The 1,017,500-nt window shown below is 42.7% G+C and overlaps 1 protein-coding gene across 2 annotated transcripts; it reads right to left on the bottom strand.

Annotated features, from left to right (window-relative positions):
• Positions 1-477,384: 477,384 nt before the first annotated feature.
• ENSA (endosulfine alpha) lies at positions 477,385-971,950 on the bottom strand. 2 transcript variants are annotated; one of them, XM_044080058.1, is made up of 3 exons: positions 971,759-971,950; positions 655,179-655,304; positions 477,385-482,608 (listed from the first exon to the last, which is right to left on the bottom strand). In XM_044080058.1, the coding sequence occupies exons 1-3, from the start codon at positions 971,813-971,815 to the stop codon at positions 482,438-482,440; spliced, it is 354 nt and encodes a 117-aa protein (XP_043935993.1). In that variant the 5' UTR covers positions 971,816-971,950; the 3' UTR covers positions 477,385-482,437. The 2 variants fall into 2 exon arrangements, with proteins under 2 accessions (XP_043935993.1, XP_043935994.1); XM_044080059.1 differs by lacking the exon at positions 971,759-971,950 and adding an exon at positions 971,178-971,278.
• Between the last annotated feature and the right edge of the window lie 45,550 nt (positions 971,951-1,017,500).

The following is a 1,017,500-nucleotide window of genomic DNA, read 5'->3' as shown; positions in this document are numbered from 1 at the left end:
CTACTACCTACACATTTTTTCCATCATATTCCATACTAGTTAGCTCATTACACTCAGTTCCCATAATCCCTTATTACTGTTCTTTAATTTATTTATTAACTTCCAAAGTTCACATAACTTTATCTGTATATTTACTTACTTCATGCCTAGTACCTTGGTTCAGCAATGTATTGACCTTAGTCTTACAATATTTCTACTTTGTTTCTTCCCATACTACATGAAAATGTACATATATGTATTGTATTGTATTTCCATCCATTCTGTACATTCCTTTATTGCATGTTATGTAATTACCTCAGAAGTATGTATACTTAAAATGTGATCTGTGTTTATCTTTGTTCTTACTATTTGTTTGCTTAAAACTTTTTTTTTTGGGGAGCTTTTCTCCTCGGGTCTCTGCTGCAAAAGGTATTCTAAGAACTCAGACAAACTAACCCAGTTAACAAATGTAAAATATATATATATATATATATATATATATATATATATATATATATATATATACATATAAATATATATAATAGGTATATACATATAAATATATAAATATATATATATATATATATATATATATATATATACATATATAAATATATATATAATATATATATATATATATATATAAATTATAAATATATATAAATATATACATATATATATATATATATATATAAATATATAGATATATCTATATATATATCTATCTATCTATCTATATATATATATATATATATATGTATATATATATATATATATATATAAAACTTTGTGTTGTTGCAGACTTAGAGAAAGCATATGACAGGGTGCCTAGAGAGGAGTCGTGGTATTGTATGATTAAGTCAGGAGTGTCAGAAAAGTATGTAAGAGTGGTACAGGATATGTACGAGGGTAGTGTGACAGCGGTGAGGTCTGCGGTGGGAGTGACAGATGCGTTTAAGCTGGATTTGGCGTTACATCAAGGATCAGCTCTGAGCCCTTTCTTATTTGCAATGGTGATGGACAGGTTGACAGACGAGATCAGACAGGAGTCCCCATGGACTACGATGTTTGCAGATGACATTGTGATCTGTAGTGAGAGTAGGGAACAGGTGGAGGAGACCCTGGAGAGATGGAGATATGCTCTAGAGAGCAGAGGAATGAAGGTCAGCAGGACTAGGACAGAATATATGTGTGTGAATGAGAGGGAGGATAGAGGAATGGTGAGGATGCAAGGAGTAGAGGTGGTGAAGGTGGATGAGTTTAAATACTTGGGATCAATAATTCAGAGTAATGGTGAGTGTGGAAGAGAGGTGAAGAGAGTACAGGCAGGATAGATTGGGTGGAGAAGAGTGTCAGGAGTGATTTGTGACAGACGAGTACCTGTAAGAGTGAAAGGGAAGGTCTACAAGAGGGTAGTGAGACCAGCTGTGTTATATGGGTTGGAGACAGTGGCATTGACAAAAAGGCAGGAGTTTGAGCTGGATGTGGCAGAATTAAAGATGTTAAGATTTGCACTGGGTTAAGTATAACTTAATAAGTTATATTATAGGGTCAGCCCAGGTTGGAAGGTTTGGAGACAAAGTCAGAGAGGTACGATTACGTTGGCATGGACATGTGCTGAGTATATTGGGAAAAAAATGCTAAGTATGAAGCTACCAGGTAACAGGAAAAGAGGAAGGCCTAAGATAAGGTTTATGGATATGGTGAGAGAGGACATGCAGGTGGTTGGTGTGACAGAGCAAGATGCAGAGGACAGGAAGAAATGGAAACAGGCGATCTGCTGTGGCAACCCCTAATGGGAACAGCCAAAAGAAGATGATGATATATAAAACTATATAAATATATAAATATAAATATATACAGATATATATATATATATATGTGTGTGTGTGTATATATAAATATATAACTATATATATATATATATAAAAAACTATATATATATATATATATATATATATATATATATATAAATATATATATATATAAATATATGTATAAATATATATATATACATATATATATATATATATATATATATATATAAAATCTATGAATCTACTTCAGTAGATCGAACATATTACAAGTTCGAACCACATATGGCCGAGACCATATGTTCAAATTGTAATAGTTTGAACAAGAATGTAAAAAAAGAAAAAAAACAACAAAAAACAAATTTATATGTCTATAGCAGGGGAGCTATGCCCCACAGCACCCCTCCACCCCCTTTACTTAAATATACCAACTCCGAGATCGCACTACATTGCAGAAAAGGGAAATCTTCCCATTCTGCACTTTATGGAGATCTCCAGTTGTCCAATCAAATATTTACAAGTTTAAACATATGGTCTTGGCCATATCTGGTTCAAACTTGTAATATGTTTGATCTACTGAAGTAGATATATATATATATATATATATATATATATATATATATATATATATATAGATAGATAGATAGATAGATATATATAGATATATATATATATATACACACACACATATATATATATATATATATATATATATATATATATATATATATATATATAAGTATACATACATATATATATATATATATATATATATATATATATATATAGATAGATAGATAGATAGATATATAGGTTCATAGGTTCATACTAGGCTATCTGCGCCCTAGGGCATTTATAAGCCTAGCCAGAGTGTGTTTGGCTTTCGCCACCCATTTTAAATGAATTTTGCTATGCCCTTTTTCAAGGTTAGTATACTGTGCCTCTGTCTAACAGTGACACAGACGTGATTCCCAAGGTAAACTTACTATCTCCCATCCACTCATCAAGATTCCTCTTGAAGAGAGTCAATGAGGGACTCTGCCTAACCTGGACTGGGATTTTATTCCAGAGTGAAGGGAGCCTCTGCGTTATGAATCTGTCCCTCCAGCATGTCCTATTTATTTCAGTGCTGAGGTTCAAGTCTCTCGAGCGCGTAGCTCAATGGGATTTGGATTTTCTGAGGTGCAGCATGTCCATTAATTTCGGGTTGGACATGGCTTTATACGTCAGGCACAGATCGCCTCTGAGCAGGTGGTATGCCACTGAGTAGAGCTGGAGTTTCTTTAACCGGGCAGCGTATGGCATCTGTTTGAGCCCTTTGATCCTACTGGTGAGGTACTTTAGGGGTCTTTCCAGTTGCTGCAGGTGTCTGGTAAGGTACATCCCAAAAGGGGTATTGTACTCAATTATGGGCCTGATGAGGGATGAGTAAAGAAGCACGATGACCTCCCCTGATCTAGATGTGAATCCCTTCATGATTAGGTGGGCTATATAAAATGTTTTTCTAACCACTTTGGCCACGTGGTTGTCAAATGAGAGATTGCTATCAACTTGGGTCCCCAGGTCCCTAATTACTTCTTCCGTACTTAATGGATTACCATCTATGTGGTAATTTGTGGGCACTTTGTTTTTGCCAAAGGGGATGACTATACACTTTTTGGCATTTAGCTTGAGGCCATGGCTCTGACACCAGTTGTCTGTTTCTATGAGGCCCTTTTGGAGGATGCTTGTGTCGGCTGGAGAGTCAATTATGGTGCCCAGTTTGCAGTCATCTGCGAACTTGGTCAGCCACAGTCCTTCCATGTTAGCCTGTACCTCCGAGAAATATATACCGAACAAGAGAGGTTCCAAGACTGAGCCTTGTGTGATGCCACTTGTAACTGGTTTGGAGTCTGACATGGCTCCAGCAATTCTAACCATGTGGGTTCTGTCCTTGAGCCAGTTTGCAACCCATCTAGTGACATAGGGGTTTATATTTAAGCTGGTGAGCTTATCTATAATGCCCGAATGGGGTATCATATCGAAGGCTTTTGCAAGGTCCAGGTAGGCTGTGTGGACCACCTTCCCCTCGTCAATGGCCTTGGTGACTGTTTCAAAGAAATCAACCAGGTTTAAGAGGCAAGCTCTGCCCTTAACAAAGCCAAACTGGGTAGGATCCAGTGTCTGCAGGTCCCCAATATCTTTATTTATGAGGTCCATGATGATCCTTTCCATAGCTTTGCAGACCAATCTAGTCAGGCTTATGGGGGCGATAGTTTCCAGGATCCGTTGAGGCACCACCTTTGTGGAGAGGGACCACTGTTGCTGTACACCACTCTTTGGGTACATATCCTGTAGTAAGGCTGAGATTGAACAGTAGTTTTATGTTTGGGTTTAGTTCTTCTTGGAGTTCATTTAGGACGCAGCCCGGGACACTGTCTGGTCCCATTGATGCTGTTTTGTTTTGCTTTGGAGGGGGTGGCTCTTACCTGAACATCTGAGATGTCAGGGGGGCAGCACTCTGCTGGGATAGATATTTGCCCTTTTGGTGGGGAAGGGGGGGAGAAGTTTGCACTGAACCTGTCAGCTAGGATGTTGGCAATGTCTGTGGGTTCGGTGTATTTTTTGTCAATTTGGACTAATTCTGAGCATATCTGGGAATTCCCACCCAGGTTCCTAACATAACTAAAGAAAGCCTTGTGATTATCCTTAGAGTCCTGTGCAATTTTTCTCTCTAAGCTGGCCTTAGGCGATTTTATGAGTGCCCATAGTTTTTTGCTAATACTGATCAGAAATGCCTTCCCTTTTTGGGATTTTGCTCTATCATGTAGTAGCTTCTTCCTTCTATTGTATAGTTTGTTTATGGCTGGGGTCCACCAGACAGGACGCCTAACTTTGGAGGATTGGGTCTTGGTTTTATCTGGGATTGCATGATCCATGCATTCCTGAAGGTGTTCATAGAATGCATTTATAAAGGATTCTGCGGTCTGGGCCGTATTTTCCACAGGCCCGGGGGCTTTGAAGGATTCCACCTCGGTTTTGAGGAGTGTGAAATCTGCTTTAGCAAAGTTTTTCACTGTGGTTTTCTGGACAGGGGCTGGGGTTGGGATGTGAATATCTAGTGAGATTAGTTTATGGTCTGATCTTACCAGTGAGGGATACACTTCTGGTCTGGAGCATAGAGTCCCCATGTTGGTGATGATCAGGTCCAGTATGTTTTCCCCTTTTGTGGGAGTGGCAACAAGTTGTTCCATAGCATTTCAGTTTATAAATTCTAGGAACCTTCAGGCTAGGGTGTTGGAGCTAGAGTAATGCTCCCAGTCTATGTTAGGGTAGTTGAAGTCGCCTAATATAATGGTGTTTGGAGAGACCTTCATATTTCCAGTGTTCTCAGGAAGGCCAAGTGGGGTTCCTGGGTTTTGGAGGGTGGTCTGTAGCAGGCTATAAACTGGAAGGCAGTTTTACCCACTATTAGTTGCACATGGATAGTCTCTGATGCTTCGTGCTGTGCCATCAACCTGGAGGTGTGGGTATCTTTGACGAATATTGATACTCCCCCTCCTTTTGTGGTTCGGTCCAAGTTTTGGGGCCAAAAACATGGTATGAGGTATAACCTGATAGTGCTGGGGTGCTCTCGGGAGCCTTGAACGAGGTTTCTGTTACTGCACAGATATCGATGTTCTCCATGCTAAGGAGAGTTTCGAGTGTGTGCATCTTGAGGTTTAGACTTCTGGCGTTGAGTAGCATTACTCTTAGTTTCTTATCCCTTGTGATACCTATGGAGGTGGGTTTGTCTTTTGAGCCTTGCCTAAAAAAGGCACTATGGGGGTGGCAAGAGCCTTTGCAAATATCTGAAAGCCCAGGGGTGACAGGTGCAAGCCGTCCCTAGCGAAGCATTGTGGCTTGTCGAGCATGTCATCTCAGGCAGACAGGCATTGGATCCCCTTAGAATGACACCAATACTTAAGCCAATTGTTGAAATTGATCATATTGTCTTCATATTGTGGCAACATTCTTGGTGAGGGTAAGATGCTACTCAAGGTCAGGGCCATACCAGCCTGGGCTACATGCTCAGAGAGCTCCTCTATGTCTCTTTTCATGTAGTCCAGGGAGGTACATTTCAGGTCATTCACACCAGCATGGACAATGACTGAGTCATATTTGTACTTGCCTTGGAGTGACCTGAGTGCTTGTGTTATGTGGCGGATCCTAGCGCCTGACAGGCAGCTCACTGTGACCTTCTCCTAGTTCAGGCTGGTGAGCGGGACGTCAGTGTGCCTGACGATAGAGTCACCTATTACAAGTGTATCAGGTGTGTTGTTTAGCCTTAAGGGCTGTGACTGTTTGGCACACTGGCTTTGTGAGCTATGTGTTGCACGTGTTTTGTTTTGGGGGTAGCGGTTGCTTGGGTGTCTGCTTTGGAGGTCGCTGCTGCTTAGGCAGATTTTTATTTAGAGCCTCCAAGTATGTTTTTGTGTGTTTATGTGTTTGGTTTGCTGCCGTGGTAGGTCTATGTGAGACTGGAATTGTAGTGAGTGTGATTTCCTTCTCCTCCTGACTGGTTACACCAGTACTGAGTTGAGAGAGCTTAGCCTCCAGTTTGGCTATATAGTTGCATCTCTCACATGTGTTGGAATTTGTTGGGAGGAGGAGAGGGTTATCTGTGTACATGAGGCAGTTGTAACATTGCCTCAAGATTCCCAGATTCACCAGCTGGACCGGAGGGGAAATTGACAACTGACCTTTGGACATGCTAGAATAGTATTGGGAATTCCTTTATAATTGAAAAAAAGGGCCAATGGGGAACAAAGTACTCAAGGGGAGTTTGTGAGGGTGTAGTGCTTTTAATTTTTTAGTGATGACTTATATAATTGCTTTAGTGAGCAAGTGCCGGGCTTTAGAGTGGGAATAGGGTGTTTATTATGAGAACTAGATCAGTTCTAAGGGAAAAAGTGAAGAGCAGACTTTGTGAAGCCGAGAATAGTTTAAACCCAATTAAGCAGCACTGCCTGATGCTGCCTATGCGCAAAATCGCGCAAAGCCACGCTAAAGTGGGTTTTATACAGGGGGACTTGAAAGAGCTAGAAATTGGCCCAAAATGGCCAATAGACTACTAGATTCTTGTGCTGGGAACACTCCTCCAGGGATAGATAGGCTGCTCCAAGCTCCCCACTCCCACTGTTGAACAAAGAAGCCTCCCTTTATCCAAGAAAGGAAATGGGCAACACAGGAACTTTCCAAAAGTCCAGAATACAGCAAAGCCTGTATTTGGACTACTCTAGGTCAGGAAAGATGGAAAACAAGGATATATATATATATATATATATATATATATATTTTTTTTTTTTTGAACAAACAGCAGGAAAGTGCAATAAATATGAAACACAGGCTAGCACACTTGAGTGTGTAGCCTCAACAGGTAAATGCAACAAACAGGGCAAACTTTAAAAGTACAGGTGCAAAAACAACTTTAAACAGTTTAAAACAGTTCAAGAAGCAGAAATACTTGCAGTTTAGCTAGATCGGACAGTCGCCCAGGCAGTAGCAGGAAAAAAAAAACTCTTTTATTAGGTTAGCAGTCGCTCTTTTAGCCTCTCTGCTCCTAGCACCACTCTGCAGGACCACGAAGAGCTTGGCTGAGCAGTAACAAGCGCACAAACCGTGCCAAAGCGGGTTTTATACAGGGGGACTTGAAAGAGCTAGAAATTGGCCCAAAATGGCCAATAGACTACCAGACTCTTGTGCTGGGAACACTCCTCCAGGGATAGATAGGCTGCTCTAAGCTCCCCACTCCCACTGGTGAACAAAGAAGCCTCCCTTTATCCAAGAAAGGAAATGGGCAACACAGGAACTTTCCAAAAGTCCAGAATACAACAAAGCCTGTATTTGGACTACTCTAGGTCAGGAAAGATGGGAAACAAGGAAAATGTATTTTTTCTTTTTTGCAACAAACAGCAGAAAAATGCAATAAATATGTAACACAGGCTAGCGCACTTGAGTGTGTACCCTCAACAGGTAAATGCAACAAACAGGACAAACTTTAAATTACAAGCGCAAAAGCGTGCTAAAGCAGGCTTTAAAGCAGGGGGTAAGAAAGAGATAGGAAATGGCCCAAAACGACCAATAAGCTACAGGTCACTGGGCTGGAACCACTCCTCAAGGGACAGAAAGGCTGCTCAGAGCTCCATATATATATATATATATATATATATATATATATATATATATATATATATATTTTTTTTTTTTTAAATATATATATATATATATATATATATATATTTATATATATATATATATATATATATATATAAAATATATCTAAATATATGTACACACACACGCTGTATATATACAGTTTGTTGTCTGGATTAGGACTACTAAGCTAATGACCTCTTTTTAGGGAAGACCTGCAGTGGTATTTATTTTGGCAAGGGGAAATTTGGACAGAGGAATAATGAAATTCTCCTACATTTTTCAATAAATGCCCTGGTATCTTTTACATCCGCCTAATCTACCACTAACTCAGGCAGATAGTATTTTAGTTTACAATCTCATCTGGACATTTTCCTAGAATTATTTGAATTTCCACATATAATATATATATATATATATATATATATATATATATATATATATATATATGTATATATATATATATATATATATATATATATATATATATATATATCTATATAAATACATATTACCTCCAATTTTTGGTTATTGCTAATATTATACTTACACATCAAAAGGCCCTTGACAAGGATTTAAATTTTTCTCGTGGTATAAATAACACGTTAGTGAGACAGATATGTTTTAGACTATAACCGTGCTCTGAAATAGGCTCCCTATCTATATGAAGTAAGGTCCATTTCTAATTCTATTTAAACATAACCTTGACCAATAAATGGGAAATCCAACCTCCCCCCCATGTCTCTGACAGAAGGAAGCAAACAGTAACTTTGCCCAAACTAACATACAACACCACATAACCTCTAGAAATTTCCTAATATAACTCCTCCTTATAAACTCATAGTATACATAGGGTACAAATCTGGGTTAGGTTACATGGCTAGGCTAGTAAAGGTGTTGGTGGACATTAGTCTAGCATATACCTATGAACCTAAGAATCATGCTTCCAAAATAAAGCAAATCGGATCTACTTTGTTTGTTCGAAAATACGTTACATCGAACAAAGTAGATGCCAACTTCAGCAAAAGTGTATTTCAACAAAAGTACACTTTTGTTGAAGCCGAGTCACTGGATTGGCTGACTAAAAAAAAAAAAAAAACAAAACACAGAAAACATGTTTTGCAGGGGGGCAAGCACCCCTGCTCCCCCCACACACCCCTACTTAAATATACCAATTCCAAGATCGTACTACAGCAAGGAAAAGGGAATATTCCCACTCTGCTCTGTATTGTGATCTCAGTACTTCGTTTTTGAAGTTTTGGTACTTCAAACAACTGGTCTCGAGCAAGTGGGTTTTGAAGTACTGAAACTTCTTACAAATGAAGTGAAACCAGCAAGACTTAATACTTGCTTACTTCTAAAAACACAAGATGCTTTACTAACTTGGTTTTAAAACACTGACACGCCACTGACCCAATTATCATAGATGCTATTTTATTGTACTCTACGGGAACAATTTTATTTAAAACATGCATTTTGATTTTCACAGTTCTGCTAGTACAATCCTCTTCATTGTAAGTAGCACAGAACATTAATTTGACTCCCTCCCCCATTGTTTAAAACAAATGAACAAACTACTTGCTGTTTTTGTTTCACAGAAGAGGGCACATTTGTAGCATTCAATGATAAGTGTTCTACTAAAGTTATTTAACTTATCAGAGTTCTCAGTAACTGATTTCTTATATAGGTTCATAGGTGTATACTAGGCTAACTACCACTGGGGCCTTTATAAGCCTAGCCATGCATCCCAAGTGTATCCCACAAGTTTTGTGCCTTGTGTGTTATTTTAAGGGGTATATGTAAGGTAGGGCATGGTTTACAGGATGTCTCTCTCCATTAGAGACATAGGTGCTACACCAGGGGTGAATTTCCGATTTCCCATCCACTGGTCCATGTTATGCTTAAATAAGGTTGGGGAAGAGCTCTACTTGACATGGATGGGAATCCTGTTCCAGAAAAGGAGAATTATTTGGGACACATGCCTGTCTTCCAACATTATGCTGTAAGCAAGGTTCAAGTCCCTAGATCTAGCAGTTCTGAAGTTATTGGTTTTGCATGTATGCAGAAGGTCCATCATAGCAGGATCCAGGAATGCCATGCATGCCAGGCATAGGTCACCTTTCAACAGTCTGTAGGATAGAGTATAGACAGGGCTTTGAGGCAATCTGCACAGGAGATGTTAACACCCTGTATTCTTTTTGTGAGGAACCACTGTAGACATTCCATTTGCTGCATGTGGTTGGTCAGATACATACTGAAGGAGGCATTGTACTCAGTGATGGGTCAGATGATGGCCAAACAGAGATGATAAATAATGACCTTTTGGGACCTAGATGCTATGTCTTTGCTTATAAGTTGAGCAAAATAAAATGATTTTCTTACTACCTTAGAGACACGGTTAAAAGACCAATTACTATCAACATACATCCCAAATCCACTGCATACTGGGTCTACTCTTAGGAGTGTGCATACCTCTCAGCCTCTTAGCACAAGAAATCTGGACAAAGGCAAAAATAATGGAGGAACAAAGGCCCAAAAATAGGGACAGATTTGAAGTATTACCCTTATAAAATTAGAAAGTTGATAGAATAATAGGTTTTGCATTAGCATCCATTTTTCTGGATGATGTGAAGTCTGAAATTCAAATGTCTGTTATTATTTAGTGAGAAAGGCATAGCTGCCCTGGGCCAATTCCACAAGCCAGTGCCCCACCCAGGTAGCCTTTCAGCACTTCTCTGTAATAACCCAATTGCAACAATCTAGTTGCAACAATCTAGTAATCAGATTATTACAGTTACATCTACCTTCCACCCCTGCTAGCTCTTCCACTGAACATGAAAAAAAAAAAAAAACAAGATAATGGATGGCCAGTCACATCCTCCTGACACTTTACATTCAGACGACTGACCCTGTCTCCCTGCCCTAGCTACACTTCTGTTTAGTGACCTGAGTTCTCAATGATTTTTATAAAACCAAAAAGTTTTATAAGGCGCAGACCAAAAATAAGTGGCAAAAATCTGAATATTCGGCAAAAAATCTGGACAGTCAAGAGGTATGTGAATCCTAGAGTGGCCGAATTCTCAAAGGGTACTATTATGCATTTCTTTTATCTTATTTATTTTACGTTTGGTTACCGGGAAAGTCCAACTGGAAATGAGTCCTTTTCAGAGGAGGCCCTGGGAGAAAAGCTGCACAAATAGCATTTACATAAACAATAATAGTTTACAATTTAGTTCACACAGTCAAGTACAAATGATGAGTAGCAGTATTTATCATATAACAAAATGTATATAATAGGATCAACAATTAGCATCATATAACAAAATGTATATAATAGGATCAACAAACAGCATCATATAACAAAATGTATACAATAGGATCAACAATTAGCATCATATAACAAAATGTATATAATAGGATCAACAATTAGCATCATATAACAAAATGTATATAATAGGATCAACAAACAGCATCATATAACAAAATGTATACAATAGGATCAACAATTAGCATCATATAACAAAATGTATATAATAGGATCAACAAACAGCATCATATAACAAAATGTATACAATAGGATCAACAATTAGCATCATATAACAAAATGTATATAATAGGAGCAACAATTAGCATCATATAACAAAATGTATACAATAGGATCAACAATTAGCATCATATAACAAAATGTATATAATAGGATCAACAAACAGCATCATATAACAAAATGTATACAATAGGATCAACAATTAGCATCATATAACAAAATGTATATAATAGGAGCAACAATTAGCATCATATAACAAAATGTATATAATAGGAGCAACAATTAGCATCATATAACAAAATGTATATAATAGGATCAACAATTAGCATCATATAACAAAATGTATATAAAAGGATCAACAATTAGCATCGTATAACAAAATGTATATAAAAGGATCAACAATTAGCATCGTATAACAAAATGTATATATGTATATAATAGGATCAACAATTAGCATCATATAACAAAATGTATATAAAAGGATCAACAATTAGCATCGTATAACAAAATGTATATATGTATATAAAAGGATCAACAATTAGCATCATATAACAAAATGTATATAATAGGATCAACAATTAGCGATCTTGCTTTCACTATAAGGTATCTTTTACATTTTAGCAGCTGCCAAACGGTAACCAAGTCTAAGACATGGGTAGATGTAATTATATAAGAAATGTGATGACAGAAGTGGGGTGAAAGTGTAATTGATTGTCACATGAAAGGAGAGAGAGTAGGAAGGCAGGGTCTTGGTATTAGGCAGTACTGTCACATTTCCAGAGCCTTGAGTTCAACAAATGTGATTTTAAGGACTTTTTAAATTCAAGTATAGAAGCTGTGGCTGTGATGGGGGGGGGGTGGGAGTTGGTTCCAATGTTTTGCTATATTGCTAGAGTAGAGGGATGATCCTGCTGTATTATTATCTTTAGTTACTTTGAGGAGAAATTTGTTAGAGTGTAGTTGTCTGGTACAAGAGTATGGGAGTATCAGGTCTCATAGTTGGGGGGGGGGGTTTCTCGGGATGATATAGAATTTTGTGTCACGGTAAGTTAATTATATAGTAGTAGATAAGCAAGTTTTAGCCAGTTGACCTTTTTGAGAGCAAGACAGTGGTGTGATCTGTAGGGACTGTTGGTAGCGAATTTGGCAATTTTGTTGCAGCAGGCTTCTAATTTGGTTACTGGTTAGGCTTGGAGAAGCATATAGTAGTGCAGAGATAAGATGTGTGCATGCAATAGTGGCCCTAGTAGTGTCTGTTAAAAACTTTATTTCTATATAGAGTACCTATTTTTTGTGGACTTTCTTTATGGTAAGGCAGATATGGATATCGAATTTCATGTTTGAGTCAATCACAACACTGAGAAGCTACGTGTGGGTAACAGGAGATATGATAGTCTTGTTATTGGATATGATGTTGAATGAAAGGTCAGGGTTGGTATGTTGCTTGGGTTGGAAGATGATAAGTTGTGTTTTGTTTTGGGTTCAGTATTAGCTGGTGGTCAGTGAGACAAGATTTGACAGAGAGAAAGGAGGCTTGAGTTTGTTGATGTAATTCCTGGAGTGAAGAGGAGGCACAGACTAATGTAGAATAGTCTGCATACTGGATGACTGAGGAGTGGAGAGTAGAGGTGTAGTGGTTATTGGTAAATATAGGAAACAATAGAGGTCTGAGGATGGAACCTTATAGAACCCCTATTGTTACTGGGAGCAGAGGAGATAGTTACCGGTGCCATTTCACTGCCTGCTGTCTGCCTGTTAGGTAACTGTGAAACCATGCTATAGTGTTTTGGCTAAGACTGAGGTCTGATAGAGCTTTTAAAAGTTTGTTAGGATTAACCATATCAAAGACCTTGGAAAGGTCCAGGAAGATGGCTGATACATATTTACCATCATTTCTGTGTCCATTAACTGAGTGAATGACGTGAGTGTAGTGGTTGTGTTATGGGAATGCCTGAAACCATGTTGAGTGTTAGTGAGCAGTTTATTTGTGTTGAGGTGTTCCATAATTTGCATGTGAATATACCTTTCTAGTATTTTAGAGAGGGGAGACATTATGGCTATGGGGCAGTGATTAGTTAGTTCTTTTGAGTTGCCCCTTTTATGAAGGGGGAATAATATGGGAGATTTTCCAGAGGTCAGGAACTAGCTTTTTGGAGATAGAGCAGTTGATGAGGATGTCTACTGGATATGCTATTATTTCAGTGGCTATTTTTAGGAATTCAGCTGGGAGTCCATCTGTGGCAAGTATAGTTCGTTTTAGCCTTTTGAGTAATTTTTTAATCAGTTTTATAGGGACGAGTTGAAAGGTAAAGCTTTTTTCATTATTAATGTGTATGTGTGTCTCATTGTGGTTGGGGAAGTTTTGAGTGTTTGCTAGTGTGAGAATGGATTCAGTAAAGAATGTGTTAAATTGGGTAGCAATTGAGGTGTCTGTAGTAGCAGGTGGAGGGGTTTGATATTCCTGGTTGAAGAACCTTATTAATAGCTCTCTAGAACTTTCTTGGATTATGTTGATATTATATTTTTATGCTGTGATAGTAGTTTATTTTGTCTGTTCTAAGCATTTTTTGGCTTTGTTTCTAAGTTCTAGGTATGTTTGTTTTGGGTTAATTGTTTTTGCTTTGTTCCAGTTAGACAAAGCTTTATCCCTTGCATGAAGCAGAGATCTGGTTTATTTGGTCATCCAGGGGGCATAGTTAGCTTTAAGTCTAATGTTTATAAGTGGAGCATGAAAATTTAGTATGTTTAAGACAATGGAAATGAAGTATATCACAGCTTCATTAAGGTGGAGCTCCTTGATGGGATTCCAATTGCAAGCTGTCAGTGCTGAGAGGAATTTTGATGGGATAAAATTCTTTTTGTTACATATTTGTTTTATAGGTGGTAGGTTTTTCTACAGAGGGATGATTTCTAATTATATAGGTAGGTAAGTGGTCACTCACTCTGTCAGGTAGGCTGCCAGACAGAGTTATCTGGGATGGTTTGTTTGGCAGTATCCAGTCTAGGATAGACTGTTTGTTGCTTTATCTATTCTAGTAGGAGTCTGGATTAGCTAACAAAATCCATGGAGGTTTATATGAGAGGTGGGTATAGATGAGTTGGATGTTATCCAGTCAATGTTGACGTCCCCTAAAATTATGGTTTCCTGAAGAAGTGTCTGAGATGCCCAATCGCGTTAGCACTCAAGGGATGATATATTATTACCAGGTGGGAAGTAGAAACCAATTAAATTGATAGTCTTTCTAGTGTTAATTTGTAGGTTAGTGAGTAAGATTTCTGTGGTATCTAGATCTAGAGTTGGCATGTCTAATGTGACATTTAGTTGGTCTTTAAATAATTTTGCGACACCGCCTCACTTTTTGTTCAAACGGTCTTTGCGTAGTAAAGTGTAACTTGGGGCAGTAATCTCAGTATTAGAGATGTTAGGTTTTAGCCATGTTTCAGTTAGAAGTACTATATCTGAAGAGTATAGGGAAAAATTAGCATGGAGGTCATGAACTTTGTTTGGGATGCTTCTAATATTAATGTTTAGTATTAATAGACCAGTACTATTTCTGGAGAAGCAGGCGGGACTGTTCGGTGTATTTGTATTGGGAAGGTTCATATAAGGATTTGTAGGTCCAGGGTTTGGGTGTATGTCTCCACAGAGTGACAGCCTAGTGGCAATATGTAGAATTAGTTTAATAATCTTGATGTGGTACTTATTGTATGGTAAGGATGTTTTTTGCGAGTGCTGGTATGGTGGGGTTTTTAGTAGAATGTGGTGGTAGATTGCTAAATGAAAGAGACCTGGGTGTATGCAATGTTTGAGTGAAGTGGAATGCTCAGCATGTGTAGCAGTTGTGTTATGGTGAGGAGCTGTTAGTAGAGTAGTGTGGTTATAGTGTTTTAAGCCATGGCTTTGGCACCGGTTATATGTCTTGTCAGTCCTTCTTGTAGGATGTAAATGTTTTAAGGGATTTACTAGGAAAAACTCTTTCTAGCATTTTTATTGTACTCTTCCTTTCAAGTTTTATTTTTTATTTATTCAGTTTGATAGCCAGGGTAGAGCACTGATCCAAATGGACATATTTCAGTCTAAGCCCAGACAAATATACATGACAGTAGATAAGCAAATTAACAAGAAGTATTAAGAATACAAATAAAATGTTGTGTGAAGACAGCAATAAATCAGTTACAGTAATAATAATAATAATAATAATATGTGTGTGTGTGTGTGTGTGTGTGTGTGTGTGTGTGTGTGTGTGTGTGTGTGTGTGTGTGTCTCTGTGTATTTGTATAAGAAATATCACATATTAGTGAAAGGAAATAATGTGGGCGGACATGGTGGTGCAGCGGTTAGCGTTGTAACCTCACAGCAAGAGGTTTTTCGGTTCGATCCTTGGCTAGGGTGCCTTCTGTGTGGAGTCTGTATGTCCTCCCTGTGGTCGGGTGGGTTTCCTCCGGGTGCTCTGGTTTCCTCCCACATTCCAAAGACATGCTGTAGGTGGATTGGACACTCTAAACTGGCCCTAGGTGTGAGTGTGTGCGTGTGTGTGCTTTCTATGGCAGATTGGGTGCCGGGCTGGCAACTCGACACCGTAAAACTCCACTGCCAAACATGAGTGGACAGGTGATCTGCTGTGGCGACCCCTAACTGGGAAAAAGCCGAAAGAAGAAGTGAAAGGAAATAATGTGAGGAAGATAAAGGTGCCTGAATGGTGACGGGGAAAGTGATGGATTAGGTCAAAGTCAAAGTTAAAGTAAACTTTATTGTCATTTAGAACTACACATGTAGCCTAAATGAAATTTCATGCATTATCTCAATTCTTGAGATTACAAAGTAAAGTGAAACAACACATAAACGTAGAGGAATAAACATAACTTACAAATACAGTACTACTCCCAATACATGCAAGAAAGGGCAGAGACATTTACCAACACTCATATATGAAAAGAATACCCTCCTCTGACTTAAACCCTATTTAAAGTAATACAAAACACACTACAGATTGAAATGTATAAGCATAGGTGTATAAGCATAGCTGGATTTGCAATGAGTGGTAAAAGTGCTATAGCCCAAACCCCTCCCCCCTGTCCTCATCTGTGCTTATAAACAATCTCACATAGTCAGAATCAGACTTTCCCACATTAGTTTCATCTACAAATTGTACTTGCCATTTTATCATCCCAGACCTCTTGTAAAATAAGTCTTCTTGGTTATAAAAGAAGTCTACCTGGAGGTGTGAAATGTAATCATTCTAACAATTAGCAGATAATTAATTGAAATATGTGTACTGTGCCTGATTACATCTCAGGACAAGAAGTACTGAAAAAGCCTAAGCCTCTCATTCTAACAACTGAGAAAGAGACAGAGAGAGAGAGAATCTCACAGAAATGTTTGTTCTTATAACTAGTGAAATATATATTTATTTATTTTATTTATTATTATTATTATTATCTTACATTTGTTAACTGGGAAAGTCCGACTGGACATGTGTCCTTTTTCAGCAAATATGCCCCTTCGAACTGACTGAGTTGGATATAGGAATGGAAGATGACAGAGGGAGAAGCAGAGAGATGGAACAGGAGAAATGAAACTGAGAAGTAGAGCAAGGAAGGAGAAGTGGTGGGTGGGGTGGGAAATAGAGAGAGAGATGTACTGGCAGGCTGAAAGTACTAGTAGGAGATTAGTCTGGGTTGTTGCAGTTACATAACCAAAGATGCTGAAGATGGGATTTTATGTCTTTTTGAAGAGGGTGAGGGTAGTTATAGTTGTGATATTGGGGGGAGACTGTTCCACTGCTTAGCAACAGAGTTGCTGTAGAGGGAAGTGCCGGCGGAGTTATTGCTTTTTGTTACCTCTAGTAGAAGCTTCTGATTTGATCATAGAATTCTAGCTTTGGTGCTTGGGTGAAGTAGGTTTGTAGAGCAGGGATTTTGTCAGGCAGTGAAGAAGTTTGTGGGTTGTTATAAGTTGGTTATAAAGAATGAGGATGGGAAGTTCCAGCCAATCAAGAGCTTTTGGAGGAGTGCAGTCATGTGTTCGAAGGGGCATATTTGTTGCAAATTTGGCAATTTTATTATAGCAGGTTTGAAGAATGACAAGGTTTGTGAATATTCAAAAGACAAGCAAAAGTTCTGCTGACACTGCTGAAGCTGCCGAGGAACAAAAAACAAAAACAAAGCAAATCTTTTATTTATTTTATGTGTTATTAAAGTTGTTGTTTTATTATTTTTTCATTGAAGTTTTTATTCAGCCATAAGCAATAGCTGTGGTGTCCTACCGAAGATTTGCTTTGTTTCAGGTTTGTGAATATTGGTGATGCATATAAGAGTGTGGAAATAGGGTGGGTACATGCAATGGTGGTTTGGGTGGTCGGTTAGGATCTGTTTGTTCCTGTATAGCACGGCAAGTTTTTTATGCACTTTATTGTGATGGTGGATATATGTATGTCAAACTTCAATTGGCTGTCTATGATAACCCCAAGTAGTTTTGTGTGAGTGACTGGTGATATGATACTGTTGTTACTGGAGGTAATGTTAAAGTTAATAGTATTGGAGGAGTGATGTGTGGGTGGGAAAATAATAAGCTGAGTCTTATTGGGGTTTAGTATTAGATGTGAATCTGAGAGCCAATGCTCAACGGTAAGAAAAGAGGATTGTGTTTGGTGGTGGAGGGTCTCAGAGTAGGGAGAGGTGCAGATGAGAGTGGAATCATCTGTGTATTGTATGATGGAGGCATGGAGTGTGGCTGTGTGTAGTTTGCTGGTAAAGATAGAAGACCATAGTGGCCCAAGCATTGAATGTTGGGGGACTCCTAGTGAGACTGGTAGAAGTGAGGAGAGTTCCTGTTGCCATCTTACTGCCTGTTGTCTGCCTGTTAGATAATTTCTGAACCAGGAAGTGTTAGATGGGTTCAGATTTAAATCTGCAAGTGTGTCAATGAGTTTGTCATAGTTTACCATATCAAAGGCCTTAGAAAGGTCTAAGAATATGGCTGAGACGTAGCTACCATTGTTTCTGTGTTTGTTGACTGTGTGTGTAAAGGACATAAGAGCTGTAGTGGTGTTGTGTGAAGGCCTGAAGCCATGTTGTGTTTTAACTAGTAGATTATGAGAGATTAGGAAAGTTAAGATTTGTGTGTGTGCACATCTTTCAAGGATTTTGGATAATGGAGAGAGTATAGTGATTGGTTGATAGCTGGTTAGTCCTTTGGAGTTACCTCCTTTGTGAAGTGGGGTAATAAAGGCAATTTTCCAGAGGTGAGGAACTAAGCTTTCAGTTATAGAGCAACTAATGAGGATTGTTATGGCATATGCAATAGCATTAGCAGCAATCTTTAGGAATTCAGCTGGTAGATTGTCTACAGAGAGGGCTGAAGGTTTAAGTTTTGTAAGCATCTTCTTAATAGTGGAGACTGGAACAGGTTGCAGTGAGAAACCCAGGTTAGTGGTATTGAGGTTGGGTGATTTGATGGTAGTAGGGGGTGTATATAATTTAGCTAGGGTTAGAATGGAGTCTGTAAAGAATTTGTTGAACTGGGTCGCTATGTTTGCTGAGTTGTATGAGTTAACAGGAGCAGGTGTGCTAGCTTTACCTGGATGGAGTAGATTGTTTTTGGCTGTCCAAAAATTTTTAGGATTGTTCTGATATCTGTTTTGAGTGCTGTGGTAGTAGTTTGTTTTATCAGTCTTGATTCGTTTCTTAGATTTATTCCTGGGCTCCAGATATTTTTGTTTGTCAGTATTGGTACCTGTCTTTTTCCACTTTGCCCAGGCTTTGTCCCTGTCATATAGTAGTGATCTAGTCTCCTTGGATAACCAGGGGGCATATTTAGATTTGATTCGAATGGTTCTGGGGGGTGCATGGTGGTCTAGTATTGAGGGGAAAGTTGAGTTAAAGTATGATACAGCATCATCCAAGTTAAGTGTTCTTAATGGGTGCCAGTAAAGTTATTGGGGTTGAAGTAATTTTTACTTCTTATTTGTTGGCAGGTGGTAGATTTTACTATATGGGTTTGACTTCTGATTAGATAGGTTGGGAGGTGGTCACCAAGAATGTCAGGGAGACAGACGGTTTTACTAATGTCATTTGACCCGTTTGACAAGATCTAATTGAGTATTGATTCCTTTTCTGTAGTTTTATTGATTCTGGTTGGGTGGTGGATAAGCTTTGATATATATATATATATATATATATATATATGTATATATACATTTTGTTACAATGCCATATCCATGCACAATGACTAGATGTAAGTGAAAAACAAAAATTATGCATTCAAAATGGTGAATTAAAGAAGTAGTATATTAATTCTGATAATGCAGTATTTATTGGTTTCTACATTTCTAGTTAGTATAACAGAATTTATGCAATTTTTAATTTGTTGGCCAGTGGTAGAGCACTAATCCATATGGACCCCTTTCAGGCCAAACTGGTGGCTAGAAACCAAACAAATTCTAAATATATTAGGCACACACTCATATACATACAAAAAAAGATGATGACATTATATTTTAACAGCTGTGTAGAAGCAAGATACAATAGCATTATCAGGGCACTTTAGTTTCTCAAATGTTATTTTATTTTGTATTGCAATTTGCTTAGCAAGTAAATGAACTGGTCTAGTCTCCCTTTTCAGTTATGACCTGAATACAAAATAACACTGGTAGCACTGAGCAATAAAAATAGCAAAAAAAAAGTAAGCATTCAGGTCAAAGTAAGCACGTAGCAGGATGTAATTTTCGTAGCATAACTACATATATAAAAAAAGACTATTAACCCTTACCTCAATGAACTTCACTCATCTAACCACCAACAACTGGGGCAACTCAAGATAAATATGGCTAGTCTTTTTAATGGCCCTAGGGCCATTAGCCTAGTAACCTCCTATGGACCACTCGCTAGTCTTATATGTAAAGCCATGGAAAGAATTATCATGGAAATGATCAATAGAGATATAGTAAACCTGCAGACACTGGACCCAACCCAGTCTGGTTTTGTCAAGGGCAGATCATGCTTACTCAACATGGTGGACTTCTTTGAGAAGGTAACCAAAGCAATGGATGAGGGAAAATGGTTCACACTGCCTACCTTGACCTGGCTAAGGCGTTTGACACAATACCCCACTTGGGCAAACCAAAAACTAATGAACTAAAAAGGGTGAAGCACAAGGCTGAATCCCAAATTGTATACCCACTTGGGCATTGTTGACAAACTGAAGAAGTTAGGTGCAAACTTGTATGTCACCCGGTGGATAATCAACTGGCTCACAGACAGGACCCAAGAAGTTAGAATTGGGGAGTCCACCTCTACAAAGAGGCCAGTCAAAAGTGGAGTCCCTCAGGGATCAGTCCTTGAACTGCTCATTTTTGGAATTTACTTCTCTGAAGTCAAGGCCAATGTCAGTGGTCTTTGGCTGACTAAGTTTGCAGATGACTGCAAATTAGGAGCTGTCATTGAATCCCACACTGACAAAAATGTTTTCCAGGAGGGCTGACACAGACAAACAACTGGCGTCAGAGCCAAGGACTAAAACTAAATGCCAAGAAATGCAAAACAGTATCCTTTGGGAAGTCATCCACCCTTGGTAACTATCATATTGATAATACACCCTTTGGAGTTGACCCAGTAGTCAGGGACTTAGGGGCACACATAGACAGTAATCTAGCCTTTGACCATCACATGTCCACAGTAGTGAGGAAATCATTCTATGTTGCACAACTTATAAACAAAGGTATGGCATCTAAGTCCAAGGAATCATTGTTCCACTATGTTCAGCATTCATCAGACCTATCATTGAGTACACTGTCCCCTTTGGTATGTACCTAATCAGGCATATCCAGCAATTGGAACATCCATAGAGGTTCCTCACTAAAAGAATACAGGGCTTAAGTAAAATGTCCTATGCAGACTGCCTCACGGGTCTATGCCTGTATTCTGTCTCCTACAGGCTTTTGAAGGGAGATATATGCCTGATATACAGGGCATTGTCAGATCCCATTCTGATGGACCGCCTGAATATCCTCAAAACAAACAGCACCAGAATTACCCATTCTAAAGAATTAAACCTTGCCTGTGATATAAATGGGACCTGCTGAAGAGACAGGTATGTATCCCAGAAATTACCCCATCTCTGGAATATGTTCCCCATCCATGTGAATCAGAGTTCCTCCCTAACCCAATTCAAGTACGACCTGAACAACTGGATGGGGAACAGGAAATTCATCCCTGGTTTGGCACTTATGTCTCTAATGGACATAGGCAACCTGTAAATGGGTCATTTCCCATGCCCCTGCATCGGTGCATGTAAATGTTTCATCTCCTAAGCCCCTGCTTACACTTATCAAGGATATCAGAACTTGTTAGAGATTTGGGATGCATGGCTAAAATTAAAAAGGCCCTTGTGGTTGTTAGCCTAGTAAATACATATGAACCTATGAACATACAGAGCAAGGGTGTAGCCAGGCATACTCCTTTTACTCTAGAGAGTACAATTTTTTTCTGAGCATGTTAGAATCACTGGGGCTTTATCAAACCACATTATGTTTATCAACCTTTAGATTAATGCCTCTAACAACAGTATAAAGCTTGATTACAGAGAGGATTGTAAATCTAAAAACAATATCTCTAATAGTTTTTGACTGAGCAGTTGAAATTGTTACACATATTAAGTTGGTGGGACAACCATTTGAATGAACTGACCATTTTTTATATGCCAGGTATGTTGGGGGGGGTAGCAATAAGCATCTGTTAGTACAAAATGGAGTTCACTGACTACACATCTGATACAGAGACATGCAAGTGAGTATATGGCAGAGATTACAACTAGCAATCATCTATCTGAACACACTGTACACCATCACTGGCATTGAGGTACCCACACAGGTTTCCACTGAGTATACCAATCAGTACAATTTGAGCTATTCCATGCAATGTGTTTCCTGGGATGTTCTACACTACAGTGAGGCAGCATACTGTGGAATTTCATCCCTGGTAGGAATACCTACAAACCAGGACTTGGAACAATTAATATTTTTATTCATCCTTTGTTAACAGAGTTCACCCCACTAGGTTAGTGGCCTACATTCAGGGGAGACCCAATATGGTATTTATACTACTAGGGGAAATTTGGCCACAGCACCAGGGAACATCTCCTCCTCTTCTCTATAGGTGCCATGATATCCTTTATTATCAACGTGGTTTAATGTCTCATCTGAAGGATGGCATACTCAGGAGTGCAGCAGACCCCTTATTTTGCACTGTAGTATCAGCAATCCAACTACCTGGTGTGGGAATAGAACCCATAGCCTTCTGCATCAAAGGTGAGTGTGCTACCTGTTGCCCCGCTGACGACAAGGGTATATATGTCTCAAAGTGCACAGTGTCCCATATGGGAAGTTAAATGTGCCTGCATTGGCCATGATGATAAAATTCCATGTAGCCAGCCACATCATGGAGGTGCAAGGGCTCCTAAATACCGTCAGTAGATGTGTGTGCCACATCTGCCCCCTGAGGTAGTCCAGCCATCTCTGTCTCTTACTATGTCTGGCAGATCGGGTATTATGTCACATCCTTCTATATCAGCAACCAACAGAGGATTATGCTTGCCATGACAGGCATCATGAAATGCCTTTATTTATGGCAAGGCTGCTCAACACTTTCTTACATGATACATATTATGGCAATCAGCTCCTGGAAGGCATGTATAGCATCAGACTTGGCCTGGATGACCTTTCTCACCATCAGTTTATTAAAGTCTATGGATCTCTGTGCTTCTGGGATAACACTGTGGAGTTCAACTTCAGCAATACGTTGATATGATATCATGGCTGGATTGGAGATATACCCACATCTAGTATAGTCCTTTCATGCTGGGCAGCCATGCTGATGGGATTCAGCAACATCAGCTATGTCCTTCTCAGATGAACCATATTCCACAGATATCCGAGTCTGCAGCACCTACTGTATGTCATAATATAATTGTCCTTAACATGTAGGGAGCATACTCTCACACTCTGGTCATTAATGTGCAATATGCCCACGCACTGTGACTGGCAAATATACAGGCAGCAGAATCTGGCATAGGTACTGTCACATCAGTGACATGCTGTGAGTCATGGACACTGGAGAATATATTTTTATCTGTGAACAAGTTCTAGCAGTAACAGCTAATGATAAAACTGCATGCAATGGTGCATCAGAAGTGGTGTTACTGTACAGTTATGTCTGTCTATTTGGGATAACTACATGCCTAGCATCTGCAGTCCCTACGTGCATAGAAAAGAAACACTGAATACAGGATACATGAAAACATTTAAAACATACCTGTGCTAAATACATCTTTGATAAACTGACAAGTACAATGATTATCCTGAGAACTGTGACCTCATCTTCCCACTCCTTCCCAACACCAAAGCTGTCATCAGTGTGGTTGTTGAGATATTAGACCCTTTCATTAATGTAAGAAAGGCATCAGTGTCTATGAGCTGCCTAGTAAGTTTCCTACCCCTTCCTATGGCATTCTGTGGTGTAGTGTGTCCCACTGGCTACTGTTATTGTTATGTGATTATACAGCAATGTCTGTGACTGTTCAAGCTAAATGTCTGCAGGTACTCAGGCATGATGTATGTGACAGATACATTAGTGACATATGTCTCCTGCATAGCTGTGTTTGATAACTTAAATTTACTCCCACGTCCTGTACCTCCCTGGGGCACATATGTTAACAGCTAGTGTCTACTTTTACATGACTTTGTGCACATCTATATGTGTGCCCTCCTTACTGTAATGTGCTTATCCTGTTTATGTCACAGCTCCATACACAACATAAACTACTGCAAAAGAAAAACACCTAGTTTGACAATCATTCTTCCATGTTCTGTTTACCAGCATACCAGTACTAGCATACCACCATTCACAGTATGTTCCTCCTGACCGAGTTGTTTTATAAATGGGTTTTTATATGACTTCTGCATAGGTCTCACCCCCCCCCCCATGGTCACCAATAATAACCCCCTCCCACAGGGTTTGGGCCTCTTTTTTCCTCCACGGGATGAGAGGTTTTTGTCTTACATGCTATATGAGTCTGCCCCCATGATTACCAATAATCAGCTTCCTCTTATGGGACTTTGGCCCATTCTTTCCCCCATAAAGATAAGAGATGATCAGTGAGGCTATCAGCTAGATAGCCACATTTTGTCCCTAGCCTCACCACCTTGTTGTGGACTGCTATACAACAGTCCCATAACATCTTTTTTTTAGCTTTGCTTAGATATTAAAAAAGTGTGTTACTGCTAACTTACGAGACCAGTTTTATGTTGTGGTAATTTTACATCTAATCTGGTTGGTCTCCTGCCCATCCACCATTGACAGAAGGGGCTACTGCTGCTGTTGTTTCTGGCTTGAATTACTAGTGGTTACATAGCAGTGCTAACTTCAATCAGCCTGTGTGGTCTTGTGGTCTCCTTTAAACATAGTGCATTTGTGAACACCTTCCATCTATTGTGCCGGACCATAATATAACAAACTTTCCCTGGACTCTACTACTAGACTTGGCTTGAAAAACAGTCCCATAACATTTGTGAAGTTCTGTGCTTAGCTTAGGTTTGAAGAATATATAGAGAGCAGTACCAGAATGCACACAAAGATAGCAAGTACTCATCTTGTAACTATCCAATGCCCCTTATTCCATGACCTAGTACAGCATAGTGCTTATGTTTACCTGGTAGTGGTACAGTCTTTCACTCAATGGCACTGGGTTTAGCACTGCTGTCATTCCCTGCTGTGCATTTCTCAGTTGCGGCTGACTATTTATTGTCCTGCACCATTGTATCCCAGCTCTGGCTGATTGTTTACTGTCCTGCTGTATTGTATCCCTGTTCTGGCTGATTGTTTACTGTCCTGCTGTATTGTATCCCTGTTATTACTGATTGTTTACTGCCCTGCTATTAGGGTTGCCACCTTTCCAAATGGCCAAAGTGGGACATTTGTGCTACAAACATCAGATTTTGCAGGGCAAAACATACCCACGGCCAGTACAAAGGACAGAACTTCAATTTTTTGCTGAATAAAAGTTTATTCTTGTAGCATTTTAGTTCCTTATTCTGTTTCTTATAACATTTAGGTGTTTCAGATACAGAATAACTGTTTTATACAACTATTACATAAAATGTAGAAAATAATTTTGTCCTAAAATCTCAGGACATTTGCCATTTTCTCACAATGTTTTGTAGGACACAACTGCCCAAATAGGGACTGTCCCTCGCAAAGTGGGACAGGTGGTAACCCTACCTGCTATATTGTATCCCTACTGTCACTGATTAACTACCCACTATTGTATCCCTGCTGTTATGGATTGTTTACTGTTCTGCTATATCGCATCACTGCTTTTACTGATTTACTGTCCTGCTATATTGTATTCCTGTTCTGGCTGATAGTTTACTGCTCTGTATATTGTATCCCTGCTTGTCACTGAATGTTTACTGCTCTGCTATATTGTATCCCTGTTGTGGCTGATTATTTACTGCCCTGCTATACTGCTCCCCTGTTGTGGCTGACTGTTTACTGCCCTGCAATATTGTATCCTGCTGTCACTGGTTGTTTACTGCCCTGCTATATTGTGCTCTCACTGTTACTGATTCTTTACTGTCCTGCTATATTATATTCCTGCTGTCACTGATTGTTTACTGTCCTGCTATATAGCATCCCTGCTGTCACTGATTGTTTACTGTCCTGCTATACTGTATCCCTACTGTCACTGATGGTTTACTGTCCTGCTATATTGTATCCCTGCTGTCACTGATTGTTGTTTACTGTCATGCTATATTGTATCCCTGCTGTCACTGATTGTTTACTATTCTGGGAATGGGCTTCTTGTAGCTCACATTGCCATTTGCACTGAAACTCAACTACAGTTTTAGGTGACATGCAGCAGCTCCACTCTCTCCACATGGCTGCTGCATCTCCCTGAATACAGTAGCTGGTTCCAAGTAAGGTAAGTGTGACAGTCATGTGAAGGGAGTTGGATGGGGGTGGGAGTGTAGGTTAGGGTTTCAGGCAATTGAGAGGGGGGATTTAGGGTTAGGGAGTGATCAGGGACTTTAGGTTTAGGGAGCAGGAGGGGAGTTTTAAGTTTTGGGAGTGAGAGGGAAGTTTATGGTTAAAGAGCAAGAGTGGAATTTTACTTTTAGGGAGCAATCAGGGACTTTACATTTAGGAAAAGGAGAGTAGAGTTTTAGGGACCAGACCTTTCACATAGACTGGTTATTAGTAGCCATACTAACACCACACCCCTATACACTGCAAAGCAATCTCGAAACCTTCCTTTGCTGAGGTGCTCCACAATTACTTCCAAAAATCTCAAGTATTTCCTAAGTATGGTGCTGTAGATGTGAGCACTACAGCTAATACTTAGCAGCATATTAACACCTGTTCTGTTTTGCAGATAGTTCATTCCACCCCCACCATCACAGGCAAGAGTCACCAGGATGGTTTGGCCAAGCCCTTCAAGCTATAAGAGCCCGTCACTCACCACGGTAATGTACTTACTGTAGGTGACTACACAGTTCATACAGTAATGCACTAATCACAAGAAGACAGATAAGGTAACAGCCAACTCTTGAGTGCTAGAATCCATCATACCAAGACACTCAAATCCCTTCATCCTAAGAATGAATATGACATGGTCATTGCTCATGGGGGTGTGAATGACTTGCAATGCACCCCCCAGATTATATGAGGAAGGACATGATGGAGCTTTTTCAATATGTCTGTAAGACTTGAATTAATATTTTATACTGCTGTGGACTCTTGTAAATAGTTATTTTTTGCTGCTTCTTTTATTTGTACTTGAATTGTAATCTTTCAAGTTTGTAAAATCAATAAAAATTAAAAAAAAAAAAAAAAAAAAAACACTGGGTCTATGAGCCCAGATAACATGCAGGACTGTTTCCTGGTCCGTATGAGATACCCCCTACTGGACCTCCTCCTTAGAGTATTGAACCACAGCCTCCCCACTGGATACGTAGCAGAAGTCTAGATAAGTGCTATAGTAATTACCCTACACAAGGGAGGCCCCACCGCTTACCTTGACAACTAACGACTTATCAGCCTGACAAACGTCATTTGCAAGGCAATGGAATGCACCAAGTGCTTCATACATAGGAACATAGGGAATGTACAGTCCCTAGACCCTACCCAATGCTACTCTGTAAAAAGTAGATCATACTTATTAGGTTCATAGGTTCATAGGTTCATACTAGGCTATCTGCCCAAGGGCATTTATAAGCCTAGCCCATAGTTATTTGGCTTTCGTCACCCCTTTAGTTTGAATAAAACTATGCCTATTATTTTGCTGTGCCTCTGTCAAGCAGTGACACTGAAGTAATCCCTGGGGTATATCTGCGATCCCCCATCCATTGGTCAAGATTCCTCTTGAACAAGGCCAGCGAGGTGCTCTGCCTCACATGTACCGGGATTTTGTTCCACAGCATAGGGAGTCTCTGGGTGATGAATCTGTCCCTCCAGCATGTTCTATTAATAACCGTGTCAAGGTTTAAGTCTCCCGCCCTTGTGGTTCTGAGGGATCTAGATTTTTTGAGGTGAAGCATATTCATCAAATCAGGGTTTGACATGGCCTTATATGTCAGGCACAGGTCACCTCTGAGCATGAGACTGAATAGAGCTGGAGTTCTTTCAGTCGGGCAGCATAAGACATATTTTTGAGACCCTTTATCCTTTTGGTGAGGAACTTTTGGGGCCTTTCCAGCTGCTGCAGGTGTCTGGTCAGATACATTCTGAATGGGGCATTGTACTCAATCATAGGTCTAATGAGTGATGAGTACAGGGGGGCGATGACCTCCCTTGATCTAGATGTGAATCCCTTCATGATCAGGTGGGCAATGTAGAAGGTTTTCCTAACTACTTTAGCAACATGAGTGTCAAACGAAAGGCTACTGTCAACCTGGGTCCCCAGATCCCTGATGACTTCTTCTGTGCTCAGTGGATTGCCACCTATATGGTAGCTAGGGGTAACCTTGTTTTTCCCGAAGGGTATGACTATGCATTTCTTGGCATTTAACTTTAGGCCATGGCTCTGGCACCAGTTATCCGTTTCTGTGAGGCCCTTCTGAAGGATATCTGTGTCAGATGTGTTTTCGACTATGGCCCAGTTAGCAGTCATCTGCAAACTTTGTCAGCCATAACCCTCCTGTGTTTGCTTGTACTTCAGAAAAGTAGATGCCGAACAAGAGTGGACCCAGGACTGAGCCCTGTGGGACACCACTTGTGACAGGCTTTGAGTCTGACATGGCTCCAGCAACTCTGACCCTGTGGGTTCTGTCACTTAGCCAGTTTGCAACCCATCTTGTGATGTATAGGTTTACATTCAAGCTGATGAGTTTTTTGATGATACCTGAGTGGGGTATTGTGTCGAAGGCCTTTGCCAGGTCAAGGTAGGCTGTATGGACTGCCTTTCCTCATCAATGGCCTTGGTGACTGTCTCGAAAAAGTCAACCAAGTTTAAAAGGCATGATCTGCCTTTGACAAAGCCAAACTGGGTTGGATCCAAAGTCTGCAAGTTCCCTATGTCTTTATTTATGAGTTCCATTATGAACCTCTCCATGGCTTTGCAGATAAGGCTTGTCAAGCTAATGGGACGGTAATTTCCAGGGTCGGTGGAGGCACCGCCCTTGTGAAGTGGGACCACAGTCGCCGGCGCCACTCCTTGGGTGCGTATCCTGAGGTGAGGCTAAGATTAAACAGCTGTCCTAACTGCGGGTTTAATTCCTCATTGAGTTCATGGAGCACACAGCCGGGGACACCATCCGGTCCCATGGATGCTGTGTTTTTTGCTTTGCAGAGAGCAGTTCTGACCTGGCCGTTGGAGATGTTTAGGGGGCTACAATCCTCTGGTATAGATATCTCTCCTTTTGGGGGAGGGGAGAAGTTTGCACTGAACCTGTCAGCCAGTATGTTGGCAATGTGTGTAGGTTCAGTAATCTTCACGTCATTTTGAACTAATTCTGAGCATATCTGGGAGTTTCCTCCTAGGTTTCTAACATAGCTAAAGAAGGCCTTATGATTGTCTTTTGAATCCTTGGCGATTTTTCTCTCAAAATTTGCCTTGGATGATTTTATGAGAGCTCTTAGTTCGTTACTTATAATGATCAAAGGTGTCTTACCTTTCAAGGATTTTGCTCTATCTTGTAGTAGCTTCCTCCTTTTGTTGTAGAGCTTGTTTATGGCTGGGGTCCACCAGACTGGACGCTTGCCTTTGGTACAAAGAGTCTTAGTTTTGTTTGGGATTGCCTGATCCATGCAGTCCTGTAGGTGCTGGTAGAAGGCATTTGTAAGTGATTCAGCGGTTTGAGTAATGTTTACCACTGGCTCAGGGGCCTTAAAGGAGACCACACTAGTTTTTAGAAGTGTGTAAATCAACTTAACCCCTTTAAAGGAGTCACAGAAGCACAACATGAGGATAGATCAGTGCACTCAGCTTACCTTGATTCAGCTAAGGCTTTTGGCACTCTACTCTACTCTGGCATATCTGACAAACTGGTTAAACACAATATAAATCCACCAATGGCTTTCCTAACTGGCTGACTGACAGACACCACATTAGTAGAGTCAGTGGCACAATATCCTTCAACAGACTTGTCAGGGGTCTGCATTAGGACCACTTTTATTTAATATCCACTTCCCTGATGTCAAATCTGACATTAAAGTTCTCTGGCTGATAATGTTCTCTGATGATTGCAAGCTTGGGAATATCATTAATTGCACCAAAGACACTCATATCCTCCAAGAGGACCTAACTTTGACAAACTTGTGATATCAGGATTATAGTCTGAATTTGAATGTCAATAAATAAGAAACACAACCCGTTTGAACTATGCCGTAAAAAAGACCAATAAAATAAAATAAAACATAAACCAGCCACCAAAATATTTATTTATCAGATTGAGCGCTTTCATCCCTGAAATAAAACTGTGACTTCTTCAGAACAAAATATCAGCGCCACACAACTTCTTTTATATGCAATGTCATTAACGCATTATATTGGATTTTTTTTTATGGGCTTGCATTATTAGTCTGGTTCTTTAGTGTGGAGCTTATAGTGTTCAAGACCTTCTGTGGCTGGTTTATGTTTTATTTTATTTTCTTGAATGTCAATAAATAGCCTTATACAGTTTGGAAAACAGGGACTGTTGTACAACTACCACATAAACACCCCTCCCTTAAAGAAGACACTGTCATTACAGACCTAAGTACCTTTGTGGGTAATGAACTCTCCTTTTACCACCATGTACTCTCTATCATTAAAAATACTTCTACCCAACTGATTACTAAGGGCATTTCCTTTTAGTGAAAAGAGGTTACCATTACCTTGTACTCACTCCTTATCAGGCCCATAATATAATATTATGTGCCCTTTGATATGTACCTGTTTAAACACCAAACTAAGTTTGAAAACCTCCAGCTATTCTTCACAAAAACAATGTCTTGGGTATGAGTTGCCTGTGTTTCCCAGAGCACGTGAAAGCTGCTCTGTCATTCTTTTCTGACTCCTACAGACTCTTATACATAGTCTATGCCTGGCCTTCAAAGCTAACAATTAGATGATCCTGCTTGATCTGCTCTATACCAGCAAACTTGGTAGTAACACAAACACAGACTCAAAGGACCTAAATATTTTATTGCAATATAAACAGGACTTGCTGGCATGACAGATACCCCTTCTAAAAATTCCCCACCATTGTTACAAACTCTCACTTTCTGTAAAGCAAAGCACTTCCCTCATTATCTTGAGATCTAACTTAGACAAGTGAATGGGAAACCATGCATTTATCAGAGGCCTGGCACACTATCCATAACACACACTTAGCTACTTGGATGCACCAATGGAACTGCAGTGGCAAGGCTTCAAAAGGACAACCGAGTCTGAGCACTTTTCTCAACATTCAGTGGGCTTGTTTCAATCCCCTGACTGATGACACCCTTATTTAAGAGTGGACCCTAATTGTTCTTAGGTCAAAGGCATACCCAACTATTTAGGGCATGCAAGTCTTTCATACACTGGATTAAGAGAGGGGATTGTCACTAATTAGCCAAACCCTACTCCTAATATTTTATGGGTGTGTGAAAATACCATAGCACTGGACTTGGGTACATGCTCACTCCACTGCACACCACATATCCTCTGCTGCAGTACATACATTGCTTGGTGGTTACATATCTTCAGTTTTATTTATTGACATTTGATTACTGGGAAAGTCAGACTGGGTAGAAGCCCATTTTTCACAGGAGGCCCGGGGAGAAAAGCTCTTTATTTGTTGCATTTTGTATTACTTTATTGCCTTTTTCTATTTTGTATGCTGTGATTTGTTTTCTTTACACTGTGTTTTACTTGTATTCTGTTTTTAACTGCATATTAAAACTTGAAAAGAGACCACAGCTCTGTCTCTTGTGAGTCAGACAGAAAAATTTCCCACCTTCTTACCCAGTTACTGTTGTGCTTTTAAACACCACTGTCTTTCTAGTTGTCTGCCCCTTATGTTAATTTGACCATATATCTAATTTCCTCTGTGCTTTAACTGGCTGGTGTGAGTAAGCACAAAATTATATTTTGTGAAATCACTCCCCTTCACCTATTTAAATGTATTGGCCATCCTACTGTATTCCATAGTACCAGAATCCACAAGTGACAACCCCTTTTCAATCTATCTTGCTGTTTTAAAAATACTGACTCTCCACTAAAACTTAACTTTTTAGACAGATAAGTTGCCTACTTTCACATCTAACTCCTCTACTCCATACTGCAGAGTTTAGGATAAACCATTTTTTCAACTTACCTTTAAGCATCTATTGCAAGACCACCAGTTATTGGAGAGCCCACATTCTGCCTCTCAGTAGTCGTCTTGGGATTAGTGCTTCTGTTTTCTCCTGGTGAGAAAAGGAGTGCAGTTACATTATTTCCTGGAGACGGCTGATCAGCAGAAAGCTTAATAGCTGCTTTATAGGTGACAGCTTGGAATCTGTGCTTATATTCTGATCCTGGTGAGAGTAGGAGCAGAGTGCATTGATTCCTGACTCATTCTGGTTGGAGAGTGAGTGTCTGTGCTTAACATACTTGATTGGTCTGGTTGCTATTTGAGGCATCTACCAGAAAAAGGCTACAAGCCTGCAGACCCATGCATCATCTGGGACAAGACTGTGGATCACCAAACAGGCTGTGGCCTGTTTCCCTTCTAGAGATTGGTGCTAACATTTTGCTGCTGGTGACAGAAGAAGCAAAGGAGTATTGTATCCCAACAGAGTGAAGCTGTGCTGAGACCAGCATTAGTAGTAGCCAAGCAGTAGCCATTCATGCAACGTTCCTCTTTTCATCATTCTTGCCAAGTTAATTCTTATTTTTCAATAAGCACTGCTTGATTTTTTTTTAACTTCAGAATATCTGCCTAAATACTTCATCCTTAAATTTTCAGGGTCTATGTGTTAGTTTCCCCTCAAGTGTTTGGCAGTGCTCTGTACAGACTCAAACACCTTGAGTGACATTTTTCTTGTAAAAGGAATATATAAGGAAACAGCTCCAGTACTTAGTAATAATGATCATCCCCCCTGGTATGTCTAAAGGTCAGTTCCCTGTGCTTTCTCCTATTAAACTGGTGAACTTGGGCATTCTGAGGCAGTGTAGCAACTGCCTCATGTACACAGATAACCCACTCCTCTCCTCTTACCTCCCAGCACTCAGACTTGTGAGAGATGCACTAATATATCTAGATTGGAAGCCATGTACTCTCAAGCCAAGACCGGAATAGCTGGTCAAGAAGAGAAGGTCAACACCTGCACCACACCACATACAACACATAGCCCTCCAGAACACCCACCATCACAGCTCTCACATAAAAACACAAACCACACACTCACCTTCACAGAGGCTCTCAATAGAATTCTGCCCAAAGAGCAGAGACTTCCAAGGCAAAAAAGCACTCAACCACCACAACACAGCACAAACCACAAGACACACAACTCACCTACACAGTGTGCCCCTCAACCTAAGCCCTAAGGCAAAACAGCTTGCCCAATACTCTAATCATAGGTGACTCGATAGTGAGGCACACTGATGTCCCACTCACTAGGTTGAATAAGGAGAAGGCAACAGTCAGCTGTCTATCAGGTGCCAGAATCCGACACATAACACGCACTCCAGTCACTCCACAACAAGTACAAGTATGACTCTGTCACTGCCCATGTGGGTGTGAATGACCTTAGATGCACGTCCCTGGACTACATGAAAAGAGACATGGAGGAGCTCTTGGATTATGTGGCCCAGGCAGGTATGACCCTAACTCTGAGCAGCATCCTACCATCGCCCATAATGAAACCACACTACAAGCAGAAAATGATTGACTTCAACAATTGGCTAAGTTTCTGGTGTCAGTCTAAGGGGATCCAGTATCTGTCTGCTTGGGATGACATGATTTGCAGACCTCGATGCTTTGCCAGAGATGGCCTGCATCTATCACCCTGGGTTTCCGGACACTGGCTAAGGCTTTTGCCACCCCTATAGTGCCTATTTTAGGCGATGTTCCAAAGACCAAATTACCACCATAACAGCTATAAATAAATGCAATCTGAGGGCAATGCAGCTCAATGCTAGATGTTTACATCTCAAGATACACTTACTGAAAGCACTCCTCAAAATGGAGAACATCAACATTTGTGCTGTATTGGATACCTGGTTTAAAGCAGCAGAAAGCACCCCTGTTATACCAGGCTATAACTCATTCCACACCTTTCTGCCCCAGAACATGGACCGATGCTCCAAATGAGGGGGTGTCTCCATATTCATAAAGGATATGCATACCTCCAGACCAGTAGCCCAGCATAATGCATCTGAGATAGTTCAGGTACAACTAACATTGGGGAAAGATGACAAGTCAAGTTGTAGCCTGCTATAGGTCACCAACCATGCCCCAAGACTCTCACTCCACATTCTTAACCACCATGGAAACTATTAGGGTCCAACCCAACACTCTCATACTAGGTGACTTCAACTACCCCTCCATCAACTAAAAAAAACTACTCATGCACCAATACAATGGCCCAACACTTCCTGGAATTCATCAATTCCAATGCCCTGGACCAGCTCATTCTTAACCCCACTACAGGAAGCAACATCCTTGACCTGGTTGTTACTAACATGGGCAACCATTGCTCTACACCAATAGTCAATTCCTCCTTGGTTAGATCCGACCACAAACCAATCACCATGGAAATCCACATCTCACCCACACACCCCCGCAAAGGTAACCACCATGAAAAACTTCTCCAAAGCTGACTTTGGCATCCTAAAAACAGAGGTGGCTAACTTAACGGCACCCATGTCAATGGAAAATAGATGCATTACTGACAAATCATACACCAGTGCACTGTACGAACACATACATAAATGCATGGACTAGCCATACCCAACAAAACTAAGACACTCTCCTCCAAAAAGAGGAAGCCAATCTGGTGGTCCCCTGCCATTAATAAACTCTACAACAGAAGGAAGAAGCTGTTGCAGAAAAAGATGAAGTGCCAAGACTGGAAAAACATCCTTATTAGCCTCAACAAAAAGTTGAGATACATCATCAAAACCTCTAAAGCCAGCTATGAAGGCAGAACTGTGGCAGACACTAAAAACAACCACAAAGCCTTCTATAGTTATATCAAGAATTTCCACGGCAATCAGTGGCTGATTCAGGAATCTGCAAAAGGGGGGTGCAGTCTGGTTAACTGACTACCGCGGTGGAAGTGGGAAGGTGGGAAACTGGGCTTGGTGAATGTGGAAAGATCACCTTAAGATGTTCTGACATTATGTGTGAAAAGATAGCAATATACATTCAGTTGCTCATGGTTTTGTTGTGGATGTGGTAGTAGAAACAGTTTTTTCCTGTGCAGCACACAGCACATATACAAACAGCACAAATTTTTTCAACACATGTCTGAGAGATTGGTTGCCCATGCTAAGTCATAGTCTCCTTCCATGGTATAGTTGGCGTATAAGCTATGACATCATCTCATTGAAGGTGATATTAACCATAGCGAGTACCATAGTAAATTTAAGTAATTTTTTCTAAGTAAAAATGATATATGTGGAAACAGTGAAGTTTACTTAAGTAACACAGCAATCAAGAAACTAGATGTTAAGAAAACATGTCAGAAAGCAAATAGACAGTTTAGTAATTGTAGTAATCTTATAGATGAAGTTAGTAAAACAGATATTTCCCTTTAAATATCTACTGACTAAATATTTTCTGGGCTTTTATTAGCAATGCTATTTTAGTTTCATCTTGGATTTGTCTCTGTGTTAAACCTAAAAACCTCAGTGTCTTCCTTCTCATCTTTTCAAGGTATTCAGGTTAACAAGTCAAATAACCATTAATCCTGCCACTACATGAATAAACAGCATATCCTATTTTTATTACAATTTCACAGGTAACTAAAATGTTTAGCAACATATATTTTAAATATACAGGATGCTTTGTTAAAATAAACTATTTTATTTATTTATTTATTTTACATTTGTTTACCGGGAAAGTCAGACTGGACACATGTCCTTTTTCAGCGGAGGCCTGGGGAGAAAAGCTCCAACTTACAAATAAAACACACAAGGAATAATAAGTAGACAGATAATACAAACAGGAATCACAATGTAACATAAATTCACCTAGAGATTCTAAGTATACATTTCTAAAAAACATTTGGGAAAGCCCTAGTATTATATTATTTACACTTTTATTATATAGTTCTGTAAGAATATAATTCTGTGAAGACATTTTACAGACACTGTTGGCAAACGAGAAAACCTACATGTAACAATCTGCTTAATTCTGAGTCAGTCATTTGGGACTTGGCTGCCTGTATTGATAACAGACTCTTCATTGACCCCCTTGTCTCTGTGGTGGTTAGAAATCCTTTAACCTTAAACAACATATCCTTTGTATTATCCCGCCATGGTCTAATGATGTTGTAGTACCCACTTTATCCCTCCCATATTAGGGCAATCATTGAATATAATGCCTGATTCAGCATGTACCTCACTAAACACATAACATGCTTAAAATGCAGCAGTTTCCTCACTAGACAGACTAAAATCGAAGTCCATATATTTTGTTTTACATAGACTCCACAGGGGTAATGCTTGGTTATGAACAGCCCAGTATCCTAGGACCTCTTTCACCTAACATATTTCATTCTCATCAGATGTGTGTGTGTATATATATATATATATATATATATATATATATATATATATATATATATATATATACACAGCATTCTTCCTCATGTCTACCCTCAAAAGCAAGCATCCTGTATATGTCTGATGTTTAACTGTGAAAAAGTGTATTCCAGTTTCTTTCTCCTGAGCAGTATACAGCCACTAGACAAGCAATAGTTAACTTTTACAAATCACTAATGAATAATTGTGAGGAAAGATAAAGAAATAAGGACCATACTCACCCCAGCTCTCACATAACCTATAATGATTTTATGTGAACACCTTTGAAAAGGGTTGATTTTGAAAGAGACAAAGCCCAGTGAAGATGCTGAAGATTGAGACCTCTACTAGGTATGTGTGAAAAAAAACTTTTATACAGCTGGTGGTGTTCTGGTTGAAGGGCCAAAGAAGCTCCAATGGCCTAGTTGTTGTGTGTTAATGGTGTTTCTACTGCTTTCCAGAAGACTTAACCCTCAATAGTGTGTACGTCTACAGATAAAATCAGTGACATAATTTTACACATTCATACGCATACTGACAATGCCCCTGGCAAGCCACATCTATCACAAGACAGATAAAAACACACACACGCACACACGCACACATGCACACACGCACACGCGCACACACACACACACACACACACACACACACACACACACACACCTCACTCTTACCTACATGGCATATTTTTGGGGAGTTTGTAGAAAATGAGAGCACCTGGCTAAAATCCACAAAAAGACAGGGTGAATATGCAAGTTCCACACTTTAGTTCCAGTGAAAAAACCTTATCAGAGAACCAAGCACTGTGAGATGGAAATAAGACATGCTGTGTCACTGTGCAAGTGATCAACTGCTTTCTCATACATCCTACCTAGGCTACCCAAAATACTCATTTATTGCTACAGTACTGCATATTTAATGGACAAATAAATGTAAATAACTACAAAAACAGAGATAGACACCAACTATCAGTGCAGCATTTTCCAGCACTGTGTACATTAAAGAAATCTGTAACTAATGAAGAGGGTGCTGCTAGCAAACAACTTTATATTTCAGTCTTTCATCTACAAATTCAGTGCTTGCTGCCCTTGAAAAATAAATTTCCTATGTTGCAAAAAAAAAAAATCGGTAAGCTGATAATATTGCAAAAGGAAATGGCTGGCAAACCGACAACAGGTTCATAGTTATTTGACATCGCAGCCAAAGGAAAACAGTCAGGACTGCAGCACCACCCTCCCAAGTACAACGCATCAGCAATCCAACTACATGCTGTGGGAGTAGAACCTACAGGTTTCTTTATCAAAAGCAAGTATGCTAACTGTTGTGCAACTAACATAGCTTCTAAATTTTAAGCACAACAGTGATGACCATTTGCTAAACAAAGTAGTTGCACATTGAAAGTAGACTTGGCAAGAGCAGCAGTAAACTTCTATACCCTTGAAACTCACAATCCCTTGAAAATGCACTGAACCAAGTAAAACAACCCTCAACATCACCAGTTCCTCCATGTGTAAAATAATTTCACTCCCTGTTACAACTTAAAACAAGTAACTAAAAATAACTAACTCTTATCACCACAGACATCAAGGCTTATGAAACAGCTGCATTGTGCAGATGGCAGAGCCAGAGCATGGTCAAATTAGCCCAAGGTAGGGTAATGGATCAGCCCCCCCCCCCAGACATTCTTTGTCCCATTACGTGTCTACTTCTCCCCAGTTACCATAAACACTGTTCAAACCTCTCCGTGTGCATACTGATGTCTGCTTTACTTCTACAATGCTTAGAGATATTTGGATTTAATTTACTTTTATTTCAAATTTTATAGCATGAACACTGATAGACATTTGCTAAACAAAGCAATACAGTCTAACAATGGAAACAGACTTGGCATTAAAACTTCTCTGCCTTTGAAACTCACATTCATTTAAATGGCATTGAAACCCACATGCAAAGAAAATGCATCTGGCCAATGGTGGATAAAGTTTATTTTTGGGCTGTTTTCAAACCATAGGCCCATTGTACACATTTGTGTGTTCTTTAATTCACCTTCCTGATTGTATTAAATTATATTCCTTGTATAATACAGCACCAAGTGATAGAACATGTTGAAAGCAATGAAACAAAATGTTTGAACCAATAATGACAAAACTGCGCAATTCAGAATATTTCAACTATAAAAGGCCACTGAAACTTCTATCATTACAATCCACTAATATCAGTCAGTATGCACAGTCTCTGCAAAAGTAATAGTCATCTGAATAATTCCACATTAAAGAAATTCTGTAAGTAATGAAGAGTAGGGTTGCCACCTTTCAGCATGGCTAAAACTGGAGTAAAGCCACACCCCTCGCGTCATCAGTAACCCCATCCATCCCACCATCCCCGCCCACATTCCACCCATTTTGTGATGTCACAATGACACCACTCGGCAAGGAACGCCCTCTTTTTCTGTTCCTGCTGCCTGCTTTCGGCTGATTTACTATGCTTTTCTGTAAAAAAAGATAGTGAATCAGCCAATTTACAAACTCTGATAGTCTGTTTCCTTTTTGAAACAGAATACCGGAGTTTGTACAGTGTTTTCCGGACTACCGGAGAATCAGATTGATTTCCGGATAGTGCGGAAAAAAAACAGAGGGGTGGCAACCCTAATGAAGAGGTTGCTGCTAGCAAGCAACTTTAAGTTCGCAGATGACTGCAAACTGGGAGCCATAATAGAATCACCTAATGATGTAGACATTCTACAGAAAGGCCTCACAGAGACAGATGCTTGGTGTCAAAGTCATGGCCTCAAGCTCAATGCCAAGGAGTACACTGTCATCCCCTTTGGGAAAAACTTGGTACCCATGAACTACCACATAGGCGGTAGCTCACTAAACACTGAAAGTGTGATAAGAGACCTCGGGACACAGGTGGACAGTACTCTTTCCTTTGATAATCACATCGACACAGTAGTCAGGAAATTCTACTACACGGCACACCTCATCAAAAAAGGGTTCTCCTCTAGAAAAAAGGAGGTCATTGTTCCTCTCTACTCATCCCTCATCAGACCCATTATAGAGTACATTATCCCATTTGGCATGCATCTCACAAGACACCTACAACAATTGGAAAGGCCACAGAAATACCTCACTAAGAGGATTACTGGCCTCAAACAGATGCCATATGCAGACCGTCTCAAAAAACTCCAGCTCTACTCCATCACATATTGCCTACTCAGAGGCAATCTCTGCCTAACATACAAAGCTATATCAAATCCAGAGCTGTTGGACATGCTACACTTAAAGAAATCCCAATCTCTCCGAACCACAGGCTCCAGGGACCTAAACCTTGTCACCGCAATAAACAGAACTTGCTGGAGGGATAGATTCCTGTCCCAGAGACTTCCCATACTCTGGAACAAACTATCCATTCATGTCAAGCAAAGCTCCTTATTGGCCCTCTTTAAGAAAAATCTTGATGATTGGATGGGAAATAGAAAATACACCCCAGGATCACTTCTGTGGCACTGCCTGACAGGGGCACAAGAAAATAATTTTCTTGGGTGGTGAAAGCCAGGGAACCTTTTTGGCTAGGCTTATACAGGCCCCAGGACCGATAGTCTAGTACCTACCAATGAACCTATGAACCTATATTTCATTGTTTCATCTACAAATTCAGTGTCTGCTGCTCTTGAAGAATAAATTGACTACATTACATTAAAAAGAGGTAAGATGGTAATATTGCAATAGGGAATGGATGGCAAACTGATAACAGGTTCATAACTAGGGATCTCATCCAAAGGAGGACATAATGAGGACTGCAGCCAGCACCCCCCCCCCCCGATGTCCCCACACAGTATCAGGAATCCATCAACATGCTTTGGGAGTAGAACCCACAGCCTTCTGCATCTACTAACAATAATTTTCAACTCTACAGCACAATAGTAATAGCATTTGCTAAACAAAACAGTTGCATATTGTAAACAAACTTAGCATGAGCAGCAGTAAACTTCTTTTCCTTTGAAGCTCACAATTAATTGAAAAATACAAATACATCTGAAACACATTTCCTTGAGAAGTGCTCCTGAAACTCAGTTCCTTGAGAAATTCACCTGCCAGCTTGGTGGTTGGGGTAAAGGATTCAGGCTTTTCTTTCCTGTAACTAAGGTACAGGGTTTGAGTGTAAAGAAATTAACCATCTGCTATCCCTAATTAGGACATTTTACACATGCGCACACACACATAACCTCTTAGCACAATACATCAGAACAAAGTCTGAACAATACGGATACATTTTAAATATTGCTGTCATAAAACTTAGAAAGTTGCTAGAATAAAATGTCTTGTGTTGCCATACATTTTCTGAAGAGTAAAGTCTGACACTCAAATGCCTGTCATTATTTAGTGAATTCAGCCCTCACTGATTTGACACAAAAAGCCAGAAAATCACAAATTTTATGAGGAGCAGGCAAAAAATATGAGGTGAAAATCTGGACCATACATCTCAAACTCTTAGCACAAAAATCTGAACAAAGCCCGACATAATGGGGGGGGGGGGGGGCAGATTTTAAAGATTGCTCTTATAAACTTACGAAGTTGCTAGAAAAACAAGATTTGTCTTAGTGTGCATTTTTCTGAAGGATATGAAGTCTGAAACTCAAATGTATGTCATTTAATGACTCCAATCTTCAGATCATCCAAGTGATTTGCCATAGAATCAGAAATTTTATGAGGAATAGACCAAAAATATGAAGCAAAAATCTGGACAGTTGAGAATACTCTGTCTCTCTGTCTCTCTCACACATTCACTCCTTACATGTCCATATGTGTAGCATACATGTCTGTAGCATACACACTAGTTGTGTTCCACTACATGTGGAGCATTCTGTCATTTCCATTCATCAGCATAGCTCTCTGTAATTGTGCTTTATTGTCCTCACCCCCCCCCCATCCCTCATGTTAGTAACTGCAAACATTGCAGTTTTCTTCTTCAGAATAAATAAGTTGACACAAAACATGTTCTTCCACAGAGTTTATAAGTGAATTTGATTAGTTTTGGAATCCCTCCAACTTTGACCCTTCTTTATCATTATTTCTGTATCTGTCCCTAATTTTGAGCAAGGAAGCAAGGATTTCAGAACTTTATTCACCAAGAAATCAGTTTTAATTACTAGCCATTACTGCAACCGCAATCATAAACTGTGAGTATTACGCTGTCACTTTAATTAACTTCTGACTTTTCTTCCTAGTATTAGTGGATAAATAAATCTTATTTTAATTTTCACCCTTTTAAGTCTTAAAATTAAACAAAGCATAATTGGCACAAGGAAACTACACAGTTCTTTACATCTAAACAAAGAAACTAGCAGACTAAATAACATGAATGTACTAAGTTTGAGACTGCTTTTTCTCAGAATGTTTCATTTTTCCGATGTATGGCAATCTCAAGAGCTGGTATTTCTAAGTTCAATGGTGTGGGGGACTTGACAAAGATAAGTTTAAGGGATAAGAGCGATATCTGCTCTTTATTTTTGATGGCTGTGGAACATTTCAGTATGAATCCAATGTATGTTTTTCATTTTTTTAAGGATGTTTGGCTCAGTTAAATACTTACATTTGAGGGAAAGGCTAGAAGAAAACTTTCAGAAGCGGCTGGAGGAATGTCCCTTGTCAGTCCATGGATGGAGCACACACATCTACTGAAGTAACTCGAGGAATGTCCTAGCTGGCATTGCTCTTAACGTCTTGGCAGAATTACTCTGGCTTCTGGAACACGATTGGACTGTGGGAATCAGCTGACAAGGAACTAATCCTCACAGTTCAATCGTATTACAGGAGACACCCTTGCAAGGCAAAAACAAAAATCTAAACTGGCAAAGGCAAGGATAAAGAGCAAAATGTATCTCCAAAAGCAGTACAGTTGAGAGATTGGTGGTAATAATGGGGCACTTTAGCGCCACTGGTAAATCTGCCATTGGTTGAAATGGAAAAATGTACACCCTTGCACGTACATTTTCCAGTTTCAACAAATAAACAGTGTGCTTCTTTTTTGTTTCATGCCATGGATGTACACTACTTTAAAAAGGGGGCGGCATGCACCCCTGCACCCAGGCCTAAATCCGCCATTGGCAATACCCAAGTTTGCTCCAAGTAACTGCACAATGGTACCTCCTATACTGAGCCAACAGATATTACCAACATACTGGCCGACAGATTCAGTGCCAACTTTATCCCTCTCTCCCCCCCTAAAGGACCAATCACAATAATGGAGGAATGCCAAGCACCCAGCATTACTGCAGCACAGGTTAAAGCTGCATTGTCCAAGACCAATAATACAGCTTCCATGGAACCCAGCAATATCCCTGGATGTGTTCTACATGAACTACAAAGTGAACTGGCACCACATCTGTGTGCCCTGCTCAATCACAGCCTCACCTCAGGCTTTGTCCCTACCGAATGGCGCACTGCTACAGTCATCCCTGTCCATAAAGGGGAAGTGACTACAGACCCTGGGAATTATCACTCCATTAGCCTGATGAAGCTGATATGTAAGGCTATGGAGCGCGTCATCATGGACCTAATTAACAAGGATATAGGGAATCTCCAAACTCTAGATCCCATGCAATTTGGTTTTGTGAAAGGTAGATCATGCCTGCTCAACCTGGTTGACTTCTTTGAGTCAGTCACCAGAACTGTGGATGAGGGCAAGGCAGTTCATACAGCCTACTTCGTTCTGACCAAGGCCTTTGATACCATTCCCCACTCAAGAATTATTGATAAACTCGCCAAACTAGGCATCAACCCCTATATCATTAGGTGGGCTGCAAACTGGCTCACAGATAGAACCCACAGTTTGAAAGTAGTGGACTCCAAGTCAGATGCTGACCAGTCACAAGTGGAGTCCCACAGGGATTGGTCCTAGGACCGCTCCTGTTTGGCATCTACTTCTCAGAAGTCCAGGCCAACATGGAGGGACTCTGGCTGACCAAGTTTGCTGATGACTGCAAGCTGGGAGCCATTATTAACTCCCCAAGTGATATAGACATCCTACAGAAAGATCTCACTGAAACCAATGGCTGGTAAACCATGGCCTTAAGCTTAATGCCAAAAAATACATTGCCATCCCCTTTGGGAAAAACTCAGTTCCCACTAATTACCACATCGATGGGAGCCCACTGAACACTGAAGGCTTTATAAGACATCTGGGGACATGGGTTGACAGCAACATCTCCTTCAACCACCACATTGCCACTGTGGTCAGAAAGTCCTTCTATGTGACACATCTCATTACCAAGGGTTTTGTATCCAAGAAGAAAAGGGTCATCATCTCTCTCTCTCTCTCTCTCTCTCTCTCTCCTCTTCCCTCATTAGGCCAATCATTGAGTATAATGCCCCATTTGGCATGTACCTCACTAGACACATGCAACAGCTGGAAAGGCCATAAAAGTACCTCACGATGAGAATCCTAGGCCTTAAACATGTCTTACATGGACATCAAACAACTCCAGCTATTCTGTCTCATATTGTCTACTAAGAGGCGATCTCTGCTTGACTTATAAAGCCATATCTGACCCAGTTCTGTTAGAAATGCTACATGTAAAGAAATCCCAATCCCTCCGCACCACATGCTCCAGAGACCTCAACCTCTTTACCACAATCAGCAGAACATGCTGGAGGGGCATGTTCATAACCCAGAGACTGCCCATGCTCTGAAACAGACATCCCATACATGTCAAGCAGAGCACCTCAGTGGCCTTCTTCAAGAGAAATCTTGATGAGTGGATGGGAAATAGAAAGTTCACCCTGGGGAATCACTCCACTGGCTCTACTTGATAGAGCCATTGGAAACTAATGCCGGGTGGTACGATGCCAGGGCACTTCTACAGGCTAGGCTTTTAAAAGCTCCATGGCCATTAGCCTAGTACATACCTATGAACCTATGAATTATTACAAAACATTTTAAGAACAATAATTTTACAATCTTCAAAAATAAAAACATCTGCAGCTTAAATAATAACAAATTAGACATAATATAAAAACATCAAGAATTGATACAAGGTACATGACAATCATTTAATATTTAGACAGTTTGTACAAAAATTAAAAGTAAGTTAGTCTAATACAAATTGGAACTGCAGTATAAAGTGAGGGAAAAACAGGCTTGAGGTATATTTAGAGAGAAAGTCAGGGAAGTGAATTTGATAACAGTAATGAAGTAAGTGAAGAAGGGAGAGTAAGAAGGTATAAGGAATAAAAAGGTACTTGTTCACATTTAGGAATATAGTTTATCCTGGTTTTGAGCAAGAAGAGAGCAAGATTTTAGCTAGAAAGTCTTTCAGAGTGGTTTTGAAAAATGGGAGGGTAGGTATACACCTGATGGATCATCAAGTCTTTTCAGCTTTTCCCGGTTAGGGGTCGCCACAGCGGAACTCTGGTTTGCTAATGATTGGCAGTAGATTGTTATGGTGCGGAGTTGCCAGCCTGATGCCCAACCTTCAGCAAAGGCATGCCCATTCATGCATGTCTTTCAGAGGCCACTCAACTGCGGGGAGGACATGCAGACTACACACAGAAGGCACTCCAGCCGAGAATCGAACACTTGAACCTCTTGCTATGAGGCAACAATGTTACCGCTGTACCACCGTGGCTTAGGTATACACCTGATGAATACAGGTAAGGAATTCCAGGCCATAGGAACTTCATACAAGTACAGACAATGCCCAGCAGATATGGTAGGTTTGTAGACTGACAGGAGTTTTTGGTCATTGGATCGCATTGACCAACTGGGAGCATAGTTGCGTAGAATGTTTATTAGTGCTAGACAGGCAGTTGGATGCTAGCTAATTTTATAGGTGGTAAGAAGCTGTGTATAGGTTAGTTGATGTGGCAGTTCTAACCAATTTAGGCTTAACAGTGCTATACAGTGGTAGATTCTGAAAGAGATATGTGCTGCAAATTTCTTGTGTAACTATTTGCTGTCATACCCAGCTTGTACTAGGGGTCAGTCACATCCTGGATTGAGCTGTCCTCCTCAGGGCTATAATCAGGGCTTTATTCCTCTGCAATATGGAGTTAACTTTTTTCATGTCGCATCATGTTATCTTAGTTGATATATTACACAAAAAGATAGTTTAGCAATAAAGCCAAGTCTTTGCCTGAGTTGAAAGTTAAGACATGGGCGGGGGGGGGGGGGGGGGGTCACTGGAATAGTAATGTTTATCTCAGTTACAAACCAAGATTTTGTGAACATATTCAGGTGACAATGAAGACAGAGTCCAATATTGTACCAAAAGACAACAATCTATCACAGGCACAAATGAAAATTTAAATATGTATTGCATACCACAAAAATAAACCACTTCTTCCCTTTGTAAATGTGGCAGCAAATCACGTATTCAAGCTTAACTATGGCAGTATTAAAAGCTGGCAACTTTAATGGCGTAAGAGCCATTCAACTACAACAGGAAATAATGCAAGTACAACTGCATAGGTAAACTGTCAGATTATGCATACAAAAGACATTCTCAGGCAATGGACAAGACTAAGCCATCTTTCAGTGCTACAAATGACTTGGACAGTGGTCAGTAAGCAGTACAATGAAAAAAAAAAAAACATTAAATGAAAACAAACTCATGGCTGTTTCAGGTGAACATGTATGGATACCTGCAAATGAATTACAATGTAGCACTTACAAAGATGGTAAGCAACTTACCAAGGAAATAAACAGAAAAAACTTAGATATGAAATTCTTAAATCACCCACAGAATACCTCTTAATTTCTTTGCTCAAGTGTTCTGGACAATAATGCAGGGAAAAGTTAACAGCACTATAAGTTTTACTTCAGTATGTTGTGTCTTTCGGCTTTTCCTGGTTAGGGGTCGCCACAGCGGAACTCCGGTCCGCTAATGATTGGTAGTTGACTTTTACATGCCGAGTTACCAGCCCTGATGCACAACCTTCAACGAAGGTACGCCCATTCATGCATGTCTTCACGCAGAAGACGCTCTAGCTAAGAATCGAACTGTACAGCATCTTACTGTGAGGTGACAATGCTACCGCAGCACCACCACCGCGGATACATGCATTTTCTAAATGACAAGTATGAAACTCTAATGTCTAGCATTATTGACTGACTGTAATCCTCAGTGATTTAAAGGAAAGTCAAAAGTTTTAAAAGAGATATGGCAAAAAATGTGAGGCAATAGCAAAGCCATTCTGCAAACTCAAGGACAGCTGAGAAGTACAGCTATAAATTAGGTAAGATAAAACTTGCATCATTATCCGGGTTCATGCGATTAGCCGTCAGGACTATCATTTGGAAGAAACACATATCCCACAGTATAAGGACAAAATGATTGACTTCAACAATTGGCTAAGCTTCTGGTGTCATTCAAATGGGATTCAGTATCTGTCTGCCCGGTATGACATGATCGACAAACCACGATGCTTTGCCAGAGATGGTCTGCACCTGTCACCCCTGGGATTCAGGTTAATGGCTAAAGATCTTGCCGCCCCTATAGTGTCTTTTTTAGGCAAGGTTCAAAGGACAAAACCACCACAGTAACAGGTACAAGCATGCAAAATCTAAAGGTAATGCAACTCAATGCTAAAAGTCTAAACCTCAAAATGCACTCTCTCGAGGCACTCTTAAAAAATGGAGAACATCGATATCTGTGCAGTAACTGAGACCTGGTTCAAGGCTCCAGACAGCACCCCTGCAATACCAGGCTACAACTCTTACCACACTTTTCGACCACCAAACCAAGACTGAAACACTAAAGGTGGAGGAGTGTCCATATTCACCAAGGATATTCAAACCTTCAGGCTAGTTGCCCAACACAATGCATCTGTAATTCTCCAGGTGCAACTAACACTAGGTAACACTACAATCCAAATTGTAGCTTGCTACAGATCCCCCACCATGCCCCAAGATTCTCACTACACCTTTCTAAACATACTGTAAAATATTAAGATACAGCCAAACACCCTAATACTGGGTGATTTCAACTACCCTACCATTAGCTGGGAAAACTACTTGGGTACCAACACCTTTTCCCAATGTTTACTGGGATTCATAAATTCCAATGCCCTGGATCAACTAATCCATTGTCCCACCAGGGGCTCCAATATCCTAGACCTGGCCATTACCAACATGGGAGATAGATGCTCCACACCAGTGGTCACCCCCTCATTGGTCAGGTCTGACCATAAACTAATCACCTTTGACATTCACATCCCACCCCCACCCCCCAGTAAGGAAACCTCTGTAAAAACAACTTCTCCAAAGCCAACTTCATGCTACTCAAGTCAGAAGTGACAAACTTCATGACACCCATGCAGACGGGAGCTGAAAGTTCGACTGCTGAATCCTACACTAAGGCACTGTACAAGCACATCCACTCGTGCATGGATCGTGCCATCCCAAATAGAACCAAGACGCTCTCCTCCAAAAAAAGGAAGCCAATCTGGTGGTCCCCTGCCATAAACAAACTATACAACAGAAGGAAAAAACTATTGCAGAAAAGAGGAAAATCCCAGGATACAAAAAACTCCCTTACCAGCATCAGTAAGAACCTGAGATCCCTCATAAAATCCTCCAAAGCAAGTTATGAAAATAAAATTGCTAAAGATTCCAAAGACAACCACAAGGCATTCTGTAGTTATGTCAAGAATATAAATGGCAGTGCTCGGATCTCCTCTGAGCTACAACAGAATGGCAATAAATATACTGATCCCAAGGATATTGCCAATACCCTGGCAGATCGATTTAGTGCCAACTTCAGCCCCCCCCCCCACCCCCCTTAAGGGAACATCTCAATACCAAAAGATTGCCACATTCCGGTAATCATGGCCACACAGGTAGAAACCACACTCTCCAAAGCTAAGAATACAGCATCCATGGGACCAGATGACATCCCGGGCTGTGTATTAGATGAACTACAAAATGAACTGGCACCTCACCTAAGTGTCATGTTTAATCATAGCCTCACCTCAGGCTTTGTGCCCACTGAGTGGCACACAGCTACAGTTATACCACTCCACAAAGAGGGATCCACCTTGGATCCCGGGATCTACTGTCCCATCAGTCTGACAAGCCTGATCTGCAAGGGCATGGAACGCATTATCATGGAACTTATAAACAAAGACATTGTCAACCTTCAAACACTGGACCCCACCCAGTTTGGGTAAGTGAAGGACCGATCTTGTCTCCTGAACCTGATTGACTTCTTCGAATCAGCCTCCAGAGCTGTGGACTAGGGTAAGGAGGTCCACACAGCCTATCTGGACATCACCAAGGCCTTTGACACCATCCCCCCACTCTGGAATCATAGAAAAACTTACTAAGCTGGGCATAAATCCCTACATCACTCGATGGGTTGCCAGCTGGCTTACTGACAGAACCCAGACTGTAAAAGTAGCCAACTCCAAATCCAGATCCAGAGAGGTGACAAGTGGAGTACCTCAGGGTTCAGTCCTGGGACCGCTCTTGTTTAGCATCTACCTCTCTGAAGTACAGGCCAACACTAAAGGACTCTGGCTAACAAAGTTCGCAGATGACTGCAAACTGGGAACCATTATTGAATCCCCAAATGATGTTGATATTCTACAAAAGGGCCTTACAGAAACAGATGCTTGGTGCCAAAGCAATGGGCTCAAGCTTAATGCCAAGAAATATATAGTTATCGTCTTTGGGAAAAACCATGTACCCATGAATTACCACATAGGTGGCAGTACACTAAACACCGAAAGTGTGATGAGAGACTTAGGGACACAGGTGGACAGTGGTCTCACCTTCGATAACCACATCACCACAACAGTCAGGAAATCTTTCTATGTGGCACACCTCATCACTAAGGGCTTTTCATCCAGAAAAAAGGAGGTCATTGTCCCACTGTACACATCCCTCATTAGACCCATTATAGAGTACAACACCCCATTTGGTATGTACCTCACAGGACATCTGCAACCGCTGGAAAGGACACAGAAATACCTCACTAAAAGAATCAAAGGCCTAAAGGGTTAGAGTTGCTGGTGCCATGTCAGACTCTAAGCCGGTCACGAGCGGTGTCCCACAGGGCTCAGTCCTGGGCCCCCTCTTGTTCGGCATTTATTTTTCTGAAGTGCAGGCAAACATAGGGGGATTGTGGCTGACAAAATTTGCAGATGACTGCAAACTGGGCACCATAATTGACACTCCATCAGACACAGACATCCTCCAGAGAGGTCTCGTAGAAATGGATAACTGGTGCCAGAGCCATGGCCTTAAGCTAAATGCCAAAAAATGTATAGTCATACCTTTTGGGAAAAACAAGGTAACCCCTAATTACCACATAGGTGGTAATCCATTAAACATGGAAGAAGTTATCAGGGACCTGGGGACCCAAGTTGACAGTAACCTCTCTTTTGACACTCACATTGCCAAAGTGGTTAGGAAGACCTTCTACATTGCCCACCTGATCATGAAGGGATTCACATCCAGATCAGGAGAGGTCATTATACCCCTGTACTCTTCATTTATCAGACCAATGATTGAGTACAACGCCCCATTCGGAATATACCTTACCCGACACCTGCAGCAGTTGGAAAGACCCCAAAAGTTCCTCACCAAAAGGATAAAGGGGCTCAAACATATGTCATACGCTGCCCGACTGAAGAAACTCCAGCTCTATTCAGTCGCATACCGTCTGCTCAGAGGTGATCTGTGCCTGACATACAAGGCCATGTCCAACCCGGAATTAATGGACATGCTCCACCTCAAAAAATCCAAATCCACCAGAGCCACGAGAGCAAGAGACTTAAACCTCAACACGGATATAAATAGGATGTGCTGGAGGGACAGATTCATCACCCAGAGACTCCCTACACTATGGAACAGAATCCCAGTCTATGTGAGGCAGAGCCCCTCACTGACTCTGTTCAAGAGAAATCTTGACGAGTGGATGGGAGATCGTAGGTTTACCCCGGGAATCATCTCTGTGTCACTGCTGGACAGAGGCACAGCAAACTAATGGGTATAGTATTCTCATCCTAAGGGGTGGTGAAAGCCACACACACTCTGGCTAGGCTTATAAATGCCCTAGGGCAGATAGCCTAGTATGAACCTATGAACCTATGAACCTAAAGCAGATGCCCTATGCTGACCATCTAAAAAAACTCCAGCTAGACTCTGTGGCATATCGTCTACTCAGAGGTGATCTCTGCTTAACATACAAGCCCATGTCAAACCATGAGCTGTTGGACATGCTCCACTTAAAAAAATCCCAATCCCTCAGAGACACATGCTCCAGGGATCTAAACCTTGTCATCACAATGAACAAAACATGCTGGAGGGATAGGTTCCTGACCCAGAGACTCCCCATACTCTGGAATAGACTGCCCATACATGTCAAGCAGAGCGCCCCCTTGGCCCTCTTCAAAAGGAACCTTGACAATTGGATGGGAGATTGGAAATTCACCTCGGGGATCACGTCAGTTGCCCTGCTAGACAGGGGTCCAGGAAAGTAAATATTGTGGGAAGAAATATCCAGGGAATTGTTATGGCTAGGCTTGTATAGGCCCTAGGGTCAATAGCCTAGTACCAACCTATGAACTTAGGAACATGCACTAACCATGTTAGTGAAAGTAATGCATTCATCAATAATTAATACGAAAAAGAAAAATAAGCTATCCACCTGCCTCTTGGCAGTGAAGTGCACTCCAATAGGGGTTAGTCTGCAGTGCTCTATTGTTAGCAGTGTCAGACATTTTGCTGTCAATATACCCCATTTGCCTAATACATATTTTCCCCTACCTGTACTGGTCTGATTTTAACATGTTGAGCATTCAGCTTGCTATTTTTATTTTATTTTATTTATTGGTATATGACTACAGACATCGGAGACAACAGTTTTTATCAAACCATAAGCATTCACTAGATATTTTCATAAACAATCTGCATACTGCCTCCCTTCAAAGTATGATCATCCAATATGCAGATGACTCCAGCATCTCCTCCTCCAATAATCTCCAAAACCTACTAAGCATAACACAAAATGCCTTTACGTCCATAGAAATCTTGTTAAATGAAGCACAACTTCTACTTAATCCTAAAATATCTAAGCTATTGCTATTCTCAACTAAACCAGTCTTGCAAGACTTCAACATATACTCACACAAGACAACACAAAAATTGAAATAATAACACATGCCAAACTATTAGGCATTACTATAGACAACAAACTTACCATTGAACAATACATGCTTAATACAATAAAAAAAATGTTAAACTTGACAGACTCTATAGACACAAACTCTACATGGATAAGCCCACCGAAAAGATAGTTGCCAATAGCCTCCTGCTCCCATCCCTCTTATATGGGGCCCCCATTTTCACCAACCTCCACCAGTCTCTTAAAAAATTCAATCATGCTACCATAAAACTGCCAAATTTGCAAGTGGCTTACCTTACAGATAACAACACTGTCGAGCCCTTAATAAATTAAACTGGCTTGAACTCCAATACTACCTTGATTGCACCCAACTAACTCTAGCTCATAAAACAATTCACAAACCAGATAGCTGCCCTGCCCTGCAGCACATCCTACAACCATATTCTCCATCCCGTAATCTGCAATCCACTAATAAACACGTTTTAACCACTATCAAACCTAACAAAAGAGCCAGTCAGAATCTTTGCACCTATGCCACCACTAGGAAATGGAATGCCCTTCCACAGATATCATCCTCCTAGACTCATTAAAAGCATTCAAACTATCTCTGAAGAAATACTTCCTCAGTAATCAGATCTGTTCCTGTGCCCAAAACAATAGGCCACTATAGGAAACTAATCTAAGGGGGTGGCGAAAGCCAACACATTCTGGCTAGGCGTATAAATGACCTTGGGCAGATAGCCTAGTACTTACCTATGAACCTATTATATATGTTTCTTTTTTCTTCCTATTCCCCCTATTTTTTTTCTCTCTCTCTCCTCTCACCAACTTCATCACTAAATAATATACTTTCTCTCTTCACCCTTCAGCCATTATGTTAGTATAATTTCCCTTTTTCCACATTTCCTTTTTACATTTTACCTTTTATTACCTTTAACGTCTAATACCTTTATGCCTTAATATCCCTTACTTTTCTTTTCCTATTTACTGTTGCACTACTACCTCCCTCTTTCTTCTCTCAAATTTTTACAATTCAACTGTTCCTATCTACACTATCAATTCAAAACTTCTTTTGAACCTACCTTGTTAAATCATATGACAATTTTAGCACCTTGTGCCTAGTATATGTATGATGTATATATATATATATATATATATATATATATATATATATATATATATATATATATATATATATATATATACAGAAACATATTACCCTTCTACTATACACAGGAGGGCAAGCCACCCATGTTGGCATAATAGTTAAGGTGTTTACCTTACAAACACAAGGTGCAGGGTTTGATTCTTACATGGGGTAACTGGCTAGGCTGAAAATGGCCCAAAAAGGGCAGTTAGCCTAGTACTAATCTATGAATCTAAACACCCCCTACACCCCCTGTGACTTAAATATAACAACTCAGAGATTGCACTTCAGTACACTAAGTGCAATCTCAGAGTTGATATAGTTAAGTAGCAGGGGGTGTTGGGGCCGCAGCCCCCCACATGGGGGTGGCTTGCCCCCCTGCTTATACTTGGAGAAGAGTAATATGGTTTGTGTTTTATTTGTTTCTGTATGTACTTGTGCTGGAATATAGTAAGTGCTGGTATCCTGTGTGTTTTCAGGATTTTGGTCTCAGGATTTTGGGCTTTCAGGATTCTGTAGCGCTCCTACATATATATATATATATATATATATATATATATATATATATATATATATATATATATATAAATGAAGTATGGATAATTGATATTGCTTTAAATGTTTGACAATTGCTAATAATTGCTTAATATTTTTCAATATGTCTAACGTACTACTGTAAGAACCTGTAATTTGTATTTCCTGTATATGTCCTATAATTATTGTAACTTGCATATGTCATATGTAAATTCTACTGTAATCTCCTCTGGAGCTTTTCTCCCCGGGTCTCCGCTGAAAACGGGCTTCTGGCCCAGCCGGACACAACCCGGTTAACAAATGAAATAAATAAATATATATATATATATATATATATATGTATGTATATACAGCAACATCATCAATTGTTTACATATGTATATGATATAAACTCTGTCAGTTTTATTAACTTGGTTAAAATTGTTTAATGCCTTAACTATGTATATCTAGCAGTAGTGGAGCTTTTCTCCTCAGGCCTCCACTGAAAATGGTTCCTAACCCTGTGGACTTTCCCGGTCAATAAATAAATAAATAAATATACTTACTTGCTTCTTGGCTGGCTCATGGCTGAAAAGCTATCAAGGGCCAGCTTATTCAAAAACATCACACCCAGTACTCACTCAATGGAGACGGCTTGCCATAGCGATGTACATATCAAAGTTGAGTGCACTCCTACATAAAAGAATCACTCTAGAGAGCTGGGAAAACAAAAGACGGGAGCTATTTGCATTAAAGTAGAGATCAGGATTTTTATTCAGAACCCACAGGCAAATCCATAATATCAAAGATGTGAAGACTGTCAGCATTAAACAACAGGTTTCATGCTGTGTGAGAAACAGACTCTTTACTTGTTATAAACTGTTCTCAAGTTAAGCCCAGACAGCTTGTCTGCAGAAGGAATCTATGCCTAAGACAACACTTAAAGGAGAAGATGGCAGCAATTATATGAAATAAAGGAATGCAAAATCATTATGCAGATAAGGCTCTTTTTTGATGATTGAATAAGTACACTAGAATAAGGTGTGACTACAGAAAAAAATGAAGGTGAGTGTCTTAAAGCAGGCAGGGGGTACCTCAGCAAGATGTTAGTCACTACACAAAGAAATGTCCAGACATTTGAGCTGCAAAGAGAATGAGAAGGCTTGGGTGTTGACTAAAATGACAAAAGAGAAGTCAATAGAAAATAAAGTATTTTGCTTTTGGCTAAACAGAATCATTGCATGAAGTGTAAAACAGCTTACCATGGAACTACCAAGATAACCTATTCTGTGAGCATGCACTGAGCACAAGGATGTAAAAGGTCAAGAAACTTACAAGAGCAGAAACAGACTGACCCAGCTACAAGGAGGCTATAGATCAATACATAGTTATAACCTAATTATGTGCAATTGTATGCAAGAATACTGATACGAATGGAATGTTTTATAACAGCACATTTGACAGCTGAGCAATAATTACTTTTTCAGCAGTTCTTTATCTTACAATGGCTATATGCAGTGATGAGAGAGCGAGAGAGAGGGAAAGTAGATGGGGGGGACTGGAGACAAAATGAGCAATCAGGTGAAGCATGGAGCCCAGGACTCTGGTGGACTGGATCTCTACTGTCCATCAATCTTACATAAGCAAAGTGAGTTTCCTTATGCCTTGAAGAACATTGATGTCAGCCCTTTAAGAGCATTGAAGCAAGATATTTGCTAGAAACCAGAAACATTTTTTTTTACAGTATTTGAATGATAATTTCATGCTTCGCTTTTATGATTTGAACAGGGCCTAAGCAGAGGTGTATATGTGTGTGTGTGTGTGTGTGTGTGTGTGTGTGTGTGTGTGTGTGTGTGTGTGTGTGTGTGTGTGTGTGTGTATTATAATCTTGCATCACTGGAAAGAATTTCAAAATATGGGGAAGCCACTAGGCACAGGAGCCAAGTCAGCATGAGAGCAGTTCAAGAAGGTCATGACACATCAGTCTTTTAGAGATCTTTGACCAAATACCAAACAGAAACAGCAGAATAAGTTATGTAGAAACAGGTGAGTTGAACTTCAACAAGGCTTTCTTACGATACCATGTAAATAGTTAGTGAACAAAGTATGTAAACTCACTGTGTGTCTGCAGGATAGAAGAACAGGACAGACAGGCTAACAGCAAATTAAGTCCACTCAGATGTGAAGGTATTTATTGGATAAACAGAGAAGCAAACATGCGAAAAAGTCAGGATATGACAATTGACTGAGAAACTAATAAGTGTTTCTGTCACTAAACTCTACATTTCTGCACAATATATACATGAAAGACATCAAAGAAGGTCATGATGGACCAGTAAGTAAACAGATGCATTTGATTAGGTTGTTTGCAGTTACTGTGTTTTATATTTTCATTACACCTGTAACAGTGATACCTAACTTCCTTGCTTCAGATGCAAGTTGCTCCTTAGGAAACAGAAAGAAAATAAATTGTGATCACATTCTACCGACACCTACATCTTCCAGAATATGTGAATGGTAATATCACTGGGCCTTACTTTGACTCACTGTATAATGTTGTAATTTGCAAAAGAGATGTGCGGGATACTTCTGTTAAGAAAAAAATGTATTTGTCTATGTTCCTGTTTTTGCTATTATTTTGTATAGCTGTATAATTGTTAGTGTCACATGGCTTGGGCAGTGGGTAACTTATTATAGCTTTCAAAGTTCTTAACCAACCTGATAATAGCCCTGCTTTAAGAAATATCAGTCCACCCAACCAGTTAACAAATCTAAATAAGTGATTAAATAAAACACTTGAGAATCAGTACTTGCCAAAGAGGACAAGCTGCAGATGTTGCAAGTAAGTTCAAAGTCACTGCCAAATCAGAAACAGTTTTATTTATTAACACATTTAACATTTGTTAAGTTGCCTGGTCTATGATTCTTTTTCTGCCATGACCCAGGCCGCAAGGGTAAATATCATATATAAATATAGCCAATCAACCAGCATGTGTTCGAAAGGAAACCATGTACCAAATGACTAGAGACAGAATCTTGCCACTAAGACACCTTGCTGTATTAGGGCTAGTACATTTCAAAAGGGGAACATTATTTTGCATACACCGACTTCAAGTCCAGCTTGATCTGCTCCTATGCAAGAGCATGCTACACCCTTTTCAGCCAACTTGGAGAAAAACTGCACTGAAGTTCCTGAGGAGATGCCTCAACTTCTAGATATTATTCTAATTTATTTATTTTATTTATTAGATATTTGTTTACCGGGATAGTCCAACTGGGACAGAGCCCTTTTTCAGCGCAGGCCCGGGGAGAAAAGCACCAATGTACAGTAGAAGAATACAAAAATAGTAGATTAAAAATTCTGCTATTTACACAATACACAACAGAAGAATGCAAAATTAGTGGAACACAAATTTTGTTAAATACACAAATAGAGTAATTATTGTTAATTGCATTTAAATAAGGAAGGCAAGTGAGAGTTTAACACAGATACAGTTAGATAGCAGCTACTAGGTAGGCTACAGTGTTGTAATGGAGTCAGAGCAGATGGAGGGTAGTTGAGTGTGATATAAGTAGGGGAAGGAGCAGTGGGATTTGGGGGGGGGGAGTTTGCAGCAGTTAGTGTAGAGAGGTGATTATGAGTTGATAGGTTTATAGATTAGCAATTGTGAGGGTCCTAGTATGACATAGGTAGCCTGTGAAGAGTTTGGAAAGGTTATGTACTTACTGACAAGCGGTAGGTAGGAGAGAGCAGTCCTTGAGGTATAAAGGTAAAGTGTGGGAGGAAGGAGGCATGTGGGGAAGAGGGGGGTTGATAGGTAGTAGGGAGGGAGGATGAGATGGATAGTAGGATGGTGAAGGGAGGGTGAGAGAGGTGTGAAGAGACCAAGATGTGTACTAGGTTCAAAGGGGGAGGTTGCAGGGGCAAGTTGTGAGGTGGGGAAGGTAGTGTTTAAGAGAGATCTTGAAAGTGTGGAGCTAATCAGAATCAGAAATTTCTGCTGAAATTTCTGAGGCACACTATTTTACATTGGAAGCGCAGTTGTGGTGAGCCTTTGCCCCCCCCCCCCCCCCAATGGAATTTTAAATCTCTCACTAGTGTAGTTTCTGCTTTTTTCTCAAGTTAAAAGCTTGTATTGTCACCATTAAACTTATAGTACAATTTATTTATTTATTTTACTTTACATTTGTTGACCGGGATAGTCCGACTGGATACATGTCCATTTTCAGCGGAGGTCTGGGAAGAAAAGCTCCAAACGAAGTAATACAGAGAAGGAAACTTATGTAGAGTGCTCTAAAGTTCATAATTAACAGTCAAATTAACACTCATAGTATAGGTTAGCTGAACTAGGATGCTTTACATCTGGACAGCTGATTACAACACAGTAGCATTGAATTGACTATTAATTACAAAAGCAATTGTTAATCTGATACAGGTGTACAAGTGTTACCAAGTATTTAATCAGGCCTGGCATTGGGACAAAGCCACTGAGTCAGGAAGTACTGCCTGAGGTCTGTCTTAAATTTAGAAAGGGTAGTGTTTGTTGTGATGTCCGGGGGTAGTGAGTTCCAAGATTTGCCTACCAAGTTGGCAAATGTGGAATTCCCGGCTAAGTTGTTAGCTATAGTGGTTTGCACTACAATTCTATTGGATGATCTAAGTGATCTTTGGTTGGTGTGAGGATTGATGATATTTCTTAAAGCAGGGCTATTATCAGGTTGGTTAAGAACTTTGAAAGCTATAATAAGTTGGTTAAACTGAATCTGTCTTGATAGCTCTAGCCAGCCTAGATTTTTTAGGTTTATACAGTGATGTGTTCTGTAGGGCAGCCCAGTGGCGAATCTAGCTATGCTGTTATAGCAAGCTGAGAGTCTATTAATAAAGTTCCATTTTGTTTAAGTTGGCAAGTACAGGAGAGGCATAGTAGAGGGTGGAGAGGAGGTGGGTTCGGGCAATTGCAGTCCTAGCAGGTGGGGTAAGGAATGATTTTATTCTATACAGTGACCCCAGTTTTTTATTAATGGTTTTTATCATTTTATTTACGTGGGCATCAAATTTAAGATTGTTGTCTACAATTACCCCAAGTAGTTTTGTGTAGACATCTGGGGCGATGATAGTGCCATTTTTAGAGGTAATGGAGAAGGATATCACCGGGGATTTATGTGTGGGAGAGAAAAATAGCAGTTTAGTTTTATTGGGGTTTAGAAGGAGACGTCGGCCTGCAAGCCAATTTTCAACCAGGTTGAAAGTTGAGTACTTGCCTGTAGCTCATCCTTGGTGGTACCAGTGCAGATCAATGTAGAGTCATCTGCATACTGAATGCAGCTGGCATTTGGGATGACAGTGTAGAGATCATTGATAAATATGGAGAATAGCAGTGGACCAAGGATAGACCCCTGGGGGACACCTAGGGTGTTAGGAAGGAGGTTAGATAGATTATTTTGCCATAGTTCTGCTTGTTGTCTACTATGTAGATAGGATTGGAACCACTGAAGGGAGTGGTGACCTAGGGATATATTAGTCAGAGTGTGGATTAACAGCTGGTGGTTAACCATATCAAACGCTTTGGAAAGATCCAAGAATAGAGCTGAGGAGAACTTGTTGTTGTTTCTGTTATGATAAATATCATTAGTGAAGGAGAGGGGGCTGTGGTAGTGCAATAATGTGGTCTAAAGCCATACAGAGATTTAGCCAGTAGATTGTTCTGGGTTAGGAAGTATAGGAGTTGTTTGTGGATGCATTTTTCCAGGATCTTAGCCAGGGTGACAAGATGGCTATGGGCCTATAGTTTGATAGTTCGGTAGAGTAGCCACCTTTATGGAGAGGTATAACACGAGATATTTTCCATATGGAGGGGACTTTGTCTTCAGCTATGGACCAATTGATTAGAATGCTGATGGGGAATGCTACACTATCTGCGGCTTTTTGTAAATATTCAGCAGGGAGAAGGTCAGCAGCTAGGGTGGTAGGTTTTAGTTTTTTGATTAGATTGCAAATGAAAGAGGTAGAGATAGGTTGGAAGCTAAAGGAGGGCTGGGAATTGGGTTGATGTCCTGAGTGCTAGTAGGGTTCAAAGGTAATTGGCTGGCTAGGGCTTGGATGGTTTCCGTAAAGAAACTATTAAAGGTGTTAGCAACATTCTGTGGCAAACTATCGGTTGACGCTGATGAAGGTGGAGTGGTGGTTTGACCTGGGTGTAGTAATTTATTTATACCTGCCCAGAATGTTTTAGGCTTCTTTCAAGTAATGAGGATTACAAGACTTCCCTCATTACTTGAGGGTTACTGACAGAAAGTACTACATTACAAAAGAGTACATTTTTCCTTAACCACATTATTTTATTTATTTATTTCCAGTTTGGTGACCAGGGAGGTCCACTGGGCTCAGGGAGCCCATTTTCAGTGGAGGCCCGGAAAGAAAAGCTCCACATTACATAGTTAAGTTACAGATACAATCAGAGTAGAGTAAAAACAGTTAAAATTACAAGTACATTTCATATTAGAGACTGGAATTCTTCTTTGGTTACATAACAATTAAATGTAAGATGGCAGTAATGGCTTCATTGGAAGGAGAGAGTAATGACTTCATTCAAAGAGAGAGGAAAGGTGGAAGTAGGCTATTTACAATATACATTATTCAAATATTGTTAGTTTAGCTTGCATTCAGAGTTAGCTAGGTGTTTAGTGTGAATAAGCATTAGTGTGACGTGAAAAAGCATCCAGCAAATTCACCCCAGCCACATGAAAGAGCCTCCCTACAAAAATGACATCAATTAATAACCTCTTAAATTTCAGAAAAGGATGAAAGAATAACTATAATAAGAATTTAAGTGGATGGGAAATAGGAAATACACCCCGGGGATCACTTCTGTGACTCTGCTCTACAGGGGCACAGGAAAATAACTTAATTGGGTGGCATAACCCAGGGAATCTTGTTGGCTAGGCTTACTTAGGCCTTTGAGCCAATAGCCTAGTACCTACCTATGAACCTACGACCCCTTCAGAGACTCAGGCTAAGCCTCTTAGCATACACAGTTGGTCGTCATTTATATATCATCATCAACCCCCTTTTTTGCCATTTTCTACATGGGGTCAGGGTACCTTAACTGTTGCCATCTCTCTTAATTCGGTGCTATACTCGTACCTTCTGCAATACTCATGCTTGACTGTCATAACTCTTCTCTCACACAACACCGGCATCCACCTCTTTGCTGGATGCCCTTGTTTCCTCTTACCTTCTTCCTGTCTGTCCCACATTTTCTTCTGCTTTTCTCCACATGTGTCTGAACTACTGTAATCTATACTCGTTGATCTTTTCTGCAATTGGAGCTACTTTGGCTTCTGCTCTTATGTCCTCATTTCTTCATCTGTCCCACAGTGTGTATCCTATCACCCATCTCAGGCACTTCATTCCCATTACCTCTAGCTTCCTTATCTGCTCTGCCTTTACTGCCCATGTTTCTGTACCATACAGTAGCACTGGTTGCACCACTGTTTTTTACACCTTACCTTTCAGATTCTTTGGCATTATTCTGTCATTCACTACACCTGACACTGTATGCCAGTTGGCTGCAGCCCCTCTGATTCTAGCTTTGAGTTCTTCATTCAGCCTTCCCTTCTACTCAACCACCCTTCCCAGACACTTGAAGCTGTTAACCTGTTCCACTGTCTTTCCTTCCATCTCACTTCTTAGCTTCTTCTGTTTTCCCCAATTTTCTGCCATTACCACTGTCTTATCTGTGCTTAGTTTCATTCTATGTGCCTTTAGTTTTGCATTCCATTCCCCTATCCTTTGCTGAAGTTCTTGCTCAGAATCTGCTTGTAATGCCACATCGTCTGCATACAATAACTTTGTTGGCCTGTCCCCTCTGGCCTGTTTGCTAATGTAATCCATTACCAGTATGAACAGCAGTGGGCTCAGAGCTGAACCTTGATGCCCACTCACTCCCACTGGGACCCCCTCTCTGAGACCGAGCAGTGTTCGTATTTGAGTCATTGAGTCCTTGGACATAGTCTGCACTAATTTTACCAATGTTTTTGGGACTTCAAACCACTGCAGGACAGCACAAATCAGCTTTCTTGGGACCTTGTCATATGCTTTCACCAAGTCTATGAATGCACAATTGGACTCTTTCCTCATCTGTAGCTTCTTTTCAACTATCTGTCTCACTGCAAACATTGGGTCAGTTGTGCTATATCCTGATTTGAATTCAAACTGCTCATCTCCCATCTTACTTTCAACTAGTTTGTATATCTGTTTATCAATCACTCTCCCCAGAACTTTGTGTATCTGTTTATCATTCACCCTCTCCAGAACTTTCATGCAATGTGACAGGAGTTTGATACCTCTGTACTGCATGTCCACAGTTGTGAATGTCCCTTTATTCTTGTAAACTGGCACAAGTATGCTTATTCTCCAGTCACCTAGGACATGCCTTTCTCTCCACACTGCTATGAGTACCCTCAGCCATTTCTCCCCTATCTTACCCACCATATTTATCATATCTGCTGTGACCTCATCTGAGTCTGCTGCTTTACCTGACTTCATTTTCCTTAGTGCTGTTCTTAATTCTTCTATGGTGGGCTGCTTTCTGTGGGGGTTTCTTCATTCAGAAGATGCTGGAAATACTCTTTCCAATTGCTTTTGATGCCCTGTGGACATCAAAAGCAGGTTGTTGCTGGCATCCCTTATGAAGGGTGAATGAATGTCTTCTTTATCTTTCTGTCTTTGCCTTGCAACCTGATATAGTTTCTTTGTGCCACCTACTGAGTCACTTTCCAAAAGCTGATAGAGTGTCTCTAATGCCCTAGTCTTTGCTATTGCAACTTCTTTCTTAGCTTCTTTGTTAGCCAACCAATATTCCTTCCTAGCCTAGTCCATATTTTCCATCTCCCACTTTTTCCTCCACTCCTTTCTTTTGATAACTTCCTGGACTTCTGCATTCCACCACCAACTTTCCTTATGTATCTTATTTCCATACATGACTCAGTCACATATCTGTTCTGTAGTCCTTACACATGCTGTTTTGAGGTGCTTCCATTCTTCTTCATCTCCACCTATTTCCCTCTCTTCTTGCGTTGCTAGAGCCCTGAGTAATTCCTTAAACTGTTATACTTTCTCTCCAGTCAACTTCCAGGTCTTTGGCTTGGTTTCTGTTGACTTTAGAGCCTTCTCTGACCACTTCTTGCAGCTGATTGTGGCAACCAGTGTTTTATGCTGTGGGCCAACTGTTTCAATGGGGATGACTTTGCAATCAGTGATTCTACCCCAGTTCCCTTTCCTTACTAGGAGGAAGTCAACCTGAGTTGCATACTGGCCCCTCTTGTATGTGATCTTGTGACTGCTTCTCTTTCAGAACCTTGTGTTGGCTACTATCAGGCCATTTGCTAGACAGAAATCTAAAATGGCTTTTCCTTCTTCATTCCTGTTGCACCACCCATGTGGACCCAGGCAGTCCTCATATCCTGTCCTAATATGTGCATTTAAAGCCCCCCATTTATTTATTTATTTAACATTTGTTTATCGGGATGGTCCAACTGGACAACAGTGTCCATTTTCAGCACAGACCCGAGGAGAAAAGCTCCAGCAAAGTACATTTTTACTAATACATGTCTAGTACAACAAAGAAAAAAGTTTACTATACAGCTTATCTGTATCTACTTACAGTCTAGCAGAGATCAGTAAAGCAATTTATATACAGATGAGATTAATCAACAAAAATATATACATGAGAGATGAGATTAACACAAAGTACAAATACAGTACAGCATGTCTTAGATTTTCTTAAACCTCTGCAGTACATTTAGTATGTCATCTGAAAAAATACAGTTTACAACTGCGAGGAAGACAAGAGGATATAGGTAAGGGAGGAGGAGGTTACAGAAGTTATAGAGTGGATAGAAGTGCAGTTAGAGGTTTTATCCGAGTGAGGAAGACAAGGGGATATACGTAAGGGAGGTGGAGGTTACAGGGGTTATAGGGTGGATAGAGGTGTAGTTAGAGGTTATATCTGAGTGAGGAAGACAAGAGGATATAGGTAAGGGAGGAGGAGGTTACAGGAGTTATAGAGTGGATAGAAGTGTAGTTAGAGGTTATATCCAAGTGAGGAAGACAAGGGGATATAGGTAAGGGAGGTGGAGGTTACAGGGGTTATAGGGTGGATAGAGGTGTAGTTAGAGGTTATATCTGAGTGAGGAAGACAAGAGGATATAGGTAAGGAAGAAGGAGGTTACAGGAGTTATAGGGTGGGTAGAGGTGTAGTTAGAGGTTATATCTGAGTGAGGAAGACAAGAGGATATAGGTAAGGGAGGTGGAGGTTACAGGGGTTATAGGGTGGATAGAGGTGTAGGTAGAGGTTATATCTGAGTGAGGAAGACAAGAGGATATAGGTAAGGGAGAAGGAGGTTACAGGAGTTATAGGGTGGGTAAAGGTGTAGTTAGAAGTTATATCTGAGTGAGGAAGACAAGGGGATATAGGTAAGGGAGGTGGAGGTTACAGGAGTTATAGGGTGGGTAGAGGTGTAGTTAGAGGTTATATCTGAGTAAGGGAAGGTTATCCAGGGTTATCCCATTGTCAACATCAATTCATGCTGTCCTGCTTTATCTAGTAGGTACTGCAGCTGTTGTCTAAATGCACTCTTCACTTCACTATTACAACCCTGCTGTGGGGCATAGACTGAGATTATGAATACTGTCCTATCATTAGGCTGGAGTCTGATCGCCATGAGTCTGTCACTAATTCTGATGACATCCCTTACTGCCTTCTGAAGCCTCTCTCACCACAGTTCCAACACCATTTCTAGCCTGTCCTCCTAATGAGCAGTAGACTCTGGATCCCAAGCCAAGTGACTTTGCTGCACTGCCCTTCCATCTTGTCTCCTGGACACATAGGATGCTCATGTCATTCATTTCCAAGCTCCATCCCATCAGTGAACCTATACTGAGTGTAGCAGTTCTTAGTTTATGTTTGGCAGGTTGATTAGTTTTACATCCAGCTTTTACTCAATAGAGCTATTCCAGGTAACCCAGGCTGGGCAACTAGACACCGGTCAACCAGTAACCTACTGACCCAGGGTTGTTGGCCTTTATGGCAGACACACACTGGCCAGCAGGGGCACATACATCCCTCCAACCATTAGCATGAATCCCTGGCATAGGCCAGGTCTTCAACTCACTTATCACCAGCAAATACCCATGCCCATTTGGCAACATTAGTCAACACGATGGAATCACCTAGAGCCATATTTTACATGCATATTTGTTCTACATAAATTGTTGCTACTAGCAAATGATGGTATGCTCTTGTGAGGTGACAACTGATTATTAACATTCATTACCAGCCATCCACTTATTGATAGGTCACTATGGCAATGAATGTGAAAGCTACGGTGAATACAGAAATACGCAAATTGTGTTTCTCTTACATACTGCTATTTGTTCTTGTTTTCACTTGGACATGATTATAATAATTTTCTAGAAGATGTTCTCCTGTTCTAGCTTCACTGTCTGTCTATATAGTATAAAAACCTTCCATTTAGTTACCTGCATCATTTACTTACATTTGTACTTTCTTAGATGTATAATTTATCACCTGTGGTTGTAACAGCCTTCTGGCCCCTGACACAGCTGCAGACGGTTAGAAACTAACCTGGTTACCCAGTTAACAAATGACAAATAAAATAAAGTAAATAAATGTATTCTGGAACTCCCCAACTGACAACTTAAGTACTGCTTCACATTTTACTTCATTCTGACTTATCTGTGGCAAACATTATTCTGTAAAGGCTGTATTTTACTTGGATCTCACATGGTACAGATCCACTTTTCTTTGTTTGTAGGGAAGCAGATGAGTCATGTCCTGCAGCAACTTTCTTCTATTTGTAAAGAAGTAACAGTTTGTGGCACAAACAACGAACACAGTATCCACCAAAACTTTTAATAAAATCTCTGACGTCTCGGCCAAAGCCTTTATGGAGAATAAAATATATACAGACACCAAGTCTTATATAGCAGAATAATTATACAATCAAACAATTAAATAATTAATTAATTAAGCAATGCCCTCCAATTGAACTCCTCATTGAGCCCATAAGGAGACATAGTCTTATACTTTAAAATGAATAAAGCTTCTTTCTGTAATAAAACAGTTTTTAAGTCCATATGACAATAAGAAGACAACTTAACTTGTTCTAAAACAGTACCTCTTAGACCCACACTACTTTTATTATGAAATTGTGCAAAATGCAGGGCTACAGGACTTTCCATATTGCCATTATTAATGTCCCTTATATGCTCTAGCAATCTCTTTTTAAATGCTCTTTTAGTTTCTCCAATGTAATAAATATTACATGGACAACAAAGAGCATAAATAACCCCTACTGAATTACAACAAAATTGATTAACAGAAGTGAAACTAATACCATTAATACAAGGAAAACTAGATGCAATATATTTGCAAGCTTTACACCTTCCACAAGGAAATGTGCCAATTTTACAGGGTTCAATGCAAATTTGTGAAAGAGGCATGCTAAATTTACTTTTGACTAAAAAATTCTTTATATTTCTACCTCTCCGATAAGAAAATTTTAAGTTGACATTCAACCATTGTTGAACATTATTAGAAGAATGCAAAAAAGACCAGAATTTTTTAACTATATCAAGAAATTGATGAGTAAAGCATCCATAAGTAGTTACAAAATACATATTTTCCTTATGTTCCATACCATTGTCATATTTGAACATTTTATTATGGGAATGATGATTATTTCCCAAATCAAAAGGCTTAACCTTTTTAACTAACTTATCAAAGCATTTACTCAATATATCTTTGTTATACCCCCTATTCATAAAAGACTCTACCAAACACCTCAACTCTTGCCGAAAAATATCAGGTCTCCCACAAAGTCTATATATACGTAACATTTCACCATAAGGTAATGCATCTATGGTGTGAGGGGGATGGCCACTAGTACCATGTAAATATAAATTTGTGCCTTCAAATTTTCTATTAACTGAAGTAACAATATTCATACCATCAGAAATATCTAGATTTACATCCAAAAATGAAACAACATGTCCTATTACCAAACCATCAAAATTTAATGTAAACCTATTATTATTAATATCATTTACAAAGTCCCTAATGTCCTTTTCATCGGCATCCACCAGAAATATCAAATCATCCACAAATCTGTGGTAAGCAATTACATGGGAATGAAAAAACTTATGCTTGTAAATTATTTCCAGTTCAAATAAACCCATGAATAAATTAGCATACATGGGGGCAAAAGATGCCCCCATGGCTGTACCTTGTAACTGATGATATAATACTTCATTAAATTCAAAAAAATTATGAGTTAAGCAAAAATAAAGCAATTCCACAATAAATTCTGTAACCGGAAAATCACCTACAAAATATCTAACAGCCTCTATACCAAATTGATGTTTTATATTAGTATAAAGGCTCAACATCAATAGTAAACCAAGTCATTTTCTTACTTATTTTTATCTTTTTCATTTTTTCTAAAAAATCAAAAACATCACAAATATAAGAAGGCAATTTGTATACAAAAGAAGACAAAAATTGATGTAAAAAAATTCCTAAATTATGTAAAAAATAAAAAGAACCCGATACTATAGGCCTCCCAGGAGGCCTAGATAGATTTTTATGTATTTTGGGTAAGCAATAAAAAAAGGCCATTTTTGAACCTTCTACCTGAAACTTTTTTTTAACATCAGTAGGACAAAAATAACCTAGTCTCACCCCTTTATTCAGCAAATCCAAATATTCCTGAATAGATTTTAAATATACATCTATAGTCACCACCCTATAGGTCCTACTATCGTTTAGATGTTCCATACACATGGATAAATAATCAGAGAAATGCATTACAACTAATTTGTTACCTTTATCGGATGGTTTAAAAATAATATCATTCTTTTTGCCAAGATTTAATAAAGCTTGCCATTCAATACGTTGTAAATTATATTTAACATTAGATTTTATACTCATAAACTTTTTATAATCTAATTCAGTAAAAAAATTAACTAAATTAATAAACTGACTTACATCACTATTCAAATTACTAGGCATAAAATTGCTATAAGAAGGTACCTTAGTAGTGTCTAATTTACAATATGCATTAGCCTCCTCCTCTGAATAACAAGAAAAGAAGCTATCACTAGAACTACTGTTATTTAAATCATCCATTAAACTAGATGTCATAGAGAAATTATTAAAAAAATATCTAAGATGCAACTTCCTACCAAAAACATACATGTCTCTCTGCAATTCATAAAGACGAGAAACCACAGTGGGAATAAATTTCAAGCCTCTATTAAGTACAGACATCTCCACACAGTTAAACTCATAACCGGACAAATTTATCACATATTCGGAAGCATTACAATGCCTAAAAACATGTGAGTTACATTTATCGTCTACCCCTTTTAAGTCCCCCTTGTCCATAACGTTGCCCACCTGGAAAGGACGACTGATCCCACGTCCTTTTCTGTCCGTGTGGGTTCTGAAAAGAAGTGGAAGCCTCTCCCCGAAATGTTGAACGGAAATTATCCTTCTGTTGGGCCGCCGGCAATACTGGAAACTCAGATTCATAGTCCTCATCTTCAAAAGATGTATACCCGCCTTCCGACGCCGAAGAAAAGTGAGAACTGTTCATCTGCTTTCCAGACTGAAACCTAACTTGTTTACGCACTTTCGTACGCTGAGCCCTTGACAAAAAAGCCCAATTGGCTTCATAATCACGTACATCACGAAGCAGTTTACCTTTTTTAAGATCTATTAGTGTAACCTCATAATCTTTAAGCTTCCTGTTGGTTTGTAATAAAAACTCATCAACTCAAAAACTCATCAAAAGTTGTTGCAGAGACAGAATTCGATAAATCAGTATACATTTTTACATTTAGCATGCCTCTTTCACAAATTTGCATTGAACCCTGTAAAATTGGCACCTTTCCTTGTGGAAGGTGTAAAGCTTGCAAATATATTGTATCTAGTTTTCCTTGTATTAATGGTATTAGTTTCACTTCTGTTAATCAATTTTGTTGTAATTCAGTAGGGGTTATTTATGCTCTTTGTTGTCCATGTAATATTTATTACATTGGAGAAACTAAAAGAGCATTTAAAAAGAGATTGCTAGAGCATATAAGGGACATTAATAATGGCAATATGGAAAGTCCTGTAGCCCTGCATTTTGCACAATTTCATAATAAAAGTAGTGTGGGTCTAAGAGGTACTGTTTTAGAACAAGTTAAGTTGTCTTCTTATTGTCATATGGACATAAAAACTGTTTTATTACAGAAAGAAGCTTTATTCATTTTAAAGTATAAGACTATGTCTCCTTATGGGCTCAATGAGGAGTTCAATTGGAGGGCATTGCTTAATTAATTAATTATTTAATTGTTTGATTGTATAATTATTCTGCTATATAAGACTTGGTGTCTGTATATATTTTATTCTCCTTGAAGGCTTTGGCCGAGACGTCAGAGATTTTATTAAAAGTTTTGGTGGATACTGTGTTCGTTGTTTGTGCTGCAAGTAACAGTTTGTGTTTGTGTGCGTGTTGGACATGCCCCAGTTAAAGGGCATTGTCTGGTTAAGTGATGTGCTCAGAGTAGAATGAAACAGTGTAGCCTCAGCTACAGAGCTTGGAGCCCTAATCCTCCATATCAACTGTCAGACCTCTATCAGCTGTTTTTTTTTTTTTTTTTTTTTGCTTCACAAAATGCATTTTGATGCAAAACCTGTTGTTCTGTTAACATTTTAAGTGATTTACAGTAATCTGCTCTTATCTGACCCTAGTTTTGCAGAACACTTCTGATGCCACCTCATATTTATGACCTGTTCTTAACCAGACAATGCATTGGGGACATTTGGAAATTTGGGCTGGGCTCCTCAATCGTTTCTTGGACAGCAAGCCTTTTAAATACCTATAAACCAGAGAAGTTATGGTGTAAAGAAAGTATATTCACAATAGTGAACAAGAGCATCATCGTATGAGCCATGTTCTTTGGGATGTGATCCTTGGCTTCCTTTTTTGAATGTTAATGGTATGGTTATTATTTAGCTGTGAATAAACTGAACAGCATGGAGTCTGTGAGTTTAATGTTAGTATTTTAACTATGAATACATATTTAATGAATTATTATTATTATCATTTTGCTATTACACAGGTGTAAAATGCACTATGTTTGGACTACAACAGTTTTTTTTTCCTTTGACTTACTGCAGATGAGTAAGAATATGAGCTGCTGAAGAACTACTTCATGTAGTGGTTTGATTCCAGCAGCCTTCATTTGTCTTTTATGTGATTCTGTCGTTACTTCAACAGACAGCACCTCTAGACTGCTCCTGAAAAAGGGACACTAGTGCCCAGTGAGCTGTCTCAGGCTGTTAGAAAATGTGTTACATATTTGTCTTTTCAATTCCTGTACCCTTCACATAAGCACTAATATGAACCCCATCACATCTCTTGTAGTTTAATGAACTGATAAATATAAGCTTCAACAAAAGAGAAACTGATTGTTTCTCGTGCTGTCTGTTTTCAGTGTGAGTGTTTTGTTTAGAAAATGGCAGGGTTTTATTCTGTAAAAATTGAAATAATTGCTTTAAATGAAATCCAAATTTCTGTGATAATTATAAAAGTAAACAAGAAAATATTGTGTACACTGACTCATTTGAACAGTGTTTATAATAATTTATAAGAGACAGACAGGTAATGGGATACTGGTATGGCTGGTATGGACATATACTGGATACATGAACTAACCATTGAAGTAGGTCAGACCTGTACTGAGTGATGTCAGAGAGGATAGCTAATCTTAATGACAGAGAAGGCATAGAAAGATAAAAAATGAGCTATAGGTGCCCTGGAGGCATATAAGCCCCCCACCCCCCAAAAATGAAGTATAGTATGTTGTATTATTTATTTATTATGTATTTACTGACGTGATTTTTGGGAAAGTCTGACTAGGAAGAAACCCATCTTCAGTGGATGCCCAAGGAGGAAAGCACCAAATTATTACAAAATATTTTAAGAACAATAATTTTCCAATCTTCAAAAACATATGCAGTTTAAATAATCGTAACAAATTAGACATAATATAAAAACATTGGTTAAGAATCGATACAGGGTATATGACAATCATTTAATATTTAGAGAAATTTTAGATAGTTTGTAGAGAAATTAAAGATAAGTTAGTGTACAAACAGGAATGCAATATGAAGTGAAGGAAAAACAGGCTAATGGTATATTTAGAGAGAAAATCAGAGAAGAGAATTAGATAGTAGTAAGGAAGTGAAGAAAGGAGAGAAAGGAGGTATAAGGAATGAAAAGGTACTTATTCACATTTAGGGATACAGTTTATCCTGGTTTTGAGCAAGAACAGAGCCAGATTTTAGCTAGGAAGTCTTTCAGAGTGGTTTTGAAAGATGGGAGGCTGGGTATAGACCTGATGGATACAGGTAAGGAGTTCTAGGCCTTATAAACCTTGTACGAGTATAGACAATGCCCAGCAGATATGCTAGGTTTATAGGCAGACAGGAAGTTTTGGTCACTGGATTACAATGACCAACTGGGAACATAGTTGTGTAGAATGTTTTTAATGCTGGACAGGCAGATAGATGCTGGATTATTTTATGGGTGGTAAGAAGTTGTGTGTTATGTTAGTTGATGAGGCAGTTCTATCCAATTTAGGCTTTTCAGTGCTATACAGGTTCTAAAGGTAGTATGACCTGCAAATTTAGCAACTTTGTTATAGCACTGTTCAAGTTTCAGTTTTTGTGAAGCCTGGAGGTTAGCAATGATGGAGCACCATAAAGAAGAGTTGGGAGCAAATAAATAGTGGAATGTGTAGTTTTAGTTGCATTGGTGAAAATGTTTTGGCTCTGTAAAGCATCCCTACTTTTTGATGAGTTTTTCTTATGCAATTTTGAATATGCAGGTTGAATGTAAGATTATCATCCACTATCACCGCTAATAATTTGCTATGACAAATGACTTTAATGGTTGTATTATCAAGAGAGATGACTTTAAAGTTATTTCTTTTCATGAGAGAAGGATTTACAGAAAAAAAGTAGTAGTTTGGTCTTTTTTGGGTTGAGCATGAGTTGTGAGTTATAAAGCCATGTTCCAGTGGCTGTTAAAGCTTCCTGAGTAATTTTTTGGAGGTGTACCATGTTGTTAGATGTGCAAATGAGAGTGGAATCATCTGTGTTTTGTATTAGGGTTGCCTGTTGTGTGGAAGTATAGAGAGTGTTGGTGAAAATGCTAAAGAGGAGGGGACCAAGTTTATAGCCTTGTGGTATACTGGTGGTGACTGGGAGGTAAGGACAGAGTGTACAGTGCCATTTTATTGACTGATACCTATTGGACAGGTAGCTTTTGAACCACAGAAGGGTGGGCTGAGAGAGACCTAGTGAGGACATTTGAAGAAGACGTTTGCTGTGACAAACTGTGTTGAAGGCTTTAGACAAGTCTAGATGACAGAGGGGCAGTGCAAGTACTATAGGAAGGATGGAAGCCATGCTGTGTAGGGGATAGGAGTTCTTCCTGCAGGAGATAGCCTAGCAATTGTTTTTGAATACATTTTTCATGTATTTTGGTAAAGGGAGATATGATTGCTATAGGTCTAAAGTTATTCAAGACTGTTGAATTTCATATATATATATATATATATATATATATATATATATATATATATATATATATATATATACATAGTAATATTTCTGATTTTAGTATGATTTGTGGATTGAACAAAAGCTACCACAACATTTATAGGTTCATAGGTTCATACTGGGCTATCTACCCTAGGGCATTTATAAGCCTAGCCAGAGTGGGTTTGGCTTTTGCCACCCATTTTAAATGAATTTTGCTATGCCCTTTTTCGAGGTTAGTATACTGTGCCTCTGTCTAACAGTGACACAGAAGTGATACCCGGGGTAAACCTACTATCTCCCATCCACTCATCAAGATTCCTCTTGAAGAGAGTCAATGAGGGACTCTGCCTAACCTGGACTGGGATTTTATTCCAGAGTGAAGGGAGCCTCTGGGTTATGAATCTGTCCCTCCAGCATGTCCTATTTATTTCAGTGCTGAGGTTCAAGTCTCTCAAGTGCGTAACTCGATGGGATTTGGATTTTCTGAGGTGCAGCATGTCCATTAATTCCGGGTTGGACATGGCTTTATACGTCAGGCACAGATCGCCTTTGAGCAGGCGGTTTGCCACTGAGTAGAGCTGGAGTTTCTTTAACCGGGCAGCATATGGCATCTGTTTGAGCCCTTTGATCCTCTTGGTGAGGTACTTTTGGGGTCTTTCCAGTTGCTGCAGGTGTCTGGTAAGGTACATCCCAAAAGGGGCATTGTACTCAATTATGGGCCTGATGAGGGATGAGTAAAGAGGCACGATGACCTCCCCTGATCTAGATGTAAATCCCTTCATGATTAGGTGGGCTATATAAAATGTTTTTCTAACCACTTTGGCCACGTGGTTGTCAAATGAGAGATTGCTATCAACTTGGGTCCCCAGGTCCCTAATTACTTCTACCGTACTTAATGGATTACCACCTATGTGGTAATTTGTGGGCACTTTGTTTTTGCCTAAGGGGATGACTATACACTTTTTGGTGTTTAGCTTGAGGCCATGGCTCTGGCACCAGTTGTCTGTTTCTATGAGGCCCTTTTGTAGGATGCTTGTGTCAGCTGGAGAGTCGATTATGGCGTCCAGTTTGCAGTCATCTAAGAATGTTGTCTTTAATTGATTAGCTTTATTCGTTTCACTAAAGAATTAATTAATTCATCAACATGCCTAGATTCTGTTGTATTGCATTTTAGTAATATATTTTTGCAATACCTTTACAGCTTCCAGCAAACTGCAAAGGGGTTCATATTTGTCAGGTCATATATATTTTGCATTATTTGGAGAAATGTTCAGAGCAGTCTTCAATATTCATTGTATTGGATTGTAAAAACATTTCTGCATTTAGTTAAAAACTGTTACTCTGGTAGTTAACACTGAGAACTAAAGCTCCACTTGTTAATGAGCTGCTTCCTGCGGTAAGTGTTCAGGGTTTGAATCTTTCCACCTTCATTTACCTAATGTTTGACATTGAGCAAGTCATTTAACCAGACAGTGCTTTGGAGTAACTGGGAATTTGTGCTAAGCTTCTTAATGATCTAATAACTATGAACCTGTTGTTGTTTGCCAGACATTACCTAATGCACAGCTGATCTAGTAAAGGAAATGTTATGACAATAGCATCAGCAAACCATGAAATGTAGAGAAATTATTCTTCAATGGCAACAGGCACTGCATTTGTAAATGAAGCACTGAAATACAAAGGTGTTTGCTAACAGCAACTTCTGCATTAATAATGCTTATACTTAATGTGGAATCATTCACTTGACTTTTACTTCTGCAGAGATTGTGCTATCTGACTTGGCATATGTTATCAGTGAATATTTCTTATGTTCTCATAAATCCTCTTCTATTAAACTGTGCTAAACATGTCCGGTTCTTAACAATTGCATGCAGTCCATCCAGAGCTAGCAATACATGTAATTTATTTCTTCATAACAATAAGGGGTGTACACAATCAAATTGGCTATTAACAGATGGTGGGGTTGGATGGCTATTTGTGTATGAAAGCACCTCTTTCTCTTATTATCTGATAATTTTCAAGCAGTTGTTAATCTGGCTTTGCAGGACTAGTGTGCAGATTAAATTGGAATACTTTGGCTTCTGTATGTTTGTGTTCAACAAATTTGAAATAGTCATTAGCACTGATTATTATTTATTCTTCACACAAACATCGGATAAGGAAGCAGTCAATTATATAGCTATACTTGCTGAGTTTGGGGGGGGGGTGTCTGTGGAAATAAATGACTGACACTGAAAGTTAAAAAGTCGTTAGTCTATCTTTGCAGAACTGGTACGTTTGTGTAAAGCAAATTGGAATACTGCGGCCATTTTTAGCACAATTAGACATGTGATGTGTACAGCCAAAGTGGTTGTAATTGGTGAGTATGGTTATTGATGGAGTACAATAACAGGAGTTTGAATGGCCTTTTATGGTTGATATGTTCTGAAATGGGTACTTTTGACATTATTGGTTCATACATTTTCTTTCATTGCTTGCTAGAAAAAAAACGTTAAAAAACTACAGATTTTAAACATTCTGATAAATGTTGCTGTATTAAACAAGAAATGTAATTAAAAACAATTAGGAAGGTGAAGTACATGTGTATTTATGCATGGTCCTATAAATGTGTGAAGAGGGGCCCATGGTTTGAAAACATTCCAAGGCCCAAGGTACACTTAATCTGCCACTGCATACCTGAGTACAAACTCAGCACTAAACTAGGAGGGGGTGTATTTGTAGTAATATAATATGAGGCCTACTCGCTGCTGGAATTGCTCTATTATCCAATCTTTTCAACCACGATCCTAACTGCTCACCTGCGGCTCTTAAAAGCATTGGGCCTGGTAATCCATAAAGTCATCTCTGTGTACAGGGTGAGTCATTAATCCCCCTGAAACTGTATGCATTGCAGCTGATCCATACTATTCCCTTGAACTAGGATTGATGGCATTTGTGCACTATCCTCGAACTGTGTCAGAACATTGGCATAATGCTGCCAATTGACAGGGTCCTGTTGAGGTATATTATGTATTTAGGTTACATAAGACCTGCTTCTGATGCACTGATATCTCAGGATGGGCACTACAGTATTCACATAAGGTGAACAAGATCAAGATCCTTCTTGCTGTGTTATGCTGCACCATATGACTATTTTATGGCAAGCCACCAAGGCTATGCCCAGACACTGGTAGCATCCAGGGAAAGAGTGATGCAACCATTTTTGATGGGTCTATATCATCTGTTAAAGGAAAAACTACATTGAACAATGATATATTGAAACACAATACCTCAGACTTGCAGTGTTACATAGAACAAAACCCTTAAAATAAAAATTCAAAATAGTATTTTTGCAAGAGGCAAGCCCCCTCTGCATCCCTCATACTCCATGTTACTTTAAATATTAACTATGAGATTGCACAACAGTGGGGAAAAGGGAAATGAGAATTCCCTTTTTCCACGGAATGCCACTCAGCAAAAAACACACACCAGATGAAAACAGACAGCGTAAGTGAATGGAGCACATTCTGCTTATTAGCCTTACAAATTCTTTAAACACAGCTGTCTCTCAGGTCCCATTTTTAAATATATTAGAATTTGCTTAGTCCCCTATTTAAGCTTTCCATATCACATTAGTCTGACCTCCTCATCAGTGCTTAGACATCTTGAGAAAGTGCATGATACCAAAAGACAACTCATTCTATAAAGGCAGAGCTGTTACTAGTACATTTTCATCTTCATCTCACGTGTTCTTTCCTTGCTTTTCTTCACATGAACATCTCACACTGCATGCTTCCAAATTACATCTCCTATTTTATCTTCTTTTATCATAGTGGGAATGTCACATTCCTTCCATTTTTAAAGTTAACCTTTTTTAAAACATTTATTAACTGGATGGATTGACAGCATCATGGACTCTTTTCAGCCATAACATGAGCCATATAGCAAACACTTAATGATTTAGGTATACATCTGTAGTGTCTTGTTTGAATTGCATACAATAATAAAAACTGCATTTAGTTATCAAAAACAGAGAAGCACATTAAGGTTAATTTACCATCATACATAGGGCATTATACACAGATGACCAGTTTGAGTCTTGACTGACATTATACACTGGTATTATATATATATTCAGAAAAGATGTTTCAAGACACATATGACGTTACACAGTGAAACTGTATACATTCAGAGAGTATGTTATATGACATACATAGGGCATTGTACATAGATAACTATTGTGACATTGCATTTATTAATTTAGTTACTATTTGTTTACTGGGTGGGTAAGCTAACTTACTGATCCTTTTCAGTCACAATCCACGTACTGAAAATGGTGCAAAAATAGTGAATGTACAAACAACGGAAAATTTATAAAATAGTAAATGTGCAAACAAAGCAGTGACTATAACTAAGAGCAAAAATAGAACATAGAGTATAGAATACAATGCACATAAATGGCAACAAACAGTAAAATGATAACATACTATATACAATTTATAGACTGCAAACGTACAGGATACTTTCCACAGGACTCCCTATCGAACTATTGGTATTAATCTTGGCAAGTGGCGACAAACCAAACACCAGGCAAAGCGCGAATCTCAAAAATCACTCTTCTTTAAACTTATTTTTTGCATGGTGGAAAGCCCCCCCCCCCCCCACATCCCCAAACTTATACAAACTATTGCCGTACCTTGAAAAAAGGGAATATTTCAAGAAATGGCCATCCCCGACTTAATATATGCAAGTCTGTTTTTTTCAGGCATTCAGTCTTCATGATTTTGGACTTGCTGTAGCGGGTCCTGACATTTCAAATACTTACCTTTGAACAGTCAATATAGTAATAGAAATTTAAGGTATCCAGTGTCAAAATGCAGTATGAAGGGTTCAGATAACGTAACCAGTATCATGAAAGCAAGTATACTTCTTTACTAGCGTATTCCTTCAATGATGCTTTGAAAGCCTCTATTATTTGCTGATTTTATTTTACTTCATTTGGCAAGTGCAGGACCTAGCCTGTAAAAGGCCTTTTCTCCTACTGAACTTATATGCCTAGTCCAGGCCAGAATAAGGATTTCATCTTGGCTGCTTCTTAGGAGTAGGTTTTTTTATTTGTGTGGTATTTTCATTTCAGTAGGGCCCTATTTGTCAGAAGCAGGCAACTGAAGCCTTTTAAAAAATCAAAATGACGAGATGAAATATAATAAACATATTCTCTTATCGAATTACTGGAGGGAAAAATTAATATTGGTTGATGACAGCAAGATTTTGGAAACATTTAATCTAACACTAAAGTCAGTATCCCTCCAAAAATTACTATTCACACAACTGATGATATTTAATAATGCCTACTATACCCGTCTTACTCTTCATAAATTTGACTCAAAGAATTCGCCTAAATGCCCACATTGTATAGATCAGACAGTTGACCTGTTGCACATGTTCTGGAGTTGCAAATGCATTTTTAAACTTTGAAATTCATTAAAACTTCATTTACAGAAAATGGGCTACCAACATTCAACACTCTTGGGAATTTATGATCCTACATATTCCCCCGGATAATTTAGATAAATCAAAAAGGATCATAATCATGAATATTTGTTTATTAATGAAACTGTACATAGCTTCAAACTGGTTGAACCCAGACCAGACATCTTGGGAAAATTTTAGAACATTAGCAATAAGACATATATTAGCGCACAAATTGTTAATCAATGACCATAAGAAAAGCATAAACAATATAAAAATATGGGAGCAAATCTTTAATATTGTGTTGGCCTAGAGGTTCCTATCCACTTTTTCCTCAGGACATATATTTATAGGACAGATTCAATCTTAGATTAAATATAGGTTGTAACAGTAATACAGACCGCTGGTTTTTTATTTGTTTTTTTGTTGTATTTCTTTTTTAATAATGTGTGTTAATATACAATAATTGTGTAACTTTTGGAAGCAGTCATGTACATATTGCATATGTAGTAGTTTGTAGTTATGTAGTTGAAAAATAATAAAAGACGGATTATTGAAAAAAAAAATCAAAATGACACATCCATTGCTTACCTAAGAGGACAAATTTACAAATTTTGCTTTTTGTAGCCTGTTGTTTCTAGGTACTGTTGGATGAGAGTAGACATAGTAATGGAAAGCCACGTTCTAATTTAGGTAGAAAACATTTCTCACAGTAGCTGCATGTATAACTGCTGAGAGGAAGTGAGAAATTCTGTAACATAATATAAGCTGCAAAAGAACTTTATTAGTGATTTTTTCTTTATTGTAAAATCTAAAGAAGGGGCAAAAGTGACCCTACAAAATGTTTTTGTTCCATGACACTGGGGAATAAAACTGTCCTTATTGGTTTTAAGTAGATGAGTTGGTAAATAAGCTAATTTCTGAGGGGACAGGACTGATTAATAATCTGTTGCTAGCTAAATATTTGCATTGCTCAGAAAATCATGTTTGAGGTTTTAACTGAAGGTTGTTATATGTTTTGCTAAAGTCAAGGAGGAGTAGATCACTGGTGCACATACCAAGAATAAGAAAGGGAAGGTCTGACATGAGTCATTGATAAAAAGTAAGAACAGCATGGGGCCTAACACTGACCCTTGAATGATACTCGGATTGAGAATTCCATTTTCTGAGAATTACTTATAGGCATAAATCTGAAAGGTTCTGCCCATCATATTAGTTTGGAACCAAAGAATTGTGCTGTTACCAAAACCAAACTTGCTGAGCTTATTGAGAAGAAGGTTATAATTAACAATCTCAAAAGCCCTAGTCACAGCTAGAAAAACACACCAGCTGTAATTAGTCCTTCATTTATATGTATGTATGTATGTGTCTAATTAGTCCTTCATGCGTGTGTGTCTATGTATGCATATGTGTGCGTGTGTGTATGTATGTATGTATGTATATATATATATATATATATATATATATATATATATATATATGCACAAATAACCGAGAAAAAAATAGAATATTAATTAAATGCAAATAACACTTCTATGACTCCAAAAAATAAAAAAATAGACAAAAAAAAACTTCCACAGTGGTGTATTAAACTTTCTTTCTTGTTGTATCGGAACTCCTTCAGAATGAATCACATTACAAGGGGCCAGATTAAAATGCAGCAGAATAGAATCATGACTATTACAAATAGTAGAGTAGTCAATCACAACAATAAACAAATAACTGATGCATAAACAGAGAGTACAGTAACTTGTGTGTCAAACTAGAGGTAAAACATGACACCTTCATTAGACATAACACTGGCTGAAGTGATGCATACCAATGAGTCGGTGTATGCAAAGGCAGAAACTGTTTGCAGAGCAGCACTCAGAATCTATAACTAAACCAGTAAATGTGCCAGAGTAGTACTAAAAACTAAAACATCCCTGGAGAAAAGACATTTTATTTATTTTTATTTTATTTTACATTTGTTGACCAGGATAGTCCAACTGGATTAATGTCCCTTTTCAGTGGAGGCCCGGGCAGAAAAGCTCCAAGGTAGACAGATAAGTAATAACAACGAAGGCATATTACCAAGGTAGACAGATAAGTAATAACAAAGAAGACATATTATAGATGTGATATTTACAAATGACATAAGCAGACATAAAATAGACAATATCACAAGTTTGAGTTACCACTGGTAACAGTCAGGGGAAAAAAATAACAGTAATTTGATTAATAGATTATATACATTCATGGTGAGAGTTAGCCAGGTTTATTACAGTCCGACGAACCAAGAAAAAGTGTAAGCACTCCAAAGAGAACTATAAATCCAGTAAAAAAGTGCTAGGGCACGCTGGTTAGCAATCAGAAAGTTTATTCCACAATAAGTTAAAATCCACTCTAGGTGCTCCGCTCGAGAAACAAAAATATACTAATGCATTATACAAACATATTAATATATGCCCTGAAACTAAATTTGAATTTTATGTGTTGGATCAAGTTAAGCCAGATATTAGGGGGGGCTTTTGGGAGGAAATCTTGGAAAGTAAGGAGTTATGGTGGCAGGTCAACCTAGATTCCAACACTAATCCAGGGATTAATGATTTTCTCACAATTTCACCTCTACTAAAAATAAGAGCTAATAAATTATAGTGTATTTCTGGATATGGACACCAGATGGCACTATCATTGTATGTAAAGTTAGTTCCCATTCATAACAAAACACTCTTAAGGATTGAATGTTAATTTTTTATTATAAATTTTTTTTTATTATTATTTATTTATATTTATATATGTAATCAATTAATATTTGAAACTTAGCATTTAATCATTTTAACAATTTGCTTCATGTCAGTTTTTAAATGTCATTTTTAATGTGTATATTTATATTTTAAAACATTAAGCACTAAAGCACTTTACAATGATAGGCATTAATATTCATGAACTATGCATATAGATTGGTGTGTTTGAATTAATAGATAAAGCTCTATGGATAATTAAGTTAATTATATTCAATACATCTAGTATTTAAATGTGTGTTAAAGGAATTAGATTGTCTGATGAAGTCCTATGGACGAAAACGCATATTTGAAGTGTGGATGTAAGAGCGTTAATATATTTCTTTGGCGTGTTACACATTTCCTTGTTGGGCTGATATTTTTGTTTCTCGAGCGGAGCACCTAGAGTGGATTTTAACTTATTGTGGAATAAACTTTCTTATTGCTAACCAGCGTGCCCTAGCACTTTTTTACAGGTTTATTACAGTGGCAAAGCCAGTTTAGTGCCAGATGTTGTTTGAGTTTAGCTTTGAATTGGGATAGGGAGGAGAGCAAAGTAATGTTAGCTGGAAGGAGGTTCCATGCTTTGCCTACAGAGTTTGCAAAGAGAGAGTCACTGGCTACATTGTTAATTTTAATTGTCTTAATTTGTAGTCTGTTTGAGGATCGGAGCAGTCTTGGATTGTTGTAGGGCAGGGGTGTCCAACCTTTTGGCTTGCTGGGGCCGCATTGAGTGAACAGAAATGGTCCTGGGGCCACATAAAAAATATATCATATAGTTAACTCTTCTGTTGCTCCGCAAGACCACAGTCGATCTCCTGGCTGTACTGTAGGTGCATTTGAACAATGAATATTTCCCTTAAAATTCTAATTCTCATTCTAATTCTCTAATCTAACAGTTAACTCTAACATCTTAGTTTATATATATATATATATATATATATATATATATATATATATATATATATATATATATGGGTCTACTTTGAAAGACCGACACGCCAGTTCGCCGACACACAAATCACCGAGACCAGATAACCAACAACACACAAAACCGACAACGCAAAACACCAAACACCATTACACCGACACACCGAACGTAAACAACACATTACACTACATAACATAGCCACTAGCCCTAACCCAAACCCTAACCCTAAGGTCCGACACTATCGCACACTCACCCTACCTGCACCCTAACCCTAACTCACTTAACCCACCCCTAACCCCAAGGTCCGACACTATCGCACACTTCACCTACCTGCACCCTAACCCTAACTCACTTAACCCACCCCTAACCCCAAGGTCCGACACTATCGCACACTTCACCTACCTGCACCCTAACCCTAACTCACTTAACCCACCCAAAAACATAAAGCCCGTCACTATCGCACACACACCCTACCCACACTCTAAACCTAACTCACTTAACCCGTCCCTACACTACAGTCCCTCACTATCACACACTTACCTTACCCGAACCCTAACTCCGACACTAACACACACTCACCTTTCCCACAGCCTAACCCAAAATCCCACAATATCGCACACTTACCTGAACGCTCCTAACTCCGTCACTGTCGCACACTTACCCAGTCCCGATCACACATTACCCTTGTCGGTCTTTCTGCTGTCGGCAAATCACCCTTTCGATAAACTTACCTGTCGGTCGTTTAGTCTTCCTTTTCCGTGTGTCGGGGAATCGACGGTTCGGTCTTTTAAAGTAGACCCATATATATATATATATATATATATATATATATTTTTTTTTTACAAAGAAACAGATATAGGTTCATAGGTTCATACTAGGCTATCTGCCCTAGGGCATTTATAAGCCTAGCCAGAGTGTGTTTGGCTTTCGCCACCCATTTTAAATTAATTTTGCTATGCCCTTTTTCGAGGTTAGTATACTGTGCCTCTGTCTAACAGTGACGCAGAAGTGATACCCGGGGTAAACCTACAATCTCCCATCCACTCATCAAGATTCCTCTTGAAGAGAGTCAATGAGGGACTCTGCCTAACCTGGACTGGGATTTTATTCCAGAGTAAAGGGAGCCTCTGGGTTATGAATCTGTCCCTCCAGCATGTCCTATTTATTTCAGTGCTGAGGTTCAAGTCTCTCGAGCACGTAGCTCGATGGGATTTGGATTTTCTGAGGTGTAGCATGTCCATTAATTCCGGGTTGGACATGGCTTTATACGTCAGGCACAAATCGCCTCTGAGCAGGTGGTATGCCACTGAGTAGAGCTGGAGTTTCTTTAACCGGGCAGCATATGGCATCTGTTTGAGCCCTTTGATCCTCTTGGTGAGGTACTTTTGGGGTCTTTCCAGTTGCTGCAGGTGTCTGGTAAGGTACATCCCAAAAGGGGCATTGTACTCAATTATGGGCCTGATGAGGGATGAGTAAAGAGGCACGATGACCTCCCCTGATCTAGATGTGAATCCCTTCATGATTAGGTGGGCTATATAAAATGTTTTTCTAACCACTTTGGCCACGTGGTTGTCAAATGAGAGATTGCTATCAACTTGGGTCCCCAGGTCCCTAATTACTTCTTCTGTACTTAATGGATTACCACCTATGTGGTAATTTGTGGGCACTTTGTTTTTGCCAAAGGGGATGACTATACACTTTTTGGCGTTTAGCTTGAGGCCATGGCTCTGGCACCAGTTGTCTGTTTCTATGAGGCCCTTTTGGAGGATGCTTGTGTCAGCTGGAGAGTCGATTATGGTGCCCAGTTTGCAGTCATCTGCGAACTTGGTCAGCCACAGTCCTCCCGTGTTGGCCTGTACCTCCGAGAAATATATACCAAACAAGAGAGGTCCCAGGACTGAGTCTTGTGGGATGCCACTTGTAACTGGTTTGGAGTCTGACATGGCTCCAGCAATTCTAACCATGTGGGTTCTGTCCTTGAGCCAGTTTGCAACCCATCTAGTGACACAGGGGTTTATATTTAAGCTGTTGAGCTTATCTATAATGCCCGAGTGGGGTATTGTATCGAAGGCTTTTGCGAGGTCCAGGTAGGCTGTGTGGACCACCTTCCCCTCGTCAATGGCCTTGGTGACTGTTTCAAAGAAATTGACCAGGTTTAAGAGGCAGGATCTGCCCTTAACAAAGCCGAACTGGGTAGGATCCAGTGTCTGTAGGTCCCCAATATCTTTATTTATGAGGTCCATGATGATCCTTTCCATAGCTTTGCAGACCAAGCTAGTCAGGCTTATGGGGCGATAGTTTCCAGGATCTGTTGAGGCACCACCTTTGTGGAGAGGGACCACTGTTGCTGTACGCCACTCTTTGGGTACATATCATGTAGTAAGGCTGAGATTGAACAGTAGTTTTATGTTTGGGTTTAGCTCTTCTTGGAGTTCATGTAGGGCAGCCGGGACACTGTCTGGTCCCATTGATGCTGTGTTTTTGCTTTGGAGAGGCGGCTCTTACCTGAGCATCTGAGATGTCAGGGGCAGCACTCTGCTGGGATAGATATTTGCCCTTTTGGTGGGGGGGGGAGTTTGCGCTGAACCTGTCAGCTAGGATGTTGGCAATGTCTGTGGGTTCGGTGTATTTGTTGTCATTTTGGACTAATTCTGAGCATATCTGGGAATTCCCACCCAGGTTCCTAACATAACTAAAGAAAGCCTTGTGATTATCCTTAGTGTCCTGTGCAATTTTTCTCTCGAAGCTGGCCTTAGACGATTTTATGAGTGCCCGTAGTTTTTTGCTAATACTGATCAGAGATACCTTCCCTTTTTGGGATTTTGCTCTATCGTGTAGTAGCTTCCTCCTTCTATTGTATAGTTTGTTTATGGCTAGGGTCCACCAGACAGGACGTCTGCCTTTGGAGGATTCGGTCTTGGTTTTATTTGGGATTGCATGATCCATGCATTCCTGAAGGTGTTCATAGAATGCGTTTATAAAGGATTCTGCAGTCTGGGCCGTATTTTCCACAGGCCCGGGGGCTTTGAAAGATTCCACCTCGGTTTTGAGGAGTGTGAAATTTGCTTTAGAGAAGTTTTTCACTGTGGTTTTCTGGGCAGGGGGTGGGTTCGGGATGTGACTATCCAGTGAGATTAGTTTATGGTCTGATCTTACCACTGAGGGATACACTTCTGGTCTGGAGCATAGAGTCCCCATGTTGGTGATGATCAGGTCCAGTATGTTTTCCCCTCTTGTGGGAGTTTTAACAAGTTGTTCCATAGCATTTCAGTTTATAAATTCTAGGAACCTTTGGGCTAGGGTGTTGGAGCTAGAGTAATGCTCCAGTCTATGTTTGGGTAGTTGAAGTCACCCAATATAATGGTGTTTGGAGAGACCTTCATATTTTCCAGTGTTCTCAGGAAGGCCGAGTGGGGTTCCTGGGTTTAGGAGGGTGGTCTGTAGCAGGCTATAAACTGGAAGGCAGTTTTACCCACTGTTAGTTGCACATGGATAGTCTCTGATGCTTCGTGCTGTGCCACCAACCTGGAGGTGTGGGTATCTTTGATGAATATTGATACTCCCCCTCCTTTTGTGGTTCGGTCCAAGTTTTGGTGCTGAAAAGCATGGTATGAGGTATAACCTGGTAGTGCTGGGGTGCTCTCGGGAGCCTTGAACCAGGTTTCTGTTACTGCACAGATATCGATGTTCTCCATGCTAAGGAGAGTTTCGAGTGCATGCATCTTGAGGTTTAGACTTCTGGCGTTGAGTAGCATTACTCTTAGTTTCTTATCCCTTGTGATACCTATGGAGGTGGGTTTGTCTTTTGAGCCTTGCCTAAAAAGGCACTATGGGGGTAGCAAGAGCCTTTGCCAATATCCGAAAGCCCAGGGGTGACAGGTGCAAGCCGTCCCTAGCGAAGCATCGTGGCTTGTCGAGCATGTCATCCCAGGCTGACAGGCATTGGATCCCCTTTTAATGACACCAATACTTAAGCCAATTGTTGAAATTGATTATCTTGTCTTCATATTGTGGCATCATTCTTGGTGAGGGTAAGATGCTACTCAAGGTCAGGGTCATACTGGCCTGGGCTACATGCTGAGAGAGCTCCTCTATGTCTCTTTTCATGTAGACCAGGGAGGTACGTCTCAGGTCATTCACACCAGCATGGACAATGACTGAGTCATATTTGTACTTGCCTTGGAGTGACCTGAGTGCTTGTGTTATGTGGCGGATCCTAGCGCCCGACAGGCAGCTCACCGTGACCTTCTCCTTGTTCAGCCTGGTGAGCGGGACGTCAGTGTGCCTGACGATTGAGTCACCTATTACAAGTTTATCAGGTGTGTTGTTTAGCCTTATGGGCTGTGATTGTTCGGCACACTGGCTTTGTGAGCTATGTGTTGCATGTGTTTTATTTTGGGGTAGCGGTTGCTTGGGTGTCTGCGTTGGAAGTCTCTGCTGCTTAAGCAGATTTTTATTTAGAGCCTCTGAGTATGTTTTTGTGTGTTTATGTGTTTGGTTTCCTGTCGTGGTAGGTCTATGTGAGACTGGAATTGTAGTGAGTGTGGTTTCCTTCTCCTCCTGACTGGTTACGCCAGTACTGAGTTTAGTGCTTAGCCTCCAGTTTGGCTATATGGTTGCATCTCTCACTTGTGTTGGAATTTGTTGGGATGAGGAGAGGGCTGTCTCTGTACATGAGGCAGTTGTAACATTGCCTCAAGATTCCCAGATTCACCAGCTGGACCGGAGAGGAGATTGGTTCATATGGATATTCACTACAGCACTAGCATTTCTCACTGGGAAAACCATTCCAGCAGTCCAACTACGTAAAATGTCAACATCAGTAGTCCTACAATACTATAATCCACAAAAATAAGCCAACAAATTAATTTGCAATAAAGTAAAGAATTCACATTACTGACTTAATAAAACAATTCTGAATAAGCTACAAGAGAGTCTCACCCAAACAAATAACTGGTGCCAGAAACAGGGCCTCAAGTTAAATGCCAAAAAATGCATCATCATCCCCTTTGAAGAGAGTGATGTCCCCACAAATTATCACATTAATAACAATGTTGTAAGCATGCAATAAGTTATATGGTACTTGGGCTCCCAGGTTGATAGAAACCTGACTTTTGACCACCACGTTGTCTCCGTTGTAAGGAAAGATTTTTACATGGCCCAATTCATTAGTAAGGGTATCTCATCCAGAGACAAAGAGGTCATAACACCCATGTATTCTTCCTTTACAAGAGCCATTATTGAGTGCAATGCCCCTTTTGACATGTGCCTCAGAAAAACACCCGGCCAAAAGAATGACTACAACCATTTCTGCCAAAAAAGGTCAAAGGACAAAGTTCACTTAGTTATCTAAACAGACTAAAAAGCTTCTTGCTTTCCTCTGTCTCTCACTGGCCCCTATAAATTTCACCTTTGACTTGCTTTCCAGGCTAAGAAAGATCCTGTCTTAAGAGACTTCCTCTACCTCCGAAATACTGGTTATACTTAAAATGCTAACTACAAAGACCACAGCCTTCACTGCAACATAAACAAGCCACTTTTTATGGACAGGTTCTTGACACAAAAACCTTCAACTTCTGTAAAAAGCTTCTCTCATTATCAAACAATGTAGTTCAGCAACATGATGGCTTGATGGATAGCCATAAATGTAGTCCTTGGGTAAGTAGCATAGCTTTCATCAAACCAGATGGAAAATCCACATATTAACCTTTCCCAGCTGGATGGCTAAGATCTAATATCGGTTACTCAAGTCTAGTTGCCCAAGAAGAGGGGCATGTTTAACTAAGAATTCCATTTGCAAAATTATGTTCAGTATACTTATTAAATCTCTCTCTTATACACACACACACACACACACACACACACACACACACACACACACACACACACACACACAAACACACACACAAAAAAGCCCCTACTTGTAAAATAGGCAACCTCAGTAATCACGTGACACCCACTCACTGAATGAAATTGTCTGGAAGTCAAAATATCTGAAAAAAAAAATCATAATAGAGATGGATTCATCCATGTAATTTCCCGCCACCAAAAGGACCATCAATAAATCAACAAACAACTGCTCGGCAAAAAGTAAATCAATAAGAAAACCATAAACTATAATGCTACATACTGGTGTAAACATATAACTTGTGTCAATCCCCAGGTTAATCCATACCAAAAGATTGTTTCAGAGCTTCAGCTATGTACAAACAGCTTTCTCCTAAAAACTTAACTCATTGATATTTGCCTTGCTGTAATTATAACTGTAAAAAAAAATGTTTTTAAGTTTATTCTGTACCGCAATGCATATTGTATGAGTACTACATCCATAATTTGCTGTCTCTCTCTCTCATGTATTATATTGTTTTGTGTTATTTTTGGAGCTTTTCTCCCCGGGCCTCTGCTGAAAATGGATCTGTGCCCAGTCGGACTTTCCCGGTAAACAAATGTAAAATAAAATAAAATAAATAAAAATAAACTTCCCTCCAATCTAAAGCCATTTGACATTCAGACATTTTAATTTGTGCAGAAGTTACTCACAGACTGACAGTTTACTGAGCTGTAATATTGACCTTCGCTTTAGAAAAAAAACAAATTCCCAGACTTTGTCAATAGCTCAAAGTGTAGTGAGGATTATTTATTTATTTTTGGAAAACATCTTTAAAACTGTTAAATTGATTACACACCCAGAAACACAGAAAAGTTATTGTGATTATGTAAACCACAGACTGCTGCAAGAAATCAAAGTCACATTAGCACTCTATGCTTATGTCCAAACAGATGAATCATACCTGTCAATTCCAAAAGAAGTAAAGTAGCTTAATAAGAAGGTTATTTGCAAGGTTGCATGGCAGTTTATATTGGAAATAAGCAGAGATATTAAAAAGGCTCTGTTTTTCATAATTATGCCGAAAAGTCTTCCGAGGTGAATACAACTTCTGATTTAGTATGGAACCATACCTCTCAACCTTACAGCAAGAAATCTGGACAAAGCGAAAAATAAAAGTGGGACACAGGCCCAAAAATAGTTATGCATCACAGACACCATTGAAACAACTGTAGCTGCAAACATTACACATCACTTATAATCTTTCTATCCCATTATTGTCAGTTAAACATTATATGGCTCATTCAGTCCTGCCTTCTTTTGCATCAAAGAAAACTATGCTTTGAAATGACAAATGCATTAAAAATAATACATAAAACACATTGCATCAACATCCTGCAACTTCCTACCTGCAAGCAACCACAGAGCTTTCACTGAAACTAGGGCTGCTTGTTTCCCCAGAATGACAGCTCTCCCTAATTATGTCTAATGGTATACAATCTACCAGTATCTGGACTACCTGAAATAAATGAAATTATGGCCTGTAAATTGAAAGTACACTTTGTTTAATTAAACTATATTTCTAAGCCCACTTACTATATATTTTCAGTAACATCCCAATATCCATTTCCAGGTCACTTTACAAGACATTGGCAGTGGTAGACTTGGCATCCTTCAGAACCCCACAGGCCCACACTAATATATTGTCCGTTAAATGTAAATATCCATCCACTGTAAATGGCAAGAAGCTATGTCTTAAAAAATCTACTTCTGGCATGCGTACCCAAGTATTAGGTTTTGAAACAAAGAAACATATTCTCCACAGTCCATAAGTCTCTTTCTTTAATAATCATCTACTGTTGCAGCACTCCCAACACATAAGCACACACATACACACTAAAATCCCCAACATTTAAAAAATGACATTGTGCCCACTTGATTTGCCAGTATTGATGATCCGCCAAAGCTAAGCTTACTGTTGTCCAATCTACCACTGCTTAGAACCCACCAATGAAAAAACAGTACTAGGTGTTTTTTTGCTTCTCTGAAAAAACAATGCAACTTTATATGCAACAGTCCCACATAGTCAGTCCACTACTGACCCATTAACCCTAGGCTGCTGTCTCATTCTTACTTCCTGGAACTGCATTACCTTGGATGACTACTTTATTTTCCTAAGCAAAAGACACAAAGTGGAAGACAAGGCAAAAATCCAGACATTCTTTGAAAATCCATACAGTTAAGAGGTATGAGTTCATGTTCAATACAACACTCTCCCTGTCAGGAAAGCCGCAATTTAATGAAAGTGTACTCTTAATGTATGATATACTTGTGAGCTAACTTGTTTGTGTTCAGTAGGTAGAATGATCATTGTTAGCCTCTTTGTGCATGCGCCTCTCTCTCTCTCTCTCTCATGCACACACATACACACACACACACACACACACACACACACACACACACACACACACACACACACACACACACACACACACTCCTACTTTCACGCACACAATTCTGCTTTCATGCATGTACTCACTCACTCCGTACTTACCTATTAACACAGGTAATTGCTGTCCCTTTCAAAGGGAACAGTGGCAAATCGATACATGAGTCCATCTTCAGCGAGAACACACACACACACACACACACACACACACACACACACACACACACACTGATTGTTCAGCGCAAAATAATGGCGTAAACACACTGACCCTTTTTTGGCTCAAAAACAAAACTAGAAGGTGCTTTGGCGCATGCGCACACCGACATTATCGTTACAGGTCATGTGAGCCAAAAACACAAAACAAAAAAAAGTGTTTTGGGGCATGTGTACATCGATGTTGCAGTTAGAGGTTGAGGGCCACATGGAAGAGCTCTGAGGGACGCATGCGGCCTGCGGGTCGCAGGTTGGACACGTCTATTGTAGGGGGTGATCATATTTTTAAGAGCTGGTGTGTTATCTGGATAATAGAGGATTTTATTAGCCATAATCAAAAGGTTATATTGGATTAGACTGGGAAGTTCTATCCAACCAAGCTGTTTGAGGTTGATGCAATGGTGTGTTCTAAAAGGTGGGCCAGTGGCAAACCTGGCAATGTGGTTGTAACAGATTGAGACTCTATTAAGTACAGTTTTATTTAGATTAGAGAGAAGGGGGATGCATATAAAAGTGTTGAAAGCAGGTGGGAGTGAGTTATGGCAACCATAGGTTCATAGGTAGGTACTAGGCTATTGGCACTAGAGCCTATACAAGCCTAGCCAAAAAGGTACCCTGGCTTTCGCCACCCAAGAAAATTATTTTCCTGTGCCCCTGTCAAGCAGAACCACAGAAGTGATCCCCGGGGTGAATTTCCTATTACCCATACAATCATCAAGACTTTTCTTGAAGAGTGCTAATGAGGAGCTCTGTTTGACATAGATAGATAGTCTGTTCCAGAGTATGGGAAGTCTCTGGGACAGGAATCTATCCCTCCAGCATGTTCTTTTTATTGTGGTGACAAGGTTTAGGTCCCTAGAGGGTGTAGCTCGGAGGGGTTGGGATTTCTTTAAGTGGAGCATGTCCAACAGCTCTGGGTTTGACATAGCTTTGTATGTTAGGCAGAGATCGCCTCTGAGTAGGCGATATGCGACGGAGTAAAGCTGGAGTTTTTTGAGACGGTCTGCGTAAGGCATCTGTTTGAAGCCAGTAATCCTCTTTGTGAGGTATTTTTGCGGCCTTTACAGTTGTTGTAGATGTCTTGTGAGGTACATACCAAAAGGGGCGTTATGCTCTATAATGGGTCTAATGAGTGATGAGTAGAGGGGAACAATGACCTCTTTTTTTCTGGATGAGAAACCTTTTGTGATGAGGTGTGCCATATAGAAGGATTTCCTGACCACTGTGGCGATGTGATTATCAAAGGAGAGACTACTGTCCACCTGTGTCGCAAGGACTCTTATCACACTTTCAGTGTTAAGTAGACTACCGCCTATATGGTACTTCATGGGTACAGAGTTTTTACCAAAGGGGATGACAATGCACTTTTTGGCATTGAGCTTGAGATCATGGCTTTGACACCAGGCATCTGTCTCAGTGAGGCCCTTTTGTAGGATGTCCACATCATTAGGAGTTTCGATTATGGCTCCTAGTTTGCAGTCATCTGCGAATTTAGTTAGCCAAAGGCCTTCTGTGTTAACCTGTACTTCAGAGAAGTAGATACCAAACAGGAGAGGACCCAGGACTGAATCCTGTGGTACTCCACTTGTCACTGGTCTGAAGTCTGATTTGGAGTCTGCTACTTTCACAGTGTGGGTTCTGTCAGTAAGCCAGTTGGCAACCCATCTTGTGATATAGGGATTTATACCTAGTTTAGTGAGTTTATCTATAATTCCAGAGTGGGGGATGGTGTTGAACGCCTTGGCGAGATCTAGATAGGCTGTGTGAATCACCTTACCCTCATCTATGGCTTTGGTGACTACTTCAAAGAAGTCTATCAGGTTTAGGAGACATGATCTGCCTTTTACAAACCCAAACTGTATGGGGTCCAGAGTTTGGAGATCTCCAATGTCTTTGTTTATGAGTTCCATGGCTCGTCAGGCTAATGGGCGGTAGTTCCTGGGGTCTGTTGTGCCCCCCCCCACTTTGTGGAGTGGGACAACTGTAGTGGTGCACCATTCAATGGGCACAAAGACTGAGGTGAGGCTATGATTGAACATGGTACTTAGGTGGGGTGCCAGTTCATTCTGTAGTTCATGCAGAAGGCAGCCTGGGATGTTGTCAGGTCCCATGGATGCTGTGTTCTTGGCTTTGGAGAGTGAGGTTTTTACCTGTGCAGCCGTGATTACAGGAACTTTGCATTCTTCCGGTATAAAGATGGGCCCTTTAGGGGGTGAGAGGGGGGTAAAGTTAGCACTGAGCCTATCTGCCAGGATGTTGGCAATATCAGTTGGCTCTGTATATTTAGAGTCATCGTGCTGTAACTCAGAGCAGATCTGAGTGTTGCCATTGAGATTCTTGACATAGCTATAGAATGCTTTGTGGTTGTCTTTAGAATCAGTGGCAGTTTTGTTTTCATAACTAGCCTTGGAGGATTTTATGAGGGATCTCAGCTTCTTACTGAGGCTGACCAGGGAGTTCCTCCAATAGTGGGATTTTACTCTTTTTTGCAGCAGTTTCTTTTTTCTGTTGTAGAGTTTGTTTATGGCAGAAGACCACCAGATTGGCTTCCTTTTTTTGGAGGATAGCATCTTGGTTCTGTTAGGGATAGCACGATCCATGCACTTGTGTAAGTGCTTATAAAGTGCATTTGTGTAGGATTCAGCAGTCGTACCTCTATTGTCCATCTGCATGGGTGTCGTGAAGTTTGCCACTTCTGTCTTAAGAAGCGTGAAGTTGGCTTTGGAGAAATGTTTTACGGTTGTTTTCCTAATGGGGGTGGGAGTGGGATGTGGATGTCCAGGGTGATTAGCTTGTGGTCGGATCTGACCAATGAGGAGCTGACCTCTGGTGTGGAACACTGGTCACCCATGTTGGTGATGACCAGGTCTAGGATATTGCTGCCCCTGGTAGGGGTGTGGGTAAGTTGATCCAAGGCATTGGAATTGATGATTTCCAGAAAACGTTGAGCAAAAGAGTTGGTACATGAGTAGTTTTCCCAGTTAATGGTAGGGTAGTTGAAATCACCCATTATTAGAGTACTGGGTTGTACCTTAATATTTTCCAGTGTATCAAGAATAGAGAAGTGGGAATCCTGGGGCATGGTGGGGGGTCTGTAGCAAGCTACAATCTGGATTGCGGTTTTTCCCAGGGTTAGTTGAACTTGGATAGCCGGAGGGGTTAGGAAGGCTTTTATTCTATACAGTGACCCTAGTTTTTTTATTGATGGCTTTGATCATTTGGTTTACATGAAGGTCAAATTTTAGGTTATTATCAATTATTACTCCTAACAGTTTTGTAGAGGAGTCAGGGGTGATTATTGTGCCATCTTTTGCATTTATGGAGAAGGTAAACGGTGTGGACCTTTGTGTTGAAGAGAATAACAGCATTTTAGTTTTTGTGGGATTTAGCAACAATCGACGTTCGGAGAGCCAGGTTTTTATAGTATTAAAGGTGGATTGGGTAACAGACCTTAATTCTGAGGGTGATGTGGCTGAGCAAATCAGGGTGGAATCATCAGCGTATTGGATACAGCTGACATTCGGAATGACTGTATATAGGTTGTTTATAAAGACGGAAAACAGTAGGGGTCCTAATATGGAGCCTTGTGGGACTCCAAGGGTGTTAAGTAATAGGTTGGAGAGCTTGTTCTGCCAGAGGACAGCCTGCTGCCTCCCACTGAGGGATGATTTAAACCACTGAATGCCACTGGTATTTGGATGGAAAGATTGCAGGGTGTGAATCAAAAGTTGGTGATCCACCATGTCAAATGTCTTTGAAGGATGCAAGAAGAGGGACGGGGATATTTGATTATTGTTACGATTATTATTAATGGTATTGGTGAATGCTAGTAGGCCTGTGGTTGTGCTGTGGTGTGGATGGAAGCCATGTTGGGTATCAGCCATGGGGTGATTCTGAATTAAGTGGTGCAGGAGTTATTTGTGCATACATTTTTCCATAATCTTAGCTAGTGGAGAAAGTATAGCTATCGGTCTGTAATTGGAGAATTCAATCAAGGAACCTCTTTTATGTAGCGGGATTACATAGGATGTTTTCCAAATGATGGGAATTTTTGCCTCTGCTGTGGTGCAGTTAATTAGTATAGATACTGGATAGGCTATGGCATCAGCTGATATTTGAAGGTACTCAGTAGGGTGTTGATCAGCTGAGAGTGTGGTAGGTTTTAATTTTTTGAGCAAGGTACGGATAAGTGATGTGGACACTGGTTGGAAGCTGAAAGAGAGTAGGTTTATAGGGGTGGTACTATCAGGGCCAGGGGAGCTGGGAGGTAGTTGGCTAGCTAGGGCTTGAATTGTCTCTCTAAATAAATGGTTAAAACTGTCTGAGACATCCTCAGGAGATTTATCAATGGTAGAGATGGGGATGGGGTAGACATTTTTCCAGGATGGAGTAGATTATTCAGACCTGCCCAAAACTTCTGAGGATTGTTCTGGTTTGCTGTCTGTAAATTACAGTAGTATTGTTTTTTGTCTTGTAGAATGGATTTTTTAGTCTCATTCCTAGCTTGCCTGTATTTAACATGATTGTAGGGGTCTTTAGTGGAGCGCCATATAGCCCAGATTTTGTTTCTGCTGGAAATTTTTGCCTAGATTCTTTAGACAGCCATGGGGCAGTTTTTGCCTTTGTTCACTTAGAATGGGCAGGTGCATGCAAGGCAAGGATATCAAGAAATCTATTGTTAAAATATGCAACTGCCTCTTCTAAGGGGAGGTGTTTTAACATAGACCAGTTACAGGAGTTAATTTCCTGTTTGAATTTGACAGGGTCAAAGTTTACTTTGTTTCTGACTTCCTGAGTAAGGATTAATGAGGAATAATGACCTTTTGCTTAACTATATAAGTAAGAAGGTGATCACTCAGATAATTGGGGAGGGTACCAGCAGTGTACAGTTGGGGGTAAAGTAACCAGTCTAGTATGCTTTCTTTATGTTTGGGATTACCTAGCCTGGTTGGGGTGGTTATGATTTGAGTAAATGCATGCAGGTTGATGTGGGTGGTAGGGGATTCTGAGGAACAGGTGGCCCAGTCTATGTTAAAGTCACCAAGTAATAGGGTGTCTTGAAGGTAATGACATGAAATCCAGTGAAGGGTATCTTCGAGTGTGGCTATATTATTACACAGGGGAATATACATACAGATAATGTTGATGCATTTACTTTTAATTTGCAATTTAGTGGCCAGGATTTCTGAGTTATTAATTTGAGGTGGTTGATTAACATCTATGGTCACATTCAATGCAGATTTGTAGAGTATAGCTACCCTACCCCCTTCCTGGAAGCACGGTCTAGCCTATGAATTTTATACCCAGGTGGTAACACTTCATTATCAGTTGTGGTAGGTTTTAACCAGGTCCCAGACAGACAGAGAATCTCAGGGGAGTAGACAGCCAGGAGTGCATGCAGTTCATGTACCTTGTTATTGATGCTTCTAATACTGAGATGACAGGCCAGGAGAGAGTTGGTAGGTCTACTAATTGTAGTTTTGTGGCTTAGGTGGCAGATAGAGGGGGGTATGTATATATATATATATATATATATATATATATATATATATATATATATATAAGACTAGGGCTATACTTAGTGATAAGTTTCAGGAGTTTGTTTAAAAGTTTGTAATATTGTTTGACTCTAGAGCTTGTGTGCCTGGGGTTTGCATGCTGAAAGAGTGAGCAAAGCTTAGAGTTGGACCCATGTTGATTAATATGGCTAAAGGTGGGCTGTTTTACATCTGGTGTGATAGTATGGCCATTTGGGTACTGATAATCAATAAGCATCTGGTTTGCATATAAGGTGATTACATAAGTAGCCAGCAGTATGTGTATTAGAGAATAGTGTAACATTATGAGAGAAGGAGTGTATTTAGAAGCAAAGATGGCAAATACAAAGAATTACAGCATACAACAGTTCCATCAGAGTTTAAGTCTTGGCCTAAATAAAGTCCAAATCTTAGTTACAAATATATGCAGAGATAAGTCTTGGCTAGGGTTGCCACCTTTCTACTGTGCCTTTTCCTGACAAACAAGCCCCGCCCCCATGCACAATCAAGCCACACCCATTCCCTTTAATAGTCACGCCCCTTTACTCTAGCACCCTTCAGCACAAGCATCCAATACAAATCATGTAGTCATTATATATTCACTGTAACATCAAACGAACTAAGCCTTGGTATAGACGGTATACCCTAGAAAACACAGATAAAGGTAAACAGTGATGACAAGCTATACAAAAAGCTACATTTAAGCCTCACCATAATTTGAAGACTGTACACCCTAGACATAGACACCCTAGGAAGAAACACAGGTCAAGGTAAACATCACAGTGATGACAGACTCGAAAAGACAGTTCTACAGTCCAAGCATCTTATACAAATCATGTAGTCATTATATATTCACTGTAACCAAGTCCAAAACCAGATGAAAGACTAAAAACATTGCAGTAAAAACAGCCTTGGTATAGAAAATGCAGATCAAGGTAAACATAACAGTGATGACAAACTAGAGAAATGATAGTTCTACAATCATAGCAAGAACCCTATATAACTCCGTCAGTATACATTCACTATCAAAGTGCACCCAAATGAAAAATAAATCAAAGTGCACCCACATGAAAAATAATAAACCAAAGTGCACCCACATGAAAAATAATAAATCAAAGTGCACCCACATGAAAAATAGTTACACTAACTGCAGTTAAAAACAGCCAAACAAACCCTTCCTATATATCTCTGCAGACAGTATCCTAGAAACTACAGATAAAGAATAAGATAGATGTGGTGATTACAAACTAGAGATTGTTCTAGTTAATAATCACCACAACATGTTGAACATCTACATACAGTTACACACACATCTTGTCACCATCAATGAATGAGATAGTGCCAGCACAGCTAGTGAATTAATATAAATTTAATATTTAAAAAATTCACTAGTAGCTGTGCTGGCAGTATTTCATTCCCCTTGTCACACTAATCTTTGAAAATCTACCTTAATTCCAAAGAATTCATCCATTAAAAAAATTCCACTTACCTCCAGAAAAAGCAGCAGCAGTGCTCCTTAAACAAGCTCTCAGCCAGAGCAGAACAGGCAGCTAACAAAGGGCCAGCAAGCAGCAGGCAGGCAGGGGAACACAACACCACCCAGTCGGCCAGTCCACAGCACTACTCCAGGTAAAGACTCCAGCAAGCAAGGCAAGCAGCAGGGCTAGGGCAATCCTTCCTCCAGGCTCCAGGCAGCAACAGCAAAAGAAACCAGCATGGCTAGGGCAATCCTTCCTCCAAGCTCCAGGCAGCAACAGCAAAAGAAACCAGCACGGCTAGGGCAATCCTTCCTCCAAGCTCCAGGCAGCAACAGCAAAAGAAACCAGCACGCCTAGGGCAATCCTTCCTCCAGGCTCCAGGCAGCAACAGCAAAAGAAACCAGCACGGCTAGGGCAATCCTTCCTCCAGGCTCCAGGCAGCAAAAGCAAAAGAAACCAGCACGGCTAGGGCAATCCTTCCTCCAGGCTCCAGGCAGCAACAGCAAAAGAAAACAGCAGGGCTAGGGCAATCCTTCCTCCAAGCACCAGGCAGCAACAGCAAAAGAAACCAGCACGGCTAGGGCAATCCTTCCTCCAGGCTCCAGGCAGCAACAGCAAAAGAAACCAGCACGGCTAGGGCAATCCTTCCTCCAAGCTCCAGGCAGCAACAGCAAAAGAAACCAGCATGGCTAGGGCAATCCTTCCTCCAGGCTCCAGGCAGCAACAGCAAAAGAAAACAGCAGGGCTAGGGCAATCCTTCCTCCAAGCTCCAGGCAGCAACAGCAAAAGAAACCAGCACGGCTAGGGCAATCCTTCCTCCAGGCTCCAGGCAGCAACAGCAAAAGAAAACAGCACGGCTAGGGCAATCCTTCCTCCAAGCTCCAGGCAGCAACAGCAAAAGAAACCAGCATGGCTAGGGCAATCCTTCCTCCAGGCTCCAGGCAGCAACAGCAAAAGAAAACAGCAGGGCTAGGGCAATCCTTCCTCCAAGCTCCAGGCAGCAACAGCAAAAGAAACCAGCACGGCTAGGGCAATCCTTCCTCCAAGCTCCAGGCAGCAACAGCAAAAGAAACCAGAATGGCTAGGGCAATCCTTCCTCCAAGCTCCAGGCAGCAACAGCAAAAGAAACCAGCACGGCTAGGGCAATCCTTCCTCCAAGCTCCAGGCAGCAACAGCAAAAGAAACCAGCACGGCTAGGGCAATCCTTCCTCCAGGCTCCAGGCAGCAACAGCAAAAGAAACCAGCACGGCTAGAGCAATCCTTCCTCCAAGCTCCAGGCAGCAACAGCAAAAGAAACCAGCATGGCTAGGGCAATCCTTCCTCCAGGCTCCAGGCAGCAACAGCAAAAGAAACCAGCACGGCTAGGGCAATCCTTCCTCCAAGCTCCAGGCAGCAACAGCAAAAGAAACCAGCATGGCTAGGGCAATCCTTCCTCCAGGCTCCAGGCAGCAACAGCAAAAGAAAACAGCAGGGCTAGGGCAATCCTTCCTCCAAGCTCCAGGCAGCAACAGCAAAAGAAACCAGCATGGCTAGGGCAATCCTTCCTCCAGGCTCCAGGCAGCAACAGCAAAAGAAACCAGCACACAAGGACACAGCCATACCAGGCAATCCACCGAAGACGTCCCGAACTAGCAAACAGCCGAACCAGCAAGAAATTTCAGACCTTAAGTACTGACCTTTTAGAGTAGAGACAGTAAAAGGTAAAGTATAGCTGGAGCACTACTTTTTATCCCCTAATTTTCACGGGCTTTGCGGGGATTTGACTCGCAAATCTAAGTGTTGATTGGCTGCTTGCTGCATGAGCCTCTTCTGCAGCAAGCAGCCAATCAACCGAGAGTCCTAGACGGCAATGTCATTTTTTTTTTTTTTGTCGTACAGATGCACTAACATCGTACGACTTATTATTATTTCCGGACTCCCAGAATGAGAACTGGAGAACCGGAGTGCCCTATTGATTTCCGGACACTCCGGAAAAAAAACGGAGGGGTGGCAACGCTAGTCTTGGCATTACAATATACAAAAATATGCTACATTATAAAGGGGAGTTTAGCTGTGGTAACAAAGTTATGCTTTACACAAAACATCAAACAGTAAAGGGCAGTAGTAATTAAACAAGGTATTTGTCAACTGAATGACAAGACATTTGAGTTTTAGACGTCATATCCTCCAGAAAACTCATGGCAACACAAAACCTTTGACTGTAGCAACTTTCCAAATTCATAAGAACACATGGCAATTCTAATGCTGTATAAGGCAAAATAATTTTCCCTAGTAGCAAAGCATTCAGAAATGCAAATGCCTTGATTGTAAACCATAATAGCTGTATGTATATGTCTCATGAAAGGCAACCAGAAATAGTATTAGAAGGTGAACAATATAAAGTTATAAATCATGTCCCAAAAAGAATGATGCCATGACCATATTATAACAATAATGGGAAAAATCCTTGTGGTGTGAAAAGTGTCCAATGAATCTCCTGGAAATAAAGATGAAAACCAGACCGCTAGGCCTCAACGAAATATTAACAAGATATAACCAAATAAAGGCAAATGCAATCAGCCTAAAATGCCCAATGCTGGTTAATAATTATCATGGTGAAACTGCTGATTACACTAATAAATATCAGCCAATAATAGGGCATACATAAGTTCTGAATATGAGAAACACAAAATGATATAGCGTCCCACAATACCTGTTAATAATCCAAAACAACACAATAAATGTCCAGTATGTAAAAGCACAAGGCAAAAGGGACCACTAAAAAGTGTAAAATATGTGAACCCAAAATAAGAGCCTGCCTCAGTAAAATACCTGCAATAGCATAGACTTAACCTAAACCATTTTAAAGCACATTTGAGGTTCAACAATTCATTAAGACCAGGAAAAAATTCCACATTTAATCTCAGTTGCCACTTCAGTTCTTGAACCTGAAGTTTGCAATCAGCATCCCCAAAGAAATCTTTAACTTGTTCCAAAATAAAAAACTTAAACAAGGAAAAGTTAGGACAAGTAGAATTGTGTTTACCAAGAGCATTCAAAAAATCTTTATTCCTAATGGCAAAATAATGCTTTTTAATTCTATCGCTCAGGTTACGATCAGTCTTTCCAACATAAAAACAGGAGCATCCTGAACATACTACAGAGTAAACCACCATATTAGAATTACAGTCAAAATAACTAGGGAAAAACACTTTTACATTACAATGGGAAACGGCATAATATTTTTCATTGAAAATGTACTGGCAACAAATGCACTTCCCACATTTATGCATACCAGCTGGTTTGGCCTCTCTTGAAGGAGGTGACAATAGAAAAGGGAGATCCTTGTTTTCAAAATAAGACTTTAGTGTCTTAGTCCTTCTGAAAGAAAAAGAAGGCTCATTACCTAAAGAAAACCTGATATTAGGGTCGCTAACCAAAATCTTCCAATTGTCTTTTAAAATACTTCTAAGGGTTCTCATATCTCTACAAATAGGTAAAGAGAAGCTTAAGGAATGTGGAGAGTGTGTAGTGCAATCTGGGAAATTAGTAACTGGAATAAAACCATATTTCAAAATAGGTCTAAACTTGATGTGTCTATCCATTCTAATACTATTTCTAACTGAATGAATAAATGAATAAGGGTAATTCTTCTGTAAGAAAAGGTAAGACAGAAAATCAGATTCCAACTCAAAATCTTCAGCCTCACTAGTTAACCTGGAGATTCTAATAAATTGTCCTTTGAGCACATTTTTCTTCATAAAAAAGGGATGAGAACTATTAAAGTCAAGATAGTTATTCCTAAAGGTGTCCTGTGTACAGTGGACTTAAAACGCTTATGTTCTTTGGAGTCATAGAAGTGTTATTTGCATATATATATATATATATATATATATATATATATATAAAGTCTATCAATATCTGTACCTATTTTGTATATGTGTATGTGTGTATACATATATAACTATATATATATATATATATATATATATATATATATATATATGGGTTTATGACATTTCACCGAAAATAGTACTGACAGTGTATATGCCCTTTTCCTCAACTGTAGTGCGATCTTGGAGTGAGAATATTAATGTAGGGGGTGTGGGGGCACAGCCTCCCACAACAGAGGGTGTGGGGAGTGTAGCCCCCACCTACTCAAGTTATAAACTACTTACCCTTTTTATAGGGGCTGGACAATATAAAACAATACTACACAATATTAAACTGTACTTTACTGCTACTTTAATATTATCACTCTGAGATCACACTACAGTTGGGGGTAAAGGGCATATACACTGTCAGTAGTATTTTCAGCGATTTGGATCCTATGTCAGAATTTTCGGTGAAATGACACTGATCCATATATATGTATAGGTATACATTCATTTGTCCAAAACACATTTCGGCGATCGTACAGTTGTGCGACTTTAAATGTCGAATCACAACACTCCAAACATACCAAGATTTAGAAAATGGTAATCTCAATAATGAGATTCAACCATTTTCGAAATCGAAAAAGTTGCATACAGCATTATGCAAGGGGCCAAGCGCCCTGCACCCCCCACACCCCCCTACTTTAATATACAAACTCTGAGATCGCACTACAGTGAGGGAAAGGATTAATTTCCCAATCCCCGCTATAGTGCGATCCGCACCCAAAATGCTGACTTCAAAGGAGCAAATGCCAATGTGCATTCGCTCATTTGAAAGTTGCTCCTTTTGTTGTTCATAATTTCGGAGATCTGGAGGTTGTACTTTTGCACATTGGCGAATCGTACAACCTCTGTATGAACAAATGAATGTATAACATATATATATATATATATATATATATATATATATATAGATATATATATATATATATATATATATATATATATATATATATATATATATATATAAAAAACACCTAAAAGGTATCAACCATCACCTAAAAGGTATCAACCATTTAAACTGTCAAAACTTTTCTGGATGGTATTATTTTACTGAGGATTTAAACTGTCAGTATATGCTACTATCAAAGTTATGTTTACCAGCAGTAGCATTTACAGGCTGACAATTTTTTTTTTTTGTAATATTGTAGGGCATTTCTCCCATAAAGAACTGGTGACAGTTTTGTGTTTTGCTGGTGCATTGCTAGAAGGTATACCAGCAGTAATTTCAGTGTTGTGGGAGATTTCTCCCAGCTTAGTGACAGTTTTGTCATCTGCAGGTATGTTGCTGGAACACATACCAGCAGTAATTTCATTGTTTGGAAGATTTCTTCCTTGCTCTGTTTGGAACAACCTTGGAGGTAGTATGTATCATCTTGTGGGTGTGGGGTCTTGCCTCCCACATTGGGGGAGCATTGAGGAGCTTGACCCCTTCAAAAATAATAGCTGGTATTTAATCTTAGTGTGTGTGTGTGTGTGTGTGTGTGTGTGTGTGTGTGTGTGTGTGTGTGTGTGTGTGTGTGTGTGTGTGTGTGTGTGTGTGTCTGTGCGTGGTAATGAGTTTGGTTGCAATAGTGTGACTGGTCAGTCAGTGTGTTGGCAGATTGGTTGTGATTGATGAGTGGATGTTCCATATGATGTATGCTCAACTAGTTTTATAATGACTCACATGTGTGAGCATGTGTGTGTTTATTTTTGGGGTGACTATGACATTTGATTGAACTCGCATTTGAATTACAAATGGTGACGCTTCTTTGACTGAATTACATTTGACAGAAAAGTGTAGACGTCTCTACACAGAATATGATGGTGTTTTTTTCTGAATATAGGAGTTATTAGGGAAGTGAGTCTAGAAGAGTATGTGGGTATTGGCAATGGCCACTGTCACATTGTATCCCCAGATCTGTGGTTAAATGAGCTTGTGCTTCAGCTCTAATTCACTGAGAGTGGTGATTTTTTTTCTTTTCTCCACAGGTGTACAGCTATGGAGTTAGAATATATAATTAAGGGGTGTGAAGGACAGGGCCCCCTGATTGATGCTGCAGTTGGGCTCCCTCTAAAAGCTTTTTGTGGTATTTATGTTGGCTAGAATGTATTCAACAAAATGGCTTTTCAGATAAAAGTACATTCAGTCAAAAGTACGTTCAGTCATTTTAACCTACTGTTTTCTTTTCTTTCAAAGTTACCTTTATTTTTTGCTTCATTTTTGTCACTGAACAGCTGACCATTAGCTGTCATTGGGGCCTTTCCTCATTCACCAAGCCTCCCTTGGACATTCTGTGACTCATGCTCAGGGACAGTGAGATGATTAAGCCTTCCAGATTTAGTATGCTATTCCCGCCAGGGCATATTTTTGTTTATGCCCTAACGTCGCCATTCCTTGTGTATGTCTGCAACATCAGTGGATGGACATTCAGTAGGGGCAAGCTAATATATCATCCTACCTGTGTGGTAACTCAGCCAAAGCCCCCTGGCTGTCCAGCTTTAGACAACAACTGTCTACATGTCCTCAGACTTCACCAAGGATCAATCACAGGGAGAATCTAAGCATGCACAGTCCTTCATGAAATTCTTGGTAAGTGTTTCTTTCTTCATACAGCAGTGTATTCCACATAGCCAGGATTACTTCAATAAAGGCTCTTTTCACTCATAACTAGGGTTCAGGGGGACTATTTTAGTACAGTAATACAATTATATATATTTGAGAGGGCCATCCTATTTATTTTCTTTATCCATAACCTCCTCTGTAGTAATTTTATTTATTTAGTTAGTTGACATTTGTTACCTGAGAATAGGTCTGACTGGCCCATTTTCAGTGGAGGCCCAGAGAGAAAAGCTCAGTGCACCAAAAGAACATCAGTTGTCTTAACAAATATATACAATGAGCACACAAAGTAACACCGGCACATACAAAAGAACAAAATTTGAGGATATTGGTTCATAAAAAAAAAATTCAATCGTTAATTGCATTTAAGTAACTACTGTCTTCCTCCCCAATAATCCTTTTTTGTTTCCTTCTGTTTTCACAGGCTTAGAAACCAGAGTGGTGCAGCTCTTACTTGTTTTCACCCTCCTTTCACTTTGTCTTCTGATAGTCCTTACTCTTACTTTGTTTATTTAGTTACTTACTGGAATTGTTCGACTGGGCTGTGCAAGATCTCTTTCTGGCACAGACCCAGGAGAAAATGCTCCATAACAAACATAAAAAAATATATAAGCACATCATTGCTGAGCTAGCATGATAATTAGGCAACTATTTCATAGTTACATACAGGTATACATACAAAGAATAAGCACGTTTCACATGATAAATGCATCTTCACAACGGGTTAAATATACTACAAAACAAATCAGACAGTAAATATCAAAAAGTAGTTTAACGCCTGAATGTTTCAAAGTAGTAGCAGTGTCACATGTTCCAAAGTAGAAGCATTTGATCATTAGAAAGGTAGGCTGGGTAGAGGCATTTGTGCAGAAGTAAACTTAAAAGTTAGGTAAACAGGGGAAGATGTAATTAGACCAATCACAAGTAATGACAAGAAGGAGACAGGAATATGTGTAGATAGGATAAATTAGCCAGTTGGGATTGAGCAATGAGATAATCTGGCATTTAAAACTAAGGTTGTTGTCTATTTCCTCAAGTAGGTTGGATATTGTACTTCATATATCTTTTTAAACAAGAAACATATTTACTGAATTATCATTTATGACACAGGCAATCATTGTTTTATATAAATGAAAACAAACCATATTGACATATTTTCAGTTGCAAACATTATTCTTCACATATAATCTTCTATACGAATCATTGTCAGTTAAGCATTACATATCTCATTCAATTTCTGCCCTCCCTTAAACCTCATTTCTCTTCCAAAACCTTATTCTGCATGTATTGCTTCAACAATTCTCATTTTTTCCTATGTGATTTGCTCACACCCTTTTCTAAAGATCCCACCTCCAGTTGTTGTATCTCTGTTACTGTATTCACTACTTCTAGTACGGTTGGTTTAGACTTTGAGTTCCATTTTCCAGTAATTGCTTTTTTGGCAGCCACTAGAATTAAACTCACCAAGGCCTTGCTATGTCTAGGCAATTCCGATTCTGTATTGCAACTCAAAAAAATCATTTTCTTAGTTACACCGATTTCCTCAGCTAGTATTTCTGAGAGAGTCGTCTGTAGGAAATGTTTAGCCTGCCAATTCATTGTATTCCGAAAAACTGTTCCCAATTACCTCTTTTCTTCCCCATCACACCGCTAACATATTGTATGTCATAAGTTGGAGATATTATTAGCCGTCAGTGCCTAGAATTGTATCCATACTTAGCACTGGCATCTCCCTGAATTTAATGCTCCACAGACAATGTCCCTTGCCTATCTCCAGAATGCTGCCTTCTGAATTCAATTAAGACAGATGACTTTTAAAATTTTCTTTGAATGACTGTTCTCCTTTTCTCCTTCTAGTCTTTGATGCAGCCTGGTTTCACATAATGTTTACCTTACCTGTCATTACTTTCATATTTCAAATAGCTGGCCTCCCTAGGACTTGTAATATATAACTACTGTACATTTTCTGAGCTTTATACTTTTTACTCTGTTTTTCATTCTTATCATCTGGCTATATTACTGTAAATACAACGTATTGCAACTATATATATATATATATATATATATATATATATATATATATATATATAAACACACTGTAAAAATGTTGAACTGTCTGTCCTATACCTTTGTACACAATCAATTCATTATTTCATTATGTATATAGATCGCTGGAGTAGCAATAGTACATATCTTTGTTTACTTTCTCTATGTAGTAATGTGGAGCTTTTCACCCCAGGCCTCCACTGAAAAAAGGCACCTTGTCCAGTTGGACTTTCCCAATAAACAAATGTAAAATAAAATCAATATATGTCCCCTTTCTTTTAGTAAAACCCTGTCTCCCACCTTCTAGTACAGTCTTCAGATGGTTAATAATTTATGGAGTTCTCTGTTATTCATTAGAATTTCTTTACATTTTAACTTGTGTTGGCTTTGTAATTGCAGTGTCACTGTGATTGCATTTAATGGTTTTATCAAGTGTTAAAATAGTTACAGCAAGCAGCAAAGTAACAGGGACACAAACAAATTGTTTACCACCCAAAAAAATCCAGTATATGCCACGAAGTGCAGATGAACAAAACCAATGGAGGTTAGGCATAAAAGAGTAGCTTTATTAAAGGTATGAGCACTTTCAAGGTATCTGATGGAGCAGTGTGTTTGATACTGCGAAAGCGCTCATACTTTTAATAAAGTTACTGTTTTATGCCTGACCTGCATTCTGTTTTGTTCATCTGCAGTTCATTAAGATAGTTATGTTTCACTTTGTTGCCTAGTGTTAGTATGTTTCTTGATCATAGATAGTTTCCTTTGTCCATACCTGATTACTCTACAGTGATTATCTCTTTTTATGTTCTATTTCACGAACTTAGACTATGATTAGATATAGATTATGTTCTATTTCACAGACTTACCATACACATCAGAGCACCTCACTGACCCTCTTCAAGCGCAACCTTGGTGAGTGGATGGGAAACCACAAATTTGTCACAGGGGGTTCCACCTGTGTCCCTCATTGACAGGGGCAACAGGTGTTGACTGAGGTTTCTTTTGGGAGATAAATTCTTGACTAAGTTTGTAAGGGCCCCAGGGCCATTAGCCTAGTAACCTCCTATGAACTGTAATGTGAAACCTACTGTATGTCTTGCCTGAATTATATATTATTAGTGATTACTATTTTATGTTTTGTCTATCTTTAGCCTAGAGCAAGGCTAAAAAAGGTCCCCTAGCTAAACAATTAAACGTGCATCAAAACAGGGGAACTGCAGGTTAGCTCTCCTCAGCTGTGACACAGGAATCTTCATGGATTTTTACTTATGCTTCAGGAAACAAGTAACTAAAATCATGAATCTCAAGCTAATAGTAAGGTTGTGGTTTCCATTGTGTGCCTGTGTGCTCAGGGCAAAAGTATTTTGGGGCTACAACTACTCTTGATCTTCCCTCTGTCCACGTGAGTTACCCAGCACGTTAACAGTCTTTTCATTTATAACTGGGCTGATGAGTCGTATCAGATGCAAGGGTAAGCATATACTATATCAGACTGGTCAGTTGTAAAAGCAGCAAGACAAGACATAAAACAGTTGGTGATTAAAAAGCTGTCAGAGGGAAGTACAAGGAAAAGAAACTCCAGCTGAAAAAGCTGAGACCCAGGAAGTCAATAAATCAAAACCAGGAAATGATTAGCTGCTAACAACCTGAGTGACATAACGTGCTTGAATTTCTGAAGGTGATGAACTCTGCCTGCACTTACACAGGATGTAAAAGCCCTTTTGTTGGCAAGCTTTCTTTGTTATTCATGCAGCTTGTTGTAAAGCCAATATATAAATCCTTCAGTAGCAGGTCAGACGAAAATGTGATTTCAGAGCAAGACCAAGAATCACTGACTATATCCTACAGAGTTGCATGTCTCATTTATTTATTGCATTTATTTATTTTACATTTGTTGACCAGGGAAGTCCAGCTGGGGACAAAGACCCCTTTTCAGCAGAAGCCCAGGGTAGAAAAGCTCCAATACATGGAGAAGAATCAAAATCTTTTAAGTTATATAATATCAAAGATGTCAGGCAGAATGCAATTAAAAAAATACAATGTCAAAAATAGATAAGACAGTAACTATACATACAGTAGTAAGGCTTCTAATACTAATTATATTATATACAGATATAGTTAAATAATTAATGCAGTAGGACAGATGTCACACTAGACTACTGAGTTATTTACATAGGGTGGCTAGCAAAGGTCATGGGCACCAGAACCATAGGGTGAGACAGATCGAGAGCCTCCCCACACACTTTCAACAGCTCTCCAATGTGCCCTGAAACTGCTGTCAGAATAGCGATTGCATGGAAACATTTGCGTTGATGTTTCTGAAATAACCACATCACATGCTCAGAGAGCTGTAAAAAGACAATCTGAGTAATAAATCATCTTCAACTTTTTTCCTGGAGAATTTTGGACAAATCCAAAAATGACAAGAGAATGAAGGATCAAAACCAGGGAAAAAAATTTAAACATTGCTAAATCAATTATTTATTTTATTTTATTTTATTTTACATTTATTGACCGGGCTAGTCTAGCTGGACATATGTCCATTTTCAGTAGAGGCCCGGGAGAAAAGCTCCACACACTTCAAATAAAGTTCACATTACAAAAGTACATATTTAAAATGCAAATACATTTTGTTGAACAGAGAAGAGAAGTAATAAGAGGTTGCAAATTTATAAAGTACATAATGAAGGTTACACATATTAGAATAGACTTAGTATAGTTAATAAGAAGTTACATATAAATGTTACTGAAGAGTACTAGTTAATAAGAAGTTACATTTAAATGTTACTAAAGAGTACTAGTTAATAAGAAGTTACAGTTACATATAAATGTTACTGAAGAGTACTAGTTAATAAGAAGTTACATTTAAATGTTACTAAAGAGTACTAGTTAATAAGAAGTTACATTTACGGTGGTGCAGTGGTTAGCATTGCTGCCTCACAGTGAGAGGTTCTCCGGTTCGATCCTCGGCTGGGGTGCCTTCTGTGCGGAGTCTGCATATCCTCCCTGTGGTCGCGTGGGTTTCCTCCAGGTGCTCCGGTTTCCTCCCACATCCCAAAGACATGCTGCAGGTGGATTGGACACTCTAAATTGGCCCTAGGTGTGCGTGTGTGTGTGCCTTCTGTGGAAGGTTGGGCGCCAGGCTGGCAACTCGACACTGTAAAACTCCACTGCCAATTAATGTGCGGACAAGGTGATCCACTGTGGCGACCCCTAACCGGGAAAAAGCCAGAAGAAGAAGAAGATTTAAGTGTTACTAAAGAGTACTAGTTAAGAGAAGAGAAGAAAGCAATAGTGTTGATGTAGGTAATAAAGGAAGATAAGGAAAATGAAATGGAGAAGCAGTTAGGTAATAAATCTGGAAGTAATATGAGTCACTTTAATGAATCCAGTACTAGCTAGGACTGTGAAGGAGAGGAAGCATAGTAGTATTTAATATGAAATAGTTTAAGAGAATAGAAGCATATTAGTTAGAAAGATGAAGTAATTTCAGAGATGAGAAGGTAGATAGATTCAGGTAATAAATTTTAATTAAAAATTAAAAACAGGTTTTGCATCAAAATGTGTTTTCTGAATAATAGAAGTATGAAATGTTTATGTCTAACACTAGTGACTGACTGTAATCCTCAGCAGACCTGTCAAGTTTTGCTTAAGAATTCTGAGCAAAGCCACAAATAACGGGGGGGGGGGATAAAGGGCCAAAATCAGGGACAGATTTTAAATATTGCTCTTATAAACTTAGAAAGCTGCTAGAATAACAGGTTTTGCATTAGCACGTTTTTGATGGATATGAAGTCTCAAACTGAAATGTCTCATTATTTAGTGAACACAATCCACAGTGGTTTGCCAGAAACCCTTAATTTTATGAGGAACAGATCAAAAATATGAAGCAATAATCTGGACATTGGGAAATTCTGGAGGGTTGGGAGGTTCAATCCTGAATGTTTTACCAGAAAATCAAACATTTTATGAGGGAACAATACAAAAATATGAGGCAAAATCAGGGATGTTCTGCAAAATGACCAGATGGGTGCCATAGGGTGACTTAACCTCCAGTTTGCAGCCATCTGCAAATTTTGTTAGGCAGAAGTCTTGGCTCCCCACTTGGAGATCTGAGAAGTAAATACTAAAAAGGAGATGCCTCAGAACTTGAGCCCTGATGGACGCCACTTGTCACTTTCATACTTATTGAGGCATCCACATTTTGCATCGTCAGTTCTCTCCTTCAGACAGTTTGCCATCCATCTTACCACACATGGATTGTTTTTTTTAAGCTATTAGCTTTTTCATAATGTCATTATGGGGAATGGTATTGTATGCCTTTGCCAGGTCAAGATATACCACATGCACTGCATGACTGTCATCTACAGCCTCTGTAGCCATTTTTAAGTTTTCCTGGTTAAATAGACAAAATCTAACCTTCACAAAGCCACACTGTTGCTGGCCAAGTCTAACAAGAGTGTTGATATCACAGTTTATGAGGTTAGTTATAATATACCACATAGTTTTGCCAATGAGGCTTGTAAGGCTGATAGGACTGTAATTATCCGGATCAGTGGCAAGGCCACCCTTATTGAGGGGCATCGCCACTGCACCACTCATCAAGGACAAAGCCAGGAGTTAAACTGAAGTTAAACAGTGTGAGAAGTCTGTCTGCAAGAGCATGTTTAACACTGTTTATAAAGCAACCAGGTATATATGTAGTAGTAAATAAAGACATAATCAAAATGATTGCTGTATACCAGAAATCTGAAAAAACTGAGCATCTTGCATATTTTTTTCTTAACCAGGTTTGTTACACTCCTTAAAACATTTTATAACACTGTCACATCTGGGTGTTAAGCTGTGTGATGTACTCAAAATGTTTTGTTTTGTGTCTTAACTGTTACACCATCATACGTTTGATTCTGCCTGCCTTGCTCTTCTGTTTACCTTCCTGCAGTTGTGGACAAAACAACACTAACAAAGATTGTGTCTTTATTAACATGAACTCCAAGAAGAGCTAAACCCAAACATAAAACTACTGTTCAATCTCAGCCTTACTACAGGATATGTACCCAAAGAGTGGCGTACAGCAACAGTGGTCCCTCTCCACAAAGGTGGTGCCTCAACGGATCCTGGAAACTATCGCCCCATAAGCCTGACTAGCTTGGTCTGCAAAGCTATGGAAAGGATCATCATGGACCTCATAAATAAAGATATTGGGGATCTACAGACACTGGATCCTACCCAGTTTGGCTTTGTTAAAAACAGTCACCAAGGCCATTGATGAGGGGAAGGTGGTCCACACAGCCTACCTGGACCTCGCAAAAGCCTTCGATACAATACCCCACTCGGGCATTATAGATAAGCTCACCAGCTTAAATATAAACCCCTACATGACTAGATGGGTTGCAAACTGGCTCAAGGACAGAACCCACATGGTTAGAATTGCTGGAGCCATGTCAGACTCCAAACCAGTTACAAGTGGCATCCCACAAGGCTCAGTCCTGGGACCTCTCTTGTTCGGTATATATTTCTCGGAGGTACAGGCAAACATGGAAGGACTGTGGCTGACCAAGTTCGCAGATGACTGCAAACTGGGTGCCATAATCGACTCTCCAACTGACACAAGCATCCTCCAAAAGGGCCTCATAGAAACAGACAACTGGTGCCAGAGCCATGGCCTCAAGCTAAATGCCAAAAAGTGTATAGTCATCCCCTTTGGCAAAAACAAAGTGCCCACAAATTACCACATAGGTGGTAATCCATTAAGTACAGAAGAAGTAATTAGGGACCTGGGGACCCAAGTTGATAGCAATCTCTCATTTGACAACCACGTGGCCAAAGTGGTTAGAAAAACATTTTATATAGCCCACCTAATCATGAAGGGATTCACATCTAGATCAGGGGAGGTCATCGTGCCTCTTTACTCATCCCTCATCAGGCCCATAATTGAGTACAATGCCCCTTTTGGGATGTACCTTACCAGACACCTGCAGCAACTGGAAAGACCCCAAAAGTACCTCAGTAAGAGGATCAAAGGGCTCAAACAGATGCCATATGCTGCCCGGTTAAAGAAACTCCAGCTCTACTCAGTGGCATACCGCCTGCTCAGAGGCGATCTGTGCCTGATGTATAAAGCCATGTCCAACCCGGAATTAATGGACATGCTACACCTCAGAAAATCCAAATCCCATCGAGCTACGCGCTCGAGAGACTTGAACCTCAGCACTGAAATAAATAGGACATGCTGGTGGGACAGATTCATAACCCAGAGGCTCCCTTCAATCTGAAATAAAATCCCAGTCCAGGTTAGGCAGAGTCCCTCATTGACTCTCTTCAAGAGGAATCTTGATGAGTGGATGGGAGATCGTAGGTTTACCCCGGGTACCACTTCTGTGTCACTGTTAGACAAAGGCACAGTATACTAACCTCGTAAAAGGGCATAGCAAAATTAATTTAAAATGGGTGGCGAAAGCCAAACACACTCTGGCTAGGCTTATAAATGCCCTGGGGCAGATAGCCTAGTATGAACCTATGAACCTATAAAGATTAGTACATTTTTTCTAAGTATAAATAGTTATATTTGAATGTTCTTTTCCAATTAGCAAAACATCATAGTTACTCTACTTGTGATAATCAGCTCAAGATCAGCTCAAGAATGAGCTTATAGGGTGTTTGCTAAGGACAGCATAGCGGAGCTTTCCTCAGACACAGCATTTTTACTTACTCCTTGTATCTCTTGCTTAATACCCAACACTACAAACTACTCAGCCTTACATACATGTTTGTTTCACATATTACTGCTATTTCACTTTTTCTGTATTAAAGCAACCATATTTTCTATTTTCTACTATTTACACAGTTGCTGTAGCAATATAATTTAAAGAGCCCCCTATTTGCTGCACACTAAAATCATAGATTAGCATATTCACACAGCATTTTGTATCACCTCACCATCTGACAGTTTTTTCTCCATACTTGCATGCCATGAAAAGTACCTTACAGATATTTTTTCTTTCATCTTGCAGATTTCACAAACCAGGTGCAGCCTGCTATGCTCAGGCTCACTCTGGTCCCCTACCCTACCCCCAATTCCTACCTACCCTCACTACTCCTAAACTTAAATCACATAACTGCACCCACTTCTTTAGACAGACCAAGCACAATCTAGCCAGTTACACTCCCGCCCAACTACTCCCATTCTACTTCCTTCATTCTCCTATTGCCTTCCCCAATTGCCATATACCACTCCACTCTCCAGTCACTGCACTGAGTAGCAGAAACTTAGCATATATCTCATATCTAAAACCGTACCGCTCTCTACTACTAATTCATTTTGTTCTTAAACGCCTCTTTATCCTATGTGTTTATCTCCTATCAGTCATCCTCTCCTTTCTAGAGTGCCCTATCTTACTCTAGATTTTAAACGCACTCCACTTAACTTTTTCCTTAATCACTTTCCTCTTATACCCCTCTCCACTCTAATCCTCTTACTCTAACTGTAAGACAATTTTCTCACTAGAATTACTTCATACCATCTTTCCCTTCATATCTCCCTCTAGTATAAACTTATTGCTTCTTTCTCATATCACCATGTTTTTCTTTTTACTATTAATTCTCACACCATTCAACTATCTCCTTTCCCCTTAAACCCTCATCAGCTACAACCACCCTATTGAACACATCTGAAAACTACACAGACATATCTCTCAGCCTCTATCAAATAAATCTACTACTCTTCAACAAAGTGACAATTCTCCCGTTAAACTCTATCCTGTATATCCCAATAAAAAACTACCCTCTTTTAGATTTGTAGATCTAAAAGAAACAAACTACCATTATTTTACTCTTCCAGATTTTCTATCATACCCCTATGCAGAGACATTTACCCCAATCCAGGATCCACTTCCATGAATTTAACTTTGCTATCTAACACCAATAACTCATGTAAATCCTTGCAAATTGTTACACTAAAATTCCAAAGCATTTGTAACAAAATTACTGACTTTCATGCCTGGATTAATCATAATCAACCACCCATCATTGCTGCTACTGAGACCTGGCTAAAACCTTATGTAAAAGACTCTGAATTCTTCCCTCCAGATTTAAATACAATAAGGTCTGATAGGTCCCACAAAAAAAGGAGGTGGTATTGCACTTCTTTTCCCTAGTACCTACAATATAATCCCTTACTCAAGTACTATTCCACAGTTCTATAATGTTGAAATCCTTACTTCTTTCCTAAAATTTAATACATCAAAAAGATTATGTATCATAGTTCTATACATACCCCCTAGCAATAACATTCCTATACTGAAATAGATTGTTGCTTGGATCTCTAGTACTATTAAAAATGAAACCACCATTCTGGGCATCAATATTAATTGGCTAAACTTCTGCTCTAAATACATATCCTCAAATATTAACTTATTTAAATTCACTCAACTTACCACCACTCCAGCAAGATTTAATAGGAGTAATAATGATGGTTCCATCCTGGACTGGATACTGGTTACTGATCCAAGAAAAATCTCTTCAGGTGGTACACTCCCAAATGCACATAGTGATCACCTCCCCAACTTTGTTCATCAAACAGCTCCCTCCTTTCAAAAGCAACATCATCATAAACAAATAAGGATTCTGATCAACTTCAAACTACAGACATTCATCAATGCACTACAAAATATGAACTGGACCATACTACAAATCCTACCACTAGATGATGCAGTAGAATACTTTAATACAGTATTTCTGGAAATAATAAACACTCACACCCCCTCGTGTAAAAAGGATCAAAACCAACCATGCCCCATGGCTCACTAAACCAACAAAATAACTAATACTAGCTACAGACAAAATTTGGAAACAATGGCTTAAAAATAAAAAACCTTCCAGACCAGTTGGGATTTAAACAGCTTTGCAGCCAGGTAAAAAGACAAGTAACCAATGACAAAAAAATGTTATCTAAAACTTCAAACCAATCATATGCAGAACCCCAGAACATTCTAGACATCCATAATATCACTCCTAAACCCAGGCACAAAAAGCAATCCATGTCCACATCCTGACAAAACACCACAACAAATAGCCAGTCTCTTTACCTCTAACTTTATCAGTACCATAGCAACCATCACTGCTAAGTTTCTCCAACCCCACTACAGCAAAAGCTTTGTGGTCTTCCCATTTGCTGCAGATACTTTGAAAGTTACATGCTAAAGTGGGTGTTGTACTCAATTATTGGCTTAACGAGTGAAGAGTACGGGGAGGTGATAACTTCACTTTTCTCAAGGTAATGCCCTTACTTATGAGGTGAGCCATACAGAACTTCCTTCTTACCACTCTGGAGACATGTTGATCAAAGGCAAGGTTTCTGTTCACCTGAGTGCCCAGATCTCTCACCACTGAGTGCATACTTGGAGTATTGCCACTGATATGGTAATTTGCAGGAACATTACTCTTGCCAAAAGGGCTGATAACACATTGAGTTTGAGGCCATGACTTTGGCACCAATCATTTGTTTGCATAAAGCCTTCTTGAATTGAAAGAGGTTGACATTGTTTGGAGATTCCATGACCACACCCAGTTTGCAAACGTCAGCCACAGTCCTTTGGTTTTAGTTTGTACTTCACAGAAATAGACTGCAAACAGTAGAGGTAATGGTTCTGCTGTTGTAGGTGGATTCCCCTATTTTGACTGCATGGGTTCTATGAGAGCACCAATTTGCAACCCACCTTACGATAAAAGGGTTGATGTCTAGCTGGGAGAGTTTGTCATGATGCCTGAGTGAGGGATAGTGTCAAATGCTTTGGCCAAGTCTAGGTAGGCTGTATGCACAGATTTCCCCTCATCTAGGGCCCTTGTGACAGTCTCAAAGAAGTCCACCAGGTTTAACAAGCATGATTTCCCATTGACAAATCCAAACTGGGTAGGATCTAGTGTTTGGAGATTACCTATATCTTTGATAAGGTTCATGATGATTCTCTCCATGGCCTTGTAGTTGTAGATAAGGTGAGTCAGGCTAATAGGTCTGTAGTTCCTGGACTCAGTAAAAGCACCACCTTTGTGTAGGGGGATAACAGTGGCTGTTTTCCATTCAGCTGGGATGAAGCAGGTGCTTAGACTGTGATCGAAAAGAGTAGCCAATGGCGATGCTAATTCTTGTTTGAGCCCATGTAGGACACAGCCTGGGATGTTATCAGGTCCCACTGATACTGTGTTTTGGTCCTAGAGAGGGTGTTTATGATCTGCTCTTTAGAGATACAAGGTAGGGGACAGATGGTAGGGATGTCATGTAGTACGTGTGGCAGGGACAGGGGAGTGAAGTTTTCACAGAACCTTTTGGCTAGCAGAGTAGCTATGTCCAACGGCTCAGTGTATGTCTTACCATTGACTACCAGTTTGGCGCTAATCTGAGCCTTACCTTTTAGGTTACAGATGTAAGTAAAGAATGCCTCATGGTTGTCCTTGGTTGAGGAAGCTAACTTGGATTCATAGTTTGCCTTGGGAGGACTTCACAAGAAGTCTCTATTTGCTTATTTAAGGTGAGGAGGGAATGTCTACAGTTTAGAGCCCCCTCCTTCTTACTCTTAGACAGCAGTTTCTTCCTTTTATTGTAAAGCAAAGTTCTTAATTAGCACTCTTAAAGAAAAATCTTGATGAGTGGAATGGAAATAGGTAATACACCCCGGGGATCACTTCTGTGTCTCTGCTCGACACTGGCACAGGAAAATAACTTTCTTAGGTGGCGTAAGCCATGGAACCTTGTTGGCTAGATTTACGTAGGCCCTTGGGCCGATAGCCTAGTACTTACCTATGAACCTATAAGCCTGTTAATGGTGGTTGTCCACCAGGCAGGTTTGCTTTTCCTTGAAGAGCTTGTTTTGGTCCTAATGGGTATGCTGAGTCAATGCAGTTATACAGTTGCTTGTAGAGGGCACTGGCGTAGAGCTCAGCATAGTTACCAGTCCCGTCTGAGGGGAGAGATGCAATGAAACTATTTATACCATCCTGTAAGAGGTTATAATCTGCAATGGAAAAGTTTTTTAGTCTAGTTGCTGCTATGGGGAGGGTCAGATGTGATAGTTAACTCAAATGAGACTGATTTGTGGTCAGATCTCACCAGGAATTAACTCACAGTGGGGGAGTTACAGTGGTCTCCCATATTTGTAAGCATCCGGTCCAGGATGTTAGCACCCCTGCTGGGGGTGTCATCTAGCTGGTCCAGGACATTGGAGTTGACAAAGTCGAAGAAGCTTTGGGCAGGTGAGTTTGAGCATGAGTAATTCATCCAATCAATGCTTGGGTAGTTAAAGTCACCCAAAACTATGGTGGTAGGATGCATCTCGATAGACTTAAGTTGATCTAAATAGGCAGAGTGGATGTCCTGATTCATGGAGGGGGTTCTGTAACAGGCAATGGCTTGAATAGGTGTCCTACCAACAGTTAATTGCACCTGAAGTTATCTCTAGAGAGTTGTACTGTTTAACCAATCTGGAGATGTATTTATTCTTTATGTATATTGATACACTGCCTCCTTTAGTTTTCTTGCCTTCAGTTTGTGGTCTGAACATGTGGAAGGAGGTATAACCCAGTATGACTGGGGTGCTCTCCACAGCCTTGAACCAGGTCTCCATGACTGCACAAATGTCTAAATCCTCCAGGGTGAGGACTGCTTCCAGTGAGTGCAGTTTCATGTTAAGACTCCTAGCATTTAGCAACATGACCTTGAAGTTGTTTTTGGTTGGTATTTTTATGTTAGGAGTTTTGTCCTTGTGATACTGCCTAAAAAAGGCATTATGGGGGTGGCAAGAGCCTTAGCCAGTAGCCAAAATCCCAGGGGTGACAGATGAAGACCATCTCTAGGAAAGCATGGAGGTCTATCAATCATGCCATCTCAGGCTGGCAGATGCTGGATCCCCTTAGACTCCCCCTCTTTACTGTTGTTCTGTAGCTAGCACCTGGAATACCAAACCATTAATAATTAGAACCAATCAGAATCATGCTTTATTCAAAACTTCTTTATGAGGATACCTCTCTTCTATCTGTAACTGTACTTGCACCAACCATCCTCGCTGACTGCCTTTACTTCATGAAGATATTCACATCTCAATGACCACTATCTACTAAATGTCTGGAGATAACCTAACTACACTTATGGCAGAAGCACTTATGTAATGTTAGCCTTTTTTCACTTATTTTTCTTATCCTATTCTGTAATTTAAGTTTTTATTTAGTTGTACCTAAATGTTAATTTCTGATTTACCTTTACTTTAACTGATTGTTAATTATTTGCCTACATGCATATAACTTTATAAACTTTTCATATTGTTGTATTCGCTTGTATGTTCATGTTTTGTGGAGCTTTTCTCCCTGGGCCCCCACTGAAAATGGGTTCTTAATGGCTCAGTGGACTATCCTGATAAACAAATGCCAGTAAATAAATAAAATAAATAAATGTGGTGAATAAAGTGCTCAGCTGCATTTTTACTGTATTAGCAAATGTTTTTAGACTTTAAAAAAAAAAACTTTACAAAATTTGTTTTCTCCGTGCTAATGACACTGAGGTTTAGGGTTAATCGTTAACCCCAGTGACATCAACTGAGGGGAAAATGTGAGAGGCACCCATAGACTTTAATAGACATATGTTGCACATGCACAAAGAGGCATCCATTAAAGTGTATTGACATTCACCTTACATGATGTCACACAGGGAAAAGCTAAATTTATTTGGTCCATAGTTTAATAAGTTTTCAAAACTTTTTACTAATAAAATGGCCCAAATAAATATGGATACACTTGTGCAAGTTGCATCATGGCATTTAACTCACCAGATACAGACATGCACCACTATATTGTGGCAGAACACTTTAAACAGGGCAGTTCCTGGCAGTACTGAATATTTTAACTCTGTCCTTTGATGAAATGAAACCCTAGGAAAAGAACTCCATGGCCCCTACTGTCCACTTGTTCCCTTGCATACCCCCCAATATGTCCCCCTCCTCCCACCCTCCGCCAACCTAGCTTTGCCACTCCATTCAAATTACTTTTTTTTGTTTTGTTTTCTCTTGCTTTATCATATTCTTTGAATTGTTCTTGCATTCTTTAAATATATCCTAACTGGCCAAGACTGCATCATAATAAATAAGTAGGAAATAATCGAAAATTGTGGCTAAAGAAAAAATAATCATCCTCTCTCTTCATTTTCTTCCTGCATCCTTTCACCACTCCCTAAATCACCAAAACTGCTCTGTAATAACTGTGGAAGAAATACGCCTCTTGAGCCTCAGAAGTCATGGGGTACATTTTATAGTTTTTTTCTCTAGTCTTTTGTTACAGCTATAACCTGGACAAAAATTATGACTAAGTAAAGAAATCCAGTCTTTTTTTTTTCTTTCACTGAAGAAATAAGTTGTGTCCAAGGCTGAATGATCACAGTTGACAAAAGTAATTCCCAATAAACTGAGACGATAAATGTTTGTAAAGATACACAAATGTATATCAGCATAGTGTTGGATTCCCTGTCAAAAGAAAAAACAGATAGTCACCTACTGTGTATCCCTCTGGTGTTACATTGGGATAAAATGAATAAGTGGCCTCAGTCATATATTTCAAGTTGCTGCTGTCATACACCATACAGCTTGCCTCTTCACCTCCACCTCCAAAGAACAGGTACTTTCTGGGTGTCCATCTGACAGCCAGTATATAATAAAATTATTTTAACTTGTTGATCTCAGATGTATATTTACAATATACCTCCACAACCCTACTCCCATAGTTAGCCACCTATATACACTTCTAATGTGTGACTGTAAGAAAAGTGAAAAAAAAAATTATCTCAGTCATATATGTCAGCCTGTTGCTAACAGGCAGTACACTGCCTCTGCACAAGCTATAGTGATCTTCTGTGCACACTTTTGAGGTTTGTGCAAAAAGTTAAAGAAATAATGACCACACTGTGATAGCCCCACACAAGCTATAATGACCTTTTTTTGCATACGTCTGATGTTTAACTGATGGAAGACTAGAAAAATAATGAAATATGACCATACTTTCCCCAGTGATAAACAAGTTATAGTGACCCGTGCACACCTCTTTGGTTTGATTATGATGAGAACTTAAATAATAATCTCAGTGTTCCTAGCTCCAGCCACACCCAACACAAACTATCACAACCTTCTGTGCACACCTCTGAGCAGGGCAAGCTGCAGAAGAGGCAAGACCAGAGCTGAAGCATGTGTCAACATCCACCTCTGCAACCTAATGTCTGGAGGATGCCATGGGCTAAATGTTCTGTGATACATTTTATGTCTTATTTAAAAAGAATAAGACTTTTAGTGTATGGATCACTGTGATTATGCTCCGAATTTGGGGAAAACATATGTTTAGTAAGCACCGTTCTCACATCTGAAGTGTTGTTAAGCTTTTATTAAGTACCTTTTAGGATTGTTAAGCTCTAGTCACACACTAGAGCATTAACAGCAATCAGCAGTCATCACAAAAGAGCAGTGGGATGCTGTTAAACACTCCATTTGCACTTTTTTGAAGCATGAGTGAAGTGTTTAACAGTCTGCATACAGTGTTTAACAGCTTCCCATCCCTCTTCTGTGGTAGTTGCTCTGTGTGTGTAAGTGTTACAGCACTATTGTACTCTTCTTCTCTAACGTTTCAGTATATGGTGACCAGATCACAAACCATGCAGGTGCATCACCAGTGTCATTTATAATTTTCTATGAAATTCTTTGGAGTCATTCCAAATGTAACCCATATTTACACCACATACATCTTGTATTACAGTTGTGTTTCTGTTACAACAGTAAACAGCTAAAAAAATGTCCTTTTACATCACTAAGTGACCCTTTTGCTTTTCACCCCCCCCCCCCCAGCCTTCATTTTGGCACCTCTGTAAAAGGTTGATTTAATTTTGAGATATAAATTAAATTAGTGGCAAAAAGAGTTAAGATGGAGGCATAAGCAGAATGTGGGATGGGTGAAGACAGAAGGCTGGATTCAATAAAACCTACACAATTCGCTAAAACTGTGTGCGCGCACTGATTTGTACTGAGTAAGTGGCTGTACATGCCGTGTACAGTAGTTCAAACCCAGTAAACATTGTGGCATACTAATTATGGCATAAAGAGCTGAAAGATATGCTGATCTACCAATCCAAAACGGAGGAGCTATTCAACAAGCTATAAAGCAATCATGTATACTCAATGCAGGTTTTAGCCTCAAATTCCAAAACATATTGTAATACAGCCAAGGAAACTACACTGAAAGAATGTTAGGGGCTGCTGCTGCTCTTCTGCATGTGTATGTGCAACAGGTCCAAGTCTATGCTGCTGCTGCTGCTAACAGACCTCAACCAAGGAGAAGGGTGTTTTAGACTCGGTTTAACTTTTCATGGTCTGCATGAGGTGGAAATAGTAGAGCTCTACAGGGAGGATTGAGACACACTACAGGAACTCTGCAATCTCTATCATCAACCGAGAGCAATGGCAAACCAAGGGGAACCAATACCTGTGGAAACTATAGTATGTGTAGCACTTAAAGTTGTAGCTACAGGAACCTTCCAGAGACCAACCGGGGGGGGGGGGGTATGCTGAGGGTGTCACAGGCATCAGCATCCAAGATCCTACATCACTTCCTGTGTGTTCTATGTGACAGCATGCCAGTTACTACATATATTTTCCCCATACTCTCAAGGACATAGCTACAACTATACAGGATTTCTACCCCATAGCATACTTCCCTAAAGTTCTGAGTGCCACAAACTGCACATACATTTAGATCAAAGCACCATCCAGGAAATGGGAAGTGTCTGCATAAACAGAAAGGGCTTCCACTCCATTAATTGCCAGGTCATATGTAACGTTAAGGGAATTGTCCTGAAAGTGTGTGCTGGCAACCCCGGCAGTTACTACAAACTTCCAGATCTGGCACAACTCTCAGCTCTACCAGAGGTTTTCCAGGGGTGATACCCCACAAGGTCATTTATTGGGTGATGCATGGTATGCGCTCGAACCATGGCTGATGACACCCATCAGAAATGCACATGCACCCACCAAAGGACACTATAATGAGGCACACACTCAAACAAGAACTATCATAGAGCATGTGTTTAGGCTGCTGAAGTCATGGTTCTGGTGACCTAGATACATTAGGGGAGCCCTGCAGTATGATCCCAGTACTTGTGCTGAAATCTTCATCTGTGCTATCCTTCACAATATTATCCTGAGAAAACAGCTTCAACAGGAACACCAAGGGGAAGAGGTACACATCTCACCAACACTGGCAAAGTCAACACAGCCACATGCAGGTGAGGACTCAGAGGGGGAAGGGGGAACAACAGCCTCTGTGGATGTAGGTAGGCATAGGCATGCACAATATGCCCTCATCCTGGTGAAGAGGTAACAGATAGCACACATGCTCACCACCTAAGGGGTACAACCTTCATCCTATGAATATACATACAGTAAAATTAATGCAAGGCAGCACTCATAACCTTTACGTACCCATGTAATGGATGTGTATTGTTTGCATCAGACAAAGTCATCCCTAAATTAAAACACTTGTAACTGCATGACTATCAAGGTAAGCGTTGAACCTGAAACAGAAAAATAAATGGTTGGGGGGGCGTGGCCAAGGATAAACACAGGGTAGCAGCAGATTACTTCAGCTCCACCAACATAACTACATTAACAGGAAATTATTACTTCAAAACTCAACTAATGGAATAATTTTCTTTTTAAAAACGTTTGGACTATCATTACTTATAATAATATTCAAAAAAGAAAGAAAATTTAACTGACTTTCCTGTCAGAAATCCTTTTGGAAAATTCTCTCTCATCACTTCTGTTCAGAATGAGTTCCAGCAAGGCTAACAGTCAGGATTCCAGCATTAAGAAAGAGCTTCAGACATTATTATCAACTATACAGCAACTAACAACTAAAATGGATAAACTGGATGTTAAAATTGACAACTTTATAGAGAAAACCACAAAACAAATGGATATGCTACACCAAGATTTACAACATCAGAAAGCCCAGATAACAGGTATAGAAGAGACACTTAATGATATGGACAACAGAATTAAGGAAGAATAAATGAACACTGAATTTTTATTGAAACAAAACACCCACCTTCAATCCAAACTAGATGACTTGGAAAACAGATCCAGACGTAACAATATAAGGATTTTTGGGCTGCCAGAAAATATAGAAGGTAACAATATTACATCTTTTTTAAACACTTGGCTTCCCAAAACTTTAGATCTGTCAGATGCATTTTCTTTTGGCATTGAAAGAGCCCATAGATCTTTATCCATTTCTAATACAAATAAAAATTATCCTAGATCAGTTATTGTAAGATTTTTATCATCTTATGACAAGGAGATGGTATTAAAATCTGCATGGGCTAAATCACCTATAAAAATTAATGAAGCAACTGTGCGCTTTGACAATGACTATTCCTCTTTGGTAATATCAAAAAGAAAGGTTTTTTTACCATTAATAAGAGAGCTTAAGAAAGCACAGTTCAAAACTCATCTTTTATTCCCTTCCAAACTGAAAATCTTTTTACCTGATGGCCCTAAAATTTTGAAGACCTGGACTCTGCTTTGGTATATATTAAAAAAAATAAAATACTAGACAAAATAGAGGATATGGAATGGGCAAGTCCTTCGTTAAAAAGAATGGCAACAGGAACATCTTGGAAGACATCAGAGAAAAAAAGAGACTAAAAAACAAATGACATGTTTTATATTTCTTTGAACTTTTTAATTACAGTTTCTGCATCTACAAGAAAACCATAAATATCTTAATGATTTGTACAAAGTTATACTAATGTGCAAGAACTGAAGCTTGTTTTATGGATAATCAAACTTACATGAGGAACAAATTACCTGATATAAATCAACTTGTTTCTCTTCTGTAACTAAGAGATCTAAGGTTAGTAATATGTTATATCTTTTTTTTCTTTCTTTATTTTAAATAATAGCACTCTATTTAAACTAAACATATATGGAAGGGGGAGGGAGGGCAGAGAGGGGGGAAAGATGAAAAGAAGGAAAAAGGGGGAAAATAAAATATTATCTCTTTAAAATTATTTATGCTGTTTAAATAAAACTGCTTTATATTATACTATATTTAAAATTGCTTAAACACATAATATCAAATAATAAGTTACGATATAACTGTAGCTGACTAGAACTAAAGCAGTTATAAGTAATGTGTCTCAGGTTTTACTTTACTAAAAGAAACAGCAAGTAAATATATATTTAGATATGGTTTTTTTTTTTGTTTTTTTGTTTTTTTTAAGAAGTAACAAGGTTCTAATAATACTGATGTGTGTCTGTAACATACTTTGAATGAGAAAATGAAATGGGACACATAAATTTAAGAAATGTTTATGTTAGATAATTTAAGGCTTGGTTTCACTGCCATAGAGACTGCAATGACTTGTGGAGTGCTTCGAGAAGGTTTTACACTGTATAAATCCTTTTACATTCAAAATGAATGTTTATCACTTACTTTTACTAAAATTCCTGCCAGAATGTTATAAGAGACAATTTTAGTTATAGGTATCCTCGTGAATAGTGTCCTCGAGCCGATTTAAAAGCTTCAACATTCAGCAAATGCACAGAGAAGCTGACAGCAGCCATTTTGAACTTTGACCCCTGATTTCACACAGACACGTCGCAAATTCAAGAAGTAAACCAGTTTCAGGAAGTAGAACTGCTGTAAATGCAGTATTGTGATGAAAAACGAACTTTATGACAACAAAATGTGAGTTTTTCTTTATAATAACTTACTTATTTAAGATGTTACTTATAAAATGTAAAAGTTATAATGATTTTTAATGTCTTAATATGCCATAGTAAACAAATGAAATAGCTTAGAATGCATAGTAGCTAAACTCATGCATATGTGACTCTGAAAGCTTATATAGTTACTGCATTTCAATGCATATAGGTGCATATAATTTAATGATATATAACATTATAATGCATTATTTTAACAAAGATAAATAAGTGTGTGCATTACTATGATTTTATTTCAGAAGAAAGTGTTATGTGATACATTCTAAGCTGCAGTGCAGATATATGAGATATAGCAGGCTTTCATCACAATGATTCATGCATAACTAGAGAACAACATTGCTTTGTAGTCTGTTTCTTTTATCTCATATACTAAGAATAATCATTTTTATTTAAATGGTAAGAACAAGTAAGAGAAGGAAGTTTGTAGTACATGTAGTTTAAAGTTTTAAAACTATTAATAGTACTGTTATGGCAGAAAATATGAATATTCTAATGCAATTAATATTTTGAGACATAATAGCCTTAGATAATAAATGTTATTAAATTCAAATGAACATAAACAAATAATAAGAACCTATCACTACAAGTTTATATTAAACAACTAAAAGGGTATTTTTTTTTCTCTCTCTTCTCTGCTCTCTCTTTCAAGATTGTTAGAATGCTTTTATGATAATATACACATTATATAGAATAGATATACATAACATTGTTAAGATGACTATAAAAGTTTTAATATGATAATACAAGGGTATTCTCAAGAATAATGTTGGTAATGTTTCTATTTCTCAAAGATGATTTATAATGAGTCATTTATTGTATAAGTTTTAAAGTAAATGTCGAAAGATTTTACTCTTCTAACATATTCTGGAAGAATCACACCAAGTTCTTGTAAGCAAGTAAAACAGCTTTATTTTACATTCATGGAGACCTGCTACATGATAGTAGTATGCCAGCAGTTTGGCTACTTGTACTTTGAGTTCTGCTTTTATAGGCCCTTCTGCACGTACACACACGTAGCACACAGAACATTCATCAGAAGTGATAGTTTGATTACTTGTTTTTACCAGCTAGTACCACAGTTATTCTTGCAACATTAACTTTCTTATCAGCAGTTTAAGATTAACTTCTGCATTCCTCAGTGATCAACACATTCCAGAACATTTCAGTTTGCACGCAGTGAACATTTTTCTGCTTAACCCTTTATATACAGAATACAAAATATGTTGAACTTCAGTATTTTTCCACATTTCCCCCCTTACAACATTTTGTATACTGTTTATTTTACACAATCCCAGATACGTTTTATACCTTCTCATAATCAGAAAAATATGCTTTTGTAGCATTGGCAGAGATAACCTTCGATATTATCATTTTGATACATGGTATGCAACAGCAGCCAAGCAGCAAAAATATGACTGCACCAACACATACAGCAATTAAAATGTTCATCAACACAGAACCCCAGTTTCCAAATAAGTTTTGGAAAAAGTCAGTCAAGGGGTTTGGACCAGGTTTAGTTAGTTCAGAAACTTGTTGAATTATTTCAAGATGGCTCTGGATCTCATGCTCGTTATCAGGAATAAACGAGCAGCACTCCTCGTGTATGAGAGCGCAAGTACCTCCCTTTGCCGCTAGGGTGAAATCGAGCGCCATACGGTTCTGCAACACTACTGTTCAAATCGCCGTTAATTCGTCTGTCACCAATTCTGGCGCTGAAAATGTCGCATTACTCAGAGTCTCTAACAGTTTTGACAGTTTTGTCAGTTCCCAGATGGATTTTACTGTCCCATACGCTGGCAAAATACCAGCCCAAGCAATTACATCATCACCTAGGTCCATATGTGAGAGTCCTTTGCTGCTGACATGCGCCAAGTCATGGTGATAAATCCATGACGCATCAATGTTACCTACGGGATTAATAGGTTTATTAAGAGAACGTGCATTTCATATTTTACCTTGAGGTAATGCATTCACATGTCTGATAGCTGGTATCAGATATCCCAAAAAAACAACTTCTTGACCAACCATATGGTAGCCATTTATATGCTTTCCTACCACAAATAAAATAACAATCATTCGTTTTGAGGGTAATATTGGTTGGAAATTCATAACTCCCATTTGGCTTTAGCCCCTTAAATAACAGGCCATATACATACAGCATTTTTTCAACAAAACTAGTATCATTTACATTGATGTCTTTTTTTATAGCTCCAAACTTGGGCTCACACTGCCCTTCTAGGGTACAATTATGAACTATTGTCAAATTACATTGACTCTGCCCCACCTTAACTTTTCCAATCTTTTGAAAACACACTGTTCCGTTTTGGCGCCCCAGAAGAGGCAGCGCCACCTTGTCTCTCAGTGGTACTTCTGTGGTTTTAAACAACAAATTATTCCAAGTATCATTTATTCCCAGAGGGGCTGTCCCTAACATTAAACCACTATGTACAGTAGGTATTGCAGTACATACCCAACAAGTTGAGACATTCATTGAGGATGCATATGCATATTTAATCGCTTGATATGTATTAAAGTTTGGATGCCAGCTGGTGTGTTTGTCTCTTTTTGAATGGCTAGCTTCATTAAAAAACAGAAATGGCCAAAAACAGAAATATTACAATCACAATAGTTATAAACAATAAAATATTGCAATAGAACCATTTTCTCTTATTCTCATTATTGTCCTTCATGGTTACTGCTGTCTGTTTGTTCCCCAGGGGGATTCAAGTTTTTATCTAACTTAAAATGTTTTACAATTTTACAATGCATTAGGTGGATCCATGAGGACCTTTCTTTAATCCGAACTGCCGTTGGAGTTGCGATCAACACCTGGTAGGGGCCCTCCCATTTGGGGGATGCCCAATTCTTTTGCTTAACGATCTTGACCCAGACCCAGTCGCCGGGTCTGATTTCCGTGATTTTGTCGTCTCTTGAACCTGAAAAATAATCATTCGTTAAACAGCTGTTAGTATTGGTCAGCATTTTCCTCATGTAATCTGTTATCTCCTCACCCCCCTCACATTCTGCAGGCAACAAGTTTTGCCACTGCGGGACGTAATAAGGTCTCCCGTACAATAACTCAAATGGGGTGACTCCTTTTGAGGTGGGAGTTGTCCGCATGGAAAGGAGGGCTAGAGGTAGACAGGTAATCCAAGACTGATGTGTCTCGGCCATGAGTTTTCTTAACTTGCCTTTTAGAATGCCGTTGTGGTATTCCACCAACCCTGCTGACTGTGGGTGGTAGGCACAATGGTGTTTCAGTTCAATTTGGAAAACTGTAGACAGTTTCTGAATGATCTGATTGACAAAATGCGTGCCGTTGTCAGAGTAGATGTGTGTAGGAAGTCCAAAGTGTGGGACGATGTGATTGACCAAAATTTTAGCCACTGTTTGAGCATCCGGATGTGTCACCGGAAAAGCCTCAACCCACTTAGTAAATGCATCTACTATCACTAACACAAACTTCTTTAGTTGTGCCGGGGTCAATTCGATGAAGTCCATACATATTGTATGAAATGGATAGGGGGGTGTTGGAAATGATGCCGGGGCAACTCTGACCCCTCCCCCGTGGTATTTAGCACATACTATGCAGGATAGACAAAAATGTTTTGCATATGCAATGAAACCCTTGGTCCAAAAGGTAAGGTGGATAATTCTAACCATAGCTGCAGGGCCCAGATGGGAAGGGCCATGCGACTAGTGCTGCATACCTAAAAAGATTAGTAGGCAAAACATATTTATTATCTGGTCCCACATAGATTCCTTTGTTCTGTCTAACACCATACCTAGTCCAGCGTTGTTTTTCCTGTACTGTGCTAAGTTCCTGCATGACTTGTAAGGTTTGTAAATCAAACTTATCTGTTGGTTGTAATTCTGTAGGTGTGGTTTCAAGTGAAAAGGTACTGGACATAGCTACCTCTTTGGCTGCTTTGTCTGCTAGGGCATTACCAAGTGATACCGGGTCCTTAGCACGGGTATGAGCAGCGCATTTACAGATGGCCAAACCCCCTGGCCGTTGGATGGCTTGTAGTAATTCAAGGATTAGTTCTTTGTGCATGATGTCTTTTCCCGAGGTTGTAACCATCCCCCTATTTTTCCATTGCTGAGCAAACACATGTACCGTAGAGAAGGCATATTGACTATCCGTATAGATAGTGACATTCCTGTCCTCCGAAAGGAGACATGCCCGTGTTACAGCAATCAGTTCCGCTGCCTGAGCGGATAAGTTCCCGGGGAGTGGTCTTGCCTCTATTATCTGAGTTGCAGTAGTAACTGCATACCCTACCTGCATGGTGCCTTTTTCTGTTTTGTGTGCCGACCCATCTACAAACAGTGTCCAGTCCGCATGTAGTAAGGGTTGATCTTTAAGATCCGGTCTTGGTAGAACTTTAGAATGTATGAGATCTAAGCATACATGCGGGATACCGTCTTCAGCAACGGGTAGCAATGTTGCTGGATTTAAGGTAGTGCATCTCTCAATTGTCATGTGCGGCTGTGATAACAGCGTAGTCATACAAGATAAATGTCTGCTAGGTGACAAAAATGTTAACTTGTCCTGCAGAAGGATGACTGCTATGGAGTGCGGGACTTTTAACGTAAGATCATGGAACAATACCAACGTGGCAGACGCTTGTACTGCCAAAGCGGCTGCAATTACTGCTTGCACACAGTGTGGTAATGCTCATGCTACTGAGTCTAATTTGCTAGAGTAAAATGCCAATGGTCTTAACTTATCTCCATACATTTGCATTAAAACAGATGTCATAAATCCCTGCTTGCAATCTACAGTCTGTATAAAGGTCTTACTGTAATCTGGAAACCCCAATGTCACTGACCCAGCTATCAGTTGCTTGATTCTAGTGAATGCCTGTACTGCCTTGTCTGTCCAGTGCAGCAAATCTTTTGCTGCCATCGGTATTGCAAAAATTAAGTCTGATAGCGGGTGCACTTCTTCGGCATAGTTGGGAATCCAACTACGACAGAAGTTCGTAATGCCTAAAAAGGACATCATTTCCTTTTTTGTAGTTGGCATGGGGGCTTGTAAAATAGCATTCTTTCTACTGTCATCTAATCGCCTGCTCTTCCCAGTGATAGTATAACCCAGGTAACGTACTTCTAATTTACAAAATTGTAACTTAGACTTATTTACCTTATGTCCTTCGTGTGCCAGAAAGTGTAGTAGTCGAATAGTCTCGGACTTACAGAGTTCTTCCGTAGTCGTGGCCAGGAGGATATCATCCACATACAGCAGTAGGTGGCACCCTTGGGCGGGTTGGAACTGAGCCAAATTGGTGGACATCTCTTGTGAGAAGATGGTCGGACTTTCGCAGTATCCCTGCGGTAACCTGGTATAGGTATAAAGCTTGCCCATAAACGTAAATGCAAACCGAAATCTACTATCTTCCTGTAAGGGAATGGAGAAAAAGGCATTACTAATATCAATTACAGAAAAGTAGTTATCCGTTGGAAGGATATCGTTCAGCAGAATAGACGGATCCGGGACCATGGGGGCCCGAGGTACCACCGCGGCATTTATTGCCTGTAAGTCTTGTACCATCCTCCATGTCCCATTCGTTTTTTTTACTGGAAATAAGGGCGTATTACACGGTGAGTCTGTGCACAGAATTAATACTCCAGCTTTCAAAAGTGCTGTGATTACCGGTAAAATGCCCTCCTCTGCCTTTCTGCTCAAGGGATACTGCCGTTTATGAGGTCTAAATTCTGACTTGGGTGTAATCTTTACCTGTGCTGCCGTTCTAATCAGTCCGATATCGTGCTGACCCTGCGACCATAATGAGTTTGGAATCATCTGCAATTGAGATTCCTCCATGGGGGTAAGGAGACATAGTCATAATGTCCCAGGGGATTGTATCGGTTCATCTTCCCAGAGGTGCACGGTCGGTCTGGCTTGTGTAACCCAGTTAAGTTTTTGAACCTGAACGCCTTTACCTGCCAACTGTTCTGGTGTCCATCCTACCCATTCAGTTATTTTCTTACCCACGAGGTACCATGACATTCCTTCACCCTCCGTGACTGAAATATGTGTGGTTAATTCATTCTTATACAGCAGCTGCATATCCCTTGTAAGGCTACATGTGACTGCAGAATTACCTAGTGTGTCCCAAAAAAGGCTATGCAATACTAGTTTGGTGACTTTAAAACTAAGAAATTTCTTTTCGTATTCTAAATCAGGTCCGCACATCTTCTGTAATACATTGTGCAATGTAATGGATCTGACACCTTCGGATTTTTTATTCCGTATTTGCTTAATGCCAAATTTGTAAGATCCATCACTACACTCTGGGGGCCTGTCTCTATCAAATCATTACTATACCAGTAATGTAGATCTCCCTGCCCCTCTAATAGCATTGCACTATTTGGTTCAATTCTCCTTGCCACCATCCCAGTGGAGGTTGGGACGGCTGCTATGCCGAACACTTGCATTAAATCTCTTCCTAGTAAATTTACTGGGCAGATTTTTGAAATTATTACTCGGAACCGTATGGTTTGGTTCGTCTCTGGGTCGGTAAACCACAGAGGTTTGGACAATGGCTCTTTGTATACGACCATTTGCTGCTTTTACAAGCACATATTCGTCTGAAGTAACATCGGATGATATGGCAGTACTTCTGACTAACGTTCGTGAAGCCCCTGAGTCACAAAGGAATTCTATGTCTCGGCCCTCAACTTGCAATGTGATCACTGGTTGGGATTCCAGTTGCATAGTTGATGCTAGTGCTGTTAGATTTACCATTTGATATTCCTCATTTTCTGCCATTTCCTGTCCCCACCCATCGTCTTCACTTGTACCTACTTCCCCATTCTCACTTTCTTCTTCTTCCTCATACCCTCCATCTACGTCTTTCTGACCGTCATATAGTCATGCGGTACCACCGGAAGCAGCCATCGGTTTCTCCGGTCCTCTGTAATCTCTGGCAAATGTCCCTTCTTACCGCACTTAAAACATTCCCCCCTCTTTTGCCTACCTTCGAAATCCTCAGAATGACTTACGGCCCCCCGTCCTCGTCCTCTTCCCCTGCCACGCCCTCTTCCGCAGTTTGCGGAACCTTGAACTAACATTAAAGTTCCATTTTCACTAACTGTAAAAGTCTGGGCTTGTTTATCTTTTTTTTCCTTCAGGTATTTCTCAGCATGTCTAGCATACTCCATAAGGGGCTGTAGACGCGCTGTCCTGTGTGTGATGATATGCTTTTGTATAAAGTTACCAATGGCTGTCTTGCAGCCCTTTAGGAATGCATTTTTCAATTGCTGTTCATAGGGCGAGTCATTTTCCTGATTTTCTGCCTTAATCAACCCACTATGAGCATCAAAACATTATGTGAGACGATGTAGATAATTATCTACGGTTTCGTCATCTGATTGAACGCATTGATTAATGCAAGTCCAATCTGCCTTGGGCTTCCAATGTTCTTCTATTTTATCTAAGAGAGTCTTTATTCTGGTTCTACACACTTCGGAGTTAAACGGCAAGGCTCCTCCTTCCCCTGGTAGCAGGGGGTCCCAATTTCCGCAAATAAGGTGCCACTCTGGTCCTAGGATTTGCCTTATTACTTGTTCAAATTCTACAGCGTTTAATCTATAACTCATTCTCATGCCCCCTACGTCTGTACGGAATTTACATATATCTACTTTCGGATGGGGAATCCCCTCTACCGCTTTTTGGATGTCATCACGGGTCCACGGTCGATAGACCAATATTGTAGGACCCTCGCCTTCTGCGCCTGCTTGAGGATCTGCCACTTCTATCAGCGGGTATTTCTCTCCTTCCTGATCTACCTTTTCCTTAATTTTCCAGTGCCCTTCTCTCCTAATACTTCCGCTGCATAAGTCAAGAGTGTTGTCGGGCTGTCTCTGTAATATAATACTTGGCGTGGGGGGGCCACCCACCGAAGCCTGGTATTGTGGTGGGTCCTGGTCGGGGGGCACCTCGATAACCTGTGCAGGGTCTGGATACTGGATGGGAGGGGCCGAGGGATTCTGGTGACTACGACTGACTGTGGAAGTTTCATTATCTTCCTTTTGAACAAAGTACACATCTCTTTCACTTGAATTATCACACCCTTTTTTCAAATTTTGTTCCCTATGTCTCTTATTTGCTTCCTCCAGCCATTTCTGTGCCTGGGGAACCCCACCTTCTTTTGATTCCTTGTCTTATTTCCTGCCTGTTTGCGCAGTACTCTTACTAGATTTTGACATTCTGACTTATTTAAACATCCACTAAACCCATGATCTTTTTTCCATTTATCTAAATATTTTACGTTCTTTGGGTGTAAATCAAACATAAACTTTTCATCTTCAGTTTTGTCGTCGCCTTTGGCGCAACTGGTTCCTGTTCCCATTTCTCTTACGAGAAACTATTCCTGTTCCTGAGATCTCTTGTATATGGAATCTATTCACATATACTCCTTATACTTGAGAAAATTAAATTTCTCCCTTGACTAGTCCCTTAAAATTTAGACAAAAATTCCAATCAGAAATAAAAAATAACGTTTTGCTTACCTTTGTGATTCCTCCACCCTGTTTCGCTGCCACCTCATGGATTGAATCTGGAAAGAGTGACTGGCCTCTAATTTCGACCTGTTTCAGTCGGAGGTCTTTCGTTCGAGGAGAGCCTGATCTCTCTCCATCTGCGCAGGTTTTCAGCCTCTCTTTGTTCGATTCACGCCATGCAGGGGCCGCTCCAATGTTGGGCGCCAGTTATGTCGAAAGATTTTACTCTTCTAACATATTCTGGAAGAATCACACCAAGTTCTTGTAAGCAAGTAAAACAGCTTTATTTTACATGCATGGAGACCTGCTACATGATAGTAGTATGCCAGCAGTCTGGCTACTTGTACTTTGAGTTCTGCTTTTATAGACCCTTCTGCACGTACACACACATAGCACACAGAACATTCATCAGAAGTGATAGTTTGATTACTTGTTTTTACCAGCTAGTACCACAGTTATTCTTGCAACATTAACTTTCTTATCAGCAGTTTAAGATTAACTTCTGCATTCCTCAGTGATCAACACATTCCAGAACATTTCAGTTTGCATGCAGTGAACATTTTTCTGCTTAACCCTTTATATACAGAATACAAAATATGTTGAACTTCAGTATTTTTCCACAGTAAACAAATATTAGACATACATAATACATGTTAGTGATATTGATTATAAGTTCTATTTTAGTTTCTTATATATTATCATAGAGATTAGTGTAAATGTTATAATAGCTTATTTCTTAACTTTCATATCTAATTATTACATTAATTACATAATTGTTCTTCTTTTATTTATTATACTGTAAAATAAGAAGCTGTTATATTAATTGTTTAAGTCCTGCTATAATAGATAATCAAAATAATGAGCTTAACCTTAGTTAATAAAAAGTTAGTATTTATTTAATTTTGGTGGCAGCTTGGGTACTGCTTCTTAGGATAGGGAGATAACTTGAGTGGTATTTGCTACTCGAAGTTGGAGTTTTCAACTCCAGGCTGGATGCAATGTTTAATCCAAACAATATTTTCATATGATTTTTGTCATGTGTACATAGTTTTGACATCCACATCACATTTTATAAATTCACTGTCACTACAAATAAAAGTTAAAATTTCACTAAATTTCATAAGATTTTCACTAATTGCAGCTATAATTAATATAATACCTAAAGGAGGAGACATAATAATACTTACTTTAGTAAATGCTATTCTGATTATATGTTTTATATGTTTATAAAAGTTAAATGGTAACTTTAAAAGGAATTTCTCTAAACATTAGTGGATTGAATAACCCGTGTAAAAGGGGAAGTTTAATGAGATATATTAATCTGCATAGAGCCAACTTAATATTCCTTCAGGAAACACATCTCCTGAAAAAAGATATAGATAAATTAGCCACTAATAAATATACAATCTTGGTTAGCTCAGAACACACACAGAAAAAAAGAGGAGTGGCTATTATATGGAACAAAAATATGCCCACACCTAAAATTATTAAGTCTTATAAAGATGACAAAGGAATGTTTTGCCTGGTTACAATACAGATTAATGGAAAAATCTATAGATTGATTAATGTATACTGGATACCAGGAATTGGCACTAATACAGTGAAATATCATCTCAATAAGATTATAGCATTTTCTAAAGGAGATATTATTTTAGCAGGAGATTTTAACTGTATCCTACATGAAAAAGATACTACTACTATAGGAAAAAGGAAAATCACATCTAGTGCAAAACATTTAAAGGATCTCATTAATCTATATCATTTGAATGACATTAATAATCAGACAGATTCTAAATCATTACCATATACCTTTTTTTCTAACAGACATAGAACTTATTCAAGAATAGATAGAGTCTTTATTTCTAACCAACTGGTAACTGACTTAACTAATTCTAAGATCATTTCATGCCCTATATCGGATCATAATTCAATTGTCTTTGAATTTATGGTAAATATTACTCATAATGTTCAGATCAAAAGAATACCTGCATGCCTAACCCAACTAAAAGATTATAAAGATTATATACTTACAGAGGTACAACATTTTTTGGACTTAAATACTACACCTGATGTCTCCATTATTTACATTTGGGATGCTCTAAAATCTTATTTATATGGACAAAGTATCAGATGGTATAATAACAAAAGGAAAACTTGGGACAGGGAATTAATAGACATACAAAACAAATTAGACTCATATATACATAATAATAAGGAAAATATTATGGACAAAAAAGTCATTGAGGAAATAAACAAATTAAATGAGAAATACAAAGAAATTTTAAATCACAAAGTCAAAATAACATTAGAGAAATACAAATTTTTGTCTTACTTAATAAGTCCCAAATATTTACATAGACTTAAAAATAAAACGAAAAGGCTTAATAAACAAAATCACATCAAAGAAATTTTCTCTTCAAGGAAAAAGAAGAATGTTTCTAGTTTACCAGAAATATTAGATGAATTTAGAAATCACTTTCATAACATTAACCATAATAACATTAATATGGAATCTAAAGACAGAATAAAGAACTTTATAATTACAAACATGAACAAAAAACTTAATAAACAACAAGCTGGATTAATAGATAGAAATATTTCACATACAGAGGTTATCACACAAATAAATAAACTTAAATTAAACAAAACACCAGGTAATGATGGTATTATTCCTGAGATTTATAAAATCCTTCCTAAGAGTACCTATTCATTAATACATAGGGTTTTTATTTCAGCTCAAAATTAATTGATAATACCCCCATCTTGGCAATACACATTTATTTCACCAATCTTAAAACCCAATAAAGATCCAACTAGTTGCACATCATACAGGCCCATTTCACTACTTAATGTTGACTACAAAATGTTCATGAATATATTTGCTGACAGACTAAAGACAATCATTCCAAGTATAATAGATATAGATCAGACAGGCTTTATTACAAATAGAAATACTTTTGATAATATAAGGAGAACTTTAACTCTGATTGATTATGCAAACAGAAAAAAGAAAGATTTGACACTCATGAGCCTTGATATTAGTTCAGCATTTGGCTCAGTAAGTTGGGACTATCTGTTTATCTTATTGAAGTGTACAAATTTTCTAATACATTTGTGAATTTAATTGAACATTTATATAAAGGAACGTTGGCATACATTAAAATTGGAACATATGTCTCACAAAAGATACCCATATTAAAAGGCACAAAACAAGGGTGTCCACTTTCACCATTGTTATTTACTTTAATAATGGAGCCTTGGGCTAATTTGATTAGGAACAGCAATGATATAGATGGATTTGGTATAGATGAAAATACAATATCTAAAATTCAACTTTTTGCAGATGATGTTTTAATTACATCAGCAGGGACAAATTCTTCTATGCAGTCATTATTTGATAAGATGACAGATTTCAAGAATATTTCAGGATTGATATTTAATGAAGAAAAAACTAAAATATTACCAATATACACAGGGAAAAACGTTCTCACTAGTGATTTTCTTAAATACATACCCAATTCAGGTCAAATAACTTATTTAGGCATAATATTAACTAAAGATATTAAATCCATTATACATCATAATTATAGTAAATGTCTTCATAATATACAAACTCATTTCAATAGCTGGAATAATATGTTTTTTACCATGGAAGAAAGACTCACAATTATTAAAATGATAATATTCCCGAAGATATTATACATAATACAATCAATAATACTCCCACCTACAAAAATAATTATTAAGAAATTAAATTCACAAATGTTAAAATACTTATGGGCACCTAATAGACCTAGGATTGCATTAAAGAAACATACTAATAGTTGGTCTCAAGGGGGTATAGCATTTCCAGACTTTGATTTATACACTATCTCTTCTATTATAAAAGTTATAACATTACTAATAGATCAGTTGTATGTTGCAAAATGGAAGGAATATTGGGAATTAATTAGCATGCACTTCACAAAAATATCATTAACACACAAAAATACTATTATAAACAATCCCATGTTATGGTTACTTAAAGAGTTTTGTACCCTATCTATTACACCAAAATATATATATAACTAGTTACCCATTGAATATTATTATTAGATATCGTAATTTTATATATACGCATCCTAAGTATAAGGAATGGAATTTTATCTTATTTCCCATAATATATACACAAGGTATTCTTTTATCATCCATCTCTGAAAGAACACTTCTAGTCGCAGAGAATAATTTAAAGTATTGGTACCAGTTGCTGTCAGACAATAAAGTAAAAAATTTAGACTTCTTAAAGCAAGAATTTGACTTGAGAGAAACATGTTGGTTAGAGATTCAGACTTTTAGACATCATCTTGCTAACAAACTTGACTTGATGTCTTTAACAGTTAAAGAATCTGTTCCAATATTGATTGACTACTTGATACTAAATTTACAACAAAGGGTTTCTGATAAAGGTAAGCTCTCACATATACATAAAATTATTAGAGATTAAACCTATTATAGTTCAGATAATTACTGGAATTATTTCAATTCCATTAATGGTGAATTACCAAAACAACAAGATAAACAATATATATTGGAATCTGCTTATAACACTACTTCTTCTATTAATTGGAGACTTTATACCTGGAAATTTTTACATAGATCTTTTTATACACCCCTAATGATGAAAAAAATTAACAAAAAAGATAACATATGTAAGAGATGTACTGTAGAAATAAATGCTGATTGGGCACATATGTTTTACGATTGTATAAAACTGAAGGAATATTGGATGTTAATCAATGATTTTTTGCAGGCTCTTTTTACAGATAATTTCATAGTCTCTAAGTCACTTATATTATTTAACACCCCTGTTCCTAAATGTGTTAAAAAAGTTAAACTTCCTTTACTATGGTCAATTCTAGCAGTGGCTAGAAAAATAATAACTAGAAACTGGATTTCAGATACTCCTCCTTCATTTAATGAATTTAAAAATGTTATGATTGAAGTATGACATATGGAACTAATGACAATAAAGTCAAGAACCATTAGGAAAACATCTTACTATAATATATGGGTTACCTTACAGAACTTGTTAAAACAGTCTTAGTTTTATTAGTAAGATGTTACAGTATAATTAATTGATTTAATCTAGAGTGGATGTCTTTGTAAGTACTTTAGTTGTTTTATTAGATGTTATAATTGTGTATATGTTAACTACTTGCATAAGATTGTCATAATATTTATTTTGTATGTTAAAATTAATAAACTTGTTTTAAAAAAAAAAGAAAAATAAATGGTTAACAGAAATGAACGGTAGATCCTTGCGTACTGTTACTTGCCAACATACCTAAGTAGAAGGTGGGTGAATTTTACAGCAATATCAATATTTGACAGGACTAACTTAGGTCAACAGATGTCTGCTCTTTATCAGTTAATAGGCCTCATGCATCAAAGATACTCCAAACACCTGTAAGAAAGCAGTACAATTTTCAAAAAAGCATCACAAACATTACTAAACACTCAGTCAGCTATGAAACCTGTGCATCAGACAAAAGACTTGTATCCCTGAATCCAAAAGGGATAATGGCACAGTTATCATTTACACAGGGTGTTGTTTGGGTGGGGGGCTTGAGGCCAAGGCTGTCACAAAAAGTAGTGAGTGCATCCGATTAAGAAAGACAGGCAGGCAGAAATTTAGATAATTATCAAATGTCTAATGAGGCAGAATGAGCTGCAAGACTCACAAATGACTCATGTACCTGTTATGTGTGTATGTCTGTATGGGCACTTGAGGTGAAATGTGTGTGTGTGTGTGTGTGTCTGCAAGAACACAGACATGCTATGTGCTAATTCTACATCCCGGCATGTCAGACAGGTATGAGCTGTGCATGGTAGAGTCAACAGGTCACTGTCATCGCCTACGACTGCAAGAACTGGCTCTGCCAGAAGTTGCACTGAAATGTCCATGCCCATGGTCAGATGTGCTGGTGCTACCCAGATGTGACTGATATATGCTGGATTAACTTACTTCACAAGTACAGCCAACCACTGATGGAGCAGTGGAAGCATTGCCACTACAGGAGCATGATTGGCAAGGCCACATTGGCTAACAGCAGATGACTTTGCTGACCTACGTCCACATGGATGCTATTCCCCTCCCAACAGATGTTCCATCACAGACACTGCCCACTCCATGTGTGATTCATCCAATCAACTGAATGAGGCACACAGCAGAGGCAGTCATGGACGTCAGCCTGTGCCACATCTACAACCTAAGCATGTCCTTGGCGTCCCTAATGAAACATGCCTGTGCCTCCAGGATGGCCCTAAATATATGTCAAGTGGCACATAATGACACACCAGGATCAGGTGGAGGATGGACACCAGGCCTCCTTAAGCACCTCTAACAATGCACCTGTGAGACCTTGTCCATACTTTGGCAATGGCCAGAGTCAACTGGCACTGAAGCCACCGTAACCACCCTACCCTGATCAAGTATCTCACCCTCCATCTGTCAAATATCTGAGGGCTCACTGGAATAGGTATGAGTAGGCCTACTGAATGCGTCTGATGGAAATGTCTGTTTGGCCACCACAATCATATGAGGCTAAAGATACTTCGACATCAAGTGGTAAGAGTCTTACACTTCCACTGTCAGGATCACCTATGATAATAAGCAACAAACGCAGGAACAAAATTAATACTACACAATATAAAAACAATTTATATTATAACAAACACTGGTCCCACTATCACAGATTTTACAGCAATATAGACGTTCATTACACCCACCTCACACATACAGATAATTGCATATATCTGACAAATGGCCATCAATAAGCCAAGAAACATTTTTTGCTTACCATGTGCAGATGACTCCACACTTTGTAGAGAGGATGGCCGTGGATGAAATGAAGCAAGGGAAGGACACAAATTAAATATCACAATGGGAATACCACAGGGCGACCGTGAATACATAATTTTCCTGTATGTCCAGTAAGATTACTTTTAACTGAAATTTGGCTGACACTTCCACCCACAGCTCATGTGTAATCAATCACTGTGTAGTATGCATCTATTAAGTTATCAATAGGTACAGTAGAAAAAAAAATCCCCCATAAAGTATTACTCACATTTATATATTTTACTATACAAGCAAATCTACATTTTGCAATCTGCAAGCTTACCTGGAAAATGCTCCTGGGACACAGTTGTCTTCCCAGACACATTAGCACCAACATCAAACACATATTGATGTACAGTTTACAATAAGCTGTCTGGATCTCTGACAGTGGACAGAAACTCATTTGGTGTCAGTGGCAGCTCGGCAGCAGCCCCCCATAGACAGCTGTTCATTGCCAACTGTAGTTGCTGTCCTCCAGGCTGATGAAATCATATCAGTGGCTTGATAATGCACCTGATCATAAGTCCTGGTGCAACTCCCAAATGTATTCACATCTTTCACTAATTGCTTCCAAATCTGCATTCTGGCAGCCATATCCACATGTCTTATCTCAAGTAGAAAGTCACCATGGTGCCTGAACACCTACACTATTACATCATTTTCTGAGTCACTGAAAGGAGGTTTACGTGGATTTGTATGCTTGGGTGCCATAATCTTATGTGACATAAAACAGAGAAGGATACAACGCATGGATATCACCTTACTAAAGTTTTGCTTACGTACACATTTGTCAGCATTAAGCACTGGAAACACAAATTTCAGTTAATAAAACTGAAGGTTATGCAGTTGTCACCCTCAACCTCACACACAAACCAAAGTTTGTTCAAACCAAGGAATACCACTTTAGTAATATATTATGTTTCCCATTGAAATATCATGATGATTACACATTTTCAAGAGAAAAGCACTTGAAACACACTTTTGTTCTGGAAACACACAAATGGTAAGTAGCTACCCCACCCCAAAACAACAAACAAATGAAGTTTTGTACAAACCAAAAAATAGCACATAATTAAATTGGTATATATGATCTTTCCACACAATTATCAGAATGTGTACACATTAAGAACAGAAAAGTCAATTTGTGGTTGCCACTCACTGTGCCCACCACTCCCCTTGAGGTGGAACTGGGCCATCTCAGAAGCATAACACCTGTATCACTGATATGTACATTACATTTCTCTGCAATAACAAAGGCGACCCATATGAAGCAGAGTTCCTCCCTAACCCAATTCAAGTACAACTTGGACAGTTGGATGGGAAAGTAGAAATTCATGCCTGGTTTGGCACCTCTCTCTCTAATGGACACAGGTAACCTGTAAATGGGTCATCTCCCAGGCCCATTCTTACACTTATCAAGTGTATTAGAACTTGTGAGAGATTTGGGATGCATGGCTAGTCTTAAAAAGGCCCTTGTGGTTGTTAGCCTAGTAAACACCCCTGAACCTATAAGATTGTAAAATATAACAATAACACTTATGATGAAAGTTAATAATTTGTCTATCCGAGAAATGTAAATGCCTGCCAAAAATGCCTATGCCAGTACTGAACTATAAGAAGTGCACAGAAATAAAAGTTATATTTTCTACTGGATATATAAATTGCTTTGTATCATGTTACAAAATGTAATGTGTAATTAAATATTGCAATCATACCTTGGCAAAATTAGAAGCCTTCTCTGCAGATAAACCACCTTCAAAGGAATAGCAATCTTCTGTTTTGTCCAAATACATTGTTACTTGTTATTTGTGTAACACATTAAGTGGCATTGAGAGGCAGTCAGTGGTACATCTTCATACTTTACTGACAGTCGTCTTCACAACTCGCATAACACCAGTATAGCTTAAAACAGAATGTATTGTGTAGTCTGACCCAGAACTCAGAAATCTTTCTTGAAAGTTCCCCAGCTACAAGGTTGCCTTTTATAGTGTAGATTCAGGCCTATAAGCACAGTAAATATGCAAATGAGAATTTCTGAATATCAAACTTTTGACTTTGTGTAGCAGATGTAAACATAGTGTAGGTTCTACAACACTGTTAGTTGCTAATGGATTGCAACTGTGAATGATTAATGGGAGACAGAGAAGGAAGACACAACAGCAATTCAGACTACCTTTCCTGCAGTGGATAGGTCACTCAGGATACACTTACAAAGTGTAAAATTAACTTTAGCAAGTTTTTAAATGGAACTAAACAGCACATAATTCTCAAAAACTCTCCTCCCTGTGCTGATAAATGTTTTTCGTCGTGTACTTGTTATCGGAAAGTTAAATGAGAATGAAACAAAATGTACTACAGAATGCTATGTCTGAGATTACAACAGATATAAGGGAAGAATGAACACAATACAAACAGAAGACTGATCTGTATTTGTGCAGAGAGAGTCATAAATGGTAGTGTGATCACTCATTGCCCTGAATATCTAAGTAACACATGTAAAACCCATTGAGAATGTGCAAGTGTACTGTATGTCCTGTTAATACTGCAGAAGAAATGGGAATTGCTTGTATGCAAATGATTTGCTTTCCTGCTGCAAAGCTGCATCTGTGGCATGGAAAGATAACATTCCCACTGTGTTTTATAGTTTCAATAGTATGATAGTTCCTATCCAGAGCTGAGTAAAAATATTTCACGTGTTAACATGTAAATATTAATATATGCGTGGCATGCGTCTTAGGGCACACACAGTGAAACACATCACTTTTTAAAATGGACAGCATAAATTACAGATGTGAATCAACTGTGTGTGCAGCACACATTGTAAAGATGTTGAGGCACACAGGACAGAAGATAGACCATAGTTTCAGTCCCATATTATTTAAGCATAAATGATATTAAAATTTTTGTACAAATAAAATGTATTTTTGTCTTTGACTGTCTTGTCTGCATGTTCCTCACCTGTGTGTAAATATGCCTTATGGCTGCAGACAAAAAAGATACATAGTAACTTTCCAAAAAAGATACACTGTTACGTTTTTGCCTTCCAAAGCACAAATATGGTAAGCGGCCCTGTATGATGGTCAGCACTCATACACAATACTTGCAGATCAACAACACTTGCAGACAAAAAGATTAATTGTGACTTGATACATTGTTACTTGTTTTGCCTTCCGGTGTGCAAACATAGTAAGCGGCATTGAGAGGCGGTCAGCAAGGTTGACAGTAATGAGTGTAAATTTATTGATAGTTATCTTCACAACTCACATAACACAAGTATAGTTGAAAAACAGAATGTATTGGTCTGACCCAGAATTCAGAAATCTTTCATGAAAGTAATACAAGTATATGCGTTTCCAGTAAACTGTCACACATTACTCCAGAGTCACACATGAGATTGCATAAACCAGGACCTTCTCAGGTCACATGGTTAACCGAATTGTAGCACCACTCACTCTTTAATGTGTCTATATAATTAATGAGCATGTCTGACAAAGTTTTCTTCTGTAGCAATGAGGAAAAAATGCCTATGTGGAAGAATATGTATTCTCTATTTTACACTGGTGTAAATCACACATTGTACAAAGTACTTCTATCAGTGTGTAAGGCCCCACAAAATATGTGTCAAGTCATACAATTTATACCCCACAATTCATGTCTCAAAAGTCATCATTTAACACATATAGCAGCAGACAAGCCATAAATTAACAACTGTCGCATTACTCTCCCTATTTCATACACTGCCTTCCTCTGTTTGGCAATGTTGCTCTCCATGCAGCATGATGCAGACATGGTTGGCATGGCTATGCAGGTTTGCACACTGACCATTAAATGCAATGTCACATATTGGTTGGAAAACTAACTGTTGTTGGATGACCTCTGCAAACATGGCAGAAGCTGGAAAGGATGGTGCTCAATTCAGGGTTCAAAGACAGGGTATAGAGGCCTTAAGAATACTCACTGCACTCCTTGTAAAGTGCCACAGCCATAGTCTTTTCTAGGGAGACTATACCGGGTCTCAATATAAATCAGAGTCTTGGAACAGTCCAGCCAAGGCTGTCTCCGGTGTGACTGGCACTCCACTCACTGGGGAGCAATGCAGGCATCATTACAATGACCTAAACAGGCGAAAGCAGGTGCAAGTCAACCAGTGGCTGGATCAGTTTGGGACTCCTGACATCCCACGGTTGTGTAAGTATACAGATAAAGATACTTTAACATAGAAAGCTGGAGAAAGGCAAGACTGTAATGCATAATGTTTCTCTCAGGAGATTTCAATGAACAGACAGGCCCATGTTGAACATTTAGAAAGACTCAGAAAAGCAACGGGTATGTATGCAACACAAATTAACATTATTTTATTAAAATTATTGCTCTTCCATACATTGCTAGCAATGCCATCCTGACCCCATGTGTAAAAAATTAGATTGGCCTATATTTGAACCCTGTGCCATCTGTGCTGTAAACAAAATTCAATGCTCTTACACCTGCTGAAACAGGGAAAGCTAAGCAGTAGGTGTTTTTTACAGTCAGTGCTGTTCAAACCGCTGACAGCCACATCTCGCCGCTTAGTGTGTTTGCAAGAATGAAGGGGAACCAATAGACATATCACTATTTTCCCATTTAAGTAGAGAACCATGTTTACTCATCTCTAAACTCCATGCAAACTGGGAAGGTATCTAAACTCCATGCAAACTGAAAAGGCAATAGCAACAGTTCTTAATGTCATAAAAGTTATGACAAAACATTCCAATATAAACTACGGTATGAACTCCATAGTATCTATCAGTTACTTCTTCCATAGCATATGCAAAACTACTTCAAGTTCAAGTTGTCATTAAACGTGAATTTGGCATGTGCAAACATTTTGCCATCATTCGTGCAAACCATCTGCTTTCTGATGTGCTATGTAAAGAGGTGTTTAGCATGTACTACTATTATTACTGCCCAGTTATTCTTCACCCCATCATAACCCATTTAAAACATAAACAAAGGGAAGGGACTTGTTAGTGACTGAACACATATGTGCTCTACACCCAGACACTTGAAAATGGATGTCAGTAATAGGTTAAATGTCACCTACACTACAAAATTACTGCATTGGTACATTCATAAAAAACAAGTGTGTTTGTATACAGCAAAGAACTTTAATAAAATAAATAAAGGTAAGCACTTTCATAGAGATGCTTGTTTTTTTTATATTTGTTTCATGTGTTATTGGAGTTCATTTGGGGTCTGGTTTTATATTGCACTGGTACATTAATGTTTTATACCGATAACAGACATTGAGATTGTCCTATACATGTCTTACTGTGGACATCTATTCATCACAATATAAATACAAGTATATCAACACTTGCATCCATGCTGATCACAAAATGTGTGTGTGTGTGTGTGTGTGTGTGTGTGTGTGTGTGTGTGTGTGTGTGTGTGTGTGTGTGTGTGTGTGCGCGCATGTGTGTGCGCGTGTGTGTGTGTGTAACTTTGTGTGCATAGTCAAGAGTACGAGTCTATATCCTGCTATCATCAATCAAGTTTTTACAGTCAAACAAGTCTACACTGCCATATTATACAGGCCTCCCCAACATCTTCTCACAAACATACACTAATGATGTCATCTGCTATAGTGTTCTGCAACAATATAAAAGTCAGACTTGTGCCATAGCACTTGCTTTAAGTGCTGTGTTCTCTAACTTATGTAACTAGTTAGGTAGGGGTTCTAATCTCAATGCAGTCAACTTGTGTGCGCACATTCAAAACAGCATGAGTCTGTATCCTGCTGTCAACAATCAAGCCTCATGGAGAACAAAAATGTTTACAGTCATACATGCCTACACAGCCACACAGCCATTTCATATGGCCTCCCAACATCTTCTCACAAACTTACACTGATGATGTCATCAGCTATAAAGTCTTCTGCAGTGTAGATTTCTGTTGTGGTGCTTGCATTAAGTACTGCGTTCTGATTATAGCCATGTAGGGATTCGAGTCTCACTGTGGTAAAGTGTTTTTTGTGTGTGTGTGTGTGTGTGTGTGTGTGTGTGTGTGTGTGTGTGTGTGTGTGTGTGTGCTTAGTTAATTCACATTCAGGACACCATTTCAGAACAGCATGTGAGACACCTCTTCTACCATCTTCTTAACACACACTGATGCTGTCATCTGCTATGAAGTGTTCTGCAACAGCATAAAAGTCAGACTTGTGTTGTGGTGCTTACATGACTTACAGATAAGTAGATAGGAGTTCTACACTCACTAGTCAACTTGTAAGTTGGGGGTTGTTTTCAGTTAGCTGTCATTACGAAGACCATTTTAAAGCAGCATGCGAGATATTCCACCTAACATCTTCTTCTCAACATACATCGATGATGTCATCCTCTATAAATTGCAGACTGACACTAAGTCAAGCTTGTGCTGATGTTAAGTACTGTGTTCTTAAGCTTCTGTAACTAGATACTTAGGGGTTCTAATCTCACAACCATTAACTTGAGTGTGTGCTCATCCAAATAATATTTTGGAGACAATTTTACACAGATGTTTTACACAGAGATGTGACTCGACATCTATGTCAGACACTCCTCCAAATATCTTCTTCTCAGCATACAATACAACTATCATCCTCTATAAACTGCATCATAGCACTGTTAAAGTCAAAGTCAGACATATGTGATGGTGTGAGCCTTACACTGTATGGAATTTAGCTTCTATACCTACTATGGTTTAATGTTCAAATTTGACCTCAGTCAACTGCTGTGTGTGTGTGTGTGTGTGTGTGTGTGTGTGTGTGTGTGTGTGTGTGTGTGTGTGTGTGTGTGTGTGTGTGTGTGTGTGTGTGTGTGTGTGTGTGTTATGGTCATCATATGATCTTTTGAATCTCTTCTCATTTGACTCCCACTTAGGAGACACTTTAATGTAGACCCATGGAGCCAACATCCCCTCTTTCCTTCTATCCACATAACATCTTTTCTGCATAAAACTAGAGGATTTATCATCTCAAAGATGCATTCATACATCATGAAGCAGAGTCCTTCCATGACCCTCTGTAATCCATCTCCAGAGCAATGGATGTGTGGTTGTTAAATCTCATGTCACATATGAACACAGGCAGAATGTAATATGATCAAACACATGCATACATACCTTTAATATCTTCCATCATATAGATATAGCAATTTTTGATTAAATGCCATCACAATGGCTAGAATTTTATTCAATGTTGGCCTTTAGCATAGTAATGTCTTATGACCCTATGAACATTGCACATGTCAATGTTGCTGTCATCTACAGGTGCTGTCTTGTGGTGTGGATGTATAGTAGCCCTACAACAGTGTATTCCAATCTATGATGAGATAATGTACTGATGGCTGCTGCTGCCATATGATTACATGTTTCTTCCATAACAGCTGTATTAATATGCCTCCTGATAACTGCTGACATGTGATGATGCTATATATTTTGTTGCCTTGCTAAGGCATGTGTTTATGCAGTGGATTATATCAACATTCTATACAATTCTTATTCAACTATCGCAAGTGACATTTGCAGTATGGCACAGGTATGCATGTGTATACTTACCATCATTAAATGCTCTGTGACATACATCAGTATAAAGTCATACTGATTACATGGGCACAAGCATCTTGTTTCATCCACAAAGATATAACTAGTTCAGATTTTCAAACTCCCTTTTCCCCTCCAAACTTATCACAAACCTTGCCCCCAACTTCTCCCAACCGTATATCCGTATATATATATATATATATATATATATATATATATATATATATATATATATATATATATATATATATATATATATATATATATATATATATATATATATATATATATATATATATATATATATATATATATATATATATATATATATATATATATATATATATATATATATATATATATATATAGAGCCTCTATGGGACCAGACTGCATCTCAGGCTGTCTTCTAAACAAACTAAAACATGAACTAATAGCACCATTAATACCCTATTCAATCGCAGTCTAACCACAGGCTTTGTTCCTGTGAAATGGAGAAAAGCAACAGTTATTTCCCTCCACAAAGGTGGCTTAGCAACAGATCCAGGGAATTATAGACCCATATGTCTGACCAGCCTCAATCTGTAAAGCTATGGAATGTATCATTACAGACCTCACAAATAAAGACATAGGGGACCTGCAAGCCCTGGATCCGACCCAATATGGCTTCGCCAAGGGCAGATCCTGCCTGTTAAACCTGGTGGTTTTCTTCAAAAATGTGACCAGGGCCATTGATGAGGGAAACCTCAATTTGGCAAAGGCTTTTGACACAATCCCACACTCCAGCATTACCGATAAACTTAGCAAACTGATTGTAAACCCCTTTGTTGTAAGATGGGTTGCCAACTGGTCCACAAACCAGTCACACACTATCAAAGAGGGTGACTCCACATCAACCAACAGACCTGTCACCAGTGGGGTACCACAAGGGTCAGTGCTGGGCCCTCTACAGTTTAGTATATATTTCTCATAAGTTCACGCCAAAACTAAGGGGCTGTGGTAAACTTCAGGAGAGACTTATGCAGACCAACAACTGGTGTCTTAGTCAAGATCTCAAACTGAATGCAAATAAATGCATTATCATTCCCTTCACTAAAACAATGTCCCTTCACACTATCAAATTAACAACAATACCCTATGTGCCTATGAAGTGGTAAGAGATCTGGGCTCACAAGTAGACTGTAACCTTAACTTTGACTACCATGTGTCTACTGTAGTAAGGACATCTTTCTACGTAGCACATTTGATTAGCAAAGGCATCACCTTTAGAGCAAAGGAGGTTATAACCCCTCTATAATTGTCACTAATCAGGCCCATAATTTAGTATGCTACCCTTTTCGGCATGTACTGTATAAAGCACCTCCAGCAATTGGAGAGACCTTACACAGAATGACTAAAGTCCCTGTCACTATACTCAGTATCATATAGACTTCTTAGGGATGACTTATAGCTGGCTTATAGAGCCATCTCCGACCCAAACCTAATGAATTTGCTGTACATCCATAAATCAAGCAGGACTAGAGCTAGCCATTCCAATGACCTAAACATGGTCTACGACTTGAATAGAATGTGTTGAAGGGACAGATTTGTCTCCCTGTGACTGCAGTGTCTTTGGAATAGGCTGCCAATTCATGTGAAGCAGAGCACCTCTATGACACTGTTCAAGAGGAACCCAGATGAGGGGACGGGGCACCATAAATTCTTACCACGGATAGTACCCAAAACCCTTCTGGACATGGGCAGTCATTACTAAATACAATCCTGGCTACTGACTAGAGTATTTATGGCATTAGATTGGGATGAAACAGCTAGCCTTGAAATGACCTCCAGGTCAATAGACTAGTAACCTCCTATGATCCTAATTGCAACCTTGGTGAATTCATTGTATGCACACCTGTGTTGCTGTTCACAAGGATTATTGAGATGGTCCCCAGCAGCACTGTGTGACTGAGTATTTGTGTCAGTAACTGTTCTGCATGAACCACATCCAACTCATTTCTAATGTGTCAATATATGGTATCACGGCCCTCACACACAGCTTTACAATGAAAAACATATAGGCATATGGTGTGCAATTGATGAAATTACGAGATATATGTAGAGATGTACAACTGTGTGAACAGTTTCAATGTGTGGTATGTGATGCATACCCACTGTTGTATTTGGAGGTGTTGTCCAAATAATTTTTAAATAATTGCAAAATTTTAATGGGAATACACAACTAAGCGCAGAGCTGTTTGTGGATGGCACCACCCCATACTCAACCGTAGGAAATAGATAATCTGCTAGCTGACAGATTTGTATCAAGCTTCACACTTCTGTCCACGCTGGACATCACACAAACATCACTCAGCTTATTTTCTCAAGAGTGCAGCTCATCTGTGGGCTCTCTAAGGCTAAAAACACAGCATCATTGAGACCTGACAACATCCCAGTTTGCCTTTTCAATAACTAAAAACCTGACCTAGCAGGCATAGTTGTATCCCTACTTAACAACAGCCTCCAGACAGGCTATGATCTGGCAGAAGGCTATACAGCAACAGTCATCCATCTGAACAAGGGGAACCATCACCTGACCCAGAGAATTATAGACCCATACGCTTGGCTCACTTTATCTGTTAGGCAATCAAAATAATCATGAACCTTATCAAATAGGACACAGGTAATCTCCCAACTGTGTACCCAACCCATTTTTTGATTTAAGGCTACATCATGTCTGTTAATCTGTTTGATTTCTTCAAGAAAGTCACAATGGCATGGAAGAGGGAAAGACTGTGCATCCCACCTAACTAGATCTAGCCAAGTAATATGACACAAATACACACTCCGGTATTACAAAGAAATGGTCTCAACTGGGCATAAACACATACATCACCCACTGGATAGCCAAATGGATCACCAACAGGGCACATACTATTGAAGTGTGTGAATTTACCTCTAGCAAGAGGCCAGTGATCAGGGCCATACGGGTTCTGTACTAGGCCCATTCCTGTTCAGTGTTTCCTTCTCAGAAGTCAAGACAAACTTAGACAACCTTTGTCTTACCAACTTTGTGGATGACTGCAAAATATGGACAACCACTGAATCCACAAACACTATTGATATCCTAATGAATGCAACAAAAATAAACTTAGAAATAAAATTCAAGGCAACTGTAGATAAATAAGATATATTAATCAAATGAATGACTTGATGACAAGCTTAAGGCTGATTGGACAATTTTTAATTAGAACACTATATTAAGGAAGTGTATTCACAATGGAAGTTACTCTGATGAAACTCACAGATTGGATGGGTGAAAGCGCTTAGTGTGTACTAGATTATAATTTTGTTTTGTGTATTGCTGTTGTTTTATTATTTCGTTAAGTGTCGTTATCAGTTATTATTAAAAGGTCACATCGTCACTACAGTTGCCTTGAATTTTATTTCTAAGTTTATTTTTGTTGCGTTCATTAGTAGTGACCTAATACAAGGCATCTGTTTTTTCCAGTGGACTACGTAAGATGGAACAACTTTTGCAACAGCAACGTCAAATTACTCAACGCCTCATTGCTTTTTTACAAGAACAAGGCTCGGGAGCTAACAACGCTAATATTTTATTGAACAGCATTGATATATCGCTTACAGAGACAGAGGAACAAATTTACATGCTGCACTCTACACCGGATGTGTCTGAGAATTGTCCGTCGGCTAGCAATGATTCGAGGGGTTCTATTGGAGGAGGAGCGTGTCAGTCAAAGAAAGGAAGTTGCAGACAAGAAGTTCAGCCTTTGAACACCACTACGAACGCTAGGGACGAGAAGAATGGCGACAGGATTACTAGTAACCGAGCGTTGGACATTAAGGACATTAAGGTTTTATTATCGGCACCGAGTTTTTTAACTGTGGTCAAAAACAACAAGGACATGGGCAATTTGAACAAGCAGTTTCAGGAGTTTGAAAAGGTACTAAAGAACTTTAAATCATTACAGATGGACAATGTTTATTTAGAAAGATCATTGGAATTAAAACAAGTACCAAAAGGTCTTCAAATTTTTAAATTACCTTTTGGTTTTGAGCATGATAGTGAGTTGTTTAAAGAGTTATTACAGTTGTATGACAGAACAGGGATGGAATTAATGAAATTAATCATTAAAAACAATAATGTTAAACTAGCTAAGCTAAATGAAAGTTTGTTAACTTTAGATAGTAGCATACGTAATGATCTATTATTTGAATTTAACAAGCACCGTTTGGACACTATTATTATGGACATGGACAGATTTGTCAATAAAGGTTTAGAGATAAAAAATAACAAAATTCATAGGGACACTAATGACTATTTTTATAACAAGGCATACTCACATTTTAAAGAATTTAAACATAATAAACACATTATTGAGAGAGATGTGGGGTTACAAGGTTCAAATAATATTGAAAATCAAAACAAAGAAGTAAATATGGGACATATTAGTCCTAGGACTAAACAGGTTTCAGGTAACACAAATCAAGATAGGGCTTTTTTAGAAGAACTGACCTTAAGGAGGTCGGAGCGTCTTCGCGATTGATACCAGGGTCACTATCAGCATCAATATTTGAACAGAGACACGACACGATACAGGACACATTCATATTATTAAACTCCAATGATTTTTTTAAAATATACTGCAGTTCAGTGTGAGAACACTAGAGTTCAAGACAGCAGTATAGAAGTTTATGAGTGTTGTGAGTTATGTACTAAATACCAAACTCAGGGCATCCATATGATTCATGAAGAAAATGTTGAGGAAGGTGTAGAATTTATTAACAACAGTGTCAATTCTTTGGATGTAATAGACAGTACAGTTGTTTTTTAAGAATTACGTTGTTCAACCATAATTAAAGGGGGATCTACAGTGTACAATTACACAGAAAAAGAATTTGGGGAAGACTATATTACACTTTTTAAAAAAGGGTTCACTTTTATTCTGAACTTTAAACTTGATGTTGGAAAAATTATGATTAGTCTGAAATTATACACCAGACTATTGAACCTAAAAATGTTTTTTTCATGTAATGTTAACAAAGTGGTTGAACCGGACCTTGGTCGTTTGAAATTGAAAAGAAGTAGTACATTTATACCTCCCCAAAATTCGGTTATATATTTGTTTGAAATGTTGTGTGATATGGAATTTAGAAGGGTTTTAAAAACACACACTAAAATGAATGACAATTTGACAACTGCGGAGAGATTTTGTTTAAAGGAGCTGGCAAATTCCAATCAATATAGAATTATGAAACCAGACAAGGGAGGGGGGGTAGTTGTGATGATGAAAAATGATTACTTGAACAAAATGTACGATATGTTGAGTGACAGTGATACATACGAAAAAGTGTCAAAATACGAGATGTGCAGAGCATATACAAAGGTGGATTGGCAACTTTACGAGTTGTTAATGGAGGGCATTATTAGTAAGGAAGAATACGATTATTTAATTGTAGAATTTCCTATTACGCCAACTGTGTTTGGTATACCCAAGATTCACAAAAATATTGCCAATCCACCTTTTAGATCTATAGTTTCTGCGAAGAGCTCTAAGTTAGAGGCTGTAGCACATTACATAGATGTAAACTGTAAAAAAAAAATTACAAAAGTTACCACACATCCTTAAAGATTCTTGGCATTGTCTAGAGGTAATTAAGGAGCATACAGCCCTCATTAACAAAGATACCATTATGGTAACCATAGACGTAATCAACTTGTTTTCTGTAATACCACATGAGTTGGGATTAGCAATGTTTCAAGCTAGTATAGTGGCTTTCAGTGACATGAATTTGGATAAATGTAAAGCCATTACTGAGATGATGGAGATTGTATTATCCAATAATTATTTTTGTATGGAAGGAGAATTTTACAGGCAAAAATCAGGTGTAGCTATGGGGGCTAGATGTGCACCAATTTTTGTCACATTGGGAGACACAAAAGGTTTTTACCTCCAAGTTCTGGTCAAACATCACCTTATATTTGAGGTTTCTTGATGACATTATAATTTTTTGGAATGGGAAAGAGGAATAAATCTCACAATTTATAGCATTTCTTGAAACAACAACCTTTTTTTAAGGTTCACACATCACATTTATAGGAACAATTGTGAGTATTTGGATATTTTATTTGAAATAAGTGAAGAAGGAATAGGATCTAACATATTTAGAAAAAAGACATATTCAAATTCCTTCCTACATTACAATAGTTGTCATCCTTATTTTCAAAAAAGGAACTTGGTGAAAGGCCAAATGGTCAGACTGTCTTGTATTATAAGTGATGACAACAATTTTAATAATGAGATTGACAAGCTTATTGGAATGTTTATGGACAGAGGTTATCCTATGCAATTGTTAATGGAATTGAGGAAAGAAATACTGGTTAAAAGAAGCCTTACATTCAAACCTATATTGAAATTTGGTTGCAATAATATTACAAAGGAAACAACTAACAATAAAAGAGAAGCGTTCATTATACCATTTAATGAAGCTTCTGATACCATAGTTAACATATTGAAAGAATTATGGGTGAATGTGTTTGGTAATAAATTGGAAGTATTAGACATTGTAGGGAATCAACCATGTGTTACATACAGTAGAGGAAGAAATTTAAAGGATTATTTTGAAAATAGTAACAATACACAATCTTATAACAATTCTAAAATGAACAAGTGTGGGTTTTGTAGAACATGTAAATGTATTAATGATGGTCCCTATGTGATGATACAGAATTATAACAGATCCATAAAATGTCCAGGGTTTGTTAACTGTAACACAAAAATAGTGGTATATTTAGCTACTTGTCTATCATGCCAAGCATTTTATGTAGGAAAAACCATTAGAAAGTTAAGAGATCGTATAATGGAACATAACAGGGATATTAAAAATAAAAAAAACGACCAATTCTTTATATATACATAGTACGAAATGCCCAGATTTTAAGAGGTTTATATTTTTTGTAATTGATAGGATTCCACACAATACAGATAAGGGTGGAGATGTGAATAACTTATTAGAAGTTAAAGAATGCCTATGGCAACTCAGGCTGAACGCTTGTAACATGCCAGGTATTAACTAACATATTTCCATCTCCAGTATTCTTAAATACAAATCTTATCTTATTTAAATGGTTATTTATTGTACATTCTGAGACGTTGATGGATTGATATTTTGATATTTTGATATATATGGTTATTGGTTTTATGTTTTTAACTATTTCACTATTTTAGAATAGAATAGAGTATTATTTATTAAATTATTTAGTTAAATTGTATAATACTTATTACTATTTTGGTGTTATATATTGTATACATTACATATTTATTATATACATATTATAGGGTAATTTTATATGTACATAATATATACATATATTTTTTAGAAGTTAGGAGGCGTTGATTTTAAATAAGATATATTAATCAAATGAATGACTTGATGACAAGCCTAAGGCTGATTGGACAATTTTTAATTAGAACACTATATTAAGGAAGTGTATTCACAATGGAAGTTACTCTGATGAAACCCACAGATTGGATGGGTGAAAGCGCTTAGTGTGTACTAGATTATAATTTTCTTTTGTGTATTGCTGTTGTTTTATTATTTTGTTAAGTGTCGTTATCAGTTATTATTAAAAGGTCACATCGTCACTACAGTTGCCTTGAATTTTATTTACTATTGATATCCTGCAGAAAGTATTAATGCATAAAAGTAATTGCTGCCAGAGCCATGGGAACACACTAAATGAACACACACACACATAATTAATCCTTTTTGGAAAGCAAATAACCAAGATAATTACAATACAGACAACAAACCCCCTACAAGTACACCTAGTGGTATGTGTTCTAGGTACTCATTTAGATAGTAATCGGAATTTTGATGACCAGGTGTCCACAGTGGGGACAAATCCCTTGTATGTGGCACAACTCATAAAAATGGCCAGGCCATCCACATCAAAAAACATTATCTCATTGCACTCGGCCTTCATCACACCAATAATTGAGTAGAATGCAACCTTTTTTATGTACCTCACCACACTTCTGCAACAACCACAGCAATCCCAGAGCTTGTGCATAATGAAGGCATATGGTGTAAACAACAAGTCATATGCAGAAATATTGAAAGCGCTATCACTGCATTATATCTCCAACAGACTAAGGGTCAATCTGTGTCTGGCTTACAGGGCACATTCCAATCTGGCCCTGACGTAAATGTTACACATTAACACAAACTGCACAAGGGACACTCATTCCAAGGATGTTAACCTAGTCTCTGATATAATAAATCATGTTGGAGAGATAGATACATCTCTCGGACACTATCCCTTCTCTGGAACATGCCTGCCATGCACGTAAACCAAAGGCATTTCCTGACCCTCTTCAAGTGTAACCTAGGTCAATGGATGGTTAATCATGATTGTACTGCTGTTGTTGTGCCCATCTACCTCATGGATAGAGGCAGTTGCTATTAGATAACATAGCATGGACACATCCCTTGTGTGAACATTGTTCACATAGCTTTTGAAAATTATGTAACAAATGATAAATATGGCTAGGCTTTTATGGGATCTTGGGACTTTAGCCTAGTATGCTCATATGTACCTATAAACTTATGAAGTTCAATTGTATCCCAGGTACAGCTATATGTAGTTGACTGTACAGCATCAGGGGCGTACCAGTACATCACATCAGTATTACCACTTAATAGTTTGCATGTCAGGACTTCATGGTAGTATAACATTTTCCATGTCAATGTCAGGGGGACAGTGATCAGGTGGCACATGTCTTCAGGTTTGACATGTGCATATTGAGTGCGCTCCATGTATTATTTGGTATGTGAACAATATCACAGTGACAGCTTCCTCACTCATTGATGCTAACCTTTGCAGTGCTGTGGTTTCTGTGCTCCTGGGCATAACTGATGCATTGTCATCACTCTCACATAGTGCTGTACCATCCATTATAATGGATCACTTCTTAATTCACACATCAATTACAGATGCTGCAGACAATATCCATTGCTATTACATGGGACAGATGCATGCAATACATAGCTGTGTACAGGGTGTATACTGATAATAGTGTGTTATCCATATGCCTGATACCTATGTCATCCAGGGATGCTTTACTCAAGTGTATCACTTTTGGCACAGTAAGCTCCCACACATCTTGTCAGCCATACATAAGTATTACTTGTGATGCATAATTACTAGGAGTTAACAGTGCAGAATTCCCTTAAAGGTGTTCTACAAGATGTATGTGTAATAAGCCTTTCTGTGATGCCTCCAGTAAATACACAGCTTAATAAAAAAATATGGTGTTGGTTACATTCATGAAAGTGTGGATTGTGGCTTGTGTGTCATGCAAACCTCTCAACAGGGCAGGATTGCCCCCAGTTTAATCTACAGGTGTAACACTGTCCCTTTTAATGCCTCCAAAAAGTTGTCATGTTTGAAGGTGTGTTGAATTCCCCTTATAGATTGCATTTTAAAATTGTCCATGATCATTGCTGCTTCTGTCTAATGTTGTCCATGAGCCTGTTGCTATGTGTCCCTGATTGTTTGAGATCTGTGCTGACATTTCAGCCATATTCAAGCAATGCATTTTGTACACCATCATATTATGCACATACCCCTATTGTATATATTGTCCTTGCTAAATATCCTCTCCAGTGATCATGCCAGGATGTTTATATCACTAATCATCTACATTGATATGTAACCTTATGTGACAGTCACATAAAATGCACTATAATGTGTGATGATTTAAATAAAACACTCGCACAGAAGATATAAACAGCAGTATGTACCATGCTATGTACATATGTGCTTAATGTTATGCTATTGACTTGCCTTTGAAGTGTACTTACATTGACATGCACTTATTTTGTGTATATTACCATGTATTGCATTGTCCTCTTCCTTCAGTCCTAACATTCATGTCTGTGACCCCTTTCGGTGTGCACACTTCCCTAGACTAGTGTTTTTATAATGCATTCTATTTACCCTTGATGATCACCACAAATCCTTTATTGCAGTATGCCAAAACATAATGTAGTGCACATTGCACTGAGTACACTTTTTTATAATGTGTTACTAGTGCATTCATTGCATTAATTTTATTCCTAGTGATCATTGTGGCTGTCCATGCAATTTCACAAAGCAAGTCTGCCCATAGGCAAATGTGTCTCTGAATGCTCTAGATGCGTTCTTGCTGCTTTACACAGTTTCCTCACCAACAACACTGCTGCTGGCCATAAACCTCACTTGTATTCGTGCAAGTGTGATGTGTGCCATGCATATGTGATTACCACTGATGCTCATTGTGCAAATGCATGAGCTCTGTGTAGGCTTCGCTCTAAGCTTAGATGGAGTTTATTGAATCCCAGGGAGAGTGACAGTTGGTAACAGAGTAAGGCAGAGCAGAGGTATAGTAGAAGAGGACAATGAAAGCCTCCATATATGTTTGCTTGTGATAATTTCAAAAAGAAGATTTAAGACAAATATATAGATGCCATTGAAACCTATCAGAAATCCAGCCCAGGAGACTTAGTGTAGCTATTCCAAGCATGAGATTACAAAAATCCTCAAAAACAAAGCCACAGTCATACATACAAATCTTCTGCACAGAACTAGTTCTCCCAATGTCCAAGACTGGACATATTTATCATTACAGAGTAAACCATCATTAGATGAATAATTATTACCTCATTGTTAAAACAGAATGATACAAATAAGCATAGCTATAAATAAGTCACTGCATGGACATTATTACATAATTAAAACAAAACAGAAAAGATAGAAATATTCATCTCTGTTATTAAACAAAAGAAACTTTAAAAGCAATCATAGGTTCATGGGTGTGTACTAGGCTAATGGCCCTGGAGCCTTTACAAGCCTAGCCCATAGGATTACCCTGTTACCGTGCTCCCCGACCTTAGTTCCCAATGCCTCTGTCGAGTAGAGCCACTGGAGTGATCCCCGGGGTGAATTTTCTATTTCCCATCCACTCATCAAGATTTCTCTTGAAGAAGGCCAGTGAGGTGCTCTGCTTGACATGTATGGGAAGTCTATTCCACAGCATGGGCAGTCTCTGAGTTATGAACCTGTCCCTCCAGCTTGTTCTGTTGATTGTGGTAATGAGGTTGAGGTCTCTGGAGCATGTATTGTGGAGGGACTGGGATTTCTTTAGCTGTAGCATTTCTAACAGAGCTGGGTCAGACATGGCTTTGTAAGTCAAGAAAAGATCGCCTCTATGTATGCGATATGAGACAGAGAATAGTTGGAGTTTTTTGAGTCTGTCCATACAGGATAAGTGTTTAAGGCCTAGGATCCTCTTTGTGAGGTACTTTTACAGCCTCTCCAGTTATTGCAGGTGTCTAGTGAGGTACATGCCAAATGGGGCATTGTACTCGATTGGCCTAATGAGGGAAGAGTAGAAGGAGACAATGACCTCTTTCTTCCAGGATGCAAAACCCTTAGTAATGAGAGGTGCCACAGAGAACTTTCTGACCACAGTGGCACTGTGGTGGTCAAAAGAGAGGTTGCTGTCAACCTGTGTTCTCAGATCTCTTATGATGTCTTCTGTGTTCAGTGGACTATCATCGATGTGGTAATTCATGGGAACCGGGTTTTCCCAAAGGGGATGACAACATTTTTTGGTATTGAGCTTAAGGCCATGGTTCTGACACCAGTCACTGGTCTCAGTGAGGCCTTTATATAGGATGTCAACATCACTTGGTGAGTTCATTATGGTTCCTAACTTGTAATTGTCTGTGAACTTTGTCAACCAGAGTCCATTTGTGTTGGCCTGGAGTTCAAAAAAGTAGATACCAAACAGGAGAGGACCAGGGACTGAACCCTGTGGGACTCCACTCCACTTGTGAGTGGTCAGCAGTCTGACTTGGAGTCAGCTAGTTTCACACTGTGGGTTCAGTGAGTCAGTTTACAACCCACCTAGTGATATAGGGATTGATGCCTAGCTTAGTGAGTTTTTCTATGATTCCTGAGTGGGGAATGGTATCAAATGCCTTGGCCAGATCAAGGTTGGCTGTATGAACCACCATGCTTTCATCCACAGGTCTGGTGACTGACTCTAATAATAGACTATTAATAGACTAAAAAATACATAGCAGTATATACAGGAGCTATATGAGTTCATAAAGAGTACTTCTGCGTAATTCTCAATAGTCATGGCTGACTGCATAATATGTTGATTCACCAAAGTCCTTTCCCCAAGGTGCACTGACCATGCAGGGTCTCTCTCTTTCTCTCTCTCTACATAGGAGGTCTGAAGGGAATACAAATTCTCTACACCAAAAAATACTCAGAATAACAATCTACCCTGCAGCTTTCATTGCAAAGTTGGTCAGTTTTATATGCGCGCGTGTGTGTGTATATATACCATCTAAAAATACACGTACACAAACACATACATACACACATTATATATATATATATATATATATATATATATATATATATATATATATATGGTAAAGTAGTGCCCTGGTGCCCGTTAAGCCCCGCCCACACCATACTCATGACACACCGCTATTTGAGCCATCCCACAGATAGGCCACTCCAGTTATTTCCTTCAATTTTATTAAATTCAATAAAATCAGTGAACACTCTCATACTGTAACAAAAGATACCTTGTAATGCAGTTAAACTGCCAGTGAATGTGGAATTTTCCTTTAATAAACCTGCTTTATCTGATGCTCCTTCAAAAGTGTATCTACAGTCATCTAGATGGTAGTTTTCTACCTTTAAACATTGCTTTGTACAACGTGCATTGTTTACCTGATGTAGAACTTGTAATTTGCTCTGGTGTAGTGTCAACTCTGTAGTCTGCATGACTTTGGCTTAGATAATGCTCATTACACAAGTATTACATACCCTGATGTTTCTTTATGCTCCTGACAGGTCAACAATCAAGTCAAGATACTTCAGTGGCAGCGACACCTTGTGATCTGGCGCTGCAACTGTATGCTGATCCTGAGGCCAAAAAGGAAAGCAGTATTACTACTATAGTGATTGCTGTCTTGAGCTTTGCATATAATGATAAATAAGTAACTTACCAACAGTCAGCTGATTTATCAGAATTGTCTTGGCAATGTTTCTTATCTGTTATGAGTTAACGACAGAAATATTTGCTATCTTGAAACTCAACAGTACATTGCTGTTATGTAAAACTGTCAGGTCCACTTGAGAAATTTGAATACATTCATTTTCAGTTGGCACAGTTCATATTAAAGAAAGACGCGGTAATACAGTCAGATGATTTTATTCCACTGCTGGCTACTAGATGTACATTTCTATGTGCAATATTTTGACAGTAAAATGTTTAACTTCCACAAACTGTCAGTAAACTTAAATGCATTACGATTTAGTTGGCACAGTTCATGTTAAAGACATTGCAATATTGCCAGATAATTAAAAAAAGATTAAAAACTGGCAATGTCCCTTATGGCATCATTATGCAACTGCACCTTCATTACATATGCTGAAATACAGATGCAAGTTTTGAACAGGGATATAGTCAACTTTGTTGTAGCCATTTTGGTAAGCCAGTTACAAGCAGTCGAGAACAGTGCCTAGCTGACACTAGTTTGTGCTTCCCTACTAACTCTGGAGTTGACATTCCATTTCTTGCATTCCTTCAGAACATTGACTAAAGTACACATACTAAAGAACTCTTATGCCTTCCACTGTAGAATCTGATTGCAGTGTACGCGAGATGTCCAGTCATGCATAATGTGCACACCCCTGTTTAATACCTCAATAGCCACCCACTAAAGCTTCACTTTTCGCACCCTGCATTGTGAAAATTGATCAATTATATCACCATATGTGATGCCTGTGCCATGGCCCAGCAATCAAGGAGCCTCAATCCTCACCACTAACACCAGAGAGGGTGTCTCATATGAGAGGAAAGGATAACAAATACACACAGTAAAGTGCAATTTCTCTTAAGAGCACACAGAGATCACAGTCAGTCCAGGGCTGGTCGCTCCCTTGCTCCCCAGGTCACCAATAAGACTCCCCACTGGCAAAGCTATAGGGTCCAGATCTCAGCCTAGCTGGGCAAGTTAAAATCTCCAGCACCCTCTGTCCAACTAGTGCTTCATGTCCCTGCCTAAGTAGCTGACACGCACACTTTGAAATAAGAGTTTATACAACCGCACAGACACTTCTGGGGAAGGCTGGCACAGGTTCTCCAGCTGTGCCCCTTTTACCCAGACTATATGGTAGTACCAGCTGCCACCACCCAGTTAATAATTATCAGCTACTCAAAGGCCATTAAAAGTGTCCAATTATTACTGTGCAATATTATTATCCAACTGGTAGTATTACTAAACAGTCTCAAGGCTTATTAGAGTGACCTGGTACAGAATCCTTATATAAATGCAATGCACTCTAGAGCTTAAGTTATCTCTACACAAACCAGCCACAGTTAAAAGGTTTTAAAATATTTAATAATAAATAATTAAAACCACAAGACAATACATTCTGCTACACAGTCAGTCAGTCAGTGCTAGTCAAGAGTTCAGAGATCACAATGAAATACTTAAAATAAATTAGTATTACAGTTCTGACATAACAGAAAAACACAAATTTAAACTTTTTAATTTCTAGCTCTCTAAAAGAAAACACAAGTCTAAGATAACTTACATAAGAAAACAGGCAGAGTGCTGTGAGTTGGATTATCCAGACAAAAGTGCTTATTGTCTTCTGATTCTCTCTGTTTAAATTGCTATTGCAGTTCTGATAAAGATTACATCATCTTTGTACACTTTCCTGTAGTTCCCAGGCTACACATTAACTATATTTACATTCTTATCTCCCTTTTGTTATCTTGTAGCTGGTCAGGAACAGAGCAATAAAAATACATTTGCATGTTTAAATCTAGCAATTTAACTCTTGGTTAAAACAATAAAAATAATTTCTTCATCTAAACTTTTCAGAACCACTGTCCACTTCAAAGTGTCACCACATGCTTTTGCCGGCCCAGTAGAGAGCACTGTTGCCACATTTGTGTAACATCATTTATTTACATTTAAGATAACAAGCCTGTAGTCTACATTTATATTTACAAATGACAGAATTATCTATAAAATTCTATCTGGCTAGGCTGGCAGCCTTCACCCTTCTCTACCAGTCTTCACACCCCCCCCCTCCCCCAGAGAACTCAAGGTTGTTTTTCAAGTGACCCTTGAGAAACACCGCTTGAGAGGGTTAGGTCTATCTGAGTGTACCTCACCCCAATCCCTATCTTGAGAGCCCATCTGTTGGCATTGCTACTCCCACTGCAGTGCTGCACTGACATATCATATGCTTGCAACCCCAGGCTCCATCTTAGCAACTTGGCATTTTACTGGTTGACTCTGTTTAACCATATTAGGGGGTTGTGATCTGTCATGACAGTGAATTTCCTTCCATAGAGATAAGGCTGAAGTTTCTACAATGCCACACTATGGCTAGACATTCCTTTTCTACAGCTGCATAGCATTCCTCCCTGGGTTGGAGACTACAACTGAGATAAGCTAATGGGTGCTCTTCCCCCTCTGAAGAAATCTGGCTAAGTACAGCCCCCACTCCATGGTCTGAAGCATCCACCTGCACAAAAAATTATTTGCTGTAATCTGAACTGGCTAACACAGGGGGTCCTCCAAAAGCTTAAGCTTCTGGGATGCCTGCTCACATGCTGGGGTCCACACTACCTTATCTGCCTGTTCTTCCTTGTCAGGTCTGTGAGGGGAGCAGCTATGACACTATAACTGGGGATGAACTTTCTGTAGTACCCTGCTGTTCCTAAAAATGCCCTCACCTGCTTTTTAGTAACAGGTGCAGGCCATGCCTGAATGGCTTCCACTTTGGCAGGTTCTGGCCTTATCTTACCACTCCTCACTCTATGTCCTAGGTAGAAGACCTCTGCCATACTCACCTGACATTTGCTTGGCTTAATGGTCAACCCTGCCCTCTGTAGTCTGCCCTGCACCTCCCTGACATACTGAAGGTGCTCTGGCCAGGAATAGCTGTAGATGGCAATATCTAGGTAAGCAAGGGCAAACCCTCCTGCTCCTGCTAGAATACAATCTACCAGCCTCTGGAAAGTCACTGGAGCATTCTCCATCCCAAAGGGCAACTTTGCGAACTCATACAAGCCAAAAGGAGGCACAAAGGCTGACTTTTCTGTAGCACTGGGAGTCAAGGGCACCTGCCAGTAACCCTTGGTAAGATCAATGGTTGTAAGATACTTAGCCCCACCCAGCTGCTCTAGAGCCTCATCTGTCCTTGGCATGGGGTAAGTATCTGACTCTGTGTAACTATTTAATTTCCTGTAGTCCACACAGAACTTGCTGCTGCCATCCTTCTTTGGCACCAGCACCACTGGGGAGGCCCAGGGACCATTGGACTCTTGGATCACCCCTAGTTCCAACATCACCTGTACCTCTTCCCTCAGAGTCTGGTTGACTCTCTCAGGCACTCTATAAGGGTCTTCTTAATAGGCCTTTGAGGTCCTGTATCCACCTGGTGCTGCACCAGGTATGTGCACCCTGGTTTCCCAGTGAACATGTCCCCAAATTCCTGCAACACTGCACAGATTTCTCAAACCTGGGTAGGAGACAGCTGCTGGGACACTGCTACTCCTTCCACCAAGGTGTCAGCCTGAGCCTCACTGAGGAGATCAGTCACCAGATCTCCCTCAGACTCCTCCTGCAATCCACTGCAAATGCTCAGCACAAGGGCCTTCCTATCATGGTAAGGTTTCATCATGTTAACATGGTATAATTTGTGCCCCTGCCAGCTGCCTAGCAGTTCCACCATGTAGTTAACATCGCTTAACTTTCTTACCGCCTTGTAGGGTCCCTCGCAAGCTGCTTGCAGCTTGTTGTGTCTGACAAGAATGAGAAAAATTACCTGCTGCCCCACAGCATATTCTCTAGCTCGAGCATTCCTGTCATGCCACACCTTTTTCTGTTGTTGGGCTTCTGCCAGGTTCTCCTGGGCCAAGCCCATGAGTTCCCTGAGCCTTGTCCTGAGGTTTAGGACATATGCCACAACAGACTCTTTGTGAGACTCGCACTCACCTTCCCACTCATTTTGAAGTAAATCTAGAGGTCCCCTCACCCTATGCCCATACAGCAACTCAAAGGGTGGAAAACTTGTGGATTCCTGGGGAACCTCTCTGTAAGCAAACAGATGGGGAAAATATTTGTCTGACTCCCAATTAAACTGATGTGCAAATGCCAGTAGTATGGACTTGATTGTAGAGTTTAACCTCTCAATAAGACCATTAGTCTGGGGATGGTAGGGGGTGGTCTTCATGTGCTTCACCCCACAGGACTTCCATAGACAAGCCAGCAGGTCTGACATGAAAATGGCACCTCTGTCAGTCAGTATTTCTCTTGGGAAACCTACCCTGCTGAAAATCTCTAACAAAGCATTTGGCACCTTTTCTGCCTCAATGGAGGACAAAGCCACTGCCTCAGGGTATCATGTAGCATAATCCACTACCACTAGGATATACTTTTTCCCTGTGGAACTTGGGGTACTCGGAGGATCCACAATATCCATAGCTACCCTCTGAAATGGCTCCTCAATTACAGGCAAAGGCATCAAAGGAGCTCTCTCCTTGTCTCCTACCTTGCCTACCTTTTGGCACTACTCACAGGTCCTGCAGTACCCTGTTACATCTCTGGAAATTCCAGGCCAGTAGAAGTTCTGTATAATACGCCTCTTTGTATGTTTTGTGCCCCTATGACCTGCAAAGAGAATACCGTGGGCTATGGCTAGAAGCTCTAGGCACTACCAACTGCTGTACTCTCTCACCTTCCAGCCCTCCCTCAGGAGTCCACTCTCTGTATAGTAACCCTTTGTCCCAGTATACAGGTTCCCCCTTTCCTTGAGAATCAGGTGCTTCCTTAGCTACCTGCCTCAGGCCTTGCAATGTAGCGTCTGAGAGCTGAGCCTGTCTCAACTCTCTCCTTGTAACCCTTTCCAGCTCCCCTTCCACAGGAAGTCTGGCATCCTCTGACAGTGGTGCCTCACTGTCAGCCTGGGTACTTCTACTCACCTCTACTTTTGCAGTCACTCTGTCCAAGGGACCATCAGTACCCACAAGCAGTTGTGGCTGTGGCTCACAATCAGTCTCACTGCTACAGAGTCTCACTGCTACAGAGTAGCTCCCTCCCTGAAGTAACCACCTCATCAGTCCTGGCTGTAAGTATGCAGTCTGTCTGGGTCTCCCCAGGCTACCAGACCCACATGCTTGTCTCCTAGCCTGACCCCGTATAACTGCATAAGCACATGGTATTGCCTCATCCAAATCCTTCCCTCTCAGGACATCTGCAGGATGGTAGTTTGGTACCCCTGTTGTCTCAAGACAACCTACTTTTGGCATTTTGTCTTTTCCACTTACTGGCTCCCTCACCTTTCGTTCCCCCACCTTGCTTCTGTGGAAATCTGTATGCCACATGGCCCCACTGGTTGCATTCAAAACATTTAACCCTAGCTCCTGGACATGTACATGGACTACTGGCTTCCCCTGCTACTGACAGATTCTGTTGTGACAGTCTGTGCTGCCCACCATGGGTTCCTTTCGACCCATGAGTAGTACTGGGAGTCCCCTTCCTGTGCAGGGCTGCCCTGCTTGCCAGGTATAGGTCTCCCTTCTTCCTTAACTCATCTGAAGTAGCACATTGTCTATCAGCTAACCAGATCCTCATGTCCTGAGGCAAAGGGCTTCTTCCCCTCACCAAAAGGTCTGCCAGCCCTTCAAAAGTGGTGACTTGACATCCACCCAGCCACCTATGGAAATAAGTGCTCAATTCAGCAACATATTCACACACTTTCATCTGCCTTGCATCTATGCTCACAAATCTTTTTCCTATACATTTCAGGTGTTAGCTTAAACAGTTCTAAAATACATTTCTTAACAGCAGTATAATCAAAACATGCATCAGACATTTTGGACAGAACAGTTACAGCTTTACCATGGAGTAAGGGGTCAGGAACCATACCCAGAGCCCTTGGTCAACTTCATACTGTTTATATACCCTCTCAAACATATGAATGAAATCAAAATTATCCCCCTCTTTAAACAGCAGAAGAAATTTACTGACCTTTTGTGTTTTTGGGGCACAGTTACTTCCTTCCCCATTACCTCCATGACTCTGGCGAAGAGTCAGCATCTCCTTCTCATGCTGACTCTGCCTCTCTTGTTCCACAGCTTGCAGATGTAACTGTTTCACATTCTCCTCAGCCTGCAAACGTCACAGTCTCTCATTTACTTCTAATTCCACATGCCTGGCCTCCAACTCAAGTCTCTTTAGCTCCAGCTGAATTTTTAAATCCACTGCAGAGAGGTTGAGCTGTCCATTCTCCAAGGGAATTATATCTCCACTGCCAGTCTGACTTCCTCCTGGTTGCTGTTTTCTGATGCAGCTGTAACCAAGGCTGCCATCAGGTCTGCCTTAGTCAGGTTTCCATGCACCAGTCCCCCAGCCTGGCACATCTCCGCCAGCTGGATCCTTGTCAGCTTTCCATACTCCTCTGCTGACATGCTGCCTGCTCACCCTGACTAAGCTAAGAAAAGAAATAAAACAATTGTGATCTGAACTTGTATTCACTGCATGGCTGTTTTAGAGTACAAAAACACCTTCAAAGCTCACTGTACACAAGCTACAGAATTCACACTACCCACACCACTACACGCCAATTAGTATTTGCCAACTAATTAATATGTGATGTGGATATCCCACCGCTGCCAAGCACAAATGTGGTGCCCATGCCCTGGCCCAGCAATCAAGGAGCCTCAATCCTCACCACTAACACCAGAGAGGGCATCTCCTATGAGAAGAAAGGATAAATACACACAGCAAAGTGCAATTTCTCTTAAGAGCATACAGAGATCACAGTCAGTCCAGGGCTGGTTGCTCCCTTGCTCTCCAGGTCCCCAATAAGACTTCCCACTGGCACAGATATAGGGTCCAGATCTCAGCCAGCTGGGCAAGCTAAAACCTCCAGCACCCTCTCTATCTAACCAGTGCTTCGTGTCCCTACCCAAGTAGCTGACACACATACACACTTTGAGATAAGTTTATACAACCACACAGACACTCCTGTGGAAGACTGGCACAGGTTCTCCAGCTGTGCCCCTTTTACCCAGACTATACAGTAGTACCACTTGCCACCACCCAGCTAATACATATCAGCTACTCAAAGGCCCTTAAAAGGGTGTCCAATTATTACTGTGCAATATTATCCAATTGGTAGTATAACCCAGGGCTAAAGCTATTGAAGTGGCTTTGTACAATTTTACCAAAGGCATGCAAGTACTCTAAAGAGCTTACATTATCTCTACAAAAAACAGCCATAGTTAAAAGTTTTTAAAATATTTAATAATAAATAATTAAAACCATAAGACAATACTTTCTACTACACAGAGCTAGTCAGGAGTTCAGAGATCACACAGAGATACTTAAAATGTATTTATTTATTTTATATTTGTTTACCGGTAAAATCCAGCTGGACCAGGTCCATTTTCAGTGGAGGCCCAGGGAGAAAAGTTCCTCAATTAAGAAGACATTTATATAATTACTTAGATACATACATTTATACAATCTGAGATATACATACAAAACAGGTAGTAGTGAAAAGTGTATTTACAAGTAGAGTTATTCTTTACTTTGTTAACTATAGTTAAACTTGCAGTGCCAGACTAAGATACAGTTTTGAGAAATATTACAAGGGTTCAGTGAAAGGGTTTAGATAGATATATTCAGAGTTTGGCTTCCAGTAGTTACCAGGTTTTGCAGGACAAAAGTTACAGTTTGAGATAGTTTTACAAAGGTAGTAAGAAAGTACAGTTTTGTACCTACCATAAATGTAGATGTCCGATAAGTATGCATCTGCAGTCCTAACATATGGGTTGTCCTGCCTCAGGCAGCCCTTCGGTCGTCCGGATTCCAAAGTCTGGGTCTGGCCTCGGCTGATGTCACACTTCACCCGACGTCATAGCTGCTGTTTATTGGGTATAAAGGCATCAGCCAACGCCATTTTCCTCAGTGTTTCTTGCCCCAGATGCCAGGTGCCCTCTAGTAAGGCTAAATTTGGATAAATGCAAATAATTCCAAACAGTAGAGAGCAAACAATATAGAAAAAAAAATATATATATATACATATATACAAACAAATACACCATAATAGATTCCCCCAGCTAACTACAAGAGGGGTAAATACCCTAGGAATACCACAGAGGGGAAGGAGGATGGGTAATCCTGACTGCAGATGCATACCTATCGGACATCTACATTTATGGTAGGTACAAAACTGTACTATGTCCTTCAAGGATGCATCTGCAGTCCTAACATATGGGTAGAATACCATAGCCAAACTGGGGGAGGAGGCACTAAGATAAAGATGGTGTAGTTAAGATCCCTTGCAAAACAGCAGTTGCAAAACCTGCTCGGGATCTAGAGTATAAGGGAAGATTGTAATGCTTGGCAAATGTATGCACGGAGCTCCAAGTAGCAGCTTCTAAGATGTCTTTGGTAGCCACTCCTCGTAGGAAAGCTGTAGTGGTGGCTGTAGCTCTTGTAGAATGAGGTCTGATATTATCAGGAGTTGTCTTTCCATGAAAAGAGTAGCAAAATCGAATGCAATTTCCTATCCATTTTGAAATTGTCTGTTTTGAAATTGCTTTTCCTTGCATTCCTGTTGCATATGCTACCAGAAGCTGGTCAGTTTTTCTGCTGGTCTTAGTTCTGTCCAGATAGTAGCGTAATTGTCTGTGCACATCCAAGGTATGTAGCAATCTTTTCCCCCTGTTCTGTGGGTTGGGGAAGAATGTAGGTAAATGAATCGCTTGGTTCAATGATACTCTGGAGGCCACTTTTGGCATAAAGGTAGGGTTAGTTCTCAAAGAGACTCTGTCCTGATGGAAGATAAGGAAGGGTTGTACTGCCATTAATGCCTGTAACTCAGATACCCTTCTTGCTGAAGTAATTGCTAGCAGGAAAGCAGTTTTCCAAGACAAGAATTGTAATTCTGCTGTTGCTGCTGGTTCAAAAGGAGGAAGTGTTAACTTTTCCAGCACAAAGTTGAGATCCCATGTGGGTAAAGGTGGTTTCCTTGGAGGCTTTACATTTTTGATTCCTCTCAAGAACTGCCTGAGAAGTGGATGAGAGAAGACAGGAGGATCCATGTTGTATTCTGCTGAAATTGCTGATGCATGAATCTTAATGGAGGAGTAAGACAGGCCATTGTGGAACAGCTCTGCTAAATATTCCAGGATGTGTGCTATGTTTGCCAATGAGACATTTTCTCCCTTTGCTGCACTCCAAATGAGGTATCTTTTCCACTTGGCTGAATAAGTCTTCCTTGTGGAGGGTCTGCGTGCCTCCAGGATAATGTCCTTAACCCTCTGAGATAAACCTGAGTTATTTTGTTTTATGCAATATTCCAAGCAGCTAGCTGCAGTGTTTTCAAGTTTGGATGTAGGATCTTGTAGTTGTCCTGTGTTAGTAGTAAGGGACATAGAGGTAGATGCCATGCGTGTGTCCGAGACATGCTTCTCAGTAGCGGGTACCAATGTTGCCTCGGCCAGTCTGGAGCTATCAGAATTACCCTTGGCTGATCCTCTCTGATCTTCAGTAGAACTTTGTACATCAAGGGAAGAGGTGGAAATGCATATGCTGTCAGGTTTTTCCAGCTGAAGGAAAGGGAGTCCACCCTCCAAGCAAGTGGGTGGTATGCTCTTGTGCAGAATTTCTTCAATTGGTGATTGTGTGGGGAGGCAAACAGGTCTATCTGTGGTAGTCCCCATTTCTTTGTTATGGCTTTGAAGATATCTGGATGCAGCATCCATTCGTGAGCATCCGTGGTAGTTCTGCTTAAGGTGTCTGCTAGAGAATTTTCTTTTCCTGGTACAAATCTGGCCTGAAGTTGAATGTTGAGGTTCAGGGCCACATTCCACAGGTCCATTGCCATCCGGCATAGAGGGTATGAATATGTACCTCCCTGTTTGTTGATGTACCACATGACTGTGGTATTGTCCGTCCTTATCAGCAGATGACCCTGTTGAAGGAGTGGTCTGAATGCCTGGATCGCATGTTTCACTGCCAGCATCTCCTTTAGATTTATGTGTAGATTCAGCTGGTCTTGGGTCCATAGGCCTTGTATACACTTGTCCACCATGTGTGCCCCCCATCCTAGGTCTGAGGCGTCCGTGGTGATGGTCTGGCTTGGTTGTGGTTTGTGGAAAGGCAAGCCTCTGTTCAACTGACAGGCCTGAGCACACCACAGGAATTCTTGCTTCAGGCATGGAATTATTGGAATCTGAACTTCTAGACTGTGCTTGTGTTGAGACCATACATTCCTTAGATACCATTGTAGCTTTCTCATATGCAGCCTGACATGCGGAACCAATATTATGCAGGATGCCATGTAACCCAGGGCTTGCAGGACTTTTCTTGCAGTAAGCTGAGTTTGTGTTGTTAATGTCATGAAGTAGACTGGTAGTTGCTTTTGTTTTTCTTCTGTGCGAAAAGCCATCTGAGTTGATGTGTCTAATTCTGCACCCAAGAATGTTATCCTTTGGGATGGTACTAGTCTTGACTTTTGCATGTTGACTGTGTTTCCCAAGGCTTGCAACAGTTGTATGACATTTTCCAAATCTTTTGTTAACTTTGCCTTGTTGTCCGCTTGTATTAGGCAGTCATCCAGGTATGGGTAAATCTGAATTCCCTGAAGTCTGCAATGAGCAATTACTGATGCCAGGCATTTCGTGAATACTCTGGGCGCAGTAGATAAGCCAAAAGGCAATGCTGAGAATTGATAATGCTCTGATCCTGCAAGAAATCTGAGGTGTCTTCTGCAATCTGGTCGTATAGGGACGTGCAGGTATGCCTCCTTGAGATCTAGAGTCACCAGCCAAGACTCCTTGCCAGCATGGGAAGAAGTTGCTGGAGGGTCAGCATTTTGAATTTTGGAACAATGAGGTATGTGTTCAGTGCGGACAAATCTAGAATAGGCCTCCATTGATTTTCTTTTCTTGGTACAAGGAAAAGCCTGGAGTAAAATCCTTGGCCTTGTTCCATCGGTGGCACCTCTTCTATAGCTCTCATCCTTAGTAAGTTGTTGATTTGTCTTAGAGCGTCTGTTTTTTGGCTTGGTGGTAGGTTTGGCATTCCTCTCTTTTTTGGTAGAGTATGGAAGTGAAACCTGTAGCCCTTGTCTATTGTTTGTAAAGTCCATTTGTCTCCTGTAATGTAATGCCAGTTGTCGGAGAATAAGGCTAGTTTTCCGCCCAAGGGTGCTTCCAGTTGTTCCCTGGTAGGCGGAACTAGAGCCAAGTCATTGTGTCTGCCCTGTAGAAGTGGTTGTAGTTGATTCTGTGGCAGTACTTCTCAGGTTGGTAGGTTGCCACTGACGTCCCCTGTAGGCACCCCTAGATTGACCCCTGCCTCTTGGGCGTCTATTTCTGCCTCTCTGCACTCTGGAGTTGTCTGGAAAGGACCAATTCTTCGAAGGCCAATTTCTGCTAAACCTCGGAGGTTGGACCTGTAAGAAATCCTTGACTGTTTGGACAGATTTTGCTTTTTCTTCCACCTTTTTTAGAACCTCCTGTGCAGGGGAGCCAAACAAACTTTGTTTCTCCATGGGAGCATCTAGGAGTTTTGACTTAACATGGTCTGGTAAGGATTGTTCTTTTAACCAGGCATGTCTTCGAATCACTGTTCCAGTTACCGCTGATCTAAAAGAAGCCTCCAGTGCATCATAGCCACATTTTAAGAAATGGTTACTGACCTGCTGAGAGTTATGTACCAAATCCTGAAGGGACTTGCGGTCTATAGGTTCAGGAGAAGATAGTTTTTTATTTAGCTGGTCTAACAAAAATTCCTGGTACTGAATCATGTGAAATTGACAGTTCAAGGCCCTGGCCGAAAGAGTAGCAGAAGTATAAACCTTTTTACCCCATCTCTCTAATGCTCTAGATTCCCTTTCAGAGGGAAGAGGGTTTCTGGCAGAGGCAGCTGCCACACCTTTAGGGCCCTGTGAAATGGTTTCAGGGTCTGCAACAGGAGCCTTATACAAATGGTAGTGTGTGTCCGGGACCCTGTAATATCTGTCTGGCTTGGCAGGGGCCGGAGGAAGAGAATCAGGAGCAGTACAGCCATCATTATATGCATCATCAACAACTGTTAGTACTGGCGGAATGGCTAAAGGCCTATGCTGTGGTAAGTGTAAAAAAGTCCTTAGCCTTTTCCTTGAATCTGAAAAATCCTGGCCCTGCCATTGGAAGTGTTCCCTCATAGCATGCAAGGTTTCCCCAAAGGAAAATTCTTCAGGAGGAGAAGCAGAAGGAATGGAGTCTTCTGCATCAGAATCCTCATAAGGAGAATATGGGCCTTGATAGACATGGAAGCAGGGGGTCTAGCAGCCCCACGTGCAGGGGTAGTTATGTCTAAAGGAATAGTGTCTGATAAATCCTGGGTGGCTGCTTCTGTAGCAGTAAATTCAGTAGCAGATTCAGCCATGCTCTGTGAGGCCTCGGCTATCGGAAGCATGCTTTCGGCCGAAGGAAGAACCGGGGGTTCGGTTTCAGCCGAAACCGAGACATTCGCGGTTGGCCTAACCGTGGTTTCAGCCGAAACCGCTGGCCGCGAATGTCGGTCCTTTTCCTTGCACTTTTTAGCTAATTGAGTAGTCGGAGTCTCCGACGGCATTTTTTATGCAAAAGCGGGACCAAAAAACTCCTCTGCAAACTCCGACCGACATCTAAGAGTCCGTCGGTTGAAGGAAGCACAGGCTAGACAAGCTGATACGTCGTGGTCTGGGCCTAAGCAAGGAAGGCAGTAAGAGTGGAAATCCTTATGAGGTATTTGTTTCCCACAAGTTAAACAATTATTTACTTTGTCTGACATCGGCTGAGGCAAGAAAGAGTCCCCAACGGGGTACTTAGCTTTTTAGAAGTCTTCGGTAGTAGAAATCTCTGGATCTGACCGACCAGCACTTGCGAACAGCTTCTGCTTTGGGCACCGCGCGGCAAGAAAGACTGAGGAAAATGGCGTCGGCTGATGCCTTTATACCCAATAAGTATATACTAAGTATATATTCACAGTGACATCAGAGTTCAAAACCACAGGAAATATTTAAAATAACACTGCAGGACAGGCTCAGATAAATAAAGAAAAACAATATCTAAACTAAGCTTCGCTATATTCCTGACTGTATCTAAGAGAGTTACTATACCCTAATAACTTCCTTAATAGAGCAAGGCAGATGATGTTGTGAATGGCCTTTCTTGTTGTCAGGCCCAAGACAGCCTACATAATGCTCTGTCTCACTAAGAGGCTTCTCAAAATAATATCTAAAATATTACTGCTGAGATAGCTTGCAGAATGACATCACTTCTTGTCATCTGACTTCTAGTTCCCATCCAAAACCCCCATTGCTGGAAGCTGGCAGGACTTGGCACCTCCCTGTAAAAATACACACACAAGGGCTTTTGCTCAGATCTTTGGCAGGTGGCGGAAGTCATAAAACAATTGTATTCCTCCACACTTCAAGACTAGTTATTAGTTTACCCCAAAGACAACACAGAAAGCTTCCTAGTACAGACTGTGTCTCTGGCTGCCTTCAAACCTGTGAGATAGCATCTTTATGGCCTAGCCTATAAAGTGATTCAATTTCAGATATTTTTCTAAAATTTACTGGACGGAGGTTAACCCTCCAGTTTCTCCTCATAAAAGATATACATTTAAACAGTTACAATAGTGCATGTACATTTCTGTTCCCTCCAGTAAGGCACACTGTGCATACATTTCAAACACAAGCAGTTTACAAATACATTTTCAACACAAACATCTGTACAAATCAGTTTGATATACCTATGATATACAGACATACAGTTCTAATCCATTTCTAACACCAGCATCTTGTATGAGTCGGTTTGATATTCACAAATGACATATAATTTACAAAATTCCAGCTAGCTGTGCTGGCAGTACCTCCTTTCATCACATCCAGCATGGAGCTACACCCACCCAGGATCCTTTATGCAAGAATCTGAGAGGTATTGAAAACCCTGAATTATAAGTAACATGTTTTCCATAAAACAGAAATAAAAACAAATACTTCAATTCTGCTTAAATATCTAAAGTTGCACTCATACTTATGTGTGGTAATTTTTTGTACTTTTTTGCCTTTTTCATGTTTTACTTATTTACTAGTGTATTTGTCTTTGTTTACAGGGAAAGTCAGACTTGGCAAAGCCCATTTTCAATGAAGGACCAGGGAGAAAAGCTCTATCATAGTACATTTAAAAAAAAAAAGCAGTTACAATTTTGCAGAGAAAAGCATAGTTACAAGACAGGTTTATACAGTAACGTATTTATATCAATATGTAGAAGTTTACACAGTTCTGGTAGCTCTAAATTCTTGCAGGAAGTACATGGATTTATACATTAGAAGGGAAATGTTGTTGCAGCAAAGGGTGTACCTAGGTAAGCATTTCAAGGCTGTACAGAGTTTAGAGAGTGTGTTAGAGGTGATAAGTTAGAAAAGATTTAGGTGACGTGAGAAAAGGGAGAGAGAAATAGTTTGTATGATTGGAAAGGGAGTAGTTTAAGATGAGGAAGAAAGATGGAGGAAATGCTGGGCTATTGAAGCTATTGAAGAGTCAGTCTGGTGCTGAGCATCAGCATGACCAGGGTTTATTCATATGTAGTTTGATCAGAGTTTTAAAGTATGGTAGTTTGTCAGTGAGTTTGATGTGCTCCGAGAGATGTAGCAGGAGTAAAGTGAGTCTTTGGCCAAGTTATTAGACTTATGGTTTAAATAAAAACTTGTTGGCCTAGCAGAGCCAAAATGTTATTTGTTTGCATTATTTTAGTTTGTTCTTGGACCTTAGTCTTGCAGCTTCATTTGCAGCCGAGGGAAGATCTGCATAATATTGCACTTCTATTTTGTAAAAGTAGCTGTTTATATCTTGAACCCTAGCTAGGGGGCCTTGGTCTTGTAGTTTCATTCACAGTTGTGACAGAAGTGTGAAATACTGCCAGATTGGAGCCCTATTTAGTTATACATTACTGCAGTTTTCCATAAAAAGAGTTAGTGGTAAAATTTTGCATGGTCTAGTGGCTTAGACAGTGGTAGAATTACAGCAGTGGGAGTATTGTATATTCTCTTCCAGGACTGGTAATTTGGTGTTTTACAGCTGTATATATATTCTAGTTTTGCTGCTAGAGTATTATATTCTACTCATCATTTGCATGCCTATCATATACCTGCTTAGAGTTGCATTCTAGTGCCTTTCTGTTTCTTTGTTCTTTGTGACTGCCTCATGCTCCAGAGACATTAAGCTAAAGTTTCTGAAATTTTAGCTTATCTGGGGTCAATGACCTCAGAATCATAAGAACAGAGCTTGAATATTGTCTGTATTTGATTGGATCACTCTCTTGCTAGACTGCTTCTTGCTTGAATTTTTCCCCCAACTTTATTTTTTTCCTGTTTAGGGTTTTAAAAGACTGTCTCTGGCTTCTGCCCCATATGATAATCTGACTTCCAAAGTCCCTTCCTATCCATCTTCAATGATATTTTCTGTTGTGTAAGCTCTTTAATACTTTTCCCACCCATTGTTTTCCATAGATCCATAATACGGAGTGCCCACTCAGCAAACCAGCATCCCTCTTGAGTGAACCTCCTTTACTACAAATTGTCTCCCACTCATTTTCCCTGAGGTCTCATCTCCTTGGCACCCTTGCCACACTCTGTGAGGGCTGTGTATTAATCCTGCCCCCATCCCTTGACAGACGAGATTTATTTTATTATTTTGCATTTCAGTTAACAGTTTTAGACTGCTACTGCTTTATTTGTTGATTTTGCAATTTAAATTACCTCTAATTACCTCAAAAACACTCTAATGTCACTTATACTTGTTTAATCACTGGATTACTGATTGTGTTTTTTTATTGCAAACTAATTGCTTCCTAGTTGTATTTTACCTATGTATATAATTCTACTTTTATTCATGTAATGAGGAACTTTTCTCCCCAGGCATCCACTGAAAACAGGCTCTGAATGGCCCAGTGGACTTTCCTGGTAAACAAACTGCAAATAAATCATTTTAAAAGCCCATAATATTTGAAACTGCCTTGTCCAGGTAGTTTGTTTAAAGTTGTTTTGTGGGACCATTACATTCTCAAGCAATCAGTTTTGTGTTTTTAAATTAAGAGGACAGGGACAGTTCAACTAGTGGCAGTAGGTAGTGGCCTGGTCTGAGTTGGGAAACATATAACACAGCTGTAAGTGTAGTTGGTTTATTGGCCAGAGGACTTCTAGGTTTGAGGTTCATATGTAATTACTAGGCTAGCTGTCCTTGTGGGTCATTTTAAGCCTAGCCAATTTCTCTTTTTGTGCTTGAATTGACCTATCCCACTTTGGTTAGAGATTGGTCATACCCATCACATGGTCAATAATTATATATTACCTGTAATGAAAATAAATGGGATCATACCATAGGTAATTTGAGAGGGCCCACACATGGGATAAAGCATTTAGGAGTTGCCTCAGCCCATTAGTAGTACAAGGGGCAATCCTGGGGTAAATTTTCTGTTCCCCGTCCATAGATCTAAGTTGCACTTCAATGTGGACAGGGATGAACTTTGTTTTATGTGGATGGGGAGTCTGTTCCAGAGAAGTAGTATCCTCTGTAAAATACACCCGGCCCCTCCAAACTGTTCTGTAGATGTTGCAGAAAAGGTTTAGATCCCCAGACAGAATATTTCTGATGCTATCTGACTTGTCAATGGAGTAAATCCATCTGTACTGGATCAGAGAATGCCTTGTATGCCAGACACGGATCACCTCTTACCAGTCTGTATGATACCTAGTATAGTGACAGGGCTCTGAGTCAGTCCATGTAGGACATGTTCTTTAGGTCTTGTACCCTTTTAGTAAGGTATCTCTGTGGGCACTCCAGATCTTGCATGTTTTGGGGCATGATATTCAATGATTGGCCTAATGTGGGCTGACAACATCCCTAGATTTAGACAATCCCTTTGTTTATAAGCCAGGCAATATAGAAGGACTTGCTTACAACAGTAGACACGTTAGTCAAAAGTGAGATCACTGTCCACATAAGTTCCTAAATCCCAAATAACTAGGACAACTCTGTACCAATGTGGCAGTTCCCTAGGGTAGATGACTTCCCAAAGGATACAATAATGCATTTTTTTGGCATTTGGTTTCAGTCCATGATTTTGGCACCAGTTATTTATTTGGGACAAGCCTTCTTGAAGGATGACTAAGTCATTTGGGATTCAATGACTGCTCCTAACTTTCAGTCATCTGCGAACTTAGTCAGTCAGATGCCTTTGGTGTTGGCTTTTACATCAGAAAAATGGATGCCAAACAGGAGAGGTCGCAGCACAGAACCCTGTGGGATTCCATTAGTGACTAATTTCTTTCTGGAGGAAACTTCCCCTATTTTGATTTCCTGCATCCTATTTGTGAGCCTGTTGGAAAACCAGTGAGTGACATAGGAGCTTATTCCCAGTTTATTTAGCTTTTCTTCTACACCTGAGTAGGGAACGGTGACACAAGCTTTGGCTAAGTCAAAGTATGCGGTGTGTGTACCATTTTGCCTTCATCCACTGCTTTGGTGACCTTTTCACAAAGGTCCACCAGGCTGAGTAAGCATGACATGCTCTTGACGAATCCAAACTGAAATGGGTCCAGTATTTGAAGGTTCCCTATGTCCTTACTGATTAGTTCCATGACAAGTCTTTCAATGGCTTGGATATGAGGCTGGTCAGACTTATAGGTTTGTGCCCAGGTCAGTAAAGGAAATGACTGTAACTGTTTTCTATTCAGTTGGCACAAAACCTGTATGGAGACTGAGATTGAGCAGTGTTGTTACAGGTGTAGCTAAATCATGCTTCATGCCATTTAAGATGCATCTAGGAATATGGTCAGGAACCATTGGTGTAGTATTTTTACCTTTTAATAACACTTTTAGGACTTGGTTGTGTATGACAGCTGGAGGTGAACCAGTTTCAAGTATATCTTGAGGAACAGACAGAGGGGAGAAAAGGGTAAACTTAGAGCTAATTTATTTGCCAGTAGGTTCGCCATATCTTCAGCCTCAGCACAGTATACATCATTCACAATCAGCTCAGTGCATTGCTGTGTTGTGCTTTAGAGATTTCAAACATAACTAAAAATGCCTTGTGATTGACATTGGCTTGGCAGCTTATTTAGCCTCAGACTTGGCTTTGGTGCATTTTATTAAGCTCCTCAGTGGTTTATTTCAGTGTCAAGGGCTTTAACATTCTGGGAATTACTCTTCTTACTTTTGGTCAAAATTCTTTTCCTTTTATTATAAAGCTTAGAAGCCACTTTCCTGTTTTAAGTGTTTGTATACATTTGGCACATTTGTGCACCGTTGACCATCGTGAAGCAGTGTTTAGTGATGCCCTGCATAGATGGACACCTGCAAGCTAAGTGTTCCCTATAAAGCTACCTTTGAAACTGTACCAGTAAGTCGGTGATTCCTGAATAACACAGAGCAGCTAGTTTGCCTATTCAGGAACACTGCCCCTTGAATTTAGTATTATGTAGCCTAGTCTAGTCTCTAGCTCCAAAAGCACCCTAAGTCAGCCTACTATTAACCTCTCATGCACCACACCCTTGTAGCTCACCCAATCAAGGATCTGACATCATGGAAATGCACTTTCTCAATTTCTCTGCAGCCAGTTTGTTGAATATAGGTATATACAGACAATGTAACCGTTGTCTAATGTTCACTAATGTCCCCACACAAAGTATGCACCCCACACATAGACTTACTTATGCTGAGGTAATTAAATACAATCATCCCAAACCCCAAAGTACATTCCACCTGCAAAATGTATCCTCAACAAATACAAAAGCACCCAACAGAAATAACACTTAACACTGTACAAACAGCCACACCCAGTGGAGCCTCAACTACCAAGCCCATAAGGTAAGCTAATACATTACCCAGGACTCCAGTCATAAGGGAGTCCATTGTACAACATACTGGTGTCCCACTCACCAGGCTGAACAAGGATAAAATAATGATCAGTTGCCTATTAGGGGCCAGGATCCACCAAGTTACGCATGTACTCAAGTCAATGCACAGCAATCACCAGTATGATTCAGTCATAGTCCATTTTAAATTATCTGAGGGCGCACCTCCCTAGACTGTATGAAGACAGTCATTATGGTGCTCTCAGACTATGGGTCATATGGTGGTATGTGCTTAGCACTGACCAGCATTCTACCTTCACCAAGGATGATGCCACAGTATGGAATCATACTTGACCCCAAATATGCAAGCACAGAGATTCATGGACTTTGTAAACACAAACACACTGGACCAGTTAGTGCATATGCCTACTAGAAGTACAAATACATTGGACCTGGTACTCTTAATTATGGGAGAATGCTAATATCCCCTCCCCCACCCAACAGACACAGCTGCCTATATGGAATTATTCACAGAAACTCTGTAAAACTATATCAGTGACTGCACAGAGGCTGCTGTGCAGACCAGAAATAAATCCAAAACTAACAAAAAACAAATCAACCTGGTGGAATTCAAAATTAAACAGGATGCACAAGAAAAGGGAAAAAAGTCATAGCTAAAATTAGGAAATGTAACACCAAAAAGATAAAAACTCCTCATTAAACTGAACAGACAACTAAGAAGACTAATTAAATCTAACAAAACAAATTTTGAAGTAAAGATAGTGCCCCAGCACAAGGACAACCATTAGGTCTTCTTTAGCTATGTCCAAAACTTCAAACGTCAGCACACAACAGCGTGTCAAAGTGTTGGTAAATGAAGCCACGTTCATAGAACCAGGAGATAAAGCAAATCTTCGGACTAACAAATTAAGATCCAACTTTACCTTCCTCTCACCCCCAGCCACCACCCCCAGGAAATACCATCTAACATAACTTCTCCAACTAACAGAAGGGAGCAGGTATTAGATACACTCTCCAAGGCCAAGCATACAGCTTTGATGGGCCCTAACAATATCTCAGGATGCCTCCTAAATAGCATGAAATATGATCTATGAGTGCCACCAGTGTCACTTTTTAACCATAGCGTCTGCACAGGCTTAATACCATGTGAAAGGAAGACTGCAGCAGTTATCCTGCTGCACAAGGGTGGACCATCAATAGATCCTGAGAACTACACACCCATTAGTCTGACTGGTTTCATATGCAAATTCCCGGAAAGAATGATCGTGGAAATGATCAGGGACATAAGAAACCTTCAGACATGACCCAACCCAGTTTGGTTTCATCAAAGGCAGGTCATGCCTACTGAATCTGGTGGACGTCTTTGAGATGATCATCAAGGCAATGGATGAGGGCAAAATAATGCATACTGCCTATCTTGACCTAGCTAAGGCATTTGATACAATACCCCACTCAGGTAGTGTAAACTAACTCAAAAAATTAAGCATAAACCCTTATAACTCACTGGATAAGGCAGGAATCAGGAAGTTGGGATTAGAAGGACCACCTCCACAAACAGATGGGTCATCACTGGTGTCCCCCATGGCTTTTTACTGGGTCTGCTCCTCTTTGGCATCTATTTTTCAGAAATCAAAGCCAATGTCAAGGGCCTCTGGCTTACCAAGTTTCAAATGATTGCAAGCTAAGAGCAATCACAGAAACCTCCCAAGATACTAACATCTTACATGAAGGTCCAACACATGCAAATGATTAGTGTCAAGCTGCAGCTTAAAACTCAATGCCATCAAATGTATAATAGTACTTCCTGGGAAGTCAGCTACCCAGGAAAACTATCTCATGAATAAAACACCTGCAAAAGTATTTATAGTAGTCAGTGATTTGGGGACTCGTATCAATGATAACCTGGCTTTTGACAAGCATGTGTCTAAGGTAGTAAGAAAATCATTCTATGTCACTCAAGTTATAAGTATGAGCATGGTCTAGGTCCAGGGTGCCACTGTACTCCACCCTCATCAGCCCCATTCTTGATTCTAATCCCCTGTCAGTATGTACCTCAACAGGCACATGCAACAAGTGGAAAGTTCATAGAGGTTCTTCAAAGCTCTGACTTGTTAATGAGCTGCTTTCTGTATCAAGGGTGCAGGGTTGCAATCTTGCCGCCTTCATGGGGAGGAGTTGTCATAAATGTTAAGATCTTTACCTCACAAATACAAGGTACAGAGTTTGATTCTGACCTCTGGTTACTGGCTTGGCTTGTAAATAGTCTGCAGACTGATAGCCTTGTATTTACCTTTGAACAAACTCTCCTTTGACCAACATGCATATACTGTCAATAGAAAAGCCTTTTACACCATCCATCTGATTACTAAAGGCATTTCCTATTTGTCTAAAGATTTTCCCTCTTCATATGTCCCTCATCACGCACATACTAGAATACAATTCGCCATTTGGCAAGAGGCTGTCCATACACCTAACCAAATCTGAAAAACAGTAGTGGCTCCTTACCAAATATCAGGTATGAGCTCCCTAACATACCCAGGGAACCTCAAAGCCCTGCCTCCTTTCTCTATCTCTTACAGACTCCTACATGGTAATACATTTCTAGTCCACAAAGCTATAAAAGACCCAGTCTTGCTGGATCTACTTGACATTTGAAAGGTCAGCAGTAACATAAATACAAAGTCAGGAGCTTAAATCTATACTGCAACATAAATGTCAGGCTTCTTTATGTAAATTAATCCCCCATGTTCCTGCTTTCTTCACATGCAACTCAGACAAATAAATAGAAAACCATAACTGTACCCCTGGCCTAGCCCCCAGTCCTTTATGGACAGGGGGAGCAAGTACGTAGGTGTGCCAGTAGTGCTGCCATGCCTAGAGTTCAAAATGGCTGACCAGGGGATTGCGTAGTAGCAACCTATGAATAAGCTAGACAGACAGATGGATGGATATTGTGTGTGTAAATATATATATGTTCGGGTGGCTGCAGTGGTTAGTGTCACCTCACAGCAAAAGGTTCTCTGGTTTGAATCACAGCTAGCATGCCTTCTTTGCAGAGTCTGCATGTCCTCCTTGCGGTCGTGTGGGTTTCCTCCCACACTCCAAAGACATGCATTAGGTGGATGGGGCACTCTAAATTAGCCTTGGGTGCGAGTGAGTGGTACGGATGAACTACCGTGGCAGGGCTAGCCAGTTGGTGGTGTAAACCTTGACTCGAGATGATTGTCACTGTTGAAGTGACACCCCGACCCCATGTGCAAAATGGGAAAGGGGTTGAGAATGGATATATATATATATATATATATATATATATATATATATATATATATATATATATATATATATATATATGCACATACACACACACACACACACACACACACACACACACACACACACACACACACACACACACACACACACACACACACACACACACACACACACACACTCACGCACATGTATCACCACTCTACCAGCATCATCACAAATGTCCCTATAGTTTACCATCATTAACGTTCAGTCTCAACTTTTGGCCCCAAACTGTGGACCAATTTCCTTTCAATAATTTAGCTCAGGTCATAATTTCTTGAGATTAGTACCAAACATCTCAAACATAATCAAGAAAGATTTATATTTATATGTCCTCACTTCCAGCAAACTCCTTTCATCTTACTACCTCACCCAGAGGGTCTATCAGTACCATTACCATCTCTTTCCTAGGAGTGCTCTGACCTTATTTTAATTCTGACTGACACTGTCAGAAATTAATAAGTCTATATGGTTCACTCTGTTAGAGATGTAAATATTATAAGTATACTTAACTATTGATGTAATCATTGGATACTTATCTGTTTTTCTGTACTTGGGAGAACTGCAGAACCTGTGTATCATAATCATTAACTGCAATTATCTGTTAATTATCTTTTTTTTTCTATAATTTAAATAAACCTGTTTTGTTTACTGATATGTTTTTTTTTTTCTGTAGTTTTCTACCAGACTATGGATGAAGTGGGCCAGTCCACTACCCAGAAACTGAAGTAAATAAATACGGAAGCAAATAAACAAATAAATAAGTTTGTCAATCAATTAATCAAATGGTGCTAAGAACTGGTTTAAATATTTCAGTTAAAACATTTAATTAAAGCAGTGCTCAACATTCATCTTTACATCAGCAGTATTCATTATATCAAGTCAGATAACATAAAACCCGTGTCACCAGAAACTGACAAACCATAGGTAAGTACTAAGCTAGTTGCCTTTATAGGCCACTTTAAACCAAGCCGATTTCACTTTAAAAGGTGAGAATAAAACTCTGTACCTTGTGTCTGTGAGGTAAACACCTTAACCATTATGACAAACCCCAACCCACTACTCAGCAGAAATGCCAAAATTCCAAACAGGTGAAAACTCAAAACAGTAAGCATTTTTTTTTTCAGGGGCAAGCCCCCTATACCCCCCAGAATTACATATACCAACACCATGGATGCACCAACATTAAGGGAGACATTTCCAAAATCAAAGGCAACATTGCCAGCACACAAATAGAAACTTTACTACCGATGATTTCACATGGTAAACACTTACTGGTATTTTGCACCTCTGCGTCTTGTAACTCAGGGAGTTGACACTTGGGGAATTTTGAATTAACAAGTCAGTTCATTTTAACAGAACAATCTAACTAAATTAAAATGAGATAAATTAATGGGTAATAATAGTACTGTGGGATGCCATTTGGAAGTCTAAAAATCATAATTACGATCTCTTGGAAGTGTAAATGGAGGGATATGTACCAATTCTCAGATAGCTATACCTTAAGAGTAGTTTTCAAACTCTGAGGTACAGTGATTATGGAATTAGTATATGAAGTAGCAGGATGGGAGCAGCATGGCACCTACATCAAGGGGGTGCATGTAGGCTTTGTTCCCTTTTAAAAACATGTTAAAGGTAACAATTAATTTTAGAATTTGTTGATTTTAATGGAACTGAGCTTTACTTTTCAAAATATCAGGACTTCATTATCTGGTCTCACACTTCCAACAGGGAGCCCCAGTAACAGCCAAAATAAAAACCAAAAGGTAATGAAATAAAAATGAGATACTGGTACTTTCCCACCTATCTGTTAAAAAAGAGGAATTTAAGGAATGGGCAGTGGAGATTATTCAGGAGCTGTTAGAGATGACAGAAATTTCTTCTGAAAATATAGTTAGGGAGTGGTATAAAATTAAGGTAGAGTTAAAATAGGGTGGAAATAAAAGAAAGGGAGCTATGGTTAAGAAGTAACAAGAATTATTTAGAGAGACTGACAAATGTTAAGGTATTGCAGAATAGGAGGAATCTAACAGAACAAGATGATGATAAACGGCAAAATGCTAGGCAGAAAATAAGGGATTACCTTAATAATATGCACAAGTTTCGAAAGATTGCTGTTAAACAACTGTTTTTTGATAATAACACTAGAGCACAAAAAACTTTTAGCACAACGACTCAGGAAACAGAAAGTAGAAAGGACTGTCTCCAAACGTAGGGAGCCTATAACAAAGAAGGTAACAAGAGATCCTGTACAGGTATTAGAAATATTTCAGAAATTCAATGAGAGTCTTTATAAAGCAGAGAAATACAAAAATCAAGAAAAGATACAATTGGAAATGTTTACAGAAGAGTTAAATATGCCAAAGTTAGAGGTAGATAAAGCTCAATTACTAATAGGATAGGAGGAGATGAGATGAAAATTGTGATGCATAACCAATCTACAGGAAAGTCTCCAGGAACAGATGGTATTCCTGTTGAAGTTTGGAAGCTGGGGGAAAAACTGAAGAAGATCTGAAAGGTTTAACAGTATTTTAAGAGTCTGAGAAGAACCACTGTCTTGTAAGAAAGCAGAGGTAGCTATAATAACTAAAGAGGGTAAGGATCCATCAGATTCAGCTTCATACAGGCCCATTTCAATCCTAAACCATGATTATAAAGTGTTTATGTCTATAATAGCTAAATGAATGTCAAAAGTAATGCCAAAACTGATAGATATGGATCAATGTGGTTTTGTGGAGGGGACGCAAACATTTGACAACATTAACAGAAAATTGATGATCCTGAGGGAAGCAGAATGTAAGAAAAAAAAACATTGGTGAGTCTTGATGCAGATAAAGCATTTGACAGAGTAAGCTGTGACTTTATAAGCAAGGCAATGGAAGCATTTGCATTTCCTGAAAAAAAATTACAAGGTTGATTAGGAGAATATATGAAGTATTGGAGGTGAAGATTAAAGTAGGGGGTTTCCTCTCTGATAATTTCTGCTTGAGCAGAGGAACCAGGCAGGGGTGTCCTCTTTCCCCTTTATTATTTGCATTATATTTAGAACCATTAGAAAAGAAAGAAATGGACTCAGAAATTCAAAGATATAATTGGTATGGTAGTCATGAAAAGCAGGCTTTATTTGCAGAGGATATTATTTTGTACCTAACAAAACCAGAAAAAAAAACATTACAATGTTGTGGAACATTTTGAGACAGTTTCAGATGTTTTCAGGATACAAAATTAATGAAGCTAAAACAAAGGCAATAGCTGTAAATTATGTACCCACACATGGACTAGTGCAGGAATACCTACACTTATGGGGACATGAAATGAAATATTTAAGAGTATGAATTAAAAAATGATTCTAGTGTAGCAGCTAAGGATATGTGGGAAGAGAATAAACAAAAGATAATACAAACACTGAGAAAATGGAAGCTTTGTCATATGAATACGGACAGTAAGATACAAGCTTTTAAAATGTTTTTATAGTCCTTTTAGTCTTATACACAGTTCAGGCATATTTTTATCAACCAGATGAGAAGTTGTGCGTAGCAATTAATAAAAAGCTGAAAAACTTTACCTGGGAGGGGAAGATGGCAAAAGTCAAGTGGGATAAGCTGATTCTTCCAGTAGAACAAGGTGGGTTGGGATTACTCAATTTAAAGGGGTATTTCAGAGCTACATAGTTAAGACTCCTATACATAGCACAAGCAGAAAACTATAATTCAAAATGGAAAGGGATGACAATGAAACACGAGGAAAGCTCAAGAAACAAGAAGAGTCTAGGATTTTGGATGCAGGCCTAAGGAGAAAACAATAATCATGCAGAATATTATATCCATGAAGTAGCAGAATGTGTTCTAAGAACTAAACCAATACAATAATGAAGAAAGGAGATTCTGACGATAGGGGTGACTGCAATTAGGGATACAGACAATAGGCAAGAGGGGGCCGGAATTTATTGGAGAAAACTGGCAAAGGAACCAATGTACTTTGAGCAAATAACTAGAAAGGGAAAGATGATAAAATGGGAAGATGCCAATAATTTATATGGATTGCAGATTAGAGTTGCCTTCCCTATAAGGGACTGATATGACACTATAGGCAAAGATAAAGAAATAGGGGGTTCCTAAATGAAAGACCAGCACTGGTAAGAGTTTTTAATAGAATCTAGAACAGAAGCTGCCATTAAAAAGGAATAATTAGTAGAGCATATAAAATATTGCATGATAACTATAAGAATCAACAGAGGAGGTTAGAAAGGATTGAGAAGCGAGACTGGATAAGCAATTCACAAAGAAACAATGGAAGGATATATGTATGTCTCCCAAATATGCAACAAAATCTAGAAGATTTAGGATTTTTGCCTGGAAATGTTTGCAAAGATATTTTTATACCCCAAGTAGACTCCAGAGAAATTTTCCTCAGGCAGAGAGTAAATGTTAGAGGTATGGCGGGGAAGAAAGAGGCAACTGGGAACATATTTTGTGGGAGTGCAGTGAGTTGGCAGACTAAGGATTCCCTGTGGAATGCACTGTTGAAGTTGTTGGTTGGGCAGATTGGTTTGATGAGGGAGATGATTTTCCTGAGCTATGATACAGAATTGGAAAAGCCTAGACATGGTAAGGCCTTGCTGTGTCTAATAATGCTGGCTGCCAAAAAAGCAATTTCTAGAAAATGGCAATCAAAATCTAAATCAACTATACTGGGAGTAGTGAATATAGTAAAAGAGATAATAAAATGGAACTGAGATCTTTAGAAAAGGGTAGGAGCAAACTACATAGGAAAAAATGGGAATTGTGGGAACAATACATACAAGGGAGGAATGAGGTCTAAAAGGTGGCATGACTTAAATGAGGTATGTAATGTTTGAATGAGAAAGATTGGGTAGATTATACGTAATGTATAATGTTTGCAACTGGGAGTGTGTCAGTATGATTTGTGATGTAAAATGCTTGAGACTACGATTGCGTTAGTGTGGTTTGTTTTCATTTATATAAATGTATGATTGCCTATGTAGTAAGTGATGGTTTAATAAAGATTTTTTTTGTTTAATAAAAAGGCAAAAATTGAATAATTGATATAATATTGCTTAGATTATATGCTATATAGCAATATCTGCAAAGTATAATGTTTATGTTACTATAGTTTTATTATTTTTATATAAATGCAAATTTGCCTAGGTCACAAGTGATAATTCAATAAAGCTGTTTGGAAAAAAAACATACTAACACAAGTAGTAATTATACAAACTTTGTGCACACCTGTATAAATACACTGATATGGCATTCCCTACCAGATCTAAACAACATGGAAAGCTTAAGAGTTAAACCATCCATGTGGTCCACATCTATAAATAAGAAACACAATAAAAGAAATACAAGATGTTTACACAAAACAGAAACAAAATCCTGAAATTAAATCAAATTTAACATTAAAATGTGTTCAAAGGAATAGAGAAAACAAATGCATCCCATTAAGTTTGACTAGAATCAGAAGCTAAAGAAAATTACAAATCTTTCTTTATTTTTGTCAGGAAACTAAGGAATAACACCCATCATTGCACAGAACATATCCAAAATGGTACTATCTCCTCAGATTCAGTAGCTATAGTTAACATACTAACAAATTCAGTGCAAATTTCTCCACCAAAACAACCATATAAAGCCCACATATTGCACAGAATCTCAACCCTTACCATCATAACCAAAGAACATTTAAAGTAGTTGCCAAAATGAAAAATACATCATCTTTAAGACCTAATAATATACCCACGTGTATGACAGTTCAAAACACACTCTAGTGGACTCACTCCCACAGCTATTCAACCTGAGCTTAGTCACTGGTCTGGTCTTAGAGGTATGGCACACAGCTGTTGTGATGCCGCTTCATAAACGTGAACCCACCACTGACCCCCAGAAACTACAAACCTATTAGCCTGATGAGTATCATCTGTACAGCCATGAAATGTATCATAACTAGCAGAATTAAATATTATGTCTAAAACCTTAAGACTTGATCCCCAGCAGTTTGGTTTTATTATGGGTAGATTCTATCTAGTGAATCTGGCCAACTTCTTTGAATGGGTAACACAAGCCATGGACAGTGGTTATCCTGTCCACACAGCATTCCTTAAGCCATGGATAGTGGTAATCCTTTCCACACAGCATTCCCCAACCTAGCTAAAGCATTTGACAACATACCACATGCTAACATAATAAAGAAACTGAATGGGTTCCAAGCTGATCCTTACACATTTATGTGGTAGAAAACTGGCTGACAGACTGAGTACATACAGGGAGGATAGCAGATGCAGCCTCAGTGAACATGAAGGTAACTACTGGTGTTCATCAAGCTCTGCTGGGACCTCTGTTACTCAGCATCTACTTCCCAGATCTCCAAATTACAAATAGAGATCTCTGGTCAACTAAGTTTGTGGAGGAGTGCAAACTTGGTGTGATCCTCAAGTCCCCCTCTGATATGCAAATGCTCCAACCTGAACTCACAAGTCAACAACTGAAGCTCAAAAATGGGTTAAAACCAAATGCTAAAACTGCAATATCATTGCATTTGGTAAACAATCACTTCATCTATCTCATAATATAGGCAACACAACATTTCAAAATTGAAGTGGTGTGAGCAACCTTGGAACATGAGTAGACAATTCCCTTACATTTGACCATCATGTTGCAACAGTAATTGGTAAATCTTTTCACCTCATGCAGCTGCTTGCAAAAGGTATTTTGCCTAGATCCAAAGAAGTTCTTAGTCATCTATATTCTACACTCATCAGACCTATTACTGACTACAATGTCCCTTTAGGGATGTATCTTTCAAAGCGATCACAAGCTTAAAAAATAAGAGGTACCAGGAGAGGTTGGAAGCACTATCCCTGAATTCAGTGCCCTATAGACTTCTTAGGGACAATCTGCGCTTTGCTGTACAGGCCATTAGGGCTCCAGAATTCTAAGAGCTCTTATATCTTCACAAATAAAACAATTCCGTAACACTAGAACTAGGGATCTAAACCTGTTCCAGCAAATAAAGAAAACACAGTGGAGAGAAATAGATTTGTCACCCAACTTTTACCCCTTCTCTGCAACAAACCTCCTCTCCAAATTAAGCAATGCAACACTCTTTCTTCCTTCAAAAAAGAGTTGGACAACTGGATAGGTATCCACAAATTACACCCTTGGCATGACTGGCCGGTTGCTCCTTGATAAAGGAGGCAGAGTCTAAGGCTAGGTACTGGCAATGCACAAATGGCCACTAGGCCCAGTTGCCTTTAAATTTTCCATCATTTCTATGATTCTAACAATTTGGAGGGTAAATGTTTTCTGGTTGCAATTATCTCAAATGCTATGATACAGAAATGACTCCTCAAATTAAAACCAGGCAAGTATATCCTCAATTTCATAGAGTCTTTGTAATAAAGACAATCTTCTCTCTCATTTATGTTTTTTGGCTTGCATACAGAGTTTTGACTGCACTTACTGCTGACCACTAGACCCTGTATCAGTCAATAAGCCCATTCGTACCCCTGAGATGGCCATCATCCAGCCATCAGGGGCATTTCAAGATTTTTTCTCTGGCCCTACCATGTATGCACTGTGCAAGGTGCTGAGGAGAGGGTCTGCAAAGGGCTAAGAGTGAGGATTGCTCATCACATCTGCAAGGAGCATTACCTACAAGCAGTGCTGACTCTACCCATGAAGGATAAGAAGTGGTGTCTATGGTCTCCATCAGTTAGATCATACTGCCTGTGTGCCTCCAAGTACATACAAACACTTGCCCTCCTCCAGGGATAGGTGATCAGGACGCAGCCCTTCTCTCCTCCCCTTGTTGCCTGGCTCCTCCCATATCAGGACCATTAATCAAGCCCTGGCCATCTTTGCAATAGTCAACGCTCCAACCCACTTCACCAGAGAACTAGGCCTTGCTTGATGAAGTTGTCCATTTTTCTGTAAATTCCTTGCTTCTACACAAATCTTTGATAACTCAACAGCAAGGAAAAGTACTACACCCAGACTTAAGATAATTCGGCTTGGAGGATAGCATTTTAGCTTCAACACTGCCTGTTTTCCCAACCTAGTATTAAGCATCCCAAAGGCAACGAGAAACCTTTTAACAAGGTAATCTTGCCTAGGGCAATGGAAAGCATTTGTCTTTTGCATCTTTAAAATTGTTCAGTTTCAAGGATCTCAAATTACTCAGCTATTGAAGTATCAAATTGTGCATATCGCTAAAAACACGTTTTATGCAACTTCTGACTGTATGCCAATTTTTATACAAGGAGCAGCAAAAATACATCTATCAATGTGTTAAGCGTCTCATGCATTTAACATTTCCTAGAAAATTAAAGCATATGGATGGCAGTTGTAGTCCTCCATTCGCATGGCATGAAGTCTGTCTGGAGGCTATATTGTAGGCTATTTAGGAGGAATCCTGGGATATTATCAAGGTCCACTGAAGATGCATTCTTGGCCCTAGAGAGGGCATCTAGGACCTGTTCCCTACTAATAATTGGAGGGGTTATGTTAGGTGGTACTTCCTCTGAGGTGACTGGAGATGTGTGTGGAGGGGGTTAAAAGTTGGAGGTGAATTTGTCATCCAGAAGATTTGGTATATCTCACAGTTCCTTGAGCATGGCTCCATTTACCAACAGTTCAGCACACTGTCTTGTTCTGCCTTTGAGGTTTCAGACATAGCTAAAGAAGGTGTCATGATCGTATGTTTGTCCTTGACTTGGGACATTATCTTTACCTCAAAATTTGGTTTATTGGATTTAATTAGTCCTCTTAGTTGTCTATTCAGTTTAATGAGAGACTTTTTATCTTTTTTGGTGTCACACTTCCTAAGTTTAGTTATGATGTTTTTTTCCCTTTGTTATTCACCCTGTCTAATTCTAGATTCCACCAGGGTAGTTTGTTTTTTTACTTACTTCTGGTAGCCACAAGCAGCCTCTATGCAATAACTGACATGGTTGTACAGAGCTTTTGTGAATAATTCTGCATAGGTTGCTGTATTGTCTAGGTTTGGAGGGGTTGAAACTTTGACAGGCTATCACTTAATAAAAGATAGTTTGTCTTGGAGTAGTTTCTAACTGCTACAGGGTTTGCTGGATTACAAAACTGATTCTTATTTCGAAGGAGACTGCTTTGTGGTCTGCTCTTACCAGAGAAGACACAACAATGGGGGGTATGCAATCTTCTCCTATATTTGTGAGTACCAGGTCCAGTATGTTTGTACCTTTAGTAGGGACTTGCACTAACTGGTCCAGGGTGTTTGTGTTTACAAAGTCTATGAATGTCTGCTCCTGCAAATTTGGGGTCATGTAGTTTAGACAGCCCAGTTTAGACAGGGATAATTTAAGTCCCCATGAATATCGTATTTGGTTGAATGGTGAGCATACCTCTCAACTATCGCTATTTTCACAGAATGTCCAGATTTTTGCCTTATATTTTTGGTCAGTTCCTTATAAAATTTGTAGTTTTCTTGATTTTTGTGGCAAAGTGTGGATGGAATTCACTAAATAATGACAGGCAGTTGAGTTTCTGACTTCATATTTTACAGAAAATGCATGGCAACATAAAACCCCTTATTCTAGCAGCTTTCTAAATTTATAAGAGCAATATTTAGAATTTGTCCTCCCCATTATTTTTGTCTCTCTCCAGATTTTTTTTGTGCTATGATGGTGAGCACTCCAGTGGGTTTCATGGAACACAGAGGGTGACCTACAGCTTGCTACCATACGATATGGGACTTTGTCTATGGTAATCTGGATATGAAGGAACTCCAGTTAACTAACCTAGAGGCATGCTTGTTGTTGATGTAGACTGAGACACCTCCACTTTTAGTCCCTGTCTGTGCAGTTGGCACTTAGTAGTTTCTGATCTAAATGCATGGAAGGCACTGTAGCCTTGCATTGCCACAGTATTCTCTGCAGCTTTAAACCATGTCTCAGTAACTGCACCGATGTCTGCATTCTCCAAACTGAGAGCCACCTTCATAGGTTCATAGGTTGGTACTAGGCTATCGGCCCTAGGGCCTATACAAGCCTAGCCATAACAATTCCCTGGCTATTTCTTCCCACACTATTTACTTCCCTGGATCCCTGTCGAGCAAGGCGACTGACGTGATCCTTGGGGTGAATTTCCTTTCTCCCATCCAATCGTCAAGGTTCCTTTTGAAGAGGGTCAAAGAGGTGCTCTGCTTGACATGTATGGGCAGTCTATTCCAGAGTCTGGGGAGTCTCTGGGTCAGGAACCTATCCCTCCAGCATGTTTTGTTTATTGTGATGACAAGGTTTAGATCCCTGGAGCATGTGGCTCTGAGGAATTGAGATTTCTTTAAGTGTAGCATGTCCAACAGCTCTGGGTTTGATATGGCCTTGTATGTTAAGCAGAGATCACCTCTGAGTAGACAATATGTGACAAAGTATAGCTGGAATGTAAGGCAGTCAGCGTAGGGCATCTGCTTTAGGCCTGTGATTCTTTTAGTGAGGTATTTCTGCGGCCTTTCCAGTTGTTGCGGATGTCTTGAGAGGTACATACCAAATGGGGCATTGTATTCTATAATGGGTCTAATGAGGGATGACTACAGTGAGACAATGATCTCCTTTTTTCTGGATGAAAAGCCCTTAGTGATGAGGTGTGCCACATAGGATTTCCTGACTGTTGTGGCAATGTGGTTATCGAAGATGAGACCACTGTCCACCTGTGTCCTTAAGTCTCTTATCACACTTTCGGTGTTTAGTGTACTGCCACCTATGTGGTAAATCACGGGTGCATGTTTTTTCCCAAAGAGGATAACTATACATTTCTTGGCATTGAGCTTGAGCCCATGGCTCTGGCACCAAGCATCTGTTTCTGTAAGGCCCTTTTGTAGAGTATCCACATCATTTGGGGATTCAATAATTGCTCCCAGTTTGCAGTTATCTGCAAACTTTGTTAGCTGGAGTCCCTTAGTGTTGGCCTGTACTTCAAGAAGTAGATGCCAAACAAGAGCGGTCCCAGGACTGAACCCTGAGGTACGCCACTTGTCTGGAGCTGGATTTGGAGTCGGCTACTTTTATAGTGTGGGGTCTGTCAGTAAGCCAGCTGGTAACCCATAGTGACGTAGGGATTAATGCCCAGCTTGGTAAGTCTATCTATGATTCCATAGTGGGGGATGGTGTCAAAGGCCTTGGCGAGGTCCAGATAGGCTGTGTGGACCACCTTACCCTCGCCCACGGCTCTAGAAACTGATTCGAAGAAGTCAGTTAGGTTCAGGAAACAAGATTGGCCCTTCACAAACCCAAACTGGGTGGGGTCCAGTGTTTGAAGGTTGCCAATTTCTGTTTACAAGTTCCATAATAATATGTTCCATGGCCTTGCAGATCAGGCTAGTCAGACTGATGGGGCGGTAGTTCCTGGGATCCAAGGTGGATCCCCCTTGTGGAGTGGGATAACTGTAGCTGTGTGCCACTCAGTGGGTACGAAGCCTGAGGTGAGGCTATGATTAAACATGACACTTAGGTGAAGTGCCAGTTCATTTTGTAGTTCATTTAATACACAGCCCGGGATGTCATCTGGTCCCATGGATGCTGTATTCTTAGCTTTGGAGAGTGCGTTTTTTACCTGTGTGGCCATTATTACCGGAATTTGGCAATCTTCCAGTATTGAGATGGGCCATTTAGGGGGTGAGAGGGGGGTGAAGTTGGCACTGAATTGATCTGCCAGGATATTGGCAATATCCTTGGGATCAGTATATTTAATGCCATTCTGTTGTAGCTCAGAGCAGATCTGAGCATTGCCATTTAGATTCTTGACATAGTTATAGAATGCCTTGCGGTTGCCTTTGGAATCTTTGGCAATTTTATTTTCATAACTAGCTTTGGAGGATTTTATGAGGGATCTCAGTTTCTTACTGAGGCTGGTAAGGGAGTTTTTTGCATCCTGGATTTTCCTCTTTTCTGCAACAGTTTCTTCCTTTTGTTGTAAAGTTTGTTTATGGCAGGGGACCACCAGATTGGTTTCTTTTTTTGGAGGACAGCATCTTGGTACTATTTGGGATGGCACGATTCATGCATGAGTGGATGTGCTCATACACTGCCTTAGTGTAGGATTCAGCAGTCGAACTTTCAGTTCCTGTTTGCATGGGTGTCATGAAGTTTGTCACTTCTGACTTGAGTAGCATGAAGCTGGCTTTGGAGATTTCTTTTATGGAGGTTTCCTTACTGGGTTCATAGGTTCATACTAGGCTATCTGCCAGAGGGCATTTATAAGCCTAGCCCATAGTTTTGTGGCTTACGCCACCCCTTTAGTTTGGAGAAACTATGCCCATTATTTTGCTGTGCCTCTGTCGAGCAGTGACACTGAGGTAACCCCTGGGGTGTATCTGCAATCTCCCATCCATTGGTCAAGATTCCTCTTGAACAAGGCCAGCGAGGTGCTCTGCCTCACATAAACCGGGATTTTGTTCCACCACATAGGGAGTCTTTGGGTGATGAATCTATCCCTCCAGCACGTCCTATTAATAACCATGTCAAGGTTTAAGTCTCCCGCCCTTGTGGCTCTGAGGGATCTAGATTTTTTGAGATGAAGCATGTTCATCAAATCTGGGTTTGACATGGCCTTGTATGTCAGGCATAGGTCACCTCTGAGCAAGCGGTAAGCAACTGAATATAACTGGAGTTCTTTCAGTCGGGCAGCATAAGACAGATTTTTGAGACCCTTTATCCTTTTGGTGAGGAACTTTTGTGGCCTCTCCAGCTGCTGCAAGTGTCGGGTCAGATACATTCCGAATGGGGCATTGTACTCGACCATTGGTCTGATGAGTGATGAGTATAGGGAGACTATGACTTCCCTTGATCTAGATTTGAATCCCTTCATGATAAGGTGGGCAATGTAGAAGGTCTTCCTAACTACGTTAGCAATATGAGTGTCGAATGAAAGGCTACTGTCAACCTGGGTTCCCAGGTCCCTAATAACTTCTTCTGTGTTCAGGGGATTGCCACCTATATGGTAGCTAGGGTAACCTTATTTTTCCCGAAGGGTATGACTATGCATTTCTTGGCATTTAACTTTAGGCCATGGCTCTGGCACCAGTTATCCATTTCTGTGAGACCCTTCTGAAGGATATCTGTGTCGGATGTGTTTTCCACTACGGCGCCCAGTTTGCAGTCATCTGCAAACTTTGTCAGCCATAACCCTCCTGTGTTTGCTTGTACTTCAGAAAAGTAGATGCCAAACAAGAGTGGGCCCAGGACTGAGCCCTGTGGGACACCACTTGTGACAGGCTTTGAGTCTGACATGGCGCCAGCAACTCTGACCCTGTGGGTTCTGTCACTCAGCCAGTTTGCAACCCATCTTGTAATGTATGGGTTTACATTTAAGTTGATGAGTTTTTCAATGATACCCGAGTGAGGTATTGTATCAAAAGCCTTCGCCAGGTCTAGGTAGGCTGTATGGACTGCCTTTCCCTCATCAATGGCATTGGTGACTGTTTCGAAAAAGTCAACCAAGTTTAGAAGGCATGATTTGCCTTTGACAAAGCCAAACTGGGTTGGATCCAAAGTCTGCAAGTTCCCTATGTCTTTATTTATGAGATCCATTATGATCCTCTCCATGGCTTTGCAGATAAGGCTTGTCAAGCTAATGGGACGGTAATTTCCAGGGTCGGTGGAGGCACCGCCTTTGTGGAGTGGGACCACAGTCGCTGTGCGCCACTCCCTGGGTACGTATCCGGAGGTGAGACTAAGATTAAACAGCTGTCCTAACTGTGGGTTTAATTCCTCGTTGAGTTCATGGAGCACACAGCCGGGGACACCATCAGGTCCCATGGATGCTGTGTTCTTTGCCTTGGAGAGAGCAGTTCCCACCTGGGCGTTAGAGATGTTTGGGGGGCTACAATCATTTGGTATAGATATCTCTCCTTTAGGGGGGGGGAGAAGTTTGCACTGAACCTTTCAGCCAGTATGTTGGCAATGTCTGTAGGATCAGAAATCTTCACATCATTTTGAACTAATTCTGAGCATATCTGGGAGTTTCCTCCTAGGTTTCTGACATAGCTAAAGAATGCCTTATGGTTGTCTTTAGAGTCCTTAGCTATTTTTTCTCAAAATTAGCTTTGGATGATTTTATGAGAGCTCTTAGCTTTTTACTTATAGTGATCAGCGGTGTCTTACCTTTTAAGGATTTTCCTCTATCTTGTAGTAGCTTTCTCCTTTTGTTGTAGAGTTTGTTTATGGCTGGGGTCCACCAGACTGGACGCTTGCCTTTGGTACAAAGAGTCTTTGTTTTGCTTGGGATTGCCTGATCCATGCAGCCTGCAGGTGCTGGTAGAAGGCATTTGTAAGTGATTCAGCGGTTTGAGTAATGTTAACCGCTGGCTCAGGGGCCTTAAAGGAGACCACACTAGTCTTTAGAAGTGTGAAGTCGGCTTTCGAGAAGTTCTTTACTGTGGTCTTTTTCATTTCGGGTGGGGGCGGGATGAGGACCTCCAGCGAGATTAGTTTGTGATCAGATCTCACCAGTGAGGGGTATACTTCCGGTGTTGAACATTGTGCTCCCATGTTCGTGATGATGAGATCAAGTATGTTTTCTCCTCTTGTGGGGATGGTGACTAGTTGTTCCATGGCATTTGAGTTTATGAATTCCAGGAACTTTTGGGCTAGAGTGTTTGGGCTTGAGTAGTGTTCCCAGTCTATATTAGGGTAGTTGAAGTCACCTAGTATGATGGTGTTCGGAGATACATTTATCCCCTCCAGTGTTTTCAGGAAGGCCATATGAGGTTCCTGAGTTTGCGAGGGTGGCCTGTAACATGCTACAAATTGCAGAGCAGTCTTGCCTATGGTTAATTGCACCTGGATGGTTTCCGAGGGTGGGTGGGATGTGGATGTTAAGGGTGATTAGCTTATGGTCAGACCTGATCAACGAGGGGGTGATCATAGGTGTGGAGTATCAATTTCCCATGTTGGTGATAACTAGGTCTAGGATATTGGAGCCCCTGGTGGGACTATGGATTAGTTGATCCAGGGCATTGGAATTTATGAATTCCAAGAACCGTTGAGCAAAGGTGTTGGTACACAAGTAGTTTTCCGAGTTAATGGCATGGTAGTTGAAATCACCCGGTATTAGGGTATTTGGTTGTATCTTAATATTTTCCAGTATGTTTAGAAAGGTGTAGTGAGAATCTTGGGGCATGATGGGGGATCTGTAGCAAGCTACAATTTGGACTGCAGTCTTACCTAGTGTTGGTTGCACCTGGAGAATTTCAGAAGCATTGTGTTGGGCAACTAGCCTGGTGGTGTGAATATCCTTGGTGACTATGGACACTCCTCCACCTTTAGTGTTTCGGTCCTGGTTTGGTGGCTGAAATGTGCAGTAAGAGTTGTAGCCTGATATTGCAATGGTGCTCTCTGGAGCCTTGAACCAGGTCTCAGTTACTGCAGATATTGGTGTTCTCCATTTTAGGAGTGCCTCGAGAGTGCATTTTGAGGTTTAGACTTCTAGCATTGAGTAGCATTACCTTCAGAATTTGCATGCTTGTACCTGTTAGGGTGGTAGTTTTGTCCTTTGAACTTTGCCTAAAAAAGGCACTATGGAGGTGGCAAGAGCCTTAGCCAGTAACCTGAATCCCAGGGGCGACAGGTGCAGACCATCTCTGGCAAAGCAACATGGTCTGTCGATCATGTCGTCCCAGGCAGAAAGATACTGGACCCCCTTTGAATGACACCAGACCTCCATTTTTAGTCCCTGTCTGTGCAGTTGGCACTTAGTAGTTTCTGATCTAAATGCATGGAAGGCACTTTAGCCTTGCATTGCCACAGTATTCTCTGCAGCTTTAAACCATGTCTCAGTAACTGCACCGATGTCTGCATTCTCCAAAGTGGGGAGAGCTTGGAGGAAATGGAGCTTCTTGTTTAGACTACTAGCATTGAGCAGTAACACCTTTAGAATTCCTAGGTAGGTTTTGCTATGTTGTAAGGTTTGTTAACTTGCATGCACACATCTGCATGTGCTTTCTATATGCATTGTTATGTGATGACACACTACATTCTTCAGTATTGTAAGCATTACTAGGCAGAGATGATTTAATTGATTTTTGATTACTGCATTAATTAACAATGTAATGGGATGATTTTGATTGGTGCAAGCTGGTTAAACCTGCCTTTATATTGATGTACTATAGAAGGAGTACTTTGTAAGTCTGAAGAAGTGTTCAGAGAAACGTGAAAGCATTTACTGGCCATTGTTCTGTGCTCTTTGTGTGAATAAAAAGGTTTTCATCAGGTCGGCTCTGTTTGTCGTGGTATGCCTCTGGAGTTTTCTTCATTAGGTTTGTCAACTTGGCATTGCCTAAAAAAGTTATTTGGGGTGGGGTATGATGGAGGAATAATGTTTTGGCCAATATTCAAAAGCCTAGAGGGGCCAGATGCAGACTACCCTTGTTGTAACCTCAGGAAGATGGATTTCAGAGTTATACAACTCTCCTAAAGAGTGTGCCACTCAACCAAAGCCCCTAAGGCAAAACAGCATGCCCAACACACTAGTCATAGGTGATCAAATAGTGAGGCACACTGATGTCCCACTCACTAGGTTGAAAAAAGGAGAAAGTAACAGTCAGCTGCCTGTCAGGTGCCAGGATCAGTCACAACGCATGCACTCAGGTCCCTCAACAACAAGTACAAATATGAATGTCATTGTACATGTGGATGTGAATGATCTGAGACATACCTCTCTAGAATACATGAAAAGAGACATGGAGGAGTTCTCGGATTATGTAGCCCAGGTGGGTATGACCCTATACCTGAGCAGCATCCTACCATCACCCAGAATGATACCACAGTACAAGCAGAAAATGATTGATTTCAACAATTGGCTAAGTTTCTGGTGTCATTCCAAGGGGATCCAGTATTTGTCTGCCTGGGATGACATGACTGACAGACCTCAATGCTTTGCCAGAGATGGCCTGCCTCTGTCACCCCTGGGCTTTCGGATACTGGCCAAGGCTCTTGCCACCCCTATAGTGTCTTTTTAGGTGGTGTTCCAAAGACCAAATTATCACTTTAACGGCTACAAACAAATGCAGTTTGAAGGTCATGCTGCTCAACGCTAGAAGTCTAAATCTCAAAATGCACTCACTCGAAGCACTCCTTAAAATGGAGAACAATTACATTTGTGCTGTAACAGAGACCTGGTTCAAGGCAGCAGAAAGCACTACCAGGCTATAACTCATTCCAGACCTTTCGGCCCCAGAACTTGAACCGAAGCTCCAAAGGTGGTGGTGTTTCCATATTCATAAAGGATGCGCACACCTCCAGACTGGTAGCCCAACATAACACATCAGAGATATTTCAGGTGCAGCTAATATTGGGTAAGACAGCGATTCAGGTCGTAGCCTACTATAGGTCCCCATCCATATCCCAAGACTCACACTTCACATTCCTAAGCCCCCTGGAGAATATCAGGGTCCAACCTAACACTCTCTTACTAGGTGACTTCAACTTCCCCTCCATTAACTGGGAAAACTACTCATGTACCATTGCACTTGCCCCAACATTTCCTGGAGTTCATTAATTCCAATGCCCTGGATCAGCTTGTTCTTACCCCCACTAGAGGTAGCAACATCCACTAGAGGTAGCAACATCCTTGACTTAGTCATTACTAACACGGGCAACCATTGCTCTACACCAATAGTCAGCTCCTCCCTGGTTAGATCTGACCACAAACTAATCACCTTGGAAATCCACATCCCACCCCCCACCCCCACCTCTGCAAAGGTAACCACCATGAAAAACTTCTCCAAGGCTAACTTTGGGCTCCTAAAAACAGAGGTGGCTAACTTCATGGCACCCATGCAAATGAAGAATAGTTGTATGACAGCTGAATCATACACCAGTGCACTGTACGAACATGTACACAAATGTATGGATCTCACCATAGCCAATAGAACCAAGATGCTTTCCTCCAAAAAAAAGGAAGCCAATCTGGTGGTCCCCTGCCATAAATAAACTCTACAACAGGAGGAGAAAACTGATGTGGAATAAGGTGAAGTCCCAAGCCTAGAAAAACTCCCTTATCAGCCTCAACAAAAAGTTGAGATCCTTCATCAAATCCTCTAAAACTAGCTACGAAAACAAAATTGCAGCAGATAGTAAAGACAACCACAAGGCCTTCTATAGTTATGTAAAGAATCTCCACGGCAATACCCAGATTTGCTCTGCACTACTGCACAATGGTACCTCCTATACAGAGGCAACAGATATTGCCAGTATACTGGCCAACAGATTCACTGCCAATTTTACCCCTCTCCCACCAAAGGACCGCTCACAATACTAATAGCTTGCCAGGTACCCATTATTACTGCTGCACAGGTTAAAACAGCAATGGTGAAGGCCAAGAATACAGCTTCTATGGGACCTGATAATATCCCTGGCTGTGTTCTACATGAACTACAGAGTGAACTGGCACCTCACCTGTGTGCCCTGTTCAGTCGCAGTCTCATCTCAGGCTTTGTCCTTACCAAATGGTGCAATGCTACAGTCATCCCTCTCTACAAAGAAGGTGCGACTACAGACCCTGGGAACTATCACCCCATTAGCCTGATGAGCCTGATATGCAAAGCTATGGAATGTATCATCATGGACCTAATAAACAAGGATACAGGGAATCTCCAAACTCTGGATCCCACACAGCTTGGTTTTGTGAAGGGTAGATCATGCCTGCTCAACTTGGCCGACTTCTTTGAGTCAGTCGCCAGAGCTGTGGATGAAGGCAAGGTGGTTCATACAGCCTACCTTGATTTGGCCAAGCCTTTTGATACCATTCCCTACTCAGGATCCACAGAAAAACTAACTAAGCTAGGCATCAACCCCTATATCACTAGGTGGGTTGTAAACTGGCTCACCGATAGAATCCACAGTGTAAAAGTAGCTGACTCCAAGTCAGACTGCTAACTAGTCACAAGTGGAGTCCCACAAGGTTCGGTCCTGGGTCCTCTCCTGTTTAGTATCTACTTCTCTGAAGTCCAGGCCAACACAAAGGGACTCTGGCTGACAAAGTTCACAGAAGATTGCAAGCTGGGAGCTATTATTAACTCCCCAAGTGATGCTGACATCCTGCAAAATGGCATCAGTGAGACCAACGACTGGTGTCAGAACCATGGCCTTAAGCTCAGTGCCAAAAAGTGTCATCATCCCCTTTGGGAAAAACCCGGTTCCCATGAATTACCACATTGATGATAGTCCACTGAACACAGAAGGTGTTAAGAGATCTGAGAACACAGGTTGACAACAACCTCTCTTTTGACCACCACACTGCCACTGTGGTCAGAAAGTCATTCTATGTGGCACATCTCATTACTAAGGATTTTGCATCCAGGAAGAAAGAGGTCAATGTCTCCCTCTACTCTTCCCTCATTAGGCCAATCACTGAGTACAATACCCCATTTGGCATGTACCTCACTAAATACCTGCAACAACTGGAGAGGCTGCAAAAGTACCTCGCAAAGTGGATCCTAGGCCTTAAACATTTGTCCTATATGGACAGACTAAAAAAACTCCCAACTATTCTCTGTCTCATATCGCCTACTTAGAGGCAATCTCTGCTTGACTTGCAAAGCCATGCCTGACCCAGCTCTGTTAGAAATGCTGCATCTAAAGAAATCCCAATCGCTCCACACCACATGCTCCAGAGACCTCAACCTCATTACCACACTCAACAGAACATGCTGGAGGGACATTTTCATAACCCAGAGACTGCCCATGCTATGGAATAGACTTCCCATACATGTCAAGCAGAGAACCTCACTGGCCCTCAAGAGAAATCTCGATGAGTGGATGGGAAATAGAAAATTCACCCCAGGGACACCTCCTCAAGTGATGCTGTGTTGAAGTATTAGCACTGCAACAGTGGGATCTCATTCATCCATTGCCACTTGGCTAACACCTGTAGATGCAGCAGAAAAAACGTCCATAAGGACAGCATCTCCATCATGACAGCTGACCCAGAGAAGGCACTGTATGGTCCAATGTGGGAGTCAGCCTGTCCACCAATTCACACATAAGGGTCATGCACTCTCATAGGTCAGCATGCAAACCCTGGATCATGCTCACTGTCTCTGCCATGGCTGTGATGGAACTAGCCTGTGTCTCCACTATGGATCTACACATACGTTGGGTATCACCTACTAATACAGCAAGTTCAGAGAGGGCAGTAACCATACCGCTAGCAAGCACCATGACTAACCCCCCTGCCCACAAGTCAGGGCCCGATGCAGACATCTTTCATTTGGAGACCTCCACACTTCCCTGATTTATAGTGTCCCCATAAACCTGGCCAGTGTCAGATGGTTGTGTTTCATGGATACCTGCATGTATAGAAAATGTGTCCATACACTGACTAGGGAATGTTGGGGCCATACTGCCTGTGTCCAACACATTCTGCATCTCCTGATTGTGCCAGCTCATCCACACCATCATTATCAGAGGCTATGGAACCTCTAACATCACAGTGCTGGTGTCCAATAAAGAGTCACCTATGAATATACCAAAGCAAAACATAACAGTGTAAGTAGGAACCATCACTCCAATGACACATGCAACTGAAAGCTTTCCGACTTTTCTGACTATAAAACTATGATAATAAATAATCCCAGCCATACCTTGGATGTAGAACTTGAATCCTTGATGTACCTGTATTCCATAAGTCAAACAGATGTAATGAATGTTACATTGTGTGTTAAGGAAGAGTTGTAGCTGTTGATACTAACACACGTGGATTTAGAGGGGGTGCTAGGGGTGTTATAGTGCCTCATCAGTGCTTATGCTAAAAAGTAATCAGCCAACAAATCATTAAAATAATTGTGAATTAGGGCTTAACATATTACAGGCTCCTCTGTATATTGCACTTACAGACATGCTCTTTTTCATTGATGACCTTTTCTACTGTGACAGCAGCCCATCTACAGGTGTGAAATGCTGCCATTAGAGCAATTAGCAGATAATCCAGCAAAGATTTTATACTTTGCATCTCAGAAGAAATTCTAATTAGTCTGAGCCTCACACTTAGAACAATAAAACAAGGCAATCTTCCAGAGACATTTTGTTTCAGCTAGTGAAATATGTAATAATTTGCTGTGACTCCCAGACAATACTATGCTTATATCCATTAAATGGACCCAAAAGTAAAATAAAAGCTATATATCAAATAAATAACATATTAATGGTGTTACTTCCGTGTCTATCTGTAATACTTATCTATATCTACATATCTTTGTAATAAGAATACATACATACCGTATGCAATATATATATATATATATATATATATATATATATATATATATATATATATATATGTATATATATATATGTGTGTGTGTGTGTGTGTGTGTGTGTATATATATATATATATATATATATATATATATATATATATATATATATATATAAATATATATAAAATATTTTATCAGTTGTTTATTGTTACTTCTTAGTTGTTGATATAAGCACTCTATTTTTTGAGTTTTCTGAAGGAATTGCATACTTATATATAAAATTATGGCTCGTTTAACAACATGTTGTGGGTTTCTGACTCATTTATCTCTCTTCCAAATTAAAGCTGCAGTAAACAGATTGACTTTATATAAAAATGATCAAACTATAATGTGTCTATCCAACTTGCATGAACTCCAGCCTCAGAACAGGATCATTCATCATGCTGGATTCTGTATTTGGACAAACCCATTGATTTACTTTTATTAAAATAATGAAGACTCTCTCATTAGCTGAAATAACGTGTTATGCTGCTGATTGTTACACTGGTTTCCAGTCAGCACAGTTATTCTGTTTGTAATTTTATTAGTTTATACAAATAGATCAAAAACAGATATTTGTGCAGCTGTAGGAGACTAAAAACAAATTTTGAATACAGAATACTAAGAAAACTGGCAGGTGGGATTCAAGTTTTGTTGAGAGCAACCTAATCTAAGATGTCAGATTCTATGAATTCCTTTAGAATTTTTTATGATTTTGGTGGAAAATGGAAAAACATTGGCTCTGCTTACAAATTCAAAAAAGACAAGGCATTGTCAGAATAGACGGCCCAAACTTATTTTGTAATAGGGTGCTTGGTAGGCAATAGGGTAAGATTATATTAATGTCTTAGTCACTAGGAGAAATCAGCATTGCAGAACGTGTGTGAAGTTGCTTCAGTACAGCTTGTTGAGTGCAAACTGGACACTGTTCTGTCAGCGGAGTTCAACTCACTGATGCTGAATCCCTTGGTCACGTTGTTTCCATAGGAAATTACTGCCAGTGTAGTTTCAGTTGGTGTGCACTGACAGTTTGCTCATTTGCACAAATTTCTTTTCTCACTGTGCTGGTGCAACTGTGGACTTCATATACAAGCTCAGGGCATCTGGTGGGGGAGGGGGCTTGTCCTACACATGGGCATGGACATTTAAGTCTTTTTTAGGTTAAATTCCTGACCAGCTGTGCTTGGCAAATTAGTTCATCACCAAGCTTTAACTTGGCAAGTTAGTGGAAGCATATAAATTCTCCCAGATAATTGTTAGGTCAGCAGGGTTGTAACACATGTACTATCAGCAGGAGAATGCACTGTTACTTATGTACTTGTTTGTTTACTGGAAGAAGGAGTTATTTTCTTAACCTTTGGCAGAGGAAGTACAGAAACTATAGTAGCTAGTATGTGTGATATACGGCTGATGTCTCTTTTGAGTAGTTAATCCATAGAAGGGAACTGCACAATTATTTTTCATAAGCAAGGTACAAAATACAATACACAGCTTTATTTTCGTACATTTTAGTGCTGCTTAGCTTAGTATGATGAGATCATTTTTTTATCAGTGTTATGCAGTAGCATAGCTAGGGTGGGCAAGATGGGCAACTACCCCTGGCACAAAGTGGTGGGGGGGCAAGATCAGTCTATCCCAATCTCTAATGCTATACAGTCTTTTGAAAGCCAGTATTGCATTTGTGGTGAAAGCTAAGTGCATTTTTTAACAAAAACTTGACTGCTGTAGCACTGTTTGTAGGCAGGGTATAAACCATAGCAAACAGTTTGCTGTGGTTCATAAGAAGAAATACAAATTACACAAAACATGAGCACCTAGTGCTCTGAGCATACAGGGTATAAACTGTAGCAACTATTTGCTACATTTGTAGCTAGCAGTTTGCTAGTTTATAACAAGAAGAAATTTATTTATATTTTTTAATAAAATGGATGAGGATCAGGGCAGGGCAAAACGGGATCTGAATGGCTACGTAGGAGTGTGTGTGGGGGGGAATATTCTACATCTACCCACCTGACTGACTGTTGTGCCAGTTAATCGCTACAATGTACAGATCGGCTTAATACAGTAAAATGCATTTTTGGGCTTTTTTTTGTCTTCACTTGAGTTTAGGCGGTGGGGCACTGGTTCATGGTACCGGCACACTAGTTAAGCCAGTTAAACTTATGGTGTTGTGTTTCAGTTAGATGTTTAATCCTTTTTTTTTTTTTAGTTCATGCACATGAACATGCCCAAGTACAATTTATTTATTTATTGACATTTGTTTACCAGGATAGTCCACTGGGCCAAGAAAAGCCCATTTTCAGTGGAGGCCCCTGGAGAAAAGCTCCACAAAGAGACATGATAGACTAAATGCACGGTAAAACATTTTACAAAGAAGCATGACAGAATTTATAATACCACAGTACAAAATAAAGAAAAATAGTACAGCAGAGAGAGAAGCTATATATTGAATGGATTCGCAACATGTTATGGCAGAGGTCCAAGGTTAATATGTTAAGAGATCTGCTGCAAATCACAGCTATAGAACTCATCACTGTCTCTCTCTAAAACAATTAAAGTGGCTGGAACTACCCCATCAGCTTCTCCTCTCTCAGCTTCAGATTAGCCACTCTATCTTATACCAACCATCCTTCTGTCCCAGCCTGACTCCGCTTGTCTCCTCATACACCCCTTCCAGGTCACTCCAAAGTTCAGACCAAGACTTGCAAAACATCTATAAACCCAAGAGCAAAATGTATCAAAACCTCTATAGCAACCACCCTACCATCTCCTGGAACAAACTCCCATTGGAAAGTTGATCACTTAATAAAACAAATATATTCAAATCAGCTGGCAAAAACCATCTAAGAAGCCACTGGATATGTCACTGTACTCACCCCCTCTTAAACTATCATCCTCTCCTATTTGTAGTATTGGTTCTCCTAACTTCTATTGCCATTTGTTTTCCTCCTCTTAAGTTGATGATTGCCTCTTATTCCATCTTAGAATACCTCTGTATGTTTTTCTCTAGCAACAAACACCTGGCTGTATCTACAGTCTTAGCTCTTTTCATCCTTGCTCATATTTTGTAAAAGTAATGTAAACTGAATCACCCTACATATTTTCTAAAATTGTACTTTTCCCAACTTAGAACTTTAATATTTCCTCCTGTTTAAATTCAACTCAAATATTGTTAAAGTCTTCGTGTTCACATACTTTTTAATGTTAAAAATTTATATGCAAGTGTTGTGGAGCTTTCCTCCCCGGGCCTCCACTGAAAGAGGGCTATCAGCTCAGCCAGACAAACCCGGTCAACAAATGTAAAATAAATAATAAAATAAATAAGAGAAAAACTAATAGTTATTTAAATCAGGAGTAGAGTAAAAGAGGATAGGAGTGGGAAGAAAAACTTTAAATCTCAGTTACATTCCTACCTTTACTCTAACAGAAAATGCAACTGCATTCTCCCCACCTAGTCCAATAATTCCCTCTCCACCTCTAAACCCCTCTCCAGCTATTATTACTAGCCTCTCTAGCTATGATCTACAGGCTACCACACATATGTACATATTGTAAATATCAAATTTGTACCACGTACCTAAGAATTTACACCTGCTCTCTAACACGAAATGTAACTGTAAATTGTTCATTAATAATATTGTGTCTGTATCTAAAGGTAACATGTACCTAAGAAATTACACCTGCTCTCTAGCATGAAACAATTGTAAATTGTACTTCTTTTCTATATTGTATCTGTATCTAAACTTTGTAACATGGAGCTTTTCTCCCCGAGCCTCCACTGAAAATGGGCTCCCTGAGCCCAGTGGACATCCCGGTCAAACTGAAAATAAATAAAGATATGGAGGACAAGAAGTGAGGATTTGTTAGAGATTAGAGTAAAACAGATAAAGTGACAGAATATGAGAAAATGGTGACAGAATGAGAAAATGGTGAAGGAGGACAGTGTAGAGAGTAGGTAAACGTAGTGCAGGGAAGGTGGGCAGTAGGGGGGATGGAGTGGGAAGAACTAGGATATGGAAAGGGGAGGCCTACTACAATTACAGATCCAGGCCAAACTGAGGTGGTTATGCAGAGCTGTTTTGAAGGAAGCAGTGCTTTGGGAGGAGTGAATGGTTTGAGCAAATTTGCAAGTCAGATTTTGAGGTTCACCATGGGATGAATCAGTCCTCTTAACTGCATGTAGCATACAGGTTTACATTGCCACACTGAAAGGTTCAGATGGCTGTGTGTTCCAAACTTGGGAGAACTAAGTACCGTCCATCTACTAAACTTACAGGATTTGATATCAATCTAAAATTAAACAAAATTAAAGGGGCTGCTACAGTTTGCAAGAAAGCAGCTTTTGCTCAGCATTTATAGATGAATGGAAATTATAACAGTACAGCAACAGGAAAAGTGTTAATGATGGCACTAGTCAGATTCTGTATTGGTGGCTTGCTATTCATAAATTGTTCAATCACTGTCAGCACTCCCATCTGTGTGAGTGCTGGGTCTGCCAGTTACAAAGTAGGACTACATAGTTGGAGGCCTGAACGGTTCTGCCTCAACACCCAGCATCACACCATGGGACTTCATGGAGATGGTACAAGGTGAACTCCTCTGTGTTCATAAGAGGTAGTTCAGTCAATGGGCCACCACCAGTTACCCCCTCTAGTTCGTGTGCTATGACTTCTGGTCAGTTGTATCTGTGGCCCTGTGACAGATTATATCATAGCTATAGTCCTCACCACCCATCAAATTTACAATGTTGGCCATTTCACTTCAGGCATGTCCATGGAACGGCTAGATGGCATCACTGACAGCTAAAGCCCATTGGCCATGGAGATGGAGGGCCTGTACTACCACCTCCTTTTCCTCATCTGTAAATTTAGGCTTGCAAGGGAATGTGGATGAGCCAGCAGATCCCACACTTCTCTTAAGGCTCTATTTTTTTAGGCATTGTTCTCTTTGCAAGGATAAGAGGGGACGTAAAAGTCTTTTCTTGCAAGGCCCTAAAAAAACTGTGAAATAATCCTATAGTATTAGGCCATATATTATGCTCAGTTTGCACCTGACAGTGACACAGATCTAACCACAATCTTTAAGTAAATGCCATACATCATATATGTACTGAGAGCAAATTTTCCACAAAATAATTACAGAAGTGCAACTAAACAAAACTTGACCATTATAATATCAGTTTTACTACGGTGTGTATATAATTACATATGTGCAGTAAAATAGTAATAATCATTACAGAGAGTATCAGCTCATAGAAGTGTTTACTGTCTACATTAACCTCCAGCCTGCTACTTGCAGTACACTAAATCTGCATTTTAAGACAGTTTGGGCCAACACATCTTAAAATTACTGACAAATGATAACACGTTCATGCATTGAGGTAGAGGAACAGTCGAAGCTAGCATCTGACAATGGAATGGATGTGTGCAAGAAGTTGAACTTACCTTCTATAAGCAGCAGATATCAGACTTGAAAAGGAAGCTGTCAACAAAAACAGCACAAAGGAATCATACAGCTTTCACAATTGTGTTCTTCTGTAGCCCAGTGGTGCTTTAGGCTTCTCATTATGTTTATAGGTTCATAGGTTGATACTAGGCTATCTGCCCTAGGGCATTTATAAGCCTAGCCAGAGTGTGTTTGGCTTTCGCCACCCTTTTAGATTAGTTGACTGTGCCTCTGTATAGTAGGTCACAGAAGACAGCTCTTTTGAGATTAGTTTACTGTGCGTTTGTCTAGTAGGGACACAGAAGAGATTCCAGGGCTAAACCTACGATCTCCCATCCACTCGTCAAGATTTCTCTTGAAGAGGGTCATTGAGGGACCCTGCCTAACATGGATTGGGATTTTGTTCCAGAGTGAGGGGAGCCTCTGGGATATGAATCTGTCCCTCCTGCATGTCCTAGTTATTTCTGTGCTGAGGTTTAAGTCCCTGGAGCATGTAGCTCTAAGGGATTTGGATTTCCTAAGGTGGAGCATGTCCATTAATTCTGGGTTGGACATGGCTTTATACGTCAGGCACAGATCGCCTCTGAGTAGGCAGTAAGCAACTGAGTAGAGCTGGAGTTTCTTTAGCCTAACTGCGTAGGGCATCTATTTGAGTCCCTTGATCCTCTTGGTGAGGTACTTTTGGGGTCTTTCCAGTTGCTGCAGGTGTCGGGTAAGGTACATCCCAAATGGGACATTGTATTCAATTATGGACCTGATGAGTGATGAGTAGAGGGGCACAATGACCTCTCTTGATCTAGATGTGAACCCTTTATTGATAAGGTGGGCTATATAGAAGGTCTTTCTAACCACTTCGGCAACATAATGGAGAGATTTCTTTCTACTTGGGTCCCCAAATCTCTAATTATTCTTCCGTACTTAATGGATTACCACCTATGTGGTAATTTGTGGGCACTTTGTTTTTCCCAAAGGGGATGACTATGCACTTTTTGGCATTTAGCTTTATGCCATGGCTCTGGCACCAGTTATCCGTCTCTGTGAGACCCTTTTGGAGGATGCTTGTGTCAGTCGGCGAGTCGATTATGGCACCCAGTTTGCAGTCATCTGCAAACTTGGTCAGCCATAGTCCTCCCATGTTAGCCTGTACCTCAGAGAAATATATACCGAACAAGAGAGGTCCCAGGACTGAGCCTTGTGGGACGCCACTTGTAACTGGTTTAGAGTCTGACATGGCACCTGCAATTCTGACCATGTGGGTTCTATCCCTGAGCCAGTTTGCAACCCATCTTGTGACATAGGGGTTGATATTTAAGCTGGTGACCTTATTTATGATGCCAGAGTGGGATATTGTGTCGAAGGCTTTTGCGAGGTATAGGTAGGCTGTGTGGACTACCTTCCCTTCATCTATGGCCTTGGTGACTGTTTCAAAGAAGTCAACCAGGTTCAAGAGGCAAGATCTGCCCTTAACAAAGCCGAATTGGATAGGATACAGTGTTTGGAGGTTCCCAATGTCTTTGTTTATGAGTTTCATGATGATACGCTCCATAGCTTTGCAGACCAGGCTACTCAGGCTTATAGGGCGATAGTTTCCGGGGTCCGTTGTGGCACCACCTTTGTGGAGTTGGACCACTGTGGTTGTACGCCATTCCTTGGGTACGTATCCTGTAAGACTGAACAGTGACTTTATGTGAGGGTTCAGTTCTTCTTGGAGATCGTGTAAGATGCAGCCCGGGACACCATCCGGTCCCATTGATGCTGTGTTTTTTACTTTGGAGAGGGCAGCTCTTACCTGTGCATCTGTGATGTCAGGGAGGCTACACTCTGTTGGGATAGACATTTGCTGTTTTGGGGGGAAAGGGGGGGGGAGAAGTTTGCACTGAACCTGTCTGCCAGGATGTTGGCAATGTCTGTGGGTTTAGTGTATTTTTTTGTCATTTTGAACTAACTCAGGGCATATCTGGGAGTTGCCACCCAGATTCCTGACATAACTAAAGAAGGCCTTGTGATTATCTTTAGCATCATGTGCAATATTTCTTTTGAAGCTGGCCTTAGATGATTTTATGAGGGATCATAGTTTCTTGCTAGTACTGATCAGAGATGCCTTCCCTTTTTGGGATTTTGCTCCATCATGTAGTAGCTTCCTCCTTCTGTTGTATAGCTTATTTATGGCTGGGGTCCACCAGACAGGTCTCCTGCCTTTGGAGGAATGAGTCTTGGTTTTATTTGGGATAGCACGATCCATGCATTCCTGTAGGTGTCCATAGAAAGCATTTGTAAAGGATTCTGCGGTTTGGGCCGTATTTTCCACTGGCCCGGGGGCTTTGAAGGATTCCACCTCGGTTTTGAGAAGTGTGAAGTTTGCTTTCGAGAATTTCTTCACCGTGGTTTCCTTGGCTGGGGGTAGAGATGGGATATGGATGTCCAGTGAGATTAATTTATGATCAGATCTTACCAATGAGGGGTATACCTCTGGTATGGAACATACAGTCCTCATGTTGGTGATGATCAGGTCCAATATGTTTTCCCCTCTTGTGGGACTGGTGACCAGTTGTTCCATAGCATTTGAGTTTATAAATTCTAGGAACTGTTGGGCGAGGGTGTTGGGGCTTGAATAGTGCTCCCAGTCTATGTTTGGGTAGTTGAAGTCACCCAATATAATGGTGTTTGGAGAGACCTTCATATTCTCCAGTGTTCTCAGGAAAGCCGAGTGGGGTTCTTGAGTTTGGGAGGGTGGTCTGTAGCAGGCTACAAACTGAAAGGCAGTTTTGCCCACTGTTAGTTGCACATGGATGGTCTCCAATGCTTCATGCAGTGCCACTAACCTGGAGGTGTGGATATCTTTGATGAATATGGATACTCCCCCTCCTTTTGTGGTTCAGTCCAAGTTTTGGGGCCAAAAAGCATGGTATGAGGTATAACCTGGTAGTGCTGGGCTGCTCTCGGCAGCCTTGAGCCAGGTTTCTGTTACTGCACAGATATCGATATTCTCCATACTAAGGAGAGCCTCGAGTGCGTGCATCTTGAGGTTTAGACTTCTGGCGTTGAGCAGCATTACCCTTATTTTCTTTTTCTTTGTGTTGTCTATGGAGGTGGGTTTGTCTTTTGAGCCTTGCCTAAAAAAGGCACTATGGGGGTGGCAAGAGCCTTAGCCAGTATTCAAAAGCCCAGGGGTGACAGGTGCAAGCCGTCCCTAGTGAAGCAACGTGGCTTGTCGAGCATGTCATCCCAGGCTGACAGACACTGGATCCCCTTTGAATGACACCAATACTTTAGCCAATTGTTAAAATTGATCATTTTGTCTTTATACTGTGGCATCATTCTTGGTGAGGGTAAGATGCTACTCAAGGTCAGGGTCATACCGGCCTGGACTACATGATCAGAGAGCTCCTCTATGTCTCTTTTCATGTAGTCCAGGGAGGTACGTCTCAGGTCATTCACACCAGCATGGACAATGATGGAGTCATATTTGTACTTGCTTTGGAGTGACCTGAGTGCTTGTGTTATGTGGCAGATCCTGGCACCTGACAGGCAGCTTACAGTGACCTTCTCCTTGTTCAGCTTGGTGAGTGGGACGTCAGTGTGTCTGACAATAGAGTCACCTATTACAAGTGTATTAGGTGTGTTGTTTAGCCTTAAGGGCTGTGACTGTGTGGCACACTGACTTTGTGAACTATGTGATACGTGGGTATTGTTGTGGGGTAGCGGTTGCTTGGATGTCTGCTTTGGAGGGCTCTGCTGCTTGGGCACATTTTTATTTAGAGCCTTCAAGTATGTTTTTGTGTGTTTATGTGTTTGGTTTTCTGTTGTGATAGGTCTATGTGAGACTGGATTTGTGGTGTGTGTGGTTACCTTCTCCTCCTGACTGACTGCGCCAGTATTGGGTTGAGAGAGCTCAGCCTCCAGTTTGGCTATATAGTTGCATCTCTCACATATATTTGAGCTTGTTGGGAGAAGGAGAAGGTGGTCTGTGTACATAAGGCAGTTGTAACATTGCCTCAAGATTCCCAGATTCACCAGCTGGACTGGAGAGTAAACCCAAAACTGACTTTTGGACATGCCAGAATAGTATAAGGAACTACTTTTTGAGTGATCAAAAAGGACAAATAGGGAGCCAAGTACTTAAAGGGAGTATAAGAGGGTGTAGTGCTTTAGTTTATTAGTGCTTACTTATAAGATTACTTATACGAGCAACTGCACAGCTTTAGAATGAAAATAGAGTGCTTACTTTGAGATTTAGAACAGTTCTAAGGGAAAAAGTGAAGAGCAGACTTTCTGGAGCCGGGAATAGTTTAAACCCGTTTAAGCTGTGCTGCCTGATGCTGCGCTATGCGCAAAATCGTGCAAAACCGCACCATGTAGTCACCTCTCTGGGCATGAATATGATAATTAGGGCTCATCTCACTATTTCTGAATCACTTAATTTGCATAATGAGCACACCTGATAAATATCTTGATTACTACATGCTGCACACCTCAGCACCATCCCATAACTAACCATCTGAAGATGGAATCACCGTGCAGCACATATTCTCAGCAGCATACACAGGGATGAAGGACTGCCATGTTTCACATCATAAAGTGCCATTGGAACCATAACAATACAGTACTTATATGTAATTAGATTGACATCCATCCCATAAATGAGCTGCCCATCATTACACAAAGGATAGGGCATGCAAGAACTGTTTTGAGAACTAATTTTCAGCCACATGTCCAGAGTTCATTTAAAGTGGGTGAGAGTAATGTTACTTTTAGAGCACAGAGGTGGTGCTAGGAGAAGACACAGATTTTTCTGGACATCCACCATAAGAATTACAGGTGGAGGCTCCTGCAGGAAGGCTATACTGAATCACAGTATAAGGCTGATACCTAGAATAGTTTGAACAAGAATGTCACCCATGCTACTGGCATACCACTTGGGGGGAACAAAGCTGTCACCACTACAGTAAAATGAGACAGCCTAACACCCTCTGCCAATGGGAGTCTGAAGTTAGGGTACAGCCACCAGCTCAGTACTGTAAGTATACCTTCTTTTATGTAAACAATCTGCTAATGCATGCCTCCATCTGATATCACATTATGCCCGGTTTATGTCTCTAGCCCCTGTAAGGATTCATTGCCAGTGCTAGAATTTTGGGGTCCACCAGCAAGTTTCACATAGGGAGCCCTACCCAACAGAATATAAAGTGTGACCATATTGCCGTCATGCCCCCTTACCTGTCAAGTTCATCTAGCACCATTTAACAATCACTGTACAGAGTTACTACAGTCAGACCATAGAACCAAGGTCCACACTGACTGGCATTTAGTACCAATGTTACATTATGACAAGCCCCTGTACCACAGCAAGGTATCCACTCACAGAGGTACATGCAAACACTGACTGGCAATGCTGTTACATTATGACAAGCCTCTGTACTGTATCAGGGTAGCCAGTCCCACAGAGGTACACAAAGACACCCACTCTGACTCCCACACACTGGACACAGACACACAAGACAAAGGCAGCACAGCAGCAAGATTGAAAAGACACAGCCACACAGACTCCCTCACATAGGTCAGAGACACACAAGACAGACAGCTACACAGACTCTCACACATATGACACAGACACCTACTCATGAAGACAGCACTACAGCAACACTGAACATTAACACCCAGACGTACAGGACAAACACCAATACAAGATAAAGACAGCAGTATAGCAAGACTGAACAGACACAGACTCCCTCACCATACCTCTCAACCTGGAAACATCAAAAATCTGGACAAGGCCCATGAAAAATAGGTACAAATCTGTATGCTGATTAACATCTACTTTGCGTACATAGTTAGATAACCCCACCTACTCCAAATGGAATTGTGGGATACCAACTTTCAAATGCAAACTGAACAGACAACCAAAATATGGCAGCAGAGTCCCCTGCAGCCATTCCAATGTCCCATTACCTGATTATTTTGCCCATTTACCATAAACACTAGTGTGTGCATGCATGCTACTTTACTAATACAGTGATTTGGATTTTATTTTTACATTTTACAGCCCAATGCACAAACACTAATAGACATCTGCTAAACAAAACAACACTGTCTCACAACCTAAATAGACTTGGCATTAAAACTTCTCTGCCCTTGAAACTCACATTCATTGAAGTAGCATTGAAACCCACACCACATTAAAAAAATGCATTTGGCCAGTGGTGGATAAAGATTACCTTTGGTCTGTTTTCAAATCACTGGCCCCTTGCACACAAAAACAAGAAACATACATGTTTTCTTTGATACAACTTCCTGACTTTATTAAATTATATTCCTTGTATAATACAGCACACAGAGCGCATTTTACATTTATTGTTTGAACATTTTTTCCAGTAAGCTGTAGGCAATGAAACAAAATGCATGAACTAATAATGACCAATTCAGAACATTTCCATTATAAAGGCCTACTTCAAGTGTGTCCACACACCCACACTATAAATAGAATGACAGTAGTGTAAGCCATAGGCACCTTGCACAGCTTCTCACACTTATTTTCAATTTCATTTTTTTTGGGGGGGGGGGTACAAAAGGCCAAAATCCAGGGACACATTTTAAACATTGCTTGTACAATTTTGGAAAGTTGCTAGAATAAAATATTGTGTTACCACCATGCATTCCACTGGCAAGTCTCAAACCCAGGACCCTGCACACTATAGTCAGAGCAACATACCACAATGCCAAATCAGCTGTTTCATGAAAGATATGAAGGCTGAAACTTAAATGGCTATCATTTAGTGAATTCAGCTCTCACTTCTCACCATAGCTCTCAACCTATTTGCACAAAAGATCTGGACAAAGCCAATAATGGGGGGGGGGGGTTACAAATCCAATCCTCACTTCTCACCATAGCTATCTCAACTCTTAGCACAAAAACCTGGACAAAGCCAATAATGGGGGAATACAGCCCCAAAATAGGGACAAATTTAAAATACTGATCTTATAAACTTAGAAAGTTGCTAGAATAAAAAGGTTTTGTGTTAACATTTATTTTCTGAAGAATATGAAGTCTGAAATTCAAATGCCTGTCATTGTTTAATGAATCCAATCCTGCACTGCAGTGATTTTCCACAAAAATCCTGAAAACCACAGATTTTATGAGGAACAGTCTCAGATGAAAAAGAGTAGCAGAGGCAAGAGACAGTTAGAGACAATCTTCTATCTAAACAGAATATAACCTTCCATGGCAAAATATAAAAGAAATAAGTTGAGTCTGTAACAGATAAATTAACAATAAACTGTCAAACATAACCCAGACTTGACTTAAGAGGCAATATTTCTCACTCCAATAGCAGTTAATGCTAATTCTTGAATACAAATAGTGCTCCTAGAGAGGGCAAACTGCCTCCTACTATGATATATGAATCATGACTGACATACCATATATAAAGAGGAATGTTATGTGTGCCAGAATACCCCATAGAATTAGTCTTTTGAACCCCACCATCACTTTACTAGAGCAAGTACAAGTACTCAAGTTTAGCAGTTTTGCATACCAGCAAAAGGCATCTTTCCAGAGATTGAAACAGCCTAAAGCTATCATACTCCCAAGGAGCCATTTCACATTATTAAAATATTTTTTTGTTTTGGCAGATGGAGCAGAGAATTAAAATCCATTTTAGTGCTAAAAGAAGGAATAAAAAGGTTACAGACTATGGCAAACGATGTATCCAGTGAAGAAGTATACAAACTATGTTATGTCAAAGTATTCCAGTGACCTGACATTAAGATACCAATCCAAAGGAAAGTACTGATACTCCTGAAATATTATTCTACATCTGTATTATTCATTAATCATTTTATTTCTTTACATACAGCCCATCTGGAAACAAAGCTCAAAACAGCATTTTGCTTATATATATATATATATATATATATATATATATATATATATATATATATATATATATTTTTTTTTTTTGTGTGTCTTTCGGCTTATCCCGGTTCAGGGTCGCCACAGCAGAACTCCGGTCCACTAATGTTTGGTAGTGGATTTGTACATGCCGAGTTACCAACCCTGACGCACAACCTTCAATGAAGGCACGCCCATTCACGCATGCCTCCACACAGAAGACGGTCTAGCTGAGAATCGAACGCAACAACGTCTTGCTGTGAGGCAATAACGCTACCGCAGCACCACTACCGCAGGTATAGATATATATATATATATATATATATATATATATAAAATATATATTTTTTATATTATAGATTCTGTTGAATATATATATATATATATATATAAAATATATATTTTTATATTATAGTTTCTGTTGAATATATATATATATATATAAAATATATTTTTATATTATAGTTTCTGTTGATTTGTGTAATAAACTTCTAACTGTACCCCAAAATACATGGACACACTTTCGCCAGGCACAAACTATTGCACCTTTGACTAGCATTTTAAGTATCCCTTACTCAAAACCATATACAATTGTCAGCATATTTCAATTTTCTTAAGCCAGCATTCTATTTCAGCTTTTTGACTTTCTACTGTAGGTTGTTTCTTTTTTACATATGCCAACAACTGCATTAAAAAGGAGACTTATCCTGTGTCAGCATTAATAATCATAATACAAATTTCAATTTTTGGTAGCAATCTACCTTCTTGCAATATTGTATATTCATTTTATGTAATTTATCTTTTCTATGTTTCTCATGTTCAAGTTTAGTGTAAACACCGCAGCTGTTCTTCTTGCAGGCCTCTACTGAAAAAGGGACTGTTAAAACCCAGTCAGACTTTGCAAATAAACAACAAATACATACTCCAAATGTTCCTAAATACAACAAGAGGTGCACATCTGACTCTGGCTATTAACCTTTGGGTAACACAAATTATCACAATACCTGTGATTTTTTAATAGACAATAATCCTCATTCACAGGTCTCTAACCAATATATTTTGTAACCACCAGCCCCTATCAGCTTACTCACCAGCCAGGGCGAGCATTCTCCAATCCTTTTGAGCCTTCATAACCTCTTACTAAATCTTTGCAGTCCGAGCCTTGTTCCTTCTGGCTGGTTTGCCCTTGTACTCCGAGCCTTCTAAATAAGTCCTTTTTTTTGCTGCCAACCAGTTTGTTTTTAGTTAAATCCTTGCGAGCCTTATGAAATATGAGCCTTCTTCTAAATAAAAATAAATCCTTGCTGTTCTTTCTGGCTGGTTCATTCCCACTCACAAAGCATTTGAACCAGCCGGAAACCTGGAAATACGTGTGCCGTGAACTTAATTCCGACAGGCTGGTAGCCCTAGTGAGCTGACGTCATCGCACACGTGATGACGTCAGCTTAAAGGGCGAAAATAAAAAAAAAAACAATGTGAAAAACATACAAAATATAGAAACAAAAATTGGAAATGAAGGGGTGCCATTCGGGAATCGTGGCACCCCATTATTTGGACCCCAAAACTTAGCAAAAACAGAGTAATTCAGGACAGTTGGGAGGTCTGTCCCTCATGCAGGATGAAGACACACAAGACCAGGACAAAACTACAGCAAGACTGAACAAAGACCCCCACAAGATGAAGGCAGCATTACCGCAGGACAGAACTGAAGCACCCAGACAGACTTCCAAAGACAGGACAATGACAGCACTATAGCAAGGCTGAAATACACAAGCTTTTGATAAACCAACCCCATCAAACAAGACAGACAGCTACTGACATGCAGAGCAGTCACACTGCAGATGCACACAAGACAGCCATGGGAGAGACATAGACAAGACTACAGACACACAAAAGAAAGCCATGGGGTTTACTGAGACTGAGCCGACAGATGACAAACTGACTGATGATTACTCTTTATAATTCACCTGGCTCTGACTGAAAATAGCACATGGTTGCAATTTATAAATGTACAGAGGCACAAGGGGACCGACACTGCCATTCACTGTAAACTTGATTATATAGTGCAGCTATGGGAGTAGGGCATTTCAGAAAAAAATCCCAAACCACTTTATAAGATGATCAGTTTGTCACATTCACTTCCACAACTACTGATATCCAAGATGCAACTCAAATAAAGTACCCTTACCCCTAGCTTGCAAACACAGATGATTTTCCCTATGATTGTACAACCTATTAAAGTCTAGAGTGATGGTTAGAATAATCACCACCAGGCAAGATAGATTGCACTCAGAAGGAATAACAAAATAAGCTAAATAAAAGGTTCAAATTATTACTGGAAGCGTATAAGACTTTTTGAACTTTTGGTGGAAGACTGTGCCCTACAAACAATTATGCTATCTTCACACTGTCAAATATTTTACTATTCATATTCACTTCTGTACACTTCAACTTCATCTACTGATCTTTACCAGATCCTTGCTTTGGCAGCAAAATCCCTACCACCACAGAGTGGAGGAGACTGAGAAACCTGCGGCTGGGCCCTCGTACATGAGGAAATAATCTGGGGCTCCCCACGGCCGTGGGTTTGGCGGATGCCTAACACCGGCTATGCAGAGATTGAAGGGAACAGAAATATGCACAGGAGCAGATTACAGTGAGTAATAGTGTGCTGGGATAAGTATACCTGCTATTGTGAACAATGTGCATCCACATAGCAACAGTTGTAGATATTAAAATAATTTTGTATAACGTTTATACAGCAGTACCACACCTACAAGTACTGGCATAGCTCAAGGGTAGTAGTATGAATGTACAATGTTAGAAGTGCACTTCTGCATCCCTCCTCCTGTACAGGTGCACAGATGAATTATGTTGATTTTATGTGCTCTGAGGTTGTTCAGATGGCTGTAGGTTCAATCCCTGATCCAACTAAAAAGTTCTGTTAAGGAAAACTATCTTGTCATTCCACTAATATTAATGCACTACTATCCATAAGTAGTTGTTTACTGAGCATTTCACAACATGCAACAAAAGTATCTATTCCATCTGTCACCTGTGAAAGACATTTATTTTGTGATCAGCATGTTTTAGTATATATATATATATATATATATATATATATATATATATATATATATATATATATATATATATATATACAGTTTTATTATTGCCAGAACACAAATTGCATCACTGGTCAAAAACACAAATCTGGTGTCTTGATAAATATCTCCTGCAATTAATATTCTGTCAGCCAACATGTGAGGATGGCTTTTGGCATAGGACCCCCGTCCTCCACCCAATATGTTATATTCAGACAACAGGTTGATGACATAACTGCTTAAGTCATATTAAAAGGTTATTATGCTTAACTGCATCAGTATCAAGATAGTTAAGAATGCAGTTTTCTCTTCCCCACCCCCTTTGTTGATAACATCTCTCTTTTATACATTTATTTGATTTCTTTTTTATTTGTTTTTCTCCATTTCTGTTACCATTATATGCAACAGTACAGCAACCTAAACCTAACCCATCAGCAAGACCTGTCACCCCCCCACACACAGGTTGTAGCAATAGTGTCACCACCACCACCAGAGGCATCCAGCACATCTGGGTCCCTGCCTGCCATAGTTGTTTCTACAAATCCTGTTCTACATACACCATCTGCGTCAGGTAGTCCAGCACCAGAGAGTGGTACAGTGGTACCATCAGTAGCAGAGCAAGTCGAAATGACACTTCTGTCACCCAATTGGAGCTGGCAAAGCTTGTGGAGGAAGTAACATACAGGAAGTTGTATGCCTACAGCATATCGTACGGAGACCATGAGGAGAGTCCCCACCCAGTGCTAACTCCACCTTCTGAGCTACGACCCAGTGGTGATGGCTCCAAGAGTGAAGAGTAATCTCCCACACACAGACTAAATTTTCAAACACTCAACCCTATTCCCCAACCCAGTATTCTCCCCCATTTTGTGTCCATGCCCACTCCTTCCTGTATGATGTACATTCCTCCCCTCACCATTGTCTTCACTCTGTTTGTCCAGTGTCTCCTTCACTAGTGTATTTGCCCCTCCTCATTGTGTGCCATCAGTCATGTCTGTCTTTCCCTTTTACCTAACATTTCCCCTCTTACCAACCTCTTAATTCCATGACTTTCTTTCCCAAAAAGGGCACTTGTTCTACAGAAAAATACTCCCACCAATACCTCTTAACTTTCCACACACTTGACTAATGTACATGTGATTGGCTTCAATTAATCATTAAAAGTGCAGTTTTCTGAAAAAACACATGATTGAAGTCATTAAATAATGACAACTACTGCAAGAATTCTCCAGGATAATTGAGATGAGTTGAGAGGTATGCTCCTATCCCACTTCCATCCTTATTTGCTTCTTGTGTTCCACCCTCCGCTTACTTCCCCTTTTCATCTCTGCGCTATACTCCCATTTCCAAACTTTCATCTGATCAAAAATAGACATGCCCACAAAGTGCTTATAAAACAAAATGATCTTTGCATGGTCACACACTGCGCAGCAGATCGTAAAGAGCAAATGCCAATACACATGTATAACCAAAGAGAGACAATACTTCCCTTCCTATGGCAAAAATGAAGTCCAAACATTGCCATGAACTACAGATATCACCATCAGTCATGCAAATGAGCAAAGTTTGAGTGTCACCATGCAAATCTAAAATAACTAATGGTAACACCTTTAGTCTAAATACTGGCTCACTGTAGACATGACATTATTTGTTCTCTGCCAATGCAGTGGGTGGGGGTTTTAGTCCTCTGAGGGTTGTATGTGTTACAATGTTTGGATTGCAGTCTGTAAATGTGTTACATTCCCCAGATACACATGCTTTATGACACCTTTTACTATGATTGATTCTGTGGCCCTTTGTTACTGCTCTTTTACAGTGAATATCACCAAGAAAACCACGGATTAAAATTCCTTTAAGCCTGTCTTTCTTTTCTTACTATCAGTCTGTAAATGTGCTACACTCCCATGGTACACATGTTTTATGACACCTCTTATTCTGACTACTTTGATCTCCCCTTACTAGGGAACTGAGGATATACTGCTCAAACTAATTTTCCAAGACTGGTGGTCAGTAACATCACATTACTTTACTGTACTGCCCCCCCATCCAAGTTTAACATTATTCTACATTCAAGTATTGTCATAACTTCTTCATTGTGTTTAGCAGCCTTGTTTGGTGGGCAACTCCATTTGCACTCTTCTGTTATTTTTCTGTGGTTTCTGTCGCTATAGTGAAACCACTACTCTCCTCCATTAGCCATCCCTGAAATTTTTCCTTTCATGGAACATTTTTCTGCAGATATAGTGCTGTATATTACATCAAAACATTGACAACTTAATTTACATGTGTGTACTCATGACAACTACCAGAGGTGCTCGTGCATATTCAATACATGCCTCAGCTCTTCGTACTTTAATATGGCAATGGGTCTGTACTGCAGCTGTGATGAGGAGCTGCTCAGCATGCAAAATGACCTGGCTGCACACCCTGTTAAAAAGCATTGAGACTCATCGCTCAGAGTGTAAATATTACAGACGTGGCCTCAATCTCAGATGCAGAGTTTCTGATTTCCCAACAATGATTATTATTGCTATTATTACTGAACATTTCAAAGAAGCTCGAGAGTCATTGTTTGGTTTTGTGAAAACTCACTGACTGTAATAAGGTACAAAAATTAATTTGGAAAAGGGTTTCTAGCAATTCAGACCAGATGGAAGAGATGACTGGAAACCCAAAATGGGCAATATGAGAGAAGAATGCATAATGTAGTTTAGAAAATGTTCATAGGTTCATAAGTTCATAGGTTCATACTAGGCTATCTGCCCTAGGGCATTTATAAGCCTAGCCAGAATGTGTTTGGCTTTCGCCACCCATTTTAAATTTATTTTGCTATGCCCTTTTTCGAGGTTAGTATACTGTGCCTCTGTCTAACAGTGACACAGAAGTGATACCCGGGGTAAACCTACGATCTCCCATCCACTCATCAAGATTCCTCTTGAAGAGAGTCAATGAGGGACTCTGCCTAACCTGGACTGGGATTTTATTCCAGAGTGAAGGGAGCCTCTAGGTTATGAATCTGTCCCTCCAGCATGTCCTATTTATTTCAGTGCTGAGGTTCAAGTCTCGAGCGTAGCTCGATGGGATTTGGATTTTCTGAGGTGCAGCATGTCCATTAATTCCGGGTTGGACATGGCTTTATACGTCAGGCACAGATCGCCTCTGAACAGGCGGTATGCCACTGAGTAGAGCTGGAGTTTCTTTAACCGGGCAGCATATGGCATCTGTTTGAGCCCTTTGATCCTCTTGGTGAGGTACTTTTGGGGTCTTTCCAGTTGCTGCAGGTGTCTGGTAAGGTACATCCCAAAAGGGGCATTGTACTCAATTATGGGCCTGATGAGGGATGAGTAAAGAGACACGATGACCCCCCCGATATAGATGTGAATCCCTTCATGATTAGGTGGGCTATATAAAATGTTTTTCTAACCACTTTGGCCACGTGGTTGTCAAATGAGAGATTGCTATCAACTTGGGTCCCCAGGTCCCTAATTACTTCTTCTGTACTTAATGGATTACCACCTATGTGGTAATTTGTGGGCACTTTGTTTTTGCCAAAGGGGATGACTATACATTTTTTGGCATTTAGCTTGAGGCCATGGCTCTGGCACCAGTTGTCTGTTTCTATGAGGCCCTTTTGGAGGATGCTTGTGTCGGCTGAAGAGTCGATTATGGCGCCCAGTTTGCAGTCATCTGCGAACTTGGTCAGCCACAGTCCTTCCGTGTTGGCCTGTACCTCCAAGAAATATATACTGAACAAGAGAGGTCCCAGGACTGAGCCTTGTGGGACACCACTTGTAACTGGTTTGGAGTCTGACATGGCTCCAGCAATTCTAACCATGTGGGATCTGTCCTTGAGCCAGTTTGCAATCCATCTAGTGACATAGGGGTTTATATTTAAGCTGGTGAGCTTATCTATAATGCCCGAGTGGGGGCTTTTGCGAGGTCCAGGTAGGCTGTGTGGACCACCTTCCCCTCGTCAATGGCCTTGGTGACTGTTTCAAAGAAATCAACCAGGTTTAAGAGGCAGGATCTGCCCTTAACAAAGCCGAACTGGGTAGGATCCAGTGTTTGTAGGTCCCCAATATCTTTATTTATGAGGTCCATGATGATCCTTTCCATAGCTTTGCAGACCAAGCTAGTCAGGCTTATGGGGCGATAGTTTCCAGGATCCGTTGAGGCACCACCTTTATGGAGAGGGACCACTGTTGCTGTACACCACTCTTTGGGCACATATCCTGTAGTAAGGCTGAGATTGAACAGTAGTTTTATGTTTGGGTTTAGCTCTTCTTGGAGTTCATGTAGGACGCAGCCTGGGACACCATCTGGTCCCAATGATGCTGTGTTTTTTGCTTTGGAGAGGGCGGCTCTTACCTGAGCATCTGAGATGTCAGGGGGGCAGCACTCTGCTGGGATAGATATTTGCCCTTTTGTGGGAGGGGGTTTGCGCTGAACCTGTCAGCTAGGATGTTGGCAATGTCTGTGGGTTCATTGTATTTTTTGTCATTTTGGACTAATTCTGAGCATATCTGGGAATTACCACCCAGGTTCCTAACATAACTAAAGAAAGCCTTGTGATTATCCTTAGTGTCCTGTGCAATTTTTCTCTCGAAGCTAGCCTTAGACAATTTTATGTGTGCCCGTAGTTTTTTGCTAATACTGATCAGTGATGCCTTCCCTTTTTAGGATTTTGCTCTATCATTTAGTAGCTTCCTCCTTCTGTTGTATAGTTTGTTTATGGCTGGGGTCCACCAGACAGGACGTCTGCCTTTGGAGGATTGGGTCTTGGTTTTATTTGGGATCGCATGATCCATGCATTCCTGAAGGTGTTCATAGAATGCGTTTATAAAGGATTCTGCGGTCTGGGCCGTATTTTCCACAGGCCCGGGCTTTGAAGGATTCCACCTCAGTTTTGAGGAGTGTGAAATTTGCTTTAGAGAAGTTTTTCACTGTGGTTTTCTGGGCAGGGGTGGGGTCGGGATGTGAATATCCAGTGAGATTAGTTTATGGTCTGATCTTACCAGTGAGGGATACACTTCTGGTCTGGAGCATAGAGTCCCCATGTTGGTGATGATCAGGTCCAGTATGTTTTCCCCTCTTGTGGGAGTGGTAACAAGTTGTTCCATAGCATTTGAGTTTATAAATTCTAGGAACCTTTGGGCTAGGGTGTTGGAGCTAGAGTAATGCTCCCAGTCTATGTTTGGGTAGTTGAAGTCACCCAATATAATGGTGTTTGGAGAGACCTTCATATTTTCCAGTGTTCTCAGGAAGGCCGAGTGGGGTTCCTGGGTTTGGGAGGGTGGTCTGTAGCAGGCTATAAACTGGAAGGCAGTTTTACCCACTGTTAGTTGCACATGGATAGTCTCTGATGCTTTGTGCTTTGCCACCAACCTGGAGGTGTGGGTATCTTTGATGAATATCGATACTCCCCCTCCTTTTGTGGTTCGGCCCAAGTTTTGGGGCCGAAAAGCATGGTATGAGGTATAACCTGGTAGTGCTGGGGTGCTCTCGGGAGCCCTGAACCAGGTTTCTGTTACTGCACAGATATCGATGTTCTCCATGCTAAGGAGAGTTTCGAGTGTGTGCGTCTTGAGGTTTAGACTTCTGGCGTTGAGTAGCATTACTCTTAGTTTCTTATCCCTTGTGATACCTATGGAGGTGGGTTTGTCTTTTGAGCCTTGCCTAAAAAAGGCACTATGGGGGTAGCAAGAGCCTTTGCCAATATCCGAAAGCCCAGGGGTGACAGGTGCAAGCCGTCCCTAGCGAAGCATCGTGGTTTGTCGAGCATATCATCCCAAGCTGACAGGCATTGGATCTCCTTTGAATGACACCAGTACTTAAGCCAATTGTTGAAATTGATCATCTTGTCTTCATATTGTGGCATCATTCTTGGTGAGGGTAAGATGCTACTCAAGGTCAGGGTCATACCGGCCTGGGCTACATGCTCAGAGAGCTCCTTTATGTCTCTTTTCATGTAGTCCAGGGAGGTACATCTCAGGTCATTCACACCAGCATGGACAATGACTGAGTTATATTTGTACTTGCCTTGGAGTGACCTGAGTGCTTGTGTTATGTGGCGGATCCTAGCGCCTGACAGGCTGCTCACCGTGACCCTCTCCTTGTTCAGCCTGGTGAGCGGGACGTCAGTGTGCCTGACGATAGAGTCACCTATTACAAGTATATCAGGTGTGTTGTTTAGTCTTAAGGGCTGTGACTGTTTGGCACACTGGCTTTGTGAGATATGTGTTGCACGTGTTTTGTTTTGGGGTAGCGGCTGCTCGGTTCCATTCTCCCCCAAACCATCAAGCCTATACAGAATGATTCATTTGTTCTACAGTTACTGACAGCTGAGGACATCAGATATAGGATTCATAGCTGTGTGTGATGAGTGGTCTTGCCAGGTTTCAAATTTCAAATGAGCTTACTTCAGAATAGCATGGTCTGCTTTGTTGTGTAGATAGCCTACTTCTGTTTTTACATGTTATGACAAAATATAACTTAATAAATCTATTGCTTTGTTTTAAAACACAGCAATAGCATACATTCTGATACTTACAGTAAAATAATCTTAAATACAAGAGGCCAGTGGGTGGTAGGAGAAATGGAGTGCTAGGTGTGGGTTAGCCAGGAGGCCCACCAAAATGGTACAAATTGGACTTCACAATTGAGAAGGCTGGTCCTGATCAGCTGCAAAAATTAAGATAGTACAATTGGTAAGTAAATTACCATAACAGTATATGTTTGAATTATCACTGCTGCAGTAGCCTTAGCTTTATGGGCTATATCTGGCATAGGATGTAACAGCAGGCCAGCTTCCAAAGCATCTCAGCATATACAATGCACCCAAACCATCAGTTAGCTTGAGCAGAGATAGGTTTGGGTACTAAGCTCTTCAGAGCTTTCATGCCAACAGAGACAGGGTGTCTGGGCTCTGAAATGACAATGTAAGGAATAACAAAAAAATAAATGTTCACACCCTGGTATAAACAAAAAACAAAGAGGTTGGAGAGAGGGAGCAGCTACTGCAGCAGTGGTGATTCAAACATCTACTGTTATGGTATGTGATATAAAAAAATGTCACCACAATAAATCATTTCAAAGCTTTTCCCACCTTTAATGTGACTTATAACCTGTGCAATTCAATTGAAAAATAAACAAATCTGTTAGGGGGAAAAATATATATATAAAAAAAACTTACAATAAGCTAGTTGCATGTGTACACCCTTAAACTAACACTTTGTTGAAGCACCTTTTGCTTTAATTACAGCATTCAGACTTCTTGGGTACACACCTGCCATCAAGTAAAGAAACTCTGATTAACCCCAAATAAAGTTCAGCTGTCTGAGTAGGAATTTCCTGACATTTACTCAGTTGCCTGTTGCAGCAAAAGCCATGGTTTGCAGAGAGCATACAAAGCAAAGAGATCTCATTGTTGAAAGGTATCACTCAAGAAAAGGGTACAAAAAAATTTCCACAGCATTAGATATATCACTGTGGTGGTGGTGCTGCAGTAGCATTGTCGCCTCACAGTTAGACATTGCCCATTCGATTCTCAGTTAGAGCGTCTTCTGTGTAGCGACATGCGTGACTGGGCGTTCCTTCGTTGAAGGTTGTGCGTTAGGCCCAGCAAGCCAGTACGTAAAACTCTACTGCCAATCATTAGCAGACCGGAGTTCCGCTGTGGCGACCCCTAACCGGGAAAAGCTGAAAAACACAAGCAAATTAGATATATCATGGAACACAGTGAAGACAGTCATCAAAAAGTGGAGAAAATATGGGACAACAGTGACATTGCAAAGAACTGGATGTCTCTCCAAAACTGATGAAAAGACAAGATGAAAACTGGTCAAGGAGGCTGCCAAGAGACCTACAGTAACACTGAAGGAGCTGCAGGAATTTCTGGCAAGTATTGGTTGTGTACTACATGTGACAACAATCTCCCATATTCTCCATATGTCTGGCCTATGGGGTAAGGAAGCAAGATGGAATCCCTTTCTTACACAGAAAAACATCCAGGCCTGGCTAAAATTTGCAAAACAATACAACAAGTCTCCCAAAAGCATGTGGGAAAATGTGTTATGGTCTGATGAGACCAAGGTTGAACATTTTGGCCACAATTCCAAAAGGTACGTTTGGTGCAAAACACTTTGCATCACCAAAAGAACACCACCCCCACAGTGAAGCATGGTGGTGGCAGTATCATGATTTGGGGTTGTTTTTCTTCAGTTGGACCTGGGGCTTTAGTCAAGGTGGAGGGAATTATTAACGATTGCAAATACCAGTCACTTTTGGCCCAAAACCTTCAGGCGTCTGCTAGAAAGCTGAAGATGAAAAGGATTTTCACCTTTCAACATGACAATGACCCCAAACATACATTCAAATCGACAAAAGAATGGCTTCACCAGAAGACAAAGTTTTGGAATTGCCCAGCTAGAGCCCAGACCTAAACCCAATAGAAAAACTGTGGGTTGACCTGAAGAGGGCTATGCACAAGAGATGCCCTCACAATCTGACAGATTTGGAGCACTTTTGCAAAGAAGAGTGGGCAAATATTGCCAAGTCAAGATGTGCCATGCTGATAGACTCCTACCCAAGAAGACTGAATGTTGTAATTAAATCAAAAGGTGCTTCAACAAAGTACTAGTTTAAGGATGTGCACACTTATGCAACCAGCTTATTGTTAGTTTTTTATTTTTTATATTTTTCCCCTGACAAATTTGTTCAATTGAATTGTACAGGTTATAGTCACATTAAAGGTGGGAAAAGTTTTGAAATGATTTATTGTGGTCTCTTTTTTTATATCACAAAAACCTGGCATTTTAACAGGGATGTGTACACTTTTTATACCCACTGTATTATACTGATCACTGTTACAGTAGCCTTAGCTATATAGGTAGATTACCCTAGCTTACTATATTTGGGAGGTGGAAGGAGAAAAGAGCCCAGGAGCACCTGGAGAATGGCACCAGCAAGGCCTGATCTAGACCTTGAGAAGGAGTCGCTTATAGTGTTTTGTAAAAGTATGTACAGAGAACCAAGCTGCAGCTTCTAGAATCCAACCTTTTGGAAAAAGCCATAGATGAAGCCAAGCCTGTGGCAGAGTGGGCCTTGACCCTGCTTGGAATAGTTTTGTTGTGGTGAGAATAACAAAAGGTAATAGCCTTAATAGTATTTTATACACTTTTATACACTTTATATAGAGATATATTTTTCAACAAGTTACATGTAGGGCTTGAAAGGTATGGTTCTTTAATATTTTAAAGGCGTAATTGATCAATTAACCTGGGAGTGGTATATAGGGAAGTGGTTTTTGCAGAAAATGTTTTTAGTTCTGATGAAGTCTGTTTAAGCAAGACGAAACCTAGGTCAACTTGTCGGAACTTGTCGGAAACTTGTCGAAATTGTTTCTGAATTTATGTGTATTCAATAAATGGCTTTCATTTGAGAAGTTCCTTTGGTTGGACTGATTTGGACTGATCGGGTTTCCGTGTTGGAGTACTGGTTACCTAGTTTGTTTGGATTATTGGTTTGGTATCATGGAATTCAGAGTGGCCAATTCAGACATCATGGAGCTTTTACTCAAAATCAATGAGCAATTGTCTGAGCATACGGAACAAATTAAAACACTGGTGGAGCAACAACAGGCATCGTCCTTAAGCTCACCTCGGAATTTGGGTAGCCTAGGTAGCCTAGGTCTGCCTTTAACACAGCCCACTCCCATGGAAAACAATAGGACAGTCAATAGCTAGGAGGCGAATGCCAATGTACAGACCGGTAAGAAAAGTGCATTAACAGCTAGTAACTTTAAAGAAAGTCATATGGATAAAATGCAATGGAAAAATATTAAATTTGACGTTCATAATGAGTCAAATAGTCATAAATCAGGTTTGAAATCTAACCTGACTTTAGCGGAGCGATTGAAAAGTTTTGAAAATAAATTACATACTATGAAAAAGCTGCAGTTTGAAAATGGATATTTGAGTAGGAATATTGAGCTGGAAATAGTACCTCGGGGGTTGCGATTATGGAGATACCGAAATGGTATATCTGGTAATGAAGGAATGATCCAGGAAGTACATAAACTTTTCGATAAAACTGGCTTAGAATTAATGAGAATAATGATAAAATATAATGATGAAGTAATAGCCCATTTGATGAGTGAATTAGAACAGGATAATGATATTATATTAAACGACTTGAATTTCGAATACTATTTAACCAATTATCAAAATACCTTAAACACTGTTGAGAATGACTGTTATGTAATATGTCAAAGAAAAACACGTAAAATTCAGAGGGATACTGAAGAATATCGCAACCAGAGGGTGTATCCTTTGTCTAAGGGAAACCGCAATTATACAGAATCAGCGAATAGTAGTAAAAATCAAAATGAAGGGGAAGTGATGTCACCACGCAGGGACGCACATCCCCAGCATGACGAATACTCTATGGAGGAAGGTCCGAGGCGATCTGAACGGTTGCGTAATCGAGAAGGGAACTTTTCGCAATGGATGAGAGAGGAAAATGAGAGACATATAGATCAAGGAGCCAGGCCCAAAAATGGGGACCTCAACGGAAACAACAAGAGGATTTTCGTCAAGACTGGAGATAGAAGCGTCAGGAGAGTGGTCCTGCTTGATGGTTCGGTCGAGAACTTTAAATGCGTGTAGTAAAGTTGAAGACCAACCATGGATTATGAATAGTGATGATTTATTGGAGCTCAAATCGGTGGAGGCTTTAACAGCTGTAATGGTTACTGAAGGGGTTGATGAGACCTTTTGTGGCGAAATGACTGACCCGCTACTAAATGTGAGTATTTATCAGACTGCAGACACCTCAATGGAGGGTAACTTTGAATTGACAGCATTTTCTGAATCAAAGCATTGTGTAGTGAATGACTGTGTGACCATTAATGTTTTTAATGTATTTAACTCTAACAGTGATACTAATTCAATACTTAAGACTGGTGAAGTTATTGACAGGCCTTCCATAAACAATGGGACTGGACTGTTAATTAACAATAATAATGCAGAAATTAATAATGTTGTAATTAATTTTGATGATGCTGATGGCAATTTAAATATTAGTGGGTTGATTGATCTTATACAAGAAGGGAATTATGTGTCAGGCCCTAGTGAGCCCATTATTGTATCTAATCGACATGGGGATTTTAAGGTTTATAATTATTCTAATAGGGAGATGAATGTTAAGCACGCTGAATTACTATCTAAAGGTTTTACTTATGTTCCTGGTAGAAAAGGTAATATTACTGACGTACTTATTGACTTAAAATTTTTGACCAGGAAAATGAATATTAAAATGTGTTTTACACAAGACAGGCAACAAAATACTGGTATATTAAAGAAGCCCAGTAAATGTAACCCTGTAACAAACAATACTGTGATGATATTTGAGAAGGCCTGTGAATTGGAGATGCGGGAATATTTTAGGGGTAATGATAATAAAAGGAAAAATGTGTATAGTAATTTGACTGATGAAAAAGTTATAGTGCTCAATGAGCTTATTACAGATAAGGACATTCACTTTATGAAGCCCGACAAAGGTAATGGAATAGTGGTTATGGATAAAAACGACTATTCAGATTATATGTTTGGGATGTTGGCTGGGGAAGCCTATGAAGAAACAACTTTAAACGAGATACATGTGGCCTATTTAAAGATAGATTTAATGTTAAAGGATATGCTTTATCAAGGACAAATAAATGAAATGGAATTTGAGTATTGGTTAACGATTTTCCTGTAGTGAGTAATATTTTCGGCATCCCCAAAATTCACAAGGGTTTGAATAATGTTTCATTCAGACCCATTGTGGATGGTAAAAGGAATAAAACTTGTTTTATTAGTACATTTTTGGATTTCCATCTCCAAGGGGGGTTAAAAATGTATGATTATATTACTAAAGATTCATGGCATTTTTTGTCCCAATTAAATGAGGTGAGAATTGTCCCTTCAACCATATTTCTTACTGTCGATGTTTGTAATTTATATTCGGTGATTCCTAACAATATTGGGCTGGAATGGTTAGAGAATCAGTTGAATAAGACAGGGTTATTTGATCAGGACCAAATAAATGTATTTGTATCCCTTATGGACATTGTTTTAAACAACAATTTTTTGTATTTTGAGGGTAGTTATTACAAGCAGACTACTGGAGTTGCAATGGGGGCAGCATGTGCCCCTATTTATGCAAATTATGTAATGTCCTTTTGGGAACAAGAATATGACTTTCAAAGTGAATACAATAAATACATACAGAAATATATGCGATTTTTGGATGATATTTTTATAATTTGGAATGGTGACATTCAGAAGTTGGATGCATTCTTGGAATACATTAATAATACCATTAATTTTTTAAAAATTTACCTTTGCTCATAGTTGTACAGAAATTAGTTATTTAGATGTTCATTTGATGGTTGATAATGATAAAAGGGGTCTTTTATCTAATATTTATAGAAAACCTACCTTTTCGAATTCCTATTTCGAGTATCAAAGCTGGCACCCTGACCACCAGAAAAGGGCTATAGTTCAAGGTCAGATGGTCAGGGCAGCCAGAATGGTCAACAATTATTTGAATTTTGAAAAGAAATTAGAGTTTAATACAGGGATGTTTATGAAAAGAGGATATCCAGAGACCCTAGTACAAGCCATCAATGTAGAGATTATATCTAAAAGGAAGGAAGGAGTTTATCAGCCCATTTTAAAATATAATATAGATAAAGGGGAATTCTTAGCTGGTCATGAAGTAAAAAAGGAAATTAAAATGGGGAAGGGTTGTACTTTATTACTACATATAATTGTGACGCAGAATCTATGGTCAAAATAATACGCAGGAATTGGGAGCTGTTAAAATTAGATACTCATGTACATAATAAATTAAAGGCCCCCCCTATAAATGTGTATAGAAAGGATAGGTCATTTAAGAATTTATTAGAGGGTAGTAAATTAACACAAAATTCTAATTCATGCAGGTCTGTTGGTAATTTTAAGTGCGGCAGATGTAATAAATGTAAATATATTTTAATTTCAGGAAATAAGATCAAGTTAGGAAATGAAATTATATATATATCAATAGGCATTATGATTGTTACAGTAGGAATGTGGTATATTTAGTTAAGTGCATACAGTGTCCTGCATTTTATATAGGAAAGACTTGCCGTACCCTAAGAGAAAGGATAGGAGAGCATATGTTGGATATTAGACATATGAAAAACACAAATGCACTGGCAAGACACATTAAATTATATCCTGGTCACGAATTCCAATTTTGTATTATTCAACAAGTTATTAAGGATGACTAAGGGTATATACTGGATGTTCATTTAGACATTAGTGAAACTAAATGGCAAATAAGGTTAGATGCCACTACTTTTCCAGGAATTAATGACCATATTAGTTTAGCCCCATTATTAAAGCTAAGGCATATACTGGGCTAAAGATTCAGCTATATACAATAGTATTTTACTTAATATAGACAGTGTATATATATTTTATTGAGAGGTTAACATTTTTATTATTTATTTATTATATTTATTTTTATATGTTTAATTAACATTCATTGCAATAGTATTTTATACACTTTTTATACTCTTTTATACACTTTATATAGAGATATATTTTTTAACAAGTTATATGTAGGGCTTGAAAGGTATGTTTCTTTAATATTTTAAAGGTGTAATTGATCAATTAACCTGGGAGTGGTATATAGGGAGGTGGTTTTTGCAGAAAATGTTTTAGTTCTGATGAAGCCTGTTTAAGCAAGACGAAACCTAGGTCAACTTGTCGGAACTTGTCGGAAACTTGTCGAAATTGTTTGTGAATTTATCTGTGTTCAATAAATGGCTTTCATTTGAGAAGTTCCTTTGGTTGGACTGATTTGGACTGATCGGGTTTCCGTGTTGGAGTAAAGTTTTGGAATTGCCCAGCTAGAGCCCAGACCTAAACCCAATAGAAAAACTGTGGGTTGACCTGAAGAGGGCTATTCACAAGAGATGCCCTCACAATCTGACAGATTTGGAGCACTTTTGCAAAGAAGAGTGGGCAAATATTGCCAAGTCAAGATGTGCCATGCTGATAGACTCCTACTCAAGAAGACTGAATGTTGTAATTAAATCAAAAGGTGCTTCAACAAAGTACTAGTTTAAGGATGTGCACACTTATGCAACCAGCTTATTGTTAGTTTTTTATTTTTTATATTTTTCCCCTGACAAATTTGTTCAATTGAATTGTACAGGTTATAGTCACATTAAAGGTGGGGAAAGTTTTGAAATTATTTATTGTGGTCTCTTTTTTATATCACAAAAACCTGGCATTTTAACAGGGATGTGTACACTTTTTATACCCACTGTATTATATTGATCACTGTTGCAGTAGCCTTAGCTATATAGGTAGATTACCCTAGCTTACTATATTTGGGAGGTGGAAGGAGAAAAGAGCCCAGGAGCACCTGGAGAATGGCACTAGCAAAGCCTGATCTAGACCTAGAGAAGGAGTCGCTTATAGTGTTTTGTAAAAGTATGTACAGGGAACCAAGCTGCAGCTTCAAGAATCCAACCTTTTGGAAAAAGCCATAGATGAAGCCAAGCCTGTGGCAGAGTGGGCCTTGACCCTGCTTGGAATAGTTTTATTGTGGTGAGAATAACAAAAGGTAATAGCCTTAGATAACCATTTGAAAATAGTCTGTTTTGGCACAGGCTGTCCCTTCTTACTTTCACAAGAAATTAACAACTGATCTGAAGATCTGAAAGATTTAGTTCTGTCAAGACAGTACCAAAGTTTGCCTGTGGATATCCAAGGTATGGAGTATCCTTTCTTCCTCATTTTTAAGTTCAGGAAAGAAAACAGGGATATGAATAGTTTGGCTTAAAGTAAACCTGGATACTACTTTAGGCATAAAAAGGATTAGTTCTCAAAGAAACACTGTCTTTGTGAAAATGGGATAAGGTTGACTCAACATAAGAGCTTGCAACTCAGATACCCTTCTTGCAGAGGTAAAAAAAACAGTCAGAAAAAGTGTTTTTCATGTTAAGAAACTCACTCAAGTCAGTCAGATTAACTGGTTCAAATGGAACAGCTGTTAGCTTCTCTAACACAAAATTAAGACTCCAAGGAGGGGGTCACAGCTTTTTCTTGGAGGCCTATTACACAAAACCCCTTTGAAAAATATTTTGATACGAGAATTGAAAAAGGAGGATTCATGGGCAGGGCATGCTGAAATGGGTCAGTAAATGAATCTTGATGGAGGAGTAAGAAAGGCCTTAGGATAGTAATAAATAATGCAAAACCAAAGAGCATCTAGCCCCAAATGGGTGCTAGTCATGTTGTTGGCACCAACTAGAAAAGCTTTTCCATTTACTAACATACAATTTGCTAGTAGCAGGCTTTCTTGCCTCCAGTAGTACCTGCTGCATGTCTTCAGTAAACAGGTGCTTAAAGGGTATTAAGTCCCTGTCACTCAGACGGTTGGATGAGGTTGATTAGGGTTAGAGTGTATCAAACAGCCCTGTTCTTGTGTGAGTAGATCTAGTCTGTGAGGACGCCTGTGGTATTTTCCCCTGCACATTTCCCAAAGAAGGAAGAAACATGGTTGCTCCAGAAAGGAATCACCACAGTGATCTTGGGAGATTCCTTCTGAATCTTCAGAATCACCCTGGATATGAATAGGAAAGTTGGAAAAGCATACATGACCACTCCTGTTCAAAGAAAAGAAAAAGCATCCATCTTCCAGACCTTATTGCAAGAAGTCCCAGATCAACATCTTACAGCTGATTGTTAAGACAGAAAGCAAATAGGTCTACTTGAGGAACGCCCTACAGATGTCTCAAACCTTGAAAGACACCCTAAATCTAGTTTCCATTCATGAGGATTTGCCCTTGTCCTGCTCAGCTTGTTTGCCACAAATTTTGATCTGAATGAATGCCTGTAGAATGAGACTGTGCTGTGAAGCTATATATCAAGCTAACATGGCTAGTCTACAAAGGAGATACAACCTGGTTCCCCTTGTTTGCTGATGTACCATATGACTAGGGTATTGTCTGTAACAAATTGAAGAGGTCCCGGGGACCAAAGATGATTCAGGGAGCTAAGTGCCTTGAACAGGGCAAGCATCTCCTTTATATTTATGTGCTTGCATCTATCCTTGGTGTCACACACACCTTGCACTTTTACCCCTCCTGAAACTGCTCCTCAAGCAAGGTCTGAGATATATGTGGTGACTGCTTTGGATAAGTGAGGGAAAAGAGGAGACACATTAAAGGATATCTGCTGTCCTCACTAAATTATTTCTCTTTTGACAACCCCTTGCACTGGGATTTGAAAAGACAAAGAATGTTGGTGCTGGGACCAAAGAAACGTCAGACACCATTGTATCGTTTTCATGTGATGTCTTGCCAGGAGTATTAAGAGAACCACAAATGTCATGAGACCCAGAATCCTGAGGTATTCTCTCACAGTGAATGAAATCTGAGTGTAAAACCATAGAAACAAATCCAGCTACAGATGCAGTTTTTCTTCCTATGGAAGAAAAGCTCTTTGAAAAGAGGTGTGTAGCTGGCACCCCTGGAACACAATCCTGTGTGGAGTAAAAAAAAAAAAAAAAAAAGACTTTTGATTGTTCTCTTGGAATCCCAACTTGTGTAAGAGATGTCTCATGCGAGTCAGAGATTACAGACACTTTGAAAAAGACTCTACAAAGCTAAGCAAGCCTAAATATGGAAAATGTGGATACCCCACAGCCTGCAATGAGCTATAAATGGAACTAGACACTCTTGGTGCAGTGCATAGTCCAAAGGGTAAGAGAGAAACAATGTGATCTGGACACCAAAAATATTAAGACACATTAGAAGTGTGATTGAATATGGATGTGATGGATAAGCACTTTTCAAATCTCGTTACTAGGAAACTTGAATGAGGAAAACAGGTATAAGGTTGTGAAGTGACATCATTTTGAATCTGGGCACTATTACAAACAGGTCTAGGAAAGAAAGATTCTGAGCTGGTCTCCAAGCACTTTCTTTCTTTAGCACTAAAAACAACATTGAATAAAAACCTTTACCCACCTCATTAGAAAGAACTGGTTCTATTATACCCTGAAACAGGATGTGATGAAGAACAGGTGTCTGGTCTGTTGGATGAGGGATTACCCCTTTACAACAAGGAATTCCCTTTCACTGCCATCTATAACCTTGATGAATGATCGCCAGAACCCATTTGTCTGAAACTATCTGTTGCCAAACAGAAAAGTGGAGATTCAGACTTTCTGAAAGGGAAATTGGGCTCTTGGGAGGCAAGGGCCCTTAGATAGTCATTCTGACTTGTTGGACTGTCCTTGGTTTTGGGATGTTCCATTATTTTTGGTACCCCCTTGCCATTTCTTCTTAAGAGTCTGTTTATCTGTACTTTGTTGAGGTTGTTTATTCTGCTTTTTGCCAAAAATTGAATGAGGGGTTACAGAATCCCTTGGAAAATTTAGGAAAAGGTGAGCTGAAAAATCTTAGAGATTCCCTGTATCAACTTACCCCCTTCATCATATTTTTTGACCACCTCTGCAGCAGATAGGCTAAAACTAAATATCTATCCAAATGAGAAGTTAAAATCTAATTTTTAACATCTAGGGGTTCTAATAACACACCCAGGCAAACCATCTCAACACAATACCAGTGGCCATAGTCCTGGAAGAAGTATCAACCAAGTCATACACACTGTATGCAATGAGTAGTGACTTGTACAATAGAAGTAACTTAATTATTTAAAGCAGATTTTCTTCAGAAGAAGAAACTACAGGCAAAACATTCCTCAATTTCACAATTAGGCTGAACAAACTAATATACAAGTGTAACGATTCAAATTTCTGAAAATCAAAGTTGTAGAAGCTTATACTTTTTCCCCATATTTATCAGAAAGAGTAGGATTATAATTAACAAAATGTTTGGCAGGAGTAGGATTAAGTAAAGCTATAGCTGCTGGCTCAGGTTTGGGAAGTGTGTATAAAAGCTTAAGACTGAGGAACTTTATGCACCTTATCTGCCTTTTTAGGGGCAGCTGGCTGACTATCAAGGAAATTACAGGCAGTAACACACATCCTCCAAAGCCAACAGAAATGAAGAAATGGGTAAAGGTACTGGGAATTCCTTGCTGAAAAGCTCATAGTATTTTCGTAAGGACTGAGAAACCTCAGTGGTCTCACACTGAGAATTCTGGAAATAATCTCTGAGAAAGAGAAATCCCCAAAGGGAGAATCAGAAACTGAGCTCTCCTGAGTCTGAATTAGAAATTTGAGGATAAAGCCCTATATCTGTTCCCTCAGTTTCCTGTCCAGATTCAGAATCTTGAATCTCTTTTTTTCTTTCAAGCAACCACATTATAAAAAGGATAGCCTGAATTAAATCTGTCTAAGGTAATTTGAGGAGGAGGAGTAGATACATTTTTTTTTTTTTTTGGAACTGGAAAAATGGGACCAACCATGTTATTAATGGCAGCAGAAGACTCCCCAGGGATGAGGACAACATTCTGACAAAAGAGGGAAGCCTTCCCTGTTACCTCTCCCTTGCCCACTGAGGGGACCCAAACAGCTACAGAATATGTGGCTATCCCTTGGTCCATTGTGGCTCTAGGTGCTACATCAGAGGGATCCGAGGTAAAAGATGAGAGGTCTGAGGTTCAACTAATGGTCACAGCAGAGTCATCCACCTGTGGCTGATGCAAATTGCTAGCCTGCTATGGTGGGCAAAGGCTGTTTGCTTACATTTTACTTTTTGTAGCTGGAAAAAGGATGGAAAGTTTGTTCCATGATCAAGCCAAAATTGTGCCTCTTAACCAGAGAAAACAAGCAGTAAAATAAGATAAAACTTAAAGTCTTTAAAAGTCACATTTTCACTTAAAACACATTAAAAGGTATTTCAAAAGACTTTGCCACAAAAGGAAAAAATAATGTTTTACAATTACTTTAACTGCAAATTCACTCCCAGGGCAGTGCCTATTGTCCCTTATGGACAGGGGCAGTCTGTAAGATACTCAATGCACAGGCACAAATCCATGCCATCCTATTGCCTCTAGGGGTCATATATTGGGTAAAATTGTTATATTGGCTAGGCTTGTAAGGGCCCTTAAGCCGTTAGCATAATTATCTTCTACGAACCTATAAACAACTTTTAAACTGATAGGAAAAAAAGAGCACTCTGTTTAAAACTACAAAACGGTCCCATGACAGTCAATTAAAAAGACAACCCCCTTGCTTCAAAATAACTTTTCTGAATAGGAAAATATTATTCAACAAACAATTAAAAATGTAAGGTTTTTCCCAAAAGGGAACTTATCTGCCCAGCAAGGGAACTGCTGTAAAGTTCTAAAGAGACTGGCAGCCAAACCTGTCTTTTTAGTTAGCCTAACTTGAGCCGACTAGCAATTTGGGTGCATGGAAGGAGTCCTGAAGCTCTGAAAGCTGTCTGGATGTTATGTCCTATGCAGGATATAACCCATATAGCTAAGACTACTGTAGCAGTAATCAATATGATGGATATTTTTAGGCCTTTGTACACATTTAAATATATCTATTAGTGTTTTCCAGAGATTTAGTGAAATGCCTCCTTAGGTTATTCTTAACAATGGAACTGCTACTACAAAACTGTTCTTGGCTTCTGCAGTGAGTTATTTCTTAATAAAAGTACTCCAAGTTACCCAAGAGTTTCAGCACTGGCAATCAGTGGATACTTTTTGAATGCAATACCATTACTGATTTGCATTCAAAAGTATTTAATGGCCTTCAGTACTTCAATAACATATTTGCAAATATATGCTGTTTTCAGGGTCCCCACAGCTGAGTGGGAGAGTTTTAAGATCAAAACATTTTACACTGCACATTGAAGACTTCAGCGGTAGCCCACTGTCTAAGAACAGTCATGATAGTGAAGCACATTTTTATCAGCAAGCTATATCACTTAGGCAAGCATTCTCAGTTACTAAGCATCATTTATAAATATGTAGAAATGGTTTATAGGATGAAAAATGTAACAGTGCTCTGTGGACATTTTAGAATCATTTAAAACCAATACTTACTGAAAATGAAAAAAAAAATACAGCTGTAAGTTACATACAGATATTGCTGAAGATTAATATTTTCTCAATTTATTTTGCTATTTATCCTTTATTGACTGAGGTAGATCACTGACCAAGATGGACCATTTCAGGTGTAGCCTGGGTAAATATAAGAAATATAATATACAAAGTCAAGTCAATAAAAACTATAAAATATTAGTAAGAAAAGAAAACATCCCAAAATACATAGAACGTATTAATAACTAACCTCAAACTATAATATCAAGAATCTTATTAGACTTGACCCATAACAGTCTACGTTTGTGAACAGAAGCTCCTATCTATTGAATCTTGTAAACTTATTTGAAAGGCTTACAGAGGTCTAGTAATGTAGTACACAGTTTTTCTTGACCTGCTCATGATGTTCAATAACATTCCCCATGCTGGTATCATCTAGAAACTAGACGCTTTAAAAATCGACCCATATGTAGTAAGGTGGACAGTACACCTGATGAAAGATATAACCCACACAGTTCAAGTTGCGAGTGCCTCCTCAGAAAAGTATTACATTTATCTGGACTGAATAAAACTTTTATTTTGCTACCCTCCAAGTCACCTTTCTGGTTCCATTTGCTACATGAGCTGTTTTTGCTAAAAGTCTTTTAAAACACAAACTCCTTGCTTTAAAATAACATTCCTGAGCAGGAAAATGACCAGCAGTGTATTTAGGATAACATAATTACATGGTTTAAAAGCTATCTTGTAGATACAACCTTTCAGATACATTATAACAATCAATTCGCTGATAAAGGAACCTTTAATACTGGTGCCTCCCAGGGCTCAGTGCTAGCACTCCTTCTCTATACACTATTCATCAATGGGTTAACCCATGACCTTCTACACTTGTCTGTCATATAATATGCTGATGACATTTTGCTCATTGAAAGCCACAAAGCCCAAAATGCACTTCAATATCAACTCCAAAAACATTTTAATGACTTGTCAAAATGGGCTACTAATAGCAAGCTAGTAATCAACCCAAAGAAAACAAATGTCATGTTGTTTGCCACACCACAGAAACTGCAACGCTCATCACCTATAATATGACAGTCTAAATAACTTTATTCCTGATGTATCTGAATACAAATACCCAAGGGTCACATTCAGTCATTCCTTTAACTTTAAACTTCCTACTGACCATATTACAAGCAAGGTGCTTAAACAACTCAAACTTTGCTATTAGATCTCACATATTATTTCACTATTTGTCTGGACAGCAATTGCTCAAAATATTCTTCACAAGGTAGAGCACTGCCTTCCATGGATAACCCACTAATTCTCATACGATACTGAAAACTGCAGAAAACAGAATCTGTACATTTGTATTACTAGCCAACTTGCATGCATAACAGTGCAACCTTCTAATGATGCTTATTTGGTTTCCCATTACCAAAAGAGCTACCTTCCTGAGCATACTACTGTTTAAAATTATGAAAATATAATGTTGCCATCCACTAAAGAGAAAAAGTACAGTTATGTACACTTACCATAAATGTAGATGTTCGAGTGTATTCACTGTTGCAGTCATTACATTAGGGTTATCTGCTTGCAGGTAGCCCTCAGTCGGCCTGATTAACAAAGTCCTGGGTCCTGCATCGGTTACTGTCCCTTCTTCCATGACATCAGGTCGTCAGGGGTATAAAACATGCAGCTGACGCCATTACATCAGTTTTTCATGCCCCAGATGTCAGTTGCCCCCTAATGGGAAGCAATTAAATATAAAAGTACAATGATATACCTCCAACATAAAAGCAAATACACCAAAAAGGCTATTAAGCATAGTAAAGGAAAGTAGAGGTATAGCCAAAAGAAGTTAGGGGGCTGGAGGGAGGGTAACCAGGACTGCAACAGTGAATACACTCGAACATCTACATTTATGGTAAGTGTACACAACTGTACTATGTTCTTCGTGTTTCACTGTTGTAGTCATTACATTTGGGTAGATTCCCAAAGCTATGGTTGGGAGGAGGAATTTAGATCACAATAGTACCAGCTATAAGGCCCTGCAAGACTGCAGTGGCAAAGCCAGCTCTGGATTTAGAGAAAATTGGCAAATGATAATGCTTGGTGAAAGTATGTACAGAACTCCAGGTTGCAGCTTCTAGGATGTCCCTGGTAGGGACACCTCTGAGAAAGGCTGTAGAGGTAGATGCAGCCCTGGTGGAGTGAGGTCTGATCCCCTGGGGGATAGGTTTTCCATGGTGCTTATAGCAGAAATTAATGCAATGGCCTATCCATTTGGAAATGGTTTGCTTTGAAATAGCCTTCCCCTCTGCCCCTGCAGCAAATACCAACAGCAGTTCAGATTTCCTTTGAGGTTTACCTGTCCAAGTAGAATATAAGTTGTCTGTGCACATCTACGGAATGCAGTATCCTTTCCCCTTTGTTCTGTGGATTGGGAAAGAAGGTTGGCAAATGAATGGACTGATTAAGAGCTACACTGGATACCACCTTGGGCATGAAGGATGGATTGGTTCTGAGGCACACCCTGTCCGCATGAAAGATGATGAAAGGCTCCACTGCCATAAGGGCCTGTAATTCAGATATCCTTCTAGCTGAAGTGATTGCTAAAAGGAAAGCTGTTTTCCAAGAAAGAAATTTTAAGTCTGCAGTAGCAGCTGGCTCGAAAGGAGGTAGAGTGAGTTTCTCCAAAACAAAGTTAAGGTCCCAGGCTGGAGTTGGAGCTCTCCTGGGTGGTCTCAAATTTTTGGACCCTCTGAGGAACTGCTTGAGCAGTGGATGAGAGAAGAGGGGAGGTTCTGTGTTATAATGAGCTGAAATGGCTGAGGCGTGGATTTTAATGGAGGAAAAAGACAGGCCCTTGTGAAACATCTCAGTTAAGTATTGTAAAATCTGAAGTAAATTGGGTGCTGCTGTGCTCATCCCTTGAGATTGGTTCCAGGCACAGAATCTTTTCCATTTTTCAGCATAAGATTTTCTAGTACTAGGCCTCCTTACCTCTAAAATGATATCCATCACAGGTTTACTGAGGGATGGTAAAGGAGAGATTATGTAATTAGCCAGGCTGCAAGGTTCAGTGTTAGAAGCTGAGGGTGCAGAATCTGGTTCTCCTGCTGAGACAACAGGGAAGGAGTCTGAGGCAGGTGCCATGGGGATAACTGTGACACACTGTGCAGGAGGGGGGTACCAGTGTTGGCATGGCCAGTCTGGAGCAATCAAAATCATCCTTGGTTTGTCCTGTTTTATTTTTATTAGTACTTTGGAGAGCAGAGGCAGAGGGGGGAAGGCATCAACTGATAGGTTTTTACAGCTGAAGGACAGAGCATCCACTTTCCAGGCTTGTTTGTGGGGAGTCCTTGTGCAACATTTGTCCAACTGGTAGTTCTGGAGGCAGGCAAACAGGTCTACATCTGGGCTCCCCCATTTGCTTGTCAACATGTTGAAAATCCTTGGTTCCAGTTTCCATTCGTGTGTGTCCCTGAGGTTTCTGCTTAGTCCGTCTGCCAGTGTATTTAATTTTCCTGGCAGGAAATGAGCTTGCAGGTGCACTTGGTAGCTCAAGGCTGTGTTCCACAATGCCATGGCTAGTCTACAGAGGGGGTAAGAATGTGTACCCCCCTGCTTGTTAATGTACCACATAACCATGGTGTTGTCCACCTTTACCATTAGTTGTCCGGGAAGAATGTGGTCCTTGAAGGCTGCCAGAGCATTCTGTACAGCTAACATTTCTTTTTGATTGATATGCAGGTGCATTTGACTTCGGTTCCATTTGTCCTGAATGCACTTCCCTGCCAGGTGAGCCCCCCCCCCCATGCATAATCTGATGAGTCTGTTGTTAGGGTTTGGGCGGCATGGGGTGGTGTGAAAGGTAGTCCCTTGTTTTGGTGACAGGCCTCTGCCCACCAAAGGAACTTAAGGTAAGATAGGAATCATTGCTTCTAGATCCTGAGAATGTTGACACCATAGGCTTTTTAGATACCACTGTAGTTGCCCCATATGCAGTCTTGCATATGGAATTAGAAGAATGCAGGAGGCCATGAACCCCAAGGCTTGCAGTATTTGTCTTTCAGATAGCAGAATTTTTGTGGCCACTTGTTTGAAGTAGGTTGTCAAATGAATTTGTTTCTCTGGCATGAGGTAAGCCATCTAGGAAGTTGTATTCAAGCTTGCTCCCAGGAATATAATTTGTTGACAGGCTACCAGGTGTGATTTCTTTTTGTTTATGGTGTACCCCAGACAAGTTAGAACCCTTTGTATAAAGGCCAGATGATTCAAAAGTATGTCCTGGCTTTCTGCCTGAATTAGACAATCGTCCAGGTATGGGTATATCTGAATATTTCTTTGCCTGCAAAATGCAATAACTGGAGCTAGGCACTTTGTGAATACCCTGGGCACAGTAGATAAGCCAAAGGGTAGTGCAGAGAACTGATAGTGCATGTAGCCTGCTTTGAAGCGTAGCTATCTTCTGCAAGATTCCCTGATTGGGATGTGCAGGTATGCTTCTTTTAAATCTAGTGTTGCCAACCAGGCATCTTTGCCTACCATAGGAAGTAATTAGTGAAGAGTCAGCATCTTGAATTTTGGAATCTCCAAAAAGGTGTTTAGACAGGTCCAGGATAGGACGTCATGAATTGTCTTTTCTGGGTACCAGGAAAAGTCTCAAATAGAAACCTTGTACTTTTCCTCTTCTGGTACCAGTTGAATAGCCCCCATGCTTAAGAGAGAAAGTACTTGTTTTTGGGCCTCTGCCCACTGATTTGGGGGGTACATTCGGCCACCTGCTTGGTGTTGGCAATGCGTGGAAGTGAAATCTGTATCCCTGGGACACTATATTTAAAACCCATTTGTCCTGGGTAATGAGTTCCCAATTCTTTGCATGAAGAGCAATCTTTCCCCCCAAAGGGGCAGTCAGTTGATAAGTGCTTGGAAATTTTAAAAGGAAGTCATTGAGACAGTTTACCATAGGGGGAGTCTTATTACTCCTAGATTTGGAAGTGGAGGCCCCCCACTGCTTAGTCCTGTGTGTCCCCTGGGACTGAAACCTGGGGTTTTTGCTGTGTCTGGGTTTGGCTTGAGAAGACCTGGAAGGGGCTGGAAAGGACCAATTCTTAGAGGGCCAGTGCCTACTAAATCTAGGAGGCTGAACTTGTAAGAAATCTTTAACAGTTTGCATAGATTTAGCTTTATCTTCCATCTTTTTAAGAACTTCCTCAGCCTTGTTGCCAAACAGGCGATCCTGATTTAAGGGAGCATCCAACAATTTAGCTTTAACATGATCAGGCAAAGACTGCTCCTTAAGCCAAGCATGCCTACTGAACACAAACCCAGTAACAGCAGCCCTGCAAGAGGCCTCTAATGAATCAAAACCACATTGCAAAGTATGTTTTCCAACTTGTTCAGCAAAATGCATTAAATCCTGTAATTCTTTATTTTCCACACAGTCAGGAATCAACATCATTTTCTGTTTAAGCAGTCCAATAACATGTTGCTGATACTTTAACATATGAAACTGGCAGTTTAAAGCCCTAATGGCCAAAGTTGCAGAAGTGTAAACCTTCTTACCCCATCTATCCAGCGCCCTTGAGTCTCTATTAGAAGGGGTAGGATTTTTGGCAGTAGAAGCCTTAATGCCCTTGCGCCCTTGTGAAATAGTCCCTGGATCTGCAATAGGATTTTTAAAAAGGAACTTGTGGGACTCAGGGACCCTGTAGTATCTGTCAGGTTTTCTGGGAGCAGGAGGCAAGGAATCAGGGGACAAACTAGATTCCGAAAAAGCATCATCAACAATGTCTAGTACAGGAGGAATAGCTAAAGGCCTATGCTGAGATAAGGGAAGAAAATCCCTAAGCCTCTTTTTTGAAACAGAAATATCCTGGCTTTCCCAGTGGAAATGCTCAGGTTTCCCCAAAAGAAAAACCCTCAGGAAGGGAAGCAAAGGGAATGGAGTCCTCTGCATCAGAATCTTCATAAGTAGATAAGAGCAAATCCAGATCATCAGAAGAATCAGAAAAAAACAGAATCCTGATCAGAAGATTCATAATCAACTTCAGTCCTAGGCCTCTTAGAAGATGGGGGTTGGCTACCCCTGATTAGAATTATTAGATCTTCAGCCATTCTTATTTGTTTTTTAGGCATAGAGGCCTGAGCATGTGGCCTGGGCATCGTTTTTTTAGGCATGGATTGAGATTTAGGCCTAAGTAAAGAAGGAGGCGTCGATTTAATATGCAAGTCCGTAGGCCTGAATACACCCTCAGAAGCCAGTGCCTGCACAGCGGCTCCGGACCCATCCAAGGTAGAGACATCTGCGGGTTCCATAGTTGAAGCTTCTCGCGGCATACCAGACTCCGAATGGGTCTCAATAGAGGCTTGGAAATCAGAATTAGTGGGTATCAGGGGCTGCAAAAGCTCCTCACTGAGTACTGGCGACCTGGCAACTGGCTTAGGAGAAGCATTGTTGGCAGTTTTGGACCTCGGCGGCCTGTCTCTGTCTTTATCTTTGCATTTTTTCAGAATCCCAGTAGTCAGATGGCTAACTGATGACATTTCTGGATAATTAAACCGAGAACCAAAATATTTAGAGGTGAAAATATACAGACGACGGATAGTGCGCTGATTAAATAAAGCACAAAACCGACAGCGAGGTACATCGTGGTCAGGGCCTAGGCAAGGAATACAGTGCAAATGAAAATCTTTATGAGGTATTTGCTTTCCACAAGTAATGCAATTATTAACTTTTACTGACATCGGTAAAGAGCAAGAAAAAGTTTCCCCAACGGGGTACTTAGCTTTAGTTGAAGACTTCGGTTCTGAAACTCGAAAACGAAAATTTAAGGAGTCGGCCGACCGGCACTTGCAACTGCTTCTGCTTCAGGCACTGCATGGCAAGAAAGACTGATGTAATGGCGTCGGCTGCATGTTTTATACCCCTGATGACCTGACGTCATGGAAGAAGGGACAGCAACCGACGCAGGACCCAAGACTTTGTTAATCAGGCCGACTGAGGGCTACCTGCAAGCAGATAACCCTAATGTAATGACTGCAGCAGTGAAACATGAAAAACATCTTACCTTTAAAGAACAAGCTAACCATCCAAGGTCCAGTCAGGAACAAAATCTTACACTTCCCTATCCATGATTCAAAACCGCCACAGGTGAGGGATCCTTTTCTAGACTCAAACAAGTCACATGGAATAAAAATCCCTGAAGTGGTCAGAAAAGCCTTTCTCTTGGTTCATCTCATAAGTAAAGGGATTTCATCCAAAAAAAGGAGGTTATTACCTCTCTGCACTTCTCCCTCCTTAGGTCAGTAATTGAGAACAATGCCTCGTTTGGTATGTACCCCTTACAACACCTGCACCAACTAGAAAGGCCACAGAAATACCTCACAAAGAGGATCCATGGCCTCCAACACCTGTCCTATGTGAACATGCTCAAATCACTCTACTCGGTATCATACAGATTGCTCAGAGATGATCTGTGTCTACAAGGCAATATTGGACCCTGCCCTACTAGAGATGCTCCATATCATAAGTTTAACTCTTCATGCATTACCCACTTGAAAGGCCTAAATCTAATATGCGACATCAACAAAACCTGCTGGACAGACAGGTTTGTCTCCCAGAGGCTGCCCCATCTCTGGAATAGTCTTCCCATACATGTCAAACAGAGTCCCTCGCTGAGCCTCTTCAAGTGCAACCTTCATAAGTGGATGGGAAAAGTACAGTTGTGTACACTTACCATAAACGTAGATGTGCAAGTGTATTCACTGTTGCAGTCATCACTTGTGGGTATTCCTGCTGTGGTAGCCCTCGGTCGGCCCGAATACCAGAGTCAATGTTTTTGTGCTCCGGCTGCCGTCGCCTGTAGTTTGACATCAGGTAGTCAGTGCTAAAAAGCAAGGAACCCAACATCACTGCATCAGTTTTTTTTGCCCTAACCCATCAGAAGCACAAAGGAAAAGAGAGAAAAGTGGTCCTGGGGGCTAAAGGCCACCTTGGGAAGCTTGTGTCCCCCTAGGGGAACATGTTAAATGGGGGATGGAGGGAGGGAAACCAAGACTGCAACAATGGATACACTCGAACATCTACATTTATGGTAAGTGTACACAACTGTACTATGTTGTTCATGTGTCACTGTTGCAGTCATCACCTGTGGGAGGATTCCCAAAGCTGAGGAAAAGGGTGGAAGGACATGTTGAGTTCTAGGTATGGGACAGGAGGTCCTGCAGAATTGCAGAGGCAAACCCTGCCCTAGACTTAGAAAAGAGGGGTAGGTGGTAATGCTTTGTAAAGGTATGGATAGTGGTCCAGGTGGCCACTTCCAAGATGTCCCTGGTAGGTACTCCTCTGAGGAAGGCAGTGGAAGTGGAGGTTGCCCTAGTGGAGTGGGTACGGATAGACTTAGGGATGGGTTTCCCATGTAGTCTATAGCAACAATGGAATCAGTGTGAAATCCATTTGGAAATGGTTTGTTTGGAGATGGGCTTCCCCTCTGCCCCTGGGGCAAAGCTTACAAGAAGCTGGTCTGTTTTTCTGAGTGGCTTAGTACAGTCCAGATAGTAGCCAAGTTATCTGTGCACATCTAGTGAGTGTAGAATTCTTTTCCCCTTGTTCTGAGGATTGGGAAAGAAGGTGGTAAGGTGTATGGCCTGGTTAAGGGTCACATCAGATACCACCTTGGGCATAAAGGAGGGGTTAGTCCTCAGGGAGACTCTGTCTTCATGGAAAATAATGAAGAGCTCAACAGCCATGGGAGCTTGAAGTTCCGAGACCCTTCTGGCTGAGGTAATAGCTAGTAGGAAGGCAGTCTTCCGAGAGAGGTATTTCAATTCTGCTGAAGCAGCTGGTTTGAAAGGAGACAAGGTTAGTTTTTCTAACACATAATTCAGGTCCCAGGGTGGCGAAGGCCTTCTGGGAAGCCTGATATTAGAAGCCCCTTTGAGGAATTGCTTAAGCAAAGAATAAGAGAAGAGGGGTGGGTCTGAATCATAATGGGCAGAGATGGCTGAGGCATGGATTTTAATAGAGGAGAAAGAGGCGCCACTATTGAGCAACTCTGCTAGGTAATCCAGGATGAGAGGGATGGAAGGCTGGGAGGTACTGCCCTCTTTTGATTGTTTCCAGGAGCAGAATCTCTTCCATTTTCCTGCATAGGATTTTCTTGTGCTGGGCCTTCTGGCCTCTATGATTATGTCCAAGGCCTGTTTGCTTAACAGAGGCTCCTTGTTAGTTTTTAGTGTATAAGCCATGCTGAGAGTTTGAGAGTCTGTAGGTCTGGGTGCAGTACCTTCCCCCTCTCCTGGGTCAAGAGGTCTGACATCAGGGGAAGCAGCTTTGAGGGCTGTAAGTTCAGACAGCATAATAAGGCGTACCAATGCTGTCTGTGCCAATCTGGAGCAATGAGGATGGCCTTTGGTCTCTCCTCTCTTATTTTTATCAGAACCTTGGGAATAAGGGGCAGAGGAGGGTATGCATACACAAAGAGGGAGCTCCAGGGAAAGGTCATGGCATCCACCTTCCATGCTAGGAGGTGATACTCCCTGGTACAGAACTTGTGCAGTTGGTGGTTGAGGTGGAAGGCAAAGAGGTCCACTTCTGGGGTCCCTCACTCCTGGGTGATTTGCAGAAAGATTTCTTTGTGGAGCTGCCATTTGTGGGGGTCCAGTAAGTTTCTGCTTAGGTGGTCCTCCAGTGTGTTGTTGTTCCCTGGTAAGTATTGGGCAATTAGGTGTAGCCCCATGGAGGTGTCTGTAAGCCAGAGACTCATGGCTAACCTGCACAGGGGGTAAGTTGGGTGTCCCCCTGCTTGTTGATGTACCACATAACTGTGGTGTTGTCTGTTTTTATAAGAAGGACCCCTGTCCTGAGATGGGGTTGGAAGGAAGTCAGAGCCTTTTGCAATGCCATCATTTCTTTCTGGTTGATGTGTAAGTGAAGTTGCTGGACATTCCAAAGGCCTTGGGTACACCTGCCTGCTAGGTGAGCACCCCAAGCAATGTCTGAGGCGTCGGTGGTGATAGTCTGGCCGGAAGGGTGGAGGATGAAGGGAAGACCCTTGTTCATGGCACAGACCTCTCCCCACCAGAGAAATTCAGCCCTTATACAAAGGAACAGAGGGAGAGTGGTCTCTAGGGACTGAGTGCTGACACCAAAGGTTCTTTAAGTACCACTGAAGGTTTTTCATGTGAAGCCTGGCGAGAGGGATGAGAAGGTTGGGAGGGTGGCCTAATGGTTAAGGTGTTTGCCTTGCAAGCATAAGGTGCAGGGTTTGAGCCTCACAAGGGATAATTGGCTAGGCTTAAAATGGCTCACAAGGGCAGTTAGCTTAGTAATATGTTTCTTTCTTTCTAATGCCATGTATCCCAGGGCTTGCAGGAACTTTCTTGCAGTGAGGTGACTTCTGGAAGCCAGCTGGGTGAAGTAGTGAGGCAGGAAGCTCTGCTTTTCTGGGGATAGGAAGGCCATTTGGGTTGCTGTGTCTAATACAGCTCCCAGGAAAACAATTTTTCTGGTGGGGATTTGCTTTGATTTTTTCTCGTTGATGGTGAGCCCTAGGGAAGTTAGGAGTGATTTGACAAAGAGAAGGCCCTGGAGCAAATTTTCTTTGCACTCTGCTTGAATGAGGCAGTCATCCAGATAAGGGTAAATCTATATATTCTCTGTCTGCGAATGCTATAGCCAGGGCCAAGCATTTGGTGAATACTCTGGGAGCAGTAGATAAGCCAAAGGGCAGTGCAGAGAACTGAAAGTGTTGATATCCTGCTCTGAAGTGCAGGAATTTTCTGCACGATTCTTTGATGGGGATGTGGAGGTAAGCATCTTTTAGGTCTAGTGTCACAAACCAGGCATTTTGTGTGATCATAGGCAGGAGCTGCTGCAAGGTTAGCATTTTGAATCTGGGGACCACCAAGGAGGTGTTCAGTTTGGAGAGATCCAGGATGGGGAGCCAAGTGCACTCTTTTCTTGGAACAAGGAATAGTCTGGAGTAAAAGCCTTTTCCTGTTTGATCTGGAGGGACAGGTTGTACTGCCCCCTGGGATATTAGAGTTTGGACCTGATTCAATGCCTCTGCCCACTGGTTTGGGGGGAGATCTGAGTACCCTTTTGGAATAGGGAGTTCACTGAAGGAGAATCTGTATCCCTGAGAAATTATTTTTAAGACCCATTGGTCCTTGGTTATAGAGACCCAATTGTCCTTGAAACGGGTGAGCCTTCTTCCTAGTTTTTGATGAGTGAAAGGAGGGCAGAGGGGGGGTGGGAGAGTCATTTTGAGTGCTTGCCATAAAAGCTTGGCTTAGAACTCCCTGCCTTAGAGATGGAAGTGGTCCATTGTTTGCTCCTTTGCTGCCCCTGGGATAGGGGTCTAGATGGCCTGTCACTGCAGGGCTTACCTTGGCCCTTCCTGCTAGGTACAGGGAAGGCCCAGTACTTAGAGGGAAAGTTCCTGCTGAATCTGGGAGGTTGAGCTTGAAAGATATATTTTACTGCTGTACAGGTATTTGGGAGAATCCGGTACTCTGTAGTACCTGTCAGGTTTAGTTGGGGCAGGTGGCAGGGCATGAGGGGCTAAGCTGGATTCATGGAAAACATCATCCACCATGTCCAAAATAGGTGGGGTGGCCAGAGTTCTGTGTTAGGGCAGGTCCAGAAACTCTGCAAGTCATTTCTTTGACTATGGGAAGTCTTGAGATTCCCATTGAAAATGTTCCCTGAGGGAATGAAGGGTTTCCCCAAAGGAGAGGTCCTCTGGAGGGGAGGCAGAAGGGATGGATTCCTCTGCATCTGAATCCTCAAACAGTTAAGGGATGTTGTTCCTCTTCAAAAGCAGAATAATCAGATTCCTCAGACCCTTGGTCTGTCAATTTCTGGAGAAGGATGCCTTTTCCTTTTAGGAGTGGGGGCCTGAGTACTTCAGATAAGGGAGATGAGATCCTCTGCCATTTTAAGCATTTGAGCTTGGGGTGGAAGAACAGTAGCAAGATGGTGGCTAGAAGCAGATTTCCTAGGAGTGGCCTGGCTTCTAGGTCTGAGAGAATCCATCAGTCTCTGAGAAGCGGTAGTCTGATGCAAAAACGTCATTTTTTTGTCTGGAATCGGTAGTGCGAAAGGCTTCAACAGAAGCCGGTACCTGCGTCGTGGCTCCAGACCCAACCGAGGCAAAGACAACCAAAGGCCTGGAAGATGAAGTGATTTCTGAGGCATACTGGACTCTGAAAGGGTCTCGCAAGAGGCCTGTGCAAAAAGTGAGTTGGGCATCGAGGCTATGAAAGCACCTCACTGAATTCCAGAGAACTGACAACTTGCTTAGCGGAAGCATCGTCGGAAGGCTTAAGCTTGTGTGGTCTGTCTATCTTTATCTCTACATTTTTTCGGAATGTCAACAGATTGTTGGTTGATGGACACCATATTGGAATTTGAGGATGGAATATGAAAAATTGTCTACAAAGAGAGCTCTACGGCAAATGGTTCTCGCATTAAAGAGGGCATAGAACTGGCAACAAGGGACGTCATGGTCTGGGCCTAAACAAGTGATGCAGTAAGAAAGTCTCAGTGTGGGATCTGCTTTCCACAGACAAGACAATTAACTTTTTCGGACATCGTCCCCAACGGGGTACTTAGTTTTAGACATTTTCAGCTGAAATTCAACTTCTGGTAGCGACTGACCGGCACTCGTGCAAACTGCTTCTGCTACGGGCTCCACGGCAAAAAAGACTAATGTAATGACATCAGCTGCCTTGCTTTATAGCACTGATGACCTGTCAGACTACAGGCGATGGCAGTCGGCGCACAAAAACTGACTCTGGTATTCGGGCCAACCGAGGGCTACCACAGTAAGGATAACCCACAGGTGATGACTGCAACAGTGAAACACGAAGAACATTCACAAATTTGCCTCAGGGGTTCCACCTGTGTCCCTCATCAACAGGGGCAAAATATGCTGACTGAGTTTTCTTTTTTGGGGATAAACTCTTGTAAGAGCCCCAGGGCCATTAGCCTAGTAACCTCCTATGATCCTACAAAATGCAAACACCAAAAACCCTAACATAACTTAAACCTAACTTAAGGAAGCCCCTACAAAAAGGAGTTACATGCAGTTGCTTTAGAGACCATAGTCAAATGTCTTGATATTACCTGTCTTTACTCATTTAACTTTTTAAGTACTAACTTAGACAATTTAATAATTTATTTATTGACATTTGTCAGAAAAGTCCGAATTTGTAAATATTCTATACATGATTTCTTTATCAGATGGAAGATTTCCAGACTTAACTGTCATTTCCACACTGGTCCATACTAATAATTTCATGAAGCTAATTGAATATAGGTCAAAGATTTTGTAATCTTACTGTACATTTGCTCCTGATATGTTTACTATGCTACAATCTTTGCTTTCATACATTCTGGCACTATTATATTTAATGTACGACAATGGAAAATTGGGCTAGAATCTGACTATATATACTGTAATAAATTGCTGTTATCACCTGGGTTGTTTCTGAAAAGGAATGGAAGACTAGCTCAACTACCCAGTTAACAAATAGCAAAATAAAATCATTAATAACAATAAGCATTCAACAGCATTGTGTATTTACAAAATGCAAAAAAAAAAAATGGGGGACTGGAAAAAAGTTAAATACAGGGTGGTGAGAGAATGGTATGGGGGTGCTTGATAGGATAAGAAACGATTTGTGAGGAGTAAGACAGCAGATTTGGAAAAGAGTTATTAAATATGCTAATTGTGTTAGTTTCCCAAGGTTAAGCTGTGTCAAAGGAGGTGGGTGGACAGTGACTTATCAGGTAACACCTTGGGATCTGAAGCATTTACATGATGCATGCTTCTTTGAATAGTTTTTTTTTTGTTTTTGTTTTTTTTTTGTTTTGTTTTTTATTACTGTCTTGTCTGAATTTATGGAAGGGACAGGTGGGTTGTAGTTCTTTTGGCAGAGAGTTCCACGTCTGAGATGCCATTATTGAAAAGACATATCCAGCAGAATGGAGTTTATTTAAAAAAATGAGTAAATTAAGGGAAGACAGCTAATTTGGTTATATGTTGTGGTTGTGCCAGGGAGATGTGAAACGTTTCATTGTTCATTAGTTTGTATGTTAGAGAAATTGGGCTACTGTTGGCCGAAGGAGGAGAAGAGAGGAAAGGCATGCCCGAAGGCAGGTAAAGGCTAGGACTGTGATAGTGAGGGTCGGAACTTTGAATGTTGGCAGTATGACTGGTATAGGGAGAGAGCTAGCTGATATGATGGACCGAAGGAAGGTTGGTATATTGTGTGTGCAAGAGACCAGATGGAAGGGGAGCAAGGCTAGGTGTATCGGAGGCGGTTTCAAATTGTTTTATTATGGTGTGGATGGGAGGAGAAATGGCGTAGGCATTATCCTGAAGGAACAGTATGCTACGATTGTTTTGGAGGTGAAAAGAGTGTTGGATAGAGTAATGTTTATGAAGCTGGAAATTGATGGTGTGCGATGGATGAGAATGAAAAATTTTGGAATGAGCTGGATGAAGTGGTGATGACTCTACCCAAGGGTGAGAGACTGGTGATTGGAGCAGATTTCAATGGGCATGTTGGTGAAGGGAACATAGGGGATGAGGAAGTGATGGGTAGGTATGGTGTTAAGCAAAGGAATGCAGAAGGTCAGATGGTAGTGGATTTTGCGAAAAGGATGGACATGGCTGTGATGAATATGTATTTTAACAAGAGGGAGGAGCATAGGGTGACATACAAGAGTGGAGTAAAATTCACACAGCTGGATTATATCTTATGAAGAAGGGCCAGTCTGAAGGAGATTGGAGACTGTAAAGTGGTGGCAGGGGAAAGTGTAGTTAGGCAGCATAGGATGGTGGTTTGTAGGATGACACTGGTGATCAAGAAGAGGAGGAGGAGTGTGAGGGCAGCACCAAGGATCAAATGGTGGTAATTGAAAAAGGGTAATTGTGAGGTGATGTTTAGGGAAGAGTTAAGACAGGCACTGGGTGGCAGTGAAGAGTTACCGAATAGCTGGGTAACTACAGCAGAGCTAGTAAGAGAGATGGCTAGAAAGGTGTTTGGTGTGACATCTGGAAAGAGGAAGGAGGACAAGGAGACTGGGTGGTGGAATGAAGAAGTACAGGAGAGTATACAGAGAAAGAGGTTGGTGAAGAAGAAGTGGGATTGTCAGAGAGATGAAGAAAGTAGAAAAGAGTATAAGGAGATGAGGTGCATGGCAAAAAGAGAGGTGGCTAAGGATAAGAGGTATGAAGAATTGTATAAAAGGTTGGACACTAAGGAGGGAGAAAAGGACCTGTACCGATTGGCTAGACAGAGGGACCAAGCTAGCAAAGATGTGCAGTAGGTAAGGTTGATAAAGAATAATGAGGGAAACGTACTCACAAGTGAGGAGAGTGTGTTGAGCAGATGAAAAGAGTACTTTGAGGGGCTGATGAATGAAGAGAATGAGAGGGAGAGAAGGTTGGATGATGTCTGGATAGTGAATCATGAAGTGCAGTGGATTAGCAAGGAGGAAGTAAGGATAGCTATGAAGAGGATGAAGAATGGAAAGACTGTTGGTCCAGATGACATACCTGTGGAAGCATGGAGGTGTTTAGGTGAAATGGCAGTGGAGTTTTTAACTAGATTGTTTAATGAAATCTTGGAAAGTGAGAGGATGCCTGAGGAATGAAGAAAAAGTGTTTTGGTACCGATTTTTAAGAATAAGGGTGATGTGCAGAGCTGTAGTAACTACAGAGGGATTAAATTGATCAGTCACAGCATGATGTTATGGGAAAGAGTAGTGGAAGCTAGGTTAAGAAGGGAGGTGATGATTAGTGATCAGCAGTATGGTTTCATGCCAGGAAAGAGCACTACAGATGCGATGTTTGCTCTGAGAGTGTTGATGGAGAAGTACAGAGAAGGTCAGAAGGAGTTGCATTGTGTCTTTGTGGATTTAGAGAAAGCATATGACAGGGTGCCTAGAGAGGAGTTGTGGTATTGTATGAGGAAGTTGGGAGTGTCAGAGAAGTATGTAAGAGTGGTACAGGATATGTACGAGGGTAGTGTGACAGCGGTGAGGTCTGCGGTGGGAGTGATGGATGCATTTAAGGTGGAGGTGGGATTACATCAAGGATCAGCTCTGAGCCCTTTCTTATTTGCAATGGTGGTGGACAGGTTGACAGATGAGATCAGACAGGAATCCCTGTGGACTATGATGTTTGCAGATGACATTGTGATCTGTAGTGAGAGTAGGGAACAGGTGGAGGAGACCCTGGAGAGGTGGAGATATGCTCTAGAGAGAAAAGGAATGAAGGTCAGCAGGACTAAGACAGCATATATGTATGTGAATGAGAGGGAGGATAGAGGAATGGTGAGGATACAGGGAGTAGAGGTGGCGAAGGTGAATGAGTTTAAGTATTTGGGATCAACAGTTCAGAGTAATGGTGAGTGTGGAAGAGAGGTGAAGAAGAGAGTACAGGCAGGATGGAGTGGGTGGAGAAGAGTGTGAGGAGTGATTTGTGACAGACGAGTACCAGTAAGAGTGAAAGGGAAGGTCTACAAGAGGGTAGTGAGACCAGCTATGTTATATGGGTTGGAGACAGTGGCACTGACAAAAAAGCAGGAGTCAGAGCTTGATGTGGCAGAGTTGAAGTTGTTAAGATTTGAAATAGGTGTGACGAGGATGGACAGGATTAGGAATAAGTATATTAGAGGGTCAGCTCAGGTTGGAAGGTTTGGAGACAAAGCCATAGAGGCAAGATTACGTTGGTTTGGACATGTGCTGTGGAGGGATGCATAGTATATTTGGAAAAAGATGCTAAGGATGAAGCTGCCAGGTAACAGGAAAAGTGGAAGGCCTAAGATAAGGTTTATGGATGTGGTGAGAGAGGACATGCAGATGGTTGGTGTGACAGAGCAAGATGCAGAGGACAGGAAGAAATGGAAACAGTTGAGCTGCTGTAGCGACTCCTAATGGGAGCAGCTGAAAGAAGAAGAAGTATGTTAGACAAGCAGCAGTGATGTGCATATTTGTTTTATAAGGAGCCATTTGGTTTTGGTTAAGACTGTGCAGTGATGCTCAGCATCAAATCTGCAAATATGGTTAGCCAACATTCGGAGGGTGGGCAGGTGTTTCCTTGAATGCCATAGTTTTGAGAGGAAGGCCTTGTTCAAGTTGCACAAGGCAGCATGACCATTTTGCCTATATCCTTTCTGTTGTCTAGTGAGAGGAAGTGCAATACTGTTTTAGCTCAAAATAGGAGGGTAGTGATTTTGAATTGCTACGTTAGCGTTGCCTCACAGTAATATGCTGTCCGGTTCGATTCTCAGCTAGAGCATCTTCTGCGTGGAGACATGCGTGAATAGGCGTACCTTCGTTGAAGGTTGTGCATCAGGGTTGGTAACTCGGCATGTAAAAATCAACTACCAATCATTAGCGGACCGGAGTTCCGCTGTGGCGACCCCTAACCGGGAAAAGCCAAAAGAAACAACAACGACGACTGTGTTGGAAGCTCAACTACTGGTCTAGCTAAACAGAGTACTTCCTATGCTGTATGTTTACACTGTTCAAGACAGTATTTAGTGGTGTCTGAGCAACATATCTTGTAGCTGTAATTAAAACAGAATATTTACATATATGTAATACTCCAGATTAAATAAATAGTGCCTGGTAAAGAATCAAAGCACCAGTGCTTAAAGTGCTCCACTGAGTGACTGATCTATCACCATAAGTACTTATGGCTGGTCTGTAAGAATAGCAGTGTCATGTGAAGAGTACAGCATAATGGTAGATATTCATGTATGCAATATCATTTTCTTTGTTTCAGTTTCCAAGTAGGAGAACTATGGCATCCATGCTAGTCCAAGCTTTTTTTTTTTTGGACTTTCACCCCCACAATGACCATCAAGCTCTGTTGAATATCCAATTAATCCATTAATTCCTTCAAGGGAATTTAAGAATTCACCATCACATTTGTTCCCTTATCTGGTGAGAATCAGATACTGAGAGTAGTGCCTTCATCCATCAGGAGGGTGGAGGATTTTTTTTTTTTATGGTCTTAGAGCCTGTCCCCTCCCCAAGTAGCTTGTATACTATGCTAAAGACAGCTGCTACCAGGAGGTGCAAATGTGTTATGGCAGATATCAAGTCTACTGGTCAGGTGACTTACCTCTAGCAGCATGTGCATATTAGTCCCTTTGTTGCTGGTGATTCATCTGCACTCCCACAGGTCTCACCAATGAGCCAAGCCGCCATCCTCTCCCCCAGTATGGATAAGCCAGCATCAGCCTCTCAACCCCATTCTCCACTCCCTCATCGGCCTGCTTCTTTCAGTGCATGTGATGCTAGTCTAACATAGGTCACCTGGGGCACCATTAGAGCTATGCTCCTCTATGCCATGGAGCTGGGGAGTCCACACTGGCCCGAGCTTTGAAGAACACCCAACTTTGTACTGCATCCAAAGCAAAAAATGGCAGGAACACCTAGGCTTCACAATATAAACATGTTTTATTAAAATAGGACAGATGAACGCTTTTGCGTTGTGTAGCCAACACTTCTTCAGATCATAAAAAACACAAGTTTACCAAAGAGTTTAAAACATTTAACCAAGTAACAACCATTAATAACCAATCACATTAAGTCCATTTTCTTCCCTTCAATACTGTTTTTTAAAGAAACATATGCATTTTTACCAGGGTATTTGTCAGCTTGTAACCTTAAGATCGATTTAAGTTCCATCATTTTAGTATAGTTGGTGACGTCACCCCCCAAAGACCCACATGAACAATCTGTAGTACTCTAGGTTCATAGGTAGGTACTAGGCTATCTGCCCAAAGGTATTTATAAGCCTAGCCAGAATGTGTTGGCTTTTGCCACCCCCTTAGATTAGTTCCCTGTGCCTCTGTCCAGCAGAGCCACTGAAGTGATCCCCGAGGTAAACTTTCTTTTTCCCATCCACTCGTCAAGATTTCTTCTGAAGAGTGTTAGCGAGGAGCTCTGCCTGATGTAGATTGAGATCTTGTTCCAAAGCATGGGAAGTCTCTGGGACAGAAATCTATCCCTCCAGCACATCCTATTTATTGTTGTGGTGAGGTTTAGATCCCTAGAGCGTGTGGCTCGCAGAGATAAGGTTTTCTTTAGGTGGAGCATGTCCATCAGTTCTGGGTTGGACATGGCCTTGTATGTCAGGCAGAGATCACCTCTGAGTAGGTGGTATGCAACCGAGTACAGCTGTAATTTCTTCAGTCGAGCTGCATAGGGCATCTGTTTGAGGTGAAGTACTTCTGTGGTCTTTCCAGCAGGTGTCTTGTAAGGTACATTCCAAATGCGGCGTTGTACTCTATGATGGATCTGATGAGTGATGAGTAGAGGGGTAGACAAAATCATGTCCTGCATTTTCTTGGATGAGTTTTGCTAAAGCATTATTGATGTTTCTGGTTCTATCATAAGAATGGCTAAAAATTCTGTCTTTCAATCTCTTATTCATCTTGCCAACATAGAATCCTTAACAGGATTTACATGTGGCCAAATATATCAATAATGTTGATGGAAGGATTAGTTTACCTTCCAGATATAATATACAGAATGCTACACTGAAAAATCCATTAGTTACCGAAGGTACACAGCCAAATAGCATGAAACACGACACATCATTATGACGCAGGGGCCAGACAGAAAGTTAGATCATCTGCGAATAAGTGTTTTCCTCCTTTACCAGTGATGGGGAGATCACCATGTTCAATCAGCAGAGGGAGCCACAAGAGGAAACACTCCAACGAATGCTTCCAAGGAACATACAAAATGAGGAGGTGAATTGCACAGTTTACAACTTATCAGACCATGTCCTGACAGGAGCTAAACTTTGTTTTGAATAAAGGACTGAGCTTCATCCCTTCTGTGCCATCTAATGTGAGTTATGTACTGTGTGATTTACAGCTATTTTGCTGAAATTTAACTTTAAAACTAATGTTCAGTGACAACAGTGATGTTATAAATAGACCGCAATTTAGCCGGCCTAGTGTATTTATTCCATCTATGCCTATGCATATACAAATGTTCACTAAAGTATGTGAAAGTGATCTATGCGAATATATGTATGGAGTCAGGGACAAGAGATTTAACCACAGCAGAAAATCAAGCTTTAAATGATTTAAAGAATAACCATGCTATAAGTATTAGACCCTCAGATAAAGGAGGATTGATTGTGGTTATGAATTGCAGTGATTACAACTTGAGCATGCTTGATATGCTGAGTGACGGAACAACTTATATACAAATAAGCATGGACAGGGTAAGATCTATAATCGATTATGTGCATAGTGCCCTATATGAGATGCTTATGGAAACTATTGGTCGTGATTTATTTGATTTTTTTGTTCATAGTTGAACCAAAGATACCAGCAATTCAGGGTCTTCCTAAGGTTCATAAATCTTTGATCAAACCACCCCTACGTCTGATAGTATCTGGTGAGGGATGAGTTACACAAACATGTTCTTTATATGTTGAAAATAAGTTGAAGGCTGTTCTAGCCTCTGTTCCTGTTGTACTCAGGGACACTGAACAGTTTTTTAACTGACCTCTTTGCATTTGTGGAAAGCTATGGAGACATCACAGGATCTTTTCTTGTCACTTTGGATGTTGTGAATTTATTTACATGCATTCCTAATTAATATGTTCTAGCTACCATCAGAGAGATGTTAACACCTAGAGAGGATTTTGATACCACCTTTGTGAGTACTGTTTGCTATTTGTTGGATTTGGTTCTAAACAATAATGTATTTATGGAGATTCCATATATGCGCAAAAATGGGAGGTAGGCACAGTCACCCCCTCTGTAAATTCATATGCGAATGCAGTTATGAATGCATGGGAAGAACAGTTTGTGCTTAGTAATCACGTGTATAGACAGCATGTAAAATGTTACCGTTGTTTTGTTGACAATGTTTTTATTGTATGGGGAGGGGGTCAAGAGGAACTGATTAGTTTTCTTGACTACATAAACCACAAAACAGAATTTTTAAATTTCGCAATGTCCAGGTCACAGAAAGAGATGGACTTTTTGGATGTACATTTAGTGATTAATCAAAGGGGTGGAGTAGAGGCATTATTCTGAAGGGGATGCTAGAAAAGTTTTCTAGCATGCACCCTAGGTTTTTGTACCCCAATATATTAAGAGGTCAATATATGAGAGTTTCTAGATTATGTACACAAGATGACTTTCATGAGAATATTGAAGCACTGACAAAGCATTTTTCCAAAAGGGGCTTTAAGAATGATATTCTGGTTAAACATAAAGGGAGGATAATTAATGACAGGAAAACTACTGCTGCACTGTATTTTTCTAGACATAATTTTAACAATAGTAGAGATAAGAGTTCTGAAATAAAGACAGTTAAGCTTAGATTTGGTTTGAAATATACAAATGATACAAGTTCCATTTGAAACATCATACGGAAAAACTGGGGGATGCTTACAAGTGACATCAAGACAGCTGAGTTGGTTGGAGCCAACCCCTCCTTTTTGTATAAGAACTGTTTAAACTTGGAGACAACAGTGTGCAGGATACCCTAACAGAGGAAAAACATCAGAAGTCTGTTAGGTTAGGCACATACAGACACCAGCACTGTAAAGCATGTACATTTATATCACAAGAACAAATGTTTAAGCATCCACAATTGAAGTGCATATTCAACCCTAGGTTCTATGCAGACTGCTGTACAGAAAATGTGATATATTTGGCCACATGTAAATTCTGTCAAGGATTCTATGTTGGCAAGACGAATAAGAGATTGAAAGACAGATTTTGTAGCTATTCTTATGATATTAGAACCAGTAACATGAATAATGCGTTAGCAAAACACATCCAAGAAAATGCAGGGCATAATTTTTTTCCTTAGAGTACTACAGATTATTCATATGGGTCTTCGAGGGGAGACCTCACTATACTGAAATGATGGAACTTAAATAGATCTTAAGGTTACAAACTGACAAATACCCTGGTATAAATGCATGTTTCTTTAAAACCAGTATTGAAGGGAAGAAAATTGACTTAATGTGGTTATTAATGGTTGTTAATTGGTTAAATGTTTTAAACTCTTTGGTAACCTTGTGTTTTTGTGATCTGAAGGTGTTGGCTACACAACACAAAAGCACTCATCTGTCCTGTTTTAATAAAACACATTTATATTGTGAAGCTGTGGTGTTCCTGGCATTTTTTGCTTTGGATTTTTGTTACTGTTTTTCAAGTGATCTTTATCAATAAACAAAACAGAGCGATCAGGTGGATACACCACACAGTAAAAGCAAAATCACACCTTGGTCTAAACTTCTTGAGATCGAAATTATTTCACCAAATGTAGTTGGCAAACTCGGTTTATTCTCCAGATAGCAGGAAATATTCATAAAAAGCTTGCTAACAAACCAATAGCAGCAGAATAGCAACAGCAAAAAGTTCCAGTAAAACAGATCCAAATGGTAAGCGCTTTCGTCCACGTAAATCATGGACTTTATCAAACTAAAGTGTCTCACCATTTAGGCTGTTTAAATAGCAGTCCCATTCATCCCTTCAATTAAAAAACACCCAATGAAATTGAATCAGTCCATTATATACATAATTAACCCCTTAAAAACCTCAGCTTTGGCCGGCTAAGAACTTGGTTATATTCAACTGGACGTAGAAGAGAATTTAAGTACCTTTATCTGCACTTTTTAAAAAAAAAATACAGTATTTAATTTGATTTAAACTGTGTTGAAGGAATATTTAACTGAAGTGGCAGTTATTCTGCTCTTCAGTAACTTGAACTGAAGCTAGTGTTGCTGAATTTTGTTATTTGCTAGTAATTACAGGTGTGGGGTAGCCACATTCTTTGATTTCCTGTCCTTGCCTATTTAAATGGTGCATTGTGAAATATTTTCTGCTTAGAAATCTCAGCTTTGGCCGGCTAAGAACTTGGTTATATTCAACTGGACGTATAAGAGAATTTAAGTACCTTTATCTGCACTTTAAAAAAAAATACAGTATTTAATTTGATTTAAACTGTGTTGAAGGAATATTTAACTGAAGTGGCAGTTATTCTGCTCTTCAGTAACTTGAACTGAAGCTAGTGTTGCTGAATTTTGTTATTTGCTAGTAATTACAGGTGTGGGGTAGCCACATTCTTTGATTTCCTGTCCTTGCCTATTTAAATTGTGCATTGTGAAATATTTTCTGCTTAAAAACCTCAGCTTTGGCCAGCTAAGAACTTGGTTATATTCAACTGGACGTATAAGAGAATTTAAGTACCTTTATCTGCACTTTTTAAAAAAAAAATACAGTATTTAATTTGATTTAAACTGTGTTGAAGGAATATTTAACTGAAGTGGCAGTTATTCTGCTCTTCAGTAACTTGAACTGAAGCTAGTGTTGCTGAATTCTGTTATTTGCTAGTAATTACAGGTGTGGGGGTAGCCACATTCTTTGATGTCCTGTCTGCCTATTTAAATGGTGCATTGTGAAATATTTTCTGCTTAAAACCCTCAGCTTTGGCCGGCTAAGAACTTGGTTATATTCAACTGGACGTATAAGAGAATTTAAGTACCTTTATCTGCACTTTTTTTTTAAAAAAATACAGTATTTAATTTGATTTAAACTGTGTTGAAGGAATATTTAACTGAAGTGGCAGTTATTCTGCTCTTCAGTAACTTGAACTGAAGCTAGTGTTGCTGAATTTTGTTATTTGCTAGTAATTACAGGTGTGGGGTAGCCACATTCTTTGATTTCCTATCCTTGCCTATTTAAACGGTGCATTGTGAAATATTTTCTGCTTAACAACCTCAGCTTTGGTCGGCTAAGAACTTGGTAATATTCAACTGGACGTATAAGAGAATTTAAGTACCTTTATCTGCACTTTTTTTAAAAAAAATACAGTATTTAATTTGATTTAAACTGTGTTGAAGGAATATTTAACTGAAGTGGCAGTTATTCTGCTCTTCAGTAACTTGAACTGAAGCTAGTGTTGGTGAATTTTGTTATTTGCTAGTAATTACAGGTGTGGGGGTAGCCACATTCTTTGATTTCCTGTCCTTGCCTATTTAAATGGTGCATTGTGAAATATTTTCTGCTTAAAAACCTCAGCTTTGGCCGGCTAAGAACTTGGTTATATTCAACTGGACGTATAAGAGAATTTAAGTACCTTTATCTGCACTTTAAAAAAAAAAAATACAGTATTTAATTTGATTTAAACTGTGTTGAAGGAATATTTAACTGAAGTGGCAGTTATTCTGCTCTTCAGTAACTTGAACTGAAGCTAGTGTTGCTGAATTTTGTTATTTGCTAGTAATTACAGGTGTGGGGTAGCCACATTCTTTGATGTCCTGTCCTTGCCTATTTAAATGGTGCATTGTGAAATATTTTCTGCTTAAAAACCTCAGCTTTGGCCGGCTAAGAACTTGATTATATTCAACTGGACGTATAAGAGAATTTAAGTACCTTTATCTGCACTTTTAAAAAAAAAAAATACAGTATTTAATTTGATTTAAACTGTGTTGAAGGAATATTTAACTGAAGTGGCAGTTATTCTGCTCTTCAGTAACTTGAACTGAAGCTAGTGTTGCTGAATTTTGTTATTTGCTAGTAATTACAGGTGTGGGGGTAGCCACATTCTTTGATTTCTTGTCCTTGCCTATTTAAATGGTGCATTGTGAAATATTTTCTGCTTAAAAACCTCAGCTTTGGCCGGCTAAGAAATTGGTTATATTCAACTGGACGTATAAGAGAATTTAAGTACCTTTATCTGCACTTTTTAAAAAAAAAAAATACAGTATTTAATTTGATTTAAACTGTGTTGAAGGAATATTTAACTGAAGTGGCAGTTATTCTGCTCTTCAGTAACTTGAACTGAAGCTAGTGTTGCTGAATTTTGTTATTTGCTAGTAATTACAGGTGTGGGGGTAGCCACATTCTTTGATTTCCTGTCCTTGCCTATTTAAATGGTGCATTGTGAAATATTTTCTGCTTAAAAACCTCAGCTTTGGCCGGCTAAGAACTTGGTTATATTCAGCTGGACGTATAAGAGAATTTAAGTACCTTTATCTGCACTTTTTTTTAAAAAAAATACAGTATTTAATTTGATTTAAACTGTGTTGAAGGAATATTTAACTGAAGTGGCAGTTATTCTGCTCTTCAGTAACTTGAACTGAAGCTAGGTTGCTGAATTTTGTTATTTGCTAGTAATTACAGGTGTGGGGTAGCCACATTCTTTGATTTCCTGTCCTTGCCTATTTAAATGGTGCATTGTGAAATATTTTCTGCTTAAAACCTCAGCTTTGGCCGGCTAAGAACTTGGTTATATTCAACTGGACGTATAAGAGAATTTAAGTACCTTTATCTGCACTTTTTTAAAAAAAAAATACAGTATTTAATTTGATTTAAACTGTGTTGAAGGAATATTTAACAGAAGTGGCAGTTATTCTGCTCTTCAGTAACTTGAACTAAAGCTAGTGTTGCTGAATTTTGTTATTTGCTAGTAATTACAGGTGTGGGGGTAGCCACATTCTTTGATTTCCTGTCCTTGCCTATTTCAATGGTGCATTGTGAAATATTTTCTGCTTAAAAACCTCAGCTTTGGCCAGCTAAGAAATTGGTTATATTCAACTGGACGTATAAGAGAATTTAAGTACCTTTATCTGTACTTTTTTAAAAAAAAAATACAGTATTTAATTTGATTTAAACTGTGTTGAAGGAATATTTAACTGAAGTGGCAGTTATTCTGCTCTTCAGTAACTTGAACTGAAGCTAGTGTTGCTGAATTTTATTTGCTAGTAGTTACAGGTGTGGGGGTAGCCACTGTCCTTGCCTATTTAAATGGTGCATTGTGAAATATTTTCTGCTTAAAAAACTCAGCTTTGGCCGGCTAAGAACTTGGTTATATTCAGCTGGACGTATAAGAGAATTTAAGTACCTTTATCTGCACTTTTGTTAAAAAAAATACAGTATTTAATTTGATTTAAACTGTGTTGAAGGAATATTTAACTGAAGTGGCAGTTATTCTGCTCTTCAGTTATTCCCACCCACCCTCCCTGTTTTTGTTTTGGTGTTAATCTTAGTGGCCTTGAAACTGCCCGCTCCTCAGCCTGCCTCTGGGCCCATCTCATTTGCTCACTCAACTGAGTGCAGTGAGATCATATTCTGATTTCAGGCACTCCTACTGTGTACAAAGAGAGCATCTGGGAAACAGACAAAAAAAATTAAGCTTATTTCCTGCCTTTCCTGTTAAGTGGTATCGACTATTTGTAGGCTTCTGAGCCCCCAAGCCCTTCTGTGTTTGAGGGAAGCCTTCTAGCTTGTTTTTTTTCTTATAACTAGCCAGTTTTCTAGTTTCAGCACTCAAATCTGTTTCTTTGATCTCAGCACTTGTTCAGATTAAAAAAAAAAAAAAAAAAAATTTTTCATCTGCTTTTACTGTACTTGTGTTTCTACCTACTTCATTTTACTTTTGCATCATCTTAATTGTATTTATTACTGCTTGGTGTAACTCATTCTAAGCCTTTTGGTTTAAACACTTGGGCTTCGGACCAGTTGTTTTGCACTGAGAGGGTTTGTGGTCTGCACTGTTGTGGCAGAACAGGTAGCTTACATCCTTCCAGGTTGGGAACTGCTGATTGAGGGCTCAGTGTCTGTTATTCTAAAAGTGTATTAATTCTGGTTTAAGCACTTGGGCTTTCAGGCCAGTTATTTTACATTAAGAGGGTTCGTGGTCTGCACTCTTGTGGGAGGAGAGGCTGGACTCTGCCCTTCTGAGCTGAGAATTTCTGGTTAAAGGCTTATAGTGCATGCATATCTGAACTGCTTCTTACTGAAGTTGGTGCGCCTTGTTTGCTGTGGCATAGACTGGATTCGGGCCTGCTGGATCTAGCTTTGTTTGTGTAACTTGAGCACTAATCCAGACATTCTCTAAAGTATTCAATTGTATTTATTACTGCTTGGTTGTAACTTGATTAAAGTGCAGCTATCATTCTAAGTCTTTTGGATTAAGCACTTTGGCTTCAGACCAGTTGTTTTACATTAGGAAGGTTTGTGGCAAGCACTGTGGTGGCAGGACAGGTAGCTTTCAACCTTCTAAGTTGGGAACTGCTGATTGAGAGCCCAGTGTCCAAGTGTATTAGTTCTGGTTTAGGCACTTGGGCTTCAGGCCAGTTATTTTACATTAAGAAGGTTCGTGGTCTGCACTCTTGTGGGAGAAGAGGCTGGACTCTGCCCCTCTGAGCTGGGAATTTCTGGTTAAAGGTTTATAGTGCCTGAATATTTGAACTGTATCTTACTGAAATTGGTACACCTTGTTTGCTCTAGCATAGACTAGATCCAGGCCTGCTGAATCTAGCTTTGTTTATATGCTTGTTGTTTGTTTGCTTGTTATTTCCCTGGAAGCTAATTCCACCTAATACGCGGCTTCTCAGCGCTTCTGTGGATCACTAGCATTGCTTACTGTACTTATTTCCTTGTTTCACTTGAAAGAAAGTTACTGTTTGTCGTTTTTGCATTTAGTTACTTGTAACACATTGCACTCAAGTTACCTGGCACTTGCTCACTAAAGCAATTATATAAGTCAGCACTAAAAATTAAAAGCACTACACCCTCACTCCCCACTGGCCCTTGTTTTCAATTATTAAGGAATTCCCAATATTATTCTAGCATGTCCAAAGGTCAGTTGTCAATCTCCTCTCCGGTCCAGCTGGTGAATCTGGGAATCTTGAGGCAATGTTATAACTGCCTCATGTACACAGATAACCCTCTCCTCCTCCCACATAACACAAATACTTGCGAGAGATGCAGCTATTTAGCCAAACTGGAGGCTGAGCTCTCTCAACTCAGGACTGGCAAGACCAGACAGGAGGAGAAGGCAACTACACACACCACAAAACCAGCCTCACATAATGCTACCACACCACTGAATCAAACACATAAACACACAAAGACATACTTGGAGGCTCTGAGTAAAAATTTACCTAAACAGCAGAGGCCTCCAAAGCAGACACCCAAACAACTGCTACCTCAAGACACCCCACAAGCAACACATAAACCACAAAAGCAGTGTGCAAAGCAGTCTCAGCCCTTAAGGCCAAATACAACACCAAACATACTTGTCATAGGTGACTCCATAGTCAGACACACTGATGTCCCACTCACTAGGCTGAACAAAGGAGAGGGTCACAGTAAGCTGCCTATCGGGTGCTAGAATCCGCCACATAACACAAGCACTCGGGTCACTCCACGGCAAGTACAAATATGACACAGTCATTGTCCATGCTGGTGTGAACGACCTGAGACGTACCTCCCTGGACTACATGAAAAGAGACATAGAGGAGCTCTCTAATTATGTAGCCCAGGCAGGTATAACCCTGACCCTGAGCAGTATCCTTCCTTCACCAAGAATAATGCCACAATATAGAGACAAGATGATCAGCTTTAACAATTGGCTTAATGTCTGGTGTCATTCAAAGGGGATCCAGTGTCTGTCTGCCTGGGATGACATGCTTGACAAGCCACGCTGCTTCGCGAGGGACGGCTTGCACCTGTCATCCCTGGGATTCCGGATATTGGCTAAGGCTCTTGCCACCCCATAGTGCCTTTTTTAGGCAAGGCTCAAATTCTAAACCTACCACCCTAGAAAACAAAAATGGGAAGAAACTGAGGGTAATGCTGCTCAATGCCAGAAGTCTAAATCTCAAAATGCACGCACTCGAGGCCCTTCTCAGTATGGAGAACATCGATGTCTGTGCTGTAACTGAAACCTGGTTCAAGGCTCCTGAGAGCACCCCAGCACTATTAGGTTTTACCTCATATCATGCGTTCTGGCCCCAAAACCCGGACCACACCACAAAAGGAGGGTGTATCCATATTCATAAAGGATACCCACACCTCCAGGTTGGTGGCAACGCATCAAGCTTGAAACCATCCAGGTGCAACTAACCATAGGCAAAACTGCTCTACAAATTGTAGCATGCTACAGGCCACCCTCTCAAACTCAGGAACCCCACACAGCCTTCCTGAAGACACTGGAGGGTATAAATGTATCTCAAACACCATCATATTGGGTGACTTCAACTACCCGAATATAGACTGGGAACATTACTCAAGCCCTAACTTTCTAGCCCAACGGTTCCTGGAGTTCATAAATTCAAATGCCATGGAACAGCTAGTCACTGTTCCCACGAGAGGAGAAAATATACTAGATCTCATTATCACAAACATGGGGACAAAATGCTCCACACGGAAGTATATCCCTCATTGGTGTGATCTGATCATAAACTAATCTCACTGGAAATCCCATCCGCCCCACCCCAAACAAAAGCCCACAGTGAAGTACTTCTCTAAAGCAAACTTCACACTACTCAAGTCTGGTGTGGTATCCTTCAAGGCCCCTGAGCCAGTGGAAACCACAACCCAAGCTGCGGAAGCCCTTACAAATGCCTTCTATGAACACCTCCAGGACTGCATGGATCAGGCAATCCCAAATAAAACCAAGACTCTTTCCACAAAGGGCAAACATCCAGTCTGGTGGACCCCAGCCATTAACAAACTTTACAATAAGAGGAGAAAGCTATTACATGATAGAAAAAAATCCATAAAAGGGAAGTCACCCCTGATCATTATTAGTAAAGAAATACGAGCACTCGTAAAATCAACTAAGTTCAATTTTGAGAGAAAAATTGCCATGGATTCAAAGGACAATCATAAGGCCTTTTTCAGCTATGTTAGGAACCTGGGTGGAAACTCCCAGATATGCTCAGAATTAGTCCAAAATGATACAAAAATCATTGAACCCACAGTCATTGCCAACATACTGGCAGACAGGTTCAGTGCAAACTTCACCCCCCTCTCCCCCCCTAAAGGAGAGATAACTATCCCAGTGGAGTGTAGCCTCCCAGACATCTCAAATGCGCAGGTGAAAGCTGCTCTCTCTAAAGCTAAAAACACAGCATCAATGGGACCGGATGGTGTCCCCGGCTGTGTGCTACACCAGCTAAATGAGGAATTAAACCCGCACATAAGGCAGCTGTTTAATCTCAGCCTTACCACAGGATACGTGCCCAAGGAGTGGCGTACAGCAACTGTGGTCCCACTCCACAAAGGCGGTGCCTCTCGGACCCTGGTAATTACCGCCCCATAAGCTTAACAAGTCTAGTCTGCAAAGCTATGGAGAGGATCATAATGGAGCTCATAAACAAAGATATAGGGGACTTGCAGACATTGGACCCGACCCAGTTTGGCCGTCAAGGGAAGATCATGCCTTTTGAACTTGGTCGACTTCTTGAAACAGTCACCAAGGCCATTGATGAGGGAAAGGCAGTCCATACAGCCTACCTTGACCTTGCAAAGGCTTTCGACACAATACCCCACTCAGGTATTTTAGAAAAACTTACCAGCTTAAATGTAAACCCATATGTCACAAGATGGGTTGCAAACTGGCTTAAGGACAGAACCCACAGGGTTAGAGTTGCTGGCGCTATGTCAGACTCCAAGCCGGTCACAAGTGGTGTCCCACAGGGCTCGGTCCTTGGCCCCCTATTGTTCGGCATCTACTTCTCAGAAGTACAGGCCAACATGGGAGGACTTTGGCTGACAAAGTTTGCAGACGATTGCAAACTGGGCGCCATAGTGGAAAGTGCATCGGACACGGATATCCTTCAGAAGGGACTCACGGAAACAGATAGCTGGTGCCAGAGCCATGGCCTGAAGTTAAATGCCAAAAATGTATAGTCATACCCTTCGGGAAAAACAAGGTAACCCCAAGCTACCATATAGGTGGCAATCCACTAAGCACAGAAGAGGTTATCAGGGACCTGGGGACCCAGATTGACAGTGGCCTTTCTTTTGACACTCACGTTGCTAAAGTGGTTAGAAAGACCTTCTACATTGCCCACCTGATCATGAAGGGATTCACATCCAGATCTAGTGAGGTCATTGTTCCCTGTACTCTTCACTTATCAGACCAATGATCGAGTACAATGCCCCATTCGGGATGTATCTCACCCGACATCTGCAGCAATTGGAGAGACCCCAAAAGTTCCTCACCAAAAGGATAAAGGGACTCTAAAATCTGTCATATGCTGCCAGATTGAAGAAACTCCAGCTCTATTCAGTCGCATACCGTCTGCTCAGAGGTGACATGTGCCTGACATACAAGGCCATGTCCAACCCGGAATTAATGGACATGCTCCACCTCAAAAAATCCAAATTCACCAAAACCACTAGAGCAAGCGACTTAAACCTTAGCACGGACATAAATAGGACATGCTGGAGGGATAGATTTATCACTCAGAGACTCCCTATGCTGTGGAATAAAATCCCAAGTCCATGTGAGGCAGAGCACCTCGCTGGCTCTGTTCAAGAGAAATCTTGACCTGTGGATGGGAGATCGTAGGTTTACCCCGGGAATCATCTCTGTGTCACTGCTGGACAGAGGCACAACAAACTAATGGGCACAGTATTTTTTCATACAAGGGGTGGCGTAAGCCACAAAAATTTGGGCTAGGCTTATAAATGCCTTAGGGCAGATAGCCTAGTATAAACCTATGAACCTATGAACCTATAATAACCCACTTTCAATTTAAAAATAACTATAAAACACAAAATCCTTGTGCATAACTGATTCAGCATGAATCAACGTATGAGTGCCAAAGAAAAGTGTTTGTTCATACCTGGCGGGTACATTGCTCCCAGTTTGAGCTGCCATCTAATCTCACCATTACAAATCCTATTACCCCAGTGCCCTCCCCTAGGATATCTCAATACAATTTCCAGGATCCCAAACTTAAAACTAGCTTGTCCTCTACAGGTCAATGTGTGTTTAAATAGGGAGTTGTTGAGGTTCTTGGTTTCAATGGCATATAGATGTTCATAAATACGCTTCCGGAACACCCTCTCTGTTTTTCCCACATAAAATCCTTTGCACCCTGAACATACGCTCAGGTAGACTAAACCCTTACTGTTACAATTACCATTCACCAGATGGACCCTAGTCTTTATCAGCAGTTGGAACTTGGTTTTTGTGTTAACTTTGTGCTGCATGCAATTACACCTGTAGCAACTGCGGTGGCTTTCTTACACTTGGACAATTATAAAGTGGCTAAGTTTTACATCCTTAAGTTTCTGTTCCACAGTTTGCAACAACTGCCTGTTGACTTTTCCAGTAAAGACTCACTACTGCTGTATTTTCTATTTGTGTAGCAGCAGTGACTCAGTTACTGGGATTTTCTTTTTCTTCCACAGTTATGTGCTCATGGAATTAAAAGTAAGGAGGTTGTGGGTAAACCCCTCACTGGGGAGTGCAGGGGGTTTGCCTTCCCCACAAAAAACAAAACAAAACACTTTTAATGTTCACCTAGCTGAAGCTTAGACTGGTACGTTTCTTCCAGTTGAAGATTCAGTGAGTTTTTTCTTAATAAAATGGAGGGGAACCACAAGGGCGGATGTTCTATAAAAGCAAGTAGCACTGATAAACAGCATGAAAAATTTCATCCAAGAACAAGGCTTGAAAAAGGCTGTTAATATACAGACCGCTGTAGTGAGTCTAGCTCACTCCTAAAATAGTTTACCAGTAGAAAGGTACAACAGTGCTTACACACCTTAGATACTCTCACAATAAATTGTCTAAAGACAATCACATCAGTCGCCCTGCTAGACAGGGGTCCAGGGAAGTAAATAGTGTGGGAAGAAATAGCCAGGGAATTGTTATGGCTAGGCCTGTATAGGCCCTAGGGCTGATAGCCTAGTACCAACCTATGAACCTATAAGATCGACTGGCATGATGAATGAGAAAATAAACAGAAGATAAGCTGTGCATTTGTATACATGCTGTGTCTAGATTGCTTCATCTCAGGATGCAAGAATAATGCAATAAGCAAGTGACAGCTGCAGCAACTTTACTGTATGGTTATCATCTCTTAACAGTGCACCTGAACTGGCTGTTATAAGGCATCACAGGAGGAGCCCTGACTGTCAATCTCCTCAAATCTCAGTGAACAATTCTCATAGAATCAGTACGCAAAGACGAAAACACTAGAAAGGGATACTAAATACTTCTAAAGATGGAAAGTAGAGGTACTGATGTCAAGAGAAATTATGCTTACCTTCTACTGCTACAGTGACTTCATCACACAGCTGGCTGCTACATCTTTCATATTCCTTGTTTAATCCCTCCCAACAAGTTTGCAGACGACTGCAAACAAGGGGCTATAATTGACTCTCCAGCTGACACAGACATCCTCCAAAAGGGTCTCACTGAGACAGATACCTGGTGTCAAAATCATGGCCTCAAGCTAAATGCCAAAAAGTGCATAGTCATCCCCTTTGGAAAAAAGAAAGCACCCACAAACTACCACATAGGCATAGTCCTTTAAATACAGAAGATGTAATAAGGGATCTTGAGACCCAAGTAGATAGTAATCTCACCTTTGATAATCACATTGCCAAAGTGGTTAGAAAATCCTTCTATGTGGCCCACCTAATCACAAAAGGGTTCGCATCCAGATCAAAAGAGGTCATTGTGCCCCTCTACTCATCACTCATCAGACCCATCATAAAGTACAATGCCCCATTTGGGATGTACTTTACAAGACACCTGCAACAGCTGGAAAGACCACAGAAGTACCTCACCAAAAGGATCACTGGCCTCAAACAGATGGCCTATGCAGCTCGACTGAAGAAACTACAGCTGTACTCAGTTGCATATCGCCTACTAAGAGGTGATCTCTGCCTGACATACAAGGCCATGTCCAACCCAGAATTTATGGACATGCTCCACCTAAAGAAAACCTTATCCCCTCGAGCCACACGCTCTAAGGATCTAAACCTCACCACAACAATAAATAGGACGTGCTGGAGGGATAGATTCCTGTTCCAGAGACTTCCTATGCTTTGGATCAAGATCCCAATCTACATTAGGCAAAGCTCCTCGCTAACACTCTTCAAAATAAACCTTGATGAGTGGATGGGAAACAGAAAGTTTACCTCTGGGATTACTTCAGTGGCTCTGCTGGACAGAGGAACAGGGAACTAATCTAAGGGAGCGGCGAAAGCCAACACATTCTGGCTAGGCTTATAAATGCCTTCGGGCAGATAGCCTAGTACCTACCTACGAACATATAAACTAAAATCTGATGTGGGTGGTGGGGATAGAAACACGTTCTAATGCACTTTCAATCACAGCAGTTTTAGAGCTCTTTCTTGCTTTGGGCTATACATTCAGCAAGTAATTTTCTGTAAAGGTGTAAACTAAAGTGCAGACTGCAGCTTCACAGATGCTCCCACTACAATGAAGGAAACTACTATAGTTGTATGTCCCATCAGACACTATCCTGATATAACTTGGTAAAGGCCTCCCATCAGTTTCACAATAAAAAGTAATACAGTTGGGTGACCATTTAAAAAGGATTTGATTCTCAATGTATTACTCAGCTTACTCAGAGCAAAGAAAACAGAGATGCCCAGTTTTCTAGAAATCTTTTGTCTGGTCAGTGAAAGTCAAAGTTTTACTTACTTATATTTACACTTTGTTGATTGGGTTAGTCCCACTAGGCCAATGGCCTCTTTTCAGGAAAGATCCAAGGTGGTATTTATTCTTGCTAAGGGAAATTTGATCAGGGTTCCTGGGAAATCTGTCTACACTTTTTTTGATAACTGCCAATACAATTTTTGTACATCCAAGGGGAATTTAGCAAGGGCCCTGTGGAACTTCCCCTATGTTTTTTTTTTTTTTTTTTTCAGTAAAGGCCATGAAATCATTTAAATATACCTGAACTACCACTAACTCAGGGAGATGGGGCCTAGATTTAACAACTCATCTAAAGGACAGTACACTCAGGAGTGCAACCCCCCCCCCCCCGCTGCACTGTTGTATCTATACTAGAAAAATAATATAACCACCTGGTGCAAGTCCAGCAAAAGTATGAGGATGAAGGACAAACAGCTATGAAGAGAACCATACTGTATGTTTGAAGAGAACATTTTGAAATCTGGAGAAGTTACAAGGCTGAGCTTTCCAAACCATATCCAAAAATACTGGCACATTAAAGTAGCTCAAGCCCAGAATCTCAGCCTGTTATTGCTGTTATACTATTTTTTACATACAATGCAAAAACAAAAAGTACTTACCATAATGATAGACCCTTTCATTCCAGTCTGTCTGATATGACATATGGGTCCTAGAGTCCCAGCTCAGATTCATTCTGTTCCAGGTTCAAGCTCTTCTTAAACACTTATCCATAATGCAACGAACGTGGCAAACAAAAAAGGCAAATAAAAACCAACAGAATCACTACAAGTCAGCAGAATATAGGCAACCAAAAATATTTATTCACGATATACATAAATTCATAAGCGCTTTCGTCTCTGAACCAGACAATGACTCCACATTATGGCATGGGGAAAGCAGGAGGGTTGTTACAGTTGATGGACTGGAATGAAAGGTTCTTCCATTATGGAAAGTACATAACTTCCATATCCTGTTCATTCAGTCCATCTGATGTATGGGTCAATATTGGAAATATAAATATATAACTTGTCGAGTACAGTCACATGAAAAAAGCAAAAAAATCAAACAATACAACTTAATGCGACCTGCGTGGCAACTGAAAATAAAACAAACGTTAAAAAATCCATTTATTCAACAACACTACACAGGTAAGCACTTTCACATTGAATTAACAAATGCTTCATCAGACAAGTAAAAACTTCAAAGAGTCTCTTAAATACAAAAGCATCATTACCCAGCTCATTAATACATATTCAGACTGACAAATAAAAACAGAGATGCAATAAATCACCTAGGATATTCACCACTTCATCAGTAAGTGCTGATAAAACACACGTCTCTTAACAATGACATCACAAAAAACTACAATGCTGTAGTTTAAACAGCAGCACTATAAAGCACACATCGTACTCTTATTCACAGAGTTCATAGAATTCATGCAAACAGGACAAAAGATAATCTAAAACTATTACAGTTTCCTCTATAAACTATATAATAATAATAATAATAATAATAATAATAATAATAATAATAACAATAATAATAATTATTATTATAATAATAATAATAAAAAATAAAAATAAAAAAGTGTATTCATATCCACAAATATTCTCTAAACCCTGATGCAAATCAGTGTAAGAGAGGGTACATTTTAAGGACTGGTTTCAGGGACATGGAGTCATTTAGACCTGGTGGTTTAAAGGATTGTAGCTCAAATATTCAACTGTGTTCTCTAGCTTCAATGATATTCTTAACATTTCCCTTTCTAACACCTAACTTAACAATCTCCAAAGCAAAAATCTTGAATGTATGGTGTGTCCCTGACTTCTGGACATGCACAGCAAGTGCATTAGTGTCTCTCACATTCCTGATCTCACCTAAAGGTTTGAGGGTCCTATTTTTGAAACACTGTTTTGTTTCACCTATATAAAAGGCAAAACATTCTTGGCAAAATGCATAGTAAATCACATTGACAGTTCTACAGTCAGTGTAAAAAGAAAGATCTATGGTATGCTTCAATATCAGGTGCTCAAAGGTATGGTCAGAATATATATAGTGGCACACTCTGCAGTTCCTAGTATGGGTCAATATCCCCAGCTACTAGAGTCTAGGATGGCCTTAGGACAGAAGACCCTTCAGAATGGAAGCCACAAAGGTAGCTCTGGCCATATGATCTAACTTGTAATGCTTGATGAAGGTATGGGTTGAAGATTAAGTGGTAGCATGACAAAATTCATCCAAGGACAAGGCTGTTTGATGTAGACATTGCTCTAGTGGAACTGGTTTGATGGATAAATATTTACCTTGTGATGTGTAGATAAAGGAAATACAATCTTACAACCATCTAGACAGAGAAATCTTAGGGACTTTCAGCCCAGTTTGTCATGTGCAAAGGACACAGACTGCTCACCTTTTCTTAAGGGTGCTGTCCTGTGATGATAGAAACAAAGTTGCCTGTGTACATCTAAAGTATGCAAGACATATTCGTTTGTTTTGATAGTTTGGAAAAAAACACAGGGAGATGTATAGGTTGTGAACAGTTAGTCTCTGAAGCCACTTTTGGAAAAAAAGGAAGGATTGGTTCTAAAGGTAAGCCTGTCCTTATGAAATATGATATATGGAGGAATACAGGATAAGGTAGGAAGTTCAGAAGTTACAGCCACTAACAGCATGGTTTTCCAGTACAACAATTTTAAATCTGTAGTTGCGGCAGGCTAATATGGAGGCCTGGGCAAAGCTTCCAGGATAAAATTTAAATCCTAAAGAGGAGATGGGTCCTTAATGGGAGGCCTCAAATGTAATGTCCCCCTTAAGGAAAGCTTTACATAATTTGTGAGATGCTAAGGAAGAATCCTAAAACCCTATATGAAATGATTGCAAATTGTACTTTGACAGTAGAGATACTGAACCCAGCCAAAAACAAAGACAAGCAAAAAACATCTGATGCTGATGCTGAAAAGGTTTGTGTTAAGAGATTCTGGTCACATGACAAATATTTTCCATTTACTACACTATACTGTATGTTTAGGCAATTTCTAAGAGTCTTGGAGGATATATATCAGAGGAAATCTTCCAGTACCATCATTGGAATTGGAGAAACCAAGCAGCTGGTTTCAGATTGGGCAAGTCTGGGTGAGAAATCAGACCCAGTATTGGATCAACTAAATTCCTGCTTTTATGTATATATTCTGTATATTTATATATATTAATGTAATCAAACCAACTAAATTCCTGTTTTTTATGTATTATTCTGTATATATTACTGTAATCACTATGTGTAACACTGTTTCTACTTCTGTACCAATTAATGTTTATTTTTTTTATCTGTATCTATGTTTTAGTCGGAGCTTTTCTCCCTGGGCCTTCACTGAAAATGGGGCCCAATTTAGGCCCAGACTAGTGGACTTTCCCAGTAAGCAAATGCAATGCATTAAAATAAATAGATCTAAGAGCCAGGAAGGCCCCTTCAGATAGTTAAAAGGGGAACCTAGATCAGTCTGGGACAGACTGGAGCAATGATGATAACTGTTGTCAAGCACTAAATAGTCTTCTGTATGAATCTGGTCATGAGCGGAGCTGGGGGAGAAACATAAAGTAACTTGGGAGGCTAATGACTAGACAGAGCATCCTTCAGGTTCTGTTCCTGATGATGAAGAATACCAAAATACTGGCTGCACCTGTCATTCTCTGGGGTCGCAAACAGATTGCAGCATGGTTTGTCCAGTGATTCAAAATCTCCTTTGCTACTGCCGGGTTCAGGGACCAATCTTAACGGAGGAGCAGATTCCTGCTTAACCTGCTTCCAAGATCAGTGAACCTTCCAGGAATGTGTGCTGTGGTCAGAAAATGATAAGAGGACATCTCCCACTGCCACACCCTCATGGCTTCTCAGCAGGGTGGGTAAGATCTTGTTTTCCCCTGCTTATTTATGTATCTTATGTTGTTTGTCTGAATATTTATCACACCTAAAGGGAGACAAATCCTCTAGTTCCTGCAACATAAGGAGGACCACCCTCATCTCTTAGACATGTAAGTGAAGACAAGCTTCTAAATTTTACCACAAACATTAGACTAATGCCCCTCCTACCCTAGGGAAGATGAGTCTGTGGTCATGGTTTCTACTGGAGACAGAACTTGGAGGGGTTTTCCTGCTGACACCAAGGATGAAAGGAGCCACCATTTTAGAGGATTCCTACATGACTGTGTTATTCTGATGGGAAGGGATAGGGAATCATGTTTGAGACCACTGAGATTTAAGTATCCACTGCAGAATCCTCATGTGGTAGTATGCAAACTGCACCATAAGGACTGATGCTGCCATTAATCTTAAGGATCTCAACATCCTCGACCTCCAGAAGAGCTAGAACTGTCAATTTCAATTATGTGATTCTGTCCTGTGGTAGAAAAATCCAAGTTGTGGTTGTGCCCAACAGGCAACCTAGAAAAACTAGATGTTAAGTGGGGTTCAGATTGGACTTTGTTGTATTCACCATTATACCAAAGGAAGTGCATAATGCAGGAGGTACTGCCTTTCCTGAAGAAATTACTCTTTGGAGGAGGCAGTCAGGAGCCAGTCATTTGTGTATGGGAATATTCTGAATCCATGCAATCGTAGATGAGCTACTGCTACCTTCATGCATTTGGTGAACACCCTGGGGGTTGGGGCGAGACCAAATGGCCGTTCTCTGAATTGAAAGTGACTGTACCCAACAGGGAGCTATAAGAACTTCCTGGATTCCTTCTCTAGCTTTATGTGAAGGTAAGCATCCTGCAGATCTATTCAGCATATTCATTCATTCTTATGAATACACGGAAGGCTAGACTGTACCATGACCATCCAAAGTCATGTCTTTCTATGCAATAGTTTAGCAGGCTTAGGTCCAGAACAGGCCTGAGGTTCTTTGACATTTCGGAAACAAAAAAAAGTACGAGCACAATCCTGACACATGCTGGTCTGTTGGGACCTGCTGTTGGACTCTTTTTGCAGCAGGCAAAGAATTGCTGACATAGCAGCTTTTGCCTGACTGTGTGGGACCTTAGGCAATGGAAAATGTGGTGGCAGGGGATAATCCAAAAATGGAATTTGATAACTTCTGGATATTGTCTCTCTTACCCATTTGTCTCATGTAATGGTGAACCACAACTGAGGATAGACCTTCCCTAACTGCCTTCAGAGTGGAACAATTTGGCAAACCTTCAGGGGTTCTAAGGTCACCTGGAATCCCTGGTTTTGCAGACCTTCTCAGCCTCTGCACCTGCATTCATTTAAGTGACTACTTCTGCCATAGCCACCTCTGTCAGAAGAGGAGTCATACTGATGGGGAGATTTCTGAAACCAGAGTAATCAAGCCCCCTTTTGGTTCCTAGTAAAGGTACTCTGAAGTGTCTTGAAATTCACTCCTACTGCAGAGATAGTCTTGTCATCCCGCTCACTCTTCTGCAACCATTCTTTTAGTCTCATACCAAAGTAGTGTCCTTGAAGGGACACTAGTAAATGATGACTTGAAGTTGTCTGTAAAGTCACACAACAGCAGCCAAGTTTGATGCCTCAAGGTGATGCCAGCTCCTGATGCCCTGTCTTACCCACCTGCTGCATTATGGAGTAGGCACATGGTCAGGTTGGTAATATTAGATATTATGGACAATGTCTGCAGTTACTTCTGCGATTCTGGAATAGCGGGATTCTTCAGAGTGGGTAAGGCTTGCTCAGTGAGATCCCTATAGAGTTTAGTCATGTGAGCAGTGTAGTTCAATGCTTGAATTGCAAAGAAGTCTCACACATATGCCCTGTTTCCCCAGTCTATCCATAGCTAGAGAGTCCTTGGGTAAATGGACAGAAGAGTCTTCAGACAACTCTTTTTCATTGGCTGCTGCAATGATATCCACAGGGGGTCTGAGAACATTGTCCAGCTTCCTGGGGAATGACTCACATATCAGGTTCCTGTCACACATATTTGATTGCTAGCTACTCCACCTTATCAGTTGATGGGACAATCCAGGATGCAGAAGGGGATTTCTGTAGGCTTCAAACAACACAGCTTTGTCCTGAAAAGGGGGTTCAGCTGGCCAAGATCCCATCTGTCTGATGAGTTCCAGGATTTCATCAATGGACAAATCCTTGGGAAGGGATTGTGGGGATCCCTCTCTTTCATCCAAATTAGTGTTTGATGTGAGTGACTTATTTGATGAGTCAATGTGCTCCCTCTTGAATGCCCTCTCCTTGGGTGGTTCAGGGGATGATGCATCTGAGTCCTCTGAGGGCCATCTCTGTAGAACTGAAGTAGGTTTGAGATTCACAGAACGAGTCTGTCCAGATGATGTCTGCTGATAGAACAAAATCAAAGAGCAATGGTTATATGGTGGACTCATGGTCGGGGGCCCTGCAGTTCCACCTTATAAGGCAAAACAATCTCCACAGCAATTAGAATGCCACTCCAACTTCAGTGGGATCAGAGGAAGTCCTTCCTTTGTTCAGATCCAGCTCCCTAAAAGAACAATGAATGACCTAGGTGGAATCCTCAGTTCAAAGCCAACCATCCAGTCCCTTGGTCTGGGACTCTGTCATCAGATCCACTTGGAACCCAGATGGTTGTATCAAATTTAAAACCCTGGCAGCCAATGAGGACTTGGTCAATGACTCCTGGGCCACAAGATCCGGGTAACCAAATGAATCCAAGGAAACTGGAGCTGAAGGATGTACCAGTGAGGGAGTATGAATCAGAGTGAAATGAATGGATCCAGTCACCTTCAGAGCCAATTTAGTCATGATGATCTCCATCTTGATTTGAGTTTTGACAAACCTCTGTAGCAGCCAATCCAAATCAAATTCAGAGGTGCTTTTAAAAGATCTAAAAGACCTGGAAGAAAGAGCCAAGGAAGGTCTGGAGACAAGCTTTTCCAATTTCTTTAGCAAGTCCTGTATGGTGATGGGAGCCATGGACTCTGGATCTGAAGGTGGAGTATATGCTGGTGTATAGGACACACTTTCCTCAAGCCTCATGATTTCTCCAAAGGTTTCTTCGACTTGGAGGGCTCTGAATTTGGAGGACGGAGTCCCTTGAGAATGAGCTTATTTCTTTCATCTGACAAAACTCTGAGCCCAAAGGCAGAATAAATATTGCAGAAGGAATTCAGATGCATCATCTGCAAATAAATCACAAATAACTTGTGAGAGTTTTGAGGGGGAATCTTATGCTCCCATTTTGTACATTTTTTAAAACTGGCTTTCTGATCCATCTTAACTGTCACAGTAAAATACACACAAACTTTATATATATATATATATATATATATATATATATATATATATATATATATATATATATATATATATATATATAATCTATGGTAGCACTAAACTTAGCAACAACAATATCAAAAAATTCAAACTCCCATATTTACATACAAGTAATATAGAAGTCCAAACAAGGCATACAACTATTATTCTTAACAGCTACACCTATATTACTACTGTACACTAATTTCACTAAGACGCGGGAAATAAGATGGTTAAAAGCTGTAAAGGAAGGGTAGAAATAAACTTCAAATGTTATTAAAATGGGAAGATCAACTGCAAAGAGGAGAGTAAAGAAATACTGACCAAGAGTACAACAGCCTTGGAAGTTAAAAAATATCAGCTACACAAAGCTAAATTTAACAAATAAAAGGCAGAGCACTTGTATGCCAGATCCACTTTTCTTCTCCAAGAGGTAGCAAATCTGGGTTAGTCAAGAAGGAGCAGTTCATTATAGTTAAGAGTTTAGGAAGCACTCGTGATTGGAGCACTAAATCATCTGTATTAGACTCAAGCTGGGGCTTGAGGACCCACATATCAGATTGGATAGACTGCACGAAAAGGATCTGAAATTTCCTTTTGGAATAACTAACTAAAAGGATCAATGGTTAAAAAGATCCTTGGCTACTAAGACAGGATTGAAACCATATATCTATATTCAGTCACTTAAAGACTCCTGTGTTGTGCTCCTATGTCTTACAATTCCCGCTATTAAAGACCTAAACATCCCTGATTTATTCTATCTTCACAAGAAGAACAATTCCACAAAGATATAAACTAAGAATTTAAATTTCCATTGACATACAAACAAAACACACTGGAAAGAAAAATACATTACCAAACATTTTTTCCATCTTTGGTACAAACTGGCCTTACATATAATACAGTAACACTCTCATATCCTTCAAGGCAACCCTTGATAACTGAATGGGCATCCGCACATTAATTCCTGGTCTGACATGTTTGACCCTTTTAAAAATGAGCACTCCATCCCAAGGGCATTTATTGCAATGGTGCACATAGTCTCGCTCACCTTACTTGGCTTGTAATTTCTATGCTCTCATGTAGTGTCAGTGTGCTCAACACATAGTATAATTCCCTTTGGTGCTGGAAAATAAGAAGGCTGCACTCCGGAGTGTGTGATCCTTCAGATGAGATGTAAGACTAAGGTCCCATCTGACTGTAGCTCAGATGCATGTAAAAATCCCATGGCACTTACCAAACAAAAAAGTAGGGGGAATTCTCTAGCACCCTGGCCAAATTTCACCTTGCAGTATAAAATATCATCTCTGGTCTCACCTAGTGGGTGTCAAAGTAGTGGGACTAACCCAGTCAACAAAGGGTAACTAAATAAATATGAGCAGTTTACAGTAAAAAAAAAAAAAAAAAAAAGCATTTATGACTTGGACTGGAGTAAGATTTTGTACGAGTAACTCAGTGATGGGATAAACAAGGATAAGTTGGGACATTTATAACGTTTCCTCTATCCATGAGGGACACGGATGTTAAACCAGGGATGAGTTACTTCTCCATTCACCCAAATCAGGTTAGAATACAGTAAGAGAGTTTGTTTTATGTGAAGTAGAAGTTTGTTAAACAGAAACTGTATTCTCTGTGATACAAACGTATTCATCTAACATGTCCTATTTATTTTACAAGAGATTGAGATCCGTTGAGCACGTGTTTACGATATCACTGGACTTACAAGTGTATAATGGCGCTGACAGAATAATGTCTATTGAAGCACTTAATTAGAGGCACAAGTCACCTCTCAGTAGCCTCTATGATACTAAGAAGGAAAAGGCTCTGAGATGGCCTGCATAGTTTTTACAACTTTGCCCTTTGATATTTTTTTTTTCATTCCATTTGTGGCAAGTGTTTGAACAGGTACTTATCGAAAGGGACATTATTCTCAATGATTAGACTAACGAGTGCTGTGTACCATACCTCTCAACCTCTTAGAGCACGAAATCTGAATAAAGCCATAAATAAAAGTGGGACAAAGGCCTAAAAGTAGGGACAATTTTTAAATATTGCTCTTACAAACTTAGAAAGTTGACAGAATAACAGGTTTTGCATTAGCATGAATTTTCTGAAGGGTATGAAGTCTGAAACTCAAATGTCTGTCATTATTTTCTAACTTTAATCTTTAATGATTTGCTACTAATTTGCCAGAAAAACCACAATTTTATGAAAATGGACCAAAAATATGAGACAAAAATTTGGACATTCTGTGAAAATCTGTACAGTTGAGAGGTATGTGTACAGTGGAAAAATTTCATCTCTGGATCTGGACGCAATATCTTTAGATATTTACTGTGGAATAAAAAAGAACTTCCTTACAACAGTGGATCCATCACAATAAAAAGGACAGTTCATTTTCAACAAAGGTTCCTAGATCCCTAACCATGAGATCAATTTTCAGAGATGTGATGTCAATGTGATAGTTACATTGTTGCAGAAGGTTATGATTATACACTTCCTAGCTTTTAGTTTTAATCCATGCTTTTGATACCATATATATTTTTTTCAAGATAGGCTCTCTTGGAGGATCTTGCTGTCCTCTGGGGAGTTTATAACATCACCATATTTGTAGTCATCTGAAAATCTGGTCAGTCAAAAATCCTTAACATTAGCTTTAATCTCCACGAAGTAAGTGACAAAGTGACCCAAGTTTTCTGTGCCATGCAATGCGCATTGTCAAGGAAACAAAAAAATGGAGTACGTGGAGTACCACGCCTTCCCAGGCTAGTTCACTAAAGCCTACAGTGTGAGAAACGATTTATGAAGGCTACAAAGACTGTTACTTGAACACTCTAAGGAACACTACAATACTAAACAGCCTTGCACCCCAGACATATCATCATGGAAATCATAAACAAAGACATTGGGAACCTCCAGATACTAGATCCTACCCAAATCAGCTTCGTTAAGGGCAGATCTTGCCTCTTGAACCTGGTCGGCTTCTTTGAAACAGTTACCAAAGCCAATTATGAAGGGAAGGTAGTCCACACAGCCTACCTGGACCTTGCAAAAGCCTTCGACACAATACCCCACTCGGGCATCATAAATAAGCTCACCAGCTTAAATATCAACCTCTATGTCACAAGATGGGTTGCAAACTGGCTCAGGGATAGAATATGGTCAGAATAGCAGGTGCCATGTCAGACTCTAAACCAGTTACAAGTGGTGTCCCACAAGGCTCAGTCCTGGGACCTCTCTAGTTCGGTATATATTTCTCCGAGGTACGGGCTAACATGAGTGGACTATGGCTGACCAAGTTCGCAGATGACTGCAAACTGGGTGCTGTAATCGACTCTCCAATTGACATAAGCATCCTCCAAAAGGGTCTCACAGAGACGAATAACTGGTGCCAGAGCTATGGCCTAAATCTAAATGCCAAAAAGTGCATAGTCATCCCCTTTGGGAAAAACAAAGTGCCCACAAATGACCACATAGGTGGTAATCCATTAAGTATGGAAGAAGTAATTATGGACTTGGGGATCGAAGTAGATAGCAATCTCTCCTTTGACAATCACGTTGCCAAAGTGGTTAGAAAGACCTTCTATATAGCCCACCTTATCATGAAAGGGTTCACATCTAGATCAAGAGAGGTCATTGTGCCCCTCTACTCATCACTTATCAGGCCCATAATTGAGCACAATGCCCCGTTTGGGATGTACCTTACCCGACACCTTCAGCAACAGGAAAGACCCTAAAAGTATCTCACCAAGAGGATCAAGGGGCTCAAACAGATGCCCTATGTAGTTTGGCTAAAGAAACTCCAGCTCTACTCAGTTGTGTACCGCCTACTCAGAGGCGATTTGTGTCTGACGTATAAAGCCATGTCCAACCCAGAATTAATGGACATGCTTCACCTCAGGAAATCCAAATCCCTTAGAGCTACATGCTCCAGGGACTTGAACCTCAGCACAGAAATAAATAGGACATGCTGGAGGGACAGATTCATATCCCAGAGGCTCCCCCTCACTCTGGAACAAAATCCCGATCCATGTTAGGCAGAGCCCCTCACTGACCTTCTTCAAGAGAAATCTTGATGAGTGGATGGGAGATCGTACGTTTACCCCTGGGATCTCTTCTGTGTCCCTGCTTGACAGAGATACAGCAAACTAACCTTAAAAGGGCTACCTTCTGTGACCTACTATACACAGGCACAGTCAACTAATCTAAAAGGGTGGTGAAAGCCAAACACACTCTAGCTGGTTCATAGGGCAGATAGCCTAGTATCAACCTATGAACCTATGAACCTATAAGGTGGAGTAAGGAATAGGCAGTGAATAGTAACAAATGTGAATAAAAGGAATCAGTATTTTTTTGTGAGGAGACTAAACTGCAGCAGTACATTCAATATGCATTTTCTATTCCAGTCTTTAATCTCAGAACTCCTCTCTAACTGCATTCACTCTAACTTTTTAAACACCTCACTTTACCTGTGATGCTCTCCTAATGTTATGACACACCTCAAAAACTGTTAAATACTTGTCACTGCAATCTTATGACTATTGTATATCCATGCCTATTACACCTTTCCTTTCTTTTCTTTTTACTGCCTATGGTTCTACATCTTACTCTATATACCCCTCTGTATGCTAATATCTGGTCTCCGAAAACTTATAACCACAAGTGTTTATGTTAACCAACAATGAACTATAGTGTATCTCGCTTATCAAACAATCTCACAACTGTTACATTATTATTGACCTACTTGTATTTTTACTTTGAGTATGCCTTCTTTTGATTGTATATACCTCTTATAGGTTCATAGGTTCATACTAGGCTATCTGCCCAAGGGCATTTATAAGCCTAGCCCATAGTTATGTGGCTTTCGCCACCCCTTTAGTTTGAATAAAAACTATGCCTATCATTTTTCTGTGCCTCTGTCAAGCAGTGACACTGAAGTAATCCCTGGGGTATATCTGCGATCTCCCATCCATTGGTCAAGATTCCTCTTGAACAAGGCCAGCGAGGTGCTCTGCCTCACCAAACCAAAGGGGTGCGCAAAACCTGGAAACTCTGAGCTAGGCTTTGTAATGCCCCCTCAGGCAGATAGTATGAACCCAACCATGTACCGGGATTTTGTTCCACAGCATAGGGAGTCTCTGGGTGATGAATCTGTCCCTCCAGCACGTTCTATTTATAACCGTGTCAAGGTTTAAGTCTCCGCCCTTGTGGTTCTGAGGGATCTAGATTTTTGAGGTGAAGCATATTCATCAAATCTGGGTTTGACATGGCCTTATATGTCAGGCACAGGTCACCTCTGAGCAAGCGGTATGAGACTGAATAAAGCTGGAGTTCTTTCAGTCGGGCAGCATAAGACATATTTTTGAGACCCTTTATCCTTTTGGTGAGGAACTTTTGGGGCCTTTCAAGCTGCATCAGGTGTCTGGTCAGATACATTCGAGCGGGCATTGTACTCAATCATAGGTCTAATGAGTGATGAGTACAGGGGACGATGACCTCCCTTGATCTAGATGTGAATCCCTTCATGATCAGGTGGGCGATATAGAAGGTTTTCCTAACTACTTTAGCAACATGAGTGTCAAGCGAAGACTACTGTCAACTTGGGTCCCCAGATCCCTGATGACTTTTCTGTGCTCAGTGGATTGTCACCTATATGGTAGCTAGGGTAACCTTGTTTTTCCCGAAGGGTATGACTATGCATTTTTGGCGTTTAACTTCAGGCCATGGCTCTGGCACCAGTTATCCGTTTCTGTGAGGCCCTTCTGGAGGATATCTGTGTCAGATGTGTTTTCGACTATGGCCCAGTTTGCAGTCATCTGCAAACTTTGTCAGCCATAACCCTCCTGTGTTTGCTTGTACTTCAGAAAAGTAGATGCCGAACAAGAGTGGACCCAGGACTGAGCCCTGTGGGACACCACTTGTGACAGGCTTTGAGTCTGACATGGCTCCAGCAACTCTGACCCTGTGGGTTCTGTCGCTTAGCCAGTTTGCAACCCATCTTGTGATGTATGGGTTAACATTCAAGCTGATGAGTTTTTCGATGATACCTGAGTGGGGTATTGTGTCGAAGGCCTTTGCCAGGTTGAGGTAGGCTGTATGGACTGCCTTTCCCTCATCAATGGCCTTGGTGACTGTCTCGAAGAAAAAGTCAACCAAGTTTAAGAGGCAGGATCTGCCTTTGACAAAGCCAAACTGGGTTGGATCCAAAGTCTGCAAGTTCCCTATGTCTTTATTTATGAGTTCCATTATGATCCTCTCCATGGCTTTGCAGATAAGGCTTGTCAAGCTAATGGGGCAGTAATTTCCAGGGTCTGTGGAGGCACCGCCCTTATGAAGTGGGACCACAGTCGCCGCGCCACTCCTTGAGTGCGTATCCTGAGGTGAGGCTAAGATTAAACAGCTGTCCTAACTGTGAGTTTAATTCCTCGTTGAGTTCATGAAGCACACAGCCGGGGACACCATCCGGTCCCATGGATGCTGTGTATTTTGCCTTAGTGAGCGCAGTTCTCACCTGGGGGTTGGCGATGTTTGGGGGCTACAATCCTCTGGAATAGATATCTCTCCTTTTGGGGGAGGGGAGAATTTTGCACTGAACCTGTCAGCCAGTATGTTAGCAATGTGTGTAGGTTCAGTAATTTTCACATCATTTTGAACTAATTCTGAGCATATCTGGGAGTTTCCTCCTAGGTTTCTAACATAGCTAAAGAAGGCCTTATGATTGTCTTTAGAGTCCTTGGCGATTTTTCTCTCAAAATTTGCCTTTGATGATTTTATGAGAGCTCTTAGTTTTTACTTATAATGATCAAAGGTGTCTTACCTTTCAAGGATTTTGCTCTATCTTGTAGTAGCTTCCTCCTTTTGTTGTAGAGCTTGTTTATGGCTGGGGTCCACCAGACTGGACGCTTGCCTTTGGTACAGAGAGTCTTAGTTTTGTTTGGGATTGCCTGATCCATGCAGTCCTGTAGGTGCTGGTAGAAGGCATTTGTAAGTGATTCAGCGGTTTGAGTAATGTTTACCACTGGCTCAGGGGCCTTAAAGGAGACCACACTAGTTTTTAGAAGTGTGAAATCGGCTTTTGAGAAGTTTTTCACTGTGGTCTTTTTGTTTCAGGTGGGGCGGGATGAGGACCTCCAGCGAGATTAGTTTATGATCTGATCTCACCAGTGAGGGGTATACTTCCGGTGTTGAACATTTTGATCCCATGTTCGTGATGATGAGATCAAGTATGTTTTCACCTCTTGTGGGGATGGTGACTAGTTGTTCCATGGCATTTGAGTTTATGAACTCCAGGAATCTTTGGGTTAGAATGTTCGGGCTTGAGTAGTGTTCCCAGTCTATATTAGGGTAGTTGAAGTCACCTAGTATGATGGTGTTTGGAGATACATTTATCCCCTCCAATGTTTTCAGGAAGGCCATGTGAGATTCCTGAGTTTGAGAGGGTGGCCTGTAACATGCTACAAATTGCAGAGCAGTCTTGCCTATGGTTAATTGCACCTGTATGGTCTCCGATGCATCGTGCGTTGCCACCAACCTTGAGGTGTGGGTGTCCTTTATGAATATGGACACCCCCCCCTCCTTTCTTGGTGTTGTCCGGATTTTGGGGCCGGAACGCATGATATGAGGTGAAACCTGTTAGTGCTGGGGTGCTCTCCGGAGCCTTGAACCAGGTTTCTGTCACAGCACAGACATCGATGTTCTCCATATTGAGAAGGGCCTCGAGTGCGTGCATCTTGAGATTGAGACTTCTGGCATTGAGCAGCATTACCCTTAGTTTTTTTCCTTTTTGGTGTTCTAGGGTGGTAGGTTTAGAATTTGAGCCTTGCCTAAAAATGGCACTATGGGGGTGGCAAGAGCCTTTGCCAATATCCGGAAGCCCAGGGGTGACAGGTGCAAGCCGTCCCTTGCGAAGCAGCGTGGCTTGTCCAGCATGTCATCCCAGGCAGACAGACATTGGATCCTATTTGAATGACACCAGAATTTAAGCCAATTATTAAAGCTGATCATCTTATCACTGTATTGTGGCATCATTCTAGGTGAAGGTAGGATACTGCTCAAGGTCAGGGTCATACCTGCCTGGGCTACATAATCAGAGAGCTCCTCGACGTCCCTTTTCATGTAGTCCAAGGAGGTACGTCTCAGGTCGTTGACACCAGCGTGGACAATGACTGAGTCGTACTTGTACCTGCTGTTGAGAGACCTGAGTGCTTGCGTTATGTGGCGGATTCTAGCGCCAGACAGGCAGCTTACTGTGACCTTCTCCTTACTCAGTCTGGTGAGCGGGACGTCAGTGTGTCTGACTATGGAATCACCAATGACAAGTGTGTCTGGCATTTTGTTTGGCCTTAAGGGCTGTGACTGTTTGACACTCTGACTGTGTGGTCTATGTGTTGCATGTGTTGGGTCGTGAGGTGGTAGTTGTTTGGGTGTCTGCTTTGGTGGCCTCTGCTGTTTTGGTAAATTTTTGATCAGAGCCTCCGAGTATGTCTTTGTGTGAGTATGTGTATGATTTGAAGTTGTGATGGTACCATGTGTGACTGGGTATGTATTGTGTGTGGTTACCTTCTCCTCCTGTCTGGTCTTGCCAGTCCTATGTTGAGAGAGCTCAGCCTCCAGTTTGGCCGTATAGTTGCATCTCTCGCATGTATTTGTGTTTTGTGGGAGAAGGAGAGGATTGTCTGTGTACATGAGGCAATTGTAACATTGCCTCAATATTCCCAGGTTCACCAGTTGAGCTGGAGAGGACACTAGCAACTGATCCCTCGACATACTAGAAGTAGTAGATAAAGAACTTTCAAAGGACTCCGGGAAGTGGGTTTTAGGCTGGTGGGGTACTATCTATAATAAGAGTGCTTTATCAAGGTGCAAGTACTGTAGGAGTAAGTGCTAGGCTTTACAGATAGAGAATAGTCTACTTGGGAATCAAGTAGAGATGAACTTTTCAGTTATAGGATATGCTGGTTAGATCAGCAGTACAGTTTAGCGTGTTTTATAGCAGGGGGCTGAAGGGAGCTAGGAATTGGCCCAAAACGACCAATGGACTACTAGTTTCTGGCTGAAACTTCACCAAATCGGACAAAAAGGCCGCTCAGTGCTTCCCACTCCCACTGGTAAGCAAAGAAACTTCCCTCCTTCCTAATAAGGCAATGGATCAGTAACAGGAACTAAAAACAAAGCCCAGGGATCAGCAACTCTGAAACTGGACTACTCTAGTTCAGTAAAGTGGGAAAACAAGAGATTTTTTTTTTTTTTTTTTTTTGTACTTGTTTTTGTTATACAATTGCATAATACTGTTTGTACTATGTTGGAACTTTTCTCCCCGGGCCTCTACTGAAAATGGAAATATATCCAATTAGACTAGCCCGGTCAACAAATGTAAAATAAAAAATAAATAAATATTACCACCTACCATACCAAATTGCGACTTTTTCAGTGTATCTGAATACTATTGCAATTCTACATTCATTCCTGCTTCAATTTTTGTATCTCACTAACTACATTCAATTGCTTTAAATGTTATATTTTACTGCAATGTTGTATTTGTAATTAGGGCTTTTCTCCCTGGACCTCTGCTGAAAAGAGGCTTTTACAATTACCCAGTCAGACTTTCCAGGTCAACAAAAACAAATAAATACATACATTAAAGATGTTGTTCAGTTTTTAAATTTGCATTGATAATTAGACCATTCACAACATTTTAAGGCATGTCTAGGCAAAAACAGTATCAGCATGCAGTGTTATCTTCTGATATAAGTTAGTTCAATACAAGTCATCAGTGCAAACAACCAAACTTGTAATGATGTAAGAATGGTATTGTATGGAAAAGCAGAGACAAACTGCTTATCTCAGAACCAGCACTAACTACATTAACTTCTTTAACAAAAAAATGTTAACTGTCCTTGGTTGCTTGACAACCAGGTTTACTTTATGTAGCAAACATAACATACATCATCTATGCATCAATGTGAACCAGTTAAAAAAAAAAATCAATCAGCACAGTTTGTGTGAAAGTCTGACTCTAACAGGTACAACATAATGTTTCAGTGTATTTGAAAACGTAATAGTAAGACGTTAAAATTAAAATGGGTCTAATAAATCGGGTACAACAATGGGACACAATTTAACACTGTAATAGTATCTCATTAAACTGAACTGCTGTATTCAGGGTTGGCGTTTGGTCAACTGATGCCCTAAGCAAACCCCTCCACACCACTTGGTGACCCCATCCTGGTATACCTACACTATCCAGATTAATGGAAAAGTGCCCCTGATAGAGCGGTTCCCTAGGCAGCCACCTAGTTGGCCTATGCCTATGGTCGGCTATGGCTGTATTTAATAAGCATGTAGAGTGTGTGCGTGTGTGTGTGTGTGTGTGTGTGTGTATGAGAGAGACAGATGCATGGCAGCACGCACCACAATATGCACAGACACAGGTGACTACTATAACAAACTGCTTGTACCAATAACTATAATAAATCTTGTAACAGCTACATGAAATACTGTTACATGAAATGCTTTGAAATACTTGGAACAAAGCCTGCCTTTGTGACTGCAGGTATCAGCTGATACATTTTGCGAGATCAGATGTTGCAGTGTTCAGTACATTTTTACTTGATTGTCAAATGTTTAGTATAAAAATGCAAACCATGTACAGATTTTTTTCACTACCACACTTTTCAGTAGTCATATCAAGAAGGGCCCACGAAAGCTGAAAAAGCCATTTTATTCTATCACTGTTAACGTCTTATGTAAAAGGTTACCATACACACATCAGCATCTTCTGTACTCCATTAATCAGTGTAATTTTTTAAAGGGTGGGGATACAGTTGATAAGACAAGGGCTCCCTCTAGAGCATTTCTGAAATTCATGCTGCTACAGCAGTGAAAACTAGCTCTTAGATTTCATCATGAAAGAGAGGCCATACAGGGCCTGATTGATCACATAGGGAAAGATTGCCAGCAACAAACTGGCTTATTAAGCTTGCTGGATACAAAAAAATAATTAATTCACTTGGCAACAGGACTGTGGGGGTCCCCACACTGGACAAAGTCAAATAACCCCTTAGAGCAAGAAATCTGGACAAAGCCACAAATAATGGGGGGGCAAAAGCCCAAAAATAGGAACACTTTTTAAGAATTGCTCTTACAAGCTTAGAAAGTTGATAAAATAACAGGTTTTGCATTAGCATGAATTTTCTGAAGGATAGTACATCTGAAAATCAAATGTCTGCCATTGTTTTCTGACTTTGCCGGTGATTTTCCAGAAAACTACAATTTTTTGAAGACCTACCAAAAATATATGAGTCAGAAATCTGGACTTTCTGTGGAAATCGGGACAGTCAAGAGCTATGAATGAACTTCAGAGTAATTTCACTTATAACTAAACTCCCCCAACCAATAAAGGCTGTTCTTGAATCCTGGGTCCACGCTTTGGTAGGTCAGCAGCCACTGAACAAATCAAACTCTGGACATGAAGGGGAGGGGGATCAACATTAATCTAAAGTCAGCCTGTTTAAAAGAAAATGCACAGAAATGAACACATCAGCCAGTATTTTTAAACCTATTTCCTCATCAGCACCAGAAGAAAAACTTCAAGAATGTTACTGGGAACAGTGGTACCCTTTTTCCTTGTTCAGCCTACATGCATAGACTGACTAGGTATTATAGATATTTTTTAATTAGACTGTCCAGTGGTGGTGCTGCGGTAGCATTGTCACCTCACAGTCAGATGCTGTCCAGCTCGATTCTCAATTAGAGCGTCTTCTGCATGGAGACATGCGTGAATGGGCGTACCTTCGTTGAAGGTTGTGCATCAGGGATGGTAACTCGGCACGTAAAAATCAACTACCAATCATTAGCGGACCAGAGTTCTGCTGTGGCGACCCCTAACCGGGAAAAGCCGAAAGACACAACAACAACAACTGTCCACTTTGGCTGGGTCCATTTACAGTGAAGTCCTGTGGAGAGAAGCTTCATACTTTAACATACAGTGTAATATTTAATACAGAGTGTAACAAAGTTCAAAATGTAACTTAATTACACCCAGTTAATTAAAACAATATAAACATGAGCTATATACAATAAATAAATAAATAAATGCATCATCCATAGCCACAAGTCCAATTTGATATTCTAACTAAAAAATGCAATAGCTGGCAGTTTTCATAGAAAATTATGGCTATGATCTGTTAACAAGCTGCTTCCTCTGCCACAGGTTTGATTCTCTTAGCCTTTATTTATCTACTGTGCGACCTTGATTAAGTCAATTAACCAGACAGTGCTATGGGGCAATTAGGAATCTAGGCTAGGTTCCTCAGTGGTCTCCTGGCCTACAAGCACATCAGATGCTTTATAATTATATAGAGTTTATAGATTGTCAAACAATATGCAGTATAGTTATTTCTAAACAAATACGTAACACTGATTAAGAAATTAAATATTCAAGAAAAAAATATTAGCAGCAGCTATCTATATATGGTGATTCAGAAATATATAAAAAACTTAAAGAACGTGACATGACATAGATAACAATAATGTATTTAGGGAGAAGGAAGAAAAGAGTTATGTACTTACCATAACTTTGAATCTGTATTATCCTATGACACTATTCATCACTCTTGGGTCATAGGATCCAACATTGGATCCGAGCCAGCAATTTATCAGACCAATCCTAGACTTCAGCTCCTCCCACTCTAATAATCCATTGCTGCCCTCTAACCCCTCAGATCAAGTTTGCCCTAGAGCTAGAAAACAACTATGGTAGACCTTAACCACCAGATAGGACATCTCTGCTTCCTCTAGGTCCCACAGAAAGGGGAAGGAGGGAGGGACAGTGATGAATAGTGACATAGGATAACATAGACTCAAAGTTATGGTAAGTATGTAACTTTTTATCTGATGTCATCCATGTCACTATTCCTCACTCTTAGGTCAGAGTCCCCAGCTACCATAAAATCCTGAATGGCCTCATGGAAGGACATGCTAAAGAACTGTGGAGCTAAAGGAAGCCCTGTTCCTGGAAACTATGTTGAGCTTGTAATGTGCAACAAAAGTGTGAGGAGTAGAATAGGTTGCCACCGCACAGATTGCATCTAAAGAATATCGGGCCAAAAATGCAGCTGACATAGCCACATATCTAGTGGAATGAGCTCTGACTGGTCCTGGCAAGGATAAACTTTTAGAAGAATAAACCATAGAAATACATTTGGAAATCCAATGAGATATAGTAATCTTAGATACTGCCTGACCACGTCTGTTAACAGAAATGGCCACAAACAGCTGGTCAGACTTGCAAAAGCTCTTTATCCTGTCTAAGTAGAATCATATCTGTCTATGTACACCAAGGGTGTGCATCAAATATTCCCCTTTATTGGAGCAGTTGGGGAAGAAAACCACCAACTGAATGGGCTGATTCAAATTTGCCTAGGTGACCACCTTGGGCATAAAGGAGGGGTTAGTTTCGGCAGCCACTCTATCTCCATGAAAAATCATGTATGGAGGCTTAATAGAGACAGCCTGCAACTCAGAAACTCATCTAGCCGACATTATGGCCTCCAAAAAGGCGGTCTTCCATGATAGGAATTTCATATTGGAAGTCGCTGCAGGCTCAAAGGGACTCTATGTAAGAGATCACAGCACAAGTGAAAGATCCCAAGGAGGAGAAGGATCTTTGATAGGCCTAAGCAGGAAAACATCTTTCAGAAAGGCCTTACAAAGGTGAGAAGTAATAATAGATTCCTCACAAGTATGGAAATTAGAAATGGCTGCTAATTGCAGCTTAATAGTGTTGAGGCTAGCTCTGTCCTAAAAGAGAGAAGACAAGAACAACAAGATGTCTGGAATGGGAGCCAAAAAGGGATCCAGAGTCCACTGCTCGGCCCATATTGAGAATCTTTTCCATTTACTACCATAGACCTTTCTAGTAGAAGCCTTATGAGAGACCAGAAGAAAGTCCTTGATGGGCAAGGCAAGCCTGGGCTGGTTTAGAATTAATGGAAGTGGACAAACCATGCGGTCAGATGCAGGGTCTGAAGGTTTGAGATAAGAAGGTAAGAGGGGTGAGAAATAAGATCTGGAAGGGGATCTAGTACCCAAGGGGGTACTTCAGATGAGACCTTAAGATGGGGAACCAAACCAGCCAAGGCCAGAAGGGGGTGATGAGGCTCAAGGTAGCCTTGAGGCATCAAGCTTTCTGAAGCACTCTGGAAATGACAGGTATAGGAGGGTAGGCATAAAGGAGGACCTAAGAACAATCATGAACTAGAACATTCCTGTGGGTTCCCTGACTGGGGGGATCAGGGCAAAATACTGGATGCACTTGTGATTGTGAGGGGAAGCAGATTGCAGCCCGGATGACCCCATAGAAGGAAAATCTCTCTCGCCACTAATGGATTCAGGGACCACTCATGAGGACTCAGAATAGCCCTGCTGAACCTGTCTGCTACCACACTGGACTCCCCAGGGATATGCACTGTAAGGAGAATGTGCCCTGATGATATCGCCCATTCCCACACTCTCATGGCATCATGATGAAGCAGATAAGAACATATGCCCCCTTGTTTGTTGATGTACCACTCGACTGCCATGTTGTCCGTGTGCACTGCAATGGTACCCAGAGGAAAGCACTGCTGAAAGGCTTGCAATGAGAGAAGAACTGCTCTCATCTCCTGTACATTTATGTGCAGTTTTGTCTCTGCAAGGGACCACGTACCTTGGATCATCCTTCCCTGGCAATGCCCCCAGCCCAGCAGGGAAGCATCCGTGCTCACAGTGGCACTTGGGGGAGGAAGAGAAAAGGGTCTGCCCGCCAGGAGATCGGGAGACTGAATCCACCAAAGATGATGCCAGCACACTGGAGTGAGGCAGAAGGAAGCTGTCATCGGATGAGACAGGGAAGACCACTGGACTGCTAGAGTCCACTGTAGAACCCTCATGTAAAACCTAGCCAGTGGCACTAGATAGATCACCACCACCATGGAGCCTAAGGCCCTGAGAATGAGCCAGACCTGATGATGAGGTAGATCTAGTAGACACTGAACACAGGATCTGATTAATTGTACTCACCTCAGGGGTAATACTGCAATCTCTGACACAGTGTCCAGCTGGTTGCCAATGAACTCCAAGTTTTGTGATGGAAACAAATTCTACTTGGGTAGATTCACAGTGATTTCTAGTTGGTCGAATAGGCAAAGAATGTACTGAGTGTCTGAGACCAGTCAATGCTTGGTGGGAGCTGTGAGGAGCCAATCGTTGAAATAAGGAAACACCTGGAATCCCTGTAGTTTCAGGCGAGCTGCTACCACTGCCATGCACTTGGTGAACACCTACGGGGCTGTGGTGAGACCAAAGTGTAGGGTCCTGAATTGATAAATATTGGCCACTATGGGAAAGAGGAGATGTCTGCTGGAGCGCCTGTCTATTTTTATGTCATAGTATGCATCCTGGAGATCCACAGAGCACATCCAGTCGTCGTTGTGCAAAAGAGGTACGATAGACTGAACAGTGACTATCCAGAACTTGGACTTCTTGATGGAAAGATTTAACTCACTTAGGTCCAGAATTATACATAGGTCCCCTGTCTTCTTTGGCATCAAAAAGAAGTGACAGTACGTTCCAGATTCTCTTTGCCCTGGGAGGACCTCTTGGATGGCTCTCTTCTGAAGAAGCTTGAGCACTTCTTGCTGAGCTAACTCCTTCTGATGGGGTATGAGAGAAAATATGAGAAGTAAAGAAGTAACTAAATGGGAGGGCAGGAAACAAGGCACAAGACTAAACTATAACACTGAAAGATGAACAGAAAGGCTGAAAGGTAAACAAATGTTACACTTATCCCCAGAAGAGACTTGAGCCAGGTGCAATCACATCTGAAGCAGTGAGCAGCAAACGAGATCTGAGGGGTTAGAGGGCAACAAGGAATTATGGAAGTGAGAGGAACTTGAGCCTTGAATCAGTCTGATAAGTTGCCAGCTCAGATCCTACAACCCAAGAGTGAGGAATAGTGACATGGATAATGTCAGATCTGATAATGATGAGTGGACAACCAGAGTTACAGGACTGGGAATGAAGCTGCAAAATGGGTTAAAAAAGAAGGGATAGAATAAGATATAAGGGAAAGAGATAAAGGCAGCTGTGAGGGTAATGAGAAGCACAGACTTAATAATAAGGAAGTATTATAGCAATAACCCACGCCTGGGTGTGGGTAATGCGGGATTTACCCATGGTTGGCGTGGTTTGGTCCCGAGGGCTCCGAGGACCAAACAAAGACAACCGTGGGTAAATCCCGCATTACCCACACCCAGAAGTGGGTTCTTGCTATTATACTATGACATTATTTAAGAAAAGAAATAATTACTTTTCTTAAATAATGGCATTGTATAATGCCTCTTTGCTGCCCTTCCGCAGCTGTCTGGTATCCGCAGTACATCAGAGCTGTGGCCAAAAGCAATGAAGAAAGCAAGATCTCAGCTGCTTTTTTACTGTTTCGCTATGTTAAATGGGTTTAACATAGCGAGACGGCTTTAAAGTAAGCAACGGAGATGTCCGTTGCTTATTTTAAAGCCGTCTTGCTATGTTAAACCCATTTAACATAGCAAAACAGTAAAAAGCAATGGAGATCTTGCTTTCTCCGTTGCTTTTTTTTTTTTAAACCTGTCTTGCTATGTTAAATGGGTTTAACATAGCGAGACAGCTTGAAAATAAGCAACGGAGATCTCTGTTGCTTATTTTAAAGCTGTCTCTCTATGTTAAACCCATTTAACATAGCGAGACAGGTTTAAAAAAAAGCAACGGAGAAAGCAAGATCTCCGTTGCTTTTTACAACTGTGTCGCTATGTTAAAGGAGTTTAACATAGCGAGACAGCTTTAAAAAAAGCAACGGAGATTTCCGTTGCTTTTTCTAAACCTGTGTCGCTATGTTAAACTCTCTTAACATAGCGAGACAGTGTTTTAAAAGAGACTTATAGTAATGGAAAAAGTCCGGGTGACCGGACCTTTTTCCATTAGTATAAGTCGATTTACAATGTGCATGCTAGCCAATCAGCGTGCACGTTTTGGAATATTAATGGGGGGGTCAGTAATTACGGTTAGAAAAAATATAACAGAAAAACAGCCTGTAAAAATTAGAAGGTTGATGGATGGAATCGGGAGAAACAGAGGATTATCAGGGTTTTTAAATGCAGAATAAAGTAAGTAGAACTGGGCGTTTACAGAAAGTTGGTTCCACAGTTTAGCAACTTTGGCGGAATATAAGGAATCTCCATAATACTTGTTGGCTTTATCTTCATCAAGACTATGTTAGAAGATCTAAGTAATCTAAGATCATGATACCAGTCAGTCAGTCAGTAAGGTTAGAAACAGATGAGCATGCAAAATAAATTAATATACATTTGTAAGCATTTAAATGTTGACTTCTGGCCAGATGACCACACAATTTGAGACATTTCAGGAAGAGAAGACAGTGTAGTGATGAGTATACCGGAATTCATTAGAAACAAATGTGGCAGTTCTTTTGAAGGTGAAATCAAGCTTTGAAAGAGTGTAAGGAGGTCAGTAAGCAAATACGAATGAAACAGGACAGGGAGAACTACTTGTAGAGTTCCATTCCTAGTTGCGATAGTCATAAAGCTGGGTGCATAACAGATCCACTTTCTGGTCAGTCTTGCAGACAGCATGTTTATATGGATATTGATTTTTTTTTTCAGAATTCTCAACTATAACACATTACAGGAGTGAACAAAATGACAGACTTGTCAAAGAAAGAAAATCCTGAACCTGAACCAGTATCTAAGCAAGTATGTCCTGGGTAAATAGCATGCAAAATATTTCTCTAGCACTTGGATATGGATAGGAATTAGCTAGCCAGCTTTCTGGATTACTGATAGCTTGAGTGAAAACAGAGAGAGCAGATGACAGGCTGGCAGGAAGAGCAGGGTAGTAGAATGAGCAACCTCCATCTATAATGGCAGCACAGTTAAGGCACAAACCTTTTAGCCTGGCAGTTAGTACGTAAGAGTAAGGCTAGCTGTCAATGAACTACTTCCTGCAGGTCAGGGGTTGATTTTCTTAGTCTCCATTTAACAATGTCAATTTGGCTCCTCGGTGGTCTCCTGCATCTCATGCCTAGTAGCTACCTATAAACTTACTGCAGGAAAGGGAAGAACCATATTTTTTACAAAGACAGGGAAAAGTAACATACCTAGAATGTATCCCTGGAGAGAATACATTAGTTAACACGGACAAGCCTGGCCGAAGAAGATTCCCAACACACTACTGGTGTCCTGTCTGACAAAGTCAGGAACTAGATAATCTGTAATTTCTATGTCCAAGTCTCAGGAATAAAGAAAAAAAATAATGATGGACAAAGGACCAAAAATGGGGACAATCTGAAATATTTTTTTAACTTAGAAAGTTAATAGAACATGTTTTCAGAAACATGGTCTAATGTGTGGTATTACTGGCTGACTGTAATCCTTACTGATTCACTACAAAAATCAAAAATGTTATGGGGGTAATGCAAAATATCAATATCAGTGGTGTTATGCAATAAATCAGACACAGTTAAGAGCAATACTGAGGAGTGCATGATAATGGGTGTAAGATGGTTTAGGATTAACAGTCCTGAGAGTTTTCAACAGGGCTAGAAATAAAGACATTGCAACCCTTCTTGCAGTATGGTTAGAACAAACCATCTCATTTGGGTTTAAAATGGGAAGTATCAGTGCCTTGGTTAGGCTTGAAGTTATTTAATGAACTTGGCAAGGCCACGGAGAGCAAATATGGAGTGAGAATATGGCCTGGTTTAGTGACCCAGTCAACATTCAAGTCCCCCCAAAGATTACTTCAGTTACAATATGTGTTGTGTGTCACTGCAAAGTAGAATTAAAAGTAACCATATGTTAGGCTAGAGACAAAACATAAAGAAGTGTTGATAGCGATATTCAAAATAAAATACTCCTGATGAGAGAGTTGCATATTATGGTGAAACACTTCCAGGATGTGTCATACAATATAGCCACAAACTCCTGTCTCTTATATGCAAGATGTCTACTTTGGGTTGGAAATATCCTGGTGTAGTAACCTCTGAGTTATGAGGCTGGCTATAGAACCAATATTCAGAAATGAGCAGAATATGAGGTCTGTAAATTAGTATCCAAGATTACAGGAGAAGAAATTTGTTAAAAATACATCCTGCATTAATTTGAAATGATTGCAGGGAATTTGGAGAAATCCATTTATCATCTGTGGAATAGGCAAGAAAACATTTGCAAAATGACTACACAGCTGGTGTGCCCAGACTGGGATGGATTTTACAAGATAACAGCAGAAAAAATAAACTGGAACTTGTGTAACAAGTGAATCCAGGTAGGGGACTCTCCTCCAGCAGGAGGTAGCGCCAGTTTTGGCTATGCAAACTACAGAATGTATGAGCTCAGCAGAGTGGCAGATAATCTGTGCAGTACTTACTGGATTAGAAAACTGGAGTTTAATGTACATAACAGCGTGAAGAGAGCAGACTTAACTAATTGACACCTACAGTGCTAATAATGTCATGTTCTAACACTGTACCAACAGCACAAATGGTTGGCTGTAGCATACCTCCTTTGCTGTACAGAATTCTAAAAGAAGGCTACACATAGTACTTCATAATTTAACTGCATTGCTGAACTGGCAGCATTCAGTACCTTGACTATGATGCTTAAATATGAAAATAATAAAATATTTACATAGGCACAGCAAAATGAAGCTACTGTCTAGACTGCTAACAAAAGTATGTGTTAAACAGGAGAGGACGTGAACATTGGACAGGAAAACAAAACATTTTTTCAATAGTTTTACCATCACATTCATTCTTTTTTTTTGTGTGTGTGTGTATACACCCACCCCCACACATAGTCTGACTAGGCTACTGGTCTCTGTTCAGAAGAGACTTGAGGTGGTGTTCATACAGTCTTGGGGAAATTTGGACAGGGCATCTCAGATAATCCTATACTTTTTCACGCCACTAGGTGGCATTAGAGGTCTGCTACCAGAGCTTAACAACACTGCAAAGGAGGACAATGGCAGCAGTGTAGATCCAGGAAATTAAGTCCAAGATGAGGAAAAAAAATTATCAGAGTAAACAATGTGATGTCTGGAGGGCTAGAAACATCAGTTTTAGTTTTTATGTTGAATGAAGACGCGCCAGGAGAATATGAAGAAATGCACTGGAGCAAAACTTTCAAAAAGTACTTCAACAATGAGGAACGGACTACAGGAACTGGGATACCAGCCAAAAAGCTGGTAGAAAACAAGGAGACCAGGAGCAATACTGAAAGTGCACATCCGGTCAGTGGAGTAGCTGGTTGTAAGTGTGACTTCGTGCAAGTAGGGCACAGAAAAAAAAACAGTTGTTTCATATAAACCTTCATATGCAGTAGTGGTGGCAATGAATCAAAAACTGAGCTAAATACAGGAAAAGATCCTCATTAGGAACAGGTGGGTGGACTACCAACCTGACTTTAGAAGGAGATTTCTGATAAAAATTAAATAACTAAAAAAGTTAAAGTTTTGTTAAGTTCTTAGAAAGATTATAAGCAGAATTTATAAGCATGTACCTCTTCATGCTTAGTGAATTTGTGCGACAAGTGGCCAAGCGCAGTGTATGTGTGATTCAGAAAACAAAGCTACACAATGTGGCCTGTGGGGGGGGGGGGGCATGGTTGGCCACATTATATGCTAATGACTGTATAATGAAGCGACGGGTATGCTAATGGTTTGTCTTGGTTTGTCTTTCGGCTTTTCCCTGTTAGGGGTCGCCACAGCAGAACTCCGGTCAGCTAATGATTGGCAGTGGATTTTTACAGTGCTGAGTTGCCAGCCCGATGCCCAACCTTCAAGGAAGGCACACTCATTCATGCACGCACCTACCTATATGTCTTTAAACATAACTCAACTGCGGGGAGAACATGCAGACTCCACACAGAAGGTGCTCCAGACGAGAATCGAATGGGAGAACCTCTTGCTGTGAGGCGACAACGCTAACCGCTGCACCATCGTGGCTGTGCCCACCACCGAGGCAAAAAAAAAAAAAAACCACGACAGAGCAATGAAAAAACATGTAAACAACTCATAGCAATGCTGCACCCTCAGTAGATTTCTGCATGATCAGATGCTCATTTTCAGGCAGTGGAAAGTGTTGAAAATCTTAAGGGTTGGTGCAACTGTTGTTAATCTGTATCTGCAAGAGGCTCTACAACAACTTTACAAGTTGCTTTACAACATAATTATACAACAGCTAAGCAGCACATACAAAGAAAAAAGTGCTGCATACAAAACACCAGACTGTGCTTAACCTTACATAGGCTGGTCACTCTGTGCTACAGACGTAGGCAACCCATCTAGCAGTGTGTACTAAGAGCAGGGCACGTTTATCATTTGCACAGGGGGAGAACAGATATAGTAGAGTGCATGTCTTTCACAGGTAAGTGTGTGAATAGGAACGCAGAAGTGCACAAAAATAAAAAAAATTGCTTGTAGGTGAAGTGCCATAAACAGTATGAGGGGTTTAATGTTGGTAAGGGCCAGGGTCACTGGAAAAGTGGTTTGTGCTGAGAACTGTGGTGGTGTGTAATGTCCATCTGCAGGGATACAGTTTTGGCAGGTGATGCAGCACTGCACCTAAATCTTACTGGACAGATCTAGGGCATGCTGGACAGAGGGTTCAGCTTCCCAAAGTATATCACCACCTACTAGAGCTGGCTCTGCCAGGAGTTGCACTGACTGTCCTACAACTGTGGCTAGATATCAGTGTGCTACCCAACATCTTCTGGAGGATGTGCTAACATGATAACAACCACAACCGTAGGATGGCCTCTCCCGGTTGTTGACACATTCTCAACTGATGTTACAGTGGACATGCTACCACTGCAGGATTGGGATCTTCTGAGTCCACAAACAAGTCAACTAACATCTGAGGATATCACCATGAGGATGGCCCCTCATCTCTGTTAGATAACCCAGAGTAGACATTGCACATTCCAATTTGGGATTCATTCTATCAACTGAATCCCACATATTGTTCATGCACACTTGCATGTCAGCATGTACAGCCTGGATGACTGATTACAACCTGTGCTGAAGCTCTGATGCACTCATCTGTGCCTCTACAATGGCTCTGTACATACATTGGGTGGCAGCTACTGGCACAGCCACCGCAGGGGAAGAGCAGCAACCATACCTCCAACAACCATTGATACCAACCCCCTCCATGTGAACCCTCCTGCACACAATTGCTAGGGGCAGATTCAAATATATCTCTATTAGGGGCCAACACACTTCCCTGGTCTACTATGTCACCATCAACCTGTCACTTCAGATGGCAGTGTGTTTCCTGGGTGTGCACAAACAGACAAGTTATGCCCATAGTCTGAGGAGGGAATGTCAGGGATCACACTCCCTGTACTTACACACACTACATCCCCGAACTCCTCCATCTCTGTACATGGTAGTTCTGTAGCTGGCCCACCACCAGTTGAACTCCGTTCCAATGACATGGCTTATACCCTGTAGGTGGCAGCATCAATCGTACAGGTTGCTTGGTGGCAGACCATGTCATAATTTCAATCCTTTCTACCCACAGCATTCACATTGGTGACAACTTCACACCAGGCTTGGTCAAGGAAGGGTCAGCTAGCAGAGGTAGAAAAAGAGTAATTTACCATGACACAAGGCCACTAGTACCACCTCATTTTCCTCCTCAGTAAACGTGAGCTTGTGGATGGATGTGGATTTCTCTGTTAGTTTCTTTAGCATGCCTCTGTTGGTATGGAAAATGCAATGGAATTAATAGCTGTGGCCTCACGTGGGTGTTACAAATCCCAAAAGACATACTATAATAGTCCAGCTACTACAAATTAGTAGGGCTTGACACCATATGTATCTACAACACAGTCTTGTGCCTGAATGTTAACAAGCAAAAAAAACTTAACAAGCACAGTAAACATTTGCCATGACCTTGGCAGAAATTTCTAAAACTGTATTCACAATACTATATAGGTTCATAGGATCACAGGTGTGTACTAGGCTAATGGCCCTGGAGCCTTTACAAGCTTACCCCATGGAAGTGCCCTAGCATCGTGCCACTCGTCATTAGTTCCCAGTGCCTCTATCAAGCAGAGCCACTGGAGTGATCCCCGGGGTGAACTTTTTATTTCCCATCCACTCATCAAGATTTCTCTTGAGGAGGGACAGTGTGTGCTCTGCTTCACACGTATGGGTCCATAGCATGGGCAGTCTCTGTGTGAGGAACCTGTCCCTCCAGCATGTTCTGTTGATTGCGGTAATGAGGTTGAGGTCTCTGGAGCATGTGGTGTGGAAGGATTGGGATTTCTTTAGCTGTAGCATTTCTAACAGAGCTGTGTCAGACATGGCTTTGTAAGTCAAGCACAGATCGCTTTTAAGTAGGCGATATGAGAGAGAGAACAGCTAGAGTCTTCTGAGTCTGTCCATGTAGGACATGTGTTTAATGCCTAGGATCCTTTTCGTGAGGTACTACTGTGGCCTCTCCAGCTGTTGCAGGTGTCTAGTGAGGTACATGCCAAATAGGGCATTATGAAAGTTGTGCATCAGGGCCAGCACTCTGCACGTAAAAATCTACTGCCAATCATTAGCGGACCGGAGCTCCGCTGTGGCGACCCCTAACCGGGAAAAGCCAAAAAACACAACATTGGGCTAATAAGGGAAGAGTAGAGAGAGATGATGGCTTCTTTCTTCCTGGATGCAAAACCCTTGGTAATGAGATGTGCCACAGAGAAGGACTTTCTGAGCACAGTGGCAATGTGGTGGTCAAAGGAGAAGTTGCTGTCAACCTGCATACCCAGATCTCTTATAACGCCTTCCATGTTCAGTGGGCTCCCATTGATCTGGTAGTTAGTGGGAATGGAGTTTTTACCAAAGGGGATGATGATGCATTTTTTTTGGCTTTAAGCTTAAAGCCATGGTTTTGACACCAGTCATTGGTCTCAGTGAGGCCTTCATGTAGGATGTCTGCATCACTTGGGGAGTTAATAATGGCTCCCAGCTTGCAGTCATCTGTGAACTTGGTCAGCCAGAGTCCCTTTGTGTTGGCCTGGACTTCTGAGAAGTAGATGCTGAACAGGAGAGAACCCAGGACCAGTCCAATTGGGACTCCACTCGTGACTGGTCAGCAGTCTGACTTGGAGTTCACTACTTTCACAATGTGTGTTCTATCTGTGAGCCAATTTGCAACCCACCTACTGATACAGGGTTGATTCCTAGTTTGGTGAGTTTATCAATAATTCCCGAGTGAGGAATGGTATCAAAGGCCTTGGCCAAATCGAGGTAGGCTGTATGCACTGCCTTACCTTAATCCACAGCCCTGGTGACTGACTCAAAGAAGTCAACCAGGTTGAGCAGGCATGATCTCCCTTTCACAAAGTCAAACTGTGTGGGGTCCAGAGTTTGGAGATTTCCTATATCTTTGTTAATCAGGTTCATGATGATGCACTCCATAGCTTTATATATCAGACTAATCAGGCTAATGGGGCGATAATTCCCAGGGTCTGTAGTTGCTCCCCTTTTAAGGAGAGGGATGACTGTAACAGTGCACCATTCGGTATGGACAAAGCCTGGGGTGAGGCTGTGACTGAATAGGGCACACAGATTTGGTGTCAGTTCGCATTGTAGTTCATGCAGAACACAGCCAGGGATATTATCGGGTCCCATGGAAGCTGCATTCTTCGCCTTGGACAATGCAGCTTTAACCTGGGCTGCAGTAATGCTGCATGCCTGGCATTCTTCTGGTATTGTGATTTGTCCTTTGGGAGGGGGTGGTAAAGTTGACACTGAATCTGCTAGCCAGTATGTTGGCAATACCTGTTGGCTCAGCATAGGAGGTACCATTGTGCAGTAACTCAAAGCAAATCTGGGTATTGCTGTGGAGGTTCTTGACTATAAAAGGCTTTGTGATTGTTTTTAGTGTCTGCTGCAATTCTGCCTTCATAGCTGACTTTAGAGGATTTGGTGAGGGATCTCAACTTTTTGTTGAGGCTAATAAGGGAGTTTTTCCAGTCTTGGGACTTCACCTTTTTCTGCAACAGTTTCTTCCTTCTGTTGTAGAGTTTATTAATGGGAGGGGACCACCAGATTGGCTTCCTTTTTTTGGAGAGCATCTTGGTTCTGTTGTGTATGGCTAGTTCCATGCATTTATGTACATGTTCATTCAGTGCATTGGTGTATGATTCAGCAGTCATGCAGCTATTTTCCATTGGCATGGGTGCCATGAAGTTAGCCACCTCTGGTTTCAGGAGTCCAAAGTCAGCTTTGGAGTAGTTTTTTTAAGGTGGCTACCTTTGCAGTGGGTGTGGGTGAGATGTGGATTTCCCTAGTGATTAGTTTATGGTCCATCTGACCAAGGAGGGATTGACTATTGGTGTAGAGCAATGGTCACCCATTTTAGTAATAACCAGGTCAAGGATGTTGCTTCCTCTAGTGGGGGTCAGAATGAGCTGGTCCAGGGCATTGGAACTGATGAATTCCAGGAAGCGTTGGGCCAGTGTATTGGTGCTTGAGTAGTTTTCCCAGTTGATGGAGGGGTAGCTGAAGTCTCCTAGTATGACAGTGTTGGGTTGGACCTTGATAGAGTCCAGGGTGCTTAGGAACGTGGAGTGAGAATCTAGGGACATGGTTGGGGACCTATAGCAGGCTATGACCTGGATCACAGTTTTACCCAATGTTAGTTGTACCCGAAGGATCTCAGATGCACTATGCTGGGCTGCTAGTCCGGAGATGTGCATATCCTTTATGAATATGGAGACACCACCGTTTTTGGAGCTTCAGTCCATGTTTTAGGGCCAAAAGGTGAGGAATGAGTTATAGCCTGATGGCGCAGGAGTGCTTTCTGCCGCTTTAAACCAGGTCTCCTTTACAGCACAAATGTCGATGTTCTCCATTTTGAGGAGTGTTTCAAGCAAGTGCATCTTGAGATTTATACTTCTAGCATTGAGCAGCATGAAACACTTTTCATGTTGATACAACCCACAGTAACTTGACAGCATTCCACTATAGCCAGTACACTTGCAATGTATCCAGACAATATTGACCAATACATGCAATGTATCCAGACAATATTGACCAATACATGTAGATACTGTGAAAAACTGAACCCCAGTTCTAGGCTTCACAGTAAACAGTACTCATAAACCTATTTACTATGTATAATTAGCTCTAAGCAGAATGTACCTTGTTGAAGGCGATAGTGTTATTATGTAGCAACAGGTCCTTGCAGTAGGACACCACTGTATTACAATAAAGGTTCATCTTCTGTAGCATGATGATGAGCTGTGGCACTAGTCATGCTTTTAACATGTAGATTATTACCCCTCTAGGTGCAATGAGAATACTAAGAAGGGTACGGTGTCATTATTGTTTCTGAATCATTCAACCTATGCAACAAGTAAAGCTGATGATCATCATGTTGTGATCTACATAGTGCTATGCACACATCTGAACACCTGCTGTAAGCTCTGTGCACTTTACTGCAAGCCTAGAAGATAGGGACTGGGGAAACTGCCATGCAAGTACAGCTCAGGCATGCCTCATTTAAGCGACGCTCCTCGATTTCAGTTTTAAAGTTTTAAACAGCCATGTTCCTTGCGTTTCTACAATGAAAGGGTCTGACATTAAAGTCTTAGCACTTTTTTTTAAACATTATCCATGATAAATTACACTGAATAATATGAATTCATCAAAAGACCATAACTGCAGCATAGCAGGTATTTTACCTTACAGTGATTCTAAATATTAAAGTTGTTGGTAAGCTGTACTAAGTGTTCCACATGTCACTCATTTGTTCAAAATTATGGGTGATGGTGTACCACAGTGTACAGGTTGAAGGCTGAGACCAATGGTCATGGTATCTTTAACCATCTGATGGTGGAAGTGCTGTTGCATTTATGCTCAGCAGCAAACACAAGGCTGGAGGATTGCCATGTTTCACAACTTTAAGTACCACTGTAACCATAATACTGTAGTAATCAGATTTCATTATTTTACAGCCCAACGAACAAAATGTAATGGGTGAGTGGAGGCTGAAACACATGAAGAGTCATTTGGATGCCAATTCCCTGCCAATTTTCAAGATATCTTTGAGAGTGAGACAACTATGGCTGGAGAAGGTGGGGGTAGTGCTCCTTTTAGAGCACAGAGGTGGTGTGAGTTGTCCAAGATTTTTCTGGACGTCCTATATAAGCAGTATAAATGGAGACTCCTGAAGGAGGGTTATACTGGGTCACAGAATAAGGCTGACACCTGAAATAGTTTGGCCAAATTTGTCACCCATTTTCTTGGCATCTCATGCATGGGGATCAGTGCTGTTACCATCACAGTAGCTTAAGTCGCTAAAAGCTGTCCTTCTTGGCTGAATGGAGGTGGATGTTATAGCAGTCATCACTTCAGTGCTTCAAGTATATTATTTTATACCTAAGCACACAACTTACCAATACATGCCACCATCATAGCATCTGTTGTGAAAGATCTGTCTGCCTGTGTGGTGAGAGGTAGCAATTAAAAAATAGTAAATTAAATTTATAGTGCAGTACAAAATCTGTCAATACTGACATTCTGTACTGGAATTAGTATGACTGTGCAAAGCTAGAAGTTTGATTCTGCATGCCACCCCACCAGTATAGCTATAGAAGTGGTTAGTCATGCTAAGTCTATGTGTACTGATTGTTTAGATGGCTGTGGGTTCAAACCCCCCCCCCATAACAGAAAATAAAAAAAAATGTTGCCATGACCCAATTTTATCTGTCAAAATAAACTAATAAAAATTATAAAATGCCTAAAATTAAAGTGTGTATGTCCTATAATAAAAATATTTGATCTTTCTTCACTGTATTTAATGATTATGAAGAAATAATTGGTACACTTTAATTAGTTTTATGTCTCTTCGCATGTCTACTTTGACCCCTTTTTTCTCCATTTCTATTATTATTATTATTTATTTTATTTATTTTACATTTGTTGACTGGGCTACTCTAACTGGATATATGTCCATTTTCAGTAGCGGCCCGGAGAGATAAGCTCCATGATAAAGTAAAAATGACATATAGCAACATCAGTTGTATATACAATGGACATTTCAGATTAACACAGAAATATTCCACGAGGACAGAAATCATAACAGTGTAAAATGCAGGAACAATACTACAGGTACAATACATAATAAAAAAGAAGGCAGTTTAATGTACAATTATAATGATAAAGACTATTCCCTCTAATAAGTATCCACAGGGGTGGAATTTCACAGTTTCATCATTATTATAAATATCAATTAAATCATTCTCATAAATAAAGATATCCATTAGAAAAAATATTTTTTGTGAACAGATTTTCTCCCTTTTCACCAATTTTGAAAAAGATTGTGTTAAATATGTGGCCTATTATTACTAGTGATGAATTTTTGAAGGATATAATACCAAAAAATGTTATTTTTTCGTACACTAGGTGTAAAAATATTAATGAATTGGGGAGAAGTAAGGGTAAAAAAGAAAAACAAACTAATGCTGGGGCTTTTGCATGTGGAAAATGTAGGGTTTGTGATAAAATCATAAATCTAGATGGCCACAAAATTAACGGGGTTAAATATCAAGCACTGGATTATTTCGATTGTAATTCTTCGGGGGTTGTTTATATTATAGGATGCAATTGTGTAAAAAAGAGATGGTACATAGAACAGACCAAACGTAGGGTAAAACAAAGAATCATGGAGCATTTGGGAGACATCAGGAATTGCAGACTTGATAGTCCTGTTGCTAGTCATTTTCATCAATTCCATGGAGGGGAATGCATTAATTTTATTTTTAGTATTTTGGCTAAACCATATGGGGGAGGTGGCACAGATATTAATTTTCAACGTAAATTATTATATTTGGAATCTAAATTTATTACTAATTATAGAACTCTATTTCCAGATGGAATGAATTTGGAAATTTAATTGTTATATATTTAAAATATTTAGTTGAATGTATTTATATATATTATTGTGCAATAGATTTAATTGTTGTATTTTAATTGAAATGTCTTTATCTATTATATAATTGATTAATTACATAATTGATATGAAGAGGGTGTGTATATATACTGGATGTACTTAGAGAATGATATTCCAATTGAAGGCGAAGGCCGAGGTACCAGAATTCCAGTAAAGTGAAGTTACATCTATTCCTGTTTGGCTGCTTATTCTTTCGTGTGTGTTTTTCATATAAGTATGGAGTCATCAGCATATTGTATGCATGTAGCTTGGGGGATGGCTAGATGAAGGACATTAATAAATATGGAGAAAAGAAGAGGTCCTAATATGGACCCTTGAGGGACACCAAGGTTAATGGGCAGGTGGGTAGATAAGAGTGTTGTGCCAAAGAACAGCTTGTTGTCTTTTATCTAAGTAGGACTGGAACCATTTTATAGAGAGTGCATCTAATGACAGGGATTTGAGGATATTTATGAAAATTTGGTGATTTACCATATTGAATGCTTTAGACAGGTCAATAAATAGTGCAGAGGAAAGCATATTAAAGTTGCGGTTTTTATTAATACAATCAGTAAAGGAAAGGAGGGCAGTGGTAGTGCTGTGGGAAGGTCTGAAACCATGTTGACAGTTAGAGAGCAAGTTATTATGGATTAGGTGGTCTAGCAATTGCCTATGGATGCATTTCTCCATGATCTTTGCCAAAGGAGAAAGAAGGGCTATGGGCCGGTAGTTGGAGAATTCAGTGGAGTTTCCACCTTTATGGAGGGGGATAATATGGGAGACTTTCCATATGCTAGGGATGTGACCTTCACTAATACTTCTATTGATCAGAATGGAAATGGGGTAGCCAATAGCCTTGGCTGATATCTGTAGATATTCAGCAGGTAGTTGGTCTGCTGAAGGAGATCATGGTTTCAGTTTTTGGATAAGGGTTAGAATATGTGTTGTTGGGACAGGTTGGAAGAGAAATGGAGGGGGTGGGGTTGCATTATAGGAAGGTAAAGTGAAGCTATTAGGTGGATAGCTGACTGGCTAGTGTTTGGATATCATCAGTGAAAAAGGTATTGAAGGCATTGGCAGTTTGCATGGGATTTTCCTGGTTTGTATTTTGTGGGTTTGGTGTAGTGGATTGACCTGGACGTAGTAATTGGTTAATGCTTGCCTAGAACTTTTGTGGGTTATTATGATTAGCCTGCTGAAATTGTAGGTAGTACTTTCTTTTATCCGACAATGTAGCTTTTTTAGTGTAATTTCTTAGCTGTCTAAAAGTTTGTTGGTCTACAGGGTTCTTAGTCATTCTCCATTTGGCCCAATATTTATTTCTGAGATGGATTTTATGTTTATTATTATTATTATTATTATATGCAGCAGCACAGAGATCTGGACTAACCGCTCCAGCACAGCCTGTCATCCCTCCACAGGTGGCAACAGCAGCAGCACCACCATGGCACCCAGCACATCTGGGTCCCAGTCAGCCACAGATGCCTCCACACCACCTGCCCTACCTACTCCACCTGCATCAGGAAGCCCTGCACCATGGGCTGGTACACCAATACCCGCTGGTAGCAGGGCAAATGGAGGTGGCAATTATGTCACCCACCAGGAAATGGCAAATCTTGTGTGGGAGATACTGGACAGGAGGTTTAATGCCTGCATTGGCCATATAGAGAACATGCTCCAATCACTCAGAGTTGCAGTACTGCCTTCAGGGCCTTAGGCAGGACCAAGCTGAAGTGCCTCCCAGGGTGAAAAGTAATCCTCCACCATGTCAAACCCAACAGGGACAGCATCTATGAACATCCACTCATATTTCCAAACATGGTGTCCCCTTCCCCTTTTGTGTCTATGCGCACCTGTCTGATAGACATTTCTCCCCTTACCACTCCCCTTACCACTGTCTTCACATCGCTGTTATTTTTTCCCTCCCTCATTGTGTTACCCAACACCTTATTGGTTGTATCTGTCTTCCCTTGTTACCAACCCTTCCCCTTATACCAACATCAAAATTCGACATCCTTCCCCAACTTTTACCTCTCAGAGAAAAAAAGGCACCTGCCCCATAAAAAATACACCCACCCATACCACAAACTTTACAGACCTTCAATTACTGCACACAATAAGTAGTAACTATACTTCATCACTAAAATGTATTTGTCCGAATAATCATTGAGAACTGCAGTCAGTAAATAAGTATAAAATTGCAATTACCAGGATAATTATGCTAAGAAATTGAGAGGCAAGCCTCTATCTCACCTCCATCCTACTCAATCCTTACTTGCTCACTTTGCATTCTACCCTCTGCTTGCTTCCCCTTTTCATATATTTTCTATGTCCCCATTTCCAAATTTTAATCTGGTAAAAAATACAGATAAACATATTACACACCTGCCCAAAAAAATGTTTATATATTTAAATCATCTTTCTGTGCTCATATGTTGCACAACAGCTGGTAGAGAGCAATGTCACTGCTCATGTACTAGCACATGGAATGCTAGCTCCTGTCCCAGGGCAATAACTTAGACAATCCTTTGAACACACTAAGATCTTGTCATTGGTCAAACAAATGAGCCTAGCAAACATCACCATGCAATAGTAAAGTATGGTAAAGTTAATAGTGCCCCTGTGATGACCTCTATGGTTCATTGTATTCAGGATGTGGTGAACCTCTTCTTAGTGCATAAGATGCAAGATTCTAATTCCTTCAGGGTACAACATTTGTATACATTAACCTTTTAACATACTACTTTCCTTTACAATGCTTTTTATTAACACCTGTCCTATAAATTCTTTGGTGGCATACCCAGCTAATGTTCTGGATCAGGAGATATGAAGGTACAGGCATGGGTTCAAAGGAGGATTGTGATTCTATGATTACATCTTGTTTACCTATGTTCATTTGTTAGTCTTCCACAGTGTTTTAACTTTCCTCTTCCATGGCTTCACTTGGTAATGTGCTTGTGTATAGAATATCAGGAAAGCTGGCAGGTGTTCAAATTCAATGAGTTCTAAATTGCAACTGTCTAAAAAATAAACCATACCTTACAGTGAGTACTTGAAATGCATATACAGAATAAGAGTAAGCATAATAAGAGTATATAACAGACCATCAGCGAGGTATACATTGTCAATACAGTAGAAGGTGAGGTGAGGTTTGTTCCTGACTGCTGTATACTGTTTAGCAATGGTCATTTTCCAGTCTTCAAGTGTTCTAACATTTTCTTTCTCACTTTTCTTACTACCTTATATGTTATTCTGTGGCATCACTTACCAATGCAGTCATCTGCATAATATTGGTTAGACAAGCAGAAGTTCAACTCCATTGAGTTCTAAGTTGCAGCAGTCCTTTAAAACAATCCATACCTTGCAGTAAGCACTTACAATGCATGTATGGAATAAGGGTAAACACACTGTCATTGGTGTGCACATTGCTAATACAGTAAGAATTTTGATTTCCAAAGTGTCAACTGTTGACTACCACTGCTCATTTTTCAGTTTTCGACTGTGCTGTACCTTTTCCTAGAAATGTGTTTTCTGATCCCTTCACTAGAACCTCTTCTGTGGCATTACTTGATAATGCTATGATCTAGAGAGATAGACTGGCAGAGATTCAAATCAATGTAGTTATACCTTGTATCATGTTTACCTCATGTTTTTATTTTCATTGTAGATTATTGGCACTTGATGACTGGACATCAGCCTGCTAAATGTAGGTGACAGCTTCCATGGCTCATTCTACTCATGTGATGCTGTGTAGATTGTCAATACATGGGCAGATGAGTTATACTCCCATTAGTAAGTTGTTTTCCATTGTTCAGTTTTCAGTCTTCAGCTCTGTTATTCCATTTCCCTGAAATTTATATATCAAGATCCTATTACGCTTGTGACACCCGTTGACTGGCCCAGAAATCAAGGAGCCTCAATCTTCATCATTAACACCAGTGAGGGGCATCCAGATAGGGAAAATATAATAAATACACACACACACAGTAAAGTACAATTCCCCTTAAGAGCACACAGAGATCACAGTCAGTCTGGGGCTGGTTTCTCCCTTTCCCTCCAGATCCCCAATAAGACTCCCCACAGGCACAGCTATAGGATTCAGATCTCAGCCTAGTGGTCAAGCTAAAAGTTCCATCACCCTCTCTGTCCAACCAGTGCTTCATGTCCCTGCCCAAGTAGCTGACACACTTTGAGATAAGAGTTATATACAACCACACAGACACTCATGGGGAAGACTGGCACAGGTTCTCCAGTTGTGCCCCTTTTACCCAGACTATATGGTAGTACCACTTGCCACCACTCACTAATATTTATCAGCTACTAAAAAGGTCCTTAATAAAGGGTGCCCAATTATAACTGTGCAATATTATTATCCAAATGGTAAGTGCAACTGAACAGTCAAAGTTTATTGGAGTGGCTTTGCCAGTATCATTAAATACATGCAGTGTACTTTTAGAGCTTAAATTATCTCTACACAAAACAGCCACATTGAAAGGTTTAAAAATATTTAATAATAAATAATAAAAACACAAGACAATACTAGTTACTACACAGTGATAGTCAAGACTTCAGAGATCACAGAGAAATACTTAAAATAATACAGTAGAAAAGTTCTGACATCAACACAGAAAAAAAGAATCTAATCTTCCTAGTTCCTAGCTATTTCTAAGAGAAAACACAGTTCTAAATAAACTTACATACAGAACACAGGCAGAGTGCTGATGAGTTGGATGTTCTCAAGACAAATGCTCAATGCCCTCATTCTTTCTGTCCTTGAATTAATAACACAGTACCACTGATTCATTTCAGATTACATCATTTCTTTCTGGTTCTCAGGCTAATAGAAACTCAGAGGTTAATAGCCCTTTTGATCTTGCAGCTGGTCAGGAAGCCAGAGAAATTGTATGTGTAAATTCTAGCCATTAACTCTGGCCTCAAAATAACAGGTAGAATGCTTCCCTCTAGACATCTCGGCCCCAAGTTTTAGATCAAAGAATTTCACTATGCTTGAGTTATCAGCTTTCTTACAGCAGAGTGCAATTTTGTTACATTTTTTTTTTCAGTTCAACAGCCAATACAGTCTTTTCACATTTAAGAGAACAAGGCCGTGGCTTACAATATTTACAAATGACAGAATTATCTACAAAATTCTATCTGGCTAGGCTGGCAGCCTTCACCTATCTTCACAAAGCTATGCACTTCTGTGATTTTACTTGTCACTGCTCTGTTCTACAGAATATCCTTGTAAAGACAGAAATTCAAACCATAAAGGTATATTTTTGTTATCCTACTATCATGTACTCCCTTACCCTGAAATGTGTTCTTCAGTTACCTTTTCTATGAATGCTTCCATGGCATGCCTTGCTAATACACTGGTCTAGAACATATCAGTGAAACAGGCATAGGTTCAATTTTATTCATGTGTATTTCTGTTTTTGTGCTACAAGTTCAATTCTCCTGAAAGCAATCGATCTTTGAGTACATTATGTAGGGCAGTTGGGGTAGAAGGTTGGCACTTTCTAATACAATTTTTTTTTTTTACCAAATATATAACTTTCATTAACTCGTCCCCCTTATATGCAACAACAATGAACAAGGGGACATTCTCGCATATTTCTGGATTATTCTGCCATTGTTGAGCTAAGAAATTGAGAGATATGGTATCCTATCCCACCTCCAACCTGCTCATTCTGTATTTGCTCACCTTGTGTTTTACTCTCTGCTTACTTCATCTTTTCATCTTAGTCTGTCCTGTACTCTCATTTCTGAACTATGTTATGGTCAACATATAGACACACCACAGACATGGCAAGAATGAGCATATAATTCAGTCATCTTTCTGGGGTTATCCTTATCCATTGCATAATAGTTGGCAGAAAGCAATGCCAATGGCCAATAGTAATCACAGAGAATTGGAATTACATGCAGTATGGAAAAAAATAAAGAAAAATCCTTAGCATGTACTAAGCTTCACAGCACATTCAGTTACAAAATAAAGTGCAACTACTGCCATTAGTCAAACTCCTTTGACGGCTCAGTGGACTTTTGCAATGACTCTGTCAATACACTGGTTACAGGTTGCAAATCCCCTGGGAGGTGTATGCCATTTTATAGCTTTTCTGTTTGCAGTCTGCACATCTGCTACAATTCCATAATATAGGTGTTAAAGACCCCTTACACTCTGACTTGTGTAGTGGCTTCATTTGATGATGCACTATTATGAAACATTCAAATGTGGAAGTTACAGACTCAATTCCTTTGTGGACTACTGTTGTTTTATGTACATTTCCCAGATTTGCATTTTATGACCCTTTGCCATCTGCTGCACTGACTCCCCTTGCCAGCAAACTGTGGAAATACTGGCATGTGGACTGAAATGTTCAACTGACTCCCCTCAGGGTAACATGCATTTTTTTTTTAATTACATTCCTGGTATAGTACAGATCCACAGGTGACACACTGTTGTGGTCAGGATTGGTGCATGTTGGAAAGTACAGCTGTGTACACTTGCCATAAATGTAGATGTTTGAGTGTATTCACTGTTGCAGTCATCACCTGTGGGTTATCCCTGCTGTTGTAGCCCTCGGCCGGCTCAAATACCAGAGTCAATGTTTTTCTGTGTCGGCTGCAGTCTCCTGTAGTCTGACGTCAGGTTGTCAGTGCTATAAAGCAAGATAGCCAGTGCCATTACATCAGTTTTTCTTGCCCTAACCCATCAGAAGCACAAGGAAATATGGTAAAGTGGTCCTGGTGGCTAAAACCCACCATGGGAAGCTTATGTCCCCCTAGAGAAAGAGGATATAAGGGGGATGGAGGGAGGGAGGGAAACCAGGACTGCAACAGTGAATACACTCGAACATCTACATTTATGGTAAGTGTACACAACTGTACTATGTTCTTTGTGTTTCACTGTTGCAGTCATCAGCTGTGGGAGGATTCCCAAAGATGAACAGAGGGGTGGAAGGATAGGTTAGAGCCCTAGGCATGGGTCAGCAAGCCCTGCAGAACTGCAGAGGCAAACCCTGCCCTAGACTTAGAGAAAAGAGGTAGGTGGTAATGCTTTGTAAAGGTATGGACAGAGGTCCAGGTGGCAGCTTCCAAGACGTCCCTGGTAGGGACTCCTCTGAGGAATGCTGTAGAAGTGGAGGCTGTCCTAGTGGAATGGGTACGAATAGACTTAGGGGGTGATTTCCCATGTAGTCTGTAGCAGAAATGTATACAGTGTGATATCTATTTGGAAATGGTTTGCTTGGAAATGGGCTTCCCCCTCTGCCCCTGGGGCAAAGCTGACTAGAAGCTGGTCTGTTTTTCTGAAGGGTTTAGTCCAGTCCAGGTAGTATATGAGTTGTCTGTGCATGTCTAGTGAGTGCAGAAGTCTTCCCCCCTTATTTTGAGAGTTGGGAAAGAAAGTGGATAGATGTATGGCCTGGTTGAGGGTCATATCAGATACCACCTTGGGCATAAAGGAGGGGTTAGTCCTCAGGGAAAACCTGTCTGCATGGAAAATGATGAAGGGCTCAACAGCCATGAGTGCCTGAAGTTCTGACACCCTTCTGGCTGAGGTGATAGACAGTAGGAAAGCAGTCTTCCAGGAGATGTATTTCAAGTCTGCTGAAGCAGCAGGTTTGAATGGAGGTAAGGTTAGTTTTTCTAAGACATAATTCAGATCCCAGGCTGGTGTGGGAGGCCTTCTGGGAGGTCTGATATTAGAAGCCTCTCTGAGGAATTGTTTAATCAAAGGATGTGAGAAGAGGGGTTGGTCTGAATCGAAATGAGCCTGAAATGGCTGAGGCATGGATTTTAATAGAAGAGAAGGAGAGACCACTATTGAGTAACTCGGCTAGGTAGTCCAAGATAAGAGGGATGGAAGGATGTGAGTTACTGGCCCCTCTGGACTGGCTCCAGGAGCAGAATCTTTTCCACTTCCCTGCATAAGATTTTCTGGTGCTGGGCCTTCTGGCCTCTCTGATAATATCTAGGACCTGTTTGCTTACCAGAGACCCCTTGTTTGCTTTTAAAGTATTAGCCATGCTGACAGATTGAGTCTGCAAGTCTGGTTGTAGTACCCCCCCCCCACCTGGGTCTAGAGGTCTAAGATCAGGGGAAGCTGCCTGGGGAGCTGTAAAGTCAGTAAGGGGTACCAATGCTGTCTGGGCCAATCTGGAGCAATGAGGATGACCTTTGGTCTCTCCTTCCTTGTTTTGATCAGTACTTTGGGAATAAGAGGCAGTGGAGGGAAAGCGTACACAAAGAGGGAGTTCCAGAGGAAGGTCCAGGCATCCACCTTCCACACTAGGTGGTGATACCCCCTGGTATAGAATTTTTTCAGCTGGTGGTTGAGATGCAAAGCAAATAGATCCACTTCTGGAGTTCCCCACTCCTGAGTTACTTGCAGAAAGATTTTTCTGTGGAGCTGCCATTCGTGGGGGTCCAGTAAGTTTCTACTTAGGTGGTCTGACAGGGTGTTGTTGACCCCTGGTAGGTATTGGGTTATTAGGTGTAGACCCATGGAGGCAGCAGTCAGCCAGAGGTTAATGGCTAGCCTGCACAGAGGGTAAGATTGGGTCCCTCCCTGTTTGTTGATATACCACATTACTGTGGTGTTGTCTGTTTTTATAAGGAGAACCCTGGGGCTGAGATGGGGTTTGAAGGATGTCAGAGCCTTTTGTACTGCCATCACTTCTTTTTGACTGATGTGTAGGGGAAGGTGTTGGGCATCTCAAAGACCTTGGGTGCACCTGCCTGCTAGGTGAGCGTGCCAAGCAATGTCTGAGGTATTGCTGGTGATTGTCTGGCCAGTAGGGCGGAGGATGAAGGGAAGACCCTTGTTCTTGGCACAGGCCCCTGCCCACCAGAGAAACTTGACCCTTATACATGGAATCAGAGGGAGAGAGGTCTCTAGAGGCTGAGAGTGTTGACACCAAAGGTTCTTTAGATACCACTGATGTTCCTCATGTGAGCACAAAAACTAGACAATACTGATAAAATAAAAAAAAAAAAACAATCCACAGATAGTGCTTACTATTTATTCTTACCAAACAGGCATCTGGTACCTTGGCATATCGCCTTCAAGGCCTTGAAGACGATATGCCGAGGTACCAGATGCCTATTTGGTACGAATAAATAGTAAACACCATCTGTGGATTGTTTTTTATTCCTCATGTGAAGCCTGGCCAGAGGAATTAGAAGGATGCAAGATGCCATGTACACCAAGGCTTGCAGGAACTTCCTTGCAGTGAGGTGACTTTTGGAAGCCAGCTGGATAAAGTAGAGAGGCAGGAAGCTCTCCTTTTCTGGGGATAGGAAGGCCGTTTGGAATGCTGTGTCCAGCAGTGCTCCCAAGAAAATGATTTTCCTGGAGGGTGCTTGCTTTGATTTCTTCTCATTGATGGTGAACCCTTGGGAAGTTTGGAGGGTTTTGACAAAGAGATGGTCCTGGAGCAGCTTTTCTTTGCACTCTGCCTGAATGAGGCAGTCGTCCAGATAAGGTAAATCGGTATATTTCTCTGTCTGCAAAATGCTATGGCTAAAGCTAAGCATTTGGTGAATACTCTGGGTGCAGTAGATAAACCAAAGGGTAGCACAGAGAACTGAAAGTGTTGTGAGCCTGCTCTGAAGCACAGGAATTTCCTGCAGGATTCTCTTATGGGGATGTGGAGGCAGGCATCTTTTAGGTGTAGGGTCACTAGCCAGGCATTTTTTGTCAGCATAGGCAGCAGCTGCTGCAAAGTTAACATTTTGAATCTGGGGACCACCAGGGAGGTGTTCAGAATGGATAGATCCAAGATGGGGTGGCAAGTGCCCTCTTTTCTGGGAACAAGGAATAGTCGGGAATAAAAGCCTTTGCCTGTTTGATCTGAGAGGACAGGTTCTACTGCCCCCTGGGATATGAGAGTTTGGACCTGTTTCAATGCCTCTGTCCATTGATTTGGAGGTAATCTTTGTATCCCTGAAAAATGATTTTTAAGACCCTTTGGTCCTCTGTTACAGAAAGCCAATTTTCTTTGCAGAGGGAGAGCATTCCTCCTAGCTTTTGGTGAGAGAAAGGAGGGCAGAGGGGTAAGAGTTTTTGCCATAGAAAGGTGGCTTAGAACTCCCTGCCTTTGGGGCGGAAGTAGTCCACTGTTTGGTTCTCTGCTGCCCCTGGGATAGGGGCCTGGGTGGTCTGTCCCTGTGGGGCTTAACTTTGCCATGTCTGCTAGATGCAGGGAAGGACCAGTGCTTAGAAGGAAAGTTCCTGCTGAACTTGGGAAGTTGAACCTGAAAGAAATATTGTACTGTTTGCGTAGATTTTGCTTTGTCTTCCATCTTTGTAAGTACCTCTTCTGCTTTTACTCCAAACAAGCGGTCCTTATCTAGGGGTGCATCAATTAGTTTAGACTTGACATAATCAGGGAGAGGTTATTCCTTCAACCATGCATGTCTCCTAATGACAGGTCCTGACACTGCTGCCCTGCTACAGGTTTCTAGGGCATCATATCCACAGTGTAAAGAGTGTTTGGCTAATTGACAAGTAGAGTGCAGTAAATCTGCTAACTCTTGAATTGGCACAGTCAGGAAAAGTTGAAATCCTTTGTTTTAATAGTTCCAAAGTGTGTTGTTGATATTTTAACATATGGAACTGACAGTGGAGTGTTCTGATAGCTAAGGTTGCAGAGGTGTATACTTTTTTACCCCATCTGTCCAGAGCTCTGGAATCCCTGTCAGAAGGAATAGGATTCTTGGCAGAACTAGTCTTAGCTCCTTTAGGTCCCTGTGTAATGACCTCTGGGCATGCAGCAGGATTTCTGTACAGGTATTTGTGAGACTCCAGTACTCTGTCATACCTGTCAGGTTTACTGGGAGCAGGTGAGAGGGCATCAGGGGCTAAGCTAGATTCAAGGAAAACATCATCCACCACTTATAAAATAGGGTGGATGGCCAGGGGTCTGTGCTGGGGCAGGTCCAGAAACTCTCTAAGTCTTTTCTTAGACTGGGGGAAATCCTGAGATTCCCATTGGAAATGTTCCCTGAGGGTGTGAAGGGTTTCCCCAAAGGAAAGGTCTTCTGGTGAGGAGGCAGAAGGGATGGATTCCTCTGCATCTGAACCCTCATAAGCAGTCAGAGGTTGTTGTTCCTCTTCAAAATCTGAATAGTCAGATTCCTCAGAATCCTGTTCTGTCATAATTTCTGGAGAAGGGTGTCTTTTCCTTTTAGAAGTTGTGGCCTGACTAGCCCTGATAAGGGAGATGAGATCCTCTGTCATTTTAAGCATTTGTGCTTGGGGTGGTGGAGCAGGAGCAAGATGGTGGCTAGAGGCAGATTTTCTATGAGTGGCCTGGCTTCTAGGCTTAAGACTATCCGACAGTCTGAGAGAAATGGTAGTCGGATGAGAAGACATAATTTTTTGTCTAGATTCGGTAGTGCCAAAGGCCTCCTTAGAAGCCAGTGCCTGCGTAGTGGCTCTTGACCCAACTGAGGCAGAGACAGCCAAAGGCTCAGAAGATGAAGATTTCTGTGGCATACCAGACTCCAAAAAGATCTTGGTAGAGGCCTACATAGATACTGAATCAGGCATCAGGGACAGTGAAAGCGCCTCACTGAATTCCAGAGAACTGACTATCTGCTTAGCGGTAGAGTCATTGGAAGACTTAGACTTGTGTAGTCTGTCTCTGTCTTTATCTATGTGTTTTTTCAGAATGTCCATGGATTGTTAGCTGACAGATGCCATTTCAGAAAGTGAAGACAGAAGATGAAAATACCTGTCTGCAATCAGAGCTCTACAATTAATTGTTCTCGCGTTAAAGAGGGCACAGAACCGGCAACAGGGAACATTGTGGTCTGGGCCTAAACAAGTGTCACAGTAAGAATGGAAGTCTCGGTGAGGGATCTGCTTTCCACAGGCGAGACAATTATTAACTTTTTCGGACATCGGTTAGTGCAAGAAAAAAGGATCCCCATCGGTGTACTTAGCTTTAGACGTTTTCAACTGAAATTCAAACTCTAGTAGTGACTGACTGGCACTCTTGCGAACTGCTTCTGCTATGGGCTCCAAAGCAAGAAAGACTGATGTAATGGCATCGGCTGCCTTGCTTTATAGCACTGATGACCTGACATCAGACTACAGCCGACTGCAGCCAACGTAGAAAAACACATTCGGGCCGGCCGAGGGCTACCACAGCAGGAATATCCCACAGGTGATGACTGCAACAGTGAAAACGAAGAACATCATTATATTACATTATTGTATCCCATCTCTCCTGCCTTTATTTCATATTCTTCAACACTGATGTGTACTATTATAGAACATTCTTCACTCTGCATTTCTGTCAATTGTTTTGTTCTGGAACTCATTTTGCACTTTTATGTTTTCCATCTCTATGAATTCATTTATTGCAGTGCAACCCCTGCTTCACTCAAATCATTTGTGCTACATTTCACTATACATTTCTCTTTGTATGCATTTAATGGGGGTTGATTACTCCAACGTTATATAAGTGTGCATACAAACTCTCATCCAGTACTAGGGGGTGCTCTTGCAACATTATTTACCTCAGCTGTATTGCAATGTGGCCACAGTGTTGTTTACTATTTGTTTACCTCAGCCATTTCAATGTGGCCACAGTGTGATTTACTACAATATATCCACAGGTCTGTGCTGCAGCCACAAGGAGAGGCTCTTCATCTTGCACACTGGCCTGACTGCATGTATATCGGATTAGCATTACTGCTTGTTGTGCCCACTCATGCACACACACTGTAAACAGGATTACCTTTCCCCTAATCACAAATGACATGTTTATGAATCCCTGGGTATGTTTTTTAATATTAAAAAAATGGAGTTAAGAAAACTGATGGGACAGAAATTAATGAAACTACATTATTATTTTTTCTCTCCAAATATTTGTTGTAAAAAAAAAAAAACAGTAGATGAAAGAAAAATGTAGACAGGTGCAAAAGGATGTATGGGAAATTATGAATATGGAAGAAAGCAAAATGCAGCACATAGCATTTGTGGTAATGATGAATGGGGAGGCAGGAAACAAGTACTGGGGTCAACCCAAGGCATGCCTTTTTTTGTGGGGCTGAATACATTCAATACAGGAATTCAACAAAAGGTGTTTGGGGTGTGACAAATATAGTTATTCAAGTAGAAACTGTAAACTTCGTTAGTTGAAATGTAAAAGTGACAGTCATTTTGTGTTTGATTGCTATTAATCATAGTTGAAAGGAAACAAGGTAAAGAGAAACAACCAGACATTACCTAGCAGGTGGAATTAGAGGTAATAAATAAAGGAGAGGAAAAGAGACAAGTAAATGATAGTGGAGTGGGGGGGGGGGGGGCTGACAGACAAACTGAAGAAACAGAAATGAGGAAAAAGGAAGAAAATGGAGTTTTAACAGGAAATGGTAAATAAATAAATTCTAGAAATGGGGGAAGACATTGCAGGGTATGAAAGACATGTAAAATCTACAGGGAGATAGTAAGGAAAAGGAAACAAGGATGACATGAAAAAAGATGCAAAAAGGAAAAGGTGAACATTAATGAGGTATCATAAGAACTGTGTAAGAAGGATGGTGCTTTCTGAATGCTGTAAAAGAACAGATGTGGATGTAATGTGTCTACTGGATATAAAATGTATGGCAGCTAATATGAGGAAATATTTTAAATGATATGGGAAAGGAAACAGTGTGGATAACAGGGAAGGATGTGTGTTCTGGAACTGCAAATTCAGTTAAATGATGACACTAACATATTGGACAAGACAGCAGTGATATCAGGTAGGCACTGGGATGTGATGCAAGAATAAAAAATGAAGTCACATTAACTGTGGTGTATGCAGATACAAATGCTGCAGAAAGAAAGAAAATGTTATTTGAAGAAATATAGTATATCTTACCTAACTTACTATTCTATTAAGAGTTTTTAACTGTAATTTAAGAATAGAAGAATGGAAAATTAAGATATTAAAACAATGAAGGAAATTCAGCATGATGGGTCAAGACTAGGGAAAAAATGAGTTTCACACAGGAGAGGAAACGTAAGGAATGAGACAGATTTTGTAGTATGTGCAGATGACATGAAAGTAGTAAGAAGGTGCATCAACTTTCTCATGGTGCTATCCCTAACCCTAATCATACCTCTGCCCCAAACCTGTATATTACATTACCAAAACCCCTTTCCCCAGCGGGCACATTACACAAGTCAAAATGACACATGCAACACAAACAAGCACAACACTAAATCTATCTCCTTATTAAACATACATACTTGCACACACACGTTATCCACTATAATGTGATCTTGTACATTTTTACAACCATTCATTCTCCTGCACACAGCTACATATCTACAGTATATAAAACAAAGTCAACCAAATGTGATTCTGCACATTTGTGACTGATGTCACTCATCTGTACACCATCACAAACTTATCTACCAAATAAGCTGTCAATCATTTCAATAACTATGTATCAAAATACTGAAAGTTCAAACTACACTCATCCAAAATAACTGACTGTTCTGTCTGCTCTTAATATTGACAGATCAAAATTCTGACAATTCATAACATCAGCACATCAAAACAAAGAACTCACAATATTAACAAAAAAAAAATCAAACCCCACAGAAATAAATCTCAAAAACTAAAACAAACAAACCCCCTCAAAACTATAGCAATACCATAGGACACACTTTGTCTGAAAAGTGATAGTGTTATGGAAAGGGATTTACTAAGGTACAGTGAAGGATTAGGGTTGGCGGCAAAGACATGGTAAGGGTTAGCATGCATTGGATTAGGTGGCGTAAGAGGGCAACCTTACTAATATGTGCTAACCTTGAACCTTACCTTAGAAAAACACTTCCTATAACATTACTACTACACAAGATAGGCTCTCCCCACCCAAACAAATAAGTACAGCACTAAAGCTATCACCTTATTTAACCATTACTCTAACCCTAACCTACCAGTACTGGGACAAAGTCCTACCTCTAACTCCAACCTATTTACCTGTGTCTGCATTCTGTAGGTATGTATTAAATGCACACAGGCAGACACACACACACATATATATTATATATATATATATATATATATATATATATATATATATATATATATATATATATTATATGGACCCCCTTCATATAAACACAACACTGAGTAAAAAACACTGACCGCTCAGAACACCGACGGGTAACTAATGGTAAGTAACCCATTGGCCAACCCAACAAGCACACTAAAACAGAAGCAAAGAAAACACACCCACATGAGGGCTTTGCCCCCACACCCCCAGTAACTAAATATACCAACTCCGAGATTGCACTACCATGGAGGTAAGGGGCAAAGGTCAACATGCTAGCCAAGCAATTACATACTGTTAGTTATCTATCGGTGTTCCGAGTGGTCGGATTTTTGTACCGTCAGTGCTCTCGGCTTGATCTTCTGAAAGTCTGGTAAGTGGCATTTTGGTTATATGAAGGGGACCCGTATATATATATATATATATATATATATATATATATATATATATATACACACACACACACACACACACACACACACACACACACATACATACATACATACATACATACATAGGGGGGCACATCCTTCTATATCCCCCTCACAAAAACAATTAAGAGTTTTAAAATTTTCTGCATACTTTTGCATTTTACATCTCCATTAAAACATGTGCGCAGTAATGATACAGTCAATGAAAAAGAAGTTATGTTTTAACATAATGTTTAGTCTGAGTTGTCCATCTTCATCTGTCATCACCTGTGGGTTCAGTTCTGAGAGCACATCCCTTACCCATAATGTTTTGGGTAGATTACCTCACGTCGAGTTTGCGGATGAGAGAAAAGAAAGAAGACATAAATATAATGAAAGAGACCATATCTGGATTAAAAGAATGTTCCAAAAGGAAACTTTTATGTAAGCCTCCATTCTTCAGGAAAATCTGGCCGGGGGGAAGGAGGGGAGGGGAGTTGATGACAGATGAAGATGGACAACTCAGAACGAAGGTTACGGTAAGACATAACTTCTTTATCTAAAGTTGTCAATCTTCATCCTGTCATCACCTGTGGGACAGTCTCTCCAGCTACTTGGAATCCTGGGTGGACTCAAGGAAGGATATTCTTGAGCACCATTGAACCAAATGATGCTCTACCCCTAGAGACCAGATCTAATTTGTAATGAGTAATAAAGGTATGGGGAGATGCCCAAGTTGCAGCTGCATGGATGTCATCCGTGGAAGTTCTTGAGTGGAAGACAGCAGAAGTAGCTACCACTCTAGTTGAATGTGCTTTTGGTGGGGTAGGTAAATAAATACCCCTTGTCCTATAAACAAATGCAGTCCAAAATCCACTTAGAGTTACTTTGTTGACAGGCTGTCCGAATCTGATATGTGAAAAGGAAAAACAGTGGATCCAATTTCCTGATGTCTTTAGTTCTGTCAAGATAGAACCTTAGTTGTCTGTAAGCACCTAACAAATGTAATGTGCAATCCCCCTTGTTAGAAAAATTTGGGAAAAACACCAGAAGATTAATGCATCGATTAAGGTTGGTTTCCGACACAACCTTAGGTAGGAAAGATGAGTTGGTCCTAAGAGAAACTCTATCCTTATGAAAATCAAAAATGGTGCCTAAATTTCTGAAATTCTTCTAGCCAAAGTAATGGCTGCTAAGAAGATAGTTTTCCAAGACAGGAACTTCAGGTTGCATCTAGAGGCTGGCTCAAAAGAGGATTGTGTCAAAGCCTGCACCATTAATGTGAGGTCCCAAGGAGAAGTAGGGTTCTTGTAAGGAGGCTTTAAGAGAAAGACACCTTTTAAAAATCCTTTACAATGTCTATGTGAGGCAACTGATGATCCATGGAAACTGTTGTGAAAATTAGAAATGGCTGCCAGTTGGACTTTAATCAAAGAAGTGTTAGAACCATCATTGAAAATAGAGGCTAGGAAGTGAAGAATTTCATGGATTGGTGTTGAAAAAGGGTCAAGGTGATGTAGGGAGGCCCAATGAATGAATTTCTTCCATTTACTCATATACAGTGTGTAAATGGTTTATGAGATGCCAAAAGTATGTGTTTAACTGGGGAAGAAAGCATATCGTGCCTGGCCACTAATGGAATTGGAGATACAAAGTTGCCAGCTCAAGAGTTGCAAATGTCTGGGTGATTGATGCCTGTCAGGTGTGACAGCAGGTCTGGAATTGGATCCAGCATCCATGGTTTTTGAACTAGGTGAGGCCACAGGAAGGGGAACCATATCTGTCGAGGCCAGAAGGGGGCAGTGAGGATGACTTTGCTCTTCAACATGGCTGCTTTCTGTAGAAATTTGGGAATTAGAGGGGTCGGAAGAAAGGCATAAAGGAGACTGGGTGGCCAATTGCAGAGAAAAGCGTCCCTTGGTAATTCCCCCTCTGAGTGATGAGGGAAAATTAGCTGCTGCATTTGTTTTTCAGAGGGGAGGCAAAAAGGTCACAGCAAGGCTGGCCCCATGCTCAAAAAATCCTTTCCAATACTGTTAAATTGAGGAACCACTCGTGAGGTAGGAGGATGCACCTGCTCAGTTTGTCTATCACATTGGACTTCCCCAGAATATGCATTGCGATCAGAAAGCAGTTTGATGAGATTGCCCACTGCCATTATCTGAGGTCTTCCCAGCTTAAGGGGTAAGATCTGGTTCCCCCTGTTTGTTGATGTACTAGTGTATTGATATTTGTCTGTCTGAATTGTAGTCATCCCTAGAGATACAGTCCTGAAATGCAAGCAATGCCAATAGCACTGCTCTCATCTCTAGAACATTTATGTGCAGATTGTCCTTTGTTGGGAACCAAGTGCGTTGGACTGTCTTTCTCTGGCAATGCACCCTCCCCCCAAGCAGGAAAGCTTCTGTGGTCACTGTGGCCTTGGGCTAAGGGGGAATGAATGGACATCCTTGTTGAACTTGGCTTGAATGAATCCACCATAGAAAATCTCTTTTGCATATGTCGGTGATTAATATCGGCATTGATGCTGAAGGACTGACCACTATACCGCAAGTAACCATTGCAATATTCTTATGTGAAACCTGGCTAGGGGAACAAGAGTTATGGTGGCTGCTATTGATCCTAATGTGTGAAGAACTAGTTGTGCCGGAACTCTGTTTCTTTGTAATAGAATATGGACTTGAGTCTGGATAGTTTCCAATCGAGATGGAGGGAGTGAGGCAATGGAGTATCTTGTGTCTAGTAACGGTCATATAAAGGTTAGATTTTGTGCGTGTTCCAGCAAGGACTTGCCAAAGTTGATTGTGATGCTTAGATGGTCGCATAACTGTAGAACATTTTGTTTTACTGTTAGCAGAAGTTGTCTGTTAGTAGCGGAAATGAGCCAGTCATCTAAGTACAGAAACACCCAGAATCCTTGCAGTCTTAAGTAAGCTACCACTGCCATGCATTTGGTGAACACCCTGGGGGCTGGGGTGAGACCAAAGGGCAGGACTCTAAATTGGTAATGACTGGCACCCAGCCGGAAGCGAAGATATCTTCTGGAATGTCTGTCCATCTTTATATGGTAGTATGCATCCTGAAGATCTACAGACTACATCCAGTCATCCTTTCTTAGAAACAGAAGAATGGACTGAACCGTGATCATCCAGAATTTGGTTTTTCAAACAGATTTGTTCAGTACACTGAGATTCAAAATTGGTCTCTAGTCTCCTGTCTTTTTTTGGCACCAAAATGAATCTTGAGTAAAATCTGGATCCTATTTGGTCTAGTTGGACTTCTTGGATGACTCTTTTTTTTTCTAGCAGCTTTTGACTTTGAATGTCTGCCTGTTCCCTCTGAAAGGGAAGAACATCGAGGAATCTCCCTAAACAGGGAGGAGGAAGGGAAAAGGCAATCACATAGCCTCTGGAAATGATTCCCTGCACCCAAGTATCAGAGGGGATTTCTTGCAAGGCTTTTAGGTGCAGGGATAAATGTCCCCAGACTGCCTCCAGAGGTGGACAATTGGGCATCCATTCAAGAGCGCTGAAAGGGTCTCCCAAAGAAGGAATCTTGGAAGCCCTGATGTAACAAGGGTGGCATCTTCCATTGTTGTTCCCCCCCTCCTCCTTCTACCTCTGTGGGAACTTTCACCAGGTGTAATCTAGGAAGACCCCTGAGATTTCCTGAACCACATTTTACCCCTTCCTCATTGGTTCCAAAAAAAGGGCCACTTGAGGAGTGGAAAAACATACTCCTATAGCAGAAAGGGTTTTTCCATCCTTCTCACACCTAGTTAAAGTGTCTCTAGCAGTTGGGCCAAAAAGGGAAAGCCATCAAAGGGCACACTGACAAATGAAGTCTTGAAGGGCTCCACAAAATTGCACAAGCACATCCAGGCATGCCTCCTTATGGAAATGCCTGAACCCGCTGCTCTTGTCTTCCCCTATTTATGAGAAATAAGCCTCATGGATGAACTGGAAATGGATATTAGGGTGGCTAATTGAGGGGCAACTGAATTTCGTACCCCTTCAGAAACAGCTCCTGAGAGAGTATATGACAGCTCTTTGATCAGATCTCTCTGCATTCTTGTAATATGTGCCAGACAGTTCAAACACCATAGTGCAAAGGTTGATGAAGCATAAATTTGCTTCCCAAAACAATCCAATGCCCACAACTCCTTGTTGCGGGAACGGATAGAGGAACTTACTTCTGCTAGTTCCTTCTTAGTGGCCACCACTATCACCATGGCATCTACAGGAACTCCCTTAGTCCAAAAGGGCTTATCTTCTGGAGCGTGTGATGATTTTATCTGGTCTCTTGGGAATCAGTTTGGTAATGTTAGGGGCCTTCCACACCCGATGAAAGATCAATTTGATGAGCTCGTCAGCGCGTGAAGATACCCAAGAAGTAGACAGGTGGATATCAAAAGCATGCAGGTACAGATTCCTCAGTCGAAGGGTTGAGGGACTTCCAACCACCTCTCTGTTTAAGTATTTCCAGGATGTTTCCAAAGAAAACATCATCAGGAAGTGATCTGGGGGACCCTTTGCCCTCACTGAAATCTGTGTCTTCTGTGATGGACTCTTCTGGAGAGTCTAGGTGCTTCTTTCTGCACAATTTCATCTGAGGGACCTCCTCAGGGGGAACATCTAGGGAGGTTTCAGAAGAAGGGGTACCCCACTGGGTAGCCTGAGGCTGAAGTACCTGCTAACTCTGTGGAGGAGTTGGCTGATGCTCCAGACCTGAGACGGCCAGAGACAGAGGCTCCAAGGAGGAAGGCACCAACCTGGTACTGGAAGTAGCCAATGCCTCCTTCATGGCCTCCAAGGCTGACCCACCAGAACAGAAAGGATGCTCCGGGGCTAAAAATGACAACCTCAGCTTTGAAGTCCCCCTGTCCTAATGAGGTCCCCATTGAAACCAAAGTTGTACTCCAGCCTGTTCACACCTGCTCACTGAGGTGCTGGGACTGTTCAAAAAAACTGGGAGCAGACGCAAATGACTCGGGACCAATTGCTAGGCTGCAGCCCCGAGAGGACTCCAGTTCTGACACAACCAAAGTGCTCAGGGAAATCGTCTGTTCTGAAGAGAAGGAAACATTCAGAACCAACGTGGTCAGTTCCAGGAAGCTTGGAACTAAAGATTCCAAGTTATCCGTGGAAGTTTGAGGAGGAGGATTAGCTGGGCAAGTGGAAGGTGTCAGTGCCTGGCCCAAAGGGGTAGGATCCAACGGAGTGTCCAACACTCCTTGAGCCCAAAAACTTTCATCACCAACCTCTCCACATCAGCTTCAGTGAGACTCCTGGAAGAATGGATGGAAACCACAGAGGGAGACTTTGGTCTATCTGAAAAGGGGGACGGTGGTCTGTCAACAAAGGGATCCAGTGAAGGAGAATACCAAGTCCTTGGCAGAGTAGTAATTGGTGGAAATGACAGTTCTGGAGCAAACAAAGAGGTTGGAACCAAGGAAGCAGCAGATGGTTACGAGGTATCCTTTGGGGTCAATGATTTAGATGTCAGCTCTGATGTCCTTTTTTTGGGGGGTCAACACAGAGGTAGATCATTTCTTCATCTCCAAGGATCTGAAGGAGGAGGAAGACAATGATGCTCAGTGACTGAAAATGTGGCAGATATAACAGTCCTCTTTCAAGTGTAAGGGACCCAGACAATATACACAGAGAATGCTGGTCAGAAAAAGGAATTTTATGACCACATTTACAGAATTTTTTTAAATCCAGTCTGAGTCTTATCTTTATCAGCCATACTTCAGAGAAGATACAATGGCAATGAACACAAACACACTGAGAAAAATGATATCAAAGAAAAAGTGACAAAAGAGATTTTTTTTAAGGGAAAAGCTACCAACAATGGTAATGGAAGACTTACCAAGCAGTAAGAAGGAAGGGTAAGGGATACCAAAAATGGTATTAAAAGAGCTGAAGGAAAGAAAGATAGATTAGAACAAGTGAAAGTACCACTGCCTAAAAAATGTCTGGAAGCTTAGAAGGCGTGATAGAAGAAAGAACAAGGTTTTGAAGAGACGGAGAGATTTTAAGGGAAAATTTTTAAACTGTTAGGCTCAAGAGCGATATGGAGAAACTACTTCTGAAGCTGAAAGTGGCAAACGAGATCTAAGGTAATCTACCCAAAGCATTATGGGTAAGGAATGTGCTCAAGTGTTTCTTGGAATCCACAAGCTGTAGCAATGGCTGAATCGACAGGATGAAGACTGATAACTTCAGATATCATGTTTCACCCATGCAAATCCATCATCATCATCAGTCTCCTTTTTCCCATTTTTTTCTACATGGGGTCAGGGTATCGTGTTAACTGTTGCCAACTCTCTCAATTCAGTTTCACATTCCTGCCTCCTTGAACACTCATGCCTGACTGATGCAGATCTTCTTTTACACAATCCATACACCTATTTGCTGGACGTCCTCACTTTCTTTTACCTTCTTCCTGTCTGTCCCATATCTTCCTCACCAGAGTGCATTCTGATTTTTTGCATGTGTCTAGACCACCGTAATCTGTTCTCTTTGATCTTTTCTGCAATAGGAGCTACTTTAGCTTCAGCTTTTATGTCCTCATTTCTTTGTCTGTCCCACACTGTGCATCCTACCACCCTTCTCAGGCACTTCATTTCCATCACCTCTAGCTTCTTCAACTGTTATGCCTTTACTGCCCAGGTTTCTGTACCATACAGTAGTACTGGTCACACCACTGTCTTGTACACCTTACTTTTCAGCTTCTTTAACATTCTTCTGTCATAGACTACACCTGACACTCTATGTCAGTTGGCAGCAGCCCCTCTGATTCTAGCTTTGACCTCTTCATTCAGACTTCTCTTCTCCTCAACCACCCCTCCCAGATGCTTGAAGCTATTTACCTGTTAAACTATCTTCCCTTCTACCTCTATTCTCAGCTTCTTCTGATTTCCCCAATTTGCTGCCATTACCACTGTCTTATCTCTGTTTAGTTTCATCCCATGTGCCTTCAATTTTGCATTCCATTCTCCTATCCTTTGCTGAAGTTCTAGCTCAGTCTGTCTGTAATGCCACATCATCTGCATTGCGCAACTTTGTTGATCTGTCCCCCTCTGACCCATTTGCTAATGTAGTCCATCACCAGTATGAACAGCAGTGGGCTCCGAGCTGAACCCTGGTGTACACCCACTCCCACTGGGAACACCCATGCGAAGCCAATACACTAAAATCCAACCAAATTGCTTCTTCCTACATGGCTTCTGCCCATGCATGCTGACCATCAAGCCTACTTTAAGTGAATTTAAGCCAATTTGTGCTCCATACGGGACTCCACCATATTCACAGATGTAAGAGCCATCCAGTAGGGCCATCATTCAGTCAGATGTGTTTGACACCACCCTGGTTATGAGGGCATTTATATTAGCCCTAACGTCACCTTCTGGGCAGGAGGATGAGCAAGCTCCATCACCATGGGGTTCATGACACACCCACCCACTCATCAGTTGCTTGCTGAGCTTAATGCCTGTTACCAAGACTTATCACCTGCATCCTAATCCCCCCTCTGAATAGACGAATATATTCTGTAGCCAGTTCTATCTCATTTCACCCAAGGACAGGCATGCCCATTGACTCTTGCCAGCTCCATCAGTCAGCAGAGCCACCAACTACCAGAGCTGCTTGTTCAACGGTCGTGACTTTATTCTTTTCCACCAACAGAGCTGGCAGAGATTTAGCTGTGCATAATTGTACTCTGACAGGGGCAGAAGAAGACCTACAGTCTGCTGAGTCTGCTTGCGTATTACAGTTAGTCACTGTACACTTGCCCCTCCCTGACCCTCTCCCTACCTTTCTCAAAATTTGTCCCACCCTCTTCACTGACCTACAATCAGTGTCTGGCACATTAACTCTGAGTACCAATGTTCTCCAGGTATGTCGGATCTTGTACAAATTTTATGGTCATATGATCTTAAAAGCCCATAACCATTTTTAATGCTGGTACCTGCACCACTATTGTATGCTTAGCCCTTTGATTCATTTATCAGACAAATCACTTTATAATTCTTTGACTAAATGTAACCTGCAATAACTGCAGTATCATTCTTAAAATCTGTACTCATCCTCCCAGACCACTAGTACACCTAGCAGCTTTGGACTTGCTGGAAAAAGGTACAAAGTTAATGCCAGCCTCCTTCCACCTCCTATTTTAACACATGGTAAAATGACTGCCTAAGTTATACTAGTTGCTCTACCTTAACAGGTTTGTAGCATTTTTTTTCATTGTGATCACTGATGCTTTTACTCATTATCCTGCAATTTTCATATTTAGTGAAAAGTTCTCATTTGAGTGACTAAACAGCTGATTGTCTTGTATTTTCTTTTTATGGTAGATGAGGTATTTCACTGAGAAGTGACAAAAGTTGTGCTGGATTTAGCAGTGTAAGTGATATACGCAAAAAAGCAGTGCATTCTCACCAGCTGGGTTCTAGGATCTAAACCCTCTTGCTTTCTAGCAGAATGTGTTTCATAGGATCAAACCTTACTCTGTTCCATAGATTTTCTACTGCACTAGCTCTATATTTTTATTTATGTATTGTAGCTTTACTGTACCTCCTTCCACTTAGGTCTGCTCTGCAAACACTTTCCATAATACTTGTTTCTGGCTTGTCCTCTCAAGTACTCCTCATCTATTTAGATAAGGAAAATATAACCCTACATGATACACGTTACATCTGGTTTTCATCAATGCTCCTCCCTCGCAAAATGAGCAGTCTAGACCCCCCTGTTTTACTCATTTTTCCTCTTATGGGTCAGTAATATTTTAAAGTGTCCTGAATAGTGCTTTAGAACCACAGATTAAGGGGTTCACTAACCCCTGGACTTCCCTCTCAGAATGAAGCAGTTTTTTTTTTTTTTTTACCCCCCACCCACACACACATCTACAGATACTTTTAGTCATTTTTCTCCAGTTGGTTAAACTGTATATTAACTAAATGGATGTTTTGGTACAAGTTGTAGTAATACAATTCCTTGTTGGACTATGGCCCTAGCTGTTTCAAATACGTACTGATATACATTTTAATACCATAGCTCTTGACTCATTTGTAGCACTCCCCACTATACAGTTTATTTTAGCCCATTTATACCTGCACTTTAAGCCACAAAACCCCTCACCTGAGCTGCACCACTCCAGGTTTCACTGTTCTACTGCCATGCCACTCCCCACTCTTGCACTTCAGGTGGTGCATTCCCCCAGTTCCATCTGTTCTTCTTAGTATTTTAGTTCAAATATTTCCATGAAATTTCCTTATTGGTTATGGTTCTCAAGCTTACTTTTTAGTGATCAGTTCTATCTTCCTGAATGGCACTCCAGAGAAGATTTTTTTTCCATGCTCATAATAGGCTACAGATCTTTGAAGTCATTTTCCTTATGTTGCTTAAATTTCATAATTACCTACTGATACCCATCTGAAACAGTCTTGAAAAATCCAATACTCAGGATGAAAGCACTCATTTTTTTATAGCTGTATCTTAATACATTATATTAATCTTTAAATACCTCTAGTGCAGTAATGTTTTTGTGGTTACATCAAGTATATACTTGAAATATATTTATGCCTAGCTACAAGGACAGTGATACACAATTTCATCTTGATGGCAGACTGAATAAGTATTTCTTAGAAGGTAGAAGCTCATCCACAGTAACTGTTATTTAAGTCACATATGTCTGCAGCATGAGGTTATGAGCTATGTTATAGGCTTGCATTTATTATTACACCAAAGTGCATCAGTATGCTCAAAAAGTCATAATTTTCTTTAACTGCAGTAGATTTGGTGACTGCATGGGGTTCATGACAGTAGTCATGTAGCACTCTAGATTAGGCAGATAACTCTCAGTCAGAAATAAATATACTACCAATATAATGAACTACTAATGGACAGAAGTAGCTCCTAAATGGTTTATCCCATGCATGGGTCTCCTCAAATGATCTATGGTATGATCCCAGTTATTCCCATTAGGGGTAACATATAATTAACTAAGGGATGAATAAGGCCAATTTATAACCAAATGGGATAGGTTATTATGAGCAAAAATGGCCCACCACGACAGCTAGCCTAGTATTTATTTATGAAACTATGAGAACACTTAACTGACAGTCTGTGAAGAAGTCGCTGCATACATATTAAAATTAGAATAATCTTTTATTTACAAACATTGATACAAATCCTGACAAGATGAAAAATAATATGAGAAACAATTTAATGCATATCATTAAAGACAGCTAGAATTGCAATTTTGCACCACCTCCCCAAAGTTTTTCACTGTAGCTCCCAACAGCATCTTCTGCAAGTCTATGCACCCAACAAAAACATTGGTAAACTCCTTTACAGCTACTCAGTGGCAAATGCTTGGAATAAATTACCACTAAGTGTTAGATCTCTAACCCTAACTCTTTCAAAACAACACTAAAGGAAACTCTATGTATATCATGGAAATGCTTATGCTATGACCCAACTTACTCCACCTCCCCTCCTATAATTACTATTGCAGCAACCTTTTCTCCCACCTCTCTCTGCCTCTGCTTCTAATAGTCTACTAACAGTCAGTAGTTCCTACAGCTTCCACAGCCATAGTCTTGGAAATTGGCTCTTGCACTGTGCGTATCTCCTGTTTATATATTTGTTACTTTCTGTTTTATAAACTTATCTATATTTTCTGAATTCTGCTTACTATTGTATGAAACCATACTATATTATGTTTTCTATTTAATGACCATTTTCAAGCATGTTGTTTTAACATACATCTCATACATATTGTAATTTTAGTTATAACTCTGTCATGTGATTACTTTTGGTACTTGTACTTTTTGGAGCTTTTCTCCTCGGGCCTCTGCCGAAAAAGGGCTACTGCCCAGTCGGACTAACCCTGTCAACAAATGTGAAATAAATAAAGTGTATCATAGGAAGTTACTAGGCCATTGGCCCTGACAAGCTTAGCCAGGAATTTAGCCCATGTTCTAACAGGTCAGCACCTGATGCCACTGTCCAGCAGGGACATAGATGGAATCCCAGGGGTGTACTTTGTGGTCCCTATCCAGTTATCCAGGTTGTGCTTAAAAAGGGTTAATGAGGTACTCTGCTTGACATGGAGAGGGAGTCTATTCTTGACATTTTTTTGCACCACTTGTGGCCATGCCTTACTCCAAGTAGTTATTCCATCCACAACCCCTTTGTTCCATTTTTGCACATGGGGTCAGGGTGTCACTTGAACTGTGAGAATCATCTAGAGCCAAGGATTACACTGCCGTGCTGTGGTAGTTCTTCCACACCACACACTCACATGCATACTCATACATATGGCCGGTTTAGAGTGTCCAATCCACTTACTACCTGTCTTTGGAATGCAAGGGAACTGGAGCACCTGGAGGAAACCCCCATGATCATAGGAAGGACATGCAGACTCTGCAGAGAAGACACCACAGCCAAGAATTAAACTGGAGAACCTCTTGCTGTGAGGCAACAACACTAGCTGTTGCACCACTGTGCCACCCTCTAATTTATTATACCCCAAACTGGGATGATGTGGGTTGCCATGCTGCATAATTTTGTATTAGTCAGTGTTGTCAGGGACTAAGACTTTGATTTATTTTTTTCCTGGCCTTTTTTCCACTTGATGTGGGAAGTTTATCATGGGTGACTGTTAATACACATTAGCAGTCAGTATCAAGATATAAAACTTTTTTTCCTCATCTCATTGCAAGAATCATTACAAAAGTCGGAGATGCAACTGCACTGCCCTTTCTAGTGTCATAGATTGTGTTGCCAGTGCAAGAAGAAAGTAAAGAGAGTTTATGGTCAGACTGGTGTTTAGAGAAAACAAAGTTACTAGAACTACAATCTGAAAGGAGAAGGTCCATCTTTGGTGACCTCTATGGCTTGCACCACTGGCATTAGGATGATTCTGCAGATACTTTTTTTTTTTGAGGCCGCTTTCACCTTCTCAATTCCCATTATGTATAAAATAACAACTTCTCCATTTCTGAGGTCAGTAGATATCAGGCAAAAAAAAAAAAAAAAAGGATGGGAATCAAGGAGGGTATTCTACTGTGACATATAATGGGGTCTCAACCTCTAACATTAACCTAGAGACAAAATCAAGATTTTTTTTTATGCACTTTCCAAGTATTTGCTCTGTACAGATACATTAAGAGACCACCTTATCTGATCCCATCTGAAAAAAATATTTTTTTATTCCAAAGTTTTTTATTGATTTTTCAGTAAATAATTTAAACAACAAATTATGATAAAACTATATATAGATTTTTACAAAGGCCTCAGGCACTGTATGAAATGTTATAGATATAAAGAAGAGTACAATATTCATTCATTCATACTTTCAAAGTGACTAATTTGATGGAGATAGATCTAAATTCAATGACTGAATAAGGGATAAAACTTTTGTCTAGGGGTTGTTGGTCCATTTTCTGGGATATATTCTTGCTTCTTTAACTTTTATTTCCATCAACGCTACTTCAACCAAAAGGGTCTTGAAATCTTGCAAGGTAGGAATGGAGGGTGACTTCAATGTTCTTGCAATACATTTTTTGGCTGCTGCTAGGATTGTCCAAAGAAGATATTTATTTTTGTTATTCAATACAATAGGTTAATTTACATTCAGAAAAATTAACAGTTTTGGTAATATAAAGGAATCAGTAAAAATGGCTTGGAGAAATTTTTCAATATCATTCCAAAATTTCTTAAGGTGTGAACAATCATAAAAGATGTGAGACCAACTGGCCTTACATTTTAAAGAGCATCTCCAACACGTCACCTGCTCTGAGGAGTTAAATTTAGCAATCTTACTAGGTGTGTAAAAACCTCTATGCAAACATTTCCAGGAGAAACCTTTCCACATTTGTAAGTTAGAGGTTAATTTAAGAGAATGTAAAATATTTGATTTATTTGTAGAAGTTAGGGAGAGTGTGCAGTCTTTAGTAACAAACTCCCAAAACCTCTGGTTATGAGTAGTCTTATAAGTAATATTAATTTTATAAACTTTTGAAATTAAATTTTTCCAGTTAAATTCACCAAGTAGTATTTCATTCATAAGAGTTATGCATTTAGGTGGAGAGTTAAAGGAAGAACTCTGTATTGTTCTGCACAAATCTTGAGTGAATGGAAGCAGACTACTGAGAACTAGCCAGTCTGATGATGGTAGATCATATTCTTTGATCAGAATTTGTGTATCTATGGTAACTAAATTCTTTGTACAGTGAAACCAGCATGTAAACTTTTTCCTTTCCCAATAACTGAGTGTATCTAGACTAATATTATCAAAAAAGTTTTTTGTAGCTTTAAAAGGGAATAAATGCTAGATCCATATTTTAATGTCAATATTGTTATTTACAAAACTTCTAAAGGACTTATAGATATGATTTAAGTAATCTAGGTTAGTAAATTTAATAGTATTATACTGCATATTAATACAAAGTACATATCAAAGTTTGTTACTTAATTTGCTTAATTGTAATTTTTTTATTAGTTTATTTTCATTTAGGATAATACTTATATGTAGCATTTTCCAAGCCGAATAATATTTGGGATCTATCCAATTTAATATTGTTTTTAGGTTAGAGGCTTTGATATAGGATTCTAAATCTGGAAAATTCATTCCTGCAAGCTCCCATGGTCTGATATGATTGGTTAGAGCTATTCTATGCTTTTTGGGGTACCATAAAAATTTTAATAGAATTTTATTTCTTTTAAAAGTTTTTTACTGGGTAATACAGAAATAGAAAGAGCTATGTAATTTATTTTTGGCAATAAGATCATTTTAATTAATTGTGATCTATCTTCAAATTTTAGATGTCATTTATTCGATTTCTCTGTGAGAGTTCTTAGTGAGTTTATAATGTTTTTATAGTTTGTGTTTAAAGTTAGGTCAATATTTTCACATAGGTCAATCCCTAGATACTTCAACGAAGAAGCCTGTTTCCCAATTATTTCATTAGTAGCTGAATTAGTATTATCATTAGAATTTTTTTTATTTAAGAGCATATGATTAGATTTGAAGCTGCTAATTTTAAGACCAGAAATATAGTAAACATTTTTGACTAGCATATCTAATTCTTGTAAGGATTCATCAGAATTTATTAAAGTAAGCAAGCTATTGTCTGCAAATAACATTATCTTGGATTCACATTGATTATTTATATTTAGGCCTATAATTTTAGGATCTGACTGAATTGCCAAAGAAAGGGGTTTGATTGCTAAAGCGAATAAAATCGGAGACATTGGGCATCCCCGTTTGGTACCTTTAGTAATTTTAATTGATTCTGATGTAAATGGGCCTAATTTTACATATTACAATTATTCTAAAAAACATTCAATTATTTTAAAGAACATTCAGTTAATGTTTGTTTCTTTAAATTTAATGACTTTTATATGACGTAATTTGGCAGGAAGTTATAAAAGGGCATGTTTGTTTTTATGAGAGTTTATTTCTGATGAAGTCCAACAACATTGTAGGACGAAAAGCATGTTTTATTTAACGTTTAAAATAAATCAGCAGTTTCTAGTAATATCAGCTTTTTGGCATTTTTGTAACGGCTAATTTTACATATGCTAAATTGTTATAATAGATATTTTTTATAAAAGTAATGAATTGAGTGGGGAATTTATATAATTCTAGAATTTTAAAAAGATAATTCCAGTTTAATGAGTCAACGGCCTTCTCAATATCGAGTGATAAGAGCCTCTTTGTCTCTATTTAGGATATCTATAGTAGTTATAATTCTTTGGATATTATCTTGGGTAGGTCTATTATAAATAAATCCTGTTTGGTCTTCTGAGATGAGATGAGTTAATGATTTCTTAAATCTGTTAACTAGTATAGACATTTATAGTTTGTAATCATTGTTAATCAAAGAAATTGGTCTATATGATTTGCATAAATGGGAGTCTTTATTTTCTTTTAATATGGGAGTAATTAGTGAGCATCTCCACAAGGGTGGAATTGTACCTTGTAAATACAATTCATTTAGGGCTTTGTGTAAGAGTGATATAGCAGAGGGTGGCAGCAGCTTATATATTTCATTAATAATACCATCTATACCCAGTGATTTATTATTTTTGCTTTCTTGAATTTTCCCATTAATTTCCTTTAGAGAGATTTGTTTCTGAATCTCATTAATCAAAGTCTCTGGTAGATTCTTAAATGCAGGGAAGTTCAAGCTATGCTCTGAGAATTCATGTTGAATGTCTTTGTTTTTGTACTGTTCTGAGAAGTGATACTTAAAGGCATCCAAGATATCATCAATATCAGAAACTTTTTTATCATTTCTCCCTTCGTGGAGTATACTCACAATATTATTTTCAATGGAATTTCTTTTCACTCTCATTGTTAAATTACGCATATATTTTTGGAGATACAGAGAAAGAATTTAATTTAAAATTTTCTAGGGCCAAGTTGGTTTTATGAGTTAAAATGCCATTATATTTTTTGTTTAAGGATTCAATTTATTTTTTCTTGTGTGGAATGGTTCTAGTAATATCTTTATTAATTGATACAATTTTTGTATATTAGATAATTCCAACTCCCATTCCTTCATTTTATTATTAAACCATGCGATAATTTTGCCATATAAATAGGTTTTCAATGAATCCCAAAGTATTACTACATTTACTTCACTGGTTAAATTTGTATCTAAGAAAAATTCTATTCTATCTCTGTATCAAGCCAAGGTTTGAATTGTTTCAATTTAGTAATATATGCTGGTATTAGTTTAGTGAAAGATAGTTTTTTAAAAGCTGTTTTAAGATTAAAAGTAAGTGCATTGTGATCAGACATAGGGCATGGGACTATTGTAAAGCATGATATTTTTGTTTTTAGATCTTGGGATATAAATACTTTATCAATTCTGGTTTGAGTCCTGTATCTAAAATCACAGTGGGAAAATTCTAATGAATTATCATTTCTAAGATAAAATCTACGCATTTTTAAGATTTTTCCCTATAGGAGTAATACGAAAAGGTCTTGTTAGTAGTTTCAGAGTCATTCAGCAAACAATTAAAGTCACCTCCTAAAATCAAACTACCCTTAGAATTATTAGTGATGAGTTCTAAGTGTTTTTTTATTGTTGTTACCCCAATTCCTGGAAGCCAATAGACATTAACCAGTGTCCAAATATTACTACTAAATTTTATTATTATAACTGATAAAAGTCCTTCCTTATCTTCATAATTATATAAAATTTGAGGAGAAATAACACTTTTCCTCCATAGTATTAGAACACCTCTGGTCTTTTTGGTGTATGAGGAGTTGGATAGTTTTAGGTATTCGTTCGGGTTCCAGCTAAAACTATAATTTATTTTGAAGTGGGTTTCTTGTAAAAATATTACTTGTGCTTTATTTAATTTCAAGTATTTTAACAGGTTGAGTCTTTTCCCTGGATTATTTAATCCATTAACGTTTAAGGAAAGAAAAATCAAATCCATCTTATTTATTCAATGTTTTAGAGTGTAATAGGTGTGATAACAAAGTAGTCATAATATTTAGGATTTGCGTACCCTTCTTGGAAAGGTTATATTTTAGCGACGAGGTGCTGATTCCCAATATAAAATAAAATTTAATATCAGACTTTGGCCTAAAAAAAGAAAAAATATTAAACCTAAACGTTTAACAATCAGTAAATCCATTAACTGACATGGAATGTAAAACATTCCTAATCGGACAGGAAAAAAAATCCAGTCAGATTAACCATTACTTCCAATTTTTGGAATAAGTTTGCCCAACGTGAGGCTCCCGAGTATGTATTTTATGAAATTCTATAGATTAATTTATATGAGCGAACAACAATATATAGTTTGATTATATATAGTACAACTAACTTTCACTAATAAGCCTTTGTTTGATTAAAAAATACATATCCTTACTTCTGTATGAATTATTACAGAAGCAAAGAATTTACAATTTGATAATGAGCAGGTGTAGGTGATATTTATCAATTAAGGTCTCAAAGAGCATCTGAATACGTACAATTTCCAATAATTTAAAGATAGGCAAACGTAACAGTGTTAACCAGGATAAATCAGTACAGTAGTATATCATTTAAAGTATATATAGTAATGGATATTACATGTAACTAATTGCTAAAGCATTTCTCTCACTATGAGATGTTATGTGATTGTCACTCCTCTATATAGTAATTTTACATATTTCCCTACTAGTTAGTAACACTATTACAATAGTATAATCATAAGCAGGACATATGGAATTGGGATGTATATTTACAAATGATAATGGCTGACAGAGGAGATATTGCTCAAGCAATTCCCATCACAAACTCAGTAAGTTTATATAACCATGGAAAGACTCCAATAATAATTAATAAATATAAATTTACTTTCTAAGAAATTATGCAAGGTTTTATATAAAGAAGCATGTCTTAATATTTCATTAACAATTGAACAGTCTTCACTATTGTAAGATAAAACTTGGTAGAGTCAACAATTTTGAACATATTTAAATGCAGAGTCATTACTCATTCAAGAAAAACTTTTTTTTGTACATGCATATTTACTTCTTTCCTCTTTATTTCCTCTTTCTATTTCTCTTTCAACCTTCTTTTAATGAAAAGAAACATTTGCTATATAATCCTTAGCATTGTAATTACATTCCTTGTGTATTGTGTTAAACATTTGAGCACTGCACAGTGAGTCCCCATTACTACATAGTTAATCTTCAGCCTTTTACTCAGGTCAGACTTGGTGACTTAGTTAATTGCAATAGTACTGCATTTGTGTATAAACTTTGTTTTCATCATAATAGTTGTTTCTTTTATATATATATGCATATGCATACACACCTGTTCATATTTCTATGTTTCCTCATATATATGAGCACATATTTATGTCTACATATCATTACGCACATATATGTTGATTTACATTCTCTGTATTAATTTTGTCAATAACCAAGAGAGCCTTTGTGTTTGAAAGAAAAGTTTGACAATGGAATTAAAGGAAAATTCTCCTTCTTAACATGTTGTCCAATTATTTGTTATTGTAGTTATCAGACAATCTCTCATATCACACCTCATGTACATCCCATTACTAAATATAAATTTTATTTCCATACAGACACGGATTGTGGTAGTAAGAATGTGGTATACCTAGCAAAATGTTTGGCCTGCCAAGCATTTTACATAGGGAAGACGAATAGAGCCCTCAAAGATCGAATAAGGGAGCATAATTACCACATTAGAATAGGGTCTGAGTTCAATGCCCTAGCAAAGCATTATAAAGCAGAAGGTACTGGTCATGTTTTTAATTTCTGCATCATACAGCAGTTACAGGAGGGATGCAGAGGAGGAGATATAATAAACAGGACCCTGGAATGTGAGAGTAGATGGATAGTGAGGTGCAGGGCAGATGAACCACCAGGGTTGAACGATAAGGTTCAAATTAAACCCTTCCTAAGAGGTAGGAGAATATATAGACCCTGATAAACTATTTTTAGGAGGCACCTTTAGTTTAGTTGTATATCCCATGTAGGTTCCGATAGGTGAATGTATTGAAATGTTTTATAGATTTTTAGTTTAAACATCTACATGTTTACATGTTTTTAGATTTTCTCACTATTTCCATGTTTTATATAAGTTTTAGAAATGTTAGTGAATGTATTTCACTGTATTAATTATATTGCATGCAGATTTTAGATGAATTGTGCATAGAGAATTGAAGTTATATGCATGCAATGAAATATTTTGAAGTGAGCACTTTAAAAACCAATTAAGCTTTCCACCAATTGTAGTCTTTGGAGGAACATTTAAAATGGAATTGAAATGTGGTTCATGTATAGTCTGAGGAAGCCGAAAGGTGAAAGCGCTTACTGTCTGGTGTTATTTTATGAAATAAAGAATAAGTTTGGATGAGCTGAATAGCGACTCTTATAAAGAGTGGATTATTCAAGTATTATTGCAACTGGGAGGTCTTGCCTTTAACAAACAGCGTTTTGTGGTGAATGACTTTTACAGATAACTTTTTATTCACGCTGTTTGTAAACTCCGTTTTCGTGCTGTGCTGTGTTGTGCTGCTCTACACCTCATATACTGATAAGTATATTAGAGTCTGTATTACAGACATTATTGTGTACATAATAAGATAGACTCATTTTCATTTAATTCATATTTCAATAAATGTTCAGAGTTCTAAAATCACATATCTAACTAGACATCCATCTACTATCCTTTTTCCCCCACTATTGTATATGAGGACAACATTCCAATAGTAGTAATCCTCTAGGGCTTTAACATTTTGAAATTAGCTTAACTTCTTTATATACCAACTGCAGGATGGAGATTAATTGTAACATCACTAAGCATGGTTAAGCAGAAATTTATTAAGATCTTGGATATTTGTGCCTCATGGGCCAGCCCCTATAACAGTTATATTGTATCTTTCCTCAATAGCTACACTGTAAGGTACAGCATAGTTGTATCAAATGAAGCAGATATCCCAAATCAAAACTGAAACAGCCTGAGTCCAAATGTGAAATGATGGTACTAGAAAATGATTTTATACGCTCCCTATGACTGTCCTTACTGTTTTACCCACTGGGAGATTTTAAACAGGAACAGTTTAGATATGTTAGAGCCAACTGTAACTAAATATTTATACTATATTCTACTAACTTGTCACCAGATTATTATGACTGCTCTTGATCACAAACTGAGGTCTTAGTACACAGCTTTTAAGATTTCTACGAGTCATCAGAACCTGTTTAAACATATATTAGTTACAGTCAGCTATGATGTATAATGTATGGGCTCATATCTGTAACTAATACTTGCCCTAAAACCCCTTAATAGGTATGAATTAATAACAAATGCCTGATTTGCTTTCCTCCTCGTGTATTCATTTGTGCACAGCAGTGATCAGGGTACCAGACATGCTTAATGTATGTACAAATTCACATGATTTCACAATATATCTGTTATATTATCTATGTGGCATCCTCAGGATGGAACAGCATCTGTTCTGATGTTATGCTCATGTTACAGTCGGGTTGTGAATGGTGGAGTTCTGTACTAAAGGAGATTATGATATAGTCAAGAGCAATACTGTACTTAGATGCAATAAGCATAAGCTGATTCAGGCCTTCTCTTAATTAGCACAGATGGATATACTTAACGAAGATTACCTTATCTGATGTTCATGGCTCATTTTTCACAGTTGTCATAACCACTTTAGTTTGTCATGTTAACTTTTTTGATTTATTGATCTAGGATTTTACTATACCATTCTAGACTATACCATTGTTGCCTCACAGTAAGAGGCTCTCTCGCTTGACTCTCGGCCAGAGCGCCCCCCCCATGCAAAGCCTGCATGTCCCCCCCTCCCGTGGTAGAGTGGCATTTGGTTATTTCCTCAATAAAGAATATGTTAGCGTAAACAGCACAGTGTGCTATAGCATTTCCTCATTCATGTTACTCAAGAGTAATAGCACTTTACCAGAGGCTATTTGAATGATGAAGATTTCTAGGAAATCCATAAACTAAACCTTTTCCCACAATAAGGTAGCCTTCCGTGCCCCACTTTCATACAATTAGTCCAATACCACTCAAGAAACAACCTAGAGAGGGACTGGCAAGTCCCAATGGAGTGAAGCATTTGCCCTCCTCCAAGCTCCATTTGTCATTAACAGCCAGAACTTACAAACAATGACAGCTGTAAGCATTCTTCCATTCAACAGAAAGATTCCTTTTTCCTTTTTATTATCTTTTCCTATCCATTATTTACAGAATACTTTAATTTATATATATATATATATATATATATATATATACAGTTGCTTGTGTGTAGACTAGAGTAATAATGTATTTAATTATTAGTGACATATTATGTAAAGCCAAATCTATTAATTTTTGATCTGTTAATTTCCCAAACACTCGAGACTTGTAATGTAGCAGTGATGTCATCGCCATCTACATAGTCCCACCCTGGTTACCACAGAGATCAGTTTCTAATTAATTTTACTTGGATCAAATTAACAACTCTAATAATTTCTAATATTTAGTTTGATGTCTTATTTGCGTTACGTTTCAAGTAACTTCAGGCTGCTGAATCAGCGAGATAGGCAAATGAGATCTCCACTACAGGTCAGCAACACTCGTACAGCTGACCACGGATTTCTAGCTTCTTAATGTTAAACAAAGCTCAGTTTACAGGCAGTACAAGAGTACTTGAGTGGAAAAAAAAGGGGGGGAGAAGCAACTTTTGAATTCAGTGCAGTGCTTGAGGTTACTTTCCTCACGAAAGAAAGAAATGACAGTTTGGAATGTTAAAACGCTAAGCTGGAAATAGAGTTGGAAAAAAATATTATATGTTGAAGTCATGTAGTGACAGAATGCTTGAAATGACTTAACAAAGGAAAAATAAACATATAACAAGAGTTCTTTGCATTGTATATATAAAATCAGATTCTGAAATTATTTCAGATTGCTAAAGTTACCCGTTTCAAAACTCTCCCTACACCACTTCCCTCTTCTTCCCGTAACAAAGTAATGGAAGGAAGGAAAGACAATTCAATAAATAAATGAACATATGTGTGCAGGATTCAACTAGCTATACACCCTAGGTATCACTAGCAGTTGTATCTAATAATAGTATAGCATTATTAATTTTAGATTGCAAGTTTTATAAAGACAGATGCAAGACAAAGTGATGATGCATACTTCTTTAGGTCTAGGTTTCCATAAACTTTTATGACTTAGTTTGATATTTGAGAGAATTAGGACATCCAGTAATTTTGGCTCCAGTTTTCAATTTCTTCTTTCTTACATCCATCCAGTTGTTTTTCTCAGATGATCTTTTAAGGGTCATAGATGGTGTCCAGTCCATACCTTCTGGGATTGTAATGATGTTATTGTTTTGGATAAAAGAAACAGTTTCTTCTATATTGTTGAAAGATCTCATCTCATCTCATTCTGGTGGTAGATTTTGATTTTGGCTGGATAGACTAATTGTGCTTTAATTTTATTTTGCTTTAAAAACCTTACCAGTAGCCAAGAGCTTTTTCTCATTTCTAGGACTCTTGTGGAATAATCATTGTCTAGCCTTATTTGGTTTCCTTTAAAAGATAAGGGACTTTTCCTCCAAGCTACTCTCAGAATAAGTTATTTATCCAAGAAGGATAGGAACTTCACAATAGATCTTGGAGAAGCATTAGGGGAAGAAGAAATAGGTTTCCCTATGGCTCTATGTGCTCTCTCAATCCCGTAGGACATACCTTTTTTAAGTCTAAGAATTCAGGCAGGAAATTAGGAAGGAAATAATATCTTCTCCTTCTGTTTTTTCAGGGAGACCAAAGATTCTAATATTTGTTCTCCTCTCTCGGTTTTCAATGTCTACTTTATTTATCAGCCAGTTATTTTGTTACAGTATGGTCTCACAGTGGGATTAATCTTCCTTAAGCCTTTTATCTACGTCATTCAGTGAAGTTTCACTGTTCAGAATTTTGGATTGCTGCTGCTGAAGGATTTCCGTCAGAACATCAGTTTGTTGTTGACAGTTCATCTTTAAAGTTTCAAGATTGTCAGTAAATCTATCCATTTTTAAAGTCAGTTCCTGGAGAGTAGTAGATATAGCCTGGATCTCCTTCCTTAATGTGGAATCAGCATGTGAAGATTTTGAGCTGCTCATCTCTGTTTAGTTCTATAATCCTTAGTTTTGACAGGAAATTTTGTAAGAAAAGGCTCCAAAGTTTAGCATCTAGTAGATTATAGATTCCCAAATAGATTGTATAACTTTAAGGAGCTGGTAGTAGAATTTTAAATAATAATTTTCCTGTTTCTTAGTAACTGATATGGAGCTCAAGAAAAAAGCTGTTACCAGTTGGCCATCTAGGCCCCCCTGAAAAAAATTCTTGACATAGTTATCAATAGAACTGCGGGAGCCACACTATCAACATTATGGCATACAGGAGTGGAGGAAGTCGAAAGAGAGACAGGGACAGCAATGTCTTGACAGGATGAAGGTTTAGTTGAGTCCAGATGGATGTCGGATACTGCTGAAAAAAAAATGCATTAAAAAAAAAAAAAAAAGGAACCAGATCAGTCTTGACTGAAAGAAACCAAGAAGAATGATGCTGGCCTTATGTAATCTAGCTTTCTGAATAAACTCATCACTACAAGAAATTAAGGAAGCATAATGAAGACAAGTAAACTATGATATCCTTTTCACCATCTCCTAAAGAAGGCTTTTCAGGAAATGAACTCGCAGCACTTGGTGCTGGTTGAAAAGACAAAAAGATCATATGCTGGAAAACTCTGACACTGAAAGGGTGTCTTGGCCACCTATTGACAGTGCAGCCACCTAGTCATAAGTAGGCAGTGACTTAGTGTGTCTGATAGTAAATATGCCTTCCCACGAATGTGCAATGCCAGTAGAAACAATTTGGACTGGATTGTCCACTGCCACATCTTCATGACATTGTGACATACTGGGCAAGATCAAAGCATCCACTGATGTACTAGACCACTGAAATGTCTGACTTTATGGATCCATAGTCATAGTCACTACTACTCAAGGCGGATTCTGAAACTCCCTTTTTGAATTAAGGGAGAGTGTAGCCACCATAAATGACGTTTCCTGCATGAGTTGGTAAGAAAAGTCTTGGACAGAGGATGAGGACTTTGAAACCACTGCAAAATTCTCATGTAAAAAAACATACCATCAATACTGAAGACGCCGTCAACTTAGAAACTGGTGCAAAAAACAAAAAACGGCACAGGATCAATGGCAGCGTACTTGTAAAAGTTTATTAAAATTAGAACAAAGTTGCGGTGAATACTGTATCCACAACAAGTTAAAACAAAAAGACCAACAAGTTCGAATGAAGCGCTTTTCATCTGTAAAATGAACAGACTTCATCAGATGGTAGCACAGCGTAAATTCAAACCATTCAAATGGTACCCTTCATTAGTTATGCAATAGTGATACTGATTTCTATTTTACTACTAGTTTAGAATTACAGTACTGACAGTGTACACCTACCAGTACCCCCTGTTTACTAGCACGATTTTTTATCTCCGTTCCTTTACCTTTATTTTTTGTTTTTGTTTCTTTTTGCTCTGCCTTAGGTTTCCCATGTGTATATAATGTAGTATTTTAGTTTAGGGTAATAAGATGTGATCTGTAATAGTTTTAACAGTTAAAATATTATGTAGGAAGTAATAACTTCTTTGTACTTTACTAGTTGTTACATTCCACTACCTTGTATTACGTGGCTGTTATGATTCTCTGAGCACATTTGCACACTGTTTTTTCAAAACAGTAGGTCAGAACTAGTTTTGAATTTAAAGTGTTAACGATAGGTTACATCCATCATGTGTCCATTGTATTACATTTAAATGGTTTGAATTTACGCTGTGCTACCATCTGATGAAGTCTGTTCATTTTACAGATGAAAAGTGCTTTATTCGAACTTGTTGGTCTTTTTGTTTTAACTTGTTGTGGATACAGTATTCACCGCAACTTTGTTCGAATTTTATTAAACTTTTACAAGTATGCTGCCGTTGATCCTGTGCCGTTTTTTGCACCAGTATCAACTTAGAAATCATGAGGATTAAGGCCACTGTTTGATGGGAGCTGCTTAATAAAGGGCTGACAGTAGACTTGAAGGTCTGAATTCTGAACTGCAGAATAGAAGTAATTGATTCAGTGACAGCCCCAGAAACCAGCTTCTGAACAGGAAACGCGTCTGACCTGGGAATGTTCAGAGAGATGTCTTAGGAACTGGCAGAGATGGAGAAATAATCTCTGGCCTGCAGTCAGGAGATATTCATCCAAGAAGGGGAAAACATTGTGTCCCTGAAGTCACACGGGAGCTGCTATGACAGCTGTTCTTTGATAATGACTAGCCCCTATTTAGGAACAAAATATTTCTTGGACCCCTTCACCATCTTTATGGGAAGGTAGACATTCTGGAGACCTACACAACACATCCATTCATTCTGTCTGAGGTAAGGTAAAACTGACTATTCTAAATGGTTACAGTGCAGAATCATTTTGACAAATGCATTCAGAAGACTGAGATCCAGAATAAACCTAAGGCCCTTGGTCTTCATTGGAACCAAAAAGAATTATGAATAAAATCCTGACCCTGTCTGATCTGAAGGGACCATTTGGATGGCTGTTTTTTGCCAGCAGAGAGGAAATCTTATTTAATGTGGATTTTGCCTGGTTGGATGGGATGTCAGATAATAGTGATGGTGGTGGGGTCCAAATATGGAAGAGAGTAGCCTCCGGATATTATCCCTCTTTGTCTAGGGAGAAGGTGAGACATTCCCCAACTGCCTTTAGAGTAGAGCAGTTGTGCAGACCTCATGGGTTCTGAGGCCTCCTGTTGAAGAATAGCCCACAATACCCCTAGTTCTACAGACCTCCATTGCCTCTGGACCTCCATCTATTAAAGGGGTCACTGCAACCATGGCCTCAATGTCCAAGAGAAAGTCAAACTAATGTCATGATTTGCAAAATCAGAGAGATCAAGGACCTTTTGGTTCCTGCTATAAGATCATTGCGATGCCTCAACCTTAACTCCTATGGCAGAAAGTGTTTCTGTCTTGCTCACTCTTTTACAACCTTTATGTGAGTGGGATGCCAAAAAGAGATAACCAAAAGTGGGCATTGGTAAAGAACACTTTGAAATTGCAAAATCACAAAGGTGTAGTCAAACATGGTATCTCACAGCTATACCTGCTCCATCTGCCCTGGCTGCTACATCTGCTGCATTATGCATCAAATGTATGAAGAGGTTAGTTATGCTCAACATGGTGGTCAAGGTAGTTTTCAATTGCTTCTCAGACTCAGCTGTAAGCTGGTTCTTTAGTGTAGATAGTGCTTGTTGTGACAAATATCCCTGGAATCTGTTCATAGGATGGTATAGTTCAAAGGACCAAAGGCAAAGGTGCCCAAAACATACACCCATTTTCTGAGCCTGTCCATCACTCTGGGCTGCTTGGAGGTGGACAGATGAGTCCTCTGACAGTTTTCTCTTCGAGGCCACTGCTGTAATGATCAAGTCCACTGCTGGTGATTTAGCCCAATATGGTCATTGTTTAAGGGGGAGGAGAATCTTATCTGGCTTGCAGGGCACTAGTTCACAGTTGTCAGGCTCCAGTCAAGACCTCTGGACAGGCACCTCTATTAATGTGTTGGCAAGAGGTACCACTCTGGATATAGACTGCTTCATTTTATAGGCCTCAACCAATACATCTTCACCCGGGGGGGGGGGTTATGGGCCAAGTTCCTCTCTTGTGCATTAACTCTAGAATTTTGCTGAAAGTGGCATCTTCTAGAAGGGACTATGGGGAATCCTTTCTATCCTCCAAGTCAGTATCAAAGGTAGGGGTCTCAGATTCAAGGTGTTCTCTTACATGTCCTCTTTCTTGATATTTCAGGGACAAGTTACCAGGATCCGGTGTTCTCTTACATGTCCTCTTTCTTGATATTTCAGGGACAAGTTACCAGGATCCATAGAGGGCCTAGACTGCTTCTGCACAGTTGGTTTGGGGCCATTGCAATGACTCTGGCCTGTGGATGCTTGATGTCAGATGAGTGGGGTTAACAAGGGATGGAATGGTGACTGGAGATGCCAGAGAATCCCTTGGCTTAGGGGAAGACATTCTTCCCAGCATGTGTAAAGCTAAGCAGAATTCTACTGGACTCAAAGAAATCCCAACAGACAGATCCATCTATCCCTTTGCAGGGAAAGTCAAAGCGAAAGGAGTGACTCCCAGACCTGAAAGGGAGGTTAGGTCCAATGCAGAAACCAGAACTGAATTCCAGCAATTGAGCCAGGGCAACAGGCATGAAAGACAGAACAGAATTCTCCAACCTGAGTCCTCAGATTACAGACTCAAACAGTTCCGCAGATGCTGGGACTGATTTGGTTCCAAAACTCTCAGTACCAAAAAGGATAGGTGTATTGGCCCTTTTGTCACAGCTTCCAGAAGGAACAATAGCTCTGAAGAGACCAGCACTGACAGGCAAACCAGTCAGGGAGCAAGGATGGACAGGATAGGGCTGGATCCAATCACCCTTGGAAGAGGGCAACGGAATGAGCCCCCTCTTGATCTGAATTCTTAAAAACATTTGCATCACATAGTCCAGATCAGCTTCTGAAATTCTCCTGACTGATCTGAAGGAATAGACTAAGAGCAGAAGACAGCCTAGGAACAGGATGCTCCAACTTACTGGTAATCATTAGAAGATGGTAGTGAATGCGGAAACGGAGGTGATGTATAAGTGGGTGTCCAAGCTCTTGATACCTCAGAACCTTAAGTGCAGAATATGGATATTACAAATGACTCATACCCTTCTTAGGATCCATATCTTTTTACTTGGAAGGGTCTTCCAAATCTTTGTTCAACTTGGTTTTGTCCAGATCCAGCAGAAGAAGACCATTATCAGCTTATTTCTCCTGTCCAACAAAGCTCTAGCTCCAAATCCAGCACAAGTTGCAGATGAGGCATACACAAACATAACACACACACAAGTCATGGTATCCTGTGGGAGCATTCTGTGCACTTATTGAAACTTGACTGTTTCTCCATAACTATGATTCATAAAAAAGTACAGTTGTGTAAGATCCTACTATAACAGTAGATGTCATTCTCTTCACTGTTGCAGTATTCATTACATTAGGGATCTTCTGTCAAGGGTGGCCCATCATCCATCCAGTTTACCCAAGCCTTTACATTGCTTTAAGGTAAATCATACATCACACATATGCTCCTTGCATAGCACAGGACATAAAGGTGACATCTGAATGTACCATCCTCAGAAATGACAGCCCCAATAGGAACGCAAGTCCAAGGAAAAGAAAAATGTAACCAGTACATCCACAAGACAAATAAACCAGGGGGAAGAGGAAGGGAGTGAATACTGGGGGGAAGAGGGAGTGAAGACTGCAACAGTGAAGGGAAGGACATCTACTGCTATGGTGAGATTTTACACAACTGTAATATGTCCTTCCATTTCACTGTTGCAGTACTCATTACATTAGGGAGAGTGCCACAGCTCAGGCAGACAGGGAGGAAGAAGGACCAGCACAGCCCTCTAAGAAGCCATGAAGAATGGCCCTAGCAAAGCCAGCTGTAGCTCTGGAGATTCCATCCAACTTATAGTGATTGGTAAATGTATACACAGAACTCCAGGTAGCTGCCTCATGAATAGAGTTCATATCCAAACCCTTGATAAAAGCACCAGAAGAAGCCACAACTCTAGTAGAATGAACCTTAACAGAATAAGGAAGGCTCACAGCATGAGACGAATAACAAAAAGGAAGATCTTTTGAGATCCAAGAAGAAAAAGTTTGCTTGGATACAGCCAATCCTAAGGACGTAGGGTGAACAGAAACAAGAGCTGATCAGCTGTCACCCACCTGGCAGAAGCAAGGACCAATGAAAGAACAGTCTTCCAAGAGCAGGGATGCAAGGAAGCTGAAAATCCCAGGCTCAAAAGGAGCCTGAGTCAATTTTTCAAAAACAGAATTAAAATCCCAGGGAGGAGGAACAGGCTTCCTGAGAGGCCTAATATGAAGGACACCTTTAAGGAATTGTTTAGCTTCAAATCTAAAAGCTAAAGGAGGAGATAAAGGCAGACAAACGGCAATAGTTAATAAGTGGGCCTTGACAGAAGAATAAGCCAACCTAGCATTGAGCAATTCACACAGATAAGAGACAAAGGAACATCCACAGAAAGTGGATCCAGTTTATGAGAAAGACAACAAACACAAAACCTTTCCCACTTGGATGAGTAGCATTTCCTAGCATTGCGTTTGCTGACTTCCTTCAGGACCCTATGCACATCTTCAGGAAAAGGTGTCTGTATAACATTCCAGTGAAGCATCCATTCATGGGATTGGTTTAAGGACCTGCTCAGTGTGTCTGCCACAATGTTTTGACCGGAGGGAATGTAAACTACCTGAAGATTCACTTGATACTGGATAGCAAGATCCCACAGTAAGAGTGCAAACCGGCAAAGAAGATTAGACCTTTTTCCCCCTTGTTTGTTTATATACATCACTGTGGTATTGTCTGTAAATACCTTGAGAGGTCCTGGGGAGAACAGAGGATGAAAAGCCTGAAGTGCCAGCAAAAGACATCTCATCTCTGACACAGATGTGCTCTTTCTGTTGAAGGGGCAATTACACACCCTGTATTTTTAGGGAGCCAAAAGTTGCTCCCCATCCCATGTGTGAAGCATTTGTGAAAGGGAAGCCTTGAATTTAGAGACAACTACTGGATCCACCAGTTAAGTTCCTTCTTGAGACAAGGTAGAACTACAAATTGTAGGGAATGCTCATATTGAAACCAAACTGACTTCAGAAATCACTGAAACTTTAGTTTGGCCAGAGAGAGCATAGGGATGGCGGATGCCATGAACCTCAGAGCTCTCCGAAACTCCCTGGTTGTAATAGAGGACAGGGAAGAGGAGTTTGAAGGAAGGAAATGAGTGTTAAGGCCTTGGGAGGAGGAATGGATGCCAACATGGGCATAGTCTGTATCCTGCACTCCAGAAAAACATGGTCTTGAGAAGGAGTCAGAAAAGACTTTTTGAAGTTTATTATGAACCCCAGGCTTTGCAGAAGAGAAAAGAAAAAATGAAGATTTGCAACAGGCTCTCTTGAGAGGATGCCTGAAACAGTTTTTCCAAGTAAGAAATACTTGGATCCTCTGAATCCTACAAAAAGCAATCACAGGAGCGAGGCATTAAGGTGAATACTCTTGGGGCAGTAGAAAGGCCACAGGGCAAAGCAGAGAACTGAAAAATGCCAGGATGCAGAGGAATATAAAAACTTCCTGAAAAAGGGATGGATCAGGTCTACATTGCAACATTGAATGCTTAAAACAGTGAACAATGTTACATCGACACATTTTCAGCGAAAGCTGAAAATGTCGAATCCAAAGAACAGCAATTTCTTTCCTAAGGAAAGAAATTGCTGTTCCAACCCCCGCAAAAAAAAAAAAAAACACATTACACACTTCCAAACACATACACACATACCCAATCCTAATTATACCCCCCCAAAACCATTTAACAACTGAATACACATATGCACATAACCCAAACATACATTTAATGGAAAAAAAAAAACAGTAAACATTTTAAACCATATGCACTTACCTTAACCCGCACCCTAACCCTAAGGTCAGTAACTGTTGCACAATCATGCTCAGGAGCTATACGGACAAGGGACCACACTACACTTCAGAATACGGCAAAACAATGAAGCGGTCAAGTGACTCCTTTCCCAGGGAAAGAATTGGCTGAACAGCCGCTTCGCTGTTTTGCCTGTTCGCTCTACATGTGTCGACAAAAACGCATTCGACATGATGCATTTTTGGTGTACTCATAGGAATCCAATGGATCAGGATATGGAAATAAGCATCCTTGAGATCCAGAGACATCATGTAAGCCTCAGGAAGCAAAAGAGGAAACAAAGTCTGAAGGGATAACATTTGAAAGGAGGATATCTTTAGAAAAGTGTTTAGATGAGAGAGGTCTAGAATTGGTCTCCAAGTGCCCTCTTTTCTGGGTACTAGAAACATCCTGGAGTAAAACCCATCCCCCTTTGGGACACAGGCACCTCTTGAATAGCACCCTGAGTCAAAAAGTCCCGAAGCACTTCTGGAAAGGAGAAGAGTTGTTCCTGAGGGGGATGAGGAATACCCATAAAGGGGGAAGGGATTTCCAAACAAGAAATACCCCTGGTGAATAATGGACAGGTCCCAGGAATCCTGAGTAATCTTTAACCAAACAAGAAGAGAGAGAGACGCACAGAGAGAAAGGTGGAGAGAAAAAGGAAAGTGGCTGGGAAGAACAGGATAGTCAGATAGCACCTGGGTTATCTGGAAAATGAGAATTCTGAGGCACAGAAGTCTGAGTAGCCTTAACAGGAGGAGCCCACATGCCACCCTTTTTACCCTTAAGATGTGGGCAAGACTGCCTGAGAACAAAGGCTGGCTTATTGGGGTAGTTTCTCTGAAATTTAGGCACATGAGAAACAAACATATGTTAAAGTTTCTGTAAAGCATTGCCCTTATCCTAAAGAGATTTAAACATAACAGCAGCAGCTTCACCAAACAAGTGTTTATTATCAAGAGGGGGATCCATCAACTTAGCTTTAATATCATCAGGCAAAGGTTAAAGCCGAAGCCAAGAATACCTCCATCACTGATCCAACAGCAGCAGCCCTAGAAGAAACATCTGCTGCATCATAACTACACTTCATGGAATGACGAGCCACCTTGGAGGAAGTCACTAATAGGGAAAGGGAAGAGGTTTTACCCTCAGAGTCTAGAAGATCAGAAATAACCTGACAGGCCTGGGATAGGAAAGCCAACACATATCTGGACATATGGATCTGATAATTAACAGCCCTAAAAGCTAAGGTAGCAGAGTTATAAACCTTTTTGCCTAACCTTGCCATATCCTTGTTATCTTTATGAGGGCAGTAACTTGGGAGAAGGAAGCAAATGAGAGGGCTTGGCAGAAGCTACAGACTACTGAGGGGTCAGCAGAAGGACACTTGTACAAACATTTACAGTCTTCATGCACCAAATTTACAGTCCTCAGGCACCCTACAGAATCTATCAGGTTTCTTGGGGGCTGGAGGCTGACAGTCTGGAGTCTTAGCAGCATTGGAAAATGCATCCAATAAGGCAGCCAAAACAAGAGGCACAGCAGAAGTTTTAGCAACTCATATCTTTTATGAACCTCAGAAACTTGAGCACAATCCCATTTACAGAACCCCATCATCCTGGAGATCATGTCCCCAAAATTAATCTTGTCAAAGGGAGTATCAGGACAGGTAGATTAGTCTTCCTCTGATCCATAGTCCAAAGAAGAGGGAATCTGAGAAAAGTAAGCAAGCGATTCCTCATCTGAATCCAGTTCCTCCACAGAGGAATCCTGTTTCACTGGATCTTTTTAGGAGAGTACAAGACCAAAGTGGGGCTGAAACAGAAACTCCTTGAAGAGGTTTCAATGCCAAAGCACTAAACAACCCCTGAGTGAACGCCTGCCATTCTCTCTGTGGATCCTTAGGAGCAGGAGTAATATGTTTAGTCTTTTGCTTTTTCTTCAATAGAATGTCCATCTTATAAAATTTGGGAGGCTTGGACCCAGGACAGCATGCAATAATGGCAGTATAGACTTATTTCTCTGACCAATATTTGTGGAATACCCCAGGCCCCTCGGAGATAATCAGCTGTGGTTCCCCCCCAACATTCAAAACGGACGTCTGCAATGCCTCCTCAGATGTGCTTAAAATCAGATCCCTACCAGCCTCCAATCTGGTTACAGCAGAGGAATCTAACGATAAAGCTGAGCGAACCTCAGGGCATTCATTCCCCTCAGGAGAGAGAGCCAGTGGAGGCTGAATAGCTGAAGACTCCAGCCTAGGCTTCTTGGCCTTATTCTTCAATGATAGCTATCCCTCAGAGTGGAAGTTCCCTTCACCTGGTATTTCACAAGAAGCTTAAGACACTGGTATTCAAGATAAAGTGCCAAAGAATAGAGTCTACTACTGAGGGTTTTTGGTAAAAAGGACTGACACATGGAACAGGACGTATGGTTGTGTGAGGCACCAAGGCAAAACAGACACTGCTCATGGTGGTCTTTATGGGGAATCTGTTACCCACACTGGCATTTACCCTTCTTGGATGACATGAAACCCCACAAGCAACAATAAAGGAAAGATAAGTAAAAAAGAAGCCCAACAGGGCACTTACCTGCAATGGCTTGGTGAACCAGCAACAGAACGAGCATTCAGATCAATGTTCAAGAGATGGCGTTTGGACTGATGGCAAAGAAGTTTTGAGGATGGTATGTCCAGATGTCACCTTTATGCCCTATGCTACTCAAAGAGCATGCATGTGACAAATGGCGTACCTTAAAGCAACCTAAAGGCTTTGGTATACTGGCTGGATGTTAGGCCGCCCTTGGCAGAGGATGCCTAATGCAACGAATACTGCAGCAGTGAAATGGAAGGACATCAATTTGTCTAAGTAACTAACTATATACTAAAAACACAGTTTCAATATTCCTAAAAGCGAATTATAAATAGCATAATAGCCATACACTAAGAAGAAACTTTCAATAACAATGACTAAACACTTCTATGAGAAGCTATCCAAACAGTATTTAAAAAAAAAAAAAAACTAAGATAAACTGCTATCCAACTACTAACACACTGAGGGAAAAGAAAATGGCAGAAACACCATTAGGCTTGGAGTAAGGAAAAGGTAGGGAACTAGAACAATTTTAACGCTGCAAATTCTGCAATAAGTCTAAAAAATTCTAATGTTTAACTATCAGAATATTTTGAAGAACAAATGTCAGTTGAAAAAAAGAACAAAAGGAGCTCTTAACTGCCAGCTATCACACTTCTATTCAAGGAGACAAATAAGATCAAAGGCAGTCAGGGACAGCAGAGCTTTATGGGATGACAAATTCTTAAAGAGATTAAAGTTTATTTTATTTTAACGAAATACAATTAAGACTGCCATATCCATTGCAGGACTGCTCATCTCCTTTCCCAGATACTGAAATCATGATCCCTAACCCTCACCATGACTCCAGATATTCAGGTGATGTACTGAAAGCATCCATTCATTCAAAGCTGTTTTCGAATCACTTAACAGTTGCACCATTCAGGCCAGGTGATTTATGATTTTTTTCTCTCACTCAGTTATTAACAATAAACTTTATTTTTAAAGTTGTCTCATTTACATGATCATAGTTTCCACGAATCTAGCCTACTCTGACATTTATTTGTACCATTCTCTTGGATTTATGAAACAATGTGCTGCTTTTCTTTTCCTAAACCCCACAGCCACTACAGTTTCTAGAACATCTGATGGGTTGTAACTCAGTATTTGTTCCCATTCACATTTAGTTTTACATCAACAATCTAAGCCCTCCCTACCATACAAAATCCTTTGCATTGCTAATTTTAACAATTTCCTTAAAGACGGTCAGTAGTGGTTAGTTTGCTGACATTCACTATCAAACCAAGTACTATATCTTTACATTTTCTTATAAAACTTACATATTTACACACTCTCCTTTACCCAAAAACATTTGGTCATAATTTATTTTTTAATACTTGGGGCTACCTTTTTAGAATGTTCTCAAAGAGATTTAGAATTTTAATGATTAGATTTGCAACTTGCTCTCAGTTTCGTACCTCAAAATTACAGGTTTCCATTCTTGTATCTATTGACAGATTCTAATTTCCTATTAAAACTGTACTGTCACAAAATTAAAATTGATAAAGTAGCCTCCTGAATTTGAAACACAGTGTATTCCAGGAAACTGGAGATTTAACACAACACTTCATTAACACTAGATTATATACTTCATAACTGCAAAGTCTTCTTACAAAATTGTAATATTAAAACAAATGTACAGATTCAAATTTATGAATTTCACTACCATAGTTTACACCTCAGCTGTATCATACCAATGTTTTTACTTTGAAATGAGTTATTAAACTTCCAACTGCTTTACCATTTTCTATTCTTGGACTCAAATCCTTACATCTCATAATCCTATAAAATGAAGTATTCCAGGTTAGCAGTCCACATTTCTTGGAAATGTAAGAAATAAGCTTTTAATTAATTTTGCTTATCAGACTGTCACATTAGGAATCCCAAACCACTGTGTGTACTCCAGTGTCATCAAATATTCCCAGATTTATCATTCTCTGTATGTAATTCACTATGTTTATACCATACATATAGCTATGGCTGGCTAATTTCTTTCTACCCATTTTACTTCATTAAGTATTGTGTATCTAAGTACAGTGTTGAACAATTAAGTTTCCACTGACTTTCTCTTATTTCAGTATGGTGTGCAGTAACACCAGAGTGACTTCCAGCTTAGTATAACCCTTTAACCTTCAATGTTCTCTTCTGCCTTAATTGCATTTGTTCTTATGCAGTTAAATGAAACTCAGCAAATGCATAACTTCAAGATTTATGCTCATTCTTTTTAAATACATCTAAGCCATAATGACCAAAGGGAGAATAGTTTACATTTACACAAATGTACACATTTTACAGTGACCTCTCACAACTGCTGGGAAAGCAAAATTACTCCCTGTTCAAAGAAAGGATTACCTCTTCCAGGGATCCCAAGCAAACTCCTCATCAACCAAACCTTCTCCCCCCCCAGCAGCTAAACTAATTAGAGAACCTTCCTCTCACTGCTTCAGAAATCAAGCACTCTGCCCAAAACTGCATGCCCATAGAATAAATTCCATTGTACAAATTACTGATGCTCTGCACTAGGTCCAGAAGTCAGGAAGTTATTCTTCTACAATTAAGACACATTTTATGCTAAACTTAGAACTCAACTAAAGGCCCTCCTTCACCTATAAGCTAAATGCCATTGTTTCTGCTTCAACCATATCAGTTAATCTGAGCCACATCACTTTCTCCCCTCCTAGTAACCCTCTTACTGCCCCTCATACAGATTCTACTAAACCAATCTATACTCCTCAAAAACAATCCTTTGCTTAATATAACATATTCCAATTACCCAAATTAACATGCTTCACTGCACTCAGCTCTCTTATCATTCCCACAACACAGGTGTAAATATTAAAGAAACCTCACTTTCTGAATTAGACTTATCTTAGTTTATTATAAATCATGTTTAAATTGTACATGCTATCAGATAATTGTATTTTTACATATGTGAATTTTTGTTATATCCTTACAACCTCTATCTAATTCTTACTTTCTTGGGATTCTGCTGTCTGAAAATAAAATTGGGAACTTGTGATCAATCCTCTTCTTTGGTAAATAAATAAAAATAAACATACATTATGGTATTGTTGAAGTGTCTCATTTAAACTAATGTTGCAATCACACTACCTTATACTAAATGCAATAAATTCTCAAATAAAAAAAGGAGTTCCTTCCATACAATATTCTGTATGTTCATACTTTAATAAGCAGCATTTTGTGAAATCTTATCATCCTTCTAATATGATATTCCTGGTGCTTACTGTATTTTCTAATTTGATAAAGCTTTCTCTATTTGTAGTCCCTTTTATTTGTCGTGCTTTTCCTGTACACAATTTCTTAATCTAATTGCTGCTCCCTACATCTACTTCCTTTTATTCTTTTGTTCATCCTCTTGTTCAGTAATTAAATTTTCCATAGTTTCATTATGCTATAATTTTATTATCATTTTTGAGTCTTTCACTGTCTTAGCAGTCTTAAATTTTAATGTTAAGTTTCATTGCTGGTAATTATCAAATGTCCTTAAATCTCATAAGAATATCCCTTGCTTTCTGTTACTTTCAACTTCATGTTCCCTCAAGTCTTAACCTGCCTTTAGTTTTGCACAATACTTCCAATTTTTAGATCCAGGAGCTTGACAATTCAGAATTCCAAAAATAAAAGTTGCAGAAGCATACACTGTTTCCCCAAATTTATCAACAGCTTTGCTATGGTTGTCTGAAGAAGTATTAGAATTAAATGGTAAGTAGCTGGATTAATTTAAACTACATCTGGGATTAGCTGGATTAACTAAAACCACACATCTAGGATGTGTATAAATACTTGAAACACTGAGGACATTTGTACATTCTGTTTTCTTAGGGGCATCTGGTTGGCTGTCAAGGAAACTATAAGCTGTGACAGACATTCTCCAATGTGGAGAGTATTAGAAGAATTCTAGTTGTAGCAATTCACAGTATTTTCTAATGAACTGAGAAATATCAGTGATCTCCATCTGAAAACACTGACACATGCTAGAAATAGTCTCAGCGAAACTGAATCCTTCATAGTGAAATTCATATACCAAACTATCCTCAGAATCTGACTCAGAAACCTGAGGAGAAAAATCTGCATCTGTCCTTTCACATTCCTCAACAGATTCCTAATCTTGAATATCTTCACAGAAAGAGAAATCCCTTTTCCTTTTACAAGAAATCACCTTAGGGATCAGTAGCCTGTGTAAGACACTGAGCCATGTCCAATAAATTACTTCCATCCAATAAAACTGACACACAAGTTAAAAACAAGATATGTTCTTATCATAATGTTCCATCTGTGTTGTCGCTCTTCATTCATTCTTGATGAATGGGACTCTGTTCAGATCCTTGGAACCAGTTCGGCCATTATACAGCTCGCGCCAACCAGAAAAGTCTTGAGCTAAGACTCTACCCAAAACGTCCCTCTCTCTATTACCTCAGATCGAGTTTGCAGCTAAGTACAGAGAAATAAAAAGATAACAGAAGCCATGTCCAAGGTGAAACCTAAAAGGTCTCAGAACAAGTGTCCAAACCTCCAGAAGTCCATAGGAGGGGGCAGGATGGTGAAACACCATGGTAAGAACATAACTTCTTTACCTGATTTGTCAATCTTCTTTTATTCTTGATGAATGGGACAGAATCCCTAGCTACTTTAGGTCTTGGGTGGCCCTATGGAAGGATATTCCTGAGGAACATAGAGATAAAAGATACTCTTTCTCTGGAGACTATATTCAATTTGTAATGCGTGATAAAGGTATGGGGAGAAGCCCATGCTGTGGCTGCACATATTTCTTCCATGGATGCCTTCGAATGGAAAACAGATGAAATGGATATAAATCTGGTGGAAAGTGCCTTAACAGGCATAGGCAACTTGTGGTTATTCTGATTATAAATGAAAGGAACACAATCCCCAAAACATTTTGATAAGGTAACTTTCGAGACAGGTTTATCCAAGGTTAAACCTGAAAAGGACACAGACAATTGATCTGATTTTCTAGACTATTTGGTTCTATCAAAACAGAAACATTAATGGTCTGTGAACATCCAGTAAATGCAACCAATATTCACCTTTATTTGAAAAATTTGGAAAGAAGACAGGCAAATCAATAGTCTGATTAATATTAGATTCTGAGACAACCTTAGGTAGAAAGGAAGGGTTGGTTCTCAATGATATCCTATCCTTATGAAAGGTCATACAAGGATGCTTCACACGTAATGCCTGCAATTGAGAAACTCTCCTGGCAGAAGTGACGACCACCAGAGAGTTTTCCACGACAGGAACTTGAATAGCTGTTGGCTCAAAGAGCTGCAGAACTAAACATTGTAGTACTAGGGTCAAATCCCATGGAGCTATACGATTCTTAAATGGTTTTAGATGTAGGGTGCTTTGAAGGAAAACTTTGCATAAATGGTGGGAAATTAAGGTATGATAGTCAAACCCATTGTGGAAATGGCTGCTCACTGGACCTTGATGGTGGAAGCTGAAGTTCCTTGATCAAAAAAGTGAAGCCAGGAATTCAAAGACCTTGTCAACAGGTGTTTGAAAGGGATCTAATTATTTGCACGTGCCCAAACTGAAAATCTCTTCCATTTGCTAAGACAGAGTTTGGTGGTGGACAGTTTATAAGAAGCCAGAAGGATTTTTTGCACTGAGAAGGGTAATCTGTCCAGCCTAGCAATTAATGGAATTGGGGATACCAAGCTGTCAGCTTGAGACCGTGAAGGCTGGGATGCACCGATCCCTGTGGGTGAGACAGCAGATCTGGAAATGGGTCCATAATCCAATGACGTTGAATCAGGCGAGGCCAAAGGAAGGGGAACCAGACTTGACAGGGCCAAAAGGGTACAATGAGGATCACCCTGCATCAGTACTGGGGCCAACAGAGAAAACGTGCATTTCTCGGGGATGCCTCCTGCAGGGGAATTAAGGCAAAATAGCTGCAGCATTTGTTGTTTAATGGGGAGGCAAAGAGGTCACAGCAAGGCTGGCCCAACAATGAAAAATGTTCATTGTTACCTTGGGATTGAGAGACCATTAGTGAAGCAGGAGAATGCATCTGCACAGTTTGTCCACTATCACATTGGAGCGGGTCTATATTATCTAATTGAAAAGTGAATTCCGTGAACTGAATCTACATTGAAAATGCAGTTCAGCTAAATAATTGTGGGATCGCGGTACAGTGAAGATCAGAAAATTTGCCCTTTCCTCACTGTAGTGAGATCTAAAAGTTGGTATATATAATTAGCCCACAAGAGCGAAATCGCTGAACTGCATTTTCAATGTGGATGTAGTTCGCAGAATTCACTTTTTGATTAGATAATATACATCCCGTTAGAGCTTCCTGGGATATGTGCTGCTATTAGAAAGTGGTTGGAAGAGATTGCCCATTGCCATATCCTGAGAGCTTCCTGGTACAGGGGATAAGATCTGGTTTCACTCTGTTTGTTGATGTATCAGACTAAGGACATGTTTGATTGCAATTCATCCCAGAAGGAAGGACAGACTGAAAGGCTTGCAATGTTAGAAGCACTGCCCTCAATTCCAGGACAATGATGTGCAGATTGGCTTCTTGCGGGGACCAAGTGCCTTGAACTGTTCTTCCCAGATAATGCCCCCCACCCAATGTGGGAGCATCGGTGGTCACTATGGCCATGGGAGGAGAGGGAGTGAAGGTGCAGCTCCATAGATTTTTCTCTGACTTCATCCACCAGGATAGATCCTGCTTGCAATGGTTTATCAAAATTAGATAATTGGGTGGCCAGTATTGACCATTGCACAGCTAAGAGACACTGAAGTAGTCTCATGTGAAACCTTGCCAGGGGCACTAAGGTTATGGTCAAGAAAAGCAGTCACTTTTGGCTTTTGATGTGAAGAATTGTACTTGTCATTTTTTGTAGTCTGTGGAGAGAGAGAAGCTACACAAGAGATTGTATTGAGGCATGCTCCTATAAATTCTAGGTCCTATGTTCGTAGTCAACTGTGACTTCTGTTTGTTAAGCATAATTACCCAAGGACTAGAAAAGATGCAATATGAAGTCTGTGGCTTGAAGCAGTAGATGCCTGGTGAGGAGCCAGTCCTCTAGGTATGGAAACACTCAGACTTTACATAGCCTCAAGTGAGCTGTTACCACTGCCATGCATTTAGTGAACACTCTGGGGGCTGCGGTGAGACTTAAAGGCAGCACTCTGAACTGAAAATGACTGGCTGCCAGCCAGAAGCAGAGAAACCTTCTGAAGCGTTTGTCCATCTTTATGTTGTAATACATGTCATGAAGGTCTATAAAGCACATCCAATCATCTTTCTCTAGAAAGGGAAGAAGAGACGAAACGTGGACCATCCAGAATTTTGTTTGCTGAATGAACTTGTTCAGAAGGCTGAGATCCAAAATTGGTCTCCAGTCCCCTGTCTTTTTTGGTACTAAAGAATCTCGAGTAAAATCCGGATCCTCTTTGGTCTGGTGGGACTTCCTGGATGACTCTTTTTCCAGCAGCTTTTGAACCTCTACTGCTGCTTGGTCCCCCTGATTGGGTGGAACATCGGGGACTCTTTTTTTGGGAGTTTGGAAAGAGAGTAAATGGAATGTGGTAACCTCTGGTGATAATTCTCTGCACCCAAGTATTTGAAGTTATCAATAGCCAGGCTTGTCTGGTGCAATGGAAATCTTCCCCTGACTGCTTCCAGAGGTAAGCAATTGGGCCTCCATTTTCAGAGTGCTGGTAGGGCTGTCTGGAGAAGGAGTCCCTGCAGCCCTGATTTCATGGGCCACCCCTGCCATGGGGAGGGTGTCTTCCATTAGAACTCCCCTCTCTGCCCAGAGGGGAGAATTCACCCACGTGTGTCTTGAAAAGGCCCTTGGGACTTCTTGAACCACATTTTCCCACTCCTCTGATTTCTAGAGTAGGATCTTTGAGGAGTAGAAAAACATGCCCATGGCAGAAACGGTCTATCTTTTTCACACCTGGCTAGGGTATCTCTGGCTTTGGGGCCAAACAAAGAAGATCCGTCAATAGGAGCATCGACAAAGAAAACTTGAAAGGTTCCGTGAAGTCACACAAATGGATCCAGACGTGGTGCCTTATGGCATCGCCTATACCTGATGCCCTAGTCATTCCCTTGGCTGCATGAGTGATGAGCCGCATTGAGGAGTTCGATATAGACTTCAGCATGGCAAGATGAGAGGCAACATTATCTCACACCTTGTCAGACATAGCATCAGCAAGGGTATATGAAACCTCCTTTATCAAATCCTTTCGGAGTCTAGTGACATGTGCCATGAAATTCAAGGACCTAAGAGGGAAGGTCGATGATGCATGGAGCCACTTCCAAACCTGTCCATTGTCCGAGATTCTCTGTTAGGAGGGTGGACGTTGGAACTCTCCTCGGCAATTTCCTTTTTGGTGGCTGCCGCCACCACCATGACATCCACTGCTAAACCATTTCCCCAGTGTGGTTGATCTTCTGGAGCTGATAAAATTTTGTCTGGCCTCCAGGGAATCAGCTCTATGGAATCAGGGATCTTCCACGACTGCTGTGCGATTAGCTTAATAAGTTTGCTAGCAAGCGAGATCACCATGGAAGTAGATGGGCGAGCACCAAAAGCCTGCAAGAACACAGACCCCTCTGAGGATGGATTTGTGGTCTTGCAATCACCCCTCTGTTTTAAGACTTCCAGAATGTCTCCAAATGAGACATCTTCAGGGGTGACCGGGGGGAGGGACCCTTCCCTTCATCACAGTCTATGTCTTCTGTGACATATTCTAGTGGAGAATGTAAATGCTTCCTCTTGCAAGTCTTCTTACAGGGTGGTTCCTCAGTGGGAATCTCTGAGGAAGATTCCAAAGAAGAGGGATCCTAAACAGGGATATCTTGCAGTTTTGGTGTCCGCTGTCCGATGTGAGAGATGGTGGCAGCTGCGGTCCAGAAGGTACAAAAATGTGACACTCCAATGTAGATAGGGCCAACTGAGTTTGCTGAGGCTAAAGCTCTCTCCATGATCTGGAAGGCAGGCCCACCAGAACAGGGATGGGAGCCTGGAACCAAGAAAGGCAACCTCTGAAATAGGGTCACACCCCACTCCGATGGACCACCCCCCCAAAACAGGAGCCGGGGAAGAATACGAAACTGTCAGAGTTCTGAGAGCCAAGAACAACCCTGAGAAAATGATAGGGACAGTACCACTGCCCTCCAAACCAACAGCCAAACTATGGCCCCGAGAGTCTATTCGGTTTTGAGGAAATCTAAGATGTCACAGCCGATCTAGGCAGTGAAGAAGGAGCTACTGTTAGTACCATAACAGCTGGAACAATCAAAGTGGTGGGCTCCAAACCTGATCAGGAGGTCAGAGGCGGAAAATCAGGAGGAGTGCTAGTGCTAGAAGAGAAGACCTTGGCTCCAGGTGGGAGGGAGGGCTGAGTGGGTGCAGGAAGACCCTTGGCTGCCAAAAGCAGATCCAATAATCTCACCACATCTACCTCGGAAAGACTTCTGGTAGATCGGATTGACATCCCCTAGGGAGACTCTGGCCAATCCAAGAAGGGACTGGAATGATGACCCAGAATGGGGTCTACAGAAGGGGAGTACCTTGTTCTGGGAAGTACTAAAGTTTCATGCTTAGGCACCGTATGCTGCGAAGCAGAATGAGAAGTCGGAACAGAGTGGAAGGTCAAACATGTTGGTGCTGACAAAACTGTCAGTGCCAAGGCTGTCAAAGTTGGTGCTGATGAAACTGCTGGGTGCCAAAGTCGTGTCGAAATTGTCGGTACCAAGAGGGCCATAATTGTTGGTGCCAAAGGTTGTTTAATAATCAGTTTAGGATTCTTACTTTTTTTGGTTCCGTGGAGACTCTTGGAACTGGAAACTTGTGCCTTTTTGCATCCGGCATCAATGGAGAGCCTGGCACCAAATGACTTCTCTTTTTATGTTCATTCTCTGACCCTTCTTCCATGACCAACAAAAAAAGTTTCTCCCTTGCTCACTGAGAGGACCCTAACAGCCACATTGGACATGGCTAATCCCCAGTCCATTGCGGCTCTATGGACAAGGCCAGAGGGAACCAAGGAAGATGTGTGGTCTGAGAAAACAGCTTTGACTACAGCAGAGTTACCCACATGTGGTTGTGGCACATTACCTGTCCACTGTGATGACAAAGGCTGTACTTTTTGTGGCTGGAATGTCTGACAAGGGAACTGGTAGTTTGTTCCATAGTTAAGCCAAAAAATGGTGCTCATTTTCCAGAGAAGCTTATCAGTTGGTAAAACAGGAAAATAGCAAAAAAAGCACCCCCTTCACAAAACATAGTAAAAAAAAGTACTTTAAAAACTTCCCCAGCCCCAAAAAGTAAAAACAGTTTCTCCGCAGAAAATGACATTTTAACAAATGTTTACCACAGAAGTAAAAAAGAGTGCCTGTGTTTTAAAAGTATATAAAAGTAATGTGACAGTCAATAAAAACATTTCTGTACCTTTACCGTAGTCCTCCCCCCCCTCCCAAAAAAAAATGTTGAGTAATGAGGAGGATTTACCTCTGAAGGCAACTTATCTGCACAGCAATGGAACAGCATTAACATACCATTGAAAGGCTGCAGATGAGTGCACTTCTTTGCAGCAGGAAAGTTTTAAAAGGCTTGGTGCCCAAACCAGTCTTTTTAAGTCAGCTCAGCTCAAAGTAATAGTTTACACACATGGACTGTGCCCTGAAGCTTTGGAAGATGTCCAGCTGTTATATCTTATACAGGATATAACCCATAAAGCTTAAGCTACTGTAGCACTGGACAGTATTAAGAACATCTGCCTTTAGGCTTATCCATCCTTCTTGAAGTCCCAAGTTCAAAGTGCTTTATATGTGCCGTTTTCTCTGTTTAAAATGAGATTTAGATAACTGTTTTGTGGACATAACATTTGCTCAGCCCAAGATTAAGGTTGGATGATGTAGGGATAGTGAATCATGAAGTGCAATGGATTAGCAAGGAGGAAGTAAGGATAGCTATGAAGAGAATGAAGAATGGAAAGGCATATGACATACCTGTGGAAGCATGGAGGTGTTTAGGCGAAATGGCAGTGGAGTTTTTAACCAGATTGTTTAATGAAATCTTGGAAAGTGAGAGGATGCCTGAGGAATGGAGAAAAAGTGTTTTGGTACCGATTTTTAAGAATAAGGGTGATGTGCAGAGCTGTAGTAACTACAGAGGGATTAAACTGATCAGTCTCAGCATGAAATTATGGGAAAGAATAGTGGAAGCAAGGTTAAGAAGGGACGTGATGACTAGTAATCAGCAGTATGGTTTCATGCCGGGAAAGAGCACTACAGATGCGATCTTTGCACTGAGAGTGTTGATGGAGAAGTACAGAGAATGTCAGAAGGAGTGGCATTGTGTGTTTGTAGACTTAGAGAAAGCATATGACAGGGTGCCTAGAGAGGAGTTGTGGTATTGTATGAGGAAGTCAGGAGTGTCAGAAAAAGTATGTAAGAGTGAGACAGGATATGTATGAGGGTAGTGTGACAGAGGTGAGGTCTGCGGTGGGAGTGATGGATGCGTTTAAGGTGGAGGTGGGTCAAGGATCAGCTCTGAGCCCTTTCTTATTTGCAATGGTGATGGACAGGTTGACAGACGAGATCAGACAGGAGACCCCGTGGACTATGATGTTTGCAGATGACATTGTGATCTGTAGTGAGAGTAGGGAACAGGTGGAGGAGACCCTGGAGAGATGGAGATATGCTCTAGAGAGAAGAGGAATGAAGGTCAGCAGGACCAAGACAGAATATATGTGTGTGAATGAGAGGGAGGATAGAGGAATGGTGAGGATGCAAGGAGTAGAGGTGACGAAGATGGATGAGTTTAAATACTTGGGGTCAATAGTTCAGAATAACAGTGAGTATGGAAGAGAGGTGAAGAAGAGAGTACAGGCAGGATGGAGTGGGTGGAGATGAGTGAGAGGAGTGATTTGTGACAGACGAGTACCTGTAAGAGTGAAAGGGAAGGTCTACAAGAGGGTAGTGAGACCAGCTATGTTATATGGGTTGGAGACAGTGCCATTAACAAAAAGGCAGGAGTTTGAGCTGGATGTGGCAGAATTAAAGATGTTAAGATTTGCAATGGGTGTGACGAGGGTGGACAGGGTTAGGAATAAGTATATTAGAGGGTCAGCCCAGGTTGGAAGGTTTGGAGACAAAGCCAGAGAGGGAAGATTACGTTGGTTTGGACATGTGCTGAGGAGGGATGCTGAGTATATTGGGAAAAAGATGCTAAGGATGAAGCTACCAGGTAACAGGAAAAGAGGAAGGCCTAAGATAAGGTTTATGGATGTGGTGTGGTGAGAGAGGACATACAGATGGTTGGTGTGACAGAGCAAGATGCAGAGGACAGGAAGAAATGGAAACAGGTGATCTGTTGTGGCGACCCCTAACGGGAACAGCCAAAAGAAGATGATGATGAATAAAGCTGTGAATTGCACCCAAATAAAAGGATACTGCAAATATTTATTTTGAAGGCAATCTGTATACAAGAACACTTCTTAGTTGATTTTTATGTAGAGGACATTAACCTTAAAGGAAACCTCTAGGAAAACAAAATGAGACAGCAGGAAGTACCCTTTCTGACAAAAAATGTACTCACAAACCAGAAAACAGACAATTAATGGTTTGAAAATGGAAAAAAAAATATCTGGGCACAAAACCAATTCTGCTCAGTGCAGCATATGCTCTTTTTTCCCCAATACAGGTGAGGATGCACACTGATGAATAAGCCATATAGTATGATTTACTACTAAATTGACTCCTCAAAGAAAGATCTGATGTAATGTTTCTGAAAGGTGGATCTTCAAGTCATGAAAGTAAATTCCATAATTAAAATCAGAGGTCTATGCTGTTAAATTCTGGTCTATAACAGGAATAAAAAAAGAATACCATGATTCTTTGGAAACAAGATACCAGCCAAAGAAATTCATAAAGTACAGTTTTGTACCTACCATAAATGTAGATGTCCAATAGGTATGCATCTGCAGTCATAACATATGGGGTTGTCCTGCCTCAGGCAGCCCTTCGGTCGGCCGGATTCCAAAGTCTGGGTCTGGCCTCGGCTGATGTCGCACCTTCCCCGACGTCAGAGCGTCTGGGGTATAAAAGCATCAGCCGACGCAATTTTCCTCAGTTTTACTTGCCCCAGATGCCAGGTGCCCTCTAGGAAGGCTAAATTTGGATAAATGCAATGGAATTCCAAATATTTGCAAAATTATATATATATATATATATATATATATATATATACATGTATATACAAACAAATACACCAGAATAGATTCCCCCAGCTAGCTAAAAGAGGGGTAAACACCCTAGGAATACCACAGAGGGGTAGGAGGGAGGGTAAACCTGACTGCAGATGCATACCTATCGGACATCTACATTTATGGTAGGTACAAAACTGTACTATGTCCTTCAAGGATGCATCTGCAGTCATAACATATGGGTAGAATACCATAGCCAATCTGGGGGAGGAGGTACTAAGAAAAGGATGGTGTAGTTAAGATCCCCTGCAGGACTGCAGTAGCAAAGCCTGCTCTGGATCTGGAGTATAAAGGTAGATTGTAATGTTTGGTAAATGTATGCACGGAGCTCCAAGTAGCAGCTTCTAAAATGTCCTTGGTAGCCACCCCTCTTAGGAAGGCTGTAGTGGTGGCCGTGGCCCTTGTGGAATGAGGCCTGATGTTTGCAGGAACTGACTTTCCATGAAAGGAGTAACAAAATCGAATGCAATTTCCTATCCATTTTGAAATTGTCTGTTTGGAAATTGCTTTTCCTTCCACCCCAGCAGCGTGTGCTACAAATAGTTGGTCAGTTTTTCTGCTACTTTTAGTTCTGTCCAAGTAGTAGCGTAGTTGTCTGTGAATATCCAGGGTGTGCAGAAGTTTTTCCCCTCTATTCTGTGGATTTGGGAAGAACGTAGGCAAGTGAATAGCTTGGTTCAAGGATACCCTAGATACCACCTTTGGCGTAAAAGTAGGATTAGTTCTTAGTGTAACTCTGTCCTGATGGAAGATAAGAAATGGCTGTACTGCCATTAATGCTTGTAACTCAGATACTCTTCTTGCTGAAGTTATTGCCAAAAGGAATGCAGTTTTCCAAGACAGAAACTGAAGATCCGCTGTTGCTGCTGGTTCAAAGGGAGGAAGTGTTAGTTTCTCCAAGACAAAGTTGAGATCCCAAGCTGGTAAAGGGGGTTTTCTTGGAGGTTTGATATTTTTGATCCCTCTCAGAAATTGCTTGAGGAGAGGGTGTGAGAAGATAGGTGGATCCACATTGTATTCTGCTGAAATTGCTGAGGCATGAATCTTAATGGAAGAATAGGAAAGGCCATTGTGGAACAGTTCTGCTAAGTATTCCAGAATATGTGTCATGCTTGCCACTGTCACATCTAAGCCTTTGATGTGTTCCAAATGAAAAATCTTTTCCATTTAGCTGAGTATGTCTTCCTTGTGGAAGGCCGCGAGCTTCCATGATAATGTCCTTCACTCTCTGTGATAAAACATTTTGTTTTGGATTTAAGGGATTTTCCAGGCAGTTAGCTGCAATGTTTTTAAGTTGGGATGCATGATCTTGAAATTGTTCTGCGTCAGAAGAAGAGGCCATAGGGGGAGAGGCCATGTTTTTGCCTGTGACATGCTCCTCAATAGTGGATACCAATGTTGCCTTGGCCAGTCTGGAGCTATCAGAATCACTCTTGGCTGTTCCTCCCTGATCTTCAGTAGAACCTTGTACATTAAAGGGAGAGGTGGGAAGGCATATACTTTTAGAGCTTTCCAGCTGAAAGAGAGTCCACCCTCCATGCTTGTGGGTGGTAGGTCCTTGAGCAGAATGTCCTCAGTTGATGGTTGAGGGGGGAGGCGAACAGATCTCCGGCGTTCCCCATGCCTTTGTTATGAGTTGGAAGATGTCTGGGTGCAGCATCCATTCATGTGCATCCATGGTAGTTCTGCTTAAGCTGTCTGCCAGTGTATTTTCCTTTCCTGGCACAAACTGGGACTGCAGTTGGATATTGAGTTTCAGGCATAGCTCCCATAGAGTCATAGCCAGCCGGCATAGAGGGTAGGAGTGTGTGCCTCCCTGCTTGTTTATGTACCACATGACCGTGGTGTTGTCCGTCCTTATTAACAGGTGGCCTTGATGGAGGAAGGGTTTGAAAGCCTCGATTGCATGCATTACTGCCAGCATTTCTTTTTGGTTTATGTGCATGTGTAGCTGTCCTTGAGACCATAGGCCTTGGATACATTTGCCCTCCATGTGTGTTCCCCATCCTCGGTCTGAAGCGTCCGTGGTGATGGTTTGTTTTGTTTTTAGTTTGTTGAAAGGCAACCCTCTGTTGGACTGGCAGGCCTGAGCCCACCACAGGAATTCCTTTTGAAGGCAAGGAATGATTGGTATCAAAGTTTCCAAACTATGACTGTGTTGAGACCATACACTCCTTAGATACCATTGTAATTTTCTCATATGCAGCCTGGCCTGTGGTATCAGAATTATGCAGGATGCCATGTAACCCAGGGCCTGCAGGATTTTCCTTGCAGTAAGCTGAGCTTGTCTTGTCAGATTCATGAAGTAATCTGGAAGTTGTTTTTGTTTTTCTTCTGAGAAAGGCCATTTGGGTGGTTGTGTCTAGATCCGCACCCAGAAAGGTTATCCTTTGGGATGGAACCAGTCTTGATTTTTGGATGTTGACTGTGTATCCCAATGCCTGTAGTAGGTGGATGGCATAGGCCAAGTCTTTTATCAAATTTACCTTGTTGTCCGCTTGTATAAGGCAGTCGTCCAGATAAGGGTAGATTTGAATCCCCTGAAGTCTGCAGTGTGCAATTACTGATGCCAGGCATTTCGTGAATACTCTGGACGCAGTAGATAAGCCAAAGGGCAATGCTGAGAATTGATAATGCTCTGATCCTGCAAGAAATCTGAGGTGTCTTCTGCAGTTTGGTCGAATAGGGACGTGCAGGTATGCCTCCTTGAGATCTAGAGTCACCAGCCAAGACTCCTTGCCCGACATGGGAAGAAGTTGCTGTAGGGTCAGCATCTTGAATTTTGGCACAATGAGGTAAGTATTCAGTGCGGACAGGTCGAGAATAGGCCTCCATTGATTTTCTTTTCTTGGTACAAGGAATAGTCTGGAGTAAAATCCTTGGCCTTGCTCTGAAAGTGGTACCTTTTCTATAGCTTTCATTTGAAGCAAGTTGTTGATCTGCTTTAAAGCCTCTGCCCTCTGATTTGGTGGTAGGTTTGGCATTCCGTTTCTTTTTGGCAAAGTGTGGAAGTGGAACCTGTATCCTTTGTCTATTATTTGCAGTGTCCATGTGTCCCTTGTAATATAATGCCAATTTTTCGAGAATAAAGCAAGCTTTCCGCCAAAGGGTGCTTCCAGTTGAGCCCTGGTGGGCGGAATCAGAGTAAAGTCATTGAGCCTGTCCTGGTGTAGTAGTTGTTGTTGCTGCTGTTGCACTACCTCTCTGGTTGGTAGGCTGCCACTGACGGCCTCTGTAAGAGCCCCTAGATTGGCCTCTGCCTCTGGGGCGTCTGTTCCTGCCTCTCTGGGCTCTGTCCGAGTCTGGAAAGGACTAATTCTTAGTAGGCCAGTTTCTGCTGAATCTCGGTGGTTGTACTTGTAGGAAATCCTTAACTGTTTGCACAGATTCTGCCTTTTCTTCACACTTTAAGACCTCCTGAGCAGAGGAGCCAAATAAATTTTGTTTCTCCATTGGAGCATCCAGGAGTTTAGCTTTAACATGGTCTGGCAAAGATTGTTCCTTCAGCCAGGCATGCCTATGAATAACTGCCCCAGTCATAGCTGACCTAAATGAAGCCTCCAGTGCATCATAACCACACTTTAAGAAATGATTACTAACCTGCTGTGAGTTGTGTACCAAATCCTGAAGGGATTTACGGTCAAGGGGCTCAGGAGAAGAAAGCTTCTTGTTCAGTTCATCTAACAAATACTCTTGGTACTGAATCATATGAAATTGACAATTTAGTGCCCTGACGGAAAGAGTTGCAGAAGTATATACCTTCTTTCCCCATCTCTCTAAAGCTCTAGACTCTCTTTCAGAAGGTAGAGGATTTTTGGCAGTGGTAGCCGCAACCCCTTTAGGGCCCAGAGTAATAGTTTCTGGGTCTGCAGAATGGGCTTTATACAGATGAAAATGAGAATACGGTACCCTGTAGTATCTATCAGGTTTGGCATGGGCCGGGGGAGAGTATCAGGGGCTGTACTGACATCATTGTACACATCATCAATTACATTCAAAACAGGAGGTATAGCTAAGGGCCTATGCTGAGGCAAATGTAAAAAGGTCCTTAATCTTTTTCTAGAATCAGAGAAATCCTGACCTTGCCATTGAAAATGCTCTCTCGTGGAGTGTAGAGTCTCACCAAAGGAAAACTCTTCAGGAGGGGAGGCCGAAGGGATAGATTCTTCTGCATCAGAATCCTCATAGGGCGAATAAGCCTCCTCCTGGTGGTCTGACAACTCAGAACCATCGGAGGACTCATCTGAAGAGTGTGGGTCAGAAGGCTCAGTCCTGGGCCTTTTGTCTGGTGGAGGGTGAGAGGCCCTGTCCGGGTGAGGTTGTGAACCTCTAATTAAAGAAATAAGGTCCTCTGCAAGGCTGAGGATCTGAGAACTAGAGGAAGGCCTCTGGGATGTAGTCTTGGGAGGCAAAGCTTTAGAACGTTTAGCAGCTTTAGCCCTAGAAAAGGCCTTAATGGACATGGAAGCAGGGGGCCTAGCTGCCCCACGTGCAGGAGTAGATATGTCCAAAGGTATGGTGTCGGACATATCCTGGGAACTGGATTCGGTAGGAAGTTCGGTAGCCGACTCAGCCGGGGCCTCCCGGGCCGCGGTGGTCGGTTGAGTGGATTCGGATGAAGGAAGTTTCAGCTGAAACAGAGACACTCGCGGTAGGCTTTACCGTGGTTTCAGCCGAAATCGCGGACCGCGAGTGTCGGCCCTTGTCCTTCCGTTTTTTCACCAAATATGATGTCGGAGTCTCTGACGGTATTTTATATGCAAAACTAGCCCCAAAAAATTCCTCTGCAAACTCCGACCGACGTCTGAGAGTTCGTCAGTTGAAGGAAGCACAGGCTGAACAGGACGATACGTCGTGGTCTGGGCCTAAGCAAGGAAGGCAGTAGGAATGGAAATCCTTATGAGGTATTTGTTTCCCACAAGTTAAACAATTATTTACTTTATCTGACATCGGCTGAGGCAAGAAAGAGTCCCCAACGGGGTACTTAGCTTTTTCGAAGTTTTTGATAGCTGAAATCACTGGGTCTGACCGACCGGCACTTGCGAACAGCTTCTGCTTCGGGCACCGCGCGGCAAGAAAGACTGAGGAAAATGGCATCGGCTGATGCTTTTATACCCCAGACGCTCTGACGTCGGGGAAGGTGCGACATCAGCCGAGGCCAGACCCAGACTTTGGAATCCAGCCGACTGAAGGGCTGCCTGAGGCAAGACAACCCCATATGTTATGACTGCAAATGCATCCTTGAAGGACATCTACACAGATCACCCTCTCCTCCTACCACCCAACATCACAACCTGAGAGAGGTGCACTTATCTAGCCAAACTGGAGGTAAAGCTCTCTCCAACCAAGACTGAACTTGACAGTCAAGAGGAGAAGGTAAACACTTGCACCACAACACACTCATCACATAGTCCCACTAAACCCACACCACAAAAATCCACACATAGAAACACAAAAACATTCACAGAGGCTCTTAACAATAATCTGCTCAAGCAACAGAGACCTTCAAAGCAGAAACGCAAGCAACCTCCACCCCCAACACAACCCAAATGACACATAGCCCACAGACTCAGTGTGCCAATAAACCATAGCCCATAAGGCAGAACAACGTACCCAACACACTAGTCATAGGTGACTACAGTCAGGCACACTGATGTCCCACTCACCAGGCTAAACAAGGAGGTTACTGTCAACTGTCTGTCGGGTGCCAGGATCCACCAGATAGCCCACGCACTCAGGTCACTCCACAAGTAAAAATATGACTCAGCCATTGTCCATGTTGGTGTGAATAACCTGAGACGTACCTCCCTGGACTACATGAAAACAGACATGGAAGTGCTCTCTGATCTTGTAGTCCAGGCAGGTATGACCCTAGCCCCAAGTAGCATCCTGCCATCGGCCAGAATGATACCACAGTACAAGGACAAAATGATTGACTTCAACAATTGGCTAAACTTCTAGTGTCATTCTAAGGGGATCCAGTATCTGTCTGCCTGGGACAACATGGTCGAAAGTCCATGATGCTTTGCCAGAGATGGGCTGCACATGTCACCCCTGGGATTCAGGATACTGGCTAAGGGTCTTGCCGCCCCTATAGTACCTTTTTTACGCAAGGTTCAAATAATAAATTCACCACTGTAACAGGAACAGGCAAGCAAAAACGGAGGGTAATGCTACTCAATGCTAGAAGTCTAAATCTCAAAATGTACTCACTTGAGGCACTCTTTACAATGCAGAACTAGAAGTTATATACTTACCATAATGTTCCATGTTTGTAGGCCATCTCGCCTATATTCTTGCTGGTTGGGGTTCGGCTCTGACTTGGCCGAATACTAAAGCTTGAGAACTTTCAGTGACTTGAGGCTAATCCCTATCCCATGATGCCCCAGGCTACATCCCCAGATCTTGTTTGCAAGCCCATAAGAAGCACCTCATCTTCTATAGGTATATAACATATATACATAAAAATATATATACGTATTTACAAATCACTATAATTCAGTCAAGGAAGAGGCTGAACGTCATCATATCTCTGCAGGCAGATTTTTGTCCACCAGTTCCTCCACGAACGGGACGGGGAAGGAGGGTGGGGCTCAAGAATATAGACGAGATGGACTACAAACATGGAATGTTATGGTAAGTACATAACTTATAGATGTTATGTAGTCCATCTCGCTGTGATTCTTGCTGGTTAGGACAGCGTCCCTAGCACCTAAACCCTAGGGTAGCTCAGGAAAAAAAAAAGACTTTTTAGTACCATGGATCCAAAGGAAGCCCTGTTCCAGGAGGCCAAGTCCACTTTGTAGTAAGTGATAAAGGTGTGAGGTTTCACCCATGAAGCAGCTGCACAAATCAAATCTAAGGGAAACCTTGCTTGAAAGGCAAATGAAGTTGAGACTGACCTAGTGGAGTGACCTTTTATCTTCCCTGGTAATTTTATGTCATTCTTTTGGTATGAAAGACTGATACAATCCGAAGCCATTTAGACAAGGTCACCTTAGAGACTGGTAATCCTGTCTTCTTATCAGAAAAGGAGACAAAAAGTTGATCTGACTTTCTAATGCCTTTCATTCTATGCAAGTAAAAATGAAACTGTGCACATCAAGCTGGTGTAGTTTATATTCTGCCTTGATGGTGTAATTGGGGAAAAAGACTGGCAATTCCATGGACTGGTTTATGTTACTTTCCGAACATACCTTTGGGAGAAAGGAGGGATTAGTTCTGAGAGATACTCTGTCCTTATGAAATACAATACAAGGTGGACGTACTGAAAGAGCCTGCAGTTCCGGAACACTTTTGGCCGATGCAATGGCAACAAGGAAGAGGGTTTTCCACGATAAATACTTCAGATCACAAGTAGAAGCAGGTTCATAGGGAGATGTAGCCAAAGAATTTAGAACCAAATTTAGATCCCAGGGTGTCATTGGTTCCTTAATCGGGGGCCTAAGTAGAAAGGTACCTTTGAGAAAGGCCTTATATAATCTGAGACACATAATGGGAACACCCATTTCACCTGTATGAAAATTGGAGATAGCAGTTAATTGTACCCCAATAGGCAGCGCCTTCTTCAAACTATAAAATTGTTGGAATATGGGGGCAAGAAGTTTGATATTTCATTTAGCTGCCCAACATGAAAATCTCTTCCATTTGTTAGAGTATAATTTCCTAGTAGAGGGTATATGACTTACTGCTGGCATGAAAGAATAACACCTGGTTAGTCATGGAATTGGAGCAGCCAAGCTGTCAACCTGAGGGTGTAGATGGATGGAACTCTCCTGAAGTGTGGGTCAGAAGGTCCGGAATTGGATCCAGAATCCAAGGTTCCTCCAAGAGGTGGGTTTGTAGAAAGGGAAACCAAACCTGACAAGGCCAGTATGGAGCAATGAGGACCATCTTGCTTCTCGACCATTTGGCTTTCTGTAACACCTTTGGAATGAGTGGAAAGGGGGAAAGGCGTAGAGTAATCCCGAGGGCCAATCATGAACTAATGCATCCCTGGGTGACTTCCCCTTTGGGAGAATTGGGACAAAGTAGTTGCTGTATTTGATATTCTTGGGAGTGGCGAAAAGGTCGCAGCAAGGCTAGCCCCATCTGTGGAAAATCATCTTCGCAATCTCTCTGTTCAGGGACCACTTATGAGGCAACAGGAGAGTCCTGCTGAGTCTGTCCACTATCACATTGGATTTCCCTGGGATGTGCGCTGCAATTAGAAAGCGTTGAAAAGCAATCGTCCATTGCCAAACTCTTAATACCTCTCGACATAAGGGGTAAGATCTGGTTCCTCCTTGTTTATATACCACACTACCGACATGTCTGAATTGCAACGCAAAAAGCACCGCTCTCATCTCTAGGATGTTGATATGCAGATGGTTCTCGTGGTCCTGCCATAAACCTTGAACTCCCCTTCCCAAATAATGACCACCCCACCCGATCTGGGAAGCGTCCGTGGTTAACATTGCCTTTGGTTGGGGAAACACAAAGGGACGACTTAGATACAAGCTGGTCTCTCTGAAGCCACCAAGTTAACTCTCTCTTGGCAAGACTCCGTGATGTAGATTGGATATGAAAGAGGGAGATCTTGCATCGACCACTGTAAGAATAAAATCCATTGTAGGAGTCTCGTGTGTAATCCGGCTAAGGGCACCAGCAGAATGGCAGCAGCCATGGTTCTCAGGGTCTGTAACACTTGTCTGGCCTGGGCTTTCTTTGTTGAAATCAAAATTTTTACCTATTGATGCAGGGAGTGGATTTGGTCTGGGGTGAGTCTTGCCATCATGTCTCGAGTTTAACTCTGCACCTAAGACGACAATATGTTGCGACGGTAACAAGGCAGATTTTTCTTGATTTACAGTGATGCCCAGCTTGTTGCAAAGAAGAAGGGTTTCATCAATGGCCTGAGATAGTAGATGCCTGGTGGAAGCAGTAAGGAGCCAGTCGTTCAGATATGGAAACGCTCAGAATCCCTGACGTCTCAGGTGAGCCGTGACCACTGCCATACATTTGGTGAACACTCTGGGGGCTGTAGTGAGGCCAAAGGGCAGGGCTCAAAATTGGTAGTGATTGGCTCCCAGCCAGAAGCGCAGATACCTTCTGTACCGCCTGTCCATTTTTATATGGTAGTACGCATCCTTGACGTCGATAGAGCACATCCAGTTGTCTTTCCCTATGAAAGGGAATATCGACTACAGGATTACCATCTGGAACTTTGTTTTCTTTACAGATTTGTTTCATCTGCTGAGATCTAGGCTGGATCTCCAGTCCCCTGTCTTTTTTGGCACTAAAGTCTAGTGAAATGGGATAAATAGTTCAGCGACCGCAAGGTGAAGGTCGCTGAAGAGAACATGTGCTTGCCATATCTATCCCTAGTCTTAAAGTCTTTATTAGGAGGATGGATAGATGAAGAGGTTTCTGACAATTCCTTCGTGACCACCATGGCATCTACGGGAACGCCTTTTGTAAAAAATTCCTTTTCTTTAGGGGCCGTAATAAATTTGTTTGGCCTCCTCGGAACAGGCTCCACAGTGTCTGGCAAAGTCCATGCTTTCCTGGAAATGACCTCTAACAACTTGTCATAAGGAGGAGTCACCCAGGAGGTGGAAGGGCAAGATCCGAAAGCCTCCAGGTATACTGAATCATCCTCTGAAGGGTTGATGGGCTGCCAATCACCCCTCTGCTTCAGGATTTCTAGGATGTCAGCAAAGGCAACATCCTCATAGGGGTATCTTGGGGACCCTTCGGATTCATCCAAGTCAGTATCTGAAGTGACTGACTCAGGGGAGTCAATGCGCTTCCTCTTGCAAAGCCTCTTCCTGGGAACATCCTCCGAGGGATACTCAGGAGAAGTCCCGGAAGAGGGGGCACCACCCTCAGTGGTCACTGGGGCTCCGGATCTCTACACTTAGGAGGGGGTGGAGAAGAGACAGACACAGGCACCTGGTGGGGAATAGGGCGTGGATCAGAGAGTGGGTGCCATCTGAGGGGACAGCATCCTCTCAGCTATGTCGAAAGCACTCCCACCCTGCTCCGGAGAAGACCTCTGCACCAAGGATGGAGATCGGCTCTGAGGGGGAAGAGGCAGTTCCAAGGCAGAGGTAGGCACTGAGCTCAACTGAGCTGAATCACCAAGAGGGAGAGTCGAATCGTAAGACATACCACACCGACTCTCACCCCCGGAGCCAACCAGAGAGCATCAGCTCCCAGATGTCTCAGCACTGGATGGAGCCAAAGACACCAGAGCTGAAGTTGGAACCTAAGAAGCTGGCAAGGGTCTCGGGGCTGACTGTTCCACTACAATCGGATCCATACCCTCTGGCTCTGAAGACTCTAGGGTAATCAGAGGAGGAATCAAAGAAAGTGGAGCAGAGACAAGCGGCTCCGATGCCTTTGGGCCCGCAGCTGAAAGCAATTTAACCAGGGCCGGTGTGCATAGCAATCTCTTCACCACCCGCTCTACATCATCATCTAAAAGACTCCTGGAGGAGCGGGTGGACAAAGAGAGAGATCTCCTAGACTCCAATATGGGACATCTCAAGTCTGGTGACACCACCGTTGGATCAAAAGCTGGGGTCTGAGGAGTAGAAACCTCAGTTGACTCCTTTGACACTAATGGTGCCGAAGAGGTTGGTGATGCAGACTTGGACCCGAGAGCCCTCGGTTCCAAAATCTTTTTGCGTGGCTCTGAATCTGGAGCTGAAGCTGGCCTCTTTCTAGATGACTTAGAGCCCTCATCCAAAGCTTGCTGAAAGGGAAGACCTTTGGCCACCAACTTAGTTTTACACTCCTGTAGAACTCTACTACTGAAACCATGACAAACAGTGCAAGGGTCTTGCAAATGTATGGCACCGAGACAGTAAACACAACCAGTGTGTGCATCTGTCAATGATATCTTTCCAGCACACTTTACACATTTTTTGAACCCAGAAGTCTTATGCTTCTTGGGTTCTATAAAGGAGTCTTTTGAACTCTCCTTTGACATTATTTAGACAAACTACTAAACTTTTAAAACTTTTTTTTTAATTTAAATAGAATCCTCTAACTGAAACGGATTCTACCAAAAAGAGTAAAGGGACAGAACCCTCTAAGTTAAATGGGTTCTGACGTGGGAGAGAAACGGCACTGAAACTTAAGGGACCAAGAGAGGCCTCTAACTAAAATGGCACTCTCTAAAAAAGGGGCGGAAGACTTAAAAGGGGTCTAATGCAGACAACACGAACAGCTAACAGTTAGGGATATATAGGAAAGAAAAACAGTACAACTAGCTAGGAAAAATACCAAATAATTGAAAAGTTATACTTATAAGCCAATGAGCCAACTGAAGAAACGTCTCAAAACTTGCGTGGCAAACAAGATCTGGAGACATAGCCTGGGGAAACATGGGATAGGGATTAACCTCGAGCCACTGAAAGCTCTTGAGCTTTAGTATTCAGCCGAGGATCGGCTTCGAACCCCAACCAGCAAGAATTATGGTGAGATGAACTACATAACATCATAGATATCTGTGCAGTGACCGAGACCTGTTTCAAGGCTCTAGAGAGCACCCCTGTATTACCAGGCTACAACTCTTACCACACTTTTCAGCCTTCTAACCTGGACCAGAACACCAAAGGCGGAGATGTGTCCATATTCATTAAGGATATCCACAACTCCAGGCTAGTTGCGCAGCATAATGCATCTGAGGTTATCAAAGTGCAACTAACTCTGGGCAAAACTGCAATCCAAATTGTAGCTTGCTACAGATCCCCCACGATTCAGACTCCTCTTTTCTTGACATACTGGAAAATATTAGGGTTCAACCAAACACCCTAAAAATGGGCAATTTCAACTACCCCAACATTAACTGGGAAAACTACTCATGTACCAACTCCTTTTGCTCAATGCTTTCTGGAATTCATAAATTCCAATGCCCTGGATCAACTTATCCACACCCTCACCAAGGGCAACAAAATCCTAGACCTAGTCATTACCAGCATAAGTGACGGGTGTTCCATACCTGAAGTCAACTCCTTGTTGGTCAGATCTGACCATGAGCTAATAGGTTCATAGGTTCATACTAGGCTATCTGCCCAAGGGCATTTATAAGCCTAGCCCATAGTTATGTGGCTTTCGCCACCCCTTTAGTTTGAATAAAACTATGCCTATTATTTTGCTGTGCCTCTGTCAAGCAGTGACACTGAAGTAATCCCTGGGGTATATCTGCGATCTCCCATCCATTGGTCAAGATTCCTCTTGAACAAGGCCAGCGAGGTGCTCTGCCTCACATGTACCGGGATTTTGTTCCACAGCATAGGGAGTCTCTGGGTGATGAATTTGTCCCTCCAGCATGTTCTATTAATAACCGTGTCAAGGTTTAAGTCTCCCGCCCTTGTGGTTCTGAGGGATCTAGATTTTTTGAGGTGAAGCATATTCATCAAATCTGGGTTTGACATGGCCTTATATGTCAGGCACAGGTCACCTCTGAGCAAGCGGTATGAGACTGAATAGAGCTGGAGTTCTTTCAGTCGGGCAGCATAAGACATATTTTTGAGACCCTTTATCCTTTTGGTGAGGAACTTTTGAGGCCTTTCCAGCTGCTGCAGGTGTCGGGTCAGATACATTCCGAATGGGGCATTGTACTCAATCATAGGTCTAATGAGTGATGAGTACAGGGGGACGATGACCTCCCTTGATCTAGATGTGAATCCCTTCATGATCAGGTGGGCAATGTAGAAGGTTTTCCTAACTACTTTAGCAACATGAGTGTCAAACAAAAGGCTACTGTCAACCTGGGTCCCCAGATCCCTGATGACTTCTTCTGTGCTCAGTGGAGGGTATGACTATGCATTTCTTGGCGTTTAACTTTAGGCCATGGCTCTGGCACCAGTTATCCGTTTCTGTGAGGCCCTTCTGAAGGATATCTGTGTCAGATGTGTTTTCGACTATGGCGCCCAGTTTGCAGTCATCTGCAAACTTTGTCAGCCATAACCCTCCTGTCACCCTAGATATCTGCATCCCACCCCCCACCCACCATTAAGGAAACCACAATAAAAAATTTCCCCAAAGCCAACTTCATGCTTCTTAAGACAGAAGTGGCGAACTTCATGACACCCATGCAGATGGACTATATAGTTACGACTGCTGAACCCTACACAAATGCACTCTATAAGCACTTACACGAGTGTATGGATCATGCTATCCTAAACAGAACCAAGACGCTATCCTCCAAAAAAGGAAGGCAACTTGGTGGTCCCCTGCCAAAAAAAATCTACAACAGAAGGAAGAAACTGTTGCAAGAGAGAGTAAAATTCCATGAGTGGAGGACAGTAAGAAACTGAGATCCCTTATAAGATCCTCCAAAGCTAGCTACAAACACAAAATCTCCTAAGGGCAACCACAAAGCATTCTATAGCTATGTCAAGAATCTCAATGGTAACACCAAGATCTGCTCGGAGTTGCAGCACAACGGCACAAAAATTACAGAACCAACTGATATTTCCAACATCCTAGAAGATAGGTTCAGTGCTAATTTGATCCCCCTTTCACCCCCCTAAAGGGCCCATATCCATACAGGAAGAATGCAGAGTCCCTGTAATCACATCTATGCAGGTAAAAGCTATGCACTCTAAAACCAAAAGCACAGCATCCATGGGACCAGACAACATCCCAGGCTGTGTTTTACATGAACTTCAGAACCAACTGGCTTCCCACTTAAGCACCATGTTCAATCATAGTCTCACGTTAGGCTTTGTGCCCACTGAATGGTGCACAGCAACAGTTATCCCACTCCACAAAGAGGGAGCCACCACTGATCCTGGGAACTATCGCCCTATTAGCCTGACGAGCCTGGTCTGCAAGGCCATGGAACTCAAAGACACTGGTAACCCTCCAAACTCTGGACCCCCACCCAGTTCTGGTTTGTGAAAGGCAGACCATGCCTTCTGAACCTAATCGACTTCTTTGAGGCAGTCACCAAAGCCGTAAACGAGGGTAAGGTGGTTTACACAGCCTATCTTGACCTTGCCAAGGCTTTCGACACCATCCCCCATTCTGGAATTATAGCTAAACTCACTAAACTAGGTATAAATCCCTACATCACAAGATGGATTGCCAACTGGCTCACTGACAGAACCCACACTGTAAAAGCTGCAGACTCCAAATCTGACTTCAAACCAGTTACAAGTGGAGTACCACAGGGTTCAGTCCTGGGACCTCTCCTGTTTGGTATCTACTTCTCTGAAGTACAAGCTAACACAGAAGGCCGCTGGCTAATGATGTTCGCAGATGACTGCAATGATAATCACATTGCCACACTAGTCAGGAAATCCTTCTATGTGGCACACCATCACAAAAGGGAAAAAAGGAAAAAAAGAGGTTATTGTTGCCCTCTACTCGGCACTTATTAGACCCATTATAGAGTACAACGCCCCTTTTGGAATGTACCTCACAGGACATTTGCAGCAGCTGGAAAGGCCACAGAAGTACCTCACAAAGAGGATTACTGGCCTCAGATACCCTACACTGACCACCTCAAAAAACTCCAGCATTACTCTGTAGCATATCGCCTACTCCGAGATCTCTGCCTAACATATAAAGCTATCTTAAACCCAGAGCTGTTGGGCATTCTACACCTAAAGAAATCTCAATCTCTCCGAACTACATGCTCTAGGGACCTAAACCTTGCCACCACAATAAATAGGACATGCTGGAGGGATTGATTCCTGTCCCAGAGACTTCCCATACTCTGGAACAAGCTACCCATTCATATCAAGCAAAGTTCATTAGCACTCTTCAAGAAAAATCTTGATGAGTGGATGGGAAATAGGAAATACACCCCGGGGATCACTTCTGTGGCTCAGCTCGACAGGGGCACAGGAAAATAACTTTCTTGGGTGGCATAAGCCAGGGAACTTTGTTGGCTGGGATTACTGAGGCCCTTGGGCCAATAGCCTAGTAACTACCTATGAACCAATCTAGCGGTGTATTTACCTTTAAGGAATATTGATACACAACCTCCTTTGGTTCTCACACCTTTAGTTTGTGGTCTGGATGTGTGGAAGGAAATGTAACCTGGTATAGGTGGGGTGCTCTCTGCAGGCTTAAACCAGGCCTCAGTGACCGCACAAATGTCAGCATCTTCCAAGGTGAGGACTGCTTCCAGTGAGTTCTGTTCCTGGGTTTAGCTGCATAACCTTGAGGTTGTTTTTAGAGTGCATTTTTTACACTGAGAATTTTTTTCTTGTGACATTGCCTAAAAAAAGGTACTATGGGGTGGCAAGAACCTTAGCCAGTAACTGAAATCTCAGAGGTGACAGATGAAGACCATCTCTGGCAAAGCATTGAGGTCTGTAGACCATATCATCCCAGACTGACAGATACTGGATCCTGTTTGAATGACAGCCACTTGTTGAAGTCAATCATTTTTTGTACTGAGGTATCATCCTAGGTGAAGGTAAAATGCTGCTTAAGGCTAGGGACATACCTGCCTAAGATACATAATCACAGAGCTCAGTCATGTCTCTCTTCATACAAGCCCAGTAAGGTACATCTCAAGTCGTTCACACCAACATGGACTATGACAAAGTCATAACAGTGCCTGTTGTTGAGATAACTGAGTGTGTGTGTGTGATATGGCAGATCTTTGCACCTGACAGACAGCTGACAGTGACTTTTCCTTATCCAACCTGGTGACAGGGACATCTGTGCCTTACAACTGAATCACGTATGACTAAGATGTTTATTTTTGTGTTATGCCTTAGGGGTTTGACTGGTGAGACACTTGTGTGAGATATATTATGTGAACTATGCAATGCAGAGAATGTATTATGTGAAACGTGACTGTCTTTGGGATGTCTCTGATGTTTAGGTAAGCTTCTGGTAAGGACCTCCACATATGTAGGTTTACATGTTGTTGATTTGGTAGGCACAGTGGGTGAGGTGTCCATGCTGACAATCTGCTTAGTATCAGATGAACTGACTGGTGAGAAAGAGAGAGCCTGGATGCTAAGTTCTTGATATAGATACATCTCTCACATAATGAATTTGTGAGGATTGGAAGAAGTGGGTTATCAGTGTACATGAGGCAAATGCTACATTGTCTCAGGATGCTCATGTCAACCAGGCTGGCTGGAGAAACTGTCAGAAATTGTCTGTCCATAATGCTAGGTAAGTTGATGTGGTCAGAAAACAGGGAGAGAACAGGAAGGACCAGGTAATGTAGAGGACAGGAGAAGTGGACAAAAACGCGAAGGACTAGTCGGTAGGATTTGTGTTCATACCTCAGGAGCTTCACTGAATGTTTATCACCTGTCAGTGAGGGACAATCGTCAGAACTCACCGATGGAGAAACAGCTAAGTACTAAGGGAAAATTTACAGGCAGAAGTGTTTGCGTCTATAACCGCCAATGGTGCTCACTGCCGATTGACCGCTTGTAATGCGCAAACACATGTAAACCAGCACAAATGCAGTGCTTGTGTAGCAAATGAGAGCAAACTGATTTAAAAAAAATTATCCAATAAAAAAGCTAAAAATTGAGCCCTGTTCTAGCAACCTTCACTCAGAGGAGTTCTAACTGCACACTCTTGCCACTAGGGTGCAGGGGAACTCTCTGCAACAAAATATGGCTTGGTTTAGTGCTCAAGTTATACAAACAGAACTAGATTCAGCAGGTCTAAATCTAGTCTGTGCTACAGCAAAGTGCAACAATTTCAGAAAAAAATTCAAATAAGCAGGCACAATAAGCCTTCAACCAGCAACTCCCAGCTCAGAAGGTCAGAGGCTACCTTCTACTCCCACAAGAGTGTAAACCACAATCCTTCTTAATGTAAAATAACTGATGTGAAGCCCAAGAGAGTAAACCTGAACTAAGATACCTTTAGAATAACTGACGCACTAAGCCATCAACCAGCAATTCCCAGCTTAGAAGGATGTAAGCTACCTTGCATGCCAAAAGACTAGAATACAAACCTTTTTAATGTAAAACAACTGGCCTTTAGCCCAAGTGCTTAAATCAAAATTAAGAAGCTTATAATAACAGTTACAACTTAATCAGGCTACTAACAAGCAGTAATAAATTAAACAGAATGCAACTGAACACTTTTTAGAACAAGCAGCAAAGGCAAAATAAATTAGTAAAGTATGAAGAAGTATAAATACAGTAAAAGCAGCTAAATAAAGTGCTCTCAGCTGTATGAACAAAATGTTGATGACAGTAGGTGTGTAACATGAGTGGTTGTTGAGATATTGTAAGTGGTTTACAGAATATTACAAACATAATAGTTACTGTGATTTATAAATTCTTTTACGACCTAGAACATAAAACATACTAATTTTATAACAGGAGTTTTGTGCTGAAGGGTTTGCCATTTACAATTCTTTAGTAAACTCCTACGTTTCCAGAGATATGAGCATTTGTTTGAAGTGCGAGGACAACTGTATTATTTCAAAAACCTTAGACTACACCTAAGTTATCGTGCAAACCTCCAGAGCCTCTACTGGACGGAATCAGTTAAGGTATGTTTACTTACAAAACTATATTATACTAATTTTAGACCACTGCTGCAGTAGCCTAAGCTACATGTGTAGAATAAAAAAGCTTAAAAAAGAAAGGGAAAAGGAAAAAGAGTCAGAGTCCATGAGCACTGAAGAAGAGTCCAAGAAAAGCCTGATCTGGACATACAGAAAGAGTCTTAATTTGCAGTGTTTGGTGAAAGTGTGCACAGGTGACCAATCTGCTGCCTCTAGTATATTTCTAGAGTCTACTTTTCCAAAAAGCCACAGAAGTAGCCAAAGGCTTATGAGGGTAGGCCTTGCTCCTGAGGGGAAATATACTGAGAGTAACAGAAGGCAAGAGCATGGCACAATTATAAACTGTTTTGACAGACTCCCTTTTTTTTTTTACCTTTACTGGAAATAAATAGTTAGAATTCCTGAAGGTTTTTGTCCTATTGATGTAGTATCTGGCTGGTCCATAAACATACAATGTGTGTAACCCCCCTCCCTTTTTTGGTTCTGAATTAAAAACCAGGGGATGTAGAGCTTGGCTTAAGCCAAACTTTAAACCACTTCAGGCATAAATAAATGATTATGTTTTTGGTTACTATATAGTGTAAAATTAGATGTGGCTGAATTACCAGAAGAGCTTATAACTCACATACTCTTCTTACAAAAGTCAGAGCAATGAGTAACACTGCTGTCTGAGATACAACTTCAAATCAGGCTGATGAGCAGGTTCAAAAGGAAAAGTGCATGTTTCTCCCATACAAAATTAAGATCTCAAGTAGAAGCCACCTGTTTCAAGGTGGGCAGAGTTGTAAAACACCTTTCAAGAATGGTTTCACTTGAGGCAGGGCAGAAAGTGAGGATCCATGGATAGATGAGCCAGGAGCTGAATCGTAACAGAACAGTAAGAAAGGCCAGAAGATAATTTATGCAAATACTGTAGAACAGATGGAGTCTCAAGACTTAAAAGGGCTTCGCATCTTACTCTGGCATTAACTAGAAAATCTCTTCCCCTTAGCCAGAAAGGATTTTCTGATAGCAGGTTTCCCATTGTCTTTAATATCTTCTGTACATCTTCTGCAGAAACTAGATGACTAAAAGGTTTTAAAATTCCATCATCCGAGCAGTAAGCCTACAGAAACAAAGCTGGGGTATATCAAACAAACTCTATCTTATGTGAATTATAAGTTCTTCCAATGAATAACTGCCCTTGGCAATTTTGAAAAAAGGAACACTGTTGCTTGGGCCAAAAAGGGTCACCCACAATTATTGTACAAGAGTCATTCTGGATTTTTACAAGAACCTTGGTTAGAGGAAAAGGTAGAAAGGCATACACACAAATTCTCGCTCATGGGAATGAAAAGGAATGTCTTCCAGGCCTTTGTACAAAGAGTCCTGGAACAGAATTTCTGTGCGTGTTGTGAGTGGAAACAAATTGATCTATTTGAGAAGCTCCCCACAGTTAGATCAATTCCAAGAAGATTAACAGGTTCAACTTCCATTTGTGAGAGTCTGTCATGGTCCTGCTCAACTTGTCTATAATGTTCTGCTTTGATTCATAGGTTCATAGGTTCATAGGTTTATACTAGGCTATCTGCCCGAGGGCATTTACAAGCCTAGCCCATCGTTTTGTGGCTTACGCCACCCCTTTAGTATGGGGAACTATACCCATTATTTTGCTGTGCCTCTGTCGAGCAGTGACACTGAGGTAATCCCTGGGGTATATCTGCGATCTCCCATCCATTGGTCAAGATTTCTCTTGAACAAGGCCAGCGAGGTGCTCTGCCTCACATGTACCGGGATTTTGTTCCACAGCATAGGAGTCTTTGGGTAATGAATCTATCCCTCCAGCACGTGTTTAACTCTCCGCCCTTGTGGCTCTGATGGATCTAGATTTTTGAGGTGAAGCATATTCATCAAATCTGGGTTTGACATGGCCTTGTATGTTAGGCAAAGGTCACCTCTGAGCAGTAGCGACTGAATAGAGCTGGAGTTCTTTCAGTCGGGCAGCATAGGACAGATTTTTGAGACCCTTTATCCTTTTGGTGAGGAACTTTTGTGGCCTCCAGCTGCTGCAGGTGTCGGGTCAGATACATCCCAAATGGGGCATTGTACTCAATCATTGGTCTGATGAGTGATGAGTAAAGGGAGACTATGACCTCCCTTGATCTAGATGAGAATCCCTTCATGATAAGGTGGGCAATGTAGAAAGTCTTCCTAACTACTTTAGCTACATGGGTGTCGAATGACAGACTACTATCAACCTGGGTCCCCAGGTCCCTGATAACTTCTTCTGTGCTCAGTGGATTGCCACCTATTTGGTAGCTAGGGGTAACCTTGTTTTTCCCAAAGGGTATGACTATGCATTTTTGGCATTTAACTTCAGGCCGTGGCTCTGGCACCAGTTATCCGTTTCTGTGAGACCCTTCTGAAGGATATCTGTGTCAGATGTGTTTTCTACTATGGCGCCAGTTTGCAGTCATCTGCAAACTTTGTCAGCCATAACCCTCCTGTGTTTGCTTGTACAAAGTAGATGCCAAACAAGAGTGGGCCCAGGACTGAGCCCTGTGGGACACCACTTGTGACAGGTTTTGAGTCTGACATGGCGCCAGCAACTCTGACCCTGTGGGTTCTGTCACTCAGCCAGTTTGCAACCCATCTTGTGATGTATGGGTTAACATTTAAGCTGATGAGTTTTTCAATGATACCCGAGTGGGGTATTGTATCGAAGGCCTTAGCCAGATCGAGGTAGGCTGTATGGACTGCCTTAATGGCTTTGGTGACTGTTTCGAAAAAGTCAACCAAGTTTAAAAGGCATGATCTGCCTTTGACAAAGCCAAACTGGGTTGGATCCAAAGTCTGCAAATTCCCTATGTCTTTATTTATGAGGTCCATTATGATCCTCTCCATGGCTTTGCAGATAAGGCTTGTCAAGCTAATGGGCCGGTAATTTCCAGGGTCGGTGGAGGCACCGCCTTTGTGAAGTGGGACCACAGTTGCAGTCAGAGGTAAGACTTTGATTAAACAGCTGTCCTAGCTGTGGGTTTAATTCCTCATTGAGTTAATGGAGCACAGCCGGGACACCATCAGGTCCCATGGATGCTGTGTTTTTGCTTTGGAGAGAGCAGTTCTCACTTGGGCTGGAGATGTTTGGGGGCTGCAATCGTTTGGTATAGATATCTCTCCTTTTGGGGGAGAAGTTTGCACTGAACCTGTCAGCCAGTATGTTGGCAATGTCTGTAGGATCAGTAATCTTCACATCATTTTGAACTAGTTCTGAGCATATCTGGGAGTTTCCTCCTAGGTGTCTAACATAGCTAAAGAAGGCCTTATGATTGTCTTTTGAGTCTTTAGCTATTTTTCTCTCGAAATTTGCTTTGGATGATTTTATGAGAGCTCTTAGTTTTTACTTATAGTGATCAAGGGTGTCTTACCTTTTAAGGATTTTGCTGTATCTTGTAGTAGCTTCCTCCTTTTATTGTAGAGTTTGTTTATGGCTGGGGTCCACCAGACTGGACGCTTGCCTTTGGTACTAAGAGTCTTTGTTTTGTTTGGGATTGCCTTATCCATGCAGTCCTGCAGGTGCTGGTAGAAGGCGGAGTACTGTTTTCCACCAGCTCGGGGCCTTAAAGGAGACCACACTAGTCTTTAGAAGTGTGAAGTCGGCTTTTGAGAAGTTCTTTACTGTGGTCTTTTTATTTCAGGTGGGGTGGGATGAGGACCTCCAGCGAGATTAGTTTGTGATCTGATCTCACCAGTGAGTGTTGAACATTGTGCTCCCATGTTCGTGATGATGAGATCAAGTATGTTATCTCCTCTTGTGGGGATGGTGACTAGTTGTTCCATGGCATTTGAGTTTATGAATTCCAGGAACTTTTGGGCTAGGGTGTTTGGGCTTGAGTAGTGTTCCCAGTCTATATTAGGGTAATTGAAGTCACCTAGTATGATGGTGTTTGGTGATACATTTATCCCTCTAGTGTTTTCAGGAAGGCCATGTGAGGTTCCTGAGTTTGTGAGGGTGGCCTGTAACATGCTACAATTTGCAGAGCAGTCTTGCCTATGGTTAATTGCACCTGGATGGTCTCCGATGCATCGTGCGTTGCCACCAGTCTTGAGGTGTGGGTGTCCTTAATGAATATGGATACCCCTCCTTTCTTGGTATTGTCCGGATTTTGGGGCCGGACGCATGATATGAGGTAAAACCTGATAGCGCTGGGGTGCTCTCAGGAGCCTTGAACCAGGTTTCTGTCACAGCACAGACATCGATGTTCTCCATACTGAGAAGGGCCTGCATTTTGAGATTGAGACTTCTGGCATTGAGCAGCATTACCCTTAGTTTTCCTTTTTGTGTTCTAGGGTGGTAGGTTTAGAATTTGAGCCTTGCCTAAAAAGGCACTATGGGGTGGCAAGAGCCTTTGCCAATATCCGAATCCCAGGGTGACAGGTGCAGCGTGGCTTGTCCAGCATGTCATCCCAGGCAGACAGATACTGGATCCCCTTTGAATGACACCAGTGTTTAAGCCAATTGTTAAAGCTGATCATCTTATCTCTGTATTGTGGCATCACTCTTGGTGAAGGTAGGATACTGCTCAAGGTCAGGGTCATACCTGCCTGGGCTACATAGTCAGAGAGCTCCTCAATGTCTCCAGGTCGTTTACACCAGCGTGGACAATGACTGAGTCATATTTGTAATTGCTGTTGAGAGACCTGAGTGCTTGGCAGCTTACTGTGACCTTCTCCTTACTCAGTCTGGTGAGCGGGACATCAGTGTGTCTGACTATGGAGTCACCAATGACTAGTGTGTCTGGCATTGTGTTTGGCCTTAAGGGCTGTGACTGTTTGACACTCTGACTGTGAGGTCTATGTGTTGCAGGTGTTGTGTTCTGAGGTGGTGGTTGTTTGGGTGTCTGCTTTGGTGGCCTCTGCTGTTTTGGTAGATTTTTGATCAGAGCCTCCGTATGTCTTTATGTGTTTATGTGTATGATTTGAGGTTGTAATGGTGCTATGTGAGACTGGGTCTATAGTGTGTGTGGTAACCTTCTCCTCCTGACTGGTCTTGCCAGTCCTGTGTTGAGAGAGCTCAGCCTCCAGTTTGGCCGTATAGTTGCATCTCTCGCATGTATTTGTGTTTTGTGGGAGGAGGAGAGGGTTGTCTGTGTACATGAGGCAATTGTAACATTGCCTCAGTATTCCAGCTGAGCAGGAGAGGACACTAGCAACTGATCCCTCGACATGCTAGAAGGATAGACAAAAACTTTAAAAAGATTCAGGGGGTTACCTTTTGGGGTACTATCTATGACAAGAGTGCCGTATCAAGGTAATAAGTACTGTAGGAGCAAGTGCTAGGTTTAACAGATAGAGAATAGTCTACTTGGAGTCAAGTGGAGATGATCTTTTAGTTATAGGATAAGCTGATTAGATCAGTAGTATAGTTCGAGGAAGGTAGTTTTAAGGGAAAATTTGAAGAGTGGACTTTAGGTAGCCGAATAGTTTAAACCTGCCTAACCGCTGCCCTAGTGTGCAACAGTGGCAGCTCCGCTTTTATACCAGGGGCTGGAAAAAGCTAGAAACTGGCCCAAACGACCAATAAACTACTAGTTACTGGCTGAAACCTCACAAAACTGGACAAAAGGCAGCTCAATGCTTCCCACTCCCACTGGTAAGCAAGGTAACTTCCTCTCCCTCAAATAAGGCAAGGAAACAGTACACAGGAACTACAACCAAAGCCCAGGAATCAGCAACTCTGAAACTGGACTAAACTAGTAAAGCAGGAAAAACAAGAGATATTTTTTTTCTTTTTTTTTCCCAGAACAGGCAGAAACAGGTACAGCAAACACTTATAAATGCTATGAATCAGCTACTACAGCTTACACAGAAGAATTTGCTACAAATACAGTCAAATAGTAACAAACAAGGATTCCAAGTGCAATATTAAGTTAAATGCAGTAAAACAGCTTCAGTGTAACAGAAAGGCAGAATACAGTCGCTAGGTATTCAGATGTGGAAAGCAACAAAAATTATACTTAGTATCAAGAAAAGTCGCTTATTCAGCTCAGAAGGGCAGAGTCCAGCCTCTCCTCCCACAAGAGTGCAGACCGCAATCCTTCCTAACGTAAAATAACTGGCCTGAAGCCCAAGTGCTTAAACCAGAACTAATACACTTTTAGAATAACAGACACTGAGCTCTCAATCAGCAGTTCCTAACCTAGAAGGATGTAAGCTGCCTGTCCTGCCACCACAGTGCAGGCCACAAACCTTCCTAATGTAAAACAACTGGTCTGAAGCCCAAGTGCTTAATCCAAAAGACTTAGAAATGATAGCTACACTTTAATCAAGTTACTACCAGCAGTAATAAATACAACTGAATACTTTAAAAATGCCTGGATTAGTGCTCAAGTTATACAAACAAAGCTAGATTCAGCAGGTCTGGATCTAGTCTATGCCAAACGAGGTGTACCAATTTCAGTAAGAAGCAGTTCAAATATGCAGGCACTATAAGCTTTAACCAGAAATTCCCAGCTCAGAAGGACAGAGTCCAGCCTCTCCTCCCACAAGAGTGCAGAACACGAACCCTCTTAATGTAAAATAACTGGCCTCAAGCCCAAGTGCTTAAACCAGAATTAATACACTTTTAGAATAACAGACACTGAGCCCTCAATCAGCAGTTCCCAACTTAGAAGGATGTAAGCTACCTGTTCTGCCACTACAGTGCAGACCACAAACCTTCCTAATGTAAAACTGGTCTGAAGCCCAGGTGCTTAAACTAAAAGGCTTACAATGAGTTACACCAAGCAGTAATAAATACAATTGAGTACTTTTAAGATGACGCAAAGAACAAAATAAGTAAGAAAAACACAAATACAGTATATATATATATTTTTTTTTTTTTTTTTTTTTGAAAGAGAGAAAGGAAAGAGAGAAAGGAGTAGCAGAAACTAAGCTGATTGGCCTTCTCAAATGCTCTCCTGTACTGGGTAGAATGAGGTAATGGACTGGGAGGAGGGTCCCAGATCAAATTTACACTAGGGCGGCAAAACTGCAAAGCCACCATATATAAAACACTATACCAACAGGGAGGAGGGTGGGAAACAAACTGCAGAAGTGTTACTCCCAGCTGAAAAGCAGCAGTGAGCCTTTAGATGAAAGTATTAAACAGCTAAAGGAGCCACTAGAAAAAAGAGTTTAACTGCAACAAGTTATCATAAACAAACAACCCAACAGATGCTTAATAAGGGTGGACAATTTCCAGTTAATACCTCACACACAGTGAAACTAGCTAGAAAAATACACAGTACACAAAGTGCTATAAACAACAAAGAAATAAAGAACAAAATAAACAAAACCAGGATACTTAATGTTATATATTGTAGCGTTTGCTGAGTGTCCTTCCGATAAGCTCACTGTAAAATGGCTGAACACTCACAACTGAGCTTCTTAGGTAACAGAAAGTTGAAACCTGAGACAGTTTTTAAGAAAGAAATCTCAAAAGAACCAATGAGGTGCTTAGTCTAAGCTGTAGTCCAGGAGACCTCAGTCAGCCAATGACCTCAAACAAGTCTCTCTCACTGAAATGCCTAATGGCTTTGGCTAAAACAAGATGTCCCTGAATTATGTACTCAGACACACAGCCTCCACAAACACTAGGCCCAAATACAAGCCTGAATATGGAAATGCTACAAATATCCACACTACTTAGAACAAACTGCAGAAGTGTTACTCCCAGCTGAAAAGCAGCAGTGAGCCTTTAAATGAAAGTTTTAAACAGCTAAAGGAGCCACTAGAAAAAAAGAGTTTAACTGCAACAAGTTATCATAAACAAACAACCCAACAGATGCTTAATAAGGGTGGACAATTTCCAGTTAATACCTCACACACAGTGAAACTAGCTAGAAAAAATACACAGTACACAAAGTGCTATAAACAACAAAGAAATAAAGAACAAAATAAACAAAAACCAGGATACTTAATGTTATATATTGTAGCTCCGAGTTTGCTGAGTGTCCTTCCTTCGATAAGCTCACTGGAATCAAAGTACCCTGTAGGGATACATTATGCGGAGGTGCTAATTTTCAGGCTGCCAAAGCCAGTCTGCAAAGGCTGTAGGATCTGAATCCCCTGTTTATGTATCACATCACTGTACTGCTGTCCAGGAGTACTAGTAGATGAATACGAGTAGAGGGCCCAGAAGAATTCAATATTTATTTGTGACTAAAATGTAAACATATTACCAATGAGTATAATACAATGTTTTTACAGATTTTACATTTCCTATTGACTAATTGACTCCCAACATTTTCTGATACGCACAAACAGAAAGAATGGGAGGCAAGAACCACAGATTGTACTGACCCTATCACCCCAAGGAGTCAGATATTTTTTCCTTCTGCTCCTGATTAACTTTTCAGTTACATTTGCTCAGTCTTCAGCAGAATTTTATACTAATTTAGTCTAGGTTCAAGTAAGGACTGAGACTCTTTTGCAGAAAAATTTAAAGGGGTTTGCCAGTGTTCATTGTTTTTCACAAATTTCAACAAATAACTGAATTTATTAATAGAGACAATGTTTATTCATAAAGAAAAAATGTTCACAAGGGTGCAGCTATAACACAGACCTTCACAGGACTCAAACAGGATAAAAACTTGTCCCAGTTCTTTTTACACTTTATTTGTACAGTATCCATATTGGGAACTTTAGGCTGTCCAATCAAGACCATTCTCTTCTAAACATAAAAATTATGAGCATAACATTTTTAATGGCAAAACTGAGCCTGTTTTTTTAATACCAGTACATCTATATCTGTTTTGATAGCGGTAGTAGTGATGTGAAGAGTATTTTTAGGATGCTCATCTGAATTTTTTTTCTGATTTTACTTTTTGTATACTTCATATGGGGAAAAAATTGTTCGCAAATGTACGTACTCCCCAAAAGAGACGTCATGAACAGGGCATGTTTGTGAAATGACTGATATTTTTCTTTAGGCGGGTACAACTTTAAAAGTTCAATAAAGACACTTGGATACATTTTTCGATAAGTTGTACATCTGATTGCAACTCTATACATTCCCTTTGCAAGTTCACAGGCAACATATTGATGTCAACTGAGAATGGAGTGGCAAATAACTGAAATATGGTTGGTGCTTTCTGAAATCTTGAAATTTATTCTCAAAGTCCTATGATAAAATAGCAATTAATGCCTCAGTTTTCATTATTTATGTGGCTTTGTTCAGACAGTGTTTAAAAGTGAATGATGTTATTGTTCTTAATCTGAGATTGAGACAATTTCAGTTTAAGTTTGAATGCCATCACTATTTGAAACAAATTATTTATTAGTTTATTTTCACCTTGGAGACATAAGTTCAGTTAAACGAGCAGTGATATCTACTTCTTTTGGCTGCTCCCGTAAGGGGTCGCCAATGTTTCCATTTCTTCCTGTCCGCTGCACCTTGCTCTGTCACACCAACAACCTGCATGTCCTCTCTCACCACATCCATAAACCTCATCTTAGGCCTTCCTCTTTTCCTGTTACCTGGCAGCTTCATCCTTAGCATCTTTTTCCCAATATACTCTGCATCCCTCCTCAGCACATGTCCAAACCAATGTAATCTTGCCTCTCTGGCTTTGTCTCCAAACCTTCCAACCTGGGCTGACCCTCTAATATACTTATTCCTAATCCTGTCCATCCTCGTCATACCCAGTGCAAATCTTAACATCTTCAACTCTTGCCACGTCAAGCCCTGACTCCTGCCTTTTTGTCAATGCCACTGTCTCCAACCCATATAACACAGCTGGTCTCACTACCCTCTTTTAGACCTTCCCTCTCACTCTTACTGGTACTCTTCTGTCACAAATCACTCCTGACACTCTTCTCCACCCACTTCATCCTGCCTGTACTCTCTTCTTCACCTCTCTTCCACACTCACCATTACTCTGAACTGTTGATCCCAAGTACTTAAACTCATACACCTTTGCCACCTCTACTCCCTGCATCCTCACCATTCCTCTATCCTCTCTCTCATTCACACATATATTCTTGTCTTAGTCCTGCTGACCTTCATTCCTCTTCTCTCTAGAGCATATTTCCACCTCTCCAGGGTCTCCTGCACCTGTTCCCTACTCTCACTACAGAACACAATGTCATCTGCAAACATCATAGTCCAAGGGGACTCCTGTCTGATCTCGTCTGTCAACCTGTCCATCACCATTGCAAATAAGAAAGGCTCAGAGCTGATCCTTGATGTAATCCCACCTCCACCTTAAACACATCTGTCACTCCCACCGCAGACCTCACCTCTGTCACACTACCCTCGTACTTATCCTGTACCACTCTTACATACTTCACTGACACTCCCGACTTCCTCATACAATACCACAACTCCTCTATAGGCACCCTGTCATATGCTTTCTCTAAATCCACAAAGACACAATGCAACTCCTTCTGACCTTCTCTGTACTTCTCCATCAACACTTTCAGAGTAAACATTGCAGTGATATCTACTAAGAATGCTAAATCAGCCATCCTGTTTGCATTTTCAGATTCTGGTACAAGTGTTCCTTTTGAGTCCACAAAACACTATTTCTCAAATGATAGAAACATTTAAGCATTTTACCACAACTTAACCACCTTACTGCGATAAAATACACAATGTCTCCATAGCTAGTTTCCAAGGTATTCAGAAACTCTTGAAATTGGCTGTGATTTAATCCTTTTGATCTTGTCAAACTGATTGTTTTAATGATGACTTTCATAACACTGTCCATTTTTAAAGTCAGTGCAGATAAATATTCCTGATGTATGATGTAGTGATACTTCATGAAATGCAAATTACCCTCCCCTCTTTTTTTGTTACTCTTTCCTTCTTTCCAACAGTAACTATACCAGACATGTTGTCGATGTCTAAGGAAAATCTTGCTAAAGTTACTTTTACAATTTTACACAAATAAACAAACTTTATTGTATATTTCAGTGGAACCAGAGGCCAGTTCTTCAGTAATATTAAATTCATTGTCAATGCCTCAAATATGGCAAGTTGAGCCATAGCTGTAGCATCAGTGCTTTCATCCAAAGATATGGAATAAAACTTGAAAATAGCACATTGAAATTCAAAACTTTTTTCAATGGATTTAGCTACATCTTCAACACGCCTAGTTGACTGGTGTGAAACTTGTTTAGAAAAATCAGATTCTTTTTTCAGAACAAATTATGTCTGCTACACTTTCTAGAATTCTTTAATAAACAGTCGGCAAACAGCTTTAATTTTTAGCAATTAAATTTGCTGCACCATAACTTGCCTTAACTAATGAATCAGTTTGATTAGTTGATTTTCAAAACAGTTGATATCCAAGTTTTTTTTTTTAAATCTAATATTTTTGTCTATAGCACATTCCTTGCAATTCATTAAATTATGAGTGCATTTGAACATAATGCCTTTTCAAATTATAGTCTTTGAAAATGGATACTATGTCTCTGCATATCAAACATAGCGCTTTATCATTAGCTGAAAAAATAATCAGTACATTTCCCTTAAAACATTCCCTTTTCATCCACTAATTCCTTTTCATTTTATCAGTTTTACTTTGAGATGATGGAAAATCCATGTTAAAAAATAGCAATTTTAAATATTTTATTCCTAGTTATATTTATATTTTTTTACTTTAAAATAACTAACAATTTAAATTACAAAAGTGAGGAAATAATAAAAAAAACTGAGGGGACAAATGCCAAAAACAGGGACAGATTTACTCTTACAAAGTCAGAAAGTTGTTAGCTAAAATAAAAGGTTTTGCATTTTCTAAGGATATTAAGATTGAAACTGAACTGTCTGTCATTATTTAGTGAATTCAATCTTTAATGATTTTCCAGAAAACCACCAATTTTATGAGGAAAAGACTAAAAATAAGAGGTGAAAATCTGGACAGTTGAAAGATATGCTTCCACATCTGAAGAATGCCCCACCTGATATGCATTTTGTTCACCATAGTTTTCTATTAACATAAAATAATATCACATTCATACATACATCAGCAAAAGTAAAATAAAATATGCATACAGCTCATTCAGTATTATGCAATAAAGCACGGTAGTAGCCACTAACCTACCCAGGGCTGCAGGAATTCAAGGGGTCATGAGACAGCTTCATCTGTAGGAAACCAAAGTTACTGATTCATCTCCGCGGGTCAGTGAGAATCCACTGGGAATCTCAAGAACAAGTTGACACCGGTATAGCAAAAGGCAGCCAAAAATTATAAATAAGCATTAAATGTCTAGGTCTGACAAACCAAAGGAAGACTTGTGGCAAACCAGAAACAGAACTGTTGAAAATGATTACATACTGGATGCTGGAAAAATATCACAGGACTGAAAAATATTGGGAATCCTAAAAATTATATGGGGGGGGGGTTGCTTTACTGAAACTACCAAATCAAATTATGGTGTTCTCTTCCAATAGATGTAATTAGTGATACAGTCATGTGGTCTGAATCACAAATGAAAAGTAGTTAATCATATGCTAACTGGTTTATGTAATGAGGAAAGACTGTGGTAAACAGCAAAACAGGAATAACCAAACCAAATTCCCAAATGAGTCAGCATGTCTTGGGTATAAAAGAATAGCAGTTCAGCAAGAGACATATGCTGCTTAGTGATCTTTATTTGATACTTGCAAAGCATGCTCCCATTGCACAATGAATGACTGGGAATAGTTTCAATGCATGGATGCAGGATAAACAGTTTTGGGAGATATAGTCCCTTGGAGACACTTTTACCTATGTTAATTTTTGGCATAAAGCTTCTTCGTGACAGTGATGTTGCTCATAAAGAAGATATACAGACTTTTTTAGATAATCATCTGCAATCATCACTACAGATTACTGGTCCGGCAGGTATTGCTACTAACTTATGTAAGCAAAGGAGAACAAATTATTTTTGGAAAGGCATAATTTTTTTCTGATTCAAAATGTATTTCTACTATGAAGTCTAAGAGGACAGCTGCCAACAAAGAAACAGAAATAACTCATGGCATGCTCACACCCTGCAAACTTTCAAATTCCACATGATTTTGCTTAAGGAAAATTAGACAAACTGCTATATTTAGGGAACTGCAAAGCAAAAAGTTGGTCAGTCCAAAACAGTTACAGTCACTACTGAGGCAATCATCCCGAACAAAGAAAAAAAAATCCAGTATTACAAACATTCACCTGGCAACTTAGCATTCCGTATTACCATGACCTAATGATTCAAATTGTGCGAGTGTGACACATACACAGTGCATGATGTCACTGCATAAATTGGTGCACGCTGTTGATTTACAATTGTGAAAAATGTTGCCACACCATCAGAGTTGGTGTACCCAGCACTTACACTATCTGTCATTGTGTGATGCTGAGTCCCAACCCTGAGACTGACAAGCTGCAAAGATGAGGCAGAAACATTTAGGGACATGCAAAGTGCTCCTGTCCATGTGGAAATAATCTTATGTAGAAAACCATAGGATCTTTTAAATCCACCTAAGCTACCACCAACGCAACTAGACACAGACTAGCTGCTAGAAACACACTTTATTAACTCAGTCTTTATACACTAATAATAATCTCCAAGTTAATTCTTCTAAAACTTAAATCTGGCATCAACCAGACACTCCACTGACATTCTATTACTTATCTTTAATCCCCAGGGTAATGCTACTAAATGTGTGAACTCTCACAAATATTTGGGGTGGGGTTTCTTGATCCCACTCAAATTCCACGTTGACATAAATAAACAAAGCTTAAAGGCAACTTAAAACTATCATGTAAGCTTGCCAGTCTTCTAATCTTGAAAATTAAAACTTCAGAATTACGGCCAAAAAAATGTTCATTCCAAAACCTGAATATATCCTATGTACATTTCCTTGATTAAATTTCAAAGTATGCACACCCTTTTTACAAAGGGGACCAAGTACAATCTGGCAGCTCATTTACCTTGCTGATGAAATATTTCATCACTGCCTCTGACAAGTATCACACAATCCCTCTTACAGAAGAAGCCACACGTGCTCTTGCTATAATGTTACTTCATAAGGAGTCCTGCTCCCATTAATTTATCAACTTTTGCCCATCACTAATCTCTAATACCACCAAGTGATCTGTCCTCTTTAGCTCATCAGTTATCAGCTTCTACCCAACTTTAATCCCCAAGAACTGACTTTCCTGGATCTCTTACATTAAATAGGCCTTATTGTATGTCCACTTCCAAAAGAGAATTTCCTAAATTAGCTTCTGAAAAATAATTCTTTACCCCTTGAGATTAGAGAGCTTCTACATCACTTTCTTCAGCCTGCCTCCCTTTAAGTAACTGATTCTTTTCAATGCTGTTTTAAAAAAACACTGGTTAATGTATTCCTCCACTTACCACTTATGAGTGATATTCTACAGTTCCTTATTTTTGCAATATTTATCTCATAACTATTTCACTTTTTTACATATAAACCTCATCTCCGTTTTTCTAGGCTTAAAAGTTATACTCGCATTGTGGGCTGAAACCACTCAACCTCAGTTTATGCAGCTATCAGTTATCTAAAAATCCTTCTTGTGAAACAATCTTGCAGGTGCACGAGCAGTGCTTGTGGTGTATGCAGCAAACGTTTTCTACCTTTTAAGGTACAGACATTTACAGATCAACACTTTTAATTATGTTATTCCACTAAACTTAAGGAAAATAAAAGGTTCAGCAAATGAGTAGCGCCCTTACAAAAATAAAACATGCAAAAAAAAAAAAAAATACAGAAACTGTAATGCTATCACAGAATAACTTTTGTGACTTCAGCAGATATATTAGGTGTAAATGACACTGACAGTTATGACAGCAGCAAACACAAATATGTACCAGAAGAGCTTTTGACTTTAGGCAATGTTGTTTGTCTTTCGGCTTTTCCTGGTTAGGGGTCGCCACAGTGGAACTCTGGTCCGCTAATGATTGGCAGTAGCTTTTCATGAACGCTGAGGTGCCAGCTCGATGTTCAACCTTCAATGAAGGCACGCCCATTTACGCATGCCTTTCGAACGCCCACCCATCCGCGGGAAGGACATGCAGACTCCACACAGAAGGCACTCCCCACACTCCAGCTGAGAATCGAATGGGAGAACCTCTTTATAAAGGTAAAATGCATTGAATATTAAAAGCGCGTACTGTCCTGCTGTTTTTTGCCAGCATTGCACTATACTGTTGCTAGTGTGGTATTATCAGATATTCTTATTGTCAATCACTTTACTGCCTGTTTTTTAAACTTGCTACATTCTGTCCTTTTAATCAGCAACTGCATACGACTGCCACATGCTAGGTCCAACTTCTCGAATGGAAAGTTGCTTAAGCTGGCAACGTTGCAACTTGGTACCTGTTTTATGGTTATGTGTTGCTAGCTGCATGAAAGGGTTCTGAGGGCCTCATGAGGCCCACAGGTTGGGCACTTCTGTTCTAGCATTTATTAGAGCCAGCACTTCTTTGATATCTTTATGTTTTAGTCTGTTCTGCTTGTTCCACAGATCTTATACTTCACCCTAATGGAAAAAGCTCTTCAAAGTATGAGGCATCTAAGGTTACAGACTAAGGATCAGGAAGGGAGACCTGTGCTGAGAGGCAAATAGGCCACCCACCAGTGTAATTCCCTTTAAGCAAATCACAAAACTGTAATCTATAATGGCAGGGAAAGCTGATGTTGGGTCCAAACTAATACGAGGAAAGTACATTTGTGTACACTTACCATAAATATAGATGTTAGAGTGTATTCACTGTGGCAGTTATCACACTTGGGTTATCTGCCTGCAGGTAGCCCTCAGTCGGCCCGAATACCAGAGTCTTGGGATTTCTGCGTCGGATGCTGTCGCCTCTTCATGATGTCAGGTCGTCAGGTGTATAAAACATGCAGCCGACACCATTATATCAGTTTTTCTTGCCCTAGATGTCTTGCTCTAGACCCCCAAATAGGAAGCAATTACATGGTGTGGAACACCTCCAGTAAAAAGTGAATAACATAGCCATAATATACGGCCAAAAAGAGGATAGGTAGAAAGCATAGAAGAATCAGGGGGATGGAAGGAGGGTAACCAGGACTGCAACAGTGAATACACTCGAACATCTACATTTACGGTAAGTGTACACAACTGTACTATGTTCTTCATGTTTCACTGGTGCAGTATTCACACTTGGGTTGATTCCCAAAGCTGAGGAAGGGTGGAAGCAGTGAAGTAATAGTAGGGCTGGCTAGCAGGCCTTATAAGGCTGCTGTGGCAAATCCAGCTCTGGATTTAGAAAAGACAGGTAAGTGGCAATGCTTGGTGAAGGTGTGTACAGAACTCCAGGTTGCAGCTTCCAGGATGTCCCTGGTAGGGACTCCCCTGACAAATGCTGTAGAGGTTGAGGTAGCCCTAGTGGATTGAGTTCTGAAAGCTTGTGGGGTAGGTTTTCCATGGTGTTTGTAGCAGAAATGGATGCAGTGTGCTGTCCATTTGGAAATGGTTTGCTTTGAAATGGCCTTGCCCTCTACCCCTGTAGCAAAGCTGACTAGCAGCTGGTCAGATTTTCTGAAAGGCTTAGTCCTGTCAAGGTAGAACCTGAGTTGTCTGTCCACGTCCAAGGAGTGCAGGATCCTTTCCCCTTTATTCTGAGGATTAGGGAAAAAGAATGGTAAATGGATGGATTGGTTGAGAGCCACACTGGATGCCACCTTGGGCATAAAGATGGGTTAGTCCTGAGGGAAACACAGTCAGCATGGAAAATAATGAAGGGTTCCACAGCCATTAGTGCCTGTAACTCAACACACTCTTCTTGCTGAAGTGATGGCTAGAAGTAAGGCTGTTTTCCAAGAGAGTAATTTTAACTGTGTTGTAGCAGCAGGCTCAAAAGGGGAAAGCGTGAGCTTCTCTAGTACAAAGTTAAGGTCCCAGGCAGGGGTGGGAGCTCACCTCGGGGGTCTTAAATTGTTAGCTTCCTCAGGAACTGTTTTACCACAGGGTGAGAAAAGAGAAGTGGCTCAGTATTATAATGAGCCGAGATGGACGAGGCATGAATTTTAATAGAAGAGAAGGATAGACCTTTGTGGAGCAGCTCTGCTAGGTAATTAGGATTTGAGGTACGGTGGGCACAGCTGTGTCCTTTCCTTGAGACTGGCTCCAAGAACAGTATCTTTTCCATTTTTCTTAATAGGATTTCCTAGTACTAGGCCTTCTGGCCTCAAGGATGACGTTGAGGGTTGCTGGTGGTGTATTCAGGGAATAAGCCAGGCTGCAAGGTTCAGGGTTTGCAGCTGAGGATGCAAAATCTGTCCCTCCTGCTGGGACAGCAGGGAGTGGGTCTGATGTAGGTGCCATGGTGGCACTGCTGCCAGACTGCGTAGGAGTAGGTACCAGGGCTGGCAGGGCCAGTGAGGTGCAATAAGGAGTGTCCTTGGTTTGTCCTGTTTGATCTTGAGTAGTACTTTTGAGAGGAGGGGGAAAGGCATAAATTGAGAGGTTTTTCCATGTAAAGCATAGGGCCATCCACTTTCCATGCTTGGCTGTGGGGATTTCTGGTGCAAAATTTGCTCAATTGATGGTTTTGGGGGGAGGCAAAGAGGTCCACCTCTGGTGTCCCCCACCTTTTGGTTAGAAGTTTGAATGAGTTTGGTTCCAGTATCCACTCGTGTGGGTCCAGTAGATTTCTGCTTAAGTCGTCTGCCGGTGAATTTTGTTTGCCTGGCAGGAATTATGCTTGCAGGTGCACTTGGTTGCTCAAGGCTGTGTTCAATAGGGCCATGGCTAACCTGCAGAGTGGGTAGGAATGAGTTCTCCCCTGCTTGTTTATGTACCACATAACGGTGGTGTTGTCTGTCTTTATCAAGAGTTGTCCTGGAAGGATAAGGTATTTGAAGGCTGTCAGAGCATTGTGTACAGCTAACATTTCTTTTTGATTGACATGTAGGTGAATTTGTCCTGGGCTCCATTTGCCTTGAATGCATTTGCCAGCCATGTGAGCCCCCCATGCATAGTCTGATGCATCTGTTGTCAGGGTTTGGGCGGCGAGGGGTTGAGTGAAAGGGAGTCCCTTGTTGTGGTTGCAAGCCTCTGCCCACCAAAGCAACTCTGCCCTTAGACAAGGAACGATAGGAATAATTGTTTCCAGGTCCTGAGAATGCTGGCACCAGAGACTTTTTAAGGACCACTTAAGTTTCCTCATATGCAGTCTTGCGTATGGAATTAATAGAATGCATGAGGCCATGAACCCTAGGGCTTGCAGTACTTTTCTTGCAGATAGCTAGATTCTGGTGGCCATTAGTTTGAAGTAGTTTGTCAAATAAACCTGCTTTTCTGCATTTTAAAAACAAATCCAAACATGCACAGTACTATAAAAAAACAAATACACCATAAAAGATCCCCCCAGCTAGCTATAAGAGGGGTAAGTACCCAAGAAGTATACCACAGAGGGGAAGGAGGGAGGGTAAACCTGACTGCAGATGCATACCTATCGGACATCTACATTTATGGTAGGTACAAAACTGTACTATGTCCTTCAAGGATGCATCTGAGTCATCACATATGGGTAGAATACAATAGCCAATCTGGGGGTGGAGGTACTAAGTAAAGGATGGTGTAGCTAAAATACCCTGCAGGACTGCCGTAGCAAAGCCTGCTCCAGATCTGGAGAATAAAGGTAAATTGTAATGCTTAGCAAATGTATGCACGGAGCTCCATGTAGCAGCTTCTAAAATGTCCTTGGTAGCCACCCCTCTTAGGAAGGCTGTGGAGGTGGCTGTGGCTCTCGTGGAATGAGGTCTAATGTTAGCTGGCACAGTTTTTCCATGAAAGGAGTAACAAAAATGAATGCAATTTCCTATCCATTTTGAAATTGTCTGTTTGGAAATTGCTTTTCCTTGTGCCCCAGCAGCATATGCTACAAACAGCTGGTCAGTCTTTCTGTAACTTTTAGTTCTGTCCAAGTAGTAGCGCAACTGTCTGTGTATGTCCAGGGTGTGCAGAAGTTTCTCCCCTTTATTTTGTGGTTGTGGGAAGAATGTAGGCAAGTGAATAGCTTGGTTCAAAGATACTCTGGATACCACCTTTGGCATAAATGTAGGATTGGTTCTCAATGAAACTCTGTCCTGATGAAAGATAAGATATGGTTGTACTGCCATTAAAGCTTGTAACTCAGATACTCTTCTTGCTGAGGTTATGGCCAGAAGGAATGCAGTTTTCCAAGACAGAAACTGTAGATCTGCAGATGCTGCTGGTTCAAAAGGAGGAAGTGTTAGTTTTTCCAACACGAAGTTAAGGTCCCAAGCAGGTAGAGGTGGTTTCCTTGGAGGATTGATGTTTTTGATTCCTCTTAGAAACTGTCTCAGGAGAGGATGAGAGAAGACATGTGGATCAACATTGTATTCTGCTGAAATTGCTGAGGCATGTATCTTAATGGAAGAGTAAGACAGGCCGTTGTGGAACAATTCTGCCAAATATTCCAGTATATGTGCCATGTTCATCACTGTCGCATCTAGGCCCTTTGTTGTGTTCCAAGTGTGAAATCTTTTCCATTTTGCTGAATATGCCTTCCTAGTGGAAGGCCGGCGAGCTTCCATAATAATATCCTTCACTCTCTGGGATAGCTTATCCTGAGGAGGAGTCATGGTATTTTCCAGGCAGTTAGCTGCAAGGTTTTCAGGTTGGAATGCAGAGTCTTGAAATTGTGCTATGTCAGTAGAAGTGGCCATAGGGGGAGGCCACGGTTTCATCTGTGACATGCTCTTTAACAGTGGGTAACAGTGCTGTCTTGGCCAGTTTGGAGCTATCAGAATCACTCTGGGCTGCTCTGTTCTGATCTTCAGTAAGATCTTGGTAATTAATGGGAGAGGTGGAAAAGCATACACTGTTAGGGCTTTCCAGCTGAAAGAGAGAGCGTCCACTTTCCATGCCTGTGGGTGGTATGTCCTTGAGCAGAATTTCTTCAGTTGATGATTCTGGGGGGAGGCGAACAGATCTATTTCCGGCCTTCCCCATGACTGTGTTATGAGTAAGATGATGTCTGGGTGCAACATCCTTTCGTGCGCATCCATGGTATTTCTGCTTAAGCTGTCTGCCAGTATGTTGTCTTTCCCTGGCACGAACTGGGACTGCAGCTGTATATTGAGTTTCAAGGAAAGTTCCCATAGATTCATTGCCAGTCTGCAAAGAGGGTAGGAATGGGTGCCTCCTTGCTTGTTTATGTACCACATAACTGTGGTGTTGTCTGTCTTTATGAGTAGGTGGCCTTGATGAAGAAAAAGTTTGAAGGCCTCGATCGCGTGCATCACTGCCAGCATTTCCTTTTGGTTTATGTGCATGCGCAGCTCTCTTTGTGCCATAGCCCTTGGATACATCTGCCCTCCATGTGTGCTCCCCAACCTTGGTCTGAAGCGTCCGTAGTGGTGGTTTGGTTGGCTCTTGGCTTGCTGAAGGGCAACCCACTGTTCGACTGGCAGGCTTGAGCCCACCACAGAAATTCCTTTTGAAGGCATGGAATGAGCGGGATCAAAGTTTCTAAACTGTGACTGTGCTGAGTCCATAAACTCCTTAGGTACCATTGTAATTTTCTCATATGCAGCCTTGCTTGTGGAATCAGAAGAATGCAAGATGCCATGTAACCCAGGGCCTGCAGGATTTTCCTTGCAGTCAACTGAGTTTGTCTTGTCAGATTATTGAAGTAATCCGGTAGTTGTTTTTGTTTTTCTTCCGTGAGAAAGGCCATTTGGGTGGTTGTGTCTAGATCCGCACCCAGAAAGGTTATTCTTTGGGATGGAACAAGTCTTGATTTGTGGATGTTGACTGTATATCCCAAGGCCTGCAGTAGGTGGATGGCATAATCCAAGTCCTTTAACAAAGTTTGCTTGCTGTCTGCTTGTATAAGGCAGTCTCCAGATATGGGTAAATTTGAATCCCCTGAAGTCTGCAGTGTGCAATTACTGATGCCAGGCATTTCGTGAATACTCTGGGTGCAGTAGATAAGCCAAAGGGCAATGCTGAGAATTGATAATGCTCTGAACCTGCAAGAAATCTGAGGTGTCTTCTGCAACTTTGTCTGATAGGGACATGCAGGTATGCCTCCTTGAGGTCTAGAGTCACCAGCCAAGACCCCTTGCCCAGCATGGGAAGGAGTTGCTGTAGAGTCAGAATTTTGAATTTTGGCACAATGAGGTAAACAATCAGTGCGGACAAGTCGAGAATAGGCCTCCATTGATTTTCTTTTCTTGGAACAAGGAATAATCTGGAGTAAAATCCTTGGCCTTGTTCTGAAAGAGGTACCTTTTCTATAGCTTTCATTTGTATTAAGTTTGAAATTTGTTTCAAAGCCTCTGCCCTCTGATTTGGTGGCAGGTCTGGCATGCCTTTTCTTTTTGGCAATGTGTGGAAATGGAACCTGTATCCTTTGTCTATTATTTGCAGTGTCCATGTGTCCCTTGTAATGCTGTGCCAGTTGTTTGAAAATAAAGAAAGCTTTCCGCCCAAAGGTGCTTCTAACTGAGCCCTGGTCGGCGGAGTCAAAACAAAGTCATTGAGTCTGTCCTGGTGTAGCAGTTGTAGTTCCTGCACTACCTCTCTGGTTGAGAGGCTGCCATTGACGGCCTCTGTAGGAGCCTCTAGCTTGCCCTCTACCTCTGGCGCGCCTATTCCTGCCTCTCTGAGATCTGTCTGAGTCCGGAAAGGACCAATTCTTAGTAGGCCAATTTCTGCTGAATCTCGGTGGTTGGACTTGCAGAAACTCTGACAGTTTGCACAGATTTTGCCTTTTCTTCAAATTTCTTTAAGACCTCTTGAGCCGTGGAACCAAATAATTTTTGCCTTTCCATAGGAGCATCCAAAAGCTTAGCTTTAACATGGTCTGGCAGAGATTGTTCCTTCAGCCAGGCATGCCTACATATGACTGCACCTGTCATAGCTGACCTACATGAAGCTTCCAATGCATCATAACCACACTGCAAAAAATGGTTACTAACCTGTTGGGAGTTATGTACCAGATCCTGAAGGGATTTGCGATCAAGGGGTTCAGAAGAAGACAGTTTCTTATGCAATTCATCTAACAAATACTCTTGGTACTGTATCATATGAAATTGACAATTTAATGCCCTCATGGAAAGAGTTGCAGAAGTATACACTTTTTTACCCCATCTCTCTAAAGCTCTGGACTCCCTTTCAGAGGGTAGAGGATTTCTGGCAGTGGCAGCTGCAACCCCTTTTGGGCCCTGGGAAATAGTTTCTGGATCAGCAGAGAGGGCCTTGTATAGGTGTAGATGTGAGTCCGGGACCCTGTAGTACCTTATCAGGCTTGGCAGGAGCCGGAGGGAGAGAGTCAGGGGTTGTACTAGCATCAGAGTACACATCAATGACATTCAAAACAGGAGGTATAGCTAAAGGCCTACGCTGAGGTAAATGTAAAAAGGTCCTTAATCTTTTTCTAGAATCAGAGAATTCCTGACCCTGCCATTGAAAATGTTCTCTCAGAGTGTAATGTCTCTCCAAAGGAAAACTCTTCAGGAGGGGAGGCCGAGGGAATAGATTCTTCAGCATCAGAATCCTCGTAGGCCGAATAAGCCTCCTCCTGGTGGTCTGACAGAGTAGAGCCATCAGAGGACTCATCTGAGGAGTGAGGGTCAGAGGGCTCAACCCTGGGCCTTTTGTCTGGAGGTGGTTGCGAGCCCCTGTCCGGATGAGGTTGAGAACCTCTAATTAAGGAGATAAGATCCTCTGCTAAGCTAAGAATCTGTGAGCCAGTAGAGGGTCTCTGAGAGGTAACCTTGGGAGGCAAAGCTTTAGAAAGTTTGGCAGCTTTAGCCCTAGAGAAAGCCTTAATGGACATGGATGCAGGAGGTCTGGCTGCACCACGTGCAGGAGTAGATTTGTCTAAAGGAATGGTGTCAGAAGGTTCCTGGACACCAGTTTCAGTAGGTAATTCGATAACCGACTCGGCCGGGGCCTCCGGGGCAGAGGTAGTCGGTTGTGCGGTTTCGGTAATCGGAAGTACCAAGGACTCTGTTTCAGCCGAGACCGAGACACTCGCGGTAGGCCTGACCGTGGTTTCAGCCAAAACCACGGCCCGCGTGTCGGTCCTTGTCCTTCCGTTTCTTAACTAAATGCGAAGTCGGAGTCTCCGATGGCATCTTGTAAGCAAAACTAGCCCCAAAGAATTCCTCTGCAAACTCCGACCGAAGTCTAAGAGTTCATCGGTTGAAGGAAGCACAGGCTGAACAGGCCGAGACGTCGTGGTCTGGGCCTAGGCAGGGGAGGCAGTAAGAGTGGAAATCCTTATGAGGTATTTGTTTCCCACAAGTTAAACAATTATTAACTTTATCTGACATCGGCTGAGGCAAGAAAGAGTCCCCAATGGGGTACTTAGCTTTTTCGAAGTCTTCGGTAGCTGAATCACAGGAGTTGGCAGACAGGCACTTGCGAACTGCTTCTGCTTCGGGCACCATGCGGCAAAAAAGACTGAGGAAAATGGCGTTGGCTGATGCTTTTATACCCCAGACGCTCTGACGTCGGGGAAAGTGCGGCATCAGCCGAGGCCAGACCCAGACTTTGGAATCTGGCCGACCGAAGGGCTGCCTGAGGCAGGACAACCCATATGTGATGACTGCAGATGCGGACATCTGTACTATGTCCTTCAAGAATGCAACTGCAGTCCTGACATATGGGTTGAATACCATAGCCAAGCTGGGGGTGGTAGAATCTAAGAAAAGGATGGTGTAGCTAAAATACCCTGCAGGACTGCCGAAGCAAAGCCTGCTCGGGATCTAGAGTATAAAGGCAGGTTGTAGTGTTTGGAAAATGTATGCACGGAGCTCCATGTAGCAGCTTCTAGAATGTCCTTTGTAGTCACCCCTCTTAGAAAGGCTGTGGAGGTGGCTATAGCTCTGGTGGAGTGTGGCCTGATATTGGCTGGCACACCTTTTCCATGGAAAGAATAACAATCTGATGCAGTGTCCAATCCATTTTGAAATTGTTTGTTTGGAAATTGCCTTTCCTTGCACTCCAGCAGCGTAAGCTACAACTAGTTGGTCAGACTTTCTGTTGGCCTTTGTTCTGTCCAAGTAGTAGCGTAATTGTATGTGTATGTCCAAAGTGTGCACCAGCTTTTCTCCTTTATTTTGAGGATTGGGAAAAAGTAGGCAGGTGAATTACTTGATTTAGAGACACCCTGGATATCACTTTTGGCATGAATGAAGAATTGGTTCTTAAAGAAACTCTGTCCTGATGAAAAATGAGGAATGGAGGTACTGCCATGAGGGCCTGTATCTCCGAGACTCTTCTTGCTGAGGTAACTGCCAACAGGAAAACTGTTTTCCAGGAGAGAAATTGCATCTCTGAAGATGCTGCTGGCTCAAAAGGAGGAAGAGTTAATTTTTCCAAGACGAAGTTGAGGTCCCATGCAGGCACTGGTGGTTTCCTGGGAGGTTTGATATTCTTTATCCCTCTTAGAAACTGTCTTAGCAAAGGATGTGAAAACACAGGTGGATCACAGTTGTATTTTGCTGAGATTGCTGAAGCGTGTATTTTTATGGAAGAATATGAAAGGCCACTATGAAGTTTATTACTGATACATCCTGACCCTTGTTGGCATTCCAAGTGATGAATCTCCTCCATTTGGCTGAATAAGTTTTTCTGGTGGAAGGTCTGCGTGTTTCCAGTAGGATCTCTTGAACTTTTTTGGAGAGAGAGATATGGGTAGAAGTCATGGAACCCTCCAAGCTGTCAGCTGCAATGTTTGCAGGTTGGGATGAACAGTCCTGTAATTGTGCTGAGTTAGAAGCAGAGGTCATTGAGGCAGGGGCCACGGCTTGGTGCGAGATATGCACCTTAGTAATGGATACCAGTGCTGCCTTGGCCAGTCTGGAGCTATCAAAATACCTTTCGGTTGCTCTGCTTTGATATTCAGTAACACCTTGGTCATTAATGGTAGAGGTGGGAATGCGTAGATTGTCAGAGAATTCCAGCTGAAGGAGAGAGCATCCATTCTCCAGGCTTGAGGATGGTGCGTCCTCGAACAGAACTTCTTCAGATGATGATTGAGATGAGAGGCAAAGAGATCTATGTCCGGCCTTCCCCACGCATGAGTTATTACCGAAAAAATGTCTGGATGCAGCATCCATTCGTGCGGGTCCAAAATGTTTCTGCTTAGACTGTCCGCCAGAACATTGTCCTTGCCTGGAACAAACTGGGATTGCAACTGTAAGTTCAGTTTCAGGGCCTTTTCCCAAAGAGTCATTGTTAGTCTTCAGAGGGGGTAAGAATGAGTGCCTCCCTGTTTATGTACCACATGACAGTGTGTTGTCTGTCTATTAGCAGATGACCTTGCTGAAGAAATTTTCCGAAGGCCTCGATTGCATGAATCACTGCCAACATCTCTTTTTGATTTATGTGCAGATGCATATCCCGGGGACCCCATTGCCCTTGCATGCATCTGCCTTCCATGTGCGCCCCCCCATCCATGATCTGAGGCATCTGTTGTAATGGTTTGACTTGCTTGAGGTTTGTTGAAAGACATGCCTTTGTTTAATTGACTTGCTTGTGCCCACCACAAAAATTCCTTTTGAAGACATGGAATGAGTGGTATAATTTCTTCTAAGTTGTGGCTGTGTTGAGACCATAAACTTTTTAGGTACCATTGTAGTTTTCTCATGTGTAGTCTTGCCAGTGGAATCAGAAGAATGCAAGATGCCATGAAACCCAGGGCCTGCAGGATTTTCCTTGCAGTCATCTGGGTGAGCTTTGCTAGGCTTTTGAAGTAATCTGGTAATTGTTCTTGCTTTTCTTCCGTGAGGAAAGCCATTTGTGAGTATGTGTCCAGTTTGACTCCTAGAAAAATTATTTGTTGGGATGGCAGTAGTCTTGACTTCTGAATGTTGACTGTGTATCCCAAAGCCTGTAGTAAGCGTATGACATAGTCCAAGTTTCTTATCAAGGCTTGTTTGCTGTCCGCTTGTATAAGTCAGTCGTCCAGGTAAGGGCAAATTTGTATCCCCTGGAGTCTGCAATGTGCAATTACTGATGCCAGGCATTTCGTGAATACTCTGGGTGCAGTAGATAAGCCAAATAGCAATGCTGAGAATTGATGATGCTCTGACCCTGCAAGAAATCTGAGGTATCTTCTGCAACTGTGTCTGATTGGGACATGCAGGTATGCCTCCTTGAGGTCCAGAGTAACCAGCCAAGACCCCTTGCCCAGCATGGGAAGAAGTTGCTGTAATGTCAGCATTTTGAATTTTGTCACAATGAGAAAGGTGTTTAGAGCGGACAAGTCCAGTATAGGTCTCCATTGCTTTTCTTTTCTTGGAACAAGGAACAGTCTTGAGTAGAATCCCTGGCCTTGTTCCCGAGGAGGAACATTTTCTATAGCTTTGATTTGTAGCAGCTTTGAAACTTGTATGAGTGCCTCTGCCCTTTGATTGTGTGGCAGGTTTGGCATGCCTTGTCTTGTTGGTAAGGTATGGAAGTGGAACCTGTAACCTTTGTCTATTATGTTCAAAATCCATCCGTCCTTTGTAAAAACGTGCTAACTTTTTGAAAATAAGGATAACTTTCCGCCTAAAGGAGCTTCTCTTTGAGCCTTGGTCGGCGGTGTCAAAGTCAAGTCATTGTGATTGTCCCTGTGGAGCAGTGGGAGTCCCTGCGCCACTTCTCTGATTAGTTGGTTGCCATTGGCGGCCCCTGTAGGAGCCTCGGTATTGCCCTCTACCTCAAGCACGCCTGCTTTTTCCCCTTTGAAACTTGTCAGTGTCTGGAAAGGACCAATTCTTCGAAGGCCAATTCCTGCTGAACCTGGAGGAAATCTTTGACTGTTTGTACTGATTTAGCCTTTTCCTCAATTGATTTCAACACACCCTGTGCATTAGCACCAAATAGCTTCTTTTTCCAGAGGTGCATCTAGAAGCTTTACTTTAACATGATCTGGCAATGACTGTTCTTTCAACCAAGCATGTCTACGTATGACGGCCCCTGTCATAGCTGCCCTACATGAAGCTTCCAATGCATCATAACCACACTGAAGAAAATGATTGCTAACCTGCTGAGTATTATGAACCAAATCCTGCAAAGCCTTTCTATCTAAAGGCTCAGGAGAGGCTAACTTTTTCTGCAAATCATCCATCAGAAAATCTTGGTACTGAAACATATGAAAAGACAGTTAAGAGCCCTCATGGCAAGGGTGGTAGAGGTATAAACTTTCTTACCCCACCTCTCCAAGGACCTAGATTCCCTGTCTGCGGGCAAAGGATTCGTGGTTGTGGAAGTGGCCACTCCTTTGGGCCCCTGAGAAATAGTTTCTAGATCAACAGAGTGGGCCTTAAAGAGATGTTTATGAGTTTCAGGAACCCTGTAATATCTGTCTGGCTTGACAGGAGCAGGAGGGAGAGAATCAGGAGAAGTACTGGAGTCTGAGTACACATCATCCAATACATCTAACACTGGGGGAATAGCTAAAGGCCTGACTCACCAGAGGCGTCATCGGAGGAAAGGGCATCTGTCTGCTCAACCCTAGGCCTTTTGTCTGAAGGCGGCTGAGAACCTCTGTCTGGATGAGCCTGAGAGCCCCTGATTAAAGAAATAAGATCTGCAGCTAAAGTCATGATCTGTTTATCCGAAGTGGGAGTCTGTGAAAAAGATTTAGGAGGGTCAGACTTAGTCTGGCTGGCAGCCTTGGCACGTGTGTAGGCCTTGATGGACATAGGCACAGGAGGCCTAGCTGTCCCACGTGCTGGAGTAACTTTGTCCACCGGTATGGTGTCAGGCAAATCTTGGGCTTCGGTTTCAGGAGGAAAAACAACCGACACAGAGGAAGCCTCCGGGATCGTAGTGTGCAGTAAAACGGTGTAGTCGACCTGGAGCGGTTGAATTACCGCCTCCGAAGAGACCGATACACTCGTGGTAGGCTTAGGCGTGGTGTCGGTGGAAGTCGCGGGCCGAGAAGGTCGGTCCTGGTCCTTCCGTTTTTTGGAAACGTGTGCTGTCGGAAGCTCCGACGGCATGATATAGGAGTAATTTTCCCCAAAAAAGTCTTCAGCAAATTCTGCCCGGCGCCTAAGTATGCGCTTATTGAAGCAAGCACAGGCCGAGACGTCGTGGTCTGGGCCAGGCAGGGAAGGCAGTAAGAATGGAAGTCCTTATGAGGTATTTGTTTACCACAAGACAATTATTAATTTTTGCAGTTTTATCTGACATCGGCTGAGGCAAGAAAAGGTTCCCCAACGGGGTACTTAGCTTTTTGATGAAAACACAGGAGCTGGCCGACCAGCACTTGCGAACTGCTTCTGCTTCGGGTACTGCGCGGCAAGAAAGACTGAAGAAGATGGCGTCGGCTGATTATTTTATACCCCAGACGCTCTGATGTCGGGGAAGAGGCGACAACAGCCGACGCCGGACCCAGACTTTGGAATCTGGCCGACCGAAGGGCTGCCTGAGGCAGGACAACCCATATGTCAGGACTGCAGTTGCATTCTTGAAGGACATACCCATGAAAGTTCATACAGTCAAGTCTGATTTTTAGAATGTCTTTGGTTCTGGAAGCATCATTTATTCTTTTTTTGAACCTCCCTGTCATTGTTTTCGGAAATTTTGTTTACCTGTGCCTTGTCTGTTTTACTTCTTAAAAAAGAAAACTGAAATAGAAGGAAAGTTTCTATTGTATTTTGGCAAGGGGTTTGAGAAGTCAATGAATTAATTTTCCCCTTTCATCAAATCTTTTAAAGACCTCAGCAGTGGAAGGGCCAAATAAAATCTCTTTACACAGGGGGAAGTAAGGATCTTATTCTCTTGTAAATTCTGGGAATGTAACCAGAAAAATCTTATTACTAGTAGCAGCTACTCTGGATAAAGCATTACGTCTTATAAGAACATTTCACAATGGGTTTGATTACCCGAGATATACAGGAAAATAAAGTCAGATGTCTTAGTCCTGATGGAAGGTCAGCAATTAACTTAGTTTATCATTTTATCAAAATAAGCCAGCAAAAACTCAATCATATGACTCGGACAGTTCACTATTCTGAAAAATTATAAGATTAAACTTTCTTCTACAAATCTCATTAAATGTTTTCCACATCTTTGTCCAAAAGAATATAGTTAGCTGCCAAAAGATGTTGGAATAAGATGGCTTTGATAGAGAAACTGCTTTAGGGTCTGATCCAGGGTTTGGAGAGAGAAATTTGTGTGTCTGTGGAACATAACTTCCAAGACATCTCAAGGGCAGGAGCCAAAATGTCAGGCAAACTGCTGACTGCCAAAAAGCATAGTCTAATGCTGGGACGAGAGGAGAAACAGCTGCAGGCTGAAGAAAATATGAAAGTTATGTACATACCATAATGATACATCTGAGTTTTCTTCTATCCTTCCTCAATGGATGAGTCTTCAGATCTGATCTCAGAACAGACTAAGGACACTTGACTTTGAAGCCCAAGCCCCTGTAAAGACCATCACAATGCCCCTTTCGGCATGTACCTCGCAAAGCAGATGGCAGCAGCTGGAGAGACCACGGAGGAATCCGGCCATAAGACGAATCCAGCAAAACATTGTTTACTACCTCTAAGACTGGAGGACTGGCAAGGGGTTTATGCTCAGGAAGTTGAGGAAATGCCCTAAACTTCTTCTTAAACTGTGGACAGTACTGTGCTTCACATTTAAAGTGTTCCTTCAGGGTATGAAGGGTCTCCCCAAAGGAAATGTCAGGAAGGGAAGTTGAAGCAAGGTTCTCATCAGAATCCGAATCACCCCACACCCACCTACTTTATTTTTCTAACTCTGAGATCGCACTACAGTGGGGAAAGGAACCATTTCCCAATCCCCATTATAGTGCAATCCGGCCCAGAATGACGAATGTGCAATGAGCGAACTTCACTATGCATTCGCTCATTGCACATTCTAACATTTTTCCGTTTGGCATTTGCAAACTTTGCAGACAGCCTTTCGGAAAATTGCTGTTCGCCCTTGTGCAATACACACATTTAAAAGTAAACCATTAAAACAAGCACATAATTGACAAGTATGTTGCATTCTAGCTTTAAACAAGTGAACACAAAATGAGTGAAAGTCTCCGTGTACTACCCGACTGCCACAATGAAGACAGCTATCAACTTTCTCTTATTAGCCAAGAAGCATATGAAAAGTTCTCCAACAGGGTACTTAGCTTTAGACATTCTCTCTGGTGCAGACCAACCGATGCACTGACTAGCACTCTGCTTCATGCTCAAACAGCAAGAAAGAACTGAAGTTATGGTGCCAACTGACTCTCTCTATACTGATGTCTTGATGCCGGTCAGGGTGTCCACTGGCTTCAGGGGGAGGAGAAATGTCTCTGGTAGTCGAGCCAGCCAATGGCTTCCACAACAGGAAATCTCATCAGTCAAGATTGCTACACTGAATCATGAAGAACATTACTTGGAATCCCTGCAATAAGAGATGAACTTCAACCACTGTCATACATTTAGTGAACATCGAAGTAAGCTGTGGTTAAGCCCAAAGGGCAGGGCTCTGAATTGAAAATAACTGTCTCCCAGCTTGAAGTGAAGAAACCTCCTGGATCATCTGTTCATCTTTATGTGGCAGTACACATCCCTGAGGTTGATCAAGCACATCCAGTCTCTCTCCCTCAAAAAGAGGAGAATGGACTGCATAGTGATCACACAAAATTTTGTTTGCAATACAAACTTGTTGAGACGGCTTAGGTCCAAATTTTCTTCAGGTCCCTGTTTTTCTTTGGTGCTAAAAAGAACTTTGGGTAAATTCCAAATCCTTTCCAGTCTGGTGGGACCTCTTGGAAGACTCAATTCTTTAAAAGCTTCCTTATTCCTGAAAAGGTTGTTTCCCTTTGCAATGGTGGAACACCAGAACATTTCTCTGTTAGGTAAAGGAGAACAAATGAAAGGAATGAGATTGCCTCTGGTTACTATCTTCTACACTCATGCATCTTTGCTATCCAGATTACTAGGTGCAGGCACAAGTGTCCCTGAACTGCCTCCAAACAGCAGCAGTCAGGTAAATGTTCAGGAATGCTGGAATGGTCTCTTGGAAAAGATTCCTTGAAAACTCTGATTATGCGGACCATATCTACCTCATGGGTGACATCCACAATTAAATTCAACCCTTTGCTGCACGGGGAATCTATTTCCATGAGTATCAGGAAAGAACCTGCGTGTTTTGTGCAACCAAAGCTTTTTACCCCCTTTCAGATTCCTAGGGAAGGTCCTTCTGCAGGAATACAGGACTTGATTCCTTTGGCAGACTCACTCCTGGTAAGAATTTCCTTGTTTTTGGACCACAAAGTGTAGATCCATCACAGGGAGTGTTAAAGGAAGTCTTGAAATGTTTCGCAAAGTCACAAAGCTGCATCCAGGTATACCTCCTGACAGTAATGTCGGTTCCAACTGCTCCAGATGTGCCTTCCATTGCACTGGAAATTAGGCGCATCAAGATGCTGGATAACAACTGGAGGGTGGCCAACTGAAAATAAACATATTTTCATTGTTCTGCAGAGACTTGAAAGGTTATTTGGTCAAACCTTTCTGAAAATGAGTACTAAGTGAAAGCAATTTAGCACCTGAATAGCAAAAGTTAAAGACATGCAGACTCACTTGCCAAACCTGATCACAGCATGAGTCCCTGTTCGGTGGATGGACAGTGAGACTTTCTACAGCTAGTTTCTTTCTGGTGGCGGTCACCACTATGGAATCTACAGCTAGGCCCTTACTCCATTGAGATCAATTCTTCAATGAAACAAGAAATTTGGTTTACAGGAAATGAACTGAGCTATGCCCTGCTCATTCCATGCCCTTTTAGAGATTAGGTCAACCCACCGCATCTGTGGGAGGAACGAAGCAAGAGAAAGATAAGCCAGCCCCAAAAGCCTCGACTAACACCGATTCCTCTTGGGAAGGTGCATTAGTGGACCACCTTTTCTTTCTGTCGTGGTACTTCCAACATTTCCCCAAATGTGCCATCCTCAAGGGGGATCTAGGGGATCTTTCCTCTTCAATGAATTCAGTATCTTTTGTGAGTGATTCCTGATGAGAATCGATGGGTTTCATATCTGTGCTTCCAGTGTACATCTTCGGTGGGATGTTCCGGAGAGGACTAAGAAGCCAAAGGAGGAACAAGGACATGCTCAAAGCTCTTGGGTGCTGGCTGTTCTGACAAAACTCGATGAACAGACTCAGGACATGGAGAAATCCTTTGGGGAAGGAATGGACCACAGCCTGAAAGGGAGGTCTATCCTCTGGATAGAGAGAACACCCTCTGAAATGCCTTAAAGGCAAAGTCAAAGATGAATCTGGGAAGCTACTCTGATGAGGCCAAGGCACATAGGAAAGGCCTGTCCTAATGAACAGTCCAGCTCAGCTCAGAGGCAGATGTTGGTGCTGAACTGTCCAATGCCACGGCCCAAAAGGGAAGGAATGGATCCAGAAGTCTCGGACCTGAACCAGTGCCCCCAAAGTGCCAACTACTCAACTCTTTGACTCAGATAGTTCCAACATGGTGGGACTTGAATGAATCAAAGGAATCATTGGTGTTGATGCGAACCACTGCTTCAGCTCTGATGAAGCCACACCCTGGATGGAGTTCTGATCTGATGGCACCAATGCCCCTGACATTAGATGTTGGATCAGTGAAGGGTAGCTATATGGTGAGGGGAAGAAACAGCCCCCCAGAGCCGACACGAGTCAGTGCCAGGAGAGCCCCAGCTAGATTTGGGTCCTGGGAAATTTCATCATCCTGTCCACGACAGCCTTGGACTCTTGCAGAATCTGGCTGAATGAAGGAATCTAAGGAGGAAGACCTGAATAACCTATGGAATCATCTTTCTTTGGCAGAATCGGAGATCTTAACCTCAAGGAAATAGGTCTCAGGGAAAATGCGACTCCACATGAGGTGGAATACTGATGCAGTAAGGACAGTCTCTGAAGCTAAGGTTGGATCAGGGGGCTTTGCAACCTCTGCAGCAAGAGCCAAGGAGGGAGAGCACTCTGAGGATTGCTTCTCTGCCACTTCTGACTTTTGCCTTTCACTTTCTTTACATTTCTCATCTCTGCTACATTCATATATTTTCAAAAACAAGCACAGCACAATTTTTATAGCTAGGAAAAATAAGGGGAAAGATTTAATAAATATATTACATTTATTTATATATACAGATGAGAAAGGAAATATAAACAGTCAAAGAACAGATGGAAGCGATATTGGATATTAAAACTTTTAAAAGGTTCTTTTTCTACAGAGAGCCCTACTAAAAATAAATAAATGTTATGTACTCACTAAAACATTCCATCTCTGTTGTCCATTTTCATTCTTCCCCAACTGATGGGTTCGGATCAGACATGAATCTGACTCTGCCACTTCTACTACAGCTTTGGATCCAAAACACTCAAGCTCCTCCCTTTACCCGTAATGCTCCACCAACCTAACATACCTCAGATCAAGTCTGCTGCCCCTAGATGTAAAGAGACCATATCTTAAAGAAGTTAATAAAGATACAAATAGGAAGCTGGAGTTTAAACAGGGAGCAAAGGTTCCCAAGAAAACCCTTGGGTCTTTCCAGAAGCAAAGGGATGGGGGGCAAGTGGGGGGAATTTGAAGAATGAAAATGGACAACACAGATGGAAGATTATGGAGAGTACATAACTTTACATGATTTTGTCCTTTTCATTCCACAATTAATGGAACACAGTCCCCAGCACTCAAATCTTGGGTGGTCCTCAAGAATATTCCAGAGTACTGCACAGCCAAAGGCAGCTCTGTTCCTCCCAAAAAGAGCGAATCCAAGGTTCAAATGGTATTCCAAATCTACTTCATTAATAAAATATAAGTGCTTTTGTTTCAGCAATCCAAAACTGCTTCAGACATTTAAAACCAAATTTAAAAGTCTATTTAAATCCCTTTAGGAATCACATGGCATCCGTTGAACACAGGATTGTGGTAAGGTACAAAACTAAAATTACTGACAAATTGGCCTTCGAAATTAACGTTTTGGACAATGTTTTCACCAGTAATCTCCAATGAAATAATTATAAAACAGAACATGCACGGGTATTTACAAGTATTAAACATAAAACTCGAACTATCAAAAATACCAAAATGAAAAAAATTGAGACAGAGTAGTACATGAGCAAGTCTATCCACTAAAATCCAGTTCACAAATGTAGGGCACCAAGAAGTTCAGATATCACAACTACTGCTACCTGACAAATGATAATAACATGCCCAACTCTTCAGACAAACATCTATCAAAACATGAATACCAATAATGTTGCTACAAGTGCTGACCCTTTAGCGGATTCTCCACTACAGGGATTGGAAAGAATCGGAGGCAGGAACCATGCAAACCACCAATGGGGGATGGAAGGAGTAAATACACTCCCACAAATGAACCAATACAATCTGCCTTTTCAAACCCAGCCTCAGAACTTCAACCAGCCACAGCACAACCAGAAGTGGAGGAGGTGGTAATGGAGGATATCATCATGTCCTCCTGTCTGACCAATGAAATCAATAATGATGGAAAATATTGGCTGGTACTGGAGGTGACTAAGATCTACAATAACTCCAGTGTAACACTGGACATCAACAGCGTGAATTTATTATTTAAAGGGTTTTCTTTCATTTCTGGCAGTAGTGCTGCTCTAACGGAAACTATTATTGATTTGAAGTTACATTTATCTCTGCTCCTTAATGAAATGCCTGATGTCCTAAGCACTTTGAGTGGCTAGCACATTCAATTCAAACTTGCATTCCCTTTTAGCACTGTATAAAAGAATTTATGAACTTGACTTAAACAATGTCCACAACAATAGAAAGGCTACGGCCCGCAATTTAATGGAGTATGAACAGGAGCTAATTAGCTTTCTTAGGGGTCAAAATGTTTGAATCATGACCTAAGACAAAGGGGGTGGATTAATATTAATGGATATTGCCAACTATAACCATAGAATTTTGACCATTCAACAGGGTCAAGCATATGCAACTACTAGTTTGAATGAGCTTAATATGGCATATCGGAAGATAAACATACAGATCAAAAATACGTTTATAGAAGATATTTACTCTTGAGGAATTCAACTACCTTAATACTCTGGTACCAAGAACTCCCACTATGTCCGGGATCCCGAAGATCCACAAAAACATCCAAGATCCACCAATGTGACAAACTGTCAATGATAGGGGTTCAATAACCAGTGCACATTTTCTTGACATCAAACTGAAACTCTTATTAAAAGCTGAAGGAAATCTATGTAAGGACTCCTTGCACTTCCTACAGAAAATCAGCCAGCTGGACTTTGACAATAATAATATACTGTTCACCACTGACATTAAGGACCTCTACACAGTGATTCCACACAACTTGGGGGTCTCGTGCCTTGTGGATTATTTGAGCAAAAAAGGTTTGGGACAACATCAAATTAACTTGTATGAAGAATTTATGGAAATGATTCTTAGGAATAATCTCATAAGGTTTAAAGGTAATTATTATGTATAGAAGGAAGGTGTGGCTATGGGGTCACCAGTGGGATCCCTTACTGCCAATATAGCAATGTTGGAATGGGAACACAGATACTGCCATGACTGCCCATACCAAGCATGTTTCAGACTTTACCAGTGATTTTTGGACAATATTTTATCATCTGGAAGGGGAAAGAATCTTAAGTCGATGGCTTTATTGATTATATCAACAGCACAACTACATCTAACGTTCACCTACAGTTAAAGTGATACTACTCTCCCCTATTTGGATGTTCTTTTGGTTAAGGACAGTAGTAACAACTGACATTTGTCCTGGATTTACTGGAAGGCAACATATTCCAAAACCTTTTTACATTTTACCAGCTCTTATCATATTTTCAGAAAAAAAGCAGTGGTGAAAGAGCTGGTTGTGCTGCCCGTATGACTACCTTGGATCAGCAATTTGTGGAAGAATGTGGAACGATGAAGTGAATGTTTCTTAACAGCGGTTACTGTGAATCATTTATTGAGGAGATGGTACAGGCCATCTTCATAAAAGGCATTTGAGGCATTTCACACCATTGCTCAATGGCATGGTGCAGACTTTTAGGGGCACTGACCATGAAGATATAACAAGGACATCATTCCCAAGTTCCCTTATTATTAGATTTAGTTTGGCTAGTGCCACCATCAAGGCTATACTCAATAAGAACTGGGTCATTTCAAGTAAGGACAGATCTCTCGGAGATAAAGTGGGGGAAGCACCTTCTATACGTATACAGAAGGAGATGCACTCTCAAAAACATTTTGTGGGTGGATACAATATAATGAGAAAGAACTTCGGCATGTTTAGATGTGGCAGGTGCATGTACTGCAAATACATATTTACGGGTGATACATTTTCGATTAAATTAAACAATTCAAGATGTCTCAAAGGGCGGATTGTGAAAGTAAGGCCACTGTTTATGTGATACTCTGCCAACAATGTGAGCACTTCTACATTGGTAAAATTGAACGGAGGCTCTGTGAATGTATATAAGAGCATTTATATGAAATAAATAAAAAATCACTAACGCATTACATAAATATATACTAGAGCAGCCTAGGCATACTCAAAGTTTACAGTGTTGGAGCAAATTAAACAAGCCAAGAAGGGGGTCCGTGGTAAACAATTCTGGAAATCACAGAAATTCATTGGCAGATTTTTTTTTGGAATACTTATTCCTGGCCTTTTTAAAACTTAACGCACTTAAAAGGTGACTTGCTATTTTGGGTTTTCATATTCAATGAATGTCAAGTATAGTAACAATTTTATTTTTGGAAATGTCTTTAATTGTGAAAAACTAACATATTCTTTATAAAGAAGTGTTCGACAATTACTTGATGGTATTTACTGATGTCAATTACAGTTTGATTTAACTGACTGAATATTTTTGCAGGGTGTGTGCACTTCGAAGGAAGTTTACCATTCATGGGATTCCTATAGGGATTTAAATATCCTTTTAAATTTGGTTTAAAGGTCTGAAGAAGTAAAGCAGATTTGAAATACCATTTGGACCTGTTCCTGGAAACCAAATCAAACTTGTAGTGAGCAGTAAAAGACTGAGCTTTAGTCCAAGTTGTAGCAGCACAAATGACACCTATGGAAGCCCTTGACCAAAAGACTGAAGAGACCGTCATAGACCTTGTGGAATGAGCTGCAAGAGGCTAAGGCAAGGAAAATTCTCTTACTACAGATAAAGGAAATACAATCAGTTAACAATCTGGGCAGTGCAACTTTGGAAGCTGGCTTGCCCAATTTGTTAGGAGAGAAAGGGACAAACAACTGGTCAGTCTTCATGAAATCCTTAGTTCTATAGAAACAAAACTGGAGTTGCCTATGGACATCTAAATGATGGAACACGTACTCTACATTATTTGACAAATCTGGAAAGAAAAAGTACAGTTGTGTACACTTACCATAAATGTAGACGTTCGAGTGTACTCACTGTTGCAGTCATTACATTTGGGTACTCTGTGCTGGCAGGTTGCCTTCAGTTGGCCTGATTAACAAAGTCTTGGGTCCTGCATTGGTTGCTGTCCCTTCTTCCATGACATCCAGTCGTCAGGGGTATAAAACATGCAGCTGACGCCATTACAGCAATTTTTCTTGCCCCATATATCAGGTGCCCCCCAAATGGGGAGCAAAATATATAAATAATTTCAAAAATATATATAACTCCAAACAAAAGCAAATACACCAAAAAGGCTTTTAAGTGAAGAAAAATAAAGGAGAGGCATAGTAAGAGAGAAAACAGGGGGCTGGAGGGAGGGTAACCAGGACTGCAACAGTGAATACACTCAAACATTTACATTTATGGTAAGTGTACACAACTGTACTATGTTCTTCATGTTTCACTGTTGCAGTCATTACATTTGGGTAGATTAGCTTTGGGAAGGATGGACTTGTACAGTATTAGGACCGGCTACAAGGCCCTGCAAACAGCAGTGGCAAAGCCAGCTCTGGATTTAGAAAAAATTGGTAAATGGTAGTGCTTGGTGAAAGTATGAACTGAACTCCAAGTAGCAGCTTCTAGAATATCCCTGGTAGGAACACCTCTGAGAAAGGCTGTAGAAGTAGATGCAGCCCTGGAGGAATGGGATCTGACCCCCTGGGGGATAGGTTTTCCATGGTGCTTATAGCAGAAATGAATACAATGGCTTATCCATTTGGAAATGGTTTGCTTTGAAATAGCCTTTCCCTCTGCCCCTGCAGCAAATGCTACCAGCAGTTGTTCAGATTTTCTTCAAGATTTAGTCCTGTCCAAGTAAAATCTAAGGTGTCTGTGTACATCCAATAAATGCAGAATCCACTCCCCTTTGTTCTGTTGAATGGGAAAGAAAGTTAGCAAATGAATGGACTGATTAAGAGCCACACGGGATACCACCTTGGGCATGAAGGATGGGTTGGTCCTGAGTGACACCCTGTCCACATGAAAGATGATAAAAGGCTCCACTGTCATAAGGGCCTGTAATTCAGAAATCCTTCTAGCAGAAGTGATTGCTAAAAGGAAGGTTGTTTTCCAGGAAATAAATTTTAAGTCTGCAGTAGTACATGGCTCGAAAGGAGGTAGAGTGAGTTTTTCCAATACAAAGTTAAGGTCCCAGGCAGGGGTTGGAGCTCTCCTGTGTGGCCTTAAGTTTTTGGCCCCTCTGAGATACTGCTTTAGCAGAGGATGAGAGAAGAGGGGGGGGGGGGGTTCTGTGTTGTAATGAGCTGAAATGGCTGAGGCATGGATTTTTATGGAAGAAAAAGATAGGCCCTTGTGAAGCATCTCAGTTAAGTATGCAAAATCTGAGGTATATTTGGTACTGCTGTGCTCATCCTTTGAGATTGATTCCAGGCACAAAATCTTTTCCATTTGTCAGCATAAGATTTTCTAGTACTAGGTCTTCTCGCCTCCAAAATGACATCCATCACAGGTTTGCTGAGGGATGCAAAGGGGGAATTTAACTGATTAGCTAAGCTGCAAGACTCAATGTTTGGAGCTGAGGGTGCAGAATTTGGTTGTTCTGCTGCGACAGTAAGGAAGGTGTCTGAGGCAGGTGCCATGGAGAAATCTGTGACAGACTGCGTAAGAGTGGGTACAAGTCCTGGCGAGGCCAGTCTGGAGCAAGCAAAATCATTTTTGGTTTGTCCTGTTTGACTTTTAGAACTTTGGAGAGCAAAGGCAGAGGGGAAAGGCATAGATTTTCCCAGCTGAAAGACGGAGCATCCACTTGCCAGGCTTTTTGTGATGAGTTCTTGTGCAAAATATGTCCAACTGGTAGTTCTGGGGTGAGGCAAAGAGATCTATGTCTGGACTCCCCATTTGCGTGTCAACATGTTGAAAATTCGTGGTTCCAGTCTCCATTCGTGTGGATCCATGAGATTTCTGCTTAGATCATCTGCCAAAATATTCAGCTTTCCTGGCTGGAATTGAGTTTGTAGTTGTACTTGATAGCTCAAGGCCATGTTCCTCAATACCATGGCTTGTCTGTAGAGAGGGTAGGAATGTGAACCCCCCCTGCTTGTTTATGTACCACATAACTGTGGTGTTGTCCGTCTTTACCATTAGTTGCCCTGGATGAAGGTAGTCCTTGAAGGCTGTCAGTGCATTCTGTACAGCTAGCATTTCTTTTTGAATAATATGAAGGTGCATTTGATTCAGGCTCCTTTTGCCCCGAATGCAATTCCCTGCCGGATGAGCCCACGAAGCATAGTCTGATGCGTCTGTGGTTAGGGTTTGGGTGGCAGGCGGTGGTGTGAATGGCAGTCCCTTGTTTTGGTGGCAGGCCTCTGCCCACCATAGGCACTCTAGTTGCAGGCAAGATATGATAGGAATCATTGTTTCCAGGCTGTGACAATGTTGACTCCATAAACTTTTTAAGTACCACTGAAGTTTCCTCATATGCAGTCTTGCATATGGAATTAGAAGAATGCAGGAGGCCATGAACCCCAAGGCTTGCAGTATTTGTCTTGCAGATAGCAGGGTTTTTGTGGCCACCTGTTTGAAGTAAGTCACCAACTGAATTTGCTTTTCTGGCGTAAGGTAAGCCATCTGGGCAGTTGTATTCAAGCTTGCACACAGGAATGTAATTTTTTGAGAGGGTGCTAGTTGTGATTTCTTTTCGTTTATGGTGTACCCTACACAAGCTAGAATCCTTTTTACAAACACCAGATGTTTTAGAAGGATGGCCTTGTTTTCTGTCTGAATTTGACAATCGTCCAGGTATGGATATATTTGAATATTTCTTTGCCTGCAAAATGCAATTACTGGAGCCAGGCACTTTGTAAAGACCCAAAGGGCAGTGCAGAGAAAGTACAGCTGTGTACACTTACCATAAATGTAGATGTTCGAATGTATTTTCTGTTGCAGTCATTACATTTGGGCAATCTGCTGGCAAGTTGCCCTCAGTCAGCCTGAATTCCAAAGTCTTGGGTCCTGCGTCGGTTGCTATCTTCTCTTCCATGACGTCAGGTCGTCAAGGGTATAAAACATGCAGCCGACACCATTTTCTTTAGTTTTTCTTGCCCCCGATGTCAGGTTCCCCCCAAAAGGTAGCATATATATATATATATATATATATGTATATACATACACACACATACATGCATCAATATAAACTTTACCTTCATCTACACGCAAATACACCACTTAGGTTGTAGAAGATAGAGAAGGAAAGATAAACTCCAGAATGACGGGGATGGCGGGAGGGTAACCTGGACTGCAACAATGAATACACTCTAACATCTACATTTATGGTAAGTGTACACAACTGTACTTTGTTCTTTGTGTTTCACTGTTGCAGTCATTACATTTGGGTAGAATCCCAAAGCTATGGTTGGGAGATTGGAGCTAAATAGCATTAGGTGTGGCTATAAGGCCCTGCAGAACTGCAGTGGCAAAGCCTGCCCTGAACTTTGAGTAGAGAGGCAAATGATAATGCTTTGTAAAGGTGTGAACAGAACTCCAAGAAGCAGCCTCTAGAATGTCTTGGTTCGTACTCCTCTGAGAAAGGCTGCTGAAGAAGCAGCAGCTCTGGTGGAATGAGACCTAATGCCCTTGGGCACAGGTTTTCCATACTGTAGGTAGCAGAAACGGATGCAGTGGCTTATCCACTTTGAAGCTGTCTGCTTTGAAATAGCCTTTCCTTCTGATCCTGCAGAATATGACACCAGTAATTGCTCAGTTTTTCTTAGAGCTTTAGTCCTGCTCAAGTAGAATCTTAACTGTGTACGTCCAAGGAATGCAGAATTCTCTCCCCCTTGTTCTGTGAGTTTGGATAAAAGGTTGGCAGATGAATTGTTTGGTTAAGACCCACACTGGAAACCACCTTAGGCATAAAAGTAGGATTTGTCCTCAGAGATACCCAGTCTGGGTAAAATATGATAAAAGGATCTACAGCCATGAGGGTCTGTAGCTCTGAAACTCTTCTTGCTGAAGTAATTGCTAGTAGCAGAGCTGTTTTCCATAAGAACTTTATATCAGCGGTAGCAGTGGGTTCAAATGGAGGCAGGGTGAGCTTTTCCAACACATAATTGAGGTCCCATGCAGGTAATGGTGCTCTTCTAGGAGGCCTTAAACATTTGGCTCCTCTAAGATACTGTTTTAGTAAAGGATGAGAAAAGATTGGTGGCTCTGTATTGTAATGAGCTGAAATGGCAGAGGCATGGATTTTAATTGATGAGAAAGATAGGCCTTTGTCAAGCATCTCAGTTAAGTATTGTAATATCTGAGGAATATTTGGTTCTGCTGTATCAGTTCCTTGTGCTTGATTCCAAGCACAGAATCTCTTCCATTTGTCAGCATAAGATTTTCTAGTACTAGGCCTTCTGGCTTCCAAAATGACATCCATCCCAGCTTTACTGAGAGGTGGTGTTTGTATAACTACATGATCAGCCATGCTGCCACGTGTCTGTAGTTGATTGTGCAGGATCCGATTGTTTTGCTGGGACAGTAGTTGAAGTCTTTGAGGTAAGGTCCAAGCTGGGTATTGAGAAAAGTTCCTTAGGATTGGGTACCAGTACTGGCGGGACCAGTCCGGGGCAATTAGTATCATCTTTGGTTTCTCTTGTCTGACTTTTAGGAGAACCTTGGGGAGAAGAGGCAGAGGAGGAAAGGTGTAAACTGAAAGGTTTTTCCAACTGAAGGATAGGGCGTCCACTTTCCATGCTTGTCTGTGATAAGTCCTTGTGCAGAACATTTTCAATTGATAATTTTGAGGAGAGGCAAACAAATCTATGTCTGAGCTCCCCTATTTCTCTGTTATCATGCTTAAGACTTGTGGATCTAGTTTCCACTCGTGAGGATCCATAAGGTTTCTGCTTAAATCGTCTGCCAGTGTATTTTATTTTCCTGCCAGGAATTGAGCTTCAAGATGTATTTGGTAAGTCAAAGCTGTGTCCCACAGTGCCATGGCTAATCTGCAAAGGGGGTATGAGTATGTGCCCTCTTGCTTGTTTATATACCACATGACTGTGGTGTTGTCTGTCTTTATCAGTAGTTGTCCTGGATGAAGTAAGTCCTTGAAGGCTGTTAGGGCATTTTGAACATCTAGCATCTCTTTCTGGTTTATATGTAGATGCATTTGTTTTGGGGTCCATATGCCCTGAATGCATCTTCCTGCCATGTGGGCTCCCCCCAGGCATAATCTGAGGCTTCTGTTGTTAAGGTTTGGCTGGCGGGGGGTGGGAGAAGGCCTGTCCCATGTTTTGGTGACATGCCTTTGCCCACCATAGAAACTCCTGCTGTAGGCAGGGAATGAGAGGAATCATTGCTTCCAGACTGTGAGAATGTTGACTCCATAAACTTTTTAGGTACCACTGAAGTTTCCCCATATGCAGTCTTGCATATGGAATCAGTAGGATGCAGGATGCCATGAAGCCCAGAGCCTGCAGAATTTGTCTTGCAGATACCATCAGTTTGAAGTAAGTAGTCAGTTGCCTTTGCTTGTCTGGCTTGAGGTAAGCCATCTGGGCAGTTGTATTCAAGCTTGCACCCAGGAATGTTATCCTTTGAGAGGGTACCAATTGTGATTTATTTTCTTTTATTGTGTACCCTAGGCATGTTAGAAGCCTTTTCACAAACGCCAGGTGTCGAAGAATGTCCTTGTTCTCTGCTTGAATGAGACAGTCATCTAAGTAAGGATATATTTGTATACTTCTTTGTCTGCAAAATGCAATTACTGGTGCCAGGCACTTTGTAAAGACCCTGGGCGCAGTAGATAAGCCAAAGGGCAGTGCAGAGAATTGGTAATGCATTAAGCCAGCCTTGAATCTGAGGTATCTTCTGCACGATTGTCTTATTGGGACATGCAGGCATGCCTCTTTTAGGTCTAGTGTCACCAGCCAAGCAATCTTGCCCAGCATGGGCAGAAGCTGCTGCAAAGTCAGCATTTTGAATTTTGGAATGTACAGGTATGTGTTCAAAATCGATAAATTCAGTATTGGCCGCCAGGCCTCGTCCTTTCTGGGTACCAAGAACAGTCGAGTAAAAACCTTGTCCTTTTTCCTGTTCTGGTACTGGCTGAATGGCCCCCATATCCACGAGGGATGTAACCTGTTTTTGTGCCTCTGCCCATTGATTTTTTGTCAGATCTGGCCAACCATTTGCCATTGGCAGAGTGTGGAAATGGAATCTGTATCCCTGTGATACTATATTTAGTGCCCACTTGTCCTGGGTTATTAACTTCCAATTTTGAGCGAAAAGTGCTAACTTCCCCCTATGGGTGCTGCCAAAAGATAAGTGCTTGGTGTAGGCAGAGGGAAGTCATTGGGATTGTTTTCTGTAGGTTTGCGCTTTATCTCCTTCAGATTTGGAGGTCGAAGCGCCTCATTGCTTTGACATGTTTGAATCTTGCGCCTGGTATCTGGAACCCTTAGGGCATCTGATTTTCCCCTTTGAGCTCTGTCTGACACAGGAAAGGACCAATTTTTTGTAGACCAGTGTCTACTGAATCTTGGTGGCTGCACTTGCAAGAAGTCTTTAACAGTTTGCATAGACGTAGCTTTGTCTTCCATTTTCTTTAAAACGTCTTCTGCCTTAATACCAAACAGAGAATCATGCTGTAAAGGCGCATCTAGCAATTTAGCTTTAACATGATCAGGCAAATTTTATTCCTTTAACCAGGCATGTCTCCTAATCACAGATCCAGTAACTGCGGCCCTGCATGAGGCTTCTAAAGAATCAAAACCACATTGCAAAGTATGCTTTCCAACTTGTTCAGCTGCATGCAATAATTCTTGCAATTCTTTATTTTCTGCACATTCTAACATCATTTTCTGTTTCAGCAATCCCATAACATGTTGTTGGTACTTTAGCATATGAAATTGACAGTTTAAGAGGGCCTAGGTTGCAGATGTATAAACCTTTTTTCCTCATCTGTCTAGTGCCCTTGAATCTCTGTCAGAGGGGGTAATATTTTTTGCTGTTGAGGCCTTAACTCCCTTTGGACCATGTGAAATAGTTTCAGGATGAGCAGCAGGGTTTCTAAATAAAAATTATGCGAGTCAGGGACCCTATAATATCTATCAGGCTTACTGGGAGCCGGAGGTAAGGAGTCAGGGGTCAAGCCTGACTCTGAAAACACATCATCCACAAGGTCTAAAACGGGGAATGGCTAAAGGCTTGTGCTGAGGGAGAAGAAAATCCCTGAGCCTCTTTTTTGATTCTGAGAAGTCTTGAATCTCCCAGTGAAAATGCTCCCTCAAAGTATGCAAGGTTTCTCCAAATGAATAATCCTCAGGAGGAGATGCAGACAGAATAGACCTATCAGCATCAGAATCCTCATAGGGAGGTATAGATAATTCCTGATAAGAAAAGGAATCAGGAGAAATAGAAACCTGATCTGAAGATTCATAATCAGTGTCTTGCCTTGGCCTCCTATCTGGAGGGGGATGGGTACCCCTGATCAAAGTAAAAAGGTCTTCAGCCATTTTGATGATCTGCTTTTTAGGCATAGAGGCGTGTGCACGTGGCTCATGCATTATTTTTTTTAGTTTTAGAAGTTGCTTTTGTCTTCGGTTTTGCAGCTGTCGTCTGTTTGATATACAAATGTTGAGGTCTGAATACTCTCTCAGAAGCCGGTGCCTGCTCAGCGGCTCCGGACCCATCCGAGGGAGATACATCCGTCGGACCAATACCTTGCGTATCTTGCGGCATGCCGGACACCACATGGGTATCGGTAGAGGCCTGCGACTCGAAGGTAGTGGGTATCAGGGGCTGCGAAAGCACCTCACTGAGTACCGGCGAACCAGCGACTGGCTTAGGAGAAGTTTCGTTGTTGGTTTTGGATCTCGACTGCCTTTATCTGTCCTTTTCTTTGCGTTTTTGATGTACTCCGGTAGTCGGATTGCTATCCGACGACATTTCTGGGTAGTTAAATCACTTTCCAAAATATTTTGATGCAAAAATATACGGACGCTTAATACTGCGTTGGTTAAATCTAGTACAAAACCGACAGCCAGGCACATTGTGATCAGGGCCTAGGCAAGAAATACAGTATAAATGAAAATCCTTATGAGGTATTTGCTTCCCACAAGTAATACAATTATTAACTTTTTCTGTCATCGGTAAAAAGCAAGAAAAAAGTTTCCCCAATGGGGTACTTAGCTTTAGTGAAGACCTCGGATCGGAAACTCAAACTTGAATATTTCAGTAGTCGGCCGACCGGCACTTGCGAAATGCTTCTGCTTCAGGCACCGTGCGGCAAGAAAAACTAAAGAAAATGGCATCGGCTGCATGTTTTATACCCCTGACGACCTGACGTCATGGAAGAGAAGACAGCAACTGACGCAGGACCCAAGACTTTAGAATTCAGGCCGACTGAGGGCAACCTGCCAGCAGATTACCCAAATGTAATGACTGCAACAGTGAAACACGAAGAACATCTGATAATGCAAATAGCCTGCTTTGAAGCGGAGGTATCTTCTGCAAGATTCCCTGATTGGAATATGCAGGTAAGCCTCTTTTAGATCTAGAGTTGCCAAACAGGCATCTTTGTCTAGCATAGGAAGTAACTGGTGAAGAGTCAGCATCTTGAATTTTGGAATGTCCAGAAAAGTATTTAGAGTAGACAAGCCCAGAATTGGATGCCATGATTTGTCTTTTCTGGGTATCAGGAAAAGTCTGAAATAGAAACCTTGTCCCTTTTCCTCTTCTGTTACTAGTTGAATAGCCCCCATGTTTAATAGGGAAAATACTTGTTTCTGAGCCTCTGCCCACTGATTTGGGGGCAGGTCTGGCCATCCGCTTGGAGTTGGCAACATGTGGAAATGAAATCTGTATCCCTGGGACACTATATTTAAACCCCGTTTGTCCTGGGTCATAAGTTGCCAGATTTTTGCATGAAGTGGCAGTTTTCCCCAGAAGAGGGCGGCTAAAAGGTAAGTGCTTGGTAATTCTAAAGGAAAGTCATTGAGACTACTTACCATAGGGATGTGTCTTGCTTCCAGATTTGGAAGAGGAGGCACCCCATTGCTTAGTTCTGAAAGTCCCTTGGGACTGAAACCTGGTGCTTTTGGAATGTCTGGGCTTGGCTTGAGTGGCTCTGGAAGGAACTGGAAAGAAAGTACAGTTTTGTACCCACCATAAATGTAGATGTTCGATAGGTATGCATCTGCAGTCATCACATATGGGTTGTCCTGCCTCAGGCAGCCCTTCGGTTGGCCAGATTCCAAAGTCTGGGTCCAGCGTTGGCTGATGTCGCCCCCTCCCTGACGTCAGAGCGCCTGGGGTACAAAAGGGTCAGCCGACGCCATCTTCCTCAGTGTTTCTTGCCCCAGATGCCAGGTGCCCTCAAACATGCACAGAAAAATATATGTATGTATATATATATATATATATCAAACAAATACACCATAATAGATAACCCCAGCTAGCTATGAGAGGGAAAAGTACCCAATAAATACCAAAGAGGGGAAGGAGGGAGGGTAAACCTGACTGCAGATGCATACCTAATCGGACATCTACATTTATGGTAGGTACAAAACTGTACTATGTCCTTCAAGGATGCATCTGCAGTCATCACATATGGGTAGAATACCATAGCCAATCTGGGGGTGGAGGATCTATGTAAAGGATGGTGTAGCTAAAATGCCCTGCAGGACTGCCGTAGCAAAGCCTGCTCTGGATCTGGAATATAAAGGTAAATTGTAATGCTTGGAAAATGTATGCACGGAGCTCCATGTAGCAGCTTCTAAAATGTCCTTGGTAGCCACCCCTCTTAAGAAGGCTGTGGCTCTGGTGGAATGAGGTCTAATGTTAGCTGGCACAGTTTTCCCATGAAAGGAATAACAAAAACGAATGCAATTCCCTATCCATTTTGAATTTGTCTGTTTGGAAATTGCTTTTCCTTGTGCACCAGCAGCATATGCTACCAACAGCTGGTCAGTTTTTCTGTAGCTTTTAGTTCTGTCCAAGTAGTAGTGCAACTGTCTGTGTATGTCCAGGGTGTGCAGAAGTTTCTCCCCTTTGTTTTGTGGATTTGGAAAGAAGGTAGGCAGGTGAATAGCTTGGTTTAATGAGACCCTGGATACCACCTTTGGCATAAATGAAGGATTGATTCTCAAGGAGACTCTGTCCTGATGAAAAATAAGAAATGGCTGTACTGCCATGAGGGCCTGCAACTCAGATACTCTTCTTGCTGAGGTTATGGCCAGAAGGAAGGCAGTCTTCCAAGACAGGAACTGTAGCTCTGCAGATGCTGCTGGTTCAAAGGGAGGCAGAGTTAGTTTTTCCAACACGAAGTTAAGGTCCCAAGTAGGCACTGGAGGTTTCCTTGGAGGATTGATGTTTTTAATTCCTCTTAGAAACTGTCTTAGGAGAGGATGAGAAAAGACAGGTGGATCAGTATTGCACTCTGCTGAAATTGCTGAAGCATGAATTTTAATGGAAGAGTAAGACAGGCCATTGTGGAGCATTTCTGCCAAGTATTCCAGGATATGTGCCATGTTCATCACTGTCGCATCTAGGCCCTTTGTGGTGCTCCAAGTGTGAAATCTTTTCCATTTTGCTGAATATGCCTTTCTTGTGGAAGACCGGCGAGCTTCCATGATGATATCCTTCACTCTCTTGGATAGCTTATCCTGAGGAGGAGTCGAGGTATTTTCCAGGCTGTTAGTTGCAAGGTTTTCAGGTTGGAATGCAGAGTTTGTAATTGTGCTGTGTCAGAAGAAGTGGCCATTGAGGAAGAGGCCATGGTTTCGTGCGTGACACACTCTTTAACAGTGGGTACCAGTGCTGTCTTGGCCAGTCCGGAGCTATCAGAATCACTTTTGGCTGCTCTGTCCTGATCTTCAGTAAGACCTTGGTCATTAATGGAAGAGGTGGAAATGCATACACTGTTAGAGTTCTCCAGCTGAAAGATAGGGCGTCCACTTTCCATGCTTGTGGGTGGTATGTCCTTGAGCAGAATTTCTTCAGCTGATGATTGTGGGGGGAGGCAAAAAGATCTACGTCTGGCCATCCCCATGATTGTGGTTATCTGTAGGAAGATGTCTGGGTGCAGCATCCATTCGTGTGCATCCATGATATTTCTGCTTAAGCTGTCCACCAGTATATTGTCTTTTCCTGGCACAAACTTGGATTGCAGCTCTATATTGAGTTTCAAGGAAAGTTCCCATAGATTCATTGCCAGTCTGCAAAGAGGGTAGGAAAGGGTGCCTCCTTGCTTGTTTATGTACCACATAACTGTGGTTTTGTCTGTCCTTATTAGCAGGTGGCCTTGATGCAGAAAGAGTTTGAAGGCCTCGATTGCATGTATCACTGCCAGCATTTCCTTTTGGTTTATGTGCATGCGTAGCTCCTTTTGTGACCATAATCCTTGAATACATCTGCCCTCCATGTGTGCTCCCCAACCGTGGTCTGAAGCGTCCGTTGTAATGATTTGGCTGGCTACTGGCTTGCTGAAGGGCAGACCCCTGTTTGACTGGCTTCCTTGAACCCACCACAGAAATTCCTTTTGGAGGCATGGAATGAGTGGGATCAAAGTTTCTAAGCTGTGACTGTGCTGAGTCCATAAACTCCTTAGGTACCATTGTAGTTTCCTCATATGCAGCCTTGCTTGTGGAATCAGAAGAATGCAAGATGCCATGTAACCCAGGGCCTGCAGGATTTTCCTTGCAGTCAGCTGAGTTTGTCTTGTCAGATTCTTGAAGTAATCCGGTAGTTGTCTTTGTTTTTCTTCTGTGAGAAAGGCCATTTGGGTGGTTGTGTCTAGATCCGCACCCAGAAAAGTTATTCTTTGGGATGGAACAAGTCTTGATTTGTGAATGTTGACTGTATATCCCAAGGCCTGTAGTAGGTGGATGGCATAATTCAAGTCCTTTACCAAAGTTTGTTGGCTGTCCGCTTGTATAAGGCAGTCGTCCAGATATGTCGTATATTTGAATCCCCTGACGTCTGCAGTGTGCAATTACTGATGCCAGGCATTTCGTGAATACTCTGGGCGCAGTAGATAAGCCAAAGGGCAATGCTGAAAATTGATAATGCTCTGAACCTGCAAGAAATCTGAGGTGTCTTCTGCAACTTTGTCTGATAGGGACATGCAGGTATGCCTCCTTGAGGTCTAGAGTCACCAGCCAAGACCCCTTGCCCAGCATGGGAAGGAGTTGCTGTAGAGTCAGCATTTTGAATTTTGGCACAATGAGATAAGTATTCAGTGCGGACAAGTCGAGAATAGGCCTCCATTGATTTTCTTTTCTTGGAACAAGGAATAGTCTGGAATAAAATCCTTGGCCTTGTTCTAAAAGAGGAACCTTTTCTATAGCTTTCATTTGCATTAAGTTGGATATTTGTTTCAAAGCCTCTGCCCTTTGATTTGGTGGCAGACCTAACATGCCTTTTCTCTTTGGCAATGTGTGGAAATGGAACCTGTATCCGTTGTCTATTATTTGGAGTGTCCATTTGTCTCTTGTAATGTTGTGCCAATTTTTTGAGAATAAAGAAAGCTTTCCGCCCAAAGGTGCTTCTAATTGAGCCCTGGTTGGCGGAATCAAAGCAAAGTCATTTTGTCCTTGTGCAGCAGTTGTAGGTCCTGAACTGCCTGTCTGGATTGGAGGTTGCCATTGACGGCCTCTGTAGGAGCCCCTAGCTTGCCCTCTACCTCTGGCACGCCTGTTCCTGCCCCTTTGAAATCTTTCTGTGTCCGGAAAGGACCAATTCTTGGAAGGCCAATTTCTGCTGAATCTAGGTGGTTGGACTTGAAAAAAATCCTTAACTGTTTGTACAGATTTTGCCTTTTCCTCAAATTTCTTTAGGACTTCTTGAGCAGTGGAACCAAATAACTTTTGCTTTTCCAGTGGAGCATCCAAAAGCTTAGCTTTAACATGGTCTGGCCGAGATTGTTCCTTCAGCCAAGCATGCCTACGTATGACAACACCCGTCATTGCTGACCTACATGAAGCTTCCAATGCATCATAACCACACTGCAAGAAATGGTTGCTAACCTGCTGGGAGTTATGTACCAGATCCTGAAGGGATTTACGGTCAAGGGGTTCAGTAGAAGACAGTTTCTTATGCATTTCTCCTAACAAATACTCTTGGTACTGTATCATATGAAATTGACAATTTAATGCCCTCATAGCAAGAGTGGCAGAAGTATACACTTTTTTACCCCATCTCTCTAATGCCCTGGACTCCTTTGCAGAGGGGAGTGGGTTCTTAGTAGTAACAGCTGCAACCCCTTTAGGGCCCTGGGAAATAGTTTCAGGATCAGCAGAGTGGGCCTTGTAAAGAAAATTCTGTGTGTCCGGGACCCTGTAATACCTATCGGGCTTAACAGGGGCCGGAGGCAGAGTGTCAGGGGTCATACTAGAGTCAGAATACACATCATCAATGACATTTAAAACAGGTGGAATAGCCAAAGGTCTATGCTGAGGTAAATGAAGGAAAGTTCTTAGTCTTTTCCTGGAATCAGAATATTCCTGGCCCTGCCATTTGAAATGCTCTCTCAGTGTGAAGGGTCTCCCCAAAGGAAAGCTCTTCAGGAGAGGAGGCTGAGGGGACAGATCCCTCTGCATCCGAATCCTCGTAGGCCGAATAAGCCTCCTCCTGGTAGTCTGAGTGATCCGAGCCATCAGAGGCCTCCTCTGAGGAAAGGGGATCAGGAGGATCCACCCTGGGCCTTTTGTCTAGAGGGGGTTGGGAGCCCCTGTCCGGATGAGGCTGAGAGCCCCTAATTAAGGAGATCAGGTCCTCTGCTAAAGTTAAAATCTGTGAACTAGAAGAAGGTCCCTGAGGAATAACTCTGGGAGGCATGGCTTTAGTGTGCTTTGCAGCTTTAGCCCTGGTGAAGGCCTTAATAGACATGGATGCAGGAGGCCTGGCTGCACCACGTGCTGGTGTAGCTTTATCTAAAGGTATGGTGTCGGTAGATTCCAATACACCAGTTTCGGAAGGTAATTCTGTAACCGACTCGGTAGGAGCCTCCGGGACCGAAGCTGTCGGTTGTATTATTTCAGGGTTCGGAAGTTCCAAGGACTCGGTATCAACCGAGACACTCACGGTAGGCCTAGCCGCGGTTTCAGCCGAAACCGCGGCCCGCGTGTGTCGGTCCTTGTCTTTCCGTTTCTTAATTAAATGTGATGTCGGGGTTTCCGATGGCATTTTGTAAGCAAAACTATCCCCAAAAAACTCTTCTGCGAACTCCGACCGACGTCTAAGAGTGCATAGGTTGAAGGAAGCACAGGCAGAGCAGGCCGAGACGTCATGGTCTGGGCCTAAGCAAGGGAGACAATAAGAGTGGAAATCCTTATGAGGTATTTGTTTCCCACAAGTTGAACAATTATTAACTTTTTCTGACATTGGCTGAGGCAAGAAAGAGTCCCCAACGGGGTACTTAGCTTTTGAAGTCTTCGGATAGCGAAATTACAGGAGCTGGCCGACCGGCACTTGCAAACTGCTTCTGCTTCGGGCACCACGCGGCAAGAAAGACTGAGGAAGATGGCGTTGGCTGACGCTTTTATACCCCAGGCGTTGTGACGTCGGGGAGAGGGCGACATCAGCCGACGCCGGACCCAGACTTTGGAATTCGGCCGACCAAAGGGCTGCCTGAGGCAGGACAACCCATATGTGATGACTGCAGATGCATCCTTGAAGGACATCTTGTGCGTCCGAAGGCCCAGCCAACTCCACGTGGGAGTCAGAGGCGGCCTGTGGTTCTACAGAAGCGGTCATCAGGGGCTGCGAAGGCACCTCGCTGAAAACCGGAGAACCAGCGACTGGCCTAAGAGAGGCTTCGTAGTCAGTTTTGGGCCGCGGATGCCTATCCTTGTCTTTGTGCTTTTTGTGTATTCCGGTCGTAGGAAGTTCCAACGGCATGGTATAATTGAATTTTCCACCAAAATAATGTCGGTCAAAATCAAACCGACGTTTAATAGTGCGCTTGTTAAACCTAGCACAAAACCGACAACCAGTGACGTCCTGGTCTGGGCCTAGGCATGGGATACAATAGGAATAGCAATCCTTATGAGGTATTTGCTTCTCACAAGAAATAGTTATTAACTTTAACTGACATCAGTCTGAGGCAAGAAAAAGTTTCCCCAACGGGGTACTTAGCTTTGTGGAAGACTTTGGTTCTGGATTTGGAATGAAAATCTCAGGAGACGGCCGACCGGCACTTGCGAACTGCTTTTGCTTCGGGCACCGCGCGGCAAGAAAGACTGAAGAAAATGGTGTCGGCTGCATCTTATATACCCCTGTTGCACTGACGTCAGGGAGGAGGCGACAGCAACCGACGCCAGACCAAGACTTTGGAACTCAGGCTGACTGGGGAACCGCCTGACGGCAGGATAACCCAAGTGTAATGACTGCAGCAGTGTAACACGAACATCCTGCTTCCCTTGTTGAGGAGAGACACAAATAGGTTGCAGTATGGCTGGCCCCATCGACGAAAACTTCTCTCTGCTACTTTGACACTGAGAGACTACTTGTGAGGAATCCGTATGGACCCTGCTTAGTTTGCCACAATCATGCTCGTTTTCCCTGGGATGTGCATTGCTATTCGAAAGCAAATGGAAGAGATCGCCCACTGCCACGCACTCACTGCTTCTCTACAAAGCGGATAAGACTTGGTTCCTCCCTGTCTGCTGATGTACAAGACCACTGGCATACTGTACATCTGAACAGCAACTGACCTGGATGGGAGGATGCTTTGAAAGGCCTGCAACACTAGGGAAACTGCTCTCACTTCCAGGATGCTGACAGTGTTTCATGGCCGCTTTGGGCGACCACACACCTTGGACTGCCCTTCCCAGGTAGTGCTTCCCACCCCAGTTGGAAGATGTCCATGGTCACCGTAGTTGTGGGCAGGGGAGAACAAATGTATGGCCTTTGGAGATTTTGTTCTTATAAATCCACCAAAGAAGGTACCTTTTGCATGCTGGTGTGATCTTGACTGGAGTGGTTAAAGGATGCTGAAGTATTTGCATGTGAAACCTGGCCACAGGAACAAAGATGACAGCAGCTGCCATGGATCCCAAGGCTTGTAAAATTCGTTGTGCTGGAAGAGAATAATTTTATATTAGTTTCCTGACCTGGGATCACAGTGTCTGGACTTGAACAGGAAGAAGACAGGTTATCTGACTGTGTCGACATGAGCATCTATGATCTCCAGACTCTGCCAAGGTGTGAGTTGTGACTTGTAACCGACTGTGATGCCTAGATGGATGCACACCTGCAGCAAGTAGTACCTTGCCTGTAGGAGTCACTTCCTGGTTGGCACAGTTAGGAACCAGTTGTCTATATATGGAAAAACTTGGAATCTCAGCAATCTTGAGAGCTGCTACCATTGCCATGCATTTAGTGAACATGCTGGGGTCTGTGGTTGAGACCAAAAGGCAGTGTTCTGAACTGGTAATAACAGACTCCCAGCTGCAAGCACATATATCTTCTGTACTGCCTGTCCATTTTACACATCCTGAAGATTTGACAGTATACATCCTTTAGATCTATCAAGGACATCCAACTGTCCTTTCGCAGCAAAGGGAAAATGGACTGAACCATGACCATCCGGAACACTGAATACTGTATGAACTGATGTAGTTTGCCGAGATCCAGAAGGGGTCTCAAATCGATGGGTCTCAAGTCCTTTGTCTTTTTTGGCACCAAGAAGAATCCTGAATAAGTCTTGGAGCTTCTCTGGTCTGGTGGGACCTTCTGGATGACTCCTTTTTCAAGCAGGTTTTATATTTCTAGTGCTGCTGCTTCCCTCTGACTGGGTGGAACATTGGAGATTATTTTCATTTGTGTAAGGGGGGTTTGGGAAAATAGTATGATATAACCTCTGAATGTAATTCTCTGCACCAAAGAGCCTGGCTGTCAACAACAAATACAAACTCATGGGTGCGGCCCCTGACTGCCTCCAGTGGGTAACAGTCTGGCCTCCATTCAGGGGCACTGATAGGGCTTGCCTGAGAAGGAATCTGGAAGCCTTGGTTCTGTGGGCCACCTCTGTCGTAGCAGCAGCATCTTCTACTTGAGTCCCCCCCCCCACCTCTGGGGGAACTATCTCCATGCGAGTCTTGAAAAGGACCCTGGAAGTTTCGAAACTACATTTTTCTACCTCCCCACTGACTCCTACAGAAAGGACTTTGTGGAGGAGTAGGAAAAAAAAGCACACCCATGGCAGACAGGGTCTTTTCCCCTTTTCACATCTGGAGAGTGTGTCCTTTATTTTGGGGCTAAATAAGGAAGATCCAAAGACTTACAGGATTCTGCAAAATCACAGAGTCTCATTCAGGCATGTCTCCTAAGAGCTGTGCCTGAACCCATTGCCCATGAGGTACCATTCGCTACATGGTATATCAGCCTCATGGACTCATTAGAAATCGACAGGAGGGTGGCCAGTTGCAGAGAGACTATTTTGGTCCTCAGCATACATGGACCCAGAAAGAGATTTGAAAATTTCTTTGGTCAACTCTCTTTGTGAGCTTATAAAATGTGTCAAGTAATTCAGCAACCAGAGTGCACAGGTTGCTGAAGCATAAATACTTTTACCAAAGCTGTCCTGGGCTTTGGATTCCCAATTAGGGGGATGGGCAGAACAGCAGTTTCACAAGCTCTTTTTTGGTGGCTGCTGCTACAACCATGGCATCAACTTGGACCCCCTTGCTGTAGTGTGCCCGGTCATTAGGAGCTAAAAGTTTATCAGACAGTTTAGGTATGGTCTACACAGTACCGGGGGGGGGGGGTGTCACCCCCAAGTAGTAGCTATGACAGACCTGAAAGCTCAAGGAACACCAATTCCTCCTGGGAGGGGGTATTGGGGAAACAACCACATTTCTGTTTTAGGAGATCAAGAGTTATCTCCAAAGCAGATATTTTCACGTGGAGATCTGGGGGACCCCTCCTCTTTAACAAATCAGTGTCCTTTGTGACAGACGCCAGAGGGGAATCTAGGTGTCTCCTTTTACACGTCCTTTTCCAAGGGGCCTCCTCAGTGGGGTGGTCTGGGGAAGTATCAGAAAATATGAGATGTCCTGAAGGACAAAATAGAGACTTGATTGGGCTGGCTGTCCCAGTGAAATCGATGAATGAGGCTCAGAGTGAGGGACGTAAAGTTGAATGATCCAAGGAGGGCAGGGATGTCCTTTCTCTAGATAACAAGAAGGCCCTCTCCACAACCTCAAAAGCAGAGCATCCAGGAGAAACTTAATTATAACCTAATAATTCCCAAACCATCACCTCCTGCAACTCCACAAGCACTCCACCCAAAGAAGGAATTGGAAAGTACAGTTTTGTACCTACCATAAATGTAGATGTCCGATAGATATGCAACTGCAGTCATAACATATGGGTTGTCCTGCCTCAGGCAGCCCTCGGTCGGCCGGATTCCAAAGTCTGGGTCCGGCGTCGGCTGGAGTCGCCTCCTCTCCGACGTCAGAACGGCTGGAGTATAAAGGCATCCGCAGACGCCATCTTCTTCAGTGTTTCTTGCCCCAGATGCCAGGTGCCCTCTAAGGAAGGCTAAATTTGGTGAATGGATAAACAATTCCAGACATGCACAACAGTAATAAACAGATACACCATAAAAGATACCCCCAGCTAATAGGAATAGGGGTAGTGGACCCAAAAAAGAAAGTTGCAGAGGGGTAGGAGGGAGGGGAAATCCGACTGCAGTTGCATATCTATCGGACATCTACATTTATGGTAGGTACAAAACTGTACTATGTCCTTCAAGAATGCAACTGCAGTCATAACATATGGGTTGAATACCATAGCCGAGCTGGGGGTGGTTGGAACTAAGAAAGGGATGGTGTAGCTAAAATGCCCTGCAGGACTGCCGAAGCAAAGCCTGCTCGGGATCTGGAGTATAAAGGCAGGTTGTAGTGCTTGGTAAATGTATGCACGGAGCTCCATGTAGCAGCCTCTAGAATGTCCTTTGTAGCCACTCCTCTTAGGAAAGCTGTGGATGTGGCTATAGCTCTGGTGGAGTGTGGCCTAATATTGGCTGGCACACCTTTTCCATGAAAGGAATAGCAGAATCTGATGCAGTGTCCAATCCATTTTGAAATTGTTTGGAGATTGCCTTTCCTTGAGCTCCAGCAGCATAGGCTACAAACAGTTGGTCAGTCTTTCTGGTGGTCTTTGTTCTGTCCAAGTAGTAGCGTAGTTGTCTGTGCATGTCCAAAGTATGCAGCAGCTTTTCCCCCTTGTTTTGAGGATTGGGGAAGAATGTAGGCAGGTGAATGGCTTGATTTAGAGACACCCTGGAAATTACTTTTGGCATGAAAGAAGGATTGGTTCTTAAGAGAGACTCTGTCCTGATGAAAAATGAGAAAGGGAGGTACTGCCATGAGTGCCTGTATCTCCGAGACTCTTCTTGCTGATGTCAAAGCCAATAGGAAAACCGTTTTCCAGGAGAGAAATTGCATTTCTGAAGATGCTGCTGGTTCAAAGGGAGGAAGAGTTAATTTTTCCAAGACGAAATTGTGATCCCATGCAGGTACTGGTGGTTTTCTGGGAGGTTTGATATTCTTTATCCCTCTTAGGAACCGTCTTGGCAAGGGATGTGAAAACACAGGTGGATCACAATTGTATTTTGCGGAGATTGCTGAAGCGTGACTCTTTATGGAAGAATATGTAAGCCCAGTATGAAACATTTCTGCCAAGTATTCCAATATCCGGGGTATGCTCAATACTGTTGCTTCCTGACCCTTGTTGGCATTCCAGATGATGAATCTCTTCCACTTGGCTGAATAAGTCTTTCTGGTGGAAGGTCTGCGTGCTTCCAGTAAAATCTCTTGTACTTCTTTGGAAAGAGAGATATCGGAAGGAGCTATGGTAACCTCCAGGCTGTCAGATGCAATGTTTGCAGGTTTTGATGAACCATCCTGTAATTGTGCTGGGTTAGAAGCAGAGGCCATAGAGGCAGAGGCCACGGTTTGGTCCGAGTTATGCTCAGCAGCAATGGGTACCAGTGTTGCCTTGGCCAGTCTGGAGCTATCAAAACGCCTGTTGGTTGTTCTGCTTTGATCTTCAGTATCACCTTGGTCAGCAGTGGTAGAGGAGGGAATGCATAAAATGTTAGGGAATTCCAGCTGAAGGAGAGAGCATCCGTTTTCCAGGCCAGAGGGTGGTGAGTTCTTGTACAAACCTTTTCCAGGAGATGGTTCAGGTGAGAAGCAAAGAGATCTATGCCCGGTCTCCCCCATGCCCTTGTTATTTGTGAGAAAATGTGAGGATGCAGCATCCATTCGTGCGGATTTAAGAAATTTCTGCTCAGCTTGTCCACCAGAACATTGTCCTTGCCTGGCACAAACTGGGATTGCAAGTGGATCTCCAGACTCAGGGACTTTTCCCAAAGAATCATTGTTAATCTGCAGAGGGGATAAGAATGAGTGCCTCCCTGCTTGTTTATATACCACATAACAGTGGTGTTGTCTGTCTTTATTAGCAAATGTCCTTGCTGGAGTGATTTTTCGAAAGTCTCGATTGCACGTATCACTGCCAACATCTCTTTTTGATTTATGTGCAGATGCCTTTCCCTTGGGGTCCATTGCCCTTGAATGCATCTGTCCTCCATGTGCGCCCCCCATCCATGATCCGAGGCGTCTGTTGTAATGATTTGACCTGCTTGAGGTTTGTTGAAGGACATACCTTTGTTTATCTGACTTGCTTGAGCCCACCACAAAAATTCTCTTTGCAGACATGGAATAAGTGGGATTACGTCCTCTAGGCTTTGGCTGTGTTGGGACCATAAGCTTTTTAAGTACCATTGCAACTTTCTCATATGAAGTCTTGCCAAAGGTATCAGAAGAATGCAAGATGCCACGAACCCCAGGGCCTGCAGGATTTTCCTTGCAGTCAGCTGGGAGAGCTTTGCTAGGCCTTTGAAGTACTCTGGTAACTGCTCTTGTTTTTCTTCTGTGAGAAAGGCCATTTGTGTTTGTGTCCAGTTTGGCTCCTAGGAAAATAATCTGTTGGGATGGCATTAGTCTTGATTTTTGAATGTTGACTGTGTATCCCAAGGCCTGTAGTAATTGAATGACATAGTCCAAGTTTGCTATCAAGGTTTGTTTGTTGTCTGCTTGTATCAGGCAGCTGTCCAGGTAGGGGTATATTTGAATCCCCTGGAGTCTGCAGTGTACCACTACTGATGCCAGGCATTTCGTGAACACTCTGGGCGCAGTAGATAAGCCAAACGGCAATGCTGAGAATTGATAATGCTCTGTCCCTGCAAGAAATCTGAGGTATCTTCTGCAACTGTGTCTGATTGGGACATGCAGGTATGCCTCCTTGAGGTCCAGAGTGACCAGCCAAGACCCCTTGCCCAGCATGGGAAGGAGTTGCTGTAACTTCAGCATTTTGAACTTTGGCACAATGAGAAAAGTATTTAGAATAGACAAGTCCAGTATAGGCCTCCATTTGTTTTCTTTTCTTGGAACAAGTAACAGCCTTGAATAAAAACCCTGGCCTTGTTCCTGAGCCGGGACCTTTTCTATTGCTTTTATTCTTAGCAGCTTTGAAACCTGAATGAGTGCCTCTGCCCTTTGATGATGTGGCAGGTTTGGCATGCCTTGTCTTATTGGTAAAGTATGGAAGTGGAATCTGTAACCTTTGTCTATTAAATCCAGAATCCAGTTGTCCTTGGTTAAGATATGCCAGTTCTTTGAGAATAAGGATAATTTTCCGCCTAAAGGTGCTTCTCTTTGAGCCTTGGTAGGCGGTATGAAAGTCAAGTCATTGTGATTGTCCTTGTGGTGCAGCTGGAGTGCCTGCGCCACTTCTTTGATTTGGTGGTTGCCATTGGCGGCCCCTGTAGGAGCCTCGGTATTGCCCTCTACCCCGAGCACACCTGTTTTTTCCCCTTTGAAACTTGTCAGTGTCTGGAAAGGACCAATTCTTCGAAGGCCAATTCCTGCTGAATCTGGGTGGCTGAACCTGGAGGAAATCTTTGACTGTCTGCACTGATTTAGCCTTTTCCTCAATGGACTTCAACACATCTTGTGCATTAGCACCAAAAAGCTTCTGTTTTTCCAAAGGTGCATCAAGTAACTTTACTTTAACATGGTCTGGCAGTGGCTGTTCTTTTAACCAAGCATGTCTACGTATAACAGCCCCTGTCATAGCTGCCCTACATGTAGCTTCCAATGCATCATAACCACACTGAAGAAAGTGATTGCTAACCTGCTGAGTGTTATGGACCTGATCCTGCAATGCCTTTCTATCAATTGGCTCAGGAGAGGCTAGCTTTTTCTGTAAATCATCCAGTAAATAATCCTGGTACTGAAACATATGAAATAGGCAGTTAAGTGACCTCATGGCAAGGGTGGTAGAGGTATAGACTTTTTTACCCCATCTCTCCAGGGACCTTGCTTCCCTATCCGCTGGCAGTGGATTCTTGGCTGAGGAAGTAGCCACTCCTTTGGGGCCCTGTGAAATAGTTTAAAGATCCACAGAGTGGGCCTTAAAGAGGTGCTTGTGAGCGTCAGGGACCCTGTAATACCTGTCTGGCTTGATAGGAGCAGGAGGGAGAGAATCAGGGTTAGCACTGGAGTCGGAGAAAACATCATCCAGGACATCCATAACTGGAGGGATAGCTAAAGGTCTGTGCTGGGGTAACTTGAGGAAAGTACGTAGCCTTTTTCTAGAATCAGAAAATTCCTGACCCTGCCACTTAAAATGTTCCCTCATAGAGTGGAGGACTTCACCGCACGAAAAATCTTCTGGAGGAGAGGCAGAGGGAATAGACTCCTCAGCATCCGAGTCCTCATAGGCCTGGAAGGATTCTTCTTGGGTATCTGAATGCTCAGAATCCCCAGAGGCTTCATCTGAAGAGAGGTTGTCAGCCTGCTCAGTTCTAGGCCTTTTCTCTGCAGGCGGCTGAGAACCTCTGTCTGGGTGAGGTTGAGACCCCCTGATAAGAGAGATAAGATCTGCAGCCAGAGACATGATCTGTTTATCAGAAGGAGGGTCCTGGGCAGAAGGTTTAGGATGGGCCTTGGCCTGACTGGCGGCCTTAGCACGTGCAAATGCCTTGATGGACATGGATACAGGAGGCCTAGCTGCCCCACGTGCAGGAGTAACCTTGTCCACGGGTATGGTGTCGGGTAGATCCAGAACTTCGGTTTCTGGAGGGAAATCAATAACCGGCACCAGTGTAGTCTCCGGGACTGAAGGACGTGTTAATGCTGTGTCGTCGGCCTGGAGTGGTTGAATTACCGCTTCCGAAGGGGCCGAAGCACTCGTGGAGGGCTTACGAGAAATATCGGTAGAGGACGCGGGCCGCGGATGTCAGTCGCGGTCCTTTCGCTTTTTGGTAGTTTGGGTTGTCGGTAGTTCCGACGGCATGATATAAGCGAAAGATTTGCCAAAAAAGTCTTCGGCAAAATCTGCCCGGCGCCTGAGAGTGCGCTTATTAAAGCAAGCACAGGCCGAGACGTCGTGGTCTGGGCCCAGGCAAGGGAGGCAGTAAGAATGGAAGTCCTTATGAGGTATTTGTTTACCACAAGACAAACAATTATTAACTTTCTGAATTTGTTCTGACATCGGCTGAGGCAAGAAAAAATGTTCCCCAACGGGGTACTTAGCTTTTAGATGACTTCGGTACTGAAAACACAGGAGCTGACCGACCGAACTGCTTCTGCTTCGGGCACCGTGCGGCAAGAAAGACTGAAGAAGATGGCGTCGGCGGATGCCTTTATACTCCAGCCGTTCTGACGTCGGAGAGGAGGCGACTCCGGCCGACGCCGGACCCAGACTTTGGAATCCGGCCGACCGAGGGCTGCCTGAGGCAGGACAACCCATATGTCATGACTGCAGTTGCATTCGTGAAGGACATCTGAGCTTTCCAGCACTGAAGCTCCGAGAGGTAGAGACACGCCCCATAGTTTTGAAGTAGAACCTAACACCCCCCCCCCGATCTGGCATGGACGCTTCAGCTCCTAGTCTTCTGGCTCCAAAATTCTCAGGGCCAGAAGACTCAGGGAAGTCAGAGGCAGACTGTCTTCAGATTCAGTGAAGACACCCCTAGGCGTCTCAGATCTGAGGGCTCCAAAACAGTGGGTTGCATTGGAGAAAAAAAGAGATCAGTGGGGTAATAATCAACGGCTGGCTCACGAATTTGGTGGGAGTCGAAGCCGGGAGTATCCCGATATGGATTTGAGCTCTTGAGAATTTTCTCAACTGATCCATGTCAGCCTCTGATAAACTTCTGGAAGCCTACAGGAGAATGTGGAGGATGGAGGTCTGAAATATCTGGAGGGGGCCTTCAAGAAAGGTGAAGAGACTGGATCCAGTAGCAGTGGAGATTTTTGGATCCAGGGTGATTTAGTTTTAGAAGCTGTCAGATCTGGCTCCAAGGAAAGGGGCAAAGAGAAAGTTCGAGCTGGTGACCTCTTGCGAGCATTTTTACCTTTTAGGAGCAGAGTCTGTCTTCCCCTTGTCCAGTTTCTTAGAGAGGTTTTGAGCCCCACCTGTGCGAGCAGAAGTAGAAGGGAGAAGGCCTTTCAACTCGAGCTTGTTTCTCCGGTCAGTGAAGGCTCTGGAATTGAACATTGGGCAAATAGTGCAATAAGCATCAAGATGAGTGGATTCGAAACAATAAATGCATTCATTTAGTGCAATCAGCATTAAGATGAGTGGATCCCAAACAATAAATGCATTCCCCTGTGGGGATCTGAATTTGGGATTTTATGCCCTCAGGTGAAGCATTTTTTTTTTTTTTTTAGTCCGGTAGCCCTGTCAGCCACACTGGAGCTAACTTCACAACGAAAGAAATTACAAGAAGGAAAGAAACTTTTTTTTTTTCCTGAAATGCAAGCAGGAAAAGAAAGGGAAAGAACTACCACTAATGAGTAAGAATTAAAAATGTACCAACAATGGTACTACAGAGAAGTACCTACAAACTTGGTAGTTAACTAGAAAAAAACCCGAGAAACTAGCAATCAAGGAAGGGAGGTAGGAACAGTGAAAATATGCTAAAAATAGTAATTTTTAAGAGACACACAATTCTAATAAACTAACTCCAAAGCTCGAGAGACAGGATCCGTGTCTGAAGCTGAATGGCAGCAAATAAGATCTGAAATATCCTACGTTGGTGGGGCATTATTGGTAAAGTGAGGTGCTGGAGAGTTTTGGATCCAAGTATTCAGATCCAAACCTATCAGTTGAGGAAAGAATGAAAAGTACATCATTACACTAGTAACTTTTAAGGTAAATTCCTATAGTGCCAACCACTAAAAACAATTCTCATCTTTAACAAGGATTTCTGATAAAAAAAACTAAAACTTTTCATTACAAAAATCTGTAAAATGGAAGATACTCCCCAAAGGAGTAGTTATCTGTTCAGCCTTGAGAAATGCTACCAGAATAGTCACCAAGTGCACACGGAACAGCACACTTCAACAGTAAGAAAGTTGAGGTGGTTTGGCACCCCAACCATGGACTTTTTAATGCTCTTCTTGAACTGCTCAGTAGTTAGGTGATGTGGAAGGTACCCTTAAGCTTTGGAAGCTGTCTGGTTGAAGTATCCAGGGGAGGATAAAACCAAAGACCTTACGGCTTGGGCTACCTGAACAGTGAACTAATGATTAACATATTTCTTTTTCTTGTAAAAAGATTCAGGTTTGAGAAATTAAGACTAGAAATTCAGTACATTTTTTGACACCAGAAAACCTTTTCAGTTGTAATGACAGAGGATTGAGAACCACCAACACACACACACACACACTACCATACAGTTGAACAAGCTGAAATTACTACCAGAATAATTTTTTCAGAAGTGTTTATTAGGATTTTAGCCTTAACAGTGTAGCACTCTTTCTCCAAACCCCCCAACAGTGGACAGTTTTACGTATACACAGCTTGACTTGAACCAGTACTGGTGATGCATCCTGTAGTACTGATACAGACCTTATGTAAGCAGTTTCAAAGTGTGTGTAAAGCTTGAGCAATCATCACACTTAAAAGATTAACTTACCCTTGAACCCTGACTGCTAAAGGTGACAACGTGTGAATGACAAGGCCTAAAAATGAAAAGCATTTACTCTACAGTACACAAAAAAAAAATGTTTATGACACTACACTCCAAACACAACTGCAAATAGCAACACATCTCATGTTATCCGTGGGAATGGAAGGTGGGTGATCTAAAAAAAACAATATATTTTGTTGGCAAATACCGTCAAATGCACAATCCTGATTTAAATTTTCAAGTTAGTACTCAAGACAACTTACAACCCTTACTTCATGGAGAATGTACCAGTATTTCAGTTGTAACACATACACAACATACCTTATCCTCCCGCATCTATCTTTGGGAGGCAACTCTACTTGTAATGCCTGACAAATGCAAAAATATATATATATATTGCAAGTGTTAGCTTCACACATCCAAAGATGAAGATCCCCTGAAATAAGCACAAGATTTGTTCTACTGAAGAGTGCTCTCGCCAGTCTTCCCAGAGCACTTCACCAAATTAGCACAATTTCTTAACCAAATGGACAAAGTTTGCTTTAAACTACTGGTTCTCCCTGCTATAAAGAAATTAAAACGAGCAATCTGGAAGCCCACCTTGGGAGTCCGTCAGTTAGGACAAGATCCAAGATCAATCTCAGGAGAGCACTTTAAGGATTTACAATGCTTGGCCCACAAGAGAAATTTAACAGAAGCTAGACAGATAAAGTTAATTAGCTTCAACTCCAATAAAACGGAAATCTACATTATTAAAATCGATAACCCCAACTTATGAGTCCCTGTACAGTGGCAGAAAGGCAAAATGTTGTGGTCTCTGTGACACATGCTGGACTGAAAAGGAGTTTGCTCCAGGACTGCATTTTTGATGGCCTCAAAGAAAATGGCATCTGGATATTCAAATCTCCTCAAATCGGCCTAAAATGAAGTGGGTTCCACTCTCCTAATAACCCCGAGTAATGAATTCACCTGTGCATTTGGGCATGTGTGAGCAAGCAAAACTGATGTGCACCAGGTGCTGGCCGACATGGCTGTTATAAGGCTCCCTACTGAAATGTCACTACTCGAGATTATAAGTGTTGACATATGGGGACAACAAAAAGGACTAGAAATGCAAGACATGCTGTAGGTGGATTGGACACTCTAAATTGGCCCTAGGCGTGAATGTGTGTGCCTTCAGTGGAAGGTTGGGCACCGGTCTGGCAACTTGACACCATAAAACTTCACTGCCAATCATGAGTGGACAGGTGATCTGCTGTGGTGACCCCTAACCGGGAAAAAGCCAAAAGAAGAAGCCCCCCCCCCCCCCAAAAAAAAAATACACCAACTTCAAGATTGCCATACCTTGAAGAAAAGGGAATATCCCAAGAAATGGCAATTTCAGACTCTGTCTAGGCAAGTCCGAACTTTTGGCCACTGTCTTCACATTACAGGACTCTGCATTCCAAAGCTCAGACTATTGAAATGGTTACCCTCTTATGTTTGGCGAAGGCAGCATATGAGAAGACAAGCCTGACTAACAAGCCACATTTTCCAAGGGTGCTGTCCTACACTTGCTACTCAATGTTACACCAGACTAACATCTGCTTACAACCTAGACCTTCAGCTGTGTGCCTAGGCTTGGAGAACCTTACAGGAGAAAATCTAGAACGCACCCCTGTCAAATGGGATTAACAGACTCTGCAGTGTCTAAAACACAGTAACTCCCACTTCAGATATAATAAGCAACATCTAGACTTCAAATATTGAAAAATGCTTACTGAGTCACCAATGGCCAGTATTCAACTAATGGAAGGAGTGCTGGGGGATAGAGCAGCCGCACCAACTCTCACATCCTGGACAGAGACAGGCAATTTGGCTTGCTGCACTTACAACGCCTGCAGGAAAGCAGCTGCAGAACAGTCTAGAATGCCTGTGTTGTAAATAGTGTGCTGTTTAGTCTACAGGTTGCCAATGAGCTAGTGTGTGCCTGCACCTCTCAAGGCACCTATAATGGAGCTCAAAGGCTGCCAAGGGGAGAGTAGGGACAGGGCAGTCCACAAAATCCACAAACAAGCCTGCTCCCCAACAACCCACTCTCACCTTTACTGAGAAATAAATGGTCCAGAGGGATCCTACTTCAACAGAAGAACAGGAGAGTGAATTAAGTGCAGGAAGGGGATCCACTAGGACAATCTTGCTGGCCAAAAAAGAAAAGGGGGGTGGGGGGATAAACTCTGACCACCTGAACAGGCGACTCGAAAAAACACTTCTTGGAATCAGGCCAGTCAACCTTGAGCACTGATCAGTTAGGGGTTGGAAAGCTCCTCCACTATGGGATACACCTTCCAGAGTTGGACAGGGTGTCACAATGACTCCTCTAAGCTCCTTATCTCCTAAACCAGACTAGTACAGACTAACGTCATCACTAGATAAGGACAAAGCTCAGCACCTGTGGGGTCCAGAAGACCATTTTAGAAATGGACTTACCTCAATGAAGGCTAGGCTGTGACCCAACTTCAGAGCTTCTGTCCTTGTCAAGATGATTCAAGTGATGCAAGGGACTACACGAGAAATACTTTCTAGGTCCCCCAGGGCAGCTATCAACAACCTTTGCCATCCCTAGCTACAATCTAGACAAAAGCTTCACCCTCTGACAACATAAAATTGAAGTTTCTTCTTTTGTACTTTTCCCAGGCCCATCTACAATGCCTCCTCTACCTTCGTCCAATAGATCTGTCTTCATTTTAAATTCCTGTGCTAGGACAGCCCTTTGGCCTATTTGTTCCTAATCGGGAACATCCATCAACCTTCGTTATCCTTCATTAACCTTCTGTCCTGGCAAAAGATGGGCAATACGAAGCAGGCTCGCTTACGTACTGGGGGTGGGATTTTGAGGTTAGACGTCTTCCCCAACATCCAGAGATTTTAATGTCAACAATACCGTGGTATATAAATTATAATACAGGCCAATAAGGCTAACAATAGAAATTTTCCTGGGGATTCAGAAAGAATCCCAGCACTGACAGTAAGAGCTACGGTAAAAGGGGCTGTTAAAACAATGTGGCAAATTTGTGATTTCAATGAAGTGTTAACTACGAGGAAAGACCTCAATACAGACTAATTTGCATGTCTCTGAATTATCCTCAAGTACTGCGAATGCAAATCGGCACTTTCCTGGAGCAGTTAACACTGACAGCTCATGTCATCTTATCGGCACAAGCCTTCCCCATTTGTTCTCATACACACACACAAAACCTATTACTTGTCTCCAAGTTGACAGAACATCCTGATGTCTCTTCCTATTGTTTTGCCCTGCCGTTAAAATACGTTTCTTAAAGTCAATACATAGTTTAATTCTTTTTAGCATATGTACAATGCACAGTATTACTAAACCTATTGTTCAATTAACTCTAAGTCTTATTAACAGTTTATACATTCTCCTTGGTGCTGTCTTAAGTTCCTCTCATCTTTGTACTAAAGCCTAGCCCCCCCCCCCCCCACACACACACACAAGTTACATGGACACATCCCTGCTGTTGCCTCTTTTACATACACTTTCCCTTGTAACTCATGGACTGTTGCAATTATTGCATCATGTCAGACATTTACGTTTCATATCTACTATGCAAAATACCCCTAACTACACTGATTAGTTAGCAAAATGGATTAATGCTGCTGCTTTCTTCATCAAGGGTGCACAGCTCAACCCACCCCCTATAAATGATTATATACACTATATATGCACATACATATATATTTTTTAAACATGCAATATTTTCAAGTATCCCTAGTGTATGCAGATGGTGTACAGGACTATTATCCTCTGTGTGAGATGAGAAGATACAGAATTTGAATGTTTTTGTGCCTTTAGGGCATGTTACATAGAGTATACCTGATGTCTAGACTTCTATCCAGTCCGTGTAGTCTTCCTTTCTTACCCTTCAAGAACCTTTAAGGCGCAATATGCAAAGTCTAGTGCCCCCGCGACCCACATCTCCCTCCTCCTGTGACTTTAAGGCAAAATATGCAGATTATCACTGGTGTCCAAAGTTCCCCCAACTCAATATTGCTATATTTGCTCAATCTGAGTGTGACAGCCCTCCCCCCACCTACCCAATTACACTCAGACATGCACACCCAAATGCACTCACACACACTTGCCCATTAATTCACAAAAAGCACACCCCGACCTATCCCCTAACTCCCCTACTGCGATTTCCCAACATAGACCCATACATATGCATTATATATACACACACATACATATATACATAGTGGTGCAGCAGTTAGCATCGTCGCCTCACAGCTAGAGGTTCTGCCATTCGATTCTCGGCTGGAGCGCCTTCTGTGTGGAGTCTGCATCTCCTCCCCGCAGTCCAGTGACATTAAAGACATACAAGTAGGTGCGAGCGTGAATGGGTGTGCGTGCCTTCTTTGAAGGTCGGGCACCGGGCTGGCAACTCGGCACTGTAAATATCCACTGCCAATCATTAACGGACCGGAGTTCCGCTGTGGCAACCCCTAACCGGGAAAAGCTGAAAGGCATTACTTTTACACATACACACACACACACAAAAACATATTATATATGTGTGTGTGTATATATATATACATATATATATATATATATATATATATATATATATATATATACATACATACACACACACACCTATACATATATATATATATATATATATATCTCATAGACACACATATGTGTGTATATATATATATATATATATATATATATATATATATATATATACATATACACACACACACCCACACACACACTACACACACACTACTTGGTCGCTAAACTTCCTGGCACTTAACCTCAACTACTGGAAAAAAGCCAGACATAAATCATACTCCTCAGCTACATTGAGATCTTACGCCACTGCTGTTGAAATACATGCAAAGTCTACTTACCCGCAGTGTCAAGTATGTGAGTAGCTGAAAGCAATCCAAACACAGTCTGCAGGAGGGAACAAATCAGAACAAATTTACATTTACTTCTCTTAAAACAGGTATAAACCACATAACAAACTAGAAAATATTTACAAGACATTTCAAAGTAGTGCAACTGTTTAATACTTATATAAACCATCTGAATTCACACTGACTTTACACTGAAATTAGTTCAAACTCTGATTACAACTCCAGTACGCTGAACATAAAACTGAGTGGCCTAAATAAACTACAAACCATCATGTTTTATATAACCAAAGACTACAATAACATCAATTAGTTACAGAAAATAGTTTGAACTTTTTTTTTGTTCTCTTCAGAGATTTTATTTTATTCAATGTTAAAGCAATCTGCATTTTATGGTGATGACAAACACCAAAATGTATGTACAATAATTCTTACATCAACACGCTATACCCACAGGGCAACAACCTGAACACAGTATGCCTAAGTATAATACCATTCCCCCAAAGACCATACGTGATTCTCCAGCTTTTATAAAATGGATATGGGGAAAACGGCTGTATTGGACTGGCTAAAGTGGCTGCTGATCCCATTAGACTATTTCAAAAAGAATCTGTGCTTAGCACAGTGCCACTATCATCACAAATGGCCCATTTTATAACAGTGACCAAATGGATTACAGTACTGAACGATCATGTCATACCCTGCGGCACTTATTAAACGCAAATACACATCAAAACAGATTTTTCCACTCTGTTTTCATATCCATTTCCTGATTCTATTTATTTTTATCAGCAGCAAAATTAAATCTTGTATCCTTAGCTGCCAATACATGGACAGCTGTACAGTAGTGTACAAATTAAACAAACAAACAAAAAAAACAGTTAAGAGATGTAGAGATGTAATAAAGCAATACATAGAAAAATCTGAGATATATTTATATTCTATATACAACTTGGCTGGGATGAACTGTTGAAGATACAAGATCACTGTGTACATTGCTAAGTTACAAGCTTCAGACAGGGTTTTGTGTACCCCCGAGTGGAGAGTTACCAAATACACGAAACACCAAATACAGAAAATCAGCATACAAGAAACTGCAAAGCAGTACATTGCAAAGCAGCATTTTATGTCAACATCCAATGTTTCTCCTAAATTAGCAGCAAGGCAGTGCAGAAATTATGAACTTTTTCTATTTACTCTAATAATGTTTTAGAGCCAGAACAACTTATTGGCAAGCACTACAATTTCAAACTTGCAACTGGTCTATCCTGAATCAACGTTTTCCAATGTCATGCTAAAGAAGGTAAACAAACTTTTCTTTCGGCCTTCTCTTCTCCACTTGGACAAGAGCACACTTAGCAACGCTTAGCATACACAATCAATCCGTCCACAACCCCTTTTCTCATTTTTGCACATTGTCACTGTTGAAGTGACACCCTGACCCAATCGTCTAGAGCCAAGGTTCACACCGCAGGGTGGGATACACAATCATTTCCAGTATTAAAAAAAAAAAAAAAAAAAAAAGCTGATTAATATTTTCCAGTTCCTTTTTATTACAGCTGCTAATGGTAAATTATTTACACATGACTGGCAGGATTCTCTAAACCATCAACAGTTACAATGTTGACAGAACTCTGAAAATGAAATCCTAGAAAACTGTCTTGATAACACATTAACTGAGAAAAGTAATACGTTACTGCCAGACTTGATGGGGGCAGAAGGGGAATCACAGTCCTGGGAATAGGATTATATTCTAAAACATAGTTACATCCCAAAGACCACATTCTTCAGTTTTATGCTTACTAAATATCTTAGAATTTAGTGCATGTGTTTTCACAACACTTGCACTATGTAGTGCTGCCTGCTTTAATCTACCTCAAAGCACAACTTTAAAGCCATTAAGATAGTGGCACAGCTTATTTTAAATGCATTATATAAATGGACTCAGGAAACTTGTTTAACAAGGGTGTGTAAATAAAATGTATATCATACTGATAATCTGGACAAACAGATCCATCCTTGACAGCCAGTAGAAAAAAAGGGCTTTCAGTCAGTTTGGATCTAAAAACTTTTGTAGGCTACTAGTTCCTCCGCATTACCCATTATATTACATCAGTTACCTTCCTCTCTGGAATTCAGGTGTGCCATGTTAAAATAAAGAACAGAATACCAGCAATCCTCCAGCTCATATATGCTATGAGAAGGGTAATGACAAAGATGGAATTGCTCATCCAGATCTATCACCATAACAGATACTTTTATATCTGGGACAAGGAGGACCATCATCACCGATCAGCCGGACAAGAGTCCCCAAACATTCTCCTGGAGGGTCAACATGGGAACTCACCTTGGACTGTGACTCCAAAGGAAGAACAACATTTAGCTTACAATGAGTATCACAAGTATTCACAGTGAAAATCATACAGCAACTGCACAAGTAATATCTAATGACATTTCTGAAAAAACAGATGGGATAGGTTGCCAATGCTCTAATTTGAAAATGTATTATCAGCACAGTGGGCAAGCTGTTTCAGATATGAACAGATTTTTTCTCCTCCTCTCCTGTTTCTTAGTTTAATTTATTTTATCAGCAGCAACATTAAGTCCTATCTCCTTTGCTGGCATTACACATACATGCTGTACAGTGGTGTACAAATTAAACAAGAAGCAAAGAGATGTATTAAAGTAATAATTAGAAAAATGAGAAATGTATATTCTATATACAACTTCGTTGGGACACCACTCATAGCAGACTTGCACAGATCTGGAAACATTGGATTCCATTTTTGTTTTGTACTGGAAATGAAAATGTACTTATATCTTTTACTACTGATTTAGTTTTCGCCACATATGCACACTTATTCAGTGGTGCAAGCATTCTCCACTGCTAGAATAGTTAAGAAAAACACAAAGGGAATTTAATTGACTGGATTAGGTTTGTTTCAGGGGTTACCTTACGCATAAAGGAGGGATCAGAGCAATATGACATTCTTACCCGTGGAAAACCAGACAGAGAAGAATGACGCCTGCAAGCCAGAAATCATTCTAGCAGAAGTCAATGACCACTTTTTACAGAAGTAATGTTGAAAAGAATGTAATTTGGGACCGTTTTCTTTTTAGATGGAAGCATAACAAGCGGCCAACAGACCTGGGAAGATAGCTAAATGGCAAAACATTGTGGGTAAAGGGAAGGAGACAAAACTTGTGGTTTCAGTCCTACTGGCTGACAGAGACGAATTTACTAATGCCAGAATGTATGTTCAATGCACACACAAAATAACACAGCACAAAATATAGCAGCAAAAATGTCAAGCCACTTCATTACTGCACACTCCAAAATGCATTTTTGCATCTATATTTTAAATTTGTTTATTCCCCTGTTTAAATGAGAACATGAACTTGTGCAGACTCTTCTCTGCTATGACCTAGCAACAAGGCAAAATCATTATAGACTGTTTAGAACAGCCAACAGCATATTTTTGGAAAGTGAAAGGAAACTGGAGTACAAGGAAAAAATTCACCCACCCAGACAGGGCGACAGACACAACTTTGTGCTCGAAACCGCAGCTCCTAGAGTCTTTTAAACAATAATGCCACAGGAAGCACAATTCAGTGTGCGCTGTGGTTGCTGGCGTTCTCACTTATGAAGCTAGGATATTAGCAATGCTATTTCAAGGGGCTATCACCATGACCTAAATAGGTCTGAGCCTCAGAGAAATCACACAGATCAAACCACAATGAAGACTCTACACTGTTCTCTCAATGCAAAAATTCTACTGGGGGATGTTAAATGATAAATCAGTTCCATCACGTTACCATTAACAAAATTAAAATGGAACACAAAACAAACAGGTACATCTTCAAACTTTACAAGGTTGGGAGACAAAATGCTTCAGTCGATAAGCATTACTGACCACCACTCACTTACACACACCACCGACACAGACTACACCTCTACAGACATCTGCCAAGCATGAACACACGTACAACAAGGCTTTTAAAGCCAGAACAAGAGATTTATTTATGTGCAGGAATAATTTGCTTTAAAGACTTAACTCTTACAGCAGGAAAACAGTGGAGCAAGAAGATGTTTATTATGCTCCTACCGAATACGTTAAGGTGTTCATTCATATTCCCTTTAACACTGTAATCTAGTCCAGTAGTAGCTATAACCATGTATATGACAGACTAAACTACATCAGATAATGGATTTGGCTGAAATCAGCATAAGCTTTCTATTTTCTAAACAAAACTCCATTACTACTTATCTGAAAATAAGAATTACCCAAATGACACAACTTAATGCTCAAATCGATGTACAACTCAGGTAGGTTGTGACAGAAAGGGAAAGTGCACTCAGGCAGTAGTTGTAGGACATACTAGATAAAGCAGGACATGAGTTGGTGTTGATAATGGGGGACCAAGACAGGACAGGGTGAGGACTGCCTGGGTCCACAGGCGTGTGGCAGCAGGGAATAAATGAGAGGCCACTCTAGACTTTTATCTGGCAAATGGCTTGATGGCAGCCAACGGATGGTTCTGCAAGAGAGAGAGTCATAAGATCACATACAAGACTAGCCAATATGCAACTCAGTTAGACTTTCTCTTAATAAGGAAAGGGCACTGGGGTAGAATCAGTGCTTGCAAAGTTATCCCCAGTGAAACAGTCGGTCAAAGCATAAACCATTGGTTACCAGAAATGGCTGCAAGAAGTGGTCAGAGAAGGCTCTACAATCAAAGAATTGCCCAAAGACCTGGAAACTGACTGCAAAGAAAGCACAACAGTTCAAGGAAATGGTGGTCAGGGGTCTAGCACCTCAGGAAGAGGAATATGTGGAGAAGAAGAATGGCAGTACCTAAAAATATCATGTATGAGGACGACAGAACAGACGGGTTGTATCAGGAATGGAAATAAAGGAAATAAACAAAGCTGGCATGGAATAAAGAAGTCCAGAAAGAAAAAAGGAGCGTAGGAAATGTGAGAGAGAGAGAACAGATGGGCCAGGCAAAGAAGGAATGCTGGCTGGCTAACAGTGTAAAAGAGTTGATGAAATAGAAGAGCGTAAAGCATGACTGGCACTATACCAGCTTCTGGAAAGTGACTCAGCAGATGGCACAAAGAAACTCTTATAAGGTTGAAAGAGAAAAAGATGAAGACGACAGTCATCAGATACCCTTTGTATGGGATGCCATCAACAACCTACTCAACAGTCCACAAGACAAAAGCAAGGAGTACTTCCAGCAGTTTCTGAATGAAGAAAAATCCACACAAGCTGCATTGCCCCAGACACACCCTAAAATAAGAGGAGAAGCAGCTCACCCTAGAAGCACAGCACAGCACTAAGGAAAATGAAGTTAGGGGAAAGCAGCAAGCTCAGATGAGGTCACTGTGGATATGATAAAGACGATGGATGAGTTAGGGAAGAAATGGCGCCTGACGGTAAGCAAGCAGTATGGAAAGAAAGGTATATCCCAGAAAACTGGAGAAAAAGCATACTATTGCCAGCGTACAAGAACAAAGGAGACATTCACAACTATGGGCAGTATATGCAGGTATAAACTTCTGACACACTGCATTAAAGTTCTGGACAGGGTAACTGATGAATGAGTACACACAGCAGAAGAAACTAAGATGGGGGACTAGAAGTTCAGATTCAGATCAGATGCACCTCAAGCAACCCAATGTTTGCAGTGAGACAGATAGTCAAGGAGAAGCTAAAGATAAGGAAAGAGTCCTACACTTGGAGAAAGCATGACACAAGGTCCAAAATAGCGGAGTTGGGCAGTCCTGCAATGGTTTAATGTCCCAGAAATAATGGCAGAATTAGTGCAGGCTACATACAAGGACCCAATGACAAGTACAAACAGAGTTCTAAGTCATAGAGGGGTTCCCAGTGAGAGTGAGTTTGCAAGAGGGTTCAGCTCTGGGTGCACTAATATTCACACTGGTGGTGGACTACATTAGCAAACAGGCTGAAGGGGACAGATCAATAAAGCTGATGAATGCAGATGATGTGGCATTACAGGTAGACTCAGTAATGTCAGCAAATGGGGACATTAGAAGAAGCTGAGAAGTGAGACAGAATGGAAACAGTGGAACAAGTTACCAGCTTCAAGTACCTGGAAGGGGTGGTTCAGGAGAAGGGAAAACTGAATAAGAAGGTTAAAGACATAACCAGAGGGGCTGCAGCTAACTGGCAAAGAGTGCCAAGGGTAGTGTTTGACAGCAGACTACTAAATTAGCTGTAAAGTAAGGTGTACAAACAGTGGTGTGACCAGTAATACTGCATGGTATAGAAACCTGGGCAATGAAAGCAGAGCATTTGAGAAAGCTACAGGTGATGGAAATGAAGTGCCTGAGCTGGGTGGTACGATGTACACTGTGGGACTGATGAAGAAAATGAGGACAACACAGCCCAAGTAGCTCTTATTGTAGACAAGGTCAAAGAGAACAGATTAAGGTGGTTTGGGCACATGTGCAGGAAAACAATGGACAATCTGGTGAAGATCTGGGACTGATGGGAAGAAGACAAGAGGAAACAAGGGCATCCAGCAAAGAGATGTGCGAGACCTGCGACACTTAGGCAAGACGGTTGAAGAGGGTAGGAGAGTGACATTGAAATCGAGAGATGGTGACAGCTGACATGATACCCCAACTCCCTGTATAAAAAAACGGTGGGGAAAAGAAGGGGTTGGTTGATGATGTATGCTACAATTCAAAAAAGGCCAGCAGCTCAAACGTGTAACTAAGTCCACAACTGATGAGGCATACTACAAATTAACAAAAAGGTTGTGCAATAGATAATGAATTAAAATACAGTTCACTTCAGCAGTTCTTGGGTTTCATTATCAGGCTCACAAAGTCTTTATTTTGGCAATTACTTTTGTGACAAGACAAAGTAACAAACTTTTTCCCAAATGTGGACACATTTGCCCTACTACCCTCCTGGTTTTAAAGGTGATGTTAACTCAACATAATCAATTTAGGTCCTGGGTTCATCTGAAGTAAACACTCCAGATACACAAACAACCAACTAGGCCAATTTATAACCTAATAAAAATTGCAGGGCTTGGGACAGTGAAGCTTACACAGTACTATTGTCACTGCAGGACACCAATACATCAAGGGTCTAAATTCAAACTACTAAGCAAAATTTGACAAGAAAATTCTATCCTTCAGGCAATGACTATAATACTTTACCAATGAACAAGTCTTTATCATTTACTAATGAAGAGCATTTCTTGTTGCAGCATATTCTTAAAAAGAAATAATAATTTAAAATAACATTTTCAAGGGCTTCGCGACTGTTATGATTCTGCACATAAAATCTTCCTTTCAGCTCCCGACAAAATTCTGAGGAAAAGCATTTGCCTTAGCTCAAGTTTTGTGATGAATGCAGATGATGTGGCATTACAGGTAGTAGCACAAACTGAAATATAACGCAGCTGTGACAAACGTTAATTAATTTGTAGTAAGAAGCTCCTAGTCTGACAGGTGCTCACATGTGAACAAGCAGATACCGACTATTTTCCTCATCACCAATCAAATCAGAATACCTGAAACTGAGGTAGGAAGACCCAAAAAAGTTTTCCATTCATGTTTTTGTTTTAATAAAATACTTCTGGACAATGTTGCTGCTTATATTAAAATGTTTTACAGTTATAATTAGTTTGGTTTTAGTATATTTGATGCCTTTTTTGTGCCTGCAGGAAAACTGAAAGCTGAAACCCGGTGACCAGTCTGCTACAAGGTTTAGCTCACATTTATAACAAAGACACTCGATTATGAAATGAAAAAAAATAAAGGCCCATTATAAATTTTGTAACAGTGGCTTCTGATACAGAACAGGAGTAATAAAACTACATCAAAATCAGGACAATTGACACCTACAACCCAAACATATAACAGAGAAGGGCTGCTGTTCAACAGGGGTAGGAAAGTGACATCAAATGGCTCACAGAATATCAAAGTTCACAAAGAGAGGGGAGGTGAAAAGTACAGTTGTGTACACTTACCATAAATGTAGATGTTAGAGTGGATTCACTGTTGCAGTCATCACATTAGGGTTATCTGCTTGCAGTAGCCCTCAGGTCGGCCTGATTAACAGTCTTGGAACCTGTGTCGGTTGCTGTCCCTTCTTCCATGACGTCAGGTCACCAGGGGTATAAAACATGCAGCAGACACCATTACATCAATTTTTCTTGCCCCAGATGTCAGGTGCCCCCCTAATGGGAAGCAATTAACTCTATAAATATACAAGGTTATACCTCCAACAAAAAAGCAAATACACCAAAAAGCTTTTGAGCATAGTAAAGGAGAGTAGAGGTATAGCCAAAAGAAGAAAGGGGGCTGGAGGGAGGGTAACCAGGACTGCAACAGTGAATACACTCGAACATCTATATTTATGGTAAGTGTACACAACTGTACTATGTTCTTCGTGTTTCACTGTTGCAGTCATCACATTTGGGTAGATTCCCACAGCTAAGGATGGGAGGAGGAATTTAGATAGCATTAGGACCAGCTATGCAAGACTGCAGTGGCAAAGCCAGCTCTGGATTTAGAGAAAAAGTACACAGTTTTGTACCTACCATAAATGTAGATGTTCGAGTGTACACCCTGCTGCAGTCATCACACTTGGGTTATCCTGTCGTCAGGCGGTCCCGCAGTCGGCCGGAATTCCAAAGTCTTGGTCCGGCATCGCTTGCTGTCGCTTCCTTCCCTGAAGTCAGTGCGCCAGGGGTATATATGATGCATCCAACACCATTTTCTTCAGTTTTTCTTGCCCCAGATGTCAGGTGCCCCCAAAAAGGTGGTCAGTAAATAGTACCAATCTAAAAAGTTAAGCACAAACAAAACATCCCTCCAGCTATAAACAAATACATCACAAAGGTAGTATCAGGTGTTAAGGTATTGTAAAGCTTTAGTTAGTTAGGTCAGAGGGGATGGAGGGAGGGTAACCTGGACTGCAGCAGGGTGTACACTCGAACATCTACATTTATGGTAGGTACAAAACTGTACTATGTTCATCGTGTTACCCTGCTGCAGTCATCACACTTGGGTAGAATCCCAAAGCTAAGGATGGGAGGTGGAGTCAAACAGGGTTAGAGGCGGCTAGAAGGCCCTGCAGAACTGCAGTGGCGAAGCCAGCTCTAGTCTTAAAGTGGTAAGTGGTAGTGTTTGGTGAAGGTGTGTACTGAACTCAGAGTTGCAGCTTCCAAAATATCCTTGGTTGGCACCCCCCTGAGGAAGGCTGTAGATGTAGCTGCTGCCCTGGTAGAGTGGGGCCTTATGGTAGAACTGGTTTTCCATGATGGGTGTAGCAAAAACAAATGCAATGTCCTATCCAATTGGAAATGGTCTGTTTTGATATAGCCTTCCCTTGTGAAGCTGCAGCATAGGATACAAAGAGCTGGTCAGATTTTCTGAAAACCTTAGTTTTATACAAGTAGTAACGTAGTTGCCTGTGAATGTCCAAGGAGTGCAGGAGTCTTTCTCCTTTGTTCTGTGGATTTGGAAAGAAGGTGGGTAAGTGGATGGTTTGATTTAGAGCCACACTGGATACCACCTTAGGCATAAAGGAGGGATTACTTCGTAGAGAAACTCTGTCTTGATGGAAAATGAGGAAAGGCTCTACTGCCATTAGTGCCTAAAGCTCTGAGACTCTTCTGGCTAAAGTTATTGCTAGCAGCAGGGCAGTCTTCCATGATATAAACTTTGGGTCAGCAGAGAAAGCTGGTTCAAAAGGAGGTAGCGTAAGTTTTTCCAGAACAAAGTTGAGGTCCCAGGTTGGTGTAGGTGCTCTCCTGGGGGGGGGGGGGGGGGGCTAATGTTTTTGGCCCCTCTGAGAAACTGCCTTAGAAGCAGATGTGAAAATAAGGGAGGATCCGTGTTGTAGTGGGCTGAAACAGCTGAGGCGTGGATTTTAATAGATGAAAAAGAAAGTCCTTTGCGCAACATCTGAGTTAAATACTGTAGAATCTGAGGTATGTGAGGCTGAAGGGTATTTTGGCCTTTAGCTTGGTTCTAGGCGCAAAACCTTTTCCATTTGTCTGAGTAGGCCTTCCTGGTGCTGGGCCTCCTAGCTTCCAGAATAACATCCACAACTGCTTGAGGAAGAGGAGCTGTCTGGTTGCTTAGGTGATTTGCCATGCAGCCAAATTTAAGGTTTTGAGCTGGCTGTGTAGAATCTGATTGTCTTGCTGTGTGAGCAAATGAGCAATTTGTGGTAAAATCCAAGGTGGGCCCTGGGCCATATTCCTTAGTAGTGGGTACCAGTGCTGGCGTGGCTAGTCTGGGGCTATGAGTATCATTCTGGGTCTCTCCTTCCTGACTTTCAGCAGCACCTTTGTGAGAAGGGGCAATGGAGGGAAGGCATATACTGTCAGGTTTTTCCAACTGAATGAGAGTGCGTCCACTTTCCAAGCTTGATGGTGAAGCGTCCTTGTACAAAATTTTGTTAGCTGATAGTTTTGGGGGCTGGCAAACAGGTCTATGTCTGGGTGGCCCCATTTTTGAGTCATCATTGCAAATACTTGTGGATCCAGTTTCCACTCGTGGGGATCCATGATGTTTCTGCTGAGGTCGTCTGCCAATGTGTTCTTTTTTCCTGGCAGGAATTGAGCTTGTAGCTGAACTTGGTAAGCCAGTGCTGTGTTCCACAAGGTCATTGCTTGCCTGCATAGAGGGTAGAAGTGTGTACCCCCTTGTTTGTTTATGTACCACATTACTGTGGTGTTGTCCGTCCTTATTGTAAGCTGTCCTGGATGCAAGAGGTTCTTGACGGCTGTCAGAGCATTCTGTACAGCTAGCATTTCTTTTTGATTGATGTGCAGATTCCTTTGATCTGCAGTCCATATGCCTTGAATGCACTGTCCTGCCATGTGTGCCCCCCAGGCATAGTCCGATGCATCTGTTGTCATAGTTTGCCTGGCTGGGGGCAAGGTGAAAGGCTGACCCTTGTTGAGGTGACATGCCTGTGACCACCATAGAAACTTTTGTTGAAGGCAGGGAATGAGAGATATCATTGTGTCCAAGCTGTGGCTGTGGCGAGACCATACACTTTTTAGGTACCACTGTAATTTCCTCATATGCAACTTTGCAAATGGTATTAGCAGTATGCAAGATGCCATGAAGCCCAAGGCCTGCAGAATTTTTCTTGCAGGGAGTTGGGTCTTTGTTGCCATTGTTTTAAAATATTGAGTCAGTTGTATTTGTTTGTCTGGCGTCAGATAAGCCATCTGGGCCGTTGTATTCAAGTTGGCACCCAGGAATGTCATATTTTGTGAGGGTACTAGTTTTGATTTCTTTTCGTTTACTGTGTACCCTAGGCAACTTAAAAGGTGTTTTACAAAAGCCAGATGTTGTAAGAGGATGCCCTTGCTTTCTGCTTGGATGAGGCGGTCGTCCAGGTATGGGTATATTTGAATTCCTCTTTGCCTGCAGTATGCAATTACTGGTGCCAGGCATTTTGTGAAAACCCTGGGCGCAGTGGATAAGCCAAAAGGCAGTGCAGAGAATTGGTAATGGGTTGAACCTGCAATGAAACTGAGGTATCTTCTGCAATTTTGTCTGACAGGGACATGCAGGTATGCCTCCTTGAGGTCCAATGTTACTGCTTTCTTGCCCAACATGGGAAGAAGCTGCTGTAGTGTTAGCATCTTGAATTTGGGTACTTGTAAGAAGGTGTTTAGAATTGAAAGGTCCAGAATTGGTCTCCAAGCATTGTCCTTTCTGGAGATTAGAAAAAGTCTTGAGTAAAATCCTTGGCCTTGCTCTCGTGTAGGTACCAGATGAATGGCTCATGTCCATGAGAGCTGTAATTTGTTTTTGTGCCTCTGCCCATTGATTTTGTGGCAGGTTTGGCATTCCTCTTTTCGTTGGCAAGGTGTGGAAATGGAATCTGTATCCTTGTGAAATAATGTCTAGGACCCATTTGTCCTTTGTGATGATGCGCCAGTTGTCTGAAAAAAGTGCTACTTTTTCTCCCAAGGGAGCTGCCAAGAGAGTTTTGCTTGGCCATATGAGGTTTAAGTCATTGTGTTTGCCTTCTAGTAGTTTGGGGCCTGTCTTCTCCTCCCTTCTGTGTTGCAGTGCCCCATTGTCGAAGTTTGTAGTGGGGTTGTGGTTGTCCTCTGCCTCTTGGGCGTCTGTATTTACCCCTCTGAGGTCTGTCAGTAGCTGGAAAGGACCAATTTTTTGTTGGCCAATTTCTGCTGAAGAGAGGGGGCTGAACCTGTAAGAAATCTTTGACCGTCTGCATAGATTTTGCCTTATCCTCCATTTTCTTTAAGACTTCTTCTGCTTTAACTCCAAATAGGACATCCTTTCTGTAAGGAAGCATCTAGTAGCTTTGCTTTAACATGATCAGGCAGAGTTTGTTCCTTTAACCAAGCATGCCTACGTATAACAGACCCCAGTAACAGCTGCTCTACAGGAAGCTTCCAAGGAATCAAATCCACATTGTAAAGTATGTTTGCCCACCTGTTCAGCTGCATGCAACAGATCCTGCATTTCCTTCAATTCAGACTGTTGAGGGCGTGTGCTCATCTTTTGTTTTATTTGAGACATTAGAAATTGCTGGTATTTTAGCATGTGAAATTGACAATTTACTGCTCTCATAGCTATAGTGGCTGAGGTGTAAACCTTTTTCCCCCACCTGTCTAATGCTCTGGAGTCCCTTTCAGAGGGTACAGGATTTTTTGCCATAGAAGCCTTAGCCCCTTTGGGACCCTGGGAGATAGTCTCTGGATCAGCAACAGGGCTTTTATAAAGGAATTTGGGGGAGTCAGGCACTCTATAATATCTGTCTGGTTTGGCTGGAGCAGGAGGCAGAGAATCTGGATTTTAAACTAGATTCTAAGTAAACATCATCCACAATGTCTAAAACTGGGGGGATAGCAAGTGGTCTGTGCTGGGGGAGTAAAAGAAACTCTCTGAGTCTTTTCTTTGAGTCAGAGTAGTCCTGACCTTCCCAGTGAAAATGTTCCCTCATAGTATTAAGAAGTTATGTACTCACCATAACGTTCCATCTGAGTAGGTAAACTTCATTTGTCAGCAACCTTTGGGAATCGGATCCAACCTCGGATCCGAGCCGGCAGTTTTCAATAGCTTTAGATCCGAGCTCCAAGCACCTCCCCCTACCCATAATCCTCTGCCAACCCTGACTAACCTCAGATCAAGTTTGCCCAACAGTAGAAGCTGCTAAAAATGATTAATCCCAAGATAAATGGGTAAAACCCATGGACCTGAGTATGAGAACATTTGCAAGTGAGGGGGCAGGAGGGAGGGACGGTTGCTGACAAATGAAGTTTACCTACTCAGATGGAACGTTATGGTGAGTACATAACTTCTTAATCTGGAGTAGTTAACTTCATTTGTGCAGCAACCTTTGGGACAGAGTCCCCAGCTACCTGAATCTTGGGCGGCCTTACGTCATGGTCAGGGCCCAGGCAAGGAATACAGTACGAATGAAAATCTTTAAGATGTATTTGCTTTCCACAAGAAATACAATTACTGACTTTTACTGACATTGGTTTAGAGCAAGAAAAAGTTTCCCCAACGGGGTACTTAGCTTTAGTTGAAAACTTTGTTTCTGAAACTCGAAAATGAAAATTTCAGGAGTCGGCCAACCGGCACTTGTGAACATCTTCTGCTTCAGGCACCGCACAGCAAGAAAGACTGATGTAATGGTGTTGGCTGCATGCTTTATACCCCTGACTACCTGACGTCACAGAAGATGAGACAGCAACCGATGCAGGACCCAAGACTTTGGTAATCAGGCCGATTGAGGGCTACTGCAGGCAGATAACCCAAATGTAATGACTGCAACAGTGAAACACAAAGAACATCTTTTCCACTTTTCAGCATACGATTTTCTAGTACTAGGCCTCCTTGCCGCCAGAATGACATCTAGCACCTGCTTACTGAGGGATGCTATTGAAGAGCTCAAGGAATTAGCCAGGCTGCAAGGTTCAGGGTTTGAAGCTGGGGGTGCAGAATCTGGCCCTCCTGCTGGGGCAGCAGGGAATGGGTCTGAGGCAGGTACCATGGTTCCAGCAGTGACATACCTGCGCAAGAGGGGGTACCCAGTGCTGGCGTGGCCAGTCTGGTGCAGTCAGTATTGTCCTTGGTTTGTCCTGTTTGATCTTTAGCAGAACTTTCGAGAGGAGAGGAGAGGCAGAGGGGGAAAGGCATAAACTCAGAGGCTTTCCCAGATGAAGGACAAAGCATCCACTTTCCAAGCTTGACTGTGGGAAGCCCTTGTGCAGAATTTGTCCAATTGGTAGTTCTGAGATGAGGCAAACAGGTCCATCTCTGGGTTCCGCCATTTGTTTCTGAAAATGTTGAATATCTTTGGTTACAGTTTCCACTCGTGTGGGTCCATGAGATTTCTGCTTAGGTCGTCTGCCAGTGAATGTAGCTTGCCTGGCAGGAATTGAGCTAGTAGGTGCACTTGGCAGCTCAAGGCTGTGTTCCACAGAGCCATGGTTAGTCTGCAGAGAGGATGCTAGTGGGTTCCCCTCTTCTTGTTTATGTACCACATAACAGTGGTGTTGTGTATCTTTACCAATAATTGTCCTGAAAGAATGTGGTCCTTGAAGGCTGTCAGGGAATTCTGTACAGCTAACATTTCTTTTTGACTGATAGGCAGGTGCATCTGACTCTGGTTCCATTTGCCCTGAATGCACTGCCCTGCCAAGTGAGCCCCCCCCCATACATAGTCTGATGCGTCTGTTGGTAGGGTATGGGCGGCAGGGGGGTAGAGTGAATGGCAGCCCCTTATTGTGGTAGCAGGCCTCTGCCCACCAAAGGAACTCTGTCTTTATACAAGGAATGATAGGAATCATTGATTCCAGGTCCTGAGAATGTTGACACCATACACTTTTTAGATACCACTGTAGTTTCCTCATATGCAATCTTGCATATGGAATTAGTAGAATGCAAGAGGCCATGAACCCTAGAGCTTGCAGGATTTTCCTTGCAGATAGCTGGGTCTTTGTGGCCAGTAGTTTGAAGTAGGCTGTCAAACTTGATTCTCTGGAGTGAGGCCATCTGGGACATTATGTTCAAGCTTGCTCCCAGGAATACAATTTGCTGGCAGGGTACTAGATGAGATTTCTTTTAGTTTACGCTGTACCCACTGAGGTGAGAAGTTTCTTTACAAATGCCAGATGATTTAGTAGCATGTCCTGGCTTTCTGCCTGAATTATACAATCGTCCAGGTATGGGTATATCTGAATATTTCTTTGCCTGCAAAATGCAATGACTGCACCTAGGCATTTTGTGAATACCCTGGGCGCAGTAGATAAGCCAAAGGGAAGTGCAGAGAACTGATAGTGCGTGTAGCCTGCTCTGAAGCGTAGGTATTTCCTGCAAGATTCCCTTACTGGAATGTGCAGTTAAGCTTCCTTTAAGTCGAAGGTTGCCAACCAGGCATCTTTGCCTAGAACAGGAAGCAACTGATGAAGTGTTAGCATTTTGAATTTTGGGATTACCGAAAAGGTGTTTAGAATAAAGAGGTCCAGGATAGGACGCCAAGAGCTGCCTTTTCTGGGTACCAGGAAAAGTCATGAGTAAAAACCTTGTTCCCTTTCTTCTGCTGTAACAAGTTGAATAGCCCTGATACTTAGAACTGAGAGAACCTGCTGTTGAGCCTCTGCCCATTGATTTGGGGGTAGGTCTGGCCAACTGTCTGGGGTTGGTAAGGTGTGGAAGTGGAATCTGTATCCTTGGGGAAACTATATTTAAAACCCACTTGTCCTGAGTAATGAGTTTCCAGTTTTTTGCATGAAGGGCGATCTTTCCCCCTAAGGGAACAGGCAGTTGAGCAGGGCCTGGAAGGTTTAAGGTTAAGTCATTGTGACAGTTTTCCATAGGGGGGTGTCTTACTACTTCCAACTTTAGAAGTGGGAGCCGCCCACTGCTTAGGCCTGTGAGTACCTTGAGACTGTAGCCTAGGTGGTTTGTTGTTTCTGGGTTTGGACTGAGAAGGCCTGGAAGAGAAAGGAAAGGACCAATTCTTAGAAGGCCAATGCCTACTGAATCTGGGAGGCTGTACTTGCAGGAAATCTTTAACAGTGTGCATAGATTTAGCTTTTTCCTCCATCTTTTTAAGGACGACTTCTGCTTTGTTGCCAAACAGGTGGTCTTGGCTTAAGGGAGAATCCAGTAATTTAGCTTTAACATGATCTGGCAAATTTTGCTCCTTAAGCCAAGCATGCCTTCGAAGAACAGACCCAGTGACACCAGCCCTCAAAGATGTTTCTAAAGAGTCAAAACCTCATTACAAAAAATGTTTACTAACTTGTTCAGCAGAATGCAATAAATCCTGTAATTCTTTATTTTCAGCACAGTCAGGAATCAACATCATTTTTTTAAGTAGTCCCATAATATGCTGCTGATACTTCAACATAAACTGGCAGTTTAAGGCTCTAATGGCCAAAGTAGCAAAAGTGTATACCTTCTTACCCCATCCGTCCAAGGCCCTGGAATCTCTATCAGACAGGGTAGGATTTTTGGCAGTAGTAGCCTTAATGTCTTTAGGTCCCTGGGAAATGGTCTCTGGGTCCACAGTAGGATTCTTGAAGAGGAAATTGTGAGAGTCAGATACTCTAATACCCGTCAGGTTTCCTGAGAGCTGGAGGTAAAGTATCTGGGGCCAGGCTAGATTTCAAGAAGGCATCATCTACAATGTCCAGGACAGGAGGGATAGCTAAAGGCCTGTGTTTAGGTAGGAGTAAGAATTCCCTAACCCTCTTTTTGGAGGCAGAGTAATTCTGGCTTTCCCAGCAGAAATGCTCCATAAGAGTGTGCAAGGTTTCACCAAAAGAAAAATCTTCTGGAGGGGAAGCAGAGGGAATGGAGTTCCTCTGCATCAGAATCCTCATAGGTAGATAAGGACAAATCCTGGTAATCAGAAGAAACAGAAATTTCAGAATCCTGATCAGAAGAATCAGAAGGAAAATCAGTTCTAGGTCTCTTAGAGGGTGAAGGCTGGCTTCCCCCAATTAAAGTAATAAGGTCTTCAGCCATTCTTATCATTTGTTTTTTATGCATATGGGCCTGATCATGCAGTTTGGATGTTGGTTTTCTAGGTGTGGGTTGAGTTTTAGGCCTTGAAGAAGATGGCGTCGGTTTGAAATGCAAGTCAGTAGGCCTGAATACACCCTCAGAAGCCGGTGCCTGCACAGCGGCTCCTGACCCATCCAAGGTAGACACATCTGCAGGTTCCATGGTTGAATACGTTCATAGATTAGTATTAGGCTAACTGCCCTTGTGAGCCATTTTAAGCCTAGCCAATTATCCCGTGAGACTCAAACCCTGTACTTTGCATTTGTAAGGCAAACACCTTAACCATTAGGCTACCTGTCCTTGTTAACCAGTCAAGTACAGCCAACTACCCCGTATGAGAATCAAACCTTGCACCTTGTGTCTTTAAGGTGAACACCTTAACCACTGCACCAACCTCCTATCCAAGAAGCATCTTGCGGCATACCAGACTCCGAATGGGTCACAGTAGAGGCTTGCGAATCTGAAGTAGCGGGTATCAGGGGCTGCGAAAGCACTGCAGTACCGACGAACTGGCGACTAGCTTAACGGAAGCGTCGTCGGCAGCTTTGGACCTATGCAGTCTGTCTCTGTCTTTATGTTTTTTTGGAATGTCGGTAGTCGGACAGCTTACCAAAGCCACTTCTGGATAATTGAACAGAGTATTGAAATAGCTTGATGCAAAAATGAACAGATGACAAATAGTTCGATGATTGAATAAGGCACAAAACCAACGGACGTCGTGGTCTGGGGCTAAGCAAGGAATGAAGTATGAATGAAAATCTTTATGAGGTATTTGCTTTCCACAGGTAATACAATTGTTAACTTTTACTGACATCGGTTTTAGAGCAAGAAAAAGGATCCCCAATGGGGTACTTAGCTTTTTGAAGACTTCGGTTCTGAAACTCGAAAATGAAAATTTCAAGAATCGGCTGACCAACACTTGCGAACTGCTTCAGGCACCGCACGGCAAGAAAGACTGATGTAATGGTGTCGGCTACATGCTTTATACCCCTGACGACCTGACATCACGGAAGAAGAGACAGCATCCGACGCAGGACCCAAGACTTTGATATTCAGGCCGGCTAAGGGCTACCTCTGCAGGCAGATAACCCAAATGTAATGATTGCAACAGTGAAACACTTAGAACATCTAATGATCTCAGAAAACCTTTGTGTAAGAGACAGCTACAAGAAGACTAAAATAACATGCCTACTTCTCAGCTACAGCAGTTCAATGATAATACTAGTGACCTGCTGACAAAAAATGTTGAAGTACTGAATCTTGTCTGGGTTAACTTGACTTCTTGATAAAAATACCATAAACTGCTCTGATGAAACAGATAATCTACATTTTCTTGCAGAGTACTCTCAGATGCAAACCTGTATTCTTTCTCATAGTACTTATAATATGCACAATGTATAAAGAGACTAAAAAGACAGAAAAATAAAACTCTCCAGCAACTATACACAGTAAGCATTTTTCTTAGGTTTCTGTACAAAATTACTACAGGACAAATTGAGACAACTATTTGAAAATATAGAAAAAAAATTGAGTAAACAAGACATAAAAATGGATCTGATGAACTAATGCAAGTTGGTGGAAAATGTACATACTTCACATTACCAACCAAAGGTTGTTACCAGCCTGTCAGTATCATTTAATTATTCTCCTTATAGGGGCACAAAGTTGTGTGCAAGTTTATCTTACTGTGATCAGTGTGCTTTTTACATGTGCGGCAGCTGAAACTGTTAAGCATCCCAAAAATACGATCATTCCCCTTCTGATCCTGTAAAAGACCTGAAAATAAGCTGTTTAAATTTCACCATAAAATAAATAAATGGACATAATGGAGCATTCACATTAAGCTGCATCATTTCTAAGGACTCCTCCAACAAAAAGGGCATACAAGCTGCTTTAATTTTTAATTAAAATCCAGCATTATAACTTGCACAAATACACAAAACACAAATGAAGCAAATGCTAAAAGGTTACTTTTTTTTTTTTTTACAAACGTTCCAAACCTGCATCGCTAGTTGACAAAGAGGGTAGGGAGTGAGTGCCCCCTTGTTTATGTACCACATGACAGTAGTACTGTCTGTTTTAACAAGCAGGACCCCAGGTTTCCACTCTTTTAAAGATACTAAGCCCTTTTGCACTGCCGTTTCTTTCCAATTTGGGTGTTGTGTCTGAACTGATTTTTTTAAAGTTTGGCCCTGAGGGATGAACCAGAAGGGGAGGTCTAGGTTCTGGGCACATGCCTGCATCCACCACTGAAACTCCTCCTTGAGGCAAGGGATCAGATGAATTTCTGTTTTCAGGGACTGCGACTGCTGACACCAGACTTTTAAGGTACCACTGGAGCTTCCTAATATGTAGCCTGGCCAGAGGGCGCATGAGGATACAAGATACCATGTAGCCTAATGCTCTGTGGAATTCTCTGGATGAGAGGCATTGTCTCTGCATAATGTTTTGTAAGTATTGAGTCAGGAAAGAGACCTTTTCTGTAAGGAGGAATGCCTTTTGAAGGGAGGAAACCTGAAGAGCCCCAGGAAAACTATCCTGATGGATGGGTCTGTGCTGGATATGCAAAGATTTATGGTGAACCCCAAGAGGTGAGAAGCCATATCCCAGAGAAGCTTTGACCAACTTGTGGCTTGAATGAGGCGGTCAGCCAGACAGGGATAAATCTGGATCCCTCTTGTTCTACAGAAGGAGATCACAGGAGCTAAACAACTTTGCGAAGTCCATGGGAGAAGTAGACAAGCCAAAGGGCATCGCAGAGAACTGAAAATGACTACGTGACTGGTGCCTGCTCTGAAACGAAGAAAACTTCTGCAAGATCCCTCTACAGGAATGTGCAAGTAAGCATCTTTTAGGTCTAAAATGACTATTAAAGCCTGAGGGGCTATCATGGGAAGACGTGTTTGAAGAGTCAACATTTTGAATTTTGGCACCAGCAGGGACTGATTGAGGGTGGTCAGGTCTAGAATAGGGCACCAAGAGCCTTCCTTTCTGGGAACCAGATGAGCCTGGAATACAACCCCTTCCTTATTTGATGTTCTGGTACTGGTTCCACTGAGCCCTGTGAACATAGTCTGTGAATCTAAGAAAGGGCCTCTGCTCTTTGATTTTGTGGAACATTCGGGAACTCGAACATCTTAATGGCTCTTTGAAAGTGAGCCTGTAACTGTGAGAACTTTCAGAACCCACTCTGAAATAGTGAGGGGACCAATTTTCTCTGAACAGGGATTGCCTTCCTCCTTATCTTTTCTGGGGGGGTGAAGGGGAAAGGAAGAGTCACTTGCTGCTCTCTGCCTGGGCCCTGCGGCCCAGAACTCCCCTGCCTGGGGGTTCCTGAGGACCGCTATTTAGACCTTTGTGCCTGAATACTGCCTTTCAGGCCTTTCCCTCCGGGGTTTCCTCTGGCCATTTTATGACTGTGTGGGAAAGGACCAGTGTTTAGTGGGAACATTCCTACTAAACACAGAAGGCTGAACTTGGAGGAAGTCCTTGACAGTTTGCATAGATTTGGCTTTATCTTCCATATTTTTATTTTTAGCACAGCCTCCATCTTTGGCCTAAAAAGGGATGTCCTTATTCAGAAGTGCCTCTAGAAGTTTGGATTTGACATGGTCTGGAAGGGTCTGTTTCCTAAGCCAAGCATTCCTTCTAATGACAGAACCAGACACAGCAGCTCGGCTAGAGGCCTCCATAGCATCACAGCCACAGTGTAATGAGTGTCTAGCCTCCTGGGGGCTGGAATGGCAAAGGTCCAACAATTCTTTGGAAATGTTCTTGTCCTCCAGGGAGAACAGCTTTTGTTTCATTTTTTTCAAAATACTTTGTTGGCATTTTATCATAGGAAACTGGTAGTTAAGGGGCCTCATGGCTAGGGTAGCAGAAATGTACACTTTTTTTTTTTTTTTAACCAAACCTATTCAAGGGTCTTGCTTTCTTTGTCAGCAGGTAAAGGTTTCTTTGAAGAGCTGCCTTGGGACTTGGGGTGACAACCTCTGGGTCAGCAGAGGGGTTTTGGAAGAGAGATTTGGGTTCAGCACCCTGTAAAACCTGTCTGGTTTTCAAGGGTCTGGGGACAGAGAATCTGGATTCAGGGAGGAGTCCATAAAAACATCCTCTACCACCTCCACTACAGGAGGAATAGCCAAAGGTTTGTGTTTTGGGAGGTCAAGGAACTCTCTAACACTCTTTTTAGACTGTGGATATTCCTGTGCCTCCTACTGGAAATGCTCCCTCATGGCATGAAGTGTTTCCCCAAAAGTTATGTCTTCAGGAGGTGAAGCTGAAGGCAGAATTTTCTTAAAAAAACAAACCTTCAAAAGAAGCAAGGAAGGGTTCCTCCTCAAAGGCAGACCCTTGATGATCAGAATCCTCATTTGAATCAAGCGGTTTAGAGAAAACTTCAGGGGTAGGATCCCTCTTTCCTTTTCTCTGGGGAAGACTCCAAAGGAGGTTGCCTAGCTCTGACCAAGGAGATAAGGTCTTCAGCTAACCTGACCAGGTCTTGCTGATAACCTACTGCATGGTAGTCGTTATGCCTAGGCATAGGGTCTGATGAAGAACCCTTTTTAGGAGTAGCTTTGGCCTAGGTACATCCTCAACCCTGATGCCAGACTGTCAGGCAAAACCGATGCAGGCCGACACTTCAAACGAATGTTGCTGGTATAAGATAGCTTGTCAGAAGCGGAGGTCTGCTGAGCGACTCCAGATCCAACCGATGAACCGAAAGCCAAGGCCTGTGCAGAAGTTGTGGGACCCGACTGCATGTCAGACTCTGAACAAGTCTTGACAGAGGCCTGGCCGCCAACTCCATCACAGAAGGGGGATGCGAAAGAGCCTCGCTTTCCTCAGCGATAATGAGCCTTGGCGACTGGCAGATGGTGAACGGTTGTCGTCAGAGGCCCTAAGTTTGGGTCTTTTTTCTTTGCCCTTCCTACACTTAGGCTGCTTATTCTCGGACAACCAGAGGACATCATCGAATGTTGCAAAGAAAATGGCAGACTAAGACACCTAGCTAAGATTTCAGCCCTACGCCCGACAGTCCTAGAATTGAAACAGGCGGAAAAACAGCAACTAGGGACGTCGTGATCTGGGCCTAGACAGGTGACACTCAACGTATGAAAGTCTCAGTATAGGATTTACATACCACAACGGAGACGATTGTTACCCTTACCTGACATGAGTTAAAGCAAGAAAACTCCCCAAAAGGGTACTTAGAAGACTTCCTCTGGTGTGGACTAACTGAGGGCACTGAAACACTGCTTCAATGGTAAGAAAAGACTGACGTCATGGGGTTGGCTGGCTCCCTTTAATACCCAAGCATACTGACATCAGTGTAGGAAGTCAGCCAGCCTTGGGAGGGAGATTTCTACTTTGGTAGTCGAGCCGGTCAAGGGCTTCCACAGCAGGAAATCCCACAAGTCAGGACTGCAACACTGAGACACGAAAAACATTAAGCTGTTCAAATTTTACTGTAACAAAAAAATGGACATAATGCAGCTTTCATTAAGTTGCATAATTTCTAAGGTCTCCCTCAGCAAAAAAAATCACACGGCCTGCTTTAATTTTTAATTAAAATTTAGCATTATAGCTTGTACAAATGCACAAAACACAAATGAAGCAAACGCTCAGAAGTTGTTTCTTAAAGAAGTCTCCAGAACAGTTAAGTGAACTGCAAGTCAAACAAAAAATGTGCAGCATACATGGAATATGAGACTGTTGCTGGACAGGGTGAAATGAGCATCTCCCACACAGTAGTGCTCTTTAATCAGGGAAATGGATTTTATAGCTATTATACAACATATGCTTTTTTGCACAAAACAGATTTTTTTTTTATCACTGAACAAAAGGCTTTATAAAGATGTTGCAAGGCTAAGTAGCAGTCAAACCACTACTCTACCAAGAAGGACAGCTTACCTTTAGTACTGTTACAAGGAGGTGCCCCTTGTCAAATTGAGACAGCAAGTTAGTGGAAGTCTGTACCAGCTTTCAACTCGCTAGTGTTGAAATCTGCTACTGTCACAAGACCACTACTTTAGCATTTAATAAACTACTTTATGACCAGAAAAAGAGAGACCTAAAGCAGTAACAGTGCCATCAGAAAAGATGTACTATAACGGTACAACTTCCTTTTGGAGAACTGCGTGCTTCACACAACAGGCAAGCATGTATTCTTCACATAACCCCTGAACAATATTACCAAATCAATAGTTACAATCAGCAAACAAAGGAAGTAAACTGGCCCTACAGCTCTCAAAATTTCAAGTCCCTCATGTTCTGTGTACTATACAAGTCCATCATGACTTGACAGCCAAGAGTCGGACTTTGTTATTCCATGTTTTGCTTTGATGGTCATCTGACACATTAAATTTGAAGTAAGTTTATGCATTCTTTACTCCATTTTATACCAGCATCAACTAAATGTCACACACGATGCACTTAGCTTTGTAGTACTTATGGTGGATACAACTTAACTCCTTCTACAGCCACCTAAAAATTACAAACCAAACAGGGCTGATAATACAGAGAACAGTAACTGCAGACCACTTTTTGCTGAACTCATACAGACTGCAATCCATTAAGAAAACAAAAACCACAAAAACTTTTGTAGTAACCCAAACAGCTACAGTTCATTTTCTTCTGGAGCCTGCACTCCTAAAGATTATGGGTTTGAAAGCTTTAAGAATCAAATATAAAAATGATAGTAAAAATGGTTTCCTGGACTACCTCCCAACCCAGTGCTCCCCTTATGGTCTCTGAGCTTTCCTGTCCAAATGTTCTGTGTTGGAAGTTGACATCAATGTTGGTCACGTCCAAAAGAGTTACCTTTTCCGTAACAGAAACAACAGAGGTCTGAATGATTTTAGTGAATTCTGTTCCATCCCAGCCCTATCATACAGTAAGTTTATCTTATGTTGCTCATCATAGGAGGTTACCCCGCCAACTTGCTAGTTACAAGCGAGGATTTCCTCTGTGGTAGGTCTTGTGGTGTTGGGATGTGATCCCCTGTTACAAGATTCTTGTCTTGTCCTGCAGCTGGTAGTTGTTTGTTCTTGATATTTGCTTTGGCCATATTGTAATCACCAGAATCAAAGTACTTTTGCTGAAAAAAGAACACAAGTATTTAGTCTGCTGCACAGTGAAATTAAGACAATGTAGTATGGTAATTCAGTACTTAAACATGGCCATTTGACAAAATGTTAAGAATGCAAATGTAAGAATTCTTAACTTCCAAAGGTAAAGAAAGATGTTAACCTGAAGTGCAAAAACAGACTTAACTGCACTGGTTCTTAAAATGAATCACATTTCTGGTTCTTAGAGAAAGCTGATTAGATTACATAAAAATAAAATATAAAATACACAAGAAAAGCACCACTATTTAATAACTTACCATAAAAGTGATGTTTGAGTAACTCACTGCTGTAGTAGCTTGTGCTGGAACTTCACCTGCAAAAGGACTAATGTCTGTACCAACTTCCAGAGCACAGCACCCTTTCCTATGTAGCTGTGGCAGACGTCCATTCTTCTTAGACTTCAGGATGTTTCCAATATAAGACTGGCATCCTTCCACATCATTTTAGAGCTTTCTTATCTAGAAAACTAAAGGGCATTTAACTTGAAAGTTAAGGAAGAAGACTCCAGGCCGTTGAGGGGAAGGGTAACATAAAAACAGCTCCTCCAAATCTACTCTGATCTGAGCAGACCTTAGGACCTTCAAGACAAGGGGAATAGTGGGTAGCACAAGGACAAGTTACCCCATCCCAGCACAGATGCCCAAAAACAGAACAAGGGAATGCCTTGGGTATGGGAGTACTGAAACAGTAATCTACTGTAATATCTATTATCATAAGCTCAGAACACAACCGCACTTTGTTATTTAGATCACTACTGGAAAATTTCTAATTAATGAGACAAAGGAAGGCTAAGCTGCAATAACCTGTTCAATGGTTTGAGCAAATCAAGCTTTTTTTCATAGAAGATGTTCAGTTTTGCAGCGTTAGGAAAAAGTAAATGACAGAGGCAGGGGTGTAAGCTAGGATTTTCAAATTTGTACTCACAGCTCTCAAACTCCCCCTCCCCAGCCAAGCTACGGCCATTCTCGTAATTCACGGTTCGCTCTTTTAGTGTCGATGAAGAGGCATTCGCTGTAATGCCTCTTCAGTAATATAATATAAATTCACTCAAACTCGGTTCCTTGAATTGAAAATTAACCTGAAATGTCAGTTCTTTGAAAAATGCAGCATGGTAGTTGGGGTAGAGAATTTATGCTTTTGTTTTCTGTAACTAAGGTACAGGTTTTGAGCTTGAGTAAATTACTAACCACCTGCTACCCCTAACTAGGATGTTTCATTCACACACACACACCCCTACCTACCTCTTAGTGCAAGAAATATGGACAAAGCCTAAAATAAACAGGGGCATATATTAAATAATGCTCTTGTGAATTTAGAAAGTTGCTAGAATAACAGGATTTGTGCTAGTATGAGAAAGTTGCTAGAATAACAGGATTTGTGCTAGTATGAATTTTTCTAAAGGACATGAAGTCTGAAACTCAAATGTCTGTCATTATTTAGCAACTTCAGCCTTCAAATGATTTTCTAGAAAAATCACAAAATTTATGAGGAACAGACAAAAAATATGGGGCAAAAATCTGGACATTCTGCAAAATTTGGACAGTTGAGAGGTATGCTACCTACCTACCTACCTACCACACACACGCACCGCACACACACACACACCTCTCAACCTCTTAGAGCAAAAAACTCATAAATAAAACTGAGGCAAAGGCCCAAAAATAAGGACATTTTTTTTTTTAAATATTGCTCTTATAAACTTAGAAAGATAATAGAATAGTAGTTGGTCTTGCATTAGTACAAATTTTCTGAAAGGTATGAAATCTGAAACTCAAATGTCTGCCATTATTTTCTAACTTCAGTCTTTAACAATTTGCCTCTAATTTGCCAGAAAAACGCAATTTTATGAAAAACGGACCAAAAATGTGATGCAAAAATATAAAATTGCCAGACAATACAGCTGGGAACCTGTCAAAGGGACACCATTTTAATATGAGCACAGTTAACTTAGAGCAGCTGACAAAATTAGAGAATCTACATGCATTTCTGAAATAAAAGTAATGTATAACTCTGATCATTACAGTTATTTATAAAAGTAAAGTAAACCCTCCACGTTTTCTTCCAAAACTGCTATTTTGCGGAGAGATTATTAGGGGGAGAGCAACATTTTGAGCCAAAATTGGGGACAGTTGAGAGGTTTGGATATTCCTAATTCTATAAAATGATTTATTTGCACATACCTCTCAACCTCTTAATGCAGGAAATATGGACAAGGACAAATATATTGGGGGAACATACAAACAGTACTAAAAATTGACCTTGTATAAACTTAAGACAGTTGCTACAATATCAGGTCTTGCTTTAGCATGCATTTTTCTGAAGATTATGACGTTTGAAACTTAACGTCGGTCATTATTTAGTGACTTCATTCCTAAATGATTTGCCAGAAAAAGTTTTATTTTGCATTTTACAGCACGAACACCAATAAATATCTGCTAAACAAAGCAATGCAGTCTCACAATGAAACTAGACTTAGCATTAAAACTTATCTGCCCTTGAAACTCACATTCATTGAAACAGCATTAAAACCCACATTCAAAGAAAATACATTTTGCCAGTGGTAGATAAAGATTAACTTTGGGCTGTTTTCAAATCATAGGCCCCTTGCACATGAAACATACACATGCTCTTTGATACACCTTCCATCATAAAAGTCTACTCAAACTTCTGCAGTCCACCAGTATCAGTAAATATGCACAATTTCTGAACTTGTAAAAGCCATCTACATAATTCCACATTAGAGAAATCTGTAACTAATGAAGAGGCTACTGCTAGCAAACAACTTTATATTTTACAGTTTCATCTACAAATAATGTGCCTGTTGCCCTTGAGGAATAAATTGCCTATGTTGCATTAAAAACAATGATACGCTAGTAATATTGCAATAGGGAATGGATGGCAAACTGATAACAGGTTCATAGTTACTGCTAGATATCTTCGCCAAAACAGACTACAGCATCCACCCCCCTTTACAACACAGTACAGTATCAGCAATGCATCTACCTACTGTGGGAGAACCCACAGCCTTCTGCATCAAAAGCAAGTACACTACCTGTTGTGCTATTAACAGTTGAAGCAGACTCTGCATAAGCAGCACTAAACTTACGTTCCCTTGCAGCTAGCTCTCAGCTCCTTGTAAAATGTTGACACTCAGCTGTATCTCTGAACTTTGCAGCACAAGAAATCTGGAAAAAGCCAACATTTATTGGGGGGGGGACAAAAAACAGGGACACATTGTAAACATTGCTTGTATAATTTTGAAAAGTTGCAAGAATAAATTCTGTGTTATCACCATGCATGTCTTGAACCCAGAACTTCTCACTTCACACCTTAGCACAAAAAACCTGGACAAACATCAAAAACAATAATGGGAGAAATACTTCAGTTCTCAACATAGCTCACAACCATTCACACCTTAGCACAAAAAACCTGGACAAACATCAAAATCTGAACAAAGTTCAGAAATGGTGGTGGTTAGGGAGACTTTAGGCTGTTCTTACCCTGAAGCAAAGGTACAGGGTTTGAGCCTGAACACCTATAGCCAGCAGGTGTATTATGTGGGGGCGTTTTCACTCTCTCACACACACACACACACACACACACACACACACACACACACACACACACACACGCACACACACACACCTACCTTTGTTTCCCTTCCGATAATCCATTTGCGATTGTTTCCCGCTGGCGAATCCATTGCTTGCCTTCCAAGTTTGTTTCCTGCTCTCAGCCAGCCAGCTGGACATGATGTAAGCTCACTTCCGACTGGCTGGTATGCTCCTTATAGGAGCCAACACCCTTTAAATATGTACATTTTTTTTCTCAAAAAAGCTACCCCCCTTCTAAAAAAGTTGTACTGAAATCAGTACAGTGCGTATGCCTCCTGACATCCCTGGACAGAGGACCATTTAACTGTTTCTTAGATAGACTGAGTAGTCACTCCCTTGAAGAAGGGCACTGTAGTAAAAAAATAGTTGTGTAAAATCATACCATAACCATAGATGCCCTTCTCTTCTACGCTGCAGTATTCTTTACATGTAGGGAAGTCCTCTGCCAAACGACCAGACGTCTGGCCAGTACACATCAGCTTTTAGCTACTGCAAGTACGTTGGACATCACGTGTATGTAATGGCAATGTCAGCTATAAAAGGACATCCACACATACAAATCCTCAGAAATGAAATGCCCCAGAAGAAACACCAGAGCGAAGGAAAAATAAAAATCCATCCAAGGAAGGAACAAGATGTAGGGTGGAAGGCAGGAGGGACAGAATACTGCAACATAGAAGAGAAGGACATCTATGGTTACGGTAAGATTTTACACAACTATTCTATGTTCTTCTATTCAATGCTGCAGTATTCTTTACATGTGGGAGAATACCAAAGCTTAGTAGGAACACTGGGTGAAGGAAGGAGCAGAGGAACTTTGAACTGAAGAGTTTTCATAGAGAATGGCTCTAGCAAAACCTGCTCTTGATCCAGAAATTATGTCCAACTTTTAATGTTTGGTGAAAATGTGCAGAAGCCCATGTAGCAGCCTCCAGAAAAGAATCAGTATCCAGACTTTAAAAGAATGCCCCTGAGGAAGCAGCAGATCTAGTGGAATGAGCCCTAAAAGGCGCAGCAAGAGACTTGGCAAGGACATCATAAAAAAACAAGATAGCCTTGAAGATCTAAGAAGAAATTGTCTGTTTAGAGACAGGCAAACCCAGAGTCCTAGGATGGAAAGAAATAGAGCTGATAGGATTTCCGACAGCTTTAGTCTTATCCAAGTAGAATCAAAGTCGTCTATGTACAACCAAGATAAGCAAGATCCTTTCACTAGAGGACTGAGGAGAAGGGAAGAATGTGGGCAACTGAATAGATTAAGAGACACCTCATTCACCACCTTAGGCATAAAAGATGGACTGGTATGCATCGAAACTCTATCCTTGTAGAAAACCAAGAAAGGTGGCGAAGCCATCAAAGCCTGAATCTTTGAAACTCTCCTGGCAGATGTCAAGGCTTACAAAAGCACCGTCTTCCACATACAAAACTTTAAAGAAGCTAAAGCTGCAGGTTCAAAAGGAGCCACAGTAAGCTTCTCTAAAACATAGTTCAATTCCCAAGGAGGTGGAACTGTTTTCCTGGGAGGTTTAAGATGTAGGATGCCTTTAAGAAAAAAATGGATCTCCAATCAGGATGCTAAAGGTAAAGGTGGAGACCGTGGCAGAAAAGCAAAAATAGCTGACAAGTGAACTTTTACTGATGAGTAAGACAAGCCACTGTTACGTAATTCACACAAGAAAGAAACAATTACTGGAATACCCACGGAAAATGGATCCAGATTTTTTGAAACACACCAGATGGAAAATCTCTTCCATTTGGATAAGTAAGATTTTCTAATATTGGGTTTCCTGGCCTTCTGCAGAACCCTAAGCAAGTCCTGTGGAAAAAAAGGTGCCTGAAAGGAATCAAAAGTTGATCACCCACAGGGTCAGTTTTAAGGTTGACAAATGTGGGTGAAGCAGAGATCCCTTGTCTTGTGTGACCAGGTCCACTCTCTGAAGTTACTTGTGATGACTGCCCTTGGCTAACTGCAGAAGAGGGAACCAATGCTGTCTTGGCCACAAGGAAGTCACCAGAAATTCTGAATGAGAGGGAAGGTGGGAATGTACAAAGAAACAGCCCCTTCCATGAAAAAGATAGGGCATCCACCTTCTAAAGCCACAGGATGTGGGAGTCTGGCACAAAACAGAGAAAGTTGTCCGTTCAGAGGGGAAGCAAACAGATCCAGAAGAGGGGTACACCACCGGTGGACCAAGTCCAGAAACACATCCCTGTGAAGCATCCATTCATGGGATTGAGTTATGGACCTTCTTCAGGTGTCTGCCACAATGTTTTGAGCAGAAGGATTGTAAATTGCAAGAAGACTCCCACCCCACATAATCTCATCACCTCTCTCCACCTCTGATATCTCTGGCACCTTAATCTCCTATTCTAATATACTGGCTTAGTAGGAACCATTCCACTTGTAAATAACTACTCAAAAATTTATAAGCTTACTTTATCTCAGAAATTGTATCTTAAATGCAATACTTTTACTTGAATATCTGTACTTAGTGCGACCATACATTAATTATAATTCCTGCCTCTGAAATAGTAACTTTTGAATGCTATGTTTTTACTAGTACTTCTGTACTTATTGTAACCAGAACTTTGATTGTGATTTTCTTTGCTTGTTTTTGGAGCTTTTCTCCCCAGGACTCCACTGAAAACGGGTTCTTCTTGGCCCAATGGACTATCCTGGTAAACCAACTGCAAATAAATATATAAATAAAATAAGACTCACCTTGTACTGAATTGCCAATTCCCATGCCATGAAAGCTAACCTACAAAGAAGGCAAGACTTCACCCCCCCCACCCCCCCAGGTTTATATATCAGAGAAAGTACAGCTGTGTACACTTACCATAAATGTAGATGCTCAAGTGTATTAAATGTTGCAGTCATTACATTTGGGTTATCCGCCTGCAGGTAGACCTCAGCTGGCTTGAATATCAAAGTCTTGGATTCTTGCATCGGATGCTGTCTCTTCATGCATGACGTCAGGTCGTCAAGGGTATAAAACATGCAGCCGATGCCATTACATCAGTTTTTCTTGCCCCAAATGTCAGGTGCCGCCCGCAATTATATGTTGGGTTACACCTCCAACAAAAAAAGTACAGTTGTGTACCTACCATAAATGTAGATGTTCGAGTGTATTCACTGTTGCAGTCATCACACTTGGGTTATCCTGCTAGCAGGCAACCCGTAGTCGGTCCGAGTTCCAAAGTCTTGGACCGGCGTCGGTTGCTGTCACCTCTTCCCTGACGTCAGTGCGCCAGGGGTTTAAAAGTTGCAACAGACGCCATTTTCTTCAGTTTTTCTTGCCCCAGATGTCAGGTGCCCCCAGATATGAAGGCTGTAAAGATAAAAATATGCCGAACAACCATGCACATATCACTGAAAACATTTTCTTCTTTTAAAAGCAAATACACCACATAGGTTGTATAGAGTTGAGAAGTACAGAATAGTCCCAGCAAAGAGGGGGATAGTGGGTGGGTAACCAGGACTGCAACAGTGAATACACTCTAACATCTACATTTATGGTAGGTACACAACTGTACTATGTTCATCGTGTTTCACTGTTGCAGTCATTACACTTGGGTAGAATCCTAAAGCTGAGGTAGGGTGGCTGGGTCTAGATTGGATTTGGCGAGGCTAACAAGCCCTGCAGAAAGTACAGTTTTGTACATACCATAAATGTAGATGTTCGAGTGCGCATACAGCTGCAGTCATCACACTTGGGTTATCTGCCACCAGGCGGGTCCTCGGTCGGCCGAATTCCAAAGTCTAGGTCCGGCGTCAGTTGTCGTCGCTTCTTCCCTGACGTCAGTGCGGCAGGGGTATAAAAGAGGCAGCCGACGCCATTTTCTTCAGTTTTTCTTGCCCCAGATGTCAGGTGCCCCCAGAAAGGAAGGCAATACATGATGTTATGCAAACATACATAAGTAGATAAATCAAAACAGCAGTTGCAAGCAAATACACCATATAGGAATACCCCAAACAGGTTGTATGTTAAAGGTGTTTGTCATAAGCTCTGTCCTAAGAGGGGATGGAGGGAGGGTAACCTGGACTGCAGCTGTATGCGCACTCGAACATCTACATTTATGGTAGGTACAAAACTGTACTATGTTCTTCGTGCATACATCTGCAGTCATCACACTTGGGTAGAATCCCAAAGCTAAGTAAGGGTGGCTGGTACTAAGCGGAGTTAGGAGTTAGGAGGGGCTAGAATGCCCTGCAGGACTGCTGTGGCAAAGCCTGATCTAGATTTTGAGTATAGTGGAAGGTGGTAGTGTTTGGTGAAAGTGTGTACTGAACTCCAAGTAGTTGCTTCCAGAATGTCCTTGGTAGGGACCCCCCTGAGGAAAGCTGCTGAGGTAGCTGTAGCCCTGGTGGAGTGTGATCTGATGTATACAGGCACTGATTTTCCATGAAATGAATAACAAAAGCGTATGCAGTGGGCTATCCATTTTGAAATAGTCTGTTTGGAAATAGCCTTTCTTTGAGCACCTGTAGCATAGGACACGAAGAGCTGCTCAGATTTCCTGAATGACTTGGTTCTGTCCAAGTAATAACGAAGTTGCCTGTGAATGTCCAAGAAGTGGAGTAGCCTCTCCCCTTTGTTCTGGGGATTTGGATAAAAGGTAGGTAAATGAATAGTCTGATTCAAAGCCACACTGGATACTACCTTTGGCATGAAGGTAGGGTTGGTTCGTAAGGAAACCCTGTCCTGATGGAAAATGATGAATGGTTGCACAGCCATGAGGGCCTGTAGTTCCGAAACCCTGCGTGCTGAGGTAATAGCTAGAAGCAAAGCTGTTTTCCACGACAAGTATTGTAACTCTGCTGAAGAGGCCGGCTCAAAAGGAGGCAGTGTCAGCTTCTCCAATACGAAGTTCAGGTCCCAAGCTGGTGGTTTTCGTGGGGGTTTTATATTTTTTGCCCCTCTGTGGAACTGCCTTAATAGAGGATGTGAGAATAAAGGAGGATCCGTATTGTATTGTGCTGAAATTGCTGAAGCGTGGATCTTGATGGAAGAGAAGGAAAGGCCACTGTTTAACATCTCGGCTAGGTACTGTAAAATCTGTGGTATATTTATTACCCAAGGATTCTGGCCCTTTGCTTGATTCCAGGAGCAAAATCGTTTCCATTTGGCGGAGTAGGTTTTTCTAGTAGAGGGTCTCCTGGCCTCCAAGATGACATCCTGTACCTCCTTGGAGAGGAGAGCCTGCTGGCAACTTAAAGTATTTTCCATGCAGCTAGTTCTGAGCTGGCTGTGAAGGATCTTGTAGTTGTGCTGTGACAACAGAAGAGGGACTTGAGGTAGGATCCATGGTGGTGAGTGTGACAGGTTCTTTAGGAGAGGATACCAGTGCTGTCGTGGCCAGTCTGGAGCAATGAGAATCATTTTTGGCCTCTCTGCTCTGGTTTTTAATAGGACTTTGGTCAGTAGAGGTAGAGGCGGGAAGGCGTAGACTGTCAATGCTGTCCAACTGAAAGATAGTGCATCCACTTTCCAGGCCTGTGGATGATAGGTCCTTGAGCAGAATTTTTTCAACTGGTAATTGCTGTGGGAGGCAAATAGATCTATGTCTGGCTGTCCCCATGCTTGAGTTATCTTCGAGAAGACTTGAGGATGCAACTTCCATTCGTGAGGGTCTGTCACATTTCTGCTTAAGTTGTCTGCCAGAGTGTTTTCCTTCCCTGGCAGGAATTGTGCCTGTAGTTGAACTTGCCATTCCAATGCTGTGTTCCACAGGGTCATAGCTTGCCTGCATAGGGGGTATGAATGCATCCCTCCCTGTTTGTTTATGTACACAGGACTGTGGTGTTGTCTGTCCTTATCAATAGCTGGCCTGGTTGCAGTAGGTCCTTGAAATTCATAAGAGCATTTTGCACAGCTAGCATCTCCTTTTGGTTGATGTGTAGGTGCATCTGTTTTTGGGACCATTTTCCCTGGATGCACTGGTCTGCCATGTGTGCTCCCCATGCGTAGTCTGAGGCGTCTGTTGTAATGACTTGCCTTGCTTGTGGTATACAGAAAGGGAGACCCGTGTTTCTTTGGCATGCTTGAGCCCACCACAAAAATTCCTTTTGAAGGTATGGAATGAGTGGTAAAATTGTTTCCAAGCTGTGTTTGTGTTGAGACCATAAGTTTTTTAGGTACCATTGTAGTTTCCTCATATGCAGCTTTGCAAATGGTATTAGTAGAATGCAAGATGCCATGAACCCCAGAGCCTGCAGGATTTTCCTTGCAGTTAGCCTGGTTAAAGTTGCCATTTTGTTGAAGTATTGAGACAGTTGCCCTTGTTTGTCTGGCGTGAGGCAAGCCATCTGGGCCGTTGTATTTAAGCTGGCACTCAGGAAAATTATCTGTTGAGAGGGTATTAGCTTTGATTTCTTTTTGTTTATTGTGTACCCCAGGCAATTTAACAGTTTTATTACAAATGCCAGATGTTGCAATAGAATGTCCTTGCTGTCCGCTTGGATCAGGCAGTCGTCCAGATATGGGTAGATTTGTATTCCTCGTTGTCTGCAGAAAGCAATTACTGATGCCAGGCATTTTGTAAACACTCTGGGCGCAGTAAATAAGCCAAAGGGCAATGCACAAAATTGATAATGGGTTGAACCTGCAAGAAATCTGAGGTATCTTCTGCAATCTTGTCTGATAGGGACATGCAGGTATGCCTCCTTGAGGTCCAACGTTACCAACCAAGACTCCTTTGCCCAGCATGGGAAGAAGCTGCTGTAATGTGAGCATCTTGAATTTTGGTACCTCTAGATATGTGTTTAGAATAGATAGGTCTAAGATGGGTCTCCAGTCCTTTCTTGGTACCAGGAATAGTCTTGAATAAAATCCTTGACCTTGTTCTTTTGCAGGTACCTCTTGAATTGCTTTCATATCCATGAGAGCAGAAATTTGTTTTTGTGCCTCTTGCCATTGATTTTGTGGCAGGTTTGGCATGCCCCTCATCTTTGGAAGGGTGAGAAAGTGGAATATGTAGCCTCCGTCTATAATATCCAGAATCCATTTGTCCTTTGTAACAATGTGCCAGTTTTTTGAAAATAAGGTCAGTTTTCCGCCCAAATGTGCTGCCATTATAGCTTTGTTTGGCAGGCAAAGGGGAAAGTCATTGTGTCTGCTTTCTAAATGACTATGTTCTGTCTTCGCCGCCTCTTGGGGCTGGTGATTGCCATTGCCTGGCTCTGTAAGATCCTTGAGGTTGTCCTCTACCCCTTGGGCGTCTGTATCTACCCCTTTGGGGTCTGTCCGTGGCTGGAAAGGACCAATTTTTTGAAGGCCAGTTTCTGCTGAAGCGTGGAGGCTGCACCTGCAAGAAATCTTTAACTGCTTGCATAGATTTAGCTTTTTCCTCCATTTTCTTTTGTACCTCCTCAGCTTTAACACCGAACAGTACATCTTTTTGTAGTGGTGCATCTAATAATTTTGCTTTGACATGATCTGGTAAGGTTTGTTCTTTGAGCGAAGCGTGTCTACGTATGACAGAACCCGTGACTGCTGCTCTGCATGAAGCCTCTAAAGCATCAAAACCACACTGTAAGGTATGCTTCCCCACTTGTTCTGCTCCATGCAACAAATCCTGCAACTCTTTCAAATCAGGTTGTTCTGTTTGTGTCATTTTGCTTTTCAGCTGAGATAGCAAGAACTGCTGGTACTTTAACATATGAAATTGACAGTTTAATGCCCTCATGGTTGAAGTGGCTGATGTATACACCTTTTTCCCCCACCTTTCCAATGCTCTGGAATCTCTCTCTGAAGGTAAAGGGTTTTTAGCAGTAGAGGCCTTAATCCCCTTGGGACCCTGAGAAATAGTTTCTGGGTCAGCAGAAGGGCTTTTATAAAGGAACTGGTGAGAATCAGGAACCCGGTAATATCTGTCTGGTTTAACAGGGGCAGGAGGTAAAGAGTCTGGATTAAGACTGGCTTCTGCATACACATCATCCAAAATATCTAAGACAGGAGGAATAGCCAGGGGCCTATGCTGGGGAAGCAGCACAAATTCCCTGAGCCTTTTCTTGGAATCTGAGTAATCTTGGCCTTCCCAGTGGAAGTGTTCTCTCAATGTATTGTAGGGTTTCCCCAAAAGAGTAGTCCTCAGGGGGGGAGACCGAGGGAATAGACTCCTCAGCATCAGAGTCTTCAAAAGGGGAATAGGCATAATCCAGGTCCTCAGAAAGGCCTGAGGTAATAGATGCCTGATCTGAGGAAGGGTAGTCTTCCTCCATCCTGGGTCTTTTGTCTGAGGGGGGTTGAGAGCCCCTGATGAGTGAAATCAAATCCTCAGCCATTTTAAGCATCTGTTTTTTGGGCATGGGACCTTGAGAGGGGGCTTGAGGACCCTGTTTTTTAATTTTCATTGGAGCTTTAGATTTAGTGTACAATTTAATAGATAAGGTGGTAGGGCCTGAAAACGCCTTCAGAAATGGCAGGCCTTGCTAAACTTTCCGTTTCTCCGCCAAGAGTGGTATCGGTATCTGCAGTGGGAATGGGGACTGAGGAACCTGCGACCTCGGGTACTGAAGTAACCGGTAATAAGGTTTCATCGGTAGTCAGGGGCTGCGTAGGCGCCTCGCTGAGAACCGGTAGTCGGCCTTAGCGTGGTCTCAGTACTCGGTGCAGGCCTCGGGTGTCTGTCCTTATCCTTGCATTTTTTGCCTACAACTGGCGTCTGCATATCCGACGACATACTATAATTAGAAGTTATGTACCTACCATAACGTTCCATGTTAGTTGTCTTCTCTCGCCTTCTTTCTTGCTGGATGGGTTCGGAGCCGATCCTCGGCTCCGACTCGGCACTTGCTAAGCTCGAGAGTCACTTTTACCAGCTCGAGGCAGCCCCATATCCCATGATGCAAGGCGGTAAACACCCAGATCTCGTTTGGTACCTAGAGGGACAACTGCCTAGCATAAAAACTTTCCACTAAGGAAAGAAGAGCAACTAGCCTAAAGGGCTGTAAGGGGAAACCAGATAACTAAAACTAGAACTAACTGGTGCCCAAAATTCTTCCAGAGACAAGGGAGATCAAGGTCTGTCCAGGCAAGGGGGACAGGAGGGAGGGTCGCAAGAAAGAAGGCGAGAGAAGACAACTAACATGGAACGTTATGGTAGGTACATAACTTCTACATGTTAAGTTGTCAATCTCGCCTTCATTCTTGCTGGATGGGACCGCGTCCCTAGCACCTCTATCCTGGGTGGCTCAATGGAACAGATTCTTGAGAACCGTGGAACCAAAACTGGCCCTACTCCTGGAGGCCAAATCCAATTTGTAATGATAAACAAAGGTATGAGGAGTGGCCCAAGTGGCTGCTGCACAAATAGTATCTAAGGGTAGCCTAGCCTGAAAAGCTGTAGAAGTGGCTAGGCCTCTAGTGGAATGTGCCTTTGGTTTTGAGCACAGTTGTTTGCCCCTAAGTTGATAAATGTCAGAAATGGTGGAAGATAGCCATCTAGATAAGGTCACTTTGGAAACAGGGTGGCCTTTCTTATTTTCAGCATAAGAAAGAAAAAGCTGATCAGACTTCCTGAATTGCTTTGTTCTGTCCAAATAATATCTGAGTTGTCGGTGAACATCTAGATAATGCAATTTTTGTTCTGATCTGTTGGAATAATTAGGAAAAAATACAGGGAGATCAATGGATTGGTTTAAATTTGTTTTTGAAGCAACCTTGGGCAAAAAGGATGGATTAGTTCTCAAGGATACTCTGTCCTTGTGGAAGACCAAATATGGGGGACGAACAGAGAGGGCATGAAGTTCTGACACTCTCCTAGCCGAGGTAATAGCGACAAGAAAGAGTGTCTTCCACGAAAGAAACTTTAGTGAACAAGAAGCTGCTGGCTCGAAAGGAGGAAGAATTAAGGATGTCAGCACTAGATTTAGGTCCCATTGTGGAGGAGGAATCCTGACAGGAGGTCTAAGGAGAAAAATTCCTTTCAGAAAAGCTTTACAAAGCTTGTGGGACATAATGTTGTGATCTGCAAATCCGACATGAAAGTTCGAGATTGCAGCCAACTGAACTTTGACCGTGGAAGATGAAGAACCCGAGTGAAAGATTTCCGCTAGAAAATCCAAAACTGCATGAACAGGGGCAGTAAAGGGATCTATGTTCCTCGATTTCGCCCAAAGGGAGAAACGTTTCCACTTGCTAGTGTAAATCCTTCTAGTAGAGGATTTAAGGGAAGCTACTATGATATCTCCTAACGGGGTTAGAGATCATAGGAAGCCTGGCTAAGGAAGGAAGTGGAGCAACCAAGCTGTGAGGTTGAGAGAAGGGATGGACTGATGCAGCTGACCCTATTGGTGTATCAGAAGATCTGGCACTGGGTCCAGATGCCACGGCTGCACCAAAAGATGAAGATGAAGGAACAGAAACCAAATTTGTCGAGGCCAATACGGGGCAATGAGAATCATTTTGGCTCTCAAAACGGTAGCTTTCTGGAGTACCTGTGGTATCAATGGAAAAGGAGGAAAGGCATAAAGAAGTCCCTGGGGCCAATCTTGGGTAACAGCGTCTCTGGGGGGATGGCCCGGAAGTGGGAAGAGAGAGAAGAAGACTGGGCATTTGCTGTTTTGGGGAGTAGCAAAAAGATCGCAACATGGGCGGCCCCACTTCTGAAAAATCTCCTCCACTATAGATTGCTTGAGAGACCACTCGTGAGGCATGAGTATAGCTCTGCTCAATTTGTCCGCTAAAATGTTGGTTTTCCCAGGGATATGCGTTGCTACCAGAAACCGATGAGAGGAGATCGCCCGTTGCCAAAGTCTGACAGCCTCTCGACACAAGGGATAGGACTTGGTTCCGCCCTGCTTGTTGATGTACCATACTACGGACATGCTGTCCCTGTGAACTGCAATCATTCCTAAGGGAAGAAAGTCGTTGAGGGCTTGCAACGTTAAAAGCACTGCTCTCATCTCTGGGACATTTATGTGCAGGTGGTATTCGAACGGTTGCCACGTCCCATGAACAATCCTGCCCTGATAATGACCCCCCCACCCGATCAGGGAGGCGTCCGTAGTGACTGTGGCTACTGGGGCCGGAAAAACAAAGGGTCTGCCCTGATGGACTTGGGGAGAAGAAATCCACCAGGATAGATGGTTTTTGCAAGTTTGTGTCACCAGGATCTGGTGACGCATGGGAAGTTGTTGGTAGGACCATTGTGTGAACAACATCCATTGAAGGAGACGCATGTAAAAATGGGCCAAAGGAAGAAGAGTAATGGCAGCTGCCATGAGGTCCAATACTTTTAGGACCAGTCTGGCTTGCATCTTTTTGCTGGCAAGAATGATCCGCACGTGGTTTTGGATATCTAGAATTCTATGGCTTGTTAGGTTTGCTGACATCCGAGCAGTGTCTAAATTTGCGCCTATAAAGGTAATAGATTGGCAGGGCAATAAGGAGGATTTTTCGTAGTTGACCGAAATTCCTAACTGAGTGCAGAGATTTAGGGTGTAATCTCTGGCTTGGAGAAGTTGATGCCTGATGGTGGCTGAGAGGAGCCAGTCGTCGAGATACGGAAACACCTGGAATCCTTGACGTCTCAGGTGAGCCGTGACCACTGCCATGCATTTGGTGAACACTCTGGGGGCTGTAGTGAGACCAAAGGGCAGGGCTCTGAATTGAAAAGGACTGGACCCCAGCCGAAAGCGGAGAAACCTTCTGGAGCGTCTGTGGATTTTTATGTGATAGTACGCATCCTGAAGGTCTATTGTGCACATCCACTTGTCTTTGTCTAAGAAGGGCAAAATCGACTGAAGTGTGACCATCCAAAATCTTGTCTTTTTCACCGACTTGTTGAGTCAGCTGAGGTCCAATATTGGTCTCCAATCTCCCGTCTTTTTGGGAACCAAAAAGAACCTTGAGTAGATTCCGGGCTCTGAATGGTCTGTTGGAACTGGCTGAATGGCCCTTTTTTGTAGAAGCTTTGATACTTCTAATTTTGCGATTTCCCTTAGACCGGGTGGAACGTCTGGAAGGGAATTTTTGTGAGGGAAGGGACTTTCCTCGAAAGGAATCTTGTAACCCTTGGATATGATCGACTGTACCCATTTGTCTTGCGAAAGGGAAAGCCAGGCTTCTGGGTACAGCGATAATCTTCCCCCGACTGCCTCCAAGGGTGGACAGTCGGGCAACACCTCAGGGATGCTGGAAGGGCTTGTCAGAGAGAGGCTCTCTGCTGCCCTGGTTCTGCGGACCCCCTCTGCCCCTAGGGCGGCGTCTATTGTTATTACCCCCTCTGCCTCTAGGGGTAAACTGACCACGTGTGTCCGGCGTGACTCCCTGAGATTTTCAGAACCACATCTTTCCCCAATTCTGTCCTTTGGGGTAAGGCCTAGAAGGGGTGGAAAAACGGACTCCTACGGCAGAAAGAGTCTTGCCGTCTTGCTCACACCTGGTCAACGTATCCTTCACCTGGGGACTAAACAATGTTGACCCATCGAAGGGAGAGTTTGTGAAGGACGCCTTAAAGGGGTCTGCAAAATTACAGAGCCGCATCCAGGACTGACGTCTGAGAGCCACTCCTGTGCCTGCAGCTCTACTCGCTCCATTTGCTGCATAAGAAATTAGCCGCATGGAGGAGTTGGTTATGGAGTTAAGGATTCCTAGCTGAGAAGCAATCTTCTCCTGAGCCCCTGCAGCTGAAGGATCCTGTACTACTTCACCTAATTCTTTAAGGATGTCCCTTTGAAGTCTGGTGAAGTGACATAAATAATTCAGCGAACGCATGGCAAAGGTCGCTGAGGAAAACATCCGCTTACCATACCTGTCCATGGTCCTAGAATCCTTGTTAGGAGGATGGACTGGTACGGAAGGATCTGCAAGTTCCTTCTTGGTGGCGGCCGCCACCACCATGGCATCAACAGGAACACCTTTTGTAAGAAATTGCTTCTCGGAAGGGGCTGTAATAAATTTCGAAGGCCTCCTGGGAACTGGTTCCACGGAATCAGGAGATGCCCACGCCTTCCGAGCTATCACCTCCATGAGGGGTCAAAAGGCAGAGACACCCAGGAGGTGGAGGGTCGAGATCCAAAAGCTTCTAGGTATACCGACTCATCCTCGGAGGGATTAATGGAGGGCCAGTTTCCCCTCTGTTTTAGGAGTTCTAGGATGTCTGAAAAGGAGACATCCTCAGAGGAGGATCTTGGGGACCCCTCCGACTCATCTAAGTTGGTATCTGAAGTTGTAGACTCAGGGGAGTCTAGGTGCTTCCTCTTACAGGTCCTCTTACGCGGAGGATCATCTGACGGATCAGGAGAATCCTCGGAAGAGGGGGTTCTTCCCAGTGGGGAAACCTGAAGCGATGGATCTCTTGGTCCGGGAGCAAGAGAGTGGGAAGAGACATCTACAGGCACCATAGAGGGAGGAGCTAAGGGGATAGACTGCTGACTGAGCCCGGGGGCCAGCACACTCCTCATCACCTCGAAGGCTCCCCTCCCAGGGAGATCCGAGAGACCCCGCTCCGAAGAAACAGGGGCTCCCGGGCCCACCGAAAAGGAAGGCTCCGAGGCAGATGTCGGAGCTGAGCTTACCAAGGCCGAAGCCCCGAGAGGAAGAGCAGGGTCGGACAAGGGTCCGATGCCACTCACCCCCTCGGAGCAGACCAGGGAAGCCCGACCACCGGATCCCTCCAAGGAAGGCCTCGAGGAGGAGATAAGAGTAGAAGCTGAAGGAGCAGAAAGGGATGGTATCTGCCCCGCAGCTGTAGCAGTGACTATTCCAATAGACTCCGGCTCCGAGCTCTGGAGGAGAGTCGAAGGAGGAATTTGAAGAGGGTGTGGACTAGTAGTCGTCTGTTGAGATGGACTATGAAGCATTTGGGCTAGTGCCTGTGATTTTAACAATCTGCTAACCACTCTCTCCAAATCATGGTCTGAGAGCCTGGAAGACCTAGATGATCGGCTCCGATGGCTCCGCTCCGAAAGAAGAGGAGAGGTCGGAGCCGAAAGTATAGGCTCCAAAGAGGGAGACCTGGACCGCTTCCTCGACGGAACCATCAGAGCCGAAGAAGCCTCGGTTCCAGACGGAGCCGACAACTTATCGGCTCCAAGCCTGGTCAAAGATGTATGAGCTCCGGCCGGAGCTGATACAGGCAAGGAAATAATGGTATCGGAGCCAGCCGGCGCCGATACCGAAGCCTTAGACACATGGTGATCGGAGCAGGTCGGAGCCGACACCAAAGTGGCAGTTAAAGTATCGTCACAGATAGCCATCGGTGCTGAAGATTTAGTCAAAATAAGATCGGCTCCAGCCGGAGCCGATCTCGACTCCAAAGGAGTCGGAGCCAGGGCCGAAGGCTTAGATGCAGAAGCCTTGGCCTTGGAGGTCTTAGAGGGCTGACCCGAAGCAGACTTGGTCAGGGAGCCCTCTGGTTTAAGTAAGCCCCTTAAGATTAGTTTATTTCTCCTTTCCTGCAGGACTCTCTGGCTGAAGGAGTGACAAATAGCACAGGAGTCCTGCAGGTGGAGAGGCCCCAGGCAATAAATACAAGAAGTGTGACCGTCTGTCAGACACATCTTCTGACAGCACTTCTTGAAGCCTGAGACCCTCGGTTCTTTGGACATGGTGAAAGTACACAAACACTCTACTCACACAGTCCCAGACTCAGAATTTTAACTTTAAGGGAGAAAACAAACTCACACACACACCCTGACAGGAAGGGATGGAGGGGAGTAAAAGGCCCGACTAAATTACACTAAGAAAACAATGAACTATGAGTCAAAGACTCTAAAACTATCTAAAAGTGACAGAATACTAATAATCTGTGAGAAAAATATGGAAAGGGGTGAGTAAATTCTGAATAACAAATTACTTACCAAGAGCTGGTAAAAGGAGGACCTCATCAGCAAAGCGGCAAATGAGATCTGGGTATTTACCGCCTTGCATCATGGGATATGGGGCTGCCTCGAGCTGGTAAAAGTGACTCTCGAGCTTAGCAAGTGCCGATCGGCTCCGAACCCATCCAGCAAGAATGAAGGCAAGATTGACAACTTAACATTTAAATGTTTTGCCAAAATAATGAAGGGCGAACTCCGCCCGGCTCTTAATAGGGCGCTTGTTAAATCTAGCACAAAAACGGCAGGCCGAGACGTTGTGTTCTGGCCCTAAACAAGGTATACAATAAGAGTGAAAATCCTTATGCGGTATTTGCTTCCCACAAGAAATGCAATTATTAACTTTGTCTGACATCGGTCTGAGGCAAGAAAAGTTTCCCCAACGGGGTACTTAGCTTTAAAGAAGACTTCGGCTGAAATACTTTCGTAAATCTCAGGAGCTGGCCGACCGGCACTTGCGAAAGTACAGTTTTGTACCTACCATAAATGTAGATGTCCGATAGGTATGCATCTGCAGTCATCACATATGGGTTGTCCTGCCTCAGGCAACCCTTCAGTCAGCCGGATTCCAAAGTCTGGGTCCGGCGTCGGCTGATGTCGCCCTTTCCCCGACGTCACAGCGCCTGGGGTATAAAAGCGTCAGCCGACGCCATCTTCCTCAGTTTTTCTTGCCCCAGATGCCAGGTGCCCTCTAGGAAGGCTAAATTTGGAAAATGCAATAAAAAATCCAAACATTTGCAAAAAAAAAAAAAAATATATATATATATATGTATATATATATATATATATATATATATATATATATATATATATATATAAACAAATACACCATAATAGATCCCCCAGCTAGCTAATAGAGAAGAAAGCACCCTAGGAATACCACAGAGGGGAAGGAGGGAGGGTAAACCTGACTGCAGATACATACCTATCAGACATCTACATTTATGGTAGGTACAAAACTGTACTATGTCCTTCAAGGATGCATCTGCAGTCATCACATATGGGTAGAATACCATAGCCAATCTGGGGGTGGAGGTACTAGGAAAAGGATGGTGTAGCTAAGATACCCTGCAGGACAGCCGAAGCAAAGCCTGCTCTGGATCTGGAATATAAAGGTAAATTGTAATGCTTGGCAAATGTATGCACGGAGCTCCATGTGGCAGCTTCTAAAATGTCTTTTGTAGCCACCCCTCTTAAGGCTGTGGAGGTGGCTGTGGCTCTCGTAGAATGAGGTCTAATGTTAGCTGGTACAGTCTTTCCATGAAATGAGTAACAAAAGCGGATGCAATTTCCTATCCATTTTGAAATTGTCTGTTTGGAAATTGCTTTTCCTTGAGTACCAGCAGCATATGCTACCAGCAGCTGGTCAGTTTTCCTGAAACTTTTTGTTCTATCCAAGTAGTAGCGCAACTGTCTGTGAATGTCCAGGGTGTGCAGCAGTTTCTCCCCTTTGTTTTGAGGATTTGGGAAGAAGGTAGGCAAGTGAATGGCTTGATTCAATGAAACCCTGGATACCACCTTTGGCATAAAAGTAGGATTAGTTCTTAATGAAACTCTGTCCTGGTGAAAAATAATAAATGGCTGAACTGCCATCAGGGCCTGCAATTCCGAAACCCTTCTTGCTGAGGTTATTGCCAGAAGAAAAGCAGTCTTCCATGAAAGGTACTGTAGATCTGCAGATGCTGCTGGTTCAAATGGAGGCAGTGTTAGTTTTTCCAACACGTAGTTAAGGTCCCAAGCAGGTAGAGGTGGTTTCCTAGGAGGTTTGATGTTTTTAATTCCTCTTAGAAACTGTCTTAGGAGAGGATGAGAAAAGACAGGTGGATCAGTATTGTACTCTGCTGAAATTGCTGAAGCATGAATCTTAATAGAAGAGTAAGACAGCCCATTGTGGAACATTTCTGCCAAATATTCCAGGATATGTGCCATGTTCATCATTGTCACATCTAGGCCCTTTGTGGTGTTCCAGATGAGAAACCTTTTCCATTTTGCTGAATATGCCTTCCTTGTGGAAGGGTGGCGAGCTTCCATAATAATATTCTTCACTCTCTGGGATAGCTTATCCTGAGGAGGAGTCAAGGTATTCTCCACGCTGTTAGTTGCAATGTTTTCAGGTTGGAATGTAGAGTTTTGCATCTGTGCTGTGTCAGTAGAAGTGGCCATAGAGGTAGGGGCCATGGTTTCGTACGGGACATGCTCCTTAGCAGTGGGTACCAGTGCTGTCTTGGCCAGTCCGGAGCCATCAGGATCACATTTGGCTGCTCTGCCCTGATCTTCAGTAACACCTTGGTCATTAATGGAATAGGAGGAAATGCATACACTGTCAGATTTCTCCAGCTGAAAGAGTCCACTTTCCACGCTTGTGGGTGGTATGTCCTTGAGCAGAATTTCTTCAGTTGATGATTGTGGGGGGGATGCAAATAGATCTATGTCCGGGCTCCCCCAGGATTGTGTTATCTGTCGGAAAATGTCTGGGTGCAGCATCCATTCATGTGCATCCATGATATTTCTGCTTAAGCTGTCCGCCAGTGTATTGTCCTTCCCTGGCACAAACTGAGCTTGTAGCTGTATATTGAGTTTCAAGGAAAGATCCCATAGGTTCATTGCCAGTCTGCAAAGAGGGTAAGAATGGGTACCTCCTTGCTTGTTTATGTACTACATAACTGTGGTGTTGTCTGTCCTTATTAGTAGATGGCCTTGATGCAGAAAAATTTTGAAGGCCTCGATTGCATGTATCACTGCTAGCATTTCTTTTTGATTTATGTGCATGCGTAGCTCCTTTCGTGACCACTGTCCTTGGATACCTCTGCCCTCCATGTGTGCTCCCCAGCCAAGGTCTGAAGTGTCTGTTGTAATGGTTTGGGAGGTTTTTGGTTTTGTGAAGGGCAACCCTCTGTTGGACTGGCTGGCCTGAGCCCACCACAGAAATTCCTTGTGAAGGCATGGAATGAGTGGGATTAACGCTTTCAAACTGTGACTGTGCTGAGTCCATAAACTCCTTAGGTACCACTGCAGCTTTCTCATATGTAGCCTTGCTTGTGGAATCAAAAGAATACAGGATGCCATGTAACCCAGGGCCTGCAGAATTTTCCTTGCAGTCAGGTGGGTTTGTCTTGTCAGATTCTTGAAGTAATCCGGTAGCTGACTGTTTTTCTTCTGTGAGATAAGCCATTTGGGTGGTTGTATCTAGATCCGCACCCAGAAAGGTTATTCTTTGGGATGGAACAAGTCTTGATTTGTGCATGTTGACTGTATATCCCAAGGCCTGTAGAAGATTGATGGCATAATTTAAGTCCTTTATCAAAGTTTGTTGGCTGTCCGCTTGTATAAGGCAGTCATCCAGATATGGGTAGATTTGAATCCCCTGGAGTCTGCAGTGTGCTATTACTGATGCCAGGCATTTCGTGTGCTGAGAATTGATAATGCTCTGACCCTGCAAGAAATCTGAGGTATCTTCTGCAACTTTGTCTGATAGGGACATGCAGGTATGCTTCCTTGAGGTCTACAGTAACCAGCCAAGACCCCTTGCCCAGCATGGAGTTGCTGTAGAGTCAGCATTTTGAATTTTGGCACAATGAGATAAGTATTCAGTGCGGACAAGTCGAGAATTGGTCTCCATTGATGCTCTTTTCTTGGAACAAGGAATAGCCTGGAGTAAAATCCTTGGCCTTGTTCTGAAATAGGAACTTTTTCTATGGCTTTCATTTGTAATAAGTTTGAGATTTGTTTCAAAGCCTCTGCCCTTTGATTTGGTGGCAGACCTGGCATGCCTTTTCTTTTTGGCAATGTGTGGAAATGGAACCTGTATCCGTTGTCTATTATTTGTAGTGTCCATTTGTCTCTTGTAATGTTGTGCCAATTTCTTGAGAATAAAGAAAGCTTTCCGCCCAAAGGTGCTTCTAATTGAGCCCTGGTTGGCGGAGTCAAAGCAACGTCATTGAGTCTGTCCTTGTGCAGCAGTTGCAGGTCCTGAACTGTCTGCCTGGATTGCAGGTTGCCATTGACGGCCTCTGTAGGAGCCCCTAGCTTGCCCTCTACCTCTGGCACGCCTGTTCCTGCCCCTTTGAAATCTTTCTGTGTCCGGAAAAGACCAATTCTTGGAGGGCCAGTTTCTGCTGAATCTAGGCGGTTGGACCTGAAGAAAATCCTTAACTGTTTGTACAGATTTTGCCTTTTCCTAAAATTTCTTTAGGACGTCTTGAGCAGTGGAACCAAATAACTTTTGCTTTTCTAGTGGAGCATCCAAAAGCTTAGCCTTAACATGTTCTGGCAGAGATTGTTCCTTCAGCCAAGCATGCCTGCGTATGACAACACCTGTCACTGCTGACCTACATGAAGCTTCCAATGCATCATAACCACACTGCAAGAAGTGGTTGCTAACCTGCCGGGAGTTATGTACCAGATCCTGAAGGGATTTACGGTCAAAGGGTTCAGAAGAAGACAATTTCTTATGCATTTCTTCTAACAAATACTCTTGAAGCTGTATCATGTGAAATTGACAATTTAATGCCCTCACAGCAAGAGTGGCAGAAGTATACACTTTTTTACCCCATCTCTCTAATGCCCTGGACTCCTTTGCAGAGGGGAGTGGGTTCTTAGTAGTAACAGCTGCAACCCCTTTAGGGCCCTGTGAAATAGTTTCAGGGTCAGCAGAGTGGGCCTTATAAAGAAAATTATGTGTGTCCGGGACTCTGTAATACCTATCGGGCTTAACAGGGGCCGGAGGCAGAGTGTTAGGAGTCATACTAGAGTCAGAGTATACATCATCAATCACATTTAAAACAGGAGGAATAGCCAAAGGTCTATGCTGAGGTAAATGAAGAAAAGTTCTTAGTCTTTTCCTGGAATCAGAATATTCCTGGCCCTGCCATTTGAAATGCTCTCTCATAGTGTGAAGGGTCTCCCCAAAGGAAAGCTCTTCAGGAGGGGAGGCCGAAGGAATAGATTCCTCTGCATCCGTATCCTCGTAGGCCGAATAAGCCTCCTCCTGGTAGTCAGAGTGCTCCGAGCCATCAGAGGCCTCCTCTGAGGAAAGGGGATCAGGAGGATCCATCCTGGGCCTTTTGTCTAGAGGGGGTTGAGAGCCCCTGTCCGGAAGAGGCTGAGAGCTCCTAATTAAGGAGATAAGATCCTCTGCTAAAGTTAGAATCTGAGAACTAGAAGAAGGTTCCTGAGGGATAACTCTGGGAGGCATGGCCTTGGAGTGTTTTGCAGCTTTAGCCCTGGTGAAGGCCTTAATAGACATGGATGCAGGAGGCCTGGCTGCACCACGTGCTGGTGTAGTTTTGTCTAAAGGTATGGTGTCGGAAGATTCCAATACACCAGTTTCGGAAGGCAATTCTGTAACCGACTCGGTAGGAGCCTCCGGGGCTGAGGCTGTCGGTTTTAATATTTCAGGGTTCGGAAGTTCAAAGGACTCGGTATCAGCCGAGACAGAGACACTCGCGGTAGGCCTAGCCGCGGTTTCAGCGAAACCGCTGCCCGCGGTGTCGGTCCTTGTCTTCCGTTTCTTAATTAAATGTGATGTTGGGGTTTCCGACGGCATTTTGTAAGCAAAACTATCCCCAAAAACTCTTCTGCGAACTCCGACCGACGTCTAAGAGTGCGTCGGTTGAAGGAAGCGCAGGCAGAACAGGCAGAGACGTCGTGGTCTGGGCCTAAGCAAGGAAGACAATAAGAGTGGAAATCCTTATGAGGTATTTGTTTCCCACAAGTTAAACAATTATTAACTTTTTCTGACATCGGCTGAGGCAAGAAAGAGTCCCCAACGGGGTGCTTAGCTTTTGAAGTCTTCGGATAGCGAATTTACAGGAGCTGGCCGACCGGCACTTGCGAACTGGTTTTGCTTCGGGCACCACGCGGCAAGAAAGACTGAGGAAGATGGCGTCGGCTGACGCTTTTATACCCCAGGCGCTGTGACGTCGGGGAAAGGGCGACATCAGCCGACGCCGGACCCAGACTTTGGAATCCGGCCGACCGACCGAAGGGCTGCTTGAGGCAGGACAACCCATATGTGATGACTGCAGATGCATCCTTGAAGGACATCTGCTTCTGCTTCGGGCACCGCGCGGCAAGAAAGACCGAAGAAAATGGAGTCGGCTGCCTCTTTTATACCCCTGTCGCACTGACGTCAGGGAAGAAGCGACAACAACCGACGCCGGACCTAGACTTTGGAATTCGGCCAACCAAGGACCCGCCTGACGGCAGATAACCCAAGTGTGATGACTGCAGCTGTATGCACGAAGAACATCTGCAGTGGCAAAGCCTGCTCTAGATTTGGAGTAGAGAGGTAGGTGGTAGTGCTTGGTAAAAGTGTGCACTGAGCTCCAGGTTGCAGCTTCTAATATGTCTTTGGTTGGTACCCCTCTGAGGAAAGCTGCTGAAGTGGCTGCTGCTCTGGTAGAATGAGGCCTAATGCCCTTAGGCACAGATTTGTCATGTTGTGCTTAATAGAAGCGGATGCAGTGTCCTATCCATTTGGAGATTGTCTACTTTGTAATAGGTTTTCCTTGTGATCCTGCAGCATATGCTACAAACAGCTGCTCAGTTTTTCTGAAAGCTTTTGTTTTGTCCAAGTAAAATCGTAGCTGATTGTGTATATCCAAAGAGTGCAGAAGTCTTCCCCCTTTATTCTGGGGATTTGGGTAGAAAGTAGGCAAATGAATAGTTTGGTTTAAGGCCACATTGGAGACCACTTTTGGCATGAATGTTGGGTTCGTCCTTAGAGAAACCCTGTCCTGGTGAAAAATGAGGAAAGGTTCCACAGCCATCAATGCCTGTATTTTCCATGACAAGAATTTTAGATCAGCTGTGCTGGCTGGTTCAAAAGGAGGCAGTGTTAGTTTTTCTAAAACAAAATTGAGGTCCCAAGTAGGTACTGGTGCTCTCCTAGGGGGTCTTATATTCTTTGCCCCTCTGAGGTACTGTCGTAGTAGAGGATGTGAAAAAATAGGAGGATCCGTATTGTAATGAGCTGAAATGGCAGAGGCATGGATTTTAATAGAAGAAAAAGATAGCCTTTGTCCAACATCTCAGTCAGGTATTGTAAAATCTGAGGCATATTAGGGACCAGTGGGTCGAGCCCTTGTGCCTGGTTCCAAGCACAGAATCTCTTTCATTTTTCCACATAAGATTTCCTATTGCTGGGTCTCCTGGCTTCCAAAATAACATCCTTAACAGCTTTAGAGAGAGGTGCAGTCTGAGTGGCTACATTACCTGCCATGCTGCCAAGTTTAAGGTTCTGAGTTGACTGTGCAGAATCTGATTGTTTTGCTGTGTCAGAAGATGAAGGATTTGAGGTAAAGGCCAAGGCGGGCCTTGGGACAAAATCTTTAGGATTGGGTACCAGTGCTGGCGTGGCCAGTCTGGTGCAATCAGGATCATTTTTGGCCTCTCTTGTCTGACTTATAGAAGCACCTTGGTGAGAAGAGGCATCGGAGGGAAGGCATAGACTGTCAGGTTTTGCCAGTTGAAAGATAGAGCATCCACTTTCCATGCTTGAGAGTGATAAGTCCTTGTGCAAAACTTCTGTAATTGGCAATTGTGAGGGGAGGCAAATAAATCTATGTCTGGGCGTCCCCATTCCCTTGTTATCATGTTGAACACTTGTGGATTTAGCTTCCATTCGTGAGGATCCATGATATTTCTGCTTAGTTAGTCTGCCAGTGTATTTTTTGTTCCTGGCAGGAATTGTGCTTGCAGATGTACTTGGTAAGTCAGTGCTGTGTACCACAAAGTCATGGCTTGTCTGCATAGGGGATAGGAATGTGTGCCCCCTTGCTTATGAACCACATAACTGTGGTACTGTCCGTCTTTATTAATAATTGTCCTAGACGTATTAGGTCCTTGAAGGCTGTCGGGGCATTCTGTACAGCTAGCATCTCTTTTTGACTGATGTGAAGATGCATTTGTTCCTTGGGCCACGTGCCCTGAATACATTTTCCTGCCATATGTGCTCCCCAGGCGTAATCCGATGCATCCGTTGTTAATGTCTGCCTGGCTGTAGGTAAGATGAAAGGCTGTCCCTTGTTGCGGTGACAGGCCTGGGACCACCATCAAAACTCCTGTTGTAGGCAGGGAATCAAGGTTATGATTGTCTCTAGGCTGTGACAATGCCGAGTCCAAACACTTTTTAGATACCACTGTAGTTTCGTCATATGCAGTTTGGCATATGGAATTAGTAGAATGCAAGATGCCATGAAACCCAGGGCCTGCAGAATTTTTCTTGCAGGAAGCTGGGTCTTTGATGCCATCATTTGGAAGTAATGAGTCAGTTGCCTTTGTTTATCTGGCGTGAGATAAGCTATATGGGTAGTTGTATTTAAGCTTGCACCCAGGAATATTATCTCTTGAGAGGACACTAGTTTTGATTTCTTTTCGTTTACTGTGTACCCTAGGCAAATTAGTAATCTTTTTACAAACTCCAGGTGCTTTAGAAGAATGTCCTTGCTCTCTGCTTGAATAAGGCCATCCAAGTAGGGATATATTTGAATTCCTTTTTGTCTGCAAAATGCAATTACTGGTGCCACGCATTTTGTGAAGACCCTGGGCGCAGTAGATAAGCCAAAGGGCAGTGCAGAGAATTGATAATGCCTTGAGTCTGCTATAAATCTGAGGCATCTTCTGCACGATTGTCTGACTGGGACGTGCAGGTATGCCTCCTTGAGATCCAAAGTAACAAGCCAAGCCTCTTTGCCCAGCATGGGAAAGAGTTGTAGTGTTAACATTTTGAATTTTGGAACATCCAGGAAAATATGTAGGATTGACAGGTCCAGTATTGGTCTCCATGCTTTGTCCTTTCTGGGTACTAGGAAAAGTCGTGAGTAAAATCCTTGGCCCTGTTCTTCTTGTGGAACATTTTGAATAGCTCCCATATCCATAAGAGCTGCAATCTGTTTTTGTGCCTCTGCCCATTGGTTTTGTGGCAGGTTTGGCATACCTTTTGGTTTTGGAAGTGGAACCTGTACCCTTGAGAAACTATATTCAACACCCATTGGTCTTGGGTGATCCTGTGCCAATTTTTTGAAAAAAGTGCTAGCTTTCCCCCTAGGGGTGCTGTCAACTGGTAAGAGCTTAGCATTTGCAGAGGGAAGTCATTGTGACTGTTTCCTATAAGGTTGTGATTTGTCTTCTCCTCCTTTGGGGGCCAAAGCACCCCATTGTTTAGGTCTGTAGGAGCTTTGGGGCTGAGATCTGCCTCTTGGGCGTCTGTATCTGCCTCTTTGTGGCCTGTCTGACACTGGAAAGGACCAATTTTTTGAAGGCCAGTTCCTGCTAAATCTAGGTGGCTGAACCTGTAAGAAATCTTTCACAGTTTGCAATGACTTTGCTTTATCCTCCATTTTCTTTAAAACCTCTTCTGCCTTAACACCAAACAAAATATCATGCTGTAGTGGAGCATCCAATAATTTCATTTTAACATGGTCAGATAAACTTTGTTCTTTCAACCAAGCATGTCTTCGAATAACTAAGCCTGTAACTGCGGCTCTACAAGAAGCCTCTAATGAATCAAAACCACACTGCAGAGTATGCTTTCCCACTTGTTCAACTGCATGCAATAAATCCTGCATTTCTTTACAGTCAGGACCTTCTATATTTGTAACTATTTTCTGCTTTAACAATGACATGAGATACTGCTGTAAGCATGTGAAACTGACAGTTTAAAGCTCTTACAGCTAAAGTAGCAGAAGTGTAAACTTTTCCCCCCATCTGTCCAGAGCTCTGGAATCCCTATCTGAGGGGACAGGATTTTTGGCAGTGGAAGCTTTAACCCCTCTGGGACCCTGAGAAATAGTTTCTGGGTCCGCAGCGGAATTTTTGTAAAGAAATTTATGAGAGTCAGGGACCCTGTAGTACCTGTCTGGCTTTACTGGTGCAGGGGGTAAAGAATCTGGAGACAGACTGGATTCAGAAAAAAACATCATCAACAATATCAAGCACAGGGGGATAGCCAAGGGCCTGTGCTGAGGCAATAGAAAGAAATCTCTGAGCCTTTTCTTGGATTCTGAGTAATCCTGGCTCTCCCAATGGAAATGTTCCCCCTCATGGTGTGCAGGGTTTCCACAAGAGTGTAATCCTCAGGCGGTGAGGCTGAAGGAATGGACTCTTCAGCATCAGAGTCCTCATAGGGAGGGAGAGACTAGCCCTGGTCAGAAGAAGAATCAGAAGAAATGGAAACCTGATCAGAGGAATCATAATCAGTGTCTTGCCTAGGCCTTTTGTCAGGAGGGGGATGGGAGCCCCTGATTAAAGTAATAAGGTCTTCGGACATTTTAAGCATCTGTTTCTTAGGCATGGATGACTGTTCTGGATAATGCTGCACTTGTTTCTTTGTCTTTAATGGTGTTTTTGACTTTGCCTTTGCTGTAGTAGCTTTAATTGTAAGCTGTGAAGGTCTGAAAACACCCTCAGAAGCCGGTGCCTGCTCAGCGGCTCTGGACCCATCTGAGGGTATATTTTCCGTAGGCCCAATACCTTGAGTTTCCACAGGCCTCGGCGTCTCCACGTGGCTGTCGGTTGCAGCCTGTGGCTCTGAGGTAGCGGGTGTCAGGGGCTACGAGAGAGCCTCACTGAGAACCGGCGACTAGCCTAGAAGAGGCTTCGTCGTCGGTTTTGGACCTCGGATGCCTGTTTTTTTCTTTGTCTTTGCGTTTTTTATACATTCCGGTCGTCGGTTTTTCCGATGGCATTATGCAATTAAGTCTTCGTCCAAAATAATGTAAAGCAAAATCAAACCAACGTTTAATAGTGCATTTATTAAATCTAGCACAAAACCGACAACTAGTGACGTCGTGGTCAGGGCCTAGGCAAGGAATGCAGTAAGTGTGAAAGTCCTTATGAGGTATTTGCTTCCCATAAGAAATACAATTATTAACTTTTACTGACATCGGTCTGGAGCAAGAAAAAGTTTCCCCAACAGGGTACTTAGCTTTATTGAAGACTTTGGTTCTGAAATTCAAGTTTGAAAATCTCAGGAGTCGGCCGACCGGCACTTGCGAACTGCTTATGCTTCGGGCACCGCGCGGCAAGAAAGACTGAAGAAAATGGCGTCAGTTGCAACTTTTATACTCCTGGCGCACTGACGTCAGGGAAGAGGCGACAGCAACCGACGCCAGACAAAGACTTTGGAACTCGGGCCAACTACGAGTCGCCTGCCAGCAGGATAACCCAAGTGTAATGACTGCAACAGTGAAACATGATGAACATCAAATACACCAAAAAGCATAAATACACCAAACAAGAAGGAAGGCAGAGCAAAGAGAAGTCAGGGGGCTGGAGGGAGGGTAACCAGGACTACAACAGTGACTACACTTGAACATCTACATTTAAGGTAAGTGTACACAAAGTACAGTTGTGTACACTTACCATAAATGTAGATGTTCGAGTGTATTCACTGTTGTAGTCATTACATTTGGGTAATCTTCTAGCAGGTTGCCCTCAGTCGGCCTGATTAACAAAGTCTTGGGTCCTGCATCGGTTGCTGTCCCTTCTTCCATGACATCAGGTCGTCAGGGGTATAAAACATGCAGTCGACGCCATTACATCAGTTTTTCTTGCCCCAGATGTCAGGTGCCACCCTAATGGGGAGCAATATATATAGATATATATATATATATATATATATATATATATATATATATATATATATATATATATAGATATATATATATATATATATATATATATATATATATATATATATACACATATGTATATCATTTAAAACACACACACACACACACACACACACAAAAATAATATACCTCCAAACAAAAGCAAACACACCAAAAAGGCTTTTAAGCATAGTAAAAGAAATGAGAGGTATAGTAAGAGAAAAACAGGTGTCTGGAGGGTGGGTAACCAGGACTGCAACAGTGAATACACTCGAACATCTACATTTATGGTAAGTGTACACAACTGTACTATGTTCTTCATGTTTCAATGTTGCAGTCATTACATTTGGGTAGAATCCCAAAGCTATGGTTGGGAGGATGGAGTTATACAGCATTAGGAGCAGCTATAAGGCCCTGCAGTACAGCAGTGGCAAAGCCAGCTCTAGATTGAGACAGGTGCCATGGAGGAAGGTGTGACACATTGCACAGGAGTGGGTACCAGTGTTGGCGAGGCCAGTCTGGAGCAATCAGAATCATTTTTGGTTTGTCCTGTCTGACTTTAAGTAGAACTTTGGAGAGCAGAGGCAGACGGGGAAAAGCATAGACTGACAGGTTTTTCCAGCTGAATGATACAGCATCCACTTTCCAAGCTTTTTTGTGATGAATTCTTGTGCAGAATTTGTCCAACTGATAGTTCTGGGATGAGGCAAAAAGATCTATGTCTGGACTCCCCCATTTGCGTGCCAACATGTTGAAAAAAAGAAGTTATGTACTCACCATAACGTTCCATCCGAGTAGTTACACTTCATTTTTCTGCAACCTGTGGTTATACGGATCTGAGCCGGCAACTTTTTTTCTAGCATCTGCTCCAAGCTCCGAGCTACTCCCCTTACCCATAATGCCCTACCATCTCCTATCTTCCCTCAGATCGAGTTTGCTGCAACTAAGAAGTACAGTTGTGTACACTTACCATAAATGTAGATGTTGAGTGTATTCACTGTTGCAGTCATTACACTTTGGTTATCCTGCTGGCAGGCTACCCTCAGTCGGCCCGAATTCCAAAGTCTAGGTCTGGCGTCGGCTGCTGTAGCCTCCTCCCTGACATCAGTGCGCCAGGGGCACAAAAGATGCAGCCGACGCCATTTTCCTCAGTCTTTCTTGCCCCCAGATGTCAGGTGCCCCCAAATGGGTAGGCTAAAAATATGCCAATAAAACATGCACGCGTCAAAATATATTATACCATCATCTACAAGCAAATACACCACATAGGTTGCATAGATTTAGAAAAGTTCAGATAAGTTCCAGCAAAGATATGGGGGATGGTGGGTGGGTAACCTGGACTGTAACAGTGAATACACTCGAACATCTACATTTATGGTAAGTGTACACAACTGTGCTATGTTCTTCGTGTTTCACTGTTGCAGTCATTACACTTGGGTTGAATCCCAAAGCTATGGTTGGGAGGCTGGAGCCAAGTAGCATTAGGAGCGGCTATGAGGCCCTGCAGAACTGCAGTGGCAAAGCCTGCCCTGGATTTAGAGTAGAGTGGTAAATTATAGTGCTTTGTAAAGGTGTGCACTGAACTCCAGGTAGCAGCCTCTAACGTGTCTTTGGTTGGTACTCCCCTGAGGAAGGCTGCTGAAGTGGCTGCTGCTCTGGTTGAATGTGGCCTAATGCCCTTAGGCACTGGCTTGCCATGTTGTGAATAGCAGAAACGAATGCAGTGGCCTATCCACTTTGAAATAGTTTGCTTTGAGATAGCCTTTCCTTGTGATCCTGCAGCATATGTCACTAGTAGTTGCTCTGTCTTCCTGAAAGCTTTGGTTTTGTTCAAATAGAAGCGTAGCTGTCTATGTATGTCCAAAGAATGCAGAATTCGCTCACCCTTATTCTGTGGGTTTGGATAAAAAGTAGGCAGATTAATAGTTTGGTTAAGGGCCACAATGGACACTACCTTAGGCATAAATGTCAGGTTTGTCCTCAGAGAAACCCTGTCTGGATAAAAAAAGGTTCCACATCCATGAGTGCCTGTAGCTCTGAGACTTGTCTTGCAGAGGTTATTGCTAGGAGCAGAGCTGTTTTCCAAGACAAAAACTTTATATCAGCTGTAGCGGCTGGCTCAAAAGGAGGCAGGGTGAGTTTTTCCAAGACTTAATTGAGGTCCCATTGCTGGTATTGGTGATCTCCTTGGAAGCCTTAAGTTTTTGGCACGTCTGAGGTACTGCCTTAATAAAAAATGAGAAAAGATTGGTGGCTCTGTATTGTAATGAGCCAAAATGGCAGAGGCATGAATTTTAATTTATGAAAAGGATAGGCCTTTGTCCAGCATCTCAGTTAAGTATTGCAAAATCTGAGGAATATTTGGTACAGCTGTGTCAATTCCTTGTGCCTGATTCCAAGCACAGAATCTCTTCCATTTTGCATCGTAAGACTTTCTGGTACTAGGCCTTCTAGCCTCCAAAATTACATCAATCACATCTTTAGTGAGAGGTGCGTTTTGTATGACTACATTATCCGCCATGCTGCCAGATTTAAAGTCTTTAGTTGGCTGTGCAGGATCTGATTGTTTTGTTGGGATAGTAGATGAGGTAATTCAGGCAAGGTCCAAGCCGGGCATTGAGACAAGTTCCTTAGGATTGGATACCAGTACTGGCGGGGCCAGTCTGGGGCAATCAGTATCATCTTTGGCTTCTCTTGCCTGACCTTTAGGAGTACCTTGGGGAGGAGAGGCAGAGGAGGAAAGGCATATACTGCTAAGTTTTTCCAGCTGAAAGATAATGCGTCCACTTTCCATGCTTGTCTGTGATAGGTCCTTGTGCAGAATCTTTTTATTTGGTAGTTGTGAGGAGAGGCAAATAGATCTATATCCGGGCATCCCCATTTCCTTGTTACCATGCTGAAGACTTGTGGATCCAATTTCCACTCATGGGGATCCATGAGGTTTCTGCTTAGTTTGTCTGCCACAGTATTTATCTTGCCTGGCAGGAACTGTGCCTGCAGATGTACTTGGTAAGTCAATGGAGCGTCCCAAAGTCATGGCTAGTCTGCAAAGGGGGTAAGAACGAGTGCCTCCCTGCTTGTTTATATACCACATGAATGTGGTGTTGTCTGTCTTTATCAGTAGTTGTCCCGGATGAAGTAGGTCCTTGAAGGCTGTCAGGGCATTCTGAACAGCTAGCATCTCTTTTTGATTGATATGTAGATGCATTTGGTTTGTGGACCATGTGCCTTGAATACATCTTCCTGCCATGTGGGCCCCCCAGGCATAATCTCATGCATCTGTTGTTAATGTCTGCCTGGCTGGGGGTAAGGTGAATGGCTGTCCCTTGTTCTGGTGACAAGCCTTCGCCCACCATCGAAACTCCTGTTGCAGGCAGGGAATGAGGGTAAAGTACAGTTTTGTACCTACCATAAATGTAGATGTTCGAAGATCCACATTGCTGCAGTCCTAACACTTGGGTAGTCCGCTGTCCCAGTCGGCCCGAATACCAAAGTATATGGCTGACGTCGGTCAAGGCGCATTAGTCTGACGTCAGGACGTCAGGGTACAAATGCGCATGACCGACGTCATATCCTCAGTCTTTTCTTGCCCCAGATGTCAGAAGACCCTAAAAAGATAAGGCCAAAACCAAAAAACACCAAACACTCCTGCACCAAATATACAATATATATACAAATTTACAAAAGTATAACCCCACCCACACAACCACCCCTAAACACAGAGGGGAAGGAGGGAGGTAATTGGACTGCAGCAATGTGGATCTTGAACATCTACATTTATGGTAGGTACAAAACTGTACTATGTTCTTCATTCCACATTGCTGCAGTCCTAACACTTGGGTAGAATCCCAAAGCAGAGGTAAGGGAGGCTGGCAAATCATAAAGAAGCAGGAGCTGTCAACATGCCCTGCAAAATAGCCGTGGCAAAACCAGCCCTAGATTTAGAGTAGAGAGGAAGGTGGTAATGCTTAGAGAAAGTATGCACTGAACTCCAAGTAGCTGCCTCCAAAATATCCTTAGTTGCCACCCCCCTTAGAAATGCTGTTGAAGTGGCAGTAGCCCTGGTGGAATGAGGCCTAATCCCAGCTGGAACTTCCTTGCCATGATGGGAATAACAAAATGCAATGCAAAACCCAATCCACTTAGAAATAGTTTGTTTTGACACAGGCTTGCCCTGAGAACTCAAAGCAAAAGAAACAAACAACTGCTGAGATTGCCTGAAATCCTTAGTCCTGCTTAAATAATAACGCAACTGCCTGTGTACATCTAAAGTGTGCAAAATCTTTTCCCCCTTATTTTGGGGATCTGCATAAAAAGTAGGCAAATGAATAGTTTGGTTTAAAGCCACACTAGAAACCACCTTAGGCATAAAGGAAGGATTAGTACGTAATGATACCCTATCCTTATGGAAAATCAAAAAAGGCTCAACCGCCATAAGGGCCTGCAATTCAGAAACCCTTCTTGCAGAAGTAATGGCCAACAAAAAGCAGTCTTCCATGACAAGTATTTCAATTCAGCAGTAGCCGAGGCTCAAAAGGTTGTAGAGTAAGTTTCTCCAACACAAAATTGAGATCCCAAGCAGGAGTAGGAGCTCTCGTGGGGGTCTTATATTCTTTGCCCCTCTAAGAAATTGCTTGAACACAGGATGAGAAAACAATGGTGGGTCACAATCATAGTGAGCTGAAATTGCTGCAGCATGAATCTTTATGGAAGAGAAAGACAAACCTTTGTCCAATAACTCAGTAAGATATTGAAGAGCCACACTCAAATTAGGCTCAGAAACCTCCAAATTCTTTGCTGCACTCCAAAATAAAAATCTCTTCCATTTTTCTGCGTACACTTTCCTTGTACTAGGTCTTCTGGCTTCCATAATCACATTCAAAACTTGTTGAGGAAGTTGAGACCTGCTATGTTTCCAAACAGAATATGCCAGGCTGTTAGATGAAGAGAATGAAGCTTGACATTGAGTAGATGACCGTCCCTCTGAGACAATAGGTGTGGAATCAAAGGTAAAGGCCATGGAGGCTTCCTTACCAGACTCCTCAGTAATGGGTACCAGTGTTGCGAGGCCAATCTGGAGCTATTAAAATCATCCTTGGCTTGTCTTGTCTGACCTTTAGGAGTACCTTTGGAAGAAGAGGCAGAGGTGGAAAGGCATACACATGAAGATTTTTCCAACTGAAAGAAAGAGCATCCACCTTCCAAGCTGTGTGATGAAACCTTTTCGCAAAACTTTGGCAGCTGGTGGTTTAGTGGAGAAGCGAACAGATCTATGTCTGGAGTTCCCCATGACACTGTCAATTTCGAAATACATGAAGATCCAGTTTCCACTCGTGGGGATCCATGATTTGCCTGCTTAACACATCTGCTAAGGAGTTCTGTGCTCCGGCAGAAACCTTGCCTGAAGAGTTAGTTGCAAGCTGAGCAGTCTCCCATAAAATCATTGCCTGCCTGCATAGAGGGTAAGAATGTGTTCCCCTTGTTTGTTGATGTACCACATGACAGTTGTGTTGTCTGTTAGAATCAACACCTGCCCTGGAAGAAGTAACTCCTTGAAAGCCATTAATGCAAACTGGACTGCTAACATCTCCTTCATGTTGATATGTAGATGCTGTAGTCTGGCAGGCCACTTGTCTTGTACCCACTTTCCATTCAGATGAGCTCCCAAGCTATGTCTGAGGCATCTGTCGTTAGAATCTGACTCGCCTCTGGCCGGGTCACAGAGAGTCCCTTGTTTAGGTGACATTCCTGAGCCCACCACAAAAATTCCTTTTGAATGCAAGGTATTATTTGAATGACAGTGTCCAAATCCTGGCAGTGCTGTGTCCATACATTTTGAGATACCATTGCAGCTTCCTCATATGCAGTTTGGCATTGGGAAGCACCAGAATACAAGATGCCATGAACCCTAAGGCTTGAAGGACTGTCCTTGCAGTCAGCCCGGACTGAAGAGATAGTTGATGGAAGTAAAGGGAAAGATTCTTTTGTTTGTCCGGGGTTAAAAGGCCATCTGGGTTGCTGTATTCAGTCTCACACCCAGAAAGCACATGTCTTGAGAGGGTACTAGACTGGACTTTATTTCGCTCACAGAATACCCCAGGCATCTTAGCACTGCTATCACATATTCCAAATGCTGTAAAGGTCTTCCTTTTCTTGAGCCAGAATCAGGCAGTCGTCCAAGTAAGGATAGATTTGTATTCCTTTTAGCCTGAAGTAAGCTATCACTGGAGCCAGAACCTTTGTGAATACTCTGGGCGCAGTAGATAAGCCAAAGGGCAATGCAGAGAACTGATAATGTGAATTTCCAGCTCGAAAACGCAGATACTTCCTGCAACTTAGTCTGATAGGTACATGAAGGTAAGCCTCCTTGAGGTCTAAAGTTACCATCCAGTGATCTTTGCCCAGCAGAGGTAAAAGCTGTTGTAACGTCAACATTTTGAACTTGGGAATGTCCAGATAAGTGTTGAGGATAGATAAATCCAAAATTGGTCTCCACGTGTTCCCCTTCTTTGGTACTAGGAACAGGCGAGAATAAAATCCTAGGCCTCTGTCTGGCACAGGAACCGGCTGAATGGCCCCTATTTGGAGTAACAGAGAAATTTGCTTGTGAGCCTCTTTTCTTTGTAGCGGAGGAATGTCTGGCATGCCTTTGAAAGGAGGCAAGGTATGGAAATAAAACCTGTAACCGTGGTGAATGATATCCAATACCCATCTGTCTTGGGTAATTAAACTCCAATTTTCTTTGAAAAGTGCCAGCCTTCCTCCCAAAGGTGCTGCCAGACGAGAAAGCACTGGCAGCTGAAAAGGCAGGTCATTGGGTCTGTTTACGAAAGGACTGACCCCTGCCCTCACCAGAAGACTGAGCAGGTGAACTCCCCGTTCTAGGCCTAAAAGAACCCTGAGCTCTGCCCCTACCACGTCTAGACCTACCCCTAGACTGGGAATCATAAGCAGGATATGTCCACCCTTAGTAGGCCAATTTCTACTAAACTTGGAGGCTGAACCTGCAAAAATCTTTAACAGTCTGCATAGACTTAGCCTTGTCCTCCATTTTCTTTAAAACTGCTTCCACAGGCGAACCAAACAACACGTCAGACTGTAATGGAGCATCCAAAATCCTTGTCTTAACATGCTCAGCTAAATTCTGATCCCTCAGCCAGGCGTGCCTCGAAGAACAGAACCAGTGGCAGCCACCCTCGAAGAGGCCTGCACAGCATCAAAACCACATTGCAAGGAATGCTTACCCACCTGTTCAGACACATGAACTAAATCCTGCAACTCTTTACACTCAATACCTTCCGCCAGAGCATCTACCTTAGACTTCAATTGTGAAAGGAGATAATTTTGATATTTTAACATGTGGAACTGGCAATTCAAAGCCCTCATGGCTAAAGTGGAAGAAGTATACACCTTCTTTCCCCATCTATCCAAAGCCCTTGCCTCTATCAGGAGGAACAGGATTTTTAACAACAGAAGCCTTAACACCTTTAGGCCCCTGAGAAACAGTTTCTGGGTCTGCCCTAGGACTCTTAAAAAGATACTTATGAGCTTCAGGCACCCTATAATACCTGTCTGGTTTAACTGGGGCAGGAGGCAAAGAATCAGGGTTCAGTGAAGCCTCTGCAAAAACATCTTCCACCACATCCAGAACAGGAGGGATAGCTAAAGGCCTATGCTGGGGTAAAAACAAAAATTCCCTAAGCCTCTTCATGGAATCAGAGAAATCTTGACCTTCCCATTTAAAATGCTCCCTCATGGAATGAAGAGTCTCTGAAAAAGAAAATCCTCAGGAGGAGAAGCCAAGGAGTAGAATCATCCACATCAGAATCAGAATAAGGAGGATACTCCTGCAAGTCTTCAGCCGAAGACTCAGAAGCCTCCGAACACTGCTCAAAACTCTCAAACTCAGGTTCCACCCTAGGCCTCTTATCAGGAGGGGGCATAGAACCTCTAATCATAGTAATCAAATCTTCTGCCATTTTAGGCATATGTTTCTTAGGCAAAGATCCTGAAGAACTAGGAGAGACCCCCACTGAAGCTAAACCTGGCCTGCCTCTCAAAGAAGCCTTGGAAACAGTAGGGGAGGGCCTAACCACCTTAGGAAGAGAGGGGAGAACAGCCACCTGAGAAGCCCCTTCAGCCTGGCCTACCTCCTGAGAGGATACATCTTGTAACAGTAAAGTCTCTCCCTGAGACTCCAAAGAAACTTCAGGCAGAACCACCGGCTCCACTCAGCATTCAACAGAGCCGACGTCTGGGACTGGCGGTTCTTCCAACCTAGGCTTTGCTGCTTTGTCCTTGCGCTTTTGACGAAGCGGGCCGGAGCATCCGACGGCATTTTATAATTACAACGCTTCCCAAAGACTAACCTGGCACAGTCTAATCTTCTCTTTATAGTGCGTTTGTTAAATCTAGCACAAGAGCGACATCCAACAACGTCGTGCTCAGGCCCTAAACAAGGTATACACAAGGTATGGTAATCCCTATGAGGTATCTGTTTCCCACAAGAAATACAGTTATTTACTTTTTCTGACATCCGGTTAAATACTGAGGCAAGAAAAAAACAAAATATTCCCCAACGGGGTACTTAGCCAACTTTGATTCGGTCTGAAACTCCGACTTCAGAAAATTTCAGAACGCCAACCTGCACTCGCAAAACTGCTTCTGCATCGGACCATGCGGCAAAAAAGACTGAGGATATGACGTCGGTCATGCGCATTTGTACCCTGACGTCCTGACGTCAGACTAATGCGCCTTGACCGACGTCAGCCATATACTTTGGTATTCGGGCCGACTGGGACAGCGGACTACCCAAGTGTTAGGACTGCAGCAATGTGGAATGAAGAACATTTATTGTTTCCAGGCTGTGGCAATGTTGAGTCCAAACACTTTTTAGGTAGCATTGAAGTTTCCTCATATGCAGTCTTGCATATGGAATTAGAATGCAGGATGCCATGAAGACCAAAGCCTACAGAATTTTTCTTGCAGATAACTGGGCCTTTGTTGCCAATAGGTTGAAATAGGTAGTCAGTTGCCTTTGTCTGGCGTGAGATAAGCCATCTGGGCAATTCTATTTATGCCTGCACCCAGGAATATTATCTCTTGAGAGGGTACTAGTTTTGATTTCTTTTCGTTGACTGTGTACCCTAGGCCTGATAGAAATCTCTTTACAAACGCCAGATGCTGTAGTAGAATGTCCTTGTTCTCTGCTTGAATGAGGCAGTCGCCCAAGTAAGGATATATTTGTATTCCTCTGTCTGCAGAATGCAATTACTGGTGCAGGGCACTTTGTGAAGACCCTGGGCACAGTAGATAAGCCAAAGGGCAGTGCAGAGAATTGGAAGCGCACTGAGCCAGCTTTGGATCGGAGGTATCTTCTGCATGTTTGTCTGACTGGGACATGCAGGTATGCCTCTTTTAGGTCTAAGGTCACAAGCCAAGCCTTCTTGCCCAGCATGGGCAGAAGTTGCTGTAGTGTCAACATTTTGAATTTTGGTATATCCAGATGTGTTTAGGATAGATAGGTCCAGTATTGGTCTCCAGGTCTTGTCCTTTCTTGGTACCAAGAACAGTCTTGAATAAAACCCTCGTCCCTGCTCTTGCTCTGGTACTTGTTGAATGGCCCTCATGTCCATGAGGGATGAGACTTGCTTTTGTGTCTCTACCCACTGATGTTTTGGCAGGTCTGGCCAACCGTTTGTCCTCGGCAGAGTATGGAAGTGAAACTTGTAGCCTTGTGACACTATGTCTAGTACCCATTTGTCCTGGGTTATTATGTGCCAATTTTGTGAAAAAATTGCTAGTTTTCTCCCTAAAGGTGCTGCCAGAAGATAAGTGCTTGGTGCAGGCAGAGGGAAGTCATTGGGACTGTTTCCTGTATGGCTGTGATTTGTCTTCTCCACTTTTGGAGGTAGAAGCACCCAATTGTTTAGACCTGTAGGAACCTTGGGGCTGGGATCTGCCTCTTGGGCGTCTGTATTTGCCCCTTTGTGGTCTGACACTGGAAAGGACCAATTCTTTGTAGGCCAGTGTCTGCTAAATCTTTGAGGCTGCACCTGTAAGAAATCTTTAACCGTTTTCATAGATTTAGCTTTGTCCTTCATTTTCTTTAACACCTCTTCTGCTTTAACCCCAAACAAGGTATCATGCTGTAATGGAGCATCTAATAATTTTGCTTTGACATGATCAGGCAGACTTTGTTCCTTTAACCAAGCATGCCTCCTAATGACAGAACCCGTAACAGCGGCCCTGCAGGAGGCCTCCAAATAATCAAAACCACATTGCAAAGTATGCTTTCCAACTTGTTCAGCTGCATGCAATAAATCCCGCATTTCTTTGTTTTCTGCACATTCAGAATTTATCAATATTTTCTGTTTAAACACTGACATAATATATTGCTGATATTTGAGCATATGGAACTGACAATTTAAAGCCCTTATAGCCAAGGTAGCAGAAGTGTAAATCTTTTTTCCCCATCTGTCCAATGCCCTAGAATCCCTGTCAGAGGGGGGTAGGTTTTTTGCACTGGAAGCCTTGACCCCTTTGGGACCCTGAGAGATAGTTTCTGGGTCAGCAGCCGGATTTTTGAAAAGGAATTTATGAGAGTCAGGAACCCTGTGGTACCTGTCTGGCTTAACAGGAGCTGGAGGTAAGGAGTCAGGGGTCAGACTGGACTCTGAAAATACATAATCTACAATGTCTAACACAGGTGGAATAGCTAGGGGCTTGTGTTGTGGTAGTAAAAGAAAGTCTCGGAGCCTTTTCTTAAATTCTGAAAAATCTTGGCTCTCCCAGTGGAAATGCTCCCTCATGGTACGCAAAGTTTTCCCAAAAGAGTAATCCTCCGGAGGAGAGGCTGAAGGAATAGATTCTTCAGCATCAGAATCCTCATAGGGAGGAAGAGAGTATTCCTGATCAGAAGAGGAATCAGATGAAATGGAAGTCTGATCTGAAGATTCATATTCTGTCTCTTGCCTAGGCCTTTTATCAGGAGGGGGATGGGAACCCCTGATCAAAGTAATTAAGTCTTCGGCCATTTTCAGCATCTATTTTTGGGCATGGGGGGCCTCTCCATGAGGCTGTTGTACTTGTTTCTTTTTCTTTAAAGGTGCTTTAGTCTTTGCCTTTGAAGCTGAAGTCATTTTAATGTATAATTGAGTAGGTCTGAAAACACCCTCAGAAGCAGATACCTGATCAGTGGCTCCGGACCCATCTGAGGGAATAGTCTCCGAAGGTCCAATACTTTGAGCTTCCAGCGGCCTAGTCGACGTGGGAGTCGGTAGCGGCCTGTGGGCCTAAAGTAGCAGGCGTCAGGGGCTGCGAAGGCGCCTCACTGAGAACCAGCGAACCGGTGACTGGCTTAGAAGAAGCCTCGTCTGTTTTGGACCTCGGATGCCTGTCCTTTTCTTTTTCTTTGCGTTTCTTGTGAATTCCGGTAGTCTGAAGGCTACCAGACGACATCGCATAATTAAATCTTTTGCCAAAATAGTGTAATGCAAAATCGTACTGACGCTTAATAGTGCGTTGGTTAAATCTAGCACAAAACTGACAACTAGCAACATCGTGGGCAGGGCCTAGGCAAGGAATACAGTAAGAATGAAAGTCCTTACGAGGTATTTGCTTCCCACAAGAAATACAATTATTAACTTTTTCTGACATCGGTCTGGAGCAAGAAAAAAGTTTCCTCAACAGAGTACTTAGCTTTTAATGAAGACTTCAGAAACTCGAAGACGAAAATCTCAGGAGTCTGCCGACAGGCACTTGCGAACTGTTTATGCTTCGGGCACCGCACGGCAAGAAAGACTGAAGAAAACGGCATCAGCTGCATCTTTTGTATCCCTGGCGCACTGACGTCAGGGAGGAGGCGACAGCAGCCGATACCGGACCTAGACTTTGGAATTTGGGCTGACTGAGGGTAGCCGCAGGATAACCCAAGTGTAACGACTGCAACAGTGAAACACGAAGAACATCATAAGCAATTCAAGCCAATAAACCAAAAGTACAGTTTTGTACCTACCATAAATGTAGATGTCCAATAGACATGCGACTGCAGTCATAACATGTGGGTTGTCCTGCCTCAGGCAGCCCTCGGTCGGCCGGATTCCAAAGTCTGGGTCCGACGTCGGCTGATGTTGCATTTCTCTCCGACATCAGAGCGGCTGGTGTACATAAGCATCAGCCGACGCCATTTTCTTCAGTGTTTCTTGCCCCAGATGCCAGGTGCCCTCCAAGGAAGGCTGTAATCAAATTGGAAGACAAAAACAGGATTCCAAACAAATAAATGAGCAATAAAACAAATACACCATAACAGATATCCCCAGCTAAGAGAAACAGGGATAGGCGTGGACCCTAGGCATAGAGGGGTTTGGAGGGAGGGAAAATCCGACTGCAGTTGCATGTCTATCGGACATCTACATTTATGGTAGGTACAAAACTGTACTATGTCCTTCAAGAATGCAACTGCAGTCATAACATGTGGGTAGAATACCATAGCTTAGCTGGGGAGGAGGAATGCTCTAGGAAAAGATGGTGTGGCAATCAAACCCTGCAGGACTGCCGAAGCAAAGCCTGCTCTGGATCTGGAGTATAGAGGGAGATTGTAGTGTTTGGAGAATGTATGCACGGAGCTCCATGTAGCAGCTTCTAGAATGTCCTTGGTAGGCACCCCTCTTAAGAATGCTGTAGAGGTGGCTGTAGCTCTGGTGGAATGTGGTCTGACATTGGCTGGAACAGTCTTTCCATGAAAGGAATAACAGAATCTGATGCAATGTCCAATCCATTTAGAAATAGTCTGTTTTGAAATTGCTTTGCCTTGGACTGCAGGGGCGTAAGCTACAAAAAGTTGTTCAGACTTCCTACTGGCTTTGGTTCTGTCCAGGTAGTATCAAAGCTGTCTGTGAATGTCCAAGGTATGCAAAAGTCTTTCCCCCTTATTCTCAGGATTGGGGAAGAAAGCAGGCAGATGAATTGCTTGATTTAAAGAAACCCTAGATACCACCTTTGGCATAAAAGTAGGGTTGGTCCTTAATGAAACCCTGTCTCTGTGAAAAATAATAAAGGGTGGTATTGCCATTAGGGCCTGTAGCTCCGAAACCCTTCTTGCTGAGGTAATTGCCAACAGGAAAGCTGTCTTCCATGAGAGAAATTGCAAGTCAACTGTAGCTGCTGGCTCAAATGGAGGTAGAGTCAGTTTTTCTAGGACAATATTGAGGTCCCAGGCTGGCACTGGGGCCTTTCTTGGTGGCTTAATGTTCTGGATTCCCCTGAGGAATTGCCTTAGTAAAGGGTGTGAAAAAACAGGAGGATCAGTGTTGTATCTAGCTGAAATAGCAGATGCGTGTATCTTTATGGAAGAATATGAGAGGCCGTTCTTTAACATATTTGCCAAATATTCCAAGATGAGTGGGCTGTTCAACAAAGATGCATCATGTCCCTTGCTGGTATTCCAATTGCTGAATCTTTTCCACTTTGCTAAGTAAACCTTTCTGGTGGATGGTCTTCGAGCCTCTGTCAGTATCCGCTGAACTTCCTTGGTGAGAGATAGGTTGTAGTTATTCATGGGATCTCCCAGGCTGTTAGTTGCAGTGTCTGAAGATTTGGATGCACTGTTTCGAAATTGTGTTGAGTCAAAAGTAGAGGCCATTGGGGAAGGGCCCACCTCCTGGTGTGACATAAGCTCCGTAAGTAGTGGGTACCAGTGTTGTCTTGGCCAGTCCGGAGCTATTATGATTCCCTTGGGTCTCTCTGCTTTGATCTTTAGTAATACTGAGGTCATCAGTGGTAGAGGTGGGAATGCATAGATTGTTAGGGAGTTCCAGTTGAATGAGAGAGCATCTATTTTCCAAGCTTTTGGATGATATGTCCTTGTGCAGAATTTTGGTAGAAGATGGTTGAGGTGAGAGGCAAATAGGTCTACTTCTGGCTTGCCCCATGTCGAAGTGAGTTGTCTGAAGGTCTTCGGATGTAACCTCCACTCGTGTGGATCTGTGAAATTCCTGCTTAGGCTGTCCGCCAACACATTGTCTTTTCCTGGAACAAACTGGGATTGTAACTGGATGTTTAGGCTCAGTGATTTCTCCCAAAGATGCATTGTCAGTCTGCAAAATGGGTAAGAGTGGGTGCCCCCTTGCTTGTTTATGTACCACATCACAGTGGTGTTGTCTGTCCGTATCAGTAAATGGCCTTGCTGGAGTTGGTGTGACGCCATTTTCTTCGATGGCATGCATTACTGCCAGCATTTCCTTTTGGTTTATATGCAGATGTGTTTCCTTTGGAGTCTATTGTCCTTGAATACACCTGCCTTCCATGTGCGCCCCCCATCCAAGGTCTGAGGCGTCTGTGGTCATGGTCTGTGTTATCTATGGTTTTTTGAATGACATACCTGTGTTTACCTGGCTCACCGAGGCCCACCATAGGAATTCCTTTTGTAGGCATGGAATGAGCGGTATGATTGTCTCCAAGTTGTTGCTGTGTTGAGACCAAATGCTTTTTAGGTACCATTGAAGCTTTCTCATGTGTAGTCTTGCTAATGGAACCAGTAGAATGCAGGATGCCATGTAACCCAGGGCCTGTAGGAATCTCCTTGCAGTCATCTGGGTGAGTTTTGCTAAATCTTTGAAGTAATGAGTTAACTTCTCTTGCTTGTCTTCTGTCAGGTAAGCCATCTGAGAGGCTGTGTCTAGTTTGGCTCCTAAGAAGATTATTTGCTGGGATGGCTGCAGTCTTGACTTTTGGAAGTTGACTGTGTATCCCAGAGCTTGAAGTAATCGTATGACATAATCCAGGTTTTTTGTCAACATCAATTTGTCATCCGCTTGTATGAGGCAGTCGTCCAGGTACGGGTAAATTTGTATTCCCTGGAGCCTGCAATGAGCAATTACTGAAGCCAGGCATTTTGTGAATACTCTGGGCACAGTAGATAAGCCAAATGGCAATGCTGAGAATTGATCATGCTCTGGCCCTGCAAGAAATCTGAGGTATCTTCTGCAGCTGTGTCTGATAGGGACATGCAGGTATGCCTCCTTGAGGTCCAGAGTCATCAGCCAAGACCCCTTGCCCAGCATGGGAAGGAGTTGCTGTAAAGTCAGCATTTCGAACTTTGGTACTATTGCGAACTGCTTCTGCTTCGGGCACCGCGCGGCAAGAAAGACTGAAGAAAATGGCGTCGGTTGATGCTTATGTACTCCAGCCGCTCCGACGTCGGAGAGAAATGCGACATCAGCCGACGTCGGACTCAGACTTTGGAATCCGGCCGACCGAGGGCTGCCTGAGGCAGGACAACCCACATGTTATGACTGCAGTTGCATTCTTGAAGGACATCCTGAAAAGACAGGACAAGGTCCGGGGGACGGTGGGAGGGAATGTTGCAGAAAATGAAGTACAACTATTCAGATGGAACGTTATGGTGAGTACATAACTTCTTTATCTGAAGTTGTTAACTTCATTTTATCTGCAACCTGTGGGACAGAGTCGCCAGCTACTCCGATCCTGGGAGGACCTTATGGAAGGATATTCCTGAGCACAGCAGAGCCAAAGAATGCTCTACCCCTTAAAATCAGATCTAATTTGTAAAGGGAAATGAAGGTATGTGAATTGGCCTAGGTCGCTACTGCACAAATATCGTCAAAAGGCAGCAGAAGTCGCCATGGGCCTGGTAGAGTGAGCCTTAACAATACCAGGAGGAGATAAACCTTTTGCTTTGTAGCATGTGAAATACAAAGAGTGATCCATCTGGCCAAAGAAACTTTAGAAATAGCTTTTCCCATAAATGCTTTGGAAAAGGAAAAGTACAGTTTTGTACCTACCATAAATGTAGATGTCCGAGAGGTATGCATCTGCAGTCCTTACAAATGGGTTGTCCTGTCCTCAGGCAGCCCTTCGGTCGGCCAGATTCCAAAGTCTGGGTCTGGCCTCGGCTGATGTCGCACTTCACCCGACGTCATAGCTGCAGTTCTTCGGGTATAAAGGCATCAGCCGACGCCATTTTCCTCAGTGTTTCTTGCCCCAGATGCCAGGTGCCCTCTAGGAAGGCTCAATTTAGATAAATGCAAATATTTCCAAACAAAAGAGAGCAAATAAAAATAAACATGTATATACATATATACAAACAAATACACCATAATAGATTCCCCCAGCTAGCTACAAGATGGGCAAATACCCTAGGAGTACCACAGAGGGGAAGGAGGGTGGGTAATCCTGACTGCAGATGCATACCTCTCGGACATCTACATTTATGGTAGGTACAAAACTGTACTATGTCCTTCAAGGATGCATCTGCAGTCCTTACAAATGGGTAGAATACCACAGCCAAACTGGGGGAGGAGGTAATAATAAGATTATGGTGTAGTTAAGATCCCTTGCAAAACAGCAGTGGCAAAACCTGCTCGGGATCTGGAATATAAGGGTAGATTATAATGCTTGGCAAATGTATGCACGGAGCTCCAAGTAGCAGCCTCTAAAATGTCTTTGGTAGCCACTCCTCGTAAAAAAGCTGTAGTAGTGGCTGTAGCCCTTGTGGAATGAGGTCTGATGTTTTCTGGAGTTGTCTTCCCATGGTAAGAGTAACAGAATCTAATGCAATTTCCTATCCACTTAGAGATTGTCTGTTTTGGAATTGCTTTTCCTTCCATTCCTGTTGCATATGCTACCAGTAACTGGTCAGTTTTTCTATTGCTCTTAGTTCTGTCCAGGTAGTAGCGTAATTGTCTATGTACATCCAAGGTATGTAGTAGCCTTTCTCCCCTGTTCTGTGGGTTTGGGAAGAATGTAGGCAGGTGGATAGCTTGGTTTAAAGATACCCTGGAGACCACCTTTGGCATAAAAGTAGGATTAGTTCTCATGGACACTCTATCTTGATGGAAGATAAGGAAGGGCTGTACTGCCATTAATGCCTGTAATTCAGAAACCCTTCTTGCTGAAGTGATTGCAAGCAGGAAAGCAGTTTTCCATGATAAGTACTGTAATTCTGCTGTTGCTGCTGGCTCAAAAGGAGGGAGTGTTAATTTTTCTAGCACAAAGTTCAAGTCCCAAGCGGGCAATGGTGGCTTCCTTGGTGGTTTTACATTTTTAATGCCTCTCAGAAACTGCCTGAGTAGAGGATGTGAGAAGACTGGAGGATCCATGTTGTATTCTGCCGAAATAGCTGATGCATGAATCTTAATGGAAGAATAGGACAGGCCATTGTGGAAAAGTTCTGCCAAGTATTCCAGGATGTTAGCTATGTTTACCAGTGACACATTTTCTCCTTTTGCTGCACTCCAAATGAGATATCTTTTCCATTTTGCTGAGTAAGTTTTTCTTGTTGAGGGTCTGCGAGCCTCCAAGATAATGTCCTTAACCCTTTGAGATAAATCTGGGTTATTTTGTCTTATGCAATGTTCCAGGCAGCTAGCTGCAGCGTTTTTAGGTTTGGATGCAGGGTTTTCAAGTTGTTCTGTGTTAGCAGTAAGGGAACTAGGGGCAGAGGCCATATTTGTTCCCGGGACATACTCCTCAGTAATGGGTACCAATGCTGCCTCGGCCAGTCTGGAGCTATCAGGATGATCCTTGGCCGGTCTTCTTTGATCTTCAGTAGCACCTTGTGCATCAAAGGAAGAGGTGGGAATGCATATGCTGTCAGGTTTTTCCAACTGAAAGATAGGGAGTCCACCTTCCAAGCAAGTGGGTGGTATGCCCTTGTGCAGAATTTTTTCAATTGGTGGTTGTGTGGGGATGCGAATAAGTCTACTTCTGGTAGTCCCCATTTCCTTGTAATGGATTTGAAGATGTCTGGATGCAGCATCCATTCGTGGGCATCCGTGGTAGTTCTGCTTAGGATGTCTGCTAGTATATTTTCTTTTCCTGGTACAAATATTGCCTGTAGCTGAATGTTGTAGCTCAGGGCCACATTCCAGAGGTCCATTGCCATCCGGCATAGAGGGTATGAATGTGTGCCTCCCTGTTTGTTGATGTACCACATGACTGTGGTGTTGTCCGTCCTTATCAGCAGTTGACCCTGTTGAAGAAACGGTCTGAATGTCTGAATTGCCAGTTTTACTGCCAGCATCTCCTTTTGATTTATGTGTAGGTTCAGCTGGTCTTGAGTCCATAGGCCTTGTATGCACTTGTCCAGCATGTGTGCCCCCCAACCGAGGTCTGAGGCGTCCGTGGTGAGTCTGGCTTGGTTGAGGGCTGTGGAAGGGCAATCCCTTGTTCAATTGACAGGCCTGGGCCCCCCATTGGAATTCTTGCTTCAGGCATGGAATTATTGGAATTTGGGTTTCTAGGCTGTGCTTGTGCTGAGACCATAAATTCCTTAGGTACCATTGCAACTTCCTCATATGTAGTCTGGCATGTGGAATCAATATTATGCAGGATGCCATGTAACCCAGGGCTTGCAGGACTTTCCTTGCTGTTAGCTGGTTCTGCGTTGTTAATGCCATGAAATAGATAGGAAGGTGCTTCTGCTTTTCTGCTGTGAGGGAAGCCATTTGATTTGATGTGTCCAGCTCTGCACCCAAGAAAGTTATTGTCTGGGATGGTATCAGCCTTGACTTTTTTATACTGACTGTGTATCCCAAGGCTTGTAGTAGATGAATGACCTTTTTCAAATCTTTTTCTAATTTGTTTTGGTTGTCCGCTTGTAACAGGCAGTCGTCCAGGTAAGGGTAAATTTGAATTCCCTGAAGCCTGCAATAAGCAATTACTGATGCCAGGCATTTCGTGAATACTCTGGGCGCAGTAGATAAGCCAAAGGGCAATGCTGAGAATTGATAATGCTCTGATCCTGCAAGAAATCTGAGGTATCTTCTGCAATTTGGTTGTATGGGGACGTGCAGGTATGCCTCCTTGAGATCTAGAGTTACCAGCCAAGACTCCTTGCCCAGCATGGGAAGGAGCTGCTGTAGGGTCAGCATTTTGAATTTTGGAACAATGAGATATGTGTTTAGAGCGGACAGGTCGAGAATAGGTCTCCATTGGTTTTCTTTTCTTGGCACCAGGAAAAGTCTGGAGTAAAATCCTTGCCCTTGTTCCATAGACAGTACCTTTTCTATAGCTCTCATCCTTATCAAGTGGTCTATTTGTTCTAGAGCTTTTTTCTTTTGATTTGGAGGTAGGTTTGGCATTCCTCTCTTCCTTGGTAGAGTATGGAAGCGAAACCTGTAACCTTTGTCTATTGTCTGTAAAATCCATTTGTCTCCTGTGATGTGATGCCAGTTTTCCGAAAATAAGGCTAGCTTTCCGCCTAAGGGTGCTTCTAGTTGTTCCCTGGTAGGCGGTTTCAGAGCCAAGTCACTGTGATTGTCCTGTGGAAGTGGTAGTGGCTGGATCTGTGGCAGTACTTCGCTGGTTGTTAGGCTGCCACTGACGCCCCCTGTAGGCACCTCTGGATTGACCCCTGCCTCTTGGGCACCTATTCCTGCCTCTCTGTGCTCTGGTGTCTGGAAAGGACCAATTCTTGGAAGGCCAGTTCCTACTAAACCTTGGAGGCTGGACCTGTAAGAAATCCTTGACTGTCTGGACAGATTTTGCTTTCTCTTCCACCTTCTTCAGCACCTGCTGTGCAGGGGAGCCAAACAAATTGAGCTTATCCATGGGAGCATCTAGAAGCTTTGATTTAACATGGTCTGGTAAGGACTGCTCTTTTAACCATGCATGCCTTCTGATCACTGTACCAGTCATAGCTGATCTAAAGGAAGCCTCCAGTGCATCATAGCCGCATTTTAAGGAATGATTACTGACCTGCTGAATGTTATGTACCATTTCCTGAAGAGATTTTTTGTCTAATGGTTCAGGCGAGGACAGTTTTTTAGTTAACTGATCTAACAAATTCCTGATACTGAATCATGTGGAATTGACAGTTTAGGGCCCTAGCTGAAAGAGTAGCAGAAGTGTAAACTTTTTTACCCCATCTCTCTAAGGCCCTGGATTCCCTTTCAGAGGGGAGGGGTTTTTTGGCAGAGGTAGCTGCTACTGCCTTGGGTCCCTGTGGAATAGTTTCAGGATCTGCAAAAGGAGCCTTATACAAATGATAATGTGTGTCCGGAACCCTGTAGTACCTGTCGGGCTTAGCAGGGGCCGGAGGAAGTGAATCAGAGGAGTAATCTGTAGAAACTGGCTCAGGGGGCTCTGCTCTAGGCCTCTTCTCTGGAGGTGGGTGAGAGGCCCTGTCAGGGTGAGGTTGGGATCCCCGGATCAAAGAAATAAGATCCTCTGCTAGACTAAGCATTTGAGTACTAGAGCTAGGCCTGTGAGAGGGGGTCTTAGCAGGCACATTCTTGGTAGATTTTGCTGCTTTAGCCCTGGCAAAAGCCTTAATCGACATGGATGCAGGCGGCCTAGCAGCTCCACGTGCAGGAGTAGATATATCTAAAGGAATAGTATCAGATAAATCCTGTGATCCTGCAGGAGCAGGTGGGATTTCAGTAGCAGATTCAGCCATGCTGGATGAGGCCTCGGTAGGAGGCAAGCTTTCGGCCGAAGGAAGGACCGTGGACTCGGTTTCAGCCGAAACCGAGACACTCGCGGTTGACTTAACCGTGGTTTCGGCCGAAACCGCGGACCGCGAGTGTCGGTCCTTTTCCTTACGCTTTTTAGTAAATTGCGAAGTCGGAGTTTCCGACGGCATGTTGTAAGCAAAAGCGGAGCCGAAAAACTCCTCAGCAAATTCCGACCGACGTCTAAGTGTCCGTCGGTTGAAAGAAGCACAGGCTAGACAAGCTGCTACGTCGTGGTCTGGGCCTAAACAAGGTAGGCAGTAAGAGTGGAAATCTTTATGAGGTATTTGTTTCCCACAAGTTAAACAGTTATTCACTTTTTCTGACATCGGCTGAGGCAAGAAAGAGTCCCCAACGGGGTACTTAGCTTTTTAGAAGTCTCTGGTTCTGACCGACCGGCACTTGCGAACAGCTTCTGCTTCGGGCGCCACGCGGCAAGAAAGACTGAGGAAAATGGCGTCGGCTGATGCCTTTATACCCGAAGAACTGCAGCTTTGACTTCGGGTGAAGTGCGACATCAGCCGAGGCCAGACCCAGACTTTGGAATCTGGCCGACCGAAGGGCTGCCTGAAGACAGGACAACCCATTTGTAAGGACTGCAGATGCATCCTTGAAGGACATCAAACAATTGGTCAGTCTTGCAGAAGGACTTCGTTCTATGAAGATAAAAACGAAGTTGTCTATGAACATCCAATAAATGGAGTTTGTATTCACCTTTATTTTGGAAGTTAGGAAAGAAAAGGGGCAGATTAATGGACTGGTTTATGTTTGCTTCAGATGCCACTTTAGGTAAGGAAGGATTAGTACGGAGGGAGACCCTATCCTTATAGAAGATCAAATATGGAGGCACAGCAGACAGAGCTTGAAGCTCAGAAACCCTCCCAGCAGACGTAATGGCAACAAGGAAAGCGGTCTTCCAGGACAAAAATTTTAAGTCCACCGAAGCTGCAGGTTCGAAAGGTGGAGCCACCAATACCTGTAAAACAAAAGTAAGGTCCCAAGGAGGCACTGAATCCTTGACAGGTGGACGTAACAGAAAAGTACCTTTAAAAAAAGCCTTACACAGCCTAGAGGAGGCTAAGGCCATGTTGTCTTCACCAACGTGAAAACTGAAAATGGCTGCCAATTGTACTTTCACTGTGGAAGAACTAGCTCCTTGTTGAAAGATGCCAAACAGGAAATCCAACAATGCTGGAACAGGGGTTGTAAAGGGATCTATTTTTCTCTGTAAGGCCCAAATGGAAAAGAGCTTCCATTTACTGCAATTTAATTTCTTAGTGGAGTCTTTAAAAGAAGCCACCAGAATTAATTTTACCGGGGATGAAAGACCGGGAGTCCTGGCAATTAACGGAACTGGAGCAACCAGGCTGTCCGCTTGAGGCTGCCCAGATCAGGCAAACGTGCCCCCGACGGATGGGAAATTAGATCTGGGCAGGGATCCAGAACCCACGGGGGAGCTAAGAGATGAGACCAAAGGAATGGGAACCAAACCTGACGAGGCCCGAACAGGACAATGAGGATTACTTTGCACCGCAGTCGGCAAGCTCTCTGAAGAAACTTCGGAATGAGTGGCAATGGTGGATAAGCATACAGAAGCCCGGAGGGGGGGGGCAAGCATGGACTACAGCGTTTCTGGGGACTTCCCCTCGTGAGGGAATCAGACCGAAGAACTCACTGCACTTCGCGTTGGAAGGAGATGCAAAGAGATCGCAGCAAGGCTGACACCATGTAAGGAAGATCTCCTCCGCTACTGACTGCTTCAGAGACCACTCGTACGGCATCAGATTGGCCCGACTCAATCTGTCCGCTAAAATGTTGGAGCACCCCGGGATGTGCGTCATCAGAAACCAACTGGTGGAAATCGGCCATTCCCACACACTCATGGCCTCGCAACATAGGGGGTAGGATCTGGTTCCCCCCTGCTTGTTGATATACCAGACAACAGACATGTTGTCTGACTGAATTGCAATCAATCCGAAAGGAAGAACTGTGTGAAAGGTTTCCAACGCTAAAAGCACTGCCCTCATCTCTAGAACATTTATGTGCAACTTGGTCTCTGACTTGGACTACGTTCCTTGGACTGTCCTTCCCAAACAGTGTCCCCCCACCTGAGTTCGGAGGCGTCCGTGGTCACTGTGGCTTGGACTGGAGATAACGCAAAGGGGCGTCCTTCTGATATCTCCGGTGAATTTAACCACCAAAGAAGAGACGTCCTGCAGACGTGACTGATCTTGATTGGAAATTCCATGGGCAGGTCTAGCCAAGACCACTGAACAGCCAGAGTCCATTGAAGAACCCGCATGTGAAGGTGCGCACAAGGGAGAATCGATATGGCTGCAACCATGGAGCCCAGAGCCCGGAGAATATTGCTCACCTTTGGAGACTTGGCGTTCGCTAACTGAGCTACGTGGCACCTGAGGTGTAGGATCCTGTCTGGAATTATGAATACCTTCATCTGCAAAGTGTCTAGCCGTGCCCCAATGAAGTCTAGAACTTGTACTGGTTGCAATTGGGATTTGTGAACATTAACTGTAATTCCCAGTAGATCTGCCAACCGAATGAAAAAATCTCGGGCCAGACACAAGTGATGCTTGTTGGGCGCAGTGAAGAGCCAGTTGTCCAGGTATGGAAACACCTGAATACCCTGAAGCCTCAGGTGAGCCGCTACAACTGCCACTATCTTGGTGAACACCCTGGGGGGGTTGTGGTGAGACCAAAGGGTAGGGCTCTGAACTCAAAATGACTGGCTCCCAGTCGGAAGCGCAGAAACCTCCTGGAGCTTCTGTGTATTTTGATGTGGTAGTAAGCATCCTGGAGGTCTAACGACCACATCCAGTCGCACTCACGAAGATAAGGTAGAATGGAGTGTAGGGTGACCATCCGGAATTTCTGTTTGGCTACTGACAAGGTTTAATGTTGACAGGTCTAGAATGGGCCTGAGGTCCCCCGTCTTTTTTGGCACCAAAAAGAACCTTGAGTAGACGCCTGATCCGGACTGATCGGGGGGGCTGTTCGATGGCTCGTTTGAGAAGCAGCTTTGAAACCTCTAGAGCTACGGCCTCCCTGTGAGCGGGTTGAACATCAGGGAGGTGTTTTGTAATATGTGGAGGGGCAACAAATGGGATAGAGTAACCTCTGGATATTATCTGTAAAACCCAGCGATCTGTCGTAATTGACTCCCATGCCGCTGGGTGTAAGGACAATCGTCCCCCAACTGCCTCCAGAGTAGGACAGTCGGGCAACCCCTCAGGGCTGCTGACCGGGTCTATCAGAAAAGGGTTCCCTAAATCCAAATTCCTGGGACCCCCTCCACCTCTGGGTCGGCGTCGATCCTGCCCCCCCCCTCTGCCTCTGGGGGAATAGTTGTCCTGAGAATCCTGGGAAAACTGAGATTTTCGGAACCACATCTTCTTCTGCCCTCTGATTCCTAGAGAAGGACCGCTGAGGGTTAGAGGAGCGGACTTCGACGGCAAACAAAGTCTTCCTGTCCTTTTCCCTCTTGACAAGTGTGTCACGTGCTGTATTCCCAAAAAGGGAAGAACCATCGAAGGGAGCATTGATAAACGATGCCTTGAAAGGGTCCGCTAACTGACACAACCTGAGCCAGGCATGACACCTCATGGCTATGCCTGTCCCAGCCGCCCTAGCTGCTCCTTCCGTGGCATGGGAAAGCAGTCGCATCGACGTGTTTGAGACTGACTTCAGAGTAGACATTTTCACCGAGAACAACTGTCTGTCCTGCGGCGATAAAAACTCTGGGGGCGACTCAACGGATTCCGAAGCAAGGTCCCACTGAAACCGAATCACATGTGCCAAATAATTCAGCGCATGGATTGAAAAGGTCGCTGAGGAATAGACACGCTTCCCAAACCTATCCACCGACCTGGACTCCTTGTCTGTAGGGTGGACTGAGGAACTCTCCTGTGCTAGTTCCTTCTTTTTGGCTGCTGCAACCAACATAGCATCAACTGGGGCTCCTTTCGACCAAGGTTGTGTGCCAAAAGGGGGAGATAAAATCTTGTCAGGGCATTTGGGAATGGGCTCTACGGTGTCAGGCTCCTTCCATGCCCTCGTGGTGATTAGGTCCACCAAAGGGGTCTGCTGGTGGGGACACCCAGGAAGTAGATGGGCCCATGCCAAAGGCCTCCAGAAACACTGACTCATCCCCAGAAGGTTTTGGGGCTGCTCTGGCGGAGGATCCCCATGATTTTTCTGAAGGAGACGTCTTCGGGAGGTGACCTGGGGGAACCTTCTCCTTCATCTAAGTCAGTGTCCGTAGTGAGGGACGCTGGGGAGTCTAAGTGCCTCCTTTTGCACTTGCGCTTATGGTGATCCTCTTCAATGGGACTTTCAGAAGGGGATTCATGAGCTGCAGGGGTTTCCTCAGGGAAATTAACCTGGGGATCCTCTGGCAAGGGCTGTCCCTGAGACAGGATGAAGGGAGTTGTCGCCAAATCCAGGGGGGCCTGGGTGGTATCCGAGGGAATGGGCTGGAGTCTCAATCCCTGGGAAAGAACCTTCTCCACCACTTTGAAGGCTGAGGGAGAAGCCCTCCCCAGATCCGAAAAGGTTGGAGCCGAAGAATCCATTCCCCCGGGTCCGACTCCCTGTCCGCGGCTCCGAGGGTCACTCGGATCCAAACAAGTCGAATCCAAGGAACTCAAGGTAACAGCCAGAGTTGAGGTTGAAGAAACGTCGGCGCCGAGCTACCAGCTTCGAAAAACCTCGGATCCAAGAGCCCCGAAGTTGAAGCATGGATCGGAGAAGGAGAGATGGGTCGGAAAAAAGGCATGGAGGACCCCCTCCAGAGGACTCTCATCTGAATTTGGGTCTGAATGTTTGTCCGCATCATACTGTTCATGTCCATGTCTGACAGGCTCCGAGTCGACCTCGAAGAGGCCACCGACCCAGATCTGGCTCATCTGCGCAATGGGGAGGAAGGCCTCGGGTCCGAATGTTCCAACGGCTCCGGTGAGAAACAAGGAGACCGGAGCCGTGGAGAAACAGGCCTCATGGTCTTAGAAGGGGGACTAAGAAAGAGCTCCCTGTCTGGGGATCTCTTATGATGTCTGTCCTTCCTCTTCTCCCTATCCTCTCTGCGCCTTTCTTTATCTTTTTCTTTTTCCTTGTCAGCCACACTGACTGTAGATTTGTCTTTAGAAGACCCATCACCAGAAGAAGAGGGAGGTTGAGTCCCTGTCTGGGTGGGAGGTGGAACACCAGAGACCGAGACCGAGGCAGATTCCAGCATGGCAGCAGGGAGAAGGCCTTTGGCTACTAGCTTGGCCTTCCGATCCCTAAGGGCCCTCAGATTAAAGCCAGAACAGATAGCACATTGAGTGGACAAATGTGCCACTCCCAAACAAATTACACACAGAGTGTGACCATCAGCCGGGGAGAGCTTATGGCCACACTCTGTACATTTTTTGAAAACAAGCTTCGGCTGATCAGCCATAGTCCTACACCCAAAAGTACAAACACTACCTACCAGAAAAAATGCACACAAACACAGGTGGGGAAGGGCAGGCCTAACTACTACTACTCTATAAAACTTTTTTTTTTGACACCGACGAACAAGCGTGACACTGAAAAAAGGGAGGAAGGGAAATATTCACTCAAACACACACTAGATACAAGAAATAATACCAGCTACTATCCCTAAGCTCAGAGCAAAGGAGACCAAGATGCACACTACCGGCGCGGCAAACGAGATCTGAGGGAAGATAGGGGATGACAGGGCATTATGGGTAATGGGAGGAGCTCAGAGCTTGGAGCAGATGCTAGAAAAAAAGTTGCTGGCTTGGATTCGATATGGATCCATATACCCACAGGTTGCAGATAAAATTAAGTTAACTACTTCAGATCTTGTGGTTCCAGTTTCCATTCGTGTGGGTCTATAAGATTTTTGCTTAGTTCGTCTGCCAGAGTATTTAGCTTTCCTGGCAGGAATTGTGTTTGTAGTTGTATTTGGTAGGTCAAGGCAGTGTTCCACAATGCCATGGCTAGTCTGCAAGGAGGGTAAGAATGTGTACCCCGCTTGTTTATGTACCACTTAACTGTGGTGTTGTCTGTCTTTATCATTAGTTGTCCTGGATAAAGGTAGTCCTTGAAGGCTGTCAGTGCATTCTGTACAACTAGCATCTCTTTCCGATTGATATGTAGGTGCATTTGATTTGGGCTCCATTTGCCCTTAATGCACCCCCAAGCATAGTCTGATGCGTCTGTAGTTAGAGTTTGGGCGGCAGGGGATGGAGTGAATGGCAGTCCCTTGTTTTGGTGGCAGGCCTCTGCCCACCATATGAACACTAGTTGCAGGCAAGGTATGACAGGAATCATTGTTTCCAGGCTGTGACAATGTTGACTCCATAAACTTTTTAAGTACCACTGAAGTTTCCTCATATGCAGTCTTGCAAATGGAATTAGAAGAATGCAGGAGGCCATGAACCCTAAGGCTTGCAGAATTTGTCTTGCAAATAGCAGGGTTTTTGTGGCCAACTGTTTGAAGTAAATCACCAATTGAATTTGCTTTTCTGGCGTAAGGTAAGTCATCTGGGCAGTTGTATTCCAGCTTGCACCCAGGAATAAAGAAGTTATGTACCTACCATAACGTTCCATGTTAGTGGTCTTCTTCTCGCGTTCGTTCTTGCTGGTTGGGTTCGGAGCTGATCCTCGGCTCTGACTCGGCCATCTTCAAGAGCTCGAGAGCTGCTTACTGGCTCGAGGCTCCCCTATATCCCATGATGTCTGGCGCTAGAAACCCAGATCTCGTTTGGTAAGTCTAACTGCAGACATAATAATGATAAGGGAATCCTATCCTAGAATGCATAAATCTTACTGGAGAGACTACTAGTCAGAAAGAAATAGCCAGAGAAGACTCAGCCAGTGAAAAATCAAGAAGAACTCTTCTCGGTCCACTAGGATAGGGGGATGGAGGGTGGGATGCAAGAAAGAAGGCGAGAAGAAGACAACTAACATGGAACGTTATGGTAGGTACATAACTTCTTTAGGTTAAGTTGTCTATCTCGCCTTCATTCTTGCTGGTTGGGACAGCGTCCCTAGCATCTAAAACCCTGGGTGGCTCATCGGAAGAGACTCTTCAGAACAGTGGAACCAAAATCAGCTCTGCTCCTGGAAACCAAATCCAACTTGTAATGCGAAATAAAGGTACGTGGGTTGGTCCATGTAGCCGCAGCACAAATAGACTCCATGGGCAACCTAGCCTGAAAAGCCACCGAAGTAGCTAAAGCTCTGGTGGAGTGACCTTTTGGTTTGATTGGTAAGTTTTTATTCCTGAGTTGATATATGAATGTGATGACAGAAGTCAACCACCTGGATAAGGTTACCTTAGAGACCAGAAGACCTTGTTTACCTACTGCATAGGACAGGAAAAGTTGATCTGATTTTCTAATGTCTTTGGTTCTATGCAAATAAAAGCGTAGCTGCCTGTGAACATTAACTGATGCAACTTATATTCCGCCCTGTTGGAGTGGTTCGGAAAAAACACAGGAAGGTCTATGGACTGATTCAAGTTACTCTCTGAAGAGACCTTAGGAAGGAAGGAAGGATTAGTCCTAACAGCAACCCTGTCATTGTGGAACACGAGGTATGGGGGACGGATAGAAAGAGCCTGTAGTTCCTAAACTCTTCTGGCTGAAGTAATAGCTACCAGAAAGAGGGTTTTCCAAGATAAGAACTTCAATGAACAAGAAGCTGCAGGTTCAAAAGGGGGCAAAATTAAAGAAGCTAAAATCAAATTTAGATCCCACGGTGGTGGAGGATCTCCCGCTGGGGGCCTGAGCAGAGTGGTTCCTTTGAGAAAAGCTTTACACAGCTTACGGGACATGATATTGTTTTCCGACAGTTCAATGTGAAAATTTGAAATTGCAGCTAACTGAACTCTAATTGTAGTGGAAGCGGACCCAGCATGGAAAAGCTCTGCAAGAAATTCCAAAATGTAGTGTATAGGGGCTGAAAAGGGGTCTATACTTTTTGCCTCTGCCCAGGAAGAAAAACATTTCCACTTACTAGTGTTAAGTTTTTCTGGTTGTAGACTTGTGTGATGACAAAAGGATTTTGCGCACAGAGGGGGAGATATCTGGGAGCCTGGCTAAGGTTGGAAGTGGAGCAACGAAGCCGTGAGCTGGAGAGAGTGTAGGGAATGGTGCAGCCTGCCCGAATGATGAATCAGGAGGTGTGGAACTAGGTCCAGAATCCATGGCTGCTCGAGAAGATGGCGATGCAGGAACGGGAACCATATTTGTCGAGGCAAGTAAGGAGCAATGAGGATCATTTTGCAACCCAAAACGGTAGCTTTCTGAATTAACTTCGGGATGAGGGGAAAGGGAGGGAATGCATAAAGAAGTCCCTGAGGCCAATCGTGGACTACAGCGTCTCTGGGGGAATGTCCGGGAAGAGTAAGGAGAGAGAAGAAATTGCTGCACTTGCTGTTGAAGGGAGTTGCAAACAGGTCGCAGCAAGGTTGGCCCCATTTGCGGAAGATTTGGTCCGCAACTACCTGGCTCAGAGACCACTCGTGAGGCATGAGAATTGCTCTGCTCAGTCTGTCTGCTATGACGTTGGACCTCCCACGGATGTGCGTTGCAATGAAAAACTGTTGGGAAGAGATTGCCCACTGCCAGAGTCTGAGTGCTTCTCAACATAGGGGGTAGGACCTGGTTCTGCCTTGCTTGATGTACCACACTACAGACATATTGTCCGTTTGAATTGCAACAGTCCTGGTAGGAAGAGAGTCCTGAAGAGCCTGCAACGCTAAGAGCACGGCTCTCATCTCCAAGACATTTATGTGCAGATGACACTCATGAGGTTGCCAGGTGCCTTGGACTGTTCTGCCCTGATAATGCCCCCCCCCCCACCCGATCAGGGAGGCATCCGTGGTCACTGTAGCCACTGGAGGGGGGAGAACAAATGGTCTGCCGTGGAGCAATGATGCGGAGACCATCCACCAAGCAAGGTGCTTCTTGCATGCTTGAGTGATCATAATCATGTAAGACATGGGAAGTTGCTGGAAGGACCACTGGGTGAAAAGAAGCCACTGGAGAATCCTCATGTGAAAATGAGCTAGAGGGACAAGTACGATCGCTGCTGCCATGAGCCCCAGCGTTTAAAAGACAAACCTGGCTTTAATTCTTTTGCATGCTAATAAAACCTTGACATGCTGACGAATCACTAACACCCTGTCTGGTGGGAGGCTCGCTAACATGTCTTTGGTATTTAAACTTGCGCCTATAAAGGTGATAAACTGACAGGGCGACAATGCAGATTTTTCTAAATTTATTGTGATACCTAGCCTGGAGCAAGTGTCAATAGTACAATCTCTGGCTCGCAGAAGGTGATGTCTGGTGGTAGCAGAGAGGAGCCAGTCGTCGAGATATGGAAACTCCTGGAATCCTTGCCGTCTCAGGTGAGCGGTAACTACTGCCATACATTTGGTAAACACCCTGGGGGCTGTGGTGAGACCAAAGGGCAGAGCTCTGAACTGATAACGGCTGGCTCCCAGCCGGAAGCGAAGGAATCTTCTGGAGCGTCTGTCCATTTTGATGTGGTAGTACGCATCCTGAAGATCTATGGAGCACATCCAATTGTCCTGACCCAGGAAGGGTAAAATAGACTGAAGCGTGACCATCCGGAACTTTGTTCTTTGTACAGACTTGTTTAGTCTGCTGAGATCCAAAATGGGTCTCCAGTCCCGTCTTTTTTGGTACCAAAAAGAACCTTAAGTAAATTCTGGATCCTTGCTGGTCTGCTGGGACTTGCTGAATGGCCCTTTTTCTTAGCATTTTCGAGACTTCTTGCACTGCTTGGTCCCTTAGATTGGGTGGAACGTCTGGAAGGGACTTGTTTGACCTCAAGGGGGTGCGAACAAAGGGAATTCTGTAGCCTCCGGATATGACTGACTCTACCCATTTGTCTTGTGTTATGTCTTGCTAGGCTCTTGGGTACAGCGATAATCTTCCCCCAACTGCCCCCAGAGGTGGGCAGCTGGGCAACCCTTCAGGGATGCTGGAAGGGCTTCTCAGAGAAAGAGTCTCTGCTGCCCTTATTTTGCGGACCCCTTCTGCCAAGAGGGCGGCGTCTGTTATTGTTCCCTCCTCTGCCCCTGGATGGGAACTCACCATGTGTGTCCGGCAAGGGTCCCTGGGATTTCTGGAACCACATCTTCCCACTCTTCTGACCCTTAGGATATGGTCTGGAAGGAGTGGAAAAACGGACTCCTATGGCAGAGAGAGTCTTGCCTTCCTGCTCACACCTGGTAAGGGTCATCTTTCATCTGTGATCCGAAAAGAGAGGAACCATCAAAGGGGGTGTTAGTGAAAGACGCTCTGAAAGGTTCCGCAAAGTTACATAGCTGCATCCAAGCGTGCCTCCTTAGGGCCACGCCTGTGCCTGCGGCTCTACTCGCACCATCAGCTGCATACGAAATGAGCCTCATGGAGGAGTTTACCACTGAATTAAGAGTCGCCAGCTGGGAGGCTGCCTTAGCCTGGGCCCCCTCAGCTGATGGATCTTGGAGGGTATCTCCAAGCTCTTTCAGGAGATCCCTCTGAAGACGGCTAAAGTGGCACAGGTAATTCAGGGACCGCATGGAAAAGGTCGCTGAAGAGAACATCCGCTTCCCATATCTGTAGATTGTCCTAGACTCCTTGTTAGGGGGATGGACAGATGAAGTTTCAGCCAAGTCCTTCTTTGTGGCCGCCGCTACCACCATGGCATCAACGGGGACACCTTTGGTCAAGAACTGTTTGTCCTGCGGTTCAGTAATGAATTTGGCAGGTCTTCTAGGGGTCGGTTCCACTGTATCTGGAGCCGTCCACGCCTTCCGAGCCACCACAGACATTAGTGGGTCGAAAGGCGGAGACACCCAGGAGGTGGAAGGCCGGGATCCAAACGCGTCCAGGAATACCGACTCATCCTCGGAAGGGCTTAGGGTAGTCCAGTTCCCCCTCTGCCTAAGCATCTCAACGATGTCTGAGAAGGAGACATCTTCAGAGGGGGATCTTGGGGACCCTTCCGACTCCTCTAAGTCGGTATCCGATGTGACAGACTCGGGGGAGTCAACATGCTTCCTCTTGCATTTCCTCTTGCGAGGTGGCTCCTCTGAATGATCAGGGGAGGCCTCGGAAGAGGAGGATACACCCAAAGAGGTGTCCTGGAGCACTGGATCCACACGCTTGGGGTCGGGAAGAAGGGCAGAGGCTGGCACAGGCACCCTAGGGGGAGGAGCCGATGGGGTCGATCGTGGGAATGACTCAGGGGCCAGTACACTTCTCATCACCTCGAAGGCATCCCTGCCCGGACGCAGAGAGGGCTCCGGCTTCGATGAAACCAGAAGTCCTCCCCGCACTGAGGGGGACGGCTCCAAGGCAGATGTGGGAGGCGAGCTCACCTGAGCCGAAGCCCCGAGGGGGAGAGCAGGGTCGGACAAGGGGGCGAGTGGCATCGGATTTCACGGGCTGAGCCTTTGCTGGTGAATCTTGAGGTCTAAGCAAACCCCTCAGAATCAATTTATTTTTGCGCTCCTGCAGGACTCTTGGACTGAAAGCATGACAGATCGAGCAAGAGTCCTGCAGGTGCACGGAGTCCAGACAATAAACACAAGTGTGACCATTTGCCAGAGACATCTTCTGACAGCATGAGTCACACTTCTTGAATCCAGCCGGTTTATGATCCTTGGACATCCTGGAGGAAAACCAAGGACAAGAACACACACAGAAAGGTTAAATTAACCAAAGAGTAAACTTTTACACACTACAGTTACCACAACCAACTACAAGCACTACTACAACAAAAACTTAAGATAACTATCACTAAACACTAACAGTGATTAATAAAGGAATTTTTTTTTTTTGAAGGAGATAGAAAGGTTAACCTCTAACTTAAACGGAAAAACCTTTCTGAGGAAAGGGAGAGAAGGGGGGGGGGACTAACTTAAACGAGTTTCTTGGGGAAAGTAAACGGATCTAGAAAAGAAAAGTACAGTTTTGTACCTACCATAAATGTAGATGTCCGATAGGAATGCATCTGCAGTCATCACATATGGGTTGTCCTGCCTCAGGCAGCCCTTCGGTGGGCCGGATTCCAAAGTCTGGGTCCGGCTTCGGCTGATGTCGCACTTTCCCCGACGTCAGAGCGCCTGGGGTATAAAAGCATCAGCCAACGCCATCTTCCTCAGTTTTTCTTGCCCCAGGTGCCCTCTAAGGAAGGCTAAATTTGGAGAGATGCATTTAAAAATCCAAACATGCACAATAATATAAAAACAAATACACCATAATAGATCACCCCAGCTAGCTATAAGAGGGGTAAGTACCCAAGAAATACCACAGAGGGGAAGGAGGGAGGGTAAACCTGACTGCAAATGCACACCTATCGGACATCTACATTTATGGTAGGTACAAAACTGTACTATGTCCTTCAAGGATGCATCTGCAGTCATCACATATGGGTAGAATACCATAGCCAATCTGGGGTGGAGGAACTATGTAAAGGATGGTGTAGCTAAAATGCCCTGCAGGACTGCCGTAGCAAAGCCTGCTCTGGATCTGGAATATAAAGGTAAATTGTAATGCTTGGCAAATGTATGCATGGAGCTCCATGTAGCAGCTTCTAAAATGTCCTTGGTAGCCACCCCTCTTAAGAAGGCTGTGGAGGTGGCTGTGGCTCTCGTGGAATGAGGTCTAATGTTAGCTGGCACAGTTTTTCCATGAAAGGAGTAACAAAAACGAATGCAATTCCCTATCCATTTTGAAATTGTCTGTTTGGAAATTGCTTTTCCTTGTGTACCAGCAGCATATGCTACTAACAGCTGGTCAGTTTTTCTGTAACCTTTAGTTCTGTCCAAGTAGTAGCGCAACTGTCTGTGTATGTCCAGGGTGTGCAGAAGTTTCTCCCCTTTGTTTTGTGGATTTGGAAAGAAGGTAGGCAAGTGAATAGCTTGATTTAATGAAAACCTGGATACCACCTTTGGCATAAATGTAGGATTGGTTCTCAATGAAACTCTGTCCTGATGAAAAATAAGAAATGGCTATACTGCCATAAGGGCCTGTAACTCAGATACTCTTCTTGCTGAGGTTATGGCCAGAAGGAAAGCAGTCTTCCAAGACAGGAACTGTAGTTCTGCAGATGCTGCTGGTTCAAAGGGAGGCAGTGTTAGTTTTTCCAACATGAAGTTAAGGTCCCAAGAAGGTAGAGGTGGTTTCCTTGGAGGATTGATGTTTTTGATTCCTCTTAGAAACTGTCTTAGGAGAGGATGAGAGAAGACAGGTGGATCAGTATTGTACTCTGCTGAAATTGCTGAAGCATGAATTTTAATGGAAGAATAAGACAGACCATTGTGGAACATTTCTGCCAAGTATTCCAGGATATGTGGCATGTTCATCACTGTCGCATCTAGGCCCTTTGTAGTGTTCCAAATGTGAAATCTTTTCCATTTTGCTGAATATGCCTTTCTTGTGGAAGGCCGGCGAGCTTCCATAATAATATCTTTCACTCTCTGGGATAGCTTGTCCTGAGGAGGAGTCAAGGTATTTTCCAGGCTGTTAGTTGCAAGGTTTTCAGGTTGGAATGCAGAGTTTTGTAATTGTGCTGTGTCAGTAGAAGTGGCCATAGAGGAAAAGGCCATGGTTTCGTGCGTGGCATGCTCTTTAACAGTGGGTACCAGTGCTGTCTTGGCCAGTCCGGAGCTATCAGAATCACTTTTGGCTGCTCTGTCCTGATCTTCAGTAAAACCTTGGTCATTAATGGGAGAGGTGGAAATGCATACACTGTTAGAGTTCTCCAGCTGAAAGAGAGGGCGTCCACTTTCCATGCTTGTGGGTGGTATGTCCTTGAGCAGAATTTCTTCAGTTGATGATTGTGGGGGGAGGCAAAAAGATCTAAGTCTGGCCTCCCCCATGATTGTGTTATCTGTAGAAAGATGTCTGGGTGCAGCATCCATTCGTGTGCATCCATGATATTTCTGCTTAGGCTGTCCGCCAGTATATTGTCTTTCCCTGGCACAAACTGGGATTGTAGGTGTATATTGAGTTTCAAGGATAGTTCCCATAGATTCATTGCCAGCCTGCAAAGAGGATAGGAATGGGTGCCTCCTTGCTTGTTTATGTACCACATAACCGTGGTGTTGTCTGTCCTTATTAGCAGATGGCCATGATGCAGAAAGGGTTTGAAGGCTTCGACTGCATGTATCACTGCCAGCATTTCCTTTTGGTTTATGTGCATGCATAGCTCTTTGTGACCATAGACCTTGAATGCATCTGCCCTCCATGTGCGCTCCCCATCCGTGGTCTGAAGAGTCTGTTGTAATGGTTTGTCTGGCTATTGGTGTGCTGAAAGGCAGACCCCTGTTTGACTGGCTTGCTTGAGCCCACCACAGAAATTCCTTTTGAAGGCATGGAATGAGTGGTATCAAAGTTTCCAGGCTGTGACTGTGCTGAGTCCATAAACTCCTTAGGTACCATTGTAGTTTCCTCATATGTAGTCTTGCTTGCGGAATCAGAAGGATGCAAGAAGCCATGTAACCCAGGGCCTGCAGGATTTTCCTTGCAGTCAGCTGTGTTTGTCTTGTCAGATTTTTGAAGTAATCTGGTAGTTGACTTTGTTTTTCTTCTGTGAGGAAGGCTATATGGGTGGTTGTACCTAGATCTGCACCCAGAAAGGTTATTCTTTGGGATGGAACAAGTCTTGATTTGTGAAAGTTGACTGTATATCCCAAGGCCTGAAGTAGGTGGATGGCATAATTCAAGTGTTTTACCAAAGTTCGTTGGCTGTCTGCTTGTATAAGGCAGTCGTCCAGATATGGGTATATTTGAATCCCCTGAAGTCTGCAGTGTGCAATTACTGATGCCAGGCATTTCGTGAATACTCTGGGCGCAGTAGATAAGCCAAAGGGCAATGCTGAGAATTGATAATGCTCTGACCCTGCAAGAAATCTGAGGTGTCTTCTGCAACTTTGTCTGATAGGGACATGCAGGTATGCCTCCTTGAGGTCTAGAGTTACCAGCCAAGACCCCTTGCCCAGCATGGGAAGGAACTGCTGTAGAGCCAGCATTTTGAACTTTGGCACAATGAGATAAGTATTCAGTGTGGACAAGTCGAGAATAGGCCTCCATTGTTTTTCTTTTCTTGGAACAAGGAATAGTCTGGAATAAAATCCTTGGCCTTGTTCTGAGAGAGGAACCTTTTCTATAGCTTTCATTTGCATTAAGCTGGAAATTTGTTTCAAAGCCTCTGCCCTTTGATTCGGTGGCAGGTCTGGCATGCCCTTTCTTTTTGGTAATGTGTGGAAATTAAACCTGTATCCTTTGTCTATTATTTGTAGTGTCCATTTGTCCCTTGTAATACTGTGCCAATTTTCTGAGAATAAAGAAAGCTTTCCGCCCAAAGGTGCTTCCAATTGAGCCCTGGTTGGCGGTGTCAAAGTAAAGTCATTGAGCCTGTCCTTGTGCAGCAGTTGAAGGTCCTGCATTACCTCTCTGGTTGGGAGGCTGCCATTGACGTCCTCTGTAGGAGCCTCTAGCTTGCCCTATACCTCTGGCACGCCTGATCTTGCCTCTCTGAAACCTCTCTGTGTCTGGAAAGGACCAATTCTTGGAAGGCCAATTCCTGCTGAATCTTGGTGGTTGTACTTGGAGAAAATCTTTGACTGTTTGTACGGATTTTGCTTTTTCTTCAAATTTCTTTAGGACCTCCTGAGCCGTGGAGCCAAATAACTTTTGCTTTTCCAGAGGAGCATCCAGCAGCTTTGCTTTAACATGGTCTGGCAGAGATTGTTCCTTCAGCCAAGCATGCCTACGTATGACTGCGCCAGTCATAGCTGACCTACATGAAGCTTCCAATGTATCATAACCACATTGCAAGAAATGGTTGCTAACCTGTTGTGAGTTATGTACCAGATCCTGAAGTGACTTGCGGTCTAGGGGGTCAGGTGAAGACAGTTTTTTATGCAATTAATCTAACAAATACTCTTGGTACTGTATCATATGAAATTGACAATTTAATGCCCTCATAGAAAGAGTAGCAGAAGTATACACTTTTTTACCCCATCTCTCTAAAGCTCTGGACTCCCTTTCAGAGGGGAGAGGATTTTTAGCAGTGGCAGCTGCAACCCCTTTAGGGCCCTGAAAAATAGTTTCTGGATCAGCAGAGTGGGCCTTGTAAAGGTAAAGATGTGAGTCCGGGACCCTGTAGTACCTATCGGGTTTGGCAGGAGCCGGAGGGAGAGAATCAGGGGTTGTGCTAGAGTCACAGTACACATCATCAATGACATTCAAAACAGGAGGAATAGCTAAAGGTCTATGCTGAGGCAAATGTAAAAAGGTCCTTAATCTTTTCCTGGAATCAGAGAATTCCTGGCCCTGCCATTGGAAATGCTCTCTCATGATGTGCAGTGTCTCCCCAAAGGAAAACTCTTCAGGAGGGGAGTCCCAGGGAATAGATTCCTCTGCATCAGAATCCTCGTAGGCCGAAAAAGCCTCCTCCTGGTGGTCCGAGAGAGTAGAGCCATCAGAGGCCTCATCTGAGGAGTGGGGATCAGAGGGCTCAACCCTGGGCCTTTTGTCTGGAGGAGGTTGAGAGCCTCTGTCCGGATGAGGTTGAGAGCCCCTAATTAAGGAGATAAGATCCTCTGCTAAGCTTAGAATCTGTGAACCAGTAGAGGGTCCCTGATGGATAACCTTGGGAGGCAAAGCTTTTGAGAGTTTAGCAGCTTTAGCCCTGGAGAATGCCTTAATGGACATGGATGCAGGAGGCCTGGCTGCACCACGTGCTGGTGTAGATTTGTCTAAAGGAATGGTGTCGGAAGGTTCCAGGACACCAGTTTCTGTTGGAAATTCAATAACAGACTCAGCCGGGGCCTCCGGGACCGAGGTAGTCGGCTGAGCGGTTTCGGTAATTGGAAGTACCAAGGACTCGGTTTCAGCTAAGACAGAGACACTCGTGGTAGGCCGTGCCGTGGTTTCAGCCGAAACCGCGGCCCGCGTGTGTCGGTCCTTGTCCTTCCGTTTCTTAACTAAATGAGAAGTCGGAGTCTCCGATGGCATCTTATACGAAAAACTAGCCCCAAAAAATTCCTCTGCAAACTCTGCCCGACGTCTGAGAGTGCGTCGGTTGAAGGAAGCACAGGCTGAACAGGCCGAGACGTCGTGGTCTGGGCCTAGGCAGGGGAGGCAGTAAGAGTGGAAATCCTTATGAGGTATTTGTTTCCCACAAGTTAAACAATTATTAACTTTATCTGACATCGGCTGAAGCAAGAAAGAGTCCCCAACGGGGTACTTAGCTTTTTTAAGTCTTCGGTAGCTGAATTACAGGAGCTGGCCGACCAGCACTTGTGAACTGCTTCTGCTTCGGGTACCACGTGGCAAGAAAGACTGGGGAAGATGGCGTCGGCTGATGCTTTTATACCCCAGGCGCTCTGACGTCGGGGAAAGTGCGACATCAGCCGACGCCAGACCCAAACTTTGGAATCCGGCCGACCGAAGGGCTGCCTGAGGCAGGACAACCCATATGTGATGACTGCAGATGCATCCTTGAAGGACATCTAGGTACAATACAATACAACAGCCTAATCTAACGACTAATTCTACACTAAAAACTACAGTTTTGACAAGAAAAATACAATAATAATAAAGTTTTATACGACCTGAGCCAGTAGAACAACCTCGCAGCCAAAGCGGCAAACGAGATCTGGGTACCTAGCGCCAGGCATCATGGGATACAGGGGGGCCTCGAGCCAGTAAGCAGCTCTCGAGCTTTTTAAGATGGCCGAGTCGGAGCAGAGGATCGGCTCCGTACCCAACCAGCAAGAATGAAGGCGAGATAGACAACTTAACATGCAATTTTGTGACAGGGTACCAGTTGTGATTTTTCATTTATGGTGTACCCTAGACAAGTTAGAACCCTTTTTACAAACGCCAGATGCTTTAGAAGAATATCCTTGTTTTCTGCCTGAATTAGACAATCATCCAGGTATGGATATACTTGAATGTTTCTTTGCCTGCAAAATGCAATTACTGGAGCCAGGCACTTTATGAAGACTCTGGGCGCAGTAGATAAGCCAAAGGGCAGTGCAGACAACTGGTAATGCAGGTACCCTGCTTTGAAGCGGAGGTATCTTCTGCAAGATTCCCTGATTGGGATATGCAGGTAAGCCTAGAGTTACCAACCAGGCATCTTTGCCTAGCATAGGTAGTAACTGTTGAAGAGTCAGCAACTTGAATTTTGGAATGTCCAGAAATGTGTTTAGAGTAGATAAGTCCAGAATTGGACGCCATGATTTGTCTTTTCTGGGTACCAGGAAAAGTCTTGAATAGAAACCTTGTCCCTTTTCCTCTTCTGGCATTGGTTGAATAGCCCCCATGTTCATGAGGGACAGAACTTGTTTCTGGGCCTCTGCCCACTGATTTGGGGGCAGATCTGGCCATCCGTTTGGGATTGGCAATGGGTGGAAATGAAATCTGTATCCCTGGGATACTAGATTTAAAACCCATTTGTCCTGGGTAATAAGTTGCCAGTTTCGTGCATGAAGTGCCAGTTTCCCCTCCAAAGGGGCAGCTAAAAGGTAAGTGCTTGGTGATTGTAGAGGGAAGTCATTGAGACTGTTTACCATAGGGAGGTGCCTTGTTGTTTCCTGATTTGGAGGTGGAGGCACTCCATTGTTTTGTTTTAAAAGTTCCTTTTGACTGAAACCTGGAGCCTTTGGAATGCCAGGATTTGACTTGAGCATATCTCGAAGGGACTGGAAAGGACCAATTCTTAGTAGGCCAGTGTCTACTAAATCTTGGAGGTTGCACTTATAAGAAATCATTCACAGTTTGCATAGATTTAACTTAATCTTCCATCTTTTTTAACACTTCTTCAGTCTTATTACCAAAGAGACTGACCTGTTGTAAAGCAGCATCCAACAATTTTGCTTTAACTTGGACAGGCAGAGTTTGCTCTTTGAGCCAAGTATGCCTTCTTAGCACAGATCCAGTTACAGCAGCCCTGCAAGAGGCCTCCAAGGAATCAAAACCACATTGCAAAGTATGTTAGGCCTCCAAGAAATCAAAACCACATTGCAAAGTATGTTTTCCAACTTGTTCAGCTGAATGTAATAAATCCTGCAAATCTTTATTTTCCACACAGAGATTAACATAATTTTCTGTTTAAGTAGTCCCATGATATGCTGTTGATATTTAAGCATATGAAATTGACAGTGTAAAGCCCTGATTGCCAAGGTTGCAGACGTGTAAACCTTCTTACCCCATCTATCCAGTGCTCTGGAATCTCTTATCAGAAGGGGTAGGATTTTTAGCAGTAGAGGCCTTAATGCCCTTGGGACCCTGAGAAATGGTTTCAGGATCAGCCGTAGGATTTTTGAAAAGGAATTTGTGGGAGTCAGGAACCCTGTAGTATCTGTCTGGCTTACTAGGAGTCAGAGGCAGAGAATCAGGAGTCATACTAGATTCTGAAAAAACATCATAAACAATGTCTAGAACAGGAAGTATAGCCAAAGGCCTATGCCAAGGAAGAAGAAGAAAATCCCTAAGTCTCTTTTTAGAGTCATAGAAATCCTGACTTTCCCAGTGGAAATGTTCCCTTAAGGTATGCAAAGTTTCTCCAAAAGAGAAATCCTCAGGGGGAGAAGTAGAAGGAATGGAATATTCTGTCAGAGTCCTCATAAGTAGGTATAGATAAATCCTGTTCAGTAGAAGAATCAGAAAAAATAGAATCCTGATCAGAAGATTCATAATCAATGTCTTGCCTAGGCCTCTTAGCAGGAGGGGGTTGGCTACCCCTGATCAAGGTAATTAAATCTTCAGCCATTTTGATCATTTGCTTTTTAGGCATAGGGGCCTGCACACGTGGCCCAAACGTCGTTTTTTTTAGACATAGAAGTAGAGTTTGGCCTTAGTTTTGAAGATGGCGTCGGTTTAATATACAAATCTTTAGGCCTGAAAACACCCTCAGAAGCTGGTGCCTGCACAGCGGCTCCGGATCCATCTAAGGTAGAGACATCCGCGGGTAAGCATCTCGTGGCATACCGGCGGACTAGCGACTGGCTTAGGAGAAGCGTCGTTGTCAGTTTTGGACCTCGACGGCCTCTGCCTTTTTTTTTTTAGGTATTCCGGTAGTCGGACTGCTAACAGAAGTCATTTCTGGATAGTTAAATCGTGAGACAAAATATTTAGAAGCAAAAATGTACCGATGTTTAATAGTGCGTTGATTAAATCTAGCACAAAAACGACAACAGGGTACGTTATGATCAGGGCCTAGGCAAGGAATACAGTACAAATGAAAATCCTTATGAGGTATTTGCTACCCACAAGTAATGCAATTATTAACTTTTACTGACATCGGTAAGGAGCAAGAAAAAGTTTCCCCAACGGGGTACTTAGCTTTTAGTTGAATACTTTGGTTCTGAAACTCGAAAACGAAATATTCAAGAGTCAGCCAACTGGCACTTGCGAACTGCTTCTGCTTTGGGCACCGTGCGGCAAGAAAGACTGATGTAATGTCATCGGCTGCATGTTTTATACCCCTGACGACCGAAGAAGGGACAGCAACTGACGCAGGACCTAAGACTTTGTTAATCAGGCAGACTGAGGGCAACCTGCCAGGAGATTACCCAAATGTAATGACTGCAACAGTGAAACACGAAGAACATCTGTGCTATGTTCTTCGTATTTCACTGTTGTAGTCATTACATTTGGGTTGATTCCCAAAGCTAAGGAAGGGAAGAGGAATTTAGAGAGCATTAGGACCAGCTATTAAGCCCTGAAAGACTGCAGTGGCAAAACCTGCTCTGGATTTAGAAAAAATAGGCATGTGGTAATGCTTGGTGAAGGTTTGTACTGAGCTCCAGGTAGCAGCTTCTAGGATGTCCCTGGTAGGGACTCCTCTGAGGAAGACTGTAGAGGTAGATGCAGCATTGGTGGAATGTGATTTTATCCCCTGTGGGGTAGGTTTTCCATGGTGCTTATAGCAGAAATTAATGCAATGGGCTATCTATTTAGAAATGGTTTGCTTTGAAATGGCCTTCCCCTCTGCCCCTGCAGCAAAGCAAACTTGCAGCTGTTCAGATTTTGAGAGGCTTGGTCCTGTCCAAATGAAATCTAAGTTGTCTGTGCACGTCCAAAGAGTGCAGCATTCGTTCACCTTTATTTTGTGGATTCGGGAAAAAAAGTAGGCAAACGAATGGACTGATTTAGGGCCACACTAGACACCAGCTTGGGCATAAAGGAAGGACTGGTCCTGAGGGAAACCCTGTCTGCATGGAAGATAATGAAGGGCACCACTGCCATGAGGGCCTGTAATTCAGACACTCTTCTTGCTGAAGTGATGGCAAGAAGGAAGGCTGTTTTCCAAGAAAGGAATTTCAGCTCTGCAGTTGCAGCTGGTTCAAATGGAGGGAGAGTGAGCTTTTCCAATACACAGTTAAGGTCCCAGGCTGGAGTAGGGGCTCACCTGAGGGGTCTTAAATTTTTGGCCCCTCTGAGGAACTGCTTTAGCAGGGAGTGAGAGAAAATGGGGTGGTTCAGTATTATAATGTGCTGAAATGGCAGAGGCATGAATTTTAGTGGATGAGAAGGATAGGCCCTTCTGGAGCATTTCTGTTAAGTACTGAAGAACATGAGGTAAAGCTGGGCACTGTTGTGCCCATCCCCTGAGTTAGGCTCCAGGAACAGTATCTTTTCCACTTTTCAGCATAAGATATTCTAGTGCTAGGCCTCCTTGCTTCCAAAATAACATCCAGCACCTGCTTACTGAGAAATGCTATTGGAGAGCTCAAGGGATTAGCCAGGCTGCAAGGTTCAGGGTTTGAAGCTGAGGGTGTAAAATCTAGCCCGCCTGCTGGGACAGCAGGGAAGGTGTCTGAGGTAGGTGCCATGGCTCCAGCAGTATCATACTGCGCAAGAGGGGGTACCAATGCTGACGTGGCGAGTCTGGTGCAATCAGTATTGTCCTTGGTTTGTCCTGTTTGATCTTTAGCAGAACCTTCGAGAGGGGAGGCAGAGGGGGAAAGGCATAAACAGAGAGGCTTTCCCAGGTAAAGGACAGGGCATCCACTTTCCATGCTTGACTGTGGGAAATCCTTGTGCAGAATTTGTCCAATTGGTAGTTCTGGGGGGAGGCAAACAGGTCTATTTCTGGAGTCCCCCCATTTGTTCAAGAGGTTGAATATTTTTTGGTTCCAGTTTCTATTTGTGTGGGTCCATGAGATTTCTGCTTAGGTCGTCTGCCAGTGAATTTAGCTTGCCTGGCAGGAACTGAGCTTGTAGGTGCACTTGGTAGCTCAAGGCGGTCTTCCACAGAGCCATGGCTAGTCTGCAGAGAGGGTATGAGTGGGTGGAACTGAGCTTGTAGGTGCACTTGGTAGCTCAAGGCGGTCTTTCCACAGAGCCATGACTAGTCTGCAGAGAGGGTATGAGTGGGTTCCCCCCTGCTTGTTTATGTACCACATAACTGTGGTGTTGTCTGTCTTTACCAATAATTGTCCTGGAAGGATGTGGTCCTTGAAGGCTGTCAGGGAATTCGGATCTATATTAGATCACTGAACGCTTAAAAAAGCGAACGGTGACTGACTGAACTTATGTAAGCGAAAGCTTACAATCTCGAACTGTCAAAACAGTGATTTTTTTCCTAGGGAAAAAAAACCCTGTTCCAAAACACATATACACAACACAAGCACACCAAACAAACAGCAATCCACACACATACACCTAAAATCTGACACCTAACCCTACACTAAACTTTACACACACCACTAACTATCCACTTACCTTAACCCAAACCCTAAGGTCCGTCACTATCGCACACTCACCTCACCCGCTCCCTAACCCTAACTCACCTAACCCGCCCTAACCCTCATGTCCACACAATCGCACACATACCTAACCCGCGCACTATCCCTAACTCACCTAACCCTCCCTAACACTCACATGCACACAATCGCACACTTACCTGAACCCGACCCGTAACTTCCAACCGCAGCACTAAAAATACCGAAGCAACAGAAACGGACAACCAAATTCTTTCCCTAGGAAAAAATTAGGGTTTCTGTTGCTTCGATATTTTAAGCTTTCACTTACATAAATTCAATCAATCACCGTTCACTTTTTTAAGCGTTCGGTGATCTAATTATAGACCCGGGAATTCTGTACAGCTAACATTTCTTTTTGGTTAATATGCAGGTGCATCTGACTCGAGTTCCATTTGCCCTGAATGCACTGCCAAATGAGCCCCACATGCATAGTCTGATGCATCTGTTTTTAGGGTTTGGGCGGCAGGGGGTAGACTGAAAGGGAGCCCCTTGTTGAGGTGGAAGGCCTCTGCCCACCAAAGGAACTCTGTCTTTATATAAGGAATGATAGGAATCATTGTTTCCAGGTCCTGAGAATCTTGGCACCATAGGCTTTTTAGATACCATTGTAGTTTCCTCATATGCAGTCTTGCATATGGAATTAATAAAATGCAAGAGGCCGTGAACCCCATGGCTTGCAGAATTTTCCTTGCAGATAGCTGGGTCTATATGGCCAGTAATTTGAAGTAGGCTGTCAAATAAACTTGTTTCTCTGGCGTGAGGAAAGCCATCTGGGAAGTTGTGTTCAAGCTTGCTCTCAGGAATACAATCTGTTGGCAGGGTACTAGGTGAGATTTATTTTCGTTTATGGTGTACCCCAGCGAGGTTAGAAGTTTCTTTACAAATGCCAGATGTTTTAATAGCGTGTCCTGGCATTCTGCCTGAATCAGACAATTGTCCAAGCATGGGTATATATGAATACTTCTCTGCCTGCAAAATGCAATGGCTGGAGCTAGACACTTTGCGAATACCCTGGGCGCAGTAGATAAGCCAAAGGGAAATGCGGAGAACTGATAGTGCATGTAGCCTGCTGTGAAGCGTAGGTATTTCCTGCAAGATTCCCTTTTTGGAATGTACAGGTAAGCTTAAGTCTAAGGTTGCCTACCCCCTCTTTGCCTAGCATAGGAAGCAGCTGTTGAAGTGTTAGCATTTTGAATTTTGGGATTACCAAAAAGGTGTTTAGAATAGAGAGGTCCAGGACAGGACGCCAGGAGCTGTCTTTTCTGGGTAAAACAAGAAGCGATGTCCTGAGCGTCCAGAAGCTTTATTGCTCACACAAATTTCGATAAAAATAATAAAAATACAACTTAAAAAGAAATACAACTTAAAAAGAAATACTGAGCGCTTTCACCCGCTCCAAATAATGCGGGTTTCTTCAGAGTACAAATGTCATATGTTTACACCAGCCTTATATAGTAAAAAAATTAAATATGTAAATTGGATAATTATTTGATTATTACGCAACACTAATTCTAAATGATACTTGGAATTGTGTGTTTAATAACAATAGAGGATTTAAAGAGACCCTAGGTTCACACCCGAGAATAACATATAGTAGGGGTACCAATCTGAAGGAGATTTTTGAAAGTAGGGTGTCTGGATTTAAGATATCAAATATGAAGAAATGTGGATTTTGTAAAAGTTGCAAATACATTAATGATGGACCTTATTGTACAGTGTATGATTATGGGAAAACACTTCAATGCCCGGGACAATGTAACTGCAATACGAAAATGGTTATTTACCTAGCTAGTTGTATTTCATGTCCTGCATACTAAGTAGGTAAAACTAAGAGAAAATTAAAAGAAAGAATTATGGTGCATGCAAGAGACATTAAACACAAAAAAGAAACTAATGCTCTCTATGTTCATAGTACTACATGCTGCAACTTTAAAAGATTTATCTTTTTCATAATAGACAGAATACACAATCCCTGGGAAAAGGAAGGTGACTTAGATAACTTATTGCTAACTAAGGAGTGCCTGTGGCAGCTTCGATTTAATGCTAGTACTACACCGGGATTGAATGGGCACATCAGTATTGCTAGTATTTTGAAATACAAATCATTATGCATTTGACTAGGTCTTTAAGAGAGAAAATTTATATGCGTCATGTAGAAATAAATATATTGTCATGCCTTTTAATTACTAACCCACAAAATACTACACTACGAGTGAGTGTCAGAAAACACTCCATTGTATGTGATGTATTAATTGTTATTGTATTTTTACTTATTAATACTAATGTTAAAACATCAGTTTTAATTTTTACTAAATCACTCTTATTACATTATCAACTAAAAAACTCTACAATTGGTTTTTATCAACACACTATATTTTATGTAATACATGAGTTTGGATTATTAATATGAACAATGTCAATTTTTAGTACGTCTTTATTATATAATATTTATGTTATATATTTGGACACATATTTTTGACATTCATGTATATATTTTATATAAACATTTAAGTGTAAACAACTATGGATTTATATTTATAACTTGTATTTATTTTACTATTTATATAATTATATAACTACTTATTTACATATTAAACATTATTATTTATACATATATATATTTATTTATTAAATACATTTAACATTATTTTTATAATATATTTATTTAATATAATTGTATTTATAAAAATTATATTTATTAACTGATTAATTCTTACATATTTTTAAGTAGTTACATAAACACACACAATTTTAAGTTTTATGCCCTCATAAATAAATATTACGTCTTTTTAGTTACATACTTTACAAACTTCCTTTAAAAGTTATACAAAACTCACTTATATTGTTTAAGATTAACAGTTTGGTTTAAGGGTTAATATTCAAGAAAGAAATAAGATTAAAAATAAAAATAATCAGTACTTTGTATTAGCGTTGCGTAATAATCAAATAATTATCCAATTTACATATTTAATTTTTTTACTATACAAGGCTGGTGTAAAGATATGACATTTGTACTCTGAAGAAACCCGCATTATTTGGAGCGGGTGAAAGCGCTCAGTATTTCTTTTTAAGATGTATTTCTTTTTAAGTTGTATTTTTATTATTTTTATCGAAATTTGTGTGAGCAATAAAGCTTCTGGACGCCCAGGACATCGCTTCTTGTTTTACTGGTCTTTTCTGGGTACCAGGAAAAGTCTTGAGTAAAAACCTTGTCCCCTTTCCTCTGCTGGGACAGGTTGAATATCTCTAACACTTAGAAGAGAGAGAACCTCCTGTTGAGCCTCTGCCCACTGATTTGTGGGTAGGTCTGGCCAACCGTATGGGGTTGGTAAGGTGTGGAAGTGGAATCTGTATCCTTGGGAAACTATATTTAAAACCCATTTGTCCCATAATATGCTGCTGATACTTTAACATATGAAACCGGCAATTTAAGGCCCCAATGGCCAAAGTAGCAGAAGTGTATATCTTCTTACCCCAATCTGTCCAAGTCCCTGGAATCTCTATTAGAGGGGGTAGGGTTTCTGGCAACAGTAGCCTTAATGCCCTTTAGTCCTTGGGAAATGGTCTCTGGATCCGCAGTAGGATTCTTGAAGAGGAACTTGTGAGAGTCAGGTACTCTGTAATACCAGTCAAGTTTTCTGGGAGCTGGAGGTGTCTGGGGCCAGGCTAGATTCCAAGAAGGCATCATCTACAATGCCCAGAACAGGAGGGACAGCTAAAGGCCTGTGTTGAGGGAGGAGTAAGAATTCCCTAACCCTCTTTTTGGAGGCAAAAGGAAAAATCTTCTGGAGGGGAAGCAGAGGAAATGGAATCCTCTGCATCAGAATCCTCATAGGTAGATAAGGGCAAATCCTGGTAATCAGAAGAAACAGAAATTTCAGAATCCTGATCAGAACAATCAGAAGGAAAATCAGTTCTATGTCTCTTAGACGGGGAAGGCTGGCTTCCCCTAATTAAAGTAATAAGGTCTTCAGCCATTTTAAGCATTTGTTTTTTAGGCATATGGGCCTGACCATGTAGTTTGGACGTCGGTTTTCTAGGCGTGGGTCGAGTTTTAGGTCTTGAAGAAGAAAATGGCGTCAGTTTAAAATACAAATCTGTAGGCCTGAATACACCCTCAGAAGCCGGTGCCTGCACAGCGGCTCCGGACCCATCCAAAGTAGAGACATCCGCAAGTTCCATAGTCAAAGCACCTCGCGGCATACCGGACTCCGAATGGGTCTCAGTAGAGGCCTGCAAATCTGAAGTAGTTGGTATCAGGGGCTGTGAAAGCGCCTCACTGAGTACCAGCAAACTGGCCACTAGCTTAACGGAAGCGTCATCGGCAGTTTTGGACCTATGCAGTCTGTCTCTATCTTTATCCTTATGTTTTTTTCAGAATATCGGTAGTCGGATGGCTTACCAAAGCCATTTCTGGATAGTTAAACTGAGTACCAAAATAATTTGATGCAAAAATAGACGAATAGTTCGGGGGTTGAATAAGGCACAAAATTGACAGCGAGGGAAGTCGTGGTCTGGACCTAAGCAAAGAATGCAGTATGAATGAAAGTCTTTATGAGGTATTTGCTTTCCACAGGTAAGACAATTGTCAACTTTTACTGACATTTTACTGACATCGGTTAATAGCAAGAAAAAGGATCCCCAACGGGGTACTTAGCTTTTTTTGAAGACTTCGGTTCTGAAACTCGAAAATGAAAATTTCAGGAGTCGGCCGACCGGCACTTGCAAACTGCTTCTGCTATGGGCACTGTGTGGCAAGAAAGACTGATGTAATGGCGTCGGCTGCATGTTTTATACCCCTGACGACCTGATGTCATGGATGAAGAGACCGCATCCGATGCAGGAATCCAAGACTTTGACATTCACAGGCCGGCTGAGGGCTACCTGCAGGCAGATAACCCAAATGTAATGACTGCAACATTGAAACATGAAGAACATCAGTGGCGTTGTCTGTAAACACTTTCAGAGGGCCTGGTTGAAAGAGGATGAAAGCCCTGTAAAGCCAGAATCAGAACCCTCATTCCTTGATGTTGATGTGTTCTCTCCTTTGAGATGGAGACCAAAGGCCCTGAACCTTCTTGGAAGAAAATGCTGACCCCCACCCTGTATCTAAGGCATCTGTGAACAGATGTTGAGATGTATGAGGCAGAAGAAGAGGAGGGCCAGGACTCAGAGTAAGCTGTTCAATCCATCAATGAAGCTCTGTTTTTAGACTGGGGAGGACAGGAATCACAAACTCTAGAGGGCGAGACCATGCTGTGTCCAAACTTACTTTAGGTACCACTAAAATTTCCTCATGTGGAGTTTTGCAAAGGGCAGCATGGGAATAGTGGAAGCCATGAACCCAAGAAGTCTTAGAAACTCTCTGGCTGTAATCGAGGGGAGAGGCAGAAGGTTTTCCAGAAAGGCAGTGAGGGTATGAACTTTGTCTGAAGGAAGAAATAAAGTACAGTTTTGTACCTACCATAAATGTAGATGTCCGATAGATATGCAACTGCAGTCCTGACATATGGGTTGTCCTGCCTCAGGCAGCCCTTCGGTCGGCCGGATTCTAAAGTCTGGGTCCGGCATCGGCTGATGTCGCCTCTTCCCTGACGTCAGAGCGGCTGGGGTATAAAAGCATCAGCCGACGCCATCTTCTTCAGTGTTTCTTGCCCCAGATGCCAGGTGCCCTCCAAGGAAGGCTAAATTTAGAGAATGGATAAAAATTCCAGACATGCACAACAGTAATAAACAGATACACCATAACAGATATCCCCAGCTAATTTGAAAAAGGGGGAGTGGACCCTAAAAAAGAGAATTACAGAGGGGTAGGAGGGAGGGAAAAAGTACAGTTTTGTACCTACCATAAATGTAGATGTCCGATAGGTATGCATCTGCAGTCATAACATAAGGTTGTCCTGCCTCAGGCAGCCCTTCGGTCGGCCGGATTCCAAAGTCTGGGTCTGGCCTCGGCTGATGTCGCACTTTCCCCGACGTCAGAGCGTCTGGGGTATAAAAGCATCAGCCAACGCCATTTTCCTCAGTTTTTCTTGCCCCAGATGCCAGGTGCCCTCTAGGAAGGCTAAATTTGGATAAATGCTGAAAAGTTCCAAACATTTGCAAATTATATACATGTATTAACAAACAAATACACCATAATAGATTCCCCCAGCTAGCTGAAAGAGGGTCGGACATCTACATTTATGGTAGGTACAAAACTGTACTATGTCCTTCAAGGATGCATCTGCAGTCATAACATATGGGTAGAATACCATAGCCAAACTGGGGGAGGTGGTACTAAGAGAAGGATGGTGTAGTTAAGATCCCCTGCAGCACTGCAGTTGCAAACCCTGCTCGGGATCTGGAGTATAAAGGTAGATTGTAATGCTTGGCAAATGTATGCACGGAGCTCCAAGTAGCAGCTTCTAAAATGTCCTTGGTAGCCACCCCTCGTAGGAAAGCTGTAGTGGTGGCTGTGGCCCTTGTTGAGTGAGGCCTGATATTTTCAGGAACTGTCTTTCCATGAAAGGAGTAACAAAAGCGATGCAATTTCCTATCCATTTTGAAATTGTCTGTTTGGAAATTGCTCTTCCTTGCACCCCAGTTACATATGCTACAAAACGTTGGTCAGTTTTTCTGCTAGTTTTCGTTCTGTTCAAATAGTAGCGTAGTTGTCTGTGTATATCCAGGGTGTGCAAAAGTTTTTCCCCTTTGTTTTGTGGGTTAGGGAAGAACGTAGGCAAGTGAATAGCTTGGTTCAAGGATACCCTAGATACCACCTTTGGCATGAAAGTAGGATTGGTTCTTAGTGACACTCTATCCTGGTGAAAAATAAGAAAAGGCTGCACTGCCATTAATGCTTGTAACTCAGATACTCTTCTTGCTGAAGTGATTGCCAGAAGGAATGCAGTTTTCCGAGATAGAAACTGTAGGTCTGTTGATGCTGCTGTTTCAAAAGGAGGTAGTGTCAGTTTTTCCAGCACAAACTTGAGATCCCATGCAGGTAGAGGGGGTCTTCTTGGAGGTTTAACATTTTTGATCCCTCTCAAAAATTGCCTGAGAAGAGGGTGTGAGAAGATAGGTGGATCCATATTGTATTCTGCTGAAATTGCTGAAGCATGAATCTTAATGGAAGAATAAGACAGGCCATTGTGGAACAATTCTGCTAAGTATTCTAGGATGTGTGCTAGGTTTGCCACTGTGACATCTGTGCCCTTTGATGAGCTCCAAATGAGAAATCTCTTCCATTTAGCTGAGTATGTCTTCCTTGTGGAAGGTCTGCGAGCCTCCAGGATAATGTCCTTCACCCTCTGAGATAAAATAGTTTGGTTGGGATTGAAGGAATTTTCCAGGCAGTTAGCTGCAATGTTTTCAAGTTGGGATGCAGGGTCCTGAAATTGTTCTGCGTTAGAAGAAGAGGCCATAGGGGAAGAGGCCATGAATTTGCCTGAGACATGCTTCTCAATAGTGGGTACCAGTGTTGTCTTGGCCAGTCCGGAGCTATTAGTATCACTTTTGGCTGTTCCTCCCTGATCTTCAGTAGAACCTTGTACATCAATGGGAGAGGTGGAAAGGCATATACTGTTAGGGCATTCCAGCTGAAAGAGAGAGTCCACCCTCCATGCTTGTGGGTGGTATGTCCTTGAGCAGAATGTCTTCAGTTGGTGGATGAGTGGGGAGGCGAACAGATCTATCTCCGGCATTCCCCATGTCTTTGTTATGAGTTTGAAGATGTCTGGATGCAGCATCCATTCGTGTGCATTCATGGTAGTTCTGCTTAAGCTGTCTGCTAGTGCATTTTCTTTTCCTGGTACGAATTTGGCCTGCAGCTGGATATTGAGATTCAGGCATAGATTCCACAGATTCCTAGCCATCCGGCATAGAGGGTAGGAATGTGTGCCTCCCTGTTTGTTTATGTACCACATGACCGTGGTGTTGTCTGTCCTTATTAACAGATGTCCTTGTTGGAGGAAGGGTCTGAATGCCTCGACTGCATGCCTCACTGCCAGCATTTCCTTTTGGTTTATGTGCATGCTTAGTTGCCCTTGAGGCCTTAGGCCTTGGATACATTTGTCCTCCATGTGTGCTCCCCATCCTCGGTCTGAGGCGTCCGTGGTGATGGTCTGCCTTGTTTTTGGTTTGTTGAAAGGCAACCCTCTGTTGGACTGGCAGGCCTGAGCCCACCACAGGAATTCCTTTTGAAGGCATGGAATGATTGGTATCATGGTTTCTAGACTGTGACTGTGTTGAGACCATACACTCCTTAGGTACCATTGTAATTTCCTCATATGCAGCCTGGCATGTGGGATTAAAATTATGCAGGATGCCATGTAACCCAGGGCCTGCAGGACTTTCCTTGCAGTAAGCTGCGTTTGTCTTGTCAGAATCATGAAGTAATCTGGAAGTTGTTTTTGTTTTTCTTCTGTGAGAAAAGCCATCTGGGTGATTGTGTCCAGATCTGCACCCAAAAAGGTTATCCTTTGGGATGGTACTAGTCTTGACTTTTGGATGATGACTGTGTATCCCAAGGTCTGTAGCAGGTGAATGGCATAGGCCAAGTCCTTTAACAATTTTTTCTTGTTGTCCGCTTGTATTAGGCAGTCGTCCAGGTATGGATAAATTTGAATTCCCTGAAGTCTGCAATGTGCAATTACTGATGCCAGGGCATTTCGTGAATACTCTGGGTGCAGTAGATAAGCCAAAGGGCAATGCTGAGAACTGATAATGCTCTGATCCTGCAAGAAATCTGAGGTGTCTTCTGCAATCTGGTCGGATAGGGACGTGCAGGTATGCCTCCTTGAGATCTAGAGTCACCAGCCAAGACTCCTTGCCCAACATGGGAAGAAGTTGCTGTAGGGTCAGCATTTTGAATTTTGGCACAATGAGATAAGTGTTCAGTGCGGACAGGTCGAGAATAGGCCTCCATTGGTTTTCTTTTCTTGGTACAAGGAATAGTCTGGAGTAAAATCCTTGGCCTTGTTCTGTACATGGTACCCTTTCTATAGCTTTCATCTGAAGTAAATTGCTGATTTGTCTTAAAGCCTCTGCCTTCTGGCTTGGTGGAAGGTTTGGCATTCCGCTTCTTTTTGGCAAAGTGTGGAAGTGAAACCTGTATCCTTTGTCTATTATTTGCAATGTCCATGTATCCTTTGTAATGCAATGCCAGTTTTTTGAGAATAAAGCCAGCTTTCCGCCCAAGGGTGCTTCCAGTTGATCCCTGGTAGGCGGAATCAGAGTCAAGTCATTGGGTCTGTCCTGTAGTAGTGGTTGTAGTTGTAGCTGTTGCACTACTCCTCTGGTTGGCAGGCTGCCACTGAAGGCCTCTGTAGGGGCCCTTCGATTGACCTCTGCCTCTAGGGCGCCTGTTCCTGCCTCTCTTTGCTCTGGACGAGTCTGGAAAGGACCAATTCTTTGTAGGCCAGTTTCTGCTGAATCTCGGTGGTTGAACTTGCAGGAAATCTTTAACTGTTTGCACAGATTTTGCTTTTTCTTCAACCTTTTTTAGAATCTCCTGTGCAGGGGAGCCAAATAAATTTTGTTTCTCCATTGGAGCATCGAGGAGTTTAGCTTTGACATGGTCTGGCAAAGATTGCTCCTTCAGCCAGGCATGCCTACGAATAACTGCCCCAGTCATAGCTGATCTACATGAAGCCTCCAGTGCATCATAGCCACATTTTAAAAAATGATTACTAATCTGTTGTGAGTTATGTACCAAATCCTGAAGGGATTTACGGTCTAAGGGTTCAGGAGAAGAAAGTTTCTTATTCAGTTGATCTAACAAAAATTCTTGGTATTGTATGATATGGAATTGACAGTTTAATGCCCTGGCAGAAAGAGTAGCAGATGTATAAACCTTTTTTCCCCATCTCTCTAAAGCTCTAGACTCTCTTTCAGAGGGTAGGGGATTTTTGGCAGTAGCGGCTGCAACCCCTTTAGGGCCCCGAGAAATAGTTTCTGGGTCTGCAGCATGGGCTTTATACAGATGGAAATGAGAATCCGGGACCTTGTAATATCTGTCAGGTTTGGCAGGGGCCGGAGGAAGAGAATCAGGGGCTGTACTGACATCATTGTACACATCATCAATTACATTTAGAACAGGAGGTATAGCTAAGGGCCTATGCTGAGGCAAATGCAAAAAGGTCCTTAATCTTTTTCTAGAATCAGAGAAATCCTGACCTTGCCATTAAAAGTGCTCTCTCATGGAGTGTAAAGTCTCCCCAAAGGAAAATTCTTCAGGAGGGAGGCAAGGATAGATTCCTCTGCATCTGAATCCTCATAAGGCGAGTAAGCCCCTTCCTGGTGGTCTGACAAATCAGATCCATCCGTGGAGTAATCTGAGGAGTGAGGTTCAGAGGGGTCAGTCCTGGGCCTTTTGTCTGGAGGAGGTTGAGAGGCCCTGTCTGGGTGAGGTTGTGAACCCCTAATTAAGGAGATAAGGTCCTCAGCAAGGCTGAGAATCTGTGAACTAGTGGAAGGCCTCTGGGATGTAGATTTGGCAGGCAAAGCTTTTGAAAGTTTGGCAGCTTTAGCCCTGGAGAAGGCCTTACTAGACATAGAAGCTGGGGGCCTAGCTGTCCCACGTGCAGGGGTAGAAATGTCCAAAGGTATGGTGTCGGACAAATCCTGAACACTAGCTTAGGTAGGGAGTTCTGAAGCCGACTCAGCTGGGGCCTCTCTGGCCTCGGTGGTCGGAAGTATGGTTTCGGAAATAGGAATCGGCGTGGACTCTGTTTCGGCCGAAACCGAGACACTCGCGGTAGGCCTAGCCGTGGTTTCAGCCGAAACTGTGGGCCGCGAGTGTCGGTCCTTTTCCTTGTGTTTTTTGACCATATGCGAAGTCGGAGTCTCCGACGGCATTTTATAAGCAAAAGCGGCTCCAAAAAATTCCTCTGCAAACTCCGACAGACGTCTAAGAGTCCGTCGGTTGAAGGAGGCACAGGCTAAACAAGCTGACACGTCGTGGTCTGGGCCTAAGCAAGGAAGGCAGTAAGAATGGAAATCCTTATGAGGTATTTGTTTCCCACAAGTTAAACAATTATTTACTTTGTCTGACATCGGCTGAAGCAAGAAAGAGTCCCCAACGGGGTACTTAGCTTTTTTCGAAGTCTTCGGTAGCTGAAATCTCTGGATCTGACTGACCGGCACTTGGGAACAGCTTCTGCTTCGGGCACCGCGTGGCAAGAAAGACTGAGGAAAATGGCGTCGGCTGATGCTTTTATACCCCAGACGCTCTGACGTCGGGGAAAGTGCGACATCAGCCGAGGCCAGACCCAGACTTTGGAATCCGGCCGACTGAAGGGCTGCCTGAGGCAGGACAACCATATGTTATGACTGCAGATGCATCCTTGAAGGACATCCTGACTGCAGTTGCATATCTATCGGACATCTACATTTATGGTAGGTACAAAACTGTACTATGTCCTTCAAGAATGCAACTGCAGTCCTGACATATGGGTTGAATACCATAGCCAAGCTGGGGGTGGTAGGATCTAAGATAAGGATGGTGTAGCTAAAATGCCCTGCAGGACTGCAGAAGCAAAGCCTGCTCAGGATCTGGAATATAAAGGCAGGTTGTAATGCTTGGAAAATGTATGCACGGAGCTCCATGTAGCAGCTTCTAGAATGTCCTTTGTAGCCACCCCTCTTAGAAAGGCTGTGGAGGTGGCTGTAGCTCTGGTGGAGTGTGGCCTGATATTGGCTGGCACACCTTTTCCATGGAAAGAGTAGCAGAATCTGATGCAGTTTCCAATCCATTTTGAAATTGTTTGTTTGGAAATTGCCTTTCCTTGTACTCCAGCAGCGTAAGCTACAAATAGTTGGTCAGACTTTCTGCTGGCCTTTGTTCTGTCCAAGTAGTAGCGCAATTGCCTGTGTATGTCCAAAGTGTGCAGAAGCTTTTCTCCTTTATTTTGAGGATTGGGAAAGAAAGTAGGCAGGTGAATTGCTTGATTTAGAGAAACCCTGGATATCACTTTTGGCATGAATGAAGGATTGGTTCTTAAAGAGACTCTGTCCTGATGGAAAATTAGAAATGGAGGTACTGCCATGAGGGCCTGTATCTCCGAGACACTTCTTGCTGAAGTAATTGACAACAGAAAAACTGTTTTCCAGGAGAGAAATTGCAATTCTGAAGATGCTGCAGGCTCAAAAGGAGGAAGAGTTAATTTTTCCAAGACGAAATTGAGGTCCCATGCAGGCACTGGTGGTTTTCTTGGAGGTTTAATATTCTTTATCCCTCTTAGAAACTGTCTTAGCAAAGGATGTGAAAACACAGGTGGATCACAGTTGTATTTTGCTGAAATTGCTGAAGCGTGTATTTTTATGGGGGTATAGCTAAAGGCCTGTGCTGGTTAACTTAAGGAAAGTCCGAAGCCTTTTCCTGGAGTCGGAGAAATCCTGGCCCTGCCACTGAAAATGCTCTCTCATGGAGTGAAGAATTTCCCCAAAAGAAATATCCTCAGGAGGAGAGGCAGAGGGAATGGATTCATCAGCATCAGAATCCTCGTAGGCCGGGAAGAATTAGGTTCATAGGTTTATACTAGGCTATCTGCCCTAAGGCATTTATAAGCCTATCCCAGAGTTTTTGTGGCTTACGCCACCCCTTATGTTAAAAAATACTGTGCCCATTAGTTTATTTTAGTTTATTGTGCCTCTGTCCAGCAGTGACACAGAGATGATTCCCGGGGTAAACCTACGATCTCCCATCCACCGGTCAAGATTTCTCTTGAACAGAGCCAGCGAGGTGCTCTGCCTCACATGGACCAGGATTTTATTCCACAACATAGGGAGTCTCTGGGTGACAAATCTATCCCTCCAGCATGTCCTATTTATATCCGTGCTAAGGTTTAAGTCGCTTGCTCTAGTGGATCTGGTAGATTTGGATTTTTTGAGGTGGAGCATGTCCATTAATTCCGGGTTGGACATGGCCTTGTATGTCAGGCACAGGTCACCTCTGAGCAGACGGTATGCGACTGAATAGAGCTGGAGTTACTTCAGTCTGGCAGCATATGACAAATTTTGGAGTCCCTTTATCCTTTTGGTGAGGAACTTTTGGGGTCTCTCCAATTGCTGCAGGTGTCGGGTGAGATACATCCCGAATGGGGCATTGTACTCGATCATTGGTCTGATAAGTGAAGAGTACAGGGGAACAATGACCTCACTTGATCTGGATGTGAATCCCTTCATGATCAGGTGGGCAATGTAGAAGGTTTTTCTAACCACTTTAGCAATGTGAGTGTCAAAAGAAAGGCCACTGTCAACCTGGGTCCCCAGGTCCCTGATAACCTCTTCTGTGCTTAGTGGATTGCCACCTATATGGTAGCTTGGGGTCACCTTGTTGTTCCCGAAGGGTATGACTACACATTTTTTGGCATTTAACTTCAGGCCATGGCTCTGGCACCAGCTATCAGTTTCCGTGAGACCCCTCTGAAGGATATCTGTGTCCGATGTACTTTCCACTATGGCTCCCAGTTTGCAGTCATCTGCAAACTTTGTCAGCCATAGTCCTCCTATGTTAGCCTGTACTTCTGAGAAGTAGATGCCGAACAACAAGGGGCCAAGGACTGAGCCCTGTGGGACACCACTTGTGACCGGCTTGGAATCTGACATGGCGCCAGCTACTCTAACCCTGTGGGTTCTGTCCTTTAGCCAGTTTGCAACCCATCTTGTGACATATGGGTTTACATTTAAGCTGGTAAGTTTCTCTATAAAACCCGAGTGGGGTATTGTGTCGAAAGCTTTTGCAAGGTCAAGGTAGGCTGTATGGACTGCCTTTCCCTCATCAATGGCCTTGGTGACTGTTTCGAAGAAGTCAACCAAGTTCAAAAGGCATGATCTGCCCTTGACAAAGCCAAACTGGGTCGGGTCCAATGTCTGCAAGTCCCCTATGTCTTTGTTTATGAGCTCCATTATGATCCTCTCCATAGCTTTGCAGACCAGGCTTGTTAAGCTTATGGGGCAGTAATTACCAGGGTCCGTAGAGGCACCCCCTTTGTGGAGTGGGACCACAGTTGCCGTACGCCACTCCTTGGGCATGTATCCTGTGGTAAGGCTAAGATTAAACAGCTGCCTTATGTGCGGGTTTAGTTCCTCATTGAGTTCGTGTAGCACACAGCCGGGGACACCATCCGGTCCCATTGATGCTGTGTTTTTAGCTTAGAGACAGCAGCTTTCACCTGCGCATTGGAGATGTCTGGGAGGCTGCACTCCGCCGGGATAGTTATCTCTCCTTTTGGGGGGGAGAGGGGGGTGAAGTTTGCACTGAACCTGTCTGCCAGTATGTTGGCAATGTCTGTGGGTTCAGTGATTTTTGTATCATTTTGGACTAATTCTGAGCATATCTGAGAGTTTCCACCCAGGTTTCTAACATAGGTGAAGAAGGCCTTATGATTGTCTTTTGAATCTATGGCAATTTTTCTCTCAAAGTTGGCCTTGGATGATTTTATGAGTGCTCGTATTTTTTTACTAATAATGATCAAAGGTGTCTTCTCTTTTATGGATTTTGCTCTATCATGTAACAGCTTTCTCCTCTTATTGTAAAGTTTGTTTATGGCTGGGGTCCACCAGACTGGACGTTTGCCCTTGGTGGAAAGAGTCTTGGTTTTATTCGGGATTGCCTGATCCATGCAGTCCTGGAGGTGTTCGTAGAAGGCATTTGTAAGGGCTTCCGCAGCTTGGGTTGTGGTTTCCACTGGCTCGGGGGCCTTGAAGGATACCACACCAGTCTTGAGTAGTGTGAAGTTTGCTTTAGAAGTTCTTCACTGTGGTCTTTTTGTTTGGGGTGGGGCGGGATGTGGATATCCAGTGAGATTAGTTTATGATCTGATCTCACCAATGAGGGATATACTTCCGTGTAGAGCATTTTGTCCCCATGTTTGTGATGATGAGATCTAGTATATTTTCTCCTCTTGTGGGAACGGTGACTAGTTTTTCCATGGCATTTGAATTTATGAACTCCAGGAACCTTTGGGCTAGAAAGTTTGGGCTTGAGTAATGTTCCCAGTCTATATTCGGGTAGTTGAAGTCACCCAATATAATGGTGTTTGGAGATACATTTATACCCTCCAGTGTCTTCAGGAAGGCTGTGTGGGGTTCCTGAGTTTGAGAGGGTGGCCTGTAGCATGCTACAAATTGTAGAGCAGTTTTGCCTATGGTTAATTGCACCTGGATGATTTCCAATGCTTCGTGCGTTGCCACCAACCTGGAGGTGTGGGTATCCTTGATGAATATGGAGACACCCCCTCCTTTTGTGGTGTGGTCCGGGTTTTGGGGCCGGAACGCATGATATGAGGTAAAACCTGATAGTGCCGGGGTGCTCTCAGGAGCCTTGAACCAGGTTTCAGTCACAGCACAGACATCGATGTTCTCCATACTGAGAAGGGCCTAGAGTGCGTGCATTTTGAGATTTAGACTTCTGGCATTGAGCAGCATTACCCTTAGTTTCTTCCCATTTTGTTTTCTAGGGTGGTAGGTTTAGAATTTGAGCCTTGCCTAAAAAGGCACTATGGGGGTGGCAAGAGCCTTAGCCAATATCCGGAATCCCAGGGGTGACAGGTGCAAGCCGTCCCTTGCGAAGCAGCGTGGCTTGTCAAGCATGTCATCCCAGGCAGACAGACACTGGATCCCCTTTGAATGACACCAGAAATTAAGCCAATTGTTAAAGCTGATCATCTTGTCTCTATGTTGTGGCATCATTCTTGGTGAAGGAAGGATGCTGCACAGGGTCAGGGTCATACCTGCCTGGGCTACATAATCAGAGAGCTCCTCTATGTCTCTTTTCATGTAGTCCAGGGAGGTACGTCTCAGGTCGTTCACACCAGCATGGACAATGACTGTGTCATATTTGTACTTGCTGTGGAGTGACCCGAGTGCTTGTATTATGTGTCGGATTCTATTGCCCGATAGGCAGCTTACTGTGACCCTCTCCTTGTTCAGCCTGGTGAGTGGGACGTCAGTGTGTCTGACTATGGAGTCACCTATGACAAGTATGTTTGGTGTTGTATTTGGCCTTAAGGGCTGTGACTGCTTTGCACACTGATTTTGTGTTTTATGTGTTGCCTGTGGTGTGTCATGAGGTGGCGGTTGCTTGGGTGTCTGCTTTGGAGGCCTCTGCTGTTTAGGTAAATTTTTGCTCAGAGCCTCCGAGTATGTCTTTGGGTGTTTATGTGTTTGATTCATTGTTGTGATAGCTTTATGTGAGACTGGTTTTGTGGTGTGTGTAGTTGCCTTCTCCTCCTGTCTGGTCTTGCCAGTCCTGAGTTGAGAGAGCTCAGCCTCCAGTTTGGTTAAATAGCTGCATCTCTCGCAAGTATTTGTGTTATGTGGGAGGAGGAGAGGGTTGTCTGTGTACATGAGGCAATTGTAACATTGCCTCAATATTCCCAGATTCACCAACTGGACAGGAGAGGACGCCAGCATCTGGCCCTTCGACATGCTAGAGAAATTAAGAAGTTTGGGGTGTAACTGAATGAGAGGACTTAGTAAGGAAGTGGGTACTCCTGGGGGGTTCGCTAGTGAGGGACTTTGTATAATACAGAAGTGCTAAGCCTGAAAAGAAGATGCTTTTAAGACAAGTGCTGAGCTTTTTTTTTTTTTTTGGAGAAAAAAAAAAAGCTTTTTAGGAACAAGTGCTGCGCTTTTTAGTTAAGGGATATACTGTTTAGAATACTAGTAGAGCAGTTCTAAGGGAAAAAATGAAGAACAGACTTTATGGAGCCAGAAAAAGTTTAACCTTGTTAAACTGGCGCTGCCCGATGCTGCTCTAGTGGTAACTCCATGCTAAAGCGGGCTTGATAGCAGGGGCTGGAAAGAGCCAGAAATTGATCCAATACGGCCAATAAAACTACAGTTTCAAGTCAGTAACCACTCCCATGGGGGGGGCAGGGGAGCTGCACAATGTTTTTCACTGCCACTGATCAACAGAGAGACTTTCCTTTAGCCCAAGCAAAAATGGCCTCACAGAAACTTACAAACAGTTCAGGAACAGCAAGCCTGTAACTGAACTTAAAAATCTCAGAAAAGTGGGAAAAAAGCAAGATTTTTTTTTTGTTTTTGTTTTTTCAGAAATAGCAGAGGTTCACAAGTAATATCAAGTTATAACAGTGCAGTAAATGACCCCACACAAGAGTGCTAGGTCAAAGACAGAAAATATGAAAGTTTTGAGAAAAAACGATTTTAAAATTAAGTGCAAACAGGAAATTAAGTAAACAGCTTTTGGTTGTGCTCTAAATACAGCTACCAATGCAGAAATCAAGTTTAACAAGCCAGAAAATGCTCAAACTAGGCAACTATGCAGAAAAACTTAGCAAATAAACAGAGAAAAAATACTTAAAATCTCAAAAGTGGCTCCCTTCTTCTCTCAGCGTTTTCTCCTCTTGGTGGGTGCTTCACCAACAGCCAACAAGCCTGAAAAGACTCCAAACCCACGAGGCAACTAGGTTTTAAGAGAGGAAGATGAAGGAGTTTTGGAAATGACCCCTACTGGTCAATAAAACTACAGTCTCAAGTCAGTAACCACTCCCACGAGGGGCAGGGGAGCTGCTCAATGTTTTTCACTGCCACTGATCAACAGAGAGACTTTCCTTTAGCCCAAGCAAAAATGGCCTCACAGAAACTTACAAAGTTCTTCCTGGGAATCTGAATGGCCTGACTCATCAGAGGCTTCATCTGAGGAAAGGGTATCTGCCTGCTCAACCCTAGGCCTTTTGTCTGAAGGCGGCTGAGAACCTCTGTCTGGATGAGCCTGAGAGCCCCTGATTAAAGAAATTAGATCTGCAGCTAAAGTCATGATCTGTTTATCAGAAGTGGGACCCTATGAAAAAGATTTAGGAGGGTGAGACTTAGCCTGGCTGGCAGCCTTAGCACGTGTGTAGGCCTTGATGGACATAGACACAGGAGGCCTAGCTGCCCCACATGCTGGAGTAACTTTGTCCACCGGTATGGTGTCAGGCAAATCTTGGGCTTCGGTTTCAGGAGGAAAATCAACAACCGCACGGGGTAGCCTCCGGGACCGAAGTGTGTGGTAAAGCGGTGTCGTCGGCCTGGAGCGGTTGAATTACCGCCTCCGAAGAGACCGATGCACTTGCGGTAGGCTTTAGCGTGGTGTCGGTGGAAGTCGCGGGCCGCGAATGTCGGTCCCGGTCCTTCCGTTTTTTGGAAATATGTGCTGTCGGTAGTTCCGACGGCATAATATAGGAGTAATTTTCCCCAAAAAAGTCTTCAGCAAATTCTGCCCGGCGCCTAAGTGTGCACTTATTGAAGCAAGCACAGGCAGCACAGGCCGAGACGTCGTGGTCTGGGCCGAGGCAGGGAAGGCAGTAGGAATGGAAGTCCCTATGAGGTATTTGTTTACCACAAGACAATTATTAACTTTTGCAGTTTTATCCGACATCGGCTGAGGCAAGAAAAGGTTCCCCAACGGGGTACTTAGCTTTTTGATGACTTCAGATCTGAAAACACAGGAGCTGGCCAACCGGCACTTGCGAACTGCTTCTGCTTCGGGCACCGCGCGGCAAGAAAGACTGAAGAAGATGGCGTCGGCCGATGCTTTTATACCCCAGCCGCTCTGACGTCGGGGAAGAGGCGACATCAGCCGACGCCGGACCCAGACTTTGGAATCCGGCCGACCGAAGGGCTGCCTGAGGCAGGACAACCCATATGTCAGGACTGCAGTTGCATTCTTGAAGGACATCAGAGGGTTCCTCCGTTGTTAACAAGCACTCTGGCTTCGAAAAACCAACATGGCTCGGAGGAGGAATCACGGATGGAGACCAGACTGGCTCGAGTGGCTCCAGAGCCGACTGGATCAGAGCCACAAAAATTTAGGCAGGGCAGACGACTTGAGGAGTCTCAGTACTACCCTCTCCACATCTTCGTCCGAAAGACTCCTGGAAGATAAGGTTGGGGATCTCAACCTAGCAGACACTGGAGATTTGACCATCAAAGAGACCGGTAGGGACTCTGCAGACTGGCTACGAGAAGCAGAGTCAACTATTTGCAAGGCTTCAGCAGTCAGCACCAAAGTATCTGTGACTGACTCTGAAAACACAGTGCTCTCCTTCGGCTCCGAAGACTGAGGAGTCGAGGAGGCAGGTTTTATTAATTTGGCAGGCGGCTCCGAAACACTAGCCGGTGCCGGAGAAGGCCTTTTTGAACCTTCAGATTTTGAGTCAGATCTTGACTTAGAAGACTTCGATGAAGAACCCAAAGAACCAGACAAAGCTTCCTCGAAGGATGGCTTCAAAAGACCCCTGAGTATCAGTTTGTTCTTTCTCTCCTGCAACACTCTAGGAGAGAAAGCATGACATAACAAACATGATTCTTACAAATGGATGGCTCCCAAACAGTAGACATAGCTACTGTGGCCATCAGTCAAAAACATTTTCTGGGAGCACTTCATACATTTTTTAAAACCAGAGGGTTTGTGCTCCTTGCTATCCTTAGACATTGCAACCCACAAGCAATCAGAGGGAAAAAGAAAGAGAAAGAAAATGACTGAGGACTAGGTCCTCTAATTAAAATGGGCCTAGCCCTGCAGATGAATTACACAAGGACTAGTAAGTTAAACGGGCCTAGACTGATGTAAGATAGAAACCCAGATTTTCCACTAAACTCTAGACAGATTCAGTCACACAGGAGAATATATTAAACAAAATACAGTGGAAGCAACACGAGGACTAGGTCCTGTAAGTTAAACGGGCCTAGCCCTGTAAAGAACCGGGTCTTCTAATTCAACAGACCAAGAAGGCACAAAACACACAAACACACGCTCAAGGGTAGCAAATTAACAACTGTACGAAATTAAGGCTTTAGCGGGTCCCCGCTAAAGACCACCAGTCAACAATAGCCGCTTGACAGGAAATAATCAATAGGAGCCCCTATTGATTAAAAAAGTACAGTTTTGCACCTACCATAAATGTAGATGTCCGATAGATATGCAACTGCAGTCATAACATATGGGTTGTCCTGCCTCAGGCAGCCCTCGGTCGGCCGGATTCCAAAGTCTGGGTCCAGCGTCGGCCGGAGTCGCCTCCTCTCCGACGTCACAACGGCTGGAGTATAAAGGCATCGGCCGACGCCATCTTCTTCAGTGTTTCTTGCCCCAGATGCCAGGTGCCCTCCAAGGAAGGCTAAATTTGGTGAATGGATAAACAATTCCAGACATGCACAACAGTAATAAAAAGATACACCATAAAAGGTACCCCCAGCTAATAGGAATAGGGGTAGTGGACCCTAAAAGAGAGTTGCAGAGGGGTAGGAGGGAGGGAAAATCCGACTGCAGTTGCATATCTATCGGACATCTACATTTATGGTAGGTACAAAACTGTACTATGTCCTTCAAGAATGCAACTGCAGTCATAACATATGGGTTGAATACCATAGCCAAGCTGGGGGTGGTTGGAACTAATAAAGGGATGGTGTAGCTATAATGCCCTGCAGGACTGCCGAAGCAAAGCCTGCTTGGGATCTGGAGTATAAAGGCAGGTTGTAGTGCTTGGTAAATGCACGGAACTCCATGTAGCAGCCTCTAGAATGTCCTTTGTAGCCACTCCTCTTAGAAAAGCTGTGGATGTGGCTATAGCTCTGGTGGAGTGTGGCCTAACATTGGCTGGCACACCTTTTCCATGAAAGGAATAGCAGAATCTGATGCAGTGTCCAATCCATTTTGAAATTGTTTGTTTGGAGATTGCTTTTCCTTGAACTCCTGCAGCATAGGCTACGAACAGTTGGTCAGACTTTTTGGTGGTCTTTGTTCTGTCCAAGTAGTAGCGTAGTTGTCTGTGTATGTCCAAAGTATGCAGCAGCTTTTCCCCCTTGTTTTGAGGATTGGGGAAGAATGTAGGCAGGTGAATGGCTTGATTTAGAGACACCCTGGAAATTACTTTTGGCATGAAAGAAGGATTGGTCCTTAGGGAGACTCTGTCCTGGTGAAAAATGAGAAAGGGAGGTATTGCCATGAGTGCCTGTATCTCCGAGACTCTTCTTGCTGATGTTACTGCCAATAGGAAAACCGTTTTCCAGGAGAGAAATTGCATTTCTGCAGATGCTGCTGGTTCAAAGGGGTGAAGAGTTAATTTTTCCAAGACGAAATTGAGGTCCCATGCAGGTACTGGTGGTTTACTGGGAGGTTTGATATTCTTTATCCCTCTTAGAAACTGTCTTAGCAAGGGATGTGAGAACACAGATGGATCACAATTGCATTTTGCTGAGATTGCTGAAGCGTGGATCGTTATGGAAGAATATGAGAGACCAGTATGAAACAATTCTGCCAAGTATTCTAATATCTGAGGTATGCTCAACACTGTTGCATCCTGACCCTTGTTGGCATTCCAGATGATGAATCTCTTCCACTTGGCTGAATAGGTCTTTCTGGTGGAAGGTCTGCGTGCTTCCAGTAGAATCTCTTGAACTTCTTTGGAAAGAGAGATATCAGAAGAAGTTATGGTAACCTCCAGGCTGTCAGATGCAATGTTTGCAGGTTTTGATGAACAGTCCTGTAACTGTGCTGGGCTAGAAGCAGAGGCCATAGAGGCAGAGGCCACGGCTTGGTCCGAGTTATGCTCAACAGCAATGGGTACCAGTGCTGCCTTGGCCAGTCTGGAGCTATCAAAATGCCTGTTGGTCGTTCTGCTTTGATCTTCAGTATCACCTTGGTCAACAGTGGTAGAGGAGGGAATGCATAAATTGTTAGGGAATTCCAGCTGAAGGACAGAGCATCCGTTTTCCAGGCTAGAGGATGGTGAGTTCTTGTGCAAAACTTTTCCAGGTGATGGTTCAGGTGAGAAGCAAAGAGATCTATGTCCGGTCTTCCCCATGCCCTTGTTATTTGTGAGAAAATGTGAGGATGCAGCATCCATTCGTGTGGATCCCAGAAATTTCTGCTCAGCTTGTCCGCCAGAACATTGTCCTTGCCTGGCACAAACTGGGATTGTAAGTGGATCTTCAGGATCAGGGACTTTTCCCAAAGAATCATTGCTAATCTGCAGAGGGGATAAGAATGAGTGCCTCCCTGCTTTTTATATACCACATAACCGTGGTGTTGTCTGTCCTTATTAGCAAATGTCCTTGTTGAAGTGATCTTTCAAAAGTCTCGATTGCACGCATCACTGCCAACATCTCTTTTTGATTTATGTGCAGATGCCTTTCCCTTGGGTTCCATTGCCCTTGGATGCATCTGTCCTCCATGTGCACCCCCCATCCATGATCTGAGGCATCTGTTGTAATGATTTGACCTGCTTGAGGTATGTTGAAAGACATGCCTTGGTTTAACTGACTTGCTTGGGCCCACCACAAGAATTCTCTTTGCAGACATGGAATAAGTGGGATTACGTCCTCTAGGCTTTGGCTGTGTTGTGACCATAAGCTTTTTAAGTACCATTGCAACTTTCTCATATGAAGTCTTGCCAAAGGTATCAGAAGAATGCAGGATGCCATGAACCCCCAGGGCCTGCAGGATTTTCCTTGCAGTCACCTGGGAGAGCTTCGCTAGGCCTTTGAAGTAGTCTGGTAACTGCTCTTGTTTTTCTTCTGTGAGGATGGCCATTTGTGTGTTTGCGTCCAGTTTGGCTCCCAGGAAAATAATCTGTTGGGATGGCAGTAGTCTTGATTTTTGAATGTTGACTGTGTATCCCAAGGCCTGTAGTAATTGAATGACAAAGTCCAAGTTTGTTATCAAGGTTTGTTTGTTGTCTGCTTGTATCAGGCAGTCGTCCAGGTAGGGGTATATTTGAATCCCCTGGAGTCTGCAGTGTGCCACTACTGATGCCAGGCATTTCGTGAACACTCTGGGCGCAGTAGATAAGCCAAACGGCAATGCTGAGAATTGATAATGCTCTGTCCCTGCAAGAAATCTGAGATATCTTCTGCAACTATGTCGGATTGGGACATGCAGGTATGCCTCCTTGAGGTCCAGAGTGACCAGCCAAGACCCCTTGCCCAGCATGGGAAGGAGTTGCTGTAACATCAGCATTTTGAACTTTGGCACAATGAGAAAAGTATTTAGAGTAGACAAGTCGAGTATAGGCCTCCATTTCTTTTCTTTTCTTGGAACAAGGAACAGTCTTGAGTAAAATCCCTGGCCTTGTTCCTGAGGAGGGACCTTTTCTATTGCTTTTATGCTCAGCAGCTTTGAAACTTGAATGAGTGCCTCTGCCCTTTGATGTTGTGGCAGGTTTGGCATGCCTTGTCTTATTGGTAAAGTATGGAAGTGGAATCTGTATTCTTTGTCTATTAAATCTAGAATCCAGTTGTCCTTGGATAAGATATGCCAGTTGTTTGAGAATAAGGATAATTTTCCACTTAAAGGTGCTTCTCTTTGAGCTTTGGTAGGCAGCATGAAAGTCAAGTCATTGTGATTGTCCTTGTGGTGCAGCTGGACTGGCTGCGCCACTTCTTTGATTTGGTGGTTGCCATTGGCGGCCCCTGTAGGAGCCTCGGTTTTGCCCTCTACCTCGAGCACGCCTGTTTTTTCCCCTTTGAAACTTGTCAGTGTCTGGAAAGGACCAACTCTTTGAAGGCCAATTCCTGCTGAATCTGGGTGGCTGAACCTGGAGGAAATCTTTGACTGTCTGAACTGATTTTGCCTTTTCCTCAATGGACTTCAACACATCTTGTGCATTAGCACCAAAAAGCTTTTGTTTTTCCAGAGGTGCATCAAGTAACTTTACTTTAACATGGTCTGGCAGTGGCTGTTCTTTTAACCAAGCATGTCTACGTATAACAGCCCCTGTCATAGCTGCCCTACATGAAGCCTCCAATGCATCATAACCACACTGTAGAAAATGATTGCTAACTTGCTGAGTGTTATGGACCAGATTCTGCAATGCCTTTCTATCAATAGACTCAGGAGAGGCTAGCTTTTTCTGTAAATCATCCAGTAAATAATCCTGGTACTGAAACATATGAAATAGGCAGTTAAGTGACCTCATGGCAAGGGTGGTAGAGGTATAAACTTTTTTACCCCATCTCTCCAGCGACCTTGCTTCCCTATCCGCTGGCAGTGGATTCTTGGCTGAGGAAGTAGCCACTCCTTTGGGGCCCTGTGAAATAGTTTCAAGATCCACAGAGTGGGCCTTAAAAAGATGCTTGTGAGTGTCAGGGACCCTGTAATATCTGTTTGGCTTGACAGGAGCAGGAGGGAGAGAATCAGGGTTAGCACTGGAGTCGGAGAAGACATCATCCAGGACATCCATAACTGGAGGGATAGCTAAAGGCCTGTGCTGGGGTAACTTGAGGAAGGTACGTAGCCTTTTCCTCGAATCAGAAAATTCCTGACCCTGCCACTTGAAATGCTCCCTCATAGAGTGGAGGACTTCACCGAATGAAAAATCCTCTGGAGGAGAGGCAGAGGGAATTGACTCCTCAGCATCAGAGTCCTCATAGGCCTGGAAGGATTCTTCTTGTGTATCTGAATGCTCAGAATCTCCAGAGGCTTCATCTGAAGAGAGGTTGTCAGCCTGCTCAGTTCTAGGCCTTTTGTCTGCAGGCGGCTGAGAACCTCTGTCAGGGTGAGGCTGAGACCCCCTGATAAGAGAGATGAGGTCTGCAGCAAGAGACATGATCTGCTTATCAGAAGAAGGGGTCTGGGCAGTAGGTTTAGGATGGGTCTTGGCCTGGCTGGCGGCCTTGGCACGTGCAAAGGCCTTGATGGACATGGATACAGGAGGCCTAGCTGCCCCACGTGCAGGAGTAACCTTGTCCACGGGTATGGTGTCGGGTAGATGCAGAACTTCGGTTTCTGGAGGAAAATCAATAACCGGCACCGGTGTAGTCTCCGGGACCGAAGGATGTGTTACCGCTGTGTCGGCCTGGAGCGGTTGAATTACCGCTTCCGTAGGGACAGAAGCACTCGCGGAGGGCTTAGGAGAAATATCGGTAGAGGACGCGGGCCGCGGATGTCGGTCCCGGTCCTTACGCTTTTTGGAAATTTGTGTTGTCGGTTGATCCGACGGCATGATATAAGCGAAGGATTCGCCAAAAAAGTCTTCGGCAAATTCTGCCCGGCGCCTGAGAGTGCGCTTATTAAAGCAAGCACAGGCAGCACAGGCCGAGACGTCGTGGTCTGGGCCCAGGCATGGGAGGCAGTAAGAATGGAAGTCCTTATGAGGTATTTGTTTACCACAAGACAAACAATTATTAACTTTCTCAATTTGTTCTGACATCGGCTGAGGCAAGAAAAAATTTTCCCCAACGGGGTACTTAGCTTTTAGATGACTTCGGTAACTGAAACACAGGAGCTGACCGACCGGCACTTGCGAACTGCTTCTGCTTCGGGCACCGCGCGGCAAGAAAGACTGAAGAAGATGTCGTCGGCCGATGCCTTTATACTCCAGCCGATGTGACGTCGGAGAGGAGGCGACTCCGGCCGACGCCGGACCCAGACTTTGGAATCCGGCCGACCGAGGGCTGCCTGAGGCAGGACAACCCATATGTTATGACTGCAGTTGCATTCTTGAAGGACATCTGCGAACTCGCCAAACATTCTCTAGAAGACTACTATACTGGTCACACAAGGCAATTTAGGTAAATCCTAACTGTAAATAACAGGAAAAAAGGTGAAACCGCCAAAACTAACTGTTTAGGTAAAGCGCAATTGCGCCTAACTATTGGTACACAGGATACCACTAAAGGTCACACAACAACCACAAGACAATAAAACTAAAGTCCTATAATGTATATATTCAATAACTATGCAAAAGATACCAGAATAATGAAAATTTGCAAAAACTTAGCCAGAGCCAAGAGAAGCACATCCGAACTCGTCGACGTGGAAAACGAGATCTGGGGATTGCACTGGTGCACCATGGGATACCTGCTTAGCCATGAGCCAACCAGAAGTCTTCGAGCTTGAAAATCGGCTGAGTCGGAGCCAACCCATATGTAAAAATGAAGGTGAGATTGGACTACCTAACATCGAAAATTTCAGGAGTCGGCCGACCAGCACTTGAGAACTGCTTCTGCTTTGGGCACCGCACGGCAAGAAAGACTGATGTAATGGCGGCGGCTGCATATTTTATACCCTTGACGACCTGACGTCATGGAAGAAGGGACAGCAACCGACACAGGACCCAACACTTTGTTAATCAGGCCGACTGAGGGCAACCTGCCATCAGATTACCCAAATGTAATGACTGCAACGGTGAAACACGAAGAACATCTGATGATGCATGTAGCCTGCTCTGAAGCATAGGTATTTTCTGCAAGATTCCCTTATTGGGATGTGCAGGTAAGCCTCCTTTAAGTCCAATGTTGCCAACCAGGCATTTCTGCCTAGCGTGGGAAGCAGCTGATGAAGAGTTAGCATTCTGAATTTTGGAATTCCCAAAAAGGTGTTTAGGATAGACAGGTGCATGATAGGACGCCAGGAGTTGTCTTTTCTGGGTACCAGGAAAAGTTGTGAGTAAAAACCTTGGCTTGGACTGAGAAGGGCTGGAAGAGACAGGAAAGGACCAGTTCTTAGAAGGCCAATGCCTACTAGACCTGGGAGGCTGTACTTGCAGGAAATCTTTAACATTTTGCATAGATTTAGCTTTTTCCTCCATCTTTTGAAGGACGACTTCTGCTTTGTTGCCAAACAGGCAGTCTTGGTTTAAGGGAGCATTCAGTAATTTAGCTTTAACATGATCTGGCAAAGTTTGCTCCTTAAGCCAAGCATGTCTTCTAAGAACAGACCCAGTGACAGCAGCCCTACAAGATGCCTCTAAGGAGTCAAACCACATTGCAAAGTATGTTTACCAACTTGTTCAGCAGAATGCATTAAATCCTGTAATTCTTTGTTTTCAGCACAGTCATGGATCAACATCATTTTCTGTTTAAGTAATCCAATAATATGCTACTGACGCTTTAACATATGAAACTGGCAGTTTAAGGCTCTAATGGCCAAAGTAGCAGAAGTGTATACCTTCTTACCCAATCTGTCCAGGGCCCTGGAATCTCTATCAGAGGGGGTAGGGTTTTTGGCAGTAGTGGTCTTAATGCCTTTGGTCCCTGTGAAATGGTTTCTGGGTCTGCAGTGGGATTCTTAAGAGGAACTTGTTAGAGTCGGGTACTCTGTAACATCAGGTTTCCTGAGAGCAGGAGGTAGTGTGTCTGGGGCCAGGCTAGATTCCAAGAAGGCATCATCTACAATGTCCAGTACAGGAGGGATAGCTAAAGGCCTGTGTTGAGATAGGAGTAAGAATTCCCTAAGCCTCATTTTGGAGTCAGAATAATCCTGGCTTTCCCAGCGGAAATGGTCCCTAAGAGTGTGCAAAGTTTCACCAAAAGAAAAATCTTCTGGAGGGGTAGCAGTGGGTATGGAGTCCTCTGCATCAGAATCCTCGTAGGTAGATAAGGGCAAATTCTGGTCATCAGAGGAAACAGAAATTTCAGAATCCTGATTAGAAGGAAAATCAGTTCTAGGTCTCTTAGAAGAAGAAGACTGGCCTTCCCATAATTAGAGCACTAAGGTCTTCAGCCATTCTTATCATTTGCTTTTTAGGCATATGGGCCTGACCATGCAGTTTGGACGTCTGTTTTCTAGGCGTGGATCGAGTTTTAGGCCTTGAAGAAGAAGATGGCGTTGGTTTGATATGCAAGTCTGTAGGCCTGAATACACCCACAGAAGCCGGTGCCTGCACAGTGGCTCCGGACCCATCCAAGGTAGAGACATCCGCAGGTTCCATAGTCGAAGAAGCATCTTGCGGCATACCGGACTCCGAATGGGTCTCAGTAGAGGCCTGTGAATCTGAAGTAGCAGGTATCTGGGGCTGCGAAATCCCCTCAATGAGTACCAGTGAACTGGCGACTAGCTTAACGGAAGCATTGTCGGCAGGTTTGGACCTATGCAGCCTGTCTCTGTCTTTATCTATGTTTTTCAGAATGTCGGTAGTCGGATGGCTTACCGAAGCCATTTCTGGATAATTAAACTGAGTACCGAAGTAGTTTGAAGCAAAAATGAACCAACGACGAACAGTTCGAGGACTGAATAAGGCACAAAACCGACAGTGAGGGACATTGTGGTCTGGGCCTAAGCAAGGAATGGAGTACAAATGAAAATCTTTATGAGGTATTTGCTTTCCACAAGAAATACAATTAACTTTTACTGACATCGGTTTAGAGAAGAAAAAGGATACCCAACGGGGTACTTAGCTTTTTTGAAGACTTCAGTTCTGAAACTCGAAAATGAAAATTTCAGGAGTCGGTCGACCGGCACTTGCGAACTGCTTCTGCTTCGGGCACCGCACGGCAAGAAAGACTGATGTAATGGTGTCAGCTGCATGCTTTATACCCCTGACTACCTGACGCCATAGAAGATGAGACAGCAACTGATGCAGGACCCATGCCTTTGATAATCAGGCCGACTGAGGGCTACCTGCAAGCAGATAACCCAAATGTAATGACTGCAACAGTGAAACACCAAGAATATTAAAAGTTATACCCATACACCATGAGAATATATATGAGTTGACAGGTTTCTTCCTTCCTGAATGTACAGATCTTCGGATCAGAGTCAGATCAGACTTCTGCCACTTACAAGCTTTTTGGATCCAGTACTCAGGCTCCTCTCTTGCCCATAATATACTGTGTCAGTCAAAGTACCTCAGATTGAGTTTGCCCCAGGGCAAAAAGGCAAGTTATACAGTGTCTAAAATAGAGGTAAGAAAAAACAGCTGAAAAAATAGATCTTGATAAGGGACCTCTAGAAGCCAAGACTAAGCCAGTCAAAGTAGTCCAGGAGCTACAATATCAAATGTCATAAGACACATGGAAGGGAAAATGTGGGTAGGTATTGTGGAAGGATGGAAACAGCACAGACCTATTGCTGTGGTGCGTGCAAAACTTTTGCGTCCGATGTTTTCTTTTCTTTCCATTCCTCAATATATGGAGAGTGTTCCTAGTTACTGTAACAACGAGAAATGAAGGTATGGACCTTAGACCAAGAAGATACTGAACAAATATCAGAAAGTACCCTGGAAAATCAAACGGTTGACAAATGAACTGAACTAGTAGACTGGGATTTTGGGGGTATAGACAGAGGCAAACACATTTGTTTGTATACCGAAGAAATACATTCAAACAATCAATGAGGGAGTGTAACATGGGATACTTCCTTTTACTTTTTGACAGGGAAATAAGGGAGAGAAGCAACTGATCAGTCTTCCTGACGGCTCTAGTCTGATGTAAAAAATCTTAACCAATGATGAACATCTAGTAAAAATAATGTGTACTCACCTTTGTTTGCAATTTTTTTGGGGAAAAAAACAGTAAGATTTATGCATTGGTTAATACAGGATTCAGAAGCCACCTTTGGAAGAAAAGAAGGGTTGGTTTTCAAACACATTCTGTCAGAAATTCTCCTGGCAGAAGTAACAGCAACTAAGAATAAAGTTCTCCATAACAAAAATTAAACTTCGGCAGCAGGTAGGGCTTGCAGTAAAATGGGTCTCAAACAGGGGGCATAACATAAAAGTTCTTCTAAGAAAGGCTTAAAGTTATGCCCCCTGCTTAGAGACCCATTTTCCTGCAAGCCCTTCCTACAGTAAAATGGGTCTCTAAGAAGAGGGCATAACATAAAAGTTCTTCTAAGAAAGGCTTTAGACAGGCTTAAGGATACATCAGGCATGTGATTCTTGCCAATGCGAAAGGAAGATAAGGTTGCTAGTTGTACTTTGACAGTAGAACAGCTGGCTCCATGCTGAGAAGACAGGCTAAGAATTGCAAGATTGCTGGAGTAGGAGCCTAAAAAGGATTGCTTCTGACTGCCCAAATGGATAACCTTTTCTATTTGCTTTCGTAAATCTTGTGTGTAAACAAGCTTTCTGGAAAGAAGTTAGAACAAGAACAACAGGATGAAAACCTGGACTGTCTAGTCATCTCTGGAAACGAAGAAACCATGCAGTCAAACTTGAGGAACTGAATGTCCGAGTGAGACAACACTGACAGGTGAGACAGTAGATCTTCAGCAGAGCCCAGCACCCAGGGAGGGTATACTAGATGAGCCCAGAGGAAGGGAAACCACACCTGTCAAAACCAGAAAGGGGTTATGAGGATAACTCTGACATTCTTTGCTAGTGCCTTCTATAAAAAGTTTGGAATCAAAAGGGATGGGGTACAAGGCATAAAGGGCCAAATGTGGGACAAAGCTTTCCTCGGTGACTCCCCCTCCAGGGGAATCAGAGTGAGGAACTTCCTGCACTTGTGCTGTGAGGAGATGCAGAGGATTTGCAGCAAGGTCTGCTCCAAAGGCTGAATATCTGCTCTGTGACTGCTGGGTTGAGGGAACACTCATGAAGGAGAAGTACAGACCCACTCAACATGTTCAATAAACACACTGGACTTGCCAAGGATGGGTTGCTATAGAAAATGCAGAGAAGATATCACCCATTGGTGCGCACTCATGGCCTCTCAACATGACAAGTAAGATATGGTTCCTCCCCATTTGCTGATGCACCAGAAAATTGCCACATTTGTCTGTCTGCATAGATATATCGGAGGGGAGCGATTCCTGGAAAGCTTGCAATACTAGTAGGACTACTCTTATCTCCAATACACTGATGTGAAGATTGTTCTCTGTCTGTGACCATATCCCAGGTGATGCCACCCACCCAAAATGAAAAGCCTCTGTGATCACCGTAGCTTGGTAGAAAGAAGGTTAAAAGGATATCCATGTGAAACGTGGCGACTCCAACCATCACTAGATATGTGTTTTGCAAATTCCATTAAAGATACTTGGGAAAGAGATGAATTGCTATCTTATCAAACACGGAATTGCAAGAGTCCACTGTAGAACTCACATGAGTACCTGGTCAGGGGAGCTAGAGTCATCAAAGCTGCCATGGATACTAAGACAGAGAATTATTCTTGCTGGTGGCTTCTGAAAAGAAAAGACGGTTAAAGCTTGATGATGAATGACTATAATCCTTGCTTGGGGAAATTTTGCAAGTTGAAGTCCTGTGTCAACTGGGCTCCTATGCATTCTAAAGACTGAGCTGTACAAATTCTGGACTTTGCTAGAATGACCATGATGCCTAGGTCTGAACAAAGGTGGAGCAAGGAGTCCAAGGTTTGAATAAGTAGACCTCAAGCAGGAGTGGTGATGAGCCAATCATCTAAGTAAGGGAATACTCAGAACTCTTGCAGTTTGGGGGGGGGGGAGCTGTGGTGAGACCAAAATGCAGAGCTCTGAACTGAAAATGACTGCCTCAAAGCTGGAGTTAAGATACTTCCTGGAGTGCATCTTTATGTGGTAGCTCTATCAAGCACTTCCAGTCATTCTCTCACAGGAAAGGCAGAACAAATTGCACCATGACCACCCAGAATCTTGTTTTCTTTACAAAACAATTCAAGTAACTTAGGTCCAGAATTAGCCTGAGGTGCTCGTTTTTCTTTGGCACTAAAGAAATAATGAATAAATTCCAGATCCTTTCTGGTCTGGTGGAACCTCTTGGATAACTCAATTGTTTAGAAGTTTCTTTGTCTCTGAAGTGTAAGCTTCAAAAATAAAGTGGCTTTTGACGCACCTGGTGCCAAAATAAAGTGGCCGCTTCCATTTAAGACAGTGGAACATCAGGTAGTCTTTTGTGGTTAAAGGAGGAGTGTGGAAAGGGATGAAGTAGCCTCTGGTTATCATCATCTGCACCCATATGTCTTGTGAGATGGAGGTCTAGGTAGTTGGAAGCGAGGATAAAGCCCCCCCCCCCCCGGACTGCTTCCAGAGTGCAGCAGTCAGGCAACTGTTCAAGAGCACTGAAAAGGCTTCTCAGAGAAGGAACCTCCAAATTCTTGATTCTGCAGACGACCTCTGCCCCTAGGGTGACATCCATTATAAGAGTCCCCACCACCACCACGGGGATTTGTCTCCAGATGTGCTAGGTGTAAACCCATGTCATTTGTGGAACAAAATTTTCTTACCTTGTTTTTGATTTCTGCAGAAGGTCTTTGAGGAGTGGAAAATTTGATCCCTATGGCAAAAGGGGATTTGCTTTCCTTTTAAACTTCAAGACTGTATCCTTCACTTTAGGTTCACAGGTGTATACTAAGCGAACGGCCCTGGAGCCTTTACAAGCCTAGCCCATAGAAGTGCCCTGGCATTGTGCTGCCCAATGTTCGTTCCCAGTGCCTCTATCAAGCAGAAGGCTACTGCAGTAATCCCAGCGGTGGACTTTCTATTTCATTCACTCAAGATTTCTCTTGAAGAGGGCCAGTGAGGTGCTCTGCTTGACATGTTGTCTATTCCAGATCATGGGCAGTCTCTGGGTTATGAACCTGTCCCTCCAGCATGTTCTGTTAATTGTGGCAATACGGATGAGGTCTCCGGAGCATGTGGTGCGGAGGAATTGGGATTTCTTTATATGTAATATTTCTAACACAGCTGGGTCAGACATAGCTTTGTAAGTAAAGTACAGATCACTTCTTAGTAAAGGATATGAGACAGACAATAGCTGGGGTTTTTGAGTCTGTCCATGTAGGACATGTGTTTAAGGGCTAGGATCCTCTTCGTGTGGTACTTTTGTGTCCTTTCCAGCTGTTGCATGTGTCTAGTGAGGTACATGCCAAATGGGGCATTATACTCTATGACTGGCCTAATGAGGGAAGAGTAGAGAGAGATGATGACCTCTTTCTTCCTGGATGCAAAACCCTTGGTAATGAGATGTGTCAAAGAGAAGGACTTTCTGACCACAGTGGTAATGTGGTGGTCGAAAGACAGGTTGCTGTTAACCTGTGTCTCCAGATCTCTTATAACAAATTCAGTGTTCAGTGGGCTCCCATCGATGTGGTAATAAGTGGGAACTGAGTTTTTCCCAAATGGGATGACGATGCATTTTTTGGCATTAAGCTTAAGACCATGGTTTCAACGCCAGTCACTGGTCTCAGTGAGGTCTTTCTGGAGGACTAGGGAGTCTTGATTTATAATAAGGGATGTTCACAAAGGATGTATTAAAATGTTCTGCAAAGTAACACAGCCTCAACCAAGCAGGTCTCCTATTGGATAGGTCTGTGCCAGCTGCTCCACACTCACACCCTGTAGTGTTGGAGATTAATGAATAGCACAGACACAGAATATTAGACAAGAATTGGGGAGTAGCTAGCTGACCATCAATGGACTCTCTTTGATTTGCAGGCAAGGTCCCTGGGAGAGATTTGGAGATCTCTTTGGTCAAATCCCTCTGAAAACATGTAACATGTGCCAAATAGTTCAATGCTGACACAGAAAGTAGAGGAGGCAAAGACTCACTTCTCAAATCTTTGTCCAATACACAAGACTCCCTGTTTGGTGGATGGACAGAGGAACTTTCATCTGCTAGTTCCTTCTTGGTGGCTATTGCCGCCATCATGAAATCCATGGCTAGGCCCTTGCTCCAATGGGGGTAGTGTCTTTAGGAGTGATGAGAAAAGTACAGTTGTGTACACTTACCACAAATGCATATGTTAGAGTGTATTCACTGTTGCAGTCATTACATTTGGGTTATCTGCCTGCAGGCAGCCCTCAGCCGGCCTGAATATCAAAGTCTTGGGTCCTACGTTGGATGTTGTCTCTTCTTCCATGACGTCAGGGATATAAAGCATGCAGCAGATGCCATTACATCAGTATTTCTTGCCCCAGATGTCAGGTGCCCCCATAATGGGAAGCAATTATATATAAGGTTACACCTCCAACAAAAAAGCAAATACACCAGAAAGCGGAAATGCACTAAACAAGGAGAAAGGTATAGCCAAGAGAAGTCAGGGGGCTGGAGGGAGGGTAACCAGACTGCAACAATGAATACACTCAAACATCTACATTTATGGTAAGTGTACACAATTGTACTATGTTCTTCGTGTTTCACTGTTGCAGTCATTACATTTGGGTAGATTCCCAAAACTAAGGAAGGGAGGAGTAATTTAAAGAGCAATAGGACCAGCTATTAAGCCTTGCAAGACTGCAGTGGCAAAACCAGCTCTGGATTTAGAAAAAATAGGCAAGTGGTAATGCTTGGTGAAGGTATGTACAGAGCTCCAGGTAGCAGCTTCTAGGATATCCCTGGTAGGGACACCTCTGAGAAAGGCTGCAGAGGTAAATGCAGCCCTCGTGGAATGTGATCTTATCCCCTGTGGGGTAGGTCTTCCATGGTGCTTATAGCAGAAATGAATGCAATGGCCTATCCACTTAGAAATGGTTTGCTTTGAAATGGCCTTCCCCTCTGCCCGTGCAGCAAAGGCAACTAGCAGCTGTTCAGTTTTTCTGAGAGGCTTAGCCCTGTCCAAATAAAATCTAAGTTGTCTGTGCACATCCAAAGAGTGCAGTATCTGTTCTCCTTTGTTCTGTGGATTAGGAAAAAAGGTTGGCAAATGAATGGCCTGATTAAAGGCCACACTGGATACCACCTTGGGCATAAAGGAAGGATTGGTCCTGAGAGACACCCTGTTAGTATGAAAGAAGATGAAGGGCTCCACTGCCATGAGGGCCTGTAATTCAGGCACTCTTCTTGCTGAAGTGGTGGCTAGAAGGAAGGTTGTTTTCCAAGAAAGGAATTTCAACTCTGCAGTGGCAGCTGGCTCAAAAGGAAACAGAGTGAGCTTTTCCAATACAAAGTTAAGGTCTCAGGCTGGAGTAGGGGCTCTCCTGGGTGGTCGTAAATTTTTGGCCCCTCTGAGGAATTGTTTCAGCAGGGGGTGAGAGAAGAGGGGTGGTTTGGTATTATAATGTGCTGAAATGGCTGAGACATTAATTTTAATTGATGAGAAGGAAAGGCCCTTGTGGAGCATCTCTGTTAAGTATTGAAGAATATGCGGTAAGCTGGACACTGTTGTGCCCATCCCCTGAGTCTGGCTCCAGGAACAGTATCTTTTCCACTTTTCAGCATAGGATTTTCTAGTACTAGGCCTCCCTGTCTCCAGAATGGCATCTAGCACCTGCTTACTGAGGGATGCTACTGGAAAACTTAGGGAATTAGCCAGGCTGCAAGGTTCAGGGTTTGTAGCTGGGGGTGCAGAATCTGACCCTCCTGCTGGGACAGCAGGGAAGGGGCCTGAGGCAGGTGCCATGGTTCCAGCAGTGACATACTGCGCAAGAGGGGGTACACCAGTGCTGGCGTGGCCAGTCTGGTGCAATCAGTATTGTCGTTGGTTTGATCTATAGCAGAACGTCCGAGAGGAGAGGCAGAGGGGGAAAGGCATAAACTGAGAGGCTTTCCCAGGTGAAGGACAGGGCATCCACTTTCCAATCTTGACTGTGGGAAGTCCTTGTGCAGAATTTGTCCAACTGGTAATTCTGAGGGAAGGCAAACGGGTCTATCCCTGGGTTACCCCATTTGTTTCTAAAAATGTTGAGAATCTTTGATTCCAGTTTCCACTCGTGTGGGTCCATGAGATTTCTGCTTAGGTCGTCTGCCAGTGAATTTAGCTTGCCTGGCAGGAACTGAGCTTGTAGGTGCACTTGGTAGCTCAAGGCTGTGTTCCACAGAGCCATGGTTAGTCTGCAGAGAGGATATGAGTGGGTTCCCCCGCTTGTTTATGTACCACATAACATTGTTGTTGTCTGTCTTTACCAATAATTGTCCTGGAAGAATGTGGTCCTTAGAGGCGGTCAGGGAATTCTGTACAGCTAACATTTCTTTTTGACTGACATGCAGATGCATCTGACTCTGGTTCCATTTGCCCTGAAATGCAATGCCCTGCCAAGTGAGCCCTCCATGCATAGTCTGATGTGTCTGTTAGGGTTTGGGCAGCAGGGGGTAGAGTGAATGGCAGTCCCTTGTTGTGGTAGCAGGCCTCTGCCCACCAAAGGAACTCTGTCTTTATACAAGGAATGATAGGAATCATTGATTCCAGGTTTTGAAAATGTTGACACCATAGGCTTTTTAGATACCATTGTAGTTTCCTCATATGAAGTCCTGTATATGGAATTAGTAGAATGCAAGAGGCCATGAACCCCAGAGCTCGCAGGATTTTCCTTGCAGACAGCTGGGTCTTTGTGGCCAGTAGTTTGAAGTAGGCTGTCAAACTTGTTTCTCTGGCGTGAGGTAAGCCATCTGGGAAGTTGTGTTCAAGCTTGCTCCCAGGAATACAATTTGTTGGCAGGGTACTAGATGAGATTTCTTTTCATTTATGGTGTACCCCAGTGAGGTTAGAAGTTTCTATACAGATGCCAGATGATTTAGTAGCATGTCCTGGCTTTCTGCATGAATTAGACAATCTTCCAGGTATGGGTATATTTGAATATTTCTTTGCCTGAAAAATGCAATGACTGAAGCTAGGCACTTTGTGAATACACTGAGTGCAATAGATAAGCCAAAAGGCAGTGCAGAAAACTGATATTGCAAGTAGCCTGCTCTGAAGCGTAGGTATTTCCTGCAAGATTGAGCAGGTAAGCTTCCTTTAAGTCTAAGGTTGCCAACCAGGCATCTTTGCTTAGCTAGCATAGGAAGCAGCTGATGAAGTGTTAGCATTTTTGGATTAGGAAAAAAGGTTGGCAAATGTATAGACTGATTAAGGGCCACACTGGATACCACCTTGGGCATGAAGGAAGGATTGGTTCTGAGGGACACCCTGTCCGCATGAAAGATGATGAAATTCAATTACCCTCCTTACTGAAGAGATTGCTAAAAGGAAAGCTATTTTCCAAGAAAGGAATTTTAAGTCCGCAGTGGCAGCTGGCTCGAAAGGAGGAAGGGTGAGCTTTTCCAATACAATGTTGAGGTCCCAGGCTGCAGTTGGTGCTATCCTGGGTGGTTGCAGAGTTTTGGCCCCTCTGTGGAACTGCTTAAGTAGTGGATGAGAGAAGAGGGGTGGTTCTGTGTTACAATGAGCTGCGATGGCTGCGGCGTGAATTTTGATGGAGGAAAAAGACAGGCCCTTATGATGCATCTCAGTTAGGTATTGTAAAATCTGAGGTAAATTGGGCACTGTTGTGCTCATCCCTTGAGCTTGGTTCCAGGCACAGAATCTTTTCCATTTTTCAGCGTAAGAGTTTCTAGTACTAGGCTGAAGCATCTAAAATGATATCCATCACTGGTTTACTGAGGGATGGTAAAGGAGAAATTATGTAATTAGCCGGGCTGCTAGATTCAGTGTTGGAAGTTGAGGGTGCAGAATTTGGTTCTCCTGCTGAGACAATAGAGTAGGAGTCTGAGGCAGGTGCCATGGGGCCCACAGTGACACATTGCACAAGAGTGGGTACCAGTGCTGGCGTGGCCAGTCTGGTGCAATCAAAATCGTCCTTGGTTTGTCTAGTTTGATCTTTAGTAGTACTGTGGAGAGCAGAGGCAGAGGAGGAAAAGCATAAACTGATAGATTTTCCAGCTGAAGGACAGAGCATCCACTTTACAAGCTTGTTTGTGGGAGTCCTTGTGCAGAATTTGTCCAACTGACAGTTTTGGGGGGAGGCAAACAGGTCTATATCTGGACTCCCCCATTTGCTTGTCAACATGTTGAAACTCTTGGTACTAGTTTCAACTCGTGTGGGTCCATGAGGTTTCTGCTTGGTTCGTCTGCCAGTGTATTTAGTTTTCCTGGCAGGAACTGAGCTTGTAAATGTGCTTGATAGCTCAAGGCTGTGTTCCACAATGCCATGGCTAGTCTGCAGGGGGGGTAAGAATGTGTACCCCACTGCTTGTTTATGTATCACATAACACTGGTGTTGTCCATCTTTATCAGTAATTGTCCTGGAAGAATGTGGTCCTTGAAGGCTGTCAGAGCATTCTGCACAGCTAACATTTCTTTTTGATTGATATGCAGGTGCATTTGACTTGGGTTCCATTTGCCCTGAATGCACTTCCCTGCCAGGTGGGCCCCCCATGCATAGTCCGATGCGTCTGTTAAGGTTTGGGTGGCAGGGGGTAGTGTGAATGGTAGTCCCCTGTTTTGGTGGCAGGCCTCTGCCCACCAAAGGAACTCTAGGCATAGGCGAGGAAGGATAAGAATCAATGCTTCTAGATCCTGTGAATGTTGACACCAAAGGCTTTTGGGATACCACTGCAGTTTCCTCATATGCAGCCTTGCATATGGAATTAGAAGAATTCACGAGGCCATGAACCTCAAGGCTTGCAGTATTTGCCTTGCAGATAGCTGGGCTTTTGTGGCCACTTGTTTGAAGTAGGTTGTCAATGAATCCGTTTCTCCGGCGTGAAGAAAGCCATCTGGGAAGTTGTATTCAAGCTTGCTCCCAGGAATATAATTTGTTGACAGGGTACCAAGTATGATTTATTTTCGTTTACGGTGTACCCCAGACAAGTCAGTACCCTTTGAACAAAGGCCAGATGATTTAAAAGTATGTCCTAGCTTTCTGCCTGAATTAGACAATCGTTCAGATATGGGTATATTTGAATATTTCTTTGTCTGCAGAATGCAATGACTGGAACTAGGCACTTTGTGAATACCCTGGGCGCAGTAGATAAGCTAAAGGGCAGTGCAGAGAACTGATAGCTCATGTAGCCTGCTTTGAAGCGTAGGTATCTTCTGCAAGACTCCCCGATAGGGATGTGCAGGTATGCTTCTTTTAAATCTAGTGTTGCCAACCCTGCATATTTGCCTAGCATAGGAAGCAGCTGGTGAAGAGTCAGCACCTTGAATTTTGGAATCACCAGAAAGGTATTTAGAGTAGAAAGGTCCAGGATAGGACACCATGTATTGCCTTTTCTGGAATAGAACCCTTGTCCCTTTTCCTCTTCTGGAACCAACTGAATAGCCGCCATGCTTAAAAGAGAGGGTACTTGCTTTTGGGCCTCTGCTCACTGACTTGGGGGTAGATCTGGCCACCCGCTTGGTGTTGGTAAGGCGTGAAGTGAAATCTGTATCCTTGGGACACTATATGTAAAACCCATTTGTCCTGGGTAATGAGTTCCCTGTTTTTGGCCTGAAGACCAATCTGTCCGCCTAAAGGAGCATTCAGTTGGAAAGTGCTTGGAAGTTTTAGAAGCAAGTCACTGAGACACGTTTTCCATAGGGGGGAGTCTTACTACTCCCTGATTTGGGTGCGGAAACCCCTCACTGCTTGGTCTTGTGTGTCCCCTGGGACTGAAACCTGGGGTTTCTGCTATGTCTGGGTTTGGCTTGAGAAGCCCTTGAAGAGCCTGGAAAGGAGCAATTCTTAGAGGGCCAGTGCCTACTAAATCTAGGAGGCTGCACTTGTAAGAAATCTTTAACAGTTTGCATAGATTTAACTTTATCTTCCATCTTTTTAAGAACTTCCTCAGCCTTGTTGCCAAACAGGCGGTCCTGATTTAAGGGAGCATCCAGCAATTTAGCCTTAACATGATCAGGTAAAGACTGCTCCTTAAGCCAAGCATGCCTTCTGAGCACAGAACCAGTAACAGAAGCCCTGCAAGAGGCCTCTAAAGAATCAAATCCACATTGCAAAGTATGTTTTCCAACCTGTTCAGCGGAATGCATTAAATCCTGCAATTCCTTATTTTCCGCACAGTCAGGAATCAACATAATTTTCTGTTTAAGCAATCCAATAACATGCTGTTGACACTTTAACATATGAAACTGGCAGTTTAAAGCCCTAATTGCCAAGGTTGTAGAAGTGTAAACCTTCTTACCCCATCTATCCAGCGCCCTGGAGTCTCTATCAGAAGGAGTAGGATTTTTAGCAGTAGAAGCCTTAATGCCCTTGGGTACCTGTGAAACAGTCTCTGGATCCGCAACAGGATTTTTAAAAAGGAACTTGTGCGAATCAGGAACCCTGTAACATTTTTTTTTCAAATCTAGGTGCTTAGGATTTCCCTCTCTCTTCCCCCCCTTGGCTGACCTGGTGTGACTTAGTTTGAACTCTACAGTTCCCTACAAAACGGTGTCTACAAGACTGCAATCAGTTTCTCTCAACATTTAAACAGATTGAACTCTACAGTTGCCTACAAAAACGGTGTCTACAGGACTGCAATCAGTTTCTCTCAACATTTAAACAGATTGAACTCTACAGTTGCCTACAAAACGGTGTCTACAGGACTGCAATCAGTTTCTCTCAACATTTAAACAGATTGAACTCTACAGTTCCCTACAAAACGGTGTCTACAGGACAGCAATCAGTTTATCTCAACATTTAAACAGAGTAGGTTACACACAAAAAGCATTTGTTAAGCTTTCACTTACAGTGCTTTGTAATTAAGCAGGTCACCATATTGGTCAGCCATAGGGCTCTTTATTTCTACTTGAGTGGTTGCCTCCTTCCCCTGTAACTGAAGTAAATTGACTCTTACATTAGAGCTGTAATTTATAGCTTTAGGACACCTTAGGAAACCTTTTAAACTGCAATAGCCTGACATTTGAACAAGCAACCCTTGTAAAAATTCCCAAAATTGTATACTGTTGGTCTGTCTTTCCTGCTAAACATAAGTGAAATTACAGTGCTGAGTGCAAGTAACATTAAAGTACTGAGTGCAAATAACACAGTGCTGAGTGCAGATTTTAGGCCCTTACATTCAACTTATCTTTGGTGTGGTGTCTTGAGTCAATCAGGGTATTCCTTGTAACCACTCCCACTGCCTTCTCTTTTCCCCCACCCCCTCTTTCCTCAAACAGATTAAACTGCTACAATTCAGTACAGGCATCATTTTTAAATCTAGGTGCTTAGGAGCCCCCCCCTTTGGCTGACCTGGTGTGACTTAGTGTAAGTTTCTTCATTGTATGGATCTTTTACTGTTTTTTGTGTAACTGAATGACCTGCAGCTAAATTCTGGTTCTGCACAGACTGATCTATTTTTTTCAGAGGCTCTATAAGTAGCTAGTGACTTCACTTAATTTATGTGGTAATATTTGTGTTTAAACTGAACCTGTACCTAGAGAAAGTGTATAATCAGAGCTCCTCCTTGCTGCATGCGTTTTTTAATGTTTAAATTGCACACACACATTGAAGAAGTGCTTTTATGACTTGAATAACTTGGGCTAGCTATACCTGAAGTGCTTTTACTGGCACTTTTCCAGTTGTACAATTGTGAATAATTGATTTAGTTTTTCTGTTGTAGCATTAAAATCTGGCAAGTGTTTATTTACTGCACTGCTCTCTTGCTTAGGTTTCTTAGCTATAAATCTTAGTTCATTCTGAAGTATGCTACTTTACCCCCCCACCAAACCTTTCTGAAAGCATTATTATATAATAACTGCCTGTTGTTGCCTTCATGCTTACCCTAGAATTTCTGCTTTTCTCTTTTCCTAGTTGAACTCTACAGTTCCCTACAAAACGGTGTCTACAGGACTGCAATCAGTTTCTCTCAACATTTAAACAGAGTAGGTTACACACAAAAAGCATTTGTTAAGCTTTCACTTACAGTGCTTTGTAATTAAGCAGGTCACCATATTGGTCAGCCATAGGGCTCTTTGTTTCTACTTGAGTGGTTGCCTCCTTCCCCTGTAACTGAAGTAAACTGACTCTTACATTAGAGCTGTAATACTTACCTTATAGCTTTAGGACACCTTAAGAAACCTTGTAAACCGCAATAGCCCCGCTACGCTTGGGCTCTCTTGGCTCCCCTCCCTGCCCCCAATTCCCTCCCGCCCCCAGTACCTCTACATTTATAGTACTATAGCCACTCCCCCACTTTCTAGATCCTATCTGCTTTCATCTGGGATAATTCCACCCACCCCTATTCTACTACCTACATTTAATAGCACCTATTAGCTTTCATCTGGCATTCTCCCATCCCCCTTCCAGTACCTTTACCTCACCACTCTATCTTCTGGTGTTGCATTCACCAGGTAAAACAGTTCCTTCACTCACTAGCTGAATCACATATAATGATATACTCCTCTTTAATACCCCTCTTGTTCACACCCCTCTTGTTCACGCCATACCTCCTTAACATGTATGAAAACCAGTTTCTTACGGGATTTCAGGTCCCAAAAGGCCATACTATCACCACAGCTGTAAATCCTTCCACCTTCAACCATACTTACAGTACCAGATCCTATCCAACATCTTGTTCAGTCTATCAACATCTCAACCCCAGGCACATTAGCTCTAGATCCAAACACTACCACAAACTAATAAATTCCTGAAGTTCATCACCAAGTATAGACTCAACCTAATACTTGGTGGTGATATTCACCCCAACCCTGGCCCACTCACTTCAGATACACATACCCCCTTCTACTTGTAATCTAACTACAAACCTACAATTAATAGGCCAACTAACTCTCTCCTAGTCTGTCATCACAATATTAGAAGCATTAATAACAAGGTACATGAATTGCATGCACTTCTGGATGTCCACTCCCCTGAGATTCTCTGTTTATCTGAAACCTGGTTAAAACCTAACACTAAAGACAATGAAGTGTTACCACCTGGGTACAACATACACAGGCTGGATCGTGCTTCAAGGAAGGGGGGTGGGGTAGCTGTACTCTATAAATCTGAGTTGAATGTCACCATAGATGTAATACAACCTCCTCAGATTAATAACTCTGAGATTCTTGCAACTTAATAAAAATAAATGCATTAATATCATCTGTATGTACATTCCCCCAGGTAACAATATATCTACATATGAAGATATCCTGCACTGGTTATCATGTCACTACCCCCAAGAAACCCTACTACTTGGAGACTTTAACATAGACTAGGGCACCTGTTCCTTAGCATCCTCAACCACCCATATTAACCTGCATGCATTTACACAAATCATATCCACCCCTACCAGGATAGGTAAACCCAACCAAAAAGAAAGTATACTTGACTGGGTTCTCATAAACAGTCACCCCCAACTGTACACCTCTGGTACCCTCCTTAATGGCCTAAGCGATCACCTTCTCACATATGTAATTAAGCACAAAACCATTAATTCCCAACAACCCTTACTCAGAAAGGTTAGAAACAATAAAAACTTTGACCCTGCCAAATTCCAACAAGAACTAAACTCATGTAATTGGTCTAGTCTAAAACACCTCCCCTTAGAGGAAGCAGTAGCATACTTTAACAACAAATTCCTTGAGATCCTTGATTTGCATGCACCTGTTCGTTCAAAGAGAACCAAGGCAAAAACTGCACCATGGCTTTCTACAGTCTCTAAACTCAAAATTACCCTTAGAAACAAAGCATGGGCTTTATGGCGTTCTTCTAAAGACCCTCAAGATCACATTAAATACAGGCAATCCAGGAACAAAACCAAAAAATCAATTTTACAAGACAAAAAACAATACTACTGTAATTTACAGACAGTAAATCAAAATAACCCCCAGAAGTTTTGGGCTAGTTTAAATAATCGACTACATCCTGGACAAACTTCAACCCCAATCCCTGCTACTACTATTGATAAAACCCCTGAAGATGTTTCTGATAGTTTTAACCAATTCTTTACTGAGACAATTCAAGCCCTAGCTAGCCCACTAGCTCCCCTGGGTCCTGAAAGTAGCACCCCTAGAAACCTACTTGCGTTCAGCTTCCAACCAGTCGCCACTTCACTTATCTGTACCTTGATCAAAAAATTAAAACCCACTACACTTTCTGCTGATCAACTCCCTGCAGAGTACCTACAAAAATCAGCTGATGCTATTGCTTACCCAGTCTCAATACTAATCAATCGAACCATAGTAGAAGCTAAAATTCCCACCATATGGAAAATATCCTATGTAATCCCACTTCACAATGGAGGCAGCAATACTGAATTCTCCAATTATAGGCCAATAGCTATACTCTCTCCACTTGCAAAGATTATGGAAAAATGTATTCATAGACAACTCATGCACCACCTAATCCAAAATCGCCTTATGGCAGACACTCAGCATGGCTTCCGTCCTCATCACAGCACTACTTCAGCCCGCCTAGCCTTTACTAACACCATAAACCATAATCGCAACAATAATTATATATCCTCAGCCCTCTTTTTGGATCTTTCCAAGGCATTCGATATGGTTGATCACCAACTTTTAATCCACACCCTGCAAACATTCTGTCTAGATACTGGAGCCCTCCAATGGTTTCAATCCTACCTGAATGGTCGACAGCAGGCTGTCCTCTGGCAGAACAAACTCTCTAACCTTCTACCCAACACCCTCGGAGTACCACAAGGCTCTATACTAGGGCCCTTGCTGTTCTCCATCTTCATTAACGACCTTTATACTGTCATCCCAAAAGTCAGCTGTATCCAATATGCTGATGACTCTACTCTAATTTGCTCAGCCACATCTCCAGTAGAGTTATGGTCAGCTACACAGACCACCTTTAATACAATAGAAAACTGGCTTTCTGAACATCGTCTGATCCTAAATCCCAAAAAAACTAAAATGCTGTTATTTTCACCAACACGCAGGTCTACCGCTTTCACCTTTACCATAAAATCAAATGATGGCACAATAATCTCCCCTGACCCATCTACAAAACTATTAGGTGTCATCATAGACAATAATCTCAAATTTGACCTACATGTTAACCAAACTATCAAAACCATCAATAAAAAACTAGGGTCACTTTACAGAATAAAAGCCTTCCTAACCCCTCCAGCTAAAATTGCCATAGCTCGCTCTCACCTTCTTTCAACCCTTCTGTATGCATCCCCTCTACTCTCAGATTTGAGCAAGACTGTCCTTAACAAGCTCTCAATTTGCTACAACCACATTGCCAGGTTTGCCACTGGGCTGCCTTTTAGGACACATCATTGCATCAATCTAAATCAGCTTGGTTGGCTTGAACTATCCAACCTAATCCAGTATAACCAACTGATTATGGCCTATAAAATCCTCTATAATCCGGACAATACTCCTGCACTTAAAAATATTATCACCCCCTATAACAATCCTAGACCGCTTCGAACCTCTAACAAACTACTAATTCAGACTAGCAAAATTAGTAACACAGCCGGTGATTCTCTCTTTGCAAACTCTGTAAGTAGATCCTGGAACTCTCTTCCAGCTGATATTACCTTACTTTCCACCTTAGGTCAATTTAAAACTAGACTCAAACAACATTTGTCACTTAACTGGCTATGTCAATGTATCAAGCCTGGCTAACTCTCTCTCTAGAATGTGTAAAAATCTGTTAACCAGTTTACTGTGTAATTTAATTTAATCCTGACTTGTGCTCAGGATTAACTGTAACCTGTAGAACTTGTTTAACTTGCTTACTTATGTAATCTCTGTAAATAGTCTGTTTGTAATATGTAATGCTGGTATTATGTAATGCTGTATCTGCTTATCCTTGGAGCTTTTCTCCCCGGGCCTCTGCTGAAAATGGACATGCATCCAGTCGGACTATCCCGGTCAACAAATGTAAAATAAAATAAATAAATAAATAAATCTGTCAGGTTTTCTGGGAGCAGGAGGCAAAGAATCAGGGGAAAACTAGATTCCGAAAAAGCATAATCAACTATGTCTAGTACAGAGAAATAGCTAAAGGCCTATACTGAGGCAGGAGTAAGAAATCCCTAAGCCTCTTTTTTGAATCAGAATAATCCTGGCTTTCCCAGTGGAAATGTTCCCTTAGAGTATGTAAGGTTTCGCCAAAAGAAAAATCCACTGGAGGGGAAACAGAGGGAATACAGTCCTCTGCAACAGAATCCTCATAAGTAGATAAGGGCAAATCCAGATCATCAGAAGAATCAGAAAAATCAGAATCCAAATCAGAAGATTCATAAACAACTTCAGCCCTAGGTCTTTTAGAAGGGGGAGGCTGGCTTCCTCTGAATAAAGTTATAAGATCTTCAGACATTCTTATAATTTGTTTTTTAGGCATAGAGGCCTGAGCATGTGGCTTGGGCGTCAGCTTTTTAGGCATGGTTCGAGATTTAGGCCTAAAAGAAGAAGGAGGCGTCTGTTTAATATGCAAGCCCATAGGCCTGAATACACCCTCAGAAGCCAGTGCCTGCACAGCGGCTCCTGTCCCATCCAAGGTAGAGACATCCGCAGGTTCAATAATTGAAGCATCTCACGGCATACCGGACTCCAAATGGGTCTCAGTAGAGGCCTGCGAATCAGAAGTAGCGGGTATCAGGGGCTGCGAAAGCCTTACTGAGTACCGGCGACTTGAATAGGAGAAGCGTAGTCGTCAGTTTTGGACCTCAGCGGCCTGTCTCTGTCTTTACCCTTACGTTTTTTCGGAATTCCGGTAGTCGGACGGCTGACGATATTTCTGGATAATTAAACCGAGAACAGAAATATTTAGAGGCGAAAATGTACAGACGATGGATAATGCACTGATTAAATACAGCACAAAACCGACAGCACAGTACGTCGTGGTCAGAGCCTAACCAAGGAGTACAGTTGTTGTTGTGTCTTTCGGCTTTTCCCGGTTAGGGGTCGCCACAGCAGAACTTCGGTCCGCTAATGAATGCCAGTTTATTTTTACATACAGAGTTGCCAGCCCTGACACACAACCTTCAACGAAGGAACGCCCATTCACGCATGTCCCCACGCAGAAGACGTTCTAGCTGAGAGTCGAACCGGACAGCGTCTTACTGTGAGGCGACAACGCTACCGCAGCACTACCACCGCGGGAGCAAGGAATACAGTACGAATGAAAATCTTTATGAGGTATTTGCTTTCCACAAGTAATACAATTATTAACTTTTACTGACATCGATAAGGAGCAAGAAAAAGTTTCCCCAATGGGGTACTTAGCTTTAGTTGAAGACTTCGGTTCTGAAACTCGAAAACAAAAATTTCAGGAGTCGACCGACTGGCACTTGTGAACTGCTTCTGCTTCAGCATTGCACGGCAAGAAAGACTGATGTAATGGTGTCAGCTGCATGTTTTATACCACTGACATCATGGAAGAAGGGGACAGGAACAGACGCAAGACCCAAGACTTTGTTAATCAGGCTGACTGAGGGCTACTGCAAGCAGATAACCCTAACAGTGATGACTGCAACAGTGAAACACAAAGAACATTCTGCTGTTGAGCCTCTCCCCACTGATTTGGTTGTAGGTCTGGCCAACCGTTTGGGGTTGGTAAGGTGTAGAAGTGGAATCTGTATCATTGGGAAACTATTTAAAATCAATTTGTCCTGGGTAAGGAGTTTCCAGTTTTTTGCATGCAGGGAGATCTTTCCCCCTGAGGGAGCAGGCAGTAGAGCAGGATCTGGAAGGTTTAAAGTTAAGTCATTGTGACAGATTTCCACGGGGGGGGGGGGTTGCCTTACTACTTCCAGCTTTGGAAGTGGGAGCCCCCCCCCACTGCTTAGGCCTGTGAGTACCTTGAGACTGTAGCCTAGGTGGTCTGCTGTTTCTGGGTTTGGACTGAGAAGGCCTGGAAGAGACAGGAAAGGACCAATTCTTAGTAGGCCAGTGCCTACTGAATCTGGGAGGCTGTACTTGCAGGAAGTCTTTTAACAGTTTGCACAGATTTAGCTTTTTCCTCCATCTTTTGAAGGACTTATTCTGCTTTGTTGCCAAACACGCAGTCTTGGTTTAAGGGAGCATCCAGTAATTTAGCTTTAACATGATCTGGCAAATTTTGCTCCTTAAGCCAAGCATGCCTTCTAATAACAGACTCAGTGACAGCAGCCCTGCAAGATGCTTCTAAAGAGTCAAAACCACATTGCAAAGTATGTTTACCAACTTGTTCAGCAGAATGCATTATTTTCAGCACAGTCAGGAATCAACATCATTTTCTGTTTAAGTAGTCCCAAAATATGCTGCCGATACTTTAAGATATGAAACTGGCAGTTTAAGGCCCTAATGGCCAAACTAGCAGGAGTGTATACCTTCTCACCCCATCTGTCCAAGGTCCTGAAATCTCTATCAGAGGGGGTAGGGTTTTTGGCAGGATTAGCCATTAATGTCCCTGGGAAATGGTCTCTGGGTCCGCAGTAGGATTCTTGAAGAAAAACTTGAGAGAGCCAGGTTCTCTGCAATACCAGTCAGGCTTCCTGGGAGCTGGAGGTAAAGTGTCTGGGGCCTGGCTAGATTCCAAGAAGGCATCATCTACAATGTCCAGGACAGGAGGGATAGCTAAAGGCCTGTGTTAAGGAAGGAGCAAAAATTCCCTATGCCTCTTTTTGGAGTCAGAGAAATCCTGGCTTTCCTAGCGGAAATGTTCCCTAAGACTGTGCAAGGTTTCAGCAAAAGAAAAATCTTCTGAAGGGGAAGCAGAGGGAATGGAGTCCTCTGCATCAGAATCCTCATAGGTGCATAAGGGCAAATCCTGGTAATCAGAAGAAACAGAAACTTCAGAATCCTGATCAGGAAAATCAGTTCTAGGTCTTTTAGAGGCTGAAGGCTGGCTTCCCCTAATTAAAGTAATAAGGCCTTCAGCCATTCTTACAATTTATTTTTTAGGCATATGGGCCTGACCATGTGGTTTGGACATTAGTTTTCTAGGCATGGGTCAAGTTTTAGGCCTTGAAGAAGATGGTGTTGGTTTGATATGCAAGTCAGTAGGCCTGAATACACCCTCAGAAGCCAGTGCCTGCACAGCGGCTCCGGACCCATCCAAGGTAGAGACATCCGCAGGTTCCATGGTACAAGAAGCATCTTGCGGCATACCAGACTCCGAATGGGTCTCAGTAGAGGCCTGCAAATCTGACGTAGTGGGTATCAGGGGCTGCAAAAGCACCTCACCGAGTACTGCTGAACTGGCGACTAGCTTAATGGAAGCATTGCTGGCAGCTTTGGACTTATGTGGTCTGTCTCTGTCTTTATCTTTACGTTTTTTCGGAATGTCGGTAGTCGGATAGCTTACTGAAGCCATTTCTGGATAATTGAACCGAGTACCGAAATAGTTTAATGCAAAAATGAACCAACGACGAATAGTTTGAGGATTGAATAAGGCATAAAACCGACAGCGAGGGACATTGTGGTCTGGGCCTAAGCAAGGAATGCAGTACAAATGAAAATCCTTTAGTTATTTGCTTTCCACAGGTAATACAATTGTTAACTTTTACTGATATTGGATTACAGCAAGAAAAAGGATCCCCAACGGGGTACTTAGCTTTTCTGAAGACTTCGGTTCTGAAACTCGAAAACGAAAATTTCAGGAGTTGGCCGACCAGCACTTGCGAACTGCTTCTGCTTCGGGCACCGCGCGCCAAGAAAGACTGATGTAATGGTGTTGGCTGCATGCTTTATACCCCTGACGATCTGACGTCATGGAAGAAGAGACAGCATCTGACGCAGGACCCAGACTGACATTCAGGCCGGTTGAGGGCTACCTGCAGGCAGATAACCCAAATATAATGACTGCAACAGTGAAACACGAAGAACATCTTACCTGGTTTACTAGGGATGAGTTTATCTATGTCCAGCTCCTTGGAAACCCATACAGAGATGAGGTGCATCATGTCATCTACTGGTAGGACTACCAAAGACGTAGATGAGTCAGAAAGTACACTTGTGTACACTTACCATAAATGTAGATGTTCGAGTGTATTCACTGTTACAGTCATTACATTTGGGTAATCTGCTGGCAGGTTGCCCTCAGTCGGCCTGAATTCCAAAGTCTTGGGTCCTGCGTCGGCTGCTGTCTCCTCTTCCGGGTATAAAACATGCAGCCGACGCCATTTTCTTTAGTTTTTCTTGCCCCCGATGAAGATGAACTCCAAAATGACACGGGGATGGTAGGAGGGTAACCTGGACGGCAACAGTGAATACACTCGAACATCTACATTTATGGTAAGTGTACACAACTGTACTATGTTCTTCGTGTTTCACTGTTGCAGTCATTACATTTGGGTAGAATCCCAAAGCTATGGTTGGGGGGCTGGAGCTAAACAGTATTAGGAGAGGCTATAAGAACCTGCAGTGGCAAAGCCTGCTCTGGATTTAGAATAAAGAGCCAAATGATAATGCTTTGTAAAGGTGTGAACAGAACTCCAAGTAGCAGCCTCTAGAATGTCTTTGGTTGGTAGTCCCCTTAGAAAGGCTGCTGAAGTAGCTACAGCTCTGGTGGAATGAGACCTAATGCCCTTAGGCACAGGATTACCATGGTGTAAGTAGCAGAAATGGATGCAGTGGCTTATCCACTTTGAAATGGTCTGCTTTGAAATAGCCTTTCCTTCTGATCCTGCACCATATGGCACTAGTAATTGCTCAGTTTTTCTTAGAGCTTTAGTCCTGCTCAAGTAGAATCTTAGTTGTCTGTGTACGTCCAAGGAATGCAGAATTCTCTCCCCCTTGCTCTGTGGATTTGGATAAAAGGTTGGCAGATGAATTGTTTGGTTAAGAGCCACATTGGAAACCACCTTAGGCATAAAAGCAGGATTTGTCCTCAGAGATACCCTGTCTGGGTAAAATATGATAAAAGGCTCTATAGCCATGAGGGCCTGTAGCTCTGAAACTCTTCTTGCTGAAGTAATTGCTAGAAGCAGAGCTGTTTTCCATGATAAGAACTTTATATCAGCGGTAGCAGCTGGTTCAAATGGAGGCAGTGTGAGCTTTTCCAACACATAATTGATGTCCCATGCAGGCAATGGTGACCTTCTAGGAGGCCTTAAATTTTTGGCGCCTCCAAGATACTGCTTTAGTAAAGGATAAGAAAAGATTGGTGGCTCTGTATTGTAATGAGCTGAAATGGCAGAGGCATGGATTTTAATTGATGAGAAAGATCGGCCTTTGTCAAGCATCTCAGTTAAGTACTGCAAAATCTGTGGAATATTTGGTTCAGCTGCATCAGTTCCTTGTGCTTGATTCTAAGCACAGAATCTCTTCCATTTGTCAGCATAAGATTTTCTAGTACTAGGCCTTTTGGCTTCCAAAATGACATCCATCACAGCTTTACTGAGAGGTGTTGTTTGTATGACTACATGATCAGCCATGCTGCCAGCTTCAGAGTTTGTAGGGTATAAAACATGCAGCCGACGCCATTTTCTTTAGTTTTTCTTGCCCCCGATGAAGATGAACTCCAAAATGACACGGGGATCTGACTGTTTTGCTGGGACAGTAGTTGTGGTCTTTGAGGCAAGGTCCAAGCTGGGTATTGAGACAAGTTCCTTAGGATTGGGTACCAGTATTGGCGGGGCCAGTCCGGGGCAATTAGTATCATCTTTGGTTTCTCTTGTCTGACTTGTAGGAGGACCTTGGGGAGAAGAGGCAGAGGAGGAAAGGCGTAAACTGAAAGTTTTTTCCAACTAAAGGATAGGGCGTCCACTTTCCATGCTTGTCTGTGATAAGTCCTTGTGCAGAATCTTTTCAACTGATAATTTTGAGGAGAGGCAAATAGATCTATGTCTGGGCTCCCCCATTTCTCTGTTATCATGCTGAAGACTTATGGATTTAGCTTCCACTCGTGAGGGTCCATAAGGTTTCTGCTTAAATCGTCTGCCAGAGTATTTTGTTTTCCTGGCAGGAATTGAGCTTGAAGATGTATTTGGTAGGTCACAGATGTGTTCCACAGTGCCATGGCTAATCTGCAGAGGGTGTATGAGTGTGTGCCCCTTTGCTTGTTTATATTCCACATGACTGTGGTGTTGTCTGTCTTTATCAGTAGTTGCCCTGGATGAAGTAAGTCCTTGAAGGCTGTTAGGGCATTTTGAACAGCTAGCATCTCTTTCTGGTTGATATGCAGATGCATTTGTTTTGGTGACTATATGCCTTGAATGCATCTTCCTGCCATGTGGGACCCCCAGGCATAATCTAATGCATCTGCTGTCATGGTTTGGCTGGCAGGGGGTAGAATGAATGGCTGTCCCATGTTTTGGTGACATGCCTTTGCCCACCACAGAACCTCCTGTTTTAGGCAGGGAATAAGAGGAATCATTGTTTCCAGACTGTGAAAATGTTGACTTTTTAGGTACCATTGAAGTTTCCTCAAATGCAGTCTTGCATATGGAATCAGTAGTATGCAGGATGCCATGAAGCCCAGAGCCTGCAGAGTTTGTCTTGCAGAAGACTGGGTTTTTGTTACCATCAGTTTGAAGTAAGCAGTCAGTTGTCTTTGCTTGTCTGGCGTGAGGTAAGCCATCTGGGCAGTTGTATTCAAGCTTGCACCCAGGAATATTATCTTTTGAGAGTGTACCAGTTGTGATTTATTTTCGTTTATTGTGTACCCTAGGCATGTTAGAAGCCTTTTCACAAACGCCAGGTGCCGAAGAATGTCCTTGTTCCCTGCTTGAATGAGACAGTCGTCCAAGTAAGGATATATTTGTATACTACTTTGTTTGCAATTACTGGTGCCAGGCACTTTGTAAAGACACTGGGAGCAGTAGATAAGCCAAAGGGCTGTGCAGAGAATTGGTAATGCATCAAGCCAGCCTTGAATCTGAGGTATCTTCTGCACAATTGCCTTATTGGGACATGCAGGTATGCCTCTTTTAGGTCTAAAGTCACCAACCAAGTATTCTTGCCCAGCATGGGCAGAAGCTGCTGCAAAGTCAGCATTTTGAATTTTGGAATGTCCAGGTATGTGTTCAAAATCGATAAATCCAGTATTGGCCACCAGGCCTTGTCCTTTCTGGGTACCAAGAACAGTCTTGAGTAAAAACCTTGTCCTTTTTCCTGTTCTGGTACTGTCTGAATGGCCCCCATATCCATGAGGGACATAACCTGTTTCTGTGCCTCTGCCCATGATTTTTTGGCAGATCTGGTCAACCATTTGCCATTGGCAGAGTGTGGAAATGGAATCTGTATCCCTGTGATGCGATGTTTAGTACCCACTTGTCCTGGGTTATCTGCCAATTTTGAGCAAAAAGTGCTAATTTTCCCCCTATGGATGCTGCCAAAAGATAAGTGTTTGGTGAAGGCAGAGGGAAGTCATTGGGACTGGTTTCTGTAGGTTTGCGCTTTATCTCCTCCAGATTTGGAGGTGGAAGCGCCCCGTTGCTTTGACCTACATGAAACTTGCGCCTGGTATCTGGAACCATTTGGGCGTCTGGATTTGCCCCTTTGAGCTCTGTCTGACATAGGAAAGGACCAATTTTTGGTAGGCCAGTGTCTAGTGAATCTTGGTGGCTGCACTTGTAAGAAGTCTTTAACAGTTTGCATAGACTTAGCTTTGTCTTCCATTTTCTTTAAAACCTCTTCTGCCTTAATACCAAACAGAGAATCATGCTGTAAAGGTGCATCTGGCAATTTAGCTTTAACATGATCAGGTAAAGTTTGTTCCTTTAACCAGGCATGCCTCCTAATCACAGATCCAGTAACTGCGGCCCTGCAGGAGGCCTCTAAGGAATCAAAACCACATTGCAAAGTATGCTTTCCAACTTGTTCAGCTGCATGCAATAATTCCTGCAATTCTTTATTTTATCCCATAACATATTGTTGGTACTTAAGCATATGAAATTGACAGTTTAAGGCCCTGATTGCCAAGGTTGCAAATGTATAAACCTTTTTTCCCCATCTGTCCAGTGCCTTTGAATCTCTGACAGAGGGGGTAGGATTTTTTGCTGTTGAGGCCTTAACTCCCTTTGGACCCTGTGAAATAGTTTCAGGATAAGCAGCAGGGTTTCTAAATAAAAATTTATGTGAGTCATGGACCCTGTAATATCTGTCAGGCTTACTGGGAGCTGGAGGTAAGGAGTCAGGGGACAAGCTTGACTCCGAAAATACATCATCCACAATGTCTAAAACAGGGGGAATGGCTAAAGGCCTGTGCTGAGGGAGAAGGAAATCCCCAAGTCTCCTTTTTGATTCTGAGAAGTCTTGACTCTCCCAGTGAAAATGCTCCCTCAAAGTATGCAAGGTTTCTCCAAATGAATAATCCTCAGGAGGAGATGCAGATGGAATAGACTCCTCAGCATCAGAACCCTCATAGGGAGGTATAGATAATTCCTGATCAGAAGAAATAGAAACCTGATCTGAAGATTCATAATCAGTGTCTTGCCTAGGCCTCTTATCAGGAGGGGGGATGGGTATCTCTGATCAAGGTAATAAGGTCTTTGGCCATTTTGATCATCTGTTTTTTAGGCATAGAGGCCTGTGCACGTGCTCATGTGTCAGTTTTTTAGTTTTAGAAGTTGCTTTTGACTTTGGTTTTGCAGCTGTCATCGGTTTGATATACAAATGTTGAGGTCTAAATACACCTTCAGAAGCCGGTGCCTGCTCAGCGGCTCCGGACCCATCCGAGGGAGATACATCCGTCGGTCCAATACCTTGAGTATCTTGCGGCATGCCGGACTCCACATGGGTGTCGGTAGAGGCCTGCGACTCGAAGGTAGCGGGTATCAGGGGCTGCGAAAGTGCCTCACTGAGTACTGGCGACTGGCTTAGGTGAAGCTTCATCAGTTTTGGATCTCGAATGCCTTTCTCTGTCCTTTTCTTTGCGTTTTTTCATGTACTCCAGTAGTCTGATTGCTATCCAACGACATTTCTGGGTAGTTAAATCTGTTTCCAAAATACTTTGATGCAAAAATATACCGATGCTTAATAGTGCGTTGGTTAAATCTAGCACAAAACCGATAACCAGGCACATTGTGATCAGGGTCTAGGCAAGGGATATAGTATAAATGGAAATCCTTATGAGGTATTTGCTTCCCACAAGTAACACAATTATTAACTTTTTCTGACATCGGTAAAAAGCAAGAAAAAAGTTTCAACTAAAACAAAAAGTACCAGTGGAGTAAACAGACACGGCTCCTCTTCTTTTCACAGTTTTAATGACGAAAACACCACAGAACAACACAATCAGCACGAAAATCCACAGAACAGCTCCAGTATCAAAAAACATAAACGCTATGTCTCCACACCTGCGTTTTCGTTTAAACTCACTTCCTCAGATGCAAATGAATAATGCATACTCTTCCCCTTCAGCTTAAATACATTTGCTAATTGAATAATTAGAGCCCATAAATACAATAAAAAATCATCATAACCTCCTTATTAAAATTATCCCATTTAGCTACTACCTTTATCAACGTGCTTTTTTGTTGTTAGAAAACAAGCTTTATTTTAAGTTAAATCCTTGCTAAAACATCATTTTCTACTACAATTCATACCTATAATTAATTCATAAATTAAAAACTTTTATTTAAAACTCAATGATTAAAACATATAAAATACATACATACAAATATATCAATTTCATCACTCTCTCTAGTGTACAGATAACCACATTGCATTCAATGGTATTTTAAAGTGCTTGGTATAATACATTTTAAACCTTTTTCATGTTAATAAAAAATCTCATATTCAAAAACCTGATAATAATACATGCACAAGAAATAATTTGATATATAATATGCCCAATTGTACTTCAAAAATAATATATGCTCTTTTGTTATATTTTTGGACAATGGGCTTTCCATTCCCATGTCAAAGCTTCGCTGCCCTAATTTTTAATACTGGGGCTAGTGACACATGGTTATTAAGCCCTGGTGGGTTATAGGCCTCCAATTGGAGTTGCCAAAGCAACTCCTTATATTCGATGGTGTCTTCCCAGGGCCCCCCCCCCGGACATCCTTGTTCACAACTTCCAGTACAAAAAAGGTATAATCAGCCTCTTCACATTTGATTTTGTGTTTGTATAGGGCATTACTCATACATTTTGTTTTAATTTCATAAATGTGCTCGTAAATTCTATTTCTTAGTCTTCTTTCAGACTTCCCCACGTAAAATGCGTCACATTTCTTGCATATACTCAAATAAATTATACCTATGGTCTGACAATTGGCATACTGTTTACTCTGAACTACAATATCTCTACTCTTAATATACACAGTATCCTTGTTGCAAATAAATGAACACTGGGAGCACCTCCCACATTTAAAAGTACCCTTTCTCTCCCTAGTAGTTCTATTGTCCTTCATTTTTCTTTCAAAAAAGTTTTTCAAATCTTTTCCTTTTCTATATGTGCATTTGAGAGGCAGTGTAAACAGAATTCCCAAATCAGAAAATGCACTAAACTTTGCCCATTCCTCTTCCATCGTCCTTCTAATAACTCTTGCCTGCCCACTATAATCCAATATAAAGTTGTTTTTCGCCTCAAAAGTATCCTCCTTAGTTTCATCCATCTCCTTAATAACTTCATCCTTCCCCAAAATGGGCTGATATTTATCCAATCTTCCTTTTCTGACTTCATTTTCTATTTCCCCAACTAAACTGCTCGGATAACCTCTATCCATAAACATTTCATGCAATTTATTACATTCTTCCTCGAAGTCAATGTCTCTAGAGCACATTCGACTACCTCGAACAAACTGTCCTTTAATTATTCCCTTTTTATGATGATGAGGATGTGCACTCTCATACGCTAAGAAGGAGTTAGAATAATTATCCTTTCTAAATACCTTTGAATAAAATTCACCTTCTCCTTTCCCCACAAAAATATCCAGATATTTTAATAATTTACACTCTTTGAATAAGTAAATGAAAGGAAAGTGGTGGTTGGGAAATGTACTGGAAAAAAGCCTCAAACTCTGAGTCCGAACCTACCCATAATAAACAAATGTCATCCAAGAACCGTTTGTACATTTTCCAGCAGCTTTTAAACTGGGAATTCAAAACAAATTTCTGTTCCCAGGCTGCCAGAATTATGTTAGCATATATGGGTGCACAACATGCACCCATAGCAATTCCTTTTGTCTGCTTAAAAAATTCCCCTTCAAAATGTAAGTAGCTGCTTTTCAGTACAATATCCATTAATGTTAATATTAGGCAAAATTCATTGTGTGTAAATTTCCCATAATCAATTAATGCCTCCTCAAACCATTCTAACCCTTCTTCGTATGGAATGGATGAAAAAAGGTCCACTATATCCAAGGTAATAAAAATTAAATCTTCATCAAAAAATTCCTTCTTAATATTCCGAAGCAAGTCCCATGAGTCCTTGACAACACCTGTCCCTTCCTTTACTACTCCCTTTAACTTACAATCTAACCATTTAGCTATAGGAGCTGTAACAGATCCTTCTGAAGAGACTATAGGTCTCATGGGTGGATTCATCTCATTTTTATGAACCTTGGGTATTCCAAATATATTGGGGACCTTGGGTTTTTCCACATTTAGAAATTTAAATGTACTCAAATCTATTGCCCCTTCTAGCAATAGATCATACAATTTTACATATACATTCCTGTTCGCAATATTAATTTCATTTATAGAGGATCTCACATATCGCTCTTCGTTGCCTAATAATTCTAACATTTTGGCCTCATAAGACATTTGGTCCATAATTATGGTCCCCCCTCCTTTATCAGGCTTGAGTATTCTTAACGTGGGGTCTCTAGAAAGCTGTACTAATAACTCATTCTCTTCCTTTGTTAAATTATATCCTACCCTATTATCCATAAGCACTTTCCTTAGTTTCTTCTCCATCACTATTTCGAAATTCCTAAGTTGCTGATTTAAGGGTGGATTAAATATGCTTCTTTTCCTCAGGTTCCCCTGTACCTTGTTGTTATCCCTTTGTTCATGGAACATCAACTCAAGATTTTTCTTCCTTGTGAACATTTTAAGATCAATTAAAACTTTGTTCAAATCTGCCTTCCTATTAGGCACAAATTTCATTCCCTTTGTAAATAATTGAAAATATACATCAGTGATTTCTAAACCACTATAATTATAAATATTATAGTTCTCCAATTTCCATACAATTCCCTCATTTACTATTTGTCTTGCCCTACGTGAGACCTCACCACTCCCATTTGAACACACTACCTTTCTCTGTAAGGCCTGCTCTTGTTCTGGTACCTTTGGTATTGTGCCCCCCCCCCCCGAAAGTTTTTTTTGGGGTTCTTCTGGTAATAATTTTTAATTCTTTCAGATCTTCTCAAATTCGGATATTCTTTTTCTTCCCTATTAACGTCACTCTCCCCACTTTCTACATATTCCTCATCATCCAAATTTTCCTGATTATGGACAATATTATATTTTTGTGGAAAAAAGTCCCTAGGTTTTGGGTAGTTAATCTTTTCTTTATATTCCATCATGTCCCTATCCAGCTTTTTACATTTCCTCTCAAAAATATTATTCATACTTTTCTCAATATTGCCTTTCAATTTTTCTATTTTCTTCAAAAAGCAAGAAAAAAGTTTCCCCAACGGGGTACTTAGCTTTAGTGAATACTTCGGTTCTGAAACTCAAACTCGAATATTTCAATAGTCGGTCAACCGGCACTTGAGAAATGCCTCTGCTTCGGGCACCACGCGGCAAGAAAGACTAATGAAAATGGCGTCGGCTGCATGTTTTATACCCCTAACAACCTGACGTCTTGGAATAGGAGACAGCAACCAACGCAGGACTCAAGACTTTGGAATTCAGGCCAACTGAGGGCAACTTGCCAGCAGATTACCCAAATGTAATGACTGCAACAGTGAAACAGGAAGAACATCTAAAATCCTCTCTTTAGACGGACTCTTTTGCAGGAAAAGTGTGGGAAGACCACCGCCCCTTTCTGTTTTAGCAGCTCAAGGATTTCTCCAAATGAAATGTCCTCCAGGAGAGATCTGTTAGAACCTGCTACTTCATCAAAGTCAGAATCAGTGGTGACAGATTCTTGAGGAGAATGTAGGTGCCTCCGTTTGCACGTATGCTTCTTGTGTACTTCCTCAGTGGATGTTCTGGGAATGACTCAAAAGATGAGGTGGTCTCCACCACAGGAACCGGTTAAGACTGGCTGCCTTGCAAAACAAGAAAAGCAGTCTGGACCCTGGGAAATCCTCTATGGTAGGGACAGATCCGAACTAGAAGGGACAGTCTTTTCTCTGGAATAACAGAGTACTCTTCTCATAAACCTTGAAAGCTGAGCTCGATACGAGTCTGGGGAAGCAGCCGAAACCACCAAAGGGTCTTAATCTGAGACACCACCATGGCTGATTAATCAGAAAGTACAGTTGTGTAAAACCGTACCATAACAGTAGATGTCCTTCTCTTCACAGCTGCAGTATTCTTTACTCAAGGGACTCCCTTGCCAATGGCAGCCCAATGTCCAGCCAGTATACCCAAGCCTTAGAAATACAAATGTTGAAAACATACGTATGCTCCTCATTCGAGGTGTAGGGCATAAAGGTGACATACATACATAATCACAAAACCAGGGCACAAATAGCAGAGGTCCAAATAATAGAGACTGTGGATCAGGCAGACAGCTGTTTTTTTACCATAAACGCACTCCAGAAATCAAGCGTTTTTGTCACAAAGACTTCATCAGGTGTTATGCTTTCCACTGTCAAGCCCTCCTTTTAAATATACCAACCCTTCCCTAAAGTACAGCTGTGTACCTACCATAAATGTAGATGTTAGAGTGTATTCACTGTTGCAGTCATTACTCTTGGGTTATCCAGCTGGCAGGCTACCCTCAGTCGGCCAGAATTCCAAAGTCTAGGTCTGGCATCAGTTGCTGTCACCTCTTCCCCGACGTTAGTCCGCCAGGGGTATAAAAGATGCAGCCGACGCCATTTTCTTCAGTTTTTCTTGCCCCAGATGTCAGGTGCCCCTAAATTGGTAGGCTGAAAAAAATATGCCAATAAGTATGCATGCACAAAAATAACATTTCCTTCATCTACAAGCAAATACACCACATAGGTTGTATAGGATAGAGAAGTACAGGTAAGTCCCAGCAAAGAAAAGGGGGATGGTGGGTGGGTAACCTGGACTACAACAGTGAATACACTTGAACATCTACATTTATGGTAGGTACACAACTGTACTATGTTCATCGTGTTTCACTATTGCAGTCATTACTCTTGGGTTGAATCCGAAAGATGAGGATGGGTGGCTGGGCTAAATAGGATTAGGAGAGGCTATGAGGCCCTGGAGAACTGCAGTGGCAAAGCCTGCTCTGGATTTAGAGTAAAGAGGTAAGTGGTAGTGCTTTGTGAAAAGTGTGCAGTGAACTCCAAGTTGCAGCCTCAAAGAGGTCTTTGGTTGGTACTCTTCTGATGAAAGCTGCTGAAGTGGCTGCAGCTCTGGTAGAATGAGGCCTAATGCCCTTAGGCACTGATATGCCATGCTGAAAATAGCAGAAACGGACGCAATGGCCTATCCATTTAGAAATGGTCTGTTTTGAGATAGCCTTTCCTTGTGATTCTGCAGCATATGACACTGTTGCGCAGTCTTTCTGAAAGCTTTAGTTCTGTCCAAGTAGAAGCGTAACTGCCTGTGTATGTCCAAAGAATGCAGAACTTTCTCACCCTTGTTCTGTGGATTTGGATAAAATGTAGGCAAGTGAATGGCTTGGTTGAGGGCCACATTGGACACCACCTTAGGCATAAATGTTGGGTTTGTCCTCAGAGAAACCCTGTCTGGATGAAAAATGACAAAAGGTTCCACAGCCATGAGTGCTTGTAACTCTGAGACTCGTCTTGCAGAGGTTATTGCTAGGAGCAGAGCTGTTTTCCAGGATAAGAATTTTATATCCGCTGTTGAGGCTGGCTCGAAAGGAGGCAGTGTGAGTTTTTCCAAAACATAATTGAGGTCCCATGCCAGAAGTGGTGCTCTCCTTAATGAATTTGGCCCCTCTGAGGTACTGCCTTATTAAAGGATGAGATAGGTGGTTCCGTATTGTAATGGGCTGAAATGGCAGAAGCATGAATCTTAATTGATGAGAAAGAAAGGCCTTTGTTCAGCATCTCAGTCAGGTATTGTAAAATCTGAGGGATAATTGGTACACACGTGTCAATGCCTTGTTCCTGGTTCCAAGCACAGAATCTCTTCCATTTTTCTGCATAAGATTTTCTGGTACTGGGCCTCCAAGATAACATCCATAACAGCTTTTGAAAGAGGAGTGTTCTGAAAGGCTACGTTATCTGCCATGCTGCCAGATTTAAGGTCCTGAGTTGGCTGTGCAGGATCCGATTATTTTGTTGGGTCAGCAAGTGAGAAGTTTGAGGCAATATCCATGCTGGACCTTGAGACAAGCTCTTTAGGATTGGGTACCAGTGCTGGCATGGCCAGTCTGGTGCAATCAGTATAATTTTTGGCTTCTCTTGTCTGACCTTTAGTAGTACCCTGGGAAGAAGAGGCAGTGGAGGAAAGGCATATACTGTTAGATTTTTCCAGCTGAAGGATAGGGCGTCCACTCTCCATGCTTGCTTGTGATAAATCCTTGTGCAAAATCTCTGCAATTGGCAGTTGTGAGGGGAGGCACATAGATCTATGTCTGGGCATCCCCATGTCCTTGTTATCATGCTGAAGACTTGTGGATCTAGTTGCCATTCATGGGGATCCATGAGGTTTCTGCTTAGTTCATCTGCCAGAGTATTTGTTTTTCCTGGCAGGAATTGTGCTTGCAGATGAACTTGATAAGTCAATGCTGTGTCCCATAAGGTCATTGCTTGTCTGCATAGGGGGTAGAAATGTGTACCTCACTGCTTGTTTATGTACCACATGACCGTAGTATTGTCTGTCTTTATCAGTAGCTGTCCTGGATGAAGAAGATCCTTGAAAGCTGTCAGAGCATTTTGAACAGCTAGCATCTCTTTTTGATTGATGTGAAGATGCATCTGGTTTGCAGGCCATGTGCTCAGAATACATTTTCCTGCCATATGGGCCCCCCAGGCATAATCTGATGCATCGGTTGTCAGTGTCTGTCTGGCTGTGGGTAAACTGAATGGCAGACCCTTGTTGTGGTGACAGGCCTCTGCCCATCATCGAAACTCCTGTTTTAGGCAGGGAATGAGTGTAATTACTTTCTCCAGGCTGTGGTAATGCTGAGTCCAAGCACTTTTTAGATACCACTGTAGTTTCCTCATATGCAGTCTGGCATATGGAATTAGTAGAATGCAGGATGCCATGAAACTCAAGGCCTGCAGGATTTTCCTTGCAGATAAGTGGGTCTTTGTTGCCAATTTTTTGAAGTAAGAAGTCAGTTGTTTTTGTTTGTCTGGCGTGAGATAAGCCATCTGGGCAGTTGTATTTAAGCTTGCACCCAGGAATAGTATCTCTTGAGAGGGCACTAGTTTTGATTTCTTTTCGTTTACTGTGTACCCTAGGCCAATTAGTAATATTTTTACAAACGCCAGATGCTTTAGAAGAATGTCTTTGTTCTCTACCTGAATTAGGCAGTCGTCCAAGTAGGGATATATTTGAATTCCTATTTGTCTGCAAAAAGTACAGTTTTGTACCTACCATAAATGTAGATATTATAGTGTTCACCCTGCTGCAGTCATCACACTTGGGTTATCCTGTCGTCAGGCAGTCCCGCAGTCGGCCAGAATTCCAAAGTCTTGGTCCGGCGTCGGTTGCTGTCGCTTCTTCCATGACGTCAGTGCGCCAGGGGTATATATAATGCATCAGATGCCATTTTCTTCAGTTTTTCTTGCCCCAGATGTCAGGTGCCTCCAAAAAGGTGGTCAGTAATAAGTACCAATTTATGAAGTTTTAGCACAAACACAAAATCCCTCCAGCTATAAGCAAATACATCAGGAAGGTTTAGTAGAGATTTAGCCAGTTATATCAGAGGGGATGGAGGGGGGGTAACCTGGAATGCAGCAGGGTGAACACTCGAACATCTACATTTATGGTAGGTACAAAACTGTACCATGTTCATCGTGTTACCCTGCTGCAGTCATCACACTTAGGTAGAATCCCAAAGCTAAGGATGGGTGGAGAACTCATAGAGGGTTAGAGGAGGCTAGAAGGCACTGCAGAACTGCAGTGGCGAAGCCAGCTCTGGTCTTAGAGTAAAGTGGTAAGTGGTAGTGTTTGGTAAAGGTGTGTACTGAACTCCAAGTTGCAGCTTCCAAGATATCCTTGGTTGGAACCCCCCTGAGGAAGGCTGTAGATGTAGCTGTTGCCCTGGTAGGGTGGGGCCTAATGGTAGCAGGAACTAGTTTTCCATGATGGGTATAGCAAAAACGAATGCAATGTCCTATCCATTTGGAAATGGTTTGTTTTGATATAGCCTTCCATTGTGAAGCTGTTGCATAGGATACAAAGAGCTGGTCAGATTTTCTGAAAACCTTAGTTTTATCCAAGTAGTAACAAAGTTGCCTGTGAATGTCCAAGGAATGCAGGAGTCTTTCTCCTTTGTTCTGTGGATTTGGGAAGAAGCTGGGTAAGTGTATGGTTTGATTTAGAGCCACACTGGAAACCACCTTAGGCATGAAGGAAGGATTAGTTCATAGAGAAACTCTGTCTTGATGGAAAATGAGGAAAGGTTCCACTGCCATTAGTGCCTGCAGCTCTGGGACTCTTCTAGCTGAAGTTATTGCTAGCTGCAGGGCAGTCTTCCATGACAGAAACTGTAGATCTGCAGAGAAAGCTGGTTCAAAGGGAGGTAGAGTAAGTTTTTCCAGAACAAAATTGAGGTCCCATGTTGGTGTAGGTGCTCTCCTGGGGGGTCTAATGTTTTTTTTCCCCTCTGAGGAACTGCCTTAGAAGTGGATGTGAAAATAGGGGTGGATCCGTGTTGTAGTGGGCTGAAATAGCTGATGCATGGATTTTAATGGAAGAAAAAGAAAGTCCTTTGTGCAACATCTCAGTTAAATACTGTAGAATCTGAGGCATGTGAGGCTGAAGTGTGTTTTGGCCTTTAGCTTGGTTCCAGGCGCAAAATCTTTTCCATTTGTCCGAGTAGCCCTTCCTGGTGGTGGGCCTCCTAGCTTCCAGGAGAACATCCTAACTGCTTGGGAAAGAGGAGCTGGCTGGATGCTTAGTTGATTTGCCATGCAGCCAGATTTAAGGTTTTGAGCTGGCTGTGTAGAATCTGATTGTTTTGCTGTGTGAGCAAATGAGCAATTTGTGGCAAAATCCAAGGTGGGCCCTGGGCCATATTCCTTAATAGTGGGTACCAGTGCTGGCGTGGCCAGTCTGGGGCTATGAGTCTCTCCTTTCTGATTTTCAGAAGCACCTTTGTGAGGAGAGGCAATGGAGGGAAGGCATATACTGTCAGGTTTTTCCAACTGAATGACAGTGCGTCCACTTTCCAAGCTTGATGGTGAAGTGTCCTTGTACATTTTGTTAGCTGACAGTTTTGGGGGCTGGCAGGCAAAAGTACAGTTTTGTACCTAGCATAAATGTAGATGTCCGATAGGTATGCATCTGCAGTCATCACATATGGGTTGTCCTGCCTCAGGCAGCCCTTCGGTCGGCCGGATTCCAAAGTGTGGGTCCGGCGTCGGCTGATGTCGCACTTTCCCTGACGTCAGAGCGCCTGGGGTATAAAAGCATCAGCCGACGCCATCTTCCTCAGTTTTTCTTGCCCCAGATGCCAGGTGCCCTCTAAGGAAGGCTAAATTTGGAGAGATGCATTTAAAAATCCAAACATGCACAATAATATAAAAACAAATACACCATAATAGATCCCCCCAGCTAGCTATAAGAGGGATAAGTACCAAAGAAATACCACAGAGGGGAAGGAGGGAGGGTAAACCTGACTGCAGATACATACCTATCGGACATCTACATTTATGGTAGGTACAAAACTGTACTATGTCCTTCAAGGATGCATCTGCAGTCATCACATATGGGTAGAATACCATAGCCAATCTGGGGGTGGAGGAACTATGTAAAGGATGGTGTAGCTAAAATGCCCTGCAGGACTGCCGTAGCAAAGCCTGCTCTGGATCTGGAATATAAAGGTAAATTGTAATGCTTGGCAAATGTATGCACGGAGCTCCATGTAGCAGCTTCTAAAATGTCCTTGGTAGCCACCCCTCTTAAGAAGGCTGTGGAGGTGGCTGTGGCTCGCGTAGAATGAGATCTAATGTTAGCTGGCACAGTTTTTCCATGAAAGGAGTAACAAAAACGAATGCAATTCCCTATCCATTTTGAAATTGTCTGTTTGGAAATTGCTTTTCCTTGTGTACCAGCAGCATATGCTACCAACAGCCGGTCAGTTTTTCTGTAACCTTTAGTTCTGTCCAAGTAGTAGCGCAACTGTCTGTGTATGTCCAGGGTGTGCAGAAGTTTCTCCCCTTTGTTTTGTGGATTTGGAAAGAAGGTAGGCAAGTGAATAGCTTGATTTAATGAAACCCTGGATACTACCTTTGGCATAAATGTAGGATTGGTTCTCAATGAAACTCTGTCCTGATGAAAAATAAGGAAGGGCTGTACTGCCAAAAGGGCCTGTAACTCAGATACTCTTCTTGCTGAGGTTATGGCCAAAAGGAAAGCAGTCTTCCAAGACAGGAACTGTAGTTCTGCAGATGCTGCTGGTTCAAAGGGAGGCAGTGTTAGTTTTTCCAACACGAAGTTAAGGTCCCAAGTAGGTAGAGGTGGTTTCCTTGGAGGATTGATGTTTTTGATTCCTCTTAGAAACTGTCTTAGGAGAGGATGAGAGAAGACAGGTGGATCAGTATTGTACTCTGCTGAAATTGCTGAAGCATGAATTTTAATGAAAGAGTAAGACAGACCATTGTGGAACATTTCTGCCAAGTATTCCAGGATATGTGCCATGTTCATCACGGTCGCATCTAGGCCCTTTGTGGTGTTCCAAATGTAGAATCTTTTCCATTTTGCTGAATATGCCTTTCTTGTGGAAGGCCGGCGAGCTTCCATAATAATATCTTTCACTCTCTGGGATAGCTTGTCCTGAGGAGGAGTCAAGGTATTTTCCAGGCTGTTAGTTGCAAGGTTTTCAGGTTGGAATGCAGAGTTTTGTAATTGTGCTGTGTCAGTAGAAGTGGCCATAGAGGAAGAGGCTATGGTTTTGTGCGTGACAGGCTCTTTAACAGTGGGTACCAGTGCTGTCTTGGCCAGTCCGGAGCTATCAGAATCACTTTTGGCTGCTCTGTCCTGATCTTCAGTAAAACCTTGGTCATTAATGGGAGAGGTGGAAATGCATACACTGTTAGAGTTCTCCAGCTGAAAGAGAGGGCGTCCACTTTCCATGCTTGTGGGTGGTATGTCCTTGAGCAGAATTTCTTCAGCTGATGATTGTGGGGGGAGGCAAAAAGATCTATGTCTGGCCTTCCCCATGTTTGTGTTATCTGTATGAAGATGTCTGGGTGCAGCATCCATTCGTGTGCATCCATGATATTTCTGCTTAAGCTGTCCGCCAGTATATTGTCTTTTCCTGGCACAAACTGGGATTGCAGCTCTATATTGAGTTTCAAGGAAAGTTCCCATAAATTCATTGCCAGTCTGCAAAGAGGGTAGGAATGGGTGCCTCCTTGTTTGTTTATGTACCACATAACAGTGGTGTTGTCTGTCCTTATTAGCAGGTGGCCTTGATGCAGAAAGAGTTTGAAGGCCTCGATTGCATGTATCACTACCAGCATTTCCTTTTGGTTTATGTGCATGCGTAGCTCCTTTTGTGACCATAGTCCTTGAATACATCTGCCCTCCATGTGTACTCCCCAACCGTGGTCTGAAGCGTCCGTTGTAATGGTTTGGCTGGCTATTGGTTTGCTGAAGGGCAGACCCCTGTTTGAATGGCTTGCTTGAGCCCACCACAGAAATTCCTTTTGGAGGCATAGAATGAGTCGGATCAAAGTTTCTAAGCTGTGACTGTGCTGAGTCCATAAACTCCTTGGGTACCATTGTAGTTTCCTCATATGCAGCCTTGCTTGTGGAATCAGAAGAATGCAAGATGCCATGTAACCCAGGGCCTGCAGGATTTTCCTTGCAGTCAGCTGAGTTTGTCTTGTCAGATTCTTGAAGTAATCCGGTAGTTGTCTTTGTTTTTCTTCTGTGAGAAAAGCCATTTGGGTGGTTGTGTCTAGATCCGCACCCAGAAAAGTTATTCTTTGGGATGGAACAAGTCTTGATTTGAGAATGTTGACTGTATATCCCAAGGCCTGCAGTAGGCGGATGGCATAATACAAGTCCTTTACCAAAGTTTGTTGGCTGTCCGCTTGTATAAGGCAGTCGTCCAGATATGGGTATATTTGAATCCCCTGAAGTCTGCAGTGTGCAATTACTGATGCCAGGCATTTCGTGAATACTCTGGGCGCAGTAGATAAGCCAAAGGGCAATGCTGAGAATTGATAATGCTCTGAACCTGCAAGAAATCTGAGGTGTCTTCTGCAACTTTGTCTGATAGGGACATGCAGGTATGCCTCCTTGAGGTCTAGAGTCACCAGCCAAGACCCCTTGCCCAGCATGGGGTGAAGGAGTTGCTGTAGAGTCAGCATTTTGAATTTTGGTACAATGAGATAAGTATTCAGTGCGGACAAGTCGAGAATAGGTCTCCATTGATTTTCTTTTCTTGGAACAAGGAATAGTCTGGAGTAAAATCCTTGGCCTTGTTCTGAAAGAGGAACCTTTTCTATAGCTTTCATTTGCATTAAGTTGGAGATTTGTTTCAAAGCCTCTGCCCTTTGATTTGGTGGCAGGTCTGGCATGCCTTTTCTTTTTGGCAATGTGCGAAAATGGAACCTGTATCCTTTGTCTATTATTTGCAGTGTCCATTTGTCTCTTGTAATACTGTGCCAATTTTCTGAGAATAAGGAAAGCTTCCGCCCAAAGGTGCTTCTAATTGAGCCCTGGTTGGCGGAGTCAAAGCAAAGTCATTGAGACTGTCCTTGTGCAGCAGTTGTAGGTCCTGCACTACCTCTCTGGTTGGGAGGCTGCCATTGACGTCCTCTGTAGGAGCCTCTAGCTTGCCCTCTACCTCTGGCACGCCTGTTCCTGCCTCTCTGAAATCTTTCTGTGCCGGAAAGGACCAATTCTTGGTAGGCCAATTTCTGCTGAATCTTGGTGGTTGGACTTGTAGAAAATCTTTGACTGTTTGTACAGATTTTGCCTTTTCCTCAAATTTCTTTAAGACCTCCTGAGCAGTGGAGCCAAATAACTTTTGCTTTTCCAGTGGAGCATCCAGAAGCTTAGCTTTAACATGGTCTGGCAGAGATTGCTCCTTCAGCCAAGCATGCCTACGTATGACTGCACCTGTCATAGCTGACCTACATGAAGCTTCCAATGCATCATAACCACACTGTAAGAAATGGTTGCTAACCTGCTGGGAGTTATGTACCAGATCCTGAAGTGATTTGCGATCTTGGGGTTCAGGTGAAGACAGTTTCTTATGTAATTCATCTAACAAATACTCTTGGTACTGTATCATATGAAATTGACAATTTAATGCCCTCATAGAAAGAGTAGCAAGTATACACTTTTTTTACCCCATCTTTCTAAAGCCCTGGACTCCCTTTCAGAGGGGAGTGGATTTTTAGTGGTGGCAGCTGCAACCCCTTTAGGGCCCTGGGAAATAGTTTCTGGATCAGCAGAGTGGGCCTTGTAAAGAAAAAGACGCGAGTCCGGGACCCTGTAGTACCTATCGGGTTTGACAGGGGCCAGAGGAAGAGTGTCAGGGGTTATGCTAGACTCAGAGTACACATCATCAATGACATTCAAAACAGGAGGAATAGCCGAAGGTCTATGCTGAGGTAAATGCAGAAAAGTTCTTAATCTTTTCCTGGAATCAGAGAATTCCTGGCCCTGCCATTTGAAATGCTCTCTCAAAGTGTGAAGGGTCTCCCCGAAGGATAGTTCTTCAGGAGGGGAGGCTGAGGGGATTGATTCCTCTGCATCAGAATCCTCGTAGGCTGAAAAAGCATCCTCCTGGTAGTCCGAGAGAGCAGAGCCATCAGAGGCCTCCTCTGAGGAGTGGAGATCAGAGGGCTCAACCCTGGGCCGTTTGTCTAGAGGGGGTTGAGAGCCCCTGTCCGGATGGGGTTGAGAGCCCCTAATTAAGGAGATAAGGTCCTCTGCTAAAGTTAGAATCTGTGAACTGGTAGAGGGTCCCTGAGGAATAACCCTGGGAGGCATAGCTTTTGTATGTTTAGCAGCTTTAGCCCTGGTGAAAGCCTTAATGGACATGGATGCAGGAGGCCTAGCTGCACCACGTGCTGGTGTAGTTTTGTCTAGAGGAATGGTGTCGGAAGTTTCCAAGACACCAGTTTCTGAAGGAAATTCAATAACCGACTCAGCAGGGGCCTCCGGGGCCGAGGTTGTCGGTTGAGCGGTTTCGGGGGTCGGAAGTACCAAGGACTCAGTTTCAGCAGAGACAGAGACACTCGCGGTAGGCCTGGCCGTGGTTTCAGCCGAAACCGCGGCCCTCGTGTGTCGGTCCTTGTCCTTCCGTTTCTTTGTTAAATGCGAAGTCGGAGTCTCCGACGGCATATTGTATGAAAAACTAGCCCCAAAACATTCCTCTGCAAACTCCGCCCGACGTCTAAGAGTGCGTCGGTTGAAGGAAGCACAGGCTGAACAGGCAGAGACGTCGTGGTCTGGGCCTAGACAGGGTAGGCAGTAAGAGTGGAAATACTTATGAGGTATTTGTTTCCCACAAGTTAAACAATTATTAACTTTATCTGACATCAGCTGAGGCAAGAAAGAGTCCCCAACGGGGGTTTTAGCTTTTTGAAGTCTTCGGTAGCTGAATTACAGGAGCTGGCCGACGGGCACTTGCGAACTGTTTCTGCTTCAGGCACCACGCGGCAAGAAAGACTGAGGAAGATGGCGTCGGCTGATGCTTTTATACCCCAGGCGCTCTGACATCGGGGAAAGTGCGACATCAGCCGACGCTGGACCCAGACTTTGGAATCCGGCCAACCGAAGGGCTGCCTGAGGCAGGACAACCCATATGTGATGACTGCAGATGCATCCTTGAAGGACATCAGGTCTAGGTCTGGAAGGCCCCATTTTTGAGTTATCATTGCAAATACTTGTGGACCCAGTTTCCACTCGTGGGGATCCATGATATTTCTGCTGAGGTCGTCTGCCAATGTGTTCTTTTTTCCTGCAGGAATTGAGCTTGTAACTGAACTTGGTAAGCCAGTGCTGTGTTCCACAAGGTCATTGCTTGTCTGCACAGAGGGTAGGAGTGTGTACCCCCTTGTTTATGTACCACATTACTGTGGTGTTGTCAGTCCTTATTGTAAGTTGTCCTGGATGTAATAGGTTCTTGAAGGCTGTCAGAGCATTCTGTACAGCTAGCATCTCTTTTTGATTGATATGCAGATTTCTTTGATCTGCAGTCCATATGCCTTGAACGCACTGTCCTGCCATGTGTGCCCCCCAGGCATAGTCCGATGCATCTGTTGTCATAGTTTGCCTGGCTGGGGGCAAGGTGAAAGGTTGACCCTTGTTGAGGTGACATGCCTGAGACCACCATAGAAACTCCTGTTATAGGCAAGGAATGAGAGATATCATTATGTCCAAGCTGTGGCTGTGTTGAGACCATACACTTTTAGGTACCACTGTAATTTCCTCATATGCAGCTTTGCAAATGGTATTAGTAGTATGCAAGATGCCATGAAGCCCAAGGCCTGCAGAATTTTTCTTGCAGGGAGTAGGGTCTTTGTTGCCATTGTTTTGAAATATTGAGTCAGTTGTAGTTGTTTGTCTGGCGTCAGATAAGCCTTCTGGGCCGTTGTATTCAAGCTGGCACCCAGGAATGTCATATTTTGTGAGGGTACTAGTTTTGATTTCTTTTCGTTTACTGTGTACCCCAGGCAACTTAGAAGATGTTTTACAAAGGCCAGATGTTGTAAAAGGATGTCCTTGCTTTCTGCTTGGATGAGGCAGTCGTTTAGGTATGGGTATATTTGAATTCCTCTTTGTCTGCAGTATGCAATTACTGGTGCCAAGCATTTTGTGAAAACCCTGGGCGCAGTAGATAAGCCAAAGGGCAGTGCAGAGAATTGGTAATGGGTTGAACCTGCAATGAAACGGAAGTATCTTCTGCAACTTTATCTGATAGGGACATGCAGGTATGCCTCCTTGAGGTCCAACGTTACTAGCCATACTTTCTTGCCCAACATGGGAAGAAGCTGCTGTAGTGTTAGCATCTTGAATTTGGGTACTTGTAAGAAGGTGTTTAGAATTGAAAGGTCCAGAATTGGTATCCAGGCATTGTCCTTTCTGGGGACTAGAAAGAAAGAGTCTTGAGTAAAATCCTTGGCCTTGCTCTCGTGTAGGTACCAGTTGAATGGCTCTCATATCCATGAGAGCTGTAATTTGTTTTTGTTCCTCTGCCCATTGATTTTGTGGTAGGTTTGGCATTCCTCTTTTCATTGGCAAGGTGTGGAAATGGAATCTGTATCCTCGTGAAATTATTTCCAGGACCCATTTGTCCTTTGTGACAATGTGCCAGTTGTCTGAAAAAAGTGTGTGTTTTCTTCCCAAGGGAGCTGTCAAGAGAGTATTGCTTGGCCAGATGAGGTGCAAGTCATTGAGTTTGTCTTCTGGTAGATTTGGGCCTGTCTTCTCCTCCCTTCTGTGTTGCAGTGCCCCACTGTTGAGGTTTGTATTGGGCTTGTGGTTGTCCTCTGCCTCTTGGACGTCTGTATTTACCCCTCTGTGGTCTGTCAGTAGCTGGAAAGGACCAATTTTTAGTTGGCCAATTTCTGCTGAAGCGAGGGGGCTGTACACCTGTAGAAAACCTTTGACTGTCTGCATAGATTTTGCCTTATCCTCCATTTTCTTTAAGACGTCTTCTGCCTTAACTCCAAATAGAAGATCCTGCTGTAAGGGAGCATCTAGAAGCTTTGCTTTAACATGATCAGGCAGAGTTTGTTTCTTTAACCAAGCATGTCTACGTATAACAGACCCAGTACAGCTGCTCTGCAGGAAGCCTCCAAAGAATCAAAACCACATTGTAAAGTATGTTTGCCCACCTGTTCAGCTGCATGCAACAGATCCTGCATTTCTTTCAATTCAGACTGTTGAGGGAGTGTGCTCATTTTTTTGTTTTAGCTGAGACATAAGAAATTGCTGATATTTCAGCATATGAAATTGGCAATTTAGTGCTCTCATAGCTAGAGTGGCTGAGGTGTAAACCTTTTTCCCCCACCTGTCTAGTGCTCTGGAGTCCCTTTCAGAGGGTACAGGATTTTTTGCCATAGAAACCTTAGCCCCTTTGGGACCCTGGGAAATAGTCTCTGGATCAGCAACAGGGCTTTTATAAAGGAATTTGTGGGAATCAGGCACTCTATAGTATCTGTCTGGCTTGGCTGGAGCAGGAGGCAAAGAATCTGGGTTCAAACTAGATTCTAAGTAAACATCATCCACAATGTCTAAAACTGGGGGAACAGCAAGTGGTCTGTGCTGGGGGAGTAAAGAAACTCTCTGAGCCTTTTCTTTGAGTCAGAGTAGTCCTGACCTTCCCAGTGAAAATGTTCCCTCATAGTGTGTAAAGTTTCCCCAAAGGAGTAATCTTCAGGAGGAGAAGCTGAAGGAATATAATCTTCAGCATCAGAATCCTCAAAAGGGGAGGAGGAGTAATTTTGGTCCTCAGGGGAGCCTGAGGAAATAAGATACTTGATCACAGGAGGCATAGTCTTCCTATTGTCTAGGCCTTTTGTTGAGTGGGGGTTGGGAACCCCCGATTAAAGAGATCAAATCTTCAGCCATTTCAAGCATCTGTTTCTTAGGCATGGGGCCTTGAACAGGAGACTGCAGTGCAGTCTTTTTAGGTTTAATAGGAGTCCTAAGCTTAGGATACGTTTTTATGGTGAGCGTAGTCGGCTGAAGACGCCTTCAGAAACCGAAGGTGTTTCTGCAGCACCGACACCTCTTTCTGCAGTCGTCGGTAGGGGCTGAACAAAATGGCTGCGTCGGCCTAGCGCTCTCTGCCAAAGGATCCGAATCAGTCTTGGCTTCCAAATCTGCAGTGGTCAGGGGCTGCATCGGAGCCTCACTGAAAACCGGTGAACCAGAGGACTGGTCCAGCCGAGGCCTTGGAGTCTGGTTTGGGCCTAGGCTGCCTGTCCTTATCCTTGCGTTTTTTGTGCACGCCGGTAGTCGGTTGCTCCGATGGCATTGTGTAGTTAAATTTTCTACCGAAGTAGTGTCGTGCGAAATCAAAGCGTCTTTTTTATAGTACGCTTATTAAACCTAGCACAAAAATGACAACCAGTGACGTCGTGGTCTGGGCCTAGGCAAGGAATACAGTAAGAGTGAAAATCCTTATGAGGTATTTGCTTCCCACAAGAAATACAATTGTTAACTTTTACTGACATCGGTCTGGAGCAAGAAAAATGAGGTACTTAGCTTTTTTGAAGACTTTGGTTCTGAAATTCAATTTCTAAAATCTCAGGAGTCGGACGACCGGCACTTGCGAACTGCTTTTGCTTCGGGCACCGCGCGGCAAGAAAGACTGAAGAAAATGGCGTTGGCTGCATCTTTTATACCCCTGGCGCACTAACATCAGGGAAGCGGTGACAGCAACCGATGCTGGACTAGGACTTTGGAATTCAGGCAGACTGTGGATAGCCTGCCAGCAGGATAACCCAAGTGTAATGACTGCAACAGTGAAACACGATGAACATTTTGCTGAAAAGGGGATGAACTGAGATTTGAAGATAAGCATCCTTGATGCCTAGGGATACAAAGAAAGTCTAGGGAAGAAGAAAATGAGTTTCAAGGCACCTTCCTTCCTGGAAGCCAGAAATATCCTGGAATAAAACCTAGGCAGGAGGCATGACTTGATTGGTGCCCTGTACTAAAAGGCCCTGAAGCAATTCTGGAAAGAAAAAAAATGTTCCCGAGGAGGCAGAGGAATGCCCAGAAAAGCAGTGAGGGATTTCCATACCATGAACTATCCCTGGTGAATGATGGACAAAATCCAAGACTCGAGTGGCCCTTAGCCAATTAGGAAGATACAGGGAAACACAAAAGGATAAGGCAGCCTGACCCAAGAAAAGAGGAAGCAGACTGTCAGAAAGTACAGTTTTGTACCTACCATAAATGTAGATGTCCGAGAGGTATGCATCTGCAGTCCTAACAAATGGGTTGTCCTGCCTCAGGCAGCCCTTCGGTCGGCCGGATTCCAAAGTCTGGGTCTGGCCTCAGCTGATGTCGCACTTCACCCGACGTCATAGCTGCAGTTCAGCGGGTATAAAGGCATCAGCCGACGCCATTTTCCTCAGTGTTTCTTGCCCCAGATGCCAGGTGCCCTCTAGGAAGGCTAAATTTGGATAAATGCAATGTTTCCAAATAACAGAGAGCAAATAAAAATAAACATGTATATACATATATACAAATACACCATTAGATTCCCCCAGCTAGCTACAAGATGGGCAAATACCCTAGGAGTACCACAGAGGGGAAGGAGGGAGGGTAATCCTGTCTGCAGATGCATACCTCTCGGACATCTACATTTATGGTAGGTACAAAACTGTACTATGTCTTTCAAGGATGCATCTGCAGTCCTAACAAATGGGTAGAATACCATAGCCAAACTGGGGGAGGAGGTACTAATAAGATTATGGTGTAGTTAAGATCCCTTGCAAAACAGCAGTGGCAAACCCTGCTCGGGATCTGGAGTATAAGGGTAGATTATAATGCTTGGCAAATGTATGCACTGAGCTCCAAGTAGCAGCCTCTAAAATGTCTTTGGTAGCCACTCCTCGTAAAAAAGCTGTAGTAGTGGCTGTAGCCCTTGTGGAGTGAGGTCTGATGTTTTCTGGAGTTGTCTTTCCATGGTAAGAGTAACAAAATGTAATGCAATTTCCTATCCATTTTGAGATTGTCTGTTTTGAAATTGCTTTTCCTTCCATTCCTGTTGCATATGCTACCAGTAGCTGGTCAGTTTTTCTATTGTTCTTGGTTCTGTCCAGGTAGTAGCGCAATTGCCTATGCACATCCAAGGTATGTAGTAATCTTTCTCCCCTGTTCTGTGGGTTGGGGAAGAATGTAGGTAGGTGGATAGCTTGGTTTAAAGATACCCTGGAGACCACCTTTGGCATAAAAGTAGGATTAGTTCTCATGAACACTCTTATCTTGATGGAAGATAAGGAAGGGCTGTACTGCCATTAATGCCTGTAATTCAGAAACCCTTCTTGCTGAAGTGATTGCAAGCAGGAAAGCAGTTTTCCATGATAAGTACTGTAATTCTGCTGTTTCAAAAGGAGGGAGTGTCAACTTTTCTAGCACAAAGTTCAAGTCCCATGCGGGCAATGGTGGCTTCCTTGGTGGCTTTACATTTTTAATTCCTCTCAGAAAAGTACAGTTTTGTACCTACCATAAATGTAGATGTTCGAGGATCCACATTGCTGCAGTCCTTACTATTGGGTAGTCCGCTGTCCAGTCGGCCCGAATACCAGAGTATATGGCTGACGTCGGTCAGGGCGCATTAGACTGACGTCAGTACGTCAGGGTACTAATGCGCATGACCGACGTCATATCCTCAGTCTTTTCTTGCCCCAGATGTCAGAAGACCCTAAAAAGACAAGGCTCAAAATAGCTGCACCAAAATTATGTACAATATATACAAAAATATATAAAAATATCAACATATAACCTCACCTACACAACCACCCCTAAACACAGAGGGGAAGGAGGGAGGGTAAATTGGACTGCAGCAATGTGGATCCTCGAACATCTACATTTATGGTAGGTACAAAACTGTACTATGTTCTTCGTTCCACATTGCTGCAGTCCTTACTATTGGGTAGAATCCCAAAGCAGAGGTAAGGGAGGCTGGCAAATCATAAAGAAGTAGGAGCTGACAACATGCCTTGCAAAACAGCTGTGGCAAAACCAGCCCTAGACTTAGAGTAGATAGGAAGGTGATAATGCTTAGAGAAAGTATGCACTGAACTCCAAGTAGCTGCCTCCAAAATATCCTTAGTTGCCACCCCCTTAGAAATGCTGTTGAAGTGGCAGTAGCCCTAGTGGAATGAGGCCTAATCCCAGCTGGAATCTCCTTGCCATGATGGGAATAACAAAATGCAATGCAAAACCCAATCCACCTAGAAATAGTTTGTTTTGACACAGGCTTGCCCTGAACTCAAAGCAAAAGAAACAAACAACTGCTGAGACTGCCTAAAATCCTTAGTCCTGCTTAAATAATAACGCAATTGCCTGTGTACATCTAAAGTGTGCAAAATCTTTTCCCCTTTATTTTGGGGGTCTGCATAAAAGTAGGCAAATGAATAGTTTGGTTTAAAGCCACACTAGAAACCACCTTAGGCATAAAGGAAGGATTAGTACGTAATGATACCCTATCCTTATGGAAAATCAAAAGGCTCTACTGCCATAAGGGCCTGCAACTCAGACACCCTTCTTGCAGAAGTAATAGCCAACAGAAAAGCAGTCTTCCATGACAAGTATTTCAATTCAGCAGTAGCCGCAGGCTCAAAAGGTTGTAGAGTAAGTTTTTCCAACACAAAATTGAGATCCCAAGCAGGAGTAGGAGCTCTACGTGGGGTCTTATATTCTTTGCCCCTCTAAGAAACTGCTTGAACAAAGGATGCGAAAACAATGGTGGGTCACAATCATAGTGAGCTGAAATTGCTGCAGCATGAATCTTAATGGAAGAGAAGGACAAACCTTTGTCCAATAACTCAGTAAGATATTGAAGAGCCACACTCAAATTAGGCTCAGAAACCTCCAAATTCTTTGCTGTACTCCAAAATAAAAATCTCTTCCATTTTTCTGCGTACACTTTCCTTGTACTAGGTCTTCTAGCTTCCATAATCACATTTAAAACTTGTTGAGGAAGTTGAGACCTGCTGTGGTTCAACACAGAATATGCCAGGCTGTTAGATGAAGAGAGTGAAGCTTGACATTGAGCAGATGACCATCCTTCTGAGATAACAGATGAGGAATCAAAGGTAAAGGCCATGGAGGCTTCCTTACCAGACTCCTTAGTAGTGGGTACCAGTGTTGCCGAGGCCAATCTGGAGCTATCAAAATCATCCTTGGCCTGCCTTGTCTGACTTTTAATAGCACCTTTGGAAGAAGAGGCAGAGGCGGAAAGGCATACACATGAAGGTTTTTCCAACTGAAAGACAGAGCATCCACTTTCCAAGCTGTGCGATGAAACCCCTTTGTGCAAAACTTTGGCAGCTGGTGGTTTAGTGGAGAAGCGAACAGATCTATGTCTGGAGTTCCCCATGACACTGTCAATTTCTGAAATACATGAAGATCCAGTTTCCACTCGTGGGGATCCATGATTTGTCTGCTTAACACATCTGCTAAGGAGTTCTGTGCTCCTGGCAGAAACCTTGCCTGAAGAGTTAGTTGCAAGCTTAGCGCAGTGTCCCATAAAATCATTGCTTGCCTGCATAGAGGATAAGAATGTGTTCCCCCTTGCTTGTTGATGTACCACATGACAGTTGTGTTGTCTGTTAGAATCAACACCTGCCCTGGAAGAAGTAACTCCTTGAAAGCCATTAATGCAAACTGGACTGCTAACATCTCCTTCATGTTGATATGTAGATGCTGTAGTCTGGCAGGCCACTTGTCTTGTATCCACTTTCCATTTAGATGAGCTCCCCAAGCAATGTCCGAGGCATCTGTCGTTAAAATCTGACTCGCCTCTGGCCGGGTCACAGAGAGTCCCTTGTTTAGGTGACATTCCTGAGCCCACCACAAAAATTCTTTTTGAAGGCAAGGTATTATTTGAATGACAGTGTCCAAATCCTGGCAGTGCTGTGTCCATACATTTTTGAGATACCATTGTAGCTTCCTCATATGCAGTTTGGCATTGGGAAGCACCAGAATACAAGATGCCATGAACCCTAATGCTTGAAGGACTGTCCTTGCAGTCAGCACGGACTGATGAGATAGTTGATGGAAGTAAAGTGATAGACTCTTTTGTTTGTCCGGGGTTAAAAAGGCCATCTGGGCTGCTGTATTCAGTCTCACACCCAGAAAGCACATGTCTTGAGAGGGTACTAGACTGGACTTTATTTCGTTCACAGAATACCCTAGGCATCTTAGCACTGCTATAACATATTCCAGATGCTGTAGAAGGTCTTCCTTTTCTTGAGCCAGAATCAGGCAGTCGTCCAAATAAGGATAGATTTGAATTCCTTGTAGCCTGAAGTAAGCTATCACTGGAGCCAGAACCTTTGTGAATACTCTGGGCGCAGTAGATAAGCCAAAGGGCAATGCAGAGAACTGATAATGAGAATTTCCAGCTCGAAACCGCAGATACTTCCTGCAACTTAGCCTTATAGGCACATGAAGGTAAGCTTCCTTGAGATCTAAAGTTACCATCCAGTGATCTTTGCCCAGCAGAGGTAAAAGCTGTTGTAACGTCAACATCTTGAACTTGGGAATGTCCAGATAAGTGTTGAGGAGAGATAAATCCAAAATTGGTCTCCACGTGTTCCCCTTCTTTGGTACTAGGAACAGGCGAGAATAAAATCCTAGGCCCCTTTCTGATACAGGGACTGGCAGAATGGCCCCCATCTGGAGTAACTGAGAAATTTGCTTGTGAGCCTCTTTTCTTTGTGGAGGAGGAACGTCTGGCATGCCTTTGAAAAGGGGCATTGTATGGAAATAAAACCTGTAACCGTGGTGAATGATATCCAACACCCATCTGTCTTGAGTAATTAAATCCCAATTTTCTTTGAAAAGAGACAGTCTTCCTCCCAAAGGAGCTGCCAGACGAGAATCTACTGGCAGCTGAAAAGGCAGGTCATTGGGTCTGTTTACGAAAGGACTGACCCCTGCCCTCACCAGAAGTCTGAGCAGGTGAACTCCTGTTCTAGGCCTAAAAGAACCTTGAGCTCTGCCCCTACCACGCCTAGACCTACCCCTAGTCCGCGAGTCATAAGCTGGATATGTCCACCCCTTAGCAGGCCAATTTCTACTAAACTTCGTGGCTGCACCTGCAAAAATCTTTAACAGTTTGCATAGACTTAGCTTTGTCCTCCATTTTCTTTAAAACTGCTTCCACAGGCGAACCAAACAACACATCAGACTGTAAAGGAGCATCCAAAATCCTTGTCTTAACATGCTCAGCTAAATTCTGATCCCTCAACCAGGCATGCCTGCGAAGAACAGAACTAGTGGCAGCCACCCTCGAGGAGGCCTGTACAGCATCAAAACCACATTGCAAAGAATGCTTACCCACTTGTTCAGACACATGAACCAAATCCAGCAACTCTTTACACTCAATACCTTCCGCCAAAGCATCCACCTTAGATTTCAATTGTGAAAGGAGATAATTTTGATATTTTAGCATGTGAAACTGACAATTCAACGCTCTCATGGCTAGAGTGGAAGAAGTATACACTTTCTTTCCCCACCTATCCAAAGCCCTTGCCTCTTTATCAGTGGGAACAGGATTTTTAACCACAGAGGCCTTAACACCTTTAGGCCCCTGAGAAACAGTTTCCGGGTCCGCCCTAGGACTCTTAAACAAATACTTATGAGCTTCGGGCACCCTATAGTACCTATCAGGTTTAACAGGAGCAGGAGGCAAAGAGTCAGGGTTCAGGGAAGCCTCTGCAAAACATCTTCCACCACATTCAACACAGGAGGTATAGCTAAGGGCCTATGCTGGGGTAAAAACAAGAATTCCCTAAGCCTTTTCCTGGAATCAGAGTAATCCTGGCCTTCCCATTTAAAGTGCTCCCTCATGGAATGCAGAGTCTCTGAAAATGAGAAATCCTCAGGAGGAGAAGCTGTAGGAGTGGAATCATCCACATCAGAATCAGAATAAGGAGGATACTCCTGCAAATCTTCCGCAGAAGACTCAGAAGCCTCTGAACACTGTTCAAAACTATCAAACTCCGGTTCCACCCTAGGCCTCTTATCAGGAGGGGGCATAGAACCTCTAATCATAGTAATCAAATCTTCTGCCATTTTAAGCATATGATTCTTAGGTACAGAACCCGAAATGCTAGGAGAAGCCCCCATTGAAGCTGAACTTGGCCTACCTCTCAAAGAAGTTTTGGCAACAGAAGGAGAGGCTCTAACTACCTTGGGAAGAGAGGGAAGAACAGATACCTGAGAAGCCCCCTCAGCCTGGCCTACCTCCTGAGAAGGCACATCCTGTAACAGTAAAGTTTCTGCCTGAGACTCTATAGAAACTCCTGGCAAAACCTCTGGCTCCACTGAGCCTTCTAAAGAACCGACGTCCGGGACTGCCGGTTCATCAACCCTAAGCTTCGCTGTTTTGTCCTTGCGCTTCTTGGACGAAGCGGGCGTCGGAGCATCCGACGGCATTATATAATTGCAACGCTTCCCAAACACTAACCTGGCACAGTCTAACCTCCTCTTAATAGTGCGTTTGTTAAACCTAGCACAAGAGCGGCAACCAACAACGTCGTGCTCAGGCCCTAAACAAGGTATACACAAGGTATGGTAACCCCTATGAGGTATCTGTTTCCCACAAGAAATACAGTTATTCACTTTTTCTGACATCCGGTTAAATACTGAGGCAAGAAAAAACCAAAATGTTCCCCAACGGGGTACTTAGCCAACTCTGATTCGGTCTGAAACTCCGGTTTCGGAAATATTTCAGAACGCCAACCTGCACTCGCAAAACTGCTTCTGCATCGGACCATGCGGCAAAAAAGACTGGGGATATGACGTCGGTCATGCGCATTAGTACCCTGACGTACTGACGTCAGTCTAATGCGCCCTGACCGACGTCAGCCATATACTCTGGTATTCGGGCCGACTGGACAGCGGACTACCCAATAGTAAGGACTGCAGCAATGTGGAACGAAGAACATCTGCCAGAGTAGAGGATGAGAGAAGACTGGAGGGTCCATGTTGTATTCTGCTGAAATAGCTGACGCATGAATCTTAATGGAAGAATAGGACAGGCCATTGTGGAAAAGTTCTGCCAAGTATTCCAGGATGTTGGCTATGTTTACCAGTGACACATTTTCTCCTTTTGCTGCACTCCAAATGAGATATCTTTTCCATTTTGCTGAATAAGTTTTCCTTGTTGAGGGTCTGCGAGCCTCCAAGATAATGTCTTTAACCCTTTGAGATAAATCTGGGTTATTTTGTCTTATGCAATGTTCCAAGCAGCTAGCTGCAGCGTTTTCAAGTTTGGATGCAGGGTTTTGAAGTTGTTCTGTGTTAGCAGTAAGGGAACTAGGGGCAGAGGCCATGCTTGTTCCCGAGACATACTCCTCAGTAATGGGTACCAATGCTGCCTCGGCCAGTCTGGAGCTATCAGGATGATCCTTGGGCGGTCTTCTTTGATCTTCAATAGCACCTTGTGCATCAAAGAAAGAGGTGGGAATGCATATGCTGTCAGGTTTTCCCAACTGAAAGATAGGGAGTCCACCTTCCAAGCAAGTGGGTGGTATGTCCTTGAGCAGAATTTTTTCAATTGGTGGTTGTGTGGGGATGCGAATAAGTCTATTTCTGGTAGTCCCCATTTCCTTGTAATGGATTTGAAGATGTCTGGATGCAGCATCCATTCGTGGGCATCCGTGGTCGTTCTGCTTAGGATGTCTGCTAGTATATTTTCTTTTCCTGGTACAAATATTGCCTGGAGCTGAATGTTGAGGCTCAGGGCCACATTCCAGAGGTCCATTGCCATCCGGCATAGAGGATATGAATGTGTGCCTCCCTGTTTGTTGATGTACCACATAACTGTGGTGTTGTCCGTTCTTATCAGCAACTGACCCTGTTGAAGAAACGGTCTGAATGCCTGAATTGCCAGTTTTACTGCCAGCATCTCCTTTTGATTTATGTGTAGGTTCAGCTGGTCTTGAGTCCATAAGCCTTGTATGCACTTGTCCAGCATGTGTGCTCCCCAACTGAGGTCTGAGGCGTCTGTGGTGATAGTCTGGCTTGGTTGAGGGCTGTGGAAAGGCAGTCCTTTGTTCAACTGACAGGCCTGAGCCCACCATCGGAATTCTTGCTTCAGGCATGGAATTATTGGAATTTGGGTTTCTAGGCTGTGCTTGTGCTGAGACCATAAATTCCTTAGGTACCATTGCAACTTCCTCATATGTAGTCTGGCATGTGGAATCAATATTATGCAGGATGCCATGTAACCCAGGGCTTGCAGGACTTTCCTTGCTGTTAGCTGGTTCTGTGTTGTTAATGTCATGAAGTAGAGAGGAAGGTGCTTCTGCTTTTCTGCTGTGAGGGATGCCATTTGATTTGATGTGTCCAGTTCTGCACCCAAGAAAGTTATCCTTTGGGATGGTATCAGCCTTGACTTTTTTATATTGACTGTGTATCCCAGGGCTTGCAGTAGATGAATGACCTTTTTCAAATCTTTTGCTAATTTGTTTTTGTTGTCTGCTTGTAACAGGCAGTCGTCCAGGTAAGGGTAAATTTGAATTCCCTGAAGCCTGCAATGAGCAATTACTGATGCCAGGCATTTCGTGAATACTCTGGGCGCAGTAGATAAGCCAAAAGGCAATGCTGAGAATTGATAATGCTCTGATCCTGCAAGAAATCTGAGGTATCTTCTGCAATTTGGTCGTATGGGGATGTGCAGGTATGCCTCCTTGAGATCTAGAGTTACCAGCCAAGACTCCTTGCCCAGCATGGGAAGAAGCTGCTGTAGGGTCAGCATCTTGAATTTTGGAACAATGAGATATGTGTTCAGAGCAGACAGGTCGAGAATAGGTCTCCATTGGTTTTCTTTTCTTGGCACCAGGAAAAGTCTGGAGTAAAATCCTTGCCCTTGTTCCATAGACGGTACCTTTTCTATAGCTCTCATCCTTATTAAGTGGTCTATTTGTTCTAGAGCTTTTGTCTTTTGATTTGGAGGTAGGTTTGGCATTCCTATCTTCCTTGGTAGAGTATGGAAGTGAAACCTGTAACCTTTGTCTATTGTCTGTAAAATCTCCTGTAATGTAATGCCAGTTTACTGAAAATAAGGCTAGCTTTCCGCCTAAGGGTGCTTCTAGTTGTTCCCTGGTAGGCGGTGTCAGAGCCAAGTCACTGTGATTGTCCTGTGGAAGTGGTAGTGGCTGGATCTGTGGCAGTACTTCGCTGGTTGTTAGGCTGCCACTGACGTCCCCTGTAGGCACCTCTGGATTGACCTCTGCCTCTTGGGCGCCTATTCCTGCCTCTCTGTGCTCTGGCGGTGTCTGGAAAGGACCAATTCTTGGAAGGCCAGTTCCTACTAAACCTTGGAGGCTGGACCTGTAAGAAATCCTTGACTGTCTGGACAGATTTAGCTTTCTCTTCCACCTTCTTCAGCACCTGCTGTGCAGGGGAGCCAAACAAATTGTGTTTATCCATGGGAGCATCTAGGAGCTTTGATTTTACATGGTCTGGTAAGGACTGCTCTTTTAACCATGCATGCCTTCTGATCACTGTACCAGTCATAGCTGATCTAAAGGAAGCCTCCAGTGCATCATAGCCACATTTTAAGGAATGATTACTGACCTGCTGAATGTTATGTACCATTTCCTGAAGAGACTTTTTGTCTAATGGTTCAGGCGAGGACAGATTTTTAGTTAACTGATCTAACATAAATTCCTGATACTGAATCATGTGGAATTGACAGTTTAAGGCCCTAGCCGAAAGAGTAGCAGAAGTATAAACTTTTTTACCCCATCTCTCTAAGGCCCTAGATTCCCTTTCAGAGGGGAGGGGTTTTTTGGCAGAGGTAGCTGCTACAGCCTTCGGTCCCTGTGAAATAGTTTCAGGATCTGCAAAAGGAGCCTTATACAAATGATAATGTGTGTCCGGAACCCTGTAGTACCTGTCGGGCTTAGCAGGGTCCGGAGGAAGTGAATCAGGGGCAGTACAAGCATCATTAAATGCATCATCCACAACAGTAAGTACTGGAGGAATGGCTAAAGGCCTATGCTGTGGCAAATGCAAAAGGTCCTAAGCCTTTTCCTAGAGTCTGAAAAATCCTGGCCCTGCCATTGAAATTGTTCCCTCATAGCATGCAAGGTTTCCCCAAAAGAAAATTCCTCAGGCGGAGAGGCAGAAGGAATGGAGTCTTCTGCATCAGAGTCCTCATAAGGGGAATAAGGGCCTTCTGGAGGGTTTGTATTATCTGAATCATCAGAGGAGTAATCTGTAGAAACTGGCTCAGGGGGCTCTGCTCTAGGCCTCTTCTCTGGAGGTGGGTGAGAGGCCCTGTCAGGGTGAGGCTGGGATCCCCTAATCAAAGAAATGAGATCCTCTGCTAGACTAAGCATTTGAGTACTAGAGCTAGGCCTGTGAGAGGGGGTCTTAGCAGGCACAGTCTTGGTTGATTTTGCTGCTTTAGCCCTGGCAAAAGCCTTAATTGACATGGATGCAGGGGGCCTAGCAGCTCCACGTGCAGGAGTAGATATATCTAAAGGAATAGTATCAGATAAATCCTGTGAACCTGTAAGAGCAGGTGGAATTTCAGTAGCAGATTCAGCCATGCTGGATGAGGCCTCGGTAGGAGGCAAGCTTTCGGCCGAAGGAAGAACCGAGGACTCGGTTTCAGCCGAAACTGAGACACTCGCGGTTGACTTAACCGCGGTTTCGGCCGAAACCACGGACCGTGAGTGTCGGTCCTTTTCCTTGCGTTTTTTAGCTAATTGTTAAGTCGGAGTTTCCGACGGCATGTTGTAAGCAAAAGCGGAGCCGAAAAACTCCTCAGCAAATTCCGACCAACGTCTAAGTGTCCGTCGGTTGAAAGAAGCACAGGCTAGACAAGCTGCTACGTCGTGGTCTGGGCCTAAACAAGGTAGGCAGTAAGAGTGGAAATCTTTATGAGGTATTTGTTTCCCACAAGTTAAACAGTTATTCACTTTTTCTGACATCGGCTGAGGCAAGAAAGAGTCCCCAACGGGGTACTTAGCTTTTTAGAAGTCTTCGGTAGTAGCAATCTCTGGTTCTGACCGACCGGCACTTGCGAACAGCTTCTGCTTCGGGCGCCACGCGGCAAGAAAGACTGAGGAAAATGGTGTCGGCTGATGCCTTTATATCCGCTGAACTGCAGCTATGACGTCGGGTGAAGTGCAACATCAGCCGAGGCCAGACCCAGACTTTGGAATCCGGCCGACCGAAGGGCTGCCTGAGGCAGGACAACCCATTTGTTAGGACTGCAGATGCATCCTTGAAGGACATCCAGGTTTGTCTTGAAAAGGAGGCTTCTGAGAAGTATGAGTCTAAGTAGACTTAGCAGGAGGTACACTCCTAGAACTGTTCTTACCTTTAGGAGGACGGCGATGCGGTCTGCATATAAAAGCAGATTTGAATGTATAATTCCTCTGGAACTTCGGGACAGGAAACACAAAAATATGTTTCAAAACTTGCAAGGCCTTGCCTTTAACCGGGATGAACATAAAAAGCTCAACAACAGCACCACCAAAATGGCTTATATTACCAAGAAGAGTATCCAACAATTGGGCCTTAGTATCATCAGGTGAAACTTGGATACAAAGCCTTGAATAACGTCTAAAAACAGAACCAAAAGTAGCAACCCTAGATAAGGCATCAGCTGCACAAGACCTACATTTAACAGAGTGGCAAACCACTTGACAGGGAGAACCCAGTAGAGAAAGGGCCGACCTTCCCTTCTGAATCAGGGTGGTCACAGAGAGCCCGAGAAGCTTGAGAAAGAAAGGCTAAAACATACTTGGTCATATGGGTCTGGGCCTGAAAAGCCAAGGTGGCAGTAGTATATATCACTTTGCCTAAACGTTCCAGAGCTCCACTGTCCTTGACTGAAGGGAGTAGTTTAGTAGAAGGTAAAAGTTTAGAAGTGTTGTCAGATGAGAGAAGACACTAAAGAGGAATCCACAGAAGGGCATATGTACAAGAATTTACAATCATCAGACACCTTGTAAAATCTGTTAGGTTGTTAGGGGCTGGAGGTTGAGAATCAGGGGCCACAGAGGCTGCTAAAAAGGTACCTAGAAGAGCAGCAAAGAATGGAGGCACAGCAGAGGGCATATGAGACTCAATTTGTAGGAGTTCATAATACTTCTTTTAAACAAAAGAAATCTGAGAACAGTCCCGCATGAAATATACCATCATTCAAGAAATAGTATTCCCAAAGGAGAGTTCTTCCAAAGGAGAGTCGGGACTAATAGAATCTTCCTCCTCAGATTCATAATCAGAGAGAGAGAGGAGAGCTGAGAACATGCCAAAGACTCTTTTCCAGAATCCACATCCTCTTCAGAGGAGTCTTACTCTATGGGCCTCTTAGGGAAAGCAGATGACCAAGGAGAAGCAAGAACAGAAACTCCTTGGGGAGGCTTAAAGGCCATTAACTCATTAAACAATCCCTGGGAAAAGATCCTACCATTCAAGCTGGAAATCCTTAGCATCAGGGGAAACATGCTCCCCCCCCTCCCCTTTCCAAGGGACATCTGGCCTAAAACTCGAAGATTTAGACCCGTCCTTACACTCAACCAATTGCAGCAGGACTCTCCTCCCAAACTAGGATTTGTAGTAATCAGCAGAGGTTTCCCCTCAACATCCAGTATGGATGTCTGCATAGCCTCCGAGGGCATGTGAGAAGTTGGATCCATGCCAGCCTCTGAAGAGGGTCATGGCAGAGGAATCCAAGACAACAGTGCAATCCTGTGGGCTACCACCAGCCTGAAGAGAGAAATCTGTGGCAGGTGGGGCAATAGTTTTTTGGCCTTTTTCTTAGCGGGCAGCTGACCTTCGTGACAGGAAGATTTCACCATAGCACCCTGCAACAGCAATTTAAGACATTGGTTTTCCAGGTAAAATCGATAAAGAGGAAAAGACAACTACTTAGCATTCTTTCTGCCAAGTGCAGTGTTTTCCTAAGACCCTGAGTATGGATGCAAGAAACACCCAAACAGAAGACACACTGCTCATGACAGTCTTTATGGGGAATGTGCCTCCCCCACTGACAGCATCAAGGAACTAAGCCCAGGCTTCTGATGCAGACTTGACCTGGGTGGAAGTCTGATTCAAGGGCCACCACTGAAAAGGTCAGATTGGAGAAGGAGCAACTACTCATAAGAGACTGTTGCTTGGAGGAACCCCACCTGAAGCTGGCTCTGAAGGAATTTTATATCTTGTCCACTTCTGCTTTGGTTAGGCTTCTTGAAGACCTGGCTGACTGGAAAAATGAAACAGCAGAAGGAGATCTAGAATGGTGGTATCACCTTTCTTACAAGATCAGGGAATGGGGCATAGGAGATATGGCTCAGGAAACAACCTCAGAGTGTTAATTCGACTAGTTTCAGACCTGAGAACACCAAAGGCTCCGAAGGGTTGATAATTTTGAAGCCAGATCAAAGGAAGACTAAAGATCCACAGATCTTTTTCTCAATGGTTTAGGTATCTTCTTTTCTTTCTCGTCCTTTCTCACTGGTTTTCTCCTTAGATTTTACCCAATTTGTTAGAAGGAGAAGGTTATGAAGAGACAGAAGGAACACTCACGCCTGCAAGGGCAAAGAGAAGCCCTTTCAATATCAATGTATTCCTTCATCAAGAATGGCCCACTGACCAAAAGCTCCACAGCTAGAGCAGGAGGTGTCACACTGTGAGGGGCCCAAGCAATAAACACATATATTGTGTGCATCCATGGTTAGTAGCTTGTGAATACAAACAACACGCTTTAAAACTGGATGGTTTGTCCAACATCCTATAACAGGAAGGCAAGCAGGTAAGAAAAAAAATACGGAAAATTTCATTATGAAAAAATATTACTGCAAAGATATTTACTATCTAAAAAGATAAATTTTTTTTGGGGGGGATAAAGTACTTTTTCAATGTCCAAGGTGAAGAAAGTACAGTTTTGTACCTACCATAAATGTAGATGTCCGATAGGTATGCATCTGCAGTCCTTACATATGGGTTGTCCTGCCTCAGGCAGACCTTCGGTCGGCTGGATTCCAAAGTCTGGGTCCGGCGTCGGCTGATGTCGCCCTTTTCCCCGACGTCAGAGCGCCTGGGGTATAAAAGCGTCAGCCGACGCCATCTTCCTCAGTTTTTCTTGCCCTAGATGCCAGGTGCCCTCTAAAGAAGGCTAAATTTTGGTGAAATGAATAAATTCCAATCATGCACAGCAATAAAAAACAAATACACCATAAAAGATAACCCCAGCTAGCTAAAATGAGGGATACGTACCCAAAGAATACCACAGAGGGGTAGGAGGGAGGGAAAACTTGACTGCAGATGCATACCTATCGGACATCCACATCTATGGTAGGTACAAAACTGTACTATGTCCTTCAAGGATGCAGTCCTTACATATGGGTAGAATACCATAGCCAAGCTGGGGGTGGTAGGACCTAAGAAAAGGATGGTGTACCTAACATGCCCTGCAGGACTGCAGTAGGAAAGCCTGCTCTGGCTCTGGAATATAAAGGCAAGTTGTAATGCTTGGAAAATGTATGCACAGAGCTCCATGTAGCAGCTTCTAAAATGTCCTTTGTAGCCACCCCTCTTAAGAAGGCTGTGGAGGTGGCTGTTGCTCTGGTGGAATGAGGTCTGATGTTAGCTGGCACAGCTTTTCCACGAAAAGAGTAACAGAATCAAATGCAATTTCCTATCCATTTTGAAAATGTTTGTTTGGAAATTGCATTTCCTTGTACACCAGCAGCATATGCTACAAACAGTTGGTCAGTTTTTCTGTAAGTCTTAGTCCTGTCCAAGTAGTAGCGCAACTGTCTGTGAATGTCCAGGGTATGCAGAAGTTTCTCTCCTTTATTTTGTGGATTTGGAAAGAAAGTAGGCAGGTGGATAGCTTGGTTCAGTGAGACCCTGGATACCACCTTTGGCATGAATGAAGGATTCGTTCTCAAAGAGACTCTGTCCTGATGGAAAATGAGAAATGGTTGTACTGCCATGAGGTGAAAATACTCTAACACAACACAAGCAGTCAAACGATGTAAATTTCTTGTTTAATTCTGGTACCTCGGCCTTCGCCTTCTCAAGGAATACATTTGTGATAACAAACACCACCCCTTTTATAACACCTCCATGTAATTTACATGCATAATTAATCCAATAAAACCTTTAACCAGCATTTTTTAATTACGCTGGATAAGATGACATAAGCCTATAAACATTTTTCCTATACTTCTTCACCTTAAAAAATCTCAAAATGCATTATTTTTGAAAAATGTATGTTATACAAAATGCAATAACATCACACTATCTTTAATGAAATTCTTTTGTTGTTAAAAAACTGTACATATTACTTAATGAATTTCCTGTATTCAAACTAAAATAATTACTTCATGTGAATATAGCATTGCATTTACAACATTTCATATGAATATAGCATTTCATTTATAATCTTTTTTATAACATATAAAGAAGTTTATTCAAAATTCCATATTCATCCCATTTGGAAAGAGAGTTTTATAATTCAAAATGAATCTAGATTCCATTTCTAATAATTTACTATGAAAGCCTGCATCATCACCTACATTCTTAGGTTTCCCTAACACACAAAAGATGAACCCTTCCGGGTACAAAACGAAGGCACAGCAATGGGGGCAACTTATGCACCCTCATATGCAATTCTCTTTATGGCTCATTTTGAGAATTCTTTTACTTACACAAGAGACTTTTTCAAAAATAAGGTAGTTAAATATAAGAGATTCATAGATGATCTCTTATTTTTGTGTAGAGGTGACCCAATGGAGTTTGATAAATTCGTTTTGGAAATTAAGAACAATCCATGTGGTTTGGATTTTACATATACAGTGGGAGGAAGAAGTGTGCAGTATTTGGATAGTGAATTGTATGTGGGGTCTAATAGCAGGGTCCAACATAAACCCTTTCATAAAGTTACAGCTGCTGATAACTTTCTGCATGCTTCAAGCATGCACAGTGAGCATCTCTTAAATTCCTTACCATTGGGTGAGTTCAAACGCATTGGTTCCAATACTTCTGAACTCGCAAGAGCTGGAGGGGAGTTTGATAAAATCGAGAAGAAACTTTTGGAGAGAAATTATTCTATGACAAAAATCAAATCAGCTAGGTTAAGAGTTGAGCAGGAATTGGGTGTAAGGAATTTTGACAGGAGTAGGAACTCACTCTCGATCGTTTCTCAGACTGGCCAGTTAAAAAATTTTGAGTTGGAAGGAGCAAAAGAAAAAATATTTTTTGTTACTAAATATTCGTATTTTTCTCATGTTTTGAAGGAAACCGTATTGAAATTATGGCCTATTGTTTCTGGAGATGAGAAAGTGGGGAGCCTTTTTCCAAATACTGTTACTTTTTCATATGGTAGATACCCCAACTTAAAAGAAATTTTAAATATTAGGAATATTCCGAGGGGTAACATCAAAAGGGGAACCTTCAGATGTGGTAGGTGCAAAGTATGCACTAAAGTCAGAAGTTGGGATGGAACAAAAATCAACAATGTTAACTATAAGGCTTTGGAATATTTTGATTGTAATTCATCGGGGGTAGTTTACATCATAGGTTGTGGTTGCACCAAACAGAAATGGTATATAGGTCAAACCTGCAGAAAAGTTAAACTTAGAATTCTTGAGCATTTGGGGGACATCAAGCATAAAAGATTAGATAGTCCTGTGGCCAAACACTTATTGGAGCAACACAGGGGGGTTCCGGAAGGGTTCATCTTTTGTGTGTTAGGGAAACACAAGAATGTAGGTGATGATGCAGGCTTTCATAGTAAATTATTAGAAATGGAATCTAGATTAATTTTGAATTATAAAACTCTCTTTCCAAATGGGATGAATATGGAAGTTTGAATAAACTTCTTTATATGTTATAAAAAAGATTATAAATGAAATGCTATATTCATATGAAATGTTGTAAATGCAATGCTATATTCACATGAAGTAATTATTTTAGTTTGAATACAGGAAATTCATTAAGTAATATGTACAGTTTTTTAACAACAAAAGAATTTCATTAAAGATAGTGTGATGTTATTGCATTTTGTATAACATACATTTTTCAAAAATAATGCATTTTAAGATTTTTTAAGGTGAAGAAGTATAGGAAAAATGTTTATAGGCTTATGTCATTTTATCCAGCGTAATTAAAAAATGCTGGTTAAAGGTTTTATTGGATTAATTATGCATGTAAATTACATGGAGGTGTTATAAAAGAGGTGGTGTTTGTTATCACAAATGTATTCCTTGAGAAGGCGAAGGCCAAGGTACCAGAATTAAACAAGAAATTTACATCGTTTGACTGCTTGTGTTGTGTTCGAGTACTTTCACTTTTTGGAACTTGGTGAGTGTATTTTGGTGTACTGCCTTGAGGGCCTGTAACTCAGATACTCTTCTTGCTGAGGTTATGGCCAGAAGGAAGGCAGTCTTCCAACACAGGAATTGTAGTTCTGAAGATGCTGCTGGTTCAAAGGGAGGTAGAGTTAATTTTTCCAACATGAAGTTAAGGTCCCATGTAGGCACTGGTGGTTTCCTTGGAGGGTTGATGTTTTTTATCCCTCTTAGAAACTGTCTTAGCAGAGGATGAGAAAATACAGGTGGATCAGTGTTGTACTCTGCTGAAATAGCTGAAGCATGAATTTTTATGGATGAATAAGAAAGGCCATTATGGAGCATTTCAGCCAAGTATTCAAAGATATGTGGAATGCTCATCACTGTCGGATCCTGACCCTTTGCGGTGCTCCAGGTTCGAAATCTTTTCCATTTTGCTGAATATGCCTTTCTTGTGGAAGGCCGAGCTTCCATGATGATATCCTTTACCCTTGGATAGTTTATCCTGGCGAGGAGTCAAGGTATTTTCCGCTGTCAGCTGCAAGGTTTTAGGCTGGAGTGCAGAGTTCTGTAATTGTGCTGCGTCAGAAGAAGTGGCCATAGAGGTAGAGGCCATGGTTTCGTACATGACATGCTCTTTAACAGTGGGTACCAGTGTTATCTTGGCCAGTCCGGAGCTATCAGAATCACTTTTGGTTGCTCTGTCCTGATCTTCAGTAAGACCTTGGTCATTAAAGGAAGAGGTGGGAATGCATATACTGTTAGAGCATTCCAGCTGAAGGATAGGGCGTCCACTTTCCATGCTTGAGGATGGTATGTCCTTGCGCAGAATTTCTTCAGTTGATGGTTGTGGGGGGAAGCAAAAAGATCTATGTCCGGCCTTCCCCATGATTGTGCTATCTGAAGAAAAATGTCTGGATGCAACATCCATTCGTGTGGATCCATGGTGTTTCTGGTTAGGCTGTCCGCCAGTACATTGTCCCTTCCTGGTATGAACTGGGAATGCAGCTCTATACTGAGTTTTAGGGAAAGTTCCCAAAGATTCATTGCCAGCCTGCAAAGAGGGTAGGAATGGGTACCTCCTTGCTTGTTTATGTACCACATAACTGTGGTATTGTCTGTCTTTATTAGTAGGTGACCTTGATGCAGGAAATGTTCGAAGGCCTCGATTGAATGCATCACTGCCAGCATTTCCTTTTGGTTGATGTGCAGGCGCAATTCCTTTTGTGTCCATTGCCCATGAATACATCTGCCCTTCATGTGCGCTCCCCATCCATGGTCTGAGGCGTCCGTTGTAATGGTTTGGCTGATATGTGGCTTGCTGAAAGGCCGACACATGTTTGACTGGCTTGCTTGTGCCCACCACAGAAATTCCTTTTGAAGGCATGGAATGAGGGGGATCAGAGCTTCTAGGCTGTGACTATGTTGAGACCATAGACTCCTTAGGTACCATTGTAGTTTCCTCATATGCAGCCTTGCTTGTGGAATCAGAAGAATGCAAGATGCCATGAAACCCAGGGCCTGCAGGATTTTCCTTGCAGTCAGCTGGGTTTGTGTTGTCAGATTTATGAAATAATCTGGTAATTGTTCTTGTTTTTCTTCTGTGAGAAAAGCCATTTGGGTGTTTGTATCCAGCTTTGCACCCAGAAAAATTATTCGTTGGGATGGAACAAGTCTTGATTTCTGAATGTTGACTGCGTATCCCAAGGCCTGTAGTAGGCGGATTGCATAGTTCAAGTGTTTTACCAATGTTTGTTGGCTGTCCGCTTGTATAAGGCAGTCGTCCAGGTATGGGTATATTTGAATCCCCTGAAGTCTGCAATGTGCAATTACTGATGCCAGGCATTTCTTGAATACTCTGGGCACAGTAGATAAGCCAAAGGGCAATGCTGAGAATTGATAATGCTCTGAACCTGCAAGAAATCTGAGGTGTCTTCTGCAACTTTGTCTGATAGGGACATGCAGGTATGCCTCCTTGAGGTCTAGAGTTACCAGCCAGGACCCCTTGCCCAGCATGGGAAGGAGTTGCTGTAAGGTCAGCATTTTGAATTTTGGCACGATGAGATAAGTATTCAGTGCGGACAAGTCCAGAATAGGCCTCCATTGCTTTTCTTTTCTTGGGACAAGGAATAGTCTGGAATAAAATCCTTGGCCTTGTTCTGTGTAAGGAACCTTTTCTATTGCCTTCATTTGTAGTAGTTTGGAAATTTGCTTGAAAGCCTCTGCCCTTTGATTTGGTGGCAGGTTTGGCATGCCTTGTCATTTTGGTAATGTATGAAAATGGAATCTGTATCCTTTGTCTATTATTTGCAGTATCCATTTGTCCTTTGTAATACTGTGCCAATTTTCTGGGAATAAAGATAGCTTTCCGCCCAAAGGTGCTTCCAATTGAGCCCTGGTTGGCGGAGTCAAAGTCAAGTCATTGAGTTTGTCCTTGCGCAGTAGTTGTAGGTCCTGCACTACCTCTCTGGTTAGGAGGCTGCCATTGACGTCCTCTGTAGGAGCCTCGAGCTTGCCCTCTACCTCTGGCACGCCTGTTTTTGCCTCTTTGAAATCTGTCTGTGTCTGGAAAGGACCAGTTCTTAGAAGGCCAATTTCTGCTGAATCTTGGTGGTTGGACCTGGAGAAAATCTTTGACTGTTTGTACTGATTTAGCCTTTTCCTCAAATTTCTTTAAGACCTCTTGAGCCGTGGAACCAAATAACTTTTGTTTTTCCAGTGGTGCATCCAGAAGCTTTGCTTTAACATGATCTGGCAGTGTTTGTTCCTTCAGCCAAGCATGTCTACGTATGACTGCACCTGTCATTGCTGACCTACATGAAGCTTCCAATGCATCACAACCACACTGTAAGAAATGGTTGCTAACCTGCTGAGAGTTATGCACCAGATCCTGAAGCGCCTTGCGGTCTAGGGGTTCAGGCGAGGATAGTTTTTTATGCAATTCATCTAACAGATACTCTTGATACTGTATCATATGGAATTGACAATTTAATGCTCTCATAGAAAGAGTGGAAGAAGTATACACTTTTTTACCCCATCTCTCTAAAGCCCTGGATTCCCTTTCAGAAGGAAGTGGATTCTTGGCAGTGGTGGTTGTAACCCCTTTAGGGCCCTGGGAAATAGTTTCTGGGTCAGCAGAGTGGCCCTTGTAAAGGTATAGATGTGAGTCCGGGACTCTGTAGTACCTGTCAGGTTTGACAGGAGCCAGAGGAAGGGAGTCAGGGGAGTACACATCTTCTATAACATTTAAAACAGGGGGAATAGCCAAAGGTCTATGCTGAGGTAAATGTAAAAAAGTCCTTAACCTCTTCCTGGAATCAGAGAATTCCTGGCCTTGCCATTTGAAATGCTCTCTCATGGAGTGAAGGGTCTCCCCAAAAGAAAACTCTTCAGGGGGGGAAGCCGAGGGAATAGATTCCTCTGCATCAGAATCCTCGTAGGCCGGGAGGGCCTCCTCCTGGTAGTCTGAAAGGGCAGAGTCATCTGAGGCCTCATCAGAAGACTGGGGATCTGTCTGCTCAACCCTGGGCCTTTTGCCTGGAGGTGGTTGAGAGCCCCTGTCTGGATGTGGCTGAGAGCCCCTGATTAAGGAAATAAGGTCCTCAGCCAAACTTAAAATTTGTGAACCGGTAGTGGATCCCTGAGGAATAGCCTTGGGAGGGAGAGATTTTGGCTGTTTAGCAGCTTTAGCCCGTGTAAAGGCCTTAATGGACATGGATACAGGAGGCCTGGCTGCCCCACGTGCTGGAGTAGCTTTATCAACAGAAATGGTGTCAGATATTTCCTGAACACCGGTTTCAGACGGAAATTCTATGACCGACCCAGTGATGGCCTCCAGTACCGAAGTTACCGCTGTGCGGTGTTGTCGGTCAGAAGCGGTAAAGATTCGGCTTCAGCAGAGACCGAGGCACTCGCGGTAGGCCTGGGCGTGGAGTCGGCCGAAACCGCGGACCGCGTGTGTCGGTCCTTATCCTTTCGTTTTTTGGGTAAATGAGCTGTCGGAAGCTCCGACGGCATGACATAGCAGAAATTTTCCCAAAAAATTCCTCTGCAAACTCTGCCCGACGCCCAAGAGTGCGTTTATTGAAGGAAGCACAGGCTGAACAGGCCGAGACGTCATGGTCTGGGCCTAGGCAGGGTAAGCAGTAAGAGTGGAAATCCTTATGAGGTATTTGTTTCCCACAAGATAAACAATTATTAACTTTAGCCGTTTGATCTGACATCGGCTGAGGCAAGAAAGAGTCCCCAACGGGGTACTTAGCTTTTTTGAAGACTTTGGTAGCTGAAATCACAGGAGCTGGCCGACCGGCAGTTGCGAACTGCTTCTGCTTCGGGCACCTCGCGGCAAGAAAGACTGAGGAAGATGGCGTCGGCTGACGCTTTTATACCCCAGGCGCTCTGACGTCGGGGAAAAGGGCGACATCAGCCGACGCCGGACCCAGACTTTGGAATCCGGCCGACCGAAGAACTGCCTGAGGCAGGACAACCCATATGTAAGGACTGCAGATGCATCCTTGAAGGACATCAAGAAAAAAATGGCTTAGGGGAGGAGAAGATGAGAACTATTCTACAAGGTATTTTGAAGGAAGGAAAACATATATACAAACGTAAATATATTTATATCTATCCATCTATATATCTATATCTACCCATATATATATATATATATATATATATATATATATATATATATATATATATATGACACGTAGGCACACACGTATAAAGGTGCGTGTGTTTTGTGTGCATGCATACGTGCATGGTGTGGGGGGGAATAAGGACACAGAAGGAAATAAACGAAGTACAAAACTGCAACAATTTAGTCTAATAAAAAATATTTCATGCAGAAGGTGGTGGGATAATGAAAGTACAGTTGTGTACACTTACCATAAATGTAGATGTTCAAGTGTATTCATTGTTGCAGTCATCACATTGGGGTTTTCTGCTTGCAGTAGCCCTCAGTCGGCCTGATTATCAAAGTCTTGGGTCCTGCATCGGTTGCTCTCTCATCTTCCATGACGTCAGGTAGTCAGGGGTATAAAGCATACAGCAGACGCAATTACATCAGTTTTTCTTGCCCCAGATGTCAGGTGCCCCCATAATGGGAAGCAATTAGATACAAGGTTACACCTCCAACAAGAAAGCAAATACACCAAAAAGCTTTAAGCACAGTAAACAAGAATAGAGGTATAGTCAATAGAAGCCAGGGGGTTGGAGGGAGGGTAACCAGGACTGCAACAGTGAATACACTCTAACATCTACATTTATGGTAAGTGTACACAACTGTACTATGTTCTTCGTGCTTCACTTCTGCAGTCATCACATTTGGGTAGATTCCCAAAGTTAAGGATGGGAGGAGATAATTACATAGCATTAGGACCATCTATAAGGCCCTGCAAGACTGCAGTGGCAAAGCCAGCTCTGGATTTAGAAAAAATTGGCAAGTGGTAATGCTTGGTGAAGGTATGTACAGAACTCCAGGTAGCAGCTTCTAGGATGCCCCTGGTAGGGACATCTCTGAGAAAGGCTGTAGAGGTAGATGCAGCCCTGGTGGAATGTGGTTTTATCCCCTGTGGGGTAGGTTTTCCATGGTGCTTATAGCAGAAATGAATGAAAAGGCCGATCCACTTAGAAATGGTTTGCTTTGAAATGGCCTTCCCCTCTGCCCCTGTAGCAAATGCAACCAGCAGCTGTTCAGATTTCCTGAGAGGCTTAGTCCTGTCCAAGTAAAATCTAAGTTGTCTGTGTACATCCAAGGAGTGCAGTATTTGTTCCCCTTTGTTCTGTGGATTAGAAAAGGTTGACAAATGAATGGACTGATTAAGGGCCACGCTAGATACCACCTTGGGCATGAAGAAGGGATTGGTCCTGAGGGACACCCTGTCCGCATGAAAGATGACGAAAGGCTCCATTGCCATGAGGGCCTGTAATTCGGACACCCTTCTTGCTGAAGTGATGGCTAGAAGGAAGGCTGTTTTCCAAGAAAGGAATTTCAACTCTGCATTTGCAGCTGGCACAAAGGGAGGTAGTGTGAGCTTTTCCAATACAAAGTTAAGGTCCCAGGCTGGAGTAGGGGCTCTCCTAGGTGGTCTTAGTTTTTGCCCCTCTGAGGAATTGCTTCAGCAGTGAATGTGAAAAGAGGGGTGGTTCTGTATTGTAATGAGCTGAAATGGCTGAGGCATGAATTTTGATGGAGGAAAAGGAAAGGCCCTTGTAAAGCAATCTTTCCCCTAATGGAACAGTCAGTTGGAGCAGGGCTTGGAAGGTTTAAAGTTAAGTCATTGAGACAGTTTGCCATAGGGGGGAGGCTTACTAATCCCTGCTTTGGAAGTGGGACCCCCCCCCCACTGCTTAGGCTTGTGAGTACCTTGGGACTGAAGCCTGGGTGTCCTCTGCTGGTTCTGGGTTTGGACTGAAAAGGCCTGGAAGAGGCAGGAAGGAACAATTCTTAGAGGGCCAATGCCTACTAAATCTGGGAGGCTGTACTTGCAGGAAATTGTTAACAGTTTGCATAGATTTAGCTTTTTCCTCCATCTTTTTAAGTACTTCTTCTGCTTTGTTGCCAAACAGGCAGTCTTGGTTTAAGGGAGCATCCAGTAATTTAGCTTTAACATGATCTGGCAAAGACTTCTTAAGCCAAGCATACCTTCTATGTACAGACCCAGTGACAGCAGCCCTGCAAGATGCCTCTAATGAATCAAAACCACATTGCAAATTAAGTTTTCCAACTTGTTCAGCAGAATGCATTAAATCCTGTAATTCTTTATTTTCAGCACAGTCAAGAATCAACATAATTTTCTGTTTAAGCAATCCAATAATATGCTGCTGATACTTTAACATGAAACTGGCAGTTTAAAGCCTAATAGCCAAAGTTGCAGAAGTGTATACCTTCTTACCCCATTTGTCCAGGGCCCTGGAATCTCTATCAGAGGGGGTAGGGTTTTTGGCAGTAGTAGCCTTAATACCTTTGGTCCCTGTGAAATGGTCTCAGGATCCACAGTAGGAATCTTAAAGAAGAAGTTGAGAGAGTCAGGTACCCTGTTAACACCTGTCAGGTTTTCTGGGAGCTGGAGGTAGAGAGTCAGGAGCCAGGCTAGATTCCGAGAAGGCATCATCTACAATGTCCAGTACAGGAGGGACAGCTAAAGGCCTGTGCTGAGGGAGGAGTAAGAATTCCCTAAGCCTCTTTTTGGAGTCAGACTAATCCTGACTTTCCCAGTGGAAATGTTCCCTAAGAGTATGCACGGTTTCACCAAATGAGAAATCCTCTGGAGGGGAAGCAGAGGGAATGGAGTCCTCTGCATCAGACTCCTCATAGGTAGATAAGGGCAACTCCTGGTCTTAAGAGAAAACAGAAATTTCAGAATCCTGATCAGAAGAACCAGAAGGAAAATCAGTTCTAGGTCTCTTAGAGGGAGAAGGGTGGCTTCCCCTGATTAGAGTAATAAGGTCTTCAGCCGTTCTTATTTGTTTTTTAGGCATAGGGCCTGGCCATGCGGTCTGGGAGTCTGTTTTCTAGGCATGGATTGAGTTTTAGGCCTTGAAGAAGAAGATAGTGTCGGTTTAATATGCAAGTCAGTAGGCCTGAATACACCCTCAGGAGCCGGTGGCTGCACAGCGGCTCCGGACCCATCCAAGGTAGAGACATCCGCAGGTTCCACAGTCAAAGAAGCATCTTGCGGCATACTGGACTCCGAATGGGTCTCAGTAGAGGCCTGCGAATCTGAATTAGTGGGTGTCAGGGGCTGCGAAAGTGCCTCACTGAGTACTGGCGAACTGGCGACTAGCTTAGGAGAAGCGTTGTCGGCAGCTTTGGACCTATGTGGTCTGTCTCTGTCTTTAGCTTTGCGTTTTTTCGGAATGTCAGTAGTCGGGTGACTTACCTAAGCCATTTCTAGATAATTGAACCCTGTACCAAAAAATTTAGATGTGAAAATGAATAGTTCGAGGTTTGAATAAGCGAGGTACGTCGCGGTCTGGGCCTAAGCAAGGAATGCAGTACAAATGAAAATCTTTACGAGGTATTTGCTTTCCACAATAAATACAATTGTTAACTTTTACTGATATCAGTTTAGAGCAAGAAAAAGGATCTCCAATGGGGTACTTCGCTTAGTTGAAGACTTCAGATCTGAAATTCGAAAACAAAATTTTCAGGAGTTGGCCGACTGTAATTTGCGAACTGCTTCTGCTTCAGGCACCACATGGCAAGAAATACTGATGTAATGGCGTCAGCTGCATGCTTTATACCCTTGACTACCTGAAGTCATGGAAGATGAGACAGCAACCGACGCAGGACTCAAGACTTTGACAATCAGCATACTGAGGGCTACCTGCAAGCAGATAAACCAAATGTAATGACTGCAACAGTGAAACACGAAGAACATCTGCCAAATGCAGTGATGTTATATGTCAATAAACTGCTTTTAAAGATGTCTGGGATAGATGAAAGAAATAAAAAGTAAGCACGCATAAAAAAAGGAATTACCATTAGTGTTTATCTGACTCAAACCCCCACAGGTCTGCAGCTATTTCCATCTTAAAGTGGTTTAATTCATATTACCTTACTGTTTGAAGGAAAGAAAAAAAAGGGATAAAAGCACATGGCTTGATAAGGTGTCCTGCCTGCCTGCATTCAAATGCTGCTATCGAAAAAGCGCAGCCGCTCTGCAGTGCATCCGCAAGTCAAAATACCACTGCCATATCTTCAGTAAACAAAGTCATTTTTCGGTATACAATCAGCAATAGCTGGCATTGCACTTTTCTCTAACTACTTATAAATGCCCTATCCTTACCCCCTTTTGTAATCTTTTCATCAGGAATTCAGACCCGCCTGGTTTCTGTCCCAAGTTGGGATACTTGGCCTTCAGCTTTGCTTCCTCTGCCTTTTCCGGTGTAACAGCCTCCTTCTCCTGAGAGTCCTGAAACATAAATGTATATGCATAACATAACTTTGCTAAAACTTGATTAGACAAACACAAATATATTTTCTTAGCCAGAAGTATTCAATGGAAGTATAAAAGGAAGATGACACATTATCAATGGCAAAACAAAAGGATGTGGAGTCCGCTTGTAGTAGTTTACAGTTTAGGATGGTAACACGTGGCTATTGGAGCACTGTGCTAAGAAGGAAACCAACAGGCTAGCAAAAGGATGAATAAATTTGTGTAGACTGGCTAACATTTCCAAACATGTCTCAAATCCAAGTTTTCACTTACAATCGGCCATTTCAAACTGAAAAAGCATAATCTTCCAACTGGAAGGCACACTGTTTGCATTGTCACCTCACAGCAAGAGGTTATCTGGTTGGATTCTCGGCTGGGGTGCCTTCTTTGCAAAGTCTGCATGTCCTCCCTGCGTTTGTGTGGGGTTTCTTCCACATTATAAAGACATGCGTCTGGAGTCAGGACTCTGATGAAAACTGGCTTTGTTCCAAATTGGACTTTCCCGGTAAACAAAGGTTAAATAAATAAATAAAACTGCAGCCATACCCCATCAAATGCCATGCTTTCAACAAAGCACTCCCATTTGAAGAATATAGCATCAGCTGGGGCAGATTTGCTTTGAGCAGAGATGCCTCCAATTTCACCCCTTAGCTGGTTCAGTCACACAGTGTAAAAACTTATGAGAAATCAGACTCACAGAGTGTGTCATTGGTCAAGAGGTCCCATCATTAGCACTCACATTCTCACAAATATATCCAGGATGCAGAAAGTACAGTTTTGTACCTACCATAAATGTAGATGTCCGATAGGAATGCATTTGCAGTCCTTACAAATGGGTTGTCCTGTCGTCAGGCAGCCCTTCGGTCGGCCGGATTCCAAAGTCTGGGTCTGGCCTCGGCTGGTGTCGCACTTCACCCGACGTCATAGCTGCAGTTCTTCGGGTATAAAGGCATCAGCCGACGCCATTTTCCTCAGTGTTTCTTGCCCCTGATGCCAGGTGCCCTCTTGGAAGGCTAAATTTGGATAAATGCCAATGATTCCAAATAGTAGAGAGCAAACACAAAAAATAAGCATGTATGTACATATATACAAACAAATACACCATAATAGATTCCCCCAGCTAGCTATAAGATAGGCAAATACCCTAGGAGTACCACAGAGGGGAAGGCGGGTGGGTAATCCTGACTGCAGATGCATTCCTATCGGACATCTACATTTATGGTAGGTACAAAACTGTACTATGTCCTTCAAGGATGCATCTGCAGTCCTTACAAATGGGTAGAATACCTTAGCCAAACTGGGGGAGGAGGCAAAAAATAAGTTATGGTGTAGTTAAGATCCCTTACAAAACAGCAGTGGCAAACCCTGCTCGGGATCTAGAGTATAAAGGTAAATTATAATGCTTGGCAAATGTATGCACGGAGCTCCAAGTAGCAGCCTCTAAAATGTCCTTGGTAGCCACTCCTCGTAGGAAAGCTGTGGTAGTGGCTGTAGCCCTTGTAGAGTGAGGCCTGATGTTTTCTGGAGTTTTCTTTCCATGGTAGGAGTAACAAAATCTAATGCAATTTCCTATCCACTTTGAGATTGTCTGTTTTGAAATTGCTTTTCCTTCCATCCCTGTTGCATATGCTACCAGTAGCTGGTCAGTTTTTCTATTGCCTTTGGTCCTGTCCAGGTAGTAGCGTAATTGTCTATGTACATCCAAGGTATGCAAAAGACTTTCTCCCCTGTTCTGTGGGTTGGGGAAGAATGTAGGTAGGTGGATAGCCTGATTTAAAGATACTCTGGAGACCACCTTAGGCATAAAAGTAGGATTTGTTCTCATGGACACTCTATCTTGATGAAAGATCAGAAAGGGTTGTACTGCCATTAATGCCTGTAGCTCAGATACCCTTCTTGCTGAAGTGATTGCCAGCAGGAAAGCAGTTTTCCATGATAAGTATTGTAACTCTGCTGTTGCTGCTGGTTCAAAAGGAGGAAGTGTCAATTTTTCTAGCACAAAGTTCAAGTCCTATGCTGGCAATGGTGGCTTCCTAGGAGGTTTTACATTTTTAATTCCTCTCAGAAACTGCCTGAGCAGAGGATGTGAGAAGACTGGAGGATCCAAGTCGTATTCTGCTGAAATAGCTGATGCATGAATCTTAATGGAAGAATAGGACAGGCCTTTGTGGAAGAGCTCTGCCAAGTATTCCAGGATGTTGGCTATGTTTACCAGTGACGCATCTTCTCCTTTTGCAGTACTCCGAAGGAGATATCTTTTCCATTTTGCTGAATAATTTTTCCTTGTTGAGGGTCTGCGAGCCTCCAGGATAATGTCTTTAACCCTTTGGGATAAATTTGGGTTAATTGGCCTTATGCAATGTTCCAGGCAGTCAGCTGCAGCGTTTTCAGGTTTGGATGCAGGATGTTGTAGTTGTTTTGTGTTAACAGCAAGGGAACCAGGGGTAGGGGCCATATTTGTTCCCGAGACATGCTCCTCAGTAATGGGTACCAATGTTGCCTTGGCCAGTCTGGAGCTATCAGAATGATCCTTGGACGGTCCTCTTTGATCTTCAAAAGCACCTTGTGCATCAAAGGAAGTGGTGGGAATGCATATGCTGTCAGGTTTTTCCAACTGAAAGATAGGGAGTCCACCGTCCAAGCAAGTGGGTGGTACGTCCTTGTGCAGAATTTCTTTAGCTGGTGATTGCGTGGGGATGCAAATAAGTCTATTTCTGGGAGTCCCCATTTTCTTGTTATGGTTTTGAAGATGTCCGGATGCAGCATCCATTCGTGGGCATCCGTGGTAGTCCTGCTTAATATGTCTGCTAGAATGTTTTCTTTTCCTGGTACAAAAATGGCTTGTAACTGAATGTTGTAGCTCAGGGCCACATTCCAGAGGTCCAGTGCCATCTGGCATAGAGGGTACGAATGTGTGCCTCCCTGTTTGTTGATGTACCACATAACTGTGGTGTTGTCTGTCCTTATCATCAATTGACCTTGTTGGAGAAATGGTCTGAATGTCTGAATTGCCAGTTTTACTGCCAGCATTTCCTTTAGATTTATGTGTAGGTGCAGCTGGTCTGGAGTCCATAAACCTTGAATGCACATGTCCAGCATGTGGGCCCCCCAACCGAGATCTGAGGCGTCCGTCGTGATGGTTTGGCTTGGTTGTGTGCTGTGGAAGGGCAATCCTGTGTTTGATTGACAGGCCTGAGCCCACCATAGGAATTCTTGCTTCAGGCATGGAATTATTGGAATTTGAGTTTCTAGGCTGTGCTTGTGTTGAGACCATAAATTCCTTAAGTACCACTGTAACTTTCTCATATGCAGTCTGGCATGTGGAACCAATATTATGCAGGATGCCATGAAGCCCAAGGCTTGCAGGACTTTTCTTGCTGTTAGATGGTTCTGCTTTGTTAATGCCAAGAAGTAGAGAGGTAGTTGTTCCTGTTTTTCTACTGTTAGGAATGCCATTTGTTTTGATGTGTCCAGCTCTGCACCCAAAAAGGTTATCCTTTGGGATGGTGTCAGCCTTGACTTTTTTATATTGACTGTGTATCCCAGTGCTTGCAGTAGGTAAACGACCCTTTTCAAGTCTTCTGCTAGCTTGTTTTTGTTGTCCGCTTGTATCAGGCAGTCGTCCAGGTAGGGGTATATTTGGATTCCCTGAAGCCTGCAATGAGCAATTACTGATGCCACGCATTTCGTGAACACTCTGGGCGCAGTAGATAAGCCAAAGGGCAATGCTGAGAATTGATAATGCTCTGATCCTGCAAGAAATCTGAGGTATCTTCTGCAATTTGGTCGTATGGGGACGTGCAGGTATGCCTCCTTGAGATCTAGAGTTACCAGCCAAGACTCCTTGCCCAGCATGGGAAGAAGCTGCTGTAGAGTCAGCATTTTGAATTTTGGAACAATGAGAAATGTGTTTAAAGCGGACAGGTCGAGAATAGGTCTCCATTTGCTCTCTTTTCTTGGTACCAAGAAGAGTCTGGAGTAAAATCCCTTTCCTTGCTCCATAGATGGTACCTTTTCCACAGCTCTCATCTTTAATAATTGAGATATTTGTTTTAGAGCTTCTGCCTTTTGATTTGGAGGTAGGTTTGGCATTCCTCTCTTCCCTGGTAGAGTATGGAAGTGAAACCTGTAACCTTGGTCTATTGTCTGCAAAATCCACTTGTCTCTTGTGATGTAATGCCAATTTGTTGAAAATAAGGCTAGTTTTCCGCCTAAGGGTGCTTCTAGTTGTTCCCTGGTAGGCGGTGCCAGAGCCAAGTCACTGTGATTGTCCTGTAGTTGCGGTGGTGGCTGTGTCTGTGGCTGTACCTCGCTGGTTGTTACCCTGCCACTGGCGTCCCCTGTAGGCACCCCTGGATTGGCTTCTGCCTCTTGAACGCCTATTCCTGCCTCTCTGAGCTCTGGAGGAGTCTGGAAAGGACCAATTCTTGGAGGGCCAATTCCTGCTAAACCTTGGAGGTTGGACCTGTAAGAAATCTTTCACTGTTTGGACAGATTTTGCCTTCTCTTCCATCTTCTTCAGCACCTGTTGTGCAGGAGAGCCAAACAAATTGATCTTATCCATGGGAGCATCTAATAGTTTTGATTTGACATGGTCTGGTAAGGCCTGTTCTTTTAACCATGCATGCCTTCTGATAACTGTGCCAGTCATGGCTGATCTAAAGGAAGCCTCCAGTGCATCATAGCCGCATTTTAAGGAATGGTTACTGACTTGCTGAATGTTATGTAACATTTCCTGAACAGATTTTTTGTCTAATGGTTCATCCGAGGACAGTTTTTTGGTTAAATGGTCTAGCATAAATTCTTGATACTGGATCATGTGAAATTGACAGTTCAAGGCCCTAGCTGTAAGAGTAGCAGAAGTGTAAACTTTCTTACCCCATCTCTCTAATGACCTGGATTCCCTTTCAGAGGGGAGGGGTTTTTTGGCAGAGGTAGCTGCTACAGCCTTAGGTCCTTGGGAGATAGTCTCGGGATCTGCAAAAGGAGCCTTATACAAATGATAATGCGTGTCCGGGACCCTGTAGTACCTATCGGGCTTAGCAGGGGCCGGAGGTAGAGAATCAGGAGCAGTACAAGCATCATTAAATGCATCATCTACAACAGAAAGAACTGGAGGTATGGCTAAAGGCCTATGTTGTGGTAAATGCAGAAAGGTTCTAAGCCTTTTTCTGGAGTCTGGAAAATCCTGGCCCTGCCACTGAAATTGTTCCCTCATAGCATGCAAGGTTTCCCCAAAGGAAAATTCCTCAGGCGGAGAGGCAGAAGGGATGGACTCTTCAGCATCAGAGTCTTCATAAGGGGAGAAAGGAGCCTCTGGAGGGTCTGTGTCATTTGAATCAGCAGAGGAATCATCTGTAGAAACTGGCTCAGGGGGCTCTGCTCTAGGCCTCTTCTCTGGAGGTGGGTGAGAGGCCCTGTCTGGTTGAGGTTGGGATCCCCGGATTAAAGAAATGAGATCCTCTGCTAAACTAAGCATTTGTGAACTAGAGCTAGGCCTGTGAGAGGGGGGGTCCTAGCAGGCACAGATTTAGTAGTTTTCGCTGCTTTAGCCCTGGCAAAGGCCTTAATGGACATAGCTGCAGGTGGCCTAGCAGCTCCATGTGCAGGGGTTGAAATATCCAAGGGAATTGTGTCAGATAATTCCTGAGAAACTGCAACAGCAGGAGGGATTTCAGAAGCCGATTCCACCAGGTTGGAAGAGGCCTCGGTAGAAGGTAAGTTTTCGGCTGAAGGAAGAACCGCTTGCTCGGTTTCAGCCGAAACCGAGACACCCGCGGTTTGCTTAACCGCGGTTTCGGCCGAAACCGCGGACCGCGAGTGTCGGTCCTTTTCCTTGCGCTTTTTAGATATTTGCGTAGTCGGAGGATCCGACGGCATAATATAAGCAAAATCGGAGCCGAAAAACTCCTCAGCGAATTCCGACCGACGTCTAAGCGTCCGCCGGTTAAAAGAAGCACAGGCTAGACAAGCTGCTATGTCGTGGTCTGGGCCTAAACAAGGTAAGCAGTAAGAGTGGAAATCTTTATGAGGTATTTGTTTCCCACAAGTTAAACAGTTATTCACTTTTTCTGACATCGGCTGAGGCAAGAAAGAGTCCCCAACAGGGTACTTAGCTTTTTAGAAGTCTTCGGTAGTAGTATTCGGTAGTAATCTCTGGTTCTGACCGACCGGCACTTGCGAACAGCTTCTGCTTCGGGCGCCACGCGGCAAGAAAGACTGGGGAAAATGGCGTCGGCTGATGCCTTTATACCCGAATAACTGCAGCTATGACGTCGGGTGAAGTGCGACACCAGCCGAGGCCAGACCCAGACTTTGGAATCCGGCCGACCGAAGGGCTGCCTGACGACAGGACAACCCATTTGTAAGGACTGCAGATGCATCCTTGAAGGACATCTCGATTAAAAATGGAATATGAAGTGGAGGATAGATAGCTGACTGGCTGGTCCACTGTTTACAATGAAAGCAACAGCAACTTAGGGTCAATCTGGCATTTAATAGCTTTTATAAAGACACAAAAATGAACGACTGCATCAGTTGTGTCATTACTGCTGCGCTCTAACAGATACTTCCTCTGCCACGTTCCTGTAAATATTTCCCAGTTTAAATAAGAACTGGGTATACAGTGATACTAAGAAAACAAAGGAAAAAGTGAAAATGTACAAGCAGCAATACGGTTATCTTTGGTAAATTACTGCAGGATGTTGTTATTTGTCTTTTTGGCTTTTCCCGGTTAGGGGTTGCCACAGCGGAACTCCAGTCCGCTAATGACTGGCAGTAGATTTTTATGGTGCCGAGTTGCCAGCCCAACATCCAACCTTCAGCAAAGGAACACCCATTCACGCATGTCTTTTGGAGGCCACTCGACCCGTGGGGAGGACATGCAGACTCCACACAGAAGGCACTCCAGCCGAGAATCGAACAGGAGAACCGGAAAAAAAAAACAAGAACAGCGATGTAGTTCATACACTAAACAGTTCAGGAGTTCATGCGCAACAGTATAAAAAAGGAAGTACACAAAGGAAAACTCCACCCTCTCTTACAGTTAAACTCAATCTTCAGGTTTCTTTTCTCCCAACAATATGGTTCCATTATTGTGTGGGTACCAGAAACCTGATTGTACCTTTTAAAAAGTACAGTTTTGTACCTACCATAAATGTAGATGTTCGAGGATCCACATTGCTGCAGTCCTAACTATTGGGTAGTCCGCTGTCCAGTCGGCCAGAATACCAGAGTATATGGCTGACGTCGGTCAGGGCGCATTAGACTGACGTCAGTGTACTAATGCGCATGACCGACGTCATATCCTCAGTCTTTTCTTGCCCCAGATGTCAGAAGACCCTAAAAAGACAAGGCCCAATATACCTGCACCAAAAATATGTACAATATATACAAAAATATATACAAAAATATCAGCATATAACCTCACCTACACAACCACCCCTAAACACAGAGGGGAAGGAGGGAGGGTAAATTGGACTGCAGCAATGTGGATCCTCGAACATCTACATTTATGGTAGGTACAAAACTGTACTATGTTCTTCATTCCACATTGCTGCAGTCCTAACTATTGGGTAGAATCCCAAAGCAGAGGTAAGGGAGGCTGGCAAATCATAAAGAAGCAGGAGCTGACAACATGCCTTGCAAAATAGCTGTGGCAAAACCAGCCCTAGACTTAGAGTAGAGAGGAAGGTGATAATGCTTAGAGAAAGTATGCACTGAACTCCAAGTAGCTGCCTCCAAAATATCCTTAGTTGCCACCCCCCTTAGAAAAGCTGTGGAAGTGGCAGTGGCCCTAGTGGAATGAGGTCTAATCCCAGCTGGAATCTCCTTGCCATGATGGGAATAACAAAATGCAATGCAAAACCCAATCCACCTAGAAATAGTTTGTTTTGACACAGGCTTGCCCTGCGAACTCAAAGCAAAAGAAACAAACAACTGCTGAGACTGCCTAAAATCCTTAGTCCTGCTTAAATAATAACGCAATTGCCTGTGTACATCTAAAGTGTGCAAAATCTTTTCCCCTTTATTTTGGGGGTCTGCATAAAAAGTAGGTAAATGAATAGTTTGGTTTAAAGCCACACTAGAAACCACCTTAGGCATAAAGGAAGGATTAGTACGTAATGATACCCTATCCTTATGGAAAATCAAAAAGGGCTCTACTGCCATAAGGGCCTGCAACTCAGACACCCTTCTTGCAGAGGTAATAGCCAACAGAAAAGCAGTCTTCCATGACAAGTATTTCAATTCAGCAGTAGCCGCAGGCTCAAAAGGTTGTAGAGTAAGTTTTTCCAACACAAAATTGAGATCCCAAGCAGGAGTAGGAGCTCACGTGGGGGTCTTATATTCTTTGCCCTCTAAGAAACTGCTTGAACAAAGGATGCGAAAACAATGGTGGGTCACAATCATAGTGAGCTGAAATTGCTGCAGCATGAATCTTAATGGAAGAGAAGGACAAACCTTTGTCCAATAACTCAGTAAGATATTGAAGAGCCACACTCAAATTAGGCTCAGAAATCTCCAAATTCTTTGCTGTACTCCAAAATAAAAATCTCTTCCATTTTTCTGCGTACACTTTCCTTGTACTAGGTCTTCTAGCTTCCATAATCACATTTAAAACTTGTTGAGGAAGTTGAGACCTGCTGTGTTTCAACACAGAATATGCCAGGCTGTTAGATGAAGAGAGTGAAGCTTGACAATGAGCAGATGACCGTCCTTTTGAGATAACAGATGTGGAATCAAAGGTAAAGGCCATGGAGGCTTCCTTACCAGACTCCTTAGTAGTGGGTACCAGTGTTGCCGAGGCCAATCTGGAGCTATTAAAATCATCCTTGGCTTGTCTTGTCTGACCTTTAAGAGCACCTTTGGAAGAAGAGGCAGAGGTGGAAAGGCATACACATGAAGATTTTTCCAACTGAAAGAAAGAGCATCCACTTTCCAAGCTGTGTGATGAAACCCCTTTGTGCAAAACTTTGGCAGCTGGTGGTTTAGTGGAGAAGCGAACAGATCTATGTCTGGAGTTCCCCATGACACTGTCAATTTCTGAAATACATGAAGATCCAGTTTCCACTCGTGGGGATCCATGATTTGTCTGCTTAACACATCTGCTAAGGAGTTCTGTGCTCCGGCAGAAACCTTGCCTGAAGAGTTAGTTGCAAGCTGAGCGCAGTCTCCCATAAAATCATTGCTTGCCTGCATAGAGGATAAGAATGTGTTCCCCCTTGTTTGTTGATGTACCACATGACAGTTGTGTTGTCTGTTAGAATCAACACCTGCCCTGGAAGAAGTAACTCCTTGAAAGCCATTAATGCAAACTGGACTGCTAACATCTCCTTCATGTTGATATGTAGATGCTGTAGTCTGGCAGGCCACTTGTCTTGTATCCACTGTCCATTTAGATGAGCTCCCCAAGCAATGTCCGAGGCATCTGTCGTTAAAATCTGACTCGCCTCTGGCCGGGTCACAGAGAGTCCCTTGTTTAGGTGACATTCCTGAGCCCACCACAAAAATTCTTTTTGAAGGCAAGGTATTATTTGAATGACAGTGTCCAAGTCCTGGCAGTGCTGTGTCCATACATTTTTGAGATACCATTGCAGCTTCCTCATATGCAGTTTGGCATTGGGAAGCACCAGAATACAAGATGCCATGAACCCTAATGCTTGAAGGACTGTCCTTGCAGTCAGCACGGACTGATGAGATAGTTGATGGAAGTAAAGGGATAGACTCTTTTGTTTGTCCGGGGTTAAAAAGGCCATCTGGGCTGCTGTATTCAGTCTCACACCCAGAAAGCACATGTCTTGAGAGGGTACTAGACTGGACTTTATTTCGTTCACAGAATACCCTAGGCATCTTAGCACTGCTATAACATATTCCAGATGCTGTAGAAGGTCTTCCTTTTCTTGAGCCAGAATCAGGCAGTCGTCCAAGTAAGGATAGATTTGAATTCCTTTTAGCCTGAAGTAAGCTATCACTGGAGCCAGAACCTTTGTGAATACTCTGGGCAGTAGATAAGCCAAAGGGCAATGCAGAGAACTGATAATGAGAATTTCCAGCTCGAAACGCAGATACTTCCTGCAACTTAGTCTTATAGGCACATGAAGGTAAGCTTCCTTGAGATCTAAAGTTACCATCCAGTGATCTTTGCCCAGCAGAGGTAAAAGCTGTTGTAACGTCAACATCTTGAACTTGGGAATGTCCAGATAAGTGTTGAGGATAGATAAATCCAAAATTGGCCTCCACGTGTTCCCCTTCTTTGGTACTAGGAACAGGCGAGAATAAAATCCTAGGCCCCTTTCTGATACAGGGACTGGCTGAATGGCCCCTATTTGTAGTAACAGAGAAATTTGCTTGTGAGCCTCTTTCCTTTGTGGAGGAGGAACGTCTGGCATGCCTTTGAAAGGGGCAATGTATGGAAATAAAACCTGTAACCGTGGTGAATGATATCCAACACCCATCTGTCTTGAGTAATTAAATCCCAATTTTCTTTGAAAAGAGACAGTCTTCCTCCCAAAGGAGCTGCCAGGCGAGAATCTACTGGCAGCTGAAAAGGCAGGTCATTGGGTCTGTTTACGAAAGGACTGACCCCTGCCCTCACCAGAAGTCTGAGCAGGTGAACTCCTGTTCTAGGCCTAAAAGAACCTTGAGCTCTGCCCCTACCACGTCTAGACCTACCCCTAGACTGGGAATCATAAGCAGGATATGCCCATCCCTTAGTAGGCCAATTTCTACTAAACTTGGTGGCTGCACCTGCAAAAATCTTTAACAGTTTGCATAGACTTAGCTTTGTCCTCCATTTTCTTTAAAACTGCTTCCACAGGCGAACCAAACAACACATCAGACTGTAAAGGAGCATCCAAAATCCTTGTCTTAACATGCTCAGCTAAATTCTGATCCCTCAACCAGGCATGCCTGCGAAGAACAGAACTAGTGGCAGCCACCCTCGAGGAGGCCTGTACAGCATCAAAACCACATTGCAAAGAATGCTTACCCACTTGTTCAGACACATGAACTAAATCCAGCAACTCTTTACACTCAATACCTTCCGCCAAAGCATCCACCTTAGATTTCAGTTGTGAAAGGAGATAATTTTGATATTTTAGCATGTGAAACTGACAATTCAACGCCTCATGGCTAAAGTGGAAGAAGTATACACTTTCTTTCCCCATCTATCCAAAGCCCTTGCCTCTTTATCAGTGGGAACAGGGTTTTTAACCACAGAGGCCTTAACACCTTTAGGTCCCTGAGAAACAGTTTCGGGTCTGCCCTAGGACTCTTAAAAGATACTTATGAGCTTCAGGCACCCTATAGTACCTATCAGGTTTAACAGGAGCAGGAGGCAAAGAATCAGGGTTCAGGGAAGCCTCTGCAAAAACATCTTCCACCACATTCAACACAGGAGGTATAGCTAAGGGCCAATGCTGGGGTAAAACAAGAATTCCCTAAGCCTTTTCCTGAATCAGAGTAATCCTGGCCTTCCCATTTAAAGTGCTCCCTCATGGAATGCAGAGTCTCTGAAAATGAGAAATCCTCAGGAGGAGAAGCTGTAGGAGTGGAATCATCCACATCAGAATCAGAATAAGGAGGAAACTCCTGCAAATCTTCCGAGAAGACTCAGAAGCCTCTGAACACTGTTCAAAACTATCAAACTCAGGTTCCACCCTAGGCCTCTTATCAGGAGGGGGCATAGAACCTCTAATCATAGTAATCAAATCTTCTGCCATTTTAAGCATATGTTTCTTAGGCACAGAACCTGAAGTGCTAGGAGAAACCCCCACTGAAGCTAAACTTGGCCTACCTCTCAAAGAAGTTTTGGAAACAGAAGGAGAGGCTCTAACTACCTTGGGAAGAGAGGAAAGAACAGTTACCTGAGAAGCCCCCTCAGCCTGGCCTACCTCCTGAGAAGGCACATCCTGTAACAGTAAAGTCTCTGCCTGAGACTCCAAAGAAACTCCTGGCAAAACCTCTGGCTCCACTGAGCCTTCTAAAGAACCGGCGTCCGGGACTGCCGGTTCATCAACCCTAGGCTTCGTTGTTTTGTCCTTGCGCTTCTTGGACGAAGCGGGCGTCGGAGCATCCGACGGCATTTTATAATTGCAACGCTTCCCAAACACTAACCTGGCACAGTCTAACCTTCTCTTAATAGTGCGTTTGTTAAACCTAGCACAAGAGCGGCATCCAACAACGTCGTGCTCAGGCCCTAAACAAGGTATACACAAGGTATGGTAATCCCTATGAGGTATCTGTTTCCCACAAGAAATACAGTTATTCACTTTTTCTGACATCCGGTTGAATACTGAGGCAAGAAAACCAAAATGTTCCCCAACGGGGTACTTAGCCAACTCTGATTCGGTCTGAAACTCCGACTTCAGAAAATTTCAGAACGCCAACCTGCACTCGCAAAACTGCTTCTGCATCGGACCATGCGGCAAAAAAGACTGAGGATATGACGTCGGTCATGCGCATTAGTACCCTGACGTACTGACGTCAGTCTAATGCGCCCTGACCGACGTCAGCCATATACTCTGGTATTCGGGCCGACTGGACAGCGGACTACCCAATAGTTAGGACTGCAGCAATGTGGAATGAAGAACATCTTTTATTTCCTTGCTTTGGAGTCAAAGGAAAAGAAAGCCCACCTATTTTTTTTTTTAAATTCAACTTCCCACATACTTTGCAGAGAAATTTGTCTCCACCTGCATGACATATCACAGACACAGTTAAATCTGTAGTTTACCCTGTCAGTTACTGCTGTCAGTCTTAGATGGGCAATTAATCCTGCTAATGTCAGGAACACAGCAGCTGATAAAAAAAAATACAGAAAGCTGTGGAACTGTTTTCCACTGTTTTTACTGCAGACGGGAGGAAGAACTTAACACTCCCCTTTCATAGCAAAATAAAGCAATCAGATCAGACAGGATTTTAAAGGCAACTGTCAACTTTTCTGACAAGTCTACATAAGCAGCAACACAGTATTGAAATGCGAAGCTTTAAACGTTATTTATAATAGTTTACATGTTAAGATAACTTAAATGTAGTATCAAAGAATTCTATGACATTCAGAGAAAAGTCAGAAAATATTTTTCTTGTAAAGTATCAATGCACTTATCATTTTCAAGCACCCCACCCCCCCAAACACACAGGCCAGAACTGAAGAAAGAGTGTCAGGTGACAACCCTATCAACTAGGTGCACTGATACTGTTCATAAAAAGGTCTCATGCTTTTTTTTTTTTACTTCCTGCCAGAGAGGGATGCTTATCTGGTACATGCAGATCCACTATAAGAGATTCCCACTGACTGAGTCAGTCCTTACATTGTTAGAGTAAAAGTAATGTCTTTCGGCTTTTCCTGGTTAGGGGTCGCCACAGTGGAACTCTGGCCCGCTAATGACTGGCAGTGGATTTTTACGGTGCCGAGTTGCCAGCCCGACACCTAACCTTCAAAGAAGGCACGCCCATTCATGCTCGCACCTACCTGCATGAGCATTTTGTAGTCCACAAAGGGAATGTGACAATTGATGGCAACCATAATATACAGATGAATTTACTTTAACATTTACTATGTGCCCTTGCATTAAAAACATTAAGAAAAGGAAATCAGAAGGCCTTAACAGTGTTCAAATCCACACACACTCATATGCTTTTGTACACATGTACTTTATACACATGCACACACACTCTCTCTCTATATACATGCTGGAGGGACACATTCATATCCCAGAGGCTCCCCTCACTCTGGAACAAAATCCCAATCCATGTTAGGCAGAGCCCCTCACGGACCCTCTTCAAGAGAAATCTTGACGAGTGGATGGGAGATCGTAAGTTTACCCCTGGGATCTCTTCTGTGTCCCTGCTTGATAGAGGTACTGTAAACTAACCTTAAAAGGGCTACCTTCTGTGACCTACTACACAGAGGCACAGTCAACTAATCTAAAAGGGTGGCGAAAGCCCAACACACTCTGGCTAGGCTTATAAATGCCCTAGGGAAGATAGCCTAGTATCAACCTATGAACCTATATGTATGCATACAGTGAATTACTTATTATAAACAACACAGTATAGTTAAGCATTATTAATGTATACATTCTAGTAAATGTTGCTCAATGATTTACTTTGTCATACATTGGTTGTGTGTTGCATATGCAGTACTGGTCAATGTCTTTATTTCAGTATTTTTTTCTTTGTATTGCTAAGTGCATTTAATACTTGTTAACATCTTTGCCAATGTAGCCCAAGTCGTGGCTCTGAAAAGGGTCCTGGAACCAGTTCACTTTCCGGGTTACCAAAGTATAAATAAACAGGAAATAGAAAAAAAAAGAAGGGTGAACATGACAGAAATAATTGAGGAACTAATAAATTGTATTTTAATTCTGCATCATTCATGAGAGAAAAAAATCCTCCCACTGAAGGCATTGGGAAGTAGCAGACAGACTAAGTTTAGAGTCCTACTACTTGTCACTTGTAAATGTATAGCAAGGATCACTTACTGCAGTGACAGTTTTCACACCTCGTCATGAGAGTGTGTGTGTGTATGTGGGGGGCTGTCAAATCTTTTAGGACTACAAAAGACTCCTCTTACAAAAACCTGTTACTTATCTACTTTCTTTTGCTGCAAGTAGCTAACAGCTATTTATAACATAGAACAAGCTCTGAAAGACACATAAATGAAGCTCAGTCAAGTAAACATAGAAGCGTCTCTGTTACAGAAGGTGTGTTTAGATGACAGTGCTTCACAGCCCTGCCATTCGGTATTAATGGCATGAGAAAACAGCACCACTTCCTTATGTCTAGCAGGAGTCAAATAAAGAGGACTTTAAATGTATTCTGGGAAGAAGGAATGAAAGCAAGAAAACAAGATCACATTAACAAGTCAAGCCCCATCGGCTGCCATTTTGAGAAAAACATTAAAATTGTAAAATAAGCACCTGAGCTATTTTAATGTCTCAAAATCACTCCCAAGAACAAAGATACAATGAAAAAAATATGTTTTCTTGACTTCTAAGGTGGAGTTTTCCTCAAACAGATCACTGCTGCAGTAGCCTGGGCTATACGGGCTACATTCTGAACAAGATTTAACAGCCAGCCAGCTTCCAAAGCTTAAGGGCACCTTCCAAGTGCTCAGACCGTTAACAGTTTGAGTTAGGTAGGGAGAAGAATCAGTAGTCTGGGCTCCAAGCTCTTCAGCACTTTCATGTCAATTGAAAAAAATGAGGCTAGAGCCTCAGAACATGTTAATGTTTGGCACACATAAAAACAAATCATAAAAATAAGGAGGATGGAGGGAGGGAGATAGAGAGACACCCTCTACTGCAGCAGTGATCTAAACAAACAACTGCGGTTATGTTAAGTTTACTTATACAACTGTATGACTGTTCACCATTTGATCACCAACATAGAAGCTTACGTTTTATCATTAGAATAGCTAAGTTTAGGCAGAGTAGGAGCAGGGAAGTATTAGAATCCAGGTGCCACAGGAGAATGGTACCAGCAATGCCTGCTCTACAGACCTGGAGAAGGTGTCTAGTTTGCAATGCTTTCTAACAGTCTGATGACCAAGTTGCTTCCTCAAACATTTGCCACTTTTTTCCAAAAACCACTGAAAAAGCCAAATTACTAGCAGAATGTACCTTGACCCTGCCCTGCCTGTTATTGAACTTATCATGGTGGGAGAATGGGACAACCATTTGGAAACGGCTTTGCTTTTGGTTGTCTTTTTTATTACCTTATTAAGAAATGAACAACAGATAAGAACTTCTGAAGGTTTTAGTTCTGTCAACACCATATTAGAGTTGTCTGACATCCAGTGTATGAAGAATCCCGTCTCCCACATTTTTAAATTCTGGAAAGAAGACAGGGAGACGGACAGCTTGGTTCAAAGTAAACTTGGATGCCTGTTGAGTATCCTCAGAAAATAGGTGCCTTAATGGTATTAAAATTCTATCCTCCAGGCAGTCAGTTCATTTTGATTTAAGTTGGGATGTAGCAAAAAAACAGTCTTGTGCGAGTAGGTTCAGCCTATGAAGAAGCTTCTGGTAAATGTCCTTGCCCATTTCCAAAAAGGAGAAAGTACAGTTTTGTACCTACCATAAATGTAGATGTCCGATAGGTATGCATCTGCAGTCATAACAAATGGGTTGTCCTGCCTCAGGCAGCCCTTCGGTCGGCCGGATTCCAAAGTCTGGGTCTGGCCTCGGCTGATGTCGCACTTCACCCGACGTCATAGCTGCTGGGGTATAAAGGCATCAGCCGACGCCATTTTCCTCAGTGTTTCTTGCCCCAGATGCCAGGTGCCCTCTAGGAAGGCTAAATTTGGATAAATGCAGATAATTCCAAACAGTAGAAAGCAAAAAATATATATACATATATACATACAAACAAATACACCATAATAGATTCCCCCAGCTAGCTAAAAGAGGGGTAAGTACCCTAGGAATACCACAGAGGGGAAGGAGGGTGGGTAATCCTGACTGCAGATGCATACCTATCGGACATCTACATTTATGGTAGGTACAAAAAACTGTACTATGTCCTTCAAGGATGCATCTGCAGTCATAACAAATGGGTAGAATACCATAGCCAAACTGGGGGAGGAGGCACTAAGATAATGATGGTGTAGTTAAGATCCCTTGTAAAACAGCAGTTGCAAAACCTGCTCGGGATCTGGAGTATAAAGGAAGATTATAATGCTTGGCAAATGTATGCACGGAGCTCCAAGTAGCAGCTTCTAAAATGTCTTTGGTAGCCACTCCTCGTAGGAAAGCTGTAGTGGTGGCTGTAGCTCTTGTGGAGTGATGCCTGATATTTTCAGGAGTTGTCTTTCCATGAAATGAGTAGCAGAATCGAATGCAATTTCCTATCCATTTTGAGATTGTCTGTTTTGAAATTGCTTTTCCTTGCACTCCTGTTGCATACGCTACCAGAAGCTGGTCAGTTTTTCTGCTGGCCTTGGTTCTGTCCAGATAGTAGCGCAGTTGTCTGTGTACATCCAAGGTGTGTAGTAGTTTTTCCGCCCTGTTCTGTGGGTTGGGGAAGAATGTAGGTAGATGTATAGCTTGGTTCAAGGATACCCTGGATACCACCTTTGGCATAAAAGTAGGATTGGTTCTCAGAGACACTCTATCCTGATGGAAGATGAGGAAAGGCTGCACTGCCATTAACGCCTGTAACTCAGATACCCTTCTTGCTGAAGTGATTGCTAGCAGGAAGGCAGTTTTCCAAGATAAGAACTGTAAGTCTGCTGTTGCTGCTGGTTCAAAAGGGGGAAGTGTTACTTTTTCTAGCACAAAATTGAGATCCCATGCAGGCAAAGGTGGTTTCCTTGGAGGCTTTACATTTTTGATCCCTCTCAAAAATTGTCTGAGGAGAGGATGAGAGAAGACAGGAGGATCCATGTTGTACTCTGCTGAAATTGCTGATGCATGTATCTTAATGGAAGAATAGGACAGGCCATTGTGGAACAGTTCTGCTAAGTATTCCAGGATGTGTGCTAGGTTTGCTAGTGTGACATTTTCTCCCTTTTCTGCACTCCAAATGAGGAATCTTTTCCATTTGGCTGAATATGTTTTTCTTGTGGAGGGTCTGCGAGCCTCCAGGATAATGTCCTTAACCCTCTGAGATAAATCAAGTTGGTTTTGTTTTATGCAATTTTCCAAGCCGTTAGCTGCAGTGTTTTTAAGTTTGGATGCAGGGTCTTGTAGTTGTTCTGCGTTAGAAGTAAAGGACATAGAGGTAGATGCCATGAATGCGTCCGAGACATGCTTCTCAGTAGCGGGTACCAATGTTGCCTTGGCCAGTCTGGAGCTATCAGAATTACCTTTGGCTGTTCCTCTCTGATCTTCAGTAGAACTTTGTACATCAAAGGAAGAGGTGGAAAGGCAAATACTGTCAGGTCCTTCCAGCTGAAAGAAAGGGAGTCCACCCTCCAGGCAAGTGGGTGGTATACTCTTGAGCAGAATTTCTTCAGTTGGTGGGTGTGTGGGGAGGCAAACAGGTCTATCTCTGGCATTCCCCATTTCTTTGTTATGGTTTTGAAAATATCTGGATGCAGCATCCATTCGTGAGCATCCGTGGTAGTTCTGCTTAAGCTGTCTGCTAGTGAATTCTCTTTTCCTGGTACAAATCTGGCCTGCAGTTGGATGTTGAGATTCAGGGCCAAGTTCCACAGGTCCATTGCCATCCGGCAGAGGGTATGAATGTGTGCCTCCCTGTTTGTTGATGTACCACATGACTGTGGTATTGTCCGTCCTTATCAGCAGGTGTCCTTGCTGGATGAATGGTCTGAATGCCTCGATTGCATGTTTCACTGCCAGCATCTCCTTTAGATTTATGTGTAGATTCAGCTGGTCTTGTGACCATAGGCCTTGGATACACTTGTCTTCCATGTGTGCCCCCCAGCCTAGGTCTGAGGCGTCCGTGGTGATGGTCTGCCTTGGATGTGGTTTGTGGAAAGGCAATCCTCTGTTTATCTGACAGGCCTGAGCCCACCACAGGAATTCTTTTTTCAGACATGGAATGATTGGTATCTGGGCTTCTAGACTGTGTCTGTGTTGAGACCATACATTCCTTAGGTACCATTGTAACTTTCTCATATGCAGCCTGGCATGTGGGATCAATATTATGCAGGATGCCATGTAACCCAGGGCCTGCAGGACTTTCCTTGCAGTAAGCTGAGTTTGTCTTGTTAATGCCATGAAATAGACTGGTAGTTGCTTTTGTTTTTCCTCTGTGAGAAAAGTCATCTGAGTTATTGTGTCCAGTTCTGCACCCAAAAATGTTATCCTTTGGGATGGCACTAGTCTTGACTTTTGTATGTTGACTGTGTAACCCAAGGCTTGCAGCAGTTGTATGACATTGGCCAAATCCTTTATTGATTTTGTCTTGTTATCCGCTTGTATTAGGCAGTCGTCCAGGTATGGGTAGATTTGAATTCCCTGAAGCCTGCAATGAGCAATTACTGATGCCAGGCATTTCGTGAATACTCTGGGCGCAGTAGATAAGCCAAAGGGCAATGCTGAGAATTGATAATGCTCTGATCCTGCAAGAAATCTGAGGTGTCTTCTGCAATCTGGTCGTATAGGGACGTGCAGGTATGCCTCCTTGAGATCTAGAGTCACAGCCAAGACTCCTTGCCCAACATGGGAAGAAGTTGCTGTAGGGTCAGCATTTTGAATTTTGGAACAATGAGATATGTGTTCAGTGCGGACAAATCGAGAATAGGCTTCCATTGATTTTCTTTTCTTGGTACAAGGAATAGTCTGGAGTAAAATCCTTGGCCTTGTTCCATAGATGGTACCTTTTCTATTGCTCTCATCCTTAGTAAACTGATGATTTGTTTTAGAGCCTCTGATTTCTGGCTTGGTGGAAGGTTTGGCATTCCTCTCTTTTTTAGTAGAGTGTGGAAGTGAAACCTGTAGCCCTTGTCTATTGTTTGTAAAGTCCATTTGTCTCCTGTAATGCAATGCCAATTTCTTGAAAATAAAGATAGCTTTCCGCCCAAGGGTGCTTCCAGTTGTTCCCTGGTAGGCGGAATCAGAGCCAAGTCATTGTGTCTGTCCTGTAGAAGTGGTTGCAGTCGCAGCTGTGGTGGCACTTCTTTGGTTGGCAGGTTGCCACTGACGACCCCTGTAGGCACCCCTAGATTGACCTCTGCCTCTTGGGCGTCTATTTCTGCCTCTCTCTGCTCTGGAGGTGTCTGGAAAGGACCAATTCTTTGAAGGCCAATTTCTGCTAAACCTCGGAGGTTGGACCTGCAAAAAATCCTTGACTGTTTGGACAGATTTTGCTTTTTCTTCCACTTTCTTTAGAACCTCCTGTGCAGGGGAGCCAAACAAACTTTGTTTCTCCATAGGGGCATCCAGGAGTTTAGACTTAACATGGTCTGGTAAGGATTGTTCTTTTAACCAGGCATGCCTTCGAATCACTGCTCCAGTCATAGCTGATCTAAATGAAGCCTCCAGTGCATCATAGCCACATTTTAAGAAATGATTACTGACCTGCTGAGAGTTGTGTACCAAATCCTGAAGGGACTTACGGTCTAAAGGTTCAGGAGAGGCCAGCTTTTTATTCAGCTGATCTAACAAAAATTCCTGGTACTGTATCATGTGAAATTGACAGTTTAAAGCCCTGGCAGAAAGAGTAGCAGATGTATAAACCTTTTTACCCCATCTCTCTAATGCTCTAGATTCTCTTTCAGATGGTAGTGGATTTTTGGCAGAGGCAGCTGCAACACCTTTAGGGCCCTGAGAAATGGTTTCTGGGTCTGCAGCATGAGCCTTATACAAGTGGTAGTGAGAATCCGGGACCCTGTAGTATCTCTGTCAGGCTTTGCAGGGGCCGGGGGAAGAGAATCAGGGGCAGTACTGGCATCATTGTACAGGTGGAATGGCTAAAGGCCTATGCTGTGGTAAGTGTAAAAAAGTCCTTAGCCTTTTCCTAGAATCAGGAAAATCCTGACCCTGCCATTGGAAGTGTTCCCTCATTGAGTGTAGGGTTTCCCCAAAAGAAAATTCTTCTGGAGGTGAGGCAGAAGGAATGGAGTCTTCTGCATCAGAATCCTCATAAGGTGAGTACGGGCCTTCCTGATGGTCCGATACATCTGAACCATCCGAGGAGTAGTCAGAGGAGAGAGGTTCAGGGGGTTCAGTCCTAGGCGTCTTTTCAGGAGGGGGTTGTGAGGCCCTGTCTGGGTGAGGTTGGGTTCCCCTGATTAGAGAAATAAGGTCCTCAGCAAGGCTGAGAATCTGGGAACTTGAGGTAGGCCTGTGAGAGGGAGCTTTTGTAGGTAAGGCCTTGGAAAGTTTGGCTGCTTTAGCCCTGGAAAAGGCCTTGATAGACATAGAAGCAGGGGGTCTAGCTGCCCCACGTGCAGGAGTAGAGATGTCCAACGGAATAGTGTCAGACAACTCTTGTGTGCCTGCTACATCAGCAGGAATTTCTGTAGCCGACTCAGCCATGACCTGTGTGGCCTCTGTTATCGGAGGCATGCTTTCGGCTGAAGGGAGAACCGAGGTCTCGGTTTCAGCCGAAACCGAGACACTCGCGGTAGGCCTAACTGTGGTTTCAGCCGAAACCGCGGGCCGCGAGTGTCGGTCGTTTTCTTTGCGTTTTTTAGCTAAATGTGTAGTCGGAATCTCCGACGGCATTTTATATGCAAAAGTGGAGCCAAAAAACTCTTCTGCAAACTCCGACCGACGTCTGAGAGTCCGTCGGTTGAAGGAAGCACAGGCTAAACAAGCTGATACGTCGTGGTCTGGGCCTAAGCAAGGAAGGCAGTAAGAGTGGAAATCCTTATGAGGTATTTGTTTCCCACAAGTTAAACAATTATTTACTTTGTCTGACATCGGCTGAGGCAAGAAAGAGTCCCCAACGGGGTACTTAGCTTTTTAGAAGTCTTCAGTACGTTGAAATCTCTGGATCTGACCGACCGGCACTTGCGAACAGCTTCTGCTTCGGGCACCGCGCGGCAAGAAAGACTGAGGAAAATGGCGTCGGCTGATGCCTTTATACCCCAGCAGCTATGACGTCGGGTGAAGTGCGACATCAGCCGAGGCCAGACCCAGACTTTGGAATCCGGCCGACCGAAGGGCTGCCTGAGGCAGGACAACCCATTTGTTATGACTGCAGATGCATCCTTGAAGGACATCCACTGCTGAAGAATCTCTGGAAAAGTCTTTCTAAATATTCAGAATGAACCTGGATACCACTGGAAATGCATGCAGTATACTTCCATACAAGGAAATGGAGAATGCCTTGGGTTTTCCAGGCCTACTTGCAAAGGGCGCTGGAACACAATGTGGTCAGTTTGTTGTGAATTAAGGCAAACAGATCTATTTAAGGTGCTCCCCACAGCCAGATCACATCCTGTAAGCCCCCGCAAAATTTGATTTCCAGTTGGATCTGTCCTGGTCCCCATCAGCTGGTCTCCCACAAAGTTTTGCTCTGATGTCATGTAAAAAGCCTACAAAATGAGAATGGGCTGAGCTGCTATATCCCAGGCTACTATGGCTAATCTGCACAGAGGATAAGATTTGGAACCATCACTGTGGTGTGGTCAGTGGTTACTTTTAGAGGTCCTGGGGAGCACAAATGGTGTGACTTGAGAGTATTTATTACTGCCAACACCTCTTTGATGTTTTTTTCCTCCAAAAAGAAACCAACTTCACACCCCCCAGAAACACAGCCTCAAGCAAAGTCTGAGCATCTGAAGTTAAAAACTGTAGTTGAGCTGGAAGGGAAAATGGGAGACCTGGATTCAGATAAAACTGTTCTCTCCACCAAAGCAGTTTCCTTTTTACAAATCCCAGAACTGGAATTTTAAATGTTGGGGTACTGGGACCTCACAGATTTTTGGTACCACTGAATCTTTCTCATGTATAGTCCAGCTGGATAAATCAGCGTTGTTGCCTCACAGCAAGAGGTTCTCCCATTCGATTCTCGGCTGGAGCACCTGTGTGGAGTCTGCATGTCCTCCCCGCGGTCGAGTGGCGTTCGAAAGACATGCGTAGAATGGGTGTGCCTTCGTTGAAGGTTGGGAGTCGAGCTGGCACCTCGGCAACCATAAAAAAAAATTCGACTGCCAATCATTAGCGGACCAGAGTTCCGCTGTGGCGAACAAAGACCGGGAAAAAACGAAAGAAGAACAAGTCCAGCTGGATGAATCATGAGAATCATAGATACCATGAATCCTAGAATCCTGAAAAATGTCCTTGTTTAAGTCCTTAACTGAGTGGAAGAGTTTGGGATAAGGTATCTAGATAAAGTTCTACTTTTTCCTGTGGGAGAAAACTGCGGTGGTGGTGTCGCCTCACAGTTAGACGTTGCATTGTTGACATGCGTGAATGGGCATTCCTTCGTTGAAGAAGTTGTGCGTTAGGCCCGGCAAGCCAGCACGTAAAAATCTACTGCCAATCATTAGCGGACTGGAGTTCCGCTGTGGCGACCCCTAACCGGGAAAAGCCGAAAGACAATTGTTGTTTTCCTGTGGGAGAAAAGCACTTTCAACGGCTGTATGCAAGAGACACCCCAGGAATACTATTCTGGAGGATGGAACTGGACAAGATTAAGTGTTCACCTAGAAACCCAGTCTTCCAAGAAGCTCTCTTACATAAGTGAGAAATTCCTAACAATTACAGACACAGCACAGATAAGCAAGTTGCCTAAATAAGATACAAAAGTGAATACTCTGCAGTCAGCAACAGGCGATCACTGGAGCAGTGGATTATCCACAGAACTGAAAGTGTAATCCTGATACAGAAAAACTTAAAACATGTGAAATATGTGGCTAGTGGAATGTGACACGCTCTGATGGAATGCAAGCAGTCTACAGTTGTGCTGAATTACTATACCAGGATACTGTGGATAATCTACACAGAGATACAAGATGTGGCACCAACTTGTTTATATACCACATCACTGTGGTGTTATCCAGGTTTACCAAAATAGAAAGGGGGAATAAGAAGTAACAGGTTGGGAAGTTATATCATTTAGAACTTTGTAACTTTCACAAACTAACTGAGAAAGGAAAGATGTAAGACTGGTCTCCATGAAGCTCTTTTCTTTCTTTGGCACCAGAAACATCCTTAAACATTTCTTTTCCTGTAAGGGAGACAGGAAAATGTTTTATTACCCTTTGATACAGCTGATGCTGAATGACTGGGGGATGAGGAGGAAGGACTCCCACTGCCATCTATACTCCGATGGATAACACAAAACCATTTGTCTGAAATTTCCTGCTGTCAAAGAGAAACGTAGACCCAGACTTTAGTGAAGAATTAAAGGACTGCCAGGGTAGGAGAGGGCTACCATTTGTAGACAGTCACTCATGCCTTCCTGACTGTTTTTGGGAGGCTCTCCCTTCTTTTTAGAACCGTCTTGCTATTGTTTCTTTAACATCTGCTTGCCTGCAGTTTGCCAAGTCTATTTACTTTACTTGTCAAAAAAGAATCCTGAATTATGACTGAAACCTTTAACAAACCTGTAGAAGGAAGGCTGAAAAATCATCCTCACCCCCTTAAATCAGTTTTCCTCTCTCCACAATTTTTTTTCAGGGCATCAGCAGCACATGGTCCAAAAACAACCTCCCTATCAAGGGGAGAATTCAAAAGCTCAGCTTTTACATCTTCAGGAAAATTTTGATAATGTAACCATGCAAACCTTCTCATAACATACCCCAGTAGCTGCTACTCTGGAAGGTGCATCAGCTGAGTCAACATAGGTTCATAGGTTAGTACTAGGCTAACTGCCCTTGCAGGCCATTTTAAGCCTAGGCAATTACCCCATGTGAGAATCAAACCTTGCACCTTAACCATTATGCCAACAGAACACTTGAAAGCAAGTCTGGTTACATCAGAAACAGAAGCAGTAAAAGCATTCAGAGATTTACCTTCAGATGAAAGAAAAGTGGCAGCATGTTCATAACATAGAAGGTTAACGATTAAGAATTCTAAAAAACAGTGACAGAAGACTATACTTTTTTCCCCATACCTATCAAAAGCTTTCTAATCCTTGCTGGAGAGATTACAATTTTCTGAATTTTTAGTTGCAGAAGCTGACAAGGCCATCACTTCAGGGAGAGATCTGGCATTAGAAAACAGTACCTTTTAGGAGTGAGGAACCCAATATAGTCTGTCTTCGTATGGGCTGCAGGCTGTAAAAATATTCTCTAAAACTGGAATGACAGGAAGAACACAGGCAGGTCGTGGAAACTAGAGTCCATAATAAAGCATATTTTTTTTAAAGCTGGAATGTCATTTTGTTACCACTGAAAATACCGAATCATTCTAGGTATGACTTCAGAAAAGGGACATTCTTCTAAGAGAAGAAAGAGAAGAGACACTCCCAAGAGTCAGAACCTGCAAACTGAGAAGAACTAAATTAATTATATTCCCCATTATCAGAATAACCAGAATGAGAAGGGTGAGCCTGAACTAAGCTAGAAGTTAAATCCAATAAATCTTCTCCGTTTAAGACAGAGACAGGGAAGACAAATGTTTCACTTTTTGCTTCTTTTTAACAGGAATATACATAGAAATACAGAGGCTCACGTCAGGGCCATCACCCTGGGGAACAGTCATAATCCAGCCAAGCACAGAATCATATTCCCCCGCTACTTCTCCCATGCCCACCAAGGACACTCGCAAAAGCTGCAAACAAGATGTCTAATTTCAGTCCATGACAATGAAGGGACTACAACACGGGAACCAAAGGATGAGAGGAGAAGCAGTCCAAAATGTTCACTGCTGGGTCACCTATCTGCAACCGAGTCAAAGAACCAGCCAAAGGCAGTCTTGAAACTTTATGAAGACAGAACCAAGGAACCTGTAAGCAGTTCCATGGTTAAGCTGAGAAAGAAGCATGAAACACAGCAAGCAACGTCAAGAGTCAGTAAAACATATTAAAAAAGTAAAGGGTACATAAAAATAACAGTAGAAAGCACAACACACACTTGTCCCAGACCCCTAAAAATAATCAATAAAATGAGTAAAACTGAAAAAAAAAAAAAAAAAAAAAAAAACAGAAGTTATGTACTCAAAAAAGAAGCTATGTGCTCATCATAATGTTCCATCTGAGTAGTTCTACTTCATTTGTCTTCAACCTGAGGGTACCAGATCCGTATCGGATCCAAGCCGGCAATTTCACTAGCATCTGCTCTGAGCTCCAAGCTCCTCCCCCTTACCCATAACACACCATCACTACCTTCCATCCCCCAGTTCGAGTTTACTGCAACTTACACCGAGAACCAACCTCAAAAACACCTTACACACCTAAAATCAACTAAAAAAGCTGTCCATATGTAAGGCCAGTGGGAAGGAAGGAGGGATGGTTGAAGACAAATGAAGTAGTACTCAGATGGGATGTTATGGTGAGTACATAACTTCTTTATCTGAAGTAGTTTACTTAATTTGATCTTCAACCAGTGGGACAGAGTCCCCAGCTACTAAAAACCTGGGTGGCCCTTATGGAAGGATATTCTGGAGCACCGCGGAACCAAAGGATGCTCTCCTTCGAGAAATCAAATCCAATATATAGTGAGAAATAAAGGTAAGAGATGAGGACCAAGTAGCCGCTGAAAGTACAGTTGTGTACACTTGCCATAAATGTAGATGTTCCGAGTGTATTCACTGCTGCACTCATTACATTTGGGCAATCTGCTGGCAGGTTTGTCCTCAGTTGGCCTGAATATCAAAGTCTTGGGTCCTGCATCGGTTGCGGTCTCCTCTTCCATAACGTCAGGGGTATAAAACAGGCAGCCAACGCCATTTTCTTTAGTTTTTCTTGCCCCAGATGTCAGGTGCCCCTCAAATGGGGAGCAAAAAATAATAATAATAATAAAAAAAATATATATATATATATATATATATATATATATATATATATATTTATATATATACATACACACAAACACACGCGCGCGCACACATATTTTATATATATATATATATATATTTATACACAACTAAATATACACGCAATAGTCACAACATAAACTTTACCTTCATCTAAAAGCAAATACACCACAAAGGCTGTAGAATATAGTGAAGAAAAGGGAAGCTGTAGAATAGAGGGGGATGGCAGGTGGGTAACCCGGACTGCAACAGTGAATACACTCGAACATCTACATTTATGGTAAGTGTACACAACTGTACTATGTTCTTCGTGTTTCACTGTTGCAGTCATTACATTTGGGTAGAATCCCAAAGATATGGATGGGAGGCTGGAACTAAATAGCATTAGGAGCAGCTATAAGGCCCTGCAGAAAAGTATGAACAGAACTCCAAGTAGCAGCTTCTAGAATGTCTTTGGTTTGCACCCCTCTGAGAAAAGCTGCTGAGGTAGATGCAGCCCTGGTGGAATGTGACCTAATGCCCTTGGGCACCGGTTTACCATGTTGCAAATAGCAGAAACAAATACAGTGGCTTATCAACTTTGAAATAGTCTGCTTTGAAATGGCCTTTCCCTCTGATCCTGCAGCAAATGCCACCAGTAGCTGCTCAGACTTTCTTAGAGATTTGGTCCTGTTTAAGTAGAATCTTAGTTGTGTGTGTACTACCAAGGAATGCAGAATCCGCTCCCCCTTGTTCTGCGGATTTGGGTAAAACGTTAGCAGCTGAATAGTTTGGTTAAGAGCCACACTGGATACCACCTTAGGCATAAAGGAAGTATTGGTTCTGATGGACACCATGTCTAGGTAACATATAATAAAAGTCTCCACAGCCATGAGGGCCTGTAGTTCTGAAACCCTTCTTGCTGAAGTGACTGCCAGAAGGAAAGCTGTTTTCCAAGATAAAAACTTTATATCTGCAGTAGCGGCTGGTTCAAATGGAGGCAAGGTGAGCTTTTCCAACACAAACTTAAGGTCCCATGCAGGAATTGGTGATCTTCTGGGAGGCCTTAAATTTTTGGCCCCTCTAAGACACTGTTTTAGCAGAGAATGAAAAAAGATGGGCGGCTCTGTGTTGTAATTAGCCGAGATGGCAGAGGCATGGATTTTTATTGATGAAAAAGATAGGCCCTTGTCAAGCATCTCAGTCAAGTATTGTAAAATCTGACGAATATTTGGCTTTGCTGTGTCAGTTCCTTGTGCTTGGTTCCAAACACAGAATCTCTTCCATTTATCAGCATAAGATTTTCTAGTACTAGGCCTTCTGGCTTCCAAAATGACATCCATCACAGATTTACTGAGAGGTGTTGTTTGAATAACTACATGATCAGCCATGCTGCCAAGTTCAGAGTTTGGAGCCGATTGTGCAGAATTTGACTGTTCTGCTGAGACAGTAGATGAGGTATTTGAGGCAAGTACCAAGGAGGGAGTTGAGACATATTCCTTAGAATTGGGTACCAATGCTGGTGAGGCCAGTCCGGGGAAATTAGAATCATTTTTGGGTTTTCCTGTCTGACCTTTAGTAGGACCTTGGGAAGAAGAGGCAGAGGATGAAAGGCATAGACTGATAGGTTTTTCCAACTGAAGGATAGGGCATCCACTTTCCATGCTTGTCTGTGATAAGTCCTTGTGCAGAATTTGTCCAGTTGATAATTCTAGGAAAGAGGCAAATAGATCTATGTCTGGGCTCCCCCATTTCTCTGTTATCATGCTGAAGACTTGTGGATCCAGTTTCCACTTGTGAGGGTCCATAAGATTTCTGCTTAGGTCGTCTTCCAGAGTATTTTGTTTTCCTGGCAGGAAATGAGCTTGAAGATGTACTTGGTAAGTCAAGGCTGTGTCCCACAATGCCATGGCTAGTCTGCAAAGGGGGTATGAATGTGTGCCCCCCTGCTTGTTCATGTACCACATAACCGTGGTGTTGTCCGTCTATCAGTAGTTGTCCTGGATGAAGTAGGTCCTTGAAGGCTGTCAGGGCATTCTGAACAGCTAACATCTCTTTCTGGTTGATATGCAGATGCATTTGTTTTGGGCTCCATATGCCCTGAATGCATCTCCCCGCCAGGTGGGCCCCCCCCCAAGCATAGTCTGATGCGTCTGCAGTTAGGGTTTGGTTGGCAGGGGGTAGAGTGAAAGACCATTCCATGTTCTGGTGATATGTCTCTGCCCACCAAAGAAATTCCTGTTGTAGGCAGGGAAAGAGAGGAATCAGTGTTTCCAGACTGTGACAATGTTGATCCCATAAAGACTGAAGAAAATGGCGTCGGCCGCATCTTTCCCTGGCGTCAGGGAAAGGGCGAAAGCAGCCGACGCAGGACCCAGGACTTTGGAATTCAGGCCGACTAAGGGCAACCTGCCAGCAGGATTACCCAAATGTAATGACTGCAACAGTAAAACACGAAGAACATTCATTGTTTCCACACTGTGACAATGTTGATCCCATAAACTTTTTTAGGTACCACTGTAGTTTCCTCATATGCAGTCTTGCATATGGAATCAGTAGAATGCAGGATGCCATGAACCCCAAAGCCTGCAGAATTTGTCTTGCAGACAACTGGGTTTTTGTTGCCATCTGTTTGAAGTAAACAGTCAGTTGCCTTTGTTTGTCTGGCGTAAAGTAAGCCATCTGGACAGTTGTATTCAAGCTTGCACCCAGGAATGTAATCTTTTGAGAGGGTACCAGTTGCGATTTCTTTTCGTTTACTGTGTAACATAGGCATGTTAGAAGCCTTATCACAAATGCCAGATGTTGAAGAAGAATGTCCTTGTTTTCTGCTTGAATGAAACAGTCATCCAAGTAAGGACAGACTTGTATGCTTCTTTGTCTGCAAAATGCAATTACTGGTGCCAGGCACTTTGTAAAGACCCTGGGTGCAGTAGATAAGCCAAAGGGCAGTGCAGAGAATTGGTAATGCATAAAACCAGCCTTGAAGCAGAGGTATCTTCTGCAGGATTCCCTTACTGGGATATGCATGTATGCCTCTTAAGTCTAGAGTCACTAGCCAAGCGTTCTTGCTCAGCATGGGCAGAAGCTGCTGCAAAGTTAACATTTTGAATATTGTTATGTCCAAGAATGTGTTCAAAATCGATAAATCCAGTTTGGGCGCCAGGCATTGTCTTTTCTGGGTACCAAGAACAGTCGAGTAAAACCCTTGTCCTTTTTCCTGTTCTGGTACTGGCTGAATAGCCCCCATATCCATGAGGGACGAAACCTGTTTCTGTGCCTCTGCCCATTAATTTTGTGGCAGATCTGGCCAACCGTTTGGAATTGGCAAGGTATGGAAATGAAATCTGTATCACTGGGATACTATGTTTAATACCCACTTGTCCTGGGTTATTAACTGCCAATTTTGTGCATGAAGTGCTAGTTTTCCCCCTAAGGGGGCTGCCAAAAGATAAGTGCTTGGTAATGGCAGAGGGAAGTCATTGAGACTGTTTGCTGTAGGGTTGTGCTATATTTCCTCCAGATTTGGAGGTAGAGGCACCCCATTGCTTTGACATGTAAGAACCCTGCGATTGGTATCTAGAGCCTTTTGAGCACCTGGATTTGCCCCGTGAAGCTCTTTCGGACACAGGAAAGGACCAATTTTTTTGTAGGCCAGTGTCTACTGGATCTTGGTGGCTGCACTTGTAAGAAGTCTTTTACAGTTGCACAGACTTAGCTTTGTCTTCTATTTTCTTTAAAACCTCTTCTGCCTTATTACCAAACAAGAGTATCATGCTGTAAAGGTGCATCCAACAATTTAGCTTTAACATGATCAGGCAAATTTTGCTCCTTGAGCCAGGCATGCCTTCTAATCACAGGTCCAGTAACTGCGGCAGGAGGCCTCCAAGGAATCAAAACCACATTGCAAAGTATGCTTTCCAACCTGTTCTGCTGCTTGCAATAATTCCTGTAATTCTTTATTTTCTGCACATTCAGAAATCAACATAATTTTCTGTTTCAATAATCCCATAACATACTGTTGATATTTAAGCATATGAAACTGGCAGTTTAAGGCCCTAATTGCCAAGGTTGCAGACGTATAAACCTTCTTTCCCCATCTATTCAGCGCCCTGGAATCTCTATCAGAGGGGGTAGGATTCTTAGCTGTTGCAGCCTTTACACCTTTGGGACCCTGTGAGATAGTTTCAGGGTCAGCAGCAGGGTTTTTGAATAAAAACTTGTGTGAGTCAGGAACTCTAATATCTGTCTGGCTTGCTAGGAGCCGGAGGTAGGGAATCTGGAGTCATGCTTGATTCCGAAAACACAGCATCAACAATGTCTAATACAGGCGGTATGGCCAAAGGCCTATGCTGAGGAAGAAGGAAATCCCTAAGCCTCTTTTTTGAATCTGAGAAATCTTCGCTCTCCCAATGAAAATGTTCCCTCAAAGTATGCAAGGTTTCTCCAAAGGAATAATCTTCAGGAGGAAGATGGGATGGATTCCTCTGCATCTGAATCCTCATAGGGTGGTATAGAAAATTCCTAATCAGAAGAAATAGAAACCTGATCTGAAAATTCATAATCAGTGTCTTGCCTAGGCCTCTTTTCAGGGAGGGGGGTTGGGAAACCCAGATCAAGGTAAATAAGTCTTCAGCTATTTTGATCATCTGCTTTTTGGGCATAGAGGCCTGAGCACTTGGCTCATGTGTCAGTTTTTCAGCCTTAGAAGGTGCTTTTGTCTGTTTTTGAAGCTGGCGTCGGTTTTATATAGAAATGCTGAGGCCTGAAAACACCCTCAGAAGCCGGTGCCTGCTCAGAGGCTCCTGACCCATCCGAAGGAGAGACATCCGCTGGTACAATACTCTGAGAATCTCACGGCGTGTCGGACTCCACATGGGTCTCGGTAGAGACCTGCGACTCGAAAGTAGCAGGTGTCAGGGGCTGCGAAAGCGCCTCACTGAGTACCGGTGAACTGGCGACTGGCTTAGAGAAGCTTCGTCATTGGTTTTGGACCTAGACGGTCCGTCTCTGTCCTTTTCTTTGCGTTTTTTGTGAACTCCGGTAGTCGGATTGCTATCAGACAACATTTCAGGGTAGTTAAATCTGTTTCCAAAATATTTTGAAGCAAAGACATAACAACGCTTAATAGTGTGTTGGTTAAATCTAGCACAAAACCGAAAGCAAGGCACGTTATGATCTGGGCCTAGGCAAGGAATACAGTACGCATTATGAGGTATTTGCTTCCCACAAGTAATGCAATTATTAACTTTTACTGACATCGGTATGGAGCAAGAAAAAGTTTCCCCAACGGGGTACTTAGCTTTAACTGAAGACTTCGGTTCTGAAACTCAAATTCGAAAATTTCAGGAGTTGGCTGACCGGCACTTGTGAACTGCTTCTGCTTCTGCTTCGGGCACCGCGCGGCAAGAAAGACTAAAGAAAATTGTGTCGGCTGCCTGTTTTATACCCCTGATGACCTGACGTCATGGAAGAGGAGACAGCAACAGATGCAGGATCCAAGACTTTGACATTCAGGCTGACTGAGGGCAACCTGCCAGCAGATTACCCAAATGTAATGACTGCAGCAGTGAAACACGAAGAACATCAAATATCATCCAATGACACTGTCTACCAAAAAGCCGCAGAAGTAGCCATGGACCTAGTCGAATGAGCTTTAACCTGACCCACAGGAAACAAACCTTTATCCATGTTAATCTGAAGGATAGATAAGGAGATCCACCTAGCAATGGTAACCCTGGAGATGGTTTACCTAAAAAAGGTTTAGAAAAGGACACAATTGGTCAGATTTACGAAAGGTTCTAGTCCTGTATAAATAGAATTGTAACTGTCTATGAACATCCAACAAGTGTAGCCTGTATTCCATTTTGTTAGTAAAATTTGGGAAGAAAACAGATACATTGATAATTTGATTGATGTTAACCTGTGATGCTACTTTTGGGAGAAAAAAAGGATCGTGCGAAGGAAACCCTGTCCTCATGGAAAATCATGTGTGGAATCCTGACAGACGCTTGCAGTTCTTAAACCATCTTAGTGGAGGTGATAGCCAAGACATAAACTTAAGATCTGTGGTTGTTGCAGGTTCAAATGGTGAAGCGACCAACGCTTGAAGAACCATAGTAAGGTCCCACGGGGAAATAGGATCTCTGACCAGAGGACATAAGAGGAAGGCACCTTTAATAAAGGCTTTACACAATCTGGAAGAGGCTAAAGAAGCAGAATTCTCGCCCACATGAAAATGAGAAATGACAGCTAGTTGAACCTTGATTGTAGACAAGCTAGTTTCTTGATGAAAAATTTGCCAGAAAATCCAGTACAGCCAGAACAGGGGCCGTGAAAGGATCTAAACTTTTTTGAGAAGCCCAAAAGGAAAAACGTTTCCATTTGCTACGATAAACCTTCCTGGTGGACGACTTATGAGTTGCCACCAGAATAGACCTGACTGAAGAAGACAATCCAGGAGTCCTAGCAATTAAGGGAACTATAGCAGCCAAGCTGTGAGCCTCAAACTGTCCAGATTTGGATGAGGGACCCTTGAGTGGTGTGCAATGAGATCCTGAATGGGATCCAAGATCCAAAGCGGAGCTAGAAGATGAGACCAAAGGAAGGGAAACCATACCTGGCAAGGGCAAAATGGGGCAATAAAGATCACTTTGCTCCCCAGTCGGCAAGCTTTCTGTAGAAACCTCGAAATAAGGGGGTACAGGAGGATAAGCATGGACTAGAGCGTCTCTGGGGGACTCTGCCGGGTAGGGGGTTCAGAGCGAAGAACTCGCTGCACTTCTCATTGGAAGGAGATGCGAAGAGATCGCAGCAAGGCCGACCCCACTCTAGAAAGATCCACTCTGCTACTGAATGATTCAGAGACCACTCGTAAGGCATCAGAATAGCCCAACTTAGCATGTCCTCTAGAATGTTGGACCGTCCCGGAGTATGCGTTGCTATCAGAAAACGACTGGTGGAGATCGCCCATTCCCAAACTGTCAGCCTTGTGACAAAGGGGGTAAGACCTGGTCCCTCACTGCAATGGTTCCCAGAGGTAGAAAAGCATGAAGGGCCTGCAATGCTAAAAGGACTGCCCCCATCTCCAGAACGTTTATATGCAAATTGGTCTCGATAGGGAACCACATGCCTTTAACTGTCCTTCCTGAACAATGTCACCCCCCCCCCCTAGTTGGGAGGCATCCATGGTCACTGTGGCTTGGACAGCAGCTGGAACAAAAGGATGTCCCTCCAGAATTTCCGAAGAATGCATCCAACAAAGAAGGGATGACCTGCAGACTCGGCTGAGGTGCACTGGATGCAACAACAGAAGATCCAACAGGGACCATTGCACCACTGTAGTACTCGCATATGAATCAAGCACACGGAAGTGTTATGGTCGTTGCCATAGAACCTAGGGTCCTCAAAACCAAGTCTGCTGAGGGATGGTGAGAACAGTAGATGAAGGCAACATGCATCCTTAGGTTTCGAACTCTTTCCGTGGTCAGGAAGATTTTTGTCTGTAACGTGTCTATCCGTGCCCCTATGTATTCCATCACCTGGACAGGATTCAGAAGAGATTTGGCTGTGTTGATTGTAATCCCTAAGTGGAGTGAAAGCTTTAGGAAATTATCTCTGGTCCAACAAAGTAGACGCTTGGTGGGAGCAGTAAGGAGCCAATCGCCCAGGTAAGGGTAGACCTGAATCCCCTGAAGCCTCAGGTGAGCCACTACTATTGCCATCACTTTGAACACCCTGGAGGCTGTGGTGAGACCAAAGGGTAGGGCTCGGAACTGGTAATGACTGGCTCCTAGCTGGAATCGGAGGAATCTCCTGGAGCTTCTGTGCATCTTTATGTGATAGTAAGCATCCTGGAGGTCAAACAAGCACATCCAGTTGCTCTCTTGCAGGTACGGCATGATGGAATGTGAGGCGACCATCCAAAACTTTTCTTTGGCAACTAACAGGCTCAGAGAAGATAGGTCCAGAATGGGCCTTAAGTCTCCCATTTTCTCTGGCACCAAAAAGAACGTTGAGTAGATGCCCGATCCGGACGGATCTGGGGAGACAGTTTCGATGGCTCGTTTCTCTAGCAGCTTGGACATTTCTAGTGCTGCTGCCTCCCTTTGCATGGGGATACATCTGGGAGGTGTTTGAAAGGTGGGTGAGGGACCACAAATGGGATTGAATAGCCTCTGGAATTTACCTGAAGCACCCAACGGTCTGATGATACGAACTCCCATGCCGTCAGGTGCAATCACAGGTGACCCCCGACTGCCTCCAGAGCACAGCAGTCAGGCAAACCCCTCAGGGCTGCTGCGCAGGTCTGTCCGAGAAAGGTTCTCGAGACCCAAAATTCCTCGGACCTCTTGCCTCTGGGCCGGCATCTATCCTGTTCCCTCTGCCTCTAGGGGAAGAGCACTTGAGTGTCCCAGGAATACTGAGACTTCCAGAAAGTACAGTTTTGTACCTACCATAAATGTAAATGTCCGATAGGTATGCATCTGCAGTCATCACATATGGGTTGTCCTGCCTCAGGCAGCCCTTCGGTCGGCCGGATTCCAAAGTCTGGGTCCGGCGTCAGCTGATGTCGCACTTTCCCCGACGTCAGAGCGCCTGGGGTATAAAAGCATCAGCCGACGCCATCTTCCTCAGTTTTTCTTGCCCCAGATGCCAGGTGCCCTCTTAAGGAAGGCTAAATTTGGAGAGATGCATTTAAAAATCCAAACATGCACAGTAATATAACAACAAATACACCATAATAGATCACCCCAGCTAGCTATAAGAGGGATAAGTACCCAAGAAATACCACAGAGGGGAAGGAGGGAGGGTAAACCTGACTGCAGATGCATACCTATCGGACATCTACATTTATGGTAGGTACAAAACTGTACTATGTACTTCAAGCATGCATCTGCAGTCATCACATATGGGTAGAACACCATAGCCAATCTGGGGGTGGAGGAACTATGTAAATGATGGTGTAGCTAAAATGCCCTGCAGGACTGCCGTAGCAAAGCCTGCTCTGGATCTGGAATATAAAGGTAAATTGTAATGCTTGGCAAATGTATGCACGGAGCTCCATGTAGCAGCTTCTAAAATGTCCTTGGTAGCCACCCCTCTTAAGAAGGCTGTGGAGGTGGCTGTGGCTCTCGTGGAATGAGGTCTAATGTTAGCTGGCACAGTTTTTCCATGAAAGGAGTAACAAAACGAATGCAATTCCTATCCATTTTGAAATTGTCTGTTTGGAAATTGCTTTTCCTTGTGTTCCAGCAGCATATGCTACCAACAGCTGGTCAGTTTTTCTGTAACCTTTAGTTCTGTCCAAGTAGTAGCAACTGTCTGTATGTCCAGGGTGTGCAGAAGTTTCTCCCTTTGTTTTGTGGATTTGGAAAGAAGGTAGGCAAGTGAATAGCTTGGTTTAATGAAACCCTGGATACCACCTTTGGCATAAATGTAGGATTGGTTCTCAATGAAACTCTGTCCTGATGAAAAATAAGAAATGGCTGTACTGCCATAAGGGCCTGTAACTCAGATACTCTTCTTGCTGAGGTTATGGCCAGAAAGAAAGCAGTCTTCCAAGACAGGAACTGTAGTTCTGCAGATGCTGCTGGTTCAAAGGGAGGCAGTGTTAGTTTTTCCAACACGAAGTTAAGGTCCCAAGTAGGTAGGGGTGGTTTCCTTGGAGAATTGATGTTTTTGATTCCTCTTAGAAAATGTCTTAGGAGAGGATGAGAGAAGACAGGTGGATCAGTATTGTACTCTGCTGAAATTGCTGAAGCATGAATTTTAATGGAAGAGTAAGACAGAACATTGTGGAACATTTCTGCCAAGTATTTCAGGATATGTGCCATGTTCATCACGGTCGCATCTAGGCCCTTTGTTGTGTTCCAAATGTGAAATCTTTTCCATTTTGCTGAATATGCCTTTCTTGTGGAAGGCCGACGAGCTTCCATAATAATATCTTTCACTCTCTGGGATAGCTTATCCTGAGGAGGAATCAAGGTATTTTCCAGGCTGTTAGTTGCAAGGTTTTCAGGTTGGAATGCAGAGTTTTGTAGTTGCGCTGTGTCAGTAGAAGTGCTCATAGAGGAAGAGGCCATGGTTTCGTGCGTGACATGCTCTTTAACAGTGGGTACCAGTGCTGTCTTGGCCAGTCCGGAGCTATCAGAATCACTTTTGGCTGCTCTGTCCTGATCTTCAGTAAAACCTTGGTCATTAATGGGAGAGGTGGAAATGCATACACTGTTAGAGTTCTCCAGCTGAAATAGAGGGCGTCCACTTTCTATGCTTGTGGGTGGTATGTCCTCGAGCAGAATTTCTTCAGTTGATGATTGTGGGGGGAGGCAAAAAGATCTATGTCCGGCCTCCCCCATGATTGTGTTAGCTGTAGAAAGATGTCCGGGTGCAGCATCCATTCGTGTGCATCCATGATATTTCTGCTTAAGCTGTCCGTCAGTATATTGTCTTTCCCTGGCACAAACTGGGATTGTAGCTGTATATTGAGCTTCAAGAAAAGTTCCCATAGATTCACTGCCAGCCTGCAAAGAGGATAGGAATGGGTGCCTCCTTGCTTGTTTATGTACCACATAACCGTGGTGTTGTCTGTCCTTATTAGCAGATGGCCTTGATGCAGAAAGGGTTTGAAGGCTTCGACTGCATGCATCACTGCCAGCATTTCCTTTTGGTTTATGTGCATGCGTAGCTCTTTTTGTGACCATAGACCTTGAATGCATCTGCCCTCCAAGTGCGCTCCCCATCCGTGGTCTGAAGCGTCTGTTGTAATGGTTTGGCTGGCTATTTGCTGAAAGGCAGACCCCTGTTTGACTGGCTTGCTTGAGCCCACCACAGAAATTCCTTTTGAAGGCATGGAATGAGTGGTATCAAAGTTTCCAGGCTGTGACTGTGCTGAGTCCATAAACTCCTTAGGTACCATTGTAGTTTCCTCATATGTAGTCTTGCTTGCGGAATCAGAAGGATGCAAGAAGCCATGTAACCCAGGGCCTGCAGGATTTTCCTTGCAGTCAGCTGGGTTTGTCTTGTCAGATTTTTGAAGTAATCTGGTAGCTGACTTTGTTTTTCTTCTGTGAGGAAGGCCATCTGGGTGGTTGTATCTAGATTTGCACCCAGAAAAGTTATTCTTTGGGATGGAACAAGTCTTGATTTGTGAAAGTTGACTGTATATCCCAAGGCCTGAAGTAGGTGGATGGCATAATTCAAGTGTTTTACCAAAGTTTGTTGGCTGTCCGCTTGTATAAGGCAGTCGTCCAGATATGGGTATATTTGAATCCCCTGAAGTCTGCAGTGTGCCATTACTGATGCCAGGCATTTTGTGAATACTCTGGGCGCAGTAGATAAGCCAAAGGGCAATGCTGAGAATTGATAATGCTCTGACCCTGCAAGAAATCTGAGGTGTCTTCTGCAACTTTGTCTGATAGGGACATGCAGGTATGCCTCCTTGAGGTCTAGAGTTACCAGCCAAGAACCCTTTGCCCAGCATGGGAAGGAGCTGCTGTAGAGTCAGCATTTTGAACTTTGGCACAATGAGATAAGTATTCAGTGCGGACAAGTCGAGAATAGGCCTCCATTGTTTTTCTTTTCTTGGAACGAGGAATAGTCTGGAATAAAATCCTTGGCCTTGTTCTGAGAGAGGAACCTTTTCTATAGCTTTCATTTGCATTAAGCTGGAAATTTGTTTCAAAGCCTCTGCCCTTTGATTCGGTGGCAGGTCTGGCATGCCTTTTCTTTTTGGTAATGTGTAGAAATGGAACCTGTATCCTTTGTCTATTATTTGTAGTGTCCATTTGTCCCTTGTAATACTGTGCCAATTTTCTGAGAATAAAGAAAGCTTTCCGCCCAAAGTGCTTCCAATTGAGCCCTGGTTTGGAGTTGTCAAAGTAAAGTCATTGAGCCTTTCCTTGTGCAGCAGTTGAAGGTCCTGCATTACCTCTCTGGTTGGGAGGTTGCCATTGGCGTCCTCTGTAGGAGCCTCTAACTTGCCCTCTACCTCTGGCACGCCTGTTCTTGCCTCTCTGAAACCTCTCGGAGTCTGGAAAGGACCAATTCTTGGAAGGCCAATTCCTGCTGAATCTTTGTGGTTGTACTTGGAGAAAATCTTTGACTGTTTGTACGGAATTTAGCCTTTTCTTCAAATTTCTTTAGGACCTCCTGAGCCGTGGAGCCAAATAACTTTTGCTTTTCCAGTGGAGCATCCAGCAGCTTTGCTTTAACATGGTCTGGCAGAGATTGTTCCTTCAGCCAAGCGTGCCTACGTATGACTGCGCCAGTCATAGCTGACCTATATGAAGCTTCCAATGCATCATAACCACATTGCAAGAAATGGTTGCTAACCTGTTGTGAGTTATGTACCAGATCCTGAAGTGCCTTGCGGTCTAGGCGGTCAGGTGAAGACAGTTTTTTATGCAATTCATCTAACAAATACTCTTGGTACTGTATCATATGAAATTGACAACTTAATGCCCTCATAGAAAGAGTAGCAGAAGTATACACTTTTTTACCCCATCTCTCTAAAGCTCTGGACTCCCTTTCAGAGGGGAGAGGATTTTTAGCAGTGGCAGCTCCAACCCCTTTAGGGCCCTGGGAAATAGTTTCTGGATCAGCAGAGTGGGCCTTGTAAAGGTAAAGATGTGAGTCCGGGACCCTGTAGTACCTATCGCGTTTGGCAGGAGCCGGAGGGAGAGAATCAGGGGTTGTGCTAGAGTCAGAGTACACATCATCAATGACATTCAAAACAGGAGGAATAGCTAAAGGTCTATGCTGAGGCAAATGTAAAAAGGTCCTTAATCTTTTCCTGGAATCAGAGAATTCCTGGCCCTGCCATTGGAAATGCTCTCTCATAGTGTGTAGTGTCTCCCCAAAGGAAAACTCTTCAGGAGGGGAGGCCGAGGGAATAGATTCCTCAGCATCAGAATCCTCGTAGGCCGAAAAAACCTCCTCCTGGTGGTCCGAGAGAGAGTAGAGCCATCAGAGGCCTCCTCTGAGGAGTGGGGATCAGAGGGCTCAACCCTGGGCCTTTTGTCTGGAGGAGGTTGAGAGCCCCTGTCCGGATGAGGTTAAGAGCCCCTAATTAAGGAGATCAGATCCTCTGCTAAGCTTAGAATCTGTGAACCAGTAGAGGGTCCCTGAGGAATAACCTTGGGAGGCAAAGCTTTTGAGAGTTTAGCAGCTTTAGCCCTGGAGAAAGCCTTAATGGACATGGATGCAGGAGGCCTGGCTGCACCACGTGCTGGTGTAGATTTGTCTAAAGGAATGGTGTTGGAAGGTTCCAGGACACCAGATTCTGTTGGAAATTCAATAACCGACTCAGCCGGGGCCTCTGGGACTGAGGTAGTCGGTTGAGCGGTTTCGGTAATTGGAAGTACCAAGGACTCTGTTTCAGCCGAGACACTCGCGGGTAGTCCTGGCCGTGGTTTCAGCCGAAACCGTGGCCCACGTGTGTCGGTCCTTGTCCTTCCGTTTCTTAATTAAATGTGAAGTCGGAGTCTCCGACGGCATCTTATACGAAAAACTAGCCCCAAAAAATTCCTCTGCAAACTCCGCCCGATGTCTAAGAGTGCGTCGGTTGAAGGAAGCACAGGCTGAACAGGCCGAGACGTCGTGGTCTGGGCCTAGGCAGGGGAGGCAGTAAGAGTGGAAATCCTTATGAGGTATTTGTTTCCCACAAGTTAAACAATTATTAACTTTATCTGACATCGGCTGAGGCAAGAAAGAGTCCCCAACGGGGTACTTAGCTTTTTGAAGTCTTCGGTAGCTGAGTTACAGGAGCTGGCCAACCGGCACTTGCGAACTGCTGCTTCGGGCACCACGCGGCAAGAAAGGCTGAGGAAGATGGCGTCGGCTGATGCTTTTATACCCCAGGCGCTCTGACGTCGGGGAAAGTGCGACATCAGCAGACGCCGGACCCAGACTTTGGAATCCGGCCGACCGAAGGGCTGCCTGAGGCAGGACAACCCATATGCGATGACTGCAGATGCATTCTTGAAGGACATCCACATCCCTCTTTTGTCCTCGCCAATTCCAGGAAAAGGATCTTTGAGGGTTCGAGAAGCGGATTCCGACGGCAGACAGTGTCTTCCAGTCTTTCTCACTCTGGACCAAGGTGTCTCAGACGGTCATATCAAAAAGTATAGAACCGTCATAAGGGCCATTCGCAAAAGATGTCTTGAAGGATTCTGTGAACGGACATAATCTGAGCCAGGCATTACGCCTCATGGACACGCCGGACCCAGCTGCCCTAGCCGCTCCTTCAGTAGCATGTGAGGGGAGTCGCATGGATGTGTCTGAAACCACTGTCAAGGTAGCCATCCTCGTGAGGAATATGGCTCTGTCCTCCCACGACATGGACTTTGGGGGAGACTCAGCTAGTTCCTTAACTAGGTCATGCTGTAGTCTAATAACGTGGGCCAGATAAGTTTAACGCCCTGACAGAAAAGGTCACTGACGCATAAACCTGCTTCCCTAGGCAATCCATCGTCCTAGACTCACGGTCAGGGGGATGAACAGAGGAACTCTCCTGGGCTAGTTCCTTTTTTGCTACCACCATAGCGTCTACAGGGGACCATTTATTCCACGCTGTTCTGTCTGTATGGGTGCTCAAAATTTTGTCTGGGCATTTAGGGATTGGTTCCACAGTGCCCGGCTCCTTCCAAGCCTGCAAGGTGACCAAGTCCACCAAGGCATCTGCAGGAGGGGACACCCAGGAAGTAGACGGGCCCGTGCCGAAAGCCTCCAGGAACATGGATTCGTCCGAGGAAAGTTTTGGGGCGGACCAACCTCTCCGCTGGTGCAAGATTTCCATGATGTCTCCAAAGGAGACATCCTCGAGAGGTGATCTGGGGGAACCTTCCCCGTCATCCAAATCAGTGTCCTTCAGTAAGGGACTCAGGAGAGTCCAAGTGCCTCCTCTTGCATGTATGCTTGCAAGGTACCTCTCCTGTGGGGCTTTCCGGAGGGAACTTGCAAACAACTTGTTCCTCAGGAGGAACCGCCTGGGGCTGCTCGAGCACGGGCTGTACCTCTGGTAAAATGATGGGATTCGCACACAAAGCAGAGGGAGTCGGGGCGCAGTCCAAAGATATAGTCAGGGGCCTCGATCCAGTGGAGAGAAAGTACAGTTTTGTACCTACCATAAATGCAGATGTCCGATAGGCATGCATCTGCAGTCCTTACAAATGGGTTGTCCTGTCGTCAGGCAGCCCTTCGGTCGGCCGGATTCCAAAGTCTGGGTCTGGCCTCGGCTGGTGTCGCACTTCACCCGACGTCATAGCTGCAGTTCTTCGGGTATAAAGGCATCAGCCGACGCCATTTTCCTCAGTGTTTCTTGCCCCAGATGCCAGGTGCCCTCTAGGAAGGCTAAATTTGGAGAAATGCAAATGTTTCCAAATAGTAGAGTGCAATCAAAAAATAAGCATGTATGTACATATATACAAACAAATACACCATAATAGATTCCCCCAGCTAGCTAAAAGAGGGGTAAGTACCCTAGGAGTACCACAGAGGGGTAGGAGGGAGGGTAACCCTGACTGCAGATGCATGCCTATCGGACATCTACATTTATGGTAGGTACAAAAAGTACAGTTTTGTACCTACCATAAATGTAGATGTCCGATAGGAATGCATCTGCAGTCCTTACAAATGGGTTGTCCTGTTGTCAGGCAGCCCCTCGGTCGGCCGGATTCCAAAGTCTGGGTCTGGCCTCGGCTGGTGTCGCACTTCACCCGACGTCATAGCTGCAGTTATTCGGGTATAAAGGCATCAGCCGACGCCATTTTCCTCAGTGTTTCTTGCCCCAGATGCCAGGTGCCCTTAGGAAGGCTAAATTTGGATAAATGCCAATGATTCCAAATAGTAGAGAGCAAACAAAAAATAAGCAAGTATGTACATATATACAAACAAATACACCATAATAGATTCCCCCAGCCAGCTACAAGATGGGCAAATACCCTAGGAGTACCACAGAGGGGAAGGAGGGTGGGTAATCCTGACTGCAGATGCATTCCTATCGGACATCTACATTTATGGTAGGTACAAAACTGTACTATGTCCTTCAAGGATGCATCTGCAGTCCTTACAAATGGGTAGAATACCATAGCCAAACTGGGGGAGGAGGAGAAATAAAATTATGGTGTAGTTAAGATCCCTTGCAAAACAGCAGTGGCAAAACCTGCTCGGGATCTAGAGTATAAAGGTAAATTATAATGCTTGGCAAATGTATGCACGGAGCTCCAAGTAGCAGCCTCTAAAATGTCTTTGGTAGCCACTCCTCGTAGAAAAGCTGTGGTAGTGGCTGTAGCCCTTGTAGAGTGAGGCCTGATGTTTTCTGGAGTTTTCTTCCCATGGCAGGAGTAACAAAATCTAATGCAATTTCCTATCCACTTAGAGATTGTCTGTTTTGAAATTACTTTTCCTTCCATTCCTGTTGCATATGCTACCAGTAGCTGGTCAGTTTTTCTATTGCCCTTGGTCCTGTCCAGGTAGTAGCGTAATTGTCTGTGTACATCCACGGTATGCAACAGTCTTTCTCCCCTGTTCTGTGGATTGGGGAAGAATGTAGGTAGGTGGATAGCCTGATTTAAAGATACTCTGGAGACCACCTTAGGCATAAAAGTAGGATTTGTTCTCATGGACACTCTATCTTGATGGAAGATCAGGAAGGGCTGTACTGCCATTAATGCCTGTAGCTCAGATACCCTTCTTGCTGAAGTGATTGCAAGCAGGAAAGCAGTTTTCCATGATAAGTATTGTAATTCAGCTGTTGCTGCTGGTTCGAATGGAGGGAGTGTCAATTTTTCTAGCACAAAGTTCAAGTCCCATGCTGGCAATGGTGGCTTCCTAGGTGGTTTTACATTTTTAATTCCTCTCAGAAACTGCCTGAGCAGAGGATGTGAGAAGACTGGAGGATCCAAGTTGTATTCTGCTGAAATAGCTGATGCATGAATCTTAATGGAAGAGTAGGACAGGCCGTTGTGGAAGAGCTCTGCCAAGTATTGCAGGATGTTGGCTATGTTTACCAGTGACACATTTTCTCCTTTTGCAATACTCCAAATGTGATATCTTTTCCATTTTGCTGAATAATTTTTCCTTGTTGAGGGTCTGCGAGCCTCCAAGATAATGTCTTTAACCCTTTGTGATAAATTTGGGTTAATTGGTCTTATGCAATGTTCCAGGCAGTCAGCTTCAGTGTTTTCAGGTTTGGATGCAGAGTGTTGTAGTTGTTCTGTGTTAACAGCAAGGGAACTAGGGGCCATATTTGTTCCCGAGACATGCTCCTCAGTAATGGGTACCAATGTTGACTTGGCCAGTCTGGAGCTATCAGAATGATCCTTGGACGGTCCTCTTTGATCTTCAATAGCACCTTGTGCATCAAAGGAAGTGGTGGGAATGCATATGCTGTCAGGTTTTTCCAACTGAAAGATAGGGAGTCCACTTTCCAAGCAAGTGGGTGGTACGTCCTTGTGCAGAATTTCATCAGTTGGTGATTGTGTGGGGATGCAAATAAGTCTATTTCTGGGAGTCCCCATTTTCTTGTAATGGTTTTGAAGATGTCCGGATGCAGCATCCATTCGTGGGCATCCGTGGTAGTTCTGCTTAGTATGTCTGCTAGAATGTTTTCTTTTCCTGGCACAAAAATTGCTTGTAATTGAATGTTGAAGCTCAGGGCCACATTCCAGAGGTCCATTGCCATCCGGCATAGAGGGTACGAATGTGTGTCTCCCTGTTTGTTGATGTACCACATAACTGTGGTGTTGTCTGTCCTTATCAGCAGTTGACCTTGTCGAAGAAATGGTCTGAATGTCTGAATTGCCAGTTTTACTGCCAGCATTTCCTTTTGATTTATGTGTAGGTGCAGCTGGTCTTGAGTCCATAAGCCTTGTATGCGCTTTTCCAGCATGTGTGCCCCCCAACCGAGGTCTGAGGCGTCCGTTGTGATTGTCTGGCTTGGTTGAGTGCTGTGGAAAGGCAGCCCCTTGTTTGACTGACAGGCCTGAGCCCACCATTGGAATTCTTGCTTCAGGCATGGGATTATTGGAATTTGAGTTTCTAGGCTGTGTTTGTGCTGAGACCATAAATTCCTTAGGTACCACTGTAACTTCCTCATATGCAGTCTGGCATGTGGAACCAATATTATGCAGGATGCCATGAAACCCAAGGCTTGTAGGACTTTTCTTGCTGTTAGCTGGTTTTGTTTCGTTAATGCCAAGAAGTAGAGAGGGAGTTGCTCCTGTTTTTCTACTGTTAGGAATGCCATTTGTTTTGATGTGTTTAGCTCTGCACCCAAAAAGGTTATCCTTTGGGATGGTATCAGCCTTGACTTTTTTGTATTGACTGTGTATCCCAGGGCTTGCAGTAGATAAATGACCCTTTTCAAGTCTTCTGTTAACTTGTTTTTGTTGTCCGCTTGTAACAGGCAGTCGTCCAGGTAAGGGTAGATTTGGATTCCTTGAAGCCTGCAATGAGCAATTACTGATGCCAGGCATTTCGTGAACACTCTGGGCGCAGTAGATAAGCCAAAGGGCAATGCTGAGAATTGATAATGCTCTGATCCTGCAAGAAATCTGAGGTATCTTCTGCAATTTGGTCGTATGGGGACGTGCAGGTATGCCTCCTTGAGATCTAGAGTTACCAGCCAAGACTCCTTGCCCAACATGGGAAGAAGCTGCTGTAGGGTCAGCATTTTGAATTTTGGGACAATGAGAAATGTGTTTAAAGCGGACAGGTCGAGAATAGGTCTCCATTGGTTTTCTTTTCTTGGTACCAGGAAGAGTCTGGAGTAAAATCCCTGTCCTTGCTCCATAGATGGAACCTTTTCTACAGCTCTCATCCTTAGTAAGTGAGTTATTTGTTTTAGAGCTTCTGCCTTTTGATTCGGAGGTAGGTTTGGCATTCCTCTCTTTCTTGGTAGAGTATGGAAGTGAAACCTGTAACCTTGGTCTATTGTCTGCAAAATCCACTTGTCTCCTGTGATGAAATTAGAAGTTATGTACTCACCATAACGTTCCATCTGAGTAGGTGTATTCATTTGTCTGCAACCTGTGGGTTATGGATCCGATATCGGATCCGAACCGGCATGGTTTTCCAGCTATGGATCCAAGCTCTCAGCTCCTCCCCTCACCCATAATGCCCTGCTCTACCCTCATGACCTCAGATCGAGTTTGCCAAAGCAACAATACCCTAAAAAGGGTAACAAGGAATATGCAGGAAACTGAAAGGCCAGGGGGATAGGAGGGGAGTTGCAGACAATGAATACACCTACTCAGATGGAACGTTATGGTGAGTACATAACTTCTAAATCTGAAGTAGGATATTCATTTGTCTGCAACCTGTGGGACAGAGTCCCCAGCTACCTGAATCTTGGGCGGCCATCATGGAAGGATATTCGAGCACCATGAGCCAAAGGATGCTCTACCCTAGATGCAAGATCCAACTTATAGTGAGAAATAAATGTATGAGATGAAGCCCACGTGGCTGCTGCACAAATATCATCTAGAGGAATCCTAGCCTTGAAGGCTGCCGAGGTAGATACTGACCGGGTTGAATGGGCATGAACACCCCGGTCATGGCCTTCCTGACGCTTGATAAGCCAATAAAATGCACTGTGAAATCCAGCGGGACAGAGAAACTTTAGAAATTGGCTTGCCCAAATTGAATTTTGCAAAGGAAATAAACAGCTGGTCGGATTGCCTATGACCAGCTGTCCTGTTGAGATAAAATCTAAGTTGCCTGTGAACATCTAGTGAGTGTAGCTTATATTCACCTTTGTTTTCATACTTAGGGAAGAAAACAGGGAGGTTAATGGATTGATTGATGTTTGCTTCAGAAGCGATTTTAGGAAGGAAGGACGGGTTGGTCCTGAGGGAGACACGGTCCGGATGAAATACCAAGTAAGGAGGTTTAGCTGATAAAGCTTGAAGTTCAGAAACTCTCTTGGCTGATGTAATGGCTACCAAAAGGCTGTCTTGTAGGACAAGAATTTGAGATCCACCGTAGCTGGCTCGAAAGGGGAGCGGTCAAGGCCTGTAGGACCAAAGAAAGGTCCCAAGGAGGAACTGCTTGTTTTATAGGGGGCCTGAGAAGGAAAGTACCTTTAAGAAATGTTTTGCACAATTTGGCTGACATAAGAGGATTAGACTCTTGACCAATGTGATAGTGAGAAATTGCCGCCAGTTGAACTTTGACTGTGGAACTGCTGGCACCATCATTAAAGAGAGAGGTTAGAAAATCAAGCACTACAGGGAGAGGAACCGTGAAGGATTTAGGCCTTGCCGCTCGCCCACACAGAGAAACGCTTCCATTTGCTTCGTAAACCTTTCTAGTGGATGGTTTATGAGCCGCCACCAAAATAGCCTTTACCGTGAAGAAATACCGAGTCCTTATCAAGAGTGGAACTGGAGCAGCCAAGCGGTCAGCTTCAGGTTGTCCAGGTTCGGAGGAGGAATGCAGGATGGATGGGATATCAGATCCGAATGGGATCTAGAATCCAAGGAAGATTCACCGAGTGAGACCTTAGGAAGGGGAACCAGATCTGTCGAGGCCAGAATGGAGCAATGAGAATCATTCTGCAACCCACCCGAGAGGCTTTCTGAAGAACTTGCAGCATCAGAGGCAAGGGTGGATAGGCATACAGAAGACCGGGTGGCCAAGCATGCACCAGAGCGTCTCTTGGGGTACCTCCGGGAGGAGGTATTAGAGCAAAAACTGTCGCACTTGGTGTTTGAGGGAGAAGCAAAAGATCGCATGAAGGGTTCCCCACCGTGCGAATATGCCGTTCGCTACTTGACAATTGAGAGACCACTTCGTAAGGGGTCAGAATGGTGCGACTGAGCTTGTCCGCTAGGATGTTGGACCGACCGAATGTGCGTTGCTATGAGAAAGCGATTGGTGGAGATTGCCCATTCCCAAACTCTCATGGCCTCTCGACAAAGAGGGTAAGACCTTGTTCCCCCTTGCTTGTTGATGTACCAGACAACAGACATATTGTCCGATTGAATCGCAATTGTTCCCAAGGGAAGAAAGTCCTGAAGTGCTAGCAACGCTAAGAGCACTGCTCTCATCTCTAGAACATTGATATGCAGTAAGGTCTCTGAATCGTTCCACGTGCCTTGGACTGTCCCGCCCGCAAAGTGCCCCCCCCACCCCCGGCGGGAGGCGTCCGTGGTCACCGTGGCGAGAGGGGGAGAAGCACAAAATGGGCGACCCTCGTGGAGATCCGGGGAGTGGAGCCACCACAAGAGGGACCGCTTGCAAGCCTTGCTGACCGCTATGGGATGATGCATGGGGAGAGCAAGGTATGACCACTGTACTAAGAGCGTCCACTGTAGAATGCATATTGAGCCAGGCAAGAGGAAGAAGTGCTATAGCCGAAGCCATGGACCCTAGAGCCCTCAGGACCAACTTCGCTGGAACAGAACTTGAATGGAGAATGGCCCGCACCTGGAGCTGCAGATTTAGAACTCTGTCCGCAGTGAGGAAGGCTCAGAACTCCTTGTGTCTAGTCTGGCCCCTATGAAATCTAAGAGCTGTGTGGGCCAGGTTGGACTTTTGTATTTATTGTGATGCCCAGAAATGGAGCAAGATGGAGAAAGGAGTCTCAGCCAAGAGAAGTAGATGCCTTGTTGGGCGGGCGTAAGGAGCCAGTCGTCCAGGTAGGGAAAGACCTGCACCCCTGAAGCCTCAGGTGGGCCGCTACCACTGCTAGTACTTTGGTAAACACCCTGGGGCTGTGGTGAGACCAAAGGGAAGGACCCGAACTGGTAGTGACTGGCTCCCAGCCGAAGCGGAGAAACCTCCTGGGCGCCTGTCCATCAGGATGTGGTAGTACGTCCTTGAGATCTATCGAGCACATCCAGTGATTTTCTCCCAGAAGGGGGAGAATAGATTGCAGAGTGACCATTCGGAATTTTTCTTTGGGGACTGCCAGATTCAAGAGAGAGAGGTCTAGGATTGGTCTTAGTTCCCCCGTCTTTTTTGGCACTAAAAAGAATCTGGAGTAGAACCCTGATCCGATCTGGTCTGGGGGAACGGGCTGGATGGCTCTTTTCTTTAGCAGATGGCCAATTTCTGCCAAAGCGGCCTCCCGTTGACCGGGTGGAATGTCTGGGAGGGACTTCAACTTTGGAAGGTGAAGGAAAGGAATGCGATATCCCCTGGATATGATTTGGAGAACCCAGCGGTCCGATGTTATGGACTCCCATGCCGCTAGGTGCCCCGAAAAACGTCCCCGACTGCCTCCAGAGTAGAGCAGTCGGGCAACCCTCAGGGTTGCTGCGGGCCGTTCAGAGAAAGGTCCCCTGGACCCCAACTTTCTGGGAGCCCCTCTGCCTCTAGGGCGGCGTCCTCCCTGTCCTCCTCTGCCACGGAAGGACTGGTTGTCCGGAGCAGGCTGGGACTGCTGCGACTTCGAACCACATCTTCTTCTGACCCTTTTGGTTCCTAGAATAGGGCCTCTGGGGTGCAGAGAAGCGGATTCCGACGGCAGACAGCGTCTTCCGTCCTTCTCGCTCTGGGTCAACGTCTGCGAACGGTCTTGCCAAACAGAGCAGAACCATCAAAGGGTTAAGCAACGACGCCTTGAAGGGCTCAGAAAAATCGCAGTGACGGAGCCAGGCCTGACGTCTAGTGACCAGTCCTGTCCCGCAGCTCTAGCGGCCTCCGTTGCATGGGAGAGTAGCCGCATAGAAGTATTTGTGACTGACCTAAGAGTGGCCATTTTGGTGGAGTGCAGAACTCTGTCCTCCTCCGAAATGGACTCAGGGGATGCAGCGTATTCCTTAATAAGATCTCGCTGCATCCGAATAACATGTGCCAAATAGTTCAGCCCTTACCGAGAAGGTCGAACTGAACATCCGCTTCCCCAAGCGGTCCATCATCGAGACTCCTTGCTCGGTGGGTGGACTGAGGGACTCTCCTGAGCCAGTTCCTCTTTGTGGCCGCCATCAACATGGCATCTACAGGAGGCCCCTTACTCCAATGGGTCCTGTCGGAGGCGGACTAAGGATCCTATCTGGTCTTTTGGAAATTGTCTCCCCGGTGTCCGGTTCCTTCCACGCCCTGTTGGTAATAAGCTCCACCAGGGGTCGGCAGGGGACACCCAAGAGGTAGACGGCCCGTTCAATGCCTCCAAGAACACGGACTCGTCCAAGGAAGACTTGGGGCAGACCACCCCCTAATACGGAGCATTTCCATGATGTCTCCGAAGGAGACATCCTCGGGGTGACCGTGGGGAGCCTTCCCCTTCCTCCAAGTCCGTGTCTTCAGTGAGAGACTCGGGGAAGTCAATGTGCCTCCTTTTGCATATGCTGCGAGGGCCTCCTCTGGGGGCTGTCAGAGCAGAGGAGTCCTCGCAGCAGCAATTTGCTCCATGGGAGCAACTTGGGCACAGAAACGGGCTGTCCCAGGGCCGGATGGTGGAAGCCTGGCCCAGTGCAGAGGGAGCGGGACGGAGCCGCAAGTGCCGGGGTCCGGAGACCCTCAACAGAGCCCTCTCCACTACATCAAAAGCGAAGGGAGCCGACCTCGACCAAAGGATCCGACAATCGGCTCCTCGGATCCGAAGAGTGGATCGGAGCCGGGCGCCAAGCACTCGGATCCGAAGGGACAGTGCGCTCCGACACAGACGGCCGAAGGAGCACTGATCCCCGGATCCGGCTCGGATCCAGGCTCCGAGATCGGGTCCGACGCACTGAGGGCAGGGTCGGATCCGGTACCAAGTACTATCGGCTCCGACCTTCCCCGCCCGGCTGCTCGGCTCCAGTTGCTCCGAACCCGGATAGCGGGTCGGAGAAGGAGCAATAGGCTTAAAAGGGTGTTGAGCTCCCGAGGGGGAGGCAAGAGCACTCCCATCTGCATCTGGGCCTGGATGAACCTTCTCATCATCCGTCCAGATCAGCATCAGAAAGGCTATGGGTAGATCTCGAAGAGGCTACCGAGGTAGGCCTGGAGTGCCTCCTCGATAGCCTCGACGGAGATCGGGTCTCCTCCTCCTCAGGACCCGTGAGAAGCACACAGGGGACCGGCCGAGAAGGAGGAGACCGAACGACGGAGCCGGGAGAAGCCCGCTTGGCTGGCGGGCCGAAACAGAGGTCTCGCCCGCGCTTGGTGCTTCTCCCTCCGTCCTTTTAGCTGCATCCCTCTCCTCTCCAGAAGCGGGAGTTTGAGTCCCAGGAGCAGGAGGGGTGCCACAGAACAACTGCAGAAACAGTAGTCCCGAAGGAGCGGAGGCCGGAGCCGAGTCCGGGTAAAAGACCCGCCAAGACCAGCTTGGACCTCCGCTCCCTCAGTGCCTGGGGTTGAACCCTGCACAAATGGAACAACCAGATGTGAGGTGTTCAACCCCAAGACACTTAACACACAGTGTGGCCATCAGCGGTGAGAGCTTATGGCCACACTGAGCATTTCGAAAATATAGATTTAGGCTGTTCAGCCATAATCTATAAAACCTAAAGTTACAGAAAGTAACTTAAACAACAAAAAAAAACACACAGGCCTACACACACACTCAGCAGGGAGGGAATAAAAATTATTACTTTAACTTAAAATAAACTCAAAACAGTCTATATTAAAGGGAAACCTACTACTTTCACACAAATTTAGTTAAAGAATCAAAAAATTTTCTGTTTTTAAACAAGAAAAGAGTTCACTTAGCTGAGAGCTATGTACCCACATCCAGTTACCAGCGCGGCAAACAAGATCTGAGGTCATGAGGGTAGAGCAGGGCATTATGGGTGAGGGGAGGAGCTGAGAGCTTGGATCCATAGCTGGAAAACCATGCCGGTTCGGATCCGATATCGGATCCATAACCCACAGGTTGCAGACAAATGAATATCCTACTTCAGATTGCCAGTTTACTGTAAATAAGGCTAGCTTCCCGCCTAAGGGTGCTTCTAGTTGTTCCCTGGTAGGCGGTGCCAGAGCCAAGTCACTGTGATTGTCCTGTAGTAGTGGTGGTGGCTGTATCTGTGGCTGTACCTCGCTGGTTGTTAGCCTGCCACTGACGTCCCCTGTAGGCACCTCTGGATTGACCTCTGCCTCTTGAGCGCCTATTCCTGCCTCTCTGAGCTCTGGAGGAGTCTGGAAAGGACCAATTTTTGGAGGGCCAATTCCTGCTAAACCTTGGAGGTTGGACCTGTAAGAAATCTTTCACTGTCTGGACAGATTTTGCCTTCTCTTCCATCTTCTTCAGCACCTGTTGTGCAGGGGAGCCAAACAAATTGATCTTGTCCATGGGAGCATCTAGTAGCTTTGATTTGACATGGTCTGGTAAGGCCTGCTCTTTTAGCCATGCATGTCTTCTGATCACTGTGCCAGTCATGGCTGATCTAAAGGAAGCTTCCAGTGCATCATAGCCGCATTTTAAGGAATGATTACTGACCTGCTGTATATTATGTACCATTTCCTGAATAGATTTTTTGTCTAATGGTTCATCCGAGGACAGCTGTTTAGTTAACTGGTCTAACATAAATTCTTGATACTGGATCATATGGAATTGACAGTTCAAGGCCCTAGCTGAAAGAGTAGCAGAAGTGTAAACTTTTTTACCCCATCTCTCTAAGGACCTGGATTCCCTTTCAGAGGGGAGGGGGTTCTTTGCAGAGGTACCTGCTACAGCCTTAGGACCCTGGGAGATAGTTTCGGGATCTGCAAAAGGAGCCTTATACAAGTGATGATGTGTGTCCGGGACCCTGTAGTCCCTATCGGGCTTAGCAGGGGCCGGAGGTAGTGTATCAGGAGCAGTACAAGCATCATTAAATGCATCATCCAAAACAGAGAGGACTGGAGGGATGGCTAGAGGCCTATGCTGTGGTAAATGCAGAAAGGTTCTAAGCCTTTTTATGGAGTCTGAGAAATCCTGGCCCTGCCACTGAAATTGTTCCCTCATAGCATGCAAGGTTTCCCCAAAGGAAAATTCCTCAGGCGGAGAGGCAGAAGGAATGGACTCTTCAGCATCAGAGTCTTCATAAGGGGAGAAAGGGCCCTCTGGAGGGTTTGTATCATCTGAATCATCAGAGGAGTCATCTGTAGAAACTGGCTCAGGGGGCTCTGCTCGAGGCCTCTTCTCTGGAGGAGGGTGAGAGGCCCTGTCTGGGTGTGGTTGGGATCCCCGGATCAAAGAAATGAGATCCTGTGCTAGACTAAGCATTTGTGTAGTTGAGCTAGGCCTGTGAGAGGGGGTCTTAGCAGGCACAGATTTTGTGGATTTAGCTGCTTTAGCCCTGGCAAAGGCCTTAATCGACATGGTTGCAGGTGGCCTAGCAGCTCCACGTGCAGGGGATGAAATATCCAAGGGCAAAGTATCTGATAATTCCTGGAAACCTGCAGGAGGTGGGATTTCAGAAGCCGATTCCACCAAGTTGGATGTGGCCTCGGCTGGAGGTATGTTTTCGGCTGAAGGAAGAACCACGCGCTCGGTTTCAGCCGAAACCGAGACACTCGCGGTTGGCTTAACCGCGGTTTCGGCCGAAACCGCGGACCGCGAGTGTCGGTCCTTTTCCTTGCGCTTTTAGATATTTGCGTCGGAGGATCCGGCGGCATAATGTAGCGAAATCGGGCGAAAAACTCCTCAGCAAATTCAGACCGACGTCTAAGCGTCCGTCGGTTAAAAGAAGCACAGGCTAGACAAGCTGCTACGTCGTGGTCTGGGCCTAAACAAGGTAAGCAGTACGAGTGGAAATCTTTATGAGGTATTTGTTTCCCACAAGTTAAACAGTTATTCACTTTTTCTGACATCGACTGAGGCAAGAAAGAGTCCCCAACGGGGTACTTAGCTTTTTAGAAGTCTTCGGTAGTAGAAGAAGTATTCGGTAGTAGCAATCTCTGGTTCTGACCGACCGGCACTTGCGAACAGCTTCTGCTTCGGGCGCCACGCGGCAAGAAAGACTGAGGAAAATGGCGTCGGCTGATGCCTTTATACCCGAAGAACTGCAGCTATGACGTCGGGTGAAGTGCGACACCAGCCGAGGCCAGACCCAGACTTTGGAATCCGGCCGACCGAAGGGCTGCCTGACGACAGGACAACCCATTTGTAAGGACTGCAGATGCATCCTTGAAGGACATCCCTTTCTACCAAGTTGAATGCAGAGGGAGAACAGCTTCCTTGAACACCAGTGAGGGAACCACTCTCCCAGGATCCGACTAGAGAATCGGAGTCAGGCCCGAAGTAGATGGCGCTCCGAGGGAGAGAACTCTACCAGACAACGCCGGAGCCGATGAAAAAAGTTCCACCCCCTCAGATCCGACAACCAGGCTCCGGCTCCGAGAGCCACTCGGATCCGAACTGGTTGGCTCCGACATGCTCAAGGCAGCTGCTGGCATCGAGGAGACAGATACCGTCAGTGCCGACCCCCTGACTAAGGCCATCCTCGGCTCCATGTACTCCGAAACCGGGGGTCGGATCAGAGAAGGAGATATTGGTATAAAGAAGGGAAGCGAGCTCCCCCCTCCAGAGGGAGAAGGGGCTAGCAAGACTCGCATCTGAATTTGTGTGCGAATGAACCTCCGCATCATTTTATCCATGTCAACGTCAGTGAGGCTGTGGGTAAACTGCGACGAAGCCAGAGACTTTGACCTGGCGGGTCAAGGAACAGAGGCTCTAGATGGTGGTCGTGGCTCCTCCGGCTCCGGAGAAAATCTGGGAGATTGGAGCCAAGGGGAGTCAGGGTGCCTAGACTGACTCTTAGCGGGAGTTCCTGATGGAGCTGAAAGGTCCGGGGACCTCTTTCTTTTTCCAGGAGGGTGCTCTCTCTCTTTCTCTCTGCCTTTTCTGTGCTTTGCTTCCACAGGCTTAGAAGTAGGTGGGTGAGTCCCAGCCTGGGAGGGAGGAGAAGGAAGGACAAGAGTAGGAGAGGCGGCCACAGCAACAGCTGTGACCGAAGCAGAAGAGAAGGCGGCCGCCTCCGCAGAAGGTAGCAGGCCCTTCAAAGCTACCTTGGCCTGCCGATCCTTGAGGGCATATGGGTTAAAACCAGTGCAAATAGCACAGTTTGTGCTCAAATGGGCCACACCCAAACACAGCACGCGAAGAGAGTATGACCATCAACAGGGGACAATTTGTGGCCACACTCAGTGCACCTCAAACACTTGCTTGGGAAGATCTGCCATGCCCCACCACAAATTTAAACAAGTTATTTGAAACTAGTTTTCACAACACACGCCACTCACCACACACTCAGACAAGCACACAGAAGGCTGGGGTGGGGTGGGGGGGGAACTAAACTGCCTAACTACCTAAAAGCTAACAAAAATGCTTTAACTCGACACACCAGCGAAGGGAGGATGAGAGGGAACCTACACTAACAAGTATATACACACAAAAATGCTAATACGGCAGAAAACACAACTCAGACCTCAGAATCATGATGCTTAGGCTAGCCACGGCAAACGAGACCCGGGGGATGGAAGGTAGTGTTGGTGTACTATGGGTAAGGGGAGGAGCTCAGAACAGATGCTAGTGAAATTGCCAGCTTGGATCCGATACGGATCCGGTACCCACAGGTTGAAGATCAAATGAAGTAAACTACTTCAGATATAAAGTTCCATCTGTGTTGACCATCTTCATTCATCCTCAACTGTTGGGTTCGGATCAAACAGGGCCGCTTTTTCTAGATTGTGGAAAAAGTACAGTTTTGTACCTACCATAAATGTAGATGTCCGATAGATATGCAACTGCAGTCATAACATATGGGTTGTCCTGCCTCAGGCAGCCCTCGGTCGGCCGAATTCCAAAGTCTGGGTCCAGCGTCGGCTGGTGTCGCCTCCTCTCTGACGTCACAACGGCTGGAGTATAAAGGCATCGGCCGACGCCATCTTCTTCAGTGTTTCTTGCCCCAGATGCCAGGTGCCCTCCTAGGAAGGCTAAATTTGGTGAATGGATAAACAATTCCAGACATGCACAACAGTAATAAACAGATACACCATAGGAGATACCCCCAACTAAAGGAACAGGGGGAATGGACCCATAAGAAGGAAAAGAGGGGAAGGCGGGAGGGAAATCCGACTGCAGTTGCATATCTATCGGACATCTACATTTATGGTAGGTACAAAACTGTACTATGTCCTTCAAGAATGCAACTGCAGTCATAACATATGGGTTGAATACCATAGCCAAGCTGGGGGTGGATGGAGCTAAGAAAAAGATGGTGTAGCTAAAATGCCCTGCAGGACTGCCGAAGCAAAGCCTGCTCGGGATCTGGAGTATAAAGGCAGGTTGTAGTGTTTGGTAAATGTATGCACGGAGCTCCATGTAGCAGCCTCTAGAATGTCCTTTGTAGCCACTCCTCTTAGGAAGGCTGTGGATGTGGCTATAGCTCTGGTGGAATGTGGCCTAATATTGACTGGCACACTTTTTCCATGATAAGAATAGCAGAATCTGATGCAGTGTCCAATCCATTTTGAAATTGTTTGCTTGGAGATTGCTTTTCCTTGTATTCCAGCAGCATAGGCTACAAACAGCTGGTCAGACTTTCTGGTGGCCTTAGTTCTGTCCAAGTAGTAGCGTAGTTGCCTGTGTATGTCCAAGGTATGCAGCAGTCTTTCCCCTCTATTTTGAGGATTGGGGAAGAAAGTAGGAAGGTGAATAGCTTGATTTAGAGACACCCTGGAAATCACCTTTGGCTTGAAAGAAGGATTTGTTCTTAGAGAGACTCTGTCCTGATGTAAAATGAGGAAAGGAGGTATGGCCATGAGTGCCTGTATCTCCGAGACTCTTCTGGCTGATGTGACTGCCAATAGAAAAAACGTTTTCCATGATAGAAATTGCATCTCCGAGGTTGCTGCTGGCTCAAAGGGAGGCAGAGATAATTTTTCCAGTACAAAATTGAGGTCCCATGCAGGTACTGGTTGTTTTCTGGGAGGCTTGATATTCTTTATCCCTCTCAGGAACTGTCTTAGCAAAGGATGTGAGAACACTGGTGGATCACAATTGTATCTTGCTGAGATTGCTGAGGCATGAATCTTTGTGGAAGAATATGAGAGTCCAGAATGAAACATTTCTGCCAAGTATTCCAATATCTGAGGTATACTCAGTACTGTTGTATCCTGACCCCTGTTGGCAGCCCAGATGCTGAATCTCTTCCACTTGGCTGAATAGGCTTTTCTGGTGGATGGTCTGCGTGCTTCCAATAAGATGTCCTGAACTGCCTTGGAAAGATGGGAAGCGGAAGGAGTTAAAGTAACCTCCAGGCTGTCAGATGTAATGTTTTCAGGTTTTGGTGAACAGTCCTGTAGTTGTGTTGTGTTAGAAGCAGGGGCCATAGGGGCAGGGGCCACGGTTTGGTCCGAGTTATGCTCAACAGCAATGGGTACCAGTGTTGCTTTGGCCAGTCTGGAGCTATCAAAATGCTTGTTGGTTGTTCTGCTTTGATCTTCAGGATCACCTTGGTCAACAGTGGCAGGGGAGGAAATGCATAAATTTTTAGAGAATTCCAGCTGAAGGAGAGAGCATCCGTTGTCCAGGCTAGTGCATGGTGGGTCCTGGTACAGAACTTTTCCAGGTGATGATTCGTGTGAGACGCAAATAGATCTATGTCTGGTCTTCCCCATGTCTTTGTTATTTGTGAGAAAATGTGGGGATGCAGCATCCATTCGTGTGGATCCAAGAAATTTCTGCTCAGCTTGTCCGCCAGTACATTGTCCTTGCCTGGCACAAACTGGGATTGCAGGTGTATCTTCAGACTCAGTGCTTTTTCCCAGAGAATCATTGTTAGTCTGCAGAGGGGGTATGAATGAGTCCCTCCCTGCTTGTTTATATACCACATGACAGTGGTGTTGTCTGTCCTTATTAGTAAATGTCCTTGCTGCAGTGATTTTTCGAAACTCTCGATTGCATGCATCACTGCCAGCATCTCTTTTTGGTTTATGTGCAGATGTCTTTCCTTTGGTGTCCATTGACCTTGAACGCATCTGCCCTCCATGTGCGCCCCCCCCATCCATGATCTGAGACGTCTGTTGTAATTATTTGACCTGCTTGAGGTCTGTTGAAAGACATGCCTTTGTTTAATTGACTTGCTTGAGCCCACCACAAGAATCCCTTTTGCAGGCATGGAATAAGTGGGATTACGTCCTCTAGGCTTTGGCTGTGTTGGGACCATAAGCTTTTCAAATACCATTGCAGCTTTCTCATATGAAGTCTTGCCAAAGGTATCAGAAGAATGCATGATGCCATGAACCCCAGGGCCTGCAGGAGTTTCCTTGCAGTCAGCTGAGAGAGCTGTGCTAGGCCTTTGAAGTACTCTGGTAACTGCTGTTGTTTTTCCTCTGTGAGGTAGGCCATTTGTGTTTGTGTGTCCAGTTTGGCTCCTAGGAAAATAATCTGTTGGGATGGCAGTAGCCTTGATTTCTGAACGTTGACTGTGTATCCCAAGGCCTGTAGTAATTGCATGACATAGTCCAAGTTTTTTATTAAGGTTTGTCTGTTGTCTGCTTGTATGAGGCAGTCGTCCAGGTAGGGGTATATTTGAATTCCCTTGAGTCTGCAGTGTGCCACTACTGATGCCAGGCATTTCGTGAACACTCTGGGCACAGTAGATAAGGCAAACGGCAATGCTGAGAATTGATAGTGCTCTGTCCCTGCAAGAAATCTGAGGTATCTTCTGCAGCTTTGTCTGATTGGGACATGCAGGTATGCCTCCTTGAGGTCCAGAGTGACAAGCCAAGACCCCTTGCCCAGCATGGGAAGGAGTTGCTGTAACGTCAGCATTTTGAACTTTGGCACAATGAGAAAGGTATTTAGAGTAGACAAGTCCAGTATAGGCCTCCATATGTTTTCCTTTCTTGGAACAAGGAACAGTCTTGAATAGAATCCCTGGCCTTGTTCCTGGGGAGGTACCTTTTCTATTGCTTTTATACTTAATAGCTTTGAAACTTGAATGAGTGCCTCTGCCCTTTGATGGTGTGGCAGGTTTGGCATGCCTTGTCTTGTAGGTAAAGTATGGAAGTGGAATCTGTAACCCTTGTCTATTAAATCCAGAATCCAACTGTCCTTGGTTAAGATATGCCAGTTCTTTGAGAATAAGGATAATTTTCCGCCCAAGGGTGCTTCTCTCTGAGCCCTTGTAGGCGGTATGAAAGTCAAGTCATTGTGATTGCCCTTGTGGTGCAGCTGGACTGGCTGCAGCACTTCTTTGATTTGTAGGTTGCCATTGGCGTCCCCTGTAGGAGCCTCGGTATTGGCCTCGCCGCCTGTTCTTTCCCCTTTGAAACTTGTCCGAGTCTGGGAAGGACCAATTCTTTGAAGGCCAGTTTCTACTGAATCTGGGTGGCTGAACCTGGAGGAAATCCTTGACTGTCTGTACTGACTTAGCTTTTTCCTCAATGGATTTCAACACATCTTGTGCATTAGCGCCAAAAAGCTTCTGTTTTTCCAGAGGTGCATCAAGTAACTTTACTTTGACATGGTCTGGCAGTGGCTGATCTTTTAACCAAGCATGTCTACGTATCACAGCCCCAGTCATAGCTGCCCTACATGAAGCTTCCAATGCATCATAACCACACTGAAGAAAATGATTGTTAACCTGCAGAGTGTTATGTATGTGATCCTGCAATGCCTTTCTATCAATAGGCTCAGGAGAGGCTAACTTTTTCTGTAAATCATCCAGTAAAAAATCCTGGTACTGAAACATATGAAAAAGGCAGTTAAGAGACCTCATGGCTAGGGTGGTAGAGGTATAAACTTTTTTACCCCATCTCTCCAAAGACCTGGCTTCCCTATCCGCTGGCAAAGGATTCTTGGCAGTGGAGGTAGCCACTCCCTTGGGACCCTGTGAAATAGTTTCTAAATCCACGGTGTGGGCCTTAAAGAGATGTTTGTGAGTGTCAGGGACTCTGTAATATCTGTCTGGCTTGACAGGAGCAGGGGGGAGAGAGCCAGGCTTAGCACTGGAATCGGAGAAAACATCATCCAAAACATCCATCACAGGAGGAATAGCTAAATGTCTGTGCTGGGGAAGCTTTAGAAGGTACGGAGCCTTTTCCTGTAATCAAAGAATTCCTGACCCTGCCATTGGAAATGTTCCCTCATTGAGTGCAGGACTTCACCAAAAGAGAAATCCTCTGGAGGAGAGGCAGAGGGAATTGATTCCTCAGCATCATAGTCCTCATAGACCTGGAAGGATTCTTCTTGAATATCTGAATGCTCAGAATCCCCAGAGGCCTCATTTGAAGAGAGGTTTTCAGTCTGCTCAGTTCTAGGCCTTTTCTCTGCAGGAGGCTGAGAACCTCTGTCTGGGTGAGGCTGAGACCCCCTGATAAGGGAAATAAGGTCTGGAGCAAGAGACATAATCTGTTTATCAGAAGAGGGGGCCTGGACAGCAGGTTTAGGATGGGCCTTGGCCTGGCTGGCGGCCTTAGCACGTGCAAAGGCCTTGATGGACATAGATACAGGAGGCCTAGCAGCCCCACGTGCAGGAGTGACCTTGTCCACCGGAATGGTGTTGGGTAAATCAAGAACTTCGGTATCCGGAGGAAAATAACAACCGGCACCAGAGAGGTCTCCGGGACCGAAGGACTAGTTAACGCTGTGTCGTCGGCCCGGAGCGGCTGGATTACCGCTTCCGCAGGGACCGAAGCACTAGCGGAGGGTCTAGGAGTAGTATCGGTGGAGGACGCGGGCCGAGGATGCCGGCCCCGGTCCTTCTGTTTTTTGGAAGATTGAGCTGTCGGTTGATCCGACGGCATGGTATATACGAAGGATTCGCCAAAAAAAGTCTTCAGCAAATTCTGCCCAGCGCCTGAGAGTGCGCTTATTAAAGCAAGCACAGGCAGCACAGGCCGAGACGTCATGGTCTGGGCCCAGGCAAGGAAGACAGTAAGAATGGAAGTCCTTATGAGGTATTTGTTTCCCACAAGTTAAACAATTATTTACTTTGTCTGACATCGGCTGAGGCAAGTAGAGTCCCCAACGGGGTACTTAGCTTTTTTAGAAGTCTTCGGTAGCTGAAATCTCTGGATCTGACCGACCGGCACTTGCGAACAGCTTCTGCTTCGGGCACCGCGCGGCAAGAAAGACTGAGGAAAATAGCGTCGGCTGATGCCTTTATACCCCAGAAGCTATGACGTCGGGGAAAGTGCGACATCAGCCGAGGCCAGACCCAGACTTTGGAATCCGGCCGACCGAAGGGCTGCCTGAGGCAGGACAACCCTTATGTTATGACTGCAGATGCATCCTTCTAGGACGGCAACAGTGAATACACTCGAACATCTACATTTATGGTAAGTGTACACAACTGCACTATGTTCTTCATGTTTCACTGTTGCAGTCATCACATTTGGGTTGATTCCCAAAGCTAAAGAAAAGGGTGGAGGCAGTCAAGAAGATTGGGGGCTGACTACGATGCCCTGCAAGACTGCGATGGCAAAGCCTGCCCTAGATTTGTAGAAGATAGGCAGGTGGTAATGCTTGGTGAAGACATGAACAAATGTCCATGTTGCAGCCTCCAGGATATCCCTGGTGGGAACCCCTCTGAGGAAAGCTGCAGAGGTGGAGGTTGTTCTGGTGGAATGTGTCCTGACCCCCTTGGGAGGGGGGGGGGTTCCCATGCTGTTTGTAGCAGAAAAGGATGCAGTGTGCTATCCATTTGGAAAATGGTTAGTTTTGATATGGCCTTGCCCTCTGCTCCTGCACAGAAACTGACTAGCATTTGATCAGTTTTTTTCTAAAAGATTTAGTCCTGCCTAGGTAGAATCTGAACGTCTCTGCACATCTAGAGAGCGTAGAATCCTTCCCCCTTGTTTTGTGGGTTAGGAAAAAAGGTGGGCAAATGAATGGCTTGGTTGACAGCCAAACTGGACACTACATTTAGCATGAAGGATGGGTTAGTCCTGAGGGAGAACCTGTCAGCATGGAAAATGATGAAGGGCCATAAGTGCTTGTAGCTCGGATACTCTTCTAGCTGAAGTAATGGCCAGAAGCAAGGCCGTCTTCCAAGAGAGAAGCTTTAACTCTGCTGAAGCTGCAGGCTCAAAGGGGGGCAGGGTGAAAATTTCCAACTCAAAGTTTAGGTCCCAAGCTGGGGTAGGAGCTCTTCTGGATGACCTCAAGTTGTTAGCCCCTCTTAGGAACTGTTTGATGAGAGGGTGTGAGAAAAGAGGTGGCTCTGTGCTGAAATGAGCAGAGATGGCAGAGACATGAATTTTAGTGGAAGAGAAGGACAGACCGCTGTCTAGTAGGTCAGCCAGGTACTCCAGGATGAGAGGTAGGGAGGGTGTGCCATTCCGGCTCCCTTAGCCTGGATCCAGGTGCAAAACCTTTTCCACTTGTCAGCATAAGGCTTTCTAGTGTTGGGGCGTCTGGCCTCAAGTATAACATCTAGAACGTGTCTGCTTACACTGGCAGCTTGTGGAGTGGTCAGGGAATAAGCAAGGCTGCCAGATTAAGGGTCTGCAATTGGGGATGCATGAATTCTCCATTCCTTTGGGTCAAGGAGTGTTGGGATATGAGATATATGCCATGGTGGCAGGGGTGACAGGCTGCGCGGCAGTGGGTACCAGTGCTGGCGTGGCCAGTATGGGGCAATCAGGATTGTCCTCGGTTTTCCTCCCTTATTTTGAGCAGTACCCTTGAAATAAGTGGTAGAGGGGGAAATGCATAGACCAAGAGGTTTACCCACTGGAAGGATAGGTCATTCACTTTCCAGGCCTTGCTGTAAGGTTCCCTGGTGCAGTATTTGCGGAGCTGATGACTGGAGTCGGAGGCAAAGATGTCACCCTTCGGGGTGCCCCATTTCTGGGTTACAAGGGTGAAGGTCCTTTGGCCTAGCTGCCACTCATGTTGGTCCAGCAGATTTCTGCTTAAGTTGCCTGCCAGAAGTTGAGAGAGCCTGGCAGGAATTGTACAAACGTGTAGTTGCACGGCTGAGGCCATGTGCCAAAAGGTCATGGCGAGCCTGCAGAGAGGATAAGAGTGGGTCCCTCCCTGCTTGTTGATATACCACATCACCGTGGTGTTGTCTGTTTTGATCAGTAGAGGCCCTGTGGAGAGTAGGGGTCTGAAAGCTGTCAGAGCATGCTGAACAGCTAACATCTCTTTTTGGTTGATGTGCAGATGTATTTGATTTGGGGTCCACTGGCCCTGAATGCACCTGCTGTCCCGGTGTGCACCCCAGGCATAGTTTGATGCATCTGAGGTGAGGGTCTGGGCGGCATGGGGTTGTGAGAAGGGAAGTACCTGGTTGTGGTAGCATGCTGCTGCCCACCAAAAAAAATCTTTCCTTAGACAAGGTATCATTGGTATAAGAGTTTCCAGGTCTTGGGAGTGCTGACACCAAAGGCTTTTTAGGTACCACTGTAGTTTCCTCATAAGCAGTCTGTGATATGGAATGAGTAGAATGTAAGAAGCCATGAACCCTAGACCTTGCAGGATTTTCCTTGCGGATAACTGGGTCTTGGTGGCTAGTTCTGAGAAGTAGGGTGTCAGGTAGGTTTGTTTTTCTGGTGTAAGGAATGTCATCTGGGATGCTGTGTCCAGGCTTGCTCCCAGGAATACAATTTTTTTGAGTGGGTACTAGTTTGGATTTCTTTTCATTGATAGTATACCCCAGGGAGGTCAGTAGGTCCTTTACAAAGGTCAGGTGCTTTAGCAGCTTTTCCTGACTGTCTGCCTGAATCAGGCAGTCATCTAAGTATGGGTAAATTTGAATACTTCTTAGTCTGCAAAAAGCAATTGCTGAAGCTAGAAATTTTGTGAAAACTATGGGAGCAGTGGATAAGCCAAAGGGAAGCGCAGAGAACTGAAAGTGCAGTGATCCTGCCCTGAAACGTAGGTATTTCCTGCATGATTCCCTGGATTGGGATGTGTAGGTAGGGCTCCTTTAGGTCTAGTGTGGCTAACCAACCATCCTTGGAGAGCATAGGTAGAAGCTGCTGGAGGGTGAGCATTCTGAATTTTGGTATCACCAGAAAGGTGTTTGGAATGGATAGCTCGAGGATGGGGCACCATGTGCCCTCTTTTCTGGGTACCAGGAAGAGTCTGGAGAAGAAACCTTAGCCTATCTGTTCTGAAGGAACATGCTCTATTGCCCTCATAGACAGCAGGGAAAGGACTTGCTTTTTGGCCTCTGCCCACTGGTTTGGGGAAGATCTGGGAACCCTTTTGGGGTTGGTAGCGTGTGAAAATAAAATTTGTATCCCTGGGACACTATGTTGAGAACCCAGTGGTCGTTGGTAATGGTGGCCCAGGTGCTTGCTTGGAGGGAGAGTTTTCCTCCTAGGGGGAAGAGTAGGTGGGCAGAGGGAGGGAGTGGAAGTGTAAAGTCATTGTGAGTTCTTACCATGAGGGAGTGGCTTTGCACATTGCTTAGATCTCTGCATTCCCTGGGGCTGTTGTCTGGGGGGGCCTGCCTCCCCTGGGTCTGGGCCTAGCTGACCTGGAGGGGGCAGAAAAGGACCAGTGTCTACTGAACCTCGGTGGCTGGACCTGTAAGAAGTCTGTAACTGTCTGCATAGATTTAGCTTTTTTTTCCACCTTTTTGAAAGCCTCTTCTGCCTTGGTGCCAAATAAGTTGTCTTTGTGCAAGAGTGCATCCAATCATTTGGATTTGACATGGTCTGGCAAGGGCTGTTCCTTAAGCCAAGCATGCCTTCTAAGGACAGAACCAGTGACTGCTACCCTGCAGAAATGCTTCTAAGGTGTCAAAACCACACTGTAAGGTGTGCTTAGTTACTTGACTTGCAGAATGCATTAACTCTTGTAACTCTATTTTCTCCACAAGCAGGAAAAGAAGATATTTTTTGTTTGAGATGTTCCATGGTATGTTGCTGATATTTCAGCATATGGAACTGACAATTTAGTGCTCTAATAGCAAGAGTAGTAGAGGTGTATACTTTTTTACCCCATCTGTCTAATGCTCGGAAATCCCTATCCGAGGGAGTGGGATTCTTAGCTGAAGTTGCTTTGATTCCTTTAGGTCCCTGAGAGATGACCTAGGGGTCAGCAGTAGGATTTTTTAAAAGAAATTTGTGAGAGTCAGGGACTCTATAGTACCTGACAAGTTTCCTGGGAGGAAGAGGGAGGGTGTCAATCCAGGACAGGAGGAATGGCCAGAGGTCTGTGCTGTGGAAGATCTAAGAATTCCGAGTCTCTTTTCTGACTGAGGGTAGTCCTGACATTCCCATTGGAAATTCCCCCTTAAAGTATGTAGGGTTCCCCAAAGAAAGGTCCTTGGGTGGAGAGGCTGAAGGGATGGATTCATCTGCATCAGAATCCTCATAAGCAGAGAAGGGTTGCATATCTTCATATTCAGATGCATCAGTCATCGGACTGCTGATAAGATAAAACTACTGGGGACAAACCTTTTTTCTTTTGGAAGGGGTAAGCCTGGCTTCCCCTGATAAGCAATATAAGGTCTTCCACCATTTTACGCATTTGAGACTGAGACAAGGAAGCAGGTGCCTGAGGTTGGGTCATCGGTTTTTTGGGTGTGGTTTGTACCCTGGGCCTTAGAAACTCAGTAGTTTTCAAAAGAACTGTAGTAGCGAAAGAAGTCTGTCTGGGTCGAGTATCAGTAATGCAAAGTACTTCCTCAGAAGGCGGTGCCTGCTCCGCGGCTCCAGACCCATCCAAGGTAGAGATCCGCAGGATCCTTAGTCGAAGAATAGTCTTGCTGCATGCCGGACTCTGAAAGGGTCTCGGTAGTGGCCTGCAAATCCACAGAAGTGGGCATCAGGGGCTGTGAAAGCACCCAGGACTGGAGAACTGACGACTAGCTTAACGGAAGCGTCATCAGCAGTTTTGGACCTGTGCAGTCTGTCTCTGTCTTTCTCCTTCCGTTTTTTCAGAAGATCTGTTGTCGGAAGGCTTACCCAAGCCATATTGGAATTCGAGGACTGAGAGCTAAAATATATAGCTACAATAAGGGCCCAATGATGTATAGTTCTGGCGTTAAACAAAGCACAAAAGTGATAGCGGGGGGCATCGTTGTCTGGGCCTAAGCAAGTGACGCAGTAAAAGTGGAAGTCCTGGTGCGGCATTTGCTTTCCACAGGCGAGACAATTGTTAACTTTTTCTGACATTGGTTAGAGCAAGAAAAAAGGAACCCCAATGGGGTACTTAGCTTTAGAAGACTTCAACTTCAATTCGGAAACGAAAAACTCAGGCAGTGGCCAACCGGCACTCTTGCGAACTGCTTCTGCTTCGGGGTCCTCGGCAAGAAAGACCGATGTAATGGCGTCGGCTGCCTTATTTTATACCACTGACGACCTAACGTCAATCCTGGAGCGACAGCAACCAACGCAGAAATACTAAGCCTCTGGTATTCGGGCCACCTAAGGGCTACCCTGGCAGGGATAAAGTACAGTGGTGTACCTACCATAAATGTAGATGTTCGAGTCTATTCACTGTTGCAGTCATTACAATTGGGTTATCCTGCTGGCAGGCTACCCGCAGTCGGCCCGAGTTCCAAAGTCTACGTCCGGGCATCGGTTGCGGTCGCCTCTTCCCTGACGTCAGTGCGCTAGGGGTATAAAAGATGCAGCCAATGCCATTTTCTTCAGTTTTTCTTGCCCCAGATGTCAGGTGCCCCTAAAATGGTAGGCTAAATTATGCCAATAAGCATGCATGCACAAAAAACAACTTTTCCTTCATCTACAAGCAAATACACCACATAGGTTGCATAGAATAGAGAAGTACAGATAAGTCCCAGCAAAGGAAAAGGGGGATGGTGGGAGGGTAACCTGGACTGCAACAGTGAATACACTAGAACATCTACATTTATGGTAGATACACAAAGTACAGTTTTGTACCTACCATAAATGTAGATGTTCGAGTGTATATACTGCTGCAGTCATCACACTAGGGTTATCCTGTCGTCAGGCGGTCCCGCAGTCGGCAGAATCCCAAAGCCTTGGTCCGGCGTCGGTTGTCGTCGCTTCTTCCCTGACGCCAGTGTGACAGGGGTATAAAAGAGGCAGCCGACGCCATTTTCTTCAGTTTTTCTTGCCCCAGATGTCAGGTGCCCCCAACTAGGAAGGCAATACAAAAGCTATGCAAAAATACCTTAGTAGATTAACAATACTACTAGCAGTTAGCAAATACACCATATAGACATGCATCCAATTGATTGATGAACATGGAGCTATAACTAACACCCTGGTATGTAGAGGGGATGGTGGGAGGGTAACCTAGACTGCAGCAGCATATACACTCGAACATCTACATTTATGGTAGGTACAAAACTGTACTTTGTTCATCATGTTATACTGCTACAGTCATCACACTTGGGTTGAATCCCAAAGCTATGGATGGGTGGCTGGTACTAAACTGGGTTAGGCGAAGCTAGGATGCCCTGCAGTACTGCAGTGGCAAAACCAGCTCTGGTTTTTGAGTATAAAAGAAGGTGGTAGTGCTTGGTAAAGGTGTGCACTGAACTCCAAGTAGCTGCCTCCAGAATGTCCTTGGTTGGAACCCCCCTGAGAAAGGCTGCTGAGGTTGCTGTAGCCCTGGTAGAATGGGACCTAATATTAACAGGCACTGCTTTCCCATGGTGCGAGTAGCAAAAGTGGATACAATGTGCTATCCATTTGGAGATGGTCTGTTTTAAAATAGCCTTTTCTTGTGAACCTGCAGCATAGGATACAAAGAGTTGGTCAGTTTTTCTGACGGTCTTTGTCTTATCTAAATAGTACTGTAGCTGTCTGTGAATGTCCAAAGAGTGAAGGAGTCTTTCTCCTTTATTCTGGGGGTTTGGTTAAAAAGTGGGTAAATGAATGGTCTGATTCAAAGCCACACTGGATACTACTTTTGGCATAAAGTTAGGGTTAGTTCGTAAAGAGACCCTGTCCTGATGGAAAATGATGAAAGGTTCCACTGCCATTAAGTGCCTGTAGTTCTGAGACTCTGCGTGCTGAGATAATAGCCAGCAACAAAGCTGTTTTCCAAGACAAGTATTGTAGTTCTGCTGAGAATGCTGGTTCGAAAGGAGGCAGTGTTAATTTTTCTAAAACGATGTTCAGGTCCCAAGCTGGCATTGGGGGTTTTCTGGGGGGTCTTACATTCTTAGCCCCTCTGAGAAACTGTCGTAGTAAAGGGTGTGAGAAAATTGGAGGATCCGTATTATATTAAGCTGAAATGGCTGAAGCATGGATCTTAATGGATGAGAATGAAAGGCCTTGGTGTAGCATCTCAGTTAAGTATTGCAGTATTTGAGGAATGTTAGGTATCCAAGGATTTTGGCCTTTAGTCTGGTTCCATGCACAAAATCTTTTCCATTTGTCTGAGTAAGTTTTTCTGGTGCTGGGCCTTCTGGCCTCCAAAATGACATTCTGGACGTCCTTTGAGAGAAGTGTTGATTGATAATTCAAGGTATTCTCCATGCAGCTAAATTTAAAGTTCTGAGCTGGCTGTGAAGTATCAGAGAGTTTTTCTGAGTCAGCAGTAGTGGGAATTGAGGCAAGATCCATGGAGGGCTGTGAGTCAAGTTCCTTAGTAATGGGTACCAGTGCTGGCGTGGCCAGTCCGGAGCAATGAGGATCATTTGTGGTCTCTCTGATCCGACTTTCAATAATACCTTGGTCAACAGAGGTAGTGGTGGGAAGGCATAGACTGTCAATGCTGTCCAACTGAATGATAGGGCGTCCACTTTCCAGGCTAGGGAGTGATAAGTCCTTCTGCAAAATTTCTGTAGTTGGCAATTGTTGGGGGAGGCAAATAGATCTATGTCTGGACATCCCCACCTTTGAATTATCATTGAAAATACTTGTGGGTGTAGTCTCCACTCGTGAGGATCTGCCATATTTCTGATTAATTCGTCTGCCAATATGTTTTCCTTTCCTGGCAGGAATTGTGCTTGGAGTTGTACTTGGTAAGTCAATGCTGTGTTCCACAAGGTCACTGCCTGTCTGCATAAAGGGTAGGAGTGTGTTCCTCCCTGTTTGTTTATGTACCACATCACTGTGGTGTTGTCTGTCCTTATTAGTAGTTGTCCTGGATGCAAGAGGTCCTTGAAGGCTGTCAGTGCATTTTGCACAGCTAGCATCTCCTTTTGGTTGATGTGAAGATGCATTTGTTTTGCAGACCATTTGCCCTGTATGCACTGTCCCTAGGCGTAGTCTGAAGAATCTGTTGTCATAGCTTGATTTGCTGGAGGTAAAACGAAAGAAAGACCCTTGTTTATTTGACATGCTTGAGCCCACCATAGGAACTCTTTTTGAAGGCATGGAATGAGAGGTATACTTGTTTCGAGGTTGTGCCTGTGTTGAGACTATACATTTTTCAGGTACCATTGTAATTTCCTCATATGCAGCTTTGCATATGAGAGTAGTTGAATGCAGGATGCCATGAACCGCAATGCCTGCAGGATTTTCCTTGCAGTGAGCTGGGTAAAAGTTGCCATCTTTTTGAAGTATTGAGTCAACTGTTGCTGTTTGTCTGGCGTGAGAAAAGCCATCTGGGCCGTTGTATTTAAGCTGGCACCCAGGAATATTATTTGTTGCGAGGGTATTAGCTTTGACTTCTTTTTGTTTACTGTGTACCCCAGGTAACTGAGCAGCTTTGTTACAAATGCCAGATGCTGTAATAGAATGTTCTTGCTGTCCGCTTGGATCAGGCAGTCGTCCAGATATGGGTAAATTTGTATTCCTCGTTGTCTGCAATATGCAATTACTGATGCCAGGCATTTCGTAAATACTCTGGGCGCAGTAGATAAGCCAAAGGGCAATGCAGAGAATTGATAATGCGTTGTACCTGCCAAGAATCTGAGGTATCTTCTGCAATCTTGTCTGATAGGGACATGCAGGTATGCCTCTTTGAGGTCCAACGTTACCAGCCAAAACTCCTTGCCCAGCATGTGAAGAAGCTGCTGAAGTGTGAGCATTTTGAATTTGGGTACCTCCAGGTATGTGTTTAGAATTGAGAGGTCTGAAATGGGCCTCCAAGCTTTGTCCTTTCTTGGGACTAGAAATAGTCTTGAGTAAAAACCTTGACCTTGCTCCTTTGTAGGTACCTTTTGAATTGCTTTCATATCCATGAGAGCTGAAATTTGCACTTGTGCCTCTGCCCATTGGTTTGGAGGCAGATTTGGCATGCCTCTCATCCGTGGTAAAGTGTGGAAATGAAATCTGTAGCCTCGGGTAATAATATCCAGAACCCATTTGTCCTTTGTTATGATGCGCCAATTTTGTGGAAATAAAGCCAGTTTTCCTCCCAAAGGTGCTGCCAGGGCAATTTTGCTTGGCAGGCGAAGAGGGAAGTCATTGTGTTTGTTTCCTGAAGGGTTGAGATCTTTCGCCTCCCCCTCTTTGAGATGTTGTTTGCCATTGTCTAGGCCTGAAAGAACCTTGTGGCTGGCCTCTGCCCCTTGAGCGTCTGTACCTACCTCTTTGGGGTCTGTCTGATGCAGGAAAGGACCAGTTTTTTGATGGCCAGTTTCTGCTGAAACGAGGAGGTTGTACCTGTAAGAAATCTTTAACTGTTTGCATAGATTTTGCCTTTTCTTCCATCTTCTTTAAAACTTCCTCTGCTTTGACACCAAATAACACATCTTTCTGCAATGGAGCATCCAATAACTTTGCTTTGACATGTTCTGGTAAGGCTTGTTCTATAAGCCAAGCAGGCCTACGTATTACAGACCCTGTGACAGCTGCTCTACATGAGGCTTCCAATGAATCAAAACCACACTGTAAGGTATGCTTTCCCATCTGTTCTGCTGCATGCAGCAAATCCTGCATCTCTTTGAAATCAGGCTGATCTGTCTGAGGGATCATTTTCTGTTTTAACTGTGTAATCAAGTACTGTTGGTATTTTAGCATGTGGAATTGGCAGTTTAAGGCCCTCACGGCCAAAGTGGCAGACGTATACACTTTCTTTCCCCATCTTTCTAATGCTCTGGAATCTCTTTCAGAAGGAAGTGGATTCTTAGCAGTAGAGGCCTTAACCCCTTTGGGACCCTGGGAAATGGTTTCTGGGTCTGCAGTAGGACTTTTATATAAAAACTTATGAGTCGGCAGTATCTGTCTGGTTTAGCTGGTGCTGGAGGTAAGGAATCTGGGTTTAGACTAGATTCGGAGTAAACATCATCCAAAATGTCTAAAACTGGAGGAATTGCTAGGGGTCTATGCTGTGGAATAAGTAGAAACTCACGGAGTCTTTTCTTAAGAGTCAGAGTAATCTTGGCCTTCCCAGTGGAAGTGTTCCCTCAAGGTGTGTAAAGTTTCCCCAAAAGAGTAGTCTTCAGGGGGGGGAGACAGAGGGAATGGACTCTTCAGCATCTGAGTCATCATAAGGAGGGAAGGAGTAATCCTGGTCCTCAGAGTTGCCTGAGGAAATGGATGCTTGGTCAGAGGAAGGATAATCTTCCTCCAGTCTAGGCCTTTTGTCAGGTGGGGGTTGGGATCCCCTGATAAGGGTAATTAAATCCTCAGCCATCTTAAGCATCTGTTTTTTAGGCATAGGTGCCTGTGGGGGGGGGGGTGTGTGGACCCGGCTTCCTAACTTTCAAGGGAGCTTTAGCATAAGACTTAGTAGAGATAGTTGTCGGTTTGAAGACACCTTCAGAAACCGAAGGCCTATCCAAAATTTCCAGATCACCGTCAGGGCTGGCGTCCGAGGGGTGAAGTGGAACCGGTTCCTGAGGCCCAGCTGCTTCAGTCTGGGAGGCCGTCAGAATTTCTGAATCAGCTATAGTCAGGGGCTGCGTAGGCGCCTCGCTGAAAACCTGAGAACCGGCGTCAGGCCTGGCTGAGGCCTCGGTAACTGGTCTTGGCTGTCTGTCCTTATCCTTAAGTTTTTTAATCATTGCTGATGTCGGTTGCTCCGACGGCATGCTATAGTTAAATTTTCTGCCAAAATAATGCTGGGCGAAATTTGCCCGACGCTTAATTGTACGTTTGTTGAACCTAGCACAAAACCGACAACCAGAGATGTCGTGGTCTGGGCCTAGGCAAGGAATACAATAAGAATGAAAATCCTTATGAGGTATTTGCTTCCCACAAGAAATGCAATTATTAACTTTGTCTGACATCGGTCTGAGGCAAGAAAAGTTTCCCCAACGGGGTACTTAGCTTTAGAGAAGACTTCGGGCTGAAATTCGATTTGAAAATCTCAGGAGCTGGCCGACCAGCACTTGCGAACTGCTTCTGCTTCGGGCACCGCGCGGCAAGAAAGACTGAAGAAAATGGCGTCGGCTGCCTCTTTTATACTCCTGTCGCACTGACATCAGGGAAGAAGTGATGACAACCGATGCCGGACCAAGGCTTTGGGATTCGGCCGACTGTGGGACCGCCTGACGACAGGATAACCCTAGTGTGATGACTGCAGCAGTATAACACGATGAACATCTGTACTATGTTCATCATGTTTCACTGGTGCAGTCATTACAATTGGGTTGAATCCCAAAGCTAAGGTTGGTTGGCTGGTGCTAAATAGGATTAGGAGAGGCTATCAGGCCCTGCAGAACTGCAGCGGCAAAGCCTGACCTGGATTCAGAGTAGAGAGGTAAGTGATAGTGCTTTGTAAAAGTATGCACTGAACTCCAAGTTGCAGCCTCTAAGGTGTCTTTGGTTGGTACTCCTCTGAGGAAGGCTGTTGAAGTGGCTGTTGCTCTGGCTGAATGTGGCCTAATGCCCTTAGGCACTGATTTGCTATGCTGTGAATAGCAGAAACGAATGCAGTGGCCTATCCACTTTGAAATAGTCTGCTATGAGATGGGCTTTCCTTGTGATCCTGCAGCATATGCCACTAGAAGTTGTTCAGTCTTTCTGAAAGCTTTGGTTCTGTCCAAGTAGAAGCAATGCTGCCTGTGAATGTCCAAAGAATGCAGAAGTCTCTCACCCTTATTCTGTGGGTTTGGATAAAAGGTAGGCAAATTAATTGTTTGGTTAAGGGCTACACTGGTCACTACCTTAGGCATAAATGTAGGGTTTGTCCTCAGAGAAACCCTGTCAGGATGAAAAATGATAAAAGTTTCCACAGCCATGAGTGCCTGTAACTCTTGAGACTCGTCTAGCGGAGGTTATTGCTAGGAGCAGAGCTGTTTTCCAGGATAAGAATTTTATATCAGCTGCAGAGGCTGGCTCAAACGGAGGCAGTGTGAGTTTTTCCAAGACATAGTTGAGGTCCCATGCATATATTGGTGCTCTCCTTGGAGGTCTTATGTTTTTGGCCCCTCTGAGGTAGTGCCTAAGTAATGGATGAGAAAAAATTGGTGGTTCTCTATTGTAATGATCTGAAATGGCAGAGGCATGAATTTTAACTGATGAAAAGGAAAGGCCTTTATCCAGCATCTCAGTTAAGTATTGCAAAATCTGAGGAATATTTGGAACAATCGTGTCAGTACCTTGTGCCTAGTTCCAAGCACAGAATCTCTTGCATTTTTCTGCATAAGATTTTCTGGTGCTAGGCCTCCTGGCCTCCAAAATAACATCCATCACTGCTTTAGAGAGAGGTGTGTCTCGAATGGCTACATTATCCGCCATGCTGCCAGGTTTAAAGTCCTGAGTTGGCTGTGCAGTATCTGACTGTCTTGTTGGGTCAGTAAGTGAGGAATTTGAGGTAATGTCCAAGCTGGGCATTGAGACAAGCTCTTTAGGAATGGGTAGCAGTGCTGGTGGGGCCAGTCTGGGGCAATCAGTATCATTTTTGGCTTCTCTTGTCTGACCTCGAGGAGTACCTTGGGGAGGAAAGGCAGAGGAGGAAAAGCATATACTGTCAGGTTTTTCCAGGTGAAAGATAGAGCATCCACTTTCCATGCTTGCTTGTGATAAGTCCTTGTGCAGAATCTCTGTAGTTGGCAGTTGTGAAGGGAGGCAAATAGGTCTATGTCCGGGCATCCCCAGTTCCTTGTTATCATCATGAAGACTTGTGGATCCAATTTCCACTTGTGGGGATCCATTAGGTTTCTGCTTAGTTCGTCTGCCAGAGTATTTGTCCTTCCTGGCAGGAATTGTGCTTGCAGATGTACTTGGTAAGTCAATGCTGTGCCCCACAAGTTCATGGCTAGTCTGCAGAGGGGGTTGGAATGTGTGCCTCCCTGCTTGTTTATGTACCACATGACTGTAGTATTGTCCGTCTTTATTAGTAGTTGTCCTGGATGAAGTAGATCCTTGAAGGCTGTCAGGGCATTCTGAACAGTTAGCACCTCTTTTTGATTGATATGTAGATGCATTTGACTTGCGGACCATGTGCCCTGAATACATCTTCCTGCCATATGGGCCCCCAGGCATAATCTGATGCATCTGTTATCAATGTCTGTCTGGCTGTGGGTAAGGTGAATGGCTGTCCCGTGTTGTGGTGACAGGCTTTTGCCCACCATCGAAACTCCTGTTGCAGGCAGGGAATGAGGGTAATTATTGTTTCCAGGCTGTGGCAATGTTGAGTCCAAACACTTTTTAGATACCACTGAGGTTTCCTCATATGCAGTCTTGCATATGGAATGAGCAGAATGCAGGATGCCATGAAGCCCAAAGCCTGCAGATTTTTTCTTGCAGATAACTGGGTCTTTGTTGCCAACATTTTGAAATAAGTAGTCAGTTGTCTGTTTGTCTTGCTTGAGATAAGCCATCTGGGCAGTTGTATTTAAGCTTGCACCCAGGAATATTATCTCTTGAGAGGGTACGAGTTTTGATTTCTTTTCGTTTACTGTGTACCCTAGACCGGTTAGTAATCTTAAACGCCAGATGCTGTAGTAGAATGTCCTTGTTCTCTGTTTGAATAAGGCAGTCATCCAAGTAAAGATATACTTGTATTCCTCTTTGTCTGCAAAATGCAATTACTGGTGCCAGGCATTTTGTGAAGACCTTGGGCGCAGTAGATAAGCCAAAGGGCAGTGCAGAGAATTGGTAGTGCATTGAGCCAGCTATGAGGTATCTTCTGCGTGATTGTCTGATTGGGACATGCAGTTATGCCTCTTTTAGGTCTAAAGTCACAAGCCAAGCCTTCTTGCCCAGCATGGGCAGAAGCTGCTGCAGAGTTAACATTTTGAATTTTGGGATATCCAGGAATGTGTTTAGGATAGACAGGTCCAGTATTGGTCTCCAGGCTTTGTCTTTTCTGGGCACCAAGAATAGCCTTGAGTAAAATCCTAGTCCCTGCTCTTGCTGTGGTACTTGCTGAATAGTTCTCATGTCCATAAGGGATGAAACTTGTTTTTGTGCCTCTGTCCACTGATTGCGTGGCAGGTCTGGCATACCGTTTGGCCTTGGCAGGGTGTGAAAGTGGAACCTGTAGCCTTGTGATACGATATTTAACACCCATTTGTCCTGGGTGAACATGTGCAGTTTTGTGAAAAAAGTGCTAGTTTTCCCCCCAAAGGAGCTGCCAGAAGATAAGTGCTTGGTGCTGGCAGGGGAAAGTCAATGAGACTGTTTCCTGTATGGCTGTGATTTTTCCTCTCCGCTTTTGGAGGTAGAAGCACCCCATTGTTTAAGCCTGTATGAGCCTTGGGGCTGTGATCGGCCTCTGGGGCATCTGTAGCTGCCTCTTTGTGGCCTGTCTGACACTGGAAAGGACCAATTCTTTGTAGGCCAGTTCCTGCTAAATCTGGGAGGCTGTACCTGCAAGAAATCCTTAACTGTTTGCATAGATTTAGCTTTGTCCTCCATTTTCTTCAACACCTCTTCTACTTTAACACCAAACAAGGTATCATGCTGTAAAGGAGCATCTAATAGTTTTGCTTTAACAGGATCGGGCAGATTCTGTTTTTTTAACCAAGCATGCCTCCTAATGGCAGAAAGTACAGTTTTGTACCTACCATAAATGTAGATGTTCGAGTGCTAATACAGCTGCAGTCATAACAGATGGGTTCTCCTGCGATGGGTTCTCCTGCCGTCAGGCGGGTCCTCGGTCGGCCGAATTCCGAATTCTAGGTCCGGCGTCGGTTGTCGTCGCTTCTTCCCTGACGTCAGTGCGACAGGGGTATAAAAGAACCAGCCGACGCCATGTTCTTCAGTCTTTCTTGCCGTGCGGTGCCCGAAGCAGAAGCAGTTCGCAAGTGCCGGTTGCCAGCTCCTGAGATTACGAAAAATTTGGAAAACCAAAGTCTTCTTAAAAGCTAAGTACCCCGTTGGGGAAACTTTTCTTGCCTCAGACCGATGTCAGACAAAGTCAATAATTGTATTTCTTGTGGGAAGCAAATACCGCATAAGGATTTCCATTCCCTCTGTATACCTTCTTTAGGCCCAGACCACGACGTCTCGGTCTGTCACTGTTGTGCTACATTCAACAAACGCACTATTAAGCGTCGGGCGGAGTTCGCCCAGCATTTTTTTGGGAAAGCATTTAACTATACCATGTCGGATACTCCGACACGGTTTTGTCTAAAAGCAAAGACAAGGACCGACACTCGAGGTCCGGCCTCTACCGACACCACGCCAAAGCCGACTACGTGGTCCGGTTCTCAGTGAGGCACCCACGCAGCCCCTGACTACCGACACATCTTTGGCGGTGTCTCCTGTACCAGTCGCAGGCTCCTCGGCCCACACCCCGACTACAGATACTGAAGCCACTCTTGGCGTTAAAACACAGAATGTGGACAGGTCCACCTCCACTCAAGGTGTCTTCAGACCTTCCTCTTCTGTCTCCATCTAGGCTTTCACCAAGTCTAAAGCAACCATGCACCCTAAGAGACCAGTTACACAGGGCCCATCTCCAGGCCCCATGCCTAAGAGACAGATGCTTAAAATGGCTGAGGATTTAATTACTCTAATCAGAGGTTCTCAGCCACCTCCGGACAAAAGGCCCAGAGTAGAGGAAGATTCCCCCTCCTCTGATCAGGGATCCATTATTTCAGAACACTCTGATGATCAGGAACAGGCTTACTTCCCTTTCGAAGACTCTGATGCAGAGGAGTCTATTCCTTCTGTATCCCCCCCTGAGGATTTCTCATTTGGGGAAACTTTGCATACCTTAAGGGAACACTTCCACTGGGAAGGCTAGGATTATTCAGATTCCAAGAAAAGGCTCAGGGAATTTCTTTTGTTACCCCAGCACAGGCCTCTGGCTATACCTCCTGTCTTGGACATCCTAGATGATGTTTACTCGGAGGCCTGCCTTAACCCGGACTCTCTACCTCCAGCTCCAGTTAAGCCTGACAGGTACTACAGGGTTCCTGACTCGCACCAATTTCTTTACAAAAGCCATGCTGCTGACCTAGAAACCAACTCACAGGGACCCAAGGGAGTTAAGGCTTCCATTGCCAAAAATCCATTGCCTTCCGAGAGAGATTCCAGATCCTTAGAAAGGTGGGGAAAAAAGGTATCTACCTCGGCTACCTTAACCATGAGGGCCTTAAACTGTCAGTTTCATATGCTAAAATACCAACAGTTTCTGTTATCTCAACTGAAAAGTAAAATGTCACAACCTGAACAACCAGACTTGAAGGAGTTGCAGGATTTGATGCATAGTGCAGAACAAGTGGGTAAACATACCTTACAATGTGGTTTTGATGCTCTAGAGGCCTCATGTAGAGCTGCTGTTACAGGCTCAGTCATACAGGCATGCTTGGCTCAAGGAACAAACCTTGCCTGATCATGTCAAAGCTAAATTACTAGACGTCCCTCTTCAAAAGGATGTACTATTTGGGGCAAATGCTGAGGAAGTATTACGAAAAATGGAGGAAAAAGCTAAATCAATGCAAACTGTGAAAGAATTTCTGCAGGTTCAACCACCACGCTTTAGTAGAAATTGGCCTTCCAAAAACTGGTCCTTTCCTGCCACGGACAGACCCCAAAGAGGCAGATACAGCCGCCCGAGGGGCAGAGGACAACCACAAGGATCGTACAGAGGCAGACAATGGCAAGCTCCTACACAAAGAGGTGGTGAGGACAACTCACAATCTTTCAGAAAGCAAACCCAATGACTTTCCCCTTTGCAGGCCAACCAGGTCTCAAATGGCAGCCCCCTTAAGAGGAAAGCTGGCACTATTCTCAAAAAATTGGCATGTTGTCACAAAGGACAAATGGATCCTGGACATTATAAACAGAGGCTACAAATTCCACTTTCATACCCTTCCAAAAATGAGAGGCATGCCAAAACTGCCACACAATCAAAGGGCAGAGGCAAAAAAGCAAATTTCAGATCTCATAAACATGAAAGCTATTCAAGAGGTACCTACACACGAACAAGGTCAAGGTTTTTATTCCAGGCTATTTCTGGTGCCAAGGAAGGGAAAAGATTGGAGACCTATTTTGGATCTTTCCATCCTAAACATATTCCTACTCGTACCAAAATTCAAGATGCTCACTCTACAGCAACTTCTTCCCATGCTGGGCAAGGAGTCTTGGCTGGTAACACTGGACCTCAAGGAGGCATACCTGCATGTCCCAATCAGACAAAATTGCAGAAGATACCTCAGATTTCTTGCAGGTTCAACCCATTATCAATTCTCTGCATTGCCCTTTGGCTTATCTACTGCGCCCAGAGTATTCACAAAATGCCTGGCATCAGTAATTGCCTTCTGCAGACTTCAAGGGATACAAATATACCCTTATTTGGACGACTGCCTGATCCAAGCGGACAGCAAGCACATTCTTCTGAAACATCTGGCTTATGTAATAATGTTATTAAACTCTCTGGGATACACAGTCAACAAAGAGAAATCATGGCTAATACCCTCTCGAAATATAATTTTCCTGGGTGCCATTTTGGACACAAACACCCAGATGGCCTACCTCACGCCAGAGAAGCAGGGGCAACTAATTCAACATTTCAAAACACTGGCAAATTGCACCAGGCTGACTGCAAGGAAAATCCTGCAGGCTCTGGGATTCATGGCATCTTGCTAATCCCATATGCAAAGCTGCATATGAGAAAACTACAAAGGTACCTAAAAAACATATGGTCTCAACACAGCCACAGTTTGGAAACAATAATACCACTACTTCCATGTCTGCAAAAGGAATTTCTGTGGTGGGCTCAAGCATGTCAAGCAAACACATGTCTTCCATTCAGCAAGCCTCAAGCAAATCAAGTCATCACAACAGACGCCTCGGACTACGCCTGGGGGGTGCACATGACAGACCGGTGCATTCAGGGCAAATGGTCCCAAAAAGAAAAGCACCTTCACATCAATCAAAAAGAAATGCTAGCAGTAATAAATGCTATTATACCTTTCAAGGATCTTCTACAACCAGGTCAACTATTGATAAGAACGGACAACACCACAGTTATGTGGTACATAAACAAGCAGGGAGGAAAGTACAGTTTTGTACCTACCATAAATGTAGATGTCCGATAGGTATGCATCTGCAGTCATCACATATGGGTTGTCCTGCCTCAGGCAGCCCTTCGGTCGGCCGGATTCCAAAGTCTGGGTACGGCGTCGGCTGATGTCGCCCTTTCCCCGACGTCACAGCGCCTGGGGTATAAAAGCGTCAGCCGACGCCATCTTCCTCAGTTTTTCTTGCCCCAGATGCCAGGTGCCCTCTAGGAAGGCTAAATTTGGAAAATGCAATAAAAAATCCAAACATTTGCAAAAATATATATATATATAAAAACAAATACACCATAATAGATCCCCCCAGCTAGCTAATAGAGAGGAAAGCACCCTAGGAATACCACAGAGGGGAAGGAGGGAGGGTAAACCTGACTGCAGATGCATACCTATCGGACATCTACATTTATGGTAGGTACAAAACTGTACTATGTCCTTCAAGGATGCATCTGCAGTCATCACATATGGGTAGAATACCATAGCCAATCTGGGGGTGGAGGTACTAGGAAAAGGATGGTGTAGCTAAGATACCCTGCAGGACAGCCGAAGCAAAGCCTACTCTGAATCTGGAATATAAAGGTAAATTGTAATGCTTGGCAAATGTATGCACGGAGCTCCATGTGGCAGCTTCTAAAATGTCTTTTGTAGCCACCCCTCTTAAGAAGGCTGTGGAGGTGGCTGTGGCTCTCGTAGAATGAGGTCTAATGTTAGTTGGTACAGTCTTTCCATGAAATGAGTAACAAAAGCGGATGCAATTTCCTATCCATTTTGAAATTGTCTGTTTGGAAATTGCTTTTCCTTGAGTACCAGCAGCATATGCTACCAGCAGCTGGTCAGTTTTCCTGAAACCTTTAGTTCTATCCAAGTAGTAGCGCAACTGTCTGTGAATGTCCAGGGTGTGCACTGGTTTCTCCCCTTTGTTTTGTGGATTTGGGAAGAAGGTAGGCAAGTGAATGGCTTGATTCAATGAAACCCTGGATACCACCTTTGGCATAAAAGTAGGATTAGTTCTTAATGAAACTCTGTCCTGGTGAAAAATAATAAATGGCTGAACTGCCATCAGGGCCTGCAATTCCGAAACCCTTCTTGCTGAGGTTATTGCCAGAAGGAAAGCAGTCTTCCATGAAAGGTACTGTAGATCTGCAGATGCTGCTGGTTCAAATGGAGGCAGTGTTAGTTTTTCCAACACGTAGTTAAGGTCCCAAGCAGGTAGAGGTGGTTTCCTAGGAGGTTTGATGTTTTTAATTCCTCTTAGAAACTGTCTTAGGAGAGGATGAGAAAAGACAGGTGGATCAGTATTGTACTCTGCTGAAATTGCTGAAGCATGAATCTTAATAGAAGAGTAAGACAGCCCATTGTGGAACATTTCTGCCAAATATTCCAGGATATGTGCCATGTTCATCATTGTCACATCTAGGCCCTTTGTGGTGTTCCAGATGAGAAACCTTTTCCATTTTGCTGAATATGCCTTCCTTGTGGAAGGGCGGCGAGCTTCCATAATAATATTCCTCACTCTCTGGGATAGCTTATCCTGAGGAGGAGTCAAGGTATTCTCCATGCTGTTAGTTGCAATGTTTTCAGGTTGAAATGTAGAGTTTTGCATCTGTGCTGTGTCAGTAGAAGTGGCCATAGAGGTAGGGGCCATGGTTTCGTACGTGACATGCTCCTTAGCAGTGGGTACCAGTGCTGTCTTGGCCAGTCCGGAGCTATCAGGATCACTTTTGGCTGCTCTGCCCTAATCTTCAGTAACACCTTGGTCATTAATGGAATAGGAGGAAAGGCATACACTGTCAGATTTCTCCAGCTGAAAGAGAGGGCGTCCACTTTCCAGGCTTGTGGGTGGTATGTCCTGGAGCAGAATTTCTTCAGTTGATGATTGTGGGGGGATGCAAATAGATCTATGTCCGGGCTCCCCCAGGATTGTGTTATCTGTCGGAAAATGTCTGGGTGCAGCATCCATTCATGTGCATCCATGATATTTCTGCTTAAGCTGTCCGCCAATGTATTGTCCTTCCCTGGCACAAACTGAGCTTGTAGCTGTATATTGAGTTTCAAGGAAAGATCCCATAAGTTCATTGCCAGTCTGCAAAGAGGGTAAGAATGGGTACCTCCTTGCTTGTTTATGTACCACATAACTGTGGTGTTGTCTGTCCTTATTAGTAGATGGCCTTGATGCAGAAAAATTTTGAAGGCCTCGATTGCATGTATCACTGCTAGCATTTCTTTTTGATTTATGTGCATGCGTAGCTCCTTTCGTGACCACTGTCCTTGGATACCTCTGCCCTCCATGTGTGCTCCCCAACCTAGGTCTGCTGAGTCCATAAACTCCTTAGGTACCACTGCAGCTTTCTCATATGTAGCCTTGCTTGTGGAATCAAAAGAATACAGGATGCCATGTAACCCAGGGCCTGCAGAATTTTCCTTGCAGTCAGGTGGGTTTGTCTTGTCAGATTCTTGAAGTAATCCGGTAGCTGACTTTGTTTTTCTTCTGTGAGATAAGCAATTTGGGTGGTTGTATCTAGATCCGCACCCAGAAAGGTTATTCTTTGGGATGGAACAAGTCTTGATTTGTGCATGTTGACTGTATATCCCAAGGCCTGTAGAAGATTGATGGCATAATTTAAGTCCTTTATCAAAATTTGTTGGTTGTCCGCTTGTATAAGGCAGTCGTCCAGATATGGGTAGATTTGAATCCCCTGGAGTCTGCAGTGTGCTATTACTGATGCCAGGCATTTCGTGAATACTCTGGGCGCAGTAGATAAGCCAAAGGGCAATGCTGAGAATTGATAATGCTCTGACCCTGCAAGAAATCTGAGGTATCTTCTGCAACTTTGTCTGATAGGGACATGCAGGTATGCCTCCTTGAGGTCTAGAGTAACCAGCCAAGACCCCTTGCCCAGCATGGGAAGGAGTTGCTGTAGAGTCAGCATTTTGAATTTTGGCACAATGAGATAAGTATTCAGTGCGGACAAGTCGAGAACTGGTCTCCATTGATGCTCTTTTCCTGGAACAAGGAATACCCTGGAGTAAAATCCTTGGCCTTGTTCTGAAATAGGAACTTTTTCTATGGCTTTCATTTGTAGTAAGTTTGAGATTTGTTTCAAAGCCTCTGCCCTTTGATTTGGTGGCAGACCTGGCATGCCTTTTCTTTTTGGCAATGTGTGGAAATGGAACCTGTATCCGTTGTCTAATATTTGGAGTGTCCATTTGTCTCTTGTAATGTTGTGCCAATTTCTTGAGAATAAAGAAAGCTTTCCGCCCAAAGGTGCTTCTAATTGAGCCCTGGTTGGCAGAGTCAAAGCAAAGTCATGGAGTCTGTCCTTGTGCAGCAGTTGCAGGTCCTGAACTGCCTGCCTGGATTGGAGGTTGCCATTGACGGCCTCTGTAGGAGCCCCTAGCTTGCCCTCTACCTCTGGCACGCCTGTTCCTGCCCCTTTGAAATCTTTCTGTGTCTGGAAAAGACCAATTCTTGGAGGGCCAGTTTCTGCTGAATCTAGGCGGTTGGACCTGAAGAAAATCCTTAACTGTTTGTACAGATTTTGCCTTTTCCTCAAATTTCTTTAGGACGTCTTGAGCAGTGGAACCAAATAACTTTTGCTTTTCTAGTGGAGCATCCAAAAGCTTAGCCTTAACATGTTCTGGCAGAGATTGCTCCTTCAGCCAAGCATGCCTGCGTATGACAACACCTTGTCATTGCTGACCTACATGAAGCTTCCAATGCATCATAACCACACTGCAAGAAGTGGTTGCTAACCTGCTGGGAGTTATGTACTAGATCCTGAAGGGATTTACGGTCAAAGGGTTCAGAAGAAGACAATTTCTTATGCATTTCTTCTAACAAATACTCTTGATACTGTATCATGTGAAATTGACAATTTAATGCCCTCATAGCAAGAGTGGCAGAAGTATACACTTTTTTACCCCATCTCTCTAATGCCCTGGACTCCTTTGCAGAGGGGAGTGGGTTCTTAGTAGCAACAGCTGCAACCCCTTTAGGGCCCTGTGAAATAGTTTCAGGGTCAGCAGAGTGGGCCTTATAAAGAAAATTATGTGTGTCCGGGACTCTGTAATACCTATCGGGCTTAACAGGGGCCGGAGGCAGAGTGTCAGGGGTCATACTAGAGTCAGAGTATACATCATCAATCACATTTAAAACAGGAGGAATAGCCAAAGGTCTATGCTGAGGTAAATGAAGAAAAGTTCTTAGTCTTTTCCTGGAATCAGAATATTCCTGGCCCTGCCATTTGAAATGCTCTCTCATAGTGTGAAGGGTCTCCCCAAAGGAAAGCTCTTCAGGAGGGGAGGCCGAAGGAATAGATTCCTCTGCATCCGAATAAGCCACCTCCTGGTAGTCATAGTGCTCCGAGCCATCAGAGGCCTCCTCTGAGGGAAGGGGATCAGGAGGATCCATCCTGGGCCTTTTGTCTAGAGGGGGTTGAGAGCCCCTGTCCGGATGAGGCTGAGAGCCCCTAATTAAGGAGATAAGATCCTCTGCTAAAGTTAGAATCTGAGAACTAGAAGAAGGTCCCTGAGGGATAACTCTGGGAGGCATGGCCTTGGAGTGTTTTGCAGCTTTAGCCCTGGTGAAGGCCTTAATAGACATGGATGCAGGAGGCCTGGCTGCATCACGTGCTGGTGTAGTTTTGTCTAAAGGTATGGTGTCGGAAGATTCCAATACACCAGTTTGGGAAGGCAATTCTGTAACCGACTCGGTAGGAGCCTCCGGGGCCGAGGCTGTCGGTTTTAATATTTCAGGGTTCGGAAGTTCCAAGGACTCGGTATCAGCCGAGACAGAGACACTCGCGGTAGGCCTAGCCGCAGTTTCAGCCGAAACCATGGCCCGCGTGTGTCGGTCCTTGTCTTTCCGTTTCTTAATTAAATGTGACGTCGGGGTTTCTGACGGCATTTTGTAAGCAAAGCTATCCCCAAAAACCTCTTCTGCGAACTCCGACCGACGTCTAAGAGTGCGTCGGTTGAAGGAAGCGCAGGCAGAACAGGCCGAGACGTCGTGGTCTGGGCCTAAGCAAGGAAGACAATAAGAGTGGAAATCCTTATGAGGTATTTGTTTCCCACAAGTTAAACAATTATTAACTTTTTCTGACATCGGCTGAGGCAAGAAAGAGTCCCCAACGGGGTACTTAGCTTTTGAAGTCTTCGGATAGCGAATTTACAGGAGCTGGCCGACCGGCACTTGCGAACTGCTTCTGCTTCGGGCACCACTCGGCAAGAAAGACTGAGGAAGATGGCGTCGGCTGACGCTTTTATACCCCAGGCGCTTTGACGTTGGGGAAAGGGCGACATCAGCCGACGCCGGACCCAGACTTTGGAATCCGGCCGACCGAAGGGCTGCCTGAGGCAGGACAACCCATATGTGATGACTGCAGATGCATCCTTGAAGGACATCACATTCCTATCCCCTATGCAGACTGGCCATATCACTTTGGAACATGGCCATGGATTTACAAATGGAACTACAAGCACAGTACTTGTCAGACAAGGAAAACACGCTGGCAGACAACCTAAGCAGGAATATGACAGATCCACACAAATGGATGTTGCATCCAAAAGTTTTTACAGAAATAATCCAAGAATGGGGAAGGCCAGACATAGATCTCTTTGCCTCCCACAAAAATCATCAAATTGACAAAATTCTGCTCGAGGACCTTCCACCCAAAGGCCTGGAGAGTGGACGCTCTCTCTTTCAGCTGGATATCAATGACAGTTTATGCCTTCCCGCCTCTTTCTCTGCTGCCCAAAGTCCTATTGAAGACCAGAGCAGACAGACCGAAGATGATCCTCATTGCTCCGGACTGGCCAAGGCAACACTGGTACCCACTCCTGAGGAGCCTGACGCATTCCCCTCCATGGACCCTGCCTCTAATGCCTCTTCTTCTGACTCAGCACAGCTTCAAAACTCTGCACAGTCAGCTAAAAACACTCAATCTAGCCGCATGGAAGATTCCTTAGCATCACAGCAGGCCCTACTCTCCAAGGAGGTGCAGGATGTCATTTTGGAGGCCAGAAGGCCATCAACTAGAAAAGCTTACTCTGCAAAATGGAAACGTTTTTGTGTCTGGAATGAGAAAAAGGGCCAGAACCCTGGAAAACTTAATTTACCTCAAATACTACAATATTTGGCTGAACTACTAAGCAGTGGACTTTCGTTCTCCTCCATCAAAATCCATGCCTCAGCCATTTCTGCAGAATACAACACTGATCCTCCTTTATTCTCTCACCCTCTTTTAAGACAGTTCCTCGGAGGGGCTAAGAATTTAAGACCTCCAAGGAAACAACCAATACCTGCTTGGGATCTAAATTTAATTCTGGAAAAACTGACTTTGCCTCCTTTTGAGCCAGCTGCTTCATCAGATTTGCAATATTTGTCCTGGAAAACAGCTTTCCTTCTGGCTATCACTTCAGCTCGTAGAGTTTCAGAACTGCAGGCCCTCATGGCTGTCCAGCCTTTATCATCTTCCATCAGGACAGAGTTTCATTACGAACCAACCCTTCCTTTATGCCTAAAGTGGTATCCAGGGTAGCTTTAAATCAGGCCATACATTTACCTACTTTTTATCCCAGTCCTCAAAACAAAGGGGAGAGATTACTACATTCCTTGGACATCCACAGGCAACTGCGTTATTATTTGGACAGAACAAAGCCTTTCAGAAAATCAGAACAGCTCTTTGTGGCCTATGGTAGGAGCTCCAGGAAAGCCAATTTCACGCAGACAATCTCAAAATGGATAGCCCACTGCATACGCTTTTGCTATTCCTTTCATGGCAAAACTGTTCCTACAGGCATTAGAACTCATTCCACCAGGGCCACAGCCACCTCTGCAGCCTTCCTCAGAGGAGTTCCTACCAAGGATATCTTGGAAGCAGCCACTTGGAGTTCTGTGCATACCTTCTCCAAACACTACAACCTACCATTATACTCCAAATCTAGAGCAGGCTTTGCCACTGCAGTCTTGCAGGGCATTTTGGCTCCTCCTAGTTCCACCTAGTGCCTACTACCCCTTTCTTAGCTTTGGTATTCTACCCATGTGTTATGACTGCAGCTGTATGCACGATGAACATAGTACAGTTTTGTACCTACCATAAATGTAGATGTTCGAGTGCTAATACAGCTGCAGTCCAGTTCCTCCCTCCTTCCCCTCTAGGGGTATTCTTTTATGGTGTATTTGCTTGCAACTACTGTTTTTTGATTATATTGCATTGCATTACTTCATAATTTTATGTATTGCCTTCCTTCTGGGGGCACCTGACATCTGGGGCAAGAAAAACTGAAGAACATGGCGTCGGCTGGTTCTTTTATACCCCTGTCGCACTGACGTCAGGGAAGAAGCGACGACAATCGACGCCGGACCTAGACTTTGGAATTCGGCCGACCGAGGACCCGCCTGACGGCAGGAGAACCCATCTGTTATGACTGCAGCTGTATGCACGATGAACATCCTGTAACAGCGGCCCTGCAGGAGGCCTCTAGAGAATCGAAACCACATTGCAAAGTATGCTTTTCACACTTGTTCAGCTGCATGCAATAAATCCTGCAATTCTTTGTTTTCTGCACTTTCTGAATTTGTCACCATTTTCTGTTTAAGCAGCGACAGAATATATTGCTGATATTTAAGCATATGAAACTGGCAATTTAAAGCTCTTACAACCAAGGTAGCAGAAGTATAAATCTTTTCCCCCCATCTGTTCAGGGCCCTTGAATCCCTATCAGAGGGGATAGGGTTTTTTGCAGTGGAAGCCTTGACCCCTTTGGGACCCTGAGAGAGAGTTTCTGGGTCAGCAGCAGGGTTTTTATAAAGAAATTTATGTGAATCAGGAACCCTGTAGTATCTGTCTGGCTTAACAGGAGCTGGTGGTAGAGAGTCAGGAGAGAGACCGGACTCTGAAAATACATCATCTACAATGTCTAAAACAAGAGGAATAGCAATGGGGCCTGTACTGTGATAATAAAAAGGAAGTCTCTGAGCCTTTCTTGGATTCTGAGTAATCTTGGCTCTCCCAGTGGAAATGCTCCCTCATAGTATCCAGGGTCTCCCCAAAAGAATAATCCTCAGAAGGAGAGGCTGAAGGGATAGATTCTTTAGCATCAGAATCCTCATAGGGAGGAAGAGAATATTCCTGTTCAGAAGAGGAATCAGAGGAAATGGAAACCTGATCTGAAGATTCATATTCTATCTCTTGCCTAGGCCTCTTATCAGGAGGGGGATGGGAACCCCTGATTAAAGTAATTAGGTCTTCAGCCATTTTAAGTATCTATTTTTTAGGCATGGTGGCCTGTCCAGGAGAATGCTGTACTTGTTTCTTTGTCTTTAGAGCTGCTTTAGTCTTTGAAGCTGAAGTTGGTTTCACATATAACTGAGTAGATCTGAAAACACCCTCAGAAGCAGATGCCTGCTCAGCGGCTCCGAACCCATCTGAGGGAACAGTTTCAGAGTGTCCAATACCTTGAGTTTCCAGCGGCCTAGTCAGCTCCACATGGGAGTCGGAAGCGGCCTGTGGCTCTGAGGTAGCGGGCATCAGGGGCTGCAAAAGCGCCTCACTGAGAACCGGCGACAGGCCTACCGGAAGCCTCGTCGTAGGTTTTGGACCTCTGATGCCTGTCCTTTTCTTTGTCTTTGCGCTTTTTATAAACTCCGGTAGTCTACTGTTCCGACGGCATTATATAATTGAATCTTCTGCCAAAGTAATGAAATGCAAAATCGTACCGACGCTTAATAGTGCGTTGGTTAAATCTAGCACAAAACTGACAACTAGCAACATCGTGGTCAAGGCCTAGGCAAGGAATACATTAAGAATGAAAATCCTTATGAGGTATTTGCTTCCCACAAGAAATACAATTGTTAACTTTTTCTATCATCGGTCTGGAGCAAGAAAAAAGTTTCCCCAACCGGGTACTTAGCTTTAATGAAGACTTTGGATCTGAAATTCGAATGTGAAAATCCCAGGAATGCCGACCGGCACTTGCGAACTGCTTTTGCTTCAGGCACCGCGCGGCAAGAAAGACTGAAGAAAATGGCGTCAGCTGCATCTTTTATACCCCTGGTGCACCGACGTCAGGGAAGAGGTGACAGCAACTGACGCCGGACCTAGACTTTGGAACTCGGGCCGACTGCGGGTAGTCTGCCAGCAGGATAACCCAATTGTAATGACTGCAACAGTGAAACACGAACATCTCAAATGTGATGACTGCAACAGTGCAACAAGAAGAAAGTACAGTTTTGTACCTACCATAAATGTAGATGTTCGAGTGTTCACACTGCTGCAGTCATCACACTTGGGTTATCCTGCCGGCAGGCGGTCCCGCAGTCGTCCAGAGTTCCAAAGTCTTGGTCCGGCGTCGGTTGCTGTCGCTTCTTCCCTGATGTCAGTGCGCCAGGGGTATATAAGAGGCATCCAATGCCATTTTCTTCAGTTTTTCTTGCCCAGATGTCAGGTGCCCCCAAGTAGGTAGGCAATACATATTGCTAATTAAGCATGTAAAGGAAATAAAAGGAATACCTTTAGTCACAAGCAAATACACCACAAAGGTTGTTCAAGATAGAAAGGTATAGAAAAATTCAGCTAGGTCAGAGGGGATGGAGGGAGGATAACCTGGACTGCAGCAGTGTGAATACTCGAACATCTACATTTACGGTAGGTACATAACTGTATTATGTTCATCGTGTTACAGTGCTGCAGTCATCACACTTGGGTTGAATCACAAAGCTTAGGATGGGCGGTGGAACTAAACAGGGTTTGGAGAAGCTAGTAGGCCCTGCAGGACTGCAGTGGCAAAGCCAGCTCTGGTTTTAGAGTAAAGAGGTAGGTGATAGTGCTTGGTGAAGGTGTGCACTGAACTCCAAGTTGCAGCCTCCAAAATATCCTTGGTTGGTACCCCTCTGAGAAAGGTTGTTTATGTAGCTGTAGCCCTGGTGGAATGGGGTCTAATGCTAGCAGGTACAGGTTTCCCATGATGTGTGTAGCAGAAATGGATACACTGTCCTATCCATTTTGAAATATAGCTTTTCCTTGTGATCCTGCAGCAAAGAATACAAAGAGCTGGTCAGATTTTCTGAAAGCCTTAGTTTTATCCAAGTAGTAACGTAATTGCCTGTGAATGTCCAAAGAATGCAGGAGCCTTTCTCCTTTGTTCTGGGGGTTTGGGAAAAAAGTGGGCAAATGAATGGTTTGGTTTAGGGCCACACTGGATACCACCTTTGGCATAAAGGAAGGGTTAGTTCGTAGAGCGACTCTGTCTTGATGAAAATTGGTGAAAGGCTCCACTGTCATTAGGGCCTGTAGCTCTGAGACTCTTCGTGCTGAAGTTATTGCTAGCAGAAGGCAGTTTTCCAAGACAGAAACTGTAAATCAGTTGTAAAAGCTGGTTCAAAGGGCGGCAGTGTAAGCTTTTCCAGGACAAAGTTGAGATCCCAAGTTGGTGTTGGTGCTCTCCGGGGCGGTCTTATGTTCTTGGCCCCTCTGAGATACTGTCTTAGCAGTGGATGTGAAAATATAGGAGGATCAGTGTTGTAGTGAGCTGAAATTGCTGAGGCGTGGATCTTAATAGATGAAAAAGAAAGTCCTTTGTGCAACATCTCAGTTAAATATTGTAGAATCTGAGGAATATTTGGAGCAAGGGGATATTGGCCTTTAGCCTGGTTCCAGGCGCAGAATCTTTTCCATTTGTCTGAATAGGTTTTTCTGGTGCTGGGCCTCCTGGACTCCAGAATGACATCCATAACAGCTTTAGAGAGAAGTGTTGACTGGTTGCTTAGGTAATTTGCCATGCAGCCAGATTTAAAGTCTTGGGCTTGAATGTTTTGCTGAGTGAGCAGGTGAGGAATCTGAGGCAAAATCCATGGTGGGCCCTGAGCCATGTTCCTTAGTTTTGGATACCAGTGTTGGCACGGCCAGTCTGGAGCAATGAGCATCATTTGTGGCCTCTGTAATCTGGCTTTCAGCAGCACCTTTGCTAGAAGAGGCAGTGGAGGAAAGGCATACACTGTTAATGTTTTCCAACTGAATGAGAGGGCGTCCACTTTCCAAGCTAGTGGGTAGTATGTCCTTGTGCAAAATTTCCGAAGTTGGCAGTTTTGGGGGTTGGCAAACAGATCTATGTCTGGGCGCCCCCATTTTTGAGTTATCATTGCAAATTCTTGTGGATCTAGTTGCCACTAGTGAGGATCCATGATGTTTTCTGCTTAGATCGTCTACCAATGTGTTTTTCTTTCCTGGCAGGAATTGTGCTTGTAGTTGAACTTGGTAGGTCAGTTCTGTGTTCCACAAGGTCATTGCCTGCCTGCATAGGGGGTAGGAGTGTGTGCCCCCCTGCTTGTTTATGTACCACATTACCGTGGTGTTGTCTGTCTTTCTTAGTTGTTGTCCTGGACATAGGAGGTCCTTGAAAGCAGTTAGGGCATTTTGTACAGCTTAAAACACCACACCTCGCACTTACGGCTATGCACGGCCAACCCAATAACGAACAACACACCAAAGGCCAGCAATTGTAGTTCCAATTCCAATATTTTATTGATGACAAAACGGTGCTAATAAATGCACCAAATAAGTGCTTACTCCTCAGACTAGTTTCGGCAAGTACCTTCTTCAGTGAGGAAAACAGACAGAAAAGCAGCTCACCAGTTTCATAAGATGCTTTTAAATAACCCCAGGACCAATGGGAAAAAAGTACACTTCATATCATTGCATAGTAAATGAGCAACTGGGAGGTTAATAGAATAGAGAAACAAAACATGGACAACAAATGACAGATAATGTATATATATGTATATAATATCAATTGTGTGTAATTTATGTGAATACTAAAACTATAGAAATATCCTGCTTATTAATATCATTAAATAATAAACACATAAACCAATTGCAGAACAATTTAGGTAGATAAAATAAGTCAGACAAAATGTCTGTATATATAGGTATCACAATAGACATTAGAACAGGTATGACATAATAATTCAAATAACCTGTTGGATAGATATCAGTATGACTACTAAAGTCAAAATTGCATAATATATGAATGATGAGGAATAACAACTATACAGTGTGTCAAATGTAATTCAAATCCCCAAGCAAGGTGTAGGAATATATGGTATAAAAAAATAAAAATAAATTATAGACAAAAATGATATCCTGTAAAGGATATCCAAATTCCTACAAAAATTGAAGCACAATCGCCTGTATAACAATATTGGGGTATACATAATTCACAATAAATGTCCTTGTCCTAATGTATAACTGGGATATGGGTATTAATTATGAATGTGTGGCATCCACAATGTTGGTTGTCTTCATAATAATGAAGGAAACCATCATGAAGGTACGTCAATGTGAAAAACTGTGACAATACAGAAGTGATATTCGTAACAAAAAATCCACCAATGCTTTATATCAACATTCGACCAAACACAAAACAGCCAACTTCATGTTTATAATCATTGATAAAATCATGGGTAACAGACACAACCAACAAGGTTGGCAAAGTATACTTAGTCACAAAGAAAAATATTGGATTATCCATCTAGGAGCACTATTTCCGCCAGGTCTTAATGAACATCTGGGATAAATAATTGTATACTTCAATTTTTGGCTATATCGATACAGGATGTGTTTCATTCAATTTTGGTATTAAATATGTAGTTGCACTTGTATTTGTACTTCTTAAAATAGGGTATTGTCACAGTTTTTCACATTGACGTACCTTCATGATGGTTTCCTTCATTATTATGAAGACAACCAACGTTGTGGATGCCATACATTCATAATTAATACCCATATCCCAGTTATACAGTAGGACAAGGACATTTATTGTGAATTATGTATACCCCAATATTGTTATACAGGCGATTGTGCTTCAATTTTTGTAGGGATTTGGATATCCTTTACAGGATATCATTTTTGTCTATAATTTATTTTTATTTTTTTATACCATATATTCCTACACCTTGCTTGGGGATTTGAATTACATTTGACACACTGTATAGCTGTTATTCCTCATCATTCATATATTATGCAATTTTGACTTTAGTAGTCATACTGATATCTATCCAACAGGTTATTTGAATTATTATATCATACCTGTTCTAATGTCTATTTTGATACCTATATATACAGACATTTTGTCTGACTTATTTTATCTACCTAAATTGTTCTGCATTTGGTTTATGTGTTTATTATTTAATGATATTAATAAGCAGGATATTTCTATAGTTTTAGTATTCACATAAGTTACACACAATTGATATTATATACATATATATACATTATCTGTCATTTGTTGTCCATGTTTTGTTTCTCTATTCTATTAACCTCCCAGTTGCTCATTTACTATGCAATGATATGAAGTGTACTTTTTTCCCATTGGTCCTGGGGTTATATAAAAGCATCTTATGAAACTGGTGAGCTGCTTTTCTGTCTGTTTTCCTCACTGAAGAAGGTACTTGCTGAAACTAGTCTGAGGAGTAAGCACTTATTTGGTGCATTTATTAGCACCGCTTTGTCATCAATAAAATATTGGAATTGGAACTACAATTGCTGGCCTTTGGTGTGTTGTTCATTTTGTACAGCTAGCATTTCTTTTTGATTGATATGCAGATGCCTTTGATCTGTAGACCATTTGCCCTGAATGCACTGTCCTGCCATGTGTGCTCCCCAGGCATAATCCGATGCATCTGTTGTTATAGTTTGCCTGGCTGTGGGTAAGATAAAAGGCTGACCCTTGTTGAGGTGACATGCCTGAGCCCACCATAGAAACTCCTGTTGAAGACAGGGAATGAGTTGTATCATTGTTTCCAAGCTGTGGCTGTGTTGAGTCCATACGCTTTTCAGGTACCATTGTAATTTCCCCATATGCAGTTTTGCAAATGGTATTAGTAGTATGCAAGATGCCATGAATCCCAAGGCCTGCAGAATTTTTCTTGCAGGGAGTCGGGCCTTTGTTGCCATCATTTTGAGGTATTGAGTCAGTTGTTCTTGCTTGTCTGGCGTGAGATAAGCCAGGGAATGAGTTGTATCATTGTTTCCAAGCTGTGGCTGTGTTGAGTCCATACGCTTTTCAGGTACCATTGTAATTTCCCCATATGCAGTTTTGCAAATGGTATTAGTAGTATGCAAGATGCCATGAATCCCAAGGCCTGCAGAATTTTTCTTGCAGGGAGTCGGGCCTTTGTTGCCATCATTTTGAGGTATTGAGTCAGTTGTTCTTGCTTGTCTGGCGTGAGATAAGCCATCTGGGCCATTGTATTTAAGCTGGCACCCAGGAATATTATGTGTTGTGAGGGCACTAGTTTTGATTTCTTTTTGTTTACTGTGTACCCTACGCAACTTAATAGGTGTCTGACAAATGCCAGATGCTTTAAAAGAATGTCCTTGCTTTCTGCTTGAATAAGGCAGTCATCCAGGTATGGATATATTTGAATTCCTCTTTGTCTGCAGTATGCAATTACCGGTGCCAGGCATTTTGTGAAGACCCTGGGCGCAGTAGATAAGCCAAAGGGCAGTGCAGAGAATTGATAATGAGTTGAACCTGCAATAAATCGGGGGTATCTTCTGCAATTTTGTCTGATAGGGACATGCAGGTATGCCTCCTTGAGATCCAAAGTTACTAGCCAAGCCTTCTTGCCCAGCATGGGAAGAAGTTGCTGTAGTGTTAGCATCTTGAATTTGGGTACTTGCAGATAAGTGTTTAGAATTGAGAGGTCCAGAATGGGTCTCCAGGCTTTGTCCTTTCTGGGGACTAGAAAGTGTCTTGAGTAAAAACCTTGTCCTTGCTCCTGTGTAGGTACCTGTTGAATGGCTCTCATGTCCATGAGAGCTGCAATTTGTTTTTGAGCCTCTGCCCATTGATTTGGTGGCAGGTTTGGCATTCCTTTTATCCTTGGTAAAGTGTGAAAGTGGAATCTGTATCCTTGTGAGACAATATTTAGGACCCATTTGTCTTTTGTGATGACGTGCCAGTTGTCTGCAAAAAGTGCTAATTTTCTTCCCAAGGGAGCTGCCAAGAGAGATTTGCTTGGCAGTCCGAGGGTTAAGTCATTGTGTTTGTCTTCTGTTAGGTTGGGACCTGTCTTCTCCTCCTTTCTGGGTTGTGGTACTCCATTGTCGAGGCTTGTAAGAGCCTTGTGACTGACCTCCGCCCCTTGGGCGTCTGTATTTGCCCCTCTGTGGTCTGTCAGAAGCTGGAAAGGACCAGTTTTTTCTTGGCCAATTTCTGCTGAAACGAGGGGGTTGAACCTGTAAAAAATCCTTGACCATCTGCATAGATTTTGCCTTATCCTTCATTTTCTTTAAAACCTCTTCTGCTTTTACACCAAATAAAACATCCTGCTGTAGGGGTGCATCTAATAAATTTGCTTTAACATGATCAGTAAGGTTTGTTCTTTTAACCAAGCATGCCTACATATGACAGACCCAGTCACTGCTGCTCTACAGGAAGCCTCCAATGAATCAAATTCACATTGCAAAGTATGTTTTCCCACTTGTTCAGCTGCATGCAACAAATCTTGCATTTCCTTCAAATCAGGCTGCTCTGAATGTGTGACCATTTTTTGTTTTAACTGAGACATCAGGTATTGCTGATACTTCAGCATGTGAAACTGGCAATTTCAGGCCCTCATGGCTAGAGTAGCTGAGGTATATACTTTCTTTCCCCATCTGTCTAGTGCTCTGGAATTCCTTTCAGAGGGTACAGGATTTTTAGCAATAGAGGCCGTGACCCCTTTGGGACCCTGGGAAATGGTTTCTGGGTCAGCAACAGGGCTTTTATATAGGAATTTGTGCGAGTCAGGGACTCTGTAGTATCTGTCTGGTTTGGCTGGTGCAGGCGGTAGAGAGTCTGGGTTAAGGCTAGATTCTAAATAAACATCATCCACAATGTCCAACACGGGTGGAATAGCCAGTGGTCTGTGTTGGGGTAGTAAAAGGAATTCTCGGAGCCTTTTCTTAGAATTAGAGTAATCCTGGCCTTCCCAGTGGAAATGTTCCCTCATGGTATGTAAAGTTTCCCCAAAAGAATCGTCTTCTGGGGGAGATGCTGAGGGAATAGACTCTTCAGCATCAGAATCTTCATAAGGGGGAAAAAAAGAGTATTCCTGCTCCTCAGAAGAATCTGAGGAAATTGAGACCTGGTAATGGGTTGAACATGCAATGAAACGGAGGTATCTTCTGCAACTTTGTCTGACAGGGACATGCAAGTATGCCTCCTTGAGGTCCAACGTTACTAGCCATGCTTTCTTGCCCAACATGGGAAGAAGCTGCTGTAGTGTTAGCATCTTGAATTTGGGTACTTGTAAGAAGGTGTTTAGAATTGAAAGGTCCAGAATTGGTCTCCAGGCATTGTCCTTTCTGGGAACTAGAAAGAGTCTTGAGTAAAATCCTTGGCCTTGCTCTCGAGTAGGTACCAGTTGAATGGCTCTCATGTCCATGAGAGCTGTAATTTGTTTTTGTGCCTCTGCCCATTGATTTTGTGGAGGGTTTGGCATTCCTCTTTTCATTGGCAAGGTGTGAAAATGGAATCTGTATCCTCGTGAAATTATGTCTAGGACCCATTTGTCCTTTGTGACAATGTGCCAGTTGTCTGAAAAAAAGTGCGAGTTTTCCTCCCAAGGGGGCTGCCAAGAGAATGTTGCTTGGCCAGATGAGGTGCAAGTCATTGAGTTTGCCTTCTGGTAGGTTGGGACCTGTCTTCTCCTCCCTTCTGCGTTGCAGTGCCCCATTGTCGAGGTTTGTACTGGGCTTGTGGTTGTCCTCTGCCTCTTGGACGTCTGTATTTACCCCTCTGTGGTCTGTCAGTAGCTGGAAAGGGCCAATTTTTTGTTGGCCAATTTCTGCTGAAGCGAGGGGGCTGTACCTGTAGGAAATCTTTGACTGCCTGCATAGATTTTGCCTTATCCTCCATTTTCTTTAAGATTTCTTCTGCTTTAACTCCAAAAAGGACATCCTGCTGTAAGGGAGCATCTAGAAGCTTTGCTTTAACATGATCAGGCAGAGTTTGTTCCTTTAACCAAGCATGCCTACGTATAACAGACCCAGTGACAGCTGCTCTGCAGGAGGCCTCCAGAGAATCAAACCCACATTGTAAGGTGCGTTTGCCCACCTTTTCAGTTGCATGCAACAGATCCTGCATTTCTTTCAATTCAGACTGTTGAGGGAGAGTGGTGATTCTTTGCTTTAACTGAGAGATTAGAAATTGCTGACACTTAAGCATGTGAAATTGGCAATTTAGTGCCCTCATAGCTAGATTGGCTGAGGTGTAAACCTTTTTCCCCCATCTGTCTGGTGCTCTGGAATCCCTTTCAGAGGGTACAGGATTTTTAGCCATAGAAGCCTTAGCCCCTTTGGGACCCTGGGAGATTGTCTCTGGGTCAGCAACAGGACTTTTATATAGAAATTTATGGGAATCAGGCACTCTGTAATATCTGTCAGACTTGGCCGGAGCAGGAGGTAGAGAGTCTGGGTTCAAACTGGATTCTAAGTAAACATCATCCACAATGTCTAACACGGGTGGGATGGCAAGAGGTCTGTGCTGGGGGAGTAAAAGAAACTCTCTGAGCCTTTTCTTCGAGTCAGAGTAGTCCTGACCTTCCCAGTGGAAATGTTCCCTCACAGTGTGTAAAGTTTCCCCAAAGGAATAGTCTTCAGGAGGAGAAGCTGAGGGAATGGAATCCTCAGCATCAGAATCTTCATAAGGGGAGGAGGAGTAATCTTGGTCTTCAGAGGAGGCTGATGAAATGGACACTTGTTCAGAGGATGCATAATCTTCCTCTTGTCTAGGCCTTTTGTCAGGAGGAGGCTGGGAACCCCTGATTAAAGAGATCAAATCTTCAGCCATTTTGAGCATCTATTTCTTAGGCATGGGGCCTTGAACAGGGGACTGAAGTGCAGTCCTTTTAGATTTAATAGGAGTCTTCGTCTTAGGAAACGTTTTAATGGTAAGCGTAGTCGGTCTGAAAACGCCTTCAGAAACCAAAGGCGTTTCAGCAGCACCGGCATCTGTATCAGCAATGCCATCGGTAGGGCCTGAACAAAATGGTTGTCTCGGCCTGGTACATTCCGTCAAAAGTTCCGAAGCGGTCTCGGGTTCCAAATCTGTGGTAGTCGGGGACTGCGTCGGAGCCTCACTGAGGACCGGAGAACCGGAGACCGGACCAGCCGAGGCCTCAGAATGTGGCTTAGGCTGTCTGTCCTTATCCTTGCGTTTTTTTGTGCACGCCGGTAGTCGGTTGCTCCGACGGCATACTGTAATTCAATTTTCTACCGAAGTAGTGTTGTGCGAAATCAAAGCATCTTTTAATAGTACGTTTATTAAACCTAGCACAAAAATGACAACTAGTGACGTCGTGGTCTGGGCCTAGGCAAGGTATGCAATAAGAATGAAAATCCTTATGAGGTATTTGCTTCCCACAAGAAATACAATTGTTAACTTTTTCTGACATCGGTCTGAGGCAAGAAAAGTTACCCCAATGAGGTACTTCGCTTTACAGAAGACTTCGGTCTGAAATTCGGATTCGAAAATCTCAGGAGTCGGCCGACCGGCACTTGCGAACTGCTTCTGCTTCGGGCATCGCACGGCAAAAAAGACTGAAGAAAATGGTATCGGTTGCAATATATATATACCCCTGGCACTGACGGCAAGGAAGAAGCGACAACAGACGACACCGGACCAAGACTTTGGAATTCCGGCCGACTGCGGGACCGCCTGACGACAGGATAACCCAAGTGTGATGACTGCAGCAGGGTAACACGATGAACATCTGCCTGTGTATGTCCAAAGAATGCAGAATTTTCTCACCCTTGTTCTGTTGATTTTGATAAAAGGTAGGCAAGTGAATGGTTTGGTTGAAGGCCACACTGGACACCACCTTAGGGATAAATGTAGGGTTTGTCCTCAGAGAAACCCTGTCTGGATGAAAAATTATGAAAGGTTCCACAGCCATTAGTGCTTGCAACTCCGAGGCTCGCCTTGCAGAGGTTATTGCTAGGAGCAGAGCTGTTTTCCAGGATAAGAATTTTATATCTGCTGTTGATGCTGGCTCAAAAGGAGGCAGTGTGAGTTTTTCCAAAACATAATTGAGGTCCCAGGCCGGAACTGGTGCTCTCCTTGGAGGCCTAATGTTTTTGGCCCCTCTGAGGTACTGCCTTATTAAAGGATGAGAAAAGATAGGTGGGTTCCGTATTGTAGTGGGCTGAAATAGCAGAGGCATGAATCTTAATTGATGAGAAAGAATGGCCTTTGTTCAGCATCTCAGTTAGGTATTGTAAAATCTGAGGGATATTTGGTACACACGTGTCAATGCCTTGTTCCTGGTTCCAAGCACAGAATCTCTTCCATTTTTCTGCATAAGATTTTCTGGCACTGGGCCTCCTAGCCTCCAAGATAACATCCATAACAGCTTTTGAAAGAGGAGTGTTCTGAATGGCTACATTACCCGCCATGCTGTTAGATTTAAGGTCCTGAGTTGGCTGTGCAGGATCTGATTGTTTTGTTGGGTCAGCAAGTGAGAAGTTTGAGGCAATATCCATGCTGGACCTTGAGACAAGCTCTTTAGGATTGGATAGCAGTGCTGGCATGGCCAATCTGGTGCAATCAGTATCATTTTTGGCTTCTCTTGTCTGACCTTTAGGACTACCCTGGGAAGGAGAGGCAGTGGGGGAAAAGCATATACTGTTAGATTTTTCCAGCTGAAGGATAGGGCGTCCACTTTCCAGGCTTGCTTGTGGTAAATCCTTGTGCAAAATCTCTGCAACTGGCAGTTGTGAGAGGAGGCAAATAGATCTATGTCTGGGTATCGCCATTTCCTTACCATGCTGAAGACGTATGGATCCTTGTGCAAAATCTCTGCAATTGGCAGTTGTGAGGGGAGGCAAACAGATCTATGTATGGGCATCCCCATTTCCTTATTATCATGCTGAAGACTTGTGGATCCAGTTTCCATTTGTGGGGATCCATGAGGTTTCTGCTTAGTTCGTCTGCCAGAATATTTGTTTTTCCTGGCAGGAATTGTGCTTGCAGGTGAACTTGAAAAGCCAATGCTGTGTCCCATAAGGTCATTGCTTGTCTGCAGAGGGGGTAGGAATGTGTACCTCCCAGCTTGTTTATGTACCACATGACCACAGTGTTGTCTGTCTTTATCAGTAACTGTCCTGGGTGAAGCAGGTCCTTGAAAGCTGTCAGGGCATTTTGAACAGCTAGCATCTCTTTTTGATTGATGTGAAGATGCATCTGGTTTGCGGGCCATGTGCCCTGAATATATTTTCCTGCCATATGGGCCCCCCAGGCATAATCTGATGCATCCGTTGTCAGTGTCTGTCTGGCTGTGGGTAAACTGAATGGCAGACCCTTATTGTGGTGACAGGCTTCTACCCACCATTGAAACTCCTGTTGCAGGCAGGGAATGAGTGCAATTACTGTCTCCAGGCTGTGGCAATGCTGAGTCCAAACACTTTTTAGATACCACTGTAGTTTCCTCATATGCAGTCTGGCATATGGAATTAGCAGAATGCAGGATGCCATTAAACCCAAGGCCTGCAGGATTTTCCTGGCAGATAAGTGGGTTTTTGTTGCCAATTTCTTGAAGTAAGTAGTCAGTTGCTTTTGCTTGTCTGGCGTGAGATAAGCCATCTGGGCAGTTGTATTTAAGCTTGCTCCCAGGAATATTATCTCTTGAGAGGGCACTAGTTTTGATTTCTTCTCGTTTACTGTGTATCCTAGGCCAATTAGTAATCTTTTTACAAACGCCAGACGCTTTAGAAGAATGTCTTTGTTCTCTACTTGAATTAGGCAGTCGTCCAAGTAGGGATATATTTGAATTCCTTTTTGTCTGCAAAACGCAATTACTGGTGCCAGGCATTTTGTGAAGACCCTGGGCACAGTAGATAAGCCAAAGGGCAGTGCAGAGAATTGGTAATGCATTGAGCCAGCTATGAATCTGAGGTATCTTCTGCAATATTGTCTGACTGGGATATGCAGATATGCCTCTTTTAGGTCCAAAGTTACGAGCCAAGCCTTCTTGCCCAGCATGGGCAGTAGCTGTATAGAGTCAACATCTTGAATTTTGGAACTTCCAGAAACGTATTTAGTATAGACAGGTCCAGTACTGGTCTCCAGGTTTTGTCCTTTCTGGGTACTAGGAAACGTCTGGAGTAAAAACCTTGCCCCTGCTCTTGTTGTGGTACTTGCTGAATGGCCCTCATGTCCATGAGGGCTGAAATTTGTTTTTGTGCCTCTGCCCATTGATTATGTGGCAGGTCTGTCATACCTTTTGACCTTGGTAGAGTGTGAAAATGGAACCTGTAGCCTAGGGACACTATGCACAGGACCCATTTGTCTTGGGTAACAATTTGCCAATTTGATGAAAAAGTGCAAGTTTTACCCCTAAGGGGGCTGCCAAAAGAAAAGTGCTTGGATCTGGTAGAGGAAGTCATTGGGACTGTTTCCTGTAAGGCTGTGATTTGTCTTCTCTGCTTTTGGAGGTAGGAGCACCCCATTGTTTAGGCCCGTATGAGCCTTGGGGCTGAGATCTGCCTCTGGGACTCCTGTTTCTCTCTCTTTGTGGTATGTCTGACACTGGAAAGGACCAATTTTTAGAAGGCCAGTTCCTGCTAAATCTGGGTGGCTGTACCTGTAAGAAATCCTCGACTGTCTGCATGGATTTTGCTTTATCCTCCATTTTTTTCAACACCTCTTCTGCTTTAGTACCAAACAAAGTATCATGCTGTAATGGTGCATCTAATAATTTTGATTTAACATGATCAGGCAGATTCTGTTCCTTTAACCAAGCATGCCTTCTAATAACAGAACCTGTAACAGCGGCTCAGCAAGAGGCCTCCAGTGAATCATAACCACATTGCAAAGTATGCTTTCCCACTTGTTCAGCTGCATGCAATAAATCCTGCAATTCCTTATTCTCTGAACATTCAGTATTTCTCAACAATTTCTGTTTAAGCAGTGACATTAAATATTGCTGATATTTAAGCATATGAAACTGACAATTTAAAGCCCAAGTGTAGACTTTTTCCCCCCATCTGTCTAGAGCCCTAGAATCCCTATCAGAGGGGACAGGGTTTTTTGCAGTGGAAGTATTAACCCCTTTGGAACCCTGATATATAGTTTCTGGGTCAGCAGTGGGGTTTTTATATAGGAATTTATGAGAATTCGGGACCCTGTAGTATCTGTCTGGCTTAGCAGGTGCAGGGGGTAAAGAGTCAGGGGACAGGCCGGACTCTGAAAATACATCATTTACAATGTCTAGAACAGGTGGAATAGCAAGGGGTCTGTGCTGAGGAAGTAGCAGAAAGTCTCTGAGCCTTTTCTTAAATTCAGAATAATCTTGGCTCTCCTAGTGGAAATGCTCCCTCATGGTATGCAGGGTTTCCCCAAAAGAATGATCCTCAGGAGGAGAGGCTGAAGGAATGGATTCTTCAGCATCAGAATCCTCATAGGGAAGCATGGAGTAATCCTGTTCAGAAGAGGAATCAGAGGAAATGGAAACCTTATCAGAAGAAGAATCATACTCTGTCTATAGCCTAAGCCTCTTATCAGGAGGGGGATGGGAACCCCTGATCAAAGTAATTAGGTCTTCGGCCATTTTGAGCATCTGTTTTTTAGGCATGGAAGTCTGAGTAGGTGAATGCTGTACTTGTTTGTCTTTAGAGCTGCTTTAGTTTTTGTCTTTGAAGCTGAAGATGGCTTAATATATAGTTGTGTAGGTCTGAAGACACCCTCAGAAGCCGATGCCTGCTCAGCGGCTCCGGACCAATCTGAGGGAATGATTTTTGAGTGTCCGATACCTTGAGTATCCAGAGGCCCAGTCGGCTCCACGTGGGAGTCGGAAGTTGCCTGTGGCTCTGAGGTAGCAGGCGCCAGGGGCTGCGAAAGCGCCTCACTGAGAACCGGCGACTGGCCTAGCAGATGCCTCGTCGTCGGTTTTGGACCTCGGATGCCTATCCTTTTCCTTGTCCTTGCGTTTTTTGTAAACTCCGGTTGTCGGCTGGTCCGACGGCATTATATAATTAAATCTTCGGCCAAAGTAATGAAATGCAAAATCGAACAGATGCTTAATAGTGCGCTGGTTAAATCTAGCACAAAACCGACAGCTAGCAACGTTGTGATCAGAGCCTAGGCAAGGAATACAGTAAGAGTGAAAATCCTTATGAGGTATTTGCTTCCCCACAAGAAATACAATTGTTAACTTTCTCTGACATCGGTCTGGAGCAAGAAAAAAAAGTTTCCCCAACGAGGTACTTAGCTTTAATGAAGACTTTGCTTCTGAAATTCAGATTTGAAAATCTCAGGAGTCGGCCAACCGGCACTTGCGAACTGCTTTTGCTTCGGGCACCGCGCGGCAAGAAAGACTGAAGAAAATGGCGTTGGCTGCATCTTTTATACCCCTGGCGCACTTACGTCAGGGAAGAGGTGGCAACTGACGCCGGACCTAGACTTTGGAATTCTGGCCGACTGAGGGTAACCTGCCAGCAGGATAACCCAAGAGTAATAACTGCAACAGTGAAACACGATAAACATCATAGATTTTAACAGATCACATTCAATTATGTAATCATTGTCAGCAGAAAAGTACAGTTTTGTACCTACCATAAATGTAGATGTCCGATAGGTATGCATCTGCAGTCATCACATATGGGTTTGTCCTGCCTCAGGCAGCCCTTCGGTCGGCCGGATTCCAAAGTCTGGGTCCGGCGTCGGCTGACGTCGCCCCTTCCCCGACGTCAGAGCGCCTGGGGTATAAAAGCGTCAGCCAACACCATCTTCCTCAGTGTTTCTTGCCCCAGATGCCAGGTGCCCTCAAAGGAAGGCTAAATTTGGATAAATGCAATAAATTCCAAACATGCACAGAAATATACATATATATATATATATATATATATATATATGCAACAAATACACCATAATAGATAACCCCAGCTAGCTATGAGAGGGAAAAGTACCCAATAAATACCAAAGAGGGGAAGGAGGGAGGGTAAACCTGACTGCAGATGCATACCTAATCGGACATCTACATTTATGGTAGGTACAAAACTGTACTATGTCCTTCAAGGATGCATCTGCAGTCATCACATATGGGTAGAATACCATAGCCAATCTGGGGGTGGAGGATCTATGTAAAGGACGGTGTAGCTAAAATGCCCTGCAGGACTGCCATAGCAAAGCCTGTTCTGGACCTGGAATATAAAGGTAAATTGTAATGCTTGGAAAATGTATGCACGGAGCTCCATGTAGCAGCTTCTAAAATGTCCTTGGTAGCCACCCCTCTTAAGAAGGCTGTGGAGGTGGCTGTGGCTCTGGTGGAATGAGGTCTAATGTTAGCTGGCACAGTTTTTCCATGGAAGGAATAACAGAAACAAATGCAATTCCCCATCTATTTTGAAATTGTCTGTTTGGAAATTGCTTTTCCTTGTGCACCAGCAGCATATGCTGCCAACAGCTGGTCAGTTTTTCTGTAGCTTTTTGTTCTGTCCAAGTAGTAGTGCAACTGTCTGTGTATGTCCAGGGTGTGCAGAAGTTTCTCCCCTTTGTTTTGTGGATTTGGAAAGAAGGTAGGCAGGTGAATAGCTTGGTTTAATGAGACCCTGGATACCACCTTTGGCATAAATGAAGGATTGGTTCTCAATGAGACTCTGTCCTGATGAAAAATAAGAAATGGCTGTACTGCCATGAGGGCCTGTAACTCAGATACTCTTCTTGCTGAGGTTATGGCCAGAAGGAAGGCGGTCTTCCAAGACAGGAACTGTAGTTCTGCAGATGCTGCTGGTTCAAAGGGAGGCAGAGTTAGTTTTTCCAACACAGTTAAGGTCCCAAGTAGGCACTGGAGGTTTCCTTGGAGCCTTGATGCTTTTAATTCCTCTTAGAAACTGTCTTAGGAGAGGATGAGAAAAAACAGGTGGATCAGTATTGTACTCTGCTGAAATTGCTGAAGCATGAATTTTAATGGAAGAGTAAGACAGGCCATTGTGGAGCATTTCTGCCAAGTATTCCAGGATATGTGGCATGTTCATCACTGTCGCATCTAGGCCCTTTGTGGTGTTCCAAATGTGAAATCTTTTCCATTTTGCTGAATATGCCTTTCTTGTGGAAAGCCTGCGAGCTTCCATGATGATATCCTTCACTCTCTTGGATAGCTTATCCTGAGGAGGAGTCAAGGTATTTTCCAGGCTGTTAGTCGCAAGGTTTTCAGGTTGGAATGCAGAGTTTTTAATTGTGCTGTGTCAGGAGAAGTGGCCATTGAGGAAGAGGCCATGATTTTGTGTGTGACATGCTCTTTAACAGTGGGTACCAGTGCTGTCTTGGCCAGTCCGGAGCTATCAGAATCACTTTTGGCTGCTCTGTCCTGATCATCAGTAAGACCTTGGTCATTAATGGAAGAGGTGGAAATGCATAAACTGTTAGGGTTCTCCAGCTGAAAGATAGGGCGTCCACTTTCCATGCTTGTGGGTGGTATGTCCTTGAGCAGAATTTCTTCAGCTGATGATTGTGGGGGGAGGCAAAAAGATCTATGTCTGGCCTTCCCCATGATTGTGTTACCTGTAGGAAGATGTCTGGGTGCAACATCCATTCGTGTGCATCCATGATATTTCTGCTTAAGCTGTCCGCCAGTGTATTGTCTTTTCCTGGCACAAACTGGGATTGCAGGTCTATATTGAGTTTCAAGGAAAGTTCCCAGAGTCATTGCCAGTCTGCAAAGAGGGTATGAATGGGTGCCTCCTTGCTTGTTTATGTACCACATAACTGTGGTGTTGTCTGTCCTTATTAGCAGGTGGCCTTGATGCAGAAAGAGTTTGAAGGCCTCGATTGCATGCATCACTGCCAGCATTTCCTTTTGGTTTATGTGCATGCGTAGCTCCTTTTGTGACCATAGTCCTTGAATACATCTGCCCTCCATGTGTGCTCCCCAACCGTGGTCTGAAGCGTCCGTTGTAATAGTTTGGCTGGCTATTGTCTTGCTGAAGGGCAGACCCCTGTCTGATTGGCTTGCTTGAGCCCACCACAGAAATTCCTTTTGGCGACATGGAATGAGTGGGATCAAAGTTTCTAAGCTGTGGCTGTGCTGAGTCCATAAACTCCTTAGGTACCATTGTAGTTTCCTCATATGCAGCCTTGCTTGGGGAATGAGAAGAATGCAAGATGCCATGTAACCCAGGGCCTGCAGGATTTTCCTTGCAGTCAGCTGAGTTTGTCTTGTCAGATTCTTGAAGTAATCCGGTAGTTGTCTTTGTTTTTCTTCTGTGAGAAAAGCCATTTGGGTGGTTGTGTCTAAATCCGCACCCAGAAAAGTTACTCTTTGGGATGGAACAAGTCTTGATTTGTGAAAGTTGACTGTATATCCCAATGCCTGCAGTAGGTGAATGGCATAATTCAAGTCCTTTACCAAAGTTTGTTGGCTGTCCGCTTGTATAAGGCAGTCGTCCAGATATGGGTATATTTGAATCCCCTGAAGTCTGCAGTGTGCAATTACTGATGCCAGGCATTTCGTGAATACTCTGGGCGCAGTAGATAAGCCAAAGGGCAATGCTGAGAATTGATAATGCTCTGAGCCTGCAAGAAATCTGAGGTGTCTTCTGCAACTTTGTCTGATAGGGACATGCAGGTATGCCTCCTTGAGGTCTAGAGTCACCAGCCAAGACTGCCCAGCATGGGAAGGAGTTGCTGTAGAGTCAGCATTTTGAATTTTGGCACAATGAGATAAGTAAGTAGTAAAGAAATAAAGTCCAAACCACCACACTGGTAATAAAATCGATTCTTTTTACTTCCAACCACAACAGATGAGCGCTTTCATCTAATAGATAGACTTCATCAGATGAAAGCACTGATATCATGATACACATATATAAAATCACAAACAATTAAGAATCCATTAATTGTAATTTAAAGGCATACAGGTTCAAAAACCTAATATTCAATTTTAAAAAGACTTCCCAACTTTCAAGACTTTAATAACCACATATATATTCTATATGCAAACATTAATAATATAATTGTTCAACTGATAAAATACAAGTAATAAAAATGTGCAACAATTTTAAAAAAATATATAAAAATTTATAGTCTTTTGGTTTATTATATACTTTCAGCTTTTTTATGTAGCACAGATTTTATACTGATGTAGTCATTTAAACCTGGTGGTGAGTTTGAATTCAGCCTGAGCTGCCATATCAGCTCTTTGTATAGTAAATGGTTCTTGAGGTCTCCCCTTCCCTTATGCAAACCATACCTAACTGTATCAATAATACCAAACCTAAAACTGGATACACCTGAACATGCAGTGCTGTGTTTATATGGAGCATTGGTCTCCCTATGAGTTCTAATTTCATATAGATGTTCATAAATTCTATCCTTGAAGGGTCTCTCTATTTTACCAATATAATATGCCATACATGTAGTACAGATAGCAATATATACTAACATGTTGGATCTACAATTCCCCTTAAGCTTCACCACACTTTTAAGACTATTGTTAAGTCTAATGGTATCCTCAGTCCATATAAAAGAACACACGCTACATGCCCCACAAGGTGCAGTTTTTTTGTATGGTAATTTCCCTCTTTCTCCTTGTTCCAAGAGTTTCTTAAAGTTGTTTCCTACCCTGTAAGTAAAAATGGGTTCTTTACCTACCCTCGTGTACACATCCTTGTTAGTTTTCATAAGGTTCCAGTTATTTCTAGCTATATGTGTAAAAGTGTCTGAAAAAGTGCTATATTCAACAATACAGGCTGTATTATATTTAGTTTTACTATCCTGTGCATTGTAGTCCTTAGTAAATGAGTGACCTAAAAGTGCTTTATACTTCTTACCCCATTCCTTCGTCACTTCTTCCAAAATCCCAAAAACTAATTCCATGGGGTATTCCCTTTCTACAAAGCATTTACTAAGAAATGTAAATTCTTTTTCTAAATCCTGAGGATCTGATGTCATTCTGGCTATTCTTACAGCCTGTCCCTTGATCAGACTTTTCTTCTGCGTAAAAGGATGGTGACTAGTGAAATGCAAGTAACTATTGCACCATGTAGATTTCCTAAAAATGTTAAGACTTGAAACCTTCCTTTGTTTTAGAAATAGTCACATCCAAATAGTCAATACTTTTATCATTAATAGTATAAGTGAATTTCAGAAAGCTAGTGCTGGACTCCAAATAACCCATAAAATGGTGTAATTCATCCTTAGTACCATCCCACAACACAAAAATGTCATCCAAAAATCTTAGATAAAGTCTAATGTTGTGGTAAAATGGTGAAGGGAAAATTGTCCAGTTCTCCCATTCCAGCAGTACGAGATTGGCGTAGGTGGGGGCGCAAGCTGCCCCCATCGCAACCCCACTGATCTGCTGGAAGAATTCTCCCTGGAACTGGATATAGTTGGAGTCCAAAATAACCTCCATCAGTTCTGCCACTAAAAGAATACTGTCAGTGGATAGTTTTGAATATTTATATAAACTGTCACAAAAATATTTGTGTCCTTCCTTCCTAGGAATACAAGTAAACAATTCCTTTACATCAATGGTGAGGAATAATATTCCTTCACTCCATAATTGTCCAGTGATCTTACTCAAAAATTCCCACGAGTCCCTCAGGAGGTGTGGGGTGTCAAGAACAACCTCCTTAATATTTCTATCCACAAAAACAACCAAAGGATGTGTTTTGGAATTTTTTGCAGCCACAATCGGCCTCAAAGAGGGAGTAACCAAAGACTTATGTACCTTTGGTATACCAAAGAAACTTGGAATATTAGGGTGTGTCTGCTTCAAAAAATTGTAAGTTTTTTAATCTATTCTTTTTTCTACAAGATATTCCTCAAGAAGTGAATCAATCCTACCATAGGCTATATTAATTTGATTAATCGACACCAAAGAATAAGTGTTACTGTCCATTAAGATGTTAGTAATAGCTTTATTGTAGTCCTCCACATTAAAAATGACTACTCCCCCACCCTTATCTGGTTTCATAATTCGTAACTCGTTCTGCCTCTGCAGGTTCTGTAACAAAGTATTTTCTTCCACCGTCAGGTTAGAAATAAACCCTGTTTCCTTACTACCATATTTTTCATACACTTCTTCGGTTACCATTTTTTCAAATAATAAAAGGATGGGGTGCAATGGGGGATTGAACACACTGTGTCTCGCAAAGACACCTTCTTTGTTGTAACTATTGGCCTGAGGATCCAGTCCTTGGTTGAGTAAAATATCTAAATTAAGCTCTCTCAAATATAGTTTTAAATCCACTAACAGTTTAGCTAGATCACCCTTGTATGTTTTTACAAGCTTGAAACCCTTGGAAAACAAGTTAAAATGTAATTTAGTCAATTTGTAATTAGTATAATTGAATATTTTGAAACCTTTATATTTGAAAAGTATATCCAAATTATCAACATTTTGTATTATCTGGTCCCTTTCCCTTGATTCTTCCAGCTGTAGTGTCTTTCTGTATGTCCTGGGTCTGGTGGAAACCTGCTCTTGTTCGCTAACCTTTCTGACCTCCTGGGTTGAAAAAAATGCTGTTCACCCTCACCCCCAAAAGAATCCAGTTCATCTAAACCACCGTGCCTAATAACATCCCTGTTACCATGGTCAACTGGAATTCTATGTTGCTCAGACACTGAGTGAATATCACTGTATTCTTTCTCATGGTTTTCATAAAATTTATACCCTGGTCCTCTTTTGTAATTCCCAGAAGGCCCAACATAAACCTTCCCTGTCTCATATTGCCTTTTATCCCTCAAAAACTTCTTTTGTTTAGTGACATGAATATCCTGATTTTTTTTATCAACCTTTTTAAGAATGTTCTCATATAAATTCTCATATTCACAAAACAATAGGTCATTTGTAATATTAGTGTTCAGTTTACTAAGTTCCTCAGCCAAAATTAACAGCATTTCTTCATTACACTTGGTAATACATTCAAGTAAACCAAGACCACAGGAGTCAAAAAAACTGACATTTCTTAATATTAACTTCATTATAGTCAATACCAAAAGGGTATTTAAAGAGCCTTAGCCCTTGTGGTACAATTTTATTAACCAGGCAACTTTTCAAATAACTGTTGTCTAACTGCAAACGTTTGTATTTAAACAGTTTTTTGTCAAAATCATAAATAATTTCTTTCAATGTAGGTACATTAACATTTTTTAACCACTGTGTCATAACCATGTTTGCCATAGTCCATTTCACCACTAAAGTGGTAAGTCTTTTCAAAAACTTTGTTGAAGTTCAGGTTTTGCCCTGACAATGTGTTTTTATCTTTAACTAAACACTTTTCACATCTAGTCAATGGTGCCTGCTTACCCGAAGGTTTGCAAGTTTTAGAAACAGTACCGGATGTTAAAGAAGTGTTCCCCTCTAATGCAGTTCCTTCCTTGGCCCCTCGTGGGTTTTCCAGCTGAAAAAAGTCACTGTTTTCACCTCTTGTACGCTTGTTTTCTTTGCCACATCCTTTTTCACCTCTTAGCTGCCCTCCACTACTACTCACAAACACTGAGTGTGGAGATGACACAAAGGAAAAAAATGCCTCTTCTCCTGCACATGCTTCCTCATTTGGTGGAGCTCCACCGCCACCTGCTGGTTCCTTACGATTAATCAACTCAATGAGAACAGTCAAGTCTCCTTTCAGAGCAGCAATTTCACTACGTATTGAAGAAAGCTCCACAGCAGCCAAAGAAGAAAGTTTAGGACTAGACATATGCATATTGTCAAGCAAAGTGGTATCCCCTGAAGATGAATCCATGATATCAGTGCCAAATTTAACAAAGCAGTTGCTTTTTCCAAGAACACCAGCAGGTAGTCCAGACCAGAACAAAACCAACAGAAAAAGGAACTGATACCAAACCAAGTAGTAAAGAAATAAAGTCCAAACCACCACACTGGTAATACAATCGATTCTTTTTACTTCCAACCACAACAGATGAGCGCTTTTGTCTAATAGATGGACTTCATCAGATGAAAGCACTGATATCATGATACACATATATAAATGAGATAAGTATTCAGTGCGGACAAGTCGAGAATAGGCTTCCATTGATTTTCTTTTCTTGGAACAAGGAATAGTCTGGAATAAAATCCTTGGCCTTGCTCTGAAAGAGGAACCTTTTCTATAGCTTTCATTTGCATTAAGTTGGAGATTTGTTTCAAAGCCTCTGCCCTTTGATTTGGTGGCAGGTCTGGCATGCCTTTTCTTTTTGGCAATGTGTGAAAATGGAATCTGTATCCTCTGTCTATTATTTGCAGTGTCCATTTGTCTCTTGTAATAGTGTGCCAATTGTCTGAGAATAAAGAAAGCTTTCCGCCCAAAGGTGCTTCTAATTGAGCCTTGCTTGGCGGAGTCAAAGCAAAGTCATTGAGTCTGTCCTTGTGCAGCAGTTGTAGGTCCTGCACTACCTCTCTGGTTGGGAGGCTGCCATTGACACCCTCTGTAGGAGCCTCTAGCTTGCCCTCTACCTCTGGCACGCCTGTTCTTGCCTCTCTGAAATCTTTCTGTGTCCGGAAAGGACCAATTCTTGGCAGGCCAATTTCTGCTGAATCTTGGTGGTTGGACTTGTAGAAAATCTTTAACTGTTTGTACAGATTTTGCCTTTTCCTCAACCTTCTTTAAGACCTCCTGAGCAGTGGAGCCAAATAACTTTTGCTTTTCCAGGGGAGCATCCAGAAGCTTAGCTTTAACATGGTCTGGCAGAGATTGTTCCTTCAGCCAAGCATGCCTACGTATGACTGCACCTGTCATAGCTGACCTACATGAAGCTTCCAATGCATCATAACCACATTGTAAGAAATGGTTACTAACCTGCTGGGAGTTATGCACCAGATCCTGTAGTGATTTGTGATCTAGGGGTTCAGGTGAAGACAGTTTCTTATGCAATTCATCTAACAAATACTCTTGGTACTGTATCAAATGATATTGACAATTTAATGCCCTCATAGAGTAGCAGAAGTATACACTTTTTTACCCCATCTCTCTAAAGCCCTGGACTCCCTTTCAGAGGGGAGTGGATTTTTAGAGGTGGCAGCTGCAACCCCTTTAGGGCCCTGGGAAATAGTTTCTGGATCAGCAGAGTGGGCCTTGTAAAGAAAATGGTGCGAGTCCGGGACCCTGTAGTACCTATCGGGTTTGACAGGAGCCGGGGGAAGAGTGTCAGGGGTTATGCTAGACTCAGAGTACACATCATCAATGACATTCAAAACAGGAGGAATAGCCAAAGGTCTATGCTGAGGTAAATGCAGAAAAGTTCTTAATCTTTTCCTGGAATCAGAAAATTCCTGGCCCTGCCATTTGAAATGCTCTCTCATAGTGTGAAGGGTCTCACCGAAGGATTGCTCTTCAGGAGGGGAGGCCGAGGGGATGGATTCCTCTGCATCAGAATCCTCGTAGGTCGAAAAAGCCTCCTCCTGGTAGTCCGAGAGAGCAGAGCCATCAGAGGCCTCCTCTGAGGAGTGGGGATCAGAGGGCTCAACCCTGGGCCTCTTGTCTAGAGGAGGTTGAGAGCCCCTGTCCGGATGAGGTTGAGATCCCCTAATCAAGGAAATAAAGTCCTCTGCTAAAGTAAGAATCTGTGAACTTGTAGAGGGTCCCTGAGGAATAACCATGGGAGGCATAGCTTTTGTATGTTTATCAACTTTAGCCCTGGTGAATGCCTTTATGGACATGGATGCAGGAGGCCTAGCTGCACCACGTGCTGGAGTAGTTTTGTCTAGAGGAATGGTGTCGGAAGTTTCCAAGACACCAGTTTCTGAAGGAAATTCAATAACCGACTCAGCAGGTGCCTCCGGGGCCGAGGTTGTCGGTTGAGCGGTTTCGGGTGTCGGAAGTACCAAGGACTCTGTTTCAGCCGAGACAGAGACACTCGCGGTAGGCCTGGCCGTGGTTTCAGCCGAAACCGCAGCCCGCGTGTGTCGGTCCTTGTCCTTCCGTTTCTTTATTAAATGTGAAGTTGGAGTCTCCGACGGCATTTTGTATGAAAAACTAGCCCCAAAAAATTCCTCTGCGAACTCCGCCCGACGTCTAAGGGTGCGTCGGTTGAAGGAAGCACAGGCTGAACAGGCCGAGACGTCGTGGTCTGGGCCTAGGCAGGGGAGGCAGTAAGAGCGGAAATCCTTATGAGGTATTTGTTTCCCACAAGTTAAACAATTATTAACTTTATCTGACATCGGCTGAGGCAAGAATGAGTCCCCAATGGGGTACTTGGCTTTTGAAGTCTTCGGTAGCTGAATTACAGGAGCTGGCCGACCGGCACTTGCGAACTGCTTCTGCTTCGGGCACCACGCGGCAAGAAAGACGGAGGAAGATGGCGTCGGCTGACGCTTTTATACCCCAGGCGCTCTGACGTCGGGGAAGGGGCGACGTCAGCCGACGCCGGACCCAGACTTTGGAATCCGGCCGACCGAAGGGCTGCCTGAGGCAGGACAACCCATATGTGATGACTGCAGATGCATCCTTGAAGAACATCCATCCCAACGGCCCTTACCACCTGTCCTTTAATGATTGCCTTTTTCTGGTGGTAGGGATGGCTGCTTGTAAAATGCAAAAATGCATTCGAATAGGTGGGTTTTCGATATATGGTGGTCCTATATCTACTATTAACCCTGTCTTTTGATAAATTTATGGAGTCCATTCCCACTTGGAAGGTGAATTCCAAAAAATATGTTAGTTCAGTAATAGCTACAACAAAAAAATTCTATTACTGCAGCTTCACCTTTCCAAATGAAACACGTCGTCTTGGTATCTAGTATACCAAACCACATGATCCTTGAAAGTACAGTTTTGTACCTACCATAAATGTAGATGTTCGAGTGCTAATACAGCTGCAGTCATAACAGATGGGTTTTCCTGCCATCAGGCGGGTCCTCGGTCGGCCGAATTCCAAAGTCTAGGTCCGGCGTCGGATGTCGTCGCTTCTTCCCTGACGTCAGTGCGACAGGGGTATAAAAGAACCAGCCTACGCCATTTTCTTCAGTTTTTCTTGCCCCAGATGTCAGGTGCCCCCAGAAGGAAGGCAATACATAAATTTATGTAATAATGCAATGCAATATAATCAAAAAACATTAGTTGCAAGCAAATACACCATAAAAGAATACCCCAATCAGGTTGTATGAGGAGGTGTTAGCCATTAGGCCTGTCCCAAGAGGGGAAGGAGGGAGGGAAACCTGGACTGCAGCTGTATTAGCACTCAAACATCTACATTTATGGTAGGTACAAAACTGTACTATGTTCATCGTGCATACAGCTGCAGTCATAACAGATGGGTAGAATCCCAAAGCTAAAAAAGGGGTGGTAGGCACTAGGTGGAACTAGGAGGAGCCAGGATGCCCTGCAAGACTGCAGTGGCAAAGTCTGCTCTAGATTTGGAGTATAATGGTAGGTGATAGTGCTTGGAGAATGTATGTACAGAACTCCAGCTGGCAGCTTCCAAAATATCTTTGGTAGGAACCCCCCCCCCCCCTGAGGAAAGCTGCAGAGGTAGCTGTGGCCCTTGTGGAGTGAGATCTGATGCCTGCAGGTACAGTTTTACCATGAAAAGAGTAACAAAAGCGTATGCAGTGGGCTATCCATTTTGAGATTGTCTGTTTGGAAATAGGCTTCCCTTGAGCTCCTGTAGCATAGGACACAAAGAGTTGCTCTGATTTTCTGAAAGGCTTTGTTCTGTCCAAATAATAACGTAGCTGTCTGTGAATGTCCAGGGAATGTAGTAGTCTCTCCCCTTTGTTTTGAGGATTAGGGTAAAAGGTAGGTAAATGGATAGTCTGATTCAAGGCTACCCTGGATACTACCTTTGGCATAAAGGAAGGATTGGTTCGTAAGGAAACTCTGTCCTGATGGAAAATTATGAAAGGCTGCACAGCCATGAGGCCTTGTAGTTCCGAAACCCTGCGAGCTGAGGTGATAGCTAGCAGGAAGGCTGTTTTCCAGGACAAAAATTGCAGTTCTGTTGAAGCAGCTGGCTCAAAAGGAGGCAAGGTCAGTTTTTCTAGAATGAAATTGAGGTCCCAAGCAGGTAGTGGCTGTTTCCTTGGGGGTTTTATATTCTTAGCCCCTCTGAGGAACTGTCTTAAGAGGGGGTGAGAGAATAAAGGAGGATCAGTGTTGTATTCTGCAGAAATGGCTGAGGCATGGATTTTGATGGAGGAGAATGAAAGTCCACTGCTTAGCATCTCAGCTAGGTACTGTAATATTTGAGGTAAATTCAGTATTCCAGGATTCTGGCCCTTTTTCTCATTCCAGGCACAAAACCGTTTCCATTTTGCGGAGTAGGCTTTTCTAGTAGAAGGTCTTCTGGCCTCCTAAATGACATCCTGCACCTCCTTGGAGAGTAGGGTCTGTTGTGATTTTAAGGAATCTTCCATGCGGCTACACTGAGTGTTTTCAGCTGACTGTGAAGAGTTTTGAAGTTGTGCTGAGTCAGTAGAAGAGGCATTAGAGGCAGGATCCATGGTGGGGAATGCATCAGGCTCCTCAGGAGTGGGTACCAGTGTTGTCTTGGCCAGTCTGGAGCAATGAGAATCATCTTTGGTCTGTCTGCTCTGGTTTTTAATAGAACTTTGGGCAGCAGAGGAAGAGGTGGAAAGGCATAAACTGTCATTGTTGTCCAACTGAAAGAGAGTGCGTCCACTTTCCAGGCCTGTGGATGAAAGGTCCTTGAGCAGAATTTTGTCAATTGGTGATTTCTGTGGGAGGCAAAGAGATCTATGTCTGGCCTTCCCCATGCTTGACTTATCTTTGTAAAAACTTGAGGATGCAACTTCCATTCATGTGGATCTGTCATATTTCTGCTTAGGTTGCCTGCCAGTGTGTTTTCCTTGCCTGGCAGGTACTGTGCTTGAAGTTCGATTTGTAATTCCAGAGCCATGTTCCAAAGAGACATGGGCTAGCCTGCATAGGGGGTATGAATGGGTTCCTCCCTGTTTATGTACCACATTACTGTGGTGTTGTCTGTCCTTATCAATAGCTGGCCTGGATGCAGTAGGTCTTTGAAAGCTATAATAGCATTTATTACGGCTAGCATTTACTTTTGATTGATGTGTAGGTGCTTTTCTTTTTGGGACCATTTGCCCTGAATGCACCGATCTGTCATGTGCGCCCCCAGGCGTAGTCCGAGGCGTCTGTTGTGATGACTTGATTTGCTTGAGGCTTGCAGAATGGGAGACCTGTGTTTCTTTGGCATGCTTGAGCCCACCACAGAAATTCCTTTTGAAGACATGGAATCAGTGGTATTATTGTTTCCAAACTGTGGCTGTGCTGAGACCATAAGTTTTTTAGGTACCATTGAAGTTTCCTCATATGCAGCTTTGCACATTGGATTAGTAGGATGCAAGATGCCATGAATCCCAGAGCCTGCAGGATTTTCCTTGCAGTCAGCCTGGTGAAAGTTGCCATTTTTCTGAGATATTGAGTTAGTTGCCCTTGTTTCTCTGGCGTGAGGTAGGCCATCTGGGTGTTGGTATCCAAGCTGGCACCCAGGAAAATTGTTTGAGAGGGTATTAGCCTTGATTTCTTTTTGTTGACTGTGTATCCCAGAGAATTCAACAACATTATTACAAACGCCAGATGTTTCAGAAGTATGTGCTTGCTGTCCGCTTGGATCAGGCAGTCGTCCAAATATGGGTATATTTGTATCCCTTGAAGTCTGCAGTAGGCAATTACTGATGCCAGGCATTTCGTGAACACCCTGGGCGCAGTGGATAAGCCAAAGGGCAATGCAGAGAATTGATAATGTGTTGAACCTGCAAGAAATCTGAGGTATCTTCTGCAATCTTGTCTGATTGGGACATGCAGGTATGCCTCCTTGAGGTCCAATGTTACCAGCCAAGACTCCTTGCCCAGCATGGGAAGAAGCTGCTGTAATGTGAGCATCTTGGATTTTGGCACGAGTAAAAATGTGTTTAGGATGGATAGGTCCAAAATAGGTCTCCAATCTTTGCCCTTCCTTGGTACCAGGAATAAAACTGGAATAAAAACCTTGACCCTGTTCTTGTGCAGGTACCTCTTGAATAGCTTTCATGTCCATGAGATCTGAAATTTGTTTTTGTGCCTCTGCCCTTTGATTGTGGGGCATGTTTGGCATTCCTCTCATTTTTGGAAGGGTGTGAAAGTGGAATCTGTAGCCTCTGTCTATAATGACCAGGATCCATTTGTCTTTTGTGACAATATGCCAATTTCTCGAAAATAATGCCAGTTTTCCGCCTAAAGGTGCTGCCATTTGAGCCTTGCTTGGCATGCAAAGGGGAAAGTCATTGGTTCTGCTTTCTGAATGGCTGTGAACTATCCTCACCACCTCTTTGAGTAGGTGCTTGCCATTGTCTGCCTCTAAACGATCCTTGAGATTGCCCTCTACCCCTCGGGCGCCTGAATCTACCTCTTTGGGGTCTGTACGTGGCTGGAAAGGACCAATTTTTTGAAGGCCAATTTCTACTGAAACGTGGAGGTTGTACCTGTAGGAAATCTTTCACTGTTTGCATTGATTTTGCCTTTTCCTCCATTTTCTTTAATACCTCCTCAGCTTTAACACCAAACAATACATCTTTTTGCAGAGGTGCATCTAGTAATTTAGCTTTGACATGATCTGGTAAGGTTTACTCTTTGAGCAAAGGATGTCTACGTATGACTGATCCTGTAACAGCAGCTCTACATGAGGCCTCTAAAGCATCAAAACCACATTGCAAGGTATGTTTACCCACTTGCTCTGTACTATGTAACAAATCCTGCAACTCCTTCAAGTCTGGTTGTTCAGGTTGTGACATTTTGCTTTTCAACTGTGATAACAGAAACTGTTGGTACTTTAACATATGGAACTGACAGTTTAATGCCCTCATGGTTAAGGTGGCCGAGGTGTATACCTTTTCCCCCCACCTTTCTAAAGCTCTGGAATCTCTCTCTGAAGGTAATGGATTTTTAGCAGTGGAGGCCTTAATTCCCTTGGGACCCTGTGAAATAGTTTCTGGGTCAGCCGCATGGTTTTTGTATAGGAATTGGTGTGAATCAGGAACCCGGTAATATCTGTCAGGCTTGACTGGAGCTGGAGGTAAAGAATCTGGGTTAAGGCAGGCCTCCGAATACACATCATCTAGTATGTCTAAGACAGGAGGTATAGCCAGAGGCCTGTGCTGAGGGAGCAAGAGGAAATCCCTAAGCCTTTTCCTGGAGTCTGAGTACTCTTGGCCTTCCGAGTGGAAGTGTTCCCTCAAGGTATGTAAGGTTTACCTAAAAGAGTAATCCTCAGGGGGGGGAGACAGAGGGAATAGACTCCTCTGCATCAGAATCTTCAAAAGGGGAGTATGAATGTTCCTGGTCTTCAGAATGTTCTGAAATAATGGAGGCCTGGTCTGAGGAAGGGGATTCTTCCTCCACTCTGGGCCTTTTGTCCGGGGGGGTTTGAGAACCCCTGATAAGAGTAATCAAATCCTCAGCCATTTTGAGCATCTGCTTTTTAGGCATGGGGCCTTGAGAGGGGCCCTGTGGAGCTTGTCTTTTAGTATGCATGGCTGCTTTAGACTTAGTGAAAGCCTTGATGGAAAAAGAAGAGGAAGGCCTGAAGACACCTTGAGAGGTGGCAGGCCTGTCTAAACTCTGAGTTTCACCGCCAAGAGTGGCTTCAGTATCTGTACTCGGGGTGTGGGCCGAAGAGCCTGCGACCTCGGGCACAGAAGACACCACCAATGAAGTGTCATCGGTAGTTAGGGGCTGCGTAGATGCCTCGCTGAGGACCGGACCACCTGTAGTCGGCTTTGGCGTGGTGTCGGCAGAAGTCGCGGACCTCGTATGTCGGTCCTTATCTTTGCGTCTTTTACTCAAAACTGGAGTCGGAGTATCCGACGACATAATGTAATTAAACTTTTTGCCAAAATAGTGTTGGGCGAACTCCGCCCGACACTTAATAGTGCGTCTGTTGAATGTAGCACAAAAACGACAGGCCGAGACGTCGTGGTCTGGGCCTAAGCAAGGAATGCAGAGGGAATGAAAATCCTTATGCGGTATTTGCTTCCCACATGAAATGCAATTATTAACTTTGTCTGACATCGGTCTGAGGCAAGAAAAGTTTCAACGGGTACTTAGCTTTCAAGAAGACTTCGGTTGAAAAATATTCGTAATCTCAGGAGCTGGCCGACCGGCACTTGCGAACTGCTTCTGCTTCGGGCACCACGCGGCAAGAAAGACTGAAGAAAATGGCGTCGGCTGGTTCTTTTATACCCCTGTCGCACTGACGTCAGGGAGGAAGCGACGACATCCGATGCCGGACCTAGACTTTGGAATTCGGCCGACCGAGGACCCGCCTGACGGCAGGAAAACCCATCTGTTGTGACTGCAGCTGTATGCACGATGAACATCAGGGTGTTGTTAAAAAGAAAAGCCCTCTCCCAATAAGCCATGACGCAATTAGCGAAGCTACTACCACAGGGCGATCCCATCGCAATTTCTGTTTTTTGTAAAAAGAATTGCCCATTGAAAATTGTTGGACAAAACTATCTCAAGACAGGTTTCAATAACAAATGTCTCTACCGTCCATACCTTTCATGATCAAAAATTCTCTAACCCACTCAATACCTAGCTCCTGGGGTATAACTGTATAGAGATCTTTAATATCTACCATGAGGAAAGTAAAATTTTAATTAAATTCCACTTTATTAATACTCTCCAGAAAGCTCCATGAGTCATGACAAATTTGTGGTTCAGTTTTAATAAAAAGTTTTAATTTGTTATCCACATATTTGGCACTTGCATACGTAATATACCCTCTCCCATCTGCTACAGGTCTAAATGAGGGGATGCTGAGGTTTTTGTGTATTTTTGGGGAACCAAAAAGTGTAGGGATTATAGGTGCTGGCATTGTCAAATATTGACATATATCAATATCAATGCTCCCCTCCAAGAATAAATAATTTAAAATACTGTTGATCTTCCTATAAGCACCATTAACTTAATTTAAGCTGACATGCTCATATACATCACTGTCAAAATATTCAACCGAATTCTATTAACCATAAAGACCAGGCCTCCGCCCTTATCGGGCTTCATGACTCTAATGTTATACATATTCAACAAATTCACAAATCTAACTCCTCAGAAGAGATATTTCTATTTGCATTCATATTATTAAAACTATTACACAACAATGCTCTCAAATCCATTTCACATACTTTTTCTAAAATGGCCAGAGACTCTTGAAGAGGAAGGTTAAATAAACTAGATACTCTTAGGTTGTTGGTGAGGGAAGAATTGGCACCCATCAGACATGTCAAGTTAAGTTTGCGCACAAACGATTTCAAATCAAGAATGGTCCTAACCAAGTCAGCCCTCCTGTCAGGTACAAAAGAGAGCCTTTTAGCAAACACATTAACCATCTCATTGTCAATGTTTAAGGAAGTAAAATTGAAGATTTTAAAATCTCCTTCTGAACTTACAAGAATTTGTAAAGTGTCCCGCCGAAGGTTGTTTTTTTAAGGCTGATGGTTTTATTAATTTATTTAATTTTTTAGCAAAGTTGGAAGGGGTTTTGTGGCATGGTTTGCCTTTTCTAATATAGTGTTTTACATGTTATGCACACATATAAGTACGAGTCCACTTGGCTGAAGCTGTTGGTTTTTGATATAGCAATAATTTAATATTTAATAATGATTTATTAACTTAACATTTGCACCAATAACTGTTCTATTCTAGTATCCTGCTTCAATTTTTATTATTTATTTTTTCATAGCTATATATTGTATATACGTCAAATAAGATTTTAAAATATACTTTTCATTTGTTTTTATATGTACTGTATAAGGTTAAAATTTGCTATATAAATTATATCTAGACATAGAGGCTTTTAATTAATGTACATGAATAACAGGTTTCATTCAAATGAGCATTTATTCTATTTGTCTTAATTGGACTTAATTGTAATTATATAGTTTTGATTTGTTGTCTTGGCTTTGTCTGAAGAAGTTGGAGCATTGACTCTAACGAAAGCACTCACAATAAACGGTGTGGGGTGGTGTACCTACAGCTTGCTTGCTTTTTTTGTTGTTTTACCAGTTTGTTTTTGTTTTGGAGTTGTAAATCCTTTCCACCTGAAACCATACTACTAGGGGACTTCAATATAGACTGGACAAAATGCTCCAGCATCCCTCCTGCCTTTCTAAACCTCCACAAGTTTACCCAAACCATAACAACCCCCACAAGAAATGACAAAGCATCCAAATGCCAATCTATCTTGGACTGGATCCTAGTATCTGACACCACTCAGGCTCTCCTATCAGGCTGTCCCCCAGACAGCCTAAGTGACCATCACCCAACCTACCTAAATAGGTATAAATCGCATCAACCAACCCATCCTCAGGGAAGTTCACAATAGAAAAAAGTTTATAGCCACTAACTTCATCCAAGAGCTACAAAGTGTCAATTGGTCCCCCTTAAACAATACGCCCTAGACAAAGTCGTTGAACATTTCAACTCAACCTTCCTAAACCATTATGCACCCTCCCAAACCATTAGAACAAAAACCCCATGCCCCATGCCTCACCCAAAGACACCAAAACTAAAATGAAAGAAAGAGACAAAGCTTGGACACACTATCAGAGAAATAAAACCTTATGTCTTAGACAAAACTATCTAGAACTCCAAAACGAAACCAAAAAGCAAATCAAACAAGACAAAGCCAATTACTACAAAAACATGCAAGAAAAACATGCTCATAACCCTCAGAAATTTTGGGCCACATTAAATAGCATACTCCGCCCAGGAAAAAACACCACCCCATCCTCAGTGCTACCTAACAATCTTGAAGACATTCCCACACAATTCAACAAATTCTTTACTGAAACTGTCCAAACAATGGCCAATGCCCAATACAGTACGAATAGTCCCACACCAACAAATACCCCCACCTTTCTCAATACTCAACCCAACATCTCCACTTTCAACCTCCACCCCGTGTCAACCAGGGTAATTTCTAAGCTCCTCAAAAAACTAAAAAGTACAGTTTTGTACCTACCATAAATGTAGATGTCCGAACTGGATAGCATCTGCAGTCATAACAACTGGGTTGTCCTGTCGTCAGGCAGCCCTTCAGTCGGCCGGATTCCAAAGTCCGGGTCCGGCTTCGGCTGATGTCGCACTTCATCCGACGTCATCTCTGTTGGTCTTCGGGTATAAAGGCATCAGCCGACGCCATTTTCCTCAGTGTTTCTTGCCCCAGATGCCAGTAGCCCTCTTGAAGGCTAAAATTTGGATAGATGCCAATGTTTCCAAAAAGATATAGGTAAACAAAAAAAAATAAGCATGTATGTACATATATACAAACAAATACACCATAAAGACTCCCCACCAGCTAGCTATTAGGAGGGTAAACACCCTAGGAGTACCACAGAGGGAAGGAGGGAGGGTAATCCTGACTGCAGATGCTATCCAGTTCGGACATCTACATTTATGGTAGGTACAAAACTGTACTATGTCCTTCATGGATGCATCTGCAGTCATAACAACTGGGTAGAATACCATAGCCAACTAGGGAGGAGGATAAAAGTAGATTATGGTGTGTTTAGGATCCCTTGCAGTACAGCAGTGGCAAACCCTGCTCAGGATCTGGAATATAGAGGCAAATTATAATGCTTGGCAAATGTATGCACGGAGGTCCAAGTAGCCGCCTCAATAATGTCTTTGGTTGCCACTCCTCGTAAGAAGGCTGTGGTAGTGGCTGTTGCCCTTGTAGAATGAGGTCTTATGTTCTGTGGAATTGGTTTTCCATGGAAGGAGTAACAGAATCGTATGCAATTTCCTATCCATTTGGAGATTGTCTGTTTGGAAATAGCTTTTCCTTCCCTTCCTATTGCATAGGCTACAAAAGTTGGTCAGTCTTTCTGCTACTTTTGTTCTGTCCAAGTAGTAGCGTAGCTGTCTATGTACATCCAAGGTATGCAGTATTCTTTCCCTCTGTTTTGTGGGTTGGGAAAGAAGGTAGGTAGGTGGATTGCCTGGTTTAAAGACACTCTGGATACCACCTTAGGCATAAATGTAGGATTAGTCCTCATGGACACTCTATCTTGGTGGAAGATTAGGAAGGGTTGCACTGCCATTAAGGCCTGTAGTTCTGAAACCCTCCTTGCTGAAGTAATTGCCAGTAGGAAAGCAGTTTTCCATGACAGGTGTTGTAGGTCTGCTGTTGCTGCTGGTTCAAAGGGTGATAGTGTCAACTTTTCTAGCACAAAGTTTAAGTCCCAAGCTGGTAATGGTGGTTTCCTTGGAGGTTTTACATTCTTGATTCCTCTGAGAAACTGCCTGAGCAAAGGGTGCGAAAAAACAGGTGGATCAAAGCTGTATTCTGCTGAAATAGCTGATGCATGTATCTTGATGGAGGAGTAGGACAGGCCTGAATGAAGAAGTTCGGCCAGATACTCCAGAATGTTAGGCATATCTATGTTTGACACATCTTTTCCTCTTTCAGTACTCCAAATGACAAACCTTTTCCATTTTCCAGCATAGTTCCTTCTTGTTGAAGGTCTGCGTGCTTCAAGAATAATGTCTTTAACTCTTTGGGAAAGTTCTGGATTAGCTGCTGCTATGTGATGTTCCATGCAGTCAGTTGCAACGTTTTAGGTTTGGATGTATGATGCTGTAGTTGTTCTGAGTTAACATCAAAGGCATCAGGAGTATTGGCCACATATTGTTCCGAGACATGCTCCTCAGCAGTGGGTACCAGTGTTGTCTTGGCCAGTTTGGAGCTATCAGGATTATCCTTGGACGTTCTTCCTTGATTTTTAGTAGTACTTTGTGTATCAAGGGAAGAGGTGGGAATGCATATGCTGTTAGGCCTTTCCAGCTGAAGGAGAGTGAATCCACTTTCCATGCTAGTGGGTGGAATGTCCTTGTGCAGAATTTTTTGAGCTGGTGATTGAGAGGTGATGCGAATAGATCTATCTGAGGCATTCCCCATTTCTTTGAGATGGTCTTGAAGATGTCCGGGTCCGGGTGCAGCTTCCACTCGTGGGCATCCAATGTGGTTCTGCTTAATATATCTGCTAGAGTATTTTCTTTTCCCGGTACAAATATTGCCTGTAACTGGATGTTGTAGCTGAGTGCCAGGGTCCAGAGCTCCAAGGTCATTCTGCATAGGGGGTATGAATGAGTGCCTCCCTGTTTGTTGATGTACCACATGACTGTGGTGTTGTCTGTCCTTATCATCAACTGGCCCTCTTTGAGAAATGGTCTGAACTTTTGGATTGCCAGTTTTACTGCCAGCATTTCTTTTAGGTTGATGTGCAGGTGAAGTTGATCCTGTGTCCACAATCCTTGCACGCATTTGTCCAGCATGTGGGCCCCCATCCTAGGTCTGAAGCGTCTGTTGTGATGGTCTGGCTTGCTTGACATCTGCGAAAGGGTAGGCCTGGGTTTGACTGGCATGCCTGAGCCCACCATAGGAACTCCTGTTTTAAGCATGGAATTAGTGGGATTTCTGTTTCTAGGCTGTGTCTGTGTTGGGACCATAAATTCTTTAGGTACCACTGTAGTTTTCTCATATGTAGTCTGGCAAATGGGACCAAGATTATGCATGATGCCATGAAGCCCAAGGCCTGCAGTACTTTTCTTGCTGTTAACTTGTTCAGTTTTGTTAGTGCCAAGAAGTAAAGAGGGAGTTCTTTTGTTTTCTGTAGTTAGGAATGCCATTTGTCTTACTGTGTCCAATTCAGCCCAAGAATGTCCTTGTTTGGGATGGTATCAGCCTTGACTTTTGTAAATTGACTGTGTATCCCAGTGCTTGTAGCAAGTAAATGACCCTTTGTAAATCTGTTGTCAGCTTGCTTTTGTTGTCCCTTGTAGCAGGCAGTCGTCCAGGTATGGGTAAATTTGAATTCCCTGTAGTCTGCAATGGGTGATTACTGATGCCAGGCATTTTGTGAATACTCTGGGCGCAGTAGATAAGCCAAAGGGCAATGCTGAGAATTGATAGTGCTCTGATCCTGCAAGAAATCTGAGGTATCTTCTGCAGATTGGTCGAATGGGGGCGTGCAGGTATGCCTCCTTGAGATCTAGAGTTACCAGCCAACACTCCTTGCCCAGCATGGGAAGAAGTTGCTGTAGGGTCAGCATTTTGAATTTTGGGACAATGATGTATGTATTTAAGGTGGACAGGTCGAGAATTGGTCTCCAAATTTTTTCCTTTCTTGGAACTAGGAATAGTCTGGAGTAGAACCCCTTTCCTTGCTCTGCTGTTGGCACTCTTTCCACAGCTCTCATGTTTGCTAACTCCATTATCTGTTGTAGAGCCTCTGTTTTTGATTTGGAGGTAGATTTGGCATTCCTCTTTTGACTGGTAAAGTGTGGAAGTGGAACCGGTAACCTTGATCTATGGTTTGTAAAATCCACTTGTCTTTTGTTATGTAGTGCCAGTTCTTTGAAAATAAGGTTAACTTTCCGCCTAGAGGAGCTGCTATTTGTTCCCTGGTAGGCGGATTTAGGGTTAAGTCACTGTGGTTGTGTTGATGTAGTGGCAGTGGTTGTGTCTGTGCCTCTGTTGTTACCTTGCCACTGTCGTCCTCTGTAGGCACCTCCTCTGGATTGGTTTCTGCCTCTGGAGCGTCTATTCCTGCCCCTTTGAGATCTTGTGGAGTCAGGAAAGGACCAATTTTGGCAGGCCAGTTCCTGCTAAACCTTGGGGGTTGAACCTGCAAGAAATCTTTAACCGTTTGAACAGATTTTGCCTTTTCTGCCATTTTCTTCATAACCTGCTGGGCAGGTGTACCAAACAAACTTGTCTTATCCATAGGAGCATCTAGCAACTTAGCTTTAACATGATCCGGTAAAGCTTGCTCCTTTAGCCATGCATGCCTTCTTATCACTGTGCCAGTCATGGCTGATCTAAATGAAGCCTCCAGTGCATCATAGCCACATTTTAAGGAATGGTTACTAACTTGTTGTATGTTATTTACCATTTCTAATACATATTTCTTATCAAGAGATTCATCAGTGGTTAGCTTTTTAGTTAACTGATCAAGCATAAACTCTTGGTATTGTATCATGTGAAACTGACAGTTTAAAGCTCTAGCTGAGAGAGTAGCTGAAGTGTAGACCTTTTTACCCCATCTGTCTAATGACCTTGCTTCCCTTTCAGAAGGAATAGGGTTTTTAGCTATGGTCGCGGCTACTGCCTTGGGACCCTGGGATATAGTTTGGGGTCTGCAAGTGGGGCCTTGTAGAGGTGGTGATGAGTGTCTGGCACCCTGTAAAATCTGTCTGGTTTGGCAGGGGCTGGGGTAAAGAATCTGGAGCGGAGCAGACATCATTGAAAGCATCATCCACCACAGAGAACAGGAGGTATAGCTAAGGGCCTGTGCTGTGGAAGGTGCAGAAAGGTCCTAAGTCTTTTCTGGAGTCTGAAAAATCCTGTTGCTGCCATTGGAACTGCTCTCATGGCATGTAAGGTTTCCCCAAAGGAGAATTCTTCTGGTGGGAAGCAGCTGGAATGGATTCTTCAGCATCAGAATCTTCAAAATTGGAGAAAGGAGCCTCTGGCTGGTCAGTTATGTCTGATTCATCAGCAGAATCATCAGAGGACACTGGCTCAGGGGCTCTGCCCTAGGTCTCTTCTCTGGGGGCTGAGAGGCCCTGTCTGGGTGAGATTGAGATCCTCTAATTAATGAAATTAAATCTTCTGCCAAAGTAAGCATTTGAGAACTAGAAGAGGGCCTGGTTGTGGGGGGTTTAACAGGCACTGTTTTGGTAGTCTTGGCTGCTTTAGCCCTGGCGAAGGCCTTAATGGACATGGCTGCTGGAGGCCTAGCAGCACCACGTGCTGGGGTAGAGACATCCAAGGGGATGGTGTCTGATAAGTCAGTGGCAACCACCGTAGTGGATAAAATTTCTGAGGCCGATTCAAGAGTGGTAGCAGGGGCCTCAGTTGTAGAGATAGATTCAGCTGTACTTTGATCAGTTTTCTCGGTTTCGGCCGAAACCGAGGCACTCATGTTTGCTTAACCATGGTTTCGGCGAAACCGCGGACCGCGAGTGTCGGTCTTTATCTTTGCGTTTTGGCAGATTGGGTAGTCGGAGGATCCGGCGGCATAATGTACGCAAAATCAGAACCGAAAAACTGTTCTGCAAACTCCGACCGGCGCCTAAGCGTTCGTCGGTTGAAAAAGCACAGGCGAACAGGCTGCTACGTCGTGGGCTGGGCCTAAACAAGGCAGACAATAAGAGTGGAAATCTTTATGAGGTATTTGTTTCCCACAGGTTAAACAATTATTAACTTTTTCTGACATCGGCTGAGGCAAGAAAGAGTCCCCAGCGGGTACTTAGCTTTAGAAGTCTTGGTAGTATTCGGTAGAAGTAATCTCTGGATCCGACCGACCGGCACTTGCGAACAGCTTCTGCTTGAGCGCCATGGCAAGAAAGACTGAGGAAAATGGCGTCGGCTGATGCCTTTATACCCGAAGACCAACAGAGATGACGTCGGATGAAGTGCGACATCAGCGAAGCGGACCGGACTTTGGAATCCGGCCGACTGAAGGGCTGCCTGACGACAGGACAACCCAGTTGTTATGACTGCAGATGCATCCATGAAGGACATCCAACCACACTAGTAGCCGATAAGCTTCCAGCAGATGCCATAGCCTGCCCAGTCTCTACTCTCATAAATAGATCACTGCTAGAAAACAAAGTACCCACCTCCTGGAAAACCTCACACATCACTCAGCTACACAAAGGTAGAAACTCCTTAGAGCTGACCAATTATCATCCAATTGCAATCCTATCACCTCTGTCCAAAATATTAGAAAGAGTGGTTCACACTCAACTAATGCAACACCTCAAAGATAACAACCTTCTCTCTGCTTCACAACATGGCTTTAGACCATCTCACAGTACCACCACAGCCCTCCTATCATTCACAGATATAGTTAACCACCACAGAAACAATGGTCTGTTTGTTTCCTCCATATTCTTAGACTTATCAAAAGCCTTTGATATGGTTAACCACAGCATTCTTCTCAATTCTCCATCTAGCATAAACCAAGCACTAGAGGAGGGGTTAACAGCTACCTATGTGGCTGTCGACAAACTGTTCTCTGGAAAGATCGACTATCCCCCCATTGCCACTTACCATAGGAGTCCCTCAAGGGTCTATTCTTGGTACCTTATTGTTCTCCTTATATGCTAACCACATCGCTTCCTCCTCACCCTCTGTCTCAGTAGTGCAATATGCAGATGACACCACCCTTATTTGCGCCGTCTCCACACTACATGAACTTCAGCCCTTAACCCAGACCTACTTCACCCTCGCAGAAACATGTTTCACCAATATCAAACTTCTTCTCAATCCCAAAAAAAAAAACGTATTATATTTGGCCCAGGAAAACCCCCACCCGTAAGTGATAGCTTCTCCATCAAATCCAAAGACAACACTCAAATCAGCCCTACCATGCACACAAAAAGTACAGTTTTGTACCTACCATAAATGTAGATGTCCGAGAGGTACGCATCTGCAGTCCTAACAAATGGGTTGTCCTGTCCTCAGGCAGCCCTTCGGTCGGCTGGATTCCAAAGTCTGGGTCTGGCCTCGGCTGATGTCGCACTTCACCCGACGTCATAGCTGCAGTTCTTCAGGTATAAAGGTATCAGCCGACGCCATTTTCCTCAGTGTTTCTTGCCCCAGATGCCAGGTGCCCTCTAGGAAGGCTAAATTTGGATAAATATAAAAGTTTCCAAATAACAGAGAGCAAATAAAAATAAACATGTATATACATATATACAAACAAATACACCATAATTGATTCCCCCAGCTAGCTAGAAGATGGGCAAATACCCTAGGAGTACCACAGAGGGAAGGAGGGAGGGTAATCCTGACTGCAGATGCATACCTCTCGGACATCTACATTTATGGTAGGTACAAAACTGTACTATGTCCTTCAAGGATGCATCTGCAGTCCTAACAAATGGGTAGAATACCATAGCCAAACTGGGGAGGAGGTAATAATAAGATTATGGTGTAGCTAAGATCCCTTGCAAAACAGCAGTGGCAAAACCTGCTCGGGATCTGGAGTATAAGGGTAGATTATAATGCTTGGCAAATGTATGCACGGAGCTCCAAGTAGCAGCCTCTAAAATGTCTTTGGTAGCCACTCCTCGTAAAAAAGCTGTAGTAGTGGCTGTAGCCCTTGTGGAGTGAGGCCTGATGTTTTCTGGAGTTGCCTTTCCATGGTAAGAGTAACAAAATCTAATGCAATTTCCTATCCACTTAGAGATTGTCTGTTTTGAAATTGCTTTTCCTTCCATTCCTGTTGCATATGCTACCAGTAGCTGGTCAGTTTTCTATTGCTCTTGGTTCTGTCCAGGTAGTAGCGCAATTGCCTATGTACATCCAAGGTATGTAATAGTCTTTCTCCCCTGTTCTGTGGGTTGGGGAAGAATGTAGACAGGTGGATAGCTTGGTTTAAAGATACCCTGGAGACCACCTTTGGCATAAAAGTAGGATTAGTTCTCATGGACACTATCTTGATGGAAGATAAGGAAGGGCTGTACTGCCATTAATGCCTGTAATTCAGAAACCCTTCTTGCTGAAGTGATTGCAAGCAGGAAAGCAGTTTTCCATGATAAGTACTGTAATTCTGCTGTTGCTGCTGGCTCAAAAGGAGGGAGTGTCAACTTTTCTAGCACAAAGTTCAAGTCCCATGCGGGCAATGGTGGCTTCCTTGGTGGTTTTACATTTTAATTCCTCTCAGAAACTGCCTGAGTAGAGGATGTGAGAAGACTGGAGGGTCCATGTTGTATTCTGCTGAAATAGCTGATGCATGAATCTTAATGGAAGAATAGGACAGGCCATTGTGGAAAAGTTCTGCCAAGTATTCCAGGATGTTAGCTATGTTTACCAGTGACACATTTTCTCCTTTTGCTGCACTCCAAATGAGATATCTTTTCCATTTTGCTGAATAAGTTTTTCTTGTTGAGGGTCTGCGAGCCTCCAAGATATTGTCTTTAACCCTTTGAGATAAGTCTGGGTTATTTTGTCTTATGCAATGTTCCAGGCAGCTAGCTGCAGCGTTTTTAGGTTTGGATGCAGGGTTTTGAAGTTGTTCTGTGTTAGCAGTAAGGGAACTAGGGGCAGAGGCCATATTTGTTCCCGAGACATACTCCTCAGTAATGGGTACCAATGCTGCCTCGGCCAGTCTGGAGCTATCAGGATGATCCTTGGGCGGTCTTCTTTGATCTTCAATAGCACCTTGTGCATCAAAGGAAGAGGTGGGAATGCATATGCTGTCAGGTTTTTCCAACTGAAAGATAGGGAGTCCACCTTCCAAGCAAGTGGGTGGTATGCCCTTGTGCAGAATTTTTTCAATTGGTGGTTGTGTGGGGATGCGAATAAGTCTATTTCTGGTAGTCCCCATTTCCTTGTAATGGATTTGAAGATGTCTGGATGCAGCATCCATTCGTGGGCATCGGTGGTAGTTCTGCTTAGGATGTCTGCTAGTATATTTTCTTTTCCTGGTACAAATATTGCCTGTAGCTGAATGTTGAAGCTCAGGGCCACATTCAGAGGTCCATTGCCATCCGGCATAGAGGGTATGAATGTGTGCCTCCCTGTTTGTTGATGTACCACATAACTGTGGTGTTGTCCGTCCTTATCAGCAATTGACCCTGTCGAAGAAACGGTCTGAATGTCTGGATTGCCAGTTTTACTGCCAGCATCTCCTTTTGATTTATGTGTAGGTTCAGCTGGTCTTGAGTCCATAAGCCTTGTATGCACTTGTCCAGCATGTGTGCCCCCCAACCGAGGTCTGAGGCGTCCATGGTGATAGTCTGGCTTGGTTGAGGGCTGTGGAAGGGCAGTCCTTTGTTCAATTGACAGGCCTGAGCCCACCATTGGAATTCTTGCTTCAGGCATGGAATTATTGGAATTTGGGTTTCTAGGCTGTGCTTGTGCTGAGACCATAAATTCCTTAGGTACCATTGCAACTTCCTCATATGTAGTCTGGCATGTGGAATCAATATTATGCAGGATGCCATGTAACCCAGGGCTTGCAGGACTTTTCTTGCTGTCAGCTGGTTCTGCGTTGTTAATGCCATGAAATAAAGAGGAAGGTGCTTCTGCTTTTCTGCTGTGAGGGATGCCATTTGATTTGATGTGTCCAGTTCTGCACCCAAGAAAGTTATCCTTTGGGATGGTATCAGCCTTGACTTTTTGATATTGACTGTGTATCCCAGGGCTTGCAGTAGATGAATGACCTTTTTCAAATCTTTTGCTAATTTGTTTTTGTTGTCCGCTTGTAACAGGCAGTCGTCCAGGTAAGGGTAAATATGAATTCCCTGAAGCCTGCAATGAGCAATTACTGATGCCAGGCATTTCGTGAATAATCTGGGCGCAGTAGATAAGCCCAAGGGCAATGCTGAGAATTGATAATGCTCTGATCCTGCAAGAAATCTGAGGTATCTTCTGCAATTTGGTCGTATGGGGACGTGCAGGTATGCCTCCTTGAGATCTAGAGTTACCAGCCAAGACTCCTTGCCCAGCATGGGAAGAAGCTGCTGTAGGGTCAGCATTTTGAATTTTGGAACAATGAGATATGTGTTTAGAGCGGACAGGTCGAGAATAGGTCTCCATTGGTTTTCTTTTCTTGGCACCAGGAAAAGTCTGGAGTAAAAGCCTTGCCCTTGTTCCATAGACGGTACCTTTTCTATAGCTCTCATCCTTATTAAGTGGTCTATTTGTTCTAGAGCTTTTGTCCTTTGATTTGGAGGTAGGTTTGGCATTCCTCTCTTCCTTGGTAGAGTATGGAAGCGAAACCTGTAACCTTGGTCTATTGTCTGTAAAATCCATTTGTCTCCTGTGATGTGATGCCAGTTTACTGAAAATAAGGCTAGCTTTCCGCCTAAGGGTGCTTCTAGTTGTTCCCTGGTAGGCGGTCTCAGAGCCAAGTCACTGTGATTGTCCTGTGGAAGTGGTAGTGGCTGGATCTGTGGCAGTACTTCGCTGGTTGTTAGGCTGCCACTGACGTCCCCTGTAGGCACCTCTGCATTGACCCCTACCTCTTGGGCGCCTATTCCTGCCTCTCTGTGCTCTGGTGGTGTCTGGAAAGGACCAATTCTTGGAAGGCCAGTTCCTACTAAACCTTGGAGGCTGGACCTGTAAGAAATCCTTGACTGTCTGGACAGATTTTGCTTTCTCTTCCACCTTCTTCAGCACCTGCTGTGCAGGGGAGCCAAACAAATTGAACTTATCCATGGGAGCATCTAGGAGCTTTGATTTAACATGGTCTGGTAAGGACTGCTCTTTTAACCATGCATGCCTTCTGATCACTGTACCAGTCATAGCTGATCTAAAGGAAACCTCCAGTGCATCATAGCCGCATTTTAAGGAATGATTACTGACCTGCTGAATGTTATGTACCATTTCCTGAAGAGATTTTTTGTCTAATGGTTCAGGCGAGGACAGTTTTTTAGTTAACTGATCTAACATAAATTCCTGATACTGAATCATGTGGAATTGACAGTTTAAGGCCCTAGCCGAAAGCGTAGCAGAAGTATAAACTTTTTTACCCCATCTCTCTAAGGCCCTAGATTCCCTTTCAGAGGGGAGGGGGTTTTTGGCAGAGGTAGCTGCTACTACCTTGGGTCCTTGAGAAATAGTTTCAGGATCTGCAAAAGGAGCCTTGTACAAATGATAATGTGTGTCCGGAACCCTGTAGTACCTGTCGGGCTTAGCAGGGGCCGGAGGAAGTGAATCAGGAGCAGTACAAGCATCATTAAATGCATCATCCACAACAGTAAGAACTGGAGGAATGGCTAAAGGCCTATGCTGTGGCAAATGCAAAAAGGTCCTAAGCCTTTTCCTAGAGTCTGAAAAATCCTGGCCCTGCCATTGAAATTGTTCCCTCATAGCATGCAAGGTTTCCCCCAAAGAAAATTCCTCAGGCGGAGAGGCAGAAGGAATGGAATCTTCTGCATCAGAGTCCTCATAAGGAGAATAAGGGCCCTCTGGAGGGTTTGTATTTTCTGAATCATCCGAGGAGTAATCTGAAGAAACTGGCTCAGGGGGCTCTGCTCTAGGCCTCTTCCCTGGAGGTGGGTGAGAGGCCCTGTCAGGGTGAGGTTGGGATCCCCGGATCAAAGAAATGAGATCCTCTGCTAGACTAAGCATTTGAGTACTAGAGCTAGGCCTGTGAGAGGGGGTCTTAGCAGGCACAGTCTTGGTTGATTTTGCTGCTTTAGCCCTGGCAAAAGCCTTAATCGACATGGATGCAGGGGGCCTAGCAGCTCCATGTGCAGGAGTAGATATATCTAAAGGAATAGTATCAGATAAATCCTGTGAACCTGCAAGAGCAGGTGGGATTTCAGTAGCAGATTCAGCCATGCTGGATGAGACCTCAGTAGGAGGCAAGCATTCGGCTGAAGGAAGAACCGAGGACTCGGTTTCAGCCGAAACAGAGACACTCGCGGTTGACAACCGCGGTTTCGGCCGAAACCGCGGACCGCGAATGTCGGTCCTTTTCCTTGCGCTTTTTAGTTAATTGCGAAGTCGGAGTTTCCGACGGCATGTTATAAGCAAAAGCGGAGCCGAAAAACTCCTCAGCAAATTCCGACCGACGTCTAAGTGTCCTTCGGTTGAAAGAAGCACAGGCTAGACAAGCTGCTACGTCGTGGTCTGGGCCTAAACAAGGTAGACAGTAAGAGTGGAAATCTTTATGAGGTATTTGTTTCCCACAAGTTAAACATTTATTCACTTTTTCTGACATCGGCTGAGGCAAGAAAGAGTCCCCAATGGGGTACTTAGCTTTTTAGAAGTCTTCGGTAGTAGTAATCTCTGGTTCTGACTGACCGGCACTTGCGAACAGCTTCTGCTTCGGGCGCCACGCGGCAAGAAAGACTGAGGGAAAATGGCGTCGGCTGATACCTTTATACCCGAAGAACTGCAGCTATGACGTCGGGTGAAGTGCGACATCAGCCGAGGCCAGACCCAGACTTTGGAATCCGGCCGACCGAAGGGCTGCCTGAGGACAGGACAACCCATTTGTTAGGACTGCAGATGCATCCTTGAAGGACATCTGCTAGGCGTTGAAATTGACGGTCTTAAATTCGACATCCATATTATTCAAACCATCAAGAAAGTTAATAAAAAACTTGGACTCCTTTACAGGAATAACCACTTCATGACTAATAGCACCAAAGCAACTATTGCAAGGACCCATCTCCTATCCATCCTCTTATATGCCTCTCCCATCTTAACTAACCTCCGGCAAACTGACCTACTAAATAAAATGGAATCTTGTTACAACAAAATCGCTAAATTTGCTACCGAATCCCCTTATAGGTCCCATCACTGTCTGTCAAGTCAACTGGTTGGACCTACCTCATATGCTACTACTCAACCAACTATCTACCATTCACAAACTCTACTACTTTCCCAACCTAACCCCTGCACTACAGGAACTCATATAACCACACATGCCCACTAGAACTCTTAGATCCAGCAACCAAAACCTCATAAAAATCATCGAGCACAGAAATGATGCTGGCAAATCCCTTTTTGCCAGCACCATTGCCAAAAAATGGGACACCATACAACCTCTACCATCTCCACTCAGTTTAAAAAACTCCTGAAAAAACATTTTCAGAATAAATGGTTATGTTCATGCCATTCACCAGGCTAACCCTTAATAAGGTAACTCCTCTGTACCCCAATTACTCTCAGACAGTCTGTTTCATGAACACGAAATTCTGCCTCCTTTAGGTCTTTTGAGTAGATCTCTTTTGATACTCTATACCTCAATGTTTGATTTTTGTATGAGCTGTTAAATTTAATGTGTTCCATCATACTTTATGTATCATCTCCTTGTGTGTATGCAATGAAAGCTCTTATAACATGAAACGAATATTCCATGTAATCTCCTGTTATTCTATGTATGTGTTGTTTGGAGCTTATCTCCCCGGGCCTCCACTGAAAATGGACCTGTGTCCAGTCGGACTTTCCCTGTTAACAAATGTAAAGTAAAATAAAGTAAAATAAAATAAGGGCCCAGCGACAAATAGTTCTGGCGTTAAAGCAGAGAAGCAACAATGAGGGATGTCGTGGTCTGGGCCTAAACAAGTGACGCAGTAAGAGTGCAAGTCCCGGTGTGGTATTTTATTTCCACAGGTAAGACAATTAACTTTTTTTGACATCGGTTAATGCAAGAAAAAAGGACCCCAATGAGGTACTTAGCTTTTAAAGACTTCAACTTCAATTCGGAAACAAAACTCAGGTAGTGGCCGAATGTCACTCGTGCAAACTGCTTCTGCTTCGGGCTCCATGCCAAGAAAGACTGATAAATGGTGTCGGATGCCTTCCATTATACCACTGACAATCTGACATCAGTCCTCAAGTGACGTCAACCGACGCAGAAATACTAAGTCTCTGGTATTCAGGCTGGCCAAGGGCTACCCTGGCAGGGATAACCCAAATGTGATGACTGCAACAGTGAAACATGAAGAACATTTCCAAGAGACAACAAGCTGAGAGGCATAGCTGCAACAAGTGTACCCACACCAAGTACTTCTACGGCAACATCTTCAATGCTATACATTTTGGAATCTGTAAGCTAACTTGCAAATATGATGCAGGTATCACCACTGAAGTAAGCTGTGCCTGAAAAGTATCTCACATGCAGATAAGTATAACAAAAAATCTTAAATGAAAAAAAGAAGTTATGTACCTACCATAACGTTCCATGTTAGTTGTCTTCATCTCGCCTTCCTTTTTGCTATTTGGGTTCGGAGCCGATCCTCTGCTCCAACTCGGCCATCTTCTATAGCTCGAGAGCTGTTTACTGGCTCGAGGCTACCCCTTATCCCAGCATCAGCTACCCAGATCTCATTTGTGACAGCGCACACTAGACATAAGTAGAGTAACCAGTTCCTAAAAAATGGTTGTCCAATACACCTAAACAAGGAAAGAGTTATAAATTACCTGGCATGTGAAATAATAAAAGATGCTCAGCCAGTGAAAAAGATGAAGAACATCAAAAGGGAACTCCTCACAATCCTCTAGGAAGGGGGAAGGAGGGAGAGATGCAAGAAGGAAGGCGAGATGAAGACAACTAACATGAAACGCTATGGTAGGTACATAACTTCTTTATGTTCAGTTGTCCATCTCGCCTTCGTTCTTGCTGTTTGGGACAGTGTTCCTAGCACCTAAAATCCCAGGTGGCTCATTGGAACAGACTCTTCAGAACAGTAGAACCAAAGGAAGCTCTGCTCCGGGAGATCATATATACCTTGCAATGACAGATGAAAGTGTGAGGGTTTGCCCAAGTGGCAGCTGCACAGACTGAGTCTATGGGCAGCCTAGACTGAAAAGCTACAGAGGTGGCTAATGCTCTAGTGGAATGACCTTTGGTTTAGCTGGTAGCTCTTATAGGTTCATACTAGGCTATCTGCCCTAAGGCATTTATAAGCCTAGCCAGAGTGTGTTTGGCTTTCGCCACCCATTTTAAATGAATTTTGCTATGCCCTTTTTCGAGGTTAGTATACTGTGCCTCTGTCTAACAGTGACACAGAAGTGATACCTGGGGTAAACCTACTATCTCCCATCCACTCATCAAGATTCCTCTTGAAGAGAGTCAATGAGGGACTCTGCCTAACCTGGACTGGGATTTTATTCCAGAGTGAAAGGAGCCTCTGGGTTATGAATCTGTCCCTCCAGCATGTCCTATTTATTTCAGTGCTGAGGTTCAAGTTTCTCGAGCGCGTAGCTCGATAGGATTTGGATTTTCTGAGGTGCAGCATGTCCATTAATTCCGGGTTGGACATAGCTTTATACGTCAGGCACAGATCGCCTCTGAGCAGGCGGTATGCCACTGAGTAGAGCTGGAGTTTCTTTAACCGGGCAGCATATGGCATCTGTTTGAGCCCTTTGATCCTCTTGGTGAGGTACTTTTGGGGTCTTTCCAGTTGCTGCAGGTGTCTGGTAAGGTACATCCCAAAAGGGGCATTGTACTCAATTATGGGCCTGATGAGGGATGAGTAAACAGGCACGATGACCTCCCCTGATCTAGATGTGAATCCCTTCATGATTAGGGTGGGCTATATAAAATGTTTTTCTAACCACTTTGGCCACGTGGTTGTCAAATGAGAGATTGCTATTAACTTGGGTCCCCAGGTCCCTAATCACTTCTTCCGTACTTAATGGATTACCACCTATGTGGTAATTTGTGGGCACTTTATTTTTGCCAAAGGGGACGACTATACACTTTTTGGCATTTAGCTTGAGGCCATGGCTCTGGCACCAGTTGTCTGTTTCTATGAGGCCCTTTTGTAGGATGCTTGAGTCGGCTGGAGAGTCTATTATGGCGCCCAGTTTGCAGTCATCTGCGAACTTGGTCAGCCACAGTCCTTCCGTGTTAGCCTGTACCTCCGAGAAATATATACCGAACAAGAGAGGTCACAGGACTGAGCCTTGTGGGACGCCACTTGTAACTGGTTTGGAGTCTGACATGGCTCCAGCAATTCTAACCATGTGGGTTCTGTCCTTGAGCCAGTTTGCAATCCATCTAGTGACATAGGGGTTTATATTTAAGCTGGTGAGCTTACCTATAATGCCCGAGTGGAGTATTGTATCGAAGGCTTTTGCAAGGTCCAGATAGGCTGTGTGGACCACCTTCCCTTCGTCAATGGCCTTGGTGACTGTTTCAAAGAAATCAACCAGCTTTAAGAGGCAGGATCTGCCCTTAACAAAGCCGAACTGGGTAGGATCCAGTGTCTGTAGGTCCCCAATATCTTTACTTATGAATTCCATGATGATCCTTTCCATAGCTTTGCAGACCAAGCTAGTCAAGCTTATGGGGCGATAGTTTCCAGGATCCGTTGAGGCACCACCTTTGTGAAGAGGGACCACTGTTGCTGTACGCCACTCTTTGGGTACATATCCTGTAGTAAGGCTGAGATTGAACAGTAGCTTTATGTTTGGGTTTAGTTCTTGAAGTTCATGTAGGACGCAGCCCGGGACACTGTCTGGTCCCATTGATGCGGTGTTTTTTGCTTTGGAGAGGGCGGCTCTTACCTGAGCATCTGCGATGTCAGGGGAGCAGCACTCTGCTGGGATAGATATTTGCCCTTTTGGTGGGGAAGGGGGGGGGAGAAGTTTGTGCTGAACTTATTTCGTAATTGATAAATAAAGGCAATAGTATCAGCTGACCATCTGGATAAGGTCACTTTAGAAACTGGAAGGCCTTGTTTGTTGAAAGCATAAGAAAGAAATAACTGGTCTGACTTTCTTAGTTCCTTAGTTCTATGGAGGTAAAAACACAATTGTTTGTGTACATACAATTGGTGGAGCTTGTATTCTGCCTTGTTGCTGTGATTAGGAAAGAAAACTGGGAGATCTGTGGATTGATTTAAATTGTTCTCTGAGCAGACTTTAGGAATAAAGGATGGGCTGGTCCTCAGAGAAACTCTGTCCTTGTGAAGCACCAGGCAAGGAGGGCGAACACATAGTGCTTGAAGTTCTGAGACATGTCTAGCTGAAGTGATAGCCACCAGAAAAAGTGTCTTCCAAGAAAGAAATTTTAAAGAACATGATGCTGCCGGTTCAAAGGGAGGCAAAATTAAGGAAGCTAAAACTAAATTGAGATCCCAAGGAGGAGGAGAATCTCTAACTGGGGGTCTAAGAAGAGATGTTCCTTTCATAAAAGCCTTGCAGAGCTTATGAGACATTATGCTAGAATTGAACATACCGATATGAAAATTAAAAATGGCAGCTAGTTGTACTCTAATGGTAGCGGAAGCTGCACCAGACTGAAAAAGCTGTGTTAGAAATTCAAGAATTTCATGGACTGGGGCTGAGAAAGGATCCAAATTTCTAGATTCTGTCCAATAAGACAACAGTTTCCATTTACTAGCATACATTTTCGTCGTAGTAGACTTATGTGAGGAAACAATAATATCACGGACTGCTGGGGAGATATTGGAAAGCCTGGCTAAGGTTGGAAGTGGAGTAACCAAGCTGTGAGCTGGAGAGTTTGAAGGGATTGGTGCAACCCACCTGACTGGTGAATCAGAAGATCTGGAACTGGGTCCAGAATCCATGGTTGATCCCGAAGGTGTAGGAACAAGAACCATATCTGTCGAGGCCAATATGGGGCAATGAGGATCATTTTGTAACCCAACGATTTTGCTTTCTGTATGAGTCTTGGAATTAGGGAAAAAGGGGGGAAAGCGTAAAGGAGTCCCTGAGGCCAATCGTGGACTAGAGCATCCCTGGGTATATGACCTCGAATAGGAAGTGGGGAGAAGTAGCTGCTGCATTTGTCGCTGAGAGGAGTGGCAAATAGGTTGCAGCAAGGCTGTCCCCATTTGCGGAAGATAAGATCCGCAATTTCCTGATTCAGAGACCACTCGTGAGGCATGAGGATAGCTCTGCTGAGCCTGTCCGCTAGGATGTTGGATTTCCCAGGGATGTGTGTTGCTATCAGAAAAGGTTGGGAGGAAATCGCCCATTGCCACAGTCTGAGTGCTTCTCGACGCAAGGGATAAGACCTGGTCCCGCCCTGTTTGTTGAAGTACCACACCACTGACATGTTGTCCGTTTGGATTGCAATGGTCCCGGAAAGAAGAGAGTCTTGGAGGGCTTGCAACACTACGAGAACCGCTCTGATTTCTAGGACATTCATATGCAGATGGTACTCGTGAGGTTGCCAAGTGCCTTGGACTGTCCTGCCTAGATAATGCCCCCCACCCCACCCTATCAAGGAGGCGTCTGTGGTCACTGTGGCTACCGGAGGGGGTTGTATGAAAGGTCTGCCCTGAATTACTAGTGGGGAGACCATCCACCAAGAAAGGTGACTTTTGCATGTTTCTGTGATCAGGATCATGCGAGACAAGGGTAGTTCCTGGAAAGACCACTGCGTGAAAGGAAGCCACTGAAGGACTCTCACGTGGAAATGCGCTAATGGGACAAGAAGATAGAGCTTGGAGGACATGTCTGACTTGAACCCTTTTGCTCTGCATTAGAATTAACACTTATTGACAAATAGTGGAAACTCTTTCCTGTGGTAATCTTGCAAACATTTCTTTTGTGTTTAATTCTGCTCCTATGTATGTGATTGCCTTGTAAGGCAGATTTTTCGAAATTTACTGTAATGCCTAGTTGAGTGCATGATGTGATTGTATAATCCCATGCCTCTAAGAGTTGACGCCTGGTGGTAACAGTCAGGAGCCAGTCGTCTAGATGGGGAAATATGGAATCCTTGATGCCTCAGGTGAGCCATGACTACTGCCATACACTTGGTGAACACCGTGGGGGCTGAGGTGAGACAAAGGGCAGAGCTCTGAACTGGTAATGACTGGCCCCTACCCGGAAGCGAAGAAATCTCCTAGAGTATCTGTCCATCTTGATATGGTAGTACGCGTCCTGAAGATCTATTGAGCACATCCAATTGTCCTGACCCAGAAAAGGGAAAATGGACTGCAGTGTCACCATTCAGAACTTTTCTTTTTGTACAGATTTGTTCAATCTGCTGAGATCCAGTATTGGTCTCCAGTCCCCTGTCTTTTTTGGTACTAAAAAGAATCTTGAGTAAGTTCCGGATCCTAGTTGGTCTGCGGGGACTTCTTGAATGGCTCTTTTTTTCTAGCAGTCTTGAAACTTCTGTAACTGTTTGATCCCTTATATTGGGTGGAACATCTGGGATGGGCTTGTTTGATTCTATGGGGGATTGATGGAAGGGAATTTTGTAACCTCCGGATATGATGGATAGTACCCATCTGTCTCTTGTTATATTTTGCCAGGCTTTTGGGTACAGCGAAAGTCTTCCCCAGACAGCCTCCAGAGGTGAGCAGTCGGGCAACCCCTCAGGGATGCTGGAAGGGCTTGGCAGAGAAGGTTTCTCCGTCACCCTGGCTTTGCGGTCCCCCTCTGCCACGAGGGCGGCGTCTGTTATTGTTGTTTCCCCCTCTGCCCCTGGGGGAAATATCACCACGTGTCAGGCAAGGGTCCCTGGGATTTTCAGAACCACATCTTTCCGCTCTTCTGACCCTTGGGATAAGGTCTGGAAGGAGTGGAAAAACGAACTCCCACGGCAGAGAGAGTCTTGCCTTACTGCTCACACCCGGTCAACGTGTCTTTCACCTGACGCCCAAAGAGAAAGGAGCCATCAAAGGGAGTACTGGTGAAGGGCGCTCGAAAGGGTTCCGCAAACTGACACAGCCGCATCCAAGCATGTCTCCTGAGAGCCACACCTCTCCGGCTCCGAGCTAAATGTAGTCGGAGGAGGAAAAGAAATAGAGACGATTGGAGCCGATACCTGTTGAGGTGGGCTAGACAGAATTTTTGCCTGTGACTTAAGCAACCTACTTACTACTCTCTCCACATCATGATCCGATAATCTAGAGGATCGAGAGGAGTGAAGAATGACAGCTAAGTTCACTCTGTAACAAGGGTGACTGAGGTGCCGAGTGGATGGACTCCAAGGATGGAGACCTCAGTCTCTTATGGCTCCAAGACGGCTCCGAAATAGCAGATGGAGCAGACGGAGTTGTCTTGTCAGTGCCAGCTGGCACCGGCTTACTTGATTGGTCCAGTAAAAGAGTCGGCTCCAAAGGTGGAGCTGACGGCTTGACAGATTTAGAGGATTTTGCTGGCTGAGTACTTTTAGCCAGAGAATCCTGAGGCTTCAATAATCCCCAAAGGATTAATTTTTTTTTTTGCGCTCCTGCAGGACCCTTGGACTAAAGGCAAACCATATAGAACAGGAGTCCTGCAGGTGAACAGCACCCACACAATATACACAACTAGTGTGCCCATCTGTCAGAGACATTTTTTGACAGCATGAGTCACACTTTTTGAAGCCAGATACCTTGGTATTTTTAGACATTATAGTAACAACAACCACAACAACAATAATAAAAAGCTATACAACAAAAAACAAGAAACAGATAGGGTTTTTTTTTTTTACAGTTAAGGAACATAAAGGAAAGCCTCTAATTTAAATGGCTATCCTAAGGGGGGGGGGGACTCTCTAATTTAAATGAGTTCAAGGGAAATAGAAGGCCTGAGATTTATGGAGCGATGGTCAACAAAGCTAAAATACACAAGACAGCGATAAGGGATAAAGGAATATATCTAGTACAAAAAAATGACAAATACTTGACAAAATTTCAAGAATAAACAACAATATATTAATAGAATATACTATACTAAGCCTGAGCCAGTAATGAAGCAACCTCGCAGCTGAAGCGGCAAACAAGATCTGAGTAGCTGACGCTGGGCATGCTGGGATAAGGGGTAGCCTCGAGCCAGTAAACATCTCTCGAGCTATAGAAGGTGGCAGAGTCGGCGCAGAGGATCAACTCCGAACCCAAACAGCAAGAACGAAGGCGAGATGGACAACACCAAAAATTACATACTTACCATAATGACATATACATGTTGTCCGTTTCTGTGTGGTTCAACCTGTGGGTTATCAGATAAGACATGGATCCAATGCCGGCCATCATTCAAAGACTGCAGCTCGACAAACTATGCCTAGTCTATCCACAACCCCCTAACTCCACCATACCAACCACAAATTGACTTTGGCCACTACTTCTATTTGAACTTTTGGACCTAGCACCGATAGGAGAAAAGCCAAAAACCTAAGGACCCCAAGAAAAGAGGGTAAAAATTTTCCCTGGCTCATCTCTCGAATAAAAGGACAGCCAAGAAGACAAAGGCAGACAAAGTACAGTTTGTACACTTAATGTAGATGTAAGAGTGTACTCACTGTTGCAGTCATTACATTTGGGGTTATCTGCTTGCAGTAGCCCTCAGTCGACAAAATCTTGGGTCCTGCGTCGGTTGCTGTCCCTTCTTCCATGACGTCAGGTCGCCAGGGGTATAAAACATGCAGCAGACGCTATTACATCAGTTTTTCTTGCCCCAGATGTCAGGTGCCCTCCTAATGGAAAGCAATCAAATCTATAAATACAAGGACATACCTCCAACAAAAAAGCAAATACACCAAAAAGCTTTTAGAGCACAGTAAGTGAGAGTAGAGGTATAGCCAAAAGAAGAAAGGGGGCTGGAGGGAGGGTAACCAGGACTGCAACAGTGAATACACTCGAGCATCTACATTTATGATAAGTGTACACAACTGTACTATGTTCTTTGTGTTTCACTGTTGCAATCATTACATTTGGGTAGTTTCCCAAAGCTAAGGTTGGGAGGAGGAATTTAAATAGAATTAAGGCCAGCTATAAGACGCTGCAAGACTGCAGTGGCAAAACCAGCCCTGGATTTAGAGAAAATTGGCAAATGATAATGCTTGGTGAAAGTATGTACAGAACTCCAGGTAGCAGCTTCTAGGATGTCCCTAGTAGGGAAGCCCCTGAGAAAGGCTGTAGAGGTAGATGCAGCCCTGGTTGAATGGGGTCTGATGCCCTGTGGGATAGGTTTTCCATGGTGCTTATAGCAGAAATGAATGCAGTGGCCTATCCATTTTGAAATGGTTTGTTTTGAAATAACTTTCCCCACTGTCCCTGCAACAAATGCCACCAGCAGTTGCTCAGATTTCCTTTGAGGTTTAGTCCTGTCCAATTAGAAGCTAAGCTGTCTGTGCACATCTAAAGAGTGCAGTATTCGTTCCCCTTTGTTCTGTGGGTTAGGATAGAAGGTAGGCAAATGAATGGACTGATTAAGAGCCACACTGGATACAACCTTGGGCATGAAGGAGGGATTGGTTCTGAGGGACACCCTGTCCGCATGAAAGATGATGAAAGGTTCCACTGCCATAAGGGCCTGTAATTCAGATACTCTTCTTGCAGAAGTGATTGCTAAAAGGAAAGTGGTTTTCCAGGAAAGAAATGTTAAATCTGCAGTAGCAGCTGGCTTGAAAGGAGGAAAAGTGAGTTTCTCCAAGACAAAGTTAAGATCCCAGGCTGGAGTTGGAGCTCTCCTGGGTAGCCTTAAATTGTTGCCCCCTCTGAGGAACTGCTTGAGCAGTGAGTGTGAAAAGAGGGGAGGCTCTGTGCTATAATGAGCTGAAATGGCTGACACATGAATATTGATGGAGGAAAAAGACAAGCCCTTATGAAGCATCTCAGTCAAGTACTGTAGAATCCAAGGTAAATTGGGCACTGCTGCGTTCATTCCTTAAGATTGGTTCCAGGCACAGAATCTTTTCCATTTTGCAGCATACGATCTTCTAGTACTAGGCCACCTTGCCTCTAAAATGATATCCATCACTGATTTACTGAGGGATGGTAAAGGAGAGATTAGGTAATTAACCAGGCTGCTCGGTTCAGGGTTTGGAGCTGAGGGTGCAGAACCTGCTTCTCCTGCTGACACAACAGGGAAGGAGTCTGAGGCAGGTGCCATGGAGCCAAGCATGACACACTGCGCAAGAGTGGGTACCAGTGTTGGCAAGGCCAGTCAGGTGCAATTAAAATTGTCTTTGGCTTGTCCTGTTTGATCTTTAGTAGTACCTTGGAGAGCAGAGGCAGAGGAGAAAAGGCATAAACTGACAGGTTTTCCAGCTGAAGGATAGAGCATCCACTTTCCAAGCTAGCTTGTGAGGAATCCTTGTGCAAAATTTGCCAAGTTGATGGTTCTGGGGGGGGGGCAAACAAGTCTATATCTGGGCTCCCCCATTTGCTTGCCAACATACTGAAAATCCTTGGTTCCAGTTTCCACTTGTGTGGGTCCATGAGGTTTCTGTTTAGTCCAGCTGCCAGTGTATTTACTTTTCCAGGCAGGAATTGGGCTTGTAGATTCACTTGGTAGCTCAAGGATGTGTTCCACAATGCCATGGCTAGTCTGCAGAGGGGTAATAATGTATACCCCCCCCCTGCTTGTTTATGTACTACATGACAGTGGTGTTGTCCATCTTTACTATCAGTTGTCCTGGAAGAATGTGGTCCTTGAAGGCTGTCAGAGCATTCTGTACAGCTAACACTTCCTTTTGATTTATGTGCAGGTGCATTTGACTTGGGTTCCATTTGCCCTGACTGCACTTCCCTGCCAGGTGAGCCCCCCATGCATAGTCTGATGCGTCTGTTGTTAAGATTTGGGCGGCAGGGGGTAATGTGAATGGTAGTCCCCTGTTTTGGTGGCAGGCCTCTGCCCACCAAAGGAACTCTAGGCGTAGGCAAGGTATGATAGGAATCTTTGCTTCTAGATCCTGTGAATATTGACACCATAGGCTTTTGAGATACCACTGTAGTTTCCTCATATGCAGCCTTGCATAAGGAATTAGAAGAATGCAGGAGGCCATTAACCCCAAGGCTTGCAGTATTTGCCTTGCAGATAGCTGGGTTTTTGTGGCCACTTGTTTGAAGTAAGTTGTCGAATCCGTTTCTCTGGTGTGAGGAAAGCCATCTGGTAAGTTGTATTCAAGCTTGCTCCCTGGAATATTATTGGTTGACAGGGTACCAGGTGTGATTTTTTTTTTTGTTTATGGTGAACCCCAGACAAATCAGTATCCTTTGAACAAAGGCCAGATGATTCAAAAGAATGTCCTTGCTTTCTGCCTGAATTAGACAACCGTCCAGGTATGGGTATATTTCAATATTTCTTTGCCTGCAAAATGCAGTGACTGGAGCTAGGCACTTTGTGAATACCTTGGGTGCAGTAGATAAGCCAAAGGGCAGTGCAGTGAACTGATAAGTGCATGTAGCCTGCTTTGAAGCGTAGGTATCTTCTGCAAGACTCCCTGCTAGGGATGTGCAAGTATGCTTCTTTTAAGTCTAGTGTTGCCAGCCATGCATCCTTGCCTAGCATAGGAAGCAGCTGGTGAAGAGTCAGCATTTTGAATTTTGGAATCACCAGAAAGGTGTTTAGAATAGAAAGGTCCGAGATAGGACGCCATGTACTGTCTTTTCTGGGTACCAGAAAAAGTCTCTAATAGAAACCTTGTCCCTTTTCCTCTTCTTTTACTAACTGAATAGCCCCCATGTTTAAGAGAGACAGTACTTGATTCTGGGCCTCTGCCCACTGATTTGGGGGTAGATCTGGCCACCCGCTTGGTGTTGGTAATGTGTGGAAATTAAATCTGTATCCTTGGGACACTATATTAAAACCCATTTGTCCTGGGTAATGAGTTCCCAGTTTTTGGCTTGCAGACCAATCTTTCCGCCTAAAGGAGCATTCAGTTGGGAAGTGCTTGGTAGTTTTAAAAGCAAGTCATTGAGACAGTTTTGGGGGGAGCCTTACTACTTCCAGGTTTGGGTGTGGAAACCCCCCACTGCCTTGTCTTGTGTGTCCCTTGGGACTGAAACCTGGGGGTTTCTGCTGTGTCTGGGTTTGGCTTGAGAAGACCTGCAAGGGGCTGGAAAGGACCAATTTTTTGAGGGCCAATGCCTACTAAATCTAGGAGGCTGAACTTATAAGAAATGTTTTAACAGTTTGCATAGATTTAGCTTTATCTTCCATCTTTTTAAGAACTTCCTCAGTCTTGTTGCCAAACAGGCGGTCCTGATTTAAGGGAGCATCCAACAATTTACCTTTAAAATGATCAGGCAAACCTTGCTCCTTAAGCCAAGCATGCCTTCTGAGCAGAGATCCAGTAACAGCAGCCCTGCAAGAGGCCTCTAATGAGTCAAATCCACATTGCAAAGTATGTTTTCCAACCTGTTCAGCACAATGCTTAGCACAGTCAGGAATTAACATAATTTTCTGTTTAAGCAATCCAATAACATGTTGTTGATACTGTAACATATGAAACCGGCAGTTTAAAGCCCTAATGGCCAAGGTTACAGAAGTGTAAACTTTCTTACCCCATCTATCCAGCGTCATAGAGTCTCTTCCAGAGGGGGTAGGATTTTTAGCAATAGAAGCCTTAATGCCCTTGTGTCCCTGTGAAATAGTCTTTGGATCCGCAATATGATTTTGTGGAATCAGGAACCCTGTAACATCGGTCAGGTTTTCTAGGAGCAGGAGGCAAAGAATCAGGGGCCAAACTAGATTCTGAAAAGGCATCATCAACAATGTCTAGTACAGGAGGTACAGCTAAAGGCCTATGCTGAGGCAGGAGTAAGAAATCCCTAAGCCTCTTTTTTGAATTAGAAAAATCCTGGCTTTCCCAGTGGAAATGCTCCCTTAGAGTATGTAAGGTCTTAGCAAAAGAAAAATCCTCTGGAGGGGAAGCAGGGGGAATAGAGTCCTCTGCATCAGAATCCTCATAAGTAGATAAAGGTAAATCCAGATCATCAGAAAAATCAGAATCCTGTTCAGAAGATTCATAAACAACTTCAGTCCTAGGTCTCTTAGAAGGGGGAGGTTGGCTTTCCCTGATTAGAGTTATAAGATCTTCAGCCATTCTTATCATTTGTTTTTTAGGCATAGAGGCCTGAGCATGCGGCCTGAGCGTCGGTTTCTTAGGCATGGTTCGAGATTTTGGTCTATATGAAGAAGGAGGCGTTGGTTTAATATGCAAGTCTGTAGGCCTGAATACACCCTCAGAAGCCGGTGCCTGCACAGCGGCTCCAGACCCATCCAAGGTAGAGACATCCGCAGGTTCCACAGTTGAAGCATTTTGTGGCATACTGGACTCCGAATGGGTCTCAGTAGAGGCCTGTGAGTCAGAAATAGCAGGTATCAGGGGCTGCGAAAGCACCTCACTTACCGGCAAACTGGCGACTGGCTTAGGAGAAGCGTCGATGGCAGCTTTGGACCTCGGCGGCCTGTCTCTGTCTTTATCTTTGCGTTTTTTTGGAATCCCGGTAGGCAGATGACGAACCGACATTTCTGGATAATTAAACCGAGAACCAAAATATTTAGAAGCGAAGATATATAGACGACAGACAGTGCGCTGATTAAATAAAGCACAAAAACAAAAGCAAGGTACGTTGTGGTCAGGGCCTAGGCAAGGAATACAGTACAAATGAAAATCTTTGTGAGGTATTTGCTTTCCACAAGTAATGCAATTATTAACTTTTACTGACATTGGTAAGGAGCACGAAAAAGTTTCCCCAACGGGGTACTTAGCTTTAGTTGAAAACTTTGGTTCTGAAACTCGAAAACCGAAATTTCAGGAGTCAGCCGACCGGCACTTGCAAACTGCTTCGGGCACCGCATGGCAAGAAAGACTGATGTAATGGCGTCGGCTGCATGTTTTATACCCGTGACAACCTGACGTCATTGAAGAAGGGACAGCAACCGATGCAGGACCCAAGACTTTGTTAATCAGGCTGACTGAGGGCTACTGAAAGCAGATAATCCTAAATGCAATGAGTGCAACAGTGAAACATGAAGAACATCAAGGATAGTACAGTTGTGTACACTTACCATAAATGTAGATGTACGAGTGTATTCACTGTTGCAGTCATCACATTTGTGTTATCTGCCTGCAGGTAGCCCTCAGTCGGCCTGAATACCAGAATCTTGGGATTTCTGCGTCGGATGCTGTCACTTCTTCATGACGTCAGGACGTCACAGGTATAAAACATTCAGCAGACGCCATTACATCAGTTTTTCTTGCCCCAGATCTCAGGAGCCCCCTAAATAAGAAGCAGTTACATGGTGTGGAACACTCCCAGCAAAAAGCAAATACCAATGATATAAAGTATGCCAAACAAAAAGGATAGATAGAAGTAAAGAGAAGTCAGAGGGCTGGAGGGAGGGTAACCAGGACTGCAACAGTGAATACACTCTAACATCTACATTTATGGTAAGTGTACACAACTGCACTATGTTCTTCCATGTTTCACTGTTGCATTCATCACATTTGGGTTGATTCCGAAAGCTGAGGATGGATGGAAGCAGTCAAGAAGCATTAGGGCTGGCAAGCTGGCCCTGTAAGACTGCTGAAGCAAATCCAGCTCTGGATTTAGAAAAGATAAGAAAGTGGTAATGCTTGGTGAAGGTGTGTACAGAGCTCCAGGTTGCAGCTTCCAGGATGTCCCTAGCAGGGACTCCCCTGAGAAATGCTGTAGAGGTTGACGTAGCCCTAGTGGAATGTGTTCTGATCCTCTCTGGGGCAGGTTTCCCATGATGTTTGCAGCAGAAATGGATGCAGTGTGCTATCCATGTAGAAATTGTTTGCCCTTTGCCCCTGTAGCAAAACTGACTAGCAGATGGTCAGATTTCCAGAAAGATTTAATCCTGTCCAGATAGAACCTAAGCTGCCTGTGCACGTCCAGGGAGTGCAGGATCCTTTCCCCTGTATTTGGAGGATTAGGGAAAAAGGTTGGCAAATGAATGGATTGGTTTAAAGCCACACTAGATACCACCTTTGGCATAAATGATGGGTTAGTCCTGAGGGAACCCTGTCCGTATGGAAGATAATGAAGGGTTCCACGGCCATAAGGGCTTGCAATTCAGACACTCTTCTTGCTGAAGTGATGGCTAGGAGTAAAGCTGTTTTCCAGGAGAAAAATTTTAACTCTAATGAAGCAGCAAGTTCAAAGGGTGGAAGCGTGAGTTTTTTTTCAATACAAATTTAAGGTCCCAGGCTGGAGTGGGAGCTCTCCTTGGGGGTCTTAAATTTCTGGCTCCTCTCAAGAACTACTTGACCACAGGATGAGAGAAGAGGGGTGGCTCAGTATTATAATGATCTGAGACGGCAGAGGCATGAATCTTAATTGAAGAGAAGGATAGGCCTTTGTGGAACATTTCTGTTAAGTAATCTAGTATATGAGGTAAGCTGGGCACATTTGTGCCCATTCCTTGAGACTGGCTCCAAGAACAGAGTCTTTTCCACTTTTCTGAATAGGATTTTCTAGTAGTAGGCCTTTTTGCCTCCAAGAAGACACCCAGCACCTGTTTACTGAGGGTTCAGGGGATGAACCAGGCTGCTAGGTTCAGGGTTTGTAACTGAGGATGCAAAATCTGGCCCTCCTGCTGGCACAGCAGGGAGGGGGTCTGAGGCAGGTGCCAAGGTGGCAGTACTGTCAGACTGCGCAAAGTTGGGTACCAGTGCTGGCGTGGCCAGTCTGGTGCAATCAGGATTGTCCTTCGCTTGTCCTGTTTGATCTTTAGTAGAACCTTCGAGAGGCGGGGCAGAGGGGGAAAGGCATAGATTGAGAGATTTTCCCATGTAAAAGGACAGAGCATCCACTTTCCATGCTTGGCTGTGGGGAGTTCTGGTGCAATATTTGCTCAACTGAAAGTTCTGAGGGGTAGCGAAGAAGACCACCTCTGCTGCCCCCTACCTGTGGACCAGCAGCTTGAACAATTTGGGTTCCAGTTTCCACTCGTGCGGGTCTATTAGTTTTCTGCTTAAGTCGTCTACCAGTGAATTTATTTTGCCTGGCAGGAATTGAGCTTGTAGGTGCACTTGGTTACTGAAGGCTGTGTCCCACAGAGCCATGGCTAACCTGCAGAGTGGGTAGGAATGGGTTCCCCCCTGCTTGTTTATGTACCACATAACTGTGGTGTTGTCTGTCTTTATCAATAGCTGCCCTGGAAGAATAAGGCGTTTGAAGGCTGTCAGAGCATTCTGTACAGCTAACATTTCTTTTTGATTGATATGCAGGTGCATTTGCTTTGTGCTCCATTTGCCTTGAATACCATGTCCTGCCATGTGAGCCCCCCATACATAGTCTGATGCGTCTGTTAGGGTTTGGGTGGCAGGGGGTAGAGTGAAAGGGAGTCCTTTGTTGTGGTAGCAGGCCTCTGCCCACCAAAGAAACTCTGCCCTTAAGCAATGAATGATATGAATCATTGTTTCCAGGTCCTGAGAAAGTTGACGCCAGAGACTTTTTAAGTACCACTGAAGTTTCCTCATATGCAGTCTTGCATATGGAATTAGCAGAATGCAAGAGGCCATGAACCCTACGGCTTGCAGTATTTTTCTTACAGATACCTGGGTTTTGGTGGCCAGTAAACTGAAGTAGTTTGTCAAATACATTTGTTTTTCTGGAATGAGGAATGCCATCTGGGAAGTTGTGTTCAAGCTTGCGCCCAGGAATACAATCTGTTGGCTGGGTACCTTATGTGATTTCTTTTCGGTGATGGTGTACTCCAGTGAAGTTAGAAGTCCATTTACAAATGTCAGGTGCTGGAGTAGCAATTCCTGACAGTCCGTCTGAATTAGGCAATCATGCAAGTATGTGTAAATTTGAATCTTTCTCTGCCTGCAATATGCAATGGGTGGAGCTAGGCATTTTGTGAATACACTGGGTACAGTAGATAAGCCAAAGGGAAGTGCAGAGGATTGATAATGTATAGAGCCTGCTCTGAAACATAGGTATTTCCTGCAAGATTCCCTTATGGGGATGTGCAGATAAGCTTCTTTTAAGTCTAGGGTGGCTAGCCAGCAGTCCTTTGCTAGCATAGGAAGCAGCTGTTGGACAGTAAGCATCTTGAACCTTGGAACCACCAGGAAGGTATTGAGAAATTACAGTTTTGTACCTACCATAAATGTAGATGTCCGATAGATATGCAACTGCAGTCCTGACATATGGGTTGTCCTGCCTCAGGCAGCCCTTCGGTCGGCCGGATTCCAAAGTCTGGGTCCGGCGTCGGCTGTTGTCGCCTCCTCCCCGACGTCAGAGCGGCTGGAGTATAAAGGCATCCGCCGACGCCATCTTCTTCAGTGTTTCTTGCCCCAGATGCCAGGTGCCCTCCAAGGAAGGCTAAATTTTGTGAATGGATAAGCAAAAAATTCCAGACATGCACAAAAGTAATAAACAGATACACCATAACAGATATCCCCAGCTAAAAAGGAGAGAGGGTATGGACCCAAGGAAAAAAGCAGAGGGTAGGAGGGAGGGAAAACCTGACTGCAGTCGCATATCTATCGGACGTCTACATTTATGGTAGGTACAAAACTGTACTATGTCCTTCAAGAATGCAACTGCAGTCCTGACATATGGGTTGAATACCATAGCCAAGCTGGGGGTGGTAGGATCTAAGCAAGGGATGGTGTAGCTAAAAGACCCTGCAGGACTGCAGAAGCAAAGCCTGCTCGGGATCTGGAGTATAAAGGCAGGTTGTAGTGTTTGGTAAATGTATGCACGGAACTCCATGTAGCAGCCTCTAGAATGTCCTTTGTAGCCACTCCTCTTAGAAAGGCTGTGGATGTGGCTATAGCTCTGGTTGAGTGTGGCCTAATACTGGCTGGCACACCCTTTCCATGGAAGGAGTAACAGAATCTGATGCAGTGTCCAATCCATTTTGAAATTGTTTGTTTGGAGACTGCCTTTCCTTACACTCCGGCAGCATAGGCTACAAATAGTTGGTCAGACTTCCTGGTGGTCTTTGTTCTGTCCAAGTAGTAGCGTATTTGTCTGTGTATGTCTAAAGTATGCAGCAGCTTTTCCCCTTTATTTTGAGGATTGGGAAAGAAAGTAGGCAGGTGAATTGCTTGATTTAGAGACACCCTGGATATCACTTTTGGCATGAATGAAGGATTGGTCCTTAGAGAAACTCTGCCCTGATGAAAACTGAGAAAGGGAGGTACTGCCATGAGGGCCTGTATCTCCAAGACTCTTCTTGCTGAGGTAACTGCCAACAGGAAGACAGTTTTCCAGGACAGAAATTGCATTTCTGAAGATGCTGCTGGTTCAAAAGGAGGAAGAGTTAATTTTTCCAAGACGTAGTTGAGATCCCATTCAGGAACTGGTGTTTTTCTGGGAGGTTTGATATTCTTTATCCCTCTTAGAAACTGTCTTAGCAAGGGATGCGAAAACACAGGTGGGTCACAGTTGTAATTTGCTGAGATTGCTGAAGCGTGAATTTTAATGGAAGAATATGAGAGGCCACTATGAAACATTTCTGCCAAGTATTCTAATATCTGAGGTATGCTCATCACTGATGCATCCTGGCCCTTTTTGGCATTCCAGATGATGAATCTCTTCCACTTGGCCGAATAGGTTTTTCTGGTGGAAGGTCTGCGTGCTTCCAGCAAGATTTCCTGAACCTTTTCGGAGAGAGGGACATGGGTCAAAGTCATGGAACCCTCCAAGCTGTCAGTTGTAATGTTTGCAGGTTTTGATGAACAGTCCTGTAATTGTGTTGAGTTAGGAGCAGAGGCCATTGGGGCAAGGGCCATGGTTTGGTGTGAGTTATGCTCAGTAGCAAGGGATACCAATGCTGCCTCGGCCAGTCTGGAGCTATCAATATTCCTTTTGGTTGCTCTGCTTTGATCTTCAGTAACACCTTGGTCAGTAATGGTAGAGGAGGGAATGCATAGATTTTTAGGGTATTCCAGCTGAAGGAGAGAGCATCCGTTCTCCAGGCTAGAGGATGGTGTGTCCTTGAGCAGAACCTGTCCAGGTGGTATTGAGATGAGAAGCAAAGAGATCTATGTCCGGTCTTCCCCATGCAGTTGTTATTTGTGAGAAAATGTGTGGATGCAGCATCCATTCGTGCGGATCCACGAAATTTCTGCTCAACCTGTCCGCCAGAACATTGTCCTTGCCCGGAACAAACTGGGATTGCAAATGGATGTTCAGTTTCAGGGACTTTTCCCAAAGAGCCATTGCTAGTCTGCAGAGAGGATACGAGTGAGTGCCTCCTTGTTTGTTTATATACCACATGACAGTGGTGTTGTCTGTCCTTATTAGCAGATGGCCTTGTTGAAGAGATTTTCCAAAGGCTTCTATTGCATGTATCACTGCCAACATCTCTTTTTGATTTATGTGCAGAGGCATTTCCGTGGGAGTCCATTGACCTTGAATGCATCTGTCCTCCATGTGTGCCCCCATCCATGATCTGAGGCGTCTGTTGTAATGGTTTGACTTGCTTGAACTTTGTTGAAAGGCATGCCTTCGTTTAAATGGCTTGCTTGAGCCCACCACAAAAATTCCCTTTGCAGGCATGGAATGAGTGGTATTACGTCTTCTAGGTTGTGGCTGTGTTGAGACCATAAGCTTTTTAGGTACCATTGTAGCTTTCTCATGTGTAGTCTTGCCAGAGGGATCAGAAGAATGCAAGATGCCATGAAACCCAGGGCCTGCAGGATCTTCCTTGCGGTCAGCTGGGTAAGTTTTGCTAGGCTTTTGAAGTAATCTGGTAAATGCTGTTTCTCCTCTGTGAGGAAAGCCATTTGTGATTGTGTGTCCAGTTTTGCTCCTAGAAAAATAATCTTTTGGGATGGCAATAGTCTTGATTTTTGAATGTTGACTGTGTATCCCAAAGCCTGTAGCAACTGAATGACATAGTCCAAGTTTTTTATCAAGGTTTGTTTGCTGTCTGCTTGTATGAGGCAGTCGTCCAGGTAAGGGTATATTTGAATCCACTGGAGTCTGCAATGTGCAACTACTGATGCCAGGCATTTCGTGAATACTCTGGGCGCAGTAGATAAGCCAAACGGCAATGCTGAGAATTGATAATGCTCTGTTCCTGCAAGAAATCTGAGGTATCTTCTGCAGCTGTGTCTGATTGGGACATGCAGGTATGCCTCCTTGAGGTCCAGAGTAACCAGCCAAGACCCCTTGCCCAGCATGGGAAGGAGTTGCTGTAACGTCAGCATTTTGAATTTTTGGCACAATGAGAAAGGTGTTTAGAACGGACAAGTCCAGTATAGGCCTCCATTGCTTTTCTTTTCTTGGAACAAGGAACAGTCTTGAATAGAATCCCTGGCCTTGTTCCCGAGGAGGAACCTTTTCTATAGCTTTTATTTGTAACAGCTTTGAAACTTGTAAGAGAGCCTCTGCCCTTTGATTTTGTGGCAGGCTTGGCATGCCTTGTCTCGTTGGTAAGGTGTGGAAGTGGAACCTGTAACCTCTGTCTATTATGTCCAGAATCCATTTGTCCTTGGTTAAAATGTGCCAGTTCTTTGAGAATAAGGATAATTTTCCGCCTAGAGGTGCTTCTCTTTGAGCCTTGGTAGGCGGAGGAAAGTCAAGTCATTGTGATTGTCCCTGTGGTGCAGGTGAACTCCTGCCACTTCTCTGATTGGTGGTTGCCATTGGCCCCTGTAGGAGCCTCGGTATTGCCCTCTACCTCGAGCACGCCTGTTTTTTCCCCTTTGAAACTTGTCTGAGTCTGGAAAGGACCAATTCTTTGAAGGCCAATTCCTGCTGAATCTGGGAGGCTGAACCTGGAGGAAATCCTTGACAGTCTGTACTGATTTTGCCTTTTCCTCAATAGACTTCAACACATCCTGTGCATTAGCACCGAAAAGCTTCTGTTTTTCCAGAGGTGCATCCAGGAGCTTAACTTTAACATGGTCTGGCAGTGGCTGTTCTTTCAACCAAGCATGTCTACGTATAACGGCCCCTGTCATGGCTGCCCTACATGAAGCTTCCAATGCATCATAACCACACTGAAGAAAATGATTGCTAACCTGCTGAGTATTATGAACCAAATCCTGCAATGCCTTTCTATCTAAAGGCTCAGGAGAGGCTAACTTTTTCTGCAAATCATCCATTAAGTAATCCTGGTACTGAAACATATGAAAAAGACAGTTGAGTGACCTCATGGCAAGGGTGGAAGAGGTATAAACTTTTTTGCCCCATCTCTCCAGGGACCTAGCTTCCCTGTCAGCGGGCAGAGGGTTTTTGGCCGAGGAAGTAGCCACTCCTTTGGGGCCCTGTGAAATAGTTTCTAGATCCACAGAGTGGGCCTTAAAGAGATGCTTATGGGTTTCAGGGACCCTGTAATATCTGTCAGGCTTGACAGAAGCAGGAGGGAGAGAATCAGGCGAAGCACTGGAGTCCGAGTATACATCATCAAGGACATCCAACACTGGAGTAATAGCTAAAGGTCTGTGTTGGGGTAGCTTAAGGAAGGTACGTAGCCTTTTCCTGGAGTCAGAAAATTCCTGACCCTGCCACTGAAAATGTTCTCTCATGGAGTGGAGAACTTCACCAAAAGAAATATCCTCTGGAGGGGAGGCAGAGGGAATTGAATCCTCAGCATCCGAGTCCTCATAGGCCTGGAAGGATTCTTCCTGGGTATCTGAGTGCTCTGAATCCCCAGAGGCTTCATCTGAAGAGAGGGTGTCTGTCTGCTCAGTTCTAGGCCTTTTATCTGCAGGCGGCTGAGAACCTCTGTCTGGGTGCGGCTGAGAACCCCTGATAAGAGAGATTAGATCTGCAGCAAGAGTCATGCTCTGTCTATCAGAAGAGGGGCCCTGAGAAGTAGATTTAGGATGGGCCTTGGCCTGGCTGGCAGCCTTAGCACATGCAAAGGCCTTGATGGACATGGATACTGGAGGCCTAGCTGCCCCACGTGCAGGGGTAACCTTGTCCACAGGAATGGTGTCGGGTAAATCTAGAGCTTCGGTTTCTGGAGGAAAATCAACAACCGGCACCGTTGAAATCTCCGGGACCGAAGAACGCGTTAAAGCGGTGTCGTCGGCCTGGGGCGGTTGAAGTACCGCTTCCGAAGGGACCGATGCACTCGCGGAGGGCTTAGGCGTGGTATCGGTGGATGACGCGGGCCAAGGATGTCGGTCCCGGTCCTTGCGTTTTTTGGTAGACTGTGTTGTCTGTTATTCCGACGGCATGATACAAGCGAAAGATTCGCCAAAAAAGTCTTCGGCAAATTCTGCCCAGCGCCAGAGTGTGCGCTTATTAAAGCAAGCACAGGCCGAGACGTCGTGGTCTGGGCCCAGGCAAGGGAGGCAGTAAGAATGGAAGTCCTTATGAGGTATTTGTTTACCACAAGACAAACAATTATTAACTTTTTCAATTTTTTCTGACATCGGCTGAGGCAAGAAAAATGTTCCCAACGGGTACTTAGCTTTTAGATGACTTCGGTAACTGAAAACACAGGAGCTGACCGACCGGCACTTGCGAACTGCTTCTGCTTCGGGCAACGCGCGGCAAGAAAGACTGAAGAAGATGGCGTCGGCGGATGCCTTTATACTCCAGCCGCTCTGACGTCGGGGAGGAGGCAACAACAGCCGACGCTGGACCCAGACTTCGGAATCCGGCCGACCGAAGGGCTGCCTGAGGCAGGACAACCCATATGTCAGGACTGCAGTTGCATTCTTGAAGGACATCAGACAGATCCAGAGTTGGGCACCAAGAGTTTTCTTTCCTGGGGACCAGAAACAGCCTGGAGTAAAAACCTTGTCCCCTATGCTCTGCTGGGACAGGTCGAATAGCCTTGATACTGAGAAGAGAAATTACTTGCTTTTGGGCCTCTGTCCACTGGTTTGGAGGAAGGTCTGGCCATTCGTTTGGGGTTGGCAGTAAGTGGAAGTAGAATCTGTATCCCTGGGATACAATGTTCAAGACCTATCTGTCCTGGGTGATGCACTCCCAGTTTTTTGCATATAGGGCAAGTTTTCCTCCTAAGGGTACAAGTACTTGGACAAGGCTTGGAAGAATTAAGGATAAGTCATTGTGAGATTTTACCATAAGATGTTGGCTTACTACTCCCGGTTTTAAAGGTGGGAGCACTCCATTACTTAGATATGTGCATACCCTGAAACTGTAATTGTGGTGGCATGTTGCCTCTGGGTGAGGACTGAGAAGATCTGGGAGGGACTGGAAAGGACCAGTTTTTTGAAGGCCAATGTCTACTGAATCTAGGTGGCTGTACCTGTAGTAAATACTTAACAGTTTGCATAGATGCTTTTTCCTCCATCTTTTTTAGGACTACTGCTTTATTGCCAAACAGGCGTTCTTGATTTAGTGGTGCATCTAGTAATTTTGCTTTGACATAGTCTGGCAAGATATGTTCCTTAAGCCAAGCATGCCTTCTAAGAACAGGCCCAGTGACAGCAACCCTGCAAGATGCTTCTAAGGCATCAAAACCAAACTGCAAAGTATGTTTTCCAACTTGGTTAGCAGAATGCATTAACTCTTGTAAATCTTAACGTCCTGCACAATCAGGAATCAACATTATTTTCTGTTTAATTAGCTCCGTAATATGTTGCTGATACTTTAACATATGAAAAGTACAGTTTTGTACCTACCACAAATGTAGATGTTAGAGTGTTGATACTGCTGCAGTCATTACACTTGGGTTATCCTGCCATCAGGCGGTCCCGCAGTCGGCCAGAGTTCCAAAGTCTTGGTCCGGCGTCAGTTGCTGTCGCCTCCTCCCTGACGTCAGTGCGACAGGGGTATATAAAATGCAGCCGACGCCATTTTCTTCAGTTTTTCTTGCCCCAGATGTCAGGTGCCCCCAAATAGGTAGGCAATTCAAATTGCTAGTAAACCATACCAAAGAAAAGCAAACAACCATTTTTAGTTACCAGCAAATACGCCCCATAGGTAATAAAGGGTAGATGCCCTAGGCAAGTACCAGAAAGTATGAGGGGAAGGAGGGAGGGTAACCTGGACTGCAGCAGTGTCAACACTCGAACATCTACATTTATGGTAGGTACAAAACTGTACTATGTTCGTGTTACACTGCGGCAGTCATTACACTTGGGTGTAATCTCAAAGCTGAGGTAGGGAGGCTGGATCTATAAGGCATTAGGGGTGGCTATAAGGCCCTGCAGAACAGCAGTGGCAAAGCCAGCTCTGGATTTGGAGTATAAAGGCAAATGGTAATGTTTGGTGAAGGTAATGCACAGAACTCCATGTTGCTGCTTCCAAAATATCCTTGGTACTCTGAGGTAGGCAGTTGAAGTGGCTGTTGCTCTGGTGGAGTGAGATCTAATGCTGCTAGGTACAGGTTTCCCATGGTGGGTATAGCAGAAACGTATACAGTGTCCTATCCATTTTTGAAATAGTCTGCTTTGAAATGGCTTTTTCCTGTGCTCCTGCAGCGTATGCTACCAATAATTGCTCAGACTTTCTGAAAGCTTTGGTTTTGTCCAAGTAGAAGCGTAGCCGTCTGTGAATGCCCAAAGAATGTAGTAGTCTCGCCCCTTTGTTCTGTGGTTTTGGATAAAAAGTTGGCAAGTGAATTGTTTGGTTTAGAGCCACACTTGATACCACCTTTGGCATAAACGTAGGGGTTAGTTCTTAAAGACACCCTGTCCTGGCAGAAGATGAGGAAAGGTTCCACTGCCATTAGTGCCTGTAATTCTGAAACTCTTTGTGCTGATGTTATTGCCAGTAACACAGCAGTTTTCCAAGAGATGTATTTTAATTCTGTTGTGTTAGCTGGCTCAAAAGGAGGTAAAGTTAATTTTTCCAAAACAAAGTTGAGGTCCCAAGTTGGTGTAGGTGCTCTACGGGGCGGTCTTATGTTTTTAGCCCCTCTGAGGTATTGTTTGAGCAAAGGATTAGAAAAAAATGGTGGATCTGTGTTGTAATGAGCAGAGATAGCTGAGGCGTGGATCTTGATGGATGAAAAGGAGAGGCCCTTGTCCAGCATCTCAGTTAAGTATTGTAGTATCTGAGGAATGTTTGGGACAAGAGGGTCAAGGCTGTGCGCTTGGTTCCAGGCACAGAATCTCTTCCATTTATCCGAGTATACTTTCCTGGTGCTAGGCCTTCTGGCCTCCAGAATGACATCCATAACAGCTTTGGAGAGAGGCACTGTTTGCTTGACTAGGGAATTTTCCATGCAGCTAGGTTTAAGGTCTTTAGTTGGCTGTGAGGTATCTGATTGTTATGCTGTGTCAGCAACTGTGGGATTTGAGGTAAAATCCACGGTGGTTCTTGTGCTAAGTTCTTTAAGATTGGGTACCAGTGCTGGCGTGGCCAGTCTGGTGCAATCAGGATCATTTTTGGCTCTTCCTGCCTGGCTTTTATGAGTACCTTTGGAAGGAGAGGTAAAGGAAGGAAAGCGTATACTTGTAGTTTTTTCCAGCTAAATGAGAGGGCATCCACTTTCCATGCTTGTGGATGGCAGCTCCTTGTGCAGAATTTCTGTAATTGGCAGTTCTTTGGGGAAGCAAACAGATCTATGTCTGGGCTCCACCATTTTTGTGTTATCATTCTGAATATTTGTGGGTTCAGTTCCCATTTGTGTGGGTCCATAATGTTTCTGCTTAGGTTGTCTGCCAGTGTGTTTTTCTCTCCTGGCAGGAATTGTGCTTGCAGATGAACTTGGTAGTTTAGAGCTGTGTTCCACAAGGTCATGGCTTGTCTGCAGAGGGGATAGGAGTGTGTGCCCCCTTGCTTGTTTATGTACCACATAACTGTGGTGTTGTCTGCCTTTAGTAGTAATTGTCCTGGATGCAGTAGGTCCTTGAAAGCTATAATAGCATTTTGAACAGCTAGCATCTCTTTTTGATTGATGTGGAGATGTCTTTGCTCTGTGGGCCACTCGCCCTGGATACATTTTCCTACCATGTGTGCTCCCCAGGCGTAATCCAATGCATCTGTTGTCAGTGTCTGTCTGGCTGTGGGTTGAGTGAAAGGCTGTCCATTGTTGAGGTGACAAGCTTGTGCCCACCATCGAAACTCCTGTTGTAAGTGGTATAACGGTTTCCAAACTTTGACAGTGTTGAAACCATACGCTCTTTAGGTACCACTGTAGTTTCCTTATATGCAGTCTGGCATATGGAATTAGTAGTAAGCAAGATGCCATGTAGCCCAAGGCCTGCAGAACTTTTCTTGCAGGGAGTTGGGTCTTTGTTGCCATTAATTGAAAATATTGAGTCAGTTGTCCTTGCTTGTCTGGCGTGAGATAAGCCATCTGGGCCGTTGGGTTCAAGCTGGCACCCAGGAATATTATCTGTTGTGAGGGCACTAGTTTTGATTTCTTTTCGTTTACTGTGTACCCCAGGCAATTTAATAACTTTTTTATGTACGCCAGATGCTTTAGTAAAATGTCCTTGCTCTCTGCTTGAATCAGGCAATCGTCCAGATACGGATAAATTTGAATTCCTTTTTGCCTGCAAAATGCAATTACTGGTGCCAGGCACTTTGTGAAGACCCTGGGCGCAGTAGATAAGCCAAAGGGCAGTGCAGAGAATTGATAGTGCGTTGAACCAGCTAGAAATCTGAGGTATCTTCTGCAGTTTTGTCTGATAGGGACATGCAGGTATGTCTCTTTGAGGTCCAAAGTCACGAGCCAAGCTTTCTTGCCCAGCATGGGAAGAAGCTGCTGTAGTGTCAACATCTTGAATTTCGGAACATCCAGGTAAGTGTTTAGTGTAGAAAGGTCCAGAATGGGTCTCCAGGCTTTGTCCTTTCTGGGAACCAGAAAGAATCTTGAGTAAAATCCTTGTCCTTGTTCCTGTGGTGGACCTTTTGAATAGTTCTCATGTCCATGAGTGCTGTAATTTGTTTTTGAGCCTCTGCCCATTGATTTGGTGGCAGATTGGGCATTCCTTTTAGCCTTGGCAGGGTGTGAAAATGGAACCTGTAACCTTGAGATACAATGTTGAGAACTAATTTGTCTTTGGTAATGCAATGCCAGTTGTGATAGAAAAGTGCCAGTTTTCCTCCTAAGGGGGCTGCCAAGAGAGTTATGTTTGTCAGCTGTAGTGGAAAGTCATTGAGGCTGTTTTTTATAAGGTTGAGGCCTGTCTTCCCCTTCTTTCCGGCCTGGTGTGCCCCATTGTCAAGGCCTGTAAGGGCCTTGTGTCTGACCTCTACCTCTTGGACGTCTCTATCGGCCCCTTTGAGGTCCATCTGTGAGACTGAAAAGGACCAATTCTTTGTTGGCCAATTTCTGCTAAAACGAGGAGGCTGAACCTGTAAGAAATCTTTCACCGTTTGCATAGATTTTGCCTTATCCTCCATCTTCTTTAATACCTCCTCTGCCTTAACTCCAAACAGCACATCCCGCTGCAAAGGTGCATCCAATAATTTAACCTTAACATGATCTGGTAACGTATGTTCTTTTAGCCAAGCATGCCTTCTAATGGCAGAGCCTGTAACTGCTGCTCTACAGGAGGCCTCTAAGGAATCAAACCCACATTGCAAAGTATGTTTTCCCACTTGTTCAGCTGCATGCAATAAATCCTGCATTTCTTTTAAGTTAGGAGGATCTGAATCTGGAAGCATCTTTTGTTTCAACTGAGACATCAAAAATTGCTAATATTTTAGCATGTGAAAATGGCAATTCAAGGCTCTCATTGCTAAAGCTGCAGATGTATTTACCTTCTTTCCCCATCTGTCTATTGCTCTGGAAACTCTGTCAGAGGGAACTGGGTTTAGTTTCAGGGTCAGCAACAGGGCTTTTGTACAGAAATTTGTGAGAGTCAGGAGCTCTAATATCTATCAGGTTTTACTGGGGCTGGAGGTAAGGAGTCAGGGTTCAAACTGGATTCAGAGTACACATCATCCACAATGTCTAAAACTGGCGGGACCGCAAGGGGTCTGTGTTGAGGCAATAAAAGGAAGTCTCTGAGTCTTTTCTTGGATTCAGAGTAATCCTGACCTTCCCAATGGAAATGCTCCCTCATGGTATGTAAGGTCTCCCCAAAGGAGTAATCCTCAGCTGGAGATGCTGATGGAATTGATTCCTCAGCATCAGAATCCTCATAAGGGGGTAAAGAATAACCTAGGTCTGAGGAAGAGTCTGAGGAAATGGACACCTGGTCAGAAGATTCATAGCCTGCATCCTGTCTGGGCCTTTTATCATGAGGGGGATGGGATCTCCTGATCAGGGTGATTAGGTCCTCGGCCATTTTTAACATTTCTTAGGCGTGGAAGCCTGTCCTGGATAGAGTTGTGTCTGTTTCTTTGCTTTTAAGGGAGGCTTAGACTTAACAGAGGGTTTAATGGTTAACTGGGTAGGTCTGAAAACACCCTCTGTAGCTGTGGATTTCTCAGCTACTTCGGTTCCCTCTGTAGGTTTAGGATCGGTAAGCTGAAGACCAAGTGCGTCCGAAGGCCCAGCCAGCTCTACGTGGGAGTCTGAGGCGGTCTGTGGCTCTGTAGAAGCTGTTGTCAGGGGCTGCATAGGCGCCTCGCTGAAAACCGGAGAACCGGTGACCGGCCTAGAAGAGGCCTAGTCATCAGTTTTGGGCCTCGGATGCCTGTCCTTGCGCTTTTTAAGCATTGCGGTCGTCGGAATTTCCGACGGCATGGTGTAATTGAATTTTCTACCGAAATAATGTCGGGCAAAATCAAACCGACGTTTAATAGTGCGCTTGTTAAACCTAACAGAAAACTGACAACCAGTGATGTCGTGATCAGGACCTAGGCATGGAATACAGTAGGAGTGGAAATCCTTATGAGGTATTTGCTTCCCACAAGAAATACAGTTATTAACTTTTACTGACATTGGTCTGAGGCAAGAAAAAGTTTGCCCAATGGGGTACTTATCTCTTTTAGAAGACTTCGGTTCTGGATTCGGAAGGAAAATCTCAGGAGTGGGCCGACCGGCACTTGCAAACTGCTTCTGCTTCGGGCACCGCGCGGCAAGAAAGACTGAAGAAAATGGTGTCGCTGCATCTTATATACCCCTGTCGCACTGACGTCAGGGAGGAGGCGACAGCAACAGACGCCGAACCAAGACTTTGGAACTCTGGCCAACTGCGGGACCGCCTGACGGCAGGATAACCCAAGTGTAATGACTGCAGCAGCGCAACACGATGAAAATCTGGCAATTTAAAGCCCTGATGGCAAGAGTAGCAGTGGTGTATATCTTCTTACCCCATCTATCTAAAGCCCTGGAGTCCCTTGTCCGAAGGGGTAGGGCTTTTTGCTATTGTAGCCTTAATGCCTTTAGATCCCTGGGAAATGGTCTCCGTATCCACAGTAGGATTCTTAAAGAGAAACTTGTGGGAGTCAGGTACTCTGTAGTACCTGTCAGGTTTCCTGGCCGCTGGAGGCAATATCAGGGGTAAGGCTGGATTCCAAGAAGACATCATCTACAATCTCCAGAACAGGGGGTATAGCTAGAGGCCTGTGCTGAGGCAAGTCTAAAAATTCTCAGAGTCTCTTTTTGAACTGTGGGTAGTCCTGGCATTCCCAGCAGAAATGCTCTCAAAGTATGCAAGATTTCACCAAAAGAAAAGTCCTCTGGGGGGGAGGCAGAGGGGATGGAATCCTCCGCATCTGAATCCTCATAGGTAGGTGAGGGAATATCCTGGTAATCAGAGGGATCAGAGTCATCAGGTTCACCATCTGTAGAATCAGAAGGAAAATCAATCCTTTGTCTAATAGAGGGGGAAGGCTGACTTCCCTTAATTAAAGCTATTATGTCTTCAGCCATTCTAAGCATTTGTTTCCGTGGCATGGCAGCTTGAGCATGCGCTTTGGTCATCGGTTTCTAGGCGAAGTGCAAACTCTGGGCCTGAGAAACTCGGTACTTTTAGTCAAAAATGAAGATGTCGGTTTAATACGATCAGTAGGTTGGAATACACCCTCAGAAGCTGGTGCCTGCACAGCGGCTCTGGACCCATCCAAGGTAGAGACATCCGCAGGTTCCATAGTCGAAGAAGCAACTCGCGGCAACTCCGCAAAGGTATCAGCAGAGACCTGCAAATCTGTAGCAGCGTGCATCAGGGGCTGCGAAGGCACCCCACTGAGTACCGGCCTATGCGGTCTGTCTTTATCCTTACTTTTTTTGCAAGATCGGTAGTCAGATGGCTTATTGAAGCCATTTCGGAATACGGAGAACGAGAGAGAAATAATTTAGTGACAAAAATAGCCCGATGAATAGTTTGGGTGTTGAACAAGGTACAAAACCGACAGCGAGGAACATCGTGGTCTAGGCCTAAACAGATGGTGCAGTAAGAATGAAAATCTCTGTGAGGTATTTGCTTTTTACAGGCAAGACAATTATTAACTTTTTCTGAAATCAGTTAGAGCAAGAAAAAAGGATCCCCAACAGAGTACGTATCTTTTAGAAGGCTTCAGGTCTGAAACTCGAAATACGAAAATTTCAGGAGGTGGCCGGCTGGCACTTGCGAACTGCTTCTGCTTCGGACACTGCACGGTAAGAAAGACGGATGTAATGGTGTCGGCTGCATGTTTTATACCCATGATGTCCTGACGTCATGGAAGAAGTGACAGCATCCGATTCAGAAATCCCAAGACTCTGGTATTCAGGTCGACTGAGGGTTACCTGCAGGCAGATAACCCAAATGTGATGACTGTAACAGTGAAACACAAAGAACATCTGTCATTACGGTAAGTACATAACTTCTGTATCAGGTATTCTCTTTTCTATCTTCGTTCAACCTGTGGGACAGAGTCCCCAGCCATGTAACACACCCCAGGGTGGTCTCCTGGAAGAATACTGTGCAATATGGTGGACCAAATGAAGCTCTAGACCTCAAATGGATATCCAATTTGTCATGGGAAATGGACATGTGATAACTCACCCAAGTTGCAGGTGCAGAAATGTCATCCAAAGCAGCTTTGGAGACAAAAGAAATCTGTAGAAGTAGCCACAGTTCTGGCAGAATGACTCTTGGGTCTGTGACACAAAGATTTTCCTTTTAGACAATACCCAAAGGAAATACAATCAGAAAGCCATTTGGACACTACAGTCATGTAAAACTTTACCATAAAGATAGATGTCCTTCTCTTTGCTGTTGCAGTATTCAGTACAATAGGGATCCCCTGGCAAGGGCGGTCCAATGTCCAGTCAGTGTACCAAAGCCTTTAGGTTGCTTTAAAGGTATGCCGTATGTCGCACGTATGCTCCTCGCGTAACTAAGGCATAAAGATAACATCTGGATATACCAACCTCAGAACTGAGAGCCACAGTAGGAACGCTAGTCCAGAGAGTAGAGAGGTTATAAGTATATCCATAAGAGAAATGGACAAAGGGGAGTTGGAAGAGAGTGAATACTGCGATAGTGAAGAGAAGGACATTTAATGTTATGGTAAGACTTTACACAACTGTACTATGTCCTTCCATTTCACTGCTGCAGTATTCATTACAATAGGGAGAGTGACAAAGCTCAGGAAGGAGAAAGGGAGGATGAAGGACCAAGCAGTTCTCTAGGAAGCCATGAAGAATGCCCCTAGCAAAGCCAGCCCTAGCTCTGGATATCACATCCAACTTGGAGTGCTTGGTAAACGTATGCACAGAAGTCCAAGTAGCTGCCTCAAGAGTAGAGTTAGATCTAAACTCTTGAAAAAAGCACCAGAAGCCACAGCCCTAACAGAATGAGCCTTAACAGAAGAAGAAAGGCCCTTACCATGAAAGGAATAAAAAATAAAATGGCTTTAGAAATCTAAGAAGAAACAGTTTTGCCTGAACACAGCAAATTCTAATGACTTAGATAAAAGAAAACAAAGAGCTGATCACACTTACAAAAAGTCTTAGTCTTATCCAAATAAAATCTGAATTGTCTATACACATCCAACATATGCAAAACCATCTCACTATCAGATTGTGGAGAACGGAAAAAAGTGGGCAAATTAATAGACTAATTAAGGGACAACCCAATTCTCCAGATTGGGCATAAAAGGAGAATTGGTACAAAGGGTCATCCTGTCCTTATAAAAAAGCAAAAAAGGAAGACAAGCCATAAGGGCTTGAAGCTTAGACAACCATCTGGTAAAAGTAAGGACTAACAAAAGTACCATCTTCCAAGAGCAACAATGAAATGAAGATGAAGTTGCAGGCTCAAAAGGAACCTGGGTCAATTTTCCAAAACAAAGTTAAAACCAGGGAGAAGGAACAAGCTTTCTTGGAGGCCTGATATGTAGGACTCCTTTAAGAAATTGTTTGGCTTCTAATCTTGAAGCTAAAGAAAGCAATAAAGGCAGACACAGAGATAGCTGACAAGTGGTCCTTAACAGAAGGATAAGCCAACCCAGCATTCAGCAGTCCACACAGATAAGAAAGAACCAAAGGAACATCCATAGAAAGTGGATCCAGGCTACGAGGTAGACATCAAACACATGACCTCTTCCACTTAGATAAGAAGATTTCCAGGCCTCTTGCAGAACCCTAAACACATCCTCAGAAAAACTATGACGAATAAAAATCTTATCACCCACAGTGTCAGTTGAACAGTGGACAGGTGAGGACGGATGAGAGATCCCTTGTCTCCTGTGAGTAGGTCCATCCTGTGAGGTAACTTGTGAGGACTGCCCTTGGGTAAATGCAGAAGAGGAAGGAACCAATGCCATCTTGACCAAAAGGGAGTCACCAACAAGATTTTTGGAGCATCCTGTTGAATTATGAACAGAGTTTCTGGAATGAAAGGAAGGGGAGGGAAGACAAAGAAACCTCCCCTTCCAAGAAAAAAAATAAGGTGTCCACCTTCCAAACCAGAGGCCCTAGGACTCTGGCATAAAACACAGAAAGCTGTCTATTCAGAAGGGGAGGCAAAAAGATCCATTTCAAGAGTAACCCACCGGTGGACAATGTCCAGTCCATTTGTGGGATTGACTTATGGACTGCTCAGAGAATCTGCCACAATGTTTTGACTAGAGGGAATGCAAACTGCCTGAAGACTCAGTTGATACTGGATAGCAAGTATCCACGCTCGCACTAACAACTGGCAAAGAAGACAGGACTTTGTCCCCCCATTTGTTTACATACCACATCACTGTGGTATTGTCTGTAAATACCCTGAGAGGCCCTGGGAAGAAGAGAGAGTAAAAAAACTTGTAAAGCCAGCAGAAGAGCTCATTTCTTTGACACCGATGTGTTCTTCCTGTTGATGAGGTGCCCAAGCCCCCCTGCATTTTTAGGGAACCATTACTGCTCCCCACCCCATGTCTGAAGCGTCTGTGAACGGGTCTACATTATGAAATCGAAACGGCAAAACATGAACAGCTGTTTCATCGACCCTAAAATACCGAACTACAAGTTATGCGAATAGCCAGATCACAGAGCTTTTTCCTAGGGGAAAAAAATAAGTAGGCCAACCAGACATGGTACACCACTTCAAACACTGCAAAGTGGGGGGCTGTGCCCCCCAACTAAATATCTCAACTCAGAGATCGCACTACAGTGGGGAAAAGGGCAAATTCATAGTGACAGCCAACCAATGTTTTTCCCTAGGAAAAAACTCAGATCTGGCCGTTTGTGCAACTTGTAGTTCGGTATTTTGGGGTCAATGAAATGGCTGCCGATGTTTTGCCATTTCAATTTCGTAATACAGACCCCTGTGAACACCTCCTGAGATGGAAGAGGTGGATGACAAGGGAGTCCTGGATTGAGAGTCAACTGGTGAATCTACCACTGAAGTTCCTTTTTCAGGAACTACAAATTCGAGGGGAAGGGCACGTTGAAGCCAAACTAACTGCAGAAATCAGTGAAACTTTCTCATGTGGAGTTTGGCCAGAGGGAGCATAAAAACAGTAGAAGGCATGAACCGCAGAGCTCTTAGAAATCCCCTGGCTGTTAATGAGGAAGAAGGGAATGAAAAAAGGAAATGACAGTTGGGGCCTTAGCAGGAGGCAGGGACGCCAGCATAGGCACAATGTTGATCCTGCACCGCAGAAAGACATGATCCCGAGAAAGATTTGAAAAGGACTTTTTAAATTTATACTGAAGCCCTGGCTTTGCAGAAGGGGAAATGGCAAAATGAAGAGTTTGCAATAAGGCGTCTGGAGAAGATGGCTGAAACAGTAAGTCGTACAAGTAGAGAAAGGCCTGGATCTCCTGTAACCTACAAAAGGCAATCACAGGAGCGAGGCATTTGGTGAATACCCTTGAAGAAGTAGAAAGGCCAAAGGGCAAAGCAGAGAACTGAAAATACCAGGAAGCAACAGAGAAACGTAAAAACCTCTTGAAAAGTGGATGAATTGGAATACGGAGGTAAGCATCCTTCACATCTAGAGATACCATATAAAAGCCTTAGGAACTAAAAGAGGGAACAATGTCTCAAGGGACAACATTCAAAGAACGAAACTTCAGAAATGTACTTACAGAACAGAGAGAGATCTAAAATTAGTCTCCAAGTACCTTCTTTCCTAGGTACTAGTAAAATTCTGAAGTAAACTCCCTCCACCCTTTGGAAAACTGGGACTTCCTGAATATTACCCTGAAGCAAGACATCCTGAACCACCCCTGGAAAGGCCAGCTGTTCCTGAGGGGGCTAAGGAATTTCCACAAAAGAGGGAAGAGAGTTCCAGACCATGAAATACTCTTGCCGGATAATAGACAGAACCCAGAAGTCCTGGATAATCTTTAACCAAACAGGGAGAGAGAGAGATAAAGGCAAAGAGAATAGGATAGACAGACAGCACCTGGTTTATCTACACAAGGAGACTTCTGGGGCACAGAGTCTGAGTAGTTTCAGCAGGAGAAGCCCGCTTCCCACCTTTCCTGGCCTTTGGGGGCCAGCAAAATTGCCTACAAACCAAGGCTGGCTTATTGGGGGTAATTTCTCTGAAACCTGCGTACAAGAGAAACAAACACGTGTTTAAGTTCATGTAAAGCCTTGCCCTTACCCTGAAGAAACAAAGCAGCAGCTTCACCAAACAAGTGTTTAGTATCCAGAGGAGCATCTATCAACTTAGCCTTAATATAATTAGGTAAAGGTTGAAGACAAAGCCAAGAATACCTCTTCATCACCGACCTAAAAGCAGCAGCCCTAAAGGAATCATCTGCTGCATCATAACTACACCTGAAGGAATGACGAGCCACGTGGGAGGAAATCCTTAACAGGAAAAGCACATAAGAAATTTTCCTTCAGGGTCTGGAAGATACAAATTTACCCGACAGGCCTAGGAAAGTGGTAACAGATGGCCTTAAAAGCTAAAGTAGCAGAGGAATAAACCTTTTCCCCTAACTTTTCCATGGTTCTGCTATCTTTATCTGAAGGCAGGCAGTAACTTAAGAAAAGACAGCAAATGAGATAGCTTGTCAGAAGCCACAGACACCAGCTAGGGGTCAGAAGAAGGGCACTTGTAAATAAATTTACAGTCCTCAGGCACCCTATAAAACCTATCAAGTTTCTTGGGGACAGGGGCTGGAAGTCAGGTGCCTTAGAAGCATCAGAAAAATAATCTAATGAGGCAGCCAAAACAGGAGGGACAGCAGGTCTGGCAGAATCCATCTGCAAGAGCTCATAAAGTACAGTTTTGTACCTACCATAAATGTAGATGTTCGAGTGTACACCCTGCTGCAGTCATCACACTTGGGTTATCCTGTCGTCAGGCGGTCCCGCAGTTGGCCGGAATTCCAAAGTCTTGGTCCGGCGTTGGTTGCTGTCACTTCTTCCCCGACATCAGTGCGCCAGGGGTATATATAATGCATCCAACACCATTTTCTTCAGTTTTTCTTGCCCCAGATGTCTGGTGCCCCCAAAAAGGTGGTCAGTAATTAGTACCAATTTATGAAGTTTTAGCACAAACACAAAATCCCTCCAGCTATAAGCAAATACATCAGGAAGGTTTTGTAGAGATTTAGCCAGTTAGGTCAGAGAGGATGGCGGGAGGGTAACCTGGACTGCAGCAGGGTGTACACTCGAACATCTACATTTATGGTAGGTACAAAACTGTATTATGTTCCTCGTGTTACCCTGCTGCAGTCATCACACTTGGGTAGAATCCCAAAGCTAAGTATGGGTGGAGGAGTCATAGAGAGTTAGAGGAGGCTAGAAGGCCCTGCAGAACTGCAGTGGCGAAGCTAGCTCTAGTCTTAGAGAAAAGTGGTAAGTGATAGTGTTTGATAAAGGTGTGTACTGAACTCAAAGTTACAGCTTCCAAAATCTCCTTGGTTGGAACCCCCCTGAGGAAGGCTGTAGATGTAGCTGTTGCCCTGGTAGAGTGGGGCCTAATGGTAGCAGGAACTGGTTTTCCATGATGGGTATAGCAGAAACGAATGCAATGTCCTATCCATTTGGAAATGGTTTGTTTTGATATAGCCTTCCCTTGTGAAGCTGTAGCATAGGATACAAAGAGCTGGTTGGATTTTCTGAAAACCTTAGTTTTATCCAAGTAGTAACGAAGTTGCCTGTGAATGTCCAAGGAATGCAGGAGTCTTTCTCCTTTGTTCTGTGGATTTGGGAAGAAGGTGGGTAAGTGGATGGTTTGATTTAAAGCCACACTGGAAACTACTTTAGGCATGAAGGAAGGATTAGTTCGTAGAGAAACTCTGTCTTGATGGAAAATGAGGAAAGGTTCCACTGTCATTAATGCCTGCAGCTCTGAGACTCTTCTAGCTGAAGTTATTGCTAGCAGCAGGGCAGTCTTCCATGATAGAAACTGCAGATCTGCACAGAAAGTTGGTTCAAAGGGAAATAGTGTAAGTTTTTCCAGAACAAAATTGAGGTCCCATGTTGGTGTGGGTGCTCTCCTAGGGGGGGGGTCTAATGTTTTTGCCCCTCTGAGGAACTGCCTTAGAAGTGGATGTGAAAATAAGGGTGGATCCGTGTTGTAGTGGGCTGAAATAGCTGATGCATGGATTTTAATGGAAGAAAAAGAAAGTCCTTTGTGCAACATCTCATTTAAATACTGTAGAATCTGAGGCATTCATGTGAGGCTGAAGTGTGTTTTGGCCTTTAGTTTGGTTCCAGGCGCAAAATCTTTTCCATTTGTCCGAGTAGGCCTTCCTGGTGCCGGGCCTCCTAGCTTCCAGAATAACATCCATAACTGCTTGGGAAAGAGGAACTCGCTGGATGCTTAGGTGATTTGCCATGCAGCCAGATTTAAGGTTTTGAGCTGGCTGTGTAGAATCTGATTGTTTTGCTGTGTGAGCAAATGAGCAATTTGTGGCAAAATCCAAGGTGGGCCCTGGGCCATATTCCTTAATAGTGGGTACCAGTGCTGGCGTGGCCAGTCTGGGGCTATGAGAATCAGTCGTGGTCTCTCCTTTCTGACTTTCAGAAGCACGTTTGTGAGGAGAGGCAATGGAGGGAAGGCATATACTGTCAGGTTTTTCCAACTGAATGAGAGTGCGCCCACTTTCCAAGCTTGATGGTGAAGTGTCCTTGTACAAAATTTTGTTAGCTGATAGTTTTGGGGGCTGGCAAACAGGTCTATGTCTGGAAGGCCCCATTTTTGAGTTATCATTGCAAACACTTGTGGATCCAGTTTCCACATCCATGATGTTCCTGCTCAGGTCGTCTGCTAATGTGTTCTTTTTTCCTGGCAGGAATTGAGCTTGTAACTGAACTTGGTAAGCCAGTGCTGTGTTCCACAAGGTCATTGCTTGCCTGCATAGAGGGTAGGAGTGTGTACCCCCTTGTTTATGTACCACATTACTGTGGTGTTGTCCGTAATTATTGTAAGTTGTCCTGGATGCAATAGGTTCTTGAAGGCTGTCAGAGCATTCTGTACAGCTAGCATCTCTTTTTGATTGATGTGCAGATTTCTTTGATCTGCAGTCCATATGCCTTGAACGCACTGTCCTGCCATGTGTGCCCCCCAGGCGTAGTCCGATGCATCTGTTGTCATAGTTTGCCTGGCTGGGGGCAAGGTGAAAGGCTGACCCTTGTTGAGGTGACATGCCTGTGACCACCATAGAAACTCCTGTTGTAGGCAAGGAATGAGAGGTATCATTGTGTCCAAGCTGTGGCTGTGTTGAGACCATACGCTTTTTAGGTACCACTGTAATTTCCTCATATGCAGCTTTGCAAATGGTATTAGTAGTATGCAAGATGCCATGAAGCCCAAGGCCTGCAGAATTTTTCTTGCAGGGAGTAGGGTCTTTGTTGCCATTGTTTTGAAATATTGAGTCAGTTGTAGTTGTTTGTCTGGCGTCAGATAAGCCTTCTGGGCCGTTGTATTCAAGCTGGCACCCAAGAATGTCATATTTTGTGAGGGTACTAGTTTTGATTTCTTTTCGTTTACTGTGTACCCCAGGCAACTTAGAAGATGTTTTACAAAAGCCAGATGTTGTAAGAGGATGTCCTTGCTTTCTGCTTGTATGAGGCAGTCGTCCAGGCATGGGTATATTTGAATTCCTTTTTGTCTGCAGTATGCAATTACCGGTGCCAGGCATTTTGTGAAGACCCTGGGCGCAGTAGATAAGCCAAAGGGCAGTGCAGAAAATTGGTAATGGGTTGAACCTGCAATGAAATGGAGGCATCTTCTGCAACTTTGTCTGATAGGGACATGCAGGTATGCCTCCTTGAGGTCCAACGTTACTAGCCATGCTTTCTTGCCCAACATGGGAAGAAGCTGCTGTAGTGTTAGCATCTTGAATTTGGGTACTTGTAAGAAGGTGTTTAGAATTGAAAGGTCCAGAATTGGTCTCCAGGCATTGTCCTTTCTGAGGACTAGAAAGAGTGTTGAGTAAAATCCTTGGCCTTACTCTCGTGTAGGTACCAGTTGAATGGCTCTCATGTCCATGAGAGCTGTAATTTGTTTTTGTGCCTCTGCCCATTGATTTTGTGGCAGGTTTGGCATTCCTCTTTTCATTGGCAAGTTGTGGAAATGGAATCTGTATCCTCGTGAAATTATGTATAGGACCCATTTGTCCTTTGTGACAATGTGCCAGTTGTCTGAAAAAGGTGCGAGTTTTCCTCCCAAGGGAGCTGCCAAGAGAGTGTTGCTTGGCCAGATGAGGTGCAAGTCATTGAGTTTGCCTTCTGGTAGTTTAGGACCTGTCTTCTCCTCCCTTCTGTGTTGCAGTGCCCCATTGTCGAGGTTTGTATTGGGCTTGTGGTTGTCCTCTACCTCTTGGACGTCTGTATTTACCCCTCTGTGGTCTGTCAGTAGCTGGAAAGGACCAATTTTTAGTTGGCCAATTTCTGCTGAAGCGAGGGGGGTGTACCTGTAGAAAATCTTTGACTGTCTGCATAGATTTTGCCTTATCCTCCATTTTCCTTTAAGACTTTTTCTGCCTTAACTCCAAATAGAACATCCTGCTGTAAGGGAGCATCTAGAGGCTTTGCTTTAAAATGATCAGGCAAAGTTTGTTCCTTTAACCAAGCATGTCTACGTATAACAGACCCAGTGACAGCTGCTCTGCAGGAAGCCTCCAAATAATCAAAACCACATTGTAAAGTATGTTTGCCCACCTGTTCAGTTGCATGCAACAGATCCTGAATTTCTTTCAATTCAGACTGCTGAGGGAGTGTGCTCATTTTTTGTTTTAGCGGAGACATTAGAAATTGCTGATATTTTAGCATGTGAAATTGGCAATTTAGTGCTCTCATAGCTAGAGTGGCTGAGGTGTAAACCTTTTTCCCCCACCTGTCTAGTGCTCTGGAGTCCCTTTCAGAGGGTACAGGATTTTTTGCCATAGAAGCCTTAGCCCCTTTGGGACCCTGGGAGATAGTCTCTGGGTCAGCAACAGGGCTTTTATAAAGGAATTTGTGGGAATCAGGCACTCTATAGTATCTATCTGGTTTGGCTGGAGCAGGAGGCAGAGAATCTGGGTTCAAACTAGATTCTAAGTAAACATCATCCACAATGTCTAAAACTGGGGGGATGGCAAGTGGTCTGTGCTGGGGGAGTAAAAGAAACTCTCTGTGCCTTTTCTTTGAGTCAGAGTAGTCCTGACCTTCCCAGTGAAAATGTTCCCTCAGTGTGTAAAGTTTCCCCAAAGGAGTAGTCTTCAGGAGGAGAAGCTGAAGGAATAGAATCCTCAACATCAGAATCTTCATAAGGGGAGAAGGAGTAATCTTGGTCCTCAGAGAAGCCTGAGGAAATAGACACTTGATCAGAGGAGGCATAATCTTCCTCTTGTCTAGGCCTTTTGTCGGGTGGGGGTTGGGAATCCCTGATTAAAGAGATCAAATCTTCAGCCATTTTAAGCATCTGTTTCTTAGGCATGGGGCCTTGAACTGGAGACTGAAGTGCAGTCTTTTTAAGTTTAATACGAGTCTTAAGTTTTGGATACGTTTTTATGGTGAGTGTAGTCGGTCTGAAGACGCCTTCAGAAACGAAAGGTGTTTCTGCAGCACCGACATCTTTTTCTGCAGAGTCGTCGGTAGGGGCTAAACAAAATGGCTGCGTCGGCCTAGCACTCTCCGCCAAAGGCTCCGAAGCGGTCTCGGGTTCCAAATCTGCGGTAGTCAGGGGCTGCGTCGGAGCCTCACTGAAGACCGGTGAACCGGAGACCGGTCCAGCTGAGGCCTCGGAGTCTGGCTTGGGTCTAGGTTGCCTGTCCTTATCCTTTGCGTTTTTTGTGCATGCCTGTAGTCGGTTGATCCGATGGCATTGTGTAGTTAAATTTTCTACCGAAGTAGTGTCATGCGAAATCAAAGCGTATTTTATAGTACGTTTATTAAACCTAGCACAAAAACGACAACCAGTGACGTCGTGGTCTGGGCCTAGGCAAGGTATGCAGTAAGAATGAAAATCCTTATGAGGTATTTGCTTCCCACAAGAAATACAATTGTTAACTTTTTGTGACATCGGTGTGAGGCAGGAAAAGTTTCCCCAGTGGGGTACTTAGCTTTATTGAAGACTTCGGATCTGAAATTCGATTTCGAAAAACTCAGGAGTCCGCCGACCGGCACTTGCTAACTGCTTCTGCTTCGGGCACCGCACGGCAAGAAAGACTGAAGAAAATGGCGTCGGATGCATTATATATACCCCTGGCGCACTGACAGAAGAAGTGACAGCAACCGATGCCGGACCAAGACTTTGGAATTCCGGCCGACTGCGGGACCGTCTGACGACAGGATAACCCAAGTGTGATGACTGCAGCAGGGTAACACGATGAACATTACCTTTTCTGCACTTCAGAAACTTGAGCACAATCCCATTTAAAAAAAAAAAAAAAATCCATCATTCTAAAGATTGTAACCCAAAAAAATATTCTTCAAAAGGAATACCAGGACTAGTAGATTCCTCTTCCTCTGACCCACAATCTAAAGGCAAAAGAATCTTGGATGAGTGTGATGATGTGAGGTAGTGGCAGCTATGCCAAGAGAAGTAGGGCAGTGGATATGTAACATATTCCAGCATTGCTAGCTGGAGTTTTGTAAAGAATTATATCATTTGGATATCAATCTGATTTGTACAGACGTTTGTGTTGAAAATGTATTTTTGTAAAGCTGCTTCTGCTAAAAATGTACCAACAGTGAGTCTTACTGGACAAAAAAGAAGTACACCTGTATATCAGACTGCACTGTAATTGTTGAAATGAATACACTAACAGAGGATACTGAAAGAGACGAGATTAATCTCAGTCCAGCTAACTATGAAAAATTGTCTGAAATTAAATTACCTGGTTTAGGCCATAAAAAATTCTATCCTACAGTTCTGATTTAAGCCAGAGACAAAGTGTCTGTGAAAACGAGGACTAGGAATCCTACGTGAACTAATTGCTACCCTGGAAGGGTGGAAGTTTTTGAAATGGTTTTACAGTTTCCAGACGCTGTAACACATCTTAGCAAAGCTGTGTGTGCATATTATGACACATATGTGCTATATTCTGGTTCAGTTTCTAGTAAAGGGGGTAGTGTTGGAACCACAGTCAGATGGCCAGATGTATGTGATCTCATTCTTTAATCTAGCACCAAAATAATGCTTAAATAGTAGATGAGACACAGGTCTCAGTGCAGTCTGTTTTTGAAACCTGACCACGAAGGAAGGGCATTTACCTACTTCAACGCAAGATGAACTACAGAATAGTAATTCTTTACATCAGTCAGGAAAATATAATGAGATTAGTTGAGTAGTTTTTTTTTGTATATGTGTGAATCTTTCCATCTGTGTTATTTTTAATATTGTAAAGATATTTGATATTTTCATGTTCTTTTATTTATTATTAAATATATTTAAACTTTTCATTGTGGCTAGCCTTTTAAAAAATATTTTAATCTTTGAGAGTACTTATATTTACTTGGGGACCATGTGGCTGCTCATGAAAGCCTTGCTGCAGCGGTCAAACACTATCATTTGTATTAGTATTAATTTTGCTCAGTATAATTGGATACCCTTGTAAGGGCCTTAGAGTAGCTGACTTTGGAAGGTTCTGGTGGCAGTACCGACTTTACAGTCTGGGCAGAGGGGCATAGCTGGTAAATCTGTGCCAGCCTTTTCCAGGTGTGTGGGTGTGTGTGAAAAATCAAATCTCAAAGACTGTGTGTGTCAGCTACTTGAAGAGCAGGGACACAGCACTGGTTTCACAGAGAGGGTGGTGGAGGACTTGGCTTGGAACACTCGGCTGAGGACTCGACTCTACCACTGTGTCAGTGGGGAGTCTTATTAGGGGGCCTTGAGAGACAGAGAGGGAAAAGTACAGTTGTATACACTTACCATAAACGTAGATGTTAGAGTGTATTCACTGTTGCAGTCATTACATTTGGGTAGTCTAATGGCAGGTCGCCCTCAGTCGGCCTGATTCACAAAGTCTTGGGTCCTGTGTCGGTTGCTGTCCCTTCTTCCAGGATGCCAGGAGTATAAAACATGCAGCCGACGCCACTACATCAGTTTTTCTTGCCCCAGATGTCAGGTGCCCCCAAAATAGGGAGCCAAATATTTAAGTAATTAACACAAAAATATATACATCCAAACAAAAGCAAATACACCAAAAAGGCTTTTAAACATAGTAAAGGAAAGTAGAGGTATAGTAAGAGAAAAACAGGGGGTTGGAGGGAGGGTAACCAGGACTGCAACAGTGAATACACTCTAACATCTACATTTATGGTAATTGTACACAACTGTACTGTGTTCATGTTTCACTGTTGCAGTCATTACATTTGGGTAGATTCCCAAAGCTATGGTTGGGAGGATGGATTTATACAGCATTAGGACCAGCTATAATGCCCTGCAGGACAGCAGTGGCAAAGCCAGCTCTGGATTTAGAGAAGAAAGGTAAATGGTAAAGTTTGGTGAACGTATGAACTGAGCTCCAGGTAGTAGCTTCTAGAATGTCTCTGGTAGGCACACCTCTGAGAAAGGCTGGAGAAGTAGATGCAGCCCTGGTGGAATGAGATCTGATCCCCTGGGGGATAAGTTTCACCATGGTGCACATAGCAGAAACAAATACAATGGCTTATCCATTTGGAAATAGTCTGCTTTGAAATAGCCTTTCCCTCTACCCCTGCAGCAAATGCCACAAGTAGTTGTTCAGATTTTCTTAGAGATTTTGTCCTGTTTAAGTAAAATCCAAGTTGCCTGTGTACATCCTATGAATGCAGAATCAGCTCCCCCCTTGTTCTGTGGATTGGGAAAGAAAGTTGGCAAATGAATGGTCTGATTAAGAGCCACACTGGATACCACCTTAGGCATGAAGGATGGATTGGTCCTGAGAGACACCCCGTCCACATGAAAAAAAATGAAAGGCTCCACTGCCATAAGAGCCTGTAATTCGGAAATCCTTCTAGCTGAAGTGACTGCTAAAAGGAAAGCTGTTTTCCAGGAAAGAAATTTTAAGTCTGCAGTAGCAGAAGGCTCGAAAGGAGGGAGAGTGAGTTTTTCCAACACAAGATTGAGGTCCCAGGCAGAGGTTGGAGCTCTCCTGGGTGGTCTTAAGTTTTTGGCCTCTCTGAGATGCTGCTTTAGCAGAGGATGAGAGAAGAGGGGAGGTTCTGTGTTGTAATGAGCTGAAATTGCTGAGGAATATATTTTTATGGAAGAAAAGGACAGGCCCTTGTGAAGCATCTCAGTTAAGTACTGTAAAATCTGAGGAATATTGTGCACTGCTGTGCTTATCCCTTGTGATGGATTCCAGGCACAGAATCTTTTCCATTTGGCAGCATAAGGTTTTCTAGTACTAGGCCTTCTTGCCTCCAAAATGACATCCCATCACAGGCTTGCTGAGGGATGCTAAGGGTGAATTTAGGTGATTAGCCACGCTGCAAGATTCAAAGTTTGGAGCTGAGTGTGCAGAATTTGGTTGTTCCGCTGAGACAGTAAGTAATGTGTCTGAGGCAGGTGCCACTGTGGAAGGTGTGACACATTGCACAGGAGTGGGTACCAGTGTGGGCGAGCCCAGTGTGGAGCAATCAAAATCATTTTTGGTTTGTCCTGTTTGACATTTAGTAGAGCTTTTGAGAGCACAGGCAGAGGGGGAAAGGCATAGACTGATAGATTTTTCCAGCTGAACGATAGAGCATCCACTTTCCAGGCTTTTTTGTGATGAGTTCTTGTGCAGAATTTGTCCAACTGATAGTTCTGGGGTGAGACAAAAAGATCTATGTCTGGACTCCCCCATTTGTGTGTCAACATGTTGAAAATCCGTGGTTCCAGTTGCCATTTGTGTGGGTCCATGAGATTTCTGCTTAGTTCGTCTGCCAGAGTATTCAGCTTTCCTGGCAGGAATTGAGCTTGTAGTTGAACCTGATAGGTCAAGGCCATGGTCCACAATGCCATGGCTAGTCTGCAAAGGGGGTAGGAGTGTGTACCCCCCTGCTTGTTTATGTACCACATAACTGTGGTGTTGTCTGTCTTTATCATTAATTCTCCTGGATGAAGGTAGTCCTTGAAGGCTGTCAGTGCATTCTGTACAGCTAGCATCTCTTTTTGATTGATATGAAGGTGCATTTGTTTTGGGCTCCATTTGCCCTGAATGCACTCCCCTGCCAGATGAGCCCCCCCAAGCATAGTCTGATGCATCTGCAGTTAGGGTTTGGGCAGCAGGGGGTGGAGTGAATGGCAGTCCCTTGTTTTGGTGGCAGGCCTCTGTCCACCATAGGAACTCTAGTGGCAGGCAAGGTATGATAGGAATCATTCTTTCCAGGTTGTGACAATGTTGACTCCATAAACTTTTTAAGTACCACTGAAGTTTCCTCAAATGCAGTCTTGCATATGGAATTAGAAGAATGCAGGAGGCCATGAACCCCAAGGTTTGCAAAATTTGTCTTGCAGATAGCAGGGCTTTTGTGGCTACCTGTTTGATTAAGTTACCAAATGAATTTGCTTTTCTGGCGTAAGGTAACCCATCTGGGCAGTTGTATTCAAGCTTGCACCCTGGAATGTAATTTTTTGAGAGGGTACCAGTTGTAATTTCTTTTTGTTTATGGTGTAGCCTAGACAAGTTAGAACCCTTTTTACAAACGCCAGATGTTTTAGAAGAATGTCTCTGTTTTCTGCCTGAATTAGACAATCGTCCAGGTATGGATACTTTTGAATATTTCTTTGCCTGCAAAATGCAATTACTGGAGCCAGGCACTTTTTGAAGACCCTGGGCGCAGTAGATAAGCCAAGGGGCAGTGCAGAGAAAGTACAGTTGTGTACACTTACCATAAATGTAGATGTTAGAGTGTATTCACTGTTGCAGCCATTACATTTGGGTAATCCTGCTGGCAGGTTGCCCTCAGTCGGCCTGAATTCCAAAGTCCCGGGTCCTGCGTCGGCTGCTGTCGCCCGTTCCCTGACGTCAGGTCGTCAGGGGTATAAAAGATGCGGCAGACGCCATTTTCTTTAGTTTTTCTTGCCCCAGACGTCAGGTGCCCCCAAAAGAGTAGCCAAAATTTATATACATATAAATACATGCACCAATATAAACTTTACCTTAATCTACAAGCAAATGCACCACATAGGTTGTATAAATCAGAGAAGGAAAGTTCCATCAGAAGAAAGGGGGATGGTGGGTGGGTAACCTGGACTGCAACAGTGAATACACTCGAACATCTACATTTATGGTACGTGTACACAACTGTACTGTGTTCTTCGTGTTTCACTGTTGCAGTCATTACATTTGGGTACAGTCCCAAAGCTATGGATGGGAGGCTGGAGCTAAACAGCATTAGGAGCGACTATGAGGCCCTGCAGAACTGCAGTGGCAAAGCCTGCCCTGGATTTAGAGTAGAGTGGCAGATGATAGTGCTTTGTAAAGGTGTGCACTGAACTCAAGTAGCAGCCTCTAAATTGTCCTTGGTTGGTATTCCCCTGAGAAAGGCTGCTGAAGTGGCTGCAGCTCTGGTTGAATGTGGCCTAATGCCCTTAGGCACTGGTTTGCGATGGTGTAAGTAGCAGAAACGAATGCAGTGGCCTATCCATTTTGAAATAGTCTGCTTTGAGATAGCCTTTCCTTGTGATCCTGCAGCATATGCCACTTTTAAATGCTCTGTCTTTCTGAAAACTTTGGTTCTGTCCAAGTAGAATCTAAGCTGTCTGTGTACGTCCAAAGAATGCAGAATTCTCTCCCCCTTGTTCTGTGGATTTGGATAAAAAGTTAGCAGATGAATAGTTTGGTTAAGAGCCACACTGGACACCACCTTTGGCATAAATGTTGGGTTTGTCCTCAGAGAGACCCTGTCTGGATAAAAAAATGATAAAAGGTTCCGCAGCCATGAGTGCCTGAAGCTCTGAAACTCATCTTGCAGAAGTTATTGCTAGGAGCAGAGCTGTTTTCCAAGATGAAAACTTTATATCAGCAGTAGCAGCTGTCTCAAGAGGAGGCAGGGTGTGTTTTTCCAAGACATAGTTGAGGTCCCATGCAGGCATTGATGATCTCGTTGGAGGCCTTACATTTTTGGCTCCGAGGTACTATTTTAATAAGGGATGAGAAAAAATTGGTGGCTCTGCATTGTATTGAAAAAGATAGACCTTTGTCCAGCATCTCAGTTAAGTATTGCAAAATCTGAGGAATATTTGGCACAGCTGTATCAGTTCCTTGTGCCTGGTTCCAAGCACAAAATCTCTTCCATTTTCCAGCATAAGATTTTCTAGTACTAGGCCTTCTGGCCTCCAAAATGACATCCATCACAGCTTTACTGAGAGGTGTGTTTTGTATGACATGACTACATTATCCGCCATGCTGCCAGGTTTAAAGTCCTGAGTTGGCTGAGCAGGATCTGATTGTTTTGCTGGGACGGTAGAAGAGGTATTTGAGGTAAGGTCCAAGCTGGGCATTGAGACAAGTTCTTTAGGACTGGAAACCAGTACTGGCGGGGCCAGTCTGGGGCAATCAGAATAATTTTTGGCTTCTCCTGTCTGACCTTTAGGAGTACCTTGGGGAGGAGAGGCAGTGGGGGAAAGGCATATACTGATAGGGCGTCCACCTTCCATGCTTGTCTGTGATAAGTCCTTGTGCAAAATCTTTTTAGTTGGTAGTTGTGAGGGGAAGCAAATAGATCTATGTCCGGGCATCCCCATTTCTTTGTTATAATGCTGAAGATTTGTGGATCCAGCTGCCACTCGTGGGGATCCATGAGGTTTCTGCTTAGTTTGTCTGCCAGAGTATTTTTCCTTCCTGGCAGGAATTGTGCCTGCAGATGTACTTGGTAAGTTAATGCTGTGCCCCACAAAGTCATGGCTAGTCTGCAAAGGGGGTAAGAGTGTGTGCCCCCTGCTTGTTTATATACCACATGACCGTGGTGTTGTCCATCTTTATCAGTAGTTGTCCAGGATGAAGTAGGTCCTTGAAGGCTGTCAGGGCATTCTGAACAGCTAGCATCTCTTTTTGATTGATATCTAGATGCATTTGGGTGGAGGACCATGTGCCCTGAATGCATCTTCCTGCCATGTGGGCCCCACAGGCATAATCTGATGCATCCGTTGTTAGTGTCTGCCTGGCTGGGGGTAATGTGAATGGCTGTCCCTTGTTTTGGTGACAAGCCTTTGCCCACCATCAAAACTCCTGTTGTAGGCAGGGAATGAGAGTAATCATTGTTTCCAGGCTGTGGCAATGTTGAGTCCAAACACTTTTTAGGTACCACTGAAGTTTCCCCATATGCAGTCTTGCATATGGAATTAGTAGGATGCAGGATGCCATGAAGCCCACAGCCTGCAGAATTTTCCTTGCAGATAACTGGGCCTTTGTTGCCAACATTTTGAAATAGGTAGTCAGTTGCCTTTGTCTGGCGTGAGATAAGCCATCTGCGCAGTTGTATTCAAGCTTGCACCAAGGAATATTATCTTGAGAGGGTACTAGTTTTTTATTTCTTTTCGTTGACTGTGTACCCTAGGCATGTTAGAAGTCTTTTCACAAACGCCAGATGCTGTAGAAGAATGTCCTTGTTCTCTGCTCGAATTAGACAGTTGTCCAAGTAAGGATATATTTGTATTCCTCTGTCTGCAGAATGCAATTACTGGTGCCAGGCATTTTGTAAAGACCCAGGCCGCAGTAGATAAGACAAAGGGCAGTGCAGAGAATTGGTAATGCATTGAGCCAGCCTTGAATCTGAGGTATCGTCTGCATAACTGTCTGACTGGGACATGCAGGTATGCCTCTTTTAGGTCTAGAGTTACCAGCCAAGCGTTCTTGCCCAGCATGGGCAAAAGCTGCTGCAAAGTCATCATCTTGAATTTTGGTATATACAGGAATGTGTTCAGAATAGATAGGTCCAGTATTGGTCTCCAGGTCTTGTCCTTTCTGGGTACCAAGAACAGTCTTGAGTAAAATCCTTGTCCCTGCTTTTGCTCTGGTACTTGTTGAATGGCCCCCCATATCCATGAGGGATGAGACTTGTTTTTGTGCCTCTGCCCATTGATTTTTTGGCAGATCTGGCCAGCCGTTTGCCTTTGGCAGGGTATGGAAATGGAACTGGTACCCTTGGGACACGATATTTAGAACCCACTTGTCCTGGGTTATAATGTGCCAATTTTGAGAAAAAAGTGCTAATTTTCCCCTAAGGGAGCTGCCAGGAGATAAGTGCTTAGTGCAGGCAGGGGGAAGTCATTGGGACTGTTTCCTGTATGGTTGTGATTTGTCTTCTCCAACTTTGGAGATAGAAGCACCCCATTGCTTTGACCTGTAGGAACCTTGCGGTTGGGATCTGCCTCTAGGGCGCCTGGATCTGCCCCTTTGAGGTCTGTCTGACACAGAAAAGGACCAATTCTTTGTAGGCCAGTGTCTACTAAAACTAGGTGGCTGTACTTGTAAAAAATCTTTGACAGTTTGCATAGATTTAGCTTTGTCTTCTATTTGCTTTAACGCCTCCTCTGCTTTAACACCAAACAAAGTATCTTACTGTAAAGGTGCATCTAATAACTTAACTTTGACATGATCAGGCAGATTTTGTTCCTTTAACCAAGCATGCCTCCAAATTACAGAACCCGTAACTGCGGCCCTGCAGGAGGCCTCCAAAAAATCAAAACCACATTGCAAAGTATGCTTTCCAACTTGTTCGGCTGCATGCAATAAATCCTGCATTTCCTTGTTTTCTGCACATTCAGAGTTTAATAACATTTTCTGTTTAAGCAATGCCATGACATGTTGCTGATATCTGAGCATATGAAACTGACAGTTTAAGGCCATTATAGCCAAGGTAGCAGATGTGTAAACCTTTTTTCCCCATCTATCCAGTGCTCTAGAATCTCTGTCAGAGGGGGTAGGGTTTTTTGCAGCGGAAGCCTTAACTCCTTTGGGACCCTGTGAAATAGTTTCTGGGTCAGCAGCAGGGTTTTTAAAAAGAATTTATGAGAGTCAGGAACCCTGTAATATCCGTCAGGCTTAACAGGGGCTGGAGGTAAGGAGTCAGCGGTGAGACTACACTCCAAAAGCACATCATCTATAATATCTAACAGGTGGAATGGCTACTGGCCTGTGTTGAGGAAGTAAAAGGAAATCCCTAAGCCTCTGTTTAGATTCTGAAAAATCTTGGCTCTCCCAGTGGAAATGCTCCCTCATGGTATGCAATGTTTCCCCAAAAGAATAGTCCTCTGGAGGAGAAGCTGAAGGTATGGATTCTTCAGCATCAGAATCCTCATGGGGGGGAAGAGAATATTCCTGATCAGAAGAGGAATCAAAAGAAATAGAAACCAGATCTGAAGATTCATAGTCAGTCTCTTGCCTAGGCCTCTTATCAGGAGGGGGATGGGAACTCCTGATGAAGGTAATTAAGTCTTTGGCCATTTTGAGCATCTGTTTTTTGGGCATAGAGACCTGTCCACGTGGCTCTTGAGTTTGTTTCTTTGCTTTAGAAGGTGCTTTAGTCTTTGCCTTTGAAGCTGAGGTTGGTTTAATGTAAAGATGTTTAGGTCTGAATACACCCTCAGAAGCTGGTGCCAGCTCAGCGGCTCCGGACCCATCTGAAGGAATAGTATCCGAGGCTCCAATACCTTGAGTTTCCAGCGGCATGGCCGACTCCACGTGGGAGTCGGTAGCAGCTTGCGACTCTAAAGTAGCGGGTGTCAGAGGCTGCAAAAGCGCCTCACTGAGAACCGGCGACTAGCTTAGGAGAAGCTTTGTCATCAGTTTTGGGCCTCGGCTGTCTATCTCTCTCCTTTTCTTTGTGTTTTTTGTTAACTCCAGTAGTCGGATGGCTATCAGATGACATTTCTGGATAATTAAACCGGCATCCAAAATAGTTTAAAGCAAAATCATACCGATGCTTAATAGTGCGTTGGTTAAATCTAGCACAAAACCGACAACCAGCAACGTTGTGATCAGGGCCTAGGCAAGGAATACAGTAAGAATGAAAATCCTTATGAGGTATTTGCTTCCCACAAGAAATGCAACTATTAACTTTTTCTGACATCTGTCTGGAGCAAGAAAAAAGTTTCCCCAACGGGGTACTTAGCTTTATTGAAGGCTTCGGATTTGAATCTCTAACACGAAAATTTCAGGAGTCGGCCGACCGGTACTTGCAAACTGCTTCTGCTTCGGGCACCGCATGGCAAGAAAGACTACAGAAAATGGCGTCGGCCGCATCTTTTATACCCCTGACGACCTGACGTCAGGGAAGGGGTGACAGCAGGACCCAGGACTTTGGAATTCAGGCCGACTGAGGGCAACCTGCCAGCAGGATTACCCAAATGTAATGACTGCAACAGTGAAACATGAAGAACATCCGGTAATGCAAGTAGCCTGCTTTGAAGCGGAGGTATCTTCTGCAAGATTCCCTGACTGGGATATGCAGGTAAGCTTCTTAAGTCTGGAGTTACCAACCAGGCATCTTTGCCTAGCATAGGAAGCAACTGATGAAGAGTCAGCATCTTGAATTTTGGAATGTCCAGAAATGTGTTTAGAGTAGATAAGTCCAGAATTGGACGCCACGATTTGTCTTTTCTGGGTACCAGGAAAAGTCTTGAATAGAAACCTTGCCCCCTTTTGGTACTGGTTGAATAGCCCCCATGTTCATGAGGGACAGTACTTGTTTCTGGGCCTCTGCCCACTGATTTGGGGATAAGTCTGACCATCTGTTTGGGATTGGCAACGTGTGGAAATGAAATCTGTATCCCTGGAATACTATATTTAAAACCCATTTGTCCTGGGTTATAAAGTTGCCAGTTTCTTGCATGAACTGCCAGTTTTCCCCCCAAAGGTGCGGCTAAAAGGTAAGTGCTTGGTAAGTGTAAAGGGAAGTCACTGCGACTGCTTATCATAGGGAGGTGCCTTGTTGTTTCCAGATTTGGAGGAGGAGGCACCCCACTGTTTTGTTCTAAAAGTCCCTTGTGACTAAAACCTGAAGCCTTTGGAGTGTCTGGGTTTGACTTGAGTGGCTCTCGAAGGAACTGGAAAGGACCAGTTCTTAGTAGGCCAGTGCCTACTAAAACTTGGAGGTTGCACTTGTAAGAAATCTTTCACAGTTTGCATAGATTTAGCTTTATCTTCCATCCTTTTTAAAAACTTCTTCAGCCTTATTACCAAAGAGACGGTCCTGTTGTAAAGGAGCATCCAACAATTTTGCTTTAACATGATCAGGCAGAGTTTGCTCTTTGAGCCAAGCATGTCTTCTTAGCACAGACCCAGTTACAGCAGCCCTGCAAGAGGCCTCCAAAGAATCAAAACCACATTGCAAAGTATGTTTTCCAACTTGTTCAGCTGAATGCAATAAATCCTGTAAATCTTTATTTTCCACACAGTCAGAAATTATCACCATTTTCTGTTTAAGCAGTCCCATGATATCCTGTTGATATTTAAGCATATGAAATTGACAGTTTAAAGCCCTGATTGCCAAGGTTGCAGAAGTGTAAACCTTCTTACCCCATTTATCCAGCGCCCTGGAATCTCTGTCAGAAGGGGTAGGATTTTTAGCAGTAGAGGCTTTAATGCACTTGGGACCCTGAGAAATGGTTTCAGGATCTGCAATAGTTTTTTGAAAAGGAATTTGTGGGAATCAGGAACCCTGTAGTATCTGTCTGGCTTGCAAGGAGCCGGAGGCAGAGAATCAGAATCCATACTTCTTCTTTCAGCTGCTCCCGTTAGGGATCACCACAGCAGATCAACTGTTTCCATTTCTTCCTGTCCTCTGCATCTTGCTCTGTCACACCAACCACCTGCATGTCCTCTCTCACCATATCCATAAACCTTATCTTGGGTCTTCCTCTTTTCCTGGTACCTGGCAGCTTCATCCTTAGCACCTTTTTCACAATATACTCTGCATCCCTCCTCAGCACATGTCCAAACCAATGTAATCTTGCCTCTCTGGCTTTGTCTCCAAACCTTCCAACCTGGGCTGACCCTCTAATATACTTATTCCTAATCCTGTCCATCCTCGTCACACCCAGTGCAAATCTGAACATCTTCAACTCTGCCACGTCAAGCTCGGACTCCTGTCTTTGTCAATGCCACTGTCTCCAACCCATATAACATAGCTGGTCTCACTACCCTCTTGTAGATCTTCCCTTTCACTCTTACTGGTACTAGTCTGTCACAAATCACTCCTGACACTCTTCTCCACCCACTCCATCCTGCCTGTACTCTCTTCTTCACCTCTCTTCCACACTCACCATTACTCTGAACGGTTGATCCCAAGTACTTAAACTCAATCACCTTCGCCACCTCTACTCCCTGCATCCTCACCATTCCTCTAGCCTCCCTCTCATTCACACACATAATCAGGAGCCATACTAGATTCTGAAAAAACATCAACAATGTCTAGAACAGAAGGTATAGCCAAAGGCCTATGCTGAGGAAGAAGAAGAAAATCCCTAAGTATTTTTTTAGATTCAGAAAAATCCTGACTTTCCCAGTGGAAATGTTCCCTTAAGGTATGTAAAGTTTCCCCAAAAGAAAAATCCTCAGGGGGAGAAGCAGAAGGAATGGAACCTTCTGCATCAGAGTCCTCATAAGTAGGTATAGACAAATCCTGTTCATTAGAAGAGTCAGAAGAAATAGAATCCTGTTCAGAAGATTCATAATCAAAGTTTTGCCTAGGCCTCTTAGAAGGGGGGGGGGGGGGGGGAGTGGCTACCCCTGATCAGAGTAATTAAATCTTCAGCCATTTTGATCATTTGTTTTTTAGGCATAGGAGCCTGCACATGTGGCCCAAGCGTCATTTTTTTAGACATAGATTTAGATTTTGGCCTTAGTTTTGAAGATGGCATCAGTCTAATATACAAATCTGTACGCCTGAATACACCCTCAGAAGCCGGTGCCTGCACAGCGGCTCCAGACCCATCTACGGTAGAGACATCCGCGGGTTCCATAATTGAAGCATCTCATGGCATACCGGACTCCGAATGGGTCTCAGTTGAGGCCTGAGAATCATAAGTGGTGGGTAATCAGGGGCTGCAAAAGCGCCTCGCGAACTGGTGACTGGCTTAGGAGAACCATTGTCGTCAGTTTTGAATCTCGACAGCCTGTCTTGGTCTTTTTCTTTGGATTTTTTTGGTATTCCGGCAGTCGGATTGCTAACCGACGACATTTCTGGATAATTAAAGCGTGAGCCAAAATATTTAGAAGCAAAAATATACCGAAGTTTTAATAGTGCGTTGATTAAATTTAGCACAAAACTGACAGCAAGGTATGTTGTGGTCAGGGCCTAGGCAAGGAATACAGTACAAATGAAAATCCTTATAAAGGTATTTGCTTCCCACAAGTAATGCAATTATTAACTTTTACCGACATCGGTAAGGAGCAAGAAAAAGTTTCCCCAACGGGATACTTAACTTTTAGTTGAAGACTTCGGTTCTGAAACTCGAAAATGAAAATTTCAGGAGTTGGCCAACCGGCACTTGCGAACGGCTTCTGCTTCGGGCACTGCACGGCAAGAAAGACTGATGTAATGGCGTCAGCTGCATGTTTTATACCCCTGACGACCTGACGTCATGGAAGAAGGGACAGCAACCGACGCAGGACCCAAGACTTTGTTAATCAGGCCGACTGAGGGCAACCTGCCAGCAGATTACCCAAATGTAATGACTGCAACAGTGAAACACTAAGAACATCCCACCCCTAGACTGTGTGTGTTCCCTGTGTGCTCTTGAGGGAAATTGCGCTTGATGCAGAGAGAAGCATCTGGAAATATTGTGTGTATCTAGTTTTGTTCCAATCAAACATCCCTCTCCAGTGTTAATGGTGAGGATTAGGCTCCTTGATTACTGACCCAGAGCAGGGACATCACAAGGAGTAAGCAAGGGATTCCTCAGAGGAATCCTGTTCCCAGAATCTTTTAAGGGGAGTACAGGACCAAGGAGGAGCTGGAACAGAAACTCACTGAGGAGGTTTTAAAGCCATCAAAGCATTAAACAACACCCCCCAGTAAAATTTTGCCATTCACTCTGTGGGTCATTAGGAGGTGGAACATGTTTAATCTTCTGCTTTTTTCTTAAGGGGATATCCACCTTATGAAATGTAGAAGTCTCCAACCCCTGGACGGCATTCAACAATTGTAGTAGGAACAACTTCTCTGACCAAAATTAAAAAGCAACCCTAGGCCCCTCAGAAATCAGTAGCAGTTCTCCTGAAAGTCAGATGTGGATGCCTGCAAGGCCTCCAAGGACATGCCTCAGGTCAAATCCCTGCCAGCCTTCAAACCGGTCATGGCCAAAGAAGCCAACGATGGAGCCGGGCGAATCTCCGGGCTTTCACTCGCCTTGGGAGAGATGACTGGCGGAGGCTGTACTGCAGAATAATCCAGGCTAGATTTTTTGGCCTCCTTCATGGACGGCTGCCCCTCAGAACCGGAAGTTCCTTCCATCATGTCTTTAGCCAGGAACTTAAGACTTTGATTCTCCAGATACAAACCCAAAGAAGAAAGCCTACTACAAAGGGTCTTGAAAACAAAGAACTGACAGACTGAACAGGACGTATAGTCATTGGAAGCACCAAGGCAAAACAAGCACTGCACATGGTCTTTATGGGGAATCTACCTCCCACACTGGCATTTATCCCTCCTGGATGACACAAAACCCCATCAAGCAATAACAAAATAAAAAGATAAGATACAATAAACCTCAATGGATTATTTATCTGCAACGACTTGGCAAACCAACAATGGAATGGGCATTCAAACCAATGATCAAGAGATGACATTCGGACTGGAGGCAAAGAAGTTCTGAGGTTGGTATGTCTAGACGTCACCTTGATGTGTGACGTACGGCATACCTTAAAGCAACCTAAAGGCCTTGGTATACTGGCTGAATGTCGGGCCACCCTTGGCAGGGGATCCCTATTGTAATAAATACTGCAACAGTGAAATGGAAGGACAGCCTTAGATGCAGGAGCACCCAACTGAGACTTGGAGGAAAAGATGAACGACTAATTAGACTGTCTAAAGGACTTCATCCTATCCAAATAAAACCAAAATGACCTATGGACATCAAGACAATGCAACAGATATTCCTCCCTATTGGAAAAATCAGGAAAAGATGATTAGCAGACTAATGGACTGGTTCAAATTACTCTCAGACACCACCTTAGGCAGAAAAGCAGGATCCGGGCAAAGGGACAGGTTGTCTCGATGAAGATCAAATAAAAATGGGCAGCAGAGAGGGCCTGCACCTCTGACACACATCTGATGAAAGTAACGGCAAAAAAGTCATCCATGACAATTTCAAAACAACAGTAACAGAAGGCTCAAAAGGAAGTGCTGCTAGCACCCAGAGAATAAAAGGAAAGTGGAACAGATCTCAGACAGGATAATGAAGTAAAAGGGTTCCTTTAAGAAAGGTCTTTGAGATCTTAAGGGCAGCCAAAAGCACATTATCCCTATCAATGTGAAAATTGGATATAGCTGCCAACTGCAATGTAATGATCGAGTAGCTAGACCCAGAATTAAACAAATCCAAAATAAAGTCCAGGAACTGGAGAAACTAAGTGGTTAACCTGTGTATTTGATGGTTGGATGGATGCAGACCTGCCAGGTAAGAAATAAGATCTGGAAAGGGATCCAGGACCAATGGAGGGTACCTAAGATGAGACCAATGGAAGAGGAACCACAACTGACAAGACCAAAAGGGAATGACGAAGATTAGTCGCTCTGTAACGAGTCACTTTCTGAAGAAGCTATTATCAATGGGGTTGAAGGATATGCATATAGAAGACCCAGGGGCCAAGCATACACCACAGCATCCCTACTAAGGCATAATAGCTGCTGTACTCCATGTTGGACAGGTAAGCAAACAGGGTGCAAACACAAGAATTCAGCAGCACAAAAAAATTTGAGCAGCATCATGCTGATATGAAGATCACCCACGAGGAAAAAATGTTCCCGCTCAAACCGTCTCTGAAGAGGCTGAGATACCTCTGGGATGTGCACTGCCTTCAGAAACTGATGAGTTGAAATCATCCACTGCCACATGCTCATGGTCTCCCAACAAAGGGTGTAAGAACAAATTCCCTCCTGTTTGTTCATATACCAGACCAGACATACTGTCTGTCTGAACAGAAATTACAGCCTTGTGGAGAAAGTCCTGAAGAGCCTACAGCATAGGAAGACCGCTCTCATCTCCAAGACGTTGATGTGCAGGTTGGCCTCAGCAGCAGACCTGGTCCCTGGATAGTCCTCCCTTCGAAATGCATCCCTCACCCCAGAAGACAAGCATCAATCGTGACTGTGGCCTAAAGAGTGGATAAACAAATGACTTCCCACCAAAGAAGACTCCAACCACTACTTGATCCAATCTCAACAAACAGTGGTCAGAAGAACTGGAAAGTCCATCGGATACAAGTATGACCACTGTACAGCCAGAGTCCAATGCAATGCCCTTATGTGATACCTTGCAAAGGGACCAAACAAATGTCAGCTGCCATGTGACCCAAGGGCCTGAGAATAAGATAAGCCAGAGTTTTTGTAAGACTTCAAAGAACCTGCGAGATCCTGAAGGTTCAATATTCTGGACAGTGGAAGCTTGGGCGATATAGGATTCTACATCCAAATGGCAAACTATAAAGTACAGTTTTGTACCTACCATAAATGTAGATGTCCGATAGACATGCAACTGCAGTCATAACATATGGGTTGTCCTGCCTCAGGCAGCCCTCGGTCGGCCGGATTCCAAAGTCTGGGTCCGACGTCGGCTGATGTCGCATTTCTCTCCGACGTCAGAGCGGCTGGAGTATATAAGCATCAGCCGACGCCATCTTTTTCAGTGTTTCTTGCCCCAGATGCCAGGTGCCCTCCAAGGAAGGCTAAAATCAAATTTGTAAAACAAAAATAGGTTTCCAGACAAATAAGTAAGCAATAAACAGATACACCATAACAGATATCCCCAGCTAAGAATAACAGGGAGAGGAGTGGACCCAAGGCATAGAGGGGAAGGAGGGAGGGAAAACCCGACTGCAGTTGCATTTCTATCGGACATCTACATTTATGGTAGGTACAAAACTGTACTATGTCCTTCAAGAATGCAACTGCAGTCATAACATATTGGTTGAATACCATAGCTTAGCTGGGGGAGGTGGTATGCTCTAGGAAAAGGATGGTGTAGCTAGCAATCCCTGCAGGACTGCCAAAGCAAAGCCTGCTCTGGATCTGGAAAATAAAGGGAGGTTGTAGTGTTTGGAAAATGTATGCACGGAGCTCCATGTAGCAGCTTCTAGAATATCCTTTGTAGGCACCCCTCTTAAGAAGGCTGTGGAGGTGGCTGTAGCTCTGGTAGAGTGTGGTCTGATATTGGCTGGCACACTCTTTCCATGGAAGGAATAACAATATCTGATGCAATGTCCAATCCATTTTGAAACTGTCTGTTTGGAAATTGCTTTTCCCTGTACTCCAGGAGCGTAAGCTACAAATAGCTGATCGGACCTCCTACTGATCTTGGTTCTGTCTAGATAGTAGCGAAGTTGTCTATGTATGTCCAAGGTATGCAACAGTCTTTCCCCTTTGTTTTCAGGATTGGGGAAGAAAGTAGGCAGGTGAATTGCCTGATTTAGAGAGACCCTAGATACCACTTTTGGCAGAAAGGAAGGATTGGTTCATAAGGAGACCCTGTCTCGGTGGAAGATTATGAAGGGTGGTATTGCCATTAGTGCCTGTAATTCTGAAGCCCTTCTAGCTGAGGTAATGGCCAGCAGGAAAGCTGTCTTCCAGGACAGAATCCGCTGAAGCTGCTGGCTCGAAGGGAGGTAGAGTCAATTTTTCTAACACAAAATTGCGATCCCAAGCTGGTACTGTTGCCTTTCTTGGAGGTTTTATATTCTTGATCCCTCTAAGAAATTGCCTTAGCAAAGAATGTGAGAACACAGGTGGGTCAGTGTTGTATCTAGCTGAGATAGCTGAAGCATGTATTTTTATGGAAGAGTATGAAAGTCCCTTATTTAGCAATTCTGCCAAGTACTCCAGAATGAGTGGAATGCTCAGTACTGATGCATCTTGACCCTTGTTGGTATTCCAAATGCTGAAACGCTTCCATTTGGCTGAGTAAGCCCTTCTGGTGGATGGTCTGCGGGCTTCTGTTAGTATCCGCTGAACTTCCTTGGAGAGAGATAAATTGAGGTTATTTATGTGATCTTCCAAGCTGTTAGCTGTAGAGTCTGGAGGTTGGGATGAGCTGTCCTGAAGTTGTGTTGAGTCAACAGTTGAGGCCATTTGGGAAGGGCCCACGGTTTGTTGTGACATATGCTCCGTAGTAGTGGGTACCAGTGTTGTCTCGGCCAGTTCGAGCTATTAGGATTCCCTTTGGCTGCTCTGCTTTGATCTTTAGTAACACTGTGGTCATCAGTGGCAGAGGTGGAAATGCATAGATGACTAGGGAGCTCCAGTTGAATGAGAGAGCATCTATCTTCCATGCTTGTGGATGATTTGTCCTTGAGCAGAACTTTTGTAGCTGATGATTGAGTTGGGAGGCAAATAGGTCTACGTCTGGCCTGCCCCATGTCGAGGTTAGTTGTGCAAAGATGTCTGGATGTAACCTCCATTCGTGTGGGTCTAGGAAATTCCTGCTTAGACTGTCCGCCAGAACATTGTCTCTGCCTGGAACAAATTGGGACTGTAGCTGTATGTTGAGACTCAGTGATTTTTCCCAAAGATTCATTGTTATCCTGCAAAGGGGGTAACAGTGAGTACCTCCCTCCTTGTTTATGTACCACATCACAGTGGTGTTGTCTGTCCTTATTAGAAGGTGGCCTTGATGAAGTTGATGTCCAAAGGCCTCGATGGCATGCATTACTGCCAGCATTCCTTTTTGGTTGATATGCAGATGTTCTTCCTTTGGATTCCATTGTCCTTCAATACATCTGCCTTCCATGTGCGCCCCCATCCATGGTCTGAGGCGTCTGTGGTAATGGTCTGTGTTGTCTGAGGTTTTTTGAATGGCATGCCTGTATTTGACTGACTTGCTGAGGCCCACCATAGAAATTCCTTTTGAAGACATAGAATGAGTGGGATAATTGCTTCTAGGTTGTTGTTGTGCTGAGACCATAAGCTCTTTAGATACCATTGAAGTTTTCTCATATGCAGTCTTGCTAGTGGGACCAGGAGAATGCAAGATGCCATGAACCCCAGGGCCTGTAGGAATCTCCTTGCAGTCAACTGGGAGAGTTTTGCTAAACTTTTGAAGTAATGAGTTAACTGCTCTTGCTTGTCTTCTGTCAGGTAGGCCATTTGAGAGGCTGTGTCTAGTTTGGCTCCTAAGAAAGTTATTTGCTGGGATGGTAGAAGTCTTGACTTTTGAAAGTTGACTGTGTATCAGAAAGCCTGTAGCAAGTGTATGACATAATTCAAGTTTTTTGTCAAGGTTAGTTCGTTGTCCGCTTGTATGAGGCAATCGTCCAGGTAGGGGTAGATTTGTATCCCCTGGAGTCTGCAATGAGCAATTACTGATGCCAGGCATTTCGTGAATACTCTGGGCGCAGTAGATAAGCCAAAAGGCAATGCTGAGAATTGATAATGCACTGGCCCTGCAAGAAATCTGAGGTATCTTCTGCAGCTGTGTCTGATAGGGACATGCAGGTATGCCTCCTTGAGGTCCAGAGTAATCAGCCAAGACCCCTTGCCCAGCATGGGAAGGAGCTGCTGTAAGGTCAGCATTTTGAACTTTGGTACTATGAGAAAAGTGTTTAAAGCGGACAAGTCCATTGATTTTGTTTTCTTGGAACAAGGAACAGTCGAGTAAAACCCCTGACCTTGTTCTTGTTGAGGCACTTTTTCTATTGCTTTGATCTGAGCCAGCAGAGAAATTTGCTTGATAGCCTCTGCCTTTTGATTTTGTGGAAGATTTGGCATGCCTTGTTTTCTTGGTAAGGTATGAAAATAGAACCTGTAACCATGATCTATAATGTCCAATATCCATTTGTCTTTTATCAGTTTGTGCCAATTTTCTGAGAACAGAGATAACTTTCCTCCCAAAGGGGCTTGTTTTTGCTCCTTGGTCAGAGAAGTTAGAGTCAAGTCATTGAGATTGTCCCTGAGTGACAGGGGAAACCCGTGTCACCTCTTTGGTTTGTTGGTTGCCATTGGTGTCCCCTGTAGGATCCTCTATATTGCCCTCTGCCACGGGCATGCCTGTTCTTGCCCCTTTGAAACTTTTCAGGATTAGGGAATGACCAGTTTTTAGAAGGCCAGTTCCTGCTGAACCTGGGGGGCTGAACCTGGAGAAAATCTTTGACTGTCTGAACTGACTTGTCTTTTTCTTCAATGGTCTTTAACACATCTTTAGCATTATCACCAAAAAGTTTGTTCTTTTCCAAGGGAGCATCCAGTAGCTTTGCCTTAACATGATCCGGTAAGGGTTGCTCTTTTAACCATGCATGTCTACGAATGACCACTCCTGTCATAGCTGCCCTACATGAAGCTTCCAATGCATCATATCCACACTGCAGAAAATGATTACTAACCTGCTGAGAGTTATGGACAGCCTCCTGCAAAGACTTCCTATCTAAAGGGTCAGGAGAGGCTAATTTTTCTGTAAATCATCCAACAGGGAATCCTGACATTGAAACATATGAAACAGACAATTGAGAGCTCTCATAGTTAAGGTAGTAGAGGTGTAAACGTTCTTCCCCATCTCTCTAAGGACCTTGCCTCTCTGTCGGAAGGCAAAGGATTTTTGAAGTGGTAGCAGAAACCCCCTTAGGCCCCTGGGAAATAGTTTCTAAGTCTACAGCATGGGCCCTAAAGAAATGAGAATGGGTTTCAGGGACCCTATAGTATCTGTCAGGCTTGACAGGAGCCGGGGGCAGAGAATCAGGGGTAGCACTGGAGTCAGAGTAAAGGTCATCCAACACATCAAGCACAGGAGGAATAGCTAAGGGTCTGTGTTGTGGCTTTTTAAGGAAAGTTTGAAGGCGCTTCCTGGAATCAGAAAATTCCTGACCTTGCCACTGGAAATGCTCCCTCATGGAATGCAGAACTTCCCCAAAAGAAATATCCTCAGGAGGAGAGGCCGAAGGAATGGAGTCCTCTGCATCCGAATCCTCGAAAGTCTGAAAAGGGGGTTCCTGGGATTCGGAAAGCACAGAGTCCCCAGAATCTTCATCTGAAGAAAGGGGGTCAGGAGATTCAACCCTGGGCCTCTTATCAGGAGGAGGCTGGGATCCTCTCTCTGGATGGGCCTGGGAGCCTCTGATCATAGAAATTAGATCTGCGGCCAAGGACATAATTTGAGCTTCAGGGTTAGGCTGAGGCAAGGTTTTAGCCGAGTGATGCTTGGCCTGGCTTGCTGCCTTAGCACGTGTGTAGGCCTTGATAGACATAGACATGGGAGGCCTGGCAGCCCCACGTGCAGGGGTAACCTTATCCACAGCAATGGTCTCGGGCATTTCCTTGGTTACAGTATCCGGAGGAAAATCAATAATTGGCGTCGGTGTGGCCTCCAGTGTCGGAGGTATTGGTAGTGCAGTGTCTTCGGTTCCAAGCGGTGGAATAACCGCCTCAGAGGGAACCGGGGCACTCGCGGTAAGTTTTGGCGTGGAGTCAGAGGAAGTCGCGGGCCGAGGAGGTCGGTCCCGGTCTTTCAGTTTTTTAGAAATATGTGTAGTCGGTTGTTCCGACGGCATAATGTAAGCAAACTTTTCGCCAAAAAAGTCTTCAGCGAACTCCGCCCGGCGCCTGAGAGTGCGCTTATTGAAGCGAGTACAGGCGGCACATGCCGAGACGTCGTGGTCTGGGCCAAGGCAAGGGAGGCAGTAAGAATGGAAATCCTTATTAGGTATTTGTTTACCACAAGACAAACAATTATTTACCTTTTCAGTTAATTCTGACATCGGCTGAGGCAAGAAAAGGTCCCCAACGGGGTACTTAGCTTTTTTGATGTCTTCGGTTTCGAAGAATACAGGAGCCGACCGACCGGCACTTGCGAACTGCTTCTCCTTCGGGCACCGCGCGGCAAGAAAGACTGAAGAAGATGGCGTCGGCTGATGCTTATATACTCCAGCCGCTCTGACGGAGAGAAATGCGATATCAGCCGACGTCGGACCCAGACTTTGGAATCCGGCCGACCGAGGGCTGCCTGAGGCAGGACAACCCATATGTTGTGACTGCAGTTGCATTCTTGAAGGACATCCTCCACGAAGTGAAACGGATGGAGACTAGACTTTTGGTAACTGACCGAGATCCCTAAGGAACAGCACAGCGGAAGTAAGGTGTCTCTGGTCCTGAATAGGGATGTTCTCATGGGGCAGTTAGTAACCAATCGTCCAGGTAGGAAAAGATATGACGCCCCTGCAACTTGGGCTAGACTGTTAATACTGCCATACACTTGAACACCAAGGGGGGCAGTAGTGAGACAGAATGGCAGCATTCTGAACAGGTAATAATTGGCTACCAGGCAGAAGTGCAGAAATCTCCTGGACCACCTCGCAATATTTATATAATGGTAGGTGCCCTTGAGATAGAAAAGTACAGTTGTGTACCTACCATAAATGTAGATGGTAGAGTGTATTCACTGTTGCAGTTATTACTTTTGGGTTATCCTGTTGGCAGGCTACTCGCAGTCGGCCAGAATTCCAAAGTCTAGGTCCGGCGACGGTTGCTGTCGCCTCCTCCCTGACGTCAGTGCACCAGGGGCACAAAAGATGCAGCAGACACCATTTTCTTCAGTTTTTCTTGCCCCAGATGTCAGGTGCCCCAAATAGGTAGGCTGAAAAATATATCAATAAGAAATGCATACATTCCTTCATCTACAAGCAAATACACCAAGAAGGTTGTATAGGATAGAGAGGTACAGATAAATCCCAGCAAAGAGAAGGGGGATGGTGGGTGGGTAACCTGGACTGCAACAGTGAATACACTCGAACATCTACATTTATGGTAGGTACACAACTGTACTATGTTCATCGTGTTTCACTGTTGCAGTCATTACTCTTGGGTTGAATCCCAAAGCTGAGGAAGGGTCGCTGGGCTAAATAGGATTAGGAGAGGCTATGAGGCCCTGCAGAACTGCAGTGGCGAAGCCTGCTCTGGACTTAGAGTAGAGAGGCAAGTGGTAGTGCTTTGTAAAGGTGTGCACTGAACTCCAAGTTACAGCCTCTAAGATTTCTTTGGTTGGCACTCCTCTGAGAAAGGCTGCTGAAGTGGCTGCTGCTCTGGTGGAATGAGGCTTAATACCCTTGGGCACTGATTTGCCATGTTGAGAATAGCAGAAGCAGATGCAATGGCCTATCCATTTAGAAACAGTCTGTTTTGAGATGGCCTTTCCTTGTGATCTTGCAGCATATGACACTAAAAGTTGCTCAGCCTTTCTGAAAGCTTTAGTTCTGTCCAAGTACAAGCGTAACTGCCTGTGTATGTCCAAGGAATGTAGAATTTTCTCACCCTTGTTCTGTGGATTTGGGTAAAAGGTAGGCAAGTGAATGGTTTGATTGAGGACCAAACTGGACACCACCTTAGGCATAAATGTAGGGTTTGTCCTCAGAGAAACCCTGTCTGGATAAAAATGATGAAAGGTTCCACAGCTATGAGTGCTTGTAACTCCGAGACTCGCCTTGCAGAGGTTATGGCTAGGAGCAGAGCTGATATCCAGGATAAGAATTTAATATCCGCTGTTGATGCTGGCTCAAAAGGAGGCAGTGTGAGTTTTTCCAAAACAAAATTGAGGTCCCAGGCCGGAATTGGTGCTCTCCTTGGAGGCCTAATGTTTTTGGCCCCTCTGAGGTACTGCCTTATTAAAGGATGAGAAAAGACAGGTGGTTCCGTATTGTAATGTGAAGAAATGGCAGAGGCATGAATCATAATTGATGAGAAAGAAAGGCCTTTGTTCAGCATCTCAGTCAGGTATTACAAAAACTGAGGAATGTTTGGTACAGACGTGTCAATGCCTTGTTCCAAGCACAGAATCTCTTCCATTTTTCTGCATAAGTTTTTCTGGGCCTCCTGGCCTCCAAGATAACATCCATAACAGCTTTTGAAAGAGGAGTGTTCTGAATGGCTACATTATCCGCCATGTTGCCAGATTTAAGGTCCTGAGTTGGCTGTGCAGGATCTGATTGTTTTGTTGGGTCAGCAAATGAGAAGTTTGAGGCAATATCCATGGTAGACCTTGAGACAAGCTCTTTAGGATTGGGTACCAGTGCTGGCTTGGTCAGTCTGGTGCAATCAGAATCATTTTTGGCTTCTCTTGTCTAACCCTTTAGGAGTACTCTGGGAAGGAGAGGTAGTGGGGGAAAAGCATATACTGTTAGATTTTTCCAGCTGAATGATACGGCGTCCACTTTCCATGCTTGCTTGTGGTAAATCCTTGTGCAAAATCTCTGCAGTTGACAGTTGTGAGGGGAGGCAAATAGATCTATGTCTGGGCATCCCCATTTCTTTATTATCATCCTGAAGATTTGTGGATCCAGTTTCCATTCGTGGGGATCCATGAGGTTTCTGCTTCGTTAGTCTGCCAGAGTATTTGTTTTTCCTGGCAGGAATTGTGCTTGCAGGTGAACTTGAAAGGCCAATGCTGTGTCCCATAAGGTCATTGCTGGTCTGCAGAAGGGGTAGGAATGAGTACCTCCCTGCTTGTTTATGTACCACATGACCGTAGTGTTGTCTGTCTTTATCAGTAATTGTCCTGGATGAAGTAGGTCCTTGAAAGCTGTCAGGGCATTTTGAGCGGCTAGCATCTCTTTTTGATTGATGTGAAGATGCATCTGGTTTGCAGGCCATGTGCCCTGGATACATTTTCCTGCCATATGGGCCTCCCAGGCATAATCTGATGCATCGGTTGTCAGTGTCTGTATGGCTATGGGTAAACTGAATGGCAGACCCTTGTTGTGGTGCCAGTCTTCTGCCCACCATCGAAACTCATGTTGTAGGCAGGGAATGAGTGAAATTACTGTCTCCAGGCTGTGGCAATGCTGAGTCGAAACACTTTTCAGATACCATTGTAGCTTCCTCATATGCAGTCTGGCATATGGAATTAGTAGAATGCAGGATGCCATGAAACCCAAGGCATGCAGGATTTTCCTTGCAGATAAGTGGGTTTTTGTTGCCAATTTCTTGAAGTAAGTAGTCAGTTGTTTTTGCTCGTCTGGCGTGAGATAAGCCATCTGGGCAGTTGTATTTAAGCTTGCACCCAGGAATATTATCTCTTGAGAGGACACTAGTTTTGATTTCTTTTCATTTACTGTGTATCCTAGGCCAATTAGCAATCTTTTTACAAACGCCAGATGCTTTAGGAGAGTGTCTTTGTTCTCTGCTTGAATTAGGCAGTCGTCCAAGTAGGAATATATTTGAATTCCTTTTTGTCTGCAAAACGCAATTACTGGTGCCAGGCATTTTGTAAAGACCCTGGGCGCAGTAGATAAGCCAAAGGGTAGTGCAGAGAATTGGTAATGCACTGAGCCAGCTATGAATCTGAGGTATCTTCTGCAAGACTGTCTGATTGGGACATGCAGATATGCCTCCGAGGGCCAGAGTTACTAGCCAAGCCCTCTTGCCCAGCATGGGTAGTAGCTGCTGAAGAGTGAACATCTTGAATTTTGGAACTTCCAGAAACGTATTTAGTGTAGACAGGTCCAGAATCGGTCTCCAGGTTTTGTCCTTCCTGGGTACTAGGAAAAGCCTGGAGTAGAATCCTTGCCCTTGTTCTTGTTGTGGTACTTGCAGAATGGCCCTCATGTCCATAAGCGCTGTAATTTGTTTGTGTGCCTCCACCCATTGATTGTGTGGCAAGTCTGGCATGCCCTTTGACCTTGGTAGTGTGTGAAAATGGAACCTGTAGCCTTGGGACACTATGTTCAGAACCCATTTGTCTTGGGTAACCATTTGCCAATTTGATGAAAAAAAGTGTTGGTTTTCCCCCTAAAGGGGCTGTCAAAAGAAAACTGCTTGGAACTGGTAGAGGAAAGTCACTGGGACTGTTTCCTGTAAGGCTTTGATTTGTCTTCTCTGCTTTTGGAGGTAGGAGCACCCCACTGTTTAGGCATGTATGAGCCTTGGGGCTGAGATCTGCCTCTGGGACGCCTGTATCTGCCTCTTTGTGGTCTGTCTGAGACTGGAAAGGACCAATTTTTAGAAGGCCAGTTCTTGCTAAACCTGGGTGGCTGTACCTGTAAGAAATCCTCGACTGTCTGCATTGATTTTGCTTTATCCTCCATTTTTTTCAACACCTCCTCTGCTTTAGTACCAAACAAAGTATCATGCTGTAATGGTGCATCTAATAATTTTGCTTTAACATGATCAGGCAGATTTTGTTCCTTTAACCAAGCATGCCTTCTAATAACAGAACCTGTAACAGCGGCCCTGCAAGAGGCCTCCAGTGAATCATAACCACACTGCAAAGTATGCTTTCCCACTTGTTCAGTTGCATACAATAAATCCAGCAATTCCTTGTTCTCTGAACATTCAGTATTTGTCAACATTTTCTGTTTAAGTAATGACATTAAATATTGCTGATATTTAAGCATATGAAATTGACAATTTAAAGCCCTTACAGCCAGGGTGGCAAAAGTGTAAACTTTTTATCCCCATCTGTCCAGAGCTCTAGAATCCCCATCAGAGGGGACAGGGTTTTTTGCAGTGGAAGCCTTAACCCCCTTGGGACCCCCCAGAGATATAGTTTCTGGGTCAGCAGCGGGGTTTTTATATAGGAATTTATGAGAATCCGGAACCCTGTAGTATCTGTCTGGCTTAGCAGGCGCAGGGGGTAAACAGTCAGGGGACAGTCCGGACTCTGAAAACACATCATCTACAATGTCTAGAACAGGTGGAATGGCAAGGGGTCTGTGCTGAGGAAGAAGCAGGAAGTCTCTGAGCCTTTTCTTAGACTCAAAATATTCTTGACTCTCCCAGTGGAAATGCTCCCTCATAGTATGCAGTGTTTCCCCAAAAGAATAATCCTCAGGAGGAGAGGCTGAAGGAATGGATTCTTCAGCATCAGAATCCTCATAGGGAAGCATGGAGTAATCCTGTTCAGAAGAGGAATCAGAGGAAATAGATACATGATCAGAAGAATCATACTCTGTCTCTTGCCTAGGCCTCTTATCAGGAGGGTGATGGGAGCCCCTGATCAAAGTAATTAGGTCTTCGACCATTTTGAGCATCTGTTTTTTAAGCATGGAAGTCTGAATAGGAGAATGCTGTACTTGTTTCTTTGTCTTTAGAGCTGCTTTAGTCTTTGTCTTTGATGCTGAGGATGGCCTAATATATAGTTGTGTAGGTCTGAAGACACCCTCAGAAGCCGATGCCTGCTCAGTGGCTCCGGACCCATCTGAAGGATTGATTTCCGAGTGTCCAATACCTTGAGTTTCCAGAGGCCCAGTCGGCTCCACGTGGGAGTCAGTAGCGGCCTGTGGCTCTGAGGTAGCGGGCGCCAGGGGCTGCAAAAGCGCCTCACTGAGAACTTGTGAACCAGCGACTGGCCTAGAAGAGGCTTCATCATCAGTTTTGGACCTCAGATGCCTATCCTTGTCCTTGCGTTTTTTGTAAACTCCGGTTGTCGGCTGTTCCACCAGCATTATGTAATTAAATCGTCGGCCAAAATAATGAAATGCAAAATCGAACCGACGCTTGATAGTGCGTTGGTTGAATCTAGCACAAAACCGACAGCTAGCAACGTTGTGATCAGGGCCTAGGCAAGGAATACAGTAAGAGTGAAAATCATTATGAGGTATTTGCTTCCCACAAGAAATACAATTGTTAACTTTTTCTGACATTGGTCTGGAGCAAGAAAAAGGTTTCCCCAACAGGGTACTTAGCTTTAATGAAGACTTCAGTTCTGAAATTCAGCTTTGAAAATCTCAGGAGTCGGCCAACCGGCACCTGCGAACTGCTTTTGCTTCGGGCACCGCACGGCAAGACAGACTGAAGAAAATGGCGTTGGCTGCATCTTTTGTGCCCCTGGCAGACCGACGTCAGGGAGGAGGCGACAGCAACCGACGCCGGACTTAAACTTTGGAATTCTGGCTGACTGCGGGTAGCCTGCCAGCAGGATAACCCTAGAGTAATGACCACAACAGTGAAACACGATGATCATCATCCAATCGTTCTTCCTCACAGGTAACATGGACTGCACCGTGACCACCAGAGAGTACAGTTTTGTACCTACCATAAATGTAGATGTCCGATAGGTATGCATCTGCAGTCATAACATATGGGTTGTCCTGCCTCAGGCAGCCCTTCGGTCGGCCGGATTCCAAAGTCTGGGTCTGGCCTCGGCTGATGTCGCACTTTCCCCGACGTCAGAGCTGCTGGGTTATAAAGGCATCAGCCGACGCCATTTTCCTCAGTGTTTCTTGCCCCAGATGCCAGGTGCCCTCTAGGAAGGCTAAATTTGGATAAAAGTTGAAAATTCCAAACAGAAGAAAAAAAAAAAAAAATATATATATATATATATATATATATATATATATATACACACAGATATACATACAAACAAATACACCATAATAGATCCCCCCAGCTAGCTGAAAGAGGGGTAAGCACCCTAGGAATACCACAGAGGGGAAGGAGGGCGGGTAATCCTGACTGCAGATGCATACCTATCGGACATCTATATTTATGGTAGGTACAAAACTGTACTATGTCCTTCAAGGATGCATCTGCAGTCATAACATATGGGTAGAATACCATAGCCAAACTGGGGGAGGAGGTACTAAGACAAGGATGGTGTAGTTAAGATCCCTTGTAAAACTGCAGTTGCAAAACCTGCTCGGGATCTGGAGTATAAAGGTAGATTGTAATGCTTGGCAAATGTATGCACGGAGCTCCAAGTAGCAGCTTCTAAAATGTCCTTGGTAGCCACCCCTCGTAGGAAAGCTGTAGTGGTGGCTGTGGCTCTTGTGGAGTGAGGCCTGATATTTTCAGGAGCTGTCTTTCCATGAAAAGAGTAGCAGAAACGAATGCAATTTCCTATCCATTTAGAAATTGTCTGTTTGGAAATTGCTTTTCCTTGCACTCCAGTTGCATATGCTACTAGAAGTTGGTCAGTTTTTCTGCTGGTTTTAGTTCTGTCCAGATAGTAGCGTAGTTGTCTGTGTACATCCAAGGTGTGCAGTAGTTTTCCCCCCCCTGTTCTGTGGGTTAGGGACGAACGTAGGCAAATGAATAGCTTGGTTCAAGGATACCCTGGATACCACCTTTGGCATGAAAGTAGGATTGGTTCTCAGAGACACTCTATCCTGGTGAAAAATAAGGAAAGGCTGTACTGCCATTAGTGCCTGTAACTCGGATACTCTTCTTGCTGAAGTGATTGCTAGAAGGAAAGCAGTTTTCCAAGATAAGAACTGTAAGTCTGCTGATGCTGCTGGTTCAAAAGGGGGTAGTGTTAATTTTTCCAGCACAAAATTGAGATCCCATGCAGGCAGAAGGGGTTTCCTTGGAGGTTTTACATTTTTGATCCCTCTTAAAAATTGTCTGAGGAGAGGGTGAGAGAAGATACCATGTTGTATTCTGCTGAAATTGCTGAAGCATGAATCTTAATGGAGGAATAGGACAGGCCATTGTGGAACAGTTCTGCTAAGTATTCTAGGATGTGTGCTAGGTTTGCCAGTGTGACATTTGTACCCTTTGATGCGCTCCAAATGAGGAATCTCTTCCATTTAGCTGAGTATGTCTTTCTTGTGGAGGGTCTGCGAGCCTCCAGGATTATGTCCTTGACCCTCTGAGATAAGACAGTTTGGTTTTGTTTTAGGCAATTTTCCAGGCAGTCAGCTGCAGTGTTTTCAAGTTTGGATGCAGGGTCTTGAAGTTGTTCTGCGTTAGAAGTAGAGGCCATAGGGGTAGAGGCCATGAGTTCGTCCGAGACATGCTTCTCAGTAGCAGATACCAGTGCTGCCTTGGCCAGTCTGGAGCTATCAGTATCACCTTTGGCTGTTCCTCTCTGATCTTCAGTAGAACTCTGTACATCAATGGGAGTGGTGGAAAAGCATACACTGTTAGGGCATTCCAGTTGAAAGAGAGGGAGTCCACCTTCCAGGCTTGTGGGTGGTATACTCTTGAGCAGAATTTCCTCAGTTGGTTGTTGAGTGGGGAGGCGAACAGGTCTATCACTGGCATTCCCCATTTGTTTGTTATGATTTTGAAGATGTCTGGATGCAGCATCCATTCGTGAGCATCCGTGGTAGTTCTGCTTAAGCTGTCTGCTAGTGAATTCTCTTTTCCTGGTACGAATTTGGCCTGCAGTTGGATGTTGAGATTCAGGGCTAGGTTCCACATCCGGCATAGAGGGTAGGAATGCGTGCCTCCCTGTTTGTTTATGTACCACATGACTGTGGTATTGTCTGTCCTTATCAGCAGATGTCCTTGCTGGAGGAATGATTTGAATGCCTCAATTGCATGCTTCACTGCCAGCATCTCCTTTAGGTTTATGTGCAAATTCAGCTGGTCTTGAGACCATAGGCCTTGGATGCACTTGTCTTCCATGTGTGCTCCCCATCCTAGGTCTGAGGCGTCCGTGGTGATGGTCTGCCTTGGTTGTGGTTTGTTGAAAGGCAACCCTCTGTTGGACTGTCAGGCCTGAGCCCACCACAGGAATTCCTTTTTCAGGCATGGAATGATTGGAATCATGGTTTCTAGACTGTGCCTGTGTTGAGACCATACATTCCTTGGCTACCATTGTAATTTCCTCATATGCAGCCTGGCATGCGGGATCAAGATTATGCAAGATGCCATGTAACCCAGGGCCTGCAGGACTTTCCTTGCAGTGAGCTGAGTTTGTCATGTCAAAGCCATGAAGTAGACTGGGAGTTGCTTTTGTTTTTCTTCTGTGAGAAAAGCCATCTGAGTTATTGTGTCCAGATCCGCACCCAAAAAAGTTATCCTTTGGGATGGCACTAGTCTTGACTTCTGGATGTTGACTGTGTATCCCAAGGCCTGTAACAGGTGTATGACATAGGCCAAATCCTTTATTAGTCTTGTCTTGTTCTCCGCTTGTATTAGGCAGTCGTCCAGGTATGGGTAGATTTGAATTCCCTGAAGCCTGCAATGTGCAATTACTGATGCCAGGCATTTCATGAATACTCTGGGCGCAGTAGATAAGCCAAAGGGCAATGCTGAGAATTGAAAATGCTCTGATCCTGCAAGAAAACTGAGGTGTCTTCTGCAATCTGGTCGTATAGGGACGTGCAGGTATGCCTCCTTGAGATCTAGAGTCACCAGCCAAGACTCCTTGCCCAACATGGGAAGAAGTTGCTGTAGGGTCAGCATTTTGAATTTTGGCACAATGAGATATGTGTTTAGTGCGGACAAGTCGAGAATAGGCCTCCATTGGGTTTCTTTTCTTGGTACAAGGAATAGTCTGGAGTAAAATCCTTGGCCTTGTTCCATAGATGGTACCCTTTCTATTGCTTTCATCTGAAGTAAATTGTTGATTTGTCTTAAAGCCTCTGGCTTCTGGTTTGGTGGAAGGTTTGGCATTCCGCTCCTTCTTGGTAAAGTGTGGAAATGAAACCTGTATCCTTTGTCTATTGTTTGCAATGTCCATTTGTCTTTTGTAATGCAATGCCAGTTTTTTGAGAATAAAGCCAATTTTCCGCCCAAGGGTGCTTCCAGTTGTTCCCTTGTAGGCGAAATCAGAGTCAAGTCATTGTGTCTGTCCTGTGGAAGTGGTTGTAGTTGCAGCTGTGGCAGTACTCCTCTGGTTGGCAGGTTGCCACTGACGACCCCTGTAGGCACCCTTTGATTGACCTCTGCCTCTTGGCGTCTATTCCTGCCCTCTGTGCTTTGGAGGTGTCTGGAAAGGACCAATTCTTTGAAGGCCAGTTTCTGCTGAACCTCGGAGGTTGGACCTGCAGAAAATCCTTAACTGTTTGCACAGATTTTGCTTTTTCATCCACTTTCTTTAGAATCTCCTGTGCAGGGGAGCCAAATAAACTTTGTTTCTCCATTGGAGCATCTAGGAGTTTAGCCTTGACATGGTCCGGCAAGGATTGCTCTTTTAGCCAGGCATGTCTTCGAATTACTGCCCCAGTCATAGCTGATCTAAATGAAGCTTCCAGTGCATCATAGCCACATTTTAAGAAATGATTACTGACCTGCTGAGAGTTGTGTACCAAATCCTGAAGGGCCTTACGGTCTAAAGGTTCAGGAGAAGAAAGCTTTTTATTCAGCTGATCTAACAAATATTCCTGGTACTGTATCATATGGAATTGACAGTTTAAAGCCCTGGCAGAAAGAGTAGCAGATGTATAAACCTTTTTTCCCCATCTCTCTAATGCTCTTGACTCCCTTTCAGAGGGTAGTGGGTTTTTGGCAGTGGCAGCTGCAACACCTTTTGGGCCCTGAGAAATAGTTTCTGGGTCTGCAGCATGGGCTTTATACAAGTGGAAGTGGGAATCCGGGACCCTGTAGTATCTGTCAGGTTTGGCAGGGGCCGGGGGAAGTGAATCAGGGGCAGAGCTGACATCATTATATGCATCATCAACTACAGTTAGCACAGGTGGTATGGCTAAAGGCCTATGGTGTGGCAAGTGTAAGAAAGTCCTTAGTCTTTTTCTAGAATCAGGAAATCCTGACCCTGCCATTGAAAGTGTTCCCTCACAGAGTGTAAAGTCTCCCCAAAGGAAAATTCCTCTGGAGGGGAAGCAGAAGGGATAGAGTCTTCTGCATCTGAATCCTCATAAGGTGAGTATGGCCCTTCCTGATGGTCTGACAAATCAGATCCATCCGAGGAGTAATCAGAGGAGAGAGGTTCAGGGGGTTCAGTCCTAGGCCTTTTGTCAGGAGGAGGTTGGGAGGCCCTGTCTGGGTGAGGTTGGGAACCCCTAATCAGAGATATAAGGTCCTCAGCAAGACTGAGAATCTGGGAACTTGAGGAAGGTCTCTGAGAAGTTGATTTTGCAGGTAAAGCTTTTGTAATTTTAGCTGCTTTAGCCCTGGAGAAAGCCTTAATAGACATAGAAGCAGGGGGCCTAGCTGCCCCACGTGCAGAAGTAGAAATGTCCAAAGGAATGGTGTCGGACAATTCTTGTGCGCTTGCTTCTTCGGTAGGGATTTCTGTAGCCGACTCAGCCGGGGCCTCTCTGGCCTCGGTTGTCGGAGGTATGATTTCGGCAGAAGGTAGAACCGAGGCCTCTGTTTCAGCCGAAACCGAGACACTCGCGGTAGGCCTAACCGTGGTTTCAGCCGAAACCGCGGGCCGCGAGTGTCAGTCCTTTTCCTTGCGTTTTTTGGCTAAATGTGTAGTCGGAGTCTCCGATGGCATTTTATATGCAAAAGCGGATCCAAAAAACTCTTCTGCAAACTCCAACCGATGTCTAAGAGTCCGTCGGTTAAGGAGGCACAGGCTAAACAAGCTGATACGTCGTGGTCTGGGCCTAAGCAAGGAAGGCAGAAGGAATGGAAATCCTTATGAGGTATTTGTTTCCCACAAGTTAAACAATTATTTACTTTGTCTGACATCGGCTGAGGCAAGAAAGAGTCCCCAACGGGGTACTTAGCTTTTTAGAAGTCTTCGGTAGCTGAATCTCTGGATCTGACTGACCGGCACTTGCGAACAGCTTCTGCTTCGGGCACCGCGCGGCAAGAAAGACTGGGGAAAATGGCGTCGGCTGATGCCTTTATACCCCAGCAGCTCGGACGTCGGGGAAAGTGCGACATCAGCCGAGGCCAGACCCAGACTTTGGAATCCGGCCGACCGAAGGACTGCCTGAGGCAGGACAACCCATATGTTATGACTGCAGATGCATCCTTGAAGGACATCATGGTCTGCCTCACAAACTGATTCAGCTTGCTCAAAATCCAGGACTGGTCTGAAGGCCTTAGTCTTAAGAACCAAAAAGAACTTTAAGTAGACACCAGATCCTCGCTGATCTGGCAGGACCTCTTGGAGGATTCAACTTGCTAACAACTTCTGAATCTTGATGGCTGTTGGCCATCTCTGAAGGAATGGATAGTCTGGAAGCCATTTGGGAGTGATACTGGGAACTTGTAAAAAATGGAACTGCATAGTTTCTGGATACAACTCTCAACACCCATGCGTCCGAGGTGATGGCCTCCCAAGCTTTCAGGTGCAGAGCCAATGAACCCCCTATTGCCTCCTGAGCAGGACAATCAGGCAACCCTTCAGGGTCTCTGAAAGGGCCTCCCGTAAAAACCCACTCAGAAGCTCTGGCCCTGCAGACTACCCCTGCCACAAGGGCAGCATCCATTAGGGCTGCCCCCCCCCCTGCACTGGTGAGGTACCACCAAAAGATTACCAAAAGAAGGGTCTTCGTGGGGGCTGTTGTGGGACCCCTCTCCTTCCCTCAACATCAGCCTCCCTAGTGAGGGCTCCTCAGATTAATCCAAGTGCTTCCTCTCGCACCACCTTTTACTAAGCACTCCCCACCCCAGAGAGAGAAGAATAGGCCACGGGTTCTACAAAGATGGCAGTTTGGAGACAACTAGGATTGAGCTGTCCTGGAGCAAGCTAAGTAAGAAGCAGTCACAGGCAGAGATGTGGAAAATAAGTGAGCACTGGCTGTACTCGACCATTCCATCTCCTAAAGAGAGAACATCCTTTCCAGGATGTCGTAAGCAGAGACAAAAGCAGGCTGATTAGACCCAGCAGACCTAGGGTCTAAACCCCCCCCCCCCACCAAGACATCACAGAATCTGCAGCTGTTCTGCCTTATCCCGATGCTGAGATGGGGTTGAACAGCAGAAGCCCCAGGCAGAAGGGACAAGCTGAAACTGGAACACACCCAACCCACAAACCCCTGCCTCGACCCGTTGGACAAGAGGTCTACCCAGCTCTGACACCGTAGGAGTTGAGGAAACCACAGCAGGGATCGTAATCGAAGGCAGTTAGGCCATCTACTCCAATTCTAAGGAATGGAAGACAACTACTTTCAAAGACCCCAAATCCTTACGGCCAGAGCGAGGAAACCAAAAAGAGCCAAAGCTTCTGGGAGAAGGCCTTGAGTCAATGGAATGAAGCCTAACTCCATCTGTGCCTGTAAGAAAGACGGCATCAACTGCTCCAATGCCGAAATCTTAAATCTCTAAACAGAATGAGATGACCGAATCAAAGAAGCCTCTAAGGGGGCCTGGAAGACCCCCCAAACAGGCAATGGCTCTGCCCTACAGGTCTATGCTGGGGAAGCTCAGATTTGAGGTGGAAACAAGGAGGACTCAGGTGACAACTCCCACAAAGTAGAGGGAGAAAAAGAAGAAAAGGTCAAACTTAAAGGAGCCCCCCTCCAACCAGGAAGGGGCTCAATACACTAAAGGCAGTGGAAGGTGCCTTGCCAGCAACTGGAGCCAAAGGAGACTGACTCAGAGTTAGAAAAGCTGAAGATGGTCTTTCAGGCAGCAGAGTCGAAGGAGACAAGACTCCAACACACCAACCCTGAAGGCATTCGGCTCCAAAAAGTGTCGCAACATACGCCAAAGCTAAGGCTGCCAAGGGATTCAAGGATTTGGGACTTTCAGATCTGGCAGGCCACTGACAAAGTGCAGTTTTGTACCTACCATAAATGTAGAAGTCCAATAGATATGCAACTGCAGTCTTGACATATGGGTTGTCCTGCCTCAGGCAGCCCTTCGGTCGGCTGGATTACAAAGTCTGGGTCCGGCGTCGGCTGATGTCGCCTCTTCCCCGACGTCAGAGCGGCTGGGGTATAAAAGCATCAGCCAACGCCATCTTCTTCAGTGTTTCTTGCCTCAGATGCCAGGTGCCCTCCAAGGAAGGCTAAATTTAGAGAATGGATAAAAATTCCAGACATGCACAACAGTAATAAACAGATACACCATAACAGATATCCCCAGCCAATTTGAAAAAGGGGGAGTGGACCCTAAAAAAGAGAATTACAGAGGGGTAGGAGGGAGGGAAAACCTGACTGCAATTGCATATCTATCGGACATCTACATTTATGGTAGGTACAAAACTGTACTATGTCCTTCAAGAATGCAACTGCAGTCCTGACATATGGGTTGAATACCATAGCCAAGCTGGGGGTGGTAGGATCTATGATAAGGATGGTGTAGCTAAAATGCCCTGCAGGACTGCAGAAGTAAAGCCTGCTCGGCATCTGGAATATAAAGGCAGATTGTAATATTTGGAAAATGTATGCACGGAGCTCCATGTAGCAGCTTCTAGAATGTCCTTTGTAGCCACCCCTCTTAGAAAGGCTGTGGAGGTGGCTGTAGCTCTGTGGAGTGTGGCCTGATATTGGCTGGCACACCTTTTCCATGGAAAGAGTAGCAGAATCTGATGCAGTTTCCAATCCATTTTGAAATAGTTTGGAAATTGCCTTTCCTTGTACTCCAGCAGCGTAAGCTACAAATAGTTGGTCAGACTTTCTGTTGGCCTTTGGACATACACAGGCAATTGCGCTACTACTTGGACAGAACAAAGTGTGCAGAAGCTATTCTCCTTTATTTTGAGGATTGCGAAAGAAAGTAGGCAGGTGAATTGCTTGATTTAGAGAAACCCTGGATATCACTTTTTGCATGAATGAAGGATTGGTTCTTAAAGAGACTCTTGTCCTGATGGAACATGAGAAATGGAGGTACTGCCATGAGGGCCTGTATCTCAGAGACTCTTCTTGCTGAAGTAATTGCCAACAGGAAAACTGTTTTCCAGGAGAGAAATTGCAATTCTGAAGATGCTGCTGGCTCAAAAGGAGGAAGAGTTAATTTTTCCAAGACGAAGTTGAGGTCCCATGCAGGCACTGGTGGTTTTCTTGGAGGTTTAATATTCTTTATCCCTCTTAGAAACTGTCTTAGCAAAGGATGTGAAAACACAGGTGGATCACAGTTGTATTTTGCTGAAATTGCTGAAGCGTGTATTTTTATGGAAGAATATGAAAGGCCATTGTGAAGCCCTTCTGCCAAGTATTCTAGTATCTGTGGGATGCTCATTACAGATGCATCCTGACCCTTGTTGGCATTCCAGATGTTGAATCTCTTCCATTTGGCTGAATAAGTTTTTCTGGTGGAAGGCCTGCGTGCTTCCAGTAAGATCTCTTGAACTTTTTTGGAGAGAGAGATATGGGGAGAAGTCATGGAACCCTCCAAGCTGTCAGTTGCAATGTTTGCAGGTTGGGATGAACAGTCCTGTAATTGTGCTGAGTTATAAGCAGAGGCCATTGAGGCAGGAGCCACGGCTTGGTGCGAGTTATGCTCCTTAGTAATGGATACCAGTGCTGTCTTGGCCAGTCTGGAGCTATCAAAATGCCTTTCGGTTGTTCTGCTTTGATCTTCAGTAACACCTTGGTCATTAATGGTAGAGGTGGAAATGCATAGATTGTTAGAGAATTCCAGCTGAAGGAGAGAGCATCCATTCTCCAGGCTTGAGGATGGTGTGTCCTTGAGCAGAACTTCTTCAGATGATGATTGAGGTGTGAAGCAAAGAGATCTATGTCTGGCCTTCCCCATGCATGAGTTATTTGTGAAAAAATGTCTGGATGCAACATCCATTTGTGCGGGTCCATAATGTTTCTGCTTAGACTGTCCGCCAGAACATTGTCCTTGCCTGGGACAAACTGTGATTGCAACTGTATGTTCAGTTTCAGGGACTTTTCCCAAAGAGTCATTGTTAGTCTGCAGAGGGGGTAAGAATGGGTGCCTCCCTGTTTGTTTATGTACCATATAACAGTGGTGTTGTCTGTCTACTAGCAGATGACCTTGCTGAAGAAATTTTCCGAAGGCCTCGATTGCATGAATCACTGCCAACATCTCTTTTTGATTGATGTGCAGATGCAATTCTCGGGGTGCCCATTGCCCTTGAACGCATCTGCCCTCCATGTGCGCCCCCCATCCATGATCTGAGGCGTCTGTTGTAATGGTTTGGCTTGCTTGAGGTTTGTTGAAAGACATGCCTTTGTTTAGCTGGCTTGCTTGTGCCCACCACAAAAATTCCTTTTGTAGACATGGAATGAGCGGAATAATTGCTTCTAAGTTGTGGCTGTGTTGAGACCATAAACTTTTTAAGTACCATTGTAGTTTTCTCATGTGTAGTCTTGCCAGTGGAATCAGAAGAATGCAAGATGCCATGAAACCCAGGGCCTGCAGGATTTTCCTTGCAGTCATCTGGGTGTGTTTTGCTAGGCTTTGGAAGTAATCTGGTAATTGTTCTTGTTTTTCTTCTGTGAGGAAAGCCATTTGTGAGTTTGTGTCCAGTTTGGCTCCCAGAAAAATTATTTGTTGGGATGGCAGTAGTCTTGATTTTTGAATGTTGACTGTGTATCCCAAAGCCTGTAGTAAGTGAATGACATAATCCAAGTTTCTTATCAAGGCTTGCTTGCTGTCCGCTTGTATAAGGCAGTCGTCCAGGTAAGGGTATATTTGTATCCCCTGAAGTTTGCAATGTGCAATTACTGATGCCAGGCATTTCGTGAATACTCTGGGCGCAGTAGATAAGCCAAAAGGCAATGCTGAGAATTGATAATGCTCTGACCCTGCAAGAAATCTGAGGTATCTTCTGCAGCTGTGTCTGATTGGGACATGCAGGTATGCCTCCTTGAGGTCCAGAGTAACCAGCCAAGACCCCTTGCCCAGCATGGGAAGAAGTTGCTGTAACGTCAGCATTTTGAATTTTGGCACAATGAGAAAAGTGTTTAGAGCGGACAAGTCCAGTATAGGTCTCCATTGCTTTTCTTTTCTTGGAACAAGGAATAGTCTAGAGTAGAATCCCTGGCCTTGTTCCTGAGGAGGAACCTTTTCTATTGCTTTGATTTGTAGCAGCTTTGAAACTTGTATGAGTGCCTCTGCCCTTTGATTTTGTGGCAAGTTTGGCATGCCTTGTCTTGTTGGTAAGGTATGGAAGTGGAACCTGTAACCTTTGTCTATTATGTCCAACATCCATTTGTCCTTTGTAAAAACGTGCCAATTTTTTGAAAATAAAGATAATTTTCCACCTAAAGGTGCTTCTCTTTGAGCCTTGGTCGGCGGTGTCAAAGTCAGGTCATTGTGATTGTCCCTGTGGAGCACTAGAAGTCCCTGCGCCACTTCTCTGATTAGTTGGTTGCCATTGGCGGCCCCTGTAGGAGCCTCGGTATTGCCCTCTACCTCGAGCACGCCTGTTTTTTCCCCTTTGGAACTTGTCAGTGCCTGGAAAGTACCAATTCTTCGAAGGCCAATTCCTACTGAACCTTGGTGGCTGAACCTGGAGGAAATCTTTGACTATTTGTACTGATTTAGCCTTTTCCTCAATTGATTTCAACACACCCTGTGCATTAGCACCAAATAGCTTGTTTTTTTTCCAGAGGTGCATCTAGAAGCTTTACTTTAACATGATCTGGCAATGTCTGTTCTTTCAACCAAGCACGTCTACGTATGACGGCCCCTGTCATAGCTGCCCTATCATAGCTGCCCTACATGAAGCTTCCAATGCATCATAACCACACTGAAGAAAATGATTGCTAACCTGCTGAGTATTATGAACCAAATCCTGCAAGGCCTTTCTATCTAAAGGCTCAGGAGAGGCTAACTTTTTCTGCAAATCATCCATCAAAAATCCTGATACTGAAACATATGAAAAAGACAGTTAAGTGCCCTCATGGCAAGGGTGAATGAGGTATAAACTTTTTTACCCCACCTCTCCAGGGACCTAGATTCCCTGTCTGCGGGCAAAGGAGTTTTGGCCGTGGAAGTGGCCCCTCCTTTGGGCCCCAGAGAAATAGTTTCTAGATCAACAGAGTGGGCCTTAAAGAGATGTTCATGAGTTTCAGGAATCCTGTAATATCTGTCTGGCTTGACAGGAGCAGGAGGGAGAGAATCAGGAGAAGTACTGGAGTCTGAGAACACATCATCCAATACATCTAACACTGGGGGTATAGCTAAAGGCCTGTGCTGGGGTAACTTAAGGAAAGTCCGAAGCCTTTTCCTGGAGTCGGAGAAATCCTGGCCCTGCCACTGAAAATGCTCTCTCATGGAGTGGAGAATTTCCCCGAAAGAAATATCCTCAGGAGGAGAGGCAGAGGGAATGGATTCATCAGCATCAGAATCCTCGTAGGCCGGGAAGGATTCTTCCTGGGAATCTGAATGGCCTGACTCACCAGAGGCTTCATCTGAGGAAAGGGTATCTGCCTGCTCAACCCTAGGCCTTTTGTCTGAAGGCGGCTGAGAACCTCTGTCTGGATGAGCCTGAGAGCCACTGATTAAAGAAATTAGATCTGCAACTAAAGTCATGATCTGTTTATCAGAAGGGGGACCCTGTGAAAAAGATTTAGGAGGGTGAGACTTAGCCTGGCTGGCAGCCTTAGCACGTGTGTAGGCCTTGATGGACATAGACACAGGAGGCCTAGCTGCCCCACGTGCTGGAGTAACTCTGTCCACCGGTATGGTGTCAGGCAAATCTTGGGCTTTGGTTTCAGGAGGAAAATCAACAACCGGCACCGGGGTAGCCTCCGGGACAGAAGTGTGCGGTAAAGCAGTGTAGTCAGCCTGGAGCGGTTGAATTACCGCCTCCGAAGAGACCGATGTACTCGCGGTAGGCTTTAGCATGGTGTCGGTGGAAGTCGCGGGCCGCGAATGTCGGTCCCGGTCCTTCCGTTTTTTGGAAGCATGTGCTGTCGGTAGTTCCGACGGCAAGATATAGGAGTAATTTCCCCCAAAAAAGTCTTCAGCAAATTCTGCCCGGCGCCTAAGTGTGCGCTTATTGAAGCAAGCACAGGCAGCACAGGCCGAGACGTCGTGGTCTGGGCAGAGGCAGGGAAGGCAGTAAGAATGGAAGTCCTTATGAGGTATTTGTTTACCACAAGACAAGCAATTATTAACTTTTGCAGTTTTATCTGACATCGGCTGAGGCAAGAAAAGGTTCCCCAACGGGGTACTTAGCTTTTTGATGACTTCGGATCTGAAAACACAGGAGCTGGCCGACCGGCACTTGCGAACTGCTTCTGCTTCGGGCACCGCACAGCAAGAAAGACTGAAGAAGATGGCGTCGGCTGATGCTTTTATACCCCAGCCGCTCTGACGTCGGGGAAGAGGCCGACGCCGGACCCAGACTTTGGAATCCGGCCGACCGAAGGGCTGCCTGAGGCAGGACAACCCATATGTCAGGACTGCAGTTGCATTCTTGAAGGACATCCACAGAAGACTGGGCTGACTGCTTATGGTCTCCTCTGGAAGTTTTGGGGTTCTTATCCTGCTTCAGATCCAACTTGTCCCCTTTGCTACACTTGGCCAACTAAGTCACACAAAACTCAGAAGGCCCTTAATTATACGTTTTGCCCTCCTCTCGTTAAAGGTGCAAGAACCATAGCCGTCACAAATAGCACAAGGGGGCTCCAGATGAGGATCCTCGAAGCAGTACTCATCGGTCATAAGCATCCTGAGCAGGAAGCTTTTGCACACACAAAATGCACTTTTTGAAATGTTTATCCATTGTCAAGATAACTTAACACCTACCTAAAATAACCCTAGAGCTCATACAGAATATATCACAACAAACGCCTTAAAGGCAGAAAAACACAACTTTACAACCTACTCTAACTACTAACAGCTAATCACAAGAAAAAAAAAAACAAAAAAAAAACTACACTATACATACAGTATACTGACAAGCTACGAGGAAAAAGGCAGGCAGAAAAAGCAAATACTCTCAAAGACCCGATTCACAAAGGATAAAGTGAACAGAGCAAATGACCAAACTATTGTTCAGAATCAGAATGGTGGCAAACTAGATCTGAGGAAGCTCTTATGGAGTGAGGGATTATTGGAGGTGGAGCTTGTTGTCAAGCTATAGTTTTTGGAAGTTGTATGGCACTAGACCTGTGTCAGATGCGATAACCCACAGGTTGAACACAGAAAAGAAAATGCTGAATCAGAAGTTATGTACTTACTATAATGACAAATCTGGATGGTCAACTAGTAGGACTTAATCCTGTATATAAAACTTCGCAAACAACAGGTCTCAATGATGCTCTGCAAAGAACCTTCTACAGATCTCAGTCAGTCTGCACTAAAGTCAAGCCAGCAACAAAACCACATAAGATGACAAGAGAAAACAGATTTTTGGCCCCTGTATGTCTGGACCGAGGCTACAGAAGGTGTGTAGAAGTGTTGGTGAAGATGGAACTCCCCATCCAAAAGAGCTAGCATTATGCTAGGTACACAAATTCTGCACCTGATGGAGACTTCATTTTCAGCCATTCTACAGCAGACCGAGGCTCATCCTCCTAGGAGATTTACCACGAGGACCGTCACCAACTGACTGCAGCTCTGAAGGAGAAACTAGACCTTGATCACATCCAGCTTACAGAGCTTCGCAAAAGTATTCAAGAATTTTAAACAGCTGTTGTACAAATACCATTCAAAGACACATTTATGGAAAAAAAATACATAACATAACCACTGCTCGGGTTTAATGGGCTTGAAGTCCAAAAGGTAAAGGCTGACAAATTCTGCTGATAGAAGTACAGCCATCTGACAATCTGGTAACCATTCTGAGGTAACTTCAGAAACTCCACAACCCAATACCATTTTGGAAAATTAAATGTAAACTGGGACTCTTCAGATGGATTTAGTTCTACCCAATTTAAAACCAGCACTTCCTCTGAACATCTGTACAATATTATGGATATTCTCACTCACTCGTTAGAATAATTTGGAAAGACAGCAGATTAATGAATTGGTTAAAGTCAGTTTCAATAATAATCATGGGTACAATTTGATGGCAAGGAATCTACCCTTATGAAATTGAAAAGTATGGACATGCAGAACATGCAAGCCTTCTTAAAAACTTCACAATTTCATAGGTAGGTACTAGACTATTGGCCCTAGGGCCTATATAAGCCTAGCCAAAAAGGTACCCTGGCTTTCGCCACCCAAGAAAATTATTATCCCGTGCCCCGGTCGAGCACAGCCAAAGAAGTAATCAGGAGCTTTGTTTGATATAGATAGGTAGTTTGTTCCAGAGTATGGGAAGTCTCTGGGACAGGAATCTATCCCTCCAGCATGTTCCGTTGATTGTGGTGACAAGGTTTAGGTCCCTAGAACGTGCAGCTCAGAGGGACTGGGATTTCTTTAAGTGGAGCATGTCCAACAGTTCTGGGTCTGACATAGCTTTGTATGTTAGGCAGAGATCGCCTCTGAGTAGACCATATGCAACGGAGTAAAGCTGGAGTTTTTGAGACTGTCTGCGTAGAGCATCTGTTTGAGGTCGGTAATCCACTTTGTGGAGTATTAGCAGTTCAGTTGTGGCGACCCCTAACTGGGAAAAGCTGAAAGGACAAACAACAAAAAAAAAAATCCACTTTGTGGGGTATTTCTACGGCCTTTCCAGTTGCTGTAGAAGTCTTGTGAGGTACATACCAAAAGGGACATTGTACCCTATTAATGGGTCTAATGAGTGATGAGTAGAGGGGAACAATTACCTCTTTTTTCCTGGATGACGAACCTTTTGTGATTAGGTATGCCACGTAGAAGGATTTCCTGACTACTGTGGCAATGTGATTTTCAAAGGAGAGACTACTATCCACCTGCGTCTCAAGGTCTCTATCATACTTTCGGTGTTAAGTAGACTACCGCCTATGTGGTAGTTCATGGGTACAGAGTTTTTACCAAAAGGGGTGACAATGCACTTTTTGGCATTGAGCTTGAGGCCATGGCTTTGACACCAGACATCTGTCTCAGTGAGGCCCTTTTGTAGGATGTCCACATCGTTAGGAGTTTCGGTTATGGCTCCTAGTTTGCAGTCAAATGCGAATTTCATTAGCCAAAGACCTTCTGTGTTAACCTGTACTTCAGAGAAGTAGATACCAAACAGGAGAGGTCCCAGGACTGAACCTTGTTGTACTCCACTTGTCACTGGTTTGAAGTCAGATTTGGAGTCTGCTACTTTCACAGTGTGGGCTCTGTCAGTGAGCCAGTTTGGCAACCCATCTTGTGACATAGGGATTTATACCTAGTTTAGTGAGTTTATATATACTTCCAGAGTGGGGGATGGTGTCAAAAGCCTTGGCGAGATCTAGATAGATGAGGGTAAGGTGGTTCACACAGCCTAAGGCTTTGGTGACAGCTTCAAAGAAGTCTATCAGGTTTAGGAGACATGATCTGCCTTTCACACACCCGAACTAGGTGGGGTCCAGAGTTTGGAGATTACCAATGTTCCATGATGATACGTTCCATGGCCTTACAGACCAGGCTCGTCAAGCTAATAGGGCAGTAGTTCCCGGGGTCCATGGTGAATCCCCCTTTGTGAAGTGGGATAACCATTGCTGTGCACCATTCAGTGGGCACAAAGCCTGAGGTGAGGCTATGATTGAACATGATACTTAGGTGGGGTGCCAGTTCGTTCTGTAGTTTGTGTAGAACGCAGCCTGGGATGTTGTCAGGTCCCACGGATGCTGTGTTCTTGGCTCTGGAAAGTGTTTTTTTTTTTTACTTGTGCAGCCGTGATTACAGGAACTTTTTCAAATCAACCCTAGCTGCTGGTTCAAATGAAGAGTACATTTTTCAAACACAAAGTACAAACAAGGCCCTTTGGAGAGGTAACTTTTAGGAAGTACTACAAATCAGAGTCAGCAACTGGCAAAAATCAGAGATACATACTACCAAATGGAGTTTGATGGATGTAGAACTTAAACCTGCAGCAGTAAATGGACACAGTTTTGGTTATAGCTCGAGTAGTAAAGTGTGTGCATTTGCATTTATAAGTTTTCCTGGCATCTGGTCTCTGCGAAAGAGTTTAAGAACTGGGACCACACAATCTGAGAAGGGAACCCAGCTACAACTCGAACTTTAGTACTCGGTTACTCAACTACACACATGCATTGAGCCTGGTAGCTGGTTTCACCATACAGCCACAGGTTTTCATAGTGTGTGTATGCATATGCAGATATAGATATACATATATAGATATACATATATAAATATATATATATATATATATATATATATATATATATATATATATATATATATATATATATATATATATATATATATATATATATATATATATATATATATATATATATATATATATATATATATATATATATATATATATATCAACCTCCTCTCTGACTTAAGAACTTGGGAATCAACTTGCCTGGTCTATAAAGGCTTCCATCTCATCTGCAACCCAAGACTCCTTTGTCCTGTGCTATAAATCCCTCCCTACTAAGGAACCAAAGAAACTCTCAACCTCCTCTCTGACTTAAGAACTTGGGAATCAACTTGCCTAGTCTATAAAGGCTTCCATCTCATCTGCACCCCAGGACTCCTTTGTCCTGTGCTATAAATCCCTCCCTACTAAGGAACCAAAGAAAGCACGTTTGACCCCTTGTTAAAACTGTGGACAGAATTGTTCTGCATTATTTTAAACCAAGTAGTGTATGTTTTAAATCGCCCTCCTGAGCCAGGTTCCCAGCAGCCAGTTCCAACTCTCTCCATTTTTTTCTCCCTAACCCTTCTCCTTTTGGTTCTATCAATCTACTCACCCCTTCCTCTCTATTTCTACCTAGCCAACTAACTGTTATTCAAGCTGTTGTCCACCAGGTGGCACCCTTAACTTGCCTTCTTTTTCTCCTTTCTCTCTTCACTAGCAAAACATCCCTCTTTATTTCTTATCTTCTCCACTTTTTATCCTCCTTTTTACTAGTACCCCCTCAGTTTAACTTATTCTCTTTCCCCTCTCTAATATCTTCTTGTTAATTGTCTATAGCACTACAACTCTACACTCACATGGAACTACCTAGAGCTCCTCCACAATCGGTAGCTTTCCTGATTGTCTCCAGGAGCTCATCTTTACTTGCTCTAACCCGCTCCGTTCGCCCTGCGGGCTCACTCCGCTCCCCTACCCTACCCCCAATTCCCACCCACCCCCAGGGGTCCTAACCTTATACCTATAACACCACACCCCCTCCCTATTTCCGCCAATCACAATTTCACTTCCATCACACTTTCTCACGCTTTCCCACCTTTTTAAAAACCGCACCCTATCTCACCAATCTCTCATTTTTTCCTACCCTTCCTGACCTCACCTATTTTACCACTGCATAAAAAAAAATTATTTTTATCTACCATGTCTAGGAATAAACCCTACACCTTAATCTACTTACAAATGTTATTCACACTCACACTTCTACCCCCATTAACTCTTCTCTACTTATTAACCTCCTATGAGCAGCCTGTATACACAAACTTGTTAAATCCCACTAAACAATCTACCTCTTCTTCACTACCCTCTCACAATGACCATTTCAACGTTACATCCATACCCAACTATCTATTACCTAAATACCATAGGACAGTACACATTAGATATAGCTCCCCTAACCCCAGAAGATATCCAGTTCTTTTCAGCAAAATTACTAAGAATCTATATCAAACACTACTCCACTCCCTAAAAGACGGAGACATTCACCAAATCCTGGCCCAAACACCTTGAATAACAGTACCAATCAACTCAATAACCCAAACCCCTCTACCATTCACCCACTCATAAAATCTCCAAACTCACTCTTAATAGCTCACCTTAACACACGGAGCATTAATAATAAAATAACACAACTCCATGCTCTCTTGGAACTCTACTCATTTGATATTATATGTCTAACAGAAACCTGGCTAAAACCAACAACAAAAGACAATGAAATTTTACCACCTGGTTATAACATCATACGCCTTGACCGTTTAACCAAGAAAGGTGGTGGAGTAGCTGTTCTATTCAAATCTGATCTTCAAATAACCATCTTTAACCACAAACCTTCCCAAGAATCAAATGCTGAAATACTTATTACCAAGTTTCAGCTCAACCCAGCTAAGTCAATCTATATTATTAGTATTTATATTCCCCCAGGTAATAACATCACTACCATTGAAAACATACTTTGTTGGCTATCTCTAAACCTTCCCCAAGAAACCATAATCCTAGGCGATTTTAACATAGACTGGAATTCTTGCAATAACAACTGCCCCACGAGCCATATTAATCTTCATGGGTTCACCCAAACTATTACCTCCCCTACTAGAATAAACAAACTTAGCAAGAAAGAAAGCACCTTAGATTGGATACTTATTAATAGTCAACCTCAGACTTATGAAACCGGAACCCTCCCTGACGACATAAGCGACCACTCACTAACCTACATCATCAGACTAAAAACCAATCCACCCTATCAACCCATATATAGGGAAATTTGAAGCAAGAAAAAACTCAACACAGATATATTCCTTAGTGAACTTAAAGCATGTAATTGGTCCCCATTAAAATACCTTTCTCTTGATGAAGCTGTTGATTACTTTAATATTAATTTCCTAAACATACTCAACCATCATGCTCCTACCCGCTCTATCAGGATAAGAACAAAATCTGCTCCATGGCTTACTAGGGAAACCAAACAAAAAATCCATCTCAGAAATAAATTCTGGAATAAATCACGCTTAACTAAAAACCATACTGACATCCAAAACTACAAACAACTGAGAAATGAAACAAAAAAAGCTATAGTGTTGGATAAAAAAAATTACTATTTACAATTTCAGCAGACCTACCACAATAAACCCCAAAAATTCTGGTCAAGTATTAATCAATTATTACATCCAAGTCAATCTATCACGCCTAACCCACAAGGCACTGACAAAGACAATCCTAAACAAACTGCAAACACCTTAAACACCTTCTTTATCAAAGCAATTCAAGATCTTGCTTGTCAACTCTCTCCTCAAGACATAACATCCGATTCTGGCTCTAATCCACCTCCACCTTTTCTCTTCCAACCTGTCCCCACTGCATTTATTCTCACCCTTATCCAAAAACTGAAACCATGTACTCCTTCTGCTGACCAACTACCATCTGAATACCTACAGATAGCAGCCAAATCAATTGCTTACCCCATCTCCATCCTCATTAATAGAACCATCACTGAAGGATATATCCCCAAACTCTGGAAAGTCTCTCATATTATTCCCCTTCACAAAGGAGGAGACTCCACTGAACTTTCTATCGTCCCATAGCCATACTTTCTCCTCTATCTAAGATCATGGAAAGATGTATCCATAGGCAATTGCTAGACCATCTTCTCCAAAATAACCTGCTTTCCAACACCCAGCATGGCTTCCGACCTTCCCATAGCACAACTACTCCCCTCCTTTCCTTTATTGACACTATCAATAACAACCGAAACCTTAACATGCTCTCCTCTGCACTTTTCATAGACCTATCCAAAGCTTTTGACATGGTAAACCACACTATACTCATAAACATTCTCAAATCTCTCTCTCTTGACACACTAGCTATAAAATGGTTCCATTCCTACTTAAATAACAGACATCAAGCTGTACTCTGGAACAATGCTCTCTCTACTCAGCTACCTGTCAATATTGGAGTTCCTCAAGGCTCCATACTGGGCCCTCTCCTGTTCTCTATATTCATCAATGACCTGCACCTAGAAATTCCGCAAGCTACATGCATCCAATACGCAGATGACTCTACACTTATATGCACTGCTTCATCTGTATCTGAACTTCACTCCCTATCTCAAAACACATTTAACTCTGTAGAACTATGGTTTACAAAACGCTGCCTCTTATTAAACCCAAAAAAAACTAAACTTCTCCTTTTCACACCTACCAGTAAATCTCCACCAATAGACCTCTCTGTATCATCCCATGACGGTACAATCATATCCCAAGATCAAACTACTAGGTATCACCTTAGATAATAACCTAAACTTTGATGCCCATATCAACAACATTTTGAAAACTACCAATAAAAAAATAGGCTCTCTTTACAGAATCAAATCCTTCCTCACTCCTGCAACTAGAATTACCATTGCCCACACACACCTTATTTCCACCCTTCTTTATGCCTCACCCATTTTTACCAATCTGTCAAAAAATAACCTTAAAAAACTAGAAAACTCCTATAATAGCATAGCCAGATATGCCACAGGAAATCCTTACAGAACTCATCACTGTATTAATCTAAAGCACCTTGGATGGCTTGAATTTCAACAACGTCTAAAATATAATCAACTGACCATCGTCCACAAAATACTGTATCAACCTGACAAAACACCCATCCTATCAAATCTTATCCACCCCTATGAGAACCTTAAGTCCCTAAGATCATCACAAAAATCTCTTGTATACATCAACAAATCAAACAATAGAGCTGGAGACTCTCTGTTTTCTATTTCCATTGGAAAAACCTGGAACCTACTTCCCTCTGAACTTACCACACTTCCCTCAACTACTCTGTTTAAAAATAAGCTTAAGCTCTTCCTGAAAACACACTGGATGTGCCCCTGTTCTAAACCTGACTGACCAACTTATCCATTTTTACCTGAATGATTCTAGATTCTCATCTCTGAATCTATTTTCTTCTCTCCAACTTATTTTGCCTTCTCTTCTCTAATTCTATTTTATATTAAATACTACTATATTTCCTCTCCTGCACAGTCCTTGCTAGCACGGGATTCATTAAAGTGACTCATATTACTTCTAGATTTATTACCCAACTGCTTCTCCTTTTTCATTATCTTCCTTTATTACCTTTATTGACACTATTGCTTTCTTCTCTTCTCTCAACTAGTCTTTTTAATAACACTGAAATGTAACTTCTTATTATCTATGCTAAGTCTATTCAAATATGTGTAACCATAGTTATGTACTTGTAAACTTGCAGCCTCCTCTGTTTAAGAAAATGTATATGCATTCTAAATATGTATTTTCTGTAAATGTGAATTTTGTTTAAAATGTGTGGAGCTTTTCTCCCCAGGCCTCTACTGAAAATGGACATATATCCAGCTAGACTAGCCCGGTCAACAAATGTAAAATAAAATTATATATATATATATATATATATATATATATATATAGATATATATATATAGATAGATATAGATAGATATATATATATACATATATATATATATATATATATATATATACAAAGAAATTATATACTTGCATAACGTTCCATCTGAGAAGTTAGACTTCATTTGTCATCAATCTGTGGGCTTTGGATCAGAGACGGCAGTTTGAGTTTCACCAGCATCAGATCTGAGCTCCAAGCTCCTCCCCTTACCCATAATACCACTGCATCTCCTTCCTTCCCTCAGATCAAGTTGGTCACCCAACACATGAACCCAATCGGCAATACCTGACCCACAAGTAAAAGCAAGAGTGCCGCAAGGGTACTATCTCTTGGCTACTCAAGGCCAGGGGGAAGGAGGGAGGGATGGTTGATGACAAATGGTCTAACTACTTAGATGGAACGTTATGGTAAGTACACAACTTCTTCATCTGAAGTAGTTAACTTCATTTGGTCATCAACTCGTGGGACAGAGAACCCAGCTACCAAAACCTTGGGAGGCCTCATGGAAGGATATACCGGAGCACCGTGGAGCCAAAAGATGCTCTTCCTCTGGAAACCATGTCCAATTTATAATGAGAAATGAAAGTATCAGATGAGGACCAAGTAGCCACTGAACAAATATCATCCAATGATACTCTGGACCAAAATGCAACTAATGTAGCCATGGACCTGGTAGAATGGGCATGAACCCTCCCCGGAATAGGCATACCTTTATCTTTGTAAACCTACAGAATGCAAAGGGAAATCCACTTGGCAAGTGTCACCTTGGAAACTGGTATGCCTAGAAAATGTCTAGCGAAGGACACAAATTGGTCAGACTTGTGGAAGGGCCTAGTCCTGTGCAAGTAGAAATGTAACTGCCTATGCACATTTAACAAATGCAGTTTATTATTCCCCCGTTCTAAAAATTTGGTAAAAATACAAGTAGATTGACTGACTGATATTTGATGCTGAAGCCACTTTAGGCAAAAAAGAAGGATTAGTCCGAAGTGAGACCCTGCCTTTATGAAAAATCATACAAGAAGGATTAAAAGATAATGCTTGAAGTTTTGACACTCTCCTAGTCGAGGTGATGGCCACTAGTAAAGCCATTTTCCAAGACAAAAATTTCAAGTCCACAGAGGCAGCCAGCTCGAGGGGCACAGCAACTAACGCCTATAAAACTAAGGTAAGGTCCCAAGGAAGAGTAGGGTCCTTAACCAGAGGCCTTAAAAGAAAGATACCTTTAGTAAAGGTTTTGCAGAGTCTGGAGGAACCTGAAGACCCCATGTTTTCACCTACATGGAAATTAGAAATGGCAGCCAGTTGAACTTTCACTGTAGAAGAGGTGGCACCCTGCTGGAAAATGTGTGCTAAAAGTTTAAGAACCACTGGCACTGGAGCTGTAAAAGGATCTAAATCCCTCTGAGAAGCCCAGATAGAAAAATGCTTCCACTTACTACGGTAAACTTTTCTGGTAGACAACTTATGAGCTGCCACCAGAACAGATCTAACAGGAGAAAAAAGCCCGGGAGTCCTGGCAATCAATGGAACTGGAGCAGCCAAGCAGTGAGCTTCAGACTGCCCAGGTCTGGAGGGGGAATCCCCGATGGGTGCGAAATAAGATCCAGGATCGGATCCAAGGAGGAGCTACCAGATGAGACCACAGGCAGGGAAACCAGATTTGGCGATGCCCGAATGGGGCAATGAAGAGGACTCTGCTCCCCAACCAACGAGCCTTCTGTAAAAACTTTGTCATGAGAGGTAATGGAGGGTATGCATAAAGGAGACCGGGAGGTCAAGCATGGACCAGTGTCCCTGAGGGGGGATCAGAGCAAAGAACCTGCTACACTTCACGTTGGAAAGAGATGCGAAGAGATCGCATCAAGGCAGACCCCACTCGAGGAAGATCTGTTCCGCTACATAAGGATTCAAAGACCACTCGAAAGGCATTAGGACAGTCCTGCTCAATTTGTCCGCCAGTATGTTAGACCGACCCGGAATGTGAGTTGCTATCAGAAAACGGTTGGTGGAGATCACCCATTCCCACACTCTCATGGCCTCTCGACAAAGGGGGTAGGATCTGGTTCCTCCCTATTTGTTGCGGTACCAGACCACTGACATATTGTCAATCGCAAAAGTTCCCAGAGGAAGAAAGGCATGAAGGGCCTATAACGCTAATAAGACAGCCCTCATCTCTAGAACACTGACATGCAGACTTGTCTCATTCAGGGACCATGTGCCTTGGACTGTCCTGCCCGAGCAATGCCCACCCCCCACCATAGTCGGGAGGAGTCTGTGGTCACTGTGGCTTGGGGAGGGCCTACAACAAAGGAATGTCCCTCTACTATCTCCTGAAAGTGAAGCCACCAGAGGAGGGACTTCCTGCACGCCTCAATTATGCGAATTGGATTCGTCAATGGCCGATCCAGTAAGGACCACCAGACTGCCAATGTCCACTGTAGAACCCCCATGTGAAGATGAGCGCAAGGGCTCTTAACACCACTTCGGCTGGAGGAAAGGGATACTGTAAGATCGCGAGAATATAATTTAAACATCGAACCTTCTCTGGAGTCAGAAAGACTTTGGATTACAATCTGTCTATTCTTGCTGCTATGTAGTCCAGGACCTGAACAGGTTCTAGAAAGGACTTGGCTATATTTACTCTGATGCCCAGCAAGTCTGACAACTTCCGGAAATAATCCCTGGCTTAACAGACTAAATGCCTGGTGGGTGCAGAAAGGAGCCAATCGTCCAGGTAGAGATAGACCTGTATGCCCTGAAGCCTCAGGTGAGCCGCTACTGCTGCCATGACCTTGGTAAACACCCTGGGGGCTGTGGTGAGACCAAAGGGTAGGGCCCGGAACTGGTAGGGATTGGCCCCTAGCCAAAAGGAGAGTAACCTCCTGGAGTGTCTGTGCATCTTTATATGGTAGTACGCATCCTGGAGGTCTATTGAGAACATCGTCGTTTTCCTGCAGATAGGGCAGGATGGATGGACTGCAGAGTGACCATCCGGAATTTATCTTTAGCAACTGACAAGTTTAGAGCGGAAAGGTAGAAAATCGGCCTTAATTCCCCCATCTTTTCTGGCACCAAAACAAAACCTGGAATAGATGCCTGATCCGGACAGGCTGGATGGCCAGTTTGCTTTGCAGCTTTTCTACTTCGAGCGCTGCTGCCTCCCTTTGCGCGGGTGGAACGTCCGTGAGGTGGTTTGGGGGTAAGGATGCGTCACAGAGGGAATTGTGTAACCTCTGGATATTATTTGAAGCACCCAATGGTTTGCTGACATGGACTCCCATGCCGTAAGGTGCATCGAAAAACGGCCCCCCGACTGCCTCCAGAGCAGAGCAGAGCAGTCGGGCAATGACTCAGGGCTGCTGCGCGGGTTTGTTCGAGAACGGTGCTCGAGACCCAAAGTTCTTCGGACCCCCCCTACCTCTGGGCCGGCGTATGTCTCGTCTCCCTCTGCCTCTAGAGGAAAAGGAGTCCTGGAGACTTCCCGAACCACATCTTCTTTTGACTCCGCTGATTCCTGGAAAAGAATCTCTGTGGGTTAGAGAAGCTGATCCCGATGGCAGACAGTGTCTTCCCGTCCTTCTCACTCTGGACTAGTGTGGCAAGAACAGTCTTCCCAAACAAGGAAGAGCAGTCATAGGGAGCATTCGCAAAAGATGCCTTGAAGGGTTCTGCAAAGTTACATAGTCTGACCAGGGGTGTTGCCTCATGGCAACGCCGAACCCAGATACCGGCGCCGCTCCTTCGGTGGCATTTGAAAGGAGTTGCGTGCACGTGTTGGGAACTGCTTTCAGAATGGCCATTCATGAAGGGAAACTTGGTGTACTCTTATCAGGTCACCCTGAAGTCTGCTAAGGTGGGCCACATAATTCAACGCCCACATACAAAAGGTGGCTGAAGCACAAGTCCGCTTTCCCAGACGGTCCATCGTCCTGGACTCGGTCCAGAGGATGGACCGCAGAACTCTCCTGAGCTAATCCCTTATTCGTGGCGGCTGCTACCACCATGGCATCCACTGGAGACTTCTTGTTCCAGGTTGGTCTATCGACCGGGGGGGGGCTCAAAATTTTATCTGGACGCTTTGGAATTGGGTCCACGGTGTCTGGCTCTTTCCATGCCCTGGTGGTAATGAGGTCTACTAGGGGGTCTGCCAGGGGGGCACCCAAGAAGATGATGGGCCCGTGTAGAATGCCTCCAGAAACACCGACTCGTCCGAGGAAGGCTTGGGGGTGGACCAACCCCCCCTACCCCCCCCCCCCACTGATGCAGGATCTCCAGGATGTCTCCAAAGGAGACATCCTCAGGGGGGTGATCTAGGGGAGCCTTCCCCTTCCTCCAAGTCGGTATCCTCTGTGAGGGACTGGGGGGGGGGGCATGTGCCTCCTCTTGCACTTGCGTTTGTGAGGAACCTCTTCAGTGAGACTCTCTGGAGAAGACTCACGAACAGCTTGCGGTTCCTCGAAGGGATCAGTCTGGGGCATGTTGAGCACGGGCTGTCCCTGTATGGGCAGAATGGCAGAAGACACACACAGAAGAGAGGGGGTCGGTGCGGACTCAGAGGAGATGGTCAGGGGCCACGATCCATTAGAGAGAGCCCACTCCACCACGTCAAATGTAGAGGGGAAGTGAGTCTCCCGAGCCACTGAAAGAGAGGAAACTCTCCCTGGATCTGACACGGGAATCGGAGCCGTGCCCGAAGGCGCCGAGACACTGAGGGTAAGCCATGTCCTGACAAAGTCCGACCCGAAGGAGAAAAACCCAACTCCTCATATCCAACGCCCAGGCTACGGCTCTTGAGAGCTCAGATCCAACCCGGTCGGACCAGACACACTCAAGGTAATTGCTGGCAATGAGGCAGATGGTACCATCGTCACCAAACCTCTGACCCTGAAATCTCTCGGATGCAGGGACTCCAATAGTAGAGGACGGATCGGAGAAAGAGAAATCAGGTCAATCAACAGTAGTGAGCACCCCCCTCCAGAGGGAGAGGGTGTCAGCAAGACCCCCATCTGAAGCTGGGTGCGAATAAACCTTCGCATCATCCTGCCAATGTCGGCTTCCGATAAACCCTCTTCGACCTTGAAGAAGCCAGACACGTCGGCCGGGAAGGACGGTGAACGGATGCCCTAGATGGAAGCCGAACCTCCTCCGGCTCCGGGGAAAACCTCAGAGAATGGAGCAGAGGAGAAATCGGCCTGGTAATGACAGGTAGCTTAGGAGGAGGACCCGATGGATCCGAGCGTTCCAGGGAGCCCTTCCTTCCTTTTGCTCTCTCTCTCTTTTCTAGACACCCTTTCCCCAGGTCTGTGGTCAAAATGGCGAGTCACGGCCTGGGAGGGAAGGACACAACAGTCGTGGTAGAAACGGTCACAGCCATGACCGCAGAAACAGTCGCAATAGAAGACGAGGAGGCAGCCGCCTCCGTAGAGGGGAGAAGCCCCTTCAAAATCAACTTGGCCCTGCAGTCTTTCAGGGCCCTGGGGTTAAACCCCAGGCATATGGAGCAGTCGGTAGATAAGTGGGCTGCCCCCAAACACACAACACACAGAGTGTGACCATCCGCAGGTGACAACTTATGGCAACACTCTGTGCATTTTCTAAACATCAACTTTTGTTGATCTGACAAAATCAAAGCCAAATAGCTACAAGGCAGCAAAGGCTGACAACACACACACGCACACAGACACACACACACACAGACACGCACACACACAGACACGCACACAGACACGCACACACACAAAAGTACAGTTGTGTACACTTACCGTAAATGTAGATGTTAGAGTGTATTCACTGTTGCAGTCATTACATTTGGGTAATCTGCTGGCAGGTTGCCCTCAGTCGACCTGAAAACCAAAGTCTTGGGTCCTGCGTGAGTTGCGGTCTTCTCTTCCATGACTTCAGGTCGTCAGGGGTATAAAACATGCAGCTGATGCCATTTGTTTTAGTTTTTCTTGCCCCCGATGTCATACGTGTATATAAACATATCATCAATATAAACTTTACCTTCATCTACAAGCAAATACACCACATAGGTTGTAGGAGATGGTGAAGGAAAGATAAACTTCAGAATGACAGGGGGATGGTGGGAGGGTAACCTGGACTGCAACAGTGAATACACTCGAACATCTACATTTATGGCAAGTCTACACAACTGTATTAGGTTCTTCGTGTTTCACTGTTGCAGTCATTACATTTGGGTAGAGTCCCAAAGCTATGGTTGGGAGGATGGAGCTAAACAGCATTAGGTGCAGCTATAAGGCCCTGCAGCACTGCAGTGGCAAAGCCTGCCCTGGACTTAGAGAGGCAAATGGTAATGCTTTGTAAAGGTGTAACTCCAAGTAGCAGCCTCTAGAATGTCTTTGGTTGGTACTGCTCTGAGAAAGGTTGCTGAAGTAGCTGCAACTCTGGTGGAATGAGACCCAATGCCCTTGGGCATAGGTTTACCATGGTATAAGTAGCAGAAACGGATGCAGTGGCTTATCCAATTTGAAACTGTCTGCTTTGAAATAGCCTTTCCTTCTGATCCTGCAGCATATGACACTAGTAATTGCTCAGTTTTTCTTATTAGTCCTGCTCAAGTAGAATCTTAGCTGTCTGTGTACATCCAAGAAATGCAGAATTTTCTCTCCTTTGTTCTACGGATTTGGATAAAAAGTTGGCAGATGATCTGTTTGGTTAAGAGCCACACTGGAAACTACCTTAGGCATAAAGGTAGGATTTGTCCTCAGAGACACCCTGTCCGGGTAAAATATGATAAAGGGTCTATAGCCATGAGGGCCCGTAGCTCTGAAACTCTTCTTGCTGAAGTAATTGCTAGTAGCAAAGCTGTCTTCCATAATAAGAACTTTACATCAGCAGTAGCAGCTGGTTCAAATGGAGGCAGGGTGAGCTTTTCCAACACATAATTTTAAGGTCCCATGCAGGTAATGGTGATCTTCTAGGTGGCCTTACATTTTTGGCTCCTCTAAGATACTGCTTTAGTAAAGGATGAGAAAAGATTGGTGGCTCTGTGTTGTAATGAGCCGAATTGCTGAGGCATGGATTTTGATTGATGAGAAAGGTAGGCCTTCGTCAAGCATCTCAGTTAAGTATTGTAATATCTGAGGAATATTTGGTTCTGCTGTATCAGTTCCTTGTGCTCGATTCCAAGCACAGAATCTCTTCCACTTGTCAGCATAAGATTTTCTAGTACTAGGCCTTCTGGCTTACAAAATGACATCCATCACAGCTTTACTGAGAGGTGTTGTTTGTATGATTACATGATTAGCCATGCTGCCAGGTTTAGAGTCTGTAATTGCTTGTGCAGGATCTGATTGTTTTGCTGGGACAGTAACTGTGGTCTTTGAGGCAAGGTCCAAGCTGGGTATGGAGACAAGTTTCTTAGGACTGGGTACCAGTATTGGCAAGGCCAGTCCGGGGCAATCAATATCATATTTGGCTTCTCTTGTCTGACTTTTAGGAAGACCTTGGGTAGAAGAGGTAGAGGAGGAAAGGCGTAAACTGAAGGCTAGGACGTCCACTTTCCATGCTTGTTTGTGATAAGTCCTTGTGCAGAATCTTTTCAATTCATAATTTTGAGGAGAGGCAAATAGATCTATGTCTGGGCTCCCCCATTTTTCTGTTATGCTGAACACCTGTGGATTTAGTTTCCACTCGTGACGATCTATAAGGTTTCTGCGTAAATCGTTTGCCAAAGCGTTTTGTTTTTCCTGGCAGGAATTGAGCTTGAAGATGTATTTGGTAGGTCAAAGCTGTGTCCCACAGTGCCATGGCTGATCTGCAAAGGGGGTATGAGTGTGTGCCCCCTTGCTTGTTTATATACCACGACTGTGGTGTTGTCCATCTTTATCAGTAGTTGTACTGGATGAAGTAAGTCCTTGAAGGCTGTTCAGGCATTTTGAACAGCTAGCATCTCTTTCTGGTTGATATGTAGATGCATTTGTTTTGGTGCCCATATGCCCTGAATGCATCTTCCTGCCATGTGGGTCCCCCAGGCATAATCTGATGCGTCTGTTAAGGTTTGGCTGGCAGGGGGTAGATTGAAGGGCAGTCCCATGTTTTGGTGACAGGCCTTTGCCCACCATAGATACTCCTGTTGCAGGCAGGGAATGAGAGGAATCCTTGTTTCCAGACTGTGTGAATGATGACTCCATAAACTTTTTAGGTACCATTGAAGTTTCCTCATATGCAGTCTTGTATATGGAATTAGTAGGATGCAGGATGCCATGAAGCCCAGAGCCTGCAGAATTTGTCTTGCAGAAGACTGGGTTTTTGTTGCCATCAGTTTGAAGTAAAGTCAGTTGCCTTTGTTTGTCTGGTGTAAGGTAAGCCATCTGGGCAGTTGTATTCAAGCTTGCACCCAGGAATGTTATCTTTTGAGAGGGTACCAGTTGTGATTTTGTTTCGTTTCTTATGTACCCTAGGCATGTTAGAAGCCTTTTCACAAACGCCAGGTGTCGAAGAAGAGTGTCCTTGTTCTCTGCTTGAATGAGACAGTCGTCCAAGTAAGGATATATTTGTATACTACTTTGTCTGCAAAATGCAATTACTGGTGCCAGGCACTTTGCAAAGACCCTGGGCGCAGTAGATAAGCCAAAGGGCAGTGCAGAGAATTGGTAATGCATTAAGCCAGCCTTGAATCTGAGGTATCTTCTGCACAATTGTCTTATTGGGACATGCAGGTATGCCTCTTTTAGGTCTAATGTCACCAGCCAAGCATTCTTGCCCAGCATGGGCAAAAGCTGCTGCAAAGTCAGCATTTTGAATTTTGGAATGTCCAGGTATGTGTTCAAAATTGATAAATCCAGTATTGGCCGCCAGACCTTGTCCTTTCTGGGTACCAAGAACAGTCTTGAGTAAAAACCTTGTCCTTTTTTCCTGTTCTGGTACTGGTTGAATGGCGCCCATATCCATGAGGAACGGGACCTGTTTCTGTGCCTCTGCCCATTGATTTTTGGGCAGATCTGGCCAACCGTTTGCCATTGGCAGAGTGTGGAAATGGAATCTGTATCCCTGTGATACTATGTTTAGTACCCACTTGTCCTGGGTTATTAACTGCCAATTTTGAGCAAAAAGTGCTAATTTCCCCCCTAAGGGTGCTGTCAAAAGATAAGTGCTTGGTGTAGGCAGAGGGAAGTCATTGGGACGGTTTTCTGTAGGTTTGCACTTTATCTCCTCCTGATTTGGAGGTAGATGCGCCCCATTGCTTTGACCTGTATGAATCTTGCGCCTGGTATCTGGAACCCTTTGGGCATCTGGATTTGCCCCTTTGAGCTCTGTCTGACACACGAAAGGACCAATTTTTTTGTAAGCCAGTGTCTACTGAATCTTGGTGGCTGCACTTGTAGGAAGTCTTTGACAGTTTGCATAGACTTGGCTTCGTCTTCCATTTTTTTTAAAACCTCTTCTGCCTTAATACCAGAGAATCATGCTGTAAAGGTGCATCTAGCAATTTAGCTTTAACATGATCAGGCAAATTATGTTCCTTTAACCAGGCATGCCTCCTAATCACAGATCCAGTAACTGCGGCCCTGCAGGAGGCCTCTAAGGAATCAAAACCACACTGCAAAGTATGCTTTCCAACTTGTTCAGCTGCATGCAATAATTCCTGCAATTCTTTTTTTTCTGCACATTCTGAAATCAACATCATTTTCTGTTTCAACAATCCCATAACATGTTGTTGGTACTTAAGCATATGAAATTGACAGTTTAAGGCCCTGACTGCCAAGGTTACAGATGTATAAACCTTTTTTCCCCATCTGTATAGTGCCCTTGAATCTCTGTCAGAGGGGATAGGATTTTTTGCTGTTGAGGCCTTAACTCCCTTTGGACCCTGTGAAATGGTTTCAGGATCAAGCAGCAGGGTTTCTAAATAAAACTGTATGCGAGTCAGGGACCTTGTAATATCTGTCAGGCTTACTGGGAGCTGGAGGTAAGGAGTCAGGGGTCAAGCTTAACTCCGAAAACACATCATCCACAATGTCTAAAACAGGGGGAATGGCTAAAGGCTTGTGCTGAGGGAGAAGAAGGAAATCACTGAGCCTCTTTTTTGATTCTGAGAAGTCTTGACTCTACCAGTGAAAATGCTCCCTCAAATTATGCAAGGTTTCTTCAAATGAATAATCCTCTGGAGGAGATGCAGATGGAACAGACTCCTCAGCATCAGAATCCTCATAGGGAGGTACAGATAATTCCTGATCAGAAGAGGAATCAGAAAAAATAGAAACCTGATCTGAAGATTCATAATGAGTGTCTTGCCTAGGCCTCTTACCTGGAGGGGGATGGGTACACCCCTGATCAAGGTAATAAGGTCTTCAGCCATTTTGACCATCTGTTTTTTTAGGGATAGAGGCCTGTGCAGTTGGCTCATGCGTCATTTTTTTAGTTTTAGAAGTTGCCTTTTTCTTTGGTTTTACAGCTGTAGTCGGTTTGATATATTAATATTGAGGTCTGAATACACCTTCAGAAGCCGGTGCCTGCTCAGCGGTTACGGACCCATCCGAGGGAGATACATCCGTCAGTCCAATACCTTGAGTATCTTGCGACATGCCGGACTCCACATGGGTGTCGGTAGAGTCCTGTGACTCGAAGGTAGTGGGTTATCAGGGGCTGCAAAGGCACCTCACTGAGTACCAGCGAACCGGCGACTGGCTTAGGAGAAGCTTCGTCATTGGTTTTGGATCTCTACTGCCTTACTCTCTCCTTTTCTTTGCGTTTTTTATGTACTCCGGTAGTCGGATTGCTATCCGAAGACATTTCTGGGTAGTTAAATCTGTTTCCAAAATACTTTGATGCAGAAATATACCGACACTTAATAGTGCGTTGGTTTAGTCTAGCACAAAACTGACAGCCAGGCATGTTGTGATCAGGGCCTAGGCAAGGAATACAGTATAAATGGAAATCCTTATGAGGTATTTGCTTCCCACAAGTAAGACAATTATTAACTTTTTCTGACACCGGTAAAAAATCAAGAAAAAAGATTCCCCAACGGGGTACTTAGCTTTAGTGAAGACTTCGGTTCTGAAACTCAAACTCGAATATTTCAGTAGTTGGCCAACCGGCACTTGCGAAATGCTTCTGCTTCGGGCACCGCGCGGCAAGAAAGACTAAAGAAAATGGCGTCGGCTGCATGTTTGATACTCCTGACGACCTGACGTCATGGAAAAGAAGACAGCAACCAACGCAGGACCCAAGACTTTGGAATTCAGGCCGACTGAGGGCAACCTGCCAGCAGATTACCCAAATGTAATGACTGCAACAGTGAAACACGAAGAACATCTCTCACACTCACACACTATATAAAAAGTGTACACACCCCTGTTAAAATACCAGGTTTTTCTGTTATTAAAAAAGGAGAGACCACAATAAATCATTTCAAAACTTTTCTCACCTTTAATGTCACCTACAACCTGTACAATTCAATTGAAAAACAAACAAATCTGTTAGGGGAAAAAATATAAAAAATAAAAAATGTACAATCCAATGGTTGCATAACTGTGCACATCTTTAAAGGATTACTTTGTTGAAGCACCTTTTGATTTAATTACAGCATTCAGTCTTCTTGGGTATACACCTGCCATCTATTAAAGAGACTCTGATTAACCCAAAATAAAGTTCAGCTGTCCTAGTTAGATTTTCCTGACATTTACTCAGTTGCCTGCTACAGCAAAAGTCATGGTTTACAGACAGCTTACAAAGCATCAAAGGGATCTCACTGTTAAAAGGTATCAGTCAGGAGAAGGGAATAAAACAATTTCCACAGCACTGGATATACCATGGAACACAATGAAGAGAGTCATCAAAAAGTGGAGAAAGTATGGCACAACAGTGACGTTGCAAAGAAATGGACGTCCCTCCAAAATTGATGAAAAGACAAGATGAAAACTTGTCAGGGAGGCTGCCAAGAGACCTACAGCAAAACTGAAGGAGCTGCAGGAATTTCTGGCAAGTACTGGTTGTGTATTGCATGTGACAACAATCTCCCGTACTCTTCATATGTCTGGGCTATGGGGTAGAGTTGCAAGACGGAAGCCTTTTCTTACACAGCAAAACATCCAGGTCCTTCTAAAATTTGCAAAACAATACATCAAGTCTCCCAAAAGCATGTGGGAAAATGTGTTATGGTCTAGGAGACAAAGGTTGAACTTTTTGGCCACAATTACAAAAGGTATGTGTGGCGCAAAAAAAATAAGTTATGTACTCACCATAACGTTCCATCTGAGTAGTTCTACTTCATTTGTCTTCAACCTGTGAGTACCGGATCCGTATCAGATCAGAGCCGGCAAATTCACTAGCATCTGTACCGAGCTCCAAGCACCTCCTCTTACCCATAATACACCCCAACTACCTTCCAACCTCCTGATCGAGTTTGCTGACCCTTATACTGAGAACCCGACCTGAAGAATACTTTATGACCTAAAACTGCAGTCAACAGGCTGTTCATATTATAAGGTCAGGGGGAAGGAGGGAGGGACGGTTGAAAACAAATGAAGTAGAACTACTCAGATGGAGAGTACATAACTTCTTTACCTGAAGTACTTTACTTTATTTGGTCTTCAATCTGTGGGACAGAGTCCCCAGCTATTAAACTCCTGGGTGGCCCTCATGGAAGGATATTTCATAGCACCGCAGAACCAAAGGATGCTCTCCTTCTAGAAGTCAAATCCAATTTGTAGTGAGAAATAAAGGTATGAGATGAGGACCAATTAGCTGCAGAGCAAATATCATCCAATGAGACTCTAGATCAAAAGGCCGCAGAAGAAACCACTGACCTAGTGGAATGAGCTTTCACCTGACATGGAGGAGACAAACCTTTATCCTTATAGACCTGAAGGATGCACAAGGAAATCCACCTAGCAATAGTGACTTTGGAGAGAGGTTTACCCAAACAGAGTTTTGAGAAGGACACAAACAATTGATCAGACTTACGAAGGTTTTTAGTGTAAATAAAATCGTAACTGTCTATGAAAATCCAACAAGTGGAGTCTGTATTCCATTTTGTTAGCAAAAAATGGGAAGAAAACAGGTAAGGTAAAGGTCTGATTGATGCTAACTTGTAATGCAACCTTGGGAAGCAAGGACGGATTGGTCCAAAGGGAAACCCTTCTTTATGGAAAATCATATATGGAACTTTAATGGACAAAGCTTGCAGTTCTGAAACCCTTTTAGCAGAGATGATAGCGACTAGGAATGCTGTTTTCCAAGACAAAAACTTAAGATCTGTGGTTAAAGCAGGTTCAAATGACGGAGCGACCAAAGCTTTAAGAACCATAGTAAGGTTCCATGGAGGAATAGGATCCTTGACCAGGGGGCATAACAGGAAAGTACCTCTAATAATGGCTTTACACAGTCTGGAAGAGGCCAGACAGGCAGAATTCTCACCCAAGTGAAATGAGAGATAGTAGCTAATTGAGCTTTGATAGCAGAAGAGCTTGCTCCTTGTTGAAAAATATTGGCTAGGAAGTAGAGAATGGCAGAAACAGGAGCCATGAAAGGATCTAAACTCCTTTGAGAAGCCCAAAAGGAAAAACGTTTCCATTTGCTGCGGTAAATCTTCCTGGTGGAAGACTTATGAGCTGCCTCCAGAATAGCCCTGACTGAAGAGGATAATCCAGGAGTCCTAGCAATCATGGGAACTGGAGCAGCCAAGCTGTGAGCTTCAAACTGTCCAGGTTCAGATGAGGAACCCCCGATGGGTGTGAAATAAGACCCTGAATGGGATCCAAGATTCAAGGCGGAGCCAGAAGATGAGACCAAAGGAAGGGAAACCATACCTGGCGAGGCCAAAATGGGGCAATCAGGATCAGTTTGCTCCCCAGTCGACAAGCTTTCTGTAGTAACCTCGGAATAAGAGGTACTGGAGGGTAAGCATACAGAAGACCGCGAGGCCAAGCATGGACTAGAGCATCCCTGGGGGACTCCCCCAGCTGGGCGTTCAGAGTGAAAAACTCGCTGCACTTCGTGTTGGAAGGAGATACAAAGATCGCAGCAAGGCTGACCCCACTCCAGAAAGATCTGCTCCGCTACTGAATGATTCAGAGACCACTCGTAAGGCATCAGAATAGTCAGCCTTAACTAGTCCGCTAGAACGTTGGACCGTCCCGGAATGTGCATTGTTATGAGAAAGCGACTGGTGGAGATCGCCCATTCCCACACTCTCATGGCTACTGGGGGAGATCGCCCATTCCCACACTCTCATGACCTCGGGACAAAGGGGGTAAGATCTGATCCCTCCCGGTTTGTTGATACACCAGACCACCGACATGTTGTCTGACTGAATTGCAATGGTTCCCAGAGGAAGAAAGGCATGAAGGGCCTGCAGTGTCAAAAGGACAGACCTCATCTCCAGACCGTTTATATGCAAACTGGTCTTGACAGGGGACCACAGGCCTTGAACCGTCCTGCCCAAACAATGCCCCCCCCCACCCAAGTTGGGAGGCATCCGTGGTCACTGTGGCTTGGACAGGGGCTGGAACAAAAGGACCTGCAGACTCGACTGAGGTGTATTGGACACGCTAATGGAAGATCCAACAGGGACTATTGGTTCGCTAGTGTCCACTGTAGTACTCGCACGTGTAACCGGGTGCACGGAAGAAGCATTACGGTTACTGCCATAGAAGGCCCTCTGCACGGATTCTGCCGAGGGAGGATGAGAACGGTAGATCAGGGAAACATGCATCCTTAGGTTTCGCACTCTCTTCATGGTCAGGAAGATCTTGCACTGTAGTGTGTGTCTATCCATGCCCCAATGTAGTCTATCACCTGGACAGGATTTAGAAGTGATTTGGATACGTCGATTGTAATTACCAACTGAAGAGCAAGCTTTAAGAAATAATCCCTGGTTTGAGAAAGGAGACACCTGGTGGGATCAGTGAGGAGCCAAACGTCCAGGTACAGATAATGAATTCCCTGAAGCCTCAAGTAAGCCGCTACTACCACCATCACTTTGGTGAACACCCTGGTGGCTGTGGTGAGACCAAAGGGTAAGGCTCGAAACTGGTAATGATTGACTCCTAGCCGGAAACGGAAGAACCTCCTGGAGCATCTGTGCATCTTTATGTGATAGAAGGCATTCTGGAGGTCTAACGAGCAGATCCAGTCGTTCTCTTGCGGGTACGACATGATGGACTGTACTGTGATCATCCAGAATTTTTCTTTGGCTACTGACAGGTTCAGGGTAGATAGGTCCAGAATGGGCCTCAAGTCCCCCGTTTTCTTTGGTACTAAAAAGAACCTGGAGTAGATGCCCGGATCTGAACTGATCTGGGGGGACGGGTTCAATGGCTCGTTTCTCTAGCAGCTTGGAGATTTCCAGTGCTGTTGCCTCCCTTTGCGTGGGTGGTAACATCTGGGAAGTGTTTGGGAAGTTTGGGAGGAACCACAAAGGAGATAGAGTATCCTCTGGATATGATCTGAAGCACCCAGCAGTCTGATGTCATGGATGCCCATGCCGCCAGGTGCAATGACAATCAACCTCTGACTGCCTCCAGAGTAGCTTAGTCGGGCAATCCCTCAGGGTTGCTCTCCGAGCCTGTCCGAGAAACCTTTCTCGAGACTCAGAATTCCTCAGACCCCCTCTGCCTCTGGGCCGGCGTCTATCCTGTTCCCCTCTGCCACTAGGGGAATAAGAGTGTCCTGGGAATACTGTGACTTCCGGATCCACATCTTCTTTTGCCCTCTCTGATTAAAGGAAAAGGATCTTTGAGGGTTCGAGAAGCGGATTCCAATGGCAGACAGTGTCTTCCTGTCCTTCTCGCTCTGGACCACAGTCTCTTTGATGGTCTTACCAAAAAGAGTAAAGCCGTCATAAGGGGCACTGAAAGGTTCCAAAAACTGACAGTCTGAGCCAGGCATTGCTCCTCATGGACACGCCGGACCCAGCCGCCCTAGCCGCAACTTCGGTAGCATTTGAGAGGAGTCGCATGGCCATATTGGAGACTGCTTTTAAAGTGGACATCCTCGCGGAGAACGTGTCTCTGTCCTCCTCCGACATGGACTTAGGGGGAGACTCAGCCAGTTCCTTGACCAAGTCGCACTGTACCCTTGTGACGTGGGCCAGGTAGTTCAGCACCCTGACATAAAAGGTCGCTGATGCATAATTTGAACTATTAATAGCAGCAGTCTGCATTTAAAGTGTTAAGAGACAGCCTTACAAGACTATCTGCAAATATATAGAGCTGAGTATATTTTTCTGTATTATTCTGTATTATAGAGCTAAATTGTTGCTTAGATATCTGTTGTCTTAGTGTTCTGCAAATATACAGAGATCAGTATATATTTTTTTGGTTTTATAATTTGCACTCTGATTCCTCACATCTCTGTTGAAACCCCCCCCCCCCACCATCCCTGTTCTTGGTTGTAGTTTAAATTTGGTGGCTTTTGCAGTGCCCCCCCCCCACTGTAGATTTGATCTAGGACACTCTCACAGTCCCATCTCTTTACCGCATTCTACCTAATAAACCCTTTCTGCACTTGCTTTTAGTCCTATTTTAATTTAATTACATTTTTTCAAACTGTGTGTGGACTAACATTGCTACATACTCAAATGTGCCAGCTTGAACTGCATGTGAATTGTTTTTACTACTGTTTTTGCTACTTTTCTGAAAAAAAAAAAAGCCTGTTTCCTACCTTTCCTGTAATTAGTGTTCAAGATACAGATTTGCTGCATCCAGGACTATTTGTAAGCTTCTGAGCCCCCAAGCCTTTCTGTGTTGGAGGGAAGCCTTCTAGCTTATCAGTGGGAGTGGTAAGCACTAAGGTAACCTGTCTACCACATAAGGAGTGGTTCTGGCCCAGAATTTGTAGTTATTGGGCGTTTGGGCGGTCTTCCAGCTCTCTCAACTTTCTGATTTGAAGGCCTACATTTGCACTTCTTTCTGTCCTGTAACTCCTGGGCCCATCTCATTTGCTCACTCAAAAAAAAAAAAAAAAAAATCTGCTTTTACTGTATTTGTGTTTCTTCCTACTTTATTTTGCTTTTGCGTCATCTTAAAAGTACTCAATTGTATTTATTACTGCTTGGTGTAACTTAAGCACTTGGGCTTCAGACCAGTTGTTTTACATTAAGAAGGTTTGTGGTCTGCACTGTAGTGGCAGAACAGGTAGCTTACATCCTTCTAAGTTGGGAACTGCTGATTGAGGGCTCAGTGTCTGTTATACTAAAAGTGTATTAATTCTGGTTTAAGCACTTGGGCTTCAGGCCAGTTATTTTACATTAAAAGGGTTCGTGGTCTGCACTCTTGTGGGAGGAGAGGCTGGACTCTGCCCTTCTGAGCTGGGAATTTCTGGTTAAAGGCTTATAGTGCCTGCATATTTGAACTGCTTCTTACTGAAATTGGTACACCTTGTTTGCTGTAGCATAGACTAGATCCAGGCCTGCTGAATCTAGCTTTGTTTGTATAACTTGAGCACTAATCCAGGCATTCTTTAAAGTATTCGATTGTATTTATTATTGCTTGGTAGTAACTTGATTAAAGTGTAGCTATCATTCTAAGTCTTTTGGATTAAGCACTTGGGCTTCAGACCAGTTGTTTTACATTAGGAAGGTTTGCGGCCTGCACTGTGGTGGCAGGACAGGTAGCTTACATCCTTCTAAGTTGTGAACTGCTGACTGAGGGCTCAGTGTCTGTTATTCTAAAAGTGTATTAGTTCTGGTTTAAGCACTTGGACTTCAGGCCAGTTATTTTACATTAAAAGGGTTCGTGGTCTGCACTCTTGTGGGAGGAGAGGCTGGACTCTGCCCTTCTGAGCTGGAAATTTCTGGTTAAAGGCTTATAGTGCCTGCATATTTGAACGGTTTCTTACTGAAATTGGTACGCCTTGTTTGCTGCAGCATAGACTAGATCCAGGCCTGCTGAATCTAGCTTTATTTGTATGCTTGTTTGTTTGCTTGTTATTTCCCATGAAACGCTAAATCCACCTAAAATGTGGCTTTTCAGTGCTTCTGTGGATCCCTTAGTGATATCTGCATTGCTTACTGTTGCTTGTTTCACTTGAAAGAAAGTTACTGTTTGTCATTTTTCCATTTAAGTTACCTGTAACACATTGCATGCAAGTTACCTGGGACTTGCTCACTAAAGCAATTATATAAAAGTCAGCACTAAAATATTAAAAGCACTACACCCTCACAAACTCCCCTTGATTACCTCGTTCCCCACTGGCCCTTTTTTTCAATTATAAAGGAATTCCCAATACTATTCTAGCATGTCCAAAGGTCAGTTGTCAATCTCCTCTCCGGTCCAGCTGGTGAATCTGGGAATCTTGAGGCAATGTAACAACTGCCTCATGTACACAGACAACCCTCTCCTCCTCCCAACAAATTCCAACACATGTGAGAGATGCAACCATATAGCCATACTGGAAGTTAAGCTCTCTCAACTCAGTACTGGCGAAACCAGTCAAGAGGAGAAGGAAACCACACTCACTACAATTCCAGTCTCACATAGACCTACCACGACAGCAAACTAAACACATAAACACACAAAAACATACTCGGAGGCTCTAAATAAAAATCTGCCTAAGCAGCAGAGACCTCCAAAGCAGACACCCAAGCAACCGCTACCCCAAAACAAAACACGTGCAACACATAGCTCACAAAGCCAGTGTGCCGAACAGTCACAGCCCTTAAGGCTAAACAACACACCTGATACACTTGTAATAGGTGACTCTATCGTCAGGCACACTGACATCCCGCTCACCAGGCTGAACAAGGAGAATGTCACGGTGAGCTGCCTGTCGGGCGCTAGGATCCGCCACATAACACAAGCACTCAGGTCACTCCAAGACAAGTACAAATATGACTAAGTCATTGTCCATGCTGGTGTGAATGACCTGAGACGTACCTCCCTGGACTACATGAAGAGAGACATAGAGGAGCTCTCTGAGCATGTAGCCCAGGCCGGTATGACCCTGACCTTGAGTAGCATCTTACCCTCACTAAGAATGATGCCACAATATGAAGACAAGATGATCAGTTTCAACAACTGGCTTAAGTATTGGTGTCATTCAAAGGGGATCCAATGCCCGTCAGCCTGGGATGACATGCTCGACAAGCCACGATGCTTCGCTAGGGACGGCTTGCACCTGTCACCCCTGGGCTTTCGGATATTGGCAAAGGCTCTTGCTACCCCCATAGTGCCTTTTTAGGCAAGGCTCAAAAAGACAAACCCACCTCCATAGGTATCACAAGGGATAAGAAACTAAGAGTAATGTTTACTCAACGCCAGAAGTCTAAACCTCAAGATGCACACACTCAAAACTCTCCTTGGCATGGAGAACATCGATATCTGTGCAGTAACAGAAACCTGGTTCAAGGCTCCCGAGAGCACCCCAGCACTACCAGGTTATACCCCATACCATGCTTTTCGGCCCCAAAACTTGGACCGAACCACAAAAGGAGGGGGGAGTTTCAATATTCGTCAAAGATACCCACACCTCCAGGTTGGTGGCACAGCACGAAGCATCAGAGACTATCCATGTGCAACTAACAGTGGGTAAAACTGCCTTCCAAGTTTATAGCTTGCTACAGACCACCCTCCCAAACCAAGGAACCCCACTCGGCCTTCCTGAGAACACTGGAAAATATGAAGGTCTCTCCAAACACCATTATATTGGGCGACTTCAACTACCCAAACATAGACTGGGAGCATTACTCTAGCTCCAGCACCCTAGCCCAAAGGTTCCTAGAATTTATAAACTCAAATGCTATGGAACACTTGTTAACTCTACCACAAGAGGGGAAAACATACTGGACCTGATCAACACCAACATGGGGACTCTATGCTCCAGACCAGAAGTGTATCCCTCACTGGTAAGATCAGACCATAAACTAATCTCACTGGATATTCACATCCCTACTCCACCCCCTGCCCTGAAAACCACAGTGAAAAACTTCTCTAAAGCAAATTTCACATTCCTCAAAACCGAGGTGGAATCCTTCAAAGCCCCCGTGCCTGTGGAAAATACGGCCCAGACCGCAGAATCCTTTATAAACGCATTCTATGAACACCTTCAGGAATGCATGGATCATGCAATCCCAAATAAAACCAAGACCCAATCCACCAAAGTCAGACGTCCTGTCTGGTGGACCCCAGCCATAAACAAACTATACAATAGAAGGAGGAAGCTACTACATGACAGAGCAAAATCCCAAAAAGGTAAGGCATCTCTGATCAGTATTAGCAAAAAAATTACGGGCACTCATAAAATCGTCTAAGGCCAGCTTCGAGAGAAAATTGCACAGGACACTAAGGATAATCACAAGGCTTTCTTTAGTTATGTTAGGAACCTGGGTGGGAATTCCCAGATATGCTCAGAATTAGTCCAAAATGACAAAAAATACACCAAACCCACAGACATTGCCAACATCCTAGCTGACAGGTTCAGCGCAACCCCCCCCCCCACCAAAAGGGCAAATATCTATACCAGCAGAGTGCTGCCCCCCTGACATATCAGATGCTCAGGTAAGAGCTGCCCTCTCCAAAGCAAAAAACACAGCATCAATGGGACCAGACGGTGTCCCGGGCTGCGTCCTACATGAACTCCAAGAAGAGCTAAACCCAAACATAAAACTACTGTTCAATCTCAGCCTTACTACAGGATATGTACCCAAAGAGTGGCGTACAGCAACAGTGGTCCCTCTCCACAAAGGTGGTGACTCAACGGATCCTGGAAACTATCGCCCCATAAGCCTGACTACCTTGGTCTGCAAAGCTATGGAAAGGATCATCATGGACCTCATAAATAAAGATATTGGGGACCTACAGACACTGGATCCTACCCAGTTCGGCTTTGTTAAGGGCAGATCCTGCCTCTTAAACCTGGTTGATTTCTTTGAAACAGTCACCAAGGCCATTGACGAGGGGAAGGTGGTCCACACAGCCTACCTGGACCTCGCAAAAGCCTTCGATACAATACCCCACTCGGGCATTATAGATAAGGTCACCAGCTTAAATATAAACCCCTATATCACTAGATGGGTTGCAAAATGGCTCAAGGACAGAACCCACATGGTTAGAATTGCTGGAGCCATGTCAGACTCCAAACCAGTTACAAGTGGCGTCCCACAAGGTTCAGTCTTGGGACCTATCTTGTTCGGTATATATTTCTCGGAGGTACAGGCCAACACGGAAGGACTGTGGCTGACCAAGTTCGCAGATGACTGCAAACTGGGCGCCATAATCGACTCTCCAGACGACACAAGCGTCCTCCAAAAAGGCCTCATAGAAACAGACAACTGGTGCCAGAGCCATGGCCCCAAGCTAAACGCCAAAAAGTGTATAGTCATCCCCTTTGGCAAAAACAAAGTGCCCACAAATTACCACATAGGTGGTAATCCAATTAAGTACAGAAGAAGTAATTAGGGACCTGGGGACCCAAGTTGATCGCAATCTCTCATTTGACAACCACGTGGCCAAAGTAGTTAGAAAAATATTTTATATAGCCCACCTAATCATGAAGGGATTCACATCTAGATCAGGGGAGGTCATCGTGCCTCTTTACTCATCCCTCATCAAGCCCATAATTGAGTACAATTCCCCTTTTGGGATGTACCTTACCAGACACCTGCAGCAACTGGAAAGACCCCAAAAGTACCTCACCAAGAGGATCAAAGGGCTCAAACAGATGCCATATGCTGCCCGGTTAAAGAAACTCCAGCTCTACACAGTGGCATACCGCCTGCTCAGAGGCGATCTGTGCTTGACGTATAAAGCCATGTCCAACCTGGAATTAATGGACATGCTGCACCTCAGAAAATCCAAATCCCATCAAGCTATGCGCTCGAGAGACTTGCACCTCCGCACTGAAATAAATAGGACATGCTGGAGGGACAGATTCATAACCCAGAGGCTCCCTTCACTCTGGAATAAAATCCCAGTCCATGTTAGGCAGAGTCCCTCATTGACTCTCTTCAAGAGGAATCTTGGTGAGTGGATGGGAGATCGTAGGTTTACCCCGGGTATCACTGTTAGAAAGAGGCACAGTATACTAACCTCGAAAAAGGGCATAGCAAAATTAATTTAAAATGGGTGGCGAAAGCCAAACACACACTGGCTAGGCTTATAAATGCCCTAGGGCAGACAGCCTAGTATGAACCTATGAACCTATAAACACGCTTTCCTAAGCGGTCCATCATCTGAGACTCTCGGTCGGGGGATTAACAGAGCAACTCTCTTGGGCTAGTTCCTTTTTTGTGGCTGCTGCTACCACCATAGCGTCTACGGGGGAACCCTTGTTCCACACTGGTCTTAGGGTGGGGACTCAAGATCTTGTCCAGACATTTAGGGATTGGTTCCACAGTGTCCAGCTCCTTCCAGGCCTGCGAGGTGACCAGGTCCACCAGGGGATCTGTGGGAGGGGACACCCAGGAAGTAGATGGGCCCGTGCCGAAAGCCTCCAGGAACGCGGATTCGTCAGAAGGTGTTTTGGGGGCAGACCAACCTCCCCGCTGGCATAGTATTTCCATAATGTTTCCAAAGGAGACATCCTCGGGAGGTGACCTGGGTAAACCTTCCCCATCATCCAAATCCGTGTCCTCGGTGAGGGACACGGGGGAGTCCCAAGTGCCTCCTCTTACACGCATGCTTGCAAGGCACGTCTCTGGTGGGGCTCTCGGGGGGGGGGGGCTTACATGCCACTTGTTCCTTAGGGGGAACCGCCTGGGGGCTCCTCGAGCACGGGCTGTCCCTCTGGTAAAATGATGGGATTTGTCAACACAACCGAGGGAGTCGGGGCGGAATCTGAGGAAATAGTGAAGGGTCTCGATCCAGTGGAAAAAACCCTTTCTACCACGTCAAACACTGAGGGAGATGAGCCTCCTGGGGTATTATTAAGGAAACCGCTCTCCCTGGATCAGGCGCGAGAATCTGAGCTGGGCCAGAAATGGACGGAGCTCTGAGGGAGTGAACTTGGCCTGACAATGCCAAAGCCGATGAAAAGAGTTCCGCTCCCTCGGATCCGACACCCAAGCTCCGGCTCCGTGTACTCCTAACCCGGTGGATGGATCGGAGAAGGAGAAATTGGTGTGATCTGGATCAGAGCATGAATGAACCTCTTCAACATTTTATCCATGTCAACTTCAGATAAGCTACGCGTGGATCTTGAAGAGGCCACGGACTCCGACCTGGCGGGTCGACGAACCGAAGCCCTAGATGGAGGATGCATCTCCTCCGGCTGCGGGGAAAATCTTGGAGATCGGAGCCGAGTGGAGTCACGGATCCTAGCCTGACTTTTGGCAGGAGTAGAAGGAAGGTCCGCCGACCTCTTGCGTTTCTCTGCTTTGTCTGTTTTATGCTCTCTCTCCTTCTCTCTGCCCCTTCTGCGCTCCACTTCCACTGGCTTAGAAACGGGAGGTTGAGTCCCAGCCTGGGGGGATGAGAAGCAAGGGCAAGAGAGGATGGAGAGGTGGCCACAGCAGCCGTGATGACCGAAGCAGTGGATGAGGCAGCCGTCTCAGAAGTGGATAGAAGGCCTTTCAGAGCCAACTTAGCCTTCCTGGCCTTAATAGCGCACAGGGTTAAAACCCACGCGAATAGTACAGTCAGTACTTAATGGGCTACGCTCAAGCACATAACACAAAAAGAGTGTGGCCATCTGCTGGAGACAATTTGTGGCCACACTCAGTGCACCTTTTGAAGACAGGCTTGGGGTCAGCCATGTCTCTACAGAAGAAAAAAAATCACACAATAAGAGAAGGAAACAGAGAAAAATCCCTATTTCCTACTCAGACCCACTCACCACACACTCAAGGCACACACAACACTGAGGGGGGGAAGGGAAGCAATACACTAACAAACTAACACTGAAACTACAGCAAAAATTCTAATACACAACTCACCAGCGAGGGGAGGAGGAGAGGGAACCTACACTGTTGTTGTGTCTTTCGGCTTTTCCCGGTTAGGGGTCGCCACAGCGGAACTCCGGTCCGCTAATGACTGGCAGTAGATTTTTACTTGCAGAGTTTGCCAGCCCTGATGCACAACCTTCAACGAAGGTACGCCCATTCATGCATGTGTCCAAGGTGCTCTAGCTGAGAATCGAACAGGACAACGTCTTACTGTGAAGCGAAAACGCTACCACCTACACTAAACACCCAAAAGTAAAAAATTTAAGAAAGAACTGCTTAATAAGTAAATAACCCACTGTAACTCAGAGCGCAGGAGATCACAATGCTTCAAGCAAGCCGCTGCAAACGAGATCTGGGGGACGGAAAGTAGTGGAGGTGTATTATGGGTAAGGGGAGGAGCGTGGAGCTTGGAGCAGATGCTAGGGAATTTGCCGGCTCAGATCTAATACGGATCCGGTACCCACAGGTTGAAGACAAAATGAAGTAAACTACTTCAGATCAATACTTTGCATCAACAAAAGAACACCATCCATGTGGTGAAGCCTGTTGGTGGCAGTATCATAGGTAAGTACTAGGCTATCAGCCTAAGGGCCTACATAAGCCTAGCCAACAAGGTTCCCTGGCTTACGCCACCCAAGAAAGTTATTTTCCTGTGCCACTGTCGAGCAGACACACAGAAGTGATCCCTGGGGTGAATTTCCTATTTTCCATCCACTCATCAAGATTTTACTTGAAGAGTGCTAATTAAGAACTTTGCCTGACATAGATGTGTAGCCTGCTCCAGAGTATGGAAAGTTTCTGGGACAGGAATCTATCCCTCCAGCATGTCCTGTTTATTGTGGTGACAAAGTTTAGGTCCCTAGAGCATGTAGCTCGGAGGGACTGGGATTTCTTTAGATGTAGCATGGCCAACAGCTCTGGGTTTGAAGTAGCTTTATATGTTAGGCAGAGATCACCTCGGAGTAGGCGATATGCTACGGAGTAAAGCTGGAGTTTTTTGAGACGGTCAGTGTAGGGCATTTGTTTTGAGGCCAGTAATCCTCTTTGTGAGGTACTTCTGTGGCCTTTCCAGCTGCTGCAGATGTCTTGTGAGGTACATTCCAAAAGAGGCGCTGTACTCTATATAATGGGTCTAATGAGTGTCGAGTAGAGGGGAACAATAACCTCTTTTTTTCCTGGATGAGAACTCTTTTATGATGGTGTGCCAACATAGAAGGACTTCCTGACTACTGTGGCGATGTGAGTAACAAAGGAGAGATTACTGTTCACCTGGGTCCCAAGGTCTCTTATCACACATTCAGCGTTAAGTAGATTGCTGCCTATGTGGTAGTTCATGGGTACAGAGTTTTACCAAAGGGGGATGACACTGCACTTTTTGGCATTGAGCTTGAGGCCATGGCGCTGACACCAGGCATCTGTCTTAGCAAGGCCCTTCTGTAGGATGTCCGCATCATTTGGGGGCTTGACTATGTCTCCTAGTTTGTAGTCATCTGAAAACTTCATTATCCAGAGGCATTCTGTGTTGGCCTGTACTTCAGAGAAGTAGATACCAAACGGGAAAGGTCCCAAGACTGAACCCTGTGATACTCCACTTGTCACTGGTTTGAGGTCAGATTTGGAGTCTGTAACTTTTACAGTGTGGGGTCTGTCAGTGAGCCAGTTGGCAACCAATCTTGTGACATAGGGATTTATACCTAGTTTAGTGAGTTTATCTAGAATTCCAGAAAGGGGGATGGTGTCGAAAGCCTTGGAGAGGTCAAGATAGGCTGTGTGAACCACCTTACCCTCATCTACAGCTTTGGTGTCCGCCTCAAAGAAGTCGATCAGGTTCAGGAGGCATGATCTGCCTTTCACAAACCCGAACTGGGTGGGATCCAGAGTTTGGAGGTTGCCAATGTCTTTGTTTATGAGTTCCACGATGATATGTTCCATGGCCTTGCAGGCCAGGCTTGTCTGGCTAATAGGGTGATAGTTACAGGGATCAGTGGTGGCTCCCCCTTTGTGGAGTGGGATAACTGTTGCTGTGCGCCATTCAGTGGGCACAAAGTCTGATGTGAGGCCATTATTGAACATGGTGCTTAGGTGGGGAGCCAGTTCGTTCTGAAGTTTGTGTAAAAACACAGCCTGGGATGTTGTCCAGTCCCATGGATGCTGTGTTTTTGACTTTAGAGAGTACAGCTTTTACCTACGCAGTTGTGATTACAGGGACTCTGCATTCTTCCTGTATAGATATAGGCCCTTTAGGGGGTAAAGTTAGCACTGAACCTATCTGCCAGGATGTTGGCAATAACAGCTGGTTCAGTAATTTTCGTGCCGTTGGGCTGCAACTCAGAGCAGATCTGGGTGTTGCCATCGAGATTCTTGACATAGCTATAGAATGCTTTGTGGTTGTCCTTAGAATTAGTAGCAATTTTGTTTTCGTAGCTAGCTTTGGAGGATCTTATATGTGATCTCAGCTTCTTACTGAGGCTGACCAAAGGAGCTCCTCCACTCATGGGATTTTACTCTCTTTTGCAACAGTTTCTTCCTTCTGTTGTACAGTTTGTTTATGGCAGGGGACCACCAGATTGGCTTGCTTTTTTTTGGAGGATAGCGTCTTGGTTCTGTTTGGGATAGCACGATCCATGCACTCGTGTAAGTGTTTACAGAGTGCATATGTGTAGGATTCAGCAGTTGTAACTGTATTGTCCATCTGCATGGGTGTCATGAAGTTCACCACTTCTGTCTTAAGAAGCATGAAGTTGGCTTTGGAGAAATTTTTTACAGTGGTTTCTTTAATGGGGAGTGGGGGCGGGATGTGGATATCAAGGGTAATTAGCTTATTGTCGGATCGGACCAACGAGGAGTTGACTTCAGGTGTGGAACACCGGTCACTCATGTTGAACTCATATTGGTAATGACTAGGTCTAGGACATTGTTGCCCCTGGTGGGGGTGTGGATAAGCTGATCCAGGGCACTGGAGTTTATGAATTCCAGAAAGCGTTGAGCTAAGGAGTTGGTACACGAGTTAGTTTTCCCAGTTAATGGTGGGGTAGCTGAAGTCGCCTATTATTAGGGTGTTTGGTTGAACCCTAATATTTTCCAGTACATCAAGAAAAGAGAAGTGGGAATCCTGGGGCATGGTGAGTTGCTTTTCTTCAGCTGGAACGTCAAAGTGGAGGAAATTATGAACAGTTCCAAATACCAGTCACTTTTGGCCCACAACCTGCAGGTGTCTGCTAGAAAGCTAAAAATAAAGAGGAATTTCACCTTTCAACATGACAATAACCTCAAGCATATATCCAAATCAACAAAAGAATGGCTTCACCAGAAGAAAATTAAAGTTTTGGAATGGCCCAGCCAGAGTCCAGACCTAAATCCAATAGAAAATCTGTGGGGTGACCTGAAGAGGGCTGTGCACAAGCGATGCCCTCGCAATTTGACAGATTTGGAGTACTTTTGCAAGGAAGAGTGGGCAAATATTGCCAAGTCAAAATGTGCCATGCTGATAGACTCCTACCAAAGAAGGCTGAATGATGTAATTAAATCAAAAGGTGCTTCAGCAACGTATTACTTTAAGGGTGTGCACACTTATGCAACCAGCTTATTGTACGTTTTTTTTTTTATATTTTTTCCCCTAACAGATTTGTTTGTTTTTCAAATGGATTGTACAGGTTATATATGTCAAATTAAATGTGGAAAAGTTTTGAAATTATTTACTGTGGTCTCATTTTTTTTTACATCACAAAACCTGGCATTTTAGCAGGGGTGTGTACACTTTTTATATCCACTGTATATACATATCTATATATATCTGTATTACACACACACACACACACACACACACACACACACACACACACACACACACACACACACTGAGAACCATGAACTACTGCTACCATAAGGGAGATAAGCATGAAAGGCTTGCATCTGGAGGACTTGAGCTACAAAATTCTGCAATGGCAGAATCTGCTCAAGAGAGAAACATCTTGCATGATGCAAGTGTCCAAACAGCATCTGATAAATTAGGGCATTTTAGTGGGAAACACCTGGGACTGAAGTATTCACTGCTATCTCCCAAAGGATAAACAGATGTGCTGGAGACTCCCCGGCTGTCATCAGGGTGCCTAGGAGCAAGTCACCCGGGTACAGAAATACTTTCACAGCTTGTAACTACTGGTTTGCTGCAACCAAGGACAAGGAACAAGTTGGGAATTGGGATGAATCCAAATGGAATGTCTGTAACTAATAATGGCTTGTTCCCACTCAAAAATAAGGATACCTCAAGACTCACTGTTGATCTCAACAGCCAGGCATCCTGGAGGACTAAAGAGCATACCCCTTCTTCTGCAAACAGAAAAAATATATATATGGGAGCCTGTGCTGTGACCATGCAAAAAGGACTTTTAGAATGAGCTGGTTAGACCATTTACAGAATTGGTCTAAGGTCTCTGGTTTTCCTAGTAACCAAACACAAGCTGCTGCAGTTGAGACACTGCTGTTTTTACAGCCAAGACGAACAACACTGACTAAAAGAGAACTCCACAAAAAAAAAAAAAAACATGGTATCATTGGCACACAGTCTTGTCTTCAACTCTTGCTTTGCTATATGCAGTGTTATAAGTTAAATGCAAGGAGTGGATGGCTAGCAAATGTAAGGTTGACAAATCTGTGACCTTTATTTAAACTTCAAACCGCTATGTTTAGCTCTCTTTGGAAATAAAGTGTGCGAGATAAACAGTTTACAGCTCTCACAGCTCTGTGACGACTGCAACAGTGAAACACAAAGAAAGTACAGTTTTGTACCTACCATAAATGTAGATGTTCGAGTGTCTTCACTGCTGCAGTCATTACACTTGGGTTATCCTGCCGTCAGGCGGTCTGGTCCCCGCAGTCGGCCAGAGTTCCAAAGTCTTGGTCCGGCGTCGGTTGCCGACGCCTCCTCCCTGACATCAGTGCGTCAGGGGTATATAAGAAGCAGCCGACGCCATTTTCTCCAGTTTTTCTTGCCCCAGATGTCAGGTGCCCCCAAAAAGATAGGCAATACATATTGCTTACAAAACATACAGTAAGGTAAAAACAAACCTTCAATAACCAGAAAATACACCACATAGGTAGTAAAGTGTAGAAAGTTATAGATAAGACCCAGCTAAGAAAGAGGGGATGGTGGGTGGGTAACCAGGACTGCAGCAGTGAAGACACTCGAACATCTACATTTATGGTAGGTACAAAACTGTACTATGTTCATCGTGTTTCACTGCTGCAGTCATTGCACTTGGGTAGAATCCCAAAGCTGAGTCAGGGTGGCTGGTTCGATAGAGGATTTGGTGTGGCTATGAGGCTCTGCAGCACTGCAGTGGCAAAGCCAGCTCTGGATCTAGAGTAAAGAGGCAAGTGATGATGCTTGGTAAAGGTGTGCACTGAACTCCAAGTTGCAGCTTCCAAAATGTCTTTGGTAGGTACTCCTCTAAGATAGGCAGTAGAAGTTGCAGTTGCCCTGGTGGAATGTGGTCTAATGTTAGATGGCACAGGTTTTTCATGCTGTATGTAGCAGTACCGGATAGTGTCCTATCCACTTTGAAGTGGTCTGCTTTGAAATAGCCTTTCCCTGTGATCTTGCAGTATAAGATACAAACAATTGTTCAGTTTTTCTGAAAGCTTCTGTTTTGTCCAAATAGAAGCGTAATTGCCTGTGTATGTCCAAGGAATGTAGAATTCTCTCCCCTTTATTCTGGGGATTCGGATAAAATGTTGGCAAGTGAATAGTTTGGTTAAGAGCCACACTGGATACCACCTTAGGCATAAATGAAGGGTTTGTTCTTAAGGAAACCCTGTCTTGGTGAAAAATGATGAAAGGCTCCACTGCCATTAGTGTCTGTAGTTCTGAGACTCTTCGTGCTGAGGTTATTGCCAGGAGCAGAGCAGTTTTCCATGATATATATTTTAATTCTGCTGAACTGGCTGGCTCAAAAGGAGGTAAAGTGAGTTTTTCCAAGACAAAATTGAGGTCCCAAGTAGGAGTTGGTGCTCTCCGGGGCGGTATTATGTTTTTAGCCCCTCTGAGGTACTGCTTTAGCAATGGATGAGAGAAAATAGGAGGATCTGTGTTGTAATGAGCCGAAATGGCAGAAGCGTGGATCTTAATGGATGAGAAGGACAGTCCTTTGTCCAGCATCTCAGTTAAGTATTGTAGTATCTGAAGAATGTTAGGAACAAGAGGGTCAAGGCTTTGAGCCTGGTTCCAGGCACAGAATCTCTTCCACTTTTCTGAATAAGATTTCCTGGTGCTTGGCCTCCTGGCCTCCAAAATGACATCCATAACAGCTTTACATAGAGGTGTTGTCTTTTTGGCTAATGAATCTGCCATGCAGCCAGGGATAAGGTTTTGAGCTGACTGTGCAGGATCTGATTGTTTTGTGAGTCAGAAGGTGTGGAATTTGAGGCAAAATCCAAGGTGGGCCTTGAGCGAAGTTGTTTAAGATTGGGTACCAATGCTGACGTGGCCAGACTGGAGCAATCAGAATCATCTGTGGTTTGTCTTGTCTGGCTTTTAGAAGTACCTTTGAAAGGAGAGGCAGTGGTGGGAAGGCATAAACGTTTAGGCTTTTCCAGCTGAACGAAAGAGCATCCACTTTCCATGCTTGTGTGTGCTAAGTCCTTGTGCAGAATTTTTGTAGTTGGCAATTCAGTGGTGAGGCAAATAGATCTATGTCCGGGCACCCCCATTTTTGCATTATCATTCTGAAAACTTGTGGATTAAATTTCCACTCGTGAGGATCCATGATGTTTCTGCTTAGGTCGTCTGGCAGAGTATTTTTCTTTCCTGGCAGGAATTGTGCTTGCAGATGAACTTGATAAGTTATAGCTGTGTTCCACAAGGTCATGGCCTGCCTGCATAGGTGGTAAGAATGAGTGCCCCCTTGCTTGTTTATGTACCACATTACTGTGGTGCTGTCTGTCTTTAATAATAATTGTCCTGGATGCAGAAGGTCCTTGAAAGCTGTTAGGGCATGTTGTACAGCCAACATCTCTTGATTGATTGATGTGAAGATGCATTTGGTCTGTGGTCCATTTGCCCTGAATACATTTTCCTGCCACGTGTGCTCCCCAGGCATAATCCGAAGCATCTGTTGTTAAAGTCTGCTTGGCTGCGGGAAGAGTGAAAGGCTGACCCTTGTTGAGGTGACATGCCTGTGCCCACCATCTAAATTCCTGTTGTAGGCAGGGTATTAGTGTTATCACTGTTTCCAAGCTGTGAGAGTGTTGAGTCCAAACACTTTTTAGGTACCATTGTAATTTCCTCATATGCAGTCTGGCATATGGAATGCAGGATATATGGAATGCAGGATGCCATGAATCCCAAGGCCTGCAGAATTTTTCTTGCAGGGAACTGGGACTTTGTTGCCATCATTTAAAAATACTGAGTCAGTTGTCCTTGTTTTCTGGCGTGAGATAAGCCATCTGGACCGTTGTACTTAAGCTGGCACCCAGGAATATTATCTCTTGTGAGGGCACTAGTTTTGACCTCTTTTCGTTTACTGTGTACCCTAGGCAACTTAACTTTTTTACAAACGCCAGATGCTTTAGAAGAATGTCCTTGCTCTCCGCTTGAATCAGGCAGTCGTCCAGGTATGGATATATTTGAATTCCTTTTTGTCTGAAAAATGCAATTACTGGTGCCAGGCACTTTGCGAAGACCCTGGGCACAGTAGATAAGCTAAAGGGCAGTGCAGAGAATTGGTAGTGCATTGAACCAGCTATGAATCTGAGGTATCTTCTGCAATTTTGTCTGATAGGGACATGCAGGTATGCCTCTTTGAGGTCCAAAGTAACAAGCCAAGCTTTCTTGCCCAACATGAAGAAGCTGCTGTAGTGTCAACATTTTGAATTTCAGAACATCCAGGTAAGTATTTAGAGTGGAAAGGTCTAGTATGGGTCTCCAAGCTTTGTCCTTTCTGGGGACCAGGAAGAGTCCTGAGTAAAATCCTTGTCCTTGTTCCTGCTGTGGTACTTTCTGAATAGCTCTCATGTCTATGAGGGCTGCAATTTGTTTTTGTGCCTCTGCCCATTGATTGTGTGGCAGGTCTGGCATACTTTTAGCCTTGGTAAAGTGTGAAAGTGGAACCTGTAACCTTGAGACACAATATTCAGCACCCATTTGTCTTGGGTGATTGCTTGCCAGTTTTGTGAAAAAAGTGCTAGTTTCCCCCCTAAGGGTGCTGCCAAAAGGGAAGTGTTTGGCATTGGAAGGGGGAAGTCACTGGGACTGTTTCCTGTAAGGTTGTGACTTGTCCTCGCCTCCTTTTGGGGTTGAAGCACCCCACTGTCGTGGTCTGTAAGAGCCTTGGGGCTGAGATCTGCCTCTTGGGCGTCTGTATCTGCCTCTTTGTGGCCCGTCTGACACTGGAAAGGACCAATTTTTTGTAGGCCAATTCCTGCTAAATCTTGGTGGCTGTACCTGTAAGAAATCCTTCACTGTTAGCAAAGATTTTGCCTTATTCTCCATTTTCTTTAATACCTCTTCTGCCTTGACACCAAATAAAATTTGCTGTAAAGGAGCATCCAACAATTTTGCCTTAACATGGTCTGGTAAGCTTTGTTCCTTTAACCAAGCATGCCTTCGAATCACAAATCCTGTAACTGCTGCTCTACAAGAAGCCTCTAATGAATCAAAACCACATTGCAAAGTATGCTTTCCCACTTGTTCAGCTGCATGCAATAAATCCTGCATTTCCTTAAAATCAGGTTGTTCTGCACCTGTACTCATTTTCTGTTTAACTGAGACAGCAAATATTGTTGATATTTAAGCATGTGAAACTGGCAGTTTAAAGCCCTTACTGCTAAAAGTTGCAGAGGTGTAAACTTTCTTCCCCCATCTGTCTAATGCTCTAGAGTCCCTGTCCGAGGGGACAGGATTTTTAACCTTGGAGGCCTTTACCCCTTTGGGACCCTGGGAAATAGTTTCTGGGTCAGCAGCAGGGTTTTTATAAAGAAATTTGCGAGAGTCAGGGACTCTGTAGTGCCTGTCTGGCTTGACTGGAGCAGGGGGTAAAGAATCTGGATTTAAACTGGATTCAGAGAACACATCGTCCACAATATCCAACACTGGCGGAATAGCAAGAGGCCTGTGCTGAGGCAATAAAAGAAAGTCTCTGAGCCTTTCCTTGGATTCTGAGTAATCCTGGCCCTCCCAATGGAAATGCTCCCGCATGGTATGTAAAGTTTCCCCAAGAGTAATCCTCAGGAGGAGAGGCTGAAGGAATTGATTCTTCAGCTTGAGTCCTCATAGGGGATAAAGAGTATCCCTGGTCTGAAGAGGAATCAGAATATATTGAAACCTGGACAGAGGAATCATAGTCTGTATCCTGCCTAGGCCTTTTATCAGGAGGGAGATTGGAACCCCTGATCAGAATAATTAAGTCTTCGGCCATTTTGAGCATCTGCCTGTCCAGGTGAATACTGCACTTACTTCTTTGTCTTTAATGTTGTTTTAGACTTGGCTGTAGATGCAATGGTAAGTTGTGAAGGTCTGAAAACACCCTCAGAAGCCGATGCCTGCTCAGCGGCTCTGGACCCATCTGAAGGGCTAGTCTCTGAAGGCCCAACACCTTGAGTATCCAGAGGCCTAGGCAACTCCACGTGGGAGTCGGTCGCGACCTGTGGCTCTGAGGTAGCGGGTGTCAGGGGCTGTGAAAGCGCCTCACTGTGAACCGGCGAACTGGCGACTGGTCTAGAAGAGGCTTAGTCAGTTTTGGGCCTAGGATGCCTGTCCTTATCCTTATCTTTGCGTTTTTTGTGAATTCCAGTCATCGGTTGTTCCGACGGCATGGTATAATTAAACCTTCGGCCAAAGTAATGGCGAGCAAAATCAAACCGATGTTTAATATTGCGTTTGCTAAATCTAGCACAAAACCGGCAACTAGTAACGTCGTGATCTGGGCCTAGGCATGGAATACAGTAAGAATGAAAATCCTTATGGGGTATTTGCTTCCCACAAGGAATACATTTATTAACTTTTACTGACATCGGTCTGAGGCAAGAAAAAGTTTCCCCAACAGGGTACTTAGCTTTGTTGAAGACTTCGGTTCTGAAAATCGAAACTGATATCTCAGGAGTCGGCCGACCGGCACTTGCGAACTGCTTTTGTTTCGGGCACCGCGTGGCAAGAAAGACTGAAGAAAATGGCGTTGGCTGCTTTTTATATACCCCTGACGCACTGATGTCAGGGAGGAGGCGACAGCAACTGACGCCGGACCAAGACTTTGGAACTCTGGCCGACTGCGGGACCGCCTAATGGCAGGATAACCTAAGTGTAATGACTGCAGCAGTGAAACACGATGATCATCACATAAACAGACTTCTCAAAACGATCATATGCATACGACTCCTCTACTTGGGTGAAGGACAGGGGTCTACAGTACCAAAGCCTCTTCACAGTCAACAGCCACCAGTAGTTTTTGTCTGGAGAAGTAGTACCCTTGCTTGGGGGGGGGGGGGGTTACAGGCTTCCTTAAGTTATCTTCCTCTGGGGAGGTGGAGGTCCACTAGCCATGATCACTTCTGCTTCATTACCTTCAATATCGCACTGGAGAACATGTCTTCTGGGGAGCCTCTCTTTCACTCATGCTTACATCTGGAATGGAAGCCTTCAAAGGGAAGTCCAAGTGCCTCCTCTGACATTTTTCTCTTCATTAGGGACTATGGTAGAACTCCTCATACAAACTTCCTTGGGAAGAGTGACCTCTGGATCTCTAAAGAATAAGCTTATTATTCCTCTAATCCTGAAGGATCCTGCATGATGGCTTACTCAAAGTCGCAACCTATGTGGTATCTGGGGAGGAATCACCACAAGTAACATAATGGTAAGAAAGAACAAAGGGTAGCTCCCTAATGCATAGTGGGATCCAAAGTGCCCTTGTTAAAAATCATCATGGCCGACAAAATAGAAGTCTGTACTGTGACGTCATCCCTATGGGCCAGTAATCAAGGAGCCTGAATCCTCACCCCTGAAACTGGAGAGGGACATTCACATATTGGTGAGCACTGGAGAGATATTAACTGAACTTCTGTAGCCTGTAAGCAGTTGTCACTAAAGGTGTGTGTATTCTCAGCACCCACAAGGTAAATATTCAGAATTTCATTATCACAACAGTTTTATTTATTTGTTGTTAGGTTTAGTCAGAGAAAGCAGGCAAAGATGTCAGCGGAGGATTATGGCAAGGTGACAAAGAAAGTACAGTTGTGTACATTTACCATAAATTTAGATGTTAGAGTGTCATGGAAGAAGGGACAGCAACCGACGCAGGACCCAAGACTTTGTTAAATCAGGCCGACTGAGGGCTACCTGCAAGCAGACAACCCAAATGTAATGACTGCAACAGTAAAACATGAAGAACATCCAGTTAAGCCAAGGTGCGTGAAGCCAAAGGATTGGTGCACAACAACCTGACTAAAGAGGAAATTATTTCAGCCTTAGTCGTAGCTCAGACCAGCAACCAGAAGGATAACCAGTCTGGTGTTGGGAATTTGCAGCCCTCAGAAAAAGGACAGTTCACCTTTCCTCAGAGGGCTTAAAAAACAGTCTGCAGTTAAAGGGACTTGAACTGGAGGCCAAACATTTGGAATTAGAATCAGCAGAGTGACTGCAGCATTTAGAGGCCGAAGAAAATGAGAAGCATCATCAACATGAGCGGGAGATGCTTTCGTTTTTCCAGGGTCATGGAGGTAATGGGGAAGGGAATAACTGAACCCCAGAAACAATAAAGGTCAGTAAATTTCTTCCACAATTTACAGACTGTGATAATTTTGACAAGTTTAAATCCATTGTTTATAGAATGTTTTAAAATTAACAGCTGAAGCTTACAGAAAAAAAAATGGTGAGCATAGACGGAAGGCAGATGAAAATGTGATTATACTGCTTGAGTTAAGCAATTATTTTCATATGTGGGAGAAGGGCTGGCAAACTTTTTGGTGAGCAAACAAGCCCTTAGCACTTTGCCCAAATATAAGAGAATCTGGATGGCAGCTCGAGAGTGTAACTCTACAGATGACATGGGGAAAAAAGGGGATCTCTACTTAGCAAGCAGGGCATCACTGCACAAGAAGGGGATACCCAGTGCTGCACATGGATATAAGGGAACCCATGGTGGGCAGCCTAAACCACCACAACGGAGTCCACCAGTAACAGGGGAAGTCACTGCTTCAGGTACATGGCCAGGATCAAAGATTAAATGTTTTAAATATAACGGAGGCAAGATGGAGAAGCCAGCAAGTGGGAATAACAGTATGCCAGTGGTAAGTTGTCTGAAGAAAACATGAGTACCAAACTATCACCAGAGTTTATATTCAATCTTAGTGGATAGAAAACAGGCCACTGCTAACAGTGAGAAAGAGAGACTCTAACATAACCATTGTGAAGCCTGCAGTGGCTTCAGAGGAGCAGTACTTGCTTGGGCAGTCCACTTCAGTCAGTGCTTTAGGAGGGACCCCACTCCAAATGCTTTTGTTCAGGGTTCACTTTGACTGGAAGGGTGGAAAAGGAAGCAAGCAAGTAGGTGTGCTTGAGAATATCCCTGCAGATGTCTCGATAGGGAATGACTGATAATACGCTCCTTCTATGCATGCAGTTACATGCAAGTCAGGCTTAGAAACAGGCATGTGGGTCTCAGCCTGGGAAGACCCAGACAGACCCCACATCTGAAGCCAGGGCTGGTGACGTGGCTATTTCAGGGAGGGAGCTAACTTGTAGCAGTGAGCCTGAAGGTGAGCAACAGTTGCTGGTAAGTACTGTTGTTCCCTTTGACAGATTGACTGCAAGGGCAGAGGTCAGTGTTAAATACCTAGGCTGACAGTGAGGCACCGCTGTCAAGAGGATACTAGACTTCCAGTGGAAGGGGATCCAAGTTCTTGACCCTACACTAACAGGAGGTACCGGATTCTCAAGGAAAAGGGGAGGCTGTACACTGAAACAAAGGGTTACTATATAGGGAATGGACCCCTGAGGGAGGGCTAGAGGATGAGGTAATAGAGCAGTTGTCAGTACCTACAGCCTACCTTCTGGCACTTCTAGCCATAGCCCATGACATTCCTTTAGCAGGTCATATGAGCATAAAGCTTACCAAGAAATGTCCTTTGCCGAACTTTTACCAGCCTGAAATTACGAAGGATGCAACAGGGTACTGCAGGACCTATGAGCAGTGCCAGAAAGTAGGCAAGACAGGAGACAAGGTCAAAGTTCCTTTGATGTCTCTGCCGGTGATTGAGGAGTCGTTTCAGAGGGTAGCTATTGAGATTATGGGCCCTCTGAGTACTCCAAATTCCACAGGGAAGATGTATACATCCTGGTGGTAGTAGACTGCACTACTAGATACCCTGAGGCAGTGGCCCTGTCCTCCATCAAGAATGAAAAGGTGGCAAATGCTTTGTTAGAGATTTTCAGGAGGCTAGGTTTCCCCGAGGAAAAATGACAGAGGTGCCAATTTCAAGTCAGACCCGCTGGCTTGTCTGTGGAAGCGCAGTGAGGTGAATCACCTAAGACCACCCCCTTCCATCTCCATAATAATGGCCTTGTGGAGAGATTAAACTCTACACTAAAGACCATGCTACGGGCATTTGCAGTCCAGTTTAAGAGAGAGTGGGACAAATATTTGCCCCATCTGTTTGCATACAGAGAGGTACTCCAGGAATCCACAGGTTTTTCACCCTTTGAGGTGCTGCACGGGCATAGGGCGAGAGGGCCTTTAGATTTGATTCGTGATGAAAGGGAGGGTGAATGTGAATCACACAAGGAGTCTGCTGTGGCATATGTCCTAAACCTCAGGACAATGCTTAGAGACCTCAGGGATATGGCCCAGAGAACCTGGCAGGAGCCTAACAGGAGGAAAAAGGGCTGGTATGACAGGAATGCTCGAGCCTGAGAGAATGCTGTAGGACAGCAAGTTATGGTTCTCATTCCTCTCAGACACAGTAAGCTGCAGACAGCTTGAAAGGGACCCTTCAAAGTGGTAAGGGAGGTCAGTGATGTTAGCTACATTGCAGAACTGCCAAGCAGGGGCACAAAAGTACAGTTGTGTACACTTACCATCAATGTAGATGTTAGAGTGTATTCACTGTTGCAGTCACTACATTTGGGTAATCTGCTTGCAGGTTGCCCTCAGTCGGCCTGATTAACTGCAATACACTGCACAGGAGGGGGTACCAGTGTTGGCGTGGCCAGTCTGGAGCAATCAAGATCATCCTTGGTATGTCCTGTTTGACTTTTAGTAGAACTTTGGAGAGCAGAGGCAGCAGGGGGGGGGGTGGGCTGATAGGTTTTTCCAGCTGAAGGATAGCACGTCCACTTTTCAGGCTTGTTTGTGGGGAATCCTTATGCAAGGCAAATAGATCTATGTTTGGGCTAACCCATTCACTTGTCAACATGTTGAAAATCCTTGGTTCCAGTTACCACTCGTGTGGGTCCATGAGGTTTCTGCTTAGTCCGTCTGCCAGTGTATTCAATTTTCCTAGCAGGAACAGAGCTTGTAGGTGCACTTGGTAGCTCAGGGCTGTGTTCCACAATGCCATGGCTAGTCTGCAGAGGGGGTAGGAATGTGTACCCCCTGCTTGTTTATGTACCACATAACCGTGGTGTTGTCCGTCTTTACCATTAGTTGTCCTTGAAGGCTGTCAAGGCATTCTGTACAGCGAACATTTCTTTTCGACTGATACATAGGTGCATTTGATTTGGGTTCCATTTGCCCTGAACGCACTTCCCTGCCAAGTGAGCCCCCCAATGCACAGTCTGATGAGTCTGTCGTTAGGGTTTGGGTGGCAGGGGGTAGTGTGAATGGTAGTCCCTTGTTTTGTTGGCAGGCCTCTGTCCACCAGAGGAACTCCAGGCGTAGGCAAAGTATGATAGGAATCATTGTTTCCAGGCTGTGAGAATGTTGACTCCATAGACTTTTTAGATACCACTGTAGTTTCCTCATATGCAGTCTTGTATATGGAATTAGAAGAATGCAGGAGGCCATGAACCCCAAGGCTTGCAGTATTTGTCTTGCAGATATCAGGGTTTTTGTGGCCACTTGTTTGAAGTAGGTTACCAAATGAATTAGCTTTTCTGGCGTGAGATAAGCCATCTGGGCAGTTGTATTCAAGCTTGCACCCATGAATGTAATTTGTTGACAGGGTACCGGTTGTGATTTTTTTCATTTATGGTGTACCCCAGACAAGTTAGAACCCTTTTTACAAATGCCAGATGATGTAAAAGTATGTCCTGCCTGAATTAGACAATCGTCCAGGTATGGGTATATTTGAATATTTCTTTGCCTGCAAAATGCAATAATTGGAAGCAAGCAATTTGTAAATATCCTGGGCATAGTAGACAAGCCAAAGGGCAGTGCAGAGAACTGATAATGCGTGCAGCCTGCTTTGAAGCATAGGTATCTTCTGCAAGACTCCCCGATTGGGATGTGCAGGTATGCTTCTTTTAAATCTAGTGTTGCCAACCAGGCGTCTTTGCCTAGCATAGGAAGTAATTGGTGAAGAGTTAGCATCTTGAATTTTGGAATTTCCAGAAAGGTGTTTAGAGTAGACAGGTCCAGGATTTGCCATGATTTGTCTTTTCTGGGTACCAGGAAAAGTCTGGAGTAGAAACCTTGTCCCTTTTCCTCTTCTGGCACCAGCTGAATAGCCCCCATGCGTAAGAGGGACACTACTTGTTTTTGAGCCTCTGCCCACTGATTTGGGGGCAGGTCTGGCCACCCATTTGGTGTTGGCAATGTGTGGAAATGAAATCTGTATCCCTGGGACACTATATTTAAAACCCATTTGTCCTGGGTTATGAGTTCCCAGTTCTTTGCATGAAAAGCAATCTTTCCCCCCAAAGGGGCAGTGAAAAGATAAGTGCTTGGGAATTTTAAAAGGAAGTCATTGAGACTGTTTACCATAGGGGGGTGTCTTGTTATTTCCAGATTTGGAAGTGGAGCTCCCCCACTGCTTAGTTCTGAGAGTCCCCTAGGACTGAAACCTGGGGTTTTTGCTGTGCCTGGGTTTGGCTTGAGAGGACCTGGAAGGGACTGGAAAGGACCAATTCCTAGTAGGCCAGTGCCTACTAAATCTAGGAGGTTGCACTTGTAAAAAATCTTTAACAGTTTGCATAGATTTAGCTTTATTTTCCATCTTTTTAAGTTCTTCTTCAGCCTTGCTGCCAAACAGGCAGCCCTGATTTAAAGGAGCATCCAACAATTTAGCTTTAACATGATCAGGCAAAGATTATTCCTTAAGCCAAGCATGCCTTCTAAGCACAGACCCCATTAACAGCAGCCCTGAAAGAGGCCTCTAAAGAATCAAAACCACATTGCAAAGTATGTTTTCCAACTTGTTCAGTAGAATGCATTAAGTCCTGTAAATCTTTATTTTTCCACACAGTCAGGAATCAACATAATTTTCTGTTTAAGCAGTCCAATAACATGTTGCTCATATTTTAACATATGAAATTGGCAGTTTAAAGCTCTGATCGCCAAGCTTGCAGAAGTATAAACCTTTTTACCCCATCTACCCAGTGCCCTAGAGTCTCTATAAGAAGGGGTAGGATTTTTAGCAGTAGAATCCTTAATGCCCTTGGGCCCCTAAGAAACAGTGTCTGGATCTGCAACAGGATTTTTGAAGAGGAACTTGTGTGACTCAGGAACCCTGTAGTATCTGTCAGGTTTACTAGGAGCAGGAAGGCAGGGAATCAGGGGCCAAACTGGATTCCGAGAACATATCATCAACAATGTCTAGTACAGGAGGTATAGCCAAAGGCCTATGCTGAGGTAGAAGATGGAAATCCCTAAGCCTCTTTTTTGAATCAGAAAATTCCTGGCTTTCCCAGTGGAAATGCTCCCTTAAAGTATGTAAAGTTTCCCCAAAAGAAAAATCCTCAGTAGGGGAAGCAAAGGGAATAGAATCCTCTGCATAAGAATCCTCATAAGTAGGTATAGACAAATCCAGGTCATCAGAAACAGTATCCTGATCAGAAGATTCATAATCAAGCTCAGCCCTAGGCCTCTTAGAGGGGGGGGGGGTTTGACTACCCCTGATTAGAGTTATTAGATCTTCAGCCATTTTAATAATTTGTTTTTTAGGCATAGGGGCCTGAGCGTCGTTTTTTTTAGACATGGATCGAGATTTAGGCCTTAGTAATGAAGGAGGTGTCGATTTAAATATGCAAATCTGTAGGCCTGAATACACCTTCAGAAGCCGGTGCCTGCACAGCAGCTACAGACCCATCCAAGGTAGAGACATCTGAGGGTTCCATAGTCGAAGTATCTCGCGGCATACCGGTCTCAGTAGAGGCCTGCGAATCAGAAGTAGCTGGTATCAGGGGCTGCGAAAGCGCCTCACTGAGTACCAGTGAACTGGCAACTGGCTTAGGAGAAGCATCGTCTGCAGTTTTGGACCTCGGCGGCCTGTCTCTGTCTTTATCTTTGTGTTTTTTCAGAATCCCGGTAACTGGATGGCTAACCGACGACATTTCTGGATAATTAAACAGAGAACCGAAATATTTAGAGGCAAAAATATACAGACGACGGACAGTGCACTGATTAAATAAAGCACAAAACCAACAGCAAGGTACGTTGTGGTCAGGGTCTAGGCAAGGAATACAGTACGAACGAAAATCTTTGAGGTATTTGCTTTCCGCAGGGAATGCAATTATTAACTTTTACTGACATCGGTAAGGAGCAAGAAAAAGTTTCCCCAACGGGGTACTTAGCTTTAAGTTGAAGACTTCGGTACTGAAACTCGAAAACAAAAATGTCAGGAGTCGGCTGACCGGCACTTGCGAACTGCTTCTGCTTCGGGCACCGCACAGCAAGAAAGACTGATGTAATGACATCAGCTGCATGTTTTATACCCCTGATGTCATGGAAGATGGGACAGCTACCGACGCAGGACCCAAGACTTTGCTAATCAGGCTGACTGAGGGCAACCTGCAAGCAGATTACCCAAATGTAATGACTGCAACAGTGAAACACTAAGAAGATCTGCACCATGTTAACATGATGAAAAGTACAGTTTTGTACCTACCATAAATGTAGATGTTCGAAGATCCACATTGCTGCAGTCCTTACATATGGGTAGTCCGCTGTCCTCGGTCAGCCCGAATGCCAAAGTATTAGGCTGACGTCGGTCAAGGCGCTTAAAACTGACATCAGGACGTCAGGGTACAAAAGCGCATGACCAACGTCATTTCCTCAGTCTTTTCTTGCCCCAGATGTCAGAAGGCCCTAACAAGACAGGCCAAAGCCAAAAACCAGCAAAACCCAACCAACCACCCGTGCACTAACCATATTTACAATATGTACAACACCAACCACACCACCACCTTCAACAACAGAGGGGAAGGAGGGAGGGTAAATTGGACTGCAGCAATGTGGATCTTCGAACATCTACATTTATGGTAGGTACAAAACTGTACTATGTTCTTCATCTCACATTGCTGCAGTCCTTACATATGGGTAGAATCCCAAAGCAGAGGTAAGGGAGGATGGCAAAACTATAAAGCATTAGGAGCTGCCAACATGCCTTGTAAAATTGCAGTTGCAAATCCAGCCCTAGATTTAGAGTAAAGTGGAAGGTGGTAATGCTTAGAGAAAGTATGCACTGAACTCCAAGTAGCTGCTTCCAAAATATCTTTAGTAGCCACCCCTTAAACAGCTGTAGAAGTGGCAGTAGCCCTAGTGGAATGAGGCCTAATCCCAGCTGGAATCTCCTTACCATGATGGGAATAACAGAAAGCAATACAAAAACCAACCCACTTAGAAATAGTTTGTTTTGAAACAGGTTTGCCCTGAGAACCCAAAGCAAAAGAAACAAACAACTGCTGAGACTGCCTGAACCCTTTAGTTCTGCTCAAATAATATCGCAACTGTCTGTGAATATCCAAAGTGTGCAAAATCTTTTCCCCTTTATTTTGGGGGTTTGCATAAAAAGTAGGCAAATGAATAGTTTGGTTTAAAGCCACACTAGAAACCACTTTAGGCATAAAAGAAGGGTTAGTACTAAAGACACCCTATCCTTGTGGAAAATTAAGAAAGGCTCAACTGCCATAAGGGCCTGTAATTCAGAAACCCTTCTCGCAGAGGTAATGGCCAACAAAAAAGCAGTCTTCCAAGATAAATATTTCAACTCTGCCGATGCTGCAGGCTCAAAAGGTTGTAGAGTGAGTTTCTCCAACACAAAATTGAGATCCCAAGCAGGAGTAGGAGCTCTACGTGGGGTCTTATATTCTTTGCCCTCTAAGGAATTGCTTAAACAAAGGCTGAGAAAATAATGGTGGGTCACAGTCATAGTGAGCAGAGATTGCTGCAGCATGAACCTTTATAGAGGAGAAGGACAAACCTTTGTCCAATAACTCAGTAAGGTATTGAAGCGCCACACTTAAATTAGGTTTAGAAACATCAAAGTCCTTTGCTGTACTCCAAAATAAAAATCTCCTCCATTTATCTGCGTAAACTTTCCTTGTACTAGGCCTTCTGGCCTCCAAAATAACATTCAAAACTTGTTGTGGAAGCCGAGACCCTCCAGGGTTTAAACCAGAATATGCCAGGCTGTCAGATGTAGAGAATGAAGTTTGACATTGAGTAAATGACCGTTCTCCTGAGACAGCAGGTGAGGAATCAAGGCAAAGGCCATGGAGGCTCCTGTGCCAGACTTCTCAGTAATGGGTACCAGTGCTGTCGAGGCCAATCTGGAGCTATTAAAATCATGTTTGGCTTGTCCTGTCTGACCTTCAGCAGTACCTTTGGGAGGAGAGGCAGAGGTGGAAAGGCATACACGTGAAGATTGCTCCAATTGAATGAGAGAGCATCCACTTTCCAAGCTGAGGGATGAAACCTTTTGTGCAAAACTTTGGCAGCTGGTAATTTAGTGGAGAAGCGAACAGATCTATGTCTGGAGTTCCCCATAACACTGTCAATCTCTGAAATACATGAGGATCCAATTTCCACTCGTGGGGATCCATAATTTGTCTGCTCAACACATCTGCTAAGGAGTTCTGTGCTCCTGGCAGAAACCTTGCCTGAAGATTTAGCTGTAAACTGAGAGCAGTCTCCCACAAAATCATTGCTTGTCTGCATAGAGGATAAGAATGCGTTCCCCCTTGCTTGTTGATGTACCACATGACAGTTGTGTTGTCTGTTTGAATCAACACCTGCCCTGGAAGAAGTAAATCCTTGAAAGCTATCAATTGATGAAAAACTGCCAGGAACCACCACGATAAAAGAAGAGATAATTTTATTTTAAAATTGAAGTAAAACAAGCGCTTTCACGCATTGATATGCGCTTCATCAGGTTATGGTTTACACAGAGAATAAATCACTTTTTATAGCAAAGTTCACTACAATTAAGAAAAACATTTCATCAATTACTCAATTGCCCAAGCAATCAATTAAAACAAAATTACTAAGCGAAAACGCCCATTTCCTATGCTGGCTTGAAAAGCAAGTTATGCATTGAGTCACAGATCCAAAAAACGTTTTCCCATTTTTTAAAATAATTCCAAATTCACAATGATAAAGTCTAAGTAATTCAAGATGTCATTAATAAGCATTTTTTCAATAGTTCATGATCATATAATAAAGCCTGCACCAGTATAGTTTATATAGAGCCGCACGAAATGGCTGATAAATCCTATCATCTGCTAAGGAGTTCTGTGCTCCTGGCAGAAACCTTGCCTGAAGATTTAGCTGTAAACTGAGAGCAGTCTCCCACAAAATCATTGCTTGTCTGCATAGAGGATAAGAATGCGTTCCCCCTTGCTTGTTGATGTACCACATGACAGTTGTGTTGTCTGTTTGAATCAACACCTGCCCTGGAAGAAGTAAATCCTTGAAAGCTATCAATGCAAATTGGACTGCTAACATCTCCTTCAAGTTGATATGTAGATGTTGAAGTCTGGCAGGCCACGTGTCTTGTATCCATTTTCCATTTAGATGAGCTCCCCAAGCTTTGTCTGAGGCATCTGTCGTTAAAATCTGACTCGCCTCTGGCCGGGTCACAGAGAGTCCCTTGTTTAGGTGACATTCCTGAGCCCACCACAAAAATTCCTTTTGAATGCAAGGTATTATTTGAATGACAGTGTCCAAATCTTGGCAGTGCTGTGTCCATACATTCTTGAGATACCATTGTAGCTTCCTCATATGCAGTTTGGCATTGGGAAGTACCAGAATACAAGATGCCATGAACCCCAAGGCTTGAAGGACTGTCCTTGCAGTCAGCCTGGACTGATGAGACAACTGGAGGAAGTAAAGAGAAAGATTCTTTTGTTTGTCCGGGGTCAAAAAGGCCATCTGGGATGCTGTATTCAGTCTCACACCCAGAAAGCACATGTCCTGAGAGGGTACTAGACTGGACTTTATTTCGCTGACAGAATACCCCAGGCATCTTAACACTGCCATCACATACTGTAAATGATGAAGAAGTTCGTCCTTTTCTTGGGCCAGTATCAGGCAATCGTCCAAATAAGGATAGATCTGTATTCCTATTAGCCTGAAGAAAGCTACCACTGGAGCCAGAACCTTCGTGAACACTCTGGGCAGTAGATAAGCCAAAGGGCAATGCAGAGAACTGATAATGTGAAGTCCCAGCCCGAAAACGCAGATACTTCCTGCAACTGGGCCTGATAGGAACATGAAGGTAAGCCTCTTTGAGATCCAGAGTCACCATCCAGTGATCTTTGCCCAGCAGAGGTAAAAGCTGTTGTAACGTTAACATTTTGAACTTGGGAATGTCCAGATATGTGTTGAGGATGGATAAATCCAAAATTGGTCTCCACGTGTTTCCTTTCTTTGGTACTAGAAACAGGCGAGAATAAAATCCTAGGCCCACTTCTGGCAGAGGAACCGTTTGTATGGCCCCTATTTGAAGTAGTAGAGAAATTTGTTTGCGAGCCTCTAGTCTTTGCTGAGGAGGAACGTCCGGCATGCCTTTGAAAGGAGGCAAGGTATGGAAATAAAATTTGTAACCCTGGTGTATGATATCCAATACCCATTTGTCTTGGGTAATCAACATCCAATTTTCCTTGAAGAGTGCTAACCTTCCTCCCAAAGGTGCTGCCAGGCAAGAAGGATCTGGCAGCTGAAAAAGTAGGTCATTGGGCCTGTTTACGAAAGGACTGGCCCCTGCCCTCACCCGAAGATTGTGCAGGTGAACTCCCTGTTCTAGGCCTGAAAGAACTCTGAGCTCTACCCCTAGACTGAGAATCATAAGAAGGATACGTCCACCCCTTAGCAGGCCAATTCCTACTAAACTTCGGAGGCTGAACTTGCAAAAAATCCTTAACAGCCTGCATAGACTTAGCCTTGTCTTCCATTTTCTTCAAGACTGATTCCACAGGTGAACCAAACAACACATCAGACTGCAAAGGAGCATCCAAAATCCTTGTCTTAACATGGTCAGATAAATTCTGATCCTTTAACCAGGCGTGCCTGCGAAGAACTGAGCCAGTGGCAGCCACCCTAGACGAGGCCTGCACAGCATCAAAACCACACTGTAATGAATGCTTACCCACTTGTTCAGAGACATGCACCAAATCTTGCAACTCTTTACACTCAATGCCTTCCGCCAGAGCATCCACCTTAGACTTCAATTGAGAAAGAAGAAAGTTTTGATATTTCAACATATGAAACTGGCAATTTAAAGCCCTCATAGCTAAGGTAGAAGATGTATAGACCTTCTTTCCCCATCTATCCAAAGCTCTGGCTTCTTTATCTAGAGGAACCGGATTTTTTTCAACAGAGGCCTTGACACCCTTAGGTCCCTGACTAGTTTCTGGGTCCGCCCTAGGACTCTTATAAAGATATTTATGAGCCTCAGGCACCCTGTAATACCTATCCGGTTTAATAGGAGCAGGAGGCAGAGAATCAGGATTAAGTGAAGCCTCTGCAAACACATCTTCCACAACATCCAGAACAGGGGGTATAGCCAAGGGCCTATGCTGGGGTAACAGCAAAAACTTCCTAAGCCTTTTCCTAGAATCAGAGAAGTCCTGACCTTCCCACTTAAAATGTTCCCTCATAGAATGAAGTGTCTCTGAAAAAGAAAAATCCTCTGGAGGAGAAGCAGAAGGAGTGGAATCATCTGCATCAGAATCAGAATAAGGAGAATACTCCTGCAAGTCTTCAGCTGAAGACTCTGAAATATCCGAAGCCTGCTCAAAACTTCACAACTCTGGCTCCACCCTAGGCCTCTTATCAGGAGGGGGCATAGAACCTCTAATCAGAGTAATTAAATCTTCTGCCATTTTAAGCATGTGCTTCTTAGGCACAGACCCTGCTGAACTAGGAGTGACACCAACAGAAGCTAAAACTGGCCTGCCTCTGGGAGAAGCCTTGGAAACAGAAGGAGAAGGCCTAACCACCCTAGGAAGGGAGGGGAGTACAGTAACTTGGGAAGCCCCTTCAGCCTGACCTGCCTCCTGAGAGACCACCTCCTGCAAAATCAAAGTCTCCCCCTGAGACTCCAGAGAAGTCTCCGTCGGAACCACCGGTTCCACTGAAGCCTCTAAAGAACCGGCGTCCGGAACGGACGACTCAACTTGCCTGGGTTTAACTGTTTTGTCTTTGCGCTTCTTCACAGAAGCGGGCGCCGGAGAATCCGACGGCATATTATAATTGCACCGCTTCCCAAAGACCAGCCTAGCACAATCCAACCTTCGCTTAATAGTGCGTTTATTGAACCTAGCACAAAAGCGACACCCAACAACGTCGTGCTCAGGCCCCAAACAAGGAATACACAAAGAATGATAATCCCTATGCGGTATCTGTTTCCCACAAGAAATACAGTTATTCACTTTTTCTGACATCCGTAAAACACTGAGGCAAGAAAAAACAAAATAATCCCCAACGGGGTACTTAGCCAACTTGGATTCGGTCTGAAACTCCGAATTCGAAAAATTTCAGAACGCCGAACGGCACTTGCAACGCTGCTTCTGCATCGGACCATGCGGTAAAAAAGACTGAGGAAATGACGTCGGTCATGCGCTTTTGTACCCTGACGTCCTGATGTCAGTTTTAAGCGCCTTGACCGACGTCAGCCTAATACTTTGGTATTCGGGCCGACCGAGGACAGCGGACTACCCATATGTAAGGACTGCAGCAATGTGAGATGAAGAACATCCATACCATGATAGGGAGGCCCTTGTGCCAAGTATTTGTAGTAGGAGGCAGGAGTCTGAGGGGGATATATGGCTACATCGAGACAGCCAGCAGAATGCCAAGTTACTAAGGTGGAGCCTAGGTTTGCAGGCATATGACATGACAGTGTAGCATCGTAATGGGGTTAGCAATGCCAATGTAGACGGGATCTTAAGACAGAGTATGGATTAATTGATTCCCAGAAAGGCTCATTCCTCTCAAGCAATGTTTCTCAAGGGGCACTTGAAAAACTAGCTTGAGTCTTCAAAAGGAGGAGAGATGTGATTATGTGAGGTACTGCCAGGTATGCCAGGAAAAGTAGGGTAGTCTGTGTGTAACATATGCAAGCACAGATAGGTTGAACTTAGTAAAGAATTATACGTTACTTGAATAAAACAGTGATTTGTATAGATGTATTTGTAAAGCTGCTTGTGTTAAAAATGTATTAGCAGTGTGTCCTGCTGGACAGAGAAAGAAATATACATGTATTGTAACTGTTGAAATGAATACACTGTAACAAGGAATACTGAAAGAGAGGAGGTTAACCACAGTCCAGCTGCAGCTAACTTTGAGAAATTATGTTGGGCCTAGGCCATAAAGATTTTATCTTACAGTTCTCAATGTAGCCAGAGACAAAAAGTCTGTACTAGGAAGCTTTCTGTATTGTCTTTTGGGTGAGCCAACTGCTACTCTGCAAGGGTGGAGGGTTGAAATTTTTTATGACTTCCAGAAGCTGCAGCAGACTTTAGTACACTCTATGTATGTGTATTACTGATACAAATGTGCTAAATCCCGTCAGCGTCTAGCCAAGGGGATAGCATGGGAACTGGAAGTCAGGTGACCAGATGTATGTGATGTCATTCGGTAATCCATCACTAAAATGATGTTTAATACTAAGCAAGACTGAAGTCTCAGCGCACTCTGTTTTAGGAACCTGACATGGAGGACCACTCACCTACCTCATCTTACCTTTCTTTAGTAAGTGAACCAGGAAAAGTAATTATTTAGATCAGTCGGGAAATTATAGTGAGATTAGTTAAGTACTGTTTTTCTGTATCTGTGTGAATCTATTCATCTGTGTTATTTTTAATATTTCCTGTCCTTGAAATTCTGGTGTTTACTGCAAATATTTAATATTTTCATGTTCTTTTAATTACTATCAATTATATTTAAACTTTTTATTATGGCTGGTCCTTTAGAGAATATTTTAACCTTTGAGACCACTCTGTTGCCACTCCTGAAAGCCTTATTACACTGGTCAAAACACTACCGTTTGTATTAATATTAATTTCAGTCAGTATAATTGGGTACCCTTGTACAAGCTTTAGAGTAGCTGGCTTTGGAGGAGTGTCTGGTGGCAGTAACTACCTTATAGTCTGGGCAGAAGGGGGCATAGCTAGTAAATATGTGCCAGCCTTTTGCAGGTGTGTGTGTGTGTGTGTGTGTGTGTGTGTGTGTGTGTGTGTGTGTGTGTGTGCGCTTAAGCAAAATCAAATCTCAAAAAGAGTGTGCGTGTCAGCTGCCTGGACCAGGGACACTAAGCACTGGTTTCACAGAGAGGGCGCTGAAGGACTTGGACACGCTGCTCTATAAGCTGCGCCAGTGGGGAGTCTTACTAGGGACCTGAAGGGAGACGGAGAGAAATCCAAGCCCCAGACTGAGTGTGATCCCTGTTCCCTTGAAGGAAATTGTGTTTGATGCAGGGAGTTGCATCTAGAAATACTGCATATATCTATTTTTATTCCCAGTGAACATCCTTCTCCAGTGTCAGTGGTGAGGATTCAGGGTCAATGATAACTGGCCCAGAGAGGGGACGTCACATGTATCATCATCAATAAACCTGCCCAGACCACTGATATCAAGGTCAGTGGAACAGAGGCCAAACCAAGGATGTTCTGTCTACAGGCAAGCACTGAAAAAGTGACAAGAGAATGGCACCAAAGTGATTGGTGTTGGCCCCTCTATGTTAAAGACCAAGTCATTGCCAGAGACCGTAGTAAACAGTCTACATCAGTGTCTATTTTAACAGCACCAATGTAGTCTGTGTGAGAAAGAATTCCATTGTTAATGGTGCAGAGACTGGGCCTGGAGGGGGGAGTAAGACAGGAACTAATTTAAACTTCTCGGTCCCACAACAAGACCTGCCAGAACAGAGATAACATGCAGAAGCAGAGCTCTGACAAAGGCCAATGTTTTATGTTCACAGTTGACTTGTGTAGGATTTCAGTGGAACCTGTGAGAATGAACTGATGCAACTAAAGTTCTTGAAGAAATCGGCAAAGAGATTTCCTTCTTCAAGGAAAAAAACACCTGTACACCACTGAATCCTCCATAGTTTAAGAGGGCTCTTGTAATTGAGGGGAAGTAGTAGAAACTCTAGGTTTCTTAATGGGGTTAAGCCTCTCTAAAGTGTTTTATGTTCAGTCGTTCTTCTCATCCTCCTTTTTTTGTTGCAAGTTCAATAGGTGCCAGACTCTGTGCTGATTCAGACAGGCGAATACCCTTGGCTACTAATTTGTTCCTGTCCTCCATGAGGGTCCAGTAGTTAAATTTTTTACATACGAACAATGGACTAGTCACACCCCTAGGCAGACTCATTTTTGAAGGTCTGACTGCCTTCTTTCTCCATCTCCACTGTCAATTTTGACAAACTACCTCAAGAAAACAACAAAATACCAACTTTTGCTAATAATTACTAGCAATACTGCCTAAAAACGTAAATCAAGATGCCAAGAAAATAAAAGGGATGATGGCCTAAGTAGTTACAGGGTAGAAAGGGGATGGGAAAACAATGCAAAAATAAGAAAAATATTAGAAATGTACTATAGAAGACAATGATGGACAGACAGTGTAATACAAAAGAAATAAAATGTTCACTTTGCTAACTAATCAGAGAAAACTCCATTCTAACACTAGAGCTGTTTGGAGACACTGTTGTCTTAATGGCAAACACCACGATCTGGAGAAGTCAGCAGCTGCAGAGGATTATGGGTAGGGCAACACAGAAACTTGTAACACAGCCCTGGATTCAGCAGAGACCTGAAACTGGACTATTTTTATATATATATATATATATATATATATATATATATATATATATATATATATATATATATATTCCAGTGAATCCCAGCAGGGAGGCGTCCGTGGTCACTGTGGTTGTGGGCAGAGGGAGAGAGAAAGGTCTGCCTAGAGAGAGTTTCTGTGACTGAAGCCATCACTGGTGGAGATGTCTGCACACAGGCATCAGTTTTATGGTCACAGACAGAGGAAGATGAAGAGGCGACCACTGAACAACTAAAGTCCATTGTAACACACGTGTGGTACCCGACCAGAGGAACAAGAAGAATGGCCGAGGCCATGAAACAGAGGGCCCGAAGAATCAAACAAACCAAGGGCCGCAACAGGTCCAACATCTGTTTGGCCTGTTCCAGAATCAAGTGACTTCTGCACAGAGGCAAAGTCGCTATCTTCGAAACGGCGTACAACTGAACTCCTATGAACTCAAGATGTTGAGTGAGAATTAGATTGGATTTTGCCAGGGTGACAGTTATCCCCAGCTGACAGAAGAAGGGGGAACATACTAAATCGCCTGGGTCAGTTGATGCCTCAAAGGTGCCGTGAGGAGCCAATCATCAAAGTAAGGAAAGACCTGGAACCCCTGCAGACACAAGTGAGCCGCTACCACTGCCATGCACTTGGTAAACACCCGGGGAGCTGTGGTAGGACCAATGGGTAGGGATAGGAACTGGTAACGATTGGCTCCTAGCTGGAAGCAAAGTTGTCTTCTGGAAAGCTTGTCTATCTTGATGTGATAGTAGGTGTCCTGGAGATCCACTGAACACATCCAATCATCTTTGCACAAAAGGACCAGAAAGGACTGCGCAGTGACCATCTGGAACTTTGACTTCTTTACTGAAAGATTAGGCTCGCTGAGATCCAGAATAAGAGGAAGGTCCCTTGTCTTTATCACTAAAAAGAAGTGAGAATAAGTGCTGGATCTTCTTTGTCCTGGTGGGACCTCTTGGATGGCTCTTTTTAGGAGAAGTTGAACTTCTTTGAAGGCCAACTCCCTTTGACTGAGTGGAATGTCAGGGAGGTAATATCTTACTGGAAGGTTTTCGAAAAGGTAAAAAGCATATGTCAATGGCATGGGAATTCACAGTTACTCCCTCATGTCTGTCACGAGGCATATAAAGCATTATGGGAAAGAGAAAGAATTGAGGAAGAACAAGATCATGTGATACATCAAGGCCCACTGGTAGCCATGTTGTGGAAAACAGGCTAAAATTACAAATAAAACACTTAAGAGTGATTCTGAGGTGTTAAAATATGTCAGGAAACAAAGAGATTGTTTAAGTTCTAGGGTGGAGTTTTCTTTAACTGCAGAATCAGCTACCAAAAGTGAGGAAGAAACATTGACTGGGAAAGTTCTGCAGCTATTCAGCAAAAAGCAATGTAACCTTCAGACATGAACTCCAGTACCCTACAGGAAGATCGACAATTGCATACAGGCCTAGCTAAAACGATACACTGATGGAGAATATCAACTGATGGATGAATATCAACACAAACAACAAAAGACTTGAAAAATGGGGAAAAAAAGTTTTTAAATATTCAGATGAGGTGATAAAGCTGCAAAAATTAGAGGTCAAAATGAAGAAAAGCTGGCTGAATATGAGACTACTCAGGAACAGATGTTTCAAAAAATAACAGAATTAGAGGGAAAACCTGAAATTTTCAGCTATACCAGAGAAGCTGGAAGAAACAGACTGCATTACATTTTATGAAAGCAGGAATAAGCAACTGGACTGGTACTCCACAGCAGGAATAAGCAACTGGACTGGTACTCCACAGCAGAAGTTGTTAGTTGAAAGGGCACATTGTGTGTATGCTCCAAACCTGGCTATGAGAAAGCAAACCAGACCTTTAACAGTAAAGATGCAATCCTACCAGGAGGAGGAGTTGATTTTGACAAAACTGTAGTGGCAGGAAGTACAAAGTACTAAAAGTGGAAGATAAAAGTGTTTTGTGGAGAATGATTACTCACTGTGCACCGGGCAGAAGAGAAGCAAATTTATTCCACTATTCAGGGTGTGTTGAGACTCAAATATGAGATTCAAACTGCTGTACCCAGCTGTCTTTGAAGTATTCCTCCCTGGAAGGACAAAAATCATTTTTTGAAGAAGTACATGCTAAGGAGGAAATACAAATGTTTCTCCAACAAAAAGTGAGCTGGAAATCAGAAATATTTTGCTTCTTGTTCTTCTGGTGATAAAGACCAGAGAAACCATACTTGGTGTGAGGAAGAGAGCATGAGAACTGACTAGAAGAAATCGAGAGTATGCTGAAAATGAAGCAGAGCCAGGATCTGAGAGAGATGGAGATGAATAATAATAAAAATCAGTAGCAATGTAGGATTACAATGCAATACTTATGTGTATGAAATATGACAAGAACATCTGGAAATATTGCACTTCAGAATTTGTTGGACTTGTGGGGGACTAAGCATATTCCCTACTTCATAGCACTACTCCTCAAAAATGCTTTGGAAAGTGGAGGGGGAGTTAACCAAGTAAAGAAATGTTTTTCTTACTACTATTTTTGTGGTATATGGTCTTCTTTGCATGCTATAAACTAAGGTTTTCTCAGTTATTTTTAAGTGCAACAGAGATTGTAAACAGATGCTGCTGTTTTTTTTTCCTTTTCTTTCTCCCTTCTCACTTTCTTTTTGTTCAGTTTTAAGAAATGTAGGCAATGCAAGGGAAAAAAAAGCCTGGTTAAAAGAGCATGACAAAAGAAAAGTGAATGTGTTTGTTCTCATTCTTGCATGGGGAAATGACTGGATGAAGGACCTTAGATGGATTTAGTAACAAGTTTTAAGATTAAGCAAGTAATGAAAAAGAATATTGAATATTTTGATGCTTTTTTTCTTGCAAAGACATGTATGCTCGGTAGCAATTCTGTAGCTGGTCTTCATGTTTCCATGGAAACAAACTGATAGAGAGAAAGAGGTTGTCTCCATGGAGACACGAGAACCAGGCAATCTGATAAAAGGAAACTGGCTACCATCTGGTGGAGACTCATTGACTAGGAGATGATATTCACCTAAAGCATTCAGTGGTTTTCTCAGCTGACAGAGCTATAAAGAAATGACAAAACCAATCAGCATTCAGTAGAAACACAAGCTGCACCATTTGATTTAGCATGTTTAATCTTTCTTTTGGGTTAACTCACGTCTGTGAGTGTGGTTGTCAGTTAGGAGGGCAAAAATCAGTATTTGACGATGTACATAGTTGTGTGGGTCAAGTTAAAAGGTTTTGGGGGTATTGGGGTGTTTTGTTTTTGAGGGCTTTCAATAAAACAAAGTTATATAAGATGGGACATACCTTCAAATGGATGACAAGAAACAATTGTATAAAAGTTCAACCTGTCAAATAGTGTACGCTTATAACACAAAAGCTGGAAAAACGCACTCCTACGGCAGAGAGAGTCTTGCCTTCCTGCTCACACCTGGTAAGGGTATCTTTCACGTGTGATCCGAAGAGAGAGGAGCCATCAAATGGGGTGTTGGTGAAAGACGCTCTGAAAGGTTCCAGAAAGTTACAAAGCCGCATCCAAGTGTGCCTCCTTAGGGCCACGCCTGTGCCTGCGGCAATACTCGCACCATCGGCTGCATACGAAATGAGCCACATGGAGGAGTTTACCACTGAGTTAAGAGTCGCTAGCTGGGAGGCTGCTTTAGCCTGGGCCCCCTCAGCTGGATCTTGGAGGGTATCTCGAAGCTCTTTCAGGAGATCCCTCTGAAGACGGGTAAAGTGGCACAGGTAATTCAGGGGCCGCATAGAAGAGGTCGCTGAAGAGAACATCCGCTTCCCATATCAGTCCATCATCCTGGACTCCTTGTTAGGGGGATGGACAGATGAAGTTTCAGCCAACTCCTCCTTTGTGGCCGCTGCTACCACCATGGCATCAACGGGGACACCCTTGGTCAAGAACTGTTTGTCCTGCGGAGGAGTCAACATGCTTCCTCTTACATTTTCTCTTGCGAGGTGGCTCCTCTGAAAGATCAGGGGAGGCCCTGGAAGAGGAGGATACACCCAATGGGGTGTCCTGGAGTGCTGGATCCCCACGCTTAGGGTCTTGAAGAGGGGCAAAGGCTGACGCAGGCACCCTAGGGGGAGGAGCCGATGAGGTCGATCATGGGACTGACTTAGGGGCCAGTACACTCCTCATCACCTTGAATGCGTCCCTGCCCGGATGCAGAGAAGGCTCCGAAGAAACCAGAAGCCCCCCCCCCCGCGGGAGACAGCTCCGAGGCAGATGTGGGAGCCGAGCTCACCTGCGCCAAAGCACCGAGAGGGAGAGCGGGGTCGGACAAGGGTGCGATGCCACTCGCCCCCTCGGAGACGACGGAACCGAAAGAGAGGGTATCGGCGCCGACGGTTCCACGACTCGAACCCCAACGAACTCCGGCTCCGAGCTCATAGGAAGAGTCGGAGGAGAAATATCTACAGCTGTGGACGGAGCCGGCTCCTGATGAGGTGGACTGGACAACATTTTAGCTAGGGCCTGCGATTTTAAGAGCCTACTGACCACTCTTTCCAAGTCATGGTCCGAAAGTCTAGAGGACCGAGAAGAGTGGAATGATCGGCGATTACGCTCCGATTGGAGCAGGGGCGACTTCGGAGCCGAGCGTATAGACTCCAAAGAAGGAGACCTGGATCTCTTTCGACTCTCAGCCGGCTCGAAGACTGTGTCAGAGCCAACTGGGAGGGAGGGACATTGGTTCCAGCCAGAGCCGAAATGGCTTGTGTGGCTTCACCCAATGATGGCTCCGAACTGGGAGCCGACGGTTTAGGTGGCCTGGAAGATTTTGCCGGCTGAGCCTTCGCCGGTGAATCTTGGGGTTTTAGCATACCCCTCAGAATCAATTTATTTTTGCACTCCTGCAGGAATCTTGGACTGAAGGCATGACAGACCGAGCAAGAGTCCTGCAAGTGCACAGCGCCCACACAATAAACACAAGTGTGACCATCTATCAGAGACATCTTCTGACAGCATGAATCACACTTCTTGAACCCTTTGACATCCTAAGGAGAAAACCAAGAACAAGTTTCCACACAGATGGTTAAGGTAACCAAACAGTAAAAAAGTTAACACTCTACAGTTACCACAAACCACTACAAATACCAATACAACCAAAAGAAATCTCTAAAACTATCACTAAACACTAACAGTAATTAATTTTTTTAAAAGGAGATAGAAAGAAGGGCTAACCTCTAACTTAAACGGAAATAACCTCTCTGTGGAAAAGAGAGAGAAGGGGTAGTAATGAACTTGGCAGGTCTTCCAGGGGGTCTGTTCCACTGTGTCTGGAGCCGTCCATGCCTTTCGAGCCACCACAGACATCAGTGGGTCGAAAGGCGGAGACACCCAGGAGGTGGAAGGTCGGGATCCAAACGCATCCAGGAATACAGACATCCTCGGAAGGGCTTAGGGTAGTCCAGTTTCCCCTCTGCCTAAGCATATCAAGGATGTCTGAGATGGAGACATCTTCAGAGGGGGATCTTGGGGACCCTACAGACTCCTCTAAGTCAGTGCACAAACTTAGGCCAACAAACAGACTGGTTAAACACAAAAAACAGAATCAGGACAGAGAAAGCGGCACTTAAACGGCAAACAAATGTATATTACATTTATTAAATTAATTTGTTTGCCGTTTAAGTGCCGCTTTCTCTGTCCTGATTCTGTTTTTTGTATTTAACTCCTCTAAGTCGGTATCCGATGTGACAGACTCGGGGAGGGGAAACTAACGAGTTTCTTAAAGAAGGAGTCTCTTATCTAGAAGAAAAACTAGCTACAATACTAAGGTTCTAGCTAACGACTAATTCTACACTATCAATATAGATTTTTAATAAGAAAAAATAGTAAAGCTTATACGACCTGAGCCAGTAGAACAACCTCGCAGCAGAAGCGGCAAACGAGATCTGGATATCTAGCGCCAGGCATCATGGGATATGGGGGGGGGGTCTTGAGCCAGTAAGCAGCTCTCGAGCTTTTGAAGATGGCCGAGTCGGAGCCAAGGATCGGCTCTAAACCCAACCAGCAAGAATGAAGGCAAGATAGACAACTTAACATTTTATATTTCACATGAACATGTGCATTTAATTGAAGGTCTTGACACGGAACCAATAACCATTTCAGATCATACACCAATAACAACTAAAACAAAACAGAGTATTGAAATAAAAATGAGACACTGGCACTTTCCCACCCATCTGTTGAAAAGAGAGGAATTTAAGGAATGAGTAGTGTAGATTATTCAGGGGCCAACAGGATAGAAATTTCTTCTGAAAATATAGCTAGGGAGTGGGACAAAAATCAAGATAGAGTTTAAAAATACAATGGAAATAAAAGAAAGGGAGTTATGGTTAAGAAGCAACAAGAATTATTTAGAGAGACTGACAAATGTTAAGTATTGCAGAACAGGGGAATCCCACAGAAGACAATCAACTGCAGAATGCTAAGCAGAAAATAAGAGAAATTACCTCTATAATACGAGTTTTTACTGCTGTTAAGGAACTGTTTTTTGATAATAACAGTACAGCACAAATACTTTTAGCACAACGACTCAGGCAACAGAAAGTAGAAAGGGCTTTGAGAGGCTGCTCTTCAGATATGCAAGGTGTGTGTGTGTGTGTGTGTGTGTGTGTGTGTGTGTGTGTGCTGTAAGTCAGGAGGGGATAAAGGAGTGTAATTTTCACCAAACCTCTCCACTAGCAAGTTTGCCAACTCTGTGGGGTGTGGGGTGTGTGTGTGTGTGTGTGTGTGTGTGTGTGTGTGTGTGTGTGTGTGTGTGTGTGTGTGTGTGAGAGAGATACCGTTGGCCACCACTTCTGCATATGCTTGGGTCCTACCCATTAGGTTACGTAAAAGGCCTTATGGTTATCCTTGGCAGTGCTTGCTAGGTTTCTCTCAAAAGGAGCTCTTGGAGGATTTGACAAGTTGTGTTATTTGCCTGTTAAGGCTGAGGAGGGTGCTTTTCCATTGTTAGGTCCTTGTCTTCTTAGACAGCAACTTTTTGCATTTATTGTAGTTTGCTGATGCTGGAAGTCCACCGTGGCAGCTCGATTCTACTTGGGGCTCTGGCTTTGATTCTATCTGGTACAGCCAAGTTCATACACTTATGCAAGTGATTGTACAGGGCTTTAGTATAAGCTTCAGTGCATTTACCACTTTCAGCGTGGAGTGGGGCTTGGAATGCATTTATACCTTCATTTAGGAGGGTATACCTTGCCTAGGTGAAGTTTTTTAGTCTCATTTCACCCCTTGTGAGTTCTGGTGTCAGTTCAAAGGTGACTGACTTGTGGTCAGTTTTAACTAATGACGTCCAACGGTTGCAGCAGTGCACCTGTTTGACATGTTGGTGAAGACCAGATCTAGAAGGTTTGTTCCTCTTGTCGGGGTATAGACAATTTGCTCCATGGCATTTGAATTCACAAAGACGAGGAACTTTTGAGCTAGCGAGTAGGTTTCCCAGTTGATAGTGGGATAACTGAATTACCCCATAACCAGTGTGTTCGGTAACATTTGGTTCGTCTTCAGTTTGGTTAAGTACGCTTTGGGGGTGTCGTGACCCATGGAGGGGGATCTATAACTGCCTAGGACCTGAATGGGATCTTATCCACTGTAACCTGGACAACGAACAACTCCATGGAGCTGTCCAGCCTAACTAGACACCAGATGAATTTATCTCTAATACAGATAAAACCACCATCTCCTTTTGTTTTCACATGCTCATTTTGTGGTCTAAAGGTGTGGAAGTCATTGCAGCCTTGCAGGGCTGGAATAATTTCTAAGGCCTTAAACCAGGTTTCTGTGACTGCACAAACATCTACCTCTTCTAGTGATAGAAGTGCTTACGAGAGTGCAGGTTTTGGTTTAAGCTCCTAGCATTTAGAAGCATGACCCTTATTCTGCTCTGGTTAATTTCACGTTGGTAATATTGCTTTAGAGACCTTGCTTAAAAAAAAGGCACTATGGGGGAGGCAAGTGCCTTTTCCAGTGGCCGAAAGCCTAGGTGTACCAGGTGCAAACCGTCTCTGGCAAAGCAGTGAGGTTTGCCGACCATGGCATCCCAAGCAGACAGGAACTGGATCTCCTTGGAATGATACCAAAAACTAAGCCAATTATTGAAATCAATCAATTTTTGTTTATACTGAGGCAATAAATTAGGTGAAGGTAGTATGGTGCTCAAAGCTAGGGACATACCTGCCTGGGACACATACTCAGAGCGCTTGACCATGTTGCTCTTCATATAATCCAATGACGCAAGTCTCAGGTCGTTCACACCAACACGAACTATAACAGAGTCAAAACGGTACTTGTTGCTGAGAGACCCAAGTGCATGCAGGACTTGGTGAATCCTGGCACCGGACAGACAGCTGACTGTGACTTTCTCCTTGTCCGACCTGGTGAGTGGGAAACCGTGTGCCTCATTACTGAGTTTCCAACGACAAGAAAACTTTGTTTTTGAGTGTTACGCCTTATGGGCTTGGTGGATAAGACACTGGTGTTTCTATGTGTCATGGGTGCTGTGGAGATTATGTTAGCTGTAGCAGACTTGTGTTTTGGTATGTTTTTCTAGAGAACCTCCGCTTATGTGGATCAACATGTCTGATGCATAGTATGCGTATGAGTAGTGGTACTACGTGAATATATAGTGGTGGATGAGTGGACAACCTTCTCCATGTTACTGTTTTTGAGTGAGAGAAAGCATGGATTCTAGACTCTTGGTGGAAATGCACCTTTTAAACTCTGTACTATACTATGTTATTAGTACAAGATTGTCTGTGTAAACGACACAATTGCTACACTGACTCGAGACACAAGTCAACAAGGTTGGCAGGAGAAACACGGGTAGTCCAACTGTCCATAATACTAGGGTCTAGCTTACCAGAAAAGATCACATCACAGAGGAGCTCGACGAATGGATATTTCTGCCTGGGTTTTATGGGAAAATTTGTTGAATTTAACTGTCCAGCTTTGGCGCATACTAATTCTAAGGTCAACCACAAAGCATTCTATAGCTATGTCAAGAATCTCGATGGCAACACCCAGATCTGCTCTGAGTTACAGCACAATGGCATGAAAATTACATAACCAACTGATATTGCCAACATCCTGGCAGACAGGTTCAGTGCTAACTTTACCCCCCAACCCCTAAAGGGCTCATATCTATACAGGAAGAATGCAGAGTCCCTGTAATCACAACTACACTCCCCACTTAAGCACCATGTTCAATAACAGCCTCGCATCAGGCTTTGTGCCCACTGAATGGAGCATAGAAAAAGTTATCCCACTCCACAAAGGGGGAGCCACCACTGATCTCGGGAACTATCGACCTATTAGCCTGACAAGCCTGGTCTGCAAGGCCATGAAACGTATCATCACAGAACTCCTAAAGAAAGACATCGGTAACCACCAAACTCTGGATCCCACCCAGTTCGGGTTTGTGAAAGGCAGATCATGCCTCCTGAACCTGATCAACTTTGGTGACCGCCTCAAAGAAGTCGTAGAGGAGGGTAAGGTGGGTCACACAGCCTATCTTGACCTCGCCAAGGCTTTCAACACCATCCTGGGACCTCTCCTGTTTGGTATCTACTTCTCTGAAGTACAGGCTAACACAGAAGGCCTCTGGCTAACGAAGTTCGCAGATGACTGCAAACTAGGAGCCATAGTCAAGTCCCCAAATGATGTGGACATCCTACAGAAGGGTCTCGCTGAGACAGATGCCTGGTATCAGAGCCCATGGCCTCAAACTCAATGCCAAAAAGTGCAGCGTCATCCCCTTTGGTAAAAACTCTGCACCCATGAACTACCACAGAGGCAGCAATCTACTCAACACCGAATGTGTGATAAGAGACCTTGGGACCCAGGTGGACAGTAGTCTCTCCTTTGATAGTCACATCGCCACAGTAGTCAGGAAGTCCTTCTACGTGGCACACCTCATCATAAAAGGGTTCTCATCCAGGAAAAAAAGGGGTCATTGTTCCCCTCTACTCGACACTCATTAGACCCATTATAGAGGCAAGTATAAGACCCATTATAGAGTACAACGACCCTTTTGGAATGTACCTCAAGACATCTGCAGCAGCTGGAAAGGCCACAGAAGTACCTCACAAAGAGGATTACTGGCCTCAAACAAATGCCCTACACTGACCGCCACAAAAAACTCCCGCTTTACTCCACAGCATATTGCCTACTCCGAGGTGATCTCTGCCTAACATATAAAGCTATGTCAACGCAGAGCTGTTGGACATGCTACATCTAAAGAAATTCCAATCAATCCGAGCTACACGCTCTAGGGACCTAAACCTTGTCACCAGAATAAACAGGACATGCTGGAGGGATAGACTACTGTCCCAGAGACTTCCCATACTCTAGAACATGCTACCCATCTATGCCAAGCAAAGTTCTTCATTAGCACTCCAAGAAAAATCTTGATGAGTGGATGGGAAATAGGAAATACACCCCGGGGATCACTTCTGTGTCTCTGCTCGACAGTGGCACAGGAAAATAACTTTCTTGGGTGGCGTAAGCCAGGGAATCTTGTTGGCTAGGCTTACTGCATGGTAATGTGCAGAAAGTACAGTTTTGTACCTACCACAAATGTAGATGTCCGATAGGTATGCATCTGCAGTCATAACATATGGGTTGTCCTGCCTCAGGCAACCCTTCGGTCGGCCGGATTCCAAAGTCTGGGTCTGGCCTCGGCTGATGTCGCACTTCACCCGACGTCATAGCTCCTGGGGTATAAAGGCATCAGCCGACGCCATTTTCCTCAGTGTTTCTTGCCCCAGATGCCAGGTGCCCTCTAGGAAGGCTAAATTTGGATAAAAGTAGAAAATTCCAAAAAGTAGAAATCACAAAGTATATATACATACAAACAAACAAATACACCATAATAGATTCCCCCAGCTAGCTAAAAGAGGGGTAAGCACCCTAGGAATACCACAGAGGGGAAGGAGGGTGGGTAATCCTGACTGCAGATGCATACCTATCGGACATCTACATTTATGGTAGGTACAAAACTGTACTATGTTCTTCAAGGATGCATCTGCAGTCATAACATATGGGTAGAATACCATAGCCAAACTGGGGGGAGGAGGCACTAAGATAATGATGGTGTAGTTAAGATCCCTTGTAAAACTGCAGTTGCAAAACCTGCTCAGGATCTGGAGTATAAAGGGAGATTGTAATGCTTGGCAAATGTATGCACGGAGCTTCAAGTAGCAGCTTCTAAAATGTCTTTGGTAGCCACTCCTCGTAGGAAAGCTGTAGTGGTGGCTGTAGCTCTTGTGGAGTGAGGCCTGATATTTTCAGGAGTTGTCTTTCCATGAAAAGAGTAGCAGAATCGAATGCAATTTCCTATCCATTTTGAAATTGTCTGTTTGGAAATTGCTTTTCCTTGCACTCCTGTTGCATATGCTACCAGAAGCTGGTCAGTTTTTCTGCTGGTCTTAGTTCTGTCCAGATAGTAGCGCAGTTGCCTGTGTACATCCAAGGTGTGCAGTAGTTTTTCCCCCCTGTTCTGTGGGTTAGGGAAGAACGTAGGTAAATGAATAGCTTGGTTCAAGAATACCCTGGATACCACCTTTGGCATGAAAGTAGGATTGGTTCTCAGAGACACTCTATCCTGGTGAAAGATAAGGAAAGGCTGCACTGCCATTAATGCCTGTAACTAGGATACCCTTCTTGCTGAAGTGATTGCTAGAAGGAAGGCAGTTTTCCAAGATAAGAACTGTAAGTCTGCTGATGCTGCTGGTTCAAAAGGGGGAAGTGTTAATTTTTCCAGCACAAAATTGAGATCCCATGCAGGCAGAGGTGGCTTCCTTGGAGGTTTTACATTTTTGATCCCTCTTAAAAATTGTCTGAGGAGAGGGTGACTCTGCTGAAATTGCTGAAGCATGAATCTTTATGGAAGAATAGGACAGGCCATTGTGGAACAGTTCTGCTAAGTATTCTAGGATGTGTGCTAGGTTTGCCAGTGTGACATTTGTTCCCTTTGATGCACTCCAAATGAGGAATCTCTTCCATTTGGCTGAGTATGTTTTCCTTGTGGAGGGTCTGCGAGCCTCCAGGATAATGTCCTTGACCCTCTGAGATAAAACAGGATGGTTTTGTTTTATGCAATTCTCCAGGCAGTTAGCTGCAGCGTTTTCAAGTTTGGATGCAGGGTCTTGTAGTTGTCCTGCGTTGGAAGTAAAGGCCATAGAGGTAGAGGCCATGAGTTCGTCCGAGACATGCTTCTCAGTAGCAGGTACCAATGCTGCCTTGGCCAGTCTGGAGCTATCAGAATTACCTTTGGCTGTTCCTCCCTGATCTTCAGTAGAACTTTGTACATCAATGGGAGAGGTGGAAAGGCATAAACTGTCAGGGCCTTCCAGCTGAAAGAAAGGGAGTCCACCCTCCAGGCTTGTGGGTGGTATTCTCTTGAGCAGAATTTCTTCAGTTGGCGGTTGAGTGGGGAGGCGAACAGGTCTATCTCTGGCATTCCCCATTTCTTTGTAATGGTTTTGAAGATGTCTGGATGCAGCATCCATTCGTGAGCATCCGTGGTAGTTCTGCTTAAGCTGTCTGCTAGTGAATTCTCTTTTCCTGGAAAGAATCTGGCCTGCAGTTGAATGTTGAGATTCAGGCCTAAGTTCCACAGGTCCATTGCCATCCGGCATAGAGGGTAGGAATGCGTGCCTCCCTGTTTATTGATGTACCACATGACTGTGGTATTGTCCGTCCTTATCAGCAGGTGTCCTTGCTGGAGGAATGATTTGAATGCCTCGATTGCATGCTTCACTGCCAACATCTCCTTTAGATTTATGTGTAGATTCAGCTGGTCTTGGGGCCATAGGCCTTGGATACACTTGTCTTCCATGTGTGCCCCCCAGCCTAGGTCTGAGGCGTCCGTGGTGATGGTCTGCCTTGGTTGTGGTTTGTGGAAAGGCAACCCTCTGTTGGTCTGGCAGGCCTGAGCCCACCACAGGAATTCCTTTTTCAGGCATGGAATGAGTGGTATCATGGTTTCTAGACTGTGCCTGTGTTGAGACCATACATTCCTTAGGTACCATTGTAATTTTCTCATATGCAGCCTGGCATGTGGGATCAAGATTATGCAGGATGCCATGTAACCCAGGGCCTGCAGGACTTTCCTTGCAGTAAGCGGAGTTTGTCTTGTCAATGTCATGAAGTAGAGTGGTAGTTGCTTCTGTTTTTCTTCTGTGAGAAAAGCCATCTGAGTTATTGTGTCCAGTTCTGCACCCAAAAATGTTATCCTTTGGGATGGCACTAGTCTTGACTTCTGTATGTTGACTGTGTATCCCAAGGCTTGCAGTAGTTGTATGACATAGTCCAAATCCTTTATTATTTTTGTCTTGTTGTCCGCTTGTATTAGGCAGTCGTCCAGGTATGGGTAAATTTGAATTCCCTGAAGCCTGCAGTGTGCAATTACTGGTGCCAGGCATTTCGTGAATACTCTGGGCACAGTAGATAAGCCAAAGGGCAATGCTGAGAATTGATAATGCTCTGATCCTGCAAGAAATCTGAGGTGTCTTCTGCAATCTGGTCATATAGGGACGTGCAGGTATGCCTCCTTGAGATCTAGAGTCACCAGCCAAGACTCCTTGCCCAACATGGGAAGAAGTTGCTGTAGGGTCAGCATCTTGAATTTTGGTACAATGAGATATGTGTTCAGTGCGGACAAGTCGAGAATAGGCCTCCATTGAGTTTCTTTTCTTGGTACAAGGAATAGTCTGGAGTAAAATCCTTGGCCTTGTTCCATAGATGGTACCTTTTCTATTGCTCTCATCCTTAGTAAGTTGATGACTTGTTTTAGAGCCTCTGAATTCTGGCTTGGTGGAAGGTTTGGCATTCCTCTCTTTTTTGGTAAAGTGTGGAAGTGAAACCTGTAGCCTTTGTCTATTGTTTGCAAAGTCCATTTTTCTCCTGTAATGCAATGCCAGTTTTTTGAAAATAAAGCTAGCTTTCCGCCCAAGGGTGCTTCCAGTTGTTCCCTGGTAGGTGGAATCAGAGCCAAGTCATTGTGTCTGTCCTGTGGAAGTGGTTGCAGTCGCAGCTGTGGCGGTACTCCTCTGGTTGGCAGGTTGCCACTGACGACCCCTGTAGGCACCCCTTGATTGACCTCTGCCTCTTGGGCGTCTATTTCTGCCTCTCTGTGCTCTGGAGGTGTCTGGGAAAGGACCAATTCTTTGAAGGCCAATTTCTGCTGAACCTCGGAGGTTGGACCTGCAGAAAATCCTTGACTGTTTGCACAGATTTTGCTTTTTCTTCCACTTTCTTTAGAACCTCCTGTGCAGGGGAGCCAAATAAACTTTGTTTCTCCATAGGGGCATCTAGGAGTTTTGACTTAACATGGTCTGGCAAGGATTGCTCTTTTAGCCAGGCATGCCTTCTAATCACTGCTCCAGTCATAGCTGATCTAAATGAAGCCTCCAGTGCATCATAGCCACATTTTAAGAAATGGTTACTGACCTGTTGAGAGTTGTGCACCAAATCCTGAAGGGACTTACGGTCTAAAGGTTCAGGAGAGGAAAGCTTTTTATTCAGCTGATCTAACAAAAATTCCTGGTACTGTATCATGTGAAATTGACAGTTTAAAGCCCTGGCAGAAAGAGTAGCAGATGTATAAACCTTTTTACCCCATCTATCTAATGCTCTTGATTCTCTTTCAGAGGGTAGGGGTTTTTTGGCAGAGGCAGCTGCAACACCCTTAGGGCCCTGAGAAATGGTTTCTGGGTCTGCAGCATGGGCCTTATACAAGTGAAAGTGAGAATCTGGGACCCTGTAATATCTGTCAGGTTTGGCAGGGGCCGGGGGAAGAAAATCAGGGGCAGAACTGGCATCATTGTATGCATCATCAACAACTGATAGTACAGGAGGTATGGCTAAAGGCCTATGCTGTGGTAAGTGTAAAAAAGTCCTTAGCCTTTTCCTAGAATTAGAAAAATCCTGACCCTGCCATTGGAAGTGTTCCCTCATTGAGTGTAGAGTTTCCCCAAATGAAAATTCTTCTGGGGGGGAGGCAGAAGGAATGGAGTCTTCTGCATCCGAATCCTCATAAGGTGTGTATGGTCCTTCCTGATGGTCTGATAAATCTGATCCATCCGAGGAATAGTCAGAGGAGAGAGGTTCAGGGGGTTCAGTCCTAGGCCTTTTTTCAGGAGGGGGTTGTGAGGCCCTGTCTGGGTGAGGTTGGGATCAGAGAAATAAGGTCCTCAGCAAGGCTAAGAATCTGAGAACTTGAGGAAGGTCTGTGAGAGGGAGCTTTTGTAGGTAAGGCCTTGGAAAGTTTAGCTGCTTTAGCCCTGGAGAAGGCCTTAATAGACATAGAAGCAGGGGGTCTAGCTGCCCCACGTGCAGGAGTAGAGATGTCCAACGGGATGGTGTCGGACAATTCTAGTGTGCCTGCTTCTTCGGTAGGAATTTCTGTAGCCGACTCAGCCGGGGCCTCTGAGGCCTCGGTTGTCGGAGGCATGCTTTCGGCCGAAGGAAGAACCGAGGACTCGGTTTCAGCTGAAACCGAGACACTCGCGGTAGGCCTAACCGTGGTTTCAGCCGAAACTGCGGACCGCGAGTGTCGGTCCTTTTCCTTGCGTTTTTTTGAGTAAATGAGTAGTCGGAGTCTCCAACGGCATTTTATATGCAAAAGCGGGACCAAAAAACTTTTCAGCAAACTCCAACCGACGTCTAAGTGTCCGTCAGTTGAAGGAAGCACAGGCTAAACAAGCTGATACGTCGTGGTCTGGGCCTAAGCAAGGAAGGCAGTAAGAGTGGAAATCCTTATGAGGTATTTGTTTCCCACAAGTTAAACAATTATTTACTTTGTCTGACATCGGCTGAGGCAAGAAAGAGTCCCCAACGGGGTACTTAGCTTTTTTAGAAGTCTTCGGTAGCTGAAATCTCTGGATCTGACCGACCGGCACTTGCGAACAGCTTCTGCTTCGGGCACCGCGCGGCAAGAAAGACTGAGGAAAATGGCGTCGGCTGATGCCTTTATACCCCAGGAGCTATGACGTCGGGTGAAGTGCGACATCAGCCGAGGCCAGACCCAGACTTTGGAATCCAGCCGACCGAAGGGCTGCCTGAGGCAGGACAACCCATATGTTATGACTGCAGATGCATCCTTGAAGGACATCTAAGCAATACACAAACAAGCAGAAACCTGCTCAGATGCAAGGCCTAAATACCAGATGTTAAAACATGAAGAAAAAGAAAAAAAAAAGAAGAGTAAAAAACTCTTAAAATTCAAAAGGACCAATGAGGATGCTTATTCCAAACTCCAGACTTGCCTCTCTTTACCAGTCAGGTGCCAATCAAACACAATTCTCTCACAAGTGCAGACAGGTCCCTTCCAATCCAAGATGGCCTGGAAAACATGCTCAGAGCAAACAAGCCATTACAGTGTTCATGGCTAAAAGAACGACAAAAGTAATGCCAAAACTGATGATCCAAAGGGAGGCAGAATGTAAGAAAATGCCATTGTTGTTGGTGGGTCTTGATGCAGAGAAAGCATTTGACAGAGTAAGCAGGGACTTTATGAGCAAGGCAATGGAATCATTTGCATTTCCTGAAAAAATTATAAGGTTGATTAGGAGGATGAGGGACTGGAGGCAAAAACTAAAGTGGGTGGGGTTCACTCTGATAATTTCTGCTTGAGCGCAAGAACCCTTTATTTGCATTATATTTAGGACCACTAGCAAAGAAAATAAGGGACTCAGAAATTCAAGGACATAATTGGTACTGTAGTCAAGAAAAGCTGCTTCTAATTGCAGACGATATTTTATACCTGACAAAACTGGAAAAAAAGACATTACAGTGTTGTGGAACATTTTGACACAGTTTTAAATCTTTTTCGGGATGCAAAATTAATGAAGCTAAAACAAAGGCAATAGTGGTAAATTACGGACCCTCACATGAATTGGTTCAGCAATATTTGTACTTATGGGGACATAACAAAATGAAGTATTTAGGAGAATGGATTAAAAATGATTCTGGTGTAGCAGGTAAGGATATGTGGGAAGACACTAAACAAAAGATAATACAAAAACTGCGAAAATGGAAGCTTTGTTATATGGATATGGAGAGCAAGATACAAGCAGTCAAATGTTTTTAGTCCCTTTAGTCTTATACTCAGGGTCAGCCATATTTTTAAATCGACCAGAGAAGATGTGGACGGCAATTAATAAAGAACTGAAGGACTTTATCTGGGTGGGGAAGATAACAAGAGTCAAGTGGGATAAGCGGATTCTTCCAGTAGAACACAGCGGATTGGGATTACCCAATTTTTCTGGCAGCCTCCTCTTCTCCTGTCTCCATGATGTCACTCCATGAAATTGCTGCTCCACTTTCTGGGTCATTTTGGTTTAACATTTCTTCCAAATAATCATCCTGCAACCCTCCAGACTAGAGGGTTGTAAATATGCATTTCTCAGAGGTAACAGTCTCTCCTTCAAACAATCTCCTCAAAGGTTTCTTCTGAATCCATCTCTGTTTTTTTCTTCCAACATCACTGTTTTTTCTGCACCCACAGCATCAGAAAAAATGTCTGGTAGTAATTCTAACATTTCAGCTACATTTTCATCAACCTTCACTTCATTTTCAGCCAAAGCTGAATCAGCCACATTTTCTTCCGGTTCCCCCTGGCTGCCTCCATGCCTGGACAAGAAACAGGAAGCCAGGATGCGTTAACACACAAATCCTTCCTCTGACTACCAAGAATAGCAGAAGTTCCCTGGTGCCCTGTCTAAATTCCCCATAGTCAATATGGAGCACTAGCACATGTTACAACTAAACAAGAGAACACTGGTCTAGTGGGACTAAATCAAGATAAAAACAAGATAAAATGCCAAACAGGAGAGGGCCCAGCACTCAGTCCCATGGTACATCATAGGTTCATAGGTTTATACTAGGCTATCTGCCCCAAGGCATTTATAAGCCTAGCCTCTCTCAGACTGGGAATCTATTTCATGTTTGTTGTTGGGAATCTTTTTGTTAATTGCTTGTTTCAGTGATTCTTCTATGTTTATTCAACTTTCTGTCCCGAAAATAAATTACATATTAGGTAGTGTCATCATACAAACAGATCTGTCAAACATCTTTACAGATACCTGGGTATATTGGGGAAATAGAAAGAGTTGTCTAAATACAAATTTGATTATTTTATTATTAGAACTACATCTACATTTCTTTATATCCTTAGTTTCTTTAAATGTAAATGGACTCAATAATCCAAGGAAAAAAAATTAGTTTATTAAGGTATTTTAATGTAAATAAATCCCAAAGATTATTCCTACAAGAAACTCATTTTACATCAGCTGAAAAGAATGTCTGGAACTCCCATAGTTCCACAACACTAACCCATTCTTCATACAAAAGCTAAAAAGAGAGGTGTCATGATTCCCTGGAAAAGAAGTGTTATTTATCCTCAAATTTTATATAAATACGAGGATCCTGTGGGACTATTAAACATCATCATTGTTAAGCTTAATAATAGAATCTGGTCACTAGTCAATCTATACTGTTTTCCAGGATTTGGCATGTCAACTGCAAGACATTAGCTGGATTTTGTTACAAAACTTACAAAAGGTAATATTATATTAGGGGGGGGACTTCAATTATATTTTAGATAATCTTGACACCAACAACAGAACACCAAGGCTAATATCCACAGCAGCGCTATTTAACAAATCAATTGATTCCCTTAACTTATATGATACTTTTAACTCTAAACACAGTCTATAAAATTTTCTCATATTGATAACAGGTTCAAATTCCATACTAGGTTTGATAGACTATTAGTCTCTAAAGATTTAAAGCTAAAACTTTCATTTTTCTCTAGAATTCCTTGCCCAGTTTCCAATTATGATAGTCTCAAACTTGAAATACAGCTAGATTTTACTAAATTAATTTCTATACCTAGAATCCCCACATATATAACTAAAATTAAAGATTTCTAACCTTAATTATTAGCAGAATTAAAATACTTTTCAAGAAGTAAACACTAGTTCAATATTTTAAGAACAAAGCAAAAACTCATCCTGGTAGCCAAAACTTTATTGGAGAACAGGTACATAGTTAAATTACTTGGGTAAAATCCTAAACAACACTACTGAAGCGATAAGAGAAATCGATTACAAAAACGTGTTATCTTTAGTAAATAACCACATAAGTAAGTGGAACAACATATTCTTCTCTTTTGAAGACAGGTTGCAATTAATAAAAATGGTCCTTTTGCCAAAAAGTCTCTACATAGTATTAGCCCTTGGCACACTGCATGGAAATAAATTTACCAGAGATCTAAACAGCATTTTATTAACCTTTTTAAGGTTCCCTAAAAAGAACAGAATAGCTTATATCCATCACATTAGATCTTGGGATAAAGGCGGCATAAAATTCCCAGATACACAAGAGCCTCACTGCATAGACATCAGTTGGGTAGACAAAAATTATACTTCTAATTATCTATGAAAATATACTATTATCAGAAGGATTAGTAAATCTTCTAATAAACGTTGGTATTTTATTTGCCACTCCATAATATACAATGTTGCAAAACCTACAAAGTCTAATATCATAAACACCACCTTTATTAACTTCAGAAAGATAATAAACTCTAATGCATATTTTACAAAAAAATTTCCAGATAAGTTACACTTTAAACTTTCCATACTTTCCAATGAATGGGAGAACAATAAAAATTGTGTGCTGGAACCACTGCATAAGAGACTTATAAGTTTTAACTGTGCAACACGTTATTAAGGAATTCAATCTACAGACACAAGACTGGTTACTATTGCAAAGTATAGCGAATTACTCAATGGATCCAAGTAGAATTATTAGTGTAAATTACTCAAATGATCTAAGTAGAAGCATTAGTAACCCTTCAAATAAAAGACCAACCACCTTTAAATGTTATATATTTGAATTATTGTACAATAATTTTAACTTTAATAATATTTCCAAACTGCATGGTATACTAATAGAATATAAAACTACACTAACATTGAAATTCAATAACTAAATTTCTCTCTCAATTATATACCTGAGAAACCCAAATCATCTTCTATAAAATGAACATCTTAGGGACAGTACTGGAGTATTTTTACATGGAAGCTCCTGCACAGAGTCTTTTTAATTCACGAGAGGGTTGCAAAATGTAATAAAACTGACATTATTTGCTGGAGATGATGTTCCCCATGCAAAGCAGATTGGATCCACATTTCTTTTACGAATGTGCTTGTTTGAAACAGTTTTGGGATTTAATAAATCTCTACACACTTATCCATATTTTAGTTTCTTATTACTAAACTTCTCATTATAAAAGTATCACTTTTTTCCCTTCACTGAACACTCTACTGTTATCCACACCCCCAATAACTAATACTACTGTTCTTTCAATTCTCTAAACACTGACAAGACAAGTCCCACCAAGATTTAAGATCGGGGTTTTGGGAGATCAGTGTTATGAACTCTGGAGATGTATAAAACAAATGTGAAAAACGTTACCTGAATAACACCGAAGAATATGTGGCTGTTTGTTGCTAAGCTGCAACTAAAAGCTGCAATTAAAATTTGAAGTACAGAGCTATGACATTACTTTTCTCCTGTATGGGTGATGGCAGCAGAAATGGACACACAAACATTTAAGCTACTTAAGGCTTAATATCACACAGATGAAGTCTGTTTTGAGTGGCAACCCAAGGAAGTACCACTGGGATTTTAAGGGAAAGTATGCGTAGTTATTGTTGTATGACAGTACATATGCCAGTGACAACCCATTCTGACACAGTCCCCCAGGAGTCAAATGATGCAACTATGTTACTGTGAACAGCCAGTACATAGAAGCCATACTGCAACAGCCTTTGTGGTGTCTTACATAGGTTCACAGGCAAGTATTAGGCTAACTGCCCTTGCAGGCTATTCTCATTTTTGTGCTTGAAATAACCTATCCCATTTGGTTATATATTAGCCTTGCCCATCCATGGTCAACAATTGCATACTACCCTAACATGAACAACTGGGATCATACCACAGATAAAATGAAGGGACTCATGGACGGATAAAGTATTTAGGGGTCATGACTAATCCCAACAGATGGGTCTAGTGTTTGGAGGTTCCCTATGTCCTGACTGATTAATTCCATGCCAAGTTTTTCCATGGCTTTGCATACAAGGTTGGACAGACTTATGGGTCTGTAATTGCTGAGTCTGTGGAAGGTCCTCCCTTATGCAGGGGAAGGACTGCAGCCACTCTCCATTTGCTTGGTAGAAAACCTGTACGGAGGTTTAGTCTGAACAGTGTTAGGGGTATTGCCAAATCATGCTTCACACTACTTAAGATGCATCTGGGTATATTACCAGGACTCCTGAATTAAACAAAAAGCCAGGAAAAGCACCAGCACGGACCAAGTTACTTAGGAAAACTTTTATTTAGCGCTTTCGTCTGCATATAACTCTAGACTTGATGAAGTCTAGAGTTATATGCAGAGGAAAGCTTTAACATTAAAAGGTTTTCCTGAGTAACCTGGTTTGTGCTGGTGCTTTTCCTGGCTTTTTGTTTCATTCAGCGTTTCTTTGGTTCTTAGTTTTGTGTAGTTGATATTACCAAGACCATCAATGCAGTACTTTTAGCTTTTGATAGCACTTTTAGGACTCTCTTGTGTGACAGCTGGAGGCAAGCCAACTTCAGGTATATCTTTAGAGACAAGTGGAAGGGAAGTGGAAGAAAGTTAGAGCTACATTTAATTGACCAGAAGATCCACTATATCTTCAGCCTCACTGTACGTAACATCGTTCACAATCAGCTCAGAGCATTGCAGTACTTTTGAGATTTCAAACATAACTAAATACGGTCTTGTGATGGGCTTTGCTAGTTATTTTAACTTCAAATTTTGCTTTGGTGTTTTTTTTTTTTTTACTAAACTCCAGATTTGCTAGTTTATTTCAGTGACAGACGCTAACATTCTGAAAATTATTTTAATTACACCTGGCCAAAATTTAACATTCCTACTATAAAGGTTGTTGACACTATAGTTCCATCATGTGGGTTTGTTTTCAGGGTTTGCCCTGCACTCATTCCTATGGGGTACAGCTGCGTGCATGCAGCTGTTTGTATGCTGGTATAGTGTACAGGTATACATTTCTGTATATTCAATGGAGTAAACCAAGTTTGGTGGGGGATTTGAAGCTTGCTAATGTATTACTTAGGAGTAGGTACTTTGTCTTAAAAATAAATTTTCAAAGGTACCTTGGGTGCAGGGGATCTCTGGTTTCACTTTTATTTCGAAGGAGACTGCTTTATGGTCAGACCTAACGTGATGAAGATACACAAGGCACAATGCAAGATGCTCCCATATTAGCAAGGGCAAGACCCAAGATGTTAATTCCTCCAGTGGGTACTCCAATTGTTCCAGAGCATTTGTACAGACACAGTCAATGAATCATTGTGGTTGTGCACTAGTGGTGGTATAGGTTTCCTTGTCTGTACTTGGATAGTTTAGATCACATGTGAAAATGGTACTGGGTTTAATACGGACTGATTCTAGTTTCTGTAGATAGGGGTTGTTGCTTTCTTCTTTCACAGACAAGAGTTCTACTGTTTGCAAATACATACACTGAGGGACCCTTCTGGTGGTTAATTGGACCTGAAGAAGCTCTAGTGCATCATGCTGCCTTACCAGCCTTGATGCAAGTCTGCTTAAATCAACTGATTACTCCTGTCCAGCAGGTTGTTCTATTTTACTTAGTTGTCTAAACTAAGTCAACTCTAACAATTACATTTGGGGCTGGCTGGGTACTTATTACTGAAGTGAGAAATAAGACATCTACCACTAAAACAGAGAAAAATACTGCTCAGCTATACCTTACTCAGACTTCAGTATACTAATTCTACAATCACACCAACTAAAAGAAAGAAACCTCCTGAAAAAACAGGAATCGCTGCCAGCGCAAAATACAACACTGGCAAGAATTCCCAAAATCAAACACCCAAGGAAAAAGACTACCACAACACAATATCAACCCATCCAACACCTGCAGACACAAAGAAAACAGAGGTATACATTGCACAGCACATCATTTATTTTTTTTTTCTTTTTAAAGCAAAGTAGCTGAAAACAAAGGAGCTCTGTAGAGTATGAATGTCAGTGGCACAGCTGACTGAAGAATGCAATGCAATAGAAATCCTACCTTCTGCTATGACCAATAAAAAGCCACCTTGCACGAAAACTCGAGTTTACTGAACCTAACAGCAGCATTACCAGGGCTGTAGCTACACACTATGCAAAGAAAAACAGACACTACGTCCTCAGATGAACAAGGATGTAACTGAAAAGATTAGAGCTACAGCGAAAAAGTCTCAATGCAGCTGGAAAAACAGCTTGAGGTATAAACACAGGCTGCAGAAACAGAGAGGGAGGAGTGAAAAATGAAAGTTATGTACGTATTACGACAGATCCGTGTTGTCGGTTTCTGTCCTCTTCATCCTGTGTGTTGCTGGATCTGATTTTGGCCTTTCTTCACGGACTTAAAGCTCCAGAGCACCGCCACCTCTACCCATAACACCCCACTCTCTCACAACCTCAAATCACATTTGCCCCAGATATCATTTTGCATATAATCAAGGAAGATCTAAACTAGCAGCACAAGTCTGGACCCAAAAGAGGGAAATTGCTAATTTGTAACCAAAAAATGAAGAACAGCAACCAAATAAACACAAAGGTGTCCGGCACAATGAAGGTTATCCTGTATTCCAAAAATGCAGGCAGATCAATCCAAAGTGTACTAAATCCTTTTATTACATGAAAAATAAAAACACATAAACTCCAAACTGAAATCGACTGAGCGCTTTCGTCTCCACAAACGGAGACTTCATCAGAATAAATTAATGAACCTCAACTTTCCTTTTATATTCTCCAAATTTCATTAACTTAATTAATATGATCATTAAACAATAAAACCATTGCCTTGTTGTAACTTGTTCCATTTAAAGCAACATTCATACATTAAAAACATAATATGAATAAAAGTGCTTTTTTAATGCATAAGACAATAATTCATCATAATGTACATAATCAATAAAACCGATAAAACCGATTTTAAGTATTTTGTACTTCATAGTAAACAACAGACACTTTAGTTTCCTATTAGGAGCAGAAGCATAAGTTGTTTATCCAATCTATGAGGTATGACCTGAACCCAGGGACCTGTAATTCAAGTTTTCATATTTACCAAGAGTGAGATACAAATGTTTATGAATAGTCTGCATGTCACATAAAATTGAATATACATAGTAATGTATAATAATTATTAATAATAAAGCTTCTTAATGTGCATATACCTTGACGCCATTTTTTGATTGATTAAAACAGCATAGTGTTTGTGTGAAAAATATGTCTATATTTGTGTAAATATATAATTTATTAAGGGATGTGAAGGAATTCATATACATATATAAATATTTTCATTATAAAATTGTACTATAAACATGAAAATAAATATATAAAAAAGTGTATAAAATATACATATATAATTATAAAGTATATAAATATATAACTATATAAAACTGTAAAAAATATATAAACTTTTTTTAAAAACTGTACCTTTATAAACACCAATATAAAATATAAATATATACAAATATAAAAATAAAAACTATGTTCAGATAAACATTGGAAAAAACAATTGATCATGTTATTGGGAATACTTTCCCCACATTCATTACTTTACTATGTTTATTATGTTATTTAGTTATTTTGGGGTCCGAGGCTAGGATCTTAAGTGCTGGAACAATGGAAATGTGGTCATTTAAACCTTTTCCACAACTTGCATCTAGTTTTAGCTGCCATATAATTTCTCTACATTCTACTTTGGTTTTCCAGTCACCTCCTCATTCTGGGTACCCCACCACTTCAAGTACCCAGAATTTAAAATCAGCCTTTACACATTTCATGGCGTGCCTATATAGTGCATTATTCTCATTATGTTTGTTTATATCTCTAATATGCTCGTAAATTCTAATTTTCAACTGAAATATGAAATTGCTAATTTGGTAAATGAACCTAACCAGGAGGGGGTGGTTGGAGGAGGACAGAAAAACAGATGTACTGTTATGCTAAGTACATAGCTTTTGTAACTGATATCTATTTGTCTGTCTTCATCTTATGAGACAGATTCCCCAGCAGCATAGCTCCCCAGGGAGGATCTAAGTGAGAACATTCCACAGAATGCTGTAACCAAAACAGGCCCTGGACCTCGACTCGAACACCCACTTTGCAATGGGGATACATAAGTACGAGTACTAACCCAAGCAGCAGCTGCACAAATGTTTTTAACATAAGCTCTGAAGAGAGAAAGCAGTGAAAGTTGCCACTACTCTGGTGAAAGGACCCTTACCTTTTGCAGACAAAGATCTCCCCTTCAAATTATACACAAAGTAAATACAATCCAACAACCATTTGGTTAAGATTGTTTTTGACACTGTCAGTCTAGCCTGGCTTGGAAAAGAAAATAACTAACTGCTCCATTTTTCTAAAGGCTTTGGTTCTATCCAGACAGACCAATAAATATTCACCTTTATTACTGAAGTTCGGAAAAAATACCAACACGTAAAAAAGGTGGTTCATGCTAGATTCAGTGGCCATCTTTGGAAAAAAAGAAGAAGATTTGCCACAAGGATAACCCTTGTCACTGTGAAAGATCAAATATGACGGAAGGAACACAGGACAGAACCTGTGACTCCAAACACGCCTAGCCGAGTAACTGCCACAAAGAAGATGGTTTTCCAAGACAACTTCAAAGAAATGGAAGCTGAAGGCTCAAAAGGAGAAGAGGCTAAAATTCGCAGCATAAAAGACAAACACCAGGGAGGTATGGGATCCTGAACTTGAGGGTGTAATAAGAATATACCATTCAAAAACTGCCTTGGAAATTTTGAGACATACTACTGGAGTATTATTCCTGCTGTGGAATTTAGAAATAGCAGCCAGCTGCACCTTGATGGTAGAACAACGCAACCCTAAATGAAATACCTCAGCAAGAAACTCAAGGATAGCCTCCAAAGGAGCTGAAAAAGGATCTAAATCCCCAGACGTTGTCATCCAAATTGTGAAGGTTTTCCATTTGCTAGCCTAAATCTTCCAAGCAGAAGGCTTCAGGAAGGAAAACAAAATGTCACTAACTCTTAGACAGCTTGGGATTTCTGGCCATCAAGGAAATTGGAGAAGCCATGTGGATGAGGATATGAAGGGTGAGTGGAGCAATTCTGGCCTGGTGGGAAAACAACACCAAGCACCCAGGATGGAAGCCGAAAATAACGCCACAAAAGAAGAACCAGGCATTGATAATCACAGTCACTCTGCAACAGGCTGTTTTCTGAAGGAATTTCACTATGAGGGGAGTGGGCAAATAGGCATGCAGGAAGCCTGGGGGTGAAGCATATAGAACAGTGTCCTTTGTTGATTGTTCATAGGATCATAGGAGGTTACTAGGCTAATGGCCCTGGGGCCCTTAGCCAAGCCAAAAGTTTATCCCCAAAAAGAAACCTCAATCAGCACCTGTCACCCCTGTCAATGAAGGACACAGGTGGAACCCCTGGGATGAATGTGGGGTCTCCAATCCACTCATGAAGGTTGCGCTTGAAGAGGGTCAGGTGAGGAATCATTGAGACAGTGCATTAGTGCAAGAATAGTTCACCCAGTCTATGGTGGGGTAGATGAAAGTCACCAAGGATCAGGGTGTTAGGGGGTACCTTGACGGAGTCTAGTAGATCCAGGTAAGAGGAGTGGGTGTCCCGAGTCATAGAGGGGGTCTATGTCTAGCTATAACTTGGATGGGTGTCTTGCCAATTCAGTTGTACCTGGAGTAGTTATAGTGTGTCACGCTGGCAAACCAGTCTGGAGATGTCCTTGATGAAGATACAGACTCCACCACCCTTAGTCTTCCAGACTTCATTTTGGGGTCAGAATGTGTGGAATGAGGTATAGCCTGTTACGGCAGGGGTGCACTCTGCAGCCCTGAAAGAAGTTTCCGTGACCACACAGACATCAGCATCTTCCACAGAGTCCATTTTCAGGTTTAGGCTCCTAGCATCAAGCAGCATGACCTTCAATTTGCTTTTTGACAGATCTTTAAATTGGAAGGTTTGTCTTTGGGATATCGCCTAAAAAAAGCACAGTGGGGGAGGCGACAGCCTTTGCCAGGATCCTGAACCCAGTGGTGACAGGTGAAGGCCATCTCTGCAAAGTATCGAGGCCTGTCGACCATGTCATCCAAGGCAGACAAATACTGGATCCCCTTGGAATGACATCAGAAACTAAATCAATTGTTGAAGTCAATTATTTTTTGTTGTTTCTTTGTGAAGGTAGGATGCTGCTTACAGCTAGGGTCATACCTGCCTGGAACACATACTCTTGAGAGTTCAATCATGTCTCTCTTCATATAGTCCAGGGGTAAGTTTTAAGTCGTTCACACCCACATCTACAATGACAGAGTCGTACTTGTTGTGCAGAGAATTGTGCGTGCGTGATGTGGCGGATTCTGGCACCAGACAGACAACTGACTGTGACCTTCTCCTTGTAGAGCCTGGTGAGAGGGACATCGGCGTGTCCCACAACAACTGAGTCACCAATGACTAGGGCGTTTGGTTTATTATGTCATGTCTTTTAGGCTGTGATGCTTTACTGTTTTGACTTATGGGCAGTGTTTGTGAGACACTGGTGTGTTGTCTGCTGTGTGTGATGTGGTTGGTGTTGTGTGTGGAATGTCTGTGTGTGTTTTGGAGGTCTCTGCTGTTTAATAAGTTATTATTGAGGACCTTGGCATAGCTGTATCTTGTATTGTGCTTGCCTATGTGATGTGAGTGGTGTGGTGTTTGTGCTGGCAATCACCTTTGTCAGGACTACTGACTGTGGAGTGAGAGAACATGGACTCCAGGTTACTAATGTACACGCATTTCTCGCAGGTGGAAGAATTATGTGCTAGGAGAAGAGGGTTGTCAGTAAACACAAGGCAGTTGCTACACTGTCTCAGAATGCTCATGTCGACCAGGCTAGGCAGGAGAAAGTGATGGGAATTGTCCAGACATAGTGTTCCGCATGCTTGGGCAGACGTATGAAGAGAGGGTTTTATTATGGGTTTGGCCAAGAATGTAAACCACAAGAACTTTCTTAAATGTAAAGTAACTGGCCTGAAGCACAAGTGCCAAGACCAAAGCTTAAAATGCTTAGAACAACAGATAACTCTAATTAGGCTACTAACAAGCAGCAATAAATGCAGCAGAATAAAAGCATTTCAACACTTAAGAACTCACAGCAAAAATAAAGTAATAAAATATGAAGAACACAATTACAGTAAAAAGCAACTGAATAAAGTGTAAATTGTCACTTGGTGGCTTTGAATTTGCCTGCCCTCGGGGGGGGGGGGGGGGACGACTATGGTGTAAAAGCTGCTGCATTTTTTTATTCAACCGAGCAGCAAAAGGATCCCAGCAAGAAATACTCCAGTATCACAAATATGCAAGCTGAAATTGTTGGATTCAGGGACCACCTGTGAGGAAGAATGTTCCTGTTCAGACTACCTGCCAAGATGTTGGACTTTCCCCAGGATGTGTGTTGCTACCAGAAATCATTGAGAGAAGATCGCCCACTGCCACAACCTCATAGCTTCCTTCCAAAAAGGAATAACAAGTCTACTCCCATTAGTTCGGGTGTCAAACAAATACCATTGTCTGAATTAACCCAAATCAGACCATCAAGATGTACTGGAAAGCCTGTAATACAAGAGAGGAAAAAGGTGGGAATGCCACAGCAAAAACACTAAAAACTAACTACTACTACTTAACCTAAAGAAAAGCCTAAGAATGGTAGAGGAAAAGCAAAAAAATACAAAGGATACAATTATCTGCACAACGGATCTCCAAAATCGCACAGCTCTCTCTCAAGGCAGTAAACAAGATCTGAGGTACATATGGGAGAGCACGGTATTACGGGTAAAGGAGGTAGAGATCCAGAACTGAAAGTCTCTGAAGAAAGGCCGGTATCATTTCAGAGTTAGAGTCAACAATCCACAAGTTGAAGACTGATGGAAAGCATCACTGGATCAAAAGCGAAACGCAGTGCCACTGCGAGATGTTAGCAAGCAACTAAAAGGGATGAAAAACAAATCCAGGATGCCATGGTCAGTACTAAAACCATTTCCCAGTATATGGAAAAGGATTTTGATATCTAAAAAGTATATTTGGTGCAAGTGTTACAGTAATTCCTGAAGCTTACAGGGAGAGAAGAAAATAGTTCCTTCTATATGTGTGGTTATGTTCAAGCATGGAGGCAAGCACAAGAGAATGTAATTATGGGGTACACCCAAATGCCCATATTTTGAAGTTGGTGATATAGTTACTTCAAGGGGAGATAGGTAGCGGTCAACTCTGAATATGGAATGACAGATGTCAAAGAGTACTGAGCCTTCCCTGGAAAAAAAAAAAAAAAAAAGACTACTTTAACTTTAGGGATAGCGGGTAGCACCAGAACTGAATAAGAAACACAACTGCCAAGGAAAAAGATAGGTGTGAGCAGCTCAAACTCTGTCATAAAATGTCAGGAAATACTAGACTTATTTACAAGGAAAACCAAGGAAGTTCACAAAAAGGTTGAGACAAGTTCAGCTCTCAGAAACTACATTACAGGACTTAAGATTCAGGAACCTCCATGGCCAGCGCTCTCAACAGCACAGTTTTACGTACTAACCGAAGGGAATCCTGAAGGAGGCTACATGAACAATGATATAGCAGCTGGTAGTACCAGGGTCTTCTGGCCATAGCCTATGATATTTCTTTTTAGGTCATATGAACATAAGGCAAAAGAGACTACTTATGCAAAATCGCTATTTGTTAGGTACTGCAAGACATGTAGGCAGTGTAAAACTGCTACCACGGCAGATGTAACACTAAAGTTGGCTTGATATCTTTGCCCATTAGTTACCAAACATTTCAGAGAGTAGCTAGGGACAAAGGGAGGCCTCAAGCACTACTGGCAAGCCTACAACTTACTGCTAGACGTAGTGCCAATGTTCCATTAGAAAAAAAATCAGCACAGTAGACTTTTCCCAGAGAAATATTGACAAAAGCAGCCAATTCCACATCAGACCAGATGAACTGTTTGTAGAAGCATTATAGAGTTAAGGTAAAGTTATGTAATGACTATCCTCCCTAACCCCTCACAGGCAAATGACCTGGTGGTTAAGACCACATGGAAAGCATCTGTAGATCAGATTGCAAGACAGTAGAACAAGTACATACCTCATTTCCTCTTTGCCAACAGAGAGGTGCTCCAACAATTTTTTTTACCAGAGTTTCTTAGATTCAAGTTGTAATGAGTGGGATGTTGAATGTGAATCACACAAGAAGCCTGCTCACATCTTAAATTTCAGAGCTAGGATTAGGACTCTTTCGGAAATGGCACACAACAGCAGCAAAAGTCCTGGTATAACTGGGCATTAACTGTCAGCCAGTGCCTGAGAACATGGGTGATGATATCTACTCTTGTTCGACACAAGATGCAGGTAGCATGGCAAGTTCCTTTCACCACTGTATGTGTGAGATACAGAGAGAGAAGGTACTAAAACGGTGGAGTTGCCAGGCAGGGGGAAATGAGATAAACTGTACCTTGTTATTGAAATGAAGTTCCACCACGACTCCATGACAAACTGGTACTTACTATCTGCAGCAAGTTATAGGAAGAATCATAAAAAATGATCTAGTGGAACACCATGCAGCCAGAGACCCAATAGCTTATCAAACAAGCTCTTTTTATAGAGTCAGACAGCCAAGCAAAACAAAGCAACACTATGCGGAACAAATGTTAGACATGGAGGCAATTCAGGAATCCAACAATCCCAGGGCCACAAAAGCTATGCCAGTATTAAAAGACAGGAGCAACAGATTCTGTGCACGTTACAGAAAGTTTAAGAGCGAGATGCTGACCACATGCATGCCTAGGGCAGATGAAGCCTTACAACAAATGAGTTAAACTACATATCTAATTATTGTTGTGCTTTATATGGGTAAACTGGGGTCAGCATCTGTGCCCTCGAGTTAATACAATTTCACCAAAATGTCCAAGGGGGGCACCCTAGTAACTTTCAAAAAGCTAGTAGACTTCATCTTTCCAGAACTGGACATTTTTAAGTTTATTTTAAGCTTTTAAGAGCTGGATAACCACTGAAGAGCTTGGCCTTGTCATCCTCACAGTGACAGAGGGAGACTTGTTTCCTCAAGAGAGAGGATGATTTGCATTACCAGGCATAAAACTGTGGGCTGCCCATGCAGTTGTAAAGGAGGATAATTTAGGTTGTGCAGAAGGTACACCTTATACACCACCTAATGTACAGAGGAGGTTTTACTCCAAGTATGAAGGAACATTGCGGTGGTGGTGCTGCGGTAGCACTGTCACCTCACAGTAAGACGTTGTCCCGTTCGATTCTCAGCTAGAGTGTCTTCTGTCTGAAGACATGCGTGAATGGGCGTACCTTCGTTGAAGGTGGTGTGTCAGGGCTGGCAACTCGGCACGTAGAAATCCACTGCCAATCATTAGCGGACCAGAGTTCTGCTGTGGCGACCCCTAACTGGGAAAAGCCGAAAGACACAACAACATGAAGGATAAGTTGGGTAAGAAAGAACACATGCCAGAAAGTGTTGCTGAATATAAAAATGGAAGTTTAGATACTTGAAAGTAGTGTCTTGTACAAAAGATTAAAAGATCAAAAAACACTGGGTTTTCACAATTAACATTAAGAAAAATTCACTGCTCAATAGGGAAAGAAAAGGGAAGAAAGATTTTAACCCAATCAGAACAGCTGAAGTTGCTTACAATGGAGATTTTAAATTTTGTTGTTTTTTTTTTCTTTTTTTAAATATTCAAGTTGTATAAGTTGCTCTGTTAGGTACATTCCAAAAGGGGCACCATACTAGATGATGGGTGTGATAAGAGAAGTGTTTGGAGGTGCAAGGACATACTTTGACGTGGGAGATAGCTTTTAAGCTGGCAGACTCAGAATGACTTCAAAACAGAGACAAGAACTTGTGGTCAACAAAGGCACCCTTGGGGGGAGCCATGGATATATTAAGACCAGGGGACAGGGTACTTACCAAAACATAAATTATGTTGCACTTATTTGCATGTATGGTAAGCCAGTGGTTAACACACAAACACTGGTATGACCCAGGCCTTGTCGGACAGACTGCTGTTTTTTTTTTTTTGGGGGGGGGGGGCAAAAGCACCCACTTGGCAATTATTCACAAACTTAGTTAGCTAGACACCTTGAATGTCCAATTTCACTTTTGAGGATTTAAAGTGTCAAACAGGAGTTGGCCCAGGACTGAACCCCATGGCCCACTCCTAGTAACATCTTTGCTGGTAGAGAAGATACCTCTTAGGTTTCACCCCTTATGTATTTACAATTTGTATTTACAATTACTGACCAAAAAAGTACAACTAGGTAAACCCCATTTTCAGCACAGGCCAGAGGAGAAAAGAAACACATTTAAGTTACAAAATAATTCCAAAAACCTTACTATAGGTCAAGATAGGTAATACAGACAGTCCAGCTCTCATCTAAAGTTCCCATGACCTTGTCAAAGGGCTTACCCAAGTTGAGTAGACTTATGAAATGCAGTGGACAGGTGGCTATGGTCCCTTTATCCACTCCACCTCCCACCACTAAATTAAATCTTTTACTAGAAATCTTAAATCTAACAGCCACCAGGAGCACAGTCTCCTGCGTAACACCACTGGTATTAAAACAAGACACACAAACAGGAATCATTATACAACTCCTTAAGTGCAGTCTGGCCACAACAGCTTGCAGGAAATACATACTGCTGCCCTTTGTATGACTCTACACCAGCCACACCCAAGAATAAGCTTCTACACTGAACAGTCAACTAAGAAAAGCTAGCTCCCCAGACCTTTTCATCACACTGAGTTTCAGTTCATTCCAGTACTCACTTGCCCACAATAACCATCTTAAGGAAATGATCATGAACTTCAAGAGAAAAAAGGCAATACATTCGCAAGCACTCCAGTATTCTCTCCTGGCTCATGGCAGTAAACTACCACCGCCCTTGACCACCAGGCTGGGGAACATCCCAGTTGCTGTGTTTCACTCTTGGTACTAAGCAAACTATTACCAACACAAATGACAATAACAAGCACAGAGGTCAGATCAGTTAGAGATGGATGCTTCCGGCTTGTCAATATTTAATAAATACCCTCTTATCAATTAATAAATAAGCAAACAAGACAATCAGAAACAAATAGTTTAATAAGCGTTTCTAATCTAAAACCTAATTTTCAGAACACTGGCAAAGAACTCACAGGTCTAAGATCAAGGATGATTCTGTTGATTATCTTCATTCTCTTTTGTCTACATTTAGGCATGATTATTTTTGGCTTTTATCTTTTCATTCAAACCACAGATACAAATGAGTATTTACCCACTGAGTGCGTTTTTCAAAGTACTAACCTGCTACTTCCTCAGCAGATTTGTCTGTTTGTTCTTTTAAGACCTTTCAGCTTCCTGGCCTATAAAGAGTTGCATATCTTGCAAAACACAGTGCAGAATAAAGGTAACTGAAGTTTCCAAGGAAAAAAGTTACAACCCCAATCACAAACTTTATATACATTTCATAGAAAACCATCATAAACAGAACTTTCAGATATTCATGCTGCAGAACACACACTAGAGATATGAGTCACACTTTATCAGGTATTTACTGCTGCTGAAAAACACACACAGTAAAATTAAACTAATTTAAATTCACAACTGGCTTTGTGTTCACCACAGCAGGTTTTTAAAAAGTGCAGCTGACAAATTCATTACAGCTTGACCTAGAAGTTATATACTTATTCTGAGAGCTATATTTAACCAATTAAAACGTATTATGGCAAAGGGTTTGAGGATAATCTATTTCAACATTAATTAGTTTAGCGATAATGCATTCCATGGCTTTACATATACAGGCCTATAGACTTATGATCTATTGGGGGGCACTCTTTCTGGAGAAACAGCTTGAGTTATATGTGTTTCAGATACGTAGGTATCTGCCTGAGGGCATCTATAAGCCTAGCCAAAATGTGTGTTTTTTTAGGTGCAGCATGTCATCAATTCTGGGTTGGACATGGCCTTGTAGGTCAGGCAGAGATCACCTCTGTGTAAGCAGTATGCAACCGATTACAGCTGGAGTTTCTTCTGTCCGGCTTCATAGAGCATATGTTTGAGGCCAGTAATCATCTTGGTGAGGTACTTCTGTGGTCTTTCCAGCTGTTGCAGGTGTCTTGTGAGGTACATCCCAAATGGGGCATTGCACTCTATGATGAGTCTTATGAGTGATGAGTAGAGGTGCACAATAACCTCTTTTGTGATTAGGTGGGCCACATAGAAGGATTTTCTAACCATCTTGGCAATATGATTATCAAAGGAGAGATTACTATCTACTTGGGTCCCCAGATCCCTTATTACATTTTCTGTATTTAAAGGGACTACCACGTATATGGTAGATCCACGGTGGTGGTGCCGCAGTAGCGTTGTCGCCTCACAGTAAGACGCTGTTTGGTTCGACTGAGCGTCTTCTGCGTGGAGACATGCGTGAATGGGCGTACCTTCGTTTATTGTGCGTCAGGACTGGCAACTCGGTATGTAAAAATCAACTGCCAATCATTAGTGGACCGGAGTTCCGCTGTGGCGACCCCTAACCTGGAAAAACCAAAAGTCACCACAACAACAACCACCACATATGTGGTAGTTCGCAGGTACTTTGTTTTTTCCAAAGGGGGTGACTATGCACTTTTTGGCATTTAGCTTGAGGCCATGATTTTGACACCAGGTATCCGTCTCAGTGAGACCCTTCTGGAGGATGTCTGTATCAGCTGGAGATTCAATTATGGCCCCAGTTTGCAGTCGTCTGTGAACTTGGTCAGCCATAGTCCTCCTGTGCTTACCTGTACTTCTGTGGAGAGACCAAAAGTACAGATTTAGAAAAGGTTGGGCTATGCAGAGTTCGACACTTGGAGGCAAAACGGAACACTGACATAACCCATACAACTACAGTAGTATGTTTTTAGTTCAGCCAAGTGCTGGTATGACTTGACTTAGTTTGATGATCTCATTACTAAGGGTTTTGCATCCGGGAAGAAAGAGGTCACAGTCTTCCTCTACTCTTTCCTCATTATGCATGTACCTCACCAGACACCAGCAACAACTGGAAAGGCCGCAAAAGTGCCTCACAAAGAGGATCCTAGGCCTTAAAACACTTGTCCTGTACTTAACTGCTCTCTGTCTCATATCGCCTACTTAGAGGTGATCGCTGCTTGGACTTACAAAGCCATGTCTGACCCAGCTCTGTTAGAAATGTTACATCTAAAGAAACCTCAATCCCTCCTCACAACACGCTCCACAGACCTCAACCTCATTACCACAATCAACAGAACAAGCTGGAGGGGCAGGTTCATAGCTCAGAGACTGCCCATGCTATGGAATAGACTTCCCATACATGTCAAACCGAGCACCTAACTGGCCCTCCTCAAGAGGAATCTTGACAAGTGGATGAGAAATAGAAAATTCACCCCGGGGATCACTCCAGTAGCTCTACTCGACAGGGGCACTGGGAATTAAGGTCCGGGTGGCACGATGCCAGGGTAATCCTATGGGCTAGGCTTGTAAAGGCTCCAGGGGCAATAGCCTGGTACACACCTATGAACAATGAGGTAGTCATGAAAAAAATTGCTGGAGTTGAAAGATGTGAAACTGGAGATTTCTTAGCAAAGATACTTGCATTTGCATCTGTGTGGGAAAGTGCCATAGGTTTGCAGTCAAACATGGACACTGAGCTTCTTAATGCAGCCGAATAAGTTCAAATGGGTCATGGTTTGTAGCATTAACTAATTTAAATTCACAACTGGCTTTGTGTTCACCAACTGCTCACTTTGGAATCTTAACACTTCAAAATCACTTACACAGTGAGGAAAAAATACACAATTTTTATACATTTTACAAAAAATCATGTGAGTTACCCTTTTTTCTCCACAGTACTGATTTCTAGGAAGCGTTCCACAACATTGGCTTACACTTACTACAACTGAGATTGCCAATGATACCAGCAGATATTAAAAAAAACTTCAAAACAACTGGTAAATAGCAAAGACTGAACACAAGCAAGCATTACAGAAAATTCCAATGAACACCACATCACGTTTTTACTGTCAAGTCTGCAGACAACCTTCAACCTTTTCTTGTCTGAAAACTGCAGCCTGTGGCTAATAGTCTATCCTGGAAAGCTATGCTATTCAAAACAACATCTCAAGAAAGTGCAGTCACCTAGGGATTCCATTTGCCAATTTATGGGGAACTCATCCAGTCACAAGGTCTTTCAAAACGGCACTTTCTTGAATACTTTTTCTCCTCCATGAACACAAATCTTCTCACTGCATACATTTTTGCCAGATGTATACAAATCTAGCACACCTTTCTACATACCCCTAATATGGTTATCTCAAGAAATTCTGTACAAAAATGGAGCTTGGTTACAAACGTTTGAATCAGACATTTAAGAGGTCCACAACAACAGTTTAAGCTACAAGCAGAGACATTTCATACACCTTTCTTTTTCTAAAAACAACCTAGTTTCCAACAAGTTACCACTATTCTGGTGTTTAATGTGCAGAATGAAAGCAACTGCAAATGAAGTGAAGAGATGCCATCTGATGAACTGATTCACCTGGCTGTGTTATATTAATGAAACTTTAAAATATTCCAGGCTAAACAAACTGCTAGCTCTGTGATACACTGTTGGCAGCATAAGCCTCTCACAAATGACAGCTTGCTAGAATTTAAAATTGTCAGTAGTAACTGAAGTACTTCATTACTAAATTTCAACAGCTTGCTTTTGCATAAAGGTTAAGTACTTGGTGAGGCATATGCAAGAAGCTGAAGCAAAGAAACGCCAAGCTAGATTCTCCAACAGTGACAATTCTATATGTCCACTATTATTATGCCATGAGTGTGGTAAGACTTAAACAAGGCCATGGTCCAACCAACTTAAATAGACATATTGACAACTAATATTCAGAATTGTCCAATAAAGTTAACTTTTGTTTTCTTTTATGGCCTTGATAACAAAAGGTAAATAAACACAGGTTACAATTGCTGCTATAATTTATTATTTATTTTACATTTGTTAACCGGGTACTGTCCAACTAGGCCACTGGAGCCCATTTTCAGCGGAGACCTGGGGAGAAAAGCTCCACACACAATAGCATTGTCCAATCACAGTACAAATTCATAAAAAACAAATTAAAACAAATTACATGCACATAATACACTTAATACAAAATTATACATGTATATTCCAAAAGACCAGAGATAAAATTAGTCTAAGATTATGTTGTAAACAGCACTGTAGATAATGAATATAAAATGACTGAACCTGATTGACCAAGAAACATTATGGTGAACATCGGTTATAGCACATTTGAAGTAAACGTTTACAATGTAGCTGCAAATTCTAAAATGGGCCAAAGCCAGACTTAAAGCTCCTCTGAGAGGGGAATAGAGAAGAACAACAAGAGCAGATCCATGTAGATTTGAGATGTTCTCTAGTTTTTGTTTTAACGGAAGAGTAGTTGGGAGTGTTTTGAATGTGTTGGGGGAGAGCATTCCAGGCCTTGACTATTTTATTAGAGTAGAGACAGTCGCCATGGTAGTTCTGCGACTGGGTTATTGAAGATCTAAGGAACCTTGTATTGACTTGAGGTTGGTAGGGTTTAGAATGAGCTTGTTGTTGGCTAGGTAGGTTTCTATTTCCTGAAATGATTTTTGAGACTTATCTTAAAAGTTCTTGAAGAGTTGGGGCAGAGCAGATAAGGGGTGGATGTATCGTCTGCATATTGTATAACTGTAGCAAGTTGGACTGCCGAGTTTATACTATTAGTAAACAGGATAAAAAGGAGGGAGCCGAGTAGGACACTGGTAGCAGAGGAGAGAGACTTTCTCCAATTTGGTGGCCTGTTTACAGTCGGATAGGTAGCTCTGAAACCATGTAAGTGTAGATGAACTGAGATTGTAAGTGGTGTCAGAAAATACAGACATGTGAACCTGCTGTCAAAGAACCTGTTCCACTATCTGACAGTACAATTAATGCTACACTAAAGTAAGTCATCTGACGTTTTAGCACAGCTTTAGCAAAAATTCCAGCAAATGTAGTTTTCCCTATACAACAGGAGGAGTCAAATGACATTAAATGGAATACCAAACTTCCGTCTAAAATCATGTACGCTGCAGTGACTGTGTAATGGGCAATTTTCTGCTTTACAGAAAAGAAACATCCACAACAAAACAGTGGTGCTACAGAAGCTTTAAGACAGGAAAATCTGCTATCATTTGGACATTCACTAAAAAAGTTTGCACATGACTTTCAAACTTAATATGACTAAGTAACAACTTCTTTAACATATGTGCTGTAACAGGTACTATTAGACTGGGCCCTACCACTCAGGAGAAAAAAAAATAAAAAGTTAAGTGTGGACTGAACTCTATCTGGACAAATTTTGACTGACCATCATTAGGGGATACCTCAAGGTTTCATGACAACCTAATAATACTCTACTACCATTTATCACTACCTACCCGAGATCTGAACTGAAATCTGTAGGACATCAATTGTCTGCAAACAAATGAATGCTGACAAATATGCTACAGTGTGACGGGTTTCATAACCACCGGTCTACGGTAAACACTGGGTGGAAAAGACCACAAACCCCTGCAAAGCATACTCGAAAGGTTCTGTACAAGGGACCTTAAAAATTAAAGCCAGTCACACCGCACACAGACAAAATATAATTGTAACTGTCAAGACCTACAAAAAGACTCCTGAAGCCAGCCTCCAAGTAAGACGTGCAGCAGCAACAGCAGTCTCAAATGAAGACGATTAAATGCCTAATGTCAGATATATTGCACATGCCAGATATGGAAGGCCACTGAAGAAACCAGACCAATACATAAACAGTCTATTTCGTAGGTAAACTACTTAAGGACAGAAGAGTTAATAAAAAGCACCTTAAATCTGCACAAAAATACTACTATGATAAACAACTCAGAGCACTGCTAACAGAGCTAAAGGACCAATGTAATATAACATACCACCTCAAAAAGTATAGATTAGGAGCAGTGGCCCTAATTTTGACTTAAAAATCTTAAGTGGCATATTGTACCAGACTGAAAGGGTCTGGTGCACCATCAGTCAGGAATTTAGGTTTTGTATTAGAACATTACCCCATCAGATACGCAGTAGCAAGGACTGCCCAAAACCCACCCAGCAATTTGCTCATGACGTTTATTTTGAAAAGTGCTTTGAATAAACATTGCAAACCATCCCGAGAAAGATGGAGTATGCTAAATATTGTAATTATTTCATCACAAAGCCTTTTCTCCCTTATTTGCTGGTACTAGGATTTCCAATTTGCAGTGATCAAAAGCTTTGAGATATTACATCTTAGACTACATAATTTGCCAGAACATGTACTTACAAATGCTGTACCGATCCAAACAGATTTACCTTGTCAAACGAACACAGAATATGCTGCAGTTACACAAAAGTATTACACTATTATGCTGAGAATTACAATTCTTTATAGGGGAGGGATGGGAACACATAGCATGCTGCACGTGTAAAAACTATTACACAGATTTAAAATTCGTATTCTGTAAAGGTGTGGGTGGCGACCTTTCTGGGGGGGGTCTTTTTTATTGCATTTATTGCCCCACTGCCTCACTATATTGCTTGTGGCTTTATCTCCAGAAAAATGCTTAAAGAAAGGTGGGGGGTGCAGGGGGTAAGCAAAAGCAATTAGTGCACAGCATTAAACCAAAGAAAGGTGGGTGAGGGAGCATGGATTATGGGCATGGACTGCAAAACAGGAACTTGTGGATACTGCATACATACTCCCCTTCTGACCCGCTTCTTAGCCTACAACACAGTATGTGGTTAAGTACAATGTGACAAAGCAAGTCAGACACCCAGGACATGTGGTGCTTTCGACAGGGCACTTATAAATGTAGAAAATGAGAATAACTTTATTTAATCTTTGTTTTGCATATCATGTACTAAACCTCTAGTAACTCTAACTAAAGATAACATAAAATCATCTCTGTATCACTGCTGGACAGAGGCACAGCAAACTAATGGGTATAGCATTCTCATCCTAAGGGGTGGTGAAAGCCACACACACTCTGGCTAGGCTTATAAATGCCCTAGGGCAGATAGCCTAGTATGAACCTATGAACCTATAAAAGCATGAAACCTGTGTTTAAATAACGACCAGAGGAATGAATATTCACAATGGATATTCATCCTGGTCACCGTATAATCTGCATGGCTTGTCTCTCAGCCCTGTCAATCGTGTACGACACGCACATTCCTGCACGACAATCGCAGTGGGGTAATATTCTAATACAAAGCCGGAATTTAAGTCATTTCCATGGCCCACAATACAGAGCAATATACCTACACACATATATATATTTTTTTCATACACACATACACATAAATCACATACATTAAGTTTTTTATGCAAAACTATAAAATACAATTAGAGCCACATACTGTCATTGTTAACACTAAAGTGTACAATACCTTATTAAACTTTCTCATTCTGAAAAGATTGCACAACATATACTGGGACTGCCTCTCCACTAAACCACACCCTCATCTCTGTTATTGCAGTTGCTGAGCAATTCATATTACAACGGGCACATTCTTTTTTTTTTTTACATCATATAAACTTTAGCAATATTAAAACAGACTGATAAGGATTGCATTTATAAGGGTTGTGCAGTGTATATATATCAATGATCTAGGACTGCCAATTAAGACAAACAGTGTCACCGGAACTATGTCCTAACCTGCTCAAAAAAGTTGGTGATGCAATTCTTTGAGATACTGCTAAAGACTGTAAGAAACCATGCAAAAACCTTTAAAAGCTGATGAGCTTAGTAACTTAACAGCCAAGTGTCACAATGTAATTGCTTATTCTAAACAATTTACTCTGAATAGAGACATCCTGAAAATCAAACCACACTCACAATATTTTTGACTGCCCCAATAAAGCTACAGTTGATCAGTGCTACTAACACCACCTGTCCAAAACAATAAACAAAGATAATATGCTTCACTGAAATGCAAGTCTGCAGCCATTCTTGCAGTATCGCTGGAATCAGAGACTGTCACAAAGTAATACTAATACACTAAGATGCTGCTGCCTTTTTTCGAAGGTGCTTCAGGATATGGATCCTCCACGATGGATGATGACATGCCTCTGTCAGGGAAATACTGGAACCCGACAATTATAGTAGTCACTGCATAGTGCGATCTGCTGCCCGTCAGGAACAGGTAGCAAGATGGGTATATAAACCTCTCCTCTAGAGAGGCACAGCTTCATTATCTGAATAGCCTTGCGTATCACAAATTCTCACCAGAGATATGTGAAAACAGCCTATAGGGGTAGGGTTAATCTCCTACCAGTTAAGGACTGGTGCGGCTGAAAAAGAAATTAAAGGGGAAAAAAACAGTAAAAGGGTGCCTAATCACACAGATCCAGACCGTCTCTGCAGCCACAACCTGAAAAGAAAAAACACAGAATACGACTTAATCCCATTACAATCTAGTAATACACTAAAACTGAAACAGACAGCAATTTACTGAAAGGCAACGGGATCCAAATAGAAACATTTAGTAGTGCGGTAGTGCATAAAAATACAGACAAGCAGAAATCCTTACTTGCTCGACTAAGCTGCCAATTAAAAGCATTTATTTCACGTTTCTGGATGGAGATATACAACATAAAGAAATGACACTGCACGTATCGAAGAGTTTTTCATTATGGACATAGATATTATGTACAACGCGCAAATGATGAATGTAAGCAATCGCCTCTCAAAATGAGCACAACATGTTGAAAGCTCATAAATCACAAATAGAAACACTGAACGAATATAAGAAAGACAATTAAAAAAAAAAAAGACCGACGGAATGACAACAAAAATGCATCCAACGTCACTATTTACGATATAAGTTTTCATCGATTCCCAAGACTGACATCATCTATAAAAAGAACACGTGGGAGGGATTCGATAGACATCACCAGCCAATCAAAACGTGAGTGTCAGGTAAACTAACACATGAACAACGATATTACTTTCAATGCTTAAAACAGGGTGGACGAATTTCCAGAAAAGTCTAAGTTGGGCTAAATGTTTAATAAGAGCGCAACTATTTATAAAGAGAATGTTCAGGCAATTGCAAATTACGCACAATAGCGCGTTAAAACGACCATCTGTACTAATTCCCTGACATGTTACCTGCTTTTCTTCACCAGTCTCTTCAACCTGTGGCTGAGTCTCTTCGTGATCCGACATTTTTCTTGAAAACAAAAACCTTAAAATAAAAAGCGTTGCTAAACGCTCTTTTCCTTAACAACGTCCCCAGTGTTTCCCTACGCTACAATATTCACTGTTTTCCAAAATGGCGACGTTGATTCTGACGTCACTGTTAGGAGGGAACCCTCCGGGACAGACTACTGAAGGCGGGAAGATTGAATTGACTAATTGTATTGGAAGACAAAGTGGACGGACAAATATAGTAGCGAATGGTATCTCTATGTATTCTTAGGGCAGGGCTTAATTCGTTTGACAGCAACCAAATTTTTAGGTTTTGGCCTAAATTCAGTAATTCATTGGTGGCTGTGGAAGGGTTTTACCTATTAGAAATTGACAGGCACACCACCCATTTGCCTGACACTGCAGCGCACTCGTCTGTGTATTGGGAGATGCAAAGTATCGGTTTAACGTAAGCTGGTTTCCTATGGTTACGTAAGCTGAGTTCGACGTCTTTTGCCTGGTAAAGAAAGCTTCTGTCTCTCTTATCAAGCAAAAGCAGTAACTTTTAAATAACCGTTTTCACAAAAAGAAACTTTTGGTGGCTGTTGCGTGTCATTATTGAATTACTTTTTATTATTTTTGTTGACCGGGTTAGTCACAATTGACAAGTGACCTCTTTTCAAGGGATACCTGAGGTGGTATTTATTTCTCTATGGGAAATTTGGTCAGGCCATTGGGATACCTCACACCCACACACTTTTTCGATACGCGCAGTACTCCGGCTGATGGGACCTCCGTTTAACGTGTAATCGGAACGACGGCACACTCAGGAGTGCAGTATTGGAAATTAATCCAAGCACCTGGTTCCGAGTATGTAACCAGTTTTTTACAGCTTGTACACTAAGCTCTAGCACTGCTGTCCCTAACACCCATAATGCCCCGCCCCTGTCTGCCCTGCTCCAAACCCCTGTCCAGAATGGTAGAAAAGTCTGACCGATGTCCACATCCAATCTATTTACTAGCAGCAGTACACTTCAACAAGCCCCTACATTAAAATACAGGTATGGGTATATGTAGATGTGGTTACATGTGTGTATACATACTGTAGGTATAAAGAAATTGCACAGTAATTCTTATTACTATATCTAAAATGTATAACCAAATGACTGCACGGTATTCAGCCAAGAGGTAATATACATTAAAACTGTGCTTTAGTCCAACTCCAGAACTTCTTCAGAACTAACAAAACTGTCAAAACACCACCTTCTTATACTCCTTCAAGGCTTCAATAAATCCATTATCAAATTAACTGGTAAAACAATTACCAAGTCACTTTTTTAACTTTTTCTTCAACATAATAGTTAATGCATCCTGAAAATATACATAAAAACATTGTTGCTTGTTCAAAAACACAGAACGCAAGTAGTGCGTGTAGTACATTAAAACTCACATATAAATGTAAGTATATACAATAAAATAAAAATGCAAATGTGTGAAAATAAAAATACAAATGTATGAATAATCCATCATACCAACAAAAAACATTCTCAACTTAGCTGCCCTCATTTTTAACACAAGGTTAATAAAAATGTGATGGTTGAGACCTGGGTTTGGCATAGCATCCAACCTAAGCTGCCAGAGGAGTTCCTTATATTTTTTGTATCATACAGCATGTATGGAGTGTCCCTGTCTTTATTCACAAGGTGAACGAGAATGTGAAGGAAATATTGGAAAAGGGCACAGAGATTTATAAAAAAGGGACCACCAAATGTGGTAGGTGCAATTACTGTCAATTTATTGTTGATATGGGAGATGTTATTTTGAACAACTGTTTTCGTATGAAAATTACCTTTAGGAAAGGGACTGCAAAACTCTTTGTCTTATTTACTTGGCCCTCTGTAATGTTTGCCACTCATTTTACATAGGGAAAACAGAGAAATTGTCCAAAAGAATTTATGAACACCTGTATGATATACAGAGAGGCAATCACAAGAATGCACTATACAGACATTCTTGTGTATGTGAAGGGTTTAAAAAATTTGTTTTTGGCATCTTAGAAATAGTTAAGTGAATGCCAGGGATGGAGCCTGGGAAAATACGATAGAATATAAGGAACTCCTCTGGCAGCTTAGGTTGGATGCTATGCAAAATCCAGGTCTCAACAATCACATTTCCATCTACCCTGTGTTAAAAATGAGGGCAGCTAAGTTGTGAATGCTTTTTGTTGGTCTGATGGATTATTCATACATTTGTATTTCTGTTTTCACACGTTTGTATTTTTATTTTATTGTATATACTTACATTTATATGTGAGTTTTTATGTACTATACGCACTACTTGCATTATGTGTTTTTAAACAAGCAACAACGTTTTTATGTATGTTTTCAGGATGAAATGCATTAACTATTATGTTGATGAAAGGGTGACTCATTAATTGTTGTACCAGTTAACTGGATAATGGATTTATTGAAGGAGTATAAGAAGGTGGAGCTTTTACAGTTTTGTTAGTTCTGGAGAAGTTCTGGAGTTGGACAAAAGCACTTAACCTGGATTTTAATAAATGGATTGTATATTACCTCTTGGCTGAATACCGTGGAGTCATTTGGTTATTTGTTTTTATCTACATGGGAGGCACACCACGTTTGGTTCTTTATATCTAAAATATACATATCTTCCCAAAATGCTTCCCCCACACTTAAGAAATATAGCAGTAATTAAATAAAATATCACTTTGTGAAGCATAATATTTTGATTAAACAGATTATGGAAAGTTGGTTGCATCTTCTGACAGCCGCCAAATTTAGTCATAATGATTTACAAGTATATACACTTTGCCTGGCTAAAGCAATATCCACATATTTATTCTTACACTAGACTATCTAAAATTTCTTCTTTTTAAATGAGTTCTCACTTTGGCTGATGCTTCCCTTCCACTCAGATTTGTTGCCATATGTACACAAAAGAGGCTGTCAAAGTCCATGTTACCATGTGTTAAGGTAGGATCTGTTTATGAACAGTGTTACCCAAGCCAAATCTTTTGGCTATCTCATTTCAACTCCACACATGTACTACTGGATCTTCCTCCAAGGAATTTTACCTGTACAGGCAAACTAAAGTCCCATTTATCCCAGTAAGCTCTGTAAAGAATGTTGGCTGGTCTACGTGCTCTCATCTGAAAGGGCTGGAAAGAAAACCACCTGTACACACAGATTATAGAAATCACAGGCGAACCCCTTCCAACAGCACTTCCCAGTATAGGAATCATAGGTAGTTACTATGCATGCCGTCCACTGAAGCGCCTAGCCACTTGTTCCAAAATGCTTTAAAATGACTGCTTAAGTGACTTGCCCAAAATCATGCAGTAGACAAATAATGGTGGATGAAATCAACCCCTGGGCTGCAGGAAGCAGTTTAACAGCTCATAGCCTTAGGAATAACTGGCAAACTTCACACGGATAAACAGAACAGATATCAGAATTGAACCATAGTCCAGGAGACACGGACTATATACTGAGTCACTGTGCTTCATAGGGATGACTATCATTCAGAAAATAAGAATTTTTTTTTTATCCAAAAGTCAATAACACAGCTAAAATAAACACATGTCCATATGCAGCATGTTCTAATACACATGTCAATGCAGTTGCTACTGAACTTTCATTTTGGGTAAAACCGCATCAAGAAACAATGTCATTAAAGTATTAGCAGCACAACATAAAAGCCTACACCCACTCAAAGAAAGAGAGCAGGCCAAGTAGTTTCTTCATTGTCATAATCAACCTCCCTCCCCTTTCCCCCATTGTTCTACAAAGGGATGGGATAGTGTGTCGGCATTCACCACTTCTCTGTATTCAGCGTAACGCTCCTACTTTCTTCAACAGTCCAGCCTGTCACAGGTCTTCTCTCACACAAAACACCCATCTCATGACTGGACATCTTTGTTTCCTTTTGCCTTCTTCCTCTCTCCCTTAAATCATCTTCTGCTTTCCTGCACGTGAATAAAGCATCAGAATCTGTTCTGTTTAACATTTGCTGCAATTGGGATAGTTTGACTATTACTGATGTGTTCATTTTTTTCGTCTGTCCCACAATGTGTATTCTTCTGCCCATCTCAATCACTTCATGTCTATTACCTCAAGCTTCCTTAATTGTTCTATTGCCCAGGTTTCTGGACCATATGGAAGTACTGCTTGCACCACTTTTTTTTAACTTTACTTTCAGCTTCTTTGTCATTCTTATGTCACATACTATCCCTGGCACACTCTACATTTCCAGAAGGATGTGAAGTCTGAAACTCAAATATCTGCCATTATTTAGTGGCTGCACTTCTTAATTGTAGAAAACCAGACATTTTGAAAAACAGATGAAAACAGACATTCTTCAAATATATCTTGCATATTCTTGCTTGCAAAGATAGACCATAGCAAGACATAAAGCTTGAAACTTAGAAACTTGAAACACATGTAAATCTTTGTTAAAGTACAGTTGTATAAGATGTTATTGTAACAGCAGATGTTCTGTTTTTTACAGTTGCAGTATTCTTTATAGTTGGGATATCCTGCCAAGAATAGCCTAATGTCCAGCCAGTATAAAAAAGCCTTTACATCACCTTGGAGTCATATATCTGGTGTATGCTCTCTATGCAGGCTTAGGGCATAAAGGTGAATAGCTCTCAACCCTCCATCTCCAAAATGAGGAACACTGGCCCTCATAATGTGGAACAAATGGGCAAAATGTGGAACACATACTAATGACTTACTAACAACTTCAGTTAGGAAGGTCATAGGATGGTTAAAATATGCTGGTTTTACTTATAAAGAAGATCTTTTAATGAAGTAATATGATTCATTTCTATTTACCATGGATTTAACTTAAAAAACTCCTAACACTGAATGTGTTACAGACCCCTTCAATGTGGAAATTTGAGGAACATGAACTTTTTAAGACCCCAAATGAGGTACGTTCCTCATAATAAAGTACACTTGAGAGGTATAGAAGTACATATAACCAGTCCTCAGAACTGAAGTGCCCCAGGAGAACCAGAGCAATGGTAGATAAAACAAGGACATAGACATGTACATCCAGGAAGGGAAAGAGAAGTAGAGAAAAGAGCAAATGAGAAAAACACTTGGCCTGAAGAAGGTTCACAGAATAAAAAAAGAGGTAGGAGAGAGGGACCAAATACTGCAGCAGTGAGAAATAGGACATCTACTGCTATGGTAAGATCTTACACAACTGTATTATATCCTTCCTTATCACTGTTGCAGTATTCTTTATACTTGGGAGAGTACAAAAGCTGCTGTAAAGTGTGGTAGGAGTAAAGCAGAGAAGAGACATCCACAAACCCATGAAGGATAGCACTGGCAAACCCTACTCTGGCTTTAGAAATGACATCCAACTTATAATGTTTAATAAATGTGTGGACAGAGAACCAAGTAGCAGCTTCCAAAATGGAGCTAGTATCCATACCCTTAATAAAAGCTTCACAAGAGGCTACTGCCTTAGCAGAATGAACTCTAACTGAAGCCGAAAACTACATGCCATGAAAATAATAATAAATGAAAACTGCCTTAGAAATGTAGAATGAGATGGTTTGCTTAGCAACTGCCAAACCCAATGACCTGGTTACTAAAGGAAACAAAAAGCTACACAGATTTTCAGATGCCCTTTGTCTTATCCAAATAATATCCGTGTTTATCTGTGTAAATCCAAGGTGTGAAGCACTTTCTCACTAGCAGATTGAGGAAAAGGAGGGAAGATGAATACATTGATTCAGGGACAAATCATTAACCATAGTGGGCATAAAAGAATGGTTCATACACAGAGACACTATGAAAAAACAAAAAAGGAGGAACTGCCATGAGTTCCTGGAGTTCAGAAATTTCTTGAGCCATCAGTAAAATAGTCTTCCAATTGTAATGTTGCAATGAAGAAGAAAAAGCAGGCTCTAAAGGGGACTGATTGAGTTTTTCAAGAACAAAATTAAGGTCCCAAAAGAGAAGAATAGGCTTTCTGCTACCCTGAATTTAAGAAATGGTTTGATTTCAAAACAAAAAGCCAAAGGTGGGTTCAAAGGCAGATAAGCAGAAATTGCTGACAAATGAGCTTTAACAGAAGATTATACTAAGCCAGCATTAAGCAGTTTATGCAAAAAAGAAAGTACCAAAGGGGCCCCCCACAGAAAAAAGATCCTGGTCATGCTTAAGACAATAAACAGAAAATGTCTTCTATTTAGCCACATACAATTTTCTAGTAGTGTTTTTTTTTTGGCCACAGTCAAAACCCTGTCACCCAAAGTGTCAGCCGAAGTGTGGACAAGTGAGGCACCCCTTGTCTTGTGTGAGAAGATCCATCCCATTGAGGTAACTTGTGATGATTCCCTTGGCCAGGTGAAAGAGACTGGCGAACCACTGCTGTCTAGGACAAGAGGGAGTCACAAACAAGATTTTGGGACAATCTTTCATGATATGCAGGACCCTGGGAAGCAAAGGAAGAAGAGGATAGGGAAGCTGGAGCATTCCCTTCCAAGAAAAAGACATGGCATGCACTTTCTAAGTTAGAACACTGGAACAGAATCAAGGAAGTTGTCTGTTCAGAGGGGAGGAAAAAAGATATACTTGAGGAGTACCTTACCAATGGACAGTGTCCAGAAACACCTCCATCTGAAGCATCTATTCATGAGCTTGTGTTTTGGTCCTGCTCAAAGACTCTGCCACTAGGCTGTGTTCTGAAGGGATATATACTGCCTGAAGAACAATATGATGCCAGGTAGCAATATGCCAAGCCTGAAGAGCAAGTCTGTAAAAAAGTAAGACTTTGTGCCCCCTTGTTTGCTGGTGTATCACATGACTGTGGTATTGTCTTGGCCTGAATTCCAAAGTGAAAGAAAAGCCTGAAGAGCCAGAATGAAAGCCCTAATCTCTTTAATGTTGATGCACTTTGATATGTACTTAAAAGGCTAGAGGTCTTGAACCCTCAGATTGTTAGAGGCTCCCCATCCCTGATCAAATGCATCCGTGTGCATCTCTTTGGTTGGAGGGGAAATATAAAATGGCAGACCTGGGTTGAGGGAGATCTGCTGAATCCAGCAATGGAGTTTGAATTTGAGACAATGTAAAAGAGGGACAGCAAACTTCAGAGGGTGGCAATGTTGAAGCAAAAACGTCTTGAGAAACCACTGAAATTTTCTCATGTGAAATTTGCAAAGGGAGTCATATGAATAGTGGATGCCATGAACACCCAGGACTCTGAGAAATTCAATTTTAAGAAGAAATGAAAGAAGAAGAAGAGACTGGAAATAGACAATCAGAGATAAGACCTTGGGGGACAGAAGAGAGGCCATCATTGGAGTTCCAGAATTCAGACCATCGCAAAGTATATAGTCCTGAGAGGGTATCAAGACTAATTCTTGAGTTTAAAAATAAATCTCTCACTGCACATGAGGAGTTAAGTGTATAATCCTGAAGCAGGAGGAGTTAGGATGGGGCCTGAATGAGAAAGTCATCCAGGTATGGGAATATATGGATCCCCCAAAGCATGCATTAGACTCTTATAGGGGGCAGACATTTGGTGAATACCCCTGGGACTGTAGAAAGACTAAAAGGCAAAGCAGATAACTGAAGTGAAAAGGTGAACAGGTATAGGTAGATAAGCATCCTTTAAATCCAGAGAAACTATAAATGCCTGGGGAAGCAGAAGTGGAAACATGGTATGAATGGATAAAATCCTGAAAGACGGTACCTTTGGAAAGGTGTTTAAGTAGGATAGGTCTAGAAAGGGCCTCCATGACCCTTCCTTCCTGGGAACCATAAACATCGTGGAATTAAAAACATTTTCTCTGCAGGGACTCAAAGTGGTTGAACAGTTCCATGAGCCATCAGATCCCATAGACCCAAAGAGAAATGATGTTGGTGAGGAGGTGGCTGAGGAAGACCTAAAAAAGGGGCTAGGGGCTTCCAAACCATAAAATACCTGTGTTGGAAGATTAATAGGACCCAAAAATACCTGTGTTGGAATATTAATAGGACCCAAAAGTTAATCTGTTGCCAAACAAGAAGAGAAAGGGCAAGCCTGAGAGATGGTGGAATCTGGCTGATGAGGAGGGAGGGCTGAATGTTAGAGGCAGATTTATCAAGAAGAGGGAGCCTTTGAATCAAAACTATCAGAGAAACCATGTTTATAAACTCTTAACTTTAGATGGTTGTCTTGGCTGCCTATCTTTCATATATATTGAATAGCAATTTAGATTGGTTCTTGACACTATTACAACTGTGTTGAAGGGTACCAAGCAATTCCTACAAAACCTATATCAATGGTCAATAAATATGGATGATTTGAATGACATTTTGTTTGTAACCTTAGATGTTAATTCACTTTTTACGGTCACCCCAAATGATGTAGGAATAGATAGTGTAAGGATTTTTTTGACATCTGACAGGTTTTTTTCTAACTCGAAGGTATAGCTATTGTGTGCACTACTGGATCTAATACTAGAGAATAATGTTTTCATCTTTGAATTGGAATATTTTCTGCAAAAAAGGGGGGTTGCAATGGGCATGGCATGTGCCAACTCTTATGCCAATATTGTCTTGGCATATTGGGAAAAGCAGTCAGTTTTTACAGATGTTAGGTTTAGTTCACATGTGAAATTTTATAATCCATTTGTGGATGATGTCTTTTTTGCTTGGCAAGGACCAACCAATCTACTATTGGAGTTTGTAGATTATCTACAAAATACAACTACCTTTCTTTCATTTACTATGCATTACTCTGCTGAGGATATAGACTTTCTTGGCACTTAAGGATGAGCTAGCCAGCATTTGTACTAATATGTATAGGAAACCCTGTAGGAAGACAACATCCTAAGCAACACTAGCATGCACCCTAGGCACATTCCAAGGAATGTGGTTAAAAAACAAGTACTCAGAGTAATGAGACTGCACACAAATGAAACTAAGCTAGAAGAAGCTCTGGATACTTTACGTATAGAATTGTTAGAGTGTGGTTACAAAGTAGGGGTCATTGAAAGGGCTATTCATGAGTAAATCTGCCACTGGGAATGAGATTAGACCCTATTCTCTGACCCCCTAGACCAACGAGCTAAGGAGAAATATTTACCTGAAGGCAATGCAAGTAAGGTAACTATAACATATTCAAGTAACATTGTCATTTGTGATGTGGTGAAAAAGAATTGGCCAATACGTATGACGGACCAAAGTGTAGCTAATGTGGTTGGACCCCATCCACGATTCTCTTTTAAAAACAATAAAACCATGAAGCAACATCTATGCTATAGACAGAACTATATAGACAAGGTACATTCTGAAAGGAGAGGTACATATGCATGCAAATCGTGTAGTGCCTGTAGGTATGTGCGGATGGTTACTTCTGCTACACATCTTAGAACTATCTGAAAGACTGAGTTTAGTTTTTTATGCTGACTGCACAGATAAGAACATAGTTTATTGGGCACAGTGCATTGTATGTGAAGGGTTCTATATTGGGAAAACCAATCAAACGTTGAAAGAAGGAGTACTTGAGCATAATAATGATATACACAATAGAAAAGAAAGTAATGCGTTAGCCAAACGTGTGATGGAAACTGATCCTACCCATCAAAGTTTTTGGTTCTGCATAAAGTTGGTACTAATATAAGAGGTGGTGATATTGCTAATGAAACAGAATACATTAAGTTAAGATGGATTCTTGACCTGAGGGCTACTGTATACCCAGGTCTGAATAATGCTGTGTCTTTAAAACCTGTTTTGAAGAGGAGAGGATTGCATCATTAATTACACCATGTGACCTGACATCTCTTAATTGTATGGCTGGTTATCTGTATATAACGTTTTAAGTGTTTTATCATTTTTTATGGTCTGAAGAAGCTGGTAAACTGCGAAAGCGCTCAACCAGTTTGTTTTGTGTGCATTTTATTACTGTTATTAAAACTGTTTTTATTCAACTTCAGCAACTTCAGCATTTTGGACATCCGTTTTTGGAATATTAGCCTATCCTCGGCAGGATATCCCAAGCATAAAGAATACTGCAACAGTGATAAGGAAGGACATCAATAAAAAGGTATTCTAATGGCACAAATAACATTATCAGTAAAAAATCTTCCTTATAGTGATAGTTACTGCATTCACTGTCTTTATGTTATTACAATAATACATTATAATGCTCACAAACTTAGTGCATTTTCTCTAAAGTTTCACAAACTATCATATTTTGGAAACTGTACAACCTAACCATATATTCTCAATCTGAACACTTTTCTTACCCAGAAGTAAACTTTCATATTGCAGCAAGATACACCTCTCTGAGTGCTTGTTTGTTGAGATATTTACATTAACAATATAATTGGCAATATAAATAACACTGAGTCTCTCTCTTAAAATGAGCAGCTTACATTGCAAATATCGGTGACAGTTTTCTTCAGCATCCTTTAAGGCTTCACCTAATGTCGTGTAATAAAGTTTCTTCCATGTATGGAAATACAGCATACCTTCATAATTACCAGCAAAGAACTAGCAGTACATCCAGCATAGTGTACTGGAAGTGGACTACAAGTGGCTATTAATAATGTATTTTCTATCTCTTACCTTATCATTTCATACTATGCCTCCCTAAAAATGTAAGTCTTGCATTTATAAAACATAAGACAATGGCAACAGGAAGTATTCAGAAAGGCTTGAATGAAATAACTAACGAAAAAAATATTAGCTAGAAACACTCGTAATGAAACATACACTGCTTGTACATTTTTATTAAAAAAGAAGTAGCAAAAATGTTCAACCATAAATAAAATAGTCTGTAGAGTGCAAGTCATTCCATTAGAGAGAGGGGGTAACCTAACTCTTAAGTAATTATTGACAACAGAGGCGGGAAGATTATCATTTTTTCATCTCTATGAGAGATGTAAGCAGATATGTTACTATACCATAGTTTGTTTACCATACCTTTTGATAAAGAAAGGTACATAACTTTTACCACAAACAGAACAGAATTAACATGTTGAAATATCTGCATTAAGTCACTTCAACTTAATTTCTGCATGGAAAAAAAGCTCCAGGCTCCTGCATGCATATGTTTCTAGACCACACACTATAGATCTGAAGGCAGAGACCGATGTCTCAGCAAGAAAAAAAGTAATCCAACTACCATAACTCCAGGGCAGCACAGTTCTAGTGACTAATGTACTACAGTCAAAATTGCAAATAAGCAAGAGGACAGTGCTGTGGCATTCGGGGAAAATTAAACCAACCTGCGATTATGGCTGTAGCCAATAAGACTGTCCCAAACTTCCAAAACTTGTCACACTATCCACTTCTCAATTAAAGGGCAACAACGGGATTCTACTATTAAATGCTCAACTTCTCTGTCCTTTTTCTCCCTATTTATATTCCCTACTATGAATAAACAAAAATACAGCATTTAAAATATTTTATCAACTGTTTCTCTCTGCTAGAACAGTACCTTACCGTATTGTAGTAGTTTCACTTTCAAAAAACTTTTATGCCACCCTGGAAACACTTGCTGTACTCTCCAATTCACTGATGTCATCAAGGCCAATGATCACAGGTAGTTTTTTGGCCAATTTCCTCCCCACACTGACATCACCACGACTGTCCTAAAAACCCACCCATGCTTTGATGTCACAGCTCCCTGGTCCTTCCTCTACCCATACAGAAAGTAGACTAGAACAAGGAAACAGTACATGGGTCAAGTCTCCTGCTGTGAGCTGTCAATCACAGCAAGTAACAACTCAAATTACCCTTAGCATTTTGACAGCTAGAGAAGTTAGGTGTGAAGAGTGATGGGAGATGAGTCAAAGTAATACAATTCAGGCTTCACAAAAGACTGCAATTTAGCCATTCTAAAAAGAAGCATCAGTAAAAAGCACTTTGACAGTCTATGCTGTGGTACTTGCACTGTTTGTGTTTTAAGTAGTCATTGAATGGCATGAAATGTTACTTAAAACTGACTGAAAGACAGCAGTGTGTGCATGTAAAATGAATGCAGTGACAGGAGCTTTAGGAAGAAAGAGGCCTGCATGATGTAAGTTTTTATAGACAAGTACTGCATTGTAGGATACCTAGAGGCAGACTAAACGATCAGGATCACTTCAAGATGCTAGATCCTATGTGGTAAGACAGAAATTATGTATAAAAATATTTAAAAACCTGTAAATTATCCCAGAGTGGTGGTAAAATGTAGGAAACCTGAAATCATGATGAAATAAACATGTTTTTTGAGTCTGTGGGTGTGGTTCTCCTTTAGTGAAACATAGGCGTAAGTGTTGCTGGCTTCCCTTCTCCACCTTGCATCATAAAAATGAGGTCATTTACATTTGTAAGACAATTCCCCTCCCCCCAACAGCAAACACTGACCGAAAGAAACAAAGGAAGTGTTAATTACTGTTCTTGGAGGGGCAGATGCCATTTAGCAAGGCTTGTGGCCATAATAGCAGTTACTTTGGAAGAAAAATGTTAACAAAATAAAGCTTTATGTGATGACATTTTTTTAATTTATTTTTTACTGCAATGGCTAGCCCCCTGCCTGTCTAGTCATATGCTATAGTGTACATAGCATACACTTGCTGATGTCCCTGCCTGGTCCCAATCTTCCAACACCAAAGGCAAATTTGCTGCTACCTGTTGCACCACTGCTACCTGGAAGATGAGTTGGTCCTGCTGAATTATTTTCATCATGATGAGAGGTACCATATTTCTCTTGATTTTTGGCTCAAGATGTTGCTGTGCCTCTCCTAATCCCTCCTAAAACTGGCGATTTTGTGAGAAGAGATGGTGGATTGTACTAAAATGACAATCATTGGAATTACAGATTTCTTTCACTTCACAAAATGTGTGTTAATTTTCATCTTATTCTGTCAACTTCTCAAGTTAATAGTACTACTATTTTAAATAGTACTGATATTTTAAGTGTCCCTGATTTGGGCTATTTATCCCTGATGTTTTCTGGTTTTGTCCCTGATTCAGTAATTGTTTATATTAGGACACACCAGGATGCAAAGTAGCAAGCACCACCCCTGGTGTGATGTGGGCTGACCTTACAATGTCAGACCTCTTATTTTTCAAGAAATACAGTAAATGTTGGTGTGAATCAAGTAATTCTTAAGAAGATGAGATTAAAAAAAATACAGTACATCGGTGGACTTGCATCCTGCATCCCCACCAGTTGGAGGGCTTACAGCCCTGCATCTTCCCAAAAAGGACTTCAAGACACTTAAAACAGTGTAAAGCAAGGGGTGCATGGGGCACTAGCCCACTTGCTGGATGTGTATGGCCATCTTTCACTTTCATTAAATCAGTAATGCCTATTAGATTTTTATTTTTTTTATACTTAAACATTAAAACGTAAAAAACAACAGAGTTGGAATAACAATTTAAAAATGTGCCAGACACTTTGACAACCCCATTGGAATGTCAGTCAAGGTGGCACCCCCTAACACCTGATCGAAGTTCGATAGTGTGTCCTAAAGAAAACCATTGCCCCTGATTCTGGAGGTTAGAGATTGAGATCCGTGAATACAAGACTACTTAATTAAACCCACTACAGTCCAATAAGTCTATAGTAACAAAAGCAAATGAAAGTAAACTTTCTGAACATATCTCACACTGTTGTAGATGCAGAGATGACACGAGTGGTAGAGCTACTGCTCACCAAATATGAATGTCAGTAGTCATTCAGCACTGTGCTCACACTGATTGGTACACTCTGCTTTCATGTCTATTTATGTTCTCATCATACCTCTCATCTTTCAAACTTGTATCCGAGTACCATCAAAAATTATAACAGAGGGTCCAAAATCATAGCACTCAAAATCTGCATATGCATAAATTCATGCCGCTGGGGTTCTGGGCACAAATCTATTTTAACAGGTTCAGCCTATAAAACTGGAATCCTTGTGGTTCTAATGGATGTACACTAACATAGCTGCACCAGGAAAATGTATCACTACTGCAATATAAAAAGATACTCATGCCTGTTTTCTTGGCTTGTTATAAATGCCAGTCATAAATGTAGTTTAGTTAGCAGAGTTAGTATAACCTTTGTATATACTGGTTTGTCCACAGTATGGCTGTGGAACTATCATATATTTATTTTGTAGATAAAAATAAAGAAAAAAACATCAGCCTAGAAATGAACTTATCCTCAAAACATTGAGTAGTAATATATTTCAGCATTAGTTCACATAAGTAGTAGTCATAGTAAAATTATGACTTGTTTCACACAAACTACATTAGTCCTGCAAAAGATAAAATAAAGATTAAATGTCAGCCATCCATCACTTTTATCCACAGAAAGCCCCTATGCCCAGCAATTATAGCTATATTGTCTGTGTATATCTATGATGCACCACTGCAATAAAAACTAAGGTCCATGTCCCTAGTAATATATTTTCAACTTCATTTCACATCATTGTCCAACTACCACAGAACTGCGCTATCATTATTATGAGATAAGCAATTCACTGCACATGTCTAGTTGCTTGCCAGGATATAAAAAAATCACAGATTACAGCCCCTGCTGTTCTTTCCTCTACTGCTTTGTGCACTTTTTTTCCACAGCCTTAAAGTAAAGAAATGCTACTGCCACATTTTTGTTTTAAAATAAATGTTGAACTATTAATGGGTCAGCTTTATCCCCTAGCCAACCTAGTAAATCTGTCACTGTGCTTTTACTGCATACTCTAAATGAACTAGACAAAACTTGTAGGCAAGATAAATGGCTGCAATAAACGTATATGCTAAGAAAGCAGTTTAGCTTAAGTAGTTGCCTGACTAGAGTAGACTTGACCTTGAGAGTGAATTTTTCCTCATATCTCAGAGTCACTGGGCTTCTCAGTCCATTATTTTGTGCTTTTCTATGACTTTTTATGGCAATAGTTACTTGTAGTGACCAAGGGGACACTTTGCTCAAGCAGCATAAATACTTTATGTGCTGTTTGAAACATCAGCATTAGGATCACCCAAAGTTGGCTCCATTTCTTCAAAACAATGGTGTGACCCTAAGGTAGTTTTATTAGTTGGATGGTGCGGCATAGCAGCTCTGCACAACACCCAGGGCAGACTTGAAAAGCTCCTTTAGGAAATTTGTCATTCAGAAAAATTATGTAATGAGTTATGTGGTTTATAAGTAACCACCCTCTTCTACTGTTAGTGTTACTTTTTTCTGTTTGGCAGATGTTACAATATCCAGTTGGTGGTGTTTATATGTATACTCCAAAAGAAGTTCCTGTTTAATTCAGCAATGCATTTTTGTTGTGGGGTTTAATTTCCCCATGCCCTTTGCTCCAAAGTCTCACTTCTTAGAAACTCACCCACTCAGTCTTCATGTCTGAGAAAACATCTTGGAATCAGCACATTCAGAAAGTTTCTAAGTATATTGCACATTGGTGTGCTAGGTGGTTGCTTCCAGTATGTAGCAGTCTGTGTCTTAAGGGTGAGAAATTTCTTTATCTACCATGCAGAGAGAGTTGTTGTGTTTAGGTCTCTACAGTACTGAGGCACCATACCTTTATGATCTCAGATAGTCATGTATGTATTAGGACAAGAGGTGATTTTTTAACTGTAGTAGATGTTCTGAAAATCTTATCTTGTATAAAAATTCTGCTTCATTTTGTCATTTAGAAAGAGTGTTTATCTGACTGGATTTTTGTGGCAATATACACCAATGTTCTCTCTCTTTTTTAATTTCTCCAAACCTTTTGGTTTTTAACACCATGATGGGAATGGACCCCATTCCTAAGTTAAAGTACATGGAATTAGTATTATTTCAGTCTTTGATGTCAGCCAAAAGTGTTCTTCGTAGCACCAACAATGTGCCCAGTAGTGACCCCTTCAGCAATTCATACAGGATTACATATATTGGTAACGTATCTAAATACAATTGTAGATTCTATTGTATAATACCTGTTCCTCCTGCTACTATTGGAACTGTATTGGTATCTTTCTTCCACATTGCTGTCATTTCTGCCTGCAGATCCTGATATTTTATGACTTTGTGTCTCTCTATACACAAGACACTCTAGTCACTGGGTGTGGTGATTTCAGTGATCAATGCTGCTTTTGTCTTCTTTTCATGGACCACTATATCTGGTTTTGTAGCATCTATCTTTTGAACTGTTGGTAATGTGTAAGCCCATGTGATGTAAACTTCATCATTTTCTATGATGCTTTGTGGCTCATGTTTCCAGTGTTTATCAGCCTCTTCAATATTATGTTTACACAATCCCCAATGCAGCAGTCTTGCCTCATTATTATGCCTTTCAGTATACAGTCCTTCTGCCATTAATATGTCACAACCAGCAATGAGGTATGCACTATTTCCAATTCGGTTTTACAAAACCTACATTTGTTTGTTTCTCCCACATGTTCAATTTACTTTGTAAACTGGCATGTATGTAGCCCACTGTCTTGGGCTGCCAGTATTGACCTTTTATCTCTTGGTTTGAATTAACCTCTCCATAACCATTCATTCCTGAGGTTCTTCCAGAAGTCTTCTATACTTGCAACTATATTTATGCAGTTTCCACATTTCTTGCCTTCTCATCTGCTCTTTCATCTTATATTCTTTCTTTTGTTTTTAGGCACATTCACCTTCTGCCTGATTTTTATCTACTTCATTTGATTTCCATTTCTGCTTGAAGCTGATATGCTTCTGTTAGATTAGATTTATTCTCTTCGTGTTCCAAAACTTTCATTACATTTGGGTTTTGCGAGGTCAGCAAATATGTGTGGAGTCCGACGATTTCAGATACATGTAATCATTTTCAAAGAGGCCCACCCCTCTTTCGGAATGGGTAATATATAATCTTGGTATGCACTGATTTTTCTGAATCATTTGGTGAGCATAAAACATGATTCTTGTTTCCTATCTAATCTCTCCCAACATGTTTTGGGCCAGTCAATTACTCCAAAACTGTGTTAGGACAGGAAGAACAAATTGGTTTATAAGTTGGATTCTATTCCTAGATGCCAGTGCTTTTTTCAGGATTAATTTAAGTCTTCTAAACTATTCCTTACTAAGTTTTATTCACATTTATTCATGTTTTATTGTTGATCCTTCATCCGTTCCCAAATATTTATGCACCCCCCTCTTGCTCAAGTTATTTTATATTACATTTTTGTCCCAAACTGATGTTTTCCTGGTGCTGCAGTTTTCCTGCTTTAAATGTTGCTTTTGCACATTTATCAAGACCAAATGACATTCTTATATCATCTGAAAAAGTTTTGACAACTTGCAGTTGTACTTTCAATTCCTCATCTGATGAGCTGTACAGTTTTAAATCCTTGACAAAGAAGATGAGAAGTCTTTATACTTTGTTGTTTTCTAGGAGCCAAGTTATAGCCATGGCCTAAGCTGTTAAGTAGACAGCTTAATGGGTTAAGGGCAAGGCAGAATAGCAGCGGTGACAGAGAGTCACTCTGGAATATCCCTCTTTGAATTTTTATCCCTGGGTAATAATTTGTCCTTTATCATGGCTTAATTGCAAAGTGGTCTGCCACTGTTTCATGGTCACTGTAATGTAGTCCATTGGTGTAGGGTGTATCTTGTACATTTTAAGCACTCTTTTATCCATGGATGTGGGATACTATCAAATGCTTTTATGTAGTCAATACATGCCATACTTAGATACTTGCCCTTTTTGCAGTTCTCCACTGTGACTTTATTTAACAACAAATGATCCTTTGTTCCATAGACTTTCTTTTATTTCCCCTTTGTTCTACTGCCATAATTGAGTATTCTTCTAAATGACTATGCCATAATTGAGTATTCTTCTAAATGACTATAAACTCTGTTGGTATCAATTCCCATGTATAATTTATATGTCGTCGGAAGGCAAGTTATTGGTCTATAATTTTTAGGGTAGCTTGCGGGTTCACTCTTAAGTAGGAGCATTGTTTTTCCTGTTATTAGCCAGGTTGGTGTTTGTTCGGGGTGTGCATATAAATAGTTCTTACTCATGGCTAAATCTTCATGCAAAGATTTTAATACTTTTAACCAAAAGTTAGGTACTGCTTCTGGGCCTGGGGTTTTCCAGTTAGAGGCTTTTCTTAACTTTGTTTCAATCTCTCTGGCTGTTACTTTATACCATTTTATATCCTGTACCTTTAAACTTCTTATTCTTTCTTTTACTTCTATTCAGTTAACATCTTTTTTATGTTCCACTGGATCTTCATAGATACTTCTCCAAAATGTATCTATTTCTTCCTTTTTTGATGGCCTTTGAATTCCTTTTACCTTGTTTCCCAATTCTCTATAAGACTTTTTTGGGTCATCAATAAATTGCTTATTTTGTACTTTTCCTTTGTATTTATCTTTGTATCTTTTAAGTTTTTTCTGGCTATACTGAGATTTTTAGTTTATTTGCGATAGTGCATGATAGATCCTAGTCTGTTCTAATACTGCACATTGCTTTTGTCATGTCTCTCTTTCTCTGTATTTTTGTTGATCTGTTCCCTTTTCTATATTCTTCTAACAGTGACACTTCTTGTCTTAATTGCTTTATAGTTTTCTCTATTCGATACTTCCATGATGTTCTCTGGTGAGGAAAAAGCTATGAATTTTGAGGTGCATGCATAGGGCATACACTTTTCTGTACAGGCTGTGGTGACAAAGAATAATGTGTGTGTAGTTAATAGACTTAATGTTCCCTTGCCGCTGTTGAGTGTTTGTTCATGGGACATGGCAGAATTGCACAAAAACATAAATCTGCCTCACATAAATTCAAAAGTCTTTCTAATAAAATGTAGAACATCTAGAGTATTGAATGGTAGATAACTGAAGATCTCGTGTGCTTCATTCCTTTTAGTTTGTACTTCGCTTGCAAGCACTCTTGAGATGGGTTAAAAAGTATAACTTGATATAGCCCCGAGAAGTGCTTGTGTTGTTACTGGAGATGCCAACAAATTATATGATAGGCAGTAAGCCTGGAGTACAAACAGGTGACAGAACCTTTTTACAGTAATGAGATTTGCATGCACATGACTTTATTAGTATGATAGCTCCTCTCTTGAACCTGCATCTTGATATAAATGAGGCTAACATGCAGATGATTTCCTGTGGTAATTTTGGTTTTGAAATTGCATTTGATTGGTATTTTACATGTCTATAGACATAATTTAGATTGGCATTTGAAAAGGAAGCTTTATCCTGAAAGTGCAAAATGGACATTGTGATTCTCTTGCTAATTCCTAATCCTGCTTCATGTTTTTATAGTGGAAAATAAAGCATAAACAAACAGAACTGCAAAGCGTATCAAATTAATAGTAAATTGTTTCCAGAGAAAAAAGGTAGTATTAATTCATGGTCATTTGGTAACATCATCATATTCCTGTTAGGCTAATTAGCCACCTGTAAATTTTTGCTGCTGTCATTTTGTTGAAACCTGTATTTCTGATAAACTCCTCTGTACTTTTAGTGTATGAATGACGGCAAAGAAAATGACAATGAGGGATACAAGACTAAAGAAACTTGTAATAAGATAGTGAGTTCACATTAATTATTGGCAGTGTAGTTGAATACCTTGTGGTTTGTTGCTTCCCCTGGCACAAATCTGCACAGCTGCATTGTAAAAGCAAAAAACTGAGTCCTGGTAATGGAAATAAATATATATACAACTATATAAAGAAATAGCTACATGTATACTTTTAGGGCCAAGAAAACATAAAAGAAAACATAAAAAGAAATGGCAGTGATTAGAAGATATAGAAAGGTGTTTTCACAACATATCAAATAGAATATAGGTGTAGAAACCCATTACAAACTTGATTCTGTTAGGTTATTGTCTTAGTGAGATGGGAATAGCATTCCATAAAACTGAGATTATACAAGAGTATTTAGCATAACTGTAAGAGTTAATAATTTGGTATACTGGTGCAAGGGATTTATCCAGGGAGCATAGATTATACCATTGTAATAGATCAGTGATGATATGAGCATTTGTTATGTTGATAAAGAATTGGAGTAAGCTACTTTTATTTTGGTATGTTTTAGGTAGCAATAGTATTCAAGCCAGTTTAGGTTGCTTGGAACAGTACAGTGGTATGTTCTAGATGTTAGGGAAGTAGAAAATCAAACAATCTGATTATAGCATTGGGCTAGCATTTTTGTTTCATAGGTGGGAAGGCTGGTGAAGATTGGTGAAGCATAGGTTCGGGATGGTAGGACACACACATTGCAGCTATGGTTTTGGAGCTAGCTTACATTAACTAGTACTAAGCCTTTCTAGAAAGCTCCTAGTTTCTGATGAATATTCATAATAATGGTTTGTATGTGAAGGCTGAATTTCAGCTAATTGTCCTTAGTGATACCTAGTAATCTGGTATTAGTGACTGTTTCAATGTCAGTTCAATTTCAGACAAAAGAATGGGTAGTATTTGCTCAGCTCTGGGGATGTCTTTTGGGAGGGTGAATATTGTTTTTGACAGATTTAGTATTAAGTGTGCATTTCTGAGCAAACAGTCAGTTTTATAATAGCATTCCTAGATGAGTTTTTGTAGTTATGTATAGTAGGGGCTAAGCATATTAAAATCAAGTCATCAGCATATTGAATGATTTCAGATTGTGCTACAACTGTATGCAATTTCTTTATAAAATGTTGAATAATAAAGGATCCGGTATAGATCCTTGTGGGATTCCCCTGGCTGATTGGAAAAATGCTGAGTTGGCCATTTGCCATATGTCAGATTGGGTCCTGTCACTAAGGTATCTCTAAAACCATAACATAGCATGTTCAGTTAAGTTGAAGTTATTTAAGGTAGTTAGTAGCTTTGTATGGGAGACCTTATCAAAAGTTTTTTGAGAGGTCAATTAGGGTGACACATACTAGCATGTTGATATTTCTATACATATAGATATTGTTGAGGGAAGTGACTGGTCTATGGTTTGGTCAAAATCCTTGTTGTGTGCTGACTGAAAAATTGTCTAATAAGTGGTTCAGTAATTGGTAATGTCCGCATCTCTCTAGAACATTTGACAGTGGGTAAGAGGATAGCAATAGATCTGAAGCTACTGAACCCATGAAACTTATAATCTTTATGAAGGTGTGTTACACATGTTTGCTTCCATATTTTGGCGATGTACGCATCTTTTATAGACCTCTTGATCAATATGGAAATATGATAGGATATTGAGTCATCAGTGATTTTTAAGAAATCATCTGGGAGGTTGTATGCTGCAGTGATTTTAGACTGAACTTTTGTAGTGGATTTTTATGATGGGGACTGGGACAGATGTTAGGTTGAAAGACTGAGTATTAGTGTTAGGAATATGTGAGAATGTTGAGGCAGGTGGTAAGGGTGAATTAATGAAGCTACTGCATTTAAAAAGAATGTATTGAATGCTTGCGTTGTTTGCGAGTCAGGTTCATTGGGTATGATACTGAGTTGTAAGCACTTGCCTAGCTTCAGTAGGGAGTTTTGACATGCCCCAAAGCTTTGTGGCTTATTTTTAGGATGTTTTGCTGTTGTATGTAATAGGATATTTTGTCTTCGACTTTTTTATTTGATTTTATAGACTTGACATCTGTAATGTTGCTAATGGGCAATTGCCTTGGTGCTATGCTATTGATGCCATGCATGATCCCTGTCATGTATGCACAGTTTTGTTGATCTGGAGAGCAAGGGTGCTGGTTTAGATTTGCAGAGTTTTTTTTTTCCTGAGAGGAGCTAGTTCTTTAGTATTTCAAGGAGTATGCTGTTGAATGTGATCCTGGCCTCACCTAGAGAGTAAATAAATTGCCAGTTCTATTGCTTAAGTAGCAGCATTAACAAAAAGAATTTAAAATGTTCAGTTCAAAATGGATAAAATTTTTTCAGCGGTCCACTTGTGTCGAGAGAAAGCAGATATATATCACAGACTTAATATATTTGTTGGCCTACAGATGTAAACCCCCTTACATTACTAATAAGTGATACAACACTCCTGCAATAACTGTTCATATTCCCATAGAAAATGTTTCATAATGGCAAGAAATAACAATTGATATACATGGCTATGCCAGCAACAATGGACAAACAAACAAGGAGACAGTAAACAAATGGGGTATTTTGAAATATAAGCCATCAGTAAGGTAAAAATAAATAAATCTGTAAAAAAAAAAAAAAAAAAAAAAAAAAGGCAACACACCTTTGCAGTAGTTCAATTGCTGTTGTTCTTCTTTTGGCTTTTCCCGGTTAGGGGTCGCCACAGTGGAACTCTGGTCCGCTTATGATTGGCAGTAGATTTTTACGGTGCCGGGGTGCCAGCCTGATGCCCAACCTTCAACGAAGACACGCCCATTCACGCATGTCTTTCGAATGCCACTCGACCGCGGGGAGGGCATGCAGACTCCACACAGAAGGCACTCCAGCCAAGAATCGAACGGGAGTACCTCTTGCTGTGAGGTGACAACGCTACTGCTGCACCACCACAGCTTACCTAAAGTAGAAAAAAAGTTTGGCAAGTGAAACAGCAATATTGAACTCTCTGGATCCAAACAGTCTCCCCTACTACAATACAAGTTCCTTACTAACATGAATAGTTTTACATAGTGCAAATCCAGCCCTCTGGGTACTGTGAATATGCAATCAGTTGCAAACTCATTAGCATTAATGAATTCCACAACCTGCACTAACTGCAGGACAGAAAAACACTGTGTAAAGACCTACATGATTGCATGCACTTGCCCTCCCACTGCAAGGACAAGCATTGAGAAGTGTTATTTGCTAGGGTCTTGCAAGTATGAATGATTAGCATGACTGCAGGAACAATCAGTGTTTCATACTGTTTCCTCTTTAATGTACACATGCCGAAGGTGTGTCAGGAAGAAGAAACATACAGAAAAGTCTGTGATTACATTGACTAACTTAGGAGACAAACATTCATAACATTTTTGTCATTTTGACCACACTGTTGTGCCTCTGACTAAAAAATTGTCTGCAATTTTAAGGAAGTACATTACACATTGAAACAGATATCAAAAGTAATGCAAATAAGAGAGATTGCATTCATGTTAGAAAAGCATAGATACGTAGGTAGATAAGGTAATGATGCTCACAAGATAAAGAGAACAACACAGTTGCAATGTTGCAAATATTTGTGTAACATAGTGAGAGGAAATATTAGCTTAACTGTTGCCAATATCCTATCCATCAACACACCTACTGGCAAATTACAAAGGACAACTTTCAGAACTTGGTTCTGTTGCAATTTTAATGTGAACTGATACAATGTCACATTTTAAGTATATGTAATTTACCTTTTCTTCTTCCTGATATATGTCTGTGTCTAGTCTCACTGTTTGTCACAATCTCAAGTGTGTGTTGTTAATGCCCTGATTTGATGGTTCAGATTCAACGAGGGTACTGTTTGTGTGAATGTAGGAATGTTTAATGAGAATATGTTCATGCTAGAACATAAGAGTTGAGCAAACATCAGAAAGATACATTTTAAATACTTGTTACATAAGGTTTCCATTTTTTTCTCTCTTCTTCATCCTTTGCATGCCATTTGATTGTGGACTGTTGACTGTAAATGGTCATTAGCAGTGAACCACAGTTCACTTTATAAAAGTAAAAACTCACAACTTTAATTTGGAATGCCATTATCAGTGCAATTGAGACTGGTGTGCTGCCCTCCCTTCAGCACTATGGATAGTGCTGAGTGAAGAAATTTCACCTATCATCTAACTGATCTCTATCCCTGGGGCAGAAGGTATAAGTGACGTGAGCTTAGAGAAAGAGAACACATAATGCAGGGTTTGAATACAGTTTATAGATAATTTTTGACTGGGTTTAGAATAAATATTGACACAAAATGTTGTATATGAACTGCACAAGCTAAAGTCTGTGTGACAAAATCCAAACATCTTACCTGTACTCAATGTGAATTGGTGTTACAAATATGTCATTGGAAATTCACTTCTTCTCATTTTAAATAACAATATGTGCTATGAATGATGTAACATGATATTTTGTTAAGTGTGATAATACAAAAGCTGTAACCTGAGTAATGCGGAGATACGTGTCATATATGCTGGAACACTTATTCATATCTCAGTTATTCATCATGATGGTAATGCATTTAATTTTAAACTTTTATGTTATTATTAATTGTATATACTGTGTTAAGAATGAGCTCCTGTAATTCTCTGGGGGTGCCTTTTCTGAACAGTTGCCCGTACATGAAATCCTGATTATGTGCAATACAAATGCTGCTTGTGATCTGGCAATCACATATGAAAAGGATGAATTTGTCATGTTAATGCTGCAAGAGTTCTATCTCTTGCTAGATATATCATTTAATTGTGTTGGTTGGAAATATATTTTTTTCCTTTTACATTTTTGCACTGCTCAGCAACACTCAACCACAGTTCACAGCCAAAGGCAAAAAATTCAAAATTTAATTTCGGCTGCTTTTTAAAGATCAAATGAGCTTGGCATCTGTACATGTTCATCAGCACTTTGGATAGTACTGAAGAAAATGTACCCATTAGCTATCGATCTCAGAGGCACAAGGTGTAAGTACAGTGAGTTTAAATAAAGAGGACAGGTAATGCAGGGATTGATTCCAGTCTACAGATAATTTTTCTGGGGGGGTGGGGTGGGCAGAATAAATATTGATACATATTTTGGTATAAGAATGTGTTGTTGCTGGAAACTCAACCATTCTCAGTATTACAACATGTGATATGCTTGAGGTGAAATATGAAATTATCTAAAGTATGATAACACAAAAGCAGTAACATGACATGTGGAAAACTGTATTAGATACGATGGCTTACATCATCATGTCTCATCATCACCATCATCAACCTCCCTTTTCCCCATTTTTTTCTACATGGAGTCTCTTGATTCAATGCCACACTCCTGCCTTCTTTGACTCTCATGCCTGACCGTCACAGATCTTCTTAAACACAAAACATCCACCTCTTTGCTGATGCCCTTGTTTCCTGTTACCTTATTCCTGTCTGTCCCAAATCTTCTTCAACAGATTGTCTTCTGCTTTTTTGCACATGTACCGGAACCATTGTAATCTGTTCCCTTAGATCTTTTCTGCAATTGGAACTACTTTGGCTTTTGCTCTTATGTCCTTAGTTCTTCGTCTGCCCCCCCCCCACCCATGTACATCCTTTCACCCATCTCAGGCACTTCATTTCTATCTCCTATAGCTTCCTCATCTGCTATGCATTTACTGCCCAGGTTTCTGTTCCATGCAGTAGTACTGATCACACCACTGTTTTGTACACCTTACCTTTACACTTCCTTGGTATTCCTGTGTCATATGCTGCTGCTTGCACACTATGCCAGTTGGCTGCAGCCCCTGTGATTCTGCCTTCAACCTCTTCAGTCAGACTTCCCTTCTCCTCAGCCAGCTGTCTCAGATACTTGAAGCTGTTAACCTGTTCCACTGTCTTCCCTTTTGTCTAATTTCTTAGCTTCTTCTGATTTCCCCAGTTTGCTGCCATTACAACTATCTTATCTGTACCAAGTTTCATCCAGTGTCCCTTTGTTTTGCATGCTATTCCCCCATCCTTTGCTGAAGTTCTTGCTCAGAGTCTGCCTGTAACACCATATTGTCTGCATACAGCAACTTTGTTGATCTGGCCCTTCTGACCTGTTCGCTGATGTGATCCATCACCATGTGATTCAGTAAGTCACATGAGTCATGTGACTCAGTTGGTGACACAAAGAAACTATATCAGGTTGGAAAATAAAGATAGAAAGATAAAGAATATAGTTGGATACCCTTCAAAAGGGATACCAGCAACAACCTGCCCACTAGTCCACAGAACATCAAAGCAAGACAGAAGGAGTACTTCCAGCAGCTTCTGAGTAAAGAAAATCCCACAGACGTTATACTACCCAGACATAGCCTATGATTACAGAAGAAAAAGAGTCACCCTAGAAGAAGTAAGAACAGCACCAAAGAAGATAGTCAGGGAAAGCAGCAGGCTCAGATGAGGCCACAGCTGATATGATAAAGTTGCTGGGTGAAATGGGAAGAAATGACTCCTAAGGGTACTCCTATAAGTGTGGAGAGAAAGTCATATCCCAGATGACTGGTGAATAAGCATACTCAAGGGGACATCCACAACTGTGGGCAGTACTTGGGTATCAAACTCCTGTAACATTGCATGGCAGTTCTAGAGAGGGTGATTGATAAATGGAAATTCAGAGTAGTAGAAAGTAAGACTGGAGATGAGCAGTTCAGATTAGGGTGCAGATAGTTGAGAAAAAGCTATAGATGTGGAAAGAGTCCAATTGGGCATTCCTAGACTTGGATAAAGAATATGGTAAGGTCCCAAGAAAAATGATTTGGGCAGTCTTGTGGTGGTTTGAAGTCCCAGAAACATTGGTAGAATTAGTGCAAGCCATGTACAAAGATCTAATAACTCAAATATGAACGTCTCCCAGAGGAGTTCCCAGTTTGAGTAGGTGTGCATCAGGGTTCATGTCTGAGCCCACTACGCTTAATCCTGGTGATGCATTTCATTAGCATTATATCGGCATGTCTCCCAAGCAGTAATCCTGACAGGCAGAAATTTGCCTTGAAATTATGTCAGTATTTTTGACACAGCAGATAGAAATATTTAATGTCATCTGCTTTCTGTCCCCTTTCCCATTACTTAGAATTACCTAAATTCCTGATAGAATTTAAAGTTCTAATGTGGCAAGGAGATGTGAAAAGGATGAATGTGTCAGTGTAATGCACTGTGTGCTCTGGTCATTGCTGGTGATTGCTAGATTATAGCCTTTGATTGTTTAAATTTTCCTAGCAATTTTTTTTACATTTTTTTGCCTTTTGCATTGTGTGCTGCTTGACAGCGCACATACATGGTTCACAGCCAAAGACAAAAAAATGAAAAATTTAATTTTGGTTGCCTTCTGTAGCACAAATGAGCCTGGTACTGGTGTGTCTGTGTCAGCACGCTTAATAGTACTGAATGAAGAAAATGTACTTGTGAGCTACCTATCTCTGTAGCAGGAGATGTAAGTGAAGTGAGCTTAGAGAAAAAGGACAGGTAATGCAGGGTTTGAATCTATTTAACATATACTTTTATTGAGGGGGTCACAAACATTTTATTAGGAAATTACAACTAAATAAAAGTGAATATCATACATTTGATTTTTGCAACAAATTTATCAGTAATGCCTGCATTATAAGTTCAGTACTGTACAGTATGTTAAACATGACTGTGATAAAAGTTAATATAAAATGCACATGTATATGTATGATGTGCAAAACAGTTTTATTTTAATTCTTATGACTCATCACGTAGCAAAACTATGTGTTTAGAACAATATGTCTGGTGATGTAACACTCCAACATATCTTACTCGGGTCATGCAACTCTATGCATCTGAAAAGTATTTTCAACCACAAATACTGACTTTTTCTCAGAAATGCAGTACCATGACTAATGAAAATCGTACACATACAAGCATCTCAAGTACAGTTCCATTCATTTGTGAAGTAGTATATCTAAAATTAACACTTAAAAAAGGATGTTCCCTTATGGCATTGACAATAAGCAAAGGGTAGCGTTTCATCCTTATTCTTCTCATGGGTTTGAGTCTAAGTTGGTACTACTCAATTTTACTAGTGTCTAAGTCACAACAGCCTAATATGTCACAATTCATACCTTTTTACATATAAACAGCAATGAGTATAACAAACACCATAAAGCAATTTAGTGTTTTACATTGGAACATGTGTAAATAGGTTGATCATTGCACATGACCAAATCTCACTGCCATATTTTGCGCCTTCATTTCTTTTGGTTGGAATCATTGCCAAAGTGTCTGCCAAGCCATGTTTGTACTTTCAGTTGTGCAAATGCAGCTGGCAAGGCTGTGCATCTTTGTACACTGGCTGTTACAAATTCTGAACTGGACTCCACTTCAGACACATAGAGCTAGCTTGACTTCTGTAGACGTAGCTGGATAAGGTGAGGATGGTGTTCCATTTAGAGGAAAAAGTTGAGGTTTATTGGAGTCCAGCATTTTTGTGACACTCCACATAAAGGGCAACAGCCTTAGGCTGCTGCAGGGGGATTATGCCATGTCTTAGTATAAGGATGAGGGTTAAAATAGTTTGTCCTGTGCAACTTGCATTCTGTGCACTCAAGAGCAATGTTGTCACCATTACAGTGACATGAACGGGTGTAAGACTGCAAGCACCCCTCATTTGTGTAATGTAGTGACCCATCACCCATCAATGATATAGCATGACGTATCCAGCCAATAAAGTTATTAATTACGCTTTCATATCTCTTTTTCCTCTACTATACAACTGCAGAAGTGACCACAGAATCATGAGGCAAATCAGGAAAGAATCGCTCGCCTCAAGGTGGCATGAGGTAAGTGTGTATCGGGTATGAATACAAGCCAGATAATACTTCTCAAACTGATATGGACTGATAGCTTGCACAGGCATATCTAGCATTTTTAAACAAGCATATATGCCTTCTCTGGTAGCTCTTGTTGATTGCATTGGGTAAGGAGTACACCAACTTAGTGTGTGATTTCAATTCCCAGAAGTAGAAATTGGCTTTTATTATAGGATAGTCTTTCTAAAATATTAACTGCAGTATTAAATTAAATTAAATATTCAATCCTGGTAATTGCAATTATTTACTTGGAGAGAATATATCCAATATGGCTGTGACATCCCTTCTTTTGGGCCTATAATCAAGGAGCCTTAATCCTCAACACTGACACTGGAGATGAACGTTTACTTGGAACAGAAATAGATGCACATGTTATTTCCAGATGCAGCTCTCTGCATCAAGCACAATCTCCCTTAAGAGAGCACACAGGGAACACACTCAGTCCAGGGGCTGGGTCTCTCTCTCTCTCTCTCTCTCTCTTTCTCTCTTCAAGCCCCAGTATGACTCCCCACTGGCACAGCTGTAGAGTTGAGTCCTCAGTAGAGTGTACAAGCCAAGTCCTCCACCTCTCTCTCTCTCTCTCTGTGAAACCAGTGCTCTGTGTCCCTGCTCCAAGCAGCTGACACACACACACACACACACACACACACACACACACACTATTTGAGATTTGATTTACACACACACACACACACACATACACCCCTGGGAAAGGCTGTCACAGATTTACTTGCTCTGCTACCCTTTGCCCAGACTATAAGGTAGTTACTGCCACCAGACACTCCAGAGCCAGCTACTCTAAGGCTTTTCAACGGTACCCAATTATACAGAGTGAAATTAATATTAATACAAATGGTAATGTTGACCAACAAGGCTTTCAGGAACAGCCAGTGTCGCCAAATAAATATAAGTACTCTCAAAGGTTAAAATATTCTGAAAAAGACCAGCCACAATGAAAAGTTTAAATATATTTGATAATAAAATAACACGAAAATACCAAATATCTATTTACAATAAACGCCAGAGTTCCAATCACAGGAAATATTAAAAATAACACAGATGGATAGATTCACACAGATACAGAAAAACAGTACTTAACTAATCTCACTATATTTCCTGACTGATCTAAAGAATTACTGTTTCCTACTTGCTTAATAAAGCAAGGCAAGATGAAATGGGTGAGGGATCTTTCTTTGTCAGGTTACAAAACATACTGCTGCGAGACTTCTTCCTTATCTGGTATTAAAACATCATTTTAGTCCTTGATTACAGAATGACATCATATACATCTGGCCATCTGACTTTGGTTCCCATACTAACCCTACTTTACTAGAAACTGAACCAGAATCTTGCACATATGTGCCATTATAAACACTGACACAGCTTTGCAATATCTTTTGCAGCTTCTGAAAGTCATAAAAGAATTTTAAACTTCTACCCTTCCAGAGTAGCAATTAGTTCACCCCCAAGGACAATACAGAAGGCTTCCTAATACAGACTTTTTGTCTCTGGCTGCATTGAGACCTGTGCGATACAATCTTTATGGCTTATACCAAATAATTTAATTTCAAATTATTTTTCAAAATTAGCTGGACTGAGATTAACCTCTTCTCTTCCAGTATCCTTTGTTACATTATTAATTTCAACAGTTATAATACCATCTGACATACAGGTGTATTTCTTTTTTCTGTTCAGCAGGACATACTGTTGGTACATTTTCAGCACAAGCACCTGTACAAATCAGTTTGATATACAAATGACATAATTATTTACAAAACTCCAACTAGCTGTGCTGGCAGATGTTGCACATCCACTGCCCTACTTCTCCTGGCATAGCTGGCAATACCGGACATTGTCACAATGGCATAGTGAAATACATTTTTTCATGTTTCATATAATAACACTGGGACTGATTTGTTTTTTGACACATTTATGGCTTCACATTCTATCTGTATGTGTCAAAGGTGAACATAATTGTGTCATATCTGTTTATGTACTGAAATAATAAGATGATGTGACATACGATTGATCTTATTCACTATTTTTGTCTCCCCCAACCTTATCTCTCTCGTTTATTTTTATTTTTGGGGATATCTAACTGCTGAAAACAAATTGACCATCAGCACAGGGAGCTTGAATGATCACTGTAGCTCAGCCCATCACATCTCTATACTTGGCTACAGTGGCACCACCACATGCAGCACAGATACCCAGCACTTCTGGGACACACCCTGTCAGTATTGCCTCCACAACTACTGCTCTACCTGCATCAGGTAGCTCTGCCTCAGCTACTGGTGCACTGGTACCCTCCAGGAGCAACAATACTGTAGGTGGCAGTGATGTCACCTTTCAGGAACTGACAGGGCTAGTGGAGGACATAATGGAGAGAGGTCTTGATACCCAAATAATCAATGTTGAAAAGGTCCTGTTTGGTATTGCCAAATCATTGCCATGTACAAGCACTGACCCAGGAAACTGACACAGGAGACAGTTATGACAGTTCTGAGAGTGTGGACTAGATTCTCACGGTCCTCAAGCTGGACATGGATGCACCTCCAATGTCCCCTACCTATCCCAATCATGGTGTCACCCAATCCTTTGTGTATATCACCATCCTCATGCATCTTGTATGTCCTGTATGTCTGCACCTGCTAACTAACATACCCTACCAACCCGATCCTCTCATTCCTAAGCACCTTCCCCAACATTCCACTCTGTATAAAAAAAATAAATACACCCCATACAGATCTGTCTCTTTGTTCAACCTAGTCAAAAAATAGAAACACACAAAACACAACGAGAAATGGCCCATCAAAAAACCTTCACATTTTCTCCTCAGCATTTATGCAGAGCTTGACATTGCACACCAGTGCTGACTCACTGTGAGTAGTGTTTTACATCTTATGGCAAAAACTGATGAAACTCATGACACATAGCGCCTTAACATAATACATCTCTGTTATACATTCCATCATTTTCTATGCTGCTACTGGCTGTAGTGTGCACCTTTTGTCTTGTTAAAATTATCATTACTGTGATGAAGCCTGATGCCTACATTCTCCATTGCCTTATTCTTTTGTGACTGTCTCTTTAAACCATTAAAATTAAGGTGGTGAAGTAACATTTCCTGTGTGGTGTGTTGACATAATTCACATGTCTGTAAAGTGCCTTTGGCTACACAACCAAGTATGATGAACTGTTTAGGCATACAGACTTCTTCAGATAAAACCAGAACAATTAAAAAATGCATTTAAATACCTTCCTTGTCACATGACACCAATCTGAACAAAGCAAGTATATATTTAAAGCAACAGTTGACAAGAGAAGTGCATGTATTTAAAACAGTGTGTTTAAAATATAAAACTGTAACTGTCGTTTATCACTAGTTTAGATCAGGACATGAGCAAAAATGATGCACAAATGCTGATGCATTCACCCTAAAAAAGTAAAACATGATAATAAATATAAGCATATTATTTTTCATATGCCTTCCTCTTGAGTAAGTACTGAGCCCGAGGGAAGTGAAGCATTCAAAAATATCTGCCACCAAAGCTCTCTCTCTTCAATTAATAGTTTTCATGGCCCACCTCTGCAGCTGTCCTCTACTTTCTCAGTGATGGCAATCGGGAAATGATGGTCTGGAAATTGGTGAATATGCTTATAAAGTGCATTTGTAGATTTAGCCTTTCTAATCTCATAGTTATGTTCATAGATACGATCCCTAAGCTTATGTTCCAATTTACCAATATAGAAACTCTTCCACTGGTGACATACTGCAGCATACATAATTCACTTTGTATGACAATTACATTTTCCAGGGATGGAATTGGATGTATTATTGATGGAAAGGCTACTGCACACAAAAATGAAAGTGCACACTTAGTCATGCGCCCAGTAGTTGTTTTATCTTTAGAATGTCCCATAAAATCATATATGTTTTTGAAACAAATATCTTTTTTATAGACTATGTTAGGTGCTTCACCTAAACATTTACATAAGATTCTATCATTAGAAATGAACTGCCAATTTTTTCTAATGATGTTGCTTACTGCCGGGCTGTCAACTGAATATGTGGTAACAAAGGCATGTGTATAGTTAGCTTGTTGCTGATACATACAATTGTCTAATGCACTAGAATGGTGTTCTATAACATGAAGATCATTAAATTCATTTTCTGTACTACTTGGATTAGTAGTCTCATACTGTACACATAGCCGGCTTTAGGCACCAGCGAACTCTGCGGTTGCTGGGGCCCCCCAACCACAGCAAGTTATCTTATCCTGATAGTTTGTTACATGTCTGTCAAATCAATAAAAGCTAGTACAGCATTCTTGTATACTTCATAAACCACGTGGATAACAACTCTTATACCTCCTTTAAAATTCAAAGACATTTCTGGTTGTAGTAACAGTGTTTTGTCAAGTAACAGGCATCAGAATTGCATTAAATATTTTACCACTGACATAGTGCCCCTGGCTTAGTTAAATCCTGCTGTTGGACATTTTCTCCACTAAAACTAACTACATAGCCAGCTTTGGGTCCCTGCTGTACCAGTGGCTGCAGGGGGGCCCCTTGATAATCCTTAACTGTGTGGGGGCCCCACAAAAGCTGCTGCTGGTTGGGGAAAAATGAGGAAGAAAAAAATTATAAATGTACTAATTATGCTCTTTAACCTGAACAGGGCTGTGATATGACCTTGTTAGGATGAAGTTGATAAGTAAGCACTAGAGAAATCAGCAGCCCAGATTTGGATTTTAAGAAGAGCTGATACTTCTGATCATCAGGGATGGTTTTCTCTTTCAGGGAGTTTTATAAATACAAGCATAACACCAGATATTATAACTCGTAATTCCTTTGCTTAAGAATTCAGTACAATCCCAAAAATAATAAAATAAAGGCTCAGAATCAGGACTACATTTTAAATATTATTCTAATGCACTTAAAAAGTTAAAATAACACCCTTTGCATCAACACATATTTTTGGATAATAAGTATTAAAACTCTGATATCTGGATTGATTGACTGTTTGTAATCCTGAATGATTTACCAGCAAATCAAACTTTTTGCGAAGGAGAAAGCAAAAGTATGAACAAAATCAAGGAAGGTCTGTGAAATCAGGGGCAGTGACAGGTATGCATTACTCCTCAATGAGGTAAATAAGTGACTTACCCCTGCTGCTGTCTGATTGCTAAACAGCAGTCACTGATCTGGTGTGGCAGTACCAGGGTTGCACAATATATTGCTATTTCCTGAAATAACTACAAAACTAGGACTGCTATGGCTTATGCTTGTGTGTGTGTAAAAAAATACCACTGATTTTTGTCTGTTCATGCACCCAATAATGCCAAGACACAGACATTATTCTTCTGAGTATCAGTAAAAAAATGTACTTAATAAGTAATTATATTTCAAAAGTAAGACATAAGATATACGACATAACATTCAGACACTTAGATCTTCTTGGAGTCTGGTGGCCCCCACTCACCAGACTGTATAAATGGATACTGGGGGCTCCCTTAATCATCCTTGACTCTGTGGGGACCCCCACAAAAGCTATTGCTGGTTCAAGAAAAATGAGGACAAAAAAAGTTTCAATTTTCTGATTGAGCTGTTTAACATGAACAATGGTGAGATATGACCCTTTTTTGATAAAGCTGATAATAGCCTCTGGTTTCAACCATACCCATTCTAAAACCAGCTCTCCTCAAATGTGTGTGTACAGATAGCTGCTGTAGGTTATGGGGGGTTCTGGATTGTGTGGTTATTACAACTTTAATTTTCATCACAGTCTAACCTTAGAGGTGTGCAAATGAAGTCATTATAGCTTGTGATTGAGCCGAGGACAGCGCGGTCATTGTTTATTTACTTTTTTCACATACCTCAGAGGTGTAAAACAAAGATTACTATAGCTTGTGTAAGGGGTGGTGCACTGTCTAAGAGCAACAAATTAGAATATATTACAGAAATCATTCTCACAATCACACATCAGGCACATATACATGGGGCTGACTTTGAGGGTTAGGGGTGAGAAAGCCTGCTATGTATACATATATCAGCAGTCACTTGAAATATATGGCTAAGGCAATTTAAACATCTGTTTTCATCCTAGTCTAACACTAGAAGGATGTATAGGCAGCTACTGTCTTTTGTTGGGGGTTGGGGAAGGAGGCAGTATTCCCAGATAAGACCTATGTATTCCCACAACTGGCTTGTTAGTTTATTGTGAGCTACTATTTTGTCAACTTTGAACACAACTTATGTCTTCCTTGAAAGAAAAAAAAAATAAGACTGAAATTCTTTTCTTTTTCATGATTTTTGTTTAGGCCACCATTGGAGTAAAATGCTGAGAAAATGCTCTAAAATGCATCCCAGGGCACATATATAACCCCTATGTCTTTGAGGGCACCAGCTTAATTGAGTTATTTCCTAAATGGTTATTACTATGCTGGTCAGAAAAGGTGTGCTGAAAGGATGCAAAGAAAACTAAAGCTGAACAGCAACAGTGAATTTATTTCCTTAATAATAATTTGTGTTCAAGCCATTACTGGATGAAAAGGTTGTGTAAAAAGAAAAAAAGAACTTTAAAATGCACTTCAGAGCATATAGAAAGTTATGGCTTCTTGGAAAAGCTGAGAGTAAGGCAAAATGTGAGAAAAGGAAGAAAAAAAGTAATATGCATGTTATCGGAGCCCAAAGGGTGGGGGGTTAGAGGAGAGGACTGGATGGTGTGCGGGGGGTGCTGAAACAGTAGACCTAGTCATCATTTCATTTAAGTCCAGACCTAGACATAGAGTTGTAATGTATCATTGTTGCAACTAAATGCCAGTAACTGTAAGTGTCCCTTTGTTAGACAGGTCAACAAAGTGTGGTATATAGGCCTGTTGTAATGTAACAGTTTGTAGCCAAGGTCTGTCTGTGTGTACTGCTCCTAAAAGTTTGCAGCACAAACTAAAAGGTTTCTTAAGGAGGTGTGGCATTGACAGGATGATACTTATACTGGAAGTGCCTAGGGGGCCCCCAAAATGCTACACCGGCCCTGACTGTAAAAGGGGGACATACGTGCCTTGAGCTCTTTTTGTTTTAACTTCCTCACTTAATGATCTAAGTAATGCTTTTGGGTACTCCTTATTCAAGAACATGGTGGAAAGTAAATCAATTTCTTTGAGAAAATCACTAAGACAAGACACCATTCTTGCTGCCCTCACAAATTGGTCTTTGACAACTGCCCGCTTTTGATGTTGTGGATGGCAGCTGGTATAATGTAAAACATATTGGAATATGTGGGTTTCCAATAGATTTGAAAAGCAAGTCTTAAATTTCCTAAAATATTTTCTTTTCTTATTTGGACATCTAAATATGCAATAGAATCCTGGCCTACATTATGCGTGAATTGAAAAAAAAACTGTGGTATTTATATATGTTATAAAATCATCAATTTTATCCTCACAGTTTGTCCAAGCTATAAAGATATTATCCAGTAAAAATATGTACATGCTCCAAGAATCTCTATAATAGCTGTTCAATAAAAACTTTTTCCTTCCATGAGGCCATGACTATATTTGCATGCAAATGCCCACAAGCTACTCCCATCAGAATACCTTTATTTTGATGAAAATATTGGCCTTCAAAAAAGAAATAATTATTATGTAATACAATGCCCATCAAAGCACTGAGTACATTATTTCTACACTGTGACATTTTAAATTGTTGAGTTAAATATTCTGAAAACCATTCAAGGCCAATTATGTGCGGGATGCAGCTGAATAATTTATTTATTTATTTATTTATTTTATTTTACATTTGTTAACCGGGAGAGTCCGACTGGATACATGTCTATTTTCAGCGGAGGCCCGGGGAGAAAAGCTCCAAGTACATAACAGACATATGAACATTGTTAATGCAAAAAAAGGAAGATAGTTGAGTTCTAAATACAATATAAAGATACATCACATCTTGGGGAAAAAAAACAACAGCAGCATATAAAAAAAACATAGGTCAGTTACAAAGGCGAGGCACCTTGTTAAAAAGCGGTTAAGGATAGTGAGGTAAGAGAAGGGTAAATGATAGTGGTTAATCAGGTTTGGAACAGGGACATTGCCAGAGAGTATTGAGATGGGGTTTAAGCTTTTTTTTGAATTGTAGGAGTGAGGGTTCTAAGGTGAGCATGGTCGGTAGGGAGTTCCACATTTTACCTACAAAGTTTGAGAATAGAGAATCCCCAGCAGAATTATTGGCTTTGGTAGTTTGAGCTAAGATTTTATTGGAGGAGCGTAAAGATTGCAGGTTACTATAGGGGTGAATGATGTTTTTCAGAGCTGGTGTTTTCTCTGGGTGATACAGTATCTGGTGAGCCGTTTTGAGTTGGTTGAAATGGAGTTGGCTGGAAAACTCTAACCACCCTAGTTGCTTCAAGTTAGTGCAGTGGTGCGTTCTAAAGGTGGAATTTGTGGCAAATCTAGCTATGTGATTGTAACAAGAAGCAAGTTTGTTAAGGGTTGTCTTGTTTAGGTTTGTAAAGAGGGGAGGCATAGAAAAGAGTTGATAGTAGGTGTGTGCTGGCAATTGTAATTTTAGCGTGAGGAGTGAGAAAGTGTTTTACTTTATAGAGAGAGCCAAGCTTTTATTGACGGTTTTGATGGTAAGATTGAAATGGGTGTCAAATTTAAGGGAGTTATCAATGGTAACACCTAATAGCTTTGTGTGAGCTTCTGGTGATATAGTGATTCCATTGGAGGATGTAATAGAGAAGGTGGGGGAAGAGTTTTGTTAGTGGGTGAGAAAGTAAGTAGTTTTGTTTTGTTGGGGTTGAGAACTAGTTGTCGACTTGAGAACCATTTTTCTATTAGGTTGAAGGTGTCTTGGGTTGAAGCAGTGAGGTCTGCCAGGTTGGAGGCAGTGCTGATGATAGTCGAATCATCTGCATATTGAATGCATGTGGCATGGGGGTGATTGTGGGCAGGTCATTAACAAAGATGGTGAAGAGAAGAGGGCCAAGAATAGATCCTTGGGGAACTCCAAGTGTAACAGGTAGGCATGTAGATAATTTGTCCTGCCATAGAACAGCCTGTTGCCTATTGGACAGGTAGGATTGGAACCAGTTCAGCGTGGAATTGCTGAGTGATAGTTTTTTTAATGTATGGAGGAGTTGAATGTGGTTCACCATATCAAAGGCCTTGGAGAGGTCTAAGAAAAGAGCAGATGATAGTTTATTATTGTTTCTGAAGTTATTGATGGTATTAGAAAAGGATAGTAGGGCTGATGTGGTACTGTGATTTGGCCTGAAGCCATGTTGGGAGTTAGCTAGAATTTTATTTTTGGTGAGGTGTTCCATCAGTTGTTTGTGGACACACTTTTCCATAATTTTGGCCAGGGTGAGAGTATAGCTATAGGTCTGTAGTTGGTTAGCTCTAGTGAGCTACCACCTTTATAGAGAGGAATAATGTGGGACATTTTCCATATGGAGGGATGAAGGCTTCTGACAAGGTACGGTTTATGATTATGGAGACGGATAGGAAATGGCCTCAGCTGCTTTTGCAGAAACTCAGCTGGGAGAAGGTCAGCTGCTAGCTTAGTGGGTTTTGTTTTTAAGAAGAGATGTTATAAAGGATATGGGTACTGGATCGAAGGTAAATAGATGATCTGATGTAGTTGTAGTATTCTGCTGGCATGGGTAGTGGAGTGGGCTGGTTGTTTGTTTGAATTGTGTGGCCAGGGATTGTATAGTTTCTGTGAAGAAACTATTGAATGTGTTAGCAATGTTTACAGGGCACTGTTGTTTGCAAGTTGTTGGAGTGGGGGTGGTTGCCTGGCCTGGGTGCAGGAGCTTGTTTAAGCCTGCCCAGAATTTTTGTGGATTATTAAGGTGTTTGTGTTGGAGGTGGAGGAAGAAGTTTTTTATCATTTAAGATCATTCTTTTAGTTTCATTTCTAAGTTGCGGAAGGTTTGGTGGGAGTGTGGGTCTTTAGAGGTGCGCCATGTGACCCACATCTTGTTTCTAGATAGGATTTTGGATTTTGTTTCCTTAGAGAGCCATGGTGCGGTTTTGGTTTTAGTTCTAATGGACCGTATTGGAGCATGGGAATCTAGAATCTTGAGGAAGGTGGTGTTGAAGTAGATAACTGCCTCTTCAAGAGGAAGAGACTTGAGTATTGTCCAGTTGTGGGCTTTAAGTTCAGTTTGAAAAATGGAGGCGTTGAATTTATTATTATTCCTGATTTTTTATGGTTGTAAGAAGGGGGTGATTTTCTTGAATTTGATAACATAGGTGAGTAAGTGATCACTCATGTCCTCTGGGTGAGTACCTGCTGAGTACTGGTCAGGATCTTTATTAGTAAGGATCCAGTCCAGGATGCTGTCTTTGTTTTGGGGTTTACCTAGTCTGGTAGGAGTGGATATGAGCTGAGAAAAGCCATGTAGATTTATGCTGCTAGATGGGGAGCTAGATGAGAAGGAATTCCAATTGATGTTGAAGTCACCTAACACTATGGATTCCTGGGGTGAGTTTGAGTTAACCAGTGGAGAAAGTCCTCTAAGGTTTTGTTATTATTGTTGCCTGGGGGGATGTAAATACATGTTATATTTATGCTTTTATGTTTGTTTGGTTGAAGTTTTACAAGTAGAATTTCGGCATTGTTTGTTAGGAGGGGTTGTGGAGAGGCAAGGGAGATTTGTAATGTATTTTTGTAGAGTATGGCTACACCGCCACCTTCTGAGTTATTCGGTCTGCTCTTAGTATATCATACCCTGGTGGGATTATCTGTGTGTCTTTCGTACTTGGTTTAAGCCAGGTTTCTGTGAGACACATAGTAGGTCTGGGGAACAAGTAGCTAAAAGGGCATGTAGGTTGTGAATCTTATTGTTTACACTTCTGATGTTTAGATGACAGGCCAGAAGAGAGTTAAAGGGTCTAGAGTTTAGATTGAGAAGTGGAGGGGAGGATAGGGTGGAATTACAATTGAGTGGAGGGGAAGGGCCAGGGTTGGGGTGGATATCACCATCTGTGGCTAGTCTGTGATTCAGAGTGGTAATGAATTTGAGGGCTTTGAGTAGAAGTTTGTAGTAATGTTTATCATTTGGCCTAATATTGGTAGGTTTGATAATTACATAGCTTTTAAGTTCTAACAAGGTGGGTGAGTAGGGAGTTGAGTCATGGCCTCTGTTGTTAATTATGGGTGAGGGGTTGGTTTGGTAGCCTGGGTGGTGGAAGCCTATGTAAGACCAGGTTTCATATAGGGTAGCTAGGTAAGGGACAAGTAGGAGGGGAAAAAGAATTAGTATGATAAGCTTCCTGGGTGGTGTCATATTCCGTTTGATCTTAGAGGGCGGTAGTGAGGTACAGGAAGTTAGTGGACAGTAGGGGGAGTGGTTTGAGGTTATAAAAGTACGAGTACTGGGGGCGGGTGGGAATAGGGGGCAGGGCGGGGAGCAGAGCGAGCACGAGTGAAGCGAGTGCTCGCGGAGCGGGGTTTACACTAAGCCACTAGAGTCCAGGTTTCAAGATGTAACTCCTGAATAATTAACTTGCAGGTGAGTAATCTCATCTAAACAAACACCAGGTTCAATGCATATGCTTTGGGAGCTTGTTTTTACAATTTTATAGCAGTTTGCCTTAGTTTTAGAGTGTGTTCTGTAGTTTAAGTGGAGTATATGCAAACAAGCTTGGATTTTTTTGTTTGGGTAAGCCTAGGGAGATTTGTGCTAGTGCTGAGGACCCTTAAATAATACTTTAAAGTCTATACTAAAATGACCAGATAATGACCTGTTTTGTTTTTACAGGTTGTGGGCAAACGTAGAGTAGTCGCTCGAAAAGGGCGAAGTTCTTTTCTGCCTTACGCTGTGCAGGGGAAGACCTGGGAGGGATAGAGAGAAAGCTTGATTTCAGAGGCAGTCAGAAGCAGCTGTGTAGCTTAAACAACATTAGACTACCCGAGGAAACCCCTAAACTATGTTAGTAAAATCTTCACATATCTTTATATATAGCATAAATCATTATAACACATTAGCATTTTACTGCAACAGTGCCTTATGACTGAGAGTCAAAGAATGTTGAATGTTGAATATCCTGCTTCTCAAAAAATATACAGAAGGCTCTCAATTTTCACTCTAATGAACAGCTCTGCAAAGAGCTTGTCATACTGAAGTCTGGTTACCAAACACATTTAGCTATAGAGACACAACTTAGCTTTAAAGAAACAAGTAGCTACAATATTCATGCCATTCAATACTGCATTATGTAGCTGTGTAGCAAAAAAGAGTTACATCAGTTACTATTAAATCACACAATTCAACTTAAATACATTTAACAGTCTATTAGGAACAATGAATAACAGCTTAATACATACCTCAGGAGGTAGAGGCCGGTAACAAGGTCCTACAGCACTAGGAATTTGAAATTAATTAAAGGCATCAATAGTAATAAAAGTTATTTCTGAAACCTTACTCTTTTCAAAAACTCCCAAGAGTCTTTGCAAATATGATGGATACTGTATACATTTTGGTTGCTTACTCTTTTCAAAAACTCCCAAGAGTCTTTGCAAATATAATGGATGCTGTATACATTTTGGTTTAACATTTTGTCAATGTATTGTGCTATAAAACTTGTTTTTGATATGCCCGCATCAACAGTAAGTCAAAAAGGTGGACAGTCAACATTTTTATGGATTTTGGGCACGCCAAAAATTGCTGGAAGTCTAGGTTTCTTAACAGAAAGAAATTTAAATTCATCCAGTTGGATTTCACCCTGCATGAGCATGTCATATAAAACAGCATCAATTGTGTGGTATGCAACATGTATCTCATTAATAGATACTTCTGTATGAGTGCTATCATACAACACTAAACATATGTTGTTTATAGTCTAACTGATGCATGACTACTAAACCTCCCTCTTTATCTGGGCACATAAATCACAGATTCTTTTCTCTTTGTAACTCTTTCAACATGTCATGCTGTTTAGAAAGGTTGTGCCAAGAAAGTGGGAAATTAGAACTCCTCAAATATCTAATGTCCATTTCAGAAACCTGCTCAAACAACTTAAGGGTGGGATTAAGCTCAGTGTTGACTGTACTAGGAATACGTAAAACACCTGATTCACATGCAGTAAAGTTTTTTGGGCAATCAAATACTGAAGGTTTAGTTTCCTGGCATGTAACGTAAGCTCACTAATAGCTTTTGTTATATCCAGCCTCTAAGCTGGTACGAAAGATCGGCCCATACCAAACAAATTGGCATGGAATGTATTTAAATCAACAGAAATATAATTATAAATTTTAAAGTCACTAGTAGAGTTGAATATAAGATTAATTTACATGAGCTCCATAAGTTCACAACTATGTTAGTCAAACATGGCTAGGAGCTGCTGCTGTAGGAGTGAATGCTGTACCAAGCCTATGGGAAATTTCCAAGCTCTTAGCCCTTTAGGAACCCTTATCACTGGTAAATACCCATGACCATTTTTTGGTGACATTAGTCAATGTGAGGAGATCACCTACAGCCACTTTTTACTGCCATTTCACTGGCCTCTAGGATCTGTTAGCTAGTAGGGATTCTCAGTTTAGTGCATGCCTTCAGTACCTTTCCCAGCTTTTCCATTTCCCTTCTTTTAGACTAAAAGTAATGTGGCCCACCTCTAGAATGAGACGGTCCTACTTCTTTCTTTTTGTCCTCATCCTCCGAATCCTTGTGAGCACATTTTACATCTTTTCAGTTAAAAGACAAATTTTTGTTTACCTATGTCACCAGAATTAAAACTTCTAGGAAATGAGAACAACTATTTACCTTTTCTACTTCTAACTAGTTTAGCTGTTATGTAGGGGACACAATATTTCAGCCTGCTTTGCTGCTTTTATCACATTTTATTATGATACATGTGTAAAATGTTTTGTGAGATCCCATCAGAACATATTTCAAAAGAAGATCTACTGTACCTGTACTCTGATTTTTAGTTGTGTTATCTTATTTGTTTTGACAATGACCTGGACCAGGATGTATATCTGCTATGTTAGAAGTTTGATTGTCTGTCTAATGCAAGAGGAGGCTATGTTTCAGTTGTTATTTTAAAGGTATTGGTGGAATCCTTCATTCAGCTTCATAGCTTGGTATTCTATCTACAGATTAAGAATCATTTTGTGGACATGAAAATATATACAATATCGTAGTACAAGTGTATGAAATAGCAGGAGATGACAGAATGCTTTTCAGGTCATCAAGGAATGTTCATTGAAATAACTTTACAGAATTTATTAGCTTGTTGCACTCTAAAGGCATTTGTGCAGAAACGAGCAAAATGCTATTGTACAATCATGTGTTTGGTTAAACGTGCAGAGGTAAGGCCTGATATGGTCTTCTAACAGAAGTCATTACATGCTGAACTTAATGACAGAGACTGACCTGTGAAACATGATGTTAATCTGGATCAGGGCTGCAGTCTGTGTGCCATTTCTGTTATATTCATTGGGCTACACAGTAAGAAAGTTGCCACCCTTACTATATTAAAAGAAATTTAGTTAAGGGTCAGATGATAAGAGCAGCAAGAACATGCTTGGATGTAGAAAATTTTAAATTGGAGTTAGGTTTACTCTATAGAATGTTTTTAGATAGAGGGTACCCTTCCCAATTGTTAATAGAATGTTGTGCTCAAGTGTTAGGGTGAGGAACTAAATACACACCACTTTTAGGTAGATGGGCATTGGGTCTTCATCAAAGTAACAATGACAATGATATTGATTCAACCCTTGTCAATTCCATTGTCATTTACTATGGTGATTTCAGTAGGGAGGTTAGGAATATCATGTTTAAGAACTGGGTTATGTTCAAAAACGGTACTGATTTATGGAACATCTTGGGGGAAGGGCCACATTTTGTATATCGGACACAACCCAATCTCAAGTTTTGTTTAGAAAACCCTTTACCAGAGTATGCACACAAAAGGAAAGGCACTTCTCTGTTCTGAACCCAACCAGCAAGAATGAAGGTGAGATGGACAACAAACATGGAACGTTATGGTGGGTACATAACTTCTTTTTTTTTTCACTGTCATATTCAGTTGATTTGTGTTGGAAATTGCTATGTAGTTTTTATACATGCATTTTAAAGTTTATTTAGAGTAAAGTGATTGTAAAAGCTAGTAGTGGGAAATGTAACTGTTCATGGTCATTTGATTAGTTTATTATGTTTAAAAAGCAACAGTTGTGGAACTATTCTTGTTTTGAAGAAGTCCCTAGTTTTATGGGGACGAAAATGCTTAACTTTCATTAAAGATTATTTTTCTCATTGGCCGTAGTGTTGTCTTGGACTGCATCACTCCGTGAAGTGTTTGGTTTGTAGGTTTGAGTTATCCTTATGGTTCAGCTCTATTTGTGTTCAACAGCTATACAGTAAGAAAGTTAACTAGTTCAACTCTGGGACTGTCTGTGCACCTATGTTGAAGTGACAGTTCAGCCAGCTAGGCAAAGAGGATATTTACTGTAATGCAGATTCTGGAACAAAATAAAAAAGACCTGTCCTAAAAGGGATAAAACAATGGGATAAGAATCACTATGAAGGCATGAAAAGGATTCAGCATGTACTGTTATGGTGAGTACATCACAAAAAAACAGTCTGCTTTAAACAACTTAGTTTGATAATTTTTGATCATTACAATGTTTCTGTCTTGTGGAATCAGCGGTGGTGCAGCGGTAGCATTGTTTCCTCACAGCAAGAGGTTCTCCCGTTCGATTTTCAGCTAGTGTGTGGGGAGTGCCTTCTGTGTGGAGTCTGCATGTCCTCCCCGCAGGTCGAGTGGCGTTCTGAAAGACATGCGTTAATGAGCATGTCTTCGTTGAAGGTTGGGCGTCAAGCTGGCAACTCGGCACCGTGAAAATCTACTGCCAGTAATTGGTGGACCGGAGTTCCGCTGTGGCGACCCATAACCGGGAAAAAGCCGAAAGACAACAACAAAAATGTTTCTGTCTTGTGCAAGTCATCTGTTTTGGAGGTATTTATTTTTTGCTTTATATATTTTTCGCTTAATCATTCCATCATTTTCTGATTACCTGCTTAAATCTAATTAAGTGTTGTTGGGAAATAGTTTATTCCACCACGCACTGGATGCAAGTCAGAGAAAGGGAAAGTAATACTGGATTGGATGCCAGTCTATTGCAGCACACACAGACACACACACACAGTCTCACAGATCACAAGCACACACACACACACACACACACACACACAGTCTCACAGATCACAAGCACACACACACACACACACACACACACACACACACACAGTCTCACAGATCACAAGCACACACACAGTCTCACAGATCACACACACACACACACACACACACACACACACACACACACACACACAGATCACAAGCACACACACACACACACACACACACACACACACACACACACACACACACACACACAGTCTCACAGATCACAAGCACGTACACACACACACACACACAGTCTCACAGATCACACACACACAGTCTCACAGATCACAAGCACACACACACACACACACACACACACAGTCTCACAGATCACAAGCACACACACACAGTCTCACAGATCACAAGCACACACACACACAGTCTCACAGATCACAAGCACACACACACACACAGTCTCACAGATCACAAGCACACACACAGTCTCACAGATCACAAGCACGCACACACACACACACACACAGTCTCACAGATCACAAGCACACACACACACACACACACACACACACACACACACACACACACACACACACACACACAGTCTCACAGATCACAAGCACACACACACACACACACACAGTCTCACAGATCACAAGCACACACACACACACACACACACACACACAGTCTCACAGATCACAAGCACACACACACACACAGTCTCACAGATCACAAGCACACACACACACACACACAGTCTCACAGATCACAAGCACACACACACACACAGTCACAGATCACAAGCACACACAGTCTCACAGATCACAAGCACACACACACACACACACACACACACACAGTCTCACAGATCACACACACACACACACACACAGTCTCACAGATTACAAGCACACACACACACACACACAGTCTCACAGATCACAAGCACACACACACAGTCACAGATCACAAGCGCACACACACAGATCACAAGCACACACACACACACAGTCTCACAGATTACAAGCACACACACACACACACACACAGTCTCACAGATTACAAGCACACACACACACACACACACACACACACACACACACACACACACACACACACACACACACACACACACACAGTCTCACAGATCACAAGCACACACA

The sequence above is a fragment of the Protopterus annectens genome, chromosome 8.part0, assembly GCF_019279795.1.
Source record: "Protopterus annectens isolate FY-2018-M chromosome 8.part0, PAN1.0, whole genome shotgun sequence".
Taxonomy (NCBI): domain Eukaryota; kingdom Metazoa; phylum Chordata; order Ceratodontiformes; family Protopteridae; genus Protopterus; species Protopterus annectens.
The sequence above is the reverse complement of the archived record's forward strand: the minus strand, read 5'-3'. Positions and strand labels throughout refer to the sequence as shown.

Bases quoted from the DNA above. Each gene is read 5' to 3' on its own strand.
- ENSA (XM_044080058.1), bottom strand. From the start codon at position 971,815: ATGTCGGATCACGAAGAGACTCAGCCACAGGTTGAAGAGACTGGTGAA. The intron at 655,305-971,758 runs GTAACATGTCAG...TTTATGTTTCAG, and splicing joins AGACTGGTGAAGAAAAGCAG to GACTCTCAGGAGAAGGAGGC. The intron at 482,609-655,178 runs GTAAGGATAGGG...TTCTTTTTTCAG, and splicing joins TGAAAAGATTACAAAAGGGG to CAAAAGTACTTTGATTCTGG.